The sequence below is a fragment of the Pleurodeles waltl genome, chromosome 5, assembly GCF_031143425.1.
Source record: "Pleurodeles waltl isolate 20211129_DDA chromosome 5, aPleWal1.hap1.20221129, whole genome shotgun sequence".
NCBI classification, from domain to species: Eukaryota; Metazoa; Chordata; class Amphibia; order Caudata; family Salamandridae; genus Pleurodeles; species Pleurodeles waltl.
In genome coordinates, this window is record NC_090444.1 from 1,682,278,525 (window position 1) to 1,683,431,957 (window position 1,153,433).

Below are 1,153,433 nucleotides of genomic sequence, written 5' to 3' on the forward strand. Positions count from 1 at the left end.
TGGGAGCAGATAGAAATTTGGAGTTTAGGGTCTCTGAACTCACAATTTAAAAATACATATTTTAGCAAAGTTTGTTTTTAGATTGTCTGTTTAAAAATGCAACTTTTAGAAAGCAGGCATTTTTTTGCTTAAAACTTGCTTCTATGACTCTGCTTGTTTGTGTATTGCCTTTTTGGGTCAGACTGATCGTTGGGCTGTTTATGAATTTCTTCTAGACAGTGACAAAAAGGGAGCTGGGATGTAGCCTGTACATCCTGATGAGACAGCTAGGCTGGACGGAAAGGAAGGAGTGGTCCCTTACACCTGAATGGGCTGCGCCTGCCCTTCCACAATGCAATCTCCAACCCCCTGGTGTGAGTCTGGAGCCTGGGCAAGAGAGACCTCTCTTTTAAGTTTACCAACTTCAAAGGCTGAAAGGGGTATAAGTATTTGACCCAAAGCTCCTGAAAATCAGATTACTTCTAGCACCAAGAGGAACCTCTGCCAAGGAGAAGAGCTGGAGAGCTGGAGGAGGGGTACTGCCCCTTTGCTTGTGACTGTGCTTTGCTGGGTTGGCCTGCAGTAGCTGCTTCTGCCTGAGAGAGGACAAAGACTGACAAAGACTGACTTTTGTGTGACTTTCCACTGGTGAAGAATCTCCAAGGGCTTGAACTGAGCTTGTCTCCTGTTGTTGAAGTCTCAGGGACATCAAAGACTTCTCTCTGCCAGCACCTGGACTCTCTGCTGAGACTCCTGCCCTGCCAAGTGGTGCCCTAACCTGTCTCTTGGCCCTTGAATGGTGAAGCTGGTGGAAAAGGACAAAAATCCACGGACAGAACATTGTGCGGGGAAACTTTCGACACACCATCTGCAACACGGATGATAAATGACGCGCTGCCAGCCTCGTGGCTAAAATCGAAGCTCCGTCTGCATCGCGGCTGCAAGATCAATGCATCCTGGCTGGAGAAACAATGCGCAACACCCACTAGTGTTTGCTGATAACGAAGCAAGACCCACACAGTGCGGTTTCCTAGCACCGAGTGACTGGATTTCAAACGCAACATCGCTAGGTGTGAAAAGTCAATGCAAGGCCTGGCCGGACCCGAGGTGCACGTCTGTGAATCAAGGGATCGCTCTCTTGGGGGAGAGAGAAAATGGCACACTCTGACCTGACCAGAGAAGGAACGACACACAGTCTCACTTGCGTGTGAGAAATTGACGCGTCACTGGTCTTTTCCGACTCACACTCGCCTGCGTGGCTTTATTTTTTACGCTTAGCAGGTAACAACAACATTCTCACTGTTTTCAAAGGATTAAGGGGGTCATTACAACATCGGCGGTAAAAGCCGCTTACCGCCGTGCAGAAGACCGCCAATACACCGCCGCGGCTGCAGAATTCCGCCACAGCTATTATGACCCACATCTCGGAAACCGCCGAAATTCAGACACCCACACAACTCCGGCACACCAAAGGTCAGTGATAAACTGGCGAAAACAAATCCTCCACCGTCAAGCCAAAAGAAACACGCCCATGCTATCACGACCCACGAATCCAAGCAGCGGTCTTTCAACCGCGGTATTCCATTGGCGCTATACACCGCAGCGCTCAAAATACACACACATCTCCAAAACACCGCTACATTGGACAATTCAAAATACACACACCTGATACACATAGAAACCCCACTCCCACACACCCAACACAATATAAAACACACACCCACAAACCCCTACGACCAAAAATTATAGACGAAGGCGACAGACAGAGAGCAGAGCAATAGACAACCCCACCACACAGAGGCACACAACACCATCACCCATACAACATCCACGCACAAAACACCCCACACCACCACACATCACCACACTCATCAACACATACAGCACCCCACACATCACCTACACCACCCAATGTCACACCAAAGACACCCCAGGTTTTCCGAGGAGGAGCTCAGGGTCATGTTGGAGGAAATCATCCGGGTAGAGCCACAGCTATTTGGATCACAGGTGCAGCACACATCCATAGCCAGGAAGATGGAGCTATGGCGAAGAATCGTCGACAGGATCAACGCTGTGGGACAGCATCCAAGAAATCGGGAGGACATCAGGAAGAGGTGGAACGACCTACGGGGGAAGGTGCGTTCAGTGGTCTCCAGGCACAACATCACGATTCAGCGGACTGGCGGTGGACCCCCACCTCCTCCACCACAACTAACAACATGGGAGGAGCAAGTCTTGACCATCATGCATCCAGAGGGCCTCGGAGGAGTTGGTGGAGGAATGGACACTGGTAAGTCAAATCTTAACTATCATATCCCCCACCCTACCTGCATGCTATCACACACCCCCACCCTCACCCCCTCCCCTATCACTCCAACTCCTCAGTAATGTACTAATATCACAAACCACACATCCCAACACCAAGCCCTGCATGACACAACTAAGCATGGACACCCATCACTAAAGCATGCTCACTGCACATACCCATAACACCCCCCCAACCATCATCACACAAGCCCCCACACAGGCATGCTTGCACTGGGGTACACGCACACCCACCCATTGCACACCATGACACACACACATGCAATAATCATGCTCTTATACCCCTGCAGGACCACTACGTAACGTCACCAGACAGGAGGGTCCAGACATCTCCACCCCACCCACAGAAGAGGCCCACAGTGACGACAGCAGCTCTGGCCAACTGGAACCAGATGACCAGCCCGGACCATCGTGGGCCTCGGGACAGTCGGTTCCCCTCGCACAGACACAGCCCAACACTGACCTTTCACCCTCTGGTAACACCAGCACAGCACCCACCCAGTGGGCCCATACCTCCGTCCCTAGGACACGTCAATCAGCTGTGTGTCCACCACTACAGGGAACCCAGGATAACCCACCACCCCAACAACAATAGGGACCTGGGGGCAGTGGTAGTGGGCACACGGTCCATGGGACGGAGGCACAGGAACACAGGGGAACTGGGAGGACTGCTGTGCGACAGGGGGCGGACAGGCCAAGGGAACCCACTCTCCACGAGGCCCTCTCCTCCATCATGGGAGCATACCACCACTCCCAGGAGACGATGGCTACGGTCCTGGCCAAGTTTCAGGAGACCCAGCGCCTGCAGGACGAACAGTATTTGGGCTTCAGGGAGGAGCTCAGAACCATCAGCTCTGCCCTGGGCACCATCGTAGGGGTGCTGAAGGGCATACAAAAGACCATGAGGGACACTGTGGCACTCAAAGGGGCCCCTGACACTAGCCTGGACGATGAACTGCCCACCACCTCCACCGGCGCTAGTGGATAGGACGCCCCGCCACAGGACCACCACACCAGCACCCCACCCCCTGCAGATGGAGAACCACCCCGAAAGCGGTCCCTGAGATCCAGGAACAGGACAGAGCAAGATGGCAAGACCCCCGCCAGGAAATGAGACCACCCTGATTGTCATCTCACTGTCCCACTTTGTCACCCTGTCCATACTTAAACTGCCCCAGCTCTACTTCCTATGCCCATATGGGCAGTGCACCTGTGAGACTAATAGACTTGGCTCTGCCATGGACATTCCTCCACCATCACCCATCACCATTTTGCCACCCCCTCCAATAATTAGCACTTGAATAAACACCCTTGAACCACAAAACAATCTGGAGTCAGTCTGTGATTTGGATAATGTGTATTAGCTATGACAGTCACAAAATGCGTTTTCAAATGTAATGCCAACATACCTATGTCACACATCACAAGTCCATGAAGGATGCAAGCAGATGACACACGTTGGTAACCACACCTGTGAAACCGTAATGGAAATGTACAACTCAGTTACCAAATACTTCTTCAAATTGATAGACAGGATTGAGGTAGAAGTGTGAAAGTGAATGTAATAGTAAAAAAATTGTTCTCACCTGTGTGTCACTGGAAATATTGCTGTATGACTGACTCCCTGTTGTCTATGTCTTCTTCCTCAGCTTCCTCCTCATCACTGTCCACAGGCTCCACAGCAGCCACAACACCGTCATCTGGACCATCCTCCTGCAGAAAAGGCACCTGGCGTTGCAAAGCAAGATTGTGAAGCATCGAGCAGGCGATGATGATCTGGCACACCTTCCTTGGTGAGTAGAATAGGGAACCACCTGTCATATGGAGGCATCTGAACCTGGCCTTCAGGAGGCTGAAGGTGCGTTCGATAACCCTCCTAGTCCGCCCATGGGCCTCATTGTAGCGTTCCTCTGCCCTGGTCCTGGGATTCCTCACCGGGGTCAGTAGCCATGACAGGTTGGGGTAACCAGAGTCCCCTAATAGCCACACACGGTGCCTCTGGAGTTGACCCATCACATACGGGATGCTGCTATTCCGCAGGATGTAGGCGTCATGTACTGAGCCAGGGAACATAGCATTTACCTGCTGGATGTACTTGTGTGCCAAACATACCATCTGTACATTCATGGAATGATAACTCTTCCGGTTCAGGTACACCTGTTCACTCCTGCGGGGGGGGCAGAGCTACATGGGTCCCATCAATAGCACCTATGATGTTGGGGATATGTCCCAGGGCATAGAAGTCACCTTTAACTGTAGCCAAATCCTCCACCTGAGGGAAAACGATGTAGCTCCTCACGTGTTTCAGCAGGGCAGACAACACTCTGGTCAACACGTTGGAAAACATAGGCTGGGACATCCCTGATGCCATGGCCACTGTTGTTTGAAATGATCCACTTGCAAGGAAATGGAGCACTGATAGCACCTGCACTTCAGGGGGTATTCCTGTGGGATGCCAGATTGGTGAGATCAGGTCTGGCTCCAACTGGGTACACAGTTCCTGGATTGTGGCACGGTCAAACCTGTAGGTGATGATCAAATGTCGCTCCTCCATTGTTAACAGGTCCCCCAGCGGTCGGTACACCGGAGGATTCCGCCATCTCCTCAAATGTCCCAGCTGACGGTGCCTAAGAAGGACAACACCGACCACAGAGTCAACAAATTCTCAGGTATGTACCCACAGCTACACAGAACACGACACCAAATACAAAAGGCTTCCTGTATGTATGTTGAGTGTAGGCCTAGGTATGTGTGACGCAGTAGTAAATGAAGCAATGTGGGCCCCTGAAATGGCGGATGCCTGACCTCTAAAGTGGGAAAATGGGATGTGAGGTAACTGCGCTGGTATTGTACACCGTCGCGGTAGGCGGTCGTAGACCGCGGCGCAATGCTGCATTGGTTAACATTGGACCCTATGGGTCCCAGGAGCCAATGATGAATTGCGCCGGCGGTGATGATACGCACCGTCGCGGACGTCACCGCCGCGGACTTGACCGCCATTTTCTATCTGTTAAATCACTCGATACCTGATCTTCGACAGGAGAGGACCTACACTGCAAGTGCTGCTGTGACCTCGGTCTGGAAGAGACAATGGCTGCTGCGTCTGGAGAAAGGGCTCCTGCCTTCACTGCTCAGGAGTTGGAGAAGCTTGTGGACGGGGTCCTCCCCCAGTACACGCTACTCTACGGTCCTCCAGACCAACAGGTAATGACACAGGGAGCACGTTGTATGGGCTATGCTGGGTGGAGAGTGCTGGACGTCAGTAGGAAGGGGGCAGAGTTCTGCAACCATGAAGGACTGTGAATGCATGTGCCACATGGCAAGGGTAGGGATGGGGGCCACTCACTTCGACGGTGCAGTTGGTAATGACTTCTCTTCTTCCCCTGTACATGTCATGTAGGTCAGCGCCCACCAGAAGAAGGACATTTGGCGTGCCATCGCCAAGGACGTCCGGACCCTGGGGGCCCACCAGAGACGGGGCACCCACTGTCGTAAAAGATGGGAGGACATTCACCACTGGAGCAAGAAGACGGCGGAGGCTCAGCTGGGGATGACCTCGCACCATGACCCCCCTGATGTTCCGGATCCTGGCGGTGGCCTACCCTGAGTTGGATGGGCGCTTGAGGGCATCACAGCAGACACAAGGGGGTGAGTACATTCTCATTCTGTGGACTTTGCGCGCAGTGGAGGGGTCTGGGTGGGGGAGGAGGGCTGTGGGTTTCCCTAGGCCAGGCCGAGTTCCGTAGGCTAGGCCCCTTCGTAAGGCATGGCCCTGTGGCCCCCCACCCCACCTCTGTAGAGTGCCAAGTACAGGTATACATGCCCCTGTGTCATCTATGTGGACAGATGACACTTATAGCCAGGTAGGCCATATCCTAGACATTGCATCTGTAGAGGCCAAGAGCACGGCGTAGTGCAGGGGGCTGCTGTGTCTGTATTGTCCGCCAACGGTAGCGGTAAGCCATGCACTCAACCTGTCTTTCTTCTGTCGCCCCCCCCCCCTTTTTGTGCTCTCCTTGTTCTTTTGTGCATCAGCATCATCAGGCGGAGGTACAGTGGCACCGGAGCACGAGGGAGCTGCATCCCACATGGCCATGGAGGGCCACAACACAGACTCTGAATACACCAGTGGGACGGAGGGCGAGGGAAGCTTCACGTCGGTCACCGGATCAGCAACCGGCGACACGGACTCGTCCACCGATGGGAGCTCCCTTGTGGTGGCGGCACCATCTGTGCCCCCCACTTCTACAGGTACAGCCGCCACCCCCCCCACCAGCACCGCCCTCCCAGCAGCCCCTTAGCTTTCGCTCCGTGCCCGCTTACCAAGGAGGGTGGGCATCACCTTCGCCCCAGGCACCTCAGCCCATGCCCCTTCCCCTGTCACCCCTGCTGCCCTCAGTGAGGAGGCCATTGACCTCCTCAGGTCACTCACTGTTGGGCAGTCTACCATTGTGAATGCCATCCAGGGTGTAGAAAGGGAGTTGCAACACACTAATGCATTCCTGGAGGGCATTCATTCTGGTCAGGCTGCCCATCATCGAACCCTGCAATCTCTGGCCTCAGCACTGATGGCAGCCATTGTCCCTGTGTCTAGCCTCCCCCCTCCAACTTTCTCCACCCAGACCCAATCCCCTGTACCCCACCCTATCCCAACCACACCATCAGACAAGCATGCACACACCTCACCACACAAAAGTAGCTCAGGCAAACATAGGCACCACACATCCCACAGGCACTCACTCAAGCATCACCCACATACAGACACAGCAACATCCACTGCCTCCACTGTGTCCCCCTCCTCGTCGTCTCCCTCCTCCCTCCCAGTGTCGTCTACACTCTCACCTGCATGCACTACATCTATAGGCACTAGGACTCGCACCAGAACACCCAGAACCACACCCCGCTCACCTGCACTCACCATCCCCACTACCATTTACACGTCCCCTGTGTCCACTCCCAGTGTGTCTGTGACCGCCCCCAAAGTACACAAACACGGGCACCCACACACCCAACATCCATCCACCTCACGACAGCCTCCAGTACCTGCACCTGCACCCAAATCACCTAAAGTTACACCTTCTACAACCACCTCCTCTTCCTCCACTCCCAGACCCCCTCCAGCTACCCATCCCAGTGTTCGTCAGAAACTCTTCCTGAGCAACGTTGACCTCTTTCCCACTGCCCCCACCCCTCCAATTCATAGGTCCCGTAGTAGCACCTCAGCCAAAAAAAGTCCGGTACCAGTGGTGCGTGTTAAAGGTCTGTGGAGTGCACCGGCCACCAGGGCAGCCAGTGTGACACGGAGCCAAAGCACTGCCAGTCCACCCCCTGTAAAGCACCTTAAGTTGGAAAGTGCCCGACGGGAGAGGGTGAAGACTCCCGCCGGCAAAACAGCTCACAAGGGTCCCGGGGGGAGTGCCGAGTCAGCTGTGACTCCTCCCAAGGTGGTGAAGGGCCAGAAGAGGTCTCCAAGGTCTGGTAAGAGCAGCACAGCGTAGAAGGCCGTCATCCTCCCCGCCGGCCGTGACGCCACCACCAGCAGTATCGTCACTGGTCTGGAGACCACCGCCAGAGTCAGTGCCCTGGAGGGCAGCAGTATCGTCACTGGTCCGGAGACCACCGCCAGAGTCAGTGCCCTGGAGGGCAGCAGTATCGTCACTGGTCCGGAGACCACCGCCAGAGTCAGTGCCCTGGAGGGCAGCAGTATTGTCACTGGTCCGGAGACCAGCACCAGCGGCAGTGCCCTGGAGGGCCCCAGCAGCCACAGCCCCGCTGGGCACTGAGGGACCGTCATACCACACACCGCTGCACAGGTCAGAGACAGCAAAGTCAAGCACCGCTGAACAGGGCAAAGCCCGCCATGGTGAAGACCGCTGAACAGGGCAAAGCACCACTGCACAGGTCAGAGACAGCAAACTCAAGCACTGTTGAACAGGGCAAAGACCGCCATGCTGAAGACCGCTGAACAGGGCAAAGCACGGCTGAACAGGTCAGAGACAGCAAAGTCAAGCTCCGCTGAACAGGGCAAAGACCGCCATGGTGAAGACCGCTGAACAGGGCAAAGCACCGCTGAACAGGGCAATGACCGCCATGGCAATGCACTGCTGAACAGGGCAAAGACAGCAAAGTCAAGCACCGCTGAACAGGGCAAAGACCGCCATGGTGAAGACCGCTGAACAGGGCAAAGCACAGCTGAACAGGTCAGAGACAGCAAAGTCAAGCACCGCTGAACAGGGCAAAGACCGCCATGGTGAAGACCGCTGAACAGGGCAAAGCACCGCTGAACAGGTCAGAGACAGCAAAGTCAAGCACTGCTGAACAGGGCAAAGACAGCCATGGTGAAGACCGCTGAACAGGACAAAGCACCACTGAACAGGGCAATGACCACCATGGCAATGCACCGCTGAACAGGGCAAAGACAGCAAAGTCAAGCACCGCTGAACAGGGCAAAGACCGGCATGGTGAAGACCGCTGAACAGGGCAAAGCGCCGCTGAACAGGGCAATGACCGCCATGGCAATGTACCGCTGAACAGGGCAAAGACAGCAAAGTCAAGCACTGCTGAACAGGGCAAAGACTGCCATGTTGAAGACCGCTGAACAAGGCAAAGACCGCCAAATCAAGCATCGTTAGCCCATGTGCAGCTGGGACAGTGACGGAACTGGGACCCTCACGGGGAGCATGAAGCACTCTGGGCACCAGTCCTCCTCCAGGACCAGTGGAGGCTGTTATCCACTTGAGAGACTGTGGCTTTGCACTCCCCAAGATGGTCCAGTGGGCAAACCACCCACTGTAGAGACTTGAGAGACTGTGGCTTTGCACTCCCCAGGATGGTACAGTGGGCAAACCACCCACTGTAGAGACTTGAGAGACTGTGGATTTGCACTCCCCAGGATGGTAGAGTGGGCAAACCACCCACTGCAAAGACATGGGAGACTGTGGCTTTGCACTCCCCAAGATGGTACAGTGGGCAAACCACCCACTGCAAAGACATGGGAGACTGTGGCTTTGCACTCCCCAGAATGGTACAGTGGGCAAACCACCCACTGTAGAGACTTGAGAGACTGTGGCTTTGCAATACCCAGGATGGTACAGTGGGCAAACCACCCACTGCAAAGACTTGTGAGACTGTGGCTTTGCACTCCCCAAGATGGTACAGTGGGAAAACCACCCACTGGAGAGACTTGAGAGACTGTGGCTTTGCACTTCCCAGGATGGTACAGTGGGCAAATCACCCACTGGAGAGACTTGAGAGACTGTGGCTTTGCACTCCCCAGGATACATCAATGGGCATGGAGCCCCGTCGTGGATCTGGTGTGGTGCTGTAATCCGGCTGAGGTGCCCCCCCTTCCCTTCCCCCTGAGGTGCCTGTTTTATTTCTATCTGATGCCCCTGCAGTGTTCTCTCTGTTTGTGGACAGGTATCTAGTGTGGCCCTCGCCCATACCTTGTGGGCCCAGTGGTCCACGGACATTGATATGTGCATACCTGCAGTACTAATCGTGATGTATGATTTTTAGAATGTTTATATATATCTGTATATATTTGGTTACTGTATTTTGATACATTACAAAGTTTGAACTGATTTCCTTTTGTCTTTGCATTCATCCGGGGGGTTGTGGGTTGTAACTGTGCAGTTGGGAAATGCATTGGTGTGTGTGTTGTAGGTGGTGAGGGTCGGGGTGGGGGTGGGGGTGTTGCATTTGTGTGTCCGTGACTTTTGCCTCCCCTCTCCCCTATGTCGTAGGTGCAGTACTCACCGTTGTCTTCGACGCCTACGTTGCTGGTGTTCGTAGAGGAGCAGGAAGACAAGAGCAGGGAGTATTTGCAGTTCCGGCTCCATGGTGCCCTCCTTCATCGTGGATTGTGTAGAGGTGAGCGTTTTCCCATTGAAATGGCTGTTTCCGCAAGCTGGCGGTTAATACCGCTAAATTATGACTATGGCGGAGATACTTCTCATAGACAGCCAACGTACCACACCAACTGCCAGAGCGTTAACACGACTGATAACGGAGGTAGCTATCAACAGCCAGGCGAAACCCAAGGTACTGCCCACCATAATATGACATAGCAAACCACCAGAATCCGGACGGAACCAACGAACATCAAAAGTGTGGTGGAAACATAACACAGAAAAGAAAAGACTCATCAACAAATACACAGAGAGCTCTACCTCCGCCATCGACTGGAACCTCAAGACTTCCCAATGCTCTTCTGCGCCAGGGCCTTTCTGGAACACCAACCCTGATGAAGACGATGACAGTGAGTACAGCCACCTAGCACACAAGTGAGGGAGGGAGAAAAAGGAAAGTGACACACACACGCACAACACACACCATTCACATACACACCATACACAGAACCAGCTGCAGAGTAAAACCACTGTCACAGGAATGTGGCTCTTGCCTTTCATTGGTGGTTGAGTGGGCCTCTTACCTTTCATTTGTGGTTTAGTGGGAACCTTCCCTTTCATTGGTGGTTGAGTGGGCCTCTTCCCTTTCATTGGTGGTTGAGTGGGAACCTTCCCTTTCTTTGCTGGTGGAGTGGGATCTTTGGTAATCTTTGGTGCTGGAGATGGATCCATCTGTCCCATCTTGTGACGGGTCCCCTTGGCCTTTGACATGTCACTTGTGTCCTTGCCTCCAGGACTAGGAGTTGACTCCACTGTCCCCGTCTCCTGTCCCTTGCTTTTCACCACCCTAGTCCTCCCTTTCTGAGCCGGAGGTGTGCTGTCAGTAGGCGTGGCAGCGGTCAACTCTGGGGCCCTTTTGATTGTCTGAGGTGCTGGGCTGGTTCGTTGGGGCCCTGTTCTTATGGGCAGGATGGGGGATGGAGGGGGAGGGAAGAGGTCAAGTTGGGCAAGGAAAAGCTTCTTAGGGATGTGGAGACGGGATGTGGTAGGAGGGTTAGGAGTGGAGGTTCAGGAAGTGATTGTTGGAGGTGTCTGTCTGCTGGACTTGGGTGCAGGTGCATGGACAGTGTGCATGTGTGAGGTGGATGCTGCTGGGTGTCGGAGTGCGTGCGCTTGTGTCTCGTAGGAGGGGGCATACAGGGTGGGACAGGACAAAGGGAAGTGTGGATGGATGTTGTGGAGGTGCCTGCAAGTGAGGTGTGTGTGCTACTTGATGTGGTGGTGGCTGTTGATGCAATGCATGCAGGTGTGGATGTAACTGTGATGGAGGAGGAGGAGGAGAAAGGGGAGACAGTGGACGTGGTTGTATGTGCAACTGTCTGTTGTTTGTGTGAGTGCTTGTGGACTGAAGTGTGCTGCCTGTGTTTGACTGTGATGCTCTTGTGTGATGTTTTGTGTGCATGCTTGTCTGTATGTGTGCTTGGGATGGGTTGGGGTTGAGGAGACTGGGAATGGGAAGTAGTAGTTGGTGGAGGACGGTAGGAACAGGGACACTGGCTGGCATCAACGAGGAGGCCAGAGCCTGAAATGATCTCTGTAGGGCTGCCGACCCACCGTGGATGCCCCCCAAGTATACATTGTGCTGCTGCATCTGGGATGCGAGCCCCTGGATGGCATTCACAATGGTCAACTGCCCTACAGAGCTGGATCTCAGGAGGTCAATAGCCTCCTCACTGAGGGTAGCAGGGCGGACTGAGGCAGGGCCTGAGGTGTCTGGGGCGAAGGAGATGCCCACTCTCATGACTGAGCAGGCAAAGGCAATTGGGTGGGGGGCTACTGAAGGGCGGTGCTGGCACAGGGGTTGGCAGCCGTACCAGTAGCTGGGGTGGTTCCAGAGGTGTCCGCCCCCACCAGGGAGCTTCCATCAGAGGAGGAATCAGAGACAGTGTTGTCCCCTCCTGTCTCCTCCGTGGTGCTCTCCTTGTCCTCCATCCCACTGGTCCCCTCGGCGTCGGTGGACTCTGCCTCCTGGGTCCAGCAGGATGCAGCTCCCTCAGTCACCGGTGCCCCTGCTCCTCCACCAGATGATGCTAATGCACACATGGACAGGATGACAGAAGAAAATGGGGGGATAGAGAAAGGGAGCACTGGGACAAATACAGCACCAACACCACAGTTGGCATACAAATTACCATCACACACAGGGATCAGGATTGAGCAGTATGCATCGCAATGGCATTCCATTGGCTAGGTGCCACAGCAAGATGAGAGCCAACCACCGCCAAGTGCACCCCTCCTGGGACCCACTAAGCCCTGTCTGACATGGAATGTAACCTAGCTAGGTTACTAAATTTAGCTATACAACCATATACCTTGAGCTGTATCATGCCGCAACTAACTGAGCTGACATTAAGGGGCACCCACTAACTGAAACCCACCACCAGGATCCCATGACACCCTACAAAAATGGTTGTCACGCTCAGTGTACTCACCCTCTTGTGGCTGCTGTGCTGCCCTCAAGCGCCCATCCAGCTCTGGGTAGGCCACCGTGAGTATGCGGGCCATCAGGGGGGCCAGGCTCCAATGGGCACTCCGCCCTTGTTGGGAGACCGCCCACAGCTGGGCCTCCACGGTCTTCTGGGCTCAGTGTCTCAGGTCCTCTCACCTTTTCCTACAATGGGTGCTCCGCCTGCTATAGATCCCAGGGTCCGCACGTACTTGGCGATGGCAAGCCACAATCCCTTCTTCTGATGGGTGCTGACCTGCAGAGGAAATACAGGCAGGAGGATCCATTAACCATACCATCAAACTGTCACACATATGGCCAACAAATACTATTTCCATCTCCATTGGCACACACATCACCCGGAGCCCTGCATGTACACTACTGCCAGACATACCCTCCACCCAAATGACACACTGATAGCACACACATCTCCATGCAACCTTGTCGTATGCATCGTGCTCATGGTGTACTCACCTGTTGGTCTGGAGGCCCATAGAGCTGTCCATACAGATGTAGGACCCCATCCACCAGGTGCTTTAACTCCTCTAAAGTGAGGGCAGGGGCCCTTTCCCCTGTCACACGGGCCACGGCAGGATCCAGACACAGGTCACAGCAGCACATGCAGTGGAGGTGTCATCCTGTGGAAAGTCAGGAAACCAGTGAGGTTTTAGACAGAAAATGGCAGTCACGTCCACGGCGGTGTACACCGTCGCCAGCTCCGGTAATCCCCATTGGACACTGTACTCCATAGAGCCCCATTTTAGCCAATGAGGAACAGCACTGTGGTACAAGACCGCCTTCCGCCATGATGTCCAACGCTGGTGGAGTTACATCACTTCCACCTGTTCATACTTGCATGACAGGTGGTCGCCATTTTATGGTGACGGAGAACATTCAGAAATTGGAAACTGCGTCCTTGCTGTAAATTACACATACATTGTCATTCACAATGTCTGATCACATACATGCTGTATGTACACTGAGGTGATGGTTCCATTGTTCAGTTTGTGACACCCAACTCACTTAGATACTTACCACTGTGGAGGAATAGGATGAGGAGACATGTACAGACCCCTTGTGGATTTGGCTACAATGGAGGACAGGCATAATACTCACCTATAGATTGGACAGGGCCACAATCACAGAGCTGTGTTCTCAATTGGAGCCTGATTTGATATCAGCTATTGCGCAACCTGGCCCTCAGCCGACATGTGCCTTATCTGCGGGAGGAGGTGATTGGAAATATCCCTGTGACAGCAGTGGACGCTGAGGACAGTGAGGATGAGATGGCAGAGGATGAGGATGTGGACAACAGAACATCAGTTATGCAGCAGTACTTCCAATGACACACAGGTGAGACAGTGGAACTGACCATTCCTCTGATTATTTATCTTTTCAGTGTGCCTGTAGAAGGCTGATAGTCACTTCCTTTGCATCTCAACTGACTGTCACCTATGCCTTTTCATTTTGCAGATGGTGATGTTTTAACTATTGTGTACTGATAGCTACAGGTCATTATTTGTATGCTATCACAGAGTTCAGGTCAATTGCACAAGATGTAACTGTTATCATATTCAAACATTTATTCACATAAAACACTATCACTCAAGTTGTATTCAAGGGTGTTTATTGTAGTAAAATTTACAGAAGGAATAGTGCAATGGAATGGGGTGATGGTAGAAGTAAGTCCAGGGTATTGGTTCAGTCTATTTGTAGTAGAGGTCCAGTATCCAAGGGGCCATAGGAAGGGGAGCAAAGGCAGTTCAAAGTGGACAAGGTGACAGAGTGAGACACAAGGGGGACATTCAGGAGGGTCTCATTTCCTGGTTGTGCTCTTGGCCTTGGCAAGTGTCTCTGGCATCTGTCTGGGTCACAGGGACTGCTTGAGGGGTGGTTCACCTTCTGCAGCAGGAGGAGTGCTGGTGGCCTGTGGGTCCTGTGGCAGGGCCTCCTGTCCACTAGCTGCAGCAGATGTGGTGGGCTGTTCAGTTGACTGGCTAGTAGAAGGGGCCCACTGGTGTGCTGTATGTTCCCTCAAGATGTTGGCCATGTCAACCAGCACCCCTGCTATTGAGACCATGGTGGTGTTGAGGGCCTGCAAATCTTTCCTGATCTCCTGATGGTGTACCTCCTGCAGCCGCTGGTTCGCCTGCATGGTGTTAGGAATCTGGCTCATCTTGTTCTGGGATTGTTGGTAAGCCCCCAGGAGATTAGTGAGTGCCTCCTGGACAGTCGGTTCCCTGAGCCTGTCCTCCCCCTGGAGCACATCTGTCCTCCAAGTGTCCCTGTTCCCCTGTGCCTGTGTCCCCTGAATAGTGTGCCCACTGCCAATGACCCCAGGACGCTGATTGTCTTGGCTGTGAGGTGTGGACTGGAGTCTCTGTACAGGTGGGCACACTGGTGATTGATGTGTCCTGGGACAGAGGTGTGGGGTGTTGGCTGGGTGCTGTGGTGTTGGATACTGAGGGGGGAGGCTCTGTGGTGGACCAGGAGTGGGCTGGGGTAGCCGACTGACCAGTGGTCTCTGATGGGTCAGGAAGGTCATCCACATGTCCAGAGTTACTGTCATCACTGGGGGCATATTCTGTTGGGGGACTGGATAGCTGTAACACCTCCTCACCGTTGGGATTGGCTGGGGCACCTGCGGGCATGTAAGTGATGTATTATGCTTCATGTCTATGAGATATTCTATATCCATAGCTTCCCCTTTATTGTTGCTATTGCCCTGCCACCTTTGTTTGTGTATGGTGATGGATTGTGGGATTGTTAGTTCTCCATGATGTGCATGCATGGGTGGTGGGTGTACATGCAGGGCTGGGAGGGCTGTACATGCAGTGGGTATGGTATGAAGGTTTTGGCACTGGGGTTAGTAATATGAGTAGGTGCACTTGTGGGATGAAGTGGAGTGATAGGAGTCAGGGTAGGGGAGATGGCATGCAGGTATGGGGGGTGATAGGTCGTAAATGTTGACTCACCAGTGTCCAGTCCCCCGGCTACTCCAGTGAGTCCCTCAGGATGCAGTATTGCCAAGACTCGTTCCTCCCATGCAGTCAGCTGTAGAGGAGGTGGGGGTCCACCGCCAGTTCTCTGCTTTGCTGCCATGAAACGTACCTTCCCGTAGGTCATTCCACCTCTCCCTGATGTCGTCCCTTGTTCTTGGGTGCTGTCCCACAGTGTTCACCCGTTCCACAATTCACCACCATAGCTCAATCTTCCTTGCATTGGATATTTGCTGTACCTGTGCTCCAAACATCTGTGGCTCTACCCTAACTATTTCCGTCACCATGACCCGCAACTCCTCATCAGTGAAAAGGGGGTGCCTTTGTGGGGACATGGGTGTTGTGTGGTGTGTGTTGTGCAGTCGGTGTTGAATAAAGTGGTAGGGTGTGGGGTGCATGACGGATGGCTGAGTGTTAGTGTGTGTGTAGTTGTGTCTGTGATTTGCGTGTCTGTCTCTTGGCTATTTTTCGTGTTCATAAAGGGTTGTGGGTAATGTGTGTGCGTGGTTTTATAGTACTGTGGGTGGGTGGGTGTGGTGTGTGTATTAGTGTCAGGTGTTTGTTTTTGGTATTGACCATTGTTGTGTTGTTTGTATTTGGGTCGCCATTCTGACCGTGCCAGTGTCTACCACCAATGGTTTACTGCCATTGAATGTCTGCCATGGTGATTTGTGGGTCATAATGTGGAGGGCGTTGTTTTGTTGGCATGATGGTGTGGGTGTTCGTACCAACATTTTAGCACTTACCTTTGTTCTGGTAGATTTGTGTTTGTGTCAGTATTCTGTCGGTTTAGTGTGTCTGTGTCATAATATGACGAATGGATGTTTGCCTCCGCGATGGTATGTTGGCGGCCGTCACTGCAGCGGGAAGGAGGGCCTTATTCTTTTTAAAATTCATATCTTGATTAGTGGATGTTGGATTTTTGTTGTTTTGGTCTAGTTTGATTTAGATAAAAATTGTCAACATCAGGACAGTGCGCGCTCTACGGGCGACGTAATGCAATAAACTAACTTTTATGAAATGTAATAATTCATGCATTATGTATTAATGCAGTATGTTAACCTTTTGCATTGCAGAGATTCATGTTGAAACATCATTAATGCTGTTTGCAATGTATTGCACATTTTCAAGGCTTTGCTGCAGTACTACAGGGTGTGGTTAGGGTGTGGTCCCTATTCTAAGCCTTTCTAGAATCCCTTCCTGCAGCCTGGTTGGGTGTGGCACATGGGCGGGGCCTGGGCCTATTTAAGGGACCCAGCCCAGCTCCACGTGCTCACTATTCAGAGGCCCCGGTGCAGAGCAGCAGCATTTTCCTGAGCTCCTGTTCTGAAGGCCTACCCAGGATTTCCAGGCCGTCTTCATTTCCTTTGGTGATCTTCAAGCAGGGCGGTAAGACGGAGGTCGGGTTAGGCCCCCAACTCCGTTTTCAGAAATACTCGAGTTTTGGGCCTTATGGTTACATTGCGTGTGCAATGTTTTTCTTGGCGTTCAACTCCTGCAGTTCGGATCGGCAGTGTGCGCGATCGTATCTTGGCATTTAACTCTTGATGGTTGAATCGGCAACAGAGTGCTCGATTCATTCTTGGAATTTGACTCTTGCAGTTCAGATCGGCAGTGTGCGTGATCGTATCTTGGCATTTAACTCTTGATGGTTGAATCGGCAACAGTGTGCTCAATTCATTCTTGACATTTAACTCTTGTAGTACGGATCGAATGTTTGCACAATCGTATTTTGGCATTTAAACCTTGATGGTTGAATCGGCAACAGTGAGCACGATTAATTCTTGGCATTTAACTTTAACAGTTTGGATCTGTAGTGTGCACGATCGTATTCTGGCATTTAAACCTTGATGGTTGAATCGGCAACAGTGTGCTCGATTCATTCTTGGCATTTAACTTTCACAGTTCGGATTGGCAGTGTACGCGATCATATTCTGGCATTTAAACCTTGGTGGTTGAATCAGCAACAGTGTGCAGGATTCATTCTTGGCATTTAACTTTCACAGTTTGAATTGGCAGAGTGTGCGATCGTATCCTGGCATTTAAACCTTGATGGTTAAATCGCCAGCAGTGTGCGCAATTCATTCTTGGCATTTAACTTTCACAGATCAGATCGTCAGAGTGCGCAATCATATCCTGGCATTTAAACCTTGGCAGCTGAATCGGCAGCAGTGTGCACGATTCATTCTTGGCAATTAAAACTTGCAACTTAGATTGGCAGAATGCTCGATCGTATTTTAACATTTGGATCCTGATGGTTGAATCAATGGCAGAGTGCGAAAGCTATTCTTGGCATTTAACCCTTGTGTTTCAGATCAGCAGAAAACGCGATCATTTCTAGACATTGAAATCTTGATGCACAGTTTTGATATTTAAAGTGTATAATAGTTCTTAAGCAATTGAATCTTGAAGATCCAGACAAGGTGTGTCCTTGCAGTATCATTCATGAGATTATCACAGTTTATTCCTAAAAACCAATGTGTTCATTGATTACTGTTATAGTGTGCCTTTGCAGTATCATTCATGAACCTAATGCATATTATTCCTGAAAACTAATGTGTTTATTGATCACTGTTATTAAGTAGTTTCTATTCAAAGAATAACTTGAGTTAGTTCAAGGTTCAGAGCCTCAGATTGTATTCTAAAGAAACGCTCTTATAAAAGCTTGCATAATCCTTATTTATTTTCCAGGTACTCAGAGCTAATAAGGTTATGATATGTAAAGGCTCTTGATCATTCATGTTATCAGTCCATAGCTATCCTGAACAAAGTCTATGAAAGTCGAAGTGTACTGTATAATCTGATCATTGTGTTCTTAACTTTTCCTTCCACAGGTCTCCTTCCACGCTGTTCCCAACCTAAAACCCCTTCCACAACTTGGCCATTCTTTAATTCTGTGCTATAACAGCTTGGTTCGGTCCTCCTACTCAAGGCTTAGGAGGAAATCCTCCAACTAACATTTCCCTCACAGTTCCCTCAGCCATCCCTTTGGCTCCTCCACAAGTCTCCTTCCACGCTGTTCCCAACCTAAAACCCCTTCCCCTACTTGGCCATTCTTTAACTCTGTGCTATAACGGCTAGTAGAGTTTGGAGCTGCCAAGAGGTGGACATATTGGAAACAGGCGCAAACCCTGAGGATCCGGACTCCCTGACAAAAATTACCTATTTTCTAAACTGGTGTAATGTCCATTTTGAAGTGTTTTCACTGTATTGCTGTGTGTGTTGGTACAAATACTTTACACATTGCTTCTGAAATTAAGCCTGCCTGCTCATGCCAAGCTACTGAGGGGGTGAGCGGGGGTTAAATGAAAGTGAGTGTCCTTTACGCTGACTAGAGTGAGGGTCCATGCTTGGACAGGGGGGATCCTGACTGCCAACTAGAGACCCCCATCTAACACACATCAACAGCCAAGAGGTGCACACACAAATAAAAGCACCACAAAACACACCAGCACACCCACAAACAACAGCCACCCACAGACAGAACAAAACTCACAACTTACCTGGACATTCCCCATCCACTGCATTACACACACTACATCCAGCATACCCATAGGCACCACACCAAGATTCAGTGACACAAGCACCACACCCATCATACCCACAGACCCCACCCTAGCAGCTCCGCAGACATCTACCACAAACACCACCCGCAGACAACCCAACTATAGAAACACAGACATCCACCACATCCAGCCAACCTGCAGTCACAACTCCAACAGCCACACACACATCAACCACTTCCGCATCCTCCAGCACCTCTATCTCCCACTCCCTAAGACACACAAACACACTCACTCACCCACCCAACAGACACCCATCACACACAAGTATATCTCCCAGAAGCAAGCACCCATGACATCCACACCTACACAGCCTACGACCACTTCCTCAACCTCAAAATCCCGACCCCCTTCTGATGACCATCCCAGTGTTCCTAAGAAACCTTTTTTGTTTGACCTTAACCTTCGGCCTGTTGCCTCACCCATCCCCAACCCAAGATGCCCCTACCCACCTCCGAGGCCATCCCTTCCACCTCTATGGCCTCACCCGTCCCCCTGCATAACCCATACCTCTACCTCCCAGAAGATGCCCACCTGTCCCAAGAGGAAGGCCATCCCTCTTAAGACTAAGCACAAACCCCCCTCCCAAATCTGACCCCATGGATAATCCCTGAGGTGCCTGCCTGCCCCCTTGATGTCCCTTCAAGTAGAGGTTGCCTGGTAGTTAAGGAGTCAAGTCTGACCACAGTGATGTGCATGAACATTTGCTTATGGACTAGCCAAATGCCTTGGACATTGTTCTTTCTTTCTTTGTTACTAAACCAAACCAGTTTGTTTTATTTAGGTATACATTTGTCCTGCAATTCCTTTTCTACCTTTATGTTGTTCCTGAGTGACCTGTGTTGTGTGGCCACAGTTGTGTGTTTTTGAGTCTGCTTGCTCTCCATTTGCTGTTGTTTGCAGTATCTGACTTTGTGTGCAGTTTTGGTGTCCATGTCCCCCAAAAGAAGACTATTTGTTGAGTGTATGTGTTCATGTGTGTAAATGCAATAGTGGTGTAATGGCGTTGTGTACTGTTTGTTGTGGTGAGTATTTCATCCTGTGTTGTCCAATGTGAGCATGTGTGGTGTGCAACTTGTCCCCCTGATATGGTTTATGTAATAATCTGTTGTGTGTCAACTTGAGTTTTGTTTGTGCGGGCATGGAGATATGTGTGTTGTATGTGACAACAGTCCCTGGCCAGAGTGGAATGTGAGTGTGTGAGTTGTACCTGTATATGCGATATTTGTGTGTTGTTAGTGATGTGTGTGACAATGTTTGTAGCCTTCACTGTCCCTGTGCCTCAGATGTGTAGCCATGTGCTTTTGTGTATTGTTGCAGTACAGTGTGATTGAACTGCCCACATGGGGCATATTGTGACTGTGAATGTGTCAGTCTTGATTTACATTTTAGACTGTGTATGGGGTTTGATGTGTACTTGATGCCCATCGCATACCCCCCGATATGACTTGGACGACTGCTCTACGATTTGTTTTGAGCTGCCTGATACAGGTAGGCGTGTGTACTCATGGTCAGTGACATCCACAGCAGCATGAGTTTCATGCACATTCGAGGATCATCAGCATCGGCAGGACATGTGCGATGTGCTCCATTGCGATAGAAGATGAGTGAGGCTGCCTGCAGGTGAATGTATCAATTTATAGTGCCCATTTCTGCCTTCTGAGATGTGGTGGTTGGCCCGCCACGATCACATTGGCTGTGTGCAATGTCGTGATATGTCCAGCGGAAACTCAGGCTCCACTGGTCTGCTGGTGGAGCCTCATCACTGTGGCGATCTTTTCTGCCTGGCGGTTCCAGCGCAACCACAGCGTTTTTTGCTTCATAGGCCAGCATGACTCAGCAGTCTGAAAGCTATCCATTTGGCAGTCGGACCGCCATGGCAGCCATGGTAGTTGAGGGACCGCCAAAATCGCAATGAGGCCCTTAGTGTAAAGCAGAAGTGTGCAACAGAGATTCCTACCCATGATACTAATTAGAAATTAAATAATATTTAGAGCTCCACTCTGTGGTCCACCGAGTGACTATTTGGGTCTTCACTGAGGGTTAATTTACATACTATCTGTTAGAAACAGGGTCTTTGGTTGGCAGTCAGATTACGCCCTGTCCAAGCAAGGACTCTCACTCTACACAGGGTAAATCAGACACAATCCAAATTATCCTGTGCCCACACTCTGGTAGCTTGGCACTGAGCAGTCAGGCTTAACTTAGAAGGTAATGCGTAAAGTATTTGTGCAATAAATCAAGCAATAACACAGTATAGCACCACAAAAAATACACCACATAGTGTTTAGAAAAATATATTATATTTATTTGATAAGATGCAGGTCAAAACGATTAAAATGCAATAAGTAAATGTTGAGATATCACTGTAAAAGTGAAATAAAGTGTCTTTACTCTTTAAAAAGCAATACATGTCTCTATCAAGCACAAAGTACCTGGTTCGCATGCAAAATCGCCGCAAAGAACCGCAGAGGAGATGCATGGAAACAAAGGGGGTGTGCGTTGATTTCTCGGGCCGCACACAGCAATGCGCCATTTAGTTTTCACGCAGGGACGGTTGTGCGTCAATGTACAGCGCCCAGTCGTGGATCCTCATCGGGTTGCAGGGTTTTCAGACACCCCGGGGACGTTGCGTGGATTTCTGATGCTGACAGGATGAAGTCACAGGGAATGCGTAGATTCGGTGGGCGTTGCATGTACATTTCTACCGCAAGGGAGGTGCTACGTTGATTCCTCTCTGGAAGTCGGGCTGCGACATTCCGGCTCAGCTGTGCGTCGATCCAGTGTGCCATGCGTCGAATTTCCAGTTGCTACGCTGGTGCTGCATCGATCTTCTCATTGGGAAGTTGGGCTGTGTCGTTCCAGGTCGGTGAGCGGTGAATTTTTCACTGTGGTGCAGGCTGCGCATCATTTCTGGCAAGCTGTGCGTCGAATTTTGCCGCACAAGGAGTCCTTCTTGTAGAGATGAAGTCTATTTGGTCCTGAGAATTCAGGGAACAGGAGGCAAGCTCTATCCAAGCTCTTGGAGAGCACTTCTCACCACAGCCAGAGAGCAGCAAGGCAGCAGTCCTTCACAGAAAGCAGACAGGTGAGTCCTTTTGGGCAGCCACACAGTTTTTCTTGGCAGAATGCAAGTTCTGGTTAAGGTTCTCTTCTCCAGGAAGTGTCTGAGTTGGTAGGGGCAGAGGCCCTGTTTAAATGCCCAAATGTGCCTTTGAAGTGGGGGAGACTTCAAAGAGTGGCTTAGAAGTGCACAAGGTCCCCTTTCAGTTCAATCCTGTCTGCCAGAGTCCCAGTAGGGGGTGTGGCAGTCCTTTGTGTGAGGGCAAGTTTCACTTTGGGTGTATTACAGTATTACAAGCTCACCCCCTTGGTAGCTTGGCATGAGCAGTCAGGCCTATCCCAGAGGCAATGCATACAGAGTTTGCACAACACATACAACACACGTGTTGCACCACAAAGGAAACACAACACCAAGTTATACAAAGATAAACTGTATTGTACACAACATCATTATTATACCAAACACAATATGTCAGTAGTACCCTGCTGCTCAAGCAGTTGTCAGAACATTATACAGCATTAGTACTCTGTGAAAACCAGCACTAGTCACATAAAACACATGAGTTACTGATTATTGTGCAACATAAGCCGTAGTCAGGAACACATTACTAAGGTAATGTACATGTCATAGTATCATCAATGGCCATAAGAGTAACATCTGAAACAAATGACAAGTCATGAAAACATCTTATCATTAATGCATGGGTCATAGAAAAGCACAGATCCCAAATGCCCAGCCTTCATCACTGAAATCTTGCATGGCTTGGAGCATTCCCTCATGGCAGATCATCATTATACCCCAAAACTGCCCATCTTGTCATCAGCATATTTCTAAAGGTGCTCCAGACAGGCACCTGAACTATATCATAGATAGGCCTTATGTGCCGGAGCTCTGGGGTTCCTTTTATCTTCCATAGGGTATCGTCCCCATCACTGCCAGACACAAGGCAGACATAACTCCTGGCAGTCAAGAGGGGTTCAGCGCATGTGGGGAAATCACAGGGCAGCCATTGGCATACCTTCGGGGTGGCTGCTTTCTTGGGCGGCAACTCCGTGGGGCGTTTCTGCTTCTCTACTCTGCATCCAGAGCCCTCCAAGGCATGGTAACGCGCAACCCAATGCCCCATTTGGCCAGCCCCAGACTCCGGAGCCTCTCCCCTGGGTGAGCCAGAGGGCCGCGATCCCCTTTGGCCCTTCACCGGTGTGAGAAACTGGGGCTGATTGCAGAGGCCCCATAACTTTTTGCCCCCATTTTCCACTTTATGCTGGTGTTTTCCTGACTCTGATGGTGCCCTGGGTACTGCTAACCAGTCCCAGGGCCTGTGCTCTGTGTAAAATGGATATGCAAATTAGGCTAATTATAATTGGCTAAGTTAACCTACCTATAAGTCCCTAGTATATGGTAGGGCATGTAGGTTTAGGGACCACGGCATAGGTGGTGCACACCTAGGTGCATTGCTGAGGTGCCCAGTGTCATTTTAAAAGCAAGCCTGCCTTGCTGGCTGCTTTTAAATTAAAGTTATATGCAAATTCGACTTTGGAATTAAAGGTACTTCCAAAGTCTTAAACTACCTTATTTTTACATATAAGTCACCCCTAAGGTGTGCCCTATGTGCCCCTAGGGCTGGGTGCCATGTAACTATAAGCAGGGACTTTATAAAAATAGATTTATAAGCCCTGGTGAGGTAAAAACAGCCAAATTCGTTTTTCCCTCATTGAAGTAAATGGCCTTCATAGGCTAGAATGGGCAGACTTTATTTTAAATTTTAAAGTCTCCTTAAATGTTACATACCAAGAATTTGGTATCAAATTGATTGTTATAATAAATCCCACACCTTCCAGTTGTTGGATTTAATATAACTAGTGCAGGTAAAAAGTTTAGACTTTACCTAAAAAGTTGCCAATTTCAGCTCTGCATTGTTTTTGCTGCTGTGCTCTGATTGGCCAGCCTGCAGCAGCTTCTGCCAGGCTACTTTAATGAGGTGTGAAGTGGCCTGACTTCACACAAAGGAATGTGCTTGGGGGAGAGAATCTCCCCTCAGCAGATGGTGAGGCAGGAAGGGGGAGGGCTGCCAAACTGGTCTTCAAAGGCAGAGAAGGACATCTGGAGCACCCAACAACACCCCCACATCCTGCAACCCCAGACAGCTAGGTGCCCCCTTGATTAGATTAGGAGAGGGCAGGAGAGGGGTGTGTTTATGATTTTTAGCCACACCAGTGGGTGGGCTCAGCCAGATCTCTCCTCCAAAAATCAGATTCATCCATTTTGGATTTTTAGAGACTGTTGCCTTCTGGGATGGATTTTTGCCACACTTCCCAGGAAGTGGTCATCACAGGGGGACGACCCTGTCCCTGATTGGAGAACCAGGGCCCCCCTGCTTTTCACCCAGGAGCAAGGATAAAACTGGCAGACCTGCACCCACGCCTCAGATCCCCACCAAATTTCAAGAAGAAAGAACTACAAGGAGAAGAAGGACTGCCCTGCTGGACCCCTGGCCTGCACCTGGACCCTGCACTCAGAAAGACTGCACCAGCTGCACACTTGGGCTTCACCACAAGAAGGACTTTGCCTGGCTTCCACTGGTTCAAGGAGGGACTCCCTGTTTGCTACAGGTGAAAAATTGCTAACCAGAGTCCCCTGCACCAACTCCTGAAAAAGTGACCAGCTGACCACTGTCCAGTGGCCAAAAAGGAGTTTGCGCCAGGTGCACTCTGGGAGTTGAAGTCCGCACTTCCCAAGGACCATCACAGAACTTCTGGACCCTTGGGGTGAGCTGTGGACCCCAAAAGAACCTTAAAAGAACATCTGGGTGAAGCCCCAGAAGTTTGGAAAAGATTGGAGAAATTTTGAAAAAAAGCTCCATAAAGTGACCGACCCGACGCGGAAATTCTAGCCGGCTTGCCTCAACCGCGACCCGGCCTGACTTCGTGGTTCGTCCCGGTAAAGAAAAACATCAGAAAAAACGACTAAGTCCGAACGTAAAAAGTTGACCGGGACCTTCCAGCCATCGTATCCGAGAAGGGCTCCACGGACGTCGGATCAAGATCCAGGTTTACCCCGGTCGAAGGATTTTCATCTCGAAAAAATGACTAAGTCCGAAGGTAAAAATCACCACCGAGGAAACCGACTTCGCGTATCCGGACAAGGGCTCCAGGAGGTCGGATCCAACTGGCAGGTTCGTCCCGGGGAAGAAAAACATTGAAAAAGAGACTAAGGTGGTCATTCTGACCTCGGCGGTAAAAGGCGCCTACCGCCGGTCAGAAATCCTCCATAATCCCGCCGCGGTCGCGGAAACCCGCCACGGTCATTCTGACCCGCAGAAGGCAAACCTCCGAAAATCCGACCGCCACAACAGACCGCCAGACCAGCGGTCGGCGGAAAGGTGGAGGTGACCAAACCTCCACCGCCACGCCAACAGAAATACGCCCATGCCATTACGACCCACGAATCCACGCGGCGGTCATTCAAACGCGGTATTCCATTGGCGGGACACACCGGCGCGGTCAGAATACACACAAACGAACAAAACTCACCCACATTGGACGATTTGAATCCCACACACCTGATACACATACCCACACCACTCCCACACACACAATACAATATAAAACACCCACCCACATCACCCACAAACCCCTACGCTTAAAAATTCGTAAAGAAGGCAAGAGCGAGACACCAGCATCCAAAACATAACAGCCACAGCCACTCAACACCATCACCCACACACTATCCACACACAAAACAACACACACCACCACACTCAACTCACTTAAATACACATACTCCACCCCACACATCATACACACCACCCCATGGCACCCCAAAGACAACCCCGCTTCACAGACGAAGAACTCAGGGTTATGGTGGAGGAAATCGTTCGTGTAGAGCCCCAGCTGTTCGGCACACAGATACAATACACCAGCATTGCCCGGAGGACGGAGCTATGGCAGAGGATTGTCGACAGGGTGAACGCAGTGGGACAGCACCCCAGAAATCGGGAAGACATCAGGAAGCGATGGAACGACCTACGGGGGAAGGTGCGTTCCATGGTATCCAGGCACAACATCGCCGTGCAGAAGACTGGCGGAGGACCCCCACCTCAACCCCCACAATTCACATCATGGGAGGAGGAAGTCTTGAACATCCTGCATCCTGACGGCCTCGCCAGGAGTCGGCGGAGGAATGGATACTGGTAAGTTGAAGCTTCAATACTGCTTCCCCCCCACCTGCATGCCAAATCAGACCCCAACCCTCACCCCAATCCTCGAACCCCACCCTCACCCCCACCCCCACCCTCACCCCCACCCTCACCCCCACCACCATCCTCACCCCCACCACCATCCTCACCCCCACCCCCAGCACACCTATTCCCCGCCAATGTCTCACCATCACAACCCACACATCCCAAAACCTAGGCCTGCATGCGTCCACTAAGCATGGACACCCATCACCAAAGCATGCCCAATGCATATACACATCCCCCCCACAAGCCACCCTCACCAAAGCCCCCACACACGAATGCCAGCACTTGGGGACACGAGAACCCACAGATACACCCATATGCGACACATTTAAACTATAACCATACCTCTATACCCCTGCAGGACCCGACCGTCAACACACCGCGGCGGAGGGGCCAGAATTCTCCACACCCCCCACCCAAGAGGCCGTCAGCGATGACAGCAGCTCTGTGGATCTGGACACCGATGACCAGCCCGGACCATCGGGGACCTCTGGACAGTCGGTTCCCCTCACACAGGCACAGGCCACTATAGACCCTAACCCCTCTGGGAACACCAGCACAGCTCCCACCCAGCGGGCCCATGCCTCTGTCTCCAGGGCGCGTCAATCTGCGGTGTGTCTACCACTACAGGGCACCCAGGATAACCCACCACCCCAACAACAACAGGGACCTGGGGGCAGTGGTAGTGGGCACACCGGCCAGGGGGCAGAGGCCCAGGGAAACAGGGCAACTCGGCGGGCAGCTGTGCGACAGGGGGGGGAGGAGAGGCCCAGGGAACCCACTCTCCACGAGGTCCTCACCACCATCATGGGAGCATACAACCGCTCCCAGGAGACGATGGCGACGGTACTGGCCCGGTTCCAGGAGATCCAGGTGCTGCAGGAGGAACACTATCGGGGGTACAGGGAGGACATCCGAGCCATCAACACCACCCTGGTTACCATGGTAGGGCTGCTGCAGGACCTCGTAAACAGCAGGGCGGACACTGAACAACACCCAAGGGCCCCTGCCACTAGCCGGGACCAAGAACAGCCATCCACCTCCGCCGGCGCTAGTGGACAGGAGGCCCCCGCACAGCAGCAGCCCACCAGACCCCCACCTCCTGCAGGAGAAGAACCACCCCGCAAGAGGGCCCTGAGATCTCGCAAGACAGAGTAGGATGTCAAGACCCCCGCCAGCAATGGATACCACCTGATGTCATCCCACTGTCCCACATTGTCACCGTGTCCATCCTCGAACTGCCCATGCTCCATCTCTCCACAGGCCTCTGGACAATGCACCTGTGTGACTGTTACTCTGGACTCTGCCATGGACATTCCTTCACCATAGCCCCCACCCACTTGAAACCACCCATCCCATTTTGAGCACTTCAATAAACACCTATTTTGCACCAAAATATCAGGAGTCTGGCTGTGATTTCAATAGATTGTAATTGACATGACAGTGCAAATATGTCCTTGTACATGGTGAAGTCAACAAACAGCTGCCACAAAGCTGTAGTCCATGGGGAAACGAAGCACAGGACTCGTAGTGGGGACCCCAGATCTGAAATAGGGAGGGAAAAGCCAAAACTCAGTCATCATACACTGGGGCAAATAGACAGGCAGCAGAGATGCTGCAGAGTAGTTAACATTTACTAAATTATCTTTGAAATGTTACCTGTGTCCTATTGGAAGTACTGTTCAATGATTCTGTCCCTGTTGTCTGTTTCAGCCCCGTCGTCTTCCTCCTCGTCACTCTCCTCAGGTTCCACCGCTGCCACAACACCACCGTCTCGACCATCCTCCTGCAGGAAAGGCACCTGGCGGCGCAAAGCCAGGTTGTGAAGCATGCAGCAGGCCACGATGATGTGACACACCTTCTTAGGTGAGTACATTAGGGATCCACCTGTCATATGCAGGCAGCGAAACCTGGCCTTTAGGAGGCCAAAGGTGCGTTCGATCACCCTCCTAGTACGCCCATGGGCCTCATTGTACCGTTCCTCTGCCCTGGTCCGGGGATTCCTTACTGGGGTCAGTAGCCACGACAGGTTGGGGTACCCAGAGTCCCCCACTAGCCATACACGGTGTCTCTGTAGCTGTTCCATCACGTAAGGGATGCTGCTATTCCTCAGGATGTAGGCGTCATGCACTGACCCTGGGAATTTGGCATTTACATGCGAGATGTACTGGTCAGCCAAACACACCACCTGGATGTTCATTGAATGGTAACTTTTTCTGTTCCTGTACACCTGCTCCCTGTCTCTTGGGGGAACCAAAGCCACATGGGTCCCATCAATGGCACCAATTACGTTGGGAATATGTCCAAGGGCGTAGAAATCACCCTTCACTGTAGCCAGTTCGCCCACCTCAGGGAAAATGATGTAGTTCCTCACGGATTTCATCAGGGCAGACAACACTCTGGATAACACCTTTGAAAACATGGGCTGAGACATCCCGGAAGCAATTCCCACGGTTGTCTGAAATGACCCACTTGCCAAGAAATGGAGTACTGACATGACCTGCACCAGAGGGGGAATCCCTGTGGGTTGGCGGATGGGGGACATCAGGTCGGGCTCCAGCCGGGCACACAGTTCATGGATAGTGGCACGGTTAAGACGGTAGGTCAGGATAATGTGGCGTTCTTCCATTGTCGACAGGTCCACCAGCGGTCGGTACACGGGAGGATTCATCCGTCTCCTCGCCCAACCCAGCGGACGGTGCCTAGGAAGGACAACATGGAGCACACAGTCAGGCAACCCACAGGTACGTACTCACAGCTAGCACAGTATACGATTCTCTATGCAGTGAATGGCGTGTCTGAGTGGCTATGCAAGGCCTAGGCCTGTGTGACGCAGTTGAAATTGAGCCATGTGGGCCCTGGAAATGGCGGCTGCCTGACCTGTGAAGTGTGACAATGGGATGTGAGGTCAATGCGCTGGCGTGGCACACCGCGGCGGGCGGCGGGCGAAGACCGCGGCGCGAAGCCGCATTGGTTAACATTGAAGCCTATGGGTTTCAGGAGCCAATGGCGAAGGGCGCCGGCGGTGGCGGGACGCACCGCCGCGGTACGCACCGCCGCGGACGTGACCGCCATTTTCTATCTACTTATCCACTTGCGACTTGAACTTTCACAGGAGAGGACCTATACTGCAAGTGTTGCTGTGACCTCGGTCTGGAAGGGACAATGGCTGCTGCGACTGGGGAAAGGGCCCCTGCCTTCACTGGAGAGGAGTTGGAGAAACTTGTGGATGGGGTCCTCCCCCAGTATGCGCTACTCTACGGTCCTCCAGACCAACAAGTGAGTTTAATTCTATCTGGATTTGGGGCCACTGGCTGGCTTGGGGGCCTGGCGGGGATGGGGGGCATGTTGGGCCTGGCGGGGGGCCTGGTGGGGATGGGGGGCATGTTGGGCCTGGCGGGGGCCTGGCGGGGATGGGGGGCATGTTGGGCATGGCGGGGGGCCTGGCGGGGGGCCTGGCGGGGATGGGGGGCATGTTGGGGCTGGCGGGGGGCATGGCGGGGGGCCTGGCGGGGGGCCTGGCGGGGATGGGGGGCATGTTGGGCCTGGCGGGGGGCCTGGCGGGAATGGGGGGCATGTTGGGCATGGCGGGGGGCCTGGCGGGGGGCCTGGCGGGGATGGGGGGCATGTTGGGCCTGGCGGGGGGCCTGGCGGGGATGGGGGGCATGTTGGGCATGGCGGGGGGCCTGGCGGGGGGCCTGGCGGGGATGGGGGGCATGTTGGGGCTGGCGGGGGGCATGGCGGGGGGCCTGGCGGGGATGGGGGGCATGTTGGGGCTGGCGGGGGGCCTGGCGGGGGGCCTGGCGGGGATGGGGGGCATGTTGGGCCTGGCGGGGGGCCTGGCGGGGATGGGGGGCATGTTGGGCATGGCGGGGGGCCTGGCGGGGGGCCTGGCGGGGATGGGGGGCATGTTGGGCCTGGCGGGGGGCCTGGCGGGGATGGGGGGCATGTTGGGCATGGCGGGGGGCCTGGCCGGGGGCCTGGCGGGGATGGGGGGCATGTTGGGCATGGCGGGGGGCCTGGCGGGGGGCCTGGCGGGGATGGGGGGCATGTTGGGGCTGGCGGGGGGCCTGGCGGGGGGCCTGGCGGGGATGGGGGGCATGTTGGGCCTGGCGGGGGGCCTTGCGGGGATGGGGGGCGTTGGGCCACTGGAAAGGAAAATGCTGAGTAACTTGAACGTGGTATTTCTCCCTCCCTGTACGTGTCACATAGGTCCGCGCCCATGAGAAGATCGGGATTTGGCGTGCCATCGCCAAGGAAGTCCGGGCCCTGGGGGTCCACCATCGACGGGGCACCCACTGCCGCAAGAGGTGGGAGGACATCCGCCGCGGGACCAAGAAGACCGCCGAGTCTCTGCTGGGGATGGCCTCCCAACGTAGGCAGGGTGCCTGCCGTCAACTGAGCCCCCTGATGTTCCGGATCCTGGCGGTGGCCTACCCTGATTTGGATGGGCGCGTGAGGGCAGCACAGCAGACACAAGGGGGTGAGTCCAAGCATTATCTACTCTGTTGTTGCGCAGTGGAGGTGTCTGGGTGGGGGAGGAGGGCTGTGGGTCCCCCTAGGCCAGGGCGATATCTGTAGGCTGGGCACCCCCGTAAGCCCCTGTGTCCCCAGCCACCACCCTCAGTAGTGTGTCAGTACAGCCATCCCTGGGCCGTGTCATCCATGGGTGCAGTTGTCAACTCTAGGCGTGTAGGGCATGTTCCACGGAATGCGTAGCGGACCCCAAGTGCGCAACTTAGTGCAGGGGGCATCTGTGTCTGTCATGTCCGCTAACTGTACCGGAGATCCATGTAATCAATATCCCTTTATTTCTCTCTCCCCCCCCCTTTTTGTTTGTCTTTCTGTGCTTGTGTGCATCAGCATCATCAGGCGGAGGAGAAGTGGCATCGGGGCAGGAGGGAGCTGCATCTCACATGGCCCAGGAGGGCCATGCCACAGAGTCAGACTGGACCAGTGAGACGGAGGGCGAGGGGAGCTCCACGACGGGGACGACTGGACCCTGCAGCGACACGGACACGTCCTCGGAAGGGGGCTCCCTTGCGGGGGTGGCACCATCCGTGCCCCCCGCCATTACAGGTACAGCCGCCACCCAGCGCACCATCTCCGCCCTCCCAGCAGCCCCTCCGCGTTCGCCCCGTGCCCGCTCTGCCAGGAAGCCGGGCATCTCCTTCGCCCCAGGCACCTCAGGCCCTGCCCCTGTTACCCCCGCTGCCCTCAGTGAGGAGGTCATTGACCTCCTCCGAACGCTCATTGTTGGGCAGACTACCCTTTTGAATGCCATCCAGGGGGTGGAGAGGGAGGTTCATCGCAGCAATGCGTACCTGGAGGGCATTCATTCGGGTCAGGCTGCCCATCAGTGATCGTTCCAGGCTCTGGCCTCAGCACTGACGGCAGCCATTGTCCCTGTCTCCTGCCTGCCTCTACTAACTCCCTCCTCCCAGTCTCCTGTTCCTCTGCCTGTCCCACCCACACCATCAGACCAGCCTGCACACACCTCAACACCCAAGAGAAGCTCATCCAAACATAAGCACTACAGATCACGCAGACATTCACACACGCAACATTCCGATGCAGACATGCCAACAGTCACTACCACCTCTGTGACCCCCACCTCCTCGTCTCCCTCCTCCCTCCCTGTGACGTCTACACTCACACCTCCATTCACCTCACCATCAGCCAGTGTTTCCATCACCAGCACACCCTCCACTCCAGTCCGCACACGTGCAGTCACCACCCCCACTGCCATTTACACGTCCCCTGTGTCCTCTCCCACTGTGTCTGTCACCCCCTCTTCCACACCACACAAACGCAGCCACCCACCCACCCAACAGCCATCCACCTCACGACAGCCTATCCCTCCTGCACCTGCACCCAAAGACAGCAAACGTGACTCACCTACAACCACATCCTCTCCCTCCACTCCCATTCCCACTGTACCTACCACTCTCCATTGTCCCAAGAAGCTCTTCCTCGCCACTACTAACTTCTTTCCTGACCCTGAGCCCCCCCCTCCTTCTCGTCGGCGTAAGAAGAGCACCTCAGCCACCACCAGCCCTGCAGCCCCCTTGACAAGGGTGCAGGGGTATTGGAGCCCGCCAGCCCGCATGTCTGGATCTTCGCCCAGCAGCAAGGGGACAGCCAGCCCACCCCCTGGGAAGAGGAGCAGAAGGCGGAAGGGGCGCCGCAGGAGCCCGCCTTCTACATCCCCCCCGGACACCACCCAGAGACAGTCACCAGCCACAGCTCCAAAGGGAGGAAAGGGCCACAGGCCGACGACTAAGGAGGGCAAGGGCAGCAAGTTGGAGAGGTCAGGCAGCAGGCCTGCTGCCCAGGAGGAGCCCACAACCCCCATAGCCGCTGCCCCGGGAGGAACCGGCACAGCTGCCCCGGGAGAGCCCACCAGCCCCATAGCCGCTGCCCAGGGAGGACCCAGCCCAGCTGGCCAGGAGGGCCCCACCACCCACAGCCCAGGTGGGCAGTGAAGGAGCACCATCCCCGCTGCCCAGGAGGGCACCACCAGGCATTTAGCAGTTGGCCATAGACCGTCCGCCGTCTCAAGAACCGCTGAACTGGGCCCTTCAAGGCAAGAACCGCTGAACTGGGCCCCGCCGTCTCAAGAACCGCTGAACTGGGCCCTTCAAGGCAAGAACCGCTGAACTGGGCCCTTCAAGGCAAGAACCGCTGAACTGGGCCCCGCCGTCTCAAGAACCGCTGAACTGGGCCCTTCAAGGCAAGAACCGCTGAACTGGGCCCCGCCGTCTCAAGAACCGCTGAACTGGGCCCCGCCGTCTCAAGAACCGCTGAACTGGGCCCTTCAAGGCAAGAACCGCTGAACTGGGCCCTTCAAGGCAAGAACCGCTGAACTGGGCCCCGCCGTCTCAAGAACCGCTGAACTGGGCCCTTCAAGGCAAGAACCGCTGAACTGGGCCCCGCCGTCTCAAGAACCGCTGAACTGGGCCCTTCAAGGCAAGAACCGCTGGCCCTTTGGCAGACGTGGCAGGGCAGGATCTATCTCGGGCAGGGCTGGCCAACTTGCCTCCTCCAGTGGCAGTGGGGTCTGTTATGGACTGTATGGACTGTGGCTTTGCTCTCCCCAGGATGGCCCAGTGGGCAGGCCACCCACTGTATGGACTGTATGGACTGTGGCTTTGCTCTCCCCAGGATGGCCCAGTGGGCAGGCCACCCACTGTATGGACTGTATGGACTGTGGCTTTGCTCTCCCCAGGATGGCCCAGTGGGCAGGCCACCCACTGTATGGACTGTTTGGACTGTGGCTTTGCTCTCCCCAGGATGGCCCAGTGGGCAGGCCACCCACTGTATGGACTGTATGGACTGTGGCTTTGCTCTCCCCAGGATGGCCCAGTGGGCAGGCCACCCACTGTATGGACTGTATGGACTGTGGCTTTGCTCTCCCCAGGATGGCCCAGTGGGCAGGCCACCCACTGTATGGACTGTATGGACTGTGGCTTTGCTCTCCCCAGGATGGCCCAGTGGGCAGGCCACCCACTGTATGGACTGTATGGACTGTGGCTTTGCTCTCCCCAGGATGGCCCAGTGGGCAGGCCACCCACTGTATGGACTGTTTGGACTGTGGCTTTGCTCTCCCCAGGATGGCCCAGTGGGCAGGCCACCCACTGTATGGACTGTATGGACTGTGGCTTTGCTCTCCCCAGGATGGCCCAGTGGGCAGGCCACCCACTGTATGGACTGTATGGATTGTGGCTTTGCTCTCCCCAGGATGGCCCAGTGGGCAGGCCACCCACTGTATGGACTGTTTGGACTGTGGCTTTGCTCTCCCCAGGATGGCCCAGTGGGCAGGCCACCCACTGTATGGACTGTATGGACTGTGGCTTTGCTCTCCCCAGGATGGCCCAGTGGTCATGGAGTCCCCTCGTGGATCTGGCGTCGTGTACTCAAGTGGCTGAGGTGCCCCCCCTTCCCTTCCCCCTGAGGTGCCTGTCCTATTTTCTTTCTGATGCCCCTGCAGTGTTCTCTCCGTGGAGTTCTTGTCGTGGGACTGGGCCTTGCCCCTTTGCACAGGACCCCTGTGATCCACGGACAGTGGTTGGACTACATTTAGTAGCTGTATATATTTTGTACATAGTTTATTTATTTTTTGGGATTAATGGCGTACATATTTCAATATATCTGCCCGTTTATGATCTCTTCTTTTGGTCTTTGCATTATTTCGGAGGGGGGTGGTTTGTGGGTTGTGACAGTGATCTGTGGAAATGCATTGATGTGTGTGTTGTAGTGGGTGTGGGTGGGTGGGTGTGTGCCGGTAATCTTTTCCCTCCCCTGTGTCGTAGGTGCAGTACTCACCGATGTCTTCCGCGCCGCCGGGCGTGCTCCTGGTATATGAGGAGGAATAGGAGTGCGGGGATGACCTGTAACTCTGGCTCCATACTGCCGGAATCTCGCGTGGAGTGCGTAGAGGTGAGCGTTTTCCCGTTCGTAGTCTGTTTCCGCCGTGTTCTTATCGGCGGTGCTCCCGCCCCGGAAAAGGTGGCAGATTGGTGGGTCGTAATAGGGTGGGCGGTACTTTGTCTGCCGCCGGGCTGTTGGCGGGAACCGCCGCGCTGTTTGTTTGTACCGCTGTGGCGGTCGGAGTGTTAAGTTGGCGGGCTGTGTTGGCGGTTCCCGCCAGGGTCAGAATTGCATATTTTAGACCGCCGGCCAGTTGGGGGCTTGGCCGCCGCTTTATCACCGACCGCCAGGGTCAGAATGAGGGCCTAAGTCAGAAGGTAACTTTGTAACCGAGGCCTCCCGTGACTTGTAGCCGAGCAGGGCTCCATCGCGGTCGGCCTGAAAGTTTGACTTTGCCCCGGTCCTGGTGCAACCAGATGACCCGATTGGCGCTTTTTGTTTCTATGCGCTAGAAAATAATAATACTTTAAAAATTCATATCTCCGGTTCCCCTGAACCGATTTTAATCGTTTTTGTGTCATTTTAAAGATGAAAATATAAGCTATTTTTATAAATTGGTTTTGGATTTTTAAACTGTTTCCTGTGTTTTATTTAATTACTGTTGTGTGATATTTGAATGCTTTACACTTTGTCTCCTAAGTTAAGCCTTGACGCTCGATGCCAAGCTACCAAGGGTAGAGCTGGGATTAATTTACTGAGACCTAACTGTACTTTTGTGGAGGTTTGTGGCTTGTTGCTAGGTGTAGGTACCTACCTGCCCTACCAATAACCCATTTTCCAACATAATTGGAAGCAGCGACGGGATCCTGTACTTGTGTTCAATATCACGTTACAGTTTTAGATAAAACAAATTAAAAATCCTTTAAATTGTCCTAGTGCAAAAATTGTTTTTAATATTTAATTTTAATTTTTTTTTTTTTTTTTTAAATTAATTTGGATTAATTTCAATTATTGAATTTTTGTAATTTTTCTAAATTCCTGTTACCAATTTTTGCAAAAAGTTTTTGTTGACACAAAACTAGGGAACCATGGAGCTTGATCTGGCTAGCCTACCTACACTGACAGTAGTCCAGCTTAGGGGGTTGTGTGTTGAGAGAGGGTTGCCTGCAACCACTAATCTCAGGAAGGAAATCCTAATTAAATCCCTGACAGCATGGGCTGAGGCCCAAGAGGTAGAGACAGAGGAAGCTCCAGAGGAGGAAGAAAAAGAGGAAGATGCTAACTCTAACCATTCAGGGGAGGGAAGGCATCAGACCCCAAGTGAGGAAGAGGAGGAACGGTCCTCACTGGACACAGTCACTAGGGGCAGACCCAAAGCTAGTGGTAGGAAGGGGGTCCTTTCAGGAGGAGAGAACCCATCCATCAGGGAGAGAGAGCTGGAAGCCCAGCTAGCCTACATAGCTTTGGAGGCAGATAAGCTTGCCCTAGAAAAAAAGAAGTGGGCAAGCAAAGAAAAAAAAGAAGGAGGCAGCGAGAAAGAAACTGAGGTGTCCATGGGTGGGGGAGTTTGCCCCAGATTACCCAAGGGGGTGGTTCCTGCTTATGTAGAGGGGGATGACATAGATAAGTGGCTAGGGGCCTTTGAGAGGGCACTCCAAATGAGAAGGGTTAGGCCTCAATACTGGGGTTCCCTTTTGTGGGAGTTGGTCCCCAACTCAGGGAGGGATAGGCTTCTGACCTTAAGGGGGGAGGAGGCAGATTCATACCCTAGTATGAAGAGGTGCTTAGTCAAGAAGTTTGGTCTGACCCCAGAGCAATATAGAATGAAGTTCAGGGACACCCAGAAGGTCAGTACCCAGTCTTGGGTTGACTTTGTGGACACCTCACTAAAGGCACTAGAGGGCTGGATTATTGGCAACAAAGTAAATACTTATGAGGGGTTATACAATCTGATCATGAGAGAGCACATCTTGACCAATTGTATCCAAGAAAGGTTACGCCAGCATCTAGTGGACTCTAAGCAGACCAACCCTAGAGAGCTAGGGGAGGCAGCTGATGAGTGGTTGAGAACCAGGGTGGTTGTCAAGTCCCAGGGGGGAGACTCCAAGAAGGGGGGGTCAGGTCCCCAAAAACCTAAGGAGGGAGGTGGTAAGCCCACCACAGAGACTCCCTCTGTACCCCAGAACCCTAAGAAGGAGGAGAGTAAATCCCACTCCCACTCTGACATGCAGAGACAGGGAGACCCAGGGTTAAAAAAGCTCTTGGACAGTAGGGCTTGCTTTGACTGTCAGCAGACAGGTCACTTCAGAGGAGATGCAGCCTGTCCAAAGAAAGTGGTTAGCACTGGGCTGTCCAGTGTAGCCATAGAGGAGGATTCCTCAGATGATGAAGTCCTCCTAGCATTGTGCTGGGAGACAGGACCAGATGGTAAGCTGGTGATCCCTGAGGGTGGGAGTAGGCACTTCCACCACATTCAAGTGAATGGGATCCCTACCACTGGCCTGAGAGACACCTGTGCCAGTCACACTGTAGTGAGTGACCGGTTAGTGACCCCAGACATGTATGTCCCAGGAAAGACAAAGAAAGTCAGGATAGCCACAGGGGAGGTCACCTCCAAACCTGTAGCCATAGTGCCCCTAGAGAGGGAGGGTATCCTTGACTGGATTAGGGTGGTAGTCAGTGCTGACCTTCCCCTAGATTGTATCCTGGGCAATGACCTCCCAGAGGTGAGTCTGGTCACAGATGGGGTGGTCGCCCAGGGCGCCCCCCCAACCCAAAGTCCTGGGGAGTCAGTCCCTACAGTTAGGAGACAGGGGTCCCCAAGAAAAGGAAAGAAGAAAAGGAAGGGTAGGCCACTCTTAAAGAGAGTTCCAGGGAGCCAAAGGCCTTCTGCCCCAGTAGGGGGGGAGCCCAGAGTTGGCACTGGTGAGGCCTCACCTGACCCCAAGGAAGTCCTGAGTAGTCAGGCAGCTGTCCAGATGCAAGGTGTTGCCCCTGCACTGACAGAAGGGAGAGTGGAAGGAGGGTGTCTGCCACAGGAGGTGGTAGCCCCCCACTCTAGACAGCAAGAGGGGTGCCAGGACCCCAAAGATGCCCCTAAAGCAGCTCAGCCACCTGTCAGTGGAGAGCTTAGGGTGTGGTTCTGGGTACTGACAGCTGTCAGTAGCCTCTGCTGGGTGCTAGCCTTCCTGGCAGCACTGTACTTGGCCTGGGAGGCAGACCCCAAGGCCAATAGCAAAGTAGGCCCCCTGACCCTGTTGGTCATGGTGGGGTTGCTCAAGTGTTGGGTGACCTCTTTGGGTAAGCTAGGTCTTGCCCTAGCAAAGTTAGGAGTAGGGGAGGTGGGCACCTCACTACCCAAGTTGGCAGAGAGAGAGGAGGAAGACCCCCCTAGAGGGAAGTTTCAGTTTGGGTTGGGTCCTTTTACTGTTGGGATGGCTTCACTACCCAGAGGGAGTGACCCTGACAGGAGGATATAAGGCAGAGTAGGCCCTGCAAAGGGACAGGAAGTTTTCTTCACTGTCTTCCTCGCCTAACAAGCCAGGAAGACTCTCCCAGGGTTGGGCTGAGTCTCCTGGGCGTGTGGGCTGGGTGGGGGTTGTGTGAGAAACTGGGGCTGATTGCAGAGGCCCCATAACTTTTTGCCCCCATTTTCCACTTTATGCTGGTGTTTTCCTGACTCTGATGGTGCCCTGGGTACTGCTAACCAGTCCCAGGGCCTGTGCTCTGTGTAAAATGGATATGCAAATTAGGCTAATTATAATTGGCTAAGTTAACCTACCTATAAGTCCCTAGTATATGGTAGGGCATGTAGGTTTAGGGACCACAGCATAGGTGGTGCACACCTAGGTGCATTGCTGAGGTGCCCAGTGTCATTTTAAAAGCAAGCCTGCCTTGCTGGCTGCTTTTAAATTAAAGTTATATGCAAATTCGACTTTGGAATTAAAGGTACTTCCAAAGTCTTAAACTACCTTATTTTTACATATAAGTCACCCCTAAGGTGTGCCCTATGTGCCCCTAGGGCTGGGTGCCATGTAACTATAAGCAGGGACTTTATAAAAATAGATTTATAAGCCCTGGTGAGGTAAAAACAGCCAAATTCGTTTTTCCCTCATTGAAGTAAATGGCCTTCATAGGCTAGAATGGGCAGACTTTATTTTAAATTTTAAAGTCTCCTTAAATGTTACATACCAAGAATTTGGTATCAAATTGATTGTTATAATAAATCCCACAACTTCCAGTTGTTGGATTTAATATAACTAGTGCAGGTAAAAAGTTTAGACTTTACCTAAAAAGTTGCCAATTTCAGCTCTGCATTGTTTTTGCTGCTGTGCTCTGATTGGCCAGCCTGCAGCAGCTTCTGCCAGGCTACTTTAATGAGGTGTGAAGTGGCCTGACTTCACACAAAGGAATGTGCTTGGGGGAGAGAATCTCCCCTCAGCAGATGGTGAGGCAGGAAGGGGGAGGGCTGCCAAACTGGTCTTCAAAGGCAGAGAAGGACATCTGGAGCACCCAACAACACCCCCACATCCTGCAACCCCAGACAGCTAGGTGCCCCCTTGATTAGATTAGGAGAGGGCAGGAGAGGGGTGTGTTTATGATTTTTAGCCACACCAGTGGGTGGGCTCAGCCAGATCTCTCCTCCAAAAATCAGATTCATCCATTTTGGATTTTTAGAGACTGTTGCCTTCTGGGATGGATTTTTGCCACACTTCCCAGGAAGTGGTCATCACAGGGGGACGACCCTGTCCCTGATTGGAGAACCAGGGCCCCCCTGCTTTTCACCCAGGAGCAAGGATAAAACTGGCAGACCTGCACCCACGCCTCAGATCCCCACCAAATTTCAAGAAGAAAGAACTACAAGGAGAAGAAGGACTGCCCTGCTGGACCCCTGGCCTGCACCTGGACCCTGCACTCAGAAAGACTGCACCAGCTGCACACTTGGGCTTCACCACAAGAAGGACTTTGCCTGGCTTCCACTGGTTCAAGGAGGGACTCCCTGTTTGCTACAGGTGAAAAATTGCTAACCAGAGTCCCCTGCACCAACTCCTGAAAAAGTGACCAGCTGACCACTGTCCAGTGGCCAAAAAGGAGTTTGCGCCAGGTGCACTCTGGGAGTTGAAGTCCGCACTTCCCAAGGACCATCACAGAACTTCTGGACCCTTGGGGTGAGCTGTGGACCCCAAAAGAACCTTAAAAGAACATCTGGGTGAAGCCCCAGAAGTTTGGAAAAGATTGGAGAAATTTTGAAAAAAAGCTCCATAAAGTGACCGACCCGACGCGGAAATTCTAGCCGGCTTGCCTCAACCGCGACCCGGCCTGACTTCGTGGTTCGTCCCGGTAAAGAAAAACATCAGAAAAAACGACTAAGTCCGAACGTAAAAAGTTGACCGGGACCTTCCAGCCATCGTATCCGAGAAGGGCTCCACGGACGTCGGATCAAGATCCAGGTTTACCCCGGTCGAAGGATTTTCATCTCGAAAAAACGACTAAGTCCGAAGGTAAAAATCACCACCGAGGAAACCGACTTCGCGTATCCGGACAAGGGCTCCAGGAGGTCGGATCCAACTGGCAGGTTCGTCCCGGGGAAGAAAAACATTGAAAAAGAGACTAAGTCAGAAGGTAACTTTGTAACCGAGGCCTCCCGTGACTTGTAGCCGAGCAGGGCTCCATCGCGGTCGGCCTGAAAGTTTGACTTTGCCCCGGTCCTGGTGCATCCAGATGACCCGATTGGCGCTTTTTGTTTCTATGCGCTAGAAAATAATAATACTTTAAAAATTCATATCTCCGGTTCCCCTGAACCGATTTTAATCGTTTTTGTGTCATTTTAAAGATAAAAATATAAGCTATTTTTATAAATTGGTTTTGGATTTTTAAACTGTTTCCTGTGTTTTATTTAATTACTGTTGTGTGATATTTGAATGCTTTACACTTTGTCTCCTAAGTTAAGCCTTGACGCTCGATGCCAAGCTACCAAGGGTAGAGCTGGGATTAATTTACTGAGACCTAACTGTACTTTTGTGGAGGTTTGTGGCTTGTTGCTAGGTGTAGGTACCTACCTGCCCTACCAATAACCCATTTTCCAACAACCGGCAAGCGCCCGGCAGCTCCTTCGGCACCTGTCAATACACTCAAAGGGCGGCCTGGGCTGTGCAGTGACTTGCACCTAAAGGCAGTTCCTGATGGTACCCTGGGGGCACCACTGTTCCAACCTCCCCTCAATCGTGCCCGTGGGGCATCTCACTTGGCATGCCTTGGACATGCTCCAACCTCACGGCCCCCTCAGGTCACGGAGGAGCTGGTTTCCTTGGGGAGACACAAAAATGAAAAAACACAACTCTTTTGAAGTGCAATCTAGGCAGGAAATAGAGCGCTACTCAACGTGTTCCAGTGGATAAGGGACAGAGCCCCTCATGCACTTTAGAGACTAAAGCAAAGTGCTTAAGCTCCAGCGCAGGGGCTTCACCACCCAGCGCATTCCTCAACCTGGAAAGCCAAGGGTTGCAGGGGGGCAAGGGCCACAGCACCCAGCCCCTAGGGACACAAGTGTTGCACAGGCCAGCACAAGGGAGGTGCAGTCAGGCAGTTCCTTCTAGTGACCCAGCAGGTCACAGGTCACCAAAGCAACAGCAGTCCAAGGCGGTTCCTGGTTATTCCCTGCAGCAGCATTGTGTGTCCAGTTTCAAGTATGTTTTATGTGCACATCACATAGGGAAAAATCCTGTGTACTTATACTCAGTTTTGCAAAGCATTTTCAATGAAGGAGAGAAGAGGTTCCAACCAGTTACTACTGGTTCTAGGAGCGCCCCCGCTCTCCTCCAGCACAGGCTCCAGACATCAGTTGGGGGTAAACGAGCCCTTTGTGTGAGGCCTGGGCACAGCCTTTACAAATACAGGTGTGCCCTGCTTCCCCTTCTCTCAGCCCAGGAAGACCATTCAATATGCAGATTCACCTCTGTGACACCTCCACCCTGAAAGGTATGCACAAACCTAGGTGTCACCCTGCCCCAGATGTGGATTGGAGTCAAGCTGCAAAACACCAGAGTCATAAGCACAGAGAAATGCTGAGTTTCTAGAAGTGGCAATTCTATAATGGTAAACAAAAATCCACCTACCCCAGTAAGCAGCATTTCTCACTACCATTATGACCATATCAAACATTCCTACGCTACTCCTCATAAATCAGACAATACCCCCTAGACATAAGGCAGGGCATTTCCAATGCAATCCGATGATCAAGGTATCACTCGCTGCAGTGAGAAACCAAATAGGCTGTTTGTCACTACCAGGACAGACCACACAACCAGGCACATCTCCTGCCTTCTACATACAAAGCACCCTGCCCATAGGGCTAGCTAGGGCCTACCTAAGTGGTGTCTTACATGTAGTAAAAGAGGAGTTCTGGACCTGGCAAGTACATTTAGATGCCATGTCCCTGTGGCAGAAAACTGCTCAAGCAGGCCCTGTGCTAGCAGGCCGGAGAAAGGTTTGAAAGGCTACTTCAGGGGGTGGCACAAGCAGAGTTGCAGGCCCACCAGTAGCATTTAATTTACAGGCCCTGGGTATAGGGATACCACTGTACAAAAGACTTACAGGTAAATTAAATGTGCCAATTACTTGTAAGCCAATCATACCAACTTAAAGGGAGAGCACCTGCACTTTAGCACTGACCAGCAGTGATAAAGTGCTCAGAGTCCTAGAGCCAACAACAAGAGGTCAGAAAAAATAGGAGGAAGGAGGCAAAACGTTTAGGGATCACCCTGCAAAAAGGGCCTGGCCCAACAGAAACAAATTACCAAGTTGGTATCTATTATTTGTTTAAGTATTATATTGTTTGACAGATTTAAAACATTATGGTGTACAGAAAACATAGAAAATGGTTTGCCACAATAAATACAACACCAGTATTTAACTTTGATTTATGAGCATTGATCTTGAACAAAAAAAAAACTAGTGCAATATATTTGTAACCATAATGAAAAAGAACATGAATAAAAACTAAAGTCTGTCATAGCGGATGGATTAATATTTGTTGAGCAAAAATTGTTTTCAGTTCGCTGTACAAAATACAACTCTCCTCATAAAAGGTAATTGTGTCTATGAAATAGTCCACAGAGTGAATAGTAGTGAAACACTGGAGGAATTTAGGTTAGTCGTCTCGTGGAGGTTGTAATGGAAGTCTTGCCATCATTCCCTCTTCAGCAGGTGCTGGGGGCACAGGTGAAGGACTGGGGTGGGTGGGTCAGTTTCTTGTTGTGGCAGGGCCTTGATGAGGAAGGTGCATTTTTGTCCTGATGCTGAAGGACCACAGACAGGGGTAGATGGTATAGGAAGAGCCCTGCACATGTGAAGATGAATGTCAAATATCAAAAACTTCAGTAACAATGATGAAGAGATGTACTGAAATGCAAAATCTTATTTAGAAAGTGTACATTACATGTACCAGACAAACAACTCAACACAGTAGAGGGGAGATTGGAGAGCTGGACCATTTCAATGTCTAACAGTCTCAAAAACACACCATGGTGCAACTTATTGGATTATGAGGCATTGGGTATCACATCAACTCTACAAAGTAAATTGTGTATCAATACTACTTATAATCAGCCTGCCACAGAATATGATCGGAAAACTTCAAATACTCAAACTGTGATTTTTACAAATAAATTTAACAATTCAATGGAGTAACAAGAAGGTGACAACATACTGGATCAACACAGCGTATGAACTTTTGATAAATACCATGAAATGGTGAATGGCAATTTTGACTTTTGTGCATATGTGGAAGGAAAGGGAGGTTGGACAATATCACATAGCAATATTGTTTTGCAGACACAAAAGCAGGACATAATCATAGTTATGGTCATTTATAAACACTATTTCCAATGCTTGTGAAAATGTGAGCAACACATACCTCTATAAATGAATGCAAGGACAAAAAAACACACATCTATGAGTTATACACATATGGGTATAATGTGAATATATTAAGATACCACTTACAAGCACTATTCCTTCATTTGCATATGGATGAAGTTTGGAACCTGTTTTTTGAAGTACAACAACCTACATTGAGATACAGGGCTAGACAAATGCAAGAGTTGATTCATGGAGAATAACACACAATCTGACATTACATATTCGTCATTGTTAAATAGATTGTAAAACCATGATGATAGTTATGTGGATAACACAAGGTATTTTGGAAAATGAAGTTTCAATATATATGTGTTTATAGGAAACATTCTGAATAACTAACTTAAAGGCAAGGACTCCATTTCCAATAAGTGGGACATACATAGGTGTTACCAGTCTTCACTCCACCAGGGATTTCTGTCAAGCATTCACGATGCTGGATCTGCAAGACCTTCTCCTCCCAGGTAAAGATTTATAATGGGGGGTAAGAGAGTCCTCTGGGTCAACAGGTGATGATTGGAGGCTAGAGAACAGACTGTCCCGTACAGGTCATTCCACCTCTTCCTAATTTCCTCCTGTGTGCACAGATTGTTAGATACACCATTGACTATAGTGTCCCACGTTTGACTTTACTAAGATACAGTAGTATATTGTACTTATGCTCCAAACAATTGTGGTTCTACTCTAATGATTTTATCCACCATGGCTGTCTGTTGTCCCTCTGTATTATATATGGGTTCCTCCTCCCTGCCATAGAGTATCAGGAACAAATATGTGCTTCTAAAGGGATTTGAAAAATAATGAAAAATCAAAAAAGTGAAAAACAGAGGAAGAATAGAACAAAAGAAAATAACCTGGCTGTTCAGTGGCAAGGTCATCCTCAGAATGGTGGTCAGCAGTGGAGTGGCAAAGGACCTTGGTCTGCGATGGAGTGTATTTTATAGTGTGTTTTGCAGGTGTTCACAATTGTCCATTAAACATTAGGTGTGGGCAGACAACATCCATCCAATAGCCACATCCAAGGTACAATGCTGCATGGGTCCCGTGATGGACTCCTGCTGTCAGGGGAACACTGCTGGTACACCACCAGCTCGACTGTGCTATCTAAATAGGGTTGATGCAATGCCTCTGTCCTGACTGTGATGGACTGCTAGTCACCAGCATTGGAGCCCATTGCATCAGCTGCGGGATACAGCTAGCACGACAAAGTACACTCCGTCGGCGCGGACGGCAGTTGAACAGTCATAGATTTAAATACAGCAGTCAGAACACCATCAGTTTGACAGAGTACTTGGGACCGCACCACAGCAAATTGGCAGTAATACCGTCAATATCTAAATCAGGTCCGAAGTCTTAGGGTAGAGCTAAAACAAGACATTGGGATAGGTGAGATATGGGAAGTGTCAGAGTCACCAGATCCTCAGGGTCTGCGCACGTTCCCAACATGTCCACCACAAGACAGCTCCAATACTCTGATTAGAATGTCACAGAGTCTAAAGGGGATTAGGTAGGGAACAGCTGGGAAGGAGACCTGTAGGAAGCAAAAGGTTAAACAACACAACATCAGAATAAAATCACTTTTAGGTTCATAAAAACTCTCTGTTGAATCTAGGGTTCAATGATACTCAGAACATGAAATAACACTCTGCTGAATGTAGGGTTCAATGATACTCGGAACATGAAATAACACTCTGTTGAGTCTATAGTTCAATGATACTCAGAACATGAAGTAACACTCTGTTGAGTCTAGAGTTTAATGACACACGGAACATGAAGTAACACTCTGTTGAATCTAGAGTTCTATGATGCTCGGAACATGAAATAACACTCTGTTGAATCTAGAGTTGTATGATACTCGGAACATGAAATAACACTCTGTTGAATCTAGCGTTCTATGATACTCATACATGAAATAACACTTAGACTGAAAGAACATGAATGGCCTAGCACTAGACTTTAACTAGGCCTCAGGAAATCTAGGTACCTGGAAAGGAATCAAGAATGGTTAAGGCAATGTTTCATATGAGCTTTTCATAACATGTCACATAATGTCTAGAAATACAAGAACCTTCTAGAATACTGCTTCAGAACAAACACTGTCTTTTTAACATGGGGACTAAAGGCTGTCTGAAAACCATCCCTCGAAAACAATTAGAATTGAACTAGGAACTTAATATGCACAAAGAACTTCACATTTAGGATTTGTCATCTTCACAAAATAAATTTGTGCACATTAAGTAACATTACACTTCAAAGTTTTTTGTATGGCCATGAAATGATTGCACACACTGTTACCGATCTGGGAATCAAGTTTTACATGAGGGAAATGAATCGTGTACTCTGCCGATTCCAACATGAATATGTAAATGTCTTGAAAGGATCGTGCAAGCCTTTGCCGATCTGAACACCAAGTCTAACATGTGGGAAATGAATCGCACACACTGTCAATTCCAACAGGAATATGTCAATGCCATGAAATGATCACGCAAGCCTTTGCCGATCCGAACACCAAGATTGTCGTGCAGGTAATGAATCGCGCATACAGCCGATTCCAACAGGAATATGTAAATGCCATGAAATGATCACGCAAACCTTTGCCGATCCGAACACCAAGATTGTCATGCAGGAAATGAATCCCGCGCACAGCCGATTCCAACAGGAATATGTTAATGCCATGAAATTATCACGCAAACCTTTGCCGATCCGAACACCAAGGTTGTCATGCAGGAAATGAATTGCGCGCACAGCCGAATCCAACAGGAATATGTAAATGCCATGAAATGATCGCGCAAACCTTTGCCGATCCGAACACCAAGTTTGTCATGCAAGAAATGAATCACGCGCACAGCCGATTCCAACAGGAATATGTAAATGCCGTGAAATGATAGCGCAAACCTTTGCCGATCCGAACACCAAGGTTGTCATGCATGAAATGAATCGCGCACACAGCCAATTCCAACAGGAATATGTAAATGCCATGAAATGATCACGCAAACCTTTGCCGATCTGAACACCAAGTTTGTCATGCAAGAAATGAATCGCACGCACAGCCGATTCTAACAAAGTATGCAAATGCCATGAAACGTTTGCGCAAACCTTTGCCGATCTGAACACCAAGATTAACATCAAAGCAACGCTTCGCATACTCTGAAAGTTTTCAAGAATAGGCCCAAAAATTCAAGAGTCTTTTTAGGGCAGGGTCGGGGTCCCAGCCCGACCACCATCTTACCACCCTGCTCTAGGATCACCAAGATAAGGCCGTGCAGGCCTGGAACTTCAAGGGAGGCCACCAGAACAGGAGCTCAGGAAATTGCTGCTGCTCCGTACCGGGACCTCTAAATAGTGAGCACGTGGAGCTGGGGTGGCTCCCTTATATGGAGTCTGGCCCAGCCCACAGACCACACCCAGTCATGCTGCAGAGAAAACTTCTAGAAGGTCCTAGAAAGGGACCACACCCTAACACACACAATAAGTCTGCAGCAATACCTTGCAATTGAACAGTTATTGCAAACATCATTAATAGTGTTTTTCAAGGTTAAAGTCTGCAATGCAAAATGTTAACAAACTGCATATAAACACAATGCATGAATTATGCTCTTGCATAAAGGCTGGGTTTTTGCATTTTCGACGCCCATAGAGAGCGCACTGTCCTGATGTTGACAGGAAGCCATGAAGAAGTGTAAAAGGCATAAAGCTTCAAACCTGGATAGTATTCCAAGCGACTTGTACCTAGTACATCTGGGGAGATTATGCCTCTTTGGTGTCACTGCCTTTTACATCGGAGACAGCTAAGCATGATTTTAAAAGCAGATAAGAACCTTAGAGAATGTGATTCATATAGACCTATCTCATTGTTAAATGTTGTAAATCTTCACAACATTTCTGGCAAAGAGCTTAAGCAAACTAGTGGGGACATTGATTGTTGAAGCTCAGAAAAGCTTTCTGCCATGAAGGCATATGTGTAAATTGATGCCTGGTTAATTAGCACAATAGACTTAGTGATGCTAATAATTTCCCTCTTGCCATAACAATGTTAGATACAACTAAAGCCTTTGATAGAGAGAACTGGAACTTTTGAAGGCAGTCTTCCTACATAATCAACTAGGGGAGATTTTTTTTATGGTAATGCAATTATTTTATGGCTCCCATAGGCAGGAAGTCTACTTAATGGTAGCCCTTCTGAGTATGCACACATAGCTATGATATGAGACAATGGTGCCCACTATCCTCATTTACCTTTCAATTTATACATAGAACCATTAACAAGAAAGTTGAGAAATCAGAATCTGAATAGTATAAACCCCATTTATTGCCAACGGTGGGCCAGGAAAGTAGACATTTCTATTTGGGCTACGTACACATATATGCCAAACATTTGGCTGCCAGGACTATCAATGTGCTCCGGTTTGGCGGCCTGATTAAAAGCACTGTAAAGTGCCTTTGCCAAGTAGGAAAACCTATTTTTATAACAAAAGGAGTAGCGCATAAAGTGCCTTGTGCATTCAGCACAGCTGGGTGAATAGTATATAAAATGTAGCACCCTGCAGATGGCATATTAAGTACTCTTACAGTGACCACAGGTCCCAAAGCAAATGATCCAAAGCTATTTTCCGATTAGTTTTTTAAATTGAAGTATAAGAAACTGGGCTCTTTGCAGATGCCCCCTCCACTTTTTGCCCTACTTAGACTGCTAATGCTTTTGTGTTTGACCTGTTAGTGTAACGAGGGCTACTAACCAGACCTCTGTACTTATGCTCTTTCCTTAAACTGTATGTCAAAATGCATAGACAATTCGACAGGATTTTGCCACCCCTGTAAGTCCCTAGAAATTGGTGCCAGTGGTACCCAGGGCCCGCGAGGTAAAGGGGTGACCCGGGCTGCAGCACTAATTTGGGCCAAGTAAAAATAAGACTGCAGATCTGCCATGTCAGCCTACACGAGCAGTGTGCTGCTCGAGTGTGACTGCCTCACCAGGTGTAGGCAGAGTCCCTTTACTGACCATAGTACAGGTCACACACCCCTAAGGCATGCTTCCTACAGCCCAGGAGGCAGGGTGCACTGTACTATGAGTGAGAACATATATACATGAGCATTCGTGACCCTGTGATAGCATTTAAAATGTAATGTTACCACTGGTAACATGCAGTCCATAGGATAACATGGACTGGCATCTGGGCGGATCCCAGATCTCCAGCTCTGTGATGGCTCGGTCAATTCCCCCCATGCTTGGCTCATGCTCAGGATTAACTGGCATGTGTCTTGGTGGCACCCTTAAAGGGTACTCACCAAGTTACCAAGCTCTCTGCTGTTTTGGCGGGCTCTCTTAAGCCTCTGCCACCACAGACAAGAGGCTAGCCTCCTGCCGGTTGTGATCGCACTTCCAAAGGATGGAGAAAAAGGGCCTGGGCAGGCAGGAGGTTGCACCTCATCCCTCCCAGTCTGGCTAGTGTGAAAGGTAATCAAGATGGTAAGCCTCAAAGACTTCAACTGCCCTTGAAATGTAATTTCAAGAGGGCAAAGCCCTTCCTGCCCTGTCCAGTCTGACAGGTGGGAAATTATCTATGCAGGAGGTGGGCTAGGAGGCCTGTACAGCCAAGAGAGGGTTGTGCCATCTGGGCAGTCCTTAGAGTTAATGGATTCTGGGTAGGAAAGTGACCCACTCCCTCAGGAAGTGGTCACTACAGGGGCAGGCTAGTAGCTGGAACCAGTAGCCCATTGGCCACTGCCCCCTCACCCAAAAGCCCCCTAAACCAGGATTTAAAGGGCTCTCCTTGTATCAGAACCTTAGTTCTTACTTGCAAAGAAGACAAGGCAGAAAGACACCCGTTCCTGCCATCCTGGTTCTGGCGGTGAAAACCGCCAGAAACAGGCTGGCGTGAAGGGGGTCGGAATCCCCATGGCGGCGCTGCCGCCCGCAATGCGGTCACCGCCGAATGACCACCCCGCGGTCAAAAGACCGCGGCGGCCATTCCAACTTTCCCGCTGGGCTGGCGGGCGCCCTCCAAAAGAGCGCCCGCCGGCCCAGCGGGAAAGCCCCTGCAACAATGAAGCCGGCTCCAAATGGAGCCGGCGGAGTTGCAGGGGTGCGACGGGTGCAGTTGCACCCGTCGCGATTTTCACTGTCTGCTAAGCAGACAGTGAAAATCTTTGTGGGGCCCTGTTAGGGGGCCCCTGCACTGCCCATGCCAGTGGCATGGGCAGTGCAGGGGCTCCCAGGGGCCCCACGACACCCGTTCCTGCCATCCTGGTTCTGGCGGTGAAAACCGCCAGAAACAGGCTGGCGTGAAGGGGGTCGGAACCCCCATGGCGGCGCTGCTTGCTTGCTTGGAGGATTCCCTGGGCCAGGGGAAAACTGGTGGGAAACCGCCGGTTCCCCTTTTCTGACCGCGGCTTTACCACCGCGGTCAGAATAGCCCAGGAAGCACCGCCAGCCTGTTGGCAGTGCTTCCGCTGCCCTCCGCCCTGGCGGTCAGAGACCGCCAGGGTTGGAATGAGGGCCTCTGTCTTAGTGAGCCTAAAGAAACTCGTTGTCCAGCATCTGAAGTGCGGGAGTGAGGTCTCTGTCAAGTTTCAAGCCTCTACTCTGTTGCACGACCTCCAGCCATCGAAGTGCCAGCAGACCACCTTTGCAGCTACCAAGGCCTATGTGTTGCCAATCCGGAAAATGACAGCCACTCGGACATCACCGACTCCAGAGAAGACCCCCAGCATAGATACTGACATCGGCAATGACCCCCTTCCTGTGGTTCTGCATCCTGAAGAGAGTGACCTCAAGAGGAGCAGCATAGCATCTTTGGTGCAACCAGCTCCCATGATTGACAGCTGGAAGCCACCTCTGCACCCGGAGCAACCAGACGTGGTGGTGAAGATCCAACTGTTGATTCCTGGTCCTGCTCCCCAAAGACCTCTACATACAAAGGGTAGAGCATGTTTCCACCCCCAAGTACCCGTTTGCTAGGTGGTGCAAACGTGTCAACAGCCGTGGACTCGTCAGCACCAAGAATAGCCAAAGCACCTCTGCACCCAGACTCCCTGGGCAGGGTAATAAGAAACTGACTGTTCACACTTGGCTAGGGCCCTGCAGAACCTTAAGTCCAGGTGGGTTGCCCCAGAACTCACCCTGCAAGTGTCCAAGTGCACACTTTGATTTTCTCCATTGACTTTAATGAGAGCCATTTAAACAGTGAAAATACTCTATTCTCTAAAGCTTCTAAAATGTATAATTCTTGTCGTGTGTAATTTAAAAAAATTGTTTTTGTGTCTAAATTTATATAAACATCTGCTTTATTTTTCTAAATTGGTGTCCGATTTCTTTTGAGTTGTGCCCTTTACTTATCGTCCATGCTGGTATTGTGAAATGCTTTACAAATGTTCCTCTAGGAAGCCTGATTGCTCTTTGCCACACAACCAGGACTGAGCTAAGGTTTAGTAGTATGAACCCGAGGTCAATCAATTGGCAATGTGCCAGTGTTACATGCTAAGATTCCCCAGTCATACCACATAATACTGTCATAAGCTAATGGTGCTAGAATCGTGGAATCAGATTTTAGGTAACTTTAGTGCAAAGGTAACATTATAAAACTGTACTTCATTTTGTTCGATCCAAAACTGGCTTAGAAGTAGACGCAGGCAAAATTTGTAATGCACTGGAGTATTTAGCATGATCTATGTAATTCTGAGTTACTCTTGTTAGTTGCAATTCCCCAAATTAAGCAATTATGCCTTTTGCTTTAAAAATGTACCATGAATTTGCATTCTTTTATTTATTAAAATTATTATTAACCGATCTTGCGTGTATAGGTTAGCAAAAATGTTTTAATTAAATAACAAATATATTCAGTTTTTACATAGTTTTTACCAATAATTTCTATTTATTTATAGTTCAACTATTTTAAATAATTTTAGTTAACATTATTTCTTATGGGGTATTAATTAAAATCTCTACCTACATTGTTTACTTTGGGAAGGTATTGCAGTACCAGTGGTTGGCCATATGTAGTGCTGAACCAAACAAAAAAGTGTAAGTTACTGCAAAAGTGCTTACACCACTTACCAAAAAGTAGTAAACTCCAATCTCTCTTGCTAGGGGGAACACTGATCAAAAGAGTTAAACTGAAATGTTTATTGCTGCCTGGGAGCTGGACGCACAAGGAATGCTGTATCAGGTGCTTTGAAATCGTAAGTTATTCCTTAACACAGCGCCTTCCCACCCGAGGTCAGCACCCCTCCAGGTCAGCAACCAGTGCGGTCATATCTGTCGCAATGCCCTGAAAACAGCCATGCCCTGTAGCAAATCTGATCAAGTCCTTGCTGTTGGCAACTAATAACTGATTTTTAGGGTGCCTAGACGCACCCATGGCAACTGCCTAAATTGCTCCCCATATAAAATGAACCTTAATGTTCAGGGCTTACACCGTCCCTTTACATATATTATATTATTAACTATTAGGTTTGCAAACCTTACATTGTCAGAGTAATCCTAGTCCAACATCATAGTGTAGATTGTATGACAAGGATTTGTGTTCATTTACAGCGCACCTGCTAGTAAGTTAATCATAAGTGATTGGGGACATTCATCATACAGTGCAAACAGTGTTCACACAATGGAGCTTGAGGTCACTCCACAGAGAACAGCTCACCAGAGAAGCCCCTGAAGGTTTCACACAGAGCATCTGTATGTGGGCATAGTAAACCGCCTTTCTATAAACATCTCTTTGAAGGGAGAGTTCGCCTAAGCCAAATTCCCTATGTTTATGAAATTTAGAGTGCCCTGGACAGCAATTGTGAATTACTTTTCTGTGAGTTGCTCACTTTGTAAACATATCTGATCCCTTCCTGGACTTGGTCCTGAGAGTACCTGTTTCTGAAAGGTAACAACAGTATAGAATCAATGTGCTGCCCACTTGCTCCTGGATGGAATTCAGCCACCGCTATGGCCTGACCCTGCTTACCTGTCCTGTTGCTGTACTTGCCCACCCTGGAAGTGGCCCTGAGCCAGTACAAGGGGTTCTGCTCTTCTACAAAGAGTCTGAAGTGAGTCAAAAACCACTGTACCCCTCACTGTGGTGCATAGCAGACTATGTAGGATTTAATTGGATTAGACACTGATGCTTACGATTATCTGTTTTGCCTCTCTTAATCTGCACCAGTGACATGAAGAAGTGCAAGTGAATATGAAGTGGTAGCAACTCAGCCTGGAAAGCATATCCCTCTTCACACCACATGGCCTTATTTTTCTATTTTAATTCGCTGTCATCCCTTTTTTGAACTGCCTTGTCTGGCAGTTCATGCCAGATTGGCTAACAAGTTGGCAAGTCTAGGTCCAATCTGTGGCCCATATTACTTAAGCTGATGCCACTCTGTGCCTGTGGCACCCTGAGAATTATACATCCTAGAGTTTGGGTACAAACTTTAAGACCCTGTTTGCATTCTTTCTATGGCATTTGTGTTCTATGTTTGTTCCAAGCTTCAGGAAAAATAATTACTTACAATCATTAGAACTGTTTGTAAATACAAGATAGGGTTCCTTGATGAGCCATGTGTTCAGTGTTATATATACAGCTGGTATGCTTGTGCCCATTGCACTTAACTGATATTGACATTCTTGTACTGACAATACTGGTTCATGTTGCCATTATTATATGTAATGTGCAATTGAGTTTTCTGAAATGTTGTCTTTTGAGAACATGTCTGGTGATCAACAGATGTAGAGATTTGCCATTACTTGCCAAGGATGTTTTCATGTACCAATTGTGTAAATGACAAGTGTGTATAATCAAGAAATCAGATTGCATTTTAAGAATCTACATACATACGCTTGATTTACCACTCATTTGTGGGTATTGTTGTCCTACTGTTTGCCTTGGACCCGGAGCTGGCTCACATGCTGCGTCCTGGGAGACCAACCATGGGACACAGCAGTTTCCCTGCCTGCACCCGCACAGGCAGGGAAACGTGTGTTTGCTCCCGCCTGGCAGGAGCATTTTCAAAACTCCTGCAAAATGGGAGCAACACAAAGTCTGCTCCCAGTGGGTGGGAGCTTTAAAAATGCTCACACTGGCTGGGAGCAGACTTTTGATCTGTTTTGTTACACACACTATAGTGGATAGGGAAAGAGATTAAGATATTGCTCCCACCTGAATGGATCAACATAAATAGCTTCTCCCTCCAGGCAGGAGTAATGCTGGCTCCAGCAGCATGCAGGGAGGCATCTGGGGCTGAAGAGGCCCTACGGCTCCTCCTGTAGACCCCAATGTGCTGCATGGTGGGTACCATGAGTGGGCACCAGAGCACCCACCTATATTAAACAGAGGCCCCAGGGAATGGGGTCCACAGGGTGAGAATAGTTTTCGGGTGTTGAAGGGAGAACCCGGTTCATCTACCTTTAAAAAAAAAACAGCTCTGGGGGACAGGGTCCCAGGGTCTTCTCAGGGCTTGGGGAGCGGAGCAGCATAATTTGTAGCACCTTCAAACCTTGGTTATTTTCAGTGAATAGTGTATTTTTTGGCTTGTTGCATTGAGTGTACAATGTTCTTAGTAGATACTTTTTTTAACTCTGTGGTGCATTTCTCATGGGGGTGTCACTCTCTGCAAACAGTGTGTTTGAGTAAACTCTCTCCACTGAGAAAACACTGTTTACTGTTCCTACTTTTCAACTCATATCAACTTAATTTCTCAATGTATGTTCAGTGATTGTAGCCGTCTGCAATAAGGCATTCATTTTGGAATAGATGTTGACTTTCTCTGAATAGTTGTATACAGAATGAGCACAGTGTGCAGTGACGGTTTCCCATATGTCTGTGGTTGATTGTTAACCCCTTCGCTGCCAGGCCTTTTCCCCCTCCTGTGCCAGGCCTTTTTTTGGCTATTTGGGGCAGTTCGCGCTTAGGCCCTCATAACTTTTTGTCCACATAAGCTAGCCAAGCCAAATGTGCGTCCTTTTTTTCCAACATACTGGGGATTCTAGAGGTATCCAGACTTTGTGGGTTCCCCTGAAGGAGGCCAAGAAATTAGCCAAAATACACTGAAAAAATCGTTTTTTAAAAAAAAAATGGAAAAAGTGGCTGCAGAAGAAGGCTTGTGGTTTTTTCCCCTGAAAATGGCATCAACAAAGGGTTTGTGGTGCTAAAATCACCAGCTTCCCAGCTTTCAGGAACAAGCAGACTTGAATCAGAAAACCAAAATTTTTCAACACAAATTTGGCATTTTACTGGGACATACCCCATTTTTACAATTTTTTGTGCTTTCAGCCTCCTTCCAGTCAGTGACAGAAATGGGCATGAAACCAATGCTGGATCCCAGGAACCTAAACATTTCTGAAAAGTAGACAACGTTCTGCATTCAGCAAGGGGTCATTTGTGTAGATTCTACAAGGGTTTCCTACAGAAAATAAGAACTGAAAAAGAAAAATATTGAAATTGAGGTAAAAAAACAACAAATTTTCTCTACCTTTTACTCTTTAACTTTTTCCTGCAATGTCAGATTTTCAAAAGCAATATGCCATTATGTCTGCTGGACTCCTCTGGTTGCGGGGATATATAGGGCTTGTAGGTTCATCAAGAACCCTAGCTACCCAGAGCCAATAAATGAGCTGCACCCTGCAGTGCATTTTCATTCTATACCGGGTATACAGCAATTCATTTGCTGAAATATAAAGAGGGAAAAACAGCTATCAAGAAAACCTTTGTATTTCCAAAATGGGCACAAGATAAGGTGTTGAGGAGCAGTGGTTATTTGCACATCTCTGAATTCCGGGGTGACCATACTAGCATGTGAATTACAGGGCATTTCTCAAATAGATGTCTTTTTTACACACTCTCCTATATTTGGAAGGAAGAAATGTAGAGAAAGACAAGGGGCAATAATACTTGTTTTGCTAATCTATGTTTCCCCAAGTCTCCCGATAAAAATGATACCTCATTTGTGTGGGTAGGTCTAGCGCCCGCGACAGGAAACGCCCCAAAACGCAACGTGGACACATCACATTTTTTTAAAGAAACCAGCAGTGTTTTTTGCAAAGTGCCTACCTGTAGATTTTGGCCTCTAGCTCAGCCGGCACCTAGGGAAACCTACCAAACCTGTGCATTTTTGAAAACTAGAGACCTAGGGGAATCCAAGATGGGGTGACTTGTGGGGCTCTGACCAGGTTCTGTTACCCAGAATCCTTTGCAAACCTCAAAATTTGGATAAAAAAAACACATTTTCCTCAAATTTTGGTGACAGAAAGTTCTGGAATCAGAGAGAAGACACAAATTTCCTTCCACCCAGCGTTCCCCCAAGTCTTTCGATAAAAATTATACCTCACTTGTGTGGGTAGGCCTAGCGCCCACGAAAGGAATTGGCCCAAAACACAACGTGGACACATCACATTTTTTCACAAAGTGCCTAGCTGTGGATTTTGGCCTCTAGCTCAGCCGGCCCCAGGGGGGGCAGAAATGGCCTAAAATAAATTTGCCCCCCCACCCCCCCCAAACTCCCCCGGGAGCGACCCTTGCCTACGGGGTCGCTCACCCTGCGTGACATTGGCGCTAAAAAAATAATTCCCGGTGCCTAGTGGTTTCTGCCCCCTTGAAGGCAGATTGACCTAAAATCGGCCAATCTGCCCCCTAAATACAATTTGTCCCCCAGGGGAGCGACCCTTGCCTAATGGGTCGCTCCCCATCTCTAAAAAAACAAACAAACAACAACACAAAAAAAGAATTTGCCCTGGTGCCTAGAGGTTTCTGCCCCCCCTGGGGGCAGATCGGCCTAATTACAACAAGCCGATCTGCCCCCAGGGGGGGCAGAAATGGAATGAAATAAATTTGCCCCCCAAACCCCCCCGGGAACGACCCTTGCCTACGGGGTCACTCCCCCTGCGTGACATTGGCGCCAAAAAAAAAATCCCCGGTGCCTAGTGGTTTCTGCCCCCTTGGGGGCATATTGACTGAAAATCGGTCAATCTGCCCCCAAGGGGGGCAGAAAAGGTCTAAATACAATTTGCACCCCAGGGGAGCGACCCTTGCCTAATGGGTCACTCCCCATCTCTAAAAAAACAAACAAACAAAAAAAAAACACACAAAAAAAATTTGCCCTGGGGCATAGAGGTTTCTGCCACCCCCTAGGGGCAGATCGGCCTAATAACAATAGGCCGATCTGCCCCCAGGAAGGGCAGAAATAGCCTAAAATAAATTTGCCCCCCCACCCCCGCAACCCCACCCCCCGGAAGCGACCCTTGCCTACAGGGTCGCTCCCCCTGCGTCACATTGGCGCCAAAAAAAAAATCCCCGGTGCCTAGTGGTTTCTGCCCCCCTTGGGGGCAGATTGGCGTAGCAAAAATCGGCCGATCTGCCCCCAAAGGGGGAAGAAATGGCCTAAATACAATTTTCCCCTCCAGGGGAGCGACCCTTGTCCAAGGGGTCGCTCCCCATCTGTAAAACAAAAAAAAAAACAAAAAAATCCCCGGTGCCTAGTGGTTTCTGCCCCCCTTGGGGGCAGATCGGCCTAATCAAAATAGGCTGATCTACCCCCCAGGGGGGCAGAAATGGCCTAAAATAATTCCCCCCCCCCCAGGGGAGCGACCCTTGCCTAAGGGGTCTCTCCCCTTGCATGAAATTCACGTAAAAAAAACCTCCCTGGTGTCTAGTGGTTTCTGCCCCCCCTTGGGGGCAGATTGACCTAAAATAGGCCAATCTGCCCCCAAGGGGGGAAGAAATGGCCTAAATATAATTTGCCCTCTAGGGGAGTGACCCTTGCCTAAGGGGTCGCTCCCCACCTAAAAAAAAAAAAAAAAAAAAAAAGAAAATGATCCCTGGTGCCTAGAGGTTTCTTCCCCCTCTGGGGGCAGATCGGCCTAAAAAGGGAGCGACCCTTGCCTAAGGGGTCGCTCCCCACCTAAAAGAAAAAAAAAAAAAATGTATCCCTGGTGCCTAGAGGTTTCTGCCAGGGGGGGCAGAAAACACCTTCCAAAAAAATGCCCCCCATTGGGAGCAACCCTTGCCCAAGGGGTCGCTCCCTTATGCCAGTTTCAACAACAACAAAAAATCCCTGCTGTCTAGTGGCCGTTTCAAAAGCCAGATTGCAAGCAATCCGGCTTTTGAAATGCTCAGAGAGACTTCAAAGGGAAGGAAATACGTTTCCTTCCCTTTGAAGCCTCTCTGGGCCTCCCCCACGTGATCGAAAGAGAAATGCAAAGCATTTCTCATTCGATCGTGCTGGAAGCTCATCGATCGCGCTGGAAGCTGAGCTTCCAGCGCAATGGGGGAGGCCCTGTGACAAATCAGCGCGCGCTCGCGTGCTGATGTCACGGGGGGTGGAGGGGTCGGGCGTGGAAGGGGAAGGGCTTCCCCTTCCATCCCTGCCTTGGGGGGGAGCATAGGGGGGGAGCGCTAGCGCTCCCCCCAGTTCCCAGGTGCCTTGGACGAGGTCACCTCGTCCAAGGCACCCGAAAGGTTAATGTGAACTGAGCTACCCATGAAGTGTATTGTATAGGGTCAATGTTGCTCATAACACATGCTTGCTGCACCTATGGGAGTTGTATATGTGATGACATTAATGATGCTTCATATTAGTCTGAGCTATTTTGTACTTACTTTAACCCCTTTAGTGCAGGCGTCGGCCACTTGCCGACGCCCGCACTACCTCCCTGGTGCGGGTCACGACCAGTGTCCGACACCAGGGAGGGGGTTCGAAAATCCCCAGGTGCGTCACACCCGAGGATTATTATCTTTTTTTTTAAATCCCTGGGAGACGCGGAAGAGCTTCTGTGTCTCCCCCCACCAGCCCCTTTGTGACGTCAGCGCACCGTAGGGCCGCTTCCTGCTCCGATGGGGAAAACAGCCCCAAACGGCCTTCCCCACGTTCGGGAAGGCCTCATATGAAAGGGGAGACTCTCCCCTTTCATATGAGGCCTTCCTGAACGCGTTTCCTGGCCCTCGATTGCAGCACAGCTGCGATCGAGGGCCAGGAAACGCCACTAGACACCAGGGATTTCACTTGAGGGAGTCGGCCCCCCTCGGAAAATGGGCTGCCCCCCCCCCACCGGCCATATTTTTTAATTTCAAGGTTGGGGACCCCTGGGGGGGGTTGCGTTCGCACCACCCCCAGGGGCTTCTTTAAATAAAGAAATTGACAGGGGGTCGCCCGTGGGCAGGGCGCCCCCCTGTGGGGGCAATCTTTTTTTTAGTAGTTGTAGGGTTTCCCTGGGGGCCATTTTGGCCCCAAGGAAACCGTACAACTACCAAAAAAAAATACAGATCTATATATATATGTGTATATATATATATATATATATATATCTTTCTATAGATATATCCGTGTATATATATATATATATATATATATATATATATATAGATCACTTTTGTCAGTGCATGTGTGGTTTCCCTGGGGGCTGCAATCGGCCCACAGTAAAACCAGACCCACATATAAAAGTGATCTATATATATATCTTATATATATATATATATATATATATATATATATATATATATATATATATTTGCCACCAGTTGTCTTGCAGTTGCAGCATGCGTCTTCAAAGGAGTGCTCATACTTCAACTAACGCATTTCAACTGTAGCTTTTAGGCATCAATAAAAAAGTCAAGTAAGTCTTGTGATTATGTTTCTGCTACAAAAGGATCAGACTTTTGTCTAGTGGCAGTTCTAGTGCCATAAAGAAGCGCAGAAGGTTTATCTGACTACTGCAAAGAGCAAATCTGTATTTTATGTAAATAGCTGAGTACATTAGTAAAGTCAGCTACTACCTGCTCTGTAATACAAATGAAATGTATGTGCAGGTGGCTATAGAGAGATGAAGGGCATGTTTGCTGGGTGGTAATGAGGGAATCCGAGGAGGTGGACATGGGAGTGGGAGCACCAATAATGATTGTTGGACTGGGCGCAGGAGGTGCCAAAGACTGTGACGAATGGTATGTGACAAGGTGTTTGAGTGTCTTGAAAGAACGTGCTGATTGAGGGAAGAAGCGCAGGTAAGGTGGCCTCTACTGTTGCACGTGCAATGGCGCAGACTCTGGGAGTGATTTTTCAGTTGGAGGAGTCCCATTGGATAACTCCTTCCAGTAAATTGTGAGGGAGGTGATAAGGGCAGTCCTGTTGTCCCTTCGCAAGAACAGTCTGTGCAATAGGGCAATAGTGGGTTAGCCCAATGCAGAGAGCAGGCGAATGCGGGTGCACAGAGAGGGTGCTCTCTTGGGAGCTCCCCACTTTAGTTTAGCCCCAAATTCCACTGCCCAAATTGTATTGTGGAAATATCAAAATTATCTATCACAAAACAAGCTGGTTTTGTAATGCATGCACCTGTGTTTTTGGTCCTGGGTTCGGCGGCTATATAGGGAAACATACTAAACCCAAACATTTCTGGAAACTAGACATCCGGGGGAGTACACAGAGGTGTGACTTGTGTGGATTCCCCAAAGTTTTCTTACCCAGAATAACCTGCAAAGCTGAAATGTTGAATAAAAACTCTATTTTTCTTGCATTTCTGTCACACAAACTACAGGAATATGCTGCGATCCACAAAATTCCTACCACCCAGTGATTCCTCACCTGTCCTGATAAACACACTACCCCACTTGAGTGCCTATACCTAGTGCCTGCGTAAGGAATGGATCACCCCAGGGTCCACAGTTGCCTCATGTAAGTACCAACATTGACCGTTGTGTGATCTATTCCTGCCGCGGGCACTAGGCCTACCCACACAAGTGAGGTACCATTTATATCGGGACACTTGGGGGGACGCTGGGTAGAAGGAAATTTGTGGCTCCTCTCAGATTCCAGAACTTTCTGTCACCGAAATGTGAGGAAAAAGTTTTATTTTAGCCACATTTTGAGGTTTGCAAAGGATTCTGGGTAACAAAACCTGATCAGAGCCCCTCAAGGCACCCCATCTTGGATTCCCCTAGGTGTCTAGTTTTCAAAACTGTGCAGGTTTGCTAGGTTTCCCCAGGTGCCAGCTGAGCTAGAGGCCAAAATCCACAGCTAGGCACTTTGCAAACAGATTTCAATGTAAAAATGTGATGTGTCTATGTTGCCTTTCCTGTCGCGAGCATTAGGCCTACCCACGCAAGTGAGGTAGCATTTTTATCGGGAGACTTGGGGGAACACAGAATAGCACAACAAGTGTTATTGCCCCTTGTCTTTGTCTACATTTTTTCCTTCCAAATGTAAGACAGTGTGTAAAAAAGACGTCTATTTGAGAAATGGCATGTAGTTCACATGCTAATATGGGCACCCCGGAATTCAGAGATGGGCAAATAACCACTGCTGCTCAATACCTTATCTTATGCCCATTTTTGGAAATACAAAGGTTTTCTTGATACCTATTTTTCACTCTTTATATTTCAGCAAATAAATTGTTGTATACCCAGTATAGAATGAAAACCTATTGCAAGGTGCAGCTCATTTATTGGCTCTGGGTACCTAGGGATCTTGATGAACCTACAAGCCCTATATATCCCTTCAACCAGAAGAGTCCAGCACACGTAATGGTATTTTGCTTTAAAAGATCTGACATTGCAGGAAAAAGTTACAGAGTAAAACGCTGAGAAAAATGGCTGTTTTGTTCAGCTAAATTTCAATATTTTTTTTCGGCTGTTATTTTCTGTAGGAAAACTTGTAGGATCTACACAAATGACCCCTTGCTCAATTCAGAAATGTGTCTACTTTTCAGAAATACTTAGCCTGTCACTAACTGGAAGGAGGAAAAAAGCACCAAAAATAGTAAAATGAAGTATGTCCCAGTAAAATGCCAAATTTGTGTTGAAAAATGTGGTTTTCTGATTCAACTCTGCCTGTTCCTGAAAGCTGGGAAGATGGTGATTTTAGCACCGCAAACCCTTTGTTGATGCCATTTTCAGGGTAAAAACCACAAGCCTTCTTCGGCAGCCCTTTTTCCCCATTTTTTTGAAAAAAACAAAATTTTATGTGTATTTCTTGGTCTTCTCTAGGGGAACCCAGAAACTCTGGGTACCTTTAGAATCCCTAGGATGTTGGAAAAAAGGACACAAATTTGGCGTGGATAGCTTCTGTGGACAAAACGTTATGAAGGCCTAAGCGCAAACTACCCCAAATAGCCAAAAAAGGGCTCAGCACTTGGGGTGGGAGGCCCAGCAGCTAAGAGGTTAAGGCCTCTAATGCCATACTAGTTTAAAGAGCAATATGTACAAAACAAGCTTGGATGATGTCATCAGTGATATCATCAATGATGTCATTTGAGATGCCAACAGTGATGTCATAAATTAATAGAACATGTCATGAGTGGTCTAATATGTGAGGTCATAAGCAGTGCGTGGCGGGGGCCCAAGTCATAGCTCTGCTAACTATAACTGGTGAATTTCTCTATTTTTTTTGTTCAATATATTAATGTTGTCACTGACATATTCACATAATTATTATAACCTTACATTAACCTCTGTTTTCTTTGGCGATCTTTTTGAGGGGTGCAGGAGAATGAGTGGATGAGTCATCCCGCTTCACATTCCAAAACTGGTTTAGCAACAGAGCACACTATGGCCCTCATTACGACCCGGACGGTTGGTGCTAAAGTGGCGGTAATACCGCCAACAGGCTGGTGGTAAGTACCGCCAAATTATGACCATGGCGGTGATATCTCCGAAAGACAGCCAATATACCACATTGACCGCCAGGGTGGAAACAACAGCTGCCACGGCGGTAGCCGCCTACAGTCAGGCAAAAGACAAAGTTCTGCCCACTGTATTATGACCTAGCAAACTGCCATATTTTCTGGGGCAGTACCAACGCCATCAAAAGCCTGGCGGAAACAGAACACAAACGTCAAAGGACTCACCATTGGAGACATAGGGAAGAACCATGCTGCCATGGAACCAGAACTGCAAGTCTTTCTGATGATCTTCTACATCATGCTCCACCACGAGCACCAACGCCGGCGAAGACAACAACAGGAGTACAGGAACCTAGCACACAAGGGAGGGGGAGGAAAACAACAGTGACATACACACGCACAACACACACCCCACACACACGCCACACAAACAACCTGATGCACAAGAAAACAATTTGTCCCCGATAATTGGCTGAATAGTGCAGGGGCAACAGGAATTGATGAAAGTGATTGTAATAAGAACAACATCAAAAATCATAAGTCGATGTGGCAATGCAACATATATGTACAAATGTACAAAAAGGGACACTGTCCAGTCCACAGTTCACAGGGGCCACATGAACACAGGGCGAAGTCCAAGGCCCCACTTGATCCCTGTACGGAGAAAACACTGCAGAGGCATCAGTTGGCAAATGGGCAGGCACCTCAGGGGGAGGAGGGGCACCTCAGCCCGATGTGGAAACAAGACCACTGGTTCTGGAGGGGGCAACATGCCCATTGCTTTGTCCTGGGGAGTGCTAGTCCACAGTCTCTCGAGTGGGTGTCTTTCCCACTTGTTCTGGAGGGGGCAGTATGCCCATTGCTTTGTCCTGGGGAGTGTAAGGCCACAGTCTCTTGAGTGGGTGTCGTGACCACTGGTTCTGGAGGGGGCAACATGCCCATTACTTTGGCCTGGGGAGTACAAGGCCACAGTCTATCGAGTGGGTGTCTTGCCCACTGGTTCTGGTGGGGGCAGGCCACACAGCAACCCATGGAGGCTGGATCGTATGGTGTCTGCCAGCGGTGATGGCTGCACTGTGGTGGAGGTTGTTGGAGACTCCTGCTCAGCGCCTGCACCCTCCGATGGTTGCACTGTGGTGGTGGTGGTTGTGGGAGGCTCCTGCTTAGCCCCTGCACCCTCCGATGGCGGCACTGTGGTGGTTGTGGGAGGCTCCTGCTCAGCCCCTGCACCCTCGGATGGCTGCAATGTGGTGGTGGTGGTTGTGGGAGACTCTTGCTCATCCCCTGTACCCTCCGATGGCTGCACTGTGGGGGTGGTCATGGGAGGTGTCAACATCAGGACAGTGCGCGTTCTACGGGCGACGTAATGCAAAAAGCCAATCCTTATGTAATGTAATAATTCATGCATTATGTGTTAAAACAGTATATTAACCTTTTGCATTGCAGAGATTCATCTTGAAACATCATTAATGCTGTTTGCAATGTATTGCTCATTTTCAAGGCTTTGCTGCAGGATTACAGGGTGTGGTTAGGGTGTGGTCCCTATTCTGAGCCTTTCTAGTGTCCTTTCCTGCAGTCTGGCTGGGTGTGGCACGTGGGCGGGCCTGGGTCTATTCAGAGGTCCCGGTGCAGAGCAGCAGCATTTTCCTGACCTCCTGTTCCGAAGGCCTACCCAGGATTTCCAGGCCCTGTCTTCATTTCCTTTGGTGATCTTCAAGCAGAGCGGTAAGACGGAGGTCGGGTTAGGCCCCCGACTCAGTTTTCAGAAATACTCGAGTTTTGGCCCTTTTGGTGGAATCGCATGTGCAATGTTTTTTCTTGGCAATTAACCCTTGCAGCTCAGATCGGCAGAGTGCACGATCGTATCTTGGCATTTAAACCTTGATGGTTGAATCGGCAGCAGTGTGCGCGATTCATTCTTGGCAAATAACCCTTGCACCTCAGATCGGCAGAGTGCGCGATCGTATCTTGGCATTTAAACCTTGATGGTTGAATCGGCAGCAGTGTGCGCGATTCATTCTTGGCAATTAACCCTTGCAGCTCAGATCGGCAGAGTGCGCGATCATTTCATGGCATTTGAACCTTGATGTACGAATCTGCAACAGTGTGCGCGATTCATTCTTGGCATTTAACTATAGCAGTACAGATCGGCAGAGTGCGCAATCCTTTCATGGCATTTGAACCTTGATGTACGAATCGGCAACAGTGTGCGCGATTCATTCTTGGCATTTAACTATAGCAGTACAGATCGGCAGAGTGTGCGATCATTTCATGGCATTTGAACCTTGATGTACGAATCAGCAACAGTGTGCACGATTCATTCTTGGCATTTAACTATTGCAGTACAGATCGGCAGAGTGCGCGATCATTTCCTGGCATTTGAACCTTGATGTATGAATCGGCAGCAGTGTGCGTGATTCAGTCATGTCATTTAACTCTTGCAATACAGATCGGCAGAGTGCGCGATCATTTCATGGCATTTAAGTCTTGCAGTACAGATCGAACAGAGTGTTATTCCACGCTCAAAGTATTCTTGAAACCCAGATTCAATAGAGTGTTCTCCAATGTTCATAGTATTCGTGAAAGCCAGATTCAACAGAGTGTTATTCGATGTTCATAGTATTCTTGAATCCTAGATTCAACAGTGTTATTAAATGTTCATAGTATTCTTGAAACCCAGATTCAATAGAGTGTTATCCAATGCTCAAAGTATTCTTGAAACCCAGATTCAACAGAGTGTTATTCAATCTTCATAGTATTCTTGAAACCTAGATTCAATAGAGTGTTATTCAATGTTCACAGTATTCTTGAATCCCAGATTCAACAGAGTGTTACTCAATGTTCATAGTATTCTTGAAACCCAGATCCAACAGAGTGTTATTTAGTGTTCAGAGCATAAGATGTTATTCTAAAAACGCTCATATGAAAGTTTGCATAATCCTTCTTTATTTTCCAGGTATCCAGAGTTAATAAGGTCTTGATATAAGAAAGCTCTTGATCATTCATGTTATCAGTATATAAATATTAGGAACAAAGTTTATGAAAGTCAATGTGAATTATCTTGCTATTGTGTTCTTAACTTTTGGTTCCACCGGTCTCCTTCCCCGCTGTTCCCAACCTTAAACCCCATCCCCCACTTGGCCATTCTTTAACTCTGTGCTATAATAACTGGTAGAGTTTGGAGCTGTCAAGAGTTGGACATATTGGAAACAGGCCCAAGCACTGAGGATCCGGTCTCCCTGACAGGAGTCTCCTGCTCAGCCCCTGCGCCCTCTAATGGCTGCACTGTGGTGGTGGTTGTGGGAGGCTCCTGCTCAGCCCCTGCACTCTCCGATGGCTGCACTGTGGTGGTGGTCATGGGAGGCTCCTGCTCAGCCCCTGCATTCTCTGATTGCTCTACAGCCACGGCTGGGGGTGTGGTCTCTGTGACAGCTGCTGGTGCAGGCTCCTTCCCCTTCTTGCTGGCCGGTGCAGGCTCCTTCCCCTTATTGCTGGCTGGTGCAGGCTCCTTCCCCTTCTTGCTAGCTGGTGGAGGCTCCTTCTCCTTCTTGCTGACTGGTGCAGGCTCTTTCCCCTTCTTGCTGGCTGGCCCAGGCTCCTTCCCCTTCAGTATTTGTGGCCTGGAATCCTTTCCACCATGAGTAGGTGCTGCTGAAACTAGGCCTGTGGACTGTTTGTGTGAGGTGCTAGGCTGGGACCTTGATACCCTGGCCATACATGCAGGATGGGGGAGGGTTTGGGAAGAGGTCAATCTGGGAAAGGAAAAGCTTTTTAGGGATAATGGGGTGGGAAGAGGGAGAAGTAATGGGAGTGGAGAATGAGTGGTTGTTGGAGGTGTTTGTCTGCTGGATTTGGGTGCAGGTATATGGATTGCATGCTGTTGTGAGTTGGATGGCTATTGGGTGTCTGAGAGCTTGCGTTTGTGTACTTTAGGAGGGGGGACAGACACGGTGGGAGAGGACACAGGGGACGTGTGCATCGATGTTGTGGAGGTGTCTGCCAGTGAGGTGTGTGTTCTGCTTGGTGTGGTGATGATGCAGGCAGTGGATGATGATGTAGTGCATGCAGATGTGAGTGTGGACGTAACTGGGTGGGAGGTGGAGGAGGAGGAGGAGGAAGGGGAGACAGTGGAAATAGTGGATGTTATTATGTCTGCAAATTAATGATGTTTGTGTAAGTGCCTGTGGGATGAAGTGTGGTGCTTGTGTTTGCCCCTGACACTCTTGGGTGTTGTCTTGTGTGCATGCTCGTCTGGCTGTGTGCTTGGGATGGGTTGGTGTTGAAGAGAATGGGACTGGGAAGTGGAAGTTGGAGGGGGGACGGTAGAGACAGGGACAATGGCTGCCGTCAGAGAGGAGGCCAGAGCCTGGATCAGTCTCTGTTGGGCCGCCAATCCACTGTGAATGCCCACCAGGAAAGCATTAAATTGCTGCATCTGGGCTGCCAGCCCCAAGATGGCATTCACAATGGTTGACTGCCCTACAGAGATGGATCTCAGGAGGTCAATAGCCTCCTCCCTCAGGGCAGCAGGGCTCAATGGGGCAGGGCCTGAGGTGCCTGTGGCAAAGGAGATGCCCACCCTCCTGGGAGAGCGGGCACGGAAACTCGCTGAGGTGCTGCTGGGAGAGAGGTGCTGGTACTGGGGTGGCGGCTATACCTGTAGCTGGGATGGTCACAGACGTGTCAGCCACCACCAGGGAGCTCCCATCGGAGGAGGTATCTGAGTCTGTATTGTCCCCTTCAGTCTCTGCTGTGGTGCTCCCCTTGCGCTCTGTCCCACTGGTGCCCTCAGCGTCGGTGGGTCCTGTTGGATGCAGCTCCTTCCATCGACGGTGCCTCTGCTCCTCCCCCAGATTAATCTAATGCACATAAGGACAGGATGACAAAACAAGAAAGGGTGGGAGAGAGACAAAGGATACACAGGGTCAATGACTGCACCAACACCACCGGTGGCATACACAGACCCTCACACACAGGGAACAGGCCTACGCAGTATGAATTTCACTACCAGTGATATTTCTAGCCACCAAGGCATGAGGGGGAGCACACACCGCCAACTGCAGCACACCTGGGACCCATGCAGACCTCACCAGTAGTGGATGCTAACAAGCTAGGTAGGCAGTATTTCCCCTTCAGACCCTTAGCCACCAGAGGACCTACGCTGCGATGCCTGGCCTGGCCTAGGGACACCCACTGACAACACAACCACCAGCCGGATACCACCCCTCCAGCCATGAGCTTCAATGATGGCCACGGTACTCACCCCCTTGTGGCTGCTGTGATGCCCTCAAGCACCCATCCAGCTCTGGATAGGCCACTGCCAGTATGGGGGCTATCAGGGGGGTCAGGGTCCGACGGGCACCCCTTCCTTCTTGGGAGGCCATCCCCAGCTTGGCCTCCACGGTCTTCCGGGCCCAGCGTCTCAGGTCCTCCCACCGTTTGCGACAGTGGGTGCTCCGCCTGCCATAGACCCCCAGGGTCCACACCTCCTTGGCGATGGCATGCCATATACCCTTCTTTTGATGGGCGCTGACCTGCAGAGGCAATATGGAGAGGAGAACACCATTTGACAAACAGTCCAGCCAGTAACACAAATGGCCCACCATACCCATTTCCATCACTATTGGCACACACATAGCCCAGCACTTAACCTGTACCCAGCCAAGAGGACATCACTCCCCCCTTACACAATGCCTTCACACACACCTCCATGCATTCATGCCACAGGCATCGTGCCCACAGTGTACTCACCTGTTGTTCTGGAGGCCCATACAGCAGTCTGTACTGGGGTAGGACCCCATCCACCAGTCTCTCCAATTCCTCAGATGTGAAGGTTGAGGCACTGTCCCCGGTCACATGGGCCATGGTAAGTTCCAGACACAGGTCACAGCAGCACATGCAGTGTAGGTCCTCTCCTATAGAAGGTCAGGAAACAAGTGAGGAATCAGATAGAAAATGGCGGTCACGTCCACGGCAGTGCATACTGTCACCGCCGGCTTAGATCACCATTGGCCACTGTACCCCACAAGGCCCAATTATAACCAATGAGGAATTGCACGCCGGTTCCTGACTGCCTCTCGCCATGGCGCACCACGTCAGCGACATTACCTCACTTCCACCTGTCCCTCCACACCGGACAGGCGGATGCCATTTCAGGGGTGGGGGGGGCAGGCCTATGGAATAATGCTGCGTCACAGGAGAAATAGGCACATACTTGACAAATTACACTGTCCCATGACATGTTTGCACATTGCAGACTACTGTTGTTGCTCCATTATTCAGTTTGTGACAGCCTCCTCACTCTTTTGTCCCTTAGATACCTACCACTGTGGATGAATAGGAGATGGAGACATGCCCCTGTGTACAGACCCCTGGGGGACTTGGCTACACTGGAGGACAGGCACACTATCCTCACCTACAGACTGGACAGGGCCACAATCACAGAGCTGTGTGCCCAATTGGAGCCTGACCTGGTATCTGCTATCCGTCAACCCACTGGGATCCCCGCTCTTGTACAAGTGCTATCACTGCTCCATTTCCTGGCAACTGGTTCTTTCCAAGTGACAGTGGGCTTGGCAGCAGGAATGTCACAGCCAATGTTCTCAATAGCACTGACAAGAGTGTTGTCTGCCCTGATAAAACACATGTGCAGCTACATAGCATTTCCCCAGGTTGAGGATTTGGCCACTGTGAAGGCAGGGTTTTATGCAATGTGACATATCCCCAATATAATTGGGGCGATTGATGGAACACATATTGCATTTGTCCACCCACGCCAGAATGAACAGGTGTTCAGGAATCATAAGAGTTTCCACACAGATGGTGTGCTTGGCGGACGAGTTTATCTTCCACGTCAATGCTAAGTATCCTGGGTCGGTGCATGATGCCTTTGTCCCGAGGAATAGCAGCATCCCAAATGTGATGGACCAACTCCAGAGGCACCGGGTGTGGCTAATAGGTGAGCCCTGGTTCCTAAACTGTATATGTTGGTGTATGCTTATGCTGTTGACCATATATTATAGTGTGTGGCTTAATGTTGTCCCTCAATATTTGCAGGTGACTCTGGTTACCTAAACCTATCATGGCTGCTGACCCCTGTGAGGAATGCCAGGACAAGGGCAGAAGAACATTATAATGAGGCACATGGGCGAACCAGAAGGATCATTGAAGTTCCTTTGGCCTCCTGAAGGCCAGGTTCCGGTGCCTCCATTTGATAGGTGGATCCCTGTGCTACTCACCCAAGAAGGTCTGCCAGATAGTGGTGGCATGCTGTATGTTGCACAACCTGGCCCTCAGACGCCATGTACCTTTTCTGCAGGAGGAGGAGACTGGAGATGCCCCTGTGGCAGCAGTGGACCCTGTGGACAGTGAGGATGAGGAGGCAGAGGATGAGGATGTGGACAACAGAACATCTGTAATTCGTCAGTACTTCCAATGACACAGAGGTGAGACAGTGCAACTTTACATTTCAATGACTTGGGTTGTATTCTGTGTGGCACTGGCATGCTAGTATTTCTCACTTCTATGCCCACCTACTGTTACCTCTGGCTATTGATTTTGCAGATGTTGGTGATTTGACAAATACTCCTGGTGTGATCACAACAGCCAGCTACAGGTCATTGATTCTATGCTAATTCGATGTACAGTTCATTTGCGCTGCTTGCACCTGTTTCAATCAATACATATTTGAAACATATGACATACTCTAAATCGATTTATATCAAAGGGTGTTTATTGTAGTGCTAATATATACAGGGGGAAGTGCAGTGGGATAGGGTGATGATGGAGGAAAGTCCAGGGTATTGTTCCAGTCTGTTTGTAGCACAGGTGCATTGTCCAAGGGGACATAGGAAGGGGAGCAATGGCAGTTCAAGGTGGACAGGGTGACTGAGTAGGACACAAGGGGGACAATCAGGAGAGTCTCATTTCCTGGTGGGGGTCTTGCCAATTGTCTCTTGCTTCTGTCTGATTCACATTGAATGTTTGCGGGGTGGTTCACCTTCTGCAGGGGTAGGGGTGCTGGTGGCCTGTGAGTCCTGTGACACTGCCTCCCTCATAATGTTGTCCATGTCTGCCAGCACCCCTGCTATGGAGATCAGGGTGTTGTTGATGGCCTGCATGTCCTCCCTGATCCCCTGATACTGTCCCTCCTGCAGCCACCTGTTCTCCTGCACATTGTCTAGGATCTGGCCCATTGTGTCCTGGGAATGTTGATAGGCTCCCAAGATCTCAGAGAGCACCTTCTGGAGATTCAGTTCCCTGGTCCTGTCCTGCCCCTGGCACACAACTCTCCTCCCTGTTTCCCTGTTGGCTGTGCCTCTGCCCCCTAAACCATGTGCCCAATGCCACTGACCCCAGGCCGCTGATTGTCTTGGGTGCGAGGTGTGGGTTGGGGTCCCTGTACAGGTGGGTACAGTGCTGATTGACGTGTCCTGGGGACAGAGGTTTGGGTACGCTGGGAGGGTGCTATGGTGTTGTTTCCTGATGGGGAGGCTCTGTGGTTGTCTGTGACTGGGCTTGGGTAACCGGCTGTCCAGTGGTCCCTGATGGGCCAGGTAGATCGTACAGATCCTGAAGACCATAGTTACTGTCATCACTGTGGGCCTCTTCAGTTGGGGGTCTGGATAGTGCTGGCACCTGCTCTCCAGTGACATTGGCTGGGGTACCTGTGGGGATATAAATGATGTACTATGCTTCATGTGTATGACATATTGTACATCCCTGGCTTCCCCTCTATGGCTGGTGTTGCCCTGCCAGCTTTTACTTGTGTATGTTGGTGTATGGTGGGATTGTTAGTTTCCCTATGCTGTGCATGCTTTCGTGATGAGTGTCCATGCAGGGCTGTGAGGGGTGTCCATGAATTGGTACAGCATGCAGGGCTTGGCATTGGGATTAGTGAGAGGTGATGGTGGAGTGTGTGGGATGTAGTGGAGTGATGGGAGTGAGGGTGACGGTATGTGATGGCATGCAGGTAGGAGGGGTGATAACTGTTGATAGATGACTTACCAGAGTCCAGTCCTCCTCCGACTCCAGCCAGGCCCTCAGGATCCAGTATTGCCAAGACTTGCTCCTCCCATGCTGTGAGTTGTGGGGGAGGAGGTGGGAGTCCACCACCAGTCCTCTGGATAGCGAGCTGGTATCCTGCTGCTATGAATGTACCTTCCCCAATAGGTCATTCCACCTCGTCCTGATGTTGTCTCTTGTTCTGGTGTGCTGTTCCACGGCGTTGACCCTGTCCACGATTCTCTGCTATAGCTCCATCTTCCTGGCTATTGATATCTGCTGCACATGTGCTCCAAATAGCTGTCACTCTACCCTGACGATTTCCTCCACCATGACCCTTAACTCTCCTCAGTGAAACGGGGGTGCCTTTGTGGTGCCATGGGTGTTATGATGTGCGTTGGTGAGGGTGTGTTTGGTAATGTGTTGGGGTGTGTAAAGTGTGGTACGTGAGGGATGTATGGGTGTATGTGGTGTGTGTATGTAGTTGTGGCAGTGGTCTTGGTGTCAGTCTTGTGTCAATGATTTATATTCATAAAGGGTTGTGGGTGATGTGGGTGTGTGTTTTCTAGTGGTGTGGGTGTGGTGTGTGTATGGGTATCAGGTGTGTGCTGTTTGAATTGTCCAATGTGGTGTTGTTTTGTATGTGGGTGTCCATTCTGAGCACGGCGGTATGTACTGCCAATGGTTTACCGCCATTAAATGTCTGCCTTGGTGATTCGTGGGTCATAATGTGGTGTGCGTTGTTCTGTGTGCGTAACGGTGTGGGTTTTGATTCCACCACTTTATCACTGACCTTTGGTATGGCGTATTTGTTTCTGTGGCTGTATTATGTCAGATTGGTGTGTGTGTCATAATATGGTGAACGGATGTCCGCCGCTGTAAGTTGGCGGCCGTCAGAGTGGCAGTAAGCGGCATTTACCGCCAATGTCATAATGAAGCACCAATGTCATAATGAAGGCCTATGCTCCGTGCTCCAAAGGATGGCTGTGTACAAATTTATCTAAACTATATAATCGTGACAGTGATGCCTTGCCCAACAGCCTTGAAGTATCGGAGCAATTTATGATCAAATACTTTCAGTTAGCACCCAAAGTAAAATGAAAAGAAAGCAAGCATATTAGCTATCACTGGTGGCAATTGAAAGACAAAGTCAACCTCAACTGATCAGCAAACCTTTCTTACTTATATGGTCTGTTTGGTGGGCACACATTCAAAGCCATCTTTCTCATATCTACTAACACATCTGGCACTCCTTGTGTTGAGGGCTTCTGAGACTTAGGGCCTGTGAGAAACTGGGGCTGATTGCAGAGGCCCCCTAACTTTTTGCCCCCATTTTCCACTTTATGCTGGTGTTTTCCTGACTCTGATGGTGCCCTGGGTACTGCTAACCAGTCCCAGGGCCTGTGCTCTGTGTAAAATGGATATGCAAATTAGGCTAATTATAATTGGCTAAGTAGACCTACCTATAAGTCCCTAGTATATGGTAGGGCATGTAGGTTTAGGGACCACAGCATAGGTGGTGCACACCTAGGTGCATTGCTGAGGTGCCCAGTGTCATTTTAAAAGCAAGCCTGCCTTGCTGGCTGCTTTTAAATTAAAGTTATATGCAAATTCGACTTTGGAATTAAAGGTACTTCCAAAGTCTTAAACTACCTTATTTTTACATATAAGTCACCCCTAAGGTGTGCCCTATGTGCCCCTAGGGCTGGGTGCCATGTAACTATAAGCAGGGACTTTATAAAAATAGATTTATAAGCCCTGGTGAGGTAAAAACAGCCAAATTCGTTTTTCCCTCACTGAAGTAAATGGCCTTCATAGGCTAGAATGGGCAGACTTTATTTAAAATTTTAAAGTCTCCTTAAATGTTACATACCAAGAATTTGGTATCAAATTGATTGTTATAATAAATCCCACAACTTCCAGTTGTTGGATTTAATATAACTAGTGCAGGTAAAAAGTTTAGACTTTACCTAAAAAGTTGCCAATTTCAGCTCTGCATTGTTTTTGCTGCTGTGCTCTGATTGGCCAGCCTGCAGCAGCTTCTGCCAGGCTACTTTAATGAGGTGTGAAGTGGCCTGACTTCACACAAAGGAATGTGCTTGGGGGAGAGAATCTCCCCTCAGCAGATGGGGAAGCAGGAAGGGGGAGGGCTGCCAAACTGGTCTTCAAAGGCAGAGAAGGACATTTGCAGCACCCAGCAACACCCCCACATCCTGCAACCCCAGACAGCTAGGTGCCCCCTTGATTAGATTAGGAGAGGGCAGGAGAGGGGTGTGTTTATGATTTTTAGCCACACCAGTGGGTGGGCTCAGCCAGATCTCTCCTCTAAAAATCAGATTCATCCATTTTGGATTTTTAGAGACTGTTGCCTTCTGGGATGGATTTTTGCCACACTTCCCAGGAAGTGGTCATCACAGGGGGACGACCCTGTCCCTGATTGGAGGACCAGGGCCCCCCTGCTTTTCACCCAGGAGCAAGGATAAAACTGGCAGACCTGCACCCACGCCTCAGATCCCCACCAAATTTCAAGAAGAAAGAACTACAAGGAGAAGAAGGACTGCCCTGCTGGACCCCTGGCCTGCACCTGGACCCTGCACTCAGAAAGACTGCACCAGCTGCACACTTGGGCTTCACCACAAGAAGGACTTTGCCTGGCTTCCACTGGTTCAAGGAGGGACTCCCTGTTTGCTACAGGTGAAAAATTGCTAACCAGAGTCCCCTGCACCAACTCCTGAAAAAGTGACCAGCTGACCACTGTCCAGTGGCCAAAAAGGAGTTTGCGCCAGGTGCATTCTGGGAGTTGAAGTCCGCACTTCCCAAGGACCATCACAGAACTTCTGGACCCTTGGGGTGAGCTGTGGACCCCAAAAGAACCTTAAAAGAACATCTGGGTGAAGCCCCAGAAGTTTGGAAAAGATTGGAGAAATTTTGGAAAAAAGCTCCATAAAGTGACCGACCCGACGCGGAAATTCTAGCCGGCTTGCCTCAACCGCGACCCGGCCTGACTTCGTGGTTCGTCCCGGTAAAGAAAAACATCCAAAAAAGAGACTAAGTCCGAACGTAAAAAGTTGACCGGGACCTTCCAGCCATCGTATCCGAGAAGGGCTCCACGGACGTCGGATCAAGATCCAGGTTTACCCCGGTCGAAAGATTTTCATCTCGAAAAAACGACTAAGTCCGAAGGTAAAAATCACCACCGAGGAAACCGACTTCGCGTATCCGGACAAGGGCTCCAGGAGGTCGGATCCAACTGGCAGGTTCGTCCCGGTGAAGAAAAACTTCAAAATAAAGACTAAGTCAGAAGGTAACTTTTTAACCGAGGCCTCCCGCGACCTGTAGCCGAGCAGGGCTCCATCGCGGTCGGCCTGAAAGTTTGACTTTGCCCCGGTCCTGGTGCAACCAGATGACCCGATTGGCGCTTTTTTGTTTCTAAGCGCTAGAAAATAATAATACTTTAAAAATTCATATCTCCGGTTCCCCTGAACCGATTTTAATCGTTTTTGTGTCATTTTAAAGATAAAAATATAAGCTATTTTTATAAATTGGTTTTGGATTTTTAAACTGTTTCCTGTGTTTTATTTAATTACTGTTTTGTGATATTTGAATGCTTTACACTTTGTCTCCTAAGTTAAGCCTTGACGCTCGATGCCAAGCTACCAAGGGTAGAGCTGGGATTAATTTACTGAGACCTAACTGTACTTTTGTGGAGGTTTGTGGCTTGTTGCTAGGTGTAGGTACCTACCTGCCCTACCAATAACCCATTTTCCAACATAATTGGAAGCAGCGACGGGATCCTGTACTTGTGTTCAATATCACGTTACAGTTTTAGATAAAACAAATTAAAAATCCTTTAAATTGTCCTAGTGCAAAAATTGTTTTTAATTTTTAATTTTAATTTTTTTAAAATTAATTTGGATTAATTTCAATTATTGAATTTTTGTAATTTTTCTAAATTCTTGTTTCCAATTTTTGCAAAAAGTTTTTGTTGACACAAAACTAGGGAACCATGGAGCTTGATCTGGCTAGCCTACCCACACTGACAGTAGTCCAGCTTAGGGGGTTGTGTATTGAGAGGGGGTTGCCTGCAACCACTAATCTCAGGAAAGAAATCCTGATTAAATCCCTGACAGCATGGGCTGAGGCCCAAGAGGTAGAGACAGAGGAAGCTCCAGAGGAGGAACCAAAAGAGGATGATGCTAACTCTAACCACTCAGGGGAGGAAAGGCATCAGACCCCAAGTGAGGAAGAGGAGGAACGGTCCTCACTGGACACAGTCACTAGGGGCAGACCCAAAGCTAGTGGTAGGAAGAGGGTCCTTTCAGGAGGAGAGAACCCATCCATCAGGGAAAGAGAGCTGGAAGCCCAGCTAGCCTACATAGCTTTGGAAGCAGAGAAGCTGGCCCTAGAGAAGAAAAAGTGGGCATACAAAGAAAAAAGAGATGGAAGCAGCGATAAAGAAGCTGAGGTGTCCATGGGTGGGGGAGTTTGCCCCAGATTACCCAAGGGGGTAGTTCCTGCTTATATAGAGGGGGATGACATAGATAAGTGGCTAGGGGCCTTTGAGAGGGCACTCCAAATGAGAAGGGTTAAGCCTCAATACTGGGGTTCCCTTTTGTGGGAGTTGGTCCCCAACTCAGGGAGGGATAGGCTTCTGACCTTAAGGGGGGAGGAGGCAGATTCATACCCTAGTATGAAGAGGTGCTTAGTCAAGAAGTTTGGTCTGACCCCAGAGCAATATAGAATGAAGTTCAGGGACACCCAGAAGGTCAGTACCCAGTCTTGGGTTGACTTTGTGGACACCTCACTAAAGGCACTAGAGGGCTGGATTATTGGCAACAAAGTAAATACTTATGAGGGGTTATACAATCTGATCATGAGAGAGCACATCTTGACCAATTGTATCCAAGAAAGGTTACGCCAGCATCTAGTGGACTCTAAGCTGACCAACCCTAGAGAGCTAGGGGAGGCAGCTGATGAGTGGTTAAGAACCAGGGTGGTTGTCAAGTCCCAGGGGGGAGACTCCAAGAAGGGGGGGACAGGTCCCCAAAAACCTAAGGAGGGAGGTGGTAAGCCCACCACAGAGACTCCCTCTGTACCCCAGAACCCTAAGAAGGAGGAGAATAAATCCCACTCCCAATCTGACATGCAGAGACAGGGAGACCCAGGGTTAAAAAAGCTCTTGGACAGTAGGGCTTGCTTTGACTGTCAGCAGACAGGTCACTTCAGAGGAGATGCAGCCTGTCCAAAGAAGGTGGTTAACACTGGGCTGTCCAGTGTAGCCATAGAGGAGGATTCCTCAGATGATGAAGTCCTCCTAGCATTGTGCTGGGAGACAGGACCAGATGGTAAGCTGGTGATCCCTGAGGGTGGGAGTAGGCACTTCCACCACATTCAAGTGAATGGGATCCCTACCACTGGCCTGAGAGACACCTGTGCCAGTCACACTGTAGTGAGTGACCGGTTAGTGACCCCAGACATGTATGTCCCAGGAAAGACAAAGAAAGTCAGGATAGCCACAGGGGAGGTCACCTCCAAACCTGTAGCCATAGTGCCCCTAGAGAGGGAGGGTATCCTTGACTGGATTAGGGTGGTAGTCAGTGCTGACCTTCCCCTAGATTGTATCCTGGGCAATGACCTCCCAGAGGTGAGTCTGGTCACAGATGGGGTGGTCGCCCAGGGCGCCCCCCCAACCCAAAGTCCTGGGGAGTCAGTCCCTACAGTTAGGAGACAGGGGTCCCCAAGAAAAGGAAAGAAGAAAAGGAAGGGTAGGCCACTCTTAAAGAGAGTTCCAGGGAGCCAAAGGCCTTCTGCCCCAGTAGGGGGGGAGCCCAGAGTTGGCACTGGTGAGGCCTCACCTGACCCCAAGGAAGTCCTGAGTAGTCAGGCAGCTGTCCAGATGCAAGGTGTTGCCCCTGCACTGACAGAAGAGAGAGTGGAAGGAGGGTGTCTGCCACAGGAGGTGGTAGCCCCCCACTCTAGACAGCAAGAGGGGTGCCAGGACCCCAAAGATGCCCCTAAAGCAGCTCAGCCACCTGTCAGTGGAGAGCTTAGGGTGTGGTTCTGGGTACTGACAGCTGTCAGTAGCCTCTGCTGGGTGCTAGCCTTCTTGGCAGCACTGTACTTGGCCTGGGAGGCAGACCCCAGGGCCAATAGCAAAGTAGGCCCCCTGACCCTATTGGTCATGGTGGGGTTGCTCAAGTGTTGGGTGACCTCTTTGGGTAAGCTAGGTGTTGCCCTAGCAAAGTTAGGAGTAGGGGAGGTGGGCACCTCACTACCCAAGTTGGCAGAGAGAGAGGAGGAAGACCCCCCTAGAGGGAAGTTTCAGTTTGAAATGGGTCCTTTCATTGTTGGGGTGGGTTCACTACCCAGAGGGAGAGACCCTGACAGGAGGATGTAAGGCAGAGTAGGCCCTGCAAAGAGACAGCCAGTTTTCTTCACTGTCTTCCTCGCCTAACAAGCCAGGAAGACTCTCCCAGGGTTGGGCTGAGTCTCCTGGGCGTGTGGGCTGGGGGGGGGTTGTGTGAGAAACTGGGGCTGATTGCAGAGGCCCCCTAACTTTTTGCCCCCATTTTCCACTTTATGCTGGTGTTTTCCTGACTCTGATGGTGCCCTGGGTACTGCTAACCAGTCCCAGGGCCTGTGCTCTGTGTAAAATGGATATGCAAATTAGGCTAATTATAATTGGCTAAGTAGACCTACCTATAAGTCCCTAGTATATGGTAGGGCATGTAGGTTTAGGGACCACAGCATAGGTGGTGCACACCTAGGTGCATTGCTGAGGTGCCCAGTGTCATTTTAAAAGCAAGCCTGCCTTGCTGGCTGCTTTTAAATTAAAGTTATATGCAAATTCGACTTTGGAATTAAAGGTACTTCCAAAGTCTTAAACTACCTTATTTTTACATATAAGTCACCCCTAAGGTGTGCCCTATGTGCCCCTAGGGCTGGGTGCCATGTAACTATAAGCAGGGACTTTATAAAAATAGATTTATAAGCCCTGGTGAGGTAAAAACAGCCAAATTCGTTTTTCCCTCACTGAAGTAAATGGCCTTCATAGGCTAGAATGGGCAGACTTTATTTAAAATTTTAAAGTCTCCTTAAATGTTACATACCAAGAATTTGGTATCAAATTGATTGTTATAATAAATCCCACAACTTCCAGTTGTTGGATTTAATATAACTAGTGCAGGTAAAAAGTTTAGACTTTACCTAAAAAGTTGCCAATTTCAGCTCTGCATTGTTTTTGCTGCTGTGCTCTGATTGGCCAGCCTGCAGCAGCTTCTGCCAGGCTACTTTAATGAGGTGTGAAGTGGCCTGACTTCACACAAAGGAATGTGCTTGGGGGAGAGAATCTCCCCTCAGCAGATGGGGAAGCAGGAAGGGGGAGGGCTGCCAAACTGGTCTTCAAAGGCAAAGAAGGACATTTGCAGCACCCAGCAACACCCCCACATCCTGCAACCCCAGACAGCTAGGTGCCCCCTTGATTAGATTAGGAGAGGGCAGGAGAGGGGTGTGTTTATGATTTTTAGCCACACCAGTGGGTGGGCTCAGCCAGATCTCTCCTCTAAAAATCAGATTCATCCATTTTGGATTTTTAGAGACTGTTGCCTTCTGGGATGGATTTTTGCCACACTTCCCAGGAAGTGGTCATCACAGGGGGACGACCCTGTCCCTGATTGGAGGACCAGGGCCCCCCTGCTTTTCACCCAGGAGCAAGGATAAAACTGGCAGACCTGCACCCACGCCTCAGATCCCCACCAAATTTCAAGAAGAAAGAACTACAAGGAGAAGAAGGACTGCCCTGCTGGACCCCTGGCCTGCACCTGGACCCTGCACTCAGAAAGACTGCACCAGCTGCACACTTGGGCTTCACCACAAGAAGGACTTTGCCTGGCTTCCACTGGTTCAAGGAGGGACTCCCTGTTTGCTACAGGTGAAAAATTGCTAACCAGAGTCCCCTGCACCAACTCCTGAAAAAGTGACCAGCTGACCACTGTCCAGTGGCCAAAAAGGAGTTTGCGCCAGGTGCATTCTGGGAGTTGAAGTCCGCACTTCCCAAGGACCATCACAGAACTTCTGGACCCTTGGGGTGAGCTGTGGACCCCAAAAGAACCTTAAAAGAACATCTGGGTGAAGCCCCAGAAGTTTGGAAAAGATTGGAGAAATTTTGGAAAAAAGCTCCATAAAGTGACCGACCCGACGCGGAAATTCTAGCCGGCTTGCCTCAACCGCGACCCGGCCTGACTTCGTGGTTCGTCCCGGTAAAGAAAAACATCCAAAAAAGAGACTAAGTCCGAACGTAAAAAGTTGACCGGGACCTTCCAGCCATCGTATCCGAGAAGGGCTCCACGGACGTCGGATCAAGATCCAGGTTTACCCCGGTCGAAGGATTTTCATCTCGAAAAAACGACTAAGTCCGAAGGTAAAAATCACCACCGAGGAAACCGACTTCGCGTATCCGGACAAGGGCTCCAGGAGGTCGGATCCAACTGGCAGGTTCGTCCCGGTGAAGAAAAACTTCAAAATAAAGACTAAGTCAGAAGGTAACTTTTTAACCGAGGCCTCCCGCGACCTGTAGCCGAGCAGGGCTCCATCGCGGTCGGCCTGAAAGTTTGACTTTGCCCCGGTCCTGGTGCAACCAGATGACCCGATTGGCGCTTTTTGTTTCTAAGCGCTAGAAAATAATAATACTTTAAAAATTCATATCTCCGGTTCCCCTGAACCGATTTTAATCGTTTTTGTGTCATTTTAAAGATAAAAATATAAGCTATTTTTATAAATTGGTTTTGGATTTTTAAACTGTTTCCTGTGTTTTATTTAATTACTGTTTTGTGATATTTGAATGCTTTACACTTTGTCTCCTAAGTTAAGCCTTGACGCTCGATGCCAAGCTACCAAGGGTAGAGCTGGGATTAATTTACTGAGACCTAACTGTACTTTTGTGAAGGTTTGTGGCTTGTTGCTAGGTGTAGGTACCTACCTGCCCTACCAATAACCCATTTTCCAACAGGGCCATATGTAGGAAAGACACAGAATGGGTAAAATCCTTTGGTACATCTGGCCCTTAGCTACTTGCAAGGAAAACGTAAGAGCTTGCTTTATTTCCGTCCCATACAAGGTACACACATGCCCTTACAGCGTTTAGGAAAACACAGCGCCGATTTGCATACTCCCATTTAAATGACCTATTTAAAACACTATCAGGCCTGTTTTTCAAGTGAATGAATTACGTTGGCTTCCTTGTTGAACCTCGCCTCTGATTCCTTACACTCGTGCAATTTCCCACACTTCTTTCTTCTGACCTCCAGCCACCTATCATACGCGCCATAATTATCTGACCTTCCGTGCCAGTAAAAGCTCCTCTTCTTTTCCTCAGCCGTAATTACTTCGCCGAACATTTAGGCTAAAAGCATAGTTTTATCCTTCGTTTCTCTGCTCGTCGCGGATGTCAAACTGGTGCTAAAGGTATCTTTTTTTTAACAGACGGACAAAGATACAGTACCGTCGGAGAAACTCGCTAATAGAAAGGGCACGTTCGGTACGACGAATTAAAAGAAATCTTCTACATGTGTTTTTGCCGATGATGTTCATTACAAATCTTATTAATAATACATATGGCCCGATAATTGCCACCGCGCACCTATTAATTCTCGGCGCTTAGCCCGCTTCGACCCACATAGCAGCACCGATCTCCTTACATGCGGAGTGTTTGTCTTGTAATGAGTAATTATTTTAGATCGCCTGCGCTCATTTATTTTCGTTTCCTGTAATTTTGTCCTGACTTTTAAACCCGTGCTCGGGATTGATGAGCAGACTACAGCAGGTTGGGATCCTGCTTCTGGACATCTTGTCACTAGAGCAAACGTATTCGGCCCGGAGCCACAAATTAGCATTTTGTTTAACGGATTTAAGGTTAAGAGGTGGTAATAAGTAATACAATTCTATTAAAAAAAAAAAAAAACGAAATCAATAAATACATTTTCCTCTAGATTGGCTTCCCTTATTTGGAACTTTTTTTTTTTAGGTCTGGCGTTATCCGATATCTTTGGATATTAGTAGAATTATATAGACAGTGCTCTTAGTTAAAGGGACTTTCAGTCAGCCCTTTTCGTCCATTTATCTGTTGTTGTGTTACTCAATTTTCTTCCACCCTCTGCTGCATTGAGCATGAGGCCGAGGGGCCGCCCTCTACAGCTATTGGATACTTCATTGTGAAAGACAGCATTTTCCCCTTTCACAAGTAGCCCATCCGCATAAAACGTTTTTCCTTTCAGTGCCAATGTACTGCTATGACAATGTGTGTTTTTTAAGGCCAACGTAATATTTTTGCTTTTTTTCCTAGCTATTTTCATGATATTGCTGCAGGACAATGGAACTTATGAGACAATATTTTATAAAAAAAAAACGTAAATCATTTACAAAGCCAAAGCATTGGCAGTCAATTCTAGAGGGCTTGGCTTTGCCAATGCTTGTTAAACAAGTGTAGGGTAAAGTATTAGAGAAAAGCTAACCCGATAGAGAAAAGAGGCATTCACAAATGACCTATGGTTAGATTCTACAGTTCAGCAGCATAAAAGAACGTCACACCCTTCCCCATGACTCTCTCACATGTGAAAATAATCCCCAAAACCAGCAGCCCAACCGAGGAACGTGTTGCTGTTCAGAGACCTTGTCTACAACCGCCATCAATGTTGATCCTAACCAACTCGCATTCAGGTCTTGCATTGTGATAGATTATGCTCCAAAGATCCAGAGGGTTGGATGTTCCAATGAAGAAGCTTTTTGAATCACAGAAGGTTATATAAATGTATGCAGAAGCCTTGCTTATAGAGCGTTTGTTGGACCTGGCCCTTTTTGCAGGGTCCTCCCCAAACTGTTTTCCTCCTTCCTCCTATTTTTTCTGACCAGTTTTTTGTTGGCTTTTGGACTCTGGGCACTTCACCACTGCTAACCAGTGCTAAAGTGCATATGTTCTCTATGTAAATTGTATTGGTGATTGGTTTAACCATAATTCGCCTATTTGATTTACTAGTAACTCCCTAGTAAAGTGCACTAGAGGTGCCCAGGGCCTGTAAATCAAATGCTACTAGTGGGTCTGCAGCACTGATTGTGCCACCCACATGAGTAGCCCTGTAAACATGTCTCAGACCTGCCATTACAGTGTCTGTGTGTGTAATCTTGCACTGCCACTTCGACTTTTAATTGTACCCACTTGAGAGGCCTAAACCTTCATTTTTTATACATGTAAGGCACCCCTAAGGTAGGCCCTAGGTAGCACCATGGGCAGGGTGCAGTGTATGTTAAAAGTGGGACATGTACTGATGTGTTTTACATGTTCTAACAGTGAAATACTGCTAAATTCAGTTTTCACTGCTGCCAGGCCTATCTCTCTCATAGGTTAACATGGGGGCTCCCTTTGAGAGCAGATAGATACCCTGAAATCACAATTTAAAAATACATCTTTTAGTGAAGGTGGGTTTTGGATTGTTAGTTTGAAAATGCCACTTTTAGAAAGTGGACATTTTCTTCCTTATACCATTCTGTGACTCTGCCTGCTTGTGTATTCCACGTCTGGGTCAGACTCGCAGTTGGGCTGTTGTGAATTCCCCCTAGGCAGTGACAGAAAGGGAGCTGGAGTGTAGCCTGAATATCTAGATGAACCATCTGGGCCAGAGTGGAATGAGGAGTGGTCACTTACACCTGAATGGGCTGTGACTGCTCTCACACAATGCAGTCTCCAACCTCCTGGTGTGTGTCTGGGGCCAGACCTGGGCAAGTCAGGATCTTGTGAACAACAGAGACTTTCCTTTGAATTTGTCTACTTCAACAGCTTAAAAGGGTATAAGTAGTGAGCTCAAAACCCCAGACTTTGAATTTCGTCAAGATCACTTCTGGTGCCAAGGAGAAGAGCTGAGGAGAAGTGCTGCAACTGTGATTTGTTGGGCTATCCTGCAGTTGCTGCATCTGCCTGTGAAAGGGGACAAACACTGGACATTGTTGTTCATTCCTGCTTGAAAAAGAATCTCCAAGGGCTTGAACTGAGCTTGCCTCCTGTTTTGAAGTTTCATGGCCATCAAAGACTTCCTCTGCCAGCACCTGGACTCTCTGCTGAGACTCCTGCCCTGCCAAGTTGTACCCTGTCCAGACCCTGGGCCCGTGAAGTTGGCAGAACAAGGACTGATATCTATGTACAGAACGTCATGCAGGGAACCTTTCGATACACTATCTGCAAGGCGGCTGATAAACAATGCGCCACCCACTTCACAGCTGAAATCGATGCCCCACCTGCATCACAGCTGGGAGTTCGATGCATTGTAGCTGGAGAAACGTTGCAACACCCCCTTGCGGCTGTTGATAACAGCGCAAATCCTATGCAGCAAAGTTTTCTAACAGCGTACAACCAGATTTCTCATTAATCGTTGCTGGGCGTCAAAGTCATCATGAACCTCTGTGGATCCGAGGTGTCCTGTTCGGATGTTGATGCATCGCTCTCTCGAAGGGAGAAAAACAACACATCACCTTACAGACCGGAGAAGAAATGACACACGGCCTCACTTGCGAGTAAGGAGTCGATTCATCGCTGACTTTTCCGACGCACGCTCGCCCGTGCAGCTTTATTTTTGACGTAAACCAGGTACTTTGTGTAAAATCAACATTTCCATTGTTTTCTATGGAGTAAGACTTTTATTCGTTTGAAAATTCATATTGTGACTTGTGTAGGTTGGATTTTTGTTATTTTGGTCTTGTTTGATTTTGATAAATATTACCTATTTTTCTAAATTAGTGTGGTGTCAATTTTGTAGTGTTTTCACTGTATTACTGTGTGTGTTGGTACAGATACTTTAGACATTGCTTCTGGGATAAGCCTTTCTGTTTGTGCCAAGCTACCAAGGGGGTGAGTGGGGGTTAACCAATTGTGTTTCTCCATTGCCCTAACTAGTGTGAGGGCCCTTGCTTGGACGGGGGTAACCTGACTGCCAACCTAAGACCCCATTTCTAACAGCGTTGAAAAAAAGGATGTTAATTGCGTAGTTCTTTAGGGACAGTCAAAGGGCCTCATTATTAGGCTTGTGGTCCAAGGACCACCTTCCTTATAGGGACAGTCTAACTTCCACAACTGTGGTTGTCAGACTGCCACATTACCACCCTGGTTGGCGGACCCACCAGCGGACCACTGCCATGCCAGGTACATGGTTCCCAACGATTCAATGGTGACAGGAGTTGTAACTAGCCATGGCAATGCTGAACTCAGCACCACCTGGCTGATTACAACCTCACTTTCTGCCAGCCTTTCCATGGTGGGGAACCCACCATGGAAAGATGATGGAAAGCCAGTACAGGGGGCAACAGCGGGGTCCCTGCAGGGGCAGTGCAGGCCCCGCCACAAGGCACCCCCTGCTCAGCACCATTGGAATGTGCACTGTCTGCTTTGCACACAGTGCGCATTCCGAGGGTGCTGGAGTGCTACGATATTGGCCTCAGCTCCCTTAAAGGAGTCAAGACCAATATTGTAGGACTGTTCCCGCTGGTCAGCCCAGCAGATATGCATAATAAAATGTTCGCCGTTATGGCGTTGGCATCTCTCCGTGGCTTTGACAGTCCTGTGGTAGGACCGCCAAAGTCGTAATCAGGCCCAAAGTCTTTACTTCACTGGCATACGCAATCAATGCCAGGAAATGTTAAAAACTCATAAGGTCTCACTTGCCCATTAGAATTGTGAAAGCTCAAAAAATGTGACTATTTTTATGAGCTTCATAATGTGAGTAAATATGTGTGTGCATGTGTGCTTCCTTTCCTTACGGTGCTCCTCTGCCTGGCAGATGCCAAGGTCACATCCTCACTTTTTTCTTAAATACATTTGCAAACTCAACAGGAATCACAGAGCACAGTATTTCTCTTCCCCAGTATGTCATCATGTCATCATGTTTGTCTATCCTAATATGTTACATGTATTATTGACTGTAGCCCCAAAATTAGGAATTTTAAAATTGCATATTTCAATGATTTCCTCCAATGTTGTGGACATTTTTGAGTTGTGTGTTTGAGAAAAAATGAAAAAGTGAAGTGAAACAAACGCAGTCCTCCGAGCGCAAGTGCTCTATGATTAGCACTTACTCACTTCCAAGACTCTTAATAGCTTCTCAGCCCAGAACAGGCCACTGCAGCATGTAGCCTTTCCAACAGAACAAATACCAACTATTCTTTGTGGAAAAGGTAAGTAAGTAGGAAACGGCAAAAGAGCTACAAGCCAGGGATAGAAAAAACTCAAAGGCCACTTTTGAAAGAAACCAAGTATGATCTAATCTACTCATCAGGAAATGCATTGGCAGTGCTCCCAAGTTATTTCTACTAGTCACTTACTGTCTAACCACAATGAAACTGAGAAGCAGGTGTCTTTTAGAAAGACTTTCAATGTTTTGGAGTTGCAATTGAGATATATATGGATAAGAGGGATACAGATGTCACAGAACTCCAGAAGGAAGAATTTTGCCACCATAGTTAGATTAGACAGAAAACAATATTCTATGCCTTAATGTCACAAAACTAATTTTAGTTAACTTTGATCTAATTACAGATTTGAGTCTGTAAGAATAAACCATATTCATAGGACATAATGTTGGTTATGATTACATTTTCAAACATTCAAAACAAAGTTTAAATATCCAGAATTCCACACTGAAAAGTACAAGAGGAGACATGGAAACAAGTTGATTTATATCACAGTGTTCCTTCATGGGGCTCAAAACTGAATGATCTACACAAAGAAGCGTTTCAGTTTTAAGGCAGAATAGCACCTACTCTAGAGAAACCTGTTGCTGATCTTTCACAAATTAAGGGGACTCATAGATACAATAGTTGAATATTCATCAGCATACTCTCATATGCCAAACTAAAGAGGCAGTGAATGATATGCTTTGGGTTTCACACCCCAGAAAAGAAACCAATTCTTGTTGGTGTTTTTCCTGGTGTGTGATTTTCATAGAATCATTGCAACTGTATGTGGGAAAACTATTAGTCTGAATCCAGAAGCACACATGTTCTCAATATGTGTGATTTTTCAGGACTGACTAATATTTAAGATCACTGACAAACATGTTTGTGCTGGGTGATTTGGTACACTATGAAACGTTCGATCTTCTGCATCTTCTCAACAACCTTGGCCTAACTTTCAGAGAGAAGAGGCGTGGTTACAATTTTGGATCAGGTGACTGTTTTATTCCATTTCTAAACAAGACAGGAACAACTTTGTATTCCAGAGGGACAACGGTGTTCATGTTTATTGGCTTACAGTGGTTCATATGGTCATCAGTTACATGTGCTTCACAATTCTGAGGCTAGCATTACCTGCACACTCTTCCTGTGCATCCCAAAGAATGGTGCATATTGAGTTCATATTTCAGACAACAATATGCGTGAAGGCCAATTGTCTCCATTCCCCTGGTGAAGGACCACCAACAATGTTTAAAATGAACACCTCATGGGAATCCCTGTGCCTTTAGTGAGCATATGATTGAGTGGATGCATTGAAGACATAGCTCAATGTCAATTGGGCACCATACGTGTTTGGCCAGGAACCATGGTTGATTACTTGAGTGGATTCAATGCTTGCAGTTCATTTGTCTTTTAAAGAAATGCATTGGAGGGACTCGTGGGTTATTGATTATGGAACCGCCAACATCTCAATCTGTGGGTGGACCGCCATGGTAATAGACAGGTTTTCAGTTGGAAAACTGACAGCGGGACCATTACCACTAACATTTAAATCAGGCCCTTAGTCTCAAACCAACACACATCCCTACATTGAATGCTCCCTGGTAAACTGGCAGTTGGACGTCAGTCACCAAAAGCTGGTGTAAACCAGTGACAAAGGACAGGCAGAAATTCTTCTGAATAAGGAGAATTCTTTGCATTTCAAACAGAGAAGAATTTCAGTTTGTTCATTCTTTCTCTGTGTGACCTCCAAAGTTTTTTAATATTGGCCATTTGAAACTAGCAATCTTCCTATATTTTGACTCTCAAGAAACCCTTCACGTTTTTGCTGGAATGACACATTACTGAAGACAGAACCTCAGTTGAAGGTTGTCTGTATTCAGGCTCGGCAAAGCCTAGTTTTCCAGAACACTTTGCTGATGGCGCCAAAGTGTAAGAGGGGATCTTGGATTGTCCTGTGAAAAGAAGAGCCTGCTCTTGGACATATGTGGGATCTGAATAATGCCCATCTTATTGATGAAACAGCTGTGATCTGAAAGCAAGGAAAAAGATCAGCATCAACAGACAAACGATGACCTAGTTTTGGAGCCCTAGAAATGCTCTACTGGTTCTTCCATTGGGGAACCTGCACCATCCCAAACCAACCCTATACTTTACAATGTCTCTATGTTTTCCTTCTGATTTTCAGAGGGACACAGAGCCCATACACCTTCATATGTCCTGCAGGGAAATGGACTTTGTAGAGCTCACAATGTGAATTACTGTTTGATCATTAAACTTAATATTCAGCTCCCAGTTAAAAGTCCTGAAGTCTTGGGGTCCAGTGGAGGGCCCTAATCACATAGTTGCAATTGCTATTGTAAACAGATGGCTCTTTTCAAGATACAGACCCTTAAACTTTAATACTATACTAGATGTAAGATGCTGGACCACTATTACATCTGTCCCCTCAAAAGAATGTGAGGAGATTGTTAATATTGGATTAATTAATGTTGATGCACACAGAGATACATTTATATACACAAACAAAGTTGCATCACCACTATTAGATTCCTCCATTGTGAACTGTCTATCAAACCTGGCACCTAGGTACATGGTCAGGCAGGATCTGGGACCCAGGCCTTGTTGTTTGACTGTAGGGTTATCGGTAAAATGATTTTTATTATCTTCCTAAAAACTCAGCAGCTGGTGCTTCCAACCACTGAAGCTACTAACCACTGACTCTTACAGTGCTGTCTCCAGAGCCTTTGCAACCTACTGGCAATGACATAAAAGACTTAAACTGGAGGTGGGTTGCTTGTGCTCCCTTCGGCGAAGTGCCTTATCTGGAAGTTCAGGTGGAGTGTTCCCATGAGGAACAGAGCCAGTACTGATTTTGGACCTCTGTCTAGAGTGGCATTGTGAGTGAAAAAACTGGGCTGAAATGCAGTCTGAGGGACCACCAATGGCACTGTGTAACAAAGGCCCCTGCAGCCCCTACAGTGTGGGGAGCCTCCGAGCTTCTGGGGGCCCCCTTAGCACAACACCTTGCCTGAATGATTTCAGAGGGGGGCTCTCACCATGTTCTTTACAGGGAGCCTCCCCCCGCAGTTTCTTTATGCCACTGACTAATGGCTGAAGGTAATTCAAGAATTTCACCTATCACCTTGTTGTTTATTGCAGTTGACACCCTAAGTTGACTGATATGAATAGCCATATGCCCTGTGCTCACAATGTCAAAGTACCCAAGTTGGACCCTATGGACAAGGCCCAAATAGACTGAAAATAGTCTTGGGTTGCTTGTGCTTCCTTCTTGAGTAGGTGATCATGGCAGACTTTACTCATGAGGAGCAGGGTCAATATTCATTTCAAAATGCAGGTCTCTTGAGGTGCAGGTGGGAGCCAAATGATGAACTAGAGTGCAGCTGGTGTGGTCACCAGTATCTGAGGTTACATTTAAGCATTGCATTTGTCAAAATGTGGTTTGCTTCAAAATCTAGAATCAGAGACAATTATCCAAAACACCATAGAATAGCAGCATTGCTAAATTGTATTTGGTTGTCTAAAACCTGTGTATCATTATCTTTACTGTTTGTAACAATATATTAAAGCCTAGTGAGTCTCAAAGTCGCCTGGTTAAGAAAAAATGAGCCTTAAGAGTTTACATGCTATAGAACATTTTCAATCAATCAATCAATATTTGTAAAGCGCGGCTACTCACCCATGTGGGTCTCATTTTGAAGTCATACTTCAGCCAAAAAGGTTCCAATATTTTCTGGGGTTTGAGGCACATCATCATTTTAACTGTACTTTGGATTTATGTCCCTGGAAATAAAAGAGCTACTCTTTGTGTGGTACATTACATTGAATGAGGACAGAATTCATAGTGTCATATACTGTATGATGCTATATTTGAGTCTCTTACCTATACCACTTACTTTAGTTAGCCTTAACTGCTTGACCTCAGTACCCTTTGGTAATCAAGTGGCCAGAGAGAGTAACTTGGTTTTGCAGTTGAATTGTAGTAGTTTTGGTTTCCAAGGACACTGGTAGACTTGTTTTTGAACAAGTCTCACTAACTGAGTCTTGTCTAGTCTCTCTTAAAATGGGGTTGGAGTGCTAACTACAAGTTTCCACATTTCAAGCTAAGGGCTGCTGCTGTGCAGATAGGGTAAGGGGCTCTGGGCTGGCCACCTTTGAACACGTGAGATCACATATGTGTATATGTGTGTGGGATGGGCATATGACACTACCGTCTAACTCAGCCCAGAATCTGCACACAGGTAACCTGTTATAGAGGGTACTTTTTCCTGATTGGTGTTGGCTAGCCATGAATTATAGTATGAGTTGATGCTCATAGGTGGAGTATGTGCATTCAATGTGTTTTACCAGAAAGTGTGTGTCCTTCACTGTTTTGTAGATTATGGGGGTTTATCTCTACTAAATAACAGTTTTTCCATAATTAGTCCTAGAGACAAGTTTGCAACACCGATATTGTGGTAAGCCAGGATCCGGAATGCATGTCTGACATTAATTTCCACATACGTCCACTCTTTCTGACACTTCAAGATTTGTCAGCTCCTAATTAGATTTTAGCCTTTGAATCACCCTGCGCCCAAGAGACCTACTCTGCTAGTCAGATGGAGGATCAAAGGCCTTCCATAAAAATGGGCCCATTTAGCATGGTAAGGCCTGTTCCTAGAAGAGGAAATGGTGGAAATATATTCTGTATGTGCTAATTTTCTTTTATACTACACCCAGCCTAGGAGGGCTCTAATCCACAGAAACAGGAGGATAGCAGGCCTTACCATCAGTTACAGTTACAGGAGGGCCCCCTTTTTGTCATTTTGATAGGAAAGGTACCAGGCAGCAATGGCACTTAGAAGCATGGCTAAGGCTCTCAGAGAAGAATTTGGAGTGTTACTCTGAATCTTCAGTGGCCTATTGCTGCAGGAGTGTGACCTCTGAAAGGAAGGAGGCCCTGGTATTGGCTGAGACAAGTATCCTGAAAGTTGCCAAAGGAGGGTGTGGCACCCGGGGTGTGCAGCCAGCGAGGGTAATCTCAATTAAGGTCCTGGAGGTGCTGCTAATGTATAATCCAAGCCAAGAAGAAGTGCCAGACACCAAGACAGGTGACAGGTCCTGTGTGAGCAGCAAGATCAGGAGGACAGGCCTTGGGCTCTGTCTCATCAGTAAAGAAGCAGTGACAAATCAAATTTCAAGGAAAGTGAAGATTTTGAGATCAGGTAGGCAAAAATAAGTATTTCTGATGGTTGGAGCCTTCAACCAGGAACAAAGCACAATTTACCCAATAACAACATTTCTTAGCAGGGCCAGAGAAATGGGCTGTGGCCCCACCTACTCAATTGGAGGTTGCCTGGCAGGGCCCCCAGAGAAGCCAGGTCGAAGAATTTTCCTGCTGGTTCCCAGGAGAATATTGGTTTACCCGGTGAACCAGCAAGTTTAGGTACATATAGCACTGCTTTGCAAAAAGGAGATGTTCCCTGGGGATGGCTAGCTTCCCAAGCAGATGTTTGCCTACAGAGTGCATGTGTGGCCCTACCTTTTATTCCTATTTGTCCCGGGAGACTGCTGGGACAAGAAAAATACATTAGTGCCGATTTGCTAAATCATAATATTTCCCATCTCCCCAGAGACCAAAGAGAGCTAAAGGAGCGCTATTGCGCTTCTCAGGAATACACTCCTAGACACCCCATTTCTGTTTCTGAGGGGCAGAGAGTGTACCACTCTGCTGCACACAACCTTCACTGATACAGGAGGGAAAAGGAGGATGCCTGCTCCAATTATACTGCTGCCTGGAGAAAACAGGAGGAAAGATTAGCATTCATCCTCCTAACAGAATCCTTACAGTACACAAAGCGAGCGGCCTTCTGACTAACTAGGAATAGATTTACTTTTCTGACCTAACTAAACCCTAGGAGCAATGGAGAAACTATTTGTTTCTGGATGAGGCCGGGAAACAAATAGGATTAAAATACCTTAGGTTACACACTGGGGATGTTCTTTATTAATTTGTGCTATAGGTATGATTAAAAGTATGCTCAGGATGGTTTTGGCTATAATGCAACTTTCATCTTTTAAGATGCCAACATGCTTCAAATCTTGTGTATGCCTAGGATTTGGTGTAGGACTGTCTAGGGGTAAGAACTGTTAGGGGGATGTCACCATAGTTTTTTTTCCACCTGCCATCATAAATATTTTCTACGAATTAATGCATAGTATTCAGGAGTGTGTAAGTCAAATAGTGTAAAAGATCATTTATTAGGTGTTGTTTCTTTTGTGCCTAGGGACTGAGGAACTAGCCCACACCAAATCCCCTGAGTCGGCCTAGGATAATTCTACCTTGTTATTCTGAGAGAGTAAATTTAATCAACGGGTACTTGGTTTCCAGTAAAGAGAGTTCGCATCCCATTATTTGGGAGAGACACCTATCCTTCACAACTATTTAGGCCAATTTCTTAAAGTTTGCAACTGTACGTGTAGTTGCAAAGCATTAATGCATTAGATTTTGACTCACAATTAGGACAGTTTAAGACAATACATTTTTATTTTGGGAGTATGTGTGTCCTTCCCTAGAAATAAGTAAAACATATTTTTGGCTACAACAAAAAAACTCAAGAAAATAAACCAAAGCAGACATACTTAACTTAAGAAACATGTGTTAAGTATTTAGCAGCATGAAAGCAATTAGAAAGATAAAACACAATGGAATAAAATGCTCACAACCAGTTTAAAACAATAAGAAAGATTTCATAAGACATTTGATCCAAAACTGATTGAAAGTTAATTAAGGGAATTAGAGCTCTGAATGTTAAAAATTTTAGATTAAAAACACCAATGAAACATTGCAGCATTTATTACTTTATGACTTAGGGCCTGATTTAGAGTTTGGCAGAGGGGTTACTCCGTCACAATGGTGATGGATATTCTGCTTACCGACATATAAATCAGAGAGGATATAATGGGATTTATATTTCGGCGGAAGGGGATATCTGTCACCGTTGTGATGGAGTAACCCCTCGGCCAAACTCTAAATCAGACTCTTAGGATTAGGGACTCATTACGAGTTTGGCAGAGGGCATTAAACCATCACAAACGGGACGGATATCCTGTCCACTGTATTACAAGTTCCATAGGATGTAATGGAATTATAACATGATGGGCGTGATATCTGTCATGTTTGTAATGGAGTAATCTGCTCTGCCAAACTCATAATGAGGCCCTTAATCTTTGTGGAAACTGAGGCCCATATTTATTGAAAAGGGAGCGAGCACGACGCTGCACCAAAATTGGGAGCGCTGCACTCTGTCATTTTCACAAAACAGGGATGCACCATATTTAAATTAATACGACGCACCTCTGTGTTGTCCCCTGCGCTGGTGCCAAATTTAGCTGCCAGTGCCAACACAGGCATTCTTGCACTATTGTGCAAGGATGTCTGCATTAAGGGATGTCTGGGAAGGTGTCCTTTCCCACACATAAACAATCACTAATTGCATTTTGCTGTTTCTATGCATGCTGCAGAATGCAGCACGCATAGAAAAAGCAAAAAACAAGGAGGAATAAAAGTATTCCTCCTCCTGTCTTTCTAACGCTGTCCCTGGGGGTGGCGTTAGATTTTAGCGCTGCCTCAGGTTTAACAAATACTGTAAATCTGAGGCAGCATCAAAATGCAATGGGTGATGCTGTGGCACGCCCACAGCAACACCCATTGCACACCCCTCTGACGCAGATAACTGAATCAGAGGAGCCCATATTTACAAGGCGGTGTAACACCACAAAAAGTAGTGTAACTCCTCCTTGTTAATATGGAGCAGAGGTTAGCGCCACTGGTCATCACATAAAGTGACGCTCAGTGGTGCTAGGGGCTCATAAATATGCCCCAGAATATATCTAGCAAGGTAAGGTTGAAGGCTGTCTCTTATGATGTACACTTTAAATTGGAAAACCATTTGGCTGAGGTACCCTGGAGTCTATTGGTAGTGGAGGGACAAGCTCAGAGCAGGAATATTTATGTTTGGTGCCCATTGAAGTCCTCCTGTCAGACAGATACTATTTGCTTCTTTACCTGCTTAAGATTACTTCACTGGGATTTTGTTTGTTTTTTGGATCTCAGAACCTGTAGTGGGACAAGTACGGAAGCTAGATCATAGCAGATCACACCAAAGCCAGTAACCTTTGCCAGGAGGGTCAGTTGAAGCCTTTCTTTGGGTGGCAAAAAAATTCAAGCAGCCCTAAACTCTACCTATGCCCCCCACTGTCAATGGAACCAGGATGGCCGGAATGTAACCTGACATCCAAAGGCCTCTCTTTCCCAGGTCTTAATTTTCACTTAAATATTACATTTCAGGGCTCACTTTGGTCCCTTTCTTTTCACTGAGGTTTGTGAGCTCTGCCAAATTACTTTCCTGAAATAAGCATGAGTTGCACACTTCACACCCAGTTAGTCCGCTAATGGGCCCAAACCAAAGTCTCTTCTCCGGGACTGTTTTTCTATACCTTGTCAAGGTCAAAACACTGACAGGGAGAGCAGCTGCATGAATGCTATTGCTAATTAGTCTCCTGAAGCATCATACAGAAAAAGTATAACTTTTTACAAGTTACTTTTTCTTGTAAAAGTATCAAGATCCAAACTTTCCCAACTAACTGGCTGTTTAATACATGTTACAAATATGGGTTGAGAGTTTTGATGGACTCTGCAGCTCTAAACTAAAACTATAAAAATAGCATTTAGATCATACTTTAGTTCTTCTTAGGTAAAGCCCTGTGCAGTGAAAATATTTTTTGTGCATTAATCACTGTAACAGCATGCCAAACCAAAGTGATTACATTTTCCATTTTTAAATACTATGGGCTAGATGAAGGTAGAAATGAGTTTGCGACTCGCAAATTGCGAGTCGGAGCGACTCGCAATTTGCAACTCGCAAACCCATATGCAGGATGGTGTCCCTGACACCATCTGCGAATCGCAAGGGGGTCGCAAAGACCCACCTCATTAATATTAATGAGGTGGGTCGCAATTTGAGACCCCCTTGCGATTCCCTGCACTCACAGGGATGGTGGCCTGCTGGAGGTAGCAGACCATCATGTCAGTAACTGCTTTTTTCCCTCCTGATCTCCAAAACTCCAATGGGTCTCCAGGTACTTGTGGATAAGTTTAGTTCGTTTTGTGTTGACTATGGGCTTGAACTCAACCATAGCAAAACTAAATTTATGACCCTGGGCTGTGGCCCCACTAAGAGATACTCAATTTTCTATAATGGAACCCCCCTAGGTATGGTAAGCTCCATAGATTATTTGGGGGTGAGAATTAGCAACAACCTGCATTGGGGGCCCCAAATCGATAAAAGCTTAGCTCTTTTGGCACAGAGATCTGGGGCCATTTTACGCTTTCACAAGTCCATCTCTGAGAGAGTGATTACTCCAACTATTAAAATTTACCCAGCAAAGGCACAGAGCGCTGCGGTCTATGGGGCAGAAATTTGGGGGTCCTCGAACACTGGCAAGCTAGCAGTGGGGGAAAACAACTTTGTAAGGTCAACCTTGGCCTGTCCTCGCACTACCCCACTGCTGCCAATGTTCTGGGACCTTGGCCTTCCACACATCTCAGATGTAATTGCCCTACGACCATTGCTTTTCTGGGTCCGTGTATGGACCACCCCTGAGCTATCCACATACAAGGAGTCTATTCAAGACATTCTAGATAGACCAAATGTACTTACCATTTCCGGTTTAACCACATCTCAAAATGGTTTCATAGATTGGGTCTTAGTGAGTTTTGGAGTCATCCAGAAAGTATAAGGAAGGATCAGAAGAATCATCTGAAAACTGTTTACTGGATACATGTCAGGGAAAACTACCTGCTGTGCTCAACACACGGCAGATTGACGTCACAATTCTTTGATTTTAAATGGTATCCATATCTGGAACCATTTATTGATACAATTCTTGATCCATTAAGTAAGAGTCTATATATTCAGTTTAGATATGGTTGTCTGCCTCTTAAATCCTATGGCAGTACGCGGAGTGCGACCCCAAGTCCTGATACTTGCCCGAGTTGCAATCAAATTTCAGAATCTATTGTACATTTTATGTTTATATGCCCTGCATATTTGATTGCGCGACGGAAGTGGTTACGATCTGTGTGCAGTAATATGGGGGTAAGACATTGTATTGTTGCCTTAAGGATCATGATGAGGGAAACTTCTCTCCCTCTATCTTGTGCGGTTAGCAAGTATATTGTAGCTGCTTGGCATATACGTACTAAATTTTTGGGGAAATAATGATGATGAGGACCAAATGTTTAAAAAAAAAAAAAAAAAAAAAAAAAAAAAAACTAAATAAAAAAGTGTTTTAGTTGCTAAATTTTAACTACACACCTAGACTGAAATAAAACCCCATGTTTAATTTAAATGTTAGGTATTAGGGGGTTAGGTGCTTTTTCTAAGGAAAATAATTTTATGTGTTTTAAGGCTGAAATATATGTTTTTATCTTATTCTTATCCTTTTTAACCTAATTTCTATTTCCTTTTTCATTCAATTGTTGGTTGTTTTGCTTTTATGGTTGAAAGTAACCGAATAAAGCTATGTGTTGATGATGAATAAAGCAGTTTTTTTTTTTGTATTGCAGGCCGTTTTCCTTAAAGGAATACGAGTTATAATACACTCGCGGATTTGAAACCATTAGGTTAATTTTTTCAGATCCACTCACAAAGGGGAAGGGGTCCCATGGGGACCCATTCCATTTTGCGAATGGGTTAGCACCCACTTCACATGGGTGCTAACTGCGAAATTCTTTGAGACCGCGTTCGCGGTGACAAAGCAAATCTGCAACGCAATGCGAATCGCAAATAGGAAGGGGAATACCCCTTCCTATTTGCGAGTCACATTCCCATTTTGCGAGTCAGTAACCAAAAATGGAAATTAGCATCGCAATGTGCGTTTTGCATGGTGCAAACAGCCAATTTCGCTGTTTGCGCCATGCAACACGTTTGGTACATCTGGCCCTATGTTCTCTACCATTTGGGTTACAAGGCCTACTTAGTGCTGAGATTTATAAGTAAAAATAAGGGTATTTTGACTGGGCTGCTTGCATGGTTAAAAAGGAACAGCAGCCACACAACATTTATAGGCTTGAATCTATGTTTTTCTTGTCAGTATAGTGGATGACACAATATATGTATCTTTCTACAGGTGACATTTAACTTCCATGCCATTTGTGTATTTACTGTTTCCTATACCCTGGCATTTTTGAAACATTTATTGAACCAGTTGGAGATTAGCCAATCGTACCGTCTTTTAGGGTTCACAGCTCATAAACCAGGGACTGTTCAGCAGTGCAAGTTCAAAAACCAGCAATAGTAGTCAGACAAAATTGCAGGTGGTGACACAAAAAAAGCCATATTCATACACTGGCAGCTTAGACCTTCCCATGGTAGTTCTCATTGTCTAAGCAGAAGGAATGTGAAAAAGCCATCAGCATTGAAGTGGTCTGCTCCTCTTTCACATTCCACTGTAAAGGCCTTTCTCTGTACGGAGAAGGAACACCTCAACAGTTTTATAACTTCCCTTATTCTTTGACAGCTCTGCTGTCAAGGTCAGGCACCAGCCACTACCCATATCCATTGGGAGCCCTTTTCCTCATCTGAATACCCTATCTGGAAAGGGCTATTCCTAGACTACTCATAGATTTCTCACGGCTTTCAAACAGAACAAAAATGGCATAAAGGATGATTTAGCCCATCCTGCATTTTAGCAAGACTCCAGTCTCCAACCTAGGGTCAGTTCTATTAAAAAAGCAAGCAGTCAACATAGAAGACTGACAGCTGTCAGTTTAAGGACCGAAGACACTGGCAAGTAAACAGTCAGCTCGAGGCTCCAGTGTCTTGTACAGGCTTCACTTCCAGCACGTGGACTGACAAGAAGTCATTTACATGTTTCTGAGGACTCAGGCATCAAAGGAATCTCAGAGAGGATGATTACAACATCAGGCAGCAGCCACTTGCCTTCCACTCTCACTTCTACCACCTCAAGAGTGATAACCTGTGAGTGGTCTTTCAGTTCATGTCTGTATCCAGAGACTTAAACACTTCCTGGCAAACCAGCTGACACACTATGCATGTGTCACATCCTCTGTCTTTGTGACACGTCACAATCTCCTTTGGACTGTCCAAGTCCTAGCCTGGTCTTTTCCTCCTTTATACCAGTTTCTTCTGCTCTACTGCAATCTTCTTTTCCAGGATTATGAAAGCCTTGTATATTTTGTGAATCCCTTTCTGTGACTTAGAAAGATGTTTGAAACGTACAAAGATGATTTGTGTACAAAATTGGTTTATTAGTTGAGAGGGGTGAGAACCCAGCTCAAGTAATAATGACAAACCTTGTCAGAGTGAATAAAAAAAGATACAAAATAAACAAGTGTTTATCCTTCTGATACCATAGCGCAAAGTAGTCTGGCTCAACTTAGAGGCAATATGAAAAATATTCATTTAGTACTCAGGAAAGTAATATAATGAAAACACAACCCAAAAGAACATTCCAAACCATTGTAGAAAAATAGAGAATATTTTGATACATAAAATGACACCAAAACAACAAAAGTACAGCAAGTAAAACCGGAAATATGAGATTTTAAAGTTTTAGGTAAAAATAGCAAAAAGCGCAGGTATCAGTTCACACTGAACCAAGACAAAGCCACAGTTCAGGCCGGTTGTGATGGAGCACTGACTAGATAAGAGACCAAATTTGTCCCGGTGGACGTTTTACCTTCTTTCTTCAGTGCAGGGTTTGCCTGGTGCTGCTCTGTGGAGCTCTGTGTCCCCATGCATTTGATCTTGTGGAGGTTAAAATTGGGAGCTTCACAGCTCTGTGGGGCTCCACGTTGCTCAGTGTCAGATCTGATGTGGCCTCCATTTAGGCCCTGTGCAGCTCCCTGGGGTTCTATGCCATTCTGCGTCAGATCCGGAGAAGCATCCAGTCCATACCTGCATGGCTCTGTGGGGCTCTGCGTTACACAACATTGGATCCCAGGAGCCTTCAGGTAGGACCTGGAGGCTACAGTTCAGTTAGAGAGGGAACAGTGCACTCTGACTCTAGCTAAGTTTGCAGAACCTTTATAAGAGCAGTTAGGGGTCAGGAGTCAGTTTCATAGAGGCCAACAGATAGGGAGGGGTATAGTCAACTAAGAAGTAGGAAAGTTCTCTAGAACTTTTTGTGTCCCTTTAATTCACACAGGACGTCAGCCAACTGAACTTTGGAGTCACTTCTGAGTTCCTGGATTTGAAGCAAGCAGGTCCAGTCTTCCATCAGGTTTCAGAAAGCAGGGCAGTTTTTCTTCTAAGTCTTTAAAAGCCCAGGAGTGTTCTGCCTTTATGCCCACTGCCAGCCTTTGTGTAACTCTAAAACTGGTTCTGCTCAGTTCCTCCCTTTCCTCTGGATTTAGCTTAAGACTGGCTAGTGATAAGGTGTAAGGTTCTTTTTTTTTGTTGGGCCAGGGCAGGCTCATTTAAAGTGTAAATGGGGCGGGGACCTTCACCTTGGTGTTTTATCCGCAGTCTGGGAGGAATACACATCTCATTCCAGGAAGCTAGCAGGGGTCATGTAACACCTGGACATTGGCAGAAAGGTACTTTTAGGGTTAGACAGGAAAATGGCAACTTTCCAAAGGTATGATTTTCAAAACAGTAAATTAAAATCCAAAGTTACCATCAAGTTGGATTTTTCACTGCTACTCACATTAGTGTATAAAAAATCTTTCTAGCTGCTCCTGAATTGACTTTACCTCTAACTAAATGTTATAAACTAAGCCAGTGTTAGATGATCAGAGGCTGGCCTTGCCTCCGTCAAAAACAACTTTAGAGCTTTTTAGAGCTTTAGAGCTTTAGAGCTTGTTCACTGCCAGGACATGTAAAACATTAAATATACTTGTTCTTTTTAGATATGATGCTCTATGACCTATAAGCATTTAAGACCTACCTTAGGGATGACTTATATGCGTTAGAAGGGAAGGTTTATACCTGGCAAAAATATTTTAGAAGGTACAAATGGCTGTTTAAAAAAGGGCAGGCCTGGGGACATGTTTTGCAGGGCTACTATAGTGGGTGACACAATAAGTGCTGCATCCCATTCGTGGCATTTAATTTACAGGCCCTAGATACACATAGTATTATGTACTAGGGACATTTGAGCAAATTAAATGTGCCAATCAGGTGATACCAATTTCACCATGTTTGGAAAGGAGAGCACAAGCACTTTACCACTGGTTAGCGGAAGGAAAAGTGTGCAAACTTCTAATGCCAACAAAGACGGATCCAGAAAAGGAAGGCAGAAATGTAGGTGAATGCCAAAGAAATTATAGTCTTTCCTAACGATTAGTACTTTTGAAAACACTCTTTGGAGGTCACAAACCCTGTGATTCTGTGAATCATAGGACTTACGAGCAGAAAAGAGTTTGTTTTGTGAATAAGGACCTTTATTTTAACTATAGAACTGGATTCCTGTGTGTTTCAAACGATTAGTGTCACATTTCTTTGTATGTTGATTCACAACATATAGGTTAATTGCCTTATGGACATTGTGTGAAATAATCAACTTTTTAGAGTTTCACAAGAATAAAACTCACATGGCCTGGGCTACAAAAAAAATAATATATATATATATATATATATATATATGTGTAGATTTGCCTTTATGAATTTTTTCTTCAATAAATGGAGTCGACGATTTTTCACATAAATCAATTTTGAACTATTTTCATTATCTACTTTCCACGATCTCCTGGATATTGTGCAGCCATTTGGTGCTGAAATACGTCGCACTGCTTTTTGAACTTTATATATATATATATATATATAAATATATATATATATATATATTATACATTAAAATGCATGGATAATTTGAACTGTTGAATTGTTTTGTTTGGCAATTTATTTTGTAACAGGAGAATTATATGCATTTAGACTTCAATTGTGGAACATGCAACTTTGCCGTCTTCCCGCTGAGGGTTCTGTGGTCCATGAGTAAGTTGTTTAGCAATCCTTTTAATCTAAGTATAGCACCAGGACTACAAGCACCTGAATCAAAGAAGATAACCTGGACTGGATAACCTAATCATGTATGGCCTAATTGCTTGTCTTAAACCTCAGGCATGTGTTTTCATATCTATTATCTGGATCACAAAGTCATCTGCATTAGAAAGTAATATTGGTATACTGAAACAAACTGAAGCTAGAATGCACATCAATCAATCGATCAATCAATCAGTCAATCAGTCAACTTGTGGAGCACAACTTGTCTCACAGGAGGGTATCCGGTCACTGGCAGGGTCTAGAGTCTGATTTGAAGGGCCAGGTTTTCAGCATTCTTCGAAACTCATGTAGAGTAGAAGAGGTCCTGAGGTGCAGGGAGAGGCCATTCCAGGCTTTGGTTGTGAGGTAGGAGAAGGATCGTCGTCCTACTCTGCTGCATTGGGGGATATGGGCCTGCACAAGAAAGGTGGAGCAGAAGTGTCAGGAGGGTTTGTTGAATCTCAGGAGATGCTTGATGTAGGTGGGTCTGGAGTCATACAGGGCATTATTTGTGTGGGTGAGGAGCCTGAACAGGCATCTCTTCTGAACTGGGAGCCAATGGAGATGTTTGAGGTGGGGGTGATATAAGTGTGAGGAGGGCTATCCAGGATGAGTCTTGCTATGGCGTTCTGGTAGGTCCGTAGTTTGAATTAGGTGGGACTTCAACGTGAGTTTGCTGTCCAGGTTAATATTGAGATTCCTGGTATGCTCAGGTGGGGTTTCATTGCGGCCCAGTTCTGTGGGCCACCAGAAGGCATTGCAGGAGGACCTGTTGCTGCCGAAGATTAAGACTTCAGTCTTGTCTGTGTTGTACTTGAAGCAGTTATTCCTCATCCAATTGGTGACGCTGGTCATGTATTGCTAGAAGTTGATTCTGGTGGTGGTGGAGTTTTCAGAAGGAGAGAGGATGAATTGCCTGTTGTCAGTGTGCAATAATGCTAAGCCCATGGGATCTGACTATGTTGGCAAGGAGGGACATGTAGATATTGAAGAGGGAGTGGCAGAGTGATGAGGTTTGAAGGACGCTGCAGATTTGGAGGATTCGGCTTGGGTTTGGAAGTAAAGGTTGGAAGGCGAAACAGCAGCGCTGATTTTGCATGGATATTTGAAATAAACAAACTGTGGAAAAATTAACTTTGTATCAGTAAAAAATTACTTTTACAACAGCCTGTGGAGAAACAAGATATGCATAGATCAGTAAATGGCACAACTGTTGCTACTTCATGCCAGGCATTTTACATTTGTACTGCTCATTTGCTTAAAACTAGCAATGTAAAACATATACATTTGCACAATGTTACAAAGTATACTACCTGGTTTCAAAATACAGACCATTAGAAAAAAAAGGCGCTTGTGGCATTACCTGTCACCCAGTGTCAGTGTGAGAAAGCAAGATGACAGGAATAATGGATTGAGGTAAATTTATTCCAGGAGCAGGGGCAGACACTAACAGCCGAACCAGTCCAGTTTCTTTCTTGTTCTTTTCTTCCTCAACTGCCACACATGGAACATAAGATTGGTATCACACATTAACATTCCTCTCTCAACCTTTCACCCACTGGTCTTCTAGGATACAACACACCTCACTTTCTTAAACAGAAAATAAATAGCAATACAAATAACAATAAATGTGCAAAACAAATAGTAAAGGACAATGCATTAGTATAGCTAAATACATACATGAAACATTTTTTTAACATAGTCATCTAAACCTTGTTAAAATCTAATAAAACCCTTGCAGCTTGCTGTGGATATGCTTCATAAAAGAGCTGGTTCTAATCTCCTCTCAAACACACAGAGGTTTCCCAGAAACAGCAACAAGACTTTGATGTGAACCCATAGTCTTATTATGAACAATTTCCTTATTGGTCACATCAGGACCTTGATACAAACCCACAGTTTTGTCGTGAGTAATATTCTTATTTGTCACATCAGGATAATGAGAATCCATAGTCTTATCTTGGGTGAGTTCCTTATTGGCCACATTAGGATATAACACTTGTTCAATGGCTGACATACCAAAGCCAACATAATCATCCCACATTATCCACATGATCACCACCATCCTCACTGAAATGTACTCATTTAGAATCCCTGCAAACTGACACTCTGCTCAAATTCCAAATCTTACTTCCCTCAGCTCTCACTGAGTTTCTCAATATCGCCACAATTCTATTAGGGTCAGATCATATAGGAACTCCCATACCACAAGTTCCAGGTCTCCATAACTATACCAAATCTCCTACATTACTCTGCTTCTTGGTAACCTTAATCCTCTTTACCAATAACTTTATCTTTTTGTGAAAGTATAGAATATGTTCCCTAATGTTCTTGAAATCAGAGTCACCACCTATGCTATAATAATTTTTAAGCCGCCAAGTGCCACCTGAGAATTGTGCTTCTTTACCCTATGCAGCTCAAAAGGCTAGTAATCAGTCGTAGCATTAGGAATTGTTCCGTAATTTACCAATGTTGTCTGCAATACTTTTCTTCATGCCAATCCCCCTTTCAAAGCTAACCAAAATGATCCCCTTAGTCCATGGTTAAATCTTTCCACCTATTAATTAGATTGAGGATAATAATCAGCTGTCCTCTTGTGTCTTGTGCCGCACCTAGCAAGATACTCCTTGATGGTTTTGCTCGCAAATTGAGGCCCTTTGTCAGAAACCACCTTCTCTGGCAGTACTTCCCTGCAAAGTACATCCTCCAAATTCAATTACTACCTCTGAGGTGACCTTTTTAGTTATCCTGACTTCTAGCCTTTTGGTAAATTAATCAAATGCAACCGAGGGAAAGGCTTACTTCTTTGGAGTTAGAGAACTATGGGCCAGATGTATCAAACATTTTTGCGATTGCAAACAGCTCAATGGGCTGTTTGCTATCGCAAAAAAGCATTTTGGGATGTATCAAGTCCAATTTTCGATTTGGTAACTTGTTACCGAATTGCAAATTGGATTTATGACTACATACCGATTCGGTATTAGGAAGAGGAGTGTCGAGGGCGTCCCTTCCTAATACCGAATCACAGAGGTATGTATGATTGTTTTGTGACCGTGAATACAGTCGCAAAACAATCACAGTTAATACCAATTTCAAATTGGTGCCAAGCCATTCGCAGAGGGAAAGGGGTCCCTAAGGAACCTCTTCCCCTTTGTGAATGCATGCAACAAAAAAAAACGGACCACTGCCTACTCTTAAAAAATTAAAAGAAAACTTTTCATTTTTAAATGCATCCCGTTTTCCTTAAAGGAAAAGAGGCTGCATTTTAAAAAAAAGATTGCTTTATTTAAAAGCAACCACAGAAATAGTGGTCTGTTGAGCCCAGCAGGCCACTATACCTGTGATTGTATCCATTCGCAATGGGTCGCAAATTGTGACCTACCTCATGAATAATAATGAGGTAGGTCCATTTGCGAGCCCTTGCGAATCGTTATATGAAACTCCTGGGGTTTCATACATTCCAATATCGATTAGTTATTTGTGATGCGCAAAAAAACGCAATTTGGTAATCGCTATTGGAACTAATGATACATCTGGCCCCATATGCTCAGCTTTCTCCAAGATCCAGCTACACATTCCACTGGCAAACATTCCTACACACATGGGTTAGCAGATTTGTCGCTACTTGCTCATACATAACAATTCTGTACCCCTGAGAACACCAGCCTGTCAGTACCCAGCCACCAATACAAATCTCTATATTGTCCCTTAGTTCCTGACACACTAACATGACGTTAATGATCGATCTAGAAAATTCTTCTTCTCAAACTCAAAGGAGGGATCATTTTATCTCCTATCATAAGAATGCCATCAGAAATCATCAATTAATCTTGTAGGTCTCACAACAACAAGCTAAAATGAACAAAAGGCCATGTGCATACTAAAAGGTATTTTTCAGTTACACAATAGCTCCTTTCTAACACACTCAAATCTCTAAAAGAGTATGACTTGACCCATTCCTTCACTTTGTCTTTCTGTAGCTGTTTTCCACCAAGACCACATGAACTTCCATCCACAGCAACTCTACAGTATTTACAAAATTCAAATGATTCTAAAATAGAAGCCTCCACTAATTCTTTCTGAATTTCAACAAAAGAATTATGTTGTCCCAACATTCCATGTAAATAGAGCCTTTTTTAACGAACAATGCAATGGTTCAACTTTCGTGGTAGAATTATGAATGGATTTCGAATACAGTTTCTAAACAGAAAATAAACAACTATGAACAACTGTCTTTTGTTTGTGGAACAGGCACATCTACCACTGTTTGAACATAGTGTTGTTTGAGATTAGTTTCATCCTTGTTAATCCAGTGCCCCAAATATTTTACCTGTCCCCATTTTAATGAATATTTCACTCCTTCACTGTTAAGCCTCTGTTCTGGTTGGTAAGGTACTTTTTGTAAATTTAAATTATTTTCACTCTCATCCTTACCATAAACCAGAATGTCATTTTTTAATAGGTACTGGGCCAATCATCGCCGCTATCGTTTCCTTCCTCAACCTTTTGAAAACTGACACAGGGCTTGCAAAACCAAATGGCATTCTACTGAACAGGAACATGTCCCCTAGTGTTACAAAAACAGTTAGATGTTTACATTCATTCTCCAATTCTGTTTGGTGATATGCTCTGGCAAGATCTCAAATAGTGAACACTGTCGCTCCTGCCAATGTAGAAACCAATTCTTTTAAGTTTGGCAAGGTACATCTGCCGATCCAAAACCAGACTGCAATCATTTTTTACAAATTGTTTACTCTCCCCTTTTCCTCTCTTCTTCCTATAGTATAAACTTAGAAACACCATTAGAATATAAGCTGATTTTTAACTCTTATTAAAGGGGGACAAATATAATCCACTTTCCTTTTATCTTGCTGTTCCACCAGGAAAAAATCAGATTTGCTCAGAAATACCCTAGCCTGATCTGTATAACCTCCAAGACAAACATTTATATATTTTGACAATCTTATCTCACCCTGAATTCTTTCCACCAGAATATTTATTTATTACGCTTAACCAAGCACAAGAATCCACTATACCTTCCACATCTTTGCTATCAATTTGTATCATACATTTGCCTAAACTATTGAGGTTTTTCTTTACTTACACACAAAGCATTATTAAAATTGAAAGTGTTCTCATTTTCATCCAAAATCCAACTGACTTTGCTATCATATTTGGTTTTGCAAACTTCAACAAAATGTCCCTTTTTTCAAATGAACGTAAATGTTGTCAAAAGCAGGACATCCTTTGAGATTTCCAGTGTGGTAAATGCTATCACATTTATCACAGAAGCTTGATGATTTTTCCTCAGCTTTTTTATTTGTATATGTTCTTGTATGTATCTGTCAGTCAACGTCTTACTGCATTTACTTTGGAAACAGTTCCCGGTTTATTCAATTTGTAACCATTTCACAAATTTCTCAGATTGTTCAATTCCTTGTGCAGTACCAACCCTAGTCTCTCCTAGACCTTTGTGCATTTGCTTTTAATCACAACTTGATCCCTATTAACTTGATTATATGTTAGGGTCTGAAATTCATATGAAAAAGCTAAACATCTTAGGGCCGAAAAGTAATCTTCTATTCTTTCATTATGTCTTTGAAACCTAGAATAGAATTTGTATCTCTACATGACTACGTTGAGTTTCTTTCCAAATCTTATTTTGAGTTGCCTAATGTTGTACTCAAACACGTCAATTTTACTAAGATTCTCCAGGTGCGTTAATGTTTAAAAGTCCCTGAGGCTAACATCACCTAAAGTATGTTTCAGTAATGATAAATCTTTTTGGGTGGCACAATCATCACCTTCCAGAAACTTGACATAGGCAAGAAAACTTGATGCTATACCTCATACAATAGGAGGTTCTCCAGTACAGCGAAAAAAGATGGCAGTGATGCAATGTTGGACATTGTTATGTGCAATTACAAAGTGATGGGAAATATGTAAAATATACAAAATTATTCACAAAGAACTTGCAGAGAGAATGTAATTTTTGACATCTCCCCAGAGATAAACCTGTATAAGATTATTTGGTGGCAGCAACTGTGGATGCTTTAGTCAATACTGCACACAGTATATAATTGCCCCAAAGGCACCAAGTCCCTGCTAGATGTGGCACTATGATTGTGGTTGAAAACAGCTGAAATTATGGCTGCCAGGGAAACGTTACGAATGTCAACAAGAATGATGCATTCCCAGGGAAGTGCCCCAAATATTAAGGGCCTGATTTCCAACTTGGCGAGGGATTACTCCATCACAACGGTGCTGGATATCCCGTCCACTGAAATCTGAATCCCATTAAGAATGATGCTTACTGAAGGAAATCCCTGCCACACATGCCTGCTAGGAATAAAGATGATCTCAGACATCTAAAACGTCATTGTCAACTGCCATGTCACCTCAGTTTCTTGCCATGACTGATAAGAAACCAGTGATTCTGTTGCAGATAAGCCGGTCCTTCTGTTCACCTATCACCTCTTTTGATTCCGAGCACTCCTTCACTTCATGGGACAGGCTGTCCTCACTTTTCTGCTAGTATCCAGTGTGGGAAAAAAAGATGACACTGCCTGATAGATTAAAGTTAGTTTTTTATTTTTTTTCCTGTGGAAACAAAAAAAAAGGATCAGGCCCAGTTTTTGTCTTCTTACCCAGCCAGCACGCCTGGTGCATAAGATAACATAACCTTCCTCCCTCAGAAGCCCATCCACAACCCCTCTAAAATACAACAGTCAGAACATTTTTGGACAGTGACAGGTTCAAAAATATATTTGTCAAATAAATATCTGATAGAGATGCCAGTTGACTAGATGTTGCTGAGACATATTTCTTTTACTCCACGGCTCTATGTTTACACATTGTTTCCATGTGTCCAGTTGGCGCCAGTACTATAACTCCCAGAAGGCTGACCTTTTTTAACTGAATGTAGATTACCGGTAACAGAGTTGCCACTGATACAAAGTTATCTGTTAGTGTATAATTCACATCAACAGTAGTTAATCATTCTCTAAAATGTTTTTATCGTATTACGTGATGCTCATTAATAATCTTTGTACTAGGGAATGATGGATGTCCAATTGTAACTGTTTTGATATATTTAAAGACATTGGTTATTAAGTTGACTAGACTCTGCTGAGAAATTACATTATTACTCCAGGAATCTACATTTACAAACCACTGTTTTCTGGTGTTTTAGTCCAATTGACACCAGGACTATAGCTCCAAGATGGCCGGCCTTTTTTAGTTCAACATGAGGACTGGAAAACAATGTCCTACTGACATAAAGTTAGCTTTTGTCATATAAATCTTCACTAAAATGCTTTTGCAATATTGGGCATCTGTTCTCAGACAACTAGAGTACCTCGCAGGCATTCCGAATATTTTTACCTGGGAGATAGGTGCATTGGGCATCTACTTTAGACTGCGCAACCCCAAGGGGTGCTGGCCATTTCTTTGACTTGACCCTCATATTGGTTAAGAAGACAATCACATCCCACTGGAAGTCCCTCATCCCCCTGACCTCTGCTCAGTGTTTGGCACTGTTTACTTGAAGGGCTAAGGCAGAGACCAGAGCATTACAGAGGGAAGATGCAAGATGTATTTGCCTGCACCCATTGGCTCCTAGCAGGGAGGCACTACTCTCCAAATTGATCAACCCTCAGACTCTGTTATTCCATGCTCTTGAGCACCGTTGATTGTTTTCAACATTCCCCTACTTCCCATTGAGCATCCTCTCTCCCTCCAGTCCAGCAGATCTCTCAGACACTGTGGAAGCACTTTTTGACCTTCTTTACAACTCTCCTTCCCTCCCATGACCTGTCACACCGGCCTCATTCCCCCAGCTGGCAGTGGGACCCTTGACCCATGGGCACCTTCTCTTTCTGTCATGGGATCCTTTAGAGCCGAGTTTGGGCACCCTTATTTTAGCCCCAGGCCCATAGCCTGTGCCCTTTTACACACACACATTATATTCACTTTTATTCATTTTATTATATTTTAGAACAGTTCCCTTTTCACCTTGTTGCTTTATATTTTATTAGTTGTGTTTCTAAGAAAGCACAGTTGTTTGTGTGTTATATTTCTCAGTCCTTTGCACGCATTTCACTCTGTGCCTTTCTCAAACCTGTCATGCTTTGTAAATGATAGTTTACTTAGTATTGCCATTCCAAGCCTTCTGGAGTCAACCCTGAAACCACAGACATATCAGCATGTTAGACCTATTAATAGAACATGTTTTGTTTCATAAATATGACATAGACTTAAAGAGGGTATAAGGCATTCCAGCCATGGCCGTCGGAGGGTGTACACCTTTTCATTGACAGCTTTGCTGAAACAGGCCTTGTCTTTCAAGCCAACCAGGAGGATTGCTACCAGAACAACAGGCAGACCCTTGCCGTCTTCCAGGTATGGGGTTAGGGCTCTTTCCATAGACCATAACAGGCAGAAGGGCTCAGACCACTACGCTCTCAGGTTTAGATATTAATGTGTAGGTAGGAATTACCAGATTCATGATTAGATCAGGATGGTGGGACAGTTCATTTGTTTTACTCTAATGGTCACAATCATCACTGTATTAATTTTTCATCTGCCTAATAATCACAGCTCATAACTTTTATCATCAATGCAATTGCTTCAATAAATATATTGAAACTTATCCTGCATCTCTTTGTCTGGCTTCACATGTGTTGGACTTTGGGTACCTGAGAGAAAACGGTATGATCTGTCCGCCACAACTTCCCTGAGAAGTCAGAGTATCATGTGTCTAGGCTGCCACAAATCACATTTACTTTCCAGGTTTGGGTGAGATGCTGCTAGCTAGCTGATGAAGTCAGGCTAACAGTTTACAGTCAGCACGGGACTGACTCAGTCATCCACACTCAGTGGTGCTGCCGCCTCACACTAAGCAGTCTTATCCCCAGGGTAAGAGTCATATGACACTTCATTATCTGGGGTGGGTGGGGCTCTCAGGGAACAATAGATATACACATTACCACCACAATGGTAGGTTTTACATGTTTGCCTTTTTATGTTGTACACCTGTTGTAAAGACTTTAATAAAAACGTGTTTAAAAAATATTTTGTCATATTTTGCAATCCTCATTATTAATATTTTTTATGGCAGGAGATGAAGTCCAGTTTTAACTGTTTTAGTATATTTAAAGAAGTCCATTAATTTGATGGCTTGGCAATGTCTCCACACAATAAACATGCAACCTGCCCCAATAATTCATTAAATTAAAGAAATAATCTACTGAGGACTACTAAAGAAAAGAGAAAACCATTTTGAAACTTACCTAATGCTCTACACAGCAAGCTCCCAATACACATTGTTAAAAGCTGCCTTGCTGTTAAGGTACATTAAAAATCAAACAATTGCAAATAAGCTTGATTAGAATTGCCACTTCACAGTAATTTAAAGAGCAAAAGTTGCGTAATTTTCATATGTGAACAATGTTTGACTATTTTGCTTAAATGAGGGCCACTAACATTTAATTCACAGCTGGAAAAACAGCTTTGACACACACTGATTGATTTCATTAAGTCAAATGGATTAAATAGGGTTTGCAAAGAGAAATGTGGCCAGGTTTTAATTGTCTAGCTTCCTTATCCTCACACTAGTATACAGCTCTAAACATAAAATAAATAGGGACAGATATAGGAGCCCCTCGCTCCTCCTTTCTCCACATTAATGTGATTTTTATTGATGCTAATGTGATCTAATGAGGCCAAATTTGCCGTACTAAATTTACAAATTGGCGCAATGCATACATTGCACTACTTTGTAACTCTTTGTGCCACATTATGCCTGCTCCAGGCATCTCAAATCCGATTTTGCACATTGCGTGGATGGTTGTAGTTCTCACCTTCATCAGTTCCATAGTGCCCTGGATAAGCTGAAACAATTTGTTTTATTTTACGGAAGAAGCCACCTCAGTAACAAAAGGATTCAAAGTCTAATTTTAGGATTTCATAGACAAACACATTGGGCCTGATTTAGAGTTTGGCAGATGGGTTACTCCATCACAAAAATGAGGTATGTCCCATCCTCTGTATTACTATTTCCACAGGATATTATGGAATCATGATACGGCAGACAGGATATCCGCCACATTTGTGACAGAGTAACCCCTACCGCCAAACTCTAAATCAAGACTTCAGATTGGAATAAATATAGAACTACAGCTGTACAGGTGATACATGTTGATTATACGAATTTGGGCAGTGAATAACGTGAAAAAAAAGATTGGTTACCACAAATCCCTCAATGTCCTACAAAAAAAAAACAGTCCATAGTCAAACCAATAGCAACATTCTGCACCCTTGGCAGTAGTAAGTCCAGCACTCATACAGGCTTGATCTTGAGACTTTTCCTGTGTTGTGTTTCTACACTTTTTAAATACCTTTGTGAATATCCCTAAAACGTGCTGAAGGGTAGAGAGAAAAAATGACCAAGCGCATTAACTTCCACAAACCGAAGTCGTGTTACTGTACAGCTTCTGGATACTTCCTTCAGACATACAGGATGTTTGCTACAGCAAGGTATAGGCACTCTTTATTAACTGGCATACCACAGAGATAAAAGGTAATAATAACCCTTATAAGCTAGACCATTACACAAGACCTCAAAGATAAGGTAGTGAATAAGGTAATTTCAGTACACCAAAAGACACGGTTAACACTTACTAGTGTCCTCATATCCTGTTGAACTGCCACTGTCCGAAGGTAGTGAAATACACCGACCTTGGAATATCAGAGTTTCACACAAGATGTAATTATTCCATCTTCAATATGTGCTAGTGAAAACCATGAAAACACCACACCGCATAGCCCAAACACATTTTAGTTGATTTTCACTTTCAATCGCTAAACTGACAAGAGCACAAACACTCCAACAAAAGCTTCCAATACCTAAATATAGGACCAGCTTTAGTGCATGGGAGCATAGTGGGCCCCACCACTTTTACAGTGTCTGCTTGTCAATACAAAGTTTCAGGACAAAATGCACAATAATCCTTCCAGGTCAGGGCTCCAGACAGGAGGAGAACACTGATGATGAGGAGCCCAGGACACCACATTTGCATCCTTCTGTGACTCATTCGGTAGCTTCTGTGAGATGTCATCTACATTTTATAGAAGCAACATTTTCTATTTGAAGTAGGTATAGTCAAACTATTTTATTTTCAAGGTAACAGCAGCCAAGTCAGTACTGGATTATTGATCCGATCAGTTCGGTATGAAGAAGACACAGCACAGGGAACCATATAATCTATTACACATTACTAAGAAATATATTATTGCTTCAGAGTAAAGCAGTCAGAACATATGTATGACCTCATGTTGTTCTTTACAGGTTTGAGAAGCTGCTCTCTAAAGATTAGCTAAAAGTATTTGTTACTCTTTGTTTGGCACATGATATCTTTAATACTCTCCTCCAAAATTAAGATTTCTGAGAACCTAAAAAGACCAATCCCTAAACTTAGGCATAATGCATCAGAAAATTACAGGGGACATGGACCAATGGACTTAACAGAGTAGAACACCTTAAGTAAACAAATAAAAATAAATCCTTGTGCCACCTATCCTGTGAAGGCCACAATCAAAGACATCAAATCTAATGCCAAGCATGGTTATAGAAAGGCAAAGCGTGCATCATCTCCTAATCATCTGTGGACCACCCAGCTTGCTAATGTTCTTTTATAATATCCCTTTCCTATCCCCAATAGCAGCATAGTTAGAATAACCTCTATGACTGAGTCCCCATTAAGGGAAACTATGAAAGAATCCAGCCATTCTAATGCCAAATATTTATTTAATCCAGCTTCCGTAACTGTTCTTGTTCGCTCCTACAATAACTAATTTTTAGGCTTCTCTTGAGAAGATTAAAAGTAAGATGATAGAAAACTTTGAAGCATGTAGCAATGGCATGGAGGATGCATTGCAAATGATAAGGGAAACACAAGACTCATCTTCTGACACAGAGAGGGCAATCCACTTGGCCATGTTTCATATTGATAAGGAGGAGTGTCAGACTAACCAAAGTTCTCTACGAAAAGAGTAAGTACAATATGACATTTTCTAAGTCTTCACAGAAATCTGTATGCTTAACTCGAGAGTAGAGAGAGATGTGATCTTGGACATAAAACTTTTATTGACACACCTTCCAGGCAATCTCTGACATTCGGCTGTCTGATGCTCACTGATGTCTCGGTTGTATGATACAATAATGCATGCCTTTACCATGCATGCTTTCACTATGCATCTTCACCATGCATGCTTTTACCATGCATGTGTCTTTTGTACAAATGCTTTTACCACCATATCTATAGGGCAACATAGGTACCCCACCTTGCATATGATGCATTATTGTCCTTTCCCCCTGTGCTGGTGCCGTTTAAGCAGTCCTTGTAATACGACTAAGGGGATGCGGCCGGCTTGACTGCAGCGTCCTCCCAGCACCATTGGCAGTACCGTGGTGGGACTGCCAAGGTCATAATGAGGCCCTGAGTCACTTTCAGACACATCTGATGAACCCCGTGGCTCAGTTTTGAGGGAGGTAACCCAGAACATCATGCACATTGGCAGTAGTATGCCCACAATCACGAATTTAAGAAGAATGGTAAAAGGGTTACTTCTCAAACCTACTCTGATATTAACATACACCTGCACCAAAAGAATCCTTGAAGCATGTGTGCTTTTTACTCTATGATAACTACAACTCTCAAAAATGAATACTAATCTTTAGTACACTACATAACAGTATAACTCTACTGACTAAATGAATTTGGATGATGGATGGAACTTTTAAATCCATTCCCATCTATTTATCCATATTAATATTATTAATATAAGCATTACCAACACTACTAGCTCATTCATTTATTGTTTACTGACTGTCAGACAAGTTGTAAAATCTAAAATAATAAATATCCTAGGAAAACCATAATTGATTTCAAATGACATAAATTACTATAATTACTAAAATGTACCCTAGCACCCAAATTCAAGGATATGTTTTCACTTTTCCAATGGTGAAATAAATCAAAACACTTCCTTATCTGAGGAATATATGTCAAACAGTGAGCTTCAACATAAACTCAGACAACTCCCTGCATTGTCTTTTTTACCTCCTGAGTGTGCGGATGACTTCTAGACTTCAATTGTACAATCAGGTTTTTTTTCACAAATGAGGAAAATTGTCCTCATTTCTAAATTACTTCAAAGAAACATGGTTTGATCACCTAAGCAGGTTGGGCCACAGAAGGAAGCTAAGGTTTCCTATTGAATGGTGGAACTGTTACTTGACCGGCTTAGAGGGAGCACTACCCCAAAGGGGCAAAACCAATGATGCATTGAGGGTTGGCATAATCTTTTAAAAGCTCTATTGGAAAAGTCACCCCAACCTCTATCATTTCTTGGAAATTGTAAAGAAGGAGCAAAGTATCCAGGAAATTCAACGATTATCATTGATGGGAACTTTAGACTACCTTAACAGTATTGCACACCTTTTACACTACTAATACGTACTAATTTCTTAAAATAATACTCACCTGTTTTAACTGAATAACTGAATTAAATTGGCATTTTTTAGTTTCACTTTCTATGTGTCCTTGTCTTCTTGCATCAACTCTAGGTGATATTTTAAGGTAATTTTACCAGGAGGCACTGGAAATCCAGCAATCCATAATATTCACCGCTAATCCATACCCAAACTCAAAAACACAATTCTATGTCATGGGGCATTCTATGAAACTCCAGAAATGGCACAATCCAGTAATGATGATAGCCAAACAATTTGAAAATATTGAAAAATAAAATCCAAAAACAAAAACAGTTGTAGGTTTCTTTAAAAAAGAAATCAAGACATCCAAGTTGTTTTCTTCCAAAGCATTGTCTTTTTCTCCTACAGTTGAACAATGTTGCAAAACATGTCACCAAAAATTAAAACGTTGCTTTTTATTCGAATAGGTTTAAAAAGAAATATAAACATTATTATTTATTTGTCTTTTTTTGACTTACGTTAACCCCTTCACTGCCAGGGGTTTTCCCCTCCTGTGGCGAGCCTTTTTTTGGCTATTTGGGGCAGTTCGCGCTTAGGCCCTCATAACTTTTTCCCCACATAAGCTACCCACCCCAAATTTGCGTCCTCTTTTTCCAACATCCTAGGGATTCTAGAGGTACCCAGTCTTTGTGGGTTGCCCTGAAGGAGACCAAGAAATTAGCCAAAATACAGCGAAAATTTTGTTTTTTTCAAAGAAATTGGAAAAAAGGGCTGCAGAAGAAGGCTTGTGGTTTTTTACCCCGAAAATGGCATCAACAAAGGGTTTGCGGCGCTAAAATCATCATCTTCCCAGCTTTCATGAACAGGCAGATTTGAATCACAAAACCCCATTTTTCAACACAATTTTGGCATTTTACTGGGACATACCCCATTTTTACTATTTTTTGTGCTTTCAGCCTCCTTCCAGTTAGTGACCGAAATGGGTGTGAAACCAATGCTGGATCCCAGAAAGCTAAACATTTCTGAAAAGTAGACAACATTCTGAGTTCAGTAAGGGGTCATTTGTGTGGATCCTACAAGGGTTTCCTATAGTAAATAACAGCTGAAATAAAAAAATATTGAAATTGAGGTGACAAAAACGGCCATTTTTCTCCACGTTTTACTGTGTAAAGTTTTCCTGCGATGTCAGATTTTTTAAATCAATATACCATTCGTTACCTCAGCTGGACTCTTCTGGTTGCGAGGATATATAGGGCTTGTAGGTTCATCAAGAACCCTAGGTACCCAGAGCCAATAAATGAGCTGCACCTCGCAATGGGTTTTCATTCTATACCGGGTATACAGCAATTCATTTGCTGAAATATTAAAAGTGAAAAATAGATATCAAGAAAACCTTTGTATTTCCAAAATGACCACAAGACAAGGTGTTGAGAAGCAGTGGTTATTTGCACATCTCTGAATTCTGGGGTCCCCATACTAGCATGTGAATAACAGGACATTTCTCAAATAGACGTCTTTTTTACACACTGTCTTACATTTGGAAGGAACAAATGTAGAGAAAGACAAGGGGCAATAACACTTGTTTTACTATTCTGTGTTCCCCCAAGTCTCTCGATAAAAATGGTACCTCACTTGCATGGGTAGGCCTAGCGCCTGTGACAGGAAACACAAAATGGACACATCACATTTTCAGAAAGAAAACAGATTTGTTTTTTACAAAGTGCCTAGCTGTGGATTTTGGTGTCTAGCTCAGCCGGCACCTGGGGAAACCTAGCAAACCTGCGCATTTCTGAAAACTAGACACCTAGAGGAATCCAAGATGGGGTGACTTGTGGGGCTCTGACCAGGTTCTGTTACCCAAACTCCTTTGCAAACCTCAAACTTTGGCCAAAAAAACACTTTTTCCTCACATTTCGGTGACAGAAAGTTCTGGAATCTGAGAGGAGCCACAAATTTCCTTCCACCCAGAGTCCCCCCAAGTCTCCCGATAAAAATGGTACCTCACTTGTGTAGGTGGGCCAATTGCTTGTGACAGGGAAGAGCCAAAAACATGTCGAAATTGAGGGGGAACCAAAGCGGGTCCAAAAGGGCAGTTTGAGAAAAAAACATTTTTAGGCTGACAAGTGCAGCAGAATTCCTATCAGTATAGATGAGACAATGCTGGGTGGTAGGAATTTTGTGGATTCCTGCAGATTCCGGCCGGTTCCATCACAAAAATGTGGGAAAAATGTGTGATTTCCAGCAAAGTTTGCAGGGCATTGTGGGTAAGGATATGGTGCGGGTGCCTGTGAAGCACACCACCCTGGAATCACCTAGATGTTTAGTTTTCAGATGTGTCTAGGTCTTGTGGATATTTCTACATGGCAGCATCCCAAAGTCCATAAAGTGCAGCCCTCACCATTACAAGTGGGCCGATTTTGAGAGTTAGCCAAGATCTCATGGCCCAAATGTAAAACGAAAACCCAAAATAATAAAATGTCCTCTTGCTTGCCGTGGGATAAGATGTTTTAGTGTGCAGGGGAGAACTGAAAGACTGTTACCCCCTTCAGTTGGGGTGGTGGCATAACCAGGCCCATACCGTTGGTAGCCACCACCCCACTATTTTGTTTTTATTCCCTGGCATCTAGTAGACTTTCTGCCCCTAGGGTGTGGATCAGGGGTAATTGCCCTATCTGCCCACTGGTGGGCAGAACAACATTGTCCCCATTTATTTCGGGTGGGGGTATGGCCATACCCCCACCCTCTTATTTTGAAAAACAAATCTTCCCTGGTCTCTGGTGGGCTTTCTGCCCCCAAAGGGGGCAGATATGGCCAACAGTAATGTGCCCCCATGTGGAGCGACCCTTGCCCAAGGGGCTGCCCCCCCAAATAAAACACACACTTACACACACACCAATCCCTGGTGCCTAAGTGGTTTCTGCCCCCCCCCGGGGGCAGATCGGCCTAATACAAATAGGCCGATCTGCCCCCAAGAGGAGGAGAAATGGCCTAAAATAAATTTACCCCCCCCCAGGGTAGCGACCCTTGCCTAAGGGGTCGCTCCCCTTGCGTGAAATTGCAGCAAAAAAAAATATCCCCGGTGCCTAGTGGTATCTGCCCCCCTTGGGGGTAGATTGGCCTAATAAAAATAGGCTGATCTACCCCCCAAGGGGGGCAGAAATGGCCTAAAATAAATTTGCCCCCCCCCCGGGGAACAACGCTTGCCTAAGGGGTCGCTCCCCTTGCGTGAAATTGACGCAAAAAAATAAAGATCCCTGGTGTCTAGTGGTTTCTGCCCCCCTTGGGGGCAGATCGGCCTAAAATAAATTAGCCCCCCAGGGGAGCGACCCTTGCCTAGGGGATCACTCCCCTTGCATAAAATTCATGTAAAAAAAAAAAAAACTCCCTGGTGCTTAGTGGTTTCTGTCCCCCTTGGGGGCATATTGGCTTCATAAAAATAGGCCAATCTGCCCCCTAGGGAGCGACCCTTGCCCAAGGGGTCGCTCCCCTTATGCTAATTTGTTCTAAAAAATAAATCCGTGGTGTCTATTGGGCATTTTAGCAGCCGGATTGCTTTGCCATCCGGCTGCTAAAATGCTCAGAGAGACTTCAAAGGGAAGGAAATTCCTTTCCTTCCCTTTGAAGCCTCTCAGGCCTCCTCCACGTGATGGGAGGAGGCCTCTGTGATGGTCAGCGCGCGATCGCACGCTGACATCACAGGGGGGGTGAGGGGGTCGGGAGGGCTGTCGGGGGTGGAAGGGGAAGGGCTTCCCCTTCCATCCCTGCCTTTGGGGGGTGGGAGGGAAGAACACAGAGGGAGCACTAGCGCTTCCACTGGGCTCTGTGCCCAGGACGTAATGATAACTGCTTTACATGCACATATGAAAACAACCTGTATGTAGATGTGAAACTGGTTAAACACACTACATTGCCTAACCAATATGTTATAATAAGTTGGTCCACCATGCTTGACTACAATGCTCCACCAACTATAGAAACAGTTGATGAACCATTCACGTAAAGCTGAAATAGTAAAAACTAAAAGGACAATTTCTCCCTATGAAGTTAATGGAAAACCATGGGAAAATGTATTTAAAATGTACATTTAATTGCTATTTGTTATTAAAAATGTTGTTTAAAAAAAAAAAACTATATTTTGATATATTTGAATTTTTAATGTTTTACATTTATTAAATATGAAGTTTATTAAAATACAATTTCCTGTCTAAATATATAAAAAAACATTGTTGTTGTATTTTAAATTTTCAAGTGAGAATCATATTATAACATTAAAAAATATTAAATTGCTAGTTTTTAAAAAAACTATATTTTTTAAAACTACTGTTAAATAAATTCACAATCATTCTCATAGTTGATACGCAGGTAACTTAGTTGAAACCTGAAAATTGATAAATGTCCACACCCATTACCCCATTAACTCTTTTCTGAAACTGTGTTTACCTATTTTTTTTTTTTTTGCATAAGTTGTTTACAAACATAAGTAATTTTAGATTACATGAAGTATTTAATGTTCAGGTATCGTAGTTGAAACCCAAGTATTAATTTACTTCCCCTAACATTACCTTTATAACCCTTACATCTCATTCCTAAAACTTAATTTACATATGTTTTAAATATTTGTATAACATATTTTAAATGTATTATAAAAGAGTTAGGATTATATTACATATTAATCCTCAAGTATCTTTGTTAATACCTGAGTATTACTACGTTTACCAACCCATTACCCTTATATCCTTTACATCCTATGCTTAAAACTGTATTTACATATTTTTATAATAATTTCAATACATTATTTAAGAAATACATATTTTTAGATTATACTAACATGATAATACTCATGCACTCACATACTCATGTACACTTCCCTACCCATTACCATTATATCCTTGACATCCTGCACCTAAAATGTACATATTTCTAAAATATTTTACAAAATACTTTAGATGTTTTAAGCTTATATTACTTAGATAGTAATCAGGTATTAGGTGGTACCTGAGAATTAATACAATTCCCCACCCATTACATCTATATACTTTGCATCCTAATTCTAAACCCATATTTACATATTTTAAAAATAATTTGCCTGAATTATTTAACAAAAATGTAAATATTTTTGGACAATATTACATATTTAATACTTAGGTATCGTGTTTGATACCTGAGTATTAATACACTTCCCATGTTACCCCTTACTTTTTAATATGAAAATATAATTTTTATATATCACTTTATTTAAATTACTTAGGTAATATTTATTTAATTACACTGCTTTTGTCAAAATCACTAAATTTTGCAGGCATCACACCTCAGAGTTAAGGTGACTCATCTGGTGGTGTTTGTGAAGTGTAGTTTCTACACAGAATGTCATGAGACAGCAAGGACAAGAAGCCATACACAAAGACCCAGCACAACCCACAGAACAAACAGGTGGGCAGAGCAGCTCAACAAATGTAGTGACCAAACACACCAAGAGCAACTGAAACTAGCTGTCTGAGAGCAAGTCTGGATGTACTGTTGCACTGTGTGTACTTTGCATTGTCCTGCAATTTCACATTGATATTTTTCCTCAGCCTGAGCCTTGACCACAATGCTGATTTTGGGAACCTTGTGACAAACTACTGAAAAAGTGTGCTGGTATTAAAAATGTATGTAAGACAGGAGAGGAACATTAAAAGGATTCAAAACATCTGGAGATTATTGGAAAGGTCTAGACTTGATTAAGCACGGAGCTTTCAAAGATGCTTGAGAACCAAAGATTCCTATTTCTGACTTGCAGCTTCCAACTGTGTTTAAATTACTTGTCCCTACTTACCAGTGAGTGACATAAGTGACTTGGTGAATTGGCAAGGCAAGACTGGAAATCACAGTGGAAGTTAATCTAATATTTCCACTGTTCTTTCACATTCAGCCAATACCCCTTAAGGGGTAATTTTTGAAACCCACATGAAGTACGTACTGGGGAAGTAATGAACACATTGAAATATAAGACCAGTATGTCACAGTGTACACCTAAGTAGTTCCTTTTAGGAAGTCTGGATGTCAACTTGACAATTATGGCTTATAAGATAGGTTATTGACCATATCAATCATATTAAATACATTAATTTTACTAAACTCATTCCGTTATAAATAAAAAAGGAAAGTAAAACTCAAAGTGCAAAAACTCTTTCATAAAAGAGATAAGAGAGCATCCATGAACAATAAAACTGATGTCACCAAATGTGATCTCACAAACAATACCTACAACATATCTCTGGTGTCCTGGTGCAGGCCCTCAAAGAAGGGATCAAGTAATCTCTTATATCACTTGGCTCTAAAGAAGTGAGACAGAGGATTCCTGGGGTGACTCAGGGAAGTCCTGTGGGATAGAACTCAGGACCCAGCAACAAATAACACTCAGAAAATCATTGTCTGGTCAGTGTTTTTCTTTTAATAATGAAAATAACTTTAATGTGCACGCATCCTAATACTACAGACAAAATCACAAAGAATTTCAAAGAGGTAGGTGGGAGAGCAACTGAAACTCCTCTAAAGGGGGCTAATAATGTCAAAGCAGGTTTACAGTGTTTGATACTGATACAACTTATGTTGATTTTAAATGCCCAAAGCATGATCTTATAAAGAAGAGATAACTTTGGATGTTCATTAAAAAAGCCCAGATTACCCAGCTTTAACATTACACATTCACAATCACAAACATTAGTCCTGCATCCTTTGGGAATTACCAATCTGTTGTGGATGATTTTGATGAAAAGGTTCCTTTTACTTCCACATAGCAAGTCATCTTCGATTTCGCAACACTGCATAACAATAAAAAATGCAATTCTGAAAATTCCCCTTTTAGAATGTTGCCATTTTGTTGTCCTAACCATTTGGTGCCTGCTGACTGTTCCTGGTTTGGATGACTATGGGCCTGATTTAGATTTCGGCGGATGGGTTACTCCATCACAATGGCAACGCATATCCCATCTGTCGAAATCTAAATCCTATTGTTTCCTTTGGGATTTCATTTTGGCGGATGGGATATCTGTCACCGCTGTGACAGAGAAATCCATCTGCCAAAATCTAAATCCAACCTTAGGTGTAGTTGACAGTTGACCACCCAGTAGTCATCCTAGACAGTATCACAAAGGAGGGTCTGGGTGTTGGTAAGATGACTTGATAGGGGTTTAACCTCTCATTTACCACACTTGCACTTGAATGGCACTGGCTCAGCCCACACACAAAAGACTTTACACTAGCTTATTGTGTTTTCCAACAAACTCGGACCAAGGAAGGGAAGCAGAGCATTCTAGCCATCTCTGTACGGTTAAACCCCAGATGCTTCTCCCATTTCAATGTGGGCACCAGGTATAAAAAAGGACACCCTCTATTGCAATAACTCACCTGAAAGTCAGGAATCCTGCAGGGATGAGTCCCCTGAACTCCTTAAACACCTCTCAACATTTCCATAGAGTTAGGGAATCTTAGCAGGTGTCCCAAAAGAGAAGGGGGAAGATAAAGAGAGACTGCACTCCATCCATCAGGGTCTGCTAGGCATGCATGAAGGGACTCCTTCCGGTGGTGTAGCGTGTCGAGGATTGAACTCCAGTGAGTGATTAGTTATCTAAAGGAAGAATTAAGAAAAAAGACCTTCTGGTTTGATGCCAACCTGCCCACATACACAGTGTTACCCAATTAACTTAACTTTGATTTACCTTTAAGGTTTGATTGGTATCTCCACAACCTTCTGTGAGACAATGCAACATAAAAGAAGTAATCTCCATGTCAGTTCATGCTGAGTGTTTGAGTAATTGTTCTTTCCACGGCTCTCAACCACCAGTCTCTGGTCTCAGAGGAAATTATGGTGTGTAATAGTCTGTAGTCTTTACAGAAATGATAGCTTGCATTAATCTCTGGTCTCCGAAGAATCATTATGATAAGCAACAACTGAAAAGACCTTCACAGTAATGCAAATAGTGTGACTAACTGGCCTTGTCTCTGGACTTAAAGGGTGCAGCCATGTGACAGAATGTGTCCAGAGAATGCCAAACCTATCTGTTGTTTTTCTGTCTTTTGATTTTGCATGCACTAATGGGGTCTAGGTCCTGCATCAAAGAGATGAGCCATAAAGTCAAGGAGATTTGTCGAGTTTGAGGGAGCATGTCGAGGGAAATGGATTTGGGTAAGCGGGATCACGGAGCCTGCTGTTCTCACAAGGGAGCAGCAAAGATAAGTGAATAGCAGTGGCTGGGGCATGGGCTTTATACCCACCCCAAGACAATATTGCAGGTGGGTCATGTGGTTCCTTTTCTTCTTACCAGAACTTGGAAAAACTGTACAAGGACTCAAAATGAACAATATGCAAATGCTTTGCCCAGGAAGTGGGAGCCAATGTCCCCTGCCCATGCATTCATGCACATGGAATGGCCACAGGGATAATGCTACGGCTTAATTACAGCTGAATGAGCAGGAATGGGGATAGGGGTTCACAGGGATCAAATGGCTCAGTAAGCACTACGGGGACTGTGTGGTTCAGTGGGGGACCATGGAACAAACAGCTAACGATACAGGATGTGTTGTGAACCCTGATGCCTCTGACCAACTCTTTGGTATTCTCTTGGGCCTGTGGATACTACAGAAGAAGGAAGCCTTGCTGCCCTGCTGCTTGAGGCCTGTCCTGCTTGCTGAGAAGGAATACTGGAACTGCTCCCTTACTCCCAGGCTGATGTGACTTCAAGGATCAGCCGGCTGTCCTCCAGTTCTGAGATACAGGAAGCTCTGAGGCCCCTCTGCAATAACCCACCTGATCTGATGCAACTGGATCTGCCTGGACATGCAACTGAGCCTGCTTAAGCCCAGCTGGTTTCTGCTAGAGTGAATTCCTCATCCCCAAAAGATGTCTCCTAGGTCCTGGGCTCTTGGTGCGGCATCACTTGCTCTCCTGGTCAAATCAGCAACAGCAAATAGGCCTGTTCCTGCTAAGATCTTTCTGCTTGTGCTGACCACCAGCAATGACTGGCAACACAAAATCTGCCCTTCATGCTAAAGCATCAACAGCCTGCAGCACTCGTCAATGTGGATCTCCAGCAACGGCTATCTGCACCTCCTGACAGGATCTTCATGCTACAGCTTCTGACCATCTATGAAGCCTGGCCTGCTCTTCGTGATACAGTAACGACCATCCACAATGCTCAACCTGCTCCTCCCAGCATCCTCTACTGCAGATGGAACCCTTCACACTGGGTTTTAGAAGTCAACATTTTGTGGGACTAATATGGTCCCTATATCCAGACTGTGCTCCATTGTGGTCGGCCTGTACTTGTGACTTTCGGCGGGTGTGCTACACCCAGATATCCATGAGAGACACATTGTGCTTTTAGGTGCTATACTTACCTGATATCTTGGGAATTGTATATTTTTGATTCTCCTGATTGTATTTCCGTAGTTTTGATGTCAAATAATTCATAAATTGGATTCTATTTTTCTAAATTGTTATGCAACTTTTCTTGTGTTTTGTTTTCAGTTTATAATGACCACAAGTGGCACGTTGTGCTTTTCAGTGCTAGATTTACTTGAAACTTCAAAACTGAATATCTCTGGTGCAACAGATTTGATTTTTGTTATTCTGATATCACTATAAATTTGAAAATGTACTCTATTTATTTTAATTTTGAGGATGTTTCTTATGTTGTGTTCCTACATAATTGCTGTTTGTGTGTTGCATACATACTTTACACATTGCCCCTAAGTTAAGCCTGACTGCTTCTGTGCTAAACTACCAGATGACAGGTCAATTTAGTGACTTTTTGTTACTCACCCTGACAAGGATTGTTGCTGTTGGTTGAGTGTGGTTTCACCCCATCAACCAACAACCCAATTTCTCTCATTTCTCATTTGGACAAATTTGGTATTATAAAAAGTACATCACAAAGAAACCCAAATAACGGATCTAGGCTGCTGGTAGCTGATCCTTCTAATGTGGAACTTTCAGGGACTGATGGAGATGACTCCATGACCTTGGCCATTGTACATCTAACCCCTATAACTGTACATAAGCCAACCAATTGGCTTCAGATTCCAAGAACAATTTATACAGTTAGCCAAAGAAACAGAGGAATTTCAATTGCTTGATTTTGCTTCCTTCCACGGCACAAACAACAATGATCTATGAACTTTTTACTTCCTGTCTGGATTGCATGAATGCCCTTTATTTGGGTTTTGCCTGCTCACATAATCTAGAGACTGCCAGATTATTATATACGATTTCACACTGACATCAATCTCCCCTCATTTGAAGGAGTTGCACTGGCTACCAATTAAGGAAATAATTACATTTAAAACTAAAATTTAACACAGAGTGATATATGGCACAAGCCCTCCCTGTCTTTCAAATAAACTAATGAAATCCTGCCCTGCTAAGACTCTCTAATATAAAGATGCAGGACTACCATGTGTCTCTAAAATTTAACACATAAAATGTGGATGCTCATCCTTCTCCTTCCTTGTGGCTCAGTCTTAGAATCATTTAGCTTTACAGCCCTGCAAGATAGAAAGTAAAAGCCAATTTTAGAAGGTGTTAAAAAATGTGCTTCTTCAATAATTCCTATTAGGGATGGTTTCGTGGGTAGCTTGAAGAGAGTTATGCTGGTGTCTGCTTTCAAAGTGCTGGGACACTCTTCAAGTGGCTGTGTACCTTAGAAGTCCTTGATTGATATATCAGATATAAGATCACTTCTTGTTTAACTCAAAAAGCAATGCCTCATTTGAGATTGGATTGAGCCTGGCTATTATTCTAAGGATAAGGATAACAGTACCATCAGTCCTTATCAAGTCCAGTCACTAATCAAGTTAAATTTAGCAGATCACATTGATTCCATTATGATGTTATTTCCTATGTCTAACTCTTTTGCTCATCCCTAAGCTTTGCAAAATATATTTACATCAGCTTTTTCAATAGCACCAATGAATGTGATATCTGAAGATGCTACACCAATAAATTTGTATTTATACTATGATTCTATTTATGGTTTCAATCCTTCTCCTGATAAGGAAGGTCTTGTAGTGCAACAGTCCATTCCTTCACACAATTTTCTTGTAAGTTCCTGACACAACTTGGACTTATTAGATGAATTTACAGGCTTAGGATCTTCAAGCAACAAGGAAAATACCTAAAACTGCATTGAAATGGTGGAAACAGTGGGAAACCAGTCATTACCTCAGTTTAATCAAATAGCGTTAACAAAATATATTTAAAAATATCTCTGCCACCTTCTTGTGAAAACACAGCAATCCCTTAATAATTAAGAAAGACATGCAAACAACTTGCCAGGATAAGTAGATCTACTTTAACTTTTACCTGGAAAATTAAATCTGCATTTGCAGATCATCCCATCATCATAGTAACATCGCCTCAAATTGAGGTCGTAGAAGCCACTGAGCTTTTGTGAGGCACTACTGGAGCAACTGACGGCACAAGTAAGTGTTTAAAACCACATATTAAAAACACTCCTGAAATTCAAAATGAGGTTCACATGTCACCTTCTACCACAACAAAAACTTCACTTAATAATTCAGTCACAACTTCCATTATTCCTTGCCTCCCTATGGTTAATAGCAGGGATTTTCAACCTTATATGCGTAAGCAATTCCTCAAGAAACAGGAAGTTAATATGAAAAATCCTACTGATCTATGTAAAATTATGCAATAACTGCGGTCTATTTCCTATAGTCAATAAAAATGATTCTTAAAAGGACTCAGGCAGTAATTATGACTTTGGAGGTCTTAACCGAAGACTGAAGACCACCGTGTTACAAGTCACCGACACAACACTGCCAAAAAATTACCAGAAAAACAACACCGTTGGCCTGAACGACGGCGCAAAAGAGGTGTCTACACCAGCAAAAATGACATCCCACCCGCCAAATCACAAATCAGCACTGCAGTCTTAGCATGGCACCAATCCATTGGTTGTCCAAACCACCACAGGAAAAAAGCACCTTCACCAGAACACTTCACCACATTTGACAATACCCCACACCTGATACACATACAGACACCTGACCACAGCACTACAAAACACACCCCAAACATACCCAGGACCCTTTGCACCCAAAAAGTTAGACAGAGCTAGGCAAGCGCACACTGAAAGAAGGCACTGCATCTAGATATCACAGGCATTATTACACTGAACACGCATCACACAACACACAAAATCAAGAGAAACACAACACGCACATCACCACTGCACAGTAACACCACAAACCACACACATATCCTTTCACCCAACTCACATCACACCCAGTCTTCCTGCACAAGACATACCCTACCACCTACAACACAACCACCGCAGCATCACAAAAAAAGTCACAATTCACAGAGAAGGAGCTGAGGGTCATGGTCGATGAAATCGTCAGAGTGGAGCCGTCACTGTTTGGAGCACAGGTCCAGCAGGCATCCATAACCCGGAAAAATGACTTACGCACAAAGGAGGACATAAGGAAGAGGTGGAACCACCTACAGGTGAAGGTACGGGCCATGGCTTCCAGGCTTCCAGGCACCAAATCTCCATCATGAGGACTGGTGGTGGGCCCCCACCACCTCCCCCAGAATTATCATCATGGGAGGAGAAGGTCTCTGCCATCATACACCCCGAGGGGCTGATGGGAATACCTAGTGGACTGGACACTGGCAAGTCAACTACATTCCCCGGCCAAGATATTCCCGTGCACAGCATGTACTCCCACCACCCTCTGACCCCCTCACACCACCATAACATGCACAAACCCACCATGGACCCAATACCCACCCTTGCATGCCACAGCTCCCTACTTACACCATTCCCTCACAGGTCCACCTAGTGCATGGATACCCTACAAATCCAGTCAATTATGGCATACAACCATGTGTATCACTTGTGCAATACCATCATGTGACACAATACCTCTCATTCCACAGGTCTCCTAAGTACTGCCACACAGCAGAGGATGCCAATGACAGAAGGTCCAGGCCTGGAAGCAGGTCCAATATATGAAGAATTCCCTGGATGTCTGGATAGGGATGAGGTACCTGGCCCATAAGGCATGAGTGGTCAGTCCACCACTTCCAGCCTCACCCTGCCCACAACTGAAACTACATCCCCTGTGGCATCCATTGCACAGCAGAGCCTATCTTCCCAAACCTGTGTCCCAAGGTCACATCAAGCATCAGTGTGCCCCACAGGACAGGGGCATGAGTCAACATTGCAATCCCAAGACAATGATGGACCTGGTGTCAGTGGGAGGGGGCACACTGCACACTACACCGGGGGCACAGGAACAGGGGACAAGGGCGAGTGGGAGGGCAATCGTGGACGAAACGACAAGGCAGCAACAGGGCACAACTGGTCAGGAGGCCGTCTCCAGAGTTGGGAGCCTACCAGCAATCCCAGGACAAGATGGGCCAGATACTGACCACCTTGCAGGAGACCCAAAGGCTGCAGGGGGAATACCATCAGGAGGCCATGCAGCAGTGGAAGGTACTCAATGTCACTATGGTCTCCATGTTACGGGAGTTCAAGGAACACAAGAACATCCTGCATACATCTTCCCCCAACAGCAGGCACCATCTAGTAGACACACAACACTGCCCTCTACATCAGCACCTGCTACTGGAATGGAGGCCCAGCAGGAAGACACACAGGCCACCAGCACCCCTAGCCCTGAAGCTGAGGGACCCCCCCATAAAAGAGGTCGGCCATCCAGACATCCTGCAGGACTTGAGGTAAAGAGCAATCCCCCCACCAGGACGTGATCCCTCTGCTGAACTGTCACCTTTGTGTGCCACTGTTACACCTTTTGGCTGTTTAGTGCCAAGTTCCCATAATCCCAAGACTAATGGACACAGGACCTGTGAAACAAACAGCTAGACCACCCACTCTGATCTTCAACCAAACCAAGTCCCAACTCCTCTGGACTGTGATGTAAAACACACAATAAACAACAATTTGCAGAAGTCATGATGCATGTGTCTTCAGTGTTTAAAGTGGCATTTCTGTTTAAAAGCAACAATCAAATACATACATCAGCACTACAAGAATCTCAAAGTGACAGATGCAGTTGGAATCTCCAGCAGGTGTGTAAGTAGATCCATATTGTGGTAACATCCAGTGTCAATGATGTCAACAGGCATATCAGTAATCAGCTTGCAAACAGACATGTTTCCCTGAAGAGGGAAAATTACATGGAATTAGGCTCAATGTTGTAAGGCATGTACCCCATATTCATACATCAACAGCAATTGAACACAAACACAGGATGACTGCTCCAGCAGCTATGATACCACACATGAAAAGGCCTGCACTGTCACTCACACATATGTGTAGGAAAGTAAAGATTTTACATAGGTAACACCCTCTGCTGATCACCTTCCTGAGTACTCAGGAACAGGTAGTTGCCACAGAGCAGCTCGCAATGCAGCATGATAGGCCTACACAGCAGGACAAGACTGATAAGTCCCCCTTACATTTACCCAAACAGGCAGCCTGAGGATCCATAATCTTTGCTACAACCAAAAGGATGTTACATTATGGCACCAGCATCTCACACATGTCATTGGCAGCAATGCATTTCCACTACCCCTCATGGTAGTCAGCTACCTTTAAGGGTTGGAAACCAAGGTGGCCAGCAGTAGTCCCCACACACACCTTGATGCATGCAAAATCTAAGTACAGACTGGCTTTACCAATCCATAGTCCAAGTGCACATGACATACAAATCACATATAACTGTTTATCATTCAAAGTAGTGATGAATCAAGTCAGTCCTGTTGCCATGTGCCTCATCCTCGTATGCCTCCTCCTCAGTATCAGAGTCACTGGCCCCAACCACTGCTCCAGCTTCGAAGTCCCCCTCCTCCAACAGTGGAATGTGCCTTCTGAGGACCAGATTATGGAGCATGCATCATGCAACAAAGATCTTGCAGACTTTCCCTGGTCGGTATTGTAGGGCACCACTGGACACATGAAGGCAACAAAATCTAGCTTTAAAGAGGCCGAAAGTCCTCTCAATCACCCGCCTCGTCCGGCCATGTGCCTCATTGTACATGTTCTCCCCTCCTGTAGTTGGATGTCTAACAGGTGTCAGGAGCCAGGGTAGGTTGTGGTATCCGGAGTCACCTGTGTAGAAAAGGAGATATGATGATAGGTAACAATGCTAGGCAGAATGCAGACTGTGTAGAGAGTGGTATCTGACATGGAAAGCAGTACAAATACCTACTAGCCAGGACATTTCTCACTGTAGCTGTAACATCAATGCAGGGACACTGCTGTTCCTCAGGATGTAGGAATCATGTAAATATCCAGGGAATTTCATGTTTACATGTGTTATGTAGTCGTCTGCAAGACACACCATTTTACATTGAAAGCATATGTACTCTTCCGGTTTCTGTATACCTGTTCATTGGCCCTCAGAGGTACCAAGGCGTTGTGAGTCCCATCAATGGCCCCTATTACATGTGGGACATGTGATATATTGCAGAGGCTGCTTTAACAGTGGGCAATTCAGCATGTTGTCGGAACCTTATGTACCTGTTCACATGCTTGAGTAGGGCATCCAGCACATCCTGTAACACCTTACTGAACTTGGGCTGTGACATCCCTGCAGCCAGTCCTACAGTCACCTGAAATGAGCCACTCACCAGAAAATGCAAGACTGCCAACACCTGGACTGTTGGAGGGATGGCCTGGGGATTTATCCAAGACAGCAGGAGGTCTGGCTCCAACTGGTCAACCAGTTCTCTGATGGACAAACGGTTCAGTCAATAGGTCCGGATGATGTGGCCCTTTTCCATGGTTTCAAGATCTACTAGGGGCCGGTAAACTGGTGCATTCCTCATCACTCCATTTTGGCAGTATCTAGGCAGGGAGACAAACAACAATCTGGGTACCTCTCACAATGTTTTGCACCAAGTATGACATATGACAATCATGAGGTATTGGTCATGTAAGTTGGCTGTCATGTTGTGGAAAGACACATTACTCCACACTCCATTCCTGGCCTGACAATGCCACATAATCCCTGTGACAAGGACATGTAAAGGATATGTAAACATACACTTTCCATGTGGTCCACCATACGGATTGTCAATATAGACATATGTAGTGACAAGTGTGGTGATATCAGGTGATTATCCACAAAATGTAGCCTACATGAATCATTTTGTGACGATATGCAGGTAATGACGCAGTATGAACCCAGGAAAGTCATGTACCATACTAAAATGGCATCCGCCTGTCCTGCATGCATTGGACAGATGGAAGTGACCTCATTTCGCCGGCAGCAGTCTTTATGGTAGAAGGTTGTCATAACCACTGTGCAACTCCTAATTGGTTAACATTGAAGTCTATAGGAAACTGGGACCAATGATGATCACCGCCGGCGCTGACGGTCATGACCGCTGACATGCATGACTGTTGCAGTGATGACTGCCATTTTGTATGGGCAAGCTCATTTGACTCCTGGCATTCGGGCAAGGAAGACCCCCACTTTGTTTGCAGCTGTGTCCTGAATCTTGGAGCAACTATGGCATGCACTGCAGGGAATAGGGCCCTAGGCTTCACAGCTGAGGAGCTGGATAAACTGGTGAAGGGGTCCTAACACTGTATGGATGGTTGTATGGGGCTCCAGGGCCGAAGGTCAGTTCAACATCCTTTGTCCCACATTTCGGGTGGTGTTTTATGGTGAATGTGTGTGCACATTGAAATATGATGACTGATTTGGGTTTTTAATGCACATTATGTGTGTGGTATATTGGCAGTGTGCATGGTCGGTATATGTTGTGTGTCGCCAAAGGTTGCAGCTGTGTTGGTATCATTTACACCATGTCCTCAATTTTCAGAATGTTTCTCATGCAAGCCAGTGCCCACCAGAAAAATGGGTTGTGGAGAGCCATCACCAAGGAACCCTGGGGGTCCATAGCCAGCAGAGCACCCACTGCAGGAAGCGGTGGGAGGACCTGAGATGCTGGGCCCAGAAGACCGCAGAGGCCCAGCTGGGGATGGCCTCCCAACATGTAAGGGGTGCCCGTCGGACCCAGACCCCCCCAAAGGCCCGCATACTGGCGGTGACCTACCCAGAATTGGTTGGGCACTTGAGGGCTTCACAGCAGCCACAATGGGGTAAGTGTAGACTGTTACGTGACTTCTGCATGGTTGTCTACTGTTGGTATTTATGTGGCCAGATGAAATTTGGGGAGTGTACAGTCCTGGTTGTCACACCAATCATGCTGGAGTGTGACACATTAGCTATGTGGGACCATGCAGGAACAGAAGTGGTGGTACTGTAACACACATTCTACTGTACATATGGGTGACTCAAATATTCAGGAATTTTACTGGCTTCATACTCCATCTCTGCGTATACTGCAGTAGTTCAAAGTGATCTTATTGGCACTATATTTAGGTACTGACAGGTATGTTTAGTTAACATTGGAACTGGTTTAATTGCAATATCAGTGCACATCTGTACCAAATGTAATCCACACATACCTGTCATTTAGTATGTGTGGACAGTTCCTCTGAGGTCAGATTTGTTTCATCCAGTCATGACTGACAAGTGGTTGGGTATGTTAATGGGTTAAATTGTTGGATTAGTCATTTAGCCAGTTGACAGGCATGTAGGACTTTTCAATCAGGTGGCTAGGCTGCAGGGATGATGTAATAAGTGATAAGTTTGGGTTTGGCTTGCAGGACTCTATTGTTCATGACTGCAAAATGGTCTCTTGTTTTCCTGACAGGGGCAAATGTATGTATTGTTTGTATGTGAAGTGGATGTGTGGGTTATTATCATTTCCTCCCTTTCTTTATCTCCCACCCACCTTCTCTCTTCACCTCTGTCTATTAGTGCATTAGCATCAGATGGTGAAGGAGAAAGGGCACCGGTGAGTGGGGATGCAGCCCATGGGACCCAGGAGAAGGGCACCAGTGAAGCCGAGGGGGACCAGTGGGACAGAGGGTGAGGGGAGCCCCACAGTGGAGACTGGTGCTACCACCACATCTGATTCAGATTCCTTCTCCGAAAGTGGCTCCCTGGTGGTGGCGGACCCATCTGGGACCACCCCAGCACCATCCTTATCCACAACCCCCCTTACCAGCACTATGATCCCTGTAGCTCCCTACCCAGTTGACTGTGCCTGCTCACCCAGGAGGGTGGGTGTCTCCTTCACTGAAGGCACCTCTGCCCCTGTTCCAGTCAGCCCTGCTGCCCTCAATGAGGAGGCAATTGACCAACTGAGGTCCATCTCTGTGGGGCAGACAACCATTGTGAATGCCATCCAGGGACTGGCATCACAGATGCAGCAGTCCAATGCCTACCAGGAAGGCATTCACTGTGCATTGCCTGGCCTACAGAGATCATTTCAGGCTCTGGCCTCCTCGTTGATGTCAGCCAGTGACCCCTCATCTTCCATCACCCCTCCAGCTTCCTGTTCCCAATCCACAACCCCTCTCCCTACACCCAGCCAGGGCACACCTACAGACCAGCATACACCCAATACAACAGACAAGGTGCGCAAAGACAAACATCAGCACCACAAACAAACCCAGAGGCATAGACACACACATCTGCATACACAACAGACAGTTCTCACACTGCCTCCTTTACAGTCACATCACCACTCACACCTGCCAGCACTGCATCATCACACACTGGTCCTGCCAGCATTCCTGTCATACCCTCAATCACCACAACAGCAGACCCACAGACACCCACCCCACACACCACATCCACACTCACCGCGACCACCTTCTCTGTCACCTGCAGCACATCCACCTCACTTGCACACACCACCACAATATTCACTCAAACGTCTTCCATTCCCTCTCACTGCATCTCTACCCCTCCTCCCAAGATATGCACACGCACCCACTCACCCACCCAACTTACACCCACCACAGACATGCACACATTGCACACACCAGCATCCACATACAGCACACCAAAATGTCACATGAGGACTCCCTCTACCTCCACTCCCATCCCTCTTTCATGTGACCGCTCCGTGTACCTAAAAAAGTATTTCTTGCCGCCCTTGACCTCTTCCCTATTCCTCTCCCACTCTGTGTTACCATTAAACATCATGACCCCCTGCCCCTCCCAGGCCCTTCTGCCTCCCATTCCTCTGGTGTTCCCTCTGGGGTTTCCCCTGCTCCTCAACCCAGCAAACAACCCACCCCTCCCAGAGCCAAAGTCCCCCTCTCAAGCACAAACACAGAAACCCCCCTTCCAAATCCAAGCCACCCCTACCACCACCAGCCCCAAAACGCTGAGGTGCCTGCATGTCCAATTGATGCCCCTATGCCGTGGAGGCCTATTCACTGTCAGGAGTCCAGTTAGGGCCATTATATATGGACTATGCATCCTGCATTTCTGCAAATTGACTTGCCATTTGGCACATTTTAGATATATTTTATTTCTTATTGATGGTTCCAAATACATCTGCTCACATTGCTGTGGTTGACAAGATGAGATGCTTGTCCTGGTTTCCTTCTACATGGTGGTGTCATCTGTGTGCAATGGTGTGTGAGGTCTTTGTATGGGTTGTGTCTGTCTTGTTGCATGTGCTGGGTAGATGGGTTGTGCCATGTGCTTGTTGTTATTTGTCTGACTGCTTGCTTGTGGGATTCTATGGGGATTGTGCCTGTCTATGACTGTGTTGAGGTGTTTGTGGTCTAGTTGTCGTTGTGTGATTAGAGGGTGTTGTGTATGGATTTGTATGACTGTGTTGGTGGTGTTGGTGTGCGTTGTGCTACGTGTCTGCTTGGCTTTGTCTGTGTATATGGTACTTGGCTTTCCCATATTTTCTGTGTGTGTGTATATTTGTGTGCTGTTACTGTACGTTTGTGTGCTTGTGTGACCGTCGCTGTTTGTGCTGGGAATGTGTGTTATGTGTGGGTGTGTATCTCTGCCATTCCCTTCACTCTGTTCTAGGTGTACTTACGGTTGTCATCTTTGTTGTTATCGCTGGCCCTGAAGGTGTATAGCGAGATACGATGCTAGGAGGACTTGCAGTTCATTTGCCATGGCGGCTGTTGATGCGTCTGTGTACATGGAGGTGAGTGTCTGCTTTTGTAGTTTCTGTTTCTGCCAAGATTTTCCTCGCAGTCATCCCATCCCGGATAGCCTGGTGGTCTGCTGACTCATAATATAGTTGGCAGGACATTGGTTCCTGCCAGTCTGAAGTTGGCTACCACCGCCAGATGCTGCTCGTCAGCGGTGGCGGTACTGGCAGTAAGTTGTCTGTGTTGCGTTGGGTTCACCATCTTACTCATTATGTGTCTCACTGCCACCATCGATGTGATGGTCCGGTTACCGCCAAACTCAGAATGACCACCTCAGTCATTTGCAAACTTGGGAGGTTACAACTTAAGTTCCACTCCATCTGCAATTGAAAAGGTTTCTGTTCCAGTTATTCGAGGAACGTTAATGGACAATGATCCCCTAATCCAGTTTGTTCATACTAAAGGCTGATTCTAAAGACATTGGTTATCAACCATCTGGTTCGCCAACTTATAATCAAATAAACTAGGCTTGCACAAGAAATTAAGATCAGCCTAAAGTTTTACCCCCAAAACTTATTTTCCTTGATATCTTTCTCTGGATTTTACTCCAGACAATGATTCAGAAGGACAACATTTTATACATTATCATCATAATATTAAGAATATCTTGCATAGCTTGATAAATCTAATTCTTTGTTTTGCATCATCTGTGCTTGATAAATGCATCCCCAGGTCTAAAAAATGTGACCTAGCTGCTTGTGGTATCAATCTTACTACATCTATCCCTCCGAAATATCCACAAATCTTCAGACAAACCTTATAACAGCTCTTACAAATAAATCAACCTGCCTGCAGATGTCGGAAATTCAGGTAATTTTAGGAATCTAAACATCTTTCAGAGAAAGAACCTGGAAGAACATCATCAAATGTCCCGCCGACGATGCCATTCATGGCCTGTGCCACCAACTTTGCACACCTAACCAACAGAACTCTGAAGTCAAGGTAACAAATAATGTCCTACTATTAAGCTCTTGCCTTGGACCATAGCTGAAATAGATTGCCATCTTGAGCCTTGTAGAAATCATTTTGTTAAATTCTTATCGAAATACCACGTAATCTGGTTGCAAGCATCCTGGAAGCTTAACTCCTTTAAACTCACAAGCTGCCATACTCAGGAAATCCTATCTAAGAAAAGCCCTATGAGATGCCCAAATGAGGGTCTTTTTTTTACTTTAATCCACAACAGTATTAGTTGACAAGCTTTTAACCCAAAAATAAACTTGGATTCTATCCTAGCCATACCTAATAGGATGTAAAAAATCAAATAAATTAATGGTATTAAATATTTACTTACCACCTTTTCTTTAAAAAAGGAATACATTTATCTGTGTCCTGGATGATCTTGAAGGCATTCGTGGTGGTTTTCTTCACATACAGTAATTATCACAGGGGATTTCACTGACAATCTTTTATTCCCATATGAAACAATCCCTTTTCCAGCGACCTTCTGGCTACCACCAACAGCAAAATCTCCCCCATAACATCAGAATGGACCTACCAGGAAAACTCACATCCAGTCATATGTCAACAAAACTCTTCGATCTCTGTTTCTGTACACTGAACGGCAGATTTCCACATGATCAAACTTCTTAACCCACCTTATTTTACCAAAATAATATAATCGATTAAACATTACTTCACTATTCCAATTGTCTGTTGTGTATGGATTATGGAATTCTTCCTTGGAATGAGAGTGATCAGAAAAACCTTGCATAATGTCTTTATTGTGGAAGTCTGATTCCTGATCAACAACGCACACGAAATGCTGTATTGGTATGAAGAAATCAAAAAGTAATAAAGTGGTATGGTGCTTTTAACACAAAAATCTCTTTGGTAAAGTGACAAGTTACTATCTAACGAATAAATACCCAAATTAATTTAGTTCAATCCTTATTTGACTGTATTATTGATTGGGCAATCCTGCCATTAGCCTGCACAAAGTGCACCAGCATATAGAGAAAGCAGGAATGCACCATATCTTAAAACATTTTGAAGCATTCCTGCTCTCTCCATTTGATACAGAGCAGCAACTTGTCCTGCTGCCTTGAATTACATCAAAAGTTAGTGATTCTGGCCCACATTCACTCCAGGATAGAGGATGGGCCAACTGTTTTGTTTCACTGCAGAGGGTCGCTGTATAGAAATTCCATCCGTAGTGCAGAGATTATACCACCAGTGAGGAAAACCGCCCCCAAGTTGTTAGTCCCTTTGTGAATCAGACCACTTCTGAAGGACTCCTTTTGATTGCTGTTTTCTCTATTAGTGTGTCTGGGCTAAAGAGTAAAAAACAGAGTTAGCCCCAGATTCTACCAATGGAGAGTGCAGAACCACAATGCACTCACATTTATGTAGGCTCCTATCAATGCCGGACTGGATGTTCATGTGCTCATTCTCACATCTCAGCTCCAGCCACATTAACTGTGCAAGCTTGCCCAGAAAGCAAAAAGCAAACGAGACTGCATAATTAAGTCACAAAAAAACCTTAAGGAAAATGCACTTCATGCCTACCAAGTGAGGGTGGTGAAGATTCACTGCACCAAGTGGTTAATTTGTAAAATGAAAACTGATTCTGGGCCCCAAAGTTTTACTTAGAAGCCTGAAGCTGGTGATACTGAATGTTGGGAGTGCCAAGTATTGTACTGCATAGTCCTTCTTACTTCTATTTTTGTGTTTTTCTCTCTGTTGCAGTCAAAATCCGCTGAAGAAAAATAAGTGTAGGTACCCAAAAATGAGCACTGATAGGTCCAACCTGCAGTCACTCACTCAAATTAAGCTCTGAATTCACCCCTGTCCTGAGCATGCATCTATTTTAGGAATAAGCTCACTGCAACACGAGCCCCTTCTTTACCTTGCCTCATTTGCCACTTTAGCATGTATTGTTCTATTACTTACCGGTAATCTTCATTACTCCTGGTCCTGTAGTCCTTGTCCCATTCATTACTGATAGAGATAACTGTCTCCATGACAGAAAAAAATAACATGAGGAATGCACTACCTTCTCACCCCGCCCCCCTCCCACTGGAAGCACATACCACGTACCGTCCCAGAATTCCTCCTGAACTACCAAGCCAATCATCAGAAGGCCAGTCGCCATGAAGGGAGGGTGGGGTGTAATGAATGGGTCGAAGGCTACAGGACCAGGAGTAATGAAGATTACCAGTAAGTAATAGACTATTTCCCCAGGTCCACCAGTTCTTGTCCCCTTCAATACTCATGCAGAATACCCAAGCCAAAAACCAAACCGGTCTGAGCAACAAAGGAAACCCAGAAAAAAGAATTATACTAGCACACAATAACATAAGCAGTGCCCAGTAGTGATTTATTAAAGAACATCAAAACAGAATACAAAAATAGAAATTCAGGAGCAAACTGCATGTAACACCCCTAAACCAAAATTCAACTCATCCTCCAACACATTCTCAAGATGGTAATGGCAGGCAGCGTATTGGAAACTGCCCATTTAGCAGTCCCAAAAATTTCAGCAAAGGACACCCCCTTCAATTCCACCCAAGAAGCTACCATACTCCTGGTTGAGTGCCCTTGCACCCTTGCCAAGGAGGAACACCCACTGAGGAATATGCAAATTAAATAACCTGCTTGATCCATCTACTGATAGACAGGGAGAAAGCCTTCTCACCCCTGGAAGAAGCACCAAAAGAAAGAAACAATGAGTCAGATTTCCTGAACGGCTTGGTCCTATCCAGATATATCAACAATGCCCTCTTGACATCCAGTAAGGACCTAGCCAAATTATCCTCACCTGCAGAAGCCATATTCAAGGAAGGCAGCACCACCTCCTGAGAATGATGAAACGGAGAAAAAACTTTGGGAACAAAAGAAGAATCCAAACATAACACCACACCATCAGCAGAGAAAAACAGAAAGGGTTCTATATCCATCAAGGCTCCCAACTCCCCAATGCATCTGGCGGAGGGGATGGAAACCAAAAAGACCACTTTTAAAATCAAAAATGTAATATCTGCACCCTCCAAAGGTTCAAAAGGGGTCAACTCCGGAGACCTCAAAGGTAAATTCCAAAAAGGAAACAGAGAATTCTCCAGCAGACAGGCCAGAAAAATCCTTCACAACAGATGGGACTCTAAATCATCCACATCAGCAAGATTGCCCAAAGGAGAACTAAAAGCCTTAATAGCCACCCACTGCGTCTTCAAGGTGGAAACATTCAAATGCTTCTCAAATCCTTCCCACAAGAACTGAAGCACGTTAGTCAAAGAACAATCCAATAGAGACAACTGAAGAGGAACACACCAACACTGGAAATCACTCAAGTGCCTGGAATATGACTTCAAGGTAGAAGGTTTATAGGACTGCTGAATCACCACAGCTAAATGCCTGGGAATCCTCTGGAACTGCAAACCCTGCCTCTCAACTTCCAAACTGACAGACAAAGCTTCTGGAGAGTCATTGCTGGAACTGACCGAAGAGGAGAGGGGAAGCAAGGAAGGAACCAAGGACCCTGAACTGCCAGCAACTTGACAACCAGAAACCAGGACTGCCAGGGCCAAAATGAAACCACCAGAATCACCCTACTGTCTTCCTTCAGCAACCATGCCAGAAACCTTGGAATGAGGATAATCGGAGGAAAAGCATATTACAGACGGTGGGGCTAAGGAGCTGACAGATCATCCACTTCCCAAGCACCCGCCTGTGAACTGGGATCACAAAACCACAGAATCTGAGCATTGAGCCAGGAAGCAAAGATGTTGAGGTATGGTACACCAAACTTCCCACACACTCTGAGAAACACATCTTGAGTGAGAGAAAGTTCCTGCAAAGGAGTAATGTCAGAAATTGGGTCTTTGGTTGGCAATCAGCTTGCCCCCTGTCTAAGCAAGCACCTCACTCTACTCAGGGTAAAAGAGAGTCACCCTCAGATAACCCCTGCTCACCCCCTTGGTAGCTTGGTATGAGTAAGTAGGCTTAACTTCAGAAGCAGTGTGTAAAGTATTTGTACCAACACACACAGTAATTCAGTGAAAACACTAACAAATGGTTTAGAAAGATAGGGAATATGTATCTAAAAAAAACAAGACCAAAACGACAAAAATCCAACATACACATGTCAAGTTATGAATTTTCAAAGAATAAGGGTATTAAATCCTTTAGTAAACAGTGAGAATGTTGTTATTGTGCAAAAGTACCTGGGTATCATCAAAATAACACTGCACGGTGAGTGTGCATCAGAGAAAGCCAGCGATGCGTCAGTATCTCCCTCGCAAGTAAGACAGTACATCGTTCCTCCTTCGGTCGGGTCGGCATGCATCATTTTTCTTCTAGCGCAAGAGAGCGATGCGTCACTCCGGACCGGTACCTCGGGTCTGGGCAGGCTTTGCATTGCTTTTCCACGGCCAGCGATGTTGCGTTGAAAATCCGGTCTCACGGTATCAAAAAAGCGCGCTGCATGGGGTTTGCATCATTATCAGCCTCCGTCAGCATGTGAGGCACGTTGTTTCTCGAGCCACGTTGCATCGATCTTCCAGCCACGATGCAGGTGGAGCATTGATTTCAGCCGTAAAGCCGACGCCTCGTCTTTTATCAGCCACGTCATGGAAGGTGTGTTGAAAATGTCCCCGCACAGCAGTCTGTGCATTGATTTTCAGTCTTTTTCTGCCAGCTTCACCTTTCAAGGGCCCAGGAACTGTATAGGGCACCACTTGGCAGAAGTCTCAGCAGAGAGTCCAGGTGCTGGCAGGGGAAGTCTTTGATGGCACTGAGACTTCAACAACAAGAGGAAAGCTCAGTTTCAAGCCCTTGGAGATTTCTTCACAAGCAGGAATGCACAACAAAGTCCAGTCTTTGTCCCCTTTCCCAGGCAGAAGCAGCAACTGCAGGATAGCTCCACAAAGCAGAGTCATAGGCAGGGCAGCACTTCTCTCCTCAGCTCTTCAGCTCCACATGTCTATCTGCTCCTGAAGGGAATCTACACTTTAATTGCATTTAAAGACAGCCCCCATGTTAACCTATGAGAGAGATAGGCCTTGCAACAGTGAAAAACAAATTTAGCAGTGTTTCACTGTCAGGACATATAAAACACATTAGTATATGTCCTATATTAAAAATACACTGTACCCTGCCCATGGGGCTACCTAGGGCCTACCTTAGGGGTGTCTTACCTGTAAGAAAAGGGTTGGTTTAGGCCTGGCAAGTGGGTACAATTGCCAAGTTGAATTGGCAGTTTAAAACTGCACACACAAACACTGCAGTGGCAGGTCTGAGCCTTATTTACAGGGCTACTAATGTGGGTGGCACAATCAGTGCTGTAGGCCCACTAGTAGCATTTGATTTAAGGGCCCTGGGCACCTCTACTGCACTGAACAAGGGACTTACCATTATATCAAACATTCCAATCATGGAAATCCAAGTACACATACATTTCACATAGGAGCTCTTGCACCTTTGCACTGGATAGCTGTTGTAAAGTGCCCATGGTAACATAAACAGCAAAAACAGAGTTTAGTGCACATCAACAACGTGGGAAACAGAGGCATAAAGTTAAGGTACACCACGCCAAGGATGCCAAGTCTAACAAGGAAAGACCCTGCTGAGATCATCTGCCAACTCATTGTCTACTCCTCTCACTTGAATAGTCACCAATGATTGAAAGTGCCGTTCCCCCATTGGAACAACAATTGAGTCACTTCATTGAGAGCCCTGACAAGAATCCGCCCCTGGTTGTTGAGGAAGGCCATTGTGACCAGACTGTTTTAGCGAACCACTAAGTTGTACCCCTCCAGCAAATGATGAAAGCCCATGACTGCTCTGAAAACTGCAATGAGTTCCCTCCAACTGGAAGACCGCCCTCCTCTTGAAGAGACCATAGGGCTTGCAGGGACCAGTCTCCCAGAGACACCCCTCAACCCAAGGCACTGGCATCCATAGTCAAGACCAAAGAAGGATCTGACTGCAATGGAACCCCCTTGGTAAAATTGCTTTCAAAGTCCACCACTGCAGATCCAGATGGACACTAGGGGAGACAGGAACTAACTGGTCGTAATCCCCCGAGCGAGGATCCCGACAAGACAGCAGGTAAACCCACAAGGGCCTGAGAAGAAAAGAGTGCCCAAGGAACAGTAAAGACTGCAGCTGCCATGAACATCATCAACCGAAGCAATCTGCGTATCGGGCCAACAACAGGAACATCACCTCCCAAGCCAGAGATTGTAATGCCTGGACCTGTCCTCTGTGAGAAACACCCTGTTGAGATCCATACGAAAACTGGCCCCAATAAACATCAAATCCCACGATGGCGACAGGTGGCACTTTTCCCAGTTCAGAAGAAACCGATGCTGCTGGAGCGTGGTGTGATTAGAGGGTGTTGTGTATGGATGTGTGTGTGATTAGAGGGTGTTGTGTATGGATGTGTATGACTGTGTTGGTGGTGTTGGTGTGCGTTGTGCTACGTGTCTGCTTGGCTTTGTCTGTGTATTTGGTACTTGGCTTTCCCATATTTTCTGTGTGTGTGTATATTTGTGTGCTGTTACTGTACGTTTGTGTGCTTGTGTGACCTTCGCTGTTTGTGCTGGGAATGTGTGTTATGTGTGGGTGTGTATCTCTGCCATTCCCTTCACTCTGTTCTAGGTGTACTTACGGTTGTCATCTTTGTTGTTATCGCTGGCCCTGAAGGTGTATAGCGAGATACGATGCTAGGAGGACTTGCAGTTCATTTGCCATGGCGGCTGTTGATGCGTCTGTGTACATGGAGGTGAGTGTCTGCTTTTGTAGTTTCTGTTTCTGCCAAGATTTTCCTCGCAGTCATCCCATCCCGGATAGCCTGGTGGTCTGGTGACTCATAATATAGTGGGCAGGACATTGGTTCCTGCCAGTCTGAAGTTGGCTACCACCACCAGATGCTGCTCGTCAGCGGTGGCGGTACTGGCGGTAAGTTGTCTGTGTTGCGTTGGGTTCACCATCTTACTCGTTATGTGTCTCACTGCCACCACCGATGTGATGGTCCGCTTACCGCCAAACTCAGAATGACCACCTCAGTCATTTGCAAACTTGGGAGGTTACAACCTAAGTTCCACTCCATCTGCGATTGAAAAGGTTTCTGTTCCAGTTATTCGAGGAACTTTACTGGACAATGATCCCCTAATCCAGTTTGTTCATACTAAAGGCTGATTCTTAAGACATTGGTTATCAACCATCTGGTTCGCCAGCTGATAACCAAATAAACTAGGCTTGCACAAGAAATTAAGATCAGCCTAAAGTTTTATCCCCAAAACTTATTTTCCTTGATATCTTTCCCAGGATTTTACTCCAGGCAATGATTCAGAAGGACAACATTTTATACATTATCATCATAATATTAAGAATATCTTGCATAGCTTGATAAATCTCATTCTTTGTTTTGCATCATCTGTGCTTGATAAATGCATCCCCAGGTCTAAAAAATGTGACCTAGCTGCTTGTGGTATCAACCTTACAACACCTATCCCTCCGAAATATCCACAAATCTTCAGACAAACCTTATAACAGCTCTTACAAAAAAATCAACCTGCCTGCAGATGTCGAAAATTCAGGTAATTTTAGGAATCTATACATCTTTCAGAGAAAGAACCTGGAAGAACATCATCAAATGTCCCGCCGACGATGCCATTCATGGGCTGTGCCACCAACTTTGCACACCTAACCAACAGAACTCTGAAGTCAAGGTAACAAATAATGTCCTACTATTAAGCTCTTGCCTTGGACCATAGCTGAAATAGAGTGCCATCTTGAGCCTTGTAGAAATCATTTTGGTAAATTCTTATCGAAATACCACGTAATCTGGCTGCAAGCATCCTGGAAGCTTAACTCCTTTAAACTCACAAGCTGCCATACTCAGGAAATCCTATCTAAGAAAAGCCCTATGAGATGCCCAAATGAGGGTCTTTTTTTTACTTTAATCCACAACAGTATTAGTTGACAAGCTTTTAGACCAAAAATAAACTTGGATTCTATCCTAGCCATACCTAATTGGATGTAAAAAATCAAATAAATTAATGGTATTAAATATTTACTTACCACCTTTTCTTTAAAAAAGGAATACATTTCTCTGTGTCCTGGATGATCTTGAAGGCATTCGGGGTGGTTTTCTTCACATACAGTAATTATCACAGGGGATTTCACTGACACTCTTTTATTCCCATATGAAACGATCCCTTTTCCAGCGACCTTCTGGCTACCACCAACAGCAAAATCTCCCCCATAACATCAGAATGGACCTACAAGGAAAACTCACATCCAGTCATATGTCAATAAAACTCTTCAATCTCTGTTTCTGTACACTGAACGGCAGATTTCCACATGATCAAACTTCTTAACCCACCTTATTTTACCAAAATAATATAATCGATTATACATTACTTCACTATTCCAATTTTCTGTTGTGTATGGATTATGGAATTCTTCCTTGGAATGAGAGTGATCAGAAAAACCTTGCATAATGTCTTTATTGTGGAAGTCTGATTCCTGATCAACAACAGCACACGAAATGCTGTATTGGTACGAAGAAATCAAAAAGTAATAAAGTGGTATGGTGCTTTTAACACAAAAATCTCTTTGGTAAAGTGACAAGTTACTATCTAACGAATAAATACCCAAATTAATTTAGTTCAATCCTTATTTGATTGTTTTATTGATTGGGCAATCCTGCCATTAGCCTGCACAACGTGCACCAGCATATAGAGAAAGCAGGAATGCACCGTATCTTAAAACATTTTGAAGCATTCCTGCTCTCTCCATTTGATACAGAGCAGCAACTTGTCCTGCTGCCTTGAATTACATCAAAAGTTAGTGATTCTGGCCCACATTCACTCCAGTATAGAGGATGGGCCAACTGTTTTGTTTCACTGCAGAGGGTCGCTGTATAGAAATTCCATCCGTAGTGCAGAGATTAAGCCACCAGTGAGGAAAGCCGCCCCCAAGTTGTTAGTCCCTTTGTGAATCAGACCACTTCTGAAGGACTCCTTTTGATTGCTGTTTTCTCTGTTAGTGTGTCTGGGCTAAAGAGTAAAAAACAGAGTTAGCCCCAGATTATACCAATGGAGAGTGCAGAACCACAATGCACTCACATTTATGTAGGCTCCTATCAATGCCGGACTGGATGTTCATGTGCTCATTCTCACATCTCAGCTCCAGCCACATTAACTGTGCAAGCTTGCCCAGAAAGCAAAAAGCAAACGAGACTGCATAATTAATTCACAAAAAAACCTTAAGGAAAATGCACTTCATGCCTACCAAGTGAGGGTGGTGAAGATTCACTGCACCAAGTGGTTAATTTGTAAAATGAAAACTGATTCTGTGCCCCAAAGTTTTACTTAGAAGCCTGAAGCTGGTGATACTGAATGTTGGGAGTGCCAAATATTGTACTGCATAGTCCTTCTTACTTCTATTTTTGTGTTTTTCTCTCTGTTGCAGTCAAAATCCGCTGAAGAAAAATAAATGTAGGTACCCAAAAATGAGCACTGATTGGTCCCACCTGCAGCCACTCACTCAAATTAAGCTCTAAATTCACCCCTGTCCTGAGCATGCATCTATTTTATGAATAAGCTCACTGCAACACGAGCCCCTTCTTTACCTTGCCTCATTTGCCACTTTAGCATGTATTGTTCTATTACTTACCGGTAATCTTCATTACTCCTGGTCCTGTAGTCCTTGTCCCATTCATTACTGATAGAGATAACTGTCTCCATGACAGAAAAAAATAACATAAGGAATGCACTACCTTCTCACCCCGCCCCCCTCCCACTGGAAGCACATACCACGTACCGTCCCAGAATTTCTCCTGAACTACCAAGCCAATCATCAGAAGGCCAGTCGCCATGAAGGGAGGGTGGGGTGTAATGAATGGGTCGAAGGCTACAGGACCAGGAGTAATGAAGATTACCCATAAGTAATAGACTATTTCCCCAGGTCCACCAGTTCTTGTCCCCTTCAATACTCATGCAGAATACCCAAGCCAAAAACCAAACCGGCCTAAGCAACAAAGGAAACCCAGAAAAAAGAATTATACTAGCACACAATAACATAAGCAGTGCCCAGTAGTGATTTATTAAAGAACATCAAAACAGAATACAAAAATAGAAATTCAGGAGCAAACTGCATGTAACACCCCTAAACCAAAATTCAACTCATCCTCCAACACATTCTCAAGATGGTAATGGCAGGCAGCGTATTGGAAACTGCCCATTTAGCAGTCCCAAAAATTTCAGCAAAGGACACCCCCTTCAATTCCACCCAAGAAGCTACCATACTCCTGGGTGAGTGCCCCTGCACCCTTGCCGGAGGAGGAACACCCACTGAGGAATATGCAAATTAAATAACCTGCTTGATCCATCTACTGATAGACAGGGAGAAAGCCTTCTCACCCCTGGAAGAAGCACCAAAAGAAAGAAACAAGGAGTCAGATTTCCTGATCGGCTTGGTCCTATCCAGATATATCAACAATGCCCTCTTGACATCCAGTAAGGACCTAGCCAAATTATCCTCACCTGCAGAAGCCATATTCAAGGAAGGCAGCACCACCTCCTGAGAATGATGAAACGGAGAAAAAACGTTGGGAACAAAAGAAGAATCCAAACATAACACCACACCATCAGCAGAGAAAAACAGAAAGGGTTCTATATCCATCAAGGCTCCCAACTCCCCAATGCATCTGGCGGAGGGGATGGAAACCATAAAGACCACTTTTAAAATCAAAAACGTAATATCTGCACCCTCCAAAGGTTCAAAAGGGGTCAACTCCGGAGACCTCAAAGGTAAATTCTAAAAAGGAAACAGAGAATTCTCCAGCAGACAGGCCAGAAAAATCCTTCACAACAGATGGGTCTCTAAATCATCCACACCAGCAAGGTTGCCCAAAGGAGAACTAAAAGCCTTAATAGCCACCCACTGCATCTTCAAGGTGGAAACATTCAAATGCTTCCCAAATCCTTCCCACAAGAACTGAAGCACGGTAGTCAAAGAACAATCCAATAGAGACAACTGAAGAGGAACACACCAAGGACTGCTGAATCACCACAGCTAAATGCCTGGGAATCCTCTGGAACTGCAAACCCTGCCTCTCAACTTCCAAACTGACAGACAAAGCTTCTGGAGAGTCATTGCTGGAACTGACCGAAGAGGAGAGGGGAAGCAAGGAAAGAACCAAGGACCCTGAACTGCCAGCAACTTGACAACCGGAAACCAGGACTGCCAGGGCCAAAATGAAACCACCAGAATCACCCTACTGTCTTCCTTCAGCAACCATGCCAGAAACCTTGGAATGAGGATAATCGGAGGAAAAGCATATTACAGACGGTGGGGCTAAGGAGCTGACAGATCATCCACTTCCCAAGCACCCACCTGTGAACTGGGATCACAAAACCACAGAATCTGAGCATTGAGCCAGGAAGCAAAGATGTTGAGGTATGGTACACCAAACTTCCCACACACTCAGAGAAACACATCTTGAGTGAGAGAAAGTTCCTGCAAAGGAGTAATGTCAGAAATGGGGTCTTTGGTTGGCAATTAGCTTGCCCCTGTCTAAGCAAGCACCTCACTCTACTCAGGGTAAAAGAGAGTAACCCTCAGTTAACCCCTGCTCACCCCCTTGGTAGCTTGGTATGAGTAGGTAGGCTTAACTTCAGAAGCAGTGTGTAAAGTATTTGTACCAACACACACAGTAATTCAGTGAAAACACTAACAAATGGTTTAGAAAGATAGGGAATATTTATCTAAACAAAACAAGACCAAAACGAAAAAATCCAACATACACATGTCAAGTTATGAATTTTCAAAGAATAAGGGTATTAAATCCTTTAGTAAACAGTGAGAACGTTGTTATTGTGCAAAAGTACCTGGGTATCATCAAAATAACACTGCACGGTGAGTGTGCATCACAGAAGGCCAGCGATGCGTCAGTATCTCCCTCGCAAGCAAGACAGTACATCGTTCCTCCTTCGGTCGGGTCGGCATGCATCATTTTTCTTCTAACGCAAGAGAGCGATGCGTCAGTCCGGACCGGTACCTCGGGTCCGGGCAGGCTTTGCATTGCTTTTCCACGGCCAGCGATGTTGCGTTGAAAATCCGGTCTCACGGTATCACAAAAGCGCGCTGCATGGGGTTTGCATCATTATCAGCCTCCGTTAGCGTGTGAGGCACGTTGTTTCTCGAGCCACGTTGCATCGATCTTCCAGCCACGATGCAGGTGGAGCATTGATTTCAGCGGTGAAGCCGACGCCTCGTCTTTTATCAGCCACGTCACGGAAGGTGTGTTGAAAATTTCCCCGCACAGCGGTCTGTGCATTGATTTTCAGTCTTTTTCTGCCAGCTTCACCTTTCAAGGGCCCAGGAACTGTATAGGGCACCACTTGGCAGAAGTCTCAGCAGAGAGTCCAGGTGCTGGCAGGGGAAGTCTTTGATGGCACTGAGACTTCAACAACAGGAGGAAAGCTCAGTTTCAAGCCCTTGGAGATTTCTTCACAAGCAGGAATGCACAACAAAGTCCAGTCTTTGTCCCCTTTCCCAGGCAGAAGCAGCAACTGCAGGATAGCTCCACAAAGCAGAGTCATAGGCAGGGCAGCACTTCTCTCCTCAGCTCTTCAGCTCCACATGTCTATCTGCTCCTGAAGGGAATCTACACTTTAATCGTATTTAAAGACAACCCCCATGTTAACCTATGAGAGAGATAGGCCTTGCAACAGTGAAAACCAAATTTAGCAGTGTTTCACTGTCAGGACATATAAAACACATTAGTATATGTCCTATATTAAAAATACACTGTACCCTGCCCATGGGGCTACATAGGGCCTACCTTAGGGGTGTCTTACCTGTAAGAAAAGGGTTGGTTTAGGCATGGCAAGTGGGTACACTTGCCAAGTTGAATTGACAGTTTAAAACTGCACACACAAACACTGCAGTGGCAGGTCTGAGCCTTATTTACAGGGCTACTAATGTGGGTGGCACAATCAGTGCTGCAGGCCCACTAGTAGCATTTGATTTACGGGCCCTGGGCACCTCTACTTCACTGAACAAGGGACTTACCATTATATCAAACATTCCAATCATGGAAATCCAAGTACACATACAATTCACATAGGAGCTCTTGCACCTTTGCACTGGATAGCTGTTGTAAAGTGCCCATGGTAACATAAACAGCAAAAACAGAGTTTAGCGCACATCAACAACCTGGGAAACAGAGGCATAAAGTTAAGGTACACCACGCCAAGGATGCCAAGTCTAACAAGGAAAGACCCTGCTGAGATCATCTGCCAACTTATTGTCTACTCCTCTCACATGAATAGTCACCAATGATTGCCCGATTCCCCCATTTGAACAACAATTGAGTCACTTCATTGAGAGCCCTGACAAAAATCCGCCCCTGGTTGCTGAGGATGGCCATTGTGACCAGACTGTTTTAGCGAACCACTAAGTTGTACCCCTCCAGCAAATGATGAAAGCCCATGACTGCTCTGAAAACTGCAATGAGTTCCCTCCAACTGGAAGACTGCCCTCCTCTTGAAGAGACCATAGGGCTTGCAGGGACCAGTCTCCCAGAGACACCCCTCAACCCAAGGCACTGGCATCCATAGTCAAGACCAAAGGAGGATCTGGCTGCAATGGAACCCCCTTGGTAAAATTGCTTCCAAAGTCCACCACTGCAGATCCAGATGGACACTAGGGGAGACAGGAACTAACTGGTCGTAATACCCCGAGCGAGGATCCCGACAAGACAGCAGGTAAACCCACAAGGGCCTGAGAAGAAAAGAGTGCCCAAGGAACAGTAAAGACTGCAGCTGCCATGAACATCATCAACCGAAGCAATCTGCGTATTGGGCCAACAACAGGAACATCACCTCCCAAGCCAGAGATTGTAATGCCTGGACCTGTCCTCTGTGAGAAACACCCTGTTGAGATCCATACAAAAACTGGCCCCAATAAACATCAAATCCCACGATGGCGACAGGTGGCACTTTTCCCAGTTCAGAAGAAACCCATGCTGCTAGAGCGTGGTACAGACCATCTGAAGATCCTAAAACTCTATCCTGTAGCCGTGTCGGATGATGTGCAGAACCCAAGCTTCTCAAGTGGAATCCAGCCAAGTTAGAAGAAAATGCTGAAACCGACCGCCCACCTCCATGTCCTGAACTGTCATATAGTCAGAAACGTGACTTGGATGGGGAAGGGGAAGATTGGGGCTTCTTGTCTCTACCCCTGCCAGCAGGAAATCCTCCCTGAGAATGTACGCATTGTCTACGAGAAGGAGGATGAGAGGAGGACGTCTTCCTGAATGGCTGTCTGTCACCCAAGACTGTCTTAAGAAAAGAAGAATGTTTATTTTCCTTAAAAAGTCTATGCAACTTCTCTTCCAGCTTGGCTCCAAACAAAACATTGCTCTGAAAAGACATTCACAAATCTGAGTTCTGTGAGCCAACACACAAGCTCCTTCAGCCAACGCCAAAGCCCTCACAACATCAAAAGACATATCAGAAAGGGACTTAACTTATCTCTCAATCAGTGCAAGCAACTCTGTGCAGTCCGAAGATTCATGTAAGGCACGACATAAGGATTTGAGATCTGAAATCAGAGACTGGGCAACATGCGTGCCATAGATGCCAGCCCTCAATGCCAAATGAGCCCCAGAATTAACCTTCTTAAGAGAACCTTCCACCCTCTTATCTATTGCATCCCTAACAACTGCATCTTCAGACAGAGAAGTCCTTCTGCCTAAGCTGGCCACAAAGGAATCAATAGGGATGGAATCCAACAGAACATGGTGAATGTCCTGCATGGGATAAAATTAAGCCATGAAACGAAGGAGGCATTGCGACACTTTGTAATATTTGCGCTGGGAAAAGTCCACCCTAGCATAAAAAAAACGACAATAAGCATGCGCTAAAGTGGCGCTAGGCCCTCTTAAATCAGGCCCTAGATGTGTTAAAGTAATTGCCATATGTTCTTTTGTGGGCAACTCTACTTAGGGAAGTCAGATAACATCATTGAGTGATTGGTCCGAACTTCGCTATAATAAACAATTGTCTGTTGCCAAGGCTGGGTCAACACAAACGGTAACTGCTGAGACCAATATTATTTTTAGCGGTCAATATCATCTTGAACAATATCCTGTTTCTCAAATGTTATATTGGCTACTTTATCACGCACAATGACAAAGATGAAGTTGAATTTAAAAACTATTTTTTTTATTATGAATGCATTCCGTATAAACAAATGTAGAAAACAAATCATATATTATGACAAGAATGCTAAAACAAATTCTAGACAGCAGTTTTGAGTATTCAGCTTTCTGTACATTGGTAGTTTTCCAGCAGAGCCTTTATTTATGAACAAGTGCACATATAGGGCAGTTTCAGCTTCACCTTCCTAAATTTCTCATAACCAGGCATAACAGTTTTAAGGAGCTTGTGGTCTCGCGCGATGCTGAGCCAGCAGAGTCTCCGCAGGTCCCCACAAATCAGCTGGTAAAGTCACTGAAGCAGGAGAAATCTTTCACACGCTAGAAAGAGCTCTGTATTGGAAAAAACATTTCCTTCTAGGAGAGATGTGTTTTTCTGGTTCTGCATTAAGCTCCCCAGCATGTCACGCTCGCAAGTGTTCTTTGATGTTTTGCAGTAGTAAACAGCACGCAGCAAAACTATCAAAGTGAGATGAACACTTACCAGACAAAATGGCTCAATGAGCCATAGTGAACAGTGGCGTGCGAGTTTCGGGATGACATTTTCTTGAGAGCTATTTTGAAAGGCACATCCAACTTAAAAATGCGAAATGAAAACAAAATATAAGGAAAAACATACAAAATGACAACCGAAAAGGTCATCATTCCATTTATTTCGAAATGACTTCTATTTGTTGATTGGCATTGTTTTAATATTGATCATGTAGACACGTCCTTATAGAAATATATTTAGACATTTACTCGCTGTAGAATTATGATTGAACCAGGAACTAGAAAAGGCGTGTTAGGCAGGTTTAATTGAGGTGTGAGCATGTATAAGCGTGAGCATCCATACAGCTAATTTAAACAGATATTTGTTCGCTAAATGCAATCGCACACATTGGCCTTCAGTACAAGAGCAGGGGTGCATTCGACATGCACTTCTTGCTAGATTATGAATAGTGAGAAATTACCACACCCTCTGTATTGTTCCTTCAGGAAATAGGCCAAGATAAATGAATTTACACACACAAGAGAGTCGTAAAAAGGGAAAATCGCAGCAATGTGGGTACAGATCTCAAATTATTTTTGACTGGTGCTATTTGATGACTTTGGTGGTAAGTGAAACCAGTGCTTGCTCCAAACACCATTTACCACTGTATTGAGTAAATAGGATTCTGGAGATGGTCCAGTGTGACAAGAATATTCCTGAACCTTTAATGTGTGGAATTTTGTTATGGTGGTAATGGACTCTGTTGTCGTTTGTGCTTTTGTGCTGCAGTACTGCTAAGTGATTTTGTTCCTTTGCAGTGCGATTGTTGTGTTTTCAGTATTGTGTTGTGAATTATCATGTTACCTTTTAATTGTGTTCTTATGTTGCTTTGTATGTGATACTGAGTTGCATGTTGTTGCTTACTTTAGATATTTTAACAAATGATGCTATACTTCCAGCCAAAAGCAGCACGTACCTTGAAAGTTCATGTGTCAAACAAACATTTACCACTGTCAAAAGTAAAATAATGCTTCTTCAACTATTTAAGACACCAGTCAGCCCCAAACTGAAGCACAGACTGGGTTTTAATTTAGTATTCTCAGTGTTTGTTTTATGTGATACAGCCTGAGGTGCCTAGTTTGAATTCTGTAGATCAGCCCACATTCCAAAATCTTAGTAAAATGGCAAACTGTGGTGTCTCATTTAACCAGAGGCCAAATTACAGTAGGATAATTTGTATGAGATGTAGCATTCTTAAAGGAGTGCATGGTAACTGACAACTTCGAGAGCCAAATGCAAAGAAAAACATTTTATTTAAGGTGCCCAGAAACTACTTGAGATCATGCACTTAATTTGTTGAGCAAATGCAGTGGTCACTAAGGGTCTCATCACGAGCTTGGCAGTCCCAATGTGGGACCACCAAACTCACGGGGAGTACGCCTGGCTGACCACCGAAAACCTTGGAATAGATTATTCCCACTGGTCTGACCGGCGGGAATAGTGCTTTGACAGAGCACTCAGCCCTCTTAAAGGAGCTGAGTGTTATCTTGTAGCACAGAGAGGGCTGCCCAGCACCCTTGAAAGGAACACTGTCTGCAAAGCTGACAGTGTGCATTTGGATGGTGCTGGGCAGAGACACCCCTGCACTACCCATGTCATGGGGTCCCCTGCACTTGCTCTCTACCAGCATTTTCATGGTGGTGAAACCGCCATAAAAAGGCTTGCAGAGAACAAGGTTGTAATCAGCAGGGCAGCTCTGAATTCAGCCCTGGCTGAATTCAACCAAGAATTCAACCAAGACCACCGTCACCCCGTCAGGATCTAGGATCTTGGCAGAGACGGTGATCAGATAGCAGTCCGACTGCCACCCTTGTCTGTCATAAACCGCTTCAACATAAAACAAACAGTAACAGACTAACAGGTTTAGCTTTTTTATGCAGTAAAGAGTTTTCTGATAATTAGTAGTGATGTTTGAGAGTGGTGGGTTTAGACTTGAATTGATAGAACTAAATGCTGGTGACCTGGCGCTTCCCATGAAGGCATTACAGTAATAAGACCACTGTTGCCTCACATGGAGATAATGTGCAATGTTGCCAAATATAGGTCAGAGTGTTCTGGTAACCATACACCAAACTCCACACTAAATATTGTGGTCAATATTTGAAGTACACCAGAACTCTGGGGAATCCCACTGCATAGTATGCCTCAAGGGAATTGGCTGAAGTGTTTCATATTCCTACTGTAGACACCACATTTCTTCTTACAAGGGGATGTAATGAAAGTTAAACAATCATTAAACAACTTAGATGAGAAAAAAATACATTGGAAAAAAATGCAGAAAGAAAAAAATTAAATGTGCACATAAAATGTGCCCATAAAAGTGACCACCAGCCAGTTTTTCATCCTTGATAAAAAAGTTATAGGGTAGAATAGACTCTGTTAGTCCTTCTGGTACTGCCACCATCTCTTCCATACTGCATGTTTTATATGGTATTGCATTGCATAAATACAAACATCAACAATGAAAAACTGGATGGTGGTCAAAATCCAGCACTAAGCCCTCTTGGCACAGCTCCTTTCACTTTTTTCCTCTTTTTTGTTACCATTTATTTTTTGCACACATTTGTTTCACATATTGCTTTTGATCCAATTGTTTTGGAGATTATTTATACTTAATTGCAATTCCTGCATTAGAAAAAATGAGTAGTCTACATGAGAGATATAGCACATTTTGGTTACTTGATTTGAGACCTCCTGTGGGGTGGGATTTCTTAGTCGACTGATTTACTTCAGATATCAACAAAAATATATTATTTCAGCTTGTGGTGGACAATTTGAGTGGTGGCCCTCTTTCACTGATGCCCTTGTTGTCAGTGCTATGGAAGAGATCTGTGACTAACAGAGAAGATGAATTACACTTTTCCAGATGCAGGCACTGCCAGTGCCAAGCTAAACCTGTGGTATGCAGGAGAACAGATCCTTAGCAGTGTAACAGGGAAGGTCTCACAAAGCTCTATTTTATGGTTGAGCGTAAAACCTAAAGGCATTGAAGTATGGTAGAGGATAATAAGCTGGAAGACCCAGCAATGTCAGAAAATTTCTAGTGTCTGAGATGGCTGGCTTTACAATAGAATTGATGCCTGGAGAATGGCATCTGCATTTTAGGGTTCAAGGTAAAAGGTACATATTAGACTTTTCATCCTCGGCGTGGTCTCCCTTAACTTTTTGCCTCTGTACCCCAGGTTGTGTGCTGGACTCTGATTTTGCTGTTTTTGTTACTCTGGGCACTTTACCACAGCTAACCAGTGATAAAGTGCAAGTGCTCCTTTACCAAATGTGTATGTAATTGGCTTATCCATGATTGACATATTTGATTTATTAGTAAGTCCCTAGTACAGTGCACTAGAGGTGCCCAGGGCCTGTAAATCAAATGCCACTAGTGGGCCTGCAGCACTGGTTGTGGCACCCACATAAGTAGCTCTGTAATCATGTCTCAGACCTGCCACTGCAGTGTCTGTGTGTGCAGTTTTAACTGTTAATCTGACTTGGCAAGTGCACCGACTTGCCAGGCCTAAACCTTCCCTTTTCTTACATGTACGTCACCCCTAAGGTAGGCCCTAGGTAGCCCCAAGGGCAGGGTGCAGTGTATGGTTAAGGTAGGACTTATAGTGATGTGTTTTATATGTCCTGACAGTGAAATATTGCTAAATTCGTTTTTCACTGTTGCAAGGCCTGTCTCTCTCATAGGTTAACATGGGGGCTACCTTTAAATCTGATTAAAATGTAGATTCCCTATGGGAGCGGATGGACATGTGGAGTTTGGGGTCTCTGAGCTCACTATTTAAAAATGCATCTTTTAGTGAAGTTGATTTTAAGATTGTGTGTTTGAAAATGCCACTTTTAGAAAATGAGCATTTTCTTGCTTATACCATTTCTGTGACTCTGCCTGTTTGTGGTTTCCCTGTCTGGGTCAATTTGACCGTTGGGCTGGCTGCACCTCACACTAGACAGTGACACAAAGGAAACTGGGGTGTAGCCTGCATATCCTGATGAGCCATTTGTGCTAGGAGGGAGGTTTAGGAGGCTGGCCTGGCTTATAGTGGGTACCAAGTGGTACTTACGCCTTGTGCCAGGTCCAGTTGTCCCTTATTAGTACATTAGAAGTTTTCTAGCAGCTTAGGCTGTTAGAGGTAGCTATAGCAGAGCAGCTTAGGCTGAACTAGGAGACATGCAAAGCTCCTACTATACCACTTATATCACTTAGCACTATATCACAAGAAAACACAATACTCAGAGTTACTAAAAATAAAGGTACTTTATTTTAGTGACAATATGCCAAAAGTATCTCAGAGGATATACTACCAAAATCAGGTAAGAAAACAGTTAGAAAAGTAGTGCAACCACTGTAGAACACAATAGAATGCAAGAGGAGAAACACAAACCATATACTCCAAAAGTGGAATGCGAACCACGAATGGACACTAGGCCTAGTGTAGTGTGTAGAGGGTCACTAGGAGTGTAAGAAAACGCTAAGGGTGTCCAAGATACCCCACCCCAAGACCCTGAAAAGTGGGAGTAAAGTTACCCTAGTACCCCAGAAATAAAGTAAAGTCGAGATAGGGGATTCTGCAAGGACAACAACTGACTGCAAAGCACTGAAGACGGATTCCTGGACCTGAGGACCTGTAAAGGAAGGGGACCAAGTCCAAGAGTCACGAAAGTGTCCGGAGCGGCAGGAGCCCACTAAACCCCGGATGAAGGTGCAAAAGGACTGCCTCCGGGTGGAAGAAGCAGAAGATTCTGCAACAAAGGAAGGTGCCAGGAACTTTTCCTTTAGTCAAACGATGTCCCACAGCATGCTGGAGGATGCAGAGTTGTTTCCATGCAGAAAGACCACAAAATAAGCCTTGCTAGCTGCAAGAGTTGAGGTTGAAGGTTTTGGGTGCTGCCAGGGCCCAGGAAGGACCAGGAGGTTGCCCCTTGGAGGAGGAGACAGAGGGGGCACTCAGCAATACAGAGAACCCATGCAGAAGCAGGCAGTACCCGCAGAAGCACCTGAACAGGCATTCAGAAGATCTGAGCATGACAGTCAACTCAGCACAACAAAAGGGAGTCCCACGAAGTCGGAGTCCAACTCAGCGAGTTGGGCAATTCAGGACGGAGTGCTGGGGACCTGGGCTAGGCTCTGCACAAAGGAAGTCTTGCAAAAGTGCACAGAAGCCCTAGCAGCTGCAGTTCACGCAGTACACAGGATTACTGTCTGACGTGGGGAGGCAAGGACTTACCTCCACCAAATTTAGACAGAAGGGCCACTGGACTGTCGGGGACACTTGGACCCAGCTCCTGTGTTCCAGGGACCAGGCTTGTCAGGATGAGAGGGGACCCAGAGGACCGGTGAAGCAGAAGTTTGGTGCCTGCATTGGCAGGGGGAAGATTCCGTCGACCCACTGGAGATTTCTTCTTGGCTTCTGGTGCAGGGCGAAGGCAGACAGCCCTCACAGCATGCACCACCAGGAAACAGTTGAGAAAGCCGGCAGGATGAGGCGCTACAATGTTGCTGGTAGTCTTCTTGCTACTTTGTTGCGGTTTTGCAGGCGTCCTGGAGCAGTCAGCGGTCAATCCTTGGCAGAAGTCGAAGAGCCCAGGAACTCTGGTGAGCTCTTGCATTCGTTATCTGGTGAGATAACCACAGGGGAGAGTCTAAATAGCCCTCAGAAGAGGATTGGCTACAGAGAAAGGTAAGCACCTATCAGGAGGGCTCTCTGACATCACCTGCTGGCACTGGCCACTCAGAGCTGTCCATTGTGCCCTCACACCTCTGCATCCAAGATGGCAGAAGTCTGGGAGACACTGGAGGAGCTCTGGGCACCTCCCCTGGGAGGTGCTGGTATGGGGAGTGGTCACTCCCCTTTCCTTTGTCCAGTTTCGTGCCAGAACAGGGTTGGGGGGATCCCTGAACCGGTGTAGACTGGCTTATGCAAGGAGGGCACCATCTGTGCCCTTCAAAGCATTTCTAGAGGCCAGGAGAGGCTAGTCTTCCCAGGCCCTTCACACCTATTTCCAAAGGGAGAGGGTGTAACACACTCTCTCAGAGGAAATCCTTTGTTCTGCCTTCCTGGGACTGGGCTTCCCAGGCCCCAGGGGGGCAGAAACCTGTCCGAGGGTTGGCAGCAGCAGTAGCTGCAGAGAAAACTCCAGAAAGTTAGTTTGGCAGTACCCGGGCTCTATGCTGGAGACCCGGGGATGCATGGAATTGTCACCCCAATACCAGAATGGTATTGGGGTGACAATTCCATGATCCTAGACGTGTAAAATGGCCATGTTCAGCGTTACCATGTTGACGCTACATATAGGTATTGACCTATATGTAGTGCACACATGTAATGGTGTCCCCACAATCACAAAGTAAAGGAAAATTGCCCTGAACGATGTGGGGTCACCGTGGCTAGTGCCAGGGTGCCCTCACATTAAGTAACTTTGCACCTAACTTTCACTAAGTGAGGGTTAGACATATAGGTGACTTATAAGTTACTTAAGTGCAGTGTAAAATGGCTGTGAAATAACGTGGACGTTATTTCACTCAGGCTGCAGTGGCAGTCCTGTGTTAGAATTGTCTGAGCTCCCTTTGGAAGGCAAAAGAAATGCTTCAGTCCATGGGGATCTCCTGGAACCCCAATACCCTGGGTAGCTAGGTACCATATACTAGGGAATTATAATGGTGTTCCAGTGTGCCAATCAGAATTGGTAAAATTAGTCACTAGCCTGCAGTGACACTTTTAAAAGCAGAGAGAGCATAAACACTGAGGTTCTGGTTAGCATAGCCTCAGTGATACAGTTAGGCACCACACAGGGAACACATACAGGGCACACTTTATGAGCACTGGGGTCCTGGCTAGCAGGATCCCAGTGCCACAGGCAAAAACAAACATACATACAATAAAAATGGTGGTAACATGCCAGGCAAGATGGCACTTTCCTACAGGAGGGGAGGAGGGGTCACTTACACCTGAAAGGGCTGTGCCTGCCCTCACACAGTGCAGTCTCCAACCCCCTGGTGGGTGTCTGGGGCCTGGCCTGGGAAAGGCAGGATTTCACATTCACAAGAGACTTTGCTTTGAAGTAGGCCTATTTCAAATGAGAAATTGGGTATAAGAAGGGCACCCAAAACTACAGACTTTAGTCTTTAGAACACTTCTGGAAACCAAGAGAAACCTCCGCCTGGAGAAGAGCTGAAGAGCTGAGGAAGAAGAGCTGCCCTGCCTGTGACTGTGCTTTGTGGAGCTATCCTGCTGTTGCTGCTTCTGCCAGAGTAAGAGGGCGAAGACTGGACTTTGTGTGCCTTCCATCTTGTGAAGAAATCTCTAAGGGCCTGATTTAGAGCTTACTTCCTGTTGTTTGAAGTCTCAAGGACAGCAAAGACGTCTCTCTACCAGCACCTGGAGTCTCTGGAGAGACTCCTGCTTTGACAAGTGGTGCCCTATCTAGTCCCTGGGCCCTTGAAAGGAAAGCTGGTGAAAATCCAAGAAAATCGACCTCGGACGACTCCTGACCGACACCGCTGCTGAATCTGGTGACGCCGCCTGAAACTGACTCCCTGATCTTCGCTGGAATGCGATGAACTTCGCAGGCCCAACATTGCTGAAGCCCCGCTGAAGTCCGCAACTCCGTTGAAGTCGCCGCACCACATCGTGACCAGCGTCCCACGACTTCGCGCATCGGCTTGTTTTCACTCTTCACCAAAGGTACTGTACCTGGGGGTCCGTGTGACTCCGCGGCCAGCACCTCTGGTGTCGGATTGTGGGGAACGACTCCGTCATGACGACGTGTTATCATCTCATCGAAGCATTTTGTGTTTCTAAGCTCTAATTTTGAGTTTAATCTTTAAAAATTCATAACTAGACTTGTGTATGTCAGATTTTTGTCGTTTTGGTCTTGTTTTGTTTAGATAAATATTTCCTATTTTTCTAAACTGGTGTTTTGTCATTTTGTAGTGTTTTTATTAAGTTACCGTGTGTGTTGGTACAAATACTTTACAATTAGCACTCTGAAGTTAAGTCTACTGCTCTGCCAAGCTACCAAGGGGGTAAGCAGGGGTTAGCTGAGGGTGATTCTCTTTTACCCTGACTAGAGTGAGGGTCCTTGCTTGAACAGGGGGTAACCTGACTGTCAACCAAAGACCCCATTTCTAACAGTACATCATATGACTGGCCAGTAATCACAACCATACCATGAAGTCTCTCACATGTGCTTCTTGACAGGGATGGGTGTTTGCTAGTGCAGGGGCTGAGGTTCCAGAAATGGAGTTCGTAGATAGATAGTTGTGCATGGGGCTAGACAGGCAGCACTTTGCCTTAAAAAAGTTTTGATTTTTAATGAGGTAAGGGTCCAATTAAGATTTGTGACCTACAGAAGTCGTTCAACCCTTTGATGACTGAAAGAGTCTGTGCCAAGTGAATAAAACGATTCACAATACAGAGGTTCTCCGACAAGATCTACTTGACTTAAACATCCAGCAGGGCAATGTAGGAGGCTGGCCTGGCTTGTAGTGGGTACCAGAGGTACTTACACCTTGTGCCAGGTCCAGTTACCCCTTATTAGTGTAGAAGAGCTGTTTCTAGCAGCTTAGGCTGATAGAAGATAGCTATGGCAAAGCAGCTTAGGCTGAACTAGGAGACATGTAAAGCTCCTACTATACCACTGGAGTCATATGCACTATATCATAAGAAAACACAATACACAAAATTACTAAAAATAAAGGTACTTTATTTTTATGACAATATGCCAAAAATATATCAGTGAGTACCCTCAGTATGAGGATAAGTTATATATACACAAAATATATGTACACAAACCAAAATTATGCAGGTAATAGCAAGAAAAGTAACGCAAGCAGTGTAAAGTTACAGTAGATTGCAATAGGAGCACATAGGTAAAGGGGCAACAAAAACCATATACTCCAAAAGTGGAATGCGAACCACAAATGGACCCCAAACCTATGTGAGCTTGTAGAGGGTCTCTGGGACTGTAAGAAAACAGTGAGGGTTAGAAAATTAGCCCACCCCAAGACCCTGAAGGGTAGGTGTAAAGTGCACCTACTACCCCCAGAGAGCACAGATGTCGTGATAGGGGGATTCTGCAGGAAGAACAAACACCAGTAATGCAACAACAGTGGATTTCTGGACCTGAGTACCTGTAAGACAAGGGGACCAAGTCCAATAGTCGAGAGTGGGCAGGAGCCCAGGAAATGCCAGCTAAGGGTGCAAGGAAGCTGCCACCTGTTGGAAGAAGCTTGGAGTTCTGCAAGAAAGAAGAGGACTAGGAACTCCTCCTTTGGAGGATGGATGTCCCACGTCATGATGAAGCTGGCAGAGGTGTTCCCACGCAGAAGGACCCCAAACAAGCCTTGCTAGCTGCAAGGGTTCCAGTAGAGGTTTTTGGGTGCTGCTGCTTTGGCCCAGGAGGGATCAGGATGTCGCCACTTGGAGGAGGAGACAGAGGGGGCATGCAGCAACTTAGGGAGCCCTCACAGAATCAGGCAGCACCCGCAGAAGTACCTGAACAGGCACTTGGAAGAAGAGTGAACTGGAGTCCACGTGAAGTCACAAAAGGGAGCCCCACAACACCGGAGGACAACTCAGAAGGTTGTGCACTGCAGGTTAGAGTGTCGGGGACCTAGGCTTGGCTGTGCATGAAGGAAATCCTGGAAGAATGCACAGGAGCCGGAGCAGCTGCACATCACGCAGTACCCAGCAATGCAGTCTAGAGTGGGGAGGCAAGGACTTACCTCCACCAAACTTGGACTGAAGAGTCACTGGACTTTGGGAGTCACTTGGACAGAGTTGCTGAGTTCCAGGGACCACCCTTGTCGTGCTGAGAGGAGGCCCAGAGGACCAGTGATGCAGTCTTTTGGTGCCTGCGGTTGCAGGGGGAAGATTCCTTCGACCCACAGGAGATTTCTTCAGAGCTCCTGGTGCAGAGAGGAGGCAGGCTACCCCCAGAGCATGCACCACCTGAAAACAGTCGAGAAAGCCGGAAGGATGAAGCGATACAAGGATGCTAGTAGTCATCTTGCTACTTTGTTGCGGTTTTGCAGGCGTCCTGAGCAGTCAGCGGTCGATCCTTTGGTAGAAGGTGAAGAGGGAGATGCAGACAAACTCTGATGAGCTCTTGCATTCGTTATCTGGTGAGATCCCCAAAGCAGAGACCCTAAATAGCCAAAAAAGGAGGTTTGGCTACCTAGGAAGGAGGATTGGCTACCAAGAGAGGTAAGAGCCTATCAGAAGGAGCCTCTGACATCACCTGCTGGCACTGGCCACTCAGAGCAGTCCAGTGTGCCACAGACACCTCTGTTTCCAAGATGGCAGAGGTCTGGGATACATTGGAGGAGCTCTGGGCACCTCCCCTGGGAGGTGCAGGTCAGGGGAGTGGTCACTCCCCTTTCCTTTGTCCAGTTTTGCGCCAGAGCAGGGCTGGGGGATCCCTGAACCGGTGTAGACTGGCTTATGCAGAGATGGGCACCATCTGTGCCCATCAAAGCATTTCCAGAGGCTGGGGGAGGCTACTCCTCCCCAGCCTTCACACCTATTTCCAAAGAGAGAGGGTGTTACACCCTCTCTCAGAGGAAGTCCTTTGTTCTGCCTTCCTGGGCCAGGGCTGCCTGGACCCCAGGAGGGGCAGAAACCTGTCTGAGGGGTTGGCAGCAGCAGCAGCTGCAGTGGAGACCCCGGAAAGGCAGTTTGGTAGTACCCGGGTTCTGTGCTAGAGACCCGGGGGATCATGGAATTGTCACCCCAATGCCAAAATGGCATTGGGGTGACAATTCCATGATCTTAGACATGTTACAAGGCCATGTTCGGAGTTACCATTGTGGCTGGTTTCCTTTTATGTGGCAGTGATTGAATGGTTAGTCCAAGAAGCATTGTAGATTAACACCAGAATATTGCAATTAAGCTCCTCATTCACTGATACAAGAGCTTGGTCCAGTTTATGAAAAACAAGTTTCATACAGAATGTTCCACAGACACAGAACAGAGTGCTCTTAAATAAAACAAATATTTGATCCATAGTGATTAGAAATCATACAAAATATATTATTCCATATGTTGAGCTTATGAAAGCACTTCCAAGAAGCATGTGTCCTCATGATCTCCTGAAAATGCTCAAGAATCACAAAAAACATTTTCTCTATGACCCTATTTCGGTGGTGATACTCCTCCATTGGATAGTGCTAAATTTGAGTAACACTTATGACTTAATACATTTTTTTGGGACTCACCTTCCGGTGATCGTGAACTCTAACACTGGGACTCTGCTAGTCAGTATCATGTGCATGTGTTATGACCACTAAATATGTTGAACTTGGCTTAAAACCTTATTGATGCATTTAACGTTTCTATAAATCCATAGTATATGGTGCAGAAATACACCCATGGCATGGACAGTTAAATGCCACTTGTGAACTGCAACACCTATTGTGCCTTCCACTACAGTGACACAGTAAGCATGACTTCAGGACTCCATTGTGCAGCCTCACAGTAGCAGCTTGAATCCTCCTATCCGGACTAGTAAATATCCTTTTGACATGTGGAAATGGTCAATTTTAAGTATTAAATATGTCACTCCTTAGCTCACTTTGCTGCCCACAAGTTAGGGTGCATAATATTTAAGAGTGAAATATGTGTGACACTGTTCTCCCAGTGACTAGGCCTAAATGACATTGACACTGATCAGGGTGTAACTGGTACATAGGTAAAGTCCCATTACCTATGTAACTGGTACATAGGTAAAGTCCAATTATAGATCATATACTTCATTCTATAAAAAGTGACCTGCTCCAAATTTAGACTCATTGAGAGAGGTATATTTATATTTTATAAAACTCCAATACAATGTTAAAGTTGGATTTTTTTTATCAAATGTATTTGAAATGTATTTTTTAGAAATCTACATTTTCCCTCTGTAAATCTGCTGGAGCAAATGCCAGCTGGTACTTGGTCTGACTTAGATATGAAGAGGTGGGAAAACTTCTTCCAGAGGAGATACAATGGCCTGGGAGTGGGGATGTGTTTTCTTCCTATGGCAGAAAGACTAGTTGGGGTGGACCCAGGATCTTAATTAACTTAGGTGACAATTGGAAAGCCACAGCTTTTGTCCCAATTGTCAGGTTGACACCAAACCGAGTGGGAGTAAGATTACCCCCAGAACTGGTACTGAGAGACCCCAGAGGAGGAGACTGCTTATGACCCTGGCTATACCTCTACAACTGTACAGAGGCTCTGCACAAGTGTAGAATGGTTTTCCCATCATGTATTTTGAGAGTAAGGGGCACTGTGGGTTTGTTTGCAGTAAAGCAATCAGGGACTTCTACAAAAGTTGTCAGGACTTCCCCTGAAAGCCACCCTTATCCACTAGCTAGTGTCATGCATAAATGTGGCATCCCAAGGCACTTCCTTAGAACACTTACTAGGGCTGCAGAGGATCAGAAGAGGCCTGCTCAGCTGTCTGTGACCTTGGAAAAGCCCTGAAGGACTTTGACTGCTCCCTCTTGCATCCAGGACAAAAATGTCCACTCAAGGGCTAACTGCAAAAGGCCTATTTCTAAAGATGCCCAGCTGACCTGTAGCAACTGGACCTGTGATTGACTTAGCTGTTGGGCACTGCCTGACATCTGAGAATCTCTAAGTGTATCCCACACAGGTCATGGGAACCTTAGATGTGTACTCCTGTGGTTATTTGGGCACCAGAAGACAGGTTGAAAGCTTTGAGAAAAATTTTCTGCGGAGTTCCAGACCTTCAGGGGATCTGTTTGAAAAAGTATTGATCTGGGTATTCCACTGCTTCAGTTTAATTTCAATTTAGGCCCTGTCAAGGCTCCCAACATCTCTGAAAAAATGATCAAGTCTGAGTATGCATTGAGACTTTGACAATTTTCAACAAGATATCTCCAAAGCTTCAGAGCTTAAGCAGGTCCATTTTGTTTCAAGGATCTGGCCTTCAGTTCCACGGTGGTGGCTCTAATTTAAGCAGCGGTCAGCTCAAGGAGACATTTTCTCCTCAAAAAGGGATAAAGTTCCTTTCTGTGTTGGGATTTAGAAACCTTTTCAAATTTTTTGACTTCCAGGCTTCCACCTGGAACAATAAACTTGTTGTGTCCAACAAGGGCTTCATTGTAGTCAAACTTAAATGATGCCTAGGTCCCGGTTTTCTATTGACTCTAATTGATGCTTTGTGCATTGTGCTTTTTGCAGCTACTTTCACTTACATTTTTAAAAATTCAAATCTCCAGTTCCCCATATTGGGTTGTTGTTTCTTTGGTCTTGTGTACGCATACATTTCTTCTCTATAATTTAACATTGGTTGTGGAATATTATTTAGGTTTTTTTCAACTGTGTATGCACTGCTTAAATCTATTGTGCATTGTCTTAGAGTCAAGCTTGACTACTTTGTGTTACATTACCAGGAAATGAGCACAGGTTCATTTTATTTAATTTGGGTAACATATAGCAGGAGGTGGCCTTATCCTTTGAAGGGGACATTTGCTACTCCGAACATGTATCCCACTTTCACACAGTGGCCAAATATGGGCAGTTTAATTAAAGGTGGAGATAAGTACATCTCACACAGGATGTATGTATTCAATCTTTTGCTAAATTGTCGCAAGCCAATGGAACAAAAGAAGAGGATGTGAAAGGGAAACAGACAATGTCAGTGCATTGCCAGAGATTACACAATAAGCGGTGAATGGTGTAAAATAAAAGGAAGAGCATTCTGAAATATTCCATCATCTTATCTGACTGAAACATTTCTTCATAAAGAATTCAAGGAGTGGCAGGCATGACCTTTTCCAATTAAAAAAAACTTTGAAACAAAAACCATCGTTAGCACAACAGCTGTTCATGCTGGAAAAATCTAGTTTTTAAAAAAGACGGTGTTTGCCAATGGTTTTCTGTTCTGCATCCTTCAGCAATGGTGGGTTACTCTTGACACCTTAATAATTACTATAATAAATATATAAATAATGTAGCAATCAGGAAGTGCACTGCAGTGTTCTCAAAGGAGTGCTGTGCAACAAGGGCTGGTGTCTGTCCGTCAGCCAGTCTCCTAGAGCTGGGCAAACATCACATACATTTGGGATTTCCTGCTGGAGGAGCTTTGTACCTGCCCTGAATTGCCTAGAAGCCGCTTTGACTGACTGATGACAGCAGAAAAGAGTCTGACTAACCCAGCAGGATAAGAGACTGTTCAGGAAAGAATGAGCTCCAACACGTCCCCGCCGGCTGTGAGTCTTGCAGGAAGACGCAAAGTGCACAAGAGCTATTTCGAGAGACCCTGGTGCCTGTGGACTCTCACTCCAGTTTCTACCAGGAACTGCGGCACCACAATTGCATGGCTGCTAAAGCCCAGTTGGGAGTCAATTGGGGCTGCAATTATGTGATTACAGCAAGCCCACTCAGGCTGCCATTGCTAAAAAATAATAGGCTAGGAGATGCACCACAAACACTGTTTACTGAAGTTCCAGTGGCAGCTGCTTTTGCTGAATACAGTAGGTCTGGTCAGGGTAAGCAACTGGCAATTGCTTAAGACACCCAGGGGCTGCACTTTCTTTTGGTCTATTCAGGACTGCAGCCCATCCAAATTGCCAGCCCATGGGCTGCACCTATGAGGTTGGAGCTGCACATCAAGACCACTGTTGCTGGATCCTCAACTTCATCCCCACAGGGCTTTTCTCCACAGTCTCTGAGGGAGAGCCTGGGAAGATGTGTTGCTGAATGTGGCCCATGTCATACTCAGATAAGGACTTGTCAGGTCTCTGGAGCTCTTTCGGGTGCACAGGAGAGCCTCAATGGGGGAGTGAAAGCAGTGGGAAAGACTTGCATCAGAAAGAAGTAGGAAAAAGAGTGAGGACACTTTTAAACTTTGGGTAATCGAAAACAGCACCAGGTGTTGATTCAGTCTTCTCTTCATTACACTTAAAGAGGGAAGAACCCTTAATGCAAGAGGTTGTCTGGGTGGGGAAAGAGAAAAAGTGGGGTGAGTGTATGACTACATGAGATAGAGTCAACAATCAGTGATTTGTATAGGTTCATGGAACTGTTCAGTGGTTAATACAATTGTGTGATTAAAGTAATTTCTTTCTTGCAAAGATAAAAAACTAGGCTGAACATTGTGATAGTTGGTTGATTGTTAAGCTCGGCACTCACTATCTTCCTAAGAAGCTTGTGATTGCTCACCCTCACTACCTTGACATTCAAGTGCGGAAGAGGTTGCACATGGCCAGGTGCACATAGCCATAGTAGAAGAGATGAAGGGACAACTGACCTCAACCACCACATTTGAGGCCTAGTAGCCGCCATGATCTTCCAAACAGAATCTAACACTTATTCTAACTGTAAATGGATGGGGATAATGTGAGGGTAAATTCCAGACAAATGGATTGCACAGAGAAGCAGCACACTGTCAAACCAGCTTTCTTTGAGTGAGTAATTTCAAGGACTACATGGGTCTCTAAAAAAGAGCACTCAAAGCCAAAAGTACAAAGGGTTTCAACATTAAACAAACTCTTTGAATAGGTAAGTGAGAGGATTTACCAATGTTAAAACCCGTTTTTCTTTGTGGTAAACTTATTTAGCAATTCAGATTTTTTTTTTTCTGAATTGCTAAATATGTTTAGAAATGCATAGCAAGTTGGTATTTGGAAGGGGCATGCTGTAGACGCTCTTTGTAAATGCTGAATCAGTGTACTGTATATTAATGTTTTGTGACCAAACTCTGGTTCAAAAACATTGATATTTTACAGACACCTTAAAGAAGGTGGTAACCCAATTGCAACAGGGAAGAGGTCCTCGTAAAGCCTCTTCCCCTTCGTAAATGTAAAAAGAAAAGTTTGTTTAAGAGGAAACTCAAATAAACAATAAAAAATTAACTTTCCTTTACAAATGCAGTCCCATTTCTTGTGAGGAAAACATGCTTAATGAAACAAATTGTTTGATTTATTAGAAAACAATCACAGACATGGTGGGCTACTGACCCCTACCTACAAGGCCACCTAGCAGGGCACAATCCCTGTGATGGCCTCCAATCATAGTGGGTCGCAATTTGTGAACTACCTCATTAATATTCATAGGTACTTGAAATTATGAACCAATGTGATTTGCAATTTTTCAAACAAACTTATTAATATACAGGTTGGTTTGCATAATACCACACTGGTCACAAAAATACTGGTCCCAAATTGCAATTAGTATTTTCCTAACAGTATTTAGTACATCTGGCCCTCAGTGTTTAGCAATGGGCAGTGAAGGTATTCTTGATGCACCAGAAAGTGTCCTTGACTCTTTAGTTAGATGAGGTAAACAGTTCCCCCCTCAGTTTATGTGACTGATGCCAGTGATTGATAAACATCCCCCTTATTTTGTTCATTTTAACCCCTTCGCTGCCAGGCCTTTTCCCCCTCCTGTGCCAGGCCTTTTTTTGCCTATTTGGGGCAGTTCGCGCTTAGGCCCTCATAACTTTTTGTCCACATAAGCTAACCAAGCCAAATTTGCGTCCTTTTTTTCCAACATCCTAGGGATTCTAGAGGTACCCAGACTTTGTGGGTTCCCTTGAAGGAGGCCAAGAAATTGGCCAAAATACAGTGAAAATTTCGTTTTTTTTAAAAAAAAATGGAAAAAGTGGCTGCAGAAGAAGGCTTGTGGATTTCCCCCTGAAAATGGCATCAACAAAGGGTTTGTAGTGCTAAACTCAGTAGCTTCCTAGCTTTCAGGAACAGGCAGACTTGAATCAGAAAACCCAATTTTTCAACACAATTTTGGCATTTTACTGGGGCATACCCCATTTTTGCAATTTTTTGTGCTTTCAGCCTCCTTCCAGTCAGTGACAGGAATGGGCATGAAACCAATGCTGGATCCCAGAAACCTAACCATTTCTGAAAAGTAGACAAAATTCTGAATTCAGCAAGGGGTCATTTGTGTAGATCCTACAAGGGTTTCCTACAGAAAATAACAGCTAAAAAAGAAAAATAATGAAATTGAGGTGAAAAAAACACAAATTTTTCTCTACGTTTTACTCTGTAACTTTTCCCTGCAATGTCAGATTATGGAAAGCAATATACCGTTACGTCTGCTGGACTCCTCTGGTTGCGGGGATATATAGGGCTTGTAGGTTCATCAAGAACCCGAGGAACCCAGAGCCAATAAATGAGCTGCACCCTGCAGTGCGTTTTCATTCTATACCGGGTATACTGTACAGCAATTCATTTGCTGAAATATAAAGAGTAAAAAATTGCTATCAAGAAAACCTTTGCATTTCCAAAAAGGGCACAAGATAAGGTGCTGAGGAGCAGTGGTTATTTGCACATCTCTGAATTCCGGGGTGACCATACAAGCATGTGAATTATAGGGAATTTCTCAAATAGATGTCTTTTTTACACACTCTCCTATATTTGGAAGGAAAAAATGTAGAGAAAGACAAGGGGCAATAGCACTTGTTTTGCTAATCTATGTTCCCCCAAGTCTCCCGATAAAAATGATACCTCACTTGTGTGGGTAGGCCTAGCGCCCGCGACAGGAAACGCCCCAAAGCGCAACGTGGACACATCCAAAATTTTGGGAGAAAACAGAGGTGTTTTTTTGCGAAGTGCCTACCTGTAGATTTTGGCCTCTAGCTCAGCCGGCACCTAGGGAAACCTACCAAACCTGTGCATTTCTGAAAACTAGAGACCTAGGGGAATCCAAGGAGGGCTGACTTGCGGGGCTCGGACCAGGTTCTGTTACCCAGAATCCTTTGCAAACCTCACAATTTGGCTAAAAAAACACATGTCCCTCACATTTCTGTGGCAGAAAGTTCTGGAATCTGAGAGGAGCTACAAATTTCCTTCCACCCAGCGTTCCCCCAAGTCTCCCGATAAAAATGATACCTCACTTGCATGGGTAGGCCTAGCGCCGGCGACAGGAAACACCCCAAAGCGCAACGTGGACACATCCTAAATTTTGGAAAAAAACAGAGGTGTTTTTTGCGAAGTGCCTACCTGTAGATTTTGGCCTCTAGCTCAGCCGGCACCTAGGGAAACCTACCAAACCTGTGCATTTCTAAAAACTAGAGACCTAGGGGAATCCAAGGAGGGCTGACTTGCGGGGCTCGGACCAGGTTCTGTTACCCAGAATCCTTTGCAAACCTCAAAATGTGGCTAAAAAAACACATGTCCCTCACATTTCTGTGGCAGAAAGTTCTGGAATCTGAGAGGAGCTACAAATTTCCTTCCACCCAGCGTTCCCCCAAGTCTCTCGATAAAAATGATACCTCACTTGCGTGGGTAGGCCTAGCGCCGGCGACAGGAAACACCCCAAAGCGCAACGTGGACACATCCTAAATTTTGGAAAAAAACAGAGGTGTTTTTTGAGAAGTGCCTACCTGTAGATTTTGGCCTCTAGCTCAGCCGGCACCTAGGGAAACCTACCAAACCTGTGCATTTCTGAAAACTAGAGACCTAGGGGAATCCAAGGAGGGCTGACTTGCGGGGCTCGGACCAGGTTCTGTTACCCAGAATCCTTTGCAAACCTCAAAATTTGGCTAAAAAAGCACATGTCCCTCACATTTCTGTGGCAGAAAGTTCTGGAATCTGAGAGGAGCTACAAATTTCCTTCCACCCAGCGTTCCCCCAAGTCTCCCGATAAAAATGATACCTCACCTGCGTGGGTAGGCCTAGCGCCAGCGACAGGAAACACCCCAAAGCGCAACGTGGACACATCCTAAATTTTGGGAAAAAACAGAGGTGTTTTTTGCGAAGTGCCTACCTGTAGATTTTGGCCTCTAGCTCAGCCGGCACCTAGGGAAACCTTCCAAACCTGTGCATTTCTGAAAACTAGAGACCTAGGGGAATCCAAGGAGGGCTGACTTGCGGGGCTCGGACCAGGTTCTGTTACCCAGAATCCTTTGCAAACCTCAAAATTTGGCTAAAAAAACACATGTCCCTCACATTTCTGTGGCAGAAAGTTCTGGAATCTGAGAGGAGCTACAAATTTCCTTCCACCCAGCGTTCCCCCAAGTCTCCCGATAAAAATGATACCTCACTTGCGTGAGTAGGCCTAGCGCCGGCGACAGGAAACACCCCAAAGCGCAACGTGGACACATCCTAAATTTTGGGAAAAAACAGAGGTGTTTTTTGCGAAGTGCCTACCTGTAGATTTTGGCCTCTAGCTCAGCCGGCACCTAGGGAAACCTACCAAACCTGTGCATTTCTGAAAACTAGAGACCTAGGGGAATCCAAGGAGGGCTGACTTGCGGGGCTCGGACCAGGTTCTGTTACCCAGAATCCTTTGCAAACCTCAAAATTTGGCTAAAAAAACACATGTCCCTCATATTTCTGTGGCAGAAAGTTCTGGAATCTGAGAGGAACTACAAATTTCCTTCCACCCAGCGTTCCCCCAAGTCTCCCGATAAAAATGATACCTCACTTGCGTGGGTAGGCCTAGCGCCGGCGACAGGAAACACCCCAAAGCGCAACGTGGACACATCCTAAATTTTGGGAAAAAACAGAGGTGTTTTTTGCGAAGTGCCTACCTGTGGATTTTGGCCTCTAGCTCAGCCGGCACCTAGGGAAACCTTCCAAACCTGTGCATTTCTGAAAACTAGAGACCTAGGGGAATCCAAGGAGGGCTGACTTGCGGGGCTCGGACCAGGTTCTGTTACCCAGAATCCTTTGCAAACCTCAAAATTTGGCTAAAAAAACACATGTCCCTCACATTTCTGTGGCAGAAAGTTCTGGAATCTGAGAGGAACTACAAATTTCCTTCCACCCAGCGTTCCCCCAAGTCTCCCGATAAAAATGATACCTCACTTGCGTGGGTAGGCCTAGCGCCGGCGACAGGAAACACCCCAAAGCGCAACGTGGACACATCCTAAATTTTGGGAAAAAACAGAGGTGTTTTTTGCGAAGTGCCTACCTGTAGATTTTGGCCTCTAGCTCAGCCGGCACCTAGGGAAACCTACCAAACCTGTGCATTTCTGAAAACTAGAGACCTAGGGGAATCCAAGGAGGGCTGACTTGCGGGGCTCGGACCAGGTTCTGTTACCCAGAATCCTTTGCAAACCTCAAAATTTGGCTAAAAAAACACATGTCCCTCACATTTCTGTGGCAGAAAGTTCTGGAATCTGAGAGGAGCTACAAATTTCCTTCCACCCAGCGTTCCCCCAAGTCTCCCGATAAAAATGATACCTCACTTGCGTGGGTAGGCCTAGCGCCGGCGACAGGAAACACCCCAAAGCGCAACGTGGACACATCCTAAATTTTGGGAAAAAACAGAGGTGTTTTTTGCGAAGTACCTACCTGTAGATTTTGGCCTCTAGCTCAGCCGGCACCTAGGGAAACCTACCAAACCTGTGCATTTCTGAAAACTAGAGACCTAGGGGAATCCAAGGAGGGCTGACTTGCGGGGCTCGGACCAGGTTCTGTTACCCAGAATCCTTTGCAAACCTCAAAATTTGGCTAAAAAAACACATGTGCCTCACATTTCTGTGGCAGAAAGTTCTGGAATCTGAGAGGAGCTACAAATTTCCTTCCACCCAGCGTTCCCCCAAGTCTCCCGATAAAAATGATACCTCACTTGCGTGGGTAGGCCTAGCGCCGGCGACAGGAAACACCCCAAAGCGCAACGTGGACACATCCTAAATTTTGGGAAAAAACAGAGGTGTTTTTTGCGAAGTGCCTACCTGTAGATTTTGGCCTCTAGCTCAGCCGGCACCTAGGGAAACCTACCAAACCTGTGCATTTCTGAAAACTAGAGACCTAGGGGAATCCAAGGAGGGCTGACTTGCGGGGCTCGGACCAGGATCTGTTACCCAGAATCCTTTGCAAACCTCAAAATTTGGCTAAAAAAACACATGTCCCTCACATTTCTGTGGCTGAAAGTTCTGGAATCTGAGAGGAACTACAAATTTCCTTCCACCCAGCGTTCCCCCAAGTCTCCCGATAAAAATGATACCTCACTTGCGTGGGTAGGCCTAGCGCCGGCGACAGGAAACACCCCAAAGCGCAACGTGGACACATCCTAAATTTTGGGAAAAAACAGAGGTGTTTTTTGCGAAGTGCCTACCTGTAGATTTTGGCCTCTAGCTCAGCCGGCACCTAGGGAAACCTACCAAACCTGTGCATTTCTGAAAACTAGAGACCTAGGGGAATCCAAGGAGGGCTGACTTGCGGGGCTCGGACCAGGTTCTGTTACCCAGAATCCTTTGCAAACCTAAAAATTTGGCTAAAAAAACACATGTCCCTCACATTTCTGTGGCAGAAAGTTCTGGAATCTGAGAGGAACTACAAATTTCCTTCCACCCAGCGTTCCCCCAAGTCTCCCGATAAAAATGATACCTCACTTGCGTGGGTAGGCCTAGCGCCGGCGACAGGAAACACCCCAAAGCGCAACGTGGACACATCCTAAATTTTGGGAAAAAACAGAGGTGTTTTTTGCGAAGTGCCTACCTGTAGATTTTGGCCTCTAGCTCAGCCAGCACCTAGGGAAACCTACCAAACCTGTGCATTTCTGAAAACTAGAGACCTAGGGGAATCCAAGGAGGGCTGACTTGCGGGGCTAGGACCAGGTTCTGTTACCCAGAATCCTTTGCAAACCTCAAAATTTGGCTAAAAAAACACATGTCCCTCACATTTCTGTGGCAGAAAGTTCTGGAATCTGAGAGGAGCTACAAATTTCCTTCCACCCAGCGTTCCCCCAAGTCTCCCGATAAAAATGATACCTCACTTGCGTGGGTAGGCCTAGCGCCGGCGACAGGAAACACCCCAAAGCGCAACGTGGACACATCCTAAATTTTGGGAAAAAACAGAGGTGTTTTTTGCGAAGTGCCTACCTGTAGATTTTGGCCTCTAGCTCAGCCGGCACCTAGGGAAACCTACCAAACCTGTGCATTTCTGAAAACTAGAGACCTAGGGGAATCCAAGGAGGGCTGACTTGCGGGGCTCGGACCAGGATCTGTTACCCAGAATCCTTTGCAAACCTCAAAATTTGGCTAAAAAAACACATGTCCCTCACATTTCTGTGGCAGAAAGTTCTGGAATCTGAGAGGAACTACAAATTTCCTTCCACCCAGCGTTCCCCCAAGTCTCCCGATAAAAATGATACCTCACTTGCGTGGGTAGGCCTAGCGCCGGCGACAGGAAACACCCCAAAGCGCAACGTGGACACATCCTAAATTTTGGGAAAAAACAGAGGTGTTTTTTGCGAAGTGCCTACCTGTAGATTTTGGCCTCTAGCTCAGCCGGCACCTAGGGAAACCTACCAAACCTGTGCATTTCTGAAAACTAGAGACCTAGGGGAATCCAAGGAGGGCTGACTTGCGGGGCTCGGACCAGGTTCTGTTACCCAGAATCCTTTGCAAACCTCAAAATTTGGCTAAAAAAACACATGTCCCTCACATTTCTGTGGCAGAAAGTTCTGGAATCTGAGAAGAGCTACAAATTTCCTTCCACCCAGCGTTCCCCCAAGTCTCCCGATAAAAATGATACCTCACTTGCGTGGGTAGGCCTAGCGCCGGCGACAGGAAACACCCCAAAGCGCAACGTGGACACATCCTAAATTTTGGGAAAAAACAGAGTTGTTTTTTGCGAAGTGCCTACCTGTAGATTTTGGCCTCTAGCTCAGCCGGCACGTAGGGAAACCTACCAAACCTGTGCATTTCTGAAAACTAAAGACCTAGGGGAATCCAAGGAGGGCTGACTTGCGGGGCTCGGACCAGGTTCTGTTACCCAGAATCCTTTGCAAACCTCAAAATTTGGCTAAATAACAAGTTTTCCTCACATTTCATTGGCAGAAAGTTCTGGAATCTGAGAGGAGCTACAAATTTCCTGCCACCCAGCGTTCCCCCAAGTCTCCCGATAAAAATGATACCTCACTTGCGTGGGTAGGCCTAGCGCCGGCGACAGGAAACACCCCAAAGCGCAACGTGGACACATCCTAAATTTTGGGGAAAAACAGAGGTGTTTTTTGCGAAGTGCCTACCTGTAGATTGTGGCCTCTAGCTCAGCCGGCACGTAGGGAAACCTACCAAACCTGTGCATTTCTGAAAACTAGAGACCTAGGGGAATCCAAGGAGGGCTGACTTGCGGGGCTCGGACCAGGTTCTGTTACCCAGAATCCTTTTCAAACCTCAAAATGTGGCTAAAAAAAACACATGTTCCTCACATTTCTGTGGCAGAAAGTTCTGGAATCTGAGAGGAGCCACAAATTTCCTTCCACCCAGCGTTCCCCCAAGTCTCCCGATAAAAATGGTACCTCACTTGTGTGGGTGGGCCAGGTGCCTGGAACAGAATAAGGCCCAAAACCTGAAGGGATAGAAGGGATAGTTGGGGGAGCCACGCAAGCCACACCTCCCTGGACTCCTTGAGGTGCATATTTTTAAAAAATTTCTGGGTTTTGTAGGTTTCCCTACATGACAGCCGCACCCTGGACCAAAAACATAGGTGGGCCCTCCCCCCCCCCAAACACAGGCATTTTTGGAATATATCACTTTGATGTGTGCACATACGTCCGTGATGTGCCAAACACTAAAATTGTGAAAAGAAACACACTTAGGTTATGTGAAGAAGACCCCTCACCCACCAACCAAGTTGGTGGCATGCTTCATCATCGGGGTCCCACCCGAGGCACCTAGCGTGTCACAGGTGTGCTGCGACGCCTGATTACAGCGGAGCAGGTTTTGTCTTTTTTTACAACACATACTGGTTGGATTTGGCACGAGGGTGAGTGATGGTTCAGTGAATCAAATTTTATTAACAAGAGATTTCACAAAAATGAAATGCACTGCTAATAACTGAAAGGCAAAAAAGTGAACCAAAGCTCTAACTAAATACACAACAGATGCCAACCGTGAAACATATGAAAATATAAAACAGACAGCTTACGCTCAAGGTATTTCCCAGAAATTCTTTTGGGTATGGTAACTTCTGTAACAGCCGGGAACACACAGCCCAGGCTTTGAAGGGCATTCGGGGCAGTACATCCGGCTCTCCCTCCGGATTAATCTCCGGGCACATACTCTACATTTCTTTGTGGGCATGTCTTTTTTGGGAGTGGGAGGAATGTGATCTGGAAAGTGCCAATCTTTCAATCTAGCCACATCCTCCACCACTTCTACTCTAGGAACTCTTGCCGGTTCCACCACAATAAGGCTTTCTATCACCGACTCCTGAAATTTAACAAATGTCATCCTTGACTCGGTGGACAATCCTTGTATACAATAAAGGCATTAAAAGTTGCCAAATGAAATAAATGTAGGGCCAACTTTTTATACCACACATATGACTTACGAAGAGCAGTGTAAGGTTCTAACCTCTGATCTACTCTATCAACACCACCCATGTGCCTATTGTAGTCCAAAATGCACGCAGGTTTGCGCACTTCCGCAACCTGACCCCAAACAGCCACAGGGGAAGTACTCTCATCATGGATGGTCGATAGCATGTACACATCCCTCCTGTCTGAAAATTTCAGAGCTAGCAGCTCATTATTCCGCAAGGCACTGCACTGTCCCCTCTCAAGTTTTTTACAGACAAGCTCCCTTGGATAGCCTTTCCGGTTAGAACGGATTGTGCCACAAGCAACAGTGTCCACCCTAAACAACTCCTTGAACAACTGCACTCCAGTGTAGAAATTATCTACGTACAAATGGTGACCTTTGTTCAACAGCCGTCTAGCAAGTTCCCACACAATTTTTTCGCTAACTCCAAAAGTGGCCGGACAACCAGGAGGGTCAATACTGGAATCCCTACCAGTGTAGACCCGGAAATTATACACATATCCTGTACTGCTTTCTGACAGCAGATACAATTTAATCCCATACCGTGCCCTCTTACTAGGAATGTACTGCTTAAAAACTAAACGCCCCTTGAAAAGGACCAAAGACTCGTCCACACTTATCTCTTTGCCTGGGACATAGACCTCTGAAAACCGATCCACAAAATGATCAAGGACAGGCCTAATCTTAAAAAGGCGGTCACAATCAGGGTGATCTCGTGGCAAGGCTAAAGCATTGTCTACAAAATGCAGCATACGAAGAAGAAGCAAATACCGATTACGTGTCATAGTTGCAGGAAATATAGCAGTTGCCATCAAGGGACTAGTAGACCAATAAGAAGCCAGTGACGGCTTCCTGATCAACCCCATCAAAAAAGACAAACCTAAAAACCTTTTCATCTCTTCCAGATATGTGGGAACCCAATGAGTAGCTCTAGACTGAGGTTTAAGTCTGGCAGCGTTGTCCCGCAAATATTGCTCTGCATACACATTTGTCTGCTCCACAATCTCTTCCAAAAATACATCGTCCATAAACAAGTGAAAGAAATGGACAGGCAGAAAGTTTTCCGTATTAACTCTACACCCTGGGAGACCAGTAAATGCAGGTAACTGTGGCTGCTCCATGTTTGGGGCAATCCAGGTGTCAGGTCTTCCAATGGGAAACCCTGCAGCCCCAGGCTGCTGCACTCTTGGCACATCAATGTCCTCCTCTAACACAGGCCCTTCATCTGCACTGAGAGTAGCTTCCTCATCAGAAGAATACTCTCGGACAGAAAACTCACTTCCAGAATCTCCTGCTTCCTCCTCTGCCTCAGATGCAGAGTCAGTGTCGTAATCATGGTCTGAAGACGACTCAAAGAGCATGCGAACAACCTGCTGAGCGGTCACTTTGCGGCTAGCCATGATCCTAACAACAAATGGATTGCCAACAACAACTAGCACTAAAATAAGTAATAAACAAAGTGTAGCTTTATCACAAAGAGTTATGTACTACAAAAAACAATACCACACAGTTGCCTGAAATAGCTACTCACCAAGCAACTACTCTGCAATCACCAATGATATCCCACTAAAAAGAAAAAAGAAAAAAGCAATTTAGACATATGACAACACAAACACCACTGTGCTCAAATCTAAGGACAATGTCAAACACACAATACTGCATTTAGTACACCACCTACAAACATGTCAACAATACTCCTTTGGAGTAAATTGCGTTCACTTACCTAAAACATGCAACTATGCAAACCGCAGGACAACTACTGCCAAAACCGCAAAGATCCACAGCAAAGGAAGCAAAAGCGTTGAACTAGAAGAAAAAGAAGAAATAAATTGTTATAATCACAAATACAAATACTTTGCTAGTTGACAAACACCCCACCACCAAGAACTTAGCAGTTGTCCCTGGTACCTAAGTGGATCCTGCCCCCCTCGGGGTAGATGGGCGTAAAAGATTTGGCCAATCTGACCCCAAGGGGGGCAGAAATGGGCAACACCTCTGTGCCCCCTTTCAGGTGGCGACACTTCCCCGAGGGGGAACCCCCAGCACAACACAAAACCAAAAAAATCCCTGCCCTCCTTGGGGGCAGATGGCCCTACAAAATTACGGGCAGAGATGGGCAATACAAATTTTCCCCACCTTAGGGGGGCGACCGTTGCCCAAGGGGTGCCCCCAAACACACACCAAACACAATCCCTGGCACCTAGTGTGCTTCCACCCCCCCCCCGGGCCAGATCGTCCAAAAAATGGCTGGTCTGCCATCGGGGGGGGGGGGCCGAAACAGAAAAAAAAAGCTCCCCAGGGGAGCGACCCTTGCCACAGGAGTTGCCCCCAAAATAAACAATAAAAACAAAATCCCTGGTGTCTAGTGGTTTTCGCCCCCCCGTGGGCAGATCAGCCCAAAAATCGGCTGATCTGCCCCCGGGGGGGCAAAATACAAATAGAAATTGCCCCCGGGGGAGGGCGACCCTTGCCCAAGGGGTCGCCCCCAAAAACACACATAAACAAAGATATCCCTGGTGTCTAGTGGTTTTCGCCCCCCCCCCCCCCGGGGGCAGATCCGCCGAAAAAACAGCGGATCTGCCCCCAGGGGGGGGCGAAATACAAATAAAAATTGCCCCCGGGGGGGGCGACCCTTGCCCAAGGGGTCGCCCCCAAAAACACACATAAAAAAGGTTATCCCTGGTGTCTAGTGGTTTTCGCCCCTCCCTGCGCGCGCGCTGACGTCATCGGATTGCCGTGGGGGGGCGGGGGTGGAAGGGGAAGGTCTTCCCCTTCCATCCCCGCCTGGGGGGAAGGGGGGTGCACGGGGGGGCGCGCTAGCGCACCCCCAAGTTCCCCTGTGCCTAGGACGAGATGATCTCGTCCAAGGCACAGGGGAACTGTAGCTTTGGACGAGATCATCTCGTCCAAGGCACAGAAGGAGTTAATGTCTACTCACTATGGCCTATATTTAAGGGAAATTGGCGCAGTGCAGCGCAGCAAGTCACCTTGCTCTGCTTCACTGCACCATAGGAAAGTTCATGAATGCGTGGTATTTAAGGTATATGGCACATTCTTGTCCTTACCTCTGCGCTGGCGAACAATGGTCTGACTAGCGCCAATGCAGGCACCCTCGCACCATGGTGCAAGGGTGCTTGTGTTGCATGCAGTATTGTTTTGTGCAGGAAGGGGCACCTTCCTGCACAAAAAACAATCCTTGGAGGCATATTCCTCTTTCTATGTGTGGTGCAGAATGCAGCACACATAGAAAGAGGAAGAAACGAGGAGCAATAAATATATTTCTCCTTGTTAGACCTCTCCTGGGGAGGCATAAGGTTTTGGCGCATTCCTAGGTTTACAAGTTTTTGTAAATTTAAGAATGTGTCAAATTCCATTGGAGTTAGGTGGGAACACCGACTCAACATCCATGGAACGCCTTCAAAGGGCAGAATGAGGCAACACAGTGATTTGCTCTATGTTCCTATGTTGCCTTACTCCACATTTTTGGAGCCACTCAAAGCCAAGCAAAGTGGCTTTGCATGGCTTAAAAAATATGATTTAAGGTTTGTGTCACACATGTACCAGATTGCGTGGTGCAAGCGTGACGCTAACCGCCCATAAATATGCCCCTCTGTGTTCACCTTTTCCACTGGGCACATTTTTGTAACAATATAAATACACAGGATTTTTGTGAAATCCACTTCTAACGTGAATCGTATTTGTTTTCTTTATCTTCTTGTCTTAATTAATTTCAGGGTTGAGATTCTACATCCTATAATTAATAGTGACTCACATTATTATTATTATTACTATTATTATTATTAGCTGAGATTATATTTATCCTCACTGAAACATTAAGAGTGCAGAGGAGGCACATATATTTATTATCATTCACAGTGACTCCCGTTACTTTGGAATCTTCATGTGCAACAACAGGAAGTTGCTAAGGTTGAAGTCATAGAAGAAGAAAGCAAATTACCAAACCTGTGACAATACTCATTTAGCAAAGCAGTGAAAGTGTTGCAAAAAAAAAGTATTATGTGCAATAAATGCAAGATGGCAAAAACGGAGCATAATTTGTGAACGACTGGCCAGGCACTATTACTAATTCAGTGCATGAACTGGACCTTGTTTTTCCAGACTGCCTACCATACCGATGTGAATGCATAGATTAGGACGAAGATGCCCCGTTATGCCTGGGCAGCCATTATTGCATGCTATGGTAATCATTATGACAAGAACATTTAGAGCTACAACTTGAGAGGCCATCATTATGCCTAGAATAACAATGACAATCCTAAAAACCCACAATAGTCAAAGGTGAATATTATGCCGGGGTAATCACAATAAAGTAGCATGATGTGATACTATGTCAAGTATGTGCACAGTGGGCATGGCCCAGAGAGCCAGCATCCAAGACGGCCGCACTCCGGTGAGGCTCTGGCAGCCGGGGGCACAATCCAACAAAATCAGCCACATCCACTGCTCTAACTGCACCAATCATGGAGTGCTGAGACCTATTAATCACATGGTACGCCTGAAAAACACTGAGTTGCTGGGGGCGAAAATGACCTTAATATGGCAGCCGCGCAGGGACAAGTCCGATCCACGTGGTGAGAAGAAGAGCCGCAGCTGGACGCTTGTATACACAAGGTTGTAGAGGCAGGTTGGTGCTGGCTTCGCACACATTGAAGGAGAGTGGAGGCCTGCTAAACACGGAGGCTAAGAGAAGCACGGACAAGGCTGAGAGGGCTGCCCCGGATGGCTGGGAACTGTGTGGGGCAGAGAACCATCATGGCTGCTGGGGCCTGAGGAAGCGGAGGTGCAACCCGGCTGGAATGCGGTGGAGAGGGCATGGCGAGCGTGGGGGTGTGGCCTGAGGATACGGTACCTCCGGCACCATGTGGAGACCGTAGCAAGGCCTGCATTGCACACAGTAGATGGAGTGACAGAGGGAGAGAGGGATCGGCTGCTGCATGGATTGCAGCTTGAGGCATTAGACGGTTGGCTGACTCCCCCCGACTTCTCTTTCATTGCCCTGGGGGCATGGACGGGCATTGCGGTTCGTCCGAGACACCAGAAAGGGAGGCCTAGGCTGACTGCGCTATCATAGAGCATGGGGTGCTCAGTGGCTGTAGGAAACGATCATATGTGCCATCGCCAGAACTCTTAACCCACATTGAGAACTGCACTAGCGACATACATCTGAGAAAAATTGAGCCAATGCCACACTAATGTTGGTGGAAGGCACAGTTCACCCAATGATGCTGACGGCCTATTCTAGGGGAAAGAGCGGGGCAGGGACTGAGGTTGACAAGCACATACAGGGGCAGGGAGGCCCAGTCTGGCATGCTTGACCCCCACTGCATCGCAACCATGGGAAAAATGACCAGCAGACAGCCTAAACTGCACTTCAACCTGAGGAGATCCTCCAAGCTGGCTGCTGCACTGCAGGCCGCCCCAAGATGTCAGAACAATCACAGGATGAACTACTTGATGACACAGACATGAAGACGCTATTGCTAGCTATGAAAGCCACCCTAACATCTATAGATACCAAAATGGACATTACGTGCCCCAGGATAGATGCCATAGCACACAAAGTGGAAAGTCATGATGGATGACTTCAAGAGGGGGAGCAGCAGATATCTGTAGTGGAGGATGACTCTGCCTCCCACTGACAACAACTCTCCAACATGGACAAAGTCTTGTTCCTTATAGCAGCGAAGAATGAAGATTTAGAAGCGCGATCCCGGCGCAATAACCTGAGAATTCTAAGCATGCCTGAAACAACCAACACCGGAAGGATAGAGATGCATACAAAGATGGCTCCTCACTCTGCTCGGGGCAAATCCATGTCTAAAGTTATCATTGTTGAAAGGGCTCACAGGTCTCTAATGACTCACCCCCTCCGGGTGCTCCGGCATATCCAATAATTGCCTGGCTCCTAAACTACAAAGTTTACACGATACTCCGGTTGGCGAGGGAACAGCAACCCCTGAACTTTGAAGACAATGTGGTGTCACTCTTTCCAGACTTCAACATCATGGTACAGGAGGCCCAGAAAAAATACCTCACCATAAAACAAAAGCTTCTTCAGGCGCAGATTCCCTACGCAATGCTCTATCCAGCACGGCCGTGCATCAATTACAAAGGGAAGGAGCAGGTGTTTGCGAACCCTCAGCAGGTCCAGGAATTTCTGCATAAAAACAACATCAGCCTACCCAAAAAAGGTGCTGGGGGCCCCCATCCTGGCTCGGCCTCTCCTACTCTAGCCATGGACTGATCGATAGGCTCTCTACTCACCCTAGATTGATGTAATAAGTAGCCGAGGCAATAGCTAACCAGTGGCATGCTTCACAGACACTGGACAAAAACTGACATTCCGCATAGGGTGAGACTATACCCATAAGAGATACTATTGGTTAAGCTTAAGATACCTCTTCCTCTCTCCGCACCTTTGACTTCGAGGTGGGATTCCCGCCTGGCTCCTGCAGAGACCCCCCACTGGTTATACCTATAATATTGAGAGTTGTAAATGTCTTATGCACTGATGTTCAGTTTAGTTGATGAATGTTGGGTGGGAGATGCATGCATGACGGAGTTGGGTCATCAGAGTGGTAGGAAGGAGTGATCTGGGGAAGATGTTAGTCAGTGCACTGTCTATCAAGGATTGCAAAGGTCACATCAGGAATCACTTGTCACAGCAGAGGGATGCATGAGCGATTTCATCGTAGCATATCACGCACATGCTCACCCAGGCAGGACTGCACAGCATAGTAACACACAAGACCACCATACACCAGCCCTTGAGGTGTCTTACCCGGAATGGACGAGGCCTGGGGTATCCGCTCAAGTGCAGCCACATCCTGGCCTATCTTGATCGGCACAACATTCACATAACTTTAATTCAAGAAACACAGTTTTCCCCTAAGGCAGGAGGGGTGTTTGCAGCTGGATGGGCCACCTGCAGGCTGTACTCCTCATATTCATCATATGCTCAAAGGACGACCATTACTGTCCATAGGGGAGTGCCTTTCCAAATGGAGGGGTCCATACATGATGAGAAAGGGCGCTACACAATAGTGTGCGGCAGGCTGTGATCTCGCTCGGTGCTAATAGCTAACTGTTACGGCCCAAACATAGATGACCATGCCATTTACGACATGCTCTGGACGCTCATAGTGGATGTCGGACCCAACCTAGTGTTATGGGGAGTGGACTTCAATTTGGCTTTGAGTGCTGAAGCTGTAGGTTTGACCGGCTCAGCCCCAGTGCAGTATAGCAGCCAAGCACATCACTGACATTATGGAGGAAAACCAACTCCTGAAGACGTGGAGGCAGGTCAACCCCGACACCTGAAAGGGTATATGCTCTTCAAGCATACACAACAGCTGGTCCCTTATAGACTACTGGCTGGTCTTGAGGTGGATGGGTCCTTGGATCCGTGGGGTTAAACACCTTGCAAGAACATATTCTGATCATTTGCCTGTCCTCCTGGTGCTAGATGTACCCACTAGTTCCCAGAACATGCAGGCCTGGAGACTAAACCCAGAAATACTATTAGATACACCATTCCGAGAGGAAATGAGACAGGACATTATAGAATTCCTGGACAGAAACATAGATTCTGTCCTCAAAGTTGGCACAGTGTGGGAAACCCTTAAAGTCAGGATCTGCGAAGGATCTGCTTGACAAAAAGCTGGGGAGTGGGGCGCGCGCTCCACACTGATCTCCAGAATCTGGAAGGCAAATTTAAAGACATTGAGGCCCGAGGGGATGTCGCAGTGGACCCTGCAATATTGGCGGCCATTCGGGAGACTCTTTCAAAACATAAAGAGGTGGCAGAGAGAGAGAAATTCTATCAAGGTAAATACGCTAGCGCTTTCCTTATGGGAAAGGAGAAAGGCTGGAACATGCACTGGCCACTATGACCCATAGCCCCTTCTGTGTCCAGGATGTAATGGTTACGTCCTGAGGCACAGTGCTCCTGTGCCCAGGACATAACCATTACGTCCTGGGCACAGAGCCCAGAGGGAGCTCTAGCGCTCCCTCTGTGAGGTTCTCCCCACCCCCCCAAGGCAGGGATGGAAGGGGAAGCCCTTTTGGGGCAGATTCGCCTATTTTTATGAGCCCAATCTGCCCCCAATGAGGACTGAAACCACTAGACACTAGGGAGTTTCACGCTAGGGGTGCGGCCCCTTAGGCAAGGGTCTCTCCCCTGGGAGGCAAATTTATTTTAGGCCATTTCTGCCCCCCTGGGGGCAGATCAGCCTATTTTAATTAGGCTGATCTGCCCCCAAGGGGTGCAGAAACCACTAGGCACTGAGGATTTTTTTGTTGTTGTTTTACAGATGGAGAGTGACCCCTTAGAGTGACCCCTAAAAAAAAAGTTTGGGGGAGCGGGGGCAAATTTATTTTAGGCCATTTCTGCCTTGTTATTAGGCCGATAACCTCTAGGTGCCAGGGCTAAAAAATAAATTGTGTTTTTTTTTGTTTGTTTGTTTTTTGAGAGCTGGGGAGCGACCCATTAGGCAAGGGTCGCTCCCCTGGGGGGCAAATTGTATTTAGAACATTTCCGATTTTAGGTCAATCTGCCCCCAAGGGGGGCAGAAACAACTAGGCACCTGGGATCTTTTTTTTTCCGCCAATGTCACGCAAGGGGAGCGACTCCGTAGGCAAGGGTCGCTCCTCAGGGGGCTTGGAGGGCAAATTTATTTTAGCCCATTTCTGTCCCCCCCTGGGGGCAGATCAGCCTATTGTTATTAGGCCGATCTGCCCCCAGGGGGGGCAGAAACCTCTAGGCGCCAGGGCTAATTTTTTTGTGTGTATTTTTAGAGATGGGGAGCGACCCATTAGGCAAGGGTCGCTCCCCTGTGGGGCAAATTGTAGTTAGACCATTTCCGCCCCCCTTGGGGGCAGATCGGCTGAATTTTGTTAGGCCAATCTGCCCCCATGGGGGCAGAAACCACTTAGGCACCAGGGATTGGTGTGTGTGTATCCGTGTGTTTTCTTTAGGGGGCAGCCCCTTGGGTAAGGGTCGCTCCCCATGGGGGCACATTACTGTTGGCCATATCTGCCCCTGTTGGGGGCAGATGGGCCTTTTTTTGGAAAGCCCATCTGCACCCAAGGGGGGGGCAGAAAGCCCACCAGAGGCCAGGGAAGTTTTTTTTTTCAAAAATAAGAGGGTGGGGTTATGGCCATACCCCCACCCCAAATAAATGGGGCCAAAGTTTTTCTGCCCACCAGTGGGCAGATGGGGCAATTACCCCTGATCCACACCCCGGGAGGGCAGAAAGTCTACTAGATGCAAGGGAATAAAAAAATATATATATATTGGTGTGGTGGCTACCCACTAGTATGGGCAAGGTTACACCCCCCACCTCAACTGAAGGGGGTAACAGTCTTTCAGCTCTCCCCCAAACTCTAAAACATCTTATCCCACAGCAAGCAAGAAGACATTTGATTATTTTGGGTTTTAGTTTTACATTTGGGCCATGAGAACTTGGCTTACTCTCAAAATCATCCCACTTGGAATGGTGAGGGCTGCACTTTATGGACTTTGGGACGCTGCCATGTAGAAAAATCCACAAGACCTAGACACATCTGATAACTAAACATCTGGGTGATTCCAGGGTGGTGTGTTTCACATGCACCCTGCACCATTTTTGTACCCACAATCCCCTGCAAACCTCCAACTTGGCTGGAAATCACACATTTTTCCCACGTTTTTGCGATGGAACCCTCCGGAATCTCCAGGAATCCACAAAATTCCTACCACCCAGCATTGTCTCATCTATACCGATAAAAATTCTGCTGCACTTGTCAGCCTAAAAATGTTTTTTTGCAAACTGCCCCTTTGGACCCCCTTTGTTCCCCTTCAATATCGACATGTTTTTGGCTCCTCCCTTTCACAAGCACTTGGCCCACGTACACAAATGAGGTATAATTTTTACCGGGAGACTGAGGGGAACATTGGGAGGTATGAAATGTGTTCCAGTGCGGTGAGCCCACACAGAAATGTGGGAAAAATTTGATTTTTTAGCTAAGTTTGAGATTTGCTGAGGATTCTGGGTAAGAAAACATTGGGGGATCTACGCAAGTCACACCTCACTGGACTCCCTAGGGTGTCTAGTTTTCAGAAATGTCTGGGTTTGGTAGGTTTCCCTAAAAGGCTGCTGAGCCCAGGACCAAAAACCCAGGTGCCCCCCTGCAAAAACAGGTAGTTTTGTATTTGATAATTTTAATGTGTCCAGATAGTGTTTTGGGGCATTTCCTTTGGTGGGCGTTAGGCCTACCCACACAAGTGAGGTACCATTTTTTCGGGAGACTTGGGGGAATGCTGGGTGGAAGGAAATTTTTGGCTCCTCTCAGATTCCAGAATTTTCTGTCACCGAAATGAGAGAAAAAAGTGTTTTTTTGGTGAAATTTTGGGGTTTGCAAAGGATTCTGGGTAACAGAACCTGGCCAGAGCCCCACAAGTCACCCCATCTTGGATTCCCCTAGGTGTCTAGTTTTCAAAACTGGGCTGGTTTGCTAGGTTTCCCCAGGTGCCGGCTGAGCTAGAGGCCAAAATCCACAGGTAGGCACTTTATAAAAAACACCTCTGTTTTTTTGTGAAAAAATATGATGTGTCCACTTTGTGTTTTGGGCCTTTTCCGTTCGTGGGCGCTAGGCCTACCCACACAAGTGAGGTACCATTTTTATTGTGAGACTTGGGGGAACGCTGGGTGGAAGGAAATTTGTGGCTCCTCTCAGATTCCAGAACTTTCTGTCACCGAAATGAGAGGAAAAAGTGTTTTTTTGGCCACATTTTGAGGTTTGCAAAGGATTCTGGGTAACAGAACCTGATCAGAGCCCCACAAGTCACCCCATCTTGGATTCCCCTAGGTGTCTAGTTTTCAAAAATGTGCTGGTTTGCTAGGTTTCCCCAGGTGCCGGCTGAGCTAGAGGCCAAAATCCACAGGTAGGCACTTTGTAAAAAACACCTGTTTTCTGTGAAAAAATGTGATGTGTCCACGTTGTGTTTTGGGCCATTTCCTTTCGTGGGCGCAAGGCCTACCCACACAAGTGAGGTACAATTTTTATCGGGAGACTTGGGGGAATACAGAATAACAAAACAAGTGTTATTGCCCCTTGTCTTTCTCTACATTTTTTTCCTTCCAAATGTAAGGCAGTGTGTAAAAAAGACGTCTATTTGAGAAATGCCCAGTAATTCACATGCTAGTACGGGCACCCCGGAATTCAGAGATGTGCAAATAACCACTGCTTCTCAACACCTTTTCTTGGGGCCATTTTGGAAATACAAAGGTTTTCTTGATACCTATTTTTCACTTTTTATATTTCAGCAAATGAATTGTTGTATACCCGGTATAGAATAAAAACCCATTGCAAGGTGCAGCTCATTTATTGGCTCTGGGTACCTAAAGTTCTTGATGAACCTACAAGCCCTATATATCCCTGCAACCAGAAAAGTCCAGCTGATGTAACGGTATATTGCTTTAAAAAATCTGACATCGCAGGAAAAAGTTACAGAGTAAAACGTGGAGAAAAATGGCTGTTTTCACCTCAATTTCAATATTTTTTTTATTTCAGCTGTTATTTTCTGTAGGAAACACTTGTAGGATGTACACAAATGACCCCTTGCTGAATTCAGAATTTTGTCTACTTTCCAGAAATGTTTAGCTCTCTGGGATCCAGCATTGGTTTCTCACCCATTCTGGTCACTAACTGGAAGGAGGCTGAAAGCAGAAAATATAGTAAAAAAGGGGTATGTCCCAGTAAAATGTCAAAATTGTATTGAAAAATTGGGTTTTCCAATTCAAGTCTGCCTGTTCCTGAAAGCTGGGAAGATGGTGATCTTGCCACCGCAAACCCTTTGTTGATGCCATTTTCAGGGGAAAAACCACGAGCTACCTTCTGCAGCCCTTTTTCGAACGAACAGGCAGTCGGATACATACATAGACGGGCATAAATGTGCACACAGCCTCACATGCATGTACAACACCTCCTGGCTTACTACCCCTCCACTCACCTACCCTCATCAGGGGAGTTTTGCTGAGGCCCCCCTGGTGTATTATTAGGTCAACGGAAGCACTGCCTGCCACTGACAGGCCAGTGCTTGCACAGAGCCCGTTAATGAGTGTGCCTGCCTCCTTGAACTGATGCCAAGTCATGAGGACATTTGCCACTACAATGCGTCCAGTGAAGGAGCTCTGGCGAATGCATGAGATGTGCAGCTGCTTTCTGAACCGAGTCCTTGAGGAAGACTTGCTCCCCAGGACAGTGACAGGAAGCGTACGGTGCAGAGGACAAGAGGAGCAGGCAGGCTGTGGTAACGGAAGGGACAGGTAGAGGCAGCAACCGCCCTCATGTTTCATATCAGCTTTTCTCCTATTATGACTGTTTATGTGAGTTGTTTTTATTATTATATTTTTAGTTGTGAGGTGGTTAGCCCCAAGCTAAAGGAGACATATTAATTCACAGTAGATGACGAATCAGTAACTTGAAAAAAAAAAAAGAATACTTAAGGCACAAGCACACACATAGAATGTCTCAAAACAGTATATTTATTTGCAAGAAGCTGATAACTTGTCACATTAGTTTGGTGCGCTGCAGGAAGATACAGCACACTAATTTCACAGGTAGGGCTTCTGCAATCTGAAGTGTTTCATTAAAGTGTGTTTGTCCCCATTCTGTTTTAACAAGCTGGGGCTTGTTCGGTTCATATTACAAACAAAACATTTCAATTAGAGTCTCGAAGTAATATTATGGGCAAAATAGAGCTTCCTAATAATATACATCACCTTATTTCATCAAAGTTAGATTGCAGATAATCTGTGCATCTGAGAACTGCGCTGTAGATACTTCATACTTTAATTTAAATTTTAGGTCACATTTTAAACACAGGGTTCTTTAGCTCAAGATTATTTTTTCACCTTTAACATGAGCGCATATCTTTAAATTGTATATTATAACAAATGGACATATTTTTATCATTGTGCTAGAAAAGGAACAATTTGAACACTCAGGTGCTCATTCCAAGTTTGGCGGTCATTACCGAAGACCGCCGTGCAAAATGCAGCCTATACAACGCCAGCGATGGCAGAGTGAAGACCACCGCATTATGAGTGACCCACACAACACCACCAAAAATAGACCGAAAAAACAACATCGGCCCAAACGACGGTATGAAGGAGGCAGCTGCACCACCATCACCACCGCCACAAAGAGAAAATTCTGCCCGCAAAATGCAGAGTCAGAAATCAGCATCGTGGAAACCAACACAGCGGTAATCCATTGGCTGTCCAAACTGCTGCGGATAAAAAATAGCCACCACTGCATCAACACTGCACCAGATGGGATAACACCAATAGCAACACCTGAAACACATACACACACCTGTCCACAGCACTACAAAACACACCCCCACACCCACAACCCTTTGCAAATAGAAACCCTGACAGGGCTAGAGAAGAGCACACTGAAAGGAGGCACTGTAGCTAAATACCACAGGCACCATCATACTAAGCATGCATCACACAACACACCATTGCACATGAACACCACAGAGCACACGCACATACCATTACACATATTCACAACTACAAACAGTACACCCAGAATCCCTGTACACCATACACCCCCACCTACAACACAGCCACCATGGCACCACAAAAAAAACCAGATTCACAGAAGAGGAGCTCAGGGTAATGGTCAAAGAAATAGTCAAAGTGAAGTTGCGACTGCTTGGAGCAATCGTCCAGCAGACATCCATAGCCCAGAAGAACAATTATGGCAGAGGATAGTCAACAGTGTGAGTACAGTAGGGAACCATCCACTCACATAAGTGGACATTAGGAAGAGGGGGAACAACCTTAGGGGGAAGGTACGGGCCATGCCTTCCAGGCACCAAGTAGCCGTCATGAGGACTGGTGGAGGACCCCCACCACCTCCCTCAGAAATTACACTGTGAGAGGAGATGGTTTTCGCCATACTACATTCGGAAGGGCCGATGGGAATTGCTACTGGACTGGACACTGGTAGGTCCGCTGTACTCACTGGCCCCCATGTCACTGTGCACAGCATGTACCCCCACCACCTTCTCACCCACTCAAACCACCAGAACGTGCACAAACCCACTACTGGCCGTATATCCATCCTTGCATGCCACAGCTCCCCACTGCTGCACCTAGTGCATGTATGCCTCAAACAGCATAAAGTACCACACTACCACAATGCAATACTCCCTACGCTCGCCTGACTGATATGTCCATATCACATCTCTGCAATTGCACGTTAAATCATGTCACTCCTCATCATCAATATGTTGTAGAAATGCACATCGGTACATGGCAATGACAGTAGCAATACAAATGTAAACAGTATTCCAAAATAGGGCCATTACAACCTTCCACTGATGGGAACACAAGCAGTGGACTGGAAACTGTCAATGCCATTACTGCCCTGCAAATATAGTGAATGACGGCATGCAACCATTTGTGTCACTGCTACAATACCATCGTCTGACACAGTACCTCTCGTGCCATAGGTCTCCCTGAGCAGAGGAGCCCAGTGACAGGAAGCCTATGCCTGGATGCAGCACCAATAGGGGAAGATTCACCTGCAAGTCTGGATTTGGACAACAAACCTGGGCCATCAGGCATGAGTGGTCAGTCCACCACCACCACCCTCAACCTGCCCACAACTCAAACCACCTCCCTTGTGGCAGCCAGTGCACAGCAGAGGCCCTATTCCCAGACTTGTGTCCCAAGGTCACATCAACCATCAGTGTGCCCCACAAGACAGGGGCAGGCGTCAAGGGTGCAAACCCAAGACAATTACGGTTCTGGTGTCAGTCGGAAGGGGCACACTGCATCAGGGCAGAGGCACAGGGAGCAAGGGCCAGTGGGAGGCCAGTCTTGGGACAAGGGACGAGGCAGGTACAGGACACAACTGGCCAGGATGCAGTTTCCAGGGTCCTGGGAGCCTACCAGCAAACCCATGAACAGTTGGGCCAGATACTCACCACCTTGCAGGACAAACAAAGGCTGCAGGAGAAATACCATCAGGAGGCCAGGCAGCAGTGGCAGGCACACAATGCCACCATGGCCTCCATATATGGGGAGTTCAAGGAACTCAACTGCATCCTGTGGACATTCTCCACCCAACAGCAGGCCCCATCCAGTATTCAGTAAACACCACTGCTCTCAACATCAGCACCTGCTACTGGAATGTAGGCACAGCAGGAGGACCCACAGGCCACCAGCACCCGACCCCTGCAACTGAGGAACCCCCGTAAAAGAGGTCGCCCATCCAGACATCTTGCAGGACCTCAGCCCAAGGCAAATCCCCCCAACAGGAAGTGATCCCTCTTCTGAAATGTCATCCTTGTATGCCACTGTTACATCATGTTAGCTATCCAGTACCAAGGTCACATCATTCCAAAGCAAATGGACACAGGACCTATGAAACTAACAGCTAGACCACCCACTCTGGGTGCATGTCTCTTTATTGTTTGTATTGCCAAATTTGTTACAGAACAACAAAAGAATACATGTTTACACCACAATAATGTAAAAGTTACTGATGTAGTGGGATACTCCAGCAGGTGTGTAAGTACATCCATATTGTTTTAACATCCAATGTCAACTATTCCAACAGGCAAATCAGCATGCAGACTGCAAACAGATATGTAACCTGAAGAGGGATAAATAAATGGAGTGAGGTATAAAGTTGTAAGGAATGTAAGCCACAGTCATACATCAATAGCAGTCGAACACAAACACAGGATGAGTGTCCCAGCAGATATGCTACACCATATGTAAGGGTCTGCATTGACATTCACACATGTGTGGGACAGGAAAGATGAAACATAGGTAACATCCTCAATGTGAGAAAACAGGGCTGATTGCAGAGGCCCCCTAACTTTTTGCCCCCATTTTCCACTTTTTGTTGGTGTTTTCCTGACTCTGATGGTGCCCTGGGTACTGCTAACCAGTCCCAGGGCCTGTGCTCTGTGTAAAATCAATATGCAAATTAGACTAATTATAATTGGCTAAGTCAACCTACATATAAGTCCCTAGTATATGGTGGGGCATGTAGGTTTAGGGACCACAGCATAGGTGGTGCACCCATAGGTGCACTGCTGAGGTGCCCAGTGTCATTTTAAAGTCAGGCCTGCCTTGCTGGCTGCTTTTAAATTAAAGTTATATGCAAATTCGACTTTGGAATTAAAAGTAGTTCAAAATTCTTAAACTACCTTATTATTACATATAAGTCACCCCTAAGGTGTGCCCTATGTGCCCCTAGGGCTGGGTGCCATGTAGCTATAAGCAGGGACCTTATAAAAGTAGTTTTATAAGCCCTGGTGAGGTAAAAACAGCCAAATGTGTTTCTCCCTCATTGTAGTGAATGGCCTTCATAGGCTAGAATGGGGAGACTTTATTTTAATTTTTAAAGTCCCCTTAAGTAATGAATACCAAGAGTTTGGTTTCGAATTAATTGTTATAATAAATGCCACAACTTCCAGTTGTTGGATTTAATATAACTTGTTTAGGTAAAGAGTTTTAAACTTTACCTGAAAAGTTGGCAATTTCAGCCCTGCATTGTTTTTGCTGCTGTGCTCTGATTGGCCAGCCTCTGGCAGCCTGGCCAGGCTGCATTGATGAGGTGTGAAGTGGCCTGGCTTCACACAAAGAGATGTGCCTGTGGGAGGGAATCTCCCCTCAGCAGACGGTGAGGCAGGAAGGGGGAGGGCTGCCAAACTGGTCTTCAAAGGCAGAGAAGGACATTTGGAGCACTCCAGCAACACCCCCACATCCTGCAACCCCAGACAACTAGGTGTCCCCTTGATTAGATTAGGAGAGGGTAGGAGAGGGGTGTGCTTATGATTTTTAGCCACACCATTGGGTGGGCTCAGCCAGATGTAACCTCCAAAAATCAGATTCAACCATGATGGATTTTTGAAGAATGTTGCCTACTGGGATTGATTTTTGCCACACTTCCCAGGAAGTGGTCATCACAGGGGGAAGGACCCTGCACCTGATTGGAGAATCAGGACCCCCCTGTTTTTCACCCAGGAGCAAGGATAAAACTGGCAGACCTGCAACCACACCTCAGATCCCCATCAGATTCCAACAAGGAAGAACCGAAGGAGAAGAAGGACTGCCCTGCTGGACCCCTGGTCTGCACCTGGAACCTGCACTCAGAAGGACTGCACCAGCTGCAAACTTGGGCTTCACCACAAGAAGGACTTTGCCTGGCTTCAACTGGTTCAAGGAGGGACTCCCTGTTTGCTACAGGTGAAAAACTGCTAACCAGAGACCCCTGCACCAACTCCTAAAGAAATCAACCAGCTGCCCACTGCCCACTGGCCAAAAAGGAGTTTGCATTCTGGGAGTTGTAGTCCACACCCCAAGGATCATCTCAGAGCTTCTGGACCATTGGAGTGAGCTGTGGACCCCAAAAGAACCTCAAATGAACATCTGGGAGAAGCCCCAGAAGTTTGGAGAAGTTTTGAGAACATTTGAAAAAAAGCTCCATAGAGGGACCGACCCGCCGCAGCAACTCTAGCCGACTTGCCTCAACCGCGACCCGGCCTGTTTTGAAGGGTCGTCCCGGGAAAGAAAATCTTCAAAAAAAGAGACTAAGGGGGTCATTCCAACCCTGGCGGTCGGTGTTAAAGCGGCGGCCAACCCGCCAACAGACAGGCGGTGCAAAAAATGGAATTCTGACCCTGGCGGGAACCGCCAACACAGACCGCCACTTTAACACTCCGACCGCCACGGCGGGACAAACAAACAGCGCGGCGGTCACCGGCAACAGACAGGCGGCAGACAATGTACCGCCCACCCTATCACAACTCACCAATCCGCCACCTTTTCCGGGGCGGGAGCCCCGCCGATAAAAACACGGCGGAAACAGACTACGAACGGGAAAACGCTCACCCTACACACTCCACGAGGAATATGGACAGCATGGAACCAGAACTACACATCCTACCAGCAATTGTCTACCTGCTCCTCTACCAGGAGCATGAACGCCAGCGCAGAAGACAACGGTGAGTACTGCACCTACGACACAGGGGAGGGGGGAGGAGAAAAGAATACGGGCACACACATACGCAACACCCCCCCCCACCCAACTACCTACACACCAATGCAGAGCAACAACTCAGAGTGACACCCCCCAAACCCCCCGGAAGAATGCAAAGACAAAATAATATGTTATTGGAATTCAAATATATTGTAAGGCTAAGTAAATAAGTAAGTCGAACATCCCATAACTATATACACATATGTAAATTGTCCCGTCAAAATTGGCTTTCTGTCATTGTACGTGGGCCAATGGTCCTCAACACATGGGCAAAGCCCACACATGAGACCCGAATCAATTGGAGAGAACACTGCAGGGGCATCAGATAGGAAAACTACAGGCACCTCAGGGGGAAGGGAAGGGGGTGCACCTCAGCCACATGAGTCCACGACGCCAGATCCACGAGGGGCCTTCATGGCCACTGTTCAATCCTGGGGAGTGCAAAGCCACAGTCTCACAAGTTCCTACAGTGGGTGGCTTGCCCACTGTGCCATCCTGGGGAGTGCAAAGCCACAGTCTCACAAGTTCCTACAGTGGGTGGATTGCCCACTGTGCCATCCTGGGGAGTGCAAAGCCACAGTCTGACAAGTCCCTACAGTGGGTGGCTTGCCCACTGTGCCATCCTGGGGAGTGCAAAGCCACAGTCTCACAAGTCCCTACAGTGGGTGGCTTGCCCACTGTGCCATCCTGGGGAGTGCAAAGCCACAGTCTCTCAAGTCCCTACAGTGAGTGGCTTGCCCACTGTGCCATCCTGGGGAGTGCAAAGCCACAGTCTCACAAGTTCCTACAGTGGGTGGATTGCCCACTGTGCCATCCTGGGTAGTGCAAAGCCACAGTCTCACAAGTGGATGACAGACTCCAGGGGTACTGGAGGAGTCTTGGTGCCCAGAGTGTATCGTGCAGCCCTGTCCGACACGGATCCGGGCCTGCCCCTTGTGCCAATGTGTCAGCGGTGCTTGAGTTGAAGGGCCCAGCGGAGCGGTGCTTGAGAGGAAGGGCCCAGCGGAGCGGTGCTTGAGAGGAAGGGCCCAGCGGAGCGGTGCAGAGAGGAAGGGCCCAGCGGAGCGGTGCAGAGACGGCGGTGCCCAGTGGAGCGGTGCTTGAGAGGAAGGGCCCAGCGGAGCGGTGCTTGAGTTGAAGGGCCCAGCGGAGCAGTGCTTGAGAGGAAGGGCCCAGCGGAGCGGTGCTTGAGTTGAAGGGCCCAGCGGAGCGGTGCTTGAGAAGAAGGGCCCAGCGGAGCGGTGCAGAGAGGATGGGCCCAGCGGTGCAGAGACGGCGGTGCCCAGTGGAGCGGTGCTTGAGAGGAAGGGCCCAGCGGAGCGGTGCTTGAGTTGAAGGGCCCAGCGGAGCGGTGCTTGAGAGGAAGGGCCCAGCGGAGCGGTGCTTGAGTTGAAGGGCCCAGCGGAGCGGTGCTTGAGAGGAAGGGCCCAGCGGAGCGGTGCTTGACAGGAAGGGCCCAGCGAAGCGGTGCTTGAGTTGAAGGGCCCAGCGGAGCGGTGCTTGAGAGGAAGGGCCCAGCGGAGCGGTGCTTGAGTTGAAGGGCCCAGCGGAGCGGTGCTTGAGAGGAAGGGCCCAGCGGAGAGGTGCTTAAGAGGATGGGCCCAGCGGAGCGGTGCTTGAGTTGAAGGGCCCAGTGGAGCGGTGCTTGAGAGGAAGGGCTCAGCGGAGCGGTGCTTGAGTTGAAGGGCCCAGCGGAGCGGTGCTTGAGAGGAAGGGCCCAGCGGAGCGGTGCTTGAGAGGAAGGGCCCAGCGGAGCGGTGCTTGAGAGGAAGGGCCCAGCGGAGCGGTGCTTGAGTTGAAGGGCCCAGCGGAGCGGTGCTTGAGAGGAAGGGCCCAGCGGAGCGGTGCTTGAGTGGAAGGGCCCAGCGGAGCGGTGCTTGAGTTGAAGGGCCCAGCGGAGCGGTGCTTGAGAGGAAGGGCCCAGCGGAGCGGTGCTTGAGTTGAAGGGCCCAGCGGAGCGGTGCTTAAGAGGAAGGGCCCAGTGGAGCGGTGCTTGAGAGGAAGGGCCCAGCGGAGCGGTGCTTGAGTTGAAGGGCCCAGCGGAGCGGTGCTTGAGAGGAAGGGCCCAGCGGAGCGGTGCTTGAGTTGAAGGGCCCAGTGGAGCGGTGCTTGAGAGGAAGGGCCCAGCGGAGCGGTGCTTGAGTTGAAGGGCCCAGCGGAGCGGTGCTTGAGAGGAAGGGCCCAGCGGAGCGGTGTTTAGACGGCGGTGCCCTGTTCAGCGGTGCTTGTCTTGAAGGGCCCTGTTCAGCGGTTCTTGAGACGGCGGTGCCCTGTTCAGCGGTGCTTGTCTTGAAGGGCCCTGTTCAGCGGTTCTTGAGACGGCGGTGCCCTGTTTAGCGGTGCTTGTCTTGAAGGGCCCTGTTCAGCGGTGCTTGAGACGGCGGTGCCCTGTTCAGCGGTGCTTGTCTTGAAGGGCCCTGTTCAGCGGTTCTTGAGACGGCGGTGCCCTGTTCAGCGGTGCTTGTCTTGAAGGGCCCTGTTCAGCGGTGCTTGTCTTGAAGGGCCCTGTTCAGCGGTGCTTGTCTTGAAGGGCCCTGTTCAGCAGTTCTTGAGACGGCGGTGCCCTGTTCAGCGGTGCTTGTCTTGAAGGGCCCTGTTCAGCGGTGCTTGTCTTGAAGGGCCCTGTTCAGCGGTTCTTGAGACGGCGGTGCCCTGTTCAGCAGTGCTTGTCTTGAAGGGCCCTGTTCAGCGGTTCTTGAGACGGTGGTGCCCTGTTCAGCGGTGCTTGTCTTGAAGGGCCCTGTTCAGCGGTGCTTGTCTTGAAGGGCCCTGTTCAGCGGTTCTTGAGACGGCGGTGACCTGTTCAGCGGTGCTTGTCTTGAAGGGCCCTGTTCAGCGGTGCTTGAGACGGCGGTGCCCTGTTCAGCGGTGCTTGTCTTGAAGGGCCCTGTTCAGCGGTTCTTGAGACGGCGGTGCCCTGTTCAGCGGTACTTGTCTTGAAGGGCCCTGTTCAGCGGTGCTTGTCTTGAAGGGCCCTGTTCAGCGGTGCTTGTCTTGAAGGGCCCTGTTCAGCAGTTCTTGAGACGGCGGTGCCCTGTTCAGCGGTGCTTGTCTTGAAGGGCCCTGTTCAGCGGTGCTTGTCTTGAAGGGCCCTGTTCAGCGGTTCTTGAGACGGCGGTGCCCTGTTCAGCGGTGCTTGTCTTGAAGGGCCCTGTTCAGCGGTTCTTGAGACGGCGGTGCCCTGTTCAGCGGTGCTTGTCTTGAAGGGCCCTGTTCAGCAGTGCTTGTCTTGAAGGGCCCTGTTCAGTGGTTCTTGAGACGGCGGTGCCCTGTTCAGCAGTGCTTGTCTTGAAGGGCCCTGTTCAGCGGTGCTTGTCTTGAAGGGCCCTGTTCAGCGGTTCTTGAGACGGCGGTGCCCTGTTCAGCGGTGCTTGTCTTGAAGGGCCCTGTTCAGCGGTGCTTGTCTTGAAGGGCCCTGTTCAGCGGTTCTTCACATATGTCTCCAGGGCACCAGATCTGCCCAATATATGGTGTTCACTCACCATCCGACTTCTCGCTTGCGGGGCCCTCCTGTGCTGGTGTCCCGTGCCCGTGGGTGTCCTCCTTCACCCCCGGAATGGGTCTGGTGGGGCCCTCCTGGGCAGCTCGCCTGCTGCCGGACTTGTCGGCCGTGCTGCCCTTGCCATCCTTGCCTGATCCTCTGTGGCCCTTGCTTCCCTTTGGAGATGTGCCAGGTGGCACCCCACTTCCTGACGGTGCCAGGGTGGTGCCTGTGGAGGCTGCCGTCTCTGTCCTCTCGGGCCGGCCCTTGCCTTTTTTGGATTTCTTCCCAGGGGGTGGGCTGGCTGTCCCTTTGCTGCTGGCCGATGTAGCTGCCCTCGAAGGTGGTGGACTCCAATATCCCTGGACTATGGTCCTTGTAGGTCCAGGGCTTGTGCTGGCTGAGGTGCTGATTGGACTTTTATGAGATGGAGGGGGTGGGTCAGGTAATGCAAAGAGGTTAAGTTTGGAGAGGAAAAACGTTTTAGGAGCAATGGGAAGGGTAGGTGCAGTGGGTATGGGAGTGGAGGAAGAGGATGTGGTTGTAGAAGAGTCAAGTGTGCTGTCGTTGGGTGCAGGTGCTTGTGACGGAGGCTGTCGTGAGGTGGATGGCTGTTGGGTGGGTGGCTGCCTGCGTTTGTGTGGTTTGGAAGAGGGGGTGACAGACACACTGGGAGAGGACACAGGGGACGTATAAATGGCAGTGGGGGTGGTGACTGCACGTGTGCGGAGTGTTCTGGTGGGTGTGCTGGTGATGGACGTAGTGGCTGATGAAGTGGTGCATGCAAGTGTGAGTGGAGACGTCACAGGGAGGGAGGAGGGAGACGAGGAGGAGGGGGACACAGAGGAGGCAGTGGCTATTGGTATGTCTGCATGTGGATGTTGCTTGTGTGAATGCTTGTGGGATGTGTGGTGCTTATGTTTGGATGAGCTGACCTTGGGTGTTGAGGTGTGTGCAGGCTGGTCTGTAGGTGTGTCTGGGATAGGCAGAGGGACAGGGGAGTGGGACTTGGTGGAGGGAGTTGGAGGAGGGAGGCAGGAGACAGGGACAATGGCTGCCGTCAGTGCTGAGGCCAGAGCGTTGAACGATCGCTGATGGGCAGCCTGACCCGAATGAATGCCCTCCAGGTATGCATTGCTCCGATGCACCTCCCTTTCCACCCCCTGGATGGCATTCAAAAGGGTAGACTGCCCAACAATGAGCGTCCGGAGGAGGTCAATGACTTCCTCACTGAGGGCAGCAGGGGTAACTCGGGCAGGACCTGAGGTGCCTGGGGCGAAGGAGATGCCCGCCTTGGTGTGCGAGCGGGCACGGGGCGAACGCTGAGGGGCTGCTTGGAGGGCGGAGCTGGTGCGCTGGGTGGCGGCTGTACCTGTTGTTGCGGTGGGCACGGATGTTGCCGCCACCACAAGGGAGCTCCCTTCCGAGGACGTGTCGGTGTCGCTGATGTCTCCACGTGTCCCCGTTGTGGAGCCCCCCTCGCCCTCCGTCTCACTGGTGAAATCAGAGTCCGTTGCATGGCCCTCCGGGGCCATGTGAGATGCAGCTCCCTCGTGCTCCAATGCCACTTCTCCTCCGCGAGATGATGCTAATGCACACATGAACAGGAAGAGCAGACAAAAAAAGGGGGGGAAAGAAATAAAGACATGTTGAGTGCATGCATTGGCAACACAGTTGGCGGAGAGGACAGACACAGAAGCCCCCTGCACTACGCCACGCACTTGGGGTACACTACTCAATCAGTGAGACTTGGCCTACAAGCCAATGGATGACATCTGCACACATAGGTGACACAAGGCCATGGATAGCTGTACTTGGCACCCTACAGAGGTGGAGGGCGGGGGCACAGTGCCATGCCTTACGGAGGGGACTAGCCTACAGAAATCGCCCTGGCCTAGGGATACCCACATCCCCCCTCCCCCACCCAGACACCTCCACTGCGCGCTAAGATAACAGAATGTGCTTGTACTCACCCCCTTGTGTCTGCTGTGATGTCCTCACGCGCCCATCCAAATCTGGGTAGGCCACCGCCAGGATCTGAGACATCAGGGGGGTCAATAGACGAGTGGCACCCCTCCTACGTTGGGAGGCCATCCCCTGCAGAGCCTCCGCGGTCGTTCAGCTCCCGTGGCGGATGTCCTCCCACCTCTTGCGGCAGGGGTGCCCCATCTGTTGTGGACCCCCAGGGTCCGGACGTCCTTGGCGATGGCACGGCAAATGTCGACTTTCTGATGGACGCTGACCTATGTGACACGTACAGGGAGAGAAAACAAAATATCAACATTTTCTGCATGCTCGATGTGAGTGTCCACCCATCCCCACCCTTGCCATGTGGCACATGCTCTCATCTGTCGTTTGATGCATGCCTCATACGCTCCCCTCCGCACCTTCGTTCATTCACCCCACTCAACCCAGGCATTGCCCACAAAGCATGGTCACAGTGTACTAACCTGTTGGTCTGGAGGACCGTTGAGTAGCGCATACTGGGGGAGGACCCCATCCACGAGTTTCTCCAATTCTTCAGAAGTGAAGGCAGGGGCCCTTTCCCCAGTCGCAGCAGCCATTGTCTCTTCCAGACCGAGGTCACAGCAGCACTTGCAGTATAGGTCCTCTCCTGTGGATGATCAGGTCTCGAGTGATTAAGCTGAGAGAAAATGGCGGTCACGCCTGCGGCGGTGCGTACCGCGGCGGTGCGTACCGCGACCGCCGGCGCACTTCGTCATTGGCTCCTGAAACCCATAGGGTTCTATGTTAACCAATGCGGCTTTGCGCCGCGGTCTTCGACCGCCTACCGCCACGGTGTGCCACACCAGCACATAGACCTCACATCCCATTGTCACACTTCACAGGTCAGGCAGCCGCCATTTCAAGGGCCCACATGGCTTAATTTCTACTGCGTCACACAGGCCTAAGCCTTGCATTGCCACTCATACAAGCCATTCAATGCATAGCGAATCGTGTACTGTGCAAGCTGTGGGAACGTACCTGTGGTTTGCTTTACTCTGTGCTCCATGTTGTCCTTCCTAGGCACCGTCCGCTGGGATTTGCGAGGAGATGGAGGAATGTTCCCGTGTACAGACCGCTGGTGGACCTGTCGACAATGGAAGAAAGACATGTCATACTGACATACAGACTTGACCGAGCCACTATACAGGAACTGTGTGCCCAGCTGGAGCCAGACCTGATGTCACCCATTCGCCAACCCACAGGGATTCCCCCTCTGGTGCAGGTTCTGTCAGTACTCCATTTTTTGGCTAGTGGATCATTCCAAACAACAGTGGCCATTTCATCAGGGATGTCTCAGCCTATGTTTTCTAAGGTTTTGTCCAGAGTGTTGTCTGCCCTGATGAAATACATGCGGAGCTACATCATTTTCCCTGAGGTGGGCGATTTGGCTACAGTGAAGGGTGATTTCTATGCCCTTGGACATATTCCCAACATCATTGGTGCCATTGATGGGACCCATGTGGCTTTGGTTCCCCCCAGTGAAAGTGAACAGGTGTACAGGAACAGAAAAAGTTATCATTCTATGAATGTCCAGGTGGTCTGTTTGGCTGACCAGTACATCTCCCATGTAAATGCCAAGTTCCCTGGGTCAGTGCATGACGCGTACATCATGCGAAATAGCAGCATCCCTTATGTGATGGAACAGCTACAGAGACACCGTGTGTGGCTAATTGGTGACTCTGGTTACCCCAACCTGTCGTGGCTACTGACCCCAGTGAGGAATCCCCGGACCAGGGCAGAGGAACGGTACAATGAGGCCCATGGGCGGACTAGGAGGGTGATCGAGCGGACCTTCGGCCTCCTGAAGGCCAGGTTTAGGTGCATGCATATGACAGGTGGATCCCTAATGTACTCACCGAAGAAGGTGTGCCAGATCATCGTGGCCTGCTGTATGCTTCACAACCTGGCTTTGCGACGCCAGGTGCCTTTCCTGCAGGAGGATGGTCCAGAGGGTGGTATTGTGGCAGCTGTGGAGCCTGTGGAGAGTGAAGAGGAGGAAGACGACGGGGACGACACAGACAACAGGGACACAGTGATACAACAGTATTTTCAATAACACACAGGTACGAATCAACACCGCCATTTTACATGTATTTACAGTCTCCTGCCTCTCTACTGTCTGAGTTTCCCCCCAGTTTATGTTAACTGAGTTGTGCCTTTCCCTTCCATTTTCAGAGATGTGGGCCTCACTGCGTGACCTCTGCTTTGTTTGCCCATGGACTACAGCTGTGTGACAGTGGTATGTTGTCATCACAATGTAACTGATCATTTTGGCACCGTTATGTCTAATACATTTGTTCAAAATACAAGCAGACTCCAGATAATTTTAGTGCAATAAGTGATTTTATCTAAGTGCTAAATTTAGGGACATGATTGAAAATCGGTGATGGGTGATGGTGGAGTAATGTCCATGGCAGAGTCCAGCTTTTCAGTCTCACAGGTGCATTGTCCATATGCCTGTGGAAGGATGGAGCAGGGGCAGTTCAAGGTTGGACAGGGTGACAATGTGGGACAGTGGGATGACATCAGGGGGTATCCTTTGCTGGCGGGGGTCTTGTCATCCTACTCTGTCTTCTTCCTAGATCTCAGGTACCGCTTGCGTGGTGGTTCTTCTTCTGCAGGAGGTGGGGTTCTGGTGGCCTGTTGTTGTGTGGGGGCCTCCTGTTCACTAGCGCCGGCGGAGGTGATAGGCTGTTCCTGGTCCATGCTAGTGACAGGGGCCCTTTGTGGTGCCACATGGTCCCGCAATGTGGTGACAATCTGGGTAAGAGCCACAACGATGGTCCCCATTGCGGAACTAATGGCTCGGAGTTCTTCCCTGAACCCCATGTACTGTTCCTCCTGCAGTACCTGGATCTCCTGGAACCTGGCCAGTACCGTAGCCATCGTCTCCTGGGAGGGGTGGTATGCTCCCATGAGGGAGGAGAGGGCCTCGTGGAGAGTCGGTTCCCTGGGCATGTCCCCCCCCCTGTCGCACAGCAGCCCTCCCAGTTCCCCTGTTTCCCTGGGCCTCTGTCCCCTGGACCGTGTGCCCACTACCACTGCCCCCAGGTCCCTGCTGTTGTTGGGGTGGTGGGTCAACCTGGGTGCCCTGTAGTGGTGGACACACCGCTGATTGACGTGTCCTGGAGACAGAGGCATGGGCCCGCTGGGTGGGAGCTGTGCTGGTGTTCCCAGAGGGGGGTAGGTCTGCTGTGGCCAGTGGCTGTGTGAGGGGAACCGACTGTCCGAGTTCCCCGATGGGCCGGGCTGGTCATCTGGGACCAAGACAGAGCTGCTGTCATCACTGGGGGCCTCTTCTGGGGGTGGGATGGACATTTCTGGACCCTCCTGGGCGGTGTGGTGGCGTTCGGGTCCTGCAGGGGTATAAGAGTATGGTTATTGCTTCTGTGTGTGCCATAGTGTGCAATGGGTGGGTGGCCGTGGACCTCAGTGCTGGCATTCCCTTGTGGGGGCTGTTGTGACGGTGGCTTGTGGGGGAGATGGGTATGTGCAGTGGGCATGCTTTGGTGATGGGTGTCCATGCTTTGTGGACGCATGCAGGGCTGGGTGTTGGGATGTGTGGGTTGTGATGGTGAGCCATTTGCAAGGAGTTGGTGTGATGGGGGTGGGGGTGAGGGTGGGGGTATGATTTGGCATGCAGGTGGGGTGGGGGGAATGAAGTAGTGAAGATTTGACTTACCAGAGTCCATTCCTCCGCCTACTTCTGCGAGGCCCTCAGGATGCAGGATGTGCAAGACTTGCTCCTCCCATGCTGTAAATTCTGGGGGAGTAGGTGGGGGTCCGCCGCCAGTCTTCTGCACCGCAATGTTGTGCCTTGATACCATGGAACGCACCTTCCCCCGTAGGTCGTTCCACCACTTCCTGATGTCGTCCCGATTTCATGGATGCTGTCCCACAGCGTTGACCCTGTCCACTATTCTTTGCCATAGCTCCATCTTCCTGGCAATGGTGGTGTGCTGCACCTGTGTCCCGAAGAGCTGGGGCTCTACCCGAACTATTTCCTCGACCATGACTCTGAGTTCTGCGTCAGAAAACCTGGGGTGTCTTTGGGGTGCCATGGGGTGGTGTGGATGAGGTGAGGGGTGGTGTATGTGTTGTAGAGTGTGGTGAGTGTGGTGGTGTATGGTGTTTTGTGCGTGGATGTGGTGTGGGTGATGTTGTGATTTGCCTCTGTGTGATGGTGTACTCTATTCTGTGCTGTCTCTCTCTGGCCTTCAGTCGCAATTGTGGTCGTAAGGATTTGTGGGTGATGTGGGTGTGTGTTTTATATTGTAATGGGTGTGTGGGAGTGGTGTATGTGTCTCAGGTGTGTGTATTTTGAATTGTCCAATGTGGCTGTGTTTTGTAAAGGTGTGTGTATTTTGAGCGCGGCGGTGTGTACCGCCAATGGAATACCACGGTTGAAAGACCGCTGCGGGGATTTGTGGGTCAGAATAGCATGGGCGTATTTCTGTTGGCGTGACGGTGGAGGTTTGGTCATCTCCAGTTTTTCGCAGGCCGTTGGTGTGGCGGACTTTTGTTGTTTTCGGGTTTTTGGCGGTTTACCAGTTGCGGGTCAGAATGACCGTGGCGGTTTACCGCGACCGCGGCGGTGTTCTGGCGGTCTTCTGACCGGCGGTAAGTGCCTTTTACCACCGAGGTCAGAATGACCCCCTAAGTCCGAAGGTAAAAAGTTGACCGGGACCTCCCAGCCAGCGTATCCAAGGAGGGCTCCAGGGACGTTGGATCAAGATCCAGGTTTACCCCGGTCGAAGGATTTTCACTTCGAAAAAATGACTAAGTCCGAAGGTAAAAGTGTCCACCGAGGATTCCGGCGACGCGTATCCGGAGAAAGGCTCCAGGATGTCGGATTGGACTGGCAGGTTCGTCCCGCTGAAGAAAATCTTCAGAAAAACGACTAAGCGTGAAGGTAAACTTTTGACTGAGGCCTCCTGCTGCCTGTAGCCGAGCCGGGCTCCGTCGCGGTCGGCCTGAAACTTTGACTTTGCCCCTGTCGAGGTGCAACCAGATGACCCGATTGGCGCTTTTTGTTTCTAGGTGCTAAAAAACAATAGTTATTTAAAACTTCATATCTCCGGTTCCCCTTATCCAATTTTATTCGTTTTTGTGTGTCATTTTAAAGATAAAAATATTATCTATGTTTATAAATTGGTTTTGGATTTTTAAACTGTTTTCTGTGTTTTATTTAATTACTGTTTTGTGATATTTGAATGCTTTACACTCTGTCTCCTAAGTTAAGCCTTGTCGCTCGTTGTCAAGCTACCAAGGGTTGAGCTGGGTTTAATTTACTGAGACCTAACTGGACCTAAGTGGAGGTTAGTGGCCCATTGCTAAGTGTAGGTACCTACCTGCCCTTACCAATAACCCATTTTCCAACACTCAATTGCACAACTTCCTGAGTAATCAGGAACAGGTACTTGACACACAGAAGACAACAATGCATGACATGCGTACACAGCAGGACAAGACTGTTAAGTCCCCCTAACATATTCTCAAGCCTGAGGACCCTAAGCCTTTAGTACAACTATGAGGCTGTACCGCAATGTAAAACATTCCACAAATGAACCTAGCTGCTGTGCATTTCCACTACCTGTCATGGTGAGTCACCTACCCTTCAAGGTCATTAACCAATATGTAAGGCTCTAGTTCCTACACAAACCTTGATGCATGCAAATACTGGCTACAGATTAGCTTCTGTAATACATCTCCCATGCGCAGATGATATGTAATGCAGACATACCTGTATCTCAAGGAATGTAGTGATGAATCATGTCAGTCCTGTTGTCATGTGTCTCATCCTCGTCAGCCTCCCCCTCAGCATCAGAGTCACCGGCCACAAACACTGCTCCAGCATTAATGTCCCCTTCCTCCAAAAGTGGGATGTGCCTTCTGAGGGCCAGATTATGGGGCAGGCAGCACGCAACAGTGATCTTGCAGACTTTCCCTGGATTGTACTGCAGGGCACCACCAGACAAATGAAGACAACAAAATTTAGCTTTCAAGCGACTGAAAGTCCGTTGAATCACACACCTCGTCCAGCCATGTGCCTCATTTTACCTGTTCTCCCCTAATGCATTTGGATGTCTCACAGGTGTCAGGAGCCAGGGTAGGTTGGGGTATCTGGAGTCACCTGTGTGGAAAAGGAAACATGGCCATAGGTAACATTGCTAGGCGGAGTCCTGACTGTGTCATGAGGGGTCTATACGTCTGACATGGAGAGCAGCACACATACCTATGAGCCAGGCCCTTTCTCCCTGTAGCAGTGACATCATTGCAGGGACACTGCTGTACCTCAGGATATAGGAATTATGTACTGATCAAGGGAATTTATCGTTCACATGTGTAATGTATTGGTTTGCAAGACACACCACTTGTACATTGAGTGAATCTGTACTTTTCCTGTTTCTGTAGACCTGTTCATTGATCCTCGGCAGTACCAGGGCAATGTGAGTCCCATCAATGGCCCCAATTACATGAGGGACATTTTAGATGTTGTAGAAGGCTGCTTTTACAGTGGGAAAATCTGGAGGAAGTGGGAACCTAATGTACCTGTGCACGTGCTTGAGTAGCATCCAGCACATCTTGCAACACCTTATAGAACTTGGGCTGCAAAAACTCTGCAGCCAGTCCCACTGGGGCCTGAAAAGAACCACTCGCCAGGAAATGCAGGACTGACAACAGCTGGACTGTTGGAGGGATGGCATGGGGATTGCTCAAACCCGGCAGGAGGTCTGGCTTCAACTGGGCGACCAGTTTCTTGATGCACAGTTTAGTCGATAGGTCATGATGATGTGGCGCTCTTCCATGGTTTCAAGATCTACGAGTGGCCGGTAAATTAGTGCATTCCTCATCACTCCTTTGTAGCCAAATCTTTTTGGGGACACAAACAACAACCTGAGAATCTCTCGCAATATAGGCTATTCAGTATGACACATGACCGTCATTATGTAATAATCATGCAAGTTGCTTGACATGCTGTGGGAGTACACATTACTCCACCCTCCGCACCTAACCAGACATAATTCCTGTGGGAATGGACGTATATAGGACATGTAAACCTACACCTTCCAGGTGTTCCACTATACTGATCATATATGCTGACAATTGTTGTGACAAGTGTGGAAATGTCATTAGACATGAACTTCATGTGTCTAAATTCACTACGTCAGACCCGAAGTATGTATTTGTGCCAAAATGCAGGTAGTTACACCTTGTATACTCAGGACAGTAGTGTCACAGACTAAAATGGCATCCACGTGTCCGGCATGCATTGGACTGCTGGAAGTGACCTTGTTATGCCAGCAGAAGTCATCATGGCAGAGTGTGGTCTGAACCGCCTTGTTATCATTGATGTCAGTAGAAGACTGGGACCAATGGCGATCACCGCCTGCGGTGACGGTCATGACTGCTGCGGTCGTAACAACCATTTTGAGTGGGACAGCTCACTTGACTCCTGGCATTCGGGATAGACAGACCTCCACTTTGTGTGCTGCTGAGTCATGTCTCTTGAAGCAACGATGGCAGGCACTGCAGGGTAAAGAGCCCCAGCCTTCTCAACAGAGAAGCTGGAGAAACTTGTGGAAGGGGTCCTACCCCTGTATGGGCAGTTGTATGGAGCTCCAGGACAACAGGTCAGTACAACTTCCTTTGTCCCACATGTTGGGTGGTGTTTGACGATGTATGTGTCTGCATATTGACATGTCATGACTGATCAGGTGTGCAGCATGCACATGATATGTGTGGGATATTGTCAGTGTGCATGAGCAGTGTTCATTGTGCGTCACCAAAGCTTACTGCTGGATTGGTATCATGTCCCCCCTTTTCTCACTGTTTCCCATTCAGGTCAGTGCCCACCAGAAGAAAGGGTTGTGGTGAGCCATCGCCAAGGAAGTGTGGACCCTGGGGGTCCATTGCCGGCGGAGCACCCATTGCAGGAAGCAGTGGGAGGACCTGCGACACTGGGCCCGGAAGACCCCAAAGCCCAGATGCGTACAGCCTCCCAATGTGGGAGGGGTGCATGTCAGACCCTGACCCCCCCAATGGCCTGCATACTGGCGGTGGCATACCATGAGTTGGATGGAAGCTTGAAGGCAGCACAGCGGCCACAAGGGGGTAAGTGTTGACTGTCAGGTGACTACTGCATGGTTGTGCTCTGTCACCCTCCTTGGACTTGGAATGAACATAGTCAGATGTGATTTAGAGAATGTATAGTCCTGGTTGCCAGACCGATTAAGTAGAAGTGTGTGCTGGTCACTATGTTGAGGCGTGTAGGATAAGAAGTAGTGGTATTGTGACACATATTCAGCTGGAAGTATGGGTCTCTCAAGTCTGCTATCATGTCAATGGCTGTATCCTCCATCTATGTGTGTACTGTAGTAGTACAAAGTGGTCATGGTGGCACTGTATATGGGTAATGACAGGCATATTATATGACGGTTGAAGTTGCAACACTTCCTACATCAATGGATCCTCTGTAGTAGATGTACTCCTCACATTCCTGTCAGTTAGTTAGTGTCCTGAGTCCCTCTATGCTTAGATTACTATCATCCTGAAATGGATGACATGTGGTTGGGTACAGTCCTGGGCTTGATTCTAGGAGTAGTCATTTTGGCATTAATGGGCATGTAGTTGTCTTCATGCAGGAGTTTGGTTTGCAGGGTTGAGATGGGTTTGGACATAGCTTGCATGACTCTATTTGGGAATAATTGCTAATTGGTCTATTGTTTCGCAGGCAGGGACTGTTATCTGCATTGTTTGTATGTGAAGTAGATGTGTAAGTTCTAAAACTTTCCTTACTTTCTGTTTCTGCCACCCTCCTTTTCTCTCTCCTCCTATGTGTGCATTAGCATCATCTGGTGAATAAGGAAGGTGCACTGGTGAGTGTGCATGTAGCAGCCCACAGGACCCAGGAGGGGGCCAGCAGTTAAGCCAAGATGGAGGGTGAGGGGAGCACCACGAGGGAGACTGGAGCTACCACAACATCTTATTTAGATACCTCCTCTGATGGTGGCTCCCTGCCAGTGGCGGACCCTTCTGGTACCACACCAACACCATCGTTGTCCACCACCCCCCTTACCAGCACTGTCCTCCCTGTTGCACCCCTCCCAGTTGCCTGTGCCCGCTCAAGCAGGAGGGTGGGTGTCTTCTTCGCCGCTGGCACCTCTGTCCCTGCCCTAATCAGCCTTGCTGCCCTCAATGAGGAGGCTATTGATCTCCTGAGGTCCATCTCTGTGGAACAGACAACGATCGTGAATGCCATCCAGGGACTGGGATCCCAGATGCAGCAGACAAATGCGCTCTTGGAAGGCCTCCAGAGATCGTTTCAGGCTCTGGCCTCCTGGTTAATGGCAGCCAGTGTCCCTTCATCTTCCAGCTACCTGTTCCCAATCCGCAAGCCCTCTCCCTATACCCCTCCATGGCACACCTACAGACATGCATACACCCACTACAACAGACAAGGTGCGCAAAGACAGAGATGGGTATCACAAACGTTCACACAGGCATGCACACACACAACACACATCTGCAGACACAACAACAGACACTTCTCCCACCACCTCCTCCTGTACAGTCACATCTCCACTCATACCTGCCAGCAGTGCATCATCACACACTGGTCCTGCTGTCATTCCTGTCATTCCCTCAATCACCACAACAACAGACTCACAGTCACAAACCCCACACACCACATCCACACTCACCACGACTACACTCTCTGCCACCTGCGGCACATCCACCTCACTTGCACACACCACCACAACATTCACTCACACATCACCCATTCCCTCTCCCTGCATCTCTGCTCCTCCCAGAAAATGCATACGTACCCACTCACCAACCCAACATTCAGCCACCACACACATACAGACACTACACACACCAGCATCCATGCACAGCACACAGACATGTCAGACGGGCACCCCCTCTACCTCCACTCCCAACCCTCAATCATGTGAACACCCTGTGTACCTAAGGGAGTTTTCCTTGCCACCCTTGACCTCTTTCTAAACCTCTCCCACCCAGTCTTTCCCGTAAACAGCGTGTACCCCTGCCCCTCTCAGGCCCTTCCACCTCCCATTCCTTTGGAACCCCTTCTGGTGTTTCCCCTGCTCCTCCACCCAGCAAAAAATCCATCCCTCCCAGTGCCAAGGTCACCCCTCCCAAGCCCAAGCCCAAACATGCCCCTTCCACATCCAAGCCTCTCCCACCACCTCCACACCCCGAGGTGCCTTGCTGTCGCATTGTTGCCCTCATGAAGTAGAGGCCTAATTTCAATCAGGAGTCAAGTTGACCCATATTAATGGACAACGTGTCCTGCTGAAGTGGACACTGGACTTGCCATTGGCACATTTTATATAAATCATTTATTGTTTGAATACAACTGCCCACATTGCTGTGGTTGGCAAGATAAGATGCTTGTCCTGGTTTCCTTCTACATGGTGGTGTGACATCTGTGTGCAAAGGTGTGTGAGATTGTGCCTGTGTTGTTGCAAGCACTTGGTAGATTGTTTGGGCCATGGGGACGGTGTGATGTGTGTATCTGCTTGCTTGTGTGTTTGTATGGGATGTTGTGTGTCTCTGTGCGTCTAGTGCTGGATGTGTATATTTCCTTGATTGTTTGTTCTATGTGTTGTGTCGCGCGAATGATTGTTTGGATGGGTGTTCACAGCTATTGATTGTGTGTCATTGCTACATGGAGTTCATAGTGTGTGTGTATGTGTGGTATCACACAACATGCTTGTCTATGCCAGCGTTGATGTGTTTGTGGGATAGTTGTCCTTGTGTGGTTATGGGGTGTGTTGATGGTGTTGTTGTGCATTGTGCTGTATGTTTGGCACATATCTGCATGGCTTTGTGTTTGTTTTGGGTATTTGGCATTGACGTATATTGTGTGTGTGGCCTTCACTGTGCATGTGGGTTATGTGGGTTCTGTGTGGGAGTGTATCAGTGCCATTTCCCTCCCCTCTGTGCTACGTATACTTACTGTTGGCATCTACGTCTGTAGTCCTGAAGGTGTGTGGTGAGATACAACGCTGGGAAGACTAGCAGTTCATTTGCAATGGCAGCTGCGATGGCGTCTCTGTGCCTGGAGGTGGGTATTTCCTTTTGTACTTTCTGTTTCTGCCAGGTTTATCATGGCAGTAAGGCCCCACCAGATATCCTGGCGGAGCGGTTACTCAGAATATGGAGGGTGAGATGTTGGCTGCTGCCTGCCTGAAGTTGCCTCCCGCCGGCACATGCTGCTCGACGTCGGTGCTGTTGGTGAGTTATCTGTATTGTGTTGGATTCACCGCTTTACTCGTCATTTGGTGGTCTGCACTTTTACCCTGCCGGCGGTCCCAAGACCGCCATCGGCGTGGCGGTTCGGTTACCGCCAAACTCGGAATGAGCACCTTGGTATCGTGATTTCTATTTATAAATGGGATACAGTACCTCCTGACTTACCATATAATAATATTGCAAGTCACCACAGAGCTCCATGGCCATATAGAGTATTGAGGCCGAAGGTCCAGTTCCTTTATAAGGTTATGGGGCTCCCAGGTGACTTGCAATATCCTTCTCATGCATGTCAGAGGGCCCTTTATCCCTTATAGTACATGGTGACACCATCACCATTCCCACAAACCAATTAACTCATTTTCACATGGCTCTTTAATATAAAGAAAGAGCATGTTTGAAAACATGAAGAATAACAATATCATCTCTATTGTAAAATTTCATACATTTCTATAATTACCTAAGGAGTGAAAAAATAAATATGTTGCCATAAATATCTTCTTTCTTGATATCAATGGAGGGCTAGAAAAACAAAGTAGAAGAAGCAAAACCATATTTTCATTTTGTTTTACAAACAGCTGCTTTAATTATGCTTCATGACCAGACCTGCCTATCCCCTGGGCTGCTGGCTCCTCAGCAGGCAGTGAGATGGCAGAACCTAACTGTAAACTGTTAGTATAGTTGAGTTCTGATGTAATTTCCTTATAATAGCTGACTGCGTACATCAGAATTCATCCTTAAAAGGAAAGCAGAATCCCATGTGTTATAAAATGATAGCGAAACCATATGGTATTTTGATGTTCATAAATACTTCCTTAAATAAAGACCCAGCTGGCTCATGTTGTACAATGCAGAACACACTAAATACAAATCTATACTGGATCTATTGCTCCACCAAATGCATTCAACATAGTGGGAAGGAAAAATGCAACAGTTCCTCAGAATTGCAAATGGAGGTAAAATGCCTACTGCTATTGCTCTTGCACATCCAATTTCAGCATCCCCAGAATAGAGGACTAAACATACTTTTGGAGTGTAAGTGTAAGGATAATTCCTAAGGACTCATTTGGAAACGTGTGCAGTAAATAGGGAGACTTTTACCAGTGCTGTAACATTTGCCTCAGGTAGAATCATTCACAGATAAAAATATACCACTAAGTTGTCAGAGAGAAGGCCCTAAAGTAAAGACTATCTATAGGAAAATTTGTGGACATTACGAAAATACATTAGGGGCAAAAGCATGGCTATGGATACCCAATGCTATACATACAAGTGTGATTCAACATTTAGTAATTCATTTGGGCCAACCTGGATTATTTCCTTTAGTTTTGTTACTAATTTATTTTTTAACTGGGTTTACTCTAGTTCTCTATCCCACCTCACAAAAATAACCATTTGTAATGTAATGGGCAACAGATTCTGTGCCCACAGAGTGTACTTGGTTTCTGAATGTTCATAGGGACTACTGTACTGTTCCTAACAAAGAATTAATACATTAAACCCCAATTGATTTTCTCCAAATTCCCATGTATTATATTTTTTATGATATTTTTGTTCATCTCACTCATTCTGTTTTTCAACGTAATTATTAAATTAAATAGTTTCATCATAGTTCAAATGCTTTCAATGCACTTCAGTAATTAGAGGATTCTTATCACAAAAATACATATTTGTCTCATTAGTAGCACATTTCCATCCAAACATCTTGTTGTATTAAAATCTCTTGATTGTCAACTTTTCTACATTCTTCCTTTAACTGATTTTTCAGTTTGGTGTACATGTTTGCATGATTTCTGTTCTTTTCAAAGTACCTAGGCAAGGACCTCCAAGATAATTTTTTCTTAAACTTAATTGTCATTTGTTGTGCTGCTTGTTACACATCACACCTCATGCTAACATTTCTGCAGGATTTTATTATTGTTCAAGTCACACTATTAAATGTAAGTCAAGTATTCTTTTGGTGAGAAAAAATTGCTTCATGGGGTCTCTTGTTCAAGCAGTTGGAAAGTTTGGTCTCAGTTTACATGATGGCGTTGGCCTTTCCTGCCAGTAGGAATTCATAGATAGTGTGAGAAAATGTCACTTTTTGAGTAGTTTCCCTTATTTCTGCTGAACTTCCTTGCTGGGTTTTAAACTATGCCCTAGGGATTGGTGTCCTATACCCCGTGTATGTGCTTAAAACTCTAAACATGCAGAAACTGGATCCTACATGATTGGATTGTTTAACTCATTGATAAAAACATAGGGGCCAAATTTGAGAAAAGTGATGCGGCATCCAATGCAGCACAACTTTTCATGCACCTCTTTACCCCCCTAACCTCACCATGTGTGCACCGCATTTATGATACAGGGTACAATGAAAGTAGAAGGATCAATTGTGTCAAAAATGTTGATGCTAGTGGAGCAAAGTGCAAGGAGGCCCATTGATTATAATGGGTGCGTCCTTTTAACGCCTGCTTTCAGTCTTTAAAACTCTTCCCACCAATTCCCCTAATAATCGTACAGCCCAACCCTAAAATATTGGCAATTACAATAAAATACATAATAAAAATTATAAAATAAACATCCAATACTTGAGAAATACAAATAATCTTTTTTTTTTACAAAAGCATAAACAATTAAACAATAAACAATATCCTAAACACTTGTTTTATGAAGTAAACACTGAAAAAATGTAAGAAAAAGAGTAAAATAAAAATATCTTTAAAACTATTCCCACCAATTCCTTACTGACACTACAACAAACCCCTAAAACATTCACAATCAAAATAAAATACATAATAAAAATTGCATAAAGTAGACACACCATTACTTTATAAAACAGCACACACAACTTTACATACAACAATATTTGAAAAATCAATATTAATTATAGCAATGATAAATTTTAATGGAAAAATTATATTCTAACCTATGATAAAATATCCCACTGAGTAATTGACATCACAATATTACTACAACAACATTAAAGAATAGCCATGTGTTATTATATGGAATAATATTATGGTAGAACACCCCACTCAGTAGGGCCTTCATGCGTGTAGCTACAAATCCCCAGATTCTCATGGGTGGTGTCCCAAGCACTGACCATAGTACAAAACATAGGATGTTTAGAGGCAGGGGAGCAAATTTCCTACCATACAAGACATCAGCACTTCATAGAACACAGAGGAACACTCTCTCAATAAAAGTCTTTGGAGGGAAGGAGAGGACAGGAGATGTATGAAAGCTGTGATTGAGGTTGACAAAGATGATATATCTTCAGACTTTGGAGTACCCTGAAAATCATTGATGCATCTAGTTTCACCTTTTTTAGATGAGGCTTCGGTCTTGACCATCAAAACAGTTTTAATGAACGCTCTATCGGAGTAAGTATTTGAAGAGGTATAGCTGTCAACAGCATGCTGAAGATGTAACTGTAATGGGATGCCACCACCATACTAACATCCAGCACTCTACCCTATAAAGAGAGTTGCAGGTTGGCCCATTTACAAAAGTAATTGTTAGTTTTGCGGTCTAGTGGAGCCAGATTAACTATTGTCATATGTTATACCTGACAGCCTTAGGGTGGTCACCCCTAACTTTTTGCCTGCCTCTCTCCACTTTTCAATACTGTTTTTGCTGGTTTTTCAGACTCTGCACACTTTACCACTGCTAACCAGTGCTAAAGTGCATATGCTCTCTCCCTTTAAACATGATGACATTGGATCATACCCAATTGGATTATTTAATTGATTTATAAGTCCCTAGTAAAGTGCACTATATGTGCCCGGGGCCTGTGGATTAAATGCTACTACTGGGCCTGCAGCACTGATTGTGGTACCCACTTAAGTAGCCCCTTAACCATGTATCAGGCCTGCATCGCAAGGCATGTGTGTGCAGTTTCACTGCCAATTCAACTTGGCATTTCAAAGTACTTGCCAAGCCAAAAACTCCCCCTTTTCTACATGTAAGTCACAACTTAGGTAGGCCCTAGGTAACCCTTAGGGCAGGGTGCTGTGTATCTTACATGTACTGGTAGTGTAAAAGTCCTAAATTCAGTTTTACACTGCTGTGAGGCCTGCTCCTTTCATAGGCTAACATTGGGGCTACCCTCATATACTGTTTCAGTGGTAGCTGCTGATCTGAAAGCAGTAGGAAGGTCATATTTAGTATAGCCAGATTGGTAATACAAAATCCTGCTAACTGGTGAAGTTGGATTTAATATCAATATTTTAGAAATGCCACTTTTAGAAAGTGAGCATTTCTCTGCACTTAAATCCTTTTGTGTCTTACAATCCAGGTCTGGCTGGGTTCAGTTGACAGCTCCCTTGTGCATTCACTCAGACAAACCCCAACCACAGGATGCTCAGCCTCACTTGCATGCATCTGCATTTTGAATGGGTCTTCCTGGGCTGGGAGGGTGGAGGGCCTGACACTTACATGTCAAAGGACAGTAGCCTGCTCTCACACAAAGGACTGCCTCACCCCCTACTGGGACCCTGGCAGACAGGATTGAACTGAAAGGGGATCTTGTGCACTTCTAAGCCACTCTTTGAAGTCTCCCCCACTTCAAAGGCACATTTGGGTATTTAAACAGGGCCTCTTCCTCTACCAACTCAGACACTTCCTGGAGAAGACAACCTGAACAAGAACCTGCATCCTGCCAAGAAGAACTGCCTGGCTGCCCAAAGGACTCACCTGACTGCTTTCTGTGAAGGACTGCTGCCTTACGTCTCCCTGGCTGTGCTGAAGAAGTGCTCTCCAAGGGCTTGGATAGAGCTTGCCTCCTGTTCGCTGAAGTCTCAGGACCAAAAAGACTTCATCTCTACAAGAAGGACTCGTTGTGAGGCAAAAATCGCCGCACAGCATGCAGGAAACGATGCACAGCCTGCGTTGCAGTGAAAAATTCACCACACGCCGAACCGGAGCGATGCAGCCCGACTTCGCAAGGAGAAGATTGACGCAGCACCAGCGTAGTGACTGGAAATTCAACACACAGCCCACTGGATTGACACACAGCTGAGCCAGAATGACGCAGCCCGACTTCCACAGAGAATTTGACGCATTGCCTGTTGTGCAGTAGAAATCTCCACGCAACGCCCACCCGACCGACGCAGCCCGTGTGACTTCGTCCTGTCAGTGCCGGAAATCCACACATCATCACCGGTGCGTCTGAAAACCCGGCATCCCGAAGAGGATCCAAGACCAAGCACCGGAAATCGACGCAAAGCCTTCCCTGCGTGAAAACTAAACTACACATCACCGTGTGCGGCCCGGGAAATTGACACACACCTCCCTGTTTTCCACGCATCTCCTCCTCTGCGGTTCTTTGCGGAGATTTGGAATGCAAACCAGGTAACTTGTGCTTGCAAGAGACATTTATTGCTTTTCAGAGACTAAGGACACCTTATATCATTTTTACAGTGATATTCCAAAATATACTTATTGCATTTTAATTGTTTTGACCTGCATCTTATCAGATAAATATTATATATTTTGCTAAACACTGTGTGGTGTATTTTTGTGGTGTTCTACTGTGTTATTGCATGATTTATTGCACATATACTTTACACATTGCCTTCTAAGTTAAGCCAGACTGCTCAGTGCCAAGCTACCAGAGGGTGGGCACAGGATAATTTGGATTGTGTGTGACTTACCCTGACTAGAGTGAGGGTCCCTGCTTAAACAGGGGGTAGCCTGACTGCCTACCAAAGACCCCATTTCTAACATTGGTGAACAGCGGTTTTTGTGCAGTGACATACAATAGCTAAGTGTTCACTACCTACCCACAGTTGAAGGTCAACTTGATTTTTATCTTTTTCTGCAATTTCATTTTTTACCTGACATTTTTTAACTAAAATCCTCATTCAAAATGTCTCTGGCTGGGTCTCAAGCAGGAAATTAAGATTTTGACCTATCCATGTTGGAGACATATACCCTCAAACAGCTGAAGGGGTTCTGCAGGGAAATGGGAGTACCTAATCAGAAGGCTTCCAGGAAGGAGGAATTCCAAATGGCGCTGAGGGCTTGGGCAGAAGCCCATTCTGATGAGAATGTTGAGGAGGAGGGCCCAAAGGATGGCCCCTCAGAGGATTTTCTGCCATTGGATGAGGATGTTACCACTGTAATTGTGCCCCCTGCCAAACCATGGAGCATTGTCTCTGATCAGGGCCTGACCGCAGAGGAAAGGAGAGAGGAGATAGAATTCCAATTAGAAATGGAAAGGTTAAAAATTGAAGCTCAATAGGAGGAGAGGAGGGCGGAGAGAGCAGCCAAACAGGCTGAAGCTGAGAGAGCAGCCAAGCAAGTGGAAGGTGAGAGAGCCTTAGCTGAAAAGAAACTTTTGGTGGCTCATGGACTGAGTCTCAAGGAGCTGGAGATCAAGGCAAGACAGTCTGAGTCCAGCAGTGATGGTGGCAGCATACATGCAGGACCTGTTGGGGGAAAAAAGGTTTGTATACCCAAAAGTGTTGTGCCCCGTTTTGTGGTGGGAGATGACATTGACAAGTGGTTGGCTGCTTATGAAGTTGCAATAGGGGCTTATGGGGTCTCTGAAAAGCAATGGGGGGTGGCTTTGTGGTGGTGGTATGTACCAGTAGTAGGGAGGGATACGCTTCTTACACTGGATCCAAAAGATAAAAATATATATGCATCCATGAAAACTGCTTTACTTGCCAAGTTGGGCTGACTCCTGAAAAATACTGTCAGAAGTTCAGCGACAGCACATAAACTTGGGTAGCATTTTTTGATTTCTCCAAGAAGGCACTGGATGATATTTTTCAAACCCCTGGGTAAAAGTACCCCTAGGTATTTGAGCCCTTTGACATCAACTTAAATTTACATCTTACCATTGCCTCCCTCATGGCCCTGTTGGATAGAGACAGGATTTCAAGCTTGTCCCAATTAACTGAATGTCTTAAATATAGGGTGAGTCATGAGATGTGATCAAATGGCTTTACCACATGGAGGAATATCACCTCCAGCAAATCATCTAGCACCTACCACATAATATTAGAAAGTGTATGCAGATGGTTACAAGATGAACAACTGCAGTTTATGAATTAAGTTTAAAATGAGCTGCTGAAGCAAATTAGCTTTTTTGTCATAAGCATCTTTACATCTGTATTTATGGAGAACATGGGTAGGTAACAGGCAGTTTAAGTGGTTTCTACTGGGATTGTGTATAAATAGCTATCATAACCTTATTAAAAGCTCAATGCAGCAGTAGAATCGGTCTGATCGTGCTTTTTTTTTTTTACCAGGGAACCTATTATCACCAGTGGCTTTGCAGATATAGGTCCTCATTACAACATTGGCGGTATTGACCGCCTACCGCCACGGCTGCCAACATACCACCACCGTGGCTAGGAGGCGGCAATGCGTATTATGACCACCAACGGTCATGGCTGCGGACGGCGGTAAGCCGGCGCTGCTAACAGCAGCACCGCCACACCAGAAAAACACAGCCGACCGTATCATGAGCAATGATACGGCCTGGCGGTGTTTTGCTGGTGGACGCTGCTGCTGACAGCAGCGCAGCGGACCGTCTCTAGCCGGAGGACCCCCTGCAAACAGGTAAGTCGGGTTCTCTGACCGGAGAAGTGGGTCTTGAGTGTATGTGCAGGGGGGGTGTATGTTTTGGGATGCGTGCATGCAGGTGTGAGTCACGTTGGAGGCATGCATGAATGAGTGATTGTGAGTGTTGTGTGTTGTGGATATATGTGTGTGACAAGGTAAGTTGGTGTGTGTTGTGTTGTGTGGGTATGTATGTGTGCATGCGTGGGTGGATGTGGGTATGCATGTCTGCTTGTATGTAGATGGGTGCGAGTGGGGGTGTGTATATGTGCGGGGGGCAAGAGCAGGTGGGAGAAGGTGGGGGAGGACTTTGGGGAGGGGGTGGGGGAGACCCATATCAGTGCCAGGTAAGGGATTCCCTGGCACTGACAGTGCCTACCGCCATGGTTTTTGTGGCGGTACAAAAAAAACGAAAACCATGGCGGTAGGCCGGGTAGTATTCCCGAGGGTGGGAATGTGACGGCCGCCGGGCTGAAGACCAAAGTTTCCAGCCCAGCGGCTGTTACCACCCTGGCGGTCCGTGTGTTAAAGTGGCAGTGTTGAATGGCGGTAAAGGCCAGGGTCCAAATCCCATTTTGTTTTACAGCCAGCCTGTTGGCGGTATTACCGCCACTTTAACACCGACCACCAGGGTTGTAATGAGGGCCATAGAGAACTTTATTGATGTTGAGGATTACCTTATGTATGTGGGGCAGATGTCCCCTTGTAGAGGACTCTTCTTCTAGTAAGAGACAATGTTAATCTATATTAAAGGATGCCGTATTGAGGTCAGGGCCTCATTAGGACTTTGGCAGTCCCATAACAGTAAACCCAAAGCCACGGGGAGGATGCCACCGTTATCCCTGACTGGCAGGAGCATTGTACTACGATGTTCCCACCGGGCTGACCGGTGGGAAAAGTGCTACAGTATTGGCCCCTGGCTGGTTAGTCGTGGCATCTCCTCTCCACCGAGCTTGGCTTGTGCTCCTGTGGGGATGTAAGTGATGTATTATGCTTCATGTCTGCCACCTTTGTTTATGTATGGTGATTTATTGTGGGATTGTTACTTCTCCCTGCTGTGCATGCTTTTGTGATGGGTGTCCATGCAGGGCTGGGAGGGCTGTCCATGCATTGGTATCGCATGCAGGGCTTAGCATTGGGGTTAGTCAGATGTGTAGATGCAGTGTGTGGGATGGAGTGGAGTGATGAGAGTGAGGGTGAGGGGGTGAGATGGCATGCAGGTATGGGAGGTGATAAGTAGTAAATATTGATTCACCAGTGTCCAATCCTCTGGCAACTCCAGTGAGTCCCTCAGGATGCAGTAATGCGAAGTCTTGCTCCCCTCATGCTGTGAGCTGTGGGAGAGGAGGTGTTGTTCCACCGCCAGTCCTCTGTATAGCGAGCTGGTGCTTTGCAGGCCACGAGACATACCTTCCCCCATAGGTTGTTCTGCCTCTTCCTGATGTCGTCCCTTGTTCTTGGATGCTGTCCCAAGGCACTTCACCCTGTCCACAATTCTACGCCACAGCTCCATCTTCCTGGCAATGGATATTTGCTGTACCTGTGCTCCAAACAGCTGTGGCTCTACTCTGACTATTTTCTCAACCATAACCCACAACTCCTAATTTGGGAAATGGGCATGCCTTTGTAGAGACATGGGTGTTGTGTGGTGTGTGTAAGTGTGTGGGTGTTGGGTACTGTGGATGAGTGTGCAAGGTAATAGAGAAGACCGTCAACAAACAGCTGACCACCTTCCTGGAAAACAACAACCTGCTCGACCCTTCACAAACCGGATTCCGAACCAACCACAGCACGGAAACCGCCCTCATCTCAGTCACTGACGACATCAGAACCCTGATGGACAACGGTGAAACAGTCGCCCTCATTCTCCTCGACCTCTCGGCTGCCTTCGACACCATCTGTCACCGCACCCTAATCACCCGCCTCCGCTCCACCGGGATCCAAGGCCAGGCCCTGGACGGGATCGCCTCCTTCCTCTCAAACCATTCCCAAAGAGTTTACCTCCCTCCGTTTCGCTCAGAACCCACCGAGATCATCTGCGGCGTACCTCAAGGCTCATCGCTCAGCCCGACACTCTTCAATGTCTACATGAGCCCCCTCGCCAACATCGTTCGCAAGCACGACATCATCATCACCTCCTACGCCGATGACACCCAACTTACACTCTCCCTCACCAAGGACCCCGCCAGCGCCAAGACCAACCTACAAGAGGGTATGAAGGACGTCGCAGATTGGATGAGGCTCAGCCGCCTAAAGCTGAACTCTGAAAAAACGGAAGTCCTCATCCTCGGCAACACCCCGTCCGCCTGAGACGAATCCTGGTGGCCCACGGCCATCGGCACTGCACCGACCCCCACAGACCACGCCCGCAACCTCGGCTTCATCTTGGACCCTCTTCTCACCATGACCAAGCAAGTCAACGCCGTGTCCTCCGCCTGCTTCCTCACCCTCCGCATGCTCCGCAAGATCTTCCGCTGGATCCCCGCCGACACTAGGAAAACCGTGACCCACGCCCTCGTCACGAGCCGCCTGGACTACGGCAACACCCTCTACGCCGGGACCACAGCCAAACTCCAAAATCGCCTGCAACGCATTCAAAACGCATCGGCACGCCTCATCCTCGACGTACCCCGCAACAGCCACATCTCCGCACACCTGAGACACCTGCATTGGCTCCCAGTCAGCAAAAGGATCACCTTTCGACTTCTCACCCACGCACACAAAGCCCTCCACAACAAGGGACCGGAATACCTCAACCGACGCCTCAGCTTCTACGTCCCCACCCGCCTCCTCCGTTCCTCTGGTCTCGCACTCGCTGCCGTCCCTCGCATCCGCCGCTCCACGGCGGGTGGGAGATCTTTTTCCTTCCTGGCGACCAAGACCTGGAACTCCCTCCCCACCAGCCTCAGGACCACCCAGGACCACCCTGCTTTCCGGAGACTCCTAAAAACCTGGCTATTCGAGCAGCAGTAACCCCCCCTTTCCCCTAGCGCCTTGAGACCCGCACGGGTGAGTAGCGCGCTTTATAAATGTTAATGGTTTGATTTGATTTGATTTGCAAAGTGGGGTATGTGAGTGATGTATGGGTGTATGTGTCTAGATATCACAGTGGTCTTGGTGTCAGTCTGGTGGAAATTATTTGTATTCATAAAGGGTTGTGGGTAATGTGGGTGTTTTATAGTGTTGTGGGTGGGTGGGTGATTGTGGTGGGTGTATCAGTGTAAGGTGTGTGTTGGAAATGGCCTTTCTGCAGGGTCATCCCCAGACTTTTTGCCTTCCTCCTCCTCTCTTTCTGACCTAATTTTTGCTGGCTTTAGGACTCTGCACAGTTTACCATTGCTAACCAGTGCTAAAGTGCATATGCTCTCTCTTTTAAACATGGTAACACAGAATACTCAGCCTCACTTGCATACATCTGCATTTTGAATGGGTCTTCCTGGGCTAGGAGGTTGGAGGGCCTGCTCTCAAACAAAGGACTGCCACACACCCTACTGGGACCCTGGCAGACAGGACTGAACTGAAAGGGGACCTGGTGCACTTCTAAGCCACTCTTTGAAGTCTCTCCCACTTCAAAGGCACATTTGGGTATAAAACAGGGCCTCTGCCTTACCAACTCAGACACTTCCAGGAGAAGATACCTGGTCCAGAACCTGCACCCTGACAAGAAGAACTGCCTGGCTGCCTAAAGGACTCACCTGACTGCTTTCTGAAGAGGACTGCTGCCTTGCTGTTGCCCTGCTGTCTTGCTGCTCTCTTGCTGTGCTGCAGAAGTGCTCTCCAAGGGATTGGATAGAGCTCGCCTTCTGTTCCCTGAAGTCCCAGGATCAAAAAGACTTCTCCCTTGTAGCTGAAATCCCCATGCGGCGAAACTTTGACGCACCGCCTGCCAAGAACGACACACAACCTGCTTGCGGTGAAAAATTCACTGCATGGCGAGTCCAGAATGATGCAGCCCGCTTTGTGACAGAAGATTGACGCAGTGCCAGCGACGAGACGGGAATGTTGACGCATGGCCCTACTGGATCGGCGCAAGCTGACTCAGAACGATGCCGCCCAACTTTCTGATAGGAATCGACGCAGCGCCTGCTGTGCGGAAGAAAATTCCACGCATCGACCTACCGGAATAGACGCAGCCCCTGTGATTTCGCTCCGCAAGCCCAGGATTCGACGCATCATCCCCGGGGTATCTGAAAACCCTGCAACCCAAAGAAGATCCAAGTCTGCATGCCTGAAATTGACGCAACATCTTCCTCGCGTGCAAAATAACAATGCAAGTCCGTGTGCGAAGGGGCGAAACCGACGCACACTCACTGGTTTCCATGCACCTCCTCCTCTGAGGTCCCTTGCGAGGATTTTTCAACACAAACCAGGTACTTTGCCCTGCAAGAGACACTTGTTGTTTCTAGGAGAACTTAAGACTCTTTTTATTGCTTTTACAGTAATATTTTAACTCTAAAGACACTTGATATCACTTTCAGAGATATCCCTACATTTGCGTATTTCATTTTTAATCTTTTTGACCTGCATTTATCCAGATAAATATTATATATTTTTCTAAACACTGCGTGGTGTATTTTTGTGGTGTTATATTGTGGTATTGTATGATTTATTGCACAAATACTTTACACATTGCCTTCTAAGTTAAGCCTGACTTCTCAGTACCATGCTACCAGTGGGTGGGCACAGGATAATGTGGATTGTGTGTGACTTACCCTGACTAGAGTGAGGGTCCTTGCTTGGACAGGGGGTAACCTGACTGCCAACCAAAGACCCCATTTCTAACAGTATGTATTTGGTATTGGCCAATGTTGTGTAGTTTAGTATTTTGGTGGCCATTCTGAGTGCTCTGGTCTGTAACGCCAATGGTTTACCACCATTGGATGTCTGCCATGGTGATTCATGGATCATGATGTGGGGGGAGTTGTTCGGTTGGCATAACGGTATGGGTGTTGGTACCGACACTTTAGAACTGACCTTTGGGCTGGCGGATTTGTGTATGTGGCAGTATTCTGTCAGATTGGTGTGTGTTGTCATAATATGGAGAGCGGATATTCGCCATTGCGGTGGTATGTTGACGGCCGTCACCACGGCTGTAAGTGGGATTTACCGCCAGTGTCAAAATGAGGGCCAATATGTTTCTGAGCCCACCCCTCCACAATGGATATGCATAATTAGACTGGCGTAACAAGTATACAAGCCCCCCAATGGTATCATACACACAAGCATCTCACAAGACTCTTTTTTGTGAGCAGAGAATTGAAGCTTGCGGAGAGCATGACTACCCCAGACAATTAAGGAGAAAAATATGAAGGGCAGGGGGCAAACTACTATCTAAAGCCTTGTTTTCTTTTAACTGCTACTGTGCCTTGGACGAGGTCACCTCGTCCAAGGCTACAGTTCCCCTGTGCCTTGGACGAGGTCACCTCGTCCAAGGCACAGGGGAACTTGGGGGAGCACTAGCGCGCCACCCCGTGCACCCCCCTACCCCCCAAGGCAGGGATGGAAGGGGAAGACCTTCCCCTTCCACCCCCGACCCCCCCTGTGACGTCAGCGCGCGAGCGCGCGCTGATTAGTCACAGGGGCCTACCCCATCGCGCTGGAAGATTGAAAGAGAAATGCTGAGCATTTCTCTTTCAATCACGTGGGGGAGGCCCGGAGGGGCTTCAAAGGGAAGGAAATGTATTTCCTTCACTTTGAAGTCTCTCCCAGGGTTTCAAAAGCCGTATTGCTTGCAATCCGGCTTTTGAAACCCCACTAGACACCAGGGATTTTTTTTTTGTGAAATTGACATAAGGGAGCGACCCCTTGGGCAAGGGTCGCTCCCAGGGGGGGCATTTTTTCGGGAAGGCCTTTTCTGCCCCCCTGGGGGCAGATCAGCCTATTATTAGGCCGATCTGCCCCCAGGGGGGGCAGAAACCTCTGGGCACCAGGGATCATTTTTTTTTTTTTTTTTTTATGTTTTATTTTATTTTTTTAGGTGGGGAGCGACCCCTTGGGGGAAAATTATATTTAGGCCATTTCTGCCCCCCTTGGGGGCAGATTGGCCTATTTCGATGAGGCCAATCTGCCCCCAAGGGGGGCAGAAACCACTAGACACCAGGGAGTTTTTTCTTTGCGTGAATTTCATGCAAAGGGAGCGACCCCTTAGGCAAGGGTCGCAAATTTATTTTAGGCCATTTCTGCCCCCCCCCTCGGGGGCAGAGCGGCCTATTATTAGGCCATTCTGCCCCCAGGGGTGGCAGAAACATCTAGGCGCCAGGGGATTTTTTTTTTTTGTGTTTTTTTTTTGTTTGTTTATTTTTTTAGAGATGGGGAGCGACCCATCAGGCAAGGGTCGCTCCCCTGGGGGGCAAATTGTATTTAGGCCATTTCTGCCCCCCTTGGGGGCAGATTGGCCGATTTTAGGTCAATCTGCCCCCAAGGGGGCAGAAACCACTAGGCACCGGGGATTTGTTTTTTGGCGCCAATGTCACGCAGGGGGAGCGACCCCGTACTCAAGGGTTGCTCCCGGGCAGGGGGGGGGTCAAATTTATTTTAGGGCATTTCTGCCCCCACCTGGGGCCGGCTGAGCTAGAGGCCAAACTCCACAGGTAGGCACTTTGCAAAAAACACCTCTGTTTTCTGTGAAAAATTATGTTGTGTCCACGTTGTGTTTTGGGCCATTTCCTTTCGTGGGCGCTAGGCCTACCCACAGAAGTGAGGTACCATTTTTATCGAGAGACTTAGGGGAACGCTGGGTGGAAGGAAATTTGTGGCTCCTCTCAGATTCCAGAACTTTCTGTCACCGAAATGAGAGGAAAAAGTGTTTTTTTGGCCAAATTTTGATGTTTGCAAAGGATTCTGGGTAACATAACCTGGTCAGAGCCCTGCAAGTCACCCCATCTTGGATTCCCCTGGGTTTCTAGTTTTAAAAAATGCGCTGGTTTGCTAGGTTTCCCCAGGTGCCGGCTGAGCTACAGGCCAAAGTCCACAGGTAGGCACTGTTTTCTATGAAAAAATTTGATGTGTCCACATTGTGTTTTGGGCCATTTCCTTTTGTGGGCGCTAGGCCTACCCACACAAGTGAGGTGTCATTTTTATCAGGAGACTTGGGGGAACACTGGGTGGAAGGAAATTTGTGGCTCCTCTCAGACTCCAGAACTTTCTGCCACAGAAATTTGAGGAACTTTTTAGCCAAATTTTGAGGTTTGCAAAGGATTCTGGGTAACAGAACCTGGTCAGAGCCCACAAGTCAGCCCATCTTGGATTCCCCTAGGTCTCTAGTTTTAAAAAATGCACAGGTTTGGTAGGTTTCCCTAGGTGCCGGCTGAGCTAAAGGCCAAAATCTACAGCTAGGCACTTTGCAAAAAACAGCTATGTTTTCTTTAAAAAAATTGGATGTGTCCACGTTGCGCTTTGGGGCATTTCCTGTCGTGGGCGCTAGGCCTACCCACACAAGTGAGGTGTCATTTTTATCAGGAGACTTGGGGGAACACTGGGTGGAAGGAAATTTGTGGCTCCTCTCAGATTCCAGAACTTTCTGCCACAGAAATGTGAGGAACATGTGATTTTTTAGCCAAATTTTGAGGTTTGCAAAGGATTCTGGGTAACAGAACCTGGTCAGAGCCCCACAAGTCAGCCCATCTTGGATTCCCCTAGGTCTCTAGTTTTAAAAAATGCACAGGTTTGGTAGGTTTCCCTAGGTGCCGGCTGAGCTAGAGGCCAAAATCTACAGGTAGGCACTTTGCAAAAAACAGCTCTGTTTTCTTTCAAAAAATTGGATGTGTCCAATTTGCTCTTTGGGGCATTTCCTGTCGCGGGTGCTAGGCCTACCCACACAAGTGAGGTATCATTTTTATCGGGAGACTTGGGGGAACACTGGGTGGAAGGAAATTTGTGGCTCCTCTCAGATTTCAGAACTTTCTGCCACAGAAATGTGAGGAACATGTGATTTTTTAGCCAAATTTTGAGGTTTGCAAAGGATTCTGGTTAACAGAACCTGGTCAGAGCCCCACAAGTCAGCCCATTTTGGACTCCCCTAGCTCTCTAGTTTTAAAAAATGCACAGGTTTGGAGGTTTCCCTAGGTGCCGGCTGAGCTAGAGGCCAAAATCTACAGGTAGGCACTTTGCAAAAAACAGCTCTGTTTTCTTTCAAAAAATTGGATGTGTCCACATTGCGCTTTGGGGCATTTCCTGTCGCGGGCGCTAGGCCTACCCACACAAGTGAGGTATCATTTTTATCGGGAGACTTGGGGGAACACTGGGTTGAAGGAAATTTGTGGCTCCTCTCAGATTCCAGAACTTTCTGCCACAGAAATGTGAGGAACATGTGTTTTTTTAGCCAAATTTTGAGGTTTGGAAAGGATTCTGGGTAACAGAACCTGGTCCGAGCCCCACAAGTCACCCCATCTTAGATTCCCCTAGGTCTCAAGTTTTCAGAAATGCACAGGTTTGGTAGGTTTCCCTAGGTGCCGGCTGAGCTAGAGGCCAAAATCTACAGGTAGGCACTTTGCAAAAAACAGCTCTGTTTTCTTTCAAAAAACTGGATGTGTCCACGTTGCGCTTTGGGGCATTTCCTGTTGCGGGCGCTAGGCCTACCCACACAAGTGAGGTATCATTTTTATCGGGAGACTTGGGGGAACGCTGGGTGGAAGGAAATTTGGGGCTCCTCTCAGATTCCAGAACTTTCTGCCACAGAAATGTGAGGAACATGTGTTTTTTTAGCCAAATTTTGAGGTTTGAAAAGGATTCTGGATAACAGAACCTGGTCCGAGCCCCACAAGTCAGCCCATCTTGGATTCCCCTAGGTCTCTAGTTTTCAGAAATGCACAGGTTTGGTAGGTCTCCCTAGGTGCCTGCTGAGCTAGAGGCCAAAATCTACAGGTAGTCACTTTGCAAAAAACAGCTCTGTTTTCTTTCAAAAAATTGGATGTGTCCACGTTGCGCTTTGGGGCATTTCCTGTCGCGGGCGCTAGTCCTACCCACACAAGTGAGGTATCATTTTTATCGGGAGACTTGGGGGAACACTGGGTGGAAGGAAATTTGTGGCTCCTCTCAGATTCCAGAACTTTCTGCCACAGAAATGTGAGGAACATGTGTTTTTTTAGCCAAATTTTGAGGTTTGGAAAGGATTCTGGGTAACAGAACCTGGTCCGAGCCCCACAAGTCACCCCATCTTGGATTCCCCTAGGTCTCTAGTTTTCAGAAATGCACAGGTTTGGTAGGTTTCCCTAGGTGCCGGCTGAGCTAGAGGCCAAAATCTACAGGTAGGCACTTTGCAAAAAACAGCTCTGTTTTCTTTCAAAAAACTCGATGTGTCGACGTTGCGCTTTGGGGCATTTCCTGTCACGGGCGTTAGGCCTACCCACACAAGTGAGGTATAATTTTTATCGGGAGACTTGGGGGAACGCTGGGTGGAAGGAAATTTGGGGCTCCTCTCAGATTCCAGAACTTTCTGCCACAGAAATGTGAGGAACATGTGTTTTTTTAGCCATATTTTGAGGTTTGAAAAGGATTCTGGATAACAGAACCTGGTCCGAGCCCCACAAGTCAGCCCATCTTGGATTCCCCTAGGTCTCTAGTTTTCAGAAAGGCAGAGGTTTGGTAGGTTTCCCTAGGTGCCGGCTGAGCTAGAGGCCAAAATCTACAGGTAGGCACTTCGCAAAAATCACCTCTGTTTTCTTTAAAAAAATTGGATGTGTGCACGTTGCGCTTTGGGGCGTTTCCTGTCGCGGGCGCTAGACCTACCCACACAAGTGAGGTATCATTTTTATCGGGAGACTTGGGGGAACGCTGGGGTGAAGGAAATTTGTGGCTCCTCTCAGATTCCAGAACTTTCTGCCACAGAAATGTGAGGAACATGTGATTTTTTAGCCAAATTTTGAGGTTTGCAAAGGATTCTGGGTAACAGAACCTGGTCAGAGCCCCACAAGTCAGCCCATCTTGGATTCCCCTAGGTCTCTAGTTTTAAAAAATGCACAGGTTTGGTAGGTTTCCCTAGGTGCCGGCTGAGCTAGAGGCCAAAATCTACAGGTAGGCACTTTGCAAAAAACAGCTCTGTTTTCTTTCAAAAAACTCGATGTGTCGACGTTGCGCTTTGGGGCGTTTCCTGTTGCGGGCGCTAGACCTACCCACACAAGTGAGGTATAATTTTTATCGGGAGACTTGGGGGAACGCTGGGTGGAAGGAAATTTGGGGCTCCTCTCAGATTCCAGAACTTTCTGCCACAGAAATGTGAGGAACATGTGTTTTCTTAGCCAAATTTTGAGGTTTGGAAAGGATTCTGGGTAACAGAACCTGGTCCGAGCCCCACAAGTCAGCCCATCTTGGATTCCCCTAGGTCTCTAGTTTTCAGAAATGCACAGGTTTGGTAGGTTTCCCTAGGTGCCGGCTGAGCTAGAGGCCAAAATCTACAGGTAGGCACTTTGCAGAAAACAGCTCTGTTTTCTTTCAAAAAACTGGATGTGTCCACGTTGCGCTTTGGGGCATTTCCTGTCGCGGGCGCTAGGCCTACCCACACAAGTGAGGTATAATTTTTATCGGGAGACTTGGGGGAACGCTGGGTGGAAGGAAATTTGGGGCTCCTCTCAGATTCCAGAACTTTCTGCCACAGAAATGTGAGGAACATGTGTTTTTTTAGCCAAATTTTGAGGTTTGAAAAGGATTCTGGATAACAGAACCTGGTCCGAGCCCCACAAGTCAGCCCATATTGGATTCCTCTAGGTCTCTAGTTTTCAGAAATGCACAGGTTTGGTAGGTTTCCCTAGGTGCCGGCTGAGCTAGAGGCCAAAATCTACAGGTAGGCACTTTGCAAAAAACAGCTCTGTTTTCTTTCAAAAAATTGGATGTGTCCACGTTGCGCTTTGGGGCATTTCCTGTTGGGGGCGCTAGGCCTACCCACACAAGTGAGGTATCATTTTTATCGGGAGACTTGGGGGAACACTGGGTGGAAGGAAATTTGTGGCTCCTCTCAGATTCCAGAACTTTCTGCCACAGAAATGTGAGGAACATGTGTTTTTTTAGCCAAATTTTGAGGTTTGGAAAGGATTCTGGGTAACAGAACCTGGTCCGAGCCCCACAAGTCACCCCATCTTGGATTCCCCTAGGTCTCTAGTTTTCAGAAATGCACAGGTTTGGTAGGTTTCCCTAGGTGCCGGCTGAGCTAGAGGCCAAAATCTACAGGTAGGCACTTTGCGAAAAACAGCTCTGTTTTCTTTAAAAAAACTCGATGTGTCGACGTTGCGCTTTGGGGCATTTCCTGTCACGGGCGTTAGGCCTACCCACACAAGTGAGGTATAATTTTTATCGGGAGACTTGGGGGAACGCTGGGTGGAAGGAAATTTGGGGCTCCTCTCAGATTCCAGAACTTTCTGCCACAGAAATGTGAGGAACATGTGTTTTTTTAGCCATATTTTGAGGTTTGAAAAGGATTCTGGATAAAAGAACCTGGTCCGAGCCCCACAAGTCACCCCATCTTGGATTCCCCTAGGTCTCTAGTTTTCAGAAATGCACAGGTTTGGTAGGTTTCCCTAGGTGCCGGCTGAGCTAGAGGCCAAACTCTACAGGTAGGCACTTTGCAAAAAACAGCTCTGTTTTCTTTCAAAAAACTGGATGTGTACACGTTGCGCTTTGGGGCATTTCCTGTCGCGGGCGCTAGGCCTACCCACACAAGTGAGGTATAATTTTTATCGGGAGACTTGGGGGAACGCTGGGTGGAAGGAAATTTGGGGCTCCTCTCAGATTCCAGAACTTTCTACCACAGAAATGTGAGGAACATGTGATTTTTTAGCCAAATTTTGAGGTTTTAAAAGGATTCTGGATAACAGAACCTGGTCCGAGCCCCACAAGTCAGCCCATCTTGGATTCCCCTAGGTCTCTAGTTTTCAGAAAGGCAGAGGTTTGGTAGGTTTCCCTAGGTGCCGGCTGAGCTAGAGGCCAAAATCTACAGGTAGGCACTTCGCAAAAATCACCTCTGTTTTCTTTAAAAAAATTGGATGTGTCTACGTTGCGCTTTGGGGCGTTTCCTGTCGCGGGCGCTAGACCTACCCACACAAGTGAGGTATCATTTTTATCGGGAGACTTGGGGGAACGCTGGGGTGAAGGAAATTTGTGGCTCCTCTCAGATTCCAGAACTTTCTGCCACAGAAATGTGAGGAACATGTGATTTTTTAGCCAAATTTTGAGGTTTGCAAAGGATTCTGGGTAACAGAACCTGGTCAGAGCCCCACAAGTCAGCCCATCTTGGATTCCCCTAGGTCTCTAGTTTTAAAAAATGCACAGGTTTGGTAGGTTTCCCTAGGTGCCGGCTGAGCTAGAGGCCAAAATCTACAGGTAGGCACTTTGCAAAAAACAGCTCTGTTTTCTTTCAAAAAACTCGATGTGTCGACGTTGCGCTTTGGGGCATTTCCTGTCACGGGCGTTAGGCCTACCCACACAAGTGAGGTATAATTTTTATCGGGAGACTTGGGGGAACGCTGGGTGGAAGGAAATTTGGGGCTCCTCTCAGATTCCAGAACTTTCTGCCACAGAAATGTGAGGAACATGTGTTTTTTTAGCCATATTTTGAGGTTTGAAAAGGATTCTGGATAACAGAACCTGGTCCGAGCCCCACAAGTCAGCCCATCTTGGATTCCCCTAGGTCTCTAGTTTTCAGAAAGGCAGAGGTTTGGTAGGTTTCCCTAGGTGCCGGCTGAGCTAGAGGCCAAAATCTACAGGTAGGCACTTCGCAAAAATCACCTCTGTTTTCTTTAAAAAAATTGGATGTGTCCACGTTGCGCTTTGGGGCGTTTCCTGTCGCGGGCGCTAGACCTACCCACACAAGTGAGGTATCATTTTTATCGGGAGACTTGGGGGAACGCTGGGGTGAAGGAAATTTGTGGCTCCTCTCAGATTCCAGAACTTTCTGCCACAGAAATGTGAAGAACATGTGATTTTTTAGCCAAATTTTGAGGTTTGCAAAGGATTCTGGGTAACAGAACCTGGTCAGAGCCCCACAAGTCAGCCCATCTTGGATTCCCCTAGGTCTCTAGTTTTAAAAAATGCACAGGTTTGGTAGGTTTCCCTAGGTGCCGGCTGAGCTAGAGGCCAAAATCTACAGGTAGGCACTTTGCAAAAAACAGCTCTGTTTTCTTTCAAAAAACTCGATGTGTCGACGTTGCGCTTTGGGGCATTTCCTGTTGCGGGCGCTAGGCCTACCCACACAAGTGAGGTATAATTTTTATCGGGAGACTTGGGGGAACGCTGGGTGGAAGGAAATTTGGGGCTCCTCTCAGATTCCAGAACTTTCTGCCACAGAAATGTGAGGAACATGTGTTTTCTTAGCCAAATTTTGAGGTTTGGAAAGGATTCTGGGTAACAGAACCTGGTCCGAGCCCCACAAGTCAGCCCATCTTGGATTCCCCTAGGTCTCTAGTTTTCAGAAATGCACAGGTTTGGTAGGTTTCCCTAGGTGCCGGCTGAGCTAGAGGCCAAAATCTACAGGTAGGCACTTTGCAGAAAACAGCTCTGTTTTCTTTAAAAAAACTGGATGTGTCCACGTTGCGCTTTGGGGCATTTCCTGTCGCGGGCGCTAGGCCTACCCACACAAGTGAGGTATAATTTTTATCGGGAGACTTGGGGGAACGATGGGTGGAAGGAAATTTGGGGCTCCTCTCAGATTCCAGAACTTTCTGCCACAGAAATGTGAGGAACATGTGTTTTTTTAGCCAAATTTTGAGGTTTGAAAAGGATTCTGGATAACAGAACCTGGTCCGAGCCCCACAAGTCAGCCCATATTGGATTCCTCTAGGTCTCTAGTTTTCAGAAATGCACAGGTTTGGTAAGTTTCCCTAGGTGCCGGCTGAGCTAGAGGCCAAAATCTACAGGTAGGCACTTTGCAAAAAACAGCTCTGTTTTCTTTCAAAAAATTGGATGTGTCCACGTTGCGCTTTGGGGCATTTCCTGTTGCGGGCGCTAGGCCTACCCACACAAGTGAGGTATCATTTTTATCGGGAGACTTGGGGGAACACTGGGTGGAAGGAAATTTGTGGCTCCTCTCAGATTCCAGAACTTTCTGCCACAGAAATGTGAGGAACATGTGTTTTTTTAGCCAAATTTTGAGGTTTGGAAAGGATTCTGGGTAACAGAACCTGGTCCGAGCCCCACAAGTCACCCCATCTTGGATTCCCCTAGGTCTCTAGTTTTCAGAAATGCACAGGTTTGGTAGGTTTCCCTAGGTGCCGGCTGAGCTAGAGGCCAAAATCTACAGGTAGGCACTTTGCGAAAAACAGCTCTGTTTTCTTTCAAAAAACTCGATGTGTCGACGTTGCGCTTTGGGGCATTTCCTGTCACGGGCGTTAGGCCTACCCACACAAGTGAGGTATAATTTTTATCGGGAGACTTGGGGGAACGCTGGGTGGAAGGAAATTTGGGGCTCCTCTCAGATTCCAGAACTTTCTGCCACAGAAATGTGAGGAACATGTGTTTTTTTAGCCATATTTTGAGGTTTGAAAAGGATTCTGGATAACAGAACCTGGTCCGAGCCCCACAAGTCAGCCCATCTTGGATTCCCCTAGGTCTCTAGTTTTCAGAAAGGCAGAGGTTTGGTAGGTTTCCCTAGGTGCCGGCTGAGCTAGAGGCCAAAATCTACAGGTAGGCACTTCGCAAAAATCACCTCTGTTTTCTTTAAAAAAATTGGATGTGTCCACGTTGCGCTTTGGGGCGTTTCCTGTCGCGGGCGCTAGACCTACCCACACAAGTGAGGTATCATTTTTATCGGGAGACTTGGGGGAACGCTGGGGTGAAGGAAATTTGTGGCTCCTCTCAGATTCCAGAACTTTCTGCCACAGAAATGTGAGGAACATGTGATTTTTTAGCCAAATTTTGAGGTTTGCAAAGGATTCTGGGTAACAGAACCTGGTCAGAGCCCCACAAGTCAGCCCATCTTGGATTCCCCTAGGTCTCTAGTTTTAAAAAATGCACAGGTTTGGTAGGTTTCCCTAGGTGCCGGCTGAGCTAGAGGCCAAAATCTACAGGTAGGCACTTTGCAAAAAACAGCTCTGTTTTCTTTCAAAAAACTCGATGTGTCGACGTTGCGCTTTGGGGCATTTCCTGTCACGGGCGTTAGGCCTACCCACACAAGTGAGGTATAATTTTTATCGGGAGACTTGGGGGAACGCTGGGTGGAAGGAAATTTGGGGCTCCTCTCAGATTCCAGAACTTTCTGCCACAGAAATGTGAGGAACATGTGTTTTTTTAGCCATATTTTGAGGTTTGAAAAGGATTCTGGATAACAGAACCTGGTCCGAGCCCCACAAGTCAGCCCATCTTGGATTCCCCTAGGTCTCTAGTTTTCAGAAAGGCAGAGGTTTGGTAGGTTTCCCTAGGTGCCGGCTGAGCTAGAGGCCAAAATCTACAGGTAGGCACTTCGCAAAAATCACCTCTGTTTTCTTTAAAAAAATTGGATGTGTCCACGTTGCGCTTTGGGGCGTTTCCTGTCGCGGGCGCTAGACCTACCCACACAAGTGAGGTATCATTTTTATCGGGAGACTTGGGGGAACGCTGGGGTGAAGGAAATTTGTGGCTCCTCTCAGATTCCAGAACTTTCTGCCACAGAAATGTGAGGAACATGTGATTTTTTAGCCAAATTTTGAGGTTTGCAAAGGATTCTGGGTAACAGAACCTGGTCAGAGCCCCACAAGTCAGCCCATCTTGGATTCCCCTAGGTCTCTAGTTTTAAAAAATGCACAGGTTTGGTAGGTTTCCCTAGGTGCCGGCTGAGCTAGAGGCCAAAATCTACAGGTAGGCACTTTGCAAAAAACAGCTCTGTTTTCTTTCAAAAAACTCGATGTGTCGACGTTGCGCTTTGGGGCATTTCCTGTTGCGGGCGCTAGGCCTACCCACACAAGTGAGGTATAATTTTTATCGGGAGACTTGGGGGAACGCTGGGTGGAAGGAAATTTGGGGCTCCTCTCAGATTCCAGAACTTTCTGCCACAGAAATGTGAGGAACATGTGTTTTCTTAGCCAAATTTTGAGGTTTGGAAAGGATTCTGGGTAACAGAACCTGGTCCGAGCCCCACAAGTCAGCCCATCTTGGATTCCCCTAGGTCTCTAGTTTTCAGAAATGCACAGGTTTGGTAGGTTTCCCTAGGTGCCGGCTGAGCTAGAGGCCAAAATCTACAGGTAGGCACTTTGCAGAAAACAGCTCTGTTTTCTTTAAAAAAACTGGATGTGTCCACGTTGCGCTTTGGGGCATTTCCTGTCGCGGGCGCTAGGCCTACCCACACAAGTGAGGTATAATTTTTATCGGGAGACTTGGGGGAACGATAGGTGGAAGGAAATTTGGGGCTCCTCTCAGATTCCAGAACTTTCTGCCACAGAAATGTGAGGAACATGTGTTTTTTTAGCCAAATTTTGAGGTTTGAAAAGGATTCTGGATAACAGAACCTGGTCCGAGCCCCACAAGTCAGCCCATATTGGATTCCTCTAGGTCTCTAGTTTTCAGAAATGCACAGGTTTGGTAAGTTTCCCTAGGTGCCGGCTGAGCTAGAGGCCAAAATCTACAGGTAGGCACTTTGCAAAAAACAGCTCTGTTTTCTTTCAAAAAATTGGATGTGTCCACGTTGCGCTTTGGGGCATTTCCTGTTGCGGGCGCTAGGCCTACCCACACAAGTGAGGTATCATTTTTATCGGGAGACTTGGGGGAACACTGGGTGGAAGGAAATTTGTGGCTCCTCTCAGATTCCAGAACTTTCTGCCACAGAAATGTGAGGAACATGTGTTTTTTTAGCCAAATTTTGAGGTTTGGAAAGGATTCTGGGTAACAGAACCTGGTCCGAGCCCCACAAGTCACCCCATCTTGGATTCCCCTAGGTCTCTAGTTTTCAGAAATGCACAGGTTTGGTAGGTTTCCCTAGGTGCCGGCTGAGCTAGAGGCCAAAATCTACAGGTAGGCACTTTGCGAAAAACATCTCTGTTTTCTTTCAAAAAACTCGATGTGTCGACGTTGCGCTTTGGGGCATTTCCTGTCACGGGCGTTAGGCCTACCCACACAAGTGAGGTATAATTTTTATCGGGAGACTTGGGGGAACGCTGGGTGGAAGGAAATTTGGGGCTCCTCTCAGATTCCAGAACTTTCTGCCACAGAAATGTGAGGAACATGTGTTTTTTTAGCCATATTTTGAGGTTTGAAAAGGATTCTGGATAACAGAACCTGGTCCGAGCCCCACAAGTCAGCCCATCTTGGATTCCCCTAGGTCTCTAGTTTTCAGAAAGGCAGAGGTTTGGTAGGTTTCCCTAGGTGCCGGCTGAGCTAGAGGCCAAAATCTACAGGTAGGCACTTCGCAAAAATCACCTCTGTTTTCTTTAAAAAAATTGGATGTGTCCACGTTGCGCTTTGGGGCGTTTCCTGTCGCGGGCGCTAGACCTACCCACACAAGTGAGGTATCATTTTTATCGGGAGACTTGGGGGAACGCTGGGGTGAAGGAAATTTGTGGCTCCTCTCAGATTCCAGAACTTTCTGCCACAGAAATGTGAGGAACATGTGATTTTTTAGCCAAATTTTGAGGTTTGCAAAGGATTCTGGGTAACAGAACCTGGTCAGAGCCCCACAAGTCAGCCCATCTTGGATTCCCCTAGGTCTCTAGTTTTAAAAAATGCACAGGTTTGGTAGGTTTCCCTAGGTGCCGGCTGAGCTAGAGGCCAAAATCTACAGGTAGGCACTTTGCAAAAAACAGCTCTGTTTTCTTTCAAAAAACTCGATGTGTCGACGTTGCGCTTTGGGGCATTTCCTGTTGCGGGCGCTAGGCCTACCCACACAAGTGAGGTATAATTTTTATCGGGAGACTTGGGGGAACGCTGGGTGGAAGGAAATTTGGGGCTCCTCTCAGATTCCAGAACTTTCTGCCACAGAAATGTGAGGAACATGTGTTTTCTTAGCCAAATTTTGAGGTTTGGAAAGGATTCTGGGTAACAGAACCTGGTCCGAGCCCCACAAGTCAGCCCATCTTGGATTCCCCTAGGTCTCTAGTTTTCAGAAATGCACAGGTTTGGTAGGTTTCCCTAGGTGCCGGCTGAGCTAGAGGCCAAATTCTACAGGTAGGCACTTTGCAGAAAACAGCTCTGTTTTCTTTAAAAAAACTGGATGTGTCCACGTTGCGCTTTGGGGCATTTCCTGTCGCGGGCGCTAGGCCTACCCACACAAGTGAGGTATAATTTTTATCGGGAGACTTGGGGGAACGATGGGTGGAAGGAAATTTGGGGCTCCTCTCAGATTCCAGAACTTTCTGCCACAGAAATGTGAGGAACATGTGTTTTTTTAGCCAAATTTTGAGGTTTGAAAAGGATTCTGGATAACAGAACCTGGTCCGAGCCCCACAAGTCAGCCCATATTGGATTCCTCTAGGTCTCTAGTTTTCAGAAATGCACAGGTTTGGTAAGTTTCCCTAGGTGCCGGCTGAGCTAGAGGCCAAAATCTACAGGTAGGCACTTTGCAAAAAACAGCTCTGTTTTCTTTCAAAAAATTGGATGTGTCCACGTTGCGCTTTGGGGCATTTCCTGTTGCGGGCGCTAGGCCTACCCACACAAGTGAGGTATCATTTTTATCGGGAGACTTGGGGGAACACTGGGTGGAAGGAAATTTGTGGCTCCTCTCAGATTCCAGAACTTTCTGCCACAGAAATGTGAGGAACATGTGTTTTTTTAGCCAAATTTTGAGGTTTGGAAAGGATTCTGGGTAACAGAACCTGGTCCGAGCCCCACAAGTCACCCCATCTTAGATTCCCCTAGGTCTCAAGTTTTCAGAAATGCACAGGTTTGGTAGGTTTCCCTAGGTGCCGGCTGAGCTAGAGGCCAAAATCTACAGGTAGGCACTTTGCAAAAAACAGCTCTGTTTTCTTTCAAAAAACTGGATGTGTCCACGTTGCGCTTTGGGGCATTTCCTGTTGCGGGCGCTAGGCCTACCCACACAAGTGAGGTATCATTTTTATCGGGAGACTTGGGGGAACGCTGGGTGGAAGGAAATTTGGGGCTCCTCTCAGATTCCAGAACTTTCTGCCACAGAAATGTGAGGAACATGTGTTTTTTTAGCCAAATTTTGAGGTTTGAAAAGGATTCTGGATAACAGAACCTGGTCCGAGCCCCACAAGTCAGCCCATCTTGGATTCCCCTAGGTCTCTAGTTTTCAGAAATGCACAGGTTTGGTAGGTCTCCCTAGGTGCCTGCTGAGCTAGAGGCCAAAATCTACAGGTAGTCACTTTGCAAAAAACAGCTCTGTTTTCTTTCAAAAAATTGGATGTGTCCACGTTGCGCTTTGGGGCATTTCCTGTCGCGGGCGCTAGTCCTACCCACACAAGTGAGGTATCATTTTTATCGGGAGACTTGGGGGAACACTGGGTGGAAGGAAATTTGTGGCTCCTCTCAGATTCCAGAACTTTCTGCCACAGAAATGTGAGGAACATGTGTTTTTTTAGCCAAATTTTGAGGTTTGGAAAGGATTCTGGGTAACAGAACCTGGTCCGAGCCCCACAAGTCACCCCATCTTGGATTCCCCTAGGTCTCTAGTTTTCAGAAATGCACAGGTTTGGTAGGTTTCCCTAGGTGCCGGCTGAGCTAGAGGCCAAAATCTACAGGTAGGCACTTTGCAAAAAACAGCTCTGTTTTCTTTCAAAAAACTCGATGTGTCGACGTTGCGCTTTGGGGCATTTCCTGTCACGGGCGTTAGGCCTACCCACACAAGTGAGGTATAATTTTTATCGGGAGACTTGGGGGAACGCTGGGTGGAAGGAAATTTGGGGCTCCTCTCAGATTCCAGAACTTTCTGCCACAGAAATGTGAGGAACATGTGTTTTTTTAGCCATATTTTGAGGTTTGAAAAGGATTCTGGATAACAGAACCTGGTCCGAGCCCCACAAGTCAGCCCATCTTGGATTCCCCTAGGTCTCTAGTTTTCAGAAAGGCAGAGGTTTGGTAGGTTTCCCTAGGTGCCGGCTGAGCTAGAGGCCAAAATCTACAGGTAGGCACTTCGCAAAAATCACCTCTGTTTTCTTTAAAAAAATTGGATGTGTGCACGTTGCGCTTTGGGGCGTTTCCTGTCGCGGGCGCTAGACCTACCCACACAAGTGAGGTATCATTTTTATCAGGAGACTTGGGGGAACGCTGGGGTGAAGGAAATTTGTGGCTCCTCTCAGATTCCAGAACTTTCTGCCACAGAAATGTGAGGAACATGTGATTTTTTAGCCAAATTTTGAGGTTTGCAAAGGATTCTGGGTAACAGAACCTGGTCAGAGCCCCACAAGTCAGCCCATCTTGGATTCCCCTAGGTCTCTAGTTTTAAAAAATGCACAGGTTTGGTAGGTTTCCCTAGGTGCCGGCTGAGCTAGAGGCCAAAATCTACAGGTAGGCACTTTGCAAAAAACAGCTCTGTTTTCTTTCAAAAAACTCGATGTGTCGACGTTGCGCTTTGGGGCGTTTCCTGTCGCGGGCGCTAGACCTACCCACACAAGTGAGGTATAATTTTTATCGGGAGACTTGGGGGAACGCTGGGTGGAAGGAAATTTGGGGCTCCTCTCAGATTCCAGAACTTTCTGCCACAGAAATGTGAGGAACATGTGTTTTCTTAGCCAAATTTTGAGGTTTGGAAAGGATTCTGGGTAACAGAACCTGGTCCGAGCCCCACAAGTCAGCCCATCTTGGATTCCCCTAGGTCTCTAGTTTTCAGAAATGCACAGGTTTGGTAGGTTTCCCTAGGTGCCGGCTGAGCTAGAGGCCAAAATCTACAGGTAGGCACTTTGCAGAAAACAGCTCTGTTTTCTTTCAAAAAACTGGATGTGTCCACGTTGCGCTTTGGGGCATTTCCTGTCGCGGGCGCTAGGCCTACCCACACAAGTGAGGTATAATTTTTATCGGGAGACTTGGGGGAACGCTGGGTGGAAGGAAATTTGGGGCTCCTCTCAGATTCCAGAACTTTCTGCCACAGAAATGTGAGGAACATGTGTTTTTTTAGCCAAATTTTGAGGTTTGAAAAGGATTCTGGATAACAGAACCTGGTCCGAGCCCCACAAGTCAGCCCATATTGGATTCCTCTAGGTCTCTAGTTTTCAGAAATGCACAGGTTTGGTAGGTTTCCCTAGGTGCCGGCTGAGCTAGAGGCCAAAATCTACAGGTAGGCACTTTGCAAAAAACAGCTCTGTTTTCTTTCAAAAAATTGGATGTGTCCACGTTGCGCTTTGGGGCATTTCCTGTTGCGGGCGCTAGGCCTACCCACACAAGTGAGGTATCATTTTTATCGGGAGACTTGGGGGAACACTGGGTGGAAGGAAATTTGTGGCTCCTCTCAGATTCCAGAACTTTCTGCCACAGAAATGTGAGGAACATGTGTTTTTTTAGCCAAATTTTGAGGTTTGGAAAGGATTCTGGGTAACAGAACCTGGTCCGAGCCCCACAAGTCACCCCATCTTGGATTCCCCTAGGTCTCTAGTTTTCAGAAATGCACAGGTTTGGTAGGTTTCCCTAGGTGCCGGCTGAGCTAGAGGCCAAAATCTACAGGTAGGCACTTTGCGAAAAACAGCTCTGTTTTCTTTAAAAAAACTCGATGTGTCGACGTTGCGCTTTGGGGCATTTCCTGTCACGGGCGTTAGGCCTACCCACACAAGTGAGGTATAATTTTTATCGGGAGACTTGGGGGAACGCTGGGTGGAAGGAAATTTGGGGCTCCTCTCAGATTCCAGAACTTTCTGCCACAGAAATGTGAGGAACATGTGTTTTTTTAGCCATATTTTGAGGTTTGAAAAGGATTCTGGATAAAAGAACCTGGTCCGAGCCCCACAAGTCACCCCATCTTGGATTCCCCTAGGTCTCTAGTTTTCAGAAATGCACAGGTTTGGTAGGTTTCCCTAGGTGCCGGCTGAGCTAGAGGCCAAACTCTACAGGTAGGCACTTTGCAAAAAACAGCTCTGTTTTCTTTCAAAAAACTGGATGTGTACACGTTGCGCTTTTGGGCATTTCCTGTCGCGGGCGCTAGGCCTACCCACACAAGTGAGGTATAATTTTTATCGGGAGACTTGGGGGAACGCTGGGTGGAAGGAAATTTGGGGCTCCTCTCAGATTCCAGAACTTTCTACCACAGAAATGTGAGGAACATGTGATTTTTTAGCCAAATTTTGAGGTTTTAAAAGGATTCTGGATAACAGAACCTGGTCCGAGCCCCACAAGTCAGCCCATCTTGGATTCCCCTAGGTCTCTAGTTTTCAGAAAGGCAGAGGTTTGGTAGGTTTCCCTAGGTGCCGGCTGAGCTAGAGGCCAAAATCTACAGGTAGGCACTTCGCAAAAATCACCTCTGTTTTCTTTAAAAAAATTGGATGTGTCTACGTTGCGCTTTGGGGCGTTTCCTGTCGCGGGCGCTAGACCTACCCACACAAGTGAGGTATCATTTTTATCGGGAGACTTGGGGGAACGCTGGGGTGAAGGAAATTTGTGGCTCCTCTCAGATTCCAGAACTTTCTGCCACAGAAATGTGAGGAACATGTGATTTTTTAGCCAAATTTTGAGGTTTGCAAAGGATTCTGGGTAACAGAACCTGGTCAGAGCCCCACAAGTCAGCCCATCTTGGATTCCCCTAGGTCTCTAGTTTTAAAAAATGCACAGGTTTGGTAGGTTTCCCTAGGTGCCGGCTGAGCTAGAGGCCAAAATCTACAGGTAGGCACTTTGCAAAAAACAGCTCTGTTTTCTTTCAAAAAACTCGATGTGTCGACGTTGCGCTTTGGGGCATTTCCTGTCACGGGCGTTAGGCCTACCCACACAAGTGAGGTATAATTTTTATCGGGAGACTTGGGGGAACGCTGGGTGGAAGGAAATTTGGGGCTCCTCTCAGATTCCAGAACTTTCTGCCACAGAAATGTGAGGAACATGTGTTTTTTTAGCCATATTTTGAGGTTTGAAAAGGATTCTGGATAACAGAACCTGGTCCGAGCCCCACAAGTCAGCCCATCTTGGATTCCCCTAGGTCTCTAGTTTTCAGAAAGGCAGAGGTTTGGTAGGTTTCCCTAGGTGCCGGCTGAGCTAGAGGCCAAAATCTACAGGTAGGCACTTCGCAAAAATCACCTCTGTTTTCTTTAAAAAAATTGGATGTGTCCACGTTGCGCTTTGGGGCGTTTCCTGTCGCGGGCGCTAGACCTACCCACACAAGTGAGGTATCATTTTTATCGGGAGACTTGGGGGAACGCTGGGGTGAAGGAAATTTGTGGCTCCTCTCAGATTCCAGAACTTTCTGCCACAGAAATGTGAAGAACATGTGATTTTTTAGCCAAATTTTGAGGTTTGCAAAGGATTCTGGGTAACAGAACCTGGTCAGAGCCCCACAAGTCAGCCCATCTTGGATTCCCCTAGGTCTCTAGTTTTAAAAAATGCACAGGTTTGGTAGGTTTCCCTAGGTGCCGGCTGAGCTAGAGGCCAAAATCTACAGGTAGGCACTTTGCAAAAAACAGCTCTGTTTTCTTTCAAAAAACTCGATGTGTCGACGTTGCGCTTTGGGGCATTTCCTGTTGCGGGCGCTAGGCCTACCCACACAAGTGAGGTATAATTTTTATCGGGAGACTTGGGGGAACGCTGGGTGGAAGGAAATTTGGGGCTCCTCTCAGATTCCAGAACTTTCTGCCACAGAAATGTGAGGAACATGTGTTTTCTTAGCCAAATTTTGAGGTTTGGAAAGGATTCTGGGTAACAGAACCTGGTCCGAGCCCCACAAGTCAGCCCATCTTGGATTCCCCTAGGTCTCTAGTTTTCAGAAATGCACAGGTTTGGTAGGTTTCCCTAGGTGCCGGCTGAGCTAGAGGCCAAAATCTACAGGTAGGCACTTTGCAGAAAACAGCTCTGTTTTCTTTAAAAAAACTGGATGTGTCCACGTTGCGCTTTGGGGCATTTCCTGTCGCGGGCGCTAGGCCTACCCACACAAGTGAGGTATAATTTTTATCGGGAGACTTGGGGGAACGATGGGTGGAAGGAAATTTGGGGCTCCTCTCAGATTCCAGAACTTTCTGCCACAGAAATGTGAGGAACATGTGTTTTTTTAGCCAAATTTTGAGGTTTGAAAAGGATTCTGGATAACAGAACCTGGTCCGAGCCCCACAAGTCAGCCCATATTGGATTCCTCTAGGTCTCTAGTTTTCAGAAATGCACAGGTTTGGTAAGTTTCCCTAGGTGCCGGCTGAGCTAGAGGCCAAAATCTACAGGTAGGCACTTTGCAAAAAACAGCTCTGTTTTCTTTCAAAAAATTGGATGTGTCCACGTTGCGCTTTGGGGCATTTCCTGTTGCGGGCGCTAGGCCTACCCACACAAGTGAGGTATCATTTTTATCGGGAGACTTGGGGGAACACTGGGTGGAAGGAAATTTGTGGCTCCTCTCAGATTCCAGAACTTTCTGCCACAGAAATGTGAGGAACATGTGTTTTTTTAGCCAAATTTTGAGGTTTGGAAAGGATTCTGGGTAACAGAACCTGGTCCGAGCCCCACAAGTCACCCCATCTTGGATTCCCCTAGGTCTCTAGTTTTCAGAAATGCACAGGTTTGGTAGGTTTCCCTAGGTGCCGGCTGAGCTAGAGGCCAAAATCTACAGGTAGGCACTTTGCGAAAAACAGCTCTGTTTTCTTTCAAAAAACTCGATGTGTCGACGTTGCGCTTTGGGGCATTTCCTGTCACGGGCGTTAGGCCTACCCACACAAGTGAGGTATAATTTTTATCGGGAGACTTGGGGGAACGCTGGGTGGAAGGAAATTTGGGGCTCCTCTCAGATTCCAGAACTTTCTGCCACAGAAATGTGAGGAACATGTGTTTTTTTAGCCATATTTTGAGGTTTGAAAAGGATTCTGGATAACAGAACCTGGTCCGAGCCCCACAAGTCAGCCCATCTTGGATTCCCCTAGGTCTCTAGTTTTCAGAAAGGCAGAGGTTTGGTAGGTTTCCCTAGGTGCCGGCTGAGCTAGAGGCCAAAATCTACAGGTAGGCACTTCGCAAAAATCACCTCTGTTTTCTTTAAAAAAATTGGATGTGTCCACGTTGCGCTTTGGGGCGTTTCCTGTCGCGGGCGCTAGACCTACCCACACAAGTGAGGTATCATTTTTATCGGGAGACTTGGGGGAACGCTGGGGTGAAGGAAATTTGTGGCTCCTCTCAGATTCCAGAACTTTCTGCCACAGAAATGTGAGGAACATGTGATTTTTTAGCCAAATTTTGAGGTTTGCAAAGGATTCTGGGTAACAGAACCTGGTCAGAGCCCCACAAGTCAGCCCATCTTGGATTCCCCTAGGTCTCTAGTTTTAAAAAATGCACAGGTTTGGTAGGTTTCCCTAGGTGCCGGCTGAGCTAGAGGCCAAAATCTACAGGTAGGCACTTTGCAAAAAACAGCTCTGTTTTCTTTCAAAAAACTCGATGTGTCGACGTTGCGCTTTGGGGCATTTCCTGTCACGGGCGTTAGGCCTACCCACACAAGTGAGGTATAATTTTTATCGGGAGACTTGGGGGAACGCTGGGTGGAAGGAAATTTGGGGCTCCTCTCAGATTCCAGAACTTTCTGCCACAGAAATGTGAGGAACATGTGTTTTTTTAGCCATATTTTGAGGTTTGAAAAGGATTCTGGATAACAGAACCTGGTCCGAGCCCCACAAGTCAGCCCATCTTGGATTCCCCTAGGTCTCTAGTTTTCAGAAAGGCAGAGGTTTGGTAGGTTTCCCTAGGTGCCGGCTGAGCTAGAGGCCAAAATCTACAGGTAGGCACTTCGCAAAAATCACCTCTGTTTTCTTTAAAAAAATTGGATGTGTCCACGTTGCGCTTTGGGGCGTTTCCTGTCGCGGGCGCTAGACCTACCCACACAAGTGAGGTATCATTTTTATCGGGAGACTTGGGGGAACGCTGGGGTGAAGGAAATTTGTGGCTCCTCTCAGATTCCAGAACTTTCTGCCACAGAAATGTGAGGAACATGTGATTTTTTAGCCAAATTTTGAGGTTTGCAAAGGATTCTGGGTAACAGAACCTGGTCAGAGCCCCACAAGTCAGCCCATCTTGGATTCCCCTAGGTCTCTAGTTTTAAAAAATGCACAGGTTTGGTAGGTTTCCCTAGGTGCCGGCTGAGCTAGAGGCCAAAATCTACAGGTAGGCACTTTGCAAAAAACAGCTCTGTTTTCTTTCAAAAAACTCGATGTGTCGACGTTGCGCTTTGGGGCATTTCCTGTCACGGGCGTTAGGCCTACCCACACAAGTGAGGTATAATTTTTATCGGGAGACTTGGGGGAACGCTGGGTGGAAGGAAATTTGGGGCTCCTCTCAGATTCCAGAACTTTCTGCCACAGAAATGTGAGGAACATGTGTTTTTTTAGCCATATTTTGAGGTTTGAAAAGGATTCTGGATAACAGAACCTGGTCCGAGCCCCACAAGTCAGCCCATCTTGGATTCCCCTAGGTCTCTAGTTTTCAGAAAGGCAGAGGTTTGGTAGGTTTCCCTAGGTGCCGGCTGAGCTAGACGCCAAAATCTACAGGTAGGCACTTCGCAAAAATCACCTCTGTTTTCTTTAAAAAAATTGGATGTGTCCACGTTGCGCTTTGGGGCGTTTCCTGTCGCGGGCGCTAGACCTACCCACACAAGTGAGGTATCATTTTTATCGGGAGACTTGGGGGAACGCTGGGGTGAAGGAAATTTGTGGCTCCTCTCAGATTCCAGAACTTTCTGCCACAGAAATGTGAAGAACATGTGATTTTTTAGCCAAATTTTGAGGTTTGCAAAGGATTCTGGGTAACAGAACCTGGTCAGAGCCCCACAAGTCAGCCCATCTTGGATTCCCCTAGGTCTCTAGTTTTAAAAAATGCACAGGTTTGGTAGGTTTCCCTAGGTGCCGGCTGAGCTAGAGGCCAAAATCTACAGGTAGGCACTTTGCAAAAAACAGCTCTGTTTTCTTTCAAAAAACTCGATGTGTCGACGTTGCGCTTTGGGGCATTTCCTGTTGCGGGCGCTAGGCCTACCCACACAAGTGAGGTATAATTTTTATCGGGAGACTTGGGGGAACGCTGGGTGGAAGGAAATTTGGGGCTCCTCTCAGATTCCAGAACTTTCTGCCACAGAAATGTGAGGAACATGTGTTTTCTTAGCCAAATTTTGAGGTTTGGAAAGGATTCTGGGTAACAGAACCTGGTCCGAGCCCCACAAGTCAGCCCATCTTGGATTCCCCTAGGTCTCTAGTTTTCAGAAATGCACAGGTTTGGTAGGTTTCCCTAGGTGCCGGCTGAGCTAGAGGCCAAAATCTACAGGTAGGCACTTTGCAGAAAACAGCTCTGTTTTCTTTAAAAAAACTGGATGTGTCCACGTTGCGCTTTGGGGCATTTCCTGTCGCGGGCGCTAGGCCTACCCACACAAGTGAGGTATAATTTTTATCGGGAGACTTGGGGGAACGATGGGTGGAAGGAAATTTGGGGCTCCTCTCAGATTCCAGAACTTTCTGCCACAGAAATGTGAGGAACATGTGTTTTTTTAGCCAAATTTTGAGGTTTGAAAAGGATTCTGGATAACAGAACCTGGTCCGAGCCCCACAAGTCAGCCCATATTGGATTCCTCTAGGTCTCTAGTTTTCAGAAATGCACAGGTTTGGTAAGTTTCCCTAGGTGCCGGCTGAGCTAGAGGCCAAAATCTACAGGTAGGCACTTTGCAAAAAACAGCTCTGTTTTCTTTCAAAAAATTGGATGTGTCCACGTTGCGCTTTGGGGCATTTCCTGTTGCGGGCGCTAGGCCTACCCACACAAGTGAGGTATCATTTTTATCGGGAGACTTGGGGGAACACTGGGTGGAAGGAAATTTGTGGCTCCTCTCAGATTCCAGAACTTTCTGCCACAGAAATGTGAGGAACATGTGTTTTTTTAGCCAAATTTTGAGGTTTGGAAAGGATTCTGGGTAACAGAACCTGGTCCGAGCCCCACAAGTCACCCCATCTTGGATTCCCCTAGGTCTCTAGTTTTCAGAAATGCACAGGTTTGGTAGGTTTCCCTAGGTGCCGGCTGAGCTAGAGGCCAAAATCTACAGGTAGGCACTTTGCGAAAAACAGCTCTGTTTTCTTTCAAAAAACTCGATGTGTCGACGTTGCGCTTTGGGGCATTTCCTGTCACGGGCGTTAGGCCTACCCACACAAGTGAGGTATAATTTTTATCGGGAGACTTGGGGGAACGCTGGGTGGAAGGAAATTTGGGGCTCCTCTCAGATTCCAGAACTTTCTGCCACAGAAATGTGAGGAACATGTGTTTTTTTAGCCATATTTTGAGGTTTGAAAAGGATTCTGGATAACAGAACCTGGTCCGAGCCCCACAAGTCAGCCCATCTTGGATTCCCCTAGGTCTCTAGTTTTCAGAAAGGCAGAGGTTTGGTAGGTTTCCCTAGGTGCCGGCTGAGCTAGAGGCCAAAATCTACAGGTAGACACTTCGCAAAAATCACCTCTGTTTTCTTTAAAAAAATTGGATGTGTCCACGTTGCGCTTTGGGGCGTTTCCTGTCGCGGGCGCTAGACCTACCCACACAAGTGAGGTATCATTTTTATCGGGAGACTTGGGGGAACGCTGGGGTGAAGGAAATTTGTGGCTCCTCTCAGATTCCAGAACTTTCTGCCACAGAAATGTGAGGAACATGTGATTTTTTAGCCAAATTTTGAGGTTTGCAAAGGATTCTGGGTAACAGAACCTGGTCAGAGCCCCACAAGTCAGCCCATCTTGGATTCCCCTAGGTCTCTAGTTTTAAAAAATGCACAGGTTTGGTAGGTTTCCCTAGGTGCCGGCTGAGCTAGAGGCCAAAATCTACAGGTAGGCACTTTGCAAAAAACAGCTCTGTTTTCTTTCAAAAAACTCGATGTGTCGACGTTGCGCTTTGGGGCATTTCCTGTCACGGGCGTTAGGCCTACCCACACAAGTGAGGTATAATTTTTATCGGGAGACTTGGGGGAACGCTGGGTGGAAGGAAATTTGGGGCTCCTCTCAGATTCCAGAACTTTCTGCCACAGAAATGTGAGGAACATGTGTTTTTTTAGCCATATTTTGAGGTTTGAAAAGGATTCTGGATAACAGAACCTGGTCCGAGCCCCACAAGTCAGCCCATCTTGGATTCCCCTAGGTCTCTAGTTTTCAGAAAGGCAGAGGTTTGGTAGGTTTCCCTAGGTGCCGGCTGAGCTAGAGGCCAAAATCTACAGGTAGGCACTTCGCAAAAATCACCTCTGTTTTCTTTAAAAAAATTGGATGTGTCCACGTTGCGCTTTGGGGCGTTTCCTGTCGCGGGCGCTAGACCTACCCACACAAGTGAGGTATCATTTTTATCGGGAGACTTGGGGGAACGCTGGGGTGAAGGAAATTTGTGGCTCCTCTCAGATTCCAGAACTTTCTGCCACAGAAATGTGAGGAACATGTGATTTTTTAGCCAAATTTTGAGGTTTGCAAAGGATTCTGGGTAACAGAACCTGGTCAGAGCCCCACAAGTCAGCCCATCTTGGATTCCCCTAGGTCTCTAGTTTTAAAAAATGCACAGGTTTGGTAGGTTTCCCTAGGTGCCGGCTGAGCTAGAGGCCAAAATCTACAGGTAGGCACTTTGCAAAAAACAGCTCTGTTTTCTTTCAAAAAACTCGATGTGTCGACGTTGCGCTTTGGGGCATTTCCTGTTGCGGGCGCTAGGCCTACCCACACAAGTGAGGTATAATTTTTATCGGGAGACTTGGGGGAACGCTGGGTGGAAGGAAATTTGGGGCTCCTCTCAGATTCCAGAACTTTCTGCCACAGAAATGTGAGGAACATGTGTTTTCTTAGCCAAATTTTGAGGTTTGGAAAGGATTCTGGGTAACAGAACCTGGTCCGAGCCCCACAAGTCAGCCCATCTTGGATTCCCCTAGGTCTCTAGTTTTCAGAAATGGACAGGTTTGGTAGGTTTCCCTAGGTGCCGGCTGAGCTAGAGGCCAAAATCTACAGGTAGGCACTTTGCAGAAAACAGCTCTGTTTTCTTTAAAAAAACTGGATGTGTCCACGTTGCGCTTTGGGGCATTTCCTGTCGCGGGCGCTAGGCCTACCCACACAAGTGAGGTATAATTTTTATCGGGAGACTTGGGGGAACGATGGGTGGAAGGAAATTTGGGGCTCCTCTCAGATTCCAGAACTTTCTGCCACAGAAATGTGAGGAACATGTGTTTTTTTAGCCAAATTTTGAGGTTTGAAAAGGATTCTGGATAACAGAACCTGGTCCGAGCCCCACAAGTCAGCCCATATTGGATTCCTCTAGGTCTCTAGTTTTCAGAAATGCACAGGTTTGGTAAGTTTCCCTAGGTGCCGGCTGAGCTAGAGGCCAAAATCTACAGGTAGGCACTTTGCAAAAAACAGCTCTGTTTTCTTTCAAAAAATTGGATGTGTCCACGTTGCGCTTTGGGGCATTTCCTGTTGCGGGCGCTAGGCCTACCCACACAAGTGAGGTATCATTTTTATCGGGAGACTTGGGGGAACACTGGGTGGAAGGAAATTTGTGGCTCCTCTCAGATTCCAGAACTTTCTGCCACAGAAATGTGAGGAACATGTGTTTTTTTAGCCAAATTTTGAGGTTTGGAAAGGATTCTGGGTAACATAACCTGGTCCGAGCCCCACAAGTCACCCCATCTTGGATTCCCCTAGGTCTCTAGTTTTCAGAAATGCACAGGTTTGGTAGGTTTCCCTAGGTGCCGGCTGAGCTAGAGGCCAAAATCTACAGGTAGGCACTTTGCGAAAAACAGCTCTGTTTTCTTTCAAAAAATTGGATGTGTCCACGTTGCGCTTTGGGGCATTTCCTGTCGCGGGCGCTAGGCCTACCCACACAAGTGAGGTATCATTTTTATCGGGAGACTTGGGGGAACACTGGGTGGAAGGAAATTTGTGGCTCCTCTCAGATTCCAGAACATTCTGCCACAGAAATGTGAGGAACATGTGTTTTTTTAGCCAAATTTTGAGGTTTGGAAAGGATTCTGGGTAACAGAACCTGGTCCGAGCCCCACAAGTCACCCCATCTTGGATTCCCCTAGGTCTCTAGTTTTCAGAAATGCACAGGTTTGTTAGGTTTCCCTAGGTGCCGGCTGAGCTAGAGGCCAAAATCTACAGGTAGGCACTTTGCAGAAAACAGCTCTGTTTTCTTTCAAAAAACTGGATGTGTCCACGTTGCGCTTTGGGGCATTTCCTGTCACGGGCGTTAGGCCTACCCACACAAGTGAGGTATAATTTTTATCGGGAGACTTGGGGGAACGCTGGGTGGAAGGAAATTTGGGGCTCCTCTCAGATTCCAGAACTTTCTGCCACAGAAATGTGAGGAACATGTGTTTTTTTAGCCATATTTTGAGGTTTGAAAAGGATTCTGGATAAAAGAACCTGGTCCGAGCCCCACAAGTCACCCCATCTTGGATTCCCCTAGGTCTCTAGTTTTCAGAAATGCACAGGTTTGGTAGGTTTCCCTAGGTGCCGGCTGAGCTAGAGGCCAAACTCTACAGGTAGGCACTTTGCAAAAAACAGCTCTGTTTTCTTTAAAAAATCTGGATGTGTCCACGTTGCGCTTTGGGGCATTTCCTGTCGCGGGCGCTAGGCCTACCCACACAAGTGAGGTATAATTTTTATCGGGAGACTTGGGGGAACGCTGGGTGGAAGGAAATTTGGGGATCCTCTCAGATTCCAGAACTTTCTGCCACAGAAATGTGAGGAACATGTGTTTTTTTAGCCAAATTTTGAGGTTTGAAAAGGATTCTGGATAACAGAACCTGGTCCGAGCCCCACAAGTCAGCCCATCTTGGATTCCCCTAGGTCTCTAGTTTTCAGAAATGCACAGGTTTGTTAGGTTTCCCTAGGTGCCGGCTGAGCTAGAGGCCAAAATCTACAGGTAGGCACTTTGCAAAAAACAGCTCTGTTTTCTTTCAAAAAACTCCATGTGTCGACGTTGCGCTTTGGGGCATTTCCTGTTGCGGGCGCTAGGCCTACCCACACAAGTGAGGTATAATTTTTATCGGGAGACTTGGGGGAACGCTGGGTGGAAGGAAATTTGGGGCTCCTCTCAGATTCCAGAACTTTCTGCCACAGAAATGTGAGGAACATGTGTTTTCTTAGCCAAATTTTGAGGTTTGCAAAGGATTCTGGGTAACAGAACCTGGTCCGAGCCCCACAAGTCAGCCCATCTTGGATTCCCCTAGGTCTCTAGTTTTCAGAAATGCACAGGTTTGGTAGGTTTCCCTATGTGCCGGCTGAGCTAGAGGCCAAAATCTACAGGTAGGCACTTTGCAGAAAACAGCTCTGTTTTCTTTAAAAAAACTGGATGTGTCCACGTTGCGCTTTGGGGCATTTCCTGTCGCGGGCGCTAGGCCTACCCACACAAGTGAGGTATAATTTTTATCAGGAGACTTGGGGGAACGCTGGGTGGAAGGAAATTTGGGGCTCCTCTCAGATTCCAGAACTTTCTGCCACAGAAATGTGAGGAACATGTGTTTTTTTAGCCAAATTTTGAGGTTTGAAAAGGATTCTGGATAACAGAACCTGGTCCGAGCACCACAAGTCAGCCCATATTGGATTCCTCTAGGTCTCTAGTTTTCAGAAATGCACAGGTTTGGTAGGTTTCCCTAGGTGCCGGCTGAGCTAGAGGCCAAAATCTACAGGTAGGCACTTTGCAAAAAACAGCTCTGTTTTCTTTCAAAAAATTGGATGTGTCCACGTTGCGCTTTGGGGCATTTCCTGTTGCGGGCGCTAGGCCTACCCACACAAGTGAGGTATCATTTTTACCGGGAGACTTGGGGGAACACTGGGTGGAAGGAAATTTGTGGCTCCTCTCAGATTCCAGAACTTTCTGCCACAGAAATGTGAGGAACATGTGTTTTTTTAGCCAAATTTTGAGGTTTGGAAAGGATTCTGGGTAACAGAACCTGGTCCGAGCCCCACAAGTCACCCCATCTTGGATTCCCCTAGGTCTCTAGTTTTCAGAAATGACAGGTTTGGTAGGTTTCCCTAGGTGCCGGCTGAGCTAGAGGCCAAAATCTACAGGTAGGCACTTTGCGAAAAACAGCTCTGTTTTCTTTAAAAAAACTCGATGTGTCGACGTTGCGCTTTGGGGCATTTCCTGTCACGGGCGTTAGGCCTACCCACACAAGTGAGGTATAATTTTTATCGGGAGACTTGGGGGAACGCTGGGTGGAAGGAAATTTGGGGCTCCTCTCAGATTCCAGAACTTTCTGCCACAGAAATGTGAGGAACATGTGTTTTTTTAGCCATATTTTGAGGTTTGAAAAGGATTCTGGATAAAAGAACCTGGTCCGAGCCCCACAAGTCACCCCATCTTGGATTCCCCTGGGTCTCTAGTTTTCAGAAATGCACAGGTTTGGTAGGTTTCCCTAGGTGCCGGCTGAGCTAGAGGCCAAACTCTACAGGTAGGCACTTTGCAAAAAACAGCTCTGTTTTCTTTCAAAAAACTGGATGTGTCCACGTTGCGCTTTGGGGCATTTCCTGTCGCGGGCGCTAGGCCTACCCACACAAGTGAGGTATAATTTTTATCGGGAGACTTGGGGGAACGCTGGGTGGTAGGAAATTTGGGGCTCCTCTCAGATTCCAGAACTTTCTGCCACAGAAATGTGAGGAACATGTGATTTTTTAGCCAAATTTTGAGGTTTTAAAAGGATTCTGGATAACAGAACCTGGTCCGAGCCCCACAAGTCAGCCCATCTTGGATTCCCCTAGGTCTCTAGTTTTCAGAAAGGCAGAGGTTTGGTAGGTTTCCCTAGGTGCCGGCTGAGCTAGAGGCCAAAATCTACAGGTAGGCACTTCGCAAAAATCACCTCTGTTTTCTTTAAAAAAATTGGATGTGTCTACGTTGCGCTTTGGGGCGTTTCCTGTCGCGGGCGCTAGACCTACCCACACAAGTGAGGTATCATTTTTATCGGGAGACTTGGGGGAACGCTGGGGTGAAGGAAATTTGTGGCTCCTCTCAGATTCCAGAACTTTCTGCCACAGAAATGTGAGGAACATGTGATTTTTTAGCCAAATTTTGAGGTTTGCAAAGGATTCTGGGTAACAGAACCTGGTCAGAGCCCCACAAGTCAGCCCATCTTGGATTCCCCTAGGTCTCTAGTTTTAAAAAATGCACAGGTTTGGTAGGTTTCCCTAGGTGCCGGCTGAGCTAGAGGCCAAAATCTACAGGTAGGCACTTTGCAAAAAACAGCTCTGTTTTCTTTCAAAAAACTCGATGTGTCGACGTTGCGCTTTGGGGCATTTCCTGTCACGGGCGTTAGGCCTACCCACACAAGTGAGGTATAATTTTTATCGGGATTCTTGGGGGAACGCTGGGTGGAAGGAAATTTGGGGCTCCTCTCAGATTCCAGAACTTTCTGCCACAGAAATGTGAGGAACATGTGTTTTTTTAGCCATATTTTGAGGTTTGAAAAGGATTCTGGATAACAGAACCTGGTCCGAGCCCCACAAGTCAGCCCATCTTGGATTCCCCTAGGTCTCTAGTTTTCAGAAAGGCAGAGGTTTGGTAGGTTTCCCTAGGTGCCGGCTGAGCTAGAGGCCAAAATCTACAGGTAGGCACTTCGCAAAAATCACCTCTGTTTTCTTTAAAAAAATTGGATGTGTCCACGTTGCGCTTTGGGGCGTTTCCTGTCGCGGGCGCTAGACCTACCCACACAAGTGAGGTATCATTTTTATCGGGAGACTTGGGGGAACGCTGGGGTGAAGGAAATTTGTGGCTCCTCTCAGATTCCAGAACTTTCTGCCACAGAAATGTGAAGAACATGTGATTTTTTAGCCAAATTTTGAGGTTTGCAAAGGATTCTGGGTAACAGAACCTGGTCAGAGCCCCACAAGTCAGCCCATCTTGGATTCCCCTAGGTCTCTAGTTTTAAAAAATGCACAGGTTTGGTAGGTTTCCCTAGGTGCCGGCTGAGCTAGAGGCCAAAATCTACAGGTAGGCACTTTGCAAAAAACAGCTCTGTTTTCTTTCAAAAAACTCGATGTGTCGACGTTGCGCTTTGGGGCATTTCCTGTTGCGGGCGCTAGGCCTACCCACACAAGTGAGGTATAATTTTTATCGGGAGACTTGGGGGAACGCTGGGTGGAAGGAAATTTGGGGCTCCTCTCAGATTCCAGAACTTTCTGCCACAGAAATGTGAGGAACATGTGTTTTCTTAGCCAAATTTTGAGGTTTGGAAAGGAATCTGGGTAACAGAACCTGGTCCGAGCCCCACAAGTCAGCCCATCTTGGATTCCCCTAGGTCTCTAGTTTTCAGAAATGCACAGGTTTGGTAGGTTTCCCTAGGTGCCGGCTGAGCTAGAGGCCAAAATCTACAGGTAGGCACTTTGCAGAAAACAGCTCTGTTTTCTTTAAAAAAACTGGATGTGTCCACGTTGCGCTTTGGGGCATTTCCTGTCGCGGGCGCTAGGCCTACCCACACAAGTGAGGTATAATTTTTATCGGGAGACTTGGGGGAACGATGGGTGGAAGGAAATTTGGGGCTCCTCTCAGATTCCAGAACTTTCTGCCACAGAAATGTGAGGAACATGTGTTTTTTTAGCCAAATTTTGAGGTTTGAAAAGGATTCTGGATAACAGAACCTGGTCCGAGCCCCACAAGTCAGCCCATATTGGATTCCTCTAGGTCTCTAGTTTTCAGAAATGCACAGGTTTGGTAAGTTTCCCTAGGTGCCGGCTGAGCTAGAGGCCAAAATCTACAGGTAGGCACTTTGCAAAAAACAGCTCTGTTTTCTTTCAAAAAATTGGATGTGTCCACGTTGCGCTTTGGGGCATTTCCTGTTGCGGGCGCTAGGCCTACCCACACAAGTGAGGTATCATTTTTATCGGGAGACTTGGGGGAACACTGGGTGGAAGGAAATTTGTGGCTCCTCTCAGATTCCAGAACTTTCTGCCACAGAAATGTGAGGAACATGTGTTTTTTTAGCCAAATTTTGAGGTTTGGAAAGGATTCTGGGTAACAGAACCTGGTCCGAGCCCCACAAGTCACCCCATCTTGGATTCCCCTAGGTCTCTAGTTTTCAGAAATGCACAGGTTTGGTAGGTTTCCCTAGGTGCCGGCTGAGCTAGAGGCCAAAATCTACAGGTAGGCACTTTGCGAAAAACAGCTCGGTTTTCTTTCAAAAAACTCGATGTGTCGACGTTGCGCTTTGGGGCATTTCCTGTCACGGGCGTTAGGCCTACCCACACAAGTGAGGTATAATTTTTATCGGGAGACTTGGGGGAACGCTGGGTGGAAGGAAATTTGGGGCTCCTCTCAGATTCCAGAACTTTCTGCCACAGAAATGTGAGGAACATGTGTTTTTTTAGCCATATTTTGAGGTTTGAAAAGGATTCTGGATAACAGAACCTGGTCCGAGCCCCACAAGTCAGCCCATATTGGATTCCTCTAGGTCTCTAGTTTTCAGAAATGCACAGGTTTGGTAAGTTTCCCTAGGTGCCGGCTGAGCTAGAGGCCAAAATCTACAGGTAGGCACTTTGCAAAAAACAGCTCTGTTTTCTTTCAAAAAATTGGATGTGTCCACGTTGCGCTTTGGGGCATTTCCTGTTGCGGGCGCTAGGCCTACCCACACAAGTGAGGTATCATTTTTATCGGGAGACTTGGGGGAACACTGGGTGGAAGGAAATTTGTGGCTCCTCTCAGATTCCAGAACTTTCTGCCACAGAAATGTGAGGAACATGTGTTTTTTTAGCCAAATTTTGAGGTTTGGAAAGGATTCTGGGTAACAGAACCTGGTCCGAGCCCCACAAGTCACCCCATCTTGGATTCCCCTAGGTCTCTAGTTTTCAGAAATGCACAGGTTTGGTAGGTTTCCCTAGGTGCCGGCTGAGCTAGAGGCCAAAATCTACAGGTAGGCACTTTGCGAAAAACAGCTCTGTTTTCTTTCAAAAAACTCGATGTGTCGACGTTGCGCTTTGGGGCATTTCCTGTCACGGGCGTTAGGCCTACCCACACAAGTGAGGTATAATTTTTATCGGGAGACTTGGGGGAACGCTGGGTGGAAGGAAATTTGGGGCTCCTCTCAGATTCCAGAACTTTCTGCCACAGAAATGTGAGGAACATGTGTTTTTTTAGCCATATTTTGAGGTTTGAAAAGGATTCTGGATAACAGAACCTGGTCCGAGCCCCACAAGTCAGCCCATCTTGGATTCCCCTAGGTCTCTAGTTTTCAGAAAGGCAGAGGTTTGGTAGGTTTCCCTAGGTGCCGGCTGAGCTAGAGGCCAAAATCTACAGGTAGGCACTTCACAAAAATCACCTCTGTTTTCTTTAAAAAAATTGGATGTGTCCACGTTGCGCTTTGGGGCGTTTCCTGTCGCGGGCGCTAGACCTACCCACACAAGTGAGGTATCATTTTTATCGGGAGACTTGGGGGAACGCTGGGGTGAAGGAAATTTGTGGCTCCTCTCAGATTCCAGAACTTTCTGCCACAGAAATGTGAGGAACATGTGATTTTTTAGCCAAATTTTGAGGTTTGCAAAGGATTCTGGGTAACAGAACCTGGTCAGAGCCCCACAAGTCAGCCCATCTTGGATTCCCCTAGGTCTCTAGTTTTAAAAAATGCACAGGTTTGGTAGGTTTCCCTAGGTGCCGGCTGAGCTAGAGGCCAAAATCTACAGGTAGGCACTTTGCAAAAAACAGCTCTGTTTTCTTTCAAAAAACTCGATGTGTCGACGTTGCGCTTTGGGGCATTTCCTGTTGCGGGCGCTAGGCCTACCCACACAAGTGAGGTATAATTTTTATCGGGAGACTTGGGGGAACGCTGGGTGGAAGGAAATTTGGGGCTCCTCTCAGATTCCAGAACTTTCTGCCACAGAAATGTGAGGAACATGTGTTTTCTTAGCCAAATTTTGAGGTTTGGAAAGGATTCTGGGTAACAGAACCTGGTCCGAGCCCCACAAGTCAGCCCATCTTGGATTCCCCTAGGTCTCTAGTTTTCAGAAATGCACAGGTTTGGTAGGTTTCCCTAGGTGCCGGCTGAGCTAGAGGCCAAAATCTACAGGTAGGCACTTTGCAGAAAACAGCTCTGTTTTCTTTAAAAAAACTGGATGTGTCCACGTTGCGCTTTGGGGCATTTCCTGTCGCGGGCGCTAGGCCTACCCACACAAGTGAGGTATAATTTTTATCGGGAGACTTGGGGGAACGATGGGTGGAAGGAAATTTGGGGCTCCTCTCAGATTCCAGAACTTTCTGCCACAGAAATGTGAGGAACATGTGTTTTTTTAGCCAAATTTTGAGGTTTGAAAAGGATTCTGGATAACAGAACCTGGTCCGAGCCCCACAAGTCAGCCCATATTGGATTCCTCTAGGTCTCTAGTTTTCAGAAATGCACAGGTTTGGTAAGTTTCCCTAGGTGCCGGCTGAGCTAGAGGCCAAAATCTACAGGTAGGCACTTTGCAAAAAACAGCTCTGTTTTCTTTCAAAAAATTGGATGTGTCCACGTTGCGCTTTGGGGCATTTCCTGTTGCGGGCGCTAGGCCTACCCACACAAGTGAGGTATCATTTTTATCGGGAGACTTGGGGGAACACTGGGTGGAAGGAAATTTGTGGCTCCTCTCAGATTCCAGAACTTTCTGCCACAGAAATGTGAGGAACATGTGTTTTTTTAGCCAAATTTTGAGGTTTGGAAAGGATTCTGGGTAACATAACCTGGTCCGAGCCCCACAAGTCACCCCATCTTGGATTCCCCTAGGTCTCTAGTTTTCAGAAATGCACAGGTTTGGTAGGTTTCCCTAGGTGCCGGCTGAGCTAGAGGCCAAAATCTACAGGTAGGCACTTTGCGAAAAACAGCTCTGTTTTCTTTCAAAAAACTCGATGTGTCGACGTTGCGCTTTGGGGCATTTCCTGTCACGGGCGTTAGGCCTACCCACACAAGTGAGGTATAATTTTTATCGGGAGACTTGGGGGAACGCTGGGTGGAAGGAAATTTGGGGCTCCTCTCAGATTCCAGAACTTTCTGCCACAGAAATGTGAGGAACATGTGTTTTTTTAGCCATATTTTGAGGTTTGAAAAGGATTCTGGATAAAAGAACCTGGTCCGAGCCCCACAAGTCACCCCATCTTGGATTCCCCTAGGTCTCTAGTTTTCAGAAATGCACAGGTTTGGTAGGTTTCCCTAGGTGCCGGCTGAGCTAGAGGCCAAACTCTACAGGTAGGCACTTTGCAAAAAACAGCTCTGTTTTCTTTAAAAAAACTGGATGTGTCCACGTTGCGCTTTGGGGCATTTCCTGTCGCAGGCGCTAGGCCTACCCACACAAGTGAGGTATAATTTTTATCGGGAGACTTGGGGGAACGCTGGGTGGAAGGAAATTTGGGGATCCTCTCAGATTCCAGAACTTTCTGCCACAGAAATGTGAGGAACATGTGTTTTTTTAGCCAAATTTTGAGGTTTGAAAAGGATTCTGGATAACAGAACCTGGTCCGAGCCCCACAAGTCAGCCCATCTTGGATTCCCCTAGGTCTCTAGTTTTCAGAAATGCACAGGTTTGTTAGGTTTCCCTAGGTGCCGGCTGAGCTAGAGGCCAAAATCTACAGGTAGGCACTTTGCAAAAAACAGCTCTGTTTTCTTTCAAAAAACTCCATGTGTCGACGTTGCGCTTTGGGGCATTTCCTGTTGCGGGCGCTAGGCCTACCCACACAAGTGAGGTATAATTTTTATCGGGAGACTTGGGGGAACGCTGGGTGGAAGGAAATTTGGGGCTCCTCTCAGATTCCAGAACTTTCTGCCACAGAAATGTGAGGAACATGTGTTTTCTTAGCCAAATTTTGAGGTTTGGAAAGGATTCTGGGTAACAGAACCTGGTCCGAGCCCCACAAGTCAGCCCATCTTGGATTCCCCTAGGTCTCTAGTTTTCAGAAATGCACAGGTTTGGTAGGTTTCCCTAGGTGCCGGCTGAGCTAGAGGCCAAAATCTACAGGTAGGCACTTTGCAGAAAACAGCTCTGTTTTCTTTCAAAAAACTGGATGTGTCCACGTTGCGCTTTGGGGCATTTCCTGTCGCGGGCGCTAGGCCTACCCACACAAGTGAGGTATAATTTTTATCAGGAGACTTGGGGGAACGCTGGGTGGAAGGAAATTTGGGGCTCCTCTCAGATTCCAGAACTTTCTGCCACAGAAATGTGAGGAACATGTGTTTTTTTAGCCAAATTTTGAGGTTTGAAAAGGATTCTGGATAACAGAACCTGGTCCGAGCACCACAAGTCAGCCCATATTGGATTCCTCTAGGTCTCTAGTTTTCAGAAATGCACAGGTTTGGTAGGTTTCCCTAGGTGCCGGCTGAGCTAGAGGCCAAAATCTACAGGTAGGCACTTTGCAAAAAACAGCTCTGTTTTCTTTCAAAAAATTGGATGTGTCCACGTTGCGCTTTGGGGCATTTCCTGTTGCGGGCGCTAGGCCTACCCACACAAGTGAGGTATCATTTTTATCGGGAGACTTGGGGGAACACTGGGTGGAAGGAAATTTGTGGCTCCTCTCAGATTCCAGAACTTTCTGCCACAGAAATGTGAGGAACATGTGTTTTTTTAGCCAAATTTTGAGGTTTGGAAAGGATTCTGGGTAACAGAACCTGGTCCGAGCCCCACAAGTCACCCCATCTTGGATTCCCCTAGGTCTCTAGTTTTCAGAAATGCACAGGTTTGGTAGGTTTCCCTAGGTGCCGGCTGAGCTAGAGGCCAAAATCTACAGGTAGGCACTTTGCGAAAAACAGCTCTGTTTTCTTTCAAAAAACTCGATGTGTCGACGTTGCGCTTTGGGGCATTTCCTGTCACGGGCGTTAGGCCTACCCACACAAGTGAGGTATAATTTTTATCGGGAGACTTGGGGGAACGCTGGGTGGAAGGAAATTTGGGGCTCCTCTCAGATTCCTGAACTTTCTGCCACAGAAATGTGAGGAACATGTGTTTTTTTTAGCCATATTTTGAGGTTTGAAAAGGATTCTGGATAAAAGAACCTGGTCCGAGCCCCACAAGTCACCCCATCTTGGATTCCCCTAGGTCTCTAGTTTTCAGAAATGCACAGGTTTGGTAGGTTTCCCTAGGTGCCGGCTGAGCTAGAGGCCAAAATCTACAGGTAGGCACTTTGCAAAAAACAGCTCTGTTTTCTTTCAAAAAAATGGATGTGTCCACGTTGCTCTTTGGGGCATTTCCTGTCGCGGGCGCTAGGCCTACCCACACAAGTGAGGTATAATTTTTATCGGGAGACTTGGGGGAACGCTGGGTGGAAGGAAATTTGGGGCTCCTCTCAGATTCCAGAACTTTCTGCCACAGAAATGTGAGGAACATGTGTTTTTTTAGCCAAATTTTGAGGTTTGAAAAGGATTCTGGATAACAGAACCTGGTCCGAGCCCCACAAGTCAGCCCATATTGGATTCCCCTAGGTCTCTAGTTTTCAGAAATGCACAGGTTTGGTAGGTTTCCCTAGGTGCCGGCTGAGCTAGAGGCCAAAATCTACAGGTAGGCACTTTGCAAAAAACAGCTCTGTTTTCTTTCAAAAAATTGGATGTGTCCACGTTGCGCTTTGGGGCATTTCCTGTCGCTGGCGCTAGGCCTACCCACACAAGTGAGGTATCATTTTTATCGGGAGACTTGGGGGAACACTGGGTGGAAGGAAATTTGTGGCTCCTCTCAGATTCCAGAACTTTCTGCCACAGAAATGTGAGGAACATTTGTTTTTTTAGCCAAATTTTGAGGTTTGGAAAGGATTCTGGGTAACAGAACCTGGTCCGAGCCCCACAAGTCACCCCATCTTGGATTCCCCTAGGTCTCTAGTTTTCAGAAATGCACAGGTTTGGTAGGTTTCCCTAGGTGCCGGCTGAGCTAGAGGCCAAAATCTACAGGTAGGCACTTTGCGAAAAACAGCTCTGTTTTCTTTAAAAAAACTCGATGTGTCGACGTTGCGCTTTGGGGCATTTCCTGTCACGGGCGTTAGGCCTACCCACACAAGTGAGGTATAATTTTTATCGGGAGACTTGGGGGAACGCTGGGTGGAAGGAAATTTGGGGCTCCTCTCAGATTCCAGAACTTTCTGCCACAGAAATGTGAGGAACATGTGTTTTTTTAGCCATATTTTGAGGTTTGAAAAGGATTCTGGATAAAAGAACCTGGTCCGAGCCCCACAAGTCACCCCATCTTGGATTCCCCTAGGTCTCTAGTTTTCAGAAATGCACAGGTTTGGTAGGTTTCCCTAGGTGCCGGCTGAGCTAGAGGCCAAAATCTACAGGTAGGCACTTTGCAAAAAACAGCTCTGTTTTCTTTCAAAAAACTGGATGTGTCCACGTTGCGCTTTGGGGCATTTCCTGTTGCGGGCGCTAGGCCTACCCACACAGGTGAGGTATAATTTTTATCGGGAGACTTGGGGGAACGCTGGGTGGAAGGAAATTTGGGGCTCCTCTCAGATTCCAGAACTTTCTGCCACAGAAATGTCAGGAAAATGTGTTTTTTTAGCCAAATTTTGAGGTTTGAAAAGGAGTCTGGATAACAGAACCTGGTCCGAGCCCCACAAGTCAGCCCATATTGGATTCCCCTAGGTCTCTAGTTTTCAGAAATGCACAGGTTTGGTAGGTTTCCCTAGGTGCCGGCTGAGCTAGAGGCCAAAATCTACAGGTAGGCACTTTGCAAAAAACAGCTCTGTTTTCTTTCAAAAAATTGGATGTGTCCACGTTGCGCTTTGGGGCATTTCCTGTCACGGGCGCTAGGCCTACCCACACAAGTGAGGTATGATTTTTATCGGGAGACTTGGGGGAACACTGGGTGGAAGGAAATTTGTGGCTCCTCTCAGATTCCAGAACTTTCTGCCACAGAAATGTGAGGAACATGTGTTTTTTTAGCCAAAGTTTGAGGTTTGGAAAGGATTCTGGGTAACAGAACCTGGGCCGAGCCCCACAAGTCACCCCATCTTGGATTCCCCTAGGTCTCTAGTTTTCAGAAATGCACAGGTTTGGTAGGTTTCCCTAGGTGCCGGCTGAGCTAGAGGCCAAAATCTACAGGTAGGCACTTTGCAAAAAACAGCTCTGTTTTCTTTCAAAAAACTCGATGTGTCGACGTTGCGCTTTGGGGCATTTCCTGTCACGGGCGTTAGGCCTACCCACACAAGTGAGGTATAATTTTTATCGGGAGACTTGGGGGAACGCTGGGTGGAAGGAAATTTGGGGCTCCTCTCAGATTCCAGAACTTTCTGCCACAGAAATGTGAGGAACATGTGTTTTTTTAGCCATATTTTGAGGTTTGAAAAGGATTCTGGATAAAAGAACCTGGTCCGAGCCCCACAAGTCACCCCATCTTGGATTCCCCTAGGTCTCTAGTTTTCAGAAATGCACAGGTTTGGTAGGTTTCCCTAGGTGCCGGCTGAGCTAGAGGCCAAAATCTACAGGTAGGCACTTTGCAAAAAACAGCTCTGTTTTCTTTCAAAAAACTGGATGTGTCCACGTTGCGCTTTGGGGCATTTCCTGTTGCGGGCGCTAGGCCTACCCACACAAGTGAGGTATAATTTTTATCGGGAGACTTGGGGGAACGCTGGGTGGAAGGAAATTTGGGGCTCCTCTCAGATTCCAGAACTTTCTGCCACAGAAATGTCAGGAAAATGTGTTTTTTTAGCCAAATTTTGAGGTTTGAAAAGGAGTCTGGATAACAGAACCTGGTCCGAGCCCCACAAGTCAGCCCATATTGGATTCCCCTAGGTCTCTAGTTTTCAGAAATGCACAGGTTTGGTAGGTTTCCCTAGGTGCCGGCTGAGCTAGAGGCCAAAATCTACAGGTAGGCACTTTGCAAAAAACAGCTCTGTTTTCTTTCAAAAAATTGGATGTGTCCACGTTGCGCTTTGGGGCATTTCCTGTCGCGGGCGCTAGGCCTACCCACACAAGTGAGGTATGATTTTTATCGGGAGACTTGGGGGAACACTGGGTGGAAGGAAATTTGTGGCTCTTCTCAGATTCCAGAACTTTCTGCCACAGAAATGTGAGGAACATGTGTTTTTTTAGCCAAAGTTTGAGGTTTGGAAAGGATTCTGGGTAACAGAACCTGGGCCGAGCCCCACAAGTCACCCCATCTTGGATTCCCCTAGGTCTCTAGTTTTCAGAAATGCACAGGTTTGGTAGGTTTCCCTAGGTGCCGGCTGAGCTAGAGGCCAAAATCTACAGGTAGGCACTTTGCAAAAAACAGCTCTGTTTTCTTTCAAAAAACTCGATGTGTCGACGTTGCGCTTTGGGGCATTTCCTGTCACGGGCGTTAGGCCTACCCACACAAGTGAGGTATAATTTTTATCGGGAGACTTGGGGGAACGCTGGGTGGAAGGAAATTTGGGGCTCCTCTCAGATTCCAGAACTTTCTGCCACAGAAATGTGAGGAACATGTGTTTTTTTAGCCATATTTTGAGGTTTGAAAAGGATTCTGGATAACAGAACCTGGTCCGAGCCCCACAAGTCACCCCATCTTGGATTCCCTTAGGTCTCTAGTTTTCAGAAATGCACAGGTTTGGTAGGTTTCCCTAGGTGCCGGCTGAGCTAGAGGCCAAAATCTACAGGTAGGCACTTCGCAAAAATCACCTCTGTTTTCTTTCAAAAAATTTGATGTGTCCACGTTGCGCTTTGGGGCGTTTCCTGTCGCAGGCGCTAGACCTACCCACACAAGTGAGGTATCATTTTTATCGGGAGACTTGGGGGAACGCTGGGGTGAAGGAAATTTGTGGCTCCTCTCAGATTCCAGAACTTTCTGCCACAGAAATGTGAGGAACATGTGATTTTTTAGCCAAATTTTGAGGTTTGCAAAGGATTCTGGGTAACAGAACCTGGTCAGAGCCCCACAAGTCAGCCCATCTTGGATTCCCCTAGGTCTCTAGTTTTAAAAAATGCACAGGTTTGGTAGGTTTCCCTAGGTGCCGGCTGAGCTAGAGGCCAAAATCTACAGGTAGGCACTTTGCAAAAAACAGCTCTGTTTTCTTTCAAAAAACTCGATGTGTCGACGTTGTGCTTTGGGGCATTTCCTGTCACGGGCGTTAGGCCTACCCACACAAGTGAGGTATAATTTTTATCGGGAGACTTGGGGGAACGCTGGGTGGAAGGAAATTTGGGGCTCCTCTCAGATTCCAGAACTTTCTGACACAGAAATGTCAGGAACATGTGTTTTTTTAGCCAAATTTTGAGGTTTGAAAAGGATTCTGGATAACAGAACCTGGTCCGAGCCCCACAAGTCAGCCCATATTGGATTCCCCTAGGTCTCTAGTTTTCAGAAATGCACAGGTTTGGTAGGTTTCCCTAGGTGCCGGCTGAGCTAGAGGCCAAAATCTACAGGTAGGCACTTTGCAAAAAACAGCTCTGTTTTCTTTCAAAAAATTGGATGTGTCCACGTTGCGCTTTGGGGCATTTCCTGTTGCGGGCGCTAGGCCTACCCACACAAGTGAGGTATCATTTTTATCGGGAGACTTGGGGGAACATTGGGTGGAAGGAAATTTGTGGCTCCTCTCAGATTCCAGAACTTTCTGCCACAGAAATGTGAGGAACATGTGTTTTTTTAGCCAAATTTTGAGGTTTGGAAAGGATTCTGGGTAACAGAACCTGGTCCGAGCCCCACAAGTCACCCCATCTTGGATTCCCCTAGGTCTCTAGTTTTCAGAAATGCACAGGTTTGGTAGGTTTCCCTAGGTGCCGGCTGAGCTAGAGGCCAAAATCTACAGGTAGGCACTTTGCAAAAAACAGCTCTGTTTTCTTTCAAAAAACTCGATGTGTCGACGTTGCGCTTTGGGGCATATCCTGTCACGGGCGTTAGGCCTACCCACACAAGTGAGGTATAATTTTTATCGGGAGACTTGGGGGAACGCTGGGTGGAAGGAAATTTGGGGCTCCTCTCAGATTCCAGAACTTTCTGCTCAGAAATGTGAGGAACATGTGTTTTTTTAGCCATATTTTGAGGTTTGAAAAGGATTCTGGATAACAGAACCTGGTCCGAGCCCCACAAGTCACCCCATCTTGGATTCCCCTAGGTCTCTAGTTTTCAGAAATGCACAGGTTTGGTAGGTTTCCCTAGGTGCCGGCTGAGCTAGAGGCCAAAATCTAGAGGTAGGCACTTCGCAAAAATCACCTCTGTTTTCTTTCAAAAAATTTGATGTGTCCACGTTGCGCTTTGGGGCATTTCCTGTCGCAGGTGCTAGACCTACCCACACAAGTGAGGTATCATTTTTATCGGGAGACTTGGGGGAACGCTGGGGTGAAGGAAATTTGTGGCTCCTCTCAGATTCCAGAACTTTCTGCCACAGAAATGTGAGGAACATGTGACTTTTTAGCCAAATTTTGAGGTTTGCAAAGGATTCTGGGTAACAGAACCTGGTCAGAGCCCCACAAGTCAGCCCATATTGGATTCCCCTAGGTCTCTAGTTTTCAGAAATGCACAGGTTTGGTAGGTTTCCCTAGGTGCCGGCTGAGCTAGAGGCCAAAATCTACAGGTAGGCACTTTGCAAAAAACAGCTCTGTTTTCTTTAAAAAAATTGGATGTGTCCACGTTGCGCTTTGGGGCATTTCCTGTCGCGGGCGCTTGGCCTACCCACACAAGTGAGGTATCATTTTTATCGGGAGACTTGGGGGAACACTGGGTGGAAGGAAATTTGTGGCTCCTCTCAGATTCCAGAACTTTCTGCCACAGAAATGTGAGGAACATGTGTTTTTTTAGCCAAATTTTGAGGTTTGGAAAGGATTCTGGGTAACAGAACCTGGTCCGAGCCCCACAAGTCACCCCATCTTGGATTCCCCTAGGTCTCTAGTTTTCAGAAATGCACAGGTTTGGTAGGTTTCCCTAGGTGCCGGCTGCGCTAGAGGCCAAAATCTACAGGTAGGCACTTTGCAAAAAACAGCTCTGTTTTCTTTCAAAAAATTGGATGTGTCCACGTTGCGCTTTGGGGCATTTCCTGTCGCGGGCGCTAGGCCTACCCACACAAGTGAGGAATAATTTTTATCGGGAGACTTGGGGGAACGCTGGGTGGAAGGAAATTTGGGGCTCCTCTCAGATTCCAGAACTTTCTGCCACAGAAATGTGAGGAACATGTGATTTTTTAGCCAAATTTTGAGGTTTGAAAAGGATTCTGGATAACAGAACCTGGTCCGAGCCCCACAAGTCAGCCCATCTTGGATTCCCCTAGGTCTCTAGTTTTAAAAAATGCACAGGTTTGGTAGGTTTCCCTAGGTGCCGGCTGAGCTAGAGGCCAAAATCTACAGGTAGGCACTTTGCAAAAAACAGCTCTGTTTTCTTTCAAAAAACTCGATGTGTCGACTTTGCGCTTTGGGGCATTTCCTGTCGCGGGTGCTAGGCCTACCCACACAAGTGAGGTATAATTTTTATCGGGAGACTTGGGGGAACGCTGGGTGGAAGGAAATTTGGGGCTCCTCTCAGATTCCAGAACTTTATGCCACTGAAATGTGAGGAACATGTGTTTTTTTAGCCAAATTTTGAGGTTTGGAAAGGATTCTGGGTAACAGAACCTGGTCCGAGCCCCACAAGTCAGCCCATCTTGGATTCCCCTAGGTCTCTAGTTTTCAGAAATGCACAGGTTTGGTAGGTTTCCCTAGGTGCCGGCTGAGCTAGAGGCCAAAATCTACAGGTAGGCACTTTGCAGAAAACAGCTCTGTTTTCTTTCAAAAACTGGATGTGTCCACGTTGCGCTTTGGGGCATTTCCTGTCGCGGGCGCTAGGCCTACCCACACAAGTGAGGTATAATTTTTATCGGGAGACTTGGGGGAACGCTGGGTGGAAGGAAATTTGGGGCTCCTCTCAGATTCCAGAACTTTCTGCCACAGAAATGTGAGGAACATGTGTTTTTTTAGCCAAATTTTGAGGTTTGGAAAGGATTCTGGGTAACAGAACCTGGTCCGAGCCCCACAAGTCACCCCATCTTGGATTCCCCTAGGTCTCTAGTTTTCAGAAATGCACAGGTTTGGTAGGTTTCCCTAGGTGCCGGCTGAGCTAGAGGCCAAAATCTACAGGTAGGCACTTTGCAAAAAACAGCTCTGTTTTCTTTCAAAAAACTCGATGTGTCGACGTTGCGCTTTGGGGCATTTCCTGTCACGGGCGTTAGGCCTACCCACACAAGTGAGGTATAATTTTTATCGGGAGACTTGGGGGAACGCTGGGTGGAAGGAAATTTGGGGCTCCTCTCAGATTCCAGAACTTTCTGCCACAGAAATGTGAGGAACATGTGTTTTTTTAGCCATATTTTGAGGTTTGAAAAGGATTCTGGATAACAGAACCTGGTCCGAGCCCCACAAGTCACCCCATCTTGGATTCCCCTAGGTCACTAGTTTTCAGAAATGCACAGGTTTGGTAGGTTTCCCTAGGTGCCGGCTGAGCTAGAGGCCAAAATCTACAGGTAGGCACTTTGCAAAAAACAGCTCTGTTTTCTTTAAAAAAATTGGATGTGTCCACGTTGCGCTTTGGGGCATTTCCTGTCGCGGGCGCTTGGCCTACCCACACAAGTGAGGTATCATTTTTATCGGGAGACTTGGGGGAACACTGGGTGGAAGGAAATTTGTGGCTCCTCTCAGATTCCAGAACTTTCTGCCACAGAAATGTGAGGAACATGTGTTTTTTTAGCCAAATTTTGAGGTTTGGAAAGGATTCTGGGTAACAGAACCTGGTCCGAGCCCCACAAGTCACCCCATCTTGGATTCCCCTAGGTCTCTAGTTTTCAGAAATGCACAGGTTTGGTAGGTTTCCCTAGGTGCCGGCTGCGCTAGAGGCCAAAATCTACAGGTAGGCACTTTGCAAAAAACAGCTCTGTTTTCTTTCAAAAAATTGGATGTGTCCACGTTGCGCTTTGGGGCATTTCCTGTCGCGGGCGCTAGGCCTACCCACACAAGTGAGGAATAATTTTTATCGGGAGACTTGGGGGAACGCTGGGTGGAAGGAAATTTGGGGCTCCTCTCAGATTCCAGAACTTTCTGCCACAGAAATGTGAGGAACATGTGATTTTTTAGCCAAATTTTAAGGTTTGAAAAGGATTCTGGATAACAGAACCTGGTCCGAGCCCCACAAGTCAGCCCATCTTGGATTCCCCTAGGTCTCTAGTTTTAAAAAATGCACAGGTTTGGTAGGTTTCCCTAGGTGCCGGCTGAGCTAGAGGCCAAAATCTACAGGTAGGCACTTTGCAAAAAACAGCTCTGTTTTCTTTCAAAAAACTCGATGTGTCGACGTTGCGCTTTGGGGCATTTCCTGTCGCGGGTGCTAGGCCTACCCACACAAGTGAGGTATAATTTTTATCGGGAGACTTGGGGGAACGCTGGGTGGAAGGAAATTTGGGGCTCCTCTCAGATTCCAGAACTTTATGCCACTGAAATGTGAGGAACATGTGTTTTTTTAGCCAAATTTTGAGGTTTGGAAAGGATTCTGGGTAACAGAACCTGGTCCGAGCCCCACAAGTCAGCCCATCTTGGATTCCCCTAGGTCTCTAGTTTTCAGAAATGCACAGGTTTGGTAGGTTTCCCTAGGTGCCGGCTGAGCTAGAGGCCAAAATCTACAGGTAGGCACTTTGCAGAAAACAGCTCTGTTTTCTTTCAAAAAACTGGATGTGTCCACGTTGCGCTTTGGGGCATTTCCTGTCGCGGGCGCTTGGCCTACCCACACAAGTGAGGTATAATTTTTATCGGGAGACTTGGGGGAACGCTGGGTGGAAGGAAATTTGGGGCTCCTCTCAGATTCCAGAACTTTCTGCCACAGAAATGTGAGGAACATGTGTTTTTTTAGCCAAATTTTGAGGTTTGGAAAGGATTCTGGGTAACAGAACCTGGTCCGAGCCCCACAAGTCACCCCATCTTGGATTCCCCTAGGTCTCTAGTTTTCAGAAATGCACAGGTTTGGTAGGTTTCCCTAGGTGCCGGCTGAGCTAGAGGCCAAAATCTACAGGTAGGCACTTTGCAAAAAACAGCTCTGTTTTCTTTCAAAAAACTCGATGTGTCGACGTTGCGCTTTGGGGCATTTCCTGTCACGGGCGTTAGGCCTACCCACACAAGTGAGGTATAATTTTTATCGGGAGACTTAGGGGAACGCTGGGTGGAAGGAAATTTGGGGCTCCTCTCAGATTCCAGAACTTTCTGCCACAGAAATGTGAGGAACATGTGTTTTTTTAGCCATATTTTGAGGTTTGAAAAGGATTCTGGATAACAGAACCTGGTCCGAGCCCCACAAGTCACCCCATCTTGGATTCCCCTAGGTCACTAGTTTTCAGAAATGCACAGGTTTGGTAGGTTTCCCTAGGTGCCGGCTGAGCTAGATGCCAAAATCTACAGGTAGGCACTTCGCAAAAATCACCTCTGTTTTCTTTCAAAAAATTTGATGTGTCCACGTTCCGCTTTGGGGCGTTTCCTGTCGCAGGCGCTAGACCTACCCACACAAGTGAGGTATCATTTTTATCGGGAGACTTGGGGGAACGGTGGGGTGAAGGAAATTTGTGGCTCCTCTCAGATTCCAGAACTTTCTGCCACAGAAATGTGAGGAACATGTGATTTTTTAGCCAAATTTTGAGGTTTGCAAAGGATTCTGGGTAACAGAACCTGGTCAGAGCCCCACAAGTCAGCCCATGTTGGATTCCCCTAGGTCTCTAGTTTTAAAAAATGCACAGGTTTGGTAGGTTTCCCTAGGTGCCGGCTGAGCTAGAGGCCAAAATCTACAGGTAGGCACTTTGCAAAAAACAGCTCTGTTTTCTTTCAAAAAATTGGATGTGTCCACGTTGCGCTTTGGGGCATTTCCTGTCGCGGGCGCTAGGCCTACCCACACAAGTGAGGTATCATTTTTATCGGGAGACTTGGGGGAACACTGGGTGGAAGGAAATTTGTGGCTCCTCTCAGATTCCAGAACTTTCTGCCACAGAAATGTGAGGAAAATGTGTTTTTTTAGCCAAATTTTGAGGTTTGGAAAGGATTCTGGGTAACAGAACCTGGTCCGAGCCCCACAAGTCACCCCATCTTGGATTCCCCTAGGTCTCTAGTTTTCAGAAATGCACAGGTTTGGTAGGTTTCCCTAGGTGCCGGCTGCGCTAGAGGCCAAAATCTACAGGTAGGCACTTTGCAAAAAACAGCTCTGTTTTCTTTAAAAAAACTGGATGTGTCCACGTTGCGCTTTGGGGCATTTCCTGTCGCGGGCGCTAGGCCTACCCACACAAGTGAGGAATAATTTTTATCGGGAGACTTGGGGGAACGCTGGGTGGAAGGAAATTTGGGGCTCCTCTCAGATTCCAGAACTTTCTGCCACAGAAATGTGAGGAACATGTGTTTTTTTAGCCAAATTTTGAGGTTTGAAAAGGATTCTGGATAACAGAACCTGGTCCGAGCCCCACAAGTCAGCCCATCTTGGATTCCCCTAGGTCTCTAGTTTTCAGAAATGCAGAGGTTTGGTAGGTTTCCCTAGGTGCCGGCTGAGCTAGAGGCCAAAATCTACAGGTAGGCACTTTGCAAAAAACAGCTCTGTTTTCTTTCAAAAAATTGGATGTGTCCACCTCGTGCTTTGGGGCATTTCCTGTCGCGGGCGCTAGGCCTACCCACACAAGTGAGGTATCATTTTTATCGGGAGACTTGGGGGAACACTGGGTGGAAGGAAATTTGTGGCTCCTCTCAGATTCCAGAACTTTCTGCCACAGAAATGTGAGGAACATGTGTTTTTTTAGCCAAATTTTGAGGTTTGGAAAGGATTCTGGGTAACAGAACCTGGTCCGAGCCCCACAAGTCACCCCATCTTGGATTCCCCTAGGTCTCTAGTTTTCAGAAATGCACAGGTTTGGTAGGTTTCCCTAGGTGCCGGCTGCGCTAGAGGCCAAAATCTACAGGTAGGCACTTTGCAAAAAACAGCTCTGTTTTCTTTAAAAAAATTGGATGTGTCCACGTTGCGCTTTGGGGCATTTCCTGTCGCGGGCGCTAGGCCTACCCACACAAGTGAGGAATAATTTTTATCGGGAGACTTGGGGGAACGCTGGGTGGAAGGAAATTTGGGGCTCCTCTCAGATTCCAGAACTTTCTGCCACAGAAATGTGAGGAACATGTGATTTTTTAGCCAAATTTTGAGGTTTGAAAAGGATTCTGGATAACAGAACCTGGTCCGAGCCCCACAAGTCAGCCCATCTTGGATTCCCCTAGCTCTCTAGTTTTCAGAAATGCAGAGGTTTGGTAGGTTTCCCTAGGTGCCGGCTGAGCTAGAGGCCAAAATCTACAGGTAGGCCCTTTGCAAAAAACAGCTCTGTTTTCTTTCAAAAAATTGGATGTGTCCACATTGCTCTTTGGGGCATTTCCTGTCGCGGGCGCTAGGCCTACCCACACAAGTGAGGTATCATTTTTATCGGGAGACTTGGGGGAACACTGGGTGGAAGGAAATTTGTGGCTCCTCTCAGATTCCAGAACTTTCTGCCACAGAAATGTGAGGAAAATGTGTTTTTTTAGCCAAATTTTGAGGTTTGGAAAGGATTCTGGGTAACAGAACCTGGTCCGAGCCCCACAAGTCACCCCATCTTGGATTCCCCTAGGTCTCTAGTTTTCAGAAATGCACAGGTTTGGTAGGTTTCCCTAGGTGCCGGCTGAGCTAGAGGCCAAAATCTACAGGTAGGCACTTTGCAAAAAACAGCTCTGTTTTCTTTCAAAAAAGTGGATGTGTCCACGTTGCGCTATGGGGCATTTCCTGTTGCGGGCGCTAGGCCTACCCACACAAGTGAGGTATAATTTTTATCGGGAGACTTGGGGGAACGCTGGGTGGAAGGAAATTTGGGGCTCCTCTCAGATTCCAGAACTTTCTGCCACAGAAATGTGAGGAACATGTGTTTTTTTAGCCAAATTTTGAGGTTTGAAAAGGAATCTGTATAACAGAACCTGGTCCGAGCCCCACAAGTCAGCCCATCTTGGATTCCCCTAGGTCTCTAGTTTTAAAAAATGCACAGGTTTGGTAGGTTTCCCTAGGTGCCGGCTGAGCTAGAGGCCAAAATCTACAGGTAGGCACTTTGCAAAAAACAGCTCTGTTTTCTTTCAAAAAACTCGATGTGTCGACGTTGCGTGTTGGGGCATTTCCTGTCGCGGGCGCTAGGCCTACCCACACAAGTGAGGTATCATTTTTATCGGGAGACTTGGGGGAACGCTGGGTGGAAGGAAATTTGGGGCTCCTCTCAGATTCCAGAACTTTCTGCCACAGAAATGTGAGGAACATGTGTTTTTTTAGCCAAATTTTGAGGTTTGGAAAGGATTCTGGGTAACAGAACCTGGTCCGAGCCCCACAAGTCAGCCCATCTTGGATTCCCCTAGGTCTCTAGTTTTCAGAAATGCACAGGTTTGGTAGGTTTCCCTAGGTGCCGGCTGAGCTAGAGGCCAAAATCTACAGGTAGGCACTTTGCAGAAAACAGCTCTGTTTTCTTTAAAAAAACTGGATGTGTCCACGTTGCGCTTTGGGGCATTTCCTGTCGCGGGCGCTAGGCCTACCCACACAAGTGAGGTATAATTTTTATCGGGAGACTTGGGGGAACGCTGGGTGGAAGGAAATTTGGGGCTCCTCTCAGATTCCAGAACTTTCTGCCACAGAAATGTGAGGAACATGTGTTTTTTTAGCCAAATTTTGAGGTTTGGAAAGGATTCTGGGTAACAGAACCTGGTCCGAGCCCCACAAGTCACCCCATCTTGGATTCCCCTAGGTCTCTAGTTTTCAGAAATGCACAGGTTTGGTAGGTTTCCCTAGGTGCCGACTGAGCTAGAGGCCAAAATCTACAGGTAGGCACTTTGCAAAAAACAGCTCTGTTTTCTTTCAAAAAACTCGATGTGTCGACGTTGCGCTTTGGGGCATTTCCTGTCACGGGCGTTAGGCCTACCCACACAAGTGAGGTATAATTTTTATCGGGAGACTTGGGGGAACGCTGGGTGGAAGGAAATTTGGGGCTCCTCTCAGATTCCAGAACTTTCTGCCACAGAAATGTGAGGAACATGTGTTTTTTTAGCCATATTTTGAGGTTTGAAAAGGATTCTGGATAACAGAACCTGGTCCGAGCCCCACAAGTCACCCCATCTTGGATTCCCCTAGGTCACTAGTTTTCAGAAATGCACAGGTTTGGTAGGTTTCCCTAGGTGCCGGCTGAGCTAGAGGCCAAAATCTACAGGTAGGCTCTTCGCAAAAATCACCTCTGTTTTCTTTCAAAAAATTTGATGTGTCCACGTTGCGCTTTGGGGCGTTTCCTGTCGCGGGCGCTAGACGTACCCACACAAGTGAGGTATCATTTTTATCGGGAGACTTGGGGGAACGCTGGGGTGAAGGAAATTTGTGGCTCCTCTCAGATTCCAGAACTTTCTGCCACAGAAATGTGAGGAACATGTGATTTTTTAGCCAAATTTTGAGGTTTGCAAAGGATTCTGGGTAACAGAACCTGGTCAGAGCCCCACAAGTCAGCCCATCTTGGATTCCCCTAGGTCTCTAGTTTTAAAAAATGCACAGGTTTGGTAGGTTTCCCTAGGTGCCGGCTGAGCTAGAGGCCAAAATCTACAGGTAGGCACTTTGCAAAAAACAGCTCTGTTTTCTTTCAAAAAACTCGATGTGTCGACGTTGCGCTTTGGGGCATTTCCTGTTGCGGGCGCTAGGCCTACCCACACAAGTGAGGTATAATTTTTATCGGGAGACTTGGGGGAACCCTGGGTGGAAGGAAATTTGGGGCTCCTCTCAGATTCCAGAACTTTCTGCCACAGAAATGTGAGGAACATGTGTTTTCTTAGCCAAATTTTGAGGTTTGGAAAGGATTCTGGGTAACAGAACCTGGTCCGAGCCCCACAAGTCAGCCCATCTTGGATTCCCCTAGGTCTCTAGTTTTCAGAAATGCACAGGTTTGGTAGGTTTCCCTAGGTGCAGGCTGAGCTAGATGCCAAAATCTACAGGTAGGCACTTTGCAAAAAACAGCTCTGTTTTCTTTCAAAAAATTGGATGTGTCCACGTTGCGCTTTGGGGCATTTCCTGTTGCGGGCGCTAGGCCTACCCACACAAGTGAGGTATCATTTTTATCGGGAGACTTGGGGGAACACTGGGTGGAAGGAAATTTGTGGCTCCTCTCAGATTCCAGAACTTCCTGCCACAGAAATGTGAGGAACATGTGTTTTTTTAGCCAAATTTTGAGGTTTGGAAAGGATTCTGGGTAACAGAACCTGGTCCGAGCCCCACAAGTCACCCCATCTTGGATTCCCCTAGGTCTCTAGTTTTCAGAAATGCACAGATTTGGTAGGTTTCCCTAGGTGCCGGCTGAGCTAGAGGCCAAAATCTACAGGTAGGCACTTTGCAAAAAACAGCTCTGTTTTCTTTCAAAAAACTCGATGTGTCGACGTTGCGCTTTGGGGCATTTCCTGTCACGGGCGTTAGGCCTACCCACACAAGTGAGGTATAATTTTTATCGGGAGACTTGGGGGTACGCTGGGTGGAAGGAAATTTGGGGCTCCTCTCAGATTCCAGAACTTTCTGCCACAGAAATGTGAGGAACATGTGTTTTTTTAGCCATATTTTGAGGTTTGAAAAGGATTCTGGATAAAAGAACCTGGTCCGAGCCCCACAAGTCACCCCATCTTGGATTCCCCTAGGTCTCTAGTTTTCAGAAATGCACAGGTTTGGTAGGTTTCCCTAGGTGCCGGCTGAGCTAGAGGCCAAAATCTACAGGTAGGCACTTTGCAAAAAACAGCTCTGTTTTCTTTCAAAAAACTGGATGTGTCCACGTTGCGCTTTGGGGCATTTCCTGTTGCGGGCGCTAGGCCTACCCACACAAGTGAGGTATAATTTTTATCGGGAGACTTGGGGGAACGCTGGGTGGAAGGAAATTTGGGGCTCCTCTCAGATTCCAGAACTTTCTGCCACAGAAATGTCAGGAAAATGTGTTTTTTTAGCCAAATTTTGAGGTTTGAAAAGGATTCTGGATAACAGAACCTGGTCCGAGCCCCACAAGTCAGCCCATATTGGATTCCCCTAGGTCTCTAGTTTTCAGAAATGCACAGGTTTGGTAGGTTTCCCTAGGTGCCGGCTGAGCTAGAGGCCAAAATCTACAGGTAGGCACTTTGCAAAAAACAGCTCTGTTTTCTTTCAAAAAATTGGATGTGTCCACGTTGCGCTTTGGGGCATTTCCTGTCGCGGGCGCTAGGCCTACCCACACAAGTGAGGTATGATTTTTATCGGGAGACTTGGGGGAACACTGGGTGGAAGGAAATTTGTGGCTCCTCTCAGATTCCAGAACTTTCTGCCACAGAAATGTGAGGAACATGTGTTTTTTTAGCCAAAGTTTGAGGTTTGGAAAGGATTCTGGGTAACAGAACCTGGGCCGAGCCCCACAAGTCACCCCATCTTGGATTCCCCTAGGTCTCTAGTTTTCAGAAATGCACAGGTTTGGTAGGTTTCCCTAGGTGCCGGCTGAGCTAGAGGCCAAAATCTACAGGTAGGCACTTTGCAAAAAACAGCTCTGTTTTCTTTCAAAAAACTCGATGTGTCGACGTTGCGCTTTGGGGCATTTCCTGTCACGGGCGTTAGGCCTACCCACACAAGTGAGGTATAATTTTTATCGGGAGACTTGGGGGAACGCTGGGTGGAAGGAAATTTGGGGCTCCTCTCACATTCCAGAACTTTCTGCCACAGAAATGTGAGGAACATGTGTTTTTTTAGCCATATTTTGAGGTTTGAAAAGGATTCTGGATAAAAGAACCTGGTCCGAGCCCCACAAGTCACCCCATCTTGGATTCCCCTAGGTCTCTAGTTTTCAGAAATGCACAGGTTTGGTAGGTTTCCCTAGGTGCCGGCTGAGCTAGAGGCCAAAATCTACAGGTAGGCACTTTGCAAAAAACAGCTCTGTTTTCTTTCAAAAAACTGGATGTGTCCACGTTGCGCTTTGGGGCATTTCCTGTTGCGGGCGCTAGGCCTACCCACACAAGTGAGGTATCATTTTTATCGGGAGACTTGGGGGAACGCTGGGTGGAAGGAAATTTGGGGCTCCTCTCAGATTCCAGAACTTTCTGCCACAGAAATGTCAGGAAAATGTGTTTTTTTAGCCAAATTTTGAGGTTTGAAAAGGATTCTGGATAACAGAACCTGGTCCGAGCCCCACAAGTCAGCCCATATTGGATTCCCCTAGGTCTCTAGTTTTCAGAAATGCACAGGTTTGGTAGGTTTCCCTAGGTGCCGGCTGAGCTAGAGGCCAAAATCTACAGGTAGGCACTTTGCAAAAAACAGCTCTGTTTTCTTTCAAAAAATTGGATGTGTCCACGTTGCGCTTTGGGGCATTTCCTGTCGCGGGCGCTAGGCCTACCCACACAAGTGAGGTATGATTTTTATCGGGAGACTTGGGGGAACACTGGGTGGAAGGAAATTTGTGGCTCCTCTCAGATTCCAGAACTTTCTGCCACAGAAATGTGAGGAACATGTGATTTTTTAGCCAAAGTTTGAGGTTTGGAAAGGATTCTGGGTAACAGAACCTGGGCCGAGCCCCACAAGTCACCCCATCTTGGATTCCCCTAGGTCTCTAGTTTTCAGAAATGCACAGGTTTGGTAGGTTTCCCTAGGTGCCGGCTGAGCTAGAGGCCAAAATCTACAGGTAGGCACTTTGTAAAAAACAGCTCTGTTTTCTTTCAAAAAACTCGATGTGTCGACGTTGCGCTTTGGGGCATTTCCTGTCACGGGCGTTAGGCCTACCCACACAAGTGAGGTATAATTTTTATCGGGAGACTTGGGGGAACGCTGGGTGGAAGGAAATTTGAGGCTCCTCTCAGATTCCAGAACTTTCTGCCACAGAAATGTGAGGAACATGTGTTTTTTTAGCCATATTTTGAGGTTTGAAAAGGATTCTGGATAACAGAACCTGGTCCGAGCCCCACAAGTCACCCCATCTTGGATTCCCTTAGGTCTCTAGTTTTCAGAAATGCACAGGTTTGGTAGGTTTCCCTAGGTGCCGGCTGAGCTAGAGGCCAAAATCTACAGGTAGGCACTTCGCAAAAATCACCTCTGTTTTCTTTCAAAAAATTTGATGTGTCCACGTTGCGCTTTGGGGCGTTTCCTGTCGCAGGCGCTAGACCTACCCACACAAGTGAGGTATCATTTTTATCGGGAGACTTGGGGGAACGCTGGGGTGAAGGAAATTTGTGGCTCCTCTCAGATTCCAGAACTTTCTGCCACAGAAATGTGAGGAACATGTGATTTTTTAGCCAAATTTTGAGGTTTGCAAAGGATTCTGGGTAACAGAACCTGGTCAGAGCCCCACAAGTCAGCCCATCTTGGATTCCCCTAGGTCTCTAGTTTTAAAAAATGCACAGGTTTGGTAGGTTTCCCTAGGTGCCGGCTGAGCTAGAGGCCAAAATCTACAGGTAGGCACTTTGCAAAAAACAGCTCTGTTTTCTTTCAAAAAACTCGATGTGTCGACGTTGTGCTTTGGGGCATTTCCTGTCACGGGCGTTAGGCCTACCCACACAAGTGAGGTATAATTTTTATCGGGAGACTTGGGGGAACGCTGGGTGGAAGGAAATTTGGGGCTCCTCTCAGATTCCAGAACTTTCTGCCACAGAAATGTGAGGAACATGTGTTTTTTTAGCCATATTTTGAGGTTTGAAAAGGATTCTGGATAACAGAACCTGGTCCGAGCCCACAAGTCACCCCATCTTGGATTCCCCTAGGTCTCTAGTTTTCAGAAATGCACAGGTTTGGTAGGTTTCCCTAGGTGCCGGCTGTGCTAGAGGCCAAAATCTACAGGTAGGCACTTTGCAAAAAACAGCTCTGTTTTCTTTCAAAAAACTGGATGTGTCCACTTTGCGCTTTGGGGCATTTCCTGTTGCGGGCGCTAGGCCTACCCACACAAGTGACGTATAATTTTTATCGGGAGACTTGGGGGAACGCTGGGTGGAAGGAAATTTGGGGCTCCTCTCAGATTCCAGAACTTTCTGACACAGAAATGTCAGGAACATGTGTTTTTTTAGCCAAATTTTGAGGTTTGAAAAGGATTCTGGATAACAGAACCTGGTCCGAGCCCCACAAGTCAGCCCATATTGGATTCCCCTAGGTCTCTAGTTTTCAGAAATGCACAGGTTTGGTAGGTTTCCCTAGGTGCCGGCTGAGCTAGAGGCCAAAATCTACAGGTAGGCACTTTGCAAAAAACAGCTCTGTTTTCTTTCAAAAAATTGGATGTGTCCACGTTGCGCTTTGGGGCATTTCCTGTCGCGGGCGCTAGGCCTACCCACACAAGTGAGGTATCATTTTTATCGGGAGACTTGGGGGAACACTGGGTGGAAGGAAATTTGTGGCTCCTCTCAGATTCCAGAACTTTCTGCCACAGAAATGTGAGGAACATGTGTTTTTTTAGCCAAATTTTGAGGTTTGGAAAGGATTCTGGGTAACAGAACCTGGTCCCAGCCCCACAAGTCACCCCATCTTGGATTCCCCTAGGTCTCTAGTTTTCAGAAATGCACAGGTTTGGTAGGTTTCCCTAGGTGCCGGCTGAGCTAGAGGCCAAAATCTACAGGTAGGCACTTTGCAAAAAACAGCTCTGTTTTCTTTAAAAAAACTCGATGTGTCGACGTTGCGCTTTGGGGCATTTCCTGTCACGGGCGTTAGGCCTACCCACACAAGTGAGGTATAATTTTTATCGGGAGACTTGGGGGAACGCTGGGTGGAAGGAAATTTGGGGCTCCTCTCAGATTCCAGAACTTTCTGCCACAGAAATGTGAGGAACATGTGTTTTTTTAGCCATATTTTGAGGTTTGAAAAGGATTCTGGATAACAGAACCTGGTCCGAGCCCCACAAGTCACCCCATCTTGGATTCCCCTAGGTCTCTAGTTTTCAGAAATGCACAGGTTTGGTAGGTTTCCCTAGGTGCCGGCTGAGCTAGAGGCCAAAATCTAGAGGTAGGCACTTCGCAAAAATCACCTCTGTTTTCTTTCAAAAAATTTGATGTGTCCACGTTGCGCTTTGGGGCGTTTCCTGTCGCAGGTGCTAGACCTACCCACACAAGTGAGGTATCATTTTTATCGGGAGACTTGGGGGAACGCTGGGGTGAAGGAAATTTGTGGCTCCTCTCAGATTCCAGAACTTTCTGCCACAGAAATGTGAGGAACATGTGATTTTTTAGCCAAATTTTGAGGTTTGCAAAGGATTCTGGGTAACAGAACCTGGTCAGAGCCCCACAAGTCAGCCCATCTTGGATTCCCCTAGGTCTCTAGTTTTAAAAAATGCACAGGTTTGGTAGGTTTCCCTAGGTGCCGGCTGAGCTAGAGGCCAAAATCTACAGGTAGGCACTTTGCAAAAAACAGCTCTGTTTTCTTTCAAAAAATTGGATGTGTCCACGTTGCGCTTTGGGGCATTTCCTGTCACGGGCGCTAGGCTTACCCACACAAGTGAGGAATAATTTTTATCGGGAGACTTGGGGGAACGCTGGGTGGAAGGAAATTTGGGGCTCCTCTCAGATTCCAGAACTTTCTGCCACAGAAATGTGAGGAACATGTGATTTTTTAGCCAAATTTTGAGGTTTGAAAAGGATTCTGGATAACAGAACCTGGTCCGAGCCCCACAAGTCAGCCCATCTTGGATTCCCCTAGGTCTCTAGTTTTAAAAAATGCACAGGTTTGGTAGGTTTCCCTAGGTGCCGGCTGAGCTAGAGGCCAAAATCTACAGGTAGGCACTTTGCAAAAAACAGCTCTGTTTTCTTTCAAAAAACTCGATGTGTCGATGTTGCGCTTTGGGGCATTTCCTGTCGCGGGCGCTAGGCCTACCCACACAAGTGAGGTATAATTTTTATCGGGAGACTTGGGGGAACGCTGGGTGGAAGGAAATTTGGGGCTCCTCTCAGATTCCAGAACTTTATGCCACTGAAATGTGAGAAACATGTGTTTTTTTAGCCAAATTTTGAGGTTTGGAAAGGATTCTGGGTAACAGAACCTGGTCCGAGCCCCACAAGTCAGCCCATCTTGGATTCCCCTAGGTCTCTAGTTTTCAGAAATGCACAGGTTTGGTAGGTTTCCCTAGGTGCCGGCTGAGCTAGAGGCCAAAATCTACAGGTAGGCACTTTGCAGAAAACAGCTCTGTTTTCTTTCAAAAAACTGGATGTGTCCACGTTGCGCTTTGGGGCATTTCCTGTCGCGGGCGCTAGGCCTACCCACACAAGTGAGGTATAATTTTTATCGGGAGACTTGGGGGAACGCTGGGTGGAAGGAAATTTGGGGCTCCTCTCAGATTCCAGAACTTTCTGCCACAGAAAAGTGAGGAACATGTGTTTTTTTAGCCAAATTTTGAGGTTTGGAAAGGATTCTGGGTAACAGAACCTAGTCCGAGCCCCACAAGTCACCCCATCTTGGATTCCCCTAGGTCTCTAGTTTTCAGAAATGCACAGGTTTGGTAGGTTTCCCTAGGTGCCGGCTGAGCTAGAGGCCAAAATCTACAGGTAGGCACTTTGCAAAAAACAGCTCTGTTTTCTTTCAAAAAACTCGATGTGTCGACGTTGCGCTTTGGGGCATTTCCTGTCACGGGCGTTAGGCCTACCCACACAAGTGAGGTATAATTTTTATCGGGAGACTTGGGGGAACGCTGGGTGGAAGGAAATTTGGGGCTCCTCTCAGATTCCAGAACTTTCTGCCACAGAAATGTGAGGAACATGTGTTTTTTTAGCCATATTTTGAGGTTTGAAAAGGATTCTGGATAACAGAACCTGGTCCGAGCCCCACAAGTCAGCCCATATTGGATTCCCCTAGGTCTCTAGTTTTCAGAAATGCACAGGTTTGGTAGGTTTCCCTAGGTGCCGGCTGAGCTAGAGGCCAAAATCTACAGGTAGGCACTTTGCAAAAAACAGCTCTGTTTTCTTTAAAAAAATTGGATGTGTCCACGTTGCGCTTTGGGGCATTTCCTGTCGCGGGCGCTAGGCCTACCCACACAAGTGAGGTATAATTTTTATCGGGAGACTTGGGGGAACGCTGGGTGGAAGGAAATTTGGGGCTCCTCTCAGATTCCAGAACTTTCTGCCACAGAAATGTGAGGAACATGTGTTTTTTTAGCCATATTTTGAGGTTTGAAAAGGATTCTGGATAACAGAACCTGGTCCGAGCCCCACAAGTCACCCCATCTTGGATTCCCCTAGGTCTCTAATTTTCAGAAATGCACAGGTTTGGTAGGTTTCCCTAGGTGCCGGCTGAGCTAGAGGCCAAAATCTAGAGGTAGGCACTTCGCAAAAATCACCTCTGTTTTCTTTCAAAAAAATTGATGTGTCCACGTTGCGCTTTGGGGCGTTTCCTGTCGCAGGTGCTAGACCTACCCACACAAGTGAGGTATCATTTTTATCGGGAGACTTGGGGGAACGCTGGGGTGAAGGAAATTTGTGGCTCCTCTCAGATTCCAGAACTTTCTGCCACAGAAATGTGAGGAACATGTGATTTTTTAGCCAAATTTTGAGGTTTGCAAAGGATTCTGGGTAACAGAACCTGGTCAGAGCCCCACAAGTCAGCCCATCTTGGATTCCCCTAGGTCTCTAGTTTTAAAAAATGCACAGGTTTGGTAGGTTTCCCTAGGTGCCGGCTGAGCTAGAGGCCAAAATCTACAGGTAGGCACTTTGCAAAAAACAGCTCTGTTTTCTTTCAAAAAATTGGATGTGTCCACGTTGCGCTTTGGGGCATTTCCTGTCGCGGGTGCTTGGCCTACCCACACAAGTGAGGTATCATTTTTATCGGGAGACTTGGGGGAACACTGGGTGGAAGGAAATTTGTGGCTCCTCTCAGATTCCAGAACTTTCTGCCACAGAAATGTGAGGAACATGTGTTTTTTTAGCCAAATTTTGAGGTTTGGAAAGGATTCTGGGTAACAGAACCTGGTCCGAGCCCCACAAGTCACCCCATCTTGGATTCCCCTAGGTCTCTAGTTTTCAGAAATGCACAGGTTTGGTAGGTTTCCCTAGGTGCCGGCTGCGCTAGAGGCCAAAATCTACAGGTAGGCACTTTGCAAAAAACAGCTCTGTTTTCTTTCAAAAAATTGGATGTGTCCACGTTGCGCTTTGGGGCATTTCCTGTCACGGGCGCTAGGCTTACCCACACAAGTGAGGAATAATTTTTATCGGGAGACTTGGGGGAACGCTGGGTGGAAGGAAATTTGGGGCTCCTCTCAGATTCCAGAACTTTCTGCCACAGAAATGTGAGGAACATGTGATTTTTTAGCCAAATTTTGAGGTTTGAAAAGGATTCTGGATAACAGAACCTGGTCCGAGCCCCACAAGTCAGCCCATCTTGGATTCCCCTAGGTCTCTAGTTTTAATAAATGCACAGGTTTGGTAGGTTTTCCTAGGTGCCGGCTGAGCTAGAGGCCAAAATCTACAGGTAGGCACTTTGCAAAAAACAGCTCTGTTTTCTTTCAAAAAATTGGATGTGTCCACGTTGCGCTTTGGGGCATTTCCTGTCGCGGGTGCTTGGCCTACCCACACAAGTGAGGTATCATTTTTATCGGGAGACTTGGGGGAACACTGGGTGGAAGGAAATTTGTGGCTCCTCTCAGATTACAGAACTTTCTGCCACAGAAATGTGAGGAACATGTGTTTTTTTAGCCAAATTTTGAGGTTTGGAAAGGATTCTGGGTAACAGAACCTGGTCCGAGCCCCACAAGTCACCCCATCTTGGATTCCCCTAGGTCTCTAGTTTTCAGAAATGCACAGGTTTGGTAGGTTTCCCTAGGTGCCGGCTGCGCTAGAGGCCAAAATCTACAGGTAGGCACTTTGCAAAAAACAGCTCTGTTTTCTTTCAAAAAATTGGATGTGTCCACGTTGCGCTTTGGGGCATTTCCTGTCACGGGCGCTAGGCTTACCCACACAAGTGAGGAATAATTTTTATCGGGAGACTTGGGGGAACGCTGGGTGGAAGGAAATTTGGGGCTCCTCTCAGATTCCAGAACTTTCTGCCACAGAAATGTGAGGAACATGTGATTTTTTAGCCAAATTTTGAGGTTTGAAAAGGATTCTGGATAACAGAACCTGGTCCGAGCCCCACAAGTCAGCCCATCTTGGATTCCCCTAGGTCTCTAGTTTTAAAAAATGCACAGGTTTGGTAGGTTTTCCTAGGTGCCGGCTGAGCTAGAGGCCAAAATCTACAGGTAGGCACTTTGCAAAAAACAGCTCTGTTTTCTTTCAAAAAACTCGATGTGTCGACGTTGCGCTTTGGGGCATTTCCTGTCGCGGGCGCTAGGCCTACCCACACAAGTGAGGTATAATTTTTATCGGGAGACTTGGGGGAACGCTGGGTGGAAGGAAATTTGGGGCTCTTCTCAGATTCCAGAACTTTATGCCACTGAAATGTGAGGAACATGTGTTTTTTTAGCCAAATTTTGAGGTTTGGAAAGGATTCTGGGTAACAGAACCTGGTCCGAGCCCCACAAGTCAGCCCATCTTGGATTCCCCTAGGTCTCTAGTTTTCAGAAATGCACAGGTTTGGTAGGTTTCCCTAGGTGCCGGCTGAGCTAGAGGCCAAAATCTACAGGTAGGCACTTTGCAGAAAACAGCTCTGTTTTCTTTCAAAAAACTGGATGTGTCCACGTTGCGCTTTGGGGCATTTCCTGTCGCGGGCGCTAGGCCTACCCACACAAGTGAGGTATAATTTTTATCGGGAGACTTGGGGGAACGCTGGGTGGAAGGAAATTTGGGGCTCCTCTCAGATTCCAGAACTTTCTGCCACAGAAATGTGAGGAACATGTGTTTTTTTAGCCAAATTTTGAGGTTTGGAAAGGATTCTGGGTAACAGAACCTAGTCCGAGCCCCACAAGTCACCCCATCTTGGATTCCCCTAGGTCTCTAGTTTTCAGAAATGCACAGGTTTGGTAGGTTTCCCTAGGTGCCGGCTGAGCTAGAGGCCAAAATCTACAGGTAGGCACTTTGCAAAAAACAGCTCTGTTTTCTTTCAAAAAACTCGATGTGTCGACGTTGCGCTTTGGGGCATTTCCTGTCACGGGCGTTAGGCCTACCCACACAAGTGAGGTATAATTTTTATCGGGAGACTTGGGGGAACGCTGGGTGGAAGGAAATTTGGGGCTCCTCTCAGATTCCAGAACTTTCTGCCACAGAAATGTGAGGAACATGTGTTTTTTTAGCCATATTTTGAGGTTTGAAAAGGATTCTGGATAACAGAACCTGGTCCGAGCCCCACAAGTCACCCCATCTTGGATTCCCCTAGGTCACTAGTTTTCAGAAATGCACAGGTTTGGTAGGTTTCCCTAGGTGCCGGCTGAGCTAGAGGCCAAAATCTACAGGTAGGCACTTCGCAAAAATCACCTCTGTTTTCTTTCAAAAAATTTGATGTGTCCACGTTCCGCTTTGGGGCGTTTCCTGTCGCAGGCGCTAGACCTACCCACACAAGTGAGGTATCATTTTTATCGGGAGACTTGGGGGAACGCTGGGGTGAAGGAAATTTGTGGCTCCTCTCAGATTCCAGAACTTTCTGCCACAGAAATGTGAGGAACATGTGATTTTTTAGCCAAATTTTGAGGTTTGCAAAGGATTCTGGGTAACAGAACCTGGTCAGAGCCCCACAAGTCAGCCCATGTTGGATTCCCCTAGGTCTCTAGTTTTAAAAAATGCACAGGTTTGGTAGGTTTCCCTAGGTGCCGGCTGAGCTAGAGGCCAAAATCTACAGGTAGGCACTTTGCAAAAAACAGCTCTGTTTTCTTTCAAAAAATTGGATGTGTCCACGTTGCGCTTTGGGGCATTTCCTGTCGCGGGCGCTAGGCCTACCCACACAAGTGAGGTATCATTTTTATCGGGAGACTTGGGGGAACACTGGGTGGAAGGAAATTTGTGGCTCCTCTCAGATTCCAGAACTTTCTGCCACAGAAATGTGAGGAACATGTGTTTTTTTAGCCAAATTTTGAGGTTTGGAAAGGATTCTGGGTAACAGAACCTGGTCCGAGCCCCACAAGTCACCCCATCTTGGATTCCCCTAGGTCTCTAGTTTTCAGAAATGCACAGGTTTGGTAGGTTTCCCTAGGTGCCGGCTGCGCTAGAGGCCAAAATCTACAGGTAGGCACTTTGCAAAAAACAGCTCTGTTTTCTTTCAAAAAACTGGATGTGTCCACGTTGCGCTTTGGGGCATTTCCTGTCGCGGGCGCTAGGCCTACCCACACAAGTGAGGAATAATTTTTATCGGGAGACTTGGGGGAACGCTGGGTGGAAGGAAATTTGGGGCTCCTCTCAGATTCCAGAACTTTCTGCCACAGAAATGTGAGGAACATGTGTTTTTTTAGCCAAATTTTGAGGTTTGAAAAGGATTCTGGATAACAGAACCTGGTCCGAGCCCCACAAGTCAGCCCATCTTGGATTCCCCTAGGTCTCTAGTTTTCAGAAATGCAGAGGTTTGGTAGGTTTCCCTAGGTGCCGGCTGAGCTAGAGGCCAAAATCTACAGGTAGGCACTTTGCAAAAAACAGCTCTGTTTTCTTTCAAAAAATTGGATGTGTCCACCTCGTGCTTTGGGGCATTTCCTGTCGCGGGCGCTAGGCCTACCCACACAAGTGAGGTATCATTTTTATCGGGAGACTTGGGGGAACACTGGGTGGAAGGAAATTTGTGGCTCCTCTCAGATTCCAGAACTTTCTGCCACAGAAATGTGAGGAACATGTGTTTTTTTAGCCAAATTTTGAGGTTTGGAAAGGATTCTGGGTAACAGAACCTGGTCCGAGCCCCACAAGTCAGCCCATCTTGGATTCCCCTAGGTCTCTAGTTTTCAGAAATGCACAGGTTTGGTAGGTTTCCCTTGGTGCCGGCTGAGCTAGAGGCCAAAATCTACAGGTAGGCACTTTGCAAAAAACAGCTCTGTTTTCTTTCAAAAAAGTGGATGTGTCCACGTTGCGCTATGGGGCATTTCCTGTTGCGGGCGCTAGGCCTACCCACACAAGTGAGGTATAATTTTTATCGGGAGACTTGGGGGAACGCTGGGTGGAAGGAAATTTGGGGCTCCTCTCAGATTCCAGAACTTTCTGCCACAGAAATGTGAGGAACATGTGTTTTTTTAGCCAAATTTTGAGGTTTGAAAAGGAATCTGGGTAACAGAACCTGGTCCGAGCCCCACAAGTCAGCCCATCTTGGATTCCCCTAGGTCTCTAGTTTTCAGAAATGCACAGGTTTGGTAGGTTTCCCTAGGTGCCGGCTGAGCTAGAGGCCAAAATCTACAGGTAGGCACTTTGCAGAAAACAGCTCTGTTTTCTTTCAAAAAACTGGATGTGTCCACGTTGCGCTTTGGGGCATTTCCTGTCGCGGGCGCTAGGCCTACCCACACAAGTGAGGTATAATTTTTATCGGGAGACTTGGGGGAACGCTGGGTGGAAGGAAATTTGGGGCTCCTCTCAGATTCCAGAACTTTATGCCACTGAAATGTGAGGAACATGTGTTTTTTTAGCCAAATTTTGAGGTTTGGAAAGGATTCTGGGTAACAGAACCTGGTCCGAGCCCCACAAGTCAGCCCATCTTGGATTCCCCTAGGTCTCTAGTTTTCAGAAATGCACAGGTTTGGTAGGTTTCCCTAGGTGCCGGCTGAGCTAGAGGCCAAAATCTACAGGTAGGCACTTTGCAGAAAACAGCTCTGTTTTCTTTCAAAAAACTGGATGTGTCCACGTTGCGCTTTGGGGCATTTCCTGTCGCGGGCGCTAGGCCTACCCACACAAGTGAGGTATAATTTTTATCGGGAGACTTGGGGGAACGCTGGGTGGAAGGAAATTTGGGGCTCCTCTCAGATTCCAGAACTTTCTGCCACAGAAATGTGAGGAACATGTGTTTTTTTAGCCAAATTTTGAGGTTTGGAAAGGATTCTGGGTAACAGAACCTAGTCCGAGCCCCACAAGTCACCCCATCTTGGATTCCCCTAGGTCTCTAGTTTTCAGAAATGCACAGGTTTGGTAGGTTTCCCTAGGTGCCGGCTGAGCTAGAGGCCAAAATCTACAGGTAGGCACTTTGCAAAAAACAGCTCTGTTTTCTTTCAAAAAACTCGATGTGTCGACGTTGGGCTTTGGGGCATTTCCTGTCGCTGGCGCTAGGCCTACCCACACAAGTGAGGTATCATTTTTATCGGGAGACTTGGGGGAACGCTGGGTGGAAGGAAATTTGGGGCTCCTCTCAGATTCCAGAACTTTCTGCCACAGAAATGTGAGGAACATGTGTTTTTTTAGCCAAATTTTGAGGTTTGGAAAGGATTCTGGGTAACAGAACCTGGTCCGAGCCCCACAAGTCACCCCATCTAGGATTCCCCTAGGTCTCTAGTTTTCAGAAATGCACAGGTTTGGTAGGTTTCCCTAGGTGCCGGCTGAGCTAGAGGCCAAAATCTACAGGTAGGCACTTTGCGAAAAACAGCTCTGTTTTCTTTAAAAAAACTCGATGTGTCGACGTTGCGCTTTGGGGCATTTCCTGTCACGGGCGTTAGGCCTACCCACACAAGTGAGGTATAATTTTTATCGGGAGACTTGGGGGAACGCTGGGTGGAAGGAAATTTGGGGCTCCTCTCAGATTCCAGAACTTTCTGCCACAGAAATGTGAGGAACATGTGTTTTTTTAGCCATATTTTGAGGTTTGAAAAGGATTCTGGATAAAAGAACCTGGTCCGAGCCCCACAAGTCACCCCATCTTGGATTCCCCTAGGTCTCTAGTTTTCAGAAATGCACAGGTTTGGTAGGTTTCCCTAGGTGCCGGCTGAGCTAGAGGCCAAAATCTACAGGTAGGCACTTTGCAAAAAACAGCTCTGTTTTCTTTCAAAAAACTCGATGTGTCGACGTTGCGCTTTGGGGCATTTCCTGTCACGGGCGTTAGGCCTACCCACACAAGTGAGGTATAATTTTTATCGGGAGACTTGGGGGAACGCTGGGTGGAAGGAAATTTGGGGCTCCTCTCAGATTCCAGAACTTTCTGCCACAGAAATGTGAGGAACATGTGTTTTTTTAGCCATATTTTGAGGTTTGAAAAGGATTCTGGATAAAAGAACCTGTTCCGAGCCCCACAAGTCACCCCATCTTGGATTCCCCTAGGTCTCTAGTTTTCAGAAATGCACAGGTTTGGTAGGTTTCCCTAGGTGCCGGCTGAGCTAGAGGCCAAAATCTACAGGTAGGCACTTTGCAAAAAACAGCTCTGTTTTCTTTCAAAAAACTGGATGTGTCCTCGTTGCGCTTTGGGGCATTTCCTGTTGCGGGCGCTAGGCCTACCCACACAAGTGAGGTATAATTTTTATCGGGAGACTTGGGGGAACGCTGGGTGGAAGGAAATTTGGGGCTCCTCTCAGATTCCAGAACTTTCTGCCACAGAAATGTCAGGAAAATGTGTTTTTTTAGCCAAATTTTGAGGTTTGAAAAGGATTCTGGATAACAGAACCTGGTCCGAGCCCCACAAGTCAGCCCATCTTGGATTCCCCTAGGTCTCTAGTTTTCAGAAATGCAGAGGTTTGGTAGGTTTCCCTAGGTGCCGGCTGAGCTAGAGGCCAAAATCTACAGGTAGGCACTTTGCAAAAAACAGCTCTGTTTTCTTTCAAAAAATTGGATGTGTCCACGTTGCGCTTTGGGGCATTTCCTGTCGCGGGCGCTAGGCCTACCCACACAAGTGAGGTATGATTTTTATCGGGAGACTTGGGGGAACACTGGGTGGAAGGAAATTTGTGGCTCCTCTCAGATTCCAGAACTTTCTGACACAGAAATGTGAGGAACATGTGTTTTTTTAGCCAAAGTTTGAGGTTTGGAAAGGATTCTGGGTAACAGAACCTGGGCCGAGCCCCACAAGTCACCCCATCTTGGATTCCCCTAGGTCTCTAGTTTTCAGAAATGCACAGGTTTGGTAGGTTTCCCTAGGTGCCGGCTGAGCTAGAGGCCAAAATCTACAGGTAGGCACTTTGCAAAAAACAGCTCTGTTTTCTTTCAAAAAACTCGATGTGTCGACGTTGCGCTTTGGGGCATTTCCTGTCACGGGCGTTAGGCCTACCCACACAAGTGAGGTATAATTTTTATCGGGAGACTTGGGGGAACGCTGGGTGGAAGGAAATTTGGGGCTCCTCTCAGATTCCAGAACTTTCTGCCACAGAAATGTGAGGAACATGTGTTTTTTTAGCCATATTTTGAGGTTTGAAAAGGATTCTGGATAAAAGAACCTGTTCCGAGCCCCACAAGTCACCCCATCTTGGATTCCCCTAGGTCTCTAGTTTTCAGAAATGCACAGGTTTGGTAGGTTTCCCTAGGTGCCGGCTGAGCTAGAGGCCAAAATCTACAGGTAGGCACTTTGCAAAAAACAGCTCTGTTTTCTTTCAAAAAACTGGATGTGTCCTCGTTGCGCTTTGGGGCATTTCCTGTTGCGGGCGCTAGGCCTACCCACACAAGTGAGGTATAATTTTTATCGGGAGACTTGGGGGAACGCTGGGTGGAAGGAAATTTGGGGCTCCTCTCAGATTCCAGAACTTTCTGCCACAGAAATGTCAGGAAAATGTGTTTTTTTAGCCAAATTTTGAGGTTTGAAAAGGATTCTGGATAACAGAACCTGGTCCGAGCCCCACAAGTCAGCCCATATTGGATTCCCCTAGGTCTCTAGTTTTCAGAAATGCACAGGTTTGGTAGGTTTCCCTAGGTGCCGGCTGAGCTAGAGGCCAAAATCTACAGGTAGGCACTTTGCAAAAAACAGCTCTGTTTTCTTTCAAAAAATTGGATGTGTCCACGTTGCGCTTTGGGGCATTTCCTGTCGCGGGCGCTAGGCCTACCCACACAAGTGAGGTATGATTTTTATCGGGAGACTTGGGGGAACACTGGGTGGAAGGAAATTTGTGGCTCCTCTCAGATTCCAGAACTTTCTGCCACAGAAATGTGAGGAACATGTGATTTTTTAGCCAAAGTTTGAGGTTTGGAAAGGATTCTGGGTAACAGAACCTGGGCCGAGCCCCACAAGTCACCCCATCTTGGATTCCCCTAGGTCTCTAGTTTTCAGAAATGCACAGGTTTGGTAGGTTTCCCTAGGTGCCGGCTGAGCTAGAGGCCAAAATCTACAGGTAGGCACTTTGCAAAAAACAGCTCTGTTTTCTTTAAAAAAACTTGATGTGTCGACGTTGCGCTTTGGGGCATTTCCTGTCACGGGCGTTAGGCCTACCCACACAAGTGAGGTATAATTTTTATCGGGAGACTTGGGGGTACGCTGGGTGGAAGGAAATTTGGGGCTCCTCTCAGATTCCAGAACTTTCTGCCACAGAAATGTGAGGAACATGTGTTTTTTTAGCCATATTTTGAGGTTTGAAAAGGATTCTGGATAACAGAACCTGGTCCGAGCCCCACAAGTCACCCCATCTTGGATTCCCTTAGGTCTCTAGTTTTCAGAAATGCACAGGTTTGGTAGGTTTCCCTAGGTGCCGGCTGAGCTAGAGGCCAAAATCTACAGGTAGGCACTTCGCAAAAATCACCTCTGTTTTCTTTCAAAAAATTTGATGTGTCCACGTTGCGCTTTGGGGCGTTTCCTGTCGCAGGCGCTAGACCTACCCACACAAGTGAGGTATCATTTTTATCGGGAGACTTGGGGGAACGCTGGGGTGAAGGAAATTTGTGGCTCCTCTCAGATTCCAGAACTTTCTGCCACAGAAATGTGAGGAACATGTGATTTTTTAGCCAAATTTTGAGGTTTGCAAAGGATTCTGGGTAACAGAACCTGGTCAGAGCCCCCAAGTCAGCCCATCTTGGATTCCCCTAGGTCTCTAGTTTTAAAAAATGCACAGGTTTGGTAGGTTTCCCTAGGTGCCGGCTGAGCTAGAGGCCAAAATCTACAGGTAGGCACTTTGCAAAAAACAGCTCTGTTTTCTTTCAAAAAACTCGATGTGTCGACGTTGTGCTTTGGGGCATTTCCTGTCACGGGCGTTAGGCCTACCCACACAAGTGAGGTATAATTTTTATCGGGAGACTTGGGGGAACGCTGGGTGGAAGGAAATTTGGGGCTCCTCTCAGATTCCAGAACTTTCTGCCACAGAAATGTGAGGAACATGTGTTTTTTTAGCCATATTTTGAGGTTTGAAAAGGATTCTGGATAACAGAACCTGGTCCGAGCCCACAAGTCACCCCATCTTGGATTCCCCTAGGTCTCTAGTTTTCAGAAATGCAGAGGTGTGGTAGGTTTCCCTAGGTGCCGGCTGAGCTAGAGGCCAAAATCTACAGGTAGGCACTTTGCAAAAAACAGCTCTGTTTTCTTTCAAAAAACTGGATGTGTCCACGTTGCGCTTTGGGGCATTTCCTGTTGCGGGCGCTAGGCCTACCCACACAAGTGACGTATAATTTTTATCGGGAGACTTGGGGGAACGCTGGGTGGAAGGAAATTTGGGGCTCCTCTCAGATTCCAGAACTTTCTGACACAGAAATGTCAGGAACATGTGTTTTTTTAGCCAAATTTTGAGGTTTGAAAAGGATTCTGGATAACAGAACCTGGTCCGAGCCCCACAAGTCAGCCCATATTGGATTCCCCTAGGTCTCTAGTTTTCAGAAATGCACAGGTTTGGTAGGTTTCCCTAGGTGCCGGCTGAGCTAGAGGCCAAAATCTACAGGTAGGCACTTTGCAAAAAACAGCTCTGTTTTCTTTCAAAAAATTGGATGTGTCCACGTTGCGCTTTGGGGCATTTCCTGTCGCGGGCGCTAGGCCTACCCACACAAGTGAGGTATCATTTTTATCGGGAGACTTGGGGGAACACTGGGTGGAAGGAAATTTGTGGCTCCTCTCAGATTCCAGAACTTTCTGCCACAGAAATGTGAGGAACATCTGTTTTTTTAGCCAAATTTTGAGGTTTGGAAAGGATTCTGGGTAACAGAACCTGGTCCGAGCCCCACAAGTCACCCCATCTTGGATTCCCCTAGGTCTCTAGTTTTCAGAAATGCACAGGTTTGGTAGGTTTCCCTAGGTGCCGGCTGAGCTAGAGGCCAAAATCTACAGGTAGGCACTTTCCAAAAAACAGCTCTGTTTTCTTTCAAAAAACTCGATGTGTCGACGTTGCGCTTTGGGGCATTTCCTGTCACGGGCGTTAGGCCTACCCACACAAGTGAGGTATAATTTTTATCGGGAGACTTGGGGGAACGCTGGGTGGAAGGAAATTTGGGGCTCCTCTCAGATTCCAGAACTTTCTGCCACAGAAATGTGAGGAACATGTGTTTTTTTAGCCATATTTTGAGGTTTGAAAAGGATTCTGGATAACAGAACCTGGTCCGAGCCCAACAAGTCACCCCATCTTGGATTCCCTTAGGTCTCTAGTTTTCAGAAATGCACAGGTTTGGTAGGTTTCCCTAGGTGCCGGCTGAGCTAGAGGCCAAAATCTACAGGTAGGCACTTCGCAAAAATCACCTCTGTTTTCTTTCAAAAAATTTGATGTGTCCACGTTGCGCTTTGGGGCGTTTCCTGTCGCAGGCGCTAGACCTACCCACACAAGTGAGGTATCATTTTTATCGGGAGACTTGGGGGAACGCTGGGGTGAAGGAAATTTGTGGCTCCTCTCAGATTCCAGAACTTTCTGCCACAGAAATGTGAGGAACATGTGATTTTTTAGCCAAATTTTGAGGTTTGCAAAGGATTCTGGGTAACAGAACCTGGTCACAGCCCCCAAGTCAGCCCATCTTGGATTCCCCTAGGTCTCTAGTTTTAAAAAATGCACAGGTTTGGTAGGTTTCCCTAGGTGCCGGCTGAGCTAGAGGCCAAAATCTACAGGTAGGCACTTTGCAAAAAACAGCTCTGTTTTCTTTAAAAAAACTCGATGTGTCGACGTTGTGCTTTGGGGCATTTCCTGTCACGGGCGTTAGGCCTACCCACACAAGTGAGGTATAATTTTTATCGGGAGACTTGGGGGAACGCTGGGTGGAAGGAAATTTGGGGCTCCTCTCAGATTCCAGAACTTTCTGCCACAGAAATGTGAGGAACATGTGTTTTTTTAGCCATATTTTGAGGTTTGAAAAGGATTCTGGATAACAGAACCTGGTCCGAGCCCACAAGTCACCCCATCTTGGATTCCCCTAGGTCTCTAGTTTTCAGAAATGCAGAGGTGTGGTAGGTTTCCCTAGGTGCCGGCTGAGCTAGAGGCCAAAATCTACAGGTAGGCACTTTGCAAAAAACAGCTCTGTTTTCTTTCAAAAAACTGGATGTGTCCACGTTGCGCTTTGGGGCATTTCCTGTTGCGGGCGCTAGGCCTACCCACACAAGTGACGTATAATTTTTATCGGGAGACTTGGGGGAACGCTGGGTGGAAGGAAATTTGGGGCTCCTCTCAGATTCCAGAACTTTCTGACACAGAAATGTCAGGAACATGTGTTTTTTTAGCCAAATTTTGAGGTTTGAAAAGGATTCTGGATAACAGAACCTGGTCCGAGCCCCACAAGTCAGCCCATATTGGATACCCCTAGGTCTCTAGTTTTCAGAAATGCACAGGTTTGGTAGGTTTCCCTAGGTGCCGGCTGAGCTAGAGGCCAAAATCTACAGGTAGGCACTTTGCAAAAAACAGCTCTGTTTTCTTTCAAAAAATTGGATGTGTCCACGTTGCGCTTTGGGGCATTTCCTGTCGCGGGCGCTAGGCCTACCCACACAAGTGAGGTATCATTTTTATCGGGAGACTTGGGGGAACACTGGGTGGAAGGAAATTTGTGGCTCCTCTCAGATTCCAGAACTTTCTGCCACAGAAATGTGAGGAACATCTGTTTTTTTAGCCAAATTTTGAGGTTTGGAAAGGATTCTGGGTAACAGAACCTGGTCCGAGCCCCACAAGTCACCCCATCTTGGATTCCCCTAGGTCTCTAGTTTTCAGAAATGCACAGGTTTGGTAGGTTTCCCTAGGTGCCGGCTGAGCTAGAGGCCAAAATCTACAGGTAGGCACTTTGCAAAAAACAGCTCTGTTTTCTTTAAAAAAACTCGATGTGTCGACGTTGCGCTTTGGGGCATTTCCTGTCACGGGCGTTAGGCCTACCCACACAAGTGAGGTATAATTTTTATCGGGAGACTTGGGGGAACGCTGGGTGGAAGGAAATTTGGGGCTCCTCTCAGATTCCAGAACTTTCTGCCACAGAAATGTGAGGAACATGTGTTTTTTTAGCCATATTTTGAGGTTTGAAAAGGATTCTGGATAACAGAACCTGGTCCGAGCCCCACAAGTCACCCCATCTTGGATTCCCCTAGGTCTCTAGTTTTCAGAAATGCACAGGTTTGGTAGGTTTCCCTAGGTGCCGGCTGAGCTAGAGGCCAAAATCTAGAGGTAGGCACTTCGCAAAAATCACCTCTGTTTTCTTTCAAAAAATTTGATGTGTCCACGTTGCGCTTTGGGGCGTTTCCTGTCGCAGGTGCTAGACCTACCCACACAAGTGCGGTATCATTTTTATCGGGAGACTTGGGGGAACGCTGGGGTGAAGGAAATTTGTGGCTCCTCTCAGATTCCAGAACTTTCTGCCACAGAAATGTGAGGAACATGTGATTTTTTAGCCAAATTTTGAGGTTTGCAAAGGATTCTGGGTAACAGAACCTGGTCAGAGCCCCACAAGTCAGCCCATCTTGGATTCCCCTAGGTCTCTAGTTTTAAAAAATGCACAGGTTTGGTAGGTTTCCCTAGGTGCCGGCTGAGCTAGAGGCCAAAATCTACAGGTAGGCACTTTGCAAAAAACAGCTCTGTTTTCTTTCAAAAAATTGGATGTGTCCACGTTGCGCTTTGGGGCATTTCCTGTCGCGGGCGCTTGGCCTACCCACACAAGTGAGGTATCATTTTTATCGGGAGACTTGGGGGAACACTGGGTGGAAGGAAATTTGTGGCTCCTCTCAGATTCCAGAACTTTCTGCCACAGAAATGTGAGGAACATGTGTTTTTTTAGCCAAATTTTGAGGTTTGGAAAGGATTCTGGGTAACAGAACCTGGTCCGAGCCCCACAAGTCACCCCATCTTGGATTCCCCTAGGTCTCTAGTTTTCAGAAATGCACAGGTTTGGTAGGTTTCCCTAGGTGCCGGCTGCGCTAGAGGCCAAAATCTACAGGTAGGCACTTTGCAAAAAACAGCTCTGTTTTCTTTCAAAAAATTGGATGTGTCCACGTTGCGCTTTGGGGCATTTCCTGTCACGGGCGCTAGGCCTACCCACACAAGTGAGGAATAATTTTTATCGGGAGACTTGGGGGAACGCTGGGTGGAAGGAAATTTGGGGCTCCTCTCAGATTCCAGAACTTTCTGCCACAGAAATGTGAGGAACATGTGATTTTTTAGCCAAATTTTGAGGTTTGAAAAGGATTCTGGATAACAGAACCTGGTCCGAGCCCCACAAGTAAGCCCATCTTGGATTCCCCTAGCTCTCTAGTTTTCAGAAATGCAGAGGTTTGGTAGGTTTCCCTAGGTGCCGGCTGAGCTAGAGGCCAAAATCTACAGGTAGGCACTTTGCAAAAAACAGCTCTGTTTTCTTTCAAAAAATTGGATGTGTCCACATTGCTCTTTGGGGCATTTCCTGTCGCGGGCGCTAGGCCTACCCACACAAGTGAGGTATCATTTTTATCGGGAGACTTGGGGGAACACTGGGTGGAAGGAAATTTGTGGCTCCTCTCAGATTCCAGAACTTTCTGCCACAGAAATGTGAGGAACATGTGTTTTTTTAGCCAAATTTTGAGGTTTGGAAAGGATTCTGGGTAACAGAACCTGGTCCGAGCCCCACAAGTCACCCCATCTTGGATTCCCCTAGGTCTCTAGTTTTCAGAAATGCACAGGTTTGGTAGGTTTCCCTAGGTGCCGGCTGAGCTAGAGGCCAAAATCTACAGGTAGGCACTTTGCAAAAAACAGCTCTGTTTTCTTTCAAAAAACTCGATGTGTCCACGTTGCGCTATGGGGCATTTCCTGTTGCGGGCGCTAGGCCTACCCACACAAGTGAGGTATCATTTTTATCGGGAGACTTGGGGGAACGCTGGGTGGAAGGAAATTTGGGGCTCCTCTCAGATTCCAGAACTTTCTGCCACAGAAATGTGAGGAACATGTGTTTTTTTAGCCAAATTTTGAGGTTTGAAAAGGAATCTGGATAACAGAACCTGGTCCGAGCCCCACAAGTCAGCCCATCTTGGATTCCCCTAGGTCTCTAGTTTTAAAAAATGCACAGGTTTGGTAGGTTTCCCTAGGTGCCGGCTGAGCTAGAGGCCAAAATCTACAGGTAGGCACTTTGCAAAAAACAGCTCTGTTTTCTTTCAAAAAACTCGATGTGTCGACGTTGCGCTTTGGGGCATTTCCTGTCACGGGCGTTAGGCCTACCCACACAAGTGAGGTATAATTTTTATCGGGAGACTTGGGGGAACGCTGGGTGGAAGGAAATTTGGGGCTCCTCTCAGATTCCAGAACTTTCTGCCACAGAAATGTGAGGAACATGTGTTTTTTTAGCCAAATTTTGAGGTTTGAAAAGGATTCTGGATAACAGAACCTGGTCCGAGCCCCACAAGTCAGCCCATCTTGGATTCCCCTAGGTCTCTAGTATTCAGAAATGCAGAGGTTTGGTAGGTTTCCCTAAGTGCCGGCTGAGCTAGAGGCCAAAATCTACAGGTAGGCACTTTGCAAAAAACAGCTCTGTTTTCTTTCAAAAAATTGGATGTGTCCACCTCGTGCTTTGGGGCATTTCCTGTCGCGGGCGCTAGGCCTACCCACACAAGTGAGGTATCATTTTTATCGGGAGACTTGGGGGAACACTGGGTGGAAGGAAATTTGTGGCTCCTCTCAGATTCCAGAACTTTCTGCCACAGAAATGTGAGGAACATGTGTTTTTTTAGCCAAATTTTGAGGTTTGGAAAGGATTCTGGGTAACAGAACCTGGTCCGAGCCCCACAAGTCACCCCATCTTGGATTCCCCTAGGTCTCTAGTTTTCAGAAATGCACAGGTTTGGTAGGTTTCCCTAGGTGCTGGCTGAGCTAGAGGCCAAAATCTACAGGTAGGCACTTTGCAAAAAACAGCTCTGTTTTCTTTCAAAAAACTCGATGTGTCGACGTTGCGCTTTGGGGCATTTCCTGTCACGGGCGTTAGGCCTACCCACACAAGTGAGGTATAATTTTTATCGGGAGACTTGGGGGAACGCTGGGTGGAAGGACATTTGGGGCTCCTCTCAGATTCCAGAACTTTCTGCCACAGAAATGTGAGGAACATGTGTTTTTTTAGCCATATTTTGAGGTTTGAAAAGGATTCTGGATAACAGAACCTGGTCCGAGCCCCACAAGTCACCCCATCTTGGATTCCCCTAGGTCTCTAGTTTTTAGAAATGCACAGGTTTGGTAGGTTTCCCTAGGTGCCGGCTGAGCTAGAGGCCAAAATCTAGAGGTAGGCACTTCGCAAAAATCACCTCTGTTTTCTTTCAAAAAATTTGATGTGTCCACGTTGCGCTTTGGGGCGTTTCCTGTCGCAGGTGCTAGACCTACCCACACAAGTGAGGTATCATTTTTATCGGGAGACTTGGGGGAACGCTGGGGTGAAGGAAATTTGTGGCTCCTCTCAGATTCCAGAACTTTCTGCCACAGAAATGTGAGGAACATGTGATTTTTTAGCCAAATTTTGAGGTTTGCAAAGGATTCTGGGTAACAGAACCTGGTCAGAGCCCCACAAGTCAGCCCATCTTGGATTCCCCTAGGTCTCTAGTTTTAAAAAAATGCACAGGTTTGGTAGGTTTCCCTAGGTGCCGGCTGAGCTAGAGGCCAAAATCTACAGGTAGGCACTTTGCAAAAAACAGCTCTGTTTTCTTTCAAAAAATTGGATGTGTCCACGTTGCGCTTTGGGGCATTTCCTGTCGCGGGCGCTTGGCCTACCCACATAAGAGAGGTATCATTTTTATCGGGAGACTTGGGGGAACACTGGGTGGAAGGAAATTTGTGGCTCCTCTCAGATTCCAGAACTTTCTGCCACAGAAATGTGAGGAACATGTGTTTTTTTAGCCAAATTTTGAGGTTTGGAAAGGATTCTGGGTAACAGAACCTGGTCCGAGCCCCACAAGTCACCCCATCTTGGATTCCCCTAGGTCTCTAGTTTTCAGAAATGCACAGGTTTGGTAGGTTTCCCTAGGTGCCGGCTGCGCTAGAGGCCAAAATCTACAGGTAGGCACTTTGCAAAAAACAGCTCTGTTTTCTTTCAAAAAATTGGATGTGTCCACGTTGCGCTTTGGGGCATTTCCTGTCACGGGCGCTAGGCCTACCCACACAAGTGAGGAATAATTTTTATCGGGAGACTTGGGGGAACGCTGGGTGGAAGGAAATTTGGGGCTCCTCTCAGATTCCAGAACTTTCTGCCACAGAAATGTGAGGAACATGTGATTTTTTAGCCAAATTTTGAGGTTTGAAAAGGATTCTGGATAACAGAACCTGGTCCGAGCCCCACAAGTAAGCCCATCTTGGATTCCCCTAGCTCTCTAGTTTTCAGAAATGCAGAGGTTTGGTAGGTTTCCCTAGGTGCCGGCTGAGCTAGAGGCCAAAATCTACAGGTAGGCACTTTGCAAAAAACAGCTCTGTTTTCTTTCAAAAAATTGGATGTGTCCACATTGCTCTTTGGGGCATTTCCTGTCGCGGGCGCTAGGCCTACCCACACAAGTGAGGTATCATTTTTATCGGGAGACTTGGGGGAACACTGGGTGGAAGGAAATTTGTGGCTCCTCTCAGATTCCAGAACTTTCTGCCACAGAAATGTGAGGAACATGTGTTTTTTTAGCCAAATTTTGAGGTTTGGAAAGGATTCTGGGTAACAGAACCTGGTCCGAGCCCCACAAGTCACCCCATCTTGGATTCCCCTAGGTCTCTAGTTTTCAGAAATGCACAGGTTTGGTAGGTTTCCCTAGGTGCCGGCTGAGCTAGAGGCCAAAATCTACAGGTAGGCACTTTGCAAAAAACAGCTCTGTTTTCTTTCAAAAAACTCGATGTGTCCACGTTGCGCTATGGGGCATTTCCTGTTGCGGGCGCTAGGCCTACCCACACAAGTGAGGTATCATTTTTATCGGGAGACTTGGGGGAACGCTGGGTGGAAGGAAATTTGGGGCTCCTCTCAGATTCCAGAACTTTCTGCCACAGAAATGTGAGGAACATGTGTTTTTTTAGCCAAATTTTGAGGTTTGAAAAGGAATCTGGATAACAGAACCTGGTCCGAGCCCCACAAGTCAGCCCATCTTGGATTCCCCTAGGTCTCTAGTTTTAAAAAATGCACAGGTTTGGTAGGTTTCCCTAGGTGCCGGCTGAGCTAGAGGCCAAAATCTACAGGTAGGCACTTTGCAGAAAACAGCTCTGTTTTCTTTAAAAAAACTGGATGTGTCCACGTTGCGCTTTGGGGCATTTCCTGTCGCGGGCGCTAGGCCTACCCACACAAGTGAGGTATAATTTTTATCGGGAGACTTGGGGGAACGCTGGGTGGAAGGAAATTTGGGGCTCCTCTCAGATTCCAGAACTTTCTGCCACAGAAATGTGAGGAACATGTGTTTTTTTAGCCAAATTTTGAGGTTTGGAAAGGATTCTGGGTAACAGAACCTGGTCCGAGCCCCACAAGTCACCCCATCTTGGATTCCCCTAGGTCTCTAGTTTTCAGAAATGCACAGGTTTGGTAGGTTTCCCTAGGTGCCGGCTGAGCTAGAGGCCAAAATCTACAGGTAGGCACTTTGCAAAAAACAGCTCTGTTTTCTTTCAAAAAACTCGATGTGTCGACGTTGCGCTTTGGGGCATTTCCTGTCACGGGCGTTAGGCCTACCCACACAAGTGAGGTATAATTTTTATCGGGAGACTTGGGGGAACGCTGGGTGGAAGGAAATTTGGGGCTCCTCTCAGATTCCAGAACTTTCTGCCACAGAAATGTGAGGAACATGTGTTTTTTTAGCCAAATTTTGAGGTTTGAAAAGGATTCTGGATAACAGAACCTGGTCCGAGCCCCACAAGTCAGCCCATCTTGGATTCCCCTAGGTCTCTAGTATTCAGAAATGCAGAGGTTTGGTAGGTTTCCCTAAGTGCCGGCTGAGCTAGAGGCCAAAATCTACAGGTAGGCACTTTGCAAAAAACAGCTCTGTTTTCTTTCAAAAAATTGGATGTGTCCACCTCGTGCTTTGGGGCATTTCCTGTCGCGGGCGCTAGGCCTACCCACACAAGTGAGGTATCATTTTTATCGGGAGACTTGGGGGAACACTGGGTGGAAGGAAATTTGTGGCTCCTCTCAGATTCCAGAACTTTCTGCCACAGAAATGTGAGGAACATGTGTTTTTTTAGCCAAATTTTGAGGTTTGGAAAGGATTCTGGGTAACAGAACCTGGTCCGAGCCCCACAAGTCACCCCATCTTGGATTCCCCTAGGTCTCTAGTTTTCAGAAATGCACAGGTTTGGTAGGTTTCCCTAGGTGCTGGCTGAGCTAGAGGCCAAAATCTACAGGTAGGCACTTTGCAAAAAACAGCTCTGTTTTCTTTAAAAAAACTCGATGTGTCGACGTTGCGCTTTGGGGCATTTCCTGTCACGGGCGTTAGGCCTACCCACACAAGTGAGGTATAATTTTTATCGGGAGACTTGGGGGAACGCTGGGTGGAAGGACATTTGGGGCTCCTCTCAGATTCCAGAACTTTCTGCCACAGAAATGTGAGGAACATGTGTTTTTTTAGCCATATTTTGAGGTTTGAAAAGGATTCTGGATAACAGAACCTGGTCCGAGCCCCACAAGTCACCCCATCTTGGATTCCCCTAGGTCTCTAGTTTTCAGAAATGCACAGGTTTGGTAGGTTTCCCTAGGTGCCGGCTGAGCTAGAGGCCAAAATCTAGAGGTCGGCACTTCGCAAAAATCACCTCTGTTTTCTTTCAAAAAATTTGATGTGTCCACGTTGCGCTTTGGGGCGTTTCCTGTCGCAGGTGCTAGACCTACCCACACAAGTGAGGTATCATTTTTATCGGGAGACTTGGGGGAACGCTGGGGTGAAGGAAATTTGTGGCTCCTCTCAGATTCCAGAACTTTCTGCCACAGAAATGTGAGGAACATGTGATTTTTTAGCCAAATTTTGAGGTTTGCAAAGGATTCTGGGTAACAGAACCTGGTCAGAGCCCCACAAGTCAGCCCATCTTGGATTCCCCTAGGTCTCTAGTTTTAAAAAATGCACAGGTTTGGTAGGTTTCCCTAGGTGCCGGCTGAGCTAGAGGCCAAAATCTACAGGTAGGCACTTTGCAAAAAACAGCTCTGTTTTCTTTCAAAAAATTGGATGTGTCCACGTTGCGCTTTGGGGCATTTCCTGTCGCGGGCGCTTGGCCTACCCACACAAGTGAGGTATCATTTTTATCGGGAGACTTGGGGGAACACTGGGTGGAAGGAAATTTGTGGCTCCTCTCAGATTCCAGAACTTTCTGCCACAGAAATGTGAGGAACATGTGTTTTTTTAGCCAAATTTTGAGGTTTGGAAAGGATTCTGGGTAACAGAACCTGGTCCGAGCCCCACAAGTCACCCCATCTTGGATTCCCCTAGGTCTCTAGTTTTCAGAAATGCACAGGTTTGGTAGGTTTCCCTAGGTGCCGGCTGCGCTAGAGGCCAAAATCTACAGGTAGGCACTTTGCAAAAAACAGCTCTGTTTTCTTTCAAAAAATTGGATGTGTCCACGTTGCGCTTTGGGGCATTTCCTGTCACGGGCGCTAGGCCTACCCACACAAGTGAGGAATAATTTTTATCGGGAGACTTGGGGGAACGCTGGGTGGAAGGAAATTTGGGGCTCCTCTCAGATTCCAGAACTTTCTGCCACAGAAATGTGAGGAACATGTGATTTTTTAGCCAAATTTTGAGGTTTGAAAAGGATTCTGGATAACAGAACCTGGTCCGAGCCCCACAAGTAAGCCCATCTTGGATTCCCCTAGCTCTCTAGTTTTCAGAAATGCAGAGGTTTGGTAGGTTTCCCTAGGTGCCGGCTGAGCTAGAGGCCAAAATCTACAGGTAGGCACTTTGCAAAAAACAGCTCTGTTTTCTTTCAAAAAATTGGATGTGTCCACATTGCTCTTTGGGGCATTTCCTGTCGCGGGCGCTAGGCCTACCCACACAAGTGAGGTATCATTTTTATCGGGAGACTTGGGGGAACACTGGGTGGAAGGAAATTTGTGGCTCCTCTCAGATTCCAGAACTTTCTGCCACAGAAATGTGAGGAACATGTGTTTTTTTAGCCAAATGTTGAGGTTTGGAAAGGATTCTGGGTAACAGAACCTGGTCCGAGCCCCACAAGTCACCCCATCTTGGATTCCCCTAGGTCTCTAGTTTTCAGAAATGCACAGGTTTGGTAGGTTTCCCTAGGTGCCGGCTGAGCTAGAGGCCAAAATCTACAGGTAGGCACTTTGCAAAAAACCGCTCTGTTTTCTTTCAAAAAACTGGATGTGTCCACGTTGCGCTATGGGGCATTTCCTGTTGCGGGCGCTAGGCCTACCCACACAAGTGAGGTATAATTTTTATCGGGAGACTTGGGGGAACGCTGGGTGGAAGGAAATTTGGGGCTCCTCTCAGATTCCAGAACTTTCTGCCACAGAAATGTGAGGAAAATGTGTTTTTTTAGCCAAATTTTGAGGTTTGAAAAGGAATCTGGATAACAGAACCTGGTCCGAGCCCCACAAGTCAGCCCATCTTGGATTCCCCTAGGTCTCTAGTTTTAAAAAATGCACAGGTTTGGTAGGTTTCCCAAGGTGCCGGCTGAGCTAGAGGCCAAAATCTACAGGTAGGCACTTTGCAGAAAACAGCTCTGTTTTCTTTCAAAAAACTGGATGTGTCCACGTTGCGCTTTGGGGCATTTCCTGTCGCGGGCGCTAGGCCTACCCACACAAGTGAGGTATAATTTTTATCGGGAGACTTGGGGGAACGCTGGGTGGAAGGAAATTTGGGGCTCCTCTCAGATTCCAGAACTTTCTGCCACAGAAATGTGAGGAACATGTGTTTTTTTAGCCAAATTTTGAGGTTTGGAAAGGATTCTGGGTAACAGAACCTGGTCCGAGCCCCACAAGTCACCCCATCTTGGATTCCCCTAGGTCTCTAGTTTTCAGAAATGCACAGGTTTGGTAGGTTTCCCTAGGTGCCGGCTGAGCTAGAGGCCAAAATCTACAGGTAGGCACTTCGCAAAAATCACCTCTGTTTTCTTTCAAAAAATTTGATGTGTCCACGTTCCGCTTTGGGGCGTTTCCTGTCGCAGGCGCTAGACCTACCCACACAAGTGAGGTATCATTTTTATCGGGAGACTTGGGGGAACGCTGGGGTGAAGGAAATTTGTGGCTCCTCTCAGATTCCAGAACTTTCTGCCACAGAAATGTGAGGAACATGTGATTTTTTAGCCAAATTTTGAGGTTTGCAAAGGATTCTGGGTAACAGAACCTGGTCAGAGCCCCACAAGTCAGCCCATCTTGGATTCCCCTAGGTCTCTAGTTTTAAAAAATGCACAGGTTTGGTAGGTTTCCCTAGGTGCCGGCTGAGCTAGAGGCCAAAATCTACAGGTAGGCACTTTGCAAAAAACAGCTCTGTTTTCTTTCAAAAAATTGGATGTGTCCACGTTGCGCTTTGGGGCATTTCCTGTCGCGGGCGCTAGGCCTACCCACACAAGTGAGGTATCATTTTTATCGGGAAACTTGGGGGAACACTGGGTGGAAGGAGATTTGTGGCTCCTCTCAGATTCCAGAACTTTCTGCCACAGAAATGTGAGGAACATGTGTTTTTTTAGCCAAATTTTGAGGTTTGGAAAGGATTCTGGGTAACAGAACCTGGTCCGAGCCCCACAAGTCACCCCATCTTGGATTCCCCTAGGTCTCTAGTTTTCAGAAATGCACAGGTTTGGTAGGTTTCCCTAGGTGCCGGCTGCGCTAGAGGCCAAAATCTACAGGTAGGCACTTTGCAAAAAACAGCTCTGTTTTCTTTCAAAAAACTGAATGTGTCCACGTTGCGCTTTGGGGCATTTCCTGTCGCGGGCGCTAGGCCTACCCACACAAGTGAGGAATAATTTTTAACGGGAGACTTGGGGGAACGCTGGGTGGAAGGAAATTTGGGGCTCCTCTCAGATTCCAGAACTTTCTGCCACAGAAATGTGAGGAACATGTGTTTTTTTAGCCAAATTTTGAGGTTTGAAAAGGATTCTGGATAACAGAACCTGGTCCGAGCCCCACAAGTCAGCCCATCTTGGATTCCCCTAGGTCTCTAGTTTTCAGAAATGCAGAGGTTTGGTAGGTTTCCCTAGGTGCCGGCTGAGCTAGAGGCCAAAATCTACAGCTAGGCACTTTGCAAAAAACAGCTCTGTTTTCTTTCAAAAAATTGGATGTGTCCACCTCGTGCTTTGGGGCATTTCCTGTCGCGGGCGCTAGGCCTACCCACACAAGTGAGGTATCATTTTTATCGGGAGACTTGGGGGAACACTGGGTGGAAGGAAATTTGTGGCTCCTCTCAGATTCCAGAACTTTCTGCCACAGAAATGTGAGGAACATGTGTTTTTTTAGCCAAATTTTGAGGTTTGGAAAGGATTCTGGGTAACAGAACCTGGTCCGAGCCCCACAAGTCACCCCATCTTGGATTCCCCTAGGTCTCTAGTTTTAAGAAATGCACAGGTTTGGTAGGTTTCCCTAGGTGCCGGCTGCGCTAGAGGCCAAAATCTACAGGTAGGCACTTTGCAAAAAACAGCTCTGTTTTCTTTAAAAAAATTGGATGTGTCCACGTTGCGCTTTGGGGCATTTCCTGTCGCGGGCGCTAGGCCTACCCACACAAGTGAGGAATAATTTTTATCGGGAGACTTGGGGGAACGCTGGGTGGAAGGAAATTTGGGGCTCCTCTCAGATTCCAGAACTTTCTGCCACAGAAATGTGAGGAACATGTGATTTTTTAGCCAAATTTTGAGGTTTGAAAAGGATTCTGGATAACAGAACCTGGTCCGAGCCCCACAAGTCAGCCCATCTTGGATTCCCCTAGCTCTCTAGTTTTCAGAAATGCAGAGGTTTGGTAGGTTTCCCTAGGTGCCGGCTGAGCTAGAGGCCAAAATCTACAGGTAGGCACTTTGCAAAAAACAGCTCTGTTTTCTTTCAAAAAATTGGATGTGTCCACATTGCTCTTTGGGGCATTTCCTGTCGCGGGCGCTAGGCCTACCCACACAAGTGAGGTATCATTTTTATCGGGAGACTTGGGGGAACACTGGGTGGAAGGAAATTTGTGGCTCCTCTCAGATTCCAGAACTTTCTGCCACAGAAATGTGAGGAACATGTGTTTTTTTAGCCAAATTTTGAGGTTTGGAAAGGATTCTGGGTAACAGAACCTGGTCCGAGCCCCACAAGTCACCCCATCTTGGATTCCAATAGGTCTCTAGTTTTCAGAAATGCACAGGTTTGGTAGGTTTCCCTAGGTGCCGGCTGAGCTAGAGGCCAAAATCTACAGGTAGGCACTTTGCAAAAAACAGCTCTGTTTTCTTTCAAAAAACTGGATGTGTCCATGTTGCGCTATGGGGCATTTCCTGTTGCGGGCGCTAGGCCTACCCACACAAGTGAGGTATAATTTTTATCGGGAGACTTGGGGGAACGCTGGGTGGAAGGAAATTTGGGGCTCCTCTCAGATTCCAGAACTTTCTGCCACAGAAATGTGAGGAACATGTGTTTTTTTAGCCAAATTTTGAGGTTTGAAAAGGAATCTGTATAACAGAACCTGGTCCGAGCCCCACAAGTCAGCCCATCTTGGATTCCCCTAGGTCTCTAGTTTTAAAAAATGCACAGGTTTGGTAGGTTTCCCTAGGTGCCGGCTGAGCTAGAGGCCAAAATCTACAGGTAGGCACTTTGCAAAAAACAGCTCTGTTTTCTTTCAAAAAACTCGATGTGTCGACGTTGCGCGTTGGGGCATTTCCTGTCGCGGGCGCTAGGCCTACCCACACAAGTGAGGTATCATTTTTATCGGGAGACTTGGGGGAACGCTGGGTGGAAGGAAATTTGGGGCTCCTCTCAGATTCCAGAACTTTCTGCCACAGAAATGTGAGGAACATGTGTTTTTTTAGCCAAATTTTGAGGTTTGGAAAGGATTCTGGGTAACAGAACCTGGTCCGAGCCCCACAAGTCAGCCCATCTTGGATTCCCCTAGGTCTCTAGTTTTCAGAAATGCACAGGTTTGGTAGGTTTCCCTAGGTGCCAGCTGAGCTAGAGGCCAAAATCTACAGGTAGGCACTTTGCAGAAAACAGCTCTGTTTTCTTTAAAAAAACTGGATGTGTCCACGTTGCGCTTTGGGGCATTTCCTGTCGCGGGCGCTAGGCCTACCCACACAAGTGAGGTATAATTTTTATCGGGAGACTTGGGGGAATGCTGGGTGGAAGGAAATTTGGGGCTCCTCTCAGATTCCAGAACTTTCTGCCACAGAAATGTGAGGAACATGTGTTTTTTTAGCCAAATTTTGAGGTTTGGAAAGGATTCTGGGTAACAGAACCTGGTCCGAGCCCCACAAGTCACCCCATCTTGGATTCCCCTAGGTCTCTAGTTTTCAGAAATGCACAGGTTTGGTAGGTTTCCCTAGGTGCCGGCTGAGCTAGAGGCCAAAATCTACAGGTAGGCACTTTGCAGAAAACAGCTCTGTTTTCTTTAAAAAAACTGGATGTGTCCACGTTGCGCTTTGGGGCATTTCCTGTCGCGGGCGCTAGGCCTACCCACACAAGTGAGGTATAATTTTTATCGGGAGACTTGGGGGAATGCTGGGTGGAAGGAAATTTGGGGCTCCTCTCAGATTCCAGAACTTTCTGCCACAGAAATGTGAGGAACATGTGTTTTTTTAGCCAAATTTTGAGGTTTGGAAAGGATTCTGGGTAACAGAACCTGGTCCGAGCCCCACAAGTCACCCCATCTTGGATTCCCCTAGGTCTCTAGTTTTCAGAAATGCACAGGTTTGGTAGGTTTCCCTAGGTGCCGGCTGAGCTAAAGGCCAAAATCTACAGGTAGGCACTTTGCAAAAAACAGCTCTGTTTTCTTTCAAAAAACTCGATGTGTCGACGTTGCGCTTTGGGGCATTTCCTGTCACGGGCGTTAGGCCTACCCACACAAGTGAGGTATAATTTTTATGGGGAGACTTGGGGGAACGCTGGGTGGAAGGAAATTTGGGGCTCCTCTCAGATTCCAGAACTTTCTGCCACAGAAATGTGAGGAACATGTGTTTTTTTAGCCATATTTTGAGGTTTGAAAAGGATTCTGGATAACAGAACCTGGTCCGAGCCCCACAAGTCACCCCATCTTGGATTCCCCTAGGTCACTAGTTTTCAGAAATGCACAGGTTTGGTAGGTTTCCCTAGGTGCCGGCTGAGCTAGAGGCCAAAATCTACAGGTAGGCACTTCGCAAAAATCACCTCTGTTTTCTTTCAAAAAATTTGATGTGTCCACGTTCCGCTTTGGGGCGTTTCCTGTCGCAGGCGCTAGACCTACCCACACAAGTGAGGTATCATTTTTATCGGGAGACTTGGGGGAACGCTGGGGTGAAGGAAATTTGTGGCTCCTCTCAGATTCCAGAACTTTCTGCCACAGAAATGTGAGGAACATGTGATTTTTTAGCCAAATTTTGAGGTTTGCAAAGGATTCTGGGTAACAGAACCTGGTCAGAGCCCCACAAGTCAGCCCATCTTGGATTCCCCTAGGTCTCTAGTTTTAAAAAATGCACAGGTTTGGTAGGTTTCCCTAGGTGCCGGCTGAGCTAGAGGCCAAAATCTACAGGTAGGCACTTTGCAAAAAACAGCTCTGTTTTCTTTCAAAAAATTGGATGTGTCCACGTTGCGCTTTGGGGCATTTCCTGTCGCGGGCGCTAGGCCTACCCACACAAGTGAGGTATCATTTTTATCGGGAGACTTGGGGGAACACTGGGTGGAAGGAAATTTGTGGCTCCTCTCAGATTCCAGAACATTCTGCCACAGAAATGTGAGGAACATGTGTTTTTTTAGCCAAATTTTGAGGTTTGGAAAGGATTCTGGGTAACAGAACCTGGTCCGAGCCCCACAAGTCAACCCATCTTGGATTCCCCTAGGTCTCTAGTTTTCAGAAATGCACAGGTTTGGTTGGTTTCCCTAGGTGCCGGCTGCGCTAGAGGCCAAAATCTACAGGTAGGCACTTTGCAAAAAACAGCTCTGTTTTCTTTCAAAAAACTGGATGTGTCCACGTTGCGCTTTGGGCATTTCCTGTCGCGGGCGCTAGGCCTACCCACACAAGTGAGGAATAATTTTTATCGGGAGACTTGGGGGAACGCTGGGTGGAAGGATATTTGGGGCTCCTCTCAGATTCCAGAACTTTCTGCCACAGAAATGTGAGGAACATGTGTTTTTTTAGCCAAATTTTGAGGTTTGAAAAGGATTCTGGATAACAGAACCTGGTCCGAGCCCCACAAGTCAGCCCATCTTGGATTCCCCTAGGTCTCTAGTTTTCAGAAATGCAGAGGTTTGTTAGGTTTCCCTAGGTGCCGGCTGAGCTAGAGGCCAAAATCTACAGGTAGGCACTTTGCAAAAAACAGCTCTGTTTTCTTTCAAAAAATTGGATGTGTCCACCTTGTGCTTTGGGGCATTTCCTGTCGCGGGCGCTAGGCCTACCCACACAAGTGAGGTATCATTTTTATCGGGAGACTTGGGGGAACACTGGGTGGAAGGAAATTTGTGGCTCCTCTCAGATTCCAGAACTTTCTGCCACAGAAATGTGAGGAACATGTGTTTTTTTAGCCAAATTTTGAGGATTGGAAAGGATTCTGGGTAACAGAACCTGGTTCGAGCCCCACAAGTCACCCCATCTTGGATTCCCCTAGGTCTCTAGTTTTAAAAAATGCACAGGTTTGGTAGGTTTCCCTAGGTGCCGGCTGAGCTAGAGGCCAAAATCTACAGGTAGGCACTTTGCAAAAAACAGCTCTGTTTTCTTTCAAAAAATTGGATGTGTCCAATTTGCTCTTTGGGGCATTTCCTGTCGCGGGTGCTAGGCCTACCCACACAAGTGAGGTATCATTTTTATCGGGAGACTTGGGGGAACACTGGGTGGAAGGAAATTTGTGGCTCCTCTCAGATTTCAGAACTTTCTGCCACAGAAATGTGAGGAACATGTGATTTTTTAGCCAAATTTTGAGGTTTGCAAAGGATTCTGGTTAACAGAACCTGGTCAGAGCCCCACAAGTCAGCCCATTTTGGACTCCCCTAGCTCTCTAGTTTTAAAAAATGCACAGGTTTTGGAGGTTTCCCTAGGTGCAGGCTGAGCTAGAGGCCAAAATCTACAGGTAGGCACTTTGCAAAAAACAGCTCTGTTTTCTTTCAAAAAATTGGATGTGTCCACATTGCGCTTTGGGGCATTTCCTGTTGCGGGCGCTAGGCCTACCCACACAAGTGAGGTATCATTCTTATCGGGAGACTTGGGGGAACACTGGGTGGAAGGAAATTTGTGGCTCCTCTCAGATTCCAGAACTTTCTGCCACAGAAATGTGAGGAACATGTGTTTTTTTTAGCCAAATTTTGAGGTTTGGAAAGGATTCTGGGTAACAGAACCTGGTCCGAGCCCCACAAGTCACCCCATCTTGGATTCCCCTAGGTCTCTAGTTTTCAGAAATGCACAGGTTTGGTAGGTTTCCCTAGGTGCCGGCTGAGCTAGAGGCCAAAATCTACAGGTAGGCACTTTGCAAAAAACAGCTCTGTTTTCTTTCAAAAAACTGGATGTGTCCATGTTGCGCTATGGGGCATTTCCTGTTGCGGGCGCTAGGCCTACCCACACAAGTGAGGTATAATTTTTATCGGGAGACTTGGGGGAACGCTGGGTGGAAGGAAATTTGGGGCTCCTCTCAGATTCCAGAACTTTCTGCCACAGAAATGTGAGGAACATGTGTTTTTTTAGCCAAATTTTGAGGTTTGAAAAGGAATCTGTATAACAGAACCTGGTCCGAGCCCCACAAGTCAGCCCATCTTGGATTCCCCTAGGTCTCTAGTTTTAAAAAATGCACAGGTTTGGTAGGTTTCCCTAGGTGCCGGCTGAGCTAGAGGCCAAAATCTACAGGTAGGCACTTTGCAAAAAACAGCTCTGTTTTCTTTCAAAAAACTCGATGTGTCGACGTTGCGCGTTGGGGCATTTCCTGTCGCGGGTGCTAGGCCTACCCACACAAGTGAGGTATCATTTTTATCGGGAGACTTGGGGGAACGCTGGGTGGAAGGAAATTTGGGGCTCCTCTCAGATTCCAGAACTTTCTGCCACAGAAATGTGAGGAACATGTGTTTTTTTAGCCAAATTTTGAGGTTTGGAAAGGATTCTGGGTAACAGAACCTGGTCCGAGCCCCACAAGTCAGCCCATCTTGGATTCCCCTAGGTCTCTAGTTTTCAGAAATGCACAGGTTTGGTAGGTTTCCCTAGGTGCCAGCTGAGCTAGAGGCCAAAATCTACAGGTAGGCACTTTGCAGAAAACAGCTCTGTTTTCTTTAAAAAAACTGGATGTGTCCACGTTGCGCTTTGGGGCATTTCCTGTCGCGGGCGCTAGGCCTACCCACACAAGTGAGGTATAATTTTTATCGGGAGACTTGGGGGAATGCTGGGTGGAAGGAAATTTGGGGCTCCTCTCAGATTCCAGAACTTTCTGCCACAGAAATGTGAGGAACATGTGTTTTTTTAGCCAAATTTTGAGGTTTGGAAAGGATTCTGGGTAACAGAACCTGGTCCGAGCCCCACAAGTCACCCCATCTTGGATTCCCCTAGGTCTCTAGTTTTCAGAAATGCACAGGTTTGGTAGGTTTCCCTAGGTGCCGGCTGAGCTAGAGGCCAAAATCTACAGGTAGGCACTTTGCAGAAAACAGCTCTGTTTTCTTTAAAAAAACTGGATGTGTCCACGTTGCGCTTTGGGGCATTTCCTGTCGCGGGCGCTAGGCCTACCCACACAAGTGAGGTATAACTTTTATCGGGAGACTTGGGGGAATGCTGGGTGGAAGGAAATTTGGGGCTCCTCTCAGATTCCAGAACTTTCTGCCACAGAAATGTGAGGAACATGTGTTTTTTTAGCCAAATTTTGAGGTTTGGAAAGGATTCTGGGTAACAGAACCTGGTCCGAGCCCCACAAGTCACCCCATCTTGGATTCCCCTAGGTCTCTAGTTTTCAGAAATGCACAGGTTTGGTAGGTTTCCCTAGGTGCCGGCTGAGCTAAAGGCCAAAATCTACAGGTAGGCACTTTGCAAAAAACAGCTCTGTTTTCTTTCAAAAAACTCGATGTGTCGACGTTGCGCTTTGGGGCATTTCCTGTCACGGGCGTTAGGCCTACCCACACAAGTGAGGTATAATTTTTATGGGGAGACTTGGGGGAACGCTGGGTGGAAGGAAATTTGGGGCTCCTCTCAGATTCCAGAACTTTCTGCCACAGAAATGTGAGGAACATGTGTTTTTTTAGCCATATTTTGAGGTTTGAAAAGGATTCTGGATAACAGAACCTGGTCCGAGCCCCACAAGTCACCCCATCTTGGATTCCCCTAGGTCACTAGTTTTCAGAAATGCACAGGTTTGGTAGGTTTCCCTAGGTGCCGGCTGAGCTAGAGGCCAAAATCTACAGGTAGGCACTTCGCAAAAATCACCTCTGTTTTCTTTCAAAAAATTTGATGTGTCCACGTTCCGCTTTGGGGCGTTTCCTGTCGCAGGCGCTAGACCTACCCACACAAGTGAGGTATCATTTTTATCGGGAGACTTGGGGGAACGCTGGGGTGAAGGAAATTTGTGGCTCCTCTCAGATTCCAGAACTTTCTGCCACAGAAATGTGAGGAACATGTGATTTTTTAGCCAAATTTTGAGGTTTGCAAAGGATTCTGGGTAACAGAACCTGGTCAGAGCCCCACAAGTCAGCCCATCTTGGATTCCCCTAGGTCTCTAGTTTTAAAAAATGCACAGGTTTGGTAGGTTTCCCTAGGTGCCGGCTGAGCTAGAGGCCAAAATCTACAGGTAGGCACTTTGCAAAAAACAGCTCTGTTTTCTTTCAAAAAATTGGATGTGTCCACGTTGCGCTTTGGGGCATTTCCTGTCGCGGGCGCTAGGCCTACCCACACAAGTGAGGTATCATTTTTATCGGGAGACTTGGGGGAACACTGGGTGGAAGGAAATTTGTGGCTCCTCTCAGATTCCAGAACATTCTGCCACAGAAATGTGAGGAACATGTGTTTTTTTAGCCAAATTTTGAGGTTTGGAAAGGATTCTGGGTAACAGAACCTGGTCCGAGCCCCACAAGTCAACCCATCTTGGATTCCCCTAGGTCTCTAGTTTTCAGAAATGCACAGGTTTGGTTGGTTTCCCTAGGTGCCGGCTGCGCTAGAGGCCAAAATCTACAGGTAGGCACTTTGCAAAAAACAGCTCTGTTTTCTTTAAAAAAACTGGATGTGTCCACGTTGCGCTTTGGGCATTTCCTGTCGCGGGCGCTAGGCCTACCCACACAAGTGAGGAATAATTTTTATCGGGAGACTTGGGGGAACGCTGGGTGGAAGGATATTTGGGGCTCCTCTCAGATTCCAGAACTTTCTGCCACAGAAATGTGAGGAACATGTGTTTTTTTAGCCAAATTTTGAGGTTTGAAAAGGATTCTGGATAACAGAACCTGGTCCGAGCCCCACAAGTCAGCCCATCTTGGATTCCCCTAGGTCTCTAGTTTTCAGAAATGCAGAGGTTTGTTAGGTTTCCCTAGGTGCCGGCTGAGCTAGAGGCCAAAATCTACAGGTAGGCACTTTGCAAAAAACAGCTCTGTTTTCTTTCAAAAAATTGGATGTGTCCACCATGTGCTTAGGGGCATTTCCTGTCGCGGGCGCTAGGCCTACCCACACAAGTGAGGTATCATTTTTATCGGGAGACTTGGGGGAACACTGGGTGGAAGGAAATTTGTGGCTCCTCTCAGATTCCAGAACTTTCTGCCACAGAAATGTGAGGAACATGTGTTTTTTTAGCCAAATTTTGAGGATTGGAAAGGATTCTGGGTAACAGAACCTGGTTCGAGCCCCACAAGTCACCCCATCTTGGATTCCCCTAGGTCTCTAGTTTTAAAAAATGCACAGGTTTGGTAGGTTTCCCTAGGTGCCGGCTGAGCTAGAGGCCAAAATCTACAGGTAGGCACTTTGCAAAAAACAGCTCTGTTTTCTTTCAAAAAATTGGATGTGTCCAATTTGCTCTTTGGGGCATTTCCTGTCGCGGGTGCTAGGCCTACCCACACAAGTGAGGTATCATTTTTATCGGGAGACTTGGGGGAACACTGGGTGGAAGGAAATTTGTGGCTCCTCTCAGATTTCAGAACTTTCTGCCACAGAAATGTGAGGAACATGTGATTTTTTAGCCAAATTTTGAGGTTTGCAAAGGATTCTGGTTAACAGAACCTGGTCAGAGCCCCACAAGTCAGCCCATTTTGGACTCCCCTTGCTCTCTAGTTTTAAAAAATGCACAGGTTTTGGAGGTTTCCCTAGGTGCAGGCTGAGCTAGAGGCCAAAATCTACAGGTAGGCACTTTGCAAAAAACAGCTCTGTTTTCTTTCAAAAAATTGGATGTGTCCACATTGCGCTTTCGGGCATTTCCTGTTGCGGGCGCTAGGCCTACCCACACAAGTGAGGTATCATTCTTATCGGGAGACTTGGGGGAACACTGGGTGGAAGGAAATTTGTGGCTCCTCTCAGATTCCAGAACTTTCTGCCACAGAAATGTGAGGAACATGTGTTTTTTTAGCCAAATTTTGAGGTTTGGAAAGGATTCTGGGTAACAGAACCTGGTCCGAGCCCCACAAGTCACCCCATCTTGGATTCCCCTAGGTCTCTAGTTTTCAGAAATGCACAGGTTTGGTAGGTTTCCCTAGGTGCCGGCTGAGCTAGAGGCCAAAATCTACAGGTAGGCACTTTGCAAAAAACAACTCTGTTTTCTTTCAAAAAACTGGGTGTGTCCACGTTGCGCTTTGGAGCATTTCCTGTTGGGGGCGCTAGGCCTACCCACACAAGTGAGGTATAATTTTTATCGGGAGACTTGGGGGAACGCTGGGTGGAAGGAAATTTGGGGCTCCTCTCAGATTCCAGAACTTTCTGCCACAGAAATGTGAGGAACATGTGTTTTTTTAGCCAAATTTTGAGGTTTGAAAAGGATTCTGGATAACAGAACCTGGTCCGAGCCCCACAAGTCAGCCCATCTTGGATTCCCCTAGGTCTCTAGTTTTAAAAAATGCACAGGTTTGGTAGGTTTCCCTAGGTGCCGGCTGAGATAGAGGCCAAAATCTACAGGTAGGCACTTTGCAAAAAACAGCTCTGTTTTCTTTCAAAAAACTCGATGTGTCGACGTTGCGCTTTGGGGCATTTCCTGTCGCGGGCGCTAGGCCTACCCACACAGGTGAGGTATAATTTTTATCGGGAGACTTGGGGGAACGCTGGGTGGAAGGAAATTTGGGGCTCCTCTCAGATTCCAGAACTTTCTGCCACAGAAATGTGAGGAACATGTGTTTTTTTAGCCAAATTTTGAGGTTTGGAAAGGATTCTGGGTAACAGAACCTGGTCCGAGCCCCACAAGTCAGCCCATCTTGGATTCCCCTAGGTCTCTAGTTTTCAGAAATGCACAGGTTTGGTAGGTTTCCCTAGGTGCCGGCTGAGCTAGAGGCCAAAATCTACAGGTAGGCACTTTGCAGAAAACAGCTCTGTTTTCTTTCAAAAAACTGGATGTGTCCACGTTGCGCTTTGGGGCATTTCCTGTCGCGGGCGCTAGGCCTACCCACACAAGTGAGGTATAATTTTTATCGGGAGTCTTGGGGGAACGCTGGGTGGAAGGAAATTTGGGGCTCCTCTCAGATTCCAGAACTTTCTGCCACAGAAATGTCAGGAACATGTGTTTTTTTAGCCAAATTTTGAGGTTTGAAAAGGATTCTGGATAACAGAACCTGGTCCGAGCCCCACAAGTCAGCCCATATTGGATTCCCCTAGGTCTCTAGTTTTCAGAAATGCACAGGTTTGGTAGGTTTCCCTAGGTGCCGGCTGAGCTAGAGGCCAAAATCTACAGGTAGGCACTTTGCAAAAAACAGCTCTGTTTTCTTTCAAAAAATTGGATGTGTCCACGTTGCGCTTTGGGGCATTTCCTGTCGCGGGCGCTAGGCCTACCCACACAAGTGAGGTATCATTTTTATCGGGAGACTTGGGGGAACACTGGGTGGAAGGAAATTTGTGGCTCCTCTCAGATTCCAGAACTTTCTGCCACAGAAATGTGAGGAACATGTGTTTTTTTAGCCAAATTTTGAGGTTTGGAAAGGATTCTGGGTAACAGAACCTGGTCCGAGCCCCACAAGTCACCCCATCTTGGATTCCCCTAGGTCTCTAGTTTTCAGAAATGCACAGGTTTGGTAGGTTTCCCTAGGTGCCGGCTGAGCTAGAGGCCAAAATCTACAGGTAGGCACTTTGCGAAAAACAGCTCTGTTTTCTTTCAAAAAACTCGATGTGTCGACGTTGCGCTTTGGGGCATTTCCTGTCACGGGCGTTAGGCCTACCCACACAAGTGAGGTATAATTTTTATCGGGAGACTTGGGGGAACGCTGGGTGGAAGGAAATTTGGGGCTCCTCTCAGATTCCAGAACTTTCTGCCACAGAAATGTGAGGAACATGTGTTATTTTAACCATATTTTGAGGTTTGAAAAGGATTCTGGATAACAGAACCTGGTCCGAGCCCCACAAGTCACCCCATCTTGGATTCCCCTAGGTCTCTAGTTTTCAGAAATGCACAGGTTTGGTAGGTTTCCCTAGGTGCCGGCTGAGCTAGACGCCAAAATCTACAGGTAGGCACTTTGCAAAAAACAGCTCTGTTTTCTTTAAAAAAACTGGATGTGTCCACGTTGCGCTTTAGGGCATTTCCTGTTGCGGGCGCTAGGCCTACCCACACAAGTGAGGTATAATTTTTATCGGGAGACTTGGGGGAACGCTGGGTGGAAGGAAATTTGGGGCTCCTCTCAGATTCCAGAACTTTCTGCCACAGAAATGTCAGGAACATGTGTTTTTTTTAGCCAAATTTTGAGGTTTGAAAAGGATTCTGGATAACAGAACCTGGTCCGAGCCCCACAAGTCAGCCCATATTGGATTCCCCTAGGTCTCTAGTTTTCAGAAATGCACAGGTTTGGTAGGTTTCCCTAGGTGCCGGCTGAGCTAGAGGCAAAAATCTACAGGTAGGCACTTTGCAAAAAACAGCTCTGTTTTCTTTCAAAAAATTGGATGTGTCCACGGTGCGCTTTGGGGCATTTCCTGTCGCGGGCGCTAGGCCTACCCACACAAGTGAGGTATCATTTTTATCGGGAGACTTTGGGGAACACTGGGTGGAAGGAAATTTGTGGCTCCTCTCAGATTCCAGAACTTTCTGCCACAGAAATGTGAGGAACATGTGTTTTTTTATCCAAATTTTGAGGTTTGGAAAGGATTCTGGGTAACAGAACCTGGTCCGAGCCCCACAAGTCACCCCATCTTGGATTCCCCTAGGTCTCTAGTTTTCAGAAATGCACAGGTTTGGTAGGTTTCCCTAGGTGCCGGCTGAGCTAGAGGCCAAAATCTACAGGTAGGCTCTTTGCAAAAAACAGCTCTGTTTTCTTTAAAAAAACTCGATGTGTCGACGTTGCGCTTTGGGGCACTTCCTGTCACGGGCGTTAGGCCTACCCACACAAGTGAGGTATAATTTTTATCGGGAGACGTGGGGGAACGCTGGGTGGAAGGAAATTTGGGGCTCCTCTCAGATTCCAGAACTTTCTGCCACAGAAATGTGAGGAACATGTGTTTTTTTGGCCATATTTTGAGGTTTGAAAAGGATTCTGGATAACAGAACCTGGTCCGAGCCCCACAAGTCACCCCATCTTGGATTCCCCTAGGTCTCTAGTTTTCAGAAATGCACAGGTTTGGTAGTTTTCCCTAGGTGCCGGCTGAGCTAGAGGCCAAAATCTACAGGTAGGAAATTCGCAAAAATCACCTCTGTTTTCTTTAAAAAAATTTGATGTCTCCACGTTGCGCTTTGGGGCGTTTCCTGTCGCAGGCGCTAGACCTACCCACACAAGTGAGGTATCATTTTTATCGGGAGACTTGGGGGAACGCTGGGGTGAAGGAAATTTGTGGCTCCTCTCAGATTCCAGAACTTTCTGCCACAGAAATGTGAGGAACATGTGATTTTTTAGCCAAATTTTGAGGTTTGCAAAGGATTCTGGGTAACAGAACCTGGTCAGAGCCCCACAAGTCAGCCCATCTTGGATTCCCCTCGGTCTCTAGTTTTAAAAAATGCACAGGTTTGGTAGGTTTCCCTAGGTGCCGGCTGAGCTAGAGGCCAAAATCTACAGGTAGGCACTTTGCAAAAAACAGCTCTGTTTTCTTTCAAAAAATTGGATGTGTCCACGTTGCGCTTTGGGGCATTTCCTGTCGCGGGCGCTAGGCCTACCCACACAAGTGAGGTATCATTTTTATCGGGAGACTTGGGGGAACACTGGGTGGAAGGAAATTTGTGGCTCCTCTCAGATTCCAGAACTTTCTGCCACAGAAATGTGAGGAACATGTGTTTTTTTAGCCAAATTTTGAGGTTTGGAAAGGATTCTGGGTAACAGAACCTGGTCCGAGCCCCACAAGTCACCCCATCTTGGATTCCCCTAGGTCTCTAGTTTTCAGAAATGCACAGGTTTGGTAGGTTTCCCTAGGTGCCGGCTGAGCTAGAGGCCAAAATCTACAGGTAGGCACTTTGCAAAAAACAGCTCTGTTTTCTTTCAAAAAATTGGATGTGTCCACGGTGCGCTTTGGGGCATTTCCTGTCGCGGGCGCTAGGCCTACCCACACAAGTGAGGTATCATTTTTATCGGGAGACTTGGGGGAACACTGGGTGGAAGGAAATTTGTGGCTCCTCTCAGATTCCAGAACTTTCTGCCACAGAAATGTGAGGAACATGTGTTTTTTTATCCAAATTTTGAGGTTTGGAAAGGATTCTGGGTAACAGAACCTGGTCCGAGCCCCACAAGTCACCCCATCTTGGATTCCCCTAGGTCTCTAGTTTTCAGAAATGCACAGGTTTGGTAGGTTTCCCTAGGTGCCGGCTGAGCTAGAGGCCAAAATCTACAGGTAGGCTCTTTGCAAAAAACAGCTCTGTTTTCTTTAAAAAAACTCGATGTGTCGACGTTGCGCTTTGGGGCACTTCCTGTCACGGGCGTTAGGCCTACCCACACAAGTGAGGTATAATTTTTATCGGGAGACTTGGGGGAACGCTGGGTGGAAGGAAATTTGGGGCTCCTCTCAGATTCCAGAACTTTCTGCCACAGAAATGTGAGGAACATGTGTTTTTTTGGCCATATTTTGAGGTTTGAAAAGGATTCTGGATAACAGAACCTGGTCCGAGCCCCACAAGTCACCCCATCTTGGATTCCCCTAGGTCTCTAGTTTTCAGAAATGCACAGGTTTGGTAGTTTTCCCTAGGTGCCGGCTGAGCTAGAGGCCAAAATCTACAGGTAGGAAATTCGCAAAAATCACCTCTGTTTTCTTTCAAAAAATTTGATGTGTCCACGTTGCGCTTTGGGGCGTTTCCTGTCGCAGGCGCTAGACCTACCCACACAAGTGAGGTATCATTTTTATCGGGAGACTTGGGGGAACGCTGGGGTGAAGGAAATTTGTGGCTCCTCTCAGATTCCAGAACTTTCTGCCACAGAAATGTGAGGAACATGTGATTTTTTAGCCAAATTTTGAGGTTTGCAAAGGATTCTGGGTAACAGAACCTGGTCAGAGCCCCACAAGTCAGCCCATCTTGGATTCCCCTAGGTCTCTAGTTTTAAAAAATGCACAGGTTTGGTAGGTTTCCCTAGGTGCCGGCTGAGCTAGAGGCCAAAATCTACAGGTAGGCACTTTGCAAAAAACAGCTCTGTTTTCTTTCAAAAAATTGGATGTGTCCACGTTGCGCTTTGGGGCATTTCCTGTCGCGGGCGCTAGGCCTACCCACACAAGTGAGGTATCATTTTTATCGGGAGACTTGGGGGAACACTGGGTGGAAGGAAATTTGTGGCTCCTCTCAGATTCCAGAACTTTCTGCCACAGAAATGTGAGGAACATGTGTTTTTTTAGCCAAATTTTGAGGTTTGGAAAGGATTCTGGGTAACAGAACCTGGTCCGAGCCCCACAAGTCACCCCATCTTGGATTCCCCTAGGTCTCTAGTTTTCAGAAATGCACAGGTTTGGTAGGTTTCCCTAGGTGCCGGCTGAGCTAGAGGCCAAAATCTACAGGTAGGCACTTTGCAAAAAACAGCTCTGTTTTCTTTCAAAAAATTGGATGTGTCCACGGTGCGCTTTGGGGCATTTCCTGTCGCGGGCGCTAGGCCTACCCACACAAGTGAGGTATCATTTTTATCGGGAGACTTGGGGGAACACTGGGTGGAAGGAAATTTGTGGCTCCTCTCAGATTCCAGAACTTTCTGCCACAGAAATGTGAGGAACATGTGTTTTTTTAGCCAAATTTTGAGGTTTGGAAAGGATTCTGGGTAACAGAACCTGGTCCGAGCCCCACAAGTCACCCCATCTTGGATTCCCCTAGGTCTCTAGTTTTCAGAAATGCACAGGTTTGGTAGGTTTCCCTAGGTGCCGGCTGCGCTAGAGGCCAAAATCTACAGGTAGGCACTTTGCAAAAAACAGCTCTGTTTTCTTTCAAAAAACTGGATGTGTCCACGTTGCGCTTTGGGGCATTTCCTGTCGCGGGCGCTAGGCCTACCCACACAAGTGAGGAATAATTTTTATCGGGAGACTTGGGGGAACGCTGGGTGGAAGGAAATTTGGGGCTCCTCTCAGATTCCAGAACTTTCTGCCACAGAAATATGAGGAACATGTGTTTTTTTAGCCAAATTTTGAGGTTTGAAAAGGATTCTGGATAACAGAACCTGGTCCGAGCCCCACAAGTCAGCCCATCTTGGATTCCCCTAGGTCTCTAGTTTTCAGAAATGCAGAGGTTTGGTAGGTTTCCCTAGGTGCCGGCTGAGCTAGAGGCCAAAATCTACAGGTAGGCACTTTGCAAAAAACAGCTCTGTTTTCTTTCAAAAAATTGGATGTGTCCACCTTGTGCTTTGGGGCATTTCCTGTTGCGGGCGCTAGGCCTCCCACACAAGTGAGGTATTATTTTTATCGGGAGACTTGGGGGAACACTGGGTGGAAGGAAATTTGTGGCTCCTCTCAGATTCCAGAACTTTCTGCCACAGAAATGTGAGGAACATGTGTTTTTTTAGCCAAATTTTGAGGATTGGAAAGGATTCTGGGTAACAGAACCTGGTTCGAGCCCCACAAGTCACCCCATCTTGGATTCCCCTAGGTCTCTAGTTTTAAAAAATGCACAGGTTTGGTAGGTTTCCCTAGGTGCCGGCTGAGCTAGAGGCCAAAATCTACAGGTAGGCACTTTGCAAAAAACAGCTCTGTTTTCTTTCAAAAAATTGGATGTGTCCAATTTGCTCTTTGGGGCATTTCCTGTCGCGGGTGCTAGGCCTACCCACACAAGTGAGGTATCATTTTTATTGGGAGACTTGGGGGAACACTGGGTGGAAGGAAATTTGTGGCTCCTCTCAGATTCCAGAACTTTCTGCCACAGAAATGTGAGGAACATGTGTTTTTTTAGCCAAATTTTGAGGTTTGGAAAGGATTCTGGGTAACAGAACCTGGTCCGAGCCCCACAAGTCACCCCATCTTGGATTCCCCTAGGTCTCTAGTTTCCAGAAATGCACAGGTTTGGTAGGTTTCCCTAGGTGCCGGCTGAGCTAGAGGCCAAAATCTACAGGTAGGCACTTCGCAAAAATCACCTCTGTTTTCTTTCAAAAAATTTGATGTGTCCACGTTGCGCTTTGGGGCGTTTCCTGTCGCAGGCGCTAGACCTACCCACACAAGTGAGGTATCATTTTTATCGGGAGACTTGGGGGAACGCTGGGGTGAAGGAAATTTGTGGCTCCTCTCAGATTCCAGAACTTTCTGCCACAGAAATGTGAGGAAGATGTGATTTTTTAGCCAAATTTTGAGGTTTGCAAAGGATTCTGGGTAACAGAACCTGGTCAGAGCCCCACAAGTCAGCCCATCTTGGATTCCCCTAGGTCTCTAGTTTTAAAAAATGCAGAGGTTTGGTAGGTTTCCCTAGGTGCCGGCTGAGCTAGAGGCCAAAATCTACAGGTAGGCACTTTGCAAAAAACAGCTCTGTTTTCTTTCAAAAAATTGGATGTGTCCACCTTGTGCTTTGGGGCATTTCCTGTTGCGGGCGCTAGGCCTCCCACACAAGTGAGGTATTATTTTTATCGGGAGACTTGGGGGAACACTGGGTGGAAGGAAATTTGTGGCTCCTCTCAGATTCCAGAACTTTCTGCCACAGAAATGTGAGGAACATGTGTTTTTTTAGCCAAATTTTGAGGATTGGAAAGGATTCTGGGTAACAGAACCTGGTTCGAGCCCCACAAGTCACCCCATCTTGGATTCCCCTAGGTCTCTAGTTTTAAAAAATGCACAGGTTTGGTAGGTTTCCCTAGGTGCCGGCTGAGCTAGAGGCCAAAATCTACAGGTAGGCACTTTGCAAAAAACAGCTCTGTTTTCTTTCAAAAAATTGGATGTGTCCAATTTGCTCTTTGGGGCATTTCCTGTCGCGGGTGCTAGGCCTACCCACACAAGTGAGGTATCATTTTTATTGGGAGACTTGGGGGAACACTGGGTGGAAGGAAATTTGTGGCTCCTCTCAGATTCCAGAACTTTCTGCCACAGAAATGTGAGGAACATGTGTTTTTTTAGCCAAATTTTGAGGTTTGGAAAGGATTCTGGGTAACAGAACCTGGTCCGAGCCCCACAAGTCACCCCATCTTGGATTCCCCTAGGTCTCTAGTTTCCAGAAATGCACAGGTTTGGTAGGTTTCCCTAGGTGCCGGCTGAGCTAGAGGCCAAAATCTACAGGTAGGCACTTCGCAAAAATCACCTCTGTTTTCTTTCAAAAAATTTGATGTGTCCACGTTGCGCTTTGGGGCGTTTCCTGTCGCAGGCGCTAGACCTACCCACACAAGTGAGGTATCATTTTTATCGGGAGACTTGGGGGAACGCTGGGGTGAAGGAAATTTGTGGCTCCTCTCAGATTCCAGAACTTTCTGCCACAGAAATGTGAGGAAGATGTGATTTTTTAGCCAAATTTTGAGGTTTGCAAAGGATTCTGGGTAACAGAACCTGGTCAGAGCCCCACAAGTCAGCCCATCTTGGATTCCCCTAGGTCTCTAGTTTTAAAAAATGCACAGGTTTGGTAGGTTTCCCTAGGTGCCGGCTGAGCTAGAGGCCAAAATCTACAGGTAGGCACTTTGCAAAAAACAGCTCTGTTTTCTTTCAAAAAATTTGATGTGTCCACGTTCCGCTTTGGGGCGTTTCCTGTCGCAGGCGCTAGACCTACCCACACAAGTGAGGTATCATTTTTATCGGGAGACTTGGGGGAACGCTGGGGAGAAGGAAATTTGTGGCTCCTCTCAGATTCCAGAACTTTCTGCCACAGAAATGTGAGGAACATGTGATTTTTTAGCCAAATTTTGAGGTTTGCAAAGGATTCTGGGTAACAGAACCTGGTCAGAGCCCCACAAGTCAGCCCATCTTGGATTCCCCTAGGTCTCTAGTTTTAAAAAATGCACAGGTTTGGTAGGTTTCCCTAGGTGCCGGCTGAGCTAGAGGCCAAAATCTACAGGTAGGCACTTTGCAAAAAACAGCTCTGTTTTCTTTAAAAAAATTGGATGTGTCCACGTTGCGCTTTGGGGCATTTCCTCTCGCGGGCGCTAGGCCTACCCACACAAGTGAGGTATCATTTTTATCGGGAGACTTGGGGGAACACTGGGTGGAAGGAAATTTGTGGCTCCTCTCAGATTCCAGAACTTTCTGCCACAGAAATGTGAGGAACATGTGTTTTTTTAGCCAAATTTTGAGGTTTGGAAAGGATTCTGGGTAACAGAACCTGGTCCGAGCCCCACAAGTCACCCCATCTTGGATTCCCCTAGGTCTCTAGTTTTCAGAAATGCACAGGTTTGGTAGGTTTCCCTAGGTGCCGGCTGAGCTAGAGGCCAAAATCTACAGGTAGGCACTTCGCAAAAATCACCTCTGTTTTCTTTCAAAAAATTTGATGTGTCCACGTTGCGCTTTGGGGCGTTTCCTGTCGCAGGCGCTAGACCTACCCACACAAGTGAGGTATCATTTTTATCGGGAGACTTGGGGGAACGCTGGGGTGAAGGAAATTTGTGGCTCCTCTCAGATTCCAGAACTTTCTGCCACAGAAATGTGAGGAAGATGTGATTTTTTAGCCAAATTTTGAGGTTTGCAAAGGATTCTGGGTAACAGAACCTGGTCAGAGCCCCACAAGTCAGCCCATCTTGGATTCCCCTAGGTCTCTAGTTTTAAAAAATGCAGAGGTTTGGTAGGTTTCCCTAGGTGCCGGCTGAGCTAGAGGCCAAAATCTACAGGTAGGCACTTTGCAAAAAACAGCTCTGTTTTCTTTCAAAAAATTGGATGTGTCCACCTTGTGCTTTGGGGCATTTCCTGTTGCGGGCGCTAGGCCTCCCACACAAGTGAGGTATTATTTTTATCGGGAGACTTGGGGGAACACTGGGTGGAAGGAAATTTGTGGCTCCTCTCAGATTCCAGAACTTTCTGCCACAGAAATGTGAGGAACATGTGTTTTTTTAGCCAAATTTTGAGGATTGGAAAGGATTCTGGGTAACAGAACCTGGTTCGAGCCCCACAAGTCACCCCATCTTGGATTCCCCTAGGTCTCTAGTTTTAAAAAATGCACAGGTTTGGTAGGTTTCCCTAGGTGCCGGCTGAGCTAGAGGCCAAAATCTACAGGTAGGCACTTTGCAAAAAACAGCTCTGTTTTCTTTCAAAAAATTGGATGTGTCCAATTTGCTCTTTGGGGCATTTCCTGTCGCGGGTGCTAGGCCTACCCACACAAGTGAGGTATCATTTTTATTGGGAGACTTGGGGGAACACTGGGTGGAAGGAAATTTGTGGCTCCTCTCAGATTCCAGAACTTTCTGCCACAGAAATGTGAGGAACATGTGTTTTTTTAGCCAAATTTTGAGGTTTGGAAAGGATTCTGGGTAACAGAACCTGGTCCGAGCCCCACAAGTCACCCCATCTTGGATTCCCCTAGGTCTCTAGTTTCCAGAAATGCACAGGTTTGGTAGGTTTCCCTAGGTGCCGGCTGAGCTAGAGGCCAAAATCTACAGGTAGGCACTTCGCAAAAATCACCTCTGTTTTCTTTCAAAAAATTTGATGTGTCCACGTTGCGCTTTGGGGCGTTTCCTGTCGCAGGCGCTAGACCTACCCACACAAGTGAGGTATCATTTTTATCGGGAGACTTGGGGGAACGCTGGGGTGAAGGAAATTTGTGGCTCCTCTCAGATTCCAGAACTTTCTGCCACAGAAATGTGAGGAAGATGTGATTTTTTAGCCAAATTTTGAGGTTTGCAAAGGATTCTGGGTAACAGAACCTGGTCAGAGCCCCACAAGTCAGCCCATCTTGGATTCCCCTAGGTCTCTAGTTTTAAAAAATGCACAGGTTTGGTAGGTTTCCCTAGGTGCCGGCTGAGCTAGAGGCCAAAATCTACAGGTAGGCACTTTGCAAAAAACAGCTCTGTTTTCTTTCAAAAAATTTGATGTGTCCACGTTCCGCTTTGGGGCGTTTCCTGTCGCAGGCGCTAGACCTACCCACACAAGTGAGGTATCATTTTTATCGGGAGACTTGGGGGAACGCTGGGGAGAAGGAAATTTGTGGCTCCTCTCAGATTCCAGAACTTTCTGCCACAGAAATGTGAGGAACATGTGATTTTTTAGCCAAATTTTGAGGTTTGCAAAGGATTCTGGGTAACAGAACCTGGTCAGAGCCCCACAAGTCAGCCCATCTTGGATTCCCCTAGGTCTCTAGTTTTAAAAAATGCACAGGTTTGGTAGGTTTCCCTAGGTGCCGGCTGAGCTAGAGGCCAAAATCTACAGGTAGGCACTTTGCAAAAAACAGCTCTGTTTTCTTTAAAAAAATTGGATGTGTCCACGTTGCGCTTTGGGGCATTTCCTCTCGCGGGCGCTAGGCCTACCCACACAAGTGAGGTATCATTTTTATCGGGAGACTTGGGGGAACACTGGGTGGAAGGAAATTTGTGGCTCCTCTCAGATTCCAGAACTTTCTGCCACAGAAATGTGAGGAACATGTGTTTTTTTAGCCAAATTTTGAGGTTTGGAAAGGATTCTGGGTAACAGAACCTGGTCCGAGCCCCACAAGTCACCCCATCTTGGATTCCCCTAGGTCTCTAGTTTTCAGAAATGCACAGGTTTGGTAGGTTTCCCTAGGTGCCGGCTGCGCTAGAGGCCAAAATCTACAGGTAGGCACTTTGCAAAAAACAGCTCTGTTTTCTTTCAAAAAACTGGATGTGTCCACGTTGCGCTTTGGGGCATTTCCTGTCGCGGGCGCTAGGCCTACCCACACAAGTGAGGAATAATTTTTATCGGGAGACTTGGGGGAACGCTGGGTGGAAGGAAATTTGGGGCTCCTCTCAGATTCCAGAACTTTCTGCCACAGAAATGTGAGAAACATGTGTTTTTTTAGCCAAATTTTGAGGTTTGAAAAGGATTCTGGATAACAGAACCTGGTCCGAGCCCCACAAGTCAGCCCATCTTGGATTCCCCTAGGTCTCTAGTTTTCAGAAATGCAGAGGTTTGGTAGGTTTCCCTAGGTGCCGGCTGAGCTAGAGGCCAAAATCTACAGGTAGGGACTTTGCAAAAAACAGCTCTGTTTTCTTTCAAAAAATTGGATGTGTCCACCTTGTGCTTTGGGGCATTTCCTGTCGCGGGCGCTTGGCCTACCCACACAAGTGAGGTATCATTTTTATCGGGAGACTTGGGGGAACACTGGGTGGAAGGAAATTTGTGGCTCATCTCAGATTCCAGTTCTTTCTGCCACAGAAATGTGAGGAACATGTGTTTTTTTAGCCAAATTTTGAGGATTGGAAAGGATTCTGGGTAACAGAACCTGGTTCGAGCCCCACAAGTCACCCCATCTTGGATTCCCCTAGGTCTCTAGTTTTAAAAAATGCACAGGTTTGGTAGGTTTCCCTAGGTGCCGGCTGAGCTAGAGGCCAAAATCTACAGGTAGGCACTTTGCAAAATACAGCTCTGTTTTCTTTCAAAAAATTGGATGTGTCCAATTTGCTCTTTGGGGCATTTCCTGTCGCGGGTGCTAGGCCCACCCACACAAGTGAGGTATCATTTTTATCGGGAGACTTGGGGGAACACTGGGTGGAAGGAAATTTGTGGCTCCTCTCAGATTTCAGAACTTTCTGCCACAGAAATGTGAGGAACATGTGATTTTTTAGCCAAATTTTGAGGTTTGCAAAGGATTCTGGTTAACAGAACCTGGTTAGAGCCCCACAAGTCAGCCCATTTTGGACTCCCCTAGCTCTCTAGTTTTAAAAAATGCACAGGTTTTGGAGGTTTCCCTAGGTGCCGGCTGAGCTAGAGGCCAAAATCTACAGGTAGGCACTTTGCAAAGAACAGCTCTGTTTTCTTTCAAAAAATTGGATGTGTCCACATTGCGCTTTGGGGCATTTCCTGTTGCGGGCGCTAGGCCTACCCACACAAGTGAGGTATCATTTTTATCGGGAGACTTGGGGGAACACTGGGTGGAAGGAAATTTGTGGCTCCTCTCAGATTCCAGAACTTTCTGCCACAGAAATGTGAGGAACATGTGTTTTTTTAGCCAAATTTTGAGGTTTGGAAAGGATTCTGAGTAACAGAACCTGGTCTGAGCCCCACAAGTCACCCCATCTTGGATTCCCCTAGGTCTCCTGTTTTCAGAAATGCACAGGTTTAGTAGGTTTCCCTAGGTGCGGCAGAGCTAGAGGCCAAAATCTACAGGTAGGCACTTTGCAAAAAACAGCTCTGTTTTCTTTCAAAAAACTGGATGTGTCCACTTTGCGCTTTGGAACATTTCCTGTTGGGGGCGCTAGGCCTACCCACACAAGTGAGGTATAATTTTTATCGGGAGACTTGGGGGAACGCTGGGTGGAAGGAAATTTGGGGCTCCTCTCAGATTCCAGAACTTTCTGCCACAGAAATGTGAGGAACATGTGTTTTTTTAGCCAAATTTTGAGGTTTGAAAAGGATTCTGGATAACAGAACCTGGTCCGAGCCCCACAAGTCAGCCCATCTTGGATTCCCCTAGGTCTCTAGTTTTAAAAAATGCACAGGTTTGGTAGGTTTCCCTAGGTGCCGGCTGAGCTAGAGGCCAAAATCTACAGGTAGGCACTTTGCAAAAAACAGCTCTGTTTTCTTTCAAAAAACTCGATGTGTCGACGTTGCGCTTTGGGGCATTTCCTGTCGCGGGCGCTAGGCCTACCCACACAAGTGAGGTATCATTTTTATCGGGAGACTTGGGGGAACGCTGGGTGGAAGGAAATTTGGGGCTCCTCTCAGATTCCAGAACCTTCTGCCACAGAAATGTGAGGAACATGTGTTTTTTTAGCCAAATTTTGAGGTTTGGAAAGGATTCTGGGTAACAGAACCTGGTCCGAGCCCCACAAGTCAGCCCATCTTGGATTCCCCTAGGTCTCTAGTTTTCAGAAATGCACAGGTTTGGTAGGTTTCCCTAGGTGCCGGCTGAGCTAGAGGCCAAAATCTACAGGTAGGCACTTTGCAGAAAACAGCTCTGTTTTCTTTCAAAAAACTGGATGTGTCCACGTTGCGCTTTGGGGCATTTCCTGTCGCGGGCGCTAGGCCTACCCACACAAGTGAGGTATAATTTTTATCGGGAGACTTGGGGGAACGCTGGGTGGAAGGAAATTTGGGGCTCCTCTCAGATTCCAGAACTTTCTGCCACAGAAATGTGAGGAACATGTGTTTTTTTAGCCAAATTTTGAGGTTTGAAAAGGATTCTGGATAACAGAACCTGGTCCGAGCCCCACAAGTCAGCCCATATTGGATTCCCCTAGGTCTCTAGTTTTCAGAAATGCACAGGTTTGGTAGGTTTCCCTAGGTGCCGGCTGAGCTAGAGGCCTAAATCTACAGGTAGGCACTTTGCAAAAAACAGCTCTGTTTTCTTTCAAAAAATTTGATGTGTCCACGTTGCGCTTTGGGGCATTTCCTGTCGCGGGCGCTAGGCCTACCCACACAAGTGAGGTATCATTTTTATCGGGAGACTTGGGGGAACACTGGGTGGAAGGAAATGTGTGGCTCCTCTCAGATTCCAGAACTTTCTGCCACAGAAATGTGAGGAACATGTGTTTTTTTAGCCAAATTTTGAGGTTTGGAAAGGATTCTGGGTAACAGAACCTGGTCCGAGCCCCACAAGTCACCCCATCTTGGATTCCCCTAGGTCTCTAGTTTTCAGAAATGCACAGGTTTGGTAGGTTTCCCTAGGTGCCGGCTGAGCTAGAGGCCAAAATCTACAGGTAGGCACTTTGCGAAAAACAGCTCTGTTTTCTTTAAAAAAACTGGATGTGTCCACGTTGCGCTTTGGGGCATTTCCTGTCACGGGCGTTAGGCCTACCCACACAAGTGAGGTATAATTTTTATCGGGAGACTTGGGGGAACGCTGGGTGGAAGGAAATTTGGGGCTCCTCTCAGATTCCAGAACTTTCTGCCACAGAAATGTGAGGAACATGTGTTTTTTTAGCCATATTTTGAGGTTTGAAAAGGATTCTGGATAACAGAACCTGGTCCGAGCCCCACAAGTCACCCCATCTTGGATTCCCCTAGGTCTCTAGTTTTCAGAAATGCACAGGTTTGGTAGGTTTCCCTAGGTGCCGGCTGAGCTAGAGGCCAAAATCTACAGGTAGGCACTTTGCAAAAAACAGCTCTGTTTTCTTTAAAAAAACTGGATGTGTCCACGTTGCGCTTTGGGGCATTTCCTGTTGCGGGCGCTAGGCCTACCCACACAAGTGAGGTATAATTTTTATCGGGAGACTTGGGGGAACGCTGGGTGGAAGGAAATTTGGGGCTCCTCTCAGATTCCAGAACTTTCTGCCACAGAAATGTCAGGAACATGTGTTTTTTTAGCCAAATTTTGAGGTTTGAAAAGGATTCTGGATAACAGAACCTGGTCCGAGCCCCACAAGTCAGCCCATATTGGATTCCCCTAGGTCTCTAGTTTTCAGAAATGCACAGGTTTGGTAGGTTTCCCTAGGTGCCGGCTGAGCTAGAGGCCAAAATCTACAGGTAGGCACTTTGCAAAAAACAGCTCTGTTTTCTTTCAAAAAATTGGATGTGTCCACGTTGCGCTTTGGGGCATTTCCTGTCGCGGGCGCTAGGCCTACCCACACAAGTGAGGTATCATTTTTATCGGGAGACTTGGGGGAACACTGGGTGGAAGGAAATTTGTGGCTCCTCTCAGATTCCAGAACTTTCTGCCACAGAAATGTGAGGAACATGTGTTTTTTTAGCCAAATTTTGAGGTTTGGAAAGGATTCTGGGTAACAGAACCTGGTCCGAGCCCCACAAGTCACCCCATCTTGGATTCCCCTAGGTCTCTAGTTTTCAGAAATGCACAGGTTTGGTAGGTTTCCCTAGGTGCCGGCTGAGCTAGAGGCCAAAATCTACAGGTAGGCACTTTGCAAAAAACAGCTCTGTTTTCTTTAAAAAAACTCGATGTGTCGACGTTGCGCTTTGGGGCATTTCCTGTCACGGGCGTTAGGCCTACCCACACAAGTGAGGTATAATTTTTATCGGGAGACTTGGGGGAACGCTGGGTGGAAGGAAATTTGGGGCTCCTCTCAGATTCCAGAACTTTCTGCCACAGAAATGTGAGGAACATGTGGTTTTTTTGCCATATTTTGAGGTTTGAAAAGGATTCTGGATAACAGAACCTGGTCCGAGCCCCACAAGTCACCCCATCTTGGATTCCCCTAGGTCTCTAGTTTTCAGAAATGCACAGGTTTGGTAGTTTTCCCTAGGTGCCGGCTGAGCTAGAGGCCAAAATCTACAGGTAGGCACTTCGCAAAAATCACCTCTGTTTTCTTTCAAAAAATTTGATGTGTCCACGTTGCGCTTTGGGGCGTTTCCTGTCGCAGGCGCTAGACCTACCCACTCAAGTGAGGTATCATTTTTATCGGGAGACTTGGGGGAACGCTGGGGTGAAGGAAATTTGTGGCTCCTCTCAGATTCCAGAACTTTCTGCCACAGAAATGTGAGGAACATGTGATTTTTTAGCCAAATTTTGAGGTTTGCAAAGGATTCTGGGTAACAGAACCTGGTCAGAGCCCCACAAGTCAGCCCATCTTGGATTCCCCTAGGTCTCTAGTTTTAAAAAATGCACAGGTTTGGTAGGTTTCCCTAGGTGCCGGCTGAGCTAGAGGCCAAAATCTACAGGTAGGCACTTTGCAAAAAACAGCTCTGTTTTCTTTCAAAAAATTGGATGTGTCCACGTTGCGCTTTGGGGCATTTCCTGTCGCGGGCGCTAGGCCTACCCACACAAGTGAGGTATCATTTTTATCGGGAGACTTGGGGGAACACTGGGTGGAAGGAAATTTGTGGCTCCTCTCAGATTCCAGAACTTTCTGCCACAGAAATGTGAGGAACATGTGTTTTTTTAGCCAAATGTTGAGGTTTGGAAAGGATTCTGGGTAACAGAACCTGGTCCGAGCCCCACAAGTCACCCCATCTTGGATTCCCCTAGGTCTCTAGTTTTCAGAAATGCACAGGTTTGGTAGGTTTCCCTAGGTGCCGGCTGCGCTAGAGGCCAAAATCTACAGGTAGGCACTTTGCAAAAAACAGCTCTGTTTTCTTTCAAAAAACTGGATGTGTCCACGTTGCGCTTTGGGGCATTTCCTGTCGCGGGCGCTAGGCCTACCCACACAAGTGAGGAATAATTTTTATCGGGAGACTTGGGGGAACGCTGGGTGGAAGGAAATTTGGGGCTCCTCTCAGATTCCAGAACTTTCTGCCACAGAAATGTGAGGAACATGTGTTTTTTTAGCCAAATTTTGAGGTTTGAAAAGGATTCTGGATAACAGAACCTGGTCCGAGCCCCACAAGTCAGCCCATCTTGGATTCCCCTAGGTCTCTAGTTTTCAGAAATGCAGAGGTTTGGTAGGTTTCCCTAGGTGCCGGCTGAGCTAGAGGCCAAAATCTACAGGTAGGCACTTTGCAAAAAACAGCTCTGTTTTCTTTCAAAAAATTGGATGTGTCCACCTTGTGCTTTGGGGCATGTAATGTCGCGGGCGCTAGGCCTACCCACACAAGTGAGGTATCATTTTTATCGGGAGACTTGGGGGAACACTGGGTGGAAGGAAATTTGTGGCTCCTCTCAGATTCCAGAACTTTCTGCCACAGAAATGTGAGGAACATGTGTTTTTTTAGCCACATTTTGAGGATTGGAAAGGATTCTGGGTAACAGTGCCTGGTTCGAGCCCCACAAGTCACCCCATCTTGGATTCCCCTAGGTCTCTAGTTTTAAAAAATGCACAGGTTTGGTAGGTTTCCCTAGGTGCTGGCTGAGCTAGAGGCCAAAATCTACAGGTAGGCACTTTGCAAAAAACAGCTCTGTTTTCTTTCAAAAAATTGGATGTGTCCAATTTGCTCTTTGGGGCATTTCCTGTCGCGGGTGCTAGGCCTACCCACACAAGTGAGGTATAATTTTTATCGGGAGACTTGGGGGAACACTGGGTGGAAGGAAATTTGTGGCTCCTCTCAGATTTCAGAACTTTCTGCCACAGAAATGTGAGGAACATGTGATTTTTTAGCCAAATTTTGAGGTTTGCAAAGGATTCTTGTTAACAGAACCTGGTCAGAGCACCACAAGTCAGCCCATTTTGGACTCCCCTAGCTCTCTAGTTTTAAAAAATGCACAGGTTTTGGAGGTTTCCCTAGGTGCCGGCTGAGCTAGAGGCCAAAATCTACAGGTAGGCACTTTGCAAAAAACAGCTCTGTTTTCTTTCAAAAAATTGGATGTGTCCACATTGCGCTTTGGGGCCTTTCCTGTCGCGGGCGCTAGGCCTACCCACACAAGTGAGGTATCATTTTTATTGGGAGACTTGGGGGAACACTGGGTGGAAGGAAATTTGTGGCTCCTCTCAGATTCCAGAACTTTCTGCCACAGAAATGTGAGGAACATGTGTTTTTTTAGCCAAATTTTGAGGTTTGGAAAGGATTCTGGGTAACAGAACCTGGTCCGAGCCCCACAAGTCACCCCATCTTGGATTCCCCTAGGTCTCTAGTTTTCAGAAATGCACAGGTTTGGTAGGTTTCCCTAGGTGCCGGCTGAGCTAGAGGCCAAAATCTACAGGTAGGCACTTTGCAAAAAACAGCTCTGTTTTCTTTCAAAAAACTGGATGTGTCCACGTTGCGCTTTGGGGCATTTCCTGTTGCGGGCGCTAGGCCTACCCACACAGTGAGGTATAATTTTTATCGGGAGACTTGGGGGAACGCTGGGTGGAAGGAAATTTGGGGCTCCTCTCAGATTCCAGAACTTTCTGCCACAGAAATGTGAGGAACATGTGTTTTTTTAGCCAAATTTTGAGGTTTGAAAAGGATTCTGGATAACAGAACCTGGTCCGAGCCCCACAAGTCAGCCCATCTTGGATTCCCCTAGGTCTCTAGTTTTCAGAAATGCACAGGTTTGGTAGGTCTCCCTAGGTGCCGGCTGAGCTAGAGGCCAAAATCTACAGGTAGGCACTTTGCAAAAAACAGCTCTGTTTTCTTTCAAAAAATTGGATGTGTCCACGTTGCGCTTTGGGGCATTTCCTGTCGCGGGCGCTAGGCCTACCCACACAAGTGAGGTATCATTTTTATCGGGAGACTTGGGGGAACACTGGGTGGAAGGAAATTTGTGGCTCCTCTCAGATTCCAGAACTTTCTGCCACAGAAATGTGAGGAACATGTGTTTTTTTAGCCAAATGTTGAGGTTTGGAAAGGATTCTGGGTAACAGAACCTGGTCCGAGCCCCACAAGTCACCCCATCTTGGATTCCCCTAGGTCTCTAGTTTTCAGAAATGCACAGGTTTGGTAGGTTTCCCTAGGTGCCGGCTGCGCTAGAGGCCAAAATCTACAGGTAGGCACTTTGCAAAAAACAGCTCTGTTTTCTTTCAAAAAACTGGATGTGTCCACGTTGCGCTTTGGGGCATTTCCTGTCGCGGGCGCTAGGCCTACCCACACAAGTGAGGAATAATTTTTATCGGGAGACTTGGGGGAACGCTGGGTGGAAGGAAATTTGGGGCTCCTCTCAGATTCCAGAACTTTCTGCCACAGAAATGTGAGGAACATGTGTTTTTTTAGCCAAATTTTGAGGTTTGAAAAGGATTCTGGATAACAGAACCTGGTCCGAGCCCCACAAGTCAGCCCATCTTGGATTCCCCTAGGTCTCTAGTTTTCAGAAATGCAGAGGTTTGGTAGGTTTCCCTAGGTGCCGGCTGAGCTAGAGGCCAAAATCTACAGGTAGGCACTTTGCAAAAAACAGCTCTGTTTTCTTTCAAAAAATTGGATGTGTCCACCTTGTGCTTTGGGGCATTTAATGTCGCGGGCGCTAGGCCTACCCACACAAGTGAGGTATCATTTTTATCGGGAGACTTGGGGGAACACTGGGTGGAAGGAAATTTGTGGCTCCTCTCAGATTCCAGAACTTTCTGCCACAGAAATGTGAGGAACATGTGTTTTTTTAGCCACATTTTGAGGATTGGAAAGGATTCTGGGTAACAGTACCTGGTTCGAGCCCCACAAGTCACCCCATCTTGGATTCCCCTAGGTCTCTAGTTTTAAAAAATGCACAGGTTTGGTAGGTTTCCCTAGGTGCTGGCTGAGCTAGAGGCCAAAATCTACAGGTAGGCACTTTGCAAAAAACAGCTCTGTTTTCTTTCAAAAAATTGGATGTGTCCAATTTGCTCTTTGGGGCATTTCCTGTCGCGGGTGCTAGGCCTACCCACACAAGTGAGGTATAATTTTTATCGGGAGACTTGGGGGAACACTGGGTGGAAGGAAATTTGTGGCTCCTCTCAGATTTCAGAACTTTCTGCCACAGAAATGTGAGGAACATGTGATTTTTTAGCCAAATTTTGAGGTTTGCAAAGGATTCTTGTTAACAGAACCTGGTCAGAGCACCACAAGTCAGCCCATTTTGGACTCCCCTAGCTCTCTAGTTTTAAAAAATGCACAGGTTTTGGAGGTTTCCCTAGGTGCCGGCTGAGCTAGAGACCAAAATCTACAGGTAGGCACTTTGCAAAAAACAGCTCTGTTTTCTTTCAAAAAATTGGATGTGTCCACATTGCGCTTTGGGGCCTTTCCTGTCGCGGGCGCTAGGCCTACCCACACAAGTGAGGTATCATTTTTATTGGGAGACTTGGGGGAACACTGGGTGGAAGGAAATTTGTGGCTCCTCTCAGATTCCAGAACTTTCTGCCACAGAAATGTGAGGAACATGTGTTTTTTTAGCCAAATTTTGAGGTTTGGAAAGGATTCTGGGTAACAGAACCTGGTCCGAGCCCCACAAGTCACCCCATCTTGGATTCCCCTAGGTCTCTAGTTTTCAGAAATGCACAGGTTTGGTAGGTTTCCCTTGGTGCCGGCTGAGCTAGAGGCCAAAATCTACAGGTAGGCACTTTGCAAAAAACAGCTCTGTTTTCTTTCAAAAAACTGGATGTGTCCACGTTGCGCTTTGGGGCATTTCCTGTTGCGGGCGCTAGGCCTACCCACACAGTGAGGTATAATTTTTATCGGGAGACTTGGGGGAACGCTGGGTGGAAGGAAATTTGGGGCTCCTCTCAGATTCCAGAACTTTCTGCCACAGAAATGTGAGGAACATGTGTTTTTTTAGCCAAATTTTGAGGTTTGAAAAGGATTCTGGATAACAGAACCTGGTCCGAGCCCCACAAGTCAGCCCATCTTGGATTCCCCTAGGTCTCTAGTTTTCAGAAATGCACAGGTTTGGTAGGTCTCCCTAGGTGCCGGCTGAGCTAGAGGCCAAAATCTACAGGTAGGCACTTTGCAAAAAACAGCTCTGTTTTCTTTCAAAAAATTGGATGTGTCCACGTTGTGCTTTGGGGCATTTCCTGTCGCGGGCGCTAGGCCTACCCACACAAGTGAGGTATCATTTTTATCGGGAGACTTGGGGGAACACTGGGTGGAAGGAAATTTGTGGCTCCTCTCAGATTCCAGAACTTTCTGCCACAGAAATGTGAGGAACATGTGTTTTTTTAGCCAAATTTTGAGGTTTGGAAAGGATTCTGGGTAACAGAACCTGGTCCGAGCCCCACAAGTCACCCCATCTTGGATTCCCCTAGGTCTCTAGTTTTCAGAAATGCACAGGTTTGGTAGGTTTCCCTAGGTGCCGGCTGAGCTAGAGGCCAAAATCTACAGGTAGGCACTTTGCGAAAAACAGCTCTGTTTTCTTTCAAAAAACTCGATGTGTCGACGTTGCGCTTTGGGGCATTTTCTGTCACGGGCGTTAGGCCTACCCACACAAGTGAGGTATAATTTTTATCGGGAGACTTGGGGGAACGCTGGGTGGAAGGAAATTTGGGGCTCCTCTCAGATTCCAGAACTTTCTGCCACAGAAATGTGAGGAACATGTGTTTTTTTAGCCATATTTTGAGGTTTGAAAAGGATTCTGGATAACAGAACCTGGTCCGAGCCCCACAAGTCACCCCATCTTGGATTCCCCTAGGTCTCTAGTTTTCAGAAATGCACAGGTTTGGTAGGTTTCCCTAGGTGCCGGCTGAGCTAGATGCCAAAATCTACAGGTAGGCACTTCGCAAAAATCACCTCTGTTTTCTTTCAAAAAATTGGATGTGTCCACGTTGCGCTTTGGGGCGTTTCCTGTCGCGGGCGCTAGACCTACCCACACAAGTGAGGTATCATTTTTATCGGGAGACTTGGGGGAACGCTGGGGTGAAGGAAATTTGTGGCTCCTCTCAGATTCCAGAACTTTCTGCCACAGAAATGTGAGGAACATGTGATTTTTTAGCCAAATTTTGAGGTTTGCAAAGGATTCTGGGTAACAGAACCTGGTCAGAGCCCCACAAGTCAGCCCATCTTGGATTCCCCTAGGTCTCTAGTTTTAAAAAATGCACAGGTTTGGTAGGTTTCCCTAGGTGCCGGCTGAGCTAGAGGCCAAAATCTACAGGTAGGCACTTTGCAAAAAACAGCTCTGTTTTCTTTCAAAAAACTCGATGTGTCGACGTTGCGCTTTGGGGCATTTCCTGTCGCGGGCGCTAGGCCTACCCACACAAGTGAGGTATAATTTTTATCGGGAGACTTGGGGGAACGCTGGGTGGAAGGAAATTTGGGGCTCCTCTCAGATTCCAGAACTTTCTGCCACAGAAATGTGAGGAACATGTTTTTTTTAGCCAAATTTTGAGGTTTGGAAAGGATTCTGGGTAACAGAACCTGGTCCGAGCCCCACAAGTCACCCCATCTTGGATTCCCCTAGGTCTCTAGTTTTCAGAAATGCACAGGTTTGGTAGGTTTCCCTAGGTGCCGGCTGAGCTAGAGGCCAAAATCTACACGTAGGCACTTTGCGAAAAACAGCTCTGTTTTCTTTCAAAAAACTCGATGTGTCGACGTTGCGCTTTGGGGCATTTCCTGTCACAGGCGTTAGGCCTACCCACACAAGTGAGGTATAATTTTTATCGGGAGACTTGGGGGAACGCTGGGTGGAAGGAAATTTGGGGCTCCTCTCAGATTCCAGAACTTTCTGTCACAGAAATGTGAGGAACATGTGTTTTTTTAGCCATATTTTGAGGTTTGAAAAGGATTCTGGATAACAGAACCTGGTCCGAGCCCCACAAGTCACCCCATCTTGGATTCCCCTAGGTCTCTAGTTTTCAGAAATGCACAGGTTTGGTAGGTTTCCCTAGGTGCCGGCTGAGCTAGAGGCCAAAATCTACAGGTAGGCACTTTGCAAAAAACAGCTCTGTTTTCTTTCAAAAAACTGGATGTGTCCACGTTGCGCTTTGGGGCATTTCCTGTTGCGGGCGCTAGGCCTACCCACACAAGTGAGGTATAATTTTTATCGGGAGACTTGGGGGAACGCTGGGTGGAAGGAAATTTGGGGTTCCTCTCAGATTCCAGAACTTTCTGCCACAGAAATGTCAGGAACATGTGTTTTTTTAGCCAAATTTTGAGGTTTGAAAAGGATTCTGGATAACAGAACCTGGTCCGAGCCCCACAAGTCAGCCCATATTGGATTCCCCTAGGTCTCTAGTTTTCAGAAATGCACAGGTTTGGTAGGTTTCCCTAGGTGCCGGCTGAGCTAGAGGCCAAAATCTACAGGTAGGCACTTTGCAAAAAACAGCTCTGTTTTCTTTCAAAAAATTGGATGTGTCCACGTTGTGCTTTGGGGCATTACCTGTCGCGGGCGCTAGGCCTACCCACACAAGTGAGGTATCATTTTTATCGGGAGACTTGGGGGAACACTGGGTGGAAGGAAATTTGTGGCTCCTCTCAGATTCCAGAACTTTCTGCCACAGAAATGTGAGGAACATGTGTTTTTTTAGCCAAATTTTGAGGTTTGGAAAGGATTCTGGGTAACAGAACCTGGTCCGAGCCCCACAAGTCACCCCATCTTGGATTCCCCTAGGTCTCTAGTTTTCAGAAATGCACAGGTTTGGTAGGTTTCCCTAGGTGCCGGCTGAGCTAGAGGCCAAAATCTACAGGTAGGCACTTTGCAAAAAACAGCTCTGTTTTCTTTCAAAAAACTCGATGTGTCGACGTTGCGCTTTGGGGCATTTCCTGTCACGGGCGTTAGGCCTACCCACACAAGTGAGGTATAATTTTTATCGGGAGACTTGGGGGAACGCTGGGTGGAAGGAAATTTGGGGCTCCTCTCAGATTCCAGAACTTTCTGCCACAGAAATGTGAGGAACATGTGTTTTTTTAGCCATATTTTGAGGTTTGAAAAGGATTCTGGATAACAGAACCTGGTCCGAGCCCCACAAGTCACCCCATCTTGGATTCCCCTAGGTCTCTAGTTTTCAGAAATGCACAGGTTTGGTAGGTTTCCCTAGGTGCCGGCTGAGCTAGAGGCCAAAATCTACAGGTAGGCACTTCGCAAAAATCACCTCTGTTTTCTTTCAAAAAATTTGATGTGTCCACGTTGCGCTTTGGGGCGTTTCCTGTCGCAGGCGCTAGACCTACCCACACAAGTGAGGTATCATTTTTATCGGGAGACTTGGGGGAACGCTGGGGTGAAGGAAATTTGTGGCTCCTCTCAGATTCCAGAACTTTCTGCCACAGAAATGTGAGGAACATGTGATTTTTCAGCCAAATTTTGAGGTTTGCAAAGGATTCCGGGTAACAGAACCTGGTCAGAGCCCCACAAGTCAGCCCATCTTGGATTCCCCTAGGTCTCTAGTTTTAAAAAATGCACAGGTTTGGTAGGTTTCCCTAGGTGCCGGCTGAGCTAGAGGCCAAAATCTACAGGTAGGCACTTTGCAAAAAACAGCTCTGTTTTCTTTCAAAAAATTGGATGTGTCCACGTTGCGCTTTGGGGCATTTCCTGTCGCGGGCGCTAGGCCTACCCACACAAGTGAGGTATCATTTTTATCGGGAGACTTGGGGGAACACTGGGTGGAAGGAAATTTGTGGCTCCTCTCAGATTCCAGAACTTTCTGCCACAGAAATGTGAGGAACATGTGTTTTTTTAGCCAAATTTTGAGGTTTGGAAAGGATTCTGGGTAACAGAACCTGGTCCGAGCCCCACAAGTCACCCCATCTTGGATTCCCCTAGGTCTCTAGTTTTCAGAAATGCACAGGTTTGGTAGGTTTCCCTAGGTGCCGGCTGCGCTAGAAGCCAAAATCTACAGGTAGGCACTTTGCAAAAAACAGCTCTGTTTTCTTTCAAAAAACTGGATGTGTCCACGTTGCGCTTTGGGGCATTTCCTGTTGCGGGCGCTAGGCCTACCCACACAAGTGAGGAATAATTTTTATCGGGAGACTTGGGGGAACGCTGGGTGGAAGGAAATTTGGGGCTCCTCTCAGATTCCAGAACTTTCTGCCACAGAAATGTGAGGAACATGTGATTTTTTAGCCAAATTTTGAGGTTTGAAAAGGATTCTGGATAACAGAACCTGGTCAGAGCCCCACAAGTCAGCCCATCTTGGATTCCCCTAGGTCTCTAGTTTTAAAAAATGCACAGGTTTGGTAGGTTTCCCTAGGTGCCGGCTGAGCTAGAGGCCAAAATCTACAGGTAGGCACTTTGCAAAAAACAGCTCTGTTTTCTTTCAAAAAACTCGATGTGTCGACGTTGCGCTTTGGGGCATTTCCTGTCGCGGGCGCTAGACCTACCCACACAAGTGAGGTATAATTTTTATCGGGAGACTTGGGGGAACGCTGGGTGGAAGGAAATTTGGGGCTCCTCTCAGATTCCAGAACTTTCTGCCACAGAAATGTGAGGAACATGTGTTTTTTTAGCCAAATTTTGAGGTTTGGAAAGGATTCTGGGTAACAGAACCTGGTCCGAGCCCCACAAGTCACCCCATCTTGGATTCCCCTAGGTCTCTAGTTTTCAGAAATGCACAGGTTTGGTAGGTTTCCCTAGGTGCCGGCTGAGCTAGAGGCCAAAATCTACACGTAGGCACTTTGCGAAAAACAGCTCTGTTTTCTTTCAAAAAACTCGATGTGTCGACGTTGCGCTTTGGGGCATTTCCTGTCACGGGCGTTAGGCCTACCCACACAAGTGAGGTATAATTTTTATCGGGAGACTTGGGGGAACGCTGGGTGGAAGGAAATTTGGGGCTCCTCTCAGATTCCAGAACTTTCTGCCACAGAAATGTGAGGAACATGTGTTTTTTTAGCCATATTTTGAGGTTTGAAAAGGATTCTGGATAACAGAACCTGGTCCGAGCCCCACAAGTCACCCCATCTTGGATTCCCCTAGGTCTCTAGTTTTCAGAAATGCACAGGTTTGGTAGGTTTCCCTAGGTGCCGGCTGAGCTAGAGGCCAAAATCTACAGGTAGGCACTTTGCAAAAAACAGCTCTGTTTTCTTTAAAAAAACTGGATGTGTCCACGTTGCGCTTTGGGGCATTTCCTGTTGCGGGCGCTAGGCCTACCCACACAAGTGAGGTATAATTTTTATCGGGAGACTTGGGGGAACGCTGGGTGGAAGGAAATTTGGGGTTCCTCTCAGATTCCAGAACTTTCTGCCACAGAAATGTCAGGAACATGTGTTTTTTTAGCCAAATTTTGAGGTTTGAAAAGGATTCTGGATAACAGAACCTGGTCCGAGCCCCACAAGTCAGCCCATATTGGATTCCCCTAGGTCTCTAGTTTTCAGAAATGCACAGGTTTGGTAGGTTTCCCTAGGTGCCGGCTGAGCTAGAGGCCAAAATCTACAGGTAGGCACTTTGCAAAAAACAGCTCTGTTTTCTTTCAAAAAATTGGATGTGTCCACGTTGTGCTTTGGGGCATTTCCTGTCGCGGGCGCTAGGCCTACCCACACAAGTGAGGTATCATTTTTATCGGGAGACTTGGGGGAACACTGGGTGGAAGGAAATTTGTGGCTCCTCTCAGATTCCAGAACTTTCTGCCACAGAAATGTGAGGAACATGTGTTTTTTTAGCCAAATTTTGAGGTTTGGAAAGGATTCTGGGTAACAGAACCTGGTCCGAGCCCCACAAGTCACCCCATCTTGGATTCCCCTAGGTCTCTAGTTTTCAGAAATGCACAGGTTTGGTAGGTTTCCCTAGGTGCCGGCTGAGCTAGAGGCCAAAATCTACAGGTAGGCACTTTGCAAAAAACAGCTCTGTTTTCTTTAAAAAAACTCGATGTGTCGACGTTGCGCTTTGGGGCATTTCCTGTCACGGGCGTTAGGCCTACCCACACAAGTGAGGTATAATTTTTATCGGGAGACTTGGGGGAACGCTGGGTGGAAGGAAATTTGGGGCTCCTCTCAGATTCCAGAACTTTCTGCCACAGAAATGTGAGGAACATGTGTTTTTTTAGCCATATTTTGAGGTTTGAAAAGGATTCTGGATAACAGAACCTGGTCCGAGCCCCACAAGTCACCCCATCTTGGATTCCCCTAGGTCTCTAGTTTTCAGAAATGCACAGGTTTGGTAGGTTTCCCTAGGTGCCAGCTGAGCTAGAGGCCAAAATCTACAGGTAGGCACTTCGCAAAAATCACCTCTGTTTTCTTTCAAAAAATTTGATGTGTCCACGTTGCGCTTTGGGGCGTTTCCTGTCGCAGGCGCTAGACCTACCCACACAAGTGAGGTATCATTTTTATCGGGAGACTTGGGGGAACGCTGGGGTGAAGGAAATTTGTGGCTCCTCTCAGATTCCAGAACTTTCTGCCACAGAAATGTGAGGAACATGTGATTTTTCAGCCAAATTTTGAGGTTTGCAAAGGATTCCGGGTAACAGAACCTGGTCAGAGCCCCACAAGTCAGCCCATCTTGGATTCCCCTAGGTCTCTAGTTTTAAAAAATGCACAGGTTTGGTTGGTTTCCCTAGGTGCCGGCTGAGCTAGAGGCCAAAATCTACAGGTAGGCACTTTGCAAAAAACAGCTCTGTTTTCTTTCAAAAAATTGGATGTGTCCACGTTGCGCTTTGGGGCATTTCCTGTCGCGGGCGTTAGGCCTACCCACACAAGTGAGGTATAATTTTTATCGGGAGACTTGGGGGAACGCTGGGTGGAAGGAAATTTGGGGCTCCTCTCAGATTCCAGAACTTTCTGCCACAGAAATGTGAGGAACATGTGTTTTTTTAGCCATATTTTGAGGTTTGAAAAGGATTCTGGATAACAGAACCTGGTCCGAGCCCCACAAGTCACCCCATCTTGGATTCCCCTAGGTCTCTAGTTTTAAAAAATGCACAGGTTTGGTAGGTTTCCCTAGGTGCCGGCTGAGCTAGAGGCCAAAATCTACAGGTAGGCACTTTGCAAAAAACAGCTCTGTTTTCTTTCAAAAAATTGGATGTGTCCACGTTGCGCTTTGGGGCATTTCCTGTCGCGGGCGCTAGGCCTACCCACACAAGTGAGGTATCATTTTTATCGGGAGACTTGGGGGAACACTGGGTGGAAGGAAATTTGTGGCTCCTCTCAGATTCCAGAACTTTCTGCCACAGAAATGTGAGGAACATGTGTTTTTTTAGCCAAATTTTGAGGTTTGGAAAGGATTCTGGGTAACAGAACCTGGTCCGAGCCCCACAAGTCACCCCATCTTGGATTCCCCTAGGTCTCTAGTTTTCAGAAATGCACAGGTTTGGTAGGTTTCCCTAGGTGCCGGCTGCGCTAGAAGCCAAAATCTACAGGTAGGCACTTTGCAAAAAACAGCTCTGTTTTCTTTCAAAAAACTGGATGTGTCCACGTTGCGCTTTGGGGCATTTCCTGTTGCGGGCGCTAGGCCTACCCACACAAGTGAGGAATAATTTTTATCGGGAGACTTGGGGGAACGCTGGGTGGAAGGAAATTTGGGGCTCCTCTCAGATTCCAGAACTTTCTGCCACAGAAATGTGAGGAACATGTGATTTTTTAGCCAAATTTTGAGGTTTGAAAAGGATTCTGGATAACAGAACCTGGTCAGAGCCCCACAAGTCAGCCCATCTTGGATTCCCCTAGGTCTCTAGTTTTAAAAAATGCACAGGTTTGGTAGGTTTCCCTAGGTGCCGGCTGAGCTAGAGGCCAAAATCTACAGGTAGGCACTTTGCAAAAAACAGCTCTGTTTTCTTTCAAAAAACTCGATGTGTCGACGTTGCGCTTTGGGGCATTTCCTGTCGCGGGCGCTAGACCTACCCACACAAGTGAGGTATAATTTTTATCGGGAGACTTGGGGGAACGCTGGGTGGAAGGAAATTTGGGGCTCCTCTCAGATTCCAGAACTTTCTGCCACAGAAATGTGAGGAACATGTGTTTTTTTAGCCAAATTTTGAGGTTTGGAAAGGATTCTGGGTAACAGAACCTGGTCCGAGCCCCACAAGTCACCCCATCTTGGATTCCCCTAGGTCTCTAGTTTTCAGAAATGCACAGGTTTGGTAGGTTTCCCTAGGTGCCGGCTGAGCTAGAGGCCAAAATCTACACGTAGGCACTTTGCGAAAAACAGCTCTGTTTTCTTTCAAAAAACTCGATGTGTCGACGTTGCGCTTTGGGGCATTTCCTGTCACGGGCGTTAGGCCTACCCACACAAGTGAGGTATAATTTTTATCGGGAGACTTGGGGGAACGCTGGGTGGAAGGAAATTTGGGGCTCCTCTCAGATTCCAGAACTTTCTGCCACAGAAATGTGAGGAACATGTGTTTTTTTAGCCATATTTTGAGGTTTGAAAAGGATTCTGGATAACAGAACCTGGTCCGAGCCCCACAAGTCACCCCATCTTGGATTCCCCTAGGTCTCTAGTTTTCAGAAATGCACAGGTTTGGTAGGTTTCCCTAGGTGCCGGCTGCGCTAGAAGCCAAAATCTACAGGTAGGCACTTTGCAAAAAACAGCTCTGTTTTCTTTCAAAAAACTGGATGTGTCCACGTTGCGCTTTGGGGCATTTCCTGTTGCGGGCGCTAGGCCTACCCACACAAGTGAGGAATAATTTTTATCGGGAGACTTGGGGGAACGCTGGGGTGAAGGAAATTTGTGGCTCCTCTCAGATTCCAGAACTTTCTGCCACAGAAATGTGAGGAACATGTGATTTTTTAGCCAAATTTTGAGGTTTGCAAAGGATTCTGGGTAACAGAACCTGGTCAGAGCCCCACAAGTCAGCCCATCTTGGATTCCCCTAGGTCTCTAGTTTTAAATAATGCACAGGTTTGGTAGGTTTCCCTAGGTGCCGGCTGAGCTAGAGGCCAAAACCTACAGGTAGGCACTTTGCAAAAAACAGCTCTGTTTTCTTTCAAAAAATTGGATGTGTCCACGTTGCGCTTTGATGCATTTCCTGTCGCGGGCGCTAGGCCTACCCACACAAGTGAGGTATCATTTTTATCGGGAGACTTGGGGGAGCACTGGGTGGAAGGAAATTTGTGGCTCCTCTCAGATTCCAGAACTTTCTGCCACAGAAATGTGAGGAACATGTGTTTTTTTAGCCAAATTTTGAGGTTTGGAAAGGATTCTGGGTAACAGAACCTGGTCCGAGCCCCACAAGTCACCCCATCTTGGATTCCCCTAGGTCTCTAGTTTTCAGAAATGCACAGGTTTGGTAATTTTCCCTAGGTGCCGGCTGCGCTAGAGGCCAAAATCTACAGGTAGGCACTTTGCAAAAAACAGCTCTGTTTTCTTTCAAAAAACTGGATGTGTCCACGTTGCGCTTTGGGGCATTTCCTGTCGCGGGCGCTAGGCCTACCCACACAAGTGAGGTATAATTTTTATCGGGAGACTTGGGGGAACGCTGGGTGGAAGGAAATTTGGGGCTCCTCTCAGATTCCAGAACCTTCTGCCACAGAAATGTGAGGAACATGTGTTTTTTTAGCCAAATTTTGAGGTTTGGAAAGGATTCTGGGTAACAGAACCTGGTCCGAGCCCCACAAGTCAGCCCATCTTGGATTCCCCTAGGTCTCTAGTTTTCAGAAATGCACAGGTTTGGTAGGTTTCCCTAGGTGCCGGCTGAGCTAGAGGCCAAAATCTACAGGTAGGCACTTTGCAGAAAACAGCTCTGTTTTCTTTCAAAAAACTGGATGTGTCCACGTTGCGCTTTGGGGCATTTCCTGTCGCGGGCGCTAGGCCTACCCACACAAGTGAGGTATAATTTTTATCGGGAGACTTGGGGGAACGCTGGGTGGAAGGAAATTTGGGGCTCCTCTCAGATTCCAGAACTTTCTGCCACAGAAATGTGAGGAACATGTGTTTTTTTAGCCAAATTTTGAGGTTTGAAAAGGATTCTGGATAACAGAACCTGGTCCGAGCCCCACAAGTCAGCCCATATTGGATTCCCCTAGGTCTCTAGTTTTCAGAAATGCACAGGTTTGGTAGGTTTCCCTAGGTGCCGGCTGAGCTAGAGGCCTAAATCTACAGGTAGGCACTTTGCAAAAAACAGCTCTGTTTTCTTTCAAAAAATTTGATGTGTCCACGTTGCGCTTTGGGGCATTTCCTGTCGCGGGCGCTAGGCCTACCCACACAAGTGAGGTATCATTTTTATCGGGAGACTTGGGGGAACACTGGGTGGAAGGAAATGTGTGGCTCCTCTCAGATTCCAGAACTTTCTGCCACAGAAATGTGAGGAACATGTGTTTTTTTAGCCAAATTTTGAGGTTTGGAAAGGATTCTGGGTAACAGAACCTGGTCCGAGCCCCACAAGTCACCCCATCTTGGATTCCCCTAGGTCTCTAGTTTTCAGAAATGCACAGGTTTGGTAGGTTTCCCTAGGTGCCGGCTGAGCTAGAGGCCAAAATCTACAGGTAGGCACTTTGCGAAAAACAGCTCTGTTTTCTTTAAAAAAACTGGATGTGTCCACGTTGCGCTTTGGGGCATTTCCTGTCACGGGCGTTAGGCCTACCCACACAAGTGAGGTATAATTTTTATCGGGAGACTTGGGGGAACGCTGGGTGGAAGGAAATTTGGGGCTCCTCTCAGATTCCAGAACTTTCTGCCACAGAAATGTGAGGAACATGTGTTTTTTTAGCCATATTTTGAGGTTTGAAAAGGATTCTGGATAACAGAACCTGGTCCGAGCCCCACAAGTCACCCCATCTTGGATTCCCCTAGGTCTCTAGTTTTCAGAAATGCACAGGTTTGGTAGGTTTCCCTAGGTGCCGGCTGAGCTAGAGGCCAAAATCTACAGGTAGGCACTTTGCAAAAAACAGCTCTGTTTTCTTTAAAAAAACTGGATGTGTCCACGTTGCGCTTTGGGGCATTTCCTGTTGCGGGCGCTAGGCCTACCCACACAAGTGAGGTATAATTTTTATCGGGAGACTTGGGGGAACGCTGGGTGGAAGGAAATTTGGGGCTCCTCTCAGATTCCAGAACTTTCTGCCACAGAAATGTCAGGAACATGTGTTTTTTTAGCCAAATTTTGAGGTTTGAAAAGGATTCTGGATAACAGAACCTGGTCCGAGCCCCACAAGTCAGCCCATATTGGATTCCCCTAGGTCTCTAGTTTTCAGAAATGCACAGGTTTGGTAGGTTTCCCTAGGTGCCGGCTGAGCTAGAGGCCAAAATCTACAGGTAGGCACTTTGCAAAAAACAGCTCTGTTTTCTTTCAAAAAATTGGATGTGTCCACGTTGCGCTTTGGGGCATTTCCTGTCGCGGGCGCTAGGCCTACCCACACAAGTGAGGTATCATTTTTATCGGGAGACTTGGGGGAACACTGGGTGGAAGGAAATTTGTGGCTCCTCTCAGATTCCAGAACTTTCTGCCACAGAAATGTGAGGAACATGTGTTTTTTTAGCCAAATTTTGAGGTTTGGAAAGGATTCTGGGTAACAGAACCTGGTCCGAGCCCCACAAGTCACCCCATCTTGGATTCCCCTAGGTCTCTAGTTTTCAGAAATGCACAGGTTTGGTAGGTTTCCCTAGGTGCCGGCTGAGCTAGAGGCCAAAATCTACAGGTAGGCACTTTGCAAAAAACAGCTCTGTTTTCTTTAAAAAAACTCGATGTGTCGACGTTGCGCTTTGGGGCATTTCCTGTCACGGGCGTTAGGCCTACCCACACAAGTGAGGTATAATTTTTATCGGGAGACTTGGGGGAACGCTGGGTGGAAGGAAATTTGGGGCTCCTCTCAGATTCCAGAACTTTCTGCCACAGAAATGTGAGGAACATGTGGTTTTTTTGCCATATTTTGAGGTTTGAAAAGGATTCTGGATAACAGAACCTGGTCCGAGCCCCACAAGTCACCCCATCTTGGATTCCCCTAGGTCTCTAGTTTTCAGAAATGCACAGGTTTGGTAGTTTTCCCTAGGTGCCGGCTGAGCTAGAGGCCAAAATCTACAGGTAGGCACTTCGCAAAAATCACCTCTGTTTTCTTTCAAAAAATTTGATGTGTCCACGTTGCGCTTTGGGGCGTTTCCTGTCGCAGGCGCTAGACCTACCCACTCAAGTGAGGTATCATTTTTATCGGGAGACTTGGGGGAACGCTGGGGTGAAGGAAATTTGTGGCTCCTCTCAGATTCCAGAACTTTCTGCCACAGAAATGTGAGGAACATGTGATTTTTTAGCCAAATTTTGAGGTTTGCAAAGGATTCTGGGTAACAGAACCTGGTCAGAGCCCCACAAGTCAGCCCATCTTGGATTCCCCTAGGTCTCTAGTTTTAAAAAATGCACAGGTTTGGTAGGTTTCCCTAGGTGCCGGCTGAGCTAGAGGCCAAAATCTACAGGTAGGCACTTTGCAAAAAACAGCTCTGTTTTCTTTCAAAAAATTGGATGTGTCCACGTTGCGCTTTGGGGCATTTCCTGTCGCGGGCGCTAGGCCTACCCACACAAGTGAGGTATCATTTTTATCGGGAGACTTGGGGGAACACTGGGTGGAAGGAAATTTGTGGCTCCTCTCAGATTCCAGAACTTTCTGCCACAGAAATGTGAGGAACATGTGTTTTTTTAGCCAAATGTTGAGGTTTGGAAAGGATTCTGGGTAACAGAACCTGGTCCGAGCCCCACAAGTCACCCCATCTTGGATTCCCCTAGGTCTCTAGTTTTCAGAAATGCACAGGTTTGGTAGGTTTCCCTAGGTGCCGGCTGCGCTAGAGGCCAAAATCTACAGGTAGGCACTTTGCAAAAAACAGCTCTGTTTTCTTTCAAAAAACTGGATGTGTCCACGTTGCGCTTTGGGGCATTTCCTGTCGCGGGCGCTAGGCCTACCCACACAAGTGAGGAATAATTTTTATCGGGAGACTTGGGGGAACGCTGGGTGGAAGGAAATTTGGGGCTCCTCTCAGATTCCAGAACTTTCTGCCACAGAAATGTGAGGAACATGTGTTTTTTTAGCCAAATTTTGAGGTTTGAAAAGGATTCTGGATAACAGAACCTGGTCCGAGCCCCACAAGTCAGCCCATCTTGGATTCCCCTAGGTCTCTAGTTTTCAGAAATGCAGAGGTTTGGTAGGTTTCCCTAGGTGCCGGCTGAGCTAGAGGCCAAAATCTACAGGTAGGCACTTTGCAAAAAACAGCTCTGTTTTCTTTCAAAAAATTGGATGTGTCCACCTTGTGCTTTGGGGCATGTAATGTCGCGGGCGCTAGGCCTACCCACACAAGTGAGGTATCATTTTTATCGGGAGACTTGGGGGAACACTGGGTGGAAGGAAATTTGTGGCTCCTCTCAGATTCCAGAACTTTCTGCCACAGAAATGTGAGGAACATGTGTTTTTTTAGCCACATTTTGAGGATTGGAAAGGATTCTGGGTAACAGTGCCTGGTTCGAGCCCCACAAGTCACCCCATCTTGGATTCCCCTAGGTCTCTAGTTTTAAAAAATGCACAGGTTTGGTAGGTTTCCCTAGGTGCTGGCTGAGCTAGAGGCCAAAATCTACAGGTAGGCACTTTGCAAAAAACAGCTCTGTTTTCTTTCAAAAAATTGGATGTGTCCAATTTGCTCTTTGGGGCATTTCCTGTCGCGGGTGCTAGGCCTACCCACACAAGTGAGGTATAATTTTTATCGGGAGACTTGGGGGAACACTGGGTGGAAGGAAATTTGTGGCTCCTCTCAGATTTCAGAACTTTCTGCCACAGAAATGTGAGGAACATGTGATTTTTTAGCCAAATTTTGAGGTTTGCAAAGGATTCTTGTTAACAGAACCTGGTCAGAGCACCACAAGTCAGCCCATTTTGGACTCCCCTAGCTCTCTAGTTTTAAAAAATGCACAGGTTTTGGAGGTTTCCCTAGGTGCCGGCTGAGCTAGAGGCCAAAATCTACAGGTAGGCACTTTGCAAAAAACAGCTCTGTTTTCTTTCAAAAAATTGGATGTGTCCACATTGCGCTTTGGGGCCTTTCCTGTCGCGGGCGCTAGGCCTACCCACACAAGTGAGGTATCATTTTTATTGGGAGACTTGGGGGAACACTGGGTGGAAGGAAATTTGTGGCTCCTCTCAGATTCCAGAACTTTCTGCCACAGAAATGTGAGGAACATGTGTTTTTTTAGCCAAATTTTGAGGTTTGGAAAGGATTCTGGGTAACAGAACCTGGTCCGAGCCCCACAAGTCACCCCATCTTGGATTCCCCTAGGTCTCTAGTTTTCAGAAATGCACAGGTTTGGTAGGTTTCCCTAGGTGCCGGCTGAGCTAGAGGCCAAAATCTACAGGTAGGCACTTTGCAAAAAACAGCTCTGTTTTCTTTCAAAAAACTGGATGTGTCCACGTTGCGCTTTGGGGCATTTCCTGTTGCGGGCGCTAGGCCTACCCACACAGTGAGGTATAATTTTTATCGGGAGACTTGGGGGAACGCTGGGTGGAAGGAAATTTGGGGCTCCTCTCAGATTCCAGAACTTTCTGCCACAGAAATGTGAGGAACATGTGTTTTTTTAGCCAAATTTTGAGGTTTGAAAAGGATTCTGGATAACAGAACCTGGTCCGAGCCCCACAAGTCAGCCCATCTTGGATTCCCCTAGGTCTCTAGTTTTCAGAAATGCACAGGTTTGGTAGGTCTCCCTAGGTGCCGGCTGAGCTAGAGGCCAAAATCTACAGGTAGGCACTTTGCAAAAAACAGCTCTGTTTTCTTTCAAAAAATTGGATGTGTCCACGTTGCGCTTTGGGGCATTTCCTGTCGCGGGCGCTAGGCCTACCCACACAAGTGAGGTATCATTTTTATCGGGAGACTTGGGGGAACACTGGGTGGAAGGAAATTTGTGGCTCCTCTCAGATTCCAGAACTTTCTGCCACAGAAATGTGAGGAACATGTGTTTTTTTAGCCAAATGTTGAGGTTTGGAAAGGATTCTGGGTAACAGAACCTGGTCCGAGCCCCACAAGTCACCCCATCTTGGATTCCCCTAGGTCTCTAGTTTTCAGAAATGCACAGGTTTGGTAGGTTTCCCTAGGTGCCGGCTGCGCTAGAGGCCAAAATCTACAGGTAGGCACTTTGCAAAAAACAGCTCTGTTTTCTTTCAAAAAACTGGATGTGTCCACGTTGCGCTTTGGGGCATTTCCTGTCGCGGGCGCTAGGCCTACCCACACAAGTGAGGAATAATTTTTATCGGGAGACTTGGGGGAACGCTGGGTGGAAGGAAATTTGGGGCTCCTCTCAGATTCCAGAACTTTCTGCCACAGAAATGTGAGGAACATGTGTTTTTTTAGCCAAATTTTGAGGTTTGAAAAGGATTCTGGATAACAGAACCTGGTCCGAGCCCCACAAGTCAGCCCATCTTGGATTCCCCTAGGTCTCTAGTTTTCAGAAATGCAGAGGTTTGGTAGGTTTCCCTAGGTGCCGGCTGAGCTAGAGGCCAAAATCTACAGGTAGGCACTTTGCAAAAAACAGCTCTGTTTTCTTTCAAAAAATTGGATGTGTCCACCTTGTGCTTTGGGGCATTTAATGTCGCGGGCGCTAGGCCTACCCACACAAGTGAGGTATCATTTTTATCGGGAGACTTGGGGGAACACTGGGTGGAAGGAAATTTGTGGCTCCTCTCAGATTCCAGAACTTTCTGCCACAGAAATGTGAGGAACATGTGTTTTTTTAGCCACATTTTGAGGATTGGAAAGGATTCTGGGTAACAGTACCTGGTTCGAGCCCCACAAGTCACCCCATCTTGGATTCCCCTAGGTCTCTAGTTTTAAAAAATGCACAGGTTTGGTAGGTTTCCCTAGGTGCTGGCTGAGCTAGAGGCCAAAATCTACAGGTAGGCACTTTGCAAAAAACAGCTCTGTTTTCTTTCAAAAAATTGGATGTGTCCAATTTGCTCTTTGGGGCATTTCCTGTCGCGGGTGCTAGGCCTACCCACACAAGTGAGGTATAATTTTTATCGGGAGACTTGGGGGAACACTGGGTGGAAGGAAATTTGTGGCTCCTCTCAGATTTCAGAACTTTCTGCCACAGAAATGTGAGGAACATGTGATTTTTTAGCCAAATTTTGAGGTTTGCAAAGGATTCTTGTTAACAGAACCTGGTCAGAGCACCACAAGTCAGCCCATTTTGGACTCCCCTAGCTCTCTAGTTTTAAAAAATGCACAGGTTTTGGAGGTTTCCCTAGGTGCCGGCTGAGCTAGAGACCAAAATCTACAGGTAGGCACTTTGCAAAAAACAGCTCTGTTTTCTTTCAAAAAATTGGATGTGTCCACATTGCGCTTTGGGGCCTTTCCTGTCGCGGGCGCTAGGCCTACCCACACAAGTGAGGTATCATTTTTATTGGGAGACTTGGGGGAACACTGGGTGGAAGGAAATTTGTGGCTCCTCTCAGATTCCAGAACTTTCTGCCACAGAAATGTGAGGAACATGTGTTTTTTTAGCCAAATTTTGAGGTTTGGAAAGGATTCTGGGTAACAGAACCTGGTCCGAGCCCCACAAGTCACCCCATCTTGGATTCCCCTAGGTCTCTAGTTTTCAGAAATGCACAGGTTTGGTAGGTTTCCCTTGGTGCCGGCTGAGCTAGAGGCCAAAATCTACAGGTAGGCACTTTGCAAAAAACAGCTCTGTTTTCTTTCAAAAAACTGGATGTGTCCACGTTGCGCTTTGGGGCATTTCCTGTTGCGGGCGCTAGGCCTACCCACACAGTGAGGTATAATTTTTATCGGGAGACTTGGGGGAACGCTGGGTGGAAGGAAATTTGGGGCTCCTCTCAGATTCCAGAACTTTCTGCCACAGAAATGTGAGGAACATGTGTTTTTTTAGCCAAATTTTGAGGTTTGAAAAGGATTCTGGATAACAGAACCTGGTCCGAGCCCCACAAGTCAGCCCATCTTGGATTCCCCTAGGTCTCTAGTTTTCAGAAATGCACAGGTTTGGTAGGTCTCCCTAGGTGCCGGCTGAGCTAGAGGCCAAAATCTACAGGTAGGCACTTTGCAAAAAACAGCTCTGTTTTCTTTCAAAAAATTGGATGTGTCCACGTTGTGCTTTGGGGCATTTCCTGTCGCGGGCGCTAGGCCTACCCACACAAGTGAGGTATCATTTTTATCGGGAGACTTGGGGGAACACTGGGTGGAAGGAAATTTGTGGCTCCTCTCAGATTCCAGAACTTTCTGCCACAGAAATGTGAGGAACATGTGTTTTTTTAGCCAAATTTTGAGGTTTGGAAAGGATTCTGGGTAACAGAACCTGGTCCGAGCCCCACAAGTCACCCCATCTTGGATTCCCCTAGGTCTCTAGTTTTCAGAAATGCACAGGTTTGGTAGGTTTCCCTAGGTGCCGGCTGAGCTAGAGGCCAAAATCTACAGGTAGGCACTTTGCGAAAAACAGCTCTGTTTTCTTTCAAAAAACTCGATGTGTCGACGTTGCGCTTTGGGGCATTTTCTGTCACGGGCGTTAGGCCTACCCACACAAGTGAGGTATAATTTTTATCGGGAGACTTGGGGGAACGCTGGGTGGAAGGAAATTTGGGGCTCCTCTCAGATTCCAGAACTTTCTGCCACAGAAATGTGAGGAACATGTGTTTTTTTAGCCATATTTTGAGGTTTGAAAAGGATTCTGGATAACAGAACCTGGTCCGAGCCCCACAAGTCACCCCATCTTGGATTCCCCTAGGTCTCTAGTTTTCAGAAATGCACAGGTTTGGTAGGTTTCCCTAGGTGCCGGCTGAGCTAGATGCCAAAATCTACAGGTAGGCACTTCGCAAAAATCACCTCTGTTTTCTTTCAAAAAATTGGATGTGTCCACGTTGCGCTTTGGGGCGTTTCCTGTCGCGGGCGCTAGACCTACCCACACAAGTGAGGTATCATTTTTATCGGGAGACTTGGGGGAACGCTGGGGTGAAGGAAATTTGTGGCTCCTCTCAGATTCCAGAACTTTCTGCCACAGAAATGTGAGGAACATGTGATTTTTTAGCCAAATTTTGAGGTTTGCAAAGGATTCTGGGTAACAGAACCTGGTCAGAGCCCCACAAGTCAGCCCATCTTGGATTCCCCTAGGTCTCTAGTTTTAAAAAATGCACAGGTTTGGTAGGTTTCCCTAGGTGCCGGCTGAGCTAGAGGCCAAAATCTACAGGTAGGCACTTTGCAAAAAACAGCTCTGTTTTCTTTCAAAAAACTCGATGTGTCGACGTTGCGCTTTGGGGCATTTCCTGTCGCGGGCGCTAGGCCTACCCACACAAGTGAGGTATAATTTTTATCGGGAGACTTGGGGGAACGCTGGGTGGAAGGAAATTTGGGGCTCCTCTCAGATTCCAGAACTTTCTGCCACAGAAATGTGAGGAACATGTTTTTTTTAGCCAAATTTTGAGGTTTGGAAAGGATTCTGGGTAACAGAACCTGGTCCGAGCCCCACAAGTCACCCCATCTTGGATTCCCCTAGGTCTCTAGTTTTCAGAAATGCACAGGTTTGGTAGGTTTCCCTAGGTGCCGGCTGAGCTAGAGGCCAAAATCTACACGTAGGCACTTTGCGAAAAACAGCTCTGTTTTCTTTCAAAAAACTCGATGTGTCGACGTTGCGCTTTGGGGCATTTCCTGTCACAGGCGTTAGGCCTACCCACACAAGTGAGGTATAATTTTTATCGGGAGACTTGGGGGAACGCTGGGTGGAAGGAAATTTGGGGCTCCTCTCAGATTCCAGAACTTTCTGTCACAGAAATGTGAGGAACATGTGTTTTTTTAGCCATATTTTGAGGTTTGAAAAGGATTCTGGATAACAGAACCTGGTCCGAGCCCCACAAGTCACCCCATCTTGGATTCCCCTAGGTCTCTAGTTTTCAGAAATGCACAGGTTTGGTAGGTTTCCCTAGGTGCCGGCTGAGCTAGAGGCCAAAATCTACAGGTAGGCACTTTGCAAAAAACAGCTCTGTTTTCTTTCAAAAAACTGGATGTGTCCACGTTGCGCTTTGGGGCATTTCCTGTTGCGGGCGCTAGGCCTACCCACACAAGTGAGGTATAATTTTTATCGGGAGACTTGGGGGAACGCTGGGTGGAAGGAAATTTGGGGTTCCTCTCAGATTCCAGAACTTTCTGCCACAGAAATGTCAGGAACATGTGTTTTTTTAGCCAAATTTTGAGGTTTGAAAAGGATTCTGGATAACAGAACCTGGTCCGAGCCCCACAAGTCAGCCCATATTGGATTCCCCTAGGTCTCTAGTTTTCAGAAATGCACAGGTTTGGTAGGTTTCCCTAGGTGCCGGCTGAGCTAGAGGCCAAAATCTACAGGTAGGCACTTTGCAAAAAACAGCTCTGTTTTCTTTCAAAAAATTGGATGTGTCCACGTTGTGCTTTGGGGCATTACCTGTCGCGGGCGCTAGGCCTACCCACACAAGTGAGGTATCATTTTTATCGGGAGACTTGGGGGAACACTGGGTGGAAGGAAATTTGTGGCTCCTCTCAGATTCCAGAACTTTCTGCCACAGAAATGTGAGGAACATGTGTTTTTTTAGCCAAATTTTGAGGTTTGGAAAGGATTCTGGGTAACAGAACCTGGTCCGAGCCCCACAAGTCACCCCATCTTGGATTCCCCTAGGTCTCTAGTTTTCAGAAATGCACAGGTTTGGTAGGTTTCCCTAGGTGCCGGCTGAGCTAGAGGCCAAAATCTACAGGTAGGCACTTTGCAAAAAACAGCTCTGTTTTCTTTCAAAAAACTCGATGTGTCGACGTTGCGCTTTGGGGCATTTCCTGTCACGGGCGTTAGGCCTACCCACACAAGTGAGGTATAATTTTTATCGGGAGACTTGGGGGAACGCTGGGTGGAAGGAAATTTGGGGCTCCTCTCAGATTCCAGAACTTTCTGCCACAGAAATGTGAGGAACATGTGTTTTTTTAGCCATATTTTGAGGTTTGAAAAGGATTCTGGATAACAGAACCTGGTCCGAGCCCCACAAGTCACCCCATCTTGGATTCCCCTAGGTCTCTAGTTTTCAGAAATGCACAGGTTTGGTAGGTTTCCCTAGGTGCCGGCTGAGCTAGAGGCCAAAATCTACAGGTAGGCACTTCGCAAAAATCACCTCTGTTTTCTTTCAAAAAATTTGATGTGTCCACGTTGCGCTTTGGGGCGTTTCCTGTCGCAGGCGCTAGACCTACCCACACAAGTGAGGTATCATTTTTATCGGGAGACTTGGGGGAACGCTGGGGTGAAGGAAATTTGTGGCTCCTCTCAGATTCCAGAACTTTCTGCCACAGAAATGTGAGGAACATGTGATTTTTCAGCCAAATTTTGAGGTTTGCAAAGGATTCCGGGTAACAGAACCTGGTCAGAGCCCCACAAGTCAGCCCATCTTGGATTCCCCTAGGTCTCTAGTTTTAAAAAATGCACAGGTTTGGTAGGTTTCCCTAGGTGCCGGCTGAGCTAGAGGCCAAAATCTACAGGTAGGCACTTTGCAAAAAACAGCTCTGTTTTCTTTCAAAAAATTGGATGTGTCCACGTTGCGCTTTGGGGCATTTCCTGTCGCGGGCGCTAGGCCTACCCACACAAGTGAGGTATCATTTTTATCGGGAGACTTGGGGGAACACTGGGTGGAAGGAAATTTGTGGCTCCTCTCAGATTCCAGAACTTTCTGCCACAGAAATGTGAGGAACATGTGTTTTTTTAGCCAAATTTTGAGGTTTGGAAAGGATTCTGGGTAACAGAACCTGGTCCGAGCCCCACAAGTCACCCCATCTTGGATTCCCCTAGGTCTCTAGTTTTCAGAAATGCACAGGTTTGGTAGGTTTCCCTAGGTGCCGGCTGCGCTAGAAGCCAAAATCTACAGGTAGGCACTTTGCAAAAAACAGCTCTGTTTTCTTTCAAAAAACTGGATGTGTCCACGTTGCGCTTTGGGGCATTTCCTGTTGCGGGCGCTAGGCCTACCCACACAAGTGAGGAATAATTTTTATCGGGAGACTTGGGGGAACGCTGGGTGGAAGGAAATTTGGGGCTCCTCTCAGATTCCAGAACTTTCTGCCACAGAAATGTGAGGAACATGTGATTTTTTAGCCAAATTTTGAGGTTTGAAAAGGATTCTGGATAACAGAACCTGGTCAGAGCCCCACAAGTCAGCCCATCTTGGATTCCCCTAGGTCTCTAGTTTTAAAAAATGCACAGGTTTGGTAGGTTTCCCTAGGTGCCGGCTGAGCTAGAGGCCAAAATCTACAGGTAGGCACTTTGCAAAAAACAGCTCTGTTTTCTTTCAAAAAACTCGATGTGTCGACGTTGCGCTTTGGGGCATTTCCTGTCGCGGGCGCTAGACCTACCCACACAAGTGAGGTATAATTTTTATCGGGAGACTTGGGGGAACGCTGGGTGGAAGGAAATTTGGGGCTCCTCTCAGATTCCAGAACTTTCTGCCACAGAAATGTGAGGAACATGTGTTTTTTTAGCCAAATTTTGAGGTTTGGAAAGGATTCTGGGTAACAGAACCTGGTCCGAGCCCCACAAGTCACCCCATCTTGGATTCCCCTAGGTCTCTAGTTTTCAGAAATGCACAGGTTTGGTAGGTTTCCCTAGGTGCCGGCTGAGCTAGAGGCCAAAATCTACACGTAGGCACTTTGCGAAAAACAGCTCTGTTTTCTTTCAAAAAACTCGATGTGTCGACGTTGCGCTTTGGGGCATTTCCTGTCACGGGCGTTAGGCCTACCCACACAAGTGAGGTATAATTTTTATCGGGAGACTTGGGGGAACGCTGGGTGGAAGGAAATTTGGGGCTCCTCTCAGATTCCAGAACTTTCTGCCACAGAAATGTGAGGAACATGTGTTTTTTTAGCCATATTTTGAGGTTTGAAAAGGATTCTGGATAACAGAACCTGGTCCGAGCCCCACAAGTCACCCCATCTTGGATTCCCCTAGGTCTCTAGTTTTCAGAAATGCACAGGTTTGGTAGGTTTCCCTAGGTGCCGGCTGAGCTAGAGGCCAAAATCTACAGGTAGGCACTTTGCAAAAAACAGCTCTGTTTTCTTTAAAAAAACTGGATGTGTCCACGTTGCGCTTTGGGGCATTTCCTGTTGCGGGCGCTAGGCCTACCCACACAAGTGAGGTATAATTTTTATCGGGAGACTTGGGGGAACGCTGGGTGGAAGGAAATTTGGGGTTCCTCTCAGATTCCAGAACTTTCTGCCACAGAAATGTCAGGAACATGTGTTTTTTTAGCCAAATTTTGAGGTTTGAAAAGGATTCTGGATAACAGAACCTGGTCCGAGCCCCACAAGTCAGCCCATATTGGATTCCCCTAGGTCTCTAGTTTTCAGAAATGCACAGGTTTGGTAGGTTTCCCTAGGTGCCGGCTGAGCTAGAGGCCAAAATCTACAGGTAGGCACTTTGCAAAAAACAGCTCTGTTTTCTTTCAAAAAATTGGATGTGTCCACGTTGTGCTTTGGGGCATTTCCTGTCGCGGGCGCTAGGCCTACCCACACAAGTGAGGTATCATTTTTATCGGGAGACTTGGGGGAACACTGGGTGGAAGGAAATTTGTGGCTCCTCTCAGATTCCAGAACTTTCTGCCACAGAAATGTGAGGAACATGTGTTTTTTTAGCCAAATTTTGAGGTTTGGAAAGGATTCTGGGTAACAGAACCTGGTCCGAGCCCCACAAGTCACCCCATCTTGGATTCCCCTAGGTCTCTAGTTTTCAGAAATGCACAGGTTTGGTAGGTTTCCCTAGGTGCCGGCTGAGCTAGAGGCCAAAATCTACAGGTAGGCACTTTGCAAAAAACAGCTCTGTTTTCTTTAAAAAAACTCGATGTGTCGACGTTGCGCTTTGGGGCATTTCCTGTCACGGGCGTTAGGCCTACCCACACAAGTGAGGTATAATTTTTATCGGGAGACTTGGGGGAACGCTGGGTGGAAGGAAATTTGGGGCTCCTCTCAGATTCCAGAACTTTCTGCCACAGAAATGTGAGGAACATGTGTTTTTTTAGCCATATTTTGAGGTTTGAAAAGGATTCTGGATAACAGAACCTGGTCCGAGCCCCACAAGTCACCCCATCTTGGATTCCCCTAGGTCTCTAGTTTTCAGAAATGCACAGGTTTGGTAGGTTTCCCTAGGTGCCAGCTGAGCTAGAGGCCAAAATCTACAGGTAGGCACTTCGCAAAAATCACCTCTGTTTTCTTTCAAAAAATTTGATGTGTCCACGTTGCGCTTTGGGGCGTTTCCTGTCGCAGGCGCTAGACCTACCCACACAAGTGAGGTATCATTTTTATCGGGAGACTTGGGGGAACGCTGGGGTGAAGGAAATTTGTGGCTCCTCTCAGATTCCAGAACTTTCTGCCACAGAAATGTGAGGAACATGTGATTTTTCAGCCAAATTTTGAGGTTTGCAAAGGATTCCGGGTAACAGAACCTGGTCAGAGCCCCACAAGTCAGCCCATCTTGGATTCCCCTAGGTCTCTAGTTTTAAAAAATGCACAGGTTTGGTTGGTTTCCCTAGGTGCCGGCTGAGCTAGAGGCCAAAATCTACAGGTAGGCACTTTGCAAAAAACAGCTCTGTTTTCTTTCAAAAAATTGGATGTGTCCACGTTGCGCTTTGGGGCATTTCCTGTCGCGGGCGTTAGGCCTACCCACACAAGTGAGGTATAATTTTTATCGGGAGACTTGGGGGAACGCTGGGTGGAAGGAAATTTGGGGCTCCTCTCAGATTCCAGAACTTTCTGCCACAGAAATGTGAGGAACATGTGTTTTTTTAGCCATATTTTGAGGTTTGAAAAGGATTCTGGATAACAGAACCTGGTCCGAGCCCCACAAGTCACCCCATCTTGGATTCCCCTAGGTCTCTAGTTTTAAAAAATGCACAGGTTTGGTAGGTTTCCCTAGGTGCCGGCTGAGCTAGAGGCCAAAATCTACAGGTAGGCACTTTGCAAAAAACAGCTCTGTTTTCTTTCAAAAAATTGGATGTGTCCACGTTGCGCTTTGGGGCATTTCCTGTCGCGGGCGCTAGGCCTACCCACACAAGTGAGGTATCATTTTTATCGGGAGACTTGGGGGAACACTGGGTGGAAGGAAATTTGTGGCTCCTCTCAGATTCCAGAACTTTCTGCCACAGAAATGTGAGGAACATGTGTTTTTTTAGCCAAATTTTGAGGTTTGGAAAGGATTCTGGGTAACAGAACCTGGTCCGAGCCCCACAAGTCACCCCATCTTGGATTCCCCTAGGTCTCTAGTTTTCAGAAATGCACAGGTTTGGTAGGTTTCCCTAGGTGCCGGCTGCGCTAGAAGCCAAAATCTACAGGTAGGCACTTTGCAAAAAACAGCTCTGTTTTCTTTCAAAAAACTGGATGTGTCCACGTTGCGCTTTGGGGCATTTCCTGTTGCGGGCGCTAGGCCTACCCACACAAGTGAGGAATAATTTTTATCGGGAGACTTGGGGGAACGCTGGGTGGAAGGAAATTTGGGGCTCCTCTCAGATTCCAGAACTTTCTGCCACAGAAATGTGAGGAACATGTGATTTTTTAGCCAAATTTTGAGGTTTGAAAAGGATTCTGGATAACAGAACCTGGTCAGAGCCCCACAAGTCAGCCCATCTTGGATTCCCCTAGGTCTCTAGTTTTAAAAAATGCACAGGTTTGGTAGGTTTCCCTAGGTGCCGGCTGAGCTAGAGGCCAAAATCTACAGGTAGGCACTTTGCAAAAAACAGCTCTGTTTTCTTTCAAAAAACTCGATGTGTCGACGTTGCGCTTTGGGGCATTTCCTGTCGCGGGCGCTAGACCTACCCACACAAGTGAGGTATAATTTTTATCGGGAGACTTGGGGGAACGCTGGGTGGAAGGAAATTTGGGGCTCCTCTCAGATTCCAGAACTTTCTGCCACAGAAATGTGAGGAACATGTGTTTTTTTAGCCAAATTTTGAGGTTTGGAAAGGATTCTGGGTAACAGAACCTGGTCCGAGCCCCACAAGTCACCCCATCTTGGATTCCCCTAGGTCTCTAGTTTTCAGAAATGCACAGGTTTGGTAGGTTTCCCTAGGTGCCGGCTGAGCTAGAGGCCAAAATCTACACGTAGGCACTTTGCGAAAAACAGCTCTGTTTTCTTTCAAAAAACTCGATGTGTCGACGTTGCGCTTTGGGGCATTTCCTGTCACGGGCGTTAGGCCTACCCACACAAGTGAGGTATAATTTTTATCGGGAGACTTGGGGGAACGCTGGGTGGAAGGAAATTTGGGGCTCCTCTCAGATTCCAGAACTTTCTGCCACAGAAATGTGAGGAACATGTGTTTTTTTAGCCATATTTTGAGGTTTGAAAAGGATTCTGGATAACAGAACCTGGTCCGAGCCCCACAAGTCACCCCATCTTGGATTCCCCTAGGTCTCTAGTTTTCAGAAATGCACAGGTTTGGTAGGTTTCCCTAGGTGCCGGCTGCGCTAGAAGCCAAAATCTACAGGTAGGCACTTTGCAAAAAACAGCTCTGTTTTCTTTCAAAAAACTGGATGTGTCCACGTTGCGCTTTGGGGCATTTCCTGTTGCGGGCGCTAGGCCTACCCACACAAGTGAGGAATAATTTTTATCGGGAGACTTGGGGGAACGCTGGGGTGAAGGAAATTTGTGGCTCCTCTCAGATTCCAGAACTTTCTGCCACAGAAATGTGAGGAACATGTGATTTTTTAGCCAAATTTTGAGGTTTGCAAAGGATTCTGGGTAACAGAACCTGGTCAGAGCCCCACAAGTCAGCCCATCTTGGATTCCCCTAGGTCTCTAGTTTTAAATAATGCACAGGTTTGGTAGGTTTCCCTAGGTGCCGGCTGAGCTAGAGGCCAAAACCTACAGGTAGGCACTTTGCAAAAAACAGCTCTGTTTTCTTTCAAAAAATTGGATGTGTCCACGTTGCGCTTTGATGCATTTCCTGTCGCGGGCGCTAGGCCTACCCACACAAGTGAGGTATCATTTTTATCGGGAGACTTGGGGGAGCACTGGGTGGAAGGAAATTTGTGGCTCCTCTCAGATTCCAGAACTTTCTGCCACAGAAATGTGAGGAACATGTGTTTTTTTAGCCAAATTTTGAGGTTTGGAAAGGATTCTGGGTAACAGAACCTGGTCCGAGCCCCACAAGTCACCCCATCTTGGATTCCCCTAGGTCTCTAGTTTTCAGAAATGCACAGGTTTGGTAATTTTCTAGGTGCCGGCTGCGCTAGAGGCCAAAATCTACAGGTAGGCACTTTGCAAAAAACAGCTCTGTTTTCTTTCAAAAAACTGGATGTGTCCACGTTGCGCTTTGGGGCATTTCCTGTCGCGGGCGCTAGGCCTACCCACACAAGTGAGGTATAATTTTTATCGGGAGACTTGGGGGAACGCTGGGTGGAAGGAAATTTGGGGCTCCTCTCAGATTCCAGAACTTTCTGCCACAGAAATGTGAGCAACATGTGTTTTTTTAGCCAAATTTTGAGGTTTGAAAAGGATTCTGGATAACAGAACCTGGTCCGAGCCCCACAAGTCAGCCCATCTTGGATTCCCTTAGGTCTCTAGTTTTCAGAAATGCAGAGGTTTGGTAGGTTTCCCTAGGTGCCGGCTGAGCTAGAGGCCAAAATCTACAGGTAGGCACTTTGCAAAAAACAGCTCTGTTTTCTTTAAAAAAATTGGATGTGTCCACCTTGCGCTTTGGGGCATTTCCTGTCGCGGGCGCTAGGCCTACCCACACAAGTGAGGTATCATTTTTATCGGGAGACTTGGGGGAACACTGGGTGGAAGGAAATTTGTGGCTCCTCTCAGATTCCAGAACTTTCTGCCACAGAAATGTGAGGAACATATGTTTTTTTAGCCGAATTTTGAGGATTGGAAAGGATTCTGGGTAACAGAACCTGGTTCGAGCCCCACAAGTCACCCCATCTTGGATTCCCCTAGGTCTCTAGTTTTCAGAAATGCACAGGTTTGGTAGGTTTCCCTAGGTGCCGGCTGAGCTAGAGGCCAAAATCTACAGGTAGGCACTTTGCAAAAAACAGCTCTGTTTTCTTTCAAAAAACTCGATGTGTCGACGTTGCGCTTTGGGGCATTTCCTGTCGCGGGCGCTATGCCTACCCACACAAGTGAGGTATAATTTTTATCGGGAGACTTGGGGGAACGCTGGGTGGAAGGAAATTTGGGGCTCCTCTCAGATTCCAGAACTTTCTGCCACAGAAATGTGAGGAACATATGTTTTTTTAGCCGAATTTTGAGGATTGGAAAGGATTCTGGGTAACAGAACCTGGTTCGAGCCCCACAAGTCACCCCATCTTGGATTCCCCTAGGTCTCTAGTTTTCAGAAATGCACAGGTTTGGTAGGTTTCCCTAGGTGCCGGCTGAGCTAGAGGCCAAAATCTACAGGTAGGCACTTTGCAAAAAACAGCTCTGTTTTCTTTCAAAAAACTCGATGTGTCGACGTTGCGCTTTGGGGCATTTCCTGTCGCGGGCGCTAGGCCTACCCACACAAGTGAGGTATAATTTTTATCGGGAGACTTGGGGGAACGCTGGGTGGAAGGAAATTTGGGGCTCCTCTCAGATTCCAGAACTTTCTGCCACAGAAATGTGAGGAACATGTGTTTTTTTAGCCAAATTTTGAGGTTTGGAAAGGATTCTGGGTAACAGAACCTGGTCCGAGCCCCACAAGTCACCCCATCTTGGATTCCCCTAGGTCTCTAGTTTTCAGAAATGCACAGGTTTGGTAGGTTTCCCTAGGTGCCGGCTGAGCTAGAGGCCAAAATCTACAGGTAGGCACTTTGCAGAAAACAGCTCTGTTTTCTTTCAAAAAACTGGATGTTTCCACGTTGCGCTTTGGGGCATTTCCTGTCGCGGGCGCTAGGCCTACCCACACAAGTGAGGTATAATTTTTATCGGGAGACTATGGGGAACGCTGGGTGGAAGGAAATTTGGGGCTCCTCTCAGATTCCAGAACTTTCTGCCACAGAAATGTGAGGAACATGTGTTTTTTTAGCCAAATTTTGAGGTTTGAAAAGGATTCTGGATAACAGAACCTGGTCCGAGCCCCACAAGTCAGCCCATATTGGATTCCCCTAGGTCTCTAGTTTTCAGAAATGCACAGGTTTGGTAGGTTTCCCTAGGTGCCGGCTGAGCTAGAGGCCAAAATCTACAGGTAGGCACTTTGCAAAAAACAGCTCTGTTTTCTTTCAAAAAATTGGATGTGTCCACGTTGCGCTTTGGGGCATTTCCTGTTGCGGGCGCTATGCCTACCCACACAAGTGAGGTATCATTTTTATCGGGAGACTTGGGGGAACACTGGGTGGAAGGAAATTTGTGGCTCCTCTCAGATTCCAGAACTTTCTGCCACAGAAATGTGAGGAACATGTGTTTTTTTAGCCAAATTTTGAGGATTGGAAAGGATTCTGGGTAACAGAACCTGGTTCGAGCCCCACAAGTCACCCCATCTTGGATTCCCCTAGGTCTCTAGTTTTCAGAAATGCACAGGTTTGGTAGGTTTCCCTAGGTGCCGGCTGAGCTAGAGGCCAAAATCTACAGGTAGGCACTTTGCAAAAAACAGCTCTGTTTTCTTTCAAAAAACTCGATGTGTCGACGTTACGCTTTGGGGCATTTCCTGTCGCGGGCGCTAGGCCTACATACACAAGTGAGGTATAATTTTTATCGGGAGACTTGGGGAACGCTGGGTGGAAGGAAATTTGGGGCTCCTCTCAGATTCCAGAACTTTCTGCCACAGAAATGTGAGGAACATGTGTTTTTTTAGCCAAATTTTGAGGTTTGAAAAGGATTCTGGATAACAGAACCTGGTCCGAGCCCGACAAGTCACCCCATCTTGGATTCCCCTAGGTCTCTAGTTTTCAGAAATGCACAGGTTTGGTAGGTTTCCCTAGGTGCCGGCTGAGCTAGAGGCCAAAATCTACAGGTAGGCACTTTGCAAAAAACAGCTCTGTTTTCTTTCAAAAAATTGGATGTGTCCATGTTGCGCTTTGGGGCGTTTCCTGTCGCGGGCGCTAGGCCTACCCACACAAGTGAGGTATCATTTTTATCGGGAGACTTGGGGGAACGCTGGGGTGAAGGTAATTTGTGGCTCCTCTTAGATTCCAGAACTTTCTGCACAGAAATGTGAGGAACATGTGTTTTTTTAGCCAAATTTTCAGGTTTGCAAAGGATTCTGGGTAACAGAACCTGGTCCGAGCCCCACAAGTCACCCCATCTTGGATTCCCCTAGGTCTCTAGTTTTAAATAATGCACAGGTTTGGTAGGTTTCCCTAGGTGCCGGCTGAGCTAGAGGCCAAAATCTACAGGTAGGCACTTTGCAAAAAACAGCTTTGTTTTCTTTCAAAAAATTGGATGTGTCCACGTTGCGCTTTGGGGCATTTCCTGTCGCGGGCGCTAGGACTACTCACACAAGTGAGGTATCATTTTTATCGGGAGACTTGGGGGAACACTGGGTGGAAGGAAATTTGTGGCTCCTCTCAGATTCCATAACTTTCTGCCACAGAAATGTGAGGAAATGTGATTTTTTAGCCAAATTTTGAGGTTTGGAAAGGATTCTGGAAAACAGAACCTGGTCCGAGCCCCACAAGTCAGCCCATCTTGGATTCCCCTAGGTCTCTAGTTTTCAGAAATGCAGAGGTTTGGTAGGTTTCCCTAGGTGCCGGCTGAGCTAGAGGCCAAAATCTACAGGTAGGCACTTTGCAAAAAACAGCTCTGTTTTCTTTAAAAAAATTGGATGTGTCCACCTTGCGCTTTGGGGCATTTCCTGTCACGGGCGCTAGGCCTACCCACACAAGTGAGGTATCATTTTTATCGGGAGACTTGGGGGAACACTGGGCGGAAGGAAATTTGTGGCTCCTCTCAGATTCCAGAACTTTCTGCCAAAGAAATGTGAGGAACATGTGTTTTTTTAGCCACATTTTGAGGATTGGAAAGGATTCTGGGTAACAGAACCTGGTTCGAGCCCCACAAGTCACCCCATCTTGGATTTCCCTAGGTCTCTAGTTTTCAGAAATGCACAGGTTTGGTAGGTTTCCCTAGGTGCCGGCTGAGCTAGAGGCCAAAATCTACAGGTAGGCACTTTGCAAAAAACAGCTCTGTTTTCTTTCAAAAAACTTGATGTGTCGACGTTGCGCTTTGGGGCATTTCCTGTCGCGGGCGCTAGGCCTACCCACACAAGTGAGGTATAATTTTTATCGGGAGACTTGGGGGAACGCTGAGTGGAAGGAAATTTGGGGCTCCTCTCAGATTCCAGAACTTTCTGCCACAGAAATGTGAGGAACATGTGTTTTTTTAGCCAAATTTTGAGGTTTGAAAAGGATTCTGGATAACAGAACCTGGTCCGAACCCCACAAGTCACCCCATCTTGGATTCCCCTAGGTCTCTAGTTTTCAGAAATGCACAGGTTTGGTAGGTTTCCCTAGGTGCCGGCTGAGCTAGAGGCCAAAATCTACAGGTAGGCACTTCGCAAAAATCATCTCTGTTTTCTTTCAAAACATTGGATGTGTCCACGTTGCGCTTTGGGGCGTTTCCTGTCGCGGGCGCTAGACCTACCCACACAAGTGAGGTATCATTTTTATCGGGAGACTTGGGGGAACGCTGGGGTGAAGGAAATTTGTGGCTCCTCTCAGATTGCAGAACTTTCTGCCACAGAAATGTGAGGAACATGTGTTTTTTTAGCCAAATTTTGAGGTTTGCAAAGGATTCTGGGTAACAGAACCTGGTCCGAGCCCCACAAGTCACCACATCTTGGATTCCCCTAGGTCTCTAGTTTTCAGAAATGCACAGGTTTGGTAGGTTTCCCTAGCTGCTGGCTGAGCTAGAGGCCAAAATCTACAGGTAGGCACTTTGCAAAAACAGCTCTGTTTTCTTTAAAAAAACTGGATGTGTCCACGTTGCGCTTTGGGGCATTTCCTGTCGCGGGCGCTAGGCCTACCCACACAAGTGAGGTATCATTTTTATCGGGAGACTTGGGGGAACGCTGGGTGGAAGGAAATTTGGGGCTCCTCTCAGATTCCAGAACTTTCTGCCACAGAAATGTGAGGAACATGTGTATTTTTAGCCAAATTTTCCGGTTTGCAAAGGATTCTGGGTAACAGAACCTGGTCCGAGCCCCACAAGTCACCCCATCTTGGATTCCCCTAGGTCTCTAGTTTTCAGAAATGCACAGGTTTGGTAGGTTTCCCTAGGTGCCGGCTGAGCTAGAGGCCAAAATCTACAGGTAGGCACTTCGCAAAAATCACCTTTGTTTTCTTTCAAAAAATTGGATGTGTCCACGTTGCGCTTTGGGGCGTTCCCTGTCGCGGGCGCTAGGCCTACCCACACAAGTGAGGTATCATTTTTATAGGGAGACTTGGGGGAACGCTGGGTTGAAGGAAATTTGTGGCTCCTCTCAGATTCCAGAACTTTCTGCCACAGAAATGTGAGGAACATGTGTTTTTTTAGCCAAATTTTGAGGTTTGCAAAGGATTCTGGGTAACAGAACCTGGTCCGAGCCCCACAAGTCACCCCATCTTGGATTACCCTAGGTCTCTAGTTTTCAGAAATGCACAGGTTTGGTAGGTTTCCCTAGGTGCCGGCTGAGCTAGAGGCCAAAATCTACAGGTAGGCACTTCGCAAAAAACACCTCTGTTTTCTTTCAAAAAATTGGATGTGTCCACGTTGCGCTTTGGGGCATTTCCTGTCGCGGGCGCTAGGCCTACCCACACAAGTGAGGTATCATTTTTATCGGGAGACTTGGGGGAACGCTGGGTGGAAGGAAATTTGTGGCTCCTCTCAGATTCCAGAACTTTCTGCCACAGAAATGTGAGGAAAATGCGTTTTTTTAGCCACATTTTGAGGTTTGCAAAGGATTCTGGGTAACAGAACCTGGTCCGAGCCCCATAAGTCACCCCACCTTGGATTCCCCTAGGTCTCTAGTTTTCAGAAATGCACAGGTTTGGTAGGTTTCCCTAGGTGCCGGCTGAGCTAGAGGCCAAAATCTACAGGTAGGCACTTCGCAAAAAACACCTCTGTTTTCTTTCAAAAAATTGGATGTGTCCACGTTGTGCTTTGGGGCATTTCCCGTCGCGGGCGCTAGGCCTACCCACACAAGTGTGGTATCATTTTTATCGGGAGACTTGGGGGAACGCTGGGTGGAAGGAAATTTGGGGCTCCTCTCAGATTCCAGAACTTTCTGCCACAGAAATGTGAGGAACATGTGTTTTTTTTTACCAAATTTTGAGGTTTGCAAAGGATTCTGGGTAACAGAACCTGGTCCGAGCCCCACAAGTCACCCCATCTTGGATTCCCCTATTTCTCTAGTTTTCAGAAATGCACAGGTTTGGTAGGTTTCCCTAGGTGCCGGCTGAGCTAGAGGCCAAAATCTACAGGTAGGCACTTCGCAAAAATCACCTCTGTTTTCTTTCAAAAAATTGGATGTGTCCACGTTGCGCTTTGGGGCGTTTCCTGTCGCGGGCGCTAGGCCTACCCACACAAGTGAGGTATCATTTTTATCGGGAGACTTGGGGGAACGCTGGGTGGAAGGAAATTTGTGGCTCCTCTCAGATTCCAGAACTTTCTGCCACAGAAATGTGAGGAACATGTGTTTTTTTAGCCAAATTTTGAGGTTTGGAAAGGATTCTGGAAAACAGAACCTGGTCCGAGCCCCACAAGTCAGCCCATCTTGGATTCCCCTAGGTCTCTAGTTTTCAGAAATGCAGAGGTTTGGTAGGTTTCCCTAGGTGCCGGCTGAGCTAGAGGCCAAAATCTACAGGTAGGCACTTTGCAAAAAACAGCTCTGTTTTCTTTCAAAAAATTGGATGTGTCCACCTTGCGCTTTGGGGCATTTCCTGTCGCGGGCGCTAGGCCTACCCACACAAGTGAGGTATCATTTTTATAGGGAGACTTGGGGGAACGCTGGGTTGAAGGAAATTTGTGGCTCCTCTCAGATTCCAGAACTTTCTGCCACAGAAATGTGAGGAACATGTGTTTTTTTAGCCAAATTTTGAGGTTTGCAAAGGATTCTGGGTAACAGAACCTGGTCCGAGCCCCACAAGTCACCCCATCTTGGATTACCCTAGGTCTCTAGTTTTCAGAAATGCACAGGTTTGGTAGGTTTCCCTAGGTGCCGGCTGAGCTAGAGGCCAAAATCTACAGGTAGGCACTTCGCAAAAAACACCTCTGTTTTCTTTCAAAAAATTGGATGTGTCCACGTTGCGCTTTGGGGCATTTCCTGTCGCGGGCGCTAGGCCTACCCACACAAGTGAGGTATCATTTTTATCGGGAGACTTGGGGGAACGCTGGGTGGAAGGAAATTTGTGGCTCCTCTCAGATTCCAGAACTTTCTGCCACAGAAATGTGAGGAACATGCGTTTTTTTAGCCAAATTTTGAGGTTTGCAAAGGATTCTGGGTAACAGAACCTGGTCCGAGCCCCATAAGTCACCCCACCTTGGATTCCCCTAGGTCTCTAGTTTTCAGAAATGCACAGGTTTGGTAGGTTTCCCTAGGTGCCGGCTGAGCTAGAGGCCAAAATCTACAGGTAGGCACTTCGCAAAAAACACCTCTGTTTTCTTTCAAAAAATTGGATGTGTCCACGTTGTGCTTTGGGGCATTTCCCGTCGCGGGCGCTAGGCCTACCCACACAAGTGTGGTATCATTTTTATCGGGAGACTTGGGGGAACGCTGGGTGGAAGGAAATTTGGGGCTCCTCTCAGATTCCAGAACTTTCTGCCACAGAAATGTGAGGAACATGTGTTTTTTTTTACCAAATTTTGAGGTTTGCAAAGGATTCTGGGTAACAGAACCTGGTCCGAGCCCCACAAGTCACCCCATCTTGGATTCCCCTATTTCTCTAGTTTTCAGAAATGCACAGGTTTGGTAGGTTTCCCTAGGTGCCGGCTGAGCTAGAGGCCAAAATCTACAGGTAGGCACTTCGCAAAAATCACCTCTGTTTTCTTTCAAAAAATTGGATGTGTCCACGTTGCGCTTTGGGGCGTTTCCTGTCGCGGGCGCTAGGCCTACCCACACAAGTGAGGTATCATTTTTATCGGGAGACTTGGGGGAACGCTGGGTGGAAGGAAATTTGTGGCTCCTCTCAGATTCCAGAACTTTCTGCCACAGAAATGTGAGGAACATGTGTTTTTTTAGCCAAATTTTGAGGTTTGGAAAGGATTCTGGAAAACAGAACCTGGTCCGAGCCCCACAAGTCAGCCCATCTTGGATTCCCCTAGGTCTCTAGTTTTCAGAAATGCAGAGGTTTGGTAGGTTTCCCTAGGTGCCGGCTGAGCTAGAGGCCAAAATCTACAGGTAGGCACTTTGCAAAAAACAGCTCTGTTTTCTTTCAAAAAATTGGATGTGTCCACCTTGCGCTTTGGGGCATTTCCTGTCACGGGCGCTAGGCCTACCCACACAAGTGAGGTATCATTTTTATCGGGAGACTTGGGGGAACACTGGGCGGAAGGAAATTTGTGGCTCCTCTCAGATTCCAGAACTTTCTGCCAAAGAAATGTGAGGAACATGTGTTTTTTTAGCCACATTTTGAGGATTGGAAAGGATTCTGGGTAACAGAACCTGGTTCGAGCCCCACAAGTCACCCCATCTTGGATTTCCCTAGGTCTCTAGTTTTCAGAAATGCACAGGTTTGGTAGGTTTCCCTAGGTGCCGGCTGAGCTAGAGGCCAAAATCTACAGGTAGGCACTTTGCAAAAAACAGCTCTGTTTTCTTTCAAAAAACTCGATGTGTCGACGTTGCGCTTTGGGGCATTTCCTGTCCCGGGCGCTAGGCCTACCCACACAAGTGAGGTATAATTTTTATCGGGAGACTTGGGGGAACGCTGAGTGGAAGGAAATTTGGGGCTCCTCTCAGATTCCAGAACTTTCTGCCACAGAAATGTGAGGAACATGTGTTTTTTTAGCCAAATTTTGAGGTTTGAAAAGGATTCTGGATAACAGAACCTGGTTCGAACCCCACAAGTCACCCCATCTTGGATTCCCCTAGGTCTCTAGTTTTCAGAAATGCACAGGTTTGGTAGGTTTCCCTAGGTGCCGGCTGAGCTAGAGGCCAAAATCTACAGGTAGGCACTTCGCAAAAATCATCTCTGTTTTCTTTCAAAACATTGGATGTGTCCACGTTGCGCTTTGGGGCGTTTCCTGTCGCGGGCGCTAGACCTACCCACACAAGTGAGGTATCATTTTTATCGGGAGACTTGGGGGAACGCTGGGGTGAAGGAAATTTGTGGCTCCTCTCAGATTGCAGAACTTTCTGCCACAGAAATGTGAGGAACATGTGTTTTTTTAGCCAAATTTTGAGGTTTGCAAAGGATTCTGGGTAACAGAACCTGGTCCGAGCCCCACAAGTCACCACATCTTGGATTCCCCTAGGTCTCTAGTTTTCAGAAATGCACAGGTTTGGTAGGTTTCCCTAGCTGCTGGCTGAGCTAGAGGCCAAAATCTACAGGTAGGCACTTTGCAAAAACAGCTCTGTTTTCTTTAAAAAAACTGGATGTGTCCACGTTGCGCTTTGGGGCATTTCCTGTCGCGGGCGCTAGGCCTACCCACACAAGTGAGGTATCATTTTTATCGGGAGACTTGGGGGAACGCTGGGTGGAAGGAAATTTGGGGCTCCTCTCAGATTCCAGAACTTTCTGCCACAGAAATGTGAGGAACATGTGTATTTTTAGCCAAATTTTCCGGTTTGCAAAGGATTCTGGGTAACAGAACCTGGTCCGAGCCCCACAAGTCACCCCATCTTGGATTCCCCTAGGTCTCTAGTTTTCAGAAATGCACAGGTTTGGTAGGTTTCCCTAGGTGCCGGCTGAGCTAGAGGCCAAAATCTACAGGTAGGCACTTCGCAAAAATCACCTTTGTTTTCTTTCAAAAAATTGGATGTGTCCACGTTGCGCTTTGGGGCGTTCCCTGTCGCGGGCGCTAGGCCTACCCACACAAGTGAGGTATCATTTTTATAGGGAGACTTGGGGGAACGCTGGGTTGAAGGAAATTTGTGGCTCCTCTCAGATTCCAGAACTTTCTGCCACAGAAATGTGAGGAACATGTGTTTTTTTAGCCAAATTTTGAGGTTTGCAAAGGATTCTGGGTAACAGAACCTGGTCCGAGCCCCACAAGTCACCCCATCTTGGATTACCCTAGGTCTCTAGTTTTCAGAAATGCACAGGTTTGGTAGGTTTCCCTAGGTGCCGGCTGAGCTAGAGGCCAAAATCTACAGGTAGGCACTTCGCAAAAAACACCTCTGTTTTCTTTCAAAAAATTGGATGTGTCCACGGTGCGCTTTGGGGCATTTCCTGTCGCGGGCGCTAGGCCTACCCACACAAGTGAGGTATCATTTTTATCGGGAGACTTGGGGGAACGCTAGGTGGAAGGAAATTTGTGGCTCCTCTCAGATTCCAGAACTTTCTGCCACAGAAATGTGAGGAACATGCGTTTTTTTAGCCAAATTTTGAGGTTTGCAAAGGATTCTGGGTAACAGAACCTGGTCCGAGCCCCATAAGTCACCCCACCTTGGATTCCCCTAGGTCTCTAGTTTTCAGAAATGCACAGGTTTGGTAGGTTTCCCTAGGTGCCGGCTGAGCTAGAGGCCAAAATCTACAGGTAGGCACTTCGCAAAAAACACCTCTGTTTTCTTTCAAAAAATTGATGTGTCCACGTTGTGCTTTGGGGCATTTCCCGTCGCGGGCGCTAGGCCTACCCACACAAGTGTGGTATCATTTTTATCGGGAGACTTGGGGGAACGCTGGGTGGAAGGAAATTTATGGCTCCTCTCAGATTCCAGAACTTTCTGCCACAGAAATGTGAGGAACATGTGTTTTTTTTTACCAAATTTTGAGGTTTGCAAAGGATTCTGGGTAACAGAACCTGGTCCGAGCCCCACAAGTCACCCCATCTTGGATTCCCCTATTTCTCTAGTTTTCAGAAATGCACAGGTTTGGTAGGTTTCCCTAGGTGCCGGCTGAGCTAGAGGCCAAAATCTACAGGTAGGCACTTCGCAAAAATCACCTCTGTTTTCTTTCAAAAAATTGGATGTGTCCACGTTGCGCTTTGGGGCGTTTCCTGTCGCGGGCGCTAGGCCTACCCACACAAGTGAGGTATCATTTTTATCGGGAGACTTGGGGGAACGCTGGGTGGAAGGAAATTTGTGGCTCCTCTCAGATTCCAGAACTTTCTGCCACAGAAATGTGAGGAACATGTGTTTTTTTAGCCAAATTTTGAGGTTTGTAAAGGATTCTGGGTAACAGAACCTGGTCCGAGCCCCACCTGTCACCCCATCTTGGATTCCCTTAGGTCTCTAGTTTTCAGAAATGCACAGGTTTGGTAGGATTCCCTAGGTGCCGGCTGAGCTAGAGGCCCAAATCTACAGGTAGGCACTTCGCAAAAAACACCTCTGTTTTCTTTCAAAAAATTGGATGTGTCCACGTTGCGCTTTGGGGCGTTTCCTGTCGCGGGCGCTAGGCCTACCCACACAAGTGAGGTATCATTTTTATCGGGAGACTTGGGGGAATGCTGGGTGGAAGGAAATTTGTGGCTCCTCTCAGATTCCAGAACTTTCTGCCACAGAAATGTGAGGAACATGTGTTTTTTTAGCCAAATTTTGAGGTTTGTAAAGGATTCTGGGTAACAGAACCTGGTCCGAGCCCCACAAGTCACCCCATCTTGGATTCCCCTAGGTCTCTAGTTTTCAGAAATGCACAGGTTTGGTAGGTTTCCCTAGGAGCTGGCTGAGCTAGAGGCCAAAATCTACAGGTAGGCACTTCGCAAAAAACACCTCTGTTTTCTTTCAAAAAATTGGATGTGTCTATGTTGCGCTTTGGGGCGTTTCCTGTCGCGGGCGCTAGGCCTACCCACACAAGTGAGGTATCATTTTTATTGGGAGACTTGGGGGAACGCTGGGTGGAAGGAAATTTGTGGCTCCTTTCAGATTCCAGAACTTTCTGCCACAGAAATGTGAGGAACATGTGTTTTTTTAGCCAGATTTTGAGGTTTGCAAAGGATTCTGGATAACAGAACCTGGTCAGAGCCCCACAAGTCGCCCCATCTTGGATTACCCTAGGTCTCTAGTTTTCAGAAATGCACAGGTTTGATAGGTTTCCCAAGTGCCGGCTGAGCTAGAGGCCAAAATCTACAGGTAGGCACTTTGCAAAAAACACCTCTGTTTTCTTTTTAAAAAATGGGATGTGTCCACGTTGCGTTTTGGGGCGTTTCCTGTCGCGGGCGCTAGGCCTACCCACACAAGTGAGGTATAATTTTTATCGGGAGACTTGGGGGAATATAGATTAGCAAAACAAGTGTTATTGCCCCTTGTCTTTCTCTACATTTTTCCCTTCCAAATATAGGAGAGTGTGTAAAAAAGACATCTATTTGAGAAATGCCCTGTAATTCACATGCTAGTATTTTCACCCCGGAATTCAGAGATGTGCAAATAATCACTGCTCCTCAACACCTTATTATGTGCTAAATTACAAAGAAAGGGAGCACACTGCCTACACTCCAGCAACAAAGTCCAACCCCAATGCATCATGGTAAATGCAGTCGAATTCGTAGTCCATTCCGAAAGTAATAAAGTCTTTCACCTCTGTAGGTGCAGCAAGTGCTGTTTATCCCTGTACACGTGTTTCTGGGTTTAGCCCATCATCAGCAGGGAGCAGCATGGTATAGGGGCTTGCTTGAAATGCCGCCAAATGTTTTCTCAGGTTTATGTACCTCTCATGGCGCACAGGTGCCTCCCAAGGCTCGTCAGCCGTGGCTCAAGGGAGCCGTCCAAAGACAAAATTACAAAGAAAGGGAGCACACTGCCTACACTCCAGCAACAAAGTCCAACCCCAATGCATCATGGTAAATGCAGTCGAATTCGTAGTCCATTCCGAAAGTAATAAAGTCTTTCACCTCTGTAGGTGCAGCAAGTGCTGTTTATCCCTGTACACGTGTTTCTGGGTTTAGCCCATCATCAGCAGGGAGCAGCATGGTATAGGGGCTTGCTTGAAATGCCGCCAAATGTTTTCTCAGGTTTATGTACCTCTCATGGCGCACAGGTGCCTCCCAAGGCTCGTCAGCCGTGGCTCAAGGGAGCCGTCCAAAGACAAAATTACAAAGAAAGGGAGCACACTGCCTACACTCCAGCAACAAAGTCCAACCCCAATGCATCATGGTAAATGCAGTCGAATTCGTAGTCCATTCCGAAAGTAATAAAGTCTTTCACCTCTGTAGGTGCAGCAAGTGCTGTTTATCCCTGTACACGTGTTTCTGGGTTTAGCCCATCATCAGCAGGGAGCAGCATGGTATAGAGGCTTGCTTGAAATGCCGCCAAATGTTTTCTCAGGTTTATGTACCTCTCATGGCGCACAGGTGCCTCCCAAGGCTCGTCAGCCGTGGCTCAAGGGAGCCGTCCAAAGACAAAATTACAAAGAAAGGGAGCACACTGCCTACACTCCAGCAACAAAGTCCAACCCCAATGCATCATGGTAAATGCAGTCGAATTCGTAGTCCATTCCGAAAGTAATAAAGTCTTTCACCTCTGTAGGTGCAGCAAGTGCTGTTTATCCCTGTACACGTATTTCTGGGTTTAGCCCATCATCAGCAGGGAGCAGCATGGTATAGGGGCTTGCTTGAAATGCCGCCAAATGTTTTCTCAGGTTTATGTACCTCTCATGGCGCACAGGTGCCTCCCAAGGCTCGTCAGCCGTGGCTCAAGGGAGCCGTCCAAAGACAAAATTACAAAGAAAACTCGATGTGATACAAAGAAAGGGAGCACACTGCCTACACTCCAGCAACAAAGTCCAACCCCAATGCATCATGGTAAATGCAGTCGAATTCGTAGTCCATTCCGAAAGTAATAAAGTCTTTCACCTCTGTAGGTGCAGCAAGTGCTGTTTATCCCTGTACACGTGTTTCTGGTTTTAGCCCATCATCAGCAGGGAGCAGCATGGTATAGGGGCTTGCTTGAAATGCCGCCAAATGTTTTCTCAGGTTTATGTACCTCTCATGGCGCACAGGTGCCTCCCAAGGCTCGTCAGCCTTGGCTCAAGGGAGCCGTCCAAAGACAAAATTACAAAGAAAGGGAGCACACTGCCTACACTCCAGCAACAAAGTCCAACCCCAATGCATCATGGTAAATGCAGTCGAATTCGTAGTCCATTCCGAAAGTAATAAAGTCTTTCACCTCTGTAGGTGCAGCAAGTGCTGTTTATCCCTGTACACGTGTTTCTGGGTTTAGCCCATCATCAGCAGGGAGCAGCATGGTATAGGGGCTTGCTTGAAATGCCGCCAAATGTTTTCTCAGGTTTATGTACCTCTCATGGCGCACAGGTGCCTCCCAAGGCTCGTCAGCCGTGGCTCAAGGGAGCCGTCCAAAGACAAAATTACAAAGAAAGGGAGCACACTGCCTACACTCCAGCAACAAAGTCCAACCCCAATGCATCATGGTAAATGCAGTCGAATTCGTAGTCCATTCCGAAAGTAATAAAGTCTTTCACCTCTGTAGGTGCAGCAAGTGCTGTTTATCCCTGTACACGTGTTTCTGGGTTTAGCCCATCATCAGCAGGGAGCAGCATGGTATAGGGGCTTGCTTGAAATGCCGCCAAATGTTTTCTCAGGTTTATGTACCTCTCATGGCGCACAGGTGCCTCCCAAGGCTCGTCAGCCGTGGCTCAAGGGAGCCGTCCAAAGACAAAATTACAAAGAAAGGGAGCACACTGCCTACACTCCAGCAACAAAGTCCAACCCCAATGCATCATGGTAAATGCAGTCGAATTCGTAGTCCATTCCGAAAGTAATAAAGTCTTTCACCTCTGTAGGTGCAGCAAGTGCTGTTTATCCCTGTACACGTGTTTCTGGGTTTAGCCCATCATCAGCAGGGAGCAGCATGGTATAGGGGCTTGCTTGAAATGCCGCCAAATGTTTTCTCAGGTTTATGTACCTCTCATGGCGCACAGGTGCCTCCCAAGGCTCGTCAGCCGTGGCTCAAGGGAGCCGTCCAAAGACAAAATTACAAAGAAAGGGAGCACACTGCCTACACTCCAGCAACAAAGTCCAACCCCAATGCATCATGGTAAATGCAGTCGAATTCGTAGTCCATTCCGAAAGTAATAAAGTCTTTCACCTCTGTAGGTGCAGCAAGTGCTGTTTATCCCTGTACATGTGTTTCTGGGTTTAGCCCATCATCAGCAGGGAGCAGCATGGTATAGGGGCTTGCTTGAAATGCCGCCAAATGTTTTCTCAGGTTTATGTACCTCTCATGGCGCACAGGTGCCTCCCAAGGCTCGTCAGCCGTGGCTCAAGGGAGCCGTCCAAAGACAAAATTACAAAGAAAGGGAGCACACTGCCTACACTCCAGCAACAAAGTCCAACCCCAATGCATCATGGTAAATGCAGTCGAATTCGTAGTCCATTCCGAAAGTAATAAAGTCTTTCACCTCTGTAGGTGCAGCAAGTGCTGTTTATCCCTGTACACGTGTTTCTGGGTTTAGCCCATCATCAGCAGGGAGCAGCATGGTATAGGGGCTTGCTTGAAATGCCGCCAAATGTTTTCTCAGGTTTATGTACCTCTCATGGCGCACAGGTGCCTCCCAAGGCTCGTCAGCTGTGGCTCAAGGGAGCCGTCCAAAGACAAAATTACAAAGAAAGGGAGCACACTGCCTACACTCCAGCAACAAAGTCCAACCCCAATGCATCATGGTAAATGCAGTCGAATTCGTAGTCCATTCCGAAAGTAATAAAGTCTTTCACCTCTGTAGGTGCAGCAAGTGCTGTTTATCCCTGTACACGTGTTTCTGGGTTTAGCCCATCATCAGCAGGGAGCAGCATGGTATAGGGGCTTGCTTGAAATGCCGCCAAATGTTTTCTCAGGTTTATGTACCTCTCATGGCGCACAGGTGCCTCCCAAGGCTCGTCAGCCGTGGCTCAAGGGAGCCGTCCAAAGACAAAATTACAAAGAAAGGGAGCACACTGCCTACACTCCAGCAACAAAGTCCAACCCCAATGCATCATGGTAAATGCAGTCGAATTCGTAGTCCATTCCGAAAGTAATAAAGTCTTTCACCTCTGTAGGTGCAGCAAGTGCTGTTTATCCCTGTACACGTGTTTCTGGGTTTAGCCCATCATCAGCAGGGAGCAGCATGGTATAGGGGCTTGCTTGAAATGCCGCCAAATGTTTTCTCAGGTTTATGTACCTCTCATGGCGCACAGGTGCCTCCCAAGGCTCGTCAGCCGTGGCTCAAGGGAGCCGTCCAAAGACAAAATTACAAAGAAAGGGAGCACACTGCCTACACTCCAGCAACAAAGTCCAACCCCAATGCATCATGGTAAATGCAGTCGAATTCGTAGTCCATTCCGAAAGTAATAAAGTCTTTCACCTCTGTAGGTGCAGCAAGTGCTGTTTATCCCTGTACACGTGTTTCTGGGTTTAGCCCATCATCAGCAGGGAGCAGCATGGTATAGGGGCTTGCTTGAAATGCCGCCAAATGTTTTCTCAGGTTTATGTACCTCTCATGGCGCACAGGTGCCTCCCAAGGCTCGTCAGCCGTGGCTCAAGGGAGCCGTCCAAAGACAAAATTACAAAGAAAGGGAGCACACTGCCTACACTCCAGCAACAAAGTCCAACCCCAATGCATCATGGTAAATGCAGTCGAATTCGTAGTCCATTCCGAAAGTAATAAAGTCTTTCACCTCTGTAGGTGCAGCAAGTGCTGTTTATCCCTGTACATGTGTTTCTGGGTTTAGCCCATCATCAGCAGGGAGCAGCATGGTATAGGGGCTTGCTTGAAATGCCGCCAAATGTTTTCTCAGGTTTATGTACCTCTCATGGCGCACAGGTGCCTCCCAAGGCTCGTCAGCCGTGGCTCAAGGGAGCCGTCCAAAGACAAAATTACAAAGAAAGGGAGCACACTGCCTACACTCCAGCAACAAAGTCCAACCCCAATGCATCATGGTAAATGCAGTCGAATTCGTAGTCCATTCCGAAAGTAATAAAGTCTTTCACCTCTGTAGGTGCAGCAAGTGCTGTTTATCCCTGTACACGTGTTTCTGGGTTTAGCCCATCATCAGCAGGGAGCAGCATGGTATAGGGGCTTGCTTGAAATGCCGCCAAATGTTTTCTCAGGTTTATGTACCTCTCATGGCGCACAGGTGCCTCCCAAGGCTCGTCAGCTGTGGCTCAAGGGAGCCGTCCAAAGACAAAATTACAAAGAAAGGGAGCACACTGCCTACACTCCAGCAACAAAGTCCAACCCCAATGCATCATGGTAAATGCAGTTGAATTCGTAGTCCATTACGAAAGTAATAAAGTCTTTCACCTCTGTTGGTGCAGCAAGTGCAGTTTATCCCTGTACACGTGTTTCTGGGTTTAGCCCATCATCAGCAGGGAGCAGCATGGTATAGGGGCTTGCTTGAAATGCCGCCAAATGTTTTCTCAGGTTTATGTACCTCTCATGGCGCACAGGTGCCTCCCAAGGCTCGTCAGCCGTGGCTCAAGGGAGCCGTCCAAAGACAAAATTACAAAGAAAGGGAGCACACTGCCTACACTCCAGCAACAAAGTCCAACCCCAATGCATCATGGTAAATGCAGTCGAATTCGTAGTCCATTCCGAAAGTAATAAAGTCTTTCACCTCTGTAGGTGCAGCAAGTGCTGTTTATCCCTGTACACGTGTTTCTGGGTTTAGCCCATCATCAGCAGGGAGCAGCATGGTATAGGGGCTTGCTTGAAATGCCGCCAAATGTTTTCTCAGGTTTATGTACCTCTCATGGCGCACAGGTGCCTCCCAAGGCTCGTCAGCCGTGGCTCAAGGGAGCCGTCCAAAGACAAAATTACAAAGAAAGGGAGCACACTGCCTACACTCCAGCAACAAAGTCCTTTGGCGGCATTTCAAGCAAGCCCCTATACCATGCTGCTCCCTGCTGATGATGTGCTAAACCCAGAAACACGTGTACAGGGATAAACAGCACTTGCTGCGCCTACAGAGGTGAAAGACTTTATTACTTTCGGAATGGACTACGAATTCGACTGCATTTACCATGATGCATTGGGGTTGGACTTTGTTGCTGGAGTGTAGGCAGTGTGCTCCCTTTCTTTGTAATTTTGTCTTTGGACGACTCCCTTGAGCCACGGCTGACGAGCCTTGGGAGGCACCTGTGCGCCATGAGAGGTACATAAACCTGAGAAAACATTTGGCGGCATTTCAAGCAAGCCCCTATACCATGCTGCTCCCTGCTGATGATGGGCTAAACCCAGAAACACGTGTACAGGGATAAACTGCACTTGCTGCACCTACAGAGGTGAAAGACTTTATTACTTTCGGAATGGACTACGAATTCGACTGCATTTACCATGATGCATTGGGGTTGGACTTTGTTGCTGGAGTGTAGGCAGTGTGCTCCCTTTCTTTGTAACCTTATTATGTGCCCTTTTTGGAAACACAAAGGTTTTCTTGATAGCAATTTTTTACTCTTTATATTTCAGCAAATGAATTGCTGTATACCCGGTATAGAATGAAAACGCACTGAAGGGTGCAGCTCATTTATTGGCTCTGGGTTCCTCGGGTTCTTGATGAACCTACAAGCCCTATATATCCACGCAACCAGAGGATTCCAGCAGACGTAACAGTATATTGCTTTTGATAATCTGACATTGCAGGGAAAAGTTACAGAGTAAAACGTAGAGAAAAATTGATGTTTTTATCACCTCAATTTCAATATTTTTCTTTTTCAGTTGTTATTTTCTGTAGGAAACCCTTGTAAGATCTACACAAATGACCCCTTGCTAAATTCAGAATTATGTCTACTTTTTAGAAATGTTTAGGTTTCTGGGATCCAGCATTGGTTTCATGCCCATTTCTGTCACTGACTGGAAGGAGGCTGAAAGCACAAAAAATTGCAAAAATGGGGTATGTCCCAGTAAAATGCCAAAATTGTGTTGAAAAATTGGGTTTTCTGATTCAAGTCTGCCTGTTCCTGAAAGCTGGGAAGCTGCTGAGTTTAGCACCGCAAACCCTTGGTTGATGCCATTTTCAGGGGAAAAACCACAAGCCTTCTTCTGCAGCCACTTTTTCCAATTTGTTTGAAAAAAACGAATTTTTCAGTGTATTTTGGCTAATTTCTTGGCCTCCTTCAGGGGAACCCACAAAGTCTGGGTACCTCTAGAATCCCTAGGATGTTGGAAAAAAAGGACGCATATTTGGCTTGGTTAGCTTATGTGGACAAAACGTTATGAGGGCCTAAGCGCGAACTGCCCCAAATAGGCAAAAAAAGGGCTGGCACAGGAGGGGGAAAAGGCCTGGCAGCGAAGGGGTTAAATGTATTTTATTAATTATTATTATTATTATTATTATTATTACATTTATGTGGTATGCAAAATGTGTTATAAGTATGATAAAATGGGCTACGTGTTCCCATCACAAACCCTTGCTCCCTCAGCACCCCAAGGGGCTAGACTCATGGAGGGTGGGCACAGAGAACTATGTTCATAAACCCCAAGTGACCACTATCTTAGAGGTGTGGCATAGAGTGTCTGGCATTTTGAGAACTTTGGGTCACCTCAGACCCCAGCACCCCAACGACAGGTGTAGCCTATGGGTCGGTGCAAGGGGTTAACTGATGAAGATTGCCATTTAAAAGCACATGATGAAAAGTTCCTGGTGCGTGCAGCCTTTAGGAAACAATAAAATTGTCAATATTCCGTTAATAGTTAATGTGACTAGTAGTGCGTGTTAGTTTTGACTCTCCATATAGTAGTGTGGAGGGTTAATACGTCTGCTGCAAAGAACAGAACTATGGGGGTCATTACAACCCTGGCGGACGGTGTTAAAGCAGCAGTAAGACTGCAAACAGGCCGGCGGAAAAAAAAAGGGAATTATGACCTTGGCAGAAACTGCCAACAAAGACAGCCACTTTAACACTCCGACCGCCACGGCGGTACAGACAAACAGCGCCGCGGTCACCGCCAACAGACAGGCGGGAGACAAAGTACCGCCCACAGTATCACAACCTACCAATCCGCCACCTTTTCCGGGGCAGATTCACCGTGGATAAAAACAGGGTGGAAACAGCCATTTCAATGGGAAAACGCTCACCTCTACACACTCCACGAGGAAGGAGGCCACCATGGAGCCGGAACTCCAAATACACCCTGCGATAGTCTTCCTGCTCCTGTACGATCATCAGCAACGCCGGCGCCGAAGACAACAGTGAGTACTGCACCTACGACATTGGGGAGGGGGGAGGCAAAAGTCAGGGACACACACACGCAACACCCCCACCCCCACCCCCACCCCAACCCTCACCCACTACAACACACACACCAATGCATATCCAAACATAACAGTAACAACCCCAATACCCCCCGGAAGAATGCAAAGACAAAAGGAAATGAGTGCAACCATTGTAATGTATCAAAATACAGTAACCAAATATATACAGATATAATTCCACATCCAACAAAATATACATCACGATTAGTAGTGCAGGTGTGCACCAATCAATGTCCGTGGAACACTGGGCGCAAAATGCATGGGCGAGGCCCACATCAGATACCTGAGCAGAACGGAGAGAACACTGCAGGGGCATCAGATAGAAATACAAAAGGCACCTCAGGGGGAAGGGAAGGGGGGGCACCTCAGCCGGATGACAGCACCACACCAGATCCACGAGGGGGCTCCATGCTCATTGATGTATCCTGGTGAGTGCAAAGCCACAGTCTCTCAAGTATCTAAAGTGGATGGGTTGCCCACTGTACCATCCTGGGTAGTGCAAAGCCACAGTCTCTCAAGTCTCTCCAGTGGGTGGGTTGCCCACTGTGCAATCCTGGGTAGTGCAAAGCCACAGTCTCTCAAGTCTCTACAGTGGTTGGGTTGCCCACTGTTGAATCCTTGGGAGTGCAAAGCCACAGTCTCTCAAGTCTCTACAGTGGGTGGTTTGCCCACTGTTCAATCCTGGGGAGTGCAAAGCCACAGTCTCACAAGTCTCTACAGTGGGTGGTTTGCCCACTGTTCAATCCTGGGGAGTGCAAAGCCACAGTCTCTCAAGTGGATAACAGTCTCCACTGGTTCTGGAGGGGGACTGGTGCCTAGAGTGCTTCATCCTGCCAAAGACTGAGGTAGTGGATGCTGTTCTCCACTGGTTCTGGAGGGGGACTTTTGCCCAGAGTGCTTCATCCTGCCAAGGACTGTGGTAGTGGATGCTGTTCTCCACTGGTTCTGGAGGGGGACTGGTGCCCAGAGTGCTTCATCCTTCCAAGGACTGAGGTAGTGGATGCTGTTCTCCACTGGTTCTGGAGGGGGACTGGTGCCCACAGTGCTTCATCCTGCCAAGGACTGAGGTAGTGGATGCTGTTCTCCACTGGTTCTGGAGGGGGACGGGTGCCCAGAGTGCTTCAACCTGCTAAGGACTGAGGTAGTGGATGCTGTTCTCCACTGGTTCTGGAGGGGGACTGGTGCCCAGAGTGCTTCATCCTGCCAAGGACTGAGGTAGTGGATGCTGTTCTTCACTGGTTCTTGAGGGGAACTGGTGCCCAGAGTGCATCACTCTCCCCGTGACGGTCCCAGTTCCATCACTGCCCCTGCCGCACATGGGCTAGCGGTGCTTGAGTTGGTGGTGCTTGCCCTGTTCAGCGGTGCTTCCCATGGCGGTCTTTGACCTGCACAGTGCTTGCCATGGCGGTCTTTGCCCTGTTCAGCAGTGCTTGTCCTGTTTAGCGGTGCTTGCCATGGTAGTCTTTGCCTTGTTCAGCGGTGCAGTGCTTGCCCTGTTCAGCGGTGCTTGCCATGGCGGTCTTTGCCCTGTTCAGCGGTGCTTGCCCTGTTCAGCGCTCTTTGCCCTGTTCAGCGGTGCTTGCCATGGCGGTCTTTGCCCTGTTCAGCGGTGCTTGCCCTGTTCAGATGTGCTTGAATTTGCTGTCTCTGAACTGTGCAGCGGTGCTTGCCAAGGCGGTCCCTCATTGCCCAGCGGGGCTGTGGCTGCCGGGGCCCTCCTGGGCACTGACTCTGGCGGTGGCCTCCTGGCCATTGACGATAGGACTGCCCTCCTGGCCAATGGTGGTGGCCTCCTGGCCACTGACGATGGTGCTGCCCTCCTGGGCACTGACTCTGGCGGTGGCCTCCTGGCCACTGACGATGGGGCTGGCGGTGGCCTCCTGGGCAGCGGGGATGATGGCGGGCTTCTTTGCCATGCTGCTCTTCCCAGACTTTGGCGCCGTCTTCTGCCCCTTCCCCACCTTGGGAGGAGTCAAAGCTGAGTGGACAGTCCCCCCGGGACCCTTGTGAGTGGCTTTGCCGGCTGGAGGCTTCCCCCTATCCCGTCGGGCACTGTCCAACTTCTGGTGCTTCACAGGGGGGGGACTGGCTGTGCTGTGGCTCCGTGTCATACTGGCTGCCCTGGTGCCCGGTGCACTCCACATACCTCTAACAGGCACCACTGGTACCGGAGACTTTTTGGCTGAGATGCTAGTACGGGACCTATAAATTGGAGGTTGGGGTGGTGGGAAAGAGGTCAATGTTGCTCAGGAAAAGTTTCTGACAAACACTGGGATGGGTAGCTGGAGGGGGTCTGGGAGTGGAGGAAGAGGAGGTGGTTGTAGGAGATGTAACTTTTGTTGATTTGGGTGCAGGTGCATGCGCTGGAGGCTGTCGTGAGGTGGATGGATGTTGGGTGGGTGTGTGCCTGCATTTGTGTACTTTGGGAGGGGGCGTCACAGACACACTGGGAGAGGACACAGGGGATGGGGAAATGGTAGTGGGGGTGGTGAGTGCAGGTGAGCGGGGTGTGCTGGTGGGTGTGCTGGTGCGGGACGTAGTGGCTGTAGTGGTAGTGCATGCAGGTGAGAGTGTAGACGATACTGGGAGGGAGGAGGGAGACGAGGAGGAGGGGGACACAGTGGAGGCAGTGGATGTTGCTGTGTATGTATGTGGGTGATGCTTGCGTGAGTGCCTGAGGGATGTGTGGTGCTTATATTTGCCTGAGCTTCCCTTGTGTGTCGACGTGTGTGCATGCTGGTCTGATGGTGTGCTTGGGATAGTCTCAGGTACAGGGGATTGGGTCTGGGGGGAGGAAGTTGGAGAGGAGAGGCTAGAGACAGGGACAATGGCTGCCATCTGTGCTGAGGCCAGAGATTGCAGGGTTCGATGATGGGCAGCCTGACCAGAATGAATGCCCTCCATGAATGCATTAGTGTGTTGCAACTCCCTTTCTACACCCTGGATGGCATTCACAATGGTAGACTGCCCAACAGTGAGTGACCTGAGTAGGTCAATGGCCTCCTCACTTAGGGCAGCAGAGGTGACAGGGGCAGGGGCTGAGGTGCCTGGGGCGAAGGTGATGCCCACCCTCCTGGGTGAGCGGGCACAGGGCGAAGGCTGAGGGGCTGCTGGGAGGGCAGTGCTGGTAGGGGGGTTGGCAGCTGTACCTGTAGAAGTGAGGGGCACAGATTTTGCCGCCACCACAAGGGAGCTCCCATCGGAGGACGAGTCTGTGTCACTGGTTGCTGATCCTGTGACCGCCGTGAAGCACCCCTCACCCTCCGTCCCACTGGTGTATTCAGAGTCCGTGGTGTGGCCCTCCATTGCCATGTGGGATGCAGCTCCCTCGTGCTCCGGTGCCACTGTACCTCCGCCTGATGATGCTGATGCACAAAAGAACAAGGAGAGCACAAAAAGGGGTGGGGGAGACAGAAGAAAGACAGGTTGAGTGCATGGCTTACCGCTACCGTTGGCGGACAATACAGACACAGCAGCCCCCTGCACTACGCCGCGCTGTTGGGCTCTACTGATGCAGTTCCTGGGATATGGCCTACATGGCTATGTTGGACATCAGCACACATAGATGACACAGGGGCATGTATACCTGTACTTGGCACTCTACAGAGGTGGGGTGGAGTGCCACATGGCCTGCATTACGGAGGGGCCTAGCCTACGGAACTCGCCCTGGCCTAGGGAAACAACAGCCCTCCTCCCCCACCCAGACACCTTCACTGCACGCAAAGTCCGCTGCATGAGAGTGTACTCACCCCATTGTGTCTGCTGTGATGCCCTCAAGCGCCCGTCCAACTCAGGGTAGGCCACCGCCAGGATCCAGAACATCAGGGGCGTCATGGTTCGACGGGCACCCCTCCCACGTTGGGAGGCCATCCCCAGCTGAGCCTCCGCCGTCTTCTTGCTCCAGCGGCGAATGTCCTCCCATCTTTTCCGGCAGTGGGTGCTCCGTCTCTGGTGGACCCTCAGGGTCCGGACGTCCTTAGCGATGGCACGCCAAATATCCTTCTTCTGGTGGGCGCTGACCTACATGAAATGTACAGGGGAAGAAGAGAAGTCATTACCAACTGCACCGTCGAAGTGAGTGGCCCACATCCCTACCCTTGCCACGTGTCACATGCATTCAGAGTCCTTCATGCACGCAGAACTGTGCCCCCTTCCTTCTTACAACCCGCCCTCTCCACCCAGGCATAGCCCATACAACTTGCTCCTTGTGTACTCACCTGTTGGTCTGGAGGACAGTAGAGTAGTGTGTACTGGGGGAGGAGCTTCTCCAACTCCTGTGCAGTGAAGGCAGGGGCCCTTTCCCCAGACGCACAAGCCATTGTCTCTTCCAGACTGAGGTCACAGCAGCACTTGCAGTATAGGTCCTCTCCTGTCGAAGATCAGGTATCGAGTGATTGAACAGATAGAAAATGGCGGTGACATCCGCAGTGGTGACGTCCGCGGCAGTGCGCATCATCACCGCCGGCGCACTTCGTCACTGGCTCCTAGGACCCATAGGGTCCAATGTTAACCAATGCAGCATTGCGCCGCGGTCTTCGACCGCCTACCCCGACGGTGTGCAACGCCAGCGCAGTTACCTCACATCCCATTGTCCCAGTTTGGAGGTCAGGTAGCCGCCATTTTAGGGGCCCACATGGCTTCATTTTCAACTGCGTCACACATACCTAGGCCTGGACTCAACACACATACAGACAACTTTTTGGATTATGTTTCGTGTTCTGTGTAGCTGTGGGTACATTCCTCTGAGTTGTTTGCCTCTGTGGTCGCTGTTGTCCTTCCTAGGCACCGTCAGCTGGGACGTGTGAGGAGATGGCAGAATCCTCCGGTGTACCGACCGCTGGTGGACCTGTTGAAAATGGAGGAGCGACATTTAATCATCATCTACAGGTTTGACCGTGCCACAATCCAGGAACTGTGTACCCAGTTGGAGCCTGACCTGATGTCAGCAATCCTCCATCCCACAGGAATCCCCCGTCAAGTGCAGGTGCTATCAGTGCTCCATTTCCTTGCAAGTGGGTCATTTAAAAAAAACAACAGTGGCCATGGCATCAGGGATGTCCCATCCTATGTTTTCCAACGTGTTGTCTAGAGTGATGTCTGCCCTGCTGAAACACATGAGGAGCTACATCGTTTTCCCTCAGGTGGAGGATTTGGCTACTGTTAAAAGTGACTTCTATGCCCTTGGACATATCCCCAACATCATAGGTGCCATTGATGGGACCCACGTGGCTTTGGTCCCCCCCCACAGGAGTGAACAGATGTACAGGAACCGGAAGAGTTATCATTCCATGAATGTACAGATGGTATGTTTGGCAGACCAGTACATCTCCCAGGTAAATGCTATGTTCCCTGGCTCAGTGCATGATGCCTACATCCTGTGGAATAGCAGCATCCCTTATGTGATGGGTCAACTCCAGAGGCACCGTGTGTGGCTATCAGGGGGCTCTGGTTACCCCCAACCTGTCATGGCTACTGACCCGAGTGAGGAATCCCAGGACCAGGGCAGAGGAACGCTACAATGAGGCACATGGGCGGACTAGGAGGGTGATCGAACGCACCTTCGGCCTCTTGAAGGCCAGGTTCAGGTGCCTCCATATGACAGGTGGTTCCCTATGGCTCACCAAGGAAGGTGTGCCAGATCATCATCGCCTGCTGTATGCTTCACAATCTTGCTTTGCGATAACAGGTGCCTTTTCTGCAGGAGGATGGTCCAGATGACGGTGTTGTGGCAGCTGTGGAGCCTGTGGACAGTGATGAGGAGGAACCAGGGGAAGAAGACATTGACAACAGGGACTCATCATCCAGCAATGTTTCCTGTGACACACAGGTGAGAACACTTTCTAGCCTACTACAAGTACTTTCACACTTCTACCTCTGTCCTGTCTGTCAATTTCAAGCAGTATTTGGTGACTAAGTTGTACATTTCCATTACGGTTTTACAGGTGTGGTTACCAACGTGTGTCATCTGCTTGCATTCTTCATGGACTTGTGATGTGTGACATAGGTATGTTGACATTACATTTGAGAACGGATTTTGTCACTGTCATAGCTAATACACATTTTCAAAATCACAGACTGACTCCAGATTGTTTTGTGCTTCAAGGGTGTTTCTTGAAATGCTAATTATTGGAGGGGGTGGTAAAATGGTGATGGGTGATGGTGGAGGAATGTCCATCACCCATATGGGCATAGGAAATGGAGCTGGGGAAGTTCCAATATGGACAGGGTTACAAAGTGGGACAGTGGGATGACAATCAGGGTGGTCTCATTTCTTGGCAAGGGTCTTGCCATTGTGCTCTGTCCTGTTCCTGGATCTCAGGGACCGCTTGCGGGGTGGTTCTCTGTCTGCAGGAGGTGGGGTGCTGGTGTGGTGGTCCTGTGGCGGGGCGTCCTTTCCACTACCGCCGGCGGAGGTGGTGGGCAGTTCATCATCCATGCTAGTGTCAGGGGCCCCTTGGAGTGCCACGGTGTCCCTCATGGTGTTCTGTATGTACTTCAGCACCCCTACGATGGTGCCCAGGGCGGAGCTGATGGCTCTGAGTTCCTCCCTGAACCCCAAATACTGTTCCTCCTGCAGGCGATGGGTCTCCTGAAACTTGGCCAGGACCGTAGCCATCGTCTCCTGGGAGTGGTGGTATGCTCCCATGATGGAGGAGAGGGCCTCGTGGAGAGTGGGTTCCTTTGGCCTGTCCGCCCCCTGTCGCACAGCAGCCCTCCCAGTTCCCCTGTGTTCCTGTGCCTCCGTCCCCTGGACCGGGTGCCCACTACCACTGCCCCCAGGTCCCTGTTGTTGTTGGGGTGGTGGGTTATCCTGGGTTCCCTGTAGTGGTGGGCCCACAGCTGATTGATGTGTCCTGGGTACGGAGGTATGGGCCCGCTGGGTGGGTGCTGTGCTGGTGTTTCCAGAGGGGGAAGGTCTGTGTTGGGCTGTGCCTGTGCGAGGGGAACCGACTGTCCCGAGGGTGGGTGGGGTGGGGTAGAGATGCCTGGACCCTCCTGTCTGGTGACGTTGGGTAGTGGTCCTGCAGGGGTGTAAAAGCATGATTATTGCATCTGTGTGTGTCATGGTGTGCAATGGGTGGGTGAGTGTGTACCCCGGTGCTAACATTCCTGTGTGGGGGCTTGTGTGATGATGGTTGGGGGGTGTTATGGGTATGTGCAGTGGGCATGCTTTCGTGAGGGGTGTCCATGCTTTGTTGTGTCATGCAGGGCATGGTGTTGGGATGTGTGGTTTGTGTTATTAGTACATTAGTGAGGAGTTGGAGTGATAGGGGAGGGGGTGAGGGTGGGGGTCTGTGATAGCATGCAGGTAGGGTGGGGGATATGATAATTAAGATTTGACTTATCAGAGTCCATTCCTCCACCGACTCCTCCGAGGCCCTCAGGATGCATGATGGTCAAGACCTACTCCTCCCATGTTGTTAGTTGTGGGGGAGGAGGTGAGGGTCCGCCGCCAGTCCGCTGTACCGCGATGTTGTGCCTGGAGACCACCTAACGCACCTTCCCCCATAGGTCGTTCCACCTCTTCCTGATGTCCTCCCTATTTCTTGGGTGCTGTCCCACTGCGTTGACCCTGTCAACTATTCTTCTCCATAGCTCCATCTTCCTAGCTATGGAGGTGTGCTGTACCTGTGATCCAAATAGCTGTGGCTCTACTCGTACGATTTCCTCCACCATGACCCTGAGCTCCTCCTCGGAGAACCTGGGGTGTCTTTGCCGTGCCATGGGGTGGTGTAGGTGATGTGTGGGGTGGTGTATGTGGTGATGAGTGTGGTGATGTGTAGTGGTGTGTGGTGTTTTGTGCGTGGATGTTGTGTGGGTGATGGTGTTGTGTGCCTCTGTGTGGTGGGGTTGTCTATGCTGTGCAGTCTCTCTGGCCTTCGTCAACAGTTTTTGGTCATAGGGGTTTGTGGGTGATGTAGGTGTGTGTTTTATATAGTATTGATTGTGTGGGAGTGGTGTGTGTATGTGTATCAGGTGTGTGTATTTTGAATTGTCCAATGTGGCGGTGTTTTGGAGATGTGTGTGTATTTTGAGCGCAGCGGTGTGTACCGCCAATGCAATACCGCGGTTGAAAGACCGCCACGTGGATTCGTGGGTCGTGATAGCATGGGCGTGGTTCTGTTGGCGTGACGGTGGAGGTTTTGTGTTCGCCAGTTTATCACTGACCTTTGGTGTGGCGGACTTGTGCGGGTGTCTGAGTTTCAGCGGATTCCGAGATGTGGGTCATAATAGCTGTGGCGGATTTCCGCGGCCGCGGCGGTGTATTGGCGGTCTTCTGCATGGCGGTAAGCGGCTTTTACAGCCAATGTTGTAATGACCCCGTATATATCATCTGAATAGTTGCCAGGATAGGTAAAGTATGCCTTTAAAAGTGTTGTAAAATAATATGAATGTGTGTGAAAGGAGGACTATGGTGAGGTGGGGGATACATTGTTTTTATTGGTGGGGTAGGGTGTTGCTAAAAAGGCTGTTGCACGGGCCACAGGCTATGAGTATGGGGACCACTGAGAGCATGCATGCAAAGTTATGGGTTGGAGGTTGGCAACATTGCTTAGTTTGTGCTTGTTGTTTCCAGTGCTGACTACCTGCACCTATTTTTGAGGGCTGGTACTTATTCTTCTGCCTCAAGCACTTGCTGCAAGCAAAAGACACATTTGGGAAAGATGGTGGAAGAGAAAAACGAAAAAAGAGCCACAATGGGAGAGGGCACCAAGCTGCAGAGTGAGCTGATGGGTCAGGGAGTTGCCTTAAATGTATTAAAGAGACCTGAGTTGGCTTCAGGTATATGCTGCCTCAGTATTCTGTGGTCCCACATTTAAGTGCAGCAGCTGTGTGTTTAAGAGGAGGGCTTTGGGCAACGACACGTTTTTATTTACAAATTAATCACTAAGCAGCGAGCACGTAAGGCTCACTGCCCTTCATTATTAACTAACAAATCCTTCTCTCAGGAACTGCAGCCTTATAGTTTGTGGTCCTTGAGAGCAGGCCTGCAAAGTGAAGGGGGTGTGAGGTGAAGAGCACGTGTGGCTCGGTGACCTTTATTAATAACCTAACACGCCGGCTCTCAGAGACTGCGTAGCCTCTGAGAGCCGGTCTCTTATGTCAATAACGTGGGTCACCGAGCATTTTGCAGCTCAGTGACCTCCGTTATCAGCCTAACACACCTGTTCTCAGAGGACACACAGCTTCTGAGAACAGATCTGCTAAGTTAATGGCTGGGGCATAGAGCCACAAAGTGCTCTGAGACCCTTGTTATTAGACAAACATGCCAGCTCTCAGAGACCACACAACCTCTGAGAGCCGGTCTGTTGAGTTAATTGTACGGGTCACCAAGCACTTTGCGGCTCAGCTACCTCCATTATTAGTACAAATCAGTTCTCAGAGGATGCGTGGCCTCTGAGAACAGATCTGTTAAGTTAATTGCAGGGTCGCAGAGCCGCAAAGCACTCGGCGACCCGCATTATTAACTTAACAGACCTGCTCTTAGAGGCCACAGGGTCACGCCGAGCGGCCTCTTTAAGCAAGATTTTTAAGTTAATGGCAGATATCGCGGAGCGTTTTGTGGCTTGGTGATCTCCATTATTACCCTAACAGGCCTACTCTAGGAACTGCTTGGCATGAGCCTGCAGCCCCCTGTGACCAGGCCTGTTCAGTTAGTGGCGATGGCCACGCAACCTGCACTGGACACTTCTAGCCCCTTGGGGTTAGCAGGTGTCTAGTGCGAGGTGCGCAACCTCCTGCCACCATAAGGAGGAGGACATGCATGGCACAAGGTACAGGAATGAGGGGCCGAGCCTTGTGCGCTTGGGCACTCAGGCCATTCAATACATCATTTGGCCCCAAAACAGTGGAGGCCCTTTGGCCCCGAGCACAAGGCTCAGGTCCCTGAGGGCCCACCAAGCAGCGTTTAAAAAAATTAAAATTTAAAATTTAAAAATTAAATAAATAAATGCATTGTAAAAATACATGAAAAAATAAAGAAATAAAATAAAAAAATACTTAAAAAAACACTTCAAGGGTTGGGTGACATTCCACTCACCTTTGGTTGGGGTTTTGTTGTCCTGGGGAGTTGATGAGCAGGACACAAGGGACCCCCATGCGGCCTCCACAGCTTATAGTCTTCCAAAGGACTGTTTCTAGGGTGTTGGAGCTGGTTCTGCCTATCTGCTCCAGCCTGTAGGCTGGTGCTTAGAGTGAGCTCTGCCCCCCACACTTTGTCCATAGAATGGGGGAGTCAGGGTGAAACCTGGAGGGGATCCTAGGATCCGGCTTCCATTCTATTGTACATGTATTTATATTGTACAATGAACTGTAATGTTTTTAAATTATTTTGTGTTTTATATTTTTAATATTTACTGTAATTATATGGCATTATAAGGACTAGAGGCGGCATTGTAATATGAATAAAATAAGGCTGCAGTGGCCCTGGAGCCATATATATATAATGCTCTAGGGACAGATTCATAGATCGTATGTTGCGCAGCAGCACCGCCCTGTGGACTTTTAAATAAACAGTGTATGTTTTTTTAGAAATGTGAACAAGGCACTTGTACCTTTAGAACAATGTAAGGGGATGATAGTGTACTTATTAGCTAACATCCTGAGCGAGCTTGCTTAATTGCGTATGTAATTATTTGAGTAAATGATTTTACAGTCGTATGGCATATTCATGAATGTGTTGTGGCGGTATCATGAAAATGTATTGCTGTGTGAAATCCAGTATGTCTCTGTAGGAAGTTGGCTCTGTATGTGCTATTTCAAAGTAAGGAATAGCATGCACAGAGTCCAAGGGTTCCCCTTAGAGGTAAAATAGTGGTAAAAATAGATAATACTAATGCTCTATTTTGTGGTAGTGTGGTCGAGCAGTAGGCTTATCCAAGGAGTAGTGTTAAGCATTTGTTGTACATACACATAGACAATAAATGAGGTACACACACTCAGAGACAAATCCAGCCAATAGGTTTTTATATAGAAAAATATCTTTTCTTAGTTTATTTTAAGAACCACAGGTTCAAATTCTACATGTAATATCTCCTTCGAAAGGTATTGCAGGTAAGTACTTTAGGAACTTCAAATCATCAAAATTGCATGTATACTTTTCAAGTTATTCACAAATAGCTGTTTTAAAAGTGGACACTTAGTGCAATTTTCACAGTTCCTAGGGGAGGTAAGTATTTGTTAGTTTTACCAGGTAAGTAAGACACTTACAGGGTTCAGTTCTTGGTCCAAGGTAGCCCACCGTTGGGGGTTCAGAGCAACCCCAAAGTCACCACACCAGCAGCTCAGGGCCGGTCAGGTGCAGAGTTCAAAGTGGTGCCCAAAACACATAGGCTAGAATGGAGAGAAGGGGGTGCCCCGGTTCCGGTCTGCTTGCAGGTAAGTACCCGCGTCTTCGGAGGGCAGACCAGGGGGGTTTTGTAGGGCACCGGGGGGGACACAAGCCCACACAGAAATTTCACCCTCAGCAGCGCGGGGGCGGCCGGGTGCAGTGTAGAAACAAGCGTCGGGTTTGTAATGGAAGTCAATGGGAGATCTAGGGATCTCTTCAGCGCTGCAGGCAGGCAAGGGGGGGGTTCCTCGGGGAAACCTCCACTTGGGCAAGGGAGAGGGACTCCTGGGGGTCACTCCTCCAGTGAAAGTCCGGTCCTTCCGGTCCTGGGGGCTGCGGGTGCAGGGTCTCTCCCAGGTGTCGGGACTTAGGATTCAAAGAGTCGCGGTCAGGGGAAGCCTCGGGATTCCCTCTGCAGGCGGCGCTGTGGGGGCTCAGGGGGGACAGGTTTTTGTACTCACAGTCTTAGAGTAGTCCTGGGGTCCCTCCTGAGGTGTTGGATCGCCACCAGCCGAGTCGGGGTCGCCGGGTGCAGTGTTGCAAGTCTCACGCTTCTTGCGGGGAGCTTGCAGGGTTCTTTAAAGCTGCTGGAAACAAAGTTGCAGCTTTTCTTGGAGCAGGTCCGCTGTCCTCGGGAGTTTCTTGTCTTTTCGAAGCAGGGGCAGTCCTCAGAGGATGTCGAGGTCGCTGGTCCCTTTGGAAGGCGTCGCTGGAGCAGGATCTTTGGAAGGCAGGAGACAGGCCGGTGAGTTTCTGGAGCCAAGGCAGTTGTCGTCTTCTGGTCTTCCTCTGCAGGGGTTTTTCAGCTAGGCAGTCCTTCTTCTTGTAGTTGCAGGAATCTCATTTTCTAGGGTTCAGGGTAGCCCTTAAATACTAAATTTAAGGGCGTGTTTAGGTCTGGGGGGTTAGTAGCCAATGGCTACTAGCCCTGAGGGTGGGTACACCCTCCTTGTGCCTCCTCCCAAGGGGAGGGGGTCACAATCCTAACCCTATTGGGGGAATCCTCCATCTGCAAGATGGAGGATTTCTAAAAGTTAGAGTCACCTCAGCTCAGGACACCTTAGGGGCTGTCCTGACTGGCCAGTGACTCCTCCTTGTTATTCTCATTATTTTCTCCGGCCTTGCCGCCAAAAAGTGGGGCCTGGCCGGAGGGGGCGGGCAACTCCACTAGCTGGAGTGTCCTGCTGGGTTGGCACAAAGGAGGTGAGCCTTTGAGGCTCACCGCCAGGTGTGACAATTCCTGCCTGGGAGAGGTGTTAGCATCTCCACCCAGTGCAGGCTTTGTTACTGGCCTCAGAGTGACAAAGGCACTCTCCCCATGGGGCCAGCAACATGTCTCGGTTTGTGGCAGGCTGCTAGAACTAGTCAGCCTACACAGATAGTCGGTTAAGTTTCAGGGGGCACCTCTAAGGTGCCCTCTGTGGTGTATTTTACAATAAAATGTACACTGGCATCAGTGTGCATTTATTGTGCTGAGAAGTTTGATACCAAACTTCCCAGTTTTCAGTGTAGCCATTATGGTGCTGTGGAGTTCGTGTTTGACAGACTCCCAGACCATATACTCTTATGGCTACCCTGCACTTACAATATCTAAGGTTTTGTTTAGACACTGTAGGGGTACCATGCTCATGCACTGGTACCCTCACCTATGGTATAGTGCACCCTGCCTTAGGGCTGTAAGGCCTGCTAGAGGGGTGTCTTACCTATACTGCATAGGCAGTGAGAGGCTGGCATGGCACCCTGAGGGGAGTGCCATGTCGACTTACTCGTTTTGTCCTCACTAGCACACACAAGCTGGCAAGCGGTGTGTCTGTGCTGAGTGAGAGGTCTCCAGGGTGGCATAAGACATGCTGCATCCCTTAGAGACCTTCCTTGGCATCAGGGCCCTTGGTACTAGAAGTACCAGTTACAAGGGATTTATCTGGATGCCAGGGTCTGCCAATTGTGGACACAAAAGTACAGGTTAGGGAAAGAACACTGGTGCTGGGGCCTGGTTAGCAGGCCTCAGCACACTTTCAATTGTAAACATAGCATCAGCAAAGGCAAAAAGTCAGGGGGCAACCATGCCAAGGAGGCATTTCCTTACACAACCCCCCCCCAAACGAAAGAGGATGAGACTAACCTTTCCCAAGAGAGTCTTCATTTTCTAAGTGGAAGAACCTGGAAAGGCCATCTGCATTGGCATGGGCAGTCCCAGGTCTGTGTTCCACTATAAAGTCCATTCCCTGTAGGGAGATGGACCACCTCAACAGTTTAGGATTTTCACCTTTCATTTGCATCAGCCATTTGAGAGGTCTGTGGTCGGTTTGAACTAGGAAGTGAGTCCCAAAGAGGTATGGTCTCAGCTTCTTCAGGGACCAAACCACAGCAAAGGCCTCCCTCTCAATGGCACTCCAACGCTGCTCCCTGGGGAGTAACCTCCTGCTAATGAAAGCAACAGGCTGGTCAAGGCCATCATCATTTGTTTGGGACAAAACTGCCCCTATCCCATGTTCAGAGGCATCAGTCTGCACAATGAACTGCTTAGAATAATCTGGAGCTTTGAGAACTGGTGCTGAGCACATTGCCTGTTTCAGGGTGTCAAAGGCCTGTTGGCAGTCCACAGTCCAGTTTACTTTCTTGGGCATTTTCTTGGAGGTGAGTTCAGTGAGGGCTGTCACAATGGATCCATATCCCTTCACAAACCTCCTGTAATACCCAGTCAAGCCAAGGAATGCCCTGACTTGAGTCTGGGTTTTTGGAGCTACCCAGTCCAGAATAGTCTGGATCTTGGGTTGGAGTGGCTGAACTTGGCCTCCACCTACAAGGTGTCCCAAGTAAACCACAGTTCCCTGCCCTATCTGGCATTTGGATGCCTTGATAGAGAGGCCTGCAGATTGCAGAGCCTTCAAAACCTTCCTCAGGTGGACCAGGTGATCCTGCCAGGTGGAGCTAAAGACAGCAATATCATCAAGATAAGCTGTGCTAAAGGACTCCAAGCCAGCAAGGACTTGATTCACCAACCTTTGGAAGGTGGCAGGGGCATTCTTTAAACCAAAGGGCATAACAGTAAACTGATAATGCCCATCAGGTGTGGAGAATGCTGTCTTTTCTTTTGCTCCCGGTGCCATTTTTATTTGCCAGTACCCTGCTGTCAAGTCAAAGGTACTTAGAAATTTGGCAGCACCTAATTTATCAATGAGCTCATCAGCTCTTGGAATTGGATGGGCATCTGTCTTGGTGACAGAATTGAGCCCTCTGTAGTCCACACAAAACCTCATCTCTTTCTTTCCATCTTTGGTGTGAGGTTTGGGGACTAAGACCACTGGGCTAGCCCAGGGGCTGTCAGAGCGCTCAATGACTCCCAATTCCAGCATCTTGTGGACTTCCACCTTGATGCTTTCTTTAACATGGTCAGATTGTCTAAAGATTTTGTTCTTGACAGGCATGCTGTCTCCTGTGTCCACATCATGGGTACACAGGTGTGTCTGACCAGGGGTTAAGGAGAAGAGTTCAGGAAACTGTTGTAGGACTCTCCTACAATCAGCTTGCTGTTGGCCAGAGAGGGTGTCTGAGTAGATCACTCCATCTACTGTACCATCTTTTGGGTCTGATGACAGAAGATCAGGGAGAGGTTCACTCTCTGCCTCCTGATCCTCATCTGTTACCATCAACAGATTGACATCAGCCCTGTCGTGGAAGAGCTTAAGGCGGTTTACATGGATCACCCTTTTGGGGCTCCTGCTTGTGCCCAGGTCCACCAAGTAGGTGACCTGACTCTTCCTCTCTAGTACTGGGTAAGGGCCACTCCATTTGTCCTGGAGTGCCCTGGGAGCCACAGGCTCTAGAACCCAGACCTTCTGCCCTGGTTGGAACTCAACCAGTGCAGCCTTTTGGTCATACCAAAACTTCTGGAGCTGTTGGCTGGCCTCAAGGTTTTTGGTTGCCTTTTCCATGTACTCTGCCATTCTAGAGCGAAGGCCAAGTACATAGTCCACTATGTCCTGTTTAGGCTCATGGAGAGGTCTCTCCCAGCCTTCTTTAACAAGGGCAAGTGGTCCCCTTACAGGATGACCAAACAGAAGTTCAAAGGGTGAGAACCCTACTCCCTTCTGTGGTACCTCCCTGTAAGCGAAAAGCAGACATGGCAGGAGGACATCCCATCTCCTTTTGAGTTTTTCTGGGAGCCCCATGATCATGCCCTTTAATGTCTTGTTGAATCTCTCAACTAAGCCATTAGTTTGTGGATGGTAAGGTGTAGTGAATTTATAAGTCACTCCACACTCATTCCACATGTGCTTTAGGTATGCTGACATGAAGTTGGTACCTCTGTCAGATACCACCTCCTTAGGGAAACCCACTCTGGTAAAGATACCAATGAGGGCCTTGGCTACTGCCGGGGCAGTAGTCGACCTAAGGGGAATAGCTTCAGGATACCTGGTAGCATGATCCACTACTACCAGGATATACATATTTCCTGAGGCTGTGGGAGGTTCCAGTGGACCAACTATGTCCACACCCACTCTTTCAAAGGGCACCCCCACCACTGGAAGTGGAATGAGGGGGGCCTTTGGATGCCCACCTGTCTTACCACTGGCTTGACAGGTGGGGCAGGAGAGGCAAAACTCCTTAACCATGTTGGACATATTGGGCCAGTAGAAGTGGTTGACTAACCTCTCCCACGTCTTGGTTTGTCCCAAATGTCCAGCAAGGGGAATGTCATGGGCCAATGTTAGGATGAACTCTCTGAACAGCTGAGGCACTACCACTCTCCTAGTGGCACCAGGTTTGGGGTCTCTGGCCTCAGTGTACAGGAGTCCATCCTCCCAATAGACCCTATGCGTTCCATTTTTCTTGCCTTTGGACTCTTCAGCAGCTTGCTGCCTAAGGCCTTCAAGAGAGGGACAGGTTTCTTGTCCCTTACACAGCTCCTCCCTGGAGGGTCCCCCTGGGCCTAAGAGCTCAACCTGGTAAGGTTCAAGCTCCAAAGGCTCAGTTCCCTCAGAGGGCAGAACTTCTTCCTGAGAAGAGAGGTTCCCTTTCTTTTGCTGTGTTGCAGTTGGTTTCCCAACTGACTTTCCGGTTCTCTTGGTAGGCTGGGCCATTTTTCCAGACTCCAGCTCTACTTTTTCACCCTGTGCCTTGCATTGTGCTCTTGTTTTCACACACACCAGTTCAGGGATACCCAGCATTGCTGCATGGGTTTTTAGTTCTACCTCAGCCCATGCTGAGGACTCCAGGTCATTTCCAAGCAGACAGTCCACTGGGATATTTGAGGAGACCACCACCTGTTTCAGGCCATTGACCCCTCCCCATTCTAAAGTAACCATTGCCATGGGATGTACTTTTCTCTGATTGTCAGCGTTGGTGACTGTGTAAGTTTTTCCAGTCAGGTATTGGCCAGGGGAAACCAGTTTCTCTGTCACCATGGTGACACTGGCACCTGTATCCCTCAGGCCCTCTATTCTAGTCCCATTAATTAAGAGTTGCTGTCTGTATTTTTGCATGTTAGGCGGCCAGACAGCTAGTGTGGCTAAATCCACCCCACCCTCAGAAACTAGAGTAGCTTCAGTGTGGACCCTGATTTGCTCTGGGCACACTGTTGATCCCACTTGGAGACTAGCCATACCAGTGTTACCTGGATGGGAGTTTGGAGTGGAACCTTTCTTGGGACAGGCCTTGTCTCCAGTTTGGTGTCCATGCTGTTTACAGCTATGACACCAGGCCTTTTTGGGATCAAAGTTTTTACCCTTGTACCCATTGTTTTGTGAAGAGGCTCTGGGCCCACCCTCCTGTGCAGGTCTTTGGGGGCCTGTAGAAGACTCTTTACTATTTTTAGTTTTGGTTGTCTCATCACCCTTCCCCTGGGGAGTCTTTGTGACCCCTTTCTTTTGGTCACCCCCTGTTGAAGTCTTGGACACCCTTGTCTTGACCCAATGGTCCGCCTTCTTTCCCAATTCTTGGGGAGAAATTGGTCCTAGGTCTACCAGATGCTGATGCAGTTTATCATTGAAACAATTACTTAACAGGTGTTCTTTCACAAATAAATTGTACAGCCCATCATAATTACTTACACCACTGCCTTGAATCCAACCATCTAGTGTTTTCACTGAGTAGTCAACAAAGTCAACCCAGGTCTGGCTCGAGGATTTTTGAGCCCCCCTGAACCTAATCCTGTACTCCTCAGTGGAGAATCCAAAGCCCTCAATCAGGGTACCCTTCATGAGGTCATAAGATTCTGCATCTTGTCCAGAGAGTGTGAGGAGTCTATCCCTACACTTTCCTGTGAACATTTCCCAAAGGAGAGCACCCCAGTGAGATCTGTTCACTTTTCTGGTTACACAAGCCCTCTCAAAAGCTGTGAACCATTTGGTGATGTCATCACCATCTTCATATTTAGTTACAATCCCTTTAGGGATTTTCAACATGTCAGGAGAATCTCTGACCCTATTTATGTTGCTGCCACCATTGATGGGTCCTAGGCCCATCTCTTGTCTTTCCCTCTCTATGGCTAGGATCTGTCTTTCCAAAGCCAATCTTTTGGCCATCCTGGCTAACTGGATGTCCTCTTCACTGGGGCTATCCTCAGTGATTTCAGAGGTGTTGGTCTCTCCTGTGAGGGAACCAGCATCTCTGACTATTATTTTAGGAGTCAGGGTTTGAGGGACCCTGTTCTCCCTAGATAGGACTGGTAGGGGGGAATTGTCCTCCAAGTCACTATCCTCTTCCTCTGAGTTGCCACCCTCAGAGGGGTTGGCCTTTTCAAACTCTGCCAAAAGCTCCTGGAGCTGTATTTTGGTAGGTTTGGGGCCCATTGTTATTTTCTTTAGTTTACAGAGTGACCTTAGCTCTCTCATCTGTAGATGGAGGTAAGGTGTGGTGTCGAGTTCCACCACATTCACATCTGTGCTAGACATTATGCTTCTAAAAGTTGGAATACTTTTTAAGAGACTAAAACTGATTCTAGAATCTAATTCAAACTTTTAACAAACTTTTAAACTCTAAAAGAAATGCTAAACAGGATCTAACACAAGGCCCTAGCAGGTCTTTTAAGAATTTAGAAAACTTTTCAAATTGCAAAAATCAATTTCTAATGACAATTTTGGAATTTGTCGTGTGATCAGGTATTGGCTGAGTAGTCCAGCAAATGCAAAGTCTTGTACCCCACCGCTGATCCACCAATGTAGGAAGTTGGCTCTGTATGTGCTATTTCAAAGTAAGGAATAGCATGCACAGAGTCCAAGGGTTCCCCTTAGAGGTAAAATAGTGGTAAAAATAGATAATACTAATGCTCTATTTTGTGGTAGTGTGGTCGAGCAGTAGGCTTATCCAAGGAGTAGTGTTAAGCATTTGTTGTACATACACATAGACAATAAATGAGGTACACACACTCAGAGACAAATCCAGCCAATAGGTTTTTATATAGAAAAATATCTTTTCTTAGTTTATTTTAAGAACCACAGGTTCAAATTCTACATGTAATATCTCCTTCGAAAGGTATTGCAGGTAAGTACTTTAGGAACTTCAAATCATCAAAATTGCATGTATACTTTTCAAGTTATTCACAAATAGCTGTTTTAAAAGTGGACACTTAGTGCAATTTTCACAGTTCCTAGGGGAGGTAAGTATTTGTTAGTTTTACCAGGTAAGTAAGACACTTACAGGGTTCAGTTCTTGGTCCAAGGTAGCCCACCGTTGGGGGTTCAGAGCAACCCCAAAGTCACCACACCAGCAGCTCAGGGCCGGTCAGGTGCAGAGTTCAAAGTGGTGCCCAAAACACATAGGCTAGAATGGAGAGAAGGGGGTGCCCCGGTTCCGGTCTGCTTGCAGGTAAGTACCCGCGTCTTCGGAGGGCAGACCAGGGGGGTTTTGTAGGGCACCGGGGGGGACACAAGCCCACACAGAAATTTCACCCTCAGCAGCGCGGGGGCGGCCGGGTGCAGTGTAGAAACAAGCGTCGGGTTTGTAATGGAAGTCAATGGGAGATCTAGGGATCTCTTCAGCGCTGCAGGCAGGCAAGGGGGGGGTTCCTCGGGGAAACCTCCACTTGGGCAAGGGAGAGGGACTCCTGGGGGTCACTCCTCCAGTGAAAGTCCGGTCCTTCCGGTCCTGGGGGCTGCGGGTGCAGGGTCTCTCCCAGGTGTCGGGACTTAGGATTCAAAGAGTCGCGGTCAGGGGAAGCCTCGGGATTCCCTCTGCAGGCGGCGCTGTGGGGGCTCAGGGGGGACAGGTTTTTGTACTCACAGTCTTAGAGTAGTCCTGGGGTCCCTCCTGAGGTGTTGGATCGCCACCAGCCGAGTCGGGGTCGCCGGGTGCAGTGTTGCAAGTCTCACGCTTCTTGCGGGGAGCTTGCAGGGTTCTTTAAAGCTGCTGGAAACAAAGTTGCAGCTTTTCTTGGAGCAGGTCCGCTGTCCTCGGGAGTTTCTTGTCTTTTCGAAGCAGGGGCAGTCCTCAGAGGATGTCGAGGTCGCTGGTCCCTTTGGAAGGCGTCGCTGGAGCAGGATCTTTGGAAGGCAGGAGACAGGCCGGTGAGTTTCTGGAGCCAAGGCAGTTGTCGTCTTCTGGTCTTCCTCTGCAGGGGTTTTTCAGCTAGGCAGTCCTTCTTCTTGTAGTTGCAGGAATCTCATTTTCTAGGGTTCAGGGTAGCCCTTAAATACTAAATTTAAGGGCGTGTTTAGGTCTGGGGGGTTAGTAGCCAATGGCTACTAGCCCTGAGGGTGGGTACACCCTCCTTGTGCCTCCTCCCAAGGGGAGGGGGTCACAATCCTAACCCTATTGGGGGAATCCTCCATCTGCAAGATGGAGGATTTCTAAAAGTTAGAGTCACCTCAGCTCAGGACACCTTAGGGGCTGTCCTGACTGGCCAGTGACTCCTCCTTGTTATTCTCATTATTTTCTCCGGCCTTGCCGCCAAAAAGTGGGGCCTGGCCGGAGGGGGCGGGCAACTCCACTAGCTGGAGTGTCCTGCTGGGTTGGCACAAAGGAGGTGAGCCTTTGAGGCTCACCGCCAGGTGTGACAATTCCTGCCTGGGAGAGGTGTTAGCATCTCCACCCAGTGCAGGCTTTGTTACTGGCCTCAGAGTGACAAAGGCACTCTCCCCATGGGGCCAGCAACATGTCTCGGTTTGTGGCAGGCTGCTAGAACTAGTCAGCCTACACAGATAGTCGGTTAAGTTTCAGGGGGCACCTCTAAGGTGCCCTCTGTGGTGTATTTTACAATAAAATGTACACTGGCATCAGTGTGCATTTATTGTGCTGAGAAGTTTGATACCAAACTTCCCAGTTTTCAGTGTAGCCATTATGGTGCTGTGGAGTTCGTGTTTGACAGACTCCCAGACCATATACTCTTATGGCTACCCTGCACTTACAATATCTAAGGTTTTGTTTAGACACTGTAGGGGTACCATGCTCATGCACTGGTACCCTCACCTATGGTATAGTGCACCCTGCCTTAGGGCTGTAAGGCCTGCTAGAGGGGTGTCTTACCTATACTGCATAGGCAGTGAGAGGCTGGCATGGCACCCTGAGGGGAGTGCCATGTCGACTTACTCGTTTTGTCCTCACTAGCACACACAAGCTGGCAAGCGGTGTGTCTGTGCTGAGTGAGAGGTCTCCAGGGTGGCATAAGACATGCTGCATCCCTTAGAGACCTTCCTTGGCATCAGGGCCCTTGGTACTAGAAGTACCAGTTACAAGGGATTTATCTGGATGCCAGGGTCTGCCAATTGTGGACACAAAAGTACAGGTTAGGGAAAGAACACTGGTGCTGGGGCCTGGTTAGCAGGCCTCAGCACACTTTCAATTGTAAACATAGCATCAGCAAAGGCAAAAAGTCAGGGGGCAACCATGCCAAGGAGGCATTTCCTTACAGTCTCTTTTTGTACGCAGGATTGCCAAGGGAAACGGCGACCCAAGAGGAAATGGATGCCTTTCAGCAAGGTATAGCTACCTATAGTTTTATAGTTAGAGAACCATGTCAACGACCTAGTCTTATTACCTATTTTGCTTTATTTCTAATAATGTTTTATGATACTTTTCTTTCTTTACACAGGATATGACGCCGAAGTACAGACGACTGTCAAAGCTCTACAGCGGATTCTAGAGGCTCAAGATGCAAAGTGTTCAGTGCAACAAGATACAGCTCTTACGGGTAAATAACATTTTCCGATGCCTCAGAGAATGCTAATAGTCACAGGTTTATATTGTGTGATTTTTTTCCCTCTTCTGTACTGAGCCCCAGGGGATGCGCACAGGCTGCGCATTATCGGAGCGGCCAAAGACGTGTTAAAAAGGCTGGTCAGAAAAGGAAGTCTACATCGCCTAAACAAGGTACCCCGATAAAGAAAGGCCCCAACTATGGGAACACATCAGATGTGTTTTAAAAATGTAGAACCAAAAAAATCCTAACCTCGTTCTCTTTCTCTCTCTCTATCAATCTCTCTCTCTCTCTCTCTCTCTCTATCTCTCTCTGCCAACTTTTTTATCTCCCTATAGCGGTTCTAGCATGACCTAAAATTCATTACAACCCTGGCGGTCTATGTTAAAGCGACGGTAATGCCGCCAACAGGCAGGCGGTAAAAAAAATGGGATTTGGACCCTGGCGGTTACTGCCATCCAACACCTCCACTTTAACACACCGACCTCCAGGGTGGTAACTTTGGTCTCCAGCCCAGTGGCCGTCACATTCCCAACCTCAGGATTACTACCTGGCCTACCGCCATGGTTTTTGTGGGTTTTGTACTGCCATGAAAACCATGGCGGTAGGCACTATCAGTGCCAGGGAAATCTCCCTGAAACAGATAGGGGTCTCCCTCGCCCCCACCCACTCCCCCGCATATATACACACCCACACGTGCACCTATATACACACATGCACACACGCATACCCACCTCCACCCACACATGCACACATACATACCCACACACCACCACACACACCAACATACCTTGTCACACACATGCATCCACAACACACAACACTCACAATCACTCATTCACGCATGCACCCAACGTGACTCACAACCCCATGCACGCATCCTAAAATATACACCCCCCCATACACACAACACCCCCCACCTCCTCTCCAGTCGGAGAACCCGACTTACCTGCTTGCAGGGGGTCCTCCAGCTAGAGATGGTCTGCGGCGCTGCTCTCTGCATCAGCGTCGGCCAGCAAAACACCACCAGGCCGTATCATTGCTCATGATATGATCGGCGGTGTTTTGCTGGCGTAGCGCTGCTACTTTCAGCAGTGCCGCCTTACCACCATCTGCCTCCACGACCGGCAGCGGTGTTCCACCAGATTTCTGGCAGAATACCGTTGGCGGTCATGATACGCGTTGCCGGCTGGTAGCCATGGTGGCGGTATGTTGGCGGCGCCGCCTTGGCGGTAGGCAGTCAATACCGCCAATGTTGTAATGAGGGCCTAAGTGTTTTACAGCTGAAACAGGTAATGTAGAGGCGGTTCCTAACGGATCGGTCCCAAAAACTCTGAAAACTATTTTGGACTCTAGGTTTGAAAATGATCAACCCATAGAGGACCCTTTTGCCGCCTGTATAGGGCTTCTCAGGGCACTGGCGGGTGGGGTTGAGTGTTCTAAAACAATAGCAGCCAATGAGCGAAACGGGCCTTCTAGCGTAGACCCAGAGGCGCAGCAATTTTCAGGTCAACTATCACTAGTCCCTGTGCGTCACACGCATCCATGGCCCTAAGCTATTGCGATCACCATTTATGTCCCCCCACATCTAATGTCCCCAATCACATCTATGGGAGCGTACGATTCTACCATTCCCCCATCAAGTGTATACGTCCCTTAGTCTTCTCCCTCTTCAACATACCCTGATAGTAGTACGGGCAGTAGTGGGCAACAAAATCTACATTTTGGAACCCCGTCTAGAGCAGTCTTCCAAAACACTGGGTGTTTGCATGGGGGCCCTGTTTTTTTGACCCGTCCTTGTCCAGCCATTCAGAAAGTGTGCAGTGCTGTTACAAAGACACAGCAGCTGGTATGGCTCAGGGAAATATAAGCCTGCATCTAATGCCTCAAGTAATGACCCAGGACATGATGTTTTGTACCACACTAGATATACCAATCTGTTAGAAAGCTAAAATTCAGACTAAGCCTTGAGACTTTAAAACTCAGGAAAGGGGGTCGCAATACCGCGTCCTCCAGAGCCAGCCTGAGGTCTTTAACCCAGAGGTTGGCATTGCATAGGAGGGAGGTGGTCCAAGCATGTGAATTAGCTGCTGCAGACATAAGTGATAAACAGGCATGACTAGGCGTGCGTGGTCCCTAAAGGAGTGCAAAACAGCATTTATTAATAGTAGTGTCCACAGGTCTAAATATAAAAAGAGGACCCTGGATATACTCAGTAAAGCTCTACGGTTCTTACGAGCGCTCAAAATCAAAAAAATGCAAGAGCCACCCAACAACTGTGTAAAACCCCAAACAACAGCACCCGTAACATATAGAACAACCCCTGCTAGGCTTCAAAACATAAAGTTAGGAGGAAACATCACAAACATAGTGGTTTTTAAGACCTCAGGGGGTAGAGTGCAGAGCAAGGTTACCCCCAAATAACCTGCACAACCCCAGCCCATTGTAGGTGAAGTGGCAAGGACATAGCTCGTAAATACATCAACTATTATTCAAATAGGCTGCGGGCGGTTTCCTGAAAACAGTTGGGTCTGTAAGAAACTGAAGTGGGCTAGTAGCACTAGAAACTGTAAGCTTTTAATAAATAAAGTAAAGAAAGCCAGACAAAGGCCCTCATTACAACCCTGGTGGTCGGTGGAATAGTGGAGGTACTACCACCAACAGGCTGGCGGTACCTACCTCCACTATTATGACATTGGCGGTTTGGCCAAAGCCAAACTGCCAATGTACCACACCGACCGCCATGGCGGTAACGACTGCAGGGCTGGAGACTTCAGTCTCCAGCCTGGCATCCGTCACTAGGCCACCCATGGCATTATGACCCCACCCACAGCCATGGTTTCAGTGGTTTTGGTACTGCCACTGAAACCATGGCGGTCGGCACTATCAGTGCCAGTGAAATCTTTCCCTGAAACAGATAGGGGTCTCCCTCGCCCCCACCCACTCCCCGCACATATACACACATACACACCCACACGTGCACCCATATACACACATGCACACATGCATACCCACCTCCACCCACACCCACACATGCACACATACATACCCACTCACCACCACACACACCAACATACCTTGTCACACACATGCATCCACAACACACAACGCTCACAATCACTCATTCACACATGCACCCAACACGACTCACATCCGCATGCACGCATCCCAAAACATATACACCCCTCCTCAATCTCCAGCCTGGCGGCCGTCACTAGGCCACCCGTGGCATTATGACCCCACCCACAGCCATGGTTTCAGTGGTTTTGGTACTGCCACTGAAACCATGGATGTAGGCACTATCAGTGCTAGGAAATTCCTTCCCTGGCACTGTTAGGGGTCTCCCCCACTCCCCTCCCCCTCCCCAGAACCCTCAACCACCCTCCCCCTCACACTCCCGACCCCCCGCACATATGCACACATACACGTACATACATACACACCCATACACACATGCATACACACATTCACCCACGCATTCATACATTCATACACACTCACAGCAACACTCACAAACATACATCCAGGCACACAAGCAATCTCACGACACAACATGCACGTACTCTCACACCCACTCATGCACACAATCATTACACACGCTTGCACGCATTCACACACAGTCAAACACACACCCACTCATGCATACAACACCCCCCACCCCCCTCTCCTGTCGGAGAACCTGACTTACCTGCTTGCTCATGGAACATGATACGGTAGGCAGTGTTTTGCTTGCGTGGTACTGCTGCTGGCAGCATCGCCATGTTACTGCCGTCTGCCACCATGACCATTGATGGAATTAAGTCAGCCTTCTGGCAGTATTCTGTCTATGGTCATAATGCCATGGACGGTTGGTAGCCATGGGGATGGTATGTTGGCGACCGTCACCGTGGCGGTAGGCAGCATTTGCCGCCAATTTCATAATGAGTGCCTAAGTGTTACAAGGAGGTATACAAATACGCCAACACTGAGCCATAGTCAACTAACAGTAAATAATACAACCTGAGGATTCAAAACAGTTGATTTTAGAAAGTGTTAGAAGATACAGTCGTACTGTAGAGAGTTTTAACTCTACAGAGCATTATGTGGAATTCCGTTTTTTGTTAACCTGGATTGTATAAATTCCTCTGATCACCGGATTATAGCTATCCATCAAGCTGTACAAACGCTCATAGAAAGGCTGTTACATGATGTGGGTCCTAATGATTTCTTTTAACTATGCTTACAGGGGCAGGGGATTGACAGTCCCTTCTTCACCCGTCGAGCACCCTGCGACATGTTTGGTGCCTTGGAATTTCTAGAAAACCTCTCTAGCCTGCTACAGACTAAGGCCAAAATAGTTGCATGTGGCACCTTCCGAGTCATCGCCCTATTTGTCAGGGGTCTCAAAGGTAGTGTTTCTAGACCATTAAAGAGCATCTACTATAGTAAGATCATTGGCAGAAACAAAGATGGTTGCTCATCTTTAACACAGGGGCATCCAACAAGGGTCTGGCTGCTAGCAAAGCGGGGTTACTAATGGATTGCGCTAGCCCCGATGCTCACATTCTGTCTAGAGCTGCTGAAGCCCATAGGGCGCTTGAAATACCATACGACAGGATGGTCGGTTTTGGGGAAATAGGGCTTTTTGAGAACTATTTTGCCGTTACAGTAAAAGTTCTTTACCACAACGGTTCCTGGATGTACTTCGTGACCGTGGAGTGCATGAAAAACGAGACTGTGTATGTTCTCCATAATGAAAATCACTTTTACGGTATTTTGAACCTGAGGAGTTTTCTCAGAGCCAAGTATGTGTACACCCATTGAGACCATATCTACAACACACAGACAGCTTACCAATGTGAAATGCACTGTAAAATGTGCCAGATAGACGGTTTCTTGAGATCGTGGGGCAGAAGGTACTGTGCCGAATGTATAATATGTTTTGTCGCTCGCAAAACTGCTTGATCATACATTACAGACTTGTTTGCTGTGTCTCTATAGCAGACTGCAGGAGATGCGGGCGCTATGTCGCCTATGAGAATAAATGCAAAGGTATGAAATGTCCCAGGTGCAAGGTATATTGTCACACGGGGACAGAACACAAGTGTTACATGGTTAAAGTGTTCCCTCATACAAAAAATGAAGTCTACATAGTGTTTGATATAGAGTGTACACAAGAGATGGGTGTACATCAGCCTAATTATATTTATGCTCCTCATCTAACTTCCGATGACCACTGGGAGTTTGAAGGCCGAACATGCGTGTACGATTTCCCCACTACTTTCATGCAACCGAAATTGTACGGGTACACTATGCTGGCTCATAACTCGAAAGTGTACGACTCCTTCTTTATGTTGCAGACCATGATTGGTGAAAAGATGGCTGTAGAACTCATCACCTAGTGTTCCAAACTGATGTTTTTAAATAAGGTTAATCGATACCCTACATTTTCTACCCATGAAATTGAGCAAATTACCAAAAGCCTTTGGTATCCCAGGTGTGTAAAGGACATTTCCCCCACTTTTTCAACACCTGGGCCAATCTCAGTGCTTATGCTCTCTCTGCTTTTAAATTTGTCACTATAGGGGAGTGACTTCATTTACCAATTTCAATTGGCACACTGGACCCCCCTTATAAGTCCTTTGTATATGGTACCTAGGTACCCAGGGCATTAGGTTCCAGGAGATCCTTATGGGCTGCAGCATTTCTTTTGCTAAGGAGCTCAGACAAACCTTTTCACAGGAAGGCCACTGCTGTCTGCATAAAATAGTGCAAACATTATTTTGCAGCCATTTTCACTGCACGTAAGTAAGTTATAAGTCACCTATATGTCTAACCTTCATTTAATGAAGGCTAGGTGCAGAGTTACTAAGTGTGAGTGCACCCTTGCACTAGCAAAGGTGCCCCCACATAGTTCAGGGACAATTCCCGGTACTTTATGAGTGCAGAGACGCCATTAACACGTGCACTACATATAGGTCAAAACCTATATGTAGCTTCACAATGGTAACCCTGAATATGGCCATGTAAGGTGTCTAAGATCATGGAATTGCCCCCCCATTACAAGTATGGTATTGGGGAGCCAATTCCATGCATCCTAGGGGCTCCACCATGGACCTCAGTCCCAGGAAGGCAGAACAAAGCATTTTCTTTGGGAGCAGGGTGTTTCACCCTCTCCCTTTGGAAATAGGTGCTACTGGCTGGGGAGCGGTAGCTTCCCCCAGCCTCTGGAAATGCTTTGAAGGGCACAGATGGTGCCCTTCTTGGATAAGCCAGTGTAGACTGGTTCGGGACCCCCATCCCTGCTCTGGCGGGAAACTGGACAACGGAAAGGGGAGTGACCACTCCCCTGTCCATCACCACCCCAGGGTTGGTGCCCAGAGCTCCTCCAGTGTGTCCCAGACTTCAGCCATCTTGTTTTCCAAGGTGTGGGGACACTCTGGAGGCCTCTGAGTGGCGTGTGCCAGCGGATGATGTCAGAGACCCCTCCTGATAGGTCCATACCTGATAAGGTAGCCAATCCCCCTCTCAGGACTATTGAGGGTCTCTCCTGCGGGTTCTCTTCAGATTCTATTTATAAGTTTCCAGCAGGAATCCTCTGCATCTACTACTTCATCCTCTGACCTCGGATCAACTGCAGACTACTCCAGGAATTGCTGTAACAGCAACAAAGTATCCAGAACGGCTACTTTGCCACTGCAACTTTAGCTCCAGCCAGCAACTGCAACAGTTTCCATGGTGTGCACGCTCTAGGTACTCCCTGTCTTCACCTTGCACAAGAAGGGCCAAAGAAGTCTCCCGTGGAGTGACGGAGTCACTCCCCTGCTCAAGCAGGCTCCTTCTAAGTCAATGACCGGTTCTCTTGGACTCCTCCCCTGGCAACGAGCCTGCTCCGTGGAACACAGAGGGTGGGCCCCTTCAACACAGACTGTCCTGAGGACCTTGCCTTCCCCCAGAATGACAGTACCCTTGTGCACTGCATCTTCTTCACCTCCTGAGGCCTCAGTGCACTATTTGCAGAATTTCTTCATGCACAGCCTGGACCAGGTCCCCAGCACTCTATTCTGAGACGCTCAACTCGCTGAGTTGACCTCCAGCAGCGTAGACCTTCATTTGTAGTGCTACACCAAGCACATTTTGGACCTCCTTTGTCTCCGTGTGCTGGGATTCCAGTGGGTCCTATCTGGTGTTCTGAGGGCTCTCTAAAGTGCGGTGAGCCCCCTATTCCTCTACACACAGAGATGAGGCCCCCAGATCCCTCCTGTGTCCAGAGAATACCACTTTGATGCAAAATGCCACTTTGCCGGAACCAAGGCTTGTTGGAGGAATCCAGCACCAAAACTCACCTGCATACAACTTCTCTTTGTGGGACATCCAGTGCGTCATGCAGGAACCCAATGACATCGTCCTTTGTTGCATTTTTGCAGTCTTCGTCCAACTGGGGACTCTTCCTTTTCACTCTCTTCTGGGTTTGCAGGGGTTCCTGTCCTTTCGACTTCTGGACTTGGTGTCCTCCCTTTGCAGGTCTTCATGTCCAGGAATCTACCATTTGTTGTTTGCAGTCTTGCTTGGTTCTTGCAATAACTCTAATCACAACTTGTAGTGTGTTATACGGAAACTTGCAGTACTTTACTCCTGCTTTTCTGGGCTATGAGGTCAGGTAATTTACTCACCTTTACTGTATTCTTACTTTCCCAGCAATTCTCTACACACTACACTTGTCTAGGGGGGATTTGTGATTCACATTCCACCTTCTTAGTATATGGTTTGTGTTGCCCCTAGACCTATTTTCTCCCATTGCATTCTATAGCATTTCCTCTTGTTTGCACTATCCTATGTCTAATTACTTACCTTATTTTGGTGTCTAGTGTATATATTGTGTATAATACTTACCTCCAGAAGGAGTATTGCCTTTAAGATATTTTTGGCCTTGTGTCACCCAAATAAACTACCTTTATTTTTGGTACAACTGAGTATTGACTTTACTTGTGTATAAGTACTGTGTAACTATACGTAGTATTGCAGGAGCTTTGCATGTCTCCTAGTTCAGCTAAGCTGCTCTACTATAGCTACCTCTATCAGCCTAAGCTGCTAGAACACTACTACATTTCACTAATAAGGAATAACTGGACCTGGTGTAAGGTGTAAATACCCAAAGTACCCAGTACAAACCAGGCCAGCTTCCTACAATAATGCCAGCTGAGAAAGAGGGCTTTCTACAGTGGTATGATGAAAACCGTGAAAATCACTTTGATTTTCAAACACAGTTGAATGCGTACTGTCAGGCAGATGTAATGATATTATGAAAAGCCTGCAACCTTTTCAGAGAGATGGTGGTGGAAATGACCAAAAGGGTTAAGTTTAATGTTAATAACACAGTTAAAATAAATTTTGACAGTTTAAAGGATTTGGTGAACGAATATGCCATATCGAAAGATGGCGATAATAATAAAACCACTGTGGAACAACAGCCTGTCATAGTGTGGTCCAAAAAGTGGTGGGAAATTACAACCCAGCCTTTACATAAAACCTTACAGGTAGTGTTTGATAAAAGGATCCTTACTGAAGACTACAAAACCCTCCCGTTTGGTTAATAAAGCTGCATTAGAACATCAAATCCTTGCAACTATGGACAGGAGATTGCCACACCCATTCTCCTGCGTTTTATCAGGCCCCTCAAATTGCAGTAAAAGTTATTTTATAAAGAAGTTGTCAGAAAACGCTCCAAGGTGTCAGGAATAAGGCTGTGCGCGGTCCAGGTACCAACTGAAACTCCGCTGTGCAGATTTGCGGCGCTTCATGTGCACCACTTATCATCCCCTCTTGTTCTAAAAGTGGTCATCAGCATTGTCTGCCCTGTGGTAAAGCTCATGTAGCTGCAGGGTCAGGACATTGGTGGACAAGATGCACTTATCAGTGCTATTCTATGAAGGGACTACAATTCCCATGTTTTTAGAGGCAGCAGCCATCTTGAGGTGCGGCAGGCCTATAAAGCCCAGCCACACCCAAGCACATTGCTCACTATTTTGAAGATCTCGATGCAGTCAGACCCCATGGAGGTTCCTCTGAGTAAAAGCAGATTCCTGAATGGCAGAGTGGCAACAAATCGGTGCATCCTTGTTCCATGGTGATTTCAGATACGAGTAGGTCATATTCGTAGCGTTAAGGTCTTGATGAGCCAAATCTTGAAGGGGGTTGTTACTTCCAAAAGTAAAGTGCCCCTTTAGCACAAAGAGAAAGCGTTTCAAAAATGCTTCATAGCACGAAGGCCAAGACATTTGAGGCATTAAGAGAAAGGGTTTTACACACGGAAAGCTAAGCGCTTCAAAGCACGAAGGGCAAAGCATTTCAGACATTAAGAGAACCCGTTTCAAACATGGAAAGCAAAGCGCTTCACAGCACAAAGACCTAAGCATTTCAGACATTAAGAGAAAGCTTTTCAAACACGGAAAGCAAAGCGCTTCATAGCACGAAGGCCAAAGCATTTCAGGCATTAAGAGAAAGCGTTTCACTCACGGAAAGCTAAGTGTTTCATAGCACGAAGGCCAAGACATTTGAGGCATTAAGAGAAACGGTTTCACACACGGAAAGCTAAGCACTTCAAAGCACGAAAGCGAAAGCATTTCAGACATTAAGAGAAACCGTTTCAAACACGGAAAGCAAAGCGCTTCATAGCACAAAGGCCAAAGTATTTCAGACATTAAGAGAAAGCTTTTCAAACACGGAAAGCAAAGCACTTCATTGCACGAAGGCCAAAGCATTTCAGGCATTAAGAGAAAGCGTTTCACACACGGAAAGCAAAGCGGTTCATAGCACGAAGGCCAAAGCATTTCAGACATTAAGAGAAAGCGTTTCAAACACGGAAAGCAAAGCGCTTCAAATCACGAAGGCCAAAGCATTTCAGACATTAAGAGAAAGCGTTTCAAATAAGGAAAGCAAAGCGCTTCATAGCACGAAGGCCAAAGCATTTTAGGCATTAAGAAAGAGCGTTTCAAACACGGAAAGCAAAGTGCTTCAAAGCACAAAGGCCAAAGCATTTCAGGGATTAGAGAAAGCGTTTTAAACACAAGGAGAAAAGCGCTTAAGGCCTTGAAGTGAAAAGTCTTTTCAGTTACCAAAATTAAGGCGCTTTATTCATGAATAGAAAGCAAGCTGTAGTTCATTTATTTTGGAAGTGTGATATGTGAAATGCATGTTTAAGCCTTGTTGAAACCCCAATGCAGAGGCTTGATGTTCTTGGGGTGAAAAGTATAATTGTTGCTCAATCATTGTTCTTGTTCTATGATTCAGAGAAGGGCCATGCCCAGTTTTGCCTAAAGCTCATGCCATCCTGAGGTATCATGATTTTACCAATTGTTCTTGTTCTATGATTCAGAGAAGGGCCACACCCACTTTTGCCTAAAGCTCATGCCATCCTGAGGTATCATGATATTACCAATTGTTCTTGTTCTATGATTCAGAGAAGGGCCACGCCCACTTTTGCCTAAAGCTTGTGCCATCCTGAGGTATCATGATATTACCAATTGTTCTTGTTCTATGATTCAGAGAAGGGCCACGCCCACTTTTGCCTAAAGCTCATGCCATCCTGAGGTATCATGATTTTATCAATTGTTCTTGTTCTATGATTCAGAGAAGGGCCACACCCAGTTTTGCCTAAAGCTTATGCCACCCTGAGGTATCATGATTTTACCAATTGTTCTTGTTCTATGATTCGAAGAAGGGCCACGCCCTATCCATAAGGGTCTCAACTTGCTATTGCAGAGACGCTTTTGTCAATAGGTATATTGTGAGTTCATGTTCTTGCTTTATGATTCAAAGAAGGGCCACACCCTATCCATAAGGGTCTCAACTTGCTATTGCAGAGACGCCTTTGTCCATAGGTATATTGTGAGTTCATGTTCTTACCTCATGATTCAAAGAAGGGCCACGCCCTATCCATAAGGGCCTCAACTTGCTATTGCAAGGACGCCTTTGTCCATAGGTATAATTGTGAGTTAATGTTCTTGCTTTATGATTCAAAGAAGGGCCAGGCCCTATCCATAAAGGTCTCAACTTGCTATTGCAGGGACGCCTTTGTCCATAGGTATAATTGTGAGCTAATGTTCTTGCTTTATGATTCAAAGAAGGGCCACGCCCAGTTCTTAAGGGTCTCGACTCGCAACCACGGAGATGCCTTTGTCTAAGAGTATAATTACACGTTAGTGCTGTTATAAATAAGTAATACATATCTGTTTTAGCCATTTTCCTTTTCAGATCTCTCTCCCTGCAGTTCCCTATCCTAATTTCCCTTCCCCCGCTTGGCTTCATCAATACTCAGTGTTCTAATAACTTTCTGAGTTGGTGACGCAGGGAGGTGGGCCATTTGCTCAGCGACGTGCAGATCCCGAGGAAAGGGCATTGTGACACAGGGGTTTTATCCCAGATTTCGAACAATATCATATAGCTTTATTCATGCTGGAATCTTTATAAGGAACTATCCCTAAGGTTCCCCCCACATTAAGTTTATAAAAGGCATACATGACACTCTCAACGACGATGCCTTGTTACCTAAACATGTTATAAACATGGTGATTGTAGATGATCCTATGCGCAAGGGTGGGGACCATCCCGAAATAGAAAAAGCTTTTACCCAATATTCTCACCAACACTCTAGAAGACTACAGACTACGTGCTGATATTTTCCCACCCGACCTCCTCGTTGCTTAATTACCTAAAACTAAACCTAAATCATATGAAAAGAATCGTTAAAAAGACTTTTGTAACATTTACACTCTAAGGCCCATATTTATACTTTTTGACGCAAAACTGCACCTGCGCAGTTTTGCGTCAAAAATATTACCGCCAGCTAACGCCATTTTGGTGTGCCGTGCGGGCGTCAAATGTATACTTTGACGCCCTGCTGCGCAAACCACAGGTGTAAATCTTTTTTTTTGACGCACACCACAGCGTCAAGTCATAAAGCAAAACGACGTTAACACGGTGGAAATGACTGTAGGTCGATTTACGACACCGCACACCGGATATGCGGTGTTTTTTGACGCAATAGCGTCAAAATTCCCCGCGAACACAGCCATTTCAGCAGAGGAGAGCCAAAATGGATCCCAGATGCCTGTACAGACCCCAGGAAGATGACAACAGACCAGGAACCAGCCAGGAGGACCCACACAAGAACCAGGACACTTTTAAGAAAAAAAGAAAGTGTTGCTTCAGTGCAGAGGAACAGGAAATTCTGGTTAAAGAGGTGACGGAACACCAGCACCAACTGTTTGTCACCTCAAATTTGCCAATCAGTAGGAGAGAGGCGATATGGCAACAAATTGTTGACAAGATCAACAGTGTGGCAGAAGTACGCAGAACAGTCACCGAGTGCAAGAAACGCTGGCATGACTGCAAGCGCAGGACCAAGGAAAAGATGGCCAGGAACAGGAAGGCAGCACTGCAGACTGGAGTTGGGAGTACAGCACACCAGGAGGCCCTGGACCACATGGAGGAGATGGTCGCAGCCGTCATCCCTGAAGAGATGGTGACAGGGATTCAAGGACAGGACAGCGCAGACTACCAGGAGACAACACACATGCAGGGTAAGTCGCATGGGGAATTATAATGCACTAATGTCAACTATAAGCAGGGGGGGATACGGACCACAAAATGCATGGAAGTCATCATATACATGGAGTGGCATGGGTAAAGGGGTATGGCATGGGGGCATGGCCTGCACATAGAGAACCTGGGGCACACCATAACACTACACCAACAACAGTCCCATGGGGGCATGCTGCCATGCCAACGATGGAGCAAAGGTAAAGCCACACCAGGAGGGAAGGGCACAACGTCAAACTGACATCCTGGCATACGTCAGCCACTATACCCCCTACATTAACTAGGGCCCAATTAACAACCTCTAGCCATACCGACAACTGGAATGTAACAGTGACACCAGTTGCCACTACCACCTCCGCTCTGTGTGCAGCTCAAGTAGCCAATGGCAGTAACTTCCCCATGGATCATAAACACCTAAATTAGAGGGTTGAGGATGACAACTCCAATAATCTCCTGAAACAAGACAAAGGCTCCAGTCCTGTCAAATGTCAATGCCCATAGTTGTCGCAAACATCAGCCAATGTCATCAACATTAGGAGCTACACAGCACTAAGGTCACACCCATGCTGCATATGTCAGGGTCCATCCTGTGCCTGGGTCACAATGTAACATCCCAAATGTCATACTGCTCAGACAACAGCATTGAGGGGGAGGACACATGTAACTGGTCACTGAAAACACCTGCACAGTCAGAGGAGGAAATAGGACACTGCTATGACTATCAGGGCAATCCAATGTCCCACACATTCCCTAACATCAGCTGTTCACATTACCAATGCCAACCTCCATATTGTGCCATAACAATGCTATGCATAGGATACGCTACATGTCAACTACATATAAGTGGATGTGAAAGATCAGAGACTGTGGCAGGTCCAGATTGTTAAGTGTGCTGCCAGTGCCATCAGAGCACCCACAACCAGTGAAAGGTCTCACCATGAGAATGGATGAAGACGGAGGGTTGAGTAGGACAAGAAGGTGGCAAATCACAATTTGGCCAGAACAAACACCTAGAGGAGATGATGCCGACAAGTCTAATAACTTACCACAATACATGTGACATGCAGGTGGGGCATAGGCCTGGGAGAATGCCCATCTGAAAGACTGGAGCAATGAACACGAAACAAGATCACAATGTGAAATCATCACAAGGCAGGCATGTCACATCACAAATGCCACAACACAGACACACTAATTGTACCCCATTTCATTGCAGAGGACAATGGATCTACTGCGGATATGCCTGTCCCAGAATACCCTGATGACATGGATGACGAGCTGACAAACATTCCCCAGCAGACCATCCAAGATGTCCTTGGAACCCTCCAGACCCCACCTTCAGTCACAAGGAGGAGCACAGAACATGCAGCCATCGCAGAGGATCTATCCACCACCCCAATTGTAAGACCTGCCAGCTCTAATACAGCTGAGGACTCAGACAACACAGGCACGAGCTTTGAGAGAACTGTAGTTGGGGTACAGCGGAAGCTGGACAATGAGGTGCGGGTGGGGATGCAAACTATGGCAGCCAGTCTAGAGGGGGTGCATTCGTGCATGATGTCATCTGCAGATCAAGCAGCAGCCATGCAAGCCCTAACATCCATCCTGCAAGGACTACAAGAAACTGTCAAGGATTTCACCACTGCAGTAAGGGAGTTGCCACAACACCTTGCACCCCAAACATTCCACTGCATGTACAAACGCAATCATGACCCCCTCAGGGCTGACCTGGCTGCCTACCATCGTGATGTGGCTGCTATTCTTAAGAATCAGCAGATCCTCCTTGCTGCAGTACTGCCCTTAAGACCTTCACAGGTAGCAGTGACCGGGATGTCTGACTCCACGTCTTCTAACACTGAGGTGTGTGTTGCCCCTTCACAACCACCAAGGACAGAGGAGGCAACACACACATATGAAGAAGAAGACATGGAACAGATCACATTCACACGGAAAAGTACCCGGAAGCACTAGTCCCTGCCACATGGCCAACTATTACCAAGGTCCTGCGTTTTGTAACATGCCAGTCTTACAACAACTCTACTCAATGACTGTTCTGCTAACCACTGTATATAATGTCAACCTGCCCAGTGCTTGTCTCTCTCTTACTCATTGGCAAATCCTGTCCCTCTGCACTGTCTGAAACATCACCCAAGCATGCCAAAAGCATTTTCCTTTACCCCTTGTGTAGGATCACAATGGAAGATGTCACTATAATGGACTCACAATCATGGACAATGTACATATAGCACTACAGCACTTTTCAATAAATAGCACTTACACAACAAATCTGTCTCTGTGTAATGTGACACATCAACTGTGCAGTAGATAACTGAAATGTGCCTCCTGTCAAATAACGTAGCTTGTCAATACAGCTGTCCTGAAATTATGTAGTCAGATAAATCTGCACAGTGGCCAGGATTGCATCATACTCCGCCCTTCCTGAGGGTAATATCTGATGAAGTGAGAAACCATACACCATCATGCTGTGTTGGACAGAATAATGCTTCCTCAAGGGATATCTAAGTCATCAAATAGTGGGTGCAAAATGTTGTCACCATACAATACTAACACATATAACAGTGCACACAAATCTAAGCAAACACTCCAAAAACTGCATGAATGAAGGTGTCTTAGTTTACATCCAAATAGGTAATCATACTGAACAGTGTCACAAAAGATCTATGTGAGTCATGAAGACGATACTACAAGAGTGCTTACGACAACTCATCTTACAAGGGTGTCCTTGAACATCACACTGCAGTCAGACCTAAAACTGTTCCCCCAATACCAAGTCTGGAAGCACTGTTTGTGACTTAGAAAACATACTTATTGACAAAAACACGTTGGGATCCATATTAACTATGATTGGTGGTTGCAACGAATGGTGGAATCTTTGCAAGGTAGCTCTGGGGTAGCTGCCAATCTTACAGCTCAGTTGGGATTTGTTTGTAGCATAGGACACAAATGTAATAGTACAAAATTCATGTACACTAATGCCAAGGCCATGATCAACAAGCATTTAACTCATACTGTAAAGGGTTCACTATATATTTATTAAATGGTAATCACAGAAGAGGAAACTGAGGGAAAAGTCTTACCTACCCTAATCTAGCCTGACTACTCATTACCCACAACTGTCCCTAACTAACCTAACCTAAACTTACTTATCACATGTAATGAAATGTTATAAACATCAGCTCCCCACCCCCCTTATGAGACGGGACACATGGAGGACAACAGATACTAATCTAAACACATACTATACTATCATAAACAAATATATATATTTGTGTATTTTTTGATATATATATTTTTTTTTTAAACACACAAGTACCCCAACATAGCCCCCCACCCACCCATCCACACACTTAATAAGTAAAAATAGAAAGATTCAGGAGCCCCCACCCACTAACACTAACTAAACTAACAGCCTATACTAACCTAACACTAAGCCCCCTAAGCCCACTAAGTATGAGAACAAGGGAAGAGGAGGAAGTGGAGGGAATCATGTCCATATACCAAAGTCTAGAGGTTGGCCCTCCGGAGGGTCTGCTTTATGGACCGCACACGCCTGTTCATATGGCGAACATCCCGGCTCACATTACTAATTTTCCTTAACACACGGTCCATCTTAAGTTCCATTGCCTGGAAAGCTGCAGGGTCAACTGTTGCAGCGGGGGCAGTCTGGGTACCAGCGGAGGAGGTTTGTGGGCGTGTAGAGCCAATGCCTGTGGGCTGCCCTGAAGGTGTTGCACTGCTGGGGCCTGGAACAACTGGAGACGTTGGGACAACAGTCCCAGCTGTGGGTGGTGCCACCTGGGTGGAACTGGTGGTTGTGCTGGTGGTGGCTGTGGTGGGCAAAGTAGGGCCACCGTGTGGGAAAGCCCTCCATGCTCCGGAGGCCCGTTCATACCGGTATCTACGGGCCATCCTCCTGAACCCCGACTCTACCAGCAGGACATGTTGGTATCTCATGGCCCACCTCTGGAACTCAAGGACCTGGATGGGTGTCATGTTTGCAGCTGTGAAGACAAAGGCAAACAATTCACATTAGGAACTGCATTGTCTGAAATGGCACAAGAAGTAAATCAGACAATACATCTACTGTACTTGTAACAGCTCATATCACCATACAGATCATTGAATGTCCCTGAGGAAGTACATGGCAGGCCAGCCTACAAAGGTCATATCACACATAGCACATCCAAAACCTACAAGATGGGTAACAACTGGCATTAACTTGCCATCTGAGTTCTGCCAGTTGTCAGCTAACAATCATGCTGCACATCCTCCGCCAATGCCTGGGCTACAGATGTCAGTGTACGGAATGAAAAACTAAAGCCACATGGTCTGCAAGTTGTAATTGGACTTGCTAGTATAGTACTCGTGTGCCATACCTGAGTGTGTATACTAGGTTTCGACCAAACAGTCACTTATTCACATGTATGTGTAACATACTGGTAGCATCAGTCCTAGGTACCCTATTCACAAACCCATGCCTGTGTTTGGGGGGGGGGTGGAGAAACAACGAACAATTCCAAACAACATGGACACCCAGGAGTGTATAGAAAGCTCAACAACTGTTGGCTCTACACACACACCACAGGTAAGGTCTATCAACAATTAGGAGTCTGCAAACTCTTGACCAATCATAGTGCCACACATGTCAGGAAATGCAGAGCTTGGTCCACATCATATACTTCCAGTAAGGCATGACTTACAACAGACACAGAGTTGCAAGAACACCTATGATCATGATTAGCATGCACACCTAGGCCATTGCACTAAAGTTCCACATACTTGTAGCACTACATGTGGAAGTACATGCTGCTAGGAAGTTCTACCTACAGTTTAATAAGTACTTTGGTGAATAGGGAAGCAGAAGTCTGTTGGAAAGCGATTTGCAGTACCAATCTGGGAGAATGTGGATCTGACAGGCTGACTAAATCTGAGATGAGTTCCAGTGCAACTCTTGTTGATACAAGTGTTATCCACATGACTCACCCCAGTTCTCACTGCGGGGCCTACAGGAATGACCTACAATCCCTAGATAATACAATAGGATAAGCATTAGCCAATTAAAAAATTTTGAGAAACTGAAATCCCACTCATGGAACAAGACAAATGGTTGGCCAGCGCATCACACCTTGCTATGTGTTAAACACACAGGGGTCCATCACACATCACCAGCAAACACAACACATATCAGACATATCAACACTTACTGGAGTGGTCGGGGTCCTCAAATGTAGCCACCTCTCCCACAGTGTAGGGCGCCGGTCCACCTGTAAGGCATGGAAGGAAGAAATGTGCTCAGAATCTGTGCACTGACCAACAATTTCAAAGACAAAAACAATGTGTAAGCTGACTAAAGTAATGAAAGCCATTCAGACATGATGATACTGCATCTGATATAGCACGGCCAACATGTACATAGCATGGGTCTCCTGTGACAGTTACACACATATCTACACACATGCAGTGGCCCTAACTATCATTTGGTGGCAAACATGCTCCTTCATTAGTGAGCAGAAATAATAATGGTGTGTAATCGTCTGATCATGTGCATCCAAGAGAGACATCCAAAGCCTGGTTACTTGAGGACTGCATTACCAGTCAAACAGCCTATGTGGCCATGACACATTTATTACACATAGGTACAATGTACAGAGGGACAGGGACTTTTGTAAGCTCTCATGTTGTTACAGTTTCTTCATTTGATGTGGCCCAGCAATGGTGATTTGCACCAAACATAGAGATATGAACCCATGGGCATACCTTTGGACTGCCATCCCTAACTGGAATGTGGCACAACAAACTCCAAATACCAGTCTAAGATGTTAGCTGAGGGCACCTTACACCTTTTCCCGATGTTTTCAAATCCAGATATGACATTTATCCAAAAAGATGAAGGACCACAATACTCCCTAACATTCATAGAACTTCCGTGAACGCTTTCCTTACACACTCACCAGACTCACATGAGACATATGTCTGGGCCACATTGCTATCATCAATTGACGTGAAGCCAGCACTCATTTTCTGCATCATGTAGTGTTTCTAAAGTCAGTCTAGCTATTGCGTCAACAAAGGTTGCCAATATTTTAGTAAATCTATACTTCACTGGCAAATGTAACCTATATAGACATGATTGGCTCCTATTTTGTGTTGCTGTCTGACACAAAGGCGGCACCAAATTACTTTAAGCAAAAGTATACTGTAAGTTTGCAGAGCACGTGCTTCCTGACAGCTAGCAATTGTGATCCTTCACATAGTGCATCAATTACCCTGTATGTTTCTGCAGCATTACACACAGTCAGCAACTTAGCTGGCAGATATTGTACAAATCATCTGATGTCACTACAGAGCATTTAATCGTGCACATTTACATGATTTGTACTCACCAACAGGGCCACCAATCACTATTCCCAGGTGGTCCAGCAGATCTTGCTTCCTGGTGATGAGGTCAGCCCAGCGGTGCTTCAGCTGGTGGTCACTCCTCTGGCTCCCATACACACGCTGCAAGTGATGCAGCACCTTTCCCCACCGGATTCTTCGCGCCTCAGTGTGATACCCCTGTATCACCCTGCCCCCTGCCTCGATCATGAGTGGGAGGAAATGGCACACCAGCCATATAAACCCTCCAACTCCTCCTCACCCATCCTGCCAAGACGTGGCCTACCCAACATCTCAGCACTGAAAAGGGGAACAGGGGAGAAAGAAGAAGAAAGGAGAAAAGGGGGAAAGTAGGAGTACGAAAAAAAAACAAAAGTAAACTTAACAACTAAAAGAGCCCAACTATCCCCAAACTAGCACTACCCACAACAGACTCCCACAAACAACAAATACACTACAATACTGGACAATTGTAAACAAAACACACTCAGACAGTATACAACAACAATATTTATTTCACAAAGTAACAAGGAAGATAGCACACAGGACACCAAAGCACAAAATCACTGGACAACACTCTGAACACAGCCACACAGTCTAGAAGATTCACAGACTGCAAAGTGAAAGTGAAAGTACACCCACTGTACATAATCTGTAAACAGGATATCCTATTACATCACATCCTGCATAAAATGGCCGCCATTTTTATCGTTATGCGTCATATTTTTTCACGCATACAGAATGTGCGTCTTATTTTTCGACGCACAGGAGTAAAAATTAGGCTGCATCCAAATATATAGTAAATAGTCTACAATTATTTGGAAGTGGCCTAATTTTCACTCCTGTGCGTCAAAAAATATGACGCACAATCTGTATTGGTGGGAAACAAATGACGCATAACGCTAGCAACGTCAAAATTTCAGTGCATGAACTGGTTTTGGGGATTTTTTCAATTTTTATGTTATGTTACATTTGGGACACAACTGAGATAGGCGGATTGCACCCACTAGGGTGTTGATGGTGTATATTCACATTTGAGACATCATTCTGCAGCGGACCATGACCCGCTACTTCCTTAACAGGATTTTGACAGTTGGCTGACGCACTAGATGGCCATATGTGTGGCCTACATATATGTACTTCACAATTTGGGCATGTTTGGCATCAGGAGAGGATAGCAAGGTGACGTACATAAGTACAATACCTCGATGCCTATGGCTCAATGTGTGTGCAGTGGCAACTAATGTAGTTGTTGACCCAGTGTGTGTGCATCACAAGATGCATTATTGAAAATATGCTTGTATGAATGTGAAGTCAATGTGTCCATACCTTAGATGCAAGTCATTGTGGAAATGAGAGAGGACATGTGTTAGTCATACATGTAGCAACATCCGTTGTGTGCACTTCCAAGATTTTGGGTAACGTAGACACCACAAATTACAAAGCATGCACCAGATAGATGGCAGATGCTTGTTCATGTCAATGGTCCACAATTTCACCATCCTATGTTCTAGATTTTTGGTAACTGCTTCCTAGGCACTTGTTGGTGAATCCCACAGTGAGTCAGGCACATGCATTGACGCAGTGGGTACCATGTAATTGGCCCAGACACCCAAAGGTGAACCACAAATGTATTATGACGCCACAGTTGAGGTCATATAACTGAGCCACAACTCTCCAGTGCCTGTGGTGGACCAGCATACGAGGCAGCACGTGTCCACATATTTCCAGTGATCAATTACACAGACGTGTCTTGTTCATGTGTGTGATCCAATGTTGATCCTGTATATTTTTAGGGGTGTATGTTGCCACAGTTACGTCCAGGTCTCATCATGAGTCAGGGGAAGCTATTCCTGTATCTACTGAGTATCCTTCGGAGATCAATGGAAGTAAAGTCAATGAGGACATGAGAACCTACATGGGGATGGTCCCACCCTGTCACTGAAAACGTGTAATGAGACTGTCAACAGGACAACCTTGGTGTGCTGAGTGAGATCATGTCTCAGGTGTCATGTTCCGGCAGGTGTCCCTACAACATTTGTACACAGGTTGGCCTCTGAAATTCCCACTGCATCTGGGAAGATCATAGCCTCTGTGCTGATTATTTTCACAGCTATTCACCACACACGGCCCATCGATATGTTGTGAGCAATGTAATTCAGCGTGTGAACTGTCAGGGTCCTAACATGTGTGGACTTTTCATGGACATTATCAGAGGTTGCTGGTTCTGCTGAAGGCCCCGTACCCAATCCCTGCATATGGCCTGGGACACTGTCACACTTTGTCGTTCATGCATAAATGAGACCCAGACAAGGGATGGGCCGTGATTTTGGTATTCAAAGACAATTTAACAAATATGGTACAATTAAAAGGCAGATGATGTGATACAATGTATTTGAGTATGCATTGATGAAGCACATGACAAAATACCCTCTGAGGAATGAGAGGTTTGGTAAAGCAAGTTTGGTACATATGTAGCCACAGGGAATCTTTAGGGTGACGCACAGACAGATGCCAGTCAGGCTGACAGGATGCAGGGTCAATCAGGATCCACCAAATTCACAAGTTACATTATCAGTGGTCTGACTAAGACTGTTTGGAGGACGAACTAGACAGTTGACATGTAAAACTGTGTATGTCCTGTGTTTTTGAAGGTGACACATGAACCCAAGGGCTGTGTTACACGGCTTCATTACTAGCAATGCTTAACAGTGTATTTGACAAAATTGCAACTTCTATGCTGTTCCAGGCATCAGCAGGGGCAGTGCATGTTGAAATGGGTGGTGTGCATGGAGGTGATCACAGGTGTGGGCTGCATCAGTTTCTCACAAGTCCTGTAGGTGAGATTTGCATTCAAATGGCCAACAGTACCTTTCACATGGGAAGCAATCTACAGGTGATAACAGGGCTTAGAAACTACAAGCCAGTGTATTAATTGACCTGACGTCCATGCAGTCAGATGTACTATGACAATGGTATACCATAGGAAAGGGTGTAGCACACTGGATTACTATTGTTGGTCTGTGTGTGTAGAGGAGGGAATATCGGGGTACACATATTACTATTCCAGGGACATCTTCAGACAGGTGGGTTGTGACCAGGTGCATGGGTGTGTCAGGAGTTAGGAAATGGGCTGACATGTACATGGAATGTCATGTACGCAATGCTTGTCATATGTGTGGCACTTGTGCTGTCTATGTTCTGCTTATATGGAACTCTAGTCACAGATAGTCCTTGCAAAGATTGGATGCAGTTGGACTTACTGCTGCCAAGGGTCTGGTCATACATTCCTGTTACTGATGCAAAAGCACATTAACTGCCTCATGTATGAGGCTTGTTTTCCCCTTATTGAGTGATGGTGTCATAGTTGTGTGCCATATGCTGCGATGAACCATGTTTCCAACAGTTATGTGTGAAATAGGTGTGGTCCTCTGCTATTGGCCTTCAAAGGTGAAATGTACTGGATTTATGTCATTTACAGTGTGTGTGTATGTGACCATTGTATGATACGCATCACAATTGCTCTGGGATTTTCTGTGTCCTGATCGGTATATCAGCAATGCTCCATGAGGCAACACTCTTATTCTGATAGTTAGAGATAAAGGTGAGCAAAAATGATTAGCCAGACCATGATATGGCGATTATCATCGGTGTTTATTTACATTAGTTCATAAAGTGGTGATGGTGATTATATTTAAAAGAAATTGTTAACGATGTGTTGGCGCCTACGCAATCCAGCAGCCGTGTTTTGTTGTTCCCCCTCATGTTGCAGGCCACCATCCTCCTCTTCCTCCTCTTCAGGCATGTGTGGCTCTGGTTCCAGGGGGGGAATGTTCCTTCTTATGCAAATGTTGTGCAGGATGGCACATGTTAGAATGATCTTACAGGCCATTTCAGGGGAACATAGGAGGCTACCACCAGTGATGTTGAGGCACCTGAATCTCGACTTGAGGATGCGAAGGTCCTCTCGACTATGGTGCGTGTCCTCCTATGTGCGTCATTGTAGGCACGCTCTGCTGCAGTACGTAGGTTGCCAATAGGTGTCATAATCCATGGTTGGATCCCATACCCCTGATCAGATGAAAGAGAAAATGAATGGGATCATGTTGATGTAGCTTGCCCCATTGATATCACCTTGCATAGCAGTAGTTGTCTTGTGTTGTCTGTGACTCTTTTGTGTTATTGTGTTGCATCCTAGGCTTGTAGGATGTACCATCTGCATGGTGTTGTTTCCTTGGCTGAATGAGTGTTTGGCTGCTGACCAGTTGTCAGCAGTATGTTTTGGGATTTGCAGTACAGTGTGCCCTCCCTAGCATTGTGACTTGTGACACAGGTGTCCCTGTGTCTTCACTGGGGGTGAGATGATAGTTCCATACACAGGTTAAAATTGACAGTGTTGTTAACACGTTCATATCAATGTACCCTGGACATCACATACCTTTAGACTGATGCAATGGATTAATGTAAACATAATTGAGACGCTTACAATTTGCAAGGTGACATTTAGGCAACACACTCCAAACTATGTGATCATTGACGTCTTAACGTTAGGCTGTACAGTTATTTCAGATGTGTGACAGGTTCAATGGTGACCTATGAAACATGGCTAGCGAAGTCACAACCTCAGTGTGTTCCTGTCGACATGTTGCTGTTGTGGTGTATGTGTTGTGTGTCCTAGAGGATTGCTGTGCAGTGTGTATATAAGTAGGTCTTTGTACTTACCAACAAGTAGTCCATTGCCATACCGTCCATCCTGGAAGTGTTGATTGATTGTGCTGTGACGGAAGATAAATGAGTCATGGACACTCCCAGGATAATTTGCCACAATGTTGGTGATCAATCCTTGTTGATCGACAATGGCCTGAACATTGATAGAATGTGTGCGCTTCCTGTTGCGGTAGAGCTGTCCAGTTGCAGCAGGTGGCACAAGGCGTACATGTGTGCATTCGATTGCATCAAGGACGTGTGGGAAGCCACTAATGAGGTAGAACCTCTGTTTTGTTTCCTGCTGCTTCTGCAGTGTGTTAGGGAATGAGATGTGGTGGGGTGTGAGTCCAATGATGGCATTGTACAGTATTTTAAAGATAGTCAAACATGATTTGGCGGGCGTGGTTGACCTGGATGACGCTGTCGGACACCGCAAATACAATCATGTTCACATTGGTAGCCAAGGGTTGACTAAAACGTATTTCAGCTTTTAGGTTTCAGTTTTTTATCAGATTATAATGATCAACGTCTTCTATGTTGGGCATCAGACTGAAAGCAAAAAGCGTGTAGCTGTTCCCACATCCTCCTCTTGATATGACTACTCTCGAGTCCCTCAAATGTTTTTCTGTTATCAACACCCGTCCAAGATATTCCCTGATAAAGTTAGATGTTCCAAAACTAGGTGTGTATGGTTTTGCAGGAATCACAGCCCCCTCGTGTACCAGCGCTACATAGTTTATTATTGTAGTGTTTGAAATTGAATGGGCTTGACATACACTGACTGCTAAAAGCTGTATTGTCCACAAACCCTAGGATAATAAGTTTTGGTAGCTGTCCCAGAAATGCATTTTGCTGCTGTGTTAATCTGGTACCGATTGGAATGCTATATATCTTCTGGGCTACTCTTTCCACAGCGTACTTGATATTCGATAGTTGTAAGGCCTCGGCGTGAGCCAGTCTGACAATTGGTGACACTTTCACTCTCTTTACAAACAAATTGGCGGAGAGTATAACGAGTTTATACTGTTCCGCATCCTCGCGGATGGGACAGAATAAGTCCTTGTTTCAGGTTAGTTTGATCTTAAGATTGATGCTGTTGACGAGTAGTTTATCTTGGTAGAAAAGGTCCGAGTGTATACGACCTAGGAGGTCGAACTGCCTACTGCCGGTGACGAAGCTAGCTCTTTTTACAAAACCCTGATTGTGATTGCCCAGAGCAGTAGCTTCAATATGACCGTAAGTATCTTTAACGAAGAGCCCCGCCGAAAGCTGTATGTCCAGGGCATCACTGCTGTACGTAAGAATACTCTTAATGTATGCCCTATACACGTACATTTTATTACTTTGTGTGATAAGGTGATCACTGAGGGTGATGTCCACCTGATTCAACATGGCTGCTACAGGGTAAGTGATCATTGCCACTTTAGCATCATTCGCTATATTGGAACTATCAGCTTTTTTCAATTTTACAGATGAGGTGCAACAGCATGTTGTTGAGATCCAAATATAATCTGTGTACCCTGACACATAAAACTCTATTGGCGCCAAAGGTGTTAAAGCGGTTAGCGGCGATACCTCCATGAAAAAACTGTTTTTGCTGCTAGTCTCCCACAGTTTTAGAGAAAACTTCTAACTCTGATTTAGCGCATTCACCCATTCACCCTTCAATGTATGAAGGCCATGTTTGCAGGTTTATCGTCTTTTAAAAAAATATTTACGTTAGCGACCCTTCTCTTCTTCTTTTTCAAAGCTCTCTTCCGACTTACGAATCTTTGTGAGTGCTTTTTGAAGATCAATGTCTTTTTTCATAGGAGGCTGGCGGGCCCCTACACTTTGAAGCACCACGCTTCATTTTAAAAGGAGTGCAAGACTTTTACACCAGCCCCGCTCTTCTTGAGGTTGCTTTTTCATACATTCCACACCCGCAGAAGTGACGGAACCCACCACGTCCTGCACAATGCTCGTAGCAGCCGCTTTAACACGTGGTTTTGCAATTTCATAGCCTCTTCTCAAGGATGGCATAGCTCTTCTAAACAAACTATGTAAGAAACCTCCCAACCCAGCCCTGTACATAACCTGGGCCCCTTGAAGGTACAGCGGTGGGGCTCCATATTCAGCCTGGTTTCTGAAATAATCCCTATACATCGAGGGGTTGCTGTATGTTTTCATAATCACTATGATGACTCGTTAATAGTCGATCTCATGTCGCGGTCTTAAATGAAGCTTGACAATAACTTTCCCGTATTTAAAGGACACCGGCTCAGCCTGATCGTTATAGATCATGATCGTAATGGTGTCAAAATGTTTTTTAGAAATTGATACGTAGTCTGGTTTGTTGTATTGTATATTAACCACTGTGTTATTTTCTCCCTTTACCTGGACCCATCTCAGTAATGGTGAATAAATATCCCCTATCCTCTGCGACTTTACGATATCGCTATACACGTAGAGTGTATAGAAACCGCGCTTAATATCGGGGCATGACTGGTCCAGTTCTACATGACTTCTGATATACTGCACTGTTCCTAAAACCCTTTTTAATTTACCCGAACAGTTAAGCACTGCATCACGATTTGGAGCTTCAAGATGCACCTTCCATCTAACGTTATCTAACACTAACTGAATATTCACACACGACTCAATGTTGGCCTTTACTTTATTGATGGCTTCAACTACCAAAGCCACTGATGGGTAATGTCCATGAGGAAACCCGGTATGGATGGTCAAAGCGTCCTGAGAATGCTTTATATTAAATATGGCGTTGTACCTTGAAAATGTATTCCATGTTCTGGGGTATCGATTTCTGTTAGGGCTACCTCCCAACCACCTTTCAGGTCTATGGGTGTAGCCAATTTCACTGCATAATTAGAAGTTCTATTGTCAGGGAACATGTCCTGTGGGGCGTTGGATGGCAGAGTGATATGAAATGGCGCTGTATCCATCTTTGCGTCTACAACTATCCCCCCTCGTACTCACACAACCTGCAAGGAACTGGCCAGCACTCAAATGTTAAATTTCTCGGGCCATCCCACCATTTGACAAAAACCTGACGGTTAGCTCTGCTAGCTTTCCTTTTTGGAATCTTTACAACCCTGTACACCATGTGTGGATCATTAAGTACTCTCTGAAGCTCCTCCTTGTAAAAGACACCCAACACCTTTTCCCCATCATAGTCCTTTAGCCTGTAAATACTGTATATACATCCTCTTTAAGCTCCACACGTTCCACCATGGATATCTCATCAGTAAAAGTCTGTTGGTAGCCCTTCGTAAAGACCCCTTTCAATTTTGAAACCCTAACATGGTCACCTTCTTTTAAAAGTTGCTTCTTTACATTTGCAGAGATTCGACTGCCATACACAGTTCACCGCACCTTTAACAAATTATCAGCCATTACGTCTACAGGGGTCATTTTGATGGTTCTGTGGTAGTGGCGTTATAAACGTCTATAAAAGCCTGTAGAACATCCACGTACCGGTAGGTGTTATAAGCTGTGAAATGTTTCCACATCTTAGACTTTAGGGTTCTGTTAAAATGCTCTGTAACAGATGCTTTTACCACAGTGTGCGTTACAAAATGTTTAACATTATGATGCCTTAACAATTTCTGAAACGCTTAGTTTAAAATTATTTTCCTGCATCTGTTTTTAGTTTTTAAGTGGTTTGCACTTTCCTGAAGAATGATTTAAAGGCTTCAGTTATACCGGAACCACTTTTATCGCTTAGCGCTTCTACTTTGGCATACTTGGACAATACATCTATAACCGTTAATACGTATTGAACACCCTTATTATGCTTTGCTAAATCTTGTAGACTGATTATGTCCGCCTGCCATTGATAATCTACTTGCGCATTAAAGATGGTAGGTCTTCTCTTAAAACGTTTCCTGGCGGGCTAATGGAGTGAATACACCTCTTCCCCAGATAACCACGTCTTCACCAGTGCTCTGTTTACTGGTTAATTTTCAACTAGAGCCCTTCTAAACAGTAGTTCGACGCCCCCGAAGCTACCAACACCGCCTGTATCGTAATAAAGCTTCCTTACTCCATCATGATGGACATGTTGTCATCTGTTACAAGCTATGAAATGAAAGACACCGGTTTTGTGTAATGCCGTTTTATTAAAAATAAAAAATATTTGCACGGAATAAAACACTATTCTTTGCATTTCTAGATACAGATCTTATGGTGGGTATTGTTGGACATTAGGCTGTATTTTGACTACGTGTACATACTATTACACTTGCTACATACGTTACTAGGCGCCATGCTGTTAATCAACCTCAACGTCACAAGTTTTGCTATTTTTATAGATATTCACTCAATAGCTCTAGACACAACTTTCCTCTCACCCCTTATAACTTTGTACACACAGGATACTGACAGCATTCATAAGTTCATACAGTTCAAGGCCCGACAATACTAAACCCTTCTTTGTGAAATAATCATCTGTCAAAAGCTCCAAGGCTGTGCATAATACGATCGTCGGCAAAAGTCTTAATTCGCTGTGGGCATCCACACGTTGATACACCATTTGGTTATACATTTAGGACTGTTGCACATCATCGTAGGTGGGCGGCTCAGAAATGTTCAAATAATGCAGAATTACAGGGTGTATTTCAGCTATTCTTTCTATAATCAGCACATATACCATTCTGCCAATGCTTATGTAAGTGGGGTGTAACTCATAGACATCTTACACCTCAACATTCTGAAACACATTCTAAAAGTGAGTAAGTATGTATGTTAAATAACACCGTGATGACCATCTACCTATGACTCTACATTTTTTAAAAGAATCTTCGTGGGGCTAAGGGACCGATTCTTCTATTTTTAAAATAAACATCACACAAACGTCTTCCTATAACCCTTTCTATCATCTTTCTATCAAAATACGTACACAACGCATGCATACGCTCGGGTTTTGAACCTGGTTCATTCGAGTATTGGATCTCTTTGAGCGCTGCTGCTAAGATCTTAACCATATTGTGGTGTACATTTTTCTTTTCCTCAGACATCCTATACACAGCTCTGAATATTTTATACACCTTGTATGGTTCTAGTCTGCTACATATATGTCGATTTGTTCTAGGTGTGTCTGACTCATATAGACACTTGTGAGCCTCCTGTTGCGGTTTGTTAACTTTATGACCTTAACAAAAATTATAATAGTTGTGTTTCACATGCGTGTTCACAACAGTCGCTGTAAAACCTTTAACAGGCCATACTGCGTCTTGCGGGACACCCTTATTTTCCTTTTAGAAAACGCCACCATTATCGGTACAAACACAATTTTTATGCAGCTCTGTGTTCAGGCTTGTGGAACTTTCAGACAGTTTTGAACAACATAAGCAGTAAAAATTTACATTGTTAACCTTTGACAATGACCCTTCTCTCACTGCGCGTTTTGTTGATGTTTTCTACGGTTCAATCAGAAACGTAAACATACTATTAGTTAAAGGCAACAAAATATATACATATATGCGTTACGTGTCTATATCGTATTTTTACTAACCTGTTCATCTACTTGACACTCGGCGGCGCATCCGAAATTTTGAGAATCGCACAGATTCATCGATGCATAACCGTCATCAGTGTTTAGACTCCGTTGCTGCACGATGAAGAAGATGGGGTGTAAGGATAGGGGAAAGAATGGCGCTCAGGGTACTGATAGGCCAATTAAATCATAAGGGGTAGCCTACACAAGGGAAAACACCCATCCCTCAAGGGTTCAAAATAAACCCAACAAAGATTTGCACAGAGTGAGGCCCCCCTTGCCAGAACAAATATTGCTTCTACAAAATATAAATGTCAAGAATTCAAGTGAGTATAGTTCAGATCAAGTGAGTCAAAATCCAAGTGAGTGAATTCAAAGAAATACAAACAAGAAATTTCCAACAATCATTATAAAGTCCAATCCAGTTCAGGAATTTAATGGGTTGCGAAATCAAAATTTGCTACAGCAACATCCATGAAGATATACTCCGAGCCAACACGTGTTTCGTCATGGGGAATTCTTCTAATTCCCAGAGACTTCTTCAGGGCTCTATATCATAAATAAATAGTTGGTATTAGAAACCAAAATGCTCAGACTCTATAATGAAGAATATATACAAAATATGTAAGAGATTTATATATATATAGAAATAGAGAAGGGACACATTTGAGCTCAAAGAAAACAAAGTCACTAGAGGAATGAGAGGAAATTGAAAGGAATGTTAATAAAAACCAATGTTATATCGAATTTGTTTAAATCACTAAAACAACACCTATGTAAAGAGAACAAGTGCTACCAGTCACCCTAAAACTACAATTTCACTGCTAATGCAATTCACAACAAGTGTAATGCCCCGTTCACCAAAATCACTCCTTATTGATAACAAAGCACCCTGTAAGTGTTATTCAAGCATCCAAACGAATAAAAATATTCGTAAAAAGCTACAACTAGTTTAGCATTGAAAATGTTGTCGTTGCAGTACCTTGTGAGTTTCCGGTTTTTTAAAAGATTATTTAAAGTCATTTCAACAGGTGAGTAATGTTCCAAAATAACCACTCGATATGTAACATATCTAGTTGATCCAAAAGAAAGTACAAAATGCCATTAAGTATAATGTTTACAACCGCAATATAGAAAATAGATTGATAAGTGGTCACATCGTGTCTTACGTATAAATCCAGGAATGTAGAAAACTTCAGTACAATCGAAGAGGCCGTTTCATTCTAAGCTATAAAGATAAGATGCAAAATACAAGATGGGAACGCATAGGTGAATTGCGTTAACAAAACGTGTTACATTTTTAAAATCAAAAAGGTTAAGGCCGTATGGTGTTAGTCCCTAATTTTCTTACCTATCACCAATGCCCGTAGTGACGTCCATGCACTCCTGGACGCCGTGATGCGAGTACGCATACACGCGTCTCTCACTTCCGGGGGATAAATCCTCACCGGAAGCATGAAATCATCTTGCGCAATAACAGAGATAACGGACTAAAGTCCGTTATGCCCCCAAAGCGGCGTTGCGGGTAGCAGCGCCATGTGAGAAGTCCATATCAAATATTTAACTTGTTTAAAGGAAATGCTGGCAACCCCTACAACATAACTTATAATCGAAAAAAAATGTGTTCCCAACAACAAGGAAAGTAATAGACTTGGATGAGAATAATAAAGATTATAATTAACTAAAAAGCATCTGCATACTTCTCATATAATTGCCATATAGTCTAAGCCAGATCGACAGACAAAGATCACGTCCTGTGTACAAAGGTGTATAGTTAACCTCAACAAAAGAACTGGTAAGTTTTCTAATGTGACACTCACAAAACAGTAACTGAAATATGAAAGGGAAATACTTCACAAAAACTCTTAACCACTAATCGGTTGTGTCACCTAGTCGAAACAGAACATCTGTAATCACTGTCCCATGTTGCCAAATTGGTCATGGATAAGATATTAGTATGCATATTACAAAAAGAAAGCCAATTAAGAGAGTGAGAGTAGAGGTGCGAAGGTAAAATATCAGTTAAAGCATTAACCACTAATGGAATATTAATCGAGTGTGAGAATTTTGGTTATTAATTACCATATTTATACATCTCAGATTAAATAAATTACAATCAGATCCATACATGATAAACACAAAATTACTAGATATTGTCCTATTTGCATTAACTGCGATCCCCCCAAAAAAATTCCAACTCTCTGTCAGAGTTAAGGCCTGATTCTACTGCCTTCAATCTCATTATCCATGTTGCCTCTTTTCTGCGTAGCATTAGTTCTCTATTACCTCCTCTTGGGTTGCGGGGAATATGTTCTAGTCCAAAGAATTTAAATTTTTTATGTATCGATTGTGCATTACAGGATAAGATATGGGCCACTATTGGATATCTTGTGTCTCCATTTTTGAGCATTCGCATATGTTCACCAATTCTAGTCTTTAACGGGCGTATAGTACTCCCTACGTAGATACGTGTACACTCGCATTGTAATACATACACAACATGGGTAGTGTTACAATTGATCATAGTACAAATTTTGTGAGTTTGCCCATTCCAAAAGAATTCTTTAATCCCATGGCATGCCCAACGACACGTTCCACAGTTGCCACATTTGAAAAAACCCAACGTTTGTGTAGAAAGCCAAGTTCTGTTAGAGGGAATAGTAGTAAAACTGGGGCTCAAAATATTTTTTAAAGTTTTACCTTTACGGTATGTGGTGGGAACTCTTTCTGGTATTAGATTTTTAATTGACTCATCCTGATATAGTAAGTGCCAATGTTTAGCCATAAACTTCACTAAAATCAAAGAGGCATCATTGAAATCAGTTATAAAGTGTACCTTTTTTGATTCATCAAACACGTTTTTACGTGTCCCAGTTCTTAAAGTATCAATCCTTTTAACATTTCTACTTCTTAGTTGTGCCTTCTTAATAATTTTTTTAGAGTAACCACGTGCTCTAAATCTTTTACCCATATCACTCACATGGTATAGAAATTCATCATCCAAGCTGCAATTGCGTCGTGCTCTTACCATTTCACCAAAGGGAATGGAAGCTATTTGGTGTCGTGGGTGAGCACTTGCAGCATGCAAAATAGAGTTGCACGCTGTGGCCTTGCGGAAGAGTCTACTTTGAATTTTGTTGTCCTCAATAAAGACCTCTACGTTTAAAAATACAATCTTTTCGGTTCTGTAATGGTATGTGAATTCAACATTCATGGCATTAGAATTTAAAAATTTGCAAAATTCTAGCAATTTTTGTTCTCCACCAGTCCAAATCATGAAGCAATCATCTATAAATCTACCCCAATACAAGATGTCAGTTTGCCATTGAGTAGATTCAGAGCCCCAAACCCAATTGTGTTCAAACCAGCCCATGAAAAGATTCGCATAGGAAGGAGAGAACTTAGAACCCATAGCAACACCCTGTTTTTGTTTAAACCAATTATTATTGAAAAGAAAAAAATTGTTAGTAAGGATTACATCAATCATTTCAATTATCATTACAGTATGTTGCCACAGGCTTGCCGATCTTTTAGTTAGAAAAAAATGAATAGCTTCCAATCCTAGTTCATGTTTGATACATGTGTAAAGGGATACTACATCCAGCGTGACCAACAACATATTCCTATCCCAATCAACATCATTCAGAATGCTAAGAATATGAGTAGTATCCTTGATGAAAGATGGAAGATTGCACACTACTGGTTGTAGAAAGCAATCCACAAATTCAGAAAGTTTTTCAGTTGGACCTTGTAAACCTGAAACAATCGGTCTGCCCGGTGGAAAAGGCAGACCCTTATGAACCTTGGGCAAAGTGTAAAGACATGGGTATCTTGGATGAGTAACTTTTAAATACATATACTCATTTGTGTGCAATAATCCCTCTTGTTTCCATACATATAATCTTTTATTTATTGAATCAACCAGGTTAGGGATGGGGTTACCAGTAACTCTCTCGTAGCATGTCAAATCATCCAGTTGTGACAAGATTTCATTGTCATAATCTATCTTATTCATAAGAACAACATTTCCACCCTTATCAGCTTGTCTGATAATGACATCCTTGTTTTGTTTAAGTCTTTCCAATGCGAATAATTCATCTGGATTTAAATTTTTGGAAACATGTCTGTATTTGCTCTTAGCCAAGTACTTATCATAATCATGACAAACCAGGTCAAAAAATTTGTCAAAGTCATTGATGCCACAAGATTTTGGAGTCCAGCAAGATTTTCTTTTTAGACCACTAGAAATGGTTCTGTTGTGATCTATGTCCAGATCATGTAATATTCTAGAGCAAATATCTGGATCCTCTTCCCGTTCTGCTAAAGAGAGTATGAGTGCTGTATCTTGCACCTCCTCAATGGACAGAGTACTTAGTGGAGAAACCACCTCATCCGAGGTTGTATCCTTAATTTGATTAATCTGAAAAAATCTTTTTAGTTTTAGTTTCCGCATAAATTTGAAAAGATCAATCTTGGATTGACAAGGATCCCCAAAGGTTTTGGGACAGAAATTCAATCCTTTAGCTAAGAGACTCCTCATCCCTGATGTCAAGTCAATTTTAGATAAGTTAATCACATTTATAGTTGAAGATTCTTCACTAACTAATTCTTCTTGTCCCGGGATCTCGTTTTCACACCCTCCTGATCCCTTGTTTTGACCGCCTGATCCTCTATTGCCCCTCCTGGTCTTTTTGTATGGGGTGTGCCCTTGTTCTGATTGAATTTGCCTTTTCTCATTATCATTAACTCTTGTAAAAAAGAAGTACTACCATCCGAAGTGTCACTAGCCTGGGCAGACGTACTCGGACCACCTTCCACCTCACTATCACTAGTGACCGAAGTGCTAATAGATGTTGAGTCTGAAACGTTGGACAAGCTTGACCTTCTAGGGGCCAACTTGGTGTGAACTAGATGATCATATTTGCTAGAGAACGTGAAGATTCTGCCTGTCTGATAATCATTTTCATCCCGTTTCAATTTGTGGGCTTTTCTTTGTATGATTTCTTCCTGATATTTACTTAGTATTTCTTCCAAAATCTTATAGTTTTTGTCAGTAGCTTCTTTAAGATTCAAATTGGCAATTTCCTTTTCTAAAATCTCAATTTCTTTTTGTAAGTGAGTCACTTTCCTCTCTGAGGAATCAAAATATCCATAAGTTTCATCGAGCTGGTAGTAAGTTCGTTATCCCACATAGCTAGCAGATCCATATCCAAATCATCGTAGGTGGGAAAGATCTGAGATCTTAAACCCCTCGGAATACGATTTAACTTTCTATATTGTTTTAAAGTTGCTCCATCCCACCATTTAGATAATTCATTCTTTTTTAGTCTCTCTAATCTAATAAACTTATTCCTTAAACCTTCATTTTGTAAATTTAAGTTGTTACGTGATGTGTTTAGAAATGTGCCCCCTTTAGCTATGCTCTCGAACAGTTCCTCCGCTACTTTAATTCTATCCATAATAGAAAATGTATAGACGTCAAGGCCTGTGCCCAAGCTGCCCCCCTTAAATTGTAGATGAAGAAGATGGGGTGTAAGGATAGGGGAAAGAATGGCGCTCAGGGTACTGATAGGCCAATTAAATCATAAGGGGTAGCCTACACGGCGTCCAGGAGTGCATGGACGTCACTAGGGGCATTGGTGATAGGTAAGAAAATTAGGGACTAACACCATACGGCCTTAACCTTTTTGATTTTAAAAATGTAACACGTTTTGTTAACGCAATTCACCTATGCGTTCCCATCTTGTATTTTGCATCTTATCTTTATAGCTTAGAATGAAACGGCCTCTTCGATTGTACTGAAGTTTTCTACATTCCTGGATTTATACGTAAGACACGATGTGACCACTTATCAATCTATTTTCTATATTGCGGTTGTAAACATTATACTTAATGGCATTTTGTACTTTCTTTTGGATCAACTAGATAAGTTACATATCGAGTGGTTATTTTGGAACATTACTCACCTGTTGAAATGACTTTAAATAATCTTTTTTTAAAAACGGAAACTCACAAGGTACTGCAACGACAACATTTTCAATGCTAAACTAGTTGTAGCTTTTTACGAATATTTTTATTCGTTTGGATGCTTGAATAACACTTACAGGGTGCTTTGTTATCAATAAGGAGTGATTTTGGTGAACGGGCATTACACTTGTTGTGAATTGCATTAGCGGTGAAATTGTAGTTTTAGGGTGACTGGTAGCACTTGTTCTCTTTACATAGGTGTTGTTTTAGTGATTTAAACAAATTCGATATAACATTGGTTTTTATTAACATTCCTTTCAATTTCCTCTCATTCCTCTAGTGACTTTGTTTTCTTTGAGCTCAAATGTGTCCCTTCTCTATTTCTATATATATATAAATCTCTTACATATTTTGTATATATTCTTCATTATAGAGTCTGAGCATTTTGGTTTCTAATACCAACTATTTATTTATGATATAGAGCCCTGAAGAAGTCGCTGGGAATTAGAAGAATTCCCCATGACGAAACACGTGTTGGCTCGGAGTATATCTTCATGGATGTTGCTGTAGCAAATTTTGATTTCGCAACCCATTAAATTCCTGAACTGGATTGGACTTTATAATGATTGTTGGAAATTTCTTGTTTGTATTTCTTTGAATTCACTCACTTGGATTTTGACTCACTTGATCCAAACTATACTCACTTGAATTCTTGACATTTATATTTTGTAGAAGCAATATTTGTTCTGGCAAGGGGGGCCTCACTCTGTGCAAATCGGTTGCTGCACGATAACTGCATCCATTGCCTTTTTCTCCAGAAACCCCATTTCTTCATAGACAGGGGAGTTGGGAGGTGCTATAGATTCCTATACATCGTCAACGTCAGTGAAAACCTTTCCAACATTTAACTCTTCACTTGATACATCACCGCTGCTGCTGTCATACTTATTAGAGGATGTCAGCTGCGGTAAATCCTTTAGGCAGAGCTTTTCAAGCTGATGGCAAAGATCCCCTTGAGATCTCGCAACATCTCGCCCCTCGTCTTTAGGAGTGCCAGCTATGCATTCTCATCTAATACCGAAGGTTTTAGGGTTTGATAATATTTGTCAATAGTGTTCAAGCCTCCCTCCGAGGCCACCTTTTTGATAAGGGCGTTGTATCTCTTCATAATGACGGAATAATCTCTTCCAGCTAGATGCTCTGGGTTTAGCGCAGGTGGCTTAGACAGCCCCTTATATGCATTCTACAGGTCCGAAAGGGCCTATTCCTCTAACAGCATGACACATGCTCCTCAAATGGGCTCTTATTTGTTGGGAGGCTGGTTCATAACCCTCCCCCTGTATTAGGACCTAGCCACAAGCCTAACACATGTTCAGCCTATGTCACAATCCCTCTGACCCTCCTACACCTACGTCAGTACCGGGGCAGTTATGCAAGGCTCATGGAGGGAGGGTGTGGGGCTCTGTAGTTCCACCGCACCTCTCCCTGAGGAGCCACACTGCAGCCCAACCAGCTTGAAGGCATGAACATGCCCAGACTTGTCCTCTTAGGCGCAGAAACACCACACACACCTGCACAGCTACCATTTTATACAACACATACACCTAGACACTAGGGACATCAACTGCGCACGTGACTAACACGTCCTCACACTGTGTCACAATTCACAACTCATCTATACCTACGTCAGTTCCGGGGAGGGCTCCCTGGTGTCACCAAAAGTCATGGTAATGTATGTGATGTCATTTCCGAGGGCGTGGGACAACTGTCACTTTTTGAATGATGAGGAAAGGTATCCCCGAATACTACTCTCCTTGATCATCACTGATGCAGTGTCTGAAAGACCTGCATGCCTGATGTAAGACCCAAGGTCTGCACATAAAAATCCCTGAGCTGTGGAGTGGCACAACAATAAGGGACTGCAGTATACAAAACAAAGGGATCTCAAGACAAAGGTTTAGGAATGTATATGGTCAACCAACAATTGAAGTCCAACATATGGTTCTTGTTACTTCAAAGCCAGTCACTAGGCCATCTCAGCGCCAGAAGAGAGCTGCTTGACCCCCAATCTATAGTGGCAATGAGCCTGGAAGACTTACACGCCTGACCCGAGGCCTCTATAGAAGAGGTACTGTCAGAGGCGTAGCTTGGTCAGTGAGATTGGGTGGTGTGAGATTCATATTGTCCCACAATCAGGCTGGCATATATTGTTTAAATACATTATATGACAAGCATGGTACATGAGAGGGGCTTATGGGCAGTGGAAAGGGAGGAAGGGAGGAAAGGGGATTGGTAGGAGCAATAACAGAGCAAACACAATATTTTGTAAAATAACCTACATTTTTTAAGACTTTCAAAACAGAGAGGGATAGACTGTGTGTGTGTTTTAGTCTGTGCGAAGTGAAAATTCCTGGTGAAACCTGATAGGCACCTCACCATATCTGACTGAGAGCACTTGTACCCAACTATTTATTGGAAAATATATTTATTACGGGGGCGTTCAATTACTTTATTTGTAAATCCTGAGTACATGGTACTACATGTACCAGGGTCTGGAATTTAAATGCTGCTGGTGGGCTATATCACTCATTGTATCCTTTTAAAATGTCTCAAGCCTGCCAGTGTAGCCTGTAGTGCAGTTTTAAACTACCATTTTGACTTGGCACAATGAACCATATGCCATGCCTAAACCTTACTTTATATTACTTAGAATTTACCCCTAATGAAGGCCCTAAAGGGATAACCATCAGGGTGCATGGCATGTAAAAAGTAGGACATGTGGGTTTAGGTTGTACACGTCCAGGCAGAAAAAAACTCCTAAAGTTGTTTTTCTCACTGTTATAAGGCTATCTTTCCCATAGGCTCACACTAGATTACCCATTTACAGTTAATAAGTGTTAACTTCAGGTATGTAACAGATAACAATATGCTGTTTACACTCAAATGAACTGTAATTTAAAATCCACTTCAATGGTGAAGTTTGATTTTAAGTATTAATTTTGAAACTGCCACTTTCCGAAAGCTTGCATTATCTACTAAATCAAATAAGCTTTTCTGCCTGTCTCCTGGGGCACATGACTGTGGATGGCTCTGCTTTTGTTGGTTGTCTATTGCTTCCAGGTAAAGAATGTGAGAGGGTAAGGTGAAGGTCTCCCTGACAGGATGGCTGAGGATCTGTACTCAGCCCTAATAACATTTCAAAGGGCTCTGGCTGACACCAGGCCTGACCTTGCCTTTGTCACCTTAGACAGTTTGATGCCAAATCCAAAGGAATAGGAAGAATTGACCATAACTACTTTTGGGGGTAGCCCATGGAATTTCCCACATAAACACTGGCACCAGGTATAAATGCGTTTACTACAGAACCTCTCATCAGAAAAACTCTTGGACTTGCAGAAACCAGAAGATAGACTTCCCTGCTTCAAGAAGGACTGTCTACTTCTTGAAGGACTGCCTTGCCGTCTGAAGAAAGATGATTAGACCTTTTGGCTTGATCCCAGGCTACTCAGCGTGACTCCAAGAGTCAGTTAGCTGACCTTCTGTGTGAGTGACAGGGACACAACAAGCTTCCAGAGGACCCACTGCAACTGCCCAGCTGACCAGCTTGCACATGATTAGATCTGCCTGAGCCCTATCGTTGGCCTCTGCTGGGGTAGCCCCTGATGCAGGAGAGCTACCCCACAGGTCCTGGAGGTTCTGGACCATTGACTGGACTACCTAATCTTTGTGCCAACAGTGACGGTCCGTGACAACCAGCACCACAAGATCTGCACTTTGCGATAATATTAACCGTCCATGACGATCAATCAAAATGAAATTCCAGAGACAACCAGCTCTTTGAGCAACATCATCGACCATTCGCAATGCCCGATCTTCACTTTGTCTTGAAACCTCCTCCTTGCGGACCCATCCGATTCAAATGTAACTCCTCACCCCGGACTTGACAAAGTAACATTTCAACCAGACTAACCTAGTACCTGTATCCAACCAACTCTCCCTCTCAATTGGCCCGGAATTTTGAGTTTCTTTCAGTCAAGCATGACGGGATAGCTGACATTGGTGCTTTCTGCTTATTGGCACTACTTTAAAATTCAATACCTCTGATTCTATTGATTGGATTTTTGTAATTCTGGTATCATTTTATTTAGTAGAATTTACTCTGCTTTTCTAAACTGATTTGGGATTTTTCTTGTGTTGGGTTTTCACTTAATTACTGTTTGTGTCCTGCATGAATACTTTACACATTGCCTCTAAGTTAAGTCTGACTGTTTTTGTGCAAAGTTACCAGAGGGTTAGGTATAAAATAATTTGGTTTACACTGACAAGGATTATGGTTGTTGCCTGAGTGAGGATTACACCTCTGTCAAATAACAACCCAATGACTTACACATATTCTATTTATCAAAACCTCTGAGTGGTTCAATGACTATAAGTAACAACCTCTTACAGGAACACTCTTTTTACCAATGCTATTCAGGTTGCTACTTCAATGCATAAATAAGTATATCTAAGCTGAGAGTTTTTGTGAAATCGATGTTGCTTATAAAACTGTTGGAAATCCATCCATCCTGCACGGACACTTGGAATTTGTTGCCTTTTTCTTGTGCCCTATTCTTATTGGCCATAGGCCTCTCTGCACTTTGTCCTTGCTAATCAGTGATAAAGTTCTTGTGTTCTCTCTATAAGCATGCTAGAATTAGTATTACCTTAAATGGCATATTCAGTTTACATGTAATTCCCTAGTATATGGTACCATGTATACCCAGGGCCTGTAAGTGAAATGCTACTAGTGGACAGCAGCACTCATTGTGACACCTGCTAAAGTAGCACTGAAAAACAGACCTCCAGGCCTACTACTGTTGCCAGGATTTGCAGTTTTAAACTGCCACTTCGATATGCTCACAGAGCAGCATGCCAGTTATTTAAAAGTATAACATGTATATTTAATGTTGTGTATGCCCTGACAGTGAAGTCTTTTTTTTATTGTGGCAAGGCTGGCAACTATGAGGAAGAATCCCCTGGGCCCTTACCAGATAATGACCCTGTGTACACTCTCCAATCACTCTTGTCCATCCAAATTACTATGGGGTGAAAGAGAAACAACACATAAGAAGAGGAGGGAACTACAAGCACAAAAAAACAGTAAAGAAAGACTATTCCATTTTGGGAGAGAGGAACAGGGCCATGGCTACTAAAGATCAATCATCCGAGAGAAGGGACGGACACCAGGAAGAAGCTAAGGAGAGACGCAAAAGAGGAACGGAGAACAGAGAGGGCATCAGTTGGAGAAACAGCCCTTGTGAGCAGTGTGAACAATGAGATGCTGAAGCCCGAAACAAGGAGGAGGTGACCACTGACAACAAAGAGTTCCCTGAGACGTGACTTAAGGAGTGGTGGATGCCGCTGGAGGATGCAGTCTGCTCTGCCACAACTCAGGAGAATTGAGGCATAATGGGTGAGTGAATGTGGAAAGGGAGCGGGAAGTATTGGTGGTGGTTAGTGTTCATGGGCACAAGGTGGAGGGAGAAGAACCGGGACATCAGGAGAACAGCTACCAAATTGCAGGAAGCTTCCTATTTGTTTTGTGGATTGTTTTGAGGGACTGTGAATTTGCACTTTGGTGGTCACTTTGGCTTTCAAACAATTACTGGTTGACACAGAGTGGTGCTGAGTCACAGTAAAATTCTTTTTTTTTTTTAGAAGCTGGCTGGGGGAGGTGAAGTGTTAACACACATTCTTGGGAAAGGAGGAAAACCTGGAACTGGGATTCCAAAGCACATCAGAGATTGTAAATCTCCCTCACCTCGCTGGTCTGTAAGATGTAGTATGTACCTTGATCTGTTCTTGCATGACAATACTGACTTCCACTGGTGTTGGTGATCAGTTAAATAAATCACATCAAACACATTACTCACCACCCTTTCTTCCTCCGAGACTACTGGTAGTGCCACCCTGATGGAGGACCTAAAAAAAGAGAAAGAAGCAAAGAAAACCATTTTTAAAAATCTAACCTATTCCGAAGTACCTACCATCTTGGGAATACTTCAGTTTATATTTATAAAGAATTAACAAAACTCTCAAAATTCAGAAACCAACTCAGTCTCCACATCTGTATATCTGCCCATCCCTAATACAGTTACATTATTACATTTTTAGAGTGCTACATCCATTTTGGAAGTAGCTAGAAAAATGGTTCAAGGACTAATTTTGGTAGCAATTTAAAAGACAACCTTATGGTAAAATTTTATTTTATCTTACTATTATGGGAATACATTTTTTAGGAAGTTGTCAATTTTGTGCCTAAAGCCAAAAGATGTCCTGCCAGTGCTCGCTGTCCCATGACCCTTCATGACTCGTCTGTGGTGAGAAATGTATTTCTCTCACACAGTGGACAAAGGGCAATGCGTGTGAGGAGAGAGACTCCTCCCTTTTTTTTTTTTTTTTATTGTTTTATTCAGTTAAGCACAAACCAAGAAAAAACATACATTAATTCAGCAGAGCTCCAAACGAGTGGATAAGGATATGTGAGAGTCATTACACATCATATAACTACAGTGGTGTCACATATCTCAAGTATGACTCTACCGGCGTCTCTGGCCATCCGCCAATATCCAGGGGTCCGTTCCAGAAGAGGAAATCATAAAAAATGGCCCACCATATCGGAGAGATGCAGCATTCCACCGCACCATGTAGGGAGAACGACAGAAACACCCAATGATATTAATCAACCACCGTCGTACAGGAAGAACTGCAACTAGATACCAATTGCAAAAACCTCTAAAAGCAGGCAGGTGGAGGGCATAACCGCGTCACGCAGGGCTATCGCACATCAAGGTAACTCGCATGACTCGGGGGGGGATTGAAACACTCAGTTGGGGGGCATCAGTCACACAGCACTCACAGTCTGCATAGCCAAGTATTCATTTAAAGGGCTCCAAATATCTTTGGGACGAGATCTCTCTGGCATGAGTTCCCAAAATACTAACAGTTGGTCATGGCAGAAAGCTGCATCTCGTAGCCAGTCCGATCTGCGCGGGGCTCTCCCTCTGCCCCAACACATTGCTACTCTTCGCTTGGCCAGCAGCATAAGCAGGCCCACTAAACGTCTATGCGGGCTCTGCATTTCGTCCATATATCCCAACAGCGCTACCTTAGGAGAGAGGGGTATCTCTTCCCCTATCATTTCAGCAATCGCTCATCGCACCTCCTCCCAGTACTTATATACTTCCACACACTCCCATGCCAGGTGAAAAAAGCCCGCATCCAGAGCTCTGCAACTTCCTAGGTGTATAATATATTCGGTGTAGAAACTTGAAGTGCAGCAAGCGCAGCCTATAATTCGGGGACAATGTCCTCATATGAGCACAACAGCTGTGCCACATCGCATCCGGGATAGGCTCCCCCACGTCTCTCTCCCATGCAGCCCGGGCGGGCATCACCAAGCCACCACCCTGCTCCTGCGCAGTATTATAAAGTTTTGGTTATCAGCTTGGAGGGGGATTTCGCGCTACAGAGTGCCTCCAAAGCCCGGAACTCAGAGGGAGCGGTCGACTCTCCAAAGAACCGATCCCGCAGCAAGGAGCGAACGCGAAGAGCATAAAAGCGCCGCAACGGAGAGCCGTCACAGTTCGAGAGTGCGTCAGGGACATCCAACAGCCGGCCATCCACCACCCAGTCTCCCAGCACCAGCAAATCAGCGTCCCGTAGAAACCCGCGCACCCCTCCATCACGGAACATCTGGCCATCTGCCACCGCCATAACAGGTAGTGATGGCGCAAAAGGAGCCAACAACCCAGCCTGCCGCATCAACGCCTTCCATGCTCCCGCAGTGCAGGAGACCGTGTCTATTCCTCTGGGGCGGGTGAGAGCCCGCCCGCCGAGCACACATACCAAGCCGTCAGGCCAGACAGAGTCACTCTCCGGTGCAAGATGTGGCATATATCGGGTCGGATTCAACCAAAAATACGCGAAATGTGCTTGAGCGCTGTGATAATATAACTCCAGGTCTGGGGCTGCCAATCCGCCGCGCTCAAATGGCAACGTCAATTTCTCCCAAGCGATGCGGGGCTGACGCCCCGCCCAGGCCAGCCGCACAAGCGCAGATCTCAGGCGCCGGAAATAAGCTTTAGTAAGTGGTCGGGGGAGATTTACGAATAGATACAGAAATTTAGGGAGTACCACCATCTTAGCAATAGCAATGCGGCCGGTCAGCGAGAGAGGAAGGGCCCTCCAGGCCTCCACCTTGCCCTCTAGCCATGTCATCGCTGTTTCATAGTTAGCAAGTCGAAGCGTCTCCACGTCACGGCATAGGTGTATACCTAAATAGCGCACTGGCCCGTCCGCCCATACCAAAGGGTATCGCGAGTCGAATCTCTCTACACTAGGGGTTAGTGGCAGAATCATTGATTTCGACCAGTTAATAGTGACCCCAGAAAAGTTCCCAAAGCGAACAATTTCATCTAATAAGATATCTAGATTTTGCCCGGGATTGCGCACATATATCGCGATATCATCTGCATATAAAGATTTCAAGACAGGGCGTTGCCGGAACCGTAGGCCACTATTGCTATACTTCTGACGCAGTCCCGCCGCCAGTGGCTCCATGGCAGCCGCAAAAAGAAGCGGAGACAGCGGGCAGCCCTGTCGTGTACCCCGCGAGACCAGGAATGGGGCTGATATACCCCCGTTGAGGCGAAGCCTGGCATTAGGCAGAGTGTACAGCAACCTGATCCAATTCACAAAACGCGCGCTAAGGCCCACTCGATACAGGAGTGCAAACATATATTCCCAGGCCATTGAATCAAAGGCCTTAGCCGCATCAAGAAACACTGCAGCCACATCATCGTCTGTCTCTAGTGATCCCAGCACCGCAAAGAAGGTACGTAGATTGTGGCTCGTGGATCTCCCGGGAACAAAGCCCGATTGATCTGGGAGCACCATTCTAGAAAGTAGTGGCTGCAGTCGGGTCGCTATCATTTTTGCAAGAAACTTATTGTCAATGTTTATCATGGAGAGTGGATGATACGAATCGCAACGCGTCGGGTCTTTACCAGGCTTCAAGATGGTTATTATTAAGGCCTCCCGGAGGGAGGTCGGAAGGGAGCCCACCGCCAGGGACTCTTCATACACCTCCAGCAGATAGGGGGCAAGGATGTCCCCGTATTCTTTATAAAAGGCAGGGGACAAACCATCAGTGCCAGGAAACTTATCCCCAGGTAGGCTCTGGATCGCCGCCACCACCTCCTCTACCGTGAATGGCATATCCAGATACATCCTGTGTGCCTCTTCAAACCACACTAACGCAATGCTCTCAAAATACTCCTTCATATCTGCCTCTCTGAGACCCTACGGAGGCGCGTATAGCTGCGAGTAAAATTTAGTAAATTCCTGCATCACGCCTCCAGTTCCAGTCACCCTACCACCCTCGCTGTCTAACACTTCAGTGACGTAATTGCTGGCCCAGGGGCTGCGCAGCACCCCACAAGTGTCCTCCCAGCTCTCTCACCCTCTCCATACCTACGAGCCCGCGCATGTCTCCCAAGGAAGCAAACCTCTCTAAGAGAGGCCTCTTCATACGTGACACCTCTCAGCTGATTTCCGCAAGTACTTCGTTTGACCATGTCGCCTCAAGTCTCCGCTCCAGGTCCTCAAGCCTCCTTTCAATATCAACCATCTCCCGTCTTAGTGCCTTCACTATCCCATGCTGCTTTGCTAGGCACTCCCCATGGATCACCACTTTAAATGCTTCCCATACCGTGCCAGGGGAGTCTACCGACCCTCGGTTCTCCTAAAAAAATAGCCGAATAGCCTCTCGTATCTCCGCTCGAAAGGTGTTGTCCCGGAGAGCACCACTGGGCAGCCGCCACATCACCATTGAATGTAGCTCACTAGGCATCGCCAAGTCTAATAATACCGGTGAGTGGTCTGACAACGTACGGGGGAGATGGTTAATTGTTCTAGTCCAGACCTCCACATCTCTAGTGCCCAGCCATCGATCAATACGGGACCAGCTGCTATGAAAGTAATTCAGACAAGTGCCCTCCCGCACTCCTGTGTGTCTCTGCCTCCACAGATCTACCAGCGCGCCACTATCCATTACTGCTGTCAATTCCCTTGCTTCAGAAACATGTTGCATCCTAGCCACACTCTCGCGGTCCAGCCACGCATCCAGCACAACATTAAAATCACCGCCCCAAATCACAGCCCCAGCTCCCAGCGACTCTGCTTGGCGCCATACCTCCAGGAAGAATTCCGAGTCATCCACATTTGGCCCATATACTGCCACTAGCCGGCAAGCCCTGTCTAACAACATTCCGCTCAGCATTACATATCTACCATTGGGGTCAGTAATGATCTCGCGCGTGCGCCACTGCAGCCCCTTACGGATAATGATTGCAACCCCCCGGGCGTAGCTAGAGTATGCCGAATGATGAGCCTCACCAACCCAGCCAGCCTTCAGCCTGCCGACTGTCGACGCCATCAGATGCGTTTCTTGGAGCATACAAATATCAATGCCATGACGTTTAACATAAGCCATCACCAGCCGGATTTTTCGGTTGTCATTAAGTCCCCGCACATTCCATGTCAAGCATCTCACAGTAGAAGAAGCATCATCCCCCATCCAGAACCTCAGTCATGCAGCTCCGCACATGGACACAGCCCTCCACCTGCCAAAAACCAAACAGAAAAGGAACCAAGATCATTTCCCAATTTTCCCCCTCCTCCCCCCTCCCACCCAGGCCCCCCAATCGGACCCTAGTAGTGTCCCACCCAACCATCCCTAGAGCCCAAACTGCAGGCATGTAACAAAAGAGAACCGGAATCATCCGTGGGGGCAGAAGCCCGCCGTTCAGCTCTCCACCCAGAAGGTATGGGAGAGAGGGGTCACGGGCAAACATCAGCTATACATCAGGGGCAGATCGCGGAGCGGACCCACACTTCTCCACAGTTCCAGAAGCAACGAGGTCCCAGGTCTAACACTTAATCATTGTCACTAAGTGAGGCGTTTTCGGGGCTCACCCCCCCCGGCGCCCCCGCTCCTCGCCGTTTAGGCAATCGTCTTACAAACTTATTCGCCTGCTTTGGATCCGTGAAATATAGCACTTTGCCTTCATGTCGCACCCTCAATTTAGCCGGGTATAACAGAGCAAATCCTATTCCTGTCTGGCTGAGCAAACGCTTTATCGGCAGAAAAGCCCGTCTCTGTGCCTGTACACCTGGAGTATAATCAGGAAAGAAGTTAATTTCGGAGTTCTTAAATATTAGGGGACTTTTCTCCCTAGCTAGCCGGAGCACAGTATCTCGGTCCCTGTAATTCAATAGTCGTCCAATGATTGGGCGCGGAGGAGTGCCAGGCGGAGGCCGAGGGCCCAAGGATCGATGTGCCCTCTCAATCACCAACAGCCGAGAGAGCTCGCCAGCAAACAGCTCTTGTAGCATGTTCTCGACGAAGTCTTCCATGCGACCCATATCTGTTGCCTCCGGCAGCCCCACGATACGGATATTATTACGTCGGGACCGGGCTTCCAGGTCCTCATTCTTGTTTCGTATCACCTCCAGGAGATGTTCCATCTGCGCAATCTGTTCTCTATCGCCACTGCGAGCATCCTCTAGCTCAGATGTGCGAGTCTCCAGAGTTTCAAATCTAGCGTCGTGGTCATCCACCCGGGCTCTAATGCGGTCAAGCCGCTCCGTTACATGATCCAGCTTAGCGTCTATCCCGGCCAAGCTGGTCTTGAGTTCCATGAACATGGCTCTCACAGACATCTCTGAAGACCCCTCCTCAGCGTCTGCATCTCCGGGCCGGGGGTCGGAAGTGGCGCCACGTTTTTCTCCTCCGGAGAAGGAGAGTTTAGCCTGTCGCTTATCTGCCTTGCCCATCTTGCAGTATTACCATATAGTGCAACTGGCGCAGTCCAGATGCACCTGCCCGAGGCTACAAGTCTCTAACGCCGGTAAGAACAACTGGTCGACTGTCTCGCTCACTCCACCAAGCTACCAGGTGGCCCCCGGCACGCCCAGCGGCCTCCGCCGCTCCCAAGTCCATTCATTTCTATACGTGAGCCCAGATTAGCTCCGCCGACTTCAGGGGCCACGACACAGCACAGGGGGGGCGGGGGAGGGGGCCAGCCAGCCACCAAATTACAAGTCCAGGATGTTTAAGCTCCTCGAGCCCATGGGGGCACCGGGAGCGCAGCGCCGTGCTAGCCAGGACCCTCGACCCCCGCCTCGCCACCAATCCGCCCCCTACCTGGTTCTATGCTCCCAGCACAGTGTAGGATTCCAAGCACGGTCCGCAGGGCGTCAGAAAAGTTTATGTACAACAGCCGGGGGCAGTATCCAAGTCCTCCAAACAGGTCCCCAAGCAGGCCCAGGTCTCAGGCACGCGCCTTATCCAGTCCCGGCGCACTCAGCCAGCGCTCGATATGCGCTATCTGTCAGCCGGGCCCCGCGCTCCTCCGCCGTGGGCCCGGGAACCGGGATCCCCCGAGGGAGACTCCGTCCAAGGGGCGGGAGCGGCCCGCGAGGCCGGGGCTCCAAGCCGCGGCGCGCGCCCGGAACCGATTGCCGGAGAAAAAAGGAGGGGGGGGAGGGGGAGCCGCGGTCCGAAGCGACCGCCGATCAGGCTCCCCCTAAGTCCTTTGCACCCCTGTCCCCGCGCCCCTCGATCAGGGGGAGCGGCCGCCGCCTCCATGCCCCCCGCGCACACCACAGAAGCCGGCGCGCGCGGAGAGCAGCCGGCGCCAGGCCTCTTGACGCTCCTCTGCTCCCCGGGCCCCGACAGCAGCCAAACCCGGCTCAAACAACACCGGCAAAGTCCCCGGGGGGAAGCCCCAGGGGTCCGCTCCTTCTCCACCGCATTTAGGATGGATTTTGACGGATAAATTGCCCGGCCCCGGCAGAGCCTCACAGGGTGACGGCCATCTTGCCCGGTGGCCAAGCCACGCCCCAGAGAGACTCCTCCCTTGACAGGATGGTCTGAGAGTTGTGTACAGCCCCTTCCTGAGCTTCAAAGAATGCTAACTGAGTCACTGACAGATGAAGCTCACACCTAGGTCGGGTTCCCTTTTGTCTCTCTATTTAGGGTGGGTTCAAATGCAGTGGGAGGGGAGTAACTGACCAGAACTGGTTTGGGAGGTGGACAAAGAGTTGCCCTCCACCTGCAGACTGCCACTGGGCATTAAAGTGGACCCCACAGACCTTTCTTCATAACACTCCAGAACCTGTGATGAATCAGATGAAGGAGTGCTCGGCTGTCCGAAGAACTTAAAGGAAGCCTGGTCCTACTTGCCCTGAACCCAGGACCCCAGGAGTGATGCTAAAGGTCAGTTAGCCGACCTCCTGTTTGATTTACAGAGAAAAGCAAGCTTCCAGGGGCCTCTTTCCCAGCAAGTTCTTAGCAAACCAGTTTCATCTGGACCTGCCCTGGACTCTGCAGCTGACCTCTGCTGGAGTAAATCCTAGCCTACAAATAGAGTTGCACAGGTCCTGCCCCCTTAGCTGGTGTTAGAGTTTACTCATTGTATCATCAAGAAGTGGGACTTGGAAACTTTTTGCCACGTATTATACCCACCATCAGCAGATTCAGAACAATAATGGCCACATACACAAGTAATCAACAACACTTCATGCCAGCTATAAATCTGATCCTAATACAGATAGTCTGGAACTTTTACAGGTTGTACGCCATGCTCCAGCTAGTTAGTCTCTAATTATTTGTGTAACTTTACCCACATCACAAAGTAGCCATCTCTGAGGGATACTATTTGATTAGAAGCAAACGAAGCTTTCATCTATATTTAAAAAAAAGATCATGTGTCAGAGCCATACTAATACTATGCTTCACAGTTATGGATAATTCAACCATTTTCTGTAAATCTAGTTCACTCTTTCATCTACTTTAAATATACTCTGTGTGAGAAAGTAGATCAATATTTGGAAGGGATGTGAGTTCTCAGCAAGCAATAATGTCACAAATCCATACCAGATCCAGTTCGGTCTCATATATTTAACCCTGAACTCAAACCTTGATAGTTGTAGCACAGAACAGAAAGGCTTAACTAGGCGAAATGGGTAAAAGATTTATCATTTCTCAAACAGCTAAAAGGTAGATAAGAGAATACAATACAAATTCTCCCTTCAGTTTATAAAAATTTAGTGAAATGTAATGAACAAATGAACACAAAAACAAATTGGTGGAGGAAACTGGAGATATGATTAATGCAAGTTTTAAGTAACAATATCATCTAAAACTGTAAAGTGCCAATTGCCATTATCTAGTTGTATTAGACCAGGTTCAAGTCAAAAGTTAAGGCCAACAGCGAGATTCTGCTGGTCAGGTCCAGGGACCAGATTTGTACCAGTGGAAAATGTACCTTCTGAATTTACAGGATTTTCTTGGGAAAAGTTATCGTCAACAGGTCATTGTTGACTCTAACAGGAAACTTGGCATAGTCAACATCGGTGGTGGGAAGCTCCAAGCTGAAACAGTCTGGAATCTGTACTGATTAAGGTCTCATCGGTGGTCTGATGCTGTTTGATGTCCCCTTCGGTGAAGTTACTCTGAATTCAGAGGTCCCTCTACATTCAGATTTAAAAGTTTTTTAGGAAGTTGAACTTGTGTGAGTGGGGGAAGCCGGCAAGTTGAATCTGACTGGGGATTTGATGTCAGTAGTTTCTGCACCAGACCCAGTTTCTCCTCCTACTCTAGAGGCAAAGTTCTAAACAAGTTTCTAACTGTACAGTGTCGCCATGTTTTTGGATTTGAGGAGTCCACTCTAACACCAGACAAGGTTCCAGGACCTTGTATGCTATGGACCCTTGGTATGGTTGGAAGAAGACTTACTCTCAAAGACGCCACCAGCATAGTCCAGGGCAAATCCAGTTGGAACTGGTTAGATGGGCTCCTGGAAAATGTAGGCTTCTTGCACGTTTGTGGCCCTGTAACTTAAAAGGACTTTAGCCAACTGACCTTTTGTAGGAGGCCGGCCTTGTTTGTAGTGGGTACCTTGGATACTTACACCTTACACCAGGTCCAGTTATCCCATATTAGTGAAATGTAGTAGTGTTCTAGCAGCTTAGGCTGATAGAGGTAGCTATAGCAGAGCAGCTTAGGCTGAATTAGGAGACATGCAAAGCTCCTGCAATACCACTTATAGGTCCAGATGTATGAAACATTTTTGCACTCGCAAATGGTGCGAATCGCAAAAATCGTCTGTTTGCGAGTGCAAAAACATGGTCTGCGATGCTTGAAAGGCATTCGCAGACAAAAAATAAGAAATCACAATTTTTGCGAATTTTTGCGTTGCGACCTGGTTTTGCGAGTCGCATTTTGCGATTCGGTATTTCCAGTAGGAAATTGCGAGGCACAAATTGCGAATCGCAAAATCCAAGTCGCAAATAGACGCATCAAAAAATCGCAAAATTCGATTTTTCGTAGAATGGCATTTTGCACATGCAAAATACCACTAAGTGAAACCAGGTGGTAACCAGGTGCAACCCATATAAAGAGGCCCAGAATGCCTCAGACTCTTTTTCACAATGGCTGCACTCTACGTCATGGCGAGGAGGATGAGGATCTTGGCAGGTTTGAGGAGAGGGAGGAGGAGACAGGAGCGCATTTTCAGAGTGCGCATTACACTTTTTGACCTGACAGAGGAGGAAATATATGAGAGGTATAGGGTGAACTCAGCCATGATACTTGATCTGATAGCTGAGCTACAACCCATACTGCAGCGCAGAACACTAAGGACTCACAGCATACCCACCCATGTGCAGGTATTATGCTCCCTACACCTACTTGCCGCAGGGAGCTATCAAGGGGTCACAACAGCAGCTGGAGGGGTCACACAGAGTACCCTCTCCAGATTTTTCAATTCATTCATCAACGCCATGCTGAGCAAACTCCAACAGTACATCAGATTCCCCCACACCCCACAGGAATTACAGCAGACCAAAATAGAGTTTTACCAGATAGCACAGTTCCCCCACGTCCTAGGTGCCATAGATGGCACACATGTGGCAATCTGTCCACCATCAGCCACAGAGTATGTGTGCCGCAACAGGAAATACCAACATTCCATGAACATACAGGTGATATGCAATGCCTCATACATCATTACTGATCTCGTGGCCAGGTACCCAGGGAGCACACATGATTCTTACATCTTTCGCCACAGCGGGATTCACACAAGACTGCTAGCTGGGGAGTTTGGTGAAGGATATCTACTGGGTAATGTCACTCTGTACACTGGTGCATAGATGGCGAACCCATGTCAGATGGCTCATTTACTCATCACACCCTCTGTCCCTTCCAGGAGACAGTGCTTACGCAGTGTGCACCTACATGATGACGCCCTACCTCAATCCTACAACACCAGCTGAACGAAGATACAATGCAGCACACAGGGCAACCTGCAACGTGGTGGAGCGCACATTTGGATTGCTGAAGAGTCGCTTCCGGTGCCTCCACAAAAGTGGAGGGGCACTACAGTACAGTCCAGAGACAATATGTAGAATAGTGGCTACTTGTGCAATCCTGCACAATATAGCTACAACCAGGGGCATACCTGTAGAAATCAGTGATACTGAATCAGATGAGGATGACAATCCCATACCACCTCTACAGCCAGCAGACAGGACCAGTGCAGCAGAGGGAAGGCAAAGACGTGCCGACATCACACACAACCATTTCAGACGTGAGTAATAATTACACAAATCCTCTGACAACTGTACCTGTAGTGAAAGAAATGTATTACCTTACGTCAGGTAATGTACGAGTGAGTAATAAACGAAACAGGTGATGTGACAAACGCAAAACAACGAATGACCAGAGTTATGCACTATTTCTCCATAGTGGCAACAGCAGTCTAATGGCAGCAAGAGTCATTTTTTTCTACCACGCACACCACTCTGGTGCCCAGTTACGTCACTGGCACCTCTATTGTCACCCTCAGTGGCAGTGCTGTGTCTGGCACTGCGCCGTCTGCTGCTGGTACGGCAACACTGCTGAGGCTGGAACTGTCCTCAGTGTCCCCAATGCAAGCTCACTTGGAGTGGCTGATCGTGGTCCCATGATGTGTTCGATCACATTTGTGATCTGAACAAGTCCATTGACAACCTCCCTGCTGCTATGTGCAGCCTCCACTTGCGCAGCCACTGCGCGACGGGCAATCAATGCAGTCGAATTTGCCATCCTGTTAGAGGACCGGCAGAAGCTGCCAAACATTGTATGGAATCTCCGCTCCTGTCTGCGCTGGCTCACCCTATCATGGCGCAGCTCCTGGCACAGTTCACGGACAGCACTTGTAAGGTCCCTGGTGTCCTGTGAAGCCTGCACCTGTTCCTCACGCAGCTGTACAATATTACTATTGAGTGAGTCAAGTTGGCGATGCAGGCCCATCATGTTGCGGTTGTGTTTGCGCAGGTATCGATCTAGTGCAAGGATCCGCTTATTTTGCAGGCACTGCTGCTGCAACATAGCAGCTTCCAGGCCCCCGAATAAGGAGGGACCCTCACCTGCCTCATACTGCTGTGCCCAGGACTCCGTCACAATCCTGCGTGGTGCTGTTGTTGGCTGACACCTGCCCTTCGGAATCTGGCTGCACCTGTCTGGTGCTGATGGTGTGCTTGGCCCTTCCTGCTGCTCATCAGAGTCGTTGCTGAGCTCTGGCAGTGGCAGTGCCCTGGGCCTGCGTCGTCCAGTCGACATGTGGAGGGACCCACTGGTGTTCGAATCCGAGGGCAGATGGGTGTCTGTCTCTCCTACACATGCAGATGCTGTGGCTGCTGGGCCTGGCCCACCTGCAACAACAATATGCAGCATGTCAGTTCTGTATGTTACATTATCTGTCAGACAATGGCAATAAAGGTACAGGTACTGCTCTACACGGTGTTGTGTTACTTTGGGTGTCACTATACTTAATTACATTGTTGTGCTACTTTCAGTTCTAGGTTGTGGACTGCCACTCCCATAATGCATTGTAGTGCTGCTTCTAAGATGTGGACTGGACTACTTCTCACACTGTTTCACATTACATGCTAATTCCTAAGGGGCTTTTGTGCATACACATAAAGGGTTACAATACAATATTGACCCTACCTTGGCTGGTACTCGGTGTGCCGGAGGTGTCGATCTCTGTGACCCCAGTCACAGCTTCAGGGAGGAGTGTGAACTCCACTAGGTCCTCCAATGGTGTTGATGGTGCCTCTGTTGGTGGACCTCCACCTGTACCCCTGGCCTCCACAAGTCTCCTTGCCACCCTCTCCTTTGCACGGGACCGCAGGTCGTACCACCTTTTCTAATCTCTTCAATGGAGCGATGTGCCACTCCAATGGCGCAGATTTTGGACTGTATGTCCAGCCATAGTCTCATCTTTTCACTCTCAGGCACCTGGAGTGAGCTTTTTCCAAACAGGCTGTCATGGCTCCTCACCACCTCCTCAGTTAGTACCTCAAGCTCCTGCTCACTGAATTTCAGCTTGCACTTCCTTTCACCCTTCTCCTGTGCTTGGCCTGGGGTATCCATCCTGGCTCAGGTGTTCTTGCTCCTTCTGAGTGCTGCTCTGTGTGGCTGGGCTGCTCTCTCTCAGGATGCTGGTTTGGGTGTAGCATCTGAAACTGCCTGGGATGACTCATTTCCTGCTGGTGATGTCATCAGGCTCCTCCAGGTGTGCATTCTCGAACTTTCTCGCTTTTTGCGATTTTTTACTGAATTGCAAAAAAATTGCAATTTGCGATAATGCAAATTGCGATTTGGTAAATGGGCCTCGCAAATCACAAATAGCGATTTTAAAGAAATCGCTATTTCCGAATCGCAATATTGCTACATGGCCAATTGCAACTCGGAAATAGCGATTTCTTAAAAATCGCTATTTGCGATTCGCAAGCTCCATTTTTCATACATATGGCCCATAGTCACACAGTACTTATACACAAGTAAAGACAATATTCAGTAAAGGTAGTTTATTTGGGTGACACAGTACCAAAAATATCTTAGAGGCAATACTCCTTCTGGAGGTATGTATTATACACACTATGGGGGTCATTACAACCCTGGCGGTCGTGTGGAGGAAGCACCGCCAACAGGCTGGCGTTGCTTCCAGGGGGGATTACGACCGAGGCGGCGGAAGCTGCCCAGCGGATTATGAGTCCCCCTCCCGCCAGCCTTTTCATGGCGGTAAGAACCGCCATGAAAAGGCTGGCGGAAAGGGGAGTCGCGGGGCCCCTGGGGGCCCCTGCACTGCCCATGCCACTGGTATGGGCAGTGCAGGGGCCCCCTGCCACGGCCCCGTGCAGCTTTTCACTGTCTGCTGTGCAGACAGTGAAAAGCGCGATGGGTGCAACTACACCCGTCGCACAGCCGCAACACCGCTGGCTGCATTTGGAGCCGGCTCCTGTGTTGCGGCCGAGATCCCCGCTGGGCCGGCGGGCAGAAACTAGGTTTCCGCCCGCCGGCCCAGCGGAGATCTCATTATGGCTGCAGCGGGAGTGCAGCCGCCAAGGTTGTAATGACCCCCTATATACACTAGACACCAAAATAAGGTAAGTAATTAGAAATACAATAGGGCAAACAATCGGAAATGCTCTAGAATGCAATGGAAGGAAATAGGTATAGGGGCAACACAAACCATATACTAAAAAAGTGGAATCTGACTCACTAATTCACCCATAAACAAGTGTAGTGTGCAGAATCATTGGGAGAGTAAGAATACAGTAAACGTAAGTAGATTACTCCACCCAGAGCCAAGAAAAGCAGAAGTAAAGTGCTGCAAGTTTCTTAGGACACACTACAAGTCGTGATTAGAGTTATTGCAAGAGCCAATCAAGTCTGCAAACAACAAACAGTGGATTCCTGGACCTGAAGACCTGCAAAGGAAGGAGACCAAGTCCAGAAGTCGAAAGAAGTTCCAGGAAGGACAGGAGCCCCTGCCAACCCAGAAGAGGGTGCAAAAGAAGAGTCCCCGGTTGGACGAAGACTTCAGAAATGCACCCTAGGAAGATGTCAGTGAGTACCTGCATGATGCACTGGGTGTTCCACGTCGTGAAGTTGGATGCAGGCGAGATTTGGTGCTGTATTCCTCCAACAAGCCTTGGTTCCGGCAAAGTCGCATTTTGCATCAGGTAGGCGCTATCTGGACCCAGGAGGGACCTGGAGGCCTCACCTGTATCTGAGAAGGAAGAGTGGGCTCACAACACTTTAGAGAACCCTCAGAACACCAGACAGCACCCACAGGAATCCCAGGACACCAGGACAAAGGAGGTGCAAAATGCGGTTGGTGCAGCACTACAAAGGAAGGTCCCATGCCGCGGGAGATCAACTCAGCAAGTTGAGCGTCGCAGTATAGAGTGCTGGGGACCTGGGCCAGGCTGTGCACTAGGGAAGTTTGCAAATAATGCACAGAGGCCGTAGGAGGTGAAGAAGACGTGGTGCACAGGGGTACTGTCGTTCTGGGGGGAAGGCAAGGTCTTACCACCTCTAAATTGGGACAGCAGGACCTCAGGACAGTTTGTGTCGATGAGGTCCACCTCCTGTGTTCCAAGGAGCACACTCATTCCCATGAGAGGAGTCCAAGGGAACCGATCGTCAACTTAGAAGCTGCCTGCTTCAGTAGGGGAGTGACTCCATCACCACATGGGAGATTTTTTCGGCCTTTCTCGTGCAGGGTGAAGACAGGGAGTCCTCAGAGAGTGCACACCATGGAAACTGTTGCAGTTGCTGGCTGGAGCTGAAGTTGCTGAGAAAAGGTATCCCTTCTGGATACTGTGTTGCTGTTACAGCGGCTCCTGGAGCAGGCTGTGGTTGATCTCAGGTCAGATGATGAAGTGGTAGTTGCAGAGGATTCCTGCTGGAAACTTGCACGTAGAATCTGAAGAGAACCCTCAGGAGAGAGTCTAAATAGCCCTGAGAGGGGGATTGACTACCTTATCAGGTATAAACCTATCAGGAGGGGTCTCTGACGTCACCTGCTGGCACTGGCCACTCAGAGTCGTCCAAAGTGTCCCCACACCTTGCAAAGCAAGATGGCTGAAGTCTGAGACACACTGGAGGAGCTCTGGTCACCACCCCGGGTGGTGATGGACAGGGGAGTAGTCACTCCCTTTTCCTTTGTCCAGTTTCATGCCAGAGCAGGGACAAGGGGTCCCTGAACCGGTGTAGACTGGCTTATGCACGGAGGGAATCATCTGTGCCCTTCAAAGTATTTCCAGAGGCTGGGAGAGGCTACCCCTCCCCAGCCTGTAACACCTATTTCCAAAGGGAGAGGGTGTAACACCATGCTCCCAAAGGAAATGCTTTGTTCTGCCTTCCTGGGACTGAGCTGCTCAGACCGCAGGAGGGCAGAACCCTGTCTGTGAGGTGGCTGCAGCTGTAGCTGCATTGCAAGCCTCAGAGAGCTGGTTTGGCAGTACTTGGGGTCCATGGTGGAGCCCCCAGGCTGCATGGAATTGGCTCCCAATACCATATTTGTAATGGGGTGCCACTTCCATGATCTTAGACACCTTACATGGGACCATATTCGGGGTTACCATTGTGAAGCTACATTCAGGTATTAACCTATATGTAGTGCACGCATGTAATGTGTCCCCACACTCACAAAGTTCCGGGAATTGAACCTTTGCTAGTGCAAGAGTGCCCTCATACTTAGTAATTTTGCACCTAGCCTTCATTAAATGAAGGCTAGACATATAGGTGACTTATAAGTTACTTAAGTGCAGTGAAAATGGCTGTGAAATAATGTGTGCACTATTTCACGCAGGCTGCAGTGGCAGTCCTGTGCAAGGGTTTGTCTGAGCTCCTTATGGGTGGCAAAAGAAATGCTGCAGCCCTTAAGGATCTCCTGGAACCCCAATGCCGTGGGCACCTTGGTACCATATACTAAGGACTTATAAGGGGGGTCCAGTGTGCCAATTGAAATTGGTAAATGAAGTCACTAGCCTATAGTGCCAAATTTAAAAGAGATAGAGCATACACACTGAGGTTCTGATTAGCAGAGCCTCAGTGACACAGTTAAGCACTATACAGACACACACATTAGGCCATAAACTATGAGCACCGGGGTCCTGACCAGCAGGATCCCAGTGAGACAGGCAAAAACATACTGACATAGAGGCAAAAATGTGGGTAATATGCCAAGAAAGATGGTACTTTCCTACACCTTTGGAGTACCCTTGTTTGTCCTGGGTGCCCGTGGGAGGAGGTCCAGCCCTAGCAATCTCTTCATATAAGTTCAACAGCAGGTACAGTCCATCTTCTGTCTTCCACAGCTGTAGATGTGTTCTCAAGAAGGCATCCAGGGGTGCCACACTTATGCATGCCACTAGCTTGTGGCTACAGAGGAGACTCCTTGACTAATAGAAAAAATATTCTACGGGGCCACCCTGCACACGTTGACATAATTTACTGGGGTTTTGGCCGTTAACAATCCCACAGTGAAACATTTGGCCAAAATTCAACATTGCAGAATCTATCTTCCTCTGGACAGAGTTCTGGGCACACCCTGAGGTGCATCTAGAAAAATCAGAAACACCCCATTGTGAGGCAATTCTGAAACAGATTTCCCCTCACCTGGAGTTTGGGCCATCCTGACTACCTAGACGATGGAAAGGCAGCTACAAGTGTGACATACATCTGCCTGTGACAGGGGACACCTCCTTGGAGCTTGTGTAGTTGAAGGGCATATCTCTGAGGCCAACCTGTCAGGAGGACTTCACAACCCCTCCCACTCAAGGCCCTTTTTGATTCATTTCCTGGGAGCTATTCACACCACCATGCAGGTGGCCAGCAGTCTTCCAGTTGACAGTTGGGAATACTAGCTTCTTAAATGAACATATAGCCAACATGTTTCACTCTGCAGAGGCATGCAGACCTAGGGGCATGTTCTATGTAGAACAAAAACACATGTAAAACAATATTGTTCTGGGTGTTGTTACTACATATTTTCCTAAAGATAAGAGGGTGTTAAACCAAAGAGCCCCAACATGACTTTGTGATTAACTCATTTTTATAACCTGCGTGAAAAAGGTGTTATTAACTGTTGGAAATGGGGTCTTTGGTTGGCAGTCAGAGTACCCCCTTTCCAAGCAAGGACCCTCATTCAAGTCAGGGTAAAGGAGAATCACCCTCAGTTAACCCCCGCTCACCCCCTTTGTAGCTGGGCACGAGCAGGCAGGCTTAACAACAGAAGCAATGTGTAAAGTATTTGTACCAAACACACAGTAACTCAGTGAAAACACTACAAAATGACACAACACCGGTTTAGAAAAATAGGTAATATTCATCTAAACAAAATAAGACTAAAACAACAAAACTGAATTTGGCAGTATTTCACTGTCAGGACATGTAAGACACATAGGCCCTCATTCTGACCTTGGCGGGCGGCGGAGGCCGCCCGCCAAAGTCCCGCCGTCAGGTTACCGTTCCGCGGTCGAAAGACCGCGGCGGTAATTCTGACTTTCCCGCTGGGCTGGCGGGCGGTCGCCTTCAGGCCGCCCGCCAGCCCAGCGGGAAAGAGGCTTCCACGATGAAGCCGGCTCGGAATTGAGCCGGCGGAGTGGAAGCTGTGCGACGGGTGCAGTTGCACCCGTCGCGTATTTCACTGTCTGCGCAGCAGACAGTGAAATACATGTAGGGGCCCTCTTACGGGGGCCCCTGCAATGCCCATGCCAGTGGCATGGGCACTGCAGGGGCCCCCAGGGGCCCCGCGACCCCCCATACCGCCATCCGGATCCCGGCGGTCGGACCGCCGGGATCTGGATGGCGGTAGGGGGGATCGGAATCCCCTCGGCGGCGCAGCAAGCTGCGCCGCCTTGGAGGATTCAATGGGGCGGCGGTACACTGGCGGGAGCCCGCCAGTGGTGCCGGTCCGACCGCGGCTTTACCGCCGCGGTCGGAATCCCCATTGGAGCACCGCCGGCCTGTCGGCGGTGCTCCCGCGGTCCTCCGCCCTGGCGGTCTTTGACCGCCAGGGTCAGAATGACCGCCATAATTACATGTCCAACCTTTATCATACCCTGCACCCTGCCCATGGGGCTACCTAGGGCCTACCTTAGGGGTGCCTTACATGTATAAAAATTTAAGATTTAGGCCTGGCCAGTAGATACATTTACCAAGTCAAATTAGCAGTTTAAAACTGCGCACACAGACACTGCATTGGCAGGTCTGAGCCATGTTTACAGGGCTACTACTGCGGGTGGCACAACCAGTGCTACAGGCCCACTAGTAGCATTTGATTTACAGGCCCTGGGCACCTCTAGTGCATTTTACCAGGGACTTCTTAGTAAATCAAATATGCCAATCATGGATAAGCCAATGTACACATACCATTTATACAGGGAACACTTACATTTTAGCACTGTCAGCAGTGGTAAAGTATCCAGAGCCAACAAAACAGCAAAAACAGAGTCTAGCACACGAAAAAAATAACCTGGGAAGTAAAGGCAAAAAGTTAGGGGAGACCATGCCAATGATGCCAAGTCTAACATTAACAAAACCTCATTGAAAAAGAGTACCTCTTGCCTAAGGATGGGAGAAAGTGAAAGAGTTTTTAATACCCTAGGAAGAGGAACTTGTGAACTAAAATGGTTGCTGGTATGTGGTTCCAGATTGCACTTTAATTGCACTGGCACACGAAAGACAATGTGTTCATTAGACAAATTAATACATTGTGTTCACAGGTGGATTGAATAGCAAGAAATTGATTTCACTATTTTCTTAAGAATGCTTCCAGGAAATAAAAGTGACCGAGAAGAGATCAAGATTGTATATGCTGAATAGTGAAAAACTACAGTGTAGTCTTCCCTATCAGGCTACAACCCTCAATTGTGAATATTCTAAAAATGGGGGGTTATAGTGCTTCCTTGAATGCAAAGGCGTCGGCAGTGCCACAGCGTTTTCTGGTGAAGGCGGTCTGTGGTGAGCGCCCATCATGTAAGAGGTGCTGCTATACTTAATACACGTGCATATGGTTGGGGAGGGAAATAAACAGGTCAGCAATGTTCTTTATTATTGTTCATGGGCCGGAGGTCCAGAACAGTTGGTCATTAGGAGTGTCACCTCTTAGGGTCTTTAAGGAGCGCTAGTCAGCCTGGCAGTGCTGTCGCCCCAGTTGGGCTCTGTGCGTGTAAAAGTATACTGTGTAAGAGGAATGCTTGTGAGCCTTATGATACTGCGACCTTATTAAATGTGGAGCGCTCGCCTGCCTAGCAGGATTTCCGCTCTTTTCAGGATTGTGCGTTTCAGCCTTGGGGTGCTGCTGCATTTGTAAATGCGCATATAGATTTGCGAAAACGAGTAATATTAAATAAAATCAGGTTGATGTGTTCTTGGAATTGTGTGACATCACATATTAATTTTTGAAGTGTATAACACCGTATTAGTGGTCGGTTATTCTAGGGTGTTGGGGCTCATCATTGTTAGACATTTGGATCTTGAATGTGTTCTGGTCACGTTCATTCTTAATTGTGCATGGAGACAATGTAGCTGGATACCACAGAATTTTACTGGGCTGATGGGATCAGTCTCCATTGTACCACTGTGTGTTAAATGAAACCTCAAAATGAGGAGGCGTGACCTGTTTTTAAACTTTTTATTCATGACCACTCACTCTCCTTTGAGGAGGAATAATTTTTCAGCCTCACAAGTGACTTCTAGTATTTCATGCACCCGATAGGTAAATTGATGAACGTCAATTCACCAAAATGCTAGGGGTAGCGGAATTGACATCACTCACCCTTTGACCTCCAATTTCGCACTCACATGCATTCTTACACATTTACACTTACACAAATACTCTCTCTCAAATAAACACACACTCACCTGCAAGCACGCATACAACATACATTTAAAAGCACTTTTGTTTTACTTACTGCCAGAGAAGGCTATCTTCCAGCTAATTGTACTCCAGCTTTTATTACACGAATAGTGAATAATTAAAAATTATTTACTATTCGTGTAATAAAAACGTTGAGAGAAAACAGAATAGAGCCCCAACCAACGTTCATTATGACGAGCTGCCATTGTTTTCCCAGCACTGTTTTTACCACCTCTGAGGCCAGGGGTCTCAAAGACAGCAAAAACAGTGCGAGGAGTTACAAAGGGCAGGCCAGGGGTCGCGACCACTGGTGACCCCTAAATTACGACAACGGGTAATTTGAAAGCACTTGGAGGGGCTGCTGAACAAAGCCTCAATATATTTGCAATTCACAATGGAGTAACAAAGGCACTGTGGGCAATACCCAAAGAAACGGTGCTTCACAAGGGTGCACAATACAAATTTGAGAATGGGTTATTTGCGTGCGAATCCTGACGACGCATCAGGCACTTACCATGTCGTACCGGAAGACTGAAGTATTATTTGGCTTTGTATGTGTCAAGTATCATTACAATGGGATGTCACATTTGGTGGGCCTTGCTTGTTTTGTCTATGTTTGACTGGCAGTGCTAATACTACATTAGGCACCCATCTTCTGAATAGAACTGACAGACATGACAGCTATAACTGACTATGACAATTGGTCTTACGTGTCTCAATTTACCTTCCATATTCTTTTCATGCTAATTAATCGCGTGCTGCTGGATGGCAGGCACATACTGTCTGATGTTCTAAATGGAAGTGCATGATTCAAGCTTGGGCAAAGGTTTCTGATAAAACCTCTTCCCAAAAATTCAGATATTTACTGTAACGATGTTTACCCTTCAGTATTTCTCAAATATTCCACCTTTTTGAATATCTTTGTAGGCTTTTTTCAATTTGGAAACATTTACAATAGGTGAAAGATTAGCCATGGAGCTCTAGGTAATATTGTTACTATATATTTATAAAAATGCCTTTCATCCATATGTTGGGAGTTTGATTTTGATGAGCTTACCCTTTCATTCTTGGCTGTTAAGATAAGCATTTTCTCTACTCACCCATTTTCGTCCTTTTTGTCTAGTGCCTATAGTATATTATCGGAGAGTGATCCCAGACACGTGCCCTAAGTATAATGATCCTACTTCATATATTTTCGTGTGTTCTATTTTTTTTGTTATTTGTTCCCTAATGGTGACAATTTGCGGCTGAATAAGAATCCAGGAGCAAGAATAGAATTTAAACAGATATGTCATCATTTTTCTTTTTATACATTCTTCAACTAATCTAACAATAGTTCCCCACTTTACTAGGTATCTATGGTACATATTGTTCTAGTTTAAGAGCTCGACATAAATGACAGCGCTTTCAAGTTTTATAAAGCTGTAGCGTTACAGGGTTTTTCTATATGAAACATTGTACAACATATAGGTCTTGATGTTATGTTTTGTTATGCTATGTTTTGTTATGTTGTGTTATTCTGGGTGTTTTTGTATAGTGTAGTTTTGACCTGTGCATGAAATACATTACCCCATTTTTGTCATGTTCCTCCCATTTTGTTCTGTCTGATTTTGAATGATTTAAGACTTTGTGCACTTTACCCTTGCTAAACAGTAGCAAACAACCTGGGCTTCCCCTCTGAATCACCAGCTTGAATGTTGTGTGCGTGAATGGGGGTGTGAGTGTGTGTAAATGGAGGGGAGGGTGATTGTGTGCGTGTGTGTGCATGTATCTGTGTAAATGCGTGTCAGCGGGGGGTGTCGTGGATGCATGTATGTGTGTGAATGTGTGTGCGCGGATGTGTGAGTGTGTGTGTGTGTGTGGCAGAAAGGAGACTCATAATACCGTTGGTGGTATAAGGTGAATCACCGGGCAGAAGGGGCACACCTTCGACCTGTCGCTCCCACTGCCATAGCGGTACAGTCGGTGAACTGGCTGCTTTGCAGCCCATTCACTGCCATGATAATAATTTGGCGGTTCTGCTCTGCCACATTGTTGGCGGTGTTACCACCACCACCAGCGTAGTGGAGCAGGACCGCCAAACTCATAATGACCACCTAAGCACCTCATAATGAGTTTGGTGGTTGTACCGCCATATTATGATTCAAACAGGCAGGATTGCCACCCACCAAGCAAAAAAGGCAGACCGCCAGTGGCGCAGCGGCTTGTATCTAGGCAGTCAAACCTCCAGTGCCATCAGTGCCGCAGCCAACCACCAAGCCTATTACAAACACACAGTGGCTGTGGCTGCCTCCGGGTGGTTATCAGCCAATGGCAGTCAACCCTGTGGCATGTGTTCAGCAAAGTAACAGACAAGTGCACATTGGATTAATTAAAAAACAACACTGCTGACACACATTGCTCCAGTAGACACACCTGCAAATCACACTATAAAATACATCCTTTCACAGACAACAATTCATTGAATTTCCATTAGAGCCAAAGACCCATGACCAACATTATTTGATTTTTACAAAGAGTAGGCACCCCTTTTTCCATCATCGCATAGAACACCCTGCACACAGTTTTGTCCATTCCCGCCCTATTGCACTTCTCCCTCACCCATTTGTTTTCCACTGTCACGTTAAAAAAATCCCCATTTTTCAGAAGATGAGTTAAGAGTCATGGTGGATGAACTCAGAAGAGTAGACCCACAATTATTTGGAGCCCACGTCCAGCACACTCTTCTCCTTCGGAAAATTTAAATGTGGGAGAGAAATGTCAACAGAGTGAATGCTGTAGGCACCGCCCTGTGCACAAAGGAGGACATTAGGAAGAGAAGGAATGACCTCAGGGGCAAGGTCCATTCCCTGGTCTCCAGGCACCAGCTGGAGGTAAAGAAGACTGGTGGTGGCCTTCCCAGTACCCCATTACGACTCTTTCCCTGGTAGGAGATGGTCTTGGCCATGCTGCATCCTGAGGACTTGACAGCAATACCTGAGGGAGTGGAGTCTGGTAAATTACAACACAAAAAATGTCACAAACTGCGGCGTCATGCATGCTCACAGCTCAGCTTTTGCCACTCTCTTGTACATGTACCTTAACAACATTCAGTACCCAGAGTGTCTGAGTTGTAATGCTGTCAATGTGTATTATTGAACCCAACATCACATCTACCAATGCCCATCACATTCCATATGTCCAAATGGTACCTGTAAATCTTACAATACTAAAAACACATTCCAGGATTCATGGTATGTCTCAAAATGTAAATGTATGCTCACACTTAAATGCACACTGCGTGCAGATATGTAATAACAAATATTTGTCAAGTGGTGGGGAGTAGAGAGAGTGACCTGACTGCAACTACCAGGAGGCACTGCTCCCCTAACTCCAAACACCAACCCAGTGTTCACATGCCCAAGTATCCCTGTGTCTTCACTCTCAATTGAAGGGTACTCACCTGGGAGGATAACACATTTATAGTGTGTGTGGTAGAAGAAGGGACCTGACTGCAACTCCCAGGAGGCACTGTTTCTGTAACTCCAACCACCAGCACAGTGTCCACTAGCCCAAATACCCTTGTTTGCTAAAGCTCAATTGAAGTTTACTCTCCTGGGAGTATACCATTTGTCAGGTGTTAGGAAGTAGAGGGAGTGACCTGACTGCAAAGCCCAAGATAGACTGTTTCTGAAATTTTAACCACCAGTACAATGTGCACTAGCCCAAATACCCTTGTTTTCTAACTCTCAATTGAAGTTTGCCCACCTGGGAGTATACCATTTATCAAGTGTTGGCAAGCAGAGGGAGTGACCTGACTGCAAATCCCAATAGGTCTTGTTTCTGTAACTCCAACCTCCAGAACAGTGTGCACTTGCCCAAATACCCTTGTTTGCTAACTCTCAATTGAAGTGTACTCACCTGGGAGTATACCATTTGTCAAGTGTTGGGAAGTAGAGAGAGTGACTTGAATGCAACTTCCAGGAGGCACAGTTTATGTAACTCGAATCACCCAAATACCCTTGTTTGCTAACTCTCAATTTACTCACCTGGGAGTGACCAAGCTACAGATTGTGCTCAACTCAGACACATGTCTGTCTACCTGGGTCCATCTTCACCTGCTAAACCAAGATGAAACTATTGAGGACAGGAATGCATCACCAGACTAGTAGCAGACACATTGATACAGACCTGTGCACATGATGACAAAGTCCTGAGTTTTCCTGCATCCCACTCAACCAGGTCTCCAAATGGTCAAAGTCATATGTTGCCTCTCCACTGTCTTGGCTGCACTGGTGGTAAAAGTTCCTTTTCAGGCCATCTTACCAAGTGCACCTGATCTGCACATCTCAGCAGCTGCTTGAGTCAAATAGGTTTGCCATGCTTCACACATGTCATGTCAAGTCACCCAATAGCATGGTAACTTGACACAATTGGATTACCTACAGCTTAACTATGTCCAAGGTGTCTGCTTACTGTAACACAAAAGCTTCAGAGGTAAATATCACAATTCAACCAGTAACAATTTATGTTTTCCATCAACAGGTAGATCTGCCACTGGGCACAAGAAGGCCCCAGAACAGACTACTACTACACCCCTGGATGAATCCCTCAGTGACAACAACACTCCTGGACTTGTGAACATGGAGGAATGTCCTGGCACATCTGGGCAACCTGGTCAGTGAGCCTCACTGTGCCTACAACGTCACCTCCCAGCCCTGTTGCTCCTAAATCACAGACAACCATTTACGCCCCACCTGTTTACCTAGCACAGTGTCCACCAACTTGTGCCCCCCAGTCCTGGATCCTGATTTGCAGCTCAATACTTTGGACATTGAGGGTCCAGGACCCAGTTGGAGAGGTCACCCTGTGTCAAGGGGACAGGCTTGTGGGGTTAGGGTACAGTGGAGGGATGCTGTGGGCCAGTGGAATGAGGCCACTGGGGCTGCTGTCAGCCAGGACACTATCAGCCATGTCTTGGGGGTCTATCAGGAGTCCCATGGCATGATGGGCCAGGTGTTAACCCAACTCCAGGAAATTAAGCAGCTACAGAGGGACATGCACAGGGACATGTGTTAACAAATGGAGGCCCACAATTCCAATATAACCTCCCTAACAGGGGTGCTGAGTGACATTCACACAACCGTGAGCAGGGCTTTTCTATATAATCTTCCCCTTCCTTTGGACCATCAACACCAGGCCTATGTATGTTGGTGCCAGCCAGAGGAAGGAAGGCCCTGCCAGAGGAACAACCAGCCACAGGCACCCCTGCTTTTGTAGCAGGTTCTGTACCAGCTGATTCCCCCACCCTTCGCAAGCGGGGACATCCATCAAAGAATCCAGGTATGTGGATGGCATGACACACCAATGCCAGCAATAATCCTCTTCCTTAAGGTCATTCTTTGTGTGTCAGATATTCACTCTGTGTACCGATCCTGAACCACCTTCCATTTTCACACTTTCCTGGGTGTGTAGAGGAGGGCTGTCCCAGTTCTGTCCAGACAATAAAATCTGGCCTTCAGGAGCCCAAAACCCCGCTCCTCTGCTTGCCGCACTCTTCCAGTGGTATAATTGAAGAGGACACCCCCTGGCGTTGTTGGATTTATCAGTGGCATTAATAACCAAAGACGGTTTGGATATGTTAAGTCTCCTGTTAAGGAATGGGACATGAGTTCAATAATGAGTCACTGACTTCATGATAATAGCACCTCACATTGTTCATACACAATCAGGACAGACATGACTTACCAATGAGCCAGGCCCTCTCTGGTTGCAGCTGTGACATCAGCTGGGGTATGGTGCTGTTCCACATTATAAAGGAATTATGGGCTGATCCAGAAAAACTAGCACAGACATTTGTGATGTAGAGATCCACCAAACAAACAACTTCCATGTTGATGGAATGTTTGTTTTTTTCTTTTAGGATAGACTTGTTCAGTGACCTGCAGTGGCACCAAGCCAACATGTGTGCCATCATTGGCTCCCTTCACATGTGAGAGGCGGGCTAAACCATAAAAGTCAGCCTTCACATTGGCTAAATCCTCATATCTAGAAAACCTGATATAGTTGTCAATGTGTTTCAACAATGCTGAGAAGGAATATCTAAAAACCAGACTGAACATAGATTGGGACATACCACCAGATAGGGCCACTGAATGTTGAAAGGAACCTGTGGCCAGGAAGTGCAATAATGACATGACTTGAACAATGGGTGGTATGCAGCATGGATTACTGTTTGCTCGCATCAGATCTGGCTCCAACTGATGACATAAATCCACTATTGTTTGCCTATTCAGACAGGAGAGCTGAATAATGTGGCGTTACTCCATGGTCTGAAGGTCTGGTAATGGACTGTAGACAGGAGGTTGTTGCATCCTCTGTCTCCCAGGGTACCTATGTGTGAATAAACATGTTTTGGAACATTAGTCACTGTCTCCACAGCAACATACATTATGCATATCAACAAAATCAAGTGACAAAGCATTTCTGACTGGAAATGCATTACACCCAGTACACATCACAGCTGTCAACTACACAAGGGCCATTGTGACCCCATGGTTGTGAAGATGTGTACACTTCATGGAATCGGACAACACCCAAATATCTGCTACTCAATTGCCCCTCGTAATGTGACAGTCTTTTCTTACCAACGAAAATACGATCAGTGGTAGGGGAACATGCACCACCGTCATATGTCATCTGTGCCCTGCAACCCATTACTCTGGTGTTTGTGTACTTGGACCTACACAACAAGACAGATTTAGGATGTTTGTGTTGATCCCAAACATATGTTGTTGTTGTGACACATTTAACAATCCCATATACAGTATTTCAAACTGCCAACATTTCTGATGGCTGATCTACTCCACTGGACATCAGGAACCACCCTCATCCACCAGCGGAAGCCATCCATGAAATGAATGGTACCAGCTGTGGGGGAGACAGCCATAGGCTAATGTTGTTGCATGTGGCGGTCGTGGCCCAATAGCAGTGTCTGCTAGTGGTAATGACTGCATGTGTGGAGTACGTGTACACCGTGTTGTGCAAAATCAGTCATTTGACTCCTGACACTTCTGCTAGCAACGCCTCCACCACTTCAGCTGCTGTGCGCCGCCCCTGGGAGCAATCATGTCACGTGCAGCAGATGAAAGGGCCCCTGCATTCTCTCCAGAGGAGCTGGAGAGGTTTGCGAACAAGGTCCTTCCCTTGTATGGTCAGCTTTGTGGCTCACCAGAGGGGCTCATAAGTACCTCATAGGCACAATTGACTCTGTTCAACACCATCCCTTCCCTCCTTATGGCTACAATGTGCCCCTGTGTGCCAGTGAGACTTCTTGAGTGCCTGTTGTTGTACTTCGTGTAGTATCAATGTGATGTACATGGTGCAGGTATTGGAGACCAGTACTATATGTTGTGCTCATTCACATTGCTCTGTGTTATGTTTTTTGAGGCCCTAGATCCTCCTTGTGTTGAATGCACAAAACTAGGCAAGACGACTTTAATGCCATACAATGACATTTCTTTGTTTATGACGATTGTAAATGTTAGACAACATGTATGTCCATGACAGCGTGAACTGTGTATGCATCTTGTCTGAGTAATTTGAGGATCTTGTAAGCAATGTGTATTGTGCTACAGATCTTTCACCCCACATCCAGCCCTACCGAACAGTTGTCTGGAAGGCATAGCATGACTCACTGTGCTCTTCAGGTTGCCACACAAGCCACAAGCCACATTGCGGAAGGCCCATCATGTACTGTCATGCAAGTAAGTGATGAAAAAGTGAGTGTCATGTAGGTAGAGACCAGGTCCTGTAAAATGTATTTCCCAGTATGGGACATTCTCCAGGCTGTGGTAGAGTCACTGTGAATATGCAACTGTGGCACTCTGCCCACTTCCTGTGGAGTTGCTGATACTGTCATGTGGCCAATATGAGGCTCAAGTAGCAAAACGTGCCCTGATTGCCTAAGTCCATTGACTAGATTTTGAATCGGTACTAAGGTAAATCCCTCAACTAGTCCATATGTGCACTTTGCATCATTGTTGTTGTGTGTCTTTGACTCATGACAGGTCCCTCACTCCCACAGCTCTGTTGTCACCTTCACAGAAGTCATATTTGTCCAGTACAGGTGTATTCCAGAAATGACAAACTCACAGTGCAGACAGTGTGTAGGTTCCTAGGAGGCCATGACTTGTGACTCAGTAGCTTGGCTACATAGCAGAAATTGAACAAAGCATACCTTTGTGTGTTGGATGTCACCTCTGTAAGTTTGAAACATAATTTCAAAGGTGTGTTCCATGGCACAGGTACATACCACAGAAATCCACCCTGAAGTAGCATGAGTCTGTATTTGATAGGCAACATGTACACGCATGAATGGTGAACACACGTTTTGTACCCACCATGCCAGCCCTTTCACTTTTACTCAAGTGTAAGGATGAAGCCTGTACTTTGGTAGTTGCCTGTAGGGACTGTATGCATTGAGTCAAGGTTGCAGAGTGTAAATGTGTTTGTCAAGTTAGGCCTAAGTATTTACCCTTCAGAAGCCACATTGGTGTGTTGTGTTCTATTGTGGCTCACCTCACAGTACGTGTTACTGGGGCATGGGCTACCTGAAGTCAGTAGACTTGTTTAGTCATTGTAGGCCATGAGCAGGGTAGTGGGTTAGTCTGCAGATGACTCCAAAAGTATGTAGTCATTTCCCAGTACTTATTGGCATGTGTTCTTCACCCTTGTTTTTTTGACAAATTGCCCATTTTGTTCTTGGTGTTTCTGACATGTGTGTAACACAACCATTTGTGCAAAAATGTGGGTTTGTAATTGGTGGATTTGTCTCTTTCATCCATATAGATCAACACCCATCAGAAGAAGGGGATTTGGAGAGCCATCACCTTGAATTTGCGGATCCTGGTGGTCCATAGCTGGTGGAGTGCCGACTGTCGCGAGAGGTAGGAGGACCTGGGACACTGGGCCCGGAAGAACGCAGAGGTTCAGTTGAGGCTGTTCTCTCAACTTGGACGGGGCACTTGTTGGAGCATGACCCTCCTTATAGCCCACATTCTTGCGGTAGCTTATCTGGAGCATGATGGGCATTTTAAGGGGAGCACAGCAGCCACAAGGGGGTGAGTGCAGGGCATGCTCCTTCCTGTCACATAGCCAACTTGATGTGTTAGGTTCTGACATATTCCCCTGACGATTAAATATGGGCCATGTGTGACAATCAAGATGAGCTACTGTTTCTGTAGGTATGGAATTTGGTGCATACTGCCTATTAGCCCAGGGACCTAAGACTCAACGGAGTACACTCCACACAAAAAAAAAATCTTCAGGGACAACACATGGCTGTGTACATTGATCAATCAAGTAATGTTTGTTGTTGTAGTGGGTCTAAATTCTTTGCAATAGACCACTACTCCTCAGTGTTACAGCCCAAGGAAAAAGAAGTGATGGTTCACTGTTCTCAGCCATGTGTCTGGTCAAGATACTAAACTGGCATCTACCCCCATAGACCACTTGTCTTCATTGTGTGACAAGTGCTAGTGCCTCAATACTGTCTGTCATGTGAAGGCCATCATCCACGTGACAGAGCATACACTGTCCTTAGGGTGCAGCTACAGACCAATACTTTCCCTTGGTAAGTGGGGATGTCCTTTGACATGTTTTGTGTGACATAACTGTTGGCAACAGTCCTTGTGCCTAAATGTTAGCATGTGTACCTTTCTCTTTTGACAAATTGTGTAGACTGCTATTTAATGCATGGTCTACCTGTGTTCATGGGGTAATTTCTGTATTCCCTCACAACCTGTGTTTGGAGTTGGACACATGTGATGGGGTCACATTTCTTGCGGTGCCACAGACAGGAGTGTGTCGCCACTGATTGTTGGGTCACACATACCCTAACACATACCCTAACCCATCATTGCATGACATTTGGCATGTACATGTACAGTAGCAATGAGGGACATGACAGGTAGGACTGCAGTTTTTACACACAATGTGGATTTCCATTGAAGTTGAGTTTGGACCGCCAAACTCATAATCAGGCCCTAAGTCAGAAGCATACATCTTTATCAGTGATTACCTTCTTGGTGTATGTGGCTCCGTTCCATCAGGTAAGCCTGAAATCATGCTGGTGGTTAATCTCAAAAAGTGACCTTTGATTGGTGCTGTACTTCTTCTTGACGCTTTTTGCTGTCCCTCTTTTTCTAAAATGGTTTGGGAAGGGATAGTTATTTTGTTGTTTTCTGACTTTTAAAACTGTTCATACTGTTTGAACATAACTTGCATTTCTCTATAAAATTGCCTGCATCTTGTGCCACTGCTGCCAGGAGTAAGTAGATTGTCTAGGTACCTGGGTCCTTACGTTTGTACAATGCATCCATTAACAGTGGTCACAATTTGCGCACCAACTTTTACCAAATGCAAACTGACAATTGTTCAAACATGTTAGTTTTAAAACTTCTGATTCATTGGGGCTCGCAATTTGACCTACCTCCAATATGCTTGAGAAAATTCGTAAGTTACGACCCTCTCCAAATCATTGCCATCATAGGGTTGGTGCCCTACTAGAGATAGCCGACCACCCTGTCTGTGATTACATTTTTAAAAAATCAATCTATTTACTTTTAAAATGCAACCAGCTTTCATCCAGGAAAACTAGATACTTTAAAAAAAAAATCTTGAATGCTTTTTTGAGGAGTAAGCAGTGGTCCTAAGAATTTTTTTTTAAAACATTGACAAAGAGAAAGGGCGAATGCTACCCTTTCTCATGTGGAAGTGGGTTACCACTTTATTTGAGGTGGCAGTAACCTAGCAATCATTTGTGACCAGAATTGTGCTTTTTGTGTGATAAGGTAACTGTTTCTCTGGTGCATGGGGATTTATAAGGATACAACTAAAGTTAATGATCTCTTAAAGATGGATAGAGTGACTTCAAAGTCTTTTAGGAGAACCAGAATGTGTTTTGTTTGCTCAGCTGTCGTGAAGGTACATGTTGTTACTGGCTGTAATCTTCCCTTACTCTGATGGAGCATTCACAGCCAAAATCTCGTTATCTTTTAAGTACATAGCTTATGTGTTTTATGGAAGCCTTTCTGGCATTAGTTCTGACCTCAACAAAGTAACGGATCAAAGGAAGAAATAATTCATATGTGATTTTAGACACAGATGGAGAACCCAGATTCATTGATATTTGTTTCTGGACGCACATGAAGGAAAATAAAACTATCATTATATCAGTTTTGCATTTCTCATGGGTATCTAGTAGTCTGCTTGATGGGTTAACCAGATATTATTAGGTGATAAGAAGTAGTGACAACTAGTATAGCACCAATTACCACATTTTAAAAATTGTTTTCCTCCTGCTTAATGCTGGATCGATCCACACTGTCATTCTTAGCATATCTTTCACCACAGCAATAGACAATGCTGCTTTTGTTACACCCAGAAGGGCATCTAACGGTGTTTTTTGCCTTGGTTTATGACAGCATACACATACAACAGGCACTTGTAGAATGATAGAGATGCCCTCTGCAGATTTTTTTGTTAGGCTGTCATGCTAGCCGCATCTACAGGTCATTGGACAAAGCAAAGCCTTGAACCCTAGATATGTGTGTGTGTGTGTGTGTGTGTGTGTGTGTGTGTATCGCCTGGTCCTTAGTAAGTAAACTTACAAGGGGACGCGTATAGGTCGATGAATCTTTTGGATCACATGGAGTATCCTAGCTATGTAGTAATCAATGGAAATCAATTATCAATGTAATCAATCAATAACCACTAAGAGAATCATTAAGCATGAGACAATATATTGACCTTTTGTGAATAACCACAACTCGATTATATGTTTTATCAATTTTATTTCTCTATTAGTTACAATGCTAAGTCATAAGGTTAATTAAAACTTTATTCAATCAGCTCAGAATTAGTTCATTAATGTCCACCAATAACATAATCTAATCAGAACTTGTGAAAACATATACTCGAATGCTTCAGCATAAGCCAACAAAGATGAATATGTCAATATCAATAGCAGAGTTCAGTAATCAGTTTGTCAATCATTTGTCACTGTCAGCGTCACCCAAAGAATCCTACCTAACCCAGATTAGAATTTAGCATGTGGGACTTCATGCGAAAACAATTTAGAACATGAATTGGAAAGCATCGAGCTAGTTGTCAGAGTCACCAGATCCTCGAGGTCTGTGCACGCTCCCAACACTTCCACCACAAGACAGCTCCAATACTCTGATTAGATTTGTCACAGAGTCTAAGAGAGTCCAAGTGGGGAAAAGCGGAATTAGGAAGGGAACAGCTGGGAAGGAGACCTGTAGGAAGCAAAAGGTTAAAAAACACAGTATCAAAATTATATCATATGAATCTATACTAGGCTATGACCCTAAGCATTGTCATTCTGAAAAAACTTGGACAACCTAAGCAATAGACTTAAAATGACTAGGTTTCAAGATGAATGGATACCTGTGAGGGAATCAAGAAAGGTTAAACGCAACTTTCAAATTCAAGTACTTTCCTTTGCATGAGAATCAGGAAAAAATCTCAATGATTTCTAAACCATCATATGAATCATGTTTGAGGAAACATATCAGGAGCACACAACATTACACCTAGAACTCTGGCCTTTTTTGTTCTCTCAAATTGCCAAAACATGAATTGCGCACATTGCAGATTTTCACATAGGTAGTAAATATCATAGAATGATTGTGCACCATGAATAACACAAGTTAGACTCGAGAAAGAAATCACGCGAATTGTCAGCTCGAAAACCACCAAGTAAATACCTTAGAATGGTAGCGCATAATGAACACCGTGTTTTCAAACACAGAAAATGAATCGCACGTCTTGCCGATTCGAGTACCACCATGTAACAGCCAAGGAATGGTTGCGCACAATGAATAACATAAATTAAGCACGAGAAAAGAATTGCGCGTCTTGCCGATTCGAATGCCATCATGTAACTGCCAAGGAATGGTAGCGCACAATGAATATCAAGGGTTAAAGCACAAGAAAACAAATCACGCGTCTTGCCGATTCGAATGCCACCATGTAACTGCCAAGGAATGGTAGCGCACAATGAATAACATGAATTAAGCACGAGAAAAGAAACACGCGTCTTGCCGATTTGAATGCCACCATGTAACTGCCAAGGAATGGTAGCACACAATGAATATCAAGGGTTGAAGCGCAAGAAAACAAATTGTGCGTCTTGCCGATTCGAATGCCACCATGTATCTGCCAAGGAATGGTAGCGCACAATGAATATCAAGGGTTGAAGTGCAAGAAAACGAATCGCGCATCTTGCCGATTCAAATGCCCCCATGTAACTGCCAAGGAATGGTTGTGCACAATGAATAACATGAATTAAGCACGGAGAAAGAATTGCGCGTCTTGCCGATTCGAGTATCCGCATGCAAATGCCACAAACAACCAAGCGCACATTCACACGCACAAGAGTAGAATTGTTTATCATGCAAAGATTAGGCCCAAGAACTCGAGCGTCCTCGATAACGGGGTCGGGGGCCCAGCCCGACCTCCGTCTTACCGCCCTGATCAAGGATCACCAATGTAAATGAAGGGCAGAGGCCTGAAAGATCAAAGTAGGCCACCGGAACAGGAGCTCAGGAAGTTGCTGATGCTCTGCACCGGGACCTCTGAATAGTGAGCACGTGGAGCTGGGCTGGCTCCCTTATATAGAGTCCTGGCCCAGCCCACAAACCACACCCAGGCATGATGCAGGGAAAACTTCTAGAAGGTTCTGGAAGGGGACCACACCCTGACACAGTCTGAAAGCCTAGAGCAGTACATCACATGTGAACAGTATTTATATGCATGCTGAACATAAGTCTTCAGGATTAAACTTTGCAATGCAAAAGGTTAAACAACATCATGTCAACACAATGCATAAATTATGTTAGCTTGAAATTGCTAGGCTTTTGCATTCTAGTCGCCCGTAGAGCACGCACTGCCCTGATGTTGACAGTACTCCCCTCTCCCAGACGCGCTCTAGGGCCTGGTTTGTCTGGATTGCGATGATGAAAACGCCTCACAAGTGCTGGAGCATGGATATCAGATGTGGAAACCCATGAGTTACTTTCAGGGCCATAAACTTTCCATTAAATTAAATACCATAGGTTACGCCCTCTCAGTTTAGAATCCAGCACTTTCTTGACTTCGTATTCTTCTTCCCCCTGTACTAGAACTGGAGCTGGATGAGGGCGGACCTTCTGGACTGCCTTTTTCAAGAGAGTAGTGTGGAACACTGGATGAATCCGTAATGATCTTGGCAATTGCAGTTTATAGGTCACAGGATTGATTTGCTGAAGAACAGTGTAAGGACCTATGAATTTGGGGTTGAACATGTGTTTCTTCTTGAAGTCTATGTTTTGTGGAAAGCCACACTTTGTCACCTGGTTGATACTGCGGTTCCTCACAATGTTTCTTGTCATAATGCTTTTTGTTTGGCGTTTTCTGAATGTTGTTGAATCAATTTCTGGGTTTGATGCAAATGTTGAATGGTTTCTGACACAGCTGGAGTAAGAGAACTTTCTTGAGGGATTGTGATGGGCAAGGTGTCAGGATGATAGCCAAACAAGCCAAAAAAAGGTGTAACACCAGTAGAAGTGTGGAATGAGTTTTTCTAGGCTAACTCAGCTAACCAGAGCATTGATGTCCAAGAATGAAGTGCTTTTTCAGTGTAAGCACATAGGTATTGCTTTAAAGTCTGATTTGGTCTCTCCGTTTGACCATCTGTTTGAGGATGGTGGCTAGTAGATAGTGTAGATATCACTTGGAGTGTTTTACACCATGTCTTCCAGAAATTTGAGGCAAATTGCGACTCCTGATCGGAGAGGATCAATTTTGGCAGTCCATGATAACGAACCACTCTGTTCAGTAAAATAGTTGCCAGTTCACTAGAGGTGGGCAATTTCTTGCAGTAAATGAAATTTCATATTTCGTGAGACTATATACTACCACCAGAATTACTGAATGCTGTTGAACCACTGGTAGACTGGTAATAAAGTCTAAAGAAATGTGCTCCCACGGACGATTTGGAGTTGGAAGTGGATGCAACAACCCTTTTGGTTTTGAATGACTTGTTTTAGTGTGAGCACAGACTTTGCAGTTGTTTACCATTGCTTTTACATCTTTTGTTAGGGTAGGCCACCAAAAATAGCGTTGGATTAATTCAAGAGTTTTTGGAGTACCTGGATGACCTGCCGTAGGTATAACATGCAACCAATGAAACACAATCTTGTGAAGTTTGGTAGTGGGCACGAACAAACGAGCATCATGAAAAGGTAATCCTTGCTTGAGTGACCTTTTGGGATCTGCTTGGGCCCATGTCTGCCATTTCTCAACAGTGAAAGAATTGCGGATGTCTTCAATGAAATCTTCAGTTTTGATGAAACATAGGACTTTGTCGGGAGCAATGATAGCTCTGGAGGATTGAACTGCAGGCAACGTGGTAGACTCTTGGCGGGACAAGGCATCAGCTTTGCGATTGTCTTTACCAGGCCGGAAGGTTACCACAAAATCAAATTCGGAAAAAAACAGCATCCAACGTAATTGCCGAGGAGTCAAAAGTCTGGCGGAACTCATGAACTGAAGATTGCGATGATCAGTATATATTTGGCACCCAACAAATGATGTCTCCATTCTTTCAAGGCGTCACAAATCGCCAGAAGCTCTTTTACAGCAATGACATAGTTCTGTTCGACTTCATTCAACTTCCGAGACATGTAAGCTACAGGATGAAGTTGACCAGTGTCCTTGTTTCGTTGCGACAAGACTGCTCCTATTGCCACATCTGAAGCATCAGCTTCCACTATGAAGGGTCGATCCACGTCAGGATGAGTCAAGACTGGGGCAGTGGAGAAGGCTTCTTTCAAAGTTGAAAAGTCTTGGTCAGCTTCTGGGGACCATACAAATTTCTCCTTCTTTCTTAATAACTTAGTGATTGGAGCCACTGTCTGGGAGAAACGATTTATGAACCTCCGGTAAAAATTTGCAAACCCCAGGAAACATTGTACATCACGAACAGTCTTTGGGGTGGGCCAATCAGATACAGCCTTTACTTTCTTTTCTGCCATCATCATACCTTGAGGGGTAAGGATAACCCCCAAAAACTCAACTGTGGTAACATGAAACTCATGCTTGGTTAGTTTGCAATATAAATGGTGCTTTTGAAGGGCTACAAGAATTTTCTTGACATGTTGGACATGTTCATCTTCATTGTCTGAGTAGATCAAAATGTCATCGATGTAGACTATGGCAAATATGTCCAGATACTCTCTAAGAACGTCATTCAAGAAAAATTTAAATGCTGCTGAAACATTACACAAACCAAAAGGCATGACGGTGTATTCAAAAAGGCCATATCTTGTCTTGAACGCTGTTTTCCACTCGTCACCCTCTCTCATTCAGACCAAATGATAAGCACCTCGAAGATCAAGCTTCGTGTAGATTTTTGCTTTCTTTACTTGCTCCAGTAAGACCGGAATTAGAGGCAAAGGATATTTATTCTTGATGGTGACTTTGTTCAGTCCTCTATAGTCAATACAAGTTCGAAGTTCTCCATTCACCCTCGGAACAAAAAACAAAGGAGAAGCTGCAGGTGACTTAGAAGGGCGAATGAAACCATTCTCCAAGAATTGATCTAGATATTTTCGTAAATGTTGATTTTCATGTTCTGACAGGGCATATTCATGACAATTGGGAAGTATCGCACCTGGGACTAGATCAATTTGACAGTCATAAGATCTATGAGGAGGTAAGTTCTCTGCTTCTTTCTCATCAAATACATCCTCGTAAGATGAATACTGTTTGGGCAGTTGGATTTCTTTCTCCGCGGCAGTAGCTATGTAAGAGTTACAAACTTTTGATACTGGAATCTTTTGGAGGCATTGTTCTTTACATAGCTCAGATGAGAACATGACCTTTCATTCTGTCCAATTAATTTCTGGATTGTGATGAGTTAACCATGGTAAGCCAAGGATTATTCCATACTGGGGCGCATGGATCACGTCAAGGATAAGTTTCTCTTTATGTTTCTTTCTTTGATTCTTATTCTCACAAATCACCGACAAGGGGACAGTCTGAAGAGTTACTGGACCTCCAGTCAAGAGTTTTCCATCGACTGCCTGGATGATTTCTGGGGTCTTCTTTTCAATACATGGGATCCCCCATGCACAAACCAATTGGGCGTCAACAAATTTCTCGGTAGCCCCAGAATCGACTAGAGCCTTCTTGAAATAGGTCTTTTTCTTAACCTGAACTCTTATTCCCAGTTTGAGATGTCTAGATTGTGAAGGGTCCACAGTGACACCCAAGAGCAACCCTTCTCTGCATCTTCGGTGCTTTAGTTTTTCCCCTTGTGCATTTGCTGCGACCTTCTGAACTGGACCTCGTTTGCTCTTTAGTTTGATTGGCCAATCTTTGGCAAAATCACCCTTGCGCCCACAATAGAGACATTGTCCATTCTTTCTACGTAGGTCTTTTTCATCTTTGGTCAACGGTCTCCTGATGGTTCAAGTTTCCATCAGGTCCGGCATTCTTTCTTTCGGAGTTCTTGAGTCTCTATTATCGTGAACACGCCAGGAATATTTTTCAGTCTTTTTGCGTGTTCCTCTTCGTTCTGATAAACGATGATCAAGCCTCAAGACAAGGTTTATCAATTCTTGACAGTCTGTAGGTTGCGGGTCGATTTGAGCTAGGATACCTTTCAGCTCCTCTTTGAGTCGCTTATAGAACAACGCCGCGTGTTTTTCTTCAGGCCAGGATGTCTCAGCGACCAGCTGATTAAAGTTGGCTTAATATGACACTAAGGGCCAGATGTATGAAAGCATTTTGCATTCGCAAACGGTGCGAATGCCCGTTTGCGAATGCAAAATGCCATTTCAGAATGTATGAAATACATTCTGAACGCAATTTTAAGGAATCGCTAAAATAGCGATTTCTTAAAATTGCGACCCTGTTTAGAGAGTCACAAATTGCGACTCTCTAAATTAGAAATCGCAAATAAGGATTCCTTATTTGAGATTCCTTACCACATGTATGAAGCAATTCCTAAATGCGATTTTGGCATTTAGGAATCGCTATTTGCCACCAAGTTGAACGGAATGGTAGCGCCAAGTCACCCGTCAATTCCAATGCATTCTTCATTCATATGTGAGCCTTCAATCAGTCTCTCGAAGGCTCACATATGAGTGAAGAATGCATTGGAATTGACGGGTGACTTGGTATATGAGGAGGAATGATATTTTGAAAATCAGACTTGATCTCCTCATAAATAGACAAGTAAAAGAAGTGAAGAAGTCAGAGGATATATGTATGGGATCCCCATCGTATTAGTCCTGAAGAAGACCCATTGTGGAGCTGGGATTTGGCCCAAGATATAGAGGGGTCGAAACGTCGATGGATATATCATAGTCTGGATTGGTTTCTGCATAAGAACTTTGGAGGATTGAAGGCATTGATTTAGACTCTCTGAGGATTTGAAATGGAGTTAATGCAGCACACAAAAAAGAACCAACCAACTGTTTTGAATGTTTTTTGTATAGGTTTTTGATTCATTGGAATATGTATTATTCTCCTTTCTATTTATCACGAGCCCTTTTTCTCATACTATCTGTCCCTGGGTGTGTTGTTTTATCAGATGGGCTGTCCATTTAAGAAAAATGTGTTAAATTGATATTTATGTATCAGTAAATAAATGAATATATATATTTATATGAACAAATATCTTTTTTGCTTTCACCTATGTTGTTTTATGATGTATAAATAATTTGTCGGTTTCCCCACGTTAGGGCATTGTTGTATATAATGGTTATCTTCTACCCAGCCCGGTCGGGTTTTTGGGTTACCCTCTGTGGTTTATAAGGACTAACTATGTCATCACACCTTTCGTTCCCCATCATTTCACAATTCTGTTTCTGTTGTATTTTGTCTCCTTCTCAAATCTTCCCTATAAATTATTTCCCTCTTTCGTTCTTCCCTCCTCTGATTATTTTTAGATCTTTTCAATTGTATCTTTTAACATAATTTACATGAACTCCATAATCCTAATATGCAACCAATCACAATTAATATCCCTTGTATGATTTTTAATAATCCCTCATTCCAAATTTGCCAATTTCCCACTTAAGCAAATCCTTTTCCATCCTCTTCCTAAAGACTTGGGGCCAGATGTAGCAAATAAAATATTTGTGAGTTGCAAAGTGCGAGTCCATGCGACTCGCAATTTGCAACTCGCAAATTGGTATGCAGTACAGTGTCTCAGACACCGACTGCGACTCGCTATGGGGTTGCAATGACCCACCTCATGAATATTCATGAGGTGGGTCGCAAATTGCTGCCCCATAGCGAGTCAAGGCACTCGCAAACATGGAGGCCTGCTGTAGTCAGCAGACCTCCGTGTTCGTGACTGCTTTAAATAAAGCAGTTTTTTTTTTTTAAGTGTAGCCCGTTTTCCTTAAAGGAAAACGAGCTGCACTTAAAAAAAAACCCGAAATCTTTAGTTTCGGTATTTTTTCAGGGCAGGGAGTGGTCCCTTGGACCACTACCTGCCCTGAAAAAATAATATGGGGTCCAGTCACAAAGGGGAAGGGGTCCCATGGGGACCCCTTCCCGTTTGCGAGTGGGTTATCATCCACTTCAAGTGGATGGTAACTGCGACTCCATTTGCGACCGCGTACGCGGTCGCAAATGGAATTGCATCCCACTGCGAGTCGCAAATAGGAAGGGAACACCCTTTCCTATTTGCGAGTCGGAAATGCATTTTGCGAGTCGGTCCCGACTCGCAAAATGCATTTCTGCATAGGAAACTCACATTTGCGACTTGCAAACGGCCATTTTTGCTGTTTGCGAGTCGCAAATCGTTTCCTACATCTGGCCCTAGGTTCCTTTAATTCTTTCAAATCCTTACTTGAGTTAGTCAGGTTAGTAAAGTAAGTCTCTTATTGCCTTGCTCTTGTTAGGTATATAAGAACAACAATGCCTAGACTTAATAATTTACAGACTCAGCCTTTTTTCGCTAAAAGAATGTCTAAAGCAAGGCGATTCTGAAGTGTCATAGCTCTATCTGCAGCTAATTCTGTATCTATCAGGAGTTTTGCCCCTGTAAAATTTATTAGCATGTTAGCCACAATAGTAGACAGCTTTCGTATCTTGATCAAATTCAGGATGACTCCTAGTGAAGAAATCACTGCACCAAAGATATCTCCCACAATTGCAGAAGAGGTTTCCCTCCTCTGTCGCTTATGATGTAATTCTGTCAATTTCTGAAACTTCTTTAAGTCATCTATCTGGTAAATTTTAGGGAAAGCTATCCCGAAATAACATGTCCCATACCATCCTCTTGGAAGACCGTAATAAGCATTTAGTCCACAAATATAATAGATCCCACGAATAGCAGGGTCCTGACCATTCAACATAAAAGTCCACTTACTCTGAAACAAAAACACATGCCTGCATTTGCTTGTACCCACAAATAAAGTAACAGTGTGTGATTTTGGCCTATATATACATAGCTTCTGTTGGACCTGGCTTTTTTGACAGGGTCATCGCAAAACTTTTTGCCTCCTTCCTCCCATTTTTCCTGACCTGTTGTTGTTGGCTTTTGAACTCTGGGCACTTTACCACTGCTAACCAGTGCTAAAGTGCATATGCTCTCTGTGTAAATTGTACTGTTGATTGGTTTATCCATGATTGGCTATTTAATTTACTTGTAAGACCCTAGTAGAGTGCACTATATGTGCCTAGGGCCTGTAGATTAAATACTATTAGTGGGCCTGCAGCACTGGTTGTGCCACCCACTTCAGTAGCCCCTTAACCTTGTCTCAGGCCTGCCATTGCAAGGCCTGTGTGTGCAGTTTCTCTGCCACTTTGGCTTGGCATTTAAAAGTACTTGCCAAGCCTAAAACTCCCCTTTTTTCTACATGTAAGTCACCCCTAATGTGTGCCCTAGGTAACCCCTAGAGCAGGGTGCTGTGTGGGTAAAAGGCAGGACATGTACCTGTAGTTTATATGTCCTGGTAGTGTAAAATTCCTAAATTCATTTTTACACTACTGTGAGGCCTGCTCCCTTCATAGGCTAACATTGGGGCTGCCCTCATACATTGTTGAAGTGGCAGCTGCTGATCTGAAAGGAGCAGAAAGGTCATATTTAGTATGGCCAGAATGGTAACACAAAATCCTGCTGACTGATGAAGTCAGATTTAATATTACTATTCTAGAAATGCCACTTTTAGAAAGTGAGCATTTCTTTGCCCTTAAATCTTTCTGTGCCTTACAATCCACATCTGGCTAGGTTTAGTTGACAGCTCCTTGTGCATTCACTCAGACACACCCCAAACACAGGGTACTCAGCCTCACTTGCATACATCTGCATTTTGAATGGGTCTTCCTGGGCTGGGAGGGTGGAGGGCCTGCCCTCACACAAAGGACTGCCACACCCCCTACTGGGACCCTGGCAGACAGGATTGAACTGAAAGGGGACCTGGTGCATTTCTCAGCCACTCTTTGAAGTCACCCCCACTTCAAAGGCACAATTCAGTATAAAACTGGGCTTCTCCCTACCTCATCAGACACTTGCTGGAGAAGAAACCAGAACCAGAACCTACATCCTGCCAAGAAGAACTGCCTGGCTGCTCAAAGGATTCACCTGTCTGCTTTCTCCAAAGGACTGCTGCCTTGCCGTTGGCCTGCTGCCTTGCTGAACTCTTGTCTGGCTGTAAAAGTGCTCTCCAAGGGCTTGGATAGAGCTTGCCTCCTGTTCCCTGAAGTCTCAGGACCAAAAAGACTTCTCTTTTTCATTTGGACTCCTCGTGCGCCACAAATTTTGATGCACAGCTTGTTCCGCGGTGAAAAATTCACTGCACGCCGATCCAGAAAGATGCCGCTCGACGCGACGCCTGCGGTGCAACCAGAACTTCAACGCACGGCCTCGCATGGACAACGCCGCCTGACTTCCAGAGGGGAAATCGACGCGACGCCTGCCGTGAGAAAGAAAATTCCACGCACAGCCTCCCGGAACGACGCGCAGCCGGATAACAAGCCAAAGAATCCACGCACAGACCCTGGGACATCTGGTAATCCCACGAACCATAGAAGGAGACGGTCCACGTGCCGGAAAACGACGCACGTCTTCCCGAGTGAAAAATAACGACGCAAGTCCGTGTGTGAAGGGGCGCAACCGACATACACACCATTTTTCCTCCCGTAGAACGACGCACATCTCCCTGCGTGAAAAATAACGACGCAAGTCCGTGTTTGAAGGGGCGTAACCGACGCACACACCATTTTTCCACGCATCTCCTCTTCTGCGGCCCTCTGCAGAGATTTTCCACTCCAAACCAGGTACTTTGTGAATGAACGAGACTTTGTTTGCTTTTTAAAGACTTAAGACACTTCATATCACTTTTCAGTGATATCTTTACAAATTCATATTGCATCTTTGATCGTTTTGACCTGCAAATACCCAGATAAATATTATATATTTTTCTAAACACTGTGTGGTGTATTTTTGTGGTGCTATATTGTGTTATTGTATGATTTATTGCACAAATGCTTTACACATTGCCTTCTAAGTTAAGCCTGACTGCTCGTGCCAAGCTACCAGAGGGTGGGCACAGGATAATTTGGATTGTGTGTGACTTAGCCTGACTAGAGTGAGGGTTCTTGCTTGGACAGAGGGTAACCTGACTGCCAACCAAAAACCCAATTTCTAACAGCTTCCCTACATGTTATGCATTTAATACTAATTTTCCTTGCGTTTTAATAGCATTGTAAGCATAATCATTCTTATAAATCCTTTTCTCTAAACCTTTCTCTAATTTCTCCTTTAGTGCTTTTCTCCTATCATCAGTATGCTCTATGAAGCTTTTCTCTAAAGGTGTAAGCAAGCATGTGAGATTATTTCGATGCACATAGGCTGTCTCAAATGTTAATGTATGCTCAAAGAATCTTCTAACTAGCACTATATCATGCTCTCTAGCTATTTTACTCAGGTATCTAATAAAAGGAACAAACAAAAACACAACATCAAGGTTGGAATAAAAATACTGTATGTACTCTTGGTTATAGAACCTTGTTAGTAGCAGGCTACAGCTTATTCCATAGGTTAAGGGTAAACTATGGTACGTAACTTGTTCTGACGAAGGAATTTGCGTCCACACAAGACAATTCTTCACATCCATCGTTTCAACATACTCAACAAGCAATAGAAAACATTAGAAGCAAGCTCTCCTTGAGCATTAGTATAGTCATGCAGATATTTCTCATCTAGCTAAAATCTCTCTAAAGCTGTTAGTGTAGTAGTTTAACAATCAGAAGCAATAGCAGTTCTTTTCATACCATGAACAGTCATTCCCACAATCATCACTATAAACATTATTCCACACATAACTGCCAATCCAATGCTCATGTATCTACAACGCCTAGCAGTTCTATCTTGATTATTTAGTTCAGCCATAATCTGTAAAGAAACAGAAAGCTGAAGTAACTGTTATATAAAGTGCAGTAAAAATCTAAAATGAAGAAATATTCTTCTCTCACAGATCAGTTTCACATCCAGGAACCATTTTTCTTTGTCAAAATCGATTAGCAGCTTGTCACATCCGGTTTTCAGTGTCAAATCAGGTTATCAATGTGTCTTTCAGTTTTATGTTCAAACAGTCTCTTTCTTAGGTTTTTCAGATTCGCTCAGCAATTCAGCTTCCTCAATCACCTTCAGGTTACATCAAAGTACTGACTCTGAACTTCTCTATCAAAGCAAAAAGACATAAACTCATGTTGCCATTCATTGGTAGTTGTATATGGCCATTCAGGACCTGCGTAGCGTCGACTTGCTATTCTCTTTTTTTTTTCAACTTTTGATCACCACTTAGTTCTCCTTCACTCAATTATTCTTTTCTCTTAGAATCCACTTCTTCCTCTATTGTTTCATTTATGACCAGTTCCTTTTCTTCCCTATCTGCGATTCAGGCCAATTATCTCCTTTTCTTGTTCCTTCTGTTAATATTCTTCTCAAGATTGGACTCTTCTCCTCTTTCTCTATGGTATTTTCTCTTGGTGGACCTGCAACGGGCTCAGGAGCAGTTGGATCACTTTGACTTTGATCCGTCTCAACTCTTTCCCCCTCTTGGTCTGGCACTTGCTCTGTCTGCTTCTCAGCACTAGCTGCTTCTGGGAGAACCTCTGCTGAGCTAGGCTCTCCTGCAGTATCTGTTGAGATAGATTCTTCCACACCCTCCTGTAATTCTTCACATTCGTCTCTTACAGGAGTAATAGAACCATCTTCCACCAGCTCTGGTTCAACTTCAGGTTCTGTTGGCTCCTTTTCTGGTTCAGGTGTGGCGACCTCTTTCAGTGTTGTTGGTGCTTTCAACTATGCTTCTTCATGATCTGGTGGACATACCACTCTCTTTGTATGGCTTGCATGTATCCAGTTCGGGAGTCCTGCACACTTCACAGCTGTCGTAGTTGTTAACACCACCTGATAAGGACCCCTCCAACGCAGCTCCAAACAAGTCTTGCGAACATGCTTTCCGACAACGACCCAGTCACCGGCTCTCAGGTTGTGCCCTGGATCGTGGATGGGAGGCAGGGTGGTGGCCTGCACCTGCTGAGAGAAAGAGCGAACCACATCAGCCAGACCCTTGCAGTAGTCCAACACCATATCATAAGTGCATTGGCTGGAGCTGCTGGTAATCTCATTGCTCTGCCCATGAGGATCTCATGGGGCGAAAGCCCTGTTTTCCTGTCAGGTGTGTTTCTCATTGACATCAACACCAAAGGCAATGCATCTGCCCATTTCAGATTCGTAGCTGCACACATCTTTGCAATTTTTGATTTCAAGGTATCATTCATCTGTTCCACCAGTCCTGATGCTTCAGGACAGTAGCTACAATGCAACTTTTGCTCGATGTTTAGTGCTGTACATAAGAGTTTAATCACCTCGTTATTGAAGTGAGTTTCCCTATCTGATTCTAAAGAGAGTGGAAACCCGAAACGTGGTATCAACTCTCTGAGTACCAGCTTTGCTACTGTGAGACTGTCATTTCTTCTTGTAGGGTGTGCTTCAATCCAGTGACTAAAGACACACACTATCACCAACACGTACTTAAAACCTCCACACACAGGCATCTCAATGAAATCCAATTGCATTCTGCTGAATGGACCATCTGCTCTTCCAATGTGGCTCAAATTTACCACTGTCCCTTTTCCCACATTTAATTGCTGACAAATTACACAGCGATGACACACTGCCTCTGCTGCCTGCCTAAACTTAGGGTTAAACCAGTTGATCTTGAACTATCTAATCATGGCATCCCTCCCAATGTGTGCCTGGCCATGATAATATCTGACCATTTGCGACAATAAACTATTGGGCAGGAGCATCTGACCCTCCTCAGAAACTCATCTCTCATCAGGACGTTGGACACATTTCAATTTGGCCCAAAGACGTTTCCCTTCCTTGTCAACATTACTTTGCAATGTTTTCAACTCTTCTAGAGAATCAATAACTGTCAATGCAAAACTTGTACACGTGTTATCTTCTTCTGACATTAATTCCCACTTCTCTTTGAACAGTACAGTTCAAAGTTTGAACGGTACAGTTTAATGCACAAAACCTTGCGACTTAATCCGCATATACATTTCCCAATGAGATGTAATCATGTGCCTTTTGATGTGCACTGCATTTCACCACGACAATTTCTTCAGGTAACTGTATTGCATACAACAACTCTTTTATCTTGTCGCCATTTCTTACTGGTGTACCAGTAGAGGTCAGGAAACACCTTTGCGACCACAATCAACCAAAATCATGAACAATTCCAAATCCATATTAGCTGTCAGTATAGCTTGTGACTCTCAGTCTAGCAGAAACATGGCATGCTCTAGTAAGAGCTACCAATTCTGATACTTGTGCAGAATATACACCTCGAAGCCAAAAAGTTTCTAATGTACCTGTGATTGTACATACAGCATATCCTGCTCTCAATGTCCCTATGCCATCTCTGAGACGTGAACCATCAACAAAGACAATTTGTTCATTTTCTTCCAATCGAGTATGTCTGATGTTAGGTCTTGGTTTTGTACACAGTTCAGTTACCTCAAGACAATCATGCTCAATGTCTTCCTCTTTTTCGATTTTAACAGAATCGCTTGGAAGTAATGTTGCCGGGTTCAGCACTGTACATCTTTTCAATGTTACATTTGGAGCACCTAGAATGCTTGCCTCATACCTTGTCAATCTGGCACCAGTCAAATACTGTGTTTTCGTCCTTGTCAGTAAAATCTCAACAGAATGGGGAACCATTACCATCAAAGGGTATCCCATCACTACTCCCTCACATTGTGAAAGGCTTTGACCAACTGCGGCAACAGCACGCAGACAACCTGGTAAAGCTACTGCGACTGGGTCCAAGGTAGGTGAAAAATAGGCTACTGGGCGATAAGCACCTCCATTGACCTGTGTCAAAACAGAGAAAGAACAAGCATCACGTTCATGACAAAACAATGTGAATGGCTTTGTGTAATCAGGCATTCCCAATGTTGGAGCTCTGCACAGACTCTCTCTCAACTCAGTGAATGCTTTTATCTGATCCTCATCTAAAGTTATGGGGTCACAACCTCCTTATGTGTCAGTTGCTGCAATGGTTTGGCAATCTCAGAAAAATTTGGAATCCACTGACAACAATAACCTACCATTCCCAGAAACATTCAGACATCTCTCTGTGAAGTCAGAGGACTTCTCTGCCATATCATCGTAATCCTCTCTCTGGAGATTCTCCTCGACCCTTTCTCAATCTGGTGTCCCAAGTATTTCACTGACATCTGACAGTACTGCAATTTCAAAGGTGACACTTCAAGTCCAAACTTGCCCAAATGATTCAACAGGGCAATCGAGTTGTACCTACACTCCTCCCTTGTCTTGGATGCGATCAGCAAATCATCAATATACTGCACTAGAGTCAATTGGTACAGTAGTTCCAATGACTCCAAATTATTTTTCAGGATCTGATTGAACAGAGACGGTGACTCTAATACCCTTGTGGAAGCCTGCACCAGCTGTAGACTCTGTCTAGGAATTTGAAACTATAAAGGAAATGACTATTCTCATGAAGAGGCACAGAAAAGAAAGCTTGTGACAAGTCAACCACTGTGAACCCCTCAGCATCGCAAGGAATATGAAACAGTATCACTGCCGGGTTCGGCACTACAGGATAACACTTGACCACCATGTAATTCACTTTTCGCAAGTCCTGCACAATGCTCACTTTCCCATACGGCTTCTTTAAGCTCATTATCGGTGAATTACATGGACTGCTCAACACTTCTTTTAAAACTCTTTGTTTCAGGACGTCTCCAATTATCTGCACCACTTTCATCAGAACATCATGTGCCATGTTATACTGTGGAAGCTGCGGAAGCTGCGGAAACACTACATTTGGCTTCAAAGTAATCTTAATCGGTTCCACTCCTTTGATCAGGACCACTTCTTTACCTGTCAGGTCCCACACATTTTCCTGTACTGTTCCTTCCAGGTCTGCATGCAATTCTTTCACAGTAAACATCGGGAAAAACTCAATCAATGGGTACTCTTCATTAATGTTTTCATTCTCAGTTTCAGGAGTCTGTTCTTCCTCATCATCACTATTAGTCTGAACCTCTATTCCTGCAGTCAAACAACTAATCAAACATCTGGTCTTGCACAACAAGTCCCTTCCCAGTAGAGATACTGGACTTGAGTCACAGAATACAAACTTATGCAGTCCCTGGAAATTGCCAATCTCAACTTGTTCTGGATCTATGATCCGCTTTGTCAAATGTCTGTTTGCTACCCCCACAACCTGAACTGTTCTGCCTGAAAGAGGTAAATTCAGAACTTCTGCACTTCTTACTTTAGAGCGTATAGCTACTGAGTCCACTAGAAATGAAACCCTCTGACCCACCACCTTACCCTTCACAAAAGGTCCTCTCTGATCTACCTCTAAGGATGCTGCAAGCATACATGGCTCTTAATCCAAACTAATACTCAACCATTGATCGTTTATTTCATTCTCACTATGTAACAGGAATTGGTGCACTGTGTTGTTACTTCTGTCTTGTCTCTGACCTATGACCTGCTGAGTAAGCATCATCTGTTGCTGTTCCATTGGGGCTTGAGGTATCTGCATTTGCTATCTAGGTACCATCGGAACCTGCTGCTGCACTGGTTGCAACTGTGTCACTTGTGCACGAGGCATTTGCACCTGCTGCATGGGCTGAAAATTCTGCACTTGATTCTGCAAATTTGGATTAAGTCCTCTCATTCTAGGGACTTTCACAGTTTGAAATGTATTGACATCACCACTTTGCTTAACAACACCATCCTGCACCATCAACGGACACTCCCGCTTCCAGTGTCCCATGTTTCCGCATAGATGACACAGGAACATATTTTTCATCCCCTGCACATCATTTTGAACCACTACAGTACTCAAATCCGGACCACGATTCATATTGACTTCACAACCCCTACCTCTCATCTGAGGTTGAAACATGACAGTTCCCTGCTGCTGTGGCATCTGTTGCACTAAAGCTCCTTGCACTCCATTTTGAGCTGCCTTAATTTGCATCACCATCGTCTTCTCCTTCAGCTTTTTCTGCTTCAACTTAATCTCATCACTACAGTAGTTCACTTACTGCAATACCTCATCAATCGGCTTCACTTGCCAGCAAATCAAATGACTCTTAATCATCTTACCTATTTCAGGTCTCAATCCTTCCACGAACCTGAACACAAAGTGCAACATGTCTTTCGGCTCAATTGCTTCATTACCACTGTACTCCTTGAACGCTTTCAGCAATCCCTCATAATAGGTATGTATCGATTCTTTTACTTCCTGCACTGTCCTGTCAATCCTCTGCCAGTCAATGTTTTTAGGCAAGATTCTCGTTTTCAGGAACTCAATCACCTTATAATAATGTTTCATCACTTCAGGAGATGATGCACCTGTAACTCTATCATTTTCCGGTTCACTCGTCGGCCAATCCACTGCTCTTTTGCACTCAATCCACAAGTCAGCTGGAACCACTATTTTCAACAAAGTATTCAAATCTTCCCACAGAAATTTAGAAAGTTTCAAAAAGCTATCTGTCTGCTGGTACCACTCAACCAGTTTCTCTCTCAGTTTTGGATAATCATTTGTGAATAACAGAATATCACTCCTGTGCCAAGATGCATGAACAAACTGTCCACCTGGAATTTCGCTTATCTGTAAAATCTTTACTGGATCCTTTTCTTTCTGAACACCTACAGACCCTTCTTGTGAATCTCATTTCCATTTATCCTACTTCTTTGCCCATCTGCCTTCCCACTTTTCCAATGCTCCCCAAATCTGAGCATTCTGGAATAATTCTTTTAGATGCGCCTTCATCCCTGCTGACCTCATGTGCTCAAAATACTTTGCCTCAAAATCTAACCTGCAGCTTTATTTCAAGTGCTTTGTTTTCTCAATTTCTATGTCATGTTTGTCTGCTAGATCTGCCAATTTCTGATGTATCTTGCCCACTTCTCTCATAATCCTCAGACACAAATACCTCAGCTCTTCTTCTGTATAGGATTCTAATCTATTCACTCCCATCGTTCCCTCAGCTAGCTCAGGTATTTCGGTAGTGAACCTTACACGATTTATCTGCGCTTTACCCTTGGATGCATTTCGAGGAGTATTCAAACTATCCAACCACTCATTCAATTGCTGTGGTGTCAATCACTGTAATGAGATATTACTCGCATTTGGCATTGGCACCTGTTGTACCACGGCACCTGGAGTTTGCAGTGTCAAAAGCTTCAAGCTGTGACTTACACTCGGGACATTTACCGCTTCTGGAAGCACAACAAGTGGACTAAGATCCATTAACGGTCTAGAGCCATCATAGGTCTGACCCATAGACGATATCACCTGCACATGACATCACTCACCCTCCTCCTCACGAGGCTCTGGGACACTTCACCCTGTTCTCCTGCAATCGTTTTCTTTTGCGCAAACAATGGTACAGATGGACCAACAGTAATCAGCAGCAATATTGCATCTGATGCTGCTCTGACACTCGCATTTTGTGGAAGGGCTACTCCCATACTCTGATTCATCACTGGCGTCACATTTGACTGTGTCTCTGTTATTGGCGTGATCTTCGGCAAACCCTGTGTTTGTGCCTGAGGCAACAACATTGGAGTCAGCTCAGTCTGAACTAGAATTGGCCTCGAAAGCACTTGCTCCATCGGCACCACTAAGTTCAAAGTTGTATCAAGAACTGGTACATCTGGATAAATCCTCTGTATCAATGGTGGGTGCATCTGCGCTTGTACCACCAAAGTAGTCACTGCATTAGGAGTACTCTGCACTATCCCCTGTATCTGTCCATTATCTATCTGCACTGGTCCAACTGTTCCTGTCACTTGTGCTGGAGCAGTCGGAACAGAACTGGTACTTGGGCCCTCATCATGAGCCACATATGGCGGAGGTCGATCCCTCAATATCTGTGTGATAAGATCCTCAACATCTGAATCTTCTTCGTCTACATAAGTCTTTTTCTTCTTCTTATCTCCTGAACCCTTATCACTCTTGCCAGCATCCTCTTTTTCTTCTGACTCATCTTCCTACGCAATAGCAGGAAACAACCTAACACCCTGTAACGTTCTCATTCTCCACTTCTTCTGTTCCCAATCCCACCTTGCTTCTGCCAAGGATTTTTCTACCTTCCTTATTCTCCTTTGGAAATCCATCTCTTGCTGCAGTCTGGCTATGCAACTGATCCAAAGTTCTAAAATTTAACGTTCCATGCTCTGGAAGCGCTAAAGCTCAGTTTCTCTGACAATTTGCACAACTGCTTCAACCAAAGACATGGTGCGACACCTCGCTCCTCCATCACAACATATGCCAGAGAATTTTCCGGTGGGGTCGGCTCCCCCACTGTCGCCTTAATGTAACTATCGCCCTTCATGGCACTCCTGAATGCTTTGAAAAACTTCATCTTCTCTTGTTGTATTTATTTCGATTCAATGAGGAAATGACTTTTACTCCCAAGATTCCTTTCACCCGTTTACTCAACCAATTGCCTCTTACGGACAGCTGTCAATCCGCTCGCAACTCTTCTCACTAACCAACCTATCCGAGCTTGGCTCACTCTGACATCACGCTCTCACACTGCGGCTGACAAAGTCTTGCGGCTTGTCCTCCTAATCTTCGATTCACACAAAACTAATGCAACTTATTGCGAGCACTAACCAAGAACCAATAACCAAAAACAAATCAGCTGGTTTACTACAGGAAGGTACACAATCGCTTCAGAGACCTTACGGATTTTCACTAATGGCTCTTTCGCTCATGTAGCTATTCCTCTTTCTCAGTCTCCCACATTCACAAGTAAAATATGACCTGCAAATTTCTCTCTCAACTGATCAATGGGTCTGTCCTGGTGCACATAGGACTCGCCAAATCTCAGTCAAAAATGTCTTCTACTCGCTTAACTAAAACACCAACTTGTTGACCACACCCGATCAACCTACTAAACCTGACAGATTACAACATATAACCAAGTGTCTCCTACACTTGTCAATATACTCCGGACGCTTAGACCATGCAGGGCCCGTACATCACCAACACCCACGTGGGCAATTTCTGAGCACAAAGCACCACACACATATGAAGTTCGACGACTTCCCTACTCTAATACTGCGGAGTATGCACACTCCTACTAAACTTTACGTGGAGTACGCAGACTCCCTACTTTACCTCTCATACCTCACAATTCACCTGCGATCTGCTTAAGCCTTTGCAAGCGCCTACCAATCTCTTACTATCACAAATACGCAGAGAACATACCCAACTTTACTAGCGGGATCCAGGATATGGGAAAGTCATTTCTGGGATTAAGGGGACATCATCTTTGCGACAACTTCCATTTCAGAAAACAAAAATTCAAACCTCATAAAAATGAATAACTAACCCTAACTTAAACTACCACCATAACCTAACCACCAGTTATCACATAACTAGTTCTCCAAGGAAACTAACCATCAAGCTGCTACCAAAAACCTCTGGCGCGCCTGGTCCTTGGTAAGTAAACTTACAAGGTGACGCGTATAGGCCGATGAACCTTTTGGATCGCATGGAGTGTCCTAACTATGTAGTAATTGATGGACATCAATTATCAATGTACTCAATCAATAACCACTAAGAGAATCATTAAGCATGAGACAATATATCAATATTTCATAAATAACCACAACTCGATTATACGTTTTATCAATTTTATTTCCCAATTAGTTACAATACTAAGTCATAAGCACAGAATTAGTTCATTAATGACCACCAATAACATAATCTAATCAGAACTTGTGAAAACATATACTCGTATGCTTCAGCATAAGCTAACAAAGATGAATATGTCAACATCAAAAGCAGAGTTCAGTAAGCAGTTCGTCAATGATCTGTCACTGTCAGCGTCACCCAAAGAATCCAACCTAACCCAGATTAGCATTTAGCATGTGGTACTTCATGCAAAAACAATTTAGAACATGAATTTGGAAAACATGTAGCTAGTAGATAAACTATAAAAACAGCGCAGTTCGTACCTAGAAAGGAAAGGCGCAAAAGTTAGTCACATTTTCATAGCTACCTATCCACGAAATGGATCAGCAACAAAGTCAGTCTTCGTCCTCAGGTCATCAATCGATCAGCAACGCATCAGGCTCTCAAGAGCACGAGCCCAATGACATAATCTCGAATCGCGTCTTCTGGCATAAGCATTTCACCCCTCACAGCTCCCTCGATTCTCGCATCTCATCTGAAGTTTTAGCCCCTTGTTATGACTTTTTATTAGAGTTTTTCAGTCCATCTCCCTTATTCCTAATTGGTCAATTAATCAGCAGTTATGACTCTAACCTATAATATTAATTTTACAAATCTATGAATTCTAATATTTCTCTGTTCTCAATTCGATGATTGGTTTACTGTACGATGTCTTCATCATCCAGCTCATCTGGTATCGAAAATGTTGCATCTTCTTCTCCAGTCAGTGTCTCTATTGTTTGAGTCCTGGGAAAGTACATCAAGTCTGCTTTACAATAAACTGTAATATTTTAGTTTCATCATCTCCTGTCCATCGGTACATCGCAGAAAACTCTAGCAAAGCAGATATTTTGTTAAGCAGTAAACAGTTCACGGTCAGTTCAATGCACCAGCAACTTCTACATTGTGCGTCTATTAATTTGGCTCCTGCATGGGGCCTGGAAAGAATATGCCACAACTTCAGCAAAGCTAAGTCTACAATATAATGCAAAACATAGATTACACATCTTAATATGACACATTACTACATTATTATTATACATTTTCATTATTCCACGCATTTTCAGTCATTTTAGTACAAGTTCGCATAAGTGGCTGCCACTCCCCATGGGCACATTTTAAAGCGTGCATGGGTTAACCAGATATTATTAGGTGATAAGTAGTGATGACTAGTATAACACCAATGACCACATTTTAAAAATTGTTTTCCTCCTGCTTAATGCTGGATCGATCCACACTGTCATTCTTAGCACATCTTTCACCGCAGCAATAGATAATGTTGCATTTGTTACACCCAGAAGTGCATCCAACTGTGTTTTTTGCCTTGGTTTATGACAGCATCCACACACAACAGGCACTTGTAGAATGATAGAGATCCCTCTGCAGATTAGGCTGATTTTGTTAGGCTGTGAAGCAGAGCCTTGAAACCTAGATATGTTTGTGTGTGTATAAGTATATAAATATATATATATATATATATATATATATATATACCTTTTTTATCACTTCATGAATCTAAGCAGTCTTGCGGTGAAGCCATTAATCAGCGAAATCCTTCATATGGCACAAATGATCTGTCTGTAGGCGTTCAGACCTAAAGTAGTAGAAGTTTGTTCATCAAAGCTCAATAATTTCAAGATCTATCACTTCACATCTTAGAAAGGTTGACAGCATCATCTTCCGTTACGAGAGTCACACATTTTACCCCTTACTGTGGGGTGCTCTATTGGTCAGGTCTTTTTTTGTGTTTTTGCTCCATAACTTGCAAAATTATATTAATGATTGTTGCCTGCTATATACAGTATATAGTAAGTACAGTATGACTTGAGTTGCTACAACCACGTTTGTCAGTTGGGCAAAGACTGCTTGTCGATTGATACACTGTCTGATTTGCTGACTGGTTGTACTCCTAAAAGGTCCTTTTGCAGCATCATTACGTTTTGTTGATGAGTACTTCTCTTTTATCCTCCTATATTTCATTTCCTCTGATTGTCATGTGTCACAGACCTACCATTTCTTGGGGCTGCCTCTACTTTTGTAAAAATGCTTTTTTGCTAGCATACACCAATTTAGATTTTCTTTCCAGGCCAACCAACTGATTGGGGCCCCAATTCCCATAATAAAACAATGTTCTTTTTTTGCCAATATCCACCTGAGAGTAGTTTATAACTACTTGGAAATTCTTTGTTTCCCCAAATATTTAATATGCATCCTTGGACTGGTATCTCAACTAGCCTTCCCAACACTGATCCAATGTTATCTGTTATTTCCTTCCAACATTATTGGCTTTCTGGCACTCACACAGAATATGATAGAAAGAGCCTGACTGAGCACAGCCCCTGAGGCAGCCGTCCTAGTCAGTTCTACCCATTTTTAGCTGTATTGTCCTGGAGTAGTATGACATGTAGAATGGGCAGTTGTGTAAGTCAGAAATGAATCTTAATCTGCATCAGTGAGGTTCTAGGAGAGATAAGGAGGTGATATCTTATGTTATTGAAATGTTTTGTATAGCGCGCGAATGCCAAAGGCGTCTTGGCGCTGATGTCTGATAACATACAAGGAATGAACAGAACAAAATAGAAATTCTCCAACAAAGAGGGGCAGCAGCTGATCCCACTGAATGGGCACACAACTGGGTATTCAAGTGTTTTCTAAAATTGTAAGGGTTAGACTGAGCTCTGAGCTGGTAAGGTGCTATTCCACAGTTGACATGTCATGTGAATAAAGCACCTTCCACCCATCTCTCTCTTCTGATTTTGAAAATGTTGACTGTTCTAGCCATTGCTGAGTGAAGAGTTCTGCTGGGGCTGAACCAGGACAGATTTCTTTTCGGATATGCAGGATCCCTTCCATCCAAAGATTTATGTGCCAGACAAAGGGGCTTGAACTTCACTCCTCTTCTCACCTGGAGCCATTGAAGTTCAGATAACACTCCCGAAACTCATTTAAATTTGGAACTATCCTCAGAAGACATGCTGCCGCATTCTGTAGACCTTGAAGCTTCTTAAAAGCATGCTGGTGAATGCCTAAATATAAGGCATTACAATAGTTCAGCCTTGACAGGACCGTAATCACTGATTTCTGCAAATTATAAGAGATAAATTGTATAGTTTTCTGTAGGATGTGCACCAGAAAATAACATGAGGAAGTGAGTTTGTTAATTTGTGCATTGAAGGAGAGACTGGAATCAAAAGTTATTCCCAGATTCCTGGTCGAAGTATCAGGCTAGGAAGATGGCCAAGAGTTTGCAGCCACGAGGATTTGTCCCAGAAAGTAGTGTCCATATTGACCAGGAGAACCTCAGTTTTATCGAAGTTTGGCATAATACAGTTGTTACTAATCCATTCTACAAGTGCCTGCATGCAGTTGTTAAAGCAACCTTGTCTACATCATTCAAGATGGACACCACTATTTAAGTGTCATCGGCATAGGCCACAGGGGCCAGACCAAGAGAATGAATGAGCCTTGTCAGGGGAGCCACATAAATTTTGAAAAGTGTAGGACTCAATGATGAACCCTGGGGAACACCACACAGTAGTGAAAAAGAATTTGGTACAAAAGGGCAGCTTTGCTCTCTATCTGAGAGAAAAGAATGAAATAGCTCAAGAGTCGTGCCACCAATTCCAATTTCAACTAAGCGCTCCAACATGATCGCATAATTCATAGTGTTGATGGCCACAGATTGACGCAACATGATCATTGCCACCTTCCACCCATTGTCTAAAATGCTTCTCAACCCATCTGTGGCTACTACCAGCTCTGACTTGGTATTATGATTTGGTCTGAATCTGAATTGAAATGAGTCTAGCATTTAATTTTTCTCTAGAAATCTAGAGAGTATTTCATGTACTTCTCCAGGATTTTTGCTAGAAATGTTAAGCAAGATATGGGACAATAGTTCTTTGTTTCTATGCGATTTAGCAAAGATTTTTTTCAATGATGGATTGAGGCTTTTTTCAGTTTGTTAGGGAATTTTCCTGAGTCAATAATGGAGTTCAAGAATATAGTAAGAAGAGAGGCTACTTTTTCTGATATATTGTGAACTATTTATGGGGGACAGAGGTCTGATTGTGTCCCTGACTTTATTTGGCCTACAAGTTCAATTTGTTTTTCTTCTGTAAGAGGTGGAAACTTACAAAGAAATTTTTTTCTGTAAGCTACTTTATTAGCAACTACTGTCAAAGCTGTGTCCATATTATTAGCGTTGTTTCATATGAATCTCTTCCACTTTGTTTTTGAAGAACTCTGCAAGCCTATCACAGAAGGATTGACAAGGAGGCGCTGTGAAGCTGGATAGTACGCTGGAGAGGACCTGGACTGTTTTGAGTAATTCTCTTGTGGAATTTATTGTGGCATAGATTTTTTCTGAAAAATATTTTGGGCCTCATTTATTAGGAAATGGTGCAGCGCATTGCCGCAAGCAATATTATTGTGGCAAGCTGCGTCATTTTCAAAATGCAGGAATGTGCCATATTTTCAAGAATACAGCACATCACTGAGTTCACCCCTGTGCTGATGCTAAATCAGCTGTCTAACGTCAATGCAGGCACTTTTGCTCCATGGTGCAAGGATGCCTGTGTTGAGGAGGTGATTGTTCTTGTGCAGGAATGGGCACCTTTCTCCTTGATGCACCACTCTAACTCCACCCCTGGTCGAAGCGTTAGTTTTTGGCGCTGCATCAGGTTTACCATTTCTTATAAATCTGGGGCAGCATCAAAAAGCAATGTGTGTTGCACGAGTACACCCACAGCAAAACCCATTGCACTCCCCTTTGTGGCAGAAAACTGTGTGCTGCGGCACATATTTAGAAGGCAATTTTAGGCCACAAAAAGTGGCTTAACGCTGCTTTGTGAATATGGAGAGGGGTATATCGCTACCAGAGCGTCGCTAAAAGTGACCATCCAGTGGTACAAGGGCCGCATAAATGAGGCCCTTAGTTTTCTCAGTGACAATAATTTTTTTGTATTCATAAATAATTTGCTTAGAGCTAAGCTTTTCTTCCTAAACATAACTTCTCTATACTCTTTTCTTCCTTTTGCATTTTTCTTTTAATAGCTGAGGTGAAAACCAATAAATTCATAAATAAATATTCAGAAATAAATTATTAAATAAATAAGCATTCATAAATAAGTTGCTTGTATCTAACATTTTCTTCCAAAAGATAACTTTTCCATACTTTTTTCTGCCTTCTGCATTTTTGTTTTAATTTGAGCTGAGGTGAAAACCAAGGATCCTACAGCCTGATACTGTAATTTTTAATAGTTTTAAGATGAGCCAGCTTAGTTGCAGAGGCCCCCAGCCGAGAATTTATTTACACTTAAATTAGGATCATTCTCTAATAAGGGTCGAGACAACTCTAAGGAATCTATTAGATCTGTTCTATTCATTTTAATTCAGGCTTGGACCTTTTTACTTTGCACTTATTATTGTTAGTTGCAGGAGTTTCTGAGGCAAGTTTTAGACTGATGTTGATGGTTGTGTGGTCAGACCAGATAATGGGTAAATTGGTGTAAATTTTTAGGTCCTCACTGTTGGAAATGATACCATCAAGGGTGTGTTCTGCAGCATGTGTTGGGGTATCCACCAACTAAACTAGGCTAAAACCAATTGAAATATCAATAAGGTGCTCAGAATCTTTATTGTTATCTAATTCTAGATGAAAGTTAAGATCACCTAAAATGGTAAAGGTAGATAAAGACATACAGGATTTTAACACATCTCCTAGGCCACCTAAAACGTTTTCCTTAGACCAAGGAGGCCTGTAAACCTATAAAATGCACTAAAATTGTTATTATTACTAGATAACATATATCTGAATAACAACACCTTGCTGCCTGCCACAGTAACAAGTTCACATGTCACTTCAAAGTGGTCGTGATATACCACTGAAAGGTCACCCCCTTGCCTACCTACTCGATCAAGCCTTATAATGGTAAACCTACCTGGTAAGGCATCGACTAGATTGGCATCAGACATTTCAAAAGCCCAGGTTTGAGTTAGGAGTGCTTTATTCAAGGCTTGATTTTCTAAATAATTGAAAAAAAAACAAAAGTATGTTTTGATAAGCGAGTGAGTATTTAGTAGTGTACATTTCGATTAGGTACCATTCACACGTGACGAGTTGGAGGTTGAAAAGCCATGTCTTGTTAGTAGGAGAAGTTTGCACTAACTTGCAAGACAAATTATAGCAGCTGTACTGTACAGTTTCATAAACGAACCTGAAATTAAACAAATTGCAGAGTGGGGATCTACCCATATTCATCTGCAAAAGCCCTTTCGAAAACATTTAGTGAGGTATTCTGCCACGAGGTGTGGTTTTAGCATGGAGAGACGCAGACGGGCTTGCCCTTGGTGCGCCTTCGGCATGCCCGCTGCACCTTTCCACTTCACGTCCTCATCCCTAGGCTAATTAACCCCTTCTGTGCCCAGGACGTAATGGTTACGTCCTGAGGCACAGTGCTGCTGTGCCCAGGACGTAACCATTACGTCCTGTGCACAGAGCCCAGAGGGAGCGCTCTTGCTCCCTGTGTGGGGTTCCCCCCCACCCCCCCAAGCCCTTCCCCTCCCACCCCCGACCCCCCCAACCCCCCCTGTGACGTCAGCACGCGAGCGCGCGCTGATTAGTCACAGGGGCCCCCCATCGCGCTGGAAGCAGAGCTTCCAGCGCGATTGAAAAAGAAATGCTTTTGCATTTCTTTTTCAATCCCATGGGGGAGGCCCCGAGAGGCTTCAAAGGGAAGGAAATGTATTTCCTTCCCTTTGAAGTCTCTCACAGGTTTCAAAAGCCGGATTGCTTGCTTGCTTTTGAAACCCCACTAGACACCAGGTTTTTTTTTTTTTCAGTGAAATTGGCAAAAGGGAGCGACCCCTTGGGCAAGGGTCGCTCCCGGGGGGGCATTTTTTTAGGAAGGCCTTTTCTGCCCCCCCTGGGGGCAGATTGGCCTATTATTAGGCCGATCTGCCCCCGGGGGGGGCAGAAACCTCTAGGCACCATGGACCTTTTTTTTTTTTTGTGATGATTTCTTTTTTTTTTAGGTGGGGAGCGGTCCCTTAGGCAAGGGTCGCTCCCCTACGGGGCAATATATATTTAGGCCATTTCTGCCCCCCTTGGGGGCAGATTGGCCTATTTTGATGAGGCCAATCTGCCCCCAAGGGGGGCAGAAACCATTAGACACCAGGGAGTTTGTTTTTGCGCGCGAATTTCACGCAACGGGAGCGACCCCTTTGGCAAGGGTCGCTCCCAGGGGGGGCATTTTTTTGGGAAGGCCTTTTCTGCCCCCCCTGGGGACAGATCGGCCTATTATTAGGCCGATCTGCCCCCAGGGGGGGCAGAAACCTCTAGGCACCAGGGATCTTTTTTTTTTTTCTTTTTGTTATGTTTTCTTTTTTTTTTAGGTGGGGAGCGACCCCTTAGGCAAGGGTCGTTCCCCTAGGGGGCAAATTATATTTAGGCCATTTCTGCCCCCTTTGGGGGCAGATTGGCCTATTTTGATGAGGCCAATCTGCCCCCAAGGGGGGCAGAAACCATTAGACACCAGGGAGTTTTTTTTTTGCGTGAATTTCACGCACGGGGAACGACCCCTTAGGCAAGGGTCGCTCCCTGGGGGGGGGGATTATTTTAGGCCATGTCTGCCCCCCTGGGGGGGGTAGATCAGCCTATTTTGGGGGGGCAGAAACCACTAGGCACCAGGGATTTTTTTGTTTTTCTGTTTTACAGATGGGGAGCGACCCCCTTGGACAAGGGTCACTCCCCTGGAGGGGCAAAATGTATTTAGGCCATTTCTGCCCGCTTTGGGGGCAGATCGGCCGATTTTAGGTCAATCTGCCCCCAAGGGGGGCAGAAACCACTAGGCACCAGGGATCTTTTTTTTGCGCCGTCACACAAGGGGAGCGACCTTGTAGTCAAGGGTCGCTCCCCGGGGGGGTGGGGGGTGGAGAGGGCCAAATTATTTTAGGCCATCTCTGCACCCCCTGGGGGCAGATCGCCCTATTGGTATTAGGCCGATCTACTCCCAGGGGGGGCAGAAACCTCTAGGAGCCAGGGCAAATTTTTTTTTGTGTTTTTTTTTTGGTTTGGTTTTTTTTTTAGAGATGGGCAGCGACCCATCAGGCAAGGGTCGCTCCCCTGGGGGGCAAATTGTATTTAGACCATTTCTGCCCCCCTCGGGGACAGATTGGTCGATTTTAGGTCAATCTGCCCCAAGTGGGCAGAAACCACTAGGCACCGGGGATTTGTTTTTTGGCGCCAATGTCACGCAAGGGGAGCGACCCCGTAGGCAAGGGTCGCTCCGGGGGGTGGGGGGGGTGGGTGTTCGGGGGCAAATTTATTTTAGGCCATTTCTGCCCCCAGGGGGGGGCAGAAACCTGTAGGCGCCAGGGCAATTTTTCTTAATTTTTGTTTGTTTTTTTAGAGATGGGGAGCGACCCATCAGACAAGGGTCGCTCCCCTGGGGGGCAAACTGTGTTTAGACCATTTCTGCCCCCCTTGGGGGCAGATTGGTCGATTTTAGGTCAATCTGCCCCAAGGGGGCAGAAACCACTAGGCACCTGGATTTGTTTTTTGGCGCCAATGTCACGCAGGGGGAGCGACCCCGTAGGCAATGGTCGCTCCGGGGGGGGGGGGTTCAGGGGGCAAATTTATTTTAGGCCATTTCTGCCCCCCCTGGGGGCAGATCGGCCTATTATTAGGCCGATCTGCCCCCAGGGGGGGCAGAAACCTCTTGTTGCCAGAGCAAATTTATTTTTTTTTATTTTTTTTCTTTTTTTTTAGAGATGGGGAGCGACCCATCAGGCAAGGGTCGCTCCCCTGGGGGGCAAATTGTGTTTAGACCATTTCTGCCCCCCTTGGGGGCAGATTGGTCGATTTTAGGTCAATCTGCCCCAAGGGGGCAGAAACCACTAGGCAGCGGGGATTTGTTTTTTGGCGCCAATGTCACGCAGGGGGAGCGACCCCGTAGGCATGGGTCGCTCCGGGGGGGGGAACGGGGGGGGTGTTCGTGGGGCAAATTTATTTTAGGCCATTTCTGCACCCCCTGGGGGCAGATCGGCCTATTATTAGGCCGATCTGCCCCCAGGGGGGGCAGAAACCTCTTGTTGCCAGGGCAAATTTTTGTTAGTATTTTTTTTTTAGTTTGTTTGTTTTTTTAGAGATGGGGAGCGACCCATCAGACAAGGGTCGCTCCCCTGGGGGGCAAACTGTGTTTAGACCATTTCTGCCCCCCTTGGGGGCAGATTGGTCGATTTTAGGTCAATCTGCAACCACTAGGCACCGGGGATTCGTTTTTTGGCGCCAATGTCACGCAGGGGGAGCGACCCAGTAGGCAAGGGTCGCTCCGAGGTGGGGGGGGTGGGGGGGTTTGGGGGGGCAAATTTATTTTAGGCCATTTCTGCCCCCCCCTGGGGGCAGAAACCTCTAGGCGCCAGGGCAAATGTTTTTTTTGTTTTTTTTGTTTTTTGTTTGTTTGTTTTTTTAGAGATGGGGAGCGACCCATCAGACAAGGGTCGCTTCCCTGGGGGGCAAACTGTATTTAGAGCATTTCTGCCCCCTTTGGGGGCAGATTGGTCGATTTTAGGTCAATCTGCCCCCAAGGGGGCAGAAACCACTAGGCACCGGGATTTTTTTTTTTGGCGCCAATGTCACGCAGGGGTAGCGACCCCGTAGGCAAGGGTCGCACCTGGGCAGTGGGGGTTTGGGGGGGTAGGGGGTCAAATTCATTTTAGGGCATTTCCCCCCCCCCTGTGAAAAAATATGTTGTGTCCACGTTGTGTTTTGGGCCATTTCCTTTCGTGGGCGCTAGGCCTACCCACACAAGTGAGGTACCATTTTTATGGAGAGACTTAGGGGAACGCTGGGTGGAAGGAAATTTGTGGCTCCTCTCAGATTCCAGAACTTTCTGTCACCGAAATGAGAGGAAAAAGTGTTTTTTGGCCAGATTTTGATGTTTGCAAAGGATTCTGGGTAACAGAACCTGGTCAGAGCCCCGCAAATCACCCCATCTTGGATTCCCCTAGGTCTTTAGTTTTCAAAAATGCGCTGGTTTGCTAGGTTTCCCCAGGTGCCGGCTGAGCTAGAGGCCAAAATCCACACGTAGGCACTGTTTTCTATGAAAAAATGTGATGTGTCCACGTTGTGTTTTGGGCCATTTCCTGTCGCGAGCGCTAGGCCTACCCACACAAGTGAGGTATCATTTTTATCGGGAGACGTGGGGGAACGCTGGGTGGAAGGAAATTTGTGGCTCCTCTCAGATTCCAGAACTTTCTGCCACAGAAATGTGAGGAACATGTGTTTTTTTAGCCAAATTTTGAAGTTTGCAAAGGATTCTGGGTAACAGAACCTGGTCCGAGCCACACAAATCACCCCATCTTGGATTCCCCTAGGTCTCTAGTTTTCAGAAATGCACAGGTTTGGTATGTTTCCCTAGGTGGCGGCTGAGCTAGAGGCCAAAATCTACAGGTAGGCACTTTGCTAAAAACAGGTCTATTTTCTGTGATGTGTCCACGTTGCGCTTTGGGGCGTTTCCTGTCGCGGGCGCTAGGCCTACCCACACAAGTGAGGTATCATTTTTATCGGGAGACGTGGGGGAACGCTGGGTGGAAGGAAATTTGTGGCTCCTCTCAGATTCCAGAACTTTCTGCCACAGAAATGTGAGGAACATGTGTTTTTTTAGCCAAATTTTGAGGTTTGCAAAGGTTTCTGGGTATCAGAACCTGGTCCCAGCCACACAAGTCACCCCATCTTGGATTCCCCTAGGTCTCTAGTTTTCAGAAATGCACAGGTTTGTTAGGTTTCCCTAGGTGGCGGCTGAGCTACAGGCCAAAATCCACAGGTAGGCACTTTGCTAAAAACAGGTCTGTTTTCTGTGATGTGTCCACGTTGCGCTTTGGGGCGTTTCCTGTCGCGGGCGCTAGGCCTACCCACACAAGTGAGGTATCATTTTTATCGGGAGACGTGGGGGAACGCTGGGTGGAAGGAAATTTGTGGCTCCTCTCAGATTCCAGAACTTTCTGCCACAGAAATATGAGGAACATGTGTTTTTTTAGCCACATTTTGAGGTTTGCAAAGGATTCTGGGTAACAGAACCTGGTCCCAGCCACACAAGTCACCCCATCTTCGATTCCCCTAGGTCTCTAGTTTTCAGAAATGCACAGGTTTGGTAGGTTTCCCTAGGTGGCGGCTGAGCTACAGGCCAAAATCTACAGGTAGGCACTTTGCAAAAAACACCTCTGTTTTCCTTCAAAAATTTGGTTGTGTCCACGTTGCGCTTTGGGGCGTTTCCTGTCGTGGGCGCTAGGCCTACCCACACAAGTGAGGTATCATTTTTATCGGGAGACGTGGGGGAACGCTGGGTGGAAGTAAATTTGTGGCTCCTCTCAGATTCCAGAACTTTCTGCCACAGAAATGTGAGGAACATGTGTTTTTTTAGCCAAATTTTGAGGTTTGCAAAGGATTCTGGGCAACAGAACCTGGTCCCAGCCACACAAGTCACCCCATCTTGGATTCCCCTAGGTCTCTAGTTTTCAGAAATGCACAGGTTTGGTAGGTTTCCCTAGGTGGCGGCTGAGCTACAGGCCAAAATCCACAGGTAGGCACTTTGCTAAAAACAGGTCTATTTTCTGTGATGTGTCCACGTTGCGCTTTTGGGCGTTTCCTGTCGCGGGCGCTAGGCCTACCCACACAAGTGAGGTATCATTTTTATCTGGAGACGTGGGGGAATGCTGGGTGGAAGGAAATTTGTGGCTCCTCTCAGATTCCAGAACTTTCTGCCACAGAAATGTGAGGAACATGTGTTTTTTTAGCCAAATTTTGAGGTTTGCAAAGGTTTCTGGGTAACAGAACCTGGTCCCAGCCACACAAGTCACCCCATCTTGGATTCCCCTAGGTCTCTAGTTTTCAGAAATGCACAGGTTTGGTAGGTTTCCCTAGGTGGCGGCTGAGCTACAGGCCAAAATCCACAGGTAGGCACTTTGCTAAAAACAGGTCTGTTTTCTGTGATGTGTCCACGTTGCGCTTTGGGGCGTTTCCTGTCGCGGGCGCTAGGCCTACCCACACAAGTGAGGTATCATTTTTATCGGGAGACGTGGGGGAACGCTGGGTGGAAGGAAATTTGTGGCTCCTCTCAGATTCCAGAACTTTCTGCCACAGAAATATGAGGAACATGTGTTTTTTTAGCCACATTTTGAGGTTTGCAAAGGATTCTGGGTAACAGAACCTGGTCCCAGCCACACAAGTCACCCCATCTTGGATTCCCCTAGGTCTCTAGTTTTCAGAAATGCACAGGTTTGGTAGGTTTCCCTAGGTGGCGGCTGAGCTACAGGCCAAAATCTACAGGTAGGCACTTTGCAAAAAACACCTCTGTTTTCCTTCAAAAATTTGGTTGTGTCCACGTTGCGCTTTGGGGCGTTTCCTGTCGTGGGCGCTAGGCCTACCCACACAAGTGAGGTATCATTTTTATCGGGAGACGTGGGGGAACGCTGGGTGGAAGGAAATTTGTGGCTCCTCTCAGATTCCAGAACTTTCTGCCACAGAAATGTGAGGAACATGTGTTTTTTTAGCCAAATTTTGAGGTTTGCAAAGGATTCTGGGCAACAGAACCTGGTCCCAGCCACACAAGTCACCCCATCTTGGATTCCCCTAGGTCTCTAGTTTTCAGAAATGCACAGGTTTGGTAGGTTTCCCTAGGTGGCGGCTGAGCTACAGGCCAAAATCCACAGGTAGGCACTTTGCTAAAAACAGGTCTATTTTCTGTGATGTGTCCACGTTGCGCTTTTGGGCGTTTCCTGTCGCGGGCGCTAGGCCTACCCACACAAGTGAGGTATCATTTTTATCTGGAGACGTGGGGGAACGCTGGGTGGAAGGAAATTTGTGGCTCCTCTCAGATTCCAGAACTTTCTGCCACAGAAATGTGAGGAACATGTGTTTTTTTAGCCACATTTTGAGGTTTGCAAAGGATTCTGGGTAACAGAACCTGGTCCCAGACACACAAGTCACCCCATCTTGGATTCCCCCAGGTCTCTAGTTTTCAGAAATGCACAGGTTTGGTAGGTTTCCCTAGGTGGCGGCTGAGCTACAGGCCAAAATCTACAGGTAGGCACTTTGCAAAAAACACCTCTGTTTTCCTTCAAAAATTTTGTTGTGTCCACATTGCGCTTTGGGGCGTTTCCTGTCGCGGGCGCTAGGCCTACCCACACAAGTGAGGTATCATTTTTATCGGGAGACGTGGGGGAACGCTGGGTGGAAGGAAATTTGTGGCTCCTCTCAGATTCCAGAACTTTCTGCCACAGAAATGTGAGGAACATGTGTTTTTTTAGCCAAATTTTGAGGTTTGCAAAGGATTCTGGGTAACAGAACCTGGTCCCAGCCACACAAGTCACCCCATCTTGGATTCCCCTAGGTCTCTAGTTTTCAGAAATGCACAGGTTTGGTAGGTTTCCCTAGGTGGCGGCTGAGCTACAGGCCAAAATCCACAGGTAGGCACTTTGCTAAAAACAGGTCTGTTTTCTGTGATGTGTCCACGTTGCGCTTTGGGGCGTTTCCTGTCGCGGGCGCTAGGCCTAACCACACAAGTGAGGTATCATTTTTATCGGGAGACGTGGGGGAACGCTGGGTGGAAAGAAATTTGTGGATCCTCTCAGATTCCAGAACTTTCTGCCACAGAAATATGAGGAACATGTGTTTTTTTAGCCACATTTTGAGGTTTGCAAAGGATTCTGGGTAACAGAACCTGGTCCCAGCCACACAAGTCACCCCATCTTGGATTCCCCTAGGTCTCTAGTTTTCAGAAATGCACAGGTTTGGTAGGTTTCCCTAGGTGGCGGCTGAGCTACAGGCCAAAATCTACAGGTAGGCACTTTGCAAAAAACACCTCTGTTTTCCTTCAAAAATTTGGTTGTGTCCACGTTGCGCTTTGGGGCGTTTCCTGTCGTGGGCGCTAGGCCTACCCACACAAGTGAGGTATCATTTTTATCGGGAGACGTGGGGGAACGCTGGGTGGAAGGAAATTTGTGGCTCCTCTCAGATTCCAGAACTTTCTGCCACAGAAATGTGAGGAACATGTGTTTTTTTAGCCAAATTTTGAGGTTTGCAAAGGATTCTGGGCAACAGAACCTGGTCCCAGCCACACAAGTCACCCCATCTTGGATTCCCCTAGGTCTCTAGTTTTCAGAAATGCACAGGTTTGGTAGGTTTCCCTAGGTGGCGGCTGAGCTACAGGCCAAAATCCACAGGTAGGCACTTTGCTAAAAACAGGTCTATTTTCTGTGATGTGTCCACGTTGCGCTTTTGGGCGTTTCCTGTCGCGGGCGCTAGGCCTACCCACACAAGTGAGGTATCATTTTTATCTGGAGACGTGGGGGAACGCTGGGTGGAAGGAAATTCGTGGCTCCTCTCAGATTCCAGAACTTTCTGCCACAGAAATGTGAGGAACATGTGTTTTTTTAGCCACATTTTGAGGTTTGCAAAGGATTCTGGGTAACAGAACCTGGTCCCAGACACACAAGTCACCCCATCTTGGATTCCCCCAGGTCTCTAGTTTTCAGAAATGCACAGGTTTGGTAGGTTTCCCTAGGTGGCGGCTGAGCTACAGGCCAAAATCTACAGGTAGGCACTTTGCAAAAAACACCTCTGTTTTCCTTCAAAAATTTGGTTGTGTCCACGTTGCGCTTTGGGGCGTTTCCTGTCGCGGGCGCTAGGCCTACCCACACAAGTGAGGTATCATTTTTATCGGGAGACGTGGGGGAATGCTGGGTGGAAGGAAATTTGTGGCTCCTCTCAGATTCCAGAACTTTCTGCCACAGAAATGTGAGGAACATGTGTTTTTTTAGCCAAATTTTGAGGTTTGCAAAGGATTCTGGGTAACAGAACCTGGTCCCAGCCACACAAGTCACCCCATCTTGGATTCCCCTAGGTCTCTAGTTTTCAGAAATGCACAGGTTTGGTAGGTTTCCCTAGGTGGCGGCTGAGCTACAGGCCAAAATCCACAGGTAGGCACTTTGCTAAAAACAGGTCTGTTTTCTGTGATGTGTCCACGTTGCGCTTTGGGGCGTTTCCTGTCGCGGGCGCTAGGCCTACCCACACAAGTGCGGTATCATTTTTATCGGGAGACGTGGGGGAACGCTGGGTGGAAGGAAATGTGTGTCTCCTCTCAGATTCCAGAACTTTCTGCCACAGAAATGTGAGGAACATGTGTTTTTTTAGCCAAATTTTGAGGTTTGCAAAGGATTCTGGGTAACAGAACCTGGTCCCAGCCACACAAGTCACCCCATCTTGGATTCCCCTAGGTCTCTAGTTTTCAGAAATGCACAGGTTTGGTAGGTTTCCCTAGGTGGCGGCTGAGCTACAGGCCAAAATCCACAGGTAGGCACTTTGCTAAAAACAGGTCTGTTTTCTGTGATGTGTCCACGTTGCGCTTTGGGGCGTTTCCTGTCGCGGGCGCTAAGCCTACCCACACAAGTGAGGTATCATTTTTATCGGGAGACGTGGGGGAACGCTGGGTGGAAAGAAATTTGTGGCTCCTCTCAGATTCCAGAACTTTCTGCCACAGAAATATGAGGAACATGTGTTTTTTTAGCCACATTTTGAGGTTTGCAAAGGATTCTGGGTAACAGAACCTGGTCCCAGCCACACAAGTCACCCCATCTTGGATTCCCCTAGGTCTCTAGTTTTCAGAAATGCACAGGTTTGGTAGGTTTCCCTAGGTGGCGGCTGAGCTACAGGCCAAAATCTACAGGTAGGCACTTTGCAAAAAACACCTCTGTTTTCCTTCAAAAATTTGGTTGTGTCCACGTTGCGCTTTGGGGCGTTTCCTGTCGCGGGCGCTAGGCCTACCCACACAAGTGAGGTATCATTTTTATCGGGAGACGTGGGGGAACGCTGGGTGGAAGGAAATTTGTGGCTCCTCTCAGATTCCAGAACTTTCTGCCACAGAAATGTGAGGAACATGTGTTTTTTTAGCCAAATTTTGAGGTTTGCAAAGGATTCTGGGTAACAGAACCTGGTCCCAGCCACACAAGTCACCCCATCTTGGATTCCCCTAGGTCTCTAGTTTTCAGAAATGCACAGGTTTGGTAGGTTTCCCTAGGTGGCGGCTGAGCTACAGGCCAAAATCCACAGGTAGGCACTTTGCTAAAAACAGGTCTGTTTTCTGTGATGTGTCCACGTTGCGCTTTGGGGCGTTTCCTGTCGCGGGCGCTAGGCCTACCCACACAAGTGCGGTATCATTTTTATCGGGAGACGTGGGGGAACGCTGGGTGGAAGGAAATGTGTGTCTCCTCTCAGATTCCAGAACTTTCTGCCACAGAAATGTGAGGAACATGTGTTTTTTTAGCCAAATTTTGAGGTTTGCAAAGGATTCTGGGTAACAGAACCTGGTCCCAGCCACACAAGTCACCTCATCTTGGATTCCCCTAGGTCTCTAGTTTTCAGAAATGCACAGGTTTGGTAGGTTTCCCTAGGTGGCGGCTGAGCTACAGGCCAAAATCTACAGGTAGGCACTTTGCTAAAAACAGGTCTGTTTTCTGTGATGTGTCCACGTTGTGTTTTGGGGCGTATCCTGTCGCGGGCGCTAGGCCTACCCACACAAGTGAGGTATCATTTTTATCGGGAGACGTGGGGGAACGCTGGGTGGAAGGAAATTTGTGGCTCCTCTCAGATTCCAGAACTTTCTGCCACAGAAATGTGAGGAACATGTGTTTTTTTAGCCAAATTTTGAGGTTTGCAAAGGATTCTGGGCAACAGAACCTGGTCCCAGCCACACAAGTCACCCCATCTTGGATTCCCCTAGGTCTCTAGTTTTCAGAAATGCACAGGTTTGGTAGGTTTCCCTAGGTGGCGGCTGAGCTACAGGCCAAAATCCACAGGTAGGCACTTTGCTAAAAACAGGTCTATTTTCTGTGATGTGTCCACGTTGCGCTTTTGGGCGTTTCCTGTCGCGGGCGCTAGGCCTACCCACACAAGTGAGGTATCATTTTTATCTGGAGACGTGGGGGAACGCTGGGTGGAAGGAAATTTGTGGCTCCTCTCAGATTCCAGAACTTTCTGCCACAGAAATGTGAGGAACATGTGTTTTTTTAGCCACATTTTGAGGTTTGCAAAGGTTTCTGGGTAACAGAACCTGGTCCCAGCCACACAAGTCACCCCATCTTGGATTCCCCTAGGTCTCTAGTTTTCAGAAATGCACAGGTTTGGTAGGTTTCCCTAGGTGGCGGCTGAGCTACAGGCCAAAATCCACAGGTAGGCACTTTGCTAAAAACAGGTCTGTTTTCTGTGATGTGTCCACGTTGCGCTTTGGGGCGTTTCCTGTCGCGGGCGCTAGGCCTACCCACACAAGTGAGGTATCATTTTTATCGGGAGACGTGGGGGAACGCTGGGTGGAAGGAAATTTGTGGCTCCTCTCAGATTCCAGAACTTTCTGCCACAGAAATATGAGGAACATGTGTTTTTTTAGCCACATTTTGAGGTTTGCAAAGGATTCTGGGTAACAGAACCTGGTCCCAGCCACACAAGTCACCCCATCTTGGATTCCCCTAGGTCTCTAGTTTTCAGAAATGCACAGGTTTGGTAGGTTTCCCTAGGTGGCGGCTGAGCTACAGGCCAAAATCTACAGGTAGGCACTTTGCAAAAAACACCTCTGTTTTCCTTCAAAAATTTGGTTGTGTCCACGTTGCGCTTTGGGGCGTTTCCTGTCGTGGGCGCTAGGCCTACCCACACAAGTGAGGTATCATTTTTATCGGGAGACGTGGGGGAACACTGGGTGGACGGAAATTTGTGGCTCCTCTCAGATTCCAGAACTTTCTGCCACAGAAATGTGAGGAACATGTGTTTTTTTAGCCAAATTTTGAGGTTTGCAAAGGATTCTGGGCAACAGAACCTGGTCCCAGCCACACAAGTCACCCCATCTTGGATTCCCCTAGGTCTCTAGTTTTCAGAAATGCACAGGTTTGGTAGGTTTCCCTAGGTGGCGGCTGAGCTACAGGCCAAAATCCACAGGTAGGCACTTTGCTAAAAACAGGTCTATTTTCTGTGATGTGTCCACGTTGCGCTTTTGGGCGTTTCCTGTCGCGGGCGCTAGGCCTACCCACACAAGTGAGGTATCATTTTTATCTGGAGACGTGGGGGAACGCTGGGTGGAAGGAAATTTGTGGCTCCTCTCAGATTCCAGAACTTTCTGCCACAGAAATGTGAGGAACATGTGTTTTTTTAGCCACATTTTGAGGTTTGCAAAGGATTCTGGGTAACAGAACCTGGTCCCAGACACACAAGTCACCCCATCTTGGATTCCCCCAGGTCTCTAGTTTTCAGAAATGCACAGGTTTGGTAGGTTTCCCTAGGTGGCGGCTGAGCTACAGGCCAAAATCTACAGGTAGGCACTTTGCAAAAAACACCTCTGTTTTCCTTCAAAAATTTTGTTGTGTCCACATTGCGCTTTGGGGCGTTTCCTGTCGCGGGCGCTAGGCCTACCCACACAAGTGAGGTATCATTTTTATCGGGAGACGTGGGGGAACGCTGGGTGGAAGGAAATTTGTGGCTCCTCTCAGATTCCAGAACTTTCTGCCACAGAAATGTGAGGAACATGTGTTTTTTTAGCCAAATTTTGAGGTTTGCAAAGGATTCTGGGTAACAGAACCTGGTCCCAGCCACACAAGTCACCCCATCTTGGATTCCCCTAGGTCTCTAGTTTTCAGAAATGCACAGGTTTGGTAGGTTTCCCTAGGTGGCGGCTGAGCTACAGGCCAAAATCCACAGGTAGGCACTTTGCTAAAAACAGGTCTGTTTTCTGTGATGTGTCCACGTTGCGCTTTGGGGCGTTTCCTGTCGCGGGCGCTAGGCCTACCCACACAAGTGAGGTATCATTTTTATCGGGAGACGTGGGGGAACGCTGGGTGGAAAGAAATTTGTGGCTCCTCTCAGATTCCAGAACTTTCTGCCACAGAAATATGAGGAACATGTGTTTTTTTAGCCACATTTTGAGGTTTGCAAAGTATTCTGGGTAACAGAACCTGGTCCCAGCCACACAAGTCACCCCATCTTGGATTCCCCTAGGTCTCTAGTTTTCAGAAATGCACAGGTTTGGTAGGTTTCCCTAGGTGGCGGCTGAGCTACAGGCCAAAATCTACAGGTAGGCACTTTGCAAAAAACACCTCTGTTTTCCTTCAAAAATTTGGTTGTGTCCACGTTGCGCTTTGGGGCGTTTCCTGTCGTGGGCGCTAGGCCTACCCACACAAGTGAGGTATCATTTTTATCGGGAGACGTGGGGGAACGCTGGGTGGAAGGAAATTTGTGGCTCCTCTCAGATTCCAGAACTTTCTGCCACAGAAATGTGAGGAACATGTGTTTTTTTAGCCAAATTTTGAGGTTTGCAAAGGATTCTGGGCAACAGAACCTGGTCCCAGCCACACAAGTCACCCCATCTTGGATTCCCCTAGGTCTCTAGTTTTCAGAAATGCACAGGTTTGGTAGGTTTCCCTAGGTGGCGGCTGAGCTACAGGCCAAAATCCACAGGTAGGCACTTTGCTAAAAACAGGTCTATTTTCTGTGATGTGTCCACGTTGCGCTTTTGGGCGTTTCCTGTCGCGGGCGCTAGGCCTACCCACACAAGTGAGGTATCATTTTTATCTGGAGACGTGGGGGAACGCTGGGTGGAAGGAAATTCGTGGCTCCTCTCAGATTCCAGAACTTTCTGCCACAGAAATGTGAGGAACATGTGTTTTTTTAGCCACATTTTGAGGTTTGCAAAGGATTCTGGGTAACAGAACCTAGTCCCAGACACACAAGTCACCCCATCTTGGATTCCCCCAGGTCTCTAGTTTTCAGAAATGCACAGGTTTGGTAGGTTTCCCTAGGTGGCGGCTGAGCTACAGGCCAAAATCTACAGGTAGGCACTTTGCAAAAAACACCTCTGTTTTCCTTCAAAAATTTGGTTGTGTCCACGTTGCGCTTTGGGGCGTTTCCTGTCGCGGGCGCTAGGCCTACCCACACAAGTGAGGTATCATTTTTATCGGGAGACGTGGGGGAACGCTGGGTGGAAGGAAATTTGTGGCTCCTCTCAGATTCCAGAACTTTCTGCCACAGAAATGTGAGGAACATGTGTTTTTTTAGCCAAATTTTGAGGTTTGCAAAGGATTCTGGGTAACAGAACCTGGTCCCAGCCACACAAGTCACCCCATCTTGGATTCCCCTTGGTCTCTAGTTTTCAGAAATGCACAGGTTTGGTAGGTTTCCCTAGGTGGCGGCTGAGCTACAGGCCAAAATCCACAGGTAGGCACTTTGCTAAAAACAGGTCTGTTTTCTGTGATGTGTCCACGTTGCGCTTTGGGGCGTTTCCTGTCGCGGGCGCTAGGCCTACCCACACAAGTGCGGTATCATTTTTATCGGGAGACGTGGGGGAACGCTGGGTTTGAAGGAAATGTGTGTCTCCTCTCAGATTCCAGAACTTTCTGCCACAGAAATGTGAGGAACATGTGTTTTTTTAGCCAAATTTTGAGGTTTGCAAAGGATTCTGGGTAACAGAACCTGGTCCCAGCCACACAAGTCACCCCATCTTGGATTCCCCTAGGTCTCTAGTTTTCAGAAATGCACAGGTTTGGTAGGTTTCCCTAGGTGGCGGCTGAGCTACAGGCCAAAATCCACAGGTAGGCACTTTGCTAAAAACAGGTCTGTTTTCTGTGATGTGTCCACGTTGCGCTTTGGGGCGTTTCCTGTCGCGGGCGCTAGGCCTACCCACACAAGTGAGGTATCATTTTTATCGGGAGACGTGGGGGAACGCTGGGTGGAAAGAAATTTGTGGCTCCTCTCAGATTCCAGAACTTTCTGCCACAGAAATATGAGGAACATGTGTTTTTTTAACCACATTTTGAGGTTTGCAAAGGATTCTGGGTAACAGAACCTGGTCCCAGCCACACAAGTCACCCCATCTTGGATTCCCCTAGGTCTCTAGTTTTCAGAAATGCACAGGTTTGGTAGGTTTCCCTAGGTGGCGGCTGAGCTACAGGCCAAAATCTACAGGTAGGCACTTTGCAAAAAACACCTCTGTTTTCCTTCAAAAATTTGGTTGTGTCCACGTTGCGCTTTGGGGCGTTTCCTGTCGCGGGCGCTAGGCCTACCCACACAAGTGAGGTATCATTTTTATCGGGAGACGTGGGGGAACGCTGGGTGGAAGGAAATTTGTGGCTCCTCTCAGATTCCAGAACTTTCTGCCACAGAAATGTGAGGAACATGTGTTTTTTTAGCCAAATTTTGAGGTTTGCAAAGGATTCTGGGTAACAGAACCTGGTCCCAGCCACACAAGTCACCCCATCTTGGATTCCCCTAGGTCTCTAGTTTTCAGAAATGCACAGGTTTGGTAGGTTTCCCTAGGTGGCGGCTGAGCTACAGGCCAAAATCCACAGGTAGTCACTTTGCTAAAAACAGGTCTGTTTTCTGTGATGTGTCCACGTTGCGCTTTGGGGCGTTTCCTGTCGCGGGCGCTAGGCCTACCCACACAAGTGCGGTATCATTTTTATCGGGAGACGTGGGGGAACGCTGGGTGGAAGGAAATGTGTGTCTCCTCTCAGATTCCAGAACTTTCTGCCACAGAAATGTGAGGAACATGTGTTTTTTTAGCCAAATTTTGAGGTTTGCAAAGGATTCTGGGTAACAGAACCTGGTCCCAGCCACACAAGTCACCCCATCTTGGATTCCCCTAGGTCTCTAGTTTTCAGAAATGCACAGGTTTGGTAGGTTTCCCTAGGTGGCGGCTGAGCTACAGGCCAAAATCTACAGGTAGGCACTTTGCTAAAAACAGGTCTGTTTTCTGTGATGTGTCCACGTTGTGTTTTGGGGCGTATCCTGTCGCGGGCGCTAGGCCTACCCACACAAGTGAGGTATCATTTTTATCGGGAGACGTGGGGGAACGCTGGGTGGAAGGAAATTTGTGGCTCCTCTCAGATTCCAGAACTTTCTGCCACAGAAATGTGAGGAACATGTGTTTTTTTAGCCAAATTTTGAGGTTTGCAAAGGATTCTGGGTAACAGAACCTGGTCCCAGCCACACAAGTCACCCCATCTTGGATTCCCCTAGGTCTCTAGTTTTCAGAAATGCACAGGTTTGGTAGGTTTCCCTAGGTGGCGGCTGAGCTACAGGCCAAAATCCACAGGTAGGCACTTTGCTAAAAACAGGTCTGTTTTCTGTGATGTGTCCACGTTGCGCTTTGGGGCGTTTCCTGTCGCGGGCGCTAGGCCTACCCACACAAGTGCGGTATCATTTTTATCGGGAGACGTGGGGGAACGCTGGGTGGAAGGAAATGTGTGTCTCCTCTCAGATTCCAGAACTTTCTGCCACAGAAATGTGAGGAACATGTGTTTTTTTAGCCAAATTTTGAGGTTTGCAAAGGATTCTGGGTAACAGAACCTGGTCCCAGCCACACAAGTCACCCCATCTTGGATTCCCCTAGGTCTCTAGTTTTCAGAAATGCACAGGTTTGGTAGGTTTCCCTAGGTGGCGGCTGAGCTACAGGCCAAAATCTACAGGTAGGCACTTTGCTAAAAACAGGTCTGTTTTCTGTGATGTGTCCACGTTGTGTTTTGGGGCGTATCCTGTCGCGGGCGCTAGGCCTACCCACACAAGTGAGGTATAATTTTTATCGGGAGACTTGGGGGAACATAGAATAGCAAAACAAGTGTTATTGCCCCTTGTCTTTCTCTACATTTTTCCCTTCCAAATGTAAGACAGTGTGTAAAAAAGACATCTATTTGAGAAATGCCCTGTAATTCACATGCTAGTATGGGCACCCTGGAATTCAGAGATGTGCAAATAACCACTGCTTCTCAACACCTTATCTTGTGCCCATTTTGGAAATACAAAGGTTTTCTTGATAGCTATTTTTTACTCTTTATATTTCAGCAAATGAATTGCTGTATACCCGGCATAGAATGAAAACCCACTGCAGGGTGCAGGTCATTTATTGGCTCTGGGTACCTAGAGTTCTTGATGAACCTACAAGCCCTATATATCCCCGCAACCAGAAGAGTCCAGCACACGTAACGGTATATTGCTTTTGAAAATCTGACATTGCAGGAAAAAATTACAGAGTAAAACTTGGAGAAAAATGGATGTTTTTTTCACCTCAATTTCATTATTCTTCTTTTTCAGTTGTTATTTTCTGTAGGAAACCCTTGTAGGATCTACACAAATTACCCCTTGCTGAATTCAGAATTCTGTCTACTTTTCAGAAATGTTGCGGTTTCAGGGATCCAGCATTGGTTTCATGCCCATTTCTGTCACTGACTGGAAGGAGGCTGAAAGCACAAAAAATCGTAAAAATGGGGTATGTCTCAGTAAAATGCCAAAATTGTGTTGAGAAATTGGGTTTTCTGATTCAAGTCTGCCTGTTCCTGAAAGCTGGGAAGCTGGTGATTTTATCACCGCAAACCCTTTGTTGATGCCCTTTTCAGGGAAAAAACCACAAGCCTTCTTCTGCAGCCCATTTTTCAATTTTTTTTTAAAAAAACGAAATTTTCACTGTTTTTTGGCTAATTTCTTGGCCTCCTTCTGGGGAACCCACAAAGTCGGGGTACCTCTAGAATCCCTAGGATGTTGGAAAAAAAGGACGCAAATTTGGCGTGGGTAGCTTACGTGAACAAAAAGTTATGAGGGCCTAAGCGCGAACTGCGCCAAAAAAAGGCTCGGCACAGGAGGGGGAAAAGGCCTGGCAGCGAAGGGGTTAAATACGGTGCCTGGATGAGAGCTAGACCACCAACCTCGGTGATGTCAAAGATGGCATCACCAGCAACAATCCCGGAACTGAACACGCCCAAGGGAGGAGACTAAAGAACCTCCTAGCGTGCCCTGAATAACTCACCACGTTAATAAAAATCCTAAAGCCCTGTACAATCGGCAGAAATTTGAAAACCCTGTGCAGTCGGCAAAATCCGCTTAAATCCATCTAAATCAGTTGCAAAAACAATATTGAAAGGCCCTGTGAAAATCTGCAATTGACATTTAAAATGATGGAGGAATTACCAATTAGTTGTTAGCAAGTTCAGTCTTCAGTTCCAAATAAAATGAGAGCATAAAACAATATGGTCAAAGGATTGAAAAGCAGAATGTATTATGCTTATGACCGGTGGGATTTTGGTATCTTATGTTATTTTAACATTGTCTTATAAAGCATTGGTTCACCTAGCTTCTCTTGATGCTGTAGAAAACTCAACATCAATTAAAATTAAATGTTAAAGTTCTATAGGAAACAGAGAAGGTCAGGGCGACCAGGGCCAACTGAGGCTACAAGGCTATACGGTCGATAGGTTCCGAAGAACTACAAAACAGTCACGTCTTCAGCTGCTTCATTACATTACATTCTTGGTGGTGGCTACGAGAGGTTTGTTACATGTCAGAAAATGCTTGGTTCCCAAAAGTGAGTTATGAGTCCTGGGTACTTGAAGGAGCAAGGCATGACTCAGCTGAACTCTGCAGCCAAGAAATGTTGAGCCTTGGAATGAGCGGATCGATAATATACCACCATGGCCTTTAAGAGTATTCTTCTGTGAACAGGTAACCACTGCAAGACATGTGTGCTCGGTGAAATGCACAGTAAAGGCCAGATGTGCAATTGTGGTCTTGAGTCATGCAACCTTATAAATAGATTATGCATTGCCATAGCCCAGGCAGGATTCGACCAAGCAATTGACTACTGGTTTGAGTAAAAAAGGATCTACTAGTGCAAGGCTAGCCTAAGTATTGTAATTTATCATTGTAAATTGTATTTAAATAGCCCTTACAACTCCTGACGAGGTGCTAACGCACTTTGCGGAGAGAAGCAAGCTACTGTGGAACTCAAGGTTAGACGAAAATATGTAATAGGTTAGCAAAATGTATTTTCTTTTCCTAGTAGGGTTATTTGTGTTAAAGTTGGTGAGCTTGTGCTCTTGAGAGCTCATGCATTTACTTTAGTGTTTTGAAAAGGGATAGATTAATGGAACCTGATTAATAAAGGGAAGATGACACATGTTATTGGGAATGGTGGACATGTGTGCCTGCTAGCGGGATGTTCTGGATAGAAAAGGGAAAACAGTCTAGGAAGCATTACTTGCGGTTCATACTAGACAGAAATGTTTGGTAGGAGTCAGAGAATGGAGAGAGAAAGAAGAGATGGAAGGTTTTTTAATGTTTTTTTATTGAGATTTTAATTTTTTTTTTTTTTTTTTTTGTTTTTTTTTTTTGGTTTCTTAATTCAACTAACATATACATTTATAGTGTAGGAAAATGCCTCTTTTTTGCATAATCACACCCATATTTTTGGACTGTTGTTGCTGGGTTTTTGACTCTTTACACTGGGACTCTGCTAACCAGACCCCAGAGCTTGTGCTCTGGCCACTAAAACATGTTGAAATTGGCTATAATTCCAATTAGCGTACTTAACCTATTTATGAGTCCCTAGTATATGGTACAATGTAAACCAAGGACCTGTATGTAAAATGTCACTAGAAGACTGCAGCACATACTGTGCCGCAGCTAAAGTGACAAATGCAAAACATGATTGCAGGTCATACAACCATAGCCTTTTCTCTGCAGGTTTAAACTACAAATCCCATCTGACAAAATAACCCCTTTTAACGGGCCTAACACATCTGTTAAGTATTAATAAGTCAGACCTAAGTTATGCTTAAGTGCCGGTAAGGGGCGGTTCATGATATTTAGGTGTAGAATGTTTTTAGTAAAACATGTCCTACAGCTAAAAGGCCTAAACATCTATTTTCCCTGTAACAAAGTTATTTGTTCCTTAGGAAAGCATTGGGAGTTAATGTTAAAATTAAATAAGGGTATCTCTGTCTAGGAATGAAATAAAAAGTTACTTCTTCACTATTTTAAAATATTAATTACAAACCCACCTCATTGGTAAATTCAGATTTGTAACAAATATTTTACAAACAATACTTTTAAAAAGTTACCTTTAGCCAGCCTAAAGCCTCTAAAAGTCCATTTGCATGAGCTTCCAACTGTCACCCAGGAGGTGTGAAGTGGCTCCCAGAGGTGAGACAAAACGCTTGGGTGTGGAGAGGTATCCTGTGCCCAGAAACATAATTATCTTTTAAAAGGCCTACCCTGTCAATGGCAGATGTAGTTTACATCTAGGCCTGCCTCCTCTATTGTCCTGCTGGCACAGGAGCTCTGCACAGGATGATAACTATCTTCTATATTGTTTTTGTGTAACGAGAGGCACTGTGGGATTCTTTTAGAAGCTTTTCCCTAGTGGTCAGGAATGGGACAGGAAGCACCACCACCTGAAGGCCAGTGCTAGGCTGAAAAGTGGCACCCCTGGGCAGCTTATTCAGAACACCTCTGGACCTGTGGAAGACAGAAAAAGGCCTGCACCTGCTGTTGTGACCATGGAAGAGAACTCAAAGGGCGGGACCTGCTTCTACTTGTACCCAGACTGAGACATGGACTCCAAGGGTCAGTTGCCTGAAATTCTTTTAAGGTTCAGGGACATAGAGGCTACAAGAAGCACACTTTCTTGAGAGAACCTGATTGACCAATTACAACTGGACCTGCCCTAGTGTAAGTCCTAACCTCTAATTGACAGTCACATCTCACACCTATTGAAAACTGCAGGCCGGGGCCAATTACAAAAATGTAAATTCAATTTGGAAGTCTCCTTGCGGTGGTCAGGTGACGGAGATCGGCTGCCTCGGTACGCATTCAGCAAATAGACAGACAAGTGCCCATTGAATGGATTCAAAAACAACACAGCTTACATATATTGGCCCACTGGACCCACCTTCCAAAAACTATAAAATGCACCCCTACCCAGACTATGATCCTTTGCCTCTCCATTCCAAGAATGAGAAGAGAACCCACCGTTTTTCACATCATTGACCTTTTCTTACCATCCAATTTAACACCTTTCACACACTCTTGTCCATTTACTCCCTACATTACTTTTTTTTTAAGTAGGTCCCTGCCACCCACGTATTTTTACACCCATGTCATGTCTCAAACATCCCAGTTTTTCTGAAAATGAGTTGAGAGTCATGGTAGATGAAATGATAAGAGTAGAGCCACAATTGTTTGAAGCCCAAGCCCAGCCAGATCGTAAACAGAGTGAATGCTCTAGGTACCACCCTGCGCACAAAGGAGGGCATTAGGAAGAGGTAGGGTGACCTGAGGGGGAAGGTCCATTCCCTGGCCCGAATGCACCACCTGCAGATGAAGAAGACTGGTGGTGGTCCTTCCAGTGCCCCATTACAACTCTATGCCTGGGAGGAGAAGGTCTTAGCCATCCTGCATCCTGAGGGTTTGACAGGAATACCTGGGGGAGTGGAGTCTGGTAAGTCACTACACCAAAAATGTCTCAAATATTCAATATCCTGGAATACCTAGGGGATTGGAGTCTGGTAAGTCACTACACCAAAAAAGTCACAAATCTTCATGCTCACATCTCACTTTTTATCACTGTGTTGTTCATCTACTTTCCCAAAATGCAATACCAGGTGCTGCAGAAAAGTAAGCTTGTCAATGTGCATTGTCATAAGTAGCATCACATGTATCAAACTCCATTACATGCCATATAATGGAATGGGGTCTATAAGTGTTTCAACATCAACAGATCATCCCAGGGCCCATGGTATGTGTCAACATGTAAATGTGTGGGCCAACCTAACTGCAGTATGGCAACAGATATGTAAGACTAAACATTTGTCAAGTGTTGGGAAGTACAGAGAGTAACATGACTAAAACTACCAGGCGGCCCTTCTTCTGTATCCCTAACCAACAGGTGTTCCTGTACTTGTCCAAATACACCTGTGTGCCATCCCTCAAATAATGTACCCTCACATGGGAGTTTAGCATTTGTGTAGTGTGGGGACTCAGCAAGTGACATAACTACAACTACCAGGACGCCCTGTGTCTATACCTGTAATCAACAGGCCTTCATGCACTTGTCCAAATACACCAATGTGCCATCTCTCAAATGATATACCCTTTCCTGTGAGTTTAGCATTTGTGTAGTGTGGGGATTCAGCAAGTGACATGACTGCAACTACCAGGAGACCCTGTTTTTGTACCTCTAACCAACAGGCCTTTCTGCACTTGTACAAATACACCTGTTTGCCATCTCTCAAATGGTGTTCACTCACATGGGAGTGAGCAATCTACATATCATGCTCATTTGAGAGAGCTGTCTGTCTACCTAGCTTGCTCTTCTTCTGGCATCCCAAAATATGACTATTGAGGACAGGAATGACACCTGACCAAGTGTGTACATCAAGTATTCCTAAATCAATGTTAGACTTGGCATCCTTGGTGTGGTCTCCCCTAACTTTTTGCCTCTGTTTCCCAGGTTGCTGATGTGTGCTGGACTCTGTTTTTACTGTTTTTGTTACTCTGGGCACTTTACCACTGCCATCAAGTGCTAAAGTGCAAGTGTTTCTTTGTAAAATGTATGTATAATTGGCTTTCCATGATTGGCATATTTGATTTACTGGTAAGTCCCTAGTACAGTGCACTAGAGGTGCCCAGGGCCTGTATATCAAATGCTATAAGTGGGCATGCAGCACTGGTTGTGTCACCTACATTAGTAGCTCTGTAAGCATGGCGCAGGCCTGCCACTGCAGTATCTGTGAGTGCAGTTTGAACTGCCAATTTGACTTGGCAAGTGTACCCACTTGCCAGGATTAAACCTTCACTTTTCTTACATGTAAGACACCCCTAAGGTAGGTCCTAAGTAGCCCTATGGGCCGGGCGCAGTGTATGTTTAAGGTAGGACATATACTAATGTGTTTTATATGTCCTGATAGTGAAATACTGCCAAATTCGGTTTTCGCTGTTGCAAGGCCTATTTCTCTCGTAGGTTAACGTGGAGGCTGCCTTTAAATATAATTAAAGCATAGATTCCCTTTGGGAGCAGATAGACATGTGGAGTGTGGGGTCTCTGAACTTACAATTTAAAAATTCATCTTTTAGTGAAGTTGGTTTTGAGATTGTGTGTTTGAAAATGCCACTTTTAGAAAGTAGGCATTTTCTTGCTTAAACCATTCTGTGACTCTTCCTGTTTGTAGATTCCCTGTCTGGGTTAGTTTGACAGTTGGGCTGTTTGCACCACTCTCTAGACAGTGACACAAAGGGAGCTGGGGTATAGCCATCTGTGCTAGGAGGGAGGAGAGGTGTGGACAGTCAGACCTGAAAGAGTTGTGCCTGCCCTCACACAAGGCAGTCTCCAACCCCCTGGTGTGTGTCTGAGGCCTGGCCTGGGCAAGGCAGGATCTCACAAACAAGAGAGACTTTCCTTTGAAGTAGGCCTACTTCAAAGGCAGAAGGAGATATAAGAAGAGCAGCCAAAACCTCTGAAAATTAGATCACTTCTGGAATTAAGAGGAACCTCTGCCAAGGAGAAGAGCTGAGAAGTACTACCCTGCCTGTGACTGTGCTTTGCGAAGCTATCCTGCAGTTGCTGCTTCTGCCTGTGAAAAGGGACAAAGACTGGACTTTGTTGTGCATTCCTGCTTGTGAAGACTCTCCAAGGGCTTGAACTGAGCTTGCCTCCTGGTATTGAAATCGCAGGGCCATCAAAGACTTCCCCTGTGAGCACCTGGACTCTCTGCTCAGACTCCTGCCCTGCCAAGTGTTGCTCTATCCAGTTCCTGGATCCTTGAAAGGTGAAGCTAGCAGACCAAGACTGAAAATCCACGCATAGACCGCTGTGCAGGGAAATTTTCGATGCACCTTGCGTGACTTGTCTGTTAAGTGATGCGCCGCTGGCTTTGCGGCTGAAATCAACACTCCACCTGTATTGCGGCTGGAAGATCGACACAACGTGGCTGAAGAAACAATGCGCAACACCCGCTAATGGAGGCTGATAATGACTCAAACCCCACGCAGCGTGGTTTTGTTATACCGTGCGACCGGATTTTCAAGGCAACATCACTGGGCATGGAAAAACAACGCAAAGCCTGCCTGCACCCAAGGTGCCTGTCCGGATTGATGCATCGCTCTCTTGCGGGAGAGGAGAAATTATGTACGCCGACCCGACTGAAGGAGGAATGACACACGGTCTTGCTTGTGAGTGACAAATTGACGCATCATTGACCTTTTCCGACGCACACTCGCCCGTGAGGTGTTATTGTGATGCTACCCAGGTACGCAAATAATGTTCTCACTGTTTTCTAAAGGATTTAAGACTCCTATTCTTTGAAAATTCATAACTTGACTTGTGTATGTTGGATTTTTGTCATTTTGGTCTTCTTTTGTTTAGATAAATATTCCTTACTTTTCTAAACCAGTGTTGTGTCATTTTGTAGTATTTTCACTGAATTACTGTGTGTGTTGTTACAAATACTTTAATCATTGCTTCTGAAGTTAAGCGTGCCTGTTCTTGCCAAGCTGCCAAGGGGATGAGCGGGGGTTAACTGAGGGTGATTCTCCTTTACCCTGACTAGATTGAGGGTCCTTGCTTGGACAGGACGCAACCTGACTGCCAACCAAAGACCCCATTCCTAACAATTAAGTTGCTTCATCAGATTGGTAGTGGCAGGTAACACATTGACTCAGCACCATATGATGGCTACATATACCACATGTTTGTGTGTTTGCCTGTATCTCACACAACTAGGACTTGGAAGGTGTGTTGCCTTAACCGTTTCTATGATATCATGTACATTCCCTCATCTGACGTGCAACTGATCACCACATCTAATGAGCTTCTTGAGTCTAATAGTTTCTGCAAGTTCACACATGTCATGTCAGCAACTCCAATACCATGGTAACATAGCACAACCATCAAATTTACCACTTAAGATTTCCAGAGTCTCTACTTACAGTGACACAAAACATTTGGAAATAGATTGCACACTTCAACCAATAACATTGGACTCTATTTCTCAACAGGTCGAGCTGGCACAACACCTGGACAGACATCGACCACCGACCAGACTCCCAACCCACCTCTGGATGAAACCCTCAGTGATGACAAAATTCCTGGACAGGTGGACGTGGATGACGGTCCTGACCCATTTGGGCAGACTGGTCAGATGGCAACAATGAGTCTCACTGTGCCCACAAAAACAACTGCCACCCAAGTTGCTTCAACATCACAGAGAACAACGTGCCCTCCCCAACCTGTGTACCTAGCACAGTTGCTACCATCTTGTGCCCCCAGTCCTGGATTCTGGGGTGCAAATCAACAATCCTGACACTGAGGATCCAAGACCCAGTTGGAGAGGGCACCCTGTGCCAAGGGCACAGGCTAGTAGGGGTAGGGTATGTGGAAGGGATGCTGTGGGCCGGCACAGTAAGGCCACTGGGGCCACTCACGACCAGGATACAATCAGTATAGTCTTGAGGGTCTATCATGAGTCCCAAGGAATGATGGGCCAGGTGCTAAACGAACTCCCAGAAATCAAGCAGCTGCAAAGATACACGAACCAACATATTGAGGCACATAACTCCAACATTGGCACCCTAACAGGGGTGCTGAGGGACATCCATACAACTCTGAGCAAGGCTTTTCTACCAACATCTACTCCTTCTTGTGGGCCAACTACATCAAGCCCAAGTACATCTGTGGCAGACACAGGAAGGGAGGCCCTGCCTGTGGGCCATCTATTCGTAGATACCCCTGCCTCTTCAGCAGCTTGAAACCCCCTGTACTCATAAGTGTGGATGTCCATGTAACAATCTAGGATGTGCGTATGGCAAGACACCCAACACTTCCAGCAAGAAACATCATCCTTAATGTCCTCCTTTGAGTGTCTCACATTCACTGTGTGTACTGATCCTGAATCCCATTCCATTTCTGGTGGGTGGAATACTCTGGACTTTGGATGTCTGATTGTGTGGCATCTACTCCTATGATTTCATTCAACATGATTGACCCCTTCACTTTTCATTTATGTTATTTTTTTCCCAATGTGTTGTTACCCTTAGCATAGTAATAAATTGATAAGTCATAAAGTCATTGTCTGCTGTCTTAAATTTCACAGTTAGCAATGTAGATTTGTAAGAATATATGAACCATACAATAAAAAAACAAGGTACTTGTGGAAGCAGGTATATGTTTCATGTACACCGTGTCCAGCTCAGGATTACAACCATTTCACATAAACACTTACATACAAGTACCTTGTCAAAGAAGTAAATGTATTACATTGTTCAGCTTATAGGCTGTCAAAATGTTTGAAACATAACAAATCATACATGATTGAATCTTACTGGGTAAATGATCAAATTTACAGGTAAAGATCTCCAGATCATAGAAGGAAGGGATATATCAGACATTGTCCTGTAGAATAGGCAACCATGAAAGTGGTTAATGTCATCAGCTGGAGCCAAATCATCTACCTTACAAAAAGGAATCCAGCATCATATAATGCAAGACTCAGACAGATGGCAGTACAACAGATTCTGATCACAGGGTCATTACAATCCTGTGCTACTGCATCTGGTGGCATGAAACAAACAAATGTCAGTGAATTTCCACAGGCACTTTGGCCTAAAATGATGAAAGACATCAACAGCTAGATTTAGGGCTATATTTATACTTTTTGACGCAAAACTGCGCTAACGCAGTTTTGCGTCAAAATAATTAGCGCCGGCTAACGCCATTCTGAAGCTCCATGCGGGTGCCGTATGTATTCAATGAAGTTAGCCGGCGTTAGCCGCCGGCGCTGCCTGGTGTACGTGAAAAAAAATGACGTACACCAGGCAGCGCCGGCGTAGGGGAATATGGAGCTTGGGTGCCAAAAAATGGGGCAAGTCAGGCTGAGGCAAATTTTTCACCTCAACCCGATTTGCGCCATTTTTTCCGACTCCCAACCCCCATTGAAATGACTCCTGTCTTAGCAAAGACAGGAGTCATGCCCCCTTGCCCAATGGCCATGCCCAGGGGACTCCTGTCCCCTGGGCATGGTGATTGGGCATAGTGGCATGTAGGGGGGCACAAATCAGGCCCCCCTATGCCACAAAGATTTAAAAAAAAAATACTTACCTGAACTTACCTTAATGTCCCTGGGATGGGTCCCTCCATCCTTGGGTGTCCTCCTGGGGTGGGCAAGGGTGGCAGGGGGTGTCCCTGGGGGCATGGGAGGGCACCTCTGGGCTCCTTCCGAGCCGACAGGTCCCTTAACGCCTGCCTTGTCCAGGCGCTAAAAAACGGCGCAAAAGCGGCAGGACGTCATTTTTTTTGACCCGCCCACTCCTGGGCGTGAATTTTGCCCGGGAGTGTAAATACAGCGCACATGCCTCGGAGTCAATTTTTTAGACGGGAACGCCTACCTTGCATATCATTAACGCAAAGTAGGTGTCCACGCTAAAAAATTACGCAAACTCCATGGACTTTGGTGCTAGACGCGTCTAACGCCAAAGTATAAATATGGAGTTAGTTTTGCGTCGGAATTGCGTAAAAAAAAACGACGCAATTCCGGCGCAAACAGAGTATAAATATGCCCCTTAGTTCATACAAAAAGAGTGTTTAGCCAATGTGAAGGGAAACTAACATGAATTCTGCCTACAACTACATCATTTCTGACCACATGATGACACATGATGCCTCAGCACCAACACATGAGATGGAACAAGTCCAATGGAGGCTTGCAAAATTCCACCCCATCACTGTGCAATCTCTCTTGGCACAGGTCTTGTACACCCAAAGTCTGTGACCTACATTCCCAGGAACAATCCATGTCCACTTCATATGTCCTAACAGCATCATATTCCTGCCAATGTCACAACTCGGAAATGTCCCAATGAAGATGTCATGGTGAAGGTACTTGAACAAAAATAAACACAAGCAGTATAGTTATGAAACCAAACATATGACACAATTCACCTAGCAAATGTCTGGAGAATGTAGTTCATGTTATAAATCTCACACAAACAAAGCAGCATCTCCTAAATGTTACTGTCAAAAGCTTCCTCATCAGACACACCTTGCCAGTATTTGCCCGAGCTTCTGCTTCAGAACTGTTCGAAAAAATATACTCCTCTCATCGCCACAACAAGAGTTCATTGTACAGTCAAAGTCATGACATCTCATGACATACTTACACTCATTTGAATAAGCTGTTGATGAGATCCTGTTGCAAGTCAGCTCCTTCCTCTTCACCACTATCATCTTCATTTCACATTTCTGGATTCTCACCCAGTGGTATTGCAGGCTCCCTCTCCTCTGGGATGTAAGGGGGATGTTATGGAGCATGTAGCAAACCACTGTGATTTGACACACCTTCCTGGGTTAGTAGAGGAGGGCTCCCCCAGTCCTGTCCAGACAGAAAATCTGGCTTTCAAGAGCCCAAAAACCCACTCAACTGGTCTCTGTGTTCTTCCATGGGCCTCATTGTAGCTGACTTCCCCTGGCGTATTTGGATTTCTCAGCAGTGTTAATAACCAAGGAAGGTTCGGATATGCTTAGCCTCCTGTTTTCTAATGAGACATAAGTGCCACAATTAGTCATCCACTTTCTGATTGTAGCACCTAACATTGCACATACAAGATGAAGAAAGCTGTAACTTACCAACAAGCCAGGCCCTCTCAGGTTGCAGTTGTAACATCAGCTGGAGTATGGTGCTGTTCTGCATTACAAATAAATCATGGGTGGAACCTGGGAACCAGGAACAGATGTTTGAAATGTACAATATGACAAGCAGACAACTTGCACATTGATTGAAAAGAAATGTTTTCTGTTACAATAGACTTGTTCGCTGGCATGCATTGGCACCAATGCAATATGGGTGCAATTAATGGATCCCACAACATGTGGGAGACGGCCTAATTCATAGAAGTCATCCTTCACATTGGCTAAATCCTCATGTATGGGGAACCTGATATAGCTGTCAATGTGTTTCATTCTTGCTGATAGCACAACTCTTAAAACACCACTGAACATAGGTTGTGACATACCACTAGATATAGTCACTGTATATTTAAATGACCCTGTGGCCAGGAAGTGTAAAACTGCCATGAATCTCTCAATGGGTGGTATATATGTTGGATTCGTTTTTTGAGGCATGAGATCTGGCTTCAACTAACAAAACAGATCTTGGATTCTTTGACTATTCAGACCGAACTGCTTTATTATGTCACATTCTTCCATGGTCTGGAGATGAACGGTAGACTGGAGGTTTTTGCATCCTCTCAGTTTACCTATTTGTGAAATGAAATGAGTTGGAGCATTAATCACTGTGTCCAGACCAACATAGCTGATGATTAAGACCAACGGCATGTGAACAAACATTACTGACTGGAAATACATTACACCCTTTACATATCAAAACTGTCTACGACTGAAGGTCCAGTTTTGATCCCCATGCTTGTCTAGACATAAGTCTACTACATACATGTGCACATAACACACCTATCTGCTTCTCCCGTGCCCCTTGACATTGTGAAGTATGTTCTGACTGCCAAAAATACTGCCAAAAGTACAGTGTACTGCGGTTCTATGGCATTTGTGACCAGCAATGCACTACACTGATGACTGTATAGGTGAAACTACAGATCAAGAGATCTTTACATCTGTTGAGATGTTACTACACATTAATAGATGTTGTGACACATTTAAAAGTCAACAAAACTGTAGTTTTAACTGCCAAAACTTTGGATGCATGACCTCGTTCATTGGACTTTATGAACCTCCCACGGCCGGCAGAAGTCGACCGCGTGGTGGATGGTTCCAACCATGACAGAAACAGCTATAGGCTAACATTGACTGTGATGGTAATGGCCCAATGGCTGTGTCTGTCGACATTGATGACTGCAAACATGGTGTACATGCACGCTGCAGATTGGAAAATATTTTAACTCCTGACTCCGCTGCCACAAACACCTCCACCACTTCAGCTGTGTGCCACCTCTGGGAGCAATCATGCCAGGCCAAGCAGGTGGAATGGCCTCTGCCTTCTCTCCAGAGGAGATAGAGAAACTTGTGGAAGAGGTCTTGCCCCTGTATGGTCAGCTCTATGGCTCACCAGATGAACAGGTAACTCTCCCACATACATATTTGACTATGTTCAAAACCATCCTTCTCTTCCTCACAGGCTAAATTGTACCTCAGAGTCCCAGTGAGTCATTTGGTGCCTTTTGTCATAATCTGTGGTCCATACATATGATGTATAGGTTGTGGATTGTGGAGCCCTGTACTCTGAGAATTTCAAATAACCATTGTGTTTTTTTATGTGTGGTAAGCCCTAGACCCTCCTTCTGTTGCACTCAAATATCTATGCAAGTAAACTCTACATTGAAACAATGATTTGTGTGATGATCCGATGATGGTACACAACACAGTACATGCATTTAAGTTACAGCCTGAGCAGTGTATGTATACTGTTTGAGTCAGTTGAAGATTTTGTAAGCACAGTGTAAAGTCCCACAAATCACTCAGTCCAGATTAGGTAGTATGAGACCCATGTAGAACTCACTGAGCCCTTCAGAATGTCACACAACCCTAAACTCACATATAGGATGCCCACAGGATGTACGTTCATGCATGGAAGTGATGGTAATGTGCTTTTCATGTAGGTTCTGTATGGTCAGCCTGCAGAGAGCCTTTTCACAGTATGGGATATAGCCCAGGCTGGTGCACAGTAACTGTGTCTATGCAACTGAGGCACTGGGCCCACTCCCTGTAGATCTTCTGATCCTTGGATGTGGCCAAAATGAGTCTTCTGAAGCATGATGGCCTTCATGCTTTTACATTGACTACATTAGGAATGGAGACTGAGGTAACCACCTGACCTGGTACTTATTTCCATAGACCCTCATTGTCAATGTGTGTAATTGCCTAGTGGCAGGCTCCTTACACTCCCACGTCTGTTGTCAGTTTTCCTGAAGTCATGTTTGTACAGTACATACCTATTGCACAAGTGAAAAAAATAACAGTGCAGATAGTTGTTGATACAGGGGAGATCATGACGTGAATCACTAGCTTTGTTTCATGCAACCAATCAGACCAAACATACCTTGTTATGTTGAATGTCATCTCTGTAGGAGTGCCACATATGGTAAGGGGTGTTTCCTGTCATACCAGTACATACCATACAAACCACTCAGAATTGGGATTAGATTCCATTATGTGGACCACGTTTCCACACATTCACAGAGACGGACATTCCAGTAACACCCATGCCAGCCCTTTCATTGTCACCTAAGTGTTAGGGTGGAGTCTGTACCATGGTTGTTGCCGGTATGGACTATATGCAGTGAGTCAATGTGCCTGGATGTAAAGGTGTCTGTGTCATTCTACAAGTTTTTTACCCTTCTGAAAGTCACAATAGTGTGTTGTGTTTCCTAGTGGCCCACATCACAGTACATGTTGCTTGGCTCTGGGCTACGATGCCGGTGGGCTTGCTTAGTCAGTGTAGGCCATGACCAGGTTTGTGGATAGTCAGCAGATGACTCCAAAAGTGTGTGTTTATGTCTCTGTACTCATCACCATGTGTGCTCTATGCATGTTCTTTGTTGACAATTATAAAATGCTTGTGCTAGGTGCTTCAAAAATGTGTGTTACACAACCAGATCCCCCAAAAAAGTGCAATTGTGACCTCTTCATTTGTCTATTGCATCCATACAGGAGCACAGGATTTGGAGAGCCATCGCCCAAAAGGTGTGGACCCTGGGAATCTATTGCCAGCAAAGCGTTCACTGTTGAAAAAGGTGGGAGGACCTGAGACACTGGGCCCAGAAGATTACGGAGGTCCAGCTGTGGCTGTCCTCCCAACATGGGCAGTGCACACTGCACATACTGACCGGCACGATGGCCTGCATACTGGCAATGGCCTACCCTGTGCTTGATGGGCGTTTGACCGGAGCACAGCAACTACAAGTGGGTGAGTCCTGGGCAGATTCATACCTGTTACATTGCCAGGTTGATGTGTCAGAGGCAGCTATCTCCCCATTAATATTGGAGATGGCCAATGTCCAATACACAAGATGAGTTATTGTTTGTTCAGGCATGGTAGTTGATGCATGGTGATATGCCTTGAATCTTGTCCAGGAGACCAGGGAAAAAACAGAGTACAGTCCAGTAATAACATACCCTTTTGAGCAGACACATGACTGAGTGCTATGGTCAATCATCTCATGTTGTTTCATGTTGTGGGTGTCATTTGTACCCAACAGTCCACTTGGCTTTAGTGTGTCAGCCCCAACATCAAACAACATGAGGTAATAGATGACTGTAATCAGCCATGTGTCTGCTCAAGAGAGTATATTGACATCTGTACCCTAAAGACCACTTGTCTTCAGTGTGTCAAGAGTGCTGATGCCTCACTGCTGTCTCTTATGTGCCTCTCATGTGGTGGTAGTCATCATACAGAGCAATACTTTCCCCTGGTATTTGGGAATGTAAAGTTAAATGATTTGGCAAACATCACTGTTGGCATTGGTATTTGTGCCTACTTGTTAGCATGTATACCTTGCACTTTTGTAGCATCAATTCCACTACTGCTTCATACATGATCTACCTGTCTTCATGGGATGAGATCTGATTGCATCACATACGTGTGCATGTTAACATTTCTTGTTAAATAGGTTCATATGATGGATATACAGTTCAAGTGGTACCACAGACAGGAGTGTGTCAGCATTGTTTGTTGGGTCACACATGCCCTAACCTGTTACTCCATTTCATTTGTCATGAACACTTGCAGAAGCAATGAAGGACATGACCTACAGTACTTACTGACAATGTGCATTTCCATTTGGCTGAGTGCTTTGCACATGCCAAATGTTGAAGGTTCATTACTTGACTGTTGACATGTATCAGGGAGTAGCATGCAGAAATGTTTGAATCATATGTGTGTGTACACTCTGTAATTCAACAGAATCTGTGTTTACATGACATAAAGTTACAGAGATGTGCCTTCACATTGAGAAATATGATAAAGGCCCTCTTTAGATTCTGGATATTCCCTGAGCCACAACAACATTCAATGGACTATTGCCTTTTAGTAATGCAATGTTAGAAGGGTGTTCTCAGCAGTATCAATCATAACAGGTGATTTCTATAGGCCTAGCAGATTCATTATGCTGTGGATATTTGTTGACAAATCTCCCAGACATTTTGAACTGACTGTCTCCAGTCTACTTTTCTGTCCAAAATGTGTTTGTACAACTTCCATTCCAGTATTTTGATTTTAATGTACACATTGTGAAATTACTATTGGTCACTTTTGACAGTGTGACACAGGTGTTTCTTTGCGCTACTGTACTTCTTACTGCAACATGGCTAGATTATTTACCCATTATTTCATCATGATGCAGTATTGTGTATATGAATGTTTGCGGATTGCAGACCCTTGTGTGGAATCTGTGAGAATGTCCTTGGCATTGTCATTATATTTGATGCTAGCAGGTTAGTGAGGGGTGCTACAAGAGCCAAACCATTTAAGGTGACAAGGTTTCCTACTTGATCCATTGGTATGGTGATTGGACAACTTCAGTCATGCAACTGAAATTGTCTGCGATTCCGATTTTCCTGTGTGGGAATGTTTACACTTCATGTTGCATGCATGTGGTGTTGCAAATGTTGGAGCCACTTTGTAGGACATTCTGACTGTGAACTACTGTACATTATGGTAATGGTTTGTAATCAAAGCTGTTGTTCAAGTATGTTCCGGCACATGGACTGACTCTATTTGTCTTTGTCATATCAGCATCATCACAGGCAAGAGGAGGAGCAGGGCGGACATCAGTCAGGAAGCAGCTGGCCATGGTACCCACAGTCATGAAACATCAGACACGGAGGGATCCAGTGGCCCCGAGGGTGAGGGAGTGCCACGGGGAAGACCAGTTCCACATCATCTTCCTCTGAGTCGACCTCCAGGGGACACTCCCTAGTAGTGATAGAATACTCAGGACCTGCACCTACTCCATCCCTATCTACTACTCCCATTTCCATTTCCACCCTGTGCCCCCCAACCAGTTGGCCGGGCCTGCTCCCCCAAGAGGGTAGCTGTCTCCTGCGTGCCGGGCACCTCACCACCTGCCGCTGTTACCCCTGCTACCCTGAGTGAGGAGGCTATTGACCTTCTGAGGAGCATCTCTGTGGATCATTCTGAATGCCATCCAGGTGCAGGGCACCCAGCTCCAACAGATACTTAGGTACCTGGAAGGCATTCACAGTGCTATGTCTGGCCTACAGAGTTATTTTCAGGCTCAGGCCTCCTCCCTCGCAGCAGCCTTCAACCTCACCACAATCTGCCACACCACCACCTTCCTCTTCCACATCCAATTTCCCTATTCCTATATCTATCCAAAGAACATTCGCAAACACGCATGCACAAACCTCAACAGCCACAAGCAGTACGCATAAACACAAACACCACAAGACACACAAGCATGCAAGCACTCTACAGTCACTCACCTAACTCACAACCACCACCACATTCACTATACCCCCAGACTCCACCCCAACACCTACAGACAAAACCACCATATTCATTATACCCCCAGATAGCATCCCAACACCCACAGACACATCTACCACATCCACCATACCCCCAGACACCGCCCCAATACCCACAGACACAGCCACCATGTCCACCATACCCCAGACATCACCCCGAAACCCACAAACACAACCACCACATCTACCATAGCCCTAGATACCACTCCAACACCAACAGACACAGCCACCACATCCATCATACCTCCAGGCAGTACTCCCACCCACACAGACACATCCACTATTCCCACCATACCATCACATCCACATCACAGCCCATCAAGAAACACGAGTTCCCTCACTCACACATGCAACAGACACCAACTAAACACAAACATACTTCAGACATACTCACTAGCAACAACACCCAAAGCCAAACCTGACACAGGCACCTCCTCTACCTCCCAACCCCAAATTCCTCCTGTACACCCTCCCCATTTTCCCAAAGAAAGTTTCATGTTTGCTCTTGCCCTTATCCCTGTGGAACCCACCCCCTCCCAAAGCAAAAGGGAGCTCAACCATACCCCAACCCACCCCTTTCACATCCAAGTCCTCCCTTGTGACACCTGCCCCCAGACCCAACCCAAGAAGAAGCCAACCCCTCCCATAGAGAAGTCCACCCCTCCCAAGACCAAACCAACCCATGCAAAACCTGACCACACCCCACCCAAGAGTGATCATTGATGTGCCTGGAATGCCCACTAAATGCCGCTTCCTGTGGAGGTTTCTGTGACAGTGATCTGTGAGGCAAGTTATGGGGCACAGCAGTGTGTCTTAGCATACCTTTTACCAAGGACTGGTCATTGGCCTTTTCTTCATTTTTGGAGGCTTGTAAATAAAGTTCAGTTGTTTGCTTTGCTATAGACTGGTCCTGCCATTACTTTTCTACCTTTTTGATGTTGATGAATAATTTGTGAGGTGTTACTACTGTTGTGTTTTTTGTCCCCTGATTCATGATCCATTTGCTGAGGTTGGTAATATCTGACTTTGAAACCAGTGCCAGAGTCACCCAAGACAAGGGGAACTGTTCTATGGATGGATGTGATCCAATTTGGGTGGCATTGCATTTGGTGTTGTTTCGTATGGTAAATATATCCTATTGGCTTGGCCACTGTCAACATCTATTGGGTTACATTTCTGCCTCTGATGTAGATTGGACATTTGTTTAATGTGTGCAAGCTGGAGGTTTGTTTGTCCACACATGGAGGGTGTTCAGTTGTGCTACCTTCCTATACAATTGACTGGACACATGTCCATTTTATTGTGTGTACCCCACACCTACTTTATCTAAATGTTTTACCCATGTGGTTACTGATGCATTTGCTTACTAGACTTGTACTTACACACTTGCCACATGAGCATGACACTTGGTTATGCTATTGGCTCCACCTGATATTCATCAGGCCACAGTTCCTGTGCAAATAGTGTTTTTCAGGCATGTGCAAAGGGAAATGTGTCCCAGGGCAGCAGCCTTTCAGGGTATCCCCTGAGGCCGCCATACCTGTTCTGCAGTGATTATTTACATTGTTTGCTTGGGATGTTTGTCACACAAATTAGTCTGCATCCTATTTACCTTACATTCTCCTGCAATGTGGGTGATTTGTGTGAGTCCATTACAAGGATTTTGCAACGGCAGGTGTGTTTGGGTTCAATGGCACATCCATGCAGATGTATGTGTTTTCTCATGACAGGCCATGGCATGTGTACAATGTGAAGGTGTCACTTCAATTTAAAGGTGGGATATTGATGTGGATTTGCTGTTGTGTGACACAATGTTATGAACACTTCACTCTCCCTGAAACGTGGATGTGCACACATATTTAGTTAAGTAGATTGCGGTGGTGCAGTGTCAGTGTCCTGGCCAAAGGGGGCACTATGTTAGGACATACATGGTGTGCAACTCCTAAATGGGGTACATAATATATATTTTGGGCATGAAGCACAGCCCACATACCAAGTCAATGGAGTTGCTGTGGAGTTGGAGGAAATGGGTAGGTTTTTGACTTACCGTTGGTTGGGTCCATGACAACGTTGATTTTGTGCACCATCAAGCAGCGCAAGTGGCAGCAAGATATGTAGGATCTGCTCCATGGTGGTACCGGATTTGTGAGGCTGCCTACAAGTGAGGTTTGGCCTTATGGACTTCCGTTTCCACCAGCTCATATGTGGTGGTTTGACTGCCACGGTCACGATTGTGGGAAGCAACATTGCAATTGGGATGGTGGTTGCACTGGTGGTCTGCCTTCTAATAGATGCATTGACCTATCTCACCAACAGCACAGTTCAGACTTGCTGGTGGTGTGGGCAGGACCACGGCTGTCTTTTGTCTATGTAACCACATGGATCACAATATGGCTGTCGGACCGTCGCCATGGCAATCCCTGAACCACCAAACTCATAATCGGGCTCTTAGTTCCTAAAATGAAATTCAAAATCCTCCAGCAGGGTAAAGTTTCAGACTGTATCCAATAAATTCCTCTCAAAGTAGGATAGGAGATTGGATGGCATCCCAATGAAGCTGTCGGTTTTGATGGAAAAAGCTCTGAGCAAGGAACTTCAAATTTGCCACCCAGGGAAGTCTTTGCATGCACTACATACTATTGGCATCTTCACCAGTTCAAACTTTTGATGTTTGGACTAAGGGCCTGATTTAATTTTTGGCAGGTGGCGTAATCACCATTGGCCTGATGGAGGACTTTACATCCCCCAGGCTGTGACTACTCCCTCTACTAAATGTATAAAGTACCGCATTTATAAAGGTTTTGGCAGGAACCACCATCACAGCGGTCCCTGTTAATGCATTTTCCTCTTTGTTACAGGGCAGCACCAAAAGGATACAGCTCTTTAACAAACAGAATTATGCTTTTCTTTTCAAAAAGATCCTTGAAACAGGATTGTCTTTTTGTAAAAAAAAAAAAACATGCATCCCTTGCCAGGGGAGGCTTCTGCCATGGCGGGGGGAGCATTCAAATGTTTTCTACTGTTCCTTACCACCAGGTCTTACCTGCTGGTATAGAACAGATAAAAATGACTACATGTCAATGCATTCAAATTTGCTGGCATTTCTCTGACAGGCCATACTCCCCAGACACATCAGAGGGGATTAATCATGGTGGAGACAGAGTAGTCTCCACTGTGATTAACCTGAAGGTCATCCCTCATCTAAATGTGTCAGACAGACTGCATTCTTGACATTGAAGATACTAAGTTGACTCTGCAATGGAGTATCCAGACCACCAAGAATTAAATTGAGCCTTTAATATATTTTTCAGATCTTAGAAACCATCCAGTAGAACAAGGTTGTATGCTGTATCTGACAATGAGTTGCAAAAGGCCAGATACAATCTTGCAAATGGCATGCTGAAACAGATTTACTGCTGCAGAGAAACTCCAAGTGAGAGAAACCTGTTTCTTCAGTCTCTCAAAGTAACACCTTGGGCAGAGCAGATTGGCTTGGGTCAATGATCCCCACCCTCCAAAGGTCTGGAAGTCCAAAAGTCCCAACTTTTAATACCTGTTAGGAGAAGTCCAGTTGTACACATCCCAGGTTCCCCAGATGTCAGTAATAGCACTTTGAAGTGTGCTCCAGCAGATGCTACCTACACGGTCCAGTCCAGGTATGAGATCAGGTCAGAAGAGATGCAGCTAAAACACATTGGAATGTGTTCTTCTCACTGCAGGATCGCAGAGGTCGCATTCCCTGTGATCATCTGCCAGACACTGGAATTGAGAACACAGGATCTCCATGAACACCCCATCAGAAAGGGGTTGTGGAATAAAGAATAAACTAACAAAACTAAGTAAAATAAAAAATTCAAACCAACAGCAAAGTTGCAAGTTTGTACCTGTCGAGGGGGACAAATGCCAAGATTACCACAGATGTCTTGTTCTTAAATTAAGGTATTTATTGTGAAAGCCTCTAACTTCTAACACACTAATGGTTGGCTCCTAACCCTCCCCTTGGGTGCTCAGTATCATTGTAATGTGCATAGGACCTATCTGGAGAGAATAACAGAGCTATCTAAGTAAAATCTCAATCACTGTTGTCTTGTTGAGTCTGGTAAATGGCACATGGTTAGCTTCACCTTATGCTGAGGGTGCCACCTCATAACACTAAATACACATATAGGAGAACTATCGTATTTACAGAAACATACATCCTCTGCTAGCTTGGAATTCACAGAGATTCACACGTCGAATCAACATACACTACTATTGAGCATTAAAATGTTTTTCAAGCTTTTCTATTAAGCAAGAAAATGTATAAAATTCTATTTACAAACATCAGTTAAATCCAATAGTTATTCTAAAGTGTAAGCAAATGCTAATTGACAATCAACAGTCGTATTTAGTCACACACTCACTCTTAAGGCATAATAGTCTGTTAGTCTTTAAAGCACCCGATAGTTCTGCTTGATGTATAGTAGAAATAACCAAAAGAAGTTAGCAAAACAGTTATTCTTTTAAGGAGTTGTTGATTGGATTGTTGATGCTGTCATCAAAGTCAAGTAGTAAAAATGTGGCCGAGGCTACTGATCAGTAGGAAGCTTGTGTCTCTTCTGGAGAGACTCGGTTTTGCCAAGGGAACCAGAACACCCACACAAAGCCTCCTTTCTCCAGGAAATCTCAATGCAAAGCCTCAAAATCTCCCGGGGAGTAGTTAAAATAGCTTCAGCCATTCAAGATGGCCACCAAGACTTCAGACAGCTGCACAAGACTAGCAAGGGTGCCTTAGCAGCAAAGGTCCTGTAAATAAAGAAACTGGCAGTCCTAGCCACAGAGTACCAGTAGAAACACATTCTGTGAAGCCCCAGCCACAAAGGACCAGTAAAAAAGAATTAGTACAACCCCAATCCCTTAGAACTGACAAAAGAAGTTGGCATCAGGTATGTTCAGGCTGGAGAACATGAAGAAAGATTGTTTTATTCCTCAGGAGAGATCTCTGAAGACATTATGGTAATGAAATATTTAACTCTGTGTTTAATCAAGAAACACAATGCTTGTGCTGGAAATGCCAAAGGGCCGACAAAGGGAGATCTGGGCAAGATCTCTGCATGAGGGTCCCTATGTTATGAAGAGGCCATAGATTATTCCTGAAACCAGGAAGTCCACTTGTAACTGGCCATCTGGGCATTTCAAGAAAAAGGCCTCTTACAACTTGTTGTGTCCCTGAAAAAATACAGGAGGTCAGCCAACTGACCGTTAGTCCACTTCTTTGTTCTGTGTTCAGCCCATCTGGTCTGCACACAGGCCTCAAACAGCAGGTGTAGTCCTTCTTCTGTTCTTCCACTGGTTTAGAGAGTGATCTGAGGAGGGTACCTTGGCGTGGTACATTGATGGTTGGCACCACCTACTGGGCGGGGATGACTCTGGGCTTCTCCATAACCAACCGGATAAAATTTCTCAGGGGCAAACCTACCCACTTTTGTAGCAATACCTGTTTGCCCTACTGTAAATACTCCCGCAGTACGCCTTACTCCCAAACTCCAAAATGGTAATTCTTCCTCCCTTGTGCAGAACCTTTGTGCCCAATCAGAGGTGTGGCCAGGAAAAGACTAGTACCATCAAAACAGGTCCTGGGCATCGCTTCCTTCTCATTGGGTTTGGTGCCAGCCTGGTTGGAAGAAAAAAGAGTTGCCTTCACCAGGTTCCACCTTACATTTACTCATGAAATGGAGGACCCTTTAGCAAGTTAATAAGGTTCTTGGGTTCACCCTGAAAGGTCTTCCTACAAGGGAAAGTAAAATACTTCCCAACATCCAGGCCATTGTTCCTGCGCACACCTCATTAAGGTCAAGCACTTTCAGGCAGGAAAAAAGTTAACATTCAAAAAGTTACATTTCCTAAATATTTATTAAAAATCCAAATTCACAACTGAATTGGACTTTTAATACATATGAATTAAAAGTGAGGGTTAAACTATTCTTCTAGTTGGTCCCAAACTGGAGATAGCAGAATTTCTATTTTAATCTGTACTCTAGTTTTCCCTATAGATCAGCCAGTGCCTTCCGCAGTAAACATCGCTTTTTAGAGCCTTCTCACTGTAGGGGCATAGTAGCATTAATCTTGCATGCCTCATCTTTAAATACCATGCATCGTCTCTTGTGGGCCACTAGGCCTACATACTACTGATTTCCTAATATTTAAAAGGGAGGATTTTACCTGTCATAAAGGGCTACTATCACAGTCACACTATAGGATGGCACAATTAGTGGTGCAGTCCATATGTGACATTTAACTTTCCTTGGCATAGCTGTATTTCTGCACCATATACTATGAGTTTGTAGGAAAATTAAATATGCCATTGGTATTAGGCAATTTACCTCATTTTATGGCTCAGGCCACATGCACAGAGAAAAAAAAACAACAGCATAGTTCTGAAAAGTATGGGGGTGAGCCTTCCAAAAAGGGCTCTTTTTCATACTCCTTGACCACCATAAAAAACAGTTTAGTGGTGTGTTCCACAAATCCCTGATATTCTGTGTCTTTTTCATCTTTCTAGAAATTCTTAACGCCAATGAAGCTGACCTTTCATACAATAGACAGCTACTATTCCAATTAACAAGTACCTCATTGTTTCTTGTAATACTCTCCCATTGTAATACAATTAGACTTTCTGGGTGCAGGAGCCCATTCAAAACTCAACCTACACTGACATTTCTTTTATAGTCAGCGTATTGTATCATCTTCTAACTTACTTATGCTTTACATAAATTAGTTCTGCCACACCTGTTCTCTCATTCCAGATAGGGTTGCTAGTATGCAAGTAATCCCACCACTCCAAAGTGGGTATTGTTAGGATTGCGGTGTGGGTCTGTTTATCTTTCTTCTTTGTACAGTTAATGTTGTAATTGGAGACCAAACTCTTCACACAAGAGCCTGGAGCCACTCTGATAGGAAGTTGTTTCTTCATGCTAGGCACTTAGGTTACAGACACAGATCATTAGATTGCATTAGGCCCTCCACTGTAATAATTGTCAGGCTTCACCCTGCACATAAACTTCAAAATTTCATGCATCATCACATTCTCACAGCATTCAGAGTCAATGTTCTACAGCATTCCCACTCAGCCCAGACAAACACAGCCACTTCACTGTTTTCTTCTGGCATCCATGGTCAACAATGTTGGTGTTTTACCACAGAATTTAAACGTTAATTTGAACTTGACCTTATATCAGCTTGAAAATATTGACTAACAACGTATAGTGCAGTTAAGTAGATGTGGAGGTAAGAATAGTAAATCTAACATTCCCTATGTATGCTTACATTGAGGGTATGTTGTTCTGTAAAGTCTGGTGAATGTTTACTGATGTTGGAACAGGATACAGGACTATTTCGTGCAATCTCAAGCTGTTATTTTTCTTCTTGATAGGACCCATAGAATTTCTTCTCTTCCGCTGTGGTTCCATGGGATTTCATCCCCATGCCTCCCAGTAAAGATTGTGTCTCTCTATACCCTTGAGAAATGATTCTGCTCCCTGGCCACCTGCTTTAACCAGCCTCTCCCACATCTTCCCAATTTCGGCAACTCTTTGCACGGGTGGGCTTACCAAGGCAGACCCTGGCAGGCGAGTGAGGCTTAACCAGCATGCACTCTCATGCACTGCTTTGTACTTTTGCCCATTGCTGAATATTTCTGAAGTTTAAATAGTTCTAATGTCATAGCCCATACTTTACTTTAAAACTTAGGGCCAGATTTAAGAAGGCCCTAGCACCACCTTGTGGTACATCAGCGTAATTTCTTTACAGTAAAATGACGTTAGGTTGGCAAAAACACTGCACCATATTTACAAACTGGCGCAATGCATGTATTGCACAGCTTTGTAAAAGCTTGCACCACATTATGCCTGTGGCAGGCATAATGTAAGCAAGGGGGAGCGATCTGGTGTTAGGAGGAAAAGTGGTGCAATGAAATCTATGAGATTCCACTGCACCATTTCTGGCAGCATTTTTAATGCCTGCCTAAAGCAGGTGTTAAAATGAGGCTCCTATTGTTTTAATGGGCCTTCTTTCATTTTGCAGGATTAGCGTCAATATTTTTGGTGCTAATCCTGCAAAGCACCAAACTGGTATCAACATTTTTTATTCTAGCTCCGTAACTACTCCATGGTGTGCCACAGCATAAGTTTGGTGCACATATGGTGGCATTAGGGGGCTCAAGAAAATTGGTGCATCATGACACAATGTGCCACTTTTCATAAATTTGCCCCTTCATATGCAATTTTTAAAACAAAATGTATTATCTAGTAAAGCTGATCAAGGGGGTCATTACAACCTCGGAGGTCTTTTAAAAAGACCGCCGAGGCTGCGGGAGTCAGAATATCGCCTTTGACGGCGGTATTCCTTGCTCCCTATTATGACTTTTCCGCTGGGCCAGCGGAAAAGTCACATCAACATTGCTGCCGGCTGCGTAATAGAGCCGGCGGCAATGCTGATGTGCAGCAGGTGCAGTAGCACCCGTCGCGCATTTCACTGCCCGAAATTCGGGCAGTGAAATGCGTGACGGGGCTATGCCTGGAGGCCCCTGCACTGCCCATGCCAAGTGCATGGGCAGAGCAGGGGCCCCCAGGGGCACCCCAAGTCTCCTTTCCGCCAGCCTTTCAATGGCGGTGTTTACCGCCACGGACAGGCTGGCGGTCGGGGACTCATAATCCCCAGGGCAGCGGTGCTTGCACCGCTGCCCTGGGGATTATGTCCGCCAGGCGGAAGCCTGGCGGTATAGTGGAGGGGCCGTCGGTATGGCCGTGGCTATTGCGCCACAGTCATAATAGCTGGCAGAACACCGCCAGCCTGTTGGCGGTGTTACCACCTACTTACCGCCGGCCCCCAGGGTCGTAATGACCCCCCAAGTCTTTATTTCAATGTTTGCGCACATAGATTTACAAACTAGGAAAAAAACTTTCCTTATTTGTTATGGATCATAATTACAGTAGAGACTGTCCCATTATTTCATATTTATGGTTGTAAAGAAAGGTGTGTTCTTTTGGTGTTTGGTTTATAAATCAGTGAGGAAAACATAATGTGGAGAATGATGGACTGTCAATTGTTTATCTAGATTTATGACAAAAATAAAGTACCATTATTAACCTTTCTTAAACAAATGTAGAAACAATAATATTCACAGGATGAGAGAATAAGACCTATTTTAGATAAATCATCAGCAACCTCATAATATATCTCTGCCAGAATCTGTGCGGAAATTAATTTGAGATGCTTTTAATTTAAAGCACTAAAGCCATCATGATTAGATCTAATGCAAGTGCTCTAATTTCAATTGATTTTTTTTTTTTAATTCTCTTCTGTGTAGGAAGGGTAGTAATTACAATCAAACTAATGACCACATTTGATGAGAGATGTTTAACCTTTACAACATGTTTCACTTTGCAAATGAATTGAATTTAACTGCAAAGGGGGTAAGTCCAGTCACTCGAATCAGCGTTTAAAACTATGGACTGCTGAAACAGACACTCTGAAGTCCTGGAGTTTCAGTATACAGTAAGACATTGTAGCCCTGATTTATGAAAAGTTAGTGCCGCCTTTACATCATTTTTTTACGCAAAAGCGGTGCAAACTTACATTATATTTTGTAAGTTTGCTCCGCTTTTGCGTCAAAAAATGACATAAAGACGGAGTTAACTTTTCATTAATGAGGCCCTGTATATCTTATTTAAGTTAAATTGCAAAAATATATCCCCGATGGAATTATAATGTAAAGGTCATTTCCAACCTTTACTACATTTTGGCCTAGATTTACTAATATTTTGTGTCAGAGTTGCACCACTTTTAAGCTACACAAAGTCAACTTGTGTAGTTTTGCATAGTTCAGTGAATACAAAGTGATGCAATGAAGCATATACTGCTGCCTTGTGTTATTTTGCATGAGTAAGCATTAGACGGGTGGAACATTGGCATTTCCATACATCTATCCATGTATTTTGATGCAAACCCAGAATTACAAAGAATATTAAACTTGGGTTTGCGCCAAAATGGTGTCTCCACCTGACAGAGGCGTATGAAGGACAGATAACTTTATTTCTCCTTGTTACTTCCTCTTTCCATGTGTGCTACATTCTGCAGCATGAACAGAGGAATATAATTCTAAGGACTGTTTTTGTGCAGGAAGGTATCCCAGCCCATAAAGCAGGCATCCTTGCAACACAGTGCAAGGGCACCGGAGCTGACACAAGGTAGCACACAGTGCGTTAGCACTAGGAGAAAGCAGAAGTGCACCATATCTTAGCAGGTATGATGCATTTCTGGTCTTTCCAGTTCACGCAGTGCAGCACACCAAGCTGCCCTGCTGCATTCTGCTGCTTGAAAGAAAGGTCACTGTGTATTTACTAAACTGCAGAAAGCCAAGCAAAGCGACTCTGCATGGCTTAGTAAATGCCAAAAAGGATTTTGAGTAGGGGCTGAGTTTCAAAAGATTCAACCCCGATATGCAATCTTTGTAAATGCTATCACCTTCCCTAAATATTTGAAGGTGGATATTTTGTCAGCAGTGGAAGAATCAAATCAATAGCATCTGGAAAAACCGGAGTGTAGTTTAAGGGCAGCATTTGGCCTTTAATGAAGCTACGTATTGAGCAAGCAGATTCCCGACTTGAAATTGTAAGACGGTAGTAGAAAAAATTATGATATATTTATATTTATTTACAGCCTTGTTTTTGCTTCTGAGTTGTGACAGTCTAGTTGTTGACCTTATCTGTCTTCTGAACGCGGGCTTTTTGTTACCTTTGGTTGGCTAGCTGCTGTACATAATGTGTAAGGGTTGTTGCCTCTTTTTTTCTGCCTTGGGGGAGTCTCTATTTAATTCTTTGATATTTGGGGAAAATTTTCAGTCTAGTAGAATTTAATCATCATGTATTGATTGATTAATTTCGAGTTTCTCTCTCTTTAAAAAAAAAATATATATGTCCACTGTATTATTATAGACAGATTTAGGATTTTGCTACTACCCAATAGTAGGACGTGGCAAACTACAATATGTTTACGTAGGGGTATGCTTTTCCTTTCATATTTCTTAAGGTCTTAATTGAGAATAATTTTAGGTGTGCATGTGTTATGCTGGGAGGACTTGACCTCTAGTCTTTGTTCAGACACAACACTACATGGACATGTCCTAGGCTGGGAGTTGTACACTTCTGTTATATATCCTTCCACACTCCCACCGCCAACCTTGCCGTCGCCACCACCCCTTGCATCCATCGAACTACAGCCAGCAGCAGATCCTTCTCCCACCTCGCCGCCAAGACCTGGAACACCCTCCCCGCCCACCTACGACAGCCCCAGAACCTCCTGACCTTCAGGAAACGCCTCAAGACCTGGTTATTCAAGCAGTATCAGTCCTTCCCTCCCCCCCCTCAGCGCCTTGAGAACCTAGTGGGTGAGTAGTGCACTTTACAAATGTTTGATTGATTAATTGATTGATCCTTTGTTATCTATTTATCGGAGGGTTTTAAATGCGGAAAATGACTTTTTTGTCTGATTCTGCTGCCACCTCCTCTTAAATCAAAAGGGATATTGAGTTTAAATATCTGTTCCTATATTAGAGATTGCTCTTAGAGAGACCGTTCTAAGACTTTTTTGAGTTTAACTTTCTATCTGTAAAGTCTAACTCTATTGGGATATTCAGTGATAATGAGCAGATCAAGGGGAATATTTACAAGAAAGTTGTGCATCATAGATGATGCACCACTTTTCTTTCGCCCCCTACCGGCACCTAATAACACCAGAGTTGTGCCATATTTACAATATGGGGCATCATGGGTGTTGTAAGCACAATAGCATCAACATTTTTTACGCCATTGTGGTGCTTTGCTACACTAGTGTCAAAAATGCCCATTGAATATGATGGGTTTGTCATTATAACACCTGCTCGGAGCAGGCATTAAACATGACAGAAGAAATGACACAGTGAAATGTTGTAAATTTCACTGCGCCATTTTTTCAAGCCTCCCTAAGGGGGAATGCCCTGGTTGCATACATTATGCCTGGCACAGGAATAATGTGGTGCAAGGATTAACAAAGTGGCTCAGTGCATGCATTGCACCACTTTGTAAATATGGCACAGGGAAATTGCCTCCTTAACGCCACATTATTGTAAGAAAATGACGGTAGTGTGGAGCAAGGGGCTTGTAAATGTGTACCACAATCTCTTCGAACTCATTCTCCAATGTAAGGGACATATTTATTAGCCCCTGTTGTGTTGCTCTTGCACCAGACAATGCAGTGCAAGAGTAAAGCAAGCCCAAAAAGTGAGTTATGAAGCCATGCATGGCCACCTTGTATGGCCCTGAGTGGCTTCATAAATCAGGAGTAAAGTAACACAGCGCAAATCGTTGTGTTACATTTCTCTGCCCCAGGTAGTTATTCCATGGTTGCTGCATGGGTGTTCCCACACAACACCCATGTATGTTGATGGATTTCTAGGTTTACCAAAAGTGCCAGACCTTGGAATGCGTCAAAATACTACACCTTCCCAGGTGAGGCGTAACAAGGAGAAATATCATTATTTTTCCTCTTTTTTCCTGCTTTCTATATGTGCTACATTCTGCACGCATAGAAAGAGGAAAATGCCTGAGTGGATTGTTTTTGTGCAGGATGGTGTTCCTTCCTGCACAAAAACAATTCACCTTAATGTGGAGACATCCTTGCAACATGGTGCAAAGGTGCCTGCATTGGCACTAGGCTGCCAAAATGGCACCAGCGAGAGATAAAGGTAGGAATGCAGCATCCGTCGTGTTTGTGACGAGGTATCCCATCCACTAAGGTCGAAATCAGGCCCTTAGTGTTTGTGATGTATAGATAAAAATCATTTGTGACTATTTCTCATGAAGGAAATATATTGCTTTTTGTAATATTCAGTTGAGAATGTAAACTACAAATTGAAGAGCAAAGAAGATCTATAAGACACTAATGTGTATCAAATTTAAAGTAATTGCATTTTGGAGAAGAATTTGGCTGTCTATTACATTTCTTTAATGGTATTTGTAATGTTCAGATGAAGGACTTGAGACTGAGGTGAAGAATGATAGCCTTGGAGAAACAACATCAGTGGTCACCCAATTTGACTTCATGCTGCTGTGAGGTTGTGGCTCTAAACTTAGATGTTTAAGCTGGAGCTCAGCGATGATGATTTTGACTACAAGGGACCATCCCTGCCTTCAGTATCCTGCTAGGCCTGCGTATAATTTTATAAGCATGAGTAACTAGAATAATTTTGATAATTACACTTGACTCTCCTATAGGACTTATCAATAATTACATGAATACGCCTGCTCGTAAGTAATTTTTTGGGGGAAAGAAGCCCTAAAACAAATTTAGTTAGCGCACGTACCTGCTCAAGCTGCCGTTTGTGTTAGTTTGCATTTAGCATTATTTTGTTAGCGCAAAATTCATTATAGGGTCCATTTCGGACACCAGGAGACATTTTAGTGCTAAGAAAACAACGCTGAATGCCGACTTACTCCTCTTGTAATTTTTGATTGGTATGAACTGCAAAGCTTACTAACCTTGTTTCATCATAGTATGCCTAAAAACTTCTGCTCTGTCCGGTACTACCACTAACCTTAATATTGACTAGCACTTTGGCATGATTTGGCAACTTCAACTACAATCATTTCTCTGATTCCCAAAATCAATTTTTAACCATCATATTGCTTGTTTATATGGCGTATTAAAGCCTTCTTCATTTATTCTAAATTGATTTGGGAACTCTATTACATTATTTTCTATACATTAGTCTTATTTGTTACTGGGTCTCAAGAATTTTCTGCAGCATCTGACACAGCTATGTTGTGAAATGAGTTCTATTAAGTTCATAAAGAAATGCAGAGGGCAGTCATTCAGGTCAGCACAAGAATTTACTATCAGGATTACACTATTTTCTCCAGGGAGAGCCAGACTATGGTCTCAGAAATGATCTACCAATTGTTCCTTTATGACTTCCTGAGGGGTGAAAAGGTGAAAAGGTAATCCAACCACTTGGATCAGTCCAAAACAGCAACAAGGAAACAGGGATACAGGGGTAAGGAAGGTGAAAGAGAAACACACTGCACCAGCAGGAGGCTCTTTAGAGGAAAGTCCCTCAGCACCTATGGAATGGATGACATTGGAATAGAAAAACACAGAACCAGGACTGAAGGCCCTGAAAGAACAAGTTCAACAAATTAATATGATTGATTGAAAAACCTTTATTTCGATTATAAAAGTAATCATAAAAGCACACAATTATAATAAACATTTACAAATCATATAATAATTAAAACCACAAGCTTTAAAACCACTTTCTCATCAATACCAAGGGTATATAGTCACAAATTTATTTTAAACAAATATGTTTTGTATTGTAAGAAACCTAAACGATTGAAAGCCAAAATTCATAATCTTGTTCCAGCGGAGTGCACTCCTCAAAAAACTAGAAACTGCCATGGCAACAGTAAGTTCATTCATCATTTGTAAATAAATAAAGGTGGCCCGGTATGGATACCTTTGGCTTTAAGAACAGGCAGCAGAAAACGCTTTCTAGATGGATCATAATAGCTACAGAACAATACCAAGTGTTCTAGGGTCTGGAGCAAACCGTCACAAGGACAGACCTTAATCGAAGATGGCTCTTATTGTCTGGTGGTGGGGGGACAGAGGCTATTTCGGACAGAATCTGATCTGAACCTGATGAAAAGAAGTCTCTCCCAAGGGGTTCTAACGAAGGAGAGATAAGGTTCCGGGCCAGGGATAGTGGTTAAAAGCATCAAAGCCCTGGCTGGGTGGCGACCCAGGGCCAGATTTTCTCTGTTCTCAATAGTTTGCTCTAGAAATAACTCCTCCACACGCTTTCTGTCTGCCCGTTTTAACAATTCTGGGTTATAAAATAACTCAGGGCACCCCAGTGACAGGGCTATAGAGCTGATGTAGTTAAGCCACAGAATTGTATGGCCTAACTTGCAACCAAGGCAATCCTCAATAACCTCCCTATTAAATGCAGTGCACTTCCCACTCCATACTTGTATCCACAGCATCATGGGGACAATTTTAGCATAAGCTTATGCAAAAACCAAACCCAGCTCCTCAAGCATAAACAGACTCAGACTAGCGGGCCCACTCCCAATAACTTTTTACAGAAGCAATTTTCTTCATGTTTGATAGCAGTTAGAATACCCCCAAATTTCTGCACAATACAGTAGTACAGGTAAATGCTTCATTTTATATATCTGAAGCAATGGTAAGACAGTTTGCGCCCAACCATCCAGGCAAATCTAAAGAGAGCCCCACAGGACTGGTCGAAACACAAGCAGCGATTAGCAAGACATGGAGTCCAACTGCAATGCTGTTCAAACATAACCCCTAAGTAAGAAAAAGAAGTCACCCATGACACCACCTGCCCCTTGATTGTGATGGTTCTAAGTTTCAGATTCCACTTCCCATAGATCATAAAGTGCATTTTTGAGGTATTAACATCCAGTTCTAAATCACCCATAAACTCAACAAACAAATCCACCAAAGCTTTAAGGCTGTTCATCTTATGGGAAAGTATAACAGCAACATCGGCGTATAGCAGGGAAGGGACCAGGATGTTTTTAACCTCCAAAAAATCTTTACCATGAGTAGTCAAGTACGAATTCAGGCCATTAATATATAATAAAAATAATATTGGTGCCAGGACACACCCCTGTCTAACGCTCCTTGACAATTTAAAGCATCAGAACACTTCCCTGCTGTACCAAATCTTACCGAAGCATTTACAACAGTATATAAAGCCTGAAGAAAGTTTATCAAGGGTTGGGGTAACTCCAGGCCCTCCAGAATTAACCATAGCTTTGAACAGTTAACCCTACACACAGCTAAGGTCCAAGAATGCCAGATACACAGCTCCCTTCTTTGCCACCACATATTTGCCCACCAGTAAGTTGAGGTTCAGGCACTGTTCCATTGTCCCCTTACCCTATCTAAATCCATACTGAGCCGGACAAAGAATGTTATTTTCTTGTATCCATTCTTCAATATGAAGACGGACAATACGCCCTTAACCATGGATTCTAGCAGAGAAATAGGGCAATAGCAGGCTGGTTTTTGCCTGCAGCCTTTTTTAAAAAACAGGACTATAACCGCTGACTTTCAGGATTTAAGGATACAAATTTGTGCGGCAGCATTAAGTACATTGGTCAGCAGCTGGGCCCACAAGCTAGCATTCTCTTTATATAGATACATAGATACGCCGTCTGGGCCAGGGTCTTTGTTAGAGGGACTACTCATAATGGCCTGTTCAACCTCCTCCAGATTAAAATTTAAAACCAAGGGGAAAGACATTATGGGGGTCATTCTGACCCTGGCGGTCGGTGACCGCCAGGGTCACCGACCACGGGAGCACCGCCAACAGGCTGGCGGTGCTCCGTCGAGCATTCTGACCGCGGCGGTTCAGCCGCGGTCAGAAATGGAAAGTCGTCGGTCTCCTGCCGACTTTCTGCTGCTCGGGAGAAATCCATGGCGGCGGAGCGCGCTCCGCCGCCATGGGGATTCTGACACCCCCTACCGCATCCTGTTCCTGGCGGGTCTCCCGCCAGGAACAGGATGGCGGTAGGGGGTGCCGCGGGCCCCTGGGGGCCCCTGCACTGCCCATGCCACAGGCATGGGCAATGCAGGGGCCCCCTAACAGGGCCCCACCATGATTTTCACTGTCTGCTGAGCAGACAGTGAAAATCACGACGGGTGCCACTGCACCCGTCGCACCCCTGCAACTCCGCCGGCTCCATTCGGAGCCGGCATCCTCGTTGCAGGGGCATTTCCGCTGGGCCGGCGGGCGCTCTTTTGGAGAGCGCCCGCTGGCCCAGCGGAAATGTAAGAATGGCCGCCGCGGTCTTTTGACCGCGGTGCGGTCATTTGTCGGCGGGACTTTGGTGGGCGGCCTCCGCCGCCCGCCAAAGTCAGAATCAGGGCCTATATCTTCCTCCTCCACCAGTTGTTCCATACTATCCAAGGAGTAAACCCTCTCAAAATGAGCAACCCATTTTTGGGCAAGTATATTTGTCCCTAAGCTCTGAGGATAAACTTGATATGCAGGTTTACCATTCACTATCTTCCAGAAGCTCCTCACATCCCCCAACTTAGAAGTGCCCACTAGCTGCTCCCACCTCTCTTCTTTGTGGCATTGCTTTTTTTTCTAATTGCCTCTTTATAGGCAACCCAAGTTAAACTGATAGAATGGTTATCCCTAGGTTTGACCTTAAGGGCTTTATGCAGGCGGTTGCTTGCACTTCTGCAATGTTTATCCAACCACCCCTCTTTGGGGTCCTCTGTGGGTCCTGATAAATCCAGCATAATGGATCTATGGGTACTGTTCATCAACTGGAAATCTGCCAAAATGTTTGCAGAGATCGCACATAAGTGAATTCACAGATGTGGAAGGCAGTATACCACAGCAAGAGATTTAGAGGAGATGATAATGAGTTAGGAAGGTACCAGGACACACCCAGAGGTTTGGCATCTCCCAGAGGACTGTCAGGCAATGTGGCCACAATGACCCAGGATCATGGAGCACAGGAAGCAAAAAAGAAAGGAAGTAAGACAAGTAGGGAAAGGGAAAGACAAATCCAGAAAGGGACTAACAAACAAAAGTGGATGAAACACAATATGGAGAACAATAAAGCAAGAAAAGAAGCCAAGAGAAAAGTTGTCAAGCACCATCTTGTGCATACATAACCACTTTATATTGAACAGGAGGTGCTGTGCTGTCTGCTTTCCCTGACCTGGAACTGTCTTGTGTTAGCCACTCTCCAAAAGCTGGTAGTCATAGTCTCAATCCCTTGCTAGTGTTTCATAGCTTCTTTGAAATGATACTAACAGTCTGGCAATTATGTCTCTTTTTCAGCCCATTGTTAGTAGGAGATGGTGATAAACTCCACTCCTCTGGTGGAGTTAAGAGGGTTTTGCCACTCTGCGCTCTGCTTGGAGCGCAGAGTTCAGCAAAAGCTCCATCAACTGCTACGTGGTGGAGTTTACCAGCATCCACCCCTACCTTCATGATGAGTAGACCCATATTTACGGCATGCCAGAACTTTGACTTTCAAGCCTTTTTCTTGCTTCAAATTGGTCTTGTCCATCATACTCGTTTTAGGGATTTGATTGGCTTCTAAAGAAACACCCAACTACTTCCAGATACCCAGTTCCATTGCATATGACATCGGTTGCTGGGCAGAAGGGATGCTCTGGGTTGTGCAACTGCGTTTGCTGGAGTGCAAAGCTGCATGATGGGATCAGAAATGGAGCCACTGCTACAGGCGTGCGGAGCTGTTTCCAAAGCCGCAAGTTTCAGTGGTGTGCCCAGCTTTGCGGAGACGTGACGGAGACTGACTGTACAGGCTATGACCAGGTACAGAGGCAGTTTAAGTTCAGAGGAGGATACTCTGTAAACCCATCCACAACTGAAAGGGCACCCAACATCCAAGTACACGGTTTGGCACATTCAAGGTTTGCATACCTGTTATTTTAGACCATTTCCAAACCCTTCCTAGACATGCTACTGCTAACTGAAAATACTGTAGGTACACTACTTCTGTGACTCTCAGCGAGAGCATATTACCTTGAGGGTAGCATCCCTGCACTGGCTTCCCATTCCTGACTGAGTGAACTTCAAGGCTCCATATCCAACTCATAAATCTTTGTTTCCCCAAATCTCTCCTTCGTTTAAACGTTTTAAATGGTGCACACAATTTCAGCACTTGCCTTAGTTTGCAAGCATTTATTGAGGAGGATGGGCCTTGCTATACAAGACATGGAACACTACTACTATGCAGCTAACCTACAACACTCTGCGAAGTGGTTGGCTAACCCAGTTAACTGGGAAAAGAGACTATTCTGATGAATGCTCAGAGGTGATATGTTGGTAGGCTTACTGATGCTTGGGGGACGCTCTGAGCGCACAATCCCGTATTTAGTGAAGCAGACTGTAGCAGTATGGGAGATAGTGGTGGGGAAGGTGCCCCATAGGGCCCCATTTGACAGGGAACTTCACCTCTGGGACCTCGCCCTGTTTAGGACCGATAGCACCACTCAACTTTACCACCTGGCCCAAATTAAGGAGATAAGTAAATTATGCAACTTGCAAAAGAAGCATGGTCAGAGTGGAAACATTGCATTTTGGACCAGACAAAGGCAACATGAGTTTATTTCTGAATGCTATAGAGCCTTCAAGCCCCATCACAACTCTATCTTCATTCAATCGCCAGTACACATCTTCAGTATAGGCAACCCATATACCGAAGTACAAAAGCCATCCGTTTCCCAGCGTAGGCCATATTCGGGCAATTGAATAGCGGGCACCCATGTCAAACTACCAATTGGGAACAAAAGTAATTTTCTGAGGTTGAGTCGAAGTCCTGATACCCTGCTAAAGGCATTGAGAAGCCCCATTAATATTGACACAGCCTGGCGGGGGAAGCGTAAATACACCAGTGCATCATCCGCAGAGAGCAAGATAATGTGTGGAACCCCCCACACCCAAATCCCCCATGGTTTAGTTCCATATACAGGAGAAGTGCCAGGGGTTCTATGGCAAGGGCAAACAGAAGCAGTGAGAGGGGACAACCCTGTCTGGTACCCCTCATAACCTACCATCCCTCAGAAAGATTGCCCTCAATTTTAACACAGACCATGGGGCTAGAATACAGTAGCCTCACCTAGCTACTAAAAACAGGGCCAAATCCCCATCCCACACAACTCTGCCATCAAGAAAGGCCACTCCACTGTATCAAAGGCTTTCTCCAAATAAAGGGAGACCAGAGCCAATTCACCATCATCATCTGAGGTCTCATGCATGAAGTGTGTGAGTCTCCGGAGATTGAAGACGGTACAATGAGATGGTATGAAGCCACATTGTTCCTAATGCACCAAGTCACGTATCGCTCCCCCCGCTGTGTTGCTAAGAGTTCACATAATATTTTAACATCAATGCTAAGCATTATGAGGGGTCTATATGAGGAAGGGCTTGCCGCGTCACCCATAGGCTTCAAGAGGAGACAGATAATTCCCTCTTGCATAGTGTACAGAAGTATCCCCACATCTGGCACCTCTAGGAGGACCTGCAGCAACTTCGCCCTGAAGGTAGCAGAGAAAGCCTAGCAAAACTCCACAGAGAACCCATCCCCGTCTGGAGCCTTGGACCTATTGGGAACCAGGATAGCTGTACCCAATTCTTCCAGGTAGATCTCACTTTCTAAATCTTGTACAAGATCTGGGGTCAAGGTGAGCAATCCTCTGTCTGCCAAGAAAGCTTCAGTCAGTCCTGGGGGACCTACCTCTCCAGCGTGGTTTACACCCTTGAAGTGGTCCACAGAGACATCCAGAATATGCTGTTGATTAGTCGCCAATCGTCCACTAGGAGCACAAACATGGAGTATAGGTGGAACTTTCTGCCCCGTCGCAATATTCAGGCCAAAAGCTTAATGGATTTATCCCCCTCCATGTGTATTCATTGATGACATGCCCTGATTGTACATATATCCAATTATTCTAAGGCCAACTGCAACCTCCGCTGAGCCTCAAGCACCCCCTCTCACACCTCTAGCAAGAACACCTCCAAGCTCTGGAGGTTTGCCAGGCGATAATCCTTAATCCCCAGAGCAGTCTCTAGTTGTTGCTGCCTGCCTGAAATAGTTCCTATACAGGTCCCATGTGTCAACGCCTTAAGAGCCTCATACTCTATTGTTCTGTAGAGCCCCAGATAACATCAACATAATTGATAAGGGAGATCACCAGTGTGTCCCGACACACAATGTCTGCCAGGAGATCAGGGGGCATACGCCTGATGCATGCATGACTCACATCTGTTCCCCATTGTACTTTGAGTAACACTTGTGCATAATCAGGGAGAAACCACTCTAGAAAGTTTCATCAGTTTCAGAATATCTAGTCGGGCCACCATAATACAGTCTAACAAAGTGTAAGTATTGTGTGTCAAGGAGTGACAGGTATAATTGTGACCATCTGGGTGCAGAACCCGCTAGCTACCACAGAATCCCGAGTTATGCATTATCGCTGTGAGGGCAGATGTCATCAGGGGATTAGTGCCTTGCTTGGGTAGGTGTAGATCCACTTTCCTATCCAGGAGACAGGTTAACTCCCCTGCCCAAACTTCCGGTGTCCCAGCACTGTCTTCTAGAAGATCCTGCAAATGATCATAAAACTGGTTGTCATCAACATTTGGTGCATAGCCATTGAGGAGTGTAATGTCTTTGTCATCTAGAGTCCCTTGGACGAGGAAATGGTGCCCTTCTACATCTGCCTTGCTATGCATATATCGAAAGTGGACCCCAGGTGCACTCCAAATGGCCACTCCCCTAGTGTAGGAGGAGTATGTAGCCGAAAACAATTGTCCCCTCCATTTCTTCCCCAGTTTCAGGGCTTCATCCCTCTGGAGATTAGTTTCTTGCAGCTAGGCTTTCTGTGTTCTGAGTCATCTGAGGAACGAGTGCATCCTTTTTGTGTAGCCCTTCAAACCCCTAACATTCCATGTAAAGATATTCGTAGACCCAGCCATGACTGATAGTGATGCTGGTTCGACAAGACTGGATTCCATCCCACTCTCAACCACCCACCTTTATGGATCCATTCATCCATTTAAAAGGATAAGTTCAGCCTCCCACCTGCACTGCAACAAAACATTGCACTCCAAAGCGAGTAGGAGTTCCAATCAAAACAGCTTTCCCTGGACAGAGAGATAACAATAACTCATACTGCACATCCATCAAGTTTCATGCTGTCAGGACCCACAGCCTTGCCCCAATACCCATAAACATGGCCTACCATGTATCATGGACAAGAGGCATTCCCAGCCCAGTAGATAATGCAGAATCGCATATGTCCCGTCAAGTACAGTTGACAATGCAACACTCACAATATCCCACCACAATGGCCTGAGCCGCCCCACCCTCAAAGACCATCCCTCCACAATACAGATATAGGGAAGGAGAAAATATAGGAAGAACACTTGGAAAGGAAACTAAAAGCAAAAAATCAATACAGAGTACATTTACTAAATCAGGTAGCAGCGTCACTCAAGTCTGGGCCCAGCCCCGAGGTGGGTGTTGCCTCCATCATGACTGGCTCAGTGGCCTGCGGTACCAGTGCCATGGTGCCGTCACCCTGGGTCTTGACTCTCAACTGTCTCCCATCTCTGCATGTTGACATGCCATCAAGCATGGCTTTTAGATTTTGGACACAGGCTGAACGCACAGTCCAAGTCCCAGCTGCCGGGGGACCGCCCTCTCCTAAGGGACCTTATTACACACTTCTGGGGTATTGAGGAATTGGGACTTGGCACCAGACAGGACTCTCAATCGGGCCGAGTACAAGAGCGTGTAGTGGAGGCTCCTTGAGCGTTGCTTGGCCTTGACTTCCAGAAAGCCCTTACAGGACCCCAGATCTTTGGTGTAATCCAGGTAAACAGAGATCTTGTGGATTTCCAAATGGGCCATGTCAGTGTCTTGAGCAGCACAAAGAACAAAATCCCTGTTGTTGTAGTTCAGGATCCATGCAATAATAGCTCATGGTGGTGCTTCAGGCCTAGGGAGAGTCATCAGAGCCCGGTGCGCCATTTCAATAGCAAAGAGCATGGACAGACCAGCCGGCTTCAGCACATCTCGGATTGAGTGTGCCACAAATGTTTCTGTTGCATTGCCCTCAGCATGATCCAGAGATCAAAGAAATCAGAGATTATTGTGGTGGGATCTACCCTCCGTATCTTCCACTCATGCTTCAAGGGTCCCTGCTCTGGAATTGACCTTGGCCATCTGTCTCTGCAACACTGTCACCTCAAACTGGAGCTCAGCAAGTGAGCCCTTTGTGACTCGCACTTTGTCAGACACCTTCAGGAGGTCGACCCGGAGGAGGTTGACCACAACTTCCACTGTGTCAATCTTCCCTTCAAGGTCCTCCCTGGAGCCATTGATCATGACAAGTAATTCCACCCTGGAGGGCCCTTCAGAGGGTGGGCTAGGTGTTGGGTCCCTCTCGCCCCAAGATCAGCCTGTTACGCCAGAGGCTGCAATAGTGTGACCGGCATAGTATTCTACTTCATGGTATTCCCTTGCGGATGGGCCGGCTGCCTATTTCTCCCCATAGTGAAGCACAGAGAGGAATATGTATCCCTGCTATTCCAGGTCACAGAGCAGCAGAAGTGTTGTTCTGGAGGCTGCAGCAACCCTTGACTGTGCTGCACCACCCGGCCCACCCTCTCCCCATCAATGGGTGCGCAGCACGCAGGGGTCTGAGTATCCAGGTCCATGCCAGCCCTAACCAGGACCCCTCAATGTGCTCAGTCTCAGTAGTAGTCGAGGGCTGGGTCAACACAGTCATAAGTCCCAGGTTAGAGCTCAAGACACAGTCCACCAACAAAACATTTGTTCCAAAGGGGGTCCCCCTGAGCAGGACCCAGTCCAAGCTATATTGCCAGTGACTCAGTCCAAGCTATAAGACCAGTGACCCAGCCAGGACAATCTGTGGCCTGCAGTTCCCGTGATCCTTCCAGGTATATTGTGGCCCTAACAAATCCAGGACCCCTACACACAGCAAGCACAGACCCCCCCACCCTTGTTATCTTCAGCTGCCGGTGGGCTGTCCAGTGGAGTCTGGTCAGGCGGGCGATGGCGTTGTCCTCCGACCTGGGTCACCGGAGGACTGGACAAAGGTAATTCACCACTACTACCTTAACTCCACCGACATCTGCATGGCATGTCATCCACTCACCTCGACTCTCTACATCCCACTCCATCCCACACAGTGCACCACCCCAATGACCACACCTAAATGTGTACCCCTGCATACCCTACCCACTGCAAGCACGTCCCTCCCAGCTCTGCATGCATACCCACCAGCAATGCATGGACAGCATACAGAAATAGCCAATCCGACAATCCATCACCATACACTACCAAAGGTGGGAGGACAACACCAAACCCATAGAGAAAGGTAGAAATGTGGAATACGTGACACACAATGACCCTGACAAAACACTTACATCCCCACAGATGCCCCAGCCAACGTCAACGGCAAGCAGGTGCCATGGCAACCCAGTCCTCCACCAGTAGATGCCCTCAGTGATGACAGCGTCTCTGGATGTCCCGAGCTGGATGAACTCCCTGGCCAGGGGGCCAGGGCCAGTGGGAGGGCAGCTGTGTGCCAGGGGGAGGCCAGGCCCTGGTAACCGACTGCCTAGGAGCCACTCACACATATCCTGGGGGCATACCAGAAATCTCATGATAGGATGGGCCAGGTGATCACCATCATGCAGGAGAACCAGCGGCTGCAGGAGGTACACCACCAGGAGGTCATGCAGCAGTTGTAGGGCCTTAATGCCAACATGGCCTCCATTGTAGGGGTGCTAGGTGACATGGCCAACACCTTGCAGGAGAAGAGAGCACACCAGCGGCCCACTTCCACTAGCCAGTCCACTCAACAGGCATCAGCATCTGCTGCAGGTAGTGGACAGGGGGTCTTGCCACAAGACCCACAGACCACCAGCACCCCTCCCCTGCAGAAGGTGAACCACCCCGCAAATGTTCCCTGCGACCCAGACAGACACCAGAGACTGTTGCCAAGACCAAGACCACAGCCAGGTAATGAGCCTCTCCTGAATGTCCCGCTTGTGTGCCACTGAGTCACCTTGTTCACTTTGGACTGCCATTGCTCCTCTTCCTATGGCCCCATGGACATTGGACCTGTGCTACAAACAAACTGGGCCACTACTCTGAACTATTCCTAAACCATCACCCCACTCTATTGCACCATCCCTTCATTATTGTCACTTCAATAAACACTCTTGAACACAACTGGAGTAATAGTGCTTTACCAGACAGAAATGTGCAATGTATTGAATGGTATTATCCTGTGCAAATGTCCTGTAACGTGTGAATTCATCCAACTAATGTGTTTCAGCAGTCTGTATTCATCACATCAGTACACAGTTGTAACCACACCAACATCTGCGAAAAGGGAAGGCATAAGTGACAGTCAATTGTAATGCAAAGGTAGTGATTGGCACAACACAGCTGGCACACAGCACTTAACTAAAATAGAGACATTAACAGATCAACAGTCTTACCTGAATGTCATTGGAAGTACTGCTGTATCATATTTGTCCTGTTGTCCACATCCTTCTTCTCTTCCTCCTCCTCACTGCCCTCAGTGTCCACTGCTGCCACAGGTGCATTGTCACCCCCCTCCTCCTGCAGGTAGGGCACATGGCATCTGAGGGCCAAATTCTGCAGCATTCAGCAGGTCACCACAATCTGGCAGACCTTCTGTGGGGCGTAGAATAGGGATCCACCTTTTAAACCGAGGCACCTGAACCTGGCTTTCAGTAGACCAAATGTGCGTTCTACAACCCTCCTGGTATGCCAATGTGCTTCAATGTACCAATTTTTAGCCCCTGTTCTCAGAGTCCTAATAGGGTTCAATAGCCAAGACAGGTTTGGGTAGCCGGAGTCACCTGGAAGAAGTGAGGTACACACATTAGCCATGTACAATGGCATGGAGTACAACCCCAGTGGGCATACACTGACATAGATTGTGTGGAGACTCCAGCTCACCTATGAGCCACACTCTGTGCCTCTGTAGTCATGCCATCACCTGTGGGACGCTGCTGCTCCTCAATACATAGGCATCATGCACAGATACAGGAAACTTGGTACTGACGTGGGAGATGTATTGATCAGCAAGGCACACCATCTGGACACTTGGAGAGTGGTAACTCTTCCTATTCCTGCGGACCTGATCATTTGCCCGGGGAGGGACCAAGGCAATATGGGTTGCCTCAATGGCCCCAATCATGTGTGGTATGTGTCCCATGGCATAGAATCCGGCCTTCACAGTGCGCAAATCTTCCCTCTGGGGGAATGAGATGCAGCTGCTCATGTGTTTGAGCAAGGCAGCCAAAACCCTTCCAGGCACAATCAAAAACATTGGCTGTGACATTCCTGCTGCCAAGCCCACAGTCACCTGGAAAGAACCACTTGCCAGGAAATGGAGCACTGAGAGAACCTGCACAACAGGGGTAATTGCTGTAGTGCTATGGATAGCAAGAATTAGATCAGGGTCCAATTGTGCACACAGTCAGTGACGTGGACGAGGATGATGTGCCAGGTCCTCCAGTGTAGCCAAGTCCACAAGGGGTCTGTACACTCGTGCTTGCCTCCTCATCCTCATCCCCTGCAGTGGTTGGTATCTAAGTGTGTCAAAGTAAAAATGTTTTTGACTACAGGAAGTATGGACACATAACATCACAGTACGCAGTGCATGTACGTATGTAGGAGACTGGAATTGCATTGGTGTGTACAATCTATACCATTGACACACATATATTAGTCCCACATGAGTACTAGCATTAGAAACTGTCAACCACCTGTTCTGTATGCAGGGACAAGTGGAAGTGATCTCACTCAGCTGGCGTTTGACGTCATGGCGGAAGGCGGTTTGCACCGCCGTGGAACTCGTCATTGGCTAACATGGAACCCTACTGAGTACAGGAACCAATTGATAATCAGCACTGGCGGTAAAGGTGTTCACCGCCGCAGACTTGACCGCCAATTTCTCTGAACCACTTCACTTGATTTCTGACTCTCCAGATCCACATCTCAACTGCGTGTGCTGCTGTGACCTATGTCTGGACCCTGCAACGGCCTATGCTACAGGGGAAACGACCCCAGCCCTCAGCTGGAGAAGCTTGTGGATGGGGCCCTACCCCTGTATGGACAGTTGTATGGGCCTCCAGACCAACAGGTGAGTACATCATGAGTACGTTGAAAGCGACATGTCTGCATGTAGATGTATGTGTGTGCTGAAAGTGTATCAACTGGGGGAGTTTGGGTAGCATTCAATGTGTATGCAGAGGTAGGGGAAATGTGTGTGCTTCATGTGGGTCATATGAGGCATGTATGCCATCTGTGTGACAGATTTATTGTTGAGTTCATGGTGTTTTTCTGTCGGTGTCTCATCTGCAGGTCAACGGCCATCAAAAGAAAGGGTTGCGGCATGCCATCACCAAGGATGTGTAGACCCTGGGGGTCCATAGCCAGCGGAGCACCCACTGCAGGAAATGGTGGGAGGACCTGAGGCACTGGGCCCGGTAGACAGCAGAGGCCAGGCTGGGGACGGCTTCCCAAAGAGGGAGGTGTGCTCGTTGGAGCCTGACCCCCCTAATAGCCCACATACTGGTGGTGGCCAATCCTGAGTTGGATGGGCACTTGAGGGCAGCACAGCAGCCACAAGGGGGTGAGTGCAGAGTGTGTGGTATTTTTTTTTTGTGGCCTGACATGGAGTTTGGCTGCAAGATTCTAGTAAGTGGGTGCCCCAATATGCCACCTTAGCTTTTCCAGTGTGGTCCTGCTTAGTTATGTAGGTTGGTATGTATATTTGGTATTGATAAGTGTTAGAAATGAGGTCTTCGGTTGGTAGCTTGGCACTGAGCAGTCAGGCTTAACTTAGAAGGCAATATGTAAAGTATTTGTGCAATAAATCATGCAATAACACAGTATAACACCACAAAAATACACCACCCAGTATTAAGAAAAATATATATCTGGTTAAATGCAGGTCAAAACGATCAAGATTTGATAAGTACTTGTGAAATATCACTTTAGAGAATGATGAAAGGAGTCTTTAGTCTTTAAAAAGCAACAAGTGTCTCTTGCAAGCACAAAATACCTGGTTTGCGTTCAAATTATCCACAAGGGACTGCAGGGGAGGAGATGCATGGAAAACGGGGAGGTGTGCGTTGGTTTCTCTGGGTGCACATATATATGTCAGTAATTGTCCACGCAGGGAAGGCAGTGCGTCAATTTCCGGCGTGCTGACTTGGATCCTCTTCGGGTTGAGGGGTTTTCGGACAGGGGCGATGTGGAGAAATTCTGGGCCTGCAGGACAAAGTCACAGGAACATCATCAATCCGGTGGGTGATGCTGGGAAATTTCTGTTGCACGGCAGGCACTGTGTCGATTCTTCTCGCAGGAAGTCGGGCTGTGTCATTCCGACAAGGCTATTCGTCGATCCAGTGACCCGGGCATCAAAGTTCCCGTCACAACGCTGGCGCTGCATCGATCTCCTCTCAGGGGGCCATGCTACGTCGTTCCGTCTCGGCGTGCTGCGATTTTCTCACCACGATGCAGGCTGTGCGTCATTTCTGGCAGGCTACGCATCAAATTTTCGCCTCACAAGGAGTACTTTGCAAGAGGAAGTCTTTTTGGTCCTGAGACTTCAAGGAACATGTGGCAAGCTCTATCCAAGCCCTTACAAAGCACTTCTCAGCAGAGCTAGAGGGCAGCAAGGCAGCAGGGCAACAGCAGGGCAGCAGTCCTTCGTAGAAAAGCAGTCCAGTGAGTCTGTTGGACAGCCAGGTAGTTCCTCTTGGGAGGTTGCAGGGTCTGGTTCAGGGTATCTTCACCAGTGGTATCTTGTCCAGAAGTGTTTGAGTTGGTAGGGTCAGAGGCCCTGTTCAAATACCCAAATCTGCCTTTGAAGTGGGGGAGACATCAAAGAGTGGCTTAGAAGTGCACCAGGTCCCCTTTCAGTTCCCATCCTGTCTGCCAGGGTCCCAGTAGGGGGTTTGGTCGTCCATTGTGTGAGGGCAGGCCACTGTCCTTTCAGATGTAAGTGTCAGGCCCTCCACCCTCCCAGCCCAGGAAGAACCATTCAGTATGCAGATGTGTGCAGGTGTGACTGAGCATCCTGTGTTTGGGGTTGTCTGATTGAAATGCACAAGGGAGCTGTCAAGTAACCTAGCCAGACTTGGTTTGTAAGGCACAGAAGGATTTAAGTGCAGAGAAATGCTCACTTTCTGAAAGTGGCATTCTAAAATAGTAATATTAAATCCAACTTCAGCAGTCAGCAGGATTTTGTATTACCATTCTGGCCATACTAAATATGACCTTGTTACTCCTTTGAGATCAGAATCTACCACTCAAACAGTATATGAGTGTAGCCCTTATGTTAGCCTATGAAAGGAGCAGGCCTCACAGCAGTGTATAACGAATTTAGGAGTTCTACACTACCCGGACATATAAACTACACAGGTATATGTCCTGCTTTTTACCTACATAGCACCCTGCCCTATGGTTTACCTAGCGCCTACCTTAGGGGTGACTTATATGTAGAAGAAGGGGAGTTTAAGGCTTGGCAAGTACTTTTAAATGCCAAGTCGAAGCGGCAGTGAAACTGCACACACAGGCCTTGCAATGGTAGGCCTGAGGCAAGGTTAAGGGGCTACTTATGTGGGTGGCACAGTCAGTGCTGCAGGCCCACTAGTAGCATTTAATGTACAGGCCCTGGGCACATGTAGTGTACTTTTCTGGGGACTTACAAGTAGATTAAATAAGCCAATTGGGTATGAACCAATGTCACCATGTTTTAAGGGAGAGCGCATATGCAATTTAGCACTGGTTATCAGTGGTAAAGTGCACAGAGTCCCAAAACCAGCAAAAACTGTCCAAAAAGTAGAGGGAGGCAGGCAAAAGGTTAGGGGTGACCACTCTAAGGCTGTCAGGTCTACCAGTAAGTATCTAGCATACTATGGCAGACAGGGCTTAGTGAGTCCCAGTAGGTGTGAAGATTGTAGTGTTTGGGTCCTTTACTGCTGTTGTACACAGGTAGTGGTTTGTCATTCTGGTCCATACTACACTGTGTTAGTCCCAGTGAGCGATTGTGATGTGTATGCCATATGTGCTGTTGTTGCTGTGATTGACCCTGTAATCCCTTTCTTTTTCCCTCACCCTCTCTCCTTTTCTCATCCTTTCCTTGTGTGCATTAGCATCATCTGGAGAAGGAGCAGGGCCACCAGCGAATGGGGGAGCTGCAGCCCACGGGATCCAGGAGGCAGAGAGCACAGACGCTGAGGGGACCAGTGGGTTGGAGGGCCAGGGGAGAACCACGGGGGAGACGGGAGCCACAACTACAGACTCAAATTCCACCTCCGATGGAAGCTCCATGGTGGTGGCACACCCCTCTGGGACCACCCGATCTACGTCATCTTCCACCACCCCGTACCACCACCGCCCTCCCAATAGACCCCCATCCAGTTGCCCGTGCCCGCTCACCCTGGAGGGTGGGCGTCTCCTTTGCCCCAGGCACCTCAGGCCCTGCCCCAGTCAGCCCTGCTGCTCAGTGAGGAGGCTATTGTCCTCCTAAATCCATCTCAGTAGGGCAGTCGACCATAGTGAATGCCATCCAGGGGCTGGCATCCCAGATGCAGCAATGCAATGCCTTCCAGGAGGGCATTCACAGTGCCTTGGCTGGCCTACAGAGATCGTTTCAGGCTCTGACCTCCTCGCTGACCGCAGCCAGTGTCCTAAGTTCTTCCATCCCCCCGCCAACTACCTGTGCCCAGTCCCAATGCCCTCACTCCCAACCCATTCCACGCACACAATCTGACAAGCATGCACCCAAATCAACAGACAGGACTCACACAGACAAACATAGGCACCACACTCCAGTCCACAAGCACACACACAGCCAAAACACAGAAGCACATACAACAATAGCCACTGCCTCCACTGTCTCCCCCCTCCCTCACAGTCACATCAACCCCGACACTTGCATGCACTGCATCATCAGTCCCAGATCCTGCCACCTGTACAGCCCTGCCCACAATCACCACAACAGCAGACACGCAGAAGTGTATCCCACACACCACATGGGCAGTCACCACCACCATCACAACCTCATGTAGCACACCTACCTCACTTGCAGACACCACAACAACATACATGCACACGTCCTGTTTGTCCTCTCCCACCCTGTCTGCCTCCCCCTCCAATTACACATAAACGCTCTAGCCCAGACACCCAACAGCCTTCCACCTCACACATGCACACTGTCCATGCACCTGCACCCAAGTCCATCACACCTACTCCTCTTACAACCACTTCCTCTACCAGATCTCCCAATCCTCATTCCACAAACCAACCCCTTGGTCCTAAGAAGCTTTTCATTTCCCACCTTGACCTCTTTCCTACCCACCCCATCCTGCCCATAAAAGGAAGATCCCTCCCCCCAGCCCAGTACCTCCACCTCCAGTTCTACTACTGTTCCTTCCCAAGACTTCAACTGCCACTAAGGACACAAGAGTGGCACTCTGGCCCCCCACCCCAAGCCCACTACTCCACCCCCTAAAGGGAAGGGTACAGACCCGCACCCTCCCAAATCCAAGCACAAGAACCCCCCCTCCCAATACGAAACTCACCCCACTGCCCCCTGAGGTGCCTGCCTAATTACAACCTGATGCTCCTGCCCAGTGGAGTAACTAGGCTGTCAGGAGTCAAGTTGGGCCTTGGACGTTGCTCTGTGGCTTATGGCTAACATTGACTGGCCAATGGTCCTTTGTATATAGTTGCTTCAGTTGTTGTGGGTTCAGGTCCAGCAAAATACAGAGGTTGTATCTAAGGTATGTGTCCTGGCATTCTTTACTTCTGGCTTATGTTGGTGCAGAGATTCTCTGCAGATTGTTCTGGGTGTATTGTGTGTGTGTATGATGTGTGTTGTGCGTGTGGGTTTGTCACTCTCCCATCCCTCCCTTGTGTGCTAGGTGGCTGTACTCACTGTCTTCATCTTCGTCGTGTTGGTGCTCCTGGACTGTTATCACTTAGTACAGCATCGGCAGGACTTCTAGTTCGGGTTCCATGGTGGCCGTGGACTCCTCTGTGTCCCTGGAGGTGAGCGTCTCCTTTTATAAGATGTTTTTCCTCCAGGCTTTTGGTGGCGGTGGTCCGGCCCTGGAAATCCTCGCGGTCTGCTATGTCATTATATGGTGGGCGGGTCGTTGTTTTCTGTCTGCCTTAAGAGGGCTTCCGCCGTGGTCAGTGGATGGACCGTACTGACAGTTCGGGTGGTACATTGGCTGTTTATGGGAGGGTTCACCGCCATGGTCATAATTTGTCAGTCTTCACCGCAAGCCTGGCGACAGTAATATCTCCATCACCGGTGTGGCGGTTAACTCAGAATGAGGTCCTATATGTTTTTGTGTACTAGTTTCTTCCTAGTTACACCAGACCTCACTCCCAAGGGCCCAGGAACTAGATTTGGCACCATCTGGCACTACTTGGCAAGTTAGGACTCTCAGCAAGAGAGCCTAGGCACTAGCAGTTGAAGTCTTTGATGTTCCTGATACTACTTAACAAGAACCTTTGGAAGAAGGATATTGAAGGCTAGGTCCAGTCCTTTCACTCCCAGAACAGAAGCAGCAAGCAGGAGGCCAGCATAAAAAAGCAGGAGGCAAAGTGGCAGTTCCTCCAACAGCATCCATCTCTTCTTCCTGGCATAATTTCCTCAGGCCAGAAGGATTCTAACTATGTGGTACCCATTTCTGTCTTTGATGTAGGCACACATCAAAGGGAAGTCTTTGTAGTGCACAAGACCCTGCCTTTCCCTGACCTGGGTCCAGGGGGTTGGAGACTGCTTTGTAGAAGGGCAAGCACGTCCCTATTCAGGTGCAAGTATCAGCTCCTCCCACTACTCTAGCTCAGGATGCCCCATCAGCCTGGTTATGGGCCTTCATGATATGCTGGGAACACCTCAGCTCTCTTTTTGTGACTGTCTAGAATGAATGCAAAAACAGCCGAACTGGCATCCTGAACTACATGTGTATTCAGCAGGCTAGCAGAGGCACAGAATAGTTAAGCAAGAAAATGCCCAATTTCTAAAAGTGGCATTTTCAAGCTCACAGTTCAAAATCCAAAGATGTATTTCTAAATTGTGAGTTCAGAGACCCAAACTACTTATCTCTATTTGCTCCCAAAGGGGAAATTACACTTAAAAGATATTTCATGGCATTCCCCATGTTACCCTACAGAAGAGCTAGGCCTTGCAATAGTGAAAACCAAATGTAGCAGTATTTCACTATCAGGACATATATAGTACACCAGTACATGTCCTATCTTTTAAATACACTGCACCCTGCCCATGGGACTGCCTTGGGGCTACTATGGGGGTGACTTGCATATAGTAAAAGGGAAGGTTTGGGCCTGGCAAGTGTGTGCACTTGCCAGGTCAAAATGGCAGTTTAAAACTGCACACACAGACCCTGCAGTGGCAGGTTTGAGACATGTTTGCAGGGCTACTCACGTGGGTGGCACAATCAGTGCTTCAGGCTCAATAGTAGCATTTGATTTACAGTCCCAGGGCACTATACTAGGGACTTAATAGTAAATCAAATATGCCAATCATGGATAAACCAATCACCAATACAATGTAGACAGAGAGCATATGCACTTTAGCACTAGTTAGCAGTGGTAAAGTGCCCAGAGTCCTAAAACCAGCAAAAACAGGTCCGAAAAAATTGGAGGAAGAAAGCAAAAAGTTTGGGGATAACCCTGCAAAAAGGGCCATGTCAAACAATAGGCATTACTCAAGATTTGAAAAAATATATCTCTATTGTTATTTGTATGATCAGTTCCTCTTATGATTAGAAATATTTATATAAAGTGCACCTTCATATTCATAACCTACCCTCTGTTCTAAACCTCCATCCTCCTTGCTAAATCATAAAAATAACCATCATCCATTTAAAATATCATCCATCTGTAAGGCATTAAAAGTTGCGTTGTATGTCATCCAATCTTTTTGTTGCAATCTGCTATCATCAGTCTACTCTCATTATGATGATATCTAGTGGTGCAGCGTTTTGGCTATCCTTTTTTAAATCTTCATCAGGGCAATCAATTTTTTACAACTTTCAAGTTCAGGCAAGTAGGTAATTACCTAAGGTGGGTAGGCATACTTTTTCAACCATTATCACAGATGCATCTACAGCTTTTAAAGTCATAAATCTTCTATGGTCTAGAAACATCATTATGTAGGTGTTAAATGTAATTTTACTTTATGATTGTCTAAAACACGTTATTTTAAAAGTGTATCTCAATAATATGTGTGATGGCAGGGAAGTTTAAAAAAAGATCCCTTATAAGAGCAGATACCCATGTCCCCCTAATGTGCATGTATGCTAAACTCATAGGCACGAAAGACATGTCTATAATATTTAGTGTAGAGCCACACTACATGCATAATACATTTCTGTGTCTACTAATATATTGTTGGATTAGGGATGTCTATAAGTGAATGTATTCTATTCTTATATTTAATACTGATATTAACCTGTGTTTTCTCAATTTGCCAAAATTAATACTTTTCTTGTTTTAGTGCATGTGGCAACCAGATATTCCATTGTTTGCATTTCTCTGACAGACTCACCTTTCATTTGCATTGTACTTGAATACGTCTAGTTAAAATGTAGACATAGCTTAATTATCTGACAAGTCCTGAATTCCAATTGTATTGTTCTTAAATTATATTCATCTATACCAAGGAGAAAAAAATAGTTTTCTGTACCATAATCTTTACAATGCCTTATGTATGCTTAAAATCATGATCAACATCTATCCATGTGGAGGGGGAGCAAGATCTTACCATTTATCTTTGTATTTGGTAAACATATATTACAGAGAGAATTGGTTTTAACCGTATTCTCACAAAGACAGAAAGAATGTACTTTTCTTTTTTTATAAACATATATCACTTAGGAATGTGTTAAAGTAATCCCAGTTCTCTCTCTAAACAGATGCCATTTTCTGACATGTAACCTATTCACTTTATTACAGCATATGTGAGAGAAGGTTTAATCAACAAATCTGGAGCACCACTCACAGATTTATTCTGACCTTAGACACATTCAGTCATGAAAAGAATTGACTAAGACATCTCAATTGCTCTATGGAGTTACACATAGTCACTCTCACACATATCAGTAAAGACATGTGTTTCAGAGTGAACATGATCTTAAAACAATTCCCTAACACATTCTGATTGGTTCAAGGAGTTGCCTATTATCTCTCTCACACTCACCAGTTAGTGGCTCAGTGTCCTTCTGGCGTTGATATACAAACACACATTCCGGTGCCACTTCGATCAATTTCAGAGGAAAGACTTACAAAATGTATGATGGCTTCCTGCTTCTAAAAGAAACACTTACCACAAATGTCAACACAAAGATAGGACAGATTTGTCATGTATACATACAAGAAATGATAACTACATGCAAATCCCCAAAATATATTCACCAATAGAAAGATCAGCCCCTTCTTAAATGGGAAACATGCAGTGCAGATTAGAGCACTGTCTTTGGTCTAGTTCACCAGAGACTCTCCAGTCATCAAGCACTAGAATAATGAGTCCAGGAATACTCCACCTACTAAATTGCAAAGCATGGTCTTGTAATGATAAAAAATAACTGGGGTAATGGTATTTAGTCACTGCCTGTTTATTGTTGGTGAATGAATAATTCAAGAAACTAAGTGGCTGAGACACAAAAGATGTACAAAGTAAGCAAACCTGTTTGTCTCTCATCTGTCAGAACACTTTGAAAAACAATATGTTAGTGATCATCATATTAGATTATAGTCATATTTTACTTATATAAAATATTATGAAAGGACTCAGAACAATACATTTCCCATGTCAGTTATCTACAGTTAAAATGACACTTTTGAAGACTTCTATTTCTTACTGTTGTATCAAAGATCACAGAATACAATAGAATTGAATACAAATGGGGGGTGTAATATCAAACCCCTTGCAAACCCTGAAGCATTTTATAGTAAAAAAAAAGAGCATGCTTCAGATATCAAACTTAGTGGTCAGTTTCATAGAGGTTTCTATAAACATAAAAACTACAGCTACTTTGTTAACAGGAACCAGTTTTGTTTCTTGTCCATACCATTTTTGGCACTTTGGAAGCAACACATCCAATATTGTTATCTTACAAATCTTTAGATAAATATATACCTCCACAAACTTATATCTTTTTTGCAGTGAAAGGTTTCAGTAAAATGTGCTTCCCTGTGTTCATTCAGTTTCCTTATATGTATTGCTGACTTGTTCTCATATATAAGAAATCAGACTTCCTTTCTCCAGAAGATTGTTTGTTAGTTTCCCTGCATGCCTCAGATATTCAGCAATATTTGCACAATTACAACTCAGTCTCAAAAAAATGACCAAATGAAACATTGTATCTCTGATGTCTTGGGTGGTAGCTAATATAATGTAATAAAGTATTCTTGTCAATTGGATTTATATATAGGTCATTTTTGAGGCTCACAATATCTTCTTATAAGAAGATATCTAAACAAAAGGCCTTTTGTGATTTTCCTGAAGTAAAACATATGTTTTATCACAGGTATTCAGCGATAATATCAATGAATATTTCTTTTTTATCACCCTTCCAAATAAAAAAGATGGCACCCGTTGTATCTAAAACACAAATATATTTTTTCAAAAAGAGGTACAACCACAATATATATATTATTATCCTTTTATATACATTGTTATACTCTATGGGCCGGATGTAATAATATTAGTGTTTGTAATTTCCAAATAGCGAATTTTCGTGATTTGCTATTTAGTAATCACAAAAATTAAAGTACTGAGGTGTATTTTACACTTTTTGCAATTCCTAGTGGGCCGCGAATAGACCTTCCTCATGAATATTAATGAGGTTAGTCTCAGTTTGAGACCCATTGGGAATGCCAAAAATTGTTAAAGGAAAAAAGGATGTGTTTCAAAACAATGAAAAGTTTTCTTTCCATTTTTTAAGAGTAGCTAGGCAGTGGTCATTGGGACCACTGCCTGATTCTGATCTATTAGGTACAGAAAAAGAAATGTAGCCTCATATCAGTATATATTTGTTCTGCAAACTGAAATAAGTAGGAAGTTATATGAGGACATTCCTGAACCATCATTAGACCAGTGCAGAATCTGTCTCTACCCTGTAGATCCTTTCATTGAAGAGTCCCCCAGAATTGCTAAGGAGAAAAATGAGAGGGCTCCCGATTTCCCCCCAGGAGAAGTTGAATTCATTAAAGGAGTCTTGTATAAGATTTCTTCGCTGTATAGGAGTCAGACAACTAAACAGCAAGCTTTGCAATGTGGCTGGCATGGCATGGACATTTGGACAGACATCACCAGGCACTGATGTGCAGTCAGAATATATGTCCAATGAGCCAGAGTGTGCTAGCTGCTATGGGGGGACATCCAGCACTGGGCAACTCTGTAGACATGAGATCTGCTTGGGGTTTCTCTACATCTATACATAGTATGCCTGACTCAGACCACTGCACAGGAGAATCATAAAAACAGTTTGTCAGACTTCCTTACCATGCTGAGGGCTCATGAGCAGCAGGACAGAGGTAAATCATTCTATATAGAAAGGGTACACCTTTGTGAGTGGATTGCAAGCATTGGTTTATAATGCCTCCTTTTTACTGTGTCTTGTCTATTTATGTTCTCCATATGTCACGGTGTAATCAATAAATTGTCAATTGTCTATTGGCTGGATTTTTCAGTTCTTCTAAAATAGATGTATTACACAGTTGTATCAAATGTTTGCAGACAGAAATCTCATAATGGTAAATAATCTGTAAACAATGTCTATATCACCACGTTGTTATGTCCTAATTTGCCTTACTCTGTCACTTTGTATTGGAAAATTCCCATGGGACCTATACCATGTCTAATACTCTCATGTTAGAAACAGATAATAGTCAGACATTTTAACACACAGAAAGGTCATTATTAAGCCATGTAGTGTTACTCATTTTCTAATAAACACATGCCCAGCTAGCAATCTTGAATTTCAAGTCAATTAGTTATCTACTATATCCCTTTGAATCATGCATGTTTTCCCGTTGTTATCAGGAAGGAAATTGAAGATGACTTTGCTTGAGTATGTGTAGGCCTCCCAAGCGAAAATGTGACAATTGTTTAAGTTGACCTCTACCTAAGGTTTATGTTGAGATAGAAGTAGTATCTGCTTCATCTGTAATTTGATCCGCATAGTCACTCATTTTTAAAAGTGGCATGTGGGAATGTCAACCTTGCATTGGTACAGAGGAATCGGGTATGAATGGGTTTCAGGAGACCATGGGGTAGATGCAGGATTGACAGCAGGTGACCATCACAGGACTTCCAGGGGTATAGAAAGAAGAAAAGTCCATCCAAAAATTGCAGTCCATGCAGCAACGAGAGATCAGCTGTCAAGTTTGCTTCTGGGATACAGCTACTACTCTATGTTTCCAAACCCACCACTTGGCATGCTTGACCCCCAAGACTATTACGGGGCTGGAAAACATCTTGGAAAACACCCAAAGTGTGACTTCAAGAACCAATAATAGACTATGAGGACCTGCCATGCTTGGAGCTGTGTTTTATTCTAAATTCTCTGAAGACCAGCATGCTGTATCCACCCTCGGATTTTCATGTGCCCCTTTCCTTTATTCCTCCTCCTATATGAGAACTCCATCCATGCAGGTTGACAGAGTTTAACATTGGCCATGAACAGCTTTTACAAACAGATCGTTCACAAGAAATCACGCATGCATCTTAAAGAACATCTTGAAGTCAACTGCTTTAAGTCCATTAACATTTAATATTCCATAAAATTACTTTGAGACAAATTCTTAACTCCTGGATAGGAAAACATTTTGGAACATCCTCCATATATCAATTAGCTGCGTTCTACTGTTGATATGTTCAGAGTCGCATCCTGTTTTCTCTGCTTACCTCCTCGATGCTTGTTTTCTTCCTGTTTGATTTAGATATGACCCTCCATGCTGGATGGATTACTTGGCTGCTTTCAATAACTTGTCCTTGATTTAGATGACTGCTACGTTCTGTTTTGAGCATACTCAACATCCTAGCTCTTCCTTGCTCATTGTCTAGGGATTCTTTCTCCTGTGTGAATGTGCTATTGTTACTAAGCAGTGCTATTTATCCTGTCCAGGAATCTAGGGCTAGAAGTACATACAGTCCATTTTTTAATTGCCTAATTGTGATTTTTTGTGAATTGCAATTAGGTAATCACAAATTGGCATGCACGTAGTCTGAAATGACTTATTTTGTGACTCGCAATTCATGCGAGTCACAGTTGTTGAAATGAAATTTTGTGATATCCTAAATTGTGAATGCAATCCCAAGCACAGCGAAACACTTCCGTTAAGGTGTTTCACCCTGAGGGAGAAACATCTGAACCAGGAAACGCTTCTCATTGTCTGTTGGTGAAGCAGAGAAAGAGAGGAGGTGGTACAACCTGCTAGTGAGAACATATTTTTGTGCTTGAAGACTTGGAGACCCCCTCAAATAATGGCAGACCAAGTAGGATATAAGGAGGCAGGGGGTAGGGAAAGAAAATTGTAATTCTCTGAAAAGGAGACTGGTGGCCTGATTACGAGTTTGGTGGTCCGTGCATTGCTTTGCATCGGTGGTGGTCCAATAGCCATCAGCTTCGTGCGTGGTTAAACCATTGTATTATCACCCTGGTGGGCCTATGGAGCAAATACTGCTGCGATTCTGCCGACACCGCCAGGCAGTGCAGACCGCTGCAATGACGAGGCAGGACAAAGAGGCCAACGGAGCAAGTGTTTCCGCCGGACTCATTATGATGCTGCACACCACCAATGTGACTGTGGCGGCTCAACCACTATGTCCCAGAAGGTGTAAACGAAGAATATAAAGGAAGTAACTCACTTGCTGGCAGTGTACCATGTCCTGTGCGGCCGTGAAGCCAATTACACATGTTCTACAGCTGCTTATTGAATTTGCACAAAATCCAAGCCATCGTGGATGCAACAGACGGTACGTCCACACACTAATTTGAGCCATTAACTTTAACGACAGATTGTTGCGCTACCGTCCACATGATATGTGACCCTTGCTATGGTCACCAAGTACACGTGTCATTGTGCCCAAAATCGGATTCATTTACAAAGAAGGACACAGCCATGAAACCCCCCCTTTGGGCAGGTAGCTAACACTGTGCCACCGTACTACACAAAGTCACACATCTGCACATCTTAGGCACAGAGACAGTGAAATGTAAACAACATTGTGTCACACATCAGCAACAATGCATCAACATCACATCTACCAATGCAACTGAGATTCTCACGTTGCACACATACCATGGGCCTTTGTCAGATTCCACACACTTATGTATAGATGTGTCATGGAACACAAACACCCCTCCCATGAACCATCCCTACAGTGGATCCACACATCACCCATATTGTAACACAATGGGATACACAATACTCAGAGAGACAAATATCCACAGCTCACTATACTAACAATACCTGCACAATAAAGATGGGGGCATCAAGAGCACTCATGGAAGGACGATGCCCTGGGACACATTACACTTCACACATGCCCCTAAAATAACATTTTTACAGTAACTAGCCCTTTACTCAGGGACAAGCAATACTAGAGCCAAGTGGCATGTCCAGCTGCATAATGTGGAAGTGCAAGTCAAGAAAGCACATACAACTGCAACAGCATGGGCCATACATCTGAAAGAAGTAGCTGCAAGGTACACACATCAAAATGAGCCCATGTACAGTCAATTACAAAGGAAGCTAGCACAATTGAACACCCTCCAAGTTTGTGCAATGAAAACTCAGGCTAATACATATAAGACAAATCTATAAGCCATATCAGGGGGACAAGTATAACAGCATACAAGCTGGCACTGGACCACACAAGACGAAATGCTTACCATACCAGACATAGCACAATGCAATGACACCACATTTGGATTAACACCCACATATCCGTACAGTCAACATCTACCTTTGTCTTGGGTGACACCAGCACTGCCCACAAAGTCAGATATTGCAAACAACAGCAAATGGATCAGCAGGCAGGCTGAAACACACACAACTGTGGGCATACAGCACATGTTACTCAGGAACAACATAAAGGTAGAAAAGGAATTGCAGGACAAAGGTGTACCCAAAAAAGAACAATGTGGATTTATTAACTCAAAATGCATAATAGCAAAGGCCATTGCCAGTCTATTTGAAAGTCTCTGCACAGTCCAGGGCCCACTCCTGACTCCTATCACTGCCAGTAAACCTCCACAGGAACGGGCATCAAGTGAGCAGGCAGGCACGTCAGGGATTATCCTTGGGTGGGTTAGGGTCCGATTTGGGATTGATGGGCTTGGGTTTGGGAGGAGTGGATTGTTTCTGTGGAAGGGTGGCCTTCTTAGGGGAGGGGTATGGGTGCTTTCAGGGGGGCAGGTGTGACAGGGAAGGACTTGGATGTGGAAGGAATGGGTTGTAATATGAATGGGGCCTCTTGGGTTTGGTAGGGGGTTTGGAGGTAACAGGGGAAAGGGCAAGGTCGAAAAGGAAACTCTATTTGGGAACCCAGTGACAGTCATCAGAAGGGGCTAGGGATTTGGAGGTTGAGAGAGTGGTTGTCTGGTGTGTGGGTGTAGATGCCTTGGGTGTGTTCATGTGCGAGGTATGCTTTTGTTTGGGTGGTGTCTGTTGTGTGTGTGAGTGTAGATATTTGTGTGCCTTGGGGGCTGGGAGGTAAAGGTGCTGGGGGATGAAGTGGTTGATGTTTGTGTGTCTGTTGGAGTGGTGCCTGTGGGTTTTGCTGAATGTGGTGGATGTTTGTGTGTCTGTTGGAGTGGTGCCCGTGGGTATGCTGGATGCAGTGGATGTGAATGTGTGTTGTGCTAGTATCTATGTGTATGGCGGATGTGGTGGATGTGTCTGTGTGGGTTGTGCTGGTGTCTGCAGGTATGATGGGCGTGGTGGATGTGTCACTGGCTGTTCTGGTAGTGCCTGTGGGTATGCTGGATATGGTGTGTGGGTATGTGGGGGGTATGGGGGTGCCTGGTGATGTGGTGGCTGATGTCCTGTTTGTGGGCCTGCATGCCGGTGTATCTTGTGGTGTTTGTGTTGATGTGTGCTGTTTGTGTATGTTGAGGTGGGTGCATGCAGATGCGTCTATGTGCTTGGGATAGGTAGAGGAATGGGGAATATGGATTGGGAAGAGGGAGGTGGAGGGGGAGGAATGTGGAGGGTCATTGTCTGCCATCAGTGAGGAGGCCAGAGCCTGAAAAGATCTCTGTAGGCCAGACATGGCACTATGAATGCCTTCCAGAAAAGCATTGGTCTGCTGAAGTTGGCTGGCCAACCCCTAGATGGCATTCACAATGGCAGTTTGCCCACAGAGATGCTCCTCAGGAGGTCAATAGCCTCCTCTCTCAGGGCAGCTGAGGTAAAAGGGGTTGGGGCAGAGGCACCTCCAGCAAAGGAGATGGCCACCCTCCTGGATGAGCGGGCATGGCTAACTGGGTGGGGAGCAACAGGGAGGGTGGCGATAGAATTGGGGGTGGCAGACAAACATGGTACAGGAAAAAGGCCCATTGGGTTCGCCACCACTAGGGCGTGGTCACTGGAGGCTGAATCTGATGATGAAGACGTTGATCCTGTCTCCTCCATGGCACTCCTCTCACCCTCTGGGTCATTGGTTCCCTCTGTGTCGGTGGTGTTGTGACCTGACGTACGGTGGCCAGCTGCTTCCCCACTTGTTTGTGCCCTGTCTCCTTTGCTTGCCTGAGATGAAGCTGCAAATTAAAAGAGGAAGAGGTACACCACATGTTTCTGAACACACTTGATCAACGGCTGTGATTAGCAAACATTACCAGGACGTCATGTAGGCCCCAGCAACAAACTACATCAAGTGGCTCCTACATGTACCACACCATATGCATGCATGCCATCTGAACTGGCAACAGTTGCCCACAGGGAAATCTGGATCTCAGAAAATTACAATTGCATGACTGAAGTTGTACAATCACAGTAACCATTGAACAAGTAGGAGATCACATCACCTTCAAAGCTTTGCCTCCTGGAGCATACCTTAGAAACCTGTTGTCATGCAATAGTAGCTCAATGCCAACTTAATTACCACAGATCCCACACAAGGTCACGCAGACACCCATTTGTCACATACACAATAACACGACAATATGAAATGATCCTCCTAAAACCTGCCATGTTGCTAACAACAGTACAGTAGCTTGGAGAAGGTGACATGGAAATACACATGCAAAACCAAATGTTCCAGGAGGAATTATTTCTATAAATATTCACACTATTTGCAGATGGTACCCGAGTATCTGAGTCCAGCAGTCGGAGTTTAGGATGCCGGATGCCAGGACATCACGCCTGAGAAGGAGGAGTGTCAGCGTATCAGAGGAGAAAGCGGCCGGCAACTGTGAGGGGTGTTGAGTTTAAGCAACCCCATGTGTTTGTGTTCCCGGATCTGCAGCCAGGACTGGCAGCTGCCGCTCCCGTTATGAGTGGCCAGTTGTTAGGGAAGCTACAGGGGATGTTAAAGACCCAGTAGAAGATGCCATGCTCCTGCAGGCCTCTGTGGCATTTGCTGTTGCAGCTATTGTGTGGCTTGGAGGCTGCTATGTGAGGCTGGGCAGCAGAGCCTTGCAGATCCTTTCAGATCCTTGTAGAAACCCTGCAAGTCCCATATTAACACGTGCAGCAGGGTACAATGTCCAGGCCCCCCTCATCCAGCCCAAAGAGTTCTCAAGCTGATCCAGAAGACTTAGTGGACCATTGAGAGGTATGAGGTGAGAGGCAAAAGGGGAGAGGTGTGAGTGTGGCGGCCGTAGTCGGCTGCTGTAGAGTGTGGCCTGTGGACCTCGCAGAAGTGATTCGGCTAATGCTGATTGCGGCTTGCAAGCATCTGCAGTGTGTTCCGCTCAGAGCCTGAGCCCTGTGACCTGTAATTGTAATCCTTCCCAATCCAATAGCGTTTGCACTGTCTACAGCAACACCTACAATGCCTATGACCTGCCTGAGACCTACGAAGCCTTAAAACAGCAATAATCAGTAGACAAGTGGACAAAGTGAGCAAAGCGTACAAGGTGGATAAAGTGTATAAGGTAGATAAAATGGATCAAAGTCCCTCATTTCCTCAATTCCCTACTTCCTCAAAAAAGTGTTGATGTTTGCTTGAAGACAACCTTAAATTCAAGTTATCAGGTCATATAATGGAGCGCGGAATAGCATTAGCAACGTGGAGAGTATGTGCTTGTGTCCTGTGTTTTGACCACAAATAAGGGTAGTGTGGTGGAGAGAAGTCAGCTCATAAATTGTTAACATGAGGTTGGACTGAGAAAGACGAATCAATACATGGACTAATAAGAAGAGAGGACTAAGGGCTGCACAAAAAGTAAACACAGTAAAGACAAATTCAGGAACGGGAAAATGTGTCTTTAATTTCACCTGTTGCATGAATGTTTCATACATTTAAAAATACCAGTGAAATTTGATTTTCTTAAAGACCCAGTGGATGTTATTTCCCCCCCACTCCTGGGATGCAAATTCCCTCTCTGCTTCCATTACACCAATAAAAAAACATCCTCTACTACTTAAGGAGCTAAAGGAGGAGTCCAAAGATGACCCGGTGGAAAAAATATAAAATAAAGTAAAAAACCAGGGTGAGGATACTAAAGAGGACAGCAAGGAATAGGGATGGGGCACAGTTAGTAATATGGACCTTCTATCAATAATGCCTGAGTCCCTGTCACATCAAAAGTTAGAAAATAAAAGTAAGTACTGCTCCGTTGCTAAGGAATGGAAATCCACTGGTAGTGGAAGTAAAAGTTAAGTCAGCATTTAACTCTGTGAATCAGAATCTGCTCTGGAAAAAACTATCACTCCTGGGTATTCCCCACCATATTCTTAATGCAATTCAGCTTCCATATACTGACACCTGGGTTAGGATGCGTGTTGGGGATAGCACTATTTTATCCAGAAACATTCTAACCTTCCAGGGACTAAAACAAGTTTGTGTCCTGGCTCCTAATTTATTTAACCTGTTTTTAGCAGACTTACCTACAGAACTGAATGCAGTTAACTCTCGAGCACCCAGGATAGGTCAATGTCTATCTCTAATCTGCTGTATGCGGATGATGTTATCCTGCTTAGCCAAACAAAGGTAGTGCTACAAAGACTTAGAACAATGTAATGACAGTATAACTAAATAAGACAAAGGTAATGGAATGTAGCCGCAGGATCTTGAAAAAACACAAATGGTTCTTAAACGGCACACAAGTGGGGCAGGTTCAGGCCTTGCACTTGGCTTTATGCACTTTAAAAAGATCTTTGGTCAGCCCCAGTGTTTCACTGTTATTAAAAAATATAGCTGCTAAGCTTGTATCAAGTATACTGTACGGAAGTGAAGCTCTTTGTGGAAGAGCTGCAGTATGTATAAATACAATTATAACAAAAGTGTATAGTCAACTCTTTCACCTACCATTACATGCATCTCTGGCACACATACGCATGGGATTTGGGATATGAAATCAGCTAATAGCCAGGAAAGAGGCCTACCTAAAGACATGGTACAAAATAAGAGTGGCGAAGGGGAATAAACTGTGCCAAGTGCTCTGGCAAAAAATACAAATGAGCTTCTGTGCTCCTGTGCACCTCTACCTTGAGCAGGCAATAAATTATTTAAGTTTACAAGGTATCTGGGAAAGTGCCCTATCCATAGCGTGTTTTAAGAAAGTGATAAATAGAAATATGAAGAGCATATCGCTGTTAAAGGACAAATAACTTTTATCCAAAAGGTTGCATGCATGGGTGGATCTGAATGAATACAAGACTCTAAGATGGCAACCATACTTTGAGATGGGAGAGTCGTCCATTTTAAAAACATGGGGGCATATTTATACTCCGTTTGCGCCGAATTTGCGTTGTTTTTTTCGACGCAAATTCGACGCAAAACTAACTCCATATTTATACTTTGGCGTTAGACGCGTCTAGCGCCAAAGTTCATGGAGTTAGCGTCATTTTTTGGCGTGAACACCTCCCTTGCGTTAATGATATGCAAGGGAGGCGTTCCTGTCTTAAAAAATGACTCAGAGGCATGTGCGTGGTATTTATACTCCCGGGCAAAAATGACGCCCGGGAGTGGGCGGGGCAAAAAAACCCGCATTTGCACCGGATTTTAACGCCTGGGTCAGGGCAGGCGTTAAGGGACCTGTGGGCTCTGAAGGAGCCCAGAGGTGCCCTCCCCTGCCCCCAGGGACACCCCCTGCCACCCTTGCCCACCCCAGGAGGACACCCAAGGATGGAGGGACCCATCCCAGGGAAGAAAAGGTAAGTTGTGGTAAGTATTTTTTTTTTTTTTTTTTCGTGGCATAGGGGGGCCTGATTTGTGCCCCCCTACATGCCACTATGCCCAATGACCATGCCCAGGGGACATAGGTCCCCTGGGCATGGCCATTGGGCAAGGGGGCATGACTCCTGTCTTTGCTAAGACAGGAGTCATGTTGATGGGGGATGGGTGTCGTAAAAAAATGGCGCAAATCGGGTTAAGATGATTTTTTTGCCTCGACCTGACTTGCCCCATTTTTAGACGCCCATACGCCATTTTCCCCTACGCCGGCACTGCCTGGTGTACGTCGTTTTTTTTCACGCACACCAGGCAGCGCCGGTCGGCTAACGCCGGCTAACGCCATTCTATAAATACGGCGCCCGCATGGCGCCTCAGAATGGCGTTAGACGGCGCTAAATTTTTTGACGCAAAACTGCGTTAGCGCAGTTTTGCGTAAAAAAGTATAAATATGGCCCATGGTTTGTGCACTTTTGACTAGGGAAGCTGCCCGGTGAAACAATTAGGACCTTTTGGAAAAAGTAGTCAATAAAGGAGAGTTGCAGCCTATGTGAACATGGAGAGAGGAACCTTATCCATTTTTTATGCATTTGTCCAGCCCTTATGCAAGAAAGAAGAGTTCTGCTGAAGTCTTTTTAATCAACGAGGTATACAGTCATGTAGGCAAGCAGTAATTGCATATATCAGACCAACCCACTCAATACTGAACTCCTGTATGACTAAGTTATTAAAAGTTGCAGGGAGGAAATTAGTTATTAGTGATTTAAGTACCTCAGCTTAAAGTTGGAATATTTACTCCGCTGATTTCGCATTCTAATCTGGCTATCACAACAATAGTCATGTGCAGCATGTTGAATTAATCTGTTTTGCTAGAGTTGCCCATATGCAATTTTGCACAAATGTCATTAATTTGAGATAGATTGTTTTTACGTTTTTATGAGTATTATAATATGCTGACTTATAAGACTGTTAGTCTTAAATTATAGGAGTAAATTTCTGCAATAAGAAATAGAGAAAATGGTTAGATAAAAGTATTTTAAAAAGCTCATTCTTGCTGCTAAATTGTATTTTGTGTACAGTTTTATGAAATGTCACATTTTAAATGATGTTCTGTTTTATACACTGTGAAAAATATAGTTGTCTTGTAATGGTTTTAATTAACTGTACAAGAACTAATACTACTAATGGTCATTAAAAACATAAATTCAAACAGTCATACTAGCATATTGTAAAATATGAAAGACACACTTTAATTTTTATATACCTAAAGAGCAATGTCAAGACTCCCATACACTCATAATAATTATTCTGACCAGCTAATATAACAATATATACATATACAGCGCTGACACTTCCTCTTCATCAGTCTAAAAGACTAAGGAAGCGTAAAGTCTTCCTAATCACAGGTGTTCCGAATCGCAAGTCCAAAAGAGCCAATATCCTTGTCTTGAAGCTTCCAATTTTTGGACACCATAACATATGATGAATTCAATGTGGTTCTAGAGGACCAACAGTCAATGTTTTGGTCTCACACGGCCATCTGGTACACGAGACCATCATCAAGATTCAGTGACAAATACAGAAAATCACCTAAAATTGAATCATTAATGATTTACATAATACTAAACAATCTCCAGAGCTGGTCACTCTCCCTCAATTAATGGGTAAGTCAGGGCTGAATAATCAACTTCATATCATGGCTTTTCACCTCCCAGATACAGTCCTTATGTTACAATCCCTCAATTCATGGCTAACTCTGCTGAATAATCAACTTCATATCATGGCTTTTCACCTCCCGGATACAGTCCCTCTATCAACAATCCAACAAACGCAGTCAAAGGAATTTAGAACTGCATCAGATTACAACATATAGGGGGTCATTATGACCCTGGCGGTGAATGTAAATATGGCAGTATTACTGCCAACAGGCTAGCGGTGCATACTGTCACATTATGAGAATGGCGGGTTGGCTGCAGCCAATCCACCACTTCTCCACTCATATCGACATGGCGGTATGAGCCGCCGGGCCGGAGATATCAATCTGAGCCCGGCGACCGGCACAGTACTGCTGGCGGCATTATGAGCCTTCCTACCACCATGGTTTTAGAGGCATTAGCCACGAAAACCAAGGTGGTAGGCCCTACCGGTAACAGAGAATTCCTTCCTTCTCTGTAACTGGTAGGCGGCCCCCCACCCCCAACACACACCTGACACACCCCTCCATCCAAAGCCCCACCCCTACACTGCATACACACACTAACCCCTCCAACCCTGATATTCACATACACCTCCCACCCCTGATCCAAACACACATAACCCCACCCCCTCTGATCCAAACACACTCCCCCACCCCTCTGAACCTCTCACTCAGCCCCCCACCCTCCAAACACGCACACACCCACAGACACGCACCACACATACACCCAATCACTCACACTGGCATACATGCATTCATACACAAACTGACATACACGCATTCATACACACACTGACATGTACGCATTCATACATGCATACTTCCAGACATGCTCACACACATTCTTACACACAATCACACTGACATGGAGACATGCACTCACTTCACCATTCTAACACGCATTCACTCACAGGCATACAACCACGCAAACAACACAACACACACAGACGCATTCACACACTCACTCACACATTCATGCACACACTCAGACACACACACACAACACCCCTCACACTCCCACCCCCTCCCCTGTCAGAAGCCTGACTTCCCTTTGTCGAGGAGGTCTTCCGGCAGGGAACCGGAAGGGGCACTTCTAACGACAGCAGTGCCCCGCCAGCAGAACACCGCCAGGCCATATCACAAGTCATGATATGGCTGGCGGGGTTCTACTGGCATGTTCTGTGCTGGTGGTATCAGCTCCACCTTACCACCGTCCCCCAACATGAACACTGCTGGATTTCTGCTCTTCTTGTGGCAGAAGTCCGCAGTGCTCATAATATGGCGGACAAATGTTGGCTGCGGTGATGGTATTTTGGCAGCCATCACCGCGGCGGTAGGCAGTTTTTACCGCCAAAGTCAAACTGTCCACCTCAGTGAGGCACCAGCATCCCTCATATGCTGAAGATATGTAGCCTCTGGGTGACAGATTCCAATATACTCATTTGACAAGACACATGGCTGAGGACAGTGATCCGTCACTTTCTTTCCATTGGCCTATAACACTGACGAGTAGGGGTCTGTAGCATAGAATTTACACCCACAATAACAACAAAACATAACTTGATTGATCAATGTACACAGCCACGTGTTGTCCCTAGAGAGCTATTTGTTTGTAGATTGTACCAATTGTGTCCCAGGTCCCTCGGCCAATAGGCAAGACACATCAGTATGCTCCACATGACATGTGTACACAGTTACTCATCTACTATGTCACACATGGCTCATCCCTAATTGTCAGGGTGAGCTGTCAGAGCATATTCCTGCCTGGCAATGTCACAGGCAGGAATATGTCCTGTACTCATTCTCCTGTGGCTGCTGCACTCCACTCAAATGCCCATCAATGTCTGGGTACACCACCACCAGAATGCGGGCCATTAACAGGGTCATGGTTCAATGTGTGCCCTGCCTACATTGGGATGACAGCCCCAGCTGGACCGCTACGATCTTCCGGGCCCAGTGTCTCAGGTCCTCCCCTAGGGTCGGCACCTTGCAGATGATGACTCTCCATATCTCTTTCTTCGATTGGGTGTTTGCCTGTATGGATAGAAGAGATACATCACAGGATTATAGTCACAAGTTTTGGCATAAATGGTTGTCACACACGTCAGAAACACCAAGCTAAAAATGTTACTCCAGATCACTGCGGAACTGCCAACTTAAACACACTTTGCCACGCATGATACTGTGCTTCTGTGGGGAGAACCCAGGCTGCTCCTCAGTGCTGAAGTGAGGTGGGACTGAAAGGAGCCCATACCCAAGATGCACGGGGAAACGGATCTCATTCCACTGCCACCACTGTATACTGGAAGGGATGCCAGACCGCTGATTCCATCTTCTCTCAGCATGGGATGATTAAATAAGTTGGTATCACTACACGGGCTCTGATCTCACGCCATGCCTATTCGTTGTAGAAGCACTTCAAAATATTGATGTACATCCTTCTACACTGTTCCACCCTCGTGCCCTTCTGTTCATAATAACTAATTGCTGTACATCCTTCGATTCTGTGTCACCCTTGTGCCCTTGCATTTGGAATAACTAATTGCTTCATACTGTGGCCACACCACTCCCTGCACCCACAGATGTGCCAGCTCTATCAGGCTCTGCTGACAATGGGTAAAGCAGATGGAAGACAAGCTTAGCTTCTATTTGACTCATGCAAGTCTGCAAAGGCCCTAATGACCACTTGGGTGTCGCCAGTATGGCTGCAGGTGTGGTGGAGATACACACAGATGATGCTGACATAAGACGCTCCTCCTTGCAATGAAACACAGTCTAACGTCTATAGAGACCAAAATGGACACTATGGTGGTAATTTTGACTTTGGCGGTAAAAACCGCCTACGACCATGGTGACGGATGCCAAAATACCGCCACCGCAGCTGTCATCCATCCACCATATTATGAGCACTTCTGGACTTCTGCCACAAGAAGAATGGTGAAGTGAGTGCGTGTCTGCATGTCAAAGTGATTGTGTGTAAGGTGTGCAAGCATGTCTGGAAGTATGCATGTATGAATGCGTGTCTGTCAGTGTGTGTATGAATGCGTGTATGCCAGTGTGAGTGATTGGGTGTATGTGTGGTGTGTGTCTGCGGGTGTGTGTGTATTGGGGTTGGGGGGGTCTGTGTGAAGATTGGAGTGGTGGGGGTGTGTGTTTGGATTGGAGGGGTTGGGGGTGTGTGTGTTTGGATCAGGGTGGGAGGTGTATGTGAATGTCGGGGGTGGGGTGTTAGTGTGTGTATGGGGGTGTAGGGGTGGAGCTTTGGATGGAGGGGGTGGGGGGTGTGAGATGTGTGTTGGGGAGCTGCCTTCCACCATGGTTTTCATTGCATTGCTAATGCCACAAAAACTATGGAGGTATGAAGGCTTATAATGCCGCCGACAGTACTGTACGGGCCGCCAGGTTGGAGATTGATATCTCCAGCCCGGCGGCTCATACCGCTATGAGTGGAGAAGTGGCAGGTTGGCTGTAGCCAACCCGCCATTCTCATAATGGGGCGGTATGTACCGCCAGTCTGTTGGCGGTAATACCACCACATTTACACTCACCGCCGGGGTAATAATGACCCCTATGTGCTCCAGACTTGACTCCATGGCTGTTGTACCTGACAGCCTTAGGGTGGTAACCCCGACTTTTTGCCTGCCTGCCTGCCTCCCTCCACTTTTTGACACAGTTTTTGCTGGTTTTAGGACTCAGCACACATTACTACTGCTGACCATTGCTAAAGTGCATAGGTTCTCTCCCTTAAAAACATGGTGACATTGGCTCATACCCAATTGGCATACTTAATTTATTTCTAAGTCTCTAGTAAAGTGCACTGCGTGTGCCCAGGTCCTGTAAATTAAATGCTACTAGTGGGCCTGCAGCACTGATTGTGCCACCCACATAAGTAGCCCCTTAACCGTGTCTCAGGCCTGCCATTGCAACGCCTGTGTGTGCAGTTTCACTGCCACTTTGACATGGCCTTTAAAAGTATTTGCCAAGCCTTGTACTCCCCTTTTTCTACCTATAAGTCACCGCTATGGTAGGCCCTAGGTGACCCCCAGGGCAGGGTGCTGTGTAGGTAAAAGGCAGGACATATATCTGTGTGTTTTATATGTCCTGGTAGTGGAAAAGTCCTAAATTCGTTTTCCACTGCTGTGAGGCCTGCTCCTTTCAAAGGCTAACATTAGGGCTACCCTCATAAACTGTTTGAGTGGTAGCTTCTGATTAGAAAGAGGTAAACAGGTCATATTTAGAATGGCCAGAATGGTAATACATAATCCTGCTGACTGGTGAGGTTGGATTTAATATTACTATTTTAGAAATGCCACTTTTAAAAAGTGAGCATTTCTCTGCATTTACAATCCTTCTGTGCCTTACAGCCTATCTCCAATCCACGTCTGGGCTGGGGTAGTTGACAGCTCCCTTGTGCATTTCACCCAGACAACCATAAAACAGGATGCTCATCACCCCTGCACACATCTGCATACTGAATGGGTCTTCCTGGGCTGGAAAGGTGGAGGGCCTGACACTTACATTTCAAAGGAAAGTGGCCTGCCCTTACACAATGAACTGCCAAACTCCCTACTGGTGTCGCGTAGGCTCTCATTGTTCTAATGAGACTACTGGATTTTGAGTGGCAGAATCGTCTGCGGCGTGGGAGATTGAGTCTAACCCACTGCAGGTGACACCTGTCGCTCCAATCTGGGTTTTGCTCCAGCCAACTAGCAGAGACTCATCCCTACCAAAGCATAGTGATGATTGGGCAGCCGAGCGCATGACATACTAGGCTTCTCAGGGACGTCATGGTCACTCAGGTCACATCTGGTTCTCTCATTTACAATTCAGTCTCATAAATAAATGACAAACAGAGGCAGTATATGTTTCAATAAAGAGTTTAATGAAAACGACTGCATCTTAGATAGCAAAGCGTGAGCTGCAATAACCAGGACAACACAACATGACAGTATTAGAATTGTGACGAGAATAGTGAAGTATAAAAACAACGCTATCATATTGTCACTATGTTCAATTCAATCAATCAATAAATAACTTTATTTCGGCTGAAAGCCATAAAAGTATCCAATAAACACCAAACCATAATCATACAGTAAACCAGTTACAAAATAAAACAAGGAATACCACATGATACATTAAAAAACCCTAAAATCCCTTCTAAAACGAGTTACAAGGTCACATAGTTATTAAAGCAGTACAAAACATACATTGAGTCTTAAAACCTTGTAGGCCTTTGTATCTTAATCCCAATCAATAATCTGCTGTTACATTGAATGATTCTAATATAAAATAGGTTTATTAAAACACACAGTTATGGCACTTCTCTAGTTCTTGTAGCCCATGCGTTTTGTAAATACCTTGCAACTGCAAAGACTACCTTGTTGCTTGTATCACTTGCCAAGATGAGTAAGGATGTATTGCATTTACTCGTCCCCAATGACCTACATAAGGGAATGATCCAATTCTTCCTGGGAACCAAATATCTGGGACAAAAAAAAATAAAGGGGGTCATTACAACATTGGCGGTAAAAGCCGCTTACCGCCGTGCAGAAGACCGACAACATACCGCCGCGGCCGCGGAATCCCGCCACAGCTATTATGACCCACATCTCGGAATCCGCCGAAATTCAGACACCCACACAAGTCCGCCACACCAAAGGTCAGTGATAAACTGGCGAAAACAAATCCTCCACCGTCACGCCAACAGAAACACGCCCATGCTATTACGACCCACGGATCCACGCGGCGGTCTTTCAACCGTAGTATTCCATTGGCGGTACACACCGCCGCACTCAAAATACACACACATCTCCAAAACACCGCCACATTGGACAATTCGAATTACACACACCTGATACACATACAAACACCACTCCCACACACCCAACACAACATAAAACACACACCCACATCACCCACAAACCCCTACGACCACAAATTGTAGACGAAGGCCAGAGAGTGAGCACAGCAATAGACAACCCTACCACACAGAGGCACACAACACCATCACCCACACAACATCCACGCACAAAACACCACACACCACTACACATCACCACACTCATCACCACATACACCACCCCACACACATCACCTACACCACCCAATGGCACGCCAAGGACACCCCAGGTTTTCAGAGGAGGAGCTCAGGGTCATGGTGGAGGAAATCGTACGGGTAGAGCCACAGCTATTTGGATCACAGGTGCAGCACACCTCAATTGCAAGGAAGATGGAGCTATGGCGAAGAATAGTCGACAGGGTCAACGCAGTGGGACAACACCCAAGAAATCGGGAGGACATCAGGAAGAGGTGGAACGACCTATGGGGGAAGGTGCGTTCCGTGGTCTCCAGGAACAACATCGCGGTTCAGCGGACTGGCGGCAGACCCCCACCTCCTCCCCCACAACTAACAACATGGGAGGAGCAGGTCTTGACCATCATGCATCCTGAGGGCCTCGGAGGAGTCGGTGGAGGAATGGACAATGGTAAGTCTAATCTTAACTATCATGTCCCCCACCCTACCTGCATGCTATCACACACCCCCACCCTCGCCCCATCCCCTTTCACTCCAACTCCTCACTAATGTACTAATAACACAAACCACCCATCCCAACCCCAAGCCCTGCATGACACAACAAAGCATGGACACCCATCACTAAAGCATGCCCACTGCACATACCCATAACAACCCCTAACCATCATCACACAAGCCCCCACACAGGAATGCTAGCACTGGGGTACACGCTCACCCACCCATTGCACACCATGACACACACAGATGCAATAATCATGCTTTTATATCCCTGCAGGACCACTACCTAATGTCACCAGACAGGAGGGTCCAGATATCTCTACCCCACCCACAGAAGAGGCCCACAGTGATGACAGCAGCTCTGGCCAACTGGATCCAGATGACCAGCCCGGACCATCGTGGGCCTCGGGACAGTTGGTTCCCCTCGCACAGGCACAGCCCAACATAGACCTTCCACCCTCTGGAAACACCATTAAAACACCCACCCAGCGGGCCCATACCTCCGTCCCCAGGACACATCAATCAGCTGTGTGTCCACCACTACAGGGAACCCAGGATAAGTCACCACCCCAACAATAACAGGGACCTGGTGGCAGTGGTAGTGGGCACATGGTCCAGGGGACGGAGTCCCAGGAACACAGGGGAACTGGGAGGGCTGCTGTGCAACAGGGGGCGGACAGGCCAAGGGAACCCACTCTCCACGAGGCCCTCTCCTCCATCATGGGGGCATACCACCACTCCGAGGAGATGATGGCTATGGTCCTGGCCAAGTTTCAGGAGACCCAGCGCATGCAGGAGGAACAGTATTTGGGCTTCAGGAAGGAACTCAGAACCATCAGCTCTACCCTGGGCACCATCGTAGGGGTGCTGAAGGACATACAGAACACCATGAGGGACACCGTGGCACTCCAAGGGGCCCCTGACACTAGCATGGACGATGAACTACCCACCACCTCCGCCGGCGCTAGTGGACAGGACGCCCCGCCACAGGACCACCACACCAGCACCCCACCCCCTGCAGACGGACAACCACCCCGCAAGCGGTCCCTGAGATACAGGAACAGGACAGAGCACGATGGCAAGACCCCCGCCAAGAAATAAGACCACCCTGATTGTCATCCCACTGTCCCACTTTGTCACCCTGTCCATATTGGAACTGCCCCAGCTCCACTTCCTATGCCCATATGGGCAGTGCACCTGTGAGACTAATAGACTGGACTCAGCCATAGACATTCCTTCACCATCACCCATCACCATTTTACCACCCCCCTCCAATATTTAGCACTGCAATAAACACCCTTGAACCACAAAACAATCTGGAGTCAGTCTGTGATATTGAAAATGTGTATTAGCTATAACTATTACAAAATCAGTTCTCAATAGTAATGTCAACATACCTATGTCACACATCACAAGTCAATGAAGGATGCAAGCAGATGACACACGTTGGTAACCACACCTGTGAAACCGGAATGGAAATGTACAACTCAGTTACCAAATACTGCTTGAAATTTGCAGACAGGATAGAGGTAGAAGTGTGAAAGTAAAAGTATTAGTAAAGAAAGTGTTCTCACCTGTGTGTCACTGGAAATATTGCTGTATGACTGAGTCCCTGTTGTCAATGTCTTCTTCCTCTGCTTCCTCCTCATCACTGTCCAGAGGCTCCACAGCTGCCACAACACCGTCATCTGGACCATCCTCCTGCAGAAAAGGCACCTGGCGTCGCAAAGCAAGATTGTGAAGCATACAGCAGGCGATGATGATCTGGCACACCTTCCTTGGTGAGTAGAATAGGGAACCACCTGGAGGCACCTGAACCTGGCCTTCAGGAGGCCGAAGGTGCATTTGATCACCCTCCTAGTCCACCCATGGGCCTCATTGTAGCGTTCCTCTGCCCTGCTCCTGGGATTCCTCACTGGGGTCAATAGACATGACAGGTTGGGGTAACCAGAGTCCCCTAATAGCCACACCCGGTGCCTCTGGAGTTGACCCATCACATAAGGGATGCTGCTATTCTGCAGGATGTAGGCGTCATGCACAGAGCCAGGGAACATAGCATTTACCTGGGAGATGTACTGGTCTGCCAAACATACCATCTGTACATTCATGGAATGATAACTCTTCCGGTTCCTGTACACCTGTTCACTCCTGTGGGGTGGGACCAGAGCTACATGGGTCCCATCAATGGCACCTATGATGTTAGGGATATGTCCAAGGGCATAGAAGTCACCTTTAACAGTAGCCAAATCCTCCACCTGAGGGGAAACGATGTAGCTCCTCATGTGTTTCAGCAGGGCAGACAACACTCTGGACAATACGTTGGAAAACATAGGCTGGGACATCCCTGATGCCATGGCCACTGTTGTTTGAAATGACCCACTTGCAAGGAAATGGAACACTGATAGCACCTGCACTTGAGGGGGGATTCCTGTGGGATGGCGGATTGCTGACATCAGGTCTGGCTCCAACTGGGTACACAGTTCCTGGATTGTGGCACAGTCAAACCTGTAGGTGATGATTAAATGTCGCTCCTCCATTGTCAACAGGTCCACCAGCGGTCGGTACACCGGAGGATTCCGCCATCTCCTCACATGTCCCAGCTGACGGTGCCTAGGAAGGACAAAAGCGACAACAGAGTCAAGCAACTCAGAGGTATGTACCACAGCTACACAGAACACGAAACATAATCAAAAAAGTTGTCTGTAAGAGTGTTGAGTCCAGACCTAGGTATGTGTGACGCAGTTGAAAATGAAGCCATGTGGGCCCCTGAAATGGCGGCTGCCTGACCCCTAAACTGGGACAATTGGATGTGAGGTAACTGCGCTGGCGCTGTACACCGTCGCGGTAGGCGGTCGAAGACCGATGCGCAATGCTGCATTGGTTAACATTGGACCCTATGGGTCCCAGGAGCCAATGACGAAGTGTGCCGGCGGTGATGATACGCACCGCCGCGGACGTCACCGCCGCGGACGTGACTGCCATTTTCTATCTGTTGAATCACTCAATACCTGATCTTCGACAGGAGAGGACCTATACTGCAAGTGCTGTTGTGACCTCGGTCTGGAAGAGACAATGGCACGTGCGTCTGGGGAAAGGGCCCCTGCCTTCACTGCGCAGGAGTTGGAGAAGCTCGTGGACGGGGTCCTCCCCCAGTACATGCTACTCTACGGTCCTCCAGACCAACAGGTGAGTACATAGGGTGCAAGTTGTATGGGCTATGCCTGGGTGGAGAGGGCTGGTTGTAAGAAGGAAGAGGGCAGAGTTCTGTGAGCATGAAGGACTGTGAATGCATGTGCCACATGGCAAGGGCAGGGATGTGGGCCACTCACTTCGACGGTGCAGTTGCTAATGCCTTCTCTTCTTCCCCTGTCCATGTCATGTAGGTCAGCGCCCACCAGAAGAAGGATATTTGGCGTGCCATCGCCAAGGACGTCCGGACCCTGGGGGTCCACCAGAGACGGAGCACCCACTGCCGTAAAAGATGGGAGGACATTCGCCGCTGGAGCAAGAAGACGGCGGAGGCTCAGCTGGGCATGGCCTCCCACGTGGGAGGGGTGCCCGTCGCACCATGACTCCCCTGATGTTCCGGATCCTGGCAGTGGCCCACCCTGAGTTGGATGGGCGCTTGAGGGCATCACAGCAGACACAAGGGGGTCGGTACACTCTCATTCAGCTGACTTTGCGCTCAGTGGAGGGGTCTGGGTGGGGGAGGAGGGCTGTGGGTTTCCCTAGGCCAGGGCGAGTTCCGTAGGCTAGGCCCCTCCGTAAGGCAGGCCATGTGCCACTCCACCCCACCTCTGTAGAGTGCCAAGTACAGGTATACATGCCCCTGTGTCATCTATGTGTGCAGATTTCCACCATAGCCATGTAGGCCATATCCCAGGAACTGCTTCTGTAGAGCCCAACAGCGCGGCGTAGTGCAGGGGGCTGCTGTGTCTGTATTGTCCGCCAACGGTAGCGGTAAGCCATGCACTCAACCTGTCTTTCTTCTGTCGTCCCCCCCCCCTTTTTGTGCTCTCCCTGTTCTTTTGTGCATCAGCATCATCAAGCGGAGGTACAGTGGCACCGGAGCACGAGGGGGCTGCATCCCACATGGCCATTGAGGGCCACACCACGGACTCAGAATACACCAGTGGGACGGAGGGCGAGGGGAGCGTCACGGCTGTCACCGGATCAGCAACCAGCGACACAGACTCGTCCTCCGATGGGAGCTCCCTTGTGGTGGCGGCAACATCTGTGCCCCCCACTTCTACAGGTACAGCCGCCACCCCCCCTACCAGCACCGCCCTCCCAGCAGCCCCTCAGCCTTCGCCCCGTGCCCGCTCACCCAGGAGGGTGGGCATCACCTTCGCCCCAGGCACCTCAGCCCCTGCCCCTGTCACCTCTGCTGCCCTCAGTGAGGAAGCCATTGACCTCCTCAGGTCACTCACTGTTGGGCAGTCTACCATTGTGAATGCCATCCAGGGTGTAGAAAGGGAGTTGCAACACACTAATGCATTCCTGGAGGGCATTCATTCTGGTCAGGCTGCCCATCATCGAACCCTGCAATCTCTGGCCTCAGCACTGATGGCAGCCATTGTCCCTGTGTCTAGCCTCCCCCCTCCAACTTCCTCCACCCAGACCCAATCCCCTGTCCCTCTGCCTATCCCAAGCACACCATCAGACCAGCCTGCACACAAGGGAAGCTCAGGCAAGCATAGGTACCACACATCCCACAGGCACTCACACAAGCATCACACACATACAGACACAGCAACATCCACTGCCTCCACTGTGTCCCCCTCCTCGTCGTCTCCCTCCTCCCTCCCAGTGTCGTCTACACTCTCACCTGCATGCACTACCACTACAGCCACTAGAACTCGCACCAGCACACCCACCACCACACCCCGCTCTCCTGCACTCACCACCCCCACTACCATTTACACGTCCCCTGTGTCCTCTCCCAGTGTGTCTGTGATGTCCCCTCCCAAAGTACACAAACGCGGGCACACACACACCCATCATCATCATCATAAACATTTATAAAGCGCGCTACTCACACGTGCGGGTCTCAAGGCGCTAGGGGGAGGGGGTTACTGCTGCTCGAAGAGCCAGGTCTTCAGTAGTCTCTGGAAAGCGGAGTGGTCCTGGGTGGTCCTGAGGATGGTGGGGAGGGAGTTCCATGTCTTGGCCGCCAGGTAGGAGAAGGACCTCCCACCCGCCGTGGTGCGGTGGATGCGAGGGACGGCGGCGAGAGCGAGGTTGGCGGAGCGAAGAGGACGGGTGGGTGTGTAGAAGCTGAGGCGGCGGTTGAGGTATTCGGGTCCCTTGTTGTGGAGGGCTTTGTGTGCGTGGGTGAGGAGTCGGAAGGTGATCCTTTTGTTGACGGGAAGCCAGTGCAGGTGTCTCAGGTGGGTGGAGATGTGGCTGTTGCGGGGTATGTTGAGGATGAGGCTGGCGGAGGCGTTTTGAATTCGTTGCAGACGTTTCTGGAGTTTATCGGTGGTTCCTGCGTATAGGGTGTTGCCGTAGTCCAAGCGGCTCGTGATTAGGGCGTGGGTCACGGTCTTTCTGGTGTTGGCGGGGATCCAACGGAAGATTTTTTGGAGCATGCGGAGGGTGAGGAAGCAGGAGGATGATACGGCGTTGACTTGTTTGGTCATGGTGAGAAGTAGGTCCAGGATGAAACCGAGGTTGCGTGCGTGGTCTGAGGGGGTCGGTGCGGTGCCAAGGGCCGTGGGCCACCAGGAGACGTCCCAGGCGGTCGGGGTGTTTCCGAGGATGAGGACTTCCGTTTTGTCTGAGTTCAGTTTCAGACGGCTGAGTTTCATCCAATCTGCGACGTCTTTCATTCCATCTTGCAGGTTGGTCTTGGCGCTGGTGTGTTCCTTGGTGAGGGAAAGTATCAGTTGAGTGTCGTCGGCGTAGGAGGTGATGATGATGCTGTGTTTGCGTACGATGTCGGCGAGGGGGCTCATGTAGACATTGAAGAGAGTCAGGCTGAGCGAGGAGCCTTGTGGGACGCCGCAGATGATCTCGGTGGGGTCTGAGCGGAAAGGTGGGAGGTAGACTCTTTGGGAGCGGTTGGAGAGGAAGGAGGTGATCCAGTCCAGGGCCTGTCCTTGGATCCCGGTGGAGCGGAGGCGGGTTATTAGGGTGCGGTGACAGACGGTGTCGAAGGCAGCCGAGAGGTCGAGGAGGATGAGGGCGACTGTTTCTCCGTTGTCCATCAGGGTTCTGATGTCGTCTGTGACTGAGATGAGGGCAGTTTCTGTGCTGTGATTGGCTCGGAATCTGGACTGAGAGGGGTCGGTAGGCTGTTGTCTTCAAGGAAGTTGGTAAGTTGCTTGTTGATGGTCTTCTCTATGACTTTGGCAGGGAAGGGGAGGAGCGAGATGGGGCGGAAGTTCTTCAGGTCGCTTGGGTCCGCCGTAGGGTTTTTCAGTAGGGCGTTGACTTCAGCGTGCTTCCAGCTCTCTGGGAAGGTAGCAGACGAAAAGGAGCTGTTGATGATGGTCTGGAGGTGCGGGCGATGATGTCGTCGGCTTTGTTGAAGATGAAGTGTGGGCAGGGGTCCGAGGGGGCACCGGAGTGGATGGAGTTCATGGTGGCTTTGGTCTCTTCCGTGTTGATGTGAGTCCAGGCGTTGAGGGTGATGGCTGGGGTTGTAGGTTCTGTGGTGGTTGGCTGGGTCTGGTGTCCGAAGCTGTCGTGTAGGTCGGTGATCTTACGATGGAAGAAGGTGGCGAGGGAGTTGCAGAGGTCTTGTGAGGGCGTGATGGCGTTGGCGTTAGGGTTGGAGAGCTCTTTTAAGACGTTGAAGAGTTCTCTGCTGTTGTGGCTGTTTTTGTCCAGTCTGTCTGTGAAGAAATTTCTTTTGGCGGCGAGGATCAGTTGGTGGTGTTCGCGGGTAGCGTTCTTGAGGGCAGTCATGTTCTCTGCGGTGTGGTCCTTGTGCCAGGCTTTCTCAAGGGTGCGGCAGGTTTTCTTTGATTCCTTAAGGGTGTCGGTGAACCAGAGAGGTTTTTTGGTGTTGGTCTGTCTTGGGAGGCGTCTGAGGGGAGCGAGGTTGTCTGCGCAGTTGGTGATCCAATTCGTGAGGCTGAGGGCTGCGTCGTTGGGGTCGGAGGGGAAGGTGGGTTGGTTGTCGTTGAGAGTGGAGAGAAGCTGTTCTTCGGGGATTTTGTTCCACTGTCGACGTGGGATGGGTTGTGTGCGGAGGTGGCGAGTCTCGCGTCGGAAGGTGAAGTGGACACATCTGTGGTCGGTCCAGTGTATAGCGGAGGAGTGGCTGAAGGATATGTGGTTGCTGGCGTAGAAGATGGGGTCGAGCGTGTGTCCGGCGATGTGGGTGGGGGTGTTCACCAGTTGCTTGAGGCCGAGGTTGGCGAGGTTGACGAGCAGGGTGGTGGTGTTGGGGTCGTTGTTCTGTTCCAGGTGGAAGTTGAGGTCCCCGAGGAGGATGTAGTCCGGCGAGGCAAGGGCGTGCAGGGAGATGAAGTCGGAGATAGAGTCGCTGAAGAGGGCGCGGGGTCCAGGGGGTTGGTAGATGAGAGTTCCTCTGAGGGTGGTCCTGGGGTCTGTGTGGATCTGGAAGTGCAGGTGTTCGGCGGCGAGGGGGGTGTCTTCGGTGGAGGTGGTGACATTGATGGAGCCCTTGAAGACGATGGCGATTCCTCCTCCTACTTGGTTGGTGCAGTCTTTCCTGGAAATCTTGTAGCCTTCGGGGATGGCTATGGCGATGTCGGGGGCCGCGGAGGCGTTCATCCAGGTCTCAGTGATGAAGGCAACGTCCGGTGCGGTGGAGTCCAGGAGGTCCCAAAGTTCAACGGCGTGCTTGTGGACCGAGCGTGCGTTGATCAGGATGCATTTGAGGTGGTTGTTAGCGCGTGGGCTGGCAGGCGTGGTGTTTACGCGGTTGAAGGTGAGTTTGCAGGTGTGACATACGAAGGGTCCGTGGGTACGTTTCGGGTTGGCTTGGAAGCAGGTACTGGAGTGTCCCGGGTTGAGGGCGTGGAGGGTGGTGGGGTCGTAGCGGTGTTGTGGGGTTTGGGAGTGCTGGTGGCCAGGGGTCGTGGCGCTGGGCACGGTCCAGGCACGGACGGGCGCAGACGGGCTTGCCTTTGGCGCGGCCGCCATAATAGGGAGGAGGGGTCAGCTGGGGGTGGGGGGCGGGAGTGGGGAGACGAATGGGAGCAGGGGGGGTGGGGCGAGCAGGAGGTGGCGGCGGGAAAGCGCAGGGTGGGGGGGTCAGGTAGAGGGGAGAAAAGATAGGGGAGGGGGGTTAAAGGTGGCGGGGAGTTAGGAAGAAAAGATAGGAAGATGGGGGAGGGAGGGTTACAGAGGTGGAGGGGAGTGAGGAAGGTCAGAGAGAAGAGTCAGGAGCAGAAGAGCAGACGAGAGAAGAGAGAAGAGCCAGGGAGAAGGTAAAGAAGAAGAGGAGCAGAAGAACAGAAGAGAGAAGAGCCCAGAAGAAGGTAAAGAAGAAGAGGAGCAGAAGAGAGAAGAGAGAAGAGCCAGGGAGAAGGTAAAGAAGAAGAGGAGCGAGGAGTCCAGAGCAGAAGAACAGAGTAGAGAAGATCCAAGAGGAAGGGTAAAGAAGAGGAGGAGAGAAGAGTCAAGGAAGAGGAGTCCGGCAGAAGAGGAGAGCCCTGAGAAGCAGAGGATACAAAGTACACAGAAGAAGAACACAGATGAAGTACAAAGAAGAAGAGTACAGATGAAGAACACAGAAGAAGGACAAAGAAGAAGAAAGCACACGCAGGTGGAGGTGCAGAAGAAAAGGAAGAAACACAGATGAAGTATACAGAAGAAGAACACAGATGAAGACAGAAGAAAGAACACGCAGGACGGGGTGCAGGGAAGAAAAGAAGAACACAGATGAAGAATACAGATGAAGAGCACAGAAGAAGATCAAAGATGAAGAAAGAAGCAGGAGAGGAGGTGAGTAGCGCGGGGTAGGGCGAGGGGCTGGGCGGGGGGTGGTACTGTATTTTCACAGGACTTGCTTGGAGGTTTCAGGAGCCTGGGCTGGTGGAGCTGCAGCGGCAGGGGGAGCAACCTACCCTCCATCCACCTCACGACAGCCTCCAGAACATGCACCTGCACCCAAATCATCAAAAGTTACACCTCCTACAACCACCTCCTCTTCCTCCACTCCCAGACCCCCTCCAGCTACCCGTCCCAGTTTTCATCAGAAACTTTTCTTGAGCAACGTTGACCTCTTTCCCACCACCCCCCCTCTCCAATTCATAGGTCCCGTACTACCACCTCAGCCAAAAAATCTCCGGTACCAGTGGTGCCTGTTAGAGGTATGTGGAGTGCACCGGGCACCAGGGCAGCCAGTGTGCCACGGAGCCAAAGCACAGCCAGTCCCCCCCCCTGTGAAGCATCAGAAGTTGGACAGTGCCCGACGGGATGGGGGAAGACTCCAGTCGGCAAAGCCGCTCACAAGGGTCCAGGGGGGAGTGTTGACTCAGCTGTGACTCCTCCCAAGGTGGGGAAGGGGCAGAAGAAAGCGCCAAAGTCTGGGAAGAGCAGCACAGCGCAGAAGGCCGCCATCATCCCCGCTGCCCAGGAGGCCTCCGCCAGCCCGATCGTCACTGGCCAGGACACCACCGCCAGAGTCAGTGCCCAGGAGGGCAGTGCCATCGTCACTGGCCAGGAGACCACCGCCAGAGTCAGTGCCCAGGAGGGCAGTCCCATCGTCACTGGTCAGGAGACCACCGCCAGAGTTAGTGCCCAGGAGGGCCCCGGCAGCCACACCCCGCTGGGCAACGAGGGACCGCCATGGCAAACACCACTGCACAGCAAACACCACTGCACAGGTCAGAGACAGCACAGTTAAGCACCGCTGAACAGGGCAAGCACCGCTGAACAGGGCAAAGACCGCTGTGGCAAGCACCGCTGAACAGGTCAGAAACTGCAAAGTCAAGCACCGCTGAACAGGGCAAAGACCGCCATGGCAAGCACCGCTGAACAGGGCAAGCACCGCTGAACAGGGCAAAGACCGCCATGGCAAGCACCACTGAACAGGTCAGAAACTGCAAAGTCAAGCACCGCTGAACAGGGCAAGCACTGCTGAACAGGGCAAAGACCGCCATGGCAAGCACCGCTGAACAGGTCAGAAACTGCAAAGTCAAGCACCGCTGAACAGGGCAAAGACCGCCATGGCAAGCACCGCTGAACAGGGCAAGCACCGCCAAATCAAGCACCGGTAGCCCATGTGCGGCAGGGGCAGTGACGGAACTGGGACCGTCACGGGGAGAGTGATGCACTCTGGGCACCAGTCCCCCTCCAGAACCAGTGGAGAACAGCATCCACTACCTCTGTCCTTAACAGGATGAAGCACTCTGGGCACCAGTCCCCCTCCAGAACCAGTGGAGAACAGCATCCACTACCTCAGTCCTTAACAGGATGAAACACTCTGGGCACCAGTCCCCCTCCAGAACCAGTGGAGAACAGCATCCACTACCTCAGTCCTTAACAGGATGAAGCACTCTGGGCACCTGTCCCCCTCCAGAACCAGTGGAGACTGTCATCCACTTGAGAGACTGTGGCTTGGCACTCCCCAGGATAAAGCAGTGGGCAAACCACCCACTGAAAAGACTTGTGAGACTGTGGCTTTGCACTCCCCAGGATGGTACAGTGGGCAAACCACCCACTGAAAAGACTTGTGAGACTGTGGCTTTGCACTCCCAGGATAAAGCAGTGGGCAAACCACCCACTGAAAAGGCTTGTGAGACTGTGGCTTTGCACTCCCCAGGATGGTACAGTGGGCAAACCACCCACTGAAAAGACTTGTGAGACTGTGGCCTTGCACTCCCCAGGATAAAGCAGTGGGCAACCCACCCACTGTAGAGACTTGAGAGACTGTGGCTTTGCACTCCCCAGGATACATCAATGGGCATGGAGCCCCCTCGGGGATCTGGCGTGGTGCTGTCATCCGACTGGGGTGCCCCCCCTCCCCTTCCCCCTGAGGTGCCTGTTGTATTTCGATCTGATGCCCCAGCAGTGTTCTCTCCATTTTGCTCAGGTATATTTTGGGGCCAGTGGTCTACGGACATTGAATGGTGCATACCTGCACTACTAATTGTGATGTATATTTTGTTGAATGTGTATATATATCTGTATATATTAGCTTACTGTATTTTTATACATTACAATGGTTGCACTCATTTCCTTTTGTCTTTGCATTCTTCTGGGGGGGTTGGTGGTTGTTACTGTGATGTTTGGATATGCATTGGTGTGTGTGTTGTAGTGGGTGAGGGTCGGGGTGGGGGTGGAGGTGTTGCTTGTGTGTGTCCCTGACTTTTGCCTCCCCCCTCCTGTATGTCGTAGGTGCAGTACTCACCGTTTTCTTCGGCGCCGGCGTTGATGATGATCGTACAGGAGCAGGAAGACTATCGCAGGGAGTATTTGGAGTTCCGGCTCCATGGTGCCCTCCTTCCTTGTGGAGTGTTTGAGGTGAGCGTTTTCCCTTTGAAATGGCTGTTTCCGCCATGTTTTTATCCACGGTGAATCCGCCCCGGAAAAGGTGGCGGATTGGTAGGCTGTGATACTGTTGGCAGTAGTTTGTCTCCCGCCTGTCTGTTGGCGGTGACCGCCGCTCTGCTTGTCTGTACCGCCGTGGCGGTCGGAGTGTTAAAGTGGCTGTCTTTGTTGGCGGTTTCCGCCACGGTCATAATTCCCTTTATTTTCAGCCGGCCTGTTTGCGGTCTTACTGCTGCTTCAACACCGTCCGCTAGGGTTGTAATGACCCCCTTAATCTCTGCAAAGAATCTCCTTTTGCGGCAAAAATCGATGCACAGCCTGCCGGAATTAACGCACAATCTGCTCAGCGGTGAAAAAAAAATCACTGCATTGCCAAACCGGAATGACGCAGCCGGGCTCCCTGAGTGGAGATTGACACAGCACCAGAGTTGGTACCAGAACTTCGACGCACAGCCCACCTGATCGACACACATGTCAGAAACACCAAGCTAAAAATGTAAGGCACACACGCCAATAGGCATAGAGACATGACTACAGATGTATTATCCATCTGCAGATTGACCCACTACCCTGCTTAAGGCCTAGAATGACTAAGCAAACCTACTCACATCAGGTAGCGCATGCTCCAGCAACATGTACTGTGATGTGACCACAATGAAACACTGCACACATATGTGGCTTCTGAAGGGTAAACTCCTTAGGCCTGAAAAGACCAACACTCTCTGTGAGCAGACAATGAACATTGCAAGGGTGCTCGCCAGGGGAGCCCTGCACTGCCCATGCCAAGTGCATGGCCAGTGCAGAGGCTCCCGTGGGGCCACTTGAACTTGTTCTCCACCAGCCTTTTCCCCACTCAGATTGCCACATTGGCGGTGGTCCAACCACCACTTCTAACCTGGCGGTCATTGTACCTCCAGGTCCGTAATCAAGCCCTTACTCTCCCCTCTGTATACTGCATCACAATTAGAGCTAGTGACCAATACTGTATGTGCGCGAGCCAGCTGGCAGGTGGAAATAGATTTGAACATTACTGTTGATATTTGGAAGGCCTGCTGCACACAAACCTGGAATATATCCCAAAGCAGTCAGCTGCTTATTGTACACTATACATTTCTTCATACAATAAATTGCACCCCTAAGCAACTGCAGAGTGTGGACTGAGCCCTGATGACAGAAGCAAATGAAGTAATATGGAAGGAGGAGACTTCTTACATCTATCCTGGGTGTGCACGCATGTTCGACGATAGTGGGATGTAATGGAAACTGCGCTGTGTGAAATGACTGATAATAGCCTCACACTCCTCCCCTCCTTGCACTATTCAGATACATGGATCACATTGAATCATTCTATAGAAGATTTGTAGCGCTCGCACTACTGCTGGCAAAGAGACAAATTGCTTTTTGATGGGGTAGGTGGAGGGAGCCCAAGTTTAAAGAATGGCTCACTTATCATTTATTCTGTAATGAACAACTTGACCTACATGCCGAGAGACTACCAATACGATCCAGGACAAGAGTAATATGGAGCACTTTGTGATACTACCTGCTAATGCACGTACCAGATAGAGCATACACAATGAACTTGGAGGCGTGCTGACCACACCATGTTACAGACGCACCTCCTCACCAAAATACCAAGGTGATCACTCACTGACGTCCAGCTAATGAGTTGCAAACTTGTGTTTGTTCCAAGACACCCCCCACATAAGCCCAGATAGACCCACCACGATTTTCACCACATATACCTACTCTGACTTATAAGACATTCCAGGCTTATGTTTCACGTTTCGCTATTATTATCTATTTCTTATGTTCTCTTGAAGCACATGGACTATTATCAACCACTATCATGGGCTGTACTATTTTACTCCCATGGTGATTGCTATACTGTACTTCTGATGGAATTTAGTTTGATGTTTGCATTCAAATAAAATTGATACATTAAAATAAAAAAGACACACATTGACATTGATGCAAAATGCACATATGGAGTTCTTTTGGGATGTATCTCAGTACCCAGTCCTACTCTAGTCAATGGATTAAGGCATTTTGGGTAAGGTCTGCCACTAGAGCATCATATTGTCTACAGGACAGGATCTGTTGGTTTACAGGGAGTGGGCACAGTGCCACAGTTGCATAGCCACAGTGACTTTCCCACAGCCTGGAGTAGGTCACATACGGGGAGATACATCTGACATGCCCTGGCATCTGTAGGCTGAGTATACAGCACCTACATGACCCTCACATTTCCATCACTTCCATGCATGACAGTACATCATGTGGCCATCAGCAATGTGGCATGTGGTTTGTGTGGGAACCTGAAGGGCAGAGTGAGTCATGCATGCATACGTTTTGCAGAGAACAGTTTTGCAAGGCCAGATGTTGGTTGAAAGATCTGTGGTGCTATACACATTGCTTACAAGATCCTCAAATGACTCATTTAAGATGAATGCACACCTTATGCTGTCATGCACATACATATTGTTTAACATTTATAGCCAACATGAAATAAGAGATGTCATTGGATGGCAGTAAAGTATCATTGCCTAGTTATGTACATCCAACACAAGGAGGATCTAGGAACACACAAAAAATCACACAACACAATGTTCATGAACACAACATATAATACTGGCCACCAATACCCGCACAATGTACACTCCATTGATGCCACACAGACTGCACAGGCACACAAGACGTTTCCCCGGGTGAGTAGCGCACTTTATAAATGTTAATGATTTGATTTGATTAGCATTGTAACATCCTTTTTCCATTGTGTCATCTAGGTCCTACCACACAACCACCAGTACAGTGTGTTGCAGGGCGCAGATGACATTTGATGGCGATGCACGGTCCACCATTACTGACAGCCTTTTTGGCGGTCGTAAAATATAGTCACATATGGAGGGGCAATTGTGTAGCAGATAGTTGAGTTTCATGCAAATCCATGTTATGGACATGTGTTGACAACTGGGGGGTGTCACATGTGACCCTCGTGTAGTTGCCAGCTGGGATGTGTACTATGTGTCATGTCTACCTAGTCAGAAATGCTTTGTTACATGATAGTATTGGCATGTATTATGTATGTTGCTGGGGGCAGACCGACTAATGTTACAAACCATGTCTTGTCACACTTAGGTACCCTAGGAGAGGGAGGATGTGACAACCTCCGGTCTACTATCCACTGCCAAACATTCAGACCATAGATCAATGGCATGTAAGTCAGTTATACTGCCTGGATAGGCAAACAATTGTGGACTTATGCCATCACTTGTAGTAAGATTGGATGCCAGAGAATAGTAATCCAAGCTACACACCACCCATTATACAAGTCATGTCAGTATTGCACTTCCTGGCCAAAGGGTGTTTGCAAAATACCGTGACCATATATGCTGGTATTGCCCAACCTATATTCAGTCCGGTGTTGAAGGATTTCCTCTCAGCAATGTTGTAACACATTGACAGCTATATCACGTTCCCCTGATTTGAGGAGTTTCCCAATGTGAAGGCTGACTTTTATGGTTTTGCTCATCTCCCACATGTGGTGGGGGCCATTGATGTCACACATGTTGGCTGGGTGCCACCGTAGGCCACTAAACATCCCCACCTTGATGATGTTGCTTTATTTGTGTCAGTTTCCTTGCAATGCACTCTGTTTTCCAGATGCTTGCTATGTGCCTTGTGTCGTATGTATGGTTTCAAGCATATACTACTTGTTTTGTCCATTGTACAGGTATCTTCACCATGAGATCTTCATGTGGGCATTTCAGAGTTGTGACATTGGCAGGTGTGTGATGCTGTTCTGACATGCGAAGTGGACATGGATTGTTCCAGGCAATGTAGGTCACAAAGTTTTGGCGTATGAGACCTATGCCACAACAGGTTTGCGAAAAGTCAGAAAGGTTCATTTGACTTGTTTTGTGTGCTGTGGTGGTCATGATGCATCATCTGTGTCATCATGTGTGCATGAAATATGTAGTGTAAGTTTACGGCCAAGTCATTTTTCCTTCACATTGGTTAACCACTCTTTTTGTGTGACCTTATGTAGCTATAGATGTGTTTCATCATTCTAGGACACAGTGCCTGTGCCACAACACTGACATATGTTTGTATCACACCACCAGATGCATGAGCATTGGATTATGATGGCCCTGTGTTCAGGGACTGTCTGTATCTTGGATTATGTGATGTTGAATTACTTTGGTGGGGTTTGTGATAAGGCTCAAACTACCGACATACACCACATAAATGTTTGCCTATTTTACAGGACAATGTCTGACAAATCCCTTCCTTCCATGATCTGGAGGTCTGTATGTGTCAACATGTTTGTTTACTCAGTATGAGTCAATCGTTTTTCATTTCCAATAGTCTTGACAGTGCTGAACACTGTAATATAATCTTTAGTTTGAGCAAACACTTATGTGTATCTATTTGTCTGGGAGGGTTGCAATCCTAAACTGGACACTGTGTACATGCAACATATCCCATCTTGAACAAATAGCTTGGATCATCAGTGTATGGTTCACATGATCTGACATATCTACATGGCTAAATATGAAATCAGAATCAGCAGACAACGAGTCAGTGAAGGGTGATTTTATTGTGCAGCTATGACTAACAGAATATATGTGACATGACTCAACAAAAGATTAAAATGTGAAGCACTCAGTCATTGTGAATGAAATCATTAGTGTAGATGCCACACCACTGGGAATCCAAAGTCCAGAGTACTTCTCCCATTGGAAATGGTAGGTGGTTCAGGATCAGTCCAGAGTAAATGTGTAAAACACAAAGGAGGTCCTTAATGAAGAGGGTTTTTACTGTCAGGGGTGGGTGTTTTGCCATCCTCACCTCCTGGATTCTTTGCTGGATGTCCCCAGTTGTGTGGGGGGTCTGCTGCTACAAAGGCAGGGGTATCGGGCCTTGGTGTTCCTCTTGCAGGACCTCCTTTCCAGTAGCTGGCACCGAAGTAGATTGGCTAAAGGAAGGGGTAGACTGGTGCTGAAAAGCCCTATTCAGATTGGTATGCATGTCAACACCCTTTTTAGGGAGGCCATGTTGGTATTGTGGGTCTCCATCTGTTCCTGTATGGCCCAATGCATGTCGCTCTGTAGCTGTTTGATTTCCCGTAGTTCGGTCAGCACCTCGTCCATCATACCTTGGGGCTCCTGATAGACCACCAAGACGTGGCCGATGGTGTCCTGGCCAAAAGCAACCCCAGTGGCCTCAAACCGCTCGCCCACAACATCCCTCTCACATATCCTACCCCCATTGGCCTGTGTCCCTGCCACAGAGTGTTCCCTCCAACTTGTTTCTGGACCCTCATTGTCCAAAGTGTTTCACTGCATCTCAGGATCCAGGACTGCGGGGCATGAGATGGTAGACACTGTGTTTGGGACACAGGTTGGGGGGCAAATGGCTAACTGTGATGTAGAAGGGAGGTAACATTGTGGGCACTGTGAGTCTCACTGTTACGTCTGACCAGGTTGCCCAGATGGACCAGAACCATTCTCCATGTCCAGACATCCAGTAGTGTCATCTTCACTGAGGGATTCATCCACGGGGGAGAGTGGCAGTCTGTTCCATGGCCTCTGTTTCCCAGCAGCAGATCCACCTGTTGATGTAAAATGTACACTGTTACTGGTTGTTTTGTGACATCCACCTCCAATGGTTTGGAGTTACAATAAGCAGAAACTGTCTACAAAGTTATGTTGTAGTTAATCCAATTGTGGCAAGTAACCATAGTATTGTGTGGATTGACATGACATGTGTGAAGCATGCAAACTCATTTAGACTCAAGCAGCTACTGAGATGTGCAGATCAGTTGCACTTGGTAGGATGGCCTGAAAATGACATCTTGCCACCAGTGCAGCCAATACTGTGGATGGGCAAGATATGTATTTGACCATATGAAGGTCTAGGTCAGTGAGATGCAGGCAGATCCAGGACTTGGTTGCATCTGTGGCTGGAGTCATCATGTGCACAGTGATGGATCAATGTGTCTGCTGCTGCTGCCAATCTGGTGATGCATCTTGAGACCTTAAGCTTGTCTAAGCTGTCCTTCCTGACATCAATACTTTCATCTTGGATTCGCAGGTCAAGACTGAGCTAGGTAGAGACATGTCTCTGATTTGAGCATGATTTGTGCTTGATCACTCCCAGATGAGTACACTTCATTGTGAGCTGTCGAACAGGGGTCTTTGTACTAGGGAACACAGAGCTGGTGGTTGAAGTTGCTGAAACAGGGCCTCCTCGGAGTTGCAGTCAGGTCACTCCCTGTACTACTCACACCTGAACAATGTTCTCCCCTCCACTTTCTTTAAGAGTTGACAAACAGATGTATTGGGCATGTGACCACTGTGCTGGTGGTTGGAGTAACAAAAACAGGGCCTGCTGAGCATTGCACTCAGGTCACTCCTTGTACTGCACACACTTGACCAATGTTATCCCTCAAGTGAGTACACTTCATTTGAGAGATGGCAAACAGATGTATTGGGGCATGTGCTGGTAGTTGGAGTAACAGAAACAGGGCCTGCTGGGAGTTGCAGTCAGGTTACCTAGATGAGTACATTTAATTTGATGATTGACAAACAGATGTATTGGGGGTTGGAATAATAGAAACAGGACTATTGCACTTTGTAGCCAGGTCACTCCCAGTACTGCACACACTAGACAAATGTCATCCCCCCAGGTGAGTAAACTTAATTTTAGAGTTAACAAACAGATGTCTTTGGACAAGAGCACACTGGGCTAGTGGTTGGAATTGCTGAAACAGTGCCTCCTGGGAGTTGCAGTCAGGCCAATCCCTGTACTAAACACACTTGATCAATGCTAATTCCCTGGGTGAGTAAACTTCATTTGTGAGTAAACAAACAGGGGCTTTGGACAAGAGAACACTGTGCTCAAGGTTGGGGTTGCTGAAATAGTGCCTCCTGAGAGTTGTAGTCGGGTCACTCCCTAGACTACACACACTTGAACAATGTTATCCAACAAGGTGAGTAAATGTCATTTGAGAGTTAACACTGGGCTGGTGGTTGGAGTTGCTGAAACAGTGCCTCCTTGGAGTTGCAGTCAGGTCACTCTCACTACTCTGCAATACTTGACAACTGTTTTGTTTGACAAATCAGTATGCAGGCTGCATTTATGTTTGTGCATACATTGTCATTTTGGGACATGCCTTAGATCTTGGAATCTGTTTCTGATATGAGCTTTCCAAGCCCCATTTGGACATATGGCATGTGACGGGCCTTGGTAACTGTGATGTTGGGTTCAATGATACCCATTGAGAGTGTTTTGGCTCAGAAACTCTGAGTATTGGATGTTGGTGAGGTACATAAACAAGGCAGTGGGCAAAGGTGAGCTGTGAGCCTGCATGACGTTGCATTTTTGGGACAGTTCTGTGTTGTGACTTGCTAGACCACTCTCCTAGGTCTTCCTGTCAAGCCCTCAGGATGCAGGATGGCAAGACCTTTTCCTCCCATGGAACGAGTATTAACGGGACACTGGGAGGATCACAACCAGCCTTCTTGGCCTGCAGCTGGTGCCTGGAGACCAGGGTACGGACCTTGCCCCTGAGGTCATTCCACCTCTTCATAGTATCCTCCTTTGTGTTCAAGGTGGAACCTACAGCATTCACGCTGTCGACGATCCTGTCCCACATTTCCATTTTCCTACTGCGAGGAATGTTCTAGACTTGTGCCTCAAACAATTGTGGCTCTACACTTACGATTACAACCACCATGACTCTGAGCTCATCTTCAGAAAAGCTGGGTTTTTGGAACGTGACCTGGTGAAAGAAAACCTAGTCAGGGTGACAGGCCCTTACTTTGCGGGGGAAGTGATATAGGGTGTGAATATCCAAAAGTGTGTGCAGGGTGTTCAATGGGATAGTGAAAAAAAGGGGTGCCTAATGAATATACTCTATGGATTTTAGTTGCTCTGACTTCTTGTCTTTCTGTGTAAATGCAAAGGATTGTGGTCTGTGGAGGGATGTATTTTAGAGTGTCCTTTGCAGATGTGTCCATTTGGCCAATGTGTGTCAGCTGTGTTGTTTTTGAATTCATCCAATGTGCACTTGACTGTTACTTTGCTGGATGTGGACTGCAGTGGTCGACCACCATTGGCCTACTGCTGCAAAGAGACCGCCAGGGCTACTGTGTGTTTGTAATAAGCTCAGTGGTTGGCTGTGGCACTGAAGGTACTGGATGTCAGACCGTATAGATCCAAGCTGCTGCGCCTCTGCCAGTCTGCCTTTTTTGCTTGGCAGATGATGCTCCTGCCTGTATAAATCATTGGCGAAGCGCTCTTTTTGGGACTGCCAACATGGCTGTCTGGTGGTCCAACCACCAAACTAGTAATCAGACCCTATCTCTCCATAGAAATGCATGGGAAATACTATAAAAATGTTGAAGAAATGTAAACAATTATTAAGCATGTAAAACATGTCAAACATAAACTTTTCTGTTTACTTTGAAAAATGTACGTTTAAAAATGTAAAATTATACAATAAGTACACTATGAAAACATTAATATAAAATATGAAAAATGTAATTAATGATATTATTGGCGACAAACATAAAACAAACAATTTTTTATTATATTTCTAAACACCAACAATACTGATAAAACAACACAAACTATTTCTACTTCATACACATTCAATTCAAACAAAAGATTTCAGACTAAAATGATACAATAAGCACACTCCAACATGAACAGACGCTAAAATGGTAACATGTACTAATACCACTCCAATCTAACCATATTGGAGAAAGGTGTTGGAAACTAAAGGGGGGACATTAACTATTCCCACTCCAATCTACCTTAATGGGGAAGGTTTAAGCAATAAAGAGATTATATTTATTATTCCCACTCCAATATAGTCATATTGAGGTTAAGTGTTGGACACTAAATAAGTGACATTCATTATTCTAACTCCAATATAAATCAAATTGGTGAGGGTGTTGGGCACTAAAGTGATGACCTTTACTGTTCGCAGTCCAATCTAACTACAATTTGGGAAGGTGTTGAAAAAGTCAGTCTTACAAAAAATGCACAAAAAACCCATACACCAACATTTACTGGGTGGGAACCATGGGCTCACCTATTAGCTACACCCGGTGCCTCTGGAGTTGAGCCATCACATATGGGATACTGCTGTTCCTCAGGATATAGGCATCATGCACAGACCCAGGATACTTTGCATTGACATGGGAGATGTACTGGTCCGTCAGGCACACTATCTGCACATTCATCGAGTGAAAGCTCTTTCGATTTCTGAAGACCTGTTCATTTCTACAGGTGGGGGACAAATGCAATATGTGTACCATCAATAGCCTCAATAATGTTGTGGATATGTCCCATTGCATAGAAGTCAGATTTCACTGTGGCTAAATCCTCCACCTGGGAGAAAACAATGTAGCTGCGCATGTGTTTAATCAGGGCAGACAACACTCTGGTCAGCACTATTGAGAACATTGGCTGAGACATTCCTGCTGCCAAGCCCACTGTCACTTGGAAGGAGCCACTTGCCAAGAAATGGAGCACCGATAGGACTTGCACCAGAGGGGGGATCCCAGTGGGCTGACAGATAGCAGATATCAGGTCAGGCTCCAATTGGGCACACAGCTCTGTGATTGTGGCCCTTTCCAGTCTATAGGTGAGGATAATGTGCCTGTCCTCCATTGTTGCCAAGTCCAGCAGGGGTCTGTGCACGGATGGATGTCTCCATCTCCTATTCATCTGCAGCGGTTGTAATCTAGGGAGCAAAACGGTGAGGAGCTGGTCAATATTCCTCATTTACAAACACTACACTGAATTGCATGTTGTGACTGTAACAGTATGTCGTTGGATAGGCCCAAGTGGTGCCTTTGTGTACTGTGACGCAGTTAGGTGCAATGGCCTGCCCCCCGAAATGGCATCCGCCTGTCCTGTGTGGATGGACATGTGAAAATGAGGTAATGCCGCTGACGTTGTGTGCCGTTGCGGGAGGCAGTCGAGTACCAGCGTGCAACTCCTCATTGGTTGTCATTGGCCCTATGGGTTGCAGTGGTCAATGGTGATGTACGCCGGAGGTGACAGTATGCACCGCCGCAGACGGGACCGCCATTTTCTATCTGTTCACTCACTTTCTACCTGATCTTCAACAGGAGAGGACGTACACTACAAGTGCTGCTGTGGCCTGTGTCTGGAACCGTCAATGGCTCGTTTCACTGGGGAAAGGGCCCCTGCCTTCACTGCTGCGGAGTTAGAGAGACTGGTGGATGGGGTCCTACCCCAGTACCTAATGCTGTATGGGCCTCCAGACCAACAGGTGAGTACACTGTAAGAACGATGCCTGGGGCATGAATGCATGGAGTGATGTGTGTGAGGGCCATGTGTAGGGGTGGTTAGTAGAATGGTTCTGGGCAGCGTGATGCATGTACGGTGGTCTGTGCGTAAGGGGATGTGAGGGCTATGGTGGGCCATGAGTGTAACAGGCCGGACGGTCTGACTGATACCTTTTGCTCTGTGTCTATTTCTGCAGGTCAGCGCCCATCAGAAAAAGGGTATATGGCATGCCATTGCCAAGGACGTGCAGACCTTGGGGGTCTATGGAAGGCGCAGCACCTACTGTCGCAAACTGTGGGAGGACCTGAGACACTGGGCAAGGAAGACGGCGGAGGCCCAGCTGGGGATGGCCTCCCAACGAGGAAGGGGTGGCCGTCGAACTCTGACCCCCCTGATGGCCCGCATACTGGTGGTGGCCTATCCGGAGCTACATGGGCGCTTGAGGACATCACAGCAGCCACAAGGGGGTAAGTACAGTTTCCCAATATACTACTTGCACGTGGTAGGGTGGACACCGGGTGGGGTATGTGGGCCTGTGGGTGCCCCTAGGCCAGGCCGGACATTGCAGGGTTGGTCCCATGTTGGACAGGGTTCTGATGTAAAATACCTCCAACCAAGCTAGTAGGCATCCACTACTGGGCAGGGGTCTGTGGGTCTCAGGTATGCTGCTATTGGTGTTAGGTATTCCTGTCCATGGGCTGGTGACTACAGAGATCATTTAAGGCTCTGGCCTCCTCCCTGAGAGCAGCCATTGTCACTGTCTCTAGCCTCCCCCCTCCAACTTCCTCTACCCAGTCCCATTCCCCTCAACCCTAACCTATCCCAAGCACACATTCAGACCAGCATGCACCCAAGACAACACAGAGGAGTGGCTCAGGCAAACAAAAACACCACACATCATCCCACAGGCACTCACGCAAACACCATCCAGATGCAGACATAACAACATCCACTGCCTCCACTGTGGCTCCCTCCTCCTCATCGTCCACTTCCCTCCAAGAAGCGTCTCCACTCACACCTGCATGCACTACATCCTCATCCACTACCCCCATCACCATCACGCCTATCACTACACACCCCTCACTGGCAGTCACCACCCCCACATCCATGCACACGTCCCCTGTGTCCTCTCCCACTGTGTCTGTGCCCCCTCCTCCCAAAGTACACAAACGCAAGCACTCAGACACCCAACAGCCATCCACCTCACATCAGCATCCAGCCCATGCACCTGCACCCAAACGCAGAGGACAGACACCTCCTACAACCACTCCTGCTTCCTCCACTCCCAAACCTTCACCCTATTCTCTCCCCAGTGTCCCTAAGAAGCTTTTCCTCTCCACCAATGACCTCTTCCCTACCTCTCCCCCTCGGGCCAGGGAGGTCAGAACCCAGGTGACCACCGTAGCCACCCAGTCACCAGCCACAGTAGTGTTGCCAGCTACTGCAGGTGGGAGAGGCTCCAGGGAACCAGCCACCAGCACTGACAGTGTGCCTGCACCAGCTGCCAAAGAGAAGGGCAAGGAGGCACCACCAGCTGCTAAGGAGAAGGGCAAGGAAGCACCATCAGCTGCCAAGGGGAAGGGCAAGGAGGCACCACCAGCTGCTAAGGGGAAGGGCAAGGAGGCACCACCAGCTGCCAAGCAGAAGGGCAAGGATGTACCACCAGCTGCGGAAGGGAAGGGCAAGGGGCCTTCACCAGCAGGCAGGAAGGACAGGAGGCCTGGTGCTGGTACTGATTCTGAGCCCCCACCACCAACCATGGCGGTTCAGCCGTCCGAGGCTGCAGGGGAAGGGCTGGAGCCTCCCCCCACCACTGCTAGCACCGCCACCAGCACAGCCACCAGCACCACTGCCTGCAGCAGCAGCCCCAGTGGGCAGCCGTCTGAGGCTGCAGGGGAAGGGCTGGAGCCTCCCCCCACCACTGGCATCCCCGACAACAGTATCGCCACTGCCACTACTGATCAGCCGTCTCCGCCAGCGGGCAGTGTGTAGTCCTGCCTCCATGGGCTATAGTGCGTCCTGGACCCTGCAAATCCTGTAGGTGTAACACCCTGGTGAGAAACTGTGACCTCGCACTCCGCAAGGACTGCATCACAGGGCACAATGCCCCCTCCAGAACCAGTGGAAGAAGCCATCCACTCACCCCCCTTCTTGCCAGGATGAAGCACACTGGGCACAAATCCCCCTCCAGAACCAGTGGAAGAACCCATCCACTCACACCCTTCTTGCCAGGATGAAGCACACTGGGCACAAGGCCCGCTCCAGAACCAGTGGAAGAAGCCATCCACTCACCCCCTACTTGCCAGAATGAAGCACACTGGGCACAAGGCCCCCTCCAGAACCAGTGGGCAAACCACCCACTTGAGAGATTGTGGCTTTGCACTCCCCAGGACCAAGCAGTGGGCAAACCACCCACTAGAGAGACTGTGGCTTTGCACTCCCCAAGACCAAGCAGTGGGCAAACCACCCACTTGAGAGACTGTGGCTTTGCCCTCCCCAGGACCAAGCAGTGGGCAAACCACCCACTAGAGAGACAGTGGCTTTGCACTCTCCAGGGCCAAGCAGTGGGCAAACCACCCACTACAGAGACTGTGGCTTAGCATTCCCCAGGACCAAGAAGTGGGCAAACCACCCCCTACAGACACTGTGGCCTTGCACTCCCCAGGACAGAGGGATGGGCATGTTGCCCCCTCCAGGGCCAGTGGTGTTGTACCTTCTTCCGGCTGAGGTGCCCCCCGTTCCCAATCCCCCTGAGGTACCTGTGTATTTTTGACCTGATGCCCCTGCAGTGTTCTCACCGTGTTGTGAGGCCTTGGCCAATGTGATGTGTCCCTGTGGCCCACAGACATTTAGGACTGGGCAGTGTCTCTCCATTTGTATATTTGTATATACTGTTTTGATTTTGAAGCACAAATTTCTACTATTTTATCTTATTACACTCTCTTTAATCAATTCCTTTTGTCCTTGCATTATTCCTGAGAGGTACGGGGTAGATATGTGATGTTATTACATCTGCCTGTGTGTATGGTGTTGGGGTGGGGGTGTTGCGTGTTGCGTGTTTCATGTGTGTGTCACTCTCTTCTGTGCTAGGCGGCAGTACTCACCGTGGTCGTCTTTGCCGTCGTTGCTGTTCGTAATGCATGAAGAGGCATACATTAAAGGAGAAGATGTGCAACTCGGGCTCCATGGTGTCGTGGTTCTTCCTTGAGTCTCCAGGGGTGAGTCCTTTGCCTTCTGTGTACTGTTTCCACCATGCTTTTGATGTCGTTGGTACTGCCCCGGAAAAGGTGGCGGATATGCCTGTTGCAATACTGTGGGTGGTACATTGTCTTCCGACTGGCTGTTGGCGGTTACAGCAGCGGTGCTTGTTGCTACCTCCGTGGCGGTCAGTGTGGTAAAGTGGCTGTCTGTGTGGGCATTTTCCGCCGTGGTCATAATTCCATTTTTTTTACCGCTGGCCGGTTGGTGGTATTACCACCGCTTTATCACCGACCGCTAGGTTTGTAAGGAGGGCCAAATTGATTTTCTTTAGGACCAGGCAGCGTTGGTGAAATGACAGTTCTGGTACCATGTATTCCCAGCACTAGAACCTGTGCACAATAAGAAGGACCAAACTCCTTTGTCACAGTAATTTTTTCTCGTACTAGATCCTCAATTTTTGTAATCCAGATGGTAGATGTTAATGGTACATCCCTTATTCCCAAGGAGGCGGCACTGGCAAATGCTTTGTCGTCACAGAACTGTTGTAAGTCCTATAAGACAGTGACACGTTCATTTATGTCAAACGGTGTATCTGCCGCCGCCGTGCCAGAACAATCAAGATCTGGAACATACATTTGTGTTCCAAACAGGCATTAATAGGAAGTACGGCCCCCAGGGACCTTCTGGGCAGAATATTAAGTGCTCTCTGGACTCCATAAAGGTGTGGTGGTCATGTCTGTGGCAGTGTACACCGTCACCGTCGCCATTGGTTCCCATTGAACACTGTACTCCATAGACCCCCAATTTAGCCACTGAGGAATAGCACGGTGGTGCAAGACCACCTTCCGCCATGATGCCCAATGCCGGGAGAGCTATATCACTCCTACCTGTCCATGCTTACAGGGCAGTCGGTTGCTATTTTATGGCGGTGGACAACATTCAAAAATAGGAAACTGCTTAATTGCTATAAATTGCACAAACATTGCCATTCACATTGTCTGATTCATACATGCTCTATGTACACTGAGGTGGTGGTTTCATTGTTCAGATTGTGACACCCTACTCACTCTTGTGTCCCTTAGTTACCTACCACTGCGAAGGAAAGGAGGAGGAGACAAGACCCGGTGTACAGACCATTGTGGACTTGGCCTCACTGAAGGACAGGCATATAATACTGACCTATAGACTGGACAGGGGCACCATCACAGAGCTGTGTACTCAATGGAGCCTGATCTGATATCAGCTATCTGTCATCCCACTGGGATCCACCCTCTTGTGCAAGTTCTATCAGTGCTCCATTTCCTGGCAACTGGTTCTTTCCAAGGGACAGTGGGCTTGGCAGCAGGAATGTCACAGCCAATGTTCCCAATAGTGCTGGCAAGGGTTTTGTCTGTCTTGGTCAAACACATGTGCAGCTACATCACATTCCCCCAATTGGAAGATGTGGCCACTGTGAAGGCTGGATTCTATGCAATGGGACATATACCAAGTATTATTGGGGCGATTGACGGAACACATATTGCATTTGTCCCCCCTCGACACAATGAACAGGTATTCAGGAATCGGAAGAGTTTCCACTCACTCAATGTGCAAATGGTGTGCCTGGCTGACCAGTACATCTCACACGTCACTGCCAAGTATCCTGGGTGGGTAAATGATGCCTTCGTCCTGAGGAATAGCAGCATCCCAAATGTGATGGCACAACTATAGAGGCACCGGGTATGGCTAATAGGTGAGCCAGAGCCCTCACCCACTGTATGTCAGTGTATGCCTTCAGGAGTCAACCCCCATACCATTGTGTAAGGCTAATGTTTGTCCCTCAATACTTGCAGGTGACTCTGGCTACTAAAACCTATTGTGGCTCCTGACCCCTGTGAGGAATGCCAGGACAGGGGCTGAGAATTGGTCTAATGATGCACATGGGTGAACCAGGCGGATCATAAAACGTACCTTTGGACTCCTGAAGGCCAGGTTCAAATGCCTCCATCTGACAGGTGGATCCCTGTGCTACTCCCCTGAGAAGGTTTGCCAGATAGTTGTAGCATGCTGCATGTTGCACAACCTGGCCCTCAGGCGACATGTGCCTTATCTGCAGGAGGAGGAGATTGGAAATGCCCCTGTGGCAGCAGTGGACCCTGAGGACAGTAAGGATGAGGAGGCAGAGGATGAGGATGTGGACAACAGAACATCAGTTATACGCCAGTACTTCCAATGACACACAGGTGAGACAGTGGAACTGGCCATTCCTGATTATTTATCCTTTCAGTGTGGCTGTAGCGTGATGGCAGTCAATTCCTTTGCATCTCAACTGACTGTCACCTATGCCTTCTAAATTTGAAGATGTTGGTGTTATAACTACTGTGTACTGATGTGATGACTACAGACATCTGCAGGTCATTATTTGTATGCCATCACAGAGTTCAGGTCATTTTCACAAGATGTAACTGTTACCATAATTTCACATTTTCTTCACATAAAGCTCTATCACTCAGGTTGTGTTCAAGGGTGTTTATTGTAGTGAAATGTCTAGACGGAGTAGTTCAATGGAATGGGGTGATGGTAGAGGTAAGTCCAGGGTATTAGTCCAGTCTGTTTATAGCACAGGTCCAGTGTCTAAGGGCCCATAGGAAGGGGACAAAGGCAGTTCATAGTGGACAAGGTGACAGAGTGGGACACAAGACAACCATTTAGGAGGGTCTCATTTCCTGGTGGTGGTCTTGGTCTTGGCAAGTGTATCTGGCATCTGTCTGGGTCGCAGGGACTGTTTACTGGGTGGTTCACCTTCTTCAGGGAGAGGGGTGCTGGTGGCCTGTGGGTCCTGTGGCAGGGCTTCCTGTCCACTAGCTGCAGCAGATTTGGTGGGCTGTTCAGTTGACTGGCTAGCGAAAGAGGCCCGCTGGTTTACTGTATATTCCCTCGTTATGTCGGCCATGTCAGCCATCACCCCTGCTATGGAGACCATGGTGGTGTTGATGGTCTGCAAATCTTTCCTGCTCTCCTGATGGTGTACCTCCTGCAGCCGTTGGTTGTCCTGCATGATGTCAAGAATCTGGCCCATCTTGTCCTGCATGATGTCAAGAATCTGGCCCATCTTGTCCCGGCATTGTTGGTAAGCCCCCAGGACATTAGTGAGTACATTAGGACAGTAAGTTCCCTGGGACTCTACTCCCGCTGGTGCACAGCTGTCGTCCCAGTGTCCCTGTCCCCCTGTGCCTGTGTCCCCTGAACGGTGTGCCCACTGTCACTTACCCCAGGATCCTGATTGTCTTAGCTGTGAGGTGTGGACTGGGGTCCCTGTATAGGTGGGCACACTGCTGATTGATGTATCCAGGGGACAGAGGTGTGGGGATGTTGGGTGGGTGCTGTGGTGTTGGATACTGAGGGGAGAGGCTCTGTGGTGGACTGTGAGTGGGCTGGGGTGGGGTGGCCAACGGACCAGTGGTCCCTGATGGGCCAGGAAGTTCATCAAGATATCCAGAGTTACTGTCATCACTGGGGGCATCTTCTGTTGGGGACTGGATAGCCGTGGCACCTCCTCGCCACTGGGATTGGCTGGGGCACCTGCGGGGATGTAAGTGATGTATTATGCTTCATGTCTGTGACATAATCTATATTCCTAGCTTCCTCTATATCGTTGCTGTTGGCCTGCCACCTTTGTTTGTGTATGGTGATGTATTGTGGGATTTTCAGTTCCCCATGCTGTGCATGCATAGGTGGTGGGTGTACATGGAGGGCTTGGGGGGCTGTACATGCAGTGGGTATGGCATGCAGGGCTTGGCATTAGGGTTAGTCATATGTGTAGGTGCACTGTGTGGGATGGAGTGGAGTGATGGGAGTCAGGGTGAGGGGGTGAGATGGCATGCAGGTATCGGGGGTGATAGGTCATACATTTTGACTATCCATTGAGTCTATCCAGTGAGTCCCTCAGGATGCAGTTTTGCCAAGACTTGCTCCTCCCATGCTGTCAGCTGTGGGGGAGGACGTGGGGGTCCACTGCCAGCTCTCTGGATGGCGAGCTGGTGCCTTGTTGCCTTGGAACGTACCTTTCCCCATAGGTTGTTCCGCCTCTTCCTGATGTCGCCCCTTGTTCTTGGAAGCTGTCCCAGGGCATTCACCCGGTCCACAATTCTCCTCCATAGCTCCGTCTTCCTTCCAATGGATATTTGCTGTATCTGTGCTCCAAACATCTGTGGGTCTACTCTTACTATTTCCTCCACCATGACCCGCAACTCCTCATCTGTTAAACGGGGGTGCCTTTGTGGGGATATATTGTGTGGTCTGTGTTTTGCAGTGCGTGTTGAATAATGGGGTGGGGTGTGGTTGTGCGTGACGGATGGCTGGGTGTTAATGGTGTATGTGGTTGTGTCTGTGATTTGAGTGTCTGTCTCGTGGCTATTTTTCGTGTTCATAAAGGGTTGTGGGTAATGTGGTTGTGTGTTTTATAGTGCTGTTGGTGGGTTGGTGTGGTGTGTGTATTAGTGTCAGGTGTGTGTTTTTGGTTTTGGCCGATGTGTTATTTTTTTATTTGGGTGGCCATTCTGGTGTGTACCGCCTATAGTTTACCACCATTGAATGTCCGCCATAGTGATTCGTGGGTCATAATGTGGAGGGCGTTGATTTGTTGGCGTGACGATGTGGGTGTTCATACCGACAGTTTAACATTCACCTTTGATCTGGCTTGTTTGTGTTTGTGGCAGTATTCTGTCAGTTTAGTGTTTGTGTGTGTCATAATATGGCAAACAGAAGTTTGCTTCCACAATGGTATGTTGGCGGCCATCGCCACGGCGGTAAGTGGGATTAACTGCCAATGTCATAATGACCACCTAAATCCTACTAAGCCGTAGCTACTGCTGCTTTGGCTGCTTCATCAGCCAAGGCGTTGCCTGCAATGTGTATCCCAACACACTGATGTCCTAGTGTATGTACAACATGGACATTGGGTAGTGTTCCCTTAAGATCCACTATTTTCCGCCACAGAAGACTGTGTTTAATGGTGTTTTCTTTTGAATCTCTGAACCCTGGTGCCAGTAATGCAGATATTCATTGAAGGACTGGACACAAAAATAAGAATCACAGAAAATCAGTGTCAGCTGTTCAGGATCCGTGTCTTCCAGTGCCATCACCAGAGCCTTGAACTCTACTAGCTAGTTGTGTGGTACAGTCCTCTAAGGTCTGGGTGTAAGTGTGTTGTGGGTGGAACTCACAATCCTTCAATTCTTTAATTCATTGTGCATAGTCTGGAATATAAATTCTGCCAAATGTTAAAAAGCCCAATAAAGACTGGAGCTTCTTGATGCTATTTGGAGGTTGTAGTTGGCGCATTTTTCGAAAAATTGGTACGCAAGGCTCTTGCCTTGATCTGATCATTTGTATCCCAAGAATAGGACACTAAGGAAGGCTATTTTTTTTTTTTTATTGAATTTGTAGCCTTTTTCGGCAAATCCCACAACAATGTGGGCAACCCATCGTAAATGTTGCATGAGGTTGTTGTCCATAAGGTAGATATCATCCATGTATGACAATGCCTCAGGGTCAATGTTGTGTTAAATAGATGTGACACAAGCTGAAAACAGCCCTCAACTATTCTTGTACCCTTGTGGGAATCAACAGAATTTTTTCCTGAGAGACTAAAGTACTGAAACTTGTTAAGTCCCTACTTTCAGGCACTATATTCTGGGAAAAAAATATATTGGATATATCCAGGTTTGTTTTGTATTTTTTTGTGCACTATATTGTTCATGAGTGATGTGCTGTGCGCATTTCGTGTAGCAAATGAACGTGTGTGACTGTTTTAATATTTGTTGTCTAAGACTATTCTGTATGAATGGTCGGGTTTAGCTATGGGGAACAACGTTTTTTCATTAGTGAGACACAGGGTTCAATTACATCCTTTTAGCCTAGCTGTGTGAGGATTTTCTCACCAGTACTTTTGCTTAATGCTTTATTGGATATTGGGATTGAGGCTGAGGTTGGGATTTAACTGGTATTACATGATAGGAGGAATATTTATCCTACCCTATGTGGGATTAACTGCCAAAGTCATAATGGCCACCTAAGTCCAACTAAGCCGTAGCTACTGCTGCTTTGGCTGCTTCATCAGCCAAGGCGTTGCCTGCAATGTGTATCCCAACACACTGATGTCCTAGTGTATGTACAACATGGACATTGGGTAGTGTTCCCTTCAGATCCGCTATTTTCCGCCACAGAAGTCTGTGTTTAATGGTGTTTTCTTTTGAATCTCTGAACCCTGGTGCCAGTAATGCAGATATTCATTGAAGGACTGGACACAAAAATAAGAATCACAGAAAATCAGTGTCAGCTGTTCAGGATCCGTGTCTTCCAGAGCCATCACCAGAGCCTTGAACTCTACTAGCTAGTTGTGTGGTACAGTCCTCTAAGGTCTGGGTGTAAGTGTGTTGTGGGTGGAACTCACAATCCTTCATGTATCCACTCACGACTGTGCAAGCAAGTGTTAGAATATTTAGTGCCTATTGCTGCTTGGGTTGAACCATCATTGTACATAGTTGTTTGATGTTGCTCAATAGGCAATGTGTTTGCTGAAACTGGGTGTGCAAAAATTCTTGAGTTTGTAATTTTGAGTCAAATATATAGTCAACATCAGTGGCCATCAGAGATGTTGCCCATTGGATTCAACGTGGATGTAATGCTTTAGCGTTAGGAATGTAACTTTAGCAACAGTCTCAAGGGCTGGGATGGAAGTAACGGCAATGATGCATTTCCCCTGGGCCAGTGGTCTCTCTTTGATGACAGCCATCTGAACAGCAGTGATAATTTCCTCAGTGTTGGCAAAGCTTTGTTCTGCTGTAGAGTACAAATGTGATTCGTATGCTATTTGGTCGGTTACAACTTCACGTTACTTAGGTGAAACAAATGGCACCAGCAATTACTCTGATGACCAGGTGTTTTTTGTTGTCCCCTGTATATAGATGTTTTGCTGCAAGCATGTCTTGTTGTAATTCTCTGAGAATACATGTGTGTTCGACTGTCCAGTATTTGCTGGTAAAGTCAGGATGTATCAAGTTATCCAAAAGCTTTAATTCATTGTGCATAGTCTGGAATATAAATTCTGCCAAATGTTAAAAAGCCCAATAAAGACTGGAGATTCTTGATGCTATTTGGAGGTTGTAGTTGGCGCATTTTTCCAAAAATTGGTACGCAAGGCTCTTGCCTTGATCTGATCATTTGTATCCCAAGAATAGGACACTAAGGAAGGCTATTTTTTTTTTTAAATTGAATTTGTAGCCTTTTTCGGCAAATCCCACAACAATGTGGGCAACCCATCGTAAATGTTGCATGAGGTTGTTGTCCATAAGGTAGATATCATCCATGTATGACAATGCCTCAGGGTCAATGTTGTGTAAAATAGATGTGACACGAGCTGAAAACAGCCCTCAACTATTCTTGTACCCTTGTGGGAATCGACAGAATTTTTTCCTGAGAGCCTAAAGTACTGAAACTTGTTAAGTCCCTACTTCCAAGCACTATATTCTGGGAAAAAAATATATTGGATATATCCAGGTTTGTTTTGTATTTTTTGTGCACTATATTGTTCATGAGTGATGTGCTGTGCGCATTTCGTATAGCAAATGTACGTGTGTGACTGTTTTAATATTTGTTGTCTAAGACTATTCTGTATGAATGGTCGGGTTTAGCTATGGGGAACAACGTTTTTTTCATTGGTGAGACACAGGGTTCAATTACATCCTTGTAGCCTAGCTGTGTGAGGATTTTCTCACCAGTACTTTTGCTTAATGCTTTATTGGATATTGGGATTGAGGCTGAAGTTGGGATTTAACTGGTATTACATGATAGGAGGAATATTTATCCTACCCTATGTGGTTTGCGGTATAACTCAGGTGCTTGTGCCATCGTCCAATCAATGGCATGAATTTCTATGAGCTTTCTGGGAAGAAGGGGCGAGAAAGATTTTTCAATTATCTCTTTTCCATATGGGAGATCACAGACAAATCATGGTGGCCAATCCTTTTCAGCCAGTAAAATATCATAAACGGTGACAACTCAGTCCCAAAAGATAGCATCTATTGTGCATTCAAAGTCTCCCTCCAACCTTATAGTTACTTTAAACACCCTATCGGGCGTAGAGACACTCATGTCTGCAGTCTCAACTTGTAAGAAGTCATCAGTTGCTTTCACCTCACGATGCTCTTCAAGATCCCGGTGAACTATTGTGACCTCTGCTGCACTGTCTAGGACTGCTAGTGCTCACTTCCTGTTCTTAAGAAAAGCCCACTTCCTAAGTGGCATGTCATATTGCAACTGCTGCCAATTTTTACTTTTTCAATTGGGGTTTTTGTTGGTGAAGTTTCTCTTCTTTCTTAACAGAAACTTCAGACGAGCATTGTGAGTCCTTTCTTTGTTTCATGTACTGTCTTCGCTGCTCTGACCGCCCACTTCTCTCACTGCACTTTTCTGGTGAGTCCTGAAAGAATCAAGATTGAAGTATATCAGTATATTGATATCTGTCAGGCGTTTTTATATTATCTCTGTTTCTAAGATCATGGCCCTCATTATGAACTTGGCAGTAATCGCCGCCGACCGCCGTGGAGACTGTGAACAGAAGACCGCCAGTGGCGGTGGACTGCACGTCGCCGGATAATGATGCCAAAAAGTCAAACCTCCCAAAATCCCGCAACCTCCACCCACCGCCAGGGCATACGACGGCAGAAAGGCAGTCCTCCCCAGCCCGCCACTGCCATGCAGACAAACCCTCGGCCCACCAAATAATGATGCACAAATCAGGGTGGCGGATAGTGAATGCCACATAACCATTGGTGGTGCGGACTGCCACGTCCAGCAATGGGACCCACCAACAACAAATGCACACATTAGCAAGTTGAAACCCACACACTTGACACACATCCACAACACTATAAGACACTCACATACACACCCCACAACCCTTTGCATCACCAATAGCATGACTGAGATAGACAACCCAACACCCATACGTTGAACCCAACATCTCACACACACAAATACACCACCAAAACACATACATACCCCAAACACCATCCCAAGCCACACACACAATCACACAACAGCACCCTCACCAATACACCCACAACACACCACCCACAACACACACCATGGCACCCCCTAAGCACCTCCGCTTCACTGACAGGGAGCTAAGGACCATGGTGGACCAAATACTCAGGGTTGAGCCACAACTATTTGGGGCACAGGTGCAGCAGGCACCCGTGACCAGGAAGATGGAGTTATGGCAGCGGATACTCACCAAGGTTAACACAGTGGGAAACCATCCACACACAAGGGACGGCATCCGGAATAAATGGAACGACCTGCGTGGGAAAGTTCACTCTTGGGGGTATGAGAGCTATGTGGGATCCATCAATGGCACCTATCACATGGGGCATATTTGTGAAGGCATAAAATCCAGATTTAATGGTGGGAAGTTCAGCCCTTTGGGGAAACTGGACATATGTTTGCAATTGTTGAACGTATTCATCCAGGAATCTGGACAGAATTTGGCTGAACATTGGCTGTGAGACCCCTGCAGCCATACCCACTGTCACCTGAAATGAGCCTGTACCCAAGAAATGGAGCACAGATAGCACTTGCACAGTTGTAGGGATGGCATGCTGATTTCAATTTGCCGGTGTCAGGACAGGATCCATTAATGCACAGAGGTAATGGATTGTAACTCTATTGAGTCTGTAAGTGATAATGATGTGACGTTCCTCCATAGTTTCCAGATCTACCAGGGGTCTGTATACAGATGGGGCACTCCTTCACCACATGGGTCTGTGCCTATGGGGGAGGAAAGAACACATTCTGAGTGTCAACTTACAATTGCATCCCATGATGTCACTTTTTTCCAAAATGCAACACGTAGGTAACACACACAAACAGGAAGAATGAGCTACACCGTCAGGCAAATGTGTGCTGAGTTAACTGTGTCATAATGGCATCACAGTGTGGACACACTTCCAAAGATGGGTACATGTGAGGATTATAGAATGATGTCAATAAGCGAAGAAGGGGAGAGGGATTGGGGCCCTGGATGAGGCCCCTGGCCACGCTATGGAGATGCGGTGGTAGCAAAATGGCAGCCTCCTGCATCCAGGTATGATAGAGTGGAAGTGACTTCCTTCCGATGGCGCTAGTCATGGCGGTAGGTGAGGTTCATTGCCGTGCACCTGATCATTGCATTATATGGTTGTAAATTGGGAACCTGGCCCAATCATGATCGCCGCCGGCAGTGACGAAGCACACTGCCGTGCTACCTACGCCATTTTGTCACACCATTAACACTTGATTCCCATGAAGGGTAGTACTCCACTGCATGTGCTGCTGTGTCCTGACTCTGGTCCCTGAGATGGCGAGGGCTACAGGGGACGGACCCCAGCCTTCACCACGGAGGAGCTGGAGAAGCTGGTGGATGGGGTCCTACCCCTTTATGCGAAGTTGTATAGGCGACCAGAGGAGCAGGTGAGTTGGCATCTGTTATACTTAGATATGTGTAAGTGTGGTAGATGCCTGCATGCATGTGTGTTTGATGTGTGACTGCCCATCCATAGTTTGTCTGGCAGGTTCTGCCTGTGAGTTGAAAACATGCATGTCAAAAATGGCTGTTCCACATGGAACAACATGGCATTTGTATTTGGTGCACACATACTGACATCTGTTTCTTTGCTCTGTGTGTCCCATGAAGGTCAGCGCCCATCAAAAGAAAGGCCTGTGGCAAGCCATCGTCAAGGAAGTATGGACCCTGGGGGTCTACAACTGGCAGAGCACCCACTGTAGGAAGCGGTGGGAGGACCTGAGGCGCTGGGCCTGGAAGACCGGAGAGGCCCAGCTGGGGAAGGCCGCCCAACGAGGAAGGGGTGACCATTGGACCCTGACCCCCCCCCCTAATGGCCCGCATACTGGCGTTGACCTATTCCGATCTGGATGGTAGCTTGAAGGCAGCACAGCAGCCACAAGGCGGTGAGTACCAACAATGTTGTGATACCATTTTGATGGATGTATTTAGGTGCTGTGGGATGCATTGTAGTTCCAGGTACTTAGACAGGTATGTCCCTGCAGTCCTGCCCCCTCCAAGTCCTTGGGATGGTGTAAGGGCTAGTTTTGGCAGCCTCTAATGGCCTAGGAGGGGTCCCCTATCTTTCATCTGGTATTCATTGTGGCCTTATGTACTTGTAAGTGCATTGGCTGGGCATGGTTTCTCAAGGGTGTACCTCAAACAGTGTATCAGGGTTGTGTTTCATGAGGGTTATGTGGTGTATTCTGGGGTCATTCCCACTAGTCAGGAGCACATTCATTACATATGTTGTCTGTGCTGAGGGCACGTGCGTGACCTGGGTGGGAGCGTGTGTGAGCCAGACTGTACATATATTCAGGATTTGACATAGTTCTCCCTTGTTTTGTTTCCCCACCCCTGTGCTCTTGTGTCCTTTGTGTACATTAGCATCTTCTGGCGAAGGAGGTGAGGCACCAGTGAGTGGGGATGCAGCAGCCCTCGATTCCAAGGAGGTAGAGGCGACTGATGCCAGGGGGACCAGTGGGTTGGAGGATGAGGGGAGTACCACGGGGGAGGCAACCCCCACTGGAGGTAGACTCTGATATCTCCTCCGATGTCAGCTCCCTGGAGTTGGTGGACCTTACTGGGCCCACCCATTCTTTATCATCTTCCACCACCCCCAACCCCAATACCATCCCCACCCTTCCAGTTGCTCCCCACCCAGTTGCCAGTGCCTGCTCACCCAGGAGGGTGGGTTCTCCTTCGCCCCAGGCACCTCATCCCCTGCCCCAGTCAGCCCGACTGCCCTCACGGAGTAGGCTATTGACCTCCTGAGGACCATCTCTGTAGGCCAGACAACCATCGTGAATGCCATCCAGGTGCTAGCATCCCAGATGCAGCAGTGCAATGCATACCTGGAAGGCATTCACAGTGCCATGTCTGGCCTACAGAGATCTTTTCAGGCTCTGGGCTCCTCTTTGACGGCAGCCAGTGTCCCTGGTCTTTCCGTTCCCGCTCCAACCACCTCTACCCCTTCCAGCACCCCACTCCCTTCACCCATCCCAAGCACACATACAGACAGCCATGCACACAGATCAACACGCAAGAAGCACACCGACAAATACGAGCACCACACTTCCCACCACAGACATGCACACACTCAACATACAGAAGCACACAACAACATTCACTTCCCCAGTGAGTCGAGCTCTCCCGCCACCCTGTCTGTCACCTCACCATGCACACCCACATGCACTGCACCAGTCACTGCTGCTGGCCCCATTCGTGCAGTTACCACAACATCTGACATCTTTACATGCACCCCAGACACCACACCTGCACTCACCACGACTACATTTACAAACACTTGCAGCACACTCACCAGACCTGAAGACACCCAGACAACATCCATGTACACTGGCAGCCTGTCTTCTCCCACTGTGTCCAGCCCCCCTCCTCCCAAAACACTCAAACATTTTCAGACATCCACACCACATAAGCATACTTTACAGGCACTTGCATCCATGTCCAGCACACCTACACCTGGTACGAGCACTCCCTCAACCTCCACTCCCAGACCTGCCTCCAAATCTGCTCCGACTGCACCTAAGAAGCTTTTCCTATGCTCTGTTGACCTGTTTGAACCCACAGGCCCACCCCTTCTTGTACCTAAACGTGCCCATATCCTTGCCCAGTCCACTCCATCCTCGTCCAAGTCCGCCCCAGTCTGCCCTTCCCATTCCCGTGCCCCCCTCCCCAGGGTGGAAGAGGCCCCATTTTGCCCCAGGTACTTCAGCCACCCCCCGGTCCAAGCCCACTCCCCCTCCTTCCAAGGGCAAGCCCAAACTCCCTTCATCTCCAAAACCTAAGCCCAAGCCCCCCCTTCCAGATGTTAGTCCCCACCCACAACTTCCTGCCCCTGTTCCCTGAGGTGCCTGACTGTCCCATTGATGCCCCTTTCAAGTGGAGTACCCTTTGCACATGTGGGAGTCAAGTTCAGCCTATTTTGGCCCTTCAGGGTATTTCCAATGGACTGGCCAATGGCCTTATTTTGACATTATATTTTTTCATTTCAATGACATTTCTGTGCCCAGTATTGCTGTTGGCACACTATAGTGACGTTGTTCAGCGTTTCACTTTGGGGGTGTGGTGTGCACATATGTGTACTTTGGTGCAGGTCTTTGTTGCCTTGTGTCTGGTATATACATCTTGTTTTAGCATGTATGGCTTGGGATGCGGGAGGGGTTGGGAGTGCGTTACAGGGTGGGTGGGGAGGCTGTGTAACTGTGCCTTTTCTTCCCATGTATACTAGGCTGCGGTGCTTACTGTCGTCGTCTTCGTCGTCAGTCACAGTCCTGGAGGAACATGGCAAGGAGCAGCACTGGCATTATTTTCAACTCTCGCTCCATGTCTGAAAGTGGTATTTCTAAGTATGCATAAGCTCTTTATTAGGCAGGTATGTTTGCATGTGTGTAGTGATGAAATGTATTTGTGTTCCCATCAACTGCTGGAAAAGTGACCCAAGAATAAAATGTTTCTGTTCTCTAGGCCGGATGAGCATCAACAACAATAGTGACTGGATCCCCCTGGCCTGTGAGGGCATTTGCCAATAAATGTGCAGCAAGGGGCGGTCGCATGTTTACTACCTGTTGTGGGTTCACCATGGTTACGGTAAATAAGGACACCAAATGGGGATTCATCATTTTAAGTTCAAGCTTGAACAACCTACAGCATCAGATTGGTACTACCTAATTAGCTGAGGAGGAAATCCTCACTACCACGGACATCTCCGTATATAGTTCCCTATATACATATACTTTCCTAGGCTAGGGAACAATTAGAAAGAGAAAAAAAAACAACACCGCAAATGTGGTAATGCTAGAAAATTAAAGCGATACTGAATAAAATGTAACTGGGCTAAAGTGCACAAAGGCAGGCCTAGTTTGCTAAAATAACATGTCTAAAACATGGCAAAAATAGCTATACAACAATAGGGCCCCTACCTTCTCAGTCAAGGAGCTGGAGATGCTGGTGGAGGAGATCATACCTCTGTATGGACAGCTCTATGGTGCACCAGAGGAGCAGGTAAGTGCAACATGTGTTCAAATATTTCATTATCTCAACTATACCTTGATATACTTTGCGAAGGCTGATGAGCAATGTTTCAGATTGTGTCCTTCAAGTCTGTAGAGTGCCAAAGTTGTGATAGAATGGTATGGGTTCCTGGTCATGTACTTATATTTGGTGACAGATTCTGAGTCCTGAGACATTGTGGAGAGTGTTTGATATATGTTCCCTGACCCACCTTGTGACTATTGCACAAGGTTAGTGGAGTTGGCATACGTGAAATACTATATTTGCAAATGTGTTTGCTGTCTGGTCATATGTGATAACATGACAGCTGGTGCTGGAGATGCATGTTGTCTGCCAGTTTCACCACACATCTGGCCTGACTGCATATGCTCATCTATCATTGGAGGGGATGTTAAAGACAGTCTGTGTTTGGCTTGTTGTACCAACTAGTTAGTAACCCTGCCTGTTTTAGTATGGTACATGTGGGCATGCCATACATTTTTATCTATGTCATCTATGCAGGTCAGAGCCCATCAGAAGAAAGGGATCTGGTGTGCCATCACCATGAAAGTGCGGACCCTGGAAGTCCACAGTCTATGGAGTGCCCACTGTCAGAAGAGGTGGGAGGACCTGAGATGCTGGGCCCAGAAGACCGCAGAGGCTCAACTGGGGATGTCCTCACAATGAGGACGGGGTGCCCGTTGGACCCTGAGCCCCCTAATGGCCTGCATTTTAGCAGTGGCCTACCCTTTGTTGGATGGATGATTGAAGGCAGCACAGTAGCCACAAGGGGGTAAGTACAGACTTAACTCATGTTTATCCCTTTATCAGGTGATTGAGTGAGGGAACCAAATGTTGGCTCTGACACCGTGGTAAGTGCAAAGTGTCACAAATATCCTGTGTAAACATTGATGTACCTTAGCCATCCATAGCACACAGGTGTAAACATATAAATATATTTAGAGGTATGTTAGTCAGCTATGTTGTCCCCTCAGTGCAATAACATATTATGGTGCACATATGACTGTGACATATGTGTACCACTATATAGCATTTTCTACTCTGGTAATTGTTAATACCCACCAACAGGTCAAACCTCCCAATGCCATGGTGGTAAGGTATGTAGGTCCCTGATCTCTGTCCTCTGCAATGTCTCAAGATTCCTGTCTATGTGCAACATAGAGTCAGACATAATCAAGATATCTCTAGTTCTTTAATGCTTTCTGATAAGTGACAGCAGCACGCGAGGTTGTGATGTACATCTGACATGTCACATGACATACAAGGTTAATATCTTCACTCCTGTTACAAGGTAATCCCTCTTGGTAAGTGAGGGATGTACACTGACAACTGTGAAGTCTCCTCAGAGTAGACAACATGCATGTTGGACACCATCTATAGGTATTGCAACATTTCTCTGGGCACACATATATTGATATCAGAGGCTAGGAATGTTACTACCTTGCTAATGTTCCGTTAGTGGAAAGTGGCCACATAGCATTGTCCTTGGGCATTCTGTTGTAGACATGGCACATAAGCAATGGTAGCCTATTCACAGTTAAATTCTTGACAGATATGTATCAATATCATGGATCAACTGAAAGGTTCAGTAATGTAATAACAATGGAAATAGTTATGTTTACTTGCTGTTGCTATGAATGATGTGTCAAATGAGTCCTGTCTGTTTGGGAACCTAATGTTGGCAATGTCATCTATGTGGTGCAGGTGTGGTGGTTCACATACACATGTGAGTAGTATTATAAGTGTATCTAGGCTAGTGGCGTGCATCATGGTACGTGTACCTGTCATGTTAGCAACACATGTGCTTTGGCTCTGAGAATCCTCAGATGTATGGGTTGCCATGCCTGATGGGTATGTAGTGATGTACTCTCTCATTCAGTGGCCAATTATTGGACTAATTGCATGATTTGGTAGGTCTGATTGTCATCTTTCTGCACAGTATATTAGTCCATATGTAAGGTACATTCTCTTTGACATCTTGTCGCTTTGTGCGGGACATATGTCTGAGCTTACTTGGCCTTTATTTGACTGATAACGTTTTTTTTTTCAGAAGACCAATGACCTAGATGATTTGGTCCTCATTGTATTTTCAATTCTTGATACATAACTATTGGTGCATGTGTGTGTGTGACATGTGTTCTGACTCCTTAACTTTAAATTGAAATGTATGACAATTTGAGTTGTTACAGGTTTGCATATGTCCATTGTGTATGATTGTAAGTATGTGACATGAAGAAGGTATGGCTTGTGTACACTAGGCTTGATTGCCTTTACTTTACAACACGTGTCATAGCCTGGTACATGACATCAGAGTAAAATATTTGTATGTGTTGAATATGTGTTTTGATTAGTGATAAGCAATTTCAGATTCCTTAACTATTGCTTGATTGGTGCTTGACTATATTGTTGTGAATAGGGAACCTTTATCATGTGGCAAAATCACTTTTTCATGGTATGGTTAATGAGATTGGTCAACTTCATTCATGGTATTGTAGGTGCCAGTTAGGTGGTTTAGCTGGTCGTTAACAATGTTTATATTGAGGGACATACATCATATTTTGTTGTGACATGATGTTGGCACTTTACTGGCACTACCTGGGGCTGTTGGTGAACAGGATGTAATAAGACTTATGTATACTGTATAATGGAAGTGTTATCTTGTGAATGTGATGACCATATCTAACTTTCTGTTTTTCAGCACTAGGAGGTGAAGGAGACGGGGCACAGCCAAGTAGGGAAGCTTTTGGGCACAGGACCTCCAGTCATGAGAATACCAACAGCGAGGGACCCATTGGCCCAGAGAGCGAGGGGAGTGCCACGGGGAGACCAAATGCACTACATTTTCTTCAGAATGCTCCTCCAGTGGCCACTCCCCAGTGATCATTGACCCATCTGGGACCACCCCAGTTCCATCTCTGTCCAGCACCCCCATTCTATCACCGCCCTCCCTGTAGCTCCCGACCCATTTGGCTGTGCCTGCACATCCAAGAGAGTGGGTGTCTCCTTTGCCGCAGGCACCTCTGCCCCAGCCCCTGTTAGCCCTTCTGCCCTCAGTGAAGAGGCTATTCACCACCTGAGGTTAATTCTTGTGGGTCAGTCCACCATTGTGAATGCCAACCAGGGACTGGCAACTCAAATCCAATAGAACAATGAGTTCCTGGAGGGAATTCACAGTGCACTGGCTGGCCTACAGAGATCATTTCAGGCTCTGGCCTCTACACTGATGGCAGCCAGTCACCCCTTGTCTACTATCCTCTCTCTACCTTCTTCTTCCCAGTCCGTATCTCCCTTCCACAACCCAACCAAAGCACACAAGCAGACAGGCATACAGCCACATCAACATCCAAGAGTAGAGCAGAAAACATAAACACCACAAAACACACTGCTGGCACCCACTTGCAGACACAGCAACAGTCACAACCTGCCTTGACATCCCCACCAACTGAGCATCACAGACACAACACTTGACACACCTGCAGACACCACACCAACATTCAGTGATCCAGCCACCAAACCTACCCTACCCACAGACAGCCCCTCAGCAGAGCCTCAGACATCCACCCCAGTCAACACACCTGCAGCCACTACAACCACTGACATGCCTACATGCAGCACATCCACCATACCTGGAGTCCCCACCCCTACAGACAGCTACCCACCCACCACAGCATCCCCCATCACCTCCACCCCTCTCAGCCCGACACATAAACACCCTCACTCACCCACGTAACAGACACCCACCACCAACAAGCACACCTCCCTGGCTGGCATTGGTTGTGTGGCAGCATTTGTCTGTGTGTGCTGCTGATGCTTCCGGTATTGTCTGAGCAGTCTGTGAGGTTGTGCAGTGCTATTATCCCCCAGGGATAGGGTGTGTTTTGTGTGTTGGGTATGTGTAAGTAGCTGAAAAGTTATCATGGTGGTGTGTTATGTTAGTGTTGATATGTGCTTGTTGTAGTGCTGTGTGGCTTTGTGTATTTAGACTGTCTGAGTCTGCATGTATTGTGAATGGCATAATAAGTTTGGTGTACAATGTATGTGTAATGTGTATGTCAATTGATAGGTTGTCTGATAGTGTAGTTGTGTCATGTGTGTGGAGTCCCTGACTAGTGTTGGTTGTGAATGTTGGACATGTGTTTATATTTGTGCGGCTGTGGTATTGTTTTTACCAGTTCGTATGTTGTATGTGAATTTGTGAGACTGGGCCTCTGTGTTGCTGTGCGTAAATGTGTGTTATTGACGTTTGGTGTGTGTGTTTGTGTGTTTTGGCTACAGTGTGCGTGCCATGTATGTGTGGGTGTATTTGTTGCTGTATGTAAGTCTGTGTGCACCTGTACTTTTACGTGTGAGCATGGCCGTCGCACCCCCTGCCTTTAGTATATGCGTAACAGTTTAAATTTATACGTTTTACAACTGTAACAGATGAGAGTGTGTACTTATGGTTTTTGCCTACCTTGTCAGCAATAATTCAGTTGTCTTTCTGCAAGCAGGTGCAGAAGAATGACGTCTAGTTGTGGTTCCATGGCAGCTCCGGGTGAGTATGTCTTGCTGGACGTGAGTGTCTCCTTTTCTACTGTTCATTTCCGCCTGGTGTTCTGTGGTGTTCTGACCGCTGCGGAAATCTTGGCAGTATGCAACCTCGTAATGAGTCTGACTGGTGGTGGCTCCAATCGACCCCGGAGGTCTGACCACACTGGCGGTGCCGTTGGTGCTTTGGTGGGATTTTGTGTGCACCACCGCAAACATAGTGGTCATCAGACTGCCGAACTCATAATGAAACCCTTAGTGTCTGTTTATGTTGTGGTGTGAATATTTTATGATTTTACTCTGAAATCCTTTATTTTAATTATATTTGTATGAAGTAGAAATATTTTGTGTTGTTTTATTAGTATTGCTGGTGTTTAGATATAAAATAAAAACAATTAGTTGTATGTTTGTTGGCAATAATATATTGAATTACATTTTTTATATTTTATATATTTATAGGTATGTTTTCAAAGTGTACTTATTGTATAATTTTACATTCTTAAATATATATTTTTCAATTTAAAAATGGACATTTTTGTAAAGCTAAGCATATAAAAACATGTTCACTATTTTTCCGCTTAAAATAACAATTATATTTAATTATTATTGTATCCTGTATATTTTTCACCTTTTCATCGTTTTTTTACATTTCTTACATAGTATTATATACAAATTTTCAATATCGACTCAATGGGTGTTTTTCAGCATATGATATATAACTATGTATATTTTCTACTATTATTCAATTTACAATTTACAATTTTTAACATTTATTACAGCATGTTTTGACATGTTTCACATTTCTAATAATAATTTCCATTTTTTATACATTCATTTAACATTTTTACATTATTTTCCAAATCTTTCTATGGAGAGATAGGACCTGATTATAAGTTTGGTGGTTCGACCAAAAGACCTCAATGTTGGTGGCCCCCAAAAGACCGCTCAGCTGGTGGTCCCCAGATCACTGTATTATGATTTATACAGGCAGGACTGCCGTCTGCCAAGCAAAAAAGGCAGACTGCCAGCAGCACAGTGGCTTGGATCTAGGTGGTCCGACCTTCAGTACTGTCAGTGCTGCGCCCAACTACAAGCCTATTACAGACATACAGTAGCCGTGGTAGTCTCCATGCATGGTCAGCCAATGGCAGTTGATCACCGCGGTCTGTGTCCAGCAAAGAAACAGACAAGTGCACATTGGGTAAATTCAAAATCAAAACAGCTTGCATACATTGGCCAAGTGGATACATCTGCAAAGGACACTATAAAACACACACCCCACAGACCACAATCCTTTGCCTTCAGCACAGCAAGACAGACCACACATCATTTCTTTAATTTTTTTGCTTAAGGCAGCCCTTTTTCCCATCCTATTTTACACCTTTCACACACAACGTCTAATTTTTTTTACCATATTCACTTGTGTCCTTTAGTTAGTCACTGTCATCCCCTTTAATTTTCATTCATTACACGGCCTCAGAGATGTGTCTGTCTACTTGCTGTTCCAAGATGAAACAATTGAGGAAAGGAATGACACCTTACCCAGTGTGTGCAAAAAGTATTACTAAGGTCTGAAGCTGGATCACCAGATTGGTATTGGCAGCAGACACATTGTGCACATGATGACTTCAGTCACATTTACAACAAAGGGTTTACCTGCATCCCACTCATCTAGGACTCAAAATGGCAAAAGCCATATGTTGCCTCTCCACTGTGTTTGCTGCACTGGTGTTAGGTGTTAGAAATTGATTTTCTATTTCTATTCTGGCCATACTAAATATGACCTGGTTACTCCTTTCTGATCAGAATCTACTACTCAAAGAGTGTATGAGGGTAGCCCTAATGCTATCCTATGAAAGGAGCATGCCTCACAGTAGTGTAAAACAAATTTAGGAGTTATCCACGAACAGGATAGATAAAATACACAGGTACATGTTCTTCCTTTTACCCATATAGCACCCAGCACTATGGGTTACCTAGGGCCTAACTTAGGGGTGACCTATATGTAGACAAATTAGAGTTTTAGGGCTTGTCAGGTACGTTTAAATGCCAAGTCGAAGTGGTAGTGAAATTGCACACACAGGCCTTGCAATGGCAGGCCTGAGACATGGTAAAGGGACTACTTATGAGGGCGGAACAATCACTAGTAGCATTTAATTTACAGGCCCTGGGCACATATCGTGTACCTTACTGGGGACTGACAAGTAAATTAAATATGCCAATTAGGTATGAGCCAATATGACCATGTTTGTAAGGAGAGAGTACATGCACTTTAGCACTGGTTACCTGTGGTAAAGTGTCCAGAGTCCTAATGCCAGAAAAAGGAGGTCAGAAAAAGGAGAGGAGGAAGGTAAAAAGTTTGAGGGTGACCCTGCAGAGAGGCATTTTCCAACATATCCCCCTTCCGGCCTAAAGCCAGAGTAGTCTAATCAGTACTTTGATGGACTTCCATGCTTAAGGCGATAGAACATGGACAATGGCCCACTACTGTAGGGGCTCTTGCCATTTCTATTCCTTTCTGAACTCAGTTGGGCTTCTCTGTCCATACTCTCTGGGTCCACTGAACTGACCCTTGGGGACCCCTTCTCCTCATCTGCGGACCCCATCTGTGAAGCTCCTAACTTTAATTTGCTCACAGATTAATCCCAGTAGGCAGCCAGTACCACCATGGTAAATAAAGTGATGTGGCCCATTCCACTCCTTGGGTCTGACTTCAGTCCCCAACCCATGGAAACATCTTTCCACAAGGACAGCAACCAACAGAGGCCACTGACAGCTGTCAATGTCAAGAGCCTGTCCCAATATCCTCCATTGTTAAGTGAATGCCTTGAGTGGGGCCATTGAGTAAGCTTCTCCTCCAGTCTGGGGGTTGGCAGGGAGTTCCTTATGGACTCCTGAGGTTTCCCTGACCTCTGAGGTATTTCAGAATATGGGGCAGTAGCTCCAGGGGTCTTGTACCCCTTCTCCCACTCTACCTTCCACCAGTTCAGGGGTGGTATCCTGACATTGGCCAATCAACCCAGGGTCTGTACCCTGAGGCTGAACAGGGGACGGGGTGAGTCCTCACTCACCTTGCCCATACATCTTGGCCCCAGTACCTTCCTCTGGGGAGTGGTACTGCCAGACAACTGAACTGTCAGAGCGCCCTTAAGTTCTCCTGCCACTAGGGGTAACACATTCCCCAGAATCCAGTCAATGGGTATCTGAGGAATAACTATGACCCTTCTCTGGGTCACCTCCCCACCCCACTCCAGGAATACCAGGGCCATAGAGCGGAAGAAATCCTCCCCATGGACTGGAGTCACCCTACACACCTGGCCGGTGTGCTGCTCTGAGGAAACTAGTCTCTCTAACATAATGGTATGACTAGCCCTGGTGTCCCTCAGAGCAGTAACAGGGACCCCATTCACACCCACCTTGTGGAAGTGATGACTCTACCCCCAGGGATCATCAGCTTAATCCCTGAGTCTATCTCCCAACTGAGAGAGATTAGAGCATGGTCTATGCCACTGGGGACCACTTTCCTCTAAGCCTTAGAGTCTAAGGCCACATTGGCCACCCCTGTAGAGGTCCCACCACCAGTGGGTGGTTTCTTTGGACAGACAGAGTCCCACTGCTTGTGTCCTAGCTGGGAGCACTCAAAGCAGTGGGGCTGGAAATGGGGTGCCCAGGGCCACCACCCACCAGAACCACCACCCTGTTTCTCAGGTGGGACATGGGAATCCTTCTCTCTCCCCTTACTCTGGGCTTGTCTGGGTCATCTTTAACCTCCCCTTACTCTGTTGAGGGGAACGGGAACCACCCTTCTTGGGGTCACTCCCAGGTACCTTTTTGGACACTCTGGGGCTAGCCCAAAGGTCTGCCGCCTTAGCAAGCTTCCTGGGATCAGTCAGCTTACTGTCAATCAGCTGCTGGTGCAACTCTAAGAAGCAAATACTGAGCATATGCTCTCTCAGGACCCCTTATAATCATTCACTTTACTGCCCTGCACCCATCCATTCAGTGCCTTGCTGGAAGAATCATAAACGTCTACCCACGTTTGTGTGGAAAGTTTGGTACTGTCCCTGAATTTCTGGTGATACTTTTCAGAGGTCAGTCCAAACTTGGCAATTAAAATGGCTTTCATGAGCGGGTATGTGTTCTGGTCCTTCTTTTCTAATGTGAGAAATGTCTCCCTCCCAATTATTGTACATGTTTCCAAAATCCACCCCCCATTGCTCGTCAGGAACCCCATAAGCCCTTAGTGCAACTTCATAGACATCAAACCATTTGTCAATGTCACCTCCCACCACAAAACTAGGCACCAGATCTCTGGCTATTCAAACCTTTTTGTCTCTAGCAGGTCCTGTATGTATGCTGCCACCATCACAGCTGGGCTCAGACTGCCTAGACTTGAGGTCCAGCTCTTTGGCAATCAGTTCATGAGCCAGAAAAAGTTCCTTTTCAACCAAGGCCCTCTCAGCCACTATTTCTGCTCTCTCGTCTTCTCTGCCCCTCTCTGAGCCTGTTTGGCTGCTCTCTAAGCCTCTCTTTCTGCTTTCCTCTCCTCTGCCTCCATGTTTAATCTGGCCAACTGCAGTTGAAACTCTCTCTCCTCCCTACTTTCCTCTGCGGTCAGGCCGTAACTTGAGACACTGCTCCTTTTCAGAGCAGGGGGCACACATCCAGGGGTGTCATCCCCCACTGCTATTGGCAAATCCTCTGGAGAGCCATCATCTGGCTCTTCCACCTCAACATTCTCTTGTGAACAGGCTTCTGCGCAGCCCCTCAGCACCTTTTGGTACTCCTCCTTCCTGTAGGCACCCCGGGTAGGTACTCCATCCCCTTGCAGAACCCTTTCAGCTAGCTGACATTATGGCCCGTATTTATACTTTTTTTGCGCCGCATTTGCGTCGTTTTTTGACGCAAAAACGGCGCAAAATTGCAAAATGCCATTGTATTTTGTAGGTTTGCGCCGCTTTGCATCAAAAAGCGGCGCAAATGCGGCGCTAAAAAAAGTATAAATACGGGCCTATATGTCTCCAGCTTGGCTAGGTCAGACTCTCCAGCTCCTCCTTGAAACCCAGCCAGAGACATGCTGTTTAGGATTAGATTAAAATGTCTAGCAGGAAGAAAATTGCAGCAAAAAGAGAAAAATCAAATTGACCTTTAACTGTGGGAAGGTAGTGTACACATATCTATTGTATGTCACTGCACAAACACAAGTCTGATCCCCACCGCTGATCACCAATGTTAGAAATGGGGTCTCTAGTTGGCAGAGGTATACAGCCTTGTCCAAATAGGGACCACAATCCTAGTCAGGGTAAGTCACACACAATCCAAATAATCCTGTGCCCACCCTCTGGTAGCTGGGCACTGAGCAGTCAGGCTTTACGTAGAATGCAATGTGGAAGGTATTTGTGCAATAAACCATACAGTAATACAGTGAAAACACACCAAAAATACACAACACAGGTTTAAAAAAATATAAGATATTTATCTGGTTAAATTAAGGTCAAAACAATAAAAATTCAAAATAGAGTCTTAAATCTTAGAAATCAACAATTGTCTCTTGATCAAAGTACCTGGTTTGTGTCAAAAATAACACTCATGGAGACCACAGAGGAGGAGATACATGGAAAAATAGGGTGTGTGTCTAAATTTCTGGTGCAGCACAGATGATGCATTGTTTCTTTCCACTCTGCAAGGGGCTTTGCGTTGATCTTGGTTCCTCACTGTGATGCGTAGATAATTTTTACACCCAGGGTATGATGCAGTAAAATCCTGGGCGTGCGGGAAGAAGTCACAGGCGTTGCATCGATCCGGTAGGAAATGCGTTTAATTTTCTGTTGCACGGCAGGCGCTGCATCGATTCTTCACTCTGGAAGTTGGGCTGCATCATTTCAGTTCGGCTGTACGTCAATCTGGTAGGCTGTACGTCGAATTTCCAGCTGCAAGGCAGGTGCCTTATCGATCTTCATTCTGGAAGTTGGGCTGCGTTATTGCGGTTCGGTTGTGCGCCGATTTTCACGTTGCGGTGCGGGCTGTGTGTCATTTCCAGCAGGCTATGTGCCGAATTTTCAGCGCACAAGGATTTCTTTGCAGAAGGTAAATTATTTTTGGCCCTGAGACTTCAGCAACAGGAGGCAAGCTCAATCCAAGCCTTTGAAGAGCACGCCTCAGCAGAGCCAGAGGCCAGCAAGGCAGCAGTCCTTTACAGCAAAGCAGTCCAGGTGAGTCCTTTGGACAACCAGGCACCTTCTCTAGGCAGGTTGCAGGTTTTGGTTCAGAGTTTCTTTCCTAAGAGGTATCTTGTCAAGAAGTGTCTGAGTTGGTAGGGTCAGGGACCCAGTTTATATACCCAAATGTGCCTTTGAAGTGGGGGAGTATTCAAAGAGTGGCTTAGAAGTGCACAAGGTCCCCTTTCAGGACAATCCTGTCTGCCAGGGTCCACGTAGGGGGTTTGGCAGTCCATTGTGTGAGGGCAGGCCACTGTCCTTTGAAATGTAAGTGTCAGGCACTCCACCCTTCCAGCCCAGGAAGACACAATCAGTATGCAGATGTGTGCAGGTGTGACTGAGCATCCTGTGTTTGTGTTGTCTGGGTGAAATGCACAAGGGAGCTGTCAATCAACACAGCCCAGACGTGGATTGTAAGGCACAGAAGGATTTAAGTGCAGAGAAATGCTCACTTTCTAAAAGTGGCATTTCTGAAATAGTAATATAAAATCTAACTTCACCTGTCAGCAGGAATTCGTATAAACCATTATGGTCATACTAATGACCTGTTTACACCTTTCTACTCAGAATCTACAACTCAAACAGTTTATGAGGGTAGCCTCAATGTTAGCCTATGAAAGGAGCAGGCCTCACAACAGTGGAAAATGAATTGAGGAGTTTTCCACTACCAGGACTTATAACTAAACAGGTACATGTCCTGCCTTTTACCTACACAGCACCCTACCTTATGGGTTACCAGGACCCTACCTTAGGGGTGACTTATATGTAGAAAAAGAGGAGTTTAAGGCTTGGCAAGTACTTTTAAATGCCAAGTCGAAGTGGCAGTGAAACTGCATACACAGGCTTTGCAATGGCAAGCCTAAGGCATGGTTAAGGGGCTACTTATGTGGGTGGCACAATCAGTTCTGTAGGCCCACTAGAAGCATTTAATACATAGGCCCTGGGCACATTTAGTTCACATTACTAGGGACTTACAAGTAAATTAAATAAGCCAATTGAGTATGAGCCAATGTCACCATGTTTTAAGAGAGAGAGCATATGCAATTTAGCACTGGTTAGCAGTGATAAAGTGTGCAGAGTCCCAAAACCCGCTCAAACGGTGTAAATAAATGGAGGGAGGCAGGCAGAAAGTAGGGGTGACCACCCTCAGGCTGTCAGATCTAACACATATCATGACTCACTAAGCCCTTTAGGTTGCCCCACAAGCCACATTGCTGATGGCCACCTTATGTACTGTCATGCATGGAAGTGATGGAATTGTGAGTGTCATGTTTGTTGTTCTGTATGGTCAGTCTGCAGAGACCATGGCCTGTCAAATGTATCTCCCAGTATGGGACATACCCCTGACTGCGGGAGAGTCAATGTGGCTATGCAACTGTGCCACTGTGTCCATTCCCTGAAGACCTGCAGATCCTGTCAAGTAGCCAATATAAGCTCTGGTGGCAAGACTAGCCCTGAATACCTCCGCTAATTTACTAGATTAGGAATGGATACTGAGGTAAATCCCAGAACTACTCCATATGTGCATTTTGACTTAGGACAGGTCCCTTTATCTCACGGCTCTGTTGTCCCCTTCACATAACTCATATTTGTCCTGTACAGGTGTATTGCACAAATGACAAACCCACAGTGCAGATTCCTGGAAAGCCATAGCATGTAACTGAGTAGCTTAGTTACATAGCAGGAATTGAACTAAACATACCTTTGTATGTTGGATGCTATCACATATGGTTAAAGTGTGTTCTCTGGTACAGGTACATACCACAGAAACCCACCCTGAAGTGGCATCGGTCTGCATTTGGTAGGCCACATGCCCGCACATGCAGAGGGAAGAAACATTTCATACCCACCATACCAGCTTGTTCATTGTCACTCAAGTGTAAGGGTGAAGTCTGTACTGTGGTAGTTGCCTGTAGGGACTGTATGCACTGTTGTAGATTGTAAATCATTTGGTCCAGTCAGGCCTAAGGAGTTTATCCTTAAAAACCACATTGGTGTGTAGTGTTTTATTGTGACTCACATCAAAGTACAGGTTGCTGGAGCATGGGCTACCTGATGTCAGTAGGCTTGCTTAGTCATTGTAGGTCATGAGCAGAGTAGTGGGTTAAGCTACAGATGACTCCAAAAGTGTGGAGTCATGTCCCTGTATTTATTAGCATGTGTGCTTTACACTTCTGGTGTGTTGACAAATTGCCCATTATGTGCTTGGTGTTTTTGTCATGTGTATGTGACACAACCATTTGTGCAAACACTTGTGTTTATAATCGTTTCATTTGTCTCTTGCATCCATACAAGTCAACACCCATCAGAAGAAGGGTATTTGGAGAGCCATCACCGGAAGGTACGGACACGGGGGGTCTATAGCCTGTGGAGTGCCCACTGTTGCAAGAGATGGGAGGACCTGAGATGCTGGGTCCTGAAGATCGCAGACGTCCTTCTGGGGCTGTCTGCCCAACGTGGGTGGGTGCACGTCAAAGCATGCCCCGCTAATGGTTTGCATACTGGTGGTGCCCTACCTGGAGCTTGATGGGCATTTGAGGGGAGCACAGCAGCCACAAGGGGGTGAGTACAGGGCATATTCTTGCCAGTCACATAGCCAAGTTGATGTGTTAGGTTCTGGCATCTCCCCATGATGATTGGGGATGGGCCATGTGTGACACACAAAATGAGCAACTGTTTGTGTAGGTATGTAATTTGGTGCAGACTGATGTACCTTGCCTATTAGCCCAGGGACCTAGGACACAACCGAGTACACCAAACACAAAATTTCTCTCCTGGGACAACACATGGCTTTGCACATTGATCAATCAAGTAATGTTTGTTGTAGTGGGCCTAGATTGTATGCAACAGACTATTACTCCTCAGTGTTACAGCCCAAAGAAAAAGAAGGGATGGATCACTGCCCTCAGCCATGAGTCTGGTCAAGTGAATAAATTTGCATCTGTCCCCAGAGGCCACTTGTCTTCAGTGTGTGACGAGTGCTGTTGCCTCACTACTGTTTGCCATGTGAGCCTGGCCATCATACGTGTGACAGAGCATACACTGTTCTTTGAGTGTAGCTACAGATGAATACTTTCCCTGGGTAAGTGGGGAATGCTCATTGACATGATTTATGTGCCATCACTGTTGCCAACATTCCTTGTGCCTACATGTTAGCATGTATCCCTTTCTCTTTTGACAAAATATGTACACTGATGTTTCATGCATGGTATATATCACATGTATGTGCATGCCAACCTGTGTTTGTAATTGGACATATGTAATGGGGCTACATTTCATGTGGTGTCATAGACAGGAGTGTGTCACCATTGATTGTTTGCTCACACATACCCTAACCCATCATTGAATGTAATTTGGCATGTACAACTGCAGCAGCACTGAGGGATAGGTCAGGTAGGGCTACAGATTTTACACACAATGTGCATTTCCATGCCATTGATGTGGCATCATGTACCAAGGTGCTCTGCACATGTGAAATGTGGAAGGTTTGTTACCTGACTGTTGGCATTCATCATGAAGGGACTTGCTGTGATATGGAAATTATATGTGGTTATGTACAACCATTCATTTACAGACATCTGGGCATGCAGGACCAACATGGAGACAGTGATGTAGCTTCCCATCGGGCAATATGTTGAGGGCCTTCTACAAGTACTGCCGAATCCCTGGGCCTCTCCAACATAAAAAGTACTAATGGCTTCTACCAATAAAATTAGGGAAAGTTGTTGTAAGGGGTGCCATACAGTAGAGGGGATTTCCTTGGGGCTGGTTAACTCATTGTGTTGTGGAGTTTTAAGACATAACTCCCTGACAACTTTAACATTTTGTCTACACTGCACATTTCCATGCCAAATGTGTAATGTATCTGAGCATCATCAGTACTACCTACAAGTCTCCATTAGGACAATTTATACATGGTGAAGTGTGCATTGTTGATAGGTTTCCAGTGTGACATGATTATTTCCATTTCACCTTCTTCAGGCTACTCTACTGCTGTCAGCATCATTTCTTATTGTTATGATATTGTGTATTTGGTAAATAGGTGTATGCAGGACCTTGTGTGGGATCTTTGGGAATGAACTTCACAGTGGCCTACTATTGTATGACAACAAGTAACTGAGGTGTGCTCCACGAGGCAGTGGATTGAAGGTGATGAGGTCTCCTACTTGTTCAATGGTTACTGCATTGCACAAAGTCACCCATGCAAATGGAGTTGTCTGACATTCTGCTTTTCCTGTGGGCAAATTTTGGCAGTCCATGTGGCATGCATGCACATGGTGTGGTACATGTAGGAGCCACTTTGATATAGTTTGTTGCTGGGGCCTACTCGACATCATGGTAATCTTTGCTAATCACAGCTTTTGTTCAAGTGTGATAAGGAACATGTGATAACTCTTTTTCTCATTGTATTTGTGGCATCATCCCAGGCAAGCGAAGGAGACAGGATGGAACCAAGAGGGGAAGCCTCTGGGGAACGGTAGCTCCAGTTATGACACCACTGACAAGGAGGGACCCAGTGGCAGGGATGCATGTCAACATTTAAGTAATGATCCTTAACCATTTAACATGTGCTAAGCACTTCACCAATTGATTCTGTAGTGAATCCTAGTTTGTTTTAATGGGACAACGGGAGTTAGCTTAGCCTTTGGCTTGCAGACTTGTGCACCCGTCACCTAGTGACTTTTAACCTACTTAGCTTGCTCTGTCTTAGCTCACTTATTTAATTAATTCTTCTAAGATGCTGCCTTGTTTATAGTTAGGCCTTTTTGTTTGGAGTTATGTTATCAGTGTCACCGTGCTAAGGCGTCAACTCATACAACAAAGACATACAAACTGTAGGTGCTCACATTAGAAATTACCGTCCCAAGCATACAGTGTTATCTATTGTTTTGGAACAACCTACGTCAGGGGTCCAAGTAGATCTGTATAAATACATCACACTTTAGACAGATAATCAGAAGGATTCTGACCAGATACCATTGCTGCTATTGATGCTGCATGTCGCCTTGACGCTGACCCGGACTTCGTGTTCTTCCGATGTCTGAGCTCCAGACCGCATTCAAGGTAACCAGGGTTGGGGGCTCCTTCCAGGGATATGGCATTGGCATGGAAATGCGCTCTGTGAGTAAAAACGATAGTACTACTCAGCATTTCCTTCATTGCTTCTGCAATTGTACAATGTAAAATTACCTGTCTGTGGCACCACATGAACTGTAGGCCCATCACATATGTCCAATTCCTATCACATGTTGGCATGCACACATATGTGAGGGGATCAGACTTCATCCCATGAAGACAGGTAGACCATGTGTGAAACAGCAGTTAAAAGGATTTGACAAAGAGAAAGGTACTCCTGCTAACATGTAGGCCGAGGAGATGATGGAAACAGTGATGTTACTAAAATCATGTCAATGGACAATCACTACTTACAAAGGGAAAGTATTGCACTGCACCCAAAGTGCAATGTATGCTCTGTCACATGTATGATGGCCACCTTCACATGGGAGACAGTAGTGAGGAACCAGCACTCATGACACACTGAAGACAAGTGGCCTGTGGGGCACAAATGCCAATTTACTCATTTGAGCAGATACATGGCTCAGTACAGTCACCTATTACCTCTTGTTGTATGTTGTTGGGCCTGACACACTGGAGACAAGTGGACTGCAGGTCACTGGGCAATAGGCACTAACTTCCATATCTACTCAAACAATTACTCATCTTGTGTGCCACGGATGGCCCATCTCCAGACTTCAGGTGGAGATAGCAGACTTCAACACATCAAATTGGCAATGTAACAGACAGGAATCTGCCTAGGACTAACCCCCTTGTAGTTGCTGTGCTCCCGTAAAATATCTGTCAAGTTTGGGGTAGCCCACAGCTAGAATGTGGGCCATCAGGGAGGTCAGGCTCCAGTTTGCGCCCCGTCCATGTGGGGAGGACAGCCCCAGCTAGACCTCTGCGATCCCGCTGGCCCATCGTCTCAGGTACTCCCACCTCTTGCGTCAGTGGGTACTCCACTGGCTCTGGACCCCCGGGGTCCGCACATTGTGGAAGATGGCTCTCCAAATCTCTCTTCTGAGGGGCGTTGCCCTGTGTGGATGCAATAGACAAATGACAAGGTCATAATTCCAGTTTTTCGGCCAACTGGTTGTATCACACTCATTTCAGAAACACCAAGGACAAAAATGTTGCAATTGTCAACACACCACAAGTATAAAACACACATGCTGATGAGTATTAGGGGGGCATAAATACACACTTTTGGAGTCATCTCAGACTAACCCATAACCTTGTTCATGGCCTAAACTGAATAAGCAAGCCTACTGACATCAGGTAGCCCAGACTCAAGCAACATGGACTGTGATAGGAGCCACAATGAAACACAACACACCATAGTAACCTTCTGAAGGGTCAACTCCTTTGGCCTGACTGGAGAGACACATTTACATCCAGCCACATTGATTCAATGCATACCCATAGTACAGGGACATAATACATAGTGACAATGACATGGCTGCCTTGGGTGGCACATAAAGTCTCTTCCCTGAGCATGTGAGGACATGTAGGCTAACCATTGTAATCTCATCCCGCTACGGAGTGGGTTTTTGTGGTATGTACTTGAAGCACAGAACCCACCTTTTACCATATATGTCAACCCTACAGAGATGGCATCCAGCATACTAAGGTATGTTTGGTCTAATAGGTTGCATGTAACCAAGATAATGAGTCACATATCATGCCCTCCCCTGAATCACCCATCTTCCATCTTTCTGCACTGTAGGTTTGTCATTTGTGCAATATGCCTGTACTGTACAAATATGACTTATGGAAAAGTGACAAAAGAACTTTGGGATTAAGGGATCTGTCATAAGTCAATGACACACATTGACAATGAGGCTCAATGCAAATATGCTCTATATGCTCTGGGTCAGAGAGTTATGTCAGGCTCCATTTGTAATGTAGTCAATGGACAAAGGTCTTCAGGCTAAGTTTTGCCACTGAATACTCTTTTTGGCCACATCCAAGGATTTGCAGGTCAACAGGGAGTGGGCCCGGTGCCACAGTTACATAGCCACAGTAATCCTACCCCAGCCTGGTCTATGTCCCATACTGTGAGAAACATGTGACAAGCCCTGGTCTCTGTAGGCTGAGCATACAGAGCCTACATGACACCCACATTGTTATTACTTCCATGCATGGCAGTACATCCTGTGCCCATCCTCTACGTGGGTTCAGGGTTGTGTGGCACTCTGAAGGGCACAGTGATTTTAACATGGTTCTCATACAACAACTTGGCAATATACATTGCTAACTAGATTCTCACACGACTCAAGTAGTATACATACACAGCTTGTGCTGTAATGCTCATACATGTTGTTTTGCATTTATACATATTATATACAAAGATATGTCATTGTATGGCTGTAAAGTCTCTTTGCCTAGATATATGAATGCAACAGAAGGAGGATCAAGAGCTTATCACACAACACAATGGTAATGTGAAATACATAGAGAATTTGTCTCCACTGCCAGCACCATGTACATCCATCTATGGGATACAAAATGTGACAACAGGCACCAGAAAAGTCTCACTGACACTCCAAGACACACTGTAGCCTATGAGGAAGGGAAGGATGTGTTAAACAGAGTCACATATGCCTTGAAGTTCTTACCTGCTCCTCTGGTGATCCATAGAGCTGACCATACAGGGGAAGGACCGCCTCAACGAGGCTCTCCAGCTCTTTGGAGAGAAGGCAAGGACCTTTCACCTGATTGGCATAGCATGATTGTTCCCAGAGGCGGCACACAGCAGCTGAAGTGATAGAGATGTTGATGGCAGCAGTTTCAGGAGTCAAGTGAGAGATTTAGCAAAACACGGTGTACATGTACGCCATGTATGCAGTCTTTGCCGCCGACCGCCATAGCCAACACAGCCACCAACGTTAGCCTATGGATGTGTCTGCCGTGGTTAAGACTGCCCACCGTGTGGTCAAATTCCACCGGCAGTGGCAGGCGGTTCCTAATGTCCAGTGAACTAGCCGAGGCATCAGCCATTTTGGGGGTTATAAATACAGTATTGGGCCCTGTTAAATGTGTCACTACATCAATATATATGTCTGATCATCACAAACAATCTAAAGTAGCCTTGTTGTGTAGGTGCTCCTATCTAATCACCAGTGTAGTGTTTTGCTAGTCAAAGATGACATATTATGGTGGTGCACTGTCCAACAGTGGTGACAGTATTTTATGCGGTTGGAACAGACTGTTAAATTTGGAGGGACACATGAGGCGCAGGTAGTTGGATGATGCTCCAATCCATGTTGTGAAAAGAACAACTAATGGATGGAATGCTGAACAATGCAAACATTCACCCCCAGTCACAAAGATCTGGGTTTAATCCATTGTTTTTTTGCCCACCACATCACCGTACTTTGGACCCAGTCATATGCAAATCAGTCTTGACCCTGTCCCCTGTAGCAGTCCCAGGATGCTTAATTTCATTCCAGGGAGGACCTGGCCTGGGAGTTTGGGCTGGACTTTTCCCAAGGGGAACAGGGTCAAGACTGATTTGCATATATATGGGTCCAAACTGGGGTGGCATGGTGAGCAAAGTAACAATGGATTAAACCCAGATCTGTGACTGGGGATGAGTGGTCAAAAGGTTTCAGCAGTCCATCCATCATGCTTTTTGTGTTTCTAAAATCCATGTTTTTGACACATGTTTTCACAACCATGGAACTCATTTGATGTGTAATGTATTTCCATACAGTAATGCTTTCTCAAATGATTTCGGTCCTATTCGTCATGTATGTTGTGTCCAATGCTCCAATCCATTTGATTCCACAAAAAGGTACCCTGGGATTAGGGAGGAGGTAACAAGCACCAGGACACCATCCATTACCAGACCTTGAAACAATGGAAGAATGTCACATCATCACACAGTTTCATCTCAATGGGCTAACTATTGGGGTTTATGTCATCAGATATAGCCAGATATGATGCCTCGAACCACCAATCCAACATGCATACCACCCATTGTTAAAGTCATGGCAGTATTACTCCTCTTGGCCACAGGGTCCTTCTAATATATAGTGACCATATCTGGTGGTATTACCCAACCCATGTTCAGTGGTGTGTTAAGAGACATGCTATCAACAGTGATGAAACACATTGACAGCTACATAATGTTTCCCAGATCTGAGGGGTTAGCCAATGTTAAGGCTGACTTCTATAGTTTCAGTTTACTCCCACATGTAGGGGGAGCGTAAGATAGTATCCATGTTGCATTTGCGCCATTGCAGGCCACTGAACAAGTCTATCACAACAGGAATCACTTCCATTCTATCAATGTGCAAGTTGTCTTGTTGCCCATCTTCTACATCTCAAATGTCTGTGCCCTTTTTCCAGGTTCAGCCCATGATTCCTTTGTAATGTGGAACAGCACCATACCCCAGCTGATGTCACAGCTGCAACCAGAGAGGGTCTGGTTGGTTGGTAAGTCATCTGTCCTCATTTTGTACGTGCAATGTCAAGTGCTCCAATCATGAAGTGAGTGATTCATTTTAGCACTTATGTCTCAATCGAAAACAGGAGACTCAGGAGACTCAGCATATCCCAACTTTTCTTGGTTGTTAACACCACTGAGGAAACTAACAATGACAGGGGAAGTCTGCTTCAATCAGGCCCATGGAAGAACACGACGGGCAGTGGAGTAGGCCTTTGGGATCCTTAAGCCCAGATTTTGCTGTCTGGAGAAGACTGGTGAGCCCTCCTCTACTCATTCAGGAAGGTGTGTCAGATCACCATGGCATGCTGCATGCTCCATAACATCACCCTGTAGAGAAATATCCCATACACCCCAAAGGAGGGGAAGTCTGTGGTGTCATCGGGGGAGAATACTGAAATGCCAAATGAAGATGATAGTGGTGAAGAGAAAGGAGGTGACTTGCAACAAGAACTCACTAACAGCTTCTTCTCATGCATGTAGGTTTATAATGAGATGTCATTACTTTGACTGTACAGTGAACTGTAGTTGTGATAATGTATGTAGTATATTTTTGGAAATAGGTAGGGAGCTGAAACTCAGGCAAAATCTGGCATAGGGTGTTTGATGAGAAAGCTCTTGACACATTCACATTTTGATGATATTGCTTTGTGGCAGATCTTTCAAATGGACTCTGTTCTCCAGATGTCTGCTATGTGACTTGTGTCTTCTGTATGGTTTCATAACTATACTCCTTCTTTTGCTCTTTGTTCAGGTGTTTTCACTATGAAATCTTAATTTCTGCATTTCAGAGTTGTGACTTTGGCAGGTATATTGTGTTGTTGGGACATAGAAAGTGGACATGGATAGTTCCCGGGAATGTATTTCACAGACTTTTAGTGTTGAAGATTTGTCTCAAGACAGCTTGCACAGTGATAGGATGGAAGTGCAGAAGACTCTGTTGGACATGTGTGTTGTGTGGTAGCCATGATGTTTCATTTGTGTCTTCAAGTGGTCATTAAAAATGTTGTTGCTGGTCAAAATCATTTAAGTTCCCCAGTGGCTAAACACTCTTTTTGTCTGATCGTTTTAATGTGTTTCATCATTTTAGTCCAAATAGCCTGTGGCACATCACTGACATTTGTTTGTGTCATACTACCAGATTCAGTAGCACTGGATTGTAATGACCCTGTGATCAGGGACAGTTGTACTGCCATCTATCTGGTTGTTCATTACATGAGGTGGGCTTCCTTTTGACAGCAATGTTCTGGGAGGTCTGTACCAGTATATTTTGTGGCCCACACAGTGTCATATGGTCTTGTCTGAATTGCTATGTTTCTGATATCGTCACAGCCTATGTGCTGAACAATGTAATAAAACCTCTTCTGAAACAAGACACTTGTATGTATGTGTTGATGTGTAATGCAATCCTGAGCTGGACATATTGTAGATTCAACATATCCCTGCTTGCACAAGTAGCACATATCCTCATTGTATGGTTCACATGGTCTTACAGATCTATATAGCTAAATGTGAATTTTAGGACAGCAGACAATTAGTTTGTGCTTGGCAAATTTATTACATTGCCAACACAGAAAAATAATTTGGGACCAAAAGAAACAAAAATGTACAGGAAAGGGGTCAATCATGGTGAATGAAATCATTGGAGTAGATGTCACAACACTGGAAGTCCAAAGTCCAGACTACTCCTCCCATTGAAACTTAAATGTGATTCAGGATCAGTCCATAGAGTGTATATGTTACACACAAAGGAGGACATTAAGTTTGAGGTTTCTTGCTGGCAGTGGTAGTTATCTTGCCTTTGTATCTCCTGGATTCTTGCCTGACATCCCGCTTGCAAGGGGGGGATCAGCTGATGCAGATCCAGGGCTGTACGATGGTGGTTGTACCTCTGGCAGGCCCTCCCTTCCTGTGGCTGCTGCAGATGTACTTGGCCTTGAGTTATTTAGCCCACAGGAAGGAGTGGATGTTGGTGGGAAAGCACTGCTCAGACTCTGTGGATGTCCCTCAGCACACTTGTTAAGGTGTCTATGTTTGAATTGCGATCATTCATTCTTCGGATCATGTCCCGCTGCAGCTGCTTCACATCCTGGAGTTCACTCAATACCTGGCCTATCACTCCTTGTGAGACCCTGAGACATGACTGATGGTATCCTGGTCAACGGCTGCCCCGTGGTCACACCCCGCTGGCCCGTGGCATACCTCCCAAGCACCCTACCCTCATGAGGGTGCCCTCTCCAACTGAGTCACGGAGCCTCAGTGTCAGGAGTGTGAGGTTGCACCTCAGGATCCAGGACTGGGGGGCACAATATGGTATGCACTGTGCTATGTACACAAGTCAGGGGGCTCATTGTTGCCTGTGATGTTGACGCAACAGAGCTGGGAGGTGTCATTGTGGGCACAGTAGGACTCACTGTTGCTGTCTGACCAGGTTGTCCAGATGTGCCAGGACCATCTTCCACTCCCACAAATCCAAGAGTATTTTCATCACTGAGGGTTTCTTTTGGGAGTGGAGTGTTGGTAAGGTTGGTGGATGAGGTCTGCCCATGGGCAGTGTCAGCTCGAACTGTTGAGTAAGAGGGTACATTTTTATTTGTTGTGGTGTGATATCGATCTCCAAAGGTTTTGTGTTTCAGAAATTAGAAACATGTGGTAAGTTATCCTATTGTGCCATGTTACCATGGTTTAGGAGTATTTAACATGACAGGTGTGAAGCTTGCCTAAACTTATTAGTTGCACATTGGATGAGGTAATTAAAATGACATCTTACCAACAGGGAAGCCAACACAGTAGAGAGGCAACATGTGGAGGCCTATTTGAGTGTGATACAGTTAAACACACAACTTTGTTGCATCTGTATCTGCAGCCATCATGTGTGCAGTACTGTGTCAATGTGTTTGCTGCTGCTATCATTCTCCTGATGCTGGTAGTTAGAGTTAGAGAAGCAGGGTCTGTTGGGCCTTGCAGTCAGCTCACTCCTTCTTCTTCCCTACACTTGACAAAGGGTATACTCCCAAGTGAGTAAACCTTATTTGAGAGTTCACAAACAGATGTATTTGGGCAAGTTGACAATGGGCTGGTAAGTGAAATTAGAGAAACAGGGCCTATTGGGATTTGCAGTCAGGTCACCCACTCCCTTTACTTCATACACTAGACAAATGGAATCCTCCCAAGTAAGTAGACTTCATTTGAGAGTTCACATACAGATGTATTTGGGCAGAGTGAACATCGTGCTGATGGTTGGAGTAGGAGAAACAGGGCCTATTGTGCTTTGCAGTCAGGTTACTCCCTTTACTTCATACACTAGACAAATGGTATCCTCCCAAGTAAGTAGACTTCATTTGAGAGTTCACATACCGATGTATTTGGGCAGAGTGAACATTGTGCTGATGGTTGGAGTAGGAGAAACAGGGCCTATTGTGCTTTGCAGTCAGGTTACTCCCTCTACTTCCCAACACTTGACAAATGGTATCCTCCCAGGTGAGTAAACTTCATTTGAGTGTTATCAAACACGTTTATCTAGGCAAATGAACACTGGGTTGGTGGTTGGAATCACAGAAAAAGGGCCTCCTGTGATCTGCAGTCCGGCCACTCTCTCTACTCTCCAGCATTTGACAAATGCATGGTATTACATATCTGTTGCCAGGTTGCATTTAGGTTGGAGCACACATTTTCATGTTGAGACATACTAAGAGTCATGGGATGATTTTTGATATTGAAACCTTTACAGGCACCATTCCAACTTATAGCATGTGATGGGCCTTGGTAGGTGTGATATTAGATCCAACAATACACATTGACAGTCTTATATCTCAGATACTCTGGATATTGAATGTTCTTAAAGTCAATGAAAGACATGGTGGCAAAAGCTGAGCTGTAGACATGCATGACATTGCAGTTTAGCAACAGTTTTTGAGTTGTACCTTACCAGACTCCACTGCCCCAGGTATTCCTGTCAAGCACACAGGATGCAGAATGGCCAAGACCTCCTCCTCCTGGGGAAAGAGTTGTAATGGGGCTCTGGGAGTGGCACCACCAGTCTTGGGACGTCCATTTGTTGCCTGGAAGCCAGAGAACGCACCTTGCTCCTCAGGTCGTTCCACCTCTTCCTATTGTCCTCCTTTTTGCGCAGGGTGGTACATACAGCATTCACTCTGTAGACAATCTTTTGCCACAGTTCCATTTTCCTACTGACAGGAGTGTGCAGGACCTATGCTCCACACAAATGTGACTCTATGATTTCATCCACCATGACTCTCAAATCATCCTCTGAAAAATGAGACTTTGTGAAACTTGAAATGGTGAAGATTGAAAGTGAGTGACAGGGAGTTACTTACAAAAGGAAACAGTATGGGGAGTAAATAAAGAAAAGTCTGTGAAAGTGGTTTTAGGGAGAATGAAAAAGGAGTGCCTTATCTCTCTGGTCAGCAATCTACTATCAGTTGCAGTGGACATCCAAAGTATCATGGTCTATGAAGGGGTGTGTTTTATATTGTGCTTTGGTGGTGTGTCCACTGTGCACATGATTGTCAGCTTAGTTGTTTTTTAATTCAACCAATTGGCTTTTGTCTGTTGCTTTGTTGAACGCGTACCGTGGCGGTTGCCTGCTGTTGGCTAGCAGCTGTATAGGGCCTGCCACTTTGGCCATGTGCTTGTAATAGGCTTAGTGGTTGTGCATGGCGCTGACAGCACCGGAGTATGGACTGCCAAAATAGCAGATCACGGCTGGCGGTCACCACTTTGGCTTGTTGGGCATCAGGGCTTCCTCGTGTACATCGTAATACGGTGGTCCAGGGATCGCCGGCGCAGCAGTCTTTTTGGGACCGCCATCAACCATCGGGACATTTGGAAATGCAAAATGGTATGTTCATATGTAGAAAAGGCATTTTTCAGTGGTGCAATTTGCATTTTCCATTATATTGAAATTGCATTTTTTGCATTTGAAAATTGGGGGCCCAGTTCACAAAGGTAAACTTAGACCAAAGTGTAAGTTTAGACCTAAGGTCTGAGTTTACTAATGGTAAAGTTAGAATTTTGGTCTAATTTTACATTTTTGGTCTAAATTTAGACTTTTGGTCTAAGTTTACCTTTTGTGAATCAGGCCCTGGATTCTCAAATTGATTTTACCAAATAGCAATTAATTAACACTATGTGCAAAGGATTTCATATTTGTGATTAGTCGCAAAAGGGCCATTTAACGAAACGCGAATGCAATCTATGTGTTTCAGTCGTTATCAGGTGTAAATTATAAAATTCCACCTAAAATGCATCTGGCTCTTTCAGAATGGCAGTTCTGTGTGTCTTGGCAATGAGGTCGACAGTTTTGGTTGATAGGCAGAGAAGGAGAGGGAGACAGGAGAGGATTTTTAGGCTGAAGGCCATCCTGTTTGAACGTGAAAAGAATAGACTGAGTAGTGAGGTAATTTTGGATTTAATTGAGTTACATCTTCAGCTACAAACTCCAACAGTCAGAAGCAATGCAACTCTACCACATGTGCAGATATTGTGTTGTCTACACTTTTTAGCTTCTGGCAGTTCCCAGTAACAGGAAGTAACAGCAGTGGCGGGGCAGTGTCAGAAAGTGCTTTTCTAGGGTTTATCATTATTTTTTAGACATCATGGATGGAAAATGAAACCAATTTGTTTTTTTCCCAAATACTCCACATAATCCAACTGTTTTTATTGGGTACCACAGTTTCCAAAACATTTTCTCCACAGTTTTAGACTATAGATATATAGTCTAAAACTGTGGAGAAAATGTTTTAGGTTTATTTCCATTAATTTATTTTATGTAAAAAGTTATTTAAAAAAAATATGTACTGATCATTATTAAATTCTTTTAATGATAATATTACAGTCAATATTGTGTGAATCATTTTTTTAAGTACTATAATATGTTTATTTAAAAGTAAGAATACTTTTGTTTCTGAGGTAACAATACTTTTGCTTCTCACTTTATTTCACTGATATTCTGAAACTGATATTCTGGTACCAAATGAAATAGAGTTGTGCATTGCTCAAATAACTGTCCTTCTACATTTATGTTATGCAGTCTTGTCTTCCATGCCTCTAACAAGAATCCAAAAATCTCTATTGTCGTTTTAATTGAAGAGGTGCCAAAAAGATGATTGCTTTCCTAGCGTCTCTTGATCCTTTGCTTTTAGGAGGTGTATATGTTTCTTCTCCATCGCTTTTTTTCTAAAAGGGGAACTGCATGAGTAAATGTTGGATGCATTATACGTGTCAGCATTAAGCCTCTAGCCTAAAAATGTTGTGCGCTTTTGCCAGTAGAATATTACCACTTTTGACAAAATCATATGATTCTGCTCCTTCATATATAATTTCATCACTGATGCTATTACACATGACTTAACTAATGACATCATGAGCGCTACAGGCAAGACTAAGCGGTGTAAGAAGGCATATTCTTTTGCCATGTTTTTTCCACACAATGTACAGCACTATAAACCAATCAGATCCTAGCATGCTCCAATGCCTAACTGTAGAATGCACACAAAAGTGATTTTGATTGTTATCAGGTGCCCATTACAGTCTGAGACATAGGAAAGACAGGATTTGCAGTCATGCCCTAAATGTACTGTGCATAGTGTACATATCTGTGAACACCCAAATTGCAGGCACTTTGGCACCATCTCCTTATCACCCATAGGCACTAGAGTACCCTCTGCACTACCCCTCTTGGTAATTGGTACAACCTTCTCCGAAAGCGCTACACTAACCATCATCGTGTTTGTCCACCAGTCGGGGGCTGGGCCTTCTTGGGGCATTTGGTGCCTCCATTGATATCCTTGTACCTACAGCATTTAATTATTTATTTTATTTATTTGAGAGTTTTCTATAGTGCTGGCAAGACCGAGAGGGTAGCAGAGCGCTTTACAACAGAGTAGATAATAAACATATAGACATATGAAAAGTCTAAGAATCACATTACAGACCGATATTAGAATTGGGGGTTGCACATCCCTGTGGACTTTTTGTCAGGGAGACAATATTTTTGGTCAGGTTGGTTCTGTGACTCCTTTTCCTGAGAACTATTTTGAGGGACTTTAGAAAAAAAAATTGTGTTTATTTTTCCTTCCTCCCTCTTTCTTCTGTTCGTGACCCCAGAAATCCTTCTGGTGATCCCCTCTAAATAGCTTCTTATGGACCATGGAAGTAAGCCAGCGGTCCACCTTCTGGGCAAGGTCCCTGGGGTAGGTGAGTTCTGCTACGAGTTGTCGTAACTCTATAAAAAATTATTGTACATATGCTCTCTGGCAATCAGGTTGTATAGCCCTTCGTAATCACTCACATCACTGCCCTTCACCCAACCATCCAGTGCCTTGCAAATGTAATCCACATAATTTACGCTGAACTGGAGGGGAACGTCTCCTAACACTTCTTAGGGAAAAGGCCTTACTTCCTACCAGGAGCTTTTTTCATGAGTGGACACTTGATCCTACCCCCTTCACTACGTCCAGTAGTGCTTCCCTCCCTTCATTGGGAATGTGCCTTCAGAGAATGGCTACCCAGTCCTACTCAGGGAACCTATACAACCTCATAACCCTCAAACTACTTGTCAATGTAATTCCTCAAAAGCATAGTTATACACTTGGGTCCTCATTACGAACATGGCAGTTCAGACTGCCATGCCGGGGGTGATGGAAAATACTGCCACTGGCATGGCGGTCTGAACTGCCATATTCTGAACAAGGGAGGGCCACCACATGCGGCCCTCTGCCACCGCCAGGCCACCACAGGCAGGCAGCCTGACTATGGCGGATTGCTTTATCCGATAGGGCAGCGCTGCCTTGCAGATAAAGAATCCCTGTTCCTTCAGCCTTTCCCTGGTGGGTTCCCCCACCAAGAAAAGGCTGGTGGAAGGGGTGCTCTGGGGTCCCCCTGGGGGCCCCTGCATTTGTTGAAGTAAGCCTCAGCAAGGCCTACTAGTGCAAGGGGTTCACCCTTCTCTGCACAAAGTCCTCAGACCATATAGGAAGAAGATGGCACGGAAACTGAAATAAAAGACAAAGTTTATTAAACCTCATGAGGTGGTACTACAGTTCAAACAGCACCCTTCTGTAATGTTTGAAGTAGCACACTGAACTAAGAGAGCATGGTCCTTTTATACCCACTCAGGGGCTAAAAGAAGGTGGTACAATTATAGAAGCAAGACTTACATACATGTAAGGTCATTTGGAAATGCACAGTCGACAGGTAGGAGGGGCTAACAGTTTCAAGGACTAGTTGACACATTATCGTCTGTTACTGATTACTAACAGCTGCAGTTCTTACTGGGCATGTGCGAAAGTGGGAGATGCTAAATATAACTAGTCACTAGACAGATTTTCAAGAGTAGTTAACAGAAAGGTAGGACAGAGCACATGGCGAGCACATGGCAGAGAAAATGGCTGCCATGAATACAGAATGGATTCCGCCAAATGTTCACAATAGTTGCTAAATACAAGATGTCTTCTGCTAATGCTCAATCTAACCGCTATTAGGTTACAACAGACGACCCTTTCAGCATTAGCTGAAGACATTCATCTTTCTGGGATAATCGAAATGTTCATCTTGTATATTTATGCTCATAATTTCAGCTATTTCCTTATCTAACATATGTTGTGCTTTCATTTCTGTAATATTTCTTTTGGTAGGCATACAAGCAGTAATACACATGGAGCAGAACATTGGACCACACTGAATACAGATACAGCATGTGAAAAATATTGCAATCATTACAAACAGGATAGTCAGTAGTTTCCAGCCCCAAGCGGAAACAAGAGCCCAAAACCATCCAGAAAAAGACCAAGTACCAGTCTCTGTGTGGATTTCTGCAGCAATTGTATGCAATTTAGATATTGCATCATATACTGAAGGTGAGTGATCTGGAATAAAAACACAGCAACTAATACCGATGATGCGACATGCACCACCTCGATCAGCTAATATCACATCTAGTACCATATGATTTTGGAGCGCTACAATCCTCGCAATTTGGAGCTCCTCTGTAATATTCCCAAGTGCCAGAGCTGCCTGATTGGTAACAGCTTCCACAACCCTAGTCAATCGTCTCACTTTCCTACTGCTTAACGCAGCACCCACAAAGGAGAACAACCCTAAATTAAAATCAACATATTGTTGCAGGCTAATATCCGTTTGGTCTACCTCATTTGTAATTATTGTCCTTTTATATCTATTTTTAATGATATCATTGAACAGTTTAAAATCTCGGTGGTATGATGCAGGGGCCAAAAACACAGGGGGTAAAAGAAAAGATACATAACACACACCTGACCACCCAACAGGTAGTTAGTAATATCCATAGTTACCACAAACAAAATATGTATTATGTGAAGCTGTAAAACTACTATTATTTACACCCCCAATAGTTAAAATCAAGGGACAATCGCTTATCCCTACTGGAATTCGCCCAATGCTACGTATACATAAATCTGCTTTAGTTTTTGTAACAGAAATCACAAATTGTTCTTTCTTGTCAGAGTCTCTTATATTTGTGAAGAAATATGGGGGGTCATTCTGACCCTGGCGGTAATTACCGCCATGGCGGAGGTCGGGCATTCTGACCGCGGCGGTGTAGCCGCGGCCAGAAACGGAAAGTCGGCAGTGTACCGCCAACTTCCCGCTGCCCTTGAGAATCCTCCATGGCGGCGGAGCGCGCTCCGCCGCCATGGGGATTACAGGATGGCGGTAGGGGGTGCCGCGGGGCCCCTGGGGGCCCCTGCAGTGCCCATGCCAATGGCATGGGCACTGCAGGGGCCCCTGTAAGAGGGCCCCACGAAGAATTTCAGTGTCTGCTTTGCAGACACTGAAATTCGCGACGGGTGCAACTGCACCCGTCGCACCTTCCCACTCCGCCGCCTCCATTCTGAGCCAACGTCCTCGTGGGAAGGGTGTTTCCCGCTGGGCTGGCGGGCGGACTTTCGGCGGTCGCCCGCCAGCCCAGTACGAAACCCAGAATGACCGCCGCGGTCTTTTGACCGCGGTACGGTCTTCTGGCGGTTCCCGCTTGGCGGGCGGCTACTGCCGCCCGCCAAGCTTAGAATCACCCCCATGGTATTGAAACATTGTCCAGTTGATACTCTTACCATTCCCATTTAGTCCCTTTGGCTTGGGGATACCCATCTTTGTCTTGGTAGCATACTTTATTAAGGCGAAAAAGAAGTCCGCCCTCTGTACGTTTTCCAGATGCAAACAAAAGCGTATACCAAGCTTGACAAGAACCATTGTGTGAAAAAGGAAGAGGAATGAAAGGTGTTCCTCCTTTCTTTTGATGCGCAGGTATCATTACACATACCCAACAGTTAGTAGTATTTGTAGCATTATGAGTATGATGCAACATCTGAATGAAAGTATTATTGAAGTACGATTGACAGTGCTTCTGCTCCTGATAGGGAAGCGTAAAGTAATAGTGATCCTCTGGTACTGGATTAGTGGCAACAAAAAACTCACGAGCAGGAGCCTTTTTTTCAACAAACCAGGTGATTATTGCTATAACCACCAAAACAACAACAAACCCCATAGTACTAATGATCAGTTTGTTATTCATTTTAGCAACAGTGATAATCGGCCCTTTTTTTTAGAAATTAATTAAAAACAATCGTTGGAGCTCTTCTCCCTGGGCAGCCACTGATTTCTTCACCACAGGCCAAGACAGGTGTCACTACTCTAATGCATGGCTGATCCCCCCCCCTCACCACATTGGCTCTCCGTTTCACTAACCCAGGGCGGTAGCTCAACCAGTTTTCTCCAGCACTACGGGGTCTTTCCTCGGTCTCAAATTATATCGCGACACTCCAGAAATCGTATGGTCCGGGAAGAACTCCGCAGATTCGTTAGGTGATATAGCACGAAATCTCTCGATGATCGGTCAGCACAGCAGGTTCCACCAAGGTAGGTAGCACTCTCTTGCAGTGAGTACTATGGACCCAATTCTTTCGGTTCGTCACTCGAACTGCTGTCCTTGTCGCAAGGAGCACCTGTTCTGGGCCTCGCCACCTTGGTTCCAAGCTGCTTGATCTTTCAAAGGACTTTATCATCACCTGGTCACCAGGTCGGAGTTCATGGCCTTCACCTGTAGATCTGTCAGGAAGTGCTTCTCGAACCTGTTGATGAATAGAAACCAAATTGTCGGTTAACTGTACCAAGTAATCATTCATCAGGACACAAGGTACATCATATACAGAATTTGGCTTAGGAACGCCCCAAATGTTCATTGGCCTTCCAAACACCACTTCGTAAGGACTAAGGCTGATTCAAGAGAGATGGCACTGACCTAATAGACAATAATGCCAACGGTAATGCATCCGGCCAAGTTAAGAATGTGGAAGCCTGTATCTTCGCTAACTTCAGCTTCAAAGTAGCATTGTACCTTTCCACCAACCCTGCTGATTGTGGGTGGAAAACCGCATGGAACTTCTGTTTGATCCCTAATCCTTTCAGGACATATTTAATAACTTCCCCAACAAAATGAGGTCCGTTATAATTCCATAAAAGTCTGCAAACACCAAACCTGGGGAAAAATTATTTCAAAAGCACCTTTGCTGTGGTAATGGCAGTATTATCCTTTGTGGGGTACGCCTCTATCCATTTACTGAAGGCACATACCACCACCAAGACATACTTTAAATTGTTGCAGCGTTCAAGCTGAATATAATCCATTTGTAGAACTTCAAAAGGTGCAGTTGGTGTAGCAAACCCTCCCGCAGGAGTACGTGTCCCTTTTCCAGGATTGTATTGTAAACCGATCAAACAAGACTGTACTACTCTCTTAGCTGTACTGGAAATTTCTGGATGCTCCCAAACTTCGTAAGCAACTTTGTTATTGTTGAAGCTCCAACATGTGCCAGCCCATGTGCCATCTGAACCATAGGTTGTACAAAAGCTATAGGCAATTTCCATGTATCCATCTGCTTATTCCACCAACAGCCCTCATCATTCAATTCTCCTTCTTCAGACCATTGCTCACGTTCTTTCACAGAAGCAGATTTCTGTATATCTAATACGTCTTGTCTAGCATTATGTCAACGTTCAGCTTGTGACTTCACTACATACATAGAAGTAGTACTTCGCTGCATCGCAGTCTCACGTGCTACGCGGTCCGCAAGGGCATTACCTTGCCCTATCTTGTCGGTCACTTTCTTGTGTGCACTACATTTCACAATAGCTAGTTTCTTTGGATATGTCAATGCAGTCAAGAGGTTATGCACTAATTCTCCGTGCATTATCTGCATCCCGTGGGATGTGAGAAAGCCTCTCTCCTTCCAAAGCAAACCAAAATCATGAGCCACTCCAAAAGCATAGCGGCTGTCTGTATAAATGTTCACACATAAGTCAGTACTAAGCTCACATGCTCGTGTCAAAGCTATTAGTTCAGCTGCTTGAGCTGACTTCTGTGGTATACGAGCTGTCTCCACTACCGTGTGTATTGTGGTGATTGCATATGCAGCTGAGGTCGTACCATCTGGCAACTTCAAACAAGACCCATCAACCCACAATTCCCCCTCTACATCTGGAAGGGGCGTATCTTGTAAATCAATACAACCCTTTGTCTGTTCTTCGGTAAGGCATATACAATCATGTGTTTCTTGTGACTGAGGCTGAGTCACCGGATATGGCAACAAAGTCGCTGGATTTAGTGTTGCACACCTCTTCAGTGTAATGTGAGGAGCCAGCAATGTCAATTCATATCCTGTCAGGCGAGCGCTAGTTAAATGTTGTGTCTTTGTTTGATTTACTTAAAAGAGCATCAACCGCATGGGGTACTAACACCAACAGCTTATGTGACAAAACTATCCCTTCACTCTGACGTATTGACACAGCTGTTGCGGCAACTGAACGAAAACACCCAGGCAATGCTCGAGCGACAGGATCAAGTACTGCTGAAAAATATGCACAGGGACGCTGCCTATCGCCATGTGTCTGTACTAAAACTGACAATGCACATCCATCTTTCTCATGTACGTAAAGTGCAAAAGGCTTCATGTAATCTGGAGTACCTAACACTGGTGCTGAACAAAAGGCTTGTCGTAGCTGCCGGAAAGCAGTCTCACATTCATCTGTCCATGGGAGGGGCATTGGAGTATCTTTAGTCAAAAGTGCTATCAAAAGTTTGACAATGTGTGAAAACCCTAATATCCATTGCCTACAAAAAGAAGTAAGACCAAGGACTGCACGAACATCTTTCTGAGTAGAGGGTACTGGTGTGTTTAAAATTGCTTGAATATGATCTGATGTAAGTGCACGGCCCTCCTTAGACAAAAGGTGACCTAAATAGGTTACCTTTGGTCTACAATATTGCAATTTCTTTTATGACACTTTATGATGGTGTGAAGCAAGAAAAAAAAGTAAGGACAAAGTGCACTTTTCACATTGCTCAGGGGTATCAGCTGCCAACAAAATATCATCGACATATTTTATGAGAGCCACACCTTCAGGCAAAACAAAAGAATCAACTTTTCGTTTTAACGCTTGACTATAAATACTAGGACTCTCAGTATAGCCTTGAGGAACTCTGCAAAATCTAAATGATTGTTTATTCAAAGTAAAACCAAACAAATATCGGTTGTCAGGATGAATAGGGATCGAAAAGAAAGCATTCTTCAAGTCCATCACAGAGAACGTAGTTGCTTTCGGGGGAACCACAGTAAGAAGTGTTGTGATGTCAGATACCACAGGATATTGTGGTATCACAATCTCATTGACTTCTCGTAAATCAATAATGAATCGGTAAATCCTAGTATCAGTATCCTTTTTCAGAATAGGAAGAATCGGACTATTACAAACATTATACGGAACTTCCTCAACAACTCCAACTGCAATAAGATCATGCACAATTCGTGTGAGTGCTTCTTCGGCCTCCTGTGAAATTTTCTATTGAGGCAAATGTGGCAATATAGCTCCCTCCTTGACACTAATATGTACCGGTGGAATAATCATTTGTCCCACATCAGTATCTGAAGTAGCCCACAAAGTACTAGGGAGTGAAGCTAATGCAATATCCTCTTTAACAAGACAAACTCTTTCCATCACAGGATGATTATCATTTAAAATAACATGCACCCCTTCAGGAGAGCATCGTATTGTAGCCCTGAAATACTTGAGCATATCAAGACCCACAATATTGTCTGGTGTATTTGGAGAAAGCAAAAATGGACATGGAGCAGTAAATTTATCAACATGGAATGCAAGTGGTTGTGACAATGGGCTAGGGGAAGGTGTTCCATCAAAACCTATCGATGTAATGGTTAAGCCAGACAGGGGAGCCCTTGGAATCAATTGTTTACACAAGGCGCTACGAGTAGCTCCTGTATCAACCAGAAACTGATCAGTAGAACCCAAAACATGTGCTATAACATAGGGACCCCTCTGATCTACTGGAACTTCAGCTGATTCCTTACCCCATCCTAGGCAATCCTATGCATAAGCAGAATCTTGGAAATCAGGCTGCACATGGTTAGACATCTGGTATTGGTTCCGTCTATCAAAAGTGTTAAACCCATCCTGCCCTCGTACATTAGCATCAACCCTAGCATGATCATTTGTGCTTCTTCTAGGCCCCGAATATCCTGAGCGATTTCTCATTTGTCCCCGACCACTTGAACACTGCTGAACACGTAGTGCTGGACAATCGGCAGCCCAATGCCCAAATTTCTTACAATACGCACACTGATCAACAGACAAATCCGAACGAGTGTAAGAAGAACCATAAGATCCACGTCCACCTCTATCACTACCTCTAAAAGACGGACCATAAGCTTGAGCCAACATAACCTTCATCTTTAATTCTTTAATCTTTTTATCCTCGCTACCTTTTGCTTCTAATTCCTGACGTTCATAATACTGAGCCATAGTCAAAAGAGAAACAGGAGTAGAGGTAGTCCATGAACTTGCACTAGCTTTTAGACGACTAGCTATTCCTGGTAACAGATTTGCGACATATTTATCGACAAACAAATGTCTGCCCGTATCATCTGACAATAACTAGCCGCTAAAATCATGAAATGCTTCTTCAAAGTGTGTAAAGAAATCAGAGACCGATTCATCTGCCTTTTGCTTACAAGACGCTAAAACAGTCCAATCTATCTTTTTAGGGGGAATAATCGTTTTTAATTTAAGTAATATGGCTGCGGGAAGATCTAGAATCAACTGATATGTCTTTTTCGCAGGTTCCCTATCCCCGTCCATCTGTTCTAATTGTTTCCATGACACCCCAAAAACTACACGATCATCAATTTTGCGAACAGTTCTCCACATATCTGACGGTAATATCAATCCGAAAAATAAATCAATGTCACCCAAAGTCATAGTACAAGAACTAATTGCTCCCTCAACTTCCTCATAAAAGGCGGCTGTTTTTTTCTGCGGGTCAGGTAATGCTGTTTTAAGTGCCATTACATCTGCCCTATTCCAAGGAGTATGTAAAAAATGTAAATTAGCACTTGTATAGCGCACTACTCACCCGTTAGGGTCTCAAGGCGCTGTACTCATACCGCTATGGAACCCCTCCTGGCTTTTCCCTGTGAGGTGCCCACTCCTGAGCACCCCCAGGGTGAAGCCAGGCATCCAAGCACTGTTGGGGCCGTTGTGGAGATTAAGCAAGCTATTGCCCAGAGTTGCACCCATGAATTAGATTAGGCACGAGGCGAGAATTATCTGGTCAAGGGGAATTGAGCCCAAGACCTGCCAAAGCGGGACTTGAACCCTGGTCTTGAGCCAGATCTCTGCTTTAGGGTCTGCCGCTCTAACCATTGAGCCACACTTCTCCACTGTATACACCCAATTATAAATAAAATAACCCTTAGCATCAACAGAAGTTTTATCATCACTTGTACCCAATCCTTTAGGCGGAACATACAAAGGCGCGGCCTCCCACATTGGTTTCACGTGAACTATAATAGTCTTATCTGTTCCGAAGATGGAAGCTTGCACCCCGCCGGTCTGAGATGTCCGTGCAACTACGTCCATGGTCCTTTTCTCCTCTTGCAAACAGACTGCCATAACACATAATTTCACCAAATGCCTGATTGCATCAGCCACCTGAGAGAAAACAAAAAGACCATCACGCATTTGCTTATGATCAGCTGCTACATCATCGGGCTCTAACTCATCAGAATATTTCCGATATAGTTCAATAACTTCTGTGCCAAATGCCTCAGTAAAAAATAGCTGCTCCTTTTCCGTCCACCCTTTCATGTTGTCTAAAAGATCAGAAGCAGAGACAACGCTACGAATTGTTTTACGAGCAATAGAACTAAGCTCAGACGCACGGTCAGCAGGCAACATAGAGCGACTGTCTCGAATCTTCTGTTGCTCTGAACCGGAGACCTTAGCTAACTCATGAGGGGCAGAAGGAATGACATACGGAGGTGGAGGGCGATCTAGTAAAAAAAAATCATTGTGTGGTTTATTAAGGATAGGATAGAGAGGTTGCCTAATGGTGTATTGGCCAGTTACCTGTAATTTACGTTCTTTCTCTTCTAGCTCCTTTAAGTCATTTATTTCTTTCTTTCTCATTTCCAATGCTTTCACATATACATTCTTCCGCTGCTCTTTCTCAAGCAAGGCTTGCTTACGCTTCACTCGTCCACGCACTTCTTTCTCCCACATTCGTACACAGTCAAACATATCTTGCCTAGACCTTCGCTTACACATACATTGATCCACATACTCAATCTTTTGCATATCAAATGACCCATGCACAGGCCAACGTAACTCAGGATCAGCACAAGTGTAGTTATTCCATAATGTGCTGTACATTATTGAAGAAAGACCATGTTTAACATACATATCTCTAATGGGCGTCCCCTCTGGGGGTGCCGGTTGCGATTCTTCCAGTCTCAAGTTGGTACCATTACAAAAGCAACACATTCTACAAAGTGCGCTAAAAACAGGCATGCCAAAAATAGTGCAGAATATGCAATATTATAATCAAAGTAACACTTAAGGTGCCGTTCAAATCAAAATTAAATTGGAGAAAATTCTCCTCATTACCTGCCTATATAAATTGCAATTTATATATCAATTCAAAGGACACAAATTGACTAGTCACCCAAAACACGAGAGCCACAGTAAGTAGTGCTAAACTTCATTACCAAACAAAGGCATCAAAACCCAAGCAAGTGCCGTAAAACGTCTCTTACCAATCACAGGGTGTCCAGGTTCCAACTGCCAAGTTCTAAAATCGACCAAATGGTCACTGCATGATGAATTAACAAAAAGGATTTCAGTCGAGGACCGGCGCCACCTGGATGGTCAAATCAGAAAGAAGGGAAAAACGCCGTGGTTGCCAAGACTCGGGTCTCCTCAGGCATTGATTGTCCGCAGCGAGATCCCAATCCTTCGTCGCGACCAATCCGTCGGGCATCCGAGTCGCCGATGAGTCCCTGTTCGGGCACCAATTTGTTGAAGTAAGCCTCAGCAAGGCCTACTAGTGCAAGGGGTTCACCCTTCTCTGCACAAAGTCCTCAGACCATATAGGAAGAAGTTGGCACAGAAACTGAAATAAAAGACAAAGTTTATTAAACCTCATGAGGTGGTACTACAGTTCAAACAGCACCCTTCGGTAATGTTTGAAGTAGCACACTGAACTAAGAGAGCATGGTCCTTTTATACCCACGCAGTGGCTAAAAGAAGGTGGTACAATTATAGAAGCAAGACTTACATACATGTAAGGTCATATGGAAATGCACAGTCGACAGGTAGGAGGGGCTAACAGTTTCAAGGACTAGTTGACACATTACTGTCTGTTACTGATTACTAACAGCTGCAGATCTTACTGGGCATGTGCAAAAGTGGGAGATGCTAAATATAACGTGTCACTAGACAGATTTTCAAGAGTAGTTAACAGAAAGGTAGGACAGAGCACATGGCGAGCACATGGCAGAGAAAATGGCTGCCATGAATACAAAATGGATTCCGCCAAATGTTCACAATAGTTGCTAAATACAAGATGTCTTCTGCTAATGCTTAATCTAATCGCTATTAAGTTAGAAACACACTGCCCATGCACTTGTCATGGGCAGTGCAGGGGCCCCCGTGCAGTGCCCTGTCACGTAGGTCACTGCCCGATTTACGGGCAGTGATCTGCGCAACGGGTGCTGCTGCACCCACCGCACAGTGGCAATGACGACAGCTCCATGTGGAGCCGTCGGCAATGTCCCGGCCCTTCATTCTGCTGGCCCATCCCAGCAGAATGTCTTTTATTCGGCCAGCGGGGTCCTAAGGGGGCTGGCGGTCTGTGATAAGACCGCCAGCATGAACACAGCGGGGTTTCCCGCTGTGTTCATAATGACCCCCTAGATCTTTGGGGATGTAAATCATTATGTCTCCACTAGGCACTGGGATATCACTGCCCCCAATGTTGCTGGACCTTGGTCATTGCTTGGCTTTAAGATCCAGTCCCTTCCAGTAGCCAACACAAGTTTTTTTTCTCCTCAAAGGCCCTCTGTGCAGCAGGTTTCTCAGTTTTGCTTGGTCAGCTGTAGCTGGAACTCTCTCAGCTTTCTTGTCTGCCACTTCCTCAGGGAACAGGCTTTGGGAGACATCCATGTTAGTTTTTGGGGGGTGAGTCAAGGATTAGCATTTTATGGTGGTTTGTTGGAAGCAAAATAGTTATGTAAGGTTTTCCACATGAGTCTTTGTTGTGGCTTCCATGAGTTATGTTGGAAGGCGACGTTATCAGTACTCCTAATGTGAGATAACTATTTTAACCAGGTATGGAATGAGGCCTTATGTGTGTTCTTTCAGTTAGAGGTGATTGTTTTAACTGCCAATGATAATAAGAGATCAAGGAGGAGGCGATAGACAGAGTTCCTAATATTAGGATCTAGAAAGTCTTTGATTAGGTATGAAAATTCTTTCTTGGGGTGTACGTTAAAAAGCTTTAAGATGAAGTAAAAAACATCATCCCAGAAGGTGCCTACTGAATTGTAGTGGAAAATTAGATGGGCAAGGTCTCTGTTTTCTTTATTGCAGTTCCAGCAAGAGGGACTTTCCAGAATGTCCAGAGTATGTGAGCATGAGGGTGTGCAAAAGGCTTTGTGTAATAGCCAAAATTTGGTTTGGGAAAGTACTGGTTTCATTTTGTGTGTGGTGACTGATTTCCATATTGCATTTCAGTCTGTCTCAGGTGTGGGTTTAGTGGATTGGGTGTCCCAATACTCTGTTATTTTGTTATTTAATTGTGTTGAATTAGGTTGAAGGAAGTGGTAGTATTTTGATCCTTAGTGACCTAGTGAGTCGAAATGAGTGATTGAAGGGATGTTTTTTTTTATGTAGTGGTGGTCAGATTTGGCAATGGCCATCTTGATTTTAAGGAAGTTTAAGAATACTTGGGGCCTGATTACAACTTTGGAGGACGGTGTTAATCCGTCCCAAATGTGACGGATATCCTGCCCACCATATTACGAGTTCCATAGTATATAATGGACTCGTAATACGGTAGGTGGTATATCCGTCACATTTGGGACGGATTAACACCGTCCTCCAAAGTTGTAATCAGGCCCTTGGTCTTCAAGGTGGTATTGTGATTGTAAATTCAAGAATGTCAGGGGAGAAGTTTTGGAGCCTAGTTGTTGTGGAAGAAAAGTACCTTTGGAGATTCATGACTCCCAGTAGAGGGTACACCCTTCATATGTGATATTTGGATTGTGCCAATTAGAGGCTAAGTTAGAAGGTTTAATTTGAGAAGGTAATTTTTTCTCAAAAGATAATAGGGCATTTCTGGTATTGTTAAATATGTACTTGGAGGTGGAGAGATATTTACTATTGATGGTAAGCAGGGTTATCGAGTCGAGGTTGTTCAAAATGGCTCACTCAACTTCTAGCCAAGTGGGAGCATACTGATCGGGTGTATGGAACTAGTACAATCCTTGTTAGGCTACAAAGGCTGTCTGGTAGTTTTTAAGTTTTTTTCAATTAGTTTTTATACATGAATAACAACAAATGACCAAGCAGCAAGAAAACAAGAGTCTTATTATTCGTCAACATCTCCCCGGTCACATTGTGTGAACCATCTTCCAGTATATACCTATAACAGGCCCATTTACTAGTTGCAATAATATACATTTCTCATGTATAACAAGGCAGGCTGTCTGCAATGATGATATTATCATTAACCTGAAGAGGTCATTTGTGAGGGGGAATATAGAGGGAGGAATCCACGCATTCTACTGACAAACCCTGGGGGCAAGATTCGCCAAGACCCGGCCCCACAGTGGGCATCTTGCAAGGCGATCCAGCTCACCTAAGTGCTAAGCAGCTGTACCACGACACCTAAGTCTTAAGCATAAGATATGTCTGGAGGGGGACCAAATATCCACAGGCGGTGGATAGGCCGGCATCAAATCTCAGTATGCCGTTAAGTGTTCCTGACAATACGCTGCATCTTTCAGCCAATCTACCTTATGCGGTGGATGATTTTTCACCCTGGGCTTTGCCAATACGAGCAGTAAGCCTACTAGCTTCCTTAACACAAGCTGTATGTCCTTTACATACCCTAAGAGCGCAACTACTGGGGTGCGAGGGATTACCAGACCAGTCATATCGCCAATCACGTCCAACAATTCCTATCAAAATTCCTATACCCTCCTTCAACCCCAAGCCGAATCCAGAAACTCTGCAATCCGGTGTCGAGCACCTATGGTACCTTGCATCTGCTCACACTCCCATATGCCAGAGTTGCTGGTGGATATAGTATATACGATTTATGAACTTGAAATGTATTAATCGTAGCCTGCAATTAGGGGAGAGCTCACGCATATGCATGAAGCAGTACCTCCAAACGTCATCCAGGAGGGACGCATCCAAATCTGATTCCAATTGCAACCTGGCCCGAAGTCTTGTGGAACGAGGGGTGGTCTGCATGATAGCGTATAGACCAGTAACTAGCCTCCGGGGTGTCAGGGTTGTGTATAACAGCTCAAGCACCTGAAATGTCAGTGGTGGAGGCGAAGTCAGGGCTTTGCGCATGCACCGCTGCTCTAATCTGGAGATACGTTAGACAACGCATCACGGTATTGTAGGGTTCATGGAGCGCGGCTTCCAGAGAAATAAATTGGCCATCCAGATACAACATAGTAGTTAACTGAGCATATGCGAACCGCACCGCCCCGCCAACTGCAATCCAGGATGGTTAAATAAAGGCTTGAGGGTGCATATAAAGTAGGGGCAACCATATGTCCAAGTAGCACCTGCCAGGCCAGGGCTCTACATGCCACTGTATCAATGTTCATATGAGTCTGCCCCGGAGGATAGTATAATGCCCTGGAAAGCTTACGTGGCCAAGTGGAATCAGGTTCAGGGGCCGAGTGCGGTAAGTATCTAATTCGATCGAACCAGAAGTGCACAAAATGTACCTGGGCACAATTGTAATACAGCTCCAGGTCTGGGCCCGTAACCCCACCATTTCAAAGGCGTGAGTCAGCATTTCCCACACAATCCTGGGCTGCTTGCCCAACCAAACCAGTGAAATTAGTAGGGAGGGAAGTCGTTTCTTGAAACTGGCTGTGAGTGGGAGAGTAATATTAATGAATAAGTACGAAAATTTGGGCAATATTACCATATTGGTGATAGCTCTTCGACCTGTTAGTGAGAGAGGAAGAGAAAGCCAAGCCATAGCCTTGTCCTCCAGCCACGTGATCGCCCTGCCGCAATTTTCAACCCAAACCTCATGTACATCTCTGCTCAGCCAGATCCCTAATTATCAAACCAGCTCGGATGCCCAATGTAGAGGGTAATCCAAGAGGTATGGGGTTGCAACATCCTTCAGTGGGAATATTAAGGACTTGGCCCAATTTATTGTGATGCCCGAGAGACAACCAAATTGAGCCAATTCTTCTATAAAGGGAGTCTAAATGAACATGTGGATCTTGCTCGTACAGGGTAACGTAATCAGCGTACATTGAAACTAGAATTGAACATTGCTGGAAAACCAGCCCCCAATTAGTGTGATGCTGCCGTAGACGTGCTGCTAGCAGCTCCATTGCCACCGTGAACAGCAGCAGTGAAAGGGGGCATCCCCGCCTAGTGCACCTTGAGACCCAGAAGTGTTCGGAAATGCATTCATTGATTCTTAACCTGGGTGTTGGGGTCAAATAAAGGATCCAAATTAATTTGATACATCTAGGGCTCAGCCCCAACTGTGAGAGAAGGGCAAATAGGTAAGACCAAGCGAGAGAATCTAAGGCCTTCGTGCATCCAACAAAATCACTGCAGCATGGCTCTCCTGGTCTACTATCCAGGCCATCGCAAAAAAAAGTGTGCAAATTATACAGGGTTGAGTAGCCCCACATGAATCATGACTGATCCTCAAGCACTATAGTTGATAGTATTGACCGCAGTTTGGATCCTATCAGCTTCGCCAAAATCTTATTTTCAACATTTATAACCAACAGCAGATGGTATGAGTCGCATAGACAGAGGTCCTTCCGGGCTTCAGTACAGTGACTATGAGGGCTTCGCAGAGCAAGGGGAAAAGTATGCCCTCCTCTAGGGACTCCCCATACATTTCTAGTAGGTGAAGTGCTAATAGTTCCACATACTCCTTATAAAAAGCCGCTGTGAGCCCATCCAGACCCGGTTTCTTATCACTAGGTAGATCATGAATGACATCCTCCACCAAAAAGGGGGACTCCAAGTATTGTCTGTGTGTGCCCTCCAGCCATAGCTTTTATCAAAGTATTCAGTGTACTGCTCAGGGTCCCGCTCCTCCGACTTGGAGTATAGAGAGGCATAGAAATCCTTCATAATTCTCTGCAAGTTCACTGTCCCGACACAGGGCTCCCCCTGCGTCTCTAAGTTCAACAATGTAGTCACCTGCCCAGGGTTTGCGCAACATTGCAGCAAGCATCTTCCGGGCCCTCTCACCCTCTCCATAACACTGCGCTGTTGCCTCCTTCCCCAAAAACAAACTTCGCACTGTGCTGCTTACTCATACTGTGACATCTTGTCTCTCCCAGGAGAGCACCATCCATACTCTCGCAGACGCGGCACTCCAGGGATGCAAGCTGGGACTCCAATTCAGCCAACTCTCGGTGTTGTGCCTGAAGCACCCCATGCTGCTTGGCGAGGCATACCCATGAATCACCACCTTAAAGGCTTCCCAGAGCACACTGGGAGAGGATACAGAGCCCTGGTTCTGAGCAAAATAGTCCACAATTGCCTCCCAAACCTCCTCTCTAAGGGCCAGATGTAGCAAAATGCAAAATTGCGACTTGCAATTTGCGAGTCCATCCGACTCGCAAATTGCAAGTCGCAATTTGTTATGCAGTACGGTGTCTCAGACACCGACTGCGACTCGCAATGGGGTCGCAATGACCCACCTCATGAATATTCATGAGGTGGGTCGCAAATTGCGGCCCCATTGCGAGTATAGGCACTCGCTAACATGGAGGCCTGCTGACGTCAGCAGACCTCCATGTTAGCGACCTGCTTTTAAATAAAGCAGTTTTTTTTTTTTGAAGTGTAGCCCGTTTTCCTGACAGGAAAACGAGCTGCACTGCAAAAAAAACGAAACCTTTTGTTTCGGTATTTTTTCAGGGCAGGGAGTGGTCCCTTGGACCACTCCCTGCCCTGAAAAAATATTTTGGGGTCCAGTCACAAACTGGAAGGGGTCCCATGGGGACCCCTTCCAATTTGCGATTGGGTTACCATCCACTTGAAGTGGATGGTAACTGCGATACGATTTGCGACCGCGTACGCGGTCGCAAATGGTATTGCATCCCACAGCGACTCACAAATAGGAAGGGAGCACCCCTTCCTATTTGCGAGTCGGAAATGCATATTGCGAGTCGGTAACGACTCGCAATATGCATTTCTGCATGCCAAACCCACGTTTGCGACTCGCAAACGGCGATTTTCGCCGTTTGCGACTCGCAAACGGGTTGCTACATCTGGCCCTAAATGCCTGATCTCGCAATGTCCCACTAGGGAGGCACCAGGTGATCTCCTGACGGACATTCCCGGGAATCGATAGCTTGAGGAACACCAGGGAGTGATCTGATAATGTTCATGGCAGGTGCCTTCCAGATCTCTACATCTCTAGACCCAAGCCACATCTCTATGCGCAACCAACTGTTATGCACTGTGTTAATGCATGTGACCTCCCTGAGCATGCCATACCTTGCACGCAAAATATCTAACAAAGCATGTTCTGTAATCAACTGTGTCTAAACCTTTGCCTCTGCCTGATGTGGGGGACGCGCGTGGCTGTCCCGGTATACGGCTGAGTTGAGCACCACAGTAAAATCGCTGCCCCACAGCAGGGTCCCAGATATAAGTGAACACACCAGGTGCCAAAGCACCGCAAAAAACTCCAGGTCATTTGCGCTGGGGCCATATAGCGATAACAGCCTAAAGGGATGGTCATATAGCATCCCTGACATCATTACATAGTGGCTGTTTGGGTCACGGAGCACCTTCCCACTGCGCCACATCAGCCCCTTGGATATTATTATTGCAACCCCACAAGCATACCCAGAGTATGCTACAATATGACATTCTCCCATCCAGCCCGCTCACAGACGTGATCTTGTTTCAGCAGTTAAGTGGACTTCCTGTAGCATGCAGACATCAATCGCATTATGGCGTAGGTATGCCGATATTAGCCACATTTTGCGTGTATCATTCAATCCCCCTACAAGCCAAGACATACATCTCACTTTAGTATGGTTGCTTTGGTCTTTCATACAACAACCCACACCTCACATAAGCTGAGGCCTCCTCCATGGTAGCGCCTACTGATTCTGAGTGGGAAAACAGGGAAGAGGGAAGGAAAGGACAACATGGGAGTATTTATAAAAGTTCTAACCAATATATTCTGCAACACCCACCACCCACATCGGCCCTCCAAGCAGGCCAGGCTACCCATTCCTACCCTAAACAGTCCTGCATCCAATCCCCAACCCCAAGGGTATAATAGTTTTCTTGGACTCATCCAACAAGGCATTTGGGAGGCCATAGTACCCACCCCCAAAGTCGTGGGAGGGTAGGAGATCCAACTGCATGGGTAAGCTAGGAGTCTCCCTGCCTAGAGACATAATTCACATTGCTCAAGGCCCGGGCCCTCCAGCATTTTGACACCTGTTCAACAATAAATGTATTGCTTTGTCATTGTCAATTAGGCGGTCCCTGTCATCTTCGTTGACAGGTGCTAGAGCCAGGTCAACTTTCTTTGGTGGGGTTTTGACAAACTTGGTGGAGTGCTTTGGACCAGTGAAGAAATGCAGTTTGCCGTTATACTGGATTCTCAGCTTGGCTGGGTAGAGTAGAAAGTATTTTGCTTCTGTTTGATTCAGGGTACGCTTTACTTGCAGAAACGCCACCTCTACGCCAGGGGTATAGTCCGGGAATATGTTCAGTGTCTTGGGCCAATGGTAGTACCGAGTCTCTATAATTTAGCAGGCATGCCATAATGGTTTGGGCGGGGGGGCCAGAAGGAGGTTTAGGACCCAATGATCTATGAGCCCGCTCCACCACCAGCACCGGGGAGAGCTCACCAGGAAAAAGTGTTGTCATGATATTCTACACATAATCTTCCATGCCGCCCATGTCCGTCAATTTGGGGACCCCCAGGATGCAGAGATTATTCCACCATGGGTGGGATTAAAGTTAAAGGTCTTCATTTTTGCTACAGATTAGCTCAAGCACTCGCTCCATCTGAAGGAGGCGCTCGTCCTCAGCATGCCGTCCATCCTCCAAGTCTGAAGTACGGGACTCCACCTGATCCAGACGAGTGTCATGGTCAGCTCATCTATCCTTCAGATGGTCCATGCGATCAGTGAGGTGGTCTAATTTAGCGTCAATGCCTGCAAGGCTCTGCTTGAGGTCCAGAAATATATCCTTGATGGAGGATGGCTGTACCACGCCTTCCTGAAGCTGCTCTGTATCACCCGCCTCCTCAGCCATGCTACCTGCCTGCCCGGCCTTTCTTCTCCTCTCAAAAGAGAGATTGGCTTCTCTGTGTTCTGCCTTTCCCATATCAGCAGTTCAGCCTCAGCTGGCCTCACTCCTAGCTGTCCAGCAGACCGTTACCTGTGACCAGCAGTGTTCTTCATGTTGCATTCACAATAGGCCACTCCCAAAGCAACTTACACTGCTTAACCCACTGCGCAGTGCCACCCGCTGCTTGCTTCTGTGGTTTTACGATGCCCTCTGCAAGTCTTCAGTGTGCTCAGGTGCCACACTCTTCAGTTGTGGTTCTCAATCGCCACTCCGTCGAAATGCCAACCCGCCGCTCTGGCTCAGTCCTTGTCCCCGTAATGCCATGCAGGAACTCTGGTGCCACCAGCAAACAAGGACTCTCTCTGCCGGGAGGGCCTCCTATTCCCTCTTACCTCCAGGGCAGGCCCTCCCAGGACCAGTAGACACCTGTCTGGGCAGCAGGGCCCCCGGACAAAAGGGCCCCACACATCCAGGCTTAATGCTTAGTTCCTGCACTCCTGGACTCTGCAGCCTGTGCCTCAGCCTCCACTATAACACAGACAGTGATGTGCCTGTTACTTTGGGCCCTTGCACTCACCACTGCGGCTCCAGGATGGCACCAAAAATGAGTCTGCAGTGCACTACTGTGATCCCTCCAGCCAGATCACCGTCCTTCCGCCTGCCAGCAGTGGGGCCAGACGGCACTTCCCGCTGAGGCTTCTCCTCTCACCAGGAGCTCCAACTCATCTCCCAGTGCGATTGTATTCAGCCTACCTTCTTTGGCTCCCTGGGGCAGGCTGGGCACAGGGCAACAAGACCATCCACGGCCTGTAGTTCTCGCCCTGCCACTCAGACAGCCTGGGCCACATGCCCCGAGCGAGCACCAATTCCTGCAGCGCGCCCACCCCAGGTCCTATTACCGCAACTCTTCTCGCCGCGGGGCCGAGCACCAGGCCTCTGCATACACACGGCCTCCACTGCGGCTGCCTCACGGGTCCAGTAGTCGCATCTGCTCTCTCCCGCAGTGGCTTGGGGAAAGTGCCGGGGGAGGCCAACACCACATGGCAAAGCCTTCACCTCCACTGGGCCTTCAAGGCCTTTGCTCCTCAAACCGGTGCACCACATTTCTAGTGCTCTTACCATGGCTTTCTGGCAATTCAACCTCCGCTGCTGTTTCTGCTGGATGCACGGCCTCGCTGCCACTCAGTACCTGCGGCAGGTGCCTCCTGTGCCAGGATAACTAAAGGATTAATTCTCCTTCCCCGCAGAGCCTCACAAAGTGACGGCCATCTTGCGGGCAGGCCAGACCATGCCCCCTGTAGTTTCTATGGTTGGTGAGATTTACTCCACCTAATGTATTGGGGAGAAGGAGTTTTTTCAATGATATTCTTGATTTTGTCCCTTGCCAGATACAATGTGTGATTAATTTATCCAGTTTGCAATGGAAATCGTCAGAAAGTAATAGCCGTAGAATATTGACTAAGTAATTTCTTTTTGGGGTGATCATAATTTTTATAGTTTCAATTCACCCCCAACAGCTAATAAATTTGGGCAACCAGTTTTCTAATAGGTTTGACATTTCTTGAAGTGTGAGCTTTTCATTGTGCTGTCTATCACGTCAGATCCGAATTTAGGGCAGATTTATAAAAAGTGGCACTGTACCTATTGCAGTGCCAATTTTCTTGCACCCCTTAGCCCCCCTAATGCCACCAATGTGTGCCATATTTAAAATACAGTGCACACATGGCAGTTGTCAGGGGTACTAGCCTCGTCATTTTTTACACTACTCCGGCACTTTGCAGGATTAGCATCCTGCATACCTCCCAGAGGCCCATTGAAAACAATGGGAGCCTCCCTTTAACAACTGTCCTTAGCAGGCATTAAAAATGCTGATAAAATGATGCAAAGAAATCTGAAAGATTTCTTTGAGCCCTTTTTTCGCACCCCCCCCTGGTGCTGGAACGCCCCCTTGCATACTTTATGCCTGGCACCTAGTGCCTGGTGCAAGTATTGTGCCACTTTGTAAATATGGCACAGCATTTTTGGCCTTCCAGCGCCACATTAGCATTAAAAAATGACGCAAATGTGGCATTGGGATGGTGCTAGGCCCTCTTATATCTGGGCCTTAATGACTAAGTATTTGATATAATGGTGTTACCAAGACATACCTGATGCTCCTAATATGTATTTGGAGCAATAGGAATTGAGGGATTTAACTTCTAACTTGTCCCTGTCCAATTTGTAACTGGCGATTTTGAATATTGCTCAATAATTTCCATAAGAGCAAGGATAGAGAACTTTCGGTTAGAATTAGTATATCATCTGCATATGTAGACACTTTAACCACTTTTCCTTGGAAGTTAATCCCTGCTATTTTTGTGTTGTCTTTTATGTCTGAGAGGAATGGTTCAATGGCCAGCAAAAAGAGGGATGAGGAGAGTGGACAACCTTGTCTGGTACCTTTACTGAGCGTAAATGGTTGGGAAAGGGATCCATTGGTTTAGATGTGGTCGCTTGGATTGTTATATAAGGCCATAATAATTTTTATAAATATTTTCCCTAAGTTAAATGTTTTAAGGGAGTGTTCAAGAAAGGTCCATGATACTGTGTTAAAAGCTTTCTCATCGTCTAGTGTTATCGCTACTGAAGTCGATGAACATGTCTTCCCTGTATCCAGGGTATGACATAATAGTCTGGTGTTGTCATTGGACATGTATTTTTTTAAGAACCGTACTTGTGTGTTGCTTATTAATTTTGGTATTAATTTTTAGTAAAAAGAGGTTAAGAAGTTTGGATAGGATTTTGGCAAATAATAGCGATTTATTAATGAGATGGTTCTGTGGTTCTTGGGGAGTGATAGATCTTTCCCTTCTTTGGGAATAATTATAATGTTGGCATACGTTTTGGTACCTCTCATACAGCTAGTTGTTGCAAAATATTTGAAAATAGCTAACATGGTTATTTTGAGTGATTGAGCAAATGTTTTGTCAAATTTGGCTGTAAAGCCACCTGGGCCGCGGGGCTTTGTTTTCTTTAATAGTCAATAGCATCAGTGATTTCTGTAATCAGTTTGGATAGGAACTTTTATTCTTCTTCAGATAGACGATGTAGCTGTAATTTGTTTAGATAGTTGATACATTGGTCAGGAGTGCACTTTTGATCATCAGTGTACAGTGAATTGTAAATGCCTGAAATCATCCATAATACATTTTGGAGTAGTGTGAGTTATGTTTTTGCTTTAAATTGTTGTTATCCTTTTTTGGTTTTGTTATGTTTGAGGTATGAGGCTAACATTTTGCTGGCTTTCTTAGCTTCACACAGCCTTTAAATATGTAAATCCACACACCAGCTTTTTCGCTTATGATTTTGTTGTATTCGTACTTTTCATTTGTAAGTTTGGAGAGAGTATTTCTATCTAGATTTTTGATGCGTGTTGTCCCGAGTTCTTTAATTTCCTCTTCAAGTTGCAGTAGTAAATCATTATTTTTTGTGTTGATTTTTGCCTTCATGTCTAAGAGGTTTCCTCTAAGTGTTGTTTGATGGCGTCCCAAAGTGTTATCAGCGATGTAATTTGATATAGTTTCCTCAATTTTAGTTATGTTGTCTGGATTGGTGAAAACTCCATTATTGAAGTGCCAGATTTTAGTGTGGGCTAGAGATCTGTACCGGCTATCACTGTATTTATACAGGAGTGGTCAAAGAGTAGCCTCGGTGAAATATTTGTTTGATCTGGAAATGAGTATGTAATCAATTCTTGTGTATGTGTTATGTGAAGTGGAAGGTATATTCCCTTGAGTCAGGGTGTTGCAGGCACCAAGGGGGTCATTACAACATTGGCGGTAAAAGCCGCTTACCGCCGTGCAGAAGACCGCCAACACACCGCCGCGGCCGCGGAATTCCACCATAGTCATTATGACCCAAAGCCCGGAATCCGCCAAAATCTAGACACCCACACAAGTCCGCCACACCAAAGGTCAGTGATAAACTGGCGATAACAAAACCTCCACCATCACGCCAACAGGAATACACCCACACTATCACAACCCACGAATCCACGCGGCGGTCTTTCAAAGGCGGTATTCCATTGGCGGTACACACCGCCGCGCTCAAAATACACACACTTTTACAAAACACATCCACATTGGACAAATCGAAATACACACACCTGATACACATACACACACCACACCCACACATCCAATACAATATAAAACACACACCCACATCACCCACAAACCCCTAAGACCACAATTGCGACTGAAGGCCAGAGAGAGACACCACCATCTACAAACGAGCATCCACAGGCACTCAACACCATCACTCACAGAACATCCACGCACCTCACACAACACACCTCTAAATATCACCCCACACATCACAACACACACCACCCCACACATCACCCACACCACCCCATGGCAACGCAAAGACACCCCAGGTTCTCTGAGGAGGAGCTCAGGGTCATGGTGGAGGAAATCATCCGGGTAGAGCCACAGCTATTCGGATCACAGGTGCAGCACACCTCTATAGCTAGGAAGATGGAGCTATGGCGAAGAATCGTGGACAGGGTCAACGCAGTGGGACAGCACCCAAGAACTAGGGATGACATCAGGAAGAGGTGGAACGACCTACGGGGGAAGGTGCATTCCGTGGTCTCAAGAGACCACATCGCGGTTCAGAGGATTGGCGGCGGACCCCCACCTCCTCCCCCACAACTAACAACATGGGAGCAGCAGGTCTTGGCAATCCTGCATACTGAGGGCCTCGCAGCAATAGCTGGAGGAATGGACTCTGGTAAGTCAAATCTTTACTACTTCATCCCCCACCCAACCTGCATGCCATCACATACCCCCACCCTCACCCCCATCACTCCAACTCCTCACACATGTTCCAATATCACAAACCACACATCCCAAACCCAAGCCCTGCATGCAACACCAAAGCATGGACACCCATCGCCAAAGCATGGCCACTGCACATACCCATACACCCCCCTAACCCATCATCACACAAGGTCCTACACAGGAATGCAAGCACTGGGGTATACGGTCACCCACCCATTGCACACCATGGCACACACAGATGCAATAATCATGCTTTTACACCCCTGCAGGACCCCTACCCAACGTCACTGGACAGGAGGGTCCAGATATGTCCACTTCACCCACAGAAGAGGCCCACAGTGATGACAGCAGCTCTGTCCAACTGGATCTAGATGACCAGCCCGGCCCATCTTGGACCTCGGGACAGTCAGTTCCCCTCACACTGGCACACGCCACTACAGAGCTTCCCCCCTCTGGAAATGCCAGCACAGCACCCACCCAGCAGGCCCATACCTCTGTCCCAAAGAAACGTCAATCAGCAGTGTGTCCACCACTACAGGGAACCCAGGCTAACCCACCACCCCAACAACACCAGGGACCTGGGGGCAGTGGTAGTGGGCACACGGTTCAGGGGACAGAGGCCCAGGAACACAGGGGAACTGGGAGGGCTGCTGTGCGACAGGGGGAGGACAGGCCCAGGGAACCCACTCTCCACAAGGCCCTCTCCAACATCATGGGAGCCTATCACCATTCCCAGGAGACGATGGCAACGGTACTGGCCAAGTTTCAGGAGACCCAGCGGCTGCAGGAGGAACAGTATTTGGGCTTCAGGGAGGAACTCAAAACCATCAATTCTACCCTGGGCACCATTGTAGGGGTGCTGAAGGAACTTGTGAATACCAGGAAGGACACTGTGGCACAACAAGGGGCCCCTGACACTAGCCTGGACGATGAACTGCCCACCACTTCCGCCAGCGCTAGTGGACAGGAGGCACCGCCACAGGACCACCACACCAGTACCCCACCCCCTGCAGAGGGAGAACCACCCTGCAAACGGTCCCTGAGATCCAGGACAAAGACAGAGAACGATGCCAAGACCCCAGCCAAGAACTGAGACCACCCTGATTGTCATCCTTTTGTCCCACCTTGTCACCCTGTCCATCCTTAAACTGCCCCAGCTCCACTTCCTATGCCCGTTTGGACAATGCACCTGTGAGACTAATAGACTGGACTCTGCCATGGGCATTCTTCCACCATCACCCCTCACCATTTTACAACTCCTTCCAATATTGAGCACTTAACTAAACACCCTCAAAGCACAAAACAATCAGGAGTCTGTCTGTGATTTTGAAATAGTGTATTAGCAATTACAGTGGCAAAATGCTCTTTCAAATGTAATGTCTACATACCTATGTCACACAGCTCTAGTCCATGAGGAAACAAAGCAGATGTCATACAGTGGGACCCACATCTGTGAAATCATAAGGGAAAGTGACAACTCAGTGACCATACACTGGGTGAAAATGACAGACAGTAGAGAGGTAGTAGATGTAAATCAGATGTAGCAGGCAGTGTTGTCTTCTTACCTGTGTCTCACTGGAAGTATTGCAGGATCACTGTGTTCCTGTTGTTGATGTCCTCTTCTTCTGCTTCCTCGTCTTCACTGTCCACAGGGTCCACAGCTGCCACAACACCTCCATCTGGACCATCCTCCTGCAGAAAAGGCACCTGTCGTCGCAAAGCCAAGTTGTGAAGCATACAGCAGGCCACAATGATCTGGCATACTTTCTTTGGTGAGTAGAATAGGGAACCACCTGTCATATGGCAGCACCGGAACCTGGCCTTCAGGAGGCCGAAGGTCCGCTCTATAATCCTCCTAGTTCGCCCATGGGCCTCATTGTAGCATTCCTCTGCCCTTGTCCTGGGATTCCTCACTGGGGTCAGTAGCCATGACAGGTTGGGGTAACCAGAGTCACCTGCAAATGGCGAGGGACAACTGTTAGTCACACACTAACTCATAGGGACATCCACAGACCCAGACAACTATTCCCACTGTATCGGGTCCATGTCCTCACCTAATAGCCACACCCGGTGCCTCTGGAGTTGCCCCATCACGTAAGGGATGCTGCTATTCCGCAGGATGTAAGCGTCATGCACTGAGCCAGGGAATTTTGCATTGACATGGGAGATGTACTGGTCTGCCAACTTCACCATCTGCACATTCATGGAATTATAACTCTCCCGGTTTCTGTACACCTGTTCACTCCTGCGGGGGGTACCAAGGCCACATGTGTCCCATCAATGGCACCTATGATGTTGGGGATATGTCCCAGGGCATATAAATCACCTTTCCCTGTAGGCAAATCCTCCACCTGAGGGAAAACGATGTAGCTCCGCATGTGTTTCAGCAGGGCAGACAACACTCTGGACAACCTGTTGGAAAACATAGGCTGGGACATCCCTGATGCTATGGCCACTGTTGTTTGAAAAGACCCACTTGCTAGGAAATGGAGTACTGACAGCACCTGCACTTGAGGGGGGATTCCTGTGGGATGGCGGATAGCTGACATCAGGTCTGGCTCCAACTGGGCACACTGTTCCTGGATTGTGGCACGATCAAGCCTGTAGGTGATGATTACATGTCTTTCCTCCATTGTCGACAGGTCCACCAGCAGTCTGTACACCGGAGGATGCCGCCATCTCCTCACATGCCCCAGCGGATGGTGCCTATGGAGGAGAACAGCGAGCAGAGAGTCAACCAACTCTGAGGTACGTAAACACAGCTCACTCTGAAAATATTAGCAAATTGAAATATGCCTGCATGAGTGTTTAGGCAAGTCCAAAATAATGCCATGTGGGCCCCTGAAATGGCGGCTGCCTGACCTGTAAAGTGGGACAGGGGGATGTGAGGTAACTGCGCTAGCGTTGTACACCGTCGCGGTAGGCAGTCGTAGACACTCTCATTGGACCCTATGTGTCTCAGGAGCCGCGGACGTGACTGCCATTTTCTATCTGTGCAATCACTTGATACCTGATCTTCGACAGGAGAGGACCTACACTGCAAGTGCTGCTGTGACCTCAGTCTGGAAGAGACAATGGCTCACATGTCTGGGGAAAGGGACCCTGCCTTCAGCACGAAGGAGTTGGAGAAACTAGTGGATGGGGTCCTCCCCCAGTACACGCTACTCTAAGGTTCTCCAGACAAACATGTAAGTACACTGTGAGCATGCTGTATGGGCAATGCCTGTGTGGTGTGGGGTGTATGAAAGATAGGGGGGGTGAGAATGAGGCGTGCATGAAATGACGGTGAGTGCATGTGTGTCATGGCAAGGGTAGGGATGCGGGCCAATGACTGTGACGGTGCAGATGGTAATTACTTCTCTTTTTCCCCTGTACAATTCTTGTAGGTCAGCGCCCACCAGAAGAGGGACATTTGGCGTGCCATCGCCAAGGAAGTCTGGACCCTGGGGGTCTACCACAGACGGAGAACCCACTGCCGGAAAAGATGGGCGGACATTCGCCACTGGAGCATGAAGACGGCGGAGGCCCAGCTGGGGATGGCCTCCCAATGTGGGAGGGGTGCCCATCGCACCATGACCCCCCTGATGTTTAGGATCCTGGCGGTGGCAGACCCGGAGTTGGATGGGCGCTTGAGGGCATCACAGCAGACACAAGGGGGTGAGTACACTCTCATTCTGTTAATTCAGCACGCATTGTAGGTGTCTGGGTGGGGAGGTGGGATGTGGGTTCCCCTAGGCCAGGGCGAGTTTAGTAGGCAAGGACCCTTCTTGAGGCAGGCCCTGTGGCACCCCACCCTACCTGTGTACAGTGCCAACTACACCTAGTCAGGCTCCTGTGACATCCATGTGTGCAGAAATCGGGCATAGCCTTGTAACCCATGTCCCTGGGATTGAATAGTGGACTCCAAGCGCGCAGCGTAATGCAGGGGGCTTCTGTGTCTGTCGTGTCCGCCAACGGTAGCGGTATTGCATGCACTCAACATGTCTTTCTTCTGTCCCCCTCCCCCTTTTTGTGGTATCCCTGTTCTTGTGTGCATTAGCATCATCAGGCGGAGGAGCAGTGGCACCGGAGCAGGAGGGAGCTGCATCCCACATGGCCCTGGAGGGCAACACTACGGAGTCTGAATTCACGAGTGGGACAGAGGGAGAGGGGAGCTCCACGGCGGGGACAGGAGCTGACACCAGCGATACGGACTCCTCCTCTGATGGGAGCTCCCTTGCGGTGGCGGGCCCATCTGTGCCCTCCGCATCCACAGGTACAGCCGCCACCCCCCTACCAGCACCGCCCTCCCAGCAGCCCCTCAGCATTTGCCCCGTGCCCGCTCACCCAGGAGCGTGGGCATCACCTTCGCCCCAGCACCACAACCCCTGCCCCAGTCACCCCTGCTGCCCTCAGTGAGGAGGCCATTGACCTCCTCTTGTCCCTCACTGTTGGGCGGTCTACCATTTTGAATGCCATCCAGAGTGTAGAGAGGCAGTTGCAACAAACAAATGCATACCTGGAGGGCATTCACTCTGGTCAGGCAGCCCTTCAGCCAGCTTTTCAGACTCTGGCCTCAGCACTGATGGCAGCCATTGTCCTTGTCTCTAGCCTCCACCCTCCAACTTCCTCCACCCAGACCCACACCCCTGTACCTCAGCCTATCCCAAGCACACCATCAGACCAGCATGCACTCACCTCAACACACAAGGGAAGCTCTGGCAAACATAAGCACCACACATCCCACAGGCACTCACACAAGCATCACACACATGCAGACACACTAACATCCACTACCTCAACTGTGTCCCCCTCTTCCTCGTCTCCCTCCTCCCTCCCTGTCTTGTCTCCACTCACACCTACATGCACTACATCCTCAGCCACTATGTCCATCACCAGCACACCCACCACCACACCCCGCTCACGTGCAGTCACCACCCCACTACCATTCACACGTCCCCTGTGTCCTCTCCCAGTGTTTCTGTTAGGCCACCTCCCAAGGTACACAAACGCAGCCACACACCCACCCAACAGCCATCCACCTCACGACAGCCTCCAGCCCATGCACCTTCACCCAAAGTCAGCAAATGTACACCTCCTACAACCACTACCTCTTACTCCACTCCCAAACCCCCTCCTGCTACCCATCCCAGTGTTCCGAAGAAACTTTTCCTGGCCAACCTTGACCTCTTTCCCTCACTTCCCCCACCAGTTCAGTCTCCTAGGGCCCAACTCTCCAGGTCCCAACCTAGCACCTCAGCCACAACATCGGTGGGACCAGTGGTGCCAGTAGTCACCGGATTCTGGAGTGCACCTGGCAGCAGGGCAGCCAGTGTGGCAAGGAGCCAGAGCACGGACAGTCCCCCAACTGTCAAGCATAAAAAGTTGGCCAGTGCCCGGCGGGAGAGAGGAAAGAAATCAGCCACCAAAGCCGCTCCTAGAGGTACAGTTGGGAGTGTGGAGACAGCTGCAACACCATCCAAGGTGGGGAAGGGGCACAGTAAAATGGGCAAGTCTGGGAAGATCAGCATGGCGGACAAGACCGCCAGCAGCCCCGCTGCCCAGGACAAGACCACCACCAGCAGCCCCGCTGCCCAGGACAAGAGAGCCAGCAGCCCCGCAGCCCAGGACAAGACCGCCACCAGCAGCCCCGCTGCCCAGGACAAGACCGCCAGCAGCAGCCCCGCTGTCCAGGACAAGACTGCCACCAGCAGCCCCGCTGCCCAGGACAAGACCGCCAGCATCCCCGCTGCCCAAGACCCCGCTGCCAGCAGCCCCGCTGCCCAGTAGAAGACCACCAGCACCACCGCAGGACAGTGAGCGCCAATGATTACAACGCTACTGAGGCCGCCACGGGCAGAATGAAGCACTCTGGGAACCAAGCCTCCTCCAGAACCAGTGGAGAAAGGCATCCACTACCTCAGTCCTTGGCAGGATGAAGCACTCTGGGCACAAAGCCCCCTCCAGAACCAGTGGAGATTTACATCCACTACCTCTGTCCTTGGCAGGCTGAAGCACTCTGGGCACAAAGCCCCTTCCAGAACCAATGGATTATCACATCCACTGCCTCTATCCTTGGCAGGATGAAGCACTTTGGGCACAAAGCCCCCTCCAGAACCAGTGGAGTATCACATCCACTACCTCTGTCCCTGGCAGGATGAAGCACTCTGGGCACAAAGCCCCTCAAGAACCAGTGGAGAAAGGCATCCACTACCTCAGTCCTTGGCAGGATGAAGCACTCTGGGCACAAAGCCCCCTCTAGAACCAGTGGAGACTGTTATCCACTTGAGAGACTGTGGCTTTGCACTCCCCAGGATTGAACAGTGGGCAACCCACCCATTGTAGAGACTTGAGAGACTATGGCTTTGCACTCCTCCGGATTGAACAGTGGGCAACCCACCCACTGTAGAGACTTGAGAGACTGTGGCTTTGCACTCCCCAGGATTGAACAGTGGGCATGGAGCATCTGGCATTGTGCACTCATCCGGCTGAGGTGCCCCCTTTCCTTCCCTCTGAGGTGCCTGTTTTATTTCTATCTGATGCCCCAACAGTGTTCTCTCCATCTTGTTCGGGTATTGAGTGTGGGCCTCGCCCATGCCTTTTGGGTCCAGTGGTCCACGGACTATAATGGTGGAATCCCTTGGACTTGTGTTCTTGGTGTATATAATTGTTTATAGTGTAAATGTATATATATGTAAATATTTTTGATTTATGTAATTTAACACATAACAATTATTCAGCTCATTTCATTTTGTCCTTGCATTCTTCCAGGAGGGGTTGGGGGGTGTAACTGTAATGTATCATGCTGTATTTGTGTGTGTGTTGTAGTGGGTGGGGGTGGGGGTGTTGCGTATTGCATGTGTGTGTCACTGGTTTTTCCTTCCCCCCTCCCCTGTGTTGTAGGTGCAGTACTCACCGTGGTCTTCGCCGCCGGCGTTCGTGCTCCTGGTAGAGGAGCAGGAAGATAAAGGCTGGGAGTATCTGAAGTTCCGGTTCCGTGGCATCCTGATTCCTCGTGGGGTGTGTAGAGGTGAGCGTTTTCCCTTCCAAGTCCTGTTTCCTCTGTGTTTTTGTTCACGGGAAATCTGCCCCGGAAAAGGTGGCCGATTGGACTGTTGTAATTCTGTGGGCGGTACATTGTCCTCCGCCTGTCTGTTGGCGGTTACCGTTGCGGTGTTTGTTTCTACTGCCGTGGCGGTCGGAGTGTTAAAGTGGCTGTCTATGTTGGCAGTTTCCGCCACGGTTGTAATTCAATTTTTTTTACCGCCGGCCTGTTGGCGGTTTTACCGCCTCTTTAACACCCGACCACCAGGGTTGTAATGACCACCCAAGACTCTTTAAGATCATGTTTAGAGCATGTGTTGTTTTTTTAATTCTGTGTGATTTAGGTGAGTAGTAGGTACAAGTGGATTGATGATCTAGGGTTGTATCAAGCTGGAGGTTGAAGTCACCGCCTAAAATGATGAGTTTGTTGGGAGGTAAGTGGCCTATGTTATCTGATAGTTTGGTCCAAAAGGAGGTGTTATCTTGATTACGGCTATATACATTAATTACATTAAATATTTAATCCCCTCTGCACAGACTAGTGATGATCTATCTGCCTTTCTCATAAACATATCTGGTTTTAAGTGTAATGTTAAAGCATTTGGAGCTTAGAGTGATAACTCATTTTTTGTTCATTGCAGGGGAACACTAAGCATCAATGATCTAATTGTTTTTGAGAGATGTAGCTTCTTTGTCTGTAATTTTTGTTTCTTGAAGGAGGATGATGTCTCCTTTAGTTTTGAAGAGGTAGTCCATTATTTTATGTCTTTTAATAAGGTGATTTATACCTTTCACATTCATACAAACATTGTTAAGGTTGAGTGTTGTGATCAGATCAGGCATAGCATTGGAAGAAATTATATTGAATTGGAGTGCTGAGTTGGTGTATTTGAGGTGTCAGATAAATGGTTAGAAGAGGGGTTATGTCATGTAACAGGGACCCAAAATTGTTTGATAAATCTGAGAGGTTGTATGCCTCATCAGTGGGGTTAAGTCTTTGCATGTGTGTCAATGGGTGTAGCTATGAAAGATGCTGCTGTCAGTACATTTTTAAGACCTTCCCAGAAAGAATTTAGCGGGTGATTTAAGAAAAGTGGTGCTGCACCCAGTGCAGTGATGTTTAGATTCTTTGTCATCTTGTTGAGCAGTTATAGATGTGATCCTTGAGCACTGGGTTTCCTTGGCAGTGGGTATAAAGAGCAGGACTGTAGGTTTGTGGCTGATTGGGGAAACTTGTATCACTCCAGTGATGTTATTATTAGCTAGTCAAGTAACTGAGAGGGTCATTCTGTTGTAGTTTAGCAGCGATTAGATTAAGCATTAGCAGAAGACATCTTGTATTTAGCAACTATTGTGAACATTTCGCGGAATCCATTTTGTATTCATGGCAGCCATTTTCTCTGCCACATGCTGCCATGTGCTCACCATGTGCTCTGTCCTACCTTTCTGTTAACTACTCTTGAAAATCTGCCTAGTGACAAGTTATATTTAGCATCTCCCACTTTCTCACATGCCCAGTAAGATCTGCAGCTGTTAGTAATCAGTAACAGACAGTAATGTGTCAGCTAGTCCTTGAAACTGTTAGCCCCTCCTACCTGTCGACTGTGCATTTCCACATGACCTTACATGTATGCAAGTCTTGCTTCTATAATTGTACCACCTCCTTTTAGCCCCTGCGTGGGTATAAAAGGACCATGCTCTCTCAGTTCAGTGTGCTACTTAAAACATTACCGAAGGGTGCTGTTTGACCTGTAGTACCACCTCATGAGGTTTAATAAACTTTGGCGGTCATTCTGACCGCGGCGGGCTGCGGTCGCCGCCCGCCATGCGGTTACCGCCGAATGACCGGCTGCGGTTAAAAGACCGCGGCGGCCATTCCAACTTTCCCGCCGTGCCGGCGGGCGACCTCCAAAAGGCCGCCCGCCGGCCCAGCGGGAAAGCCCCTGCAACAAGGAAGCCGGCTCCGAATGGAGCCGGCGGAGTTGCAGGGGTGCGACGGGTACAGTGGCTAAGCAGACAGTGAAAATCTGTATGGGGCCCTCTGAGGTGGCCCCTGCACTGCCCAGGCCCCACGACACCCGTTCCCGCCATCCTGGTTCTGGCGGTGACAACCTGGCGGGAAGGGGGTCGGAATCCCCTTGGCGGCGATTCCCTGGGCCAGGGCTTTACCACCGCGGTCAGAATTGCCCAGGAAGCACCGCCAGCCTGTTGGCGGTGCTTCCGCTGCCCTCCGCCCTGGCGGTCATGGACCGCCAGGGTCGGAATGACCCCCTTTGTCTTTTATTTCAGTTTCTGTGCCAACTTCTTCCTATATGGTCTGAGGACTTTGTGCAGAGAAGGGTGAACTCCTTGCACTAGCAGGCCTTGCTGAGGCTTACTTCAACAATTCTGTCAAACCAGTGGGATAGGTGAGGTTGAGTTAGCACAGAACTGCAGAGTTCATTGAGCTCCTTGAAATGTTAAACTGTTTGAACACTGTATTGAGTGCTGAAATGCAAATTGTACTGCAACTTGTATTGTTATTTGCTGTAACTTATTATAACTTGCTGTAACTTGATGTAACTTGTCGTAGCTTGTATAGCAACTTGTGTTGTAGCTTGGATCCTGGCTATCTGGAAATTGGCAAGCCTCTAGTGGAGAGTTTAATCTTTTTGTGTGTGAATACCCTATCCCCCCAAAACTTTGGTGCATTGATCTTACATTGAGATCAGACGTCAGACTCAGGTCTGGAAGTGGTGTCACTCAGTGGTCATTAGAATCTGGAACTGCTGTTGGCTTAGTCTTGTAGCACTGGGTCACAGAATTCACACATCTCACAGAAATCGCAGAAGTTCACTGCCATCAGGTACAGTCGCCATTTTGTGGATGCTGTGGTGTTTCAGATCGAGACTTCCAAATGTGCCTTTCGAGCAACCTTGGTTAAATCAGGGTATCTTTATGGCACTGCAGCACTTTCCGTCGCAGGGGATGTTTTTATTTTAATGTGAGGTGAGCACAGTGATTCAAGGGTCTCAAGAATAATTTTATAAACAGTGTCTTTTGGCCACCATTTTAGTCTCAGGCAGTGCCAGCATCCAGCTGGGTCAGGTTGAAACCTTGTTCATTAGCATCATAGAATTGTTCATTAGGTGTGGCAGACTGTATCTTCAGTTTTCTTGGAGAACGGGCACCCAGGATCTAATTCCTTATTGAACTTCTCTCTGAATACCAAGGTTATTATGCGGTACGGCGGCTGCCATTTTCTAACTATGGTGGTAAAGCAGGATATAAAACCTCTGATTTAAGGTCCTCAAGGAGGTTATTGGTGCAGACAAAGTTCAATCCTTTGCCTATTGACTTTCTAATGTCTAAAAGTTATTTGAGGTCATTGAGAACATGTCCTGATGATGTTGATATTGCTGCATTTAGTTCCCCGCCGAGAGGAAAGACGAAGCTAGGCAACCATGCACTCCTCGGTCAAAGCCACGCCCCCTCACAAGGTAAGAATTAAATGTGAATAAAAAGAAAAATAGCCAATTCAAATACTAAGGAGTATATAGAAAAAAAGAAAATTGATATCAGATTATTTTGGGGATTTTTAGTTTTGTGCAAATCACTAAGTGGCACTGCATAAACACAATTACTGGATCCCACCACTGAGCAGCAATGTAAAAAATTGGGTATTGGTTGAGGGTGTGGAAATTCCCTATAGGCAACAGCCACAATCCTTGTCAGGGGGAATCAAAAAAGTCTCTAAATTAACCTGTGCTTAACCCTCTTGTATCTTGGGAAAAAAGCAGTCAAGCTTAATTGAGAGGCATTGTGTAAAGTATTTATACAGCACAAAAAGTGAAAAATAACACAAGAAAAATCCCAAACCTATTTTGGTAAATAGACCATAGCAATATTAATTAATAAAATGACACAAAACAAAATAAAATCCAATCAGTAGAACCACATTCTTGAATTGCTATAATTACTATTTTGTTACTGTAAATTAGCACCTAAAAGATGAAAGCGCCAACCACTGGTATCTGGTCGCCCGAAACTAGGGTGATGTCAGAAATTAAGGCTGTGTGTGAGTTGAATACGTGAGGTGGATTGGGCACGTTTTGGGCTTACTTTCTGACTCAGAAACATCCTTGAAGAATGGTCGAGAAGATAGAGGTGTGTCAGAGAAGGCTTCATTTTTGTCAGGGAACCACTAGACAAAGGCTCTCATTACGGGTTTGGCGGTCACTGTACCGCCATGCCGGCGGTGGTGGTCAGACCTCCGCCAGACCGACAGTTCAGACCGGCAGTTCAGACCACCAAACTACAAACGTGGCAGTGATTAGACTGTGGCACAGCCGATTCCCCGCAGGACTGCCAGTGTGGTCTGACCGCCGAAAATGGCAGTTGCCATCTCCATGCCGGCGGAAAGCAAATCACCAACCCCCATATTATAAGTCAGCAGTCCACCACAATTTCCGGGATGTTCCGACCGCCACAAAAAGCCTGTTGGAAATGAAAAGTATATAAGGGGACACTCACCTCCAGGGACATAGACGAGTCTACAGCCGCTATGGAACTTGAACTGGAAGTCTTCCCAATGATGTACCTCACCATACACCTACAGGACTAGCAATGGGTACACCCGCCTAGCACACAATGGATGGAAGGGGAGAGTCACACACGCACACAAAACAAACACACCCGGCACGGACTGCAATGATCACACACGCAAAACAACACCCGTACTGACACACACACACACACACATCCCCAGACACACATACACACACAAACCACACCCATGCACAGCTGAAAAACACACCCCACGTCTAACACACATGTCATCCACCCCCACCCGGACACTAAACAGATCAACAGCACCTCACATACTCCCACCCAGAGCAACCTATACTCAATAGCTGACAAAAGTACCATAAACACCCAAATGCTTCAGCAGAAAGGGCCACAAAGCACATTCACTTGTCAACACAATGTGTATCGCAAAGGAAACACACAAAACAACCAGACATCCATGCAAAGGCACAGTACTTCATAATCTCCCCACACATGCATCAAAATATACACCCACACAAAGTACACAACCAAGCTTGCACATACGCACCATTCTTAACACATAACAGTAATGACACTGTGCAAGTAATGGAGGCAGCCAGTGCAGCCATACAGACACATAGCATACACATGCATTAAAAACTGCATCCAAAAACATGAGTAACATAAGCTAGTAGATTGAACGGCTGGACAAATATGAGCAATTGCCACCAACGTCGTATGCTGGGCAGATGTATTCAATAAAAACATCAAGATTCATATACAAAAGTAGGCCATTGGCAGTCCAAAATTACACATGCCACATGCACACAGGGCCAGGCAAGTGCTCCAGCTTGACTCATGACAGCCTCATGTTCTACACAGGGCAGGGACATCAATGGGGCAGGCAGGAAACTCAGAGGTCAAGGGGTGGGAGTAGGGGTGGTGGTTTAGATTTGGAAGGGAGGACCTTGGGCTTAGATTTGGGAGGAGGTGGTGGTCTTGGCTTAGTTTTTGATGGGGGGGAGTCGGTTTGGATCTGGGTTTGACACCATTTTTTTTGATGATGGAGGCTTTTTGGCTGGGGGAGCGACACGGGCAACAGAACAGGTGTCATGGGAAGACTGGGAGCTGGAGGGACTGGGTTTGGGGAGGGCAACATGACAACCAGGGACAACACAGGGTGGGACTGGATCAGGGAAAAGGTCAAGGCGGGCAAGGAAATGTTTCTTAGGAACAGGGGTGGTGGGCTTGGGAACAGGTCTGGACAGAGGTAGAGGAAGTGCGTGTGGGTGTGCTGGAAATGGATGCAGGTGTATGCAAAGTTTGCTTGTGTGAGGTGGATGAATGTTGAGTGTCTGAGTGGGTGCATTTATGTGTCTTGGGAGGAGTTAGAAGAGAGGCAGGGAGAAGACAGACAAGTTGTGTGAATGTATGTTAGGGTGGTGTCTGCAAGTAAGGTGGGTGTGCTGCATGTGGTCATGATTGGTGGTTGTGGAAAGTGCATATGTGTTTTACGGGGTGCATGTCTGTGTGTCTGCTGTTGTGGTGACTGTGGGCAAGATTGAACTGGTGGCAGGTTCTAGGAGTGAGGATGCAGTGCTGGCAGGTGTGAGTGGTGATGTGACTGTGGGACAGGAGGTGGTGGGGAGACAGCGGAGGCAGTGGCTGTTGTTGTGTATGCTGGTGTGTGTTGAGTGTGTGCATGCTAGTGGTGTTACTTGTGGTGCCTGTGTTATTCTTTGCATACCTTGTCTGTTGCACTGGGTAAATGCTGGTCTTATTGTGTGCTTCACGTACTCCATTACAGTTTCTGACCAACCTGCATTTGCCTGTACATACCACATACATATGGGAAACAGCTCTATATGAGTTACACTATGGTACAGTTTAATCCTAGGGTGTACCCCTCTACATATACAGCCATGCATGGGAAATCATACCTACCTATTTAACATACCAATAAGCCATTAAACTATGATGTTATCTACATACCCTTGCATGGATTCCTCAAACCTCCTCCATTCATTGGCAAACCTATTCATTCCCTACAGAAGTCAATACAATATGAAGCACACTTTGAGTACTCACCCATTTGTGGCTACTTTGCTTCCCTCACGCACCCATCCAAGGCCACCACCAGTATGCAGGCCATTAGGGGGGTCAGGGTCTGACAGGCACCCCTCTCTCGTTGGTAGGACATCCCCAGCTGGGTCTCTGCAATATTCCGGGCCCAGCGCCTCAGGTACTCCCACCGATTTCGGCAGTGGGTGCTCCGCCGGCTATGGACCCCCAGGGTCTGCACTTCCTTGGTGATGGCACACCACAGTCCCTTCTTTTGCTGCCAACTTACCTGGATAGGAGACACAGAGAGAAAGGCACATTTATGTAGACTAATCACCCAGCAACTTTAGTAGACTACATACTGTTTACATCTCGCATTAATGCTACACATGACACGTACCCATTTGCAAAGCATGCTTGTCCGACCCAAAACTCTCCAATGGGCATACATCATACACATACATTCATCTACATAGAACCATGTTGCATCAAATATACACAAATGCTACTCATCTACTTATCTGGAGGCCCATACAAGTGTCCATACATTGGTGAGACCCCATCCACAAGTTTTCCCAGTTTCTCTTGTGTGAAGTCTGGGGCCCTATCCCCTGTAGAACGTGCCATTGTGGCTTCCAGAAACAGGACACAGCAGCACATGCAGTGGAAGTCTTGATGGCTGGAAAGTCAGGAGTCGAATGAAATAGGCTATAGAAAATGGCAGTCACGGCTGCAGAGGTCTGCACTGTTACCGCCGGCGGTGATCATCATTGGCCCCTGTTCCCCATAGACATCAATGTTATCCAATGAAGAGTTGCACGGTGGTCCCGACCGCCTACCACCATAACAACTTGCTCCAGCAGAATGAGGTCATTTCCATCAGTCCTCTGCCTGCAGGACAGGCAGCTGCCATTTTACACAACAATTGAACATTGTACAGTATTCAATGTGCATCATTGTTCGATCTGGCAATGTACATGCCATGCACAGGACGTTGTGAATGTTGTCATTAGGAAGTGGTGTGAGTTGTAGCATTTGGATCATACCCATTACAGTAGTCCAAACTGTCACAGATTAGGCTATGTGAAAATCCATATGGTGTCAGCATATCCAAAATACTGGTCTCCATGCATTGTAAAGCTATGATTTGGTTATTCATGATTAGTTAAGGGGGTTGTCTTAGATGTCTGAATTGTATACAGAAATTTAGTATGGCTGAGAAGCCAAATAGGTAGCATGTGAAGTGGAAATGACAGCATTGATGTCACAATAGGGGGGTTAAGCGTGTGTTGTTTGCTATGCCTAGATATCGACCAATGTGGAGGCTAAGGAATACACGGTGTATCGGTCCCTAGTTGACCTTGCAACTAAGAGGGAATGGCATGTTATACTCACCTATCGACTGAACCATGTGAAAATCAGGGCACTGCGTACCCAGTTGGAGCCAAACCTACTGACTGCCATACGTTCTCCTCAAGTTATTCCTCCAACTGTAGTGGTGCATTCTGTGCTCCACTTTTTGACCACTGGCTCATTTCAGGGGAGAGTGGGACTGGCAGCAGGTATGTTTCAGCCTATGTTCAGTAATGTGTTGATGGATGTCCTGTCTGCCGTGCTCAAACATCTTGACAGCTAGTTCAAATTCCCCCAAAATGCTGATTTGCCCACTGTGAAGGCTGCTTTCTATGCAATGGGGCATATCCCTCAGTCATAGGGGCCATTGATGTTACCCATATAGCATTTGTACCTCCTGGGAACACTGAACAGGTGTAGAGAAACAGGAACAATTTTCATTCAATTAATGTGCAAGTGGTGTGTCTTGCAGACCAGTACATCTCCCAAGTGACTGCCAAGTTTCCTGGGTCTGGGCATGACTCCTACGTTCTGAGGAATAGCAGGTTCCCACACATGATGGCACAACTACAGAGGGAGAAAGCCTGGCTCATTGGTGAGTAGGATTTGTGTGTTTAGTCACTGTCACTACATCTATCCTTTCCCTTCTTCTCAGAGTATAGCAGAACTGTCATGTATGATAAACCACTATTCCCAGGTGACTCTGGCTATCCTAACCTATCCTGGTTGTTGACACTGGAGAGAAATCCCAGGACAGAGAGTGAAAATCACTACAATGAGGCACATGGCCAGACTAGAAGGGTGATAGAAGGACATTCAGCCTTATGAAAGCATGATTTTGATGTCTGCATATCTCAGGTGGTTCCCTGGCCTACATCCCTCAGAAGATCTGCCAGATAGTTATGTCCTGCTGCATGCTGCACAATGTGGCTCTCAGAAGGCATGTTCCATTACTTGAAGAGGAGGGAGTATACAATGCAGTGGTGGCAGATGAAGGAACACTAGACAGTGATAAAGATGGGGAGGAGGAGGATGTGTACTCAAAAACTCAGCTGATTCAGCTGTACTTCCAATGACAGTCAGGGAGGTATGTGCCTTATTGTTGTTCAACGTATCGTGAAGTGCAGTGCGTCAGCTGTTAGTAACCATTCTGCAGTGTGTGCACTGTTCAGTCTCAGTGACTTACATCAGTACACATTGTTGTGCAGGTAGGATATATAGAGCTAAAGTACTAATGCCTTTGCAATGTTTATCCAGTATGTGTGTGCTCTAAAGTTGTCACAAACCATTTTCTGTCTCTGACATAGTGCTAGTTTTGAAGTGAATTTGGAATGTCCCTTCATTACTGATGTCCAAACATATCCCCTCAGGTAATTTACTCTCCCTGACTGTTCCCCTAGCACTGGCTGTCAATCAGGAGAGGGTAGCACACATACAATAGAGCTGGGCTGTAATCCTAGCATGTGTCATGAGGCCAATATTGTTGTGTGATGTGTGTAGTCCAGTGAATTATCAGCTTTGTGTTGCATATTCTGCAATTGATGCCAATGATTGTAAACTGTGTTATAGACAGGATCATGGTGTGTAGCAATTTTTTGGTTGTATTTTATGTCATGTCTATTTGAAACTTTTCACAGGTGTTGTTGTGGTGGGTACTGAGTTGCTGTGCCTTTCTGCTACCTGATTACACAGACATGTCTGAAAGAGGAATGGTGACAAGCAGTTACAAAGCTGATTTCTACCCCAACATGACATGACAATGGCAGAAATCTGATGTTTAGTATAATTTCCAGTGTGTCATTGTAGTACAAACATTCCATTGACAGATAATAAATACACATCTACAGTAGGTGTGTTCAAGTGTGTTTATTGTGATTGAAAATTGGAAGGGATGGTGCAGAAGAGTGGGTTCTTGGTGGTCAAATTTGTCATTGTGGTTGCCCAAGCATTTGGAGGCACAGGTCCAGTATCCAGGAGCCATAAGAAAATGGTGCTTTGGCAGTGGAGAGTCAAAAAGGTGTCTCAGTGGCACACAAGGGAGACAGTTCAATAGAGGCTCATTTCCTGGCAGTAGGGTTGGTCTTGGCTTAAGTCGCTGCAGGATATCTGGCTCGGCCACCACTTTTGGGTGGGGGATCCTCAGCTACAGGGGGAAGGGTGCTAGTGGCCTGTGAGTCCTCTGGCAGGCACTCCATTCCATTAGCTGCTGCAGATGTAGAGGGGTGGGCAGGACTATGGCTAGTGGAAGGAGCCTGCTGGTTGGTGGGGGACTCAAGCAAGATGGATGTCAGCTCCTGTAGCACTCCTTTAATGGAGGCCATGGTGGGATTCTGGGCTTGCCACTGTTGCATGGCCTCCTGATGGTGTTCCCTCTGCTGCCTCTCGTTCTCCAGCAATGTGATCAGTATCTGGCCCATCCTGTCCTGGGATTGGTGGTATGCTCCTAGGATTTGTGAATTGGCCTCCTGCCCAATCGTCTCCCTGGGTTACCCCACCCTTTGGCCCACAGTTGCCGTCCCACTGGCCCTAGCCCCCTGTGCCTGAGTCCCCAGTACAGTGTGCCTGAGTCCCCAGTACAGTGTGCCTGAGTCCCCAGCACAGTGTGCCCACTCCCACTTACACCAGGATCTTCATCATCTTGAGTGGTAGGTGTTGACTCCGATCCCTGTACTGGTGGGCACATTGTAGTATGACTTGGCCTGGAGACACTGGTTTGGGGGCATTGGGAGACTGGTGTTGTGGTGGCCACATTAGTGGGGGGCTCCATTGTGGCCTGGGTGAGGCTTGTGGAGGGAGACTAACCAGAGGTCCCAGATAGTCCAGGGAGGTCTTCCAGTTCCAGAAATCCCAAGTTGCTGTCGTCACTGGGGCCTTCTTCTGGTGGAAGACTGTTTTTTTGTAGCACCTGCTGCTGGCTGACATTAGCAGTGGTACCTGAGGATAGAGAAGATTGTTATTCACATCTGCCTGACCCGTTTTACATTGGCTAACCAGGGAAATGGTATAGGATAGCTACTTTCCAGGAATGGCATTGGCAGTGGTGATTATAAATTATTTTCTCAACCATATAGGGTGAGTTTGGAAATTGTCTACTGAGATGTGATGACATGTCAGTTGTTTAGCATTACTGACATTGCCATCTCCTGGATTTGTATTGACACCTGCTTAATCAGTGCTATTTGGCATGCTTAAAATTGCAGGGCTACCTATGTGTAGGGGTGTGTGCATTGTGTGGTTAGTAAAGAGTGATGCATTTTGGGATTCGTAGTGCTTCCTGATCAGCATGCCTTATGTATATTTGTGAGTGCCCACGTTGGGATGGTGTAAGTGGGGTGGTGTGGGCTTGCATGAGAATGGGTGTGGGTGGTTCGGAGGGTGGGGATCAGTGTGGGATGGGGTGATTTGGGGAGTGATAGGGGGATGGGTGTCAGAGTCACAAGATCCTCGGGGTCTGTGCACGTTCCCAACACGTCCACCACTGAACAGCTCCAAAACTCTGATAGATAAATCACAGAGATTGAGAGAGTTCAAGAGGGGAAGAGGGGATTAGGAAGGGAACAGCTGGGAAATAGACCTGTAGTAAGAAAAAGGTTAGAACACACAATATGAAAATTATATCTCCTGAAATCAATACTAGACTATGATTCTAAGCCTAGTCACTCTGAAAACATGAACAATCTAAGAGTTCAGTTTAAAATTACTAAGTTTTAAGATGGCCGGATACCTGAAGGGGAAACAAGATGAATTAAATGAAAACTTTCTTATTCAAATACTTTCCTTTACATGAGAATCAGAAAAACATTCTGACTAAATTTTAAACCAGTCATATAAATCCTGTTTTGAGAATGTATACTATGACCATACAATATTGCATCTAGAAACTCTGGGCTTCTGTGTACTCTTAAAATGTTTCAACACAAATTGCGCATGTTGCAGATATTTATATATATATATATATATATATATATATATATATAGTAAACACCATAAAAGGATTGTGCACCATGAATAACACAATATGGATTCAGGAAACAAAGCACATAACTTGTCAACTCGAATATTACATAATAAATATCTTAGAATAGTGGCATGCAATAAACAACATGAAATAAACTCGAGGAGAGAATCGTGTGTCTTGCCGATTCGAGTGTTACCATGTAAAATACCAAGAAATGGTGGCACGCAATGAATATCAAAATCAAATCATCATTAATCGAATCGCGCATCTTGCCGATTCGTAAAACATGATGTAAATGTCAAGAAATAACAGCTCACAATAAATAACAAGATCAAAGTACAATGAAACGAATTGCGCTTTTTTTGCCGATTCTTAAGCCACCATGTTAATGTCAAGAAATGGTAGTGTGCAATGAACAACAAAGTTAAATCCTCATGAAACGAGTTGCGCGTCTTACCAATTCGTAAAACATAATGTAACTGTCAAGAAATAGTAGCGCGCAATGGACAACAATGTTTAAACACCATAAAACGAATCGCGCGTCTTGCCGATTCTTAAGCCACCATGCCAATGTCAAGAAATGGTAGCACGCAATGAATAACAAAGTCAAACATTTATGAAACAAATCGCACGTCTTGCCTATTTGTAAACTACCATATAAATATCAAGAAATGGTAGCGCGCAAGTAATCTGTTACTCGTTTAAGAATTAAATCAAGAATATGAAAATTCTCAATAACGGTGTCAGGACAGTCCAACAACCGTCTTACCGCCTGGAACAATGATCACCAATGAAGGATGAAGGGCAGAAGACTGGAAGATCCAAATAGGCCGCCGGGACAGGAGCTCAGGAAGAAGCTGCTGCTCTGCAACGGGACCTCTGAATAGTGAGCACTTGGAGTTGGGCTGGCTCTCTTTTATAGAGTCTTGGCCCAGCCCAGAACCATGCCCAGGCATGTTGCAGGGAAAGTCTCTGGAAGGCCCTGGAAAGGGGCCACACCCTAACACACTTTGAAAACCTGCAGCAATACATTGCAAAGGAACAGTATTTGTAAGCATATTAAAAATAAGTTTTCAGGATTGAACTCTGCAATGCAAAAGGTTAAACCACAACATATCAGCACAATGCATAAATTACTTTGTTTTAAGAGTGCTGGGTTTTTGCACTTTTGTCGCCAATAGAGCGCGTACTGCTCTGGTGTTGAAAACGGGTATGCATATGACACAGGTGTACTTGGTGCCAGAGGAGTTTAGGTGACTTACTGGCCTCCAATCCTCCGATGATTCCACTGAGGCCCTCAGGGTACAGGATTGCCAATAACTCCTTCTTCTCCCATGATGTAAACTCCGGGGGAGGAGGTGGGGCCCCACCGCCAGTTTTCATCCCAGCAATTTGGTGCCTGGACGCCATGGAACGGACCTCCCACTCAGATTGTTCCACCTCTTCCTGATGTCATCACTTGTGTGTGATGGCTTCCCACTGAGTTCACCTTGTCAATGATCCTCCACCATAACTCAATTTTCCTGGCAATGGATGTCTGCTGGACCTGTGCACCAAACAGCTGTGGCTCTACCCTGACAATTTCGTCCACCATGTCCTGCAACTGCTCATCTGTGAAATGGGGGTGCTTTTGTGGTGATGGTGATGTGTGTGTTTGTGTGCAAATATGTTGAGTGATGTGTGATGTATGACGGGGGTACAGGTGGCTGTGGTAAGTATGTGCAGTACGTTCTCCTGGGTGGCCGTGGGACCCGTGGTAATTGTTTGTCATTGTAGAGGATTGTGGGTTGTGTGGGTGGGTGTTTTATAGTGGTGTGTGAGGGGTGCTGTGTGTATGTGTATCAGGTGTGAGGTATTTGAATTGGCCAATGTTGTTTTGTGTTGTGGTGGAGGTGCCATTTTGACTGCAGTGGGCCTCACCTCCAATGGATTACTGCAGTTGACAGACCGCTGTGCTGATTTGTGGGTCATAATATGGAGGACGGGATGTTGTTGGCATGGAGGTAGAGGTGGTGGGACCACCTCTCTTCCACCGTCCTTCGGCTTAGCGGTGTCAGATTTGTGGCTGTTTTCTGGTGGATTTGTTTTTATGACTCTTAATATGGCAAGCGGGTTGCATCCTACGTGGCGGTATTTTGGCAGCACCTGCCACAGTGGTCTTCGGAAAAGACAGCCAAACTCGTAATGACCACCAAAGTCTCAGGGAAGCCAATGATGATAGCATGAAAAAGCAGAAAAAGCTGGATTTCTAGGCTGAGGAGGTTGTCATAGTCAATGGAGAGCCTGTTGCTTTTGACCCCAATAAAGACTTTACATTCCGACTTAGACAACTTTTTGAAAGTTGAAAACCTCCAGTGGGACAAAGCTGCAATCAGGAGCTGAAGAGGGTTCTACAAGGCCAGATACAGAAGCTGAGAGGTCGAGTAGAACAAGAGTTGCTGCTGCGGAGAAGAAATTAGCAGGATCTACTGTCACGTCAGCCCAACTGGAAATAGTCCTTGGGCAGATTGGCTGGCAGACAGATCTCAGTCTCCTATCCACTTTTCTGGCACTTTCTGCTGACATTTTGTCTAACCCAGAACTTCTAGGGTACGGCAGGCGCAGGACTTCCACACCACTTCCAAACATCCAGGATCGGGGTACCATTTGGAGGTTTGGACTCACTCTAGGAGAGGGCAGGTGCATGATTCAAGGTCCTTGTAGCTCAGACAGGAGCCAACTAGCTCCTAAATTTACTTCTGATAGCCCTGGGTTCTAGGAAACTGTCCAGTTTTCCTTCACGCAGCAAGGCAGGACTTCAAGCAGCAGAGCAGTCCTCTTGGGATCAAGGCAGGTCTCAAGCAGCAGGGCAGTCCTCTGGAGAATAGGGCAGGTCAGGTAGTCTTTCCAAATTCTTCCACATAACCAGGAGAGTACTGAAGAGATTTTCTGAGGGTCCAATAATTATTCCTGCTGTCAGCCTTTGTAGTGGGAGGATTCCCCATGCTACCCCCACAACTGATCTGATTCTGGAAGGCTCCTTCCTTTCACTGCCAAGGCTTCAAGAAGTCTGGGATGGCAAAAGACTAGTGTCAGATTCCTTTGTGTGTGATGGAGGCAAGCCCTTTGAAGAGTAAGTGGGACAGGAAACAACTCTTCCCCTAGCTGCCATTCTGCTAATGACTAGTCCCATTAGTAGCATTTAATTTACAGGTCCTGGGTACAAGTAGCACCACTTCATTAGGGACTTACATGCAAAGTAAATGTGTGAATCATGTGCAGCCCAATTTTTCCATGCTTAAGAGAGAGAACAGTAGCACTTTGGCACTGGGTATCAGAGGCAGATTAGAAAGAATCTTAATAAAATTGAATTCAGCAAACAGGCGGGGTGAATGTAAAACATTTGGGGAGGACCACACCAAGGATATCAGATCTAACAATTACTTTGTTTGAACAAATTTGAGCAACAGGTTTGAAGCAGGAGCTGATTTAATAAAGATGTGAATATTACTTTGATTTCTGACTTGGAGCCTGGTTCAGAAATATACACTAAATGTAGTATGTCTGTCTCTACACATATTTGTGTACCCTTTGCCTTCTTGCATCTTGCAGTTAGCAGTCACAGAATGCTCTACTAGAATATTCCAGAGCTTTCTAGAATCCATGCTTCAAAAATGATTTTTCAATATTTTTGTCCGAACACCACAGCTGACTTACAATCTACAAATGCAGCATTTTATTAAATTTCTCATTTTCCAAATGTAATTGCATGTGTTTAAGTTGTATTTGTATAGGGCATACTACCCCAGAAAAGGGTTTGAAGTGCTTTACGGTGAGCAGAACGCTACCTGTGAGCCTAAAGTTAGTGGTCAGTCCATTAGTTATCGGGGTTAGATTTGCAAGCTCATTCCATGCATTCAATTCAGTTTCTTTGGGGTACATTGTTGATATAGATGTGATTATTAGAGAGTGCAATGTGAGACACAATTGCTTGCTGGAATTAATAGATATTGTTGTGGTTACCATAATGAGCTTTAAGACAGATAGGCATTAGATTTTAGCGTAACTTGTAGACAGAAGGTAGAAAGAAGCAGAGGTCAATTTAAAAAACATATGTGATGGAAGGTACATTTTTCATGCAGGATTTTAAGGAAAGAGAGGTTGAAAAATTGTGAATGCAATTTGTGGATGTAAACCTGTTGAAAGAAACAGTTTAAAATTCTGCTTCAAAGGAATTCAGCTTACACAGTCTTTCTAGAGGCACTCTTCCAGTAGTGACAGAGAACTTCTCGTAGTAAAAAAAGAAAGCACATTGCTTGCTGAGACCCCTTTATTTCAAGCAGTGTGACAAATAAGAACCTATTTTTATATATGCACTACAACTCCAGCATATTTTATGCTATACAGTATTGTTATAGTAAATGAAAAGTATGTGCACCATAAACAATGAATATATTATAAAATATGTTATATGAACACCCACCAGCTTAAAAATATAATAAGGCAATTGATAGGCACAGTGCAGAAAACAATAGTATATTTACTGCCTGTTTGTGACCCATTCAAAGGCTGGTTTGAAAGGTGCTGTCCCCTGCATCCACCTGAAGATCAGACCCTGCAGAACAGACACCATGTCCAGCAGAATGGACATGTCTGGGGTCATCTTCCCCTTCCAGGATCCACCTTCCCTCGTAGAATGTGTATCTGGAAGCAAAGGTTTGGCATTTTCCATTTTCGGGAGTGGCAAACAGGTCTACTGTGGGAGTCCCCCAACATTGGATGTACTTTTGGAGGACTTGTGGGTGGATCTCCCATTTATGTACTTGTTAAAGAGTCCTGATAAGCAGGTCAACAAAGTCCTTGTCCATCCATAGTAGATCCACCACTACAGGTCAATGTTGTGGCAAGCTGTCCAATGCCAAATCTCCTGGGTGGGCTAAAAAAGCTGAGGGAAGTGGTTCCACTCCTTTTTCAGATGTAAAACATGGCTGTCATTTTGTTTGTTTTTATCAATGCAGCTTTTCCCTAGAGGAGAGTGAGAAATCTTCTTAGGCTAATCTGATGACTAGTAGTTTCAGGTGATTGATGTGATGACCCCTGTGTTGTGGAGCTGAAATGCCAAAATGCCTTGGATTGTCATATGCATGCATTTGTGTTGATGGTCACTTGCGGAAGTGGATCTAGAAAGGGCCTGCTGAGCAACAAACTGTTGCTGTTCTACCAGTGTTGAGAATGCTTGGTCATTCTCCTTACCAAAACTAGATCCTCCCAATGTCCTTTCACTTGTGTCCACTACTGCAAGAGATACTCTTGTAATAGGCACATGTGTAACCTGGCATGAGGGACAATTGCTATCAAGAATCCTTCATTCCTAATAGTTTCATTGCAGTATGGATATCAACGGGAGAATGTGTCTGAAAAAGAAGCAGCATCTTTAGGAATGTCATCATTTCTGTTACATGTGCGTGCTTTCTCTCCGTCCTATGTCTGAGGGTTTACTTGCAATGAAATCCAAGAAACCCTGTACTCTGGAAGTGGAAAAGATTGCACACATCATGTCGATCAGACAAGGTGTACTTTTTTAGAGAGCATTATATGGGAATAACCATTCACATTCTAAAATTGGAATCACAGCACATGCATTTTGTTACATTGTATTGGCTAAGGTCATCCCCGCCACCACCACATCGTATTTATTAGTTAACATCACAGATTAATCCCATTTACTGAAAAACCTGCATGCTAGTGGCATCATTGAGGTTGGGGCGTTGGGGCCCCATTGCCATTCAAAATGCCAAAAAGAGAAATAAACAAGTGTGTTAAAGTTTCTTAACATTAACCAGCTGAAAGCCCTACCTAAACATATACCTCCTGTGAGTGTAGGGAGGGCACATGCCTGTTGACTGGGCCACCGGTCTCCTATGGTGGCGATCCCCTACTGGGAGGGAACTGTCAGAGGGGGGTAATCAGTGGGAGGTAAAACCCCCATGCCTCCGCACTCATGTGTCGTGCTCAGATTGACGCGTATCTGTCTAATGCCACATTATGAAGATGTGCAGTTACTCTGTGGTTCGCTCGGCAGATCTTCAATGAATGTCATTTTGACTGGGTTGCTGTTTGGGGTGACCACGTCTAGAGTCTCCCATATCTCAATCACTTCTGTCCCTAGGGGTGCTATGGGCCTGTGTCAGATTCCTCTCAGTTCTTCTCTTGCCATCTGCCTGCCATGATTCCAGCCTAGGTCTGACTTTGTGTTTCCATGACATTGCCACTCTTCTCTGTGCCAGAACCAAAGCTAAATCTATGAACCTGTTGCACACTTTGTTAGATATCGGTCTGTCAAAGTTGCCCAGTAGACATGGCGCTAGTCTATTCTACAGTTGTCATGTGTAAGGTACGATTAATCCTGGAAACTATCTTCTCTCAGTAGTGGCACAGGGGCACCTCTATGTCATGTGATAGAAGCCTGCGTCAAGCAACTGGCATCAGGGTCAGGCCCCCGATGTCCCTCCCTATATGAGGTTAATCCTATGTTGGATGAGATAGGTCCTGGTGGTATAATTGTATTGTATGTATATCAGGTGGATTTTCCGTGATAGCCAATGTGCGTGGGCAAGAACCCTTGTCCATTCAAGGTCTGACAGCTCTCTCTCTAGATCTAGTTCCCATTTATGTCTTAGGTTACCCAGTGACCCATCCATCATTTTGTTCAGTGCTCAATATATCCAAGTGACTGAGTGGACCCCCCACCAACTCCCAAAATGGTCTGGAGGACAGCCGTTCTGGGGGGGGGGGGGCGGGTTCCTCCACGCCATACCCCCACAGCTCCCATATGGTTTGCACCACAGCCTTGTACCTCAAAATGCGCTCTGGTGGGAGTCCCACCAAGTCCATCAGGTCATCGATCTGTCATCTTGGTAACAGTCCCCCAGGGTCAGCAAGCCCACTTCTGTCCAGGGATCCAGTTGCTGTGCTGTAAAGCAAAAATAAAGATCCCCATTGGGTAGGCCAATTAATGGTATTGCTGGGATACACGGCGTGGTTATGTGTCTTCTTAAGGACTTTGCACCACGTAAATAGGGCAGTCTTCACCAATACATTCGGTCTGGGGTCTCTTCATCTCGGTCTGAGCAATTGCGCCATCAGGCTAGTACCATGTCGCTACCCACGGTCTGAGCCCATTTCTGTCAAGCCCCGACCATGAAGCCATCACGCTGGCCATTGTAATTGAGCCCCCATGTAATAAAGCTCGTGTTCGGGACCTCCCAGTCACCCACTCTCAGGGGGAGGCAAAGGGTGGACAATGCCACACGATGTCGCTCTCCATCTCACAATAGCTCCTGCAGGAGCACATCTAATGTCTGGAACCATGACCCCGGTAGGACCACTGGCAGATTAGTAAAATAATGCAAAAGCTTATAGAACATTAACATCTTGGATAGGGATATTCACGCCTTAATGGGGAGCTTTAGTGAGTGCCAGAAAGCCACCACTGTCCTCAATGAACGGCATGCCCCAACCAAATTGCCCTCTTGTAGATCCTCCAGCCCATGGTATATTTTGACACCTAGGTAGCAGAAGGTGCGCAGAGTCCAAGACAGGTCATCAGGACAGGAAAGCAGGCGGGATACACCTTCCACCATAGGGGGAAAAAACATGTTTTTCGCCGGTTCAGGGGTAGGCCAGAGTATCTCCGAAATTCCTCCAGTAGTTAAAGCACTGGAGGCAACACAGCATACAGGGATATGACATGTGTTGTCTCCCCTTTCAGCACCCCCCCACTCTGGACCCTGTGCTCCAAACTTCACCGCCAGTGGTTCAATCGCTTTGGCGAACAATAATGGCGACAGTGGGCAACTCTGTCTGGTTCCAGGGTAGATTTCATATCTGTCCCAGACTGCGCAACTGGTTTTCACTTCAGCCGAGGGGTGGGTATACAGTAGATCGATCTATCTCACCCATCGTTGACATAGCCCCATTCAGAGCATTGCAGCCTTCAAGTAATCTCAACAGACCATGTCAAAGGTCTTTTCTAGATCTACTGACACTATCAGTGCAGCCTGCGCAGGTGGGTGCACATCTTCGTAAAGCAAGGAGTATAGCCTCTGCAAACTTTGAGATGTGCAGGGGGAGGGTACGAACTCATTCTGGTCGTCATGTATTAGTGGTAGCATGTGTGCCAAAATTCTATTAGCCAAGGCCTTACTAAGCACTTTACAGTCAGTGTTCAGCATAAAAAGTGGTCTGAAGTCGGAGACCATCACATCAGGGATCTTGCCCTTAGGAAGAGGCACCACAAGCACCTACCTAGTCGCAGGGGGCAACATTCCATTTTCAAATGCCTCAGCATACTTTTCAGTAAACTTGGGTGACAATTCACCCAAAAACCATTTATAAAATTCTTGCTGAAGACTGTCTGTGCCTGGAATCTCCCGGATGCCAGGGACCTAACAGCCTCTCTAACCTTCTGGACAGCTATCGGTGCACCTAGGGCCTCCTGGTCAATCTGTTTCGGCATTGGCCGAGGTATGGCCTCTAGAAATTTGCCCAGTGAGTCTGGAAGCCTGGTCAGAGGGGGCTCTACAGGGTCATGTAATAGGATCTAAATTCTTCATTTATGCGTGTGGGCGAGAACAACATTACCCCCTATCAGGATGTCAGACTGGTGATGGGTGTGCCCCTGCCCTCAGTGTGAATCAGCCAAGACCAGGAGTTTACCTGCTCTGCCCTATTCCTCATGTGCCTTGAACGTATTTGTCTTATAGTCATGGCAGTGGAGGTGTTCCATCACCTCATTGTGAATGTCACAGGTTTCTGGCAAATGTTTTTGGGCATCCAGGTCTGTGCCCAGGGCGAGATCCCATTTATTCAGATCAACTTCAAGGCGTACAAGGTCTAATACTAGGTCTCTTCTAATCTCTACCATTTGTCCTAGGCAGCGTCCCCTCACCATCAACTTGAGGGCTTCTCACTCTATTTCCCTGTTGGCGGCTGCTCCTTGTTTGGGGGCGAGATAATCCATTAACCTAGATGCCAAGGCGTCTTGGAAGACCTCGTCCTCCATCGCCACAGAGTATAAATGCATTGTTGAAATGGAAGGGTGATTCTCAGCTGTTCTCAGGGTCGTGATCAGTGGGCTGTAGTCAGACAGCGTGCAGCCCAGGTATTCAGAGTGTGTAAGCGAACTGCTGAGGGACACAGAACATACAACCGGATCTATTCTAGTATGCACTTGATACAGATGGGAGTAAAAGGAATGATCCCTAGTATGGTGGTGCTGGGTGCGCCAGATGTCCTCCATACCCCACTGTGATATCCGTGTTGCTAACCCCATTGCAGCCCTAATGGTTGCTGTACCCCACAGCGGTGGGAGCGAGCGACCCAGCTCTGGGTCAAGTACTCCATTAAAGCCTCCCCCTAGAAGAAAGGGCCCATTTGGAAAGCGAGCCAGTCACTTTTAAAAGGAATGGAGAAATGGGAGTTGATCCTGGTTTGGAGCATAAATGCTCCCCAGGACTACAGCCCTGCCACTTGGTTGCCCTCCCACCAACACAAATCATCCATCTTTGTCCACTTCCACCACAAAGGCTTCAAAGGGGATCCCTGCTCTCACCCATATCAATGCCCCCCTTGCGTAGGCAGAGTATGACATAGCATACACTTGTCCTCGCCAGTGTCTGCGGAGACTATCCGCTTCAGATTTTGTAAGGTGGAACTCCTGTAACATAGCAATCTGAAGCCCTCATCTCTTCATGAATTGAAGGATATTGTGGCGTTTAGATGATGAACCCAAACCCCCGACATTTCATGTCATCAACCTAAGGGATCCATCTGTGCCTGTCCTGGATTCACAGTAGACTCACCCCCTCATCTAGGCACCTGCCACCCCCTGCCCACCCCAGAAGCTTGGAAGCAGTGCATTCTTGTACCAATGGCAAACCTGGGCATCAGCAACAGTAACAAGTAAACCCCAACTCCCCTTCCCCAGGACAACAATGGATGGCCACCTAAACCATCAGAAACAATAGTTGTGAGTTCAGTACAATCACCTCACCGGTCAGCCCAGTGGATGATTGGGGGAGAGGTTCTATGTATATCTACCGTACACTAATCAGATTCATCCAGACTGGCCCAGACATGTGGCTGATGAGCCTCTTCCAGTACGCAGTCAGTTGAGTGGTGCAGGAGTGGTGGCAGTTACAGAAGTTTGCCTGCCGTTTGGGACGTCATATGTGGTGCATCCTCCAGAGTGCTAACCATGGAATCTAGGTCAGACATGATGTCAGATTCAGGGACATCCATGTTGTCCTCTTTCTCCATGCCAAAATGGCTGGACTCTGTCAGGGATGCTGCACCCCAGAGAGCCACCATATTTTCCTGGTTCATTTGCTTGGGTGTGGGTTTTGTTATTCCCTCTTCCCAGTCTCTTGAGCACCTTCTCTTCCTGAGGCGCTGGGGTGCCTGAGGCCTGGTGAACCTCGGTCTATCAGATCTGGATACATGTGATTCCAACCAGGCCTAGAGTTCCTCGGGGGTCTGGCAGAAACGTGTATGACCATGAAACCTGATTTAAAGTTTCAAAGGAAAAGATAGGGAGTATTGCATCCCCTCCACTCACAACATCTTCTTCACCTCCAGGTAAAACGTCCTCTTAGCCTGCAATGTTGCCGTGAATTCAGGTAACATTTTCCTGTTTTCTACCATGAAGAGGCCGGCCTCTTGCTCTCTTTGCAATAACACCTCCTGGTCACAGTAGTGTAGGAGTCTGGCCACCACCGGTCGAGGGACCTTCCAAGTGCCAGGGGTCAGGCCAGGACTCTGTGCGCCCTTTCCAGGGCAAACAATTGCAGGAGTTGCTAAGCACCATAGAGAGACTGCAACCAGGTCTCGAGGAAGGCCACCACGTCAGTACCTTCTGTTCCCTCAAGGAGTCCGACAAGCCATATATTGTTGCACCGACTGTGGCCCTCTTCATCTTCAGCACATTGTTCCAACAGCTGCACCCAATCCATTAGATGTGACAGCTGGCTCTGCAGGGCTGGGTGTGAGGGTTCCAAATCTGCCAGGATATGCTAATTATTTTTCACTCTGAGAGTTTTTGGTGATCTGTTCTGAAACCACTCGACTGACACCTTCCCTACTTTCTGTTGCAACGTGTTCTTGGACTCTTCAATCACCTCCAGTATTTTATGCAAGGTGTCTTGCATGTGCCCTAAGGGAGAGTCCGGCTGTGACATCCTCCCTGCAGATTGTATTCTGGCTTCAGGGCTGGAGGTACAATATCTCTGAGGTCTAGTGCATTGATTCCCCATTTAGACTGTAGGAAGCAGCGAGGGCCAGGCACCACAGTTCCAGTTCAGCATGGCATCTGCAAGTAATGATTCTGTGGTGGCCTCTTGCCTCCAGTGTTGGTCTTCACCAGGTGGGTGAATATAAAAGGGTCCAGTCAGACAACCACGGCAGACCCAGACAATCACCACGCCGTGCCTTGGAATATATCTGATGGCACCAATTCAGGATGTAGGCGGACTAGCGTGAAGGGCCAAACTACAGTGCACTCAAGTCACCATCCCCACAATGCTGTCCACACAAACATCTCTTGTCCGGGCCACTGCTCTTCTCCGGACAACCGCCGCCCCCACTCCTCATTCATGACAGGGCTGCAAGTGCCCGCTGCCTGCGACCCTCAGCAGAATTAATCCAAGAGCTGTCCAATGTCTACTCCCTCTCATAGGAGGAGAGTGACCCACAGCCAGCAGGCATAGTTCCAAACTAGGCAAGTTCACAGAATCAGCAGCCATAGCACGTTACAGGGGCCACCCCAAGGGCCTTTAGGCCCATCCTCACCTCACAGCACAGTTCCTTGCACTGGAGTGACCCTCTATGTTCTCACCCGCCAGGCATCCCACCAGGACCCACTCCGCTTCTCTGGCTGCTCTGGTCTCTATTTCCACATTGCGTTGGTTGGGCACCCAGCCCGGTAGCCCAGCCAGTCCACCAGGCCTCCGCACTGTTGGCGGCAGCGGGGTCACTCCTCTCTGCTCCGAGGGCAGCACTGTACCCTCTGTAGAATAAGCTCCCTATGCCCGGTTGTGCCTCCGGGTCTCTGCTCAGTTTTTCAAGGATAAGTGCAGCCCGGTCAGGAGCTGCGGGTTCATGCTGCTGCCATTGTCGACGGCTAGCTCGGCTTCTCCAACCAGGTGTACTTCACATTGCACTTAGGACAGAAATAAAACACTGTTTGTTCTGTAGCAGGGTCCTCAGTGCATTCTCAAGGCTAACCAACAGCTCTCGAAGGGGAAGGAACACGTACAGTACCTTGTAATAAATTCATCGAAGATCTTAAAATTTCGGTAAAGTGGTTGTTTTTGTATCCAGTGTGAAAGAGGAAGCTACAGAATCTTGAACAGAACCTAGATGGTCTGCTCTGTCTAATGCTTAGACTATGGAGCACCATTCCAAATGCCCAAGCCCAATGACAGAAGAAAACATCTGAGGTAGAGCTAGTGTGCAGATTCGTTATGGAACAAGAGAGGAGCCCTAGCAGGTTTCGTGACTCAAACATTTTCAAAGAAAAACAATTTGCAAACATCCAGGTCCAACACAAGATTACAGGAGTACATAAAGCATGTGTATCAACAGCCACACATGTAACAAACATATCACACAATGTCCACACACTAAGGCCCTCATTATGACATTGGTGGTAAATGCCGCTTACCGACATGCTGACGGCCACAAACATACTGCCACGGTGGCGGATATCCATTTTCCATATTATGACATACACACACACACCAATCCGACAAAATACTGCCACACACACAAATCGGCCAGCCCAAAGGTCAGTGCTAAAGTGTCGGTACCAACACCCATACTGTTATGCCAACAAAACAACGCCCACCACATTATGACCCACGAATCACCACGGCGGACATTCAATGGCGGTAAATGAGGTACATACCGCCGCACTCAGAATGGACACGCACAGACAAAACAATACTACACTGGCCAATACGAAAAACACACACCTGACCCTCATACACACACCACCTCCACACACCCACACCACTATAAAACACACACCCACATTACCCACAGCCCCTTACAAACAACAATTGCAGCCAGGAGACAGAGAAGAGAAGCACAGAGACAACTAGACACACACACCACTTACACCCATACAACCCTCACGCACTCCACATCACACACCCCACCATATTACCCAACACACCCTTACCAACACACATCACAGAACACCTATGGCACCACAAAGGCACCCCCGTTTCACTGAGGCAGAGTTAAGGGTCATGGTGGAGGAAATTGTCAGGGTAGAGCTCTTTGGAGCACAGGTACAGAAGATTTCCATTGCAAGGAAGATGAAGCTTTGACGGAGAATCGTGGACAGGGTCAACATTATGGGACAGCACCCAAGAACAAGGGAAGACATCAGGAGGAGGTGGAACGACCTACGGGGGAAGGTACGTTATATAGCAGCAAGGCACCAGCTCACCATACAGAGAACTGGTGGTGGACCCCCACTTCCTCCCCTACATCTCACAGCATGGGAGGAGCAGGTACTGGCAATACTGCATCCTGAGGGACTCGCTCAAATTGCCGGAGGACTGGTCACTGGTAAGTCAATATTTACTACCTATCATCCCACCAATATATGCATGCCATGTCATACCCACAGCCTCACTCCCATCACTCCACTCCATCCCACACACTGCACCCACACATCTCACTAATACCAATGCCTAGCCTGCGTGCCATACCAGTGCATGAACATCCCTCCCAGCCCTGCATGGACACCCTTCATTAAAGCATGCACAGCATATAGGAACTAACAATCCCACAATACATCACCATACACAAGCAAAAGCTGTCAGGGTAACATCAAACATAGAGGGGAAGCTACGGAAGTACAAATGTCATACACTTGAAACATAATACATAATGTACCTCCCCACAGGTACCCCAGCCAATGTCAGTGGAGAGGAGATGCCACCACTATTCAGTCCCCCAACAGAAGATGCCCCCAGTGATGACAGTAACTCTGGAATTCAGGATCTGGAGGACCTACCTGGCCCATCAGGGACCACTGGAAAGTCAGTCACCCAAGCCCCCTCACAGACCACCACAGAGCCTCCCCCATCAGGAACCAACACCACAGCACCCACCCAGCATGCCCACACCTCTGCCCCAAGAACACGTCAATCAGCAGTGTGCCCACCTGTACAGGGACCCCAGGCCATACCTCACCCACAAGACAATCAGGGACCTGGGGTCAGTGGCAGTGGGCACACCATTCAGGGGACAGAGGCACAGGCCAACAGGGACACTGGGAAGACTGATGTGTGCCAGGGGGAGGACAGGACCAGGGAACTGACTTTCCAGGAGGCACTCTCCGAGATCTTGGGAACCTACCAACATTCCCAGGGCACGATGGGTCAGATCCTAGACAACGTGCAGGACAACAGGTGGCTGCAGGAGGGATAGTATCAGGGGATCAAGGAGGACTTGCAGGTCATTAACAACACCCTGATCTCCATAGCAGGGGTGCTAGCAGACCTGGCCAACATCATGAGGGAGGCACAGCACACCAGCGGGCTACCACTAGCCAGTCTATCGACCAGACCTCCACTTCCACTGCTGCTATTGGCCAGGAGGCCCCACCACAGGACCCACAGGCCACCAGCATCCTTCCCCCTGCAGAAGGTTAACCACCCTGTAAACGTTCCCTGCAACCCAGACAGAAGCCAGAGACACTTGCTAAGACCACCGCTAGGAAATGAGACTCTCCTGATTGTCCCCCTTGTGTCCCACCCTGTCACCTTGTCTACTTTGAACTGCCGTTGCTCCCCTTCCTATGGCCCCTTGGACACTGGACCTGTGCTACAAACAGATTGGAACAATACCCTGGACTTTCCTCCATCACCACCCCATTCCATTGCACTTTCCCCTCAATTTCTTAGCACTACAATAAACACCCTTGGACACAACTTGACTACTTGTATGTCATGTGTTGAAAATGTGTATTCATGGAAACAGTTTCATCCATTGCAAATGTACTGTGCATTGTGAGAGGACAGAAATAATGACCTGTAGCTGGCTGTAGTCAGCACATCAGCACACAGTTGTTATATCACCAACATCTGCAAAAAGACAAACCATAGGTGACAGTAAGTAGATGAATGCCATCATGCCACAGTCACACAGAATACACCAATAGTCGCAGAAATGTTAATCTGCACTGTCTCACCTGTGTGTCATTGTAAGTACTGACAGATAATTGATGTTCTGTTGTCCTCATCCTCATCCTCAGCCTCTTCATCCTCGCTGTCAGCAGGGTCTACTGCTGCCCGAGGGGCATCTCCAGTCTCCTCCTCCTGCAGAAAAGATACATGGCATAAGGCATATGAGGGCTAGGTTGAGCAACATGCCACTACTATCTGGCAGACCTTCTCGGGTGAGTAGCACCGGCATCCACCTGTCAGATGGAGGCACCTGAACCTGGCTTTTAGGTCGCCGAAGGTCCTCTCAATGATCCTTCTGATTTGCCCATGTGCCTCAATATAATGTTCTTCAGCCCTTGTCCTGGCATTCCTCACAGGGGTCAGCAGACACAATAGGTTTGGGTAGCCAGAGTCATCTGCAAGTATTGAGGGACAACATTTAGCCACACACAATCCTATGGGGTTGACACCAGAGGCACACACTAACATACAGTGGGTGGGGACCAAGGCTCACCTATTAGCCACACCCTGTGCCTCTGTAGTTGGGCCATCACATTTGGGATGCTGCTATTCCTCAGAACAAAGGCATCATGCACCGACCCAGGATACTTAGCATTGACGTGGGAGATGTACTGGTCCGCAAGGCACACATTATGCACATTCATTAAGTGGATTACGATTGCTGAACACCTGTTCATTCTGGCAGGGGGGACAAATGCAATATGTGTCCTGTCAATCACCCTAATAGTATTGGGGATATGTCCCATTGCATAGTATCAGGCCTTCGCAGTGGCCAAATCTTCCACCTGTGGGAAAGCTATGTAGCTGCACATGTGTTTTATCAGGGCAGACAAAACTCTTGCCAGCACGATTGAAAACATTGGCTGTGACATTCCTGATGCTAAGCTCACTGTCACTTGGAAAGAACCAGTTGCCAGGAAATGGAGTACTGATAGAACTTGCACAAGAGGGGGGATCCCAGTGGGATGACGGACAGCTGATATTAGGTCCTGCTCCAACTGGGCACCCACCTATGTGATTGTGGCCCTCTCCAGCCTATAAGTGAGTATTATATGCCTGTCCTCCAGGGTACCCAAGTCCACCAGAGGTCTGTACACGGGGGTATGTCTCCACCTCCTATTCATCCGCAGCAGTAGGTATCTAAGGTACACAAGAGTGAGTAGGGTGTCACAATTGGAACAACAAAACCACAACTGCAGTCCACATGGTGCACTTATGTATTGGGACAGTGTAAATGGTGAAGTATGTGCCAATTTAATCTGTGATGCAGTAATTGTCGATAGGCCTGTTCCCCCGTGAAATGGGAACGCCTGTCCTATATGGAGGGACAGGTGGAAGTGAGGTAATTCCGCTGATGTTGGCCGTTGTGGTGGAAGGCGGTCTTGCACCGCTGTGCAATTCATCATTCGATAATATGGGGCTCTATGGAGTTAAGTGGCCAATGGGGATCTACGCCGGTGTTGACGTTGTACACCGCCGTGGATGTGACCGCCATTTCCTATCTATGACCTCACTTGTTTCCTGATCTTCAACAGGAGAACACCTACACTGCGTGTGCTGCTGTGACATGTGTCTGGAACCTACCATGGCCTGTGTGACCGGGGAAAAGGCCCCAACCTTCACTTCGGAGGAGTTGGAGCGACTGGTGGATGGGGTCCTACCCCAGTACGGACAGCTGTATGGGCCCCTAGACCAACGGGTAAGTACATTTTGCATGTGGGAAGGATGCATGGAGATGTGTGTGCAAGCATCGTGGGGGTTAGGGGATGGGGTAATGTCTAGTGGCAGTGTACATGTTGTGCGCTGGGCTATGTATGTACTGATAGTGATGGGAATGGGTATGGTGGGCCATTTCTGTGACAGGCTGGACTGTTTGCCCAATGGTGTTCTCCTGTCTGTTTTGCTTCTGCAGGTCAGTACCCATCAAAAGAAGGGAATATGCCGTGCCATCGCCAAGGAGTTGCGGACCCTGGGGGTCTATGGCAGGCGGAGCACCCACTGTCAGAAACGGTGTGAGGACCTGGGACACTGGGCACGGAAGACTGCAGAGGCCCAGGTGGGGATGGCCTCCCAACAAAGAAGGGTTGCCGTCAGACCCTGACTCCCCTGATGGCCCGCATCCTGGCGGTGGCCTACCCTGAGCTGGATGGGCACTTGAGGGAATCACAGCAGCCACCACTGGGCGAGTACAGTGGGTATCAATACATATTTTGGCTGGTGGGGTGGTATTCAGGTGGTGGATGTGTGTTATTGGGTGCCCCTAAGGCCGGGCCAGATATTGCAATGTGGGTCAACTGAAGGGTACTGGGTGTATGGCAAATACAGGTAACCTAGCTTGTTAGCAGTCCCTTTCAGCCAGAGCATTGTGGGTCCTAGGAGTGCTGCAGTTAGTGGTGTGTGGTCCTCTTCTTGCCTTAGTGATCAGCCATATCACTGTTAGTGCAATACATAGTGCTTAAGCCTGTTCCCTGTGTGTGACGGTGATGTGCATGCCAATAGTGGTGTTGGTGCAGTCATTGACCCAGTGTATCCTTTGTCTCCCCCTTTCTTGTTTTGTCATCCTGTCCTTGTGTGCATTATCATCATCTGGCGGAGGAGCAGGGGCACTGGTGACATAGGGAGCTGCATCCCACAGGACCCAGGAGGCAGCGTCAACAAGTGTCAACTAGTGGGATGGAGGGCGAGTGAGCACCACGGCGGAGACTGGAGGAGACAACACAGACTCAGATACCTCCTCTGATGGAAGGTCCCTGGTGGTGGCGGACACCTCTTTGACCACCCCAGCTGCAGGTACAGCCTCCACCCTGTACCAGCACTGCTCCCGCAGTAGCCCATCAGCGAGTTGCCCATGCTGGCTCACCCAGGAGGGTGGGCATCTCCTTTGCCCCAGGCACCTCGGGCCCTGCCCCAGTCAGCCCTGCTGCCCTGAGTGAGGGGCTGGCATCCCAGATGCAGCAATGCTATGCATTCCTGGAGGGCATTCACGGTGGATTGGCTGCTCAACACAGATCGATTCAGGCTCTGGCCTCCCCACTGATGGCAGCCATTGTCCTTGTTTCTACCATCCCCCCAACTACCATTTCCCAGTCCCATTCTCCTCAACCCCAACCTATCCCAGGCACACATACAGACGAACATGCACACAAGACAACACCCAAGAGTGGCACAGACAGATACAAGCACCACACTTCATCCCACAAGCACTCACACAAACACCAGACATTAGCAGACAGAACCACATCCACTACCTCCACTGTCCCCCCCTCCTCCACCTCCCTCCCAGTCATGTCCACACTCACACCTGCATGCACTGCCTCAACCTCCACCACCAGCATCACCACACAAAGCAGCACACACACCTCACTAGCAGCCACCTCCACAACACCCATCCACTTATCTCCTGTGTCATCTCCTACCGTGTCTGTCCCCCCTCCTAAAGGACACAAATGCAAGCACTCAGACACTCAACAGCCATCCACCTCAAACATGCACACTGCCCATGCACCTGCACCCAAGTCCAGCAGACGTACACCTCCAACAACCTCTCCCTCAACCTCCACTTCCATCCCTCCTCCCGCCAAACTGTCCCTAAGAAGCTTTTCCTTGCCCAACATGACCTCTTCCCTCTCCCCCCCACCAATCCTGCCCATAGAACCAGGGTGCCAACCAGCCAGCCCAGCACCTCAGCCAAACAGGCCATGGGGACAGTGGAGGCACATCCTAGTCGTGGAGGAATGACTGTGAGGGATTCCACTCCAACAGCCAGAAAGTGGAAGGAGCCCACAACACCTACAGCCAGGAAGGAGCCCACAACACAAACAGCCTGGAAGGGGAAGGAGCCCACAACACACACAGCCAGGAAGGGGAAGGGGCCCACAACACCTACAGTCAGGAATGGCAAGGAGCCCACAACACAAATAGCCAGCACCTCCTGCCATGGAGAGAATGAAGCCCTCAAGTCCATCAGAGGCTGGGAGGGTGAAACCACCACCGCCACCACCTGTGGTCACGGAGCCCTCACCACCAGCAGAGGCAGGCCATGAGGCTCCATCACCTGTTGCCACAGAGCAGCCCTCACTACCAGCTGAAGCAATGCTGCTATCACCGCCAGAAGAGGCAGGCCAGGATGCACCATCAACTATTGCCACAGAGCAGCCCTCACCAAAAGCTGAGGCAGTGCAGCTATCACCACCAGCAGAGGACATGCAGGCCACCCTCCAGAACCAGTGGGCATGTTCCCCACCTGAGAGACTGTGGCCTTGCACTCCCCAGCAAATACAAATGGGCATGGAGCCTCCTCCAGAACCAGTGGGCATATTCCCCAGCTCAGAGACTGTGACCATGCACTCCCCAGCACAGAGAAATGGGCATGGAGTCCCCTTCAGAACCAGTAGGCGTGTTCCTCAGCTCAGAGACTGTACCTTGCACTCCCCAGCAAAGGCAAATGGGCATGGAGCCCCCTCCAGAACCAGTGGGCATGTTCCCCACCTGAGAGACTGTGGTCTTGCACTCCCCAGCAAATACAAATGGGCATTGAGCCTCCTCCAGAACCAGTGGACATGTTCCCCAGCTCAGAGACTGTGACCTTGCACTCCCCAGCACAGAGAAATGGGCATGGAGTCCCCTTCAGAACCAGTAGGCGTGTTCCTCAGCTCAGAGACTGTACCTTGCACTCCCCGGCAAAGGCAAATGGGCATGGAGCCCCCTCCAGAACCAGTGGGCATGTTTCCCACCTGAGAGACTGTGACCTTGCAGTCCCCATCACAGAGAAATGGGCATGGAGCCCCCTCCAGAACAAGTGGGCATGTTCCCCCACCTGTGAGACTGTGACCTTGCACTCCCCAGCAATGAGTAATGGGCATGGACCCCCCTCCAGAACCAATGGGCATGTTCCCCAGCTCAGAGACTGTGACCTTGCACTCCCCAGCAAAGACAAATGGGCATTGAGCCCCCTCCAGAACAAGTGGGGCAGTTCCCGTATTCGGCTGAGGCAGCCCCCCTTCCCCATGAGGTGCCTGCCCACTTGCAAAATGATGCCCCTGCAGTGTTCTCTCTGGATGATGTCAGAATACAAGTGGGGCCTTGGACTGTGCCCTGTGGCCTTGTGTGCCCTTATGACTTTGGACTAGGCATTGGCCCTTTGTGACAATTTTTATATATTTGGTTCATGTGGTGGGTTTTGCTATGCTAATATATTTTCTGTACATCCGTACACAGGTCCTAGTGTTATTTTGCCGTATGTCGTGTGCCATTGGTTTAAGTCTGCAGCTGGTTATGTGTATGGTGTGTGTGTCGGGTGTGTGTTGTGTGTGTGTGTGTCACTCTCGGTTTCCTCCCTCCCTCCCTTGTGTGCTAGGCGGCTGTACTCACCGTCGTCATCTTCGTCAGCATTGGTGTTCCAGGTGGGGCAAAACATAGAAGATCATCGGGAGGACTTGCAGTTCGGGTTCCATGGCGGCGTTGTTCTTCCCTCTGTCTCTGATGGTGAGTCCTTTCTCTTCTGAGCTCTGTTTCTGCCAGGCTTTTAATGGCATTGGTACCGCCCTGGAAAAGGTGCCGGATTTGTGTGTCATGATTAGGTGGGCAGTACTTTGTCTCTCGTCTGGCTGTTGACGGCTACTGCCGTGGTGAGTGTTGTTTCCGCCCTGGCGGTTGGTGTGGTACGTTGGCTATCTATGGGAGTTGTCACCGCCATGATCATAATTTGGCGGTACTTACCTCCAGCCTGTTGGTGGTATTATCGCCACTTTATCATTCACCACCAGAGTCGTAATGAGGGCCTATATTTTTTTATACACACATACACACTTATACCATGCCTAGTAAAGTGATGGAGGTCAAAGAACAGCTGTTATTATTCTGAGCGAGTGTGCTACTTATAAAAACAGATACAACTTTTTTTTCTTACTATAGTGCAAAGGTCAAACTTAAACCCATATATATACTTTTTGATGCAAAGCAACGCCCCAGCTAACGCCATTCCAACGCACCAGGCGGTCGCATTATTTATGGATTGATGTTAGCCGGCGCTGCGGGCTGGTCAGAGTAAAAAAAAATGACTCTAACCAGGCAGCACCAGCATAGGGTAAAATGTGGGTTGTGTGTCAAAAAATGGTGCAAGTCAGGTTAGAGTAAAAAATCATGGCTCTTACCGGACTTGCGCCATTTTTTGACACACAACCCCCTTTGAAATGACTCCTGTCTTAGTAAAGACAGGAGTCATGCCCCCCTGCCCAATGATTATGCCCAGGGGACTTCTGTCCCCTGGGCATGGCCATTGGGCACAGTGGCATGTAGGGGGGCCCAGGTTAGGCCCCCCATGCCACTAAAAAAAAAGTAAAATACTTACCTTAACTAACCTGTACTTACCTGGGATGGGTCCCCTCATCCATGGGTGTCCTCCAGGGGTGGGTGGGGGTTGCAGGGGGTGTCCCTGGGGGCAGGGAAGGGCACCTGCGGACTGTTTCTATGGTCAGAGACCATGGAAATGAGCCCACAGGTCCCTTAACACCTGCCCTCACCCAGGCGTTAAAAAACAGCGCACATCAGGCTGGGCACCGTTTTTTAAGGCCTGCCTCATCCTGTGCGTCAAAATGACGCGGGAGTATAAATAAGACGCACAGGCCTTAAAGTAATTTTTTGGATAGGAACGCCTAACTTGCATGTCATTAACACAAGACAGTTTCCCGCATCCAGAAAATGACGCACACGGAGGAATTTTGACGTTCGCGGGGTCGGCCGTCATGGTATAAATATCGTGTAAGGTTTGTGCTGAATGTGCGTCTAAATTTTGGACGCACATTCGGCGCAAACAGAGTATAAATATGCCACTTAAACTTAACAGAATACAGTGTATCGATGCAAGTAAACAGAGCTCAAAGACTGCATGTTACAACAGTCATGAGACCTAATCGGTGTTATTTTATCTCAATCTAGGGATTTAAACCCTTATTGTTTAAACCCTATATTTTATGAAGGTGAAAGGAATGGCATGAATCACATATGATATTTTGCATTTAATAATATGCTATTTATTTATGTCGCTGATGGAGGGAAGAACCATAATGACACACTCAAGGTTTAGACTCTCCTGATAGTGACGACAAATCATCACAAAATTTTTAAAACTAGTTTGCCACTCACTTCAGCTGCTGTCTTGAAAGTTTCAGGGTGATTCGTTAAGCGGGGGCCAAGAACAGTCTGGGGGCAAAATGAGCATTTCCCATGCAATTTCCAATAGGGATTTTTAGACACCACCGGAGTCCATACCGCTGCATGGAATTACACCTAATTTGGCAGAAAAATAGATCTTGGTCCACAAAGAAGCCTTTTTGTACTATGGTGTAAATCCATTCAATAGTGATCTGCTTCTTGGAAATTTGTATGAAGTTGGAGCCGGTAATATGTGACTCTGGGACTGTATTTCTGGAAGACTATCAATATTATACTCCCTTGTTATAATTTAGTTTGGACTGCTGTTGTGAGTGCTTCCCCCTAACTTGTTTGGGGGCATTTATAATATGCTGGTTGGTCCTGGGAGTAGAGCACATGTTCTAGGAAACTATACTGAGCGAAGAAAGCTACACCATAACCATTTCAATATTGTTCTCAAATCAGTAGTTTTGGGTTATTAAAGAAAGAAAAAATCTAGGGTTGCCTAAGGTCCGCATATCTGACAGACCTCAAGGTGAGATCAAGCTGGCTGTAACCAGTAAGTGTTAACAGCTATCTTGGGACAGAGGGGCACAGGGTAGGAATACCCTGAAACCCCTACCAGGGTCCCATGTGAACCCACAGCAAAAATGTAAGAATTTAAGAAAAAAAACTCACACACACAAGAGTGATCTTCCATGCTTGATTTTTCATTTGCCACCCCATACCCCCCTGTCCCCCACCCTCCCAAGGGGGGCCAGGTTCCATGGGTTGTGTATATTTATGTGATCTTGGGAAGGAGGCACGCATGGCTCCCCCTCCCCAGGCTGATTTTGGCTCCGAGGATTCCATCCCCAGAGGCCAGGCAAAATGTGAAAAGTGAGAGTGGGACTGCACTGTCCCACTCCCAGGCTGTTTTCAGCCTCAGGGACCCCATGACCCAGGGCCCGGGTGATAGCCAAAATGGGGAGGGGGACGCATGTAACCCCCTCCTAGGCTGTTTTCGAAACCCAGGATCACCATCTCCCCAGTGCACAGCCATACACTTTAAAAGGACAGGGGCCCCCACGCACACCAGTTAATGTGGATGTTACACATTTCCTATATGTTTACCCTCAAATATTGAGTACATTTTTAGGCATCACAAACATCACTGCTTTCTAAATATCCAGGTGGTTTTATAATGCCTCATGCCCCTTTACATATATACCATACCTTCCATGAAGTACACATAACTCATACATTTTTAGACAGTACATTTTTAGGCATCACAAACATCACTGCTTCCTAAATATCTAGGTGGTTTTATAATGCCTCTAAAGTGTTGATTGATTGAGTAAGGCCATGATAAGCCTGCATAGTAGTTCCATGTCCTGTGTTACGGATGGCAGTCATAATGATTACGACTTTAGAGGACCAATGAGAACCCGTTTTGAAAAAAACAGCAAACACATGTTTAAGACTACTTTAGCTCGTCCTCCTACTGCCATTGGGCATATTTTTTGTCTTCTTCTTCGCCTGGACACTACTTGCAAAAACATTTGTTTAGCCTTGAGAAAGTCAATATGACGAAACACGTGTCGGCTGTTTTTGGATGTATCATTGCCTAACAGGAATAAACTTCGATCAACTACATTAACAGGTTCTGGACTTTGAATTTTCTTGGATGATCACTTCCGGACTACACTGGTGTGCCCTGGGTTACGTTGACATTATACAGGTCTGATTGGTATCCCGATCAGCAATTTTGACACCCTTGGTGGTTGTGTGTCACACCAGACTGGCACCCTTGTTACTCGTCTTTTGTGAAAGCCAAGAACCTTCTTTAAACTGTCTACAAGATTTAATTGGATGTGTGAACTTTATAGCATTAACCACCTGTTTCTTTGACAAAATGGAATGGCGTCTGCCACTTTCATCTCAGGTTGCTGTGAGCCAATTCACGGCACTGCTGTTTGTGGGTAGATCCCTGCCTTTAGATCTGCGTAAATAAATTTCCTTCGAGAACTCCAAAACTACAGAACAGATTGACAACCAAATAGAAAAAAAGAGATCTTTCTGGACCAAGATCTAGCCTTTTGTCAAATTTGATGTAATTCTGTCCAGTGGGGCGGGCTGTAGTAGTGTTGAAATTCCCTGAGGGAAATTGCATTGGGAAAACTCATTGTGGGACCCCCTTTTTCCTGGTCCCAGCTTGATGAATCATCCTGGAATTTTGAAGACAGCAGCTGAAGTGAGTGCAAAACTAGTTTTGAACATTTTAATGAAGATTTGTCAAATGGTGACCATGAACAAGGTGCGTTGACACCAAAATGGGTTCGGTGTTATTTTGGTATGTTCGCACTGAATTAAATTGGATTTTCTTCACTAATTGTGTAGCAGAGTTGTTAAAGCACCGGAGTGTGAGTTTCCTAACTGAGTCTCATTGGGGAAGTGTGTTGGATATATATGTGTATATATATATATATATATATATATATATATATATATATATATATATATATATATATATATATATATCCTACACACTATAGATATATATAGATACTCATTCCAGGCAAGATCCTGTCTTCTCCGATTACATCCGCCTCATGGGTTGATACAGGACCCGCTAATTATACAAACATTACCCTCTGAGAGCTCACACGGATCGATTGTCAAATGTTTATTTAGAATTGATGATAAACAGGGTTAAGAGACACTATGTAAAACTTGCCAGCAGCAGCAAAATGAAGAACAGTTTTTTACTAAGTTCTTCACATGTGGGGTGTTTTTAAAGTGGATGGAGCTTGTTGTGCACTGTCTGTGGCTTTGAGGAAGACCATGAGGTTGTTACGCGTGAGCTTCAATAAAAGATGGTGAAAGCAATGTTCTGGAATGTGGGCGTTTACCTTTGACAATGTTTACTGTTGCTGTCAGAAGGTGGCGCATATATATATATATATATATATATATATATATATATATATATATACTCTCTTGGTGTCAGGTTTTCCTGAGACACGTTTCAACTGACCTCCCAGCCTTTCTCAATCCACTGCTTTGATTGCTCATTGAATAGTCATTCACCATTAGATATGGAAAAAATACTTCCCGTTTCTTTTCTGCTAACTTTGTCATTAATATAATACATGCCATATCAGCATAATGTACACCAATATTAAACCTCTAATAGGTAAGTATTTACTCTTGATCCTGCACTTCAATTGTACTCCACTCTCAGCATAGCAACTATTGTACAACATTTTTAAACATGGGCTGACCAGGGCAGTTAGTTCACAATATTAGCCATGTCGCTCTGTATACTTTGTGCAGTTTATCCTTCCAACATAATATTGATTTCTCTCCTTACTGCTCGACCAATGCCCACGGTAACCTGCACCTGACATCGGTAATCCAAGGCAGGTGCATCACCCTGGAAGAACCAATCCACCCCATGTGAGCCACCTGACTCTCCCCTCTGAACCTCTCCCTGCTTCATCCCCCTCTCTCCTAATTATTGTCTGTGTCCTGGGGTAAGCTGGTTACTTTGACAGTTTCAGGCCTGCTGCCTGATTGCAGCTTGTGCAGGTAATAGCGTAACTGCAAGCGCTTTAGCATCCAAACACCCCTTTCTCTGATTCAAAGAAAGCCTCCACTCAGTGAGAGAAATATTCCAGATCGCTTTATTAACTCCAAACTGCACAAAAGAACTCTCTTTGCAACATGTTTTCAGGAGACGCATTTTGGAAGACCTCCCAGACATTCTCAATCCAACCTATGCACTGCTTTGATTTCTCATTAAATAGTCATTCACCATTACATATGGCAAAAGTACTTCCCATTTCCATTTGCTAACTTTGTCATCATTATAATACAACACCATATCAGCATAATGTACACCAATATTAAAGCTCTGATAGGTAAGTATTCACTCATGATCCTGGCATCACATTAATTGTTCTCCTTTCGCTGATATTATGTTGTATTATACTACTACCAATGGTAAAAATAATCTGACTCTTTAGCTCTGGTGCTAGGCTCTCAGAGGGACCCCACCAGGGCACCACTGCCTGCTACTGGATGCTGAAACTGACGCCTAGAATGTGGACATATGAAGAACCAATTAAATGGATTTAGGGTATTTTGATTAGTGAAGAACTTTGGAATTGAAGTCAGTTACCTTCTGAACTTTCTTGGAGCCAGTTTATATCTGTGTAAGCCCGCTCTCTTACACTCTGTTTTCTCTGACTTTCCTGATGAGTTTCCTCATCATAGTTTTATCTGCCCTGTTCTGTTATATGGCCAACTAATTCTGAACTGCTGATCTGTCCTATGTGCAGCTCGTGTTCTGCACTGTCCTACTGCTCCTGTCAATCAACAGCGGAAGATGGCGACCGCTCTGTTGCATTGAATCAATGCCGTATGGTGTCCCATGAAGAGGGGTATAACTAAATGTGGTTTCTTGTTTTCCTTTTCCGTTAGTAACTACCACTAGCATATCTTTGTAGTGAGTTATTAGACTTAGATGTTTTCTAAATTATTTTTGTCTTCCTTCATTTTTGCTTTTGCAAAGTGTTAGCCTGTTCCCTCACATGCAAATCCTAATTCTGGTTAGTGATAGTAATGGCCCAGCTCTGAAATTATTTATTAAAACTGTATTTTGATGGTTTACTTATGTCACCATCATCTTCTCTGAATTTTATTAATAATGTTTAAATTGTGTTATTGCTAATCCACATAATTCTTTTGGTGTGCCTAACAGTGATGATGTATAGTAGGTTGCATCTTTTCAGACACTTTGGTCAACCTATGGGTTTAATGTATCTTTATAACTTAGTTTTGCACACCAATTTATGTGACATTGATTTTGGGATTGTAATAAAGCTTTGAAACTTTATTCAGATTGGTGTTTTGATTTGGCGTTGAATTAATTATGGTTTTTAAAATTGTTTATGGTTTCATGTTATTGTTTTGTGGCTGAATGATTTCTGACTTCTTCCTCGGTCACCAAGTCCAAAGATCTGATCGACTTCGAAGGGTGAGTTTTATGATGTTGTCTCTCCCGCAGGCCTCTGGTTTCTAAACCTGAGGCGGAAAGAGGACTTCTATCAGTGCTCCAGCACTGAGCAGCTCCCTGTGTACAATCGCAATGCCCGCTCCCGCAGGAAGAGGGGAGCCAGCTGGGCTCATCTCTTAATGGCCCATCTCTTAATGGCAAATTGGCCCAAGAAGGGGGCCCACGGGGCTCTCCTCCCCTATTTGTTTATGGATGATACCTTGGGCATGGGTTGCCTGTGGCTGAGATCAGCCCATGGAGTGGGACTGCATGGCCCCATAGCCCCATTAAATTGTGGCTGGGCCCCAGACCGGTTCTGACCATGATGGTAATTTCACAGAAATTAATCCTCCACAAGAAATACTTACAAATGTAAAAATAGCATGTTCCCCTGTCTATGCTCCACTTCTGTAAAGGACAAATAATTTTACCTCCTGGGCGAGGCAAAGCAAGTGTGTTTTCTTGGCAAGTCCATATTGAGAAATAATCTGAAAGCCTTTGTGGAGATGGATGGCTTCATCATTGATCTACTGGAGAGCAATCTGTATGTGACTGTGACAAGTGGGTTCTTTCTTGTCCTCTCCGGGTGAGAGTAGAGTCCATGGTTCTTGCTTTAAATTGCTGTGAGTCTTTCAAATGTGGAAATCACTTGGATATTTCCCTGTTTGGCCCCACCTGCCTTACTAGTAATTATAAGGTCTTCCTGTCTTTTGCCAGGATGATGGAGATCTTAACAAGTGGACTCCCCAGCGTATTACTAGCTGATTTTGGAGAGGACTTCTTGATGTGAAGGAACATTAGGACATCTTTATCAAACAAAGAGGCACTTATTTCATATAGTGAAGAGGAAGGACCCTGGTTTGGTGGCTATTGACCTCTTTCTAGTCTCATTGTCTCATAGGAGGATTCATGTTACCACATATTTCTTGATGAAGACGCACCAGAAACAATTATATTGCCTAAAACGCACATGAGGTCACTGGTGACATTTCCTTGTGCTCCATTATGCATCTGTAGTGTAGAATATGTACTGGACATTTATCCAAGAAGGCAGGCAAAACTCCACTTGTGTAAATATTTTGGGAAAACTGTGGATTCTTTTGGATAAAAGGGCACCTGAGGATCCTTTGTGGCTGAGTCACTCACACAGCTATTGACACACCCACACACCTGCACTCACAACTGCACTCAGACACTCATGCACCCACTCACAGACCAACACAGAGACTCATGTACTTACATACAGACCCACTCCGACACTAATGAACCCACTGACAAACCCACTCAGACATTCATACACCCACTCACAGACCCACTCAGGCTCACACACCCATTCGCAGACCCACTCAGAGACTCATGCACTCACTCACAGAGCCACTCAAAAACTCATGCACTCACAGATGCACTCAAAGACTCATCTACCCACTCACAGACCCACTTAGACACTCACACACCACTCACAGATCCACTCAGAGACTCACACAAGCACTCACAGACCCACTCAGAGGCTCACACACCTGCTCACACACCCACTCAAAGACTCATGCACTCACTCACAAGCCCAATCAAAGACTCATGCACCTACTCAGATACCCACTCAGAGACTCACACACCTACTTACAGACCCACTCAGAGACTCACACAATCACTAACAGATCCACTTGGACTCTTATGCACCTACTCACAGACCCGCTGAGACATTCATGCACCAACTTACAGACCCATTTGAGCTCACGCACTCACTCACAGAATTACTTAGACAATCAAGCACCGACTCACACACCCACTTAGATACTCACGCACTGACTCACAGACACACTCAGAGACTCATACACCCACTCACAGTCCCACTCAGACACTCACACTCCTATTGAAAGACCCGCTCAAACACTCTCACCCACTCACAGACCTACTGAGACACTAATGCACTGACTCACACACTCACTGTCCAAGGCCAGTTGTTACTGTTAGGAAATACAAATCAAAAGATCTTTGAAATTCACTTAAAAAATGAAGGGCCTCATTTACAAAGAAGTGGTGCAGCATGGCAGCAAGTTTTGCAGCAATGTGCTGTGCCATTTCAGAAAGGCAGGGATATGCCATATTTACTACAATATTGCGTGGCCCTGTGTGCCTTAAGGTAACTATAACATGTACCCTCACCATGTACTGTAAATTACTTCACATATTACAACACTCATGACATGTTTGATAACATCATTGACAATAATGTTATATTTGAAGTAAAGTTATTGAGGAGAAAACTGTGCAAGGGGGGGGGCACGAGTTATAGTTACCTTAGGGCACGAGTTATAGTTACTTTAAAGAACTCTAATTATAAAGCTGAATTTCGATGGTTTTGTACATTTAAAATGTGAGCCTAACTATAACATCTCTGTAACCTTTGGTTATTTAAAAGTATATCTATATTTTTTTTTATTTATTCTGTTTCCTAACTGTGTCCTAACCATAACCCCCCATAACCTTTGTTTTGTTCAGTGAATATATATATATACATATGGATATATATATATATATATATATATATATATATATATACATATATATATAGAGAGAGAGATGTAGATATAGATATAGATATAGATATACATTTCCTTCCAAAATTACCATTAAGCCTCAGGTTGCTGGCATGAGGGAGGCACGAGCGATCCGGTACGGCACACCGGGTATCCACATCCAAAATCAGTCTCACGAGGAAAGACGAGTCACACGCTCTCAGAGTACGCTATGAGTGCTTTATTCTTCTAAGCAATGGAGATAACTCTAAATATAACCGCTGAAGTTCTATAGTTGTGTACGTTTAAACTGTGCGCTTATCTATAACATCCATGTAACCTTTGATTTTTTTAAGTGAATTTCATAGTTTTTTTAAAATTCTATTTCCTAACTATAACGTCCCTGTAACCTTTGTTTTTTTTGGTGAAAAAAAGGAAAAAAATATATATATGTATGTACATATATATATATATATATGTATATATATATATATATACAAATAAAGAAAGGAGAACTCTAGGTTGTTCCCAAGTTAAGGTGGAGAGCAACTCCAGTAAGGAGCACCCTGCAACACCAGCTACACTCTAGATTTGCTCACCTCAAATGTCTGTTTTTCTAGCAAAGTTTTTAAGCATAGGATTGGCAACTGCCATCCACGCTGAGATAAAACGCGACAAAGTATTTTATCATTGATCAGCAACATTTTTTAAGCATAGGATTGGTCCAGTACCATCCTTGCTGAACTGTAAAATGACAAAAGCCCATCAGCACTCCAGGCACAGTATATATATATATATATATATATATATATATATATATATATAATATTAGGTAGTCATACTTAGGACCTAGTTTCCATAGGAAAAATGTTCTTGGACTTGCCTATATCATTGGCACGATTTGATGAATATGCACAAACGTTTCCAAAAAACTGCATTGTTCACTTCAGCTCTTGTTTGTAAAGTTTTGGGGTGATCCGTCAAGCAGGGGCCAAGAAAAAGAGGGCGTTCCAAAATGTGTTTTCCCCATGTTAATACCAATAGGGTTTTGAACACAACTACAGCCCAAACTGCTGGACGCAATTGCACCAAATTTGGTAGAAAGGTAGCTCTTGGTCCAGAAAACATGCTTTTTGTTATTTGGTATAAATCTGTTCAGTAACACTTTAAACAAAATCCAAATTTGTATATCTAGGTGTGTGAATAATTCGCAAACTCTCCCAATCTCTTGCAGAGATCTGATTGACTTCTAACGCTTCAACCAGGATGTGTTGGCAGCCATTTTAGGACTTGGACTCAGCTGAGTCCCAAACAAAAACAAAAACAATTTAAAAAAGGGGGAAGGGTATATATACCCTGACCCCCTAGCCTTGGTCCAGAGATTCCCATGCGAACCTGCCATGGCAAAAATGCATTTTGTTTTGTAATATTTGACAATAATTCAAAGGGAATTCATGAATTCACTGCAAAAACATAAAAAATCAAGTGTGGGCTCCCACATGTTTTCAAAGAAAGTCCCTGGGTGGGTCAGGTCCCACCGGCATACACAAATGTATTTAATAAAATGAGGTGGGTCCCCATCCATTGGGTTCTGAGAACCCCAGGACCACCACCTCACCAGGGCATAGTAATTAGACTGGAGGGGGACTGAGTGAACCCTCCTCCATGGGCTCACATGTGCCCCAGGGACCACCACCTCCCCGGGGCTTCACTTCATTAATGGAGGGGGGGGGCTGCACTGACCCCCCTCCCTCTCCGGCAGCTGTTAGGAGCCCTTGGGACCACAACCTTCTCTGGCTAAATAAAAATGATTGCTGTCCTTATGGACCTTCCGTACCCCAGGGATCACCAGCTCTCCGGAGCCATTTACATTTTTTGAAGAGGGAAGGGAGCTGTGTGGCCCCCCTCCAAGGACATATATGGCCCCAGGAACCACCAACATCTTCCTGGCTTTGGCTGTGCCAAACAAAGGAGAGGGAGCTCACAATCCCCTCATAGAGACATTTATCTCTCTGGGGGGCCCCCAGCCCTGCAGGACAGCTAGTGCTATCTCCAGAGGTGCCCACCCTTGGGTGACAGCTGTTTGCTTTTACTTGGCGGGAGCAAAAGCAATACTAACGTTGGTCACCCGGAGGTAGGTCTGTGACAACTGCTCCTTTCACCGGGAGCAGAGTTTTTATCTGTTTCCCTGTCCGCTGGCATTCAAATTATTCCAAATTTCCCTCAGGAACAGTGACTTAGTGTGCGCTATCAAAATTAAACTTGTTACGACTGAACTGCGGGCAAAATACACCACTGATTGCCTAAAGGCTAATGTAATCCCAGTGCAAAATAATCCACCTTTTTGAATAATATTAGCCCAGTGGTACCAGCCATTTACATTCATCCCAAGGTCCAGGAAAAACCACTCAGGTTACCAGGACATCCAATTGTCTCTGGATTCCCTGCCCCCTGGCATTCAAATTACTCCAAATGTTCCTCAGGAACAGTGAATTAGTGTGCGCTATCAAATGTATATAGTGGGCATCAACAGCCACCTGATGCAAATTTAGCTCAGTTAAAAAGAATGAAAATTAAACTTGTTAGGACTGACCTGCATGCAAAATTCACCACTGATTGCCTAAGGGCTCATTTAATCCCAGTAGGTTTAAAAAAAAAAATAACATCATTTTTACCAAGGACACTGACTTTTAGATCAACTTCAGTTTTACTGCAAATAAATGCTCTAGAACCTAGATGCTTCTAAGCATTTGAACAGCTTTGAAATATATCAAGCTCTTAGCAAAGGAGAGAGAAGATTTTGAAAATCGCAAATGACACAAGCATCATTAATTCCAAATCACTCTTTGACAAAGTAGCTTCCACCATTAAGAAATTCAAATAGATTAATAAAATATTAATATAGTAAAAAATGCAGCTAAGAGAGACATTAGGAATTACAATAAAGAACGTACTTATCCATATTTGAAAAAGGACTTCTATCAGGAATCCACCATTAATGCACAAATAAATAGGAGGAACACATTTTCAGACACAGGTACTGGCGTCAATAGTAATCAATCACCTGAAGGCTCACGTACAGGCAACTTGAGTGACAAACCTCTCACATCCCATCAGACTTTTTTAGAGCAAAGTAACAGAGGGTCAGGCCCATGCAGGCGAGCAGAGATGGAGAACTCACTTTGGAATTTTGGCCTCACCTTTGTACCCATACACAGGAATGACCGCATTGTTTAGTCAGATCCATCCATCGCAAATGTTTTTCTTTCCAAAAATTAACTTATTCCAATATATGACAACACTGGGCTCCATAATACTGCAACGTTTTACCCTAGTAACCAGATCATGTTTGAAAACACCATTCTTACTGAAATTGATCATCTATTCAGCACTCCTCACTACAGTAAATACAATCTGTCAAAGGACCAACATACACTTCAACATAAATTACAATCCCTTACAGAGGTAGTAATCAATCCAGCTGATACGGACAGCAGGAATGTCCTTATAGGCAAATCTTCCTATAATGATGAAGTCTACAACCAACATAGGCCCTCATTCTGACCCTGGCGGTCGGTGATAAAGCGGCGGCCAACCCTCCAACAGGCCGGCGGTCCAAAATATGCAATTCTGACCCTGGCGGGAACCGCCAACACAGCCCGCCGCATTAACACTCTGCCCGCCACGGCGGAACAAACAAACAGCGCGGCGGTCCCCGCCAACAGCCAGGCGGCAGACAATGTACCGCCCACCCTATCACGACCCACCAATCCGCCACCTTTTCCGGGGCGGGAGCACCGCCGATAAAAACACGGCGGAAACAGACTACGAACGGGAAAACGCTCACCTCCACATACTCCACGCGAGATTCCGGCAGTATGGAACCCGAGTTGCAGGTCATCCCCGCACTCCTATACCTGCTCCTGTACCAGGAGCACGCCCGGCGGCGCGGAAGACATCGGTGAGTACTGCACCTACGACACAGGGGAGGGAAAAGATTACCGGCACACAACCACCCACCCACACCCACTACAACACACACATCAATGCATTCCCACAGATCACTGTCACAACCCACAACCCCCCCCCCTTCCGAAATAATGCAAAGACCAAAAGAAGAGATCTCAAACGGGCAGATATATTGAAAAATGGACAGCAGTAATCCAAATAAATAAATAAACTATGTACAAAATATATACAGCTACTAAATGTAGTCCAACCACTGTCCGTGGACCACAGGGGTCCTGAGCAAAGGGGCAAGGCCCAGTCCCACGACGAGAACTCCACGGAGAGAACACTGCAGGGGCATCAGAAAGAAAAAAGGACAGGCACCTCAGGGGGAAGGGAAGGGGGGGCACCTCAGCCACTTGAGTACACGACGTCAGATCCACGAGGGGACTCCATGACCACTGGCCCATCCTGGGGAGAGCAAAGCCACAGTCCAAACAGTCCATACAGTGGGTGGCCTGCCCACTGGCCCATCCTGGGGAGAGCAAAGCCACAGTCCAAACAGTCCATACAGTGGGTGGCCTGCCCACTGGGCCATCCTGGGGAGAGCAAAGCCACAGTCCAAACAGTCCATACAGTGGGTGGCCTGCCCACTGGGCCATCCTGGGGAGAGCAAAGCCACAGTCCAAACAGTCCATACAGTGGGTGGCCTGCCCACTGGGCCATCCTGGGGAGAGCAAAGCCACAGTCCAAACAGTCCATAACAGACTCCACTGCCACTGGAGGAGGCATGTTGGCCAGAGGACATCCTGCAGCCCTGCCCGAGACAGATCCTGCCCTGCCACGTCTGCCAAAGGGCCAGCGGTTCCTGCCTGGAAGGGCCCAGTTCAGCGGTTCTTGCCTTGAAGGGCCCAGTTCAGCGGTTCTTGAGACGGCGGTCCCCAGCGGAGCGATGCTGGAGACGGCGGGGCCCAGTTCAGCGGTTCTTGCCTTGAAGGGCCCAGTTCAGCGGTTATTGCCTTGAAGGGCCCATTTCAGCGGTTCTTGCCTTGAAGGGCCCAGTTCAGCGGTTCTTGAGACGGCGGTCCCCAGCGGAGCGGTGCTGGAGACGGCGGGGCCCAGTTCAGCGGTTCTTGCCTTGAAGGGCCCAGTTCAGCGGTTCTTGAGACGGCGGTCCCCAGCGGAGCGATGCTGGAGACGGCGGGGCCCAGTTCAGCGGTTCTTGCCTTGAAGGGCCCAGTTCAGCGGTTCTTGCCTTGAAGGGCCCATTTCAGCGGTTCTTGCCTTGAAGGGCCCAGTTCAGCGGTTCTTGAGACGGCGGTCCCCAGCGGAGCGGTGCTGGAGACGGCGGGGCCCAGTTCAGCGGTTCTTGCCTTGAAGGGCCCAGTTCAGCGGTTCTTGAGACGGCGGTCCCCAGCGGAGCGGTGCTGGAGACGGCGGCCATTCTATGGCCAACTGCTCATTGCCTGGTGGTGCCCTCCTGGGCAGCGGGGATGGTGCTCCTTCAATGCCCACCTGGGCTGTGGGTGGTGGGGCCCTCCTGGCCAGCTGGGCTGGGTCCTCCCTGGGCAGCGGCTATGGGGGTGGTGGGCTCTCCCGGGGCAGCTATGCCGGTTCCTCCCGGGGCAGCGGCTATGGGGGTTGCGGGCTCCTCCTGGGCAGCTGTGACGGGTCCTCCATGGGCAGCAGGCCTGCTGCCTGACTTCTCCGCCTTGCTGCCCTTGCCCTCCTTAGTCGGGAGTCTGTGGCCCTTTCCTCCCTTTGGAGCTGTGGCTGTTGACGGTGGCTGGCTATTGTCCTGGGGGGATATCGAATCCGGGCTCCGGCAGCGGCCCTTCCGCCTTCTGCTCCTCTTCCCAGGGGGTGGGCTGGCTGTCCCCTTGCTGCTGGGCGAAGATCCAGACCTGCGGGCTGGTGGGCTCCAATACCCCTGCACCCTTGTCAAGGGGGCTGCAGGGCTGGTGGTGGCTGAGGTGCTCTTTTTACCCCGACGAGAAGGAGGGGGGGGGCTCAGGGTCAGGAAAGAAGGTAGCAGTAGAGAGATAGATTTTCTTGGGACAATGGAGAGTGGTAGGTACAGTGGGTATGGGAGTGGAGGGAGAGGATGTGGTTGTAGGCGAGACAAGTTTGCTGTCTTTGGGTGCAGGTGCAGGAGCGGGAGGCTGTCGTGAGGTGGATGGCTGTTTCTGCGTTTGTGTGGTGTGGAAGAGGGGGTGACAGACACAGTGGGAGAGGACACAGGGGACGTGTAAATGGCAGTGGGGGTGGTGACTGCACGTGTGCGGACTGGACTGGAGGGTGTGCTGGTGATGGAAACACTGGCTGATGGTGAGGTGAATGAAGGTGTGAGTGTAGACGTCACAGGGAGGGAGGAGGGAGACGAGGAGGTGGGGGTCACAGAGGTGGTAGTGACTGTTGGCATGTCTGCATCGGAATGTTGCTTGTGTGAATGTCTGCGTGATCTGTGGTGCTTATGTTTGGATGAGCTGCTCTTGGGTGTTGAGGTGTGTGCAGGCTGGTCTGATGGTGTGGGTGGGACAGGCAGAGGAACAGGAGACTGGGAGGAGGGAGTTAGTAGAGGGAGGCAGGAGACAGGGACAATGGCTGCCGTCAGTGCTGAGGCCAGAGCCTGGAACGATCGCTGATGGGCAGCCTGACCCGAATGAATGCCCTCCAGGTACGCATTGCTGCGATGAACCTCCCTCTCCACCCCCTGGATGGCATTCAAAAGGGTAGTCTGCCCAACAATGAGCGTTCGGAGGAGGTCAATGACCTCCTCACTGAGGGCAGCGGGGGTAACAGGGGCAGGGCCTGAGGTGCCTGGGGCGAAGGAGATGCCCGGCTTCCTGGCAGAGCGGGCACGGGGCGAACGCTGAGGGGCTGCTGGGAGGGCGGAGATGGTGCGCTGGGTGGCGGCTGTACCTGTAATGGCGGGGGGCACGGATGGTGCCACCCCCGCAAGGGAGCTCCCTTCCGAGGACGTGTCCGTGTCGCTGCAGGGTCCAGTCGTCCCCGTTGTGGAGCTCCCCTCGCCCTCCGTCTCACTGGTCCAGTCAGACTCTGTGGCATGGCCCTCCTGGGCCATGTGAGATGCAGCTCCCTCCTGCCCCGATGCCACTTCTCCTCCGCCTGATGATGCTGATGCACACAAGCACAGAAAGACAAACAAAAAGGGGGGGGGGGGAGAGAGAAATAAAGAGATTTTGAGTACATGGATCACCGGTACAGTTAGCGGACATGACAGACACAGATGCCCCCTGCACTAAGTTGCGCACTTGGGGTCCGCTACGCATTCCGTGGAACATGCCCTACACGCCTAGAGTTGACAACTGCACCCATGGATGACACGGCCCAGGGATGGCTGTACTGACACACTACTGAGGGTGGTGGCTGGGGACACAGGGGCTTACGGGGGTGCCCAGCCTACAGATATCGCCCTGGCCTAGGGGGACCCACAGCCCTCCTCCCCCACCCTGACACCTCCACTGCGCGACAACAGAGTAGATAATGCTTGTACTCACCCCCTTGTGTCTGCTGTGCTGCCCTCACGCGCCCATCCAAATCAGGGTAGGCCACCGCCAGGATCCGGAACATCAGGGGGGTCAGTTGACGGCAGGCACCCCGCCTACGTTGGGAGGCCATCCCCAGAAGAGACTCAGCGGTCTTCTTGGTCCCGCGGCGGATGTCCTCCCACCTCTTGCGGCAGTGGGTGCCCCGTCGATGGTGGACCCCCAGGGTCCGGACTTCCTTGGCGATGGCACGCCAAATCCCTATCTTCTCATGGGCGCGGACCTATGTGACACGTACAGGGAGGGAGAAATACCACGTTCAAGTTTGTCTGCATTTTCGTTGCCAGTGGCCCAACGCCCCCCATCCCCGCCAGGCCCCCGCCAGGCCCAACATGCCCCCCATCCCTGCCAGGCCCCCCGCCAGGCCCAACATGCCCCCCATCCCCGCCAGGCCCCCCGCCAGGCCCCCCGCCAGGCCCAACATGCCCCCCATCCCCGCCAGGCCCCCCGCCAGGCCCCCCTGCCAGGCCCAACATGCCCCCCATCCCCGCCAGGCCCCCCGCCAGGCCCCCCGCCAGCCCCAACATGCCCCCCATCCCCGCCAGGCCCCCCGCCAGGCCCCCAAGCCAGCCAGTGGCCCCAAATCCATATTGAATTAAACTCACTTGTTGGTCTGGAGGACCGTAGAGTAGCGCATACTGGGGGAGGACCCCATCCACAAGTTTCTCCAACTCTTCTCCAGTGAAGGCAGGGGCCCTTTCCCCAGGCGCAGCAGCCATTGTCCCTTCCAGACCGAGGTCACAGCAACACTTGCAGTATAGGTCCTCTCCTGTGAAAGTTCAAGTCGCGAGTGAATAAGTAGATAGAAAATGGCGGTCACGCCCGCGGCGGTGCGTACCGCGGCGGTGCGTACCGCCACCGCCGGCGCCCTTCGCCATTGGCTCCTGAAACCCATAGGCTTCAATGTTAACCAATGCGGCTTCGCGCCGCGGTCTTCGACCGCCGACCGCCGCGGTGTGCCACGCCAGCGCATTGACCTCACATCCCATTGTCACACTTCACAGGTCAGGCAGCCGCCATTTCGAGGGTCCACATGGCTCAATTTCAACTGCGTCACACAGGCCTAGGCCTTGCATAGCCACTCAGACACGCCATTCACTGCATGGAGAATCGTTTACTGTGCAAGCTGTGAGTACGTACCTGTGGGTTGCTTGACTCTGTGCTCCATGTTGTCCTTCCTAGGCACCGTCCGCTGGGTTTGGCGAGGAGACGGATGAATCCTCGCGTGTACCGACCGCTGGTGGACCTGTCGACAATGGAAGAACGCCACATTATCCTGACCTACTGGCTTGACCGTGCCACTATACATGAACTGTGTGCCCAGCTGGAGCCCGACCTGATGTCCCCCCTCCGCCAACCGACAGGGATTCCCCCTCTGGTGCAGGTCCTGTCAGTACTCCATTTCTTGGCAAGTGGGTCATTTCAGACAACAGTGGGAATTGCTTCTGGGATGTCTCAGCCCATGTTTTCGAAGGTGTTATCCAGAGTGTTGTCTGCCCTGATGAAATACGTGAGGAGCTACATCATTTTCCCTGAGGTGGGCGAATTGGCTACAGTGAAGGGTGATTTCTACGCCCTTGGACATATTCCCAACGTCATTGGTGCCATTAATGGGACCCATGTGGCTTTGGTTCCCCCAAGAGACAGGGAGCAGGTGTACAGGAACAGAAAAAGTTACCATTCCATGAACATCCAGGTGGTGTGTTTGGCTGACCAGTACATCTCGCATGTAAATGCCAAATTCCCAGGGTCAGTGCATGACGCCTACATCCTGAGGAATAGCAGCATCCCTTACGTGATGGAACAGCTAGAGAGACACCGTGTATGGCTATTGGGGGACTCTGGGTACCCCAACCTGTCGTGGCTACTGACCCCAGTAAGGAATCCCCGGACCAGGGCAGAGGAACGGTACAATGAGGCCCATGGGCGTACTAGGAGGGTGATCGAACGCACCTTTGGCCTCCTAAAGGCCAGGTTTAGGTGCCTGCATATGACAGGTGGATCCCTAATGTACTCACCTAAGAAGGTGTGTCACATCATCGTGGCCTGCTGCATGCTTCACAACCTGGCTTTGCGCCGCCAGGTGCCTTTCCTGCAGGAGGATGGTCGAGACGGTGGTGTTGTGGCAGCTGTGGAACCTGTGGAGAGTGACGAGGAGGAAGACGACGGGGCTGAAACAGACAACAGGGACAGAATCATTGAACAGTACTTCCAATAGGACACAGGTAACAATTCAAACATAATTCAGTAAATGTGAACTACTCTCCTGCATCTCTGCTGCCTGTCTATTTGCCCCAGTGTATGATGACTGAGTTGTGGCTTTTCCCTCCCTATTTCAGATCTGGGGTCCCCACTACGAGTCCTGTGCTTCGTTTCCCCATGGACTACAGCTTTGTGGCAGCTGTTTGTTGACTTCACTATGTACAAGGACATATTTGCACTGTCATGTCAATTACAATATTTTGAAATCACAGCCAGACTCCAGATAGTTTTGTGCAAAATAGGTGTTTATTTCAGTGCTCAAAATGGGATGGGTGGTTTCAAGTGGGTGGGGGCTATGGTGAAGGAATGTCCATGGCAGAGTCCAGAGTAACAGTCACACAGGTGCATTGTCCAGAGGCCTGTGGAGAGATGGAGCATGGGCAGTTCAAGGATGGACAGGGTGACAATGTGGGACAGTGGGATGACATCAGGTGGTATCCTTTGCTGGCGGGGGTCTTGACATCCTACTCTGTCTTCTTGCGAGATCTCAGGGCCCTCTTGCGGGGTGGTTCTTCTCCTGCAGGAGGTGGGGGTCTGGTGGGCTGCTGTTGTGCGGGGGCCTCCTGTCCACTAGCGCCGGCGGAGGTGGTTGGCTGTTCTTGGTCCAGGCTAGTGGCAGGGGCCCTTTGTTGTTGTTGAGTGTCCGTCCTGGTGTTGATGAGGTCCTGCAGCAGCCCTACCATCGTAACCAGGGTGGAGGTGAGGGCTCTGATGTCCTCCCTGTACCCCCGATAGTGTTCCTCCTGCAGTACCTGGATCTCCTGGAACCGGGCCAGTACCGTCGCCATCGTCTCCTGGGAGCGGTTGTATGCTCCCATGATGGTGGTGAGGGCCTCGTGGAGAGTGGGTTCCCTGGGCCCATCCCCCCCTGTCGCACAGCTGCCCTCCGAGTTGCCCTGTTTCCCTGGGCCTCTGCCCCCTGGCCGGTGTGCCCACTACCACTGCCCCCAGGTCCCTGTTGTTGTTGGGGTGGTGGGTTATCCTGGGTGCCCTGTAGTGGTAGACACACCGCAGATTGACGCGCCCTGGAGACAGAGGCATGGGCCCGCTGGGTGGGAGCTGTGCTGGTGTTCCCAGAGGGGTTTGGGTCTGTAGTGGCCTGTGCCTGTGTGAGGGGAACCGACTGTCCAGAGGTCCCCGATGGTCCGGGCTGGTCATCAGTGTCCAGGTCGACAGAGCTGCTGTCATCGCTGACGGCCTCTTGGGTGGGGGGTGTGGAGAATTCTGGGCCCTCCGTGGCGGTGTGTTGACGGTCGGGTCCTGCAGGGGTATAGAGGTATGGTTATAGTTTCAATGTGTGGCATATGGGTGTATCTGTGGGTTCCCGTGTCCCCAAGTGCTGGCATTCGTGTGTGGGGGCTTTGGTGAGGGTGGCTTGTGGGGGGGATGTGTATATGCATTGGGTATGCTTTGGTGATGGGTGTCCATGCTTAGTGGACGCATGCAGGCCTAGGTTTTGGGATGTGTGGGTTGTGATGGTGAGACATTGGCAGGAAATAGGTGTGCTGGGGGTGGGGGTGAGGATGGTGGTGGGGGTGAGGATGGTGGTGGGGGTGCGGGTGGGGGTGAGGATGGGGGTGGGGGTGAGGGTGGGGTTCGAGGATGGGGGTGAGGGTTGGGGTATGATTTGGCATGCAGGTGGGGGGGAAGCAGTAGTGAAGCTTCAACTTACCAGTATCCATTCCTCCGCCGACTCCTGCGAGGCCGTCAGGATGCAGGATGTTCAAGACTTCCTCCTCCCATGTTGTAAATTGTGGGGGTTGAGGTGGGGGTCCTCCGCCAGTCTTCTGCACGGCGATGTTGTGCCTGGATACCATGGAACGCATCTTCCCCCGTAGGTCGTTCCATCGCTTCCTGATGTCTTCCCGATTTCTGGGGTGCTGTCCCACAGCATTGACCCTGTCGACAATCCTCTGCCATAGCTCCGTCCTCCGGGCAATGCTGGTGTATTGGACCTGTGTGCCGAAGAGCTGGGGCTCTACCCGAACGATTTCCTCCACCATGACCCTGAGTTCTTCGTCTGAGAAGCGGGGGTGTCTTTGGGGTGCCATGGAGTGGTGTGTATGATGTGTGGGGTGGAGTATGTGTAGTTATGTGTGTTGAGTGTGGTGGTGTGTGTTGTTTTGTGTGTGGATATTGTGTGGGTGATGGTGTAGTGTGCCTCTGTGTGATGGTATTCTGTGATCGCTGATGTGTCTCTCAGTGCTTCTTTCTGAATTTTTGGTCGTAGGAGTTTGTGGGTGATGTGGGTGTGTGTTTTATATTGTATTGTGTGTGTGGGAGTGGTGTGTGTATGTGTATCAGGTGTGTGGAATTCAAATCGTCCAATGTGGCTGAGTTTTGTTCGTTTGTGTGTATTCTGACCGCGGCGGTGTGTACCGCCAATGGAAAACCGCGTTTGAAAGACCGCTGCGTGGATTGGTGGGTCGTAATGGCATGGGCGTATTTCTGTTGGCGTGACGGTGGAGGTTTGGTCACCTCCACTTTTCCGCCGACCGCTGGTCTGGCGGTCTGTTGTGGCTGTCGGATTTTCGGAGGTTTGGCTGCTGCGGGTCAGAATGACCGTGGCGGGTTACCGTGACCGCGGCGGAATTATGGAGGATTTCTGGCCGGCGGTAGGCGCCTTTTACCGCCGAGGTCAGAATGACCACCATAATGTGTTGGCCCACTATAAACTTGCTAAATGATCTCAGAAAACTCATTTTACCTCTGCGTCAGAAGGGGGTCGACGAGGGATGGTAAAGTGCAAAAGAATCCACCTTTTTGAATAATATTAGCCCAGTGGTGCCAGCCATTTACATTCATCCCAAGGTCCAGAAAAAAACACTCAAGCTACCAGGACGTCCAATTGTCCCTGGATTCAATTCTATTTTAAAACCCTCGCCACATTATACATAAAATCTTTTGCCATCAATTATCCTACTTGTATTAGAGACACAACAGCTGTGATCAATATTTTATAATATTAACCAAATAGCAGAGCTGAATTGGACATTGAAATTCTTTATAATAACATCCCTGAGCAGGAAATCCTAAGTATAGTACATGATCTTCTTGAAACAAGGACGTAGCCCTATTGCTTGCCCACCACCTTCATAATAGAGTGCACAGAGTTAGCTCTTAATCAAAACTTTTTTGTGTTCAGAAAATCAATTATAGGAACAGATGAATGGCGTAGCTATGGGGGACGTTTTTGCCCCAAATATAGCATAGAATTACATTCGAGATTTTGAGTACAATTTTATTGATTCTGAGATTAATCCATTTAAGTCACAGATTACTAAATGCATGGGTTGTATAGCTGATGCTTTTCTGATTTGGAAAAGAAACTCTCAGAATTCAATCCAGTTTCATGAACGTTTGAATTCTTGAATTTGATCAAAACAACATGGTCTTTTCAGACGTCACCAGGGACCAACAGATTTTACACAGTTTATACCACACTCTATACACTAAACCAACATCCAGAAACACACGTCTTAGATATGACAGCCATCATTCCCAAGTTTTAAAAGATAACTTCCCATTTTGACAGTTCCTCTGTCTAAGATGGAAATGTTACAAGAAAATTATTTTTCAGAAGCACAAAAACTAAATGACAAATGAAGATCGCGAGTTATCCATCTAAACGTCTGAGAAGAGCACTCAAAAGGGTATGGTATAATGTTGGGACTCGCTGATGCAAATCCAAGATAGACCTCAACTTTCTCAACTTGTCTGTGATTCAACATTTGGCACACTGTCCAATGAATCAAGAAGATAATCAACAAACACTGGAATTTACTCTCAGGTGATCCCATCTTTAGAGATAAACCATTGTTTGCCTTCAACAGAGGTTACACTTTGAAAGATCGCTTAGTCAAAGCATATGTTGAACCCCCTACATTGAAAATTCAGCAGATGTTAGATTTGACACCCATGGTTGGTATTATAAGTGCAAGAACTGTGTGGCTTGTAACACCACCAAAACAGAAAACGATTTTCAGATCAATGGCTTGAACTTTGTAATTAAGTGCTGTTCTAACTGAAACACTTGTAATGTCATTTACTGTAATCAATGTCCTTGTGGGCTCCTGTATATTGGCAAAACCACACAGCCAGTAAGGAAGAAATTATGCAATATAATTCACAGGTTAGATGCAAGGTAGCTCATGCCCTGATGGTTGATCACTTTTTATAATTCAAACATACTGAAAAAGATATTTTATGGTGGGAAATTGATGTTGTCAAATCTTCAATACGCATATCAAACGTTGCCCAGATGCTGACAATCAAAGGAAACCAGTTGATATGGTGCTTTTACAGTGGCAGAAAATGGTTCAATATTTCAATAAAGTGGCAGGCCCTATTAATGGTTTGAAACAGCAGTACATGAGCATACATATGGAATGCAATTACTGTTGAATTCTACCTTTCTGTCTATTGCAGAACTATCCCAGATATTCTCAATTGTTTCTTGCATGTTTGTCCTTCACAAAGCTTTACGTTGCAACATGTCACAGAGCTGTTTTTTGATCAGTTAAAACTTCTGCCTGGGTAACTTTTGGTTTATTCACACAATTGCCAACTTTCATGTGCCACAGACAAGACACTCTACAACAATAATCCTGAGGAGGGACTTGATTCTTTCATCTACAGCAGGCTAATGTAGTTCCATGTATTTGTCATATGACAGGAATATTGTGTTGTAATAGATTCAGTTACAATTGTGTTAATTTGTGGGTTAGTGTTTTGCAGTCACTTAAACATAGGCACTGTCATGTTCTTTAGAAGGCAAAAAAACAAAACTACTCTACTGCATGTGATCACCAATTACTCTATCTCTAGGTCGTTACATCTAAACAATATTGTTCTGACAAACAATTATTGCAGAAATCGTTGCTCTTGGTTAGGGGTCTCGACACAATAGAAACTACCATGACTGTACTGTATGTCATCAGTGATTACTATGGTGGTCATTCCAACCCTGGCGGTCCATGACCGCCGGGTTGGAGGACCGCGGGAGCACCGCCGACAGGCCGGCGGTGCTCCAATGGGCATTCCGACCGCGGCGGTAAAGCCGCGGTCGGACCGGCAACACTGGCGGCCTCCCGCCAGTGTACCGCCGCCCATTGGAATCCTCCAAGGCGGCGCAGCTAGCTGCGCCGCCGAGGGGATTCCGACCCCCCCTACCGCCATCCAGTTCCCGGCGGTCCGCCCGCCGGGAACCGGATGGCGGTAGGGGGGGTCGCGGGGCCCCTGGGGGCCCCTGCAGTGCCCATGCCACTGGCATGGGCACTGCAGGGGCCCCCGTAAGAGGGCCCCTAAATGTATTTCACTGTCTGCTGCGCAGACAGTGAAATACGCGACGGGTGCAACTGCACCCGTCGCACAGCTTCCACTCCGCCGGCTCGATTCCGAGCCGGCTTCATCGTGGAAGCCTCTTTCCCGCTGGGCTGGCGGGCGGCCTGAAGGCGGCCGCCCGCCAGCCCAGCGGGAATGTCAGAATTACCGCCGCGGTCTTTCGACCGCGGAACGGTAACCTGACGGCGGGACTTTGGCGGGCGGCCTCTGCCGCCCGCCAAGGTCAGAATGAGGGCCTATGTCTTTAATTCAATACTGAAACACCACTGGTTCGATTAGTAATATTTATCTATTAACAGCAGACAGATTCCATTTAGCTAACAACTTTCTAATGTGTTGAACTCAATCCTTCGATCCTTATCTCCCTGTTTATGGGTTATCCTCTCCTTTATTCCAACAGTATGGTAGACACTGTTGTGTGGTCTAGTGTTGCATATTTCTGGGTATTTATCAAGAGCTAATCAGGGAGCGCTTGCTTTGGTAGATGCTGAGTCCTTGCTTGAACTGAGCTTGGAGGCATGACTAATTGAAGTAAGTTGAATGGCTTAGGCGCACTATATGGGGAAGCGCCTTTTTATTACAGGTAGTCATCTTAGCGCCACCTAGGGACATTGTTGCTGAGTTGAATTTGTTCTATTATGGGTATGTTCAGGAATTGGTTAGTTAATCACTTTTACTGATTAGACTGACAGTGTATTGTTTTTATCTCTGGTCATTGGCTTAACAGTTTATTTTGATGTATTTTTCAGCAGCTTCATGTTCCACATTTTGCTTACACAACTAACTATATTTACGCTGCCCTCTTGAAACACCCACTATGACCTAAGGCAAACTTTGGAGTACATTGAATGTTAGTGAGCTGGGCATGAAGGAAATTAAAATTTCTATGACACACCTATCACCATTCCATCCAACAGAGGTGGTTGAAGACATGGAATTAATCAGTCCTTAATGAATGTACCTCAACATAATGCCCTTCTTTTAATCTCATACACAGGTCAATGATTGTTCATCACAAGAGGAAAAACCTTTGAGTCTAAGATTCAGTTCTGTTTTTCTTTCTAGATGAATTGGTCACATGGAGTCTATCTGTATAACCACTAAGTACTGTTGACACCGTGATTGGTGACTCAGATCTCCGACATTCCGTGACTCAGATTCGTGACTCAGATCTTAGACATTCCGTGGTGAGGTCGGCTCATAGTCATATAAGTTTAATCTGAAACTTTGTAAGTATTGCTATTCGTTCACCCTTTTTCCACTAGATTAAGATGCTGATTGATGCCTTGAAATTAGGTCCTCATGCTCATTTGACTTTTTCACTAACAAGATCATAGAGGCCTGTGTCACAATAGGATTATTACCATTTAATCCACTCTTGTTCCAGTATAGCAGAGTAAGTGCATTTTCCCTTCATCGTGCACAATGACACTTAAGCATTCACCTTCAATAACACAGCTGCACTGTTCATTGGGGTGCTTGGGTTCTAACACCAAGAGGCTGATTATTAGTTCGGCAGATGGTTTACACCGTCCGCTGAACTTCCAACGGGGAGGTTGCTGCCATAGTGGCTACTTCCCCACCAGCCCCATTAACAGTTTCCCGCTAGATCAGCGAATGAAAACCTGAGTTTCTGCCCGCTGGCCTAGCAGGAAATAGCCTACAGCATTGTCTCTGGCTTGGCACAGCCAAAGCCGAGCCGGGGGCAATGATGTAGAGTGCAGGGTGCACCAGCACCCTTGCAGTGTTCACAGTCTGAAAATCAGACAGTGAACATTGTGATGGGGCTGGCCAGGAGCTTCCCTGCGAAGTGCATCAACAGTGTATGGTCTCCCCTGAGGTCCCCTGCACTGGTTTTTCACCAGCATTTTCATGGAGGTGGTACCGCCATGAAACCACTGGCATAGAAGGGGGTCGTAATCCCCAGGACAGTGCTGCTTGCAGTGCTGCCCTGTCAGATTAGGATGGCCACTACTTCCCTCCTGGGATCTCCGAACCTGGCAGAGCTGGCGGTTCCCTGGTGGCCCAACCGCCAGGGCTGTAATGTGGCAGTCGCAGCGACTCATTGGTGGTGGTCCGACTGCCATCTGTGAATCTGGCAGTCTAGTGACCATCAGACCCATAATGAGGCCCCATATGCCATCTTGAGTTGGGTTACTTTTCTTCCCTCCCTTTTACTTCAGAATTATAGTGACACTTTGGGCCCTATTATGAGTCTGGTGGACACAAGACCACCAGACTTGCGGTAGTGGTCAGACTGCCACGGCTATGACGGTCTGACCACCAGATTATGGCTCTTGCAGTCGGACCGCCAAAAGACCACCGTCTCTACCAGGACTTTTGATCCTGACGGGATGACGGTGGTCCTGGTTGTAATCAGCCAGGGTGGCACTGAAGTCAGCATTGCCCTGTTGATTACAACCATGTTGCCTGACAGCCTTTTCATGATGGTTCAACAATGATGGAAAGGCTGGCAGAAAACAAGTACAGGGGGCCACAAGTGACTCCTGCCCATGCATAAGGCATGGGCAGTGCAGAGGCCCCATCTCCCCAGCACCGTCGGAATGCATAGTCTGCTGTGCAGACAGTGTGCTTTCCGAAGGCACTAGGGAGGCCCCCTGTGCAACAAACATTGGACTCAACTCCATGTGGAGCCAAGTCCAATGCTGCTGCATGTTTTCCACTGGGCTGACCAGCGGGAACCTTAGTTTCTGCCGGTCAACCCAGTGGAAAACCGATAATGGGGCCAGTGGGAAGCCCGTCAGCACTGTGGCAGTTTCCTCATCGGGAGTTTGGCAGTGGGATATTTCTGACCAACAAACTCGTAATAAGCCCCTATTTCCGTAGACATCAGCCACTATTTTTGGCTGGTTTTATGTTATTATTGGAGACTGCAGGTCAGGTAAATGCTGTCTATATTTTGCGCTGTATTTTACTATTTGCAGGGTGTTGTTCTGATTTCTTTGTCATCTTTTGCTGAGGGTGGTCTCCTGGATGAAAACACTCATAGATCGAAACGTCAACGCATTACCAATCTTTCTGTGGAATCTTTTGGAATATCCACACCTTGCTATGTGGATCTAACATGGCTCTCATTACGAGGCTGGCGGTCATGAGACTGCCAGTTTCGCTGTGGCAGTCCTACCGTTGGGAAGCTGGCTGTAAGGACCACAACATTAGGATTTCTGAGGCTTGGCCCACCGGTGCAGTCGCAGCGCCCCGGTGGAGGGGAGCACTTCCAACCTGGTGGCATGCCTCAGCCTGCTGTCCGGATTATGAGGCTGCAACCCGCCAGGCTTTCCGTGGCGGTCACCCTGCCATGAAAACCCTGGCGGTCATGCACCCGGCGACAGGAATCTTAATTCATGTCACCGGCACATACATACACACATGTCCTCACACATGCACTGATCTCCCCCACCTGTCCACACATTCACACACACCCCCACACTCCTTCACGCATGCATGCATACACATACACACCCATTTAATCATACGCAGTCATGCACTCAGACACACCCACTCACTCCCATTCATCAACACAGACACCCCAGTCATGTGCACATACACGCATTCAGCACCCCCTCCGCAAACATGCACACACGCACCCAAACACACTTACCTCTTTCTTCAAGGGGACGTCCAGGAGGGGATGGGTCCTGGTGGTCTTCCCTCGCCACCACACCAGCAGGACTCCGCTAAGCCGTATTACGGCTTGTAATACAGCGGGCGGAATCATGCTGGCTTGGCAGTGTCGGCGAGGGACCCGCCTCTGCAGCGACGACCGCCAGCACAACTGCTGGCTGCTTTCCACCTCAATAATGGCGGAAAGCAGCCAGCACTCGTAATATGGCAGTCTGCTGACTGCCAGCACTGGCGGCCGTCTGGCGGGTTGGGCTTTGGCGGTCAGTGAAATTGACCACCAAAGTCCAAATGAGGGCCACAGTCTGTAAAATTTCAGAAAGTGGGTACTTAGTATCTTGACACTTGTTGAACAAATGGTGAAAATCAAACCTGGCATTGGGAATGTACTTGAAACTTTTTTTTGTTACATAAACCCTATCATCTCTGTACTGATTTGGATTACTCTTTGGTATACATTAATTAAAATGTGAACTTTGTTCCACATACAATTTTGAAGCAAAAAGACCCACAGTCATGATTTGTTCCGTTTGACTAATAGCTTTGTAATTTAATGTTCGATCAAATTCAGATCCAATACATATGCCAGTGAACTGCATCATTAATTAACTGTAATTAATTAGTAGTAGTCCAAAACATGCAATAAAAAAGAAATACATATTAAATGGCATATCCCTAACACTATCACCTTGTATGGGTTTTCCGAAGTCTACCTACAGTACATTTGTAACCTCTCCCTCTCTATTTTGATATTAATATACAGCACACAGCTAAACCACTTTTGATAATCCAACATGGCTGCCTTTCTATTGTGGACTAAACGCTAGTAGCTAATCATATTTTGTGATGTCTTGGCTATGTACTGCAGTAGTAATAGGGTACTACCGCAACAACATAAATTGTTTTGCCTTATAACTTAACAACCACTAAACAAATTTAGAGGTCATGTAATAAAGGATCATCTACATATAATACTGTACATTCCTGTGAAATTTCACTTGAATCCAACTGACAATATTTTGTGCTAAGTCAAATCCCAAAAGTCTATGTAAAATGCACTGGAGTCCCAATCTGTTTTAGGACCCCTCTTTTTTCTTTCACCCCCTTTACTAAATGCAGCAAAATTTAAATTTGCTGCCAAGGGATATGGGGCCAATGGATATGGTGCAGTTATTGAGAGTCAAAAATCCAATGAATTTCTTTATGAACTGACTGATAATGCCACTCTGTCAGGAAAGAGAAGTTGCAATTATGCACACAAGGAAACCCAATCTGTTATTGAATGGATATTTGGAGTTCTAAAAGGGAGGTTTCAATATTTGCATAATAGTTTGGGTGCATTGGTGTATGACTTAAAGACCCAGCACAGTTATTGCTACAAATGCAATGTTGCACAAGATAGTAATTAGGAAAGGCATGCCATCAGAAATAGTTTCAGAAGGTTCAGATCACGAGGATGAACATATGAATAGATTCCCACCCCAGGACATGAAACCAGTGGCGCTAAAATTTGTGACTGCAGAACTAACTAATGTGACAAACAATTACTTTTACGAAAGAAAAATACTTTTGTAACTGAAATGGTTCATGATTGTAGTTTTACATAAGAAGATGTATACTTTTTATATCATCTTCTCAAAATAAAATATCCTATTTATTTTGGCTATATAAACTACATAAGAAAAATAGATATTTTCAATGTAGATGAATATGTTACAGTTGTAACAAAGAATTTTTACTTATTTACATCTTGCACATCTAATAATTGTCTTTTCAGTTGCATGTGGTTTTACACTTGATACTTCCTACACACTTAGCAATCTAGCTGTTCTAGTAGAACAAGGCTCAAACTAATAATGCTAGAACTTTCTTCACTTTTTTGATGTGCAATTTTAGTGTTATTAGAGACATTAGATATTCAAATTTCATCTAGAGTTTGTGTTGTTAGTGTGGGTGTTCTGTGCACATCACTATTCTGACACACATTTCAACCTGTTCATTGGGTGTGCATTTGCACATCACAATAGTAGCAGATATTAGTCTTTCTACAGACCAAACTAAATCCTGCCGATGCATATCTGTATGTCTCTGTCTGCATCTCGTTGGCTGTGACAATGCAGCTATTGCTTCACGTAGGTCCTTCACTGCCTAACTAATATCAGACATACCAGTCCTTAACATATTGTGTCAGACAAGATTTTCGAACTCCTCAAACTCCTCAGCAGAGATCAAACATGGTCCTATGTCATGTTTTTCCATTCCAAGCACTGAATGAATGAATGAAATTAATGAAAGTATCATACTGTTGATGTACAAATCTGTAGTTTTCAAATAATGTAGTCCCTGCTTGCTTAGAGATGATGCCATTTCTTACTATAGACTATTGTCTACATGAGTGGTTCTTAACCTTTTGACTTCTGTGGACACCCACTTAATCATTACTGGAAACCTATGCCCCCCATTGAATCATTATTAAAATTTGGGAACACCATTGTGTCATTACTGAAAGCAGAGAACCCAGTCCTAAGCATTTCCAATGATGAGAATTGCAAAATATTGCACATAAAATACAGAAACAAGCATTTATCAGACACCCACACACAAATGCTGAAATAGTTTATTTAATTCTCAAAACAAATTAGAAAAATCAAATTGTTATCTTAATGGGAACATTGAAGGTTTTCTAAATTCAGTTGAGACCACTCAACATCCATACTATATTCTGTTTGATGCACTTGTCCTGCGCCCACGAATCAATCTGAGGATGCTAACTTAATATTTAGCTTCTAGTTTACAGTTCATTCTTATTAGCTTTTAAGACATTTTTTACAAAATTATTTATGTGTATTCTATAAATCTATTAATTTTATTTCATTTTTAACATCAAGGTCCTCTGTCTATAACTGTTCTTTGACTGTTCTCTGGGAATGTGGATCTGTTTGAAGAAATATGACTTTTATATGTGTTTTGTTTCATAATGAATGTCCATGGATTTATCAAGTTCATTAAATTGTTTTTCCACTTCGAAATGTAATTTAAAAAGTTGTTTCATTTCTTTTTCAGATTTTTCTAATAATTTAATTGGGATTTGTTGATAAGAAAAGTAACTGACCTACATTAATCATAATTATTTTTTTAACTACATTTAAAACCTGGCATTGATTATTTTTTGCCTAAAAACTTCTGGCAGTGACTCAACCTGGAGAGTGGATCCTATTCATTGCTAAAAAGATGACTCTGTTGCCTGTGGGCTGGCTTCTCAGACTCCTTTCTCCTGGTAGCTAGTTTTAACTTTGTTCTTGACCTAAAGTCATAAAATTTGTCCTCATTTCCACCACATTTCTATGTGCTACCCAAACATCATTTATTCTAGATTACATTATTTTCACATTTGTTTTGGTGGCTTCAGGTACCGTAGAGGAACCAAAAAGCCTATCATTTATGGCCACACAGACCCTTACTAAGCTTTTCCTTGTCTTTACATTTGTTTCTGTTCCTGTAAACCTCATCTTCTGGCTTCTGTGCTGCCATTTGTTTCCCTTCAGACATATTAGGAGACATCCCAAGCTCTATTCCTCTCCCAGCCTCTCAATGAATGATTCTGAAACATTGACTTGGTCTGTAATGTCATCACTCACTGACACTCTGGCGTTAACAATTCGGCAATGAAGATTCACTATTTGCTCTGATCATTATTAGGAATTATTTATTGAATATCAGCTAATAATAAATCACCATAACTGTCACCTTGGAACATATTATTTTGTGTAGTTTCTTATATATAGCTATTTCTAAATCTCAAAAATACAGTGTTTAGTACATCAATCCTTTAGAATACACATAGCAGTGGCCGCCATTGCATATGTCAAGGGGATTGAGGGGGGTGGGAGGGACAACAGGGAAAACAATAAAAAACAATGTAAAAAAAACAGAACAGAGTTTCCTCGTGCCACCCGTCTCCTGCCTCCTCACTTCTCTTGTGGTGTTCTCTTGTGGTGCACAGGCTCCCCAGAAATCCTGGTGCTGCTTACATGCTAAACATAGCATGTAAGCAGTATCAGGATTGGTCTTAGTGGCTCGGAGTGCTGCTCAGACACAAGCCTGGGGTCTGTGCTGTTTTTCTAGCCAGGTTGGAGAAACGTAAGTGCACACGAGTGTTCGGCCGGCCTCAGAGGGAGAGCAAAACGCACACGTGCACTTAGAGCACCATCCCCTCCTCCGACCTCCTGTGGCCCAGCCCCACCCCTGCCTGTACAATCTGCTGGCTGAGCCAGCAGATGAAAAGTGATGAAAAATAAAGCAATAGCAAGCTAGCATTTTATTTTTCATCTGCCGGCTCAGCCAGGGAGGCGACGCCCCTTAGCCACCACGGAGGAGCTGCCCCTGGCAGTGAGGACAAAATGAAAAGCAACTTTGAACATTAACTATTTATTATAAGTATGGTTTATGCTCTTTGTTCACATTGCCAAGCTTTTAGAGGCAACAGATTATATTATGGATTTTTTCAATATTGTTTTTGAATAAACAGTAAATAAATATTCCTTCTTTCAAACACAGCACAAATACGTAAAACATGAATTGAGGTTGTCTCTACATCCAACCAATGGTGCAAAATGAATATATTTTTATAAATTATTTATGAAATGCTTGGAACAGATCTGAGGTATCAGTAAATTGCAGACTAAGGAATATTCTCATTTTGATTGCATTTATTTATCCCTTATGAGAGAAGTTTAATTCTTATCATCAACCAGTATTCTTCTTAAAGCTATGTACCTCCAAAATGCTTTAACGAATTATTAAAAATATGTTCAAATGTAAAGTTCAAGCCACGTATTGAGCCCTTAGTGCATTTCAGAATTATGTTATGAAGAACATATTATTATGAAATACTGCAAGATATTGGCAGCTATACAGCATGCTTTTTACACAAATTCATCTTCTACTCTGTGCTTCATCCAAATGTTCTCTTGGTTGTTATCTCTGGAACCATTATTGAATATTTATTAGCCTGCAAACTCTATATCTGCTTTCTCATTCGTCTGCTCATTGAAGGCATGCATTCTTTTGTGAAAAGGTATTCTCTGTTCATTAATAAGTACAAAGAAGGTAAATGATTTCTCTAAATATACAGAAACATAAAGATTGAAATTGCCTTTTCCTTGAATGACTTCTACCTAAGAGTACAACACACATATTTCAAACCACTGTACGCTAATTATATTAACTTTCTGGAAAAATACATGCACGCATATCCAAGTTAACTAAGGACCTTCGAGCCAGGTGCACTAACGTAAGTGTTTGCGACTACTAAATAGCGAATTTGTGCATTTTACACTTTATGTGATTCCCGGTGGGTTGCAAATAGACATACCTCATGCCAGTGAAGAGGTATTGAAACCGAATGATTAATGGCAGCATTTCCAGCACCCCGCAAACTTGTTCTCTGCTGAAGAAGGGATTAACCCAGAAACACATGTGTCCAGAGATGCACAGCAAAGGCTGCACCTATTTGGAGGTGAAATATTTAAAAGTAACTGAGTTCGTTTTTTGAGGAAACTACATTTATCATGATGCAATGGGGCAGATTATTTGCTGGGATGTTAGGCAGGTGTGCTCCTAACTGTTTGCACTAACGTAAGTGTTTGCGACTACTAAATAGCGAATTTGTGCATTTTACACTTTATGTGATTCCCGGTGGGTTGCAAATAGACATACCTCATGAAAAATAATGTGATAGGTCTCAGTTTGCGACCCATTGAGAATCGCTAAAGTTACAGGGATAGTGGCCTGCTGGGGTCAGCAAACCACATCTGTGATTGCTTTTAAATAAAACATTTTTTTTAACCCCTTCCCTGCCACGGACGTAATGGTTACGTCCATGGCAGCGCCCGTGTGGCGCCATGGACGTAACCATTACGTCCTGAATGCTGCCCTCGGGAGAAGCGCTAGCGCTCCTCCCGAGGGCCACCCCCCCCACCCCCCTAGGTCAGGGCTGACAGGGGAATCCCTTCCCCTTCAACCCCCCACCCCCCCCACCCCCCTGTGACGTCAGCGCGCGAGCGCGCACTGACAATCACACGCGATCGAAAGAGAAATGCTCAGCATTTCTCTTTCGATCACGTGGGGGAGGCCCAAAGGGGCTTCAAAGGGAAGGAAATGTATTTCCTTCCCTTTGAAGTCTCTCCGAGGGTTTTAAAAGCCGGATTGCTTGCAATCCGGCTTTTGAAACCCCACTAGACACCAGGGATTTTTTTTTTTTTATATGAAATTGACAGAAGGGAGCGACCCCTTGGGCAAGGGTCGCTCCCAGGGGGTCATTTTTTTTTAAGGCCTTTTCTGCCCCCCCTGGGGGCAGATCGGCCTATTATTAGGCCGATCTGCCCCCAGTGGGGGCAGAAACCTCTAGACACCAGGGATACTTTTTTTTGTTTTGTTTTTTTATTTGTTTTCTTTTGTTTTTTAGGTGTGGGATGCGACCCCTTAGGCAAGGGTCGCTCCCATAGGGGGAAATTATATTTAGGCCATTTCTGCCCCCTTTGGGGGCAGATTGGCTTATTTTTATGAGGCCAATCTGCCCCCAAGGGGGGCAGAAACCACTAGACACCAGGGAGTTTTTTTTTTTGTTTGTTTTTTACGTAAGGGGAGCGACCCCTTAGGCAAGGGTCGTTCCCTTGGGGGGCAAATTTATTTTAGGCCATTTCTGCCCCCCATGGGGGCAGATCAGCCTATTTTTATTAGGCCGATCTGCCCCCACGGGGGCAGAAACCACTAGGCACCAGGGATTTTTGTTGTTGTTGTGTTTTACAGATGGGGAGCGTCCCCTTAGGCAAGGGATTGCTCCCCTGGAGGGGCAAATTGTATTTAGGCCATTTCTGCCCGCTTTGGGGGCAGATCGGCCGATTTTAGGTCAATCTGCCCCCAAGGGGGGCAGAAACCACTAGGAACCAGGGATCTTTTTTTTGCGCCGTCACGCAAGGGGAGCGACCTTGTAGGCAAGGGTCGCTCCCCGGGGGGGGTTAGGGGGGCAAATTTATTTTAGGCCATTTCTGCCCCCCCTGGGGGCAGATCAACCTATTAGTATTAGGCCGATCTGCCCACAGGGGGGGCAGAAACCTCTAGGCACCTGGGCAAATAGTTTTTTTGTGTTTTTTTTTTTGTTTTTTTGTTTTTTTAAAGATGGGGAGCGACGCATTAGGCAAGGGTCGCTCCCCTGGGGGGCAAATTGTATTTAGACCATTTCTGCCCCCCTTGGGGGCAGATTGGCCGATTGTAGGTCAATCTGCCCCCAAGGGGGGCAGAAACCACTAGGCACCAGGGATCTTTTTTTTGCGCCGTCACGCAAGGGGAGCGACCTTGCAGGCAAGGGTCGCTCCCCGGGGGGGGGGGGTGAGGGGGGCAAATTTATTTTAGGCCATTTCTGCCCCCCCAGGGGCAGATCGGCCTATTGGTATTAGGCCGATCTGCCCACAGGGGGGGCAGAAACCTCTAGGCGCCTGGGCAAATAGTTTTTTTTGTGGTTTTTTTTTTTTGTTTGTTTGTTTTTTTAGAGATGGGGAGCGACGCATTAGGCAAGGGTCGCTCCCCTGTGGGGCAAATTGTATTTAGACCATTTCTGCCCCCTTTGGGGGCAGATTGGCCAATTGTAGGTCAATCTGCCCCCAATGGGGGCAGAAACCACTAGGCACCAGGGATCTTTTTTTTGCGCCGTCACGCAAGGGGAGCGACCTTGCAGGCAAGGGTCGCTCCCCGGGGGGGGTGGGGGGGCAAATTTATTTTAAGCCATTTCTGCCCCCCTGGGGGCAGATCGGCCTATTGGTATTAGGCCGATCTGCCCCCGGGGGGGGCAGAAACCTTTAGGCGCCAGGGCACATTTTTTTTTGTGGGTTTTTTTTTTTTGTTTGTTTGTTTTTTTAGAGATGGGGAGCGACGCATTAGGCAAAGGTCGCTCCCCTGGGGGGCAAATTGTATTTAGACCATTTCTGCCCCCCTTGGAGGCAGATTGGCCGATTGTAGGTCAATCTGCCCCCAAGGGGGGCAGAAACCACTAGGCACCAGGGATCTTTTTTTTGCGCCGTCACGCAAGGGGAGCGACCTTGCAGGCAAGGGTCGCTCCCCGGGGGGGTTGGGGGGGGCAAATTTATTTTAGGCCATTTCTGCCCCCCCTGGGGGCAGATCGGCCTATTGGTATTAGGCCGATCTGCCCCCGGGGGGGGGCAGAAACCTCTAGGCGCCAGGGCAAATAGTTTTTTTTGTGTTTTTTTTTTGTTTGTTTGTTTGTTTTTGTAGAGATGGGGAGCGACCCATTAGGCAAGGGTCGCTCCCCTGGGGGGCAAATTGTATTTAGACCATTTCTGCCCCCCTTGGGGGCAGATTGGCCGATTGTAGGTCAATCTGCCCCCAAGGGGGGCAGAAACCACTAGGCACCGGGGATTTTTTTTTTGGCACCAATGTCACGCAAGGGGGGGCCACCCCATAGGCAAGGGTCGCTCCCGGGGGGGCAGGGGGGTTGGGGGGTGGGGGACAAATTTATTTTAGGCCATTTCTGCCCCCCCTGGGCCCGGCTGAGCTAGAGGCCAAAATCCACAGGTAGGCACTGTTTTCTATGAAAAAATGTGATGTGTCCACGTTGTGTTTTGGGCCATTTCCTGTCGCGGGCGCTAGGCCTACCCACATCAGTGAGGTATCATTTTTATCGGGAGACTTGGGGGAACGCTAGGTGGAAGGAAATTTGTGGCTCCTCTCAGATTCCAGAACTTTCTGTCACTGAAATGTGAGGAAAACATGTTTTTTTAGCCAAATTTTGAGGTTTGCAAAGGATTCTGGGTAACAGAACCTGGTCAGAGCCCCACAATTCACCCCATCTTGGATTCCCCTGGGTTTCTAGTTTTCAAAAATGCGCTGGTTTGCTAGGTTTCCCCAGGTGCCGGCTGAGCTAGAGGCCAAAATCCACAGGTAGGCCCTGTTTTCTATGAAAAAATGTGATGTGTCCAGGTTGTGTTTTGGGCCATTTCCTGTCTCGGGCGCTAGGCCTACCCACACAAGTGAGGTATAATTTTTATCGGGAGACTTGGGGGAACGCTGGGTGGAAGGAAATTTGTGGCTCCTCTTAGATTCCAGAACTTTCTGTCACCGAAATGTGAGGAACATGTGGTTTTTTTAGCCAAATTTTGAGGTTTGCAAAGGATTCTGGGTAACAGAACCTGGTCCGAGCCCCGCAAGTCACCCCTCCTTGGATTCCCCTACGTCTCTAGTTTTCAGAAATGCACAGGTTTGGTAGGTTTCCCTAGGTGCCGGCTGAGCTAGAGGCCAAAATCTACAGGTAGGCACTTCGCAAAAAACACCTCTGTTTTTTTCCAAAATTTAGGATGTGTCCACGTTGCGCTTTGGGGTGTTTCCTGTCGCCGGCACTAGGCCTACCCACACAAGTGAGGTATCATTTTTATCGGGAGACTTGGGGGAACGCTGGGTGGAAGGAAATTTGTGGTTCCTCTCAGATTCCAGAACTTTCGGGCACAGAAATGTGAGGAACATGTGTTTTATTAGCCAAATTTTGAGGTTTGCAAAGGATTCTGGGTAACAGAACCTGGTCCGAGCCCCGCAAGTCACCCCTCCTTGGATTCCCCTAGGTCTCTAGTTATCAGAAATGCACAGGTTTGGTAGGTTTCCCTAGGTGCCGGCTGAGCTAGAGGCCAAAATCTACAGGTAGGCACTTCGCAAAAATCACCTCTGTTGTCTTCCAAAAATTTGGATGTGTCCACGTTGCGCTTTGGGGCGTTTCCTGTCGCGGGCGCTAGGCCTACCCACGCAAGTGAGGTATCATTTTTATCGGGAGACTTGGGGGAACATAGATTAGCAAAACAAGTGTTATTGCCCCTTGTCTTTCTCTACATTTTTTCCTTCCAAATATAGGAGAGTGTGTAAAAAAGACATCTATTTGAGAAAAGCCCTGTAATTCACATGCTAGTATGGTCACCCCGGAATTCAGAGATGTGCAAATAACCACTGCTCCTCAACACCTTATCTTGTGCCCTTTTTGGAAATACAAAGGTTTTCTTGATAGCAATTTTTTACTCTTTATATTTCAGCAAATGAATTACTGTATACCCGGTATAGAATGAAAACGCACATCAGGGTGCAGCTCATTTATTGGCTCTGGGTTCCTCGGGTTCTTGATGAACCTACAAGCCCTATATATCCCCGCTACCAGAGGAGTCCAGCAGACGTAACGGTATATTGCTTTCGATAATCTGACATTGCAGGGAAAAGTTACAGAGTAAAACGTAGAGAAACATTTATGCTTTTTTCACCTAAATTTCAATATTTTTCTTTTTCAGTTGTTATTTTCTGTAGGAAACCCTTGTAGGATCTACACAAATGACCCCTTGCTGAATTCAGAATTTTGTCTACGTTTCTGAAATGTTTAGGTTTCTGGGATCCAGCTTTGGTTTCATGCCCATTTCTGTCACTGACTGGAAGGAGGCTGAAAGCACAAAAAATTGCAAAAATGGGGTATGTCCCAGAAAAATGCCAAAATTGTGTTGAAAAATTGGGTTTTCTGATTCAAGTCTGCCTGTTCCTGAAAGCTGGGAAGCTGCTGAGTTTAGCACCGCAAACCCTTTGTTGATGCCATTTTCAGGGGAAAAACCATAAGCCTTCTTCTGCAGCCACTTTTTCAATTTTTTTAAAAAAAAACTAAATTTTCCCTGTATTTTGGCCAATTTCTTGGCCTCTTTCAGGGGAACCCACAAAGTCTGGGTACCTCCAGAATCCCTAGGATGTTGGAAAAAAAGGACGCAAATTTGGCTTGGTTAGCTTATGTAAAGTTATGCGGGCCTAAGCGCGAACTGCCCCAAATAGGCAAAAAAAGGCCTGGCACATGAGGGGGAAAAGGCCTGGCAGCGAAGGGGTTAAAGCAGACGGTTTAAAATAAAATGAGAAGTTTTCTTTTTCTTTTTTGAGAGTAGGTAGTGGGCTGTGGGACCACTGCCTGTTCTAATAAATATTTTTCCAACCATTCTCAAATGGTAAGGGGGTCCCTTGAGGAACCCTTCCCATCCCATTTACAAATGGGTTACGACTTTGGCTTGTGGTAAAGTGGGAATGTTTTGCAACCTCACTTCAGTCACAAAACATTTGTACATACCATTCAGATTCGGCATGAGTGAGGGATGCCCTCGACACGCCCTTTCCAAATACCCTATAGCAAAACCAAATTGCAATTCATTAACATGCTGCTGAATCGTAGTTTGCGTTTGTACACCCCAAAAAGCATTTTCTGGACGCAAACGGGCAGAATCTGTGAATCGAGACATTTACACCTGAAAAAAGTATTTTACATTTGGCTCTTCATTCCTGAAGTCTGTGCAAATCACTTGTGCAAAGGGCCTCATTTACAAGTATTTTGCGCCACTCTAAAGTCGTTTTTTTTGTATTGCTGCAGAGGTGCAAAATCAATGCCAGATTTACAGAGTGGCACCAGAGGCCTTTAACGTCGCTTTTACTGGGATAGCATCATTTTTTATCAGAGTTGGATCTGGCTGCATCAGATACCGACAATGATATGCAGGTAGGCGTTCCCTTCTAAAACATGATGCTCAAACTATATTTACAAGCATTTTGAAAAATGAGGCGTGCCTAGGAAAACTCAGACTAGCATCAAAATTTTAACACCTGACCAGACCAGGTTTTAAAATGAATCCCAGGCATAGGTACATAGGAGAGAACAATCACAAAATACCCTGGCGTGTTGCAACTCAGAGTACCAAGAAGACCAGTGAAACCTCCAACATCACCACCTCAACATCTAGCACCACCACAGTCCCCACCACCCAGACGACAGAGGCAACGTAGGAGAAGGGAGCGCATCTACTGCCAGTGGGCATCCCTGATTGCGCTCAAGGAGGAAGAGGTCATCACTCTCTACTGGTTGCGCAGAGTCAATCGTACAGCTGCTCCGCCTCGTCTACATCTGCAGCCAACAGTTGAGCAGTCCACCAACATCTCACCGCTGACCAAGCTCCTGGATGTGCTTCACCTCCTTATATCTGGATCCATCCAGACAACAGCAGCACAAGTAGGTGGAATATCGCAGCCCTCCATGTCTGCACTTCTTCCCTCTGTTCTGGATGCAATCATCACCATCACACTCCGACACATCCTCTCCCCAAACACCGAGCAATTGCAGCAGGAAATTAAACAGGGCTTCTATGCAATTATTGGGTTTCCATATGTCCTTGGCACCATGGACTGCACACATGTGTAACTTGTACCAACTGTAGAAATAGAATACGTCTACTACAACTGGAAGCACACACAGTCGATGAATGTTGAAGTCATCATGAATCATTGAAGCTTTATCCTCAATGTGCAGGCCAAATATCCAGGCAGTGTCCAGGACGTGTACATCTTCTGCAACTCCATCATCAATAAGAGGTTTTGGGATGGTCAGTACGGGAATGGCCTGCTTGTAATTAAGCAAATAGCAACTACCTAACAGACACAAGAACAACTAGACATGGGGGACACAATACACAGATCACTTGCTGTCTGTGCAGATAGGAACTACAAGCTGAGGCCTGTCACACAAACATTCACTCTGTTACTGTACGCATATCTAATGCAAATCACTCTGACATACAGGTGAACACATCTCAACACAGTTTTGCATACATTGCATGATTTAAAGGTACACAGCCATGCGAGGAAACCTGGTCTACATCTATGTGTGCAAGGGAGGTGTACCAACAACACTGGAGAGTGGTCACATGGAACACACATGACATCAGCTGTGTCATGCCTTATATATCAGGATTTAGGGGCTTTAAGTTACCACGCTCCTGCACCACTTTGTGCCACCAGAGCAACATGTGTATGATGCTCTGCTGGCACAGTGTGCCAGGCCATATTTACAAGGGTATGCAAAGCCACCTTGCATGGCTTATCATGACCTTGTAATATGGACAACTTACACGCACAACAGTGTGTGAAAGGGCTGCTCCATAGGTGTTGTTTGGGGTGTACCCAGGCAACACGCATGGAAGACAAACCTAACTGACATTATCACAGATTTACACGTATGGTAATGTATCACAATTTCATGCCATCTTGGGGGTGGTGGTGCAGTGATGCAATGGGGAGAAATATCTACACCACACCCCATATCTTCATTTTCCTCTGGTGCAAAGATGCCTGTCTTGGTGCCAGGCATCCATTTGTGCATCTGTGCATGGGAAGAGGTAAGAAAGGTGCCATATCTTGTAAATATGGTGCATACCTGGCCTTTCCTGGTGACTCATGGCAGCACAGCAACATACTTGCTGCACTACCCTGTGCCATGGGCTTCATAAATTAGGTCCTACGTGCTAGCAGAAAAACCAACGCCCATGGCCAGGTGACATGTAGCTGTACAAATCTCTAATGTAATGTTAAATAACTCACATCTCTCATGTGTGAAGTGTAGTGCTATACACAGACATCATTCGCCATGGTACTGAGGCAGCAGCTTTGGCTGGAAGGTGCACATGCACACACAAATTCAATCCTGAAAGCTAAGAAGTACACCCACAACCCCTAATGCAAGTGTCAATGTCTATTTGCGAGGCAACCTCTGTGTAAGTCCAGTCCTATGGATCCCAAATTAGCATGAGGACCCAAGTAATGTGTATCAGTTCCAGTTCTAAAGGAAATAGTACAGTGCATGAAGTTGTGTAGCTATCCTACAGATGACCACACACAAATTTCCAGGTAACATTTCACTTGTGCATAAATTATGTCCATACCTGTCTCACATGTACACAATGTTACAACAGTGTGACATGCAAAATGGATAGGGAAATTGCAATTGTCACATCATGTCACACAGTGTGGGATGTGTGAGGGCATACTCTGTGGATGGCATCATGTCAACTGCCATGGACAATGTAGGACAATCAAAGGCATGGGCAAATGTAATGTAGGGCTATACCACCATCTGGGGAGGAGCATGGACCCATACCTGTGTTTGTGTTAGCCATGTCTGACATGTCATCCCAACCGAGGCTAGACATACAAAAAAGATTCACAGCCACATTCTGTCCCACCACACATGTAGTGGCAAAACAAAACATTGAGTGGACCAGAGTGATGGAAATCAGATGCCACCCAACCCTGCTACACAAATATGCCTGTCAGGAAGTTGATTAGTATGATGTAACTGCCCATGCCCTGCATTGGACCTCAAACACAGTCAGTGAACAGGCCCCTGGAAATGGCAATACATTGCCATGATCTACATATCATGTTTCATAAGTGGGAGAAGTGCATTGTAATACAAATACACATGACACGCATGTGCAGGATGAATGTAAATGCGGTAAACCATACTAATGACATTTCCTCTCTAACATTTCATCTGACCAAGGTTATGGCATCCAGCCATGGGTAATGACACCTTTAGGCAATCCGTAAACTGACTAGGACAAGGCCTATAATTAGGCACATGTTCAGACCAGGACCATTGTGGAGAGGACCTTGCGCTTGCTAAAAGCCTGCTTTCGCTGACTGGGTGTATCAGGTGGGTGATTGTTGTGTTCCCCACCCATGGTCTGCAAGATGATCCTGGCATGTGCCATTTTGCACAATATTTGTGCCAAAACAAATGTTCCCTGGGATGAGGAGCAGGAGCCTTCCCGGGAAGTGGAGGAGGATGACATGCCAAATCATCCAGACATTCAAAACACTGCTGCGGGTGCACGATGAGGGGCCCACATTGTTCAGCATTTCTTCAAAAGCATGTGAAGTAAGACATGACTGCCAATCATGTGAATAAATGTTCATATGCAACAGATGTCTCGAAGTAAAAGACACAGTCCCATTACCTAAAAAATCTACATCTAGGAGACCGTGAGTAGGCCCCAAGAGTTGTTATTCTAGTGTGAACACTGTTGTCATCCTCTAAGTACCAGACACAATGCACTGAGCACTGAAATGTGTGGTGTGTAATTTTTACCTTGCCTGCCAAACAAACATGTTTAACTGAAAACAGTCATTTATGCCATTGAACTGTTGTTCCAAATGGAAAACCGATAGATACGTGTGATACCTCAGGGCAACATTCTATATCAAGGTCTGTAAATAGTAGTCAGGAACTATAACAGTTGCTCAGCATGAGATATTTGTCAAATCAATGGGTGAAAGATTCATAACAATGCTGACAACTTACAACATCAACTTCTTTTGCACTCACAAATGTGAAAAATAGTAAGTGTATCACAGAGGACAGTACATCTCTATGTGTAGCACACTGTCTAAAAAATCAGTGTTCATCTTGCATGTATGCCAGTCAAAGTCATAGCATGTCCCATACTGTTGGCAATAGGTTTGAGAACATCAGGACATAGAATGACTGGATTATATATGTTGGAACATTAATTGTTGAAACCATTACCCAAAACCACCCCTACTCACTGTGCAGCTGACAAAGTATAGAGTCTGTAGCTGAGGCAACTCCTCACAAACACACCCACATGAAAGCCCAGCAGAGTCCAAATCATGGCCTAAACAGGACCTGATACAGTGTGGAGGGGACTCCCAGAGTACCTCCTGGAGACAGGATAGGATTTGGGGCTTTTTACCCTGCTCCCCAACAATAGCAAACACATGTGCAGGCCACATGACAATGAGGAGTAGGAACAGCTGTACAATGAGTATGTGGAAGATGGGGAGCAAGCTAAACATGTAACATCAATAGTAGCAACCTTGCTAAGTCATCAAAACTAGTCATGTGTATGGGACGTGCATGAGTGACTCACACAATGTGAGAAGAACCTTGTAACAAGAAGAGTGCACCTGTGTAAGATCACACATAGCATCACAACTAGTGTGTGGCCAAATTACCTGCCCAGTCACAGTTTGTAAAAGTCATCCAGTTTCCATATATCACAATTTTTCAGTCACTGAAAACTGTGTGGACCCTCCTTGGCTGTACCCTGGGTCTGCTAACCAGACCTAGGGCCACTACTCAGAACAACAGGCCTAAGCTAAATTGGCACAAACACATTTGCCAACAACAAACTCCTGTAAGTTCCTAGAAGGTACTAGAGCACAATTTCATCGCACAACCTATAAGTCCCTAATAGATAGTAGGGCAGGGAAGTTTTGACTGTCCAATGTATGTCAAATGCAGAGCAGGTGCACAAACCATCTTCTGTGGCAAAATGCCTGTATCTCCCCTGATGGGAGGCCCCTGGATGTGGGGGGTTCATAAGCAAATTGCACCATTCACATATCCACACACGTGTGTGCTAAGGGTGAGATTTACAAGCCCCTTGCACCACCAGAGTGCCACTCTTTTGTGATGCCCCAGGGGAGCTGTGCCCTGCTCCAACTTTACTATGTGGCATCAAGCCACGAAAAGTGGCTTAATGCTGCCTTGGAAATATGGTGCAGGGTACCATGCCACCAGAGCGTCACCAAAAGTGAAGCTCCTGTGGTGCTTGTGGCTTGTAAATGAGACCCTAAGTATCACAACACTTACATGACAGCCTGCTGTCTGCACTTGGGGACGCAGCACATACTGTTTGACGTGTGCGCAGCCCTACATATGGGTGCACGGGCCACATTCCATCTCCATGGTAGGCCTGAGGGTAAACTAGGTGAGGGACTGAGGTGCCAACACATAGTTGGCACATGAGGCAACCACTCTGTAGGTATTGTGTCCATGAATCATAGAAAATGTGGCCTGTGCATTGTTTGATCTTTGTTAGCCATGTACTCTCACCCATGTACACTTACAATACAAACATTAGACACATGGAAAAAGAGGAGTATGTGGAACACAACTAATCAAAGGCAACACAACAATCCACATGACTGTAAAAAATTATTTTCACATGACCTCATACATCTTTACACATATTACAGTCATTTTGTCAAAACAAATTGACACATTGTCCCTTTGCTACAAGTAAAGTTAGACTATTGGTCTAAGTTTAAACTTTTGGTCTAAACTTACACCAGTCGTTTAGACTTAGACCAAAGGTCTAATATTACTGTGAGTAAAGTTAGACTTTAGGTCTAAATTTAGACTTTTTGTGTAAACTTAGACTTTTGATCTAAGTTTATCTTTGTGAATCAGGCCCCAAATGTCTAGTTAGTTAATGTTTAGCTTTAGATCCTGTTGTCCTTCTCTACAGATCTGATTTAAAGGGTTTGGGGTTTTGATGTTTGTCATTTGGTGTTAAATGTATAGGATAAGTTAAGATAAATTAGTTAGGATAAGATAGTGTAGGTTATAGGTAGGTTAGTTAGTTAGTTTAGAAACTTTTACGTCAATAGTAATAGTTTCATTACATCTTGTTGTTTCCTACTGGACAGTCTCCATCATGATTTACTGTATAGGTGGTAGCATGTCTGCACAGGTCATGACAGGCATATGCCTTTGGCTCTGCAAGCAGTACTTTGAGACATATGCAACTATGTGTTTCCCCTATGATCAGGTACCTGTCAGGATGGCAAAGATGTCACATCAGCTTTCTCCAGACATCATTCAGCAATGTACGTGACAATCTGGATGTGCATGGATACACATCCCAATACATGTATTCATATGCAGTTGCTCTGTGTTGGTAAGTCATGGGACATGCATTGTTGAAATGTTGCTGTGATTGAACTCACCCTAAATCAAGAATTTGTTCCTGACACACTTATGCCTGCCCCTCACAGTCTTGGACACGCATCATTTGTCACATGAATTTGTGACTGTTGCTACCATTCTTGCTTCACCCAGCCACTTGTGTTAAAATCACAACACCTTATCCACATCTTCAGTACCTGATGTGTGTATGCCTCCCTCTACTACAGCACCTACAACACCCCTGTCACAGTAGGCACCACATATATCAGAGGATGAAGATGTGGAAAGAACATCTTTCACAAGGAAAACTGCTAGGTAGCTCTTTGTTGTGGCACATAGCCCCTTTCTCCTTTGCTCTATGCTTAAGATATTGCCAGTGTCATAATATTTGGCACTGTCCTCAATTGGACTCTCTCACTGTTGACCTCTCACATATGTGTACTGTCATTCTGCCCAATCTCACCTAATGGTAATTCACTCCTCCTACTCCTCCTCACTAAAACACTCCTCTCTTACACATGACATGCTTAGGAGCCTCAGGAACTGCTTGCTAGTCAACATAGATATCAGTCGCCTCACTTATGTTTCAGTCAGTGTGTGTGGTTTTGTGTCTGTCACAAATCCACACATATCCCTTTGGTAAGCAGTCAGTATGCTAGCTTCACATGTTGCAACATGTTCATGTCGTTCATGCTTCTGACACACATACAATGCCAAGGTTGTGCAAAGTGAATTTATTTACAACTGTGATTTTGTGTGCAGTAATTCTGTGAATTACATTTGAAGACAAGCCCAACAGGTGTACTTAGACTTTGGATGTTCAGACAGAGTCCATGGGGTGAACATGTCCTGGGACATGTGCAGGAGAGGAGTGTTTTAGTGAGGAGGAGGAGGAGGAGGAGGAGGAGGAGGAGGAGGAGGAACTAACCCAATGTTTTGTATCATCCTTTTATGTGTGCTGCATTCTGCAGGACACAGGAATATTAGCACAAGAGCAGTATTGAAGGTATTTCTCCTCGTAGTGTCATGAGGGTTGCCTGGGGTTGTGAAGGAATGTGACATATTCCCTGCCTTTTGAATCTGTGTATGCATCAGGTTTCTTTGGGTTCCATGGGTGTTGCATGGGTACACCTCAAGCAACACCCATGGAATTCCCCTTTCACACAGTGTAATGAGTGAAGGTTGTCCAAGTTTCCAAAGCCATGACAAGTCATGCAAGGGGGCTTTGTGCATCCTTGAAAGTATGGATTGGCACACTGCATCACATCAAGTGTCAATGTGAATAACGCTTCCGTGGCACAGTGTGCCGGTAGTGTCCTGTCCATGAGGCCCAAAAGTGGGGTACACCTGAAATGATGCTGCACTTCACAAAATATATTAAGGGAGGTGCTGCTTCTAGCATGGGATTTGCTACTTGTGGTAGGTCAGTGCATATTACAAGACTTCTTTCCAAGCCCCTTGCACCATTTGTGCCTCCCTTTTTAAACGTGAAGAGGTGAGGCTGTGGCAGTGCAAGGGCTCTGGCAGTGCAAGGGACTTGTAGTTGAGCCCTACATCTGTTTGCTGTTTCACCATAAGCATGTCAGCATCCTACACTCTAGCCTACAGCCAGTACACTTTCACACAGGGATATGGCTGCCTCTCCCTTTTGACATTACATGGCTTCTTTCCACGCCCCTTGCACCGCCGGTTCCTCCCTTATTAAATGTTAACAAGTGAGGCACCAGCAGCGCAAGGGACTTGTGGGTGAGCCCCTACACCTGTTTGCTGTTTCACCATATGCATGCCAGCATCCTACACTCTAGCCTGCAAACAGAACATTTTGGTGCACAGGCATGGCTGTCTCCCCCTTTTGACATTACAGGGCATCTTTCCAAGCCCCTTGAGCTAGTGGTGCATCCGTTAATAAATGTGAAGAAGTGAGGCAACAGTAGCGCAATGGATGTGTAGGTGATCCTCTACATCTGTTTGCTGTTTAACCATATGCATGCCAGCATATGACACTCTAGCCTGCAGACAGTACATTTTGGCGCAGAGTCATGGCTGCCTCCTCTGTTTGACAACACATTTCCCACATTGCCCCCCAGTGCGACTTACCCTGTGGTTGTTGTGGTTTGTCATATGCTGCACTGTAATGTCCTTGGACTCCTGTGACCGACTCGACAGGGATGACAACTGCCACCATCTCCTCCAGATCATCAAGCTCCTCCTGGGGTGCTGGACTTTCACATCCGTTCTGCAGTGCTGCCTTGCAGTTGCTGGCCAGTTTCTCCTTTGTTCTGCACTTGCAATCGTTCCTGTGCTTCTTACAGTTGACGACTGTCCTCTTGACCTCTGTTACACTGCTGACTGTCAACTATGGACTGCCATATTGCCTCCTTCTTCCCTAATGGCAATTTGGAGGTGACAAATAGCTGGTGTTGATGCTGCATCACTTCCCTGATCAAAATACTGTTCTCCTCACTGAACCTGCAATTCCTCTTCCTATTCCCCTTCTTTGGGTGTCTGCCTGGACATCCTGGCTGGTACCTGGGTTGTTGGGGTTGTCCTGGGGTTTAGTTGGTCCAGGGCTCTCCATTTCTGGTCTCCTGTGGTATTTTCTGTGTCTCCTGTGTTTTTTTTTTCCATAGAACAGAGTCTCACTGCAGTTATTTTTATGCTTTTAGCGCTAAAATTACACTAGGCTGATTAGCATCAAAATATGTGCTGCTAACCAGGATAACGTCAATTTTTGCAGTACTAGCATCATTTTGCTTTATGGCACGGTGCAAAGGTTAGCGTTACGGCTCACACATGGCATTAGGATTTGATGTTAGCAGATGGTAAAAACTTTTCTTGTAAATGAGGCCCAAAGTATCTATCGATGTTTCATTTTTAATGTCTGCTAATCACTTGGCATATGGAAGGTCTCATGTCACAATGGACAATGAAGTTCAAGTTCGAACAACTAACCACAGTTAAAATGTGTGTAGTCATTAGCAACTATAAAGCCATATTGCAAATCGCTAATGAAATGTACAGAAAATAAACATTAATAAAACGTGCTAACAACAGCAAACATTTTGCACCAGGACAACCGAGGTGGATAATATGCAGACTTTAATAGGAGGCACATTAATAGGTTGACAAGGCAACAATAAGCTATGCACTGTGCAAGTATTTGAATTTCTCTCTGACCGAAATCTCTCTTTGCGTTTGCAGGTAGTCAAAAATTCCTCACAGCACACAGAAAGTAGTAATCTGCAGAGCTTTAAAATAAAATAGCGATCTGTTGGTTGCCGTGTGGCTTTTTACCAAAAGTTGCAAATGCTTAGCTGGAGGTCTATCTTGAAGAGCAGACCGCCATCTCAAAATTGACCTGATTGCTAGCTCTACCACTTAAAGGGGTCTTATAAGTCATGAATCAGTGCCAAAGTCTGACTTTACTGCGCACTCGGTAAGCTTAAAACTCTGAACTCGCAATGGCTGCACTCAATCCAGGGGGAGAAAAGGGTGGCAGTGCACCCAGCATATTGAAAGTTGATTCTACGCAGATAGAAGCCATGAAAGATATACATAACTGTAACCCAATAGAAGGACGAGTCATTCTGGTGATATCCCGTGTCTATGTTTTCTCTTTCATCCCATTACCTTTACCTGAGCGTACTGCTAGCATACATAATTCTGTAATGCATGGCTGGCAGCTGATACAGAGAAGGGCAGAAAAATCCATTACTCCTGTTGGATACGGAATCCAGATTAATGCATTTTGACAGCTACAGGACAATTCCTGAGCCATTGATTCGGTTAATCTATGCTTATTGTGGGTTTTTGTGAAAATACCGTTTGAGGTGTTAGGGCTTTAAAAAGCCTTCAACTGCAAATGGAGAGGCTTGTCACAGAGAACTGTGCTGTGATCAGCCTCTTTTGAGCTCAGATTGAATGTGTTTTACCTCTGGCTTTCTGTACTGACACTTGCGAAAAAGGTTTACTGCCCAATTCACGAAGGTAAACTTGACCAAACCTCTAGGTTTAGACCAAAGGTCTAAGGGCCCCACTTTCCTTGCACCCCTTAGAAGCCCCCCAATGTAAAAAATGTTGATGCTAATCCTGCAAAGCCCATTGAGCCCCATTAAAAATAATGGTATGCTCTGAGCAGGCATTAAAAGTGCCCCAAAAAAATGATGCAAAGAAGGGGCAGATTTAAGGAAAGTGGCGCTGTACCCACTGCAGTGCCACTTTCCTTGTGGCCCTCAGCGCCCCTTGGCGCCCCTCTACCGCCTCCATGTGTCTCACTCTTAGATTTCCTTGTGCCATTTTTTTCGGCCTACCCTAATGGGGGAATGTCCCCTTTGCATGCATTATGCCTGGCGCTGGTATAATGTAGCACAAAGGGTTACAAAGTGGCACAATGCATGCATTGTGCCACTTTGTAAATCTGGCACAGCGATTTTGAACCTGCTGTGCCACATTAGCATAAACAAATGATGCTAATGTGGCTCAAGGAGGCGCTAGGGGCTCTTAAATTAGCCCCTACGTTTAGACCAAAGGCCTAAGGACCATATTTATACTTTTTTTGTGCCGCATTTGCGTCATTTTTTTAGGCAAAAGCGGTGCAAACTTGCAAAATACAATTGTATTTTGTAAGTTAGCACCGTTTTTGCATCAAAAAGCAGAGCAAATGCAACACTAAAAAGTATTAATATTGGCCTAAATTAATTTGTGGTAACAGCCCCAGCTTTTTCGCTGGTGACGCCCTGTGCGACAGTCTTTTTTGGAGCCCCCTAACCCATGACCACCTCATCGGATTCCCTCACGGCCACCAGCCAAATGTGCCTCCTATCTCTCCATAGCCCCCTTTTTACACACATTCATTTGTTTTGAAGCACTTGTAAAGGCTGGCTTTACTAATTCACTTAGCTATCTTTAAAATATAGTTCTGTTCTTTGCAGCAGGCATATTAACCCTCTGTGCTACTTTATGGCAAGTAAAAGCTGCAGCTAGAAAAAACTCCCATCTCTCTCCCTAGCAGGAACATTAATCACACCAGGTATCTTGACTTTTTAATTACTTCCTGAAAGCTGAACGCACAAGGAACTTTTCAGCAGGTGCTTTTAAATCACAAGTTTCATAAGTTATTGCTTAACACCATGCCACCCTGAGGTCAGCGTCCCTAAATTCAGGTCAGCACCTGGTGCGGCCGTACCGTTTGCTCCACCCTAAAGCTTGCCCTGTGTAATAAAGCTAGACTTTTGGCATAAGTTTAGACTTTTGGTCTAATTTTAGACTTTGGGTCCAAACATAGAATTTTGATCTAAACTTAGACTATTGTTCTAAGCTTACCTTTGTGAATCGGGCCCATAGCCTAGAAAAAAGATGTGCTAACAGTGGCACTGAAGATGAAGCATATAAGATAGAAATGTTATTAAAAAACATATGGCCAGATGTAGAGACTACTGGACAGAGTCTCAATCCCCTATCATGGCAGAACAGATCACATCCATCAAGCTGGTGGCTAACTGTCTGTTATATTGAAGGGTTTGGCTGACGATTTGGCATCCGCTATGGTGGAGGAAGAACTGTCCGTCATCCTTCAGTCCTCCGTTGACGGGTTCCCCAACCTCTGTCACTGGACAACGCTCTGTCACTTTAGTATGACGGACATTTGTTCATCATTTTTTCAGTTCTCTCTCATCAAGGTGGGATGGAAGGATGATTGTGATGAAGGACAACAACAGTATATGGGATTTCCAAAGGTGGGCATGTTTGACAACATCAACAGACTTTCAACACACATCTGCTCTAAAGTAAGCTCTCAACAACACCTGCCGGTCACACTGAAAAAGAGACTCCTCAAACCATTTGACACACAACACGCAGCAGCAGCTGAGATCATGTCTCATGTAGCCATAAATTGTAGCTGGAAGAAGGCACTACAAGTACTCAGAAAATGTGAAGGTGATGGTGTATGAGATAATTATGGCTGAGCCCTAATTGTTCGGAGCAAAGGTCTTTACAACAGTGATGAAATAGGGAAGATAAATGGAGCCTAAATCATGGAACCGTGAAAGCCATATACAATATGAGATGCTGACAGTCAACATTCACAAGTGCTGGAAAACCCTGTGATGGAGATTGTAATACACTTAAAAAATGTAAAACTGTTTTAGGTACTATAGTAATATAAATGTATCTTATGTATTTATTTTAAATGTAGAATAAAATGTAAAAAATGCTACAGAACTATTAACCTAATTTTGAATTTAATATTTGATTAATTAAAATATTTTAGGTTAATTTGTAATATTAATTATTTTTTCTTATGCTCAAATAAAAAACACTGAAGTAAAACAATATATTTTCATTATGTGTTATAATTATTAAAACTGTTCTATAACATCAATTACAAGTGATAGAATTATATTTTAGAAAAACATTGCTACAATGATTTTTAAATTAAAAAGTTATAAGAATAGTCTAAAATGAAATAATTAATATGTTTAGTTTTAAATAGTTTGAATAATTTAATTTAAATGAACATTATTTTTTTGGGGATTTTATTTTGAGGCTCTTCCTCTATTTTTTTCAATGGGACGGTGTTGCAGTGCCAGTGGAAAACTTCTGCTTTGGGTCACTTTTGGCTGTAATAACTTTAGAAGTGTAGTTTTTGAATAGGAATGAGCATACCCGATTGCCAATGTTGTTTAATATTGCCCACTACTTTTCTCTTTTCTATCCCTGGGCCTAGTACATCTTCAATGTCTTCATTTCTCTGCTAGCACGCTGCTCTCTCACACTTCCCTCAGTTAACTCATTGTCTAGAAAGGACTCCTGGTCAGTGCTGCCAACACATCCCTATTTTTGGTCTGATCTGAGCCCTGTGAAGGAATCCAGCACTCAACCTTAAGACCATGCACTTCCCACTGTGGGCTGAATGGAGCCCCCATGCATGTTGAGCGTATTTCCAGCTCAGGTCAGTGCCTGTAATGCTACTGAGCTCTCTCACCAGTATTTTCCCATTTCAAGGGTATTAAGCAGTTCCTCTTTCCATTCTTTTTATGTAGACAATTCCTGGCAACTGGTTCTTGAGACCTGTCACCAGGCACTCCCCCCTTTAGCAATTGTATTACCTTTCATAATGTAAGTATTGCCTCATGTGTATTGCCTATGCCTTGTACTGGTTCACTTTTTCTTACCCTCACTTTGATCACCCTTTCTCTGGTATTGTTTTAGCTCTCTTTGGCACTCATTGTATCCTCTTGATGATGAACTCACCATTTTTATTGGGATTGAAACGCTGTTGACTTTAAAACACTGACCCTAGATAATTGTTGAGAACTTGCTGTAAAGGACCATTTTTTCTCGTGTTAATGTACTTGTTGATCACAAATTATTGATTGAGTGTATCACTAAAAGAGAGCGCCACGCATGTTTGTTTTGCACTAATGTTCGCTGTGCTGCTATGTGTCTTGAAATTGTGTTCATAAGCTCCTTGGAAGAACTTATATTGACCATTTGGTTCTTTGCATTAAAATTATTGTTTACCAGGGACAGTGTGCATTTTGTTATAGGTAAGCTTTCTGAAATAGGCATTTCTAAAATATTAATGTTAAACCCAACCTTAGTATTAAAGAGGATTTTACATTACAATTAAAGCGAGCAAAAGCATTATCTCTCTAGTTTCTACCTATTAAAATTCAGCATTTAATAAATGTAACAATAAAGCCTGACACTAGCCTTTTGTGTCACTAGCCAGATTGGAGCCAAAGCCATGGACGAGGGGAGAACTGACCAGAACTAGTTATAGGGTTAACCAAATGGCTGGACTGAGCATCAAAGTGGTATCCTCAGAAATTGAAGGAAAGCAAGACCCTGGACCTGGAAGATGATGTCCAGTGGACAGCTGGGAGGACAAGCGTCTTGAAGCCTTAATGCACAAAGGACTCGGATTCTCTGACGCCAGGACTAGCAGATCTCTCCTGGGCCAGTGATGTTGGCCCCCTTGAATCCACTGAGGGCCATTTGGGAAGGCCTTCACATCGGTGCCCCAACAGGAGGAGGGGAGCATCAGAAACCAGGCACATGGGTAAGCTGGTGTAGGAAGCCAATGAAACAAGCTCACTGCAATAGTCTCCTGATACTGCTCCAGGTGGCTAGGGCTTTGGGGCAGCACTTTACTCTGTAATCAATTTGTTGGGGGAGCTGGTGTGCATTGGGCCTCCTTCCATTTATGATCCTTGATGCTAGAGCCCCCATCTCCACTGGGGCTGAAGCAAGGGAGGAAGGAAAAGGTAGGCCCTACCTTTGTGCAGCCATTTTAGCTATAGTTTTATACACGTTATTTTAGCAAACTGGGCCTGCCGCTGTGCACTTTAACCTATATATATATTATTTATCTTTGTTATCTTAGTCTAACATTAGCCATATTTGCAGTCTTGTTTTATTTCTCTATCTAGCTGTTGTCCGCCTAGGTCAGCACTGCGTTCTTAAACAAGACATTTCTTTCCCTCTGTGCTTTTCTCAAGGCTGCAGTAAGATAGGTTGCCGGCAAAAGTGGTCCGCTTTGTCTCCAATGTTCACAGAAACATACACACTCTTACGTGGGGGTCCTTTCTTGGAACATCAGCTGTTTTAATATAAGAACACTACTTTGATCCATGTACGTTAGAGGGAGATTCCATTCAGATGACCACAACTGTATGCTGATGGCTGATTGCTTCGCTACAGCTGCTTATGTAGACTACAGGCCCCTTGCTCAGGTATGAGGGATGATGTCTTCCCAGGGGGAACCTGAAAGGCAGAATTAGAGGTTAACATGTTGGGCTCTAACAAAGTTTAGGTAGGAACCATCCCTACAACCGTTAGTGAGAGTATGGTAGAGTTATTCTTGTGTTTTACTCTTGTTGTCACAATTTTAATCTTATTGTGCTTCATCATCCTAGTTATTGCAATACATGCTTTCCTATATAAGATGCAGTTACTTCAATAAAACCTTATTGAACTATAATCTACCTCTGATTGTCCTTGCATATGTGAGACTAACGTCACTGAGAGAAACGGATGAGATCTGAGTGACCACAATTCCCCTGAGGAGTCATGCATGTCATGTGCCTGGTTGTCCCAATCATCCCTGATCTTGGGTGGAGATGAGGCACTGCTAGTTAGCCAGAACAAACCCAGATTAGGCCAACAGGTGTCACATGGTGCGGAATCAGACTCAGTCCCCCGCTGTACAGGGGATTCTGCTGCCCGAATCCAGTAGTCTCGTTAGGATAATGAGAACCTACGCAACACTACGACTGAGGTACATGAGTAATAGGGGCTCAGAACACCATTTTTGGACACCAACAGCAAGAGAAGAAGAACTTTTCTATATGTTGCCCTGTCTGCATTACTCAAGAGCAGGGGGAATCCATCCTGCTTCCTATGGGCATGTAGTCACAAGAAAAAAATTCTGCTCCTGCTCGGCACGAGTTGAAGAAGTGCTGTCTGCTTCCACACCTACGATAGAAGGCATCCAGGGATCTGGCTGAAGTTGAGGGGACGCTGGGTGGATCTGGGGCACCCATTGCAAAATAAAAAGAAAAAAAGTGCTTACATTGAGGCAGTGACGCTGATCAAAACTATGGTGGAGCAGGTCCTCATACCAGCTCCCCCTGCTGCTGCATGAACAGCTGCTCATGCCTCTTACCCTGACTGCCATAATGTTTAACCTTACTGTTGCCCATTTTGATTTGCCTTACTATTGCCTGAAATTGATTTTCCATACTGTTGTCCATATGTGGTTTACCTTACTGTTTACTGTATTTAAAATGCCTTATTGCTGCTTCTATTTGATTTGCCTCTCTGTTGCCCGTATTTGATATGTCTTACTGTTGCACATATTTGATTTGCCTAATTGTCACCTGAATTTAATTTGCCTTACTGTTGCCTGAATTTGATTTTGCGCTTTTGTACTGTAGTGTTATTACATCCTCATTCCATTTTGCTCAGTTCCCTGCATCACCACTCTCCGGCTGTCTTTTTCCCACTGTCTCCCCCACTTCTCACCTGCCACATACACTCCTTCAGGGCCCCTCCCAGGACCAACTTAATGGAGGCCGCAGCACAACCGCACTGCCGACACCCTAAAGGCAAGACTGTCTGTGCCCCTCCATGCCTGGACCTTGCCCAGCACCAGGAAACTTGGTTGTCCCACCAAGAGCAGCTATAGCGCTGCAGACCTCAGAGCCCTGGACTCGGGTCACATAGACAAAAACAACTGCTGCCATCCATCTCCATGCACCACCAGTGAGCCGTTCCAGCACTGCCACTTCACGTGCAACACTGAAGCAACCAAAACGCTGGAGGCACCGCAAACTTGACTGCATCCACCATGCCAACTGGGAGCCCTACGGAACATCTCAAGTGAATCCTGCTCAACACACAATTGCTTGTTAAACACTCTATGGAGATCTGGGCCACAATCTCATCTCTTACACCAGACATCATCTTCCTCACACAGACCTCGCGGGACCTATTCTCTGCAACGGACATCCCCATCACTACCCCCAAAGGCTACAAAATAATACACATGAACCGAACCAACAAACATGAAGGGCGTATTTTACTCATGTTCAAGGACCTCCTCGGATGACTTAACCCCGATCATGGAGCATCTCAATTTCCAACTCCACACAGATGGAAAAGCACCATCAGAGACACCCTTGCCTCCAACCACCAGGACAAAGTCCCTGCTTCTGCAATGCCATCCCTGACCTCATCGCCCCAATCATCATCGCCTCCAAGCACTACATCCTCCTAGGGGATCTCAACTTTCACCTCGATGACCTCAGTAACACCAACAGAAATGACCTCCTGGAAAGCATGAGCAACATTGGCCTCAATCAACTTGTCACTGACCCTACCCAGATACCAGGACAAACTCTTGTAGTGGATCCGATTTAGTTTTATTGGGAATCAGGAGTTTGCTTAGCTTTCTGGCTTCTGCCCCTTCACCTAGTGACTTTTAACCCACTTATCCTGCTCTGTTTCAGCGTATTTATTTTATTATTTCTTCCAAGATGGCTGCTTTGTTTATAATTAGGAAGATGTTTTGATTTCACGTTATCAATGTCACTCTGTGAAGGCGTCACTATCAGTGTCAAAGACAAGTGATATACGTAGGTATTCACATCATGTCCCTTTCCCACTTATGTGTGACAGGAACATAAGGTACTTTTGGGGGGAATTGTTTATATGATTGCTGCCCCAAGCATGCCTTCTTATCTATTGTTTGGGAACATACCTGTGTTCATGATCCTGATCATTGCAGCTCATGCATCTTACAGTAGATTGCAGTCTTGTTAATAAAACCTATTGAAAACTTTACTGCATCTCCTTCCTTGCCTGTGTGTAAATGAGACGTATTGCTCATATGAGAAATGGGTAATCTCCATTTAACCACAACTCCTTTGAGAGGTCGCACTCCATGCGTAAAGGCTGCCAGAAATCACCTTTTACTGTTTGGGTCTTTGGTGAGGTAATGCTAGTGAGCCAAGAGGGTTGGGCTGACATTTGTGACTTGTAGGATTGGCCTATTTGCCTACAAACAAAAGTGCTATCATCCCTAAACCAGCAGTCTTGCCTAGAGCAAGAGTCCAACTACAACAAGCTTGAACCTATTTTCACATCAAGTGACAGTGTCAAATACACCCATGTCTCACAGTTCACCTGGACTGACCACTGCAGCATCCACTTCATCATCTTAGGACCCACGAATACCAGCAACATGCCCTCCAGCTCTATGTGCAGAAACTGGAAAAAGATATCAGAAGGCAAGTGGAACAACACTCTCTACTCCCAGACACAACATCCAGTCCGGAACAGGCCATGAAGAACTTCTCCCAGTGGATCACAAATTGCACCAACACAATCGCCCCTACCAAACCAGCCAAATCTAGAAGATCTGCCTGAACAGCAGGCTGGTTCACCACAGGCTGAAATTTGCCAAACACAATTGCAAACAACTAGAAAGGAAGTGGCGCACCAGCAAAGAGCCAGAAGGCCATACCACCTTCATCACTGCACTCAATCAGTACCACTACCTCCTGAAAGAAACTAAGAAAAATGCTCTAGCAGACTGCATAGATGTCAGTACAAACCATAGCAAGGAGCCCTTCCCCATCATGAAGGAATTCTCCAACCCTGCAGCTGGTGGAAATGAAATCAACACCTCCCAAGAACTGTTTCACACCTTAGTGGACTTTTTCTACAACAAGATCTCAACCATCTACTAAAACTTCAAACTCCAACCCTTACCATGCGGACAGCATCCACCTGCTCACCCTCACAAATACAAATCCCAAACACCTGGTCACCCATTGGGACACTCTCATGACTCAAGCCACAATCACCATCATGAACTCTGTACACTCAGGAACACTCACAGACCCCTGCACCCACCATACCTTCAACCTCGGGAGCAAAATGATCAGCAACAGGCTCAAGATAGTCCTGAACACCTCCATCACCTCAACCTCTTTCCCTGAGGATTGGAAACATGCTGAAATGAGGCCACTACTGAAGAAACCATCCACTAACCCAACAGAACTGAAGAAGTACCAGCCTATCTCCCTGCTCCCATTTCCTGTAAAAATGTTCAAGAAGGCAATCAACCAGCAACTTACCAAACACGTGGAACACAAGAGTCTTCTGGACCCCTCTTAATCTGGATTCCGAGACAGTCACAGCACCAACACACCCCTGATTGCAGCCACCATTGACATCACAGCCCTCCTGGACAATGGCAAGATGGCAGCCCTCATCCTCCAAGCTCTGTCAGATGTCTTCAACACCATCTCCCATCACATCCTGATCAACAGACTCCATCACATCAGAATCCAGGGAGATGCCTTCAAATGGATCACCTCATTCGTCACTTGAAGAACCCAGTGAATCCATCTCCTGCCATTCACCTTGGAACCCAAGAATATAATTTGTGCCATCCCCCAAGCATCATGCTTTAGGCCGACCCCCTTGAATGTATACATGACCCCCTTGGCCAGCACTGTCAGATCGCAGACTTAACATCATCTTCTATGCCGATGACACCCGCCTCATTCTCTCACTGTCAGAAGGCCCTCCACCACCAGAGCCGATTTCCACAGATGTATGATGAATGCCGCTGTCTCAACTCTCTCAAGTTCAACACAGACAAGATGGAAGTCCTCATCTTTGGTAACAACTCATTGCCATGGAATGATGCATCGTTTCTAGCTGAACTCAGCCATTCCCCTACATGACAGACCAAGCCCTCAACCTTGGCATCATCTTAGAAAGCAAGTTATTCATGAAGAAACAGGTAAAACAGTCTCCTCTGCTTGTTGCCACACCATATGCATGTTCCCCAAGATCTTCAGATGGCTCCTAGTCAAAATCAGGAGGACCATTATGCAGACCCTTGTCACCAGAAGGCTGGATTACAGGAACATACTCTACATAGTACTCTCCGCTCATCTCCTGAAGAGACTACAGATAATGCAAAACTTAGGACGACTCAGCAAGACTCATCCTCAACCTCCTCAGATGAACCCACATCACACCTCATCTCAAGAAGCGGCACTGGCCCCCGATCCAGAAATGAGTTATCAGAGGTATGGACCACAATACTAGTCAGGGGAAGTCAGACACACCCTAAATTAACCTGTGCTCCCCCTTTGGTAGCTTGCCATAGGTCAGGCAGGCGTAACCTATGAAGAAATGTGAAAATGTGGAACACACACACATAGCAACACAATGAAAACCAACAACAACAGCATGGTGAGCTTAGACCACTCAAAGTGGGGTTTGAGACAACTGAAGCACCCTAAGAGTTTGCCTATGGGCCTTAAAATTCACCAGGTAGGTGTCATTGCCCTTTCTCTCAATCACCTCATAGTACCTGGTTCAGTGGTCCTGGAGGGCCACAGATTCCACGGATTCCATGACCCACACTTTGGGGGTCATTCCAACATTGGCGGTAAAAGCCGCTTACCGCCGTGCAGAAGACCGCCAACACACCGCCGCGGCCGCGGAATTCCGCCACGGTCATTATGACCCACAGCTCGGAATCCGCCAAAAGTTATAAACCCACACAAGTCCGCCACACCAAAGGTCAGTGATAAACTGGCGAAAACAAAACCTCCACCGTCACGCCAACAGGAATACGCCCACACTATCACGACCCACGAATCCACGCGGCGGTCTTTCAACCGCGTTATTCCATTGGCAGTACACACCGCTGCGCTCAAAATACACACACTCTTACAAAACACAACCACATTGGACAAATCGAAATACACACACCTGATGCACATACACACACCACTCCCACACACCCAATACAATATAAAACACACACCCACATCACCCACAAACCCTTATGACCAGAATTGCTACTGAAGGCCAGAGAGAGACACTACAATCTACAACCAAGCATCCACAGGCACACAATACCATCACCCACATAACATCCACGCACCTCACACAACACACCACTAAATATCACCCCACAAATCACAACACACACCACCCCAGGTTCTCTCAGGAGGAGTTCAGGGTCATGATGGAGGAAATCATCCGGGTAGAGCCACAGCTATTTAAATCACAGGTGCAGCACACCTCCATAGGAAGATGGAGCTATGGTGAAGAATAGTGGACATGGTCAACGCAGTGGGACAGCACCCAAGAAATAGGGATGACATCAGGAAGAGGTGGAACGACCTATGGGGGAAAGTGAGTTCCGTGGTCTCAAGACACCACATCGCGGTTCAGAGGACTGGCAGCAGACCCCCACTTCCTCCCCCACAACTAACAACATGGGAGAAGCAAGTCTTGGCTATTCTGCATCCTGAGGGCCTCGAAGGAGTAGCTGGAGGAATGGACTCAAATCAAACCTTAACTACTATATCCCCCACCCTACCTGCATGCCAACACATACCCCCACCCTCGCACTCACCCCAGCACTCCTACTTCTCACAAATGTCCCAATATCACAAACCACCCATCCCAACACCAAGCCCTGCATGCAACAACAAAGCATGGACACCCATCACCAATGCATGACCACTGCACACACCCCTAAACCATCATCACACAAGGTCCCACACAGGAATGCAAGCTCTGGGGTCCACGGTCACCCACCCATTGCACACCATGGTACACCCAGATGCAATAATCATGCTTTTACACCCCTGCAGGACCCCTACCCAACGTCACCGCACAGGAGGGTCCACACATGTCCACACCACCAACAGAAAAGGCCCACAGTGATGACAGCAGCTCTGTCCAACTGGATCTAGATGACCAGCCCGGCCCAATTGGGACCTCGGGACAGTCGGTTCCCCTCACACTGGCACAGGCCACTACAGAGCTTGCCCCCTCTGGAAACACCAGCACAGCACCCACCCAGCAGGCCCATACCTCTGTCCCCAGGACACGTCAATCAGCAGTGTGTTCACCACTACAGGGAACCCAGGCTAACCCACCACCCCAACAACAACAGGGACCTGGGGGCAGTGGCAGTGGGCACACCGTTTAGGGGACAGAGGCCCAGGAACACAGGGGAACTGGGAGGGCTGCTGTGCGACAGGGGGAGGACAGGCCCAGGGAACCCACTCTCCGCGAGGCCCTCTCCAACATCATGGGAGCCTACCATCATTCCCAGGAGACAATGGCAACGGTATTGGCCAAGTTACAGGAGACCCAGCGGCTGCAGGAGGAACCGTATTTGGGCTTCAGGGAGGAACTCAGAACCATCAATTCCACCCTGGGCACCATCATAGGGGTGCTAAAGGAAGTCCTCAACACCAGGAGGGACACTGTGGCACAACAAGGGGCCCCTGACACTAGCCTGGATGATGAACTGCCCACCAGCTCCGCCGGCGCTAGTGGACAGGAGGCACCGCCACAGGACCACCACACCAGCACCCCACCCCGTGCAGAGGGAGAACCACCCTGCAAACGGTCCCTGAGATCCAGGACAAAGACAGAGAACGATGCCCAGACCCCCGCCAAGAAATGAGACCGCCCTGAATGTCATCCTTTTGTCCCACCTTGTCACCCTGTCCATCCTCAAACTGCCCCAGCTCCACTTCCTATGCCCCTTTGGACAATGCACCTGTGAGACTAATAGACTGGACTCTGCCATGGACATTCCTCCCCCATCACCCCTCACCATTTTACAACCCCTTCCAATATTGAGCCCTTAAATAAACACCCTTAAAGTACAAAACAACCTGGAGTCTGTCTGTGATTTCGAAATAGTGTATTAGCAATTACAGTAGCAAAATGCTCTTTCAAATGTAATGTCAACATACCTATGTCACACAGCTCTAGTCCATGAGGAAACAAAGCAGTTGTCACACAGTGGGACCCACATCTGTGAAGTCGTAAGGGAAAGTGACAACTCAGTGACCATACACTGGGTGAAAAGGACAGATAGTATAGAGGTAATAGTGTTAAAGTACATGTAGTAGGCAGGTTTGTATTCTTACCTGTCTCTCACTGGAAGTATTGCAGGATCACAGAGTTCCTGTTGTCGATGTCCTCTTCTTCTGCTTCCTCGTCTTCGCTGTCCACAGGCTCCATAGCTGCCACAACACCTCCATCTGGACCATCCTCCTGCAGAAAAGGCACCTGTCGTTGCAAAGCTAAGTTGTGAATCATACAGCAGGCCACGATGATCTGGCACACCTTCTTTGGTGAGTAGAATAGGGAACCACCTGTCATATGGAGGCAGCGGAACCTGGCCTTCAGGAGGCCCAAGGTCCGCTCTATAATCCTCCTAGTTCGCCCATGGGCCTCATTGTAGCGTTCCTCTGCCCTTGTCCTGGGATTCCTCACTGGGGTCAGTAGCCATGACAGGTTGGGGTAGCCAGAGTCACCTGCAAATGGCGAGGGACAACTGTTCGACAGACACTAACCTGTAGGGATATCCCCAGACAACTATTCTCACTGATTTGGTTCCAGGTGCTCACCTAATAGCCACACACAGTGCCTCTGGAGTTGACCCATCACATAAGGGATGCTGCTATTCCGCAGGATGTAAGCGTCATGCACTGAGCCAGGGAATTTTGCTTTAACATGGGAGATGTACTGGTGTGCCAAACACACCATCTGCACATTCATCGAATGGTAACTCTTCCGGTTTCTGTACACCTGTTCACTCCTGCGGGGGGACCAAGGCCACATGTGTCCCATCAATGGCACCTATGATGTTGGGGATATGTCCCAGGGCATAGAAGTCACCTTTCACTGTAGGCAAATCCTCCACCTGAGGGAAAACAATGTAGCTCCGCATGTGTTTCAGCAGGGCAGACAACACTCTTCACAACACGTTGGAAAACATAGGCTGGGACATCCCTGATGCTATGGCCACTGTTGTTTGAAAAAACCCACTTGCAAGGAAATGGAGTACTGACAGCACCTGCACTTGAGGGGGGATTCCTGTGGGATGGCTGATAGCTGACATCAGGTCTGGCTCCAACTGGGCACACAGTTCCAGGATTGTGGCACGCTTAAGCCTGTAGGTGATGATGACATGTCTTTCCTCCATTGTCAACAGGTCCACCAGCGGTCTGTACACCGGAGGATGCCGCCATCTCCTCACATGTCCCAGCGGACGGTGCCGATGAAGGACAACAGCGAGCACAGAGTCAACCAACTCAGAGGTACGTAAACACAGCTTAATCATAAAACCATTCATAACCCAAATTTTGCCTGTATGAGTGTTGAGGCAAGGCCTAGGTATGTGTGATGCAGTTAAAAATTAAAGCCATGTGCGTCCCTGAAATGGCGGCTGCCTGACCTGTAATGTGGGACAAGGGGATATGAGGTAACTGCGTTGGCGTTGTACACCGTTGCGGTAGGCGGTCGAAGACAGCACCGCAAATTTGCATTGGTTAACATTGGACCCTATGGGTCCCAGGAGCCAATGACGATGTACTCCGGCGGTGACGGTACGCACCGCCACGGACATGACAGCCATTTTCTCTCTGTGCAATCACTCAATACCTGATCTTCGACAGGAGAGGACCTACACTGCAGTGCTGCTGTGACCTTAGTCTGGAAGAGACAATGGCTCGTGTGTCTGGGAAAAGGGCCACTGCCTTCAGCACGGAGGAGTTGGAGAAACTCGTGGATGGGGTCCTCCCCCAGTACACGCTACTCTACGGTCTTCCAGACAAACAGGTAAGTACACTGGGAGCACGCTGTATGAGAAATGCCTGTGTGGAGTGGTGTGGATGAAAGATAGGGGGTTGGAATGATGCGTGCATGAAACAACGGTGAGTGCATGTGCCACAAGGCAAGGATAGGGATGCGGGCCAATGACTGTGATGGTGCAGTTGGTAATAACTTCTCTTTTTCCCCTGTACAATTCATGTAGGTCAGCACCCACCAGAAGAAGGATATTTGGCATGCCATCGCCAAGGACTTACGGACCCTGGGGGTCTATCACAGACGGAGCACCCTCTGCCGGAAAAGATGGGAGGACATTCGCCGCTGGAGCAAGAAGATGGTGGAGGCCCAGCTGGGGATGGCCTCCCAACGTGGGAGGGGTGCACGTCTCACCATGACCCCCCTGATGTTCAGGATCCTGGCGGTGGCGCACCCGGAGTTGGATGGGCGCTTGAGGGCATCACAGCAGCAACAACCGGGTGAGTACGCTCTCATTTGGCTGATTCAGCGTGCAGTGGAGGTGTCTGGGTGGGGGAGGTGGGCTGTGGGTTTCCCTAGGCCAGGGCAAGTGTGCTAGTTAAGTGCCCTTTTTCAGCCAGACCCTGTGGCACCCCACCCCACCTGGGTACAGTGCCAACTACACCTAGTCAGGCTCCTGTGACATCCATGTCTGCAGATATCGGCCATAGCCTTGTAGGCCATGTCCCAGGGATTGAATAGTGGACCCCAAGTGCACGCATAGTGCAGAGGGCTTCTGTGTCTGTAGTGTCCGCCAACGGTAGCGGTACTGCATGCACTCAACATGTCTTTCTTCTGTCTCCCTGTACATGTGTGCATTAGCATCATCAGGCGGAGGAGCAGTGGCACCAGAGCAGGAGGGATATGCATCCCACATGGCCCTGGAGGGCAACACTACGGAGTCTGATTTCACCAGTGGGACGGAGGGCGAGGGGAGCTCCACGGCGGGGACAGGAGCTGACACCAGTGATAAGGACTCGTCCTCTGATGGGAGCTCCCTTGTGGTGGCGGCACCATCTGTGCCCCCCGCATCTACAAGTACAGCCACCACCCTCCCTCCAGTACCGCCCTCCCAGCAGCCCCTCAGCATTTGCCCCGTGCCCGCTCACCCAGGAAGGTGGGCATCTCCTTCGCCCCAGGCACCTCAGCCCCTGCCCCAGTCACCCCTGCTGCCCTCAGTGAGGAGGCCATTGACCTCCTCAGGTCCCTCACTGTTGGGCAGTCTACCATTTTGAATGCCATCCAGGGTGTAGAGGGACAGTTGCAACAAACCAATGCATTCCTGGAGGGCATTCATTCTGGTCAGGCAGCCCTTCAGCAAGCTTTTCAGTCTCTGGCCTCAGCATTGATGGCAGCCATTGTCCCTGTCTCTAGCCTCCCCCCTCCAATTTCTTCCACCCAGACCCAATCCCCCGTACCTCAGCCGACCCCAAGCACACCATCAGACCAGCATGCACACACCTCAACACACAAGGGAAGCTCTGGCAAACATAAGCACCACACATCCCACAGGCACTCACGCAAGCATCACACACATGCAGACATAGCAACATCCACTGCCTCCACTGTGTCCCCCTCCTCCTCGTCGCCCTCCTCCCTCCCAGTCTCGTCTCCACTCACACCTGCATGCACTACATCTACAGCCACTACTTCCATCACCAGCACACCCACCACTACACCCCGCTCACGTGCAGTCACCACCCCCACTACCATTCACACATCCCTTGTGTCCTCTCCCAGTGTGTCTGTGACGCCACCTCCCAAGGTACACAAACGCAGGCACACACCCACCCAACAGCCATCCACCTCACAACAGCCTCCAGCGCATGCACCTTCACCCAAAGTCACCAAACGGACACCTCCTACAACCACAAACTCTTCCTCCACTCCCAAACCCCCTCCATCTACCCGTCCCAGTGTTCCTAAGAAACTTTTCCTGGCCACCCTTGACCTCTTTCCCTCACCTCCCCCACCCCGTCAGTCTCCTAGGGCCCGACTCTCCAGGTCCCAACCTAGCACCTCAGCCACAACATCGGCGGGACCACTGGTGCCAGTAGTCACGGATTCTGGAGTGCACCAGGCAGCAGGGCAGCCAGTGTGGCAAGGAGCCACAGCACGGACAGTCCCCCACCTGTCAAGCATCAAAAGTTGGGCAGTGCCCGGCGGGAGAGGGGGAAGACACCAGCCACCAAAGCCGCTCCCAGGGGTACAGGTGGGAGTGTGGAGTCAGCTGCAACACCTTCTAAGGTGGGGAAGGGGCACAAGAAACCCGGCAAGTCTGGGAAGATCAGCACGGCGGAGAAGACCACCATCAGCCCCGCTGCCCAGGAGGCGACCGCCAGCAGCCCCGCTGGCCCAGACAGGACCGCCAGCATCAGCCCGCTGCCCAGGAGGTGACCGCCAGCAGCCCTGCTAGCTCAGACAGGAACGCCAACAGCAGCCCCGCTGACCCAGACAGGACCGCCAGCAGCAGCCCCGCTGCCAATGAGGCGACCGCCAGCAGCCCCGCTGGCCCAGACAGGACCGCCAGCAGCAGCCCCACTGTCCAGGAGGCGACCACCAGCAGCCCCGCTGGCCCAGACAGGACCGCCAGCATCAGCCCCGCTGGCCCGGACAGGACCGCCAGCAGCTGAAGCGCTGCCAAGGACGCCACCGCCACAAGCACCACTGCCAAGGACACCGCCGCCACAAGTACCGCTGCCAAAGACATCGCTGCCACAAGCACCGCTGCCAAGGACACCGCCGCCACAATCACAGCTGCCAAGGACACCGCTGCCACAAGCACCGCAGCCAAGGACACCGCAGCCACAATCACCGCTGCCAAGGACACCGCCGCCCCAATCACCGCTGCCAAGGACACCGCCGCCACAAGCACCGCTGCCAAAGACACCGCCACCACAAGCACCGCTGCCAAGGACACCGCCGCCACAATCACCGCTGCCAAGGACACCGCCGCCACAAACACCGCTGCCAAGGACACTGCACCACAAGCACCGCTGCCAAAGACACCGCCGCCACAAGCACCGCTGCCAAAGACACCGCCGCCACAAGCACCGCAGGCCCATGAGCGCCAAAAGCACTTACGCTACTGAGGCCGCCACGAGCAGGATGGAGCACTCTGGGCACCAAGCCCCCTCCAGAACCAGTGGAGATTTACATCCACTACCTCTGTGCTTGGCAGGATAAAGCACTCTGGGCACCAAGCCCCCTCCAGAACAAGTGGAGATTTATATTCACTACCTCTGTGCTTGGCAGGATGAAGCACTCTGGGCACCAAGCCCCCTCCAGAACCAGTGGAGATTTACATCCACTACCTCTGTTCTTGGCAGGATGAAGCACTCTGGGCACCAAGCCCCCTCCAGAACCAGTGGAGATTTACATCCACTACCTCAGTCCTTGGCAGGATGAAGCACTCTGGGCACCAAGCCCCCTCCAGAACCAGTGGAGATTTACATCCACTACCTCTGTGCTTGGCAGGATGAAGCACTCTGGGCACCAAGCACCCTCCAGAACCAGTGGAGATTTACATCCACTACCTCAGTGCTTGGCATTATGAAGCACTCTGGGCACCAAGCCCCCTCCAGAACCAGTGGAGATTTACATCCACTACCTCTGTCCTTGGCAGGATGAAGCACTCTGGGCACCAAGCCCCCTCCAGAAACCAGTGGAGAATGTTATCCACTTGTGAGACTGTGGCTTTGCACTCCCCAGGATTGAACAGTGGGCAACCCACCCACTGTAGAGACTTGTGAGACTGTGGCTTTGCACTCCCCAGGATATAGCAGTGGGCAACCCACCCATTGTAGAAACTTGTGAGACTGTGGCTTTGCACTCCTCAGGATTGAACAGTGGACAACCCACCCACTGTAGAGACTTGAGAGACTGTGGCTATGCACTCCCCAGGATTGCACAGTGGGCAACCCACCCACTGTAGGGACTTGTGAGACTGTGGCTTTGCACTCCCCAGGATTGAACAGTGGGCAACCCACCCACTGTAGAGACTTGAGAGACTGTGGCTTTGCACTCCCCAGGATTGAACAGTGGGCAACCCACCCACTGTAGAGACTTGAGAGACTGTGGCTTTGCACTCCCCAGGATATAGCAGAGGGCAACCCACCCACTGTAGAGACTTGTGAGACTGTGGCTTTGCACTCCCCAGGATTGAACAGTAGACAACCCACCCACTGTAGAGACTTGAGAGACTGTGGCTTTGCTCTCCCCAGGATTGAACAGTGGACAACCCACCCACTGTAGAGACTTGTGAGACTGTGGCTTTGCACTCCCCAGGATTGAACAGTGGGCATGGGGACCCCTCATGGATTTGGCATAGTGCACTCAACCAGCTGAGGTGCCCCCCCTTTCCCTTCCTCCTGAGGTGCCTGTTTTATTTCTATCTGATGCCCCTGCAGTGTTCTCTCCGTCATGTTCGGGTATCTTGTGTGGGCCTCGTCCATGCAGTGTGGGCCCAGTGGTCCACTGACTTTAAGGGTGGAATACCCTGGACTAATATTCATGGTGTATATATTTGTAAATAGTGTATGTATATTATTTGACTACTGAATTTGAATATATTACAATCGTTCAGCTAATTTCCTTTTGTCTTTGCATTCTTCCAGGGGCATTGGGGGGTGCAACTGTAATGTATCATGCTGTATTAGTGTGTGTGTTGTCGTGGGTGAGGGTGGTGGTGTTGCGTGTTGCGTGTGTGTGTCACTGTTTTTTACCTCCCCCTCCTCTGTGTCGTAGGTGCAGTACTCACCGTGGTCTTCGCCACCGGTGTTCGTGCTCCTGGTAGAGGAGCAAGAAGATAAAGGCTGGTATGATGTGGAGCGTGGGTTCCATGGCATCCTGGTTCCTTGTGGGGTGTGCAGATGTGAGCGTTTTCCCTTCAAAGTCCTGTTTTCACAGTGATTTTGTTTGCAGTGAATCCGCCCTGGAAAAGGTGTCGGATTGGTAGGTTGTGATACTGTGGGCAGTACATTGTCTTCCGCCTGTCTTTTGGCGGTGACCGCCGCTCTGTTTGTTTGTACCGCTGTGGCGGTCGGAGTGTTAAAGTGGCTGTCTTTGTTGGCGGTTCCCGCCACGGTCGTAATTCCCTTTTTTTTTCGCCGGCCTGTTGGCGGTCTTACCACCGCTTTAACACCGACTGCCAGGGTTGTAATGACCACCTTTGTATCCAGGCTGGAATTCCACAGTGGTACAATTGTGTTCATATCACTCTATTTCATCACAGGCTGGGTTCTAAGTTGTCAGAAGCTTGCTTCCAGAACTTATATATCTGTCTCCTGAAGGCTAGCATTTAGCTCACTACATCCTGGGGAAACTTTCTGGGAGCTTGCTCCCAGTCTTTCTTGACCAAATCAGAGGCCCTGTAACAGGGTGCATATATAGAAGTTCAAAGGGGCTAGAATGCACTCCCTTCTGTGGTACCTCCTTGTAGGCAAACAACAGACACATTAAGAGGATATTCCTCTTTTCCTGAAGGCCTCAGGTTGGCTCTGATCATGCCTTTGAGGGTCTTGTTGAATCGCTCAATTAGTCCATTGGTTTGTAGGTGGTAAGGAGTGGAGAACTTGTAGGCCACTCCACATTCCTTCCATAGTGACTGCATGTAAGCAGACATGAAATGTGTGGCCCTGTCAGACACTACTTCCTTGCTGAAACCCAAATTTGAGTAGACCCCATCAGGGCCTTTGAAACTGCAGGTGCAGTTGTGGTCCTCAGAGGGATAGCCTCTTGGTACATAGTGGCATATTCCATGAAGACTAGGATAAACCTGTGACCTGAGGTAGTCTAGGGATCTACAGGCCCAACAATGCAATGCCCACTCGCTCAAAGGGTGTGCCAAGGTCAAGCAAAGGATTAAAGGGGGCCTTCAGCCTCTTACCTGTCTTCCCGCTTGTCTGACAGGTAACACACATCCTATGAATATATCTGAAGAAGTTCTGGCCTTGGGACAATAATAGTGCAGAGCAAGCCTTGCAAAGATTTTGCTTTGGCCCCCGTACCCTACCAGGGAAATTTCATGAGCCGGCTCCAGTAGGAAGACCCTGTAGCACTGGAGGACCACCAGGACCACCAGGCCCCTTGTTGCCCCATGCACTGGAGCCTTAAGCTCATTGTAGAGGAGGTTGTCCTCCCACAAAATGTGATAGCTCCCTCAGTTATCACCTGTTGCTTGGGCTTCAGCTGGGCGCCTCATGCCTTCAAGAGTGCCACGTCTTTCCAGTTCATTATCCAACAAACAGTCCGCAGGCATGGCAGGGCTCAGAGTAACCTTCAGAAGTTTTGAAATTTCACCCGACCACTCAAGCAGAACAAGGGCCATGAGATATATTGACCCTCTCAGATGTCAGCCACCACAACCTGGTTGAATACATTGGAAGTCAACTGGTCTGAGAAAACCAGACTACTTCTTACCATAGTCATTATGGTCTCTGTATCCTTAAAAGCCTCAACACCTTGCCCATTGAGGGTGACCCATTGCCTATACTCAGTAGTATTTGAAGGCACATGGATCTTAGGAACCATTTCACTGTCATACAAGGACACTAAGGTAACCCAGCTAAATCCCACTATTAAGTGGGGCAAACTCCTCCTCCCCATCGCTACACTAACCACCCATGGGTTTTCCCTCCAGTGGGAGGTGCTGCTTTTTTTGGACATTTGAGGTCCCCATTGGGGTGCCCATAATCGTAGCACTCACAGCACTTGGGATTCTTGGGCTGATTACATTTTTCAGGGTAGATTTTCTTCTGGTTGTCCGATTTAGAATGGGAACCAGGCCCTTTCCCCTATGAGGTGTTTTGGGGGGCTTTAGAGAACTCCTTCTTTTATCATTCCCTCTTTCTTCTAGAGGGAACCATGACCAGCCTTTTGGGAGTCCCCCCTGATGCCTTTTTGGACACTCTGGTGTTGACCCACATGTCTGCCTTCCCAGCAAGCTTCATGGGGTCAGTAAGCGTGATATCAACCAGGTGTTGGTGTAGCTCTGAAAAACAAGTATCAAGCACGTGCTTCCTCACAATCAAGTTGTACAGCCCGGAATAATCATTAACCTTGCTGCCCCTCACCCAGAACTTCAGGGCCTTAATGGCATATTCCAAGAAATCCACCTATGTTTGTGATGAGATCTTGTAGCTGCCCCTAAAACTGAGCCTATACATTTTGGGGGTCAGTCCAAACATACTGATTAGGACTGCCTTCATTGCAGTATAGCATGTCTGGTCCTCTACCTCTAATGTAAGGAGTGTGTCCCTCATGACTGTGGACATATGCCTCCATAGACATCCACCCCAGAACTCCTCTGGGACCTTGTGCACTTTAAGAGCCACTTTATAGGCTGTAAACCATGTGTCTACATCATGCCCCACCACAAAACTGGTCACCAAATTCCTCGGTATCCGGACTGTGGACTCACCTGTGGATACTGTAGGTATGTTGCCACCATTGCCACACTGCTGCCTGGTCTAGAACAGACTTCTAGTCCTGGGAGAAGGTTGTTCCCCATCTCTGTAAGCTGCATGACAGGACCCTCTGTCAGGTCCCGCTCTGATCCTTCCTCAGACACAGATCTCTCTATTTCTTTGCCTGGGTGGGCTGCTGCTATGCCCTTAAAGCTTTCTGAAGTTCTGCCTTCTTGGTATTTCCCCTATAGAATACTCGTCTCTCCTGACAGAACCTGTTGTGCTGTGCCACTGTGTTTGTTTCCAGAGTGGCCAGCTCGAATCCCATACCACCATATAAGGCTACAGATGTTGCACGTAAAATGAGTATTGGGAAAAGAAACTTTTGAAAAATCATAGTTATTAATCATGCTGAATAGAAAAAGGTTCAAATTGGAGTTATGTATAGAGTTGTAGTGAATACTGATTTACTATATGGCATTGCACAAACACAAGTCCTATCCTCACCACTGATCACAAGTGGGTCTCTACTTGGTAGGGGGATGCACCCTGTCCAAGTAGGGACCACGGTCCTAGTCAGGGTAAGTTAGATGCATACTCTAAAGTAACCTGTGCTCACCCCTTGGTAGTTTGGCACAGAGGCCCTCATTCTAAGTCCGCCGCCCGCCAGACTTCCCCCCTCCAAAATACCGCTCCGCGGTCCAGAGACCGCGGAGGGTATTCCAAGTTTTCCCCTGGGCTGGCGGGCGGCCGCCAAAAGGCCGCCCGCCAGCCCAGGGGAAAACAACCTTCCCACGATGAAGCCGGCTCGTAATCGAGCCGGCGGAGTGGGAAGGTGCGACGGGTGCTACTGCACCCGTCGCGTATTTCACTGTCTGCTATGCAGACAGTGAAATACTAGCGGGGCCCTCTTACGGGGGCCCCTGCAGTGCCCATGCCATTGGCATGGGCACTGCAGGGGCCCCCAGGGGCCCAGGGGCCCCGCGACACCCCCTACCGCCATCCTGTTCCTGGCGGGCGAACCGCCAGGAACAGGATGGCGGTAGGGGGTGTCAGAATCCCCAAGGCGGCGCAGCATGCTGCGCCGCCTTGGAGGATTCATTTGGGCAGCGGGAAACTGGCGGGAGACCGCCAGTTGTCCCGGTCCGACCGCGGCATTACCGCCGAGGTCGGAATGCCCAAGGGAGCACCGCCGGCCTGTCGGCGGTGCTCCCGCCCCCGTTGGCCCTGGCGGTTCTGTACCGCCAGGGTCATAATGAGGCCCAGAGCATGCAGGCTTAAATTAAGAGGCAGTGTATAAAGTATTTGTGTACCACACACACATAAAGCGACACAATGAAAAAAACACAAAAAGATTCCACACCGGTTTGGAAAACTCGAGGCTATTTATCTGAATAAAATGAGCCCACGTTATGCTTTTCAAGTAAAATTGAAGAGCTATAAATACATCTGCCTCTCTTGGGTTCTTTATGGTAATATAGAAAAGAGGGCAAATGCATGTTCTTACATTGGGAGCAGCAGCATAGTACTATCCCAAGCCATCAAAGCGAAAGTCTCCTATCAATCCCTCAAGATCAAAATGCTTAATCATCCCCTTCCCAATGGCAACGCCCAGCACCAGGAATGCCACAAGGTAGGTGAGTCTTGGGACATCAAGTCAATGCTTGCTGACTGGCTGAGAGCCACATTGGTGTGTTGGTGCTGCGACTGCAAGGACTCTGCCACGAGTGTGCAGCTCCTCCAAGAGGTGGAGCACACCGCTGTTAAGACGGCCCACTTCACCACAGGAAGTTGCTCTTTGGTGGGCCTTCCTGTTGGATACCTACCTGATTCTTCAGCTCTGCATCCTGGATCCTAGATTTCTGTCATCTCATCCATTTGTTTGTGGAATAGGGTTGTGCTTCGGGGTCCTGTACTTCATCGTATTTTGGTGAAGATTTTTTCTGGGTAGCATAAAAGAAAGAAGAAACACCATTGCACATCTTAACTGTTTATTACTTTTCTTGTTTTCTCTTCAAGAAGGCTTGTATTTGAGAACCTGCAAGAGAGACAGAGATTATGGCCCTCATTATGACATTGGCGTGAGTATCGCTTACCGCCATGCTGACTGCCGCCAACATACGGTTGCCGCGGCAGATCACCGCTACCCATATTATGACACACACATAGCAATCAGTCACTATGCAGCCACACACACAAACTGGCATAGCAAAACCCACACCGTTACGCCAACAGAACTACGCCCACAACATTATGACCCATGAATCACCACGGAGGACATTCAATGGTGGTAAACCATTGGCGGTACATACCGACGCACTCAAAATACACACAGACATACAAAACAACACCACATTGGACAATTCAGACTACACACACCTGACTCCCATACACACACCACACCCACACACCCACAACACTATAAAACAAACACCCACATTACCCACAACCCTTAATGAATACAAACAAGTGCCTGAAGAGAGATAGCAAGACCACAGACAAGACCACAGCCACACACACCATCACCTATACACCACCCACGCACCTTACATCACACACCCCAACACATCACCCTACACACCCTCACCCACACCAGTCACTCTACACCCATGGCACCACAACGACACCCCAGGTTCTCAGAGGAGGAGCTAAGGGTCATGGCGGAGGAAATCATCCGGATAGAGCCACAGCTATTCGGATCACGGGTGCAGCAGACATCCATTGCTAGGAGATGGAGCTATGGCGCAGAATCGTGGACAGGGTCAACACAGTGGGACAGCACCCCAGAACAAGGGAAGACATCAGGAAGAGGTGGAACGACCTACGGGGGAAGGTGTGTTCCGTGGCAGCAAGGCACCAACTAGCTGTACATAGGACTGGCGGTGGACCCCCAACTCCTCCCCCACAACAAACAACATGGGAAGATCAGGTCTTGGCAGTCATGCATCCTGAGGGCCTGGCAGGACTAGGAGGAGGACTGGACTCTGGTAAGTCAAATCACTATTACTATCACCCTCCCTACCTGCATGCCATCACATGCCCCTACCCTTACACTCACTCCCATCATTCCACCACCTCCCACACCCCCCACCATCACAACCCACACATCCCAATGCCAAGCCCTGCATGCAAAACCAATGCATGGACATCCATCACAGACCTGCATGGACACCTATTACTATAGCATGCACAAAAGATGGAAACAGCTAGCCCACCAAATAACAACTCGCACAAGGCAAAGCTGCCAGGGCAAAAACAACCTTAGAGGGCAACACACCCATGCACAAGATGTCACACGCAGAAACAATAACACTGCATTTACATCCCCACCAGTCCCCCAGCCAACGTCACTGGAGAGGAGGTGCCAGCAACATCCAGTCCCCCCCAAGAAGAGGCCCACAGTGATGACAGCAGCTCTGGACGCCTGGGTCTGGATGACCACATGGCCCATCAGGGATCTCCGGACAGTTGGTTACCCAGGCAGAGTCCCATACCACCACAGAGCCTCACCCTTCAGTAAACACCAACACAGGACCCATCCAGGGGGCCCATACCTCTGTCCCTAGGACTCGTCAATCAGTAGTGTGTCCACCACTACAGGGACCCCAGGCCACCGCACAAACACAGGATGATCAGGGACCTGGGGTCAGTGGCAGTAGGCACACGGTTCAGGGGACAGAGGCACGGGACAACAGCGAAGCTGGGAGGACTGCTGTGCGACAGGGGGAGGACAGGCCCAGGGAACCGACTCTCCAGGAGGCACTCACCAAGATCCTGGGAGCATACCACCCTTCCCAGGAGACAATGGGCCAGATACTGGACAAAATGCAGGAGAACCAGCGGCTGCAGGAGGGACAGTACCTGGAGACCAGGGAGGACTTGAAGGACATAAACACCACCCTGGTCACCATTGCAGTGTTGCTGGCAGACATGGCCAACGCTATGAGGGAGGCAGTGGCACACCACCGGGCCCCACCACTACCCAAACTGATAAACAGCCTTCCACCTCTGCTGCCGCTAGTGGACAGGAGGTCCCGCCAAAGGACAAACAGGACACCAGTACCCCTCCCCATGCAGAAGGAGAATCACCCCGCAAGCCTTCCCTGTGATCCGGGCAGAAGCCAGAGACTATTGCCAAGACCCCCGCCAGGAAATAAGACTCTCCAGAATGTCACCCTTGTGTCCCACCCTGTCACCCTGTCCACCTTGAACTGCCATTGCTCCACTTCCTATGCCCCCTCGGACAATGCACCTGGGATCCACATAGACTGGACCTTATCCTGGACTTTCCTCCACCATCAACCCAGCCCATTGCACATCCCCCTTTACTTATTAGCAATTAAATAAACACCATTTAAAAAAAATACAAGTATGGAGTATGTCAAATGATTTAACTATATATTTGTTTAACAAGGTATAAACACTCCAATACAACTGTACAGTAATGTATACATAGGAATAACCTGTAGTTGGCTGCAGCCAACACACCAGGAGTGATAGTGGGACACAAATATCCGCAAATAGAGATGCCAAAGGGTACAGTGAGTGGCCATAGAAGTGTGAAAATCAGCCTGCCAGTGACAATGACAATCACAAAACTGTCAATTAAAAGAGAAGTTACGCTATCTTACCTGTGTGTCATTGGAAGTATTGGTGAATTATTGCACTTCTGTTGTCCTCATCCTCATCCTCTGCCTCCTCATCTTCACTGTGCAGAAGGTCCACTGCTGCCACATGCCGATCTCCAGCCTCATCCTCCTGCAGCAAAGGCACCTGGCGATGTAAGGCACAGTTGTGCAACATACAGCATGCCACGATGATCTGGCAGACCTTCTTGGGTGAGTAGCACAGGGAACCACCTGTGAGATGGAGGCAACAAAACATAGCCTTCAGGAGGCCAAATGTCTTCTCTGTCATTTTTCTTGTTCGCCCATTTGCCTCATTGTAACGTTCCTCTGCCCTTCTCCTGGGATTCCTCACAGAGGTCAGTAGCCATGAGAGGTTCAGGTCACCATAGTCACCTGCAAATATCAAGGGACACCTGTTAGAAACACACTAACCCTTAGGGACCACACCATACCCATACACCAACATCCACTGGCTGGGAAGCAGGGCTCACCTATTAGCCACACCTGGTGCCTCTGGAGTTGAGCCATCACATATGGGATGCTGTTATTCCTCAGAATAAAGGCATCATGAACAGACCCAGGAAATTTTGTATTGACATGGGAGATGTACTGGTCTGCCAGGCACACTATCTGCACATTCATTGAGTGAAAGCTCTTTCGATTTCTGAACATCTGTTCATTTCTCCGGGGTGGAACAAATGCAATATGTGTACCATCAATTGCCCCAATAATGTTGGGGATATGTCCCAATGCATAGAAATCAGCTTTCACTGTGGCCAAATCCTCCACCTGGAGGAAAACGAGATAGCTGCGCATGTGTTAAATTAGGGCAGACAACACTCTGGTCAGCACTATTGAGAACATTGGCTGTGACATTCCTGCTGCCAAGCCCACTGTCACTTGGAAGGAGCCAGTTGCCAGGAAATGGAGCACAGATAGTGTAGTGTAGCCATTTGTAATGTAGCTTTCTGCGCATTTGCTTAAAGTATTAGGCCTCTGTGCACTTTGCTCTAGATGCATTTTATTTAGCCTCGCACTGTTATTTTACAATAACCAGTTTCACTGTCTTGTTTTATTTTCTTCTATCACACTGTTTAGCTTACTTCAGCACTGAAGTTCTCAAACAATACATTCTTGCTTGCTCTGTGCTTCAGTCAAGGATACAGTCTGGTACATTGCCAATAGATGTGGTAGAAGTTTAGTCTTTAGGGTTCGCAGAAAGTACACATTCTTACGTAGGGACATTTCTTAGAACACCAGCGTGTTAGTTATAAAAACACTTCCTAGTCCTGGTACACGTGAGAGGGAGATTCCGACCAGGAACCCACAACTAGACGCTGACTGCCCTGTTGCAGATGCTGATCCCGATCACAGGCCTTTGCTCAGGTCTGAGGGTCGATGTCCTCCCGGGGGAACCTGAAAGGCAGGCTTAGAGCTTAACATGCTGTGCTCAAAATAGAACTTAGAAGAGAGAACGTAATCTAGTTGCACCATGATAGCGTTATTCTTATGTTTCACTCTCCTCGTTACTATTTCAATCCTACTGTGTTGTATGATTCTGGTTATTGCGGCTCACGCCTTGTTATCTAAAATGCAGTCATTTTATTAGACCAATCTTTAAAACTCAAACTGCCTTTGTCACTTATATATGAGACCACACTGCGTATGAGAGAACTGGTTGGGATCTGAGTGACCACGACTTCCCTGGGAAGCACTAAGATGTCATGCGCTCGGCTGCCCAATTGTCTCTTCCCTTTGGGAGAGATGAGGCACTGCTAGTTAGCCGGAGCTCAACCCGGATTTGGGGTGACAAGGGTCCTTCACCATGGGTTAGACTTAGGCGGTCATTCTGACCGCGGCGGGCGGCGGTCGCCGCCCGCCATGCGGTTACCGCCGAATGACCGCCCCGCGGTCAAAAGACCGCGGTGGCCATTCCAACTTTCCCGCTGGGCCGGCGGGCGACCGCCAAAAGGCCGCCCGCCGGCCCAGCGGGAAAGCCCCTGCAACGAGGAAGCCGGCTCCGAATGGAGCCGGCGGAGTTGCAGGGGTGTGACGGGTGCAGTGGCACCCGTCGCGATTTTCACTGTCTGCATAGCAGACAGTGAAAATCTGTATGGGGCCCTGTTAGGGGGCCCCTGCACTGCCCATGCCAGTGGCACGGGCAGTGCAGGGCCCCCCAGGGGCCCCACGACACCCGTTCCCGCCATCCTGGTTCTGGCGGTGAAAACCGCCAGAAACAGGCTGGCGGGAAGGGGGTCGGAATCCCCATGGCGGCACTGCAAGCAGCGCCGCCATGGAGGATTCCCTGGGCCAGGGGAAAACCGGCGGGAAACCGCCGGTTCCCCTTTTCTGACCGCAGCTTTACCGCCACGGTCAGAATAGCCCAGGAAGCACCACCAGCCTGTTGGCGGTGCTTCCGCTGCCCTCCGCCCTGGCGGTCACAGACCGCCATGGTCGGAATGAGGCCCTTAGTCCCCCACACTGTGAACGATCTTGCCACCCAAAAATCCAGTAGTCTCATTAGGATAATGAGAGCCTACGCGACAATAGGACTTGCGCAAAAGGAGGGATCCCGGTGGGGTGACGGATAGCTGATATCAGACCAGGCTCCAATTGTGCAGACAGCTCTGTGATTGTGGCCCTGTCCAGTCTATAGGTGAGGATAATGTGCCTGTCCTCCATTGTTGCCAAGTCCACCATGGGTCTGTACGCAGAGAGATGTCTCCAATTCCTATTCACCCGCAGCGTTTGCAATCTATGGGGCAAAACGGTGAGCAGCTGGTCAGTATCTCATATATCGAACCACTACACTTCATTGCATGTTGTGATTGTAAAGGTATATTCTTGGATAGTTCCAAATGGTGCTTATGTGTACTGTGACGCAGTTAGGTGCCATGACCTGCCCCCCGAAATGAAATGGCGTCCGCCTGTCCTGTATGGAGGGACATGTGGAAATGAGGTAATTCTGCTGACGTTGTGCACTGTTGCGGGAGGTGGTCGAGAACCGCTGTGCAACTCCTCATTGGTTATCATTGGGCCCTGTGGGTTACAGTGGCCAATGGTGATGTACGCTGACGGTGACAGTACGCACCGCCGCGGACATGACCATCATTTTCATTCTGTTCACTCGCTTTCTACCTGACCTTCAACAGGAAAAGACCTACACTGCATGTGATGTGTGACCTGTGTCTGGAATCGACCATGGCTCGTGTCACTGGGGAAAGGGCCCCTGCCTTCACTGTGGTGGAGATGGAGAGACTGGTGGATGGAGGCCTACCCCAGTACAGAATGCTGTATGGACCTCCAAACCAACAGGTGAGTACACTGTGAGCACAATGCATGGGGCATGAATGCATGGAGTGCTATTTGTGAAGGCCTCATGTAGGGGAGGGTGTTGGTGGAAGGGCCCTGGGCAGCGTGCTGCATGTATGTTTGGCCATGTCCGTGCATAAGGGGATGTGAAGGGCTATGGTGGGCCATAAGTGTGACAGGCAGGACGGTCGGACTAATATCTTTCCCTGTGTCCAGTTCCTTGCAGGTCAGCGCTCATCAGAAAAAGGGTATATAGCGTGCCATCGCCAAGGACGTGCGGACCCTGGGGGTCTATTACAGGTGGAGCACCCACTGTCGGAAATGGTGGGAGGACCTGAGACGCTGTGCATGGAAGATGGCAGAGGCCCAGGTGGGGATGGCCTCCCAACGAGGAAGGGGTGCCCGTCGTACCCTGACCCCCCTAATGGCCCGCATACTGGCGGTGGCCTATCCGGAGCTGGATGGGCACTTGGGGGCATCACAGCAGCCACAAGGAGGTGAGTACAGTGCCCCAATATACTACTTGCGTGTGGTGGGGTAGTATTCGGGTGGGGGATGTGGGCCTGTGGGTGTCCCTAGGTCAGGCAGGACATTGCAGGGTCGGTCCTATGTTGGGCAGGGTCTGATGTACACTTCCTCCAACCAAGCTAGTAGGCATCCACTACTGGACAGGGGTCTGTGGGTCTCAGGTATGCTGCAATTGGCGTTAGGTGTCCATGTCCATGGGCTTGTGACTAGCATCGTGACTTGTAGTACATTGCCTAGTGCGTAGGACTGTTCCCTGTGTGTGTGTGTGTTGTACGCCAATGGTGGTGTTGTTGGCGCCATTGACCAAGTGTACAAGTGTATCCTTTGTCTCCTCCCCCCCCTTTTCTTTTGTCACCCTGTCCTTATGTGCATTAGCATCATCTGGCAGAGGAGCAAAGGCACCGGTGACAGAGGGAGCTGCATCCCACAGGGCCAAGGAGGCTGAATCCACTGACGAGGGCACCAGTGGGACGGAGGGCGAGGGGAGCACCACGTTCGGACAGTGATACCTTCTCCGATGGAAGCTCCCTGGTGGTGGTGGACACCTCTGTGCCCACCCCAACTACAGGTACAGCTGCCACCCCCTGTACCAGTGCTGCCCTTCCAGCTGCCCCTCAGCAAGTTTCCTGTGCCCGCCCACCCAGGAGGGTGGGCATCTCCTTCGCCCCAGGCACCTCATGCCCTGCCCCAGTTAGCCCTGCTGCCCTGAGTGAGGAGGCTATTGACCTCCTGAGATCCAGACTGTTGGGCAGTCAACCATTGTGAATGCCATCCAGAGGCTGGCAGCCCAAATGCAAAAGACCAATGCATTCCTGGAGGGCATTCACACTGGCATGGCGGCCCAACTGAGATCAATCCAAGCTCTGGCCTCCTCTCTGATGGCAGCCATTGTCCCTGTTTCTAGCCTCCCTCCTCCAACTTATTCTACCCAATCCCTTTGCCCTCAAACCCAACCTATTCCAAGCACACAGGCAGACCAGCATGCGTACAGGACAAAACAGAGGAGTGGTTCAGGCAAACACAAGCACCACACATCATCCCACAGGCACTCACACAAACACCATCCAGATGCAGACATACCAACATCCACTGCTTCCACTGTGTCCCCCTCCTCATTGTCGTCCACCTCCATCCCAGTTGTTTGGCAGGGTAATACTGACATGTTGTGTTTTGTCTAATGATGTTGTGTACAATACTGTTTATTTTTATATAACTTGGTGTTGTGTTTCCTTTGTGGTGGGGATAGGATGTCATGTGTGTTGTGTGTGTTGTGCAAACGCTTTACACATTGTATCCGGGATAGGCCAGAATGCCGTGTACCAAGACCAAGTGCTCTGCTTCTGACACAGACACTGCAGCAGCAAGGGAAGACTTCCATCGCACCCCTGCCTGTACTTGTTACTGACGTTGAATGTCCTGCTCTGTGCAAGTCTAAGTACCTGCCTTTACCCGAGAAGCCACTGCATCCCAGACAGACTGTGAGGCTCTCACCTGGATCTTTTTGCAGAAGTGAAATATACCAGGACATAAGTTCCCGACTTCCCGTGAGCTAAAAAAGACCCAACAGTCAAAGTCTAGATTGGTCCCTGGGGAATAGAGGAGGAAGGAGCCTGGTAGTGTCACTGGGTTGCACTTTGGTCACCTGGCCCTCCTTGAACCTTTTCTCTTTCTAGAAGTCAAGAAGGACAATAAGTAATCAGTCCCTGAGACTTGTTAGGAGCTTGATATCTATGGTATGCATAGAATGTTTTATCAAGATACCTTATGTCCCCTTCTCCATATGTGGGAGATCATGAGCATGTTTGCTGGATTTAAAAAGGAAAACATTTGTGACTCTGATGCAATGCACCACATTTTGTGTAGCAAATGAAAATCCACCTTTTGTACTTCTAGAGTGGCCTTCGGAAAGTGATTACTCACCAAAGGACAAAATTTGCATTTATCTTTTAAACAGCACAAATATGCACACATGTATATATATATATATATATATATATATATATATAAATATATATATATATATATATATATATACACATATACATACACATATATATATGTGTATGTATGTGTGTTATTCCTTACAAAATATTCAGGTTATCAGTTCACTTCACAACAGAGGTTACATCATTCAGACTTAGCAGAACAACAACAATTATTCAATCAAGTAACATAATATATGTCTGTGGCTCAATGTTACTAATGAATTGTCTTTAAAATTTTTAGATTCTCAGCAATAAGGCTTCAGGAAAATCAGGTAAGTGATAGAACAACTACCAGCAGAAGGATGCATGAATACAATTATTCATGTCATTAATGAATTTTCTTTCACTTTTTAGGTTCACAAGAATTTCTGAACAATTATTAGAAAACTAGGTGAGTTAAATAAACAAGAAGTAAGTGGTATTGAGTGTTTAACCAGTGTTCATATTACTCACATAGGCCTTCATTACAACCCTGGTGGTTGGTGATAAAGTGGCGGTAATACCATCAACAGGCCGGCGGTAACAAAAATGGAATCATTACCACAGCGGAAACCGCTCAGATAGACAGCCACTTTAACACACTGACCTCCAGGGCGGAATCAACAAGCACCACGGCGGTAACTACCAACAGCCAGGCGGAAGACAATGTACTGCCCACTCGATTATGACCGGCCTATCTGCCAACTTTTCTGGGGTGGTACCAATGACATCAAAAGCCTGGTGGAAACAGATCTCAGAAGTCAAAGGACTCACCTGTGGACACTCAGGGAACAACCACAATGCCATGGAGCCCGAGTTGCAAGATTTCCCCATGCTCGTCTACCTTCTGCTTCATTATGAACACCAATGCTGGTGAACACGACCACGGTGAGTACTTTCGCCTAGCATACAAAGAGGAAAAAGAGAGTGACACACCCACACGCAACACACACACCCCACCCCAGCACCATACACACAACCAGAAGCAGCAACATAACATATCTACCCCGTACCCCTCAGGAAGAATGCAAGGACAAAATGATTTGAAGAAAGTGATTGTAATTCGATAAAATACTATGAATAAGTGCATCAAATCCAAACATATATACATATTTACAAGTGTAGGGACACAGCCAAGTCCTCAATGTCCGTGGGCCACAGGGCCATAAAACATAGCCCAAGGCCCCACCTCACTCCTGCAACAACACAGAGAGAACACTGCAGCGGCATCAGTTTGAAAATAGACAGGCACCTCTGGGGGATGGGGAATGGGGGGGCACCTCAGCTGGAAGATGGTACAACACCACTGGTCCTGGAGGGGTCAACATGCCTTGTGCGCTGTCCTGGGAGTGTAAGGCCACAGTCTCTCAAGTGGGTGGTTTCCCCACTGCTTGGTCCTGGGGAGTGCAAGCCCACAGTCTCTCAAGTGGGTGGTTTGTCCACTGCTTGGTCCTGGGGAGTGCTAGGCCACAGTCTCTCTAGTGGATGGCTTCTTCCACTGGTTCTGGAGGGGGCATTGTGCCCACTGAGCTTCATCCTGTGGAGAATGGGGTGAGTGGATGGCATCTTCCACTGGTTCTGGAGGGGGCATTGTGCCCAGTGAGCTTCATCCTGTGGAGAATGGGGTGAGTGGATGGCATCTTCCACTGGTTCTGGAGGGGGCATTGTGGCCAGTGAGTTTCATCCTGGGGAGGATGGGGTGAGTGGATGGCTTCTTCCACTGGTTCTGGAGGGGGCATTGTGCCAAGTGAGCTTCACCCTGGGGAGGATGAGGTGAGTGGATGGCTTCTTCCACTGGTTCTGGAGGGGGCATTGTGCCCTGTGATGCAGATCTTGGGGAGTGCAAGGTCACAGTCTCTCACTTGGGTGTCAGACCCACAGGATTTGCAGGGGCCAGGCCGCACAACAGCCCATGGATGCAGGACTACACACTGTCCGCCAGTGGTGACGGCTGCTCAGTGGTGGTAGTGGTGCTGGTGGTGGTGCTGGCAGCAGTGGGGGGAGGATCTAGCCCTTCCCTCTAGCAGCTGGAGGTGCCTCCTTGCCCCTCCCTGTAACAGTTGGGGGTGCCTCCTTGCCCTTCCTTGAAGCAGCTGGGGGTGCCTCCTTGCCCTTTCTTGAAGCAGCTTGGGGTGCCTCCTTGCCCTTCCTTGACCCAGCTAGTGGTGCCTCCTTAACCTTCCTTGCAGCACCTGGTGCAGGCACCTTTTCAGTGTGGCTGCCTGGTACCCAGTATCCTCTCCTACCAGTAGTTGCTGTCAACACTACTGTGGCCTTGGACTGGGTGGCTGAGGTGCTCACCTGGGTTATGACTACCCTGGCCTGACGTGAAGGACGGGGGAGTGGTAGGGAAGAGGTCAACGGTAGAGAGGAAAAGAATCTTAGGGACATTGGGGGGAACAGGGTGAAGGTTTGGGAGTGGAGGAAGAAGAATTGGTTGTAGGAGGTGTCTGCTGATTTTGGGTGCAGGTGCATGGGGTGGATGTTGTTGTGAGGTGGATGGCTGTTGGGTGTCTGAGTGCTTGCGTTTTTGTACTTTGGGAGGAGGGGGCACAGACACAGTGGGAGAGGACACAGGGGACGTGTGCATGGAAGTGGGGGGTGGCTACTTCCACTGGTTCTGGAGGGGGCATTGTGCCCAGTGAGCTTCATCCTGTGGAGGATGGGGTGAGTGGATGGCATCTTCCACTGGTTCTGGAGGGGGCATTGTGCCTAGTGAGCTTCACCCTGGGGAGGATGGGGTGAGTGGATGGCTTCTTCCACTGGTTCTGGAGGGGGCATTGTGCCCAATGAGCTTCACCCTGGAGAGTATGGGGTGAGTGGATGGCTTCTTCCACTGGTTCTGGAGGGGGCATTGTGCTCTGTGATGCAGATCTTGGGGAGTGCAAGGTCACAAATCAAATCAAATCAAATCATTAACATTTATAAAGCGCGCTACTCACCCGTGCGGGTCTCAAGGCGCTAGGGGGGAAAGGGGGGGTTATCGCTGCTCGAACAGCCAAGTCTTTAGGAGTCTCCGGAAAGCGGAGTGGTCCTGGGTGGTCCTGAGGCTGGTGGGGAGGGAGTTCCAGGTCTTGGCCGCCAGGAAGGAGAAAGATCTCCCACCCGCCGTGGAGCGGCGGGTGCGAGGGACGGCAGCAAGTGCGAGGCCAGCGGAGCGGAGGGGGCGGGTGGGGACGTAGAAGCTGAGGCGTCTGTTGAGGTATTCCGGTCCCTTGTTGTGGAGGGCTTTGTGTGCGTGGGTGAGAAGACGGAAGGTGATCCTTTTGCTGACTGGGAGCCAATGCAGGTGTCTCAGGTGTGCGGAGATGTGGCTGTTGCGGGGTACGTCGAGGATGAGGCGGGCCGAGGCGTTTAGGATGCGTTGCAGGCGGTTTTGGAGTTTGGCGGTGGTCCCGGCGTAGAGGGTGTTGCCGTAGTCCAGGCGACTCGTGACAAGGGCGTGGGTCACGGTTTTTCTGGTGTCGGCGGGGATCCAGCGGAAGATCTTGCGGAGCATGCGGAGAGTGAGGAAGCAGGCGGAGGACACGGCGTTGACTTGCTTGGTCATGGTGAGAAGAGGGTCCAAGATGAAGCCGAGGTTGCGGGCGTGGTCTGCGGGGGTCGGTGCGGTGCCGAGGGCCGTGGGCCACCAGGAGTCGTCCCAGGCGGACGGGGTGTTGCCGAGGATGAGGACTTCCGTTTTTTCAGAGTTCAGCTTTAGGCGGCTGAGCCTCATCCAATCTGCGACGTCCTTCATACCCTCTTGTAGGTTGGTCTTGGCGCTGGCGGGGTCCTTGGTGAGGGAGAGTACAAGTTGAGTGTCGTCGGCGTAGGAGGTGATGATGATGTCGTGCTTGCGTACGATGTCGGCGAGGGGGCTCATGTAGACATTGAAGAGTGTCGGGCTGAGCGATGAGCCTTGAGGTACGCCGCAGATGATCTTGGTGGGTTCTGAGCGAAACGGAGGGAGGTAAACTCTTTGAGAGCGGTTAGCGAGGAAGGAGGCGATCCAGTCCAGGGCCTGGCCTTGGATCCCGGTGGAGCGTAGGCGGGTGATTAGGGTGCGGTGACAGACGGTGTCAAAGGCAGCCGAGAGGTCGAGGAGAATGAGGGCGACTGTTTCACCGTTGTCCATCAGGGTTCTGATGTCGTCTGTGACTGAGATGAGGGCGGTTTCCGTGCTGTGGTTGGTTCGGAATCCGGTTTGTGAAGGGTCGAGCAGGTTGTTGTCTTCCAGGAAGGTGGTCAGCTGTTTGTTGACGGTCTTTTCTATTACCTTGGCTGGGAAAGGTAGAAGAGAGATGGGGCGGAAGTTTTTCAGGTCGCTTGGGTCAGCCGTAGGTTTCTTTAGTAGGGCGTTGACTTCAGCGTGCTTCCAGCATTCGGGGAAGGTAGCAGAAGAAAATGAAGAGTTGATGACGGTCTGGAGGTGCGGGGCGATGATGTCGTCGACTTTGTTAAAGATGAAGTGCGGGCAGGGGTCCGAAGGGGCGCCGGAGTGGATAGAGTTCATGATGGATTTGGTTTCTTCCGTGTTGATGTGGGTCCAGTTGTTGAGGGTGATGTGGTGTATGGTTGGGTCTGGTGTCCGAAGCTGTCGTGGAGGTCGCTGATCTTGCGATGGAAGAAAGTGGCGAGGGATTCGCACAAATCCTGTGAGGGCGTGACGGCGTTGGCGCTGGCGCTGGGGTTGGAGAACTCTTTGACGATGCTGAAGAGTTCTCTGCTGTTGTGGCTGTTTTTGTCTAGTCTGTCGGTGAAAAAGTTCCTTTTGGCAGTGCGGATCAGGTGGTGGTGTTCGCGTGTAGCGTTCTTGAGGGCGGTCATGTTGTCAGCGGTGTGGTCCTTGCGCCAGGCCTTCTCAAGGGCACGACAAGTTTTCTTTGATTCTTTGAGGGTGTCAGAGAACCAGAGAGGTTTTTTGGTGTTGGTCTGTCGATGCGTGCGTTTGAGGGGAGCAAGGTTGTCAGCGCAGTTGGAGATCCAGTTTGTGAGGTTGAGAGCTGCGTCGTTGGGGTCGGTGGTGAGGGTGGGTTGGTTGGCGGCGAGAGCGGAGAAAGTCTCTCACTTGGGTGTCAGACCCACAGAATTTGCAGGGGCCAGGCCGTACAACAGCCCATGGATGCAGGACTACACACTGTCCGCCAGTGGTGACGGCTGCTCAGTGGTGGTAGTGGTGCTGGTGGAGGTGCTGGTAGCAGTGGGGGGGAGGCTATGGCCCTTCCCTGTAGCAGCTGGAGGTGCCTCCTTTCCATTCCATGTAACAGCAGGGGGTGCCTCCTTGCCCTTCCTTCAAGCAGCGGGGGGTGCCTCCTTGCCCTTCCTTCAAGCAGCTGGGGGTGCCTCCTTGCCCTTCCTTGACACAGCTGGTGGTGCCTCCTTAGCCTTCCTTGCAGCACCTGGTGCAGGCACCTTTTCAGTGTGGCTGCCTGGTACCCGGTATCCTCTCCTACCAGTAGTAGCTGTCGACACTACTGTGGCCTTGGACTGGGTGGCTGAGGTGCTCACCTGGGTTCTGACTACCTTGGCCCGACGTGAAGGATGGGGGGAGTGATAGGGAAGAGGTCCACGGTGGAGAGGAAAAGATTCTTAGGGACATTGGGGGGAACAGGGTGAAGGTTTGGGAGTGGAGGAAGAGGAATTGGTTGTAGAAGGTGTCTGCTGATTTTGGGTGCAGGTGCATGGAGTGGATGCTGTTGTGAGGTGGATGGCTGTTGGGTGTCTGAGTGCTTGCGTTTGTGTACTTTGGGAGGAGGGGGCACAGACACAGCGGGAGAGGACACAGGGGACGTGTGCATGGAAGTGGGGGTGGCTTCTTCCACTGGCTCTGGAGGGGGCATTGTGCCCAGTGAGCTTCATCCTGTGGAGGATGGGGTGAGTGGATGGCATCTTCCACTGGTTCTGGAGGGGGCATTTTGCCCAGTGAGCTTCATCCTGTGGAGGATGGGGTGAGTGGATGGCATCTTCCACTGGTTCTGGAGGGGGCATTGTGCCCAGTGAGCTTCACCCTGGAGAGTATGGGGTGAGTGGATGGCTTCTTCCACTGGTTCTGGAGGGGGCATTGTGCCCTCTGATACAGATCTTGGGGAGTGCAAGGTCACAGTCTCTCACATGGGTGTCAGACCCACAGGATTTGCAGGGGCCAGGCCGCACAACAGCCCATGGATGCAGGACTACACATTGGCCCTCATTCTGACCTTGGCGGTCGGCGGAGAGGCGGCGGTCGGACCGCGAACAGACCGGCGGTATAAAAAATGGCATTCTGACCGCGGCGGTCACCGCCGCGACCGACCGCCGCGACCGACCGCCACTTCCCCACTCCGACAGCCACGGCGGTCATGACCGACGGGCTGGAGTCTGCGCACTCCGGTCCAGCGGTCGACCCAAGACCGCCAACGGTATCATGACCCTGCTTACCGCCGCGGTTTCTGGCGGTCGGGAACCGCCATGCGAACCATGGCGGTAGGCACTATCGGGGCCAGGGAATTCCTTCCCTGGCACTGATAGGGGTCTCCCCCACCCCCCACTGCCCCTCCGAGTCCTCCCCCCACACCCTCCACCCCCCTGCCACCCCCCAGAGGTGGTACGAACCCCCTCCCCACCCCCACCCCGACATGCACATACACGCACCCCGACATGCACACACCCCCAACATGCACATATACACACCCCCTACACACACACATACACAACGGGGACACATACCCGCACACATACATGCCGACATGCGCACCCGCCGAACTACACACATTGCCCATAGGCACAGCAGCACTCCCCACCCGCATGCACGCACTCACACACCCCCTCTACACACTCACACCCCCATGCACGCACACATCACACAACACCCCCCCCACCCCCTCCCCTCACGGACGATCAACTTACCTTGTGCGTTGGTCCTCCGGGAGGTGACAGGAGCCATGGGGAGGTGACCGCCAACAGAAGACCGCCAACAGAAGACCGCCACACAGAAATGTGGGTCGTAATTCTGTGGGCGGTGTTCTGCTGGCGTGGCGGTGGAGGTTGACCAGTCTCCACTTTCCCGCCGACCGACAGTGTGGCTGCTGGCGGTTTTCCGGCGGAACGCTCCCAGCGGTCAGAATGCGCACAGCGGCATACCGCCGCGGTCGGCGGTCTTCACCGCGGCGGTAACTCGGCGGTCTTGCGAAAAGACCGCCAAGGTCAGAATGACCCCCATTGTCTGCCAGCGGTGACGGCTGCTCAGTGGTGGTAGTGGTGCTGGTGGAGGTGCTGGCAGCAGTGGGGGGAGGCTCTAGCCCTTCCCTGTAGCAGCTGGAGGTGCCTCCTTGCCCATCCCTGTAACAGCTGGGGGTGCCTCCTTGCCCTTCCTTGAAGCAGCTGTAGGTGCCTCCTTGCCCTTCCTTGAAGCAGCTTGGGGTGCCTCCTTGCCCTTCCTTGACACAGCTGGTGGTGCCTCCTTAGCCTTCCTTGCAGCACCTGGTGCAGGCACCTTTTCAGTGTGGCTGCCTGGTACCCGGTATCCTCTCCTACCAGTAGTAGCTGTCGACACTACTGTGGCCTTGGACTGGGTGGCTGAGGTGCTCACCTGTGTTCCGACTACCCTGGCCCGACGTGAAGGACGGGGGAGTGGTAGGGAAGAGGTCCACGGTGGAGAGGAAAAGATTCTTAGGGACATTGGGGGGAACAGGGTGAAGGTTTGGGAGTGGAGGAAGAGGAATTGCTTGTAGGAGGTGTCTGCTGATTTTGGGTGCAGGTGCATGGGGTGGATGCTGTTGTGAGGTGGATGGCTGTTGGGTGTCTGAGTGCTTGCGTTTGTGTACTTTGGGAGGAGGGGGCACAGACACAGCAGGAGAGAACACAAGGGACATGTGCAAGGAAGTGGGGGTGGTGACTGCCAGTGAGGGGCGTGTAATGATAGGCATGATGGTGGGAGTGGGAAACATCCTTTTTTACGATTTTTTTTTTACGAAGGTCGTGGTTAACGAAAGCGCAACAACGCTTTTTTTAACTACGACTTCGGTTTTTTGTGCCTTAACTATGTATGTTCTGAACAACGAACATGTGGTTAAGGTACAAAGAAGGGACTTGGCGAAGGTAAGTGGTGGGTTTAGGATTTGGGGATGGGGTGGGGGGTCAGGGGGTTTTAGGTTTTGGGGTGGGGTTGGGGGGGTGGGGCGTTTTTGGTTTTGGGGAGTGGGTGGGGGGTCAGGGGGTTTTAGGTTTTGGGGTGGGGTTGGGGGGTGGGGCGTTTTTGGTTTTGGGGAGTGGGTGGGCGGTCAGGGGGTTTTAGGTTTTGGGGTGGGGTTGGGGGGTGGGGCGTTTTTGGTTTTGGGGAGTGGGTGGGGGGTCAGGGGGTTTTAGGTTTTAGGGTGGGGTTGGGGGTGGGGCGTTTTTGGTTTTGGGGAGTGGGTGGGGGGTCAGGGGGTTTTAGGTTTTGGGGTGGGGTTGGGGGGGTGGGGCGTTTTTAGTTTTGGGATGTGGGTGGGGGGTCAGGGGGTTTTAGGTTTTGGGGTGGGGTTGGGGGGGTGGGGTGTTTTTGATTTTGGGGAGTGGGTGGGGGGTCAAGGGGTTTTAGGTTTTGGGGTGGGGTTGGGGGGGTGGGGCGTTTTTGTTTTTGGGGAGTGGGTGGGGGGTCAGGGGGTTTTAGGTTTTGGGGTGGGGTTGGGGGGGTGGGGTGAGGGATGTAGGGTGAATAGTGCCTATTGCTAATGATTTTATCAGGAATGCCTTTACAACGAAATATCGTTGTTAAGGCATTCGTGGTAAAATCATTAGTAGTAGCAACGAGGTCGGTGTTCCGACCTCGTTGTTAAGGCAGTAGTTTTTTTTGCAGTCGTTTCGTCGTATATTCAGTGGGAGTGGATGAGGATGTAGTGCATGCAGGTGTGAAAAATGTATTAAAAAGCAGTACGTGCATGCAGTTGTCAGAACATACATAGTACTGTTGTTATTCTGCAGAAATCAGCAGTAGTCACACATAACACACAGATTACTCATTATTCTGCAACATAAGCAGTAGTCAGGAAAACATTACTACAATAATGCACATGTCAAAAGATTCTCATAACTGCCCATACCAGAAACATTAGGAAACACATGGCAAGTCATAAACACAGATTAGCATAACGTTCCCACAATGCCCCTAAAAGGAACATCAGAAAATATATGGCAAGTCATAGGAAACAGATTAACATACATGCCCATACAATAGCATTAGCAACACATATGGCATAAAAATGGTACCTGTCTCACTATGTGGAGGACACCTTGAGGGCCATGAAGAACATGGGGGCCCCTTGCGCACCTCTGTGCCAAAACAGGGGCCATTTTTATGTTTGGGGGAGGGGGCGGCTTACAGCCCCTCCTTTTTTATACAGGGTCCCACGGTCTCTGTGGGCCTCCCGGGGCCGCCACCGGCCGGCCAGGGGGAGAAGAGCAACAACAAAGGGGCCAATCAGTGCAGGGGCTGCCGATGAGGCTACCTCCCTGCCGGTGACCTCTGAAACAAATAAGGGTCTGGAGAGGTGGGGGAGCCTCCAATGAGGCTTCCTCCCCTGCCTGTCCTTCAAGACAAAAGAAAATGAGGCACGATGGGGTGGGGAGCCTCCGATGAGGCATCCTCTCCACCAGTCTTCAGGAGGCTGACTCGCCCACATCCGATCTGGTGCGTGAGTTATCTATAACCCGCCCGGGCCGCAGGGGTGATCCCCCAATAGTGGGGTCCGATTGGTGCCCTGGGGGCGATCTTCAGAGTGTGCATCACCTCAGGGGCACTGCTAGGCGTGCACTAGCTCCAGGTTTTTGCTTTTCGTGTGCCAGGGGCACTGCGGGCAATGTGTTTTCCAGCGTGCTTAAGATAATAAATGCCCCAGTTGCAATGGTGATTCCTCAGTGGTGAAGTGCTCACAAGGCGCTAAAGACAAGAAAATAAAGCACTCACCAGGCGCTATGGTCCAGAAAATAAAGGACAGGCAGTGCTTCTCATGTACTGCTAACAAGTAGTGACAGGGGGTCAGGTGCCACAGCACCCTGCCCCTGGGGACACCGAGGTGGACCACAGGGGGATAGGGCCCACAACAGGCCAGCACAAAGGAGATGCAGACAGTTGCAGTTCCTCCAAGTGACCTAGCAGGTCACAGGTCAGCACACCAGCAGCAGTCCAAGGCGGTTCCTGGTGAGTCCTTCCAGAAGTGTCCAGTTCCAAGCATGTTACAAGTGTCCAGAGTGTTCCCTTTTTCATGGAGAAAAACCCCCTGTACTTATAATCAGTTTTGCACAAAGTTTAACATGGGGGGGTGGAGTTTCCAACAAGTTCCAACTGGTTCAGGGAGTGTCCCCTCTCTCCTCTAGCACAGGCTCCAGACATCAGTTGGGGGTAAACAAGCCCTTTGTGTGATGCCAGGGCACAGCCTTTACAGATGCATGTGTGCCCCACCTCCCCTTCCCCCAGCCCAGAAAGACAATTAAAAATGCAGATGCACCTCTGTGACACCTCCACCCTCCCTTTGTACAGGCTGTCTGAAAAGTATACAAAAAGACCAACTGTCACTCTGCCCAGACGTGGATTGAAGTCATGCTGCCAAACATCAGTGCCATAAAGACAGAGAAATGTTCCCTTTCTAGAAGTGGCATTTCTGTAATGACAATAAAAAATCCAAGAACACCAGTAAGCAGCTTTTCTCACTACCATTACAACCATACCAAACATTCCTACACTACCCCTCATAAATCAGACAATACCCCATAAACATAAGGAAGGGCATTTCCAATGCAGTCCTATAAGAAGGCAGCACTCACAGCAGTGAGAAACTAAATAGGCTATTTGTCACTACCAGGACAGGCCATGCAACCAGGCTCGTGCCCTGCCTTCTGCACAAATAGCACCCCACCCATAGGGCTAGCTATGGCCTACCTTATGGGTGACTTACATGTAGTAAAAGGGAAGTTCTGGGCCTGGCAAGAAAATTTAGATGCCAGGTCCCTGTGGCAGAAAAATGCACATGCAGGCCCTGCCCTAACACAGCTTTGAAAGGCTACATCAGTGGTGTCAGAAGATTACTGATTAAATCAAACTTCAACAGGAGCAGATGCCTTTTACCCAACTCCCTCCAACAGATGCGTGCTTAGACTTTAAAGGATTATCTGAACCATGCATCCCCTATGGGGAAAGGGGAATGGGAATAGAAAAAGAGAGACCGCCTCCAGATCCAGTTTCAGCCTGTGTGTCAGGAGATTACCCATTAAATCAAACTTCCACAGGAGCAGATGCCTTTTGCCCAACTCCGTCCAACAGATGCTTGCTCAGACTTTACTGATTATCAGAACCTGGCATCCGCTAGGTTGAAAGGGGAATGGGAATAGAAAAAGAGAGACCGCCTCCAGATCCAGTTCCAGCCTGTGTTTCCCACTTGAAGATAGGATATTCAGTGTGTGCTTCTGTAACCTGCACCTTTCTTCTTATTGGGATTTCTTTAAAGGGAGGACCTGCAGTTGGGTGGTAAGAGCATAGATAAGTACATTCCTACTGCACATTCAATTGCTCAGCCATTCACATTCCTCCAATTCTATTGTTCCCCTAACCTGGATCTTTTGAGAGACTAGTCTCTCTATAAGAGAACAATGTTAACTTAATATCTTCTTTTCTCCAGGAGTCAGAGGTATCCAAGGTTCTCTGGAGAACAGTTCAAAGGTTCACAAATATACAATCTACTAATGTCTTTTGCAGGAAACAAAAACTCCTTCTCAAGGTTCAGTTTTCGCAATTACGGTCTCTAGGAGTTAGTCTGAGCACTGTTTGTCTCTAAGACTGACACGTCTGCAAGGCGAAGAGTTTTTGAATATATATGTACATATATATATATATATATATATATATATATATATATATTGGCAAGTCTGCAAATCATACAGAAGGATTTCTTACTGCAGTTGCTTGAAGTTTTGTTAAGCCAAAACTAATTCTCCTCAGAAGCCGATAGCCAGTTGTTGGAAGATGGAAGAAATTCAGCTTCTCCAGAAGGGAAAAAATAGCTGGTGTGCCGACCACAACAAGAAAAATAATTAATTACTCAAAACTGGAAGAATTCTCTATGAAACGAAGCAGCTCAGGAACACTGCTCATTCTCCTCAGGATGACAGTTGAAGTGCACAACTCCAAGAGAGAAACAGCTGCAGGGAAGCTTCAGCATGAGACTAAGGTAAAAACACTAAAGCGCTGACCTCATAAAGATTTGCAGCCACCATCTTTAGTGGCAGTTAGACCTGAAGAGGCTAATTCTAAGAACAGCCTCCGCATGAGCCACCGGAGTGAGGACGCAACTGCAACCAACGTGAGTACAAGGAAAAGGGGAATCATTTTTGCTGAGGGAAGAACATAACATCACTAGCAATAGTTTTTCTGACACTGTGTTTCCCACTTGAAGATAGGATTTTCAGTGTGTGTCTCTGAAAACCTGCACCTTTCTTCTTATTGGGATTTCTTTAAAGGAAGGACCTGCAATGGGCTGATAAGAGCATAGATAAGTACATTCCTACTGCGAATTCAACTGTTCAGCCATTCACATTCACCCAATTCTATTGTTCTCCTAACGTGGATCTTTTGGGAGACTAGCCTCTCTCTAAGAGAACAATGTTAACTTAATATCTTCTTTTCTCCAGGAGTCAGAGGTTTCCAAGTTCTCTGGAGAACAGTTCAAAAGTTCACAAAAATATAAACTACTAATGTCTTTTACAAGAAACGAAAACTCCTTCTCAAGGTTCAGTTTTCTCAATGTTGTTATGTCGAGACTGGGCCACTCACCTGAAAAGCAGGATGTCTGCAGGGGCGATGGTATGCCCGACCTCCTGGAACACCTCTCGGCACTTCCTGGTGGACACAGAAACCCCGACAGCTGTCCCAAAAGGAAAGGGGGAGTGGAAGAGAAAGAGAAAGAGACAAAACACTGCCACGTCTTGCCGGTCCAGCCAGGCACCCTGTATCTTTGGGGTTGCAGGTCGTTGTTAACAGAGTGATGGTAGAGTTAGTGCACTCAACTTCCTTGAAACTGAATCTCTCTTTCTGATATGGGCATGGGAGAGGAAGAAGAACACCGGGATGCCCCAGCACTTTTTTTGGAAAATAATAACTGTTGGCACAAATACTAACAATGCATTACCAAAAACCCAAACTGAGTACCATAACAATAAGTACTGCGACACTAGGGCTGGCTTCACAGAGATTCACTGTTGCACACTACAATTAGAACTGTGGTTGCACTTATCATGCACAAGAAAGACAAACAAGGGCATTAACTATATCACGTATAACTTTCCTGCATGCATAGGGTTAAACTAAAAGGAACAAAAGCAATCCAAGAAATACAAATGTCCACTCTGGGTTTAAACAGTTAGGATGGCAGTTTGGTTTGGTTTCACTGTGTGTGTGAAAAACCCTTCAAAAGCAAATTCCTAAAACCTGAAACACAGGCATGAATGACATACTTTAAATCCAAGAGTTATGCTATTAGAGAAAGAAAAGTCAAGTAAACGCTCTTTTAAAATTGCGCTGTCACTTTTTGTTGTACTTGAGCTCAAGCAGATTTCCTGAAGCACATTTAGGCAAGTGACTACAATAATAATGTAGAATGTTCAGAAATGCATTTGTCTCTTCAAGATAAGCACTCTGCCAAAATACGAGGTCTGAAATACACCAGCTGTTCTAGGAAAGCGCAGGGTTCAAAGAACAAACTCCCTGGAGAATACTAGTTACTTAGATGCTGTCAGAGTCACCAGATCCTCGGGGTCTGTGCACGTTCCCAAAACTTCCACCACAAGACAGCTCCAATACCCTGATTAGATTTATCACAGAGTCTAAGAGAGTCCAAGTGGGGAAAAGGGGATTAGGACGGGAACAGCTGGGAAGGAGACCTGTAGGAAGCAAAAGGTTAAAACACAACATCAGAATTATATCTCGTGAAATCAGTACCATGCTACAACTCTAAGCTTCGTCTTTTCCGAAAAAACATGAACAACCCTAAAATAGTCCTAAAACTGACTAGGCTTTAGATGACCGAATGCCTGAGGAGGAAACAGGAAAAGTTAAATAGGACTTTCAGATTCGAGTACTTTCTTTAGCATGAGAATCAGGAAACACTCTGAGCAATTTCTAAACAACCATATGAATCTCCTTTTAAGAATATATATCAGGAACACACAGCATTACATCTAGAACTCTGGTATTGTTGTGTTCATGTCAGAAAAAACATTGGGAAGTGAATTGCGCACATTGCAGATTGTTATATGAGTATTAAACACCATAAAGGATTGTGCACCATAAAATCACACAACGTAGATTCAAGGAATAAATCACGCAAAGTGTCAACTTGAAATGCTACCAAGAAAATGTCTTAGAATAGTAGCGCACAGTAATTTACATTATTTATACATGAGGAAAGAATTGCGCGTCTTGCCGATTCAAATGCCACCATACAAATGCCAAGAAATGGTAGCGCACAATGAACAACATGAAAATCACTCAGGGAAAGAATCGCGCGTCTTGTCGATTCAAATGCCACCATGCAAATGCCAAGAAATGGTAGCGCACAATGAATAACATGAAGAAACACTCAAGGAAAGAATTGCGCGTGTTGCCGATTCGAATGCCACCATGTAAATGCCAGAAAATGGTAGCGCACAATGAACAGCATGAATTACACACGAGAAGTGAATCGCGCGTTTCGCCGATTCGAATGCCACCATGTAAATGTCAAGAAAAGGTAGCGCGTAATGAACAACAAAGTTAAATGCTCATGAAACGAGTTGCACGTCTTGCCAACTCGTAAAACATCATGTAAATGTCAAGAAATATCAGCGCGCAATGAACAACAATGTAATAACGAAGTCAAATCTTTATGGAATAAATTGCGCGTCCTCCCTATTTGCAAACCACCATACAAATGTCAAAAAATGGCAGCACACAAGTAATCTGTTATTCATTTAAGAATTAAAATCAAGAATATGAAAATTCTCAATTACGGTGTTGGGAAATGTCCAAACACCGTCTTACCACCTGGAAACAGTGATCACCAATGAGAGATGAGTGCAGAAGACAGGAAAATCCAAATAGGCCGCCGGGACAGGAGCTCAGGAAGAAGCTGCTGCTCTGCACCGGGACCTCTGAATAGTGAGCACTGGAAGTTGGGCTGACTCTCTTTTATAGAGTCTTGGCCCAGCCTAGAACCACGCCCAGGCATGTTGCAAGGAAAGTCTCTAGAAGGCCCTGGAAAGGGACCACACCCTAACGCACTCTGAATGTCTGCAGCAATACATTGCAAATGTACAGTATTTATAAGCACCTTAAAAATTAATCTTTTGGATGGAATTCTGCAATGCAAAAGGTTAAACAATAACATATCGTCCCAATGCATAAATATCATTATCTTGCGAGTGTTGGGTTTTTGCATTCTAGATGCCCGTAGAGCGCGCACTGTTCTGGTGTTGACAGTACTCCCCTCTCCCAGGCGCGCTCTAGGGCCTGGTTTATCTGGATTCAGACGATGAAAGCGTCTCACAAGTACTGGAGCATGAACATCAGATGCAGAAACCCATGAATTACTTTCAGGGCCATAACCTTTCCATGAGATTAAGTACCATAGGTTACGCCCTCTCAGTTTAGAGTCCAACACTTTCTTGACTTCATATTCTTCTTCCCCCTGTACTAGAACAGGAGCTGGATGAGGGTGGACCTTTTGGACTGCCTTTTTTAAGAGGGAAGTATGGAACACTGGATGAATCCATAATGATTTTGGCAATTGTAGTTTGTAGGTCACAGGATTGATTTGCTGAAGAACAGTGTAAGGACCTATAAATTTGGGGTTGAACATGTGCTTCTTCATGAAGTCTATATGTTTTGTGGAAAGCCACACTTTGTCACCAGGTTGATACTGCGGTCCCTCACAATGTTTCTTGTCATAATGCTTTTTGTATTTTTTTGGGCTTTTTCTAAATGTTGTTGAATCGATTTCTGAGTTTGATGCAAATGTTGAATGATTTCTGACACAGCTGGAGTGAGAGAACTTTCTTGAGGAATTGTGATGGGCAAGGTGTCAGGATGATAGCCAAACAAACCAAAGAAGGGTGTAACGCCAGTAGACGTGTGGAAGGAGTTGTTGTAGGCTAACTCAGCTAACCAGAGCATTGATGTCCATGAATTAAGTGCTTTTTCAGTGTAAGCACGTAGGTATTGCTTCAAAGTCTGATTTAGTCTCTCCGTTTGACCATCTGTTTGAGGATGGTGGCTAGTAGATAGGGTAGATGTCACTTGGAGTGTTTTACACCATGTCTTCCAGAAGTTGGAGGCAAATTGCGAACCCCGATCACAGAGGATCACTTTTGGCAGTCCATGATAACGAACCACTCTATTCAGTAAGATAGCTGCCAGTTCACTAGAGGTGGGTAATTTCTTACAGGCAATGAAATGTCCATATTTCGTGAGACTATCTACTACCACCAGAATTACTGAATGCTGTTGAACCACTGGCAGACCTGTAATAAAGTCTAAAGAGATGTGTTCCCACGGACGACTTGGGGTTGGGAGTGGGTGTAACAACCCTTTCGGTTTTGAATGACTTGTTTTAGTGCGAGCACAGACTTCGCAGTTGTTTACCATTGTTTTTACATCCTTTGTTAAGGTAGGCAACCAAAAATAGCGTTGGATTAAATCAAGAGTTTTAGGAGTACCAGGGTGACCTGCTGTAGGTATAACATGCAACCAATGAAACACTATCTTGCGAAGTTTGGTAGTGGGCACGAACAAACGAGCATCGTGAAAGGGTAATCCTTGCTTGATTGATCTTTTCGGATCTGCTTGGGCCCACGCCTGCCATTTTTCAACAGTGAATGAATTGCGGATGTTTTCAAAGAAATCTTCTGTTTTTATGATACATAGGACCTTTTCAGGAGCAATGATAGCTCTGGAGGTTTGAACTGCAGGCAATGTGGTAGACTCTTGGCGGGACAAGGCGTCAGCTTTGCGATTATCTTTACCAGGCCGGAAAGTTACCACAAAATCAAACTCGGCAAAAAACAGCATCCAGCGTAATTGCTGAGGAGTCAAAAGTCTGGCAGAACTCATGAATTGAAGATTGCGATGATCAGTATATACTGTGACAGTATATTTAGCTCCCAACAAATGATGTCTCCATTCTTTAAAGGCGTCACAAATCGCCAGAAGCTCTTTTTCAGCAATGACATAGTTCTGTTCGGCTTTGTTCAACTTCCGAGACATGTAAGCTACAGGATGAAGCTGGCCAGTGTCTTTGTTTCGTTGTGACAAGACTGCTCCTATCGCCACATCTGAAGCATCAGCTTCCACTATGAAAGGTCGATCCGCATCTGGATGAGTCAAGACTGGGGCAGTGGAGAAAGCTTCTTTCAAAGTTGAAAAGGCTTGGTCTGCTTCTGAGGACCATACACATTTTTCTTTCTTTCTTAATAACTTAGTAATTGGAGCCACTGTCTGGGAGAAATGATTGATGAACCTCCGGTAAAAATTTGCAAAGCCCAGGAAACATTGTACATCACGAACAGTCTTTGGGATGGGCCATTCAGATACGGCTTTTACTTTCCTTTCTGCCATCACCATACCTTGAGGGGTAAGGATAACCCCTAAAAACTCAACTGTGGTAACATGAAACTCACACTTGGTTAGCTTGCAATATAAATGGTGTTTACGAAGGGCTGCCAAAATTTTCTTGACATGTTGAACATGTTCATTCTCATTGTCTGAGTAGATCAAAATGTCATCAATGTAAACTATGGCAAAGATATCGAGGTACTCTCTAAGAACATCATTTAAGAAAAATTGAAATGCTGCTGGAGCATTGCACAGACCAAAAGGCATGACGGTGTATTCAAAAAGGCCATATCTTGTTTTGAATGCCGTTTTCCATTCGTCACCCTCTCTCATTCTGACCAAATGGTAAGCACCTCGAAGATCAAGCTTCGTGTAGATTTTTGCTTTCTTTACTTGTTCCAGTAAGACCGGAATTAGAGGCAAAGGATATTTGTTCTTGATGGTGATTTTATTCAAGCCCCTATAGTCGATACAAGTTCGAAGCTCTCCGTTCGCTTTTGGAACAAAAAATAAAGGAGAAGCTGTGGGAGACTTAGAGGGGCGGATGAAACCATTCTCTAAGAATTGATCAAAGTATTTTCGTAAATGTTGATTTTCATGTTTTGACAGGGCATACACACGACAGTTGGGAAGTATCCCCCCTGGGACTAGATCAATTTGACAGTCATAAGATCTATAAGGAGGTACGTTTTCTGCTTCCTTCTCATCAAATACATCTTCATAAGACGAATACTGTTTGGGCAACTGAACTTCTTTCTCTGCGGCGGTAGCTATGTAAGAATGGTGAACTTCCGATTCTTGTGTCCTTTGGAGACAATGTTCTTTACATAGCACTGATGAGAACACGATCTTTCGTTCTGCCCAATTAATCTCTGGATTGTGATGAGTTAACCATGGCAAACCAAGGATAATCCCATACTGGGGAGCATGGATCACGTCAAGGATGAGTTCCTCTTTATGTTTCTTTCTTTGATTTTTACCTTCACAAATTATTGTCAAGGGGACAGTCTGAAGAGTTATCAGACCTCCAGTCAAGAGTTTTCCATCAACTGCCTGGATGGTTTCTGGGGTCTTCTTTTCAATACATGGGATCCCCCATGCACGAACCAATTGGGCGTCAACAAAGTTTCCGGTAGCCCCAGAGTCGACTAGAGCCTTCTTGAAATAGGTCTTTTTCTTGACCTGAACTCTTATTCCCAATTTTAGATGTTAGGATGTGAAGGGTCCACGGTGACACCCAAGAGCAACCCTTCTCTGCAACTTGGGTGCTTTAGATTTTCCGACTCGACTGATGCATTGGTTGCAACTTTCTGAACTGGGCCTCGCTTGCTCTTTGTTTTGATTGGACAATCTTTGGCGAAATGACCTTTCCGCCCACAATAGAGACATTGCCCATTTTTTCTGCGTAGGTCCTTTTCATCTTTGGTCAAAGGTCTCCAGATGGTTCCAATTTCCATCGGTTCCGGCGTTCTTTCTCTCGGAGTTCTTGAGTCTTTGTTATCATGAGCATGCCAAGAATGTTTTTCAGTCTTTTTACGCATTCCTTTTAGTTCATTAAAACGATGATCAAGCCTCAAGACAAGGTTTATTAAATCCTGACAGTTTGCAGGTTGTGGGTCGATTTGCGCTAAGATGTCTTTTAGCTCCTCTTTGAGTCCTCTGTAAAACAAGGCTGCTTGTTTTTCTTCAGGCCAGGATGTCTCAGCGACCAGCCGATTAAAGTTGGCTAAATATGACACTAAGTCCTGATTCCCTTGGCGTAAGTCTAATAATTCACGATCTGCTGACTGTGTTACAGTTCTACGATCGAAAACTCTCTAAAATTTACGAACAAAATGTTTCCAGTTGTACAACAGGGGACTATTTTTACGCACAAGAGGAATAGCCCAGGTAGCTGCATCTCCAGACAGATATGACAACAAGAAAGCTACTTTAGACTGGGCATCGGGGAAAGTATGTGGTCTGCAGGTGAAGTGAAGTTCCACTTGAATCAGAAAAGATTGCGCTTTCAAGGGATCACCTGAGAAGCGTTCTGGGGGAGCTAAAGGAATGGCTGAAGGAACATTGAGGGAAATGTTAGTCTGATTACCTCCAGAAGTCTGAGAAGAAGTACCTGGTCAAGACACACCTGTGGGACTTTGTTCTTTCTTCTCAACCTTCTTCTGTAACTGACTCACCCTCTCAGCTAGACTATTTGTCAAATCCTTTGATGATACCAATTCTGACTGGAGCTGGGTGATAGCCTTGACTAGTTTGTCCAGTGTGGCCATGCTGAGAACATACACAAACGAGGAGGATAATAATTCGTGGGCTTACTATTCTGTCAGAGTCACCAGATCATCGGGGTCTGTGCACGTTCCCAACACTTCCACCACAAGACAGCTCCAATACTCTGATTAGATTTATCACAGAGTCTAAGAGAGTCCAAGTGGGGAAAAGGGGATTAGGACGGGAACAGCTGGGAAGGACACCTGTAGGAAGCAAAAGGTTAAAACACAACATCAAAATTATATCTCATGAAATCAGTACCATGCTACAACTCTAAGCTTCGTCTTTTCCGAAAAAACATGAACAACCCTAAAATAGTCCTAAAACTGACTAGGCTTTAGATGACTGAATGCCTGAGGAGGAAACAGGAAAAGTTAAATAGGACTTTCAGATTCGAGTACTTTCTTTAGCATGAGAATCAGGAAACACTCTGAGCAATTTCTAAACAACCAAATGAATCTCCTTTTAAGAATATATATCAGGAACACACAGCATTACATCTAGAACTCTGGTATTGTTGTGTTCATGTCAGAAAAAACATTGGGAAGTGAATTGCGCACATTGCAGATTGTTATATGAGTATTAAACACCATAAAGGATTGTGCACCATAAAATCACACAACGTAGATTCAAGGAATAAATCACGCAAAGTGTCAACTTGAAATGCTACCAAGAAAATGTCTTAGAATAGTAGCGCACAGTAATTTACATTATTTATACATGAGGAAAGAATTGCGCGTCTTGCCGATTCAAATGCCACCATACAAATGTCAAGAAATGGTAGCGCACAATGAACAACATGAAAAGCACTCAGGGAAAGAATCGCGCGTCTTGTCGATTCAAATGCCACCATGCAAATGCCAAGAAATGGTAGCGCACAATGAATAACATGAAAAAACACTCAAGGAAAGAATTGCGCGTGTTGCCGATTCGAATGCCACCATGTAAATGCCAGAAAATGGTAGCGCACAATGAACAGCATGAATTACACACGAGAAGTGAATCGCGCGTTTCGCCGATTCGAATGCCACCATGTAAATGTCAAGAAAAGGTAGCGCGCAATGAACAACAAAGTTAAATGCTCATGAAACGAGTTGCACGTCTTGCCAACTCGTAAAACATCATGTAAATGTCAAGAAATATCAGCGCGCAATGAACAACAATGTAATAACGAAGTCAAATCTTTATGGAATAAATTGCGCGTCCTCCCTATTTGCAAACCACCATACAAATGTCAAAAAATGGCAGCACACAAGTAATCTGTTATTCATTTAAGAATTAAAATCAAGAATATGAAAATTCTCAATTACGGTGTTGGGAAATGTCCAAACACCGTCTTACCACCTGGAAACAGTGATCACCAATGAGAGATGAGTGCAGAAGACAGGAAAATCCAAATAGGCCGCCGGGACAGGAGCTCAGGAAGAAGCTGCTGCTCTGCACCGGGACCTCTGAATAGTGAGCACTGGAAGTTGGGCTGACTCTCTTTTATAGAGTCTTGGCCCAGCCTAGAACCACGCCCAGGCATGTTGCAAGGAAAGTCTCTAGAAGGCCCTGGAAAGGGACCACACCCTAACGCACTCTGAATGTCTGCAGCAATACATTGCAAATGTACAGTATTTATAAGCACCTTAAAAATTAATCTTTTGGATGGAATTCTGCAATGCAAAAGGTTAAACAATAACATATCGTCCCAATGCATAAATATCATTATCTTGCGAGTGTTGGGTTTTTGCATTCTAGATGCCCGTAGAGCGCGCACTGTTCTGGTGTTGACAGTACTCCCCTCTCCCAGGCGCGCTCTAGGGCCTGGTTTATCTGGATTCAGACGATGAAAGCGTCTCACAAGTACTGGAGCATGAACATCAGATGCAGAAACCCATGAATTACTTTCAGGGCCATAACCTTTCCATGAGATTAAGTACCATAGGTTACGCCCTCTCAGTTTAGAGTCCAACACTTTCTTGACTTCATATTCTTCTTCCCCCTGTACTAGAACAGGAGCTGGATGAGGGTGGACCTTTTGGACTGCCTTTTTTAAGAGGGAAGTATGGAACACTGGATGAATCCATAATGATTTTGGCAATTGTAGTTTGTAGGTCACAGGATTGATTTGCTGAAGAACAGTGTAAGGACCTATAAATTTGGGGTTGAACATGTGCTTCTTCATGAAGTCTATATGTTTTGTGGAAAGCCACACTTTGTCACCAGGTTGATACTGCGGTCCCTCACAATGTTTCTTGTCATAATGCTTTTTGTATTTTTTTGGGCTTTTTCTAAATGTTGTTGAATCGATTTCTGAGTTTGATGCAAATGTTGAATGATTTCTGACACAGCTGGAGTGAGAGAACTTTCTTGAGGAATTGTGATGGGCAAGGTGTCAGGATGATAGCCAAACAAACCAAAGAAGGGTGTAACGCCAGTAGACGTGTGGAAGGAGTTGTTGTAGGCTAACTCAGCTAACCAGAGCATTGATGTCCATGAATTAAGTGCTTTTTCAGTGTAAGCACGTAGGTATTGCTTCAAAGTCTGATTTAGTCTCTCCGTTTGACCATCTGTTTGAGGATGGTGGCTAGTAGATAGGGTAGATGTCACTTGGAGTGTTTTACACCATGTCTTCCAGAAGTTGGAGGCAAATTGCGAACCCCGATCACAGAGGATCACTTTTGGCAGTCCATGATAACGAACCACTCTATTCAGTAAGATAGCTGCCAGTTCACTAGAGGTGGGTAATTTCTTACAGGCAATGAAATGTCCATATTTCGTGAGACTATCTACTACCACCAGAATTACTGAATGCTGTTGAACCACTGGCAGACCTGTAATAAAGTCTAAAGAGATGTGTTCCCACGGACGACTTGGGGTTGGGAGTGGGTGTAACAACCCTTTCGGTTTTGAATGACTTGTTTTAGTGCGAGCACAGACTTCGCAGTTGTTTACCATTGTTTTTACATCCTTTGTTAAGGTAGGCAACCAAAAATAGCGTTGGATTAAATCAAGAGTTTTAGGAGTACCAGGGTGACCTGCTGTAGGTATAACATGCAACCAATGAAACACTATCTTGCGAAGTTTGGTAGTGGGCACGAACAAACGAGCATCGTGAAAGGGTAATCCTTGCTTGATTGATCTTTTCGGATCTGCTTGGGCCCACGCCTGCCATTTTTCAACAGTGAATGAATTGCGGATGTTTTCAAAGAAATCTTCTGTTTTTATGATACATAGGACCTTTTCAGGAGCAATGATAGCTCTGGAGGTTTGAACTGCAGGCAATGTGGTAGACTCTTGGCGGGACAAGGCGTCAGCTTTGCGATTATCTTTACCAGGCCGGAAAGTTACCACAAAATCAAACTCGGCAAAAAACAGCATCCAGCGTAATTGCTGAGGAGTCAAAAGTCTGGCAGAACTCATGAATTGAAGATTGCGATGATCAGTATATACTGTGACAGTATATTTAGCTCCCAACAAATGATGTCTCCATTCTTTAAAGGCGTCACAAATCGCCAGAAGCTCTTTTTCAGCAATGACATAGTTCTGTTCGGCTTTGTTCAACTTCCGAGACATGTAAGCTACAGGATGAAGCTGGCCAGTGTCTTTGTTTCGTTGTGACAAGACTGCTCCTATCGCCACATCTGAAGCATCAGCTTCCACTATGAAAGGTCGATCCGCATCTGGATGAGTCAAGACTGGGGCAGTGGAGAAAGCTTCTTTCAAAGTTGAAAAGGCTTGGTCTGCTTCTGAGGACCATACACATTTTTCTTTCTTTCTTAATAACTTAGTAATTGGAGCCACTGTCTGGGAGAAATGATTGATGAACCTCCGGTAAAAATTTGCAAAGCCCAGGAAACATTGTACATCACGAACAGTCTTTGGGATGGGCCATTCAGATACGGCTTTTACTTTCCTTTCTGCCATCACCATACCTTGAGGGGTAAGGATAACCCCTAAAAACTCAACTGTGGTAACATGAAACTCACACTTGGTTAGCTTGCAATATAAATGGTGTTTACGAAGGGCTGCCAAAATTTTCTTGACATGTTGAACATGTTCATTCTCATTGTCTGAGTAGATCAAAATGTCATCAATGTAAACTATGGCAAAGATATCGAGGTACTCTCTAAGAACATCATTTAAGAAAAATTGAAATGCTGCTGGAGCATTGCACAGACCAAAAGGCATGACGGTGTATTCAAAAAGGCCATATCTTGTTTTGAATGCCGTTTTCCATTCGTCACCCTCTCTCATTCTGACCAAATGGTAAGCACCTCGAAGATCAAGCTTCGTGTAGATTTTTGCTTTCTTTACTTGTTCCAGTAAGACCGGAATTAGAGGCAAAGGATATTTGTTCTTGATGGTGATTTTATTCAAGCCCCTATAGTCGATACAAGTTCGAAGCTCTCCGTTCGCTTTTGGAACAAAAAATAAAGGAGAAGCTGTGGGAGACTTAGAGGGGCGGATGAAACCATTCTCTAAGAATTGATCAAAGTATTTTCGTAAATGTTGATTTTCATGTTTTGACAGGGCATACACACGACAGTTGGGAAGTATCCCCCCTGGGACTAGATCAATTTGACAGTCATAAGATCTATAAGGAGGTACGTTTTCTGCTTCCTTCTCATCAAATACATCTTCATAAGACGAATACTGTTTGGGCAACTGAACTTCTTTCTCTGCGGCGGTAGCTATGTAAGAATGGTGAACTTCCGATTCTTGTGTCCTTTGGAGACAATGTTCTTTACATAGCACTGATGAGAACACGATCTTTCGTTCTGCCCAATTAATCTCTGGATTGTGATGAGTTAACCATGGCAAACCAAGGATAATCCCATACTGGGGAGCATGGATCACGTCAAGGATGAGTTCCTCTTTATGTTTCTTTCTTTGATTTTTACCTTCACAAATTATTGTCAAGGGGACAGTCTGAAGAGTTATCAGACCTCCAGTCAAGAGTTTTCCATCAACTGCCTGGATGGTTTCTGGGGTCTTCTTTTCAATACATGGGATCCCCCATGCACGAACCAATTGGGCGTCAACAAAGTTTCCGGTAGCCCCAGAGTCGACTAGAGCCTTCTTGAAATAGGTCTTTTTCTTGACCTGAACTCTTATTCCCAATTTTAGATGTTAGGATGTGAAGGGTCCACGGTGACACCCAAGAGCAACCCTTCTCTGCAACTTGGGTGCTTTAGATTTTCCGACTCGACTGATGCATTGGTTGCAACTTTCTGAACTGGGCCTCGCTTGCTCTTTGTTTTGATTGGACAATCTTTGGCGAAATGACCTTTCCGCCCACAATAGAGACATTGCCCATTTTTTCTGCGTAGGTCCTTTTCATCTTTGGTCAAAGGTCTCCAGATGGTTCCAATTTCCATCGGTTCCGGCGTTCTTTCTCTCGGAGTTCTTGAGTCTTTGTTATCATGAGCATGCCAAGAATGTTTTTCAGTCTTTTTACGCATTCCTTTTAGTTCATTAAAACGATGATCAAGCCTCAAGACAAGGTTTATTAAATCCTGACAGTTTGCAGGTTGTGGGTCGATTTGCGCTAAGATGTCTTTTAGCTCCTCTTTGAGTCCTCTGTAAAACAAGGCTGCTTGTTTTTCTTCAGGCCAGGATGTCTCAGCGACCAGCCGATTAAAGTTGGCTAAATATGACACTAAGTCCTGATTCCCTTGGCGTAAGTCTAATAATTCACGATCTGCTGACTGTGTTACAGTTCTACGATCGAAAACTCTCTAAAATTTACGAACAAAATGTTTCCAGTTGTACAACAGGGGACTATTTTTACGCACAAGAGGAATAGCCCAGGTAGCTGCATCTCCAGACAGATATGACAACAAGAAAGCTACTTTAGACTGGGCATCGGGGAAAGTATGTGGTCTGCAGGTGAAGTGAAGTTCCACTTGAATCAGAAAAGATTGCGCTTTCAAGGGATCACCTGAGAAGCGTTCTGGGGGAGCTAAAGGAATGGCTGAAGGAACATTGAGGGAAATGTTAGTCTGATTACCTCCAGAAGTCTGAGAAGAAGTACCTGGTCAAGACACACCTGTGGGACTTTGTTCTTTCTTCTCAACCTTCTTCTGTAACTGACTCACCCTCTCAGCTAGACTATTTGTCAAATCCTTTGATGATACCAATTCTGACTGGAGCTGGGTGATAGCCTTGACTAGTTTGTCCAGTGTGGCCATGCTGAGAACATACACAAACGAGGAGGATAATAATTCGTGGGCTTACTATTCTGTCAGAGTCACCAGATCATCGGGGTCTGTGCACGTTCCCAACACTTCCACCACAAGACAGCTCCAATACTCTGATTAGATTTATCACAGAGTCTAAGAGAGTCCAAGTGGGGAAAAGGGGATTAGGACGGGAACAGCTGGGAAGGACACCTGTAGGAAGCAAAAGGTTAAAACACAACATCAAAATTATATCTCATGAAATCAGTACCATGCTACAACTCTAAGCTTCGTCTTTTCCGAAAAAACATGAACAACCCTAAAATAGTCCTAAAACTGACTAGGCTTTAGATGACTGAATGCCTGAGGAGGAAACAGGAAAAGTTAAATAGGACTTTCAGATTCGAGTACTTTCTTTAGCATGAGAATCAGGAAACACTCTGAGCAATTTCTAAACAACCAAATGAATCTCCTTTTAAGAATATATATCAGGAACACACAGCATTACATCTAGAACTCTGGTATTGTTGTGTTCATGTCAGAAAAAACATTGGGAAGTGAATTGCGCACATTGCAGATTGTTATATGAGTATTAAACACCATAAAGGATTGTGCACCATAAAATCACACAACGTAGATTCAAGGAATAAATCACGCAAAGTGTCAACTTGAAATGCTACCAAGAAAATGTCTTAGAATAGTAGCGCACAGTAATTTACATTATTTATACATGAGGAAAGAATTGCGCGTCTTGCCGATTCAAATGCCACCATACAAATGTCAAGAAATGGTAGCGCACAATGAACAACATGAAAAGCACTCAGGGAAAGAATCGCGCGTCTTGTCGATTCAAATGCCACCATGCAAATGCCAAGAAATGGTAGCGCACAATGAATAACATGAAAAAACACTCAAGGAAAGAATTGCGCGTGTTGCCGATTCGAATGCCACCATGTAAATGCCAGAAAATGGTAGCGCACAATGAACAGCATGAATTACACACGAGAAGTGAATCGCGCGTTTCGCCGATTCGAATGCCACCATGTAAATGTCAAGAAAAGGTAGCGCGCAATGAACAACAAAGTTAAATGCTCATGAAACGAGTTGCACGTCTTGCCAACTCGTAAAACATCATGTAAATGTCAAGAAATATCAGCGCGCAATGAACAACAATGTAATAACGAAGTCAAATCTTTATGGAATAAATTGCGCGTCCTCCCTATTTGCAAACCACCATACAAATGTCAAAAAATGGCAGCACACAAGTAATCTGTTATTCATTTAAGAATTAAAATCAAGAATATGAAAATTCTCAATTACGGTGTTGGGAAATGTCCAAACACCGTCTTACCACCTGGAAACAGTGATCACCAATGAGAGATGAGTGCAGAAGACAGGAAAATCCAAATAGGCCGCCGGGACAGGAGCTCAGGAAGAAGCTGCTGCTCTGCACCGGGACCTCTGAATAGTGAGCACTGGAAGTTGGGCTGACTCTCTTTTATAGAGTCTTGGCCCAGCCTAGAACCACGCCCAGGCATGTTGCAAGGAAAGTCTCTAGAAGGCCCTGGAAAGGGACCACACCCTAACGCACTCTGAATGTCTGCAGCAATACATTGCAAATGTACAGTATTTATAAGCACCTTAAAAATTAATCTTTTGGATGGAATTCTGCAATGCAAAAGGTTAAACAATAACATATCGTCCCAATGCATAAATATCATTATCTTGCGAGTGTTGGGTTTTTGCATTCTAGATGCCCGTAGAGCGCGCACTGTTCTGGTGTTGACAGTACTCCCCTCTCCCAGGCGCGCTCTAGGGCCTGGTTTATCTGGATTCAGACGATGAAAGCGTCTCACAAGTACTGGAGCATGAACATCAGATGCAGAAACCCATGAATTACTTTCAGGGCCATAACCTTTCCATGAGATTAAGTACCATAGGTTACGCCCTCTCAGTTTAGAGTCCAACACTTTCTTGACTTCATATTCTTCTTCCCCCTGTACTAGAACAGGAGCTGGATGAGGGTGGACCTTTTGGACTGCCTTTTTTAAGAGGGAAGTATGGAACACTGGATGAATCCATAATGATTTTGGCAATTGTAGTTTGTAGGTCACAGGATTGATTTGCTGAAGAACAGTGTAAGGACCTATAAATTTGGGGTTGAACATGTGCTTCTTCATGAAGTCTATATGTTTTGTGGAAAGCCACACTTTGTCACCAGGTTGATACTGCGGTCCCTCACAATGTTTCTTGTCATAATGCTTTTTGTATTTTTTTGGGCTTTTTCTAAATGTTGTTGAATCGATTTCTGAGTTTGATGCAAATGTTGAATGATTTCTGACACAGCTGGAGTGAGAGAACTTTCTTGAGGAATTGTGATGGGCAAGGTGTCAGGATGATAGCCAAACAAACCAAAGAAGGGTGTAACGCCAGTAGACGTGTGGAAGGAGTTGTTGTAGGCTAACTCAGCTAACCAGAGCATTGATGTCCATGAATTAAGTGCTTTTTCAGTGTAAGCACGTAGGTATTGCTTCAAAGTCTGATTTAGTCTCTCCGTTTGACCATCTGTTTGAGGATGGTGGCTAGTAGATAGGGTAGATGTCACTTGGAGTGTTTTACACCATGTCTTCCAGAAGTTGGAGGCAAATTGCGAACCCCGATCACAGAGGATCACTTTTGGCAGTCCATGATAACGAACCACTCTATTCAGTAAGATAGCTGCCAGTTCACTAGAGGTGGGTAATTTCTTACAGGCAATGAAATGTCCATATTTCGTGAGACTATCTACTACCACCAGAATTACTGAATGCTGTTGAACCACTGGCAGACCTGTAATAAAGTCTAAAGAGATGTGTTCCCACGGACGACTTGGGGTTGGGAGTGGGTGTAACAACCCTTTCGGTTTTGAATGACTTGTTTTAGTGCGAGCACAGACTTCGCAGTTGTTTACCATTGTTTTTACATCCTTTGTTAAGGTAGGCAACCAAAAATAGCGTTGGATTAAATCAAGAGTTTTAGGAGTACCAGGGTGACCTGCTGTAGGTATAACATGCAACCAATGAAACACTATCTTGCGAAGTTTGGTAGTGGGCACGAACAAACGAGCATCGTGAAAGGGTAATCCTTGCTTGATTGATCTTTTCGGATCTGCTTGGGCCCACGCCTGCCATTTTTCAACAGTGAATGAATTGCGGATGTTTTCAAAGAAATCTTCTGTTTTTATGATACATAGGACCTTTTCAGGAGCAATGATAGCTCTGGAGGTTTGAACTGCAGGCAATGTGGTAGACTCTTGGCGGGACAAGGCGTCAGCTTTGCGATTATCTTTACCAGGCCGGAAAGTTACCACAAAATCAAACTCTGCAAAAAACAGCATCCAGCGTAATTGCTGAGGAGTCAAAAGTCTGGCAGAACTCATGAATTGAAGATTGCGATGATCAGTATATACTGTGACAGTATATTTAGCTCCCAACAAATGATGTCTCCATTCTTTAAAGGCGTCACAAATCGCCAGAAGCTCTTTTTCAGCAATGACATAGTTCTGTTCGGCTTTGTTCAACTTCCGAGACATGTAAGCTACAGGATGAAGCTGGCCAGTGTCTTTGTTTCGTTGTGACAAGACTGCTCCTATCGCCACATCTGAAGCATCAGCTTCCACTATGAAAGGTCGATCCGCATCTGGATGAGTCAAGACTGGGGCAGTGGAGAAAGCTTCTTTCAAAGTTGAAAAGGCTTGGTCTGCTTCTGAGGACCATACACATTTTTCTTTCTTTCTTAATAACTTAGTAATTGGAGCCACTGTCTGGGAGAAATGATTGATGAACCTCCGGTAAAAATTTGCAAAGCCCAGGAAACATTGTACATCACGAACAGTCTTTGGGATGGGCCATTCAGATACGGCTTTTACTTTCCTTTCTGCCATCACCATACCTTGAGGGGTAAGGATAACCCCTAAAAACTCAACTGTGGTAACATGAAACTCACACTTGGTTAGCTTGCAATATAAATGGTGTTTACGAAGGGCTGCCAAAATTTTCTTGACATGTTGAACATGTTCATTCTCATTGTCTGAGTAGATCAAAATGTCATCAATGTAAACTATGGCAAAGATATCGAGGTACTCTCTAAGAACATCATTTAAGAAAAATTGAAATGCTGCTGGAGCATTGCACAGACCAAAAGGCATGACGGTGTATTCAAAAAGGCCATATCTTGTTTTGAATGCCGTTTTCCATTCGTCACCCTCTCTCATTCTGACCAAATGGTAAGCACCTCGAAGATCAAGCTTCGTGTAGATTTTTGCTTTCTTTACTTGTTCCAGTAAGACCGGAATTAGAGGCAAAGGATATTTGTTCTTGATGGTGATTTTATTCAAGCCCCTATAGTCGATACAAGTTCGAAGCTCTCCGTTCGCTTTTGGAACAAAAAATAAAGGAGAAGCTGTGGGAGACTTAGAGGGGCGGATGAAACCATTCTCTAAGAATTGATCAAAGTATTTTTGTAAATGTTGATTTTCATGTTTTGACAGGGCATACACACGACAGTTGGGAAGTATCCCCCCTGGGACTAGATCAATTTGACAGTCATAAGATCTATAAGGAGGTACGTTTTCTGCTTCCTTCTCATCAAATACATCTTCATAAGACGAATACTGTTTGGGCAACTGAACTTCTTTCTCTGCGGCGGTAGCTATGTAAGAATGGTGAACTTCCGATTCTTGTGTCCTTTGGAGACAATGTTCTTTACATAGCACTGATGAGAACACGATCTTTCGTTCTGCCCAATTAATCTCTGGATTGTGATGAGTTAACCATGGCAAACCAAGGATAATCCCATACTGGGGAGCATGGATCACGTCAAGGATGAGTTCCTCTTTATGTTTCTTTCTTTGATTTTTACCTTCACAAATTATTGTCAAGGGGACAGTCTGAAGAGTTATCAGACCTCCAGTCAAGAGTTTTCCATCAACTGCCTGGATGGTTTCTGGGGTCTTCTTTTCAATACATGGGATCCCCCATGCACGAACCAATTGGGCGTCAACAAAGTTTCCGGTAGCCCCAGAGTCGACTAGAGCCTTCTTGAAATAGGTCTTTTTCTTGACCTGAACTCTTATTCCCAATTTTAGATGTTAGGATGTGAAGGGTCCACGGTGACACCCAAGAGCAACCCTTCTCTGCAACTTGGGTGCTTTAGATTTTCCGACTCGACTGATGCATTGGTTGCAACTTTCTGAACTGGGCCTCGCTTGCTCTTTGTTTTGATTGGACAATCTTTGGCGAAATGACCTTTCCGCCCACAATAGAGACATTGCCCATTTTTTCTGCGTAGGTCCTTTTCATCTTTGGTCAAAGGTCTCCAGATGGTTCCAATTTCCATCGGTTCCGGCGTTCTTTCTCTCGGAGTTCTTGAGTCTTTGTTATCATGAGCATGCCAAGAATGTTTTTCAGTCTTTTTACGCATTCCTTTTAGTTCATTAAAACGATGATCAAGCCTCAAGACAAGGTTTATTAAATCCTGACAGTTTGCAGGTTGTGGGTCGATTTGCGCTAAGATGTCTTTTAGCTCCTCTTTGAGTCCTCTGTAAAACAAGGCTGCTTGTTTTTCTTCAGGCCAGGATGTCTCAGCGACCAGCCGATTAAAGTTGGCTAAATATGACACTAAGTCCTGATTCCCTTGGCGTAAGTCTAATAATTCACGATCTGCTGACTGTGTTACAGTTCTACGATCGAAAACTCTCTAAAATTTACGAACAAAATGTTTCCAGTTGTACAACAGGGGACTATTTTTACGCACAAGAGGAATAGCCCAGGTAGCTGCATCTCCAGACAGATATGACAACAAGAAAGCTACTTTAGACTGGGCATCGGGGAAAGTATGTGGTCTGCAGGTGAAGTGAAGTTCCACTTGAATCAGAAAAGATTGCGCTTTCAAGGGATCACCTGAGAAGCGTTCTGGGGGAGCTAAAGGAATGGCTGAAGGAACATTGAGGGAAATGTTAGTCTGATTACCTCCAGAAGTCTGAGAAGAAGTACCTGGCCAAGACACACCTGTGGGACTTTGTTCTTTCTTCTCAACCTTCTTCTGTAACTGACTCACCCTCTCAGCTAGACTATTTGTCAAATCCTTTGATGATACCAATTCTGACTGGAGCTGGGTGATAGCCTTGACTAGTTTGTCCAGTGTGGCCATGCTGAGAACATACACAAACGAGGAGGATAATAATTCGTGGGCTTACTATTCTGTCAGAGTCACCAGATCATCGGGGTCTGTGCACGTTCCCAACACTTCCACCACAAGACAGCTCCAATACTCTGATTAGATTTATCACAGAGTCTAAGAGAGTCCAAGTGGGGAAAAGGGGATTAGGACGGGAACAGCTGGGAAGGACACCTGTAGGAAGCAAAAGGTTAAAACACAACATCAAAATTATATCTCATGAAATCAGTACCATGCTACAACTCTAAGCTTCGTCTTTTCCGAAAAAACATGAACAACCCTAAAATAGTCCTAAAACTGACTAGGCTTTAGATGACTGAATGCCTGAGGAGGAAACAGGAAAAGTTAAATAGGACTTTCAGATTCGAGTACTTTCTTTAGCATGAGAATCAGGAAACACTCTGAGCAATTTCTAAACAACCAAATGAATCTCCTTTTAAGAATATATATCAGGAACACACAGCATTACATCTAGAACTCTGGTATTGTTGTGTTCATGTCAGAAAAAACATTGGGAAGTGAATTGCGCACATTGCAGATTGTTATATGAGTATTAAACACCATAAAGGATTGTGCACCATAAAATCACACAACGTAGATTCAAGGAATAAATCACGCAAAGTGTCAACTTGAAATGCTACCAAGAAAATGTCTTAGAATAGTAGCGCACAGTAATTTACATTATTTATACATGAGGAAAGAATTGCGCGTCTTGCCGATTCAAATGCCACCATACAAATGTCAAGAAATGGTAGCGCACAATGAACAACATGAAAAGCACTCAGGGAAAGAATCGCGCGTCTTGTCGATTCAAATGCCACCATGCAAATGCCAAGAAATGGTAGCGCACAATGAATAACATGAAAAAACACTCAAGGAAAGAATTGCGCGTGTTGCCGATTCGAATGCCACCATGTAAATGCCAGAAAATGGTAGCGCACAATGAACAGCATGAATTACACACGAGAAGTGAATCGCGCGTTTCGCCGATTCGAATGCCACCATGTAAATGTCAAGAAAAGGTAGCGCGCAATGAACAACAAAGTTAAATGCTCATGAAACGAGTTGCACGTCTTGCCAACTCGTAAAACATCATGTCAATGTCAAAAAATATCAGCGCGCAATGAACAACAATGTAATAACGAAGTCAAATCTTTATGGAATAAATTGCACGTCCTCCCTATTTGCAAACCACCATATAAATGTCAAAAAATGGCAGCACACAAGTAATCTGTTATTCATTTAAGAATTAAAATCAAGAATATGAAAATTCTCAATTACGGTGTTGGGAAATGTCCAAACACCGTCTTACCGTCTGGAAACAGTGATCACCAATGAGAGATGAGTGCAGAAGACTGGAAAATCCAAATAGGCCGTCGGGACAGGAGCTCAGGAAGAAGCTGCTGCTCTGTACCGGGACCTCTGAATAGTGAGCACTGGAAGTTGGGCTGATTCTCTTTTATAGAGTCTTGGCCCAGCCTAGAACCACGCCCAGGCATGTTGCAGGGAAAGTCTCGAGAAGGCCCTGGAAAGGGACCACACCCTAACACACTCTGAATGTCTGCAGCAATACATTGCAAATGTACAGTATTTATAAGCACCTTAAAAATGAATCTTTTGGATGGAATTCTGCAATGCAAAAGGTTAAACAATAACATATCATCACAATGCATAAATTACATTATCTTACGAGTGTTGGGTTTTTGCATTCTAGATGCCCGTAGAGCGCGCACTGTCCTGGTGTTGACAGCTGCAGTCTTTTCCGGAGTGCTGGAGGAATGCATGGTGTCAGCTGGTACAGGAACGAAGAAAAGAATTGCCTCAAAAGTCCTGAATACGAGGATGACAGCAGGGGCTGGACTGCCAAATCAGATGCTGAGCTCAGGAAGGAAAACAAAGCCAAGCAGGGAGGCATGCTTCACTCTGCTAGTTATAGCCAACCAGGAAAGCAGTTGAGTTTCCACATGTAGGTGAGTCACCACACTCAATTAGTAGCACATTTCTACACCACACTCAATTAGAAGCACATGTCTACACCTGCTCACATTCGCAAACAAGCATTGGTAATACAAGCGTTGATAAAACCACTTGTGTAACACAGCACATTATGTTTACTTAGAAACATGAAGTTTGAACCAAGAACAGAGATATAATTTAACCCTAATCCGTGGGGATGCTGACAGATAACGCAGGAGGCACCTTGGGGATTCCTGACACTCAATAACAGTCTCTAGTAATTAGTCTGAGCACTGAGGTTGGTCTCTAAGACTGACAAGTCTGCAAAGCAAAGAGTTCTAGAATGTATGTACATATATATATTGTCAAGTCTAGAAATTATACAAAAGACTTCCTTACTGCAGTTGCTTGAAGTTCTGTTAAGCCAAAATGAATTTTCAAAAGGGAAAAAGTAGCTAGTATGTACACCATAACAAGATTCAATTACTAAAAACTAGAAAAAGTCTCTATGAAACAAAGCGCCTCAGGAACACTGCTCATTCTCCTCAGGATGACAGTTGAAGTGCAGGGCTCCCAGAGAGAAAGAGCTGGAGAGAAGCTTCAGCACGAGACTAAGGTCGAAACACTAGAGCACTGACTGCACAAAGATTTGCTGCCACCATCTTGAGTGGCAGGTAAACCTGAAGAAGCTAGCTCTAAGAACAGCCTCCGCAAGAGCCACCGGGAGTGACGACGGCGCTGCAACCAACCTGGGTACAAGGAAAAGGGGAATTGTTTTTGCTGAGGGAAGAACTTAACAATGCTGGCAATAGTTTCCCTGACAAGTGGGTGGTGCAAGCAGTGCTGCAGGCCCACTAGTAGCATTTAATTCACTGGCCCTAGGTATAGGGATACCACTGTACAAGGGACATACAGGTTAATTAAATGTGCCAATTAGGTGTAAGCCAATCATACCAACTTTAGAAGGGAGAGCACCTGCAATTTAGCGCTAATCAGTAGTGATAAAGTGCTCAGAGTCCTAGGGCCAACAGCAAGAGGTCAGAAAAAAATCGAAGGAGGGAGGCAAAACGTCTGAGGATGAACCCATAAAAAAGGCCAGGTCCAACATGGTCTATGAGAGGAGTAGGCCTGACAGTAGTGAAAAATTACTTTGGGAGGTTTTCATTACCAGGACATTTAAAACTTAAAAATGATATCCTGCCTTTTACTTGCCTAGCACCCTGCCGTATGGGCTACTTAGGGCTTACTTTAGGGGTGACTTAAATGTAATAAAAGGGGAATTTAAGGCTTTGCAAGAGGTGTGAAATACCAAGTCGACGTGGCAGTGAAAGTGCACACAGAGGATCTGCAATGACAGGCCTGGGACAGGTTTGAAAGGCAACTTTTTTGGGTGGCACAATCAGTGCTGGAGGGCCACTAATAGAATCTGACTTATAGTAAATTAAATATGGTGATTGTGGATACACTGATGTTATCATGTTTTAGGGGAGAAGCACATGCACTTTAGCACTCATCAGCAGTGTTAAAATGCTCAGAGTCCTAAGGCCAACAAAAAGATTCAGCAAAAATATGAGACAGATAGGCAAAAGGATTGGGGGAAGATCACCCTAAGGCTGTCAGATCTAACGAAGATTGACCCACACATACAAAGCCCTGAACAATGAAGGACCAACATACATCAACAAACACATGACCTTCCACCAACTGACCAGGTACCTATGATCTGCCTCCCTCTTCCTCACAGACACTCTCCAGATCCACTGAGCCAACAGCGGAGGAAATCCATTTGTACACCTGGCCGCCAAAGCTAGAAATGACTTTCCCCTGCACCTCAGGGTCCTCTCATCACTCCAGATATTCAGGAAGAGCTCAAGACCTGCCTGTTTGAATAAACAGATCATCATGTAGCACCTAGCAACCCCAGCACCTTGAGACCCTCGCAGGTGATTTGCCAAGCTCTATAAATCCCTACTTGATTAACTGAAGTGGAGAGGCTGCTAACTCAACATTCACACTCCACTGAGGGTGCTCCCTATAATGCCATGCATGGCCTTTGTTTAAGCACTCTTTTGGCCTTGTGGTTGTCCCACAATGGTCAGGGACACCATCAAGGGTTCTAAGAATGTGTTGGGGGGCGGGATGCAGCAGTGCAGCAACCCCCTTTTGTCAACTTTCAGAAATCCCCCCTATGTCTCCAGTTCAGAGGACACCTTACCTGGCGAAACCTTTTCATCATTTTTAAACATTTCTAATCCTGGAACTTTTGTTTTCCAGACTGGGAGTGCAGGGACTTCTTGTTACTGGCTTTGCTGATTTAGTCAGCTGCCTACCTGTGTCTTACCTGGGCAGTGAGAAACACTAAACCCTATCTCTGAAACTTCACAAAGAATCTGAAGTGACTCCAAGGGCTTTCTGGCTTGCCCCCCCCCCCATTGAGAGCTCTCAGGATCATCAAACCTTCACTCCCTACCACTGCCATGGGACTTGTCGGTCTGGCAGGTAAATTTGACAAGATCAGCCTGTAAGCCTGATTGCCTGTTCAATTGCACTAAGAAGACCAGCACTTCCCCTTTGCCAAGGCACTCCATTTTGTCACAACCGGCACTGGATACCACACTCAAGATACTCTGGCTGTGTTTGTGCCAACTGAAACTACCACATGAGCACCTCTCAGTTCAGCTCTACTGCAACGTGTTGCCTGAGCGACCAGGGACATGTCCATGGACAGCAGGCTCATTAGCCATCCACGCCCACTGGAGCTGCACAGTGTGCTCTTCCTCAGCATCTTCTGATGGGGACCAAACAAGTATTATGACACGGGCCCAGCTTATGAGTCTCACTGAAACTCCAGCAGCCCAACTCCTGCAGTGACCCGGACTCTTGGGGCTTTCCAGCATTGGTGACCCCACTGAGCAAAGGCACCGTGTCCCCTGGGGCCCAGGCATGTGTATGTGAAGCCGGCCTGCGCTGCCTTTGTGGGTGACTCAACAGAGTTGCAGCCTGAGAGGCCCCCTGACCCCTTTCAGACTCCCTAGTTACGTGGGGGCAGTGTCTCCTTATAATACCAGGCGGCAACCTCCATGGAAGATCCTGGCGCTGATTTTGTCACTTCTCCTCGGTCTAACGTGACTGCTCATAAAATATTGAAATGGCAGGAGCATTCTGGGAACTGTGTTTTACTGTCTAACTTTAAATGTGGATAACTTGAAAAGAAGAAATTAAATTATTGTCGTTTTGGTCTTGTTTTTCACACTAAAGAGTGTACTATATTTTTACAATGTGTGCAGTTCTTTTGTGATGTTTTCTCTATGTTAATGTAATCAAAGTGTGTACAAGTACTTTACACATTGCCCCTTAAATTAAGCCTGACTGCTCTGCACCAAGCTATCGGAGGGTGAGCACAGGTTAATTTAGGTCATGTATCTGACTTATCCTGACTAGAGTGGTGGTTCCTACTTGGACAGAGTGCATATCTCTGCCAACTAGAGAACCCATTTTTAACACCCATTTTTCAACATTTGTATTTTTGTTTCCCCAGTGGTTGCAGTTATAGTATAGACAACCTTTTAATTTATATACTTTGTGGTTGTTTTTGTAGTATTGGATGCTGATTAATATGTTATAATCTATGCCATATGTGATCGAGTTTTTCTGTATGTTGTTTTGGTAACTAGTTGCTCAATTATCTAGCACTGTGTGGCATTGTCATAGATACATTTAATTCCCTTTCATATGGGGTTAAGGGACTAGTAGTGGTGGTGTTATAGGATAATGTATGTGGGATGCAGAGTGGGTATTGATCTGGATTTATTTTAAGTGTTGGTGTGAAAAATTGTAGGTATACTTTCAGGTGTTAAGTTAACCACATTTGTAGTTAACATATTTGTTAGTCCTGTAACCCTTAGGATGGTCTTACCCCAAACATTTGCCTTCACCATTCTAATGTTTTGAATTCATTTTTGCTGACTTAGGAACTCTTTGTACTGTGCTCACTCCCTAAAACATGGTAAAATTAATGCCATATTTAATTTACTTCCAGTCCTTAGTAAAGTGGTACACCAAATACCCGGGGCTTGTAAAGTAAATTATGCTAGGAGACCTGAAGCACTTTTTGTGCCTCCCGCTTAAGCAACACCTTAAAACATGTCCCCGGTCTGCTATTGAAGTCTGAAAGCAGTTTTAAACTGACATATGTCACTCCAAAGGAAGGCCCTAGGAAGCAGAAAGGGCAGGGTACATTTAATTACAATTTGGATATGTACTTTTAAGTGTTACATGTCCTGATAGTCGAAAGCACTGTGGATATCACTGTGCTGATCCTGTTCTTAAAAGCTTTGCTAGATAAACAGACATTTGAGGTGAGCAAATCTAGAGTGTTGCTGGTGTTGCAGAGCGCTCCTTACTGGAGCAGCTCTCCACATAAACTTAACTTGGGAACTACCCAGAGTTCTCTCTTCTTTTTTGCATAACTTATGCGTCACTCTAACTCTAAAAGGGTTTTGCTTTGATACATATATATATATAATAATAATAATGTCATCAGTGATGTCTCTGACCATGTCATGAGTGATGTAATGTGTGAGTTCATAAGCAGTGCATTACAGGATCGCAAGTTATAGTTAGCTGGGGTAACGATAAATGCTGAATTTGTACACTTTTGTATGAGTAAATTCAGAATCTAGCTATAAAGCCCATGCAACTTTTGTTTTTTTCCAGTACATTTCTAAGCTTTTTTTTTTACTCTGTTTACTAACTATAATGTCCCTGTAACCTTTGTTTTTTATACAGAATTTCTAAGTTTTTTTTATTTCCTAACTATAGCATCCCTGTAACCTTTGTTGTTTTCACTGAATTTCTAAGGTTTTTTTTAAATTCTATTTCCTAACTTTAATGTCCCTTTAACCTTGTTAATTTTTAGGGAACTTCGAAGGTTTGTTTAAGTCTATTTTAAACTATACCTTGTGTATAATTTTTTTTTTTTTTAGGTAATTATAAAAAAAATTCTCACACATACTTAGATATTAACCCCAGATGTCTGCGGAAAAAGTGTTAGGAATCCTTTCATTGAGTTCTGCCACAATTAAATACACAAACCCTGTACAGTATTGCAAATTGATTTTTGAAGAGACACAATCCGTCTTATAAAAGTGCTGCTGATACTGTTGTATATTTTATTCAGTACATACACAGTTCTGAAGTAGTATTGTAATATTATCATTTAAAAAAAAAAAATTGATACCATGGAGCCATCCGCGGTTACTTAGAAGCAGAGCGGCAAACCTTTATGGTTTCCGTTCCGATCATGTAACCAGAATGAATCTGCGATTCAGATCCGCGGATTCGAAATAATTAAGTAAATAAATAATTCAATATGCACCCTATTCTTTCCCATATATACAGAAGACTCAATTTATTTACAACTCACAAACACATTTTATTTATTTACAATAGAACACAAAATGTAGATTACAATTTTCGTGGAACTGCTACTCCAGTTCGGAACAACAGAGCCACTCGATACGTGAAGAGCAATCTGGCATTTCATTTGTTACTTTTGAACCAAACCTAGTTTTGGGTTGGGCCACTCCCTAAAACTGTTACTCTTCTGCTACCTCTTGAGGGAGAAGCATCTCAGCTGTGATCCTCCTGCTGCAGAGGTTTTCAGAATGGCTGAAGGGAGTGCTCCACTACCACCTGGAGAGTCTCAAAATATTCCTGAAAAAGATGCTTCTCAACAGCTGCCTTTTTCATCTGGAAAAGAAAGTGATGTATGGAAATTATTTACCATACCTAGTGGGGAAAAAGGTCAGTGCAAGAATTGAGCAAACAACAAGGAAAAATGAAAGCATGGGGTAGCGTTAGATTTTGGGGCTGCCTTAGTTTTACAAAAACTTGTGAGGCAGCGTCAAAATGCAATGGGTGTTGCTGTGGAACGCCCACAGAAACACCCATTGCAGGCCCCTTCAACGCAAACTGCTGCATTTGAAGGGGCCATATTCACAAGGTGGCTTTAAGTCACAAAAGGTGGCTTAACGTCACCTTGTAAATACGGCGCAGGGTATAGCATCATGAAAAGTGACGCTCCAGTGGTGCTAGGGGCTCTTAAATATGCCCCATAGTTCTGTTCTTTGCAGCAGGCATATTAACCCTCTCTGCTACTTTATGGCCAGGCAAAACTGCCACTAGACAAAACTCCCATCTCTCTCCCTAGCAGGAACATTAATCACAAAAGATATCTTGACATTTTAATTGTTTCCTGAAGGCTGCACGCACAAGGAACTTTTCAGCAGGTGCTTTTAAATTGCAAGTTTTGAGAGTCCAGCTTGCTTGTGACTAAGGTGTGAGTAACTGTCCTGCAACAGTCTGCTGGGATCCATCTGAAGATCTTCTGAAGTATGCAAAGTGTGTGCCAGCAGGAGAAGGTGACTGAGTTTACCTGGTGGGTCATGGATAGGGAGGAGTTGAGGATGATGCCTAAATTGTGGGCATGCTCAGTCAGTGCAGGGGGGACGCTGAGGGATGTGGGCCACCAGGAGTCGTCCCAAGTTGAGGTGGCCTTTCCGAAGATGATGAGCTCAGTCCTGTTGGAGATGAGATTGAGGCAGCTTTCTCTCATCCAGGTGGTGACGGCTTCCATTCCTGAGTGGAAGTTCCTTTTGGCGGGTCTTTGGTGAAGGAAAAGATGAGTTGTGTGTCATCGGCATATGACACAATGTTCATACCATGGCTTCTGACGATGGCTGCAAGAGCTGCCATGTATACGCTGAACAGTGTGAGACTCAGTGAGGATCCTTGGGGGACTCTGCAGTTGACGCATATGGGCCTGGATGTGTATGGTGGGAGTCTGACCCGCTGCGTCCTCCCAGAGAGGAATGAGTGGATCCATTCTATTCCAAAAAAAAATTCAACCTGCTCTCACCCAATCCTTTTTTTTACCTTTTCAGGTAATATACTTCACTCATATCAATGTCTAACTCGTTGTAAAATAACCTCTAATCATCTCTCAATACATGTGTCATTCTCTGCATAAGTTCAACATTGCTTTTATACATACCCATTTCTGTATAGAAAAACACATTACATTTCTACAATTCAATATAACATTTTTTAATATTAAATTACTCATTAGTGCATTCTCCTTATTAGTTTCAGCATACGTGATGGATTACTTTAATATACTGATAGAAACTGGAAACATCCATGAAACCCCTTATCAAAGTACACTTGAATATCTTTCTTATATAATGAATCACTTGTATAATTCCTTTATATAAATCACAAACCTAGTATTTATCTTTTGTAGCATTTTGTGGATACACTACTCACTTTCTGTAACCTAATATTAATTAATCATACACTAACACTTTCTAAAAATAAATTACATTTTACTACACACACCTGAAGATTCTCTTTCTAGTGCTCTACATTTCTCTTTCAGTGTCAGGTAGAATTTTGTCTCACAGAACAAAGCTCAGAAAACCAACCACAAGAATGGAAGTCCACTCTCATAGCAGGCAACCAGTAATGGCAGCCTCTTCAACTCTCCCTTCAAAGTCAGCAAACCAATCACAATCTCCTTTTCATGTTAATACAATGTTTTACGGCTTAAAAAACTTCTGGTTTGTATAGTTAACCCTTTGCAGTGTTCCTGAAAAGTTAGCCAATAAGATGTAAGTTTCGCCGGATCTCCGGATCCACTGCGGCGTAGTGCAGCTACCTGTTTAAATTCGCTGGTGGATCCGCAGATCTATGGGAAAGTTCAGAAATTATTTCTTGAGCTTATTAAAAAACACATCCAAATAAACACTTTTTTTAGAACACAAAACCAAATCATAACAATAAATAATCATTATGAATCATTACTGCCTCTATATATACAGTCATACAAAGTCACATTCTAGTCTTTTTTTCTCTTCCCTTCCCCCTCATGCTCTTCTAGCTCTGTTACCATGGTTACACAGTCGGCAACATTCTGCTGCACCAGGCCACAAGTTCATGACAGTTTCTGACTAGAACATGCTTAGTTTCAAGTCACATTTATCAAGTGTGGTTGAATCTTTCAGAGTGAACATATCACAGCTATTTTTACTGTTTTCCAATTGTTCTAAATCCAATCCAACATATACTTATAATTCACATAACCTCACTACCTACCTTCAACCAAAAAATATAGAATCACTTCTTCCAGACTGTACCTACTACCTTCCATTTCAACAGATTTTCATTTCATACCAGCCTCTTTCAGCTGCAGCCATCACCTGTGTGCTTCTCCCGATTACCTCCAAGATGTTCAGAGTGTGGATTGTTGGTCACAGCTTTGTGTTTTCGGCAGCAGAGAGTTAAAAAAGAAGTGGTATTGACAGAGACCTAGGTTTGTCCAAAGCAGATATTACTTGGATTGGCCAGAGAGGGTTAAAGTGGTATCAATGACTTCCTTTGTTTGAAACTATTAAGGATTGCTAACATCAAGACCTTATGATTGTACACTGTCGTGGCAATGACCTAGGGGTAGTCACTGCAGGTGGTTTGGAAATCTTAATGAAAGAAACCTTTGGAAAATTAATGACACTCTTCCCACACACTGCCTTTGTTTTTTCAAACCTTTGCCAAAAGCAGAAGTGAAACTGTTCAACTCAGTTCTGCCCACAAATAGAGAAATCCAGGAAACATGTCAATAAAACTGTTTCTGCATTCCTCAGGGACCATAATATGATTTTTATATACCACAACAACGTACAATTTGATATGGAGGGTATATACAGAAATGACGGAGTTCATTCAACAGAGAAAGGCAACAAACTTTTCCTGCATAACTTGAGAGACTGTATCCTTCATCATGTGTAGTAACAACCTATATATCATAAACACCAAGGCTCTTTTCAGAACTAATATATTACCCATATACATATAAATTTCTTTTTATGCACTTCTTTTTTTTCAAATATTGCTTGGATCCGCAAATGGCTCCGCGGATCTTGTAAAAGGGAAAAAACACTTTTTTAAATGTGAGAGTGCCTCCCTGAGTGTGGCAATAAGTGTGAGACTGTGTAGGTGTGTGATTGCTCGTAACAGTGTCTGCCTATATGTCAGACTGAGTGTGAGAGTAGCTGTCTGGGTATGAGGGTGAGTGTAAGAGTGTGTCTCTAGGTTCGACACTACATGTGAAAGTCTCTATGTTAGTGTGAGACTGAGCGTGAGAGTCTCTGTCTGGGTGTGAGAGGGAGTGTGAAAGTGTCTGCCTAGATACGAGGGTGGGTGTGAAAGTGTGACAGTTAGTGTGAGACTGCATGTGTAGGTGTGAGAGTTCTTGAAACAGTGTCTGCCTGTATGTCAGACTGAGTGTGAAAGTTCCTGTCTGGGTATGAGGATGAGTGTCAGATTGTGTCTCTGAGTTTGGCACTACATGTGTGCGTCTCTTTGTTAGTGTGAGACTGAGCATGAGACTCTGTGTCTGGGTGTGAGACGGAGTATAACAGTGTCTGCCTGGATGCAATAGTGGGTGTGAGAGTGTCTCTCTGAGTGCAAGAGTGAGTGTGAAACTGTCTGTGTAGATGTGACACTGGATGTAACAGCATCTCTGTAGATGTGAGACTGGGTGTGATAGTGTCTGCCTGCATGTCACACTGGGTGTGAGAGTGTCTCTCTGCGTATAATACTGAATGTAGAGTGTCTCTATTAGAATTTAGGTGGTCATTATTAACATGGCGGTAAACAACACACTGCCAGCGGTGGCGGTAACTACCACCAACAGGCTAGCGGTCCGGACCGCTAAATAGTGAAGCACATGAGAAACAGGCAGCAGGTCATCCACCCACTGACATTTTAATAGTCCTGATGATGACAGGGGAGGCCACCCTCAACTCTACCGAAAGGCCCTACCCGCCCACCAAATAATGAAACACCACACTGCCATCAGTTCCGGGGCGGGAACCACCGCCACTCAAAGCTTGGCGGAAATAACCCATACAAAGGGAAACACTCATGGAGGCACACAGTACACGCCGACGCAGACATGGAGAGAGAGTTGGAAATAATCCAAGTGCTTCTCCTTGCCATATTTCTCCAGGACTGTGACCGACGATGATGGTAAGTACTGCAGCCAAGTACACATGGGAGGAAAGGGCACAGTTACACAACCATCCACACCGCAATGCACTCCCAACCCCTCCCACCATCCCAAGCCATACATACCATAACAAGATGTAATTACCAGACACAAGCCAACAAATACCTGAACCAATGCACACACCCGTGCACACCACACCCCCACAGTGAAACGCTGTACATTGGCTCAATATTGTGCCAACAGCACTGCAGGGCACTAAAATTTACTTCAACAGAAATAAAAGCAAATGCACAAACAAGACCATAGGCCAGTCCAAATGTACAAGTCCCGGAAGGGCAAATACAGGCTACACTTGACTCCTACGATGGCAAAGGAAACTCCACTGAAAAGGGGTATCTATGGGGCAGCCAGGCACCTCAGGGATCAGGGGCAGTGGATGGCAGGGGTGGTGAGTCAGGTTTTGAAGGGGGGGTTCTTGGGCTTAGGTTTAGGAGGTGGAGGTGGAGAGGGTTTGGGCTTGTCCTTGGAAGGAGGGGGAGTGGGCCTGGACCGGGGGTGGCAGAGGGACCTAGGACAGCATAGGGCTTCTTCCTTCCTGGGGAAGGGGCACAGGAATGGGAAGGGTGGACTGTTGAGGACTTTGAAGAGGAAGGAGTGGACTGGGCTAGGGCATGGGAATGTTTAGGGACAAGACGGGGTGGGCCAGTGGGTTCATACAGGTCAACATGGGAGAGGAAAAGCTTATTAGGTGCAGTTGGAGGGGTTTTGGAGCCAGGTCTGGAAGTGGAGGTTGATGGAGTGGTGGTACGAGGTGTAGGTGTGCTGGACGTGGATGCAGGTGCCTGTTTAGTCTGCTTATGAATGGCAGATGTGTGTGGTGTGGATGAGTGTGAGAGTTTGAGTGCTTTGGGAGGAGGGGGTGGACACAGTGGGAGAAGACATTCTGCCAGTGTATATGGATGTTGTGTGTGTGTCTGCAGGTCTGGTGATTGTGCTGCAAGTGTTTGTGAATGTAGTCATGGTGAGTGCAGGTGTGGTGGCTGGGGTGCATGACTGAATGTTAGCTGTTGCGGTGACTAGAAGAATGGGGGCAGCAGCAGTAACTGAGGGTGCAGTGCATGTGGGTGTGCATGGTGAGGTGACAGACAGGGAGGCGGGGGAGGTTGACACAGTGGGGGAAGTGGATGTTGTTGTGTGTGCTTTGGTATGTTGGGTGTCTGCCTGCCTGTGGTGGGAAGTGCAGTGCTTGTGTTTCTCTGTGTGCTTCTTGTGTGTTGATCTGTGTGCATGGCTGTCTGATCTGTGTGCTTGGGATGGGTGAAGGGAATGGGGTGCTCGAAGGAGGAGAGGTGGTGGGAGGGGGGACGGAAAGACCAGGGACACTGGCTGCTGTCAAAGAGGAGGCCAGAGCCTGAAAAGATCTTTGTAGGCCAGTCATGGCACCGTGAATGCCTTCCAGGTATGCATTGCATTGCATCTGGGATGCTAGCCCCTGGATGAAATTTGCGATGGTTGTCTACCCTACAGAGGTGTTTCTCAGGAGGTCAATAGCCTCCTCCATGAGGGCAGCAAGGCTGACTGAGGCAGGGTATGAGGTGCCTAGGGCGAATGAGACGCCCACCCTCTTGGGTGAGCGGGCACAGGCAACTCGTTGGGGAGCTACTGGGAGGGCAGTGATGGTATGGGGTGGTGGAAGATAGCAAAGAATGGGTGGGCCCAGTAGGGTCCACCACCACCAGGGATCTGCCATCGTAGGAGGTATCGGAGATATTGGAGTCACTACCTCCAGTGTTAGTTGCCTTCCCTGTGGTACTCCCCTCGCCCTCCAACCCACTGGTGCCCTTGGCATTGGTGGACTCTGCCACATAGGTCCCATGGGGTGGAGCATCCCGAATCGCTGGTGCCTCAGCTCCCTTGCCAGATGATGCTAATGTACACAAGGACACAAGAGCACAAGGGGGGAACAAACCAAAAAAGAAGTATGTCAATTCCAGGAAATATGTAAATTTTGGGGCACATACACTCCCACCCAACTCAGGCACCAACCCTCAGCAGACACAACACATGTTATGAATGTGCTCCTGACTGGTAGGCATGACCCAACAGTACACAGCATTCCCATCCTGCCCCACTACTCTGAAACACTTTGTAAAGTGAACCAATGAGAGACAATGCCATACCAACACATCTGCAAGTCCATGAGGCTACATTGAATACAATGGCCCAAACAGGGAACCCCACACAGGCCTACAGACCCAGCCAGAACTTCCTAGGAGACCATCCAACGGATGTGGAGGGGGACAGGACTGCAGGGATACACCTGTCTATGTGCCTGGCACTACTATGCATGCACCCCTTAGCACCTAACTACACTCATCATAGTGGCATCACAACAGTGTTGGTAGTCCTCCCTTAGTGGCTGCTGTGCATGCTTTCATGCACCCATCCAAATCTGGATAGGCCACCGCCAGAATGCGGGCCATTAGGGGGTCAGGGTCCGATGGGCGCCAATCCCTCGTTGAAGGCCTTCCCCAGTTAGACCTCCCCGGTCTTCCTGTCCCAGCACCTCAGGTCCTCCCACGGCTTCCTGCAGTGGGTGCTCAGCTGGTTGTAGACCCCCAGCGTCCACACTTCCATGGCAATGGCTTGCCACAGTCCCCTCTTTTGATAGGCGCTGACCTGCATGGGACACACAGAGTAAAGAAACAGACGTCAGTGTGGGTGCCCCATACACAAATACCATGCCCGTTCAACCTGACATGGCCCAAAAACTGCCAGACACACTACGGGTGAGCATTCACACAGCGAACAAAAATGCATACAGGAATCCTCCATATTCACACACATCTAAGGAGGACAAATAGCAACTCACCTGCTCCTCTTGTCACCCATACAGCTTGGCATACAGGGGTAGGACCCCATCCACCAGCTTCTCCAGCTCCTCCGCGGTGAAGGCCCCATTGACAACCATGTTATCCAGTGATCAGGTGCACAGTGGTGAACACCGCCTACCGCCATGACGAGTTACGCCAGCGGAATGAAGTCACTTCCACACTACACTACCTGTGTGGCAGGAGGCTGCCATTTTGCATCCACCACGTCTCCATAGCCTGGCTCCATTCCCTCTCCACTTCATTGAGTACTGACATGAGTACTGGTCCTCCACATGTAATCATGGTGGGAAGTGTGTCTACACTGTGATGCCATTATGACTGAGACACCTCACCACACATTAGCCTGACAGGATTGCCTCCTTTTTTGTGTCTGTGTGTGGTACATTTGTGTTGCATGTAAAACATGAATTCTGTCACCCTGTGTTGCAAGTGTATGTCCCAACTTAATGTGTCTTTGTTCCTCCCCCATAGGTACAGACCCATGTGGCAAGGGAGAACCCCATCTGTTTACAGACCTTTGGTAGATCTGGCCACCATGATCATAACCGTCACATCATCATAATTACCGCCTGAATCGAGCTACAATCCTTGAACTCTGTGCAGAATTGAGACTGTTCTGAAGCCAGCTAATATCAATCACTACACTATACCTACAAATGTGCAGGTACTATCTTTGCTCCATTTTTTGGCCACTGGCTCATTCCAAGTGACAGTGTGCATGGCTGCAGGGGAATCTCAGCCAATGTTCAGCCACATCCTGTCCAATTTCCTGTATTCATTTGTTCAACACCTGCAAAGTTATGTCTGGTTTCCCCAAAGGGCTGATCTCATCGCCATCAAATGAAGATTCTATGCCTTTGCAAATACCCCCCATGTGATAGGTGCCATTGATGGTACCCACATAGCCCTCATGCCCCCAAGGGTAAATGAACAGGTGTTTCGGAATCGTAAAAACTTTCACTCTATGAATGTCCAATTGGTGTGTACTGCTGATTAGTACATTTCACATGTCAATGCAAGGTTCCCAGGATCAGTCCATGATTCATTTGTCCTGAGAAACAGCAGTGTGCCACACATGATGGGACAGCTACAAGTGGACAGAGCTTGGATCATAGGTGAGTGTGTATGACACTGGGTCAGTTACATAGCTGACAGGCAGGCTGTATGCAAGTAGATAGTGTGTGTTTCAACCCTCTTTCCCCAATTTCTTATTTGGATTCTGGCTACCCCAACATGCAGTGACTCCTGACACCTGTGAGGAATCCCAGGACAGATGCAGAAAGGCATTATAATGAGACACATGGTCGCACTAGGAGGGTGATTGAGTGGACAATAGAACTCCTAAAGGGAAGATTTTGTTACCTGCATCTCTCTGGAGGATCCCTGTGCTATGTCCCTGACAAGGTGTGTAAGACAGTGGTGGCCTTCTGCATGCCGCACAATTTAGCCATGAGGAAAGCTATACCACTTCTGGAAGAGGAGAATGCTGTTCAACCAGCCTTGCCACCTCAGAAGAGGGATGAGGGTGATGGTGAAGAAGAGGGGGAAGGCATCAACTCCAGGACCCAGCTATACTTCCAGTGACTTATAGGTACATTTCCTATGATGCTGATGGCTTCACTGTATTGTTTCAGGGTGACTCATGTAGTAAGTGCTGTGGTGTCCCTTACCAGTGATATAGCAAAATCATGACTGAAATGGCAGGTGTGAGTTAACGCTGTGGAATGTACAGTGTGACATACTTCAGACACTACAGTCTGTTAAACCCCCTCCTGCAATAAAAGCGGCATTATGATGGTAACTGGCTAATGCATTCACATTCACAATTGATTACTCATATTGATTATGGACAGATATTTTGAGTGCACAAGTGTATTTATTCAAAGTCAAAACATTCATGAGTGATGGGACAGTGGAAGGGAGTGGGCAAATGGTGAACTACATACTCGGGTACATTTGCTCAGCTGTTGGTAGCACAGAGGTATAGTCCTTGGGGCCATTGGAAGATGGTGAGATGGCAGGGGCATGTCAACAATGTATCTCAGTGGCAACGAAGGGAGACAGTTGAGGGCAGAGTCACTTCCTGGCGGTGGGCTTGGTCTTGGCTGGTGTTTCAGTGGATGTCTGAGTCTGAGTCCACGTTTGTGAGGGTGAATTTGGGCTGCAGATGAAGGGGTGCTGGTGTCCTGTGAGTCCTCTGGCAGTGCCACCAGTACAGTAGCTGCTGCAGATTTAGATGGCAGGGCAGTGCCCCAGCTAGTGTAAGGGGCCTGTAGGTGGGTGGAGATCTCAGGCTGGATGTTTGTCTGGCACTGCACCATCCCGGCAATGCAGGCCATGGTAGCACTGAGCTGTTTCCATTGCTCCATGGCCTCCTGGTCGTGTGCTACCTGCTGCCTCTGATACTGCTCCAACTTGGCCAGGATCTGGCCCATCCTGTCCTGGGAATCGTGGTATACTCCCAGGACCTCAGCAATGACCTCCTGGGTAGCAGTATCCCTCCTTGGGCCACCCCTTTGGCCACTGATACCCTCCCACTGTCCGTAGCCCCCTGTGCCTGTGTCCCCTCCACAGGTCTGGTAGTCCCAGTTGTAGTGGGTTCTTTATCATCCTGCCTGATGGTGGGTGGAGACTCGGGCCTCTGTACATGTGGGCAGCCTGTCCGTGCCTGGAGACATTGGTGTGGGGTCGTGGGGACAGAGCTGATGGTGGTAGCTGAGTGGTAGGGGTGTCACTGGTGTCCTGGGTGGGACTTTTGGAGGGTGACTGTCCATGGGTGTGGGATGGGCCAGGGATTTCCCCTATGTCCAGACATCCCTCTGCACACTCCTGAGTTGGGCCTTCATCTTCAGGTGAAGGACTGGCACTCCTTGACGTCTCCGTCCGGGTGGCATGGGTGGTAGTGCTTGTGTGTGAGAGAATAGAGATGTGGGTGTCCTGCACTTTCTTGCAAATTGCAGCTCCGGTCAGAAGTAATTGGTGGTTGAATGCCCATGTAGAGGCATGCAGGGACCCTTCGTGTTCATTTTGATGCATTTATTGTAGGGGTGGTGGTGCATTGTGGGTGTTGTAGTGCTCCTGACATTAAATGCATGGGTTGGTGACTGTGCACAGGCGGCTGGATGGTGATGTGTATGGGAGTTTGTGGGCATGAAGGTGACATGGATATAAGTGTGTGAGTGTTGTGGGCTGGGTAAGGTATGGGGGCATGATGGTAGTGAGAGGGATGGGGTGATACATGCATTACAGGTGTGGTGACTGTTATGTATTGTAGTTGACTTACACGAGTCCAGTCCTCCAGTGAGTTCCGTGAGGCCCTCCGGGTGCAGGATAGCCAGGACCTTCTCTTCCCAGTCAGTGTATTCAGGGGAGGAGGTGGGGGACCACCACTAGTCTTCTGTACGGCGATGTTGTGCCTGGATGCCATGGAACACACCTTCCCGTGCAGTTTGTTCCATCTCTTCCTGATGTCATCCTTTGTGCGTGGATGGTTTCCCACAGCATTGACTTTGTTGACTATCCTCTGCCATAGCTCCATCTTCCTGGCCAAGGGTGTCTGCTGCACCTGTGCCCCGAATAGGTGTGGCTCGACACTGAGTACTTTGGCCACCATGGTCCTTAAATCCCTGTCTGTGAAGCGGGGGTGCTTAGGGGGTGCCATGGTGTGTGTTGTGGGTAGTGTGTTTTTGTATGTGTGACTTGTGTGATGGTTAGTTCACTGTATGTGTGTTGTGGTGTCAATATCTGTTGTGCTATTGGCATTGCAAAGGATTGTGGGGTGTGTATGTGTGTGTTTTGAAGTGTTGTGGATATGTGTCAGGTGTGTGCTTTTCGAACTTGCCAAAGTGTACATTTGTTGTTGGCAGGTCCCATTGCTGGCCGTGGTGGTCCGTACCACTAATGGTCATTTGACATTCACTGTCCACTGAGCTGATTTGGGCATCATTATTTGGTGGGTGGGGGATTTGTCTGCATGGCGGTGGTGGGGTGAGGTGTACTTCCTTTCTGCGGTCGTTGGCCCTGGCGGTGGGTGTAGGTTGCAGGAATTTTTGAGGTTTGTGTTTTTGGCATCATTATACGGGGGTATGCAGTTTACCGCCACTGGCGGTCTTTTGTTAACCGCCAGCACAGCGGTCGGCGGTGACTGCCGCAAGTTCATAATGAGGGCCCTAGTCTTTTTGTTTTGTATTTCCAGAGTTCCACAGATCCAATTGTAGATTCACACCAGGGGCCGCGATGAGCCTTGCAGGCAGATGGATCTGCGGATCTCACGAACTATCCCAAAAACTATTTTCTGCATTTCAAAGGCAATATTTGTCCCATGACCACAACTATATCACCCCAATGGGGGCAGGGAACCTGTCTCCTGACCCCATCAACTCAATTGTCCCCTACATTTCAACCCCAGGACCATTTACCCTGAAAAGAAAATGGCCGCAACAACATTTCTCTCAGGTTGCGGGCAGCCAATCAGATTCTTCCTGTGACTTATGGATCTGTAGATTGACCCACGGTGGATCTGAGTCCGTACATATCTGAATTTTCTGACCTTAAATGTCTCAGAAACTACTGAACGGATTTGCACTAACTCACAAAAAGCATGATTTGTGGAACAGAGTCCAGGTTTGTGCCAAATTAGTGTAATTTCGTTGTATACGTGTCCAAAGGTCCTATGGAAAGATAAATGGGGAAAACACATTTTGGGACCCTCCCTTTTTCTCGGCCCTGGCTTCAAAGATCACCCGGAAACTTTCCAGACAGAAGCTGAACTTAGCAAAGTATTTGTTTTGAAAATTTTGTAAAGATTTGTCAAGCAGCGCCAAAGTTATGGGTAAAACATAAAGGCCCGTATTTATACTTTTTTTGCGCCGCATTTGCGTCATTTTTTGACGCAAAAACGGCGCAAACTTGCAAAATGCCATTGTATTTTGTAGGTTTGCGCCGTTTTGTGCCAAAAAGCGGCGCAAATGCGGAGCTAAAAAAAGTATAAATACGGGCCAAAATGTTCTTTCTATAGAAACTAGGTCCTAACTATACCTACCTACTGATGACCGACAGTAGGTAATATAGATACATCAAACAAAAAGTGTCCATGCAGAAAGTACACGTATTCCAGGCTGCAATAATCCAAAAGTGCTTTATTGTGGCAAACCACCAGACACCTTACACGTTTTGACAAGTACTCTTGCCTTGGTCACTTGGCTTGGTCCAGAAAGTGCCTTTTTTGCAATTTGGTGTAAATCCATCCAGTAGTTTTTGAGAGTTTAAAAGAAAAACAAATTTGTATATTGAGGGGCACAAATCCTCTGAGGACCTGACCATGCCCGTGCTGAAATCTGATTGGCTGCCAACACTTCAACCAAGAAGTTTTGACAGCCATCTTGGGACTTAGCATCAGCCAAGAGCCTGAAAAAACATAAAAACAAAATAAAAGGGAGCAGGATAGAAATACCTTGAACCTTTAGCTCTGGTGCCGATGTCACAGAGGTAACCCACAAGGGCAAAAAAAGCATTTTTTTAAATCTTTGCCAAAAATCACAGCCGATCCCTGACTCCGGCAACATTTAGAAAAGAAAAATAAAAAAGCTTGGGCTCCAGCGCTTGTTTTGGGTAGGCAAGGTTCCAGGGGCATTGTTTAAAAAAGGAGGGGGAACACCGGGCCTCAATCCTGAGGCTCTTGGTGCCCTGAAGACCTCCACCTTCCAGGGGCTTTATGTATGAAAAAGGAGGGGGTGCACGGGGACTCCGTCCTGAGGGTCTGTAAGCCCCAGGGATCACCACCTCCCTGGGGCTAAATATCATCTAATGCGTGCCCTGTTACCCCTCAGGCCCTGGGGACCACCAACTCCCTGGGACCAAATACTTTTAAAGCAATCGGTTAAGGTGTGCAGACCCCTCCATGGCCACATACAGCCCTGGGGGCCACCACTTCCCTGGGGCCAGCCCTGAAAAGTAAAGGAGGGGGGCCATGTAGCCCCCTTGCTGGAGCAAATAATGGCCCATGGGACTGTCATGCCCAGGGCCAGCTCCTTCTATGTCCCAGGGTGCCCACCCCAGGACATCGTTTTTGCTTTCGCTTGGCGGGATCTTTGACAGCTCCCACCAAGCAAGAGCAAACATTACGGTCCTAGGAGGCAGAAGCTCTCAAAGTGCTCTAGACCGCTTGAATCATAGATTTCATCTCTTTCCCTGTCTGCAGAAATGCAGGTAGGGAAAGAGACTAAACGATTGCTCTTGCACACAGGGAGCTGCATGTTTAGGAGAGGGGTCCAGAGGGGGCCATGGGGGCCTTGAGAATCCCCCGAGGTCCCCATCATGGAGACTGGGAGTTCAGGACACCCAGATGACATGGCCAGGCCCTGTTACATGATGGTCCCAGGCATATGGGTCTCCAAACCCATCCTGGCCATAATAGTCATTTCACAGAAGTTAATCCTCAACAGGAAGCACTTACAAATGAAAGCATAGCAGGTGCTCTGTTGAAGCTCCACTTCTGTAAAGGACAAATGATCTTAACTCCTGGGCATGGCCACGCAATTGTGTTTTCTCAGTGATTCCATATTGAAAAATGACTTGAAATTCTTTGTGGAGGTGAATGTATCTTTGATCTAGTGAAGCACAATCTGTATGTGACAGTGACAAGTGGGTTCTTTCTTGTCTGCTCCTGGTGAGAGCAGAGTCTATGGTGCTCCCTTTAAATTGCTATGAGTATTTCAAATGTTCAAATCACTTGAATGCTTCCTTGTTTGGCTCAGCCCGCTTTAGTAGTATCTAAAAGTCTTCCTGCCTTTTGCCAGAATGCTGGAGATCTTAACAAGTGGCCTCCCCAACGTCTTCATGAGGAGTTTGTGATGCTGATGAATATGGGGACATCTCCACCAAACAAAGAAGTACTTATTTCATATAGTGAAGAGGAAGAACCCTGGTTTGGTGGAGATTTACCTCTTTCTAGTCTTGTTGTCTTCTCTATAGGAGGATTAATGTTATCACATTTCTGGATAAAGACGCACCAGGAACAATCATATTGCCAAAACATACACAAGGTCACAAGTGACATTTCCTTGTGCTCCATTTCACAGCTGTAGCATAGAATTTGTACTGGACATTTACCCAAGGAGGCAAAAAAAACTCCACTCGGGTATATATATTGTGCTAAACTGTGGACTTTTGTTGGCTAAAGAGGCAGGTGAAGTTCCTTTGAGACTGAGTCACTCACAGAGCAACTGGCACACCCACACACACACACTCACACACCCACTCACAGATGCATTCAGACACTCACCCAGACACTCATGCACCCACTCATAGACCCATGCAGAGACTAATGTACTCACTCAGAGACTTACTCAGACAATCATGCACCCCCACACACCCAATTAAACACTCATGCACCCACTCACTAACTCACACAGAAATTCACATACCCACTCACAGACACTCTGAGACATTAATGCACCCATTTACAGACCCACACAGACATTCACATACCCACTCACATACCCTCTCAGACATTTATGCATCCACTTACAGACCCACTCAGACTCACACACCCACTCACAGTCCCACTCAGAGACTCATGCAGTCACTCAAAGACACAGTCAGATACTCATGTACACACTCACCGACCTACTCAGACCCTCATGCACCCACTCACAGACCCACTTAAACACTCACACACCCACTCACAGACCCACTCAGAGACTCATGCACTCATCCACAGGTGCACTCATAGACTCACACCCCCACTCACACACCCATTTAGAGACCCACACACTCACACACAAACTCACTCAGAGACTCATGCACTCACTCACAGGTGCACGCAGAGACTCACACCCCCACTCACACACCCATTTAGAGACTAACACACTCACACACAGATCCACTCAGAGACTACCACACCCACTCAGAAACCCACTTAGAGACACACACACTCATAGACCCAATCAGAGACCTATGCACTTACTCACCGAGTGGGCTCTTTTTTTTTGTTTTTCTGGGACTTAACATGGCTGCCGATACTTCCTTGTTGAAGTGTTTTCAGTCAATCAGATCTCTGGACGAGATTGGGAGGGTTTGGGGAGCCTTTGCGTCCCTAAATATACAAATGTGTTTTTTCTTTAATTTCTCAGACACTACTGATTGGATTTGCACCACATCACAAAAAAGCTACTTTCTGGACTACGAGCTACCTTTCTCCTAAATTTTGTGTAATTGGGTCCAGCATTTCGGATGATATTCCTGTTCAAAATCCCTATGGAAAAATGTATGGGGATAAAGCATTTTGGGACTCCCTTCTCAGACCCCGCTTGACGGATCACCCCAAAACTTTCCAGACAGACGCTGAAGTGAGCGCAGATTCATCAAATGGCGCCAAAGTAACTAGCAAAATGAAAAACACATTTTCTATAGAAACTAGGTCCTAACTATAACTACCTAGTGGCATGTTTTCTATAATGCTTTTTTGACAAATTATTTTTCTGCACTTTACTTTTCTCCCATTTTATGAAAAAATATGTCTTTATGTAATATGTAATAGTGCCACATATGGGTAACAGTATGTCCTGTGCTGCAAGGACATATAACAATGACTCTCAGTCACCCGTAAATATGTATTCCATTCATATGCACACAGGTTTGTACATCCCTAAAGACTTCACTGTTACTGACACACATGACAGCCCTTTCACAGTGCCCTTAGTCAGAGTATTAGGTACAAACCATAGTATATGGAAATTAGGATTTAAGTCAATGAAGCTGGGCATGGGGGTATCTGGTAACAATTCTGGACATGGAGGTGTCTGGCAACAATGCACATGTTGTTTAGTCTTCAGTAGCTCACAATTAGTTTTAACTGATCAGTAGTAGCTCTCACTACAGTAGAATACTGGAGACCCATGGTCTAGATCCTGTGACTGGCTTGAATCATTAAAATAAGGGCATGAGAAGGGATAAGGGCACTCAACAGGTCACTACAAATGTTATATTATATGTAAGAAAAATTAAGAAATTAATATGCTGCTCCAACATTTTCTAAATGCTTGTGATTGTTTGTGATTGTTTTCTAAAAATTGTGTTACATCAATGCAAACAAACATAAACTCACCAAAAATGTTTTCTTTCATTTTTCTGATCCATACAGGTAAACACCCATCAGAAGAAGACCATCTGGAAGGCCATCACTAAGAAAGTGTGGACCCTGGGGGTGTATAAGAGGTACAGAAGTCAGCAGAAGTACAGCTTGGCCAGTCCTCCCAACATGGGAAGCGTGAGCACTGTGCCCTGAACCCCCCATGACTGCCTACTTGGGGTGTCCTATCCCCAACTTAATGGGCAGTATCAAGTGGGTAAGTGCCTTGAGACCCTCACAGGTGAGTAGTGCGCTTTACAAATACTATGATTGATAGATTGATTGATTTTTGAGTTGTTCTTATTAACTAACTCTTTTTGTTACATCAACAAATTGTAGCATCAAAGCAAAGTAAAGGTTGGCACATGTCCAACACACAAGAAGAGTCTTGAAAGCTGTCAATTTTGCACAAGCTATATGTTGATATGTTTTGCATATTTATTTGTTAAAGATGATACCACTATATGTGTGACCACTACTAAAGGACTGTTTTGCTCGACACATGCTTGCCTAATGAAAAAAGAAGTACATGAGTTTGTTGGATGTTGTAAGGGTAAGTTGTACCAAACAAGCCACAATTTCTAATTGTGGCAGGTGTGATGCTCCATCACAATTGTGAAGGGGGTCATGTTGGCCCAATTACAGGTGACATTGCATTAAATTGACCTATGATACAGTGGATGTTCCAAACATCACATTGGTGAGTTGGTATTGTAGGCAAACAATAGTGAGCATGTGAGGCAAAATGATTACAAACATGAGAACAATGGCAACTTTTTTTGTAAAAGCATATTTCAAATATAATTCCATTAAACAATCTGCATTTTCAGATTCGCACCGACCCCAGGACCACCCTCAGAGGATCCCTCGTCTACCGTCCCCCGGACCGCGCGCCCCTTTCAGCGACTCCATCGCCGACTTCATCTCCCCGCACGCCCTCGCCTCGCCGGACTACATCCTCCTAGACGACCTCAACTTCCATCTGGAACAAAACAACGACCCCAACACCACCGCCCTGCTCGACAACCTCGCCAACCTCGGCCTCAAGCAACTGGTAAACACTGCCACCCACATCGCCGGACACACGCTTGACCCTATCTTCTCTGCCAGCAAACACGTCTTCTTCAGCCACACCTCCGCTCTACACTGGACCGACCACAGCTGTGTCCATTTCACATTCTGATGCGAGACCCGCCACCTCCACACTCAACCCATCCCTCGTCGACAGTGGAACAAAATCCCCGAAGAGCAACTCTTCTCCGCACTCACCGTCAACCAACCCACCCTCACCACCGACCCCAACGACGCAGCCCTCAGCCTCTCGAACTGGATCTCCAACTGCACAGACAACCTTGCCCCCCTCAGACGCACGCATCAACAGGCCATCACCAGAAAACCTCTCTGGTTCTCTGACACCCTCAAAGAAACTAAGAAAAATTGTTGCGCCCTCGAGAAGGCCTGGCGCAAGGACCACACCGCCGACAACATGACCGCCCTCAAAAACGCAACCCGCGAACACCACCACCTGATCCGCGCTGCCAAAAGGAACTTTTTCACCGACAGACTGGACAAAAACAGCCACAACAGCAGAGAACTTTTGTGAGAAAACAGGGCTGATTGCAGAGGCCCCATAACTTTTTGCCCCCATTTTCCACTTTTTGCTGGTGTTTTCCTGACTTTAAAGGTGCCCTGGGTACTGCTAACCAGTCCCAGGGCCTGTGCTCTGTGTAAAATGGATATGCAAATTAGGCTAATTATAAGTGGCTAAGTTAACCTACCTATAAGTCCCTAGTATATGGTAGGGCATGTAGGTTTAGGGACCACAGCATAGGTGGTGCACACCTAGGTGCATTGCTGAGGTGCCCAGTGTCATTTTAAAAGCAAGCCTGCCTTGCTGGCTGCTTTTAAATTAAAGTTATATGCAAATTCGACTTTGGAATTAAAGGTACTTCCAAAGTCTTAAACTACCTTATTTTTACATATAAGTCACCCCTAAGGTGTGCCCTATGTGCCCCTAGGGCTGGGTGCCATGTAACTATAAGCAGGGACTTTATAAAAATAGATTTATAAGCCCTGGTGAGGTAAAAACAGCCAAATTCGTTTTTCCCTCATTGAAGTAAATGGCCTTCATAGGCTAGAATGGGCAGACTTTATTTTAAATTTTAATGTCTCCTTAAATGTTACATACCAAGAATTTGGTATCAAATTAATTGTTGTAATAAATCCCACAACTTCCAGTTGTTGGATTTAATATAACTTGTTCAGGTAAAAAGTTTAGACTTTACCTAAAATGTTGCCAATTTCAGCTCTGCATTGTTTTTGCTGCTGTGCTCTGATTGGCCAGCCTGCAGCAGCTTCTGCCAGGCTACTTTGATGAGGTGTGAAGTGGCCTGGCTTCACACAAAGGAATGTGCTTGGGGGAGAGAATCTCCCCTCAGCAGATGGTGAGGCAGGAAGGGGGAGGGCTGCCAAACTGGTCTTCAAAGGCAGAGAAGGACATTTGCAGCACCCAGCAACACCCCCACATCCTGCAACCCCAGACAGCTAGGTGCCCCCTTGATTAGATTAGGAGAGGGCAGGAGAGGGGTGTGTTTATGATTTTTAGCCACACCAGTGGGTGGGCTCAGCCAGATGTAACCTCCAAAAATCAGATTCATCCATGTTGGATTTTTAGAGACTGTTGCCTTCTGGGATTCAACAAGAAAGGAACTAAAGAAGAAGAAGGACTGCCCTGCTGGACCCCTGGCCTGCACCTGGACCCTGCACTCAGAAGGACTGCACCAGCTGCACACTTGGGCTTCACCACAAGAAGGACTTTGCCTGGCTTCAACTGGTTCAAGGAGGGACTCCCTGTTTGCTACAGGTGAAAAATTGCTAAACCAGAGTCCCCTGCACCAACTCCTGAAGAAAGCGACCAGCTGACCACTGTCCAGTGGCCAAAAAGGAGTTTGCGCCAGGTGCATTCTGGGAGTTGAAGTCCGCACCCCCCAAGGACCATCACAGAACTTCTGGACCATTGGGGTGAGCTGTGGACCCCAAAAGAACCTTAAAAGAACATCTGGGTGAAGCCCCAGAAGGTTGGAAAAGATTTGAGAATTTTTGGAAAAAAGCTCCAGAGAGGGACCGACCCGCCGTGGAAATTCTAGCCGGCTTGCCTCAACCGCGACCCGGCCTGACTTCGTGGTTCGTCCCGGTAAAGAAAAACATCCAAAAAAGAGACTAAGTCCGAACGTAAAAAGTTGACCGGGACCTCCCAGCCATCGTATCCGAGAAGGGCTCCATGGACGTCGGATCAAGATCCAGGTTTACCCCGGTCGAAGGATTTTCATCTCGAAAAAACTACTAAGTCCGAAGGTAAAAGTCTCCACCGAGGAAACCCACATCGCATATCCGGACAAGGGCTCCAGGAGGTCGGATTCAACTGGCAGGTTCGTCCCGGTGAAGAAAAACTTCAAAATAAAGACTAAGTCAGAAGGTAACTTTTTAACCGAGGCCTCCCGCGACCTGTAGCCGAGCAGGGCTCCATCGCGGTCGGCCTGAAAGTTTGACTTTGCCCCGGTCGAGGTGCAACCAGATGACCCGATTGGCGCTTTTTGTTTCTAAGCGCTAGAAAAGTAATAATTCTTTAAAAATTCATATCTCCGGTTCCCCTGAACCGATTTTAATCGTTTTTGTGTCATTTTAAAGATAAAAATATAAACTATTTTTATAAATTGGTTTTGGATTTTTAAACTGTTTCCTGTGTTTTATTTAATTACTGTTTTGTGATATTTGAATGCTTTACACTTTGTCTCCTAAGTTAAGCCTTGACGCTTGTTGCCAAGCTACCAAGGGTTGAGCTGGGATTAATTTACTGAGACCTAACTGTACCTATGTGGAGGTTAGTGGCTTGTTGCTAGGTGTAGGTACCTACCTGCCCTACCAATAACCCATTTTCCAACATAATTGGAAGCAGCGACGGGATCCTGTACTTGTGTTCAATATCACGTTACAGTTTTAGGTAAAACAAATTAAAAATCCTTTAAATTGTCCTAGTGCAAAAATTGTTTTTAATTGTTTATTTGGATTAATTTCAATTATTGAATTTTTTCTAAATTCTTGTTTCCAATTTTTGCAAAACGTTTTTGTTGACACAAAACTAGGGAACCATGGAGCTTGATCTGGCTAGCCTACCCACACTGACAGTAGTCCAGCTTAGGGGGTTGTGTATTGAAAGAGGGTTGCCTGCAACCACTGATCTCAGGAAGCAAATCCTGATCACATCCCTGACAGCATGGGCTGAGGCCCAAGAGGTAGAGTCAGAAGAAGCTCCAGAGGAGGGAGAAAGAAGGGAGGATGCAAGCTCTAACCGCTCAGGGGAGGGAAGGCATCTGAGCCCAAGTGAGGATGAGGAAGAACGGTCCTCAGTAAATACAGTCACTAGGGGCAGATCCAAAGCTAGTGGTGGGAAGGGGGTCCTTTCAGGAGGAGAGAACCCATCCATCAGAGAAAGAGAGCTGGAGGCCCAGCTAGCATACATAGCTTTGGAAGCAGAGAAGCTGGCCCTAGAAAAGAAAAAGTGGGCATACAAAGAGAAAAGAGATGGAAGCAGCGATAAAGAAGCTGAGGTGTCCATGGGTGGGGGAGTTTGCCCCAGATTACCCAAGGGGGTAGTTCCTGCTTATGTAGAGGGGGATGACATAGATAAGTGGCTGGGGGCCTTTGAGAGGGCACTCCAAATGAGAAGGGTTAGGCCTCAATACTGGGGTTCCCTTTTGTGGGAGTTGGTCCCCAACTCAGGGAGGGATAGGCTTCTGACCTTAAGGGGGGAGGAGGCAGATTCATACCCTAGTATGAAGAGGTGCTTAGCCAAGAAGTTTGGTCTGACCCCAGAGCAATATAGAATGAAGTTCAGGGACACCCAGAAGGTCAGTACCCAGTCTTGGGTGACTTTGTGGACATTTCACTAAAGGCACTAGAGGGCTGGATTATTGGTAACAAAGTAGATACTTATGAGGGGTTATAAGATCTGATCATGAGAGAGCACATCTTGACCAATTGTACCCAAGAAAGGTTACGCCAGCATCTAGTGGACTCTAAGCAGACCAACCCTAGAGAGCTAGGGGAGGCAGCTGATGAGAGGTTGAGAACCAGGGTGGTTGTCAAGTCCCAGGGGGGAGACTCCAAGAAGGGGGGGACAGGTCCCCAAAAACCTAAGGAGGGAGGTGGTAAGCCCACCACAGAGACTCTCTCTGTACCCCCGAACCCTAAGAAGGAGGAGAGTAAATCCCACTCCCACTCTGACAAGCAGAGACAGGGAGACCCAGGGTTAAAAAAACTCTTGGACAGTAGGGCTTGCTTTGACTGTCAGCAGACAGGTCACTTCAGAGGAGATGCAGCCTGTCCAAGGAAGGTGGTTAGCACTGGGCTGTCCAGTGTAGCCATAGAGGAGGATTCCTCAGATGATGAAGTCCTCCTAGCATTGTGCTGGGAGACAGGACCAGATGGTAAGCTGGTGATCCCTGAGGGTGGGAGTAGGCACTTCCACGACATTCAAGTGAATGGGATCCCTACCACTGGCCTGAGAGACACCAGTGCCAGTCACACTATAGTGAGTGACCGGTTAGTGACCCCAGACATGTATGTCCCAGGAAAGACAAAGAAAGTCAGGATAGCCACAGGGGAGGTCACCTCCAAACCTGTAGCCATAGTGCCCCTAGAGAGGGAGGGTATCCTTGACTGGATTAGGGTGGTGGTCAGTGCTGACCTTCCCCTAGATTGTATCCTGGGCAATGACCTCCCAGAGGTGAGTCTGGTCACAGATGGGGTGGTCGCCCAGGGCGCCCCTCCAAGCCAAAGTCCTGGGGAGTCAGTCCCTACAGTTAGGAGACAGGGGTCCCCAAGAAAAGGAAAGAAGAAAAGGAAGGGTAGGCCACTCTTAAAGAGAGTTCCAGGGAGCCAAAGGCCTTCTGCCCCAGTAGGGGGGGAGCCCAGAGTTGGCACTGGTGAGGCCTCACCTGACCCCAAGGAAGTCCTGAGTAGTCAGGCAGCTGTCCAGATGCAAGGTGTTGCCCCTGCACTGACAGAAGAGAGAGTGGAAGGAGGGTGTCTGCCACAGGAGGTGGTAGCCCCCCACTCTAGACAGCAAGAGGGGTGCCAGGACCCCAAAGAAGCCCCTAAAGCAGCTCAGCCACCTGTCAGTGGAGAGCTTAGGGTGTGGTTCTGGGTACTGACAGCTGTCAGTAGCCTCTGCTGGGTGCTAGCCTTCCTGGCAGCACTGTACTTGGCCTGGGAGGCAGACCCCAGGGCCAATAGCAAAGTAGGCCCCCTGACCCTGTTGGTCATGGTGGGATTCCTCAAGTGTTGGGTAACCTCTTTGGGTAAGCTAGGTGTTGCCCTAGCAAAGTTAGGAGTAGGGGAGGTGGGCACCTCACTACCCAAGTTGGCAGAGAGAGAGGAGGAAGACCCCCCCTAGAGGAAAGTTTCAGTTTGAGTTGGGTCCTTTTACTGTTGGGATGGCTTCACTACCCATAGGGAGTGACCCTGACAGGAGGATATAAGGCAGAGTAGGCCCTGCAAAGGGACAGCCAGTTTTCTTCACTGTCTTCCTCACCTAACAAGCCAGCAAGACTCTCCCAGGGTTGGGCTGAGTCTCCTGGGCGTGTGGGCTGGGGGGGGGGGGGTTGTGTGAGAAAACAGGGCTGATTGCAGAGGCCCCATAACTTTTTGCCCCCATTTTCCACTTTTTGCTGGTGTTTTCCTGACTTTAAAGGTGCCCTGGGTACTGCTAACCAGTCCCAGGGCCTGTGCTCTGTGTAAAATGGATATGCAAATTAGGCTAATTATAAGTGGCTAAGTTAACCTACCTATAAGTCCCTAGTATATGGTAGGGCATGTAGGTTTAGGGACCAAAGCATAGGTGGTGCACACCTAGGTGCATTGCTGAGGTGCCCAGTGTCATTTTAAAAGCAAGCCTGCCTTGCTGGCTGCTTTTAAATTAAAGTTATATGCAAATTCGACTTTGGAATTAAAGGTACTTCCAAAGTCTTAAACTACCTTATTTTTACATATAAGTCACCCCTAAGGTGTGCCCTATGTGCCCCTAGGGCTGGGTGCCATGTAACTATAAGCAGGGACTTTATAAAAATAGATTTATAAGCCCTGGTGAGGTAAAAACAGCCAAATTCGTTTTTCCCTCATTGAAGTAAATGGCCTTCATAGGCTAGAATGGGCAGACTTTATTTTAAATTTTAAAGTCTCCTTAAATGTTACATACCAAGAATTTGGTATCAAATTAATTGTTGTAATAAATCCCACAACTTCCAGTTGTTGGATTTAATATAACTTGTTCAGGTAAAAAGTTTAGACTTTACCTAAAAAGTTGCCAATTTCAGCTCTGCATTGTTTTTGCTGCTGTGCTCTGATTGGCCAGCCTGCAGCAGCTTCTGCCAGGCTACTTTGATGAGGTGTGAAGTGGCCTGGCTTCACACAAAGGAATGTGCTTGGGGGAGAGAATCTCCCCTCAGCAGATGGTGAGGCAGGAAGGGGGAAGGCTGCCAAACTGGTCTTCAAAGTCAGAGAAGGACATTTGCAGCACCCAGCAACACCCCCACATCCTGCAACCCCAGACAGCTAGGTGCCCCCTTGATTAGATTAGGAGAGGGCAGGAGAGGGGTGTGTTTATGATTTTTAGCCACACCAGTGGGTGGGCTCAGCCAGATGTAACCTCCAAAAATCAGATTCATCCATGTTGGATTTTTAGAGACTGTTGCCGTCTGGGATGGATTTTTGCCACACTTCCCATGAAGTGGTCATCACAGGGGGACGACCCTGTCCCTGATTGGAGAACCAGGGCCCCCCTGCTTTTCACCCAGGAGCAAGGATAAAACTGGCAGACCTGCACCCAAGCCTCAGATCCCCTCCAGAATTCAACAAGAAAGGAACTAAAGAAGAAGAAGGACTGCCCTGCTGGACCCCTGGCCTGCACCTGGACCCTGCACTCAGAAGGACTGCACCAGCTGCACACTTGGGCTTCACCACAAGAAGGACTTTGCCTGGCTTCAACTGGTTCAAGGAGGGACTCCCTGTTTGCTACAGGTGAAAAATTGCTAAACCAGAGTCCCCTGCACCAACTCCTGAAGAAAGCGACCAGCTGACCACTGTCCAGTGGCCAAAAAGGAGTTTGCGCCAGGTGCATTCTGGGAGTTGAAGTCCGCACCCCCCAAGGACCATCACAGAACTTCTGGACCCTTGGGGTGAGCTGTGGACCCCAAAAGAACCTTAAAAGAACATCTGGGTGAAGCCCCAGAAGTTAGGAAAAGATTTGAGAATTTTTGGAAAAAAGCTCCAGAGAGGGACCGACCCGCCGCGGAAATTCTAGCCGGCTTGCCTCAACCGCGACCCGGCCTGACTTCGTGGTTCGTCCCGGTAAAGAAAAACATCCAAAAAAGAGACTAAGTCCGAACGTAAAAAGTTGACCGGGACCTCCCAGCCATCGTATCCGAGAAGGGCTCCATGGACGTCGGATCAAGATCCAGGTTTACCCCGGTCGAAGGATTTTCATCTCGAAAAAACGACTAAGTCCGAAGGTAAAAGTCTCCACCGAGGAAAGCCACATCGCGTATCCGGACAAGGGCTCCAGGAGGTCGGATTCAACTGGCAGGTTCGTCCCGGTGAAGAAAAACTTCAAAATAAAGACTAAGGCCCTCATTCTGACCTTGGCGGTCTTTTCGCAAGACCGCCGAGTTACCGCCGCGGTGAAGACCGCCGACCGCGGCGGTATGCCGCTGTGCGCATTCTGACCGCTGGGAGCGTTCCGCCGGAAAACCGCCAGCAGCCACACTGGCGGTCGGCGGGAAAGTGGAGACTGGTCAACCTCCACCGCCACGCCAGCAGAACACCGCCCACAGAATTACGACCCACATTTCTGTGTGGCGGTCTTCTGTTGGCGGTCTTCTGTTGGCGGTCACCTCCCCATGGCTCCCGTCGCCTCCCGGAGGACCAACGCACAAGGTAAGTTGACCGTCCGTGAGGGGAGGGGGTGGGGGGGTGTTGTGTGATGTGGGCGTGCATGGGGGTGTGCGTGTGAGTGTGTAGAGGGGGTGTGTGAGTGCGTGTATGCGGGCGGGGGGTGCTGCTGTGTCTATGGGTAATGTGTGCTGTTCGGCAGGTGCGCATGTCTGCATGTATGTGTGCGGGTATGTGTCCCCGTTGTGTATGTGTGTGTAGGGGGTGTGTATATGTGCATGTTGGGGGTGTGTGCATGTCGGGGTGCATGTATGTGCATGTCGGGGTGGGGGTGGGGAGGGGGTTCGTACCACCTCTGGGGGGTGGCAGGGGGGTGGAGGGTGTGGGGGGAGGACTCGGGTGGGTAGTGGGGGGTGGGGGAGACCCCTATCAGTGCCAGGGAAGGAATTCCCTGGCCCCGATAGTGCTTACCGCCATGGTTCGCACGGCGGTTCCCGCCCGCAAGAAACCGCGGCGGTAGGCAGGGTCATAATACCCTTGGCGGTCTTGGGACGACCGCCGGGCCGGAATGCGCAAACTCCAGCCCCGCGGTCATGACCGCCGTGGCGGTCGGAGTGGAGAAGTGGCGGTCGGTCGCGGCGGGGACCGCCGCGGTCAGAATGCCATTTTTAATACCGCCGGTCTGTTCGCGGTCCGACCGCCGTCTCTCCGCCGACCGCCAGGGTCAGAATGAGGGCCTAAGTCAGAAGGTAACTTTTTAACCGAGGCCTCCCGCGACCTGTAGCCGAGCAGGGCTCCATCGCGGTCGGCCTGAAAGTTTGACTTTGCCCCGGTCGAGGTGCAACCAGATGACCCGATTGGCGCTTTTTGTTTCTAAGCGCTAGAAAAGTAATAATTCTTTAAAAATTCATATCTCTGGTTCCCCTGAACCGATTTTAATCGTTTTTGTGTCATTTTAAAGATAAAAATATAAACTATTTTTATAAATTGGTTTTGGATTTTTAAACTGTTTCCTGTGTTTTATTTAATTACTGTTTTGTGATATTTGAATGCTTTACACTTTGTCTCCTAAGTTAAGCCTTGACGCTCGTTGCCAAGCTACCAAGGGTTGAGCTGGGATTAATTTACTGAGACCTAACTGTACCTATGTGGAGGTTAGTGGCTTGTTGCTAGGTGTAGGTACCTACCTGCCCTACCAATAACCCATTTTCCAACAACTTTTTAGCATCGTCAAAGAGTTCTCCAACCCCAGCGCCAACGCCAACGCCGTCACGCCCTCACAAGACTTGTGCAACTCCCTCGCCACTTTCTTCCATCACAAGATCAGCGACCTCCATGACAGCTTCGGACACCAGACCCAACCAAGCACCACCGAACCCACACCCCGGACCATCACCCTCAACGACTGGACCCACATCAACACTGAAGAAACCAAAACCACCATGAACTCTATCCACTCCGGCGCCCCATCGGACCCCTGCCCTCACTTCATCTTCAATAAAGCCGACGACATCATCGCCCCGCACCTCCAGGCCGTCATCAACTCTTCATTTTCTTCTGCTACCTTCCCCGAATGCTGGAAACACGCCAAAGTCAACGCCCTACTAAAGAAACCTACGGCTGACCCGAGCGACCTGAAAAACTTCCGCCCCATCTCGCTCCTCCCCTTCCCCTCCAAGGTAATAGAGAAGACCGTCAACAAACAGCTGACCACCTTCCTGGAAGACAACAACCTGCTCGACTCTTCACAAACCGGATTCCGAACCAACCACAGCACTGAAACCGCCCTCATCTCAGTCACAGACGACATCAGAACCCTGATGGACAACGGTGAAACAGTCGCCCTCATCCTCCTCGACCTCTCGGCTGCCTTCGATACCGTCTGTCACCGCACCCTAATTACCCGCCTCCGCTCCACTGGGATCCAAGGCCAGGCCTTGGACTGGATCGTCTCCTTCCTCTCAAACCGATCTCAAAGAGTTTACCTCCCACCGTTTCGCTCAGACCCCACCGAGATCATCTGTGGCGTACCTCAAGGCTCATCGCTCAGCCCGACACTCTTCAATGTCTACATGAGCCCCCTCGCCGACATCGTACGCAAGCACGACATCATCATCACCTCCTACGCCGACGACACCCAACTTATACTCTCCCTCACCAAGGACCCCGCCAGCGCCAAAACCAACCTACAAGAGGGCATGAAGGACGTCGCAGATTGGATGAGGCTCAGCCGCCTAAAGCTGAACTCTGACAAAACGGAAGTCCTCATCCTCGGCAAACCCCGTCCGCTTGGGACGACTCCTGGTGGCCCACGGCCCTCGGCACCGCACCTACCCCCGCAGACCACGCCCGCAACCTCGGCTTCATCTTGGACCCTCTTCTCACCATGACCAAGCAAGTCAACGCCGTGTCCTCCGCCTGCTTCCTCACCCTCCGCATGCTCCGCAAGATCTTCCGCTGGATCCCCACCAACACTAGAAAAACCGTGACCCACGCCCTCGTCACGAGCCGCCTGGACTACGGCAACACCCTCTATGCTGGGACCACCGCCAAACTCCAAAAACGCCTGCAACGTATTCAAAATGCCTCGGCCGCCTCATCCTCGACGTACCCCGCAACAGCCACATCTCCGCACACCTGAGACACCTGCATTGGCTACCAGTCAGCAAAAGGATCACCTTCCGACTTCTCACCCACGCACACAAAGCCCTCCACAACAAGGGACCGGAATACCTCAACCGTCGCCTCAGCTTCTACGCCCCCACCCGTCTCCTCCGTTCCTCGGGCTTCGCGCTCGCTGCCGTCCCTCGAATCCGCTGCTCCACGGCGGGTGGGAGGTCCTTCTCCTTCCTGGCAGCCAAGACCTGGAACACCCTCCCCACCAGCCTCAGGACCACCCAGGACCACTCCGCATTCTGGAGACTCCTCAAAACCTGGCTTTTCGAGCAGCAGTAACCCCCCCTTCCCCCTAGCGCCTTGAGACCCACACGGGTGAGTAGTGCGCTTTATAAATGTTAATGATTTTATTTTATTTTATTAGTTAATTTATGTTAAAAGCTACAGATTGGCATGATGCCTTACTCCTTCACAAATGTGCATATCAACCAGTCTGTTTTTTTAAACATGTTTTTGATAGGAATACATTTTTTATTTTATTTTTATAAAACAGATAGGAATGTGTACACATTGTTGACAGAGTAGCATATACCCAAGACCAATATTTTTATGTCTTTTGCTGTGTCCCTATGATAAATCAATAATGAACAAAAAGAGATTAGTTAAAGAGACTGTTGCAGATAGACAATGTAAAATGTATGAAGGTTAATCTTGCTTTTTATAGATTTTTGTGACATGAGTTCACTATTCAAAACAACCGATCTGAACCAGTCAGAGGTATTAAACAAAACCTGGAGAAAATTGAAAATGATTATGAGAAATAATCATAAATGAAAAGGGACCAATGATGGGTAATTACAAAACTGGTAGAAAATGGGTCCTGAAGATGTTCACTACATGCATGGATGCATGCTTGCATGAGAAATGGAAGATATACCTAAGTTTGAAATCCTTGAAACAATTGAAATATGGAAAATAGGGAATGTTTTCAGAAAAGTACCTCATGATCAGTTTTCTTTACACAGATAAAAATGTTGTATATGTCCTTTTAGCATCTTCAGGAACAGCTGAAGGGGGCCGTGGCCACAAAGGTAGGGAAGCATCTGGCCAATGTGTGTTGGGTAGAGAGACACAGTGGCATGTAGGGTGAGTGGACTGGAATGGGGGCTACCAGCTCGTCATCTTCTTTGGTGGCCTCCACATGTGACCAGTTCCTAGTGGAGGTAGACCCTACAATACCTGTTTCATCTGCATCCTTGTCCATGACCCATATGCCAATCTCTACCCTCCCTCTTGCTCCCCCCAAGTTGGCCAAACCTGACACCCTAAAAGGGCTGGGGTCTCCTTTGCTGTAGGCACCTCACGTCTGCCCCTGTCACCCCCGGTTGTGCTGAGTGAGGAGGCTATTGACCTCTTATGCAGCCTCTCTGTAGGCCAGACAGTGATAGTGAATGCCATCCAGGGCTTAGTTGTCAAATGCAACAAATGGCTTCATTTCTTGATGTTATTTATAGTTCAATGTCTGTCATGCAGAGATCACTTGCGAACAATAACCTCATCACTCACTGCAGCCCCCAAACCAGTGCACCCCTGTGCCCCAACTCAGGTCTCTCCCTCATCCCAAATCCCAAGCCCCTCCATCCCAAACATACTCACTTCTTTGTAGGCACCCACTCCAACAGACACAAGCAGCATGCACACACACACATAAACATAAACACACAAAGAAATACAAACATACACCTTAACAACATATACACACTACTGACACTATTCTCACTATCACACCCACAACTACCACTACACACAACCTCTGCCACACCCACAACCATGGCAAAACCCACAACCACCAGCACACCAACAGCACACACACAATCACCACAACCATCAGCACACCCACAAGCACCACAATCACAACAACCAACTCAACTGCACACTCATCCAAACACACTTACACAAAACCACACCTACATACAAAACAGTACCCACAGAAGCCAAATGCACACACTCACCAAACACCAAGCACCTGCTAACACACACACATCCAAATATACAGACATACATGCAGCTGTAAAACATAGACTCATGAACCACAACCAGATCAACCACCTCACCAGCACACTCATCCAAACAAACACACTCACACAAATGCACACCCACAACAACACCAACCAAACAAAAATGCACACACTCACCCGAACAACAAACACCTTCCAAAAAACACACACCAAAACATACACAACATAAACAAGACTCACATGCACCTGAAAAACAGACAGACACACACATATCAACCACTCCAGCTCCCTCTACCTCCCAAACCCAATCCTCTCCAACCCCTCCTACCCATACTCTTCCACCTGAATTCACTTTTTACCTGTCCCTGACCCCTATGAAACTCAAACCGACCCCTTCCAAAAAGGATCCTTGAGGTGCCTGTTCTGGGCCATTTGTTGCCCCTTGGCAGCCTCTTTAGGATTCGTGCTGTGTGACAAAAACCCAAGAGTTCAGTTATGTGTTTGTTAATAAAGATTTTGAGGAAGGTATCTCAATTCTAAATGAAATGATATTATTTTCACAAAGTTTGTCCTGACATTATTTATTTACAAGTCATTGATTAGTAACTATGTAAATTATGACAATGTGAGATACTTAAATTTACAATTACAACAGTAAAAACCATATATTGTTTTAGTTACATATTTGTACAGTGCATACATTAGTGATAGACATTTGAAATGGGCATGGTAATTTTGGTAATTGAGGTACAAGCATTCATTAAAATAATGGACACTTACATGAAAATTACATATTTTTTCAAGTGTTATTAAAGGTGTGTTTATTTTAAAGTAACGAGTGATAAAAATAGACACACATGCATTATGCATTTAGAAAAGTTCACTATTTACAGGAAATACACTAGACACGGGAAATTTGATATGACTTAATATATAAGATGTTTTAAATTATGCACAAACATTGATTTGACATTTTTGGCAACCAAACTTTTTGCCTTATCTAGTGCAATGCCTACATTTAATCAAATGTGTATTATTCCAAAAATGTGTAATGCATATGTATATGATTTGATAGTTTACAACAAAAGATTAAACCCACCTTTATGAACACATTTTGAATTTGGGTTTTATGTCACTTTTTGCGTAGGTATCCGTTAGCAGGAAGGCAGCCTGCACCAAATTTGTGAATGAAAGAAAATTATATTGGTGTGTTTCTCTAAATTTCTTAAATGACCACATTACACACATATGCATTGTACATTAGTTAAATATTGCTTGTACATGTGACTTAAGAATGCAGGCGTCCAGGGCTAAGGGAAACAGACAATTCAAAAGGTGACAGGTAAAAAGGATACTTGCCTTCAATTCTGGTTACAACAGGGTTAATTTGATTCATGGTCAAGTAGCAGCAGCAAAGGAAGGACTTGGATCATCTGGTTCATGACGGAATGGGAAATAAAAAAAGAGTAAAAAGCTAAGTTTTGAGTTTATATCCCTTCCAATCTGCCAACTCAGGTGTGGAGATTTAGCTGCCACAGTTACATCGGTGGGAAAGCACATTGTTATGGGCCCACTATAAAAACTACCTGTACACTCACCAACAGATGCTTTTGCCAATGGCACCTTCGACACAGGTCGAAAATTCTGATGGAGACGGCGGCACTCCAGTGGACTTTCATTCATTGACCTACCAGCATCTAAATAGAGCAGGCAGACTGTCTAGTAGGTGGACAGGGAAACTAATGGAAAAGCAATGGTGGGACAAGATCCACAAAGTTCTAAATCAAGCTCTAAGTCTGAATCTAGAAATCTTTACCACTTAGGCTAGCGGCTTACCAACCACAATTCCTCCTCATTGGACACCACCTGCAGCCTTGCCCTATTGTACTTCTGCCTTCTCAGAATATTTTTTCTCAAAATGTCTTCTAAGACCGAAGGTAAGTGCCGACCAGGCCCAATCCACTGTTTGTATCCAACTTAAGCTCCATCGTGGTCAGCCATATTTTTAAACTTTTAACCTGACTTGCGCGACAAGATGTCCCTGTTGGTGCTTTGATCATTTAGGCACTATTTTTTACCTTAAAATTTAAAAATGTAAAACTGATGGATTTTTATGTAATTTTGGTGTCAAACAACTTAACAGAATTTACTCTCATTTTTCTAAATTTGTGTGGAATATTTCTTGTGTTTTCCCTTTATTACTGTTTGTGTGCTGCATAAATATTTTACACTAACTTCTAACTAACAAATATGATAAGGCACCTGAAATTGAAAGAGAGACTTAAAAGAGCATGGGAAATCAACAATGCATGTCTTAAAGGAATATTTTGAGTGCCTTAGGCATTCTCACAGTCTGGCCAACATTAAGAAACTACAGTTAAATGACTCCACAGTATCATAAGCAATTCATGGATTATACTGCAGTTATGTGAATGTGGCTTGGTTACAATACTGTATTGTCACATTTAACACACTGATTAACATGGTAGCACATTTGATTTACGTTTGATTAGCAAAATTATGAAGTATTCAAATTATGTGGCTCCTATATACAACCCCTCCTGAATTTCTAATTCCATTAAAATTCTTAAACAACTACTGTAGAAAGGGATTCAACTTCATCAAATTGGTTAAATGCCTATAAGATATTTACTCCACCATGGTAAACTCCCAAATCTAATCCTGAAGGAGTATACACTTTGTCATGGTAAAAATAAAAAATACCTTTATTAACATTTGGGTTGGGTAAAGCTTACCTGTAAAACAACAATATATAACTAATCAAACACCTGAAAAATAACAAGTGGAAATCGCAGTCTACCCACATTGCTTGAAATCGTGATTCAGCCAATAGTTATTGTTACCATTCAAATTGGGATTACCTCCCAAAAACGAAAGGACCTGAATTGAGCCATGTAACAACATGAACTATTCTGGCACTTTTTGGGCTTCATGAGGAGGCCTGAAAAGATGGTGCTGTGAAATTTAAAAGATTTCACTGCGCCATTTTTCCTGTAATTTTTAACACCTGCTCAGAGCAGGTGTTAAAATGACGCACCCATTATTTAAATCAATGGGCCTCCTTGCACGTTGCTACACTAGCATTAACATTTTTGACGCTAGTGTAGCAAAGCGCCACAACAGCATCAAATATTTTGATGCTATTGTTCTAAATATCGCCACAGCGCGACGTATCTTAAATACGGCACACACGTGGTGGCATTAGGGGTGGTGCGGGGGGTGCAAGAAAAGTGGTGCTGCTCTGGATGCAGCACCACTTTTCTTAAATTCGGCCCCATATATTTCAACTCCAATGAAGGAGCTAATGCTGTGAACAATCTGAGAGGTTTCAATTGCCAGCATATGATATGTTATGTTATGTTATGTTATGTTATGTTATGTTATGTTATGTTATGTTATGTTATGTCACCGAACAGGTGTGAGTGCCTAGTCCTCCCTATGATGGGTTGGTTAATTGAAAAGCCAGGTCTTCATCTTCTTGTGCGATTCAAGAAGAGAGGAGAAGGCTCTGATGTGGAATGAGTCGTTGTTAATAAATCATACATTCCAAAAATAAACCATATAATAAGGAATGATGTCATTAAAGTACATGATTCAAGTGCAGTGCGTTTAGTCTTAGGCATTAGTGGAGAGAGACAAATGTGGTAAGCATTGTGTTGCAAAAAGAACACATAAAGATGGGTTAAGTTTAGCCCTGTTATAAAATGAACAATTGAGTTTCACGGGTACTGCATCCATTTAAATCCCAAAAAGGGCGTTAATGCCAAGAACATAATAAACCTTGCATTCCCAGAATAATCCATACAATAAAGAATGATGTCACTAATGTACATAAAGCAGGTGCAGTGCTGACAGTCCTAGACATTAGCAGCGGGAGACGTGTGTGGTAAGCATTGTGTTAGGAAAGGAAATTGCGGATTTGTGTCTGAAAGCCCAGTTATTATTTGGGCTGTTACCGTCAAAGTCTACCACGCCCTAATTACAGCGTATGGCACTGTTTTGAGTGTCTGTCTAAATACTTGCAGGCTGCATAGAACCATTCACACCAGCGGGACTGTCTGTGGCATCCTGCGAAGTCCAAAACCACTATACAAAATGTTTAAAGCTTCTTGTATCGACTTCACACACTAAACACAAACAGCATGCGATTTCTACGTATTTAGACAACTCTTATTTGAAGCACATAACGAATTTGAATATGTTTTGAACAGTAGCTTAGCCAGTTACAAAAAATATCAATTGTTAACCCAAGGGTCTTTACCTAGAGAATGCAGTATTAAATACCTTTGCCACTATACACCATCTAATGTGTGTAGCGTTTTTCCATAAATGCTACTAGAGATAGTACATATCAGAATTAAGAAGATGTGTAAATGCATTTTCAGTGTAAGCAATATGTGCCATATTTATCAACATTATCAACATTAGTGATTGCAATTTCCATATTGCTAATTTTACTGAATCGCAATTTGGAAATTACGAACAGGACGTATTTAAAAGGGAAAGTTATTTTTTGTTCCTTTTGTTTTGTTTAAGTAGACCCAGTGGTCCATGACTCCTTTTCAGAGGTGTTTTATACCATTTAGAAGAAGGGGTCCCCGGTGGACTCCCCCTTCCCACTTGTAAATGCATTACCACTACACTTTTATAGTCAGTAAGGGCCATATGCACAGATTTTAGGGAAAGCGATTTCCTAATTGTGAATAACAATTAGGAAATCGCTATCCCTAATGAATGAAACCCATTTAGTTTAATTTAGCGATCCCTTAGTGTGTCACAAATTGACCTACCTCATGAATATTATTGAGGTAGATCGCAGTTTGTGACCAATTGGGAATAGCAGACATCACAGGGATGGTGGCCTGCTGGGGGGACCACCACCTCTGTGATTGATTTTTAATAAAGCAATTACATTTTCCTGAAAGCAAAATGGGATGCTTTTAAAGAGAAAAAATGTAACTTTGAAGTTTAATTTTTTAAGAGTAGGCAGTGGACCATGGGACCAATGCCTGCTCTTAAAAATATATATTTTTTACATTCTCAAAGGAAAGGGGTATTTTGTGAACTCCTTCCAGTTTGCAAATGGTTGCCACCTCCTTCAAAGAGTCGGTAAAATATTAATATTTTGCGACCTTAATTCAGTTGCAAATCATTTATACATTCCATTTAGATTCAGTATTTGGAAGGGATGCCCTAAACATGGCCCTTTCAGATACCGACTTGCAGACACAAATTGCGATTTGTTAACGTGTTACCGAATCACAATATGTGTTTTGTGTATATGTGAACGCATTTTTGCGGTCAGAAAGACCATTTTCAACCTCAAAAATGGATTGTACATATGGCTCTAAATTTTTATGGTTTTGCAACCAGAATTTGTTTGCAAAACAATAATTCATACCATTCCAAACAGTAGTAGAAAAAGACACCCCTTCCAAATCCTGAATCAGTATTTAATCACAAATCAAAATTTGCAACCAAATTGCATTTTGGGTTTGATACATACCAAGGGGCATATGTACAGAGTTTAGGGACTGCGATTTCCTAAAGGTGCATAGCAATTAGGAAATCACGACTCCTAATGTACATAAATGTACAAGTTTTAAATAGTGAATCCTAATAGGTCGCAAATTGACCTATCCCATGAATATTATTGAGTTAAGGCTGCAGGTTGCGACCCATTAGGAATTACAGCCATCACAGATATGGTGGTCATGTCTGTGATCGCTTTTTAATAAGACAATCATTTTTTTTTAAATGCAGCTCATTTTCCTTAGAGGAAAGGAAAATGGGATGCATGTAAAAAAAAATAATGAAACATTCAAGTTACATTTTTTTAGAGTAGGCAGTGGTCCATGGGACCACTGTCTGACCTTAAAAAGTATTTCTTTCAACATTGACAAAGGAGAAGGGGGTCCCTTGGTAACTCCTTTCAATTTGGGAATGATTAGAACCTTTTTTGAAGTGTCGGTAAAATATGAATGTTTTGTGACTGTAATTCAGTCACAAAACATTCATACATACCCCTGTGATTCTGGATTTGAAGGGGACAACCTAAATACACCCTTCAAAATACTGAATTGCTAACACAAATTGCGATGGGGTAATGTGTTTCCGCGTCACAATTTGTGCTTTTGTACATGTACAAAAGCAATTTTTCAGTTGCAAATAGCCTGATTCTGTAAATCAGCTGTTTCTGACTGCAAAAATACTTCGTACATATGCCCCCAAATGCTTTTGGGTGGGGTCAAATAGGCCAATTTTGCACATTAGCTGCTTACAACAGCAAAAAAGCTTGCTACATCAGTTGGGAAAATGTATAGGCTAGATGTACTCTTTTCTGTCAGCAAAATACTGATCTCAATTTGAGACCAGTAATTTTGAAACTAGTAAAAGAATTCCCAACCAGTCTATGTGTACATGCGTTGGTTCAGAAAATTCGAAGTGGGTGGCTGTTAAACCTTCTAGTCTTAGGGTGGTCTTTCCCCAAACGCTTTGCCATTTTCACTCAAATTTTGCTGGTATTTGGTTTGTTTTGGTCTTAGGACACTGTGCACTTTACCAATGCTAACAGGGGCTTAAGTGCTTGGGCTCACTTCCCTAAACATGGTAAAATTGGCTTACACTTGTTTGGCATTTAATTTACTTATAAGTCCCTTCTGGATTGTATACTCAGCGTCTGCAAATTAAATGCAACCAGTGAGCCTGCAGCATGTATTGCTCTACTCCATTAAGTAGCCCCTTAAACATGTCACAGGCCTGCCAAAGCAGCATGAATGCAGTTTTCAGCTGTCAATTTGACTTGGCAATATAAATCCCTTGTCAAGCCCTAAACTCCCCTTTTATTGGATACAGGTCACCCCTATGGTAGGTCCTAGGTAGCCCATAGGGTAAGTTGCATTGTAATTAAAAGGTTTGACATGTACTTTTAAGTGTTACATGTTCTTGTAGTGACAAACTCTTAAATCTGTTTTTCTTTAGTGTGAGGCCTTCCTGTCTCATGGGATAATATTGAGTTATCCTATAAATTTTAGTAAGTGTTAACTTTTGATTGGGGGCAAGTAAGCATTTCATGTTCAGTATCTTTGAAACTGTAATTAAACATCCTCTTTAATCGTAACGTTCCATTTTAAATTACAATTTTGAAAATACCACATTTAGAAAGTTGGTATATTCATGCCCTTTGCTATTTGGCCCTTGCAGCCTGTCTTAGGTCACATGACTGGATGTAGTTAGCAGTTTGACTTTGATAATTCCTCCCAGACAGTCACAGAATAGAGGGATTAGATGTGCCTCAATGGGCCAACTGCTGTCAGGAAAGGGGGTGGAGGTGGGCACAGCTTCACTTGTGCTAAAATAGACTGCACACTGCCTTCACACAAAGGACTTGTCACCACTACATTGTCCCTGCAGCCAGTTTGGAGTCAGGGCAGAGGAGTCAGAGAATTCTAAGCACTTCAAAGAAACATTTCTAGAAACATCTTCTACTTCAAAGAAGGCACTAAGTATAAAATAGGACAATCAGACCCATCTGTTATTTCACTTTCTAGACCTGCAGAAGGGTTGTCAAATGACTTCCTTCTTTTGGGGCCATCTGCGTACTCCACAAGACTGCTTTTCTGCCTGGAGCCTGCAGCAAATCCTTAGAGGCATGTCCTGCTGATTGAGCTCTGCTTCATCACTGGAATCCAGGAATATCAAAGTGACTTCAATGGCTAGTTTGGTGCCCTCCTGTTCAGAGTCACAGACATAACAGGCTCCCACCATCTTGAATCCACCCAAGGACCCAGCCTGGGTGAGACCCGAACCTCCAAAGTGGTGCCTATACAGTCCTAGACCCTTGTTTGGTGTTAAACATGCCCAAATAGCCAAAATACAAAACTTAGGACTTAAAACATTTTTGGTTAAAAAACTGCTCTGAGAACCAAAGGAATATGAGAAACAACATGATTGTCTATCCGTTAAAGGTGTATCGCTGGTTGACCTGAGTTTGCAGTAGCTCCTGCTACTTTCACCTCTACAGCAGAAAACAAAACATTGTTCAACAGTCCCTCAGCAAAGGGGTGTCCAGTCTCCTGGAACTCCCTTAGGCCACAACCTCCAGCTTCCATTGCGCTGAAGATCTTAGACTTCCAAAAAAGTGGCAGTGTCCGTGTCATCACAACATCGTCCAGCTGATCCCTGATTACAACTGTTCCTCCTCAGACATTGCCTGCTGCCCTGCCCCACTTTTTCTCCTCAGGACATATTCTTCAAAATTTCTTCTAAGTCTGAAGGTAATCGCTGACTAGGCCAAATCCACTTCTTTCACCCAATCCATACTGCATCACAGCCAGCCATATTTTTCAATTTTGACCGAGTCTTGTGTGACTAGATCTCTGTGTTTGGCGCTTTGATCTTTTAGGCCCTAGTTTTTACCCTAAAATTAAAGATTTCATATCTCTGGTTCTATTGATTGGATTTTCAGCATTTTGGTGCCAAATAATTTATTATATTTTGCTCTATTTTTCTAAATTGTGAGAGTTTTATTGTGTTGTGTTTTCATGTTATTACTATTTGAAGTGCTGCATCATTACTTTACACATTGCCTCTAAATTAAGCCAGACTGCTTTTGTGCCAGCTACTAGAGGGTTAAGCACAGATTACTTTTGGGTTTACTTGTGGCTTATTCCTGACAAGGATTGTGCCTACTGCCTGGGTAGGGTTTCACCCTCCTCAGCCAGTAACCCAGTTTCTCACAGCGGCAATCTGACTCACCTCATATTCATGAGATAAGTCACAAGTTGCCACTCACCCTGTTTGCAGGCCATCACAGGGAGGATGGACTGCTGGGGTCAACAGACCACCATGTCTATGATTGCCTTCAACAAAGTATTATTTTTAATCCAGCCAGTTTTCCTTATTGGAAACAGGGCTGCAAGTAGGTAACAAGAAGAGGTTTTTTTTCTTCTTTGTTTTCATGTTGGAAGTGGTACTGTGCCTACTCCCAAAAACCTTTCTTATAAAGGGAAGGAGATCCTAAAGGGGCACCTTGCCTTTTGCATATGGGTTAACATGCCAATGTGGGGGTTATTTCTATATTTGGGGGCAAGGGGCCAAATGTATTGTTAATTCCAATAACGATTACCAAATTGTGATTTTTTGCGAATCGCAATTACATAAGCGCTAATGGAATGTATGAAACTCCAGGAGTTTCATTTAGCCATTCGCAAGGGCTCGCAAATAGACCTACCTCATTAATATTCATGAGGTAGGTCTCAATTTGCGAGCCATTGCGAATGGCTACAATCACAGGGATGGTGACCTGCTGGACTCAGCAGGCCACCATGTCTGTGATTGCTTTTAAATAAAGCAATCTTTTTTTTAAATGCAGCCCATTTTCCTTAAAGGAAAACAGGATGCGTTTAAAAAAGAAAACTGAAAAGTTTTCTTTTCATTTTTAAGAGTAGGCAGTGGTCTGCTCTTACAAAATGTTTTTGCATGCATTCACAAAGGGGAAGGCATCCCTTAGGGACTCCTTCCCCTTTGCAAATAGGTTACCACCAATTTGAAACTGGTGGTAACTGTGATTGTTTTGTGCCTACATTCACGGTCACAAAACAATCACACATACCTCTGCGATTCGGTACTAGGACGGGACGCCCTTGACACACCCCTTTCTTATACAGAATCGGTATGTAGTTGCAGATCCAATTTGAGATTCGGTAACAAGTTATCAAATCACAAATTTTGACTTGATACATTCCAAAATGCATTTTTGCAATCACCATTTGCAATCGCAAAAATGTTTGATATATCTGGCCCAAGATTTTGGTTACAAAACACTGATTCATATGATACTGATTCTGTATTTGGAATTCACACCTAGACCACTTCCCCTTCGGATACTAAATTGGTATGCATTCAGAATCCTATTTTAAGCGCTGGAAATCTTTTTCAGAAGTCTGAAATGGGATGAGTCCATAAGGAAAGCACTTCAATGGACACAAAAGCTGATTCAGAGCACTTGTGACCTTTGAGGTTCTCTGAACATCTGGCCCCTAGTTTTGATGCTAGCCATTGCATGCTGTCCCTAGAAAAGCATGCCACATTTATGAGTAGGGTTGACATATGGAACATCTTCAAACACCTGACACTACAGCAGAGTACTGAAAATCGGAAGTTGATAGCAAAATGCTGCACATTTATCGTGGGATGACCTTGACATGATAAAACTTATGTCATGACTTTCTTAAACCCTAGTACTACTGGTTAGTGTGCACAACAGCTCACGTTTGAGTATAGTTTATATAAAAATGGACGAAAAAAGACAGAAATTCACAAAGGGGCTTAGGGTCTCATTTAGAATACACACTACGTATTTAGGTGCATGTTTATGGTTTTTGCAGCATAACAGCACTAACACAGTTTTGCAGCAAAATCCTTAGCACCGGCTAGCACCATCGCATAGCAGCAGCCATGCACCATATCTATGGAATGGCGCATGGCGGCACTAAGGATAGGCTAGCGTCTCATAAAAAGACGATATGCGGGGAGGAATGGCGGTAGGATAAAAGGTGCTAGTGGGCTAGAAATTATGCTAGGCTGGATAGCTACAATAAATATGCCGCTAACCAGCCTAGCATCATTTTCTGACGCACTAGCACCCAAAAATGACTCCTGTCTTAGTAAAGACAGGAGTCATGCCCACCACTCCAGTGGCCAGCACAGGGGACCAGTGTCTCCTGGGCAGGCTCATGAGACCCAGTGGCAGGCAAGGGGCCCCTGGCACTTTAAAATATATATATATATATGTACCTATACTTATCCAGGTTGGGGTCCCTCATCCTATAGTGTCCCTCTAGTGTGGGTGGGGTATTCCTGGGGCTTAGGTGGTGGGCATCTGTAGGCCCATTCCATGATGTTTGGCCATTGAAATGGGTCCACAGGTACCCTAATGCCTGGTCTGACCCAGGCGTTAAATAATGGCGCTGAGCAGTCTTAGAGTAAATAAGACGGTAGGGGGTTGGCGTCATGTTGTGGATGAGAATGCCTACATTGTATTAAGGGAAGCAGGGACATGAGGATTATGCTTCTAAAACTTTACTGATAATTTTTAGCAGTAGTTAATCAAACAATAAAAAACACAAATCTATACTTCCCATAAACCCATCAACCATTCAGGATACTCAATCTCTTATATCAGAGCCAAATCATAATGGCCCCTTATCTTTCTTTACAAATCACCAGCCACAAAGTTCCTTGTTCAACACTGTCCATGAAATTAAACAAGCCTCACTCAGTCAATGACTTCAGAAGAACCGGAACTTGAGCCAACAAACTAGGATGTTACACGCAGTCTATTGAAACAATTCTTGGGCACTCTGCCAACAACTGAACTTCAAGTCATAGAATCTGAGCACGGGAGACATTCTGCTCTGATTCTGTTGAAAACCTGCATGAAAAAAAAAATAGGGAAGCAACGTCTGCTATGCATACCAAATATATCATCTTGGGGAGGGAATAGAAATTATACAGTAGATCTGGGCAATTTAATACATTGCAGAAATAACAGTCAGTGTGGGATAATCCTCGCCTCCATGCCCTTTATAGGACTGAAAATTGTTGATGCATGAATGCTTGAAAATTTTTCATTTTCTCAATACCGGAGGCACAGATTTTGCTTGTTCACAGGCGAACCTCCACCAAAAAAGCTACATTTGTAAAATGCGTTGATAGAGTTTTCAGTAAAACATAAAGTACATTTAATTAATAGCCTGTATTAGTGAAATGTAGGCTTAAGTGTTGCATTTTACACAAGCATTTTCCTTTCTAAACTCTGCATGACCTGCATTTGCTTGACTTGCTCATATGCTAGCGTTAACAAGTTCCAAAATGCTTTTACTCAGCAGAAATGTTTCTATTGTGATGTTTGCATGGCCTTTTGCAGGATGCAAACTTCTTATGCTAACAAAGAATGCTATATTTTTCTATTCTTTCAAACCACTTGACATGCATTGCAAACTCGAAATTTGCTAAACTAATCTTAATCAATCAATAAAGCATTTATAGAGTGCGATTTATCACCCAAGGGGTCTCAAGGTGCTAGATTGGGGGCACAGGTCAGTTGAAGAGCCAGGTCTTGAGGTCCTTCCGGAACTGAGCAAGCGAGGGGACTGCCTGAGGTTAAGCAGCACCGTGTTCCAGGTCTGCGCCGTGTGGTAGGAGAAGGATTTTCCTCCAGCCGTGTTCTTCTGGATCCTGGGAATGGTTGTGAGGGCCAGTTGAGCAGAGCGGAGTTGCCTGGCCGGTCTGTAGAAGGAGAGGCAGTGGTTGAAGTAGGTAGGTCCAATGTTGAGAAGGACCTTGTAAGCGTGTGTCAGGAGTTTGAAAGTGATGCATTTGTTGATGGCGAGCCAGTGTAGGTCTCTCAAGTGGATGGAGATGTGGCTGTGGCAGCGAATGTCCAGGATCAGTCTGGCCACGGTGTTCTGTATTCCCTGGAGACTTGTTTGGAGGCTCTTGTTAATTCTCGCATAGAAAGTGTTGCTGTAGTCAAGTTTACTGCTGACGAGTGCCTGGGTGACCATTCTTCTTGTGCCGATGGGGATCCACTTGAAGATCTTTCGGGTACAGGCGGAGAGTGTGGAAGCATGAGGATGAGTCGGTGTTGACTTGACAGGCCATAGAAAGTGAGGCCGAGATTGTGTGCGTGGTCAGTTGGAGATGGGGCGCTTGCGAGGGCACTGGCCCACCAGGAGTCATCCCAGGCGATAGGGGTGGGGCCCAAGAGGAGGATCTCGATCTTTTCCAAGTAGAGCTTGAGACAGCTGTCTCTCATCCAGTTGGCAACTGCCTTCATTCCATTGTGAAAGGTTCTTTTGGCGATCAATGGTTCCCCATGAGGGAGAGAATAAGCTGCGTGTCGTCGGCGTATGAAATGAGCCAGTGGTTTTTGACAAATTTGGCGAGTGGATTCATTTAGACAATAAAGAGGGTGGGGCTCAGGAAGGAGCTCTGGAGAACTCCACAGCTGGTTTCAGTCAACTTCGAAGTGAACAGTGGGAAGCTGACATTATGGGTTTGGCCAGTGAGTAGGGGACGGATCCACTCCAGTTCTTTGTCGTGGATGTCGGCGTTGTGTAGTCTGGTGCACAAGGTGGAGTGGGAGATGATGGCAAAGGCAGCAGAGAGGTCGAGGAGGATGAAGGCAGCTGTTTCACCGCAGTAGGGTACAGATGTCACCTATGATTGCTAGGAGTGCGGTTTTGGTGCTGTGGTTTCTCCTGAATCCGGATTGGGAGGGGTCAAGGATGTGGTTGGTCTCGATGAACTCGGTGAACTGCGAGACCAGTTTTTCAATTAACTTGGCTGGAAAAGGGAGCATTAAGATAGGTCTGTAGTTTTTCAGCTACATTGGATTAGTGTAGGCCTTCTTCAGTAAGGTGTTTATCTCAGCGTGTTTCCATACATCCAGGAAGGTGGTGGTCTCCATGGGGCGGTTGGTGGCACAGCATAGTTTGGGTGTGATGGTGGCACAGGCATGATCGAAGATGTGGTAGGGGCATGGGTCGGAGGTTGCCCCAGAAGTTGTTGCAGAGGTTTTGGGAGGGTGCGATGTCAGTAGTGTCATTGCTGGGTTTTGTGAATTCCTTGACTATGTTGAAAAGTTCTTTGTAGTTGTGTGCATTGGCATTGATGTGTTCCTGAATGGCCACTTTTCTAGCTGATCTCATGAACTGGTGGTGTGATTTGATGGCATCTTTGAAGGCTTTGAGGTCTGTCGTGCACTTGCTGCCTCTCTCGAGTCATCTGCATGTGCTCTTGGATTCTTGGAAGTTGGGGTAGAACCAGCTGGGTTTCCTGTGATGTTGATTGCTGGTGGATTTCCTTAGGAGGGCTAGGGTGTTGGTGCTGCTGGCGATCTATTGGTGGAGGTTGTGGGCTGAGGTGTTAGCGTCCGAAGTGTCTGGTGGAGGGGATTGACAGAGAGCAGTAGTGAGCTGGGCTTCTGTGACCTTGGGCCAGTTCCTGCAAAGTTAGCGGTGGGTGTGGTGCTATTCAAATGTCTTAGTGAAGGTGAAATGGATGCAGTGGTGGTCAATTCAGTGGAGTTCAGAGGTGTGTGAAAAGGAGATGTGGGGGCATATTTATACTTTTTGACATGCAGTTTTGCATCAAAAATATTAGCGCCATTCCCGAGCACAAGCTAAGAAACATATTTATGGAATGGGGCTAGCCAGCGCAAAGGAATGGTGAGCATAAAAAAAAAATGATGTTAACCATTGCACCCTATCATAAAGAAATATGATGTTAATGCTGCAAAAGTGGCGCAAAACCATTTTGTGGCACGTAAACATGTAGCAAAACTGTTATTGCCATTTTTAGCCCACATCAGCGCCAAATTTAAATGCACAAGCAGGAAAAAGTGCAATTGCAACTGAAAATAAAAGAACTAGGCCAGGAGAGACTCCAGGGAGACCCCAATCACCCAAGCACAAGCCAGGAGGATCTAATGAAGTATCTGGAGAAGGAGAAGAAAAAGGGCAAGTGTCCCTTCAGTGAGGAAGAGCACGACATTCTCGTCAGAGAGGTGACGGAGCACCAACACTAGCTCTTCATCACCTCCAAATTGCCATTTGGTAAGAGAGAGGCTATATGGCAGCAAACAGTGGACAAAATCAACTGTGTGAAAGAGGTGAAGAGAACTGTCTCTGAGTGCAAGAAGCTCTGGCATGATTGCAAGCGTAGAACTAAGTAGAAATTGGCCAAGAACAGAAAGGCAGCACTGCAGACTGGAGTTGGAAGTCCTGCACCACAGGAGCACATGGATGAGCTGGAGGAAATGATTGCAGCGGTCATCCCGGAAGAGCTGGTCACAGGAATCCAAGGACAGGACACCGCTAACTACCAACCACCACCACAAATGCAGGGTAAGTTGCATGGGGGACTTAAGGGGAATCTTTCAAATGCCAGAAGGGGGAGGTAGATAGGACACACCCAATGCATGCTAAAAGAGTGCATGGGGACACATGCGCCATGATTCCAGGTGCCCCATCCCCATACAAGCAGCACATGTACACACACCTTGGTTGTGCTATGCCCACCAACACATACACAACTTGGATACACATCAATCACCAGGGCTATACTCAAACACGTAAATATGCAGCACATTGGCTGGAAGGGATGTGTCTGGGGCTGTGCCATCACAACACCCCTTGAATATTGTCAAATGTCCTGTACCCACACAACTTAGAAATTTGACACTAGGACAGAAGTCAGTACCATTGAGTGGGCTCAGGGTGATGTATCTCGCAAAAATGCTCTCCTACCTCCTTGTAGCATTGCCAGTATCATGTGTGTCACATCTTGCAGAACACATTGAAATTCCACCTTAGCTAACATTACTTGTACATGTGCAGGAAGGGACAACACCCTGCACAGAAACAATTCAACCCCTCAAGGCACACCTACATCATGCAGAAACAATGCCTGTCTCGGTGAGGGAGAACAAATCAGTGCATCTGCAGGGGGAATTGCAGAGCTGTCCTGTATCCCAGTAAATATGGCACTTCCCTACGTAACTAACCTGGTGCAGTGTTGAGCTATACATATTGCTGCTGACCTGAACGGTGCCACAAGAGAAATATCTGCACTAAAGCTTGCAACCTGTGGAAAACAACACAGACAGGGTGAACCCACAACAACTCAGACAAAACCATATTACACACATGGGAATTGGCAAACAAATGAACAAATACAACACATGGCGCATGTCTGTGAAAATAATGGCACCCATTATGAAACTTGCTGCTGGAGGCTGCCCCCCAAAGTCCTGTGTTGGAAAGACCGCCAGTGCAGTCTTCCATCTGCGGTATGCATTACGAGATTCTGGCTGGGACGGCGGGTGGAAACCGTGTCTTGTGCTGCTAGCTCTGTGGGAAATTCACCACAACATTGATGCTGGCTTGTAACGTAGCCAGCAGCAATGTTGGGGTGTGCTCATCACTGCCTGTAAATTGGGCAGTGGAAAGCACAAAGGGGTGCCCAGGGGCTCCCCATAACCCATTACCAACAGCTGATGTATGGTGGGCGGACTGCCATGCAAAGGCTGGTGCAAAAGTGGGATAATAATCTGGAGGGCAGCACTGATTGTGGTGCTGGCCTGGAGGATCAAGACCGGTGGCACCGCCAGCCTGTAGGCTGATGGCAACCTGGCAGTGCCAGACCATTGGACCATGGTAATTACACCATGGCCCCAATGTGCCTGTTGGACCACTGCAGTTGGCGTTGGTCCGAGCACCACTGCAAGTCAGGTGGTCAGAGGACGTCCAGACTTGTCATGAGGGTTCATGTGTACAGTAGTACAAGTAGCTGCATCATAAAATCAACCTAGATAGAGGCGCTGATCAAGCTGGAAATGAAGCTGGGTGCCTGTGTACCAAGGCTGGATTATGCACTGACTTTCAGTAAATGCATTCTTGACCAAAAATGTAAAGCATATGGGTCATACCTGTGCCCACTCCGTGCCAGTAGTACATTAGCTATCCAGCACCAATGCCACATCACTTGCACCATAGTGTAAAGAAGGCAGCGTTGAGGGGGAGAATATTATGTCGGAAGGAAGACCTTCCTGCACAACAAGAAACTGATGGCAATCTGCTTGGTCCATGTATGCAGTGTAATGTAGCACACATTGGCAATGGAAAACATGATGAGGAAATAAAGTATACTTCGTCATTGCGCCCTGTTAATGTCACCCCTGGGGTGGTGATAGATATTGGCGCAGGTCAACAAAAACATGTAAATCTGGGGATGCGTATTGATGCAACTGATGTTGGCATGTGCCACCCACAGCAACAGCCAATGCACGCCCCTTCCACATAAAGTGCAGCATGGGAAGGGGCGGATATTTCCATGGTGGCTTCAAGGCACAAGAAGTGGTTTAATGCCACCTCGTAAACAAAACACAGCCCATAGCGTGACTGGAGCGTCCCTTAATGTGACACTCCAATGACACTAGGGGCTAAAAATATAAGTTACATAATGTACAATAACAACCTTGAGCCTTCATCTAGTCACTGAGTCTCTACTACTGTATACATTATGTGCCATGTCAACTGCCACAACAATCTTGCCAACACCAGGACAGTGCGCGCTCTACGGGCATCTTGAATGCAAAGAACCAACACTCGCAAGATAATGTAATTTATGCATTGTGATGATATGTTATTGTTTAACCTTTTGCATTGCAGAATTCCATCCAAAAGATTCATTTTTAAGGTGCTTATAAATACTATACATTTGCAATGTATTGCTGCAGGCATTCAGAGTGTGTTAGGGTGTGGTCCCTTTCCAGGGCCTTCTAGAGACTTTCCCTGCAACATGCCTGGGCATGGTTCTAGGCTGGGCCAAGACTCTATAAAAAGAGAGTCAGCCCAACTTCCAGTACTCACTATTCAGAGGTCCCGGTGCAGAGCAGCACCTTCTTCCTGAGCTCCTGTCCCGGCGGCCTATTTGGATTTTCCAGTCTTCTGCACTCATCTCTCATTGGTGATCACTGTTTCCAGGCGGTAAGACGGTGTTTGGACATTTTCCAACACCGTAATTGAGAATTTTCATATTCTTGATTTTAATTCTTAAATGAATAACGGATTACTTGTGCACTGCAATTTTTTGACATTTGTATGGTGGTTTGCAAATAGGGAGGACGCGCAATTTATTCCATAAAGATTTGCCTTCGATATTACATTGTTGTTCATTGCGCGCTGATATTTCTTGAAATTTACATGATGTTTTACGAGTTGGCAAGACGTGCAACTCGTTTCATGAGCATTTAATTTTGTTGTTCATTGCGCGCTACCTTTTCTTGACATTTACATGGTGGCTCACTTCGCGTGTGTAATTCATGCTGTTCATTGTGCGCTACCATTTTCTGGCATTTACATGGTGGCATTCGAATCGGCAACACGCGCGATTCTTTCCTTGAGTGTTTTTTCATGTTATTCATTCTGCGCTACCATTTCTTGGCATTTGTATGGTGGCATTTAAATCGGCAAGGCGCTCAATTCTTTCTTCATGTATAAATAATGTAAATTACTGTGCGCTACCATTCTAAGACATTTTCTTGGTAGCATTTCAAGTTGACACATCGCGGGATTTATTCCTTGAATCTACGTTGTGTGATTTCATGGTGCACAATCCTTTACGGTGTTTAATACTCATATAAAAATCTGCAATGTGTGCAATTCACTTTCCAATGTTGTTTCTGAGATGAACACAACAATACCAGAGTTCTAGATGTAATGCTGTGTGTTCCTGATATGTATTCTTAAAAGGAGATTCATATGGTTGTTTAGAAATTGCTCAGAGTGTTTCCTGATTCTCATGCTAAAGAAAGTACTTGAATCTGAAAGTCCTATTTAACTTTTCCTGTTTCCTCCTCAGGTATTCGGTCATCTAAAGCCTAGTCAGTTTTAGGACTATTCTAGGGTTGTTCATGTTTTTTCGGAAAAGACGAAGCTTCGAGTTGTAGCATGGTACTGATTTCATGAGATGTAATTTTGATGTTGTGTTTTAACCTTTTGCTTCCTACAGGTCTCCTTCCCAGCTGTTCCCGTCCTAATCCCCTTTTCCCCACTTGGAATCTCTTAGACTCTGTGACAAATCTAATCAGAATATTGGAGCTGTCTTGTGGTGGAAGTGTCGGGAACGTGCACAGACCCCGAGGATCTGGTGACTCTGACAGAATAGTGAGCCCACGAATTATTATCCTCCTGGTTTGTGTATGTTCTCAGCATGGCCACACTGGACGAGCTAGTCAAGGCTATCTCCCAGCTCCAGTCAGAAGTGGTATCATCAAAGGATTTGACAAATAGTCTAGCTGAGAGTGTGAGTCAGTTACAGAATAAGGTTGAGAAGAAAGAACAAAGTCCCACAGGTGTGTCTTGGCCAGGTACTTCTTCTCAGACTTCTGGAGGTAATCCGACTAACATTTCCTTCAATGTTCCTTCAGCCATTCCTTTAGCTCCCCCAGAACGCTTTGCAGGTGATCCCTTGAAAGCACAATCTTTTCTGGTTCAAGTGGAACTTCACTTCACTTGCAGACCACATACTTTCCCCGATGCCCAGTCTAAAGTAGCTTTTTTGTTGTCATATCTGTCTGGAGAGGCAGCTACATGGGCTATTCCTCTTGTGCGTAAAAATAGTCCCCTGTTGTACAACTGGAAAAGTTTTGTTTGTGAATTTGAGAGAGTTTTCGATCGTAGAACTGTAACACAGTCAGCAGATCATGAATTATTAGACTTACGCCCAGGGAATCAGGACTTAGGGGGTTATAACAACTTTGGAGGAGGTGTTAATCTGTCCCAAAAGTGACGGTAAAGTGACGGATATACCACCAGCCGTATTACGAGTTCCATAGGATATAATGGACTCGTAATACGGCTGGTGGTATATCCGTCACTTTACCGTCACTTTTGGGACGGATTAACATCTCCTCCAAAGTTGGAATAACCCCCTTAGTGTCATATTTAGCCAATTTTAATCGGCTGGTCGCTGAGACACCCTGGCCTGAAGAAAAACAAGCAGCCTTGTTTTACAGGGGACTCAAAGAGGAGCTAAAAGACATCTTAGCGCAAATCGACCCACAACCTGCAAACTGTCAAGATTTAATAAACCTTGTCTTGAGGCTTGATCATCGTTTAAATGAACGAAAAGGAACGCGTAAAAAGACTGAAAAACATTCTTGGCATGCTCATGATAACAAAGGCTCAAGAACTCAGAGAGAAAGAACGCCGGAACTGATGGAAATTGGAACCATCAGGAGACCTTTGACCAAAGATGAAAAGGACCTACGCAGAAAAAATGGGCAATGTCTCTATTGTGGGCGGAAAGGTCATTTCGCCAAAGATTGTCCAATCAAAACAAAGAGCAAGCGAGGCCCAGTTCAGAAAGTTGCAACCAATGCATCAGTCGAGTCGGAAAATCTAAAGCACCCAAGTTGCAGAGAAGGGCTGCTCTTGGGGGTCACCGTTAGATCCTTCACAATCCAAACATCTAAAATTGGCAATAAGAGTTCAGGTCAAGAAAAAGACCTATTTCAAGAAGGCTCTAGTCGACTCTGGGGCTACCGGAAACTTTGTTGACACCCAATTGGTTCGTGCATGGGGGATCCCATGTATTGAAAAGAAGACCCCAGAAACCATCCAGGCAGTTGATGGAAAACTCTTGACTGGAGGTCCGATAACTCTTTAGACTGCCCCCTTGACAATAATTTGTGAAGGTAAAAATCAAAGAAATAAACATAAAGAGGAACTCATCCTTGACGTGATCCATGCTCCCCAGTATGGGATCATCTTTGCCTTCCCATGGTTAACTCATCACAATCCAGAGATTAATAGGGCAGAACGAAAGATCGTGTTCTCATCAGTGCTATATAAAGAACATTGTCTCCAAAGGACTCAAGAATCGGAAGTTCGCCATTCTTACATAGCTACCGCTGCAGAGAAAGAAGTTCAGTTGCCCAAACAGTATTCGTCTTATGAAGATGTATTTGATGAGAAGGAAGCAGAGAACTTACCTCCTCATAGATCTTATGACTGTCAAATTGATCTAGTCCCAGGGGGGATACTTCCCAACTGTCGTGTGTATGCCCTGTCAGAACATGAAAATCAACATTTACGGATACTTGGATCAATTCTTAGAGAATGGTTTCATCCGTCCCTCTAAGTCTCCCACAGCTTCTCTTTTGTTTTTTGTTCCAAAAGCGAACGGAGAGCTTCGAACTTGTATCGACTATAGGGGCTTGAATAAAATCACCATCAAGAACAAATATCCTTTGCCTCTAATTCCGGTCTTACTGGAACAAGTAAAGAAAGCAAAAATCTACACGAAGCTTGATCTTCGAGGTGCTTACCATTTGGTCAGAATGAGAGAGGGTGACGAATGGAAAACGGCATTCAAAACAAGATATGGCCTTTTTTAATACATTGTCATGCCTTTTGGTCTGTGCAATGCTCCAGCAGCATTTCAGTTTTTCTTAAATGACGTTCTTAGAGAGTACCTCGATATCTTTGCCATAGTTTACATTGATGACATTTTGATCTACTCAGACAATGAGAATGAACATGTTCAAAATGTCAAGAAAATTTTGGCAGCCCTTCGTAAACACCATTTATATTGCAAGCTAACCAAGTGTGAGTTTCATGTTACCACAGTTGAGTTTTTAGGGGTTATCCTTACCCCTCAAGGTATGGTGATGGCAGAAAGGAAAGTAAAAGCCGTATCTGAATGGCCCATCCCAAAGACTGTTCGTGATGTACAATGTTTCCTGGGCTTTGCAAATTTTTATCAGAGGTTCATCAATCATTTCTCCCAGACAGTGGCTCCAATTACTAAGTTATTAAGAAAGAAAGAAAAATTTGTATGGTCCCCAGAAGCAGACCAAGCCTTTTCAACTTTGAAAGAAGCTTTCTCCACTGCGGCAGTCTTGACTCATCCAGATGCGGATCGACCTTTCATAGTGGAAGCTGATGCTTCAGATGTGGCGATAGGAGCAGTCTTGTCACAACGAAACAAAGACACTGGTCAGCTTCATCCTGTAGCTTACATGTCTCGGAAGTTGAACGAAGCCGAACAGAACTATGTCATTGCTGAAAAAGAGCTTCTGGTGATTCGTGACGCCTTTAAAGAATGGAGACATAATTTGTTGGGAGCTAAATATACTGTCACAGTATATACTGATCATCGCAATCTTCAATTCATGAGTTCTGCCAGACTTTTGACTCCTCGGCAATTACGCTGGATGCTGTTTTTTGCCGAGTTTGATTTTGTGGTAACCTTCCGGCCTGGTAAAGATAATCGCAAAGCTGACGCCTTGTCCCGCCAAGAGTCTACCACATTGCCTGCAGTTCAAACCTCCAGAGCTATCATTGCTCCTGACAAGGTTCTATGTATCATAAAAACAGAAGATTTCTTTGAAGACATCCGCAATTCATTCACTGTTGAAAAATGGCAGGCATGGACCCAAGCAGATCCGAAAAGATCAATCAAGCAAGGATTACCCTTTCACGATGCTCGTTTGTTCGTGCCCACTACCAAACTTCGCAAGATAGTGTTTCATTGGTTGCATGTTATACCTACAGCAGGTCACCCTGGTACTCCTAAAACTCTTGAATTAATCCAACGCTATTTTTGGTGGCCTACCTTAACAAAGGATGTAAAAACAATGGTAAACAACTGCGAAGTCTGTGCTCGCACTAAAACAAGTCATTCAAAACCGAAAGGGTTGTTACACCCACTCCCAACCCCAAGTCGTCCGTGGGAACACATCTCTTTAGACTTTATTACAGGTCTGCCAGTGGTTCAACAGCATTCAGTAATTCTGGTGGTAGTAGATAGTCTCACGAAATATGGACATTTAATTGCCTGTAAGAATTTACCCACCTCTAGTGAACTGGCAACCATCTTACTGAATAGAGTGGTTCGTTATCATGGACTGCCAAAAGTGATCCTCTCCGATCGGGGATCGCAATTTGCCTCCAACTTCTGGAAGACATGGTGTAAAACACTCCAAGTGACATCTACCCTATCTACTAGCCATCATCCTCAAACAGATGGTCAAACGGAGAGACTAAATCAGACTTTGAAGCAATACCTATGTGCTTACGCTGAAAAAACACTTAATTCATGGACATCAATGCTCTGGTTAGCTGAATTAGCCTACAACAACTCCTTCCACACTTCTACTGGCATTACACCCTTCTTTGGTTTGTTTGGCTATCATCCTGACACCTTGCCCATCACAATTCCTCAAGAAAGTTCTCTCACTACAACTGTGTCAGAATCATTCAACATTTGCATCAAACTCAGAAATCGATTCAACAACATTTAGAAAAAGCCAAACAAAAATACAAAAAGCAATATGACAAGAAACATTGTGAGGGACCGCAGTATCAACCTGGTGACAAAGTGTGGCTTTCCACAAAACAGATAGACTTCAAGAAGAAGCACATGTTCAACCCCAAATTTATAGGTCCTTACACTGTTCTTCAGCAAATCAATCCTGTGACCTATAAACTACAATTGACAAAATCATTACGGACTCATCCAGTGTTCCATACTTCCCTCTTAAAAAAGGCAGTCCAAAAGGTCCGCCCTCATCCAGCTCCTGTTCTAGTACAGGGGGAAGAAGAATATGAAGTCAAGAAAGTGTTGGACTCTAAACTGAGAGGGCGTAACCTATGGTACTTAATCTCATGGAAAGGTTATGGCCCTGAAAGTAATTCATGGGTTTCCGCATCTGATGTTCATGCTCCAGTACTTGTGAGACGCTTTCATCGTCTGAATCCAGATAAACCAGGCCCTAGAGCGCGCCTGGGAGAGGGGAGTACTGTCAACACCAGGACTGTGCGCGCTCTAAGGGCATCTAGAAAGCAAAAAAACAACACTTGCAAGATAATGTCATTTATGCATTGTGATGATATGTTATTGTTTAACCTTTTGCATTGCAGAATTCCATCCAAAAGATTCATTTTTAAGGTGCTTATAAATACTGTACGTTTGCAATGTATTGCTGCAGACATTCAGAGTGTGTTAGGGTGTGGTCCCTTTCCAGGGCCTTCTAGAGACTTTCCCTGCAACATGCCTGGGCGTGGTTCTAGGCTGGGCCAAGACTCTATAAAAAGAAAGTCAGCCCAACTTCCAGTGCTCACTATTCAGAGGTCCCGGTGCAGAGCAGCAGCTTCTTCCTGAGTTCCTGTCCCGGCGGCCTATTTGGATTTTCCAGTCTTCTGCACTCATCTCTCATTGGTGATCACTGTTTCCAGGCGGTAAGACGGTGTTTGGACATTTTCCAACACCGTAATTGAAAATTTTCATATTCTTGATTTTAATTCTTAAATGAATAACGGATTACTTGTGCACTGCCATTTTTTGACATTTGTATGGTGGTTTGCAAATAGGGAGGACGCGCAATTTATTCCATAAAGATTTGACTTCGTTATTACATTGTTGTTCATTGCGCGCTGATATTTCTTGACATTTACATGATGTTTTACGAGTTGGCAAGACGTGCAACTCGTTTCATGAGCATTTAATTTTGTTGTTCATTGCGCGCTACCTTTTCTTGACATTTACATGGTGGCTCACTTCGCGTGTGTAATTCATGTTATTCATTCTGCGCTACCATTTCTTGCCATTTGCATGGTGGCATTTGAATCGACAAGACGCGCGATTTTTTTCCTGAGTGCTTTTCATGTTGTTCATTGTGCGCTACCATTTCTTGGCATTTGTATGGTGGCATTTGAATCGGCAAGACGCGCAATTCTTTCCTCGTGTATAAATAATGTAAATTACTGTGCGCTACCATTCTAAGACATTTTCTTGGTAGCATTTCAAGTTGACACGTCGCATGATTTATTCCTTGAATCTACGTTGTGTGATTTCATGGTGCACAATCCTTTACGGTGTTTAATACTCATATAAAAATCTGCAATGTGCGCAATTCACTTTCCAATGTTTTTTCTGAGATGAACACAACAATACCAGAGTTCTAGATGTAATGCTGTGTGTTCCTGATATGTATTCTTAAAAGGAGATTCATATGGTTGTTTAGAAATTGCTCAGAGTGTTTCCTGATTCTCATGCTAAAGAAAGTACTTGAATCTGAAATTCCTATTTAACTTTTCCTGTTTCCTCCTCAGGTATTCGGTCATCTAAAGCCTAGTCAGTTTTAGGACTATTCTAGGGTTGTTCATGTTTTTTCGGAAAAGACGAAGCTTAGAGTTGTAGCATGGTACTGATTTCATGAGATGTAATTTTGATGTTGTGTTTTAACCTTTTGCTTCCTACAGGTCTCCTTCCCAGCTGTTCCCGTCCTAATCCCCTTTTCCCCATTTGGACTCTCTTAGACTCTGTGATAAATCTAATCAGAGTATTGGAGCTGTCTTGTGGTGGAAGTGTTGGGAACGTGCACCGACCCCGAGGATCTGGTGACTCTGACAATCTAAAATTGATTTCAAAATATCTCATTGCAGAGGATGATGGCTTCCCTCCTGTCAACCGGCCTGTTCTGGATTTCAATGATGACCTGGATGACCAGCTGACAATCATCAATGAACCGACTGTCCAGGAGGTCCTAGGATCCCTCCAGACACCACCTCTAGTGGCAAGGAAGACACACAGCATTGCGGGGTCTCCACATGAACCACCCAACAACCAAAATATCCCACCTGCCAGTACTGATACAGCCCTGGACACCGAGGACCCATAGACCACCTTTCAGAGGAAAGTGGTAGGAGTCCAGCGGGAACTGGCTAAGCAGGTGTGGTTGGGGATAGGGACCATGGCAGGCAGCCTAGAGGGAGTGCGGATGTGCCTCATGACAGGTAATGAAAACACAGCTGCATGCGAGGCACACACTACCCACTGGCTGGAGAGCAGCAGTCCCTGGTGAACATAGCTGCTGTCTTGAGGGAGAAACCACAACAATTTCCCTCCCAAACTGACAGCAGCATTGCAGACAACAGGCTGGAGTCCATTCAGCAAGAAGTGGCCTCCCTCAGGGAAGACATGGCTATCTAGCAATTGTGATGTTGCAGCTATATTGAAAAATCAGCAGTTCCTCCTTGCTTCAGTGATGCCTTATATCTTACCACAAGTGGGAGCTGCTGGGAACTTGGACTCCACACCTTTATCCCCTGAAGTGTGTGTGGCCCCCTCTACCTCAACAACAGCACCACCAATGTCAAAAAAGGTACCACACTTCAGAGGATAAAGATGTGGAACAAATTGCTTTCAGTAGTACCTGGTAGCACCAGTCTGTGCCACATGGACAATTCTCCTTAGTTCTGGCCTCAAGATCATGCCAGTGTTGTGACAGTAGGAAATGTGCTCTCTTCACCCACCCACGTTGACTTGTATGCTATGTACTGTCATTGTCTCTGACATACCAATTGGCAATTGGTGTTCCTCCTCACTAATGGACACTACTCCTGAGCATGTCTCATGACATGTCCCTTAACCCTGGACTTTGATTGTGTCACATATCCATGACTTTCACTAATGGGGTCTCAGACCTGGACATTGTAAATAAGTCACTTTCACACTTCCACCTGTATATAAACATCTTGCACACATTTAGCATGTCTGCGTTTTCTATGAACCAACTACTCAGCTAAATGATTGAATTGTGTGAATCCATTTCAATGATCACAGTATAACAGTACATGAGTGATGAACTGTGGGACACCAAGCTACACACAAGATTGCTGACATGAGAAAGGGGTAAGATGGTGTTGTCTGATACAACCAATTCACTGAGTACAATAACTGAAATGTTTGCTTTTATCATTTATTAATTTGTAGCTAACCTCATTAGTGATGTGATGGGCACTTGTCAGTGTTGCAGGATACAGTTCCAATTGTGCCCGTTGTCAGTTGTGTCGCAGTTCACAATATTGAAACTACAGGACCCCACCAATGACAGCTGAAATACCAGACTTACCTGCCCAAGACAAAGTACACATGGACATTGTGAATGGCAGGTACATTGGATAGCAAATGCATGGACCAGTAGACGTGATGTTGCAGACAAAGTGAAAGCTCCTTTGTTAATAGGGGAAGCACATGGTCAATCAGGGATTACAAAACAGTAAGGTTTCCACTAGCCATTCCCCCAAATTGCCCAGTGCACTCATGAGAAGACCCAGATACTCAGGCAACTGACACTAAATGAATGCTAATATAAAGAGGATTTATTATTAAAACAAAAACCTATATAGTAACTAAAACCTACCCTATCCTAAGCTAACCCATACTAACTATACTCATAAAACAACTACATCTATCTATACCTAATCTAAGCGTATCTTATACATGTAACACCATTCTCTAAACATTACCCTCTCAACCTCTTTAAGAGACAAGATACAAGTAGGACAACAATTACTAAACTTCACATGTACTAACTTATCCTATTTACTATCAAAATATATATTTTGGGCGGACTTTTCTTAATATTTTTTTTTTAATTACATAAATACACATACCCCAACATTACCGCCACCCCACCCCCACCAATACAAATTCCAATAAAACCCCACCCCAACTTAATCTAACTAATGCCTACCGTACACTAACCTAATACTAACTAACTAAAACCCAACAACAAAACCGCAAGAGGGAGGGGAAGGAACTGAGGGTAGTCCAAATTGCCCTAAAGTAAAATAAAATCTGTTTCTTGATCTTCTTCCTAATGAACTTTAACATTTTCCGGTTGTCAGCCGATTCCTCCTCCAGTTTGTCCAGTCACTTGAGGATATCATTCAAGTCACTCCTTAGGTCTAGCTCAAACTGGGTCGGGACACCAGCTGCTGGTGGCTGTACCTGTGGCTGTGTACTGACAGGTAGTGCTGATGTTGAGGGTGTTGGTGAAGCTTGGACCTCCGGCATCCCTGAGGTGCAAGCTCCTGTGGCCCTTGGTGCTTGTATCTTAGGACCACCATGTGGAAAGGCACGCCATTCCCCAGAAGCTCCCTCATGCCTGTAATGCCTACCCATCCTGCGGTAACCCGCTTCCACTTCTAGGATGTGGCGGTACTGGTCTGCCCTCTTCATGAACACATGCCACTTCTCAAGAGTCGTGTTGGCAGCTGAAATATGAAGACAAGCAAGCATCAGTATCAGCATTGGGTGGAGTTTGTACGAAGTCTAAATGTACATTGCAACAGCATCTAACACATACTGTCCCACAAACATTCCTAGACACTGACTTCATCCTCATCTATGTCTAAAACCAACCAGACATCACCACCATCAAGTACATGTCAGTGAGATGACGGTAATCTATAGAAAAGCAAAAGGGCCCAGGGCTGACAGGAACTAATAAAACCCTCATCAACATTTGTATCATCTAACTTGAGAGGATCAGGTGCATCTACTGGTCTGAATTAACTTTCTCCCTGCCCATTAGGGGGTGTGGGCATGCTATCCATCTCCTCAACACCCCTGGTGAGACATCACGGCCTGACCACTCATTATGGATTCAAGGTGGGGCCCATATCATTTTGGGGCTGCTAACTACCAACCTGCTATTCAGAGATCAGGTACATCTACATTCAAGTGCCCTGGTTTAAGTCCTGCCCTGACCTTATGTTACAAGGGGCCACCCCATATCCCACTATGTGCCCACATGTACAACTAATGCAATGTTGGCCGAAGAATGGTTGGGAAAAGTCTGAGCTGCACATTGCAGTTGTGAGCCCATTACAAAACTGAAGACCCCTTCGCTGTGCTATGTAGTCCTACATGTGTAAAACAGCACATACAAGGTGGCTGTGTGGATGTCCTTAAGCCCACAGTGATATTGGCACAGCATTGGTTGCTGCAATTGTACCCTGAAAGGTGTTACATCATTAGCACATGCATGTCATACATCATCAAGGTACCAGCTACACAGACACAAATTACATAATTTGTGTATGTGATGTGGTCTACATCAGTCACAATTATCATGGTGGCAGTATCATGGTGTGAGAACTGCAGACATCTGGGACCATATTCATGGGAAGATGACGGCGCATGATGCACCCCCAAAATTTGTTGTGCCGGGCTCCATCAATTTCACAACACAGTGATGCGCCTTATTTAATTGGATAAGGTACACACCTGTTTTGTCCCCTGCATTGGCCCTAAATGTATCTGTCTGTGCCAAAGCAGGCATCCTTGCACCTTCCGGCACATAAACAATCATTTTTTGAAATTGTGCTCTTTCTATGCCTGCTGCAGAATGGAGCACGCATAGGAAAAGGGAACAATGAGGAGGACAAAAGTATTCCTCTTAGTATCACCTTGCCAATGCCATCCCTGGGGTGGCAATTGATTTTGGCGCTGCCTCAGGTTTACGGAATCTCATAGATCCAAGGCAGCATCAAAATGCAATGGGTGTTGCTGTGGCACGCGCACATCAACACCCACTACATGCCCCTCTGATGCCAAACAATGCGTCGGAGGGGCTTATATTTGCAAGGAGGCAGAACGCCACTAAAAATTGTGTTACATCTTCTTGTAAATATGGAGCTGAGGTTAGCGTGACTGGAGCGTCACGTTAAGTGATGCTCTAGTACCGCTAGGGGCTCTTATACAGGGCCCCTGGTGTGCAAGAATATTAGACATTTCCCACAACCATCTTGAAGGGAGTTGTCCTCAAATTGTGTACACTACTGGCTGTTGTGCAGCATATTATGGCTCCATGCTGCCCTACAAACACATTAGGTCTGAAGGTTACTTAGGCACCTGTGGTGTGTTAGTTTCCTACTTATTTCCCCTAGTGAATTCTGAAGATAAAACAAACATCTGTACCATCATGTCAATAAGTGTATGCTTTATGTGGCACACAGTGCTGACAATGGTGCTGTGACATAGTGGTTGTCAACAGGCATGCTATGTACATGTCCAGCTACCCTGTGACCCATAATGGAAAACAGCTATGAATATGTGGTCAGCCATAACTATTCCCGTTACACACAATTCCATGCCAGCACACGTTGACCTGTGAACTACATGTAGAGCATCCTCATTGTATAACAATCTAACATACATGATGTCACTATCCATCCTCCTATGATATCAGATCATTGGTCAGGACCAAATACTCCTGTTCTTGCTTTCCACACCTCTGACTAACTCACAGCATTCCCTGGTTTGGCTCACAGGATGCACAATGTGACACTTACTGGATGTTTTGGAATCCTGTACACACGCCACCTCTTGAACGGTGTAGGGGGCTCGCCCACCTGCAAGACATGAATGGAAAACATTTCTTAGTGTAAAAGGCAAGTTGCCTTCTATGATCCCTCTATCACACGTACTCTCAGATAAGGTACACCCATGCATCTCCAAACCAACCCGGTCCCTGACACTCCTGTGGTGCTTCTCACTGCACCATATATACAGGACATTGTCATACAGCTACATGGTAGCACAACACCTCCATTACCCTATAGGACTGCTTGATAATGTTCTTTTCCCATTTGAGGGGCATGCAATGGTTGTCGCAGTACCTGGCCCATTGTAACACCCATTGGCATTTCAGCCTGCATTTGATGTGGTAAGCATCTCCATCATTGTCACAGCTAATTGACAAACTAATACCCTGGGGTTGTGTGGGTATTCCAAGGTCTTGAGGAATGGCATCATACATCCTCTAGTCTGGTAAGTAATCTGTGTGTGCCATCTCAAGGCAAACATACTTTCAAAATAGTTATGGCAGTGTACATATGTGATGTTGAGGTACCTACCTGCACACTGACTGGATTAAATTATAGATGTAGTGCCAATAGTTTGTGGCCTGCCATTGCTGCCAGGGTGTACCTTTATTAGTCTAGTGAGGACTAGTGAGGAATTAGTACATGGGCACAGAAATATGCTTCAACACGGACACACTTGCTCAGTGCTAGGAGGATGCATCTGATGGTGCAGGTTAGTGAATGGTATGCCAGTGATGGAGTTGATGCAGGGCAGCATCATACTGTCAGTGACAAGTGACAGGCCTGTGGAACAGACTCAGCACATGTGTCCAGTTTTTGACATCATATAGGTTGTCTGTGATACACAATGAACTGGAACATGGAACTGCCAGTAGTCTGGACACATTGCATGTTCAAGCACCCTTTTTTGGCCATGACTATTTACACAAAGGCCCGATAGGACTACAGTGGTGCATTACCAATTGCATATGTACTGTCCTTGTGGCCCTCAGTGGACCCCTTACTCATCGCCATGTGTATCCGTAGGCAGGAATATGTCACACAATGTTGCATGTGTCGTCCAACATCATCTATTCATGTGAAGGTCAATGATGCACTCAGCAGGAGATGCAACAGATCATCAAAACTACTGCTAAGTAAATGGGGACCCTTCTCATACATTTGTATGCCCATATTACACAGCTTCTCACAGCAGCCATTCTGAGTGCTGGAAAATGATACCTAGGGAATTATCTTCTAACTCAGCAGATAAAAAATTGGGATCACAACAATGTTTTGAGGCCCCCTTTCATGCATGTTGCATGATGCAGGCCTCAATTGTAGCTGCTCATTACCCAGTTACAATATGCATTCATCACAACACTTTGAGATGGTTGTGCATGGTACATTTTACATCTGTCCTGCATTTGCTTCCTTGTTGGTCAATTGAAATGGTGCCCTAACATGGGACATAGACTCTTCACTCAGCTCGCATATGACATGTCCACATCCATTGCATGCAGCATTCAAACTTAACAGCAACTGTTATGCATATGCTAGCAAATTTAGGTTGTATAGCAATGGATGACTTACCGACTGTTCCACCACTTTCTCCTCCCAGATGGTCAAGCAGATCTTGCTCCCTCAACACCAGATCTGCCCAGTGGTGCTTGATTTGGTGGTTGTTCCTTCCAGTTTTGAAAATCCAGGTCAGATGATAGAGCACCTTGCCCGACCACAGCCACCTTGCCTCCATGGGGTAACCTTGGATCACCCGGCCACCCAAGTTACAGCATCATCAGGAGGTAGTGTGCGACTAGCCAGATGAATCCCCCAGCTCATCAGCAGACATCCGGCTCATCCTCCCTTTCCCAGACATTACCAGTGGTAAAAGCAGTTCACCTACATAAAATAAAGTTAATGAAACTTAACCCCTACTCCTACCCCAACTACCCAAACTACCGCAACTACTTAACTACCCCAGATGAACTCCTGACAGTACAAAGACAATTACAGTACACTCAGTAGTCAAAACACAAGAATTGACACAATAATAATGCAATTTTTAAACAGGACACAGCACAATGTACACAACACACACTGCAAACACTCCACAAATTCACCAGCAACAAAAACACAAGCTCACACAGTCACATGGAAACAGACTGCAAAGTGAAAGTGAAACTACACTCATTGTAGCATGTTTGAAGGCAGGATGTCCTGGTACATGGCGCGTGTGTCATGTTTTTCAGTCAAGCGTCTTTTGTTTTTTAACGCATGATGGTTTTGTGCTATATTTATACACCATTAGTGTGAAAATGCCTTTGGACATGCAATAGATGCACAGGGGCTTTGCGTCCATTAACCTAGGGAAATTGTATGACAAATTAGTATGTGTGAAAAATGTTCACGCCTGATAGGATTGCGTGGATTTTTGCATTGTAAACCTTGAGTGCCCCCTGAGTGACTTGAGAAGTTACATGGGGTGTTTAACTATGGTGTATATGTGTAATGGCAACATGTGGGTGTATGTCTAGTACTGTCATGTCCCATGCACCGTAGGTGCATGAGATGTCATGAACACATGTGCTGTGTAAGATTGGTATCTGCCGTGTTTGTGTATGGCGATGTGTTTTGTGATTTCTGTCAACATATGACAACAGTGGTGTGTTCATGGGATATGAAATCTCACATTACATTCTTCCTGCATGGACACGTTACCATTTGACAAATGCTTTGTTGTCACATCAGTGCCACCTATGTTTCCATTTGTTGGAACATATGTGCAGCTCATTTCTGTTAGTCACTGATCTTGTGACACCTATGCCCTACTTTTGTGCAAGGTTGCCTTTTGCTCTCATTTCATACACATTTCCATGGCGGAGCCAATACAGTGGTCCATGTGTGCTGACATATGTGGCATATGTGTGTATGCCATCAATTAGGCACCTATTTTTGTCCCCATCAGGTTGGTAATTACTGTCACAAACAATGGCATACCACTGTGTCACAGTGTTGTAGTCTGGCATAGCTGTCAGCCTACTCATCCTCACAACAGTGTGAGTTCCTATAGCAACACAAAAGCATGGTTGCATGTAAGGAAGTAAGTCAATGGAACCCCAGTCTGATCACACCCCTGTGCACATGCATCTGGCCCCTGACAATGTGATGTGTACATGTAGCTAAAGCAGTGTTGTGTGGATTCGTTGAGCACTGACCTAGCCTCTTCATGTTTGCCACTCAGCAGTACTTTGCACCCCCCCAGCAGACATATGCACATTTGTGGTTATACAGTCCTGGATCTTACATTTACCACTACCGTGCTTGTTAACTTTTCCCTCTTTCATACATCACTCTGATCTTGGACATTTAGTAGATGTGACATATTTTGATGTCCTTAGCACATCAATTGGGCATCTTTTTAGCCTAGTATCTCTGTTGTGACTTCAACATTGGAAACATGCCAGGCTACAGATGGTGGTATCTGTCGCAGCCTCCTGTCATGGTGGCATGTGATAGGCAAATACCATGATATGCAAGTGGACAACATGACTGGGTGATGTACTGACCCAGCCACCCACTCTGTACAAATGTGTAATATTGACATGTAGACATTGATGTGTTATACAGTCAGTGTTGGTTTATGTGTGTCCCTTCTCCATGTATTCCTGCACTACTGGTGAGGCATGTATTGTCACCTACATTGCTCCCATTCTTAAGTCCTTTAGCACTTTGGGCACATCTCATACTGCAACATTGTCTCTGTATACATGGAAAGGATGCTTCATGTGAAGTGTGTTCATGGAAGATGTTCACATCTACTTCTCCTGCCAACTTGATAGGTACAGTTACATTGTCTGTAGTTGTGAGTTGTCATGTGTTCCACAGGCACATGACATCACTCCTGCCACACCACTTCTGTTTTCTCTATTTGACATCCCACACTGTATGTATAAATATGTGTGGGTGTCTGGAAGCAGTCCATCCAGTATGTCCATTGCACATGTTTTAGCATTTCGTCCAGCATGACACAGCCTAGGTAACTCTTATCATGACTGACTGATATAGAGGTGTCACATCTTCTCAGTGCTGGAGAGTTTATTAGCCAATTGCAACACATATGGGTAGGTCTACTCCTACTCTGTTTGGTGTTGTGTCTAAGATATATTTCAGTAGTGCTGGACAGAGTAGTACATCCCACACCTGATTGCGATGTTGAAGGCCACAACTAGTATGGGAATAATTGTCCCTATTGCCATCATGCACTTGTCCTGTCATGTGAGTGACAATGGGTGGTGTGTATTGCTTTGTGCTATGATGTAGGTGTACACAGCATACTAGATTTACATGCTGTCATATCAATTATTGCGGATCCTTGCAAAATCGCTGCTACCTAGAAAATATACCCTTACATCAGTATGAACATGTTTTCCAAGATTTGAGCTAGCCATGTGTCAGGACAGAAGAGATGTGTGAAAGGTTAGCACCTTATGTACATTGTGATCATTTGCTAGTCTGACTACATTCAACCCAGTTGAATATGTGCTGGTGCATTGTCCCAAAATATCCATGGATGGTGACACTGGATCATGTGTTTGGAGAGTGATTCTGCACCTATTGCTGCTTATGTTGTCAATGCAAGCCAGTGCACACTCCACAGCCAACGTGTGTGTGCCATACATGAGGTTCAGCCCATCATATGCCTGGGTTGAGAACATTGTCATTGCTGGGACACATTTCCATGGTTACACTGTGCAGGCTCAGCATGGGACATTGGCTACAGTCCTTGGCCTTCAACTGAGGGACCACAGTTCACAATGATGTACCACTCTTGTCACACATGTACCATGCAGGCAATGCTGCAGTCTCCATGAGTTGTCACGGTGTACTTTTCCTACATGACTTGTGCTAGACCTGGCATCCTTGGCACGGTCTCCCCTGTCTTTTTTGCCTCTGCTTCCCATGTTTTGACTGTGTGCTGGACTCTGTTTTTGCTGTTTTTGGTAATCTGGGCACTTTAACCCTGCTGACCAGTGCTAAAGTGCAAGTGCTCAAGTGTAAATTATGGGGGTCATTATGACCCCGGCGGTCGGAGCTAAATGGTGGTAGTACCGCCAACAGGCTGGCGGTACTTATCACCACATTATGCCATTGGCGGGTTAGCTAACCCGCCAATGTACCACTCCGACCACCATGGTGGTAGCAGCCGCTGGAGGTATTATGTCTGTGCCTACCGCCATGGATTTTGTGGCGTCCGTAACGCCATGAAAACCATGGTGGTAGGCCCTATCAGTGACAGGGAATTCCTTCTCTGTCACTGATAGGAGGCCTCCCCCCCAAATCTCCCCAGACACCCCTCCACCTCTTCTACATCCACGCCTTCCCCAAAACACACACACACACGGACACATACTCATCCCCACATACATACATTCATGCATACATTCATTCACGCACACATCTGCACACATATCATAACATACACACAGACACGCATACACATTTCCATACATACAACACCACACACTCGCATTCACAGACACACTCACACATACATGCACCCCCCCCCCACACACACACAACACCGCCCACCCCCTCCCCTGTCGGAGACCCAACATACCTGGATCCAGGGGGTCTTCCGGCAGGGGACGGGACAGGGCACTGCTACCACCAGCAGAACACCACTAGGTGGTATTATTTGTCATAATACGACTGGGGACGGTCTACTGCTGTGGCACTGCTGTTGGTAGCAGCACCACCTTAACACCATCCGCCAGTAAGGCCACAGACGGATTTTTGCCCTTCTTGTGGTGGAAATCGGGCTGTGGTCATATTATGGCGGACGGATGGTAGCCACGGCGATGGTCTTTTGGCAGCCATCGCAGCGGCGGTAGGTGGTTTTTACCGCCAATGTTGAAATTAGGGCCTATATGTGTCATTGGCTTTTCTATGATTGGCCTATTTAATTTCCTCATAAGTCCCTAGTAAAGTGCACTAGAAGTGCCAAGGGCATGTAAATTCAATGCTATTAGTGAGGATGCAGCACTGGTTGTGCCACCCACATGAGTAGCCCTGTAAAGATGGCTCAGACCTGCCACTGCAGTGTCTGAGTGTGCAGTTTTAAACTGCCAATTCAATCTGGCAAGTGTACCCACTTCCTAAACCTTCCCTTTTTATACATGTACGGCACCCCTAAGGTAGGCCCTTGGTAGCCCATGGGCAAGGTGCAGTGTATGTTAAAGGTGGGACATGTACTGATGTGTTTTACATGTTCTAGCAGTGAAATACTGCCAAATTTGGTTTTCAGTGTTGCAATGCCTATCTCTCTCATAGGTTAACATGGGGGCTGCCTTTAAATAACTTTTAAGTGCAGATTCCCTTTGGGAGCGGATATAATTATGGAGTTTGGTGTCTTTGAACTCACAATGTAAAAGTATATATTTTGGTAAAGTTGTTTTTTAAATTGTCAGTTTGAAAATGCCTCTTTTAGAAAGTGGGCATTTTCCTGCTTAAACCATTCTGTGACTCTACCTGTTTGTGGATTCCCTGTCTGGGTCAAACTGACAGTTGGAATGTTTGTGAATCCCATATAGACAGTGAGACAAAGGGAGCTGGGGAGTAGCCTGCATATCCTGATGAGCCATCTGAGCTAGAGTAGAGGGAGGAGTAGTCACTTAAACCTGAATGGGCTGTGCATGCCCTCTCACAATGCAGTCACTAATCCCCTGGTGTGTGCCTGGGGCCTGGCCTGGGCAAGGCAGGATCTTGTGTGACAGCAGAGACCTTCCTTTGAAGTTTGGCTACTTCAAAGGCAGAAAGGGGTGTAAGTAATGGAGCCAAAACCCCAGACTTTTGGATTTCTTTAAGGATTCAAGAGGAACCTCTGCCAAGGAGAAGAGCCGAAGAGCTGAGGAGAAGTGCTGCACCTGCCTGTGACTGTGCTTTGTTGGACTACCTGCAGTTGCTGCTTCTTCCTGTGAAAGGTGACAAAGACTGGACTTTGTTGTGCATTCCTGCATGAGAAGAATCACCAAGGGCTTTAACTAAGCTTGCATCCTATTTTGAAGTCTCAGGACCATCAAAGACTTCCCTGCCAGCACCTGGACTCTCTGCTGAGACTACTGCCCTTCCAAGTGGTGTCCAGTCCCTGGGCCCTTGAAAGGTGAAGTGGACTGAAATCCATGCACCAAACACCATGCGGTAAATTTTTGATGAACCACCTGCAACCCGGCTTAAAAACGACACGCCTCCTCTTTTGCAGCAAAAATCGATGTTCCACCTGCATTGCAGCTGGGAGATTGATGCATCACTGCTGGAGAAATGGCACAACACCTGCTTGGGGCTGCTGTTAATGACGCAAACCCGACGTAGCGCGGTTTTCCATCAGCTTTCGACCGAATTTCACATGCATCATTGCTGGATGTCAAAAGTCAACGCAAACCTGCATGGATCCGAGGTGCCCATCCAGAAATCAAAGCATTGCTCTCTTGTGGGAGAGAAGAATGACGCAGTGCCTACCTGACCGGAAAAGAAAACAATGCACGGTCTCGCTTGTGAGTGAGAAATTGACACATTGCTGACTTTTTGACACACGTTCACCCTTGCAGCCTTATTTTCAATGTAAACCAGGTACTTTGTGTAACAGCAACGTTTCCATTGTTTTCTCTGGAGTAAGGGCCTGATTCTAACTTTGGAGGACGGTGTTAAACCGTCCCAAAAGTGGCGGATATACCACCTGCCGTATTACGAGTCCATTATATCCTATGGAACTCGTAATACGGTAGGTGGTATATCCGCCACTTTTGGGACGGTTTAACACCGTCCTCCAAAGTTAGAATCAGGCCCTAAGTCTCTTATTCTTTAGAAAATTCCTATCTTGACTTATGTACGTTGAATTTTTGTCATTTTGGTTTTGTTCGATTTAGTTAAATATTAACTATTTTTCTGAACTGGTGTGGTGTCCATTTTGTAGTGTTTTCACTGTATTTCTGTGCGTGTTGGTATTAATACTTTACACATTGCTTCTGGGTTAAGCCTTTCTCCTCATGTGAAACTACCAAAGGGGTAATTAGGGCTTAACCAGCTGTGTTTCTCCTTTGCCCTGACTAGAGTGCGGGTCCTTGCTTGGACAGGGGCTAACCTGACTGCCAACCAAAGTCCCCATTTCTAGCAACTTGTTATCCATTTGGTGACAGCCCCTACCTCATGTGTGCCCCCTTGCATTATTCCTGTTATGCATGGTGTCATTGTGGTGGATGGTCTAGCTATTGGCACCTTTCCTGCTTGCCAGGACAATATATGCAGTGGTGCATGGATCTAGATCTTTAGGATTCCACTGCCCGCCATTTGCGTGTCAATGATATTTGATATGGTGGCAGTAGACCCACTCATGTCACAAACATTGTTGCAACCATACTGGTCACCTTTGTGTTACTTACCTTCTCACTGTGTTTAGAGTCACATTCCAATGGAGTATGTAGTCAAGAATGAGTAGGCCAAGGAGTTTTATGTTTTAAGTGATTTATTAGTGCTATTTACAAGGTGATGTTTAAAGTATTGTGCTCATGTGTAGAAGTTCTCCACAATGTGGAGTCTTCTACGAACTCCGACTGTAGTGTTAATTTGCTCCCCCTCCACATGATCTGTTCCATCATCATATTCATCCTCACTGGGTACATCATCCTGTTCATCCCAGTGGATATTTGTCTGGACACAAATGTGCAGGATTGCACATGCCAAGATGATCTTACACACAATTGGTGGAGCATATAAAAGGGACAGACACCTGAACCTGGATTTCAGCAGGCAAAATGTCCTCTCCACCACATTGTGGGTTTCCTGTGTCTCTCATTGTGGGCCCACTGTTCCACCATTTTGGGATTGGTAAAGGGGGTCATCACCCATGGCTGGATGCCATACCCTTGGTCAGCTGCAAAGGTTAGAGAGGAGATGTGTTGTTAGTTGTTGATAGTGATTTGGTCCATCCCATGGCAGTTGTACATTTTTATTGGAGTTGTGACACAAAGTTGCTTGTGGTGTACTATATGTTTCTGTTCTTGTGAAATGGTTTATTTGAACTGTGTTGATGGACATGACAAAACTTGGGTAGTGTCTCAAAAGCCTGGGAAGTTTTCATGTTGTTCCCAGAAGTGATGGGCATGATTTGGGCCTTTGTGTTGTGAAGTCCATATTTAGAGCAGAAGACAAGTCTTACATGGCACATACTACTTCCTAGGAGCACAATGGTGTCAGATGTTGACACAGCGTCGTTTCCCTAAAAAAGATTGTGCTGTCTTTTTTTACATGTTGCACAATGCATGCAGTGTGACTCTTAGGGGCATAATTTTGAGCTCCTAGCACCACCAGAGCGTCACTTTTATAGAAACTTCGGTGGCGCTATGCCCTGCCCCGTATTTCCAGGTGGCATTTTACCCTTTTACCATTTTTTGCTGCTTGATGCTACCTACTGACTATGGCCCCGTCACACACAACCCTTTGCGTGGAAGGGGGGTGCAGTGGGTGTTGCTGTGGGTGTGCAACAGCAACACCTGTAGCATTTTCTAGCTAACTCTGATTTGGGTGTTATTGTTAACCTGAGGCAGCACCAATACCTCACCGCACCCCAGGGGTAGCGTTAGCAAGGCACAACAAGAAGGAATACTTTGATTCCTCCTCATGCTCTAGCAAATTTGATATGTGCTGCGTACTGCTGCACACTTAGTAGGAGCAAATTGCCAGACATGGTAATTTATGTGCTGGAAGTTGTCCCTTCCCACACAAGAACAATTATAGCCCTCAATGGAGACATCCTTGCACAATGGTGCAAGGATGCCTGGGTTGGTGCTGGTTGCAAATTTTTGTGCATGCACTAGCAACAACACAGAGGTGTCCTGTATATTATCAAATTAATCGCATCCCTGCATTGTGTAAATGAGGGTCAGCTGCGCGGCCTATTTTGGCACAGTGTTGCACTCTGTCATTTCCCTTAAATTAATGTGCCCTAGAGACCCTTTGTGGCAGATGATGGTTGTGCCAGCCATGAAGTGTACGTGAGTGTGTGTCCCACATTGTTAGGATTAAGTAATTTGTTGCAGTAGTTTCTTCTATTACATGATTTCTGACAGATACTTTCAACAAATGCACATTGCTGGCTCTGGGAGGGTGCACAGCTATTTTTCACGTGTCCCTTAGTACGGTGTATATAAGGTCAGGTATCCACACCATACACCTAACACATCCGACTGTCATCCATGAATATCAGTGATTTTTTCACAGACACAAGACCATGGTGGAGCCTTTCTGGCAGTTGGAACAGACACAGTGTTCTTAGTGGGCACTAGGGGCACATGTGAGGTGTCACTTAAGTAGGTGTTGCCCCTTTTCCCATGATTCAACCCTGTGGTCTTCAATGGCAAATATTTTTGTAGACAATTGTGTGGGACACTATGCAGCAGACAGGTGTATGTAGACACTAAAGGTATGTCAGGTATGTGTAGCTGATGTATACTTGATAATGGCACCACTTGGGTGGCATTTTATTTAGGTTTTCACCGAAGCTTATACACAATGAGTTACGTGGGACTGTGCCTATGTGTGACTTCTTTAATATGACCAAAGCCTATTCCATTGATATATCTGTGTGCTTCTTTGTTTGGTGTGATGTGTGTGTGTGATCTCTATTTATTTGTCAACCTGTGGACAATTGTAGTGATTTGTGAGCAGCTTCTGCATGCAAAGGAAACGTGGCTCCACCTGTCCACATGTGGTTTGCCAGTCAGGGTGTTGCTGTGTTATGTAGATTAGGGTGCATGCATTTGTGACATGCAATGTGTGCAGTGTGGTGTGGCATGTGGCTCATGTGTTGTTGCCTTGTACATCTCTGTGGCCCTGTCCATGTGTATTTCTTTTTGAGTTTGTCTTGTTTGTTGGTGTGTTGTGTGGTATGATTGGTATGGTGACTTACCTATGAGTAGGCCATTGCCATATTTGCCATCCTGGAACCACTGGTTGATGGTATAGTGGCGAAAGATGTATGCATCATGGACACTGCCAGGATATTTTGCCAGGATGTTTGTGAAGAGACCACAGTGGTCCATTATAGCCTGCATTTTGATGGACTGTGTCTGCCTGCGGCTCCTGTAGAAGTGTTCCATAGCTGCAGGTGGCACAAGCTAGGTATGGGTACAGTCCATCGCACCCAGCATATATGGAAACCCAGCGATCTGATTGAAACCTTGGGCTCCTGGAGCAGCTGCTGGGTGTTTGGGCAGCAGATGTGTTGTGGCGTGAGGTGTAGGATTGCGTCCAGGACTCTGGTAGGCAGACAGAGAAGGATGATTGGGAGATACCAGCCACTAAAGCACCTATTGTCTGGCATGGTCCTGATGCCATCATGTGGAGGACAGCAAGGAGTTTTGTAATAGGTGGGATGTTATGAGGAGTTTGCAGCCTTGCTGTGATGTGTGACATACAATGGACTCGCAGTTGAGTCTGTACATCTAGACCACATCCTGTTTCCTCATTCCTAAGAAGGTGATTCGCTGTCGGAAAATGTGTTCCCTCCTGTGCTGCCTCTGTGGCTGTTGTGGTGGTGTTTGTGGTTGCTGAACTGGTGGTGTTTAAATCTGTTGTCTTTGCAGACGTCTTCAGTGAGTGCCAAAGTGGAGCAGTAGCATTTCCGTGCTGTCCCCGCAGTTTCCAAGTCACCTTCTGGGTTTTTTCTATGAGTGGTGGTGTGTGAGCCTCTTTTTAATGCCTGGGCCTGACGAGGTATTAATTTTTGGTGCTAATCGGACATGGTGCCATTTTTTAAGTCCTCTTCCTTCATTAGCACCATTTTTGCATTGGGAGGATAAATATGTTGCTAGCGGGTGAGTGTCGTGTTTAGGATGGGAACACCTTACCTTGCATTATATTTAGCTATGCCCCGTTTTAGCATCAGAATTTTTCCCGCTAATATGGTGAAAGCCAAGTATAAATATGCACAGTGGTTTCCAGTGGAGAAGAGTGTGTCGAGGGTGTTGACCAGTTGCACGTGCTCGAGGGTGACAAGGTTCTCCATGAGGATAGAGGTTTTTGTGTCACTGCGGTTGTTGAGGTGAAAGTTTAGGTCACCGAGGCAGATGTAATCCATTGAGGTGAGGGCATGGGAAGTGATGAAGTTAGCCAGGGGTTTCGATTTGTCTGGATCAGAAAGTGCAGGTGTTCAACGACAGAGGTCAGGACATCGATGTTGGTCGTGAGGCAGAGTGAGTTTTTGTGGACGATGGTGATGCCATCTCCCGGTCGATTGGTGCAGTCTTTATATAGGATCTTGTAGCTGTTGGGGATGGCAGTGGCGCTGTCCGGTACTGAGGCTGTAGTAATCCAGGTCTCTATGAAGAAGGGGACGTCGGGGCGATGGAGTCAAGTAGGCCCCAGACTTCTTTTGCGTGATTGATGAGGAAGTGTGTGTTGAGTAGTATGCATCTGAGGTGTCCTGGTGGTCTGGCAGAGGGCAGGTTTGGTGTGCGAGGACAGGTGAAGGTGCAGATGTGGCAGGAGAAAGGGCTGTGGGTATCCTTAGGCAAGGCGTGGTACCAGGCAATTGGTGCTGGGTGCTGGTGTTGTATCGAAGGGTAGTGCAGGGTCCGTGGTGCAGGGCATGGTCCAGGCGTGGATGGGCGCAGACGGGCTTGCCTTTGGCACGCCAGCAGTGCACCCGTTGCACAGCCGCACAGCGGCCACCATTCAGGAGGATGGGGAGATGGGAGGGGTCCCTAAGCTGGGAGGTGAGAGGGTGGGAAATACAGCACTTGGAGGGGGCAGGCCACAGAGGCAGCAGTGGCAGGGGAAGCACGGGGATCACCGGGGGGGAGAAAAACATGGCAAGAGCGTCTAGAACCGGCAAAAAAGGAAAAAGGCCAAAAAGAGAAAACCAAGAGGAAAAAAGCAAAAGGCAGGAGGCAGCAGATGAGGCTCAGGTGGGTGCCTGCGGGTGGCGGAGGGCCTCGAACACATTGAGCCAGGAAGGCTCAGAGGATGCAGTGCAGCAGCAGCAACAGGTGGTGCTGGGCAGGGGGAGCAATGCTAACACTGACCAGAGGTCATATCATGCAGAAATGCTTGAACTTACATGAGTGCTCTTTCTTTCAGAGACTAAGGTGAATAGGTAATAATTCACTTTGACCAGAGCTTTTATGAATTGTACCTTATGTTAGGACTCTCTTTGTTTAAACTTACCAACTCGACGGAAAGTATTCCTTTCTCACAGTGTTCTTTTGCCTTTATTTGTTTATTGTACAACTTATGTGAAGCATTTGTTAAAATACTGTTTTTTTAATGAAAGAGCCCCAGGGATAGAACAAATACCAGCGACATTTTTTATCTTTAGGCATTTTAGGATGGTCTTCTGTGTGAGCGAGACCCAGAATCTCTCTCTTTCTCTCTCTCTCTCTCTCTCTTGTTTTTCAGGCAAACTTTACTCTCTGCCTAGACAACACTCTATCAGAATCTGATACTGTATTTTTACTGATAGCTATACTGGCTAGACTGATCTTTGGATGCCTGTTTCTTTTTGCTATTTTTTTTTTTACTCAAGTGATTTATTTTTGCTAAGCCTCACATGTTCTTTACGAATAAGTTTTTTCAGACGTTGCTTGATTTTAAATATATTTACTGATTTAGAATAATAGAAGAAGGATTACATTACAGGACATGCTTCATGCAATGTTCTGTAATTATGCTTGAATAATAAACAAAAGATTTAAAACGTATGATAAATACAACTTTTAAAACTTTAACTACAACTCTCAGTATTGACTCCTGAGAATTTACTAAGTTTATGAAAAATAGGTATTGATGTTAGAATGGCAGTTTCATTTCTCCTGCTCTTCTTCAAGATCCCCTACTGGGTATCTAAGAGTTGTGGAGTGTTTATAATTTTAGGATTCTCCATGCTGCTAGCTTATTAAAAAAGCTCTCTCTCAGTTTTCAGACAGACTTTACTCTCTGCCTAGACTATTCTCTATCAGTGTCTGATACAGTATTCTTTATGAGTCCTAATAGCTTGACTGGCTAGACTGATCCTCGGATGTTGTTAAATTTTGCTATTTTTTGACTAAAATAATTTATTTCTACTAAACCTCACATGTTCTTTACAAAGAAGCTTTACAGAAGTTACTCAATTTTAAACATAGTTACTGATTCTGAATAACAGAATAGCGATTATATTATAGGACATACTTTATGCAATGTTCTACAACTTATGCTTGACTAATAAAGAAAAGATTTTAAAAAATGATAATTAAAACTTTTAAAACTTTAATTATAACTCTCATTATTGACTCATGATGATTCACAAATTGTATGAAAAATGTGTTGATGTTAGAATTACAGTTTCATTTCTGTCACTCTTTTCCGAGATTCCCTACTGGGTATCTAAGAGTTGCAGAGTGTTTATAATTTTAGGTTTTTCTGTGTTCCCAAAAAGTTGGTAGCAGAGATAAGGTCAAAATGACAAGGTGTAAAAAGCTACAATAATTAAAAAGTGCCCAAGATCTCGGAACAGACGTATATAGATATACAAGAGGTTTTCTTTCTGCAAAGAGAAGTGTAAGTTGTGAGACATTGTTGACTACACAAATAGAGACGTAATCATTTGTTGTAATTGTACTAAATTTGATTGGTGTTTGTGAAAACTGATGTGCAAAGGTGACACAACATTCCATTTTTGTGATTGGAAAATTATTTTTGATTGAGAATTGGAGGGTGTAAACTCTTGTTCTGATCATTGACTGCATTATTGGTTTTCTTTAGAAGAAGCAGTCGATTGATGTTGTTTACATTGCTTAGTTGCTGGTTTTCTCTTTTATATCTTCTACTAAAAAAAATTACAATGGAGTTTGAGCTGCTGCAGGGAATGAGTTATTTGGTTATATTGTGCAGCACTAGTGTTGGTCAGGCGGTGTAATGCCGCACTGTGATTGGTTAGATGTTGGCAAAGGTTGCAAAATCATTGGTTGATTGAATTACGGGACTGTATCGTGATATGATAAAAGGGGTTCTATGTCCTGACGTATACGGAACAATCTCACAATTAGGACAGTGTAATTTTGATTATTGAATTTGTTGAAATAAATCTAAAATCATGAGATTTTTCAAAACTTTGAGAAGTCTAATCAGAGGTGATGTAATGGTTCCAGTTAGGGAGGGTGAGGAAGCACCTCCTGAAGGTAAACCAGAATATCATATGATGATGAAAGAAGAGTTGAAAACATGTGTTTGGCTTTGTCAGTGGTGTAAGATCGATAAAACAGAAGGGGTCTTGAGTTTTCCTAGATAGGGTACATTTAATTTAAGGATCATTGGCAGTTTATGAAAGACACAGCATGAAATGAAGCCACTTCTTAGACCTACACAATTTGAAGCTCTTAATGGATGAGAGAAGATGACTCAAATTTAAGACAGAGAGATTTAAAAAACGAATCAAAAGAGCAATGAGAAATTATGCACATGCAGTTTGGGATGATTAAGGGTGGGACGGAGGAAGAGTGTAGTGGAAGGTGGTAGATTACATCCTGTACTCACAAAAGAGAAGAACACAAAGACTAGAGAATCTGAAAAATCTAAAATTAAAAAGAGCAAAGTGGACAAAGAAGTGAAAGGTGAAACAAATTCTGATACAGATAGTGATTCGAGTGATAGAATTTTAGATTAACTTTTGGCTACACGTCAACCACCTGATGTAGGTCCTATGCCAAATGATGAAGTCCAATTAATAAGTAATGTGACAATAGCTAGATCCCCTGTAGACAAAATATAAATCTGATGCACGCAACACAACCTGCTAATATACAACTTATATTGCCCCATTGTACACAGCCAGTAATAACTCAACCAACTGTTGCACAGCCTGTTGCTACAGAGCTTGTAACTCAGCAAGCAGTTGCAACTTCTCCAGCACCAGTGAGGACAGCTCAGACAGTGACACAAACAGATGCTACAGTTTTGGAAATTGCAACCCCAGCATATATTACAGATTTTAATACAACACAGAAAGTGGCTGCACATGTTGTTCATACACCAGCTTAATTAGTTCAAGAAGCAACTAGAGGTATATTAGTAATTGGGTAAATCCGAATGTTGCAAAGTTCACAGATTGTAGTGTGTTCACTTCAACAGACCCTTAAAGCATTAGGAGAAAGAAGATGATTCATCTTCACAACTCTAACTGCAAGGGAGTGTAACTTAGAAGGTGGTTTACTTCCTCATTGGTTTGAGAAGGCTGCTAGAAATTGTGTGAAAGTTGAAGATGCAGATAGACTGAGTATTAGTTCAAGTTCAAATACCAGCCCAGATCCAGAAAAGAGAGAACATTAATTGTGCCTAAGTTGAAAATTGAATTAGAAGAAATTGTTAGAGGATGTTTGGATCTTGAGCACATAAACAAATATCAAGAAAAATAATACATTTACTTGTGCAAAGAAATTACGAGGAATGTTGCAACTATTCATGACAAAATAGCTGAATTGACAAAAAAATATGAGGTTGATATTTCTAAAAGTTTACCTTTGCAGAGAGGTTTAAGGGTACAATAAGATGATGAATCAATTGAAAGCATATGTTCTTCAGAAATGCGAATTCATATTGCTGAATTAATAAAAAGTGTACAGAAATGGAGTGAATTTGACAAATTTGGAAGTAAATGGTCACACAAACAAGAACAGAAGGAGGCTGAGGAGAAAAGAAAACAAACTGAACATTCAGGATGGAAAGGGGCAACTTCTGCCTATCCTGTAAGAGAAGTACCGTATGGAGGGTATGTGCATGTCCCTTGGAGTAGAGGAGACTGTGCATTTATAAACAATTTTCCTAAATTGAAAGAAAGTCCGATGCAATGTAGATTTGAAAATATTTCAAAGATATCATTGAGGGATTTAAATACAATTTTCAATATTGTGGTTCCCATGATTTTTGGGCAGAATGTAAGATTGCTGTTCAACAGCCAGATGCAGAACTATCAAGGCAGCCTGTTACAAATGCATCTTCACCTAGGGTAATGATTAAATATAATGACGCAATATTATTCTTGAAGGGTAGAGTTCCACCTAAGGATTTGGATTATATGAAATTCAATCGAATGCAGCAGGAAGTTAAGGAAAATGTGCATGAATTCTATGCGAGGTTGATGAAAGTATTTCAACAGCACACAAGACAGGCGCATCTTGACCTGGCACATATGGGATTTTTCCTTACACAGTTTGTGCTTGGTTTAAGGTCTGAGGTTTGTCAGCCCTCACAGCAGAATGTGACTTGTTGTCATATGAAGCTTTTGTATGTAATTTCGGAGTATGCATAGCATTTCAGTAATGAGCAGGGGATTAAACAGCATATAATTAAGGAGAAGTTTATGTTGGCACAGACTACGTTTGTGCAACAAGGGTTTCAAAATCAGTCATTTGTTGTGAATGGTAGTGCATTTCAGAACGCAAGTGGAATGCAAATGGATGGTTTTCAAACTGGAATGCAAGGTGGTCAGGGAGGTATGAAGGTGTCTCAAGGAAGAGGAAGAAGTGCTCTGATGGATCTGAGTACATGTGTTATTGTTGCGATGCTGAAGAAAATGACACCTTGTCACTTGTGTAACGGGGTGGAGCATTGGAAGCACAAGTGTAGGTTCAATCCAATAATCAGATTGAGGGAGTAAACCAAATGCAAATGCCAAATGTTCCTATGGAATAGATACAAGTACCAATGTAAAATCAGACTCAAATGGTTCTCATTCCTTAAACGCCTGTAGTTCAATCCAATGTAAGCAATGCAAGATGAAATCAGAATCAGATGCCAAAAATGATGCAAAATGTGATGTCGATGTAAAATCAAAATGCAGTCCATCAGTTTTGCATGTTGGATAAGCTTAATGTGATAGAAAAAGGCACCTCACAATGACAGTGCCTTAGAGGGGAAGCAGATTGAGTTATTGGCACAGTCATAGAGATTGACCAGAGTGGACCATTTGTTGAAGGTGAGATGAATGGCCACCAAGTGTCATTTCTGATTGACACTAGAGCTGCCTGTTCCAGACCTACCCATCTCAGGAAAAGACATCCAAGTTGTGGAAGCTGGAAATAAACAGATTACTCCATATTCCAAAAGAAGATCCTGTACTAATAGGTTAATTTGAAAATCATTAGTTTGTGGTGTGTTTCAACTCCTGTTAACCTTCTAGGGCGAAAGTTAATGTGAAAGTTAATTTGCACCATCTACTGTACACCGCAGGGAGTTCAGTTTCAAACACAGTATGAAGATGTAGATTTTAAAATTGCTCAGCAAGAGTGAATAGAAATCTATCCAGTGCTAATGACAAAACACGTGCCCGCAGATTTAAAAACAGACAGTGTCCTGCTATTTGATGGAGTTTTGTTTTGACCAATGACTTTGTGTTTCATCACTGCGCATATTAGTTGCTCAATGTTCACCAGTAGCACATGGTATGTTTTGTTCAGTTTAGCCGCCTATGGGCTTTGACATTGCATTAGTCATTACATTCTGTATTGTGCCTATTGGCTTTGACATGGCATTAGCCATTGCTTTCTGTATTCAGTTTAGCCGCCTATGGGCTTTGACATTGCATTAGCCATTACATTCTGTATTCTGCCTATTGGCTTTGACATGCTGTATCCAGTCTAGCCGCCTATTGGCTTTGACATTGCATGCCTATTGACTTTGACATGATGTATTCAATTTAGCTGCCTATTGACTTTGACATGCTATTAGATATTCTGCCTATTGGCTTTGACATTATATCATATATTACATTTTGTATTCAGCTTAACTGCCTATTGGCTTTGACATGATATTATACATTACACTTTGTATTCAGCTCCGCTGCCTTTTGGCTTTGACATGATATTAGACATTGTATTTTGTATTCAGCTTAGATGCCTATTGGCTTTGACATGACACTAGACATTGCATTTGATATTTAGGTTAGCTGCCTATTGCCTTTAACATGACATTGCATTTGATATTTAGGTTAGCTGCCCATTGCCTTTAACGTGGAGTTAGACATTGCAGTTGAGAATAGTTCTGTATTTTTCCAAGCTGTGTTTTTGCACCAGAGAACCAAGATGTTTTGCTCTCACAGTAGACTAGACCTGATAAGAGAGAGTACATGGGCGTCGTTTCTCTTCCCTTGAGCTTGGGAACAGGAGTAGTCTTGGAGACCTGGCCAGTCTCCAAAAGGCTTGCTCAGTTTCCCAGGTCTGAGAGGAGGGGGCACACCTTTGTAACGAATGTAACAGGCTGCAGAGAGTCAGATTCGAATCTGCCGGACCTCGTGCTGGAGCTTGGCGCCAGTTGCCAGCATCCCGTGTGGGTAGATGACACTCTTTCTCGCGGCTGACAGGGGTCTCAGCTTGCAGACCTTAGAAAGATGTAGCTGTAAATAGTTCCTACACGGTGAAGTATTTGTTTTGCTTTGCATTCAATATCTTATAAATATAACCTGCTGTGTATATTGCAAACTGATATATTTTGTTTGATTAACGCGGACTTGAAAGCTACTAATTCGTCATTCATTCATAAACATTGTGGTTGGGGAAGAATAAAATAACAATAAAAGTCTTCTTTGACCTCAGAAGTGCATTTCTGTTGTGTTATGTTAGTGCTTAGAAACTAAAATAAGAGGAAAGCACTACAATTGGTACCTGGAGTCGTGGGGTCGGTCATTAAGAGGTGATTAAGAAGGGGTTTGACGAGTTAGTAGATTTCTAAGTGCACACTTTAAAAGTGTAATTGTTTTTTGTTGTTTGGAGAATTACAGAAATTGTTTTCTGTTTGGAGAATCACAGTAGCACGGCAGACCATGTCTGAGAATACATGTGTTGATGAACTGCCTGATGGTGCTAAGAAAAACTGTGAATTGTTTTCTGTTTGGGGAATTACAGAAGAAAATGCATGTGTAGCTAAAAGGCCTGATAATGTTTTGAGAAATAATTCCCGTTGTATATATGTAGAAAACGTGTGTTTTGGAAGTAATGATGACAGAAAGGTCTGGATACCTTTATCTGCTTACAGAGAAATGCAGGAGAAATGTAGGCAGTTGGAACATGAAAATAGGAATTTACGTGAGCAAATTAGCCCGACTGAAAGTTATAAAAAGGCTGTTTTTGAAGAATCTTTCTTGTCCCATTCCAGTAATGAGGGGGTTAAGACAGCTCCGAGCTGCACTGAGTTTCCGTGTGAGCCAGGGTTTTTGGCAGCCAAAGTGCATTCCTTAATTGATAACACGGACGACGAGTTACCGTTGCAAAATGCACAAGTAAAACGAAGGATTTTAGAGCAAGACACCCCGAGTTTCATTAGCTTGTTTGATTTTTGGAAAAAGAATAGCCCTCATTTGAGAGAAATCCTAACACTTTTGTACATGGTCACTGTGAAAAATAATATGCAGCTGCGCGCTTGTGATTTGGCAAATGAAATAATGCAGACTTTAGGTTTCTGCGCAGTGCAAGAAGGAAATACTTATGTACATTTAAATCATGAACAAGGGAAGAAAATAGTGCCCCTAGCTAGAATCATACAATGGATCTGGTACTTGCAAGACAGGGCTAGAGTACCACAGATAAAAGAGTTACCAATGAAATTGTGTGCACCATTTGAATTCGTGTCTACTGAAGATAAAAAGCATGTTTGTTTTATTGATGATTCATTGACTGAAAAGTTGTTTTCTGGCACCGTAGAAGGAACAGCGTTGTATAATGTGTGTCAGATTTTAAAGCAAGAGCTACATGAGATGTGTCATTTTTATGCTGATTTTTGGTTCTTTGATAATGTTTTAGCCACATGGCTTGTACCTAACTGGTTCAATTACCTTGCAGATGTTAATGAGAAAAATGCAGAGAGAGAAGTGTTCACCCAGAATTCTGCCTTAGTGGGGATGGCTATGTGGGTGCCCCAGAAATGTGAAAAGGCCACTTACAGGTGGGCAGAGATGAGAGAGATGCACATTCCCCTAGATTTGATAAAAACTGTGCAGCACGCACAAAAGCAATCTGTCATGCAAGCAGTCACAGAGCAGTTGGGGAGAGGAAAGTTACCAGAACAGAAATGGCAAATTGATCAGGTTTTAGGGAGAGTGATTGCTGCAAATTACCAAGGAAAAATCGAAATTATGCTGATACCTAGAAAAGAATCTGATTCATTCATACAAATTGGAGACAGAATGGCCCAACTTGACAAAAATGCAGTGAATGGAGGTTTGGTAAAGAAGGAGTCTGCCCCAGCCCTTCTGACAGTGCAAGAAAAGGGGAGCTGTGGCGCAGCAGATAAAAACCTCAGTGCTGATGTGTGGGCTGAAGCCCCAAGTGATCCTCCAGAACCTGCAGAAAATATAACAAAGGGCCTCAAAAACGTCCTGCTGATTATAAAACAGGGAAAGAAAGAGGAAGGGTGCAGTTTAAATGAAAAATGTTATTTGCAAGAAAAGTCATACTTGTTTCTTTTGCAGATCCTACCACGTTTCGCCACTGTCCCTGAGTGCGCTGTGTGGTCCCCCTTCCGGTGTGTGCGTGTGGGGTCGGGGAAGGGACCGAATCCCCAACCTGAACCTGGCTGAGTAAAGTGCCAGCACCATGGATCCATTTTGCGCAAACTGCGCCTTCAGTTCAAGTTCAACTTGTTTGCTGTGTTTTTTTTTTTTTCCCTCTCGTATGGAACTCTGACTTTTGCTTACCTTCCAGAAAACCTTTCAGGTGGACCGTGCACCTTTACATGAGCAGAACTCATGCCACATCAAATTGCTAACACTGTTGAATTAGAGACTCATTCAGAAAAAAAAAAAAAAAAAAAATTGCCCAGTCTTTTTCTATGTAGATGTATCTGATGTGAAAGGTTATGAGATCAATGTGTTAATTCACTTCTATTGCTTTACAGGGATTGCTTTGATCATTGAAATTTGATTTGCTGATAATGTTTTTTTTGTTTGTTTGAAATATGAGATATGTGAAACAAAAATTCATTGGTCAAAGGGCGGAATGTCCTGCTATTTGATGGAGTTTTGTTTTGACCAATGACTTTGTGTTTCATCACTGCGCATATTAGTTGCTCAATGTTCACCAGTAGCACATGGTATGTTTTGTTCAGTTTAGCCGCCTATGGGCTTTGACATTGCATTAGTCATTACATTCTGTATTGTGCCTATTGGCTTTGACATGGCATTAGCCATTGCTTTCTGTATTCAGTTTAGCCGCCTATGGGCTTTGACATTGCATTAGCCATTACATTCTGTATTCTGCCTATTGGCTTTGACATGCTGTATCCAGTCTAGCCGCCTATTGGCTTTGACATTGCATGCCTATTGACTTTGACATGATGTATTCAATTTAGCTGCCTATTGACTTTGACATGCTATTAGATATTCTGCCTATTGGCTTTGACATGATATCATATATTACATTTTGTATTCAGCTTAACTGCCTATTGGCTTTGACATGATATTATACATTACACTTTGTATTCAGCTCCGCTGCCTTTTGGCTTTGACATGATATTAGACATTGTATTTTGTATTCAGCTTAGATGCCTATTGGCTTTGACATGACACTAGACATTGCATTTGATATTTAGGTTAGCTGCCTATTGCCTTTAACATGACATTGCATTTGATATTTAGGTTAGCTGCCCATTGCCTTTAACGTGGAGTTAGACATTGCAGTTGAGAATAGTTCTGTATTTTTCCAAGCTGTGTTTTTGCACCAGAGAACCAAGATGTTTTGCTCTCACAGTAGACTAGACCTGATAAGAGAGAGTACATGGGCGTCGTTTCTCTTCCCTTGAGCTTGGGAACAGGAGTAGTCTTGGAGACCTGGCCAGTCTCCAAAAGGCTTGCTCAGTTTCCCAGGTCTGAGAGGAGGGGGCACACCTTTGTAACGAATGTAACAGGCTGCAGAGAGTCAGATTCGAATCTGCCGGACCTCGTGCTGGAGCTTGGCGCCAGTTGCCAGCATCCCGTGTGGGTAGATGACACTCTTTCTCGCGGCTGACAGGGGTCTCAGCTTGCAGACCTTAGAAAGATGTAGCTGTAAATAGTTCCTACACGGTGAAGTATTTGTTTTGCTTTGCATTCAATATCTTATAAATATAACCTGCTGTGTATATTGCAAACTGATATATTTTGTTTGATTAACGCGGACTTGAAAGCTACTAATTCGTCATTCATTCATAAACATTGTGGTTGGGGAAGAATAAAATAACAATAAAAGTCTTCTTTGACCTCAGAAGTGCATTTCTGTTGTGTTATGTTAGTGCTTAGAAACTAAAATAAGAGGAAAGCACTACAGACAGCAAATCCAGAAGTGTGGGATTTCACAGGAAAGGATATTGGATTAAACAAAGGAGTGGAACAAGTCAGAATAAACATAAAACCAACTGCTGTTTTTTTTCCAAGAACACCACCTTATAACATGACACTTGAAGTGATATGGGGTAATCAATGATATGCTAGATAAGGACATCAGGACAGAAATATTTGGGAGCCCATGCATTTCACCAATTATGGGATTGTGAAAACCCAGTAGAAAATTCAGTATAGCTCAGGATTTAAGGGGAACGATATCATATTCCATTGTTGTCCTGTGGTACTGAATCCAGCGACCAAACTTTATCTAATTCCATGTACGCCTGAATGGTTTATTGTGATTGACCTCAGCCGGGCTTTCTTCTTGATTCCCTTGCAAGAAAGAGGACAGTCAGTACTTGTTTTCTTTAATGTTCCAAGAGAAAGTATTAGCATGGTGTCGTCTCCCACAGGGCTACACTGAGGGCCTATCCATCTATACCAGATCTTGAAAAAAAATCTGGAATCATTGATCAGGCTTCGAAGTTCAGTCCTGGTGCAATATGTAAATGACATGCTACTAGCACCAGAGACAAAATAATCTTGCAAAGTTGAAACCATTTCATTACTGAACCACTTGGCAGAGAATGAACATAAAGGGCCCAATTACGACATTGGCGGATGGGATACTCTGTCACAAACATGACAGATATCCCATCTGCAGTTTTACAAGTTCCATAGGACATAATGGAGCTTGTAATATGATGGACAGGATATTTGTCACACATGTGGCGGAGTATCCCATTGGCCAAGGTCGTAATCAGGCCCTAAATGTCTCCAAACAAACTGCAATATTGTCAAAGAGAGGTCCAATATTTGGGACCCATCATTGAAATGGAAATGAGAAAAGTTTCAAGAGAGAGAGCTGAAGCTATTTTTTGAATGAATCCACCCCGAATGCAGAGAGAAGTCAGGATGTTTTTGGTAATGGTTGGCACTGTAGACAGCGGATACCCAACTTTTCCTGGGAGGTAAAACCTTTACTAAGGTTGACAAACAAAGATGTACCAGATCTGGTTCCATGGGATAACAACTGCATGAAAGTGTTCCTTGAGCTGAGAGACAGTCTCTGTGATTCCCTGGCACTGGGAATGGCAGATTACTCAAAATATTTCATGCAGTTTTACAGTGAGAGGGTGGGCTGTGTTCTCACAGTGCTGACTCAGTTGCATGGGGATGCTAAAAAGCCAGTGGCTTACCTTTCTATAACCTTTCATCCTGTAGCCACTCGTTTGCCTGGTTGCCTGAAAGCAGAAGCTGCAGTAAGTGCTGGTCTTGAGAAATGTGAAAACATAGTAACGGGAGATCCCTTAACAGTCATGATCCCTCACTCATTTGAAGTTTCAGCACCTTACTAATTCATGACTAACAAAATATGAACAACAGATCCTAGTGGTAAGTAAAGTTGTGCTGGGAAGATTCTGGGTACTGAATCCCAGCACACTATTTCCCATCCCGAGGGAGATATTTCTGATTGTTTTGAAAATGGTTGTCTTGATGGTACAGACTTATGCACCAAACCCAGATCAGATATAAAAGATGAGCCATTAGTAAGTCAAGTTTATGTCCTATTTGTGGATGGCACATGCTTGAGAACAAATGAAGGTTCATTGGGAGCAGCTTATGCAGTCTGCACAATCTAAGAAATAACAGAAGCTTTCTGGTTTCAATGGGGTTTCTTCGCCATAAGTTGCAGAATTAATTGCCCTCACTAGAGCTTGCAGCTTGAAAGCTGACATGAGAGTCAATAGATTTACGACAGTCAGTATGTATTTGGTGCTGTCCATGTCTTTGGGCAGTTGTGGTCACGCAAGGTTTCATGTCCTCATCTGATTCACCCATTAGAAATGGAGTACATATTAAAAACAAATTGGACGCTCAACAACTTCCCACCAAAATTGCAGTTGTAAAATGTGCAGCACACAGGAGCAACAATAGTTGTCAACATGTATGCTGATGAAGTGGCACATTATTATGCAACTGTGGTCAGTACATTTAAAGGATCATTTACTAATGAAAATCAGGGAGAAAATGCCATTTCCATGGTAATGAGAGTACCTAATACTTGGAATTAAGTGAGATGAATGCAAGAAAGTGCACCAGACACAGAGAAACAGGGTTGGTTCAGAGCAGAATCTGAGATAGATAAGCACAACATTTAGGTTTCAGTGGATGGAAGACCAGTATTGCCAGACAGGCTGCTATCTCCAATGACAAGACATTTCCATGGGCAGACTCATTTGGGAAGAGATGTAATGATAAGAACCTTCCTACAGTATTGGCTTAAATACCATATTCAGAGCCCAAGCAGAAGAATTGTGTCATCGATGTGTAACATGTCAACAGATGAATGTAGGCAAATGAATACACTTCACATTGAGTCACAAAGGAAGATCAAGAGGCCCTTTCAACAGGATGCAGATGGATTTCTTGAAAATGCCCATTTGTAATGGGCTGAGATATGTCCTGATGATTGTCTGCATATTATTTAGATGGATGGAAGATTATCCAACCAGGAAAAATGATAGTCTCATCCCAGGTATGGCACGCTGGTTTCTCTAGAATCAGCTCAAGGTACGTAGTTTTGACAGTGAGATTATAAAAATGTTATGTGCAGCATTACAAGGTAAACAGATGCTACATTGCAGTTACCGTCCAGAGGCTTCTGGCATATTGGTGGAAGTTTGTGCATCCACTTCACTGAATTGACCTGATGCTTTGCCTCTAGTGTTGATGAGTCTACAAAGTACACCTGAAAGAAAAACTGGTTTATCGCCACATGAAATCCAAATGGGCAGAGCAATGAGATTACCTGCAATTCTAGCAAATGCACTTGTGAATATTACAGATGACATGGCACTCAATTAGAGTAAGGGATTGGCTGATGTGGTGCGTTCTGTCTCTTGATAGGTTGAAGCTGTTACCACAAATCCACACCACAAGCTGTGTCACAAACTAAGACTAGGTGATTGGGTCTTAGTTAAGAAGATTGTGAGAAGGTCCTGTTTAGAGCCACGTTATAATGTCCCCAATCAAATAATTCTAATCACAAACACAACAGTTAAGTGTGCTGGAATCCCAAAACTTGATACACGCTTCACATACCCAAAGAAAGAAAGATCCTTATGAAGAAACAGTGTTCTATGAACCAGAACTGAGAACACTGGTGTACGTACCACCACAAGTTGTATGAACTCAAACTCAGAAAAGAGCAACATGTGATGAGAAACAGCAAGAAGAAGGAAGGGGTGAAGAATCTCTTACAGGAGAAGAGGTCCAATTGAAGGACATCTCACAAAGTGACATCAGAACTCTTGACACTGGAGATGAACCACTAACTCAAGCTGAAGAAATAACTTCTGGACCAGTCCCAGAACAAACAAAAACGTTAAGAATCCAGGAAAAGGAGTGAGTTCTGGAATAGGGACAAGAAGTAATATACATGATGCCTGGTGGCCAAAAGCTTACAGCAGAAAGCAATTAGGATTGAGTGTATCAGTTGAATCTATTCCACTGCCAATTAAAGAAGAAGCAGAGTCGAGTGGTATAACTGATACAGAAGAAGGACAAAACACACTCAGGAGATCAAGGAGACTTAGGGTACCTTATTGAAGATATTGTCATCTGAATGGACATAATATGTTAGTCAAGTTATGAACATTCCCATTTTTTACTTGCTTGATTGTAGCAAAGAATTGCCAGAACCTCCTTGAAAAAACTAAAAAGTAAAAATAAAAAGCACTTGATTACAAAATAAGTATTGACCTGCCATTGTGAGAACTGAGAAATAGAGACTGAGGCATTTCATAAACTGCTTATGAAATAAAAAGTCTGTTAAAAAAATAATAATTGAAAAGAAGATAAGGGCCAGATATACAAAGAGAAGGAACAGGGATATCCAAATAGCAATTTTACCTGAATCACTACTTAGAAATTGCTATTCCATATGTATGAAACATTTTGTTTCATACTTGTGATTCCTGGTGAGTCTCAAGTCAACCTACTTTATGAATATTAATGAGGTAGGTCGCAATTAGGAATCCCTGCATTCCCAGGGATGGTGGCCTGCTGGGGTCAGCAGAACCCTATGTCTGTGATTGCTTTTAAATAAAGCAATCATTTTTTTTTAATACAGCCCATTTTCCTTAAAGGAAAACAGGGTGTGTTTAAAAGGAAAACAATGAAAGTCTGAAGTTTTTTAAAAAAAAGAAGGCAGTGGTCCATGGGGCCACTTCCTGTTCTTCAAAAATGATTTCCAACATTCAGAAAGGGAAAAGGGTCCCATTGGGACCCATTCTAATTTGTGAATGCATTACCACCAACTTTGAGGTGCTGTAAAATGTCAAGGTGGTAAAATATCAAGGTTTTGTGACCGCATTTAAGTCGCAAAACCTTGTAACAATGGAAATAGCTATTTGTAAGAGACGCCCTAAACACTCCCTTTTCAAATAGCAATTGCTACATCCAGACTGCAAATCTGGAAAATTGTAGTTTGGGTGTATTTACATTTGGAATAGCATTTTTGCACTTGCAACTTGACCTAGTTTGGAAATCGGGACATTTCTGATGGCAAAAATGTTTTCTACATATGGCCTAAGAAGTGTACCTAGGTCTGAGGGAGCATCTGCAGAGTAGGGATAAGATGTTAGAAGAACTTGGACCAGGGTAAAGGATTGCCTATACAGATATATTATCATTAACAATGACTACAATACTAAAGAAAAAGAAAAAAGACTAACTCAAAAAGAAAATCAACCCAAAGAATATATTGACATTGTTCAACGTTAACAAGAAGATATAATTTGCTGTTACAAACCATTATTACAAGTAGATCTGATTGTAGAGAAGCATGTCTTGCTAATGGAACTAGATGTAGAATATTTTTAGTGATTTTACTTATGCTTATATTTTTAGTAGAGGTAGCAATAGTATTAATTATACACTTCACAGCTGACACAGAAAAGGCTATAGTAGAATTTGTGAATGCAACATTTAAACCAGTTATAGATGAAGATGAAATGAAGACACTTGTAGTTTCGGAAGGCTCCAGGTCAAGCTTTAGATCCAAGATATTTTAGGTTAATCTACTATTGTTCTACTTTCATCAGGTATGTAGGTGACACAATTTTCAATTTTAGCATCTTCCAACCTCCACCTTCTTTTGCATGTAAGATATCTAAGGCGTAGCAATTTTGCAAAAACATAGATCTAACTTCTACAAGCTCAGAGCCCAATTCACAAAGGTAAACTTAGACCAAACGTCTAAGAAAAATTGAAAATTGTTGCACCTAAAAATATCCCTGATCTAAAGCTTGACCCGGAACCTTCAGAAACTACAAGTGTAGATCAAAGCTTTGCAAAAGGGTTTTCCTTAAAAGCTAGATGGTTTCAGGCAATACGAATTCTCAAAACTGTCTTAGTTCCTGTGTTAATAGCGATAGCTTGTTTCCTTTCTAAATTAGCAATATATAAGGCAATACAAATTATGCTAATTAAAAAAAAGGGAAAGGGATATGATAGAATGAAGAAAGATTTAGAATTGAGTGACAGATGGAATAAAGAATATAAGGGATTATGAGAAAGAGTCAAATTTAAATGGAAAAGACGAGATACTGAAGAAGATGAAAGTGAACTCAAACCATACATTTGTGAATGTAAATTTTGTAATGCTTCTAAAGCATCAAATGGGAGAAGTTGTTAGATATTTTATTAAAAATAAAATCCATTGAATTAATAACCCATATGATTAAAATGTAGGCCTAACCAAATGCTGCATGCATTTTCCTTTCTAAAATCTTCATTTGCTTGACTTGCTCGTTTGCTAACGTTAACAATTTCAAACTGCTTTAGCTCAGCAGAAAAGTTTCTATCATGACTTTTGCATGGCCTTTTGTGGGATTCAGACATCCTGTTCTAACAAACAAAGCTATATGTTTCTGTTCTTTTTAATTGCTTGACCTGCATTTGAATCTCAAGGTGATTTCATTTTAATATGCATAAAACTTAAATGAGTGTTCTCTCTTTCAGAAACCAAGACGAACGGGAAAAGACTGTGATGTTTCACTTTGACCAGAACTTTTATGAATTGTATCTTATGTTAAATCTCTCTTTGTCTAAACCTACTACTTTGATGGGAACTGTTCCTGTCCAACAATATTCTCATTCATTTATTTCTTGATTGTACAACTTATCTGAAACATTTGTATTAACTGTATTTTGTTCTAAAATTGTCCCAGGGAAAGAACAGATACCAGAGACATTTTACAGTGGTTGTGCGTGTGAGCAGGACACAGAATCTTTCTCTCTCTCTCGTTTTTCGGGCACACTTTACTCTCTGCCTAGACACCACTCTATCAGAATCTGATACTGTATTTCTATTGATAGATTTACTGGCTAGACTGATCTTTAGATGCTTGTTTCTTTTTGCTATTGTTTTTTACTAAAATGTATTTTTGTTAAACCTCACATGTTCTTTACGAAGATGTTTTTTCAGATGTTGCTTGATTTTAAATATATTTACTGATTCAGAATAATAGAAGAAGGATTACATTATGGGACATGCTTCATGCAATGTTCTCTAGTTATGCTTGACTAATAAAGGAAATATTTTAAACTTATGATGAATAAAACTTTTAAAACTTTAACTACAACTCTCAATATTGACACCTGAGAATTTACTAAGTTTATGAAAAATAAGTATTGATGTGAGAATGGCAGTTTCGTTTCTCCTTTTTCAAAGTCCCCTACTGGGTATCTAAGAGTTGTGGAGTGTTTATAATTTTAGGATTCTCCATGCTCCTAGCTTATTAAAAAAATAGTTAAAAGTAGAATCGGAGGACAATTCCACAGCCTTCATTATGTCTCCTAAGTGAGAACCCAAAGCCCCTCAGACAGATTGGCACCAAACAAACTCACATGCAAGCCAGCTTCAGCCAACAACTATTTGATCTAATGTGCTAAGGAGGCAGATGCCACGGTACCCCAAAAAAATTACTGCACAATCAACAACTGTCTAGCTGGGTCACGTCTAACATGCTGAGTAACCAGTTTACACGTTTCAAAACATTGAATAACACACAAATGAGGATTATCTGGATAACGTAGGTATTAAATGCATCTGGAAAAAGTGTTTGTATATCTAGTAATAATTTGGAAATACACCTATTGAGAATAAAAAACACAGTGATACTCAGTGGAAGGAATGAGATAAATGAGCAGTGTAAGTTTTGCCAACAATTGATTGCAACAAAGGACCAAATCATCCAGCCAATCCTGGATGAATTTAAATTAAACACCACATCCACTTCCCAAAGAGTAACAAGGAAGATGGGTATCCAAGATTTGAATACCCCGCATGACCTTACAAACCAAACGGTGTTCACCTATAGGCTTACCTTCAAGTGGGAGAATTCCAGCAGAAATGGCTGTGCAAAATTTTTTAACTGATATATAAGCCAGACCATCAACCGCCAAGGCTGAAAGAAAACTGGCCACATGTGATAATCACTTCCAAAAGACATACTGAAAACTGGACTGTACAATTGAATATTGGGCACAAAAATCAGCAACACACATATACATATAGGCCCTCATTCTGACCCTGGCGGTCGGTGATAAAGCGGCGGCCAAGCCGCCAACAGGCCGGCGGTCCAAAATATGCAATTCTGACCCTGGCGGGAACCGCCAACACAGACCGCCGCATTAACACTCCGACCGCCACGGCGGTACAAACAAACAGCGCGGCGGTCCCCGCCAACAGCCAGGCGGCAGACAATGTACCGCCCACCCTATCACGACCCACCAATCCGCCACCTTTTCCGGGGCGGGAGCACCGCCGATAAAAACACGGCGGAAACAGACTACGAACGGGAAAACGCTCACCTCTACGCACTCCACGTGAGATTCCGGCAGTATGGAACCAGAGTTGCAGGTCATCCCCGCACTCCTATACCTGCTCATATACCAGGAGCACGCCCGGCGGCGCGGAAGACATCGGTGAGTACTGCACCTACGACACAGGGGAGGGAAAAGATTACCGGCACACACCCACCCACCCATACCCACTACAACACACACATCAATGCATTCCCACAGATCACTGTCACAACCCACAAACCCCCCCCTCCGAAATAATGCAAAGACCAAAAGAAGAGATCATAAACGGGCAGATATATTGAAATATGGACACCAGTAATCCCAATAAATAAATAAACTATGTACAAAATATACACAGCTACTAAATGTAGTCCAACCACTGTCCGTGGACCACAGGGGTCCTGTGCAAAGGGGCAAGGCCCAGTCCCACGACAAGAACTCCACGGAGAGAACACTGCAGGGGCATCAGAAAGAAAATAGGACAGGCACCTCAGGGGGAAGGGAAGGGGGGCACCTCAGCCACTTGAGTACACGACGCCAGATCCACGAGGGGACTCCATGACCACTGGGCCATCCTGGGGAGTGCAAAGCCACAGTCCATACAGTCCATACAGTGGGTGGCCTGCCCACTGGGCCATCCTGGGGAGTGCAAAGCCACAGTCCAAACAGTCCATACAGTGGGTGGCCTGCCCACTGGGCCATCCTGGGGAGTGCAAAGCCACAGTCCAAACAGTCCATACAGTGGGTGGCCTGCCCACTGGGCCATCCTGGGGAGTGCAAAGCCACAGTCCAAACAGTCCATACAGTGGGTGGCCTGCCCACTGGGCCATCCTGGGGAGTGCAAAGCCACAGTCCATACAGTCCATACAGTGGGTGGCCTGCCCACTGGGCCATCCTGGGGAGTGCAAAGCCACAGTCCAAACAGTCCATACAGTGGGTGGCCTGCCCACTGGGCCATCCTGGGGAGTGCAAAGCCACAGTCCATACAGTCCATACAGTGGGTGGCCTGCCCACTGGGCCATCCTGGGGAGTGCAAAGCCACAGTCCATACAGTCCATAACAGACCCCACTGCCACTGGAGGAGGCATGTTGGCCAGAGGACATCCTGCAGCCCTGCCCGAGATAGATCCTGCCCTGCCACGTCTGCCAAAGGGCCAGCGGTTCTTGCCTGGAAGGGCCCAGTTCAGCGCCTCATGCCTTGAAGGGCGCAGTTCAGCGGGTCTTGCCTTGAAGGGCCCAGTTCAGCGGTTCTTGAGACGGCGGGGCCCAGCGGAGCGGTGCTCGAGACGGCGGGGCCCAGTTCAGCGGTTCTTGAGACGGCGGGGCCCAGTTCAGCGGTTCTTGAGACGGCGGGGCCCAGCGGAGCGGTGCTTGAGACGGCGGGGCCCAGTCCAGCGGTTCTTGAGACGGCGGGGCCCAGCGGAGCGGTTCTTGAGACGGCGGGGCCCAGTCCAGCGGTTCTTGAGACGGCGGGGCCCAGCGGAGCGGTGCTTGAGACGGCGGGGCCCAGTCCAGCGGTTCTTGAGACGGCGGGGCCCAGCGGAGCGGTGCTTGAGACGGCGGGGCCCAGTTCAGCGGTTCTTGAGACGGCGGGGCCCAGCGGAGCGGTGCTTGAGACGGCGGGGCCCAGTTCAGCGGTTCTTGAGACGGCGGGGCCCAGCGGAGCGGTTCTTGAGACGGCGGGGCCCAGTTCAGCGGTTCTTGAGACGGCGGGGCCCAGTTCAGCGGTGCTTGAGACGGCGGCCGGTCTATGGCCAACTGCTCATTGCCTGGTGGTGCCCTCCTGGGCAGCGGGGATGGTGCTCCTTCAATGCCCACCTGGGCTGTGGGTGGTGGGGCCCTCCTGGCCAGCTGGGCTGGGTCCTCCCTGTGCAGCGGCTATGGGGGTGGTGGGCTCTCCCGGGGCAGCTGTGCCGGTTCCTCCCGGGGCAGCGGCTATGGGGGTTGTGGGCTCCTCCTGGGCAGCATGCCTGCTGCCTGACCTCTCCGACTTGCTGCCCTTGCCCTCCTTAGTCGTGAGTCTGTGGCCCTTTCCTCCCTTTGGAGCTGTGGCTGGTGACTGTCTCTGGGTGGTGTCCGGGGGGGATGTAGAAGGCGGGCTCCTGCGGCGCCCCTTCCGCCTTCTGCTCCTCTTCCCAGGGGGTGGGCTGGCTGTCCCCTTGCTGCTGGGCGAAGATCCAGACATGCGGGCTGGCGGGCTCCAATACCCCTGCACCCTTGTCAAGGGGGCTGCAGGGCTGGTGGTGGCTGAGGTGCTCTTCTTACCCCGACGAGAAGGAGGGGGGGGCTCAGGGTCAGGAAAGAAGTTAGCAGTGGCGAGGAAGAGTTTCTTGGGACAATGGAGAGTGGTAGGTACAGTGGGAATGGGAGTGGAGGGAGAGGATGTGGTTGTAGGTGAGTCACGTTTGCTGTCTTTGGGTGCAGGTGCAGGAGGGATAGGCTGTCGTGAGGTGGATGGCTGTTGGGTGGGTGGATGGCTGCGTTTGTGTGGTGTGGAAGAGGGGGTGACAGACACAGTGGGAGAGGACACAGGGGACGTGTAAATGGCAGTGGGGGTGGTGACTGCACGTGTGCGGACTGGAGTGGAGGGTGTGCTGGTGATGGAAACACTGGCTGATGGTGAGGTGAATGGAGGTGTGAGTGTAGACGTCACAGGGAGGGAGGAGGGAGACGAGGAGGTGGGGGTCACAGAGGTGGTAGTGACTGTTGGCATGTCTGCATCGGAATGTTGCGTGTGTGAATGTCTGCGTGATCTGTGGTGCTTATGTTTGGATGAGCTTCTCTTGGGTGTTGAGGTGTGTGCAGGCTTGTCTGATGGTGTGGGTGGGACAGGCAGAGGAACAGGAGACTGGGAGGAGGGAGTTAGTAGAGGGAGGCAGGAGACAGGGACAATGGCTGCCGTCAGTGCTGAGGCCAGAGCCTGGAACGATCGCTGATGGGCAGCCTGACCCGAATGAATGCCCTCCAGGTACGCATTGCTGCGATGAACCTCCCTCTCCACCCCCTGGATGGCATTCAAAAGGGTAGTCTGCCCAACAATGAGCGTTCGGAGGAGGTCAATGACCTCCTCACTGAGGGCAGCGGGGGTAACAGGGGCAGGGCCTGAGGTGCCTGGGGCGAAGGAGATGCCCGGCTTCCTGGCAGAGCGGGCACGGGGCGAACGCTGAGGGGCTGCTGGGAGGGCGGAGATGTTGCGCTGGGTGGCGGCTGTACCTGTAATGGCGGGGGGCACGGATGGTGCCACCCCCGCAAGGGAGCTCCCTTCCGAGGACGTGTCCGTGTCGCTGCAGGGTCCAGTCGTCCCCGTCGTGGAGCTCCCCTCGCCCTCCGTCTCACTGGTCCAGTCTGACTCTGTGGCATGGCCCTCCTGGGCCATGTGAGATGCAGCTCCCTCCTGCCCCGATGCCACTTCTCCTCCGCCTGATGATGCTGATGCACACAAGCACAGAAAGACAAACAAAAAGGGGGGGGGAGAGAGAAATAAAGGGATATTGAGTACATGGATCTCCGGTACAGTTAGCGGACATGACAGACACAGATGCCCCCTGCACTAAGTTGCGCACTTGTGGTCCGCTACGCATTCCGTGGAACATGCCCTACACGCCTAGAGTTGACAACTGCACCCATGGATGACACGACCCAGGGATGGCTGTACTGACAAACTACTGAGGGTGGTGGCTGGGGACACAGGGGCTTACGGGGGTGCCCAGCCTACAGATATCGCCCTGGCCTAGGGGGACCCACAACCCTCCTCCCCCACCCAGACACCTCCACTGCGCGACAACAGAGTAGATAATGCTTGTACTCACCCCCTTGTGTCTGCTGTGCTGCCCTCACGCGCCCATCCAAATCGGGGTAGGCCACCGCCAGGATCCGGAACATCAGGGGGGTCAGTTGACGGCAGGCACCCCGCCTACGTTGGGAGGCCATCCCCAGCAGAGACTCGGCGGTCTTCTTGGTCCCGCGGCGGATGTCCTCCCACCTCTTGCGGCAGTGGGTGCCCCGTCGATGGTGGACCCCCAGGGTCCGGACTCCCTTGGCGATGGCACGCCAAATCCCGATCTTCTCATGGGCGCGGACCTATGTGACACGTACAGGGAGGGAGAAATACCACGTTCAAGTTTGTCTGCATTTTCCCTGCCAGTGGCCCAACGCCCCCCATCCCCGCCAGGCCCCCCGCCATGCCCCCGCCAGGCCCAACATGCCCCCCATCCCCGCCATGCCCCCCGCCATGCCCCCCGCCAGGCCCAACATGCCCCCCATCCCCGCCATGCCCCCCGCCAGGCCCAACATGCCCCCTATCCCCGCCAGGCCCCCCGCCAGGCCCCCCGCCAGGCCCCCCGCCAGGCCCCTAAGCCAGCCAGTGGCCCCAAATCCAGATTGAATTAAACTCACTTGTTGGTCTGGAGGACCGTAGAGTAGCGCATACTGGGGGAGGACCCCATCCACAAGTTTCTCCAACTCCTCTCCAGTGAAGGCAGGGGCCCTTTCCCCAGGCGCAGCAGCCATTGTCCCTTCCAGACCGAGGTCACAGCAACACTTGCAGTATAGGTCCTCTCCTGTGAAAGTTCAAGTCGCAAGTGGATTAGTAGATAGAAAATGGCGGTCACGTCCGCGGCGGTGCGTACCGCGGCGGTGCGTCCCACCACCGCCGGCGCCCTTCGCCATTGGCTCCTGAAACCCATAGGCTTCAATGTTAACCAATGCGTCTTCGCGCCGCGGTCTTCGCCCGCCGCCCGCCGCGGTGTGCCACGCCAGCGCATTGACCTCACATCCCACTGTCACACTTCACAGGTCAGGCAGCCGCCATTTCCAGGGCCCACATGGCTCTATTTCAACTGCATCACACAGGCCTAGGCCTTGCATAGCCACTCAGACACGCCATTCACTGCATAGAGAATCGTTTACTGTGCTAGCTGTGAGTACGTACCTGTGGGTTGCTTGACTGTGTGCTCCATGTTGTCCTTCCTAGGCACCGTCCGCTGGGTTTGGCGAGGAGACGGATGAATCCTCCCGTGTACCGACCGCTGGTGGACCTGTCGACAATGGAAGAACGCCACATTATCCTGACCTACCGTCTTAACCGTGCCACTATACATGAACTGTGTGCCCAGCTGGAGCCCGACCTGATGTCCCCCATCCGCCAACCCACAGGGATTCCCCCTCTGGTGCAGGTCATGTCAGTACTCCATTTCTTGGCAAGTGGGTCATTTCAGACAACAGTGGGAATTGCTTCTGGGATGTCTCAGCCCATGTTTTCGAAGGTGTTATCCAGAGTGTTGTCTGCCCTGATGAAATCCGTGAGGAGCTACATCATTTTCCCTGAGGTGGGCGAATTGGCTACAGTGAAGGGTGATTTCTACGCCCTTGGACATATTCCCAACGTCATTGGTGCCATTGATGGGACCCATGTGGCTTTGGTTCCCCCAAGAGACAGGGAGCAGGTGTACAGGAACAGAAAAAGTTACCATTCAATGAACATCCAGGTGGTGTGTTTGGCTGACCAGTACATCTCGCATGTAAATGCCAAATTCCCAGGGTCAGTGCATGACGCCTACATCCTAAGGAATAGCAGCATCCCTTACGTGATGGAACAGCTAGAGAGACACCGTGTATGGCTAGTGGGGGACTCTGGGTACCCCAACCTGTCGTGGCTACTGACCCCAGTAAGGAATCCCCGGACAAGGGCAGAGGAACGGTACAATGAGGCCCATGGGCGTACTAGGAGGGTGATCGAACGCACCTTTGGCCTCCTGAAGGCCAGGTTTCGGTGCCTGCATATGACAGGTGGATCCCTAATGTACTCACCTAAGAAGGTGTGTCACATCATCGTGGCCTGCTGCATGCTTCACAACCTGGCTTTGCGCCGCCAGGTGCCTTTCCTGCAGGAGGATGGTCGAGACGGTGGTGTTGTGGCAGCTGTAGAACCTGAGGAGAGTGACGAGGAGGAAGACGACGGGGCTGAAACAGACAACAGGGACAGAATCATTGAACAGTACTTCCAATAGGACACAGGTAACAATTCAAAGATAATTTAGTAAATGTGAACTACTCTCCTGCATCTCTGCTGCCTGTCTATTTGCCCCAGTGTATGATGACTGAGTTGTGGCTTTTCCCTCCCTATTTCAGGTCTGGGGTCCCCACTACGAGTCCTGTGCTTCGTTTCCCCATGGACTACAGCTTTGTGGCAGCTGTTTGTTGACTTCACCATGTACAAGGACATATTTGCACTGTCATGTCAATTACAATATATTGAAATCACAGCCAGACTCCAGATAGTTTTGTGCAAAATAGGTGTTTATTGAAGTGCTCAAAATGGGATGGGTGGTTTCAAGTGGGTGGGGGCTATGGTGAAGGAATGTCCATGGCAGAGTCCAGAGTAACAGTCACACAGGTGCATTGTCCAGAGGCCTGTGGAGAGATGGAGCATGGGCAGTTCAAGGATGGACAGGGTGACAATGTGGGACAGTGGGATGACATCAGGTGGTATCCATTGCTGGCGGGGGTCTTGACATCCTACTCTGTCTTCTTGCGAGATCTCAGGGCCCTCTTGCGGGGTGGTTCTTCTCCTGCAGGAGGTGGGGGTCTGGTGGGCTGCTGCTGTGCGGGGGCCTCCTGTCCACTAGCGCCGGCGGAGGTGGTTGGCTGTTCTTGGTCCAGGCTAGTGGCAGGGGCCCTTGGGTGTTGTTGAGTGTCCGCCCTGGTGTTGACGAGGTCCTGCAGCAGCCCTACCATGGTAACCAGGGTGGAGGTGAGGGCTCTGATGTCCTCCCTGTACCCCCGATAGTGTTCCTCCTGCAGTACCTGGATCTCCTGGAACCGGGCCAGTACCGTCGCCATCGTCTCCTGGGAGCGGTTGTATGATCCCATGATGGTGGTGAGGACCTCGTGGAGAGTGGGTTCCCTGGGCCCGTCCCCCCCCTGTCGCACAGCTGCCCTCCGAGTTGCCCTGTTTCCCTGGGCCTCTGCCCCCTGGCCGGTGTGCCCACTACCACTGCCCCCAGGTCCCTGTTGTTGTTGGGGTGGTGGGTTATCCTGGGTGCCCTGTAGTGGTAGACACACCGCAGATTGACGCGCCCTGGAGACAGAGGCATGGGCCCGCTGGGTGGGAGCTGTGCTGGTGTTCCCAGAGGGGTTTGGGTCTGTAGTGGCCTGGGCCTGTGTGAGGGGAACCGACTGTCCAGAGGTCCCCGATGGTCCGGGCTGGTCATCGGTGTCCAGGTCGACAGAGCTGCTGTCATCGCTGACGGCCTCTTGGGTGGGGGGTGTGGAGAATTCTGGGCCCTCCGCGGCGGTGTGTTGACGGTCGGGTCCTGCAGGGGTATAGAGGTATGGTTATAGTTTCAATGTGTGGCATATGGGTGTATCTGTGGGTTCCCGTGTCCCCAAGTGCTGGCATTCGTGTGTGGGGGCTTTGGTGAGGGTGGCTTGTGGGGGGGATGTGTATATGCATTGGGCATGCTTTGGTGATGGGTGTCCATGCTTAGTGAACGCATGCAGGCCTAGGTTTTGGGATGTGTGGGTTGTGATGGTGAGACATTGGCGGGGAATAGGTGTGCTGGGGGTGGGGGTGAGGATGGTGGTGGGGGTGAGGATGGTGGTGGGGGTGAGGGTGGGGGTGAGGATGGTGGTGGGGGTGAGGATGGTGGTGGGGGTGGGGGTGAGGGTGGGGTTCGAGGATGGGGGTGAGGGTTGGGGTATGATTTGGCATGCAGGTGGGGGGGAAACAGTAGTGAAGCTTCAACTTACCAGTATCCATTCCTCCGCCGACTCCTGCGAGGCCGTCAGGATGCAGGATGTTCAAGACTTCCTCCTCCCATGATGTAAATTGTGGGGGTTGAGGTGGGGGTCCTCCGCCAGTCTTCTGCACGGCGATGTTGTGCCTGGATACCATGGAACGCACCTTCCCCCGTAGGTCGTTCCATCGCTTCCTGATGTCTTCCCGATTTCTGGGGTGCTGTCCCACAGCGTTGACCCTGTCGACAATCCTCTGCCATAGCTCCGTCCTCCGGGCAATGCTGGTGTATTGGACCTGTGTGCCGAACAGCTGGGGCTCTACCCGAACGATTTCCTCCACCATGACCCTGAGTTCTTCGTCTGTGAAGTGGGGTTGTCTTTGGGGTGCCATGGGGTGGTGTGTATGATGTGTGGGGTGGAGTATGTGTATTTAAGTGTGTTGAGTGTGGTGGTGTGTGTTGTTTTGTGTGTGGATAGTGTGTGGGTGATGGTGTGGAGTGGCTGTGGCTGCTAGTTTGTGGATGGTGGTGTCTCGCTCTGGCCTTCTTTCAGAATTTTTTTGCGTAGGGGTTTGTGGGTGATGTGGGTGGGTGTTTTATATTGTATTGTGTGTGTGGGAGTGGTGTGTGTATGTGTATCAGGTGTGTGGGATTCAAATCGTCCAATGTGGCTGAGTTTTGTTCGTTTGTGTGTATTCTGACCGCGGCGGTGTGTCCCGCCAATGGAATACCGCGTTTGAATGACCGCCGCGTGGATTCGTGGGTCGTAATGGCATGGGCGTATTTCTGTTGGCGTGGCGGGGGAGGTTTTGTCACCTCCACTTTTCCGCCGACCGCTGGTCTGGCGGTCGGTTGTGGCTGTCGGATTTTCGGAGGTTTGCCTTCTGCGGGTCAGAATGACCGTGGCGGGTTTCCGCGACCGCGGCGGGATTATGGAGGATTTATGACCGGCGGTAAGTGCATTTTACCGCCGGGGTCAGAATGACCCCCATAGTCACTTAAGTCCAAGTGAAAATGCTTTCTATTAGGTGATACTCATCAGTGCCAGTAATGAAATGCTAGGCTCTGATTGGATACAATGGGTATACATTTAAAGCTCATGTTCCAATACTGCAAACACTTGACTTTGGATTTTTGAATGACGTTTGGATGTATGACTTCTTCAAAGGCCCTGATTTATAAATTTGTTCTAAAAAGACATGGGAGACTCAAGGGTAGCTAGGGATCAATGGTAATGATACCGTTTTAGGAACGGAGGTTCCTAAGTAAAAGAAAGGTATCAACCAATGTAATAAGAAAACACTTTAACTGATGAAACATTCAATCAATTATATATAAAAATCAACTATCAATTTATTGGTACAAAACATTTACAGTGAGAGTGATACTCTTACAAAAGCACTTTTGACAGGAAGGTGAGACAAAAGACGTACTTACTCAACTGTCTTACCTCTTAAAAAAGGCACAATTGATATTTTATGTTTACTCCTTACATAGCTGAAGAACCGCATTTTTTTCTTTAGGCGGTAACTTGTTTATTCAGATGCCTTTGCAAAACTGTTAGGATCTATCATTAATGAGGAAATAAAATGGTTACTGAAGATTAGTAAACAGAAGTGTGGCTTTAGAAGAATGCAGAGCAGAAATAATATTATTAGCTTTAAAAAAGCTATATTGGCCACTCTCTTCAGAGATCATTTCCCAATGAATTAAATGCAGTTAATTATGCAGATGGAAAAGTAATAATTTTTTTAACGTGATGATATTTTCACCAAAGTGCTCTGATAAAATCTGTGCTGCAATTTTGATTTTGGGAACATATGAATTTATCAGTGCAAACAATATATTGCACCTATACAATACAGAGATTAATTTGCACCACTCCATAACCACGTCTTCCACCCTCCTGCCCTCCCGTCCTTCCATCCTTTCAGTATGTCTAAGGGTAGTATTAAGTCACTTTTTAAAAAATACATGTATCGTTTTCATTACCTAAAATTTCCCTAACGGGTTTTGGCTGTTAACTACTTCTGTGCAAGTGTTTCTTTTTTTTAAAGTGCCCTTATAGCTTTTTTAAAAACAGGAACCAGATTCACTCATCGACAAATTTCAAGGTGTATCAATGGAAGATATTTTTACAAAGCAAAGACATACAGGGGCCTATTCACACAGTGTTTATGAGTGCAGTAGTACATGCCTTTATGAATCGACCGTGAACCTCCAAATACCTTTTACTAAAAGTGCAAAGCACTAATTTCTATTTGTACCAATTGAACATGCATATTCACTAAATATTCCCAATCTATTCAACCTTCAGATGTTTTGTGGCCGCCTCATGAAGGTATGAAAAAGTAGATAAAAGTGCTAATTCCTCCAAAATGCCGTTGTGAATGTGTCCCATTGTGTGGGATGGTATGGGCTTCGCATGCACGTTATTTATGCTTTGCACAAATTTACCAAATTCTCAAATGACTCTTCACATGAATTCACACAACTCATGTCCATATATAAGCATACAGGCCCGTATTTATACTTTTTGACGCTAAACTGCGCTAACGCAGTTTAGCGGCAAAATTTTTTGCGGGGGCTAACGCCATTCTGAAGCGCCATGCGGGCGCCGTATTTATTGAATGGCGTTAGCCGGCGCAAGCAGACCGGCGCTGCCTGGTGTGCGTGGAAAAAAACCACGTACACCAGGCAGCGCCGGCGTAGGGAAAAATGGCGTTAGGGCGTCTTAAAAATGGTGCAAGTCAGGTTGACGCTAAAAAATCGCCTCCACCCGATTTGCGCCATTTTTAACGACGCCCAGACGCCATTTACATGACTCCTGTCTTAGTAAAGACAGGAGTCATGCCCCCTTGCCCAATGGCCATGCCCAGGGGACTTATGTCCCCTGGGCATGGTCATTGGGCATTGTGGCATGTAGGGGGGCACAAATTAGGCCCCCCTATGCCAAAAAAAAGATATAAAAAAAAAAAAATTATACTAACCTGAACTTACCTGAATGTCCCTGGGATGGGTCCCTCCATCCTTGGGTGTCCTCCTGGGGTGGGCAACGGTGGCAGGGGGGGTCCCTGGGGGCATGGGAGGGCAGCTGTGGGCTCATTTTGAGCCCACAGGTCCCTTAACGCCTGCCCTGACCCAGGCGTTAAAAAGAGGCGCAAATGCGGGGTTTTTTGACCCGACCACTCCCGGGCGTGATTTTTGCCCGGGAGCATAAATACGACGCATTTGCGTCGCAGTCATTTTTTTGGACGGGAACGCCTACCTTGCATCTCATTAACGCAAGGAAGGCGTTCACGCAAAAAAATGACGCTCTTTACTCATACTTTGGCGCTAGGCGCGTCTAACGCCAAAGTATAAATATGGCGTTAGTTTTGCGCCGAATTTGCGTCGAAAAAAACGACGCAAATTTGGCGCAAACGGAGTATAAATATGCCCCACAATATTCCCTCCTTGTGTAATGTCACTCCTTCAGCAAATTACTAGCCATAATGAAAAGTGGCAGTTTACTTTTAGTGTCTAAAAACTGGAATGACAAAGGAGGAAAGCAGCTAATCTGCGTAGAACCATCAGGTTCACAAAAACAAACACACAAACACACACAGCTACACCAGTACTGCTTAAATACCCAGCAGGATTCATTTACATCCATCAAGCCTTATGCTAAGTCATAAACCATGTACGGTAAACCTTTTAACTAATGAGAAAAAAACAGTTTTTTTTGCACGTCAGTGTTAGTGGTAATTAGTGTTAGGTGACCTAACGTCTCAAGGAAAATCATCACCTTTAAAAAAATGCAATTGTGAGACTCATAATTTCCCGAATGAAGCAGGAAGCTAAAAATGAAACGCTCATCACATATACAGTCATTTATCATATCAGTTCATGGTGAAGTGTAAGTATTGGAAAAAGTATCAGACGAACGGGCCAATACTCAACTAATATTTGCATTGGGATTCTTGCTCCTAACCAGTGGACTGTGAAGCACGGATGAGTCCCAAGAAAACACAAGTAACTCTGAACCAAGCATCTTAAATACACTGAAGAGTATTCCTGTGATGCACCTATGCCCACTAACCAATCAAACAACACCAATAACACTAGGGCCCATATTTAAACTTTTTGGTGCAAAACTCTGCTAATGCAGTTTTGTACCAAAAAGTTTAGCGCTGGCTTGAGCCATTCCTGAGCGCCAGCCGGGCGCCATAATAATGGAATGGCGCAAGCCGGCTATAAGCTTGAACTAGCAGCAACTAAAATGATGCTACCCGGGTGGGAGTGGCGGGAGAGGAGATGGAGGTTGAGCATCGAAAAAGTACGCTAGGCAGGTTAGAGGCAAAAAAATGCCTCAATCCAGCCTAATGTCATTTCCTGATGCACAACCATCCATAACACACCATTCCTGTCTTATAAAAGACAGGACTCATGCCCACCACCCCAATGGCCAGCGCAGGGGACCAGTGTCCCCTGGGCATGGCCACTGTACCCAGTGCCAAGCAGGGGCCCCTTGTTAGGACCCCCAATAGCACTTTAAAATAAAAACAAAAACACTTACTTATACTTACCCTACTTAGCTGGGATGGCGTCCCCCATCCTCTAATGTCCCTTTGGTGTTGGTGGGGGTGTTCCTGGGGCTTGGGAAGGGCACCTGTGAACCCATTTCCATGGTGTTTGACCATGGAAATGGGTCCACAGGTCCCCTAACGCCTGGTCTGACCCAGATGTTAAATAATGGTGCAAAGCAAGCTTTGCACCATTATTTAGCCCCTCCCACCAGTGCATCATTTTAGTTTGGGGGATAAATATGGGGCTAGGGGGATAGCACAATTTTATAGATGGGAACACCTACCTTGCATCTCATTGACGCAAGGTAGGTGCACTTATCCACAAAATGGTGCAAACTCGAATATTTTGACGCTAGACATGTCTAGTGTCAAAATATAAATAAGGACTTAAGTTTGCACTGAATTTGCATCACAAAATGATGCACATTTGGCGCAAACATAGTATAAATATGCTTCTAGATGTCAGGGGCAGTCTATATAGCCCTGTCACTCACTGATTCTCAAAAAAAGGATGCTGATTACATGGCAGGTCAAAAGACCAAGGCCCAGAGTTGCTAAAGAGTAGCAACAGTGTAAAGTGTGCACAAAGCCATCAAACTTACAGTATTAACTTTTCAACACAAAATATATTTTGCTGAAGAAATGTTCCTTTTACTCAAAGCAAAATGCATTGCTTATGTTCACTTTGGAGCAAATGGACATTTATGTGGTGGAAATAGCTTAAACAGTGCAAGCACCCAGAGAGTTATATGCAGAGGCCTAACTTCTTAGGTAGGTAGACTGGACTTTGCATAATCAGAAATAATGACACATTGAAGCAGGTAGAAAGTGGGAAATTATTTAATTTCTCCTAGCAATTAACACATTGCATGTGTGCTGAAATGCACAACACACCCAATATGTGGGATGCTGGGAATCTGAGTGAGCGTGCACTGACCTCTTCACCTTGATGTATGGTTTTGTGTCATGCATTCCAGTCTTTTAATGCACCAGTACAATGGATGACAAGTACGGCTCTGCGCTGTTTTTCTCCCCACTGTGCAATGCAGCACAGCGACCTTGCTTGCAGCACTGTGTTGCTTGGAAAAAATAATACATTTTGGTCTACGGATCAAACTGTGGCCCAGATTTACAATGGTTTAGCTTCGGATTTGTGTATCATTTTAATGCAGACCCAAAATGCTTTTTGGTATATACAAAGCAATACTAATAGCTATGTGCATTGCTTTGTATGAAAGAAAAAGCAAAAAAAAAAAAAATAAGCATGGCCTTGCATTACTCTGCAATCAGGGAGGCATTTCATGCGTAGTGCATGGATGCTCCCACACATCCGTCAATGGCTTTTAAAGCACATATGTATTTACAAAGATTAGTAGATGGGGATTGGCTCCAAAATCCTGCATATCCCTGAGGTGGGTGTTATGAAGACAAATATCTTTATTTAGCCTTGTTGTTTCCTCTCTGAATGTGTGCTATAATTTGCAGCACACAAACAACGAGGAAATAAACTCAAGGGGACGTTTTTACACAGGAAAGTAGTCCTTCATGCACAAACACTAGCCTGACCACATTCTTGACACTCTTGCACTATGGTGCAAGTGTAACTGCAGTGGTGCTAGGCAACACAAAGTGAGCCAGTTCATGGAATGAGCAGACCTGCACCATTTCTTTGAAGATATAATACAGTTCTGGTCTCCACAGGTGACACAATGCAGTGCAACAGTTTTGCTTGTTGTGCTGCGGTGCCCCACTTGTTAGTAAATCTGACCCTGCATCTTTTAAAGGAACTGGTGTCATAGAGGGAATCTCTCAAGTCAACCTAGAAGCCTTCACTGGGTGCTGCATTGTACCATCAACCATGTAATTGTGGCACACCAGTTTTATGTCCATTCTGCATCTTTCATGTGTGCTTGGTTCATCACTCAGCTCTCTAAATTTCACTTCTGCTACCCTGGGAAGTGGAGCTTCTATTGTAATCAACACCACTGGCACTGCATTGAAGGGCAGGCTGGCTGTAATGCGAAGGGGCAGTGCACCCTTCTGTAAGCCAATTACTTTGGTGAAACACTTTATAGCTTCATCTTCTGGCTGTCAGTGACAGGGTAGAAAGTGCAAGCTCTCCCTGCCTGACACTTATAGACGTTATTTATAGACATTATTTATAGAGGTGAAGTATGTTTTATGGGGGAGATGGGTCCTTAAAAGGAGGAGCTGCACGATCTGCATGTATGCCTACTCGTCCAAGTGTCAATCCCACCAGTGGCATAATGCTCATTACAGAAATGGCCATTTCATTCTGGTTGCCTTTCTGCTTCATCTAGGCTTACAGGTGATAACGCGTCCCGTTTAGGAAATTTACTCAATCTGGGACTCGTTTTAGGCCAAGGAATCTTTTGACCCTGATTGGAGACACCTTAAGACAAGATAAATAATCAACATGTCAATCTAGAAATCAATAACCTAATTAATATTCACAATGACAAATCAATCAAATCAGTTAATGACATTAATGAGAATCGGAACACCCCATGACCGTTCAGTCATGAATACCCACACAAAACCTTAGTAAGATTTATGATATTTATTCCCTATTGATTACACTCTACTAGCAAGTTTATTAGTCTCAATACATAAAACACATTAGCGCTGTCACAATATGGCAACTCAAATAAGATTTCTGCAAAGCAAAGATCATAAACATTAGAACAAAGCACAACGTCAACATGGATGAACCTTAGCAGAGCATCATTAGCGCATTATTAAAAAAATTACCATATCCCTCACAATTGCAAACATCACCTCACGAATAACTATGAATGGCAGTGGGCATTAACTACTTTTTTCTGCTTCATGATGCAAAAATACAGAAAAAAGATCGAACAGTAAGGGTGCTAGCCCCATGAAGAATCAATATAACTTCAGGGAGTAAAAAAGTTTGAGTAGAAAGTAGACAGGGAAGGGAGATTGGGGCAAATGAACCGCATTGTTGTCAAGTTATATCAGGGGCGAGTTCTGAGCAGGTGTAGTGAGGACCTAAGCTCAACATTTTAATTTTTATTTCATGAAAATGTGGGCATATCCCAGATGCCTGGTGGGTTTTTATACTAAAGAGGCCTTGCACAGTGGGAGTTATGGGGAATAAAATAGGTGTTTAATTCGCCGGTTTTGAGAACGCGAGGTCAAGGAAAGTGATGATAAACTGATCACTATTCGGAGAACAGTCCATTTCCATAAAAATAAGACGTTTGCAGACACAAAAGCTCACAAGGGGAGTCACAGAATGCAAACTTGTATTCGGAAAGTGCATGAAAGGAATGTATGGTAGGTACAAGGGTTTATTCTCAGGCATCATGAGGGTGCACGGTTAATAGAGGGAGACAATTGTGATTGAGAATAGCTCTGTCGGCTTCCCTGGCATGTGGGACTGAACATAAAAGTTTGAAGTAGCTGCACCAAGCATTCAAGCTTAGAAATGTAGAGCCCCCCTGAGTAACGCTGACTAAGCATCTGCCTTAACGAGAGTCCTGTACGACATTTATAAATCTTGTGGAGTGTGGATTATAGTTTCGGATTGATTTGTGGCCAGCAAGGTGGCATCCAGAAGAGGTGTGAGATTATACATGGGATAAAGCACCAGTGACTGTGAATTATACGGATATTGCAAGGCACAGAGGAGTTCCATGATCATGTAGAGGAACGAGGCCGAAGGTGGACTTCCTTTATGAGATTATGGAACTTGGAGCCTTTGCTGCAAATGAAATGCTCTGAACTGGCAAACTAGTAGGATTCACAAGGATAATGATCATGCAGTTTCTAGTGAAATTACTTTTAGCTACATATAATGCTTTCACATTTATAATTATCTTTCAATCAATAACAGAGGGATGTGACTAACTGCATACATTTCCTTGTAAAGGGTAATACAATACCCCAGGTGCGCCCAATTAAAGCTCATATAATCACTGTCCTTTTGGAATGATTCTGTTTATTGATCAACTAATGCCCCCTGCAGAAAAGCAATTTATTTCTCCATTGATCATAGTTCTAAATCTGTTTGGCCAAGTACATGAAGTTAAAATAATTTGTCCGGAAGTAAAGATCATTTTAAGCATTGTTAACTTCATAAAAGGCCCTTCATAAACAGATTTATGCGAAATGGCAATGGACACAAGTATGGTCCAATTTTCATCAACATATACATCCCATTGCATACACTGTTAGCCCTTTGTGACTAGTAAGTAAAATGGAGCAGAAACAATTCTTCCTATTTCATCTCAAGAGAATGCACCAATGTTGTTGGGGCAGGCCCACTTTTGCAAAGCACTTAAAGGCAGTAAACACTCAAATGAATGATGAGCCCATCACACAGCTTCCATTGCACATGTGCTAGCTGGTGTCTTGCGGGGTGGAGCTGAGGGTGGTCTATTATACTGATATTCACAGTCACTTTCACACTACCAAGCTATGTCCCTGTGACTAGGTAGACACAATCAGCTTTAGGGTGGTGCAACTTGTGTAGTCTCACTAGGCGGTGACCTGGAGAGGGGGGCACTGACCTGGGGCGTGGGGAGCTATATTTAGCAATAACCTACTATTTAAAAACACTTGCTGCAGAATTCTTTGTGAACCCAGCTTTCAGACACCAATTAAAATGTCAAGATAACTCTTGTGATAAATGTTCCTGCTAAAGTTAGAGATCAGAGTGTCTGGTGGCAGTTTTGACTCACCATAAAGTAGCACAGAGGGTTAATATAACTGCCGAACAGAACAGATCTGTATTTTATGTGGATAGCTGAGTAGCTTAGTAAAGCCAGCCTTTACCAGTGCTTTAAAAAAAATTAAATGCATATGGGAGAGGGGCTATGGAGCACTGAGGGGCACTTTTGCTGGATGGTAGAGAGGGAACCCAAGGAGGAAGTAGTCAGGAGATATGGTGGGAGGAGATGCCAAACAATATTGTCACACCGGTTGCAAAACCCAGCCCTACAAGTAGGCATGCAAAGATACTCGTTTCGTAAAACCTACTCAAAGATCAATGGGAAACATTGTGGTTTTATGTAGTTTGCATACTCCTTTGTTTCGAGATAGATGCATGAAAATTGTGACTTGAACAATAATGTTTTGTCACTTAAGTGTCAAGCAAATTCCAGCAGCGTAACACATAATGATGTCCCCTTGCAAAATGTAATAAGGGGCTCCTAAGTTTCCGGTATCTCACATATACACATGTGTCTGCTGTATTTGACTGATACTATTTCTTATTAACATACACCTCATGCATATATTGACTCAAGGTGTTCTCCTTGCTTAAACTGGTTTTGGTCTTTGCTCTTGAAATGTGACTCACAACCCAAAATCAAAAACTTAAAATCCATCTATCAGTAAATAGCTACTAATGTTCCTTTACAGCAAACCTTTTCTGGGGGATAGTGTTTATGACAAATTCTATACAGTTTTACACTTTTAAATATGTGCAAGGCCATAACAATGACTTGATAAGAACATCCCTGGCACTTGTTGTTTGACAAAAATAAATCTGTGCGTGCACCTTTTCTAGAGGAATTACTGTTGCTAAATTTAGCATCAAAGCATGTTTTTGGATTTGACAAACATCTAAAGATCAAAAGAAAACCATAATTGTTGCAAATGTCGAAAACAAGACCTTGGTTATCCAACACATCATGATATTTATACACAACTTGGCACAAGACTATGCGTGTAGAATCTTCATTAGTATATATTTTTTTTTAATTCAAGATTTTTCATCTAGCACCCTGCAAGAGGTCTAAACTCAGATGCAGAGTTTTGCTTATACCAATACAATTTTAGAGTGTTTCAGCAAGTGACCATCTATTATCAAAGAGTTCTTGAACAAAACCCCAATGTAAATCCAGAAGTTGCATGACCAAAGACTTTCAAACATTGTAAGCCTGAAATGCAAAGAAGGAGTTTTACACTTCCAACGCATGTGGTGCACATTATACTAGGTTTTCTTAATGTGAAACAACAGTTGCAATGTCGTAAATGTACTTTATGAGTAAAAAATTGATCTGAGACTTAAAATGTAAACATCGAATTCGTACAATTTTTAAGGAAATTGGGACATGAAAAAAGAGTAGTTTCCTCTTGTTAGCAAGATTAAGGGGGTCATTCTGACCCTGGCGGCCGGTGACCGCCAGGGTCACCGATCACGGGAGCACCGCCAACAGGCTGGCGGTGCTCCCGAGGGCATTCTGACCGCAGCGGTTCAGCCGCGGCCAGAAAGGGTAAACCGGCGGTTTCCCGCCGGTTTACCACTGCCCTTGTGAATCCTCCATGGCTGCGGAGCGCGCTCCGCAGCCATGGGGATTCTGACACCCCCTACTGCCATCCTGTTCCTGGCGGGTCTCCCGCCAGGAACAGGATGGCGGTTGGGGGTGACGCGGGGCCCCCGTAAGAGGGTCCCGCAAAGTATTTCAGTGTCTGCTAAGCAGACACTGAAATACGCGACGGGTGCAACTGCACCCGTCGCACCCCTGCAACTACGCCGGCTCAATTCTGAGCCGGCGTCCTCGTTGCAGGGGCATTTCCTCTGGGCCGGCGGGCGCTCTTTTGGAGAGCGCCCGCCGGCCCAGAGGAAATGTCTGAATGGCCGCCGCGGTCTTTTGACGGCGGTGCGGTCATTCAGCGGCGGTACCTTGGTGGACGGCCTCCGCCGTCCGCCAAGGTCAAAATGACCCCCTAAATGTCAATATGTAGCAATGGTTTGCAATTGGGGTTTCATAAAATGAACTCACAAGTAGTAATTGATAACTGACAGCGTAAATTTTATAAATGTGGGACAGGAGTATTGGGGAAAATACGCACAGTGGTCCAGAGGACAGCTCTATGCTCCCCTGACATATTTCCACAGCATTTCATTATTTTTATTTTGATTGGAACGCCTGTCTTTTTAGGGTACATGTGCTGTAATCATAGAATTTTAGCATTGTGATAATATGAATGCATGAATGGCAGTATGTTGTCTCTTGCAAGATGCCATCACTAGATTTGTTGACTTTTGGTAGAATTCCCAGAGTGAACACTGCCTCATTAATAAGCATTTCTCCATGGGAATGTGGTACTTTGATGGGTTGAGATATTTGTTGTAGCACAAAAGTATCTTTGGTCATATTGCGGATGTTGCACACAAAAAAGTGTCCCAGATGTAACCCAATGTAGTATCTTCTCAACTGGTGAATGAGAGAAATTAGGTTGTTGGTTGGTGTGAGCCCTTGTCAAACAACAGACACAATTCCTTGCAGGGTGAACCACAAAAAGTCACCAATTTAATCTGTGCTTAACAATGGGTAGCTTGGCACAAAAAGCAGTCAGGATGAACATAGAGGCAAGATGTTAAGTATTTATGTGGTACACAAACAGCAATACAATGAGAGCACAACACAATAGAAATCTCAAACCAATTAAAAAAAATAGAGAACATTTTAATACATTATTTGATATCAAGCCATCAAAATCCAATTTCTAAACAGTCCTTCCAGGTACAGCAGCAGTCTAGTAGAGTGGACAGCAGGTCACAGCAGCAGGCAGTCCTCTGAGAGCCCTTCCGCAGATCAAGTAATGAATTTAAGAGTAGGTCTGAGAGTTCTATTTTATGCCCTGGTGCCCTGCTCCTACAAGTTAGGAGACATTTCCAAAAGGGTTCTTTGAAATTCCAGGAGTTTCCTGCTTCCCCTGGCCTGGCTCCTAGCTGGCTGCACTGACAATACAGGGTTGTTAAGCCAATTGTGTAGTGGCGGATCCCAGCCTATTCAGCTGTGCTTAGCTCTGCCCCACCATGAAATCAGTTAATGGGCCATTCAGGCTCTTCTAATCCCACTTTTTCTAGGGCGAATTCACAAAGTCTTGACTGTGTGTGGTGTTGTTTCCCTGTTTTTTTGCCTCTACTTCCTGTATTTTTGACTGTGTGCCGGACTTCATTTTTGCTGGTTTTGGTACTCTGGGCACTATACCACTGCAGATCAGTATTAAAGTGCAAGTGCTCTCTGAGTAAATGGTATGCTTAATTGACTTTTCCATGATTGGCGTATTTGATTTAGTAGTATGTCCCTAGTAAAATGAACTAGAGGTGCTCAGGGCCTGTACATCAACTGCTATTAGTAGGCCTGCAGCACTGACTGTGACAATCACATGAGTAGCTCTGTAAACATGATAAGACCTGCCACTGAAGTGTCTGTTGGTGCAGTTTTAAAGTGCCAATTTGACCTGCCAAGTGTACCCACTGGCCAGGCCCAAACCTTCCTTTTTTGTACATGTGAGGCTCCCCTACGGTAGGCCTTAGGTAGCCCCATGGGCAGGGTGCAGTGTATGTTAAAGACAGGACATGTTCTGATGTGTTTTACATGTCCAGGACATGTTCTGATGTGTTTTACATTTCCTGACAGTGAAATATTGCCAAATTCAGTTTTCACTGTTGCAAGGCCTATCTTTCTCATATATTAACATGGGGACTGCCTTTGAATATCTTTTCAGTGGAGTTTCCCATTGGGAGCAGATGGAGATTTGGAGTTTGGGGTCTCTGAACTCACAACTTAAAAATACATCTTTTGATAAAGTTGTTTTTTAGATTGCCAGTTTGCAAATGCCACTTTTAGAAATTGGTCATTTTCTTGCTGAACCATTCTGTGCCTCTCCCGGCTTGTGGAATCCACATCTTGGTCAGACTGACAGTTGGGCTGTTTGTGAATTCCCTTTAGACAGTGACACAAAGGGAGCTGGGTGTAGCCCGCATATCCTGATGAGTCTCCTGGGCTAGAGTGGGGAGTGAGGAGCTGACACCTTCACCTGAAAGAGCTGTGCCTGTCCTAACACAATGCAGTTTCCAATCCCCTGGTGTGTGTCTAGGGCCAGGCCTGGGCAAGGCAGGATATTGTGAACAACAAAAACTTTCAATGTCTACTTCAAAGGCAAAAATGAGTATAAGTAGTGGACCCAAAACCTCAGACATTTAGATTAATTCTGGATTAAGAGGAACCTCTGCCAAGGAAAAGAGCTGGAGAGCTGGAGGAGAGGTACTGCCCCTATGCCTGTATGTGTGCTTTACTGGGTTGGCCTGCAGTTGCTGCTTCTGCCTTTGAGAAGACAAAGACTGGAATTTGCTGTGCTTTCCAGCTTGTGAAATGTCTCCAACGGCTTGGACTGAGCTTTCCCCCTGTTCTGAAGTCTCAGGGCCATCAAAGTCCTCTGCCAGCACTTGGATTCTCTTGCTGAGACTTCTACCCTGCCAAGTGGTATCCAATCCAGTCCCTGGGTCCTTGAAAGAAAAAGCTGGTTGAACCAAGACTGAAATTCATGCACATGAGCCGTTCAGAAGAAAAATCAATGCAGCACCTGCTTCAAGGCTGAAAAATCGAGGCACCACTTGCATCGCAGCTGGGAAATTGACTCAATACCCATGTGCAGCTGCCAAAATCGACGCATCACCCACACAGCACGGCTCTTCACCACCGTGCACCCGAATTTTGCATGCACTGTCACTGGGCATCAAAATCATTGTGAACGTGCGCAGACCCGAGGTTGCCCGTCCGGGAATCTACGCATCGCTCTTCTGCGGGAGAGAAAAACAACGCATCGCCTAGCCGACTGGAGAAGAAATTAAGCACAGCCTCACATGTGAGTAAGGAATCGACGCATCGCTGACTTTTCCGACACCCATGCGGCTTTATTTTTTATGCAAACCAGGTACTTTGGGTAAAAACAATAAATCCATTGAGTTTTATAGATTAAGACTCTTAACTTTACAAATTCATAACATTGCTTGTGTATGTTAGATTTTTGTAATTTGGGTCTTGTTTGATTTAGATAAATAGTGACTATCTTCCTAGTCTGGTGTTGTGTCCATTGTGTCTATTCACTGTGTTACTTTGTGTGTTGGTACAAATACTTTACAGCTTGCCTTTGAGATAAGCCTGACTGCTTGTGCCAAGCTTCCAAGGGGGTGATCAGGGGTTATCCTAGGTGTGTAGCTCACTTACCCTGACTAGAGTGAGGGTTCCTGCTTGGACAGAATGCAAACTGACTGCCAACCAGAGACTCCATTTCTAACAATGCCTTTCAGGTATATGGCCATATTTGAGGGAGAAAGCACAAGCACAAGCACTTTAGCGCTGGGTAGCAGTTGTAAAGTGCAAATAGTCCTAAGGTCAACAAGGAAAAATCCAGCAAAAAGTAGGAGGAGGAAGGGAAAGTGTTTGGGGTTAACCATGTAGAGGGGCCATTTCCAACTGGGAAGAAGCTCGTAACCCGCCCTCCAAAGTTTGGGAGCTCTGTAAATACCTATTGAGGTGCAATGTCAGTAAAATACTGTCGGATTCTCCCAAATGTTTTGCTTGATGACCTATACTGAATTGGAAGCTCCATTATGCTGTTTGTCAAATAAGTTCATATTAGCTTTGTCTTGTGAGCCCTGAAAAAAGTTTCACATTTGTTTTACTTTTTTTTATTTTAGAAAATAATTTAATTTGCATGGGCATGGGTGCCAGAGAGCCAGGAAGGTAGATGACTGCTTGAATGGCCAGCTCTTCAAGCCAGACATAATGCTGTTCTGCCAAATACACTGACCGATTTGTATCCATAGTGCTGATCACTCCAGTAACAAATACTGTCACTTTATTGCAGGGCTGAGCTACTTTTGAGCGGTGGATCAGACTGTGATGCAGCCTACGTGACTGATTGTCTCCCCTGCCAATCAGAAGGGAAGTAACCCAGCAATCTTTGCTGTCAAGAGGGCTGTGGGCTCCTCTGGACTGATGGGTGCCTGGAAGGACACTGTGCTGGTATTGGCTGAGTTCTATGATGGGTGAGCCCGACTTGTCAGTTGCAACGTCCAATGTGAGGTGCTTAAAGCAGGAGTGAGGGGTTCCACACTGGTCTATTGCTGTTGATGGGTGACTCTCCCACTCAACCCTTTTTTGAGAGGAGCCTTGGGACCCATACTTGGGCCCCTGGGAGGCGGTTGGTGCTGTCTGATCCCTCATTCTAGTACAGGGTACTAACTGAAGGTCCTGGAAATGGGGATGGCCAATCATTAACCCGGGTTACATCCTATCAGACCCTCTACCACTGTTGGGTTGGTGACCCTCATCCCTCCCTTTTTAGTGGCACTTAGCCCACAGGGTGGAGGCTGTGTGGCCTCGAGTGATGCAGCGGTGGGTGCTACTAACAGACTTGGGAAACTTGTTTCCCTCCTCTGCCCTGGGGGTTGTGGCGCTAGCTTGAGCATCCCAAATATGGCCCGGGCTGGGATAGGGTCAGCATGATCTCTCTTGCTACTGAATGGGGCTTCCCCTTCCCTCTTCACCCCTCCTGGGCTGTAGGAGCTTGACCATGGTTGAGGTGCTTCAAATGTAGGCTGAGTCAGCTGGAGTTATGTGGGAAAGAGAGACTGAAAGGCAACCCTTCCTCTGTGACTGCTCATGCATTGGAATGGCACCTTAATCTTCTGTTCTTTTTGCAGTGCTCATTAATTCTCCTGAAACAGCATGATTAACTGCTCTAAACCACATTCTGAGTACCTGTTCTGCACACCATTTGTTGACTGCGCCCTTAGAACTGGAGCCTACTGTTTTATGTATGATAGTCTGATAGTCCTGTGTAAAATATTTTTTGAGTGTTGGTACACTGTTCTTCCGTGGTGTATGATGGTGCAGTACAGACAGTAGTGTTAAAGACCATGGCTTCCTATTCTGCTTCTGCATTGGAACATAAGGGCCGGTGGCCAAAATATAACATTAGTACTAAAAAAGCTGGAGTGTAGTTCTTAAGGCCTTATTTAGATCTCAATGGGCAAAATACTCAGTCACAAACATGATGGATATGGTTCCTATCGTATTACAACCCCCATAGGATATAAGGGGATCATAATATGGTGGACGGGATGTCCGTCTCATTTGTGATGGAGTTTTCCCCTACTCTATGATCTAAATCAGTCCCTTGTCTTCTTTATAGTAGGGATTTTATTGGAGGATATTTCACACACCGTACCTATCCCCGTTGGTGCAAAGTGTACCAGTGGAAAAATAGATCAACTGGACTGGATAAGTTGCATCTTGGAAAAAAAAACAAGGGGGCACCCAGGGAGGCAACCCGCAGCTGTGGATGGAAGATCCAGGCAGACACTGCTGCTTTTTAGAGAGAGATTAACAACAGTCTCCAAGCTGTTTGGAAAAATAGACACTTTGACATCTAGGATGGATCGTATCCAGGAGTGACTGGACTAGAAAGCCACTAGACTATTACATGTGGAAATGAGGATTTCTGAACCCGGAGACTCACATAAGTGAACTGATGACCCTCTATATAAGGTCAGACGTGAACTGAACACTGTAAAGGCCAATAATGAAGACCTGGAGGTCCGTTACAGGTGGAACAATGTTCCCTTTATAGGGGTTGTGGAGATGACTAATGCATGGAACTATTTGTGGAAGAGTTGTTAAGTTCTCTGTTCAGGCATGAAGGCTTCTTTGTAGCCTTCATTATTGAAAGAGCACATCGGTCTATGGCCTCTTAACTCCATCCAGGGCAGAACCAAAGACCAGTAATAGTGAGACTATTTAGCTATAGGGATAGTGATCAAACATTATGACTGATTATAACTAACACTGATTTGCAGTTTGCTGCTTATTTCAATCCAATATAAAGAAAGCCAGGAGATGCTTTGTCAAATCCAGAAAGGTCCTAGTGGGAAGGTTGCTGAAATATTCCATGTTGTTTCCCAGCTAAACCTAAAGTGGAGCAGAATGGGAAGATGTATTACTTCACCCAACCAGATGGTCCATTTGAATTTCCAAACTCTCACCTATGGCATAAAGAAAACCCAACTTGGGTCCTGGAATCCCTGCTTCATCTAAGGGCAGCTGCACATGGGGTGCTTCCAATTTAAGTGATAATGATAGATGTATGCTTCAGATATGAGTCTTGTGCCCTATATGTTGGCTTTTTATCTGAAGAAATAAACAGTTACGCACACGATCCTCTTTATTTTCAATTGGCAGTGTTCCTAGGTTTAACCCATATTGCCCTTCTCAACTTTTCATGGTGTCTTGGTCCTGTGTATTAGTATTATATTTGAAACTTTGAACCTTGTTCTACACTTCCCAGTACCCAGTCATTTCTCTTGCTGCTTTTGAACTTTGGGGGCATTTTATTTATCATTATCTGCCACAATTATGCTGCTAAAATGTAATTACTGTTACTCGCCATGGAGGACTATTTTTTAAATTCACTTTTAACCATTTTAGCCATTTAAGCCATGATAAACACCTTGTCTGATTTATTTACTTGTCTGTTTTACTCACTGTGGGGGAACTCATCAGTCGACCTGCATTTAGTTTTGTGTGTGTAAGGGGAACCTGAGTTGGCCGTGTTCAGAGCCACCTCCTGACTGCCACTATCCTAGTCTAAAGGCGCCATTTTGAAATGTGGTCTAGTCTTTGTGGAGTAGTTTGCCCCTGTATAAAAGGCACACTGTGGTGTGAATGGGCACAGCTGGCGTACTTTGGGCACGCCAATGGCTCACCAAAGGCAAGCCAATCTGCACCCATCTGTGTCCGACCGGGGCCAGAAACTCTGCTTATTTAAAAAATGTGGCTAACCTACACATCTACAATGCTTCATCAAATTAGGCTCAAGGTAAAAGCTGCAAAAGGGTTGTGCCTATGCTTGAATCTCCACCAGTCTTTAACTCATGTAGTCTGACGCTGTGTCATTATGTTTCACCAGCCATTAACACCAAGCACCTCAAAGCATGGGCACTCCCCCACAAACTACAAATATTTGTACTGAATTGTAGGTCCCTTCCCAAACACTGCATAGAGGTGTTTAGTTTTTTAGAGGAAAGGCACCCCAATGGCATGTTCCTCCCTGAAACTTGGCTGTCCACAAAATTAACTCTGGATGTAAAGTTAGTTCTCCCTCCTCGTCAAGCGAAATAGAGATGGCAGATGAGGAAGAAGGGTGGCCATAATATTTTAAGAGGCATTTTCAGCCTCCTTTCTTTCCCACTGCAATACTGGGCTAGGAAAGCCTTCAATTTTCTCTAGATTTCACCCCTACTTTTATCTTCCCCAGTACTGGTATGTACAGCCCCCCGGGGACAGCCTCACAATTTGCCTCAGTTTTACCCGATATTATCACTGAATGCAGTCTGCAAAAAGCAAATTTTACTCTTCTAGGATACTTAAATTTGAACTTTGAACATAATGGACATTAAATCACTGGAGTATTATCTCAAGACTTTGAAGCCCCACTTCTACACCAAATTGTAAAGTCAGACACTCACAACAGAGGTCATCTTTTGGACCCCATTTTCACAAATTTGAGCAACCTTCTCACTGAGGAATTTCTCCCTATACTGTGGTCTGATCATCATCTATTCCCCTTCCATCTTGAAACTTCAGAGACAACTGATAAACACCACCCTTCACAAATGCCTAGGTAAGCGTGGCCCAAACTTAACACAAGTGAATGGAAGATTGGCCTTGCAGAAACTGCTCCCACCCTAGTGGGTGACACTACAGAGAGATATAAGACCTTTGAGAAATGGCTCATTAACTCGCAAGAGCCCAGAGCCTCACTCAAATCCCCGAAACCTAACCAGTCCAAAGGCAGAGCACCATGGACCACGCCAGAGCTAACCCAACTGGAAAAAGAGGGTACAAAGAAGGAGAGCGAGTGGAGGAACACCTTTAGTGATAACATCAAAAGAAGCTATAGAGTAGCCATAAAAGGTTACAACCAAGCGATTAGGTAGGTCAGAATCACCTACCTCCAAGAGAAAATAGAGATTGTGCCAAACTCATCCAGGGAAATATTTCAATAGTCAACAACTTTATGACTTCTCCCTCAAGCTCTATAGGATCCCAACCATCTATAGAATGCTGCAACATGTTCACTAGCCATTTTAACAGCAAAATCAAGAAAGTCCTGACCCTCCTTCCATCAGTTACGTCTCCCAGCACCTATGATCGAGCAAAGCAAAATGCAGGTCCCACCCTTTATGCCTTCCCTACATTGAGCAGTGAAACCTTGAAATCCACTCCTGAATCCATTAAATCAGGCTCCCCTCATGATCCAGCCACTCCTGATATCCTGGGCGAAGATGGCATTCCCATACTGGACACCCTAAGGAACATTCTCAACCACTCGGATGAAGCAGGGCACATTCCTAATACTTGGAAACAAGCAATAGTGAAGCCATTTCGAAAGAAATTGACGTGGCAGACAGCTACATACCAATTTCTCTGCTCCCAGTAGTGAGTAAAGTACAGGGAAAGCATGTTAATAAACATCTGTACAGCTTTCTGGATTTGCATGTTTTTTTCCATCCCACTCAGACAGGCTTCTGGTCTTGCTATAGCACGGAAACTGCATTACTGGTAGCCACAGAGGAACTTTGTTCCACTCTAGATCAAGGTGTCTCAGAGGCAACAATCAAGCTAGACTTGAGTGATGCTGCCGATACAGTATCATACTCCATCCTCATTCAGAGGATGTTGGATGTCAGCATTATGGGAAATCGCCATCAAACATCTGGAAGCCTTTTCAGTTGACAGGAGTTTCCAAGTATGCGAAGACTTGTTTGCCACTTCCATCCATCCACTGTCATATGGGGTCCCAAAGCGCTCCTCACTCAGCCCTGTACTGTTTAATTTGTATTTATGCCCCCTGGCAGAAATTATACATTCACACGGGCTTGCACTAGTGTCATATGCAGATGATACACAGATCATTCTGGCCCTCACCCCCAACATCAGCCAAACCACTTCCCAGCTAAATTCTTCCCTCAGGGAAGTCCAGAAGTAGGCTAAAGCAGTAGGCTAAAGCTTAACTGTGACAAAACAGAGTTCTTAGTGGTAAGCAATAACAGTTGTAGGTGGCAGGAACTCTCATGGCCAGAATACTTGGCTGATCGTCCTGAGCCAGCACAAGCAGTGAAAAGTCTAGGCACCTGAATATATGACAAGTTCATGATGGAGACACAGGCCATACAATTGGTAGGTTCATCCTTTGGCATCCTAAGCTCTCTTAGGAAATTTATGCAGTTGCTATCATTCTCTACAAGAAGAGTAGTAGGGCAGAGACTAATAAAATCTTGACTTCATTACCGCAACTCCCTGTTTCTTGAGAGTGTGAAATATGTTATCTATAAACTCCAAACAGTACAAAATGCAGCTGCAAGAATCCTTCAAAAATGACTGAACAACAGTCAGTGAGACCAGCCCTCTGAGCCCTGCATTGGCTACCAGTTCAAAAAGAATCTATGTTCAGGCTCGTTATATAGCACACTGGACCATCCATGGAAAAGGACCACTTAATATTCGGTCCCTTTGTTCTAGGACTCAGAGACTCATGGTGCTGCCCAAGATCAAAAGTTCTAGTACTGAGAGACTCATGGTAGTGCCCAAGATCGAAATAGCAAGGAGCAGAGGCTGTTCCTTTCCTAGACTTTGGAATGCTCTTCTGGCCTCCCTAAGAAGCCAGCAGTCGGAAACCTGTCTCAGAAAACTACTAAAACCCATCTGTTCTAATATGGTCTTTAGGAACTGGTTAATTACAAAGTCATGGAGGAGCTGTTTTCAATCAGCGCTGGGATACCTATTCGGGTAGCCATGTGCTATACAAATGCAACTGAACTGAAACTGTAACCAGTATGCCACATAATCTGAATTTGTCTTGGAAGGTATTAGGTCATATAAGTGAAATGTAGGCCTGGGAGGAGTTTGCGGAGTTCCTCTGTGCAGGACTCCCTGAAGTAACCCAACAACTCGGCCGCGCTACGCAGAGTTCTGCAAACAGCGGAGTGTGTTAGGTCATGCCATTCACACTGATTTTTACCGCTGGGTGTTTGTCACATGCTGTCAAATCAGTGCAAATGTCATGATGTGCAACCAAGAGGGTGCTGCTTCTTTTCTGCTGCTTGAGTAGATTTTCCACTCAAGCGACAGCTTCCTCAATGCGAATGGAAGGTTTCTCAACACAAGCCGTAGTGACCATCCGTGAACGCCCGGGTTGAGAAATCGCACCAGGAGGTTGTCTAGAGTAAGATTTCCCTCGCTCGCAGTCACCAAATTAATGTTGGAGAGCGAGGACAAGAAAAAAACTCAACTATGCAGAGTTGTTGGCAACTCCATGCTCTAAGCGGAGCACAGAGTGGGAAAAACTCTGTAAACTTCATGAGCGGAGAGGAGTTCACCACCCACCCCTAGTGAAATGTTATAATACTTTGTTAATTTGAGTGTATCAGGACTCAACAGTGTGCTACTCGGCAGATCACTGTTTGGTCAACACAGAGAGGTATGGATATTTGTGCCCTGGGCTGGAGTTTCCTCAATTGCAACCCCAGTTGAAAAGCATACACTTAGGGGGTCATTCTGACCCTGGCGGCCGGTGGCCGCCAGGGCCACCGACCACGGGGGCACCGCCAACAGGCTGGCGGTGCTCCCACGAGCATTCTGACCGCGGCGGTTCAGCCGCGGTCAGAAGCGGAAAGTCGGCGGTCTCCCGCCGACTTCCCGCTGCTCGGGGGAATCCTCCATGGCGGCGGAGCGCGCTCCGCCGCCATGGGGATTCTGACACCCCCTACCGCCATCCAATGGCATGGGCACTGCAGGGGCCCCCATAAGAGGGCCCCACTGTGTATTTCAGTGTCTGCAATGCAGACACTGAAATACGCGACGGGTGCAAACTGCACCCGTCGCACCCCTGCAACTACGCCGGCCCAATTCTGAGCCGGCGTCCTCGTTGCAGGGGCATTTCCTCTGGGCCGGCGGGCGCTCTTTTGGAGAGCGCCCGCCGGCCCAGAGGAAATGTCTGAATGGCCGCCGCGGTCTTTTGACCGCGGTGCGGTCATTTGGCGGCGGTACCTTGGCGGACGGCCTCCGCCGTCCGCCAAGGTCATAATCACCCCCTTAATGTTGATCGTGGTTGTTGAATTGGGAATTTTCCTTTTGTTATTAAGGGCACTAGCTGGCAGTTGGGGTCAGCATGGGTTGGAGAGGGTAGGGGTGTTTGTTAGAAAGAAACTGTGGTTTAGTTGTGTCAGTGATTTCTTACTAATGCATGAGTGTGGTGATAGCATGTTTGATAAAATGATGAGTAGCAATAGCGAGGGTCTGCTTGTCACTTGGACTCATTGAGGTTCATTTTCCATAGTGTGATTGATTAGCTGGAATGTATGTGGTAATAATAACTTGCATACGCCCAGAAAGGTATTAGCATACCTGCCTCGTTCCAAAACTGATATTGAGCTCCTACACATGATCGATATTTCACTATACCAAGCCATAGGACTCTCCTTTACTGGCAGAGTTTGCAGAATGTGGGCACTTTGCACTATGCAGATTAGCGCAGAGTTCCCAAATTCTGCATTCCAATGCAGAGCAGAGTTCATCTGCGCACACCAGATTTGGTTTTAGTGCTCTCTCACAAGAACCACAATACTCTTGGGCCACTGGCTAATGCACATAAGAGTTTGCATACCCTTGTGCTGCTTCCAGGCATGATGGTAGCCAAAACAGTCCTACTCATGAGTGCGAATGCACCTGGAGTTGATCTTCTACTCGAAATCTAGTTAAAAAAGAGGTTTTTGATTAGATTTTCTTCTCCAATGGACACTTCAAGTTGTTTGTTTGCGTGAGCAGCCTTTTTTCTTTTTTTTCAAACATGAAGGCAGTGCCCCAGAATCACCAACTTTCTGTGCCTGTCCAGGAGGCTTCTCCTAGTGTTTTGTCCATCTCCTGGTCCTTAGTTCCCTTGGATTTTGATGTGGAAGGATCACTCTTTGTCTCCTGGGTACGCCTTTAGAATTAGGGACTTTCATTTTTGTGAAATCACAAAAGTAAGTTAAAAAAAGTTTGAATAAGGGTGTTGTTTATTTGCTTGGACATACACCATTATTTATTTGTACTTTAATTTAATTAAAAAAACTATAGTGGTGGGTGGCCTGGAGTTTAACTTTGGGCCTAGTTCATATTCATTTTTCATTTAATATATTTGTCATTTTTTGTAAAGGATAATTGTTGCACAACTCAGTACTTTTTCTACATGTTTGTCACATTTGCAACATTATTTTACTATGAGGCCTAGATTCCCAAAGGGACATCTAGCCAGTAGGCACAGTACTAGTAGTCATCAGTGCATAAAATAAATGTTTCAGTGGTATACGTTTTTAAAACTCCATGTAGGGCACGTACGGCATTGGATTAAAATAAAAATGTTGGCTATTGTTTTCATTTCATTTTATTTTTGCAAAAATGTATATGTTGTGGAATAATATTTGATGGCACAGGAGGATGTGTGTTGTTGTTGTGAAATCATTATAGCTCAGTTAATTTTCGTGTTTTGCATTGCTGAAATTAATGTTAGTGTTTTCTTCAGGGTTACCACCATGCCTCCTTATGGCCAGCATGTGTGTGTGTTTTTGTCCTTATCCACCATTTGTGTTTGTTCTCCATCTCCTGTTGCCAGGGGGCATTTTGTGTAGTCTATGTCCCTAAGCGTGCATGTGTTCTTTGATCTCCATGCCTCCTTGTTCACAGTTGTTGTTTGATCATGTGGCTGGCGGACATTTTGTGGATCCAGCCACAGTGTGTCTTTGCCATAGGCTAGCATGTGTTCTTTGTTCTCTTTGCTCCTCGTTGTTGTTTGACCATGTGGCTTGCAGCCATTTTGTGTACCTCACCAGTGCCCCTTTGCCATAGGCTTGCTTGTGTTCTTTGTTTGCCATTTCTCCTTTCTCCTTGTTGTTGGCCATGTGGCTGGAAGCCAATGTGTACATCCATCCAGTGCCCCTTTCCCATAGGTGTAAATGTGTTTTTTGTCTCCCTTGCCTCCTTGATCTTTGTTGTTGTTGTTTGACCATGTGGCTGGCAGTCAGTTTCTGCATCCAGCCAGTGTCCTTTTGCCATGGGTTTGCTTGCATTGTTTGTCACATCTCCTTTCTCCTTTTTGTTGTTTTTTACCAAGTGGCTGGCGGCCATTTTGCGCATCCAACCAGTGTCCTTTTGATATAGGCTTGCTTGTGTCCCTTGTTTGCTATGCCTCCTTACTCACAGTTGTTGTTTGACCATGTGGCTGGCAGCCATTTTGTGCATCCAGACAGTGTCCCTTTGCCATAGGCTTGCATTTGTTCTTTGTCCCCCATACCTCCTTGCTCTTTATTGTTGCTGTTTGACCATGTGAATGTTGGCCATTCTGTGCATGCAGGCAGCGTCCCTTTGTCACAGGCTTGCATGTGTTTTTTGTTTGCCATGCCTCCTTGCTCCTTGTTGTTGTTTGACCATGTGGCTACCAGCCATTTTGTGCATCCAGCCAATGTGTCTTTGCCAAAGGCTTGCATGTGTTCTTTGTTCCCCATGCCTCTTTGTTCCTTGTTGTTGTTTGATCATGTGGCAGTTGGTTATTTTGTGCATCCAGCCAGTGTCCCTTTACCATAGGCTTGATTGTGTTCGTTGTTTGCCAGGCCTCCATGCTCCTTGTTGTTGTTGTTTGACCATGTGGCTGGTAGCCATTTTGTGCATCCAGCCAGTGTGCCTTTGCAATAGGTTTGCATGTTTTCTTTGTTTGCCAGGCCTTCTTGTTCTTTGTTGTTGTTGTTTGACCATGTAGCTGGCAGCCTTTGCCTGTGGCTTGCATACAAATATTGAACATGTGTTTTTTTTTAAAGATTATATTTTAATTTGTAGTTTTAATTTTCTAATTTTAATTTTAATTGTAACTTTAATTTTAAAATTTTATTTTATTTTTTATTTTATTTGTTTATTTTAACTCTGTATTCTTTATATTTTGATCTTTTATTTTACTTTTTTCAAATTTCTTGTTTTTTTATTTTAATTTTAAATTTAGTTTATAAACGTTTTTGATCGTATTTTTTTTTATTTTTTTTATTTCATTTCATTTTTATTCGGTATTTTGTCTTGATCCATCCATCAATAGGTGTATAAAAATGTAATTTCCTCCTGGACACCCTCACTGTGGTGCACTGCAGACACATCAGCAGCATAAATCATTTTTTGAACATTATTCCATTTACCCAAGACCACCTTGCCGCCATAGGTTTTTAAAGGATTGTAGGGTTTTTAAAGGATTGTAAGGTTTTTGAAGGATTATTTTTAAGGATTGTTCCAGGCATCTCTCTCTGACTACCTCATGCGTCTCCTTTACAGATAGAGATAAAGCAAAGGGCTGTATATGCATGTTTTTCTGCCTGATTTCAAATGAAATTTTATGGTGTGGTGGTGTGGTGTGACATTACAATGTTTGATTAAATGGCTATTTATTACATAAGTAACCAACCACACAAATGTTGTATTTGTCTGTACTATTTCAACCTGCAACAATGCCACATTTCACTAACTACACATCACCCTCAGTACTGCCAAATAGAAGACCTGTACGGTTAGTCTTCCAATCTCTTCCACTTGTGCAGCTTAGTGCCACTGACAACTGAGAGCTTTAAGATGGCCCAAAAGAAAGTTGCTCCTCGGAAAGTGGTCAATAAGAAGAAGCAGCTTTCCACCAGTTGCATGGCAACCACAACCTTTTTCGGGAGATGGGTGCCTGCTACACCGGCCTCTGGGGAGGTAACTGGGAATAGCACTCCCGCATCAATAGCGCCGCTCAACCTAAGCCCAAGACCATGTCTATCAGTGAGGCAGCCACTGCAATCCTGGCAAACCCGACGAGCAGTGACACTGAATTTGTTTTGTACCTTTCACAAAGTAGGACCCAATCGTTTCAGGAAACAGAGCAAAGTGGACAGCATCCACAGCCAGCAATAGTAGATCTTCCCAAAGTAGGTACAGAACAGGAGGTCGAGCTTCCTGTCAAGCAAGAACCTCCTCTTTTAGAATCAATGATTCCCAGATCTCCAGCAAGATAAATTAAGGGTAATAGTCTACCATTTCCACCAAGCACCACGATGATAGGGAATTGGAGTGGACCCCAGCAGAGTCCAAAAGACGCTAGGAGAGACAAGGGAAAATAAAAGATCCAGAAAGCCTTTGAATCATTGAAGGGCATTATGGTGAGGAGGACGATGAAAACAAGCCAGTCATTGTGGAAGCTGGCACAGAGGAGTCCGACTTTACTATCCTATCCTACATGCTCCAAGGGATGTGGCTCAGGCAGCACTACCAGCTCCCATATTTGTAAGGTCCTAGCAGAGACCTGCACTAATCGCTAGCCCAGTAGAAGTATGTATTGCAGAGGCAATCAACACTCCAACCTACCTCCACTTCTTCTTCAGGTATTGGCAGCGGGCCAGTAAGAAAGTACTTCTCCCCGGTTTGGGACTCAGAGTTAGATGGCGACACCATGGCTTATGGTGACTGCACCACAACACACATTGAGTTTGCCACCACCTACATCTAACAATGATTAGACAGAGGGGGCCCTATGACCGCATTATACCACTAAAAGTGAGGGGTGTGAGACTGGAATGAACTTGACTGTTGCGCCCAGTTCAAAAGGCAATGGTTAGGGGTGTGATTTCCAGATGGAGATGAAAGTATGAGGTGGATGCGGTTGAGGCTGTGTCTACAAGAGGGAATTCCCTTTACGGACTGGGTAGTCTCACACACATTATATAGAGTACCTACTGGGTACCTCCAGCACTGCATCACAATGTGCTGCAATGGGTTGGACAAGCTTTGTAGCAAAGTGTTGTTCACACTGTCTACCTCACAATAGATTTGTGGACCAGTTGTCAGGCTACTGATTATATTTGCATCACTGCACACTAGATCTCTTTTTCAGGGGTAAAGCAAAAGCTATTTACAGGTCTTGGCCTTAGGAACATTTTAAGAGTGTTCAGCGGCATGCAACAGTAGCCACGTTCATCTTGGAGAAATCAGATACAGCTGTAAACATTTTGGACACAATTATTAGCAAGTTGTCTAAATGGGTGAGACCCGAGGTCACCAAAATGACTTTGTTGCCACAGACAATGGCACTAACATAGTCAAGGCATTGGCAGACGGTGGCTATTTCAGGGTCCTGTGTTTGGTGCACTGCATCAGCGTTGCTGTGCAATACTTTCTAAAAAAAGAAGACATAGTTAGCAACGTAGTGACAACATGCCGACGAATATGCACTCATTTCAGCCATTTGTTTTTTAAAGCCCGGTGGCAGTGGCGTATTATTCAGGATGGTAATAGAGTAGCAGTTAAAGCCCTAATATAGGAGGTGTCAACAGGTTTTAACTCAATCTATTATATGTTACAATGTCTGTTTAAACAGTACAGACAGATCAATGACTATGTCGTTCTAAGAGGAGGGGATGCAATTGGGGAAGCTATGACCATGGATGCAAACAAATAAGGCCTGACACAGATGCTGCTCCCGTTTGAGGTGGGACGTTGGCGAGGAGGACAGTATGATGGGCCAAGCTATCCCGTTGTATCATCTGCTACAGGACCATATAAAGAAAAGGTTTGAAAGGTTTGCACTCAGAAGTGAATGCCTTGGTTGAGAGCCTAACACAAGGCTACAAAATGACACTTCTCATACAAAGAGTACATCAGTGCCATCCTACTTGATCCACGCTACAAAATAATTCTTCCCACTTTCATTCTTTTTTACGAACGGGATACTTCCAAATACAAGAGGTGGATTATTGAGCAAACTCGAGAACTGAAAGAAAAACTGCTGCAACGTGGAGCCCCATTCCACAGTTCTGGGGTGCCGCCTCCAACTTCCACAGGGCAGGCTTGTCTCACATCAGCCAACACGAGCAACAAAAACTCCTGCAACAACAGCATCAGAAGAAACAGACCCAACCACTGAATTGACTTGGATTCAAGTGGCAGGTCTTAATTCTAATGATGAGGCTAAGAAAAAAGAGGTTGAGCAAGTGGCAGCATCAATGACACTTCAGAGGATGCTGAATGGTATACACACACACATGCATTCATACACACATATATAGTGATAAAAAGCATAAAGTGACATTGTCAGTTACAACACAACATTTCAAGTCAATAAAAAAGCACTGAATTTCACCAATTATAGCTACCTGAAGTAACTATAACTTGTGCCTTGAAGTAACTATAACTTGCGCCCCTTCTATACACAGTGTTGTCATTAATTATACAATTATACCATTTCAGATGTCACATTGATGTTATCAATAATGCCATAGAACATGTCATCAGTGATGTAATATGTGAGGTCATTAGAAGGGAAAGTGTTGGACTTTAGTAGCAATAGATTTACTATTACCTGAAGTAACTATAACTTGTGCCTTGAAGTAACTATAACTTGCGCCCCTTCTATACACAGTGTTGTCATTAATTATACAATTATACAATTTCAGATGTCACATTGATGTTATCAATAATGCCATAGAACATGTCATCAGTGATGTAATATGTGAGGTCATTAGAAGGGAAAGTGTTGGACTTTAGTAGCAATAGATTTACTATTCCCGCTCCAATCTGAGCAACAGTAGGGACAACATTGGACTTTGTAGGGGTTAGAGTTACTATTCAAGTTCCTAATAATTAAAAAAATATATAAAATAAAATAATTAAAACATATTATATATATGTACATATACTTCATTATTAAATCAAATAAATGTGCTTGACAAAAACATACAAAACAATTACAAACAAAAACAAAATATATATAGTTAAAATAAATATACGTACTATACTTCCATCTTCACTGGCACCACTTTATCGTTCATCAAAGCTCAACAAGGTGTCTGGCTGGCAGCTGTAAAGAGCACTTCTTCAGACATGATTGTGCCCTTTGTCATTCTTGCAGGCCTTGTGGTATAGTCAACAAGCTCCCATGCACTCAGGACAGGCAAACTTCTCAGGCACTTTCAAACTGCCAGTTCACTGTATAAGTGGGCTTATGCATATTGACCATCTTGATTGGGGATGCCAATCAAAATTGCTTGCCACGTCAGCACATGATGTTATACATAAAGTGAGACCTTGAATTAAACACATCCTTTGGAATAACAGCCCCACTCATTAGGGGCGACAAGCAGAGAATATGTTGAAAGCCTACTTGGAATCCACTAGTGACATGTAAAGTGCATCTTAAAAAGGCAAAGTATTATTATGAGTAGAGACTTATTAAGAATGTTTCTCACCAGCATGTGAGCCATATATGTGGTTTAGTTAATTCTCAGGTGATCAGCTGTTCCAGCTTCATATTTCCTAGCTGTGGTATATGTCACTGGTGTAGTGAGATAGTGAGCAGCAAATTGAGCAGTACTTTGCTAGTCTGATTTACAAAGGAAGTGTACAAAATAAGCTCCTATCATTGTGTATCCTGCCACTATGTAACTATCTGGAACACTGTTGAGTAACTATTGATAGGTCCTTGACATTCACGTTTCCTCCATCTTGTAGAACTTAACACCACCTATGTTTTCTTATCAGTGCAGAGGACCCCAGAGCTACATGAGGAGCATTGGAAGGAAATGTCTAAAGCTAAGTTAGATGTCCTTCGAGAGGATGACTTCACTTCAAAATGAACGTCTGCCTTCTGAGATTCAGTTTAGGCAGGAGACAGGGAACCTTATGTTTGAAAGGAGAATGCTTCAGTGCTCTAACAGTTTGACAAAAGTCTTAACTGAAGAAAACAAATGTTAGAAAAACATAAATCCTTCCAGTGGTATCCCTGAGAGGGGAAACAGTCAATGCATGTGAAGTGGACTTGTGACCACAACCACTAAGTTTAAGTATACAGAGTTTAAGACAAAAATGATCATATCAGTTACTTGAGAAATTTAGCTGCATGAAGGTATAGAAAAACATTATTTCTACTAAAAAACTTAGGGGGTCATTACAACATTGGCGGTAAATGCCTCTTACCGCCGTGCAGAAGACCGCCAACACACCCCGGCGGCCGCAGAATTCCGCCACAGCTATTATGGCCCATAGCTCGGAATCCGCCAAAATTTAGACACCCACACAAGTCCGCCACACCAAAGGTCAGTGATAAACTGGCAATAACAAAACCTCCATTGTCACACCAACAGGAATACGCCCACACTATCACAACCCACAAATCCAGGCGGCGGTCTTTCAACCGCGGTATTCCATTGGCGGTACACACCGCTGCGCTCAAAATACACACATTTACAAAACACTACCACATTGGACAATTCCAAATACACACACCTGATACACATACAAACACCACTCCCACACATCCGATACAATATAAAACACACACCCACAAACCCTTACGACCAGAATTGCGACTGAAGGCCAGAGAAAGACACCACCATCTACAAACTAGCATCCACAGGCACTCAACACCATCATTCAAACAACATCCACACACAAAACACCACACACCCCTAGACATCACCCCACACATCACAACACACACCACCCCACACATCACCCACACCACCCCATGGCACCACAAAGACACCCCAGGTTCTCTGAGGAGGAGCTCAGGGTCATGGTGGAGGAAATCATCCGGGAAGAGCCACAGCTATTTGGATCACAGGTGCAGCACACCACCATAGCTAGGAAGACATAGCTCTGGCGCAGAATCGTGGACAGGGTCAACGCAGTGGGACAGCACCCAAGAACACGGGATGACATCAGGAAGAGGTGGAACGACCTACTGGGGAAGGTGCGTTCCGTGGTCTCAAGACATCACATAGCAATTCAGAGGACTGGCGGCAGACCCCCGCCTCCTCCCCCAAACTAACAACATGGGAGGAGCAGGTCTTGGCTATACTGCATCCTGAGGGCTTCGCAGGAGTAGCTGGAGGAATGGACTCTGGTAAGTCAAATCTTTCACTACTTCATCCCCCACCCTACCTGCATGCTATCACATACCCCCACCATCGCCCTCACCCCCATCACTCCAACTCCTCACATATGTCCCACTATCACAAACCACACAACCCAACACCAAGCCCTGCATGCAACACCAAAGCATGGACACCCATCACCAATGCATGGCCACTGCACATACCCACACACACCTCTAAACAATTATCACGCAAGGTCCCCACAAGAATGCAAGCACTGGGGTACAGGGTCACCCACCCATTGCACACCATGGCACACACAGATGCAATATTCATGCCTTTATACCCCTGTAGGACCCTTACCCAACGTCACTGGACAGCAGGGTCCAGACATGCCCACTCCACCCACAGAAGAGGCCCACAGTGATGACAGCAGCTCTGTCCAACTGGATCTAGATGACCAGCCCGGCCCATCTGGGACCTCGGGACAGTTGGTTCCCCTCACACTGGCACAAGCCACAACAGAGCCTCCCCCCTCTGGAAACACCAGCACAGCACCCACCCTGTGGGCCCATACCTCTGTCCCCAGGACACGTCAAGCAGCAGTGTGTCCACCACTACAGGGAACCCAGGCGAACCCACCACCTCAACAACACCAGGGACCTGGGGGACGTGGTAGTGGGCACACAGTTCATGGGACAGAGGCCCAGGAACACGGGGAACTGGGAGGGCTGCTGTGCGACAGGGGGAGGACAGGCCCAGGGAACCCACTCTCCACGAGGCCCTCTCCAACATCATGGGAGCCTACCATCATTCCCAGGAAACAATGGCAACGGTACTGGCCAAGTTTCAGGAGACCCAGCGGCTGCAGGAGGAACAGTATTTGGGGTTCAGGGAGGAACTCAAATCCATCATCACCACCCTGGGCACCATTGTAGGGGTGCTGAAGGAACTCGTCAACACCAAGAGGGACACTGTGGCACAACAAGGGGCCCCTGACACTAGCCTGGATGATGAACTGCCCACCACCTCCGCCGGCACTAGTGGACAGGAGGCACCACCACAGGACCACGACACCAGCACCCCACACCCAGCAGATGGAGAACCACCCCGCAAGCGGTCCCTGAGATCCAGGACAAAGACAGAGAACAATGCCAACACCCCCGCCAAGAAATGAGACCACCCTGATTGTCATCCTTCTGTCCCACTTTGTCACCCTGTCCATCCTTAAAATGCCCTAGCTCCACTTCCTATTCCCCTTTGGACAATGCACCTGTGAGACTAATAGACTGGACTCTGCCATGGACATTCCTCCACCATCACCCCTGACCATTTTACAACCCCCTCCTATATTGGGGACTTAAATAAACACCTTCAAAGCACAAAACAATCTGGAGTCAGTCTGTGCTTTCGAAAATGTGTATTTGCAATAACTGTGTAAAAATGCTATATCCATTGTATTGTCAACATACCTATGTCACACAGCTCTAGTCCATGAGGAAACAAAGCAGATGTAACACAGTGGGACCCACATCTGTGAAATTCAAAGGGAAAGTGACAACTCAGGGTCCATATACTGGGTGAAAATGATAGACAGATGAGAGGTAGAACAATTATATCAGATGTAGCAGGCAGTGATGTCTTCTTACCTGTGTCTCACTGGAAATATTGATGAATCACTGTGTTTCTGTTGTCAATGTTCTCGTCTTCTGCTTTCTCTACTTCACTGTCCACAGGCTCCACAGCTGCCACAACACCTCCATCTGGACCATCCTCCTGCAGAAAAGGCACCTGTCGCCGCAAAGCCAAGTTGTGAAGCATACAGCAGGCCACGATGATCTGGCACACCTTCTTTGGTGAGTAGAATAGGGAATCACCTGTCATATGGAGGCACCTGAACCTGGCCTTTAGGAGGCCAAAGGTCCTCTCTATAACCCTCCTAGTTCGCCCATGGGACTCATTGTAGCCTTCCTCTGCCCTTGTCCTGGGATTCCTCACTGGGGTCAGTAGCCATGACAGGTTGGGGTAGCCAGAGTCACCTGCAAATGTCGAGGGAAATCTGTTAGACACACACTAACTCTTCTGGACATCCCCAGACCCAGACACCTAGTCACACTGTATAGGCTCCATGTCCTCACCTAATAGCCACACACGGTGACTCTGGAGTTGCCCCATCACATAAGGGATGCTGCTATTCCTCAAAATGTAAGCGTCATGCACTGAACCAGGAAACTTGCCATTCACATGGCAGATGTACTGGTCGGCCAAACACACCATCTGCACATTCATTAAATGGTAACTCTTCCGGTTTCTGTACACCTGTTCACTCCTGCGGGGGGGACCAAGACCACATGTGTCCCATCAATGGCACCTATGATGTTGGGGATATGTCCCAGGGCATAGAAGTCACCTTTCACTGTAGGCAAATCCTCCACCTGAGGGAAAATGATGTAGCTGCACATGTGTTTCAGCAGGGCAGACAACACTCTGTACAACACGTTGGAAAACATAGGCTGGGACATCCCTGATGCTATGGACACTGTTGTTTGAAAAGACCCACTTGCCAGGAAATGGAGTACTGACAGCACCTGCACTAGAGGGGGGATTCCTGTGGGATGGCGGATTGCTGACATCAGGTCTGGCTCCAACTGGGCACACAGTTCCAGGATTGTGCCACGATCAAGTCTGTAGGTGACAATTACATGTCGCTCCTCCATTGTAGACAGGTCCACCAGCGGTCTGTACACCGGAGTATGCCGCCACCTCCTCATCTACCCCAGCGGACGTGGTCTACGGAGGAGAACAGCGAGCAGAGAGTCAACCAACACTGAGGTACGTTAACACAACTGTATTCCTTAATTTTTTAAAACCGCTATGTGCCTGTATTAGTGTGTATGCAAGGCCTAGATATGTGTGACGCATTTAAAAATAATGCCATGTGGCCCCCTGAAATGGCATCTGTCTGACCTGTAATGTGGGACAAGGGGATATGAGGTAACTGCGCTGGTGTTTTACACCGTAGAGGTAGGCGGTCGAAGACCGCGGCACAATCCTGTACAGGTTAACATTGGACCCTATGGGTCCGAGGAGCCAATGACGATGTACGCCGGCGGTGACGGTATGCACCGCCGCGGACGTGACCACCATTTTCTCTCTGTTCAATCACTTGATACCTGATCTTTGACAGGAGAGGACCTACACTGCAAGTGCTGCTGGGACCTCAGTCTGGAATGGCTCTTGTGTCTGGGGAAAGGGCCCCTGCCTTCAGCACGGAGGAGTTGGAGAAACTAGTGGATGGGGTCCTCCCCCAGTACACGCTACTCTACGGTCCTCCAGACAAACAGGTAAGTACACTGTGAGCATGTCGAATGGGCAATGCCCGTGTGGAGTTGAGTGGATGGAAGATAGGGGGAGGAGAATGAGGCGTGCATGAAACGACAGTGAGTGCATGTGCGTCATGGCAAGTTTAGGGATATGGGCCAATGACTGTGATGGTGCGGACTGTTATATCTTCTCCTTTTCTCCTGTGCTATTCCTGTAGGTCAGCGCCCACCAGAAAAAGGATATTTGGCGTGCCATTGCCAAGGAAGTCTGGGCCCTGGGGGTCCACCACAGATGGAGCACCCACTGCCGTAAGAGATGGGAGGACATTCGCCGCTGGAGCAAGAAGACAGCGGAGGCCCAGCTGGGGATGGCCTCCCAACGTGGGAGGGGTGCCCGTCGCACCATGACCCCCCTGATGTTCCGCATCCTGGCGGCGGCGTATCCGGAGTTGGATGGGCACTTGAGGGCATCACAGCAGCCACAATGGGGTGAGTACACTCTCATTCAGCTGATTCTGTGTGCAGTGGAGGTGTCTGGGTGGGGGAGGTGGGCTGAGAGTTCCCCTAGGCCAGGGCGAGTTTAGTAGGCAAGGTCCCGTCGTAAGGCAGGCCATGTGGCACCCCACCCCACCTGTGTTAAGAGCCAACTACACCTAGTCAGGCTCCTGTGACTTCCATGTGTGCAGCAATCGGGCATAGGCCTTGTAACCCAAGTCCCTGTGATTAATTAGGGAACTCAAAGTGCATGGCGTAGTGCAGGGGGCTTCTGTGTCTGTAGTGTCCGCCAACTGTAGCGGTATTGCATGCACTCAACATGTCTTTCTTCTGTCTCCCCCTCCTTTTTGTGGTCTCCCTGTTCTTGTGTGCATTAGCATCATCAGGCGGAGGAGCAGTGGCACCGGAGCAGGAGGGAGCTGCATCCCACATGGCCCTGGAGGGCGAGACAACAGAGTCTGAAGCCACCAGTGGGACGAAGGGCGAGGGGAGCTTCACGGCGGGGACAGGAGCTGAGACCAGCAACATGCACTCTAATGGGAGCTCCCTTGCGGTGTCGGGCCCCTCTGTGCCCACCGCATCTACAGGTACAGCCGCCACCCCCTCTACCAGCACCGCCCTCCCAGCAGCCCCTCAGCCTGTGCCCCGTGGCCGCACACCCAGGAGGGTGGGCATCTCCTTCGCCCCAGGCACCTCAGCCCCTGCCCCAGTCAGCCCTGCTGCCCTCAGTGAGGAGGCCATTGACCTCCTGAGATCCCTCACTGTTGGGCAGTCTACCATTTTGAATGCCATCCAGGGTGTAGAGAGGCAGTTACAACAGACCAATGCATACCTGGAGGGCATTCATTCTGGTCAGGCAGCCCAACAGCGAGCTTTTCAGACTCTGGCCTCAGCACTGATGGCAGCCCTTGTCCCTGTGTTCAGCCTCCCCCCTCCAACTTCCTCTACCCAGACCCAAACCCCTGTACCTCAGCCTATCCCAAGCACACCATCAGACCAGCATGCACACACCTCAACACACAAGGGAAGCTCTGGCAAACATAAGCACCACAAATCCCACAGGCACTCACACAAGCATCATACCCATGCACACATCCCAACATCCACTGCCTCCACTGTGTCCCCCTCCTCCACATCTCCCTCCTCCCTCCCAGTCTCGTCTCCACTCACACCTGCATGCACTACATCTTCATCCACTACGTACATCACCAGCACACCCATCACCACACCCCGCTCACTTGCACTCACCACCCCCACTACCATTCACACATCCCCTGTTTCCTCTTCCAGTGTGTCTGTGAGCCCACCTCCCAAGGTACACAAGCGCAGCCACACACCCACCCAACAGCCATCCACCTCACGACTGCCTCCAGTCCATGCACCTTCACCCAAAGTCAGCAAACATACACCTCTTACAACCACTACCTCTTCCTCCAATCCCAAACCCCCTCCATCTACCCATCCCAGTGTGTCCAAATAACTTTTCCTGTCCAACCTTGACCTCTTCCCCTCACCTACCCCACCCCTTCAGTCTCCTAGGGCCCGCCTTTCCAGCTCCCAACCCAGCACCTCAGCCACAACTCACCGGGCACAGTGGTGCCAGCAGTAACCGGCTTCTGGAGTGCGCCACGCAGCAGGGCAGCCAGTGTGCCAAGGAGCCAGACAAAGGACAGTCCCCCCACCTCAAAAGCATAAAAAGTTGGCCAGTGTCCGGCGGGAGAAAGGCAAAACATCTACCACCAAAGCCTCTCCCAGGAGTACAGTTGGGAGTGGGAAGACAGCTGCGCCACCATCCAAGGTGGGGAAGGGGCACAGAACGACAGGCAAGTCGCTGAAAACCTGCACGTTGGACAAGACTGCCACCAGCAACGCTGAACAGGACACCGCCGCCACAAGCACCGCTGCCAAGGACATCGCCGCCACAAGCACTGCTGCCAAGGACACCGCAGCCACAAGCACCGCTGCCAAGGACTCCGCTGCCAAGGACTCCGCTGCCACCAGCACCACAGGCCAATGAGTGCCAAAAGCTCCGACGCTACTGGGGCCGCCACGAACAGGATGAAGCACTCTGGGCACCAAGCCCCCTCCAGAACCAGTGGAGAAAGGCATCCACTACCTCAGTCCTTGGCAGGATGAAGCACTTTGGGCACAAAGCCCCCTCCAGAACCAGTAGAGTATCCCATCCACTACCTCAGTCCTTGGCAGGATGAAGCACTCTGGGCACAAAGCCCCCTCCAGAACCAGTGGAGTATCCCATCCACTACCTCAGTCCTTGGCAGGATGAAGCACTCTGGGCACCAAGCCCCCTCCAGAACCAGTGGAGACTGTTATCCACTTGAGAGACTGTGGCTTTGCACTCCCCAGGATAAAGCAGTGGGCAAACCACCCACTTGAGAGACTTGAGAGACTGTGGCTTTGCACTCCCCAGGAGAGACTTGTGAGACTGTGGCTTTGCACTCCCCAGGATAAAGCAGTGGGAAAACCACCCACTTGAGAGCGTTGAGAGACTGTGGCTTTGCACTCCCCAGGATAAAGCAGTGGGCAAACCACCCACTTGAGAGACTTGAGAGACTGTGGCTTTGCACTACCCAGGATAAAGCAGTGGGCAAACCACCCACTTGAGAGACTTGAGAGACTTTGGCTTTGCACTCCCCTGGATAAAGCAGTGGGCAAATCACCCACTTGAGAGCCTTGAGAGACTGTGGCTTTGCACTCCCCTGGATAAAGCAGTGGGCAAATCACCCACTTGAGAGACTTGTGAGACTGTGGCTTTGCACTCCCCTGGATAAAGCAGTGGGCAAACCACCCACTTGAGAGACTTGAGAGACTGTGGCTTTGCATTCCCCAGGATACATCAATGGGCATGGAGCCCCCTCGTAGATCTGGCGTCGTGCACTCATCCGGCTGAGGTGCCCCCCCCTTCCCTTCCTCCTGAGGTGCCTGTTGTATTTCGTACTGATGCCCCAGCAGTGTTCTCTCTATTTTGATAGGGTATCTTGTGTGGACCTCGCCCATGCATTTTGGGCCCAGTGGTCCACGGACTTTAATGGTGGAAAATCTTGGACTAGTATCCTTGGTGTATATATTTGTTAATAGTGTATATATATTTTTTGAGTACTGAATTTTAATAGATTACAATCGTTCACCTCATTTCCTTTTGTCTTTGCATTCTTCCGGGGGGTTTGGGGGTGTAACTGTAATGTATCATGATGTATTAGTGTGTGTGTTGTCATGGGTGAGGGTGGGGTTTGGGGTGTTGCGTGTGTGTCCCCATGTTTTTTCCCTCCCCTGTGTCGTAGGTGCAGTACTCACTGTTGTCTTCTCTGCTGGCGTTCATGCTCCTGGTAGAGGAGCAAGATGAGGGCTGGCAGGATCTGGAGCTCGGGTTCCATGGCGTCCGGATTCCTCGTGGGGTGTGTAGAGGTGAGCGTTTTCCCTTCGAAGTCCTGTTTTCGTCGTGTTTTTGTTCACAGTGAATCCGCCCCGGAAAAGGTGGCGGATTGGTAGGTTGTGATACTGTGGGTGGTATATTGTTCTCCGCCTGTCTGTTGGCGGTGACCGCCAAGCTGTTTGTTTGTACCGCTGTGGCGGTCGGAGTGTTAAAGCGGCTTTCTTTGTTGGCGGTTTCCGCCACGGTCGTAACTGCAATTTGTTTACCGCCGGCCTGTTGGCAGTCTTACCGCCGCTTTAACACCGACCGCCAGGGTTGTAATGACCACCATAGTTAGTTATGCCTAAGTAACAATGTACCAACTTTTTGACTGTTGGTATTTGCCACTTTTCAGGTAAACAAGGATATGATTAACAGCCAGGGTTCATGTCCCATCAGGCCCGGGTGGGAACCTCTCCTCGGCTCATGGAATTTTCAGAATCTGGGCACTACGTACATTGCGGAGCAGCATGGAGTTCCAGAATTTCACTATCCGGTTTTGAAGCGAAGATTTATTTCCATTCACACACGTCAGACTTGTTTTTGGTTCTCCCTTGCACCACACTATTCTCAGGCCTCTAGGAAGCAAGCAAGATTTTGTGCCAGCTTGCGAGGCTTCTCTAAATGGATTTTCTACTACAAGAAACCGTTCAAGTAGTTTTTTCATGAAAAAAGACTTTTTTTAACAAAAAAAATTCCAACATGAAGAAAGTGCCATGCGGATGGCAGTCATGTTGTGCATCCAGCCAGTGTGTTTTTGCCATAGACTTGCATGTTTTCTTTGTTCACCATGCCTCCTTATTCACTATTGTTGTTTGATCATGTGGCTGGCAGCCATTTTGTACATCCAACCAGTGTACCTTTGATATAGGCTTGCATGTGTTCTTTATTACCCATGTTTTCTTGCTCACTGTTGTTGTTTGACCATGTGGCTGGCAGCCATGTTGTGCATCCAGGCAGCATGCCTTTGCCATAGGCTTGCATGTGTTCTTTGCTCCCCATGCCTTCTTGCTCACTGTTGTTGTTTGACCATGTGGCTGGCAGACATTTTGTGTATCCAGTCAGTGTGACTTTGCCATAGGTTTGCATGGAGGAATGTGACATCATTTTAATACTATGATTAAGGATCATTGTAGTATATGTACATTAAGGATATGATTTTGAACAGTGCTCATATTGCATTGCATTTTTTATTTAACACCTCCTTGCCTCACAATAGGCTTCTTTCTTCTCGTCCTCCCATACACAAATCTGCTATTATTGATCTTTTTATTAAATTTGTATTATATATATATATATTTTTATTTTTCATTTCATTTTTAAAAAAGTGTATTTTTTATTTTTTAAGCTTTTAATTGTTTACATTTCTTTACTTATTTATTCCATTTTGCCTCAGTCCTTCCATCCATCCACCATAGGTGCACAGCCAAGCTACAGCATTCAGTTTTTTTAAGGCATAATTTAATTTCCTCCAGGACACTATGACTACAGTGCACTGCAGACACATCAGCATCAAATTGTTATTCCATATACCCTGAGCCACCTTGCATGCCATAGATTTTTTAATAATTAATCCATTTACCCATGCACCTCTCTGACTACCACAGGTGTCTCCTTTAGAGTAGATGGACATAAAGGAAAGAGCTATATCTTTGTGTAGTGTTGCCTGATTTGAAATTACATTTTATGGTGTGCTGGGTGGCTTGACTTTACAATGTTTGATCAAATTGGTATTTCTTACATAAGTAACTAACCACACTAATATTGCACTTGTTAATGCTCTTTCAACATGCAACAATGCCACCTTTCACTAAGTACATGTTTTTCTTGCTATGTTTCTTTTAGGCGCTCAAGAGAAGAAAAGACATCATCCTCAGTACTGCCAAAGAGAAGGTCTATACAGTGATTTCTGTTCTCCAATCGTTTCTGCTTGTGCGGCTTAGTGCCACTACCAACTGAGAGCTTTAAGATAGCTCAAAAGAATGTTGCTCCCAAGAAAGTGGTCAGTGCGAAGAAACAGCTTTCTACCAGTGGCATGCCACCAGCAACTTTTTTCAGGAGAAGTCAGCCTGCCACACTGGCCTCTGGGGAGGAACCTGGGAGCAGCACTCTTGCATCAACAGCATCACCCCAACCTAAGCCCAAGATCATGTTTATCAATGAGGAAGCCATTGCAATCATGGTGATGTCAATGAGCAGTTACAGTGAATTTGGTTTGTCCCTTTTGCAAAGTAGTATCCAATCGTTTCAGGGAACGGAGCAAAGTGGACATCAGCCAAAGCCAGCAATAGTAGATCTTCCCAAAGTAGGAGCAGAACAGGAGGTTGAGCTTCCCACCGAGCAAGAACCTCCTCTTTTAAAATCAATGATTCATACATCTCCAGCAAGAAAAATTAAGGGTACGACTCCACCATCTTCTCCAAGCACCAATTATGATGACGATGATAGGGAAATGGAGTGAACCCTGGCAGAGTCTAGGAGATGCCAGGAGAGACCAGGGAAAAGAAAAGTTCCAGAAAGCTTTTGAATCATGAAAGGGCATGATGGTGAGGATGACGATGAGCCAGTCATTGTGGAAGCTGGCACAGAGAGATCTGACATTACTATTCAACCTGCTCCTAACGATGTGGCAGAGGGTGCACTGCCAGCTCCCACATTTATAAAGCCCCAGTTGAGACCTGCACCAACCCCTACCTCAGTAGAAGTATGCACTGCATAGAGGCAATCAGCGACACACCCACCTATCACCAGTTCTTCTTCAGTCATTGGCAATGTCCCACTAAGAAAACACTCCTCCCTAGTTTGAGACTATTTTACACATAGGAAACATGAGAAGAACATTGCAATATGCTCCATTTGAGTGTTCGCCAAGGGAAACTTGGTTCACATTAATGTATTGGAGTCCAAACCACCCATATGAAAAAACATCATGCAATCCGGTAGGAGGAGCACCTTAAAAATATTGCTCAACTTGGTTGTGATGGTGAAGAAGAGGAGAGCCCGGAAACATCAGCTACAAGTCCAATCATGGTGGGAGGTGATGATGAGGAAGAAGAGGGTGGCATCCTAATGCAAACAACCTTGTCCCCAGCAGTGCACCAGAATCACCCACCTCAGTTATCTCACAATGGCATAAGAAGATTTAGAGTCAGATGGAAACACTACGGCATACAGTGACTGCTCCACAAAGCACACTGAGTCTTTCATCATCTACTTCTCGAAAGTCACCTGCGCCAGTGGCCCCAGAAAATAAGTAAATCCAGGCTAATATTATTGGCATGTTTTGGCAGGAGGGGCTCTATGATGCAACCACCAAACAGCACATTTGTACAATGGGAAGCTGGCAAAAATGTTAGTGCTGGATCTCTGCCTTTTTTCTGTTGTGGAAGGAGTAGGATTCTCAGAATTTGTGGCAACCATCTGCCCAAAATGGAAGGTTCCAAGTCAGACCTATTTTGCCAGAGTTTCTGATCCAGCACTGCATTGTGATGTATGCAATGTTTGGACAATCCTTGCAACAAAGTGTTAATCAAAGCATCCACCTGATGACAGACACTTCTACCAGCTGTCAGGCAACTGATTACATGTGTATCCCTGTATATTGGATCTGTTTAGCGGGGATAAAGCAAAAACTATCTACAGGTCTTGGCCCTGAAGAAAGTTTTAAAAGCGCTCCACTGCATGCAATAGTAGTCATGTTCACCCTGGAGAAATCACATACAGTTGCAAACATAAGGGGCTAATTTAATAGCAAGTGTCTGAATAGCTGCAACCCAGAGGCCCCCAAATTGGATTTATTGCCACAGGCAATAGGAGTAACGTAGTCAAGGCCATGGCTGTCGGTGGCTGTTTCAGGGTCCTGTATTTGGTGCATTGCATCAACCTGGTTGTGCAAGATGTTCTAAAAAAATACATAGGGGGTGATTCTAACCCTGGCGGTCGGTGTTAAAGCGGCGGCCAACCCGCCAACAGGCTGGCGGTCAAAACAATGGAATTCTGACCCTGGCGGGAACCGCCAACACAGACAGCCACTTTAACACTCCGACCGCCACGGCGGTACAAACAAACAGCGCGGCGGTCACCGCCAACAGCCAGGCGGCAGACAATGTACCGCCCACACTATCACAACTCACCAATCCGCCACCTTTTCCGGGGCGGGAGCACCGCCGATAAAAACACGGCGGAAACAGACTACGAAAAACGCACACCACTACGCACTCCAGGAGGAAGGAGGACAGCATGGAACCCGAATTAAACATCCTACCTGCTCTCGTCTACCTTCTCATCTACCACGAGTACGAAGTCCGGCGCAGACGACAACGGTGAGTACTGCACCTACGACACACGGGAGGGGGGAGGACGAAAGGTTACGGGCACACACATATGCGACCCCCCCCCCCCAACTATGTACACACCAATGCAGAGCAACAAGTCACAGTGACACCACCCAAACACCCCTGAAAAATGCTATGACATAATCAAATTTGGAATAAATATTTATGTACCAAAAAGCTCCTGAAAATTATCGTACAACCATGAAAGATATTTACAAGAAAACAAATGATATACACATCAGTGTATAACTGAAGTAACAAGTCCTGCACATCCTACGAATTCATCATGTCCGTGGGGCAAAGTTTTGAGAAACAAGGGCAAAGCCCACACAGGAGACCTGAGTCCTTTGGAGAGAACACTGCAGGGGCATCAGATGTAAAAACTACAGGCACCTCAGGGGGAAGGGAAGGTAGGGCACCACAGCCACATGAGTCCACGACACCAGATCCACGAGGAGCCACCATGCCCACTGTACCATCCTGGGGAGTGCAAAGCCACAGTCTCTCAATGTCTCTACAGTGGGTGGGCTGCCCACTGTACCATCCTGGGGAGTGCAAAGCCACAGTCTCTCAATGTCTCTACAGTGGGTGGGCTGCCCACTGTACCATCCTGGGGAGTGCAAAGCCACAGTCTCTCAATGTATCTACAGTGGGTGGGCTGCCCACTGTACCATCCTGGGGAGAGCAAAGCCACAGTCCATCAGGTGGATGACAGTCTCCACTGGTCAAGGAGGAGGCATGGTGGGCACAGTGAACCATAAACAGTGCTTGAGACGGCGGTGCCCAGCAGAGCGGTGCTTGAGAAGAAGGGCCCAGCGGAGCGGTGCTTGAGATGAAGGGCCCAGCGGAGCGGTGCTTGAGAAGAAGGGCCCAGCGGAGCGGTGCTTGAGACGGCAGGGCCCAGCGGAGCGGTGCTTGAGATGAAGGGCCCAGCGGAGCGGTGCTTGAAACGGCGGGGCCCAGCGGAGCGGTGCTTGAGAAGAAGGGCCCAGCAGAGCGGTGCTTGAGATGGCGGTGCCCAGCGGAGCGGTGCTTGAGAAGAAGGGCCCAGCGGAGCGGTGCTTGAGATGAAGGGCCCAACGGAGCGGTGCTTGAGATGAAGGGCCCAGCGGAGCGGTGCTTGAGACGGCGGTGCCCAGCGGAGCGGTGCTTGAGACGGCGGTGCCCAGTGGAGCGGTGCTTGAGAAGAAGGGCCCAGCGGAGCGGTGCTTGAGATGAAGGGCCCAGCGGAGCGGTGCTTGAGATGGCGGGGCCCTCTTCAGCGGTGCCTATCTTCACGGCGGGGCCCTCTTCAGCGGTGCCTATCTTCACGGCGGGGCCCTGTTCAGCGGTGCTCTTCTCCACGGCAGGCCCTGTTCAGCGGTGCTCCTCTCCACGGCGGGCCCTGTTCAGCGGTGCTCTTCTGCACCGCGGGCCCTGTTCAGCGGTGCTCTTCTGCATGGCGGGGCCCTGTTCAGCGGTGCTCTTCTGCACGGCGGGCCCTGTTCAGCGGTGCTCTTCTGCACGGCGGGGCCCTGTTCAGCGGTGCTCTTCTGCACGGCGGGGCCCTGTTCAGCGGTGCTCTTCTGCACAGCGGGCCCTCTTCAGCGGTGCTCTTCTGCACGGCGGGGCCCTGTTCAGCGGTGCCTATCTTCGCGGCGGGGCCCTGTTCAGCGGTGCTCTTCTCCACGGCGGGCCCTGTTCAGCGGTGCTCCTCTCCAGGGCGGGCCCTGTTCAGCGGTGCTCTTCTGCACCGCGGGCCCTGTTCAGCGGTGCTCTTCTCCACGGCGGGCCCTGTTCAGCGGTGCTCATCCAGCAGGTCAAGGGAGCCAGACCTGGCCTGGACTCCCTGCTCAGTCGCCCTCGGACCGTGACGTTTCTGGACCCTTCGGGGACGGACTCCTGGCCTCTTTAGTGTCCTCCTTCCCAGCTGGGATGTGACATGTGGGGTCCACCTTCTCCGCGCTCCTGCTGCCCTTCCGCTCCTTTGATGGGGCTCTCGGGCCCTTGCCTCCCCTAGATGGTGTGGCTGGTGAAGTGGCCGCACATTGCTCCTTGGGGGCAGCCCTGTCAGTCCTCGCACGGCGGCCCTTGTTTTTGCGGGTCCTCTTGCCGGGGGGGGGGGCTGGACGTGTCCTTGCTGCTGATCGATGTGTCACTGCTGGCAAAGGGTGGACTCCAGATCCCATGCACAACAGTGACACTCGAAGCTGGGCTGGTGGTGGCTGCGGTGCTCTTGGGACTCTTTGCAGATGGAGGGGGGAGCTCATCGGAGGGAAAGAGGTCAAGACTAGCCAGGAAAAGCTTTTTAGGTCCAAGGTAAAGGGTAGGAGAAGTGGTGATGGGAGTGGAGGAAGAGGATGTGGTTGTAGGAGAGTCAGGTGTGCTGCCATTGGGTGAAGGTGCTGGTGCTGTAGGCTGTCGTGAGGTGGATGTCTGTTGGGTGGGTGGCTGCCTGCGTTTGTGTGTCTTGGAAGAGGGGGTGACAGACACAGTGGGAGAGGACACAGGGGACGTGTACATGGCAGTGGGGGTGGTGACTGCACGAGTGTGGACTGTACTGGAGGGTGAGGTGGTGATGGAAGCACTGGCTGATGTTGGGGTGCATGCAGGTGTGAGTGTAGACGTCACAGGGAGGGAGGAGGGAGACGAGGAGGAGGGGGACACAGAGGTGGTTGTGACTGTTGGAATGTCTGCATCTGGGTGTTGCTTGGGTGAGTGTTTGTGGGATCTGTGGTGCTTGTGTCTGGATGAGCTGCTCTTGGGTGTTGAGGTGTGTGCAGGCTGGTCTGATGGTGTGGATGGGATAGGCTGAGGAACAGGAGACAGAGACAGGCTGGAGGCAGTAAGAAGAGGGAGGCTGGAAACAGGGACAATGGCTGCCGTCAGTGCTGAGGCCAGAGCAGTGAACGCTCGTTGATGGGCAGTCTGACCCGAATGAATGCCCTCCAGGTACGCATTGCTCTGTTGCACCTCCCTTTGCACACCCTGGATGGCATTCAAAAGGGTCGTCTGCCCAACAATGAGCGTCCTCACCAGGTCAATGAGCTCCACACTGAGGGCAGCAGGGGCAACAGGGGCAGGGGCTGAGGTGCCTGGGGCGAAGGAGACGCGCGCCTTCCTGGGCGAGCGGGCACGGAGCGTAGGCTGAGGGGCTGCTGGGAGGGCGTTGCTGGTGCGCTGGGTGGCGGCTGTACCTGTAGAGGGGGGGGGGGCGGATGTTGCCGCCACCGCTAGGGAGCTCCCATCCGAGGACGTGTCGCTGTCGCTGCTCTCACCAGCGGTCCCCGTCGTGGTGCTCCCCTCGCCCTCCGGATCACTGGTGCCCTCGGTGTCTGTTCCTGGGCCCACCGGGGCCTTGTGTCCTGCAGCTCCCTCGTGCTCCGATGCCAAATCTCCTCCGCCTGATGATGCTAATGCACACATGCACAAGAAGATGAAGAGAAAGGGTGGGGGGAGAAAAAAGAAGACCAGGTTGAGTGCATGCAATGTCAACACCGTTGGCGGAGAGGACAGACACAGGAGCCTCATGCACTAAGCCGCGCATTCGGGGTACACTACTCAGTACTACTGACTAGGACAACAGGCCAAGAGACGTCAAACGCGCACATGGGTAATGCTGGACCTTCAATGGCTGTACTTGTCACCCTACAGAGGTGGGGGCCGGGGGCACAGGGCCATGCCTAAGGGAGAGGACTACACTACAGAAAGCGCCGTGGCCTAATGTCACCCACAGCCCTCCTCCCCCACCCAGACACCTCCACTGCGCAGAAAGATAGGAGAATGTGCTGATACTCACCCCCTTGTGTCTGCTGTGATGTCTTAACCCCTTCTGTGCCTTGGACGAGATGATCTCGTCCAAGGCTACAGTTCCCCTGTGCCTTGGACGAGACCCCCCGTGCATCCCCCTCACCCCCCCCAAGTCGGGGATGGAAGGGGAAGACCTTCCCCTTACACCCCCGACCCTCCCCACCCCCCCCCCCTGTGACGTCAGCGCGCGCACGCGCTGATGTGTCACAGGGGCCTCCCTAGTCGCGCTGGAAGCAGAGCTTGCATTTCTTTTTCAATCACTGGGAGGCCCGGAGGGGCTTCAAAGGGAAGGAAAAGTATTTCCTTCCCTTTGAAGCCCCTCCAAGGGTTTCAAAAGCCGGATTGCTTGCAATCTGGCTTTTGAAACCCCACTAGACACCAGGGATTTTTTTTTTTTATTGAAAGTGACAAATGGGAGCGACCCCTTGGGCAAGGGTCGCTCCCAGGGGGGGCATTTTTTTTAGAAGGCCTTTTCTGGCACCAGGGACCATTTTTTTTTTTTTCATTTTTTTTTTTTTTGGTGGGGAGCGACCCCTTAGGCAAGGGTCGCTCCCCTTGGGGGAAAATTATATTTTGGCCATTTCTGCCCCCCTTGGGGGCAGATTGGCCTATTTTGATGAGGCCAATCTGCCCCCAAGGGGGGTAGAAACCACTAGACACCAGGGAGTTTTTTCTTTGCGTGAATTTCACGCAAAGGGAGCAACCCCTTAGGCAAGGGTCGCTCCCTGGGGGGGAGGGCAATTTTAGGCCATTTCTGCCCCCCCCGGGGGCAGATCGGCCTATTATTAGGCCGATCTGGCCCCAGGGGGGGAAGAAACCTCTAGGCGCCAGGGCAATTTTTTTTTTTGTGGTTTTTTTTTTTTTTTGTTTCTTTTTTTAGAGATGGGGAGCGACCCATCAGGCAAGGGTCGCTCCCCTGGGGGGCAAATTGTATTTAGACCATTTCTGCCCCCCTGGGGGCAGATTGGCCAATTTTAGGTCAATCTGCCCCCAAGGGGGCAGAAACCACTAGGCACCGGGGATTTGTTTTTTGGCGCCAATGTCACGCAGGGGGAGCGACCCCGTAGGCAAGGGTCGCTCCCGGGGGGGGTGGGGGTTGGGGGGGCAAATTTATTTTAGGCCATTTCTGCCCCCCCCGGGGGACAGATCGGCCTATTATTAGGCCGAACTGCCCCCAGGGGGGGGCAGAACCCTCTAGGCGCCAGGGCAATTTTTTTTTTGGTGTTTTTTTTTTTGTTGTTTCTTTTTTTAGAGATGGGGAGCGACCCATCAGGCAAGGGTCGCTCCCCTGGGGGGGCAAATTGTATTTAGACCATTTCTGCCCCCCTGGGGGCAGATTGGCCAATTTTAGGTCAATCTGCCCCCAAGGGGGCAGAAACCACTAGGCACCGGGGATTTGTTTTTTGGCGCCAATGTCACGCAGGGGGAGCGACCCCGTAGGCAAGGGTCGCTCCCGGGGGGGGGGGTGGGGGTTGGGGGGCAAATTTATTTTAGGCCATTTCTGCCCCCCCCGTGGGACAGATCGGCCTATTATTAGGCCGAACTGCCCCCAGGGGGGGCAGAACCCTCTAGGCGCCAGGGCAATTTTTTTTTTGTGTTTTTTTTTTTTGTTGTTTCTTTTTTTAGAGTTGGGGAGCGACCCATCAGGCAAGGGTCGCTCCCCTGGGGGGGCAAATTGTATTTAGACCATTTCTGCCCCCCTGGGGGCAGATTGGCCAATTTTAGGTCAATCTGCCCCCAAGGGGGCAGAAACCACTAGGCACCGGGGATTTTCTTTTTGGCACCAATGTCACGCAGGGGGAGCGACCCCGTAGGCAAGGGTCCCTCCCGGGGGGGTGGGGGTTGGGGGGGCAAATTTATTTTAGGCCATTTCTGCCCCCCCCGGGGGACAGATCGGCCTATTATTAGGCCGAACTGCCCCCGGGGGGGCAGAACCCTCTAGGCGCCAGGGCAAATTTTTTTTTTTGTGTTTTTTTTTTTTTGTTGTTTCTTTTTTTAGAGATGGGGAGCGACCCATCAGGCAAGGGTCGCTCCCCTGGGGGGGGCAAATTGTATTTAGACCATTTCTGCCCCCCTGGGGGCAGATTGGCCAATTTTAGGTCAATCTGCCCCCAAGGGGGCAGAACCCACTAGGCACCGGGGATTTGTTTTTTGGCGCCAATGTCACGCAGGGGGAGCGACCCCGTAGGCAAGGGTCGCTCCCGGGGGGGGCTGGGGGTTGGGGGGGCAAATTTATTTTAGGCCATTTCTGCCCCCCCCGTGGGACAGATCGGCCTATTATTAGGCCGAACTGCCCCCAGGGGGGGGGAGAACCCTCTAGGCGCCAGGGCAATTTTTTTTTTGTGTTTTTTTTTTTTGTTGTTTCTTTTTTTAGAGATGGGGAGCGACCCATCAGGCAAGGGTCGCTCCCCTGGGAGGGCAAATTGTATTTAGACCATTTCTGCCCCCCTGGGGGCAGATTGGCCAATTTTAGGTCAATCTGCCCCCAAGGGGGCAGAAACCACAAGGCACCGGGGATTTGTTTTTTGGCGCCAATGTCACGCAGGGGGAGCGACCCCGTAGGCAAGGGTCGCTCCCGGGGGGGGTGGAGGTTGGAGGGAGAGAAATTTATTTTAGGCCATTTCTGCCCCCCCTGGGGGCAGATCGGCCTATTATTAGGGCGATCTGCCCCCGGGGGGGCAGAAACCTCTATGCGCCAGGGCAATTTTTTTTTTTTTTTGTTTTTTTTTTGTTTGTTTGTTTTTTTAGAGATGGGGAGTGACCCATCAGGCAAGGGTCGCTCCCCAGGAGGGCAAATTGTATTTAGACCATTTCTGCCCCCCTGGGGACAGATTGGCAGAGTTTAGATCAATCTGCCCCCAAGGGGGCAGAAACCACTAGGCACCGGGGATTTGTTTTTTGGTGCCAATGTCACGCAGGGGGAGCGACCCCGTAGGCAAGGGTCGCTCCCGGGGAGGGTGGGTGTTAGGGGGGCAAATTTATTTAAGGGCATTTCTGCCCCCCCTGGGGCCGGCTGAGCTACAGGCCAAACACCACAGGTAGGCACCTTGCAAAAAACACCTCTGTTTTCTGTGAAAAAATATGTTGTGTCCACGTTGTGTTTTGGGCCATTTCCTTTTGTGGGCGCTAGGCCTACCCACAGAAGTGAGGTACCATTTTTATCGAGAGACTTAGGGGAACGCTGGGTGGAAAGAAATTTGTGGCTCCTCTCAGATTCCACAACTTTCAGTCACCGAAATGAGAGGAAAAAGTGTTTTTTGGGCCACATTTTGATGTTTGCAAAGGATTCTGGGTAACATAACCTGGTCAGAGCCCCGCAAGTCACCCCATCTTGGATTCCCCTGGGTTTCTAGTTTTCAAAAATGCACTGGTTTGCTAAGTTTCCTCAGGTGTTGGCTGAGCTACAGGCCAAAATCCACAGGTAAGCACTGCTTTTTATAAAAAAATTTGATGTGTCCACGTTGTGTTTTGGGCCCTTTCCTTTCGTGGGGGCTAGTCCTACCCACACAAGTGAGGTATCATTTTTATCGGGAGACTTGGGGGAACACTGGGTAGAAGGAAATTTGTGGCTCCTCTCAGATTCCAGAACTTTCTGCCACAGAAATGTGAGTAACATGTGTATTTTTAGCCAAATTTTGAGGTTTGCAAAGGATTCTGGGTAACAGAACCTGGTCCGAGCCCCGCAAGTCACCCCTCCTTGGATTCCCCTAGGTCTCTAGTTTTCAGAAATGCACAGGTTTGGTAGGTTTCCCTAGGTGCCGGCTGAGCTAGAGGCCAAAATCTACAGGTAGGCACTTCGCAAAAAACACCTCTGTTTTTTTCCAAAATTTAGGATGTGTCCACGTTGCGCTTTGGGGTGTTTCCTGTCGCCGGCGCTAGGCCTACCCACGCAAGTGAGGTATCATTTTTATCGGGAGACTGGGGGGAACGCTGGGTGGAAGGAAATTTGTAGCTCCTCTCAGATTCCAGAACTTTCTGCCACAGAAATGTGAGGGACATGTGTTTTTTTAGCCAAATTTTGAGGTTTGCAAAGGATTCTGGGTAACAGAACCTGGTCAGAGCCCCGCAAGTCACCCCTCCTTGGATTCCCCTAGGTCTCTAGTTTTCAGAAATGCACAGGTTTGGTAGGTTTCCCTAGGTGCCGGCTGAGCTAGAGGCCAAAATCTACAGGTAGGCACTTCGAAAAAACACCTCTGTTTTTTTCCAATATTTAGGATGTGTCCACGTTGCGCTTTGGGGTGTTTCCTGTCGCCGGCGCTAGGCCTACCCACGCAAGTGAGGTATCATTTTTATCGGGAGACTTGGGGGAACGCTGGGTGGAAGGAAATTTGTAGCTCCTCTCAGATTCCAGAACTTTCTGCCACAGAAATGTGAGGGACATGTGTTTTTTTAGCTAAATTTTGAGGTTTGCAAAGGATTCTGGGTAACAGAACCTGGTCCGAGCCCCGCAAGTCACCCCTCCTTGGATTCCCCTAGGTCTCTAGTTTTCAGAAATGCATAGGTTTGGTAGGTTTCCCTAGGTGCCGGCTGAGCTACAGGCCAAAATCTACATGTAGGCACTTCGCAAAAAACACCTCTGTTTTTTTCCAAAATTTAGGATGTGTCCACGTTGCGCTTTGGGGTGTTTCCTGTCGCCGGCGCTAGGCCTACCCACGCAAGTGAGGTATCATTTTTATCGGGAGACTTGGGGGAACGCTGGGTGGAAGGAAATTTGTAGCTCCTCTCAGATTCCAGAACTTTCTGCCACAGAAATGTGAGGGACATGTGTTTTTTTAGCCATATTTTGAGGTTTGCAAAGGATTCTGGGTAACAGAACCTGGTCCGAGCCCCGCAAGTCACCCCTCCTTGGATTCCCCTAGGTCTCTAGTTGTCAGAAATGCACAGGTTTGGTAGGTTTCCCTAGGTGCCGGCTGAGCTAGAGGCCAAAATCTACAGGTAGGCACTTCGCAAAAAACACCTCTGTTTTTTTCCAAAATTTAGGATGTGTCCACGTTGCGCTTTGGGGTGTTTCCTGTCGCCGGCGCTAGGCCTACCCACGCAAGTGGGGTATCATTTTTATCGGGAGACTTGGGGGAACGCTGGGTGGAAGGAAATTTGTAGCTCCTCTCAGATTCCAGAACTTTCTGCCACAGAAATATGAGGGACATGTGTTTTTTTAGCCAAATTTTGAGGTTTGCAAAGGATTCTGGGTAACAGAACCTGGTCCGAGCCCCGCAAGTAACCCCTCGTTGGATTCCTCTAGGTCTCTAGTTTTCAGAAATGCACAGGTTTGGTAGCTTTCCCTAGGTGCCCGCTGAGCTAGAGGCCAAAATCTACAGGTAGGCACTTCGCAAAAAACACCTCTGTTTTCTCCCAAAATTTTGGATGTGTCCACGTTGCGCTTTGGGGCGTTTCCTGTCGCAGGTGCTAGGCCTACCCACGCAAGTGAGGTATCATTTTTATCGGGAGACTTGGGGGAACATAGATTAGCAAAACAAGTGCTATTGCCCCTTGTCTTTCTCTACATTTTTTCCTTCCAAATATAGGAGAGTGTGTAAAAAAGACATCTATTTGAGAAATTCCGTATAATTCACATGCTTGTATGGTCCCCCCGGAATTCAGAGATGTGCAAATAACCACTGCTCCTCAGCACCTTATCTTGTGCCCTTTTTGGAAATGCAAAGGTTTTCTTGATAGCAATTTTTTACTCTTTATATTTCAGCAAATGAATTGCTGTATACCCGGTATAGAATGAAAACGCACTGCAGGGTGCAGCTCATTTATTGGCTCTGGGTTCCTCGGGTTCTTGATGAACCTACAAGCCCTATATATCCCCGCAACCAGAGGAGTCCAGCAGACGTAACGGTATATTGCTTTCCATAATCTGACATTGCAGGGAAAAGTTACAGAGTAAAACGTAGAGAAAAATTGATGTTTTTTTCACCTCAATTTCAATATTTTTCTTTTTCAGCTGTTATTTTCTGTAGGAAACCCTTGTAGGATCTACACAAATGACCCCTTGCTGAATTCAGAATTTTGTCTACTTTTCAGAAATGGTTAGGTTTCTGGGATCCAGCATTGGTTTCATGCCCATTCCTGTCACTGACTGGAAGGAGGCTGAAAGCACAAAGAATTGCAAAAATGGGGTATGCCCCAGTAAAATGCCAAAATTGTGTTGAAAAATTGGGTTTTCTGATTCAAGTCTGCCTGTTCCTGAAAGCTAGGAAGCTGCTGAGTTTAGCACTACAAACCCTTTGTTGATGCCATTTTCAGGGGGAAATCCACAAGCCTTCTTCTGCAGCCACTTTTTCCATTTTTTTAAAAAAAAAACGAAATTTTCACTGTATTTTGGCCAATTTCTTGGCCTCCTTCAAGGGAACCCACAAAGTCTGGGTACCTCTAGAATCCCTAGGATGTTGGAAAAAAAGGACGCAAATTTGGCTTGGTTAGCTTATGTGGACAAAAAGTTATGAGGGCCTAAGCGCGAACTGCCCCAAATAGGCAAAAAAAGGCCTGGCACAGGAGGGGGAAAAAGCCGGGCAGCGAAGGGGTTAAAGCGCCCATCCAATTCAGGGTAGGCCACCGCCAGGATCCGGGACATCAGGGGGGTCATGGTGCGACTGGCACCCCTCCTAGGTTGGGAGGCCATCCCCAGCAGTGTTTCTGCGGTCTTCCTTGTTCCGCGGCGGATGTCCTCCCACCTCTTGCGGCAGTGGGTGCCCCGTCTGTTGTGGACCCCCAAGTTCCGGACTTCCTTGGCGATGGCACGCCAAATCTCGATCTTCTGATGGGCGCTGACCTATTTGACATGTACAGGGTGGAAAGGAGGAAATCATCAATGACCTGCATGTTAGATGTGATTGCCCCCCCCCCACCAACTTTGCCATATGGCACATGCTCTCATCTGTCGTGCGTTGCACTCCTCATTCGCCCCCCACCCCACTAACTTACATCCACCCCAATCCACACAGGCATAGCCCATTCCATGTGCACCCGGTGTACTCACTTGTTGGTCTGGAGGACCGTAGAGTAGCGCATACTGGGGTAGGACTCCATTCACGAGCTTCTCCAACTCTTCAGACGTGAAGGCAGGGGCCCTTTCCCCAGTCGCAGCAGCCATTGTCACTTCCAGACCGAGGTCACAGCAGCACTTGCAGTAGAGGTCCTCTCCTGTGGATGATCAGGTCTCGAGTGATCAATCAGCTAGGAAATGGCGGTCACGCCCGCGGCGGTGCGTACCGCGGTGGTGCGTACCGCGACCGCCGGCGCACATCGTCATTGGCTCCTGAAACCCATAGGGTTCAATGTTAACCAATGCGGCTTTGCGCCGCGGTCTTCGACCGCCTACCGCCACGGTGTGCCCCGCCACGGTGTGCCCCGCCAGCGCATTGACCTCACATCCCATTGTCGCACTTCACAGGTCAGGCAGCCGCCATTTCAAGGGCCTACATGGCTTAATTTTGACTGCGACACACAGGCCTAGGCCTTGCATTGCCACACATACACGCCTTTCAACCCATTGCCATTATTTAACTGTGCAAGCTGTCTGTACGTACCTGTGGTTTGCCTGACTCTGTGCTCCATGTTGTCCTTCCTAGGCACCGTCCGCTGGGACTTGCGAGGAGAAGGACGAATCCTCGCGTGTACCGACCGCTGGTGGACCTGTCGACAATGGAAGAACGCCATATAATACTTCGATACAGACTTGACCGTGCCACTATCCATGAACTGTGTGCCCAGCTGGAGCCAGCCCTGATGTCCCCCATCCGCCAACCCACAGGGATTCCCCCTCTGGTGCAGGTTTTGTCAGTCCTCCATTTTTTGGCAACTGGGTCATTCCAGACAACAGTGGCCATGTCATCTGGAATGTCTCAGCCTATGTTTTCAAAGATTTTGAGCAGAGTGTTGTCTGCCCTGATGAAACTCATGCGGAGCTACATCATTTTCCCAGATGAGGGTGACTTGCCTACAGTGAAGGGTGATTTCTATGCCCTTGGACATATCCCCAACATCATTGGTGCCATTGATGGGACCCATGTGGCTTTGGTACCCCCAAAAGACGATGAGCAGGTGTACAGAAACAGAAAAAGTTATCATTCGATGAATGTCCAGGTGGTCTGTTTGGCTGACCAGTACATCTCCCATGTAAATGCCAAGTTCCCAGGGTCAGTGCATGACGCGTATGTTATGCGAAATAGCAGCATCCCCTATGTGATGGAGCAGCTACAGAGACAACGTGTGTGGGTAATAGGTGACTCTGGTTACCCCAACCTGCCTTGGCTACTGACCCCAGTGAGGAATCCCCGGACCAGGGCAGAGGAACGGTACAATGAGGCCCATGGGCGAACTAGGAGGATCATCGAAAGGACCTTTGGCCTCCTGAAGGCCAGGTTTAGGTGCCTGCATATGACAGGGGGATCCCTGATGTACTCACCAAAGAAGGTGTGCCACATCATCGTGGCCTGCTGTATGCTTCACAATCTGGCATTGCGACGTCAGGTTCCTTTCCTGCAGGAGGATGGTGCAGATGGTGGTGTTGAAGCAGCTGTGGAGCCTGCGGAGAGTGAAGAGGAGGAAGACTCAGAGGACGACACAGACAACAGGGACAGAGTAATAGAACAGTATTTCCAGTAGCACACAGGTAATAATCACCCATGCCATTTTACATTTCCTGAAAGCCTCCTGCATCTCAACTTTGTCGATTTCCCCCCAGAACTATAAACATGATGTTTGATTTTCCCTTCCCTTTTCTGTGCTGTATGAGCCACTGCGTGACCTCGGCTTGGTTGGCCCATGGACTAATGCTAAGTTACCTCGGTATGTGTAATTCACAATGTTAATAATACGTAATTGATATGTAATGTGTCATACATTTGTAAATAAGACAGGCTGAGTCCTGATTGATTTCAGTGCAATGTGTGATTTATTATTAGTGCATAGATATTGGTACATGATAGTGAAACAGTGATGGGTGGGGGTGGAGTAATGTCCATGGCAGAGTCCAGTTCTCAGTCTCACAGGTGCATTGTCCATATGCCTGTGGCAGGATGGAGCAGGGGCAGTTCAAGGTTTGACAGGGTGGCAATGTGGAACAGTGGGAGGACTTCAGGGGGTATGTGATGCTGGCGGGGGTCTTGACATCCTACTCTGTCGGTTTTTTTGATCTCAGGCTCCTTTTGCGGGGCGGTTGTTGTTCAGCAGGAGGTGGGGTTCTGGTGGGCTGTCGTTGTGGTGGGGTCTCCTGTCCACTAGCGCCGGCGGAGGTGGTAGGCTGTTCCTGTTCCTGGCTAGTGACAGGGGCCCTGTGTGATGCCACATGGTCCCGAAACGTGTCCTCTATACGGTTCAGGGCCTGGATAATGCTCCCCATAGCGGTTGAGATGTTGGTGAGTTGGTCGCTGAACCCCATGTAGCGTTGCTCCTGCTGTGCCTGGATCTCCTGGAACCTGGCCAGTACCGTCGCCATCGTCTCTTGTCAGTGGTGGTAGGCTGCCATGATGGTGGTGAGGGCCTCTTGGAGAGTGGGTTCCCTGGGCCTCTCCTCCCCCCCCTGTATCACAGCAGCCCTCCGAGTTGCCCTTTTTCCCTGGGCCTCTGTCCCCTGGACGGTGTGCCCACTCCCACTTCCCCCGGGTCCCTGTTGTTGTTGGGTTGGTGGGTTACCCTGGGGGCCCTGTAGTGGTAGACACACCGCTGCTTGACCTGTCCTAGAGACAGAGGCATGGGCCCGCTGGGTGGGAGCTGTGCTGTTGTTCCCAGAGGGGGTTGGGTCTGCAGTGGCCTGTGTCTGGGTGAGGGGAACCGACTGCCCAGAGGTCCCCGATGGTCCGGGCTGGTCGTCAGGTTCCAGGTCGACAGAGCTGCTGTCATCACTAGGGGCCTGTTCCGGGGGTGGGATGGACATTTCTGGTCCCTCCTGACCGGTGTGTTGTCGTTCGGGTCCTGCATGGGTAAGAGGGTATGGTTATTGTTTCTGTGTGTGCATTAGCTTGCGTTTTATGGGTGCCCTTGTCCCCCAGTGCTGGCATTCCCTTGGGGGAGGTGTTGTGAGGGTGTTTTGTGGGGGGGGGGATGGGTATGTGCAGTGGTCATGCTTAGGTGATGGGTGTCCATAGTTTGGGGATGGCATGCAGGGGTTGGTGTTGGGTGGGTTGTGCTGGAGAGACATTCTCAGGGAGGATGTGTGCTGGGGGGTTGGGGGTGAGGTTGGGGGTTAGCATGCTGGGGGGGGGGGTGAAGTGATTGGCCTTGTACTTACCAGAGTCCATTCCTCCGTGTACTCCAGCGAGGCCATCAGGATGCAGGATGTTTAGTACCTCTTGCTCCCATGTTGTGAATTCGGGTGGAGTGGGTGGGGGTCCCCAGCCAGTCTTCTGCACTGCGATGTTGTGTCGCGAGACCATCGAGCGCACCTTCCCCCGTAGGTCGTTCCATCGTTTGCGGATGTCCTCTCGATTTCTGGGATGCTGTCCCACCGCGTTGACCCTGTCCACGATCCGCTGCCAGAGCTCCGCCTTCCTTGCTATGGTGGTGTGCTGAACCTGTGAGCCGAAGAGCTGGGGTTCCACTCTTATGATCTCCTCCACCATGACCCGGAGTTCTTGGTCCGAAAAGCGTGGGTGCCTTTGTGGTGCCATGGGGTGGTGTGTATGAGGTGTGGGGTGGTGTATGTGATGATGTGTGTGTTGGTGTGTGGTGCTTTGTGCTTCTATGTGGTGTGTGTGATGTTGTGGTGTGCCTCTGTGTGTCTGGCTATCTATTCTCTGATGTGTCTCTCTCTCCTTCGTCTCTGGTTTTTGTTGGTAGGGGTTTGTGGGTGATGTGGGTGTGTGTTTTATATGGTATTGGATGTGTGGGAGTGGTGTGTGTATGTGTTTCAGGTGTGTGCCTTTCAAATTGTCCAATGTGGTAGGGGTTTGTAAAGGTGTGTGTATTTTGACCGCGGCGGTGTGTACCGCCAATGGAATACCGCAGTTGAATGACCGCCGCGTGGATTTGCGGGTCATAATGGGATGGGCGTATTTCTGTTGGCGTGGCGGTGGAGGTTTGGTCTTCTCCAGTTTACCGCTGGCCGCTGTTGTGGCGGACTGCAGTGGAGGGCGGATTTTTGGAGGTTTTGCAGTTGTGGGTCAGAATGTCCGTGGCGGCTGGCCGCGGCGGTATTGTGGCGGCCTTCTGACCGGCGGTAAGCGGCTTTTACCGCCGAGGTCAGAATGACCCCCATAGTCAGCAATATACCGACCACCTGCAGAAGAATCTGCACTCATTTCAGCCATTCTTTTAAAGCCTAAAAGCAGTTGCAGATTATTCAGTGTAATAAAAGAGTATCAGTAGAAGCCCTGATACAGGAGGTGCCAACATAGCTCGACCTATCACATGTTGCATCATCCATCTGAGCAGTAGAGATAGATCAATCACTATGTCATTCAAAGAGGAGGAGAGGCAATTGGGAAAACTATGACCATGGATGCAGACAAATGGGGCCTAGTCAAATGTCAGACACAGATGCTGCTCCCTTTTGAGGTTTTCACATGGTAAGTTAGCAAGGAGGACAGTATGACTGGCCAAGCTATCCTGTTTTTGCATCTGCTACTGGAGCAGCCAAAGAAGTCGTCTGAAAGTTTTGCATTCGGAAGGATGAACAAAAACACAGAAGTGCACTCCTTTCTTTCTTCTGCCCACTTTCATTCCCTTTTCTGAAGGGGATGTTTCAAAATTCAAGAGGTGGATTGTTGAGCAAATTGGAGACATAGAAGATGAACAGCTGGAACTTAGAGTTCCACTTCACAGTTCTGGGGTGTCGTCTTCAACTTCCAGAGAGGACAGTCTTGTCTCACAGCAGCCAACACCAGCATCAAGAACACCAATAACAACTGCAACAGAAGTATCAGAACCAACCTCTGCACTGGCTTGGTTTCAAATGGCAGGTCGTAAGTCCACTGCAGAGGTAAAGGCAAAAGATGTCAAGCAAGTGGCAGCACCAATGACCATTCAGAGGATGTTCAAGGAGTATCTGGATGACTCAAAGAGATTTGTGTGGATCAAAACTCATTGATGCATTTGTATAGGAAGCTCTGCCAATGGCCAGAGGTCAGCAGGCTGGCAATAAAGTAGCTGGCTTGTCCTATAGCCCGTATGTGTGCTGAGCATGTGTTCAGTGCAGCAGGCCCAATTGTAACAGTGAAAAGGATCAATTTTTCACCTTAAAACGTGGAGAGATTGACCCTGATCAAAATGAACCAATATTTCATACCACCTGATTACACCGTTCCTGAAACAGCACAGGAGAAGAAGAAGGATGATTGGTCAGAATCAAATGTGCTAGCTGACCAACTTCTTGGTGAACCATGAATTTGAAGATGAACTCTACTTACCAGGCTTATTATGCCAGTGTCACCATAGAACCTTTTAATTATTTCGCATTGAGCTTCTATCTTTGCAAAAAAAAGTAGCTAGTGGAACATTATGCTTGTGTTAAATTTATGCTGCCCCACCATTTTTTAGTAACTTATGTGTGGCTGGATTGGAGTTAGACTAGTGTACAGTGAAGAAGCCTTCACAATTCCTTCATGACATTAGAGACAATGTCTGCCTCCATCGCCTGCTTATCCTTTTTTGCATCACTTAGCAGGGCTGCCCCAGAAGATCATTAATTTACAAGAGTGCCAATAGCAAATTCTAATGTGTTGCCTGCATCAATGTGACAATTGTGTACCTAACCTATCTGTGTTTAGAGTGGAAGAGGTGACTATAACTATGACACCAAGGAGACCAGTGGCATCGTCCTCGCATGCCACGTTCGGATTGGCGGTCCGCATCTCGGGCACCAGATTCTGCAGTGGGCTGCTTTTTGGTCCGCAACCTGCTTTCTGGGCAGCGACGTCTCTGGAAGTCCTCTTTTGGGCTCGGGTCATGCCGCGCTCTTTCACGACCACTATAGTTTGCTCACCTGCTTTCTGGATTTCTTTTTTCTTCTTTTCTTTTTTCTCCTTCCTCGGCCACATCTTCTTCTTCCCAGGAATCTGTGTTTCCTTCCCTGCATGCATTGCTCTCCACCTTTTCTACTATGGCAATTTTTTCATTCACCTGTATATGGCTGTTCCCATTCCAAGATGGTGTCTTAGCTCTTCCTGCATGTCACTTCCTGTCTGTCAGTATATAAGCACAGAAGGTCTTCTGTTCCTTGCGTTGCAAACACTTCCTGTCCTGGTGGTGCTCCTCGCTCCCGTGTCCTGTGATTTGGACCTCTCCTGTTTTGCTTGCAGATTTGTTGTTCGTGATTTTTCTTGTGTTTTTTATTTTTTCCTTCTGCTTCTTTTCAGGAGTTCCTGTGATCTGAGTTTTTTTTCCCAATTTTTTTTTTTTCCTCAGGGACTCCTTCTGCAGGTTACAGCCTGCTAGGCGTTATACTGTAGGCAGCACCATGGCTACAGGAAAGGGTCGCCCTTACCTTGGCCAGTCGAGAACAAGCAAGAAACCAGGTGGTGCCTCAAGACTTTTAGATTACAGTGGTAAGAATCGTGCAAATTGTCTCAATAACTAACTACAACTATTGCAACAATGAGTGAGTGAGAGATGATTAATAATGGGAGGGTATTCAATTAATAGTAAACTTGATTTTGATGAATTGCTATGTTAGGTGCCTGGTGGGTGATCATTTTTCTGGAAGGTTATTGGCCTTTACAAACTTACATAGCGAAATGTTACCTGTACGATCCACTTCTTTTTTCAGGTTCTTCAGTGACTAGATCAGTCACTTTAGCTAACTAACACAAATCTATACAAAATACTGCAATTCTGTTTCTCTACTTCTTCTTCAACAGCAGCACAATACATTGTCGCATAGGCTCTCATTATCCTTATGAGACTACTGGATTTTGAGCTGCAAGATCGTTCACAGTGTTGGGGACTAAGTCTAAACCACGGTGAAGGACCCTTGTCACTCTAAATCTGGGTTTTGCTCCGGCTAACTAGCAGTGCCTCATCTCTCCCAAAGGGAAGAGGCAATTGGGCAGCCGAGCGCCTGACATCTTAGCACTTCCCAGGGAAGTCGTGGTCACTCAGGTCCCAACCGGTTCTCTCATTCACAGTACAGTCTCACAAGGAAATGACAAAGGCAGTTTAAGTTTTAAAGATTGGGTTAATAAAACGACTGCATTTTAGATAGCAAAGCGTGAGCTGCAATAACCAGAACTACACAACACAGTCGGATTAAAAAAGTAACGATGAGAGTGAAACACAAGAATAAAGCTATCATAGTGCCGCTAGGTTATGTTCTCTCTAAGTTATATTTTGAGCACAGCATGTTAAGCTCTAAGCCTGCCTTTCAGGTTCCCCCGGGAGGACATCAACCCTCATACCTGAGCAAAGGCCTGTAATCTGCATCAGCATCTGCAACGGGGCAGTCAGCATCTAGTTGTAGGTTCCTGGCCGGAATCTCCCTATGATGTGTACTAGGACTAGGAAGTGTTTTAATAACTAACACGCAGATGTTCTAAGAAAATGTCCCTACGTAAGGATGTGTATTTTCTACGAATACTGGAGAATAAAGTTCTACCACGTTTACCGGCAATGTACCAGACTGTAGCCTTGACTGAAGCACAGGGCGATCAAGTATGCATTATTTAAGAACACAGTGCTGAACTAAGCTAAACAGTGTGATAGAAGGGAATTAAAACAAGACTGTAAAACTGGTTATTGTAAAATAACAGTACGAGGCTAAATAAAATGTATCTTGGGCAAAGTGCACAGCGGCCTAGTATGTTAAACTAACGTGCATGAAGCTATATTAAAAATGGCTACACTACAACAGGTCTATCTTGTGCTTGTCGGGACTGTGACAGAGTTACTTTGAGTCAGGAGGATGGAAGGACTCAGAGAGGGACTACCTCAACAACAGCTAGAAGAAGGGAGTTATTGACTTAAAATGGAAATCGTGACTCTGGGTCTAGTATTCAGCTATGGTTAATGGAGTGGTACATTGATTTGGGAAATGCTGATGAGTTTGTGTGTTGCACTGGTGGCAAAAGGGAAACTCTGAGTCCTCTTGGTTTTTGCTCTGACTCTGAGTCTTCTTGGTACAAACCTCATGAAGCGGACATTCCTTCTGTCTTCTACTTGACTCTGCAATACAGCTTCTGTTTTACAATCCACAGGCCTTCTGCTTTCCTGCACAAACAAAAGGGGAAAGCTGAGCTCAACACTCCTGCTTATCTGCTGGACTTGTTCAGACAGGAACCCAGAGTGGCAGACATTCCTAAGGCGAATGTAGATGCTCCGCCCAAATTGGCAATACAGTATATTTTTTCTTTTAATAACCATATCTTTAGAACTGGGAGGGTTCAATTCACTCCTCCATAATTTGAGTTTTTCAGACCTAGAAGACAGAACATTTAGATATCTAATAACTTCAGTATGTGGGTAGAAGGACTATTTGCAATGCATTTAACTGAAGTGTGTCATTTTCATTCCTTTGCTTTCTTCCACAACAGATTGATGATGATGTGCTGATCATCGCCCTGATAAGTATTGTTCTTGTGTTGTGTTTGTCTTTGTAACACCTTTCCCCAAATCCCTTTTTCCATCCATTCATCAAACCCCTAACCCTCTTCCCCTGGGCTGCGGATTTGTTTTTTGTGTACCTTAATTTACACCAAATAGATCACTCACTTGGTGGGGTGAATGTGGTTAAATGCGACACCAACTCACTGTACCTGAGCAATAGCCCAACCAGCCACGCTTACCCAACCATGCATAAGGAAGAACATCAGTCTTCAATTTCAACATCATCATTCAGGCCATTGATATGTGTAAATAAAGTGTTTAACCTTGTTGACTACAGAATACAGACTTTGGCTACCTTTTTTCCAGACTTGAGGATTTGATTTCATAACTTTGGTTTTCAAATTCCATGCTTACCTTTGCTCAGAATAAGATACAATTGCTAATTTTTGTTATAATGTGTGGTATTCTTTGATGTGTTATGATGGTAGTAGTCTGTCCTCAGTCTTTTTGATCCATAATATAAACGTGTATATGACCTATTAACTCTCAGTTTTTCTTTCAAAGTAATTGTCTGTGATCCTTTAGATTAATCCTACAGTTGGAGATCATCTAGATGGGAGTATGACCTCGCTGTGATGCCTTCCCTGTTAGCACACTACCATATAGAAGGCACCCTGGGAAACCTTCCAGTAAGGTTTTGGAACTTGGAAGATTGACAGAAGGAGTAGCCAACAGCCATCACTTCATCTATTCAGGTAAGAAAACTATGGGGGTGAAGTGAACTACTTTACTTGGTATGTAACTAACTTTTACTGCAGATAACATAAGTGCTTGTTACCTATGTTTCTGTAGGCAATATAGGGAATGGCAACATACCCTCCTAACTAGCATACACTTAGAGAAATAAATTAAAAAGACAGGCTTCTCCAAAAGACATCAGTGCAAGGTTAAAGTAAAACACACACAAAAACTTCAGACATGAAGTATATTATAAAGATTTCCCCTCTACTAACATAGAAATAATAAAATGTAAAACCCACTATGTCCACCCAAAACAGACCCACACCTCTCCCACATCTTCCCCCATCCCCAACCAATGTCAAAAGTAAATATGTCCATCTCCAAACTACGCATAAAGAAGATGTTGCTCGAATATGGATTTGTGTTAAAAAAAAGACAAGAGGCATCGGGCAAAACAGGAACAGTTCATGTAATTGCGGCTGGGGGTCTCAGGACTGTCTCTCAAAGTACATCAGTTTGGAGTAGGCTTTTTGTATATTTCTCTGAGTACCATATAGCAATAAAACATTCATTTCTTGGTTAAAAATGTAAACATTTGCCATGGAGTCGTAAATAAAGTACCAGATAATGAATGCAGGTGGGCCTTGACCTTGCGTGGACACAATGTCGGCCAGTGAGTACGGGTCCAGATGGGGCTCCTGGTCACTGCATGTGCTGTGTGCTGTGATCTGTTTGGATACGTTTTCCTAGCCACATGTGGCATCTAACTTTATGGTGTTTTCAGGAAAGCACGCACCCCGCTGGCCATGTGTGTTTTATTGGGGCTAATCTCTAGGGACCATTGTGGTGCTGCTGCACCTATCTGTCTCTCCTGTTTGGACATTTTCCTGCCAGCTAAGTGTTACACCATCTGTGACCTGTCAGTCAGTAACCTAAGGCCTAGGTCTCAGAGCCTGCCTGACCACATACCTACATGTCGGGGTTGACATAGAGTTTACGACAGGGAAATTTAATAAGAGCAGTGTGACTTCATTCCTGTATGTGAATGTATCGCTGTGAGCATCAGCATTGATTATTCCAATATTAACAAAGAAAAATGGCCTCCCAAATTTCCACCCTCTCCAACCACAACAACTTCCTTCAACCAAAACAAAAAAAATTAAAAAGGGGTAATAGAGGTCACATTCTATGAGGGTCTTCGGGTGTTGAATGCGGGCCTTAAGGCATGCCATCCTACAGCCCAAGTGTGCCAGCTTGTACAGCATGCAGTGATGGTGGAGCTGGTCTGAAAGAGGGCCCACACTGGGTCGGGCAGCTCCAAGCAGCCGGCTGCTCTGTGTAAGTACACAGTAGGGAAAATGATGCACTGCAATACAGGGAAAGGAACGGGATAGATAGACTTTATTGGGTTTATTTGTCACAGAGTATCCCATTCACAAAACACAAAATCACAGTCACTTAGGCCCTCATTACGAGCATGGTGGCCTTAAGACCGCCACACTTGCAGTGGTTGTCAGACAGCCACCAAAGTGGCGGACCGACCTCCACATTAGGACTGTGGTGAAAGCTCCATGGTTAGACTGCTGGCACTACCACTTTTAGGCCGGCCTGGTGATGCCAGCGGTCTTAATCTGCCAGGGCAGCACTGCAAGCAGCGCCGGCCTGGGGATTCTGACTCCGGTGTCCAACAGCTTCTGTATGGCGGTTCCAGGGGAGGTGACTGGGAGGAACAGAAAGACACCTTGTTTTTATTTCAGTTTGCAATCTATTGAAAGCTTTGTAAATTCTACATTAGGCAGATGCACAATGCACAGCCCACACTGGAGTGCTGGATTGAACCATGCAGCAGTTGGGTGGGGTCATGGCCCATGGGTCGTGACTTGCAAAGTTCAATGGGCAGGGAGGTCATGGATGATGGTAGGTGGGGTCTGCCTCACTTAACAAATACATTGGATACACTAGTAATTGTCAATAACCAAGCAATTTGACTTACCATCACCCATCCCTGCTGTGCAGAGACTCCCTCTTCAGCTGGTGCATTATCTGGCACAATGGTGCTGTTCCCGGCACTGGTGGTCTGTGTGGCTGGAAGAAACATTACACATTTTAGATGCCAGATACATCTCCCTTTTTTTAACAAAATACAACTGCAACACATGAATGGAAAGGCTAGTGGAAAGTATTTGTGTTAGAGCCCGCCCTGCTAGCACCCTTGGAATGCGCACTGTCACTGCTGCAGACAGTGCACATTCCGAGGGTACTGGTATACAACAGTATTGGCCTCAGCTCCCTTAAAGGCCAATGTTGTTGCACAGTTTCTGCCGGGCTGAGTGGCAGAAATGTCATAATACAATGTTTCCCAGGTCAGTCCGGAAGAAACATTGTAATACGATGGAAGATAAAGCCGCCGGCATGAAGAGAGCCTCACTCCCGTGGCTTTGGTGGTCTGTTGGTTGGACTTCCAAAGTCATAATGAGGCCCTTAATCTTACAGTACCAGTCCACAGGGTATAAAGTTAGGGGAGAGGGACAGCATAACCAAGCAGAAGAAAGTATAAAGTACATATTAGCACAGAAATGGGAGGAAGTCAGCTACAGAAACAAGAAAAATAGAAAAAAGATAATGTAGGGTGGGATATCAAGAATATACATTAAGTAGAATGAAAAGCATTCGAAAACAAAAATGTCACAGTATAAGAGAAAAGAGGAAAAATTTATCAAATGGGGAGAAGTAACAGTTAGAGAAATAAATAATAATAACAGTTACTTACTGGGGCCAGCAGAGGCGGCTGCCACAGCACTGGTGGTGGCCAGAGAACTTCCTCCTGCCATGGCACTGGTGGTGGCACCCTCCTCGGCTCGACCTCCTAATGCCATCTTCTTGCACTTGGGTGCTGAAGTAAGAAATTAAGAAAATAACAAAAATAGATTAGTGGTAATCTCCTTTTCCTGTAACTCCAATAGCCTGTGTTATCATGTTGACCTATTCCTCATTTCTGGATCCTTACCAAAGCCTTATTCCTAATTTCCTAAACTACATTTGGAAATACTAATGCATTGCAAAAAATGATCTTTGCTTTGCAAATCACATTCATAACCCCCTTCAATGGGCCAATTCTCCCAATAAGTCAGTCCCTGAGGCAATCTTTAAATTGATGTGGACTAGCATGCAGAGTGTCAGCAACTTTGCTGGAACAAATGTTGCAGCAGATACCATCACAGATCATGGGAGACATCTGTCATGGCCAGAGAGCCTCAGATGTATATGTCAAAGTGTAATTTGTTAAATGTGTATTAATCCATGTGTGGGAAGCCACAAAAACAATCATGTAGCACTTTCCTAGGGCTAATGTAAGGTCTACATTTGCCCACACTTAATACAATACACACTTACCATGCTTCACAGAGCAATGAAAAGAGGCACAAAGGCCCGTACCAAAACATACTAAACTGCTGAAATGGCAATGAGTAGCCATTATATGAAACGCAAGACAAAGGGCATGTTTGTCAAGCGTAGAATTACTTTGGAAATACAGAGATGTGTACTGTGTGAAGAATGAATGATATAATGCAAGCATAAATTGTTGTGAACATACACAAATATTTATAATATGGTTTGATGGTGGTGTTGGGTTGTGTTAGAAATGGGGTCTTCCGTTGGCATTCAGGTTACCCCCTGTCCAAGCAAGGACCCTCACTCTAGTCAGGGTAAACGAGAATCACACTCAGTTAACCCCCGCTCACCCCCTTGGAAGCTTGGCACAAGCAGACAGGCATAACTTCAGAAGCAATGTGTAAAATATTTGTACCAATACAGAGTAAACAGTGAAAACACTACAAAAGGGGCAACACAGGTATAGAAAAATAGGGAATATGTCTCTAAACAAAACAAGATCACAACGATAAAAATCCAAAATACACAAGTCAAGTTATAAATTCTAAAATTAATAAATGTCTTAATCTTTAGAAAACAGTGAGAATGCTGCTATTGCACGCAAATACCTGGGTAGCATCAAAATAAAGCCCCACGGGCGAGTGTGCGTCGAAAAAAGCCAGCGATGTGTCGATTCTTCACTCGAAAGCAAGACCATGTATCTTTCCTCCTCCGGTGGGGTCGGCGTGCATTGTTTTACTCTCCCGTAAGAGAGCATTGCGTCTATCTTGGACGGCACCTCTGGCCCAGACAGGCTTTGCATTGATTTTCCACACTCAGCGATGTTGCGTTGAACTCTGGTTGCACGGTGTAAAGAAACCGCACGGCGTAGGGGCATTCGTCACTCACAGCAGCCGCTGCAGGTGTTGCATGTCATTTCTCCAGATATGTTGCATCGAACTCCCAACCGTGATACAGGTGGAGCATTGATTTTAGCCGCTAGGCTGGTGGCGTGTCATTTAGCAGCTGCGAAGTGGGTGGTGCGTCAAAAGTTTCCCCACATGGCAGTCTTTGAGTGGATTTCTGTCCTTTTCCACCAGCTTCACCTTTCAAGGGCCCATAGACAGGTTAGGGCACCACTTGGCAGGCAGGACTTTCAGCAGAAGGCCCAGGTGCTGGCAGAGAGAAGTCTTTAATGCCCCTGAGACTTCAACAACAGGAGGCAAGCTCAATTCAGGCCCTTGGAGATTCTTCACCAATGGGAAGTCACACAAAAGTCAGTGTTTGTCCTCTCTCAGGCAGAGGCACCTACTATAGGCCAACACAGCAAAGCACAGTCACAGGCAAAGGGGAAGTTCTCCTCCTCCAGCTTCTCCAGCTCTTCTCCTTGGCAGAGGTTCCTTTTGGTTCCAAAGTAATCGGATTTTCAGGGGTTTTGGGTGCTCTTCTTATACCCCTTTCTGCCTTTGAAGTAGGCCTACTTCAAAGAGAAGTCCTTGTTGTTTTCAAGATCCTGCCTTGCCCAAGCCAGGCCCTAGACACACACCAGGGGGTTGGATAATGTATTGTGTGAAGAAGAGGGATGTAGTCATTCTGTGTTACTCTTGTAACACAGAATTACTGATTTGATTCTGCCACTCCGCCAGCAGAATTAATTTGCAGTGGTTTTCATATTTAACAGGGCAGTGGCTTTTAAACATATAGGGACTGCTCCCCCTTCTAGTGCTGTATGAAGACCACTGCACAGCAGTGCCTACTCCTTGCCACCCTTATGTACTTATGTAAGGGCATCAAGGGGTATGCACTGCACATTGTGGTGCCCACTCTGCCCTTGGTGGAATTCAGCAGAATTAAACTCCACCAATTACGTCCACCCCTCAATACTATATGAACTAGGTTGTATACTAAGAAACATGATAAAGTGAATGGGGTTCTTAATAATATTGGATTATTGTTGTTGAAGCTGTTGGTAACAATGAAATGTAGATTATGAAAAGAAGTGTAAATATTAGGGAACCTAAATGGTTTTAATGGTAATGTATTGTTATGTGTGTTTTACAGCCCTAATGAAGTCCTGTGTGGGGATGAAGTTCATTGGCTGCACTATGAAATAATAAAGAATAAAGATTGATCATGACTTTTTAATCAGGGGCATATAAGTCTCCTAATGAGACGTTACATATGAATGGATGACTACACCTCAATTTTATGGATATTTGAGAACATGTTTTATATAGCATGCTAGTGACCAATGTGAAAATTGGACTTGAGTTTTCAGTGCTTCCATGTTGGGATGTTGCATAAGTTACAAATCTACAAGGTGTGCTTTCCCACCCATGGGTGACAAGAATGAACCTGGTTCAATACGCCAGAGAGGAATGTGAAAGACAGAGTATTGTTGTCCTGCAAACACTATTCAGTGTGCAATTGACATAGAACCATTGCTTTTGGGTTACTAATAATGTCATAAAGGGATCATGGTCCCTGTGGAACAGAAACAAATCTTTTTTCATTCTTCGTCGTATCACACACACTTAGTAAGAAGAATGAACACTTTTAAGTTAAACGTATTTATTACTATAGGAACAATCTGTTTCCCAGTAAATCTAGAACAACTACACAGAATTTTATAAAAACAGCAAGTTGGCATGTTGTGAATAATGAGAATAAAATGAAACTTCTAGCATTGTTAAAATGTCATTTAAAATATCTTCTAGAACCTAACACCGTAAAGTCTACTTTTATGCGCTATACCAAGAGAGCATGGAAAGCAGAGCAACTATCAGTCTAGAGTTTCTTAGGAAGAAGAGATACACTGCAGACCTTGTTGACAGCAACAGCTGTTGTTCATCAGTGGCTGCACAAAGACAGGTTTTCCCTGCCAAGGGCAAATGCACACTGCTGTAGGAGTCAGACAAACTTCCTCTAGGACTCAGCCCTATCAGCTTCGGGTGAACTCTAGCCCCCACGAAGTGTGAAGTGTGCTGGCAGTAGGTGAGACCCTCACTGGCAGAATCTCAGTTAATAATCTGGGTGAAGGACCTCTCCTAACAAGTGGTTATGTGGTAGGTATACAAAACCTTATCAGAAAGTGGAATTTCTGGCATAAGTTTAAGAATGTCTGACATACAATATGTGCATTAAGGTATGCATCCTAAAAATGTCCTTATGAACATATACAGTAAAAGAATGTCAATTCAGACTACACTAATTTGGTTATATGGTGGTATGTGTTCTGAATTAACCTTCACATGATGAAAGTAGACATTTGACCCAGACAAATGTCGCCTTCGCAGTTGTATCTGTGTCATCAATCGAATGGCTTGATGACCTTCACAGTTCTTAGAAAGATAAGATCAGAAGACATTTGTGTCTAATAGCAGATATGACAATGATTCTGCATAAATTGAGAAAGATGTGGACTTCCATTGTTTGCGAGGGAAAAGAGGGCACCACTATTAGCCAAGATGGAGTCTGGGCCTTTATAATGTGGAGACGTACCTTAGGGACTTTACTTCAGGGAGATTACTTTGGTCTGTAGGACACTCCAATGCATTAGGGTCAATCTGGGGTGTTCGGGATGGGCCGGAAGGATTGTAATAGGATGTCATGTGCCTTCAGACAGGCCCAGCACCGAAGTGCTTACCAGCACTAGCGCCTGGTGCATTCAGGTAGCAAACCTCAATGCATTGCAATGCTAATCAATAGTCTCCCATATGACCATATGTGCCCTCCCTCATCATTGACTATATGACCCCATTGGCACAGAGGCTAGAGCTCCAAGACTCCCTTCATGATCAGTTTCACTTACTCTGAAGTTAGGTTGAGTGCCCTTTTGCCTCAGTCTGCAGACATTTTGGGAACCAAAGTCTCCTCATGGCAGCAAGATGGAGGTGGTTTAGATTTCACATTGATGATGTCTCAGAAGTGCCCATTTCTGCACTTCTACTATCTAACTTACTTTTTGTCATGTTTGGCACAGAAAAATGCAGTTGAGTCATAACAGAATAGAACATCATGGATGTTCAGTGAAACAAAATGCCTGGAGTCCTACGTGTCACCCTAAAGGGTACATACTTCACTGGCAGCTTCCATGTACTACTGAGAAAAGGTTTTCTGTTACAAATGTAATTCTCAGTCATGTGGGAGTATATGTAGGCATGTGCAGTGTATTTCTTCAAATACCACTAATGGAGGTTGGTGTTTTATATACAGATTGAGAATGATTATTTTGTGACTATTTGTGGATTTGACGGTTGGGTTTTTCATGTAATATTATGAAGCACTTGTTATTTTCAAGTGTGTTTGTTATGTGTCATTGTCTCAGTGTGTTTGTGTGTGCATATGTATGTGTGTGTGTGTGTGTGCGTGTGTTCTGAGACATGCAATGTGGTATACTTTAGTGTATGATGCCACTTGTGTCCCATATTAAAACTAACACATTAACAATGCATAATCATATTTTCTCTATATGTGTAAAAGTTATGATAGAGCTTTAAACGTGTATGGTTGTCAGCAATGTGTAAAAGTATTTGACTGTTTTTTTATATTGAATCTTTTTGGGTACTTGGCTTTGTACTGTTTACTTCTATGAGTTTTCATTGGTATAGCTGTGAGTGGCCACATGGTAGTGCCTACTTTGTAAAAGAATAAGTGGCGGCTTTATCAAACTTTCATGTAGTGCAGCAACATACCTTGCTGCGCTGCGTGAAAGGGAAAGGGAAAGGGAAAGGACAGGATTTCACTGTCCTTTCCTTGCATTGGTGCACAATGTGCTGCCTTACACCAATGCAGGCATCCTTGCACAATGGTGCAAGGGTGTCTGTGTTGCAGGCAGGATTGTTTCTGTGCAGGAAGGGGCATCTTCCTCTACAAAAAACATCCTCAGAGGCATTTTCCATTTTCTAAATGTGCTGCAGAATGAAGTTACAACGAGGAAAAATGAAGGTTTTTCTCCTTCCTGTGCCTCCCATGGGAAGGATTAGCATTTTGAACCATTCCCAGATTTACCAGTGTTGCAAACTTTAGGAATGCTCCAAAATCCATGGGTGGGTGCATAGGAACATCCACACTCCATCCATGGAACACTCCCTGGCACAGAGTAACACATTGATTCGCATTGCCTTGCATTACTCCAGGTTCTATGAAGCAATTCAGGACCAGGAAAGGTGGCCTTGCATAGCTTTATAAACCTGACTTAGGTTTTGCATTGCCTTTGTGCCCCTTGTGTGGCGATGCAAAACCTTGATAAATATGCCCTAAAGTGCTGAAGTCCAAAGCTTTGCTCAGACACCCACAATTGGGGTGCAGAATAGCAAGACTGCACTGTCTTAATTCCACCATATTCACTTTTCATCCGCTGCCAGACACTTGATGACCATTAACCCCTTGGGTGCCCAGGATATAACGGTTACATCCTCGTTTGCACCGCTTGGGTGCTGAGGACATAACCGTTTCATCCTGCTATGGGCCAAGCACCCCCTCCATGGGCAGGGATAGAAGGGAAACTGCTTCCCCTTACACACCTGCCCTCCCAACCCCCCAGTGATGGCTGATGACTTCAACGCACGATTGCACGCTGACCTCTTCAGAGGCCGCCGCCACCGTGCTGGAAGGAAGCGAAATGCAAAAGAATTTATCTTATGATCACGGGCTGGGAGTGGGAGAGGCATCAAAGGAAAGGAAAGGCCTTTCCTTTCCTTTGATGTCTCTCTGAGCATTTCTGCAGCTTGATCGTAAAGCAATCGGGCTGTAGAAATGCCCACTAGACACCAGGAATGTTTGTTTTTGGTTTAATATGGAAATTGGCGTAATGGGAGGTACCCCTTCAGCAAGGCATTTTTTAGAGGGCCTTTTCTGCACCCCCCCCCCGGCTAGATCGGCCTATTTTAATTAGGCTGATCTGCCCCCAGGGAGGGCAAAACCCACTAGACACTAGGGATACATTTTTTGTTTGTTTACTGTTTTTTACACGTGGGGAGCGACCCCTTGCGACCCCTTAGGCCCTTTGTCTTTAGGCCATTTCTGCCCCCCTTAGGGTGCAGAAACCACTAGGCACCAGGTATTTATTTTTTTGCGCCAATTTTACTTAAGGGGAGCGACCCCTTAGGCAAGGGTCGTTCCCCCGGGGGCAAATTTGTTTTAGGCCATTTCTGCCCCCCTTAGGGGCAGATCGGCCTATTTCTATTAGGCCAATCTGCCCCCGGAGGCAGAAACCACTTAGGCACCAGGGATTGGTGTGTGTGAGAGTTTTGTTTGGGGGGACAAACAAAACACACACACACAACATTACTGTTGGCCATTTCTTCCCCCCTTGGAGGCAGATCGGCCTATTTTTGTAAGGCCCATCTGCCCCGTCGGGGGACAGAAAGCCCACCAGAGACGAGGGAAGATTTATTTTTTCAAAAAAAGAGGGTGGAGTTATGGCCATAACCCCACCCAAATAAATGGGGATGAAGTTGTTCTGCCCACCGATGGGGAGATGGGGCAATCACCACTGATCCACTCGCCAGGGGGGCAGAAAGACTACTAAATGCCAGGAAATAAAAAATAAAAAAAATAGTGGGGTGGTGGCTACCAACCAGTAAGGGCATGGATTTGCCCCCTAACTGAAGGGGGTAACAGTCTTTCAGCTCTCACCCAGCACACTAAAACATCTTATCCCATGGCAAGCAAGAGGACATTTGATAATGTTGGGTTTTGGTTTTACATTTGGGCCATTAGAGCCTGTCTAACTCTCAAAATCGTCTCACTTGGAATGGTGAGGGCTGCACTTTTTGGACTTTGGGACACTGCCATGTAGAAAAATCTATAAGACCTAGACACATCTGAAAACTAAACATCTGGGTGAGTCCAGAATGGTGTGCTTCACATGCACCCCACACCATTTCTTTACCCACAATACCCTGCAAACCTCCAACTTTGCTTGAAATCACACATTTTTCCCACATTTTTGTGATGGAACCTGCCGGAATCTGCAGGTATCCACAATATACCTACCACCCAGCATTGTTGCATATATATATCGAAAAAAAGTCTGCCCCACTTTTGGACCTGTTCTGGATCCCCCTCATTTTCAACATGTTTTTGGCTCTTCCCTGGCACAGGCACTTGGCCAGCCTACACAAGTAAGGAATCATTTTTACCGGGACACTGAGGGGAATGTTGGGTGGTAGGAAATTTGTGCTGGTGCCGTGATCCCACACAAAAAAGTGGGAAAAATGAGATTTTGTTACCTATATTTGAGGTTTGCTGAGGATTCTGGGTAAGAAAACACTCTGGGATCCACGCGAATCACACCTCTCTGGTCTCCCTCGGGTGTCTAGCTTTCAGAAATGTTTGGGTTTGGTAGGTTTCCCTAGATGGCTACTGAGCCCATGACCTAAAACGCAGGTGCCCCCGCCTGCTAAAACAGGTACTTTTTTGTTTGATAATTTTGATGTGTCCACATAGTGTTTTGGGGCATTTCCAGCCACAGGACCTAGGCCTACCCACACAAGTGACTTACCATTAGTATTGGGAGACCTGTGGGAACGCTGGGTAGACAGAAGCTTGTGGCTCCCCTCAGATTCCAGAACTTTGCATCACCGAAATGTGAGCAAAAAGTGTTTTTTTTTTTGCAAAATTTTTAGGTTTTCTAAGAATTCTGGGTAATAGAAACTGGTGAGAGCGCTACATGTCACCTCATCCAAGGTTCCCCTAGGTGTTTAGTTTTAAAAAATGCACATGTTTGGTAGGTTTCCCTAGGTGTCGGCTGAGCTAGAGGCCAAAATCCACAGCTAGGCACTCTGCAAAAAACAGGTCTGTTTTCTTTTGGAAATTTGATGTGTCCATGTTGTGTTTTGGGGCATTTCCTGTCATGGGCACTAAGCCTACCCACACAAGTGAGGTACCATTTTTATCGGGATACTTGAGAAAATACTGGGTGGATGGAAATTTGTGGCTCCTCTCAGATTCCAGAACTTTCTGTCACCGAAATTTGAGGGAAAAGTGTTTTTTTCCACATTTTGAGGTTTGCAAATGATTCTGGGTAACAGAACCTTGTGATAGTCCCACAAGTCACCCCATCTTTGATTCCCCTAGGTGTATAGTTTTACAAAATGCACAGGTTTGGTAGGTTTCCCTAGGTGCCAGCTGAGCGAGAGGCCAAAATCCACAGCTAGGCACTTGCCAAAACACATGTCAGATTTCAATGTAAAAATGTAAAGTGTACATGTTGCATTTCCTGTCGTGGGCATTAGGCCTACCCACACAAGTGAGGTACCATTTTTATCAAGAGACTTGGGGGAACACAGAATAGCAGAACACGTCTTATTGCCCTTGTCTTTCTCCACATTGTTTCCTTCAAAATGTAAGAAGTTTATCAAAAAGACATCTATTTGAGAAATGCCCTGCAATTCACATGCTAGTATGGGACCCCGGAATTCAAAGTTGTGCAAATAACCAATGCTTCTCAACACCTTATCTTGTACCCATTTTGGAAATACAAACGTTTCTTTGATACCTATTTTTCACTCTTTATATTTCAGCAAATATATTGCTGTATACCCAGCATGCAATGAAAACCCATTGCAAGGTGCAGCTCCTTTATTTGGACTGGGTACCTAGAATTCTTGATGAACCTACAAGCCCTATATATCCCCCGCAACCAGAAGAGTCCACCAGATGTAACAGTATATGGTTTTCCAAAATCTGACATGGCAGGATGATGTTACAGAGTAAAACGTGGAGAAAAATGGCTGTTTTTTCACCCCAATTTCAATATTTTTTTATTTCAGCTGTTATTTTCTGTAGGAAAACCTTGTAGGGCAGAGGTCTCCAAACTTTTTAATGCCGCGCCCCCCCAGTTGAAAAATAAAAATCACTGGGCCCCCCTTCAGAATGTTTCACAAATACTTTATAAAGATGGCAATGTTTAAATATGTCTAGATATATTTAAACATTGCAGGTAAGTACTGTTGCCATTTTAAAAATGCAATAACATGTTTCTGCTTAAAACAAAACACTGTTATCTGTGAAATGCTTCTTTTGGCCAGAGCCTGGAGCCCCCACTGGGACCACTTGAGGCCCCCCTAGGGGGGCTCGCCCCCCAGTTTGAAGACCCCTGTTATAGGGTCTACACAAATGACCCCTTCCTGAATTCACAATGTGGTCTACTTTTAAGAAATGTTTAGCTGTCCGGGACCCAGCATTGGTTGCATGCCCATTTCTGTCACTAACTGGAAGGAGGCAAAAAGCACAAAAAATAGTAGAAATGGGGTATGTCCCAGTAAAATGCTAAAATTGTGGTGAGAAATGTAGCTTTCTGATTCAAGTCTGCCTGTTCCTGAAAGCTGGGAAAATTGTGATTTTAGCACCACAAACCTTTTGTTGAAGCCATTTTCAGGGAAAAAAAACACAAGCCTTCTCCTGCAGCACTTTTTTCCAATTGTTTTGTCATGGGTATCTTATGTGGACAACACGTTATGAGGGCCAAACCGCAAACTGCCCCAAATAGCCTAAAAAAGGCCTGGCACCTGAGGGAGAAAAGGCCGGGCATCGAGGAGGTTAATCTCACTTGTGCAGGTTCTTTGTTATCCGTATTTTCTTTCTTTGTCACTATTTTTCCTTCTTTCTCTTCTTCCTTCTTTCCCACTTTTGTGTTTTATCTCTCTCTTGGCCTAGGTAAACGCCTAATGAGATAAAATAAGTGCAGGTCCCCAAAATTGAGTGCAGGTGGGCCCCACTTGTAACCAAGGCTTAAAGTACGCATTATCAGGTGTGTTGTGTCACTTACTTTAAGGCTTGACTAGATGAGCCTGTTTTGTAGCACTACCTGAGTAGATGTGCGTCTAACTTTTCTGAACTACTCTTCTATTACCCTCTTCTAGGTGTGTTTTGCATTTTTATGTCACCACTGTGACCCTTCTTAGGGGCATGTTTATACTCTGTTTGCGCCGGATTTGCATAATTTTTTTACGCAAATCCAGCGCAAACTTAACTCCATATTTATACTTTGGCGCTAGATCCGTCTAGCGTCAAAGTTATGGAGTTAGGTCATTTTTTGCTTGTGAAAAACTACCTTGCGTCAATGAGATGCAAGGTAGGCATTCCAGGGCAAAAAATTACTCTAATGCCTTTGCGCCTTATTTTTCTTCCCATCAAAAAGGACGCATGGGAGGAGGAGGGCCTTAAATAATGGTGCTAAGCCTGTTTAGCGCCATTATTAAACGCCTGGTTCAGGGCAGGCGTTAGGGGACCCGTGGGCTCATTTCCATGGTCAGAGACCATGGAAGCAGTTCAGAGGTGCGCTTTCCTGCACCCATTGACACCCTCACCCTACCCCACCAACACCTGGAGGACACCCTAGGATTACAAGGTAAGTCCAGTTAAGTATTTTCTTTATTTTTTTTAAAAGTGCCATAGGGGGCCTAGCTTGGGTCCCCCTACATTGCACTGTGTCCAATGACCATGCCCAGGGGACATAAGTCCCCTGGGCATGGCCTTTGGGCGCGGGGGGCAAGACTCCTGTCTTTGCTGAGACAGGAGTCATGTCCATGGGGGTTGTGCTTCAAATAATGACTCTAGTCAGGCCTCCCCTACCTGCTTAGCATCATTTATTTTGACGTTAACCGAGCCTTAGAGCTGGCTAGTGTCATTCCTTAAATATGACGCCCGGCTGGCGTCTAGGAATGGTGGTAGCCGGCGGTAAACTTTTTGATGCAAACCTGCAAACCTGCCCTAGTGCAGGTTTGCATCAAAAAGAATAGATCAGGGCCTTAGTCTTTCCTTTGCTCTCATACGTTGCATTAGCTGTTTTACTCATTTTTCATCCACTCCCGCCACTCCCAAATGTACACTTAAAATGAAGACATATTTTTATTAGAGGATTCAACTGAGGAGCGATATGCCTGTCATAGATGTACTTTCACACTTGCATCTTTGTAAATTGAGATTATTAGTACATAAACTGAGATTGATGTTCGCTTGAAGATTGTTAATCCCTGCTGATTCAAGATTTTGCCAGGGAAGGCAAGCGAGGAGTATCATTAGGTTGTAGCTGCAGAGCTTACCTTGATAAAGCTTGGGTATTTGAGAATGAAGTGCATATCAACAATTTTCACCAGGGTGATTGGAAAATATGGGTCAGAAGAACAGTGTCAATGATATTCACAATAGGTATAAGGACCACAGGTAGCAGTCATTTAATGGCTGATGACAAAATGAGGTATTCATCATAAGTTGTTTATAAGACATGGAGAGTGGTACACAATAATGTGTGGTCAGTGGTGGAAGGACTGCCAGGGAGAAGAAGTGGTACATGAGGTTTTAGAGTGTGGGAGATTTGTCTATGTTGAGTCTGATTTTATAACATTTCTTGACAAAATATTAATTACTATCAGATGATTTCTGCAGTATAAGGGTGGTTTCTATGTTGTGGTTTACAAGGTTAGCCGTTGTTCTATCTTTATACCACATTTTTCAAGTGTGTGGATAATTCTTTTCGTAGCATTCATTTTGTGGGTTTTAGTCTGAACTTTTTCGAATGCAAAGGAGCTTTGGTTTCTGCTAGGACCTGAAGAGAACTGTTCAACTTCAAAACCTGAGACTACCACTGCAACTAATAAATTATCACCGTGGGAGAAATTTGAGCAGGATGCTAGACATCTACATGAGGGAACTAATACAAAAGGGGAACTTTCTACTAATGTCTTCTATCGCTTATTAAATGAGTATGTGGAAACTATGGATACGAAAGATTGTTATGTGTGTACTAAAATTCCTTCATCTGTGCAGGAGGGGGTTACCTATCATAGCCTCCCTCTTACTTATGGGATTAGCTGCAGTTTGCTACTAACAAGATTTTATAATCAAGAGCATGTACAATACTTTTATTCAAATCTGGATGTTGTGTTTTCTTTTGTGCCTGTAATTGAATTCTTAAATTAGCAACCTAAAGAGCATGATATAAAATTAGTTAGAGGATTCTTTGAGCCAACACTAACATTTGGAACTGCTTATGCACACCGCAACAATGTAACCTGCTTACTGTCTCCTGTGGAGAAAAGCTTTTTAGATCACACAGATGATAGACGCAAAGCATTAAAAGAGAAGTTAGAAAAAGGCTTAGAAAAACGTACTTATGCAAATGATTATGCTTACACAGCGATTAAAACGCAAGGCAAGTTAGCTATAGATGCATTACACGTAGGTAGGCTATGTATATACAGACCAAAATCCGATCAAGACAATTTGTTTGTGGGTACGAGTGAATGTAGGCATGTGTTTTTGTTTCAGAGTAAATGGACCTTCATGTTAAATGGACAAGACCCAGCGATTCCTGGAATCTATTACATCTGTGGGTTAAATGCATATTATCGTCTCCCAAGGGGATGGTATGGGACATGTTATTTGGGAATAGTCTTCCCAAAGATATACCAGATTGATGACTTAAAACAAATACCTAAATCTTCTGAAATACAACATTCTAGACAAAAACGAGAATCAGTGGCTGCTGTCATTGGTGACATATTTGGAGCAATAATCCCTTCAGTGGGGGTTATCTTAAATTCTATGAAAATTCAAAAGTTGTCTACTATTGTGGATAACATGCTGACAAATTTTACAGGAGCAATATTATTAATGGATACTGAACTTGCTGCAGAAAGAGCTATGACTCTTCAAAATCGGCTTGCTTTAGACATTCTTTTAGCAAAGAATGGGGGTGTGTGCAAAATGCTTAATGAACAACACTGCTGCTCATATATACCCGATAATAGTAAGAAAATTAGGAACATGCTTACTAACCTGACTAGAGATAGTACAGATTTGAAGGATCTGAAAGAACCTGGAGTCTGGGAAAAATTTGGAAAAGGAATTGCCCGGGTAGGAAACTGGTTTACCAACATTTGGAATGGAGTTCTTGCTAAAATCATGCTGGGCCTACTAATTGTTTTGATCTGTCTATTAGGATTATGGGGAGCATGCAAAATCAATGACAAAATTAAAAGAAACCTGTCAAAAAGAGCCAGACGAAATGAAGAAAGTGAAAGAGAGAAAATGTTCAATGAAATATGGGAAAGTTCACACAAAGGGTGAGATGTTGAAATGCGCATTATGCGCAAGGTGAAAAATTGAAGATCCAGAATTGTGTGATGACGTTCGTCATCAGAGGAGGGACTGAGAGAGCGTAGTTTAAATATCGTATATTATAGACGTGAAATGTTTACATTAACAAAGCAATATTAATAATTAATAGTTCAAATGTATTAATAAAAGTAAAGATTTACTCATTTATGAACACTAATGTTGAGTAATTAATAAACTTTCAAATATACACATTATTACGATCATAAATATATGCATTAGAATTTGTATGTCTTAAGTTAGCATGAGTCGCAAACTAGCTGTGTAACTCTCATTTAAAGCGTATTTTTCTGCTTCTTCTGTGTGCGGACTTGCAAATGACCATGACCCAGCTATTGTTCTTTTTGTATTAGTTCGTAACATGAAGGAATCTTCTCATCCGCATGCTAGCAGCTTTTAGTATAAAGTTATGCGCTTCGAAACATTAATGGACACTCTCAAGGACAATGAGACGAGGGGAAATGAACTTCTGACCTGAGACGTGTGCCAAGATGGTGAAGTAACCCCGGACGTACCACCTACGAAAATGCTGATTATGAAGACCAATTGAAAGACACACTAATATCAAGAAATGATACATGCATTACTTAATGTATAATTTGATTGGTTACCAATGATGGGGTGTAGTTATTAACCAATAGAATTTTGGGGGAATGGATTACGAAAAGGGGATAAAAACTCATGACACAAGAGACAAGACACATTAGGTAGGGAATGATACCGATTGCATCCAGAAACTCTTTCACTCTATTTGGTGATTTGAGACTTAGACAAAATTATCCTAGCCCATAGACTGCCCTATTACACTTTCCTCCTTATGAGGAGAGTGTCCCTTGCTTCTAATTTAGATAGATTGACGGTGAACTATCTGATGTCCTGAAGACGAAGACTGATCCTGTAAGCTGACCTAACTCGAGGAGGGTAATTATTAATGCTAACAAAATCTATATGCCTTTCTTTCTAGGTACCAACTGCTGTATGTTTAATTAGATATCTTAGTTAGATGTTTTCCAAATTGATGTTCTAAATTGTTTTGCATGAAGCCCAACATGCTAATGCTAATTTGAGGTTAGATGAGGTATTCATTTGACGGACGGAACTGACGTGACTGACATGTAGCTATGCTGAACTGATATTCTATTGTTTATCATGCACTATGGTCTATTCTCTGCTAACGCATCTATCCTATGATTCTGATCATCGCATTGTTGAAAGTTCATCATACTTGCCACTTTGTGATTATGCTTTTATGCTTCTTGGTTTTGAGATTAATACGTTTATTATTATTAGATTGTAATCAATAGGGAATAAATTCACAAATCTACCGTCAAGGTGTGGTTATTTGAGTCTAAGAACAACTGAATGCGCCGAAGATTTATTAATGGTTATTGTGAAATATATTTGATGTTTGGTAATCTCGTCTTACGGAGACTCACCACTGGGTCCAAAGGTTCATCGACCTAAAACGAGTCCTGATGTGTATAAATTGACATAGACGGACGCGTTAACAAGGGATATCACTGCAGAAAACTACGAGTTGGCCGATATTTTCAGATCCTCACCATATAAAGCCTCACGTGTTTCAAGCGATGAGAAAGCAGAAACCCGCCCATCCCCTCCATCAACACAGATGGAGCAAATTTCTGTGAATTTTACACACAAGTTCGTCTACTGCCTGAGTCCTTGGTTGCCGAATTGATGTAATATATCTTTGGCCAGGTATTCACTCCTCATTAACCCATTCATGCACTCACAATTTCACCCATCCACTTATCAGTGTTCTCACTGATTCATCTATCTATGAATTCAGAGTAATCAATCACTTTATCAGTCATCCACCCAAGCACTCACTCATCCTTCCGATAAATTACTCATTCTCACATTTAACTAATTCACCATTCCAGACAACGCACACCTTTGCCAATCAATGAAGAATCACTTTCAAGTAACCACACCTGCTTACTTAACCAATGCCTTTACATTTGTGTGTTTCTTAATTTAATTGAATCCTGTGTCAGTAGGGAATATACAATATTTCTGTTTAAGTAGAGGGAGAAGCAGGGGCTAAGGAATAATGGCATTTATGATCTGTAATTAGAGGCATTATATAGACACAACATTTGACGTGACTATTTCTTATACATTTAATACAATATTGCCTCCATTTTGGGCTACACTAGAATGTTTTTGACAATGTATGTTTCAAGTTATGTACTAATGTTTTTTAACAGTGGTTGCGTTGTGAATATATAATTGTAGGATTACATTTATTATTGTGACTTAATAAGTCTCATTTTTCAATCAGTGAAGTGAATCATATTAATTAATAATGTGCGCACAACATCTTGTGGGCTGAAGGAGAAAATGTGTTCGTAATTTATCCATCATTTCTTAGGAAACCATAGAGTGCAACGTTTATTTTCGGTACATATGCACTATGGAAAACAATTTACTCTGAAGCGATAACTTGCTTGCCAGACGTCGCTCGAACAAATATGTTGTGATCCTAATGACAATTGTTACTGGGGATTTCCACTAACAAAAATCATTAGTTATGATGGTGGAAATGAATTTATTCGCGTAGTGCTAGCACATCAAAAAAGCAAATATTACGGATTTCGGACTTCTGTCCAGGGATTTTGATGAGAGCGTGTTCTGTGGCTTTATTCTACTGAGAACCTACAAGGAGAATTTGTTTTTCATTATATTTTACCTGCTTTTCTAAAAGAGAAAGAAGCTCAAACAAAATATTATATATAAGAAAATGTGCCTCCACCAGGGCGTTGTAAGAACACTGCAAGTCAGTGACGATTTAAGTGACAAACAGATGAATGTGGCCTTTATTAAGGACTAGAGGTCCGAGATGATTTGCAATTTTATTTTAAGGAAAGTATTGTGGGGTACATTATTTGATATTATAAGTGTTCAGGGAAGGCCCGTGGCTATCGCGTCGTATGCATGTGCCTACACTGTTTATAGGTTGCAGCTTCCCTGACGTATTTTTCTTGTAAGTAAATGGGCCGCAGTGTGCAGCCTCGTGGCATGCAGATAGGTTGGTGTGTGCAGTATAGCAGGGAGCAGGTAGTGGATTCCTCTCCGCAGCAGAAAATCCTGATCAGTGGTCCTTCTCCAAAGGGGTTCACGGCCTTGTGGAAATCTCGGTGACTATAGCCTCTAACTTCGTCATGCCAGAGATTTTCAACTTCTAAAAAATAGACCGAACATGGAAATCTTTACTGTAACATCATCTATTGGCTCCCCGATGATGATGACGCCTCTTCCCTCGGACACCCTCTACAGCTTTGTCCCTCTAAATGCTACCTTCTCAGAGTCTTTTTGTTGAAATTTCATCTGTGTCTCAAGGCAAGCACCAAATGGACCTAAACTACTCTTTGTATCCAACTAGCACTTCATTGTGGTCGGCCATATTTTTCAACTTTGACCCAGTCTTACGCCACTAGATGTCCACGGTTGTCACTTCCATAACTTAGACGATAATTTTTACGTTAAAATAAAAAAATTCATGACTCTGGTTCTACTGATTGGATTTATGTTGTTTTGGTGTCAAGTAATGTATTAAAACTTACTCTAATTTTCTCAATTGGTGTGGAGTTTTCTTGTATTGTTTTCTCCTTTCCTTACTGTTTGTGTGCTGCATAAATACTTTACACATTGCCTCTAAGTTAAGTCAGATTTCTTCTGTACCAAGCTACCAGAGGCATTGGCACAGGTTAATTTAGTGATGTTTGAGGTTCACCCTGACAGGGATTATGGCTGTTGCTTGAGTACGGTTAACAGCCAAGTTAACCAACAACCTAATTTCTCACACTACTGCACAAGGGAAATGGTCCCTTCCTTGCAAATACCTATATTTTGTTTTCTTTACGAGAAAAAGACATGCCCCTCCAAACCCATTTACAAAGCTCTTCTCATACACCACCTGCAAGTCTATCAGTCATCTGCCACACTACCAGAAGGAGTATTATTGCAGCCGGTAGACTAAAGTCATGTTTTGGACTAGAATTGATCTGTGAATGGAGAAATTCTGTTGGCTAGAAATGGGCTGGATACTAAACTGTATTAAAGACGTTTAACTGTCAGTGAACTGGGAAAAGCACAGGCAAGGATTAACAAACAAACTTGGGACATGAGAAGAAGAGAATTAAAGAATGGTACTAAAACAGGATGATTGTGATTGTTGAGAGCTAATGTGAAGAGGGTGCAGGGTGATTAACTCTCCTTATATAGGAAGTTCTGGCATCTCCAGAAAGGAACATGCATTGAGGGTTTCATTATATTGTACATAGTCATTATATTGAGCATGCAAGGTATTTGACCACTACTCCATTGTGTATGCACAGCCAACTATAGAACGATGAGAAAGAAGACAAAGTTCTTCTCCATCTCTCCCATTATCCGTGACATTTGACATTACCATCATGAGGCTGGCCACCAATCTACGCCTGCTGACGAGAACCTGATGCAATGGCAGAGATCTGCCTGGGGGCCCACTGCTCTTCTTATTCTAGTTTAGTTTACAAGCTTGGTGCCTGAAAGTACCCCCTCCTCCAGGTTGACCAGCAGGAGGTAGTTTGGATGGAAATCTGTTTTGGAAAGACACAGGGCCATATTTATACTTTTTGACGCAAAACTGCGCCAACGCAGTTTTGCGCCAAAAAAATTAGCGCCGGCTAACGCCATTCTGAAGCACCATGCGGGCGCCGTATTTATTGAATGACGTTAGCCGGCGTTAGCCGCCGGCGCTGTCTGGTGTGCGTTAAAAAAAACGACGTATACCAGGCAGCGCCGGCGTAGGGGGAAAATGGCGTATGGGCGTCCACAAATGGTGCAAGTCAGGCTGAGGCAAAAAAATCGCCTCAACCCGATTTGCGCCATTTTTTTACGACGCCCAACCCCCATTGAAATGACTCCTGTCTTAGCAAAGACAGGAGTCATGCCCCCTTGCCCAATGGCCATGCCCAGGGGACTTCTGTCCCCTGGGCATGGTCATTGGGCATAGTGGCATGTAGGGGGGCACAAATCAGGCCCCCTATGCCACAAAATATTTTTTTTAAAAATACTTACCTGAACTTACCTTAATGTCCCTGGGGTGGGTCCCTCCATCCTTGGGTGTCCTCCTGGGGTGGGCAAGGGTGGCAGGGGGTGTCCCTGGTGGCAGGGGAGGGCACCTCTGGGCTCATTCTGAGCCCACATGTCCCTTAACGCCTGCCCTGACCCAGGCGCTAAAATCCGGCGCTAATGCGGGTTTTTTAGACCCGCCCACTCCCGGGCGTCATTTTTGCCCGGGAGTATAAATACAACGCATATGCATCGGAGTCATTTTTTAAGACGGAACGCCTACCTTGCATCTCATTCACGCAAGGAAGGTGTTCACGCAAAAAAATGACGCTAACTCCATGAACTATGGCGCTAGACGCGTCTAACGCCAAAGTATAAATATGGAGTTAGTTTTGCGTCGAATTTGCGTAAAAAAAAACGACGCAAATTCAGCGCAAACGGAGTATAAATATGCCCCACAGTTCATTGACATCAGAAGCATTTTCCCACGTGCGATCTTCAGTCCCATATCCTTTTTATCTGATTGAATATGGTAATATTCTCCTACATCTCATCTTCTTTTTTACCTTTTTGTAGTACTAGAGGTGGTCTGTCTGGTAGATTAAATATATTTTCATTTAATGGTTTACACATAAAGACATGCAATATTGAGGGAATCATCCAGGGTGGAGGCAAACATAATTTGATAACTGATGGAAAGAATATTTCACAAACTCAGAAGGGCCAATATACGCAGATATTAGTCTTTCATGTCTTTTCAGAAATGCTTGTGAGGTAATCAATAATAGCCCATCAGGCATACTCTAAGTGAACTATTTGCGGATACCTATATGCCTGTTGAATTTTTTGCACATAATTGGTGGCAGCTGGAGCCAACCTGTCAGTAATGCACAATGTCCCCAAGTCTTTTCTTCTGTGGCTTTGGAAAACCGTCCCAGTACACCTCTTGGATAAACTCTCAAGGTAGCACACTGTAGAACACAAGCCATTACTGAGCGTTGCTTTAGAATTTTAAAATCAAGATTTGGATGTCTTGATCTTTCTGGTGGTAGGCTTTTCTATCAAACTCAAATTCTATGTGATATTTTAGTAGTACTTCACATAACATTGCAAGACAAGGGTTTCTACTGGTAGGCAAAACATCTTATAGATGTGACACATATGCTGAAGAGCAAAATGAATTTACATCAAGCATGAAGTAAATCTTATCTATTTTAATTAAAATTATATTTTAATTTAATCCATTGTTATTTTTTCTCGAATATATTCATTTTAAAAATATCTAATTATACTCAGCACTTTCCAGGCTCTTAAAATATTGCATGAATGCATCCGAATATTGCAAAACTATGACTCACTAGCAATGAATCTTAATTTAAAAAAACAAAATCATACTCTGATTAAATAGAGTTGTAAATAAATATTTTTAATATAATTTAGCCATGACTAATATAATTGGATTGTTTATCCATTAACATATCAAATATTGCTGTTAAACGTTAGGTTGAGATGTGAGAGTGTAGATATCTTAAATAATAAAACATCATATTTTTATTAAAAAATAGTTTATTTTATTTCTCTCTCATTGCTTACTGTTTACTGTTTAGCTTATTAGTATATTTTAATTATTTTTGGCAATGCAATACGGATAAGAATACATATAATTGACAAAAGACTTCAGTATGTCATCACAGCTCTCGTTTTTAGAAAACATAATAAATATTGGCATTTTTTAAACATATTGCTGGAGATTGGTTAATTTTTATTTCATTAAGGATGATAGGTTAACATGGTAATTGAATGATTGGTTGATACAAAAATTCCATTCCAGTGGGGCAAGTTTTTCTATTGGGCGTCAATCAAGCTTGTACACATCCACGGCCCACTACTACAGGTGGATGGGGCAGGACCCCTATCTTCTTCCCCGATGAGAAGAAAAGTGTCTGTACAGCTGAACAAAGGTCAGCCTGACAGACACTCTTCTTGTTCAGGTCAGGCAGCCTGGAGCTAGACATGGGCTAAAAGAAGAGGCACCAGGCTTTGCCAGGATGAGGACTTCACAGTCTTGTGGGTATGATCTCCTCAGTCTGGCAAAAGTGGCTTGAGGCCCTCCCCCTCATGACTAGGTGAAGTGTCACTGATAGCCTTGAGCCTGGGCATTTCAGTTTTAAGTCCTGAAGTTCCAAGAGCTGTGTGTCAATCAGTGGCACATCGTCACAGATTGTGGTGTGGTCAGCAGTCTCACTGACCCCATCCCACTCTACAACAAGTGTGGGACTGCTGCCTTCTCTCACTTAGGTAAGTCACTGAAGAAGGCAGCAGTCCCAACCCTCCTGGAAGCTTCAGACCTGGAGAGCTGCATTGAAGTAACATTAATGATTGGTGTGGGTGTATATGTTTGAATGTATGCATGTATGTGAATTTATGAATGTATGTGTGTGCATGTGTGAAAACATGGTTCTGAGTAGGTATGTGTGAGTGTGTGGCCCCTGCCCCCTCTCTGCTAAAATTACCACCCACCAGTGCATGTAGATTATGTACTGATGTGATGTTCTGTAATTCAGCATGCTATGGAAGATTAAACTCGGTCAAACTTAAGCAATTACATGGATGGTTCTCAAAGTTTCTCTTGATGACGATTTACAGTCTTATCAAAGGGGAAGATGCTCTTCTTCATGTGATGTGAAATGAACCAGTAAACGGCCAAAAAAAAGTGCCTTTAAAGTTCATTTATTGTCTTTGTTAAACACATTAATTCATATGACTTATCTTCATTAAAAACATTAGTTCACAGACAATCAAAAGCATCGCTTCATAACCTTTTTTAATGAATGAAAAATGTTGTTTCAGGACAATATTCACGCACTTACATGTTTTTATGTTTGTCATCTATTTTCAAGATTCTTCCCAGCTGTAGGTTATGTGGTGTATGCTGCAAGAAACCCATTATCTTTTTAACAATAAATATTCTCAGCTGTAGTTTCACAATCATCTTTCACTATCTTGAAAAATAATATTTTTAACAAGCCCAGTGATTTTTACTAGATAAATTGTTAGGTATGCCTATAGCTTCTCAGTTTAAAACTTACAACAACATTTGTTAGCGCTCCTGCTTGTATCACTTTTGTTCCTGCCCACATAATTAATAGTGTTCTTTGTGACGGAGGAGTTAGCAGTCCTGCCTTTAGAATGTTTTGATCACCCAATTTTGATGTATGTGCTTTTGCATTCTTAGTGATGATACTAAACTGGAGGCAGGAAACCCTTGCTTGTAGTATGATTCTATCACAGAATTATTTGCAGGCATGGTGGGGCATATTTATCATTGTTTTGTGTTGCCCTTGAGCCATGCAAGTGGGAGCAGGGGGACACAAAACATAAGTCAGATTTATTAAGCCATGCAAGGCTACCTTGAGTGGCTTGATAAATCTGAAGGGAAAAATGCAAGGCAGCGCAAATTGCTGCCTTGAGTTACTCTGCCCCCATGGGTGGAGCATGTATCCACCCATGGATTTTGACACATTCCCAGATTTACTAACACTGGTAAACTTGGGAATGCATCAAAAAGCTACGCCTTCCCAGGGGAGGCACAACAGGAAGAAATATCTTAATTTCGCCTCGCTGTTTCCTCTTTCTAAGTTTCTAGGTTTCACTTAGAAAGAAGAAAATGCCTCTCAGGATTGTTTTTGTGCCGGAAGGTCCCCCTTCGTGGACAAAAACAATCCTGCCTACAACACAGGCACCCGTGCACCATGGTACACTAGGAGCCTGCATTGGTGCAAGGCAAAATGTTTTGCGCAAGTGCAAAAAAAGGATAGGAATGCGATGTATCATGTTACATAAGACGCATTCTCAGGCCAGCAAGATGGCTTGCTGCGCTGCATCAAATAATGATAAATCTGCCCCTGTATCTTCCGTTCAATCACTTCTTAAGAGTACTCATGACACCCGTTAGAAATGGGGTCTTTGGTTGACAGTCAGGTTACCCCCTGTCCTCACTCTAGTGTGGGTAAGTCACACACAATCCAAATTATCCTGTGCCCACCCTCTGGTAGCTTGGCACTGAGCAGTCAGGCTTAGATTAGAAGGCAATGTGTAAAGTATTTGTGCAATAAATCATACAATACCACAATATAGCACCACAAAATACTCCACACAGTGTTTAGAAAAATATATAATATGTATCTGGATAAATGCAGGTCAAAACGATTAAAGATGAAATAAGCAAATGTAGGGATATCACTGAAAGTGATATCAAATGTCTTAGATGTAAAATATTACTGTAAAAGCAACAAAAAGTGTCTTAAGTTCTCCTATGAACAAGTGTCTCTTGCAGGGCAAAGTACATGGTTTGCGTTGAAAAATCCCTGCAAGGGACTGCAGAGGAGGAGATGTGTGGAAAATGGTGAGTGTGCGTCGGTTGCGCCCCTTCGCACACAGGCTTGCGTTGTAGTTGATGGGGGAAGACGTTGCGTTGATTTCTGGCGTGCAGACTTGGATCCTCTTTGGGTTGCGGGGTTTTGGGACGCCCCGGGGACGATGCGTGTAATCCTGGGCTCGCGGAGCGAAGTCACAGGGGCTGCGTTGAGTCCGGTTGGTGATGCATGGAATTTTCTTCCGCACGGCATGCGCTGTGTCAATTCCTCTCAGGAAGTCGGGCGGTGTCGTTCTGAGTCGGCTTGACTCGATCCAGTAGGCCGCGTGTTGAAGATCCGGTCGCGTCGCTGGCGCTGTGTCGATCTTCTATCGCAAAGTCGGGGCTGCGTTGTTCCGGTCTCGGCGTGCAGTGAATTTTTGCCGCATGGGGATTTCAGCTGCAGGAGAGAAGTCTTTTTGGTCCTGAGACTTGAGGGAACAGGAGGCAAGCTCTATCCAAGCCCTTGGAGAGCACTTCTGCAGCACAGAAAGAGAGCAGCAAGACAGCAGGGCAACAGCAAGGCAGCAGTCCTCTTCAGAAAGCAGTCAGGTGAGTTCTTTGGGCAGCCAGGCAGTTCTTCTTGTCAGGGTGCAGGTTCTGGTTCGGGTATCTTCTCCAGGAAGTGTCCGAGGTGGTAGGGCAGAGGCCCTGTTTTTATACCCAAATGTGCCTTTGAAGCAGGGGAGACTTCAAAGAGTGGCTTAGAAGTGCACCAGGTCCCCTTTCAGTTCAATCCTGTCTGCCAGGGTCCCAGTAAGGGGTGTGGCAGTCCTTTGTGTGAGAGCAGGCCCGACACCCTCCCAGGAAGACCCATTCAAAATGCAGATGTAGGCAAGTGATGCTGAGTATCCTGTGTTTGAGCGGGTGTCTGAGTGAATGCTCAAGGAGCTGTCAACTAAACCCAGCCAGACGTGGATTGTAAGGCACAGAAAGATTTAAGTGCAGAGAAATGCTCACTTTCTAAAAGTGGCATTTCCGAAATAGTAATATTAAATCCAACTTCACCAGTCAGCAGGATTTTGTATTACCATTCTGGCCATAATAAATATGACCTTCCTATTCCTTTCAGATCAGCAGCTACCACTCAAACAATGTGTGAGGGCAGCCCCAGTGTTAGCCTATGAAGGGAGCAGGTCTCACAGTAGTGTAAAAACAAATTTAGGAGTTTTACACTACCAGGACATGTAAACGACACACGTACATGTCCTGCCTTTTACCTACACAGCACCCTGCCCTTGGGGTTACCTAGGGCACGCCTTAGGGGTGAGTTATATGTAGAAAAAGGGGAGGTTTAGGCTTGGCAAGTACTTTTAAATGCCAAGTCGAACTGGCAGTGAAACTGCACACACAGGCCTTGCAATGGCAGGCCTGAGAAAAGGTTAAGGGGCTACTTAAGTGGGTGGCATAATCAGTGCTGCAGGCCCACTAGTAGCTTTTAATCTACAAGCCCTGGGCACATAAAGTCCCATATTTATACTTTTTTAGGGCCGCATTTGTGCCGCTTTTTAACACAAAAGCGGCACAAACTTACAAAATACTACTGTATTTTGTAAGTTTGCGCCGCTTTTGCGTCAAAAAGTGACGTAAATGCAGAGCTAAAAAAGTGTAAATATGGGCCATAGTGCACTCTACTAGGGACTTATAAGTAAATTAAATAGCCCAATTGGGTGTGATCCAATGTTACCATGTTTAAAGGGAGAGAGCATATGCACTTTAGCACTGGTACGCAGAGTCTAAAAACCAGAAAAAACAGTATCACAAAAGTGGAGGGAGGCAGGCAAAAAGTTTGGGGTGACCACCCTAAGGCTGTCAGGTCTAACAACGCCATATGCCTGACATAAGTGTGGCGAAGTGTGGCTCAATGGTTAGAGCAGCTGACCCTGATGCAGAAATCTGGGCTGGGACCAGGATTCAATTCCTGCCTCAGTGGGTCTTGGGCTCAATGTCCTTGGACCTGATAATTCTCACATCGGTGCCTAATCTAATTCATGGGTCTAACTCTGGGCAATAGCTTGCTTAATCTCCACAACAGCGCTGGGATGCCTGGCTTTACGTTTGAGGTTGCCCAGGAGTGGGCACCTCACAGGGAAAAGCCAGGAGGGGTTCCACAGTGGTATGCATACAGTGCCTTGAGACCCTAACAGGTGAGTAGTGTGCTGTACAAAGTTTACAGAAAATTGTATTTTAGAACATTGCGCAATGCATAATTTATGTTTATTATTTTTGAAGATGCATTTACAATACTTGTTTACGTGTTCTACTTTTTATACAAATCCATACTTTTTCACTTTTTATACAAATCCATACAAAAGTAAAAAAAAAGGTATGAATGAATCACACAATGCATATGCATGTATCACCACAACTTCTCTGCTTTTTCCTTTTGCGTGATGATGAAGGTATAGGTCAGGTGTCTCCAATGAGTAGCTGGTGAGCTACCATTAGCTTTTCAGTTACCTGTGAGTAGTTCTACTGTGTGCCGCCCACTCTGCTAATATAGAAGCTTTAGATTGGTTGAATTATGTTTGTATACCAAAATTTGAAAAACATGGATTTCATAGTATATTTTCATAATTCATAAGCTGATGTTTGGAGAAAAAAGGTTACGTTTTCAAAATAAATTTAATATACCAGTTGGAGAGTTTTATTACTTATATTGTTCCCTTGCTGTTGGGAGGATTGCAACTATGGCTGTTATGCATTACCAATACAGATACATGCTGATGTTTGTTTTAGGGATTAGGTAAACAAAGTGGTGTCCTCTTGCTTCCTGCTCCTTAGGTCAATAAGGAAAGTATTACTATATGTCCTTTTCCAGCTACAAAAAAACTGTTGTTGACAGTCTCATCCTCTCCAGGATTAATTATTGTAATGCCCTTATGGGCATGCAGCAATCTGTTATCAGGAAGCTTCAAATGCTACAGAATGCAGCTGCTCAAGTTCTAAAGAAGATTCCTAAGTTTTCTTCAGTATCAAGTGCCTTAAAGGAACTTCACTGGCTCCCAGTAAAGGTAAGAGTAACTTTCAAAGCCCTCCGTGTAGCTCATAAGACCTTGTACGGCACAAAGTCCACCGGTTTGGCAAAAAAATAAGGTGGTATCAACCCCACAGAAATCTCAGATGTGCCTCATCATTGTCAATCACAGTTCCAAGGATACATAGAACCTTCTGGGGTGGGCGCAGTTCTGTGCATACCACCCGTTTGCTATGGAACAGAATGCCTTTGTGTCTCAAAAAACAATCCAATCTTCTAATTTTTCGAAAAGAGCTGAACTCATGTCTGTTCCGTCTATAATTTCAGGAGGATGGTCCTCTGCTATTCCTGTTACAGCTGCGGTTCTCGGATTCCCAGCAGCAAGACACCCATGGGTATTCACATGTTCTATAAATCATAAATCATAGGTTCCAAACTGATAGAACGTTTTTACTTCATTGCTGGCAACCCTGCCTAAAGCACTAATGTGATCACTGCTGACAATCTTGGATGGGATGGTTACTAGTAAATCACTAAGCTTAGTTGCTCACAATGATTTTCATTGACGTTAGTAGCTCTTATATCAGAAGAGGTTGGAGACCCCGCTAAATGATACTTTTGCAGTGAGGATTAGGTCTATCCTATTTTATTAAATTGTATTTAAAGGACTACTAGAGAAATAATTTGCATCCTTTGCTCTGCACAGTTTTTAGGTGTTGTGATAAACAGTTTTCTGACATCACATTGCGTTTTTGCTCTATCTTTTTTATGTATGTATACATCTTGTTTCCTGCTGCTATCTAAAATATTGTGTGCAAGGGTAGCAGCTTCATTTTACAGGGCAATTGGCTGAGTAGGTTGCTTATTTGCACAGTGTCACATTACATACTTTAATATTAAAGGCACATTTCCTACTTGTTTGATACTCCTGATGCAATTTCTGAATACTAGAAAAGATTGGGCTGACAAGGGTACCAACAGTACTGGTCAGCACAACACACCCAGTTTTCTCTCTGGCGGATCTGACGATATTGAGCTGCTCTAGCAAAAGCGCAGGTCAGCTGTCAGGTATTTCTGGCAAGCGGCGCAGCAGCATCGGTAGAACTGCAAGAGAAATTGTTTGCATCTTTTGCAGTGCGCCATTTCCCAGTTTTGTGACAGTGTGATGATATTGACCTTACGCTTCTAGTCTTTAATTATATATTGGTTGCTTATTTGTATGGTGACGCACTTTAATACTTTCTTGTTAGTCTGGCTTTCTTCATGCAACTTCAGAATCGTAGGGGAGATTGGGATGGTGAGGGGTCCTGGCCAGCTCAACAAGGCCATTTTTACCCCTGGCCAATTGGCTAATACTGGGTGACATTTTGGTTCGTGCTCTAGTTTTTTTTCTTTTTTTTTTGTCGCACAAATGGGCAGGCACGCAGCTGTGTATTTGAAGAAGTATACCGTGTGGCTGTGCCAGTGGTATGCCAAATGCAAGCCCATCTTCACCCATCTCCGTCAATCCTTGTCCCGTCCTCAACAATTGTCACTCATGATGCCTGCTTGGGGAACGGTGGAGGTGGTGCTACTTTCATAAGTGTGGATCATGGAATTAGTTATATCAGGGAGTACTTGCTGAGATTTTCAGAGTCTGCACCTTAGGGGAGAGCCCAACTCCCAATCCTTATTTGCCTCACAGTTTTGAAGGGGTTGGTTTCTGAGTCCACTGTGAATACTTCTAAATTGCTGACCTCATAGCACAAACAAAATGGGATCTGTTGTTTATCGCTGAAACTGAGACCATGTCAGGCTCTATGTCAGAATGGGTAGGGGAATATTGCTGGTTTCTGAGTAAGATATCTTTAGGCCTAGACATGTGTGAGGTTGCCATGCTATCAGCCTTGCCACACTTTTTAAAGAGCATCTGAAGATTATGCTCTTAGGGCTCCCGTGCCAGGCCTGCACTCCATTGTGGTTGATCTAAACTTGTGACTTTGTCCTGGTCCACTTTGACCAGATGTCATCTATTAGCCCTTCATGCTTTGAGACACAGTTTTCCTCAAAATTCAATATCCCCGGTACCACTGATTGGATTTTTGGTGTTCTAGTGTCATGATATTAGATAAAATGTATTCTAGTTTTCTAAATTGGTTTGGGATTTGTCTTGTGTTTCACTGTAATACTGTGTGTGTACTGCATAAATACTTTACCCTAGCCTCCAAGTAAAGCCTTGCTTCTGGTACTACCTGTAGATAAGTGCAATACCTGGGGAACTATCCTTGAATAAGTCTACACAACTTCGAACGGTATGTCCTCATTAGTTGTTAGTTGGTTTACTGTGGCAAACACAAAATGAGCATGGGAGGTGCACCTGTTCCAAATTTAGGGATGACATGAATGGTGAATTTTGGAACAGTTTCCTCAGTTATTCTGAATATCATTTTGAAGAAGCAGCAGGTTTGGCAATTCAACACAGGCTGGCAGCAACTCCCATTCAATTATTTTGGAAACATATGTATATGTGGGCTATGACAATCTAAAATCACAAGCTGCAAAACTACACCTCAGAATTTAAGACAGCAAAAAAGATGACTATAGCAAAGCAGAAGGGCAAATCAGTATGTGAAGCCAAGGTTACTGTAAAAAACAAAACAAAAGAAACATCCTGACTCCAAGACACACATTAAGAAGAAGAAATCAGCCAGACTACATTAAAAATATGCTCTGCATGCTATGGACACTTCTGGAGAATTGGATTTGGGTGACAGCGCCCTTACACAGCACAGCAGAAGTGACACTAGTGCACCAGACTCTCCAGATGTTTCTTGTGGCAAAACAGATGGATGAATATATACAGGTTGAGATCATGGATAGACATTTAAATCCTACAGACAAGGTTTAGAATGCAAAAATGCAGATTGAGAATAACATACTTTCCAAAATTTAAGAAAAATTCTGGGTATATTTATCTGATGCTCATGATATTAATATTGCTAAGAATAACTGGCTTATAGTCTTTATTAGCGATGTTCTTCGAGGTGAAGAGGTGATAAAAATTGTGTTTTCTTCCTTAATAATTTAAGATTTCAGGGAAATCTATGAGTGACCAGAATCCAGCCTTGTATAGAAGCCAAGTGGGTTTGGATAAGCATTCTATTCCACATGTCATTCCTTTAAAGAGCAAACCACAAATGCGGACTCAGTGTCCTCTGAAGCCAGAAGCAAATCATGACATTAAAGCTATTTTAGATCAGCTACAATATCAGGGCATTGTAATGTCTTATAGTTCAACAATGAATACCCTTTTTTCCCCTGTTTAAAACCTGAAGTATCTTATATATTAGTCTTAGACTATAGCAGTTCAACCCCACATACAGTGCACTGCTTTGCCTCCCGTGGCTCCACCCTGTAAGTAGAGCCCTTTTCCTGGCTCCTCTGAATTCCTGACCCCTGTCAGGAGTTCGAGGCCCTCCGCCACCCGCAGGCTTCAGCCTGCTCCTCATTCCTGGTGTCTAGTGGGAGAGCTCTGCCTTCCTACTAGGCTACCTTCTGCCTTTCTCCTTCTTTTATCTGCTTTGCTCTCTGTTTTGCTTCACTTCTGCCCCTTTGTGCTCCTTTTGCTTCGCCGCTACACCCTTCCTTGTTTTTCTCTCACTCCACTCTCTCACTTTCGCTCTCCCCACTCACTCTCTCTCCCGCTGCTGCTACGCCTGCGGCCCGTCCCCTCCTCTCTCTCTCGCGCTGCACTCCGGCCGCTGCAGCCCCTGTGGCCCCGTGGCCCCTGTGGCCCCACCCTCTTTTTGTGGCCTGCCCCCTTTTTTGACACCATTTTTTGCCCCTGCTTCCGTCTCCCAGATGTCCTCTCCTCCCCCCACCTCCCTACTTAATGGTGGCCATGCGCAGGGGGTGCGCCACTGGCACGCCAAAGGCAACCCCGACTTTGCCCATCTGCGCCTGGACCGCGCCCAGCTCCAGAACCTCTGGTTCCCGTCCCTCCCACTGCCACCACGCACATCTTCACTACAATGCCGCCATCCTCCATGCCCTCAACACCGGCCGCTATCCTGCCTGCCTACAAGCCTCCTCGCAGACCATCCGCGGACCCTTCTCCTGCCAGAACTGCGCCTTCACCAGCCTCCACACCAATTACCCACCCACCAAGGCAGGACGCAACCATCTCAGATATATCCCCCTCAACACCCGCTCCGTACACAAGCACGAAGTAGAGCTATGGAATCTACTCAACTCAGCCTCTTCAGACGTCGCCTTCCTGATCGAGACCTGGATGAACCCCTCCTCAGCGCCTGACATTGCCTTAGCCATCCTTGATGGTTACAAGATCACCCGCAGGGACCATTCCATCAAACCAGGAGGAGGCCTCACCATCATCCACAAGAACACCCTCAGGATCACGACGAGCACCGAAGGCACCATCAGCACCACCAAGCACCTGCACTTCCAGATCCCCTCTGACCCAAACACCACCCTCCGAGGGACCCTCATCTACAGGCCCCCCACCCCCTGACAGCAGTTCAGCGACTCCATCACTGACATCATCAGCACGCCCGCTCTTGCATCCACTGACTAAATACTACTCGGGGACTTAAACTTACACCACGACAATGACACCGCCACCCTGCTTGACAACCTCTCCAACCTCGGCCTCAAACAGCTCATCATGACATTGACCCACTCCACAGGACACACACTCAACCCCATTTTCTCCACCAGCAATCACGCCTCCTTCAGCCACACCACCGAACTCCACTGCAGAGACCACCGCTGCATCCACTTCTCCTTCAAGAAACCCACTACACACCACCACCCACAAAAGCAAGGTCACCAAAGACCAACTTATTGCGACCCTCTCCCGGAACCCACCCATCAACACCTCCGACACTGATGCAGCTGCCCGCAACTTCAGGCAACGGGTTGACTACCTGTGCCAATACTCTCGCCCCAATCAACAATCCCTCCAACAGATGCACTGACAGAAAGGCCTTCTGGTTTACCGCCGACCCCCACAAATCTAAGCAAACCTGACGAAGACTCGAAATAAAGTGGCGCCAAGATCAGACTCTTGTCAACCACACATCCTTCAAAAATGGCATACTCAGACACCACCAACTCATCTGAGTCGCCAAGAGAACCGCCTTCAAAGACCGAATCAACAACGCACACAGCCACAAGGAGCTCTTCAATGTTGTGAAGGAACTCCCCAACCCCAGCTCCAATGCCAATGACATCCCTCCATTCCAAGACTTCTGCGACTCCCTAGCCTCCTACTTCCACCGCAAGACTGCAGACATCCAGGACAGTTCAGCACCCAGACCCCCCGGCAAACCACCAATACCAGAGATTCACTTCTTCACTTCCGACCGACCTCCTGCTCTCCTGGACCCCCGTCAATGACAACAATACCACCGAAATCATAAACACCATCCACTCCGGCTCTCCATTTGACCCCTGCCCTCAGCACATCCTCCACAAAGCAAGCTCCATCATCGCACCCCAACTGTGGAAGATCATCAACATCTCCTTCAAGTCCGACACCTTCCCGGAGAGCTAGAAACACGCAGAGATCAATGCCCTCCTCAAAAAACCCACGGCAGACCCCAAGGACCTCAGGAACTTCCGGCCTATCTCCCTGCTCCCCTTCCTGGCTTCCGCTTCCTCCAGGAGAACTGCACCCTGGACCCTTCCCAATCCGGATTCTGCAGCAACCACAGTTCTGGAACCGCTGTCATCGCCGTCACCGACAACATCAGAACCATACTGGACAACAGCAAAACCATGGTCCTCATCCTCCTCGACCTCTCGGCCGCGTTCAACACTGTCTGCCACCACACCCTACGCTCACGGCTCAGCAAAGCAGGAATCCGTGACAGAGTCCTGGACTGGGTCACCTCCTTTCTCACCGGCAGAACCCAGAGAGTCCACCTCCCCCCATTCCGCTCGGAGGCCATCAAAATCATCTGCAGCATACCCCAGGGTTCCTCCCTCTGCCTGACCCTCTTCAACGTCTACATGGCCCCGCTCTCTTACATCACCCGATCGCACAACCTCAACATCATCTTATACGCTGACGACACCCAACTGATCCTCTCCCTCACCAAGGACTCCGCTAAGACCAACCTCCACGAAGGAATAAAGGCCATCGCCGAATGGATGAAGAGCAGCTTGCTTAAACTCAATTCCGACAAGACGGAAGTCCTCATTTTGGGCTCCACCCCCTGTGCATGGGATGACACTCTCAGAGCCGCTCTGACTCCCACCGACCACGCACGCAACCTAGGTTACATTTTGGACTCCTCATTATCCGTGACCCAGCAAGTCAACGCTATCTCCTCCTCCTGCTTCAACACCCTCCGCATGCTCCATTAGATTTACAAACGTATACCCACAGAAACCAGAAGAACAGTCACCCAAGCCCTCATAAGCAGCAAACTGGACTACGGCAATGCCCTCTATGCAGGAACCACAGCTAAACTCCAGAAGAGACTGCAACACATCCAGAACGCCTCTGCACGCCTCATCCTGGACATCCCTCGCCACTGCCACATCACAGACCACCTGAGAAACCTGCACTGGCTCCCAGTCAACAAGAGAATCACCTTCAAACTCCTCACCCATGCTCACAAAGCACTGCACAACGCCGGACCAGATTACCTCAACAGACGGCTCTCCTTCTACAGCCCGACCCGGCATCTCCACTCTGCCGACCTTGCCCTTGCAAACATCCCACATGTCTCTAGAACTACAACCGGCGGTAAATCATTCTCGCACCTCGCCGCCAAACCGTGCAACACTTCCTACCCATCTGTGCCAGACCAAAGACCTCCTTACCTTCAGGAAACTTCTCAAGACCTGGCGGTTCGAGCAGTAGCAGCACCCCCCCTCAGCGCCTTGAGACCCTCATGGGTGAGTAGTGCGCTTTACAAATTCATGATTGATAACACAGTTGAGAATGCTCACAGCATAGGTCCTATGACAAACCTGATGCTGAAAAAATATAAAACCACCCTCAATATTTCCAATGGCTATTATGGTCAGAACATAGCATCAAAAATAAATCATCTAATTGCTTTCTCCTTTATCAAACTTAAATTATCATTTAAGCGTTTAGCTATGGGCTATAAGAATAGTTCTGGCTTATTTGCAGCACTCATTGTTGAGATCTTACAAACAGCCTGAGATGCTATCCTATATTGACAACATCTATATTACAGGTAGTGATTTAAATACAAACCTGACTTGGTTGTACAGGATAGTGACAAGGTTGACTTAACATAGTTGCAAAATTAACTTTATTTGATTTTCCTTGGATATGAATTATCCAGTAAGGGAAAGGTATAGCACCAGACTTCCTGCAGAGTTGTGAACCTCACAACCTCCAAATACTCGAAAGCCCTGATGAGATTTCTTAAATTTTGAAGGACTCACTTGTCATGCTATTTTGAGTTAGACCTTTGTATTCCAAGCAGACTTGACAGAGGGAAAATATTTACAGGCTAGAGAAAACAAGACAAATCTAGTTATTAGAATTGTCTCTAGCACACCAGGTTACAATTATATAGTTTACAATGAGGGGCAGACAGTGCCTATTGGATACAAGTCACAGTTGTATTGAGCAGTTGAAGCAAGCTTCACTCCCACATAGAGAATTGTTTCTGCGATGCCGATGGTCTTTTTGAAGGAGAATCCCTTGGTGTAGGTCAAACTAATGATTATAGTGTCTCTCATACCTTACCTAAAAGCAGCAACAGGAACAAGCATTCCTGATGCCATTGCTCTAAACCAGCATTGAGTGCAGCGAGCCTCTTCATTAGGTGCAGTTAATGTAAAATCTGAGTTTGATCCAGCTCTCCACACACTACATTTTTTCCACACAAAGCATATCACAACATCCTAACCTTTTAACCATTGAGTATTATCTGAGTTTGTTTTATACAGATGGCTCTGCAAAGCCTGGGGTTGCGACTCCCTTCACCCATCCCAAGCACACATACAGACATCCATGCACACAGATCAACACACAAGAAGCACACAGACAAACACAAGCACCACACTTCCCACCACAGGCAGGCAGACACCCAACATACCAAAGCACACACAACAACATCCACTTCCCCCAGTGTGTCAACCTCTCCCGCCACCCTGTCTGTCATCTCACCATGCACACCCACACACACTGCACCCTCAGTCACTGCTGCTGCCCCCATTCATGCAGTCATCACAACATCAAACATCTAGACGTGCACCCCAGACACCACATCTGCGCTCACCAAGACTACATTGACAGACACTTGCAGCACACTCACCAGACCTGCAGACACCCAGACAACATCCATCTACACTGGCAGCCTGTCTTTTCCCACTGCGTCCGCCCCCTTCCTCCCAAAACACACAAAACGTTCGCATACATCAACACAACACACATTCACCATACATAAGCATACCATAATGGCACCTGCAACCACGTCCAGCACACCTACACCTGGTATGAGCACTCCCTCAACCTCCACTCACAGACCTGGCTCCAGATCCACTCCAACTGCACCTAAGAAGCTTTTCCTATCCCATGTTGATCTGTTTGAACCCACTGGCCCACCTCGTCTTGTCCCTAAACGTTCCCATGTCCCTGCCCAGTCCAATCCTTCATCATTTAAGTCTGCCCCAGTCCGCCCTTCCCATTCCCGTGCCCCTTCCCCAGGGAGGAAGAAGCCTTGTGTTGCCCCAGGTCCCTCTGCCACCCCTGGTCCAGGCCCACTCCCTCTCCTTCCAAGGGCAAGCTCAGACACCCCCTCCATCTCCCAATCCTAAGCCAAAGATCCTCTTTTCCAGACCTGAGTCCCCACCCCGCCACACCTTGCCCCTGTTCCCTGAGGTGACTGGCTGCCCCATTGATGCCCCTTTCCAGTGGAGTTCCCTTTGCACATGTGGCGGTCAAGTTTGGGCTATATTTGCCCTTCAGGGACTTTATGATGGACTGGCCAATGGCCTTATTTTAACATTACTTTTGTTATTTGTAATAAAAATTCAGTGCCCAGCAGTGATGTTGGCACACTGTAGTGATGTTGTTCAGCGTTTCACTGTGGGGGTGTGGTGTGCACAGGTGTGTACGTTTGTGCAGGTATTTGATGGCTTGTGTCTGGTAAGTACATTTTGTTATGGTATGTATGGATTGGGATAGTGGGAGGGGTTGGGAGTGCATTGAGGGTGGGTCGGCTGAGTGTGTAACTGTGCACTTTCTTCCCATGTGTACTAGGCTGAGGTACTTACTGTCATCGTCTTCGTCGTCGGTCACGCTCCTGGAGGAATATGGCAAGGAGAAGCACTGGCATTATTTCCAACTCTTGCTCCATGTCTGTGTCGGCGTGTTCTGTGTTTCCTTTTATATTGCCTGGTGGTGGTTCCCGTCCCGGAACTGATGGTGTTGTGGTGTTTCATTATTTGGTGGGCGGGTAGGGCCTTTTCCGCCTGCCTGAGGGTGGCCTCCTCCTTCGTCGTCAAGACTACAAAAATGGTGGTGTGTTTATGGACCGCTACTTGTTTCTCATGGGCTTCATTATTTGGCAGTCTGGACATACAGCCTATTGGTGGTAGTTACCGCCACCGCCGGCGGTGCGGTGTTTACCGCCATATTCATAATGACCACCTATGTCTTGATTGAGGTATGTACATTGTATCTTGTTGTGACATGATGTTGGCACTAAACTGGTACTACCTGGGCATGTTGTTCAAATAGATGTGATGTTACTGATGTGTGCAATGTGATGTAAGTGGTATGTAAATAATATGATGGCCCTACCTCACTTTCTGTTTTCCAGCATCAGCATTGGCAGGCGAAGGAGATGGGACACAGCTGAGTGGAGACGCTTCTGGCCATGGGACCACCAGTCACAAGGACACTAACACAGAGGGACCCAGAGGCCTGGAGGGTGAGGGGAGTGCCAGTGGGCAGGCTGGTTCCTGGGTGGTCCCAGATGGGTCCATCAAGGCCAGGAAGCATTCACTGGAGGAGGATTCCAAAGACACCCCCTTTCTATCACCGCCCCTACCTGTAGCTACCCACCCAGTTGGCCATGTCTGCTCACCCAAGAGGGTGGACGTCTCCTTCGCCACAGCCATCTCTGCCCCAGCCACTGTTATCCCTGCTGCCCTCAGTAAGAAGGCTATTGACCTTCTGAGGTCGATCTCTGTGGGTCAGTCGACCACCATGATTGCCATCCAGGGACTGGCAACTCACATACAACAGTGTAATGCATTCCTGGGGAGCATTCACGGTGCACTGGTTGCCCTACAGAGATCATTTCAGGGTCTGGCCTCTACATTGACAGGAGTCAGTCACCCTTTGTCTACCGTCCCACCTCCTCCTTCCCAATCCCCCTTTCCTGACCCAGCTGAAGCACACACACAGACATGCATCCACATCAAAATCCAAGGGTAGCACAGACAAACATTAGCACCACAAGACACACCACTGGCATACACACAAGCAACATACACCTGCAGACACAGCAACAGTCATTAGCTGCCCTGACAGCCCCACCACCACCAGCATCCCAGACACTACACCTGACACACCTGCAGACACGACACCAACATTCACTGATACAGCCACCACACCCATCCTACCTGCAGACACCATCCCAGCAGACTCTAAGAGGTCCACCCCAGTCACTGCAGACACCAGAGCTACAGACATGTCTACATGCAGTACATCTACCATAACTGCAGTCACCCTCACAACAAACAGCCACCCACCTACCATAGCATTCCCCAGCACCTCCACCCACCACCCCTCAGCCCAAGACACATAAATGCCCCCACTCACTCACCCAACAGATGCCCACCACCACCAAGCATATCCTCCACAAACATGCAACCAAGACATCCACACAAACACCTCAGATAACCACTCCTTCCACTCCCAAACCCTTTTGTTATGACTGTCCCAATGTGTGCAAAAAATCCCTACTCCTCTCCCCCCGTGACACCACTGGACGTTCAGGTTCCCTCCCCAAGACCATTGTTACCACCTCAAAGGCCTCCCTAACCCCCCGCCAGTACCCAAACCCAGTCAAGACGTCAACCCCTCCAAAGAGGAACCAACTTTCCCAAGCCAAAACCAGCCCCCATTTCCAAGGAAAAGCCCAACCCCCCTCTCAAATCTAAGCCCAAACCCCCCCCCACCATCACCCTCCCCAGATCATACCTGAGGTGCCTGTCTGCCCCTTGATGCTCCTATCTGTGGAGGTTACATGGCAGTCAGAAGTCAAGATGGGACACCATATAGTGCCTTTGGTGCACTAATTTGTTAATATATTGGAATGGCCAATGGTCTTGGACTTGTCTATTTGATATTAATAATAATATTTTCAGACCAACCAGTTGTTGGTCTACTGGTTACATCTTTGTCCTGCATTTCCTTTCCTAGGCTTGGGTCATTCCTGCCTGCCTTTGGTTGCTTGTGAGTATTTGTGTGGGTGTGGTGCTTTTTCTTCCTGCATTGTTGTGAGGGTGTGTGCAGGGCTTTTGTTCCCCAGGGATAGGGTGTGTGTTGTGTGATGGGCATGTGTATGTTACCGACATGTTGTAGTGATGGTAGTGTGTGGTGTTTGTGTTGACATGTGTTTGTTGTTGTGGTGTGTGGCTTTGTGTGCTTTGACTGTGTGAGTGTGCACGTATTGTGAATGGTATGATGTTCTGTGTGTGTGTGTTGATTGCTAAGTTGTATGATTGTGTAATTGTGTGTGTTCGTTCCCTGTTGGCTGTACATTGTGTTGTATGTGTGATGCTTCCCTGGCCAGTGTCGGTGGTGAGTGCTTGACCTTGACAATGTGCTTATGATGTTGTGGTAGTGGTGTTGTGGTTAAGTGTTGGTATGTTGTGTGGGATTGTGTGAGAATGGGCCTGTGATGTATTGTTGTGTGTAAGTGTATGTCCTTGATGTGTGGTGTCTTCTGGCTGCAGTGTGTGTGCTGTGTATGTGTGGGTGTCTTTGTTGTTGTATGTGAGTGTGCGTGTTGCTGTACTGTTACGTGTGAGTGTTGCCCTCACAGCCCTCTCCCTATGGTATGTTATGTAACTGTACAAAATTGGTACAGTATACAACTGTAACAGGTGAGCGTGTGTACTTATGGTTGCTGTCACCATCTGTGAAGATTCCGTTATCTTACAGTGAGCAGTGGGATGACGTCTAGTTGTGGTTCCATGGTAGCTCTAGATGAGTATGGCTTCCTGGAGGTGAGTGTCTCCTTTTATACAGTTTGTTTCCGCCTAGGTTTCCATGGTGGTCCGACTATTGGTGGTCCGACTATTGGTGGTGTGTAATTGTGTATTGTTTCTGATGTAAACTTGGTCTCCACTGGCCTGCTGGTGCCTTCAACCGTATGCAGCGCTCTGACTGCACTGGTGGTGCTGGCAGTGCTTTGGCTTTATTCTGTTTGCAACACCGCCAAAGTCATAATTTGTCAGTCTTCTCCGCCAGCCCCCCAAACTCATAATGAGGCCCTTAGTCAAGTCATTCACTAGTGGTCCAGACATGTCTTCGCTGTATGTGGACTGATGCCTCCTCCTGCACAAGCATTAAAGGGCATATTTATACTCTTCACTGAATTGGCGTCATTTTTTTTTTACTCAAAGTTGGTGCAAAACTTACTCCAGGTTTATACTTTGGAGCTAGACCTGTCTAGCTTCAAATTCCTTGGACTTGGAAAGCTACCTTGCCTTAATGAGATGCAAGGTATGCGTTCCCGTGCAAAAAATGACTCTATGGCCTTAACTCCATATTCATACTCCCGTGCAGAACTGGTGCACGGGAGGGAGGAGGGGTCAAAAGATGGTGCAACAATTGTCTCTGGCATGCTTGATTTGCCCCATTTTTTAATGCCTGGGTTAGGGCAGGCATTAGGGGACCTGTGGGCCTATTTTCATGGTGGAACACCATGGAATAATCCCACAGGTGCCCTCCCCAGGCCCCAGGGACACCCTCACCCACACCAGAGGTCTGCGGAGGATGTGGGACCCCATCCCGGGTAAGTACAGGTAAGTAAAAGTATGTATTTAATTTTATTATTTAAAGTGCCATTGGGGCCCTGAAATGGGGTGGTGGGCATGACTCCTGGATTTTCTAAGACAGGAGTCATTTGGTATGGATGGTTTTGTGTCAGAAAATGACTCTAGGCAGGTTTTTTTTACTCTAACCTGCCTAATGTCATTTTTTGGTGCAAACCCCCCTTCTTCCATACCGCCAGCCCCACCAGACTGACATCACTTTTTTTTACGCTAGCCTACCCTTTGCACTGGCTTTCACCATTCCATCAATATGGTGCCCGGCTGGTGCACAGAAATGGTGCAAGCCATTGCTAAACCTTTAAGTGCAAAACTGCATGAGTGCAGTTTTGCACCAAAAAGTATAAATCAGGGCCCAAAAGTCCGAGCATCCATACAATCAAACAAGTATTTTAAAATGTCACGTTAACCTTAAATAATACATGTCAGCACAACATCAAACATCAGAGAGGGCAGGCATGGAGCAAAGTACCAGTACAGCAAAGCAAATGCACAGCAAAATTATATCATATGTGAGGAAATAAACAACTAAAATCTGCAAATGTATTATCTCATGGGTATATAAGAATGCACATATGAGGTAATCATGTTTACCACAAGAAATAGGGATGACCTAACTGATGCAGGAAGTGAGTCTGCTAAAATTGTTGGCAGTGATACAGTGGTGTTGGCACATCAACTAACAATGCATAAACAAGAAACAAAACATTCAGTATATATTCTTTTAAAGAAGCTGAACAAATATTTAGGTGTATAAAAAGCAAGCATTGTCTTTTAAAATAACCTATTGGTAGTTACATTATGTCTGATTTTGCACAACCCTGCATGGCCTCCTTCAGAAACCTATGACTGCTCACCATTTCTACCCTGAGTCAAGTACTAAAAGTCTTGGACATGACCAAGCTTACACAGTCATATCTGAACAAACAGTGATACAGCAGAGATAGAGAACCAGAGGAAACACCTTTTAGACACCTTAGCTCCTGCTTCCCCCTGGGAAAAGCATTATGGGTGACTGAAACAATGTGCCTCATTTCAGCAGGAAAACATTAAAATAATATATGGCATTTAGTTGTTATTTCTCTGTATTAATATGATAAGATTATATCATAAGATATTGTTAGAAATGGAGTCTCTAGTTGACCTACCCTTGACCCCAGGGTAGGTCGCTCCCCTGTCCTCACAGCGCCACCAGATCCAGATCCCCTGTTCTGCCTTCTCTTTTGCCTGCATCGCTGCCTGTGCCCCGAGTGTCTGTGTTGACGTGTGTCTGCGTTCGCGCTCCCCTTTTTTTCCTTCTGTATCCCCGAGTGCCTGTGCTGTGTGATCGCGCTCCCCTTTTTTCCTTCTGTATCCCCGAGTGCCTGTGTTGTGTGATCGCGCTCCCCTGGTTTTCTTCTGTATCCCCGAGTGCCTGCATCTTCTGAGTGCCGTCCCCCTTGCCCTCCCGCCGTCTCCCCCTTGTTTTTCCTGTTTTTCTGCGCCTTTCGGCACTTCGCCATTTTTCTAGGCCTCCTCGCCTTCGGAGCCTTTTTCCCGCCGCTTTTTTGCCGCTTTTTTCGCCCTACCCGCCCTCCTCCCGCCTCCCAGCTGACCTCCCCTCCCCGGCTACCCCTTAAATGGCGGCCGCTGCGAGGCAGTAGTAGCGACCCTTGACCCCAGGGTAGGTCGCTCCCCTGTCCTCACAGCGCCACCAGATCCAGATCCCCTGTTCTGCCTTCTCTTTTGCCTGCATCACTGCCTGTGCCCCGAGTGTCTGTGTTGCCGTGTGTCAGCGTTCGTGCTCCCCTTTTTTTCCTTCTGTATCCCCGAGTGCCTGTGCTGTGTGATCGCGCTCCCCTTTTTTCCTTCTGTATCCCCGAGTGCCTGTGTTGTGTGATCGCGCTCCCCTGGTTTTCTTCTGTATCCCCGAGTGCCTGCATCTTCTGAGTGCCGTCCCCCTTGCCCTCCCGCCTTCTCCCCCTTGTTTTTCCTGTTTTTCTGCGCCTTTCGGCACTTCGCCATTTTTCTAGGCCTCCTCGCCTTCGGAGCCTTTTTCCCGCCGCTTTCTTGCCGCTTTTTTCGCCCTACCCGCCCTCCTCCCGCCTCCCAGCTGACCCCGCCTCCCCGGCTACCCCTTAAATGGCGGCCGCTGCGAGGCAGTAGTAGCGACTCTTGACCCCAGGGTAGGTCGCTCCCCTGTCCTCACAGCGCCACCAGATCCAGATCCCCTGTTCTGCCTTCTCTTTTGCCTGCATCGCTGCCTGTGCCCCGAGTGTCTGTGTTGCCGTGTGTCTGCGTTCGCGCTCCCCTTTTTTTCCTTCTGTATCCCCGAGTGCCTATGCTGTGTGATCGCGCTCCCCTTTTTTCCTTCTGTATCGCCGAGTGCCTGTGTTGTGTGATCGCGCTCCCCTGGTTTTCTTCTGTATCCCCGAGTGCCTGCATCTTCTGAGTGCCGTCCCCCTTGCCCTCCCGCCGTCTCCCCCTTGTTTTTCCTGTTTTTCTGCGCCTTTCGGCACTTCGCCATTTTTCTAGGCCTCCTCGCCTTCGGAGCCTTTTTCCCGCCGCTTTTTTGACGCTTTTTTCGCCCTACCCGCCCTCCTCCCGCCTCCCAGCTGACCCCGCCTCCCCGGCTACCCCTTAAATGGCGGCCGCTGCGAGGCAGTAGTAGCGACCCTTGACCCCAGGGTAGGTCGCTCCCCTGTCCTCACAGCGCCACCAGATCCAGATCCCCTGTTCTGCCTTCTCTTTTGCCTGCATCGCTGCCTGTGCCCCGAGTGTCTGTGTTGCCGTGTGTCTGCGTTCGCGCTCCCCTTTTTTTCCTTCTGTATCCCCGAGTGCCTGTGCTGTGTGATCGCGCTCCCCTTTTTTCCTTCTGTATCCCCGAGTGCCTGTGTTGTGTGATCGCGCTCCCCTGGTTTTCTTCTGTATCCCCGAGTGCCTGCATCTTCTGAGTGCTGTCCCCCTTGCCCTCCCGCCGTCTCCCCCTTGTTTTTCCTGTTTTTCTGCGCCTTTCGGCACTTCGCCATTTTTCTAGGCCTCCTCGCCTTCGGAGCCTTTTTCCCGCTGCTTTTTTGCCGCTTTTTTCGCCCTACCCGCCCTCCTCCCGCCTCCCAGCTGACCCCGCCTCCCCGGCTACCCCTTAAATGGCGGCCGCTGCGAGGCCGCGCAGCGGACGCGCGCAGCGGGCGCGCCGCTGGCGTGCCGAAGGCACGCCTAAGGCAAGCCCGTCTGCGCCCGTCCGCGCCTGGACCGCGCACAGCGCCCGAACCCCTGGCCCCCGCGCCCCCCGCCTGACCTACGACTCCGCCACCCTCGTCAACCTCAACCCCGGCCGCACTCCGGACTGCTACCGCGCCCCCCCCAAACGGACCCACGGACCCTTCACCTGCAGCAACTGTCACTTCACCTGCCTACGGACCAACACCGCTCCCGTCAAGAACGACTCCCCCGGAAGCAATCTCCACTGCATCCTGGTCAACACCCGATCCGTCCACAGGCACGCCATCGAACTGTGGAACCTCATCAACTCTACGAACCCGGACATCGCCTTCCTCACCGAGACCTGGATGAATCCCTCCTCGGCACCCGACATCGCCATAGCCATCCCCGACGGCTACAAAATCATCCGGAAAGACCGCACCAACCGCATCGGAGGAGGCATCGCCATCGCACACAAAAACTCCATCCGCATCTCAACCGACACCGACAACTCACTCCCCGACGCCGAACATCTCCACTTCACGATCCACAGCGACCCCAAGACCACCCTCAGAGGCACCCTCATGTACAGACCACCAGGACCCCCCACCAAGTTCAGCGAAGATATCGCAGACTTCGTCAACCCTCACGCACTCTCGTCCACCGACTACATCCTCCTAGGAGACCTCAACTTTCACCTGGAGAACCTCACCGACAACAACACCACCGCCTTACTGGACAATCTCACCAACCTGGGACTGAATCAGCTAGTCAACACCCCCACCCACTACGCCAGACACACGCTCGACCCCATCTTCTCCTCCAGCAAACACATCACCTTCAGCCACACCACCGAACTCACCTGGTCGGACCACAGCTGCGTCCACTTCATCTTCAAGAAGACCACTGTGCACCACCACACCCAGCAACCACCAAGAAGACACTGGAATCGTATCACCACGGATCAGCTCGCATCAACCCTCTCCCAGAACCGACCCACCAGCACCACCGACCCAAACAAAGCCGCCAACAACCTCACCAACTGGATCTCCGACTGCGCCAACCTCCTGGCCCCCCTGAAAACTCAAGCCAGCACCAACAACCACAAGAAAAACTCCTGGTTCACCCCCGACCTCAAGGACTCCAAGAAAGAATGCCGCGCCCGCGAGAAGACATGGCGCCTCAACCAGACCGAAGAGAACATGTCAGCTCTCAAGGACGCCACCCGCCAACACCACCAACGCCTCCGCGCCGCACGAAAAACAGCCTACCGGATCAGACTTGACAACCTCACTTTCTGTTTTCCAGCATCAGCATTGGCAGGCGAAGGAGATGGGACACAGCTGAGTGGAGACGCTTCTGGCCATGGGACCACCAGTCACAAGGACACTAACACAGAGGGACCCAGAGGCCTGGAGGGTGAGGGGAGTGCCAGTGGGCAGGCTGGTTCCTGGGTGGTCCCAGATGGGGTCATCAAGGCCAGGAAGCATTCACTGGAGGAGGATTCCAAAGACACCCCCTTTCTATCACCGCCCCTACCTGTAGCTACCCACCCAGTTGGCCATGTCTGCTCACCCAAGAGGGTGGACGTCTCCTTCGCCACAGCCATCTCTGCCCCAGCCACTGTTATCCCTGCTGCCCTCAGTAAGAAGGCTATTGACCTTCTGAGGTCGATCTCTGTGGGTCAGTCGACCACCATGATTGCCATCCAGGGACTGGCAACTCACATACAACAGTGTAATGCATTCCTGGGGAGCATTCACGGTGCACTGGTTGCCCTACAGAGATCATTTCAGGGTCTGGCCTCTACATTGACAGGAGTCAGTCACCCTTTGTCTACCGTCCCACCTCCTCCTTCCCAATCCCCCTTTCCTGACCCAGCTGAAGCACACACACAGACATGCATCCACATCAAAATCCAAGGGTAGCACAGACAAACATTAGCACCACAAGACACACCACTGGCATACACACAAGCAACATACACCTGCAGACACAGCAACAGTCATTAGCTGCCCTGACAGCCCCACCACCACCAGCATCCCAGACACTACACCTGACACACCTGCAGACACGACACCAACATTCACTGATACAGCCACCACACCCATCCTACCTGCAGACACCATCCCAGCAGACTCTAAGAGGTCCACCCCAGTCACTGCAGACACCAGAGCTACAGACATGTCTACATGCAGTACATCTACCATAACTGCAGTCACCCTCACAACAAACAGCCACCCACCTACCATAGCATTCCCCAGCACCTCCACCCACCACCCCTCAGCCCAAGACACATAAATGCCCCCACTCACTCACCCAACAGATGCCCACCACCACCAAGCATATCCTCCACAAACATGCAACCAAGACATCCACACAAACACCTCAGATAACCACTCCTTCCACTCCCAAACCCTTTTGTTATGACTGTCCCAATGTGTGCAAAAAATCCCTACTCCTCTCCCCCCGTGACACCACTGGACGTTCAGGTTCCCTCCCCAAGACCATTGTTACCACCTCAAAGGCCTCCCTAACCCCCCGCCAGTACCCAAACCCAGTCAAGACGTCAACCCCTCCAAAGAGGAACCAACTTTCCCAAGCCAAAACCAGCCCCCATTTCCAAGGAAAAGCCCAACCCCCCTCTCAAATCTAAGCCCAAACCCCCCCCCACCATCACCCTCCCCAGATCATACCTGAGGTGCCTGTCTGCCCCTTGATGCTCCTATCTGTGGAGGTTACATGGCAGTCAGAAGTCAAGATGGGACACCATATAGTGCCTTTGGTGCACTAATTTGTTAATATATTGGAATGGCCAATGGTCTTGGACTTGTCTATTTGATATTAATAATAATATTTTCAGACCAACCAGTTGTTGGTCTACTGGTTACATCTTTGTCCTGCATTTCCTTTCCTAGGCTTGGGTCATTCCTGCCTGCCTTTGGTTGCTTGTGAGTATTTGTGTGGGTGTGGTGCTTTTTCTTCCTGCATTGTTGTGAGGGTGTGTGCAGGGCTTTTGTTCCCCAGGGATAGGGTGTGTGTTGTGTGATGGGCATGTGTATGTTACCGACATGTTGTAGTGATGGTAGTGTGTGGTGTTTGTGTTGACATGTGTTTGTTGTTGTGGTGTGTGGCTTTGTGTGCTTTGACTGTGTGAGTGTGCACGTATTGTGAATGGTATGATGTTCTGTGTGTGTGTGTTGATTGCTAAGTTGTATGATTGTGTAATTGTGTGTGTTCGTTCCCTGTTGGCTGTACATTGTGTTGTATGTGTGATGCTTCCCTGGCCAGTGTCGGTGGTGAGTGCTTGACCTTGACAATGTGCTTATGATGTTGTGGTAGTGGTGTTGTGGTTAAGTGTTGGTATGTTGTGTGGGATTGTGTGAGAATGGGCCTGTGATGTATTGTTGTGTGTAAGTGTATGTCCTTGATGTGTGGTGTCTTCTGGCTGCAGTGTGTGTGCTGTGTATGTGTGGGTGTCTTTGTTGTTGTATGTGAGTGTGCGTGTTGCTGTACTGTTACGTGTGAGTGTTGCCCTCACAGCCCTCTCCCTATGGTATGTTATGTAACTGTACAAAATTGGTACAGTATACAACTGTAACAGGTGAGCGTGTGTACTTATGGTTGCTGTCACCATCTGTGAAGATTCCGTTATCTTACAGTGAGCAGTGGGATGACGTCTAGTTGTGGTTCCATGGTAGCTCTAGATGAGTATGGCTTCCTGGAGGTGAGTGTCTCCTTTTATACAGTTTGTTTCCGCCTAGGTTTCCATGGTGGTCCGACTATTGGTGGTCCGACTATTGGTGGTGTGTAATTGTGTATTGTTTCTGATGTAAACTTGGTCTCCACTGGCCTGCTGGTGCCTTCAACCGTATGCAGCGCTCTGACTGCACTGGTGGTGCTGGCAGTGCTTTGGCTTTATTCTGTTTGCAACACCGCCAAAGTCATAATTTGTCAGTCTTCTCCGCCAGCCCCCCAAACTCATAATGAGGCCCTTAGTCAAGTCATTCACTAGTGGTCCAGACATGTCTTCGCTGTATGTGGACTGATGCCTCCTCCTGCACAAGCATTAAAGGGCATATTTATACTCTTCACTGAATTGGCGTCATTTTTTTTTTACTCAAAGTTGGTGCAAAACTTACTCCAGGTTTATACTTTGGAGCTAGACCTGTCTAGCTTCAAATTCCTTGGACTTGGAAAGCTACCTTGCCTTAATGAGATGCAAGGTATGCGTTCCCGTGCAAAAAATGACTCTATGGCCTTAACTCCATATTCATACTCCCGTGCAGAACTGGTGCACGGGAGGGAGGAGGGGTCAAAAGATGGTGCAACAATTGTCTCTGGCATGCTTGATTTGCCCCATTTTTTAATGCCTGGGTTAGGGCAGGCATTAGGGGACCTGTGGGCCTATTTTCATGGTGGAACACCATGGAATAATCCCACAGGTGCCCTCCCCAGGCCCCAGGGACACCCTCACCCACACCAGAGGTCTGCGGAGGATGTGGGACCCCATCCCGGGTAAGTACAGGTAAGTAAAAGTATGTATTTAATTTTATTATTTAAAGTGCCATTGGGGCCCTGAAATGGGGTGGTGGGCATGACTCCTGGATTTTCTAAGACAGGAGTCATTTGGTATGGATGGTTTTGTGTCAGAAAATGACTCTAGGCAGGTTTTTTTTACTCTAACCTGCCTAATGTCATTTTTTGGTGCAAACCCCCCTTCTTCCATACCGCCAGCCCCACCAGACTGACATCACTTTTTTTTACGCTAGCCTACCCTTTGCACTGGCTTTCACCATTCCATCAATATGGTGCCCGGCTGGTGCACAGAAATGGTGCAAGCCATTGCTAAACCTTTAAGTGCAAAACTGCATGAGTGCAGTTTTGCACCAAAAAGTATAAATCAGGGCCCAAAAGTCCGAGCATCCATACAATCAAACAAGTATTTTAAAATGTCACGTTAACCTTAAATAATACATGTCAGCACAACATCAAACATCAGAGAGGGCAGGCATGGAGCAAAGTACCAGTACAGCAAAGCAAATGCACAGCAAAATTATATCATATGTGAGGAAATAAACAACTAAAATCTGCAAATGTATTATCTCATGGGTATATAAGAATGCACATATGAGGTAATCATGTTTACCACAAGAAATAGGGATGACCTAACTGATGCAGGAAGTGAGTCTGCTAAAATTGTTGGCAGTGATACAGTGGTGTTGGCACATCAACTAACAATGCATAAACAAGAAACAAAACATTCAGTATATATTCTTTTAAAGAAGCTGAACAAATATTTAGGTGTATAAAAAGCAAGCATTGTCTTTTAAAATAACCTATTGGTAGTTACATTATGTCTGATTTTGCACAACCCTGCATGGCCTCCTTCAGAAACCTATGACTGCTCACCATTTCTACCCTGAGTCAAGTACTAAAAGTCTTGGACATGACCAAGCTTACACAGTCATATCTGAACAAACAGTGATACAGCAGAGATAGAGAACCAGAGGAAACACCTTTTAGACACCTTAGCTCCTGCTTCCCCCTGGGAAAAGCATTATGGGTGACTGAAACAATGTGCCTCATTTCAGCAGGAAAACATTAAAATAATATATGGCATTTAGTTGTTATTTCTCTGTATTAATATGATAAGATTATATCATAAGATATTGTTAGAAATGGAGTCTCTAGTTGACCTACCCTTGACCCCAGGGTAGGTCGCTCCCCTGTCCTCACAGCGCCACCAGATCCAGATCCCCTGTTCTGCCTTCTCTTTTGCCTGCATCGCTGCCTGTGCCCCGAGTGTCTGTGTTGACGTGTGTCTGCGTTCGCGCTCCCCTTTTTTTCCTTCTGTATCCCCGAGTGCCTGTGCTGTGTGATCGCGCTCCCCTTTTTTCCTTCTGTATCCCCGAGTGCCTGTGTTGTGTGATCGCGCTCCCCTGGTTTTCTTCTGTATCCCCGAGTGCCTGCATCTTCTGAGTGCCGTCCCCCTTGCCCTCCCGCCGTCTCCCCCTTGTTTTTCCTGTTTTTCTGCGCCTTTCGGCACTTCGCCATTTTTCTAGGCCTCCTCGCCTTCGGAGCCTTTTTCCCGCCGCTTTTTTGCCGCTTTTTTCGCCCTACCCGCCCTCCTCCCGCCTCCCAGCTGACCTCCCCTCCCCGGCTACCCCTTAAATGGCGGCCGCTGCGAGGCAGTAGTAGCGACCCTTGACCCCAGGGTAGGTCGCTCCCCTGTCCTCACAGCGCCACCAGATCCAGATCCCCTGTTCTGCCTTCTCTTTTGCCTGCATCGCTGCCTGTGCCCCGAGTGTCTGTGTTGCCGTGTGTCAGCGTTCGTGCTCCCCTTTTTTTCCTTCTGTATCCCCGAGTGCCTGTGCTGTGTGATCGCGCTCCCCTTTTTTCCTTCTGTATCCCCGAGTGCCTGTGTTGTGTGATCGCGCTCCCCTGGTTTTCTTCTGTATCCCCGAGTGCCTGCATCTTCTGAGTGCCGTCCCCCTTGCCCTCCCGCCTTCTCCCCCTTGTTTTTCCTGTTTTTCTGCGCCTTTCGGCACTTCGCCATTTTTCTAGGCCTCCTCGCCTTCGGAGCCTTTTTCCCGCCGCTTTCTTGCCGCTTTTTTCGCCCTACCCGCCCTCCTCCCGCCTCCCAGCTGACCCCGCCTCCCCGGCTACCCCTTAAATGGCGGCCGCTGCGAGGCAGTAGTAGCGACTCTTGACCCCAGGGTAGGTCGCTCCCCTGTCCTCACAGCGCCACCAGATCCAGATCCCCTGTTCTGCCTTCTCTTTTGCCTGCATCGCTGCCTGTGCCCCGAGTGTCTGTGTTGCCGTGTGTCTGCGTTCGCGCTCCCCTTTTTTTCCTTCTGTATCCCCGAGTGCCTATGCTGTGTGATCGCGCTCCCCTTTTTTCCTTCTGTATCGCCGAGTGCCTGTGTTGTGTGATCGCGCTCCCCTGGTTTTCTTCTGTATCCCCGAGTGCCTGCATCTTCTGAGTGCCGTCCCCCTTGCCCTCCCGCCGTCTCCCCCTTGTTTTTCCTGTTTTTCTGCGCCTTTCGGCACTTCGCCATTTTTCTAGGCCTCCTCGCCTTCGGAGCCTTTTTCCCGCCGCTTTTTTGACGCTTTTTTCGCCCTACCCCGCCCTCCTCCCGCCTCCCAGCTGACCCCGCCTCCCCGGCTACCCCTTAAATGGCGGCCGCTGCGAGGCAGTAGTAGCGACCCTTGACCCCAGGGTAGGTCGCTCCCCTGTCCTCACAGCGCCACCAGATCCAGATCCCCTGTTCTGCCTTCTCTTTTGCCTGCATCGCTGCCTGTGCCCCGAGTGTCTGTGTTGCCGTGTGTCTGCGTTCGCGCTCCCCTTTTTTTCCTTCTGTATCCCCGAGTGCCTGTGCTGTGTGATCGCGCTCCCCTTTTTTCCTTCTGTATCCCCGAGTGCCTGTGTTGTGTGATCGCGCTCCCCTGGTTTTCTTCTGTATCCCCGAGTGCCTGCATCTTCTGAGTGCTGTCCCCCTTGCCCTCCCGCCGTCTCCCCCTTGTTTTTCCTGTTTTTCTGCGCCTTTCGGCACTTCGCCATTTTTCTAGGCCTCCTCGCCTTCGGAGCCTTTTTCCCGCTGCTTTTTTGCCGCTTTTTTCGCCCTACCCGCCCTCCTCCCGCCTCCCAGCTGACCCCGCCTCCCCGGCTACCCCTTAAATGGCGGCCGCTGCGAGGCCGCGCAGCGGACGCGCGCAGCGGGCGCGCCGCTGGCGTGCCGAAGGCACGCCTAAGGCAAGCCCGTCTGCGCCCGTCCGCGCCTGGACCGCGCACAGCGCCCGAACCCCTGGCCCCCGCGCCCCCCGCCTGACCTACGACTCCGCCACCCTCGTCAACCTCAACCCCGGCCGCACTCCGGACTGCTACCGCGCCCCCCCCAAACGGACCCACGGACCCTTCACCTGCAGCAACTGTCACTTCACCTGCCTACGGACCAACACCGCTCCCGTCAAGAACGACTCCCCCGGAAGCAATCTCCACTGCATCCTGGTCAACACCCGATCCGTCCACAGGCACGCCATCGAACTGTGGAACCTCATCAACTCTACGAACCCGGACATCGCCTTCCTCACCGAGACCTGGATGAATCCCTCCTCGGCACCCGACATCGCCATAGCCATCCCCGACGGCTACAAAATCATCCGGAAAGACCGCACCAACCGCATCGGAGGAGGCATCGCCATCGCACACAAAAACTCCATCCGCATCTCAACCGACACCGACAACTCACTCCCCGACGCCGAACATCTCCACTTCACGATCCACAGCGACCCCAAGACCACCCTCAGAGGCACCCTCATGTACAGACCACCAGGACCCCCCACCAAGTTCAGCGAAGATATCGCAGACTTCGTCAACCCTCACGCACTCTCGTCCACCGACTACATCCTCCTAGGAGACCTCAACTTTCACCTGGAGAACCTCACCGACAACAACACCACCGCCTTACTGGACAATCTCACCAACCTGGGACTGAATCAGCTAGTCAACACCCCCACCCACTACGCCAGACACACGCTCGACCCCATCTTCTCCTCCAGCAAACACATCACCTTCAGCCACACCACCGAACTCACCTGGTCGGACCACAGCTGCGTCCACTTCATCTTCAAGAAGACCACTGTGCACCACCACACCCAGCAACCACCAAGAAGACACTGGAATCGTATCACCACGGATCAGCTCGCATCAACCCTCTCCCAGAACCGACCCACCAGCACCACCGACCCAAACAAAGCCGCCAACAACCTCACCAACTGGATCTCCGACTGCGCCAACCTCCTGGCCCCCCTGAAAACTCAAGCCAGCACCAACAACCACAAGAAAAACTCCTGGTTCACCCCCGACCTCAAGGACTCCAAGAAAGAATGCCGCGCCCGCGAGAAGACATGGCGCCTCAACCAGACCGAAGAGAACATGTCAGCTCTCAAGGACGCCACCCGCCAACACCACCAACGCCTCCGCGCCGCACGAAAAACAGCCTACCGGATCAGACTTGACAACAATGCCCACAACAGCAAGGAACTATTTGGCATCGTCAAAGAGCTCTCCAACCCGGACGCAGAAAACAACTCCATCCCTCCATCACAGGACCTCTGCGACTCCCTCTCGACCTTCTTCCACCACAAGATCACCGACATATACAACAGCTTCCCGACCACCGACGCGAACCCCCCCCCGGAACCCGCTACCGACATCGCCACCATCCTCACCTGGAGCCCAACCACCACCGAGGAGACCACCCGCGTCATGAACTCGATCCACTCCGGATCCCCATCGGACCCCTGCCCGCACCACATCTACAACAAAGCCGACGACATCATCGCACCGCACCTCCGAGATGTCATCAACGCCTCCCTCACCACCGCCACCTTCCCGGAGAGCTGGAAACACGCAGAGCTCAACGCCCTCTTAAAGAAACCCACAGCAGACCCCACCGAACTCAAAAACTTCCGGCCCATCTCTCTCCTGCCGTTCCCCGCCAAAGTGATTGAGAAAATTGTCAACACTCAACTCACCAACGCCCTGGAAACCAACGACTCCCTCGACCCCACACAGTTCGGTTTCAGGACCAACCACAGCACCGAAACCGCCCTCATCGCAGCCACGGACAACATCAGAGCCCTGACCGACAAGGGTGAGACCGTGGCCCTCGTACTCCTGGACCTCTCCGCAGCCTTCGACACGGTCTGCCACCGCACCCTGATACGACGCCTCAGCAACGCCGGCATCAGAGGCAAGTCCCTCGAATGGATCATCTCCTTCCTCTCCGGAAGGACTCAGAGAGTCCGCCTGCCCCCCTTCAGATCCACAGCCACGGAGATCATCTGCGGCGTACCTCAAGGATCCTCCCTCAGCCCCACTCTCTTCAACATCTACATGACCCCCCTGGCGAACATCGCACGCAAACACGGACTCGACCTAATATCATACGCCGACGACACCCAGCTCATCTTATCCCTCACAAACAACCCCACCTCAGCTAGGACCAGATTTCATGAAGGAATGAAGGAAGTGGCGAACTGGATGACAGACAGACGGAGGTCCTCATCCTCGGCCCCACCCCCACCGCATGGGACGACTCCTGGTGGCCCCCCGCCCTAGGCAGCACTCCCCAACCCACCGACCACGCACGCAACCTCGGCTTCATCCTGGACTCATCCCTCACCATGACCAGACAGGTGAACTCGGTGACCTCAGCATGCTTCAACACCCTACGCATGCTCCGCAAGATCTTCCGCTGGATCCCCACCGACACCAGGAAGACTGTCACCCACGCCCTCGTCACCAGTCGCTTGGACTACGGGAACACCCTGTACGCGGGCATCACCACCAAGCTGCTGAGGAAACTCCACCGGATCCAGAACGCTGCCGCAAGACTCATCCTGGACATCCCTCGCCACCACCACATCTCAGGACACTTGAAAAAACTCCATTGGCTCCCCGTCAACAAGAGGATCACCTTCCGACTCCTCACCCATGCACACAAAGCCCTTCACAACCTCGGACCCAAACTCATCAACAACCGCGTCTCCTTCTACACTCCTCTGCGCACTCTACGATCCGCCGGACAGGCCCTGGCAGCCGTACCCCGCATCCGCATAGCCACCGCCGGAGGAAGATCCTTCTCTTTCCTGGCAGCGAAGACCTGGAACTCTCTGCCCAGCCACCTTCGCGCCATACCTGAACACCTCTCCTTCAGAAGGCAGCTCAAGACCTGGCTCTTCAAGCACTGACCCCCCCCCCCCAGCGCCTTGAGACCCTTTATGGGTGAGTAGCGCGCTTTATAAACGCAAATGATTGTTTGATTGATTGATAGTTGGCAGAAGTATACACCCTTGTCCAAATAGGGACCACAATCCTAGTCAGGGTAAGTTACACACAATCCGAATTATCCTGTGCCCACCCTCTGGTAGCTTGGCACTGAGCGGTCAGGCTTAACTTAAAAGGCAATGTGTAAAGTATTTGTGCAATAAATCATTCACTAACACAGTGATAACACTACACAAAGACACCACACAAGTTTAGAAAAATATAAGATATTTAATTGATTAAATTAAGGTAAAAACTATCAAGACTGGATAATCACAAGTTGAAATATCACTTTTGTAATAATAAGAAGTGTTTTTAGTTCTTAAAAGCAACAATTGTCTCTCGCAAGCATAAAGTACCTGGTCTGAGTCAAAATTACACACACGAAAACCACAGAGGAGAAGATGCGTGGAAAAAGGTAGGTGTGCTTAAGTTTTCCAGGTGCAAACAGATGACGCGTTGATACTTTTCCATGCAACAAGGGCTTTGCATTGAATTCAGTCATGCAGGCTTGAATCCTCTTGCGAAGCAGGGTCTTTTGACACCCAGGAACGATGTGTGGAAATTCTGGCCGTGCGGGACAAAGTCACAGCTGTTGCGTCGATCCAGTAGGTGATGCGACGGAATTTCTGCTGCACAGCTGGTGCTGCGTCGATTGCACTCGCAGGAAGTTGGGCTGCGTCATTCTGGCTTGGCGATGCGTTGATCCGGTGGGCTGTGCATCAAAGTTCCGGTTGGTGCGTTGGTGCTGCATCGATCTCCACTCAGGGAGCCGGGCTGCTTCATTCTGGTTCGGCAATGCAGTGATTTTCTCACCGCTGGACAGGCTGTGCATCGATTCCGGCAGGCTGTGTGTCAATTTTCGTCACACAAGGAGTTTCCTTGCAGAGATCATGGGGGTCATTACAACATTGGCGGTAAAAGCCTCTTACCACCATGCAGAAGACCGCCAACACACAGCCGTGGCAGCGGAATACCGCCACTGCCATTATGACCCACAGCTCGGAATCGGCCAAAATCTGGACACCCACACAAGTCCGCCACACCAAAGGTCAGTGATCAACTCGCGATAACAAAACCTCCACTGTCACGCCAACAGGAACACGCCCACACTATCACGACCCACGAATCCACGTGGCAGTCTTTCAACCACGGTATTCCATTGGCGGTACACACCGCCACACTCAAAATACACACACATCTGCAAAACACAACCACATTGGACAATTCCAAATACACACACCTGATACACATACACACACCACACCCACACACCCAATACACTATAAAACACACACCCACATCACCCACAAACCCTTACGACAACAATTGCGACAGAAGGCCAGAGAGAGACACCACCAGAAAGAACAATAGCATCCAAAGGCACTCAACACCATCACTCACACAACATCCACGCACCTCACACAACAAACCTGTAAATATCACCCCACACATCACAACACACACCACTCCACACATCACCCACACCACCCCATGGCACTGCAAAGACACCCCAGATTTCTGAGGAGAAGCTCAGGGTCATGGTGGAGGAAATCATCCGGGTAGAGCCACAGCTATTCGGATCACAGGTGCAGCACACCACCATAGCTAGGAAGATGGAGCTATGGCGAAGAATCGTGGGACAGCACCCAAGAACTGGGGATGACATCAGGAAGAGGTGGAACGACCTACGGGAGAAGGTGCGTTCCATGGTCTCAAGACACCAGATTGCGATTCAGAGCACTGGCGGCGGACCCCAACCTCCTCCCCAGGAACTCACTACATGGGAGGAGCAGGTCTTGGCTATACTGCATCCTGAGGGCCTCGCAGGAGTAGCTGGAGGAATGGACTCTGGTAAGTCAAACCTTTAACTACTTCATCCCCCACCCACCTGCATGCTATCACATACCACCACCCTCGCCCTCACCCCCATCACTCCAACTCCTCACATATGTCCCAATCTCACAAACCACACATCCCAAACCCAAGCCCTGCATTTAACACCAAAGCATGGACACCCATCACCAAAGCAAGTCCACTGCACATACCCATACACCCCCCTAAACCATTATCACACAAGGTACCACACAAGAATGGAAGCACTGGGCTACAGGGTCACCCACCCATTGCACACCATGGCACACACAGATGCAATAATCATGCTTTTACACCCCTGCAGGACCCCTACCCAACATCACCGGACAGGAGGGTCCAGACATGTCCACTCCACCCACAGAAGAGGCCCACAGTGATGACAGCAGCTCAGTCCAACTGGAGCTAGATGACCAGCCCGGCCCATCTGGGACCTCGGGACAGTTGGTTCCCCTCACACTGGCACAGGCCACTACAGAGCTTCCCCCCTCTGGAAACACCAGCACAGCACCCACCCAACGGACCCATACCTCTGTCCCCAGGACACGTTAAGCAGCAGTGTGTCCACCACTACAGGGAACCCAGGCTAACCCACTACTCCAATAACACCAGGGACCTGGGGACAGTGGTAGTGGGCACACAGTTCAGGGGACAGAGTCCCAGGGAAACAGGGGAACTGGGAGGGATGCTGTGCGACAGGGGGTGGACAGGCCCAGGGAACCCACTCTCCACGAGTCCCTCTCCAACATCATGGGAGCCTACCACTATTCTCAGGAGACGATGGCAACGGTACTGGCCAGGTTTCAGGAGACCCAGCGGCTGCAGGAGGAACAGTATATTGCGTTCAGGGAGGAACTCAAATCTATCAATTCCACCCTGGGCACCATTGTAAGGGTGCTGAAGGAACTCGTCAACACCAGGAGGGACACTGTGGCAGAACAAGGGGCCCCTGACACTAGCCTGGACGATGAACTGCCCACCACCTCCGCCGGCGCTAGTGGACAGGAGGCACCACCACAGGACCACGACACCAGCAACCCACACCCTGCAGATGGAGAACCACCCCGCAAGCGGTCCCTGAGATCCAGGACAAAGACAGGGAACAATTCCAAGACCCCGTCAAGAAATGAGACCACCCTGATTGTCATCCTTCTGTCCCACTTTGTCACCCTGTCCATCCATCAACTGTCCCAGCTCCACTTCCTATGCCCCTTTGGACAATGCACCTGTGAGACTAATAGACTGGACTCTGCCATGGACATTCCTCCACCATCACTCCTGACCATTTTACAATCCCCTCCACTATTTTGCACTTAAATAAACACCCTTAAATCACAAAACAATCTGGAGTCAGTCTGTGCTTTCGAAAATGTGTATTAGCAATAACAGTGGCAAAATGCTATGTTGGAAAATGGGTTATTGGTAGGGCAGGTAGGTACCTACACCTAGCAACAAGCCACAAACCTCCACATAAGTACAGTTAGGTCTCAGTAAATTAATCCCAGCTCTACCCTTGGTAGCTTGGCATCGAGCGTCAAGGCTTAACTTAGGAGACAAAGTGTAAAGCATTCAAATATCACAAAACAGTAATTAAATAAAACACAGGAAACAGTTTAAAAATCCAAAACCAATTTATAAAAATAGCTTATATTTTTATCTTTAAAATGACACAAAAACGATTAAAATCGGTTCAGGGGAACCGGAGATATGAATTTTTAAAGTATTATTATTTTCTAGCGCTTAGAAACAAAAAGCGCCAATCGGGTCATCTGGTTGCACCAGGACCGGGGCAAAGTCAAACTTTCAGGCCGACCGCGATGGAGCCCTGCTCGGCTACAAGTCGCGGGAGGCCTCGGTTAAAAAGTTACCTTCTGACTTAGTCTCTTTTTTGATGTTTTTCTTTACTGGGACGAACCACGAAGTCAGGCCGGGTCGCGGTTGAGGCAAGCCGGCTAGAATTTCCGCGTCGGGTCGGTCACTTTATGGAGCTTTTTTTCAAAAATTCTCCAATCTTTTCCAAACTTCTGGGGCTTCACCCAGATGTTCTTTTAAGGTTCTTTTGGGGTCCACAGCTCACCCCAAGGGTCCAGAAGTTCTGTGATGGTCCTTGGGAAGTGCGGACTTCAACTCCCAGAATACACCTGGCGCAAACTCCTTTTTGGCCACTGGACAGTGGTCAGCTGGTCACTTTTTCAGGAGTTGGTGCAGGGGACTCTGGATAGCAATTTTTCACCTGTAGCAAACAGGGAGTCCCTCCTTGAACCAGTGGAAGCCAGGCAAAGTCCTTCTTGTGGTGAAGCCCAAGTGTGCAGCTGGTGCAGTCTTTCTGAGTGCAGGGTCCAGGTGCAGGCCAGGGGTCCAGCAGGGCAGTCCTTCTTCTCCTTGTAGTTCCTTCTTCTTGAAATTTGGTGGGGATCTGAGGCGTGGGTGCAGGTCTGCCAGTTTTATCCTTGCTCCTGGGTGAAAAGCAGGGGGGCCCTGGTTCTCCAATCAGGGACAGGGTCGTCCCCCTGTGATGACCACTTCCTGGGAAGTGTGGCAAAAATCCATCCCAGAAGGCAACAGTCTCTAAAAATCCAAAATGGATGAATCTGATTTTTGGAGGAGAGATCTGGCTGAGCCCACCCACTGGTGTGGCTAAAAATCATAAACACACCCCTCTCCTGCCCTCTCCTAATCTAATCAAGGGGGCACCTAGCTGTCTGGGGTTGCAGGATGTGGGGGTGTTGCTGGGTGCTCCAGATGTCCTTCTCTGTCTTTGAAGACCAGTTTGGCAGCCCTCCCCCTTCCTGCCTCACCATCTGCTGAGGGGAGATTCTCTCCCCCAAGCACATTCCTTTGTGTGAAGCCAGGCCACTTCACACCTCATTAAAGTAGCCTGGCAGAAGCTGCTGCAGGCTGGCCAATCAGAGCACAGCAGCAAAAACAATGCAGAGCTGAAATTGGCAACTTTTTAGGTAAAGTCTAAACTTTTTACCTGGACTAGTTATATTAAATCCAACAACTGGAAGTTGTGGGATTTATTATAACAATCAATTTGATACCAAATTCTTGGTATGTAACATTTAAGGAGACTTTAAAATTTAAAATAAAGTCTGCCCATTCTAGCCTATGAAGGCCATTTACTTCAATGAGGGAAACACGAATTTGGCTGTTTTTACCTCACCAGGGCTTATAAATCTATTTTTATAAAGTCCCTGCTTATAGTTACATGGCACCCAGCCCTAGGGGCACATAGGGCACACCTTAGGGGTGACTTATATGTAAAAATAAGGTAGTTTAAGACTTTGGAAGTACCTTTAATTCCAAAGTCGAATTTGCATATAACTTTAATTTAAAAGCAGCCAGCAAGGCAGGCTTGCTTTTAAAATGACACTGGGCACCTCAGCAATGCACCTAGGTGTGCACCACCTATGCTGTGGTCCCTAAACCTACATGCCCTACCATATACTAGGGACTTATAGGTAGGTTAACTTAGCCAATTATAATTAGCCTAATTTGCATATCCATTTTACACAGAGCACTGGCCCTGGGACTGGTAAGCAGTACCCAGGGCACAGCGAAGAGTCAGTAACCACCAGTACCTATCCAGAAAGAGTGGGGGTGATCAGGCAAAAAAAAAGGACTTTCCTACACTGCCCCCCTCCAGATGAAAGGTGATGGGTACTAACCTACACCCTGGTAGTCCTCATCAGCTAAGTGGAAAAACCTGGAAAGGCCATCTGCATTGGCATGAGCAGTCCCAGGTCTGTGCTCCACTGTGAAGTCCATCCCCTGTAGGGAAATGGACCACCTTAACAGTTTTGGGTTCTCCCCCCTCATCTGCATCAACCATCTGAGAGGTCTGTGGTCAGTTTGTACACGGAAGTGAGTGCCAAACAAGTAAGGCCTCAACTTCTTCAGGGACCAAACCACAGCAAAGGCCTCCCTCTCAATGGCCCTCCATTTTTTCTCTCTGGGGAGTAGTCGCCTGCTGATGAAGGCAACTGGGTGATCATGGCCCTCTTCATTAACTTGTGCTAACACTGCCCCAATCCCTTCCTCTGAAGCATCTGTTTGCACTACAAACTCCTTGCTATAGTCAGGGGCCAGTAACACTGGTGCTGAACACATAGCCTGTTTTAGGGTGTCAAAAGCTTTCTGACACTCTGGGGTCCAAATGACCTTCTTGGGTTGTTTCTTGGAGGTAAGCTCAGTCAGAGGGGCCACTATGGTCCCAAAATTCTGAACAAACCTCCTGTAATACCCAGTCAGGCCAAGAAAGGCCCTGACCTGAGTCTGGGTTTTTGGAGCCTCCCAATCCAGGATAGTCTGGATCTTGGGCTGGAGAGGTTGTACATGGCCTCCACCAACAAGGTGGCCCAGGTACACAACAGAACTTTGCCCTATCTGGCACTTGCTTGCCTTGATAGTCAGGCCTGCTTGAAGCAGGGCCTGAAGCACTTCCTTCAGGTGGACCAGGTGGTCCCTCCAGGTGGAACTAAATACAGCTATATCATCTAGATAAGCTGCACTAAAAGATTCCAACCCAGATAGGACTCTATTCACCAACCGTTGGAAGGTGGCAGGAGCATTTTTCATGCCAAAGGGCATCACCTTGAACTGAAAGTGGCCCTCTGGTGTGGAAAATGCTGACCTCTCCTTAGCTCTTGGACTTAAGGCAATCTGCCAATATCCTGAGGTCAGATCAAATGTGCTCAGGAATTTGGCAGCCCCCAACCTGTCAATGAGCTCATCAGCTCTAGGTATGGGGTGAGCATCAGTCCTAGTGACTGCATTTAGACCTCTGTAGTCCACACAGAATCTTAATTCTTTCTTCCCACCTTGGGGATTAGCTTTGGGCACCAGTACCACTGGACTGGACCAAGGACTATCAGAGGGCTCAATTACCTTCAGGTCCAACATCTTAGCCACTTCAGCTTTGATGTTGGCCTTGACCTGGTCAGACAGCCTGTACAGCTTGTTCTTGACAGGCAAGCTGTCACCAGTGTCAACATCATGGACACACCAATTGGTGAGTCCAGGGGTCAGGGAGAACAGACTAGCAAACTGTCCCAAGACTTGCTTACAGTCTTGTTGTTGCTGATCTGTCAATTTGGGAGAGAGTACCACTCCCTCCACTGACCCATCTTTTTCCTTTGATGACAGGAGGTCTGGCAGAGGTTCACCCTCCTCCTCCTTCCCTTCATCAGTGACCATCAGCATGGTCATGTCTGCCCTGTCCTGGTGGGGTTTCATCCTGTTTACATGTAGGATCCTGTGAGGATTCCTGGGGGTGCCAAGGTCCACCAAGTAGGTGACCTCACCTTTTTTCTCTAGGATTGGATAGGGCCCAGTCCATTTGGCCTGTAGTGCCCTAGGAGCCATGGGCTCCAAAACCCACACCAGCTGTCCTGGGTGATACTCAGGCATGGTAGCCTTTTGATCATGCCAGAGCTTCATGAGCTCCTGACTGGCCTCCAGGTTTCTGCTTGCCTTCTTCATATACTCAGCCATGCGAGACCGCAGGCCTAGTACATAATCCAGCACATTCTCCTTGGATTCCTTGAGAGTCTTTTCCCAAGACTCTCTCACCAAGCACAATGGGCCTCTTACAGGGTGCCCAAACAGTAACTCAAAGGGGCTGAATCCAACCCCCTTCTGTAGCACCTCCCTGTAGGCAAACAGCAGGCATGGGAGGAGGACATCCCATCTCCTCCTGAGTTTGTCAGACAAACCCATGATCATGCCCTTCAGGGTCTTATTGAATCTTTCCACCAGACCATTGGTCTGTGGATGGTAGGGTGTGCTGAACTTATAAGTAACACCACACTCCTCCCACATGGCTTTCAGATAGGCTGACATAAAGTTTGTGCCCCTATCTGAGACCACCTCCTTTGGGAATCCCACTCTGGTGAACACACCAAGTAGGGCCCTAGCCACTGTGGGAGCAGTGACTGTCCGGAGGGGTATTGCCTCAGGGTACCTGGTGGCATGGTCCACTACCACCACAATGTACCTGTTACCTGAAGCAGTTGGTGGGTCTAGGGGACCAACAATGTCAATCCCCACCCTCTCAAAGGGAGTCCCAACCACTGGCAGTGGAATCAAGGGAGCCTTTGGCTTGCCCCCTGTCTTGCCACTGGCTTGACAGGTGACACAGGAGCTGCAAAACTCCCTGACTTTTTCTGACATTTCGGGCCAAAAAAAATGGTTGACCAGCCTGCTCCAGGTCTTGGTCTGTCCCAAATGACCAGCTAAGGGGATATCATGGCTTAAGGTAAGGAGGAATTCTCTATACTTTTGGGGGACCACTACTCTCCTAGTAGCCCCTTCTTTAAGGGTCCTTGCCTCAGTGTAGAGAACTCCATCCTCCCAGTAAACCTTGTGGGTACCACTGGTATCCCCTTGTTCTTGCCTGGCAGCAGTCTGCCTCAGGCCCTCAAGAGTGGGACACTCTCTTTGTCCCTGGCACAACTCTTCTCTGGTGGGCCCACCTGCCCCTTGCAGTTCTGCCAAGTCAGGCAGAGTTTGCAGGGAAGGTGTCCCTCCCTCAGAGTTCAGATCCTCCCCCTCAGGGTTGGATTCTTCCTGACCCTCTGTACTTGTTGGGGCTGGCAAGCCAGACCCAGTGCCCTTTCTCTTTTTCTTGGAGGCTTGGCCCATTGTTCCAGGGTCCAAGTGTCCAGCATTTCCCTGTTGTGCTGCCTGTGACCTGGTCACAGCACACACCCATTCAGGGAGGTCAAGCATCTGTGCATGGACCCTTCTTTCCACTTCTGACCACTCAGATGCTTCAAGATCATTCCCCAGTAGACACTCTACTGGGAGGGCAGGAGCTACAGCTACTTTTTTAGGGCCAGTCACACCTCCCCATTCCAGACTCACCATAGCCATGGGATGGAGTTTGGTTCTGGTATCTGCATAAGTCACCTGGTGGAAGACACCAGGTAAGACCTGCTCTGGAGAAACCAGCTTTTCTGCGACCATTGTCACACTAGCTCCTGTATCTCTCAGAGCTTCCACTTCAGTCCCATTGACTTTAGGCCTCTGCCTATACCTCTCCATGATGGGAGGTAAGGTGGCCATAGTTGCAATGTCCACCCCACCCACGGATACTAAGGTGACCTCAGTGTACCCTGATTCCACCCCTGGGCCAACTTCCAGCCCCAACCCTACACTAGCAATCCCCTGGGATTGCCCACCAGTGGGGGGCTTCTTGGAGCAGATAGCATCTCCTCTTTTATGTCCTGGCTGATGACAGTCAAAACACTTGCCGGCCTTAGCAAGCTCCTGAAACTTTCCTGCTTTAGCAGGATCATAATTCTTTCCCTGATACCCTTTCCCTTTAAAAGTGAATTGGCTCGGGGCTCCCCCTAACTGAGAAGTTTTTGGGGACTCTTGTGAGGACTCTTTGGGTTTTTTGTCATCTTTCCCCTGGTTCTTCCCCTGAGAAGAACCATGTCCTCCCTTTTTCTGATCACCCCCTGGGGGTTTCTGGTTAACCCTAGTTCTTAACCAGTCATCTGCTGCCTCCCCAAGCTCTCTGGGGTTGGTCAACCTAGAGTCTACTAGATACTGGCGGAGCCTCTCTTGGACACAATTAGTTAGAAGGTGCTCCCTCATAATCAAATTGTACAGCCCCTCAAAGGTACTTACCCTGTTGCCCTGTATCCAGCCCTCCAGTGCTTTTACTGAAATGTCCACAAAGTCCACCCAGGACTGGGTGCTTGTCTTTTGGGTGTCCCTAAACTTAAGCCTATACTGCTCTGGGGTTAGACCAAACTTTTTAGTCAAGCAACTCTTCATACTGGGGTATGAGTCTGCATCCTCCCCACTCATGGTTAGGAGCCTATCCCTCCCAGAGTTGGGAACTAACTCCCAAAGGAGTGAACCCCAGTACTGAGGCTTGACTTTCCTCATCTGGAGGGCACTCTCAAAGGCCCCCAGCCACTTATCTATGTCATCCCCCTCTACATAGGAAGGAACCACCCCTTTGGGTAATCTGGGGGCAAAACCCCCACCCAGGGACACCTCAGTTTCTTTCTCGCTGCCTCCATCTTTTTTTTCTTTGCTTGCCCACTTTTTCTTTTCTAGGGCAAGCTTATCTGCTTCCAAAGCTATGTAGGCTAGCTGGGCTTCCAGCTCTCTTTCCCTGATGGATGGGTTCTCTCCTCCTGAAAGGACCCCCTTCCTACCACTAGCTTTGGGTCTGCCCCTAGTGACTGTATCCACTGAGGACCGTTCCTCCTCTTCCTCACTTAGGCTCGGATGCCTTCCCTCCCCTGAGTGGTTAGAGTTAGCATCTTCCCCTTTTTCTTCCCCCTCTGGAGCTTCCTCTGTCTCTACCTCTTGGGCCTCAGCCCATGCTGTCAGGGATTTAATCAGGATTTGCTTCCTGAGATCAGGGGTTGCAGGCAACCCTCTCTCAATACACAACCCCCTAAGCTGGACTACTGTCAGTGTGGGTAGGCTAGCCAGATCAAGCTCCATGGTTCCCTAGTTTTGTGTCAACAAAAACTTTTTGCAAAAATTGGAAACAAGAATTTAGAAAAATTACAAAAATTCAATAATTGAAATTAATCCAAATTAATAAAAAAAATTAAAATTAAAAATTAAAAACAATTTTTGCACTAGGACAATTTAAAGGATTTTTAATTTGTTTTATCTAAAACTGTAACGTGATATTGAACACAAGTACAGGATCCCGTCGCTGCTTCCAATTATGTTGGAAAATGGGTTATTGGTAGGGCAGGTAGGTACCTACACCTAGCAACAAGCCACAAACCTCCACATAAGTACAGTTAGGTCTCAGTAAATTAATCCCAGCTCTACCCTTGGTAGCTTGGCATCGAGCGTCAAGGCTTAACTTAGGAGACAAAGTGTAAAGCATTCAAATATCACAAAACAGTAATTAAATAAAACACAGGAAACAGTTTAAAAATCCAAAACCAATTTATAAAAATAGCTTATATTTTTATCTTTAAAATGACACAAAAACGATTAAAATCGGTTCAGGGGAACCGGAGATATGAATTTTTAAAGTATTATTATTTTCTAGCGCTTAGAAACAAAAAGCGCCAATCGGGTCATCTGGTTGCACCAGGACCGGGGCAAAGTCAAACTTTCAGGCCGACCGCGATGGAGCCCTGCTCGGCTACAAGTCGCGGGAGGCCTCGGTTAAAAAGTTACCTTCTGACTTAGTCTCTTTTTTGATGTTTTTCTTTACCGGGACGAACCACGAAGTCAGGCCGGGTCGCGGTTGAGGCAAGCCGGCTAGAATTTCCGCGTCGGGTCGGTCACTTTATGGAGCTTTTTTTCAAAAATTCTCCAATCTTTTCCAAACTTCTGGGGCTTCACCCAGATGTTCTTTTAAGGTTCTTTTGGGGTCCACAGCTCACCCCAAGGGTCCAGAAGTTCTGTGATGGTCCTTGGGAAGTGCGGACTTCAACTCCCAGAATACACCTGGCGCAAACTCCTTTTTGGCCACTGGACAGTCGTCAGCTGGTCACTTTTTCAGGAGTTGGTGCAGGGGACTCTGGATAGCAATTTTTCACCTGTAGCAAACAGGGAGTCCCTCCTTGAACCAGTGGAAGCCAGGCAAAGTCCTTCTTGTGGTGAAGTCCAAGTGTGCAGCTGGTGCAGTCTTTCTGAGTGCAGGGTCCAGGTGCAGGCCAGGGGTCCAGCAGGGCAGTCCTTCTTCTCCTTGTAGTTCCTTCTTCTTGAAATTTGGTGGGGATCTGAGGCGTGGGTGCAGGTCTGCCAGTTTTATCCTTGCTCCTGGGTGAAAAGCAGGGGGGCCCTGGTTCTCCAATCAGGGACAGGGTCGTCCCCCTGTGATGACCACTTCCTGGGAAGTGTGGCAAAAATCCATCCCAGAAGGCAACAGTCTCTAAAAATCCAAAATGGATGAATCTGATTTTTGGAGGAGAGATCTGGCTGAGCCCACCCACTGGTGTGGCTAAAAATCATAAACACACCCCTCTCCTGCCCTCTCCTAATCTAATCAAGGGGGCACCTAGCTGTCTGGGGTTGCAGGATGTGGGGGTGTTGCTGGGTGCTCCAGATGTCCTTCTCTGTCTTTGAAGACCAGTTTGGCAGCCCTCCCCCTTCCTGCCTCACCATCTGCTGAGGGGAGATTCTCTCCCCCAAGCACATTCCTTTGTGTGAAGCCAGGCCACTTCACACCTCATTAAAGTAGCCTGGCAGAAGCTGCTGCAGGCTGGCCAATCAGAGCACAGCAGCAAAAACAATGCAGAGCTGAAATTGGCAACTTTTTAGGTAAAGTCTAAACTTTTTACCTGGACTAGTTATATTAAATCCAACAACTGGAAGTTGTGGGATTTATTATAACAATCAATTTGATACCAAATTCTTGGTATGTAACATTTAAGGAGACTTTAAAATTTAAAATAAAGTCTGCCCATTCTAGCCTATGAAGGCCATTTACTTCAATGAGGGAAACACGAATTTGGCTGTTTTTACCTCACCAGGGCTTATAAATCTATTTTTATAAAGTCCCTGCTTATAGTTACATGGCACCCAGCCCTAGGGGCACATAGGGCACACCTCAGGGGTGACTTATATGTAAAAATAAGGTAGTTTAAGACTTTGGAAGTACCTTTAATTCCAAAGTCGAATTTGCATATAACTTTAATTTAAAAGCAGCCAGCAAGGCAGGCTTGCTTTTAAAATGACACTGGGCACCTCAGCAATGCACCTAGGTGTGCACCACCTATGCTGTGGTCCCTAAACCTACATGCCCTACCATATACTAGGGACTTATAGGTAGGTTAACTTAGCCAATTATAATTAGCCTAATTTGCATATCCATTTTACACAGAGCACTGGCCCTGGGACTGGTAAGCAGTACCCAGGGCACAGCGAAGAGTCAGTAACCACCAGTACCTATCCAGAAAGAGTGGGGGTGATCAGGCAAAAAAAAGGACTTTCCTACACTGCCCCCCCCCAGATGAAAGGTGATGGGTACTAACCTACACCCTGGTAGTCCTCATCAGCTAAGTGGAAAAACCTGGAAAGGCCATCTGCATTGGCATGAGCAGTCCCAGGTCTGTGCTCCACTGTGAAGTCCATCCCCTGTAGGGAAATGGACCACCTTAACAGTTTTGGGTTCTCCCCCCTCATCTGCATCAACCATCTGAGAGGTCTGTGGTCAGTTTGTACACGGAAGTGAGTGCCAAACAAGTAAGGCCTCAACTTCTTCAGGGACCAAACCACAGCAAAGGCCTCCCTCTCAATGGCACTCCATTTTTTCTCTCTGGGGAGTAGTCGCCTGCTGATGAAGGCAACTGGGTGATCATGGCCCTCTTCATTAACTTGTGCTAACACTGCCCCAATCCCTTCCTCTGAAGCATCTGTTTGCACTACAAACTCCTTGCTATAGTCAGGGGCCAGTAACACTGGTGCTGAACACATAGCCTGTTTTAGGGTGTCAAAAGCTTTCTGACACTCTGGGGTCCAAATGACCTTCTTGGGTTGTTTCTTGGAGGTAAGCTCAGTCAGAGGGGCCACTATGGTCCCAAAATTCTGAACAAACCTCCTGTAATACCCAGTCAGGCCAAGAAAGGCCCTGACCTGAGTCTGGGTTTTTGGAGCCTCCCAATCCAGGATAGTCTGGATCTTGGGCTGGAGAGGTTGTACATGGCCTCCACCAACAAGGTGGCCCAGGTACACAACAGAACTTTGCCCTATCTGGCACTTGCTTGCCTTGATAGTCAGGCCTGCTTGAAGCAGGGCCTGAAGCACTTCCTTCAGGTGGACCAGGTGGTCCCTCCAGGTGGAACTAAATACAGCTATATCATCTAGATAAGCTGCACTAAAAGATTCCAACCCAGATAGGACTCTATTCACCAACCGTTGGAAGGTGGCAGGAGCATTTTTCATGCCAAAGGGCATCACCTTGAACTGAAAGTGGCCCTCTGGTGTGGAAAATGCTGACCTCTCCTTAGCTCTTGGACTTAAGGCAATCTGCCAATATCCTGAGGTCAGATCAAATGTGCTCAGGAATTTGGCAGCCCCCAACCTGTCAATGAGCTCATCAGCTCTAGGTATGGGGTGAGCATCAGTCCTAGTGACTGCATTTAGACCTCTGTAGTCCACACAGAATCTTAATTCTTTCTTCCCACCTTGGGGATTAGCTTTGGGCACCAGTACCACTGGACTGGACCAAGGACTATCAGAGGGCTCAATTACCTTCAGGTCCAACATCTTAGCCACTTCAGCTTTGATGTTGGCCTTGACCTGGTCAGACAGCCTGTACAGCTTGTTCTTGACAGGCAAGCTGTCACCAGTGTCAACATCATGGACACACCAATTGGTGAGTCCAGGGGTCAGGGAGAACAGACTAGCAAACTGTCCCAAGACTTGCTTACAGTCTTGTTGTTGCTGATCTGTCAATTTGGGAGAGAGTACCACTCCCTCCACTGACCCATCTTTTTCCTTTGAGCACAGGAGGTCTGGCAGAGGTTCACCCTCCTCCTCCTTCCCTTCATCAGTGACCATCAGCATGGTCATGTCTGCCCTGTCCTGGTGGGGTTTCATCCTGTTTACATGTAGGATCCTGTGAGGATTCCTGGGGGTGCCAAGGTCCACCAAGTAGGTGACCTCACCTTTTTTCTCTAGGATTGGATAGGGCCCAGTCCATTTGGCCTGTAGTGCCCTAGGAGCCATGGGCTCCAAAACCCACACCAGCTGTCCTGGGTGATACTCAGGCATGGTAGCCTTTTGATCATGCCAGAGCTTCATGAGCTCCTGACTGGCCTCCAGGTTTCTGCTTGCCTTCTTCATATACTCAGCCATGCGAGACCGCAGGCCTAGTACATAATCCAGCACATTCTCCTTGGATTCCTTGAGAGTCTTTTCCCAAGACTCTCTCACCAAGCACAATGGGCCTCTTACAGGGTGCCCAAACAGTAACTCAAAGGGGCTGAATCCAACCCCCTTCTGTGGCACCTCCCTGTAGGCAAACAGCAGGCATGGGAGGAGGACATCCCATCTCCTCTTGAGTTTGTCAGACAAACCCATGATCATGCCCTTCAGGGTCTTATTGAATCTTTCCACCAGACCATTGGTCTGTGGATGGTAGGGTGTGCTGAACTTATAAGTAACACCACACTCCTCCCACATGGCTTTCAGATAGGCTGACATAAAGTTTGTGCCCCTATCTGAGACCACCTCCTTTGGGAATCCCACTCTGGTGAACACACCAAGTAGGGCCCTAGCCACTGTGGGAGCAGTGACTGTCCGGAGGGGTATTGCCTCAGGGTACCTGGTGGCATGGTCCACTACCACCACAATGTACCTGTTACCTGAAGCAGTTGGTGGGTCTAGGGGACCAACAATGTCAATCCCCACCCTCTCAAAGGGAGTCCCAACCACTGGCAGTGGAATCAAGAGAGCCTTTGGCTTGCCCCCTGTCTTGCCACTGGCTTGACAGGTGACACAGGAGCTGCAAAACTCCCTGACTTTTTCTGACATTTCGGGCCAAAAAAAATGGTTGACCAGCCTGCTCCAGGTCGTGGTCTGTCCCAAATGACCAGCTAAGGGGATATCATGGCTTAAGGTAAGGAGGAATTCTCTATACTTTTGGGGGACCACTACTCTCCTAGTAGCCCCTTCTTTAAGGGTCCTTGCCTCAGTGTAGACAACTCCATCCTCCCAGTAAACCTTGTGGGTACCACTGGTATCCCCTTGTTCTTGCCTGGCAGCAGTCTGCCTCAGGCCCTCAAGAGTGGGACACTCTCTTTGTCCCTGGCACAACTCTTCTCTGGTGGGCCCACCTGCCCCTTGCAGTTCTGCCAAGTCAGGCAGAGTTTGCAGGGAAGGTGTCCCTCCCTCAGAGTTCAGATCCTCCCCCTCAGGGTTGGATTCTTCCTGACCCTCTGTACTTGTTGGGGCTGGCAAGCCAGACCCAGTGCCCTTTCTCTTTTTCTTGGAGGCTTGGCCCATTGTTCCAGGGTCCAAGTGTCCAGCATTTCCCTGTTGTGCTGCCTGTGACCTGGTCACAGCACACACCCATTCAGGGAGGTCCAGCATCTGTGCATGGACCCTTCTTTCCACTTCTGACCACTCAGATGCTTCAAGATCATTCCCCAGTAGACACTCTACTGGGAGGGCAGGAGCTACAGCTACTTTTTTAGGGCCAGTCACACCTCCCCATTCCAGACTCACCATAGCCATGGGATGGAGTTTGGTTCTGGTATCTGCATAAGTCACCTGGTGGAAGACACCAGGTAAGACCTGCTCTGGAGAAACCAGCTTTTCTGCGACCATTGTCACATTAGCTCCTGTATCTCTCAGAGCTTCCACTTCAGTCCCATTGACTTTAGGCCTCTGCCTATACCTCTCCATGATGGGAGGTAAGGTGGCCATAGTTGCAATGTCCACCTCACCCACGGATACTAAGGTGACCTCAGTGTACCCTGATTCCACCCCTGGGCCAACTTCCACCCCCAACCCTACACTAGCAATCCCCTGGGATTGCCCACCAGTGGGGGGCTTCTTGGAGCAGATAGCATCTCCTCTTTTATGTCCTGGCTGATGACAGTCAAAACACTTGCCGGCCTTAGCAAGCTCCTGAAACTTTCCTGCTTTAGCAGGATCATAATTCTTTCCCTGATACCCTTTCCCTTTAAAAGTGAATTGGCTCGGGGCTCCCCCTCCCTGAGAAGTTTTTGGGAACTCTTGTGAGGACTCTTTGGGTTTTTTGTCATCTTTCCCCTGGTTCTTCCCCTGAGAAGAACCATGTCCTCCCTTTTTCTGATCACCCCCTGGGGGTTTCTGGTTAACCCTAATTCTTAACCAGTCATCTGCTGCCTCCCCAAGCTCTCTGGGGTTGGTCAACCTAGAGTCTACTAGATACTGGCGGAGCCTCTCTTGGACACAATTAGTTAGAAGGTGCTCCCTCATAATCAAATTGTACAGCCCCTCAAAGGTACTTACCCTGTTGCCCTGTATCCAGCCCTCCAGTGCTTTTACTGAAATGTCCACAAAGTCCACCCAGGACTGGGTGCTTGTCTTTTGGGTGTCCCTAAACTTAAGCCTATACTGCTCTGGGGTTAGACCAAACTTTTTAGTCAAGCAACTCTTGATACTGGGGTATGAGTCTGCATCCTCCCCACTCATGGTTAGGAGCCTATCCCTCCCAGAGTTGGGAACTAACTCCCAAAGGAGTGAACCCCAGTACTGAGGCTTGACTTTCCTCATCTGGAGGGCCCTCTCAAAGGCCCCCAGCCACTTACCTATGTCATCCCCCTCTACATAGGAAGGAACCACCCCTTTGGGTAATCTGGGGGCAAAACCCCCACCCAGGGACACCTCAGTTTCTTTCTCGCTGCCTCCATCTTTTTTTTCTTTGCTTGCCCACTTTTTCTTTTCTAGGGCAAGCTTATCTGCTTCAAAAGCTATGTAGGCTAGCTGGGCTTCCAGCTCTCTTTCCCTGATGGATGGGTTCTCTCCTCCTGAAAGGACCCCCTTCCTACCACTAGCTTTGGGTCTGCCCCTAGTGACTGTATCCACTGAGGACCGTTCCTCCTCTTCCTCACTTAGGCTCGGATGCCTTCCCTCCCCTGAGTGGTTAGAGTTAGCATCTTCCCCTTTTTCTTCCCCCTCTGGAGCTTCCTCTGTCTCTACCTCTTGGGCCTCAGCCCATGCTGTCAGGGATTTAATCAGGATTTGCTTCCTGAGATCAGGGGTTGCAGGCAACCCTCTCTCAATACACAACCCCCTAAGCTGGACTACTGTCAGTGTGGGTAGGCTAGCCAGATCAAGCTCCATGGTTCCCTAGTTTTGTGTCAACAAAAACTTTTTGCAAAAATTGGAAACAAGAATTTAGAAAAATTACAAAAATTCAATAATTGAAATTAATCCAAATTAATAAAAAAAATTAAAATTAAACATTAAAAACAATTTTTGCACTAGGACAATTTAAAGGATTTTTAATTTGTTTTATCTAAAACTGTAACGTGATATTGAACACAAGTACAGGATCCCGTCGCTGCTTCCAATTATGTTGGAAAATGGGTTATTGGTAGGGCAGGTAGGTACCTACACCTAGCAACAAGCCACAAACCTCCACATAAGTACAGTTAGGTCTCAGTAAATTAATCCCAGCTCTACCCTTGGTAGCTTGGCATCGAGCGTCAAGGCTTAACTTAGGAGACAAAGTGTAAAGCATTCAAATATCACAAAACAGTAATTAAATAAAACACAGGAAACAGTTTAAAAATCCAAAACCAATTTATAAAAATAGCTTATATTTTTATCTTTAAAATGACACAAAAACGATTAAAATTGGTTCAGGGGAACCGGAGATATGAATTTTTAAAGTATTATTATTTTCTAGCGCTTAGAAACAAAAAGCGCCAATCGGGTCATCTGGTTGCACCAGGACCGGGGCAAAGTCAAACTTTCAGGCCGAACGCGATGGAGCCCTGCTCGGCTACAAGTCGCGGGAGGCCTCGGTTAAAAAGTTACCTTCTGACTTAGTCTCTTTTTTGATGTTTTTCTTTACCGGGACGAACCACGAAGTCAGGCCGGGTCGCGGTTGAGGCAAGCCGGCTAGAATTTCCGCGTCGGGTCGGTCACTTTATGGAGCTTTTTTTCAAAAATTCTCCAATCTTTTCCAAACTTCTGGGGCTTCACCCAGATGTTCTTTTAAGGTTCTTTTGGGGTCCACAGCTCACCCCAAGGGTCCAGAAGTTCTGTGATGGTCCTTGGGAAGTGCGGACTTCAACTCCCAGAATACACCTGGCGCAAACTCCTTTTTGGCCACTGGACAGTCGTCAGCTGGTCACTTTTTCAGGAGTTGGTGCAGGGGACTCTGGATAGCAATTTTTCACCTGTAGCAAACAGGGAGTCCCTCCTTGAACCAGTGGAAGCCAGGCAAAGTCCTTCTTGTGGTGAAGTCCAAGTGTGCAGCTGGTGCAGTCTTTCTGAGTGCAGGGTCCAGGTGCAGGCCAGGGGTCCAGCAGGGCAGTCCTTCTTCTCCTTGTAGTTCCTTCTTCTTGAAATTTGGTGGGGATCTGAGGCGTGGGTGCAGGTCTGCCAGTTTTATCCTTGCTCCTGGGTGAAAAGCAGGGGGGCCCTGGTTCTCCAATCAGGGACAGGGTCGTCCCCCTGTGATGACCACTTCCTGGGAAGTGTGGCAAAAATCCATCCCAGAAGGCAACAGTCTCTAAAAATCCAAAATGGATGAATCTGATTTTTGGAGGAGAGATCTGGCTGAGCCCACCCACTGGTGTGGCTAAAAATCATAAACACACCCCTCTCCTGCCCTCTCCTAATCTAATCTAGGGGGCACCTAGCTGTCTGGGGTTGCAGGATGTGGGGGTGTTGCTGGGTGCTCCAGATGTCCTTCTCTGTCTTTGAAGACCAGTTTGGCAGCCCTCCCCCTTCCTGCCTCACCATCTACTGAGGGGAGATTCTCTCCCCCAAGCACATTCCTTTGTGTGAAGCCAGGCCACTTCACACCTCATTAAAGTAGCCTGGCAGAAGCTGCTGCAGGCTGGCCAATCAGAGCACAGCAGCAAAAACAATGCAGAGCTGAAATTGGCAACTTTTTAGGTAAAGTCTAAACTTTTTACCTGGACTAGTTATATTAAATCCAACAACTGGAAGTTGTGGGATTTATTATAACAATCAATTTGATACCAAATTCTTGGTATGTAACATTTAAGGAGACTTTAAAATTTAAAATAAAGTCTGCCCATTCTAGCCTATGAAGGCCATTTACTTCAATGAGGGAAACACGAATTTGGCTGTTTTTACCTCACCAGGGCTTATAAATCTATTTTTATAAAGTCCCTGCTTATAGTTACATGGCACCCAGCCCTAGGGGCACATAGGGCACACCTTAGGGGTGACTTATATGTAAAAATAAGGTAGTTTAAGACTTTGGAAGTACCTTTAATTCCAAAGTCGAATTTGCATATAACTTTAATTTAAAAGCAGCCAGCAAGGCAGGCTTGCTTTTAAAATGACACTGGGCACCTCAGCAATGCACCTAGGTGTGCACCACCTTTGCTGTGGTCCCTAAACCTACATGCCCTACCATATACTAGGGACTTATAGGTAGGTTAACTTAGCCAATTATAATTAGCCTAATTTGCATATCCATTTTACACAGAGCACTGGCCCTGGGACTGGTAAGCAGTACCCAGGGCACAGCGAAGAGTCAGTAACCACCAGTACCTATCCAGAAAGAGTGGGGGTGATCAGGCAAAAAAAAAGGACTTTCCTACACTGCCCCCCCCCCCCAGATGAAAGGTGATGGGTACTAACCTACACCCTGGTAGTCCTCATCAGCTAAGTGGAAAAACCTGGAAAGGCCATCTGCATTGGCATGAGCAGTCCCAGGTCTGTGCTCCACTGTGAAGTCCATCCCCTGTAGGGAAATGGACCACCTTAACAGTTTTGGGTTCTCCCCCCTCATCTGCATCAACCATCTGAGAGGTCTGTGGTCAGTTTGTACACGGAAGTGAGTGCCAAACAAGTAAGGCCTCAACTTCTTCAGGGACCAAACCACAGCAAAGGCCTCCCTCTCAATGGCACTCCATTTTTTCTCTCTGGGGAGTAGTCGCCTGCTGATGAAGGCAACTGGGTGATCATGGCCCTCTTCATTAACTTGTGCTAACACTGCCCCAATCCCTTCCTCTGAAGCATCTGTTTGCACTACAAACTCCTTGCTATAGTCAGGGGCCAGTAACACTGGTGCTGAACACATAGCCTGTTTTAGGGTGTCAAAAGCTTTCTGACACTCTGGGGTCCAAATGACCTTCTTGGGTTGTTTCTTGGAGGTAAGCTCAGTCAGAGGGGCCACTATGGTCCCAAAATTCTGAACAAACCTCCTGTAATACCCAGTCAGGCCAAGAAAGGCCCTGACCTGAGTCTGGGTTTTTGGAGCCTCCCAATCCAGGATAGTCTGGATCTTGGGCTGGAGAGGTTGTACATGGCCTCCACCAACAAGGTGGCCCAGGTACACAACAGAACTTTGCCCTATCTGGCACTTGCTTGCCTTGATAGTCAGGCCTGCTTGAAGCAGGGCCTGAAGCACTTCCTTCAGGTGGACCAGGTGGTCCCTCCAGGTGGAATTAAATACAGCTATATCATCTAGATAAGCTGCACTAAAAGATTCCAACCCAGATAGGACTCTATTCACCAACCGTTGGAAGGTGGCAGGAGCATTTTTCATGCCAAAGAGCATCACCTTGAACTGAAAGTGGCCCTCTGGTGTGGAAAATGCTGACCTCTCCTTAGCTCTTGGACTTAAGGCAATCTGCCAATATCCCGAGGTCAGATCAAATGTGCTCAGGAATTTGGCAGCCCCCAACCTGTCAATGAGCTCATCAGCTCTAGGTATGGGGTGAGCATCAGTCCTAGTGACTGCATTTAGACCTCTGTAGTCCACACAGAATCTTAATTCTTTCTTCCCACCTTGGGGATTAGCTTTGGGCACCAGTACCACTGGACTGGACCAAGGACTATCAGAGGGCTCAATTACCTTCAGGTCCAACATCTTAGCCACTTCAGCTTTGATGTTGGCCTTGACCTGGTCAGACAGCCTGTACAGCTTGTTCTTGACAGGCAAGCTGTCACCAGTGTCAACATCATGGACACACCAATTGGTGAGTCCAGGGGTCAGGGAGAACAGACTAGCAAACTGTCCCAAGACTTGCTTACAGTCTTGTTGTTGCTGATCTGTCAATTTGGGAGAGAGTACCACTCCCTCCACTGACCCATCTTTTTCCTTTGAGGACAGGAGGTCTGGCAGAGGTTCACCCTCCTCCTCCTTCCCTTCATCAGTGACCATCAGCATGGTCATGTCTGCCCTGTCCTGGTGGGGTTTCATCCTGTTTACATGTAGGATCCTGTGAGGATTCCTGGGGGTGCCAAGGTCCACAAAGTAGGTGACCTCACCTTTTTTCTCTAGGATTGGATAGGGCCCAGTCCATTTGGCCTGTAGTGCCCTAGGAGCCATGGGCTCCAAAACCCACACCAGCTGTCCTGGGTGATACTCAGGCATGGTAGCCTTTTGATCATGCCAGAGCTTCATGAGCTCCTGACTGGCCTCCAGGTTTCTGCTTGCCTTCTTCATATACTCAGCCATGCGAGACCGCAGGCCTAGTACATAATCCAGCACATTCTCCTTGGATTCCTTGAGAGGCTTTTCCCAAGACTCTCTCACCAAGCACAATGGGCCTCTTACAGGGTGCCCAAACAGTAACTCAAAGGGGCTGAATCCAACCCCCTTCTGTGGCACCTCCCTGTAGGCAAACAGCAGGCATCGGAGGAGGACATCCCATCTCCTCCTGAGTTTGTCAGACAAACCCATGATCATGCCCTTCAGGGTCTTATTGAATCTTTCCACCAGACCATTGGTCTGTGGATGGTAGGGTGTGCTGAACTTATAAGTAACACCACACTCCTCCCACATGGCTTTCAGATAGGCTGACATAAAGTTTGTGCCCCTATCTGAGACCACCTCCTTTGGGAATCCCACTCTGGTGAACACACCAAGTAGGGCCCTAGCCACTGTGGGAGCAGTGACTGTCCGGAGGGGTATTGCCTCAGGGTACCTGGTGGCATGGTCCACTACCACCACAATGTACCTGTTACCTGAAGCAGTTGGTGGGTCTAGGGGACCAACAATGTCAATCCCCACCCTCTCAAAGGGAGTCCCAACCACTGGCAGTGGAATCAAGGGAGCCTTTGGCTTGCCCCCTGTCTTGCCACTGGCTTGACAGGTGACACAGGAGCTGCAAAACTCCCTGACTTTTTCTGACATTTCGGGCCAAAAAAAATGGTTGACCAGCCTGCTCCAGGTCTTGGTCTGTCCCAAATGACCAGCTAAGGGGATATCATGGCTTAAGGTAAGGAGGAATTCTCTATACTTTTGGGGGACCACTACTCTCCTAGTAGCCCCTTCTTTAAGGGTCCTTGCCTCAGTGTAGACAACTCCATCCTCCCAGTAAACCTTGTGGGTACCACTGGTATCCCCTTGTTCTTGCCTGGCAGCAGTCTGCCTCAGGCCCTCAAGAGTGGGACACTCTCTTTGTCCCTGGCACAACTCTTCTCTGGTGGGCCCACCTGCCCCTTGCAGTTCTGCCAAGTCAGGCAGAGTTTGCAGGGAAGGTGTCCCTCCCTCAGAGTTCAGATCCTCCCCCTCAGGGTTGGATTCTTCCTGACCCTCTGTACTTGTTGGGGCTGGCAAGCCAGACCCAGTGCCCTTTCTCTTTTTCTTGGAGGCTTGGCCCATTGTTCCAGGGTCCAAGTGTCCAGCATTTCCCTGTTGTGCTGCCTGTGACCTGGTCACAGCACACACCCATTCAGGGAGGTCCAGCATCTGTGCATGGACCCTTCTTTCCACTTCTGACCACTCAGATGCTTCAAGATCATTCCCCAGTAGACACTCTACTGGGAGGGCAGGAGCTACAGCTACTTTTTTAGGGCCAGTCACACCTCCCCATTCCAGACTCACCATAGCCATGGGATGGAGTTTGGTTCTGGTATCTGCATAAGTCACCTGGTGGAAGACACCAGGTAAGACCTGCTCTGGAGAAACCAGCTTTTCTGCGACCATTGTCACACTAGCTCCTGTATCTCTCAGAGCTTCCACTTCAGTCCCATTGACTTTAGGCCTCTGCCTATACCTCTCCATGATGGGAGGTAAGGTGGCCATAGTTGCAATGTCCACCCCACCCACGGATACTAAGGTGACCTCAGTGTACCCTGATTCCACCCCTGGGCCAACTTCCACCCCCAACCCTACACTAGCAATCCCCTGGGATTGCCCACCAGTGGGGGGCTTCTTGGAGCAGATAGCATCTCCTCTTTTATGTCCTGGCTGATGACAGTCAAAACACTTGCCGGCCTTAGCAAGCTCCTGAAACTTTCCTGCTTTAGCAGGATCATAATTCTTTCCCTGATACCCTTTCCCTTTAAAAGTGAATTGGCTCGGGGCTCCCCCTCCCTGAGAAGTTTTTGGGGACTCTTGTGAGGACTCTTTGGGTTTTTTGTCATCTTTCCTCTGGTTCTTCCCCTGAGAAGAACCATGTCCTCCCTTTTTCTGATCACCCCCTGGGGGTTTCTGGTTAACCCTAGTTCTTAACCAGTCATCTGCTGCCTCCCCCAGCTCTCTGGGGTTGGTCAACCTAGAGTCTACTAGATACTGGCGGAGCCTCTCTTGGACACAATTAGTTAGAAGGTGCTCCCTCATAATCAAATTGTACAGCCCCTCAAAGGTACTTACCCTGTTGCCCTGTATCCAGCCCTCCAGTGCTTTTACTGAAATGTCCACAAAGTCCACCCAGGACTGGGTGCTTGTCTTTTGGGTGTCCCTAAACTTAAGCCTATACTGCTCTGGGGTTAGACCAAACTTTTTAGTCAAGCAACTCTTCATACTGGGGTATGAGTCTGCATCCTCCCCACTCATGGTTAGGAGCCTATCCCTCCCAGAGTTGGGAACTAACTCCCAAAGGAGTGAACCCCAGTACTGAGGCTTGACTTTCCTCATCTGGAGGGCCCTCTCAAAGGCCCCCAGCCACTTATCTATGTCATCCCCCTCTACATAGGAAGGAACCACCCCTTTGGGTAATCTGGGGGCAAAACCCCCACCCAGGGACACCTCAGTTTCTTTCTCGCTGCCTCCATCTTTTTTTTCTTTGCTTGCCCACTTTTTCTTTTCTAGGGCAAGCTTATCTGCTTCCAAAGCTATGTAGGCTAGCTGGGCTTCCAGCTCTCTTTCCCTGATGGATGGGTTCTCTCCTCCTGAAAGGACCCCCTTCCTACCACTAGCTTTGGGTCTTCCCCTAGTGACTGTATCCACTGAGGACCGTTCCTCCTCTTCCTCACTTAGGCTCGGATGCCTTCCCTCCCCTGAGTGGTTAGAGTTAGCATCTTCCCCTTTTTCTTCCCCCTCTGGAGCTTCCTCTGTCTCTACCTCTTGGGCCTCAGCCCATGCTGTCAGGGATTTAATCAGGATTTGCTTCCTGAGATCAGGGGTTGCAGGCAACCCTCTCTCAATACACAACCCCCTAAGCTGGACTACTGTCAGTGTGGGTAGGCTAGCCAGATCAAGCTCCATGGTTCCCTAGTTTTGTGTCAACAAAAACTTTTTGCAAAAATTGGAAACAAGAATTTAGAAAAATTACAAAAATGCAATAATTGAAATTAATCCAAATTAATAAAAAAAATTAAAATTAAAAATTAAAAACAATTTTTGCACTAGGACAATTTAAAGGATTTTTAATTTGTTTTATCTAAAACTGTAACGTGATATTGAACACAAGTACAGGATCCCGTCGTTGCTTCCAATTATGTTGGAAAATGGGTTATTGGTAGGGCAGGTAGGTACCTACACCTAGCAACAAGCCACAAACCTCCACATAAGTACAGTTAGGTCTCAGTAAATTAATCCCAGCTCTACCCTTGGTAGCTTGGCATCGAGCGTCAAGGCTTAACTTAGGAGACAAAGTGTAAAGCATTCAAATATCACAAAACAGTAATTAAATAAAACACAGGAAACAGTTTAAAAATCCAAAACCAATTTATAAAAATAGCTTATATTTTTATCTTTAAAATGACACAAAAACGATTAAAATCGGTTCAGGGGAACCGGAGATATGAATTTTTAAAGTATTATTATTTTCTAGCGCTTAGAAACAAAAAGCGCCAATCGGGTCATCTGGTTGCACCAGGACCGGGGCAAAGTCAAACTTTTAGGCCGACCGCGATGGAGCCCTGCTCGGCTACAAGTCGCGGGAGGCCTCGGTTAAAAAGTTACCTTCTGACTTAGTCTCTTTTTTGATGTTTTTCTTTACCGGGACGAACCACGAAGTCAGGCCGGGTCGCGGTTGAGGCAAGCCGGCTAGAATTTCCGCGTCGGGTCGGTCACTTTATGGAGCTTTTTTTCAAAAATTCTCCAATCTTTTCCAAACTTCTGGGGCTTCACCCAGATGTTCTTTTAAGGTTCTTTTGGGGTCCACAGCTCACCCCAAGGGTCCAGAAGTTCTGTGATGGTCCTTGGGAAGTGCGGACTTCAACTCCCAGAATACACCTGGCGCAAACTCCTTTTTGGCCACTGGACAGTGGTCAGCTGGTCACTTTTTCAGGAGTTGGTGCAGGGGACTCTGGATAGCAATTTTTCACCTGTAGCAAACAGGGAGTCCCTCCTTGAACCAGTGGAAGCCAGGCAAAGTCCTTCTTGTGGTGAAGCCCAAGTGTGCAGCTGGTGCAGTCTTTCTGAGTGCAGGGTCCAGGTGCAGGCCAGGGGTCCAGCAGGGCAGTCCTTCTTCTCCTTGTAGTTCCTTCTTCTTGAAATTTGGTGGGGATCTGAGGCGTGGGTGCAGGTCTGCCAGTTTTATCCTTGCTCCTGGGTGAAAAGCAGGGGGGCCCTGGTTCTCCAATCAGGGACAGGGTCGTCCCCCTGTGATGACCACTTCCTGGGAAGTGTGGCAAAAATCCATCCCAGAAGGCAACAGTCTCTAAAAATCCAAAATGGATGAATCTGATTTTTGGAGGAGAGATCTGGCTGAGCCCACCCACTGGTGTGGCTAAAAATCATAAACACACCCCTCTCCTGCCCTCTCCTAATCTAATCAAGGGGGCACCTAGCTGTCTGGGGTTGCAGGATGTGGGGGTGTTGCTGGGTGCTCCAGATGTCCTTCTCTGTCTTTGAAGACCAGTTTGGCAGCCCTCCCCCTTCCTGCCTCACCATCTGCTGAGGGGAGATTCTCTCCCCCAAGCACATTCCTTTGTGTGAAGCCAGGCCACTTCACACCTCATTAAAGTAGCCTGGCAGAAGCTGCTGCAGGCTGGCAAATCAGAGCACAGCAGCAAAAACAATGCAGAGCTGAAATTGGCAACTTTTTAGGTAAAGTCTAAACTTTTTACCTGGACTAGTTATATTAAATCCAACAACTGGAAGTTGTGGGATTTATTATAACAATCAATTTGATACCAAATTCTTGGTATGTAACATTTGAGGAGACTTTAAATTTTTAAATAAAGTCTGCCCATTCTAGCCTATGAAGGCCATTTACTTCAATGAGGGAAAAACGAATTTGGCTGTTTCTACCTCACCAGGGCTTATAAATCTATTTTTATAAAGTCCCTGCTTATAGTTACATGGCACCCAGCCCTAGGGGCACATAGGGCACACCTTAGGGGTGACTTATATGTACAAATAAGGTAGTTTTTTAAGACTTTGGAAGTACCTTTAATTCCAAAGTCGAATTTGCATATAACTTTAATTTAAAAGCAGCCAGCAAGGCAGGCTTGCTTTTAAAATGACACTGGGCACCTCAGCAATGCACCTAGGTGTGCACCACCTATGCTGTGGTCCCTAAACCTACATGCCCTACCATATACTAGGGACTTATAGGTAGGTTAACTTAGCCAATTATAATTAGCCTAATTTGCATATCCATTTTACACAGAGCACTGGCCCTGGGACTGGTAAGCAGTACCCAGGGCACAGCGAAGAGTCAGTAACCACCAGTACCTATCCAGAAAGAGTGGGGGTGATCAGGCAAAAAAAAAGGACTTTCCTACATGCTATATCCAATGTAATGTCAACATACCTATGTCACACAGCTCTAGTCCATGCGGAAACAAAGCATAGGTCACACAGTGGGACCCACATCTGTGAAATCGAAAGGGAAAGTGACAACTCAGTGTCCATACACTGGGTGAAAATGATAGACAGATGAGAGGTAGAAGAATTAAATCAGATGTAGCAGGCAGTGTTGTCTTCTTACCTGTGTCTCACTGGAAGTATTGCTGGATCACTGTGTTCCTGTTGTCTATGTCCTCTTCTTCTGCTTCCTCGTCTTCACTGTTCACAGGCTCCACAGCTGCCACAACACCTCCATCTGGACCATCCTCCTGCAGAAAAGGCACCTGTTGTCGCAAAGCCCAGTTGTGAAGCATATAGCAGGCCACGATAATCTGGCACACCTTCTGTGGTGAGTAGAATAGGGAACCACCTGTCATATGGAGGCACCGGAACCTGGCCTTCAGGAGGCCGAAGGTCCTCTTTATAATCCTCCTAGTCGGTTCATGGGCCTCATTGTAGCGTTCCTCTGCCCTTGTCCTGGGATTTCTCACTGGGGTCAGTAGCCATGACAGGTTGGGGTAACCAGAGTCACCTGCAAATGTCGAGGGACAACTGTTAGACACACACTAACTCTTAGGGACATCCCCAGACCCAGACACCTAGTCACACTGTATTGGGTCCATGTCCTCACCTAATAGCCACACACGGTGCCTCTGGAGTTGCCCCATCACATAAGGGATGCTGCTATTCCGCAGAATGTAAGCGTCATGCACTGAGCCAGGAAATTTGGCATTCACATGGGAGATGTACTGGTCTGCCAAACACACCATCTGCACATTCATAGAATGGTAACTCTTCCGGTTCCTGTACACCTGTTCACTCCTGCGGGGGGTACCAAGGCCACATGTGTCCCATCAATGGCACCTATGATGTTGGGGATATGTCCCAGGGCATAGAAGTCACCTTTCACTGTAGGCAAATCCTCCACCTGAGGGAAAACGATGTAGCTGCGCATGTGTTTCAGCAGGGCAGACAACACTCTGGACAACACGTTGGAGAACATAGGCTGGGACATCCCTGATGCTATGGCCACTGTCGTCTGAAAAGACCCACTTGCTAGGAAATGGAGTACTGACAGCACCTGACTAGAGGGAGGATTCATGTGGGATGGCGGATAGCTGACATCAGGTCTGGCTCCAACTGGGCACACAGTTCCAGGATTGTGGTACGATCAAATCTGTAGGTGATAATTACATGTCGCTCCTCCATTGTCGACAGGTCCACCAGCGGTCTGTGCACCGGAGGATGCCGCCATCTCCTCACCTGCCCCAGTGGACGTGCTCTATGGAGGAGAACAGCGAGCAGAGAGTCAACCAACACTGAGGTACGTAAACACGACTTAATTGGGAAAAATGTTTTAAAATCGACATATTTCTGAATTAGTGTTTAAGCAAGACCTAGATATGTGTGACGCAGTCAAAAATAATGCCATGTGGCCCCTTGAAATGGCGGCTGCCTGACCTGTAATGTGGGACAAGGGGATATGAGGTAACTGCGCTGGTGTTGTACACTGTCGCGGTAGGCGGTGGAAGACTGCAGCGCAATCCTGCATTGGTTAAAATTGGACCCTATGGGTCCCAGGAGCCAATGACGATGTACGCCGGCGGTGACAGTATGCAGCGCCGCGGACGTCACCGTCATTTTCTCTCGGTTCACTCACTTGATACCTGATCTTCGACAGGAGAGGACCTACACTGCAAGTGCTGCTGTGACCTCAGTCTAGAGGAGACAATGGTTTGTGTGTCTGAGAAAAGGGCCCTTGCCTTCAGCACGGAGGAGTTGGAGAAACTAGTGGATGGGGTCCTCCCCCAGTACACGCTACTCTACGGTCCTCCAGACAAACAGGTGAGTACACTGTGAGCATGTTGTCTGGGCAATGCCTGTTTGGAGTTGTAGTGTGGTCAGTTTTATGTATCCGTTGCGCGTTAGCTTCAGGCTTTTAGGCCTTTGTGCACTTTGCCCTGGATGTATTTTATTCCTTTGCTCGCAGCTTAGAGCCTCTGTGCACTTTGCTCTAAATGCTTTTTATTCGGCTTCGTACTGTTATTTTTCAAATAACCAGTTCTACGGTCTTGTTTTATTTTTTATATCACACTGTTTAGCCTACTTCAGCACTGGAGTCCTCAATAACACATTCTTGTTCACTCTGTGCTTTAGTCAAGGATACAGTCTGGTACATTGCCGATAGACGTGGTAGGAGTTTAGCCTTTGGCATTCTTGCGTAGGGACATTTTGTGATCACACTGACATGTTAGTTATAAAAACACTTCCTTGTCCCAATACACGCAAGAGGGAGATTCTGACAAGGGAACCACAACTAGACGCTGACTGCCTCGTTGCAGATGCTGAACCAGATCACAGGCCTTTACTCAGGTATGAGGGTTGATGACTTCTCAGGGAATCTGAAAGACAAGTTAGAAGCTTAACATGCTGTGCTCGAAATAGAACTAGCTGAGAGAGAGTAGAAATTATTAACACCATGATAGCGTTATTCTTATGTTTCACTCTCCTCGTGACTATGTCAATCCTACTGTGTTGTATGGTTCTGGTTATTGCGGCTCACGCCTTAATATCTAAAATGCAGTTGTTTTATTAAAACAATCTATAAAACTCAAACTGCCTTTGTCATTTGTATATGAGATTGTACAGTAAATGAGAGAGCTGGTTTGGATCTGAGTGACCACGACTTCCCTGAGAAGTTCAAAGATGTCATGCGCTCGGCTGCCAAATTATCCCTTCCCCTTGGGAGAGATGAGGCACTGCTAGTTAGCCGGAGCAAAACCGGATTTAGGGTGACAGAGGTCCTTCCAAGTGGGTCGGACTCAGTCCCCCACACCGTGAACGATCCTGCTACCTAGAAATCCAGTAGTCTCACTTAGGATAATGGGAGCCCACGCGACATGGCGCCGCCAACGATTGGTCTGGCTCTAATTTTCGGGTCCGGCTGACTCTCTCGGTCTCATATATATATTGACTCCTCGGTTCCGTAAACGGAGACGTCCGTGGCGCTGAGGATTTCCGCCACCACGAGATAGGTGCCTCCTATTACATAGTGGTCGGTTGTTCAAGCTTGAACTTTGAAAGGGAAACCCCGATATTGGTGTGCCTTCTCTGACCTAGTGTTGTTTTTATAATGGCGAATCCAAATGTAGTGAATATAGCGCTTAATATGTGCCACCCGCTCACAGGCCATCTGATAGCACATGGTCTCACGAACCAGGGGGGTCCGGTCACGTTTGTGGTGGACGCCCATGCAGCTTATAGAACAGAGCTTTTTTATTCTTGGGTCGTATTCCCAGCAGTTGATGGGGGTACCAACACTTTTCATGAATACACTATTGCAAATGTCCCTGGACAATACAGGGCATATGCATACTTAAAGATTCCTTTATCTTATCAAGAACACCATAATTGGCTTGATGGCGCCCTCCCACACACAGTAGCACAAGTTAGGTTAGGTCCACTGAGTAATGATGGTCCTACCTGGCCTTTATTGGCTACATACACACCATATCCTGCGGTTACTAACTTGGCAGTGGCTGAAGTTTGTCGTTTATATATAGACTTAGCTACTACATATAGAAGACTGGTTCAATTTGTAATGCAGACTTTAAATACTAATGCAGCGTGTGCTGCTCCGGCGCACCCACATGCAGTGGTTCCGGGTATCAATCCGGCCACTGTACACTCAGTTATGGGTAAAGTACCGGCTAAACGAGAGGATACTCCATTTTGGCTGGCGCAACAAATTAATACGCTGGAAGCAGTGATTCCCCATTCGGGACCTCAGGATAAACATAGAATATTGATGATGTGTTTGCCGTATGGAATGGTTCCTACTGTGGGTCATTGTGATACTTTGGCCCGTATTTATACTTTTTTTGCGCCGCATTTGCGTCGTTTTTTGACGCAAAAACGGCGCAAACTTGCAAAATGCCATTGTATTTTGTAGGTTTGCGCCGTTTTGCGTAAAAAAGCGACGCAAATGCGGCGCTAAAAAAAGTATAAATATGGGCCTTTGTATTTGCCGCGCTCTACACTACAGCACACGGTACTCCAACATTGGCTAATCTACCGGAAGTGCTAAAACAAATTCAGGATGAATATGGGACAGCTCCAGCCTTAGATTTGGGGATGCAGCTGATGGGCAATTTTGCCGCAGTTTCTTCTATTATTTTGAGTAATCTCAAAGGAGAGGCAGTAGCGCTAGCAGTGCGTATGCGTCTTCGAGACGTCCCGCAAATTAATCAAGAGCGGGAGCGTCCAAGAATAATAGCAGAAACATATTCGAGTATCAATCGTGATAGCCTAGGGGCTAGACCACAGAAACCGCAGTTGCAGGGTAAGAATAGTAAAGATCCTACTAAACAACAGCAACCTGAGGGTACTAAAAAGCGCTGGAAGAAAAAACAACAGACACCTAAAAAAGGATAGGGGACAATCTCCGCAACCGGAGACCCCGCAGAATAGGTATAATCTCAGGAATAGGGCTAATTTGAAGACGCCTGATCGATATCAATATACTGATACACGCCAATCTTGTTCCTTTCAGGACTCATCGGAAAAGAAAAATGAGAGAGGTGGGCGGTCAGAGCGGAGAACAGAGTACGTGAAACCGAGACAGGAATCACAACGCTCAACTGAGGTTTCTGTCAAGAAAGAAGAAAAACCGATCCAACAAAAGCAGCAATTTAAAAAGAAGAAGGTAGCGGCAGTCTCAGTTAGACATGCCGCTCAAGAAGAGAGTTCTCTTGAAGAACAAGACATGGGCGTTAGCACTGTTAGACAGCGCGGCAAAGGTCACAATAGTTCGCCGGAATCTTCTAGAACATCTGTAGGTGAAAGCAACTGATGACTTCATACAAGTCGAAACAGCAGATATGTGTGTCTCTGATCCCGATAGAGTTTATACAGTAACTTTACAATTAGAAGGGGACATTGAGTGCACTATAAACGCCATCTTTTGGGACCGTGTGGTCAAATTGTATGACATTCTGCTGGCCGAACAGGATTGGCCCCCTGACTTTGTTCGTAACTGTCCAGCTAGGGAGGAGGTTATTACACCTTCATTCTCACCACTTGTTCCGGGAGAACTAGCAGAGTCCTATAGTAAAACATGGGCTCTAGCACAGGTTCCTGCCTTATATAGAAATAATGTGGGGTGGGATAGGGATTCACCTTATCATGTAATTCCGATAAAGGGCGAGCCTCAGCCGCAACCGCAATATCCTATACAATTTGAAGCAAGGGCATCGGTAAGGAAAATACTTACACAATTGGAGTACCAGGGGGTAATTGAACCCTGTGTCTCGCCAATGAATAATCCCTTATTTCCAGTAGCAAAACCGGACCATTCTTATAGGATAGTGGTGGATTACAGACATTTAAATGGACATACACGTACATATGCAATACAAAATTGACACAGCGCAGCGCTCATGAATAATATAGTGCGTAGGAAATACAAAACAACATTAGATATCTCGAATGCATTCTTCTGCCAAAATATAGCGCCCGAAAGCAGGGACTATACGAGCTTTAGTGCGTTTGGCTCTCAGAAAAAGTTTTGTTGTCTGCCTCAGGGGTATAAGAATAGCCCAGGACTATTTTCGGCTCGTGTAACTGAAATTCTGCACGAGTTGGACCCTGAACCTTTGTCATATGTTGATGATATCTATCTGACAGACGATGAGTTACTGCAACATTTAAGGAGAGTAGCGCGCATTGTTGTGTGATTTGCTGAAATTGGCTACAAATTTAATTTAAAAAAATCAAAGATTGCCTTCCTCAGTGTCATTTTCCTTGGATATGAGTTGTCTGATGAGGGCAAGAGCTTAGCTCCACACTTTTTGGAAAAATGTGCTCAGTTGCAACTTCCTAATACGATTCGGAAACTCCAGTCATTATTGGGGTTTCTAAATTTTGGCAGAACTTACATTCCTGATTTCGCTACACGTATAAAACCATTATACGAGTTGATTCGCCCAAATTTTTCGAGTAGATTTTGGACGAATGAGCATACACATATTCTTCGAGATTTGCAAACTGATCTCTTAGCAGTAAAGCATTTACACACTCGGGACAATAAAACACATCTGGTCATCAGGGTTATACCTGGGGCCGTTGGGTTTACATATGTCACCTTTAATGAGGGTGAGACAGTCCCAATAGCATACAAGTCCCACTTGTATTCGGCTGCAGAACAACGTTTTGCACAGACTGAGAAAATTCTCACTGCTGTACAGATGGCTGTTATTAAGGAACGACCTCTTGCCCCGGGCCAACGCATCATTGTAGTTTCCCCGATTCCGGCCCTAGAGGCTGTTACTAAAGCGAGTGTTCCTAATTCGAAAGCTTTACAACCGCGATGGATACAATGGGCAACGTCTTTGACAGCCACTGATGTAGCTTACATATTTGACCCTAAACTGCAGACTCAAGAATTTCTTCAATATGAAATGGAGTACCCAGTTCCCGCTGGTACATTGCCTATTGACCAATATCAGGTGGTCATGTATACCGATGGCTCTGCGCAACCAGCGGTTGGGACTAAACAACAGTATTCTGCTGCATGTACGGTGGTGAGCGGCTATATGGAGGGGGAGGAGTTCTGCCCCCAACATACTTATACACAAACCTTGGGAGATTGTGCGGCACAGTTGGCTGAGCTGAAAGCTCTATTGTTGGCCTTGGAACATGCGGATCCGGAAATATTTACATTGCTGGTTTGTGATTCCTATTACTGTGTTCAGTCTTTCAATGAATATTTACACTACTGGAGGTTGAATGGGTTCAGAGATTCAAATGGGAACACCATAAAACACAAATTGCTGTGGGGGAAGGTTGCGGATCTGAAGGAAACGCTTCCTAAAGTCCATGTTGTGCATACACTTGGACACCAGCGCGTTGGAATACACGTTGCTGGGAATACATTGGCTGATGAAGCCGCAAAATCGGCAGTGGCAGTTGCCACTGTGGCCGCAGTAACTCGTTCGAGTTCCAAACCAGACACAGAGATTTTGGCTGCCATAACGGCTACGGCTGATGGCACGCCATTTCCTAAAGGGTTCCCTTCTAAATATAGTTACTGCATGGGTGGTATGCTAAATGCTGTAGTTAAAATCCCAGGCGTTGGTGTACGTGAAATGCCCAATAAAATTGAACGACCTTGATTGATTACTGCAGCACATGAGGGGGCGGCATCTGCACATGCCGGCGTGGCTGTCACCATTTCACTCTTACAGGCTCGTTATTGGTGTCCTGGTCTCTATAAAGAGACGAAGCAGTATGTCCTTTGTTGTGATGTCTGCCAACAAATTAAAGTTTCCACGGCTAGACGCCCACAGCAGACGCCCCTTCTGATATCAAATAAACCTTTACAGTGTGTGTACTTGGATCATTGTGGTCCGCTGACCCCAGATAGTGCATACAAATATATATTGGTTGCTGTAGATTCGTGCTCCAGATTTGTGTGGGTCTGGCCACAGCGCTCGGCTGACGCTAGAACTGTTATTAAAGATTTGCGCATCTTTGTCGATACATATGCAGTTGCGGCTTTTCATGCGGACCCGGGCCCTGCTTTTGCCTCTAAAGCATTCAGGGGCACCATGGCTTCGTTGGGGGTCCAGCTCCAGTTCTCGTCTCCATTTCTTCCTGAGGGAAATTCTGTTGTTAAGTGTTTAAATCGCGATTTAAAGCAATCCTTAACGGCCAGAGTTATAGATACGGGTCGTAGTTGGCTAGCCCACCTGTATGGAGTACATAGAGCACTTAATAACTTGCCTAGAAGGTCCCTGGGGGGTCGTACTTCATATGAGTGCCTGTTTGGAACACAAATGTATGTTCCTGATCTAGATGGTCCTGGAGTGGAGACAGCAGATACGCCCTTTGACATAAATGATCGTGTCAATGTTTTGCAGGATTTACAACAATTCTGTGAAGATAACTCTTCTGCCAGTGCTGCCTCCACAGGAATTAAGGATGAACCAGTAACGCCTACTGGTTGGATTCCCAGGATTGGGGATCTTGTGCGTGAAAAGGTCGCAGTGAAAAAAGAATTTGGTCCTTCCTATCGGTTACCTGTCCCTGTGCTAGGGATCCATGGCACAAGAACTGTAATTTAGCCACCGTTGCAAGGGGCCAAAGGGAATCGCTTTGTTTCCATTGATAATGTCAAATTACAACATGTGGCCGATAGCACAGCAGACCAAGAGGGACACCCAGTAGTTCCGGAATCCCTCTCGCTACTGGGGAAGAAGTTCCGCTGCAGGTGATTTGCACCAACGCTATTTCCTCTCCGAGCTTTGGGGAGGGTGGAAGCTGATCTTGCGATTGTTCCACTGAAGGCGAATGATTTTGAATCCTTTGATCAAGTTGCTGTAAGTTCTACAGATATTGCTGAACATGTGGTTTATAGCGTCCCGAGGCGAGAGCCACCATCTGCTTCTTTGTTTACGGTTGCACCTTTTGCGAGAACTGCCTCCGGCTGCTTCAACACCACTGATGATACCATGTCGGACTCCTCGTCCTCTGCTGTATTGGCTCAAACATACATATTTTGTTGTTCCTTGGAACTATCTGTGGCTTTTTATGACTGTGATGACTCTTTTCCTATGGCTGGGGTTTGTGGTTACCTTTTTTCTGGTGATACATGGTCATTTTCTTCCTGAACGATCTGACATTGAGCACGTGGAGATGGTGTTGAAACCACATTTTTCGTCACATATGGTTCGAAGAGACTTGTCCTTTGTGAACATTTATGAGATCGTACTGTAAATGGGATTGTGTGGGATAGAGTGATGTTTGATATATATGGTCCCACTGAGATGATTCAGATACGGTATGTTCTCAAATTGTCAATGAATGATATCGTTATACCAGGCATTGTTTCTGATGATTGGGATGTGAAGACAGTTGATTCTATGTTGACAGAATTGCAGTTTTATACTGTCTATGAAAATGAAGATGCTTACCAGCTTAGAGATAATTATGGTGACATGTTTTGTTACAATTATTATGGACAATAAAGACAGTAGCCCTAAATCAATATTTGAGTATATGCAATGGGAACATTGCCCGACTCCTCCACAGGGGAGTTCTAAAACTTATTCTGACAAATTTGCTTATTTTTCTGGGCATCATCAACAAAGTGCTAAGTCGTATTATTTTAGAGTTACTCTGCATGCTAATAAGCAAATGTTATTGACTGATACTAAATTATTGTATTCAAATTTGTTTGTGTCCAAACTATCTGTTGAGGGGTATGAATACTGGTCCAAAACTGTTGATTTGAAAAGTGTTTTGGGAACGAAAAATTGGCAAATGCGGGGTAGGGATACATTGTTTAGGGCATGTCCAAATGATTTTCTTAAATGACACTGTACAACAGACTAGCTATTTGGGCTTAGCAACAATTAGGGAATTGAATTTGTCTGGCATACCTGTCCTTTCCAAAATGAAAAATTGGCAGCAATATATTAATGCCACGTTTAGTGAGCTTACAGACTGGGTCCAGAATGGTACGCTTAACACCTCATTGACACGTCCAGGCGGGTGGTTATTGTGGCCCATAGACACTAATAGGTGTCATCAATGTTTTGTCACCTCTTCGGGGGGGATTCAGGACTAGTAGGGCAGACCCTCGCTACATATCACCAGAACATGCTGACATCATTACTACATACAGCGTAGGGAAACTTTGTCAACAATGGTTGAGGTCATCCACGCTGGATGCAGTTACGACACATCTCACGTTACTGTCTAATGATACTGACTTGCAAGATTTTTTGTCAGGACCAAGAGTACCACAGAAGAAACGTTTTTTGTATGAAGTATATAATGAGATTTGGAAGCTTTCACAACAGGAGGCAGCGGCCCGGTTGAGGCAAATTGATCAGGAAAATTTGATTCAAGCTTTGTCTGTTGTGGATAATGGGATGCATACCCTATCAGACCGTGTATACACAATTGACAACGTTGTTTCCTCTGCTATAGACATTATTAAATCGGATATGTCTTCTTTATATCATGGGCAGAGTCAAACGCGGTCCATCATGCAGTTGGGTTGGACTCTACAGACATTGAAGGCAGGTCGCGTTCCGTGGCAGCACATTCGTGCCAGGGAGATATTCATTTCCTTTAATTTGACACGTCAACAACAACTAATGGCTAAGAAGGAAGTGACGCATGTTATGTTAAATATTGAAAAGTTGGAGAAGTTGCCTTTTACTGTGGCTGAGATTACGTCAGCTGAGTGGTTGATTCACGGGGTTATTAATTTGCTTATCTCCACTCTGCAATTTACTTCTTGTTTAAAGCACATTCCGGTGGGTAGATATGAACGGTTGGGAGACAGTTACATACATGAGGTGTGGGAGCTTCCCTTTCTATACAGATGTCTTAATGGTATGAGGGAGGCATTTTTGGGGGATTTCCGATTACTTTGGTTTTGTTGGCTGGTGTTTTGCTGTTGCTGCTGTTCTTCCGCAATGGCTGTCCCACCGTGATGAGATCCCATATTGGCTCTCCCGTCAGCGCAGCTGTGTCGTGAACGCATGACACTCCTGGGACAATTGGAGTGTGACTGGTCTCTGTCATTCCGACCGGTTTTGGATTGTGTGCAACCCGTGTTTCGGTGCCTTTGGTGCTCGTTTGAACATGCACTGGCTCTCTGTCTCTCACTGCCCATCTCCACTCTGCAATTTACTTCTTGTTTAAAGCACATTCCGGTGGGTAGATATTAACGGTTGGGAGACAGTTACATACATGAGGTGTGGGAGCTTCCCTTTCTATACAGATGTCTTAATGGTATGAGGGAGGCATTTTTGGGGGATTTCCGATTACTTTGGCTTTGTTGGCTGGTGTTTTGCTGTTGCTGCTGTTCTTCCGCAATGGCTGTCCCACCGCGACGAGATCCCATAATGGCGCTCCCGTCAGCGCAGCTGTGTCCTGAACGCATGACACTCCTGGGACAATTGGAGTGTGACTGGTCTCTGTCATTCCGACCGGTTTTGGATTGTGTGCAACCCGTGTTTCGGTGCCTTTGGTGCTCGTTTGAACATGCACTGGCTCTCTGTCTCTCACAGCAGCGCCCCCCAGTGGTCGATACTGATCTGTTGATGTTCCCGATTAGGGCTCATTCCCAGACTTGTGCACTACGGTTGCATTTGCTTCGTGAGGCAGTTTATGAGATTCCCTTCCTGGAGGAAGATGGTATTGTCTCATTCATAGGCCCTGCATGGGGTGCCGCCATGGATGGTTTTGGGGCTTTGGAACACACCTGCTCCATGATAGTTTTTGGCGCGGATTTTCCGATATTGACATCTGTCGAAGTGGAGGATCTCCTGCTTTCCGTGGCTTCTGTCTAAGAATTGGATTTTTTATTATTGAAATTGACATAGTATCAAATTTGGCTTTAATGTCACATGCTTCCCAAATATAAATTTGTTTTCTACTTTGCTGTCCTCTGAACTTGTCGAAATATATTTGATGTATTATTTTTTTGTATCTGGGGCATATTTTTCTATTATTAGAACCACTTGATACCGACAAGGGGAGGGTGTAGTGTGGTCAGTTTTATGTATCCGTTGCGCATTAGCTTCAGGCTTTTAGCCCTTTGTGCACTTTGCCCTGGATGTATTTTATTCCTTTGCTCGCAGCTTAGAGCCTCTGTGCACTTTGCTCTAAATGCTTTTTACTCGGCTTCGTACTGTTATTTTTCAAATAACCAGTTCTACGGTCTTGTTTTATTTTTTATATCACACTGTTTAGCCTACTTCAGCACTGGAGTCCTCAATAACACATTCTTGTTCACTCTGTGCTTTAGTCAAGGATACAGTCTGGTACATTGCCGATAGACGTGGTAGGAGTTTAGTCTCTGGCATTCTTGTTTAGGGACATTTTGTGATCACACTGACATGTTAGTTATAAAAACACTTCCTTGTCCCAATACACACAAGAGGGAGATTCCGACCAGGGAACCACAACTGGACGCTGACTGCCTTGTTGCAGATGCTGAACCAGATCACAGGCCTTTGCTCAGGTATGAGGGTTGATGACTTCACAGGGAATCTGAAAGGCAAGTTAGAAGCTTAACATGCTGTGCTAGAAATAGAACTAGCTGAGAGAGAGTAGAAATTATTAACACCATGATAGTGTTATTCTTATGTTTCACTCTCCTCGTGACTATTTCAATCCTACTGTGTTGTATGGTTCTGGTTATTGCGGCTCACACCTTAATATCTAAAATGCAGTTGTTTTATTAAAACAATCTATAAAACTCAAACTCCCTTTGTCAGTTGTATATGAGATCGTACTGTAAATGAGAGAGCTGGTTTGGATCTGAGTGACCACGACTTCCCTGAGAAGTTCTAAGATGTCATGCGCTCGGCTGCCAAATCATCCCTTCCCCTTGGGAGAGATGAGGCACTGCTAGTTAGCCGGAGCAAAACCGGATTTAGGGTGACAGAGGTCCTTCCAAGTGGGTCAGACTCAGTCCCCCACACCGTGAACAATCCTGCTACCTAGAAATCCAGTAGTCTCATTTAGGATAATGAGAGCCCATGCGACAGAGTGGTGTGGATGAAAGATAGGGGGGGAGAATGAGGTGTGTATAAAACGATGGTGAGTGCACGTGCGTCATGGCAAGGGTAGGGATGCGGGCCAAGGACTGTTGCGGTGCAGACGGTTATATCTTCTCCTTTTCCCCTGTACTATTCCTGTAGGTCAGCGCCCACCAGAAGAAGGATATTTGGTGTGCCATCGCCAAGGAAGTTCGGACCCTGGGGGTCTACCACAGACGGAGCACCCACTGCTGGAAAAGATGGGAGGACATTTGCAGCTGGAGCAAGAAGACGGCAGAGGCCCAGCTGGGGATGGCCTCCCAACGTGGGAGGGGTGCCCGTCGCACTATGACCCCCCTGATATTCCGGATCCTGGCGGTGGCGTACCCAGAGGTGGATGGTCACTTGAGAGCATCACAGCAGCCACAAGGGTGTGAGTACACTGTCATTCAGCTGATTCAGCGCGCATTGTAGGTGTCTGGGTGGGGGAGGTGGGCTGTGGGTTCCCCTAGGCCAGGGCGAGTTTAGTAGGCAAGGTCCCTTCTTAAGGCAGGCCCTGTGGCACCCCACCCCACCTGTGTGCAGAGCCAACTACACCTAGTCAGGCTCCTATGACTTCCATGTGTGCAGCAATTGGGCATAGCCTTGTAACCCATGTCCCTGTGATTGATTAGGGAACTCCAAGTGCATGGCGTAGTGCAGGGGGCTTCTGTGTCTGTAGTGTCCGCCAACGGTAGCGGTATTGGATGCACTCAACATGTCTTTCTTCTGTCTTTCCCCCCTTTTTGTGGTCTTCCTGTGCTTGTGTGCATTAGCATCATCAGGCGGAGGAGCAGTGGCACCGGAGCAGGAGGGAGCTGCATCCCACATGGCCCTGGAGGGCGACACAATGGAGTCAGAAGCCACTAGTGGGATGGAGGATGAGGGGAGCTCCATGACGGGGACAGAAGCTGAGACCAGCGACACGGACTCCTACTCTGATGGGAACTCCCTTGCGGTGGCGGGCCTCTCTGTCCCCCCGCATCTACAGGTACAGCTGCCACCCCCCCTACCAGCACCGCCCTCCCAGCAGCCCCTCAGCGTTTGCCCCGTGGCCGCTCACCCAGGGACCTCAGGCCTTGCCCCAGTCAGCCCTGCTGCCCTCAGTGAGGAGGCCATTGACCTCCTCAGGTCCCTCACTGTTGGGCAGTCTACCATTCTGAATGCCATCCAGGGTGTAGAGAGGCAGTTGCAACAGACCAATGCTTACCTGGAGGGCATTCATTCTGGCCAGACAGCCCATCAGCGAGCTTTTCAGACTCTGGCCTCAGCACTGATGGCAGCCATTGACCCTGTCTCTAGCCTCCCCCCTCCAACTTCCTCCACCCAGACCCAAACCCCTGTACCGCAGCCTATCCCAAGCACACCATCAGACCAGCATGCGCACACGTCAGCACACAAGGGAAGGTCAGGCAAACATAAGCACCACACATCACACAGGCACTCACGCAAGCATCATACACATGCAGACATACCAACAGCCACTGCCTCCACTGTGTCCCCCTCCTCCTCGTCTCCCTCCCAGTCTCGTCTCCACTCACACCTGCATGCACTACATCATCAGCCACTACCTCCATCACCAGCACACCCACCACCACACCCCGCTCACGTGCAGTCACCACCACCACTACCATTCACACATCCCCTGTGTCCTCTCGCAGTGTGTCTGTGAGCCCACCTCCCAAGGTACACAAATGCAGCTGCACACTCACCCAACAGCCATCCACCTCACGACAGCCTCCAGCCCATGCACCTTCACCCAAAGTCACCAAACGTACACCTCCTACAACCACTACCTCTTCCTCCACTCCCAAACCCCGTTGCTCCACCCGCCCCATTGTGTCCAAAAAACTTTTCCTGTCCAACCTTGACCTCTTCCCCTCACCTCCCCCACCCCTTCAGTCTCCTAGGGCCCGCCTCTCCAGGTTCCAACCCAGCGCCTCAGCCACAACATCTGCGGCAACAGTGGTGCCAGTAGTAACCGGCTTCTGGAGTGCGTCAGGCAGCAGGGCAGCCAGTGTGCCAAGGAGCCAGAGCACGGACAGTCTGTCACCTCAAAAGCACAAAAAGTTGGCCAGTGCCCGGCGGGAGAGAGGAAACAAATCTTCCACCAAAACCTCTCCCAGGGGTACAGTTGGGAGTGTGGAGACAGCTGTGCCACCATCCAAGGTGGGGAAGGGGCACAGTAAAACAGGCAAGTCAGGGAAAACCTGCATGGCGGACAAGACCACCACAAGCACCGCTGCCAAGGACACCGCCACCACAAGCACCGCTGCCAAGGACACCGCCGCCACAAGCACCGCTACCAAGGACACCGCCGCCACCAGCACCACTGAACAGGACACCGCCGCCACCAGCACCGCTGAACAGAACACCACCACCACCAGCACCGCAGGCCAGTGAGCGCCAAAGATTCTGACGCTACTGAGGCCGCCACGAGCAGGATGAAGCACTGTGGGCACAAAGCCCCCTCCAGAACCAGTGGAGAAAGGCATCCACTACCTCATTCCTTGGCAGGATGAAGCACTCTGGGCACAAAGCCCCCTCCAATAAGCCCCCTCCAGAACCAGTGGAGAAAGGCATTCACTACCTCAGTCCTTGGCAGGATGAAGTACTCTGGGCACAAAGCCCCCTCCAGGACCAGTGGAGACTGTTTTCCACTTGTGAGACTGTGGCTTTGTACTCCCCATGATAAAGCAGTGGGCAAACTACCCACTGGAGAGACTTGAGAGACTGTGGCTTTGCACTCCCCAGGATGCAGCAGTGGGCAACCTACCCACTGGAGAGACTTGAGAGACTGTGGCTTTGCACTCCCCAAGATGTAGCAGTGGGCAAACCACCCACTGGAGGGACTGTGGCTTTGCACTTCCCAAAATGCAGCAGTGGGCAACCCACCCACTGGAGAGACTTGAGAGACTGTGGCTTTGCACTCCCCAGGATGCAGCAGTGGGCAAACCACCCACTGGAGAGACTTGAGAGACTGTGGCTTTGCACTCCCCAGGATAAAGCAGTGGACAACCCACCCACTGGAGAGACTTGAGAGACTGTGGCTTTACACTCCCCAGGATAAAGCAGTGGGCAAATCACCCACTGGAGAGACTTGAGAGACTGTGGCTTTGCACTCCCCAGGATACATCATTGGGCATGGAGCCCCCTCGTGGATCTGGCGTCGTGCACTCATACGGCTGAGGTGCCCCTCCCTTCTTTTCCCCCTGAGGTGCCTGTTGTATTTCTATCTGATGCCCCAGCAGTGTTCTCTCCGTTTTGATCGGGTATTGAGTGTGGGCCTCGCCCATGCATTTTGGGCCCAGTGGTCCACGGACTATGATGGTGGAATACCTTGGACTTGTATTCTTGGTGTATATATTTGTTTCTAGTGTAAATATATGTATATGAATGTATATATTTTTGATTACTGTTTTTGAATAGATTACAAACGTTCAAATAATTTCCTTTTGTCCTTGCATTCTTCCAGGGGGAGTTGGGGGTTGTTAATGAAATGTATCAACATGTACTTGTGTGTGTTGTAGTGGGTGAGGGTGGGGTGGGAGTGCTGCGTGTGTGTGCCACTCTTTTTTCCCTCCCCTCTCTCCTGTGTCGTGGGTGCAGTACTCACCCTGGTCTTCGCCGCCGTCTTTGTTGTTCCTGGTAGAGAAGCAGGAAGATAAATGCTGGCAGTATCTGGAGCTCGGGTTCCATGGTATCCTGATTCCTCATGGGGTGTGTAGAGGTGAGAGTTTTCCCTTCCAAGTCCTGTTTCCGCCGTGTTTTTGTTCACGGTGAATCCGCCCCGGAAAAGGTGTCGGGTTGGACTGTTGTAATACAGTGGGCAGAATCTTGTCTTCCGCCTGTCAGTTGGCGGTGACCGCCGCGCTGTTTGTTTGTACCGCCGTGGTGGTCGGAGTGTTAAAGTGGTTGTCTATGTTGGCAGTTTCTGCCACAGTCGTGATTCCATTTTTTTTACTGCCGGCCTGTTGCCGGTTTTACCGCTGCTTTAACACCGACCACCAGGGTTGTAATGAGGGCCTAAGTCTTTTTGGCCCTGAGACTTCAGGAACTGGAGGCAAGCTTAATCCAAGCCCTTGGAGAGCACTTCTTAGTAGAGCCAGAGGCCTGCAAGGCAGGAGGGCAACAGCAAGGCAGCAGTCTTTTACAGCAAAGCAGTCCAGGTGAGTCCTTTGGGCAGCCAAGCAACTTCTTTTGGCAGGTTGCAGGTTCTGTCCCAAGAAGTGTCTAAATTGGTAGGGTCAGGGATCCAGTTTATGTATCCAAAAGTGCCTTTGAAGTGGGGGAGACTTCAAAGAGCGGTTTTGAAGTGCACAAGGTCCCCTTTCAGTACAACCCTGTCTGCCAGGGACAGAGTAGGGGGTTTGGCACTTCTTTTTGTGAGGGCAGGCCACTGTCCTTTGAAATGTAAGTGTCAGGCCCTCCACCCTTCCAGACCAGGAAGACCCATTTAGTATGCAGATGTGTGCAGGTGTGACTGAGCATCCTGTGTTTGTGGTTGTCTGGGTGAAATGCACAAGGAAGCTGTCAGCCAGTCCAGCCCAGACATGGATTGGAGACAGGCTGTTAGGAACAGGAGGATTTAAGTGCAGAGAAATGCTCACTTTCTAAAAGTAGCATTTCTAAAATAGTAATACAAAATCCAACTTCACCAGTCAGCAGGATTATGTATTACCATTCTGGCCGTACTAAATATGACCCCCTTCTGATCAGAATCTACCACTCAAACAGTTTATGAGGGTAGCCTTAAGGTTAGCCTATGAAAGGAGCAGGCCTTGCAGCAGTGGAAAATTAATTTAGGAGTTTTCCACTACCAGAACATATAAAACACACAGGTATATGTCATGCCTTTTACTTACACAGCACCCTGCCCTATGGGATACTAAGGGCCTACCTTAGGGGTGACATATGTAGAAAAAGGGGAGTTCAAGGCTTGGCAAGTACTTTTCAAATGCCAAGTCGAAGTGGCAGTGAAACTGCACAACTGGGCCGTGCAAAGGCAGGCCTAAGACATTGCTAAGGAGCTACTTATGTGGGTGGCACGAGTGCTGCAGGCCCACTAGTAGCATTTAATTTACAGGCCCTGTGCACATGCAGTGCACTTTACTAGGGACTTACAAATAAATTAAATGTGCCAATTGGGTATGAGCTAATGTCACCATGTTTTAAGGGAGACAGCATATGCACTTTAGCACTAGTTGGCAGTGGTAAAGTACGCAAAGTCCTAAAACCAGCAAAAACCGTGTCAAAAAGTGAAGGGAGGCAGGCAAAAGGTTGGGGTGGCCACCCTAAGGCTGTCAGGTCTAATAGTCATGTTTAGAATAAATTGAAACACAAATGATAACATATTTATTTCAAAATCATTAATATTATGTGTTGTAGAATAGATGTACTCTGAGCTGCTGTCTCTTCTAGGTCAGACATATCTGGTCCAGCTATCCCACCAACCGGTTTTGGTCCACTCAGTGCTGATATGTGCTCCTCAAATAAATACCTGAAATTCAGTGCCATAATACCCTTCTGGATGAATGTGCACTTTACAAATACACATGTTATGTTATGTTATGTTATGTTATGTTATGTTATGTTAAGATAGTGAGATGTTGAACTCTGGACCACCTCCTGACACCACTGAAGCTTGAGAACTAACTTTTCCTTGCTTTGCTTTTGGTAATCATGCCACCTCTATTTAAATTATTGAACTGTTCTGGTTGTATAGACAACTGTATTCATTTTACTAAGGACATATTTCCACAGAGCTGCTATAGCATTCATTTTACTAAGGACATATTTCCACAGAGCTGCTATAGCATATCTGCCTTTTCCACATGGTCACCCCAGATTTTTCATGTCATTCTGAACCTTATATTTGCTGGTTTCAGGTCTCTCTCTCTCTGTACATGTGCACATTGTCACTGTGAAACAGTATTAAAGCGCCTATGCACCCCCTCTAAAACATGTGCTGTGTATTGTCCCTATTTCGCCTGTTTTACATCCCAATAATTCTACTGTAATTTTTGCCTAAAGTGCACAATTGGTATAGAAAGTTAAATGTTATTTGTGAGCTGTGTTGTATATTTACACAACCCACATATGTGACAGAAATATACTGCTGCCAGTAGCACCAGTGTGCTTTGAATAACATTCAGTTAAACACACTGTAGTGACACCTGCTTGGAGAGTTACCAACCCTGCCTTACAGAACAATGGCCTGCCTCTGAATATGGAAAAAGGCCAATGGGTGTTAATTACTGAACAGCTTAGCAGAGATTAGCTATCTCAACGGAAAATAGGAACAGCTCTACTACTACCTCTTTTAAGGTGAGTAGGCCAGGGAGATATGTTCCTATTCGTTGTGAGGACTCTCCTAGACAGTCAAGATCCACTCACAGAAAAAGGAAAAACAAGTTTGACCCTGTCAGATAAAGGAGTGGCAAAGATTCTAAAAATTGGCCTTCCCAGTGGTCGTTGGGGCCTCCCATGCTGAAACAGGTGATCATGGGTGATTTTATAGTAAGACAAAGAGAAAGTGCTGAAAAGGGAGGTAGTGGGACTGCAAGAAAACAATTAGCATTTGGTTGTACATTTTCTCCAATCACTGACTTTTTCACAGAATAAATCTGGCACCTCAACCACCACCTCCTCAGAACATTCTTGGACCTTAGAAGACTCTGGGGGAAAAAGAAGTCACAAATGGGCAAAGAATCCTGACTTCTTATTCCTGACTCCTCACTACTGTTGGAAGTAGAGGACTCACTCAAGGACGCTTGAATCCTGCCCCAGTACTCTCCTGATTCTGATAGGACCCACCTGCCTACTGAGAGGCTAAACCCTGAAGGAAACCTGCTGGATAGAAACCTAATGCAGAGAAGCCTGCCTTGAGGAGCTAAGGCCGGTGGGACTGATCAGAGGTTACTCTGTACAAACCTGATGGATATCCCGTCTACTGTATTATGACTCTATTATATCCTAATAAAATTGTAATATGACAGATGGGATCTCGGTCACATTTGTGAAAGAGTAACTCATCTGCCAAGCTCTAAATCAGGCCCTAAGGCCTGAGCTAGAGTTTGATGTACATGGTATATGACAGTGCACCATGTCTGACAAACCCTCATTTAGAGATGTGAGGACCTTAAGAATTCTGTAGACAGAGCCTCCGTTGGCTCTGTTGACCAAATATTTCCTCTGACAGCATAGAGTAGGGGCTGTAAAAGGAAGGCCATTATGCTGTTTACTTTATTTAAGGTGGACAGGACAGGAAAAACTTGGTGATGCGGGACATAAAAAAATCATGACTACCACACCTATAATGTTTTTTTCATAAACAAACTCCTGTCAACCAAACTGAAGGTAATGGTTGTGTTCCCTCAGCCTCCAAAGATGGCCGCTGTGTCACTGATTATCTCAAAATTTGGCAGATGGGGTACTCTAAATCAGGCCCTATACCTGAATGTAGAATCTTTAACCAGGACAATATACTTGGTGTGTCAGAAGTCGGAGCCAATCAGCTTAAAACTGTACCTAGGTCCCAACTCACATTGAGCTGCTGTCTTTTTATAGTGTTTGACTTTTTCTAGGACCTTTTTGCCTTAAAACTTCAACAATGAATGCATCCAGTTCCCCTAGTGCTTTGGTGATCAGGGGGTCGGGCAAAGATCTTCTAAGAGTTGTGCTTTGACCTAATCAGGATGAGTTATTGAGTTGCTAAGGGTGTCTCTCTCCCAAATCATTAATCCAGTTTCTAGCAGGTGCCTTTGTAGCAAGTGGCTCTGATGTAACGAACAAAAATTTGAATTCGAATCGTGTGCCCAACTTGATTAAAAATTCAACTCCTTGAGTGAATTTTAATTTATGTTCCATCCACGCTCCTTTGCTGTTTCATGAGATAAGTCCTGGACTGGGTCCTGGGGTTCCTTCTAAGGGGCCAGGCACTTCAACCATACCTAAATTATGTGACTTTCTTATGTTGCCTACTTGCCTTGACATTGTTTTTTTCTTGCATTGTTCTGTCATCTTTTTGATACTTGTGTGATGTAGCAATGGTTTGCTCTGCATTGCGATATTTGTATTCACCTTTCACCGTCAAGTATTGTGATGTAAATATGACATAGTGCTAATATTTTTCACTCATAGAAACTATACAAGGAGCTAACGCCCCAAAGCTATGGGCCTGTACTGGTATGGTGGTATAAAAGAAAACAAATTTAGCATTTGATTGCAAGGAGAAGGGGGTAATGGCAAATGTAGTTAGTTTCCAACTACATATAACAAGCATTTTCAATGCAACGGGGCTCGCATTTGCTCGAGTTAGAGCTATTTGCACTGTAAACTCCTAACCGGACTTTTCTTGACACAAATTAAAAGAAAAAAAAAAAACAGCGCGATCGCGCAATGTAAAATGCAGCGCGATCGCGCTGAAATTGAAACCATAAAAAGAGAGAGCGATCACGCTATATAAACCCCAGCGCAATCACGCTGTGGGGAAAATAAACAGATAAAGTAGTCCGGAAACCCGGGCTGAAAATATCAAGCCTTGAATGGTTTCAGTACTTTACCGGTGCGGTGGGGAAAAGGCATGACGTATGCATGCCTTTAACAAATGAAAGCAAGCAGATTTTAAAGAGCAAGCCCAGGAACCAATGAAAGTGACTGACGTGACCTGGGCATGGTTTCAAGCCCAAAGAGAGATTACATCATGGACGGAGCGCTTTGCGCTCACCCATACAAACTGCAGAGCAGTCTTCGGGTAATAACATTGTGAATTCACTTCCATGCATAACTGTCACACATTTTGTATTCTTTTGAATCAATTGATATTTCAGATGTTCAGATTTTGTAAACTAGTTTGATGACTTTATTTTATGATTTAAGGAATAGGCATATGTATAAACCCACAAACACCTACTACTGAGGTAACATGCCTTGCTGATCTGTAATCCTGATACTTTGATTTGGTTTCAATGATTACACAGCAACTGTTTCCACTCCCAGTAGGCAGTCAAGTTTAGACCTACTACAACCAGTTTGCAGAGCAGCCATCTGTGCACATGTAAGGATACATCCAGACTTAAATACATATGCTTATCTTGATTCTCGAAGTCACTTTGGAATGTGTGCCTGTCTTGAATTTTCAGATAAGATGACTGTGGAAGGCATGCCATGTCTTCAATTTAATCATTCAATTTGTCTGCAGTGATTTCGAAACAATCAATGGTGCATCTTCACGAAAATTCCTAACATCATTGTTGCTATATGGTGACAGAAATGTTAACATTTTAAGTCAAAATGTCTTCTTTTGGCTGCATTGTGAATAGTATTGAAATCCATTTACTTTAACTAGACTAATCGGTGATAAGATGTGACATTTTTATTTGAAACTGCGAGCTTTTACTATGAAAACATCATTTTACTTTAGGGCATTCAAATCAATCAATAGAAAATTATTTGATATGAAAAATATATTTGACTTTTCACCGCAATAAGATTATTTTCCAAAGAAGATCTATTTTTGCCATTTGTTGGGGGAAAAAACAGGGCCACATGTACATTGGTTCAGATTTGCAAGTTGCAATTTGCGAGTCGCAAATCCGAATTTAGGATCGTGTCCTTGTCACCATTTGCAATTCGTGAGGGGGTCGCAAATGCCCACCTCATGAATATTCAAGAGGTAGGTCGCAATTTGCGACCCCCTTGGGAATGGCGGCCCTCACAGGGATGGTGGCCTGCTGGAGACAGCAGACCACCATGTCTGTGACTGCTTCTCAATAAAGCAGCTTTTTTTTGTTTGTAATATAGCCCATTTTCCTTAAAGGAAAACAAGATGCATTCCAAAAACAAAAAATTAAACGTTTTTGTTTCATTTTTACAGAGCAGCAGTGGTCCCTAGGACCACTGCCTGCTCTGAAAAACTGTATACAGTGACATTCACAACGGGGAAGGGGTACCATGGGGACCCCTTCCCTTTTGCGAATGGGTTAGCACCCATTTGAAATGGGTGCAAACTGTGATTGTTTTGCGACCGAGTTCACGGTCACAAAACAATCCTACATTGCACTGTGAGTCGCAATTAGGAAGGGAACACCCCTTCCTAATTGCGAGTCGCAAACCCGTTTTGCGATTCGGTAACCAGGTTAGTGAATCGCAAAACAGGGTTTGTGCATCGCAATGTGCTTTTTGCATGTCACAAACAGCCAAATTCACTGTTTGCAACGTGCAAAAAGCTTATTACATGTGGCCCATGGTGTTTGATCAGGTGCGCTAAAGTGGAATACTCCTCTGAAAAACTCGTGAGGAAAGCCCATGTAGTCTCTTGCACAGTGTTTGGAAAAAATACGCTTTCCAAAAAATTAACTTAAACTAATTTAAACGTATGTTCTAAACATGTATACATTACACTACCTATGCCTATATAGACATGCAAGATACTGCGAGGATGATTCAAAAAAGAAATTGTACCCCATAGAAGATTTCACCGAACCTCAGGCAGAAACCTCCGCTGGGGTGTTGTTTGACAATTATGGCTTGAAATGTCTGATAAGTAGTGTGATTTACAAGTCTTTAGCCCCTCATATGTGAAAATAGAGCCTACTAAGAAGGCCATTACTACCATACAGTGACTTCTCGGACCTTTATGGCCAGACATTTACAACAGTCAAAATGGGGAGCACCCTGTCTTCCATTCCAGCATTTTTGACCCCAAGGCATCATGGTAAATGCAGTCATTAGCACGAATTTGAATAGAGTTTTGAAAGTTTTTCACCATGAGTTGGTGCGGCGAGTGCCGTATCTTCGGACACGTGTTTCTGGCTATTTGGCCGTCATCAGCGAAGAGCTCGGGTGAAGCACCTGTGCGCCTTCGTGAGTGGTACTTAAACATGTGAATACTTTCAAGGCGGCATTTCAAGCAACCCCACCAGCTACACGTTGCTCTTCGCTGATGACGGCCAAATAGCCAGAAACACGTGTCCGATGATACGGCACTCGCCTTGGGGTCACAAATGCTGGAATTGAAGACAGGGTGCTCCCCATTTTGACTATGGCCAGACATTTACCTCATGGCTTTTAGGGCAGTTATCTGCCTCAGCAGCGGAGGTCTCTGTCAGTGTGACAGAGAACTCCATCGCCAAGGACGAGATCAACAAATGCAATGGATAGGAATAAAGAAACTCTAACACTATACATATGACCTTTATCTCATACATCTGGCATATTAACTTTGTCATCAAATCAATATACCCCACACCCTACACTCTGCTCTCTTCCCCTTTGACTACTTCTCTATCAGCTCCTGGCTCCTAGATGCAGCCAGCCCCACTCAGGAAGAAGAGGAACTTCACTGAGGAGGAGACATACTATCTAGATACCTGCTCTTACCACTATGCAACCTGACCTGCTAAATTGCCTGTTCCAGGAAACTCCAAAGGAGGGACAGGCAAGAACTCAACACTCTTTATTGTAACTAGTTCAACTAGTTCTTGTTTGCCACTCACGCCATTTGATACCATCTCCACTTGTTAAAATTGTTCTCAACATACTCTATCTTGCTAACCTACACTCTCCATAGATAGTGCCTTGTTAGAAATGACTACAGCAGTATTAGTTCCATCTGTGTACAATGATAAACTGATGCATTCACCTGGTGATCTACCACTGTACCTGTAGTAAATATTGTGATTATCTTATGTTACATCCTGTATCTTCTGTGTGGTTTTCTCCTTCACTTTTTGCCTTCATTTCTTCAGTTTTGCTACTTTGATTTTGCTGGCCTAAGACTCTGCTCACTTTACCACTGCTAAGCAGTGCCAAAGTGTTTGTGCTCTCTCCTTAAAACATGATGAAATTGACTTATACCCACTCTGAGTATTTAATTTACTTGAAAGTCCTTAGTAAAGTGGCACTACCTGTGACCAGGGCCTGTAAATAAAATGCTACTAGTATGTTTGCAGCACTAATTGTGCCACCCACTTAAGTAGCTATTTGAACATGTCTCAGATCTGCCTCTGCAGCCTGTGTGCGCGGTTTTTAAACTGCTAAGTTGGCCTGGCAAAGTAAACCTTCTGCCAAGCCCTACTCTTTCTTTTTAATACATACATGTCACCCCTTGGGTAGGCCCTGGACAGCCCAGAGGGCACAGTGCAGTGAATTTAAACAGTTGGACAAGTACTTTTAAGTTTTACATGTCCTGGCAGTGGAAAATGCTTACATTTGATTTTCACTACTGCAAGGCCAACCTCTCCCACTGAATAACTCTTCCCTTACTACATGTAATAAGCTGTAGCTTCCGGTTGGGTACAGGTAGTCAGGTTGAGTTTGGTGGCTAAATAATTGTAATAAAGGGCACTCTTTAATGGTAAAATTGGATTTTACTCACAATTCCGAAAGTGCTACTTTCAGAAAGTTAGAATGCCCTTGTCCTAACTATTTGGTGTATGCAGACTGGTCCCGGGTCACATGACTAGGTGTAGCTGACAGTTGCTCTTTGTGGATTGCTTCCAGACAGCGAGAGAAAGGGAAGATAGGTGTTGGCAGGATGGGCCACTATGAACTGATGAGAAGGAGGAACTGAAATATACCACAATAGGACCTCATAAAGGCTTTGCCTAAGCACTCCCACAAAGGGCTTTTGACACTGGACTATTGTCTCCTCACACAAGCAGGGGCCAGTACAGGGAGGGAGGGGATGTCTGACACCTCAGGGGTGGAAACCTATAGAAACCTCCTCCACTTCAAAAGTGTGGTCCAGGTATAACTTTTGGCCCTCAACTCTTCAGTACACCTTTGGATAATCTGCCAGGAAGAAGGACTGCTTTGTTGCTGTAAGGACTGCCCCTCTGCTGGGCTACTGTTCTGAAGGGCTGCTGCCCTGCTGTGCCGACCTGCTGACTGCTGCCCTCTTGCCTGGCTAAGAAGAATTGGACCTGAATTTGTTGAAACCAGGATCCCAGAGTGACTCCAAGGGATAGATGGTTGGCCTCCTGTCTAGAGCCTCAGGCCAGAAGACTCCAACATCCCAGCACCTGGACTACCCTGCCATCTGTGAATCCAGCAGTACCAATGCATCACCTTTGCTGCATGGCATAAAATCAAGCAGAACTGATCTATCACCTCTGTTGTGAGGATTCTCTCAGTGCAAGTACTTTGCACCAATCTCAGAACTCATATCAGAACTGCTGCTGTGCAAAGCTTTTCCATAGCAAGCTCTGGCATTGCAAATCTCTCATCGACAGCAGCCTTGAAGAAGTATTCTGGAATTGTTGCCTCGCAGCTCTTTGAAACAGATGCATTACCTGGACTACACAAACTGTGCTTGATGCCGGACATCGCAAGCCCTAATTGGTGGGATGCTTGATGGCAGCACAGGACCTGGTAACGCAACTTTGCAGCTCCTCAGAAAACACGCATCACCTCAGATGTGCGACATATCCTTGGCGCAGGACCTCTCAATGCACCACATTCAGTATTCAAGGTACTACCACATTCTGTTGCTGTCGCCCTAAACTTGTGACTGTGTCCCAGTCTGGTGCAATCAGATATCTATAGTTGGCACTTTTTGATGATTTTTTTACTGAAATCTCTATCAATCAATCAATCAATGACACTTATAAAGCGCGCTACATACCCGTAGGGTCTCAAGGCGCTGGGGGGGGGGGGGGTGCCGCTACTGCTCGAATAGCCAGGTCTTCAGCTTCTTCCTGAAGGAGAGGTGGTCTTGGGTCAGGCGCAGGTCGGGAGGGAGGGAGTTCCAGTTCTTGGCGGCCAGGTAGGAGAAGGACCTTCCTCCTGTAGTCACTCTTCGGATGCGGGGGACGGCGGCGAGGGCGTGGTTGGCTGATCGGAGGTGGCGCGTGGGAGCGTAGAAGTTGACTCGGCTGTTGAGGTAGCTCGGGCCTTGGTCGTGTAGGGCTTTGTGTGCGTGGGTGAGGAGGCGGAAGGTGATTCTCTTGTTGACGGGGAGCCAGTGCAGGTCTCTCAGATGTCCGGAGATGTGGCTGGATCGTGGGATGTCGAGGATGAGTCTGGCTGAGGCGTTCTGGATCCGCTGGAGTCTCTTCTGGAGCTTGGCGGTGGTACCGGCGTAGAGGGCGTTACCGTAGTCCAGTCGGCTGGTGACGAGGGCCTGGGTGACGGTCCTCCTGGTCTCGGTGGGGATCCACCAGAAGATCTTCCGAAGTGTGCGTAGGATGTTGAAGCACGCCGAGGAGACGTTGTTGACCTGCCTGGTCATGGAGAGGGAGGAGTCCAGGATGAAGCCCAGGTTGCGTGCATGGTCTGTCGGTTTGGGTGCGGTGCCCAGGGCGGGAGGCCACCAGGAGTCGTCCCAGGCGGAGGGTGAAGAGCCCAGGATGAGAACCTCCGTCTTGTCCGAGTTCAGTTTCAGGCGGCTGGTCGTCATCCACTCGGCTACCTCTTTCATCCCTTCGTGCAGGTTGGCTCTGGCGGCGGCGGGGTCGTTGGTCAGGGAGAGGATCAGCTGGGTGTCGTCGGCGTAGGAGATTATGCTGAGGTTGTGTTTGCGTACGATGGCCGCGAGGGGGCTCATGTAGACGTTGAAGAGGGTGGGGCTCAGAGATGATTCTTGTGGGACGCCGCAGATGACTTCGGAGGCCTCTGACTTGTACGGTGGTAGGCGGACTCTCTGTGTTCTTCCGTCGAGGAAGGAGATGATCCATTCCAGCGCCTTGTCCTTGATTCCGATGTTGCTGAGGCGCCGTACTAGGGTGCGGTGGCAGACCGTGTCGAATGCCGCGGAGAGGTCTAGGAGGATGAGGGCCGCTGTTTCTCCATTGTCCTTCAGGGCTCGGATGTCATCGGTGGCGGCGATGAGGGCGGTCTCGGTGCTGTGGTTGGCTCGGAAGCCGGACTGTGAGGGGTCGAGGGATCCGTTCGTCTCGAGGAAGGCGGCCATCTGCTTGTTGACGGTCTTCTCGATGACTTTGGCTGGAAACGGGAGAAGCGAGATGGGGCGGTGATTCTTGAGGTCGGTGGGGTCCGCTGTTGGTTTCTTGAGTAGAGCGCTGAGTTCGGCGTGTTTCCAGCTCTCGGGGAAGATGGTGGTGTCGAAGGATGTGTTGATGATGTCTCGCAGGTGGGGTGCGATGACAGCGTCGGCCTTGTTGAAGACGTGGTGAGGGCAGGGGTCGGTCGGTGATCCGGAGTGGATGGAGTTCATCGTGCGGATGGTGTCTTCGGTGCTGATCGGGGTCCAGGCGTGGAGGGTGGTGGTGGGGGGTGGTTGTTCGGTCATGGTGTGCGTTGGTTGGTTGTTGAAGCTGTTGTGTATGTCCGCGATCTTGTTGTGGAAGTATGAAGCGAGGGAGTTGCAGAGGTCTTGTGATGGGGTGATTTCGTTGTTTCCTGCGCTGGGGTTGGAGAGCTCATTCACGATGTTGAAGAGTTCCTTGCTGTTGTGTGCGTTGTTGTCCAACCGGTCCTTGAATGCTGTTTTCTTGGCGGCGCGGATCAGCTGGTGGTGTTTCCGGGTGGCAAGTTTGTAGGAGGTCCTGTTGTCCGGTGTTGGTTCCCTTTTCCAGACTTTCTCGAGGGCTCGGAGGTTCTTCTTGGAGCACTTGAGTTCGTCGGTGAACCATGGGGCCTTCTTGCTGCCGGGTCTGCTAGGCGGGGTCCTCAGCGGGGCGAGCTCGTCCGCGCAGTTGCTGATCCACTTCGTGAGGTTGTCGGCGGCCTGGCTGGGGTTCGCTGAGCTGGCAGGAGGGTGCTGGCTCAGGGAGGTGGCGAGCTGGTCTGCTGTGATCTTGTTCCAGCTTCTGTGGGCGGCTTGTTGCTGGTGTTGGTGGGTCGTCGTTCTCTTGAAGGTGAAGTGGACGCAGCTGTGGTCCGTCCATTGAAGCTCTGTGGCGTGGCTGAAGAGGATGTCTGTGCTGGATGAGAAGACGGCGTCGAGTGTGTGTCCGGCGAGGTGGGTGGGGGTGGACACCAGTTGCTTGAGTCCCAGGTTGGCGAGGTTGTCGAGCAGGGTGCTGGTGTTGTGGTCGTTGTTGTTCTCCAGATGGTAGTTGAGGTCTCCCAAGAGGATGTAGTCAGCGGAGGGGAGGGCATGCGGGCTGACGAAGTCGGCGATGTCCTCGCTGAATTGCGTGCGTGGACCAGGGGGTCGGTAGATCAGGGTGCCTCTGAGGGTGGTGTTCGGGTTGGTGTGGATCTGGAAGTGCAGGTGTTCGGCGCTGGTCAGGGTGATGTCGGTGCTGGTCGTGATCCGGATGGTGTTTCTGTGGATGATGGCGATGCCTCCTCCCATCTGGTTGGCGTTTCGGTCCCTCCGGACGATCTTGTAGCCCTCTGGGATAGTGATGGCGATGTCGGGAGCTGAAGAGGCGTTCATCCAGGTCTCCGTGAGGAAGGCAACGTCCGGGGCGGTGGCGTCTAGGAGGTTCCAGAGTTCGATGGCGTGTCTGTGGACGGAGCGGGTGTTGAGCAGGATGCACTTGAGGTGGGTGCTGCTGGTGTTCGACTTGGCGGGTGCTGGTGTGCGTCTGGTCTGGGTGCGGGAGAACTTGCAGGCGTGGCAGCTGAAGGGTCCGTGGGTGCGTCGTGGTGTGGCTTGGTGGCAGTCTGGGAGTCGGCCGGTGTTGAGAGCGATGAGGGTGGCGGCGGAGTACGTCAGGCGGGTCGGTCTGGATCTTCTTTGGCCAGGGGTCCTGGCGCTGGACGCGATCCGGTCGCGGACGGGCGCAGACGGGCTTACCTTTGGCGCGCCTTCGGCGCACCATCGGCGCGCCCGCTGCGCGTGACCGCTGCGCGTTCGCACGGTCGCCATATAAGGCGAAGTGCGCGGGTGGGCGGGGCAGCTGGGAGGCGGGAGCGGGGAGGGAACAGAAAGGAAAAAGGGGCGTGGTCAGCGGTGGTGGCGGGAAGCGGGGAGCGGGGAGGGAGGTGGGCAGACAGGCAGGAGAACGCAAAGGGCTGAAACTGACTAGAAAAAATACAGGCACAAAAGTCAGACAAACGCTGGTAACACGGGAGGAAAATGAAGAAACTGATTAGAAAAAAATACAGGCACAAAAGTCAGGCAAAAGCTGCTAACACGGGAGGAAAATGCAGTTCAAACAAGCACAAATGCTAGACAAAACAAGCAAAACCGACGCCAGCGGCGTCAGCCGGCAGCGAGGCAGGCAGCGAGGCAGGGGCAAGGCGAGGGGGCACACACAGCAGCTGGTGGCCGTGCGGCGCGGGGGTGTCCCACAAGTGGGAAACCTACATATCTCCGTTTACACTGAATGGAATGTTTTCATTTAGGTTGTTTTACTTATTAAAATTCACTCTATTTGTCTACATTGGTGTGGGACCTTTAGTGTTGTATTTTCACTTTATTACTGTTTAAGGTGCTGCATAAATACTTCACACATTGCCTCTTAGTTAAGCCTTGCTGTTCTGTGTCAAGCTACCAAAGGGTTGAGGTCAGGTTAATTTGGGCTTTGCTTGTGTCTCTCCCTGACAAGGATTATATCACCCCACCTCTCAAACAGTAACCAAATTTCTTGTAGTTTACCTGTGAGATGGTCATAGTCTCTCCACTTATCCTCTGGGAATATGCGATAGCCAGGTAATGGAATGTAGCCATTGTTTTGACATATTCAGTAAGGGCCTAGGAGCGAGCTGTGCTTGAAGATATTTCTTCCTCTCAGAATGTAGAGACATCAAGTAACATATCAGGCAAGAAGTGATTTAGCACAACAACTACTTCTTAGCATATTCCAAAATGTTGATCACCTGTCTGTAAATCCTATCTTTCCTCCTCAAAAAATGTGGCATCTAAAAGAGAAGCAAGATATTGATGTTAATATTTCTTATGAAACGCCAAAATACCAAGCGACGTCTTGGCACTAGAACTGCAGATACAAGAAATAGGATACAGGGAAATTGAGCCGACCGCTAGATCCAACAGAAGATTTAAGAACTGGAAAACAACCACGTTTCTGTTTCTAAAACAGAAATTATTAGACTGACGTTTTAATTGAAAAGGTAGCTTATTCCAGAAGGGGAGATGAGATATGAAAAAGCCTCTGCCTCCCCAGCAGGTTCTTCTAAATCTCACAATGTTAACAGGCCTGGGAGATGCCAGGCTGAGAGCTCTTCTTGGAAAATACCAAGTACAGTGTTTTACAAAATAGGCTGGACTTTAACTATATGGGGAATTAGGTAGAAGACATAGAGCTTGGAACACAACTCATTTTCTTACAGGAAGCCAATGCAGCTCCTGCAATGCATTGGCTACTAATACTAATACAAAATACAAACTTTGGAATTTTCTTCAAGAGTCATGCAGCTGCATTTTTGTACATCCTGCAGTTTATTTAAAGAGCACTGCTGAAAGCCCAGATATAAGACATTACGATTGGCCAACCTTGATAACATCAAGGTGGTAAGAACTGATTTTTGCAGATCGTATGGCATGAAAGGCAGACCCATTTTGGGGACACAGAGCAAATAATAACAGGAGGAAGACAACTTGTTAGCTGGTGCATTAAAGGACAGATTTGCATAAACAAGGATACCTAGATTTTTGACTAAAGATATTGGAGATGGAAGCAAGTCAAGTGTTTGTCGCCACCATGATTGATCCCAAATTGTGTATTTTTGCTGAGCAACAGGACCTCTGTCTTATCAGAATTCAACATAAAACTGTTGCTATTCATCCAGTCTACTATAGCACTTAAACATTTGTTGAAATGATGTGCCATTTATTCAATGCCATCGCTGATAGACATAATAAGTTGTGTGTCATTGGCATAAGACACTGGTGTGAAGACCAATGAGTGAATCAGTACAGTCAAAGGCACCATATAAATGTTAAATGTGTAGGGCTTAACGAAGATCCCTGGGGAACACCACAATGAAGAGAAAACTGCTTGGACTTAAACTCACCCAAGTCAACTGATTGGATTCTCTCTGAAAGAAAGAACCAAAAGGTTTCAGAGCCACACCTCCAATCCCAGAATCCTTCATACAATTCAGCAAGATCTCATGGTTGACAATATTGAAGGCCACCAATAAATCTAAAAGTATAATTGTAGCATTTCTGCCTCTAACAAGAGTATTTCTCAGTTCATCAATTGCCACTTCCAAAGCTGACTCAGTACTATGATTGGGTCTAAACCCAAACTGAGCTGAATCCAAACTATCATTATCTTCCAGGTACTTGGAGAGCAAGCCATTCCGATATTTTTCCAGAATCTTTCCTGGGAAAGGCAGGTGAGATATAGGTTGATAGCTCTTTCCCTTCGTAGAATCTAAAGTAGGTTTTTTCAATAGTGGAAAACTGGACACCTTCTTCCAAACTTTAGGGAAATTACCATATTCCATAATAGAGTTCAGAAGCAACTTCAAGGGAGGAGCAATTGTTCCTGCAATTTTATAAGCAATATTTGGCAGACAAGTATCAGAAAGTGCTCCAGATTTAGTTTGAACTACCATCTCTACAGGAGGAAACTCAATCACCCATCAGACTGTGTCAGTAATTGAGCTCAAGGGATACTTCTTATAACTGTTATTTACTTTATCAGAAAGATCATCCACTTAAAAAAAATCTGCTATCTTTTCCAGGAGGAGTCATAGAGCTAGCTGAAGGAGAGCACAGGACCTGTACTGTTTTAAAAAGTTCTCTTGAGGAATTTTTTGCTAATAAAATCTTATCTGAGAAATATTTGGCCTTATCCTTAACTATCTGATTTTGGTACTCATGAAGGAGTAACTTGTATTTTACTTTCTCATCCTCAGAATAGTCTTTTCTACAGATTTTTCCTGTCTTCTACATTTTTGTTTTAGTTCCCTGAGATGCAAGGAGAACCATGGTGCTGAAGGCCGAAATCTACAGCTTTTAGCGTTTTTTTGGGGTGCTTATATTATTTATAGCTGTCTCTAACTAACTTGTATAGACACCCACTGTCAGGTAAGCATCATCCCACCATGAAGTTCGAGTCCTCTCCAAAATCTCACATAATTTGGCATGATTAATCTTACTCCAGGATCGATGTTTTATTTCCTGAGGTGTATTATGACAAGAAGAGATTGGCCCCTCTGATTTTATATAGAAATTGATGACTTTATTATGTGACTAGGCAATAGGTCTGTAATTTCTAGATCTGGATCATTAGAAAAAATGCTGCCAAAAAATGTCTAGTAACGGGCATAGAAGCATTCACCCACTGATCCAGGCCAGACCCTTTTAATGCACTAATAAGACCCTGAGAGTCATGGTTATTGCCCTCTTCTAACTGAAAACTAAAATCCCCTAAAATTGTAAGCCTTAGAAATTGCATATATGTTTCAGCTATCCCCTCAAGGCTCTCTCAAAAGGTTACTTTAGGACCAGGAGGCCTATAAATTAAAAGTCCTTTAAAACTGCTATCCCCTTTTAATTTACAGCTAAAAAGCATTGCCTCACTATTTACCAGGGGAGCAGGTTTAATAGAAACTCCCAAATGGTCACGAAAAAACCACAGCAAGACCCCCTCCCCATTTATTTACTCGATCTATCCTAGAGGTAATGAATCCAGTTGGGACTGTGTCTTTTTGATCAGGATTCAAAGCTTCATCCACCCAGGTCTCCATGTGGAAGGCTAAATCGGGGCTATATGTTTCTAAATGATTGTAAAATCCATGCTTATGCTTAAAAAGAGACCGCAAATTTAATAAAATGAAGCTCAGCCTCCCAGAAGATGCTTGTGAAACACATGTTGTTGCCATGGAGGTACTTTGTTCCATTTGAGCACTCAGCATACATTTACTACAAAGGAAATGTCCCTGAAATTGATTACAGTCAATTATATTGCATAAGAGTATCTTAATCATGTTCAGCATTAACAACTGATTTTTCAAGTACCTTAGAGAAATTTGGTCAAGGTTCTGGGCGCTAGTATGGTCTTGACGCGCACTGGTGCAGACAGGCTTGCCTTTGGTGCATCTTTGGGGTGTCCACTGCACGTCCACGTCAATGGGCTCATTAAGTAAGAAAGCCCAAGGAAAGAACTAGACTGCTAACCTACACATAAAAGGAAACTGGAACCCAGAATGCCCCAACCCAGCTCTGAACACAGCGTGGGAGATAGTATCAAAATAAAGTGCGTTGTGCTTACCACAGATCACCAAGTAATGTTATGAATAATGGGTAATGAGTAATGGGTTGAATAACAGCTGACTCATGCCAAAAAATACAATTAATCAATAGTCAGATCACTAATAAAATCTTGATAAAATGTTAAAAATATTCAAGTAATAATAGAATACTCTAAGAACAGATAGTAGGCTCCTGCCTCTCCCTCAAACAGCGACCTGCAGCAAGATATTCACGCATAATGCTGAAACACGTTTTATGTCTGTATTTTTGCTTTCTCATGATGCAAGTTCTGTGTAATTGATTGATGATGAGTGTAGAGTAGTCCTGAATGTTCACTCCCTCTCCCTTTACAGTAGTAGGTGTGTTGCTCTAGTTTGAAGCCTTGTTAGAATATATGTTTTTTATACTTTGAAAATAATAAACTTTGTTTTTATATTTTAAATACTGTCTAATAAAGAAATAAAAAAAATAAAAAATTACAAATAATTTGTAGACATTGAAAAATATTTTCAATTTTTTTCTTATTTTACTTCGTGTGATACTTGTGTTATGAAAGTTGTTATTTTTGCCTCCATTGATCTACCATGACAGTGTGTTGCAATACCACGAGTGGCCATTTGTGGTACTTGCATTACTCCAGGGTTTGGCTGTAGGAGGTTTGAGACTGTTTTGTCAGTAGTAAGGGGTGGACTGGGACAAAAAATAGGGTTTGGTGCAAAAATATAAATTGACCCCCATTGAACCCAATTAGTAAATGATACAGCTAAAACAATGGCCCGCATTCGTAATTCAGGGATGTTTAGAACTTATAATGATATACTGTACATGTATTTTACAGTGTATGGCAGACTGCATTCGTTTGTGCTTGCTGCATGCACGGTTAGTGATCATTGCTTAAAATAGAGAACGTTTTCCTCAGGGAACCCATAAATGGGGACTCAAAGTGGGGTAGCATGAAGGGGGCGGAGTTGCAAAGAGCTGACTCTGACAGTCAAAGTGCACATTTATTTTTTTAAATTGCAGCAAACAAATTAGCAGCAAGGTGAAAAGTGAAAGTAAATCTGTTCTGACTTATTAAGTTAGTTGCAAAAAGTTGCATTTTGACATATTTTAGGAGTAAGAACCTGCTATGGATGTCTTTTTATGCCAAGCAATTTTGAGGGAATATATAGCAATGGTGCGCTATCTCTGGTGCTTAATGCTTTTAATATGCTTTTTGTGGTTGTATTACTAAATATTCGTCCCTCTAGAATATTGAGGGAAAAAATATCAAAAGGTAAGTGTATATAGGGAAGTATCGATTTACTATTCTTAACTCCACATCTATTTATCTATCTATCTATCTATCTATCTATCTATCTATCTATCTATCTATCTATCTATCTATCTATCTATATGTGTGTGTATATATATATCTATATACATATATATCTATATACATATATATGTGTATATATATATACATATATGTGTGTATGTATGTATATATATATATATATATATATATATATATATATATATATATATATATTGCATAGTTACATATACTTGGAGTTAGGAATTGAAAATCTATATATGCTTAGCTGCCAATACTTTGAATGTATTATTTTGTCCTCAATATTCTGTGCCATTGATATTCTGGTTTCAAAATTCAAGGTGCACACCCTGTTCTGCCTTGTCAGAAATTTGACTCAGAGTAGAATAAAGGGCTAATGTGCCTGCTGCAAAACACACTGTAACATGCAGAAGGTGGATTTATATTTTATGTATATAGCTTAGTGAGTTTCAGCTGTTGTCACAGAAAATATTTTGTTGCTTACAGTTCAAAAGACGCATCCTTCTACTATAGCACAGTGAACTATGAATCATCATCAATGAGCTGTATGCAAACTGCAAAGCATAGGTTTACAACCTTATTTATTTTCTCGATCATTTGTCATCCAAGGGTTGCTACAAAGGGTTCCTTTGGGTAGTAAAAATGTATTTTTTAGTCCGGATAATCACAATTTGAATCCTGACTTGGGTCTCCTTCCTGCTTCTCACTCTTAACATATATTGCCTATTAGTATGAATGATCTGCAACATCATTTAACCCACATTGTTTTACACAACATTTCCTGTGCATTGATTTCCATTATTGTAGTTTTATTTTCTCTGCATAATATATGTGTGTGTGGGTGTGGGTGTCAGAGACACCCCAGATTGGAATGAGCAGTGCTATAAAGAAAATAAATTAAAGTGAATCGGTGTGTGCAATTTAAATAATTAATAGATTAAGTATGCTAATATCTCTTTATATACCTAGGTTGAGCAAAGTCAAAAACTGCCTCCAAAGCATAGTTTCCTTTTAGTACTTGTCAAATGAATACAAGCTGTGTGCCTTTGTTTCTCTCCATTACATTGGCATATAACTGATAGGCCCCAGACAGTTTCCAGCCAGGATTATGGCCAGCTGATGGCTGTTTAAATCAGGCCTTTATTTTGAGACCACTGAAAGTGAAAACAAGAAAACACCCTCATCCCCTGCAGGTTGCTGCTCTAAATGTAAAGCAGACACTGTGTGAGTTCTCATGAATGTCTCCTGAGCCACTACTGAAAGCCCCATAGGCCAGTCTTGTTACGCCACGGCCCTCGCCACGGCGCTCGCCGAGGCCGCGGGCTCAGGGTGCCGCGGCGCGGCACGTCAATATCACCGCGGCCGACACCCGGGTCGCGGAGAGCGCCGCGACCGGCGCTTGGTTCACAGGGAACACCGCGGCTGACGCCTGGGTCGCGGGGATATCGCGGCTCAGGCAGGAGCCGTGGAGGCTCCTAGGAGCCGGTTTACGGGTTGCGGCACTCGCCGCTTACCTTATTTCAAGCTCTGCCATAAAGGCAGACGCTACTTGGCAACATATAGCGCATTATGCGCTTAACCATTTATTACTTGCATGTCCACTTACCGATATCCTGGGAACAAACCCGAACCATTACACAAGGAGCACTTTATACTTTCCCTTTTTCTTCCCAGCATGCTGACCTCTTCCTCTCTGCCCAGCATGCATTGTTAGACGCACGTTTCTGATTCACTATTGTTTTCTTTTCCCCAATCCAAGATGGTGGCATTTCTACTTCCTGTTTTCTACTTCCTGTCTAGGGGTATATAAGGGGATTCCAACTGCCTGTTCATTGCGTTGCAACACTCCTTGATGATAGTCACGCTCCTATTTGATATTCCTCTGCGAATCTTGTCTATTCCTGATCTGCCTTGTTTTCCTGCCTTCCTGATCTACGGTCCTAATACCCTGGTGTCCTCCTTTTCGTTCCAGGGAGTTCCTGTGGAGGTTTTTTACCCTACTGGGGTTTTTCCTCTGGGACTCCTTCTGGAGGGCACGGACTGTTGTGGTTCGCTCATACCAAACAGCACCGTGGCTACCGGAAGGGGTCTCCCCTACCTCGGCCAGAGCAGAACCCGTCGGAACAAGGACCGTTCCCCTACACCTCTCAGCTGCGAGGGTAAGACCATTGAAAACCGCGACAGATTGCAACGCCCAAAATTCCAGTTGCAGTCCGGAACTATGGATAACCCAGTGGCAAACACGGAACCTACTAACCAGGACCTACTGGCTACGATACAACAACAGGCTCAAGAACTCCAGCAACTACGTACTGAGAATACTGTTTATCGACAAGCCTTTGCCTCCAGGACCACAGATGTCCCTGCAGTAGCCGCCTCTACACCTCGATTTTCCGGGGATCCCACCACATTAAAAGAATTCCTGGATGCCTTAACGGTGTACTTTGCCTTTCGCCCCTCGCAATTTGTACAAGATAAGACCAAGGTGGGGTATTTGATTAGTGCCTTATCTGGACCAGCCTTGGCCTGGGACACACCTCTAGTAACCAGAAACGATCCTTGTCTATCTAATTATTCCACCTTTATCACTACTTTCAAACAGATGTTTGAACGCCCTGGACTCGAGGCGTCAGCAGAAGAGGCTCTTTGCGAAGTCCAACAAGGGAGTCAAGATGTATTACAATACATCACCCGTTTCAGACAATTAGCTGCAGAAACAACCTGGGTGGAACGTACCTTGGTGACACTCTTCCGTAGAGGTCTAAGAGAGGACATCAAAGACGAACTAGTACATTCTGCCAGGATAGAAAACCTTAAAGGGTTGATGGACCAGGCACTAACGATAGAGTATCGGTTGAATGAACGAAGAATGGAGAAAAAGAAGAGTCGTTTGTCTTCTCACTCATTACCATCTCGTCCCTTCGCCCATCGTTCCGAGGAAGTCCGCCCTGAATCCAAAGGGAATACCGAGGAAGAGCCCATGCAGATTGACACAGCTCGCGGACCTCTATCCGCCAGTGAAAGGGAACATAGACGAAGAAAGGGGCTTTGCCTATATTGTGGTGCAGCTGGTCACCTAATTCGCGCCTGCCCCATTCGTCCAACCAAGCCCTTGGGAAACGCCAACTCCCGTCCCCAGTAAGAAGGGTGAGGACGGGATATCGTGATATACCTTCTATTTGCTCTTCCAGGGAGGAAGGAACTGCTCTTTTTCTCTTACCAGTTACCCTCCATTTAACTGATGGCCGCGAGGTAAGAACTTTGGCTTTATTGGACTGCGGAGCCAGTGGCCTCTATTTAGATGAAACCTGGGCCAAAGAACGACAGATAACACAAATACCCAAAGAAATACCAGAACAGGTACATACCGTTGATGGGTCGCTCTTGGCCTCTGGGCCTGTACAATACACCACCCCTACTTTCTGTTTACAGTTTGGTAAACATCAGGAAATTCTCTCGTTTGATTTAATCTCATCACCACACCATGTCATGATCCTGGGAATTCCATGGCTTACACGGCACAATCCTTACATCAACTGGGAAACAAAAACCATTTCGTTATCCTCCCATTTTTGTCAACACCATTGCTATCCGGCCGGGGATTATTGGTCCCCAAAAAGTCTCTCAACAGCACCTTCTCCGGTGGGAAGATCCATTAATGTCCTACAGGGAGTTCCCAGACAATATCAGGACTATATCGATGTATTCCAGAAGCCAGAAAGACCTGAATTGCCACCCCACAGAGAATACCCAGACACCAGCAAACAATTCATTGTTGTCACAGACGCCTCAGAAAGAGCCATTGGGGCTGCCTTGTTACAAAAACAAGACGATGATGACCTAGAACACCCTGTATTTTATCTATCACACATTCTATCTGATTCTGAGCGAAACTATTCCGTGCTAGAACGCGAATTACTCGCCTTAAAGGTCGCGTGCACCGAATGGAGACACTTTTTGATGGGATCAAAGGAGCCCTTCGAGGCCCGGACTGATCACAGAAATCTACAATGCTTAAGAAATTTCCAGTGCCAAAACAGCCGGCAGGCTCGATGGGCCTTCTTTTTCAGCCAATATGATTTCTATATCACCTACATCCCTGGTTCTCAGAACATTCTGGCGGATGCCCTGTCCCAACGTTATCCTGGGTGTGGTGATTCTGCGGTTCAAAACTTATTTGACAACAATAAAACCAGAGGGGTAACACAGACCTTTTTAGATCAAGTCAAGTCTGAATATGCCCGTCTACACGAAACAGAACTAAAAAGGTTACGTCCACAGTTGCACATAGATCGTGACTACTATTATCATGATAAGGCCCTGTTTTTACCCACTAAAACAGTGCAAATCGAAGCTTTACGCATGTGCCATGATTCCCCCATTGCAGGTCATCGAGGAATGAAAACGACTCAAGATCTTTTGCTTCGCTCTTTCTGGTGGCCAACTCTCAAGGCTGACACAGAGGCATATGTGTTATCCTGTCCTACATGTGCTCAAGCCAAAACACCCCGAACCAGACCTGTGGGGTTACTCCGCCCATTACCTGTTCCCCCAGGCCCATGGCATACCATATCCACCGATTTTATGTGCGTATTACCTTCCTCAATGGGAAACCACATCATAATGGTAACTGTGGACTCCTTCACCAAGATGGCCCACTTCACAGCCTTGAGAAAGCTACCTACGGCAAAGGAGTTGAGTCAGGTCTTTACTCAATACATTTTCAGGCTACATGGGCTACCCCAAGTTATTATATTGGACAGGGGTCCTCAATATATCTCCCGTTTCTGGAATCAATTCTGCAAGATCTTGGGGATCCAGGTAGCCTTATCATCCGGGTTCCACCCTCAAACCAATGGACAAACGGAACGACTCAATCAGGGTCTCGAACAGTACTTACGTAGCTTCTGTAACGCTACACAAAGTAATTGGGCTCCCTACTTACCGCTTGCAGAATTCTCCTATAATAACTCTCTACACAGTGCCTCTAAAGTCTCTCCTTTTTATGGCTCTTATGGTTTCCATCCCAGGGCTTTCCCAACTCCCCTGAGAGACAACTCCAATCTTCCCGCCATCTCCTCCTTCGTTCGACAGCTACGGGGTATACAGCGAATTATCCATTCCAACCTTGTGTCCACCAAATCCCCCATGAAGAAAATGGCAGATAGGAGACGCTGTGCGGCTCCTCCGTATCAGGTCCATGATAAAGTCTGGCTCGCCTCTAGATTCCTACCTCTCCGACTTACCCAAAACAAATTCAAACCCCGCTTTATGGTCCCTTTCTCATTCTCAAGAAAATCAACCCAGTGTCTGTACGTCTTCGCCTACCTTGGACGTGGAAGATCCACCCGGTGTTCCATGTCTCGCAACTGAAACCCTACCGTCCTGATCCTTTTCAAAGACAGTTGCCCTGTCCCCCTCCTCTGTTGGTTGATAACGTACCTGAGTACGAAGTTCAAGAGATCTGTGACTCTCGGTTTTTCCATGGGCACCTCCAGTATCTTATTCATTGGAAGGGCTACCCTATGAGTGAGTGTTCCTGGGAGGATGCCTCCTCAGTTCATGCTCCTCTTTTGATCCCCCGCTTTTTTCGGCTTTTCCCTCACAAACCCGGGGGCCTCGGGGAGGGGGCATACTGTTACGCCACGGCCCTCGCCGCGGCGCTCGCCGAGGCCGCGGGCTCAGGGTGCCGCGGCGCGGCACGTTAATATCACCGCGGCCGACACCCGGGTCGCGGAGAGCGCCGCGACCGGCGCTCAGTTCCCAGGGAACACCGCGGCTGACGCCTGGGTCGCGGGGGATACCGCGGCTCAGGCAGGAGCCGTGGAGGCTCCTAGGAGCCGGTTTACGGGTTGCGGCACTCGCCGCTTACCTTATTTCAAGCTCTGCCATAAAGGCAGACACTACTTGGCAACATACAGCGCATTATGCGCTTAACCATTTATTACTTGCATGTCCACTTACCGATATCCTGGGAACAAACCCGAACCATTACACAAGGAGCACTTTATACTTTCCCTTTTTCTTCCCAGCATGCTGACCTCTTCCTCTCTGCCCAGCATGCATTGTTAGACGCACGTTTCTGATTCACTATTGTTTTCTTTTCCCCAATCCAAGATGGTGGCATTTCTACTTCCTGTTTTCTACTTCCTGTCTAGGGGGATATAAGGGGATTCCAACTGCCTGTTCATTGCGTTGCAACACTCCTTGGTGATAGTCACGCTCCTATTTGATATTCCTCTGCGAATCTTGTCTATTCCTGATCTGCCTTGTTTTCCTGCCTTCCTGATCTACGGTCCTAATACCCTGGTGTCCTCCTTTTCGTTCCAGGGAGTTCCTGTGGAGGTTTTTTACCCTACTGGGGTTTTTCCTCTGGGACTCCTTCTGGAGGGCACGGACTGTTGTGGTTCGCTCATACCAAACAGCACCGTGGCTACCGGAAGGGGTCGCCCCTACCTCGGCGAGAGCAGAACCCGTTGGAACAAGGACCGTTCCCCTACACCTCTCAGCTGCGAGGGTAAGACTATTGAAAACCGCGACAAGTCTGACCATGTCAGTGGCATTACCGTGGTAGATTTAGATGTGCCTTTTTTCAACAGTAATTGTATTACTCGGTTGTGGGTATGATTTTGTATTTGTATGTTTTTGAATGCCCTGCTAAAATCGCTCCTTAAATTTCCATGAACCCCACCCACTTGAACAGTGAATGTTCCCCATTTTCCAACCACTCCTCTAAGTCGCTCACACATTTACCATAGAAAGAACAACTCTATGTGTGGAGATGTCTCCAGTTATGCCAAAGATCCGCAAATGTAAAAGACAGGACCGGCATAGGCAGCAATTTACGAATTGAGGTTGTATGAATATCATTTATGAGTAGGATCACTACATGAGATCTGCTCCTGCACTCAATTATTTTTGTGAAAAGATCTTTGTGGCTCTGCTGTGATCCTTTACTTTGTTATGTTACTGTAACAAAGACATAGTAAACCTGAGCATGGACCATCCATCTTCAGGGTTATAGTGAGCAAGAGGAACTTCCATTGAAACAGATACTGATGCAAATCCCATTATCCTTTCCAGTTGTGATTGCAGGATTACAGTTAATCAAAACAAAACTTGTCGAAGATTCCAGCATGGCAAACTGCATACCTTCATGCTGCAAGAGAATATCTAAGCAGTAGCCTGAGGGTTGGTTGGAGAGGACAGGTTGTGTGAAGAAGAAGATAATATGCATTGAGCTTGCTGCAAAATTGACTACAAGGCATATTAGCGTCCAGCAAATGCTTACTTCAAAGAGGCAGTCTGTGTTTGTCAAAAACACCCCCAAAAAGTCCAAATATTGGGAAGCAAATAACCATCTATGAGAAGAACCATACATGTGAAACTGCAACTGGCATATGCTTGCTCCTACACCTTGTACCAGAGACACTCTAGATTACCTATTTGAAGATATTGATATAGTGTCATAATTTCAACTGTATTAAAACCAATAAACTGTCCTCTTTTTCCCAAATTGACATAGGGCCTTTTTACGAGTGTGGTGGTACTCAGACCACCACACTCATGGTGGCTGTCAGACTGCCGCTGTTGTGGCGGTCCGAACGCCACATTATGAGGTTGGTGGGCAGCCCGGCCGACCTACTGCTGTCCCCGCAAGGATCTTAGATCCACATGTGCTGACGGTGGTGCAGGTTGGAACAGCCACGGCGGTGCTGATTACAACCTGTTCTCCACCGGACTTTTCATGGTGGCTTCACCACCATGAAAAAGCTGGCAGAGAACAGGTGCGGGGGCTGTAGTGGGCCTCTTCCCAGGACCCCCATAATGCAGACAGTGCGCATTATGGGGGTGCTAGTGCCCACTAAGGGTGTCAGCAGTGTTGCTGGCTTCATTGCGAGCCGGTGAAAATGTTGCCACCACATTCCCGCCGGTCTGACACAACGGGAAAGTCTTAATGGGGCCGGCAGGGAGGTGGCCAGCATGGTTCAAATAACTCATCAGGAGTTTGGCGGACAGGTGTTTCCATCTGCCAAACCGTTCATCGAGTCCTTAGTACTCACAAATATAAACCTTGATAAATCTCCTTCCTTGGTGTGTGGAAATGTTTCCATTCATGTCTATATCGAGTTGCAAAATCAATATGCATGAACATCATTCATTTGAAACACCACATAGAATCATAATAGGAATAGCCTTGAAAAAAATCACTTCTTTAAGCTGTCTGTGCTGCTATAATACTGATCGAACTGGGCGAGAGCCACACAAGTGTTATTCAGTTAGTACCATGATACTTATGATGGCCTTAATTCTTCGAGTCACAATAAGCCAAGGCTAGTTTGGAGAAACCGCTATTGACACACAAATGTCACTATGGCGTACAACTAGTTTTGATGGACATGAATGATTTACTTAGCATCGTAGTCTATAAAAACTGCTGAAGTTACTTTTATGTTTCTAGACACGAAAATCACGCATATCCAAAAGTGAAAACGTAGCCTAGTATGGATTGACTCATAGGCCCTCATTAAGACATTGGCGGTAAATCCCACTTACCGCCACGCTGACTGCCGCCAACTTACCGCTGCCATGGCGGAGATCCGTTCACCATATTATCACACACATATACCAATCCGTTAGTATACAGCCACATACACAAATCCGCCAGCACAAAGGTCAGTGATAAACTGGTGGTATCAAAACACACACTGTTACGCCAGCAGAACAAAGTCCACCACAGTATGACCCACGAATCCCCACAGCAGACATTCAATCGCGGTAAACCATTGGCACAACATACCGCTGCGCTCAAAATGGACACACACAAACAAAACAACACTACATTGGACAATTCAAACAACACACACCTGACACCCATACACACACCACACCCACACACCCACACCACTATAAAACACACACCCACAGTACCCACAACCTTTTACGACTGCAAACCATTGCCACCAGAAAGACATCAAGACCAAAGACACAACCAGAGCCACACATTATACACACCTATACACCACTCACGCACCCCACATCACACACCCCAACACGTTACCCAACACACCCTCACCTACACACCTCACACAACACCCATGGCACCACAAAGACACCCCTGCTTCACAGAGGAGGAGCTATGGGTCATGGTGGAGGAAATCATCAGGGTAGAGCCACAGCTATTTGGAGCACAGGTGCAGCAGATATTGATAGCTAAGAAGATGGAGCTATGGCGGAGAATCGTGGACAGGGTCAATGCCGTGGGACAGCAGCCAAGGACTAGGGATGACATCAGGAAGAGGTGGAACGACCTACGGAGGAAGGTACGTTCCATTGCAGGAAGACACCAGCTCGCTGTACAGAGGACTGGTGGTGGACTCCTACCTCATAACCCACAACTGACAGCATGGGAGGAGCAAGTCTTGGCAATACTGCATCCTGAGGGCCTGGCTGGAGTTGGAGAAGGACTGGACTCTGGTAAGTCAACTCTCTACTACTACTACCGCCCTACCTGCATGCCATCACATACCCCCACACTCACTCCCATCACTCCACTCCATCCCACACATCCCACTATCACATTTCACTCATCCCAATGCCAAGCCCTGCATGCCCTACTAATGCATGGACACCACTCACAGCCCTGCATGGACACCCATCACTAAAGCATGCACACCATAGAGAATTAACAATCCCACCATACACCAACATACACAAGTGAAAGCTGCCAGGGCAAATACAACCAAAGAGGGCAAGCCACAGATGGACAATATGTCAGACAGAGACACCATGACACATCATTTACATCCCCACAGGTACCCCAGCCAATGTCAGTGGAGAGGCGGTGCCAGCAATATCCAGTCCCCCAACTGAAGAGGCCCACAGTGATGACTGCAACTCTGGCTTCAGGATCTGGATGACAAACCTTGCCCATCAGGGACCTCTGGACAGCCTGTTACCCAGGCCCAGTCACACATCAACACAGAGCCTCCCCCATCAGAAAACACCAACACAGCACCCACTCAGCATACCCATAACTGGAACCAGGACACGTCTATCAGCAGTGTGTCCACCTCTACAGGAACCCCAGGACACGCCTCATACCCAAGATAATCAGGGACCTGGGGTCAGTAGCAGTGGGCACACAGTTCAGGGGACGGAGGTACAGGCCACCAGGGACACTGGGACGACTGCTGTTCACCAGGGGGATGACAGGACCAGGGGAACCGACTCTCCAGGAGGCACTTGCAGAGATCCTGGGAGCATATCAACATTCCCAGGACACAACAGGCCAGATCCTGGACAATGTGCAGGAGAACAGGCGGCTGCAGGAGAGACAGTACCAGGAGATCAGGGAGGACTTGCAGGCCATCAACAATAACCTGACGTCCAGAGCAGGGGTGCTGGCAGACATGGCCAATATTATGAGGGAGGCAGTCACACAACAGAGGGCTCCTGTTACTGGCCAGACATCTGAACAGCTTTCCACCTCCGCTGCCGCTAGTGGCCAGGAGGCCCATACACAGGGCTCACAGGCCACCAGCAGCCCTCCCCCTGCAGAAGGAGAACCACCCTGTAAACGTTCCCTGCAATCCAACAAGAAGCCAGAGACACTTGCCAAGACACCCACCAAGAAATAAGACTATCCTAATTGTCACCCTTGTGTCCCACTCTGTCACCCTGTCCACCTTGAACTGCCATTGCTCCCGTTCTATGTCCCCTTGGACAATGCACCTGTGCTACAAACAGACTGGAACAATACCCTGGACTTTCCTCCATTATCACCCCATCTCATTGTGCTTGCCCCTCAATATTTTAGCACTTCAATAAACACCCTTGAAAAGAAAGATATTTGGACTATGTCAAATTTTTCAAGTATGTATTCATTGAAACAGGTACAAACATTGCACTTCAACTGTACAGAAAATGAGTATAGATTACTTACCTGTAGCTGCCTGCAGTGATCATACCAGGAGTATATGTGAGGTCACCAACATTTGCAAGATGAGTTGCCAGAGGGTACAGTAAGTGGGCATAGAAGTGGGAAATAACAGCATGCCAGCGCCTCAGAAATTCAAACAAATGTCACTGAAATATGAAGTAACACTTTCTTACCTGTGTGTCATTAGAAGTATTGTCTGATCACTGATGTTCTGTTGTCCTCATCCTCATCCTCTGCCTCCTCATCCTCGCTGTCCACAAGGTCCACTGCTGCCACGGGCATCTCCAGCCTCCTCCTCATGCAAAAAAGCCACATGACATCTCAGGGCAAGGTTGTGCAACATGCAGCATGCCAATAATATCTGGCAGACCTTCTTTGGTGAGTAACACAGGGATCCACCTGTTAGACGGAGGCACCAGATACTGGCCTTCAGGAGGCCAAAGGTCCTCTCTATTATCCTTCTGGTTCACCTATGAGCCTCATTATAACATTCTTCTGCCCTTGTTCTGGAATTCCTCACAGGGGTCAGCAGCCATGATAGGTTGGGGTAACCAGCGTCACCTGCAAATATTGAGAGACAACATTTAGCCACACACTATCCCATATGGCCCACCCCATACCGATACACCAAAATAAACTGGGTGGGAACGAGAGCCCACTTACTAGCCACACCCTGTGCCTCTGGAGTTGGCCCATCACATTTGGGACACTGCTATTCCTCAGAACAAAAGCATCATGCACCAACCCAGGATGCTTAGCATTGACGTGGGAGATGTACTGGCCCCCCAAGCACACAATCTGTACATTCATAGAGTGGAAACTCTTGCAATTCCTGAACACCTGTTCATTCTGAGGGGGGGGGTCAAATGCAACATGTGTTCCATCAATCACCTCAATGATATTGGGGATATGTCCCATTGCATAGAACTCGGCCTTCACTGTGGCCAAATCTTCACCCTGGGGAAATACAATGTAGCTGCACATGTGTTTAATCAGGGCAGACAACACTCATGTCGGCACTATTGAGCACAATGGCTGTGACATTCCTGCTGCCAAGCCCACTGTCACTTGGAAAGAACCAGTTGCCAGGAAATGGAGCACTGATAGAACTTGCACAAGAGGGGGGATCTCAGTGGGGTGACGGATAGCAGATATTAGGTCAGGCCCCAATTGGGCACACAGCTCTGTGATTGTGGCCAGGTCCAATCTATAGGTGAGGATAATGTACCTGTCCTCGATTGTTGCCAAGTCCACCAGAGGTCTGTACACAGGGGTATGTCTCCTATTCATCCGGAGCAGTAGCAATCTATGGGGCAAAAGAGTGAGGAGCCGGTCACAAACTGAACAATGGAGATACAACTAAACTTTGCATGATGTCAACTTGTAATGAGTAAGTGTGATTTGCCCAGTATGTCCAAATTTCACCAGTGACGCAGTTATATTCCAGGGCCTGCCCCCCCCTGAAATGGCATCCGCCTGTCCCGTGTGGAGGGACAGGTGGAAGAGAGGTAATTCAGCTGACGTTGTGTGCCGTTGCGGGAGGTAGTCGGGAACCGCTGTGCAATTCCTCATTGGTTATCAATGGGCCCTATGGGTTACAGTGGCCAATGGTGATCTACACCAGCGGTGACGACTTAACTGATCCCTCACTTGCTACCCAATCTTCCACAGGAGAGGACCTACACTGCATGTGCTGTAGTGACCTGTGTCTAGAACCTACCATGGCCCGTGTGACTGGGGAAAGGGCCCCAGCCTTCACTTCAGGGGAGTTGGAGAGACTGGTGGATGGGGTCCTACCCCAGTACGGACTGCTGTATGAGACTCCAGACCAACAGGTGAGTACACTGTGGGCAGGACTGTTTGGCTAATATGATTTTCCTGTGTGTGTTGACTCTGCAAATCAGTGCCCATCAAAAGAAGGATATGTGGCGTGCCATTGCCAAGGAGATGCGGAAGGCCTGTTCCCTGGGTGCGAGGGTGCTGTGTATGCCAACTGTGGTGTTGCTGCAGCCAATGACCAAGTGTATCCTTTTTCTCTTCCCCCCCTTTTTGTTTTATCATCCTGTCCTTATGTGCATTAGCATTATCTGGTAGAGGAGCAGAGGCACTGGTGATGGAAGGAGCTGCATCCCACAGGACCCAGGAGGCAGAGAGAACCAGTGGGTAAAACACACACATGCCCAACACTCCCCAGGATCTGAAGCACAGGGCATGAGGCCCCCTCCAGAACCAGTGGGTAAGACACCTACTCGAGAGACTGTGGCCTTGCACTCCCCAGGACCAAGCACAGGGCAGGTTGCCCCCTCCAAAGCAAGTGGGCAAGTCACCCACTCGAGATACTGTGGCCTTGCACTCCCCAGGACCAAGGACAGGACATGTTTCCCCCTCCAGAGCAAGTGGGCAAGTCACCCACTCAAGAGACTGTGGCCTTGCATGCCCCAGGACCAAGCACAGGACATAATGCCCCCTCCAGAGCAAGTGGGCAAGTCACCCACTCAAGAGACTGTGGCCTTGCACTCCCCAGGACCAAGCACAGGACATGTTGCTCCCTCCAGAACCAATGGTCTTGTTCCATCTCCCGGCTGAAGTGCCCCCTGTCCCCTGTCCCCCGTCCCCCTGACATGCCTGCCTATTTACCAACTGATGCCCCTGCAGTGTTCTCTCCATGTTGAGGCAGGTGACATATGTGGCCTTGGACTTTGGCCTGTGGCCATGTGCCCTACTAACATTGTGGACTGGGCTGTGTCCCTTTTTCTGCACATATGTGTATATCTATCATCTTGCTTAACTTATTTTTCTTGATGTGTGGCTCTCATTACATTCACTTTTTCAAAATACTTTTGTCCTTGCATTATTCATCCAAGTTACGGGGTAAAAAAGTTTTAGTAATGCAGCTAATTATGTGTATGGTGTTGGGGGAGTGTGGTGCGTGTGTGTTTCACTCTCTTTTTCCTCTCTCCCTCCCTTGTGTGCTAGGCGTCTGTACTCACTGTCATCGTCTTCACCGGCATTGGTGTTCGTGGTGGAGCAGCACGTAGAATATCATGGGAAAGACATGCCGTTCAGGCTCCATGGCGACGTGGTTGTTTCCTGTGTCTCCAGCGGTGAGTCCTTTCCCTTCTGAGCTCAGTTTCCACCAGGCTTTTGATGTTGTTGGTACTGACCCAGAAAATGTGGTGGTTTGCAGTGTCTTAATATGGTGGGCGGAACATTGACTTCCGCCTGGCAATAGGCGGCTCCCGCCGTGGTGGCTGTTGTTTCCGGCCTGGCGGACGGTGTGGTACATTGGCTGTCTATCGGAGATGTTTCTGCCATGGTCTTAATTTGGCAGTAGTTACCGCCAGCCTGTTGGCGGCATTACCACCACTTTAACACCAACCGCCCAGATTGTAATGAGGGCCATAGTATGTAATGTACAAAGTGGGTTTTAACATTCTACTTCCAGCCACTGTAAATAGTCTCTAGGAAACCTGTGTGCAATAAAAAAAGCTTCCTATATGGTGATAAAATGCCCCTCTTCCAAATTTCTAAATATTGGGATATATATGTACTGCCCTTTAGTGTGTAGCAATAGTTTAATTGTTGGAAATAGCCCTTTCTGGAGGGGTTATCTCCAAACATTTTGCTTTCCTCCTCCTATTTTTCTGACCCTCTTTCTGTTGGTTTAGGACTCTAGTCACTTTACCACTGCCAAACAGTGCTAAAGTGCATATGCTCTCTCTCCTCTAAAACTTGGTATGTTTGGTTTACACCTGTTTGGCATTTTTAATTTACCTGTAAGTCCCTTGTAAAGTGATATACCATGTACACAGGGACGTAAATTAAATGCTACTAGTATGCCTGCAGGGCCAATTGTGCCATCCACTGCAGTAGCCTTTCAAACCAGTTTCAAGCCTACCAGTTCAGGGGCTGTGTGCACACTGTATTGCCACATTGACTTGGCATTTCAATATACTTGCCAAGGCCTAAACTCTCCTCTTACTACAAATAGGTACCCCCTATGGTAGGCCCTAGAAAGCCCTAAGGGCAGGGTGCTGTGTATGTAAAAGGTAGAGCATACACTTTTGTGTTTTACATGTCCTAGCAGTGACAAACAGCCTATTTCATTTTTCACTACTGTGAGTGCTGCGCCTCTCATAGGTTAATATTGAGAATTCCCTCATAAACTTTTAAGTGGTAATTTCCATTCTAGAAGGAGTAGCGTGGGTATGTTTGGTATGTTTGGAATGGTAGTGAGAAATTCTGCTTACTGGTATAGTTGGATTTTACATTGCTATCTTAGAAATGCCACTTTTAGAAAAGTGGGCATTTCTCTGTGCTTAAACCTACATGTGCTTTGCAGCCTGACTCCAATCCACGTCTAGGGCAGAGTGACAGCTATATTTCATGTATACTTTCCTAACAGCCAAAACACAGAAGGGGCTGTGTATGACAGGAGATACAGATGCATTAATCTGCATACTGATAGTAATCCTGGGTTGGGAGAGGTCATTCATACCTTTCATGTCAATAGCTGTGTCCTGCCCTCACTTCGTGCTACACGGACTAGCACAGAATTACCAATTTCTGTGCCATCTAGCATGAAGTGGAGGCTTTTTTTGGGTTGTGCATGCCAGATTTGTTTTTGGTGCTTGCTCACAAGTGCAACAATACTTTGGGGCCCCTAGCCTGCATGAGAGAGACTTCGCACCCACTTGCGTGGTTTCCGTCCATGATGGAAACAGTGCCACTCGCAAGTGCGACTGCACCTCAAGTACATTTTCCAATTGAGATGCATCTAAATCTAATCAAGAAGAGAGTTTTGAGTGAATTTCTTCTCCAATGGAACCTTCAAGTTGTTATTTAGTGGGAGAAATCTTTTTTGTTTTCAAACAGGAAGGAAGTGCGCCAGGGACTCCAACTTCCTGTCCAACAGGCTCTTCCCAGTGCTTTGTCCATCTCCCAGTCACTTTTCATTTGGATTGTGAGGGGGAAGGATCACTCTTTTTGTCTCCTGGATATATAGCTTTGGGTTCTAGGATTTAGTTTTTCTGATATCACACAAATACGCTCAAAACTACTGTATAAAGGTGTTGTTTGTTTGCTTGGGCATTCACCAGTATTTGTTTATTCTTTAATTTGAGTTTTACATTTTGTAGTGGTGGGTGGCCTGGAGTTTAAGTAAAGGTCTAGTTATTTATTTTGCATTTCATTTACTTTTCATCTTTTGGAAAGGTCAATTGCTGCACAGCTCAGTACCTTTTTTTCCATTTTTGTTACCTTTGCAAACTTCATTTATTTTACTATGTAGCATAGACTTTGAATGAGCCATCTACCCCATAGGCCCAGTACAACTGTGCATGAATTAAATGTTTTAAAACTCCATTTATGGCAGGGATGGCATTGAATTAAAGAAAAAATGTTGGAAATTGTTTGCATTTCATTTTGTGTGATAAATGTAGATGATAATATTTGAGGGTATAGGGGGATGTATGTTGTAAAATCTTTGTAGCTCAGTTAATTTTCATGTTTTGCATTGCTGAATTAATGTTAGTATTTTCTTCAATGTTACCACCATGCCTCAATTTTCTGGTCAGTGTGTGGTTGTGTGTGTGTTTTTGTCATCATCAACCATTCATCTTTGTCCTCCATGCCATGTGGCCAGGGGCCATTTTATATAGTCTATGTCCATATGCTTGCATGTGTTCTTTGTTCTGCATGCCTCCATGTTTGCAGTTGTTGTTTGTCTAAGTGGCTAGCAGCTAGTTTGTGCATCCAGACAGTGGGTCTTTGCCATAGGCCTGCATGCATTCTATGATCCCCCAAGCTTGCTTGCTCGCTGTTGTTAGACCATGTGGCCATTTTGTGCATTCAGACAGTGTATTTTTGCCATATGCTTGCATGTATTCTTTGTTCCCCATGCCTCCTTGCTTGCTTTTGTTGTTGTTTGACCATGTGGCTGGCAGCCATTTTGTGCACCCATCCATTGTGTCTTTGCCATAGGCATGCATGCGTTCTTTGTTCCCTATGCCTCCTTTCTCACAGTTGTTGCTTGACCATGTGGCTGGCAGCCATTTAGTGCATCCAGCCAGTGTGTCTTTTGTCATAGGCTTGCATTGGTTCCCAGCTCCTCATGTCTCCTTGCACGCTGTGTTTGTTGTTTGACCATGGGGCTGGCAGCCATTTTGTGCATACAGCCAGTGTGTTTTTGCATTAGACGTGCGTTGTTCTTTGTTCCCCAAACCTCCTTACTTGGTGTTGTTGTTTGACATGTGGCTGGCGGCCATTTTGTGCATCCAGCCACTGACATTTTGCCATAGAATTGCATGTGTTATTTGTTCCCTATGCCTCCTTCCTCACTGTTGTTGCTTGACCCTGTGGCTTTGCAGCAATTTTGTGCATCCAGACACTGGGGGTCATTACAACCCTGGCGGATGGCGGAGAACCGGCGGTAAGAGCGCCAACAGGCTGGCGTTCTTGCCTTGGTGAATCATGATGGTCATCCGCCGGTTCTCCGTCCCGCCCCGAGGGCGGAAACGACCGCTGGGCTGGAAACCTGGGTCTCCAGCCCTGCGGCCGTCAATATACCGCCGGCGGTATTTGGACCCGGCTCACTGCCGTGGATTTCCAGCGGTTTGAACCGCCATGAAATCCATGGCGGTAAGCACTATCAGTGCCAGGGAATTCCTTCCCTGGTACTGATAGGGGTCTCCCTCACCCCGACTCCCTCCCTCCCCTACACCCCCCACCACCCCTGCCACCCCCAAAAGGTGGCAGGGCCCCCCTCCCCACCCCGACCCCAACATAACAGTACTGACACACACCTGACACGCATTCAGGCACCACCAACACACACACGCACACACCCCAACATACATGCCCACACACAGTCAGGCACGCACACCCACATGTCAAACATACACGCACACATCCATACATACATACCCACAGACATACACTCACACACCCCCTCTACATACACACACTCACACCCCCATGAACACACACAACACCCCTCACCCCCTCCCCTAACGGATGATCGACTTACCTGGTCCGTCGAACCTCCGGGAGGGAACGGGAGCCATGGGGGCAGCTCCGCCGACACCGCCACGCCAACAGAACACCGCCACTGCGAATCACAGGACGTGATTCGCTGGGCGGTGTTCTGTTGGCGTGGCGGTGGAGGTGGAGCAACCTCCACTTCCGCGCCACCCGCAAGTATGGCTGTTGGCGGCTCTCAGTCGGAACCACGACGGAGAGCAGCCAACAGTCATAATACGCCGACCCCCACTGTGTTTTTGCCATAGGCTTGCATGTATTATTTGTTCCCCATGCTTCCTTGCTTGCTGTGGTTCTTGTTTGACCATGTGGCTTGCCGACATTTTGAACAATCAGCCAGTGTGTGCTTGCCATAGGCTTGCATCTGTTCTTTGTTTGCCATACCTCCTTGCTTACTGTTGTTGCTTTACCATATGCATGGCAGCCGTTTTGTGCACCCAGTTAGTGTGTCTTTGCCATAGGTCTGCATGTGCTCTTTGTTCCTCATGTCTCCCTGCTTGCTGATGTTGTTTGACCATGTGATTGACGGCCATTTTGTGCATCCTGCCAGTGTGTCTTTGCCATAGGCTTGCATGTCTTCTTTGTTCCTTGTTCCTCCTTGCTCACTGTAGTTGCTGTGTGACCATGTGGTTGGTGGCAATTTTGTGCAACCAGCCAGTGTCCCTTTGCCAATAGGCTTCCATGGATTGATGTGATACCAGTTTAAAATTGATATGCTTGGGGATCCTTGTAGTTTATGTACACTAAAAGATTATTATTCTGATGAACATTGCTTACAATGTTTCCTTCCTTTTTTTGCACCTCCTTTCAACACAATAGGTTTCTTAATTTTTGTCCTCCCATACAAACATTGGCAATTATTGATCATTTGCTTAAATTTAATTTTTATTTTAAGTATTCATTTCTTTTTTTTATTTTAATGTTTTAATTTAATTTTTCATTTTAATTTGTTTTATTTAATTTCCTGTCTTTTATTTTACTTTGTTCAATTTTTATGTATTTTTATTTTAGATTTTTTTATTTTTTTTATTTTTTTTATTTTTTTATTCCTTCAATTTATTTGATTCTGCATTTTGCCTTGATCCATCCATCCACTCATTTATACATCTGATCACCATAGGCACAGAGCCACGCTACAGCATTGAGTTTCTTTAGGTGTATAATTCTAATTCATCGTGGACACCCTAACTGAGATGCAATGCAGTCACATCAGCAACATAATTAATTTTTTTATTCATTATTCCATTTCCGTTGGACCACCTTGTCGCCCCAGGTTTTTTAAGGAATATTCCATTTACCCATGTACCCGTCTCTGACTAACACAGGTGACTCATTTAAAACAGAGGAGATAAAGAGGAGATTAAGCAAAGAGCTGTATCTGCATGTTGTGTTGCCTGATTTGAAATGACATTTTATTGTGTGGCTGTTTGGCTTTATAATGTTTGATTGAAACTCAAAGAACACATCTGGACTGCTCTTCTGCTGTTGCCCGGCTGCCTGCTACAGGGTGGATGGCCTTAAGGACTCCCTGGATTGCTTTTCTGTTTGTTGCCCTGCTGCCAGCTGCTCCCTGACCTCGGGCTACCAAAGCACTGTTGTGTTTTGAGAAGAAACCGCCAGCCCTGCCTCTTGCTTGCCTGGAAGACCTGGCCTGATGCCCTGCATTGTGCCTCAAGTGAACTCTGGACAGCTCAACATTGGCTTGGGACTCCAAATCATGCCTCTGCAATTCTCACAGTAGGTGCATGCTGAGGGCTTTATACTTGCATGTCTTTTTTCACCACTAAGTGCATGGTGAGTGCTTCATCTTTGGTGAAACCAGCGCTTGGTGAGTGCTTCATTAAATTCTATTTCAAAGTTAAATGGACCATGTGTCCAGCACTTTTCCAGGGACTCCTCAGTGTGGAGTCCGGCCGGAGAAGAGATAGTTGGCCCAAGAACCTGCAGTTGTGCTGATCAGCGTGGGGCTGTTGCATTAAGAATACAGAGTGTTTAAAATGGTGATAATCACAAATAGTTTCCAATTGCTCAGTCATTCCTTCATGAATGATAAGGATAAGTCAAGGTCTCTTGACTCTATATTCTTTCTTTATAGTATGCTCCACATTACCTATATTCAAATATATTCCTGGAAATTTAGTTCTCCTAGAGCACTTTCAACTAACTCAGGATAAACTCACAAGCACACGCATCATAAAATGAAGAAAAGGGATTGACAGCTCTCCTGACATAGACACATATATTCCTGAAAATTGCGGTCTTTTAGGGCACACTTTCAATTTAACTACTGGCCAAGGTCAGAGTTACAGGAACCCGAACTTAAAAAATGGGATTGTTCAACCCTCCCCGATGAGGCCAACTCATTCTACTACATGACCCTGCTCCTTCCCCTTCTCCTGACCCAGCTATGTCTCATCCCCACTTGCTTGAAAATATTCAGCTCTCCTCTGATTGCCTCAGCTTCATCCTGTTCACTGACCAGAGTGAGCGCTTTATATAGGGAAAAGTCACTAGTGATGTCTGCACCTAAAACCCACCCTTTTTTCCTAGTGGGTGTGGAATAAAAGCAGATCTTCCTCTCCTTCCTTTTTCCCCATTGATTGGCTCCTCAGAGTGTGTTCTGCCGGAATTAGGATGCCTCACACCAAAGCTGTGCTGTTGTAAGTCTTTGGAGGAACCTGGTAAGAGACCTTCATCTAGCATTTGTGCAACCAACTTCCTATCCAGTCGTTTACTGCCACCATCAATTTCATGGAAGCCGGCAGCACTGGGCCCATGGTATCAATCTAGCACTCTCCTACAGTGCCCCCCTACAGCGCTGTGTCCAACACCCCGTGGAACTGTTGTAGTACACCCTTATGAGTATTCAAGACTTGTCCCTTTCGCTGGGAGAAAATGGAGAAGTCTGTTGGGTAGCTGTGGGTAAGGTAAGTGCTCCCGTACCTCTAGTAATGTGGCTGAATCCTGTGCCAGTGATTAACTGCAATGGCCTGTTATCCTGGCAACAGGAATTAAGCTTGGCAAGAACCCATATACCAATATACAACTATGCATACATACATACCCTTGTTTGATCAACTACTTTGAGTTGAGAAACAATGTCAAACTAACTTTCCATATCTTTCCTGTGGAGCACTCTCCTGGATCAATTTCTGAGCATTTGCAGGAATCGCTCTTTATGTCACAGAATAGCATCCTGAATTTTGACTTTTTTGCAAAGAGAGGGTATGGATTTCCAAGTGTCTTTTTTATAATTGTTTACGCCTGTTTTCATCTGGTGCAAGGCTTTGGTGTCATGTGCACTGGTAATAAGTAGTGTTACATTGTTTGACATCAGTAACTATCGGTTGGCATTGATGCATGTGGATGTTTATGATGGAGACACCTACTGTGCATGTATTGCTCGGGATTTGGTGCAACTAACATTATACGGCCTATTACCAAAGGAAAATCTCCATTTGAAGTTAAGCACAAGTAGATTTCCAGCTGTGCTTAGGCAGAGAACTACTTGCTGAGGGCAGACACCAATTCTGAGCGGATATCTTCACCAAGTAATAGAATCTGAGTCTCTATCCCCTCACGTGAGGGACTGGAGCCTACTGTGAGAGATATCACATCTTATGTCATTGGCACCACATCAAAATGCCCAGCTCCAGTCGTTGCCAGCTACTCAAAGGGCTCTAAGAGCGATCACAACGTGTCAACAGCATACTTTAAAGCTATCGTGAGTGTTATTTATGAGGAAGAGGGTGAGGTATGACACTTACAGACTACAAGTTTTGTTTACCCAACTGTGGACAATGGATAAAGTGCTGCTGTGAACGTATCTAGGTCAAGATTATATTATATAAATAAGCATAAAGCACAGCAGGATCACAAATTCACCACACAAATGTGTGCATCTATGTGCAACATCTATTGCAAGTGAATTTTATGCTACTCTATTTCCTGCTGCTGCCCCAGCTACGTCTCTGTTCTAATTTGTTTAAAGCATTATTATCCCAGTCACAGCACAGATGGCACAGAGGCAATTACACTGAATGTTTACTGTTGTTAAATTTGTTTTAACAAAGGCGCATCTGCGATCCATTGACCCAGAGAGAGAATGATGGAAGAGTTGTCTGCGATAGACAAACAATGAATGCAAGTTCAACTAGATGCTGCGGTAATCTGACTTTGCCCCAGAACATTGCAGAAAAGGCCAAAACCGTCGCTTTGCTGATTTCATACTATAAACAATAATAAAACAATCACCAGTGTCAATCACCGCGCCCAGGCGCCTGTTATCTCTTTAGATCTGAAGACGAAATGACAAATCTCAGTGCAGAGCAGACTTTTACATGAAAATATGTTGGGTTCATTCTGTTGAATTTCGACAGCTTCATTCTGCGCGCTGGTGCCTTGCATTCTGAGCAAAAAGAATCTCAGACACTAGGGATTCTAAAATGAAAACTTTCCTCCATGGGACAGTTTGTGCCTTGTTACCTGTAACCTTCCTTACTTCGATTCTTCCTGACACGCCCAAGTTCTTACTTACATGAGTAATGTGCCAGCATTACTGACACTTGCTCACTCATTCCAAAGTTTTTTTTTTCCTTTCCATGAATCTCAAAGGAGCTGCTATGAAAAACCCTTTTTTTGCTCCTGAAAGACTCTATACAGTGATGATGTGAGTGTTGAAATTGGTGAAGTAAATGCAGGTTTAGAATGTTGAGTTCAGGGTTACACACAGAGAATAAAGAGGTATAATGCAAGATCTGTGTTTGGCGTATTCATTGAGGGGCATCCTGGTTGGGGAGGATGCTACAGTCGCAGGCTCAGAAGGTAGCAAGTACTAGGAAGAGTAAGGAAGTATCAGAGGAATGAAGATTACCCATAAGTAACCTGAGCATTTCCTCCTCTTCACCTTACTTGTCTTATTTAGTCAAGTACCAAAGGAAAACTTAGATGCTTAAAGAAAGAGAACACATTTTAGTCATGTAATACCCTCACTTAGTAAATCACGTATTAAAAGTTATTAAACACAAACATTTTAAATTAAATTCAGTATTTTAACTGCTTCATCACAGTGACATATATTTGTTAATAACAGAAGAACCAAAAACAATTAAGGCCTCTGTGTATTGAATGTAGAGGGTCTAGTCTAAATGCCTGTTTTGTCCTCATCTGCTGCAGAAACCCAAGCCCACTCTGTCCAGAATGTAGCCATTCCCCTAGTAGAATGGGCTGTGTTGGAATTTGGAATCTCTCTGCCACTGTCCTGGTAGGCTATAGAGATACCGGTCTTGATTTATCTTACTAATGTGAATACAGCTTCCCTCCTCTTTTTACCGGACCAAAATTAACAAAAAGCATTTACGAAGTTCTGTAGTCTGTATATCTTTTCAAATAAATTGTTAATGTTCTTAATACATATAAAATGGCTCGATTTGAGACTTTGTGTAAGAAAGAAAGAAGGGGATGTCTATACCCTGTCCTCCATGAAATCTAGAGTTCAGCTCCAGAAGGAACCTTGGGTCCAGGGAAAGCACAATCCTATTGTCAATGCAACTTAATTAAGAATGATGGTAAACTCATACATCACGCCCTACAGTCCTACTTGCAATGGTACTTGCTACTAAAAAAAGAACTTTCATAGTAGGGAACCTCTCAGATATTGAGACCAAAGGCAAAATGAGGGTGAGAGAGCGTAGTTTAAATATTATATATGCTAAACGTGAAATGCTTATATCAATTATCAATAATGCTGCATAGAAAATGATAATAATTAGAGTAATGCTTAAATATGCATCTGAAAATTCTACTATAACGTGTGTGGTCACAATTATATACGTGAAGCTAACAATGACAAATAAAACTGTTCATGCTATGGTTTATATTAACATTTATGTTATTGCATTGTATAGAAAAATCTCTTAGGCCTTAAGTTAGCGTAAATTGAAGATTTAGCTGTGTAGCTCTCATATTAAAGCATATTTTCTGTTTTTCAGTGTGCTGACTCATAAAGGGCCATGACCCTGCATTTGTTCTTTTCCTTCGTTTTATTTAACAAATTCCATCCTGTTCCCATCCGCGTGCTAGCTGCCTTAGTATGAGTTTTATACATATTTTGAACCAAAAGTAAATGAAAGAATGTACAAGGACATTTGACCATGGACAAAAGGAACTCATGACCCGAGAAATGTGCAAAAACGGTGAAGTAACCCCGGATGTGCCACCTAAGAAGACGTCAATTATGAAGACCAATCAAAGTGTTATAAATTATCGTGGGGTGACAATTGGGATTACCTAATGTATAATTTGATAGGTTAAAGATAGTGGGGTATAGTGGATATCCAATAGAATTTTAGGGGAAGGTATTACGAAAAGGGATAAAAACTCATGTCACAGAAGGGACGAGGGATCTAGGTAGGGAATGCTGTCAATTTTATCCAGAAAATTTGTCACTCTGTTTGGTGACTTTGAGACTTAATAAACTATCCTCACCCATACACTGCCCTTTTTATGCTTCTCCCCCTTATGAGGGAAGTGTCCCTTGTCCTCTAGACGAAGTTAGACTGATGGCGATTCGACTGATGTCCTGAAGACGAAGACTGATCCTGTGTGCTGACTTAATCCTTGGAGGGTAATTATGACAATGCTATTGTAATCTGTCTGTTTGGTTTTCCTTTCTAGGTACCAACTGCTGTATTTTTGAATAGAGGCCATACAATAGTTAGATGTTTTCTAAATTGGTGTTCTAAATTATTTTGCATGAAACCCAACATGCTGATGCTAATTAGTGGGTAGGATAGGTGATCACTCTGACTGACACAAATAGACAAAGACTGACATTGCGCTATGCTGAACTGAGACTTACGTAATATTCTTTGTATTCTGATCTATGTTTACACGTGTTATGTTCTTATGTTTGTGATTCTTGCATTAATGAAATCTTATCACAGTTGCCATGTTGCGACTACGCTCTTATGCTTCTTGGTTCTGAGATTGACACTTCTGCTAGTAGATTGTAATTAATAGGGAATACAATTCATAAAACTCTATCAAAAGGTGGCTGAAAGGTCATGGTTGCATCGACAGTTTGATCAATGTCTTTATCCAAAGTAAGGGATATTCTGGTGATAAATATTGGTGACATCATTGATATATTGCTTGACATATTGATCAGTTATCTCGTCCTACGGTGTCTCACCACTGGGTCAAAAGATTCATTGGCTTAAAACAAGTCCTAATGTGTATAAATTGACATAAAGGGACGCGTTATCAAGGGGATCGCTGAAGGAATGCTACCACTAAAGGCCTATTGCATAGAGGAAAAAGGTTTCTCTTCTTCAGTCACAATAAACTAAATCTCCTAAATAATATTGAGAACAGAGGTTCAACAGAGGTTCAACAGAGGATACATTACCCATGGCTCTCTAAAAGATGATATAGGTGACAACTGTAATTTAAGGGTGGCCACAGGCAACTGTTTTTCAAACCCAACTGCCATAAATTGTGATATCTCTGGAGCTAAGGCCCTAAGAGGCAAAGCTCCTCTAGAGTTACACCAGGAAATACAAGATGAACAATGGTGGTTATAGGCATTAATTGATCCTCTCCTACAGGCATGTAAAGACCTATAGAAAACGAATGAGAGACCCTTACACAGGAACCCCTCCCTCTCCAACCACCAAACAGGTTATATTAGAAAAGGTTTATTTGATGTCTTCAAGGCTCTGTTCAGGATCTCTCAGACGAGAAAGCCAACATTCTAAACAATCAAAATGTACAGTACCATATGTGAAGGGAAGGGGAAAAAGGATGTACCATAGTGGAAGGAAAAACTTGTAATGCATGGTATACCACTTTTAAGAATACATTCAGTAAACATAATCATACCACATCTCCCTACCATACATTAGCAGAGATAAAAAGTCAATTCAAAACAAAATCCTTTTAATGCATTTTATTGAATTTTAGCATTCACACAAAAAGGCGAGCACCTCGGTGGTAACCGCCAACAGCCAAGACGAAGACAATGTACCGCCCACTCTATTATGACCGGCCTATCTGCCACCTTTTCCGGAGCGGTACCAATGACATCAAAAGCTTGGCGGAAACAGAACTCAGAAGTCAAAGAACTCACCTGTGGAGACTCAGGGAACAACCACGACACCATGGAGCCCGAGTTGCACATTTTTCCTATGCTCGTCTACCTTCTGCTACATTATGAACACCTACGCCGACGAAGACGACCACAGTGAATACTTCCACCTCACACACAAGGGAGGCGGGAGGAAAAAGAGAGTGACACACACACGCAACACCCCCACTCCCACCCCCAACACAATATACACAACCTGAAGCAGCAACATAACATATCTACCCCTCAGGAATAATGCAAGGACAAAATTATTTGAAGAAAGTGAGCATAATACGATAAAATACTATGAATACAGTAAGTGCATCAAAATCCAAACGTATATACATATTTACAAATGTATGGACACAGCCCAGTCCTCAATGTCCATGGGCCACAGGGCCACAACACATAGGCCAAGACCCAACCTCACTCCTGCAACTACATAAAGAGAACATTGCAGGGGCATCAGGTTGAAAATACACAGGCACCTCAGGGGTATGGGGAGTGGGGGGGCACCTCAGACGGAATATGGTACAACACCACTGGTCCTGTAGGGGGCAACATGCCCTGTGCGCTGTCCTGGAGAGGGCAAGCTGACAGTCTTTTAAGTGGGTGCTTTGCCCACTGATTGATCCTGGGGCGTGCAAGGCCACTGTCTCTCTAGTGGGTGGTTTGCCCACTGCTTGGTCCTGGGGCGTGCAAGGCCACAGTCTCTATAGTGGATGGCTTCTCCACTGCTTCTGGAGGTAGCATTGTGCCCAGTGAGCTTCATCCTGTGGAGGATGGGGTGAGTGCATGCTTCTCCACTGGTTCAGGAGGGGGCATTGTGCCCAGTGAGCTTCATCCTGTGGAGGATGGGGTGAGTGGATGGCTCTTCTACTGGTTCTGGAGGGGGAATTGTGCTCAATGTGCTTCTTCCTGTTGAGGATGGGGTGAGTGGATGGCTTCTCCACTGGTTCTGATGGGGGCATTGTGCAGAGTGTGCTTCATCCTGTGGAGGATGGGGTGAGTGGATGGTTACTTCCACTGGTTTTGGAAGGGGCATTGTGCCCTGTGATGCAGATATCAGGGAGTGCAAGGCCACAGTCTCTCACATGGGTTTCAGACCCACAGGATTTGCAGGGGCCAGGCCGTACAACACCCCATGGATGCAGGACTACACACTGCCCACTGGTGGTGACGGCAGCTCAGTGGTGGCAGTGGTGCTGGTGGTGGTACTGGCAGTGGTGGGGGGAGGCTATAGCCCTTCCCCTGCAGCCTCAGACGGCTGCCCACTGGGGCTGCTGCTGCTGGCAGTGGTGCTAGTGGCGGTGCTGGCAGGGGTGGGGATAGACTCCAGCCCTTCCCCTGCAGCCTCGGACGGCTGCCCATTGGGGCTGCTGCTGCTGACAGTGGTGCTAGTTATGGTGCTGGTGGGGGTGCTGCCAGTGGTGCTGGTGGCGGTGCTGGCAGTGGTGGGGGGAGGCTCCAGCCCTTCCCCGGCAGCCTCGGCCGGCTGCCCACTGGGGCTACTGCTCCTGGTGGCGGTACTGGTGGCGGTGCTGGTGGCGGTGCTGTCAGTGGTGCTGGTGATGGCGGTGCTGGCAGTGGTGGGGGGAGGCTACAGCCCTTCCCCTGCAGCCTTGGACAGCTGCCCACTGGGGCTGCTGCTGCTGGCATTGGTGCTGGTGAAGGTGCTGGTGGCGGTGCCAGTGGTGGTGCTGCCAGTGGTGTGGGGAGGCTCCAGCCCTGTCCCCACAGCGGCGGACGGCTGAACCACCATGGTTGGTGGTGGGGGCTCCAAATGCGTCCCAGCACCAGGCCTCCTGTCCTTCCTGCCTGCTGGTACAGGCCCCTTACCCTTCCTGTCAGCAGCAGGGGATTGCTCCTTGCCCTTCCCTGTAGCAGCTGGGGGGGTCTCTTTGCCCTTTCTTGATGCAGCTGTGGGTGCCTCCTTGCAAACCTTGACGCAGCTGGTGGTACCTCCTTAGCCTTCCTTGCAGCACCTCATACAGGCACCCTTTCAGTGTGTCTGCCTGGTGCCCGGTATCCTCTCCCACCTGGAGTAGCAGTCGACACTACTGTGGCCGTGGACCGGGTGGCTGTGGTGCTCACCTGGGTTCTGACCACCCTGGCCCGATGTGAAGGGGGGGTGGTAGGGAAGAGGTCAACGGTGGAGAGGAAAAGCTTCTTAGGGACTCTGGGGCAGAAAGAGGGTGAAGGTTTGGGAGTGGAGGGAGAGGTGTCAGTCTGCTGTGTTTGGGTGCAGGTGCATGGGCTGGATGCTGGTGTAAGGTGGATGGTTTTGGGTGTCTGAGTGCTTGTGTACTTTGGGTGGAGAGGGCACATACTCAGTGGGAGAGGACACAGGGGACATGTGCATGGATTTGGGGGTGGTGACTGCCAGTAAGGGGAGTGTAGTGACAGGCGTGGTGGTGGGAGTGGATGAGGATGTAGTGCATGCAGGTGTGAGTGTAGACGAAACTGGCAGGGAGGTGGATGAGGAGGGGGACACAGTGGAGGCAGTGGATGTTGGTATGTCTACATCTGGATGGTGTTTGTGTGAGTGCCTGCGGGATGATGTGTGGTGCTTGTGTTTGCCTGAACCACTCCTGTGTATTGTCTTGTGTGCATGCTGGTCTGCTTGTGTGCTTGGGATAGGTTGGGGTTGAGGGGAATGGGATTGGGTAGAGGAAGCTGGAGGGGGAGGCTAGAAACAGGGACAGTGGCTGCCATCAGAGAGGAGGACAGAGCCTGGATTGATCTCTGTTGGGCCGCCATGCCAGTGTGAATGCCCTCCAGAAATGCATTGGTCTGTTGCATTTGCATTTGGGCTGCCAGCCCCTGGATGGCATTCACAATGGCGGACTGCCCAACAAAGATGGATCGCAGGAGGTCAATAGCCTCCTCACTCAGGGCAGCAGGACTAACTGGGGAATGGCCGAGGTGCCTGGGGCGAAAGAGATGCCCACCCTCCTTGGTGAGCGGGCACGAGAAAATCTCTGAGGGGCTGCTGGGAGGGCGGTGCTGGTACGGGGGTGGCGGCTGTACCTGTAGTTGGGGTGAGCACAGAGGTGTTTGTCACCCTCAGGTAGCTTGCATCAGAGGAGGTATCACTGTCCGAATTTTCCACTCCAGTCTCCGTCTTGGTGCTCCCCTCGCCCTCCGTCCCACTAGTGCCCTCACAGTCGGTGGATTTGGCCTCCGGGGCCTGTGGGATGCAGCTCCTTCCATCACCAGTGCCTCTGCTCCTCCACCAGATGATGCTAATGCACATAAGGACAGGGTGACAAAACAAAAAGGGGAGGGAAGAGACAAAGGGCACACTTAGTCCATGGCGCCATCAAGACCACCAATGGCGTACACCACACACAAACACACACAGGGAACAGTCCTGCGCACTAGGCAATGCACTACCAGTCACAATGCTGGTCACCAGCCCATGGACATAGACACCTAACACCAATTGCAGAATACCTGAGACCCACAGACCCCTGCCCAGAAGTGGATACCTACTAGCTTGGTTGGAGGAAGTTTATATCAGACCCTGCCCAACATGGGACCTACCCTGCAATGTCCGGCCTGGCCTAGGGGCACCCATAGGCCCACATCCCCCACCCGGATACCACCCCACCAGGTGCAAGTAGTATATTTGGGCACTGTACTCACCCCCTTGTGGCTGCTGTGATGCCCCCAAGTGCGCATCCATCTCCGGATCGGCCACCGCCAGTATGCGGGCCATCAGGGGGGTCAGGGTTCGACGGGCAACCCTTCTTCGTTGGGTGGCCATCCCCAGCTGGGCCTTCGCCGTCTTCCATTCCTGGCATCTCAGGTCCTCCCACGGTTTCTGACAGTGGGTGCTCTGCCTGCCGTAGACCACCAGGGTCCGTACAACCTGGTGATGGCACGCTATATACCCTTTTTCTGATGGACACTGACCTGCAGGGAAATGGACGCAGGGACAGATATTAGTCCGATCGTTCTGCCTGTTACACTCATGGCCTGCCATAGCCCTTCACATCCCCTTATGCCCAGACATGGCCACACATACATGCAGCACGCTGCCCAGGGCCCTTCCACCAACCCCTCACATAAGGCCTTCACATACAGCACACCATGTATTCATGCCCCATGCATTGTGCTCACAGTGTACTCACCTGTTCGTCTGGAGTCCCATACAGCATTCAGTACTGGGGTAGGACCCCATCCACCAGTCTCTCCAACTCTCTTGTGGCGAAGGCAGGGGCCCTTTCCCCAGTGACACGAGCAATGGTCGATTCAAGACACAGGTCACAGAAGCACATGCAGTGTAGGTCCTCTCCTGTTGAAGGTCAGGTAGCAGGTGAGTGTACAAATAGAAAATGGCAGTCACATACGCGGCGGTGCATACCGTCACCGCCGGCGTACATCACCATTGGCCACTGTAATCCATAGGGCCCAATTATAAACAATGAGGAGTTGCACGGCAGTTCTCGACCGCCTCATGCAATGGCGCACAACGTCAGGGGAATTACCTAATTTCCACATGTCCCTCCATACAGGACATGCAGACTCAATTTCAGGCCGGGACAGGCCATGCACCTAACTGCACCACAGTACACATAAGCACCATTTGGACATATCTAACAATATATTGTTACAATCACAACATGCAATGAAGTGTAGTGTTTGGAAATGTGAGACACTGACCAGCTGCTCACTCTTTTGCCCGATAGATTGGAACCACTGCGGATGAATAGGAGAAGTGAGACATCTCCCAGTGTACAGATCCCTGGTGGACTTGGCAACAATGGAGGACAGGCACATTATCCTCACCTTTAGACTGGACAGGGGGCCACAATCACAGAGCTGTGTGCCCAATTGGAGCATGACCTGATATCTGCTATCCATCACCGCACCATGATTTCCCCTCTTGTGCAAGTGCTATCAGTGGTCCATTTCCTGGCAACTGGCTCCTTCCAAGTGACAGTGGGATTGGCAGCAGGAATGTCACAGCCAATTTTCTCAATAGTGCTGACCAGAGTGTTGTCTGCCCTGATTTAACACATTCACAGCTATATCGTTTCCCCCCAGGTGGAGCCACAGTGATAGCTGATTTCTATGCAATGGGACAAATCCTCAACATTATTGGGGCAATTGATGGTACACATATTGCATTTGTACCGCTCCCAGGAACAGGTGTTCAGAAATCGAAAGAGCGTTCACTCAATGAATGTGCAGATAGTTTGGCTGGCGGACCAGTACATCTCCCTTGTCAATGCAAAGTATCCTGAGTCTCTGCATGATGCCTTTATCTTGAGGAATATCAGCATCCCATATGTAATGGCTCAACTCCAGAGGCACCAGGTATGGCTAATAGGTGAGCCCTGGTTCCAACCAAGTGGATGTTGGTGTATGGGTATGGTGTGGGCCCTAAGGGTTGGTGTGTGGCTAACAGTTGTCCCTCGATATTTGCAGGTGACTCTGGTTACCCCAACCTCTCATGGCTCCTGACCCCTGTGGGGAATCCACACGGACAGAGGAATGTTACAATGAGGCACATGGGCGAACAAGAAGAATTATAGAGAGGACATTCAGCCTCCTGAAGTCTAGGTTTCGTTGCCTCCATCTCACAGGTGGTTCCCTGTGCTACTCACCAAAGAAGGTCTCTCAGATCATCGTGGCATGCTATGTGTTGCACAACCTTGCCTTACATCACCAGGTGCCTTTTCTGCAGGAGGATGAGACTGGAGATGGCCGTGTGGCAGGAGTGGACCCTGTGGACAGTGAAGATGAGGAGACATAGGATGAGGATGAGTACAACAGAAGTGCAATAATTCATCAATACTTCCAATGACTCACAGGTAAGACAGCGTAACTTCACTTGTAATTGACAGTTTTGTGTTTGACATTGTCACTGGCAGGTCGATTTTCTCACTTCTATGGCCACTCACTGTACCCTTTGGCATCTCTATTTGCAGATATGTGTGCCCCACTATCGCTCCTGGTGTGTTGACTACAGCCGACTACAGATCATTCCTATGTATACATTACTGCACAGTTGTATCACAGTGTTTATACCTTGTTAAACAAATACATAGTTAAATCATTTGACATACTCTATACTTGTATATTTTTCAATGGGTGTTTATTTAAGTGCTAATAAGTAGAGGGGGATGTGCAATGGGTTGGGTTGATGGTGGAGGAATGTCCAGGATAGAGTCCAGTCTATGTGGATCACAGGTGCATTGTCCTAGGGGGCATAGGAAGGGGAGCAATGACAGTTCAAGGTGGACAGGGTGACAAGGTGGGGCACAAGGTGACATTCAGGATATTCTTATTTCCTGGCAGGGGTCTTGGCAATAGTCTCTGGCTTCTGCCTGGATCGCAGGGAGCGTTTGCAGGGTGGTTCTACTTCTGCAGGGGGAGGGGTGCTGGTGGCCTGTTGTTCTGTGGCAGGGCCTCCTGTCCACTAGTGGCAACGGAGGTGGAGGGATGTTCATCGGTTTGGCTAGTGGTTGTGGCCCGGTGGTGTGCCACTGCCTCCCTCCTAGTGTTGACCATGTCTGCCAGCCCCCCTGCAATGGTCCTTAAATCCTCCCTCATCCCCAGGTACTGCCCCTCCTGCAGCCGCTGGGTCTCTTGCATGTTGTCCAGTATCTGGCCCATCGTCTCATGGGAATGGTGGTATGCTCCCGGGATCTTGTTGAGTGCCTCCTGGAGAGTCGGTTCCCTGGGCCTGTCCTCCCCCTGTCGCACAGCAGTCCTCCCAGCTCCCCTGTTGTCCTGTGACTCTGTCCCCTGAACTGTATGCCCATTGCCCCTGATTGTCCTGGGTTTGTGGGGTGCCCTGGGGTCCCTGTAAAGGTGGAGACACTGCTGATTAATGTGTCCTGGGGACAGAGGTATGAGCCCGCTGCGTGGGTACTGTGCTGGTGTTTCCTGAGGGGGGAGGCTCTATGGTGGTATGGGATTGTGCCTGGGTAAACAACTGTCCGGAGACCCCTGATGGGCCAGGTTGGTCATCCAGATCCAGGAATCCAGAGCTGCTGTCATCACTGTGGGCCTCTTCTGGGGGGGTCTGGATGTTGCTGGTATCTCCTCTCCGGTGACGTTGGGTGGGGGACCTGTGGGGATGTAAATGCACTGCTATTG